The sequence below is a fragment of the Grampus griseus genome (genome assembly GCF_964374135.1).
Source record: "Grampus griseus genome assembly, chromosome: X".
NCBI classification, from domain to species: domain Eukaryota; kingdom Metazoa; phylum Chordata; class Mammalia; order Artiodactyla; family Delphinidae; genus Grampus; species Grampus griseus.
The window spans coordinates 56726179-57879611 of NC_138999.1; the positions used below are offsets into that span (position 1 = coordinate 56726179).

Genomic DNA, 1153433 nt, shown 5'->3' on the forward strand with positions numbered 1-1153433 from the left:
GAGATTGGGCCTGACATATACACACTACTGTATATAAAATAGATAACTAATAAGAACCTGCTGTATAGCACACGGAACTCTACTCAATACTCTGTAATGGCCTATATGGGAAAATAAGCTTAAAAGAAAAGAGTGGATATATGTATATGTATAACTGATTCCGTTTGTTGTACAGCTGAAACTAATACAACATTGTAAATCAATTATACTCCAATAAAAATTTTAAAAAGTGAAGAAAAAGAAAATATATTTTTAATAAAATATATTAATGAATATTGGTTTATTATTATTATTTTTAAATGAAGTAATCAAAAATTTAAACATTCCCCATTTTTAATTTGCAATATGGTAAACATCAATAGATATCAACCACAATATCAAAGCCTCTTTGAAGTCTTCAGTAATTTTTAAGAGTATAAAGTGGTCCTGAGACCAAAATATTTGAGAACAATTCCTCTATACTACCCATGTCATCCCCCTGGTTCTTAAGCTTCAATGGCCTTCAAGCATTCAAAGTCCCTCATACATAGGCCTAAAGCTTCCTTTTAAGTCTCGTTTTATGTCACTCCCCTCCATGCACTCCCCTCCACACATCAGCTGCATCTGCATCAGGTAGCTTGCTAGTCCTTCAACCTGCCATGCTCATTCTCACCTCCATGCCTAGCACATGTAGCCCAATTCAAAGATCACATTTTCTGTGGATCCTCCTTTCCTGCTTGGCAGATTTATTGATCTCTTCTTACTTTCTCCAATGTACTTTATGAGGTTGATTTCGGAACTGCCATTTTCCTCATTTTTGCAAATAAAGAAACTGAAATCCAGAAAAAGAAGGGGACTTGACTAAGTTCCACAGCAAGTGAGTGGCGGAGTTACAGCCTAAATTCCCAGCATTCTTTTCACACTTCTCTTCATGGAAGCTGCTACAGAGATCAGAAAGTATTGAAGGCTCTGGAAGGAAGGGGAATTAGTTAAGCTGAGCTTAAAAAAAGTTCTGGGTTGGAACATTCTTAAAGGAATTAACCCTTGACTTTGGCCTGGTCTAAGAGCAGTCAATCAGTCTTTACCCATGTTGACAGCAGATGAAAAGCAACTCATGGGAAATATCCTTGTCCTTTTTAGCTTCTTCAGTTCTATCCAAACCATCACATCAGTCATTGTCCTTAAATGGAATGTCTGAGGGGCTTGCAGGCACTCTGGAGGCCACCTGAAGAATACTGCTCCCATCTGAAGAAGAGTATTTGAGTTGATGTTGTTCTGTCACCACTTCCTGCTACACCAACTGCCCTTATTTGGCTCCCTAGGCTTGGATAAAAACACTAGGTGAGGCCTAATGCAACATTCAGGATTTGGTGGAAAATGTAATTGCCTGTTTCAGAGAACTTTGCTTTTCCTATAATTTGTCAAATGGCAGGTATTGGGAATATTCTCTTTGGAAAAAATTAGTTTTAAAAGCTTTTGGTAACTGTCAAGAGATAGTTTCTGTGAGGCCTCCAAATGAAGCTAACCCTAAGGGATACTGCTTGTTCTACAGCATCTGGCTGGTTAGGAAAGGCTACCCCCAGTGACAGGGGTCTAGAGAAGGTTAATGAAAATTAACTTGGTGTCTGATGTCTTGAAAACACTGTCCTATGGTAAAGTTTTTAGGGTGGAGTTGATGCATTCAGTTTAACCCACATTATTGGGGTACATTTGAGCCAAGGTGCTGTGCTAAGAGCTTGGAATACAGAGTTGAATAAAACTAAGCCCCTGCCCCGGAAAAGTTCATATTCTCTTCAGGAAGTCAGGCAAAAATACACATAGTTACAACATAGTATTATCAGTACTGGAATCAGTATGACTGGAGGAGTGACTATAATGAAATGGAGAAGGCTTTCTTAGGGAGGTGATATGTGAACAGGGCCTTAAGATGAACAGGTATTCATTTGATCACAAAAGATCATTACAGTTTTAGGGAACCAAATGTGAAAGGCATGGAGGTAGGAAGGCTGAACTTAGTTGTTACTTTTTGGCTATCATCTGCCACCTCCAGACTCATTCTCTGCCCTTCTCTTCCCTCCACTTGTGTCCCAAGAGGCTGACCTCGTGAATTGCATCAACTTGTCTGCTGGCTTCTGGCTGGGTTTGGCACTGACAGATCCAGAGTGGGAGAAGAAGAAGGTCTTGTTATTTCTTCCTCACTCTTTCTCTGCTTTAGGTCTCATTTCTGACACTGACTGGAATTTTTCCTGATTACAGTTCCTACTAGGGACTTCTCCACAGCTCCAGCTCTCACTAGGTGCTGGTAACAATTTTCCATTGATTTACCCCTCCAGTTCAAGGGTGTAATGGCTTCCTGTTATTCTGAGACCCTGTATGCTTCACCATCTCTTGTTGATACCACTAACCCTGCCCACATTTTTGAAAGTTGTCAGTTTCATTTCCTGAGGACCCTTGCAAATACAGCTGAGAACATCCACAGGTCTAGTTTTCACAGAATGTAAAGTTGTGGGTGAGGTGAGGGAGGACGGGAAGAAGATGAGACAGAGTCTACATGGCAGATGTTGTATGATCCTTTTTAATGAAAGACCTTGTGTGAGTAGGTCATGAAGAACCTTTACAAACCAATTTTGTTCTCAGTTGGGAACTCCTGAAGTTTGTTGATCTGTTACACAGATGATGCCAGAATTAATAGTTACCATTTATTGAATATATTCTGTGTCAGACACTTAATCTTCATTATCTGATTGAATCCTCACAACCCCTAAATGTGAACACTTATTGATCTCAATTTTACAAGTGAAAAAACTAAGTCTCAGAGAAGAGAAGTAACTTGCCTACTAGATTGCTAATGAGTAGAAGAGGAAGGATTTGAACCTATGCCTGCCTGAGTCTAGAGTTCGGGTTCTTCACTAGACCCAGTTGGATGATGAATTGGTCTATATAACTTTTAGGGTGTCTTTCAGCCCTAGGACTTCATACTCTATGGGGTAAGCAGGCATCTCCAACTAAGCTCATTGGCCCATGCATTGACTAAAGGTTCTGGTGGCACCTTGTGGGGTACATGCAGCGGTGTGAATGAGACTTCTTTGCTGGGCACAATGCTTTCATTGCCTGCAAATGTCCCTCATGCTGGCCATGTCTTCCCTATGTCTTGGCAGAAACAGAACCATATAGCTAATTAATTCTGACAGAATTCCATTTTTAGAAATGCTAGTTGTATCAGCTCCTCTGGTGGAAATCTGGCACTCCAGCAGGAGTGAATGCTACCTGTAGTGCCAACCAGTGCTTGCTTAATTTAGTGCTGGCACAGTCTAAGTTGATGTGGCTATTGCGTTTGGATATCAAATCATAGTTTGGTATCAAGCTTTAGGAAAATGAAAAGAGGAAACAAATTTGAATACCTACTCCAGGCTGGGCACTTTCCATTGATTCCTCACTACAACTCTGAGAGGCATGTGTCATGACCCACATGTTACAGGTGAGGAAACTAAGGCTTAAAGAGGGGAAGTAACTTGCCAGGGTGTAAGGTAGCTGACAAGTGTCAGAATAGGCATCAGAATCCAGACTCTACTTGACGTCTAAAGCCAATATTCTTTGCTACTGTATCATGTGACCAGCACAATATACTGGTTAAAACCTCAGAATTGAGGGACTTCCCTGGTGGTCCAATGGTTAAGAATCCACCTTCCAATGCAGAGGATGTGGGTTCGATCCCTTGTCGGGGAACTAATATCCCACATGCTGCAGGGCAACTAAGCTCGCGCACCTCAACTACAGAGCCCACGTACTCTGGAGCCTGCATGCCACAACTAGAGAGAAGCCCGCCCGCCACAACAAAAGATCCCTTAGAGCCACAACTAAGACCTGATGCAGCCAAAATAAATAAATAAATAGGAAGAAAAAAAACCCCTCAGAATTGAGAACTTGGTTTTGAATCCTAGCTCCACCACTTCTTAGCTGTATGATCATGGGTAAGTCACTTAATCTTTCTGTGTCTCAGCTTCTTCATCTTTAAATTAGGAATAATAGTATCTACCTCATAGTGTTGTTGTGAGGATTAAATGCATTCATATTTGTAAAGCACTGAGAAGAGCGTCTGATACAGAGTCAATGTCATATATTTTTAAAATAAATATAGAACCATTTCTATCCCCTTAAAATCTCTTATTTCTTCCATTCTTAGGCCTGGAGAAGAAAAGAAAGGAACTAGATCAGGAGGCAGACTCTCCTAGAAGGAAATCAGATTTTCTCCTAAAGCTGGAGAAAGGCTAAGGCTATTGATTGAACTGGAGAGACCCAACCTGCAAAACTTGAGAGAAAGTATACGGTGTCCATGTCTTGTGGTGAATTTCTATGCCCACCCTCCCTTGTTCCCTCACTGCAGCTGGATTTTGCTTGGCCAGCTCTCTCTGACCTCCCTTTTACCTTTAGATCTGGAAATGGCTGCTGAGATGATAGCAAGAATGGACAGATAGTCATCTGGAGGACTGGAACCTTGACTATAGGTTATGTAAGCTGGGCTTCAGGATCATAACACTATCTGGCTCAAAAAAAAAACCTACATATGTTTCAGATTCCTTCACACTACTGTCAAGTTAGCAAGGGCAAGGAGGTGGTTCCATGGCCATACCTTCCTGACCCAGAATTGATAAAGATATATATCAGGTGTAGATGTGTATATGTCGATGGATGCCTTAGGGTTTCCTGGAAGTGTGGGGTGGGAGGGGAGGAAAATATGATCTCCACTTACCACTGAAGACCCTTGTGTGAGTGGGGTAAAGTTGATGATAACCATGGAGACCCTAGCTGCCCTGTATAGGTATGCCCTTCATCATCATGGTCTGGGTATTGGTTATTACCCTTTGCTCAGCCAGGGATCATGGGCCCTTTAACATGATTTCTGCAACTTCTTTATTCTCTAAGGCTGCCACCAGCCTAATGCTTCTCGCTGATTGAAGACACACTCAAATGCCCAATAGTTACATTGTGAAGGGAGAAATGTACTATTTCTTGTGTTAGACACACCCAGGGACAAATCCTAATACCACCAATTAATATCTGTGTGATCTAAGGTAAGTTTTTTAACCTTAGAGCTTCAGTTTTCTCATATCTAAAATTAGGACAACACTATCTCTCCCATGGCTGTTGTGAGGAATATATGAGAAATTCAGTGTAAAAATGCCTTGCAGAGGGCTTTTCCCTCCTCCATTGCCCAATTCTTTCTCTCAGCTACCAGTCAGCATCCTAAAACTTTCAGGGCTTTGAAAATGTAAGTTAATACTATAAATTCAAAGCCCTTCCTTCCCACTAACTAAGCTCCATAATTCCTTCTCACTTAGAATTGCTTAGGCCATGATCTTTAGAATGACCTTCTAGTCTTTACATGGATCTGAGGCACACCCATTAATGCTTCAGTTAGTCCCAAGGTTATTTCACCTCCTTTGCACTTCTGGGCACCTCCCCAGGACCATCAAATGCAGTTGAGATGGCCACATCTAGAGATGCCTCTCACATGTTAATCAGAGATTTATGTATTTATTACAATTTTCTGGCAGATGGTCATAAGGTATCTTGACCAAGGGGTGCTTTCTCTAATTCACACAAAGGCTCCATATAAGCTAGAAGTAGTCCTTCAACGTTCCTATCCCAACTTGCTTCAGACACTGACCACACCCTTATTTACTCTCCCCTTGCTCCACCTCCAGCATCACAGCAAAAACAATGAGAAGTTTCTTTCCCAAAAGCTGGTTCAGGGCTTCCCTCGTGGTGCCATGGTTAAGAATCCGCCTGCCAATGCAGGGGACACAGGTTCGAGCCCTGGTCCAGGAAGATCCCACATGCCATGGGGCAACTAAGCCCGTGTGCCACAACTACTTAGCCTGCTCTCTAGAGCCCACGAGCCACAACTACTGAAGCCCGCGTTCCTAGAGCCAGTGCTCTGCAACAAAAGAAGCCACAGCAATGAGAAGCCCATGCATCACAACGAGGTAGCCCCCACTCGCGGCAACTAGAGAAAAACCCACGCGCAGCAACAAAGACCCAACGCAGCCAAAAATAAATAAAATAAATAAATTTATCAAAAAAATGAGAAAACTGGTTCAGCACTGGGTATTGGGGTCTTCTGTGTTAGAGAATGTTTCAGTAATGAAAATATGCTATGCTTGTACATTCTCGGGAGTCCATTCCTATCTATGCTTTCACCATTTACTCTCTATGTAACTTTGCGCAAGTAACAATCTTTCTGAATTTCAAGTCTTGATCTGTAAAATGGGACTAAAATGAGGTGGTTAAGAGGTTCAGATGAGACGATGTATATAAAACGTATGCAATGTGCCTGCCAGGTGGTAGTACTTTTTTTTTTTTTTTTTTTTACCAAGTTACCACCCCAACTCTTATGCCAGATCTGCTGGGAAAGCTCAAGGATTCAGGTCTCTCCCACTTTATGCTTGACACACAATAGATGCTCAACAATATTTATTTCCTTCCCTTGGTCCCAGGGGAACCCCAATTCCATTGTGGGGCTTGTTTCAACTTCCAAGGCCCTGAATTCTAGAAACACAAATTATGCAAAGGCTCTGGATATGATTCTTATAAATTGTTCACTTTTGGTCAGGGCTGAGTCCCTTTCCCCCTTTGTCACAGTGGGACCAGTATGGCTACTTAGCTGCTTATGTTTCTTTCCCAGAGCTCTTCAAATTCATTTAAAGGATATTTAGACCCATTTCCAAAGGTATTTTGTGATGTCTTATTCACTTCAGGGAAAGTAATGTGATTTCTTAATGGATATAAATATACCCTGGACAGCCAAGAGCCAAGGTTAATTTCTAGTTAAGTGTGAAATCAGCCAGCAGCAGAATAGTGCTTCTCTCCTATATCCCCTTCATGACCTATGTACTCCCTCACGAAATACCTTTGAGGAAACACAATAAGCACTATTGTAATGACAGTAGGAGTGAAAAATATAGGAGGAAGGGAGAGTAAGGGAGTGTGGGAAAGAGAGCTGCTTCCCAGAATAGTATAAAGGGTTCCCATGAGGGTGAATGTACCTAAGTGACATCACCAGGAGCTTAACTGTCATAGGAGGAAGGAGCCCCTATTCCTCAAGTCATAGGAATGTTGGAAAGTGCACAGGGCAGAGTAGCTGGGTCTGGGTTATTGGCATGAAACTCCTGCATGAGAGACTAAGTATGGGGGGGACTGAGCCATGCATGAGGACAGCTTCCATAGGGTGTTGGGGTTCAGGGTGGCTAGTTACAGGGCCAAGGAACATGACAGTTTCCAGATAATCAGTTCACTGTATTGAGGAATCCAAGAATCAGGTGGTAGATAGATAACATCTGGGAAGATTTTGAATGTCAGAGCGTGATCCACTAGCCCTGAATGGATAGAGAAGATTCCATTCCTGGATATTAACTGAGGCAGCCACTACTACTACTACTACTACTACTACTACTACTACTACTACCACCACCACCACTGGTTAATATCAATTGAGCACTTACTTACTAAGGGCCAACCATGGTTATTTGGGTGAAGTAACTTGCCTATGGTGATTGAGGCATGAATATGGATAACGGTGTTTGAGTTCTTTTCAGAGGGGTTAGAGGCCAGGGCTAGCAAAGGAGATATGGAGAACAGAGGAACTCAGCCTCTACTGAGTCCCTCTAGATCTCAACCTCAGAAGGGAGACAGAATTCTGAGTCCTGCAGGATGGTAGCAGGGGTGGAGAAGAGGCAAGTGACAGTTAGGACTGAGCTTGTCCACACCCCACCTACCTCACATCCTGATGGCTCTGGAAATTACAGTAGGATGGCACCTGCCAGCATCATGGTACCTAGATGAGAATAGCTGAGGAAGCAGAAATAAGAGGAATAAATCCAGGGCTGACAACACTAGTGGAAACTTAGTTCCCACAGGCTTGCCGAAGGCTGGGAAATGTAAGGCATAATAAAGGCTATTGCCTAGCCCTGTTCTCCCAAACCAGGAAAACCCTCTTTTGCAGCCTTAATTTTAGGCACTATTTTTGTATATGCTCAGGGCCTGGGTCTTCAAGAAATGGACTTCATAGAGGTTCATAGGAAATGATACAACTTGAAAGCAAACCAAAATAGGGAGGCCCGCCTGCTCTGCAGAGGGCATTCCTGGGGCCGACCAATGTTGACCCCACCTACCTGGACTGACAATCTCCTTCTCTTCCAGCCACTGAGTAAATGTTGGGCACCTTCACTTTGTACTCCATTGGCCCCATAAAACCCAGCAAGTCTCTAAATTTGATTCCTTCAGGATGCTCAGCTGTCCTGACTTGGGTTATCAGAATGCCAGGACTCTGAGGGCAAGCTTAGAGGATCAAAGGTGCAAGGGACTTTTACTTGGCCTCCATCTCCCCTCTAGGAGAATTTTCCCCATCTGATAGAAGCCACAGGGGATTAGTTTAGGAATTTGTCTGGGTATGAATCCTGAATTCACCATTTCCTGGATGTGGGAATGTGAGCAAATGATGTAACTATTCCGTGCCTGAATTTTCTCATCTGTAAAATGAGGCTAATACCAGTACTTACCTCATAGAAATATTATCTTGACAAATTCAGTAGACCCATGCAAAGCACTTAGGCAAACATCTGGCATGTACTAGATGCTGTAAGTGTCAGCTCTTCTGGTCAGGTGATATGGGGAATACATGTCTTATCTTGGGCCTTTGTGAAAACTACTTCTGCCCCCTCCTCATCTTAGGTAGAATGTTACTAGTTAAAGGACTGGTCACCAGCATTAATGTGCCATCTAGGAATAGCATCAGCTTCCAAATAGTCCCCCTTGCACTCCAGCTACCACTCTTTTGGTGTGCTGCCTGATTGTGTCTGTGTGTGTTTGAGAAATGGGTGAAGTTGAACAACACGAATTTTTAACTTCCCATGTAGGTGGCATGTAAATGGTAATTTTTTTCTTCCCCAGGATTAAGTGGGGGACAACCATGTGTCTTTATGCTGAAAAGGGGTGCTTCTGTAGGGAGCTGCTCCGTGCCTGTTGTATGCAGCATTATGGTCCCCCAAGAAGATCCCATATCCTAATCTCCAGGATTGTGATTACATGGCAAAAGAGATGTTGAAGATGTGATTAAGGTTACTACTGACTTTAAAATAGGGAGACTATCCTGGATTATCTGTGCAGGCCCAATGAAATCACCCCAATGAAAGGTCGAGACTTGAAGAACAGAGGCAGAAGAGAAAGTTAGATACAGAAAAGGAAGCAGAAGTATTTAGCCTGAAGACAGAGGGGGCCATATGTTGAAAAAATGGGGACCTCAGTCCTACAACAAGGAACTGATTTCTGCCAACAACCAGTGAGCTTGGAAGATGATCCTGAGCCCCAGATAACAACTACGTCCCTGACTGATATCTTGATTTTAGTTAAGTGAGACCCTGAGAATCCAGCCACACTATGCCAAACTTCTGACCTATAGAAACTGTAAGAGAATAAATGGAGGTTGTTTTAAGCCACTCAATTTGTAGTCATTTGTTACAGCAGCAATATAAAACTAATACAGTGTTTGTGGGCCTCACTTTGTACATGTCAAATGAGGGCAAAATACCTTGTCTTACCTACCTTATGGGTCTGTTATGAGAACAAAATGATGGACGTAAGTGTGCTCTGCAGAGTTTCAAGTTATAAAACTGTTAGGATATTCTCCAATAGGGAAAAAAAGTCGATCTGTTTTGAAACTATTGGATTGAAGCAATTAAGAGCTTAGAGCTCCTGACATTTCCCAGGAGAAATGCTGAGGGTTGGAGAGCTGATTCTTCTCTCCTGGAGAAGTAGTGCAGCATAGTTGAAATCAGAAAACCTAGGTACAAGTCTATTTCTTTTCTGTGTGACCTTGGGCAAGTTAGGCCATCTCTCTGAGCTTCAATAAAATGTGGGTAATCATCCCTGCTCTGCCTAGGTGATATGGCTGTATGATGCTCAACTGAAGAAATGAGTGTGAACATGTGATGGAAACAAAGTACTCAGATGGAAGGCCTATTCATCCTCCCTAGTGTGTGCCTTACTGCTGGAAGCAGATATCTTGATTCTGGTAAACTAGTCACCCAAAGAAAGTAGAGTTGAAAGACCCTTGGGGTGGTACTCTGAGCACCTGTTTTCTGCCATTGGCTTTCGTGTGTGACTTTAGGCCAAGTCCCTTCTCCTCTCTGAGTCTGTTTCTTCATTTTAAAAGTTTAGATTATAGCCAGTTGTCTTCAGCTAATGGGCATCAGAATCACCTGGAGAGATGGCAGATGGAGGATGAGCAAAATTTTCTCTTTTTTACAAGTCTCTCCTACCCCCAATAAACTATCTCCCACAAAGCCCAAATCAGAGGAGTTTTATTAAAGTATGTAGGAGTTTCACGTAAAGTATGCCTTATTCAGGATATAGGAGTTGATTTCCAAGTATGTGGTTTGAAGCAGCTGGCTCTCAAAGGAGTCTGGATGCCTTGTTATACTTTAATTAAAATACCGGCCAATTTCAAACCTGTTAACTAGTCATGCTCCTCCCAGTTCCTTGCAATTCCCATTAATGTTGCTTTGTTATGACTGATATTTCCTCCCAGAATACTCCTTCTCGTGTGAACTAAAGATACTAATCTCTGGCCAGACAAAACCCGGTAGAATTGTCCATGTTTTCATTACAATGTTGACTGTAGTAAAAGCCATAGCTGAGAATAACTGAATGTCAAAGCTGAAAAGGCCCTTTGGTTTAAAGACGGACAACTTGGGAGGGACTTGATCAGCATTACAGAGAAGCAGTGACAGAGGTGAGTGTGGACTCCAAATGCTCCTGAAGGGAGCTCTTTCCAATGCTCCATGTTGCCTTTCTATTGCCTTTGATGCTCAGAGGTTTGAAAGTCAAGTAACTTTCAGTCTTATTTCCTAGGCTGGTTTCACTATTCTTTGAAGTAGAAAAACTTAATTTATATGTCATCAAAGTATAATGCCATGTACAAAGCAATGTAAGAAGCAGGCAGCTATGGACACAATCTTTGTAAACACTTCCAACATACCAGATTGGCCTTATCTGCCATTTTTGGTCTTTGCCTCACAAAGAGGTCTCCTTCCTCAACCTGCTTTGTTGTCTTAAATGCCTTACAATCAGTGCTTCTCAGACTTTAATGTGCATATCTATCCCCTGGAGACCTTATTAAAATACAAATTCTGATTCCAGATGTCTGGGATGGGGCCCAGGAATCTGCATTTCTCATAAGCTCCCAGGTAATGCTGATGCTGAGGCTGTTTATAGACCATATTTGGAGTAGCAAGACTTGCAGATGTTGTTAATCTCATTTCTAAACATCTTCTCCATTTATTGTCAACATTCCTTTACCACTGGAGGTAGTGTGGTGTATTAGAAACAGGAACGGCCCTGTAGCTTCTAGTCCTGGGTTTCTATCAATCCCTAACTGTGTGACATTGGGCAAATCATTTTTCATCTTCCTGAGCCTCAAGTTTCCTTATCTGTAGAATGGGGCTCTCACCTGTCACACAATGATGTTGTGAGGCCTGAAGGAATAACTGGGCTTGGTACAAAATAGACTGTAGATGGAGATGCCTAGGTACAAAAAGATTCTGGGCCTACATTTCCTTAGAATTGCAAAAGACAACATGAGCAGTGGATCATGCAAAATATGCTCAAAGATTGTTTCCATGACAAAACTGTAGATGGAGGCCATTAATACTAGACAGTCTGCATACTTTATTAAAAGTCACATGAATGGACCCCAGGATCTAATTCTTTTTTCTTCTGATGTTACATATGTATTTCACAAATGTGTCTTTCTAGCATCTATTAATGTCCTTGGTATCAAGTGATTGTTTTCCCTATGAAAATGAAGGTTTTTCTTCATCAAAAATATCTCTTCAAGGTATCTTGCTTTTCTCTGAAATTTTTCAATGCTTCTGAAGCTTTTTCTGGGCTTGTAATGTGTCAAGGCCATTTGTCTGTAGCCACATTAAAAATAGTATAATTGATCTACATTCTCTCAAAAGCAATTTTTTCTAGTCACAGAAATACTTCTATTACTTTATTTGTTCTAGCTATTACAGAATTAAGGAACTTCTTGAAAAGGGAAGGATTCTTTCCCACAATTGCAACTTATTTTAGAAATACTCTACATGACACCACTTTATTATTCAATTTGGACGCTGAGTTTTGCCCCTCAGTGGCTGGGCAACACACTCCATCTTTTTTTAAACAAAAACTTCAATAATATTTATTATTCTAAATCATCTCTTAACTTTTGCTATCCCCATAAAAAACCCTTAATAGGGGTTTGATCCCAAGGCATCAAGTCCTGCAGAAGCACCAAGACCAATTCTATTCCTCAAACCATGTATGGATGTCACCAGTCTCTTGGGGTGAAACTGCATGTGCTAGAACCTTGGTGAATTAACAGACATATACAAGGACCTTTTTTTCTTTGAAAAACAGCTAAGCCAAGGACTTGAAAACTACCAACTAAAAAATAAATCCTTCATGTCACAAGGTAAAAGTAAATGATCCGTTTTAAGACGGATTATCAAATGGGCATTCTGAAGGTGAGGAGAAAACATAACTCAGAAATCTCTTTCAGCCCAGTTTTTATTCCCCTGTAAACTGGACCTTCATCCCCTCCTTACCCTCAAATACTTGCCTTTTAACATTTTGTTAAGTATGCCAGCTCCAGTAATATGGCTTTTATATGGCAAAGGGAAAACAACATGGGGTGCAGAGTCATAGAGAGCTGGATTAGAATAACAATTCTGTTATTTACTTTCTGTGTGAACTTGAGCCAGTTAATTTTAGCCTGCTGGGTCATAAATCCTTTATCTGTAGAATGAGGAGGATAGCATCCACTTGCATGATTATTGTAGGGACTAAATTATATAATGTATATGAAGCATCTAGCACTTAGTAGGTGCTTAATAAATGTTAACACTGTCAGCTCAACATTTACAGTTCATCCATTGACAGTTTCTCCTACCTGTTGGCCGAGGTATGCAGATAGTTTCCTACAATTGACACGCTTCAATTATCACCCCCTTCCCATAGCCTCTTCTGAATGCCTATCCATCCATCAAGCCTAAGCCAAGCCATTCTCATTCCACAGAAGCTTTTGCTCTTTAAATCAGAGAACAAAAGGGTAGGTGCTGAGGTTCATTCTTTGGGTATAGCCCAGGGCAGGGGTAGAGCCAGCCAGGCACTGCTCCTTGGCTTCCAGTCGGACTGGTGATCCCAACTCTTTAGGCCAGGCTCTTGATCTGTGTCCCAGGAAACACATAGCAATCTCACAGCCACATTTCTGGGACACATATTCTACTGGAATTGTGGTGGCTTTCTCTGGTTCTCAATAATCTCTCAATATTTGTAGTGGTGACTGTGGAATTTCCCCCCAAGGAAACCAGAGTGAAATCATGTCTCTAATATCTTCAAAGGTACTGAGGCCCCATTGGCCACTGCTTCTGTGGCTAAAATCTGCACACCTGCTTTGTTTAGTTAGTCATCTAATGGGACAGAGCAGAGAGGCCACAGCTCAGACTGGGGCTCAATGAGTACTTCCTGAGTGAGGCCATTAGGCCTCACAGAGATTCCCTTTTAGGGAGAGCAGCAGGTAGAATGGTGCCCACTTGGCTTACTTTATCCTGGTTTCTTAGCAACTTGGCCTTTGAGACTGGGTAGAGCTGAGAGTTCAATATGGCCACCTGGGTACATCGTCATTAAGAATGTCATCAAATTGCTATTCAATTACTTCCACAAAGGCTCTCAGTGTGTTTAGCTTACATGTTACTAACTCATCAATAAGCCATATTTAGAATTCAATCTTGAAAGTAGCTATTGCCTTTCAGTAACACTGTTCCCAAGGCATCTCAGAGTTGGTTTGGGCATGGGTGCATTCTTTCTCATCTCCCTCTCTCTTACCCTCTCTCTCGCCTCCCCTCTCCCCATGTCTATGCTTCTTTCTCAGTACTATAGTCAGTGCACTAGTGGGGCCTGGCTAGAAGAGTCCAATAGGAAAGTCCTTTCTCTCACACTGGACCACATTATAATTACACAGACACTAAAGGCAGGCTATCTTAAAGCCCACCCTAAAGCCAAGGCACCTGTGTGGAAACAAGCGATGACACTTTCTCCAGCAGCTTCTTTTCAACAAACAGGAATCAGAAATGTCTACTCGTCAGATTTCTGACTCACTACACTGTGTTTTAATTCCTTTCCAATGATTGAAATAGCAAATGAGGAAGACCAGGAGCTCATGTCTGGAAGTTCCATATGGTGGCAAATATGTGTGGCTCAAGAAAGAGGGTAAAAGCCAGATCCTCAAAATGATGGCCATTAAAGCGACCAATCATAAGCCCCCTTGCTAGATAAGCATGGTGTAATGGAAAGAACCTTGTGTAGGTGCCCAGGGATGTGGTATCTTGTTTACACGTGGCTGCTAACTTGCTCTGCCTCAGTTTCCCCAATGGTAAACTAAGGAGTTAGACTAAATAATTCTGAAAGGCCTTTCTAATCAAATATTTTATAGGTCATAAAAAGAGTCTTTTATCTCAAAGGCTGTGGTTCTTAACCTTTATTGTGTCACAGGCCCAATCTGAAATTCACTAGAATGTTATGGACCATTTCCTCAGAAAAGGCATATTGAAAAGGCATACCATTTCAGAGGCTTTATGAAGTTCCTGAATCCATAGATAATGGGTTAAGAACTGTTTCTTTCAGGTGATAAAACAGCTTATCTGCAGAAGGCAGACATGAAGCAACAGTGACAACTGCCTGGCCTCAATCATCTTAACAATTCTCCCCAGCATTTGACCCAAAAATGGAACTCCTGCAGAACAAACACAGTCTGCCTTTTTTAAAAGAACTGTCTTCAGCTTTTGTTTCTTTCTTGATTGCTTGGAAAGGAAGCTGTCAGGAGAAAACAGGAGGAAGAATAATTCAAACAGACCTAGGCTTTGACATGTAAAACATGCTTTGCAGATTTGTCTTAAGCAGCTGTATGCAAAAGCAGGAAGGCCACCTTCCTGAGTCCACTTGGAGGGATTGTGGGGGCATCACTCATTCTGTCTGGTCCCATAAGAGCAGACACATTCTTGGCAATATATTACAGCGCCAAAGCTCCAAACTGGCACCAGGGTCCATATCCTCAGTAAGAGATATTAAGATTCTCTAAAGTTCAGCAAACATTCCTACTCCCCTACTTCCAAGGTAAGCAATGGCCCCAACTCAAGTAACTTCTAGTTCAGGGTAAGACTTCTGAGATCAATCTTTAGCCCCAAATCTTTCAGAGCTAGATGGCCTTTTGAGGAGGCAGGAAGTTCAGAGAGGAGTTGAAAACTGAGCTCCTCTCTTCGACTTGGGATGGTGGATAGCTTGGTTTCTGCAGTCTGCCTTGAGGGAGTTCAGCCATTCACAGTCTTATAGGAGCTCAAGATAGACCTTCTGAGGGAATGAAGACAGAATACAAAGGAGAAATAAACTTGTATCTAGGATGTGTGTCCCTTATTTTATAGCATCCCAGAGCCTGAAGGTGCAGGGCCAGGAAAGATCTGCTCTTCAGCACACAACGGTTTGAAGAAGACTCTTCTAGAACCTGGAAAGAGTCCCCTGAGGCCAAGGTTTTTGAAACCTGAAAGGGAAAGAAGAGAGTAAGGAATTAGCTAGGACTGGTTAAACACTTAACAGCCACTGAGCAGTAGGCCCTCTCTTGGTAGGTAGCTAATCTTCTGAGCAATAGCGGCTGGGTAGAAAAAGGCCCTTATAACTCAGATCCCATGAAACTGTCCTAATACGGTGCTAAAATCAGGGCTGGAAACTGTGTGCCTTAAGCCTGAACTCTAATCCCCAAAAAGTCCACAGGAGATACAGATGCCTGATACCTCTGAGATTACTCACCTTGCTGAATGGCCACTGCCTTTATGGCCCTACAATAACTCCAAACTTCCTTTTACTGAGACTTCACCTTCATGAGAGCTGATAAGAAAACTCTTATCTACCCATAGACCTCTGAGGACTGGCAGTGATATGAAGAAAAGGAAGGCTGAGGAGTACATGGAAAGCTCTGCTCCAGATACCTGGATCTGATTTATGTGTGTATTGGTTCATGTCATGCCAGCAATCTGATTGTCAATCAGAACTCCTAGTAGAGAAAGAAATTTCCATGATCTCCATGGTTCTGGTGATCTTAGTAAGTTACTTATCCCCTTTGAACCTCAGTTCCTTTATTTGTTGAGTGAAAATACATATTAACTTCCCTATTTCTGGCATTTGATATGGACTAAATGATATAATGGACGTGAAAATGCTTTGCATTAGACAAATATAAAGAACTAAGGATGAAGGTTCAAGGGGTAAGACTGAAATTGTGATTTGATCTGAAGGAATGAAGTTCCCCTACAAATACTAAGGTAGACTCTTGGGACCTGCTATAATATCAAATGAGAGGTTACTGATATTCTTATAGACCCAAAGGATGTCGGAGTTAAAAGGTTCCAAACATTTCATCTTACATGTTGGGAAATTGAGGCCCAGAGAAGGAAATGTAATTGCCCAAAATGTCACAATTTAGGATTCCTAATGACCTTGATTCAAAGGCAATTTGTAAAACTATACTGTAGTTTGGCTGAGCAAGAAAGAAATGAAACTTAAAAACACAGAGAACCTCAGAATTAAAAGGCAGTAAGTTTAAGGGTCATGTAATTACAGGGTAGTGAACTGAGGAATGGAGGTGAATTCCCACCCTCTGGACCCACATGGCACTCCAGTCCTCAAAAACTCAGATCTCATAAAGAAGGTATATGTGTAACAAGGTTTTGTAATCAGGGATGGATACTACATACCTGAGGCCTCAACTCTCATCTCCAGGAAGTCTGCCTTGAGAACTGTGGGTAAAGGAGGAAAGACATTTCACTAAGACTCTAGAAATCAGAACTGGAAAGGAAAGCAAGTGGATGGGTGACCCTTCCAGGATGGTGGCAATTAGGCCATTTGAAAAATGAAGAAGTGATTCCATCCAGATGTTTCAAAACATCTCACTCCATGCTTATAGGTTGGCATACCTCTCTGCCAGATTTAGAGAGCCCAGTATCCCAGACACAAAGACATCTTTCAGGTGCCAGCACAATCCTTCGAGTGCCATACTATGGGAGGCAAGGGAAGACCAGAGGAATTGGCCAAAGACCAAAGACTACATTCTGTGATTATCTCCAATGGGAAAAAGGCAAAGACGGAAGGCAAGTGCCTTGTGAAACATGAATCTTTCTTTGCCTTGAAGACCAAACCAGCCTCTTGATGTGCTTAGATTGGTCCTAAAGTAGACTTGTCTGGGGATGGTTGGAGGCAAGAGACAATCCTGGAGAATCAAGCTCCATATAATTTGGCCAGAAAATCCCAGACAACAGCTTGTCCCAGGGCTATATCCTGAACATTGTTTTTCTCTTCTCTCTTAAGTCTATTAATACCTACTCCCTGAGTGATCTTATTCCCATCCATGATTTCAATTCCCATCAAATACTGAGACCACCCCCAAAAGGTTACTATTCACATTGTAGTATATGTGAATGCCCCTATAAATTTGTACAGTGGCTGTACTTAACAGTTCTACCTCTAAACCTACGTAGATCCAGCCCCAATCACTAGTCTAAGTTGCAGTTACCCACTGGACATTTCTATCTGGATGTCCCACAGAGTCTTCATACAAACTGTGTCCAAACTTGAGCAGAGAAACTTTCCCACAAAACCTATTCCTCCATGATTAATTATTGTTACCATCTACCTAACTGCCCAAGTTAGACTTTCTTCTCTCTTAATCTTTCTCCAATGCTCCATGTTTGAAAAGTCAGTAAGGTCTTACTGAGTCTACCTCAAATCTGTCCTTTCATTCCATTCCTATTGACAATGCCATACATCAGGACCTCATCAACTCTTGCCAGGATGATTAGCCTCCTAACTGGTCTCCCTGCCTCCAGGTTTTACTGTCCCAACTATCTTCCTCATTAACAGCAGAATGTGTGTGTGTGTTTTTTTTTTAAATAACTCAGGCAGCTTAGAATATGCATTGTCATGCTGAAAAGTTTTCCATGACACCCCATGGACTACAGAATAAAGACCAAACTCCTTAGTATGTCATATAAGGCGTTTACAGTCTGGCCCCAATCCATCTTCTTGGCCTCAACTCTAGCTAAGCTTCCTTCTTCTCACCCCCACATTCTAGCCAAAGTGGAACACTAATCACTTTGTGAACCTGCCTTGCATAAGCTATTCTGCCTTACTGAAATGTCTTCCCCTCCCTTCTCTTCTTGATGAGCCACTTCTCATTTTATTTCAAGTTTTTAATTTTTTTTAATTGTTGTATTGTAGAAGGGAGATGAATGAGAAGTGAGGTCATTCAAATGTCAGGTTACATAGAGTCAGGTGTACAAACTGGAAGCAAAAAGGGGCAGAGAAAAGGTTAAACAGATCATTTTCATTAGAGATGATATGGGATTGACTGGCTAGTCTAAGAATCTTGACCAGTAGCCATCATGTAGGTGCACTGATGCAAGTGGTGGTTACAAAACTGGGGCCTAGACAGAAGGGGTGCTTTCCTTATATGGATGCTGAGTGGGAGGAACCTGTGGGTACCTAGGAAGGTGGCTTATTACATATTGGAGGACTGGTGTACCCACCTTGGCCTTACCCACAATCCTGCCAAGATGGAATCTGGGAATAAGGAACAGGATTAAATTTAGGTTCCAGAGGCCTGGACATAGGATTGGTTAGGTTGTCCTCCAGCCTGAAGTGCCTGCTTTGACCACAGTGCCCTATGTTGCAGTTGGTCCAAGACCTCCCTGAGCACTAAATGACAAAGCCCAGGTAGTGGTTACCAATCTTTCCACACTTTCAACACCAGGTTGGCTACAGTTTCCCTATTAAAAGTCAGGCTGCCTTAAAGATTCTGTTGGACTTTGTTCATGCCTAGTACGTATCCCTCTCAATGCCTTGGTTCCCTGTTCAAAGCTACAGATCAATCCCTCACATTTTCAGTGTATTCTATCCATCTTTAAAGCCCCATCTCAGATATCACTTCCTCTAAAAAGCTTTCCTTTAGATATGCCTAGTTCATTCTGTTAATTCTAGTTTGCTTCATTCTATTTCCCTGGTATTTATTTCTCATATGGTTTATCCTAGGGAAGTTGGAAGGACCACCAGGAAGTAGGAAGTAGTCCTGCTCATAGGCAGATACTTTATTAAGAATATAAAGTATTCTCTCTCTTTCTGTTTTTCTTTTTTTCCCTCAAGCCTATCTGATTAAGCCTGCTTTAAAAATGTCCTAGGTGAAAACTTTATCTTCATTCTATCAGTAAGAGAAATCTGGGGCTTTGACCTCACTTTCATTTGTTATGGTAGAATAAATGGTAAATTATTGTCTAAGGAGAATTTGGCCTAGTCTATAGTTCCTTGTGGCTGACTGCCAAGCAGAACTAGGGTGACCTGCTGTTCAGAATCATGTCCTGGTGAGTCGGGTCCCACAGTTTTAACTAGATGATGTCAAACCTATCCCAGCTCCAGCGCTGGTAAAGGCACATTGTTCTGCTTTTAACTGGTACCTGGAAGAGTTACACTCCTGTCACCCATCAGGAAGCACAATTTTGAACTCTCTGATAAGCAACATTGAATAAACTCACAGAAGAGTGCCTGAAGGCCAAGCAATCATTTCTCCAGGTGTTTTAGTCTAAAGGGTGCCAAATGATAGGCTTTGGAAAGCCTGTACCAGTACTTGAGGGATTTTAAAAACAAATTAACTGGAAGAAAGAAATAAAGGAAGGAAATTTAAAAAACCCACACTCCCAGGCCCTACTCCTGGAGATTCTGTTTTTTGTGGGTCTAGAGCAGAAGGCAGGAATCTGTGTTCATTTTATTTTCCCTCAAAATTTTCCAGGTGATTTATATGTTCAGCCAGTTCGAAAACAACCACCTAAGTCTAATGTTTACCTCTGAAATGAGGGCTATGCTTATTCTAAGGCTGTTTATATTAGAATATTGCTTTCTATATATTCATATCAGCTGCCCTTTTAGAATATAATAGGGTCTAAATAAGTAAACTAACAAAAAAAATTAGACCTACATCGAGCATAAAGTTTTTGCAATACCACTTGGCCTGTGAGTACTCTATGTATGTGTGAGAGAGAGAGGAGAAAGAGAGAAAGAGATGGAAAGACAGAGTCAGAGAGGCAGAGACAACAGATACAGAGATAGACAAAGAAAGAGAGACATGGAGAGAGACAGAAAAAGAGTCAAAGAGATAGGGAAACAGAGACATAAGTAGAAAAACACAAGGAGAGACATAAAGAGACTGAGAATTACAGAGACAGAGAAACAGTGTGCGAGAGACAAATGGACAAGAGTGACAAAGGCAGAGAGACATACAGTTATAGAGACAAAGACAGAGACACAGGGAGACAGAGAGACAGTGTTGGGGGAGAGAAAGGAACAAACACAGACAGAGAGAAAGAGACAGAGCTACAGAGAAACAAAAATACAATGTTAAGAGAGCAAATGACATGCTCATGATACATTTATTAAAAAGTTATTTGGTTTCATTTCTGTCACCTGCATCTCTTACCTTCCTGTTTTCCGGGAAGCTATTTCAAAGAACCTGGTCCTGGAAGCCACCCTGCAAAGAGAAGCCAACCAAGTCCCATGAGTTGCTCTGGAATATGTGTGGGAACCAATGGCCAATGGAAAGGAAAAGAAAATATGAACCAGATAGGCCACCAATGCCAGGCTCTGCCTTAGCTTGCAAAGGATCTGGGTCTGAGGAAAAACCCAAGTATCAGAATGTGAAATGGCTCAGAGACCATAGGCACCCCCAAGGCTATGGCTGATACTCTTTGCTTCCCCTTGGCTCAGAATGATCTAAGTATGTTGCCCATTCAGATTACTCTTGGGAGAAATAAGTGAAACAAGTTCTTGGTTTCAGAGTATAATTTTTGACATTTTGCAAATACACTTAGCTAATTAGTCCAAACAGTAGAGGCTCTGTTTTTCTTATTTCCTCAATTTTGCAATTATGGAAAACAAAAGACACAAGAAAAAGGAACACTAGGAGGCAGAATACTGAGAGGGGTCCCAGGCACTGGCTGAGGAGAGGCCTGCCAGGCTAGTTTTGTGGCCAAGAAAAGCTGGTCCCTGAGAGTTGCTGTGGCCCCACCTTAGCTGCTCTATCCCTGATTCCTTGACTTACAGGCCAGACTCAGGAAGGCTGGTTGGATAATAGCTCTGCTACTACCCTGTAAGAGGCTCTCTGGAGAATCTGAGTCATTCTGGAAGATTTTTAAAAATCATACCTTCTCTTTAAAAAAAAAAGCTTCAAAGCACACGTAAAATGACCAAATCTGTTCATTAAATTACTTTTAAAACCAGTAGTAATAATAAGAAAAAAAATTTACAGAGGCAAAGAAGCATGAAAGCAGCCGGTAATCTTATCACCCTAGAGAGATCAGGGAGACTAAGAAAAATGGGTCTCCTATCGGGTACCAAGATTTAAACACCTCACCTTTAGGAAAAATCTCCCAGCTTTAAGTGTTGAGTAGAACACTCCAAACAGAGCTGGTCTGCGACAGTCCCCTACACTATGAAGTGAACGATACCCTGGAGTTGTGCATTGTACACCCTTCACAACCATAATGGTGATCCTGAAAGCATTCTTAGTGGTCTAAGGTGGACTTTAGGTCAAGGTTGAAAAACAACTCTACTTACACAGACGATGGGATTTCCCCTGCATTGCCAGTCACTATATCTGGCTTTGGTTCGGGTTTCTGGGTAGTAGTTGCCCGGCAGGGAGGATCTGGAGGCCTCACTGGGGGTCGGATGATGGTTGGCTTTTCTCCTGGAGGCCGAACTGTGCTGAAACTGTCAGAGTCTCCTGGAAAAGAGAACAACAAGAACTTGGACAGTGAGCCAAATGGAACACCACTCCTCAGCAGGTACCCAATATTGCAGCTATCATGGCCACCTCCCTTGGTCCCCATTTCTTTTTGGTAACTAACAACTCTGGATTAAAAAATATATTCTTCCAGAAGCTGTCCCTTCAGAAAGTCTATGTTTGAACCTCAGCTCTGGAGCTTCACATTTGTGTGACCTAGGGTATGTCACATCAATTTGCTCAGTCTCAGTTTCCTCAACCAGATAATCAAGACTAAAAATATATTATCTTACAGAGACATTGAGAGGATTTACTTGGGTGGTAATATGTTTAGTACTGTCACTGGCACATAGCAGGTGCTTAGTCAATGTTTGATGATAAATTTGTTACATTCATCATCACCAAAAATGAGTCTATTTTCACTTAAGCCTTGACTATTGTGGCAGTCTCCTAACTCACCTTTCTGCCTCTATGTCTCTAGTTTCCAGGTCACTCAGTACAAAATAAATACACATAATTTTTTAATAAAATGATTCTGGCAGGAATATAGTGAAACATATGCATGCACACACTGCTGGGGGTACTGTACACTGGGCTTATTCTAACTAGATAGCCATCAATAATTCTGGAACAGAGTATCATCCACCAGAGGGCAGACAGCAAAAGCAAGAAGAACTACAGTCCTGCAGACTGTGGAACAAAAAACACATTCACAGAAAGATGGACAAGATGAAAAGGCAGAGGGCTATATACCAGATGAAGGACCAAGATTAAACCCCAGAAAAACAACTAAACTAAGTGGAGATAGGCAACCTTCCAGAAAAAGAATTCAGAATAATGATAGTGAAGATGATCCAGGACCACAGAAAAAGAATGGAGGCAAAGATCAAGAAGATGCAAGAAATGTTTAACAAAGACCTAGAAAAATTAAAGAACAAACAAACAGAGATGAACAATACAATAATCAAAATGAAAACTACACAAGAAGGAATCAATAGCAGAATAACTGAGGCAGGAGAACGGATAAGTGACCTGGAAGACAGAATGGAGGAATTCACTGCTACGGAACAGACTAAAGAAAAAAGAATGAAAAGAAATGAAGACAGCCTAAGAGACCTCAGGGACAACATTAAATGCAACAACATTCGCATTATAGGGATTCCAGAAGCAGAAGAGAGAGAGAAAGGACCAGAGAATATATTTGAAGAGATTATAGTCGAAAACTTCCCTAACATGGGAAAGGAAATAGCCACCCAAGTCCAGGAAGAGCAGCGAGTCCCATACAGGATAAACCCAATGAGAAACACGCCGAAACTCATAGTAATCAAATTGGCAAAAATTAAAGACAAAGAAAAATTATTGAAAGCAGCAAGGGAAAAACGACAAATAACACAAGAAACTCCCATAAGGTTAACAGCTGATTTCTCAGCAGAAACTCTACAAGCCAGAAGGGAATGGCATGACATATTTAAAGTGATGAAAGGGAAGAACCTACAATCAAGATTACTCTACACGGCAAGGATCTCATTCAGATTCGACGGAGAAATCAAAAGCTTTACAGACAAGCAAAAGCTAAGAGAATTTAGCACCACCAAACCAGCTCTGCAACAAATGCTAAAGGAACTTCTCTAAGTGGGAAACACAAGAGAAGAAAAGAACCTACAAAAACAAACCCAAAACAATTAAGAAAATGGTCATAGGAACATACATATTGATAATTACCTTAAATGTGGATGGATTAAAAGCTCCAACCAAAAGACACGTGCTTGCTGAATGGATACAAAAACAAGACCCATATATATGATGTCTACAAGAGACCCACTTCAGACCTAGGGACACATACAGACTGAAAGTGAGGGGATGGAAAAAGATATTCCATGCAAATGGCAATCAAAAGAAAGCTGGAGTAGCTGTACTCATATCAGGTAAAATAGACTTGAAAATAAAGAATGTTACAAGAGACAAGGAAGGACACTATATAATGATCAAGGGATCAATCCAAGAAGAAGATATAACAATTATAAATATATATGCACCCAACATAGGAGCACCTCAATACATAAGGCAAATGCTAACAGCTATAAAAGAGGAAATTGACAGTAACACAATAATAGTGGCGGACTTTAACACCTCACTTACAACAATGAACATATCATCCAAAATGAAAATAAATAAGGAAACAGAAGCTTTAAATGACACAACAGACCAGATCGATTTAACTGATATTTATAGGACATTCCATCCAAAAACAGCAGATTACACTTTCTTCTCAAGTGTGCACAGAACATTCTCCAGGATAGATCACACCTTGGGTCACAAATCAAGCCTCAGTAAAATTAAGAAAATTGAAATCACATCAATCATCTTTTCTGAACCACAATGCTATGAGATTAGAAATGAATTACAGGGAAAAAAACGTAAAAAACACAAACACATGGAGGCTAAACAATACGTTACTAAACAACCAAGAGATCACTGAAGAAATCAAAGAGGAAATCAAAAAATACCTAGAGACAAATGATAATGAAAACACGATGATCCAAAACCTATGGGACGCAGCAAAAGCAGTTCTAAGAGGGAAGTTTATAGCTATACAAGCCTACCTCAAGACACAAGAAAAATCTCAAGTAAACAATCTAACATTACACCTAAAGCAACTAGAGGAAGAAGAACAAACAAAGCCCAAAGATAGCAAAAGGAAAGAAATCATAAAGATCAGAGCAGAAATAAATGAAATAGGAACAAAGTAAACAACAGCAAAGATCAATAAAACTAAAAGCTGGTTCATTGAGAAAATAAACAAAATTGATAAACCATTAGCCAGACTTATCAAGAAAAAGAGGGAGAGGACTCAAATCAATAAAATTAGAAATGAAAAAGGAGAAGTTACAACAGACACCTCAGAAATACAAAGCATCCTAAGAGACTACTACAAGCAAATCTCTGCCAATAAAATGGACAACCTGAAAGAAATGGACAAATTCTTAGAAAGGTATAACCTTCCAGACTGAACCAGGAAGAAACAGAAAATATGAACAGACCAATCACAAGTAATGAAATTGAAACTGTGATTAAAAATCTTCCAATATGGACTTCCGTGGTGGTGCAGTGGTTGAGAGTCCACCTGCCGATGCAGGGGACGTGGGTTCATGCCCCGGTCCGGGAGGATCCCACATGCTGTGGAGCAGCTGGGCCGGTGGGCCATGGCCGCTGGGCCTGCGCATCCGGAGCCTCTGCTCTGCAGAGGGAGGGGCCACAGCAATGCATACCTGCACAGCCTGCATACCGCAAAAAAAAAATCTTCCAACAAACAAAAGTCCAGGACCAGATGGCTTCAGAGGTGAATTCTATCAAACATTTAGAGAAGAGATAACACCCATTCTTCTCAAACTCTTCCAAAAAATTGCAGAGGAAGGAACACTCCCAAACTCATTCTATGAGGCCACCATCACCCTGAAACCAAAATTGGACAAAGATACTACAAAAAAAAGAAAATTACAGACCAATATCACTGATGAATATAGATGCAATAATCCTCAACAAAATACTAGCAAACAGAATCCAACAACACATTAAAAGGTTCATAAACAATGATCAAGTGGGATTTATCCCAGGGATGCAAGGATTCTTCAATATACGCAAATCAATCAATGTGAAAAACCATATTAACAAACTGAAGAATAAAAACCATATGATCATCCCAATAGATGCAGAAAAAGCTTTTGACAAAATTCAAACCCATTTATGATAAAAACTCTCCAGAAAGTAGGCATAGAGGGAACCTACCTCAACATAATAAAGGCCATATATGACAAACCCACAGCCAACATCATTCTCAATGGTGAAAAATTGAAAGCATTTCCTCTAAGATCAGGAATGAGACAAGGATGTCCACTCTCACTACTATTATTCAACATAGTTTTGGAAGTCCTAGCCATGGCAATCAGAGAAGTAAAAGAAATAAAAGGAATACAAATTGGAAAAGAAGAAGTATAACTGTCACTGTTTGCAGATGACATGATAGTATACATAGAGAATCTTAAAGATGCCACCAGAAGACTACTAGAGCTAATTAATGAATTTGGTAAAGTTGCAGGATACAAAATTAATGCACAGAAATCTCTTGCATTCCTATACACTAATGATGAAAAATCTGAAAGAGAAATTATGGAAACACTCCCATTTACCATTGCAACAAAAAGAATAAAATACCTCGGAATAAACCTACCTAGGGAGATAAAAGACCTGTATGCAGAAAACTATAAAACACTGATGAAAGAAATTAAAGATGATACCAACAGATGGAGTGATATACCATGTTCTTGGATTGGAAGAAACAATATTGTGAAAATGACTATACTGCCCAAAGCAACCTAGAGATTCACTGCAATCCCTATCAAATTACCAATGGCATTTATTACGGAACTAGAACAAATCATCTTAAAATTTGTATGGAGACACAAAAGACCCCGAATAGCCAAAGCATTCTTGAGGGAAAAAAACGCAGCTGGAGGAATCAGACTCCCTGACTTCAGGCTATACTACAAAACTACAGTAATCAAGACAATATGGTACTGGCACAAAAACAGAAACATAGATCAATGGAACAAGATAGAAAGCCCAGAGATAAACCCATGCACCTATGGTCAACTAATCTATGACAAAGGAGGCAAAGATATACAATGGAGAAAAGACAGTCTCTTCAGTAAGTGTTGTTGGGAAAACTGGACAGCTACACGTAAAAGAATGAAATTAGAACACTCCTTAACACCATACAGAAAAATAAACTCAAAATGGATTAGACACCTAAATGTAAGATGGGACACTATAAAACTCTTAGAGGAAAACATAGGAAGAACAGTCTTTGACAAATAACAGCAAGATCTTTTTTGATCCACCTCCTAGAGTAGTGGAAATAAAACCAAAAATAAACAAATGGGACCTAATGAAACTTCAAAGCTTTTATACAGCAAAGGAAACCATAAACAAGATGAAAAGACAACCCTCAGAATGGGAGAATATATTGCAAACAAATCAACGGACAAAGGATTAATCTCCAAAATATATATACAGCTCATGCAGCTCAATATTAAAGAAACAAACAACCCAATCCAAAAATGGGGAGAAGACCTTAAATAGACATTTCTCTAAAGAAGACATACAGATGGCCAAGAAGCACATGAGGAGCTGCTCAACATTACTAATTATTAGAGAAATGCAAATCAAAACTACGCTGAGGTATCACCTCACACCATTTAGAATGGGCATCATCAGAAAATCTACAAACAACAAATGTTGGAGAGGGTGTGGAGAAAAGGGAACCCTCTTGCACTGCTGGTGGGAATGTAAATTGATGCAGCCACTATGGAGAACAGTATGGAGGTTCCTTAAAAAACTACAAATAGATTTACCATATGATCCAGCAGTCCCACTACTGGGCATATACCCAGAGAAAACCATAATTCAAAAAGACACATGCACCCAATGTTCATTGCAGCACTATTTACAATAGCCAGGTCATGGAAGCAACCTAAATGCCCATCGACAGACGAATGGATAAAGAAGATGTGGTACATATATACAATGGAATATTACTCAGCCATAAAAAGGAACGAATTTGAATCATTTGTTGAGACGTGGACGGATCTAGAGAGTGTCATACAGAGTGAAGTAAGTCAGAAAGAGATAAACAAATATCGTATATTAACACATGTATGTGGAACCTAGAAAAGTTGTACAGATGAGCCGGTTTGCAGGGCAGAAGTTGAGACACAGATGTAGAGAACAGACGTATGGACACCAAGTGGGGAAAACTGTGGTGGGGTGGGGATGGTGGTGTGCTGAATTGGGCGATTGGGATTGACATGTATATACTGATGTGTATAAAATTGATGACTAAGAAGAACCTGCAGTATAAAAAAATAACAAAAACAAAACAAAACAAAAGGAATTCTGGAACAATGTGAATGAAATGCAAAATAATATATATGAGACAGTTCATACTCATTAATCCAGTTGATCCACTTTGGGGAACAGGCCCAAAGAAATTAACTCTAAAGAAAAAAATAAGGAAAACAAGTAGCACATAAACATGCTTCTTAACAGCAAAAATTCAGACCCAACCACAAAGGCTGATAAACAAACAATTCAATTCTTACAAGTATTTAACCAATACATATTATGCATGAAATGACAAGGATTTAGGCTAGGTCAAAAAATGTATTCATATAAAATAATATTAAGTGAAAAAAAGTCCACAAAAAATGTTCATGGCCTGATGAACACCATCTGGAAATAGACACGTTTGCAACTATGCAAGGGTGTTAGTAGATCTTGATATTCATTCAATTTTTGTCAGTAAACCTTGATATTCATTGTTTTCTTCTACAAAACTTTTTAAGGTAAATGTAAAAAATATTAACTTTAATCCATATAATACTGTTGTAAGATTTACCTTAAGTATTTCCACACTGTATTTCTTCTCCTTAAAGATTTTCTCAGTGACTATAAAATGTACAGGATAAGTTCAAACTCCTTAACATAAATTCAAGGCCCTCTATGAGCTGGTCCCAAATTATTAAACCAGGTACTAGTGCTAGATTTTAAATACCAGCTCTACTTTTGTTAAACTGGTCTCCTCACCGGCCCTATCAAAGCAGCAAGCCCTTGACTCTTCTAGATGAGACAGTATGGTACAGTGTGGAAAGTAAGTCTGGAGTTGGGCAGACCCTGCTTTCAGGCCTTGTTCTGCGACTTCCAAACTGTGGAACCCTGTGCAGTTATTTCAACTCTTTGACTATCAAGGTATTCATCTGGGAAATGGATATAATAACCCGTCCTCACAAGCTGGTTGTAAGGACTAAATTAGATGGCTGTTAGAGAATACCTAGCATGTAGTAGGGATAAGTAAGTGTTAGACTCTGTCCTGCTTCTTTCCCGATATATGTCCCTGTTCTCATGTCTTATCTGTACTGTAACTACCCCTAAACAGTCAGCTCAAATCTCAATCCTCTGAACACTTGAGCTGACATTGGTAATTTCCATCCATGTAAGCACTCATGAAGTACTTATATATTGCTCCATGGGGTTTTTTAATTCCTCCAGCTAGTCATTCTGGTGAGGCAGACAGATATGAAGAAAGATAATGATAATACAGTGTGATTGGTGTTCTAATGGAGGTATGAACCAAGTACTATTCATTTACACACTAGGCTGTATCTTACATTTCTGGACATGCCATTCCCCTTAGCACCAGGTCGGGTACACAGAATTGCAGCTAAAGAGTGACCAAAATAATAATAATAATCCAATTTTTCTAACACATTATAATATTCAAAGCACTCTCCCAATTAATTATTTGATGTTCACAATAAGCTTGGGAGGAAAGAATAGCAGATGGGTCTTATCTTTCCCATTTTATAGAGAAGGAAACTAAGGTTCGGAAAGGTGAACTCACTCACCCGCAATCATATAGTTAGGTAAGTGGTAGAGTGAGGACTAAAACTCATATCTCCTGTTTTTGCATCCACTTTTCTTCCCAGTGTCTGCTGTTTTGTTGTTATTAGTAGTAATATAAAAAGTTATAAATGACAATAATAATGGTAATGGTAATAAAATAACTGGTAAAAAACTTTAGCTACCTTTTTTATTGAACACCTGCTCTGTTCCAGGTACTATGATAATATACTCAGTACTTTATGCATATATACTCATTTAACATTGGCCCTAACCCTGAAAGACAAGAAGCATTATGCCTGTTCTACAGTTGAGGAAACAGAAACACAGAGATGAGAAGTATAACCCCATAGTTAATTGACAATAGACTCAGGTCCATCTGCTTTCCAAAGCCCAAGTGGTCAGAAGTACCAGTGATTTTCAACCTTGGCTATACATTGGGAACATTGAAATTATACAGTACTGGGGACCCATCCCCAGAGAGCCTAGCTTAATTGATTGGGGTAGCACCTTGGTATGGGTATTTTTAAAAGCTCCCCAGGTGATGCTATGTATAGCCAGAGTTGAGAACCACTAGGTCACATGATGCTGCTTGCTCACTGCAGATCAGATTATAACAGCTGACAATGCTGTTCCATTTCTACTGGTCACTGGAGGAGGTATTGGATAGGAAGCATATGCTACAGTCAGAGCCAGAAAACATTTCTACCTGAAGCTGTATCCACCCTAAGGCTACTGTTTCCTTTGGTGAGAGAACCAGATGACTCCCCCTGAAATATGAAACCCATTCATTTCCCAGTTGCAGCCACATCCAAATAGACATCAAACCAAGGCCTCAGAAAACAAATGTCATCAGCCTTGCATCCTCCTAGGCTCTTTATTGGGTGCTGCAAATTGATGATTCATTTTAAGTCAAACTTTGAAGTAGTAGCAATGGGCTTTCTTGTTTGAAAGACCCCAATGTTGTTCTCTCCTGCCTCTAATTTGCGACAGTATAGCCACAGTGTCAAACTGAGGAGGCAGGGATGGAAGAGTAATAATAACTGGGAGTCAAAAGACCTAGATTCCAGTCTTAATACTAAAACTAACTTGCTGTGTGAGCTTGAGCAGATCACTTCCCTACCTGTACAATGTGAACTTGGACTATTTTCCAGATCAGTAGGTCCATGATATGTCTATAGGCCTATATCTCTCCCCGCTGACTTTTATATGCTACAGTGGAATACTCTAGAAGTCAGTTCTGATCATGTACCTAACCAGCTTGAAAAAAATCTCCAGATAGAAAGATAGATAGGTACTAGATTTAGATTTCACAGCTCCCTGTTGCCTGCAGAATAAACTCAAACATTTTTTAACCTGGAATTCACTACCTTCTTCCACCTGGCCTCAACTGATGTTTCTGGTCTAACTTTCCACCCTTCCTCTTTACATATCCCATAGTCCACAGAAACAGTATTATTTCTTGTTCCACGTACACATCCTACAATTAATCATTTCTTTCCTAGATGCCCTTTACCCCTTCTAATATGCCCAAATTTGCATCATCTATTAAGATTCAGCTTAAGTGCCACATCTCTTAGAAGCCTAATATGTTCCAAGTTCCTTTCTCTTACTCTTACAGCACCAACCACCTTGTACTTTGAATCAGGGCTCTTTGTTTTGGTGGCTCTATCTCCCCTATTAAAATGGAGCAACCTGAGAGCTAGATCTAAGTGGGATTCCTCTCTGTATTCACCAGGGGCCCAAGTAAATTGCTTTGCATGTAACTGGTATTCAATAAATACTCATTGAGAAAAGAAAAACACAGTTCAGTCCATTAGAAGGACAACGGAAAAAGCTTTCCCTTTTGAAGTCCCCATTTGTGCCATCTGTGACAAACACAAACATGATATACCCAAATTTCAGGGCTATTCTAAAATCTAAATTGAAAGGTGTTCAATAGACTGAGTGTTCCTTGAGGGCTTTTGTGCCTGGCCTTATGCTCTCACAACATATGCAGACAAATGATTTGACATTGACTTTGCCATCTAGGGGCTTAAAACTGAGTTGGAAAATGAAGTCATACTCATGGGAAATAAGCATGAATACAGTAACTCAGCATCCACAATTAAAGGGTCAAAGTTGGGTGCCAAAAGAAGTGAGGTAAGGGAGAGTTCCCTGGGGCAGAATTGTCAAAAGGCTTCATGGAGGTAATAGGACTTTAGCTGGACTTTGAGGGATGGCTAAGAATCCTTCCTTGCCCCTTCCCCTTATCAACAGTCCTCCTATTTCTGAGTGTTTGGAATTGTCAGAGATAGGTTGAGGGTGGAAAGAGTAGTTCTGAGCTCTTTTATGACACCTACATTTGAAGCTTGAGGCTTCTCATAGGCTCTAGAATATAGAAGAGTAAATATCTACCATCTTCCATGCCTGCCATTTCCTGAGAGGTTGTTACCCAACCACTACCACTATCATTTTTTGAACTTCTTTTATATTACCAGATGTTTTGTATACCTAATCTTACTTAATCTCCACAAAAACCTTACCTGCAATATAGGCATTGTCCCCACTTACAGTTGAGAAAACTGGCTCAGAGAAGTGAAGTTCACCTAATTAAGATTGTGTAGTTAGTAATTAGCCTCCTGTAAAAGCAAAACAACTGCTACCTTTTACTTAGTACTCATTATGTGCCAAGTACATTGGTATCTCATTTCATCATTACAGCAATCCTATAGTCACAAATATCTTCATTTTACAAATTAGAAAACTAAGGCTCAGAGAGGTTGTGACTTGCCCAAGGTCCCACAACTGGGATGAAGCAGAGCCAGGATTCAAACTCACATCTCAGTGACTCTGGAGCCTAAGTCATATCTGAGACTCCACTAAGCCTTTTGAGCTTATTGGTATTTTTACCAAATTGTACTTCCTTTTAATTTATTTTTAACTTCGGTCCACAACTTGACTCTTTGGACCTCCCTCTCCAGCCCAACCTATTCCCTCCCTCCCCATTCTCTATCAAATGACCATAACTAAAGAATTTTAGCATTTATAGATTTCTTAGGACTTGATGAACATCAATATTCAACCTTAAGCCAATTTCTTCCACCTTTTTTTACATCCATCTACACCTTACCCGAGAGCACAGAGTAAAGGGAGGCTGTTTTAACTTGTAGATTCCCTCAAACTTCTAGAATCATCTATCTCTTTCTACGACATTCCCCCATGATCACCTTAAAGCCTCTGACCCCTGTGAATCAACTTGGAGTTAGGCTCCAGGAAAGCCAGAGAATGAAAACTAAACACAGTACATTATTAAAAGCATAATGAGTCCAAACAAGAAAATGTGGATAATGGCCATAAAGCTCATTACTGCAAGAGCAAGTCTGTGCCTAATACTTTTAGAGCAGATGCAAATGCTACTCATAGCATTAGTCACCCCAGTGGAGAATTGATGGCCCTGTGGCTGAGCAGGGCCTTACAAGCACCCTTTCCCCAAGCCCAAAAGCATGCTACCAGAATGCAGTCTTCTCTCTCCAGTCAAGACAGAGGCTCCTAAGCCCATATGTCATAGGGTCTCAGTGTGGATGTATTCTCCATTTTTATCTCAGAACCTCTGGCACAGTGAAGGGCTCTTTACCCCATGCTCCTACTGGAATGTATTCTAACTCCCACTAGAACATGGATGACACTGGACTGGGACTGGTTGCTTACATGCCAGCCTTGCCATGAACCTTTGGAGGGCAGGGAACATGGCCATTCATCTTTGTCTTTCTAATTGCACAGCACTGTGCCTGAATAAATGAACAAATACATGTAAGTAGATGTCCTTCCTCTCCGTTCCCCAAAGGAAAGTCCTAAGTCCCTTTGTAGAAGCTACAAAAATGCCCTTTCCAAAGCCAGGCCTGGTAAGAGGCAGCAACATCAAAGGAAGGCAGGAAATTTGGCTTGTATAATTTTGTTCCTCCAAAAGTGAATGCTTCTTAGAAAACAGAAAGGGGAAGGTAGCTGAAGCCACTTAAGAAATAAGAATGTGATACCCAGGGAGCCAAGGTTCAATCCCCATCTCCACATCTTACAATGTGGGTGACTCTGGGCAAGCTGTTTCACTTCTCTGAGCCTCAGTTTCTCCATCTGTGAAATTGGGAAAATAAAACCTATCTCAAAGGCCTATCAGAATGATTAGATGCAATAGATGAAGAGACGTGTCCAGTTCCATGTGTGGAACAGAAAAGGACCCTTGACAAAATTACATCAGCAAACAATATTGGTTACATTATCAAGTTGAGTGTCATGGAACAAAGCAATTTAACATGCACCTTGTTTTTGCTATCTTTAATTACTAAGAAAATATGTGGAGCACATCCAGTCTATTCAAATGTTGGATCAATGCAAGGAGTTAAGATGGTGGATAGGACAGTGGCACAGTTGTATCACTAAAGCAAAGAGACCTATGCATTGACCCTCAGGATGGCAGGCAAAGCTCTGAAGAAGGAGCTGAATTGAAGTGACAACAACAAGATGCAGAGTGGGTCAGCTAAGGTGACAGCTCTCTCCCTCTGACATTGCCATTTCAGGCTGTGGGCTAGAACCTCTGGCTAACAACTATTAGTTATAGCTTGGGGTCAGAGTTGTCTGCAGTTTTTGTTTAGTTGATATTTGTTCTGATGCCCAATATCTGTCACTGGAGTGACAGCCAAAATGGGGAGGAAGGGAGGGAATAAGATGTGAGGAGGTGGGAGTAGGGAAAGTTCCAAGAGGCAACTACACCAGAGGTTTGGCTAATTCTTCACCAAGGGCAGGAGTACTACCTCAGTTCTACTTCCTGTAGCCAAGGCTGGAGGCATGGGTCTTTGAGAAAACCTGCATCACACTGGCCTGTTGCTAACTGATTTAAGGCAGAAAGCAAAGCCAGGGAGTGCTGTGGCCCAGATTTAGATAGTCTGGCTGATACTGGACAGTCAAATGAGTACTCGCATTAGCTGAAACCCTTAGATCAGAGCAGCTGCCGCCAGCAGCCTGAGGCAGGACTAATGGAGGAAGGGGAAGAGTGGAATGTCGTTGGGATTTAACTTTGCAGCAGAAGATGGTGAAAGCGGAACTGATAGGGAGGGCTAAGTTACTGTGTGGGCTGAGCTGATAAGATCTGACTGACCCCAAGGCTTGGCGACAGGCAAGACAAACTTTACTGTGATGAATATAAGTTGAGTTATCCAGTTATCCACCAGATTGATGTGAAGGTCAACATATGACTTATAAATTGAAGCAGTTGTGTACATAGAAGTCTGGCTTAACTTGTTACTTCCGAGAAGAGGCAAATCTTATGAAGAGGAGGAAAAGGGGAAGGAATTAATAACATATTCTGTATATTGATTATATAGCAGATACTTTATTTGTTATTCCTTTTAACCTTAGCAATAATTCTGAGGGATGAACTGTTTCTCCCATTTACAGATAAGGAAACCAAGGTACAAAGAGGTTAAATAACTTAACTGTAATCATACAGATGCATCAGTGTCAAGCTAGAGAATTCATAGTCAGTTACTTAGTAGAAATCTTATCAGAGCCCCATAGAATAGCTTTTACTGAATTGTGCTCTGAGACAATGCCATCAACCCATATTGAGGTTGTTACATGCAACAACCCACATCATGAAAGCAGCTCCAGACAATATGTAAACGAAGGAGCATGTTTCTGTTTACGGACATGGAAAATTGAATTTCATATAATTTTCGTGTCATGTCATATTTTTCTTTTGACTTTTTTTCAACAAATTAAGGCTTAGGTTTGCTAAGTCCTTATAAAAGCTTAAAGACAGTAGGGACCCTGTATGTCTTATTCACTCTTATGTCTTCAACACCTAGAAAGGGGCCAGTTACACAGCAATTATTCTTACTATTTTTTAAGTTCTTATATTTTTCTATATTGTGAAATGCCTTAAATATTTTTTGGAACAGGACATGATACAAAACATAAGGCACATTTTTAAAAGGCTATCTAGCTAGAAAATAAAAGAGTCAGGATGTGGATCTAAGCCTTTGTGATATCAAAGTCTCTTTTTTCATAGAATTATATTCCCCCTAGTCCCCTCTAGATTAGTCACAACCTCCCAACATGAGTCTCCCCATCTAGTAGCCAATTAAATTTGCAGAAGTCAGCCACATTTTGAATTTGTAATTTGTAACTTAAAAAGCCCATAGTTTTGCTGCAGTTGTGCCCTCTTGTCCCTATTTCTACTATACTGGAAAGTAAGAATGAGAAAACAATAGTTCACAGGTTCAAAGCTTCTTATAGGAAGGTAAAGTGATAGTTCTGCCTTACTGGAAAGAACACAGACTTTGATGCCTGCCAGACTTGCTAAGACTTAGATCCCAGATCTGCCAGTTACTCACTATGAACCTTTGGCAATTAACACCTTTGGGAGCCTCAGTTTTCTAGTAGAAAAAAAATATATTCTTCACAATAAGTTTGTGAGGATAAGAAATATTATGCTAGTACCTAGTACAGTGCCAGGAACATAGCAGATACTTAATAAATGGTAAATATAATGCACCTAATGTAGAAGCATCAAAATATATAAGGCAATTATTAACAGACTTAAAGGAAGAAATTGATAGCAACACAATAATAGTAGGGGACTTTAACACTCAACTTACATCAATGGATAGATCATCCATACAGAAAGTCAACAAGGAAATAGCAGTCTTAAATGAAACATTAGACCAGATAGATTTGATAGATTTGTATAGAGCATTCCACCCAAAAGTAGCAAAATACATATTCTCCTCAAGTGCACATGGAACATTCTCAAGGATAGACCATATGTTGGGACACAAAACAAGTCTCAATAAATTTAAGAAGATTGAAATAATATCAGGCAACTTTTCCAATCACAATGGAATGAAACTAGTAATCAACTACAAGAATCTACAAGAATTACAAATACGTGGAGAATGAACAACATACTACTGAAAAACTATTGGGACAACAAAGAAATCAAAGGAGAAATTGAAAATTACCTGAAGACAAATGAAAATGAAAATACGACATACTTAAATTTATGGAATGCAACAAAAGTGGTACTAAGAGGGAAGTTTATAGCAACACAGGCCTACCTCAAGAAACAAGAAACAAATCTGAAAGAAACAATCTAACCTTACACCTAAATGAACTAGAAAAAAAAGGAAAAAAATGAAGCTCAAAGTCAGTACAAGAAAGGAAATAATAAAGATCAGAGTGGAAATAAATGAAATAGAGACCAAAAAGACAATACAAAAGATCAATGAAGCTAAGAGCTGTTTCTTTGAAAAGATAAACAAAATTAACAAACCTTTAGCTAGACACTAAGAAAAAAGAGAAAAGTCTCTGATAAGTAAAATCAGAAATGAAAGAACGGACATAATAACAGATACCACAGAAATACAAATAATTATAAAAAAAAAAGTTATGAATAGCTATATGCCAACAAATCAGCCAACCTAGAAGAAATGGACAAATTCTTGAATCCCAACCTTCCAAGACTAAGTCATGAAGAAAGAAAATCTGAATAGACCGATCACTAACAAAGAAGTTAAAACAGTAAACAAAAACCTCTACCAAAACAAAAGTCCAGGACGATACGGCTTTGCAGGTGAATTCTACCAAACATTCAAAGAAGATTTAATACCTATCCTTCTCAAACTTTTCTAAAAACTTAAAGAGGAGGAAAAACTTCCTAACTGATTTCACAAGACCAACATTACCCTGATACCAAAACCAGACAAGGACAACACACACACACACACACACACACACACACACACACAGAGTTACAGGCCAATATCTCTGATGAACATGGATGAAAAAATCCTCAACAAAATATTAGCACATCCAATACAATACATTAAAAGGATCATACATTGTGATCAAGTGAGATTTACTCCAGGGATGCAAGGATGGTTCAATATGTACAAATCAATCAATGTATACACCACACATTAACAAAATGAAAACTAAAAAATGTATCATCTCAATAGATGTAGAAAAAGCATTTGACAAGATTCAATATCCACATATGATAAAAATTCTCAATAAAATGGGTATAGAAGGTAGTACCTCAACATAATAAAGGCCATATATTACAAATTCACAGGCAACATCATACTCAATGGTGAAAAACTGAAAGCTATCCCTCTAAGATCAGGAACAAGACAAGGGTGCCCACTCTTACCACTCTTATTAAACATAGAATTGGAAGTCCTAGCCAGAGCAATTAGGCAATAAGAAGAAATAAAATGCATCTATATTGAAAGGAAGAAGTAAAACTGTCACTATTTGCAGATGATATTATTTTATACATAGAAAACATAATAAAGAAAAAAGAATGAAAAGAAATGAAGACAACTTAAGAGACCTCTGGTACAACCATAAACACAACAACATTTGCATTACAGGGGTGCCAGAAGGAGAAGAAGTAGTGAAAGGAACCAAGAAAATATTTGAAGAGATTATAGTTGAAAACTTCCCTAACATGGGAAAAGAAATAGTTACCCAAGTCCAGGAAGTGCAGAGAGTCCCATACAGGATAAACCCAAGGAGAAACACCCCAAGACACACAGTAATCAAATTGACAAAAAATAAAGACAAAGAAAAATTATTAAAAGCAACAAGGGAAAAATGACAAATAACATGCAAGGGAAATTGCATAAGGTTAACAGCTGATTTCTTAACAGAAACTCTACAAGCCAGAAGTAAGTGGCATGATATACTTAAAGTGATGAAAGGGGAGAACCTACAATCAAGAATATTCTACCTGGCAAGGATCCCATTCAGATTTGACAGAGAAATCAAAAGCTTTAAAGAAAAGCAAAAGCTAAGAGAATTTAGCACACCAAACCAGCTCTACAACAAATGCTAAAGGAACTTCTCTAAGTGGGAAACACAAAAGAAGAAAAGAACCTACAAAAACAAACACAAAACAATTAAGAAAATGGTCACAGGAACATACATATCAATAATTACCTTAAATATGAATGGATTAAATGCTCCAACCAAAAGACACAGGCTCACTGAATGGATACAAAAACAAGACCCATATATATGCTGTCTACAAGAGACCCACATCAGACCTAGGGACACATACAGACTGAAAGTGAGGGGATGGAAAAAGATATTCCATGAAAATGGAAATCAAAAGAAAGCTGGAGTACCAATACTCATATCAGAAAAAAATAGACTAAAATAAAGAATGTTACAAGAGACATGGAAGGACACTACATAATGATCAGGGGATCAGTCCAAGAAGAAGAGATAACAATTATAAATATATACACACCCGATATAGCAGGACGTCAATACATAAGGCAAATGCTAACAGCTATAAAAGAGGAAATCAACAGTAACACAATACTAGTGGGGGAATTTAACACCTCACTTACACCAATGGACAGATCAACCAGACAGAAAATTAATAAGGAAACACAAGCTTTAAATGGCAAAATAGACCAGATAGATATAACTGATATTTATAGGACATTCCATCTGAAAACAGCAGATTACACTTTCTTCTCAAGTGCACATGGAACATTCTCCAGGATAGATCACATCTTTGGTCACAAATCAAGCCTTGGTAAATTTAAGAAAATTGAAATCTTATCAAGCATCTTTTCCGACCACAAGGCTATGAGATTAGAAATAAATTACAGGGGGAAAAGACGTAAAAAAACCCCACACACATGGAAGCTAAACAATACATTACTAAATATCCAAGAGATCACTGGAGAAATCAAAGAGGAAATCAAAAAATACCTAGAGACAAATGACAATAAAAACACGATGATCCAAAACATACGGATGCAGCAAAAGCAGTTCTAAGAGGGAAGTTTATAGCAATACAATCCTACCTCAAGAAACAAGAAAACTCTCAAATAAACAATCTAACCTTACACCTAAAGTAACTAGAGCAAGAAGAACAAAAAAGAACCAAAGATAGTAGAAGGAAAGAAATGATAAATATCAGAGCAGAAATATATGAAATAGAAACAAAGAAAACAATAACAAAGATCAATAAAACTAAAAGCTGGTTCTTTGAGAAGATAAACAAAATTGATTAACCTTTAGCCAGACTCATCAAGAAAAAGAGGGAGAGGACTCAAATCAATAAACTTAGAAATGAAACAGGAGAAGTTAGAACGGACACCATAGAAATACAAAGCATCATAAGAGAGACTACTACAAGCAACTGTATGCCAATAAAATGGACAACCTGGAAGAAATGGACCAATTCTTAGAAAGTATAACCTTCCAAGTCTGAACCAAGAATAAATAGAAACTATGAACAGATAAAACACAAGTAATGAAATTGAAACTGTGATTTAAAATCTTCCAACACACAAAAGTTAAGGACCAGATGGCTTCACAGGTGAATTCTATCAAACATTTAGAGAAGAGCTAATACACATCCTTTTCAAATTCTTCCAAAAATTTGCAGAGGAAGGAACACACCCAAACTCATTCTACGAGGCCACCATCACCCTGATACCAAAACCAAAGATGCTACAAAAAAAGAAAATTACAGACCTATATTACTGATGAAGATAGATGCCAAAAATACTAGTAAACAGAATCCAGTAACACATTAAAAGGATCATACACCATGATCAAGTGGGATTTATCCCAGGGATGCAAGGATTCTTCAATATATGCAAATAAATCAATGTGAAACACCACATTACTAAATTGAAGAATAAAAACCATATGATCACTTCAATAGATACTGAAAGAACTTTTGACAATATTCAACACCTATTTATGATAAAATACTCACCAGAGAGTGGGCATAGAGGGAACCTACCTCAGCATAATAAAGCCATGTACAACAAACCCACAGCAAACACCATTCTCAATGGTGAAAAACTGAAAGCATTTCTGCTAAGGTCAGGAACAATACAAGGATGTTTACTCTTGCCCCTATTATTCAACATAGCTTTGGAAGTCATAGCCGTGGCAATCAGAGAAGAAAAAGAAATAAAAGGAATACAAATTGGAAAAGAAGAAGTAAAACTGTCACTGTTTGCAGATGACATGGTAATATACATAGATAATCTAAAGATGCCACCAGAAAACTACTAGAGCTCATCAGTAAATTTGGTAAAGTTGCAGGATACAAAATTAAGGGAAAGAAATCTCTTGCATTCCTATACACTAATAATGAAACATCAGAGAGAGAAATTAAGGAAACACTCCCATTCACCATTGCAACAAAAATAATAAAATACTTAGGAATAAACTTGCCTAAGGAGGTAAAAGACCTGTACTCAGAAAACTATAAGACATTGATGAAAGGAATCAAAGATGACACAAACAGATGGAGAGATATACCATGTTCTTGGATTGGAAGAATCAATATTATGAAAGGGACTATACTACACAAAGCAATCTACAGATTCAATGCAATCCCTATCAAACTACCAATGGTATTTTTTACAGAACTAGAACAAAAATTTTTAAAATTTGTATGGAGACACAAAAAACCCCGAATAACCAAAGCAATATTTAGGGGAAAAAAATGGAGCTGGAGGAATGAGACTGACCTCAGACTATACTACAAAGCTATGGTAATCAAGACAATATGGTATTGGCATGAAAGCAGAAATATAGATAAAAGGAACAGGATAGAAAGCCCAGAGATAAACCCATGCACTTATAATCAACTAATCTATGACAAAAGAGGCAAGGATATACAATGGAGAAAAGGTAGTCTCTTCAGTAAAGTGGTACTGGGAAAACTGGACAGCTAAATGTAAAAGAATGAATTAGAAAACTCCCTAACACCATACAGAAAAATAAAATGGATTAAATACCTTAATGTAAAACTGGACACTGTAAGACTCTTAGAGGAAAACATAGGAAGAACTATGTAAAGAACTCTTTGACATACATCACAGCAATTTCTTTTTTGACCCACCTCCTAGAGTAATGGACATAAAAGCAAAAATAAAGAAATGGGACCTAATGAAACTTAAAAGCTTTTGCACAGCAAAGGAAGCCATAAACAAGACGAAAAGACAATCCTCAGAATGGAAGAAAATATTTGCAAATGAATCAACAAACAAAGGATTAATCTCCAAAACATGTAAACAGCTCCTGCAGCTCAGTATTAAAAAAAAAACAACCCAATCAAAAAACAGGCAGAAGACCTAAATAGACATTTCTCCAAAGAAGACATACAGATGACCAAGAGGCACATGAAAAGCTGCTCAACATCACTAATTATTAGAGAAATGCAAATCAAAACTACAATGAGGCATCACGTCTCACTGGTTAGAATGGGCATCATCAAAAAATCTACAAACAACAAATGCTGGAGAGGGTGTGGAGAAAAGGGAACCCTCTTGCACTGTTGGTGGGAAAGTAAATTGGTACAGCCACTATGGAGAACAGTATGGAGGTTTGTTTAAAAACTAAAAGTAGAACTACCATATGACCCAGCAATCCCACTACTGGGCATATACCCAGAGAAAACCATAATTCAGAAATACACATGCACCCCAATGTTCATTGCATCACTGTTTACAATAGCCAGGTCATGGAAGCAACCTAAATGCCTACTGACTGACGAATAGATAAAGAAGATTTGGTCCATATATACAATGGAATATTACTCAGCCATAAATAGGGATGAAATTGGGTCATTTGTAGAGACGTGGATGGACCTAGAGAGTGTCATACAGAGTGAAGTAAGTCAGAAAGAGAAAAACAAATATTGTACATTAACGCATATATGTGGAATCTAGAAAAATGGTACAGATGATCCAGTTTGCAAGGCAGAAGTTGAGACACAGATGTAGAGAACAAACGTATGGACACCAAGGGGGGAAAGCGAGTGGCGGTGTGGTGGTGGGATAAAAAAAAAAAAAAGAAACCTAAGTAAGAGATTATAAAATCCATTCAATGGAGAATATTTTTAATTGGTAAGATCCTATGCATAATTCTATGTTATTTTAATGAAATTATTAAAGTGAACAATTTCTAGGGAAATATAAAAAAAAATAGTTGAGGTAATTTCTCTTCCCTGTGGGATTCCCAAGCACTTACCTTCCTTGTGGTGAGCCAGGGGCCGAGGAGCTGGTCTCTTTACATGGAAAGAGGAGGTCTTAGTGGGCCCATGACCTGGCACAGGTCCATTGGTGGCCTTTGGTATGGCCTTGGTCCCTCCATCCTGCAGCCTAGATACCAACTTCCCCACATCCACCTCGAGGCAGGACTCCAACTTTCCATCTGAAACAGGCCTGCTTGGGGATTTCCTCCCATGATCTGCTTCCCCACTTCTCTGCATAGGCATTTTGGGGTGTTGTGGCATCTTGGTTGGTTCTATATTGCTGATGATAGTACCATTCGGTGTTCTGTGTTGGATTTCATCTAGGAAAAGATGGTGCAAAGAGGAAACATTAATGATAACCTTTGTATATATAATATTGCAAAGTTATACACATATTCAAAGGAACTATTGTCATGGAACAAATCAATGATATCCCACAAAATCAGTCTCTACCCATTCCAGTTCATGTGGAGTCACAAGTCTCATAAATCAGGGAATTCAGCTTAAGATCTGAGTATTATTTTCATGACCACAATTCAGCAAAACCACAATATGCCAAGATACTTTATTTAAAGGGATATGTTAAAAAGGGACTTAAGAGACCCCAATCAATTGTACATTATATTACTTTTAAATAAGGTACCATTTAATCCCTATTTCTATTTCTCTCAAAAGTAATTTATAAAGATCTCTTAAATTTCAAGGTAATACACTTAACAGAATTTAACTTCTTTCTCCATCCTCATAAAGACATCCTCAACTCACCACTTTATGGCTTTCCCTTACCTTTTGTGGTTTACAATTTCCTGTGACAATAGTATACGCTTTTCAGTTGCCCTGTTTCTTAATTAAAGCTTTGAGTCGCTAATGAGAGCCAAGGATATTCTCCCTAGAAAAATTAACCTACACAAATACATGTAAAATTTTGAAAACTAATTTTAAGAGATTCATGGAACCCCCTGAAGCTGTTAATGAACCCCCGATTGAGAACTCCTGCTCTAAGGAAATTATCACCTTCCTTGGTAATAGAAAACCTAGATCAGAGTGCAGTGGTTAAGAACAGAGGTTCTGGTCAGCTAAATGAGACCTGAGAGATATGTCAACCAGTTGTAATATATGCGTCTTATTTGGATCCTGGTTTTTTTCAAAAAAAATGTAAAAATAGGAGAATCTGAATACTGACTAGACAGTGATCTTAAGGAATTACTATGTTGTTTAGTGTTCTTTTCTTTTATGTATGACGATGGTATTGAGATTTTGGTTAAAATAGTTTTCTTATCTTTTACAGGTACATACTGAAACATTTATGGATGAAATGACATGATGTCTGAGTTGGGGCAATTGATAGGGGTACAGATGAAACAAGATTGGGCATGTGGCAAGGATTCTTCAAAAAATGCAAATCAATCAATGTGATACACCATATTAACAAATGGAAAGAGAAAAACCATATGATCATCTCAATAGATGCAGAAAAAGCATGAAGAAGATTGTTCTGGAATTAGATGTTTGCACAAGCTTGTGAATATACTAAAAACCACTGACCTACACTTGAAAAGGGTGAATTTTATTTCATATGAATTATATCTCAGTTTAAAAAAAAGTTAGAAAATTGTCTAGAGTGGGTGATCCCATTGGTGATCTTCTGGCACAAAGAACTCCTCACACAGAGGGGCAAATTAAGACCCAGAATAAGGAAGTGACTAGCCCAAGTTATTCAGTAAGCTAGTGGCCAAGGTTAAATTATATCTCAGGTCTACTATCACCCAGTTCATTCATTTATTACACACATTTATTGAGGATTTATGATATGCTAGATACTATGCTGGCACTAGGGATACAGAGTGAAAAATTTCTGCTGGTATAGAGATTATATTTTCTGGTGTGTATTTGGGGAGATTGTAAATAGACAAATAAATGAGTTTATCCAATTAAAATGGGAGTATGGAACAACAGAGTAGGCATTCAGTGTTCCCTTCTACTTTCTCCTAAATGCCAGATCACCTCCTAAGGAGGTGATCCCTTAAACTGGGTGATCTCTTTCCCTTCATTATTCCCTATACGCCCAGCCATTTATTCTACAAGTATTTAATGAACACATGGGATATATAGGAATTGTTCTAGAGGCTGGTGATAAAAGTGGATCTGACATTCTAATGGGAAAGACAGATAATAAACGTGAACAAAGTAGCAAGTGATAGGAATAAAATAAAGCAGTGTAAAAGGATAGAGAGTAATGGAGAAGGAGAAAGATCTATTTAAATAGAGTATTCAGAGAAGGTCTCTATGAAGAGACGTCATTTAGCTGAGATCTGAATGAAGGAGTAAAATTTGCAAAGTTCTGGAGGAAGAATGTTTAGAACCAAGAGAACAGCAAATATAAAGGACCTTGGGTAAGTTTGACATGTATAAGGAATGGCAAAACCAATGAGATTAGAGCAGAGAGAACAAAGGGTACAGAGAGACAGTGAAGTTCAGAAATGAGATCAGAAAGGTAAGTGAGGATCATATAATGCAGAATAAAATGTAAATTTTCTTCTAAAAATGAAGAGAAGTCACTGGAAATTTGGACCAGAGGGAATGATATGATCTGATTTACATGTTTAAAAGAATACACATCTTACTGGCTGCTGTGGAGAACAAATTATAGTCAGGCAAGAAGAAAAGCAAGGATAAGAGTTTGGAAGCTCCTGTAGCCACCCAAGTAAGAGATGATGGTGGCTCTACCAGGAAGGTAGCAGTAGGAATTAGTAGGTTCAACATACAATGTGCACGGAGAGCTAAGAGGAATTGCTGATGGATTAGGTGTAAGGTAAAAGGAAAAGAGAGTAATCAAGGATCATCCCAAAGTTCTTGACCTTAGCCATTGGGTGACTGGTACTGCCAATTACTTAAATGAGGGAGACCAGAGTAAGAGTAGATTGAGGAGGAATAGGAAATCAAGAGTATTTGTACATTTTGAATTGGAAATGTCCATGAGTCATCTAAAGAGAGATGTTGAACAGGGAGTTTGAGATGGGAAGAGGGGAGATAGTACTCCTTGATATATAAATTTGAAAATCATCCTCATATTTTAAAGATATTTAAAACCATGAGACTGAATGAGATCACGCAGAAAACAAATATAAACAGAGAAGTGGACTGAGAAAAATAGAACAGAACAAAACAAAATAAAACTCTGGGACCTTCCAACATGTAGAAATTGAGAAGAAAAGGAAAACCAAGAGGAGACTGAAATGGAATGTCTAGTGAGGTAGAAGGAGAGTTTGGTGTCCTGAAAGCCAAGTGAATAAGTGTTTCAAGAAGGAAGAGTAACTAAAATGAAATGCTTCTCACAGGCTGAGTATGATAATAGTGGAGTGGCACATGGAGATTGTTGGTAATCTTGACAAAAAAGGTCTCAACAGACTAGTGAGGAGAGAGGCCCATTTAAAATGGGTGCAGAATCCATACTAAGCAATTATTCAACTAAATGGCATTTATTTGTTTATCTATCTGTATCTATCTATCTAACTATCTATCTATCTATCATCTATCTATCTCCATGTAGCCTATAAACTCCTTGAGGCCAGGGACTGTCTTAATTCCACCTAGCATAGTACTTAATCCATGTGAGCTGATTTTCTCCCCAGCTTTATCGGGATATAATTGACAAATAAACATTGTATATATTTAAGGTATACAATGTGATGTTTTGATATATGAATACATTGTAAAATGAGTACCACAATCAATCTAATTAACATATCCATCACCTCATATAGTTTCAAATTTTGTGTGTGGTAAGAATATTTAAGATCTACTCTTTTCACAAACTTCAAGTATACAATATAGTATTATTAACTACAGTCACAATGCTGTATCATATCTCCAGAACATATTCATCCTGAATAACTGAACCTTGTACCCTTTGATCAAACACCTCCCCATTTCACTCTCCCCTAAGTCCCTGGCAGCCACCATCCTACTTTATGCTTCTATGAGTTTGACTTTTTTAGATTCCACATATAAGTGAAATCATGCAGCATTTATCTCTCTGCCCTTATCTCATCTCACTTAGCATAAGGTACTTCAGGTTCATCCATGTTGTCACAAATTACAAGTTTTCCTTCTTTTGTACCTAAGGCTGAATAATATTCCATTTTGTGTGTGTGTGTGTGCACCTGTGTGTGTTTCTGGGTGTGTGTCTATGTATCTCTCACATTTTCTTTATCCATTCATCTGTTGATGAACATTTTGCTACTTCCATATGCAGCTATTGTAAATAATGCTGCAATGAACATGAGAGTGCAGATATCTTTTCGAGATACTAATTTCATTCCCTTTGGATATATTCCCAGAAGTGGAATTACTGGATCATATGGTAGTTTATATTTTTTCATTGACACAGTTGGTAACTTTTGTTCTGTGGGCAACCAAAAAGAAGTAACAAGAGGGCTTCCCTGGTGGCGCAGTGGTTGAGAGTCTGCCTGCCAATGCAGGGGACACGGGTTCGAGCCCTGGTCTGGGAAGATCCCACATGCCGGGGAGCAACTAGGCCCATGAGCCACAACTACTGAGCCTGCGCGTCTGGAGCCTGTGCTCCATAAGAAGAGAGGCCGCGACAGTGAGAGGCCCGCGCACCGCGATGAAGAGTGGCCCCCGCTTGCCACAACTGGAGAAAGCCCTCACGCAGAAATGAGGACCCAACACAGCCAAAGATAAATAAATAAATAAATTTAAAAAAAAAAAAAAGAAGTAACAAGATCACAAAATATGAAGAACTGTTAATAAGTGGTATGAGTGAAACAAACTAGGGACAGAGGCAAACAACCAAGGAGAGCCACTTTGGTGGTTGAAGAGGGCCTTTTGGAGGAGGTGGCACTTATCTTGAGACCTGAAGCATAAGAATGACCCAGCCATGCGAAAGTGCCAAGGGAGAGTGTCCAGCAAAGGGGATAGCAGGTGCAAAGGCCTGGATTATGAGGGCATGCTTGAGGTCCTGAAAGAACCTGATATACCTGGAGGATGGGGATGATACATGTATCAGTAGTTCATTCCTATGTGTTGTTGAGTAGTACTCCATTGTATGCATATACCACAGTTTGTTTGTTCATTCATCAGTTGATGAACATTTAGGTTGCTCACAGTTTTTGGCTGATATGAAAAAAGCTGCTATAAATATTCAAATGTAAGTCTTTGTGAAGCTGTGTTTTCATTTCTCTTGGGTACATACTTAAGAGTGGAGTTGCTGGGTTATGTGGTAGCAATTATTTGATTGCTTTTTGTTTTTGTTCCTGTGTATGGGTCATGCTTTCTTGTTTCTTTAGATATATCATAATTTTTTATTGAAAACTGGACAGTTTAAGTAATATAGCAACTCTGAAATTCAGATTATCTCTTCTCCCCAAGGTTTGTTGTTGTTGCTGTTTATTTTAGTTATTATTGTTAGTTTACTGACTTTTTTCACCCATTTATGTTAAATCTGTATTCTTTGTTGAGTGTGGCCACTAAAGACACGGCTTAGTTAGTTTTGTGGTCAGCTAATGATTAGACAGAGATTGCCTTAAAACACTAAGAACCAATATGACTCCCAGTGTTTGCAAAGGGGCTCTGTATCAATGTTTGAGTATGCCTTGAACACTCAGCCAGGCAGTTGACAACTCTATATGGTAGTTTATTTTTAATTTTTTGAGAAACCTACACACAGCTTTCCATAATGGCTGTACTAATTTACATTACCACCAACAATGTACAAGGGTTCCCTTTTCTCCACATTCTTGTCAACACTTGTTATCTTTTGTCATTTTTTTGTAATAACTATAATAGGTGTGAGATGATATCTTGTAGTTTTGATTTGCATTTCCCTGATGATCAGTGATGTTGAGTAACTTTCCATATACCTGTTGGACATTTATTTGTCTTGTTCTGAGAAATGTCTATTTAGGTCCTTTGACCTTTAAAAATTGGGTTATTTCTTTTCTTATTATTGAGTAGTATGGGTTCCTTATGTATTTTGGAATATTAACCCCTTATCAGACATATGATTTGCAAATATCTTCTCCTATTCTGTAGGTTGTCTCCTCACTTTCTTGATTGTTTCCCTTGCTGTGCAGGAGCTCTTTAGCATGATGCAATCACATTTGTCCATTCTGCTTTTGTTGCCTATACTTTGGGGGTCATATCCAAAAAAATCACTGCCCAGACCAGACAATGCCAAGTAGCTTTCCCCCCACATTTTCTTCTTGTAGTTTTACAGCTATGGGTATTACATTTATGTCTTTAATCCATTTTGAGTTGATCTTTGTACATTGTGTGAGATAAGGATCCAATTTCTCTGCATGTGGATATCCATTTTTCCCAACACCATGTACTGAAAAGACTATACTTTCCCATTGTGTATTCTTGACACCTTTATCAAAGGTCAATTGATCATAAATGTGTGTACTTTTTCAGGGCTCATTATTCTGTTTCATTTGTATATATGTCTATTTTTATGCCAGTACTATACTCTTTTGGTTACTATTGCTTTGTAGTATATTTTGAAATCATAAAGTCTTCAACTTTGCTTTTCTTTCTCAAGATTGCTTTGGGGTCTTTTATCATGAAGTTTACATAAAACATAGTTATAGCAGTCTGTTTAAAGCTAACAAAGTAACATTGACTACATATAATAACTCTACATTTTAACGACTGCTACCCCTACATTTTATGTTATTGATGTCATAATTTATAACTTTTTAGATTGTGTATCCATTAACAAATTATTGTAGCTATAGTTATTTTTAATACTTTTGTAATTTCACTTTCATACTAGAATTAAAAGTGGTTTACACATCACTATTACAGTATTAGAATATTCTGAATTAGGCTATATTATGTTTATCAATTTGTTTTATACTTTCATATGTTTTCATGTTGTTACTGTCCATTTATTTCAACTTGAATACCCTCTTTTAGCGTGTCTTATTTATTTATTTAATTGAAGTACAGTTGATTTACAACGTCCTGTTATTTTCAGGAGTACAGCACAGTGATTCAGTTATATATACAGTACAGTGATTCAGTTTATATATATATATATATATATATATGTATATATATATATATATATATATATATACACTCTTTTTCAGATTCTTTTCCCTTATAGGTTATTAAAAATATTGAGTATATTTCCCTGTGTTATACAGTAGGTCCTTATTGGCTATCTATTTTATATATAGTAGTGTATATGTGCTAATTCCAACCTCCTAATTTATCCCTCACCCACTTTCCCCTTTGGTAACCATAAGTTTGTTTTCTATGTCTGTGTGTCTATTTCAGTTTTGTATATAGATTCATTTGTATCTTTTTTTGTTAGATGCCACATATAAGCAATTTCATATGATATTTGTCTTTCACTGTCTGGCTTACTTCACTTAGTATGATATGTTTTAACATTTCTTTTAAACCAAGTCTGGTGGTAGTCAACTCCTTTGTTTTATCTCTCCTTCATTTCTGAAGGACTGCTTTGCCCAGTATAGTATTCCTGGTTGGCAGTTTTTTTCCTTTCAGTATTTTGAATATATCAACCCATTCTCTCCTGGCCTGCAAGGTTTCTGCTGGGAAATCTGCTTACAGTATTATGGGGGTTTCCTTTTATTTGATGATTTGCTTTTTTCTTGCTGCATTCAAAAGTCTCTTTGTCTTGGAATTTTGAGAATTTTATAACAATGTGTCTTGGTTAAATCCTCTTTAGGTTTAACTTATTTGGGTTTCTTTGGGCTTCATGGATCCAGATGTTCATTTCCTTCTCCAGATTTAGGAATTTTTCTGTCATTATTTCTTTAAATAATCTTTGTGCCCCTTTCTCTTTCTGTGTTCCTTCTGAGACTTCCATATGTGTATATTAGTTTGTATACGGTGTCCCATAGGTCTCTTAGGTTTTCTTCATTTTTACAATCTTTTTTTCTTTTTGTTCCTCTGACTGGATAATTTTAAGTGACCTGTCTGACTGCACTGATTCTTTCTTCTGCTTGTTCGAGTTTGATGTTGAAGCTCTCTACTGAGTTTTTCAATGCAGTCATTGTGTTCTTCAGCTCCAGAATTTCTTTTTGGTTCTCTTTTTTTATGATTTCTATAACTTTCTTGAACTTCTCATGTATTATTTTCCTGATTTTGTTTAGTTGTCTGAGTTCTCTTGTAGCTCACTGAGCTTCTTTAAGATGATTATTTGGAATTCCTTTTCAGACAGTTCATAGATCTCCATTTCATTAGGATGAGTTCATTGTGCTTTATTTTGTTCCTTTGGTGGTGTTAAGTTTCCCTGATTATTCCTGATCCTTGTGACCTTGAGTGGGTGTTTACCTATTTGAAGAAACAGGCACATCTTCCTGGCTTTGGCAAGGAAAGCCTTTGGTCAGGCAGCACAACCAGAGATTCTGGTTAGGCCACCTGGCAGGCTCCAGAAGTGGGCTTGCTGCTGGAGTCCTTGGGTAGGCTGGTCTGGTGCCAGGGTCAGTGGATGGGCAAGTTTTCATCCTAGATCTACAGGGGAGAGCTTGAAGCCTGGGTCCAGGGGGCTAGCCTGGCATTGAGGCAGACCTGGAGGCTGGATCCGCAGGAGGCTGGACTGTATGCTGAACTATGGTTACGTCCTGGAGACTAGAACCACAGGGGCCAGCTTGGCATGTAATGGGTCTGGATTCTGGGTCTTCAGGGGCAGGCCTGGTGCCTGGGGCTGCAGAGAATGGCCTAGTGCTGGGGCAGGTCTGGAGCTTGGGTTGGTGGAGGCTGGCCTAGAGTCTGGAAAAATGGGGGATGGGTTGGTGCTCAGGTTTACTGGGGTGGGCCTGTTGCTGGGGTCCAAGGTAAAGTTGGGTGCTCATCTCACTCTCCTTCCTCCATGTGGAGGGGATTTCTCCCTGAACTACACTGTGTAAGCTTGGGGGAAGGGTGACATGGGTAATATGAAAATGTCCTTTCTAGCATCTGCAACCTTTTCTTATTTCTGTACTCAACCCAGGTTCTCTGAACTCTCATCTGGATTCCATAGATTTCATGAAGGGGTTTTCATGCATGGATGGTTGTTTGAATTCACATTACTGTGAAGGGACAAGCACTAGAAACTCCTATTCAGCCATCAGTTCTCTATGTTAACTGAATTTGTATTTAAAAACTCAGAACATTCAGAAAACACATTGCTCACTCATTTCAATGTACTGAGGTACAGATCTAAGAACACCTTGTATCCTTCACTGGTTTGCTAAGGGAAAATGGTAGCTGATTTTACAGGTTCATCTCTGTCCTATCCACTGCCAAAAGAATAATTCACTCTCTGGGCACAAATTTTACAAACCTTGGCTTGCCTGGCCCAGGACCCAGAAAACGTCTAACTTTTCAGAAAAGATGGTTATGCCTCCATGTCTTCCTTTCAATATTCTCTTTGTCTCCAATCAATATTAAGAAGCTAAGGGTAAACTTTAGTACTGACCTTCACTTTCATCCAGGGAAGAAGTATAGAAAACTGTCCTTTCCCTCAGCAAGCGCTTCGAAATTGTGATTGGTTTGTGCCTTCTTGCTGTCACTCGAGGTGGAGGCACTGGAGGTGCAGTACTTTCCTCAGGTGGACCTGAATAAATCTGTAGAGGGGAAATATTTCCAGAAAACAATTAGAAAGATCAACTTTTTGTATCCTTAATGCTAACTACCAGTTGATGCCCATCAGCATTACACCTAAAGTCTGCCATAGCAATTCTAATATGACTAAAGGAATTGTGGGGATTTTCTTAATCACTCTAGCTACCAGCAAGTGTTTAGAGATCTCCTATCATGTTTGAGGTGCAGGATCTGGTACTTCTCAGTGTGGAGGAAAGAATGCAGACAAAAACTGCAACATCAGGAGAGCACCCTTCTATTTATTAGATGGGATGCTGCCCAATACATGGATCATTTAATAAAACCAATTAGATCATTACTTTAAAAACCTGCAACATCAGTCCTGGATTTTCCACTTACTGCCTGGGAAACTGTAAAAAAGTCACTACTTCTGCCAACAAAACCCAGAAAAAGGTCATCTCACATCTCTGAGCCTTAGCTTCCTCATCTGTAAATTGGTGGGAACACCACCTATCACAGGGTGTGGTGAGTGAGAATCAAGTGAAAAGGGTAGTCAAGGTACATTGTATGGGTAGGGGTGGTGTGTGAAGAATGATTAAAAACACCCACATGCATTCAATATTTCTGAAAAGATACAACCCCCAAAAAAACACACCTGGTTACATTGTTTGCCCCAAGACAGGACTAATGAGTGGCTAAGGGAAGTATGGAGGAAACTTATTTTTCACCCCTATATCACTTTGATCTTTAAAAATTTCATACCATGTATGCATTACTTATTCAAAAAAGATAGGACAAACACAAAGTGCCTTGGAAGATGTAAAAAGTGCTGGGTAAGTGAGGGAGGAGCTGTGATTAGAATTTGTATATAATGTCTCATATGCACTTAAGATCTTCCTGTCCCTGGGGAGAATGACTTTTGGGAAGAGTGAAAATATTTTGGGAAGACACACATATGTGGTGATGGAGGAAGGGGACCAGTGTCCATTGCAATAATGAAATCAACCCCAATGATTAATGCAAAGAGAAATGTCACAGCCCAACATTCTATCAGGCAAGAGTCAACATAGATTGTAGTCACAAAACTTACATGAATGGGAACACAAGGCAAGCCTGTGTAAAAGCTGCACAATGATAGAGAACAAGGTAAGAAGAATCATAAAGCTGTATATGTCTCAATGTCTCACGGTATACGGAAAAGAGAATATGACATAGTAGCAAGCAGATGAGCTTTGAGGTCATATACATTTAGGTCATATTTCTGGTTCCACCACCATTAGTAATAATATTCTAAATAGCTACCATTTTGTGAGCATCTGCTTAGGCACTATAGTAGCTATTACAAATATTCCTTGCTAGTCATCAAACACACCAGGGACTTTGCACTGAGTGTTTTTTCTACCTGGAGTGCTCTTCCTCCAGATATCCATATAGCTTGCTCTCTTGATTCCAGTAGGATTAATGATCAAATATACCCTTCTCAGTGAGTCCTTCCAGGCAAATGTATCAGAACTTTGACATGCTTCCTCTACCAAGTGCTTCCCATCCCCCGTCCCTATTTAACATTTTTTCTTATCACTTTCTAACATAGTATATTGTATTCAATACTTATTTAGTTTTTTGTTGTCTGTCTCTCCACTCAATTGTATACAATACTGAAGTATATCATTGTGTTCATGCTGTAACTCCAGCAACTAGAAGAGTGACTAGAATTGCTGGGCCAAAAAACAAACACATTTAAAATTCTGTTATAAAAGGCCAAATTATCCTCTGAAAAGACCATAACAGCTACTTTCTCCTCAAGCCAAAATATGGCAAAAGAAATTAGATTTACAACTTCAGCATGAAACAATTAAAAAACTAGAAAAAATGTAACAATGATTCTGAAGGCATTTGAAATCTGGCAATTAAGGACAGTGATCCATGAGAGACAGGAAAAATAAATGAGGTGAGGTGAGCCCCATGACTGTACCATGTTACAGCCTGGAAAGATTCTTCGGGCCATAATACAGGAAGAAAAACCCAGAGAAGCCCAGCAGTCTCCATTAGCTGAAGACACTGAGTTGCAAGTAGGAGGAGGGCAAGGAAGAGAGAGTTTTGAGGGCAGGGTACCAGAAAGGAGATAGCTGCACAGAGACCTCTGAAGATTTGCAGGGGTACTATTTAAGAATTTAGGTGCGTAAAAGTAATCAATGTGATAAACCATATTTGCAAACTGAAGGAGAAAAACCATATGATCATCTCAAAAGATGCAGAAAAAGCTTTCAACAAAAATTCAACACCCATTTATGATAAAAACCTCCAAAAAGTAGGCATAGAGGGAACTTACCTCAACATAATAACGGCCATATATGACAAACCCACAGCCAACATCGTCCTCAGTGGTGAAAAACAAATCATTTCCGCTAAGATCAAGAACAAGGCAACATTGCCCACTCTCACCACTATTATTCAAAATAGTTTTGGAAGTTTTAGCCACAGCAATCAGACAAGAAAAAGAAATAAAAGGAATCCAAATCGGAAAAGAAGACGTGAAGCCGCCACTATTTGCAGATGACATGATAACTATACATAGAGAATCCTAAAGATGCTACCAGAAACTACTGGAGCTAATCAATGAATTTGGTAAAGTAGCAGGATACAAAATTAATGCACAGAAATCTCTTGCATTCCTATACACTAAAGATGAAAAATCTGAAAGAGAAATTAAGGAAATACTCCCGTTTACCATTGCAACAAAAACAATAAAATACCTAGGAATAAACCTACCTAAGGAGACAGAAGACCTGTATGAAGAAAACTATAAGACATTGATGAAATAAATTAAAGATGATACAAACAGATGGAGAGATATACCATGTTCTTAGACTGGAAGAATCAACATTGTGAAAATGACTATATTACCAAAAGCAATCTAGAGATTCAATGCAATCCCTATCAAAATACCAATGGCATTTTTTACAGAACTAGAACAAAAAAATTCACAATTTGTATGGAAACACAATAGCCAAAGCAATCTTGAGAAAGGAAAATGAAACTGGAGGAATCAGGCTCCCAGACTTCAGACTACACTACAAAGCTACAGTAATCAAGACAATATAGTACTGGCACAAAAACAGAAATATAGATCAGTGGAAAAGGATAGAAAGTCCAGAGGTAAACCCACGTACCTATGGTCACCTTATTTTTGATAAAGGGGGCAAGAATATACAATGGAGAAAAGACAGCCTCTTCAGTAAGTGGTACTGGGAAAACTGGACAGCTACATGTAGAAGAATGAAATTAGAACACTCCCTAACACCATACACAAAAATAAACTCAAAATGGGTTAAAGACCTAAATGTAAGGCCAGACAGTATCAAACTCTTAGAGGAAAACATAGGCAGAACACTCTATGATATAAATCACAGCAAGATCCTTTTTGACCCACCTCCTAGGGAAATGAAAATAAAAACAAAAATAAGCAAATGGGACCTAATGAAACTTAAAAGCTTTTGCACAGCAAAGGAAACCATAAACAAGACCAAAAGACAAACCTCATAATGGGAGAAAATATTTGCAAATGAAGCAAACGACAAAGGATCAATCTCCAAAATTTACAAACAGCTCATGCAGCTCAATATCAAAAACACAAACAACCCAATCCAAAAATGGGCGGAAGACCTAAATAGACATTTCTCCAAAGAAGATATACAGATTGCCAACAAACACATGAAATGATGCTCAACATCACTAATCATTAGAGAAATGCAAATCAAAACTACAATGAGGCATCACCTCTCACCAGTCAGAATGGCCATCATCAAAAAATCTATAAACAATAAATGCTGGAGAGGGTGTGGAGAAAAGGGAACCCTCCTGCACTGTTGGTGGGAATGTTAATTGATACAGCCACTATGGAGAACAGTATGGAGGTTCCTTAAAAAACTACAAATTGAACTACCATATGACCCAGCAATCCCACTACTGGGCATATACTGAGAAAACCATAATTCAAAAAGAGTCATGTACCACAATGTTCATTGCAGCTCTATTTACAATAGCCAGGACATGGAAGCAACCTAAGTGTCCATCAACAGATGAATGGATAAAGAAGATGTGGCACATATATACAATAGAATATTACTCAGCCATAAAAAGAAATGAAATTGAGTTATTTGTAGTGAGGTGGATGGACCTAGAGTCTGTCATACAGAGTGAAGTAAGTCAGAAAGAGAAAAACAAATACCATATGCTAACACGTATATATGGAATCCAAAAAAAAAAAAATGGTTCTGAAGAACCTAGGGGCAGGACAGGAATAAAGATTCAGATGTAGAGAATGGATTTGAGGACACGGGGAGGGGGAAGGGTAACCTGGGACGAAATGAGATAGTGGCATGGACCTATATACACTACCAAATGTAAAATAGATAGCTAGTGGGAAGCAGCTGCATAGGACAGGGTGATCAGCTCGGTGCTTTGTGACCACCTAGAGGGGTGGGATAGGGAGGGTGGGAGGGAGACACAAGAGGGGGGAGATACGGTGATATATGTATATGTATAGCTGATTCACTTTGTTATACAGCAGAAACTAACACACCATTGTAAATCAATTATACTCCAATAAAGATGTTAAAAAAACCGAATTTAGCTGCCTACTAATCAATACCTACGTGTGATGCAAGAACCACATGAAAGAATTAGAGGAAGCAATTACCTAAGATCACACAGTGGCTGGAAGAATTCCTGTCCTCACCAGCCACAGTGGATTATTAAATAATTCATAGGGTACTGAGTACAGTACACAGACAAATTTTGCCCCATTAATGAAGAAAAATTAACCCTAGACTAAATCGTATTCATTTTCTTCCTAAAAAAGCCTAAGGGAAATACTTGAAAGCATCAAGCTGTTCTTGGGTAATTTACCTGCACCCCAGAAACAAGCTCAAGAACATTATTTATAGCAATAAAAAATGGCCATCATACAAGAAGGTAAAATTAACAATGTCTTGCATCCAATAAAGAATTATCAGAAATTCATAGCCCTGTCTAATTTTAATGTATTTTATTTCTGTTTCTTGCTCAATTGCTCTGGCTAGGATTCCAGTACTGTGTTGAATAGGAGTGGTCACAATGAGCATTCTTATCTTGTTCCTGATCTTAGAGGGACAGTTGTCCACCTTTGTCCATTGAGTATGATGTTAGCTGTGGGCTTTTCCTATATGTTCTTGGTAATGTTCAAGTTTGTTCTTTCCATACCCAATTTGCTGAGAGTGTTTATCATGAAAGGATGCTGAATTTTGGCAAATGAATTTTCTGCATATATTGAGATTTTTATTTTCCATTCTATTAATGTAGTGTATCACATTTTTTGATTTGCATATGTTGAACCATCCTTGCATCCCAGAAGTAAATTCCACTTGATTATGGTCTATGACTCTTTTAAAGTGCTGTTCAATTAAGTATGCTAGTATTTTGTGGAGAATTTATGCTTCTATATTCATCAGGTATATTGGCCTATGGCTTACAGTTTTCTTTCTTTCCTCCTCCTCCTCCTTTTTTTTTGTAGAGTCCTTATCTGGCTTTGGCATGAGGGTAATGTTGGCCTCATAAAATGAGTTTGGGAGTGTTTTTTCCTTTCAAATTTTTAAATTGAGAATAATTGGCATTAATTCTTCTTTTAATGTTTGGTAGAATTCACCAATGAAACAATCTGGACCTGAGCTTTTCTTTTTTGGCAGACTTCTGAATACTGATTCAATCTCCTCACTCACTATTAGTCTGTTCAGATTTTCTATTTCTTCATAATTCAGTCTTGGTAGCTTGTATATTTCTAGGAATTTATCCATTTTTCTAGGTTTTCCAATTTGTTGACATATGATTATTCATAGTAGTCTCTTATTATCCTTTGTATTTCTGTCGTGTATCTCTTTTCATTTTTGATTTTATACATTTGCATCTTCTCTCTTTATTTATTAGTCCAGCTAAAGGTTTTCAGTTTTACTTATCTTTTAAAAAACTCAACTTAGTTTCATTCCTCTTTCTATGGTTTACCTGGTCTCTATTTCACTTATTTCTGCTCTGATCTTTTTTATGTCCTTCCCTCTGCAAACGTTGGGCTGAGTTTGTTCTTTTTCCAGTTTCTTGAGGTGTTAAATTAGAACGTTTATTTGTGATCTTTCTTTTGTCTAATGTAAATGTTATTACTGTAAAATTCCCCTCTTAGAACTGCCTTTTCTGCATCCATAAGTTTTGATTGGTTGTTTTTCTATTGTCATGCCTTTCAAGATAGTTTTTGACCTCCCTTTTGATTTCTTGCTTGACCCATTGGTTGTTCAGAAGTGTGTTGTTTCCCACATATTTGTAAATTTTCCAGTTTACTTCCTGTAATTAATTTCTAGTTTCATACCATTGTGATCAGAAAAATACTTGGTACGATTTCAAGCTTCTTACATTTGCTTACATTTATTTTATGACCTAACTTATTATCTATCCTAGAGAATGTTCCATGTGCACTTGAGAAGAATGAGTTTATATTAGAGTTACATAATTAACACACCAACATATTGCAGTATTAAAGTATTCTGAATTTCACTATATACTTACCTCTACCAGTAGGTTTTATATTTTTATATATTTTTGCATTACTAGTGTCCTTTCATTTCAGCTTGAACAACTCCTTTCAGTATTCTTGAAAGGCAGGTCTAGTGTTGATAAACTCCCTCAGCTTTTGTTTGTTTGGTAAAGTCTTTATCTCTCCTTCATTTCTGAAAGATGACTTTGCTGTGTAAAATATTCATGGTTGGAAGGTTTTTTTTTTTTCTTTCAGCATTTTGCATATATCATCCAACTCTTTCCTGACCTGCAAGGTGTCTGCTGAGGAATCTGCTGATAGCCTTATAATGGTTCCTTCATATGTGAGGGTTTTTTTCCTTCTGTCTGCTTTTAAAATTCTCTGTCTTTGATTTTAGACTGTTTCATCATAATGTGTCTTGGAGAAGACTGTTTTGGGTTGACATTTTGAGATAGTTAGCTTCATAAGTGTATCCCTAGATTTAAGAAGTTCTCAGCCATTATTTCTTTAAATAAGCTTTCTCCCATTCTTCTCCTTCTCGGACTTCTGGGACTCCAATAATGCATAGATTCTTTCTTTTAATGGACCCCATAATTCACATAGACTCTCTCCACTCTTTTTCATTCCCTTTTCTTTTTGCTCCTCTGAATGGATGGTCTCAAATGACTCTTCTAATTCACTGATTCTTTCTTCTATTTGGTAGAGTGTGATATTGAAGCTCTCTATTGAATTCTTCAGTCTAGTCATTGATTTTTGAACTCTAGGATTTCTTTTTTTTTTTTAATGGTTTCTGTTCATTTGTTGAACTTCTAATTTTGTTCATGCATTGCTTTCCTAATTTCGTCTACTTGTTTATCTTGTTTTCTTATAGTCCATTGAATTTCTTTTTTTAATGAAAGTATAATTGATTTACAATATTATATTATTTTCGGGTATACAACATAGTGATTCAATATTTTTACATATTATACTCCATTTAAAGTTATTATAAAATATTGGCTATATTCCGTGTGCTATACAATATATTCTTGTAGCTTATTTATTTTATATATAGTATACACACATGCCTCTTAATCACCTACCACTATATTGCTCCTCCCCGTTTCCCTCACCCCACTGATAACCATTAGTTTGTTCTCTATATCTGTGAGTGTTTCTGTTTTGTTATATTTTATTCAATTGTTTTATTTTTTAGATTCCACATATAAGTGATAACATACACCATTTGTCTTTGTCTGACTTATTTCACTTAGCATAATACCCTCTAAATCTATCCATGTTGTTGCAAATGGAAAAATTTCAGTCTTTTTATGGCTAATAGTCCATTGTGTGTATATATATATATATATACAGCCACTTTATTCATTCATTTATTGATGGACACTTAGGTTGCTTCCATATCTTGGTTATTGTAAATAATGCTGTGAAGAACATTGGGGTGCATGCATCTTTTCAAATTAATGTCTTCATTTTCTTCAGATATATACCCAGGAGTGGAATTGCTGGATCATATTGTAGTCCTATTTTTAGTTTTATAAGAAACATCCATACTGCCTTCTATATTGGCTGCACCAGTTTACATTCCCACCAACAATGTACTAGGGTTCCCTTTTCTCCACATTCTCATACTGAGATTCTGGATGGGCCATATGGTGGTGTCCAGAAGGAGACTTACTGCTTGAGTTCTTGGGCAGGCAGGTCTGGCACCTTGGTCAGCAGGCAGGCAGGCCTGGTGTTTGGATCCAAGCGTATGGACATGGGGCTTGGATTCACTGAGGTAGGCCTGACACTTGAGTCTGCAGTGATGGGCCTGTGATCTGGGTTCATGTGGATGAATCTGGATCTGGGTCCATGGGGGCTGACTAGGCTCAGGGGATCACTGGGGTGGCCCTACCATCTGGGTCCATGGGGACTATTCTGGTGCCAGATGGGTCAAGGAGGCTGATTTCATAGGGACTGGACTAAAACCTAGGGTGATGGGGGCTGGTCTGCCCTTTGGGCAAACCTGGAGCCTAGCGCCATAGAAGATGGACTGTAATCTGGGGTCTCAAGGGTCAGCCTGGAGATTAAGTCTATGGAGGTCAGCCTGTTGCTAGTTCAGGCCAGGAGTCTGGTTCTCTGGGAGCCAGACTATAAGCTGAGGCCACAGGTGCTTGCCTGGCACTGAGGTGGGCCAGAAGCCTGGGTTGACAGGAGCCTGCCTGGACCCTGAGCCATAGGGGCAATCCTGGCATTGAGTTAGGCTGAGAGCCTTGGTCTATGTGAGCTGGTCTAGAGGCTAGGTCTTTGGGGGCTGACCCATTCTGGAATGGATCAGGAAACTGCATTCATAGGAACTCACCAGTAGCCTGGTGACATGAGAGCTGGCTGACAATGGGGTGGGCCAGGAGCCTGGGTTTGTGGGAGCCCACTTGTTGCCTCATGCCTTGGGAGCTGCCTGGGGTTATAGGTGCTCGGTGATGTTGGGTGTTTTGGGATTTTGGGTTTGCAGGAAGCTGCTGGGAGCCTGGTGCTACAGGAGCTGTCTGAGACTGTGGGAACTGTCTGGGGCCACAGAAGCTGGTGGATAACTGGGTGGGCTAGGGGCCTGGGTTTGCAGGAGCCCACTGGGAGCCTGGGGCCATGGGAGACACCTAAGTCTGCAGTAGTAGGTCTGATGCTGGGGCCAGCCAGTACTGGGGTTAACAGTGAAATCAGATGCTCATTTCACTCTCCTCTCCCATGAGGAGTGTGTCTCTCCACAATGGGCTGCTGGAGCTTGGGAGAGGGGTGAAAGACAGGTGACTCTATCTTTCTTCCTCATTGTTTTTCTTATTTCTGTGATTCACCAGGTATTGTAATCCCTCACCTGGATTCCTTAGCTATTGTGAAGATATTTTTGTGTGCAGATAGTAGTTCAAATTGTTATTTTGCAAAAGAGAGCCGTGCTAGAAATTCCTACACTGCCATCTTGTTGGTGTTATTCCACAATCCCCCAGCCTCCACTTCTTTGTATCCCATTTGCTGTTCAACCTGGTCTCTGTCCACACCGCTCTTCTGTAACCGTTTTCGTAACAATCACCACTAACCTCCTAATTCCCAAATCTTATGGGCACGTTTCAATCCTTACTTTTACTTTGCTGCAGCACTTGATACAAGCTGACATTCCTGATCTAAGAATGCTTTATTGTTTACCTTTCCTTTTTTTTTTAGGGAGAACTGAGTGATTTTATTTTTAAATACTTGTCATTTGGAAAAAATACAGGAATAATGAAATTTTCGAGCTAATGTTCATGCTGTGTCTAAATCATATCTGAATAAAATGATGTGTTAAATTGTGTTAGTTAGTTCTCCCTTCTCCCAGGTGAGAAGGGAGAACTAACTGGGTGATTTTATTTTTATTTATTTATTTTTAAAACATCTTTATTGGAGTATAATTGCTTTACAAGGGTGTGTTAATTTCTGCTGTATAACAAAGTGAATCAGCTACACATATACATACATCCCCACATCTCCTCCCTCTTGTGTCTCCCTCCCACCCTCCCTATCCCACCCCTCTAGGTGGACACAAAGCAACAAGTTGATCTCCCTGTACTATGCGGCTGCTTCCCACTAGCTATCTATTTTACATTTGGTAGTGTATATATGTCCATGCCACTCTCTCACTTCGTCCCAGCTTACCCTTCCCCTTCCCTGTGTCCTCAAGTCCATTCTTTATGTCTGTGTCTTTATTCCTGTCCTGCCCCTAGGTTCTTCAGAACCTTTTGTTTTCTTTTTTTTAGATTCCATATATATGTGTTAGCATATGGTATTTGTTTTTCTCTTTCTGACTTACTTCACTCTGTATGACAGTCTGTAGTTTCATCCACCTTGCTACAAATAACTCAATTCATTTCTTTTTATGGCTGAGTAATATTCCATTGTATATATGTACCACATCTTCTTTATCCTTGTTTACCTTTCTGAATAACTATATTTCTACATCTCTGAACACTGCCCAGTCTCTTTTACTGGCTCTTCCTAAATGCTGATCTTCCCCAGTATTGTATTCTCAGTCCTCTAATGATCTCACTAATCTAGACTCATTCTCTCTCTCAACAATTTCATGTACTCTCATGGCTTACACTATCAGTTTTCTCTAATAGTTTCTATACCAATATATATAATTGCCTACTCAATACTGCCATCTGGATATCCCAGAGGTATCTCAACCTCAACATTTCTAAAATTAAACATATTTAACTCTTTTCTTGTAACGGTTTATTTCTTAAAATAATGCTAATGTCCAAGCCAGAAATCTGGGCATTATTACCCTAGCATCCTCCCTCTCTCTCACATCCCATATCCATTAAGTCAATAAGATCCATCAATTATACTTCCTTAATATCTCTCTAATTTGTCCTCTCTGTTCCCTGACACTGCCTCAGTTCAAAGTCTCATTATGTCTCTCTAATATTACTACAGTGGTCTTCTAACTGTTCTCTGTGCCTCATGTCACTCTTTTTTTAACCTACCAAAGTATCAATAACTAAACTCAAAATATAATTGTCTTACTCCTCTGCTTATAATATTTTAGTGACTCCACAATATTGTTGAGACAAAGTCCAAACTCTGTAGTTAGTACACAAGGTGCTCTATAATCTGGCCACTGCCTACAATCTCCAGTCTCATCTTCCATTTATTCCTACCTTCACCCTATACTACGGTATCCATTTGCCCTTCTTCCTTTTAATAATAGAACTCACTGAGTTTTAGCTGAATACCCATACCTACATTTCCCAGCTTCCCTTATAGCTAAGTAAGGCCATGCACTTTAGTTTTAAACAATAAAATATAAGTGGAAGTGATGTATGCAAACTTCTGGATCATCTTTTTATAAAGAAATTGTCTGCATTCCATTGTCTCTTTTCCCCTTCTCTTTGATGAAGACCAATGGAACAGGTATGTAGGGCCCAAACATTAAGGCCAAGTGGTAAGGACAGCAGAGCTACTCCACCGATTTTCGACTGTTCACCTCTGGACTTTTATATGAAAGCAAAATGAACTTCTCTCTTATTTAAGCCACTGAATTTGCTGTGCTCTTTGTTACAGGAAGTTAGCCTGTACCTTAATTAATTCATTCCCTTTTAACTTTGGGGTCTCAACTCATTCATTAACACTGTGTGAAGCCTTAGCTGACTCCCATGACAGAGATATGTTCCACTTCCATTTGCTCCCATAGCATCTGATGTACATCTTCATCACAGTAGTTATTACACTGTACCTTGAGTGTTAGTTGCTCCAAATTCCCTGCCAGTAACATGAGCTTCCTGCCACTAGAGATTTTTATCTCATTCATATCTACAAGCTAGGCCCTTACTAGGACACCAGGCAAGAGGAAGCAGCTCAATGATATTTTTTAGAATGAATGGATGGATCTTGGCTGCCAGGCCCCTCAAGGCCTATTAAACAATAGAGATTTTTCTCACTTGCTTCTTCTCCAACTGGAATTGGGGAAATAGAGTATAAAATAGAGATTAAAGAGGTAGCTTTGAGTCAGAATCAGCTGTGTAGAGGCTTTGCCACTTACTACCTATGCAACCTTGGGCAAAGTACTTAAACTATATGAGCCTCAAACTTGAGGCTCAGTTTGCATTTTGCAAACCTCAGTTGCAAAATAGTGATAATAATACCATCTACCTCATAGGGTTGTTGTGATGATTGAATGAGACGACGTATGTAAAGAGCCTAGTCTGGAACATATTAAGCATTCTATAAATGGTAACTATCGCAACCCTAAAAAGGACTTAAACTCACATTTCCTTGGAGAGAAGCAGGGAGAGAGGGAGGGAGAGGTGAGATGGAAGGGGAAGGAATTGGGGGACAGAGGGAGGTTGAGATTAAAGCAATAAGGGATGAAGTGGTTATGTGCTATGCAAATCAAAAGTTGTGGACGTGATAGCTCTTCAAGGTCTCTGCCAGATTAAATTATTTTATTTCTCTCCTCTAGTTACACCAATTATTTGCTTCTCATCGACAAACTCCTTCCTTGAAGCCTGCTCATCTTCAAGGAGCTACCCAGGCCCCAAGAAGGATAAGGGGTCACTAACTTTGGGGGTTTGTAATGAGAGCTACCAAATGCACCTGAACAGGGTACCATCTCTACAGGCTCTGTCTCCTCCAGGTAGACTGAGACATTGGTTGAGAACATTTTGAGGCCAGTTCTGCCGATGTGCCCATAGGCAGTGTTCAGAGAAGATGCTCAGTAGGCTTAAAACCACAGTTTCTCTAAATGAGAAAAGACTAGAAAAACAGAGGGGATACTTCCTGTTGTGTGTCCTTCTAAAATTAAAACATGGCCTGGATAACCCTACAGTCAAAATGGGTTGCAACATCCTCCCCAAAGCTGACCTACAGATGTAAACCTTGGAGCCAAGATTTAATGTGAAAATACTGGCAATTACTATAGTAGGAAGAATACACTTACCTCCCTCTCTGTTCTGTGGGCCCTCCAAATGCCCCACATCAGATCTCTTTTTAACCTATGTATTACTGCTATTCCCTTCGGGAAAAGAAATGGAGTAAATATGTCCTCCTTGCTCATTCAACCTTAGCCACTTTGGCCTCTTTGCTGTTCAACATGCCAAGCACACTTCTGCCTCATGATCTTTGCACTCATTGTTTACTATTCTTGGAATTGCTCTTCCCCAAGATATCCACCATGGCTAATACCCTTACTTTATTCAGTTTTCTGCCTAAGTATCATATTAACACCACCTTCTATAAGATATCCATCCCTTACCTTGTTTTTTCTGCAGAGCACTTATCACCACCTGACAAACATATTGACTTGTCTATCATTTGTCCCTCCCCGATAGAATATAAGATCCATGAAATAAGGCCTTTGTTTTATTTACAAGTGTATCCCCAGTGCCTAGAACTTTGCCTGGTATGTGATAAGAATTTAGTATTTATGAAACTTAATTTGTATCATCAATTCTTTGAAAAGAGGACTACAAACTAAGATATAACTAGTGGCTTGGGAATGAAAACCTGGCAAAATATCTATAGTTTCTCTTAAGAGAGGAAGAATAGATGATGGGCCCAAGATCTCTGGACTTAATTTTGACAACCTAATTTTAATGAGGGGGAAACTTTTAGAGATGAAAAAGTGTTAAGAGAGGCCCAAGAAAATAAACTCTGTCTGTTTTACTTAATTTTCTTTTGACTTCTTGAGTATCCATGAAAAGCATGTTCTGAGAAATGAACAACTATATACCCTCTGAATATAGAAGAAATAAATCCTAAAGGAATAGGACAGTCATAATGTGTGGGGTAGATGGAGCCAAATACCAGGTGGCACAGGATACAAAACTAGCTCCTCTGTATCTCATGCAATCATTGTAAAGGGGAAGTGATAGCAGTAGCAGGAGAAGGCATAAGTGGCAGGGCTATGGTATGAACTCAGATTTGTCTGATTTCAAGATTAACACTCTTTCCACTATATAACATAGAAGGAAACATTTTAAATTTAAAAAGTAATTCCTTGGGTGGAAACAGTATCAAGTCAAACTTATTTTCCCACTTTCCAAAACTCCAGAAAGAGGGCAGACTGATTTGGCTTTCTGTAGACTGGTTAAGAACACGTAGAATTTTGTGGTCTTTGATAGTGACTTCAGGAAATATCACAGAGGGTAGCCAGTGCAGAGTCTGAGGGCAAACCAATGATATTTTTTTCTGGGAACATGGTTAGCCCTGAGTGGATATTAGCTGAGTTGAATTCTAAAGGCCTGGGCTAAGAGAACTCAATATCCAAGGGATACTATTTCACTCGTTGGGCCTTGGCTATTGTCTGGGGTGGTCAGGAGTCCAACTCCTGGAAATCCTTCTTCTGAAGGTTCCTGAGGACTAAAGCTGGATGACAATATTTGTTGTGCTTTGAGGCACAGACAGAAGAAGTATCACCTTCACTGGGAAGGCGGTTCATGAAACTCTTTCCTGAGTTTGATCATATATTAACCCCCTCCCAGTTTCTTCTGTCAAGTTTTTAGGCGTGAAAAATAGAAGAAATTTAACACAACACAATCATTTTTCAATTGCCAAAAGCCATGAGATCCACAGTCATCCAAACTCTTGGAAATTTTGGCAGAACTGAGTAACCATCCAGATTCTCCCCAGATGCCTCTTCAAGGCTGCAAATATCAGATTGTACAAAAAGCATCTCGCCTTTCTATAAATCAAAGATTTAAGACTTGGCCCCGATGAATCTCAGCTTTCCACTGAGTCTCCATTTACACTCTGGCTGAGTCTGTGTTGCACTTTCTGAGGCCTGGTTATATCAGAAAAACTATTCTCTGAACTTCATTAGAAACAAAGGTGGTGATGGGGTCAAAAATAATCTCTTAGCATTTGGCAGAGACCACTTTAAACATCAAATGTGTCACCAAGTTATCTTAGAGTATGCACAGAACTTTGAAAATGTCATGTCTGTTGTTACTAAGAGCCAACATTTTTTTAAAGAGGGCTGTCACCAGGCCTGTCTTTGGTCTCTGCAACACGTAGACTTTAAGGTTCTTCTACAGGACACATTCTAGAATCCTATCTAGTCCTACACATACAGTATATAAGGGAAAACTAATGTCCAAAGAGAGGAAGCGATTTGCCCAAGGCTCCAAAGCTAGTAGGTGGTAGAACTTAGACTAGAACCCAAGAATTCTAACCCCCAATCTGGTGCCCTATCCCCTTAAAACACAGTACCTCTTATATGAAACTCTTTTATACTCCCACTGATTATATCTAATATGTCTATAATCCATGCTCTGTCAGTCCATTCCTCTGGCCAGTTGCCTTGGGAAGAGGATACTGAGGAAAGAATGAAGTCAGATCCTGCTAAGGACACCTCCATCCGCTTGGCATGGATTTATGCTTTCTACTAAGAGTGGAAGGACAGGTTTCAAGTGGAGTTTTACTTTTATACCTATTTAGGACACTTTAAGGCTGGAGAAGTGAAGAGTTCTGCATCATCTAACAACCATGAATTAACAATGATCTAAGGACCTCTAGAAAACACCACATTGACTACAAAGACTTAATATATACCAGGGATTATGGAAGAATGTCACCACTAAGATAAAGTTAATCTCCTGTCAATATAATAAAGGGGTGGGAAGGCATTAGAATTTGGTGGGCAATACTATGTACAAAGTACTTGATATATTTATCTCGTTGAACGCTCCCAACAACTGAGGTAAGCCTAATTATTAGCCCCATTTTTAAAATGAAGGAAACAAGGCTCAGGGAGGTAGACTGGCTTGTTGAAGACTACTCGGCTAGCAAAGGACGGAGGTGGGATTCACCCTGAGGGTCATCTGCTTCCAAAGCTATTTTTCCATTCTTTCTATAATATTCTCACCTGTAGGGATACTTGGAAAACCTACAGAGGAGGCCTAGGCATTTTCAGGGATATTTTTAAAAGTCTTAATCCAAAAAAGTAGCAGTGACTCAGCCATCAGTCCCAAAATCTCAGAGCAAAGAAAAAGTTCACCCAATCTCAATGCTCCTCCACTGATTCCTGGTTCCCAAAATCCCTATAGGCAGTATCACCAGACTGAGGAACTCAGTCTACTTCAAAGTACACATACCTGACCCACTAGCACAGTGGCCCCAGTCTTAACTGTATTATCCAGACTCTGATGTTCAAAGCTGAGACTCAGAACACCCAAAGGAGAATAGCAAAGGCAAAAGTATACGGTATGAGAAAATCATTGGCCATTGAGGGGAACGGGCTATATGATTTTGGAAAGCTTTTAAAATTCTCAAAAAACTCTGATTCTATATTCATTCTCTCATTCTCATTCTCTCTCTCTCAAGCAAATCAGAAGCCTCAAAAATACAATAAAATCAAGTATTTGACTTCGATATCCATAACAAATCTAATCTCTCTAGACCTCAGTTACCTCTAAGTAAAATGAGGAAATACCTCGTAAAAGTTATGAGGACTCAAAGAGATGTTGAAGATGTTGAATGTCAAACATTTAGCACAGTCTGTGGCACATAGTAAGCTCTAGATAAATTGTTCATTTATCTAACTATTGTTAGATAAACTATTGTTCATTGTATTGTAATTTTTGTTTCAGTGCCAGCTGGAAAGAGGAAAAGGACGGGAGAGGGTATTCCCGCCTTTTGCTGAGTCTTGAGAATAATTCTTAGGTTGACAAGCATCAAAAGGGTGACTCATGGGGAATGTTTCAGCTCTCTGAACATTGAGGGGTAAACCCCAGCTCACAGCTGTATCCTACACTTATCACACTATCTCATCAGGCTTGGACATGCTTATTCACTTCAAACAGGTCCTGACCTCACTTCAAAATGAAGAGAACTAGTCTTTCGGGAAATGTGTGAAGATCTTGATTTAGCTACAATTGAAAACTTAAAGCTTAAATCTATGTTTTCAAAGATTCACGATGACTAATGAACATATCTGAAGTTTCTCAATCTGATAATTCTCTGCACAGACATTTGTCTTCAGGTTACACTTTGCTTTTAATATTCACTACTTAAAGATATTTTTTTCTGAAGATTCATTTGAAATGCTTGTCAAATCCCCAGTTAACTGCATATTATACTCTGAAAGTATCCTCACATGTACAGGCTAATACAAATATTATTTTTAATAACTTTTAGCTTAACTTTATCATTTCAGAATTTAAAGGCAATGACGTATAAACCTGGCTTAATTAGATTCTCTCTCTCCGTGTGTGTGTGCGCATGTGTGTGTGTACTTATATGTATATATGTAGATAGATACATAGAGATATATTTTTAAATATATAAAATATAAATCTGTTAAGTATAAATCTATATTTATATTTACTTATATTTTAAAATATCTATCATCTACCTATTCTACCTATCTATCTATCTACCTACCTACCTATCATTCCAGAAAGCAGAGGTAGAGGGAAACATTTATCTATTCCTTTGCTGCCCTCTGGTGGCAGTCCAAAATTCACAGAAGCCACATTTCAGAGAAAACAGGAGGCATAGACCAGGACTAGAAGTTTCTGTTTCCTCTGGGTTGCTAAACTAGGTGTCTGAAAAATACATAAATCAGAGTTGGTCCTTAAAAGGGACTCTTGTTTGCCTCCCCAAATCCATTACATTGCTACAATGTAATGGACAAGATCCAGTACATTGTTTTTCCTGGACAAGATCCCATTTGGATATTTGGGAACATAGGCAGCATTTGAGTTCCCACAAACTCTGCATTGAGAACAACCTAGCTTTCTCTGGCCAACTTACAGGCATAACTTTCCTTAAGCATCTACATCTTCAACAAAGACTGCACCATTCAGTTCCCTCAACCATGGTTTCCAACCATACATCTTTAAAGATAAGAATAAAATCCCTTTTCACATACATTGATAATAGATTTTCCAATTATTATGAAAATAATTATTCACCCAGAAAACTGTACTTAAGGCAGTAAAGCAAGATCCTGTAGGATTCAAAAGCAGCTTACCACCCAGTAGAAGGGAAAGACTGTCAATAATGAAGGAACTCAGGAGAGGTTAGAAGAGCTAAGTCAACATCAGTGATGTAAAGACAAGTACAACTTGCTGTTGTCTTTAACATCTCACATAAAACAGGTCCCCATTCCCTGAGGTGCAGACTTAACCCAACAGACCTAGATTTAAGTGTCAGCTTGGTCACTTACCACATTCTGTGCCTGTTTCCTAATCCAAAAAAAAAAAATGGAAACAATAATATCCATCATTCACAGAGTTAGAATAATGACTGAATGAGATAAAAGTACATTGCCCCATACTGGCACATAGCCTGATTCCATGTTCCCTGAATACAGATCTAAATTTAAGAGGCAGACCTGCTTTTTTCTAGCCCCAATACAATGATCTCAGCAGTAATAAAGGAGGGAAATGGCCAATGCCAGATTGTATAACTAAGAAGATGAGTTTGCAAAGCACAAGTGAGATAAGAAGAACTGTGGGGATAGGTTGGTGGTGGCGGACGAAAGTTCCAAAGAGAAGATGAGTGGGAATGGAGTTAGAGAAATGCAAATTTGTTACCACTACTGAAGTATGCACAAAAGGACTTTATGTAAAATGAAGAGCCTTGACCAGAAGGTCTTCAGGGTCCCTTTATAGTCCTAATATTCAAATGGATCTATCCCACATTTTGTCCCCTTAACTTTAAAATAAAGCACTGTCCTTAAAACAAAATTGCTAAGAACTGCCTTCAGACCTGTTCTCTTTCCTCCCCTGTAATTCACCACAGTTCTCCAAAACAAAATGTTCAGAAAACAGAAGTCAACTTTCCTCTGTCAGTCCAAATGGCCTCTGTGTCTCAAGGCAGCAGCTTAGGTTCAGGCACCCTGGATAGATACTGCTCGGTGAGACGGGAAGAGAGAGAACTTAAGAATCATTGACACTGTCTACGGATCAGTGTATAGGTAGATCTTCTTGTTCCATAATTTACCTATGTACCAACTTAGAAAATAAATAATTTAGAAATGATAATTCAAATTGTTTTAGAATACTCTTTTTGAAAGACTTAGGAATGGAATCCTTTAAGTATCAATACTTCTGATGCACTTAAATTTTATTTACAGACCCTGGATGTTCTTAAAAAGAGAGGCCAAAGGAAGAGAATGACAGAAACTCAAAATCAATCTGTTTAAGCCCTTTTCTACTAAAGAGCAAGTGTAAATGGAAAAAAACTCACATTACTGAAATTATAATATATGTCAACTGAAAAATCATATCCCATTAACTGAACAACTTGGCAGGAACATATAATCCCTGATATTTGTAAAGCAGCATCAGTTCTCATATATATTATCTCTTTTAATCCCCACAACCATCCTATGAGGTTACACCTACATAAGGTCCAGAATTTCTGGAACAATCTCATCCACATTTCATTTTGCTCTTTTTCAAAACACACAATTTGATAAATGTATAATAAATTGGTACTTCTTTTTATATCTCCATCTAAGATGTTTCATATGAATAAATTAATAAATCAGAAAAGATCCTTGGTTACCATGTCTTTGGAAAACATGATCAGAGTGCATCTCTAGTATCATACAGAGGTCAGGACTTCAATCACTTAACACATATTTATAGGTTACAAGGGTATAACAACTTCACTCAAAAGCTGACCACAGGTTAGCAGAAGTAACCTCCTATTGGATCAGAGGAATAACATATAACTAGCACTTTAATTGCTCTTCAAATTACCCAACAGAATACACTATTGATATCCTGGCCAAAATCACACTTTTATGAACTCAGTAGGGATTGAGGTCATTCATTGAGAAATGGATTTTTTGATAAAATTGAAGTTGGCAGTTCCCCTAAAAGCTGTAAAGAATAACAACAAAGACATTTTTTGGGTTTTCGGGGGCATGAACCAAACTTCTCCTTACAAGGCTCTGTAATAAGCCTTTCTCTGCTCCAAACTCAGATGTTTAAGTATTGTTTGGCTGAGGCTGTGGTCACAGTGGGTGCCCCCACCCCATCCAGGACATGCTTCCAGGACCCTCCTTGGGGCAAGGTGGCATACTGCACACCTGGCAGCTCCCTCCATGGCACCCCCACCTCCCTCCCCAAGTGATTAAGGGCCAAGCAGCCCAGCCCTGCTGCCGGGCTTGGAGTCTGGGTCCCTGAAGAGCTGGAACCCCTGGCTCAGCGTCATTTCCCTCCACCATTACTGAGATGCATCAGAGCCTGAGGGGAGAGCAGTGCAACTCCCGACCCTGCCCACAACCACACCTCTGCCATACTTGGGAGGGAAATCACAAGCTGAAACCCCATTGGCCCCTGGGGCTGCCCGCCAGTTTTAAGAGGAAGCAGTCAAGGTGGCGGAATAGGAAGACCTGGCATTCACTTCTCCCCACAAGTACATAAAGAATACATCTGCAGGCTTCCCTGGTGGTGCAGTGCTTGAGAGTCCACCTGCCAATGCAGGGGACATGGGTTCGTGCCCCGGTCCGGGAAGATCCCACATGCCATGGAGCGGCTGGGCCCGTGAGCCATGGCTGCTGGGCCTGCACGTCCAGAGGCTGTGCTCTGCAATGGGAGAGGCCACAACAGTGAGAGGCCCACGTACCACAAAAAAAAAAAAGAAAGAAAGAAAAGAATACATCTGCAAGTGGAACAATTTGCACAGAGTGCCTACTGAACACTAGTAGAGGACCCTGAACACCTAAAATGACAAGAAATGATCCCCACATAACCAGTTTTGTTTTTATTGTTTGTCTTGGTGTTTGTCTATCTGTTTTCTTTTCCTTTTATTTGTTTTTGTTTTGTTGTCATTTTTGTGTGTTTATTTTTTGCTTTCTTTGCTTTTTTGTTGTTTTAGTTTTGTTTTTTGGTTTTTGTTAGTTTTGCTTTTATTGTATGTTTTGGTTTTGAGGTTTTTTTGTTTGGTTGTTTTCTTCATTTTTATTTTCTTTGGGTAGTTTTGTTTATGTTATTGTTTTTATTGTTTGTCTTGGTTTCTCTTTCTCTGTTTGTTTTCTTTTCCTTTTTTTTTTCCCATTGGCTGCACAGCACACCTTGCAGAGTCTTGGCTCCTCGGCCGGGGGTCAAACCTGAGCCCCTGTAGTGGAAGTGCTGAGTCCTGGCGGCTGGATGACCAGAAAATTCCCAGCCCCAGGGAATATTAACCGATGAGAGTTCTCCCAGAGGTCCTCATCTCACCACCAGGACCCAGGTCCATCTAGCTGCCTGCAAGCTCCAGTGCTGGACGCTTCATGCCAAATAACCAGCAAGACAGGAAAACAGCCCCACCCATCAGCCGACAGGCTGCCTAAAGCCCTACTAAGCTCACAGACACCCTAAAACACACCCCTTGACAAAGCCCTGCACACCAGAGGGATAAGACGCAGCTCCACCCACCACAGCGCAGACACTAGTCCCTCTCACCAGAAAGCCTACACAAGCCCCTGGACCAATGTCACCCACCAGGAGGCAGACACCAGAAGCAAGAAGAACTATGAATTTTAAGTCTGCAGAAAGGAGACCACAAACACAGTAAGTTAGACAAAATGAGATGACAGAGAAATATGTTGCAGATGAAGGAGCAAGGTAAAAACCTAACAGACGAACTAAACGAAGAGGACATAGGCAATCTACCTGAAAAAGAATTCAGAGCAATGATAGTAAAGATGATTCAAGATCTTGGAAATAGAATGGAGGTACAGATCAAGAAGATACAAGAAATGTTTAACGAGGATGTAGAAGAACTAAATAAGAAACAAACAGTGATAAACAACACAATAATTCCAAAGAAAAATGCACTACAAGGAATCAATAGCAGAATAACTGAGACAGAAGGACAAATAAGTGAGCTGGAAGACAGAATGGTGGAAATCACTGTCATGGAACAGAATAAAGAAAAAAGACTGAAAAGAAATGAGGACAGTCTCAGAGAACTCTGGGACAACATTAAACAACAATATTTGAATTATAGGAGGCACAGAAGAAGAGAAAGAGAAAGGGTCTGAGAAAATGTTTGAAGAAATTATAGTGGAAAACTTCCCTAATATGGGAAAGGAAATATTCACCCAAGTCCAAGAAGCACAGAGAGTCCCATACAGGATAAACACAAGGAGAAACATGACAAGACACATATTAATCAACCTATCAAAAATTAAATACAAAGAAAAATATTAAAAGCAGCAGGGGAAAAGCAACAAATAAAATACAAGGGGACTCCAATAAGATTATCAGCTGATTGTGCAGCAGAAACCCTGCAGGCCAGAAGGGAGTGGCAGGATATATTTAAAGTGATGAAAGAGAAAAACCTAAAACCAAGAATACTCTACCCAGCAAGGATCTCATTCAGATTTGACGGAGAAATCAAAAGCTTTACAGACAAGCAAAAGCTAAGAGAATTCAGCACCACCAAACCAGTTTTACAGCAAATGCTAAAGGAATTTCTCTAGGCGGGAAACACAAGAGAAGAAAAAGAACTACAACAACAGACCCAAAAGAAACAACAAAATGGCAATAGTAACAAACATATTGATAATTACCTTAAATGCAAATGGATTAAATATTCCAACCAAAAGACCCAGACTGGATGAACGGATACAAAAACAAGACCTGTATATATACTGTCTACAAGAGACCCACATCAGACCTAGGGACACATACAGACTGAAAGTGAGGGGATGGAAAAATATGTTCCATGCAAATGGAAATCAAAAGAAAGCTGGAGTAGCAATACCCATATCAGACAAAATAGACTTTAAATAAAGACTATTACAAGAGACAAGGAAGGACACTACATAACAATCAAGGAATCAATCAAAGAAGATATAACAATTGTAAATATTTATGCACCCAACATAGGAGCACCTCAACATATAAGGCAAATGCTAACAGCCATAAAAGGGTAAATCAAAAGTAACACAACAATAGTGGAGGACTTCGATATCCACATACACCAATTTATAATCATCCAGACAGAAAATTAATAAGGAAACACAAGTCTTAAATGACACATTAGGACAGATAGACTTAATTGATATTTATAGGACATTCCATCTGAAAGCAGCAGAATCTACTTTCTTCTTAAGGGCACATGGAACTTTCTCCAGGATACATCACATCTTGGGTCACAAATGAAGCTTCAGTAAATTGAAGAAAATTGAAATCATATAGACCATCTTTCCTGACAACAACGCTATGAGATTAGAAATCAATTAGAGGGAAAAAAGCTGTAAAAACACAAACACATGGAGGCTAAACAATATGGTAGTAAACAATCAATGGATCACTGAAGAAGTAAAAGAGGAAATCAAAAAATACCTAGAGACAATTTACAATGCAAACACGATGATCCAAAACCTACGGGATGCAGCAAAGGCAGTTCTAAGAGGGAAGTTTACAGCAATACAACTGTAAATACAGTTGTACAATAGTGGTGTACTATAGTGGCGTACAATCCCACCACTATTATTGAACATAATTTTTAGAAGTTTTAGCCACAGCAATCACAGAAGAAAAAGAAATAAAAGGAATCCAAAGCAGAAAAGAAGTAAAGCTGTCACTGTGTGCAGATGACATGATACTATACATAGAGAATCCTAAAGATGCTACCAGAAAACTACTAGAGCTAATCAATGAATCTGGCTAAGTAGCAGGATACAAAATTAATCCACAGAAATATCATGCATTCCTATACACTAATGATGAAAAATCTCAAAGAGAAATTAAGGAAACACTCCAACTTACCATTGCAACAAAAAGAATAAAATACCAAGGAACAAACCTACCTAAGGAGACAAAAGATCTGTATGTAGAAAACTATAAGACACTGATTAAAGAAATTAAAGATGATACCAACAGATGGAGAGATATGCCATGTTCTTGGATTGGAAGAAACAATATTGTGAAAATGACTATACTGCCCAAAGCAATATAGAGATTCAATGCAACCCCTACCAAACTGGGAATGGCATTTTTCACAGAACTAAAACAAGAAATTTTATAATTTTTAGGGAAACACAAAAGAACCCAAATAGACAAAGCAATCTTGAAAAAGAAAAATGGAGCTGGAGGAATCAGGCTCCCTGACTTTAGACTATACTACAAAGCTACAGTAATCAAGATAGTATGGTACTGGAACAAAAAGAGAAATATTGATCAATGGAACAGGATAGAAAGCCCAGAGGTTTAAACCCATGCACGGATGGTCACCTTGTCTTTTATAAAGGAGGCAAGAATATACAATGGAGAAAAGACAGAGTCTTCAATAAGTGGTGCTGGGAAAACTGGACAGCTACATATGAAGAATGAAATTAGAACACTCCCTAACACCATACACAAAAATAAGATCAAATGGGTTAAAGACCTAAATGTATGGCCAGACACTATAAAACTCTTAGAGGAAAACATAGGAAGAACACTCTTTGACATAAATCACAGCAACATCCTTTTTGACCCACCTCCTAGAGAAATGGAAATGAAAACAAAAATAAACAAATGGGACCTAATGAAACTTAAAAGCTTTTGCACAGCAAAGGAAACCATAAACAAGACCAAAAGGCAACCCTCGGGCTTCCCTGGTGGCGCAGTGGTAGAGAGTCCACCGCCAATGCAGGGGACAAGGGTTTGTGCCCAAGTCTGGGAGGATCCCAACATGCTGCGGAGCAACTGGGCCCGTGAGTCATGGCCACTAAGCCTGCACGTCCAGAGCCTGTGCTCCAGAGTGGGAGAGGCCACAACAGTGAGAGGCCCACGTACCACACACACAAAAAAGACAGCCCTCAGAATGGGAGAAAGTATTTGTAACTGAAGGAACTGACAGAGGATTAATCTCAAAAATATACAAGCAGCTCATACAGCTCAATATCAAAAAAACAAACAACCCAATCCAAAAATGGGCAGAAGACCTAAATAGACATTTCTCCAAAGAAGATATACACATTGCCAACAAACACATGTAAGGATGCTCAACATCACTAATCATTAGAGAAATGCAAATCAAAACTACAATGAGGTATCACCTCACACCAGTCACAATAGCCATCATCAAAAAATCTATAAATGGGGGCTTCCCTGGTGGCGCAGTGGTTGAGAGTCTGCCTGCCGATGCAGGGGACACGGGTTCGTGCCCCAGTCCAGGAGGATCCCACATGCCACGGAGCAGCTGGACCCGTGAGCCATGGCCGCTGAGCCTGCGCGTCCGAAGCCCGTGCTCCGCAACGGGAGAGGCCACAACAGTGAGAGGCCCGCGTACCACAAAAAAAAAAAAAATCTATAAACAATAAATGCTGGAGAGGGTGTGGAGAAAAGGGAACCCTCTTGCACTGTTTGTGGGAATGTAAATTGATACAGCCACTATGGATAACAGTATGGAGGCTCCTTAAAAAACTAAAACTAGAACTTCCATATGACCCAGCAATCCCACTCCTGGGCATATACCCTGAGAAAACCATAATTCATAAAGAGTCATGTACCACAATGTTCATTACAGCACTATTTACAGTAGCCCGGAGATGGAAGCAACCTAAGTGTCCATCAACAGATGAATGGATAAAGAAGATGTGGCACATATATACAATGGAATATTATTCAGCCATAAAAAGAAATGAAATTGAGTTATTTGTAGTGAGGTGGATGGACCTAGAGTTTGTCATACAGAGTGAAGTAATTCAGAAAGAGAAAAACAAATAACGTATGTTAACACATACATATGGAATCTAAAAAAAAAATATGGTTCTGATAAACCCTGGAGCAGGACAGGAATAAAGATGCAGATGTAGAGAATGGACTTGTGGACACAAGGAGGGGGAACGGCAAGCTGGGATGAAGTAAGAGAGTAACGTTGACATACATAAACTACCAAATGTAAAATAAATAGCTAGTGGGAAGCAGCTGCATCACACAGGGAGATCAGCTCAGTGCTTTGTGACCACCTAGAGGGGTGGGATATGGAGGGTGGGAGGGAGATGTAAGAGGGAAGGTATATGGGGATATATGTATACATATAGCTGATTCACTTTGTTATACAGCAGAAACTAACACAACATTGTAAACAATTATACTCCAATAAAGATGTTTAAACAAATAAATTTTAAAAATAAAATAAAATAGCTTATTGCCAAACAATAATAAAAGTAAAATTTATTATACTACCCAAAGCAATCTACAGATTTAATGCAATCCCTATCAAATTACCAATGGAATTTTTCACAGAACTAGAACAAAAAATTTTACAATTTGTATGGAAACACAAAAGATCCCAAATATCCAAAGCAATCCTGAGAAAGAAAAACAGAGCTGCACCAATCAGGCTCCCTGACTTTAGACTATACAACAAAGCTACAGTCATCAAAGCAGTATGGTCCTGGCACAAAAACAGAAATATAGATCAGTGGAAGAGGATAGAAAGTCCAGAGATAAACCCACGCATCTTTTGTCCCCTAATCTATGACAAAGGAGGCAAGAATATTCAATGGAAAAAAGACAGCCTCTTCAATAAATGGTGCTGGAAAACTGGACAGCTACATGTAAAAGAATGAAATTAGAACACACCCTAACACCGTACACAAAAGTAAACTCAAAATGGATTAAAAACCTAAATGTAAGCCTGGATAGTATAAAACCATTAGAGGAAAACAGAGAGAGAACACTCTCTGACAGAAATTGCAGCAGAATCTTTTCTGATCCACTTCCTGTAGCAATAAAAATGAAAACAAAAATAAACAATGGGACCTAATTAAACTTAAATGCTTCTGAACAGCAAAGGAAACCATAAACAAAATGAAAATACATCCCAGAGAATGGGGGAAAATATTTACACACTGGGTTTTGAGCAGTGTTTGGGGGGAGGCGTGAAGCCCATCAGGGATGGTACCACTCTAGATTTATGGTGTGCATTGTTCTTTAATAACAGCCCTTTAGCATGGCCTTGGTCACCTCCCTCTCCATTCCCTTCATAGACTGTTCTAAACCTTCTCTTAACTCTCCTCAAGCTTCCAGCTTTACACATATTTTCCTTTATTCTCATCAGATAAGATAAACTTACATTGTATTTGAGAAAATGGAGTGCAGCAATCATTATCCTCCTCAATTTTCACAGATATTGCTTCCTCATGCCCACAGATTGCAATCTTATATGCATCTATTCTTATTTTCCTCTTTCCCTAAAAGGTCATAAAATAATCTGAAGGCCATCTGCTCAAAGCTCCTCAGGGACCTGCCTCCATCAGTTATTTTCTCTCTCACTTGGATCTTCAATCTCTTCCTCCATATGAGCTCCACTGTCCCTGGTTTATGAACATGCACATGTTTCCCAGCCCTAAAACGATTCTCTCTTGAATCAATGCCTCTAAAGCCATTGCCTCCAATTTTTCTTTCCTTTACAACCAAACTACTTGATGTTCATTTCCTCACCTCGCACTAAATATTTTAAATGATATATTATAAAATATTCCATATAGATAAGAAGATTAAAATATTCTGTGTAACTACCACTCACTTTAAGATCAACAATGTTCACCAGTTGTACTCCCTTTCCTCTCACAGATGTATCCACTATCCTAAAGTGGAGTTTTCAGCGATTGAAGGTTAAATGGGTACATCAGAGGGATAGGCATACATTCAAATGTCAAACCAATAAAAAAAGTGTGCCACCCCATCTCTCAACTGAAATGGACAGCTGTTAAGGACTGAAATGTATCCCCTCAAAATTCATATTTTAAAGACTTTACCCTTAATGTGACTGTATTTGGAGATAGGGGCTCCAAATTACCTTTAAAAGGTAATCAGGGTTCAATGAGGTCACAAAGATGGAGCCCTAGTCCAATATGACTGGTGTCCTTATAAGATAAGGGAGAGAGAGTAGGGAGGCACACACACAGGGGAAGTCTTCATGAGGACATAGTGAGAAATCAATCAAGGAGAGAGGCCTGAAGAGAAACCAACCTTTCCAGTATTTTGACTTTGGACTTCCAGCATCTAGAACTCTGAAAAACTAGATTTCTGTTGTTTAAGCTATCTAATATATGGCATTTTGTTACTGCAGCCCTAGCAAACTAACAACCAATAAATGTATGAAAAGATACCCAATCTCATTCATAATTTAAAAAATTATTTGAAAAAAGTGAAATATAATTATTCACTTACGAGCTGAATGACATTAAAATATTTGGGAATATGGAACTTATTGACTATGTGAGGAAACATGCCAAATATTGATGGTGTCAGTATACATCGATAAAACTTTTTTAATGTTTTAGTTTTAAATGATTTAGACTTACAGAAAAATTGTAAAAATAATACGACTTTCTGTATAACCTTCATCCAAATTCCCTTAATGTTAACATCTTATATAACCAGAGTGCAATTATCAAAACCAAGAAATTAACATTAGCACAATAATATTAACTAATCCATAGGTTTTATTTGAATTTTATCAGTTTTCACATTAATGTCCTTCTTTTCTTGTCTAGTATACAATCCAGGATCCCATATGTCATTAAATTGTCATGTTACCTTTGTCTTTTCCAGTGTGCAATAGTTCCTCAATCTCTATCTTTCATGATTTTAAGACTTCTGAAGAGTACTGGTGTGGTACACAGACTAATGATACTCAAGATGTCCATGTGCTAATCCCAAGAACCTGTTATTATCTTACTTTACATGGAAAAAGAGACTTTGCAGATATGATTAAGGTAAGGATTTTGAGATTGGAAGATTATCCTGGATTATCTGGGTATGCTCAACATAATAAAAAGGGTCCTTATAAGAGGGAGGCAGGAGGTTCAGAGAGAAAAGACAATGTGATGACAGAGGCAAAGGCAAGTAAGCGAGTGAGACAGTGAGAGTAATAGTGCGAATAAGAATAAGGGGGGCAGAGACGAGGGGAAGATGGTGGAAGAGTAAGACGCAGAGACAACCTTCCTTCCCACAGATACACCAGAAATACATCTACACGTGGAACAACGCCTACAGAACACCTACTGAACGCTGGCAGAAGACCTCATACCTCCCAAAAGGAAAGAAACTCCCCACGTACCTGGGTAGGGCAAAAGAAAAAAGAATAAATGGAGACAAAAGGATAGGGATGGGCCCTGCACCAGTGGGAGGGAGCTGTGGAGGAAAGGTTTCCACACACTAGGAAGCCCCTTTGTGGGCGGAGACTGTGGGTGGCAGAGGGGGGAAGCTTCAGAGCCATGGAGGAGAGCAGAGCAACAGGGGTGCGGAGGGCAAAGCTGAGAGATTCCCGCACAGAGGATCTGTGGCGACCAGCACTCAGCAGCCTGAGAGGCTTGTGTGCTCACCCACTGGGGCGGGCGGGGCTGGGAGCTGAGGCTCGGGCTTCAGTTGGAGCGCAGGGAGAGGACTGGGGTTGGCGGCGTGAACAGAGCCTGCAGGGGGTTAGTGCGCCACGGCTAGCCGGGAAGGAGTCCGGGAAAATTCTAGACCTGCCAAAGAGGCAAGGGACTTTTTCTTCCCTCTTTGTTTCCTGGTGCGTGAGGAGAGGGGATTAAGAGCGCTGCTTAAAGGAGCTCCAGAGACTAGCGTGAGCCGCGGCTAAAAGCGCGGACCCCAGAGACGGGCATGAGACACTAAGGCAGCTGCTGCCACCACCAAGAAGCCTGTGTGCAAGCACAGGTCACTATCCACAGCCCCCTTCCGGGGACCCTGTGCAGTCCGCAACTGCCAGGGTCCCGGGATCCAGGGACAACTTCCCCAGGAGAACGCACGGTGCGCCTCAGGCTGGTGCAACGTCATGCCGGCCTGTGCCGCCGCAGGCTCACCCTGCACTCTGTGCCCCTCCCTCCCCCCTGGCCTGAGGGAGCCAGAGTCTCTGAAGCAGCTGTTCCTTTAACCCCATCCTGTCTGAGTGAAGAACAGACGCCCTATGACGACCTACACACAGAGGCTGGGCCAAATCCAAAGCTGAGCCCCTGGGAGCTGTGAGAACAGAGAAAGGGAAATTTCTCCCAGCAGCCTCAGAAGCAGCGGATTAAAACTCCACAATGAACTTGATGTACCCTGCATCTGTGGAATACATGAATAGACAACGAATTATCCCAAATTGAGGAGGTGGACTTTGAGAGCAAGATTTATGATTTTTTCCCCTTTTCCTCTTTTTGAGAGTGTGTATGTGTATGCTTCTGTGTGAGATTTTGTCTGTATAGCTTTGCTTCTACCATTTGTCCTAGGGTTCTATCCATCAGTTTCTTTTAATTTTTTTTTAATATTTATTTTAATAACTTTATTTTATTTTACTTTATCTTCTTCCTTCCTTCCTTCCTTTCTTCCTTCCTTCCTTCCTTTCTTACTTTCCTTCCTTCCTTCCTTCATTCCTTCCTTCCTTCCTTCCTTCCTCCCTCCCTCCATCCCTCCCTCCCTCTCTGCCTTCCTTCCTTCCTTCCTTCCTTCCCTCCTTTAGACAACGAATCATCCCAAATTAAGGAGGTGCACTTTGAGACCAAGATTTATGATTTTTTCCCCTTTTCTTTGAGACCAATATTTATGATTTTCCCCCCTTTTCTACTTTTTGTGTGTGTATGTGTATGCTTCTGTGTGAGATTTTGTCTGTAGAGCTTTGCTTCCACCATTTGACCTAGGGTTCTATCCACCCCTTTTTTTAAAATTTATTTTCTTAATAATTATTTTTTTATTTTAATAACTTTATTATAATTTGTCTTACTTTATTTTATTTTACCTTATCTTCTTTCTTTCATTATTTCCTTCCTTCCCTCCTTCCTTCCTTCCTTCCTCCCTCCCTCCCACCCACCCTCCTTTCTTTCTTTCTTTCCTTCTTTCTTTCTTTCTTTCTACTTCTACTAATTCTTTCTACTTTATCTCCCTTTTATTCTGAACGGAGTGGATGAAAGGTTCTTGGTGCTACAGCCAGGAGTCAGTGCTGTGCCTCTGAGGTGGGACAGCCAACTTCAGGAAGATGGTGCAAAAGAGACCTGCCAGCTCCACATAATATCAAATGGTGAAAATCGCCCAGAGATCTCAATCTCAACACCAGCACCCAGCTTCATTCAACGACCAGCAAGCTACAGTGCTGGACACACAATGCCAAACAACTAGCAAGACAGGAACACAACCCCACCCATTAGAAGAGAGGCTGCCTAAAATCATAATAAGTCCACAGACACCCCAAAACACACCACCAGACGTGGACCTGCCCACGAGAAACACAAGATCCAGCCTCATCCACCAGAACACAGGCACGAGTCCCCTCCACCAGGAAGCCTACACAACCCACAGAACCAACCTTAGCCACTGGGGACAGACACCAAAAACAATGGGAATGACGAACCTGCAGCCTGCAAAAAGGAGACCCCAAACACAGTAAGATAAGCAAAATGAGAAGACAGAAAAACACACAGCAGATGAAGGAGCAAGATAAAAGTGCACCAGACCTAACAAATGAAGAGAAAATAGGCAGTCTACCTGAAAAAGAACTCAGAAAAATGATAGTAAAGATAACCCAAAATCTTGGAAATAGAATAGACAAAATGCAAGAAACATTTAACAAGAAACTAGAAGAACTACAGATGAAACAAACAACGATGAACAACACAATAAGTGAAATTAAAAATACTCTAGATGGGATCAATAGCAGAATAACTGAGGCAGAAGAATGGATAAGTGACCTGGAAGATAAAATAGTGGAAATAATTACTGCAGAGCAGAATAAAGAAAAAAGAATGAAAAGAACTGAGGACAGTCTCAGAGACCTCTGGGACAACATTAAACACACCAACATTTGAATTATAGGGGTTCCAGAAGCAGAAGAGAAAAAGAAAGGGACTGAGAAAATATTTGAAGAGATTATAGTGGAAAACTGCCCTAATATCGGGATGGAAATAGTTAATGAGGTCCAGGAAGCACAGAGAGTCCCATACAGGATAAATCTAAGGAGAAATACGCCAAGACACATATTAATCAAACTGTCAAAAATTAAATATAAAGAAAACATATTAAAAGCAGCAAGAGAAAAACAACAAATAACACACAAGGGAATCCCAAAAAGGTTAACAGCTGATCTTTCAGCAGAAACACTGCAAGCCAGAAGGGACAGTCAGGACATATTTAAAGTGATGAAGGAGAAAAACCTGCAACCAAGACTAGTCTACACAGCAAGGATCTCATTCAGATTTGATGGAGAAATTAAAACATTTACAGACAAGCAAAAGCTGAGAGTTCAGCACCACCAAACCAGCTTTACAACAAACGCTAAAGGAACTTTTCTTGGCAAGAAACACAAGAGAAGGAAAAGACCTACAATAACGAACCCAAAACAATTAAGAAAATGGGAATAGGAACATACATATCGATAATTACCTTAAATGTAAAGGGACTAAATGCTCCCACCAAAAGACACAGATTGGCTGAATGGATACAAAAACAAGACCCATATATATGCTGTCGACAAGAGACCCATTTCAAACCTAGAGACACATACAGACTGAAAGTAAGGGGATGGAAAAAGATACTCCATGCAAAAGGAAACCAAAAGAAAGCTGGAGTAGCAATTCTCATATCAGACAAAATAGACTTTAAAATAAAGACTATTAGAAGATAAAAAGAAGGACACTACACAATGATCAAGGGATCGATCCAAGAAGAAATTATAACAATTGTAAATATCTATGCACCCAACATAGTAGCACCTCAATACATAAGGCAAATACTAACAGCAATAAAAAGGGAAATCGACAGTAACATATTAATAGTACGGGACTTTAACACCACACTTTCCCCAATGGAAAGATCATCCAAAATGAAAATAAACAGGGAAACACAAGCTTTAAATGATACATTAAACAAGATGGACGTAATTGATATTTATAGGCATTCCATTCTTAAACAACAGAATACACATTTTTCTCAAGAGCTCATGGAACATTCTCCAGGATAGATCATATCTTGGGTCAGAAATCAAGCCTTGGTAAATTTAAGAAAATTGAAATTGTATCAAGTATCTTTTCCGAACACAACGCTATGAAACTAGATATCAATTAGAGGAAAATATCTGTAAAAAATACAAACACATGGAGGCTAAACAATACACTACTTAATAACCAAGTGATCACTGAAGAACTCAAAGAGGAAATTAAATAATACCTAGAAAAAATAACAATGGAGACACGACGACTCAAAACCTATGGGATGCAGCAAAAGCAGTTCTAAGAGGGAAGTTTATAGCAATACAATCCTACCTTAAGAAACAGGAAACATCTTGAATAAACAACCTAACCTTTCATCTAAATCAATTAGAGAAAGAAGAACAAAAAACTCTAAAGTTAGCAGAAGGAAAGAAATCATAAATATCAGATCAGAAATAAATAAAAAATAAATGAAGGAAACGATAGCAAAGATTAATAAAACTAAAAGCTGGTTCTTTGAGAAGATAAACAAAATTGATAAACCATTAGCCAAACTCATCAAGGAAAAAGGGAGAAGACTCAAATCAATAGGATTAGAAATGAAAAAGGAGAAGTGACAACTGACACTGCAGAAATACAAAAGATCATGAGAGATTACTACAAGCAACTTTATGCCAATAAAATGGACAACCTGGAAGAAATGGACAAATTCTGAGAAATGTACAACTGCCAATACTGAGTCGGGAAGAAATAGAAAATATGAACAGACCAATCACAGGCACTGAAATTGAAACTGTGATTAAAAATCTTCCAACAAGCCAAAGCCCAGGAACAGATGGCTTCACAGGCGAATTCTACCAAACATTTAGAGAAGAGCTAACACCAATCCTTCTCAAACTTTTCCAAAATAGAGCAGAGGGAGGAACACTCCCAAACTCATTCTACGAGGGCACCATCACCCTGATACCAAAACCAGGCAAGGATGTCACAAAGAAAGAAAACTACAGGCCAATATCACTGATGAACATAGATGCAAAAATCCTCAAGAAAATACTAGCAAACAAAGTCCAACAGCACATTAAAAGGATCATACACCATGATCAAGTGGGGTTTATTCCAGGAATGCAAGGATTCTTCAATATATGCAAATCAATCAACATGATACACCATGTTACCAAATTGAAGGAGAAAATCCATATGATCATCTGAATAGATGCAGAGAAAGCTTTTGACAAAATTCAACACCCATTTATGATAAAAATCTCTGCAGAAAGTAGGCATAGAGGGAACTTTTCTCAACATAAAAAAGGCCATATATGAAAAACCCACAGCCAACATCATCCTCAATGGTGAAAAACTGAAAGCATTTCCACTAAGATCAGGAACAAGACAAGGTTGCCCACTCTCACCACTCTGATTCAATATAGTTTTGGAAGTTTTAGCTACAGCAATCAGAGAAGAAAAGGAAATAAAAGGAATCCAAATTGGAAAAGAAGAAGTAAAGCTGTCACTGTTTGCAGATGACATGATACTATACATAAAGAATACTAAAGATGCTACCAGAAAGCTAATAGAGCTAATTAATGAATTTGGTAAAGTAGCAGGATACAAAATTAATGCACAGAAATCTCTGGCATTCCTATACAGTAAGGATGAAAACTTTGAAAATGAAACCAAGAAAACACTCCCATTTACCACTGCAATAAAAAGAATAAAATATCTAGGAATAAACCTACCTAAGGAGACAAAAGTCCTCTATGCAGAAAATTATAAGACACTGATGAAAGAAATTAAAAATGATACAAATAGATGGAGAGATATACCATGTTCCTGGATTGGAAGAATCAACCTTGTGAAAATGACTCTACTACCCAAAGCAATCTACAGATTCAATGCAATCCCTGTCAAACTACCAATGGCATTTTTCATAGAACTAGAACAAAAAATTTCACAATTTGTATGGAAATGCAAAAGACCCCGAACAGCAAAAGCAATCTTGAGAACGAAAAATGGAGCTGGAGGAATCACACTCCCTGACCTCAAACTATACTACAAAGCTACAGTAATCAAGACAGTATGGTAGTGGCACAAAAACAGAATTGTAGATCAATGGAACAGGATAGAAAGCCCAGAGATAAACCCACGCACATATGGTCACCTTATCTTTGATAAAGGAGGCAGGAATATACAGTGGACAAAGGACAGCCTCTTCAATAACTGGTGCTGGGAAAACTGGACAGGTACATGTAAAAGTATGAGATTCAATCACTCCCTAACACCATACACAAAAATAAGCTCAAAATGGATTAAAGCCCTAAATGTGGGTGTGGGGTTGAGCCAGTTGTGAGACCCAGAGCTGCGGACGGGCAGGTGGTCCAGTGAGCTGGTGACAGAGCGGCGGGCATTGGGTTCGTGAGCTGAGCGCTGGCCCCGTATCAAGTTGGGCCGAGCCGCGCTGCAGCCGCTGCCGCCACCACCCCCCACCCGCAGCCAGCGACCCGCCATGGGCGCACTCCCACTCTGCGCTGTCTCTGATGGCGCCCATCTCTGGGGCCATGGTGAAGCACGAGCAGATCCTGGTCCTCGACCCGCCCACAGACCTCAAATTTAAAGTAATACTGCAGCCTTTTGACTATTACCCCAATGAGAAGAGTAAACACAAGTTTATGGTACAGACCATCTTTGCTCCACCAAACATTCCAGATATGGAAGCCGTGTGGAAAGAGGCAAAACCCGATGAATTGATGGATTCTAAATTGAGATGTGTATTTGAAATGTCCAATGAAAATGATAAATTGAATGACATGGAACCCAGCAAAGTCGTTCCCCTGAACGCTGCAAAGCAGGACGGGCCCGTGTCAAAGCCACACAGTGTTTCCCTCAATGATACTGAGACGAGGAAGGTCACGGAAGAGTGCAAGAGGCTCCAGGGAGAGATGATGAAGCTATTGGAAGAAAACCGACACCTGAGAGATGAAGGCTTAAGGCTCATAATGGTGGCACATTCGGATAAACCTGGATACACCTCAGCTGCATTCTTCAGAGATAATGTCACCAGTCCTCTTCCTTCACTTCTTGTTGTAATTGCAGCCATTTTCATTGGATTCTTTCTAGGGAAATTCATCTTGTAGAGTGAAGCATGCAGAGTGCTATTTGTTCTTTTTTCTCTTGACCAGAAAAAGATTTGTTAACCTACCATCTCACTGGTAGTGTGGCCCACAGTGACCATTCTTTGTGTGTACAGTGTCATATAGGCCTCGCCTGCAACAGTTTCATGGTTAGAAACACAGTAAGAGCTGACTGTTGGGCTCCTGGACAGCGTGAACATCACCAGACCATCCCTAACAGGTGTCATTGCACATTCAGGCCTTTATGAAATTCATAAATAAAGAATTGTTCTTTCTTTGTGGTTTTAATAAGAGTTCAAGAATCGTTCAGAGTCTTGTAAATGTTATTTTAATAATCCCCTTAAATTTTATCTGTTGCTGTTACCTCTTGAAATACGATTTATTTAGATTGCTAATCCCACTCACTCAGGAAATGTCAAGAGGTATTCTGTGGGGAAATGGTGTCTCTTACAGTGTAATTTTTCCCCTTTACCTTTGCTAATATCATGGCAGAATTTTTCTTATCCCTTGTGAGGCAGTTAACTTAGTTTTTCATCCTTCCAACCCTGTCCCATGGTATTTAACACAAAAATAATAAAACTGTTAACAGATTCTTGCTCAGAAAAAAAAAAAACCTAAATGTAAGGCCAGAAACTATCAAACTCTTAGAGGAAAACATAGGCAGAACACTCTATGACATAAATCACAGCAAGATCCTTTTTGACCCATCTCCTAGAGTAATGGAAATAAAAACAAAAATAAACAAATGGGACCTAATGAAACTTAAAAGCTTTTGTACAGCAAAGGAAACCATAAACAAGACCAAAAGACAACCCTAAGAATGGCAGAAAATATTTGCATATGAAGCAACTGACAAAGGATTAATCTCCAAAATTTATAAGCAGCTCATGCAGCTCAGTAACAAAAAAAATAAACAACCCAATCCAAAAATGGGCAGAAGACCTAAATAGACATTTCTCCAAAGAAGATATGCACATTGCCAAAAAACACATGAAAGAATGCTCAACATCATTAACCATTAGAGAAATGCAAATCAAAACTACAATGAGATATCATCTCACATCAGTTAGAATGGCCATCATCAAAAATCTAGAAACAATAAATGCTGGAGAGGGTTTGGGGAAAAGGGAACACTCTTGCACTGCTGGTGGGAATGTGAATTGGTACAGCCACTATGGAGAACAGTATGGCGGTTCCTTAAAAAACTACAAATAGAACTACCATATGACCCAGCAATCCCACAACTGGGCATATACCCTGAGAAAACCAAAATTCAAAAAGAGTCATGTACCAAAATGTTCATTGCAGCTCTATTTACAATAGCCTGGAGATGAGCACAACCTAAGCGCCCATCAACGGATGAATGGATAAAGAAGATGTGGCACATATATACAATGGAATATTGCTCAGCCATAAAAAGAAACGAAATTGAGCTATTTGTAATGAGGTGGATAGACCTAGAGTCTGTCATACAGAGTGAAGTAAGTCAGAAAGAGAAAGACAAATACCATATGCTAACACATATATATGGAATTTAAGAAAAAAAATGTCATGAAGAACCTAGGGGTAAGACAGGAATAAAGACACAGACCTATTAGAGAATGTACTTGAGGATATGGGAAGGGGAAGGGTAAGCTGTGACAAAGCGAGAGAGAGGCATGGACATATATACACTACAAAACTTAAGGTAGATAGCTAGTGGGAAGCAGCCTCATCACACAGAGATATCAGCTCGGTGCTTTGTGACCGCCTGGAGGGATGGGATAGGGAGGGTGGGAGGGAGGGAGATGCAAGAGGGAAGACATATGGGAACATATGTATATGTATAACTGATTCACTTTGTTATAAATCAGAAACTAACACACCATCATAAAGCAATTATACTCCAATAAAGATGTAAAAAAAAAGATAAAAAAGGGAATAAGGGAGTACACAGGGGAAGATGGCGGAAGAGTAAGATGCGGAGATCACCTTCCTCCCCGCAGATGCACCAGAAATACATCTACACGTGGAACAACTCCTACAGAACACCTACTGAATGCTGGCAGAAGACCTCAGACCTCCCAAAAGGCAAGAAATTCCCCACGTACCTGGGTAGGGCAAAAGAAAAAAAGAAAACACAGAGACAAAAGAATAGGGACGGCACCTGCACCAGTGGGAGGGAGCTGTGAAGGAGGAAAGGTTTCCACACACTAGGAAGCCCCTTCGCGGGCAGAGGCTGCGGGAGGTGGAGGGGGGAGCTTCAGAGCCGCAGAGGAGAGCACAGCAACAGGGGTGCGGAGGGCAAAGTGGGGAGATTCCCGCACAGAGGATAGGTGCCGACCGGCACTCCCCAGCCCGAGAGGCTTGTCTGCTCACCTGCTGGGGTGGGCAGGGCTGTGAGCTGAGGCTCGGGCTTAGGTCGGAGCGCAGGGAGAGGACTGGGGTTGGCGGCTTGAACACAGCCTGAAGGGGTTAGTGCACCATGGCTACCCGGGAGGGAGTCCGGGGAAAAGACTGCAGCTGCCGAAGAGGCAAGAGACTTTTTCTTCCCTCTTTGTTTCCTGGTGCGCGAGGAGAGGGGTTTAAGAGGGCTGCTAAAAGGAACTCCAGAGACAGGCGTGAGCCTCGGATAAAAGTGTGATCCCCAGAGACAGGCGTGAGCTGCAGCTAAAAGCCTGGACCCCAGGGACAGGCGCGAGCCGCGGCTAAAAGCATGGACCCCAGAGAAGGGCGCAAGCTGCGGCTAAAAGCACGGACCCCAGAGACGGGTGGGAGATGCTAAGGCTGCTGCTGCCGCCACCAAGGGGCCTCTGTGCGAGCACAGGTCACTATCCACACCCCTCTTCCGGGGAGCCAGTGCAGCCCGCCACTGCCATGGTCCCGGGATCCAGGGACAACTTCCCTGGGAGAACGCACGGCGGGCCCCAGGGTGGTGCAACGTCATGCCGGCCTCTGCCGCCGCAGGCCCGCCCCGCACGCCATGCCCCTCCCTCCCCCTGGCCTGCGTGCGCCAGAGTCCCCGAATCAACGGCTCCTTTAACCCTGTCCTATCTGAGCAAAAAACAGACGTCCTCCAGCAACGTACAGGCAGAGGCAGGGCCAAATCCAAAGCTGAGCCCCTGAGAACTGTGAGAACAAAGAAGAGAAAGGGAAATCTCTCCCAGCAGCCTCAGAAACAGCAGATTAAAGCTCCACAATCAACTTGATGTACCCTGCATCTGTGGAATACATGAATAGACAATGAATCATCTCAAATTGAGGAGGTGGACTTCAAGAGCAAGATCTAGGATTTTTTCCCCTTTTCCTCTTTTTGTGAATGTGTATGTGTATGCTTCTGTGTGAGATCTTGTCTGTATAGCTTTGCTTCCACCATTTCTCCTAGGGTTCTATCCATCCATTTTTAAAAAAATTTTTTCTTAATAATTAATTTTAATAAATCTATTATACTTTACCTTCTTTCTTTCTTTCTTTCTTTTTTCTTTCTTTCTTTCCTTCCTTCCTTCCTTCCTTCCTTCCTTCCCTCCATTAGACAATGATCATCCCAAATTGAGGAGGTGGACTTTGAGATCAAGATTTATGATTTTTTCCCCTTTACCACTTTTTGTGAGGGTATATGTGTATGCTTCTGTGTAAGATTTTGTCTGTATAGCTTTGCTCCCACCATTTGTCCTAAGATTCTATCCGCCCTCTTTTTGTTCTAAAAAATTATTTTTTAATTCAATAATTTTATTATACTTTATTTTATTTTACTGTATCTTCTTTCTTTCTGTCTTTTTTCCTTCCTTCCCTCCTTCCTTCCTTCCTCCCCCCTGCCTCCCTCCCTCCTTTCTTTCCTTCTTTCCTTCTTTTCTTTATTCCTTCCTTCCTTCCTTCCTTCCTTCCTTCCTTCCTTCCTTTCTTTCTTTCTTCCTACATCTACTAATTCTCTCTACTTTTTCTCCCTTTTATTCTGAGCCGTGCAGATGAAAGGCTCTTGGTGCTCCAGCCAGGAGTCAGGGCTCTGCCTCTGAGGTGGGAGAGCCAACTTCAGGACACTGGTCAACAAGTGACCTCCCAGCTCCACATAATATCAAATGGTGAAAATCTCCCAGAGACCTCCATCTTAACACCAGCACCCAGCTTCACTCAATGACTACCAAGCTACAGTGCTTGATAACCTATGCCAAACAACTAGCAAAACAGGAAAACAACCCCACCCATTAGCAGAGAGGCTGCCTAAAATCATAATAAGTCCACAGACACCCCAAAACACACCACCAGACGGGGACCTGCCCACTAGAGACACAAGATCCAGCCTCATCCACCACAACACAGGAACTAGTCCCCTCCACCAGGAAGCCTACACAACCCACTGAACCAACCTTAGCCACAGGAGACAGACTTCAAAAACAACGTGAACTACGAACCTGCAGCCTGCAAAAAGGAGACCCCAAACACAGTAAGATAAGCAAAATGAGAAGACAGAAAAACACACAGCAGATGAAGGAGCAAGATAAAAGTGCACCAGACCTAACAAATGAAGTGAAAATAGGCAGTCTACCTGAAAAAGAACTCAGAAAAATGATAGTAAAGATTACCCAAAATCTTGGAAATAGAATGGACAAAATGCAAGAAACATTTAAAAAGGACATAAAAGAAACAAAGATGAAACAAACAATGATGAACAACACAATAAGTGAAATTAAAAATACTCTAGATGGGATCAATAGCAGAATAACTGAGGGAGAAGAACGGATAAGTGACCTGTAAGATAAAATAGTGGAAATAACTACTGCAGAGCAGAATAAAGAAAAAAGAATGAAAAGAACTGAGGACAGTCTCAGAGACCTCTGGGACAACATTAAACACACCAACATTCGAATTATAGGGGTTCCAGAAGAAAAAGAGAAAAAGAAAGGGACTGAGAAAGTATTTGAAGAGATTATAGTTGAAAACTTCCCTAATATGGCAAAGGAAATAGTTAATCAAGTCCAGAAAGCACAGAGAGTCCCATACAGGATAAACCCAAGGAGAAATACGCCAAGACACATATTAATCAAACTGTCCAAAATTAAATACAAAGAAAGCATATTAAAAGCAGCAAGGGAAAAACAACAAATAACAAAGAAGGGTATCCCCATAAGGTTAACAGCTGATCTCTCAGCAGAAACTCTGCAAGCCAGAAGGGAGTGGCAGGACATACTGAAAGTGATGAAGGAGAAAAACCTGCAACCAAGAATACTCTACCCAGCAAGGATCTCATTCAGATTTGATGGAGAAATTAAAACCTTTAAAGACAAGCAAAAGCTGAGAGAGTTCAGCACCACCAAACCACCTTTACAACAAATGCTAAAGGAAATTCTCTAGACAAAAAACACAAGAGAAGGAAAAGACCTATAATAATGAACCCAAAACAATTTAGAAAATGGGAATAGGAACATACATATCGATAATTACCTTAAATGTAAATGGAATAAATGCTCCCACCAAAAGACACAGATTGGCTGAATGGATACAAAAACAAGACCCTTATATATGCTGTCTACAAGAGACCCACTTCAGACCTAGAGACACATACAGACTGAAAGTAAGGGGATGGAAAAAGATTTTCCATTCAAATGGAAACCAGAAGAAAGCTGGAGTAGCAATTTTCATATCAGACAAAATAGACTTTAAAATAAAGACTATTAGAAGAGAGAAAGAGGGACACTACATAATGGTCAAGGGATCGGTCCAAGAAGAAATTATAACAATTGTAAATATCTATGCACCCAACATAGTAGCACCTCAATACATAAGGCAAAAACTAACAGCCATAAAACGGGAAATCGACAGTAACATATTCATAGTAGGGGACTTTAACACCCCACTTTCACCAATGGACAGATCATCCAAAATGAAAATAAATAAGGAAACAGAAGCTTTAAATGATACATTGAACAAGATGGACTTAATTGATATTTGTAGGACACTCCATCCAAAAACAACAGAATACACATTTTTCTCAAGTGCTCATGGAACATTCTCCAGGATAGATCATATCCTGGGTCACTGATCAAGCCTTGGTAAATTTAAGAAAATTGAAATTGTATCAAGTATCTTTTCCGAACACAACGCCATGAGACTAGATATCAATTACAGGAAAAGATCTGTAAAAAATACAAACTCATGGAGACTAAACAATACACTACTTAATAATGAAGTGATCACTGAAGAAGTCAAAGAGGAAATTAAAAAATATCTAGAAACAAATGACAATGGAGACCTGACGACCCAAAACCTATGGGATGCAGCAAAAGCAGTTCTAAGAGGGAAGTTTATAGCAATACAAGCCCACCTTAAGAAGCAGGAAACATCTCGAATAAACAACCTAACCTTGCACCTCAAGCAATTAGAGAAAGAAGAACAAAAAAACCCCAATGTAGAAGAAGGAAAGAAATCATAAAAATCAGATCAGAAATAAATGAAAAATAAATGAAGGAAACAATAGCAAAGATAAATAAAACCAAAAGCTGGTTCTTTGAGAAGATAAACAAAAAAGATAAAACATTAGCCAGACTCATCAAGAAAAAAGGGAGAAGACTCAAATCAATAGAATTAGAAATGAAAAAGGAGAAGTAACAACTGACACTGCAAAAATAAAAAAGATCACGAGAGATTACTACAAGCAACTCTATGTCAATAAAATGGACAATCTGGAAGAAAACAACAAATTCTTAGAAATGCACAACCTGCCAAGACTGAATCAGAAAGAAATAGAAAATATGAACAGACCAATCACAAGCAATGAAATTGAAACTGTAATTAAAAATCTTCCAACAAACAAAAGCCCAAGACCAGATGGCTTCACAGGCAAATTCTATCAAACATTTAGAGAAGAGCTAACACCTATCCTTCTCAAACTCTTCCAAAATATAGCAGAGGGAGGAACACTCCCAAATTCCTTCTACGAGGCCACCATCACCTTGATACCAAAAACAGACAAGGATGTCACAAAGAAAGAAAACTACAGGCCAATATCACTGATGAACATAGATGCAAAAGTCCTCAACAAAATACTAGCAAACAGAATCCAACAGCGCATTAAAAGGATTATACACCATGATCAAGTGGGGTTTATTCCAGGAATGCAAGGATTCTTCAATATATGCAAATCTATCAATGTGATAAACCATATTAACAAATTGAAGGAGAAAAACCATATGATCTTCTCAATAGATGCAGAGAAAGCTTTTGACAATATTCAACACCTATTTATGATAAAAACCCTGCGGAAAGTAGGCATAGAGGGAACTTTCCTCAACATAATAAAGGCCACATACGACAAGCCCACAGCCAACATCATCCTCAATGGAGAAAAACTGAAAGCATTTCCACTAAGATCAGGAACAAGACAAGGTTGCCCACTCTCACCACTCTGATTCAACATAGTTTTGGAAGTTTTAGCCATAGCAATCAGAGAAGAAAAGGAAATAAAAAGAATCCAAATTGGAAAAGAAGAAGTAAAGCTGTCACTGTTTGCAGATGACATGATAGTATACATAGAGAATCCTAAAGATGCGACCAGAAAACTACTACAGCTAACCAATGAATTTGGTAAAGTAGCAGGAGAGAAAATTAATGCACAGAAATCTCTGGCATTCCTATACAATAATGATGAAAAAATCTGAAAGTGAAACCAAGGTAACACTCACATTTACCATTGCAACAAAAAGAATAAAATATCAAGGAAAAAACCTATCTAAGGAGACAAAAGACCTGTATGCAGAAAATTATAAGACACTGATGAAAGAAATTAAAGATGATACAAATAGATGGAGAGATATACCATGTTCTTGGATTGGAAGAATCAACATTGTGAAAATGACTCTACTACCCAAAGCAATCTATAGATTCAATGCAATCCCTATCAAACTACCACTGGCATTTTTCACAGAACTAGAACAAAAAAATTCGCAATTTGTATGGAAACACAAAAGACCCCGAATAGCCAAAGCAATCTTGAGAACGAAAAAAGGAGCTGGAGGAATCAGGCTCCCTGATTTCAGACTATACTACAAAGCTACAGTAATCAAGGCAGTATGGTACTGGCACAAAAACAAAAAGATAGATAAATGGAACAGGATAGAAAGCCCAGAGATAAACCCATGCACATATGGACACCTTATCTTTGATGAAGGTGGCAGGAAAGTACAGTGGAGAAAGGACAGCCTCTTCAATAATTGGTGCTGGGAAAACTGGACACATACATGTAAAAGTATGAGATTAGATCACTCCCTAACACCATACACAAAAATAAGCTCAAAATGGATTAAAGACCTAAATGTAAGGCCAGAAACTCTTAGAGGAAAACATAGGCAGAACACTCTATGACATAAATCACAGCAAGATCCTTTCTGAACCACCTCCTAGAGTAATGGAAATAAAAACAAAAAGAAACAAATGGGGCCAAATGAAACTTCAAAGCTTTTGCACAGCAAAGGAAACCATAAACAAGACCAAAAGACAACCCTCAGAATGGGAGAAAATATTTGCAAATGAAGCAACGGACAAAGGATTAATCTCCAAAATTTACAAGCAGCTCCTGGAGGTCAATAACAAAAAAACGAACAACCCAATCCAAAAATGGGCAAAAGACCTAAATAGACATTTCTCCAAAGAAGATATACAGACTGCCAACAAACACATGAAAGAATGCTCAACATCATTAATCATTAGAGAAATGCAAATCAAAACTACAATGAGATATCATCTCACACCAGTCAGAATGGCCATCATCAAAAAATCTAGAAACAATAAATGCTGGAGAGGGTGTGGAGAAGAGGGAACACTCTTGCACTGCTGGTGGGAATGTGAATTGGTTCAGCCACTATGGAGAGCAATATGGAGGTTCCTTAGAAAACTACAAATAGAACTACCATATGACCCAGCAATCCCACAACTGGGCATATACCCTGAGAAAACCAAAATTCAAAAAGAGTCATGTACCAAAATGTTCATTGCAGCTCTATTTACAATAGCCCGGAGATGGAAACAACCTAAGTGCCCATCATCGGATGAATGGATAAAGAAGATGTGGCACATATATACAATGGAATATTACTCAGCCATAAAAAGAAACAAAATTGAGCTATTTGTAATGAGGTGGATAGACCTAGAGTCTGTCATATAGAGTGAAGTAAGTCAGAAAGAAAAAGACAAATACCGTATGCTAACACATATATATGGAATTTAAGGGAAAAAAATGTTATGAAGAACCTAGGGGTAAGACAGGAATAAAGACGCAGACCTACTGGAGAACGGACTTGAGGATATGGGGAGGGGGAAGGGTGAGCTGTGACAGGGAGAGAGAGAGTCATGGACATATACACACTAACAAACGTAAGGTAGATAGCTAGTGGGAAGCAGCTGCATGGCACAGGGATATTGGCTCGGTGCTTTGTGACAGCCTGGAGGGGTGGGACAGGGCGGGTGGGAGGGAGGGAGATGCAAGAGGGAAGACATATGGGAACATATGTATATATATAACTGATTCACTTTGTTATAAAGCAGAAACTAAAACACCATTGTAAAGCAATTATACCCCAATAAATATGTTAAAAGAAAAAAAAATCTAGAAAAAATAAATGCTGGAGAGGGGGTGGAGAGAAGGGAACACTCTTGCACTGCTGGTGGGAATGTGAATTGGTTCAGCCACTATGGTGAACAGTATGGAGGTTCCTTAAAAAACTACAAATAGAACTACCATATGACCCAGCAATCCCACTACTGGGCATATACCCTGAGAAAACCATAATTCAAAAAGAGTCATGTACCAAAATGTTCATTGCAGCTCTATTTACAATAGCCCGGAGATGGACACAACCTAGGCGCCCATCATCGGATGAATGGATAAAGAAGATGTGGCACATATATACAATGGAATATTACTCAGCCATAAAAAGAAACGAAATTGAGCTCTTTGTAATGAGGTGGATAGACCTAGAGTGTGTCATACAGAGTGAAGTAAGTCAGAAAGAGAAAGACAAATACCGTATGCTAACACATATATATGGAGTTTAAGAAAAAAAAATGTCATGAAGAACCTAGGGGCAAGACAGGAATAAAGACACAGACCTACTGGAGAATGGACTTGAGGATATGGGGAGGGGGAAGGGTGAGCTGTGACAGGGCGAGAGAGAGAGGCATGGGTATATATACACTAACAAACGTAATGTAGATAGCTAGTGGGAAGCAGCCACATGGCACAGGGATATCGGCTCCGTGCTTTGTGACCGCCTGGAGGGGTGGGATAGGGAGGGTGGGAGGGAGGGAGACGCAAGAGGGAAGACATATGGGAACATATGTATATGTATAACTGATTCACTTTGTTATAAAGCAGAAACTAACACACCATTGTAAAGCAATTATACCCCAATAAAGATGTTAAAAAAAAGAATAAGGGGGGCAGATTATATGCTTTGAATATGGAGGAATGGTCCACAATCCAAGGAATGCAGGAGGCTTTTAGAAGATGGAAAGGACTAGGAAAGAGAGATGCAGCACCGCCAACAAATTTTATACTTCTGACCTCCAGAACTATTAAGATAATTCATTTGTTTTAAGCCACAGAGTTTGTACTAGTTTGTTACAACAACAATAGGAAATTAATGTAAATTGTGATGCCTGGAAGTAGTGTGCTGCTGTAAGAAATACTTAAAAATTATGCAAGTCAAAATTTAAAAACAATTGTGGAAGTTGCTTTGTAATGGGCAGTGAGAAGATGCTGGAAAAATTTAGAGGAATGTGATAGATACAGCCTTGACTGCTTTGAACATACTGTTAGTAAAAATGTGCATAATAACAATTCCGCTAGTGAGGGCTCAGAAGGAAGTGAGGAGCACAGCAGAGAAAACGTATAGTGCCTTAGGGAACACTTAAATCATTATAACAGACTGTTGGTAGAAATATGGATACTAAAGGTGCTGCTGTTGAAGACTCAAAAGGAAATAATGAACATGTTGTTAGAAACTGGAGGAAAGGGGATCCTTGTTATATAGTGGCAGAAAGTGTATCTGAATTGTGTTATACAGTTAGGTGGGAAGCAGAACTTGTAAGCAATTAACTTGGTTATTTTGCTGAGATTTCCAAGCAAAGTAGTAAAGGTATTGAGTTGTTTCTTCTTGGTGCTTATAATAAAATGTGAGAGGAAAGAGATAAATTGATGAAAGAACTGTTGAGCAAAAAGGAACTAGGACTTCTCGAACTATATAATTTAGGAAATTCTCAGCCTATGCAGATTGCAAAAATTGCTAAAATTAGGAGATTCACTGTCAGGAAGGCATGCTCTGAAGAGAAATCCAAGGGTGTGGCTGGACAGCCTTTTGCTAGCGGTTCAGAACGATCAGGAGATCACAGTATTCAGTTATACAGGGGGATCTTTAAAGAGATTAGGTATGTGACTCATGGATCCCCTTATCTGTCTCAGTAGAAGCCAGAATTAGAGAGGGGATGTTTAAGGCAATTATTTAGGAATGACTTGTGGAGGATCCTCTTGCCTAATGGAATTAATCTTAGTGATATACCTGGGAGACCCACAGAATTTTGAGGATGTTATACCAATATAAACACTGCCAGCTTGGCCTAAAAGGAACAGAGAGAAGAGGAAATAAAAGAAGGCTGTCAGACCCCCACAATTCTACAAGCAGGAAACAGGCTGATAAAACTACTCAACTTCAAACACATGCTACTTTTCACAAAAAAGGGAGGATGATTCAGATGGTGGAGCTGCAAGCCCAAAGGATTGTTTTCTAGATTCACAGGTGAATAGGTAGTAAGGAATTTTACCCTACAATGAATTATAGCAAGAGTCTCATCCATACCTAACTTAGCTGATTTAGATGATGAGATTTGGGACTTTTGAGCAGATGATAATTAGATGAGATTTTGGACGTGGATTGATGCTATAATCGGTTGAGACTTTTGGAGAACTTGAAATAGGATGGATGTATTTTGCATGTGGGATAGATGTAAATATTTTGGGGCCAGAGAGTTAACTGTGGTAGACAGAATAATGACCCTGAAGATGTCCATGTCCTAATCTCCCAAACCTGTAAACATGTTAAACTACAAGGCAAAAGTACATACAACTTTGTCAGTTATTTTGTAGGATTCAGTCAGCTTGGGTTTTTCTGATGTCTTCTCATGATTATATTTAGGTTAAACATTTTTAGGAAGAAGTGATGCTGTACCCCTCTCAGTGCATCATACTAGTGATACAAGATGTTGCTATATCTTATTACTGGTGATGCCAGATTTTCCACCGTAAAGATATTATTTTCCCCTTATCATTAATAAATATCTTGTGGTAAGATATTTGAGGCTATGCAGACATCCTGATTTTCGCCATATTTTTTCACCCACTAATTTTAGTATTTGTTAATTCCTGCCTGCAAATTACTGTAGTAATTTTCTATTTTGCTCACTTCTTTTACATTTGTTAATTAAAATTCTACTGTAAGAAAGAGCTATTCCTTCTCCATTGTGTGTGTGCATTTGTTGGTTTATATCAGTCTGGAATCATAGATATTTATTTTATTCTATGGGTTATAATCCAATAATATCATTATTTAATTTGTTGCTCAAATGTTCCCATTTTGACCACTGGGATCAGTTTCATGTTGGCTCCCACGTTCTTTCATCACATTCCTATAATATTTTTTAGCCCTTCCTTACTTTTTGGCACCATAAGATATTCCAGTTTCATCTTGTATTTTCCCTGTCCCAGCCCTGGAATCAGCTATTTCTCCAAGAAGCCCTGGTTATTTTATAGGAGAATGGTATTTAGAAACCAAGGCCTGGGTGCTAAGTGTGCTCATTGTTACTAGAGTGGCACTGCTTCTAGGTATTCTATGGATACACAAACACATCTATATTTACTTCTGTATCTATCTGTATATTTTTAAAATATGAGTTCTAAAAATTTTACTGTTTCCATTCCAATCTAATACCACAGTGATCATTTTAGCCTTACTCCTTTGCTTATTTGTAATGTTCTTCTTCAATAGCAAGAAATCTAGTTTTAATTATTCAAAATATATTTACTTATTTATTTAATCCTACAATATAAGTATATTAATTTCAGGGTTGCTAACCCATACCCCTGTAAGCAATACATTTACCAAAGAGAGTAGTGTTTGTATAAAGTTCTTTTTCAACTTTAGTCCTAAAATATACAGTAGAAATACTGTTTTCCAAAATTACTTTTGTTAATTCTTTTCTTCCTATCCTCTTCTATATGGCTATGTTCCTCATTTGTAATACAATTAGGTTCATTTTTTACTCTTTGTATTTCACTTTGGGTTCTTCCGTCAGGTTGATTTTACTTATATATTTATTTAGTTTTGAGAACATGAAACAATACTATGATTCTATAAGTCAGACCTATGACAAAAAAAAAAGTATATTCAAAGAGTTGCTCCTCTCTCATCCCTGCTACACCATTGTCATTATCCCATCCTTACCAGTCCACACCTGCCAAACACCTATAGGTAACCAATTCATTAGGTTCTGGATTACCTGTCCTGTATATCTTTTTCACAATAAGCAGATCCATTTCTATTTCCTTATATCCCCATCTTCCTTAGATAAGGGTAGCATAGTATAGATACACTTCTGCTCTCTGCCGTTTTAACTTGAGAGTATACAATAGAAAGCATTCCATATGAGATCTTCATTTAAAAAAATTTATAATATACTTTATTTGACCCAATATATCCAAAACATTATCATTCCCACATGTAATAAATATGAAAATTTTGAGTTGGTTTACACTTTCCAAATTTTTATTTTGAAATAAAATAGATTCACAGGAAATTGCAGAGATAGCACAGAGAGGTTGCACATACCTCTCACCCAGTTTCTCCCGAAAGGGGATATCTTACGTAACTATAGTTCAATATCTAAACTAGGAAAATAACATTAGTACAATGTATATGAACAGTGCTATGCCATTTTATCACACGTGTAGGTTCACGTAACCACCACTACAGTCAAGATACTATTCCACCATTCAAATTATCTCTCATGCTACCCCTTTATAGTCATACCCACCACCCTCCACCCCTATCATCACCTAAACACTTGCAACCACTAATCTGTTTAAAAAAAACAGATTAGTGTTTAAAATTACTATTTAAAAATCTCTGTAATTTTTTCATTTTGAGAATGTTATATGAATGGAATAAACAGTATGTAACTTTTTGAGATAGGCTTTTTCACTCAGTATAATACCCATGAGACCAATCCAAGTTGTGTGCATCAATAATTCATTCTTTTTTACTACTGAATAGTATTACACAATATGAGTTACTATAATTTGTTAACCATTCACCCACTGAAGGACATCTGGGCTGTATCCAGTTTTTGGCTATTACAAATAAAAATGCTATGTACATACCTGTAGAGGTTTTGTGTGAACATGTTCTCATATCTCAGGGATAAATGCCCAGGAGTGTAAATGATAGGTTGTATAATAAGTACATAGTTACATTTTTTTTTCTTAAGAAACTGCCAAACTTTTCAAGAGTAACTGTATCATTTTATGTTCTTACCAGAAATGTAGGAGAGCTCCAATTTCTGTGTACCCTGGTCAGCATTTGGTGTTATCACTATTTTTTAATTGTTTTAATGGATATGCAGTGATATCTCATTGAGGCCTTAATTTGCATTTCCCTAATGGCCAGTGATCTTGGACATCTTTTCATGTGTTTATTTGTCATACATACATCCTTTTCATGTCTTTTGTTCATTTTATAATTGAATTGTCTGATTTTTTTACGGTTCAGTTTTGAGAGTTCTTTGTATATTCTAGATATGAGTCCTGTATCAGATACATAGTTTGCAAATATTTTCTCCATGTTGGTAGCTTGTTTCTTCATCTTTTTAATAGGGTCATTTACAGAGCAAATGTTTTTAATTTTGATGAAGTTCAATTTATTAATTTACTTCTTTAATGGTTTGTGCTTTGGGTGTAATGTCTAAAAACTGCTCAGTAAGGTTCTTCAGTAGGTCCACATATTTTCTCTTATGTTATCTTCTAAAAGTTTTATAGTTTACATTTATATGTATGATGATTTTATGTTAATTTTTGTATAAGATGTGAGGTTTAGGTCAATGTTCAATTTTGTTCCCTATAGACATGCAATTTCTCCACCATCATTTGTTGAAAAGATTATCCTTCCTCCCTTGAAATGCTTTTGTGCTTTTATCAAAAGCAATTTGGCCATACTTTGCAAGGCTATTTATAGACTATTCTCTTCCATTGATCTGTGTGTCTATCCATCTGCCAGTATCACACTGTTTGACTACTGAAGCAATATAGTAAGCATTAACAATATCTCCCCATTTATTCTTCATTTTAAAAATTGTGTTAGCTCTTCTAGTTCTTTTGTGTATGTGTATGTATGTGTGTGTATTATACACACACACACACAAATATATATATATACATATATATGTGTATATATGTATATATACACCTACGTCAGTATAATCTTGTCCCTATCTACAAAAAATCTTGCTGGGGTTTTGATATTAATTATCTGAAGCTTATATATATATAGATTTGGAAAGAAATTACAATCTTTACTATGTTGAGTTTTCTACTCCATGAGTACAATATGTCTCTTAGTGTATATTTTCTTTGAGTTTTTAAAGCAGCATTCTGTAATTTTCAGCATATAAATCCTCTAAATGTTTTATTAGACATATACCTAAGCATTTCAGTTGTTTTGAGAGATTGTAGATGGTATTGTACTTTTAATTTCATTTTCCATACCTTCATTGCTAATATAAAATTGCAACTGATTTTTGAATGTTGGCCTTGTATTCTGTAATCTTGATAAACTCCCTTATTATTTCTGGAAAATTTTTTTTTATATCCACCTTAGGATTTTCTATGCAGACGGACATGTCATCGGCAAATAGGGAAAGTTAGATTTCCTCCTATCGGAACTATATGTGTTTTATTTCCTTTTTTTTAAACTTTCTAAAGTTACTTTATTTTTTGATTAAAGTATATAGTTGATTTATTTATGTTGTGTTAGTTTCAGGCATATATCAAAGTGATTCAGTTTCATATATATATATGAAGTAATATATATGAAATATATACATATATATATATATATATATATATATATATATATATATATATATATACATTCTTTTCAGATTCTTTTCCCTTATAGGTTACTACAAAATATTGAGTATAGTTCTCTGTGCTATACAGTAGGTCCTTGTTATTTATCTTTTTATATATAGTAGTGTGTATATGTTAGTCCCAAACTCCTAATTTATCCCTCCCCCACCCTTTCCCCTAAATTCCATTACTATGTTGAATAGCAGTGGCAAGAGCAAGCATTCTTGTGTTATTCTCAATCTTAAAGGAAAAGCATTCAGCATTTAGCCATTAAGTATGATGTTAGCTACAGGGTATTTTTTTAAAGATGTTCTTTACCAAGCTGAGGTGATTATTCCCTATTCCTAGTTTGTTGAGTTTTGTTTATTTTTCTAAATGTGTGTTGATCTTTTCAAATACTTATTCTGCATAAATTGATAAGTTTATGTAATTTTGCTTCTTCAGCCTGTTAATATGGAAAAAAAATTTTTAACATCTTTATTGGAGTATAACTGCTTTACAATGGTGTGTTAGTTTCTGCTTTATAACAAAGTGAATCAGCTATACATATACATATATCCCCATATCTCTTTCCTCTTGCATCTCCCTCCCTCTCACCCTCCCTATCCCACCCCTCTAGGTGGTCACAGAGCACCGCTGATCTCCCTGTGCTATGCAGCTGCTTCCCACTAGCTATCTATTTTACATTTGGTAGTGTATACATGTCCATGCCACTCTCTCACTGATTTTAAAATCAACTGAACCACCTTGCATTCCAGGAATAAATCCCATCTGATCATGGTATATAGTGTTTTTTTTTAAATTTTTCTGAATTCTATCCTCAAACTTTTTGTTAGTGATATTTGCACTTATATTTATGAGGGATATTGGTCTATAATTTTCTTTTTTTGTATTATCTTCTTTGCCTGGTTTTTGTGTCAGGCAATTACTGCCTTCATACAATGTGTTGGGAAGTGTTTTCTCCTATTCTGTTTTCTAGGAGAGATTTTATAAATTGATGTTAATTTTTCTTTAAACACTTGGTATAATTCTCCAGTAAAACTATCTGGGCCTAAACATTTCTTTTTTCAGAGAGTATTCAAATATGAATTCAATACCCTTAATAGTTTCAGGGCTATTCAAATGATCAATTTCATATTGGGTGAGTTTTAGTAGTTTGTACTTTTTAAGGAACTCATTCATTTCAACTAAGTTATCAAATTTATGCACATAGAACTGTTCATATTATTCCCTTATTATCCTTTCCAGATCCACATGATTAGTATGATATCCTCCATTTTGTTCCTGATATTGGTAATTTGTGTCTACTCTCTTCCTTTGCTTCGTTAGCCTTCTAAAAGATTGTTAATTTTATTGAGTTTTGGATACTGGTTCTCTGTAACCAACTCTTTCATTGATTTTCTCTTTTGTCTTTATGGTTTCAATTCCAGGGATTTTAATGTTATCTTCATTATTTATATTTATTATTTCCTTCTTTCTACTTGCTTTGGATTTATATTGCTCTTATTTTTCTAAGTTCCTGAAGTGACATTTTGGTATATTGACTTCAGACCTTTCCTCTTTTCTAAGGCAAGCATTCAATCCTACGAGTTTCCCTCTCAAACAAACTGATTTAGCTGTTTTCCATAAATTTTGATATATTTATACTGTCACTCAGTTCAATGTAATTTCTTATTTCTCATGAGACTCCTTATCTACTCACAGATTATTGAGAAGTGTGTTTAATATTTAAGTCTTTGGAGATTTTTCACATTGCCCTTCTTTTTTTCCAGCTTTATAAGTTATGATTGACATATAACATTGTGTAAGTTTAAGGTGTACAGTGTGCTGATTTGATACATTTGTATACTGCAAATGATTACCCCCATAGCATTAGCTAGCACCTCTATCCCATCACATAGTTACCATTTCTTTTTTGTGGTTAGAACATATAAGATCCACTGTCTTAACAACTTTCCAGTATATAATAAAGTATTATTAGCTATAATCACCATACTGTACACTAGATCCCCAGAACGTATTAATCTTATAACAGGAAGTTTGTACCCCTTAACAGTATTGCCCCATTTCCCTTACCTCCCAGTTCCTGGTAATCACCACTCTACTCTCTATTTCTCTGAGTTTGGCTTTTTTAGATTCCACAAATAAGTGATATCATATGGTATTTGTTTTTCTCTGTCTTATTTATTTCACTTAGCATAATGCCCTGAAGGTCCACCCAGTTATTGCATAGCAGCAGAATATCCTTCTTTCTCATGGCTGAATATATATTTAATCTCACAACTTCTTCATTCACTCAGATTATGTAAAAACTCACAACTTCTTTATTCATTCATCTGTGATGGACACTTAGGTTGTTTTTATATCTTGGCTATTGTGAATTATGCTGCAATGAACATGCGGGTGTGGCTATCCCTTCAAAATCAGTTTTTATTTACTTTGGATATATACCCAGGAGTGAGATTGATAGATCATATGGTAGTTTTATTTTTAATTTTTTGATGAATCGCCATACTATTTTCCATAGTGGCTGAACCAATTTACACTCCCACTAACAGTGTACAAGGGTTCCCTTTTCTCCACACCTTTGCTAACACTTGTTATCTCTTGTCTTTTTGATAATAACCATTCTAACTGTTGTGAGGTGATATCTTATAGTAGTTTTGATCTGCATTTCACTGATGATTAGTGATGTTGAATATCTTTTCATGTACCTCTTGGCCAATTGTATATCTTCTTTGGAAAACTGTCTATTCAGTTCCTCTGCCCATTTTTCAATAGGGTTGTTTGTTTTTTTACTAATGAGTTGTATGAGTTCTTTATATATTTTGGTTAGGGACTCCCCTGGTGGTGCAGTAGTTAAGAATCCATCTGCCAATGCAGGGCACAGTGGTTCAATCCCTGGTCCGAGAAGATCCCATATGCTGTGGAGCAACTAAGCCCGTGAGCCACAACTACTGAGCCTGCGCTCTAGAGCCCGTGAGCCACAACTACTGAAGTCTGCATGCCTAGAGCCCGTGCTCCACAACAAGAGAAGCCACCGCAATGAGAAGCCCGCACACTGCAATGAAGTGTAGTCCCCCTTGCCACAACTAGAGAAAGCCCGTGCACAGCAACAAAGAGCCAATGCAGCCAAAAATAAATGAATAAATAAATTTATCAAACAAAACAAAACAAAGAAGAAAAAACCCACTGAACTGTACACTTATATATTTTGGTTATTAACCCCTTACCCAATATATGGTTTGCAAACAATCGCTCCTATTCCATATGTTGCCTTTTCATTTCATTGTCTATTTCTTTTGCTGTGCAGAAGCTTTTTAGTTTGATGTAGTTCCACTTAGTTTTTCTTTTGTTGCTTATGCTTTTGGTGTCATATACAGGAAATCACTACAAAGATCAATGTCAAAGAGTATTTTCCTTATGTTTTCTTCTAGGAGTTTTACAGTTTCAGATCTCATGTTTAAGTCTTTATTCCATTTTGAGTTAAGTGTAAGATAGGGTTCCAATTTCACTCTTCTGCATGTGGTAATCCAGTTTTTCAACACCATTTATGGAAGAAACTATCCTATCCCCAATGAGTATTCTTGTCAAGTACTAGTTGGCTATATGTGCATATGGGTATTTCTGGGCTCTTGATTCAGTTCCATTTGTCTATGTGTCTATTTTTAAGCCAGTAACATAGTTTTGATTACTATAGCTTTAAAATAGTATAGTTTGAAATTAAATAGTATGATGCCATCAGCTTTGCTCTTCTTTCTCAGGATTGAAAATGGATCCAGTAATTCCACTCCTGGGTATATATCCAAACAAAACAAAAAACACTAATTTGAAAAGATATACACATCCCAACGTTCATAGCAGAATTATTTACAATAGCCAAGATATGGAAGCAAAATAAGTGTCCATCAACAGAGGAAAGGATAAAGAAGATGTGATATATATACACATACACACACACAGACACACACACACACACACAACAGAATACTACTCAACCATAAAAAGAATGAAATTTTGCCATTTGCAGCAACACAAATGGACTTGGAAGGTAGTATGCTGAGTGAAATAAGTCAGACAAAGAAAGACAAATACTGTATGCTATCACTTATATGTGGAATCCAAAAAATACAACAAACTAGTGAATATAACAGAAAAGAGGCAGACTCACAGATATAGAGAACAAACTAGTGGTAACCAGTGGGAGAGGGAAGGGGGAGGGGGAGGTGATTAAGATGTACAAACTATTATGTATAAGTTACAAAGACATATTGTACAGCACGGAATATAGCCAAGATTTTATCATAACTATAAATGGAGTATAGCTTTCTATAATTATGAACCACTATATTGTACATCTGTAGCTAATATAATATTGTACATCAACCATACTTCAATACAAATTAAATATAAAAAATAATAATAATTAAAAAAAGAAAGTGAAACAGGCTTATTGCTGATATGGAGAAAGTTTTAATGGTTTAAGTAAAAGATCAAACCAGCCACAAAATTCCCTTTAGCCAAAGCCTAATCCAAAGCAAAGTCCAAACTCTTCAATTCTGAGAAGGCTAAGAGAGGTGAGGAAGCTCTAGAAGAAAAGTTTGAAGCTATCAGAGGTTGGTTTGTGAGGTTTAAGGAAAGGAACTGTTTCCATAACATAAAAGGGCAAGGTGAAACATCAAGTTTCGAGGGCTGATGTAGAAGCTGCAGTGAGTTATCCAGAAGATATAGCTGAGAGAATGAAGGTGGTTACACTAAACAACAGATTTTCAATATACACAAAACAGTCATGTTGGAAGATGATGCCATCTAGGACTTTCACAGCTAGAGAGGAGAAGTCAATGCCTGGCTTTGAAGCTTCAAAGGACAGGCCGAGTCTCTTGTTAGGGGTGAATGCAGCTGGTGACTTTAAGTTGAAGCCAAAGTTCATTTACCATTCTGAAAATCCTAGGGCTCTTAAGAATTATGCTAAATCTACTCTCTGTTTACAACATAGTTTACTGAATATTTTAAGCCTACTGTTGAGACCTACTGCTCAGAATAAAAGATTCCTTTCAAAATATGACTGCTCATTAACAATGCACCTGGTTACCCAAGAGCTCTGATGGAGATGTATAACGACATTAATGTTTTCATGCCTGCTAACACAACCTTCATTCTGAAGCCCATGGATTAAAGAGTAACTTCAACTTTCAAGTCTCATGATTTAAGAAATAGATTTCATGAGGCTATAGTTGACATAGATAGGGATTCCTCTGACAGATCCAGGCAAAGTAAATGAAAACCTTCTGGAAATAATTCACCACTCTAGATGCCATTTAGAACATTTGTGATTCATGAGAAGAGGTCAAAATATCAACGTTAACAGGAGTTTGAAAGAAGTCCATTCCAACCCTCATGGATGACTTTGAGGGGTTCAACACTTCATTGGAGGAGGAACTGCAGATTTGATAGAAATAGCAAGAGAACTAAAATTAGAACTGCAGCCTGAAGATATGACTGAATAGCTGCATTCTCATGATAAAACTTTAATGGATGGGAGTTGCTTGTTATGGATGAACAAAGAAAGTAGTTTCTGAAGATGGAATCTACTCCTGGTGAAGATGCTGTGAATATTGTTGAAATGACCACAAAGGATTTAGAATATTACAAATAAGCTTACTTGATGAAGCAGTGGCTGGTTTTGAGAGGACTGACTCCAATTTTGAAAGAAGTTCTAAGGTGGGTAAAGTGCTATCAAGCAGCACTTCATGCTACAGAGAAATCGTTTGTGAAAGGAAGAGTCAATTGATGTGGCAAACTCCACTGTTGTCGTAATGTTAAGGAATTGCCATAGCCACCCCAGTCTTCAGCAACCAACACCCTGATCAGTCATCAGCCACCAACATCGAGGCAAGATCTTCCACTAGCCAAAAGATTACAACTTGCTGAAGGCTCAGATGATGGTTAGTATTTGTTAGCAATAAATAATTTTTAAACTAAGGTATGTACATTTTTTAGACATAATTTTATCGCACACTTAATGGACTACAGTATAGTGTAAACATAACTTACATGCACTGGGAAACAAAAAGTTTGTGTGACTCACTCTATTGCAATATTCACTTTATTGCAGTGGTCTGTAACTGAACCCACAATACCTCCAAGGAATGCCTATATATATCTGTTAGTTCCATTTGGCCTAAAGTATGGTTCAAGCTCAACATTTCCTTGTTTATATTCTGCCCGGATGATATATCCATTGTTGAAAGTGAGGTAAAGTCCTCTACTATTATATTTTTCTCTGTTTCTCTCTTTAGATTTGTCAGTGTTTGCTTAATATATTTAGGTGCTCCACTCTTGGGTGCAAATTTGTTCATAATTGTTATATATTCTTGATGAATTGACTCCCTTATGATTATATAATGACCATCTTTGCCTTTTTTTTAACATTTCTGGTTGAAAGTCTATTTTGTCTAATATAAGTATAAGATATTCATGCTCTCTTTTGGTTCCTATTTGAGTGGAATATCTTTTATCCTCCTTTCACTTTGAGCTTGTGTGTGTCTGTAAAGCTGAAGTGAATCTCCTTTAGTCAGCATAGTGGGGTCTTATTTTTTTTTAATCCATCCAGCCACTCTATGCCTTTTGATTGAAGAATTCTATTATCATTTAGAGTAATTACTGAGAGGTAAGGACTTAACTAATGCCATCTTATTGTTTTTTGGCTGTTTTCTAGTTCTAATTTTCTTTCTTCCTTTCTTTGTGGCCCTCCTTTGTACACTGATGATTTTCCACAGTGGTATGTTTTGATTCCCTTCTCTTTTTTTTCTTTTTTCATCTTTATTGGAGTACAATTGCTTTACAATGGTGTCTTAGTTTCTGCTTTATAACAAAGTGAATCAGTTATACATATACATATGTTCCCATATCTCTTCCCTCTTGCATCTCCCTCCCTCCCACCCTCTCTATCCCACCACTCCAGGTGGTCACAAGGCACCGAGCTGATCTCCCTGTGCATTGTGGCTACTTCCCACTAGCTATCTATTTTACGTTTAGTAGTGTATATATGTCCATGCCACTCTCACCTTGTCACAGCTTACCCTTCCCCCTCACCATATCCTCAGGTCCATTCTCTAGTAGGTCTGTGTCTTTTTTTTTTTAAACATCTTTATTGGGGTATAATTGCTTTACAATGGTGTTTTAGTTTCTGCTTTATAACAAAGTGAATCAGTTATACATATACATATGTTCCCATATCTCTTCCCTCTTGCATCTCCCTCCCTCCCACCCTCCCTATCCCACCCCTCCAGGTGGTCACAAAGCACTGAGCCGATATCCCTGTGCCATGTGGCTGCTTCACACTAGCTATCTACCTTACGTTTGGTAGTGTATATATGTCCATGCTTCTCTCTCGACCTGTCACAGCTCACCCTTCCACCTCCCCATATCCTCAAGTCCGTTCTCCAGTAGGTCTGTGTCTTTATTCCTGTCTTACCCCTAGGTTCTTCATGACATTTTTTTTCCTGTAAATTCCATATATATGTGTTAGCATATGGTATTAATCTTTCTCTTTCTGACTTACTTCACTCTGTATGACTGACTCTAGGTCCATTCATCAAACTACAAATAACTCAATTTTGTTTCTTTTTATGGCTGAGTAATATTCCATTGTATATATGTGCCACATCTTCTTTATCCATTCATCCGATGATGGGCGCTTAGGTTGTGCTCATCTCCAGGCTATTGTAAATAGAGCTGCAATGAACATTTTGGTACATGACTCTTTTTGAATTATGGTTTTCTCAGGGTATATGCCCAGTAGTGGGACTGTTGGGTCATATGGTAGTTCTACTTGTAGTTTTTTAAGGAACCTCCATACTGTTCTCCATAGTGGCTGTACCAACACATTCCTACCAGCAGTGCAAGAGTGTTCCCTTTTCTCCACACCCTCTCCAGCATTTATTGTTTCTAGATTTTTGATGATGGCCATTCTGACTGGTGTGAGATGATATCCCGTTGTTTTGATTTGCATTTCTCCAATGATTAATGATGGTGAGAATTCTTTCATGTGTTTCTTGGCAATCTGCATATCTTCTTTGGAGAAATGTCTATATAGGTCTTCTGCCCATTTTTAGATTGGGTTTTTTGTTTTTTTGTTATTGAGCTGCATGTGCTGCTTATAAATTTTGGAGATTAATCCTTTGTCAGTTGCTTCATTTGTAAATATTTTCTCCCATTCTGAGGGTTGTCTTTTGGTCTTGTTTATGGTTTCCTTTGCTGTGAAAAAGCTTTGAAGTTTCATTAGGGTGCATTTGTTTATTTTTGTTTTTATTTCTGTTTCTCTAGGAGGCGGGTCAAAAAAGGATCTTGCTGTGATTTATATCATAGAGTGTTCTGCCTATGTTTTCCTCTAACAGTTTGATAGTTTCTGGCCTTACATTTAGGTCTTTAATCCATTATGAGCTTATTTTTGTGTATGGTGTTAGGGACTGTTCTAATCTCATACTTTTACATGTACCTGTCCAGCTTTCCCAGCACCATTTATTGAAGAGGCTGTCCTTTCTCCACTGTACATTCCTGCCTCCTTTATCAAAGATAAGGTGACCATATGTGTGTGGGTTTATCTCTGGGCTTTCTATCCTGTTCCATTGATCTACATTTCTGTTTTGGTGCCAGTACCATACTGGCTTGATTATTGTAGCTTTGTAGTATACTCTGAAGTCACAGAGTATGATTCCTCCAGCTCCGTTTTTCGTTCTCAAGATTGCTTTGGCTATTCGGGGGCATTTGTGTTTCCATACAAATTGTGAAATTATTTGTTCTACTTCTGTGAAAAATGCCAGTGGTAGTTTGATAGGGATTGCGTTGAATCTATAGATTGCTTTGGGTAGTAGATTCACTTTCACAATGTTGATTCTTCCAATCCAAGAACATGGTATATCTCTCCATCTATTTGTATCATTTTAATTTCTTTCATCAGTGTCTTACAATATTCTGCACACACGTCTTTTGTCTTCTTAGGTAGGTTTATTCCTAAATATTTTATTCTTTGTGTTGCAATGGTAAATGGGAGTGTTTTCTTGCTTTCACTTTCAGATTTCTCATCATTAGTGTATAGGAATGCCAGAGATTTCTGTGCATTAATTTTGTATCCTGCTACTTTACCAGATTCATTGATTAGCTCTAGTAGTTTTCTGGTAGCATCTTTAGGATTCTCTATGTATAGTATCAAATCATCTACAAACAGTGACAGCTTTACTTCTTCTTTTCCGTTTGGATTCCTTTTATTTCCTTTTCTTCTCTCATTGCTGTGGCTAAAATTTCCAAAACTACGTTGAATAAGAGTGGTGAGAGTGTGCAACCTTGTCTTTTTCCTGATCTTAGTGGAAATGCTTTCAGTTTTTCACCATGGAGGATGATGTTGGCTGTGGGTCTGTCATATATGGCCTTTATTATGTTGAGGAAAGTTCCCTCTATGCCTACTTTTGGGAGGATTTTTACCGTAAATGGGTGTTGAATTTTGTCAAAAGCTTTTTCTGCATCTGTTGAGATGATCATATGGGTTTTCTCCTTCAATTTGTTAATATGCTGTATCATGTTGATTGATTTGTGTATACTGAAGAATCCTTGCATTCCTGGAATAAACCCCACTTGATCATGGTGTATGATCACTTTAATGTGCTGTTGGATTCTGTTTGCTTGTATTTTTCTGAGGATTTTTAAATCTATGTTCATCAGTGATATTGGCCTGTAGTTTTCTTTCTTTCTGAAATACTTGTCTGGTTTTGGCATCAGGGTGATGGTGGCCTCATAGAATGAATTTGGGAGTGTTCCTCCTTCTGCTATATTTTGGAAGAATTTGAGAATTATAGGTGTTAGCTCTTCTCTAAATGCTTGATAGAATTCGCCTGTGAAGCCATCTAGTCCTGGGCTTTTGTTTGTTGGAAGACTTTAAATCACAGCTTCAATTTCAATGCTTGTGATTGGTCAGTTCATATTTTCTATTTCTTCCTGATTCGGTCTTGGCAGGTTGTGCATTTCTAAGAATTTGTCCATTTCTTCTGGGTTGTCCATTTTACTGACATAGAGTTGCTTGTAGTAATCTCTCGTGATCTTTTTATTTCTGCAGTGTCAGTTGTTACTTCTCCTTTTTCATTTCTAATTCTATTGATTTGAGTCTTCTCCCTTTTTTTCTTGATGAGTCTGGCTAATGGTTTATCAATTTTGTTTATCTTCTCAAAGAACCAGCTTTTAGTTTTATTGAGTTTGCTATTGATTCCTTCATTTCTTTTTCATTTATTTCTGATCTGATCTTTATGATTACTTTCCTTCTGCTAACTTTGGGCTGTTTCTGTTCTTCTTTCTCTAATTGCTTTAGGTGCAAGGTTAGGTTGTTTATTCGAGATGTTTCTTGTTTCTTAAGGTAGGATTGTATTGCTATAAACTTCCCTCTTAGAACTGCTTTTGCTGCATCCCATAGGTTTTGAGTCGTTGTGTCTCTATTGTCACTTGTTTCTAGGTGCCTTTTGACTTCCTCTTTGATTTCTTCAGTGATCACTTCATTATTAAGTACTGTATTGTTTAGCCTCCACGTATTTTTATTTTTTACAGATCTTTTCCTGTAATTGATATCTAGTCTCATAGTGTGGTGGTCGGAAAAGATACTTGATACAATTTCAATTTTCTTAAATTTACCAAGGCTTGATTTGTGACCCAATATATGATCTATCCTGTAGAATGTTCCATGAGCACTTGAGAAAAATGTGTATCCTGTTGTTTTGGGATGGAATGTCCTATAAATATAAATTAAGTCCATCTTGTTTAATGTATCATTTAAAGCTTGTGTTTCCTTATGTATTTTCATTTTGGATGATCTGTCCTTCGTGAAAGTGGGGTGTTAAAATCCCCTACTATGAATGCATTACTGCCGATTTCCCCTTTTATGGCCATTAGTATTTGTCTTATATATTGAGGTGCTCCTCTTTTGCGTGCATAAATATTTGCAATTGTTATATCTTCTTCTTGGACCGATCCCTTGGTCATTATGTAGTGTCCTTTTTTGTCTCTTGTAATAGTCTGTATTTTACAGTCTATTTTTTCAGATATGAGAATTGCTACTCCAGCTTTCTTTTGGTTTCCATTTGAATGGAATATCTTTTTCCATCCCCTCACTCTCAGTCTGTATGTGTCCCTATGTCTGAAGTGTGTCTCTTGTAGATGGCATATATATGGGTCTTGTTTTTGTATCCATTCAGCCAGTCTCTGTCTTTTGGTGGAAACATTTAATCCCTTACATTTAAGGTATTATCGATATGTATGTTCCTATTCCCATTTTCTTAATTGTTTTGGGTTCGTTTTTGTAGGTCTTTCCTTCCCTTGTGTTTCTTGCCTAGAGAAGTTCCTTTAGCATTTGTTGTTAAGCTGGTTTGGTGGTGCTAAACTCTCTCAGCTCTTGCTTGTCTGTAAAGGTTTTAATTTCTCCATCTAATCTGAATGGGATTCTTGCTGGGTAGAGTAATCTTGATTGTAGATTTTCCTCCTTCATCACTTTAAATATGTCCTGCCAGTCCCTTCTGGCTTGCAGAGTTTCTGCTGAAAGATCAGCTGTTAACCTTATGGGCATTCCCTTGTGTATTATTTTTCTCTTGCTGCTTTTAATATGTTTTATTTGTATTTAATTTTTGACAGTTTGATTAACATTTGTCTTGGTGTGTTTCTCCTTGGATTTATGCTTTACGGGACTCTCTGTGCTTCCTGGATTTGATTAACTATTTCCTTTCACATTTTAGGGAAGTTTTCAACTATAATCTCTTCAAATATTTTCTCAGTCCCTTTCTTTCACTCTTCTTCTTCTGGGACCCGTATAATTCGAATGTCTTTTCGTTTAATTTTGTCCCAGAGGTCTCTGAGACTGTCCTCAGTTATTTTCATTCTTTTTGCTTTATTCTGCTCTGCAGTAGTTATTTCCACTATTTTATCTTACAGGTCACTTATCCATTTTTCTGCCTCAGTTATTCTGCTATTGATCCCTTCTAGAGTATTTTTCATTTCATTTATTGTGTTGTTCTTCGTTACTTGTTTCATCTTTAGTTCTTCTAGTTCCTTGTTTAATGTTTCTTGCATTTTCTCTATTCTATTTTCAAGATTTTGGATCATCTTTACTATTATTATTCTGAATTATTTTTCGGTACACTGCCTATTTCCTCTTCATTTGGTAGGTCTGGTGGGTTTTTATCTTGCTCCTTCATCTGTTGTGTGTTTTTCTGTCTTCTCATTTTGCTTATCTTACTGTGCTTGGGGTCTCCTTTTTGAAGGCTGCAGGTTCATAGTTCCTGTTGTTTTTGGTGTCTGTCACCAGTGGCTGAAGTTGGTTCAGTGGGTTGTGTAGGCTTCCTGGTGGAGGGGACTCGTGCCTGTGTTCTGGTGGATGAGGCTGGATCTCGTTTTTCTGGTGCACAGGTCCATGTCTGGTGGTGTGTTTTGGGGTGTCTGTGGCCTTATTATGATGCTAGGCAGCCTCTCTGCTAATGGGTGGTATTGTGTTCCTGTCTTTCTAGTTGTTTGGCATAGGGTGTTCAGCACTGTAGCTTGCTGGTCGTTGAGTGAACCTGGGTGTTGGTGTTGAGATGGAGATCTCTGGGAGATTTTCACCATTTGATATTACATGGAGCTGGGAGCTCTTTTGTGGACCAGTGTCCTGAAGTTGGCTCGCCCCCCTCAGAGGCACAGCACTGACTCCTGGCTGAAGCACCAAGAGCCTTTCATTCACATTGCTCAGAATAAAAGGGAGAAAAAGTAGAAAGAAAGAGAGAGGATAAAATAAAATAAAATGAAGTTATTAAAATAAAAAATTATTATTAAGAAAATAATTTTTTTAAAGTAAAAAAAAATTGTATAGACAGAATCCCAGGACGAATGGTGAAAGCAAAGCTGTACAGACAAAATATGACACAGAAGCATGCACATACACACTCACAAAAAGAGGAAAAGGGGATAAAATAATATATCTTGCACTCAAAACACCTCCTCAATTTGGGATGATTTGCTGCCTATTCATGTATTCCGCCTATGCAGAGTACATCAAGTTGATTGTGGAGCTTTAATCTGCTGCTCCTGTGGCTGCATGGAAAAATTTCCCTTTCTCTTCTTTCTTCAGACAGCTCCCGGGACTCAGCTTTGGATTTGGCCTCGCCTCTCCATATAGTTCGCCTGAGGGCGTCTGTTCTTCGCTCAGACTGGACAGGGTTAAAGGAGCAGCTGCTTCTGGGGCTCTGGCTCACTCAGGCCGTGGGGAGGGAGTGGCACAGAGTACAGGGTGAGCCTGCAGCAGCAGAGGCCGGCAGGATGTTGCAGCAGCCTGAGGCATGCCATGTGTTCTCCTGGGGAAGTTGTCCCTGGATCACGGGACCCTCTCAGTGGTGGGCTGCACAGGCTCCCGGGAGGGGAGGTGTGGATAGTGACCTGTGCTCGCTCACAGGCTTCTTGGTGGTGGCAGCAGCAGCCTTAGCGCCTCATGCCTGTCTCTGTGGTCTGCGCTGTTAACAACGGCTCACGCCTGCCTCTGGAGCTCCTTTAAGCAGCACTCTTAATCCCCTCTCCTTGCGCAGCAGGAGACAAAGAGGGAAGAAAAAGTCTTGTCTCTTTGGCAGGTCCAGACTTTTCCCCGGACTCCCTCCTGGCTAGCTGTGGTGCACTAACCCCTTCAGGCTGTTTTCACGCAACCAGTCCTCTCCCATCCATCCGACTGAAACCCAAGCCTCAGCTCCCAGCCCCTGCCCACTGCAGCGGGTGAGCAGACAAGCCTCTCGGGCTGGTGAGTGCCAGTCGGCACCGATCCTCTGTGCAGGAATCTCTCCGCTTTGTCCTCCTCACCGTGTTGCTGCGCTCTCCTCCGTGGCTCTGAAGCTCCCCCCCCACCCCCCGCCACCCAGAGTCTCCGCCCATGAAGGTGCTTCCTAGTGTGTGGAAACAGTTTATTTTACACTAACAATTTAAGTTTGATCTCATGGAAATACTTTTTACTCTACTCCCCCTTTTATGTTTTTGATGTCACCATTTACAGCTCTTTATATTGTTATCCATTAACAAATGGTTGAAGCTATAGCTATTTTTAGTACTTTTGTCCTTTACCCTTTGTACTAGAATTAAGTAGTTCACACATCACCATATTACAGTGTTAGGGTATTACGAATCTGACTATATGCTCACCTTTACCAGTCCATTGTATATTTTCATATAAGTGTCTTTATGTTATCAATTAGCATCCTTTGTTTCAGCCTGAATAAATCTTTTCAGCATTTAAGGCATGCTTAGTGATGAAGAATTCCCTCAGCTTTGGTTTATTAGGAAAAATCTTTACTTTGCCTTCAATTCTGAAGGACAACTTTCTTGAGTGAAGTATTTTTGGTTGGCAGTTTCTTTCTTTTAGCACTGTGAATATATCATCCCATTATCTTTTGGCCTCTGCTGAGAAATCCACTGACAGCCTTATGGGCATTTCCTTGTATGAGAGAATTTCTTTTCTTTTGCTGCTTTTAAAATCCTTTATCTTAGGTTTTAGACAGTTTTTTTTATTATGTGTCTTGGAGAATACTGTCGTGGATTGAAATTTCAAGGTGATCTATTACCTTCATGAACATGGACGTCCAGGTGTAAGAAGTTCTCAGCCATTATTTCTTTAAATAAACTTTAAAACCATTTCTCCCTCTTTGCTCTTTCTGGGACTCCAATCATTAGTACATTATTTTTCTTGATATTGTTTCATAAGTCCTGTAGGCTTTCTTCATTACTTTTCATACTTTAAAAAAATTTTGCTCCTCTCATTGGATAAGTTCAATTGGTCTGTCTTCTAGCTCATTAATTCTCTCTTCTGCATGTTCAAGTCTGCTGTTGAAGCTCTCGATTGAATTCTTCAATTCAGTCATTATATTCTTCAGTCCCCAAATTTGTTTCTTTTTTATGTTTCTATCTCTTCATTGAACTTCGCATTTTGTTCTCATATTGTTTCCCTGATTTGTTAAATTATTTGACTGTTTTCTCTTGTAGCTCTCTGGGAACTATAGAACATTTTGAATTCTTTGTCAGGCAATTCCTGATCTCCACTTCTTTGGGGCCAACTCTTGGAGGTTTACCATATTCCTTTGGTGGAGACATGTTTCTCAGATTCTTCAGGATTCTGTGTAGCCTTTCATACATGTCTGCTCATTTGAAGAAGCAGTCACAAGTTCCAGACTTTATGGATTGACTTCGGTAAGGGAAGCCTTTCTCCTGTGAGTGGGGGCACGCTGAGTTGTGCTACAACCCTCAGTCTGGTAGTACAGGGTGCTAAGTTTTGAAGCATGTGTCAGGCACCATGGGGGCATGATTTTTCTTTGGCTCAGCCTACTGGGGTCCACAGTATCATCAACTGCATGGTCCTTGGTGGGTACTGTGGGGGTTCAACATAGTTGCAAGGGCTGTTGGGGTCCTAAGTGGCACCTCCAGGTCCAAAAGCTAGGGACCAGTGCAGGCAGCTGTGGTGGCTGGAGCTGGTGGTGTACAGACACTCCGCTATAGGGGCCAACTGCAGGTGCCTGTTTATAAGTAAGGGCTAGTTGCAGACAGACATATAGTGATGGGAACTAGGGCAGGTAGCAAAGGTCAGGGCCAACTATGAGCACACTGGCAGCTGCAGAGGCCCTGGATGTCAGAATGACCTTCTATGGCTGCACACTCTCTCCCCAGGTATGCAGACTTCAAAGGAGGCTGGTGACAGAGTTGTTAGAGGTGTGCAGGTGCAGAGATGGAATGGTGAGTGCTGTTGTGTTCACCAGTGACAGAATGCATGGCCTGATCTGGGCCCATATGCAGCTGTGGGGTCCCTGGCTGTTAGTGTACACTCCTGCAGCTGCATAATCTCCTCCTGGGCATTCACACCGCAGTGGTGGCTGGTGGTGGGAGTTGGGCTGGGAGCACGCAGGCACACAGCTGGAGGGGCTAGTTATGGGTGGGCAGTGGTGCTGGCCAGTGACAGAAGGCAGAGCCTGAGCCAGGTGCACAAGTGGTTGTCATCCATGGCTGCACGCTCTCCCCCCAGGATGTGTGTGCTGTGGTAGAGGCCAAAGATGGTTGTCAGGCCAGTGGTGTGCAGGTGCACAGCTGGGTAGGCTAGCCCACTACTAGCGGAGTAGTGGTGGTGAGCCTAGTGTCTGTAGGTTGGTGTCCTAAACCAGCCTTACTCACACAGCTGCAGAGGCCCACTCACACAGCTGCAGAGGCCCACACTGCCTGCAGGCATGGGTCGTGGGCTCCAGTGGGGGTGGGGAGGGTCTTGGGCAGCTTGTCTTTTACACTTGTGCAGCTGCAGAGATTTTGGATGGCTGCCAGGGTGGTTCCTAGGCACCATCAGGGGTGAGTGGGTGGAGAGAGTGGAGATGGACTCAGCTGGCTGCCATTAGGGAACATGAATACCTGTGGGGAAAAAGCTGGTCAAGACCTACAGTGGGTTCATAGCAGCTGTGCTGGCCACTGGCTTCATCAGTGGTGAAATCTGCTGAGTTTGTCTGCAGAGCAGGTCTCTGTGGACTTTAATCAGTCCCACTGCATGTCTGCTAATAATAGCCACTGCTTTTCATCTTTGTTCCTAGCCAGCTGTACACATCTCAGCTTTGCTGGTCTGGGTGGTGCGAAACTGAAGTGGGACATTTACATACTGCCCTGAGAGGCTGGAGAAGTTGGTCATTCACTCCCTTCTTCCCTTCCAGGCAAGAGGAACTTTTCCTAGCTGGGAAGTTCCTTCTTGGCACTAAACAATGTTGACTTGAAGGATGGGGATGATGTAAACAAAATGCAATTTCTTCCTTCTCTCCTGTTTTTGTTGTTGTTGTTGTTGCTCCAGTGTGTTTCTAAAACTTCTGAAGGAGACTATAGAAGCCTCCTAGAGGTGTTTTTGTTCATGGATAGCTATCCAATCATTGTTCTTGTGGGGGGACAGAGAAGCTGGACTCTCTAACACCACCATTTTTTCTGCCAAGCTTCATGTTGCCTTTCTGTTATTGATTTCTTGTTTGATTCCATTGCAGTCAGGGAAAACACATGCATGATTTCAATTTGTAAACATTTTTGAAGTTCATGGCCACTTAAAAATCATGTATATTTTACTGCTGTTGGGTGTAGTATTATATCAATGTTGATCAGATCCTGTTGGTTGATGGTGCTCTTGATTTCTTATATTTCTTTTCTTTTTCTTTTCTTTTTTTTTTGCGGTATGCGCAAAAAAAAAATTTCTTTTCTTTTTCTTTTCTTTTTTTTTTTTTTGCGGTATGCGCCACTGTTGTGGCCTCTCCTGTTGCAGAGCACAGGCTCCGGACATGCAGGCTCAGCGGCCATGGCCCACAGGCCTAGCTGCTCTGTGGCATGTGGGATCTTCCAGAACTGGGGCACGAACCCGTGTCCCCTGCATCAGCAGGCGGACTTTCAACCACTGCGCCACCAGGGATGCCCTTGATTTCTTGTATTTCTGATTTTCTGTCTAGTTGCATTTTCAGTTCTTGAGAGAGAAGGTTGCTAAAGTCTCCAAGTACAATTATGAATTTTGTATTTCTCCTATCAGTTCCACAAGTTTTTGCATCATCTAATTTAAAGTATATACATTTTTTGGTTTAGTGCATAGACATTTAGGATAGCTATGATTTCTTAAACATTTCTTAGAATTCCAATTTGATTTATCTGTTCTGAGTGCATCACTTTTTAAAGGTTTTTAGTGGTTGTTTTACGTATTACACTGTAAATACATAACTTATCATAGGCTACTAGTGTCAACATTTCATGTCATTGGTGAAATGTATTTAAATCTCTCTTCATTTGAAGTTTTTTATGCTCCATTAATACCACTGTCTTAAGCATTTTCTTCACATACACTGAGAACCACATCAGATCATACCATAATTTTTGCTTCATCTCAATAAAGTTGGAAAAGTTTATTTGTTGCTCTAAGCATCAAACGTAATGGAGACAAGGGAAAAGCAGCAAATAATATACAGGGGAATCCACATAATGTTAACAGCTGATCTTTCAGCAGAAACTCTGCAAGCCAGAATGGAGTGGCAGGACATATTGAAAGTGATGAAGGAGAAAAACCTACAACCAAGATTACTCTACCCAGCAAGGATCTCATTCAAATTTGATGGAGAAATTAAAAGCTTTACAGACAGGCAAAAGTAAGAGAACTCAGCACCACAAAACCAGCTTTACAACAAATGAGAAGGGAACTTCTCTAGGCAGAAAAAATAAGAGAAGCAAATAACCTACAATAACAAACCCAAAACAATTAAGAAAATGGTAATAGGAATATACATATGAATAACTACCTTAAATGTAAATGGACTAAATGTTCCAACCAAAAGACACAGACTGGCTGAATGGATACAAAAACAAGACCCATATATATACTGTCTAAGAGAGACCCACTTCAGACCCAGGGATATATACAGACTGAAAGTGAGGGGATGGAAAAATATATTCATGCAAATGGAAATCAAAAGAAAGTTGGAGTAGCAACTTTTGTCACATCAGACAAAATAGACTTTAGACTAAAGACTAATACAAGAGACAAAGAAAGACACTACATAATGATCAAGGGATCAATCCAAGAAGAAGATATAACAATTGTAATCATTTATGCACCCAACATAGGAACACCTCCAGACATAAGGCAAATGCTAACAGCCATAAAAGGGGAAGTCAACAGTAACACAATAATATTAGGGAACTTTAACACCCCACTTTCACCAGTGGACAGATCATTCAAAATGAAAATGAATAAGGAAACACAAGATTTAATTGATACATTAAACAAGATGGACTTAATTGATATTTATAGGACATTCCATCCAAAACCAATAGAATACATATTCTTCTCAAGTGCTTGTGGAACATTCTCCATGATAGATCATATCTTGGGTCACAAATCAAGACCCAGTAAATTAAAGAAAATTGAAATCATATCAAGTATCTTTTCCCACCACAATAATATGAGACTAGATATCAATTCCAGGAAAAAAAATCTGTAAAAAATACAAACACATGGAGGCTAAACAATACACTACTAGATAACCAAGAGATCAGGGAAGAAATCAAAGAGGAAATCAAAAACTACCTAGAAACAAATGACAATGAAAACACGATGACCCAAAACCTATGGGATGCAGCAAAAGCAGTCCTAACAGGGAAGTTTATAGCAATACAAGCCTACCTCAAGAAACAAGAAATATCTCAAATAAAAAACCTAACCTTACACTTAAAGCAATTAGAGGAAGAAGAACAAAAAAACGTCCAAAGTTAGCAGAAGGAAAGATATCAAAAACATCAGATGAGAAATAAATGAAAAAGAACTGAAGGAAATGATAGCAAAGGTCAATAAAACTAAAAGCTGGTTCTTTGAGGAGATAAGCAAAATTGATAAACCATTAGCCAGCCTCATCAAGAAAAGAAGGGAGAAGACTCAAATCAATAGAATTAGAAATGAAAAAGGAGAAGTAACAACTGACATTGCAGAAATACAAAGGATCATGATGGATTACTACAAGCACCTGTGTGCCAATAAAATGGACAACCTGGAAGAAATGGACAAATTCTTAGAAAAGCACAACCTTCTGAGACTGCAGCAGGAAGAAATATAAACAGATGAATCACAAGCATTGAAATTGAGACTGTGATTAAAAATCTTCCAGCAAAGAAAAACCCAGGACCGATGGCTTCACTGGTGAATTCTCCCAAACATTTAGAGAAGGGCTAACACCTATACTTCTCAAACTCTTCCAAAATATAGCAGAGGGAGTAACACTCCCAAACTCATTCTACGAGGCCACCATCACGCTGATACCAAAGCCAGATAAATGTGTCACAAAGAAAGAAAACTATAGGCCAATATCACTGATGAACATACATGCAAAAATCCTCAACCAAATACCAGCAAACAGAATCCAAAAGCACATTAAAAGGATCATACCCCATAATCAAGTGGGGTTCATCCCAGGAATGCAAGGATTCTTCAATATATGCAAATTAATCAATGTGATACACCATATTAAACAACTGAAGGAGAAAAACCATATGATAATCTCAATAGATGCAGAAAAAGCTTTTGACAAAATACAACACCCATTTATGACAAAAACCCTCCAGAAAGTAGCCATAGAGGGAACTTACCTCAACATAATAAAGGTCATATATGACAAACCCACAGCCAACATCATTGTCAATGGTGAAAAACTGAAAACATTTCCATTATGATCAGGAAGAAGACAAGTTTGCCCACTCTCACCACTAGTAGTTTTGGAAGTTTAAGCCACAGCAATCAGAGAAGAAAAAGAAATAAAAGGAATCCAAATTGGAAAAGAAGAAGTAAAGCTGTCACTGTTTGTAGATGACATGGTACTATACATAGAATATCCTAAAGATGCTACCAGAAAACTACTGGAGCTGACCAATGAATTTGGTAAAGTAGCAGGACACACAATTAAGGCACAGATATCTCTTGAATTCCTATACACTCATGATGAAAAATCTGAAAGAGAAGTTAAGGAAACACTCCCATTTACCACTGCAACAAAAAGAATAAGATACCTAGGCATAAACCTACCTAAAGAGACCAAAGACCTGTATGCAGAAAACTATAATACACTGATGAAAGAAATTAAAGATGATACAAACAGTTTGAGAGATATACCATGTTCTTGGATTGGAAGAATCAACATTGTGAAAATGACTATACTACCCACAGCAATCTACAGATTCAATGCAATCTCTATCAATCTACCAATGGCGTTTTTCACAGAAGTAGAACAAATAATTGTACAACTTGTATGGAAACACAAAAGTCCCCGAATAGCCAAAGGAATCTTGAGAAAGAAAAACAGAGCTGGAGGAATCAGGCTCCCTGAGTTCAGACTAAATGTTACAAAGCTACAGTAATCAAGACAGTATGGTACTGGCACGAAAAGAAATATGGATGAATGGAGCAGGATAGAAAGCCCAGATATAAACCCACGCACATGTGGTCACCTAATCTTTTTAAAGGAGGCAAGAAAATACAGTGGAGAAAAGACAGTCTCTTCAATAAATGGTGCTGGGAAAACTGGACAGCTACATGGAAAAGATTGAAATTAGAACAGTCCCAAACATCATACACAAAGATAAACTCAAAATGGATTAAAGACCTAAATGTAAAGTCAGACACCATCAAACTCTTAGAGGAAAGCATAGGCAGAACACTCTATGACATAAATCACAGCAAGGTCCTTTTTGAACCACCTCCTAGAGAAATGGAAATAAAAACAAAAATAAACAAATGGGACCTAATGAAACTTAAAAGCTGTTGCACAGCAAAGGAAACCATAAACAAGACCAAAAGACAACCCTTAGAATGGGAGAAAATATTTGCAAATGAAGCAACTAACAAAGGATTAATATCCAAGATATATAAGCAGCTCAATATCAAAGAAACAACTCAATCCAAAAATGGGCAGAAGACCTAAATAGACATTTCTCCAAAGAATTTATACAGATTGCCAACAAACACATGAAAGAATGCTCAACATCATTAATCATTAGAGAAATGCAAATCAAAACTACAATGAGATAGTATCTCACACCAGTCAGAATGGCCATCATCAAAAAATCTACAAACAGTAAATGCTGGAGCGGGTCTGGAGAAAAGGGAAACCTCTTGCACTGTTGTTGGGAATGTAAATTGATACAGCCACTATGGAGAACAGTATGGAGGTTCCTTAAAAAACTAAAAATAGAAATTCCATACGACCCAGCAATCTCACTACTGGGCATATACCCTGAGAAAAGCATAATTCAGAAAGAGTCATGTACTACAATATTCACTGCAGCTCTATTTACAATAGTCAGGGCATGGAAGCAACCTAAGGGCCCATCGACAGATGAATGGATAAAGAAGATGTGGCACATATATATATACAATGGAATATTACTCAGCCATAAAAAGAAACAAAATTGAGTTATTCGTAGTGAGGTGGATGGACCTAGAGACTGTCATACACAGTGAAGTCAGAAAGAGAAAAATAAATACCATATGCTAACACATATATATGGAATCCTAAAAAAATGTATATGGTTCTGATGAACCTAGGGGCAGGACAGGAATAAAGATGCAGAGGTAGAAAATGGACTTGAGGACATGGGGAGGGGGAAGGGTAAGCTGGGATGAAGTGAGAGAGTGGCATGGACATATATACACTACCAAGTGTAAAACAGCTAGTAGTGGGAAGCAGCCACATAGCACAGGGATATCAGCTCAGTGCTTTGTGTCCACCTAGAGCGGTGGGATATGGAGTGTGGGAGGGAGATGCAAGAGGGAGGAGATATGGGGATATATGCATACATATAGCTGATCCACTTTGTTATAGAGCAGCAACTCACACAACACTGTAAAGCAATTATACTCCAATAAAGATGTTAAAAAAAAAGAAATGTAATTGAGGAATCTAAATGGGAGAATAAAAGTCTATGATGTTTATTCATAATTTTGGTCTTTCTGTTGTTCTTTCTTCTGTCCTGCTATTCCAAGATCCCTTCTTTAATTGTGCCCTTTTTGTTTAAAGAACTTCCTTTAGCCATTATTTTAGGATAGGTCTGCTGTAACAAATTCTCTTAGTAGTCTGTTGCTTGGATTGCATAATTTGTGTTATTCTATAAGTTCACTGTTTCTTTCTCCTGTTCTCTCTATTGTATTGTTGAGTACATCCACTGAATTTTAAAATTTCACTTACGGCATTTTTCAGTTCTATATTTTTCACTTGTTTCTTCTTTATATCTTCTATTTCTTTGCCGAGTCTGTGTATTTCTCTGCAGAAATTTTCTATAACTTTGCTGAAATTTTTCCATCTGTTTCAAATGTATTCCTAATCGTGCATTGTAGCATTTTTATGATGGCATCTTTAAAATTCTTGTCAGATAATTAACATCTGTGTCATCTGGATGTTGATGTCTTTTGATGGTCTTTTCTCATTCATGTTGAGATATTCCTTGTTCTTGGTATGACAAATAATTTTCAACTAAAGCCTGTACATTTTGGGTATTATGAGAATCTTGTTCTTACTTATACCTTCTGTTAGAGCAGACCTCTTTTGACAGTGCCACTGCAGGGGAGGAGTGCACTACCTTATTACTGCGAGGATGGAGTGGAAGTCCAGATTTTCCCCTTGGCCTCCACTGACATCCCAAAGGGAAGGAAAGACTCCTTGTTAGGAGTAGGTAGGGAAGGAAACACTACCTTGTTAGTGCTAGGCAAATGTAGGAGTTTAGGCTCCTCACTAGGCCCTGCTGATACCACTCTGGCTGGAGAAGAAGCAAGTCTCATTATGGTTCCCCACATGGTCTCCTCTCAACTGATACCACAGTGTAGTAGACTTGCTACCACAGAGTAATGGTAAAGTCCTGTATTTCTGCCAGGCCTCCTCTGACACTACTCCAGTGCTAAATGGTCATGGGAGTCCAGGTGCTTTATGTGGTCTCCACTGACACCATAGGGAGTGGGGGAAGGTATCTCATTACCTCAGGTGAGGATGAAAGTCTGGTTCCCCACTTGGCCTCCTTGACACAACCACATGGGGCAGGAAGAGGTTGGTTGAGGTGCCTTGTTACAGACTGGCAAAGATAGAAGTCTAGTCTTTCCACTCAGCATTTTCTGAGGGTGGGGGTGAGGCCTCAAGTTTTTGGTGGCATTTTGCGGTGAAGGGGTTATTATCTAAATTTTTTTGTCATTAGGCTGTTCCTTTCCAGTTCCTTTGGACAGAGAGAGCAGGCTTTTGCTGGGACCTCTTTTGACTGCACCCGTTGGTGTTCTTAGGTTGTCAGCTTCTACACTACCCAATATGGAAGACATGAGGCAAAATCAAAACCCTGATGACTTGTGGCCATGTCATTCCTCAGGTCCCAAGGTCCGTACATGGTCTGGTGTGCCTTGTTCCCTTCATGTTACAGAGTCTTCATTTTTTGTTTGTTTTTTAAGTTTTCTTTTTTATATTTTTATCTTATATCAGAGCATACTTGATTAATAATGTTGCATTAGTTTCAGGTGTATAGCAAAGTGATTCAGTTATACATATACACATAATCTATTCTTTTCCAAATTCTTCTCCCATTTAGGTTATTACAGAATATTGAGCAGCATTCCCTGTGCTATACAGTAGGCCCTTGTTGGTTATCTATTTTAAATATAGCAGTGTGTACATGTCAATCTTAAACTCCCAATCTGCAGGCTTCCCTGGTGGCGCAGTGGTTGAGAGTCCGCCTGCTGATGCAGGGGACACGGGTTCGTGCCCCGGTCTGGGAAGATCCCACATGCCGCGGAGCAGCTATGCCCGTGAGCCATGGCCGCTGAGCCTCCGTGTCCAGAGCCTGTGCTCCGCAACGGGAGAGGCCACAACAGTGAGAGGCCCACGTACCACAAAAAAAAAACCCCAAAACTCTCAATCTATCCCTCCCCCCCTTCCCCCCTGGTAACCATAAGTTTGTTCTCTAAGTCTGTGAGGCTTTTTCTGTTTTGTGTTGCTTTTACATATAATGTCTAGGGTTTTTAGGCTTTCTCAGTAGAGAAATAAAATATGCATATTAAAATCTATCAAATATATTAATGCATGTGTATGTATATATATGTATTGTTTTTCTTTGCCCGAATGCCAAAGAAGAAATTATTGAAATGACGTTTGGAACTAGGAGTTGAGAATAAGTAAAGGGTGGAATTATTTTTCATTCTATACTTTCTTCATGGTTGGAAATTTTTACCATGTATATGTATTGCTTATATTTAAAAATTTAAAAAAAAACACTTAAAGCAGTAAATACTTTTCAGTTCCTGTCCTAGATGACTTGTCTTGGGAAATGGAAACCACTGTCCACTCTTTCTTCCAAAAACTATCTCCTCTCCAGGAGTCTATGGCTCCCCTATCTCCTCATTCTCATGCTACTGAACATTCTTTTTGATCTGTTTTGTGGTCTTTTCTAATGGCCCTTAAAACATTGGCACTCCCTAGATTTCAATCTTTGGTCTAACATTTATTGTCTTGCTACAAGTATCCCTAGGCAAGACTTGCATGGTTTTAACCACTGCCTCTATGCTATGGAAGGCCAACTTTATTTCCCTAATCCTGTTTTATTCTCTGACCTCAGATGTCTCATAGGCATATCTATCTTAACTTGTCCCAAACTGAACTCCTGCTCTTTTTTTCAAATCTTCTTCTCCCTCAGCCTATCCATCACAGTAAATGGAAACTTCATCCTTCTAGTTGCTCTGATATAAAACCTTGAAGTTATCCATGGCTCCTCTCTCTCTCCCACATTCCACATGATTTGTTAGCAAGTCCTGTCAGCTCTGCCTTCAAAATTATTTAGAATCTGACCACTTTCTCACCATATCCACTGTTACCACCGCCATCCAAGGTACAAACCATTTCTTGATTGCATTATTGAAACAGGCTCTTAATTAGACTCTTTGTGTCTACCCTTGTCCCCCTACAGCTATTATCCACACAGCATCCAGAATAGTCCTATTAAATATAAGTCAAATCATGTCATTTCTCTAGTCAAAAACCTCATTCTACTCAGATAGTAAAGTCAAAATCCTTCCAATGGGTCTAAGGCCCTATAGGATCTATTTAGCTTTCCCTCTCCATTTCCTCCCTGAACCATCTTCTTCTGTTTCCTCTTTTGATTAATCCTTCTGGCCTCCTTTTTGTACCATGAACATGATATACACATTTCTGCCTCAGGGATTTTCCACTTACCATTTCTTCAGCCTAGAATGATTTCCCCCCAGATATCTGAATGAACAATTCCTTTATTTCCTATGGGTCTCTGCTCAAAAGTCCTTCTCAATGAGGTCTTCCTGGCCACTGTATTTAAAATGTGAAAACCACTTCTCAACCCTCCCTATTCCCCTTTTCTGCTTTACTGTTCATCTTAATGCTCATTACCATTTAATATATTATATATTTTAGTTATATTGATACTGTTTTTCTAAATTACATGAGGGCTGTATCCCCATGCCTAAAACAGTACCTGGCAAATGTGGATACTCAAAACATATTTTCTGAATGAATGAACTAATCAGTTAATCAATAAATGATATCTGGGCTATAGACCAAGAGTCAGAAAATTACAGCCCACAGGTCTGCTGCCAGTTTTGTCAATAAAGTTTTATTAGAACATTCATTTGTTTATGTTATCTATGACTGCTTTCCCAATACAAAGGTGGAGTTGAGTAGTTGTGACACACATCTATGACCTGCAAAGCCTAGAATATTTATTATATGGTTCTTCAATAAAAAGTCCGCCGATCCCTGCTTTGGATTCATAGTCAACTACTTCCTAGATATTGCTCTCTCGATATATTCCAGAAATCTCAAATCCAATCTGCCCCAAACTGAGCTTTTGCTCCATCTTTCTAAAATTTTCCCATTCTGTATTTCTTATATGTATGAAGTAGAGCCCCATCCACACAGTCACCCAAATTTAACTCTATTCATCATACTACTCTAATTTGAAGCAAGGCTTTCCCAAGCCTGCAAGAACAATTTCAAACATTCCAAACTCCTTAATTAGACAAAGCCTAGTCCTTTTAGAACATGGCCACCGTCTGCCTCCAGTCACATCTCTTGCCACTCCTATTTCCATTTCATGTTCCAACAATATAAAATGGTTTGGGGTTTTAGGTCCTTGGGCCTTTGTTCATGCTGAACCATCTCCTTGAAATTTCTTTTCCCTATTTCCCTTTCTTCCCCACTTTAAGTATTGACATAGGTTGTACTTCTCTGCAAGTACCCATCCTTGATAATCCCAAAGTGTCCTGTATATACCCAATAATATCATTGTACCAAAATGATTGGTAAGGCAGCACTGTATAGTGATTAAGTACTTCAACTCTGAGCCACGTACATGGATTTAAATTCTAGCTCTCTCACTAGCTAAATGGCCTTGGGCATGTAACTCTCACATAGCATGTGTTTATTATCATCTTCACATTTCAGCTGAAACACAATGACTATCAGAGAAGTTACAGTGCTCAATGTAACACAGATAATATGGCAGAGAATGTCAATTGTTCTCCAATATCCATTCTCTCCTTCTTTTAGTAAAAGAACTAAAGTCTTAGCTAGGCACATGGCTGCCCCAAACAAAAACTAAATTTCCCTGCTTTTCTTATAGCTAGATCTGACCATGAGATTAAATTCTGATAAATGGTATGTAAATAAAAGTGATATGTATGACTTCCAGGTCATTGCCTTAAAGGAAAGGGTTATATCCTCAGCTTTCTTTCTTTCATACTTCCCAATTGATATAATGTAGAAGATATTTGGTCATGCAGATGAAGCAGCACCTTAGGGATGATGGAACAACAACAAAGAAGTAAGCTGGGTTCTAGCCTTTGTCAAGTCACTGTATCAGGCCTGGACCACCTTGCTGAACTGTTCCAAACCAAGAAATAAATGTCTCTTGTGTTGGAGCCACTGTGGTATCTTAGCAGCCTAACCTGTATCTTACCTAATACAGCTAGTAAGTGGAAGAGCTTGGATTTGAACTGTGCATACCACCTGGACTATATCACCAGTCCCCTCCCCCTGAAGAAAAGTTTGTATTGAATTATGTTCTGCTAGGATGGCATTGGCTGCTAGAAAGCCTAGAGTCAAATGTAGGACCATCCGTAGCAAGTGTATAGGACTTGTCATTAAATATTTCTTGTCTAGCCTCATTCCTGGGTTCATTTTCTATCTGTATCATGATTTTTCATTTGATCTAATTACAATGTACACTACCTCATATTTTACATACCATATAAATATAACACCTTAAATTCTTTAGAATGTTATGGGGTTTTAATAAGTATTGCTTTCCTTATGGTTTAATTGTACATATACCACTTTTATACCTATCATTTTCCTTTGTTTACATGGTTGTCTCCATATTATACTATTAACTCCTTAAAGGCATGTACAATGATATTTTTCTTCTATACCATCTTGCATGGGGTCTGATAATAAAATAGTTGCATGCTCAAGCAATGTTTGCTGAAAGAATGAATTTCACAGGGTCAGAAATGCTATTAAATGTCATTGTGTCATATGGATTTTCCTTCCATTATAACTTGAGCCAGAGAGAAGACACAACTCTAAAAACTGGCTAGAGGAAAGTGTCACATGGTTGGAGGAGTGATGGTAAAGATAGGAAATACATACCTTGACAAAGTGCTCAATTAGGATTTCCACCACAATGTTCTGGAATTTGATGTTCATCATGGCAGCCACAGTGTCCTCCTGAGCTCTCATGAGAGTGGGCCCAAAGATCACCCCCATGTTAGAGGGGGTCATAAGATTCTCTTTGCTGTGCTCACACACACTGCCAGAAGAGAAAGAAAATGATTAACAAGATTTTCTCCAAGACCCCACTGTAACCAAGACTGTGTTAGATGCTTTAGGGGGTAAGAGAAACTAAAAAGTAGAAGAAGAGGAGAGGCCCAAAATATATATGGGAAGAAAAGATTACAAAGGAAGCAACTAGCAAAGAATACAAGATAGCATATAATTAGGGGCCAAACTGAGCCATGGCTAACTTAGTTTGTAGCACTGTAGAAGTCATGAGAAGAGGGGCGGATGGCTATAGTATTTGGAAAGACAGGAGGGAAGCAAGAAGGTATTCCAGGGCAAGAGGTACAGCATGTATAAAGCATATATAAAGAACAAAGCACATAGAGAAAGTGCCTACCAGTCTCACCAGTCAGGAATCTAGTCTCTTCCCCAGCCCTAGCTAGAGAGGCAAAAAACTCAAAGAGCCAAAAGAGATCCTTAAGATTAGCACTTTATCATTGTCCTCACATTACAGATGAGAAAACAGAGGTCCAAAGAAGGAAAGAGATTTGGCTGAAGCCACAGTCAGTTAGCCTGATTAGAGAAGGGCCTCTAATCCCAAATTTTCTGGTCCCTAGTCACTTTCTTTACTTAAATTACCTTAAGTGGCTTCCTATCACTTATAGGACACTGCCAATTCTCTTCAAAGTAGCAATTAAAGTCTTCAGTAACTTGACACATATTTTCAATCCCAATGCACAGCTTGGGCTCTGAAGCTGACCTGGGTTTGAATCCCAACTCTGCCACCCATTAGCCGTGCAACAGTGAATGTTGCTGACCTAACTTCTCTGGGCTTCAGTTTTCCCACTTGCAAAAATAGTATCCACCTCAAACGGTTGTGAAATAAATAGAGCTAAATTGCTTTAGCATGGTATCCTGGAAATATTCCATTAGAAGTATCTGCTGTTATAATGACCTCTCCAGGAGCCTCCATCTAGGCACTGCTGATGTCTGACACTCTTATATACTACACTGCTTAGATGAAGTTTTCTGGCTATATCATGCTGTTTCAGATCTCCGTATCTTTGCTCATGCCATTCCCTCTGTTTAGAATGTCTCCATCCTCCTAGATCCAAAGAATGTCTATCCTTTGAGATTCACTTTAGGTGACATCTCCTTCAGGGCTCTCACAGCCCACTGTCCTCATCTTGATTGACACCATTGGCAAGTCGAATATATTGCAATTTTCTGTTTCTTATCTGCCTTTCCTACTAGGTGGTAAACAACTTCCAAGTGTGTGTGCCTCACACAGAGTAGATACTAATTAATTATTTTTAATAGAACTGAGAGCCTCTAGCACTCTTTCATATAGTACTGGAGGCAGCTAAGTAAAAGGTGTACAGCGCTTTGGTCAGTTTGGCTGTGGGAGTGGGGAGATAAGGGAATGGAACAGCCCGCCACAAACACTAATTTTCAAAACCTGCCCAGGTCAAGTCCCTTGAGAGACTGACCCCATTAATAGGCAGGCTCCTGTCACTAACAAGGTAATTGACAGGGACAGAATCCTTAGACAAATTCTAATGAAGTCTGTTAAGCCCATGACAAAGGCTGGGTGCCATTCAGATGATAATGAACAGCAACTATTCACAGGCCTTTGGTATTGCTAGACTGATGATGGATCCCTTTTAACAGTTTAAATACTTCTGCAATTAACCCTTATTCTTTAGTGACAGAATATTTCAGATGTTAAAATGGAAAAGCAACTCCATGCTGCCACCGAGATCCAGAATGGCTAAACCACTAGTAACAAGGCAAGGACACTTGTGAGACAACAGCCTCCAGCATGTGTAAATGCTTATCTCCTTTTTTGAGCTTTGAAAGAAAGTGACTTTGGTTGAATATGCCAGAGCTCACTTAATCCGCATAACTCCAAAAGGCAGAGTATATTATCTCTGAAGCCTAGTTTCACAGAGGGTAAAGAACTTAGTTAAAGTCAAACAGTTTGTGAATACATGGCAATACAGGGATTCAAACCCATATCTGTTGGGCTCCAAGTCTTACAGTCATCCCATTGCATCCCACTGCCTGCTTGTCTAGTTCCTGTCAAGAAATCAGCCCCTATGGGGGCCCCTTTAGGCAAAAGCCACCTTCTGTTTCTCTGATGGAGGTTCAAGGTATTCCATTTAGGACACTCTTTTCATTCTTAGTCTTCTTATGAGATTTGAAAGGTAATCTATTCTTTGGGGAGGTTTCTTTCCATTTGACATCTCTCCTTTTTTATTATACATTTTGAAAATCATTAAGAGGCATAATTGTGGGTTAATAAGATGAATGAAACCAAAAATAAGGGCATCATGAGTAGTTAATTAGGTGGGAGTTTGTAATATGATTTGGAAGCAAAGAAATCTTAAATTCTTTAGTCCACTTAGACTAAAGAAAATAGATACAACTTCTTTTTTTTAACATCTTTATTGGAATATAATTGCTTTACAATGGTGTGTTAGTTTCTGCTTTATAACAAAGTGAATCAGCTACACATATACATATATCCCCATATCCCCTCCCTCTTGCATCTCCCTCCCACCCTCCCTATCCCACCCCTCTAGGTGGTCACAAAGCACTGAGCTGATCTCCCTGTGCTATGCATCTGCTTCCCACTAGCTACCTATTTTATATTTAGTAGTATACATAAGTCCATGCCACTCTCTCACTTCATCCCAGTTTACCCTTCCCCCTCCCCATGTTCTCAATGGATACAACTTCTTGAACATCAAAATTTAAACCAGAGTAGAGAGAGGTTATAAAAAGCCTCCAGTTTAGGAAAAAATAATTTTGATTAGATGGTTTAGATCAGAGGTCATAAATTAAAATGCCTATAAAAACAGAACTACCTTATGATCCAGCAATCCCAATTCTAGGTATATATTCAAAGGAAATGAAATCAGTATCTCAAAGAGAATATCTGTACTCCCATATTCATTGCAGCATTAGTCACAATAGCCTAAGTATCCTTAGATGGACAAACAGATAAACATATACACACAATGGAATATCAATAAGCTTTAAAAAAGAAGGAAATCCTGCCTTTTGCAACAACATGGATGAACTTGGAGGACATTATGTTAAGTGAAATAAGCCAGACACAGAGTAGAATGGTAGTTGCCAGGGGCTGGGGGAGGGGAAAATGGGGGAGATGTTGGTCAAGAGGTACACATTTTCAGTTATATAAGATGAGTAAGTTTTAGAGATCTAATATATAGCAATATGAATATAGTTAACAATACTGTATTTTGTGCTTGAAATTTGCTAAGAGGGTAGATCTTAAGTGTTCTTCATAGAAAGAAAGAAAGAAGGAAGGAAGGAAGGAAGGAAAGAAAGAAAGAAATGAATGAATGAAAGAAAGAAAGAAAGAAAGAAAGAAAAAGAAAGAAAGAAGGGAAGGAGGGAGGGAGGGGAGAAGGAAGGAAGGAAGGAAGGGAGAAAACGGTAACTATATGAGGTGATAGATATAGTAATTAGCTATATTGTGGCAATTATTTCACAACATATACATATACCAAACATCATTATGGTATATAAGTAATATACCATAAATATATACAATTTTTATTTGTCAATTATACCTCAACAAATATGAACAAATAAAAATAAAAACTGAATAAGTTCATTAAACTGGTTCCATCACTAACACGTTGTATGATTTGGGGCCTATCTTTTTCCATCCCTGGATATCTGTTCCCTCACCTATAAAATGAGGTGGTTATTGGGTAATCTAAAGAGTCTTTCAGCTCTGCCATTCAGTGACTCTAAGAAAGTCCTTCCCTTGAAAATAATGGAAAAAAGAAACAGTCACACATTACACGTCTACTGTTGGAAGAACGTAGAACCATTTATTAAGTATGTCTGCCCTCCCCACTGTAAAGACCACGCCCCCAATACCCAAAATAACCAAAAAAACCCACCCCAAATCCCCAAAAAACAAATTAAAAAAAAAGAACTTGAATCAGAGCAAGCCTCTTGATTCAAAATATGGGAAACTTTAAAGGACAAATGACCTGTTTTCTTTAACAAATAAATTATAAGAAACAAGAAAGAGATGAAGAAGAAACTTACAGATTGGGAACATGGTAAAAACACAGAGGCCCTATCCTATCAAACTTTGGCCTCTGTGTTCTTTATTAGCCCTCCAAGTGATTCTGATACACACAAAAGATTGAGAACTACTGCTATAGATAAGGGATCACCAAACTATGGCCCTTGGGCCAAATCCAACCTGTTTTTGTAGATAAAGTTTTATTGGAGTATTGTTATGCTTATTCATTCACATATTATCAATGGCTGTTTTTGTATTATAAAGGTAGAACTAAGTAGCTGCAACAGAGTCCATATAGCTCACAAAGCCTTCAATATGTATTATCTAATCCTTTCTGGAAAACATTTGCTGATCTCTGCTAGAGATTAAAAGAGACTTAAAAAACATCTGAAAAGATTCCTATGTGTGGACGTTATTTGGATCCTTATTAAAAAAAAAAAATATATATATATATATATATGACATATTTGAGACTACTGGAAAATTGAACACAGAATATTTAATGATATTAAGTAATTATTAACAGTTTGTTTTCAGATGTGATAATTATATTGTGTTTATATGTACAAAGAATTTTCATTTTTCAATATACATACTGAAATATTTATGGATAAAATAATGTCTTAGATTTGCTTCACAATAATATAGGAGGAGGGGAAATGAATAGGGATATAGATGAAACAAGGTTTGCTACGTGTTGAAAATTGTTGAAGCTGGGTGATAGGCACATGAGAGTTCCTTACAGGCATATGAGAGTTCCTTATACTATTCCTTCAGACTCAGGATGCCACAAGGATTTAAAAAGTCCCCCACCCTCCTTCACAAGATTTTGGTTAAAGATTTAAGAGGATTATACCTGGATCAAGGTTGAGTAGAGGCCTTTCCAGCCAGAACGGAAAAAAGCATCTGAAGTGACAAAAACCCTTCTTAAGGACATTATTCCTAGGTACGGCCTTCCCTCTACTATTCAGAGCAACAATGGATCTGCTTTCATCACAGAAATAATGCAAACAGCAAATAAAGGTTTAGGTATAAAATGGAAACTTCACTCAGCATGGACACTGCAATCTACAGAAAGGGTAAGAAGATGAACCACACTCTGAAGAAAATGCTCGCCAAACGATGCCAGGAAACTCATCTAAAATGGAAAAAGGTCTTGCTGATTGCTCTCCTTTGTACACTGGTGGCCCCTAGAAGCGGGCTAGGTATACAGGATACCACTCTTACCTCCTAAGAGTAAAGAAAGAGAAACATTTCTAACACAGGAGGCAAAAATTAAACAGTATGTACAACAGATTGGTCAATTGTTAACCACTGCATGAGTTTGTATTCCACAGGTCTCCCCCTCACCTGGAAGCTCCCTTGCATCCCTTTAAAGCAGGAGACCCAGTGCTGCTGAAAGTGTGCAAAAGAGCAAGGGTGCTTCCCTGGTGGCACAGTGGTTAAGAATCTGCCTGCCAATGCAGGGGACATGGGTTTGAGCCCTTCTCCAGGAAAATCTCATATACCACGGAGCAACTAAGCCTGTGCACCACAACTACCGAGCCCGCACTCTAAAGCCCAAGAGCCACAACAATTGACCCCACGTGCTGCATGTACGGAAGCCCACGTGCTCTAGAGCCTGTGCTCCACAATAAGAGAAGCCTGCGCACCACAACAAAGAGTAGTCCCTGCTCACCGCAACTAGAGAAAGCCTGCATGCAGCAACAAAGACCCAACGCAGCCAAAAATAATAAATAAATTTTAAAAAAAGAGCAAGGATCTGAGCAGCAGCTTGAAGAAAAATGGAAGGGATCCTATGACATTCTTCTTACTACTCAGAAACTTTAAGTATTTGTTCTGACAAGCAGAATGAAAGTTCTGTTTTCTTATTCTTTCTCATACCTTTTATGTACAAAGTTATACATCCATATGCTGATCCTTTTGATAATTCTAACTGCCAGATATGTGGTCAGCTTCCTATTTCTGGGTCTTCAGGATTGCCTTAATGGGTCTTCCCCATACAGGAAATGGTTTGGAAACAACTGGCTACAACAAGTCTCTCTGAAGTACCAGTTCCACACTAGGCTTCAGACTTATTCCCTTGAATTCCTAAGGAAATGAGATCTTTTCTGTCTACTAAAGTTCCAGTTGTCATTCCTCTTACCTCTAACTGGGCCTGTTGCACCAAAATGGCAGACCAAGGGATTGAGATCTTAATCACATAAGACTCGGATCCAGGACTTGGAGCTCAAATATTGTAAATTTGGTATCTACTCCCCAAAATTTAGACACCCCATCTCAGCAGGAAGTAGAATGGTCGTCACCCAGTTCCCTGAAAGATTTGGGGAAAGATAAAACCAAAGTGGGGATTAAAACCGAGTTCCCCTAAAACCAAGTTCCTCTGCTGAGTTTATGATTAACATCTCTATCCAAAATGATTGTTCCCTTTCTAATCTAATATCTGTTCTCCTCAAGATTGAGGAGGATCAAGTAAAAAGCGGGGAGTGAGACCAAGCAGGGCCCTGTGGGGCTCCCAGGCCTCCCCGTTTCTTGTAGGCAAGACTCCAGCCTGCATGACTTTCCCTGTGTTCCAAAGGGAGGGTTTGAACAGCTGCTAATCAAGGGAGAAGCAGCCAGAAAACCACCTGAGGAAAGACTAAAGGAACCAGAGAAGCTCATCAAGATGATTACCTGAGACCAGATTAGAGGAGTGCAGGCCCTACACATAACCTAATCTTGTCAGAGACCCCACCCTTGAACCACTGTTATAAAACCCTTCATCAAATCCTCTGGGGTTGTGACACATAGTTTTTCAGGCACGCACCAGCTGTGTCCCCCTTTGACTAGCAAAATAATAAAGCTATCCTTTTCTATTCACCCAAAACTCGGTCTCCAAGGTTTGATTCGGCACTGGTATACAGAGAAGCTGAGCTTTTGGTAACATCCCAATTCCTGAAGATGATGCCCTTAAGGGCAGACAGCTTTGGTTTCAACCATTGGTGTTATATTATTCATAATTTACTTTAAATACTGCAACATAGCCAGTACAATGTCCTAAATTTCATCAATGTCATCAATTGCAATCACACCATTATTTTAGTATGTACCACTGAGAAAGAAGAAACTTTCACTGTCAAATCATTATGTAATATTTTTGAAGACATTTTAAATAGAAAATAAACTCAACAATGAACATAATTTAACTAAAATGACTACAACATGAGCAGCTATGATCATGTTCATGCATGTAGACGTTATGATAATTAGATAAAAACTGCTATCTGACAACAGTGATTTTAAGAAACAATTGATTCTAAGATGCATCCAGAATTCAGGTTACAATTTGAAAAAGAAAAGTGCCCTTTAGAATGGATGAAATTTGATATATGTGTTTGTTAGTTTTCATGCACACCCTAGGACAGGTCAGTTATGGTTGTAGTATTCTAATTTTAAATGCATATTTACATACTCTAGGACTGATTAATTAGTATTTAAAAGACTCTAATCAGAAGCCAGAGGGGCTACTATAAGCTTCAGCTAACCTCATCTCCAATCAACACCAATGGCTCTGTTAATTAGCATGGTTGGTGGCAAACTGACTTCTCATTGCTTAGATGTGTCAAGATAAATGGATTGTGGATTGGCTAGAAATATTGTATAGACATTCTCAAGCTTTCATTGACAGGTTAGAATAGAGCAATGCTCAATCTTAACATCAGTAAGGTGGGTCAACTAATATTATGAATCTTCAGATGTGATGCAGCATAAGGTACACAAAATCACCTATGATGTGTTCTATCCCCAAAATAGTTAACTTGAATCCATCTAGCCTTAAAATACAACCTCTACTTTATAAGAAATAAAGAAAATAGGGGAACAAGCTGAAAAATACAATGACGAAAGTAGACAAAACTAGTGAGAGAGTGGTGTGGACATATATACGCTACCAAACGTAAAATAGATAGCTAGTGGGAAGCAGCCACATAGCACAGGGAGATCAGCTCGGTGGTTTGTGACCACCTACAGGGGTGGGATAGGGAGGATGGGAGGGAGGGAGATGCAAGAGGGAAGAGATATGGGAACATATGTATATGTATAACTGATTCACTTTGTTATAAAGCAGAAACTAACACACCATTGTAAAGCAATTATACTCCAATAAAGATGTTAAAAAAAAAACAAAAAAGACTCTACAGAAAAACAAATTTTTGGGTCAACTAAGGAAATGTTAATATGCTCTGGAGAGGTAGAACTTGTTGAACTGAAAAAAGGTGGAAATTGTTGAACTGAAAAAAGTTTGGTGTTACTGAACAGCATAACCTCAATTTGGTAAAAAATGTAAATGTGTTTGTGTGGGGTGTGTGTGTATACATAAACACACACCCACACCCACAGAAAGATCCAGAAGAAAAAGCACGAATATATTAATAGTAGTGACTTTTGGATGCTGAAAATAGAAAGCTTTTATTTTTGTTTATTGACTTGTTTTGTTCTTCTATATTTTCCAATCTCTACAATGCAATGGTATTGCTTCAGAAATAACAAGTGCTATTATTACAAAAGTAAGAAGATTCTAATAAGCCTAAGAGCTCACACCCTATAGAATGGTAGCCGAAGCCTAGGATTGCAAAGGGGTCTTGGTCTTGCATTTGGGCATTAGATCATGGGATTTTATTGCCTGAACTACAATTGCGTTGCTGTATTATTATCTCATCTGTTTCAATTTAAACTTTAATGCATGATGCAGTCAGAGCAACTGAAAGGAAAGAGAGCTGAGACTTCACTGAGTTTACAGAACAGGTTGTACAACTGTTTTGAATCTGCTTCGAGATAAATACCTGCGTGAGTGGCAGAATTAGGCCTGAGGCTTGCTTGCATTGTATATGCCACTGGTCATGAGATTGTGGGGGAGGTAACCTGTACCGTTCTCCTACTTCAGATTAATGGAAGCAATAGGTAAAAAGCAAAAAGAATGGAATAATTGGGAATCTCAAATTGGCTGATGTCAATTTGTGTTTGCCAGTAATTAGCCTAGAAAATGGGCCAGCAGTGGGAACACACTAAGAAGGCATAAGTTATGATTATCATATAGCTTATGAAAGCAGTGGTTGGCAGGCAGAAAAATTATGTGAATTTTGAAAGCACATAGATTTTCTTCTCCTGTGTAAATTTCCCTGTTGGAACTAAGCCTATTTTATTTGCATTTTCCCTATAACTCTTGGTTATAAAGATACAAAAAAGTTGAAAGAATGGTACTATGAAAATTAATACTGTCTATACCTAAATTCAGGAATTAACATTTTCCTACATTTGCTTGTTCTCTCTGTATATTTTTTTTCTGAGCCCTTTAGAAGTAAATTGTTTCAACCCTAAATATTGTAGTATTCATCTCCAAATAATAAGCATGCTGTCCTACAAAACCACAATAACATTTTTATACCGAGGAAAATTTATAATAATTCCATATCACCTGATATCCGGTCCATATTCAAATTTTCTCAAATATCATGAAAAAATTATTTTATAGGTGGGTGTTTCAAATCTAGATCCAAAGTTCATACACTGCATTTGTTTCTGTTTCTTTAGCCTCTTAATACAAAACAGTACCACTACCTTTTTTCCCCAGGGCATTGACTTTTATAAAAATTCCAAGCCAGTTGTCTAAAAGAATGTCAAACATTCTGCATTTTTCTATACCCTGTATTTCCTGTAAACTTAAAAGGCTAAATTTGATTGGGGTTGAACATTCTTGGCAAAAATATTTGTTTATGTTGTATACTTCTTACTGTATCCCATCAGAAGGTAGATAAGGTCAGTTTGTATCATTATTAGTGATGCTAAATTTGATCAATTAATTAAGGTGGTATTTGCCAGATAACTTCATTGTAAAGATATAGTTTCCATTTGTAATTAGTAAGTAATCTGTGGGTAATACTTTGAAACTATATGAATATCTTGTTCCTGAAAATTCTTTTACTCAGTGGTTTTGATCCATGCCTGAAACAGGGTGCTGAGGTTGCAAACTCGAAGTTTTTCTTTTTGCTTTCTTTCTTAAGTGTAGTTGATTTACAATATTAGTTTTAGGTGTACAACATAGTGATTCAATATCTTTATAGATTATACTCCATCCAAAGTTATAAAATATTGGCTATATTCCCTGTGCTGTACAATATATTCTTGTAGCTTATTTATTTTATAAATAGTACTTTGTACCTTAGTCCTCTACCACTATCTTACCCCTCTCCACTTCCCTCTCCCCACTGGTAACCACTAGTTTGTTCTCTACACCTGTGAGCCTGTTTCTGTTTTATTATGTACATTCGTTTGTTTTATTTTTTAGATTCCACATATAAGTGACAACATACAGTACTTGTCTTTCTCTGCCTGACTTATTTCCTTAGCATAATACCCTCCAAGTCTATGCATGTTGTTGCAAATGGCAAAATTTCATTCCTTTTATGGCTGAGTAATATTCCATTGTATGTATATATACCAGCTGCTTTATCAATTCATCTGTTGATGGACACTTAGGCTTCCACATCTTGGCTTTTGTAAATAATGCTGCTATGAACACTGGGGTGCATGTATATTTTTGAATTAGTGTTTTGTTTTCTTTGTATATATACCCAGGAGTGGATTATATGGTAATTCTAGTTTTTGTTTTTTGAGGAACCTCCAAATATTTTCAATAGTGGCTGCACCAATTTACATTCTCACCAGCAGCATACTAGGATTCCTTTTTGATGACAGTCATTCTTTTTGTTTGTTTGTTTGTTTAGCAAGAAGAAAAGAGTTTTATTTATCACTATGGATGATAAATGAAACAATGAGTAAATAAAATTATACTTTTAATATTGATTTACAGTATTTCAAATATCTCTGGGTGTTTATATTTAATCTACGTATCCATTCAGACTTCTTAAAATTATTTTCATGAGCTAATGATCCACACAGAATTTAAAAATTCACAGTATCCTTCAATTTTGTTTATTTTATTAAAATCCAGTCCTCGATCTAATTGCATTTCTTTTCTTCTTTAAAATATAAATAGTGGCACTTAAAATAACACTAACAATTGCAACAGATCCAACCACTGACAATACCAAGGTAGAAATGTTAACTCTGGGATTTGGATGACTTTCACCACGACTGGTGATCTGCTTGAGAAATAAACAAAGCTACTTGTGTAAAGTTGGATACTTTTGATGTCAAATTGCTTTAATCCACATTTTGAATGGCAATGAATATGTGGGTTTCATTTTCTTCTGAGATATTTCCTGGTTTGAATGCAAAGGTTTCCTTGGAGTTGGCCTCATTTGGTAGCAGATCAGTAGTGTTTACTTGCAGAGCATGGTCAAAATTATCCCTTAGCTCCAAAATTAGCTCCAGAATGTTTCCACTTATTCTTATGATATACTGTTGAACTTAGGGGAAAAAGTTACAAATTAAGTAGGAACTGGAGCATCCATTTAAAATTCCTTTTTATTAATTTTTCTCAAAAATATTTAGTTATGTCAAGCTTATACTCATATCCAAAGCCTTATTTATTTTTCTATAAAAGCTGAATTCTGATTTTTAAACTCTGCCAAATGCTACCTTCTCTGTATGAAAAGTGGTAGCAGGTTATAATGTGTCACATTTGATTGATTCAAAACATGAGATTATAAAATTAATACTTTTCTGAGCTATCAATTAAAAATTATTTTCCTCTTACTCATCCTTACACCCTTGCTTTTGCAATGAGTACCTTTCACTTAATCAACGCTGCATGACACTTTGTCCTTACCATTTACAACATCAAAATCATCTGGTGCTGTCCATGTTTTTTTAATAATTTTAATTGTAGTATAGTTGCTTTACAGTGTTGTGTTAGTTTCTGCTGTGCATCAAACTGAATCAGCTATACGTATGCATAGATTCCCTCTTTTTTGGATTTCCTTCCCATTTGGTCACCACAGAGCAGTGAGTGGAGTTCCCTGTGCTATATAGTAGGTTCTCATTAGTTATCTACTTTATACATAGTAGTGTATATATGTCAGTCCCAATCTCCCAATTCATCCCACCACCCCCATGACAGGTGTGAGGTAATATCTCAATGTGGTTTTGTTTGCTTTCTCTGATTATTAGCAATGTTGAGCATCTTCTCATGTGTCTGGTGATCTGTATGCCTTTGTTGGAAAAATATCTATTCACGTCTTCCCATTTTTTAATCGAGTTGTTTTTTTCAATATTGAGTTACATGAGCTGATCATATATTTTAGATATTAACCCCTCATTGGTCATATCTTTTACAAATATTTTCTCCAATTTGGTAGAATGTCTTTTTATTTTGTCAATGGTTTCCTTCGCTGTGTGAAAGGTTATATGTTTAATCAGGTCCCATTTTTTTTGTTGTTCTTTTTTTTTTTTTGCTTTTGTTTACTTTGCCTTAGGAAACAGATCAAAAAAACCATTGCTACAATTTATGTCAAAGAGTGTCTTGCCTATGTTTCACTCTAAGAATTTTACAGTATCTGCTCTTACATTTAGGTCTTTGATCCATTTTGAGTTTATTTTTGTGTATGGTGTTAGAGAATGTCCTAATTTCATTCTCTTACATGTTGCTGTCCAGTTTTCCCAGCACCATTTATTGAAGAGACTGTCTTTTCTCCATTGTATATTCTTGCCTCCTTTGTCATAGATTAACTGACCATAGGTGTGTGGGTTTATTTCTGGGCTGTCTATTCTGTTCCATTGATACATGTGTCTGTTTTTGTGCCAAGAACACACTGTTTTGATTACTGTAGCTTTTTGAAAACTAGTTTTTCTAATTCTATCATTCCTCCCACACTTATTAGCTGGTATTCTTCAGTAATAAAGGGCTTTCCTTACTCTAACTACCTCCCATGGATTTTTATTTATTCAAAATGTTATTATCAAATACAGCACTCATTGTTTTTGATGTTTCGGTTGCTCCAGATGTAATCAGTGTCAGCCTTTTCAAGCAGATTCCTGAATCTTTGTGACATGACCCTATTAGTGCATGAGCTCTTCTTTGCTTACAAAGGTATACTTGATCCAAGACTCACCTTGTATTTTCCTTGCCCCAGACCTGGAATCAGCCAGTTCTCTAAGAAGACTTGGCACTTTTGAGAAGGGAATGTTATTTAGAGACAAAAGATCTGGGCACTACATGTGTTTATTGCTTTCTTGGGTAGAATCATCTCAAGACTCGTTAAGTGAATAGAAGATTTTGTTGTTTTGTTTTTAAATCATGAGTTCATATTGGCATTCTCAATTCAACTTTACCATTAGAGAATTTTTTTTTCTTTACATCTTGAATTTTGTATCCACATCTCTTTTTCTTACACCATAAACCTTGGCTTCTGATAATATTAATATATTTACTATTTTTTACTTTATCCTTATGAGATACATATACATAAAATAATTTCAAGTTATAATTATAATATTACTAGTACTAATAAACCTACTGGCTGATGCTTACAACTTTTTTTGCAGTTTTTCCTGTTTTTAGAATATATTTCATTAGCATGAATCAGAGGCTGTGTTGACAAGTTAGATGAAATAACTGTTTTCTCTGTATGACTATGCTATGAATTTGATAAACATTTAGATTCATTTGATTTTTTGCATTCCATTTTAGGGTTTGTAATGTTTTCCTTTTCATTTAATTTTACTTTTTGGATACCTAAAATATTAATATGGCTCAAAAGTCAAAACCATAGAAGGAGGACTCAGAGGAATCTAGCTCTCATCCTTGTCCCTTCCACCCTAGTCACCACCTATCCCCTGTAGAAAAGAAAAAAAAAAGAGAAGCCTCAATTAAATATAGTCAGGAGACCAGAAGGGGGAGCTCTTATACCCTGCCATGATAGCAGAGCCCAACAGGAAGAAAACAGATTTTTCTTTCCTGCCAAGGACCCAAGCCAATGAAAAGCTATGGACTCTTTGTTTACTATAGCCCTCCCAACTTCCTTTTCCCCTCTATAAAAGCGTTGTCCTTCCCTTGTCAGGTGAGGACTTGCCCATTGTTTGGCATGATTGCAGATTCCAAATTACAAATCTCTGCTCATCCCAAATAAACCCACCTTTGCTGAAGAAATATCTGGTAGTCTATTTCAGGTCAACACCTCCATAGTAACCATTTTCATTAGTTTGTTTTTATAACAGCTTTATTGAGATATATTTCATGTACCATAAAATTTACCCTTGTAAAAGGTACAATTCAGTGGTTTTTAATATATTCACAGAGTTGTCCAACAATCATCACTATCTAATTCCAGAACACTTTCACCACTCCAAAAAGAAACCCTGTAACCATTAGCTGTTACTTCCCATGTCTCAGTCCTAGGCAACTATTAACCTACATTCTGCCTCTATAGATTTGTCTTTTCTGGTCATTTCATAAAAATGGAGTAATGTAATATGTAGCCTTTTGTGTCTGGCTTCTTTCACTTAGCATAATATTTTCAAGGTTCATCCATATACTTGATTCCTTTTATGGCTGAATAATTTTCCATTGTATGTTTATACCATATTTTATTTTTTCCATTCAGCATTTGATGGTCATATGGGCTGTTTCCACCTTTGGACAACTATGGATAATGCTGCTATGAATATTTGTGTACAAGTTTTTGTACAGAAATTTGTAATGCATCTGGAAATCACTTCAAAAACAAAATTCATATTTTCCTCATTCTTTTTAATGACTATATAATACCACATTGCTTGAATATACCATGATTTACAAAACTAGTCACTTATTGTTGAATATTTATGTTGCTTCCAATATTTTGTTACTAAAAATTACACTGCACTGACACAAACTTGTGCATATGTTGTTTTGTATTTGTGGAGGTATATCTTCAGAGTAGATGCCTAAAAGTGGAGTTGCTGGGTTAAAGGATAATTGAAAATGCAGATTTGTTAGATATTGCCAAATTCCCGTCCTGTACGTCTGTGTTTGTATTGCATTAACACCAGCAATGTGTTGGACTCCCTGTGCCCCAAAGTCTCATAAACAGAATGTGGTCAAGCTTTAGGGTTTGCCAATAAATGGTATCTCAATGTAGGTTTAATTTGCATTTTTCTTATTACAAGTTAACTTGCACAGTTTTTCACATATTTAAGGTTATTTGTCATTCTAGTTCTGTGTTTTGTGTGTCTGTGTCTATTGTTCCTTTTGTTCTAAGGATTTTGAGGAGCAAGATTCTTCAAGTAAGGTAGATGGCCAGCCTTTTGGTGGAGGGAGGTAGGTGTCTCTCACTAACTGCTAGTAGGAGAATCTTCAATTGAATCCTTGGCTCATGTCACATATTAAGACTCTTAGAAAGTAAGAGCTGGAAGAACACTTTGAGATTAGCTATTCCAGTCCCCTCATATTATAGATGACCAAACTGAGGCCCAGAGAGTAGGATGGACTTTCTTTAGGTTCATAGCAAATTAGCAATAAAGCTGAAATTTGAACCCAAAGTCCCTTTTCCCCGGGCAACTTCAAATTAACAACATGTGCTGATTTTTGTACTTTACGGAGATTATCATAAACAATTTTTTGGAAAGAAAATGCTTTTTAATGTTTGCTATTAGCCCAAATTACAAACATTGGCAATAAATATAAAAGCTATTGTCTTGTTAATTCTGCCTATTTGTCTGCAATATTGGCTATAGACGTATTAAAAAAAAACTCCAAAACAAAAACTTAGAATGTCAGAGTTGGTCAGATCTTGGAGAGATATTATCATATCACAGGGGAACCTGAGGTCCAGAGGTACAGAGTGATCAGGATTTATTACAGCAGGAGGCAAAGAGGGCCATTTAACCTTCACTAAGGGCCTCAATTTTAGGTGTTTTGAGATATTCTCCAAATGAGGTTAAAATATCTCATCAATGCATTTATGAGTGTGCTGATAGCTTTATTTTGTTAAACACAAACACTTAAAAGGCATCACAATTTTTCTAAGCTTGTTGTCTCACTTATTTACTTTTTAATACACCAGGAGTGGTCTTAAGAGAGACCTGCCCGCGGTCATCAAGAAAGCTAGTAGCAGAACTGACACTAGAACCCAGGTTTGCTGACTCCTGGACAGAGTATTTTCTGCTGCACCATACTGTTTCCTTAGAGCAGCTAGCCTTTTATGAGTCAAGTAAATTCATCTTTATTCACAACATTGAACCTTCATGCCAGGAAGCACCACAGTGGGGCACACATGCCCTTACACCCACCCATCTTAGAGCCTATCACCAGACCTACTCTCTGGAATGCTGCTATCTGTTCCTACATGCCACACCCAAGCAAAGAAGGTGACCATAATCATAACTCCCATGTCTTGAGAACTTCCTATGTGCCACGTACTTCACCTGTGTTCATTCAAATCCACACAACAGTCTTATGTGGTAGGGAATACTACTCTCATTTTATAGATGATCAAACAGGTTAAGAGAGGTTTTCCTAAGATTACACAGCTGGGATTTGAACCCACGTTTATCTGACAGCAAAGCCTGTGCTCAGCCACCATTCTACCTGGTGTTACCATTCAACTGAGACAACCCCTCAACTAAGATGCATGATGACCCTGAGAGGATATATATAAGGGTAAAGGGAAAACTGACTTTCTCACAGAGCACTCAGACTGCCCAGGATGAAGCAGTTGGGGGCTGAGACTTAATGAGCTGACAGACAGTTAATCTGCAGTGCTACCATGTGGGCCAGCCCTCTAATAGGAACTCTTCCTGAAAACCTAGAAGTTACTTACTTGACCAAGTGTCTTATAAGAAGTTCCAGCATCTCTCTGTTCTTTTCCGGTAGCTTATATACCAAGGAATGAATAGCTCCCAGCCGATAATCCAGGTTGTCAGACTCTGAGAGAGAACAGAGAGATAGTTTTGCCTTCTGGGCAACTGGATCAAGCAAACTCTCATACATATACACACAGGCACACACACACATGTGCACATGTGCACACAGACACAATCAGAGACACATAGAGTCAAATAGATGGAAAGAGAGAGATATATAGACACAGGGACACAATGACAAAGAGAGACCAAGAAACAGACACTGAAAGAAAGAGAGGGAGGGAGAGAGACTGACTAAAAGATAAAAACATAGATTGAAAACAAAGAAATAGGCCTAGAAAGATGAAGAATTAGAAGAGAGAAGAGAAAAGAAATATGAGTAGAGAAGACAAGACTGTCTCAGAGCAAGTCAGAATTCTGGATACAGCAGGTTGCTCCTAAAGTTCCACACGTAAACTTCCAGCTGGAATCCCTTGCCCACCCACTTTCCTTGTGGAACTAGGAGGTATGCTTCTGCCTCTGGGTTCCTATGAAAATCACTGAGAGACCTCAGAGTAAAGATCAAAGCTCTCTTGCCTCAACAAATATTCATTATGAAGACAAATCCCCTGACTCATTTTCCTGAATACCATACAAGGCATAATGCAGAAGAGTCACATCAAGGTAGGGAGGGATACTCATACAGTGGCCTCAGTCAAAACTTTTAATGCTTCTTCAGCTGCCAACTTTTTAAGTGATTCCATATGCCTTATTTCCTGTGTACCCTTCCACCCTCACCATTGGTCTTATCATCTAAAAAAATGTGATGCTAGCACTAAAAGATTAGGAATAATAATTCACAACACAATTGAAAAGCATTTGAAAAGGCAAAGTGCTGAAAACATGCTGAAATAGTAACTGTAATGGAAACATTTTGCTGTCCCCTGGCAATGTGAGCCATCTTGTTCTGATGTAAGAGGCAAAATCAATCAATAAAATCCTCAGACCTGTCATATCCCTCGTTAGCCAGTTTTCTCCAATTCACTCAACTAACATTGATTTATGAAAAATAATACAACACTTGAGTTAGCAAGTAAGAATACTCTCATTTGACAGTGGACAAAATCTGTGTATATGTTTGTTTTTTCCCTCACTTTCCCTCAAGCAGTCTTCTAGGCTTGTTGCTGTAAATATTACTTAGAAGCGAGGACAACACAATTAACTAAGTAACATAAATACTTACTGGCAGCAGAGACCAGCTCTTTGTGAAGTCTATAGGTCATGACAGGTTCAGAAAGATTCCTGAAATTAATGAAGACTGTAAGTTCCTTTGGGGAGGGAGTAGCAAGGCCTTAGATGCGCAGTTCTGTGAGCAGCAAGGCTGAAGTTTCTGAGCTCCACAGATTAATGACTACATACATTTCTCTCTTCATCTGAAACTTTGTCAGAGGAATCCTAGTTGCTAGTAATTTGACAGAAGACCTATAAAAGTATGAGCTGAGACCTTGTGCAGGGTCTCCAATTAGTTCCCCAAAGTGAAAAGAGGCACAAATCAGTCCTGCAAAATTCCAAAGTGGACCCACTATGAATGCTACTATGAAGTCCTTACAGTTGGATAGTTCCTCAGTTTCCAAAGTGCTTTTTTTTTTTTTTTTTGCAGTACACGGGCCTCTCACTGTTGTGGCTTCTCCCGTTGCGGAGCACAGGCTCCAGATGCGCAGGCTCAGCGGCCATGGCTCGCGGGACTAGCCGCTCCGCGGCATGTGGGATCTTCCCAGACCGGGGCACGAACCCGCGTCCCCTGCATCGGCAGGCGGACTCTCAACCACTGCGCCACCAGGGAAGCCCCCAAAGTGCTTTTATATCTGTCCTCCCATTTGATCCTTCCAAAGATCCTGTGAGGTGAAGCAGTAATTCAAATACCCATTTAATGGAGGAAATTGAGCCTCAAATAGGTTTCTTTATTTAGTCAAAAAATACTGGCTGAGGGACTTCCCTGGCGGTCCAGTGGTTAACACTCCATACTTCCACTGCAGGGGGAATGGGTTCAACCCCTGGTTGGGGAACTAAGATCCCGCTTGCTGTGTGGTGCAGCCAAAAGAAAAAAAATGTTGGCTGAGCACCTACTTGTGACTGGCATTGTGCCAGGTATTGGGGATCCAGATGAATTAGACATAGTCTAAACCTCCAAGGAGCTAATAGTCTAGTTGAGGAGAGTTCCATATACAAAATGTAGGTGATGCATGGCTCAGAGGAAGGAAGTAATACACTAATAATAATAATAACAAACTATCCACTGTTCTAAGTGGTTTATATATATTTACTCACTTAATTCTCATGACAACCCTGTAAGGTAGATATTGTTATTATCTCCACTTTATAGATAAGGAAACTGAGCTTCAGAAAAGTTAAATAGTTCATCCTAGACCACACAATTAGTAAGTGGCAGAATTTAGCAGTCTGTCTCAAGTCCATGTTCTTAATCACTACTTTATACTGCTTGCCACTGCTATTATTGTAGTAATCTAGGTGAGAAATAATAAAGGCCTAAACGAAAATAGTGCCATTAGGGATAGAAAGAAAATGTGAGAAGAGTCATTTGAAAGACATTAAAGACAGAGCTTCAATAATTGCATATGCTGGTGACGGAGAGAGTAATCTGGTTTGGGTGACTGAATAGATTAGAAATTGATTGAGAGGGAAGTGGAGATGCTATGTCAGAAGGGTTTCTGGGATAGCCAAAGGCAGATGTTTATTAGGAAGATGGATGGAGTGCCTTTCTAGATCTGAGAAGTAGATGTGGAAATCATGAGCCTAGGAGGGTGATTAGAACCATGAGAACAGATACCACTGCTCAAGGAAAGATGACAAACTGGCAGCCAACAGCTACATGAGACCTTTCAACAATTCTTCCCTGTCCAGAGTAGTGTGTAAAAAAGAAATGGAATTGAATGAGTCATCAGAATACGAAAAAATTGTATATTACACATAAAAGTCAATATTGTCTGCCTCTATTGAAAAACTGAAAGATCTGTCTATATTGGGTCCATATGGTTATTTGTGGAAGTAAAGAATATTGCTGTTTATATATAAACAAAGGGATTGCTATGCAAGTAAAGGTTTTATATGCAACATGTTTAACATAAAAGCAGTCTACTTCAGTCATTTTCATGTCCTGGCTCTTGTGGATATTTGAATTTTCCATCCCCTCAGTGTAGTAAAAAGAGAGGAAAGCCCTAGGAAATACCAGGTAGAAAGTCCATAAAAGGGACTTCTAAAAATTGTCAGAGGTGAGAGAAAATCCAAAAGTAATGGATTAGCAGAATCGAAAAGAAGAAAGTTTCAAGGAGGGCTTGTTAACAGCTTCAAATGCTACAAAGAGGTCAAATAAGGTAAAGGCTGACAATTGTCCATTGTGTTTAGAATTGAGGGAATCACTGGTGACCTTGGCAAGAGCAGCTTCAGTAGAGCAGAGGGGGCGGGAGTCAGACTGCAGTGGGTTAAGGAGTAAACTGGGACATTAAGAAGCAGAGACAGGGAGTGTATATTACTTCATACACTGAAGCTAGATTGGGAAGGGGTGAAATATCTCACTAGGCAATCTCATCTAAGCTCCTGACTCCAATTATCATCTACACTGTTGATGATTCTCAATTTTTTAGCTCGAGCCCAGAATTCTTGAGTTTCATTCCTATATATTTCCTATATATCAAATTGCCTACTTAAAATTCTTCTCCTGATTTCTTCAAAGACACCCAAATTTGACATATCCAAAACCTAACTTGTCATATCCCTCAAATTTAGTCATTTTCTTATGTTTCCCAAATCAGTAAATGTATGACCATCATTTGGTTGTATGGGCGGGAAATGTGGAAGCCATTCTTTTATCTCCCTCTCCTCCATCTTCATATCCAAGTTTACTCCCTAAATCTCTTGAATATGCTTATTTCTATCTATCCCCACCGCTACTCCCTAGTCCACACAGAAGCATCATCTCTTTCCGGGACCACAGCAATAGCTTGCTAATTGGTTTCCACCTCTACTTATTTTGCCTCTCTCTAATCTCATCTCTCTATGTTTTTCTCAAAATGCAAATCTCATCATATAACCTCCTGCTTAAAAATCTTTCAATATATTCTCATTCCTTTTAATACAAATTCATACCCCAATTCTTAAAATGTCCTAAAAGCCCTTGTATGATCTGGCCCCTACATATCTCTCCCTCCCTGTCTACACTCAATACTCCACGTAAACTGGTACATGTAGTTTCTTAAAAGGGTCTTCCTCTTGCTTCAAAGTCTTTGCATATGAAGTTATTTCTGTCTGGAAATGCCTCCCTCCATCCCCAGTTGACTCCAAGTTATAATTCAAACATCATTCCAAACTAAAAACCAGAATAAGTTAGGCCTTCCTATTATATGACTGCATAGCACCTTGCACTTTTCCTTCAGAGAACTTATCATAGCACATTATATTTGTATAATTATTTGTCTTTTGTCCACTTCACTGGACTATAACCTTTTTAAGGTCATATCTACTCACAACTGTATGGCTACTGCCAGACACCATGCTAGGCATAGAGTAGGTCAGGAAATGTTTACTGAATGGTTTAGTGAACGGTAGAATAAATGAATGCAAAGAGATGTGTAATGTTGGAGCATATTTACATGCTGAGAGGAAAAAGCCTGTTGAATGAGAGAGGGTAAAGATACAGAAGAGAGAAGGGATGTTTTTTACAGTAATTTTCTAGAAGTGTTGGAGACAAGGGGTGAGTTAGGTGCCTAGAACACAGATGGAGGAAGTCCACTATGAAAATACTGACACATTTAAGAAATCTAAAGGGTGTTGACTGGCTAGTACATATTAAATGTTCATGGATAAGACACTTAAGAACAAATATCTCTTATTGGGGGTACAGGCCACTCAAACTTTCAGGCTCGATCTTCTCATCTTTCAAAAGAGCTACACTGCTTGTTATGGGATAAGCTGGGAAAGACGTACTGTGGGAGGGACTTACTCTATATAAATCTCTGAAAAAACTAACTCCTTTTAAGGAGGCTAGAGACACAGAGTTATTTACTTGCATTATTCTCATCATCACGAGTCTCCTGAAAGTATGCATAGCAGATTGCTCTGTCTTTCTTAAATTACCCAAGCAACTCCAAGAAGGCCACAGCCCCTGGGCAGTGGGGAATAGGGGAATAAGGTGCTCCAATACCAGTGGCCTTATAAGTCAGAGATACTTAGGTTCAAATAATATGAGCCACGATCATGAATATCACTTAATGGGGGAGGGATATGATTTAATTTCTTCATCTGTAAAATGAGTATGGTAACACCTACCTTATAAGATTATTGTGAGAAAAAAACAATGATATTGTCAACGTAAGCAACTAGAACACAGCCTAGCACAGAATAAACCCTCCAACACCAGTGCTTTTCTTCTTCGGCATATGCAGGAGAAATACCCCTGGAAAGAGCATTCATGTTTACTTAAAGTTCTAAGATGATGCTACAGCAGAAGGTCATTTAATAGCAATATCTGGGACCCAATCTATTTTGGATTAATGACATTTCCCATAGCTAAAGTACCTATCTTAATGTCTAAAGAGTACAGTAATTGAAAAGAAGACATTTTACCACATAAAGTATGGTGCATACATGGGACATAGAAAATGGTAAGAAATGAATGACTTTAAAAAGTGCATATGTCACAAATATTTTTACGTAATATAAATCTATGCCAATAAACTGAATGATATATTCATCATCATTGTGCATCCCCAAATTTTGCTTGTAAGTTAATTTTTTTCCCGACTGCCATCACTTCATTCAGTTCTAACATTTTTATGGTTGTAGTTTTTTGGTTTTTATTGCCATTTTAACAAAAGACATACAAATACACAAATTATGTTTGTGTAAATGCAATTTAATGTTTCAAAATGGTTATTATCCACCAAAACATGTTAACAACCTTGAAATGTCACAACTCTTGATTTTACTAGTGAGTCCATTTGTGACATCACCCTATCTGTGCACAATGGCAAAACTTCAATTATTTTAAGGGCGTGATTTTTAAATAATCTTTTTTAAAGCCAATTTTCTTCAAAAAAGCCATATTTCAATAACTATTCTATTATTTTAATGCTTCCCTCGCTTAAATTCCCAAATTTTAAAAAGTCTCCTAATGCACATTCTTCTTTGACAGAAATTTTTTTCACTATTTTTTTCTTTAGCAATCCTATCCAACCTCCCAAAATTGGGACCACATTAACTCCAATCTCCATCCAGAAATATTTCATCAACTCTGAAAAGGAATGTTCCAAATCATATCAGATATACCTGAGGTAGAATTTCAAGGAGCTGGTGATTGTCTTAATGTCCCAGTCACTATTATGAAAATCAACATCTCCTGGACATTTAGGATCTATTTGAGAAGAAAAAAATGAGAAATAAGTTAACATTCCACAAGATCTTACATTTTATCTTACATTTAAAGTGCATTAATTAAAAGATGGTTACTCTAACCAGTTTTCAAAAGATGAAAACTTTACAACAAACATGTTTTTGAGGTCTCAAAAATTCCCTTATATTCCAGCTAGGGATGTAAGGAGCTTGGAAGCCACCTCTTTCATTCACACAATAAGAAAAAAAAATGGAACAAACTGAAAGTCAACTCCTCTTAGTTCCATCAGAGAACTGAGGTCATAGGGCAAACTGAATAAACAGACAGGCACATACAGAGAATCAAAACTTATAGAGCAGAAGCCCAAGGTTAGAAAACTCCTTGGGAAACAGTACAGGGCTAGGAAAACCCAATCTGTAATTGGCAAATTGCTAGTGGCTCAGTGTGGACAAGATTGAGAGTTAAAAATTTTAAGCAGGCCCAGTCCTAGGGGACTCCCAAGTTTTTGTGAGTTTTACCTCCAGGAGCCCTATCAGGTTCTCACAGTGAAGATCTGAGAAAAATTCCCTCATGTTACTGTAATTCTGAGAAGGGGATAAGAAAATTAGCCATTTAAAAATATGCACAGAGCATTTCATTCTTCTTAATAAGGCCTACCCTCAAGAGAAACTACTTTAACAGAGCTTAACTGACCTGGGAAGGGGGAAATTTCCCAATTCCAGATATGAAATCCCTTCCTGTCTCTTCCAAGGGAGAAAACTGAAACAAAACTGAGAAATGCTTGTGAAAGTCACAGGCCAGAAGTACAGGTTCACTAAAATACTGACACATAACTGTAGAATTGTAGAACACTACCCCTGCCCTCACACCTTACCACCATATCAACAGGCTTCCTGGATAATAACAAGGGAATATGACTAAAAGAATTATTCTTCTCAGACAATATTTAAGAAGTCTCTAGGGAAAACAAAAGACAAGAGAGGAAATAAAAACAAGGACAGCAGAGGTAAGTTTAGCCCCTGAGACCTACAGTTACAGCAACCAAAAAACACAAGCTAAACTCTAGTCAGATAAATAAAACCTCATGCTAAAGACCCATTTACCTCAGTTCCTTTTACCCATAATGTCTGGCTTGCAACAAAAATTACAAGAAAACACTAAAAGACAAAAAAAGTTTCAAGAAACACAGAAAGCATCATAATAAGACTCAGATATGGCAGATACTTTATAATTATCAAACTAGGAATTTAAAACAACTATGATTAATATACCAAGGACCATAATGGGTAAAGTGGACAACATTAAAAAAAGGAGTTGGATTAATGTAAGCAGAGAGATAGAAGCCTTAAGAAAGAATCAAAAGGAAATTTTAGAAATCAGAAACACCATAACAGAATGAAGAATTCCTTTGATGGACACAGGTGAGAAAATAATCAGTGAACTTGAAGATATGTCAGTATAAACTTCCAAAAATAAAATGCAATGAGGAAAAAAAAGAAAGAAAGAAAAAGACAGAAGAGAATATCCAAAAACTGTGGGACAATAACAAAAGGTGTAACATACATGCAATGGGAATACTAGAAGGAGAAGAAAGAGAAAAAGGAACAGCAGAAATATCTTAAGCAATGATGACTGAGAATTTCTGAAAACTAATAATAAACACAAAACCACAAATCCAGGAATCTTGGAAAACACCAATCAGGATACATATCAAAAGAATCTACACCTAGGTATTCCACAATCAAACTGAATAAAACCAAAGACAAAGAAAAAATCTTGATAGAAGCCAGAAGAAAAAAACACCTTACTGAAGGAAGAGCACAATAAGAATTATTCCAACTTTTCTCAAGAAACCATGTAAACAAGAAGAGAGTGGAATGAAATATTTAAAGTGTTAAAAGGAAAAAAAAGACCAGCCTGAAAGAAAGAAATTACCTTTCAAAGATGAATGAGAAATAAATACTTTCTCAGATAAACAAAAGACAATAGAGGAAATAAAAACAAGGACAATTGTTTGATCTACAAATCTACAATTTGAGAAAATTTGTCACCAGTAGATCTCCCTTGCAAGGGATGTTAAAAGAAGTTCTTCACAGAGAAACCTATAGGTCAATAATTCATATTTACATAAAGAAATGAAGAGTATTAGAGGAGGAATAAATGAAGGTAAACAAAACACTATTACTCTTATTATTAACTGGTCTAAGAGATAAAAGTTTAAAATAATAGCAACAATGTATTCAGTGATTATAGCTTATGGAAAGTGAAATGAATGACAAAAATGTTATAAGGGATTAAAGAGAGGAATTAGAAACATTCTGTTATAAAGTACTGGCACTAACAGTGTAGTGGTATGGTATTATTTGAAAGACGACTTGGATAAATTGTAAATGTATGTTGCAAATGCAAGGGCAACCACTAAAAATGAGTTTTAAAAAAGTATAATCTATACGTTAACAGAATAGAAAAAATAGAATCATAAAAAATACTCAGTTAAACCCAGAGAAGGCAGAAAAAGAGTGGAAAATGAAAAGAGAAATGAAGAACAAGGACCATGACCAGAAAAATGTAGCAAGTATGGTAGGTATTAATCCAACTATATCAATAATCACTTTAAATGTCAACGGTATAAATACACCAATGAAAATACACAGACTGTCAGAGTGTATTATAAAATAAGACTTAATTATATATTATCTACAAGAAACCGACTTCAAATATAAAGAGACATATAGATTAAAAAAGGGACGGAGAACGATATACCACGCTAACATTAATCAAAAACAAAGCTGAGGTAGCTCTATTCATTTCAAACAAAGCAGACTTCAGATCAAGGAAATTATCAGGGATAAAGAGGGCCATTAAATAGAAGGATTAATTCTCCAAGGATACATACCTATCCTTAAAAGATATGCATCCAACAAAAAAGCACTGAAACATGTGCTTTTCAACACCCCTTTATTGGTAATTGACAGATACAATGGTTAAAAAATCAGTAAGTAATTGAACTGAACAGCATCATCAATCAGCTGGATTTAATTGACATTTATAGACTACTTCATCCAACAAAAGCGAATACACATTCTTCTAAAGTTCATATAGAACATTCATTAAGATAGACCACATTCTGGGCCATAAAACAGACCTTAATAAATTCAAAAGAATAAAACCTTACACCAATATGAAATTAAACTAGAAAGAAATAACAGTAATATAATATTCAATGAAATCCCTATCAAAATACAAATGGCATTTTCCACAAAAGTAGAACAAATAATTCTAAAATTTGTATGGAAACACAAGACCCCAAATAGCCAAAACAAACTTGAGAAAGAAGTACAGAAGTAGACGTATCACATGTCCTGAATTCAAACTATACTACAAAGCTACAGTAATAAAAATAGTATGGTACTGGCACAAAAACAGTCCCATAGATCAATGAAACAGCATAGAGCATCCAGAAATAAACCCATGCTTATATAGTAAATTAACCTATGACAAAGGAGGCAAGAATATACCATGGAGAGAAGACCCTCTTTCCAATAAATGGTTTGGGAAAACTGGACAGCTAGTTACATGCAGAAGAATCAAACTGGACTACTTTCTCATGCCACATACAAAAATAAACTCAAAATGAATTAAACGCTTAAATACAAGACCTGAAACCATAAAACATCTAGAAGAAAACATAAGTGGTAGGCTCTTTGATATCAGTCTTAGTAATATTTTTTGGAATATGTCTCCTCAGGCAAGGAAAATAAAAGCAAAAAAAAAGTGAGACTACATCAACTTACAAAGCTTTTGCACAGAAAAGGAAACTATCAACAAAATGAAAAGCCACCTTACTGAATGCAAGAAGATATTTGCAAATGATATATCCAACAAGAATATATATATATATATGTATACACACACACACATATACAACACACACACACACAACAAGGATATATACAAGGATAATATATATATATATTATATTCAAAATATAAAAAAGAAATCATATAATTCCACTTCAAAGAAACCAACAACACAATTTTAAAAATGACAGAGGACATGAATAGAGATTTTTCCAAAGAAGATATACAGATAGCCACAGGCGCATGAAAAGATGTTCAAAATCATTAGGGAAATGCAAATCAAAACTACAATGAGCTAACACCTCACATCTGTCAGAATGGTTATTCTCAAAAAGACAAGAAATAGTAAGTGTTGGTGAAGATGTGGAGAAAAGAACACTCATTCACTGTTGGTAGGAATGTACACTGGTGCAGCCCCTATGGAAAGCAATATGAAGATTCCTTAAAAAATTGAAAATAAAACTACCATAAAATCCAGAAACTCCACTCTGGGTATTTATGCGAAGAAAATGAAAACACTAATTTGAAAAGATATATGCACCCATATGTTAGGTTCAACCTAAGTGTCCATCGACAAATGAATGGATAAGGAATATATGTTATATATACATAGTGGAATATTACTCAGCCATAAAAAAGAATGAAATCTTGCTACTTGTCACAGCATGGGTGGACCTAGGGGGTATTATGCTAAGTGAAATAAGTCAGACAGAGTAAGACAAATACTGTATGATTTCACTTACATGTGGAATCTAAAAAAAACAAAACAAACGTGAAAACATAACCAAACTGAGTCACAGATAAAGAGAATAAACAGGTGGTTGTCAGTGGAGTAGTGGTTGAGGGGAGGAGAGAAATAGGTTAGGGAGATTAAACTTCTAGTTACATTATGAAATGTACAGTGTGGGGAATATAGTCAATAATTATGTAATATCTTTGTAAGGTGACAGATGACAACTATACTTATCATGGTGATCATTTTTAAATGTACAGAAATATTGAATCACTATCTTGTGTACCAGGAACTAACACACTGCTGTAGGTCAATTATACTTCAAAAACCAACAAACAAATTCAGAGAAAAAGAGATCAGCTTTGTGGTTATCAGAGACAGGGCATGGGGGAAGGGGGAATTAGATGAAGGTAGTCAAAAGGTACAAGCTTCTAGTTATAAGATCAGTAAGTACTAGATATGTAATTTACAACATGACAAAGATAATTAACACTGCTCTATGTTGTATATGAAAGTTGTTAAAACAGTAAATCTTATTTTCTATTTCTTTTATGCTATATTTATATGAGACTATGGATTTTTAGTAAGCTTATTGTGGTAATCATTTCATGATGTATGTAAGTCAAATCATTATTTTGTACACCTTAAACATATATATGTCAATTATATCTCAATAAAAATGGAAGGAAAAATAGCGGTTAGTTGGAGTTGAGATATTCTGTAAGTATAAAATAGACACCACATTTTGAAGAATTAGTACAAAAAGGAATGTAAAATATCTCATTAATAATTTGTTATATTACATATTAAATTGGTAATATTCTTAATATATAGGGTTAAATAAAGTTTATGATTTAAAAAAAAGTCTAAGTTCAATGTCTTATCTAAATATCATCTAAATAAGATACTGGTGAGATAATTCATCCTGAAGCAAACTGCTCTCCAGCTGGCAACCTGCGAAATCAAGCATGTTAGGTGCTTCCAAAATACAAACATGGGACAGGCATAGAACAAACACTCCCATTCCAAAAGGAAGAAATAAGAAAATAGAAAGGGGTACTGGTACTGAGCAAGTCCCCAAACTTAAGGCCAGTTTGCATGGGGATCCTGCCTTCTAGACACACTGGGGTAGTGGTCCTGTCCCCAAGGCTTTGGGTGGCCCTGCTCCCATGGCTTGGTCGGCACAGCACATTCTGCAGCTCTCCTGGGTCAGAGTTCAGTGCGGGTGACTCCCAGGCTGAAACTGCATACATGTGGTTCTACTAGTCCGGGGTAATGGAGGCAGCCCCATTCCCACAGCTCCATTTGGCATTGCACCAGTGGGGACTCTCTGTGGTGGCCATGGCTTACAACAGCCCTTTGCCTCCACCCATCAAAATACATGTGGAAGTAGTCACACCTCCATAGCTCTTGCACTCTGCATGCTGGCAGAGAAGGTGCTGCAGTGATGCCCACAAGGTTTAGTGCCTATGCCCTCCAGAGGGGCAACCACTTTAAGCTTGTGCCTGTGCTTCCCCTTATATAATCCTTTTCTCTCAGAAGAGTGTCTGGCATATAGTAGGTAAGCTTCATCCTTTTGCACTAAGTAAAGGCAAAAGATTCCCAGCTATAGAGTCAACACTTCAATTGCTTGAATGAGAATAATATCCTCCTATATAAATTGGTAATTGGTATATTCTGAAGATTACTGCAGCCTTATTTGTGTAAAATCTTGGCCCTGCCCAAGGCCTGTCCATTCTCAGTGAAAGTAAAGTGGCCATAAATTTAGCCATGTGTCGCATTTAGGCTTCTTAATCTTCAAAAGAACCTATCTACCCAAATTTCAGCTCATTTGATTGTAAAACGTATGGGTCTGCATGTAACTGACATGACTATGATTTCTGAATTCCAATTACTTCTCAGAGAATGCCAATTTCAGCTTTATATTGCCTAATTCTTATGCACATCTTTGTGACAAGATAGTATTTATAGAGAATTATTGGAGAAACATGCAGTCAAGATATTCCTCTAAGTTAGTGACTGAGATTTTCTTTTCCACCCAAACGAACTACCCTCTGAATCTGAGGTTTACCACAGCAGTGATTGTTCGAGTAATGTTTCGCTTTTCTACTCATTTGGACCTGAAAGTTTGAGCAAGAACTCAAACCAATATCTTACAAACCCAAATTTGACTCCTCCTTGTCTATAATGTAATAGAAACAACAAACTGAAAAGTTATTAGGGCCAGGAAAAGTCAATGTAGCTCAAAATAAGGGAAACACTCTGAAGAATCAGAATACAGGCATCCATCTGAAAAAAAAATACTGCAAGAAATAGAAAGTTTTAAAACTTTGGTGATAAGTTGTCAATATGATGAAAGGTGGCTTCAATAAAACTCAAATAGTAATGAAGATAAAAATTACCCTTAGATTAGGAATAGAAGGAAATATTTACAATAGTATGCTGGGAGAGGAGGGGAGCCTTGATTTGCAGCATTTGCCAAATTCTGTGGAGTGGGGCCAATTCCAAGCTACCACGATGTCAATAAACTTGAAGTTTGGAAAAGATGTGCAAAGTCAGGTCTCATGAGCCAGTATGAGCACATCCAGTACACCACTGAATCTGTCTCAAATGATCAGTTGATATCATAGTTAAAGCTTAAGATCAGAAGCCAGAAAGGAATCCTTCTTTCACCACTACTACTTATCATTGGATCAGAGTGTTTTGAACAATGATTCTCAAACCTAACTTCTAGAAATCTCTGAGAAACTTTGAAAATAACAATGTCCAGGCTCCTCTCCATGTAAAGTAAATCAGAACCTCTGGAGGTGAGTCTTGGTTGTTTTTTAAATTCTCCAGATGATTTTAATGAATGGCAAAGGCAGTGAACAGCTAGGACATTTAATGTAATTAAACAAGGAATAGGAAACTTAGAGCTGTTGGAAAGGAGATAGAGTAAGAATTATTTATCAATGACGTAACTGTCCACCCGAAAAACCCAAAATAAACAATTAAAAAATTGTTAAAACTCACAGGAAATCTTGTTAAAATCCTTGGTCAGAAAATAAAGATACAAAAATCATAAGCATCTTATACACTAGCAATAATCAGTTCAAAAATTTATTGATAATAGGAAAAATGGTACTCTGTGCATGTGTGTGTGTGTATATGTTATTTTTATAATCAAACCTAGGAATAAATATACGTAAACATTTAGGACTTATCTAGAAAAAAGTATAAAATATAAAAAGAAAACTGCATAAATGAAAACATATACTGTGATTCTGTACAGAAAGACTAAATATTGAAAAGTTATCAACTTGACTCCAATTAAGTTTTAGATTTAATAGGATTCAAATAAAAATGTCAAAAAGCTTATGTTTTCTGGAACATGATAAAAAGTTTACATGGGACAATGAGTTGGCAAAAATGGTTTAAACATTTTTTTAAAGAAGAATAATTGGGGAGAATTTGTGCTACTTGATAGGAAAATGATTAAAGATGCTACAACAATAACAAGGTCATACTAGTACAAGAATAACAAATGGAAAAAGTGAAGAGCTCATGAAAAGATCATCATGTAAATATAAGAACTTAATATACAATAAAAGCAGCATTATAAATTAGTGAAAAAAGAAGACATTCAATAAATGGAGCATAGAAAATTAATAATTTGGAAAAAATTCAGTTAGATCCCTATTTCACAACCAAACATATTCAATTTCAAATTAACAGAAGAATTAACATGTAAAAAAAACCATTCAATTCGCAGAAAACCAAATGAATTTTTATAGGCTCTTGGTTTGGGAATGACATTCTGAGCATATTAGAAAATGAAGTTTTGTATGCACCCTGGAGCACATCATGAATATACAGCAAGGTTAACAAGTTCTAGAAACTGGAACAGAGATGACCATTTGACAGCTATATTGGGGTCATCGTTTGATGTAGAATATGCACTGAAACTATGCATCCCCAAAATGAGCCTATAGTCAGGTGACAAACGGCACCAGAGACATTAGGGAAGCTTTGTGAAATACAGATTCCTGGATCCCAAGACAAGAGACTGTTTCATTGGGTCCAGGGTTAGGCCTGGGAAGTTTTGTTTTGTTTTGTTTTGTTTTTGAATAACAACTTCTCAAATGTGATTCTAGGGTGAGGCTGTTTTCCTGTTGTGTTTTGTTATGTGATAGATAATAAGATTGGGAGTAAAAATAATCATAGGAATATCTTGGTCAAAGTTCTAACCACCACTCCAAATGAGGGCACAATGTTTATTTCCCTCACATTTAGAGGCAGAAAAACAAAAAAAAAACACAACAACAAAAATACCCCCACAATAGCAAGGTCATAGTGGCTCCTCTAAAACACACGAGTCATGTCAGAGTGTACCAACTAATGAAGAAAACATGAGTAATATGATATTACTGTGAAAATTCTGGTTGCATTAATAGTAAGATAAGCTTTGATTACTTGCAGTTGATAAAACTGATCGACTGAGAGGAAGAAAGAGAAGTCACTAATAGAAAGTGGAGGAAAAATGAGACTATCAGTCTCTGACACAAGTCATGAAGGCAGTAATGATTAATGTGAGGATTGATCAGGTTCACCAAGTTACAGCCTTGCCAGCTCAGTCTCTTGCTTATCTCCCTTCTTCACTTATAAAACCCAGGGATGGCAGACTAAAGGAGAGCTGAAATAAAGGTCACTTGTCCTTTTGTTGTTGCTGTATATGTATGTGTCCCAAGTAGAGTGATAAAAGACAATACACTCATAGGAAAACAAATATTATAAACTACGGCTGCAGGAGATCTTCAAATATTTAATAACCAATAATGGCACATGGTTCCATCAATAAGCAGAGATACTGGTTGTAAACACCAGAAATAGCCACACTGATGCCTCCCAGCTATTTCAGACCTGGTTCCTGCTATATATGTAGAAGACAGGGGTGCTACCTGAAAAAAAGATGGAAGCAACCTTAGTTAGCTGATTAAAATAAATCCATATGTGATCTACTGGTTCTCCCTGGATTCAAATTATATCAAGATTATTAATAATATTTATAACCTTAAGAAAATAATTCTACTTCAGCAAATCTATGCAAAGTAAACATTAGAACGACTTCATCCACAAATTATGTAATCACAAAAAAGGAGACAAATAAAATGCTCAATAAGAAGGAAATGATCTGATAAATTTTGGTTCTTTTGTCTATCATAATATTATGCAGCCATTAAAATATTTGCAAAGCATTTTTAATCATATAGGAAATGCTTATGTTGAGGTAATTGTGGCCATGAAAAATCTAAATCTCCTTACACATCCTCCATAAATCAACACAGAACCACTAGAAACACATAAAAGTACACAAAGCCATGCCCTCCACATGAAAACACAGAGAACACCCAAATTCCAAATTAATTGTAAGTAGGAAAATAAACACCAAATCCCAGTGAGGTATCACTCATAGTCCCCCTCCACAAACCTTTGTAGAAAACAAGGGCAATGCTGGGCAACGTTCATTCATGAGAAATAAAGAGGACTAGAGGTCTAAGATTAATCTAAAGCTAGCACCAGAAAGACAAAGTCTACAGAAAGTGTAAAAATACTGAAAGACAGTCAGGGTAGATCAGAGCACTTAGGGAAAGGTGTTCTAAGCAGTCTTCAAAAAGCAGTCTTGAGAGAGACCTTCAAGGTGGATGGAGGAGTAAGACGTAAAGATCACCTTCCTCCCCACAAATACATCAGAAATACATCTACATGTGGAACAACTCCTACAGAACACCTACTGAACGCTGGCAGAAGACCTCAGACTTCCCAAAAGGCAAGAAACTCCCCACGTACCTGGGTAGGGCAAAAAAAAAAAAAAGAAAAAAAAAAGAAAAAACAGAGACAAAAGAATAGGGACAGGACCTGCACCTATTGGAGGGAGCTGTGAAGGAGGAAAAGTTTCCACACACTAGGAAGCCCCTTCACTGGCGGTGACAGAGGGGTGGTGGTGGGGAAGCTTTGGAGCCACGGAGGAGAGCACAAAAAGGCACGCAGAGGGCAAAGCAGACAGATTCCTGTGCAGAGGATCAGTGCCGACCAGCATTCACCAGCTTGAGAGGCTTGTCTGCTCACCCGACAGGGCAGGTGGAGGCTGGGAGCTGAGGCTTGGGCTTCAGAGGTCAGATCCCAGGGAGAGGACTGGGGTTGCCTATGTGAACACAGCCTGAAGTGGGCTAGTGTGCCACAGCTAGCCGGGAGGGAGTCCAGGAAAGTGTCTGGAACTGCCTAAGAGGCAAGAGACCATTGTTTCAGGGTGCGCAAGAAGAGGGGATTCAGAGCACCGCCTAAATGAGCATCCAGAGTCAGGCGCAATCCGCGGCTACCAGCGCAGACACCAGAGACGGGCGTGACATGTTAAGGCTGCTGCTGTAGCCACCAAGAAGCCTGTGTGCAAGCACAGGTCACTATCCACCCCTGCCCTCCCGGGAGCCTGTGCAGCCTGCCACTGCCAGGGTTCCATGATCCAGGGACAACTTCCCTGGGAGAACACACGGCACGCTTCAGGCTGTTGCAACATCACACCGACCTCTGCCACTGCAGGCTCACCCCGTATTTTGTACCCCTCCCTTCCCCTGGTCTGAGTGAGCAAGAGACCCCTAATCAGCTGCTACTTTAACCCTGTCCTGCATGGGCAGGGAACAGATGCCCTCAGGCGACCTACAGGCAGAGGCAGTGTCAAATCCAAAGCTGAACCCCAGGAGCTCTGTGAACAAAGAAGAGAAAGGGAATTTTTTCCCAGAAGCCTCAGGAGCAGCAGATTAAACCTCCACAATCAACTTCATTCACCTTGCAACTCTGGAAGAACTGAATAGACAATGAATCATCCCAAAATGGAGGCAGTGGACATTGGGAGTGACTGTAGACTTCAGGTTTGCTTTCTCCATCTAATTTGTGTCTGGTCTTATGTTTATCTCAGTTTAGAATTTAGAGTTTATTATTATTGGAAGATTTGTTTATTGATATGGTTAATCTCTTCCTTTTTGTATAGATATAGATATATACATTTTTATCCTTTTTCTCTTTTTGTGAGTGGGTATGTGTACGCTTTTTTGTGTAATTTTGTCTGTATAGCTTTGCTTTTACCATTTGTCCTAGGGTTATGTCTGTCCGTTTTTTTTGTTGTTTGTTTGGGGTTTTTTTGTATAGTTTTTAGTGCTTGTTATCATTAGTGGATTTGTTTTTTCATTTGGTTGCTCTCTTCTTTCTTTCTTTTCTTTCTTTACTACTATTTAATATTTTTAACTTTTAATAATTAAAAAAATATTTTAATAACTTTATTTTATTTCTTTCTTTCTCTCTTCTTCCCTTTTCTTCTGAGCCGTGTGGCTGACAGGGTGTTGGTGCTGTGGCCAGCTGTCAGACCTGTACCTCTTAGGTGAGAGACCCGAGCTCAGGCCACTAGCCCACCAGAGACCACCCAGCTCCACATAATATCAACTGGAAAAAGATCTCCCAGAGATCTCCATCTCAATGCGAAGACCCAGATCCACTCAATGACCAGCAAGCTACAGTGCTGGACACACTATGCCAAACAACAAGCAAGACAGGAACAAAACCCCACCCATTAGCACAGAGGCTACCTAATATCATAATAAGGTCACAGACACCCCAAAACACACCACGAGATGCAGTCCTGCCATCAGAAAGACAAGACCGAGCCTCATCCACCAGAACACAGGCACCAGTCCCCTCCACAAGGAAACCTACACAACCCACTGAACCAACTTTAGCCACTAGGGGCAGAGACCAAAAACAATGGGAACTACAAACATGCAGCCTGCGAAAAGGAGATACCAAACACAGTAAGTGAAGCAAAAGGAGAAGAAAGAGAAGCAAACAGTAGATGAAGGAGCAAGGTAAAAATCCACGAGACCAAACAAATTAAGAGGAAATAGGCAGTCTACCTGAAAAATAATTCAGAGTAATGACAGTAAAGATGATCTAAAATCTTGGAAATTCAACAGAGAAAATACAAGAAATGTTTAACAAGCACCTAGAATAACTAAAAAGAAAACAAACAATGAAGAACAACACAATAAATGATATTAAAAATTCTCTAGAAGGAAACAGTAGCAGAATAACTGAGGCAGAAGAACAGAAAAGTGACCTCAAAGATAAAATAGTGGAAATAACTACCACAGAGCAGAATAAAGAAAAAAGAATGAAAAGAATTGAGGACAGTCTCAGAGATCTCTGGGAACAATGAATGCACCAATATTCGAACTATAGGTTCCCAGAAGAAAAAGAGAAAAACAAAGGGACTGAGAAAATATTTGAAGAGATTATAGTTGAAAACTTCCCTAATATGGGAAAGGAAATAGTCAATCAAATCCAGGAAGCACACAGAGTCCCATACAGGATACATCCAAGGAGCAACACACCAAGACACATAGTAATCAAACTATCAAAAACTAGATACAAAGAAAAAATAGTAAAAGCAGCAAGGGAAAAACAACAAATACCTTACAAGGGAATCTCCATAAGGTTAACCACTGATTTTTCAGCAGAAACTCTGCAAGTCAGAAGGGAGTGGCAGAACATTTTTTAAGTGATGAAAGGAAAAAACATACAACCAAGATTACTCTACCCAGCAAGGATCTCACTCATATTTGAGGGAGAAATTAATACATTACAGACAAACAAAAGCTAAGAGAATTAAGCAATAGCAAACCAGCTTTATAAAAAATGCTAAAGGAACTTCTCTAGGGAGGAAACACAAGAGAAGGAAAAACTCTACAATAGAAAACTCAAAACAATTAAGAAAATGGTAATAGGAATATACATATCCATAACTACCTTAAATGTAAATGAATTAAATGCTCCAACCAAAAGACATAGACTGGCTAAATGGACAGCAAAACAAGACCAGTATATATGCTGTCTACAAGAGACCCATTTCAGACCTAGGGAAATATACAGACTGGAAGTGAGGGGATGGAAAAAGATATTCCGTGCAAATGGAAATCAAAAGAAAGCTGGAGTAGCAATTCTCACATCAGACAAAATAGACTTTAAAATAAAGCCTATTATGAGAGACAAAGAAGGACACTACATAATGATCAAGGGACCATTCCAAGAAGAAGATATAACAATTGTAAATATTGATGAACCCAACATAGGAAAACCTCAATACATAAGGCAAATTCTAACAGCAAACGGGAAACCAGCAGTAACACAATCATAGTAGGGGACTTTAACACCCCACTTCCACCAATGGACAGATGATCGAAAATGAAAAGAAATCAGGAAACAGAAGCTTTAAATGATATATTAAACAAGACGTACTTGATTAATATTTATAGGACATTTCATCCACAAACAACAGACTATACTTTCTTCTCAAGTGCTCATGGAACATTCTCCAGGATAGATCATATCTTGGGTCACAAATCAAGCCTTGGTAATTTTCAAAAAGTTGAAATTGTATCAAGTAACTTTTCTCACCAGAACGCTATGAGACTTGATATCAATTACAGGAAAAACTCTGTAAAAACTACAAACACATGGAAGCTAAACAATACACTACTAAATACCCAAGAGATCACTGAAGAATTCAAAGAGGAAATAAAAAAATACATTGAAACAAATGACATTGAAAACATGATGACCCAAAACCTATGGGATGCAACAAAAGCAGTTCTAAGAGGGAAGTTTATAGAAATACAATACTACCTCAAGAAACAAGAAACATCTCATATAAACAAACTTTACACCTAAAGCAACTAAAGAAAGAAGAATAGAAAAACCCCAAAGTGAGCAGAAGGAAAGAAATCATAAAGATCAGATCAGAAATAAATGAAAAAGAAATGAAGGAAATAATAGCAAAGACCAACAAAACTAAAAGCTGGTTCTTTGAGAAGATACACAAAATTGATAAACCATTACACAGACTCATCAGGAAAAAAAGGGAGAAGACTCAAATCAATAGAATTAGAAATGAAAAAGGAGCAGTAACAATGGACACTGCAGAAATACAAAGGATAATAAGAAATCACTACAAGCAACTCTATGCCAATAAAAGGGACAAGCTGGAAGAAATTCTTAGAAAAGCACAAACTTCTGAGACTAAACCAGGAAGAAATTGAAAATATATACAGACCAATCACAAGCACTGAAATTGAGACTGTGATTAAAAATTTTTGAAAAAACAAAAACCCAGGACCAGATGCCTTCAAAGGAGAATTGTATCAAACATTTAGAGAAGAGCTAACACCTATCCTTCTCAAACTCTTCCAAAATATAGCAGAGGGAAGAACACTCCCAAACTCATTCTAAGAGGCCACCATCACCCTGATACCAAAACCAGGCAAAGATGTCACAAAGAAAGAAAACTACAGGTCAATATCACTGATGAACATAGATGAAAAAATCCACAACAAAATACTAGCAAACAGAATCCAACAGCACATTAAAAAGTTCATACACAATGATCAAGTGGGGTTTACACCAGGAATGCAAGGATTCTTCAATATATGCATATCAATCAATGTGATAAACCATATTAACAAATTGAGGGAGAAAAACCATATGATTATCATAATAGATGCATAAAAAGTATTCTACAAAATTCAACACCCATTTATGATAAAAACCCTGCAGAAAGTAGGCATAGAGGGAACTTACCTGAACATAATAAAGGCCATGTATGACAAATGCACAGCTAACATCATTCTCAATGGTGAAAAATTAAAGCATTTCCACTAAGATCAGGAACAAGTCAAGTTTGACCACTCTCACCACTATTATTCACCACAGTTTAGGAAGTTTTAGCCACAGCAATCAGAGAAGAAAAAGAAATAAAAGGAATCGAAATTGGTAAAGAAGAAGTAAAGCTGTTACTGTTTGCAGAGGACACGATACTATACATAGAGAATCCTAAAGATGTTACCAGAAAACTATTAGAGCTCATCAATGAATTTGGTAAAGTAGCAGGACACAAAATTAACGCACAGAAATCTCTTGCTTTCCTATACACTAATGATGAAAAATATGAAAGAGAAATTAAGGAAACACACTCATTTAATATCACAACAAAAAGAATAAAATACCAGGAATAAACCTACCTAAGGAGACAAAAGACCTGTATGCAGAAAACTATTAGACACTGATGAAAGAAATTAAAGATGATACAAACAGATGGAGAGATATACCGTGTTCTTGGATTGGAAGAATCAACATTGTGAAAATGACTATACTACTCAAAGCCATCTACAGATTCAATGCAATCCCTACCAAACTATCAATGGCATTATTCACAGAACAAGAACAAAAAAATTCACAATTTGTATGGAATGACAGAAGAACCCGAATAGCCAAAGCAATCTGGAGAAAGAAAAATGGAGGTAACAGAGTCAGGCTACCGGACTTCAGACTATACTACAAAGCTACAGTAATCAAGACAGTATGGTACTGGCACAAAAACAGAAAGATAGATCAATGGAACAGGATAGAAAGCCCAGAGATAAACCTACACAAATATTGTCACCTTATTTTTCATAAAGCAGGCAATAATATACAATGGAGAAAAGAGAGCCTCTTCAATGAATGATGCTGGGAAAAGTGGATAGGTACATGGAAAAGAATGAAAGGAGAACACTCCCTAACACCATACACAAAAATACACTCAAAATGGATTAAAGACCTAAATGTAAGACCAAACACTATGAAACTCTTAGCGGAAAATATGGGCAGAACACTCTATGACATAAATCACAGCAAGATTCTTTTTGACCCACCTCCTAGAGAAATGGAAATAAAGATGAAAATAAACAACGGGGACCTAATGAGACTTAAAAGCTTTTGCACAGCAAAGTAAACCATAAACGAGACAAAAAGACAGCTCTCAGAATGGGGGAAAATATTTCCAAATGAAGCAACTGACAAGGAATTAACCTGCAAAATTTACAAGCAGCTCATGCAGGTCAATATAAAAAAAAACAAACAGCCGAATCCAAAAATGGGCAGAAGACCTAAATAGACGTTTCTCCAAAGAAGACATACAGATTGCCAACAAACACATGAAAGGATGCTCAACATCACTGATCATTAGAGAAATGCAAATCAAAACTACAATGAGGTATCAACTCACACGGGTCAGAATGGCCATCATCAAAAAATCTACAAACAATAAATGCTAGAGAGGGTGTGGGGAAAGGGAACCCTGTTGCACTGTTGGTGGGAATGTAAGTGTATATATGAATGTATGTATCACCACTATGGAGAACAGTATGGAGTTTTCTTAAAAAACTAAAAATAGTACTACCATACAACCCAGCAATCCCACTACTGGGCATATACACTGAGAAAACCATAATTCAAAAAGAGCCATGTACTACAATGTTCACTGAAGCTCTATTTACAATAGCCAGGACGTGGAAGCAACCTAAGTGTCCATTGACAGATGAATGGATAAAGACGATGTGGCACATATATACATTGGAATATTACTCAGCCATAAAAAGAAATGAAATTGAGTTATTTGTAGTGAGTTGGATGGACCTAGACTCTGTCATTCAGAGTGAAGTAAGTCAGAAGAAAACCCCAAATACCATGTCCTAACACATATATATGGAATCTAAAAAAAAAAAAAAAGGTAATGAAGAACCTAGGGACAAGACAGAAATAAAGATGCAGATGTAGAGAATGGACTTGAGGACACGGGGTGGGAGGAAGTGTAAGCTGGGACGAAGTGAGAGAGTGGCATCAACTAATATATACTACCAAATCTAAAATAGATAGCTGGTGGGAAGCAGCCCCATAGCAAAGGGAGATCAGCTCAGTGTTTTGTGAACCACCTAGAGGGCTGGGATACGGAGCGGTGGAGGGAGACACAAGAGGGAGGGGATATGGGGATATATGTATATGTATAGCTGATTCACTTTGTTATAAAGCAGAAACTAACCCACCATTGTGAAGCAATTATACTCCAATAAGGATGCTTAAAAAATAAAAATAAAAACATGTCAAAAGACATGAACAGACAATTTTCATACATAGTATGTATACATCTGTGTATATGTGTGTGTACCATTAAGCATATGAAAAGAAGACCAACCTCTCTCATAGTAAGGAAATGCAATTTAAAACTGCAAGACTGGGCTTCCCTGGTGGCGCAGTGTTTGAAAATCTGCCTGCCAATGCAGGGGACATGGGTTCAAGCCCTGGTCTGGGTAGATCCCACATGCCACGGAGCAACTGGGCCCGTGAGCCACAACTACTGAGCCTGCACATCTGGAGCCTGTGCTCCGCAACAAGAGAGGCCGCGACAGTGAGAGGTCTGCACACCGTGATGAAGAGTGGCCCCCGCTCTCCGCAACTAGAGAAAGCCCTCGCACAGAAACGAAGACCCAACACAGCCAAAAATAAATAAATAAATAAATAAATTTTAAAAAGCCCTGCAAGGCCTAAATGTAAGACCAGATACTATAAAACTTAGAGGAAAACATAGGCATAGCATTCTTTGACACAAATCGCAGCAATATGTTTTTCAATGTGTCTCCCAGAGTAATTGAAATAAAAACAAAAATAAACAAATGGGACCTAATTAAATTCAAAAGCTTTTGCACAGCAAATGAAAGCACAAACAAAACGAAAAGAAAACCAACAGAATGGGAGAAAATACTTGGAAATGATGTGACCGAAAAGGGATTCATATCCAAAATTTACAAAGAGCTCATGTGGCTCAATATCAAAAAACAAAGAACCCAATCAAAAAATGGGCAGAAGACTTAATAGCCATTTCTCCAAAGAAGCCATACAGATGGCCAAGAGGCCCAAGAAAAGATGCTCAAAAATCACTAATTATCATAGAAATGCAAATCAAAAATACAAGATATTACCTCACACCAGTCAGAATGGTCATCAGCAAATAATCTACAAACAATAAATGCTGGAGAGGGTGTGCAGAAAAGGGAACTCTCTTGCATTATTGGTGGGAATGTAAATTGATACAGCCACTATGGAGAACAAACAGTATGGAGGTTCTTTAAAAAACTAAAAATAGAGCTACCATATGACCCAGCAATCCCACTACTGGGCATATACCCTGAGGAAACCATAATTCAAAAAGATACATGTACCCCAATGTTCCTTGCAGCAGTATTTACAATAGTCAGGACATGGAAGCAACTTAAATGGCCATTGACAGATGAATGGAAAAAGATGTGGTACAATTTTACAATGGAATATTATTCAGCCATAGAAAAGAATGAAATAATGCCATTTGCAGCAACATGGATGGACCTGGAGATTATCATACTAAGTGAAGTAAGTCAGACAGAGAAAGACAAATATCATATATTGCTTATATGCAGAGTCTTAAAAAATGATACAAATGAACTTATTTACAAAAAAGAAACAGACTCAGACTTAGAAGATGAACTTATGGTTACTAGGGAAAAAAAGGGGGCAGGGATAGATTGGGAATTTGGGATTGACAGGTACACACTGCTATATTTAAAATAGATAACCAACAAGGACCTACTGTATATCATAGGGAATACTGCTCAACATACTATAATAACCTAAATAGGAAAATAATTTGAAAAAGAATAACTACATGTATATATATAACTAAATCACTTTGCTGTACACCTGAAACTAACACAGCATTGTTAATCAACTGTGCTCCAATATAAAATAAAATTTTTTAAAAAAACATATAGATTTAGAGGAGACCAAGATGGTGACATAGGAGTCTACTAAACGTCCCTCCTCCCACAGACACACACAGCAATTCCCTCTGAGAGAAATCCAGAAACTAGCTGAGTGACTCCTATATATTGGGCAAATGAGAAAATATCCACATGGAATTTGGCAGGAAAGATGGAGATATACTCTCACTGTAAACCAGTCACTCCACCCAGCATAATACCGTATAGTCAGGAAGGAACCCTGAACTCTGGTATGAACCTTCTCCTGAAGAGTGAAGGCTTCGGATCACACATCTAGCATCCCAACTTTTATTCATTCCCTTCCTTGTTACAAAAAGGATTTAAGATAGTGTACCATTTAACTGTGGATATAAAGGGAGATAAGCAAAAGGATTAAATTATCTAGTTTAATGCATGATTGAAGGCAATCTGCTGATGTTCTTTTAATATCAATGTGAGCAGTGATTTTAATCTAATGTAGGTTTGAGTCTGTTAACTCCATAAATAAGATTACAATTACTAATCTAAAAATAATTAAATGCAAACCTATACAACGAGTATGAACAAACTATTGCAATTCAGACAACATGGCTAAATCTCAGAAACATAATACTGAGAAAAAGAAGCCAGACATAAAAGAATACATACTGTAATTCCATTTATTTAAAATTCTAAAAGAGTCTAAACTAGTCTAGAAGTCAGGTTAGTGATTACCTTTGGAGAGAATGAATGGGAATAATGATTGGGGGAGGCCCCAAAGAGTGGTTTTCCAAGAACTGTTCTATTTCTTCACCTGGGTGGTGGTTATAGAGGTGTGATCAATTTTAAAAATTCATTGCATGTTACACATAAGATTTGTACACTTTTCTGTACGTTTGTTATACTGAAATAAAAAGTTTAATTTAAAAAGTTAAAAAAAATTAAAAAATGTTTACTACAAAAAAGTAATGTGACAATCAAAGGCAACAGATGAACCAAGATTCCCTTTCAGTTAGCTGAATTAATAATAAGATCTGTACATTAGATAATAGTATCATATCAATGTTAATCTCATTGTTTTAAGAATTATACTGTGGTTACGCAAGATCATTTCCTTGTTTTTAGAAAACTCTCAAATTCTTCAGAAAAAAAGTGCATATATAGTATGTCCCAAAAGTCTTAGTATACTTTTTAGCTTCAGTATCATCAGAAGTTTAAATGTTACAAATGTACAAAAAGCATTTGAAAGCTTATATAAATTCCTTTAATATTTATTCATGTGAATTTTAATTTTTATTTCAGTTCCTCTGATTCAAGATAGCAAATGCTGAGGCATGGGAAATCCCAGGCAAATAAACCTAGCCTGTTCTGAATATCTTGGCACCCTTTGGAATCATAACCATGAATACTCACATATATGAGTATGTACGGATATATGTATATATGGGAATTTGGGCATATAGGTATGTGTATGTGACTGCCAAAGTGGTTGAAACTGGCTGAAGTAGCGACTGGAATCTCCCAGGATTCTCTGACCAATAATCTAATCATCATTTTAAACAAGTTTCTAAAAGAATGACTATATATCATGGCATCAAAATTGTCTGGAGAACGTTAAAAAATAAAGATTCTCAGACTCTGCCTCAGAGAGACTGAATCAGAATCTCTAGGGATGGGACCAGTGAATCTGTATTTTTACAGGACTCTCTAATTTATTCTAACACACAGTCAGCAAACACTGATTTTCAACACCTTCCACTTGCTTGTCATTCCTTAGGTGGCAATAAGTTTACTGAGAGATGAGAGGGGAAAAATGGTGGACATCCAGTCTACCAAAAGATAGGAATTAAAACCAGAACTCCATTCTAGAGTATGTGGATCTCTACATTAATTCCAAGAAGACAGATATGGTGGAAACATCGCAAAACCAGATTACATAAAATGTCAAGGAAGGGAGAACTTCCTTAAGGAAGGCAAAAGAAATGGTAACTCCAAGAGAAGATGAAGCAACTAAGAGGCTTCATTTCCCCATGCATAGAGTTGTCCATCAATCCATACACACCGCCTCTAGATGATAATATCTGAGGGAATGTGGGTAACATTCAAAAAAGCATTCATAGTTAAAAGGGGTCAATAAAGGTTTGTATTATTATCTTAGTGAAATTTGACAGTTACTATATGCCAGACTGATCAAAAGATTTTACTTGCATTATCACATTTAATCTTCACCACAGTCCTATTTCCTATTTATTACCTTCCTCATTTTGAAAATGGGCAAAGGCCCAGAGAGGTTAAGAAAAATGCCCAAAGAGGCACCACTAATAAGTAATGGGGTCAGGATTTAAAGACAAGCAGTATGTCACCAGAATGTGAACACTCTACTCCATATTCTGCCTCACTCAAAATATATATATATATCTGAGAGGGGAGCCTGAAAAAAAAAGGAGTGAACTGGAATAAGCTGTGCTGTCTAAAGAAGAGAAAACATTGTCTGTAATAATCTTTCTTTTCCTTTTTCTGATTAATGCCTTTTGATAGATAGTCCCTTCCATTGAGATGAGGTTAGTCGGTGGCATTTTACATTCTATCTTTTATTTTAATATTTATTGGAGTATAGTTGATATACAATGTTGTGTTACCTTCTGCTTTACAGCAAAGGGAGTCCGTTATACATATACATATATCCACTATTTTTTAGATTCTTTTCCCATATACGTCATTACAGAGTATTGAGTAGAGTGCCCTGTGCTATACAATAGGTCCTTATTAGTTATCTATTTTATATATAGTAGTGTGTATATGTCGATCCCAATCTCCAATTTTCCCTCCCCTTATTCACCCCTGGTAACCACAAGATTATTTTCTACATCTATAAATCTATTACTGTGTTATAAATAAGTTCATTTATGATGTTTTAGATTCCACATGAGTGATATCATATGATATTTGTCCTTCTCTGTATGACTTACTTAGTATGAAAATCTCTAGGTCCATCCATGTTGCTGCAAATAGCATTATTTCATTCTTTTTTATGGCTGAATACTATTCCATTGTATATATGTATCTACTGTTTTTTATACATTCATCTGTCAATGGACATTTAGGTTGTTTCCCTGTCCTGGCTAGTGTAAATAGTGCTGCAATGAATATAGGGGTGCATTTATCTTTTGAACTATGGTTTTCTCTGTGTATATAACCAGGAGTGGGATTCCTGGGTCATATGTTAGCTCTATTTTCAGTTGTCTCCATACTGTTCCCCACAGTGGCTGTACCAATTTCACTCCCACCAACAATGTAGGAGGGTTCCCTTTTCACCACACCCTCTCCAGCATTTATTGTTTGTAGATTTTTTTGATGATGGCCATTCTGACATGTGTCAGGTGATACCTCATTGTAGTTTTGATTTACATTTCTCTGATAATTAATGCTGTTAAGCATTTTCTTGTACTTTGAATATGTGCAGTTTATTGTATGTTTATTGTACCCAATTAATATATTAAATAATTTTGAAACCAAAAATGCATTATAAAATTTAAGAATGATCAATAAAACAAAAGGAATAAAATGTATACCTTCCAAACTGGTGGAGGGAAAGGAGTTAATTCTTTTATTTTTAAAAAAAATTTATTGGAGTATGATTGCTTTACAATGTGTTAGCCTCCACTGCACAACAAAATTAATCAGCCACACACATACAGATATCCCTTGCTTTTTGGACTTCCCTCCCATTTAGGTTATCACAGTGCATTAGGTAGAGCTCCCTGGTTTTACAGTACGTTCCTATCAGTTGTCAGTTTTATACATAGTATCAATAATGTATATGTGTCAATCCCAGTCCCCCAATTCCTCCCTCCACACCCTCTTCCCCCTTGGTATCCAAACATTTGTTCTCTACATCCATCTCTCTATTTCTCCTTTCCAAATAAGATCATCTATACCATTTTTCTGGATTCCACATATATGCATTATTATATGATATTTGCTTTTCCCTTTCTGACATACTTCACTCAGTATGACACTCTCTAGGTCCATGCACATCTCTACAAATGACCTAATTTCGTTCCTCTTTATGGCTGACTAATATTGCATTGTATATATGTACCATATCTTCTTTATTCATTCCTCTTTTGATAGACATTTAAGTTACTTCCATGTCCTGGCTATTGTATATAGTGCTGCTTTGAACACTGGGGTACATGTGTTTTTTGAATTATGGTTTTCTCGGGGTATATGCCCAGTAGTGGGATTGTTGGGTCATACGGTAACTTTATTTTTAGTTTTTTAAGAAACCTCCATATTGTTTTCCATAGTGGCTGTATCAATTTACATTGCCACGAACAGTGTATGAGGGTTCCCTTTTCTCCACACCCACTCCAGCATTTATTGTTTGCAGATTTTTTGATGATGGCCATTCCAACCGGTAGGTGGTGATACCTCATTGTAGTTTTGATTTGCACTTCTCTAATAATCAGTGATGTTGAGCATCTTTTCATGTGTTTGTTGGCCATCTATATGTCTTCTTTGGAAAAATGTTTATTTAGGTCTTCCAGCCATTTTTTGATTGGGTTGTTGGTTCTTTTGTTATTGAGTTGCATGAGCTGTTTGTATATTTTGGAGATAAATCCCTTGCCAGATGCTTCATTTGCAAATATTTCCTCCAATTCTGAGGGTTCACTTTTTGCTTTCTCTATGGTTTTCTTTGCAGTGCAAAAGCTTTTGAGTTCAATTAGGTCCTATTTTTTTCTTTTTGTTTTTGTTTCCATTACTCTATGAGGTGGGTCAAAAAAGATCTTGCAGTGATTTATGTCAGAAAGTGTTCTGCCTGTATTTTCCTCTATCAGTTTTATAGTATCCAGTCTCCCATTTAGGTTTTTAATCCACTTCGAGTTTACTTTCCTGTATGTGCTAGGGAGTGGTCTAATTTCATTTTTAACATTTAGCTGTCCAATTTCCCCAGCACCAGTTACTGAAGAGACACTTTTACCTACTGTATATTCTTGCCTTCTTTGTCATAGATTAGTTGAGCATAGGTGCGTGGGTTTATCCCTGGACTTTCTCTCCTATTCTATTGATCTATATTTCTATTTTGGGGCCAGGACCATACTGTTTTGATTACTATAGCTTTGTAGTATATTCTGAAGCCAGGAAGGCTGATTCCTCCAGCTCAATCTTTCATTCACAAGATTGCTTCAGCTATTCGGGGTCTTTTGTGTTTCCATAGAAATTGTAAATGTTTTTGCTCTAATCCTGTGAAAATCACCATTGGCGATTTGATAGGGATTGCATTGAATCTGTAGACAGCTTTGGGTAGTATGTTTATTTTAATAATATTGATTCTTCCAATCCAAGCACATGGCATCTCTCTCCATCTGTTTGTGTCACCTTTGATTTCTTTAATCAGTATCTTACAGTCAAGTACAGGTATTTTCCGTCCTTAGGCAGATTTATCCTGGGTATTTTATTCTATTTTTTATAAACATATTTATTGGAGTTTAATTGCTTCACAATGCTGTGTTAGCTTCTGCTTCATAACAAAGTGAATCAGCTATACATATACATATATCCCAATATCCCCTCCCTCATGAGTTTCCCTCCCACCCTCCCTATCCCACCCCTCTAGGTGGTCACAAAGCACCGAGCTGATCACCCTGTCCTATGCAGCTGCTTCCCACTAGCTATCTATTTTACATTTGGTAGTGTATATATATCAATGCCATGCTCAAGCTTCATCCCAGCTTACTCTTCCCCTCCCTGTGTCCTCAAGTCCATTCTCAATGCCTGTGTCTTAATTCCTGTCCTGCCCCTGGGTTCTTCAAAACAATATATACATATTTTAGATTCCATATATATGTGTTAGCATACGGTATTTGTTTTACTCTAAGTTACTTCACTCTGTATGACAGACTCTAGGCCCATCCACCTCACTACAAATAACTCAATTTCATTTCGTTTTATGGCTGAGTAATATTCAATTGTATACATGTGCCACATCTTCTTTATCCACTAACCTGGTAATGGATATTTAGCTTGCTTCCATGTCCTGGCTCTTGTAAATACTGCTGCAATGTATACTGTGGTATGTGACTCTTTTTGAATTATGGTTTTCTCAAGGTATATGCCCAGTAGTGGGATTGCTAGGACGTATGGTAGTTTTATTTTTAGTTTTTTAAGGAACCTCCATACTGGTCTCCATAGTGGCTGTATCAAATTACATTCCCACCAACAGTGCAAGAGGGTTCCCTTTTCTCTTCACCCTCTCCAGAATTTACTGTTTGTAGATTGTTTGATGATGGCCATTCTGACCAGTGTGAGGTGATACCTCATTGTGGTTTTGATTTGCATTTCTCTAATGATTAGAGATGTTGAGCTTCCTTTCATGTGTTTGTTGTTAATATGTATATTTTCTTTGGAGAAATATCTATTTAGGTCTTCTGCCCAATTTTGGATTCAATTGTTTTTTGATATTGACCTGCATGAGCTGCTTGTATATTTTGGAGATTAATCCTTTGTCAGTTGTTTTGTTTGCAAAAAGTTTCTCCCATTCTGAGGGTTGCCTTTTCATCTTGTGTATGGTTTCCTTTGCTGTGCAAAAGCCTTTAAGTTTCATTAGATCCAAGTTGTTTATTTTTGGTTTTATTTCCATTTCTCTAGGAGGCGAGTCAAAAAGGATCTTGCTGTGATTTATGTCATAGAGTGTTCTGCCTACGCTTTCCTCTAAGAGTTTTATAGTGGCTGGCCTTACATTTATATCTTTAATCCATTCTGAGTTTATCTTCGTATACAGTCTTAGGAAGTATTCTGATTTCATTCTTTTATATATAGTTGTCTAGTTTTCCAAGCACCACTTAATGAAGAGGCTTTCTTTTCTCCATTGTACATTCTTGCCTCCTTTACCAACGATAAAGTGACCATATGTGCATGGGCTTATATCTGGGCTTTATATCCTTTTATATTGATCCGTATTCTTGTTTTTGTGCCAGTACCATACTGTGTTGATTACTGTAGCTTTGTAGTATAGTCTGAAGTCAAGGAGCCCGATTCCTCCAGCTCCATTTTTCTGTTTCAAGATTTCTTTGGCAATTCGGGGTCTGCTGTCATTACATACAACTTGTGCAATTTTTTGTTGTAGATCTGTGAAAAATGCCATTGGTAGTTTGATAGGGATTGCACTGAATCTGTCGATTGCTTTGGGTAATATAGTCATTTTCTCAGTGTTGAGTCTTCCAATCCAAGAACATTGTATATCTCTCCATCTGTTTGTAACATTTTTAATTTCTTTCATCAGTGTCTTATAGTTTTCTGCATACACCTCATTTGTCTCCTTAGGAAGGTTTATTACTAGGTATTTTATTATTTTTGTTGCAGTGGTAAATGGGAGTGTTTCCTTAATTTCCCTTTCAGATTTTTCATCATTAGTGTATAGGAATGCAAGAGATTTCTGTGCATTTATTTTGTGTCCTGCTACTTTACCAGATACATTGCTGAGCTCTAGTAGTTTTCTGGTAGCATCTTTACCATTCTCTATGTATAGTATCACGTCACGTGCTAACAGTGACAATTTTACCCCTTCTTTTCTGAACTGGATTCCTTTTATTTATTTTTCTTTTCTGATTGCTGTGGCTAAAACTTCCAAAATCAAGTTAAATTTGTGGTGAGAGTGGGCAACCTTGTCTTTCTCCCGATCTTAGTGGAAATGGTTTCATTTTTCACCACTGAGAATGATGTTGCCTGTGGGTTTCTCATATATGGCCTTTATTATGCTTAGGTAAGTTCCCTCTATGCCTGCTTTCTGGAGGGTTTTTTTAATCATAAATGGGTGTTGAATTCTGTCAAAAGCTTTTTCTGCATCTATTGAGATGACCATATGGTTTTTCTCCTTCAATTGGCTAATATGGTGCATCATATTGTTTAATTTTCATATATTGAAGAATCCTTGCATTTCTGGGATAAACCCCACTTGATCATGGTGTATGATCCTTTTAATGTGTTGCTGGATAATGTTTGCTAGTATTTTGTGAGGATTTTTGCATCTATGTTCATCCGTGATATTGGTCTGTAGTTTTCGTGTGACATCCTTGTCTGGGTTTGGTATCAGGGTCATGGTGGCCACCTAAAATGAGTTTGGGAGTGTTTCACCGTCTGCTACATTTTGGAAGAGTTGGAGAAGTATAGGTGTTAGCTCTTCTCTTTATGTTTGATACAATTCAACTGTGAAGCCCTCTGGTCCGTGGCTTTTGTTTGTTCAAAGATTTTTAATCACAGTTTCAATTTCAGGGCTTGTGATTGGTCTGTTTATATTTTCTGTTTCTTCCTGGTTCAGGCTCGGAAGGTTATTCTTTTCTAAGAATTTGTCCATTTCTTCCAGGTTGTCCATTTTATTGGCATATACTTGCTTGTAGTAATCTTTCATGATCCTCTGTAATTCTCCAGTGTCAGTTGTTACTTCTTTTTCATTTCTAATTCTAATGATTTGAGTCTTCTTCCTTTGTTTCTTGATGAGACTGGCTTTTGGTTTATTAATTTTGTTTATCTTCTCAAAGAACCAGCTTTTAGTTTTATTGATCTTTGCTATCATTTCCTTCATTTATTTTTCATTTTTTTCTCATATGAATTTTATGATTTCTTTCCTCCTGCTAACATTGGGTTTTCTTTGTTCTTCTTTCTCTAATTGCTTTTCGTGTAAATTTAGGTTGTTTATTTGTGGTTTTTCTTATTTCTTGATGTAGGATTTTATTGCTATATGGTTCCATTTTAGAACTGCTTTTGCTGAATCTCATAGGTTTTGCGTCGTCATGTTTTCATTGTCATTTGTTTCTAGGTATTTTTTTTTCTAGGTATTTTTTGATTTCCTCTTTGATTTCTTCAGAGGTCTCTTGGTTATTTAGTAGTGTATTGTTTAGACTCCATGTGTTTGTATTTTTTACAGTTATTTCCCTTCAATTGATATCTAGGCTCATAGCATAGTGGTTGGAAAAGATACTTGAAATGATTTCAATTTTCTTAAATTTACCAAGGCTTGATTTGTGAACTAAGAAATGATCTATCCTGGAGAACATTCCATGAGCACTTGAGAAGAAAATGTAGTCTGTTTTTTTGGATGGAATATCCTATAAATATTAATTAATTCCATCTTTTTTAATGTAATATTTAAAGCTTGTGTTTCCATATTTATTTTCAGTTTGGATGATCTTTCCAGTGGTGAAAGTCAGGTTTAAAGTGCCCAACTATTATTGTATTACTGTCGATTTTCCTTTTTATGGCTGTTAGCATTTGCATTATGTATTGAGGTGCTCCTATGTTGGGTGCATCAATATTTACAATTGTTATATCTTCTTCTTGGACTGATCCCTTGATTGTTATGTAGTGTCCTTCTTTGTCTGTTGTAATAGTCTTTATTTTAAAGTCTATTTTTTTGATATTAGAATTGCTACTCCAGCTTTCTTTTGATTTCCATTTTCATAGAATATCTTTTTCCATCCCCTTACTTTCAGTCGGTATGTGTCCCTAGGTCTGAAGCAGGTCTCTTATAGACAGCATATATACGGGCCTTGTTTTTGTATCCATTTAGCCAGTCTATGTCTTTTGGTTGGAGCATTTCATCCATTTACATTTAAGGTAGTTATGGATATGTATGTTCCTATTACCATTTTCTTTACTGTTTTGCGTTTGGTATTGCAGATCTTTTCCTTCTCTTGTGTTTCCTGCCTAGAGAAGTTCCTTTAGCTTGTGTTGTAAAGTTGGTTTGGTGGTGCTGAATTGTCTTAACTTTTGCTTCTCTGTAAAGATTTTAATTTCTCCGTCTAATCTGAATGAGATCCTTACTGCGTAGAGTAATCTTGTTTGTAGGCTGTTCCCTATCAAAAGTGTAAATATGTCCTGCCTCTCCGTTCTGGCTTGCAGAGTTTCTGCTGAAACATCAGCGGTTAACCTTATGGGGATTCCCTTGTATGTTATTTGTTGTATTTCCCTTGCTGCTTTTACTATTTTTTCTTTGTATTTAATTTTTGATAGTTTGATTAATACGTCTCTTGGCATGTTTCTCCTTGGATTTATCCCATATGGGACTCTCTGAACTTCCTGGAGTTGACTATTTCCTTTCCCATATTAGGGAAGTTTTCAGCTATAATCTCCTCAAATATTTTCTCACTCCCTTTCTTTTCCATTTTTTCTTCTAGGACCCATATAATTCGAATGTTGGTGTATTTAATGTTGTCCCAGAAGTCTCTGACACTGTCCTCAATTCTTTTCATTCTTTTTTCTTTATTCTGCTCTGTGGTAGTTATTTCCACTATTTTATCTTCCAGGTCACTTATCTGCTCTTCTGTCTCAGTTATTCTCCTATTGATTCCTTCTAGTGAATTTTTAACTTCATTTATGTGTTGTTCATCATTGTTTGTTTGTTCTTTAGTTCTTCTAGTTCCTTGTTAAAGTTTTCTTGTATTTTCTCCATTCTGTTCCCACGATTTTGGATCATCTTTACTATTATTACTCTGAATTCTTTTTCAGGTAGACTGCCTATTTCTTCTTCATTTGTTTGGTCTGGTGGATTTTTAGGTTGCTCCTTCTTTTGCTGTGTATTTCTCTGTCTTCTCATTTTGCTTAACTTACTCTGTTTGGGGTCTCCTTTTCACAGGTGTTAGTTCATCTTTCCCTTTGTTTTTGGTGTCTGCCCCCAGTGGGTAAAGTTGTTTCAGTTGCTTGTGTAGGCTTCCTCGTGGAAGGGACTGGTGCCTGTGTTCTGGTGGATGAGGCTGGATCTTGACTTTCTGGTGGGCAGGACCACGTCTGGTGATGTGTCTTGGGGTGTCTGTGAACTTATTATGGTTTTAGGCAGCTTTTTGCTTATGGGCAGGGTTGTGTTCCTGTCTTGATAATTGTTTGGCATGGAGTTTCCAGCACTGGAGCTTGCTGGTCGTTGAGTGGAGCTGGGTTTTAGCATTGAGATGCAGATCTCTGGGAGAGCTCTTACCAATTGATATTACATGGGGCCAGGGGATCTCTGGTGGTCCAGCGTCCTGATCTCGGATCTCCCACCTCAGAGGCTCAGGCCTGACACCTGGCTGGAACACCAAGACCCTGTCAGCCACAGAGCAGCAGCTCTATCCCTCACTTTGCCTCCTAGATCATGGCCTGTTGGCTGCTGCTGAGCCCATCTCCTGCTTCCGCCCATGGTTAATCAAGAGGAGCAAGGGCAAGTATACAATCTTGAGATGGTCTGGTGCTGAATGGTGGCCAGCCTCATTCTCATCCCTCAGCCTTGCAGCAATACAGCAGTTGCAGTTGGGTCTTCTTTCTAACAAATCCTAAAGGCCTGCCATCTTGCTTCCTTTCTATTTTATTCTTTTTGATACAATCATAAATGGGACTGTTCCCTTAATTTTCTAATCTTTCATTGCTAGTGTATGCGAATGCAAGAGATTTCTGTTTATTAATTTTGTATCCTGCAACTTCACCAAATTAATTGATAAGTTCTAGTAGTTTCCTTTAGGTAGCCATCTTTAGGATTTTCTATGTATAATGTCATGTCATCTGCAAACAGTGACAGTTTCACTTCTTTTCCAATTTGGATTTCTCTTCTCTAATTGCTGTGGCTAGGACTTCCAAAACTATGTTGAATAAAAGTGGTGAAAGTGGACATCCTTCTTTTTTTCCTGATCTTAGAGGAAATGCTTTCAGTTTTTCATCATTGAGAATGATGTTTGCTGTGAGTTTGTCATATAGGTATGGCCCTTATTATGTTGAGGTAGGCTGCCTCTATGTCCACTTTCTGGAGAATTTTTATCATAAATGGATGTTGAATTTTGTCAAAAGCTTTTTCTTCATCTACTGAGATAATCAAATAGATGTTTGATTATCTCAATATGTTCGTCATTGATATTAGCCTGTAATTTTCTTTTTTTGTGATATATTTGTTTGGTTTTGTTATCAGGGTGATGGTGGCCTCGTTGAGTGAGCTTGGGAGTGATCCTTCCTCTGCATTTTTTTTGGAAGAGTTTCAGAAGGGTAGTTGTTACCTCTTCTCTAAATGTTTGATAGAATTCGCCTGTGAAACCATCTGGCCCTGGACTTTTGTATGTCAGAAGATTTTTAATCACAGTTTCACTTTCAGTACATGTGATTGGTCTGTTCATATCTTGTTTATTCATGGTTCAGTCATGGAAGGTTGTACCTTTCTAAGAATTTGTCCATTTCTTCTCGGTTGTCCATTTCTCTGGCATACGGTTGCTTGTAGTATTCTTTTATGATCCTTTAAATTTCTGTGGTGTCAGTTGTAACTTCTCCTTTTCCATTTCTATTTTTATTGATTTGAGTCCTCTCACTTTTTTTCTTGATGAGTTTGGCTAAAACTTTATCAATGTTGTTTATCTTCTCAGAGAACCAGCTTTCAGCTTCATTGATTTTTGCTATTGTTTTTCCATCTATATTTCATTTATTTTTGCTCTGATGTTTGTGATTTCTTTCCTTCAACTAACTTTGGGTTTTGTTTCTTCTTGTTCCTCTAGTTGCTTTAGGTGCAAGGTTAGGTTGTTTAATTGAGATTTTTATTGTTTCCTGAGTTAAGAGTGTATTATTATAAACTTCTCTTTTAGCACTGCTTTTGTTGTGTCCCATACGTTTTGGACTATTGTGTTTTCATTGTCATCTTCCTCTAGGAATTTTTTCATTTCCGCTTTGATTTCTGCAGTGATCCACTGATCGTTTAGTAACATATTTAGCCTCCATGCACTTGTGTTTTTTACAGTTTTTTTTCTTGTAATTGATTTTTAATGTCATAGTGTTGTGATCAGAAAAGATGCTTGATATGATTTCAATTTTCTTAAGTTTACCAAGGCTTGATTTTTGGACCAAAATGTGATCTATGATGGAGAATGTTCTGTGTGCACTTGAGAAGTGTTTTCTATTGCTTTCAAATGGAATGTCCTATACATATCAATTAACTCTCTCTTTTCTAATGTGTCATTTTAAGGCTTGCGTTTCCTTATTGATTTTCTTTCTGGATGATCTGTCCATTGGTGTAACTGGGGTGTTAATGTCCACCACAATATTATTGTGTTACTGTCAATTTCCTGTTTTATTACTCTTAGCATTTGCCTTATATACTGAGGTGCTCCATGTTGGGTTCATATATATTTATAATTGTTACATCTTCTTCTTGGGTTGATCCCTTGATCATTATGTGGTGTCCTTTCTTGTCTCTTGTAACAGTCTTTATTTTGACATCTATTTTGTCTGACGTGAGTATTGCTACTCAAGCTTTCATTTGGTTTCCATTTGCATGGAATAAATTTTTCCATCCCCACACTTTCAGTCTGTATCTGTCCCTAGATATGAAGTGTATCTCTTGTAGACAGCATATATATGTATCTTGTTTTTGTATCCATTCAGCCAGTCCATGTCTTTTGGTTGGAGCATTTAATCCATTTACATTTAAGGTAATTATCAATATATATGTTCCTACTGACATTTCCTTAATTGTTTTGCGTTTGTCTTTGCAGGTCTTTTTTCTTCCTTTCCTCTTTTGTTCTCTTCTTTTGTGATTTCATAACTATCTTTGGTTTTCTGTCTGGGCTGCTTTTTCTTTTTTGTATGTGTATCCATTGAGTTCTTTGGTTTGCTTTTCCCATGAGGTTTTGATATAGCAGTTTGTATATGTACAAGGTTGTTTTCAGTTGCTGCTCTCTTTCCCACCTAGAGAAGTTCTGTTAGCGTTTGTTGTAAAACTGGTTTGCTGGTGCTGAATTCTCTTAGATTTTGCTTGTATGTAAAGCTTTTGATATCTCCATCAAATCTGTATGAGAGTCTTGCTGGGTAGAGTATTCTGGGTTGTAGGCTTTTCCCTTTCATCACTTTAAATATATCGTGTCACTACATTTTTCCCTGCAGATTTTCTGCTAAAAAAATCAGCTGATAACTTTATGGGGATTCTCTTGTATATTATTTGTTGCTTTTCCCTTGTTGCTTTTAATATTTTTTCTTTGTCTTTAATTTTTGTTGGTTTGACTAATATGTGTCTTGGCGTGTTCCTCCTTGGGTTTATTCTGTATAGGATTCTCTGTGCTTCCTGGACTTCAGTGTTTCCTTTCTCATGTTAGGGAATTTTTTGGCTATAATATCTTCAAATATTTTCTGAGCCTCTTTTTTTTCCTCATCTTCTTCTGGGACCCGTATAATGTGAATGTTGGTGTGTGTAATGTTGTATCAGAGGTCTCTTAGCCTGTCCTCATTTCTTTTCATTCTTGTTTTCTTTACTCTGTTCTGTGGCAGTGATTTCCACAACTCTGTCTTCTAGCTCGCTTATTCGTTCCTCTACCTCAGTTATTCTGCTATTGATTCCTTTTAGTGTATTTTTCATTTCTGTTACTGTATTGTTTATTTCTGTTTGCTTGTTCTTTAAATCTTCTAGCTGCTGGTTAAAAATTTCTTGTATCTTCTCCATTCATGCCTCTATTCTTTTTCTGAGATTTTGGGTCATCTTTACTATCATTACTCTGAATTCTTTTCAGGTAGATTGCCTATCTCCTCTTCATTTAGTTGTTCTTGTGAGTTTTTATCTTGTTCCTTCGTTTCCAACATATTTCTCTGTCATCTCATTTTGTGTCACTTTCTTTGTTTGTGGTCTCCTTTCCACAGGCTGCAGTATTGTAGTTCCTCTTACTTCTGGTGTCTGGCCCCTGTTGGGTGAGGTTGGTCATGTGGCTTTTGCAGGCTTCCTGATGGGAGGGACTGGTGCCTTCCCTTTGGTGGGTGGAGCTGGGTCTTGTCCCTCTCATGGGCAGGGCTGTGTCAAGATGTGTTTTGCAGAAATTGTGAGCTCAGTATGACTTTAGGCAGCCTTCCTGCTGTTGGGTGGAGATGTGTTTCTATCATGCTGGTTGTTTGGCCTGAGGCGTTCCAACTCTGAAGCCTGTAGGCTATTGGGTGGGGCTTGGTCTTGGTGTCAAAATAGGGGCCTCTGGGAGAGCTTATGCTAATCAGTATTCTCTGGGGCTTCTGCCACCAGTGTCCTTGCCTCCACAGTGAGCTACAGTCTACCCTCACTTCCCCAGGGACCCTCCTAGGCCCCCAGTTAGGTTTACTCCTGGATCCTACAGAGGTAATTCTTTGTGCTGGGTCCTAATGCATGTGAGGTTTTATGTGCCCCTTCCAAGACTGGAGTCTCTGTTTATCCCAGCCCTTCGGAGCTCCTACACTCAGGCCCTGCTGACCTTCAAAGCATATGCTCTGGGGTTCTTTCTCCCCATGCCTGACGCTCAGACTGTCTTAGAGGGATATCTTTATGTGGGAACATCCCTATGTAGTCCTTGTGTGTTTTATATTTTTGGTACAAGGGTGGTTTTTAGTATGGATGTCTGACCCTCTTTCTTCAGTGTATGCTGGGTGTTATACCCTTGATTGGAGGTGCGACTGATGATGTGGTGACCTAAGCCTGCCCTGGATATTGAGCAGGACCTCCCCTTTGTTATGTGATTGTTACAGCCCTGTCAGGGCAGGGTCTGTTCCCTAGTTGCTGGTGTAGAGGCTCCCAGATCTGTTTCAGAGCTGTGTTTCTGCTCTGTGGTGTGAGGTAGGTGGGACTGGAGCACTCCCACTGAGAGAAGCCACTGAGTTTTCCTCCTCTGGAGCTGTTCACCTGTGACTGTGCTCTCTTGTGTCACTTTTCACCCATTATGCTGGCTCACAAATTACACTGTTGTTGGAACTGCTCTCAGCTCCACCTTAGCTGTGGGTATGCTGGTAATTGGCCCTGGTGTCTCTACCAAAGTCAGGTCCCAGGACTGCAGTAATTGTGTACCTGAACTCCCTGTGTGAGATATGGAGGCAGCTCGATTCTGACCTAGTTCAATCCCCACCTGTGCGTGCCCACAAAGCCCACAGCTGTTAAAGCTAGACCCATGTCAGCTGTGGGAGCACTCAGCCATTCAGATATTCTGCAGGTGCTGATTTTACAAAGCCAGCATTTGGGGTGTGAATCCGTGGTTCACTGGGGAGTCATGAGTCATGACTGGGGAGTCATGAGGAGAAATTTCAGCTCTTCTTCCTTATTTGCATGGCCCTCTGCTGTGGTTTCATCCCCACCTTTCCATGTGTTCCTCCCACTCATGTCTGCTCCAGAGCACAGGCGCCCACCCAGGCTGGCAGGGGTAAGGGTGGTGATGGGTGTGGTGTGTGGGCACCTCCAGGGCCAGTGTGGCTAGAGGAGGCTTTGGCAAGGAGTGCTGCATGGGCACCTCAGCCAGCCTGGGTGGAGGAGGCTTTGGAGGGGCAGGTGAGCCTGCCGAGGTGGGTGCCCCTCCTACTGCCCATGGAGTCAAGGGCTGGCACATAGGGAAGGGGGCTGCAATGGTGGCCCTGAGCCTTTTGTGCCACTCCACAATGTCACCCTGCTTCTATTGTGGCCTGGACTTCTTCCACAATCTTTCCCAGTTGTGGAGCTTCTTAGTCTCATCCCTTCAGGCTGTCTCTTCGCAGCCAACAGCTGTCCCCTCCCTGGATCCATGATCCAAACTCCACGTTCCAGCACCCAGACTCCCTCTGCAACAGGAGACACATGACTCAGGCTGGGGTGCACAGGGGTGTGGCACAGACCATCCACGTAGGTCTTACTCTGTCCTGCCTGACACTGGGCAGTTGCTGCACTCTCCTCCAATGCCCTGAAGGTCCCTCTCTATCCCAGTCAATCTTCCAGTTGGTGAGGGGGTTTCCTTGAGTGCAGGAACCTCTCCTCTCCCTTCAGCTCCCCCCACCAGGGGTATGGGTCCTGTCCCGTTTCCTCTTTTCTTTTTTTCTTTCTTTCATCCTACTTGGTTCAAGGGAATTTTTCTTGTCCTTTTAGGTGTCCGAGGTCCTCTGCTAGTGTTCAGCAGGTGCTCTGTGAGAACTGTTCCATTTGTAGATGTATTCTTGATGTATTCGTGTGGAGAGGCAAACTCCATGTCCTCCTATTCTGCCATCTTGACCTTATATTCTATCTTGCCTTAGCATATCTTTTCAGGCTCCTCATTTGATTCTACTTATATAGTTAGACCTAGTTAGATCTTTCACTAATTTCTCAGAAGAATTCCTGTCACTTGGCACTCTTCATTCTGATATCTGCATGCAGGACAGATATGAATCTAAGTAACATCCTTAGGAACTTAGATTGAGAAGCATTCAGTTCCGTCTGTTAGTATTAACTGCAGATGACTTACATCACAAGATAGAAGAAGTCTATAAGATAAGAGGAATCTCAAGAAAGATGTCGACCTCTCTCCATCACCATTTATTTTGCTACCCTTATTATGCCAGATGGGGTTGAATTGGGAGAGAATTGAAAAAGTTATTGTAATAAACACAGAGGTATAAGCTCTATAAACCTTTCTGTAAGACATGCAGGAAGTCAGTAATTTTTTCTAAGAAACTAAAAAGCAGACTAGTCTTGTCTACATTGCCCAGGACCCCAGGGAGGTTATCAGAGTTAGTACTGGAGTTAGCAACAGAATGTTAACATTTCAATATTTATATTACATTCTGGATCACTAGAATGAATCAGAGGATAAAGAAACTCAAAATATTTAAGAGACATGTCTATAACCTAAAACAGAAAGAAAAGGTAAATGAGTCTCTAAGAAAAGAAAATTAAAAAAAAAAAAAGAAAAAGTATACCTGTTCTGGGAAAGGAAAGATTATAAACAAGCCAGAGAAGATCAGGAGGGAGTTACAATATTCATTATAATCCAAATCATAATGCTAATAACCAATTATTTTTAATAGCTAACAGGTATTGAGAGTTTAACTATAAGATAGAAAATTTGCTGAGTATTTTACATATGTTACCTTATTAAATCCTTGAAACTCTATGAAACAAGTAATCTTAAGTGTCCCATTTTACTCATAAAGAAACCAGGGCTCTGAGAAATTATGTTACTTGTTATGAACACACAACTAGTAAGTAGAGGAACTATGATTTGAAAATATCTGCACCCTCAATCATTATGGTATACTGCTGATTTAAGGGATACCTATTAGAAAAGTAAAAGAAAAAACATATCTCCATGTAACCAAGGAGCCAACAGCTCACAGGTGAAGTTTCCTGACTCCTTAGGAAGAAGTTAATTTTTAAATATGAGCAATTGAGTAATTTAGATAAAAGGACTTAATATTCTTTGAAACCTATCAAAAATATAAGTTTAAGTAAGTGGGTTAAGAATATATGAGTACCACCCCCAATATAATAATTGATTCAGGCAAGCCAGGATCATGAGTGGATAGTAAGGCTATTGGGAATAAGGTTGTTGGGAAGCAGACTATTCATATGATGCCAGAGTATCACCTGATAAATTAATTACCAACTAGAAAAGAGAAATGCACTTTTACAGTGGAGATATCTGGCAATCACTACCTCATGCAGGAGATCAAACTGCATCACTAATACAGGTAAAAGAAGGTTTCTCTTAATATGATACAATGAGAAGTATACAGTCTCACCCATTAAGCATTTCTGCCAAAAATGTTCATGCTGATATATTCAGTCTTTTAGACCTGACTTCCAATTTGCAGGAAACATGGGTGATATAAGAACAAGTTATATAAAATGATGAAGTAATCAGAAAAATCTAGAACATGGGACATTCTCCAAGAAAACTGGCTAGGACTCTGCCAAAAGTCAATGTCATAGAAAAAAAGGTAAAGGGACTGTTCTAGATTAAAAGAGATACAGATGTAACAAAATTTTTTGTGCAACTGGGTAAATCTGATTATGAACTTGATATCGGATTATCTTCTGGAAATAATTTTTTCAGTTAATGATATTATGGTTATGTAAGCAAATTATTCTTAGGAGTTCCATGCTGAAGTATTTGAGAGTGAAGTGTGTGTGTGTGTATGCATATATGTTCTCTCTCCCTCTAATATAAAATAAGATATAGATGTATAAATATATAAATAATATAGATAGATAGCATGACAGAAATAGAGACAGCACTTGCAAATGTGGCAAAATATCAACCAATATAATAAAAATTGGGGAAAATATAAGGGTTCCCACTAACGGAATAGAATATTATGTAAATTTTTCAAACCTTTAGTGGAAAAAATAATGGAACACAGAAGACAATGAAACCATCAGAAGGTGAGAAAAAGAATACAAGAAAGCAATTTATTGAAAAAATAAAATGGTAGAACTTTTCAGTAATCACAATACATGTGAATGGAATGAATTCACCTACTGAAGAATACTATGCTTATTATTCAAAATTAAGCCCAATATTTTAAGCATCTATATATCGGGTAGAAATTACTTAATCAATTAAGGTTATTAAATTGACAATTCCTTTAAAACACATAAAAGAATCATGTATCAATTTTCAGGAAAAAATGTAGGTTGTTTTTGAAATCTATACTTTTTCAAGATTGAAAAAAATGTAAATATATTTTTAAGTAAAAAAGTGACTATTAAACTGAAAAAAATTAAGAAAACAATTCCATTTATAATAGCATCAAAAATAATATAATCCTTAGGAATGAATTTAATATAAAAAAGTACCAAACTTATTTCTGAAAACTGCAAAGCGTTGTCAGAAGAGAATATCCAAACGAATGGAAAGACAGGCCATGTTCATCAATTGGAAAACTTAATATTGTTAATATGACATCACTTCACAAATTGATCTACAGATTCAATGTGATCCCTTTCGAACTCACAGCAGGCTTCATAGCAGCACTGTTCACAATAGCTAAAATGTGGAAACAAACCAGATGTCCCTCAACTGATGAGTAGATAAGCAAAATGTGGGTATATGATGGAATATTATTCAGCCATACAAAAGTGGAGGTGCTTAGAAGTGGTAAGATTTTGAAGTAAGAGCTGCAGAATTTGTTCATGGATTAGACGTGAGAAGAAGAAAAAGAGAAGTCAAAGACAACTCTAAAGATTTTAGCTTGAGCGAGTCAAGAAATTGAAATGGAGAAAACTGTGGAAAGAATAGATTTGGAGGGGTAAATCTGTAGTTAACTTTAGACATGATAAGCTTGGAAGTGTTTAATAGAAACTCAGGGAAGATGCCAAATAGGAAATTGGATACATGAGTATGAACTTCAGGGGAGAGATCTGGGCTGGAGAAATAAATCTGGGAGTCATTCCTTCATTCAACAAATGCTTATTGCATGTCATCTGTATGCCAGGTATTGTGCTAAAACCTGTGCTGTCCAATATGGTCACCACTAGCCACATGTGGCATGTTAAATGTTCAGTTCCTTATTCTCACCAGCCATATTTCAAATGCTCTATAGCATCATGTGCCTAGTGGATTCCATATTGGACAGAACAGATAAAAAACATTTCCATCTGCATAGAAAGTTCTTTTGGACCATGCTGTACTAGATCCTATTGTCCAAGATGTAATAGAAAGAAATAAAGGCAAGCCTAACAAGTCACAATTTTAGAAGTAAAAGCGGCAGTATATTATATAAGGTAGTGTTAAAAGCATGTACACTAGACTCAGAAAGGCTGGGTTCAAATCCTGGTTCTAACTTCTGGAACCTGCTTAAACTTTGTGGCTTAGTTACTTCATCTACAAAATGGGATAATAAAATCTGATTCGTTGACATGATGTGAGGCTTAAATGAGTTTACATATACAAAATGCTTAGCACAGATCATTGCATATAGTAAGTGTTAAAGCAGTGTTATTTCTTTGTGTTGTTAAATCACAGTGGCAAATTGGTTGATTATATTTTGAATATGTCACTAGATGCCAACAACTGAACCTGAATCAGGGAAAAGAGTATGAATAAATAAAAAGAAATAAATGTTTTACAAAAAGTTTCTGAGAACCATGTGTTTGGAAGATTTCAAGCCAATGTCTTGAAGAAGGCTCAGAATTTTTCAGTATATTGTCTATGTGTGTACCAGTGCCACTGCTATGATGGATGAGTAAATATGTATAAAAACTTTATGCTGTATAAAACTTCTTGAATAATAATATATCTACTATGAATATGAGGTGTGTTATTGGGAGGAGGGTGATATAATATGAGGCAGGATGGGCCAAGACATTACAGTGATTTCTATATTTGCCAGGGCTAACTCTGTCAATTTCCATTGTATTGACAAAGCACAACAGCAAATCTTTGGTAGATTGAATGGTTATAGGTAATATTCAATACTAACTAAGCCTATATCACTAAAACATGAATTAAATCATGGGAAAGGAAGACAAGAGGGGCTGATTTATAAAGAGCATCTTAGAATTTGAATTTGCATTTGTTTACCTGGATAAGCTTGGGTAAAGAGTTGATTGGTTCATGACCCACGAGCAGACCTCAGTCAACAGTATGGTGACCTTAGAGAATACAGATTAACAAATACAACCCCTACTTCAAGATCAAGCATATTTTGGTCCAATCTGACACTGTTAATGTTAATTAGACAGAATAGGATAATTAAATTACCAGAGGTTTCTTGGGTTCTTCCTAAAGGCTCTGTGTAATCGGACCTTTCTAGGCACATTCCATCTAAACCACCCCATAAGCTAAATCTTCTATTAGCTCAACTAAGACCACAGCTGACTTTTTTTTAATTGGGGTATAGTTGCTTTACAATGCTGTGTCAGTTTCCGCTGTACAATGAAGCAAATCACCTATATGTATACATATACCCCCTCTGTCTTGGACCTCCCTCCCAACCAGCCCCCATCCCACCCACCTAGGTCATCACAGAGCACCGAGCTGAGCTCCCTGTGCTATACAGCAGATTCCCACTAGCTATTTATTTTACACATGGTAGTGTATATATGTCAATCCCAATCTCCCAATTCATCCTCCCCTTCCCCCACTGTGTCCACACGTCCGTTTTCTACATCTGCGTTTCTATTCCTGCCCTGAAAATTGGTTCATCTGTACTATTTATGAAAGGATTATTGTAACTATGTATTATTTGGGTAGTTGGGCATGTATGTATGTATGTGTGTGTACATAAGGAATTAGTTGTGAATTAGAAAACTTCAAAAATCAGGATCCTGTATTCCTTAATTCTTTGGTGTCACATCTATGGAAATTATATTGCCTTTTTATTAAATTAGAAAGGATATGACTAACATTTTATTAGTGAATAATTCCTTCTCCCCTCTCACTCGCCCTCTTGAGAGCAATCTAGAAAGATATACTTTTCCATTCATGGCTTCCATGCCAGATCTGAGGAAAAACAAAAAAGGAAATTGTTCCCAGAGAAACAATTAAGCTTGGCAACAATTAAGAAGTCCAGATTTTTATAGGCCACTCCACAGGGTCTTCATTCTGAAGGCATCTATCTTGTATTGTTTAAAATATAAGCACCCTTGGCCAGATTCCAAGGACAGATACAGAAACAAATCATGAGATTGCTGAACATGCCTACATGGCCCCCAGGAATACAGCTACTTGATTGACTTCTGGTTTGTGGGTATCTGACTAAGATCCTCAACTCCCCATGGATGTGTACTATGGAGTGGTAAGTGGCATACACCAAAAGACATTTGATCTTAAAATCACTAGACTTTTAGAGAGGTTGTATGAGGACTACTGTTTAGCTCTGACTTTAAAGGTATATGTGATATGTATCTGTGGGTGCATACACATGCACATTTCAGGGAAGAGGAGGGTAGAAACAAAAAGGTAGTTGATATACATGCTTGCTAACAGGAAATCCAGATGGAGACTAAATCCTGTTTACAAAATCTTGCTACCAAAAAACATAAAATAGCTGAAAGATGTGATGCTACACCTAGGGCTGCCACATATGGCCACACAGACTGTGCAATGTACTCCACCAGGATGACCATCATTCACAATGCCCAAGACATAAATGGTGATCCCTGGAGTGTGGCAATATGGAAGTCCTGGCTATACCATATCAGATGATACCGAAATAAAAATATAATAACGTAATAGTTAATATGCATTAAACACCTATCCTGTGGCAAGGCACTATTCTAAATGCAGTACACATATTTAACTTCATTATTCCTCACAATAACACTATGAATTAGGTACTATTACTATCCCCAATCTACAAATGAGGAAACGTGCAATGAGAGGTGGAATTACTTGCCCAAGATTATACAGTCACTAAGCTGTGGCACTGGGATACAAACCCAGGCAGTTTGGTCACAGAACCCATGTATTTAACCAATATGTTATAAAAAATAAATAAATAAAAATAAAACAGAAACAGGGAATTTTCCTGGTTTATCTATAATATTAAAACTGAATACAGACACCTATAAAGCATATGTCATAAATTGAACCTACCACACTGATCAAAGCTCTAAATCAAAATACCAGTTTATAGAACACAGGCTGTATTTGGTTATAGACACACTGTATTTGGTGATGAAATTTGAAGAATATGGAATATTCTACAGGATAAACGACCCAGTTATTTCCACAATAAATGGAAAGAAAGAAAAAAGAGCTGGGGGTGGGGGAGCTATGGGTTAAAAGAGACGAGTTTTAACCAAATGCAATGATGCAATATGTGGATCTGATTTGGATCCTGATTCAAACAATCAAACTGTAAAAAAGAAAATGGGACCAACAGGGAAATTTTTGAATGTAATGATATTAAGAAATTATTGTTGCTTTTTAAGTGTGAAATTGGTATTGTGGCTATGTTAAAATTCCTTATCTTTTAGTGATGCAGACATATTTATGGATCAAATAATAGGACATCTAAAATCTGTTTCAAAATAATCCAGTGGGTGGAAGAGAAAGTGGGTGAGGATATAGCTGAAACAAGGCTGGCCACTTGGTGATACTTGTTGAAGCAAGGTGCTGGATACAGGGAGGTTCAATATACTGTACTTTTTACTTACATATATGTTTGAAATTTTCCATACTGTTTAAAAAGAACTGAGAGGTAGAGAAATCAGTAACTGTACTTGCTTCCTGGGATGGAAATTAGGTGGCTGGAGGCTGGGGTGAAACTTCCTTTACACAGTTTATCTTTTGTAGTTTTTAAAAGAAAAACATATTCAGTGTTTTTAGATTCTGCATATAAGTGATATACAGTATTTGTCCTTCTCTGTCTGACTTATCTCACTTAGCATAATGCTTTCAAGTTCCATCCATGTTGTCACAAATGACAGGATTTCCTTCTTTCTCATGACTGAATTATACATATCTCACATCTTCTTTATCCATTCACCTGTTGACGACACTTAGGTTGTTTCCATGTCTCAGCTATACTGAATAATGTTGCAGTGAACATGGGTGTGCAGATATCCCTTCAGGATACTGATTTCAATTTCTTTGATATATACACAGGAGTGGGAGAGCTGGATCATATAGTCGTTCAATTTTTAATTTTTTGAGGAACTGCCATACTGTTTTTCCATAATACCTATACAAATTTACATTCCCATCAACAGTGTATAAGAGTTCCACTTTCTCCATATCCTCACTAGAATTTACCTCTTGCCTTTTGATAAAAGCCATCCTAACAGGAATCTAAAAAAACGGAACCTATAAAAACAGAGTAGAATGACAGTTACCAGGGGCTGGTGGGTGGAGGAACCGGGGAGATGTTTAAGGGTACAAATTTACAACTAGTAGATAAATACGTTTTGTAGCTCTAATGCACAACATAGTGATTATAATCAACAATACAGTATTATAAACTTCAGTGTTGCTAAGAGACTAAATCTTAACTGTTCTCAACAACAACAAAAAGAAATGATAAATATGTGACACGATAAAGCTGTTAGCTAATGTTACTGTAGTAATCATATTGTGATACATAAATGTATCAAAACAATGAATGTACACCTTAAACTTAACACAATGTTATATGTTAATTATATCTCAATTAAAAAGGTGAAAAAGAAAAGACAAAACCTCATTGAGGGTAAGGCCATAGCAAGATAGTGCATATTGGCTACTTGCTGTCTCAAGAGGAGGTGATTATATTAATAAATTCAAGCATAGAAGTCTAAGAAAACAGGTAGGGCACTGAGGTATATCTATACAGACACCAACCTCTTGAGGACAACTTAACTACAAAGGAGGAAGTAACAGGTTCCCTGTAGGACAGAGCAAGTGCCAGCTGACACATTCTCAGTGCAATCTTCCTTGGGACTATTTAAAATAATTATTATGCATAAACAGAAAAATTAAACCCTGAGCAAATTCCATTTGAACTCGTTATATTTCCTTTGGAAGTTTAACAAAGACAGATGAAACAGATTGTATCTGCACACTAGGAAGAAAACCTTAGAATTGTAACTGATGATGCCACAGAAGAGATAAATCAGCTTGAAGTGGTCAACCCAAACTGCTGACGTACCTTTACAGGTTCGTTGGACACAAGTCCAAAATGATCACCCAGAATAGTTCCTTCCTTATGAAAGATGGAAAGGTTGAGGAATCTAGACACCACAGGAACAACTGAATGATCTGGCCTATGATCAGACCAATTTATAATGCTAATGGTTAACACTATCTTAAAAGACTCTATAATCAAAAAAGCAAAAACTATGTCTGATTTTTCTCATCTTTCTCTCCCTAGCACTTACCACCATGCTTGGCATGTAGTAGATATGCAATAAACATTAAACTGGCGGACTCAAGAGAGACCTATATAACAGGGAACACTCAGAGGCCAGCATGAAGGCTATTTGTCATTCTGATTTAACAGGCCAGCATGAAGCAATGTGGTGAGGTCAGGGAAGAAAACAGAAACCACATGCAAACAAAATTTGTGTGTGTAGGTTACCAGTGTGACTTTGTATACTTTTAAATCACTGCTACTTCAAATCTAAGATGCCTCTAATTGAATTTCCACCATCATTTTTATACTATTAAGAAAAAAAAACTCTGCCAGTTATACTGTGACATACATCAAATTATGAGATGAATCCAAATTTAAAATGTGAAAAAAGTGTGATTCTTAGACTCAATGAAATATGATGTTTATGTTTGTTTGGACTGATTCTTTCCCACTGGGGATATAGTATCTCATAAAGAGGGTCAGAGGCTGAGACTTCTGGACAAGAAAGTCCATAGAAGAAACCAGAAGAACATTCTGGCCAGGAAAGGAAAAGCCAAAAGAGGGAGAGAAGATGAAGTTGGTGACAATTTAATAGCAGAAAACATGGTGCTGCTCAGAGAAAAAGGAATTAGAAAGGCAAGCTCGGAAGAGTTAAAAATGGCAGAGAGTTGCCTGTGAGTGTGGACAGTCCTGGAGACGACGCCCACAACTTGGCCCCTGGCAAACAGGACCTCAAGTCCTGACATTGTCCGCTGCCCCTAGTTCTCTATCATGGTTTTTCAAATGTTGATTAAACATCTATTCAGCTGACTGAAGTCTAAGTGTGCCTAGTCCATGTCTTAGATGGTGCTAACACAGGATTTAGGACAAAACCAGCAATCTTCCAGGTCACAAATACCCTGGGAAATTCTTGTAAAGGCATGCTGACTTTTGCACAGGTGTTTAGGTGTTACACAAATGAAAATGAGAAAGGATTATTCAAAACTTCATTCAAAAACTTGGATGAAGAGTTAGGCCCTGTTCTTGGTACACATTCTTCTGTAAGGATCTTTCTGTCTTGCCAGATTTCAATTGCTTAGTTTCCCCATATTATTTGATGGACATGGTTTGAGGCCTGCTATCCTCTATATTAAGACCCCTATAGAACAAGCCTTCTCTGTAAGTTCCTTTATCTTGGATTCAAACTTGAAAAACCTCTTTTGCTCAGGAAATCTGGGCTATCAATGAAGATTCTGGAAGCCCCAAGAGTACCTACAGAAAACAAGATATGTTAATATTTTTGGGAATTGTACCCTATCTCTGGTACATAACCAGAGTGCAGAGAGAAACTGCTCAGTGCTTGGCCTCAGTGGAAACTTTCTAAATAACATATTGTATATGTAATGATGTACTAAATATAAAACCAACAAGTTGCATTCTGGGACAGGAGGTAGGAAAAAGAATCTTCACATTAGTTAAAGAGAGAAGCTCATTAGAGGAAGTTTGAAGTTATGCTTAGGGGTAAAGGCATAGAGCTGAAGCTATCCAGGCGGGGAGGGGGGGAAGGAAAAGACACTATGTGACAACAAAATGAAATTGGATTTCTTCATCTTTGGGAAACTGGTGCTTGGTGATGACAAGGGCCCATCTGCAGCTGAGAAAGGTCAGGAAATGTACCATTGCTGGGATCATACTGACAGCACCAAAATGGGAGAATCAGTGTAGTCTAAATTAAAGCATACCTACATCTTCAGCCACTGGAAGCTGACAGATAATCACCACTTCTGAAATTTTATTTATTTTTAAAATGAAAGTTCCTGGAGTGCACCTCAACTCTGTATTTTCAAAGTCTTTATTGAATTTGTTACAATACTGCTTCTGTTTAATGTTTTGGTTATTTGGCCATGAGGGATGTGGGATCTTACACCCCCTGCATTGGAAGGTGAAGTCTTAACCACTGGACCACCAGGGAAGTCCCTGAAATTTTAAAACACGGGAAAAAGGGCCTGGATAGATTCATAAACCGACAAACCAATCAATGTTATTTAATATTCATTTACCTTACAAACATTTTTGTGTGTTATGAATTTCTATCTTCTCCCTTTCACTTATCCTCCCAAGAATGCTGGGGTAGGCAGTATGCCAAAATAGCCTTATTCTATTATGCTAGTCACCTAGGGAAACCCATATAGAATTGTATTCATATGGTGTCCAGAAAGAAGTTAACATAGCAGGCCTGAGACTTCTATCCTTAGAAAGACCTGCTCGCAAGGTGTGACCTTGGCTGGTGTCTGGGAACATGGAATTTTGGAAGTGTTCCCATCACTTCCAGAACAGATAAAAGTGGCTCATTGTGCCCAGACTGCCGGTACAACCACTGTGCTTTATGCTGAACACCTGCTTTCCTCTGGGAATCTAGAATTCTGGTACATGCTGGGCAGAAGTTGCCTTCATGATCAGCCACCAATAAAAACCTTAGGCACTCAGTCTCTAATGAGCTACTGTGGTAGACAACACTTTATATGTATTGTCACAATTCAATACTGGAGGAATTAAGTGCACACTGTGTGACTACACTGGGAGAGAACTCTTGGAACCTTGTGCCAAGTTTCCTCCAGACTTTAACCTATGTGCCTTTTCCCTTTGCTAATTTTGCTTTATATCCTTTGGCTATAATAAATCATAGCTATGAGTATGACTATATGCTGACTTCTTATAGCAAATGACCAAACCGGGGTTAGTTTTTGAGACCCCCAATGCATATAGGTGGTACATTTTCAGGACTTGTTCAGGGAAAGATATAATTTCCTTTTTAGTCTTTAGGTAACTCAACTGACACTGACTAGGTGCACTGTACCATAATGGGTGGCAATTATAGAAAGTAATGTACTAAAATGATACTGAAATGACAATATCACAGATATAAGCATTAAGTATAAAGAAAGTTCGCGTAGTCACACAAGCAAGTTTCAGTTAAGTAAAGAAACCACAAGTTGGCATTTACATGTTAAGGTTTATAAAACATATTCAATACATGAAATTGGGTGAAGTAAAACATAGCATACTATATATAATCTGATATATGTATGTTGTATATGAAAAAAAGTAAAAAGGAAACATTGGAATCTTAGAAATAAAACTATACTAAAATAAGAAGTAAAAAGCTAGGGAACTGGGGTGAAACTGAAGTTAATCAATCACAAATTCAGGACTTTGAAAGGTTCCCTCTTCCACTGTGGTATCTAAAGCTGCCTTTGGAATAACCCCACATCCCACCAGAACCCATGTAGAACTATATCCTCTGAAAGGAATAACATCATTAATTTTTTTCATTCAACACATGTTTATTGAATAGCTATTCTGTGCCAAATACTGTTTCAAAGTGCTAAGAAGATAGCAGGAAATAAAGCAAAATCTCTGCCTTCATAGAGCTCAAAATATGGATCATTTCATGACTCTTTACTTAACGAGTTCAAGGTCAACAAAAAAGCATGCCAGCCTTGATCTTGGAACAAGAAAAAGAAAGGTTATAGAACATCATATTGTTAAAAAGGCACAGTGCTTTCCAAGTTTTCTAGGATAGTGCTGGGATGTCTAGAGGCAAGTCTGAAGAAAGGCTTCCATGATGAGGAGAGTTGGTCAATTGGATTATGAAATAATTAGTTCTAACTGGAACAAGCTGAGTCTAAGAGTCCACAAAATGACACAGGAAATGGAAAGCTAATAAGAATTATCCTAGAGAACAAGATCATAAAAAAGGAATTATGGTATATATATATATATATATATATATATATATATATATATATATATATATATATATGGTCAAGAAGTTATGCAACGATTTTGTAAAGAAAGAGAAAGGTTATATTGATGTTGAGGAAAAGCAGCTTACATGCTGGTTAATATCCAGATCACCTATCATGAACTGCTATTGCATTAAAAGCCTCCAGATATATATGGAATAGATTCCAAGTTGTTAACATAAAGACTCATCATTTTCTACCATGTTGATATTCTTTAGAATGCTTGGATGCATAAACAGCAGAGGTGGTAAAGTGATGGAATCTCAGTCAAATTCAGCCTGAAAACATGTTTTGATTGGCTTTGCCAGTGTTGTTTTATAATTGTAAAATATTTCAAACATGAAGACACAAAGAAAAAATAAAGTAAACACCCATGTACTAATCATATTTTAATATACTATATTTCCATCAGATAGCTTTTATAAAGAAATTAATTAAATTGACTCACTCTATTTACTAAATAACAGCTATCATGAATACAATGGTCATCATCCCCATGCACATGCACATGCGTGCACACACAAGTGCATGCATATATGCAGTCACACACACATCCATAAACATAATATTTTGAAGGTCTTTAAACTTTATCCAAATGGCAATAAAATATATGAATCCTACAACTTACTTTGTTTACTCAAATTACAGTTCTGATATTTATACATGTTGATATATCCTGCTTTAGTTTAAGGGTCAGCAAATTATTATCCTTGGGCCAAAACCAGCCTGCTGCTTGTTTTTGTAAATAACGTTTTATTGGAACACAGCCACTTTCATTAGCTGACATATTGTTTACAGCTGCTTTCTAACTACAGCAGCACAGTGGAGTAGTTGAGACAGAGATGATATGGCTGTAAATAACTAAACTATTACTCTCCGGCCCTTTATAGAGTTTGCCAACTCTTATAACAGTTCATTCACTGTAATCACTGCATAGTATTTCATTGTGTGAATTTATAACATGCTGATAGACATTTTTATTTCTTCCATTTTTTCACTATTTTAAAAAATCTTGTGTGATTTTTTTCTTTTCCAGCCTGTGTTGTCATGTCTCCTCAGTGCTGCCAGTGGACATTAAATGAACACTGAACTTAATCCTTTGAAAAATATTTAACCAAAAAGTAATATGCTAACCCAAAGGCCTGATCTGAGAAGGTCTTCCCAACATCTGAGACCTCAAATGGTGACAAGCAGGGTATTAAATAGAAAATGAAAATGAAATGGAACAAGCTGAGACTGTAAAATAGTTTTGAGTCCATGATGAAACTGATGAAAAAAGGCAAGTTTAATATGACCTATATAAGGTAGACAATTCAAAGTAGTTGTAAAGAATATTATTACGAGGAACTCATCACTGTAACTGTTAAGATTCATAAGTCAATGACAATAAAACTCTGAAAGGGCTATAAAATATCCTGAGGAATGTGTCCAAATACCCAGGGCTGACATTGACTACACACAGTAAGCATTATGTCTAGGGCTCATGATACTTTTGGAGGCTTATGAAATATTTTAATTTCTTTTAAAATGAAAATAAAACATTAATATAATCCAGTCTGTATAATATTTGTCTTGATACTAAAACAGTCATAAAATATAACTTTTAATATTGGTATGGAAGAAGTGGCTTATTAAAGCAAAAGTACATATGGCCATTGGAAACCATAATTTGGCCCTGCAGATACTTTGTGAAAATTCCCAAATTTAGGAATATTATTATGAAGACTAACAAAACCACATTTGAGATTGATGATTAAGACACTGCCAGACTCACGCCACTAAATAATTCCTTGCTCCTACAGCTTCAGCCTTGGAACCCATACAATTGAAATAATTGATTCAGCCAAATGAAAAATCACCACATATGCTTACCTTTCCAAATCCCTTGCAAATAGTCAAAATAATTATTATTATATCCTTGAGTGGTAGGCTCTAATGAATGTAGAAGAAACCAACTTATGAGAAGCTATACCAAAATTGTAGCCAACATGCATGAAATTAACCTCCAGGCATATCGTTCATGGCAGGTATGAAGCCAGTGACCTGAAGGCTCAGAATTTTCGACCAGTATAATTTTTCTTATAATCTCTCTATGTGAATGTACCTTGCTCCCTTCAGTTGTGATGGACATGGAACTTATCCTTGGGATGCAAGGATGGTTCAATATACACAAATCAATAAATGCGATACACCATGTTAACAAAATAAAAGATGAAAATCATACGATCATTTCAATACATGCAGAGAAAAAGCACTGGACAAAATTCAACACACTTTCATGATTAAAAACTCTCAACAGGGCTTCCCAGGTGGCGCAGTGGTTGAGAGTCCGTCTGCTGATGCAGGGGACACGGGTTCATGCCCCGGTCCGGGAAGATTCCACATGCCACTGAGCGGCTGGGCCCATGAGCCATGGCCGCTGAGCCTGCGTGTCCGGAGCCTGTGCTCCGCAACGGGAGAGGCCACAACAGTGAGAGGCCCGCGTACCGCAAAAAAAAAAAAACAAAACAAACAAACAAACAAACAAAAAACAAACTCTCAACAAACTAGGTATAGAAATTAACTCAACATAATAAAGGCCATATAGGAAAATCCCACAGCTAACATCATACTCAATGCTGAAAATCTGAAAGTTTTTTCTCTAAGATCTGGAAAAAGACAAGGATGCCAACTCTTACCACTTCTATTCAAAATAGTACTCTAAGTCCTAGATGAGCAATTAGGCAAGAAAAAGAAATTCATAGCATCCAAAACAGATAGGAAGTAGAAAAACTGTCTCTGCAGATGACATCTTCTTATGTGCAGAAAACCTAAAGACTCCACCAAAAAACTGTTAGAACTGACAAACTAATTCAGCGAAGTTGCAGGATACAAAATCAACATACAAATAAACATATCAGCTGAATTTCTCTACACTAACAAGGAACTATCTGAAAAGGAAATTAATAAAACGATCTCCTTTAATCCAAATTGGAAAGCAAGAAGTAAAACTGTCACTGTTTACAGTGACATGATACTATACATAGAAAATCCTAAAGATGCTGCCAGAAAACTACTAGAGCTCATCAATGAATTCAGTAAGGTTGCAGGATGCAAAATTAATATACAGAAATCTGTTGCATTCCTATACACTGTCAATGAAAGATCAGAAAGAGAAATTAAAGAAACAATCTCATTTACCATCACATCAAAATGAATAAAATACCTAGGAATAAACCTACCTAAGGAGGCAAAAAACCCAAACAGATGGAAAGATATACCATGTTCTTGGATTGGAAGAATCAGTATTGTTAAAATGAGTATACTGCCCAAGGAAATCTATAGATTCAATGAAATCCCTATCAGAATACAAATGGTATTTTTCACAGAACTAGAACAAATAATTTAAAATTTGTATGGAAACACAAAAGAACCTGAATAGCCAAAAAAATACAAAAAACTTGAGAAAGAAGAACAGAGCTGGAGGAATCATGCTCCCAGACTTCAGACTATACTACAATGCTACACTAATCAAGACAGTACGGAACTGACACAAAAACAGAAATATAGATCAATGGAACAGGATAGAAAGTCCAGAGATAAACCCATGGAATTCTGGTCAATTAATCTAAGATGAAGGAGGCAAGAATACACAATGCAGAAAACACAGTCTCTTCAATAAGTGGTGCTAGGAAAATTGGACAGCTACATGTAAAAGGATGAAATTAGAACATTCTCTAACACTACATACAAAAATAAACTCAAAATGGATTAAGGACCTAAATATAAGACTGGATACTATAAAACTCCAAGAGGAAAATAGGCAGAACACTCTACGACATAAATCACAGCACTATTTTTTTTGGACCTATCTCCTAAAGTAAAGGAAATTAAAGCAAAAATAAACAAATGGGACCAAAATAAACTTAAAAGCTTTTGCACAACAAAAGAATCCATTGAAAAAATGAAACGATAACCTACTGAATGGGAGAAAATATTTGCAAATGATATGACTGATAAGGGATTAATATCCAACATATATAAACAGCTCATAGAACTCAACATCAAAAAAACCCCACACAACCCAATTAAAAAATGGACAGAAAAAACTAGGTAGACATTTGTCCAAAGAGGAAATGCAGATGGCTGACAGGCACATGAAAAGATGCTCAACATCACTAATCATCAGGAAAATGCAAATCCAAACCACAATGAGGTATCACCTCCCACCTGTCAGAAAGGCTGTCACCAAAAAGAACACAAATAATAAATGTTGGTGAGAATGTGGTGAACAGGGAATCCTGGTACACTGTTGGTGGAAATGTAAATTGGTCTGCAGCCACTGTGCAAAACAATATGGAGGTTTCTCAAAAAGCTAAAAATAGAACTACCATATTACCCAGCAATTCTACTCCTCAGTATATAAACAAAAAACAACACCCACTAATTTGAAAACTTACATGTACCCTAATGTTCATAGCAGCATTGTTTACAATTGCCAGGATATGGAAGCAACCTTAGTGTCCAACAACAGATGAATAGATAAAGATGTGAGATACACACACAGACACACACACACACAATAAAATGCTACACATCCATAAAAAATGAAATTTTGCCATTTGCAGCAACATGGATGGAATTGGAGGACATTATGCTAAGTGAAATAAGTCAGACAAAGAAAGACAAATACTGTATGATATCACTTATATGTGGAATCTAAAAAATACAACAAACTAGTGAATATAACAAAAAAGAAGCTGACTCACAGATATAGAGAACAAACTAGTGGTTACCAGTGAGGAGAGGGAAGTGGGAGGGGCAATATAGTGGTAGAGGAGTAAGAGGTACAAACTATTAGGTATAAAATAAATAAGCTACAAGAGGATATTGTACAACATGGGGAATATAGCCAATATTTTATAATAACTATAAATGGAGCATAACCTTTAAAAATTGTGAGTCACTATATTGTGCATCTCTAACTTATATAATATTGTACAGATACTATACTTCAAAAAATAAAGAAAACAATCTCCTTTACTATACCACCAAAAAGAATAAAGTATTTAAAGTACTTAGGAGTAAATTTAACAAAAGAGGTAAAAGACTTGAACACGGAAAATTACAAAACAGTAATGAAAAAAATTAAAGCCACAAATATGTGGAAAGACATTTTTTTCATGGATTTGAAGACCTAATATTTTTAAAATGTCCATAATACCCAAAGTGATCTACAGATTCAATGTTATCCTCATCAAAGCCCCAGTGGCAGTTTTTAAAGAAACAGAAAAAACAATCTTAAAATTCAAATGTAACCATAAAAGGCTCCAAATAGCCAAGGCAATCTTGAGAAAGAACAAAGCTGGAGGCACTACACTTCCTGATTTCAAAATATATTACAAATCTACAGTAATTAAAACAGTATGGTGCTTACATAAAGATAGACATACAGACTAATGGAACAGAATAGAGAGCTCAGAAATAAGCCCACATATATATAGTCAACTGATGTTCAACGAATGAGCCAAGAATACACAACAGGCAAAGAATTGTCTCCACATAGCACAGGGAGATCAGCTCGGTGCTTTGTGACCACCTAGAGGGGTGGGATAGGGAGGGTGGGAGGGAGATGCAAGAGGAAGGAGATATGGGGATATATGTATATGTAAGGCTGATTCACTTTGTTGTAAAGCAGAAACTAACACACCATTGTAAAGCAATTATACTCCAATGAAGATGTTAAAAAATAAAATAAAATACACATATAATTTCAAATTTGAAAAAAAAATGCAATAGAGACTTAAACCAAAGACATGAAATTTTAAAACTTCTAGAAGAACACATAAGGGAAAAGCTTCTTGACATTAGTATTGGCAATGATTGTATGAATATAACACCAGAAGCACAAGTAATGAAAAAAGAAATAGATAAGTGGGACTACATCAAACTAAAATGCTTTTGCACAGCAAAGGTAAAAAGAATCAACAAAATGAAAAGGGAACCTATGAAATGGGAGAAAATATTTGCAAACCCTATATCTGATAAGGGGTTAATATCCAAAATAATAAGGAAGTCCTCTGAGTCCATAGCAAAAAACATACAACCTAATTAAAAAATGGGCAACAGGCTTGACTGGACATTTTTCCAAAGAATATATACAAATGGCCAACAAGTATATAAAAGGTGCTCAACATGATTCATTCTCAGGAAAATGCAAATCAAAACCACGAGTTATCACTTCACACGTGTTGAGATGACTATTACAAAAAAAAAGATTACAAATGTTGGTAAGGATGTGGAGAAATTGTAACACTTATATAGTATTGGTGAGAATATAAAATCATTAAGCCACTATGGAAGACAATATGGAGGTTCCACAAAAAAATTAAAAATAGAACTTCCATAGGATCCAGCAATCCAACTTATAGATATATATCCCAAAGATTTGAATCAGGAGCTCAAAGAGATTTTGTGTGTGTGTGTGTGTGGCTGCACTGATCTCAGTTCCCCAACCAGGGATTGAACCTGGGCCATGGCAGTGAAAGACCGGAATCCTAACCACGAGACCACCAGGGAACTCTCAAAGAGATATTTTTATTTCCATTTTCGTTGCTGTATTATTCACAGTATCCAAGATATGGAAACAGCCTAAATGTACATTAACAGATGAATGAATTAAGAAAATGTGGTATATACTCACAATGGGATATTATTTGGCCTTTAAAAAAAGAAGGAAATTCCACCATAAGTGACAACATGGATGAACCTAGAGCACATTTTGCAAAATGAAATAAGCTATACACAGAAAGACAAACACTGCATGATCCTTCTTATATAAGCTATCTAAAATAATCAAACTTATAGAAGCAGAAAGTAGAATGGTGGTTGCCTGGGGCTAGGAAGAAGTGGAAATGGGGAGTTATTGTTCAATGGCTATAGAGTTTCAACTTTACATGATGAATATGTGTTCAAAATCTGCTTGTACAGCACAGTACTTAAAATTAACAATACTGCACTGTACGCCTAAAAATTTAAGTCGATGGATCACATGTGAAGTGTTTATACCACAATAAAAAGTTAATTAAAAAATGATTTGATCTCAGGATAGTATTGTAAATTATGACAAAATGTTTCACTATTCCCAGTTTTACTTTTTACTTAATTTTATTATTTCATTGTGCTAGCTAGTAGTCAAGCTCACTGTTCTTTCCAGGGCACAATCCTCCATTACCTAATGTGCTTTGTCATCTCCAACTTCATACAGATAATTGGAGATAATAGGGTTTATATCCTTACTAGCTAATATCTAATGTTATAACTAAAATGTGTTATGAAGTGAGTGTTTATTCACACACCACAGGTTTATTCATTAAACCTAGTGTCAAGCTATAATAATGTTTAAAAGAACAGGATTTTCGAGGAGTTACCAAGATGGCAAAGTAGGAAGATGTTGAGTTCACTTTGTCCCACAGGCACATCAAAATTACAGCTATTTACAGAGCAACTATTGATGGTGAGAAAGATAGGAATAGCAGAAAATATTTTTCTACAACTAAAGATATGAAGAAGGAACCACAACAAGATGGGTAGGCAGGATAGAGATGTGGCAGAGTCAAGACCCATACCCCTGGGTGGGGAACCCACTAATGGGAGAATAATTACAGTTGAAGATGTTCTTCCCCAAAAGCAAGGAATCTGAAGCCCACACTTGGCTCCACAGCTTGGATATCCTGTACTGGAAAGATAAACCCCCAGAACATTTGGCTTTGAAGGTCAATGGGGCTTACTTTCAGGGGAACCAGAGGGCTCTGGGAAATAGAGACTCCACTCTTAAAGGGTGCACACAAAATCCCACGTGCTCCAGAACATAGGGCAGAAGCAGTAATTTGATAGGAACCTGGGTCAGACTCACCTGAGAATACTGAAGAGCCTCCTAGAGAGGCAAGAGGCAACTGGACCTCACCCTAGGGACATGGACAATGGCAGCAGCCGTTTGGAGACCTCATACCAGGAGAAGACTGGTGCTGACAAGCTTCATTTTGGTATCCTCACTCTAGCTTATTAGTGCTGCAACCCAGCCCCACCCAACAGACTGTTGGCACTAGTACTGGGATGCCTCAGGCCAAGCAGCTACCCTTAAGATGCCCTGAGCCCACAGCTTCCCTGGTACAAGCCTGTCCACCAGAGGGCCCAGAACTTGGCTCTGAAAACCAGTGCACTAACACTAGCCCCAGGACATCCTGGGGTACTGCAGCCAGACATTGTTACCCAACCCTGCCCACCAGTGGGCTGACACCAACTCCATGAACCCCAGGGCCCTGCAGCCAGAGACCCCAGGACACGTATCTTCCCACCAGCGAGCAGGCACTAGCGCCAGAACCAATGGGAAATTAATCTATGACAAAGGAGGTGAGAATATACAGTGGGGAAAAATCAGCCTTTTTTCATAACTGGTGTTGGAAAGACTGGACAGTTACATGCAATAGAATCAAACTGGACCACTCTCTAACATCATGCAGAAAAATAAATTCAAAATGAATTAAAGGCTTAAATTTAAGATCTGAAACCACAAAACTTCTAGCAGAAAACTGAGTCAGTATATTCTTTCACATCAGTCTTAGTAATATATGTGTTTTAATATGTCTCCTCAAGCAAAAGAAACAAAGAAAAGCAAACATAAACAAATGGGAATACATCAAACTAAAAATCTTTTACACAGTGAAGGAAACTATCAACAAAATGAAAGGGCCATCTATTGAATGGGAGAAAATATTTGCAAACAATGTATCTGATAAGGTGTTAATATCCAAAATATACAAAGGACTCATACAACTCAACATCAAAAGAACAAACAACCTGATTAAAAATGGACAGAGGATCTGAATAGACATTTCCCCAAGAAGACACACACAGATGGCTAAGAGGCATATGAAAAGATGCTCAACATTCTTAATTATTAGAGAAATGCAAGTCAAAACCACAATGAGATATCACCTCACACCTGTCAGAATGGCAATCATCAAAAAGTCTACAAATAACAAATGTTGGCAAGGATGCCAAGAAAAGAGAACCCTCGTACACTGTTGGTGCGAATCTAAATTGGTTCAGCCACTGTGTAAAACAATGAGGATTCCTCAAAAAAACTAAAAGTAGACCTATCATATGATCCAGCAATTCCACTCCTGGTTACTATCCTAAGAAACCAGAAATACTAAGTAAAAGAGGTATATGCAATCTTATGTTCATTGCAGCTTAAGTATTGATACAATAGCCAAGATATGGAAGCAACATAAGTTCCCATCAATAATTGAATGAATAAAGAAGATGGGATGTATATATATGTATACACACACAATGGAATATTACTCAGCCATAAAAGATGAAATCTTCACATATGCAACAACATGAATGGACCTAGAGGGTATTATGATAAGTGAAGTAAGTCAGACAGAGAAAAACAATACTACATGATTTCACTTATATGTGGAATCCAGAAAACAAATAAACAAACGTAAAAAAAATTTTAGAAAGAGTCATAGATACAGATAACAGTAGATGGCCTGAGGGGAGGGATGGGGGTGGAAGAGAAATAGGTGAGGGAGTTTAAGAGGTACAAGCTTCAAGTTACAAAATAAATACTTCATGGGTATGAAAAATACAGTGTGAGGAATATAGTCAGTATTTATGTATTATCTTTGTATGGTGACGTATGTTAACTGACTTACCATGGTGATCATTTTAAAATGTACAGAAATATCAAATAATTATGTTGTACCAGTAACTAACATAGTGTTATAGGTTATTATACTCCAAAAACATATAAACAAACAAAGAAACTCATGGTAAAAGAGATTACACTTTCGGTTACCAGAGGTGGGAGGTTGGGGGAGAGGGAATTGGATGAAGGCAGTCAAAAGGTGCAAACTTCCAGTTATGGAATAAATAAGTACTAGGGATGTAATGTACAACATGATAAATGTAATTAACATGCTGTATTTTATAGATGAAAGATGTCAAGAAAATAAACCCTAAAAGTTCTCATCAGAAGGAAAATATTTTTTCTATTTCTTAAATTTTGTATCTGTATGAGATAATGGATGTTCAGCAAACTTATTGTGATAATCACTTCATGATGTACTTAAGTCAAATCATTACACTACACACCTTAAAATTTTACAGTGCTGTATGTCAATTATATCTCAATAAAACTGGAAAAAGAAAACAGCACAGGATTTTCTTTAAGGCAAACCAGGTGCCTGATGTCTGCACTGCCACTTACTACCTATTAATCTTTGTCAAGTTATGTAATCATTCTGAAGCTTGGCGTCCTTGTCTAGAAAATTGATATGATTAATGAATTTCTGATGATTAAATGAGATGCTATATGTTAAGTGATTATAAAAGCCCTTCACTCATAGAATTACTTCATAAATGATTATTATTATTTTAATAACAATAAATAAAAATAGCATCCAAATAAATATAACAACTAAAGGACAGTATACCATTGTTAGGAGCAATAAACAGTTATATTAGTATACTCTACTGGTTAAAATTATGTCAACTCTTTTTCATCTCTTTTAGGGCAATTTTCTCATATTTAACATTTGATAGAGAATGCACATAGTATGCCCATAATTATGAAGCTTAGCTTTTCAGAGTGTACATTTTGTAATCAGTCTATTACAATTCTTATTTTGAAATCACAGCTCTTAGTCACTGCTTTACTAATGCAATAAAAAGTCCCATACCTTTTCAGATTCCTGGGAATTGTCAGAATTCATAGCAATTTAGATATGTTCAAGTCAGTATTACTATAACTTGCACATAGTATATGAAAGACCAGATATTAAAGATTCTTACAATTCTAATATTGCTATCCCTATAGTTTTAGGGCTTTCCAGGAACAACCAAAGATGAGTAGAAATTTAGCAGCAACAATAGTGTACACAAACACACACACACACACACACACACACACACACACACACACTATAGAATTTTTGTCCATAGAACAAGATGAATTACATACTGACCAAATTAATCAGTGTGGAAATCAGGGCAAAGAAGTGGGAAGGACCAAAAGCATAGCTAGACAGTGCAAAGTACATTTTTTATTAAAACAGAAAGATCAAGTCGAAACAAAAAAACCAGGACTTTCAAGTGTGGAAGCAAAATTCTAACCTTCCCAGGAATAACAAATATAATAAATAATATAAGAAAAATTAGAAGAAATTTAAAACTCTTCTCAAGTTGTATATTAGAAAATTCAAAGACAAAGATCACTACCTAAGTCAGTGGTTCTCAAACTTTAGTATGCATAATATTCATCCAGATTCTTAGGCTCCACATTCAGAGACTCTGAAGCTTGGGACTCCGGAAGTTTAACAAACATTCTAGATGATTCAGACACAGGTTATCTACCACCACATGTAGACATACACTGGCCTATGTAGGCTATCTTTCAAATATCTCACTAGATAAGCCAACCAACCATTTGAGATGCATATCATGAAATAGGAAGAGTAGGATAATGTAGAGAAAGAGGTTTTACAATTACTTTGAAACCTATGGCAGAGGGAATACTATGGAAAGTACCAATTCTCTTTTTGAAAAAAAATGCAAAAAAAAAATTCAACTGAGAAGATAAAGCCATCTGAGTACCCCACTGCAACTGTCATAATCTGCCTAAAGTAGCAATGGCCTGTCATACAAAGAAAATGTGTCAACATTACCCAGATCTGAAAATTTTAGCTCAAAATATAACCATGGTATAAAGGAGGGCAAGGTATTAGCATATACCTAGGATAAAGATACGCATCCTCTGTACTTCATCACAAATTTCTTGAAGAAAGTAAAATAAGGAATACAATCTTGCCTAAGACAGTGTCTCTCAAATAATATTTTGTGGCCAACTGCATTAGAATCGAATTGGTTCCTTGTTTAAAATGCAGACTCCCATCTTAGGTCCTACTAAATCAGAATATCTGAGGGAAGAAGCCAAGAAAAAAACATAACAGAAGTACTTGCATGCACACACATATATAAATATTTAACTGTACAATTCAGTGGCTTTTAGTCAATTCACAAAGTTCTACAACCATCACCACAATTAATTATGCAATATTTTTACTATTCGTAGAAGAAACCCCATACACTTTAGTACTCACTACCCAATTCCCTCTTTCCCCTTCCCCCCACCACCATAGGCAAATGCTAATCTACTTTCTTTCTCTAAGGATTGGGTTATTACAGAAATTCTATATAAAATCAATCATATAACATATGGTATTTTATTACTATCTTCTTTAAATTAGTATTTTTTAACATCTTTATTGGAGTATAATTGCTTTACAATGGTGTGTTAGTTTCTGCTTTACAACAAAGTGAATCAGTTATACATATACAAATATCCTCATAACTCCTCCCTCCTGCGTCTGCCTCCCACCCACCCTATCCCACCCACTTAGATGGTCACAAAGCACCAAGCTGATCTCCCTGTTCTATGTGGTTGATTCCCACCAGCCATCCATTCTACACTTGGTAGTGTATATATGCCCATGCCACACTCTCACCTCATCCCAGCCCACCCCTCCACTTCCTCATGTCCTCAAGTCCACTCTCCACATCTATGTCTTTATTCCTGTCCTGCCCCTAGGTTCTCAGAACTTTTTTTTTAGATGCCATATATATATGTTAGCAATGGTATTTCTTTTTCTCTTTCTTAATTCACACTGTATGACAGATTCTAGGTCCATCCACCTCACTACAAAAAACTCAATTTCGTTTCTTTTTATGGCTGAGTAATATTCCATTGTATATATGTCCCACATCTTCTTTATCCATTCATCTCTCCATGGAAACAGGTTGCTTCCATGTCCTGGCTACTGTTAGAGCTGCAATGAACATTGTGGTACATGACTCTTTTTAAATTATGGTTTTCTCAGGGTATAAGCCCAGTAGTGGGATCACTGGGTCGTATGGTAGTTCTATTTTTAGATTTTAAGGAAGCTCCATACTGTTCTCCATAGTGGCTGTATCAATTTACATTCCCACAAACAGTGCAAGACAGTTCCCTTTTCTCCACACTGTCTACAGCATTTATTGTTTGTAGATTTTTTGAGGATGGCCATTCTGACAGATGTGAGGTGATACTTCATTATAGTGTTGATTTGCATCTTTCTAATGATTAGGGATGTTGAGCATTCCTTCATGTGTTTGTTGGAAAACTGTGTATCTTCTTTGCAGAAATGTCTATTTAGGTCTTCTGCCCATTTATGAATTGGGTTGTTTGTTTTCTTGATATTGAGTTATATGAGTTGCTTGTAAATTTTGGAGATTAATCCCTTGGCAGTTGCTTCATTTGCAAATATTTTCTCCCATTCTGAGGGTTGTCTTTTCGTCTTGTTTATGGTTTGCTTTGCTGTGCAAAAGATTTTAAGTTTCATTAGGTCTCATTTCTTTATTTTTGTTTTTATTTCCATTTCTCTAGGAGGTGGGTCAAAAAGGATCTTGTTGTGATTTATCTCACAGATATTCTGCCTATGTTTTCCACCAAGAGTTTTAATGTCTGGCCCTACATGTAGGTCTTTAACCCATTTTGAGTTTAGCTTTGTGTATGGTGCTAGGGAGTGTTCTAATTTCATTCTTTTACATGTAGCTGTTCACTTTTCCCACAACCACTTATTGAAGAGGCTGTCTTATCTCCATTGTATATTCTTGCCTCCTTTATCAAAGATAAGGTGACCATATGTGTGTGGGTTTATCTCTGGGCTTTCTACCCTGTTCCATTGATCTATATTTCTGTTTTTGTGTCAGTACGATACTGTCTTGATTACTGTAGCTTTGTAGTATAGTCTGAAGTCTGGGAGCTTTATTCCTCCAGTTCCGTATTTCTTTCTCAATATTGCTTTGGCTATTGGGGGTCTTTTGTGTTTCCATACAAATTGTGAAATTTTTGGTTCTACTTCTGTGAAAAATGCCATTTAGTAAAAATGCCATTTAGCAGTCTGATAGGGATTTCACTGAGTCTGTAGATTGCTTTGGGTAGTATAGTTATTTTCACAATGTTGATTCTTCCAATTCAAGAACATGGTATATCTTTCCATCTGTTTGTATCACCTTTAATTTCTTTCATCAGTGTCTTATAGTTTTCTGCATACAGGTCTTTGGTCTCCTTAGGTAGGTTTACTACTAGGTATTTTACTCTTTTTGTTGCAGTGGTAAATGGGAGAGTTTCCTTAATTTATCTTTCAGATTTTTCATCATTAGTGTATAGGAATGCAAGAGATTTCTATGCATTAATTTTGTGTCCTGCTACTTTACCTAATTCATTCATGAGCTCTAGTAGTTTTCTGGTACCATCTTTAGGATTCTCTATGTATAGAATCATGTCATCTGCAAAGAGTGACAGCTTTGTTTCTTCTTCTGATTTGGATTACTTTTATTTCTTTTTCTTCTCTGATTGCTGTGGTTAAAACTTTCAAAACTATGTTGAATAATAGTGGTGAGAGTGGACAACCTTCTCTCGTTCCTGATCTTAGTGGGAATGGTTTCAATTTTTCACCATTGAGAATGTTGTTGGCTGTGGGTTTGTTATATATGGCCTTTATTATGCTGAGGTAAGTTCCCTTTATGTCTACTTTCTGGAGGGTTTTTATCATAAATGGGTGTTGAATTTTGTCAAAAGATTTTTCTGCATCTATTGAAATGATCATAAGGTTTTTATCCTTCAATTTGTTAATATGGTGTTTCACGTTGATTGATTTGTGTATACTGAAGAATCCTTGCATTCCTGGAATAAACCCCACTTGATCATGCTGTATGATCCTTTTAATGTGCTGTTGCATTGTGTTTGCTAGTATTTTGTTGAGGATGTTTGCATCTATGTTCATCAGTGATACTAACCTGTAGTTTTCTTTCTTTGTGACATCTTTGTCTGGTTTTGGTATCAGGGTGATGGTGGCATCATAGAAGGAGTTTGGGAGTGTTCCTCCCTCTGCTATATTTTGGAAGCTTTTGAGAAGGATAGCTGTAACCTCTTCTCTAATGTTTGATAGAATTCGCCAGTGAAGACATCTGGTCCTGGGCTTTTGTTTGTTGGAAGATACTTAATCACAGTCTAAATTTCAGTGCTTGTGATTGGTTTGTTTATATTTTCTATTTCTTCCTGGTTCAGATTTGGAAGGTTGTGCTTTTCTAAGAACTTGTCCTTTTCTTCCAGGTTGTGCATTTTACTGGCATATACCTGCTTGTGCTAATCTCTCATAATCCTTTTTATTTCTGCAGTGTCAGTTTTTACTCCTTTTTCATTTCTAGTTCTATTGATTTGAGTCTTCTTACTTTTTTCCTGATGAGTCTGGCTAATGCTTTATCAATTTTGCTTATCTTCTCAAAGAACCACCTTATAGTTTTACTGATCTTTGCTATTGTTTCCTTCATTTCTTTTTCATTTATTACTGATCTGATCATTTTAATTACTTTTCTTCTGCTAACTTTGGGTTTTTTTTGTTCTTCTTTCTTTAATTGCTTTAGGTGTAATGTGAGCTTGTTTACTTGAGATGTTTCTTGTTTCTTGAGTTAGGATTGTATTCCTATAAACTTCCCTCTGAGAACTGCTTTTGCTGCCTCCTATACCTTTTGGGTCATCGTGCTTTCATTGTCATTCCTTTCTAGGCATTTTCTGATTTCCTCTTTGATTTCTTCATTGATCTCTTGGTTATTAAGTAGTGTATTGTTTAGCCTCCATGTGATTGTAATTTTTACAGAATTTTTTCTTGTAACTGATATCTATTCTCATAGAGCTGTGGTCTATACAAGCCTACCTCAAGAAACAAGAAGAATCTCAAATAAACAATCTAACCTTACACCTAAAGGAACTAGAGAAAGAAGAACAAACAAAACCCAAAGTTAGCAGAAGGAAAGAAATCATAAAGATCAGAGCAGAAATAAATGAAATAGAAACAAAGAAAACAAGAGCAAAGATCAATAAAACTAAAAGCTGGTTCTTTGAGAAGATAAACAAAACTGATTAACCATTAGCCAGACTCATCAAAAAAAAGAGGGAAAGGACTCAAATTAATAAAATTAGAAATGAAAAAGGAGAAGTTACAACAGACACCACAGAAATACAAAGCATCCTGAGACTACTATAAGCACCTCTATGCCAATAAAATGGACAACCTGGAAGAAATGGACAAATTCTTAGAAAGGTGTAACCTTCCAAGACTGAACCAGGAAGAAACAGAAAATATGAACAGACCAATCACAAGTAATAAAATTGAAACTGTGATTAAAAATCTTCCAACAGGAGAGGGGGAAGATGGCAGAAGAGTAAGACATGGAGATCAGCTTCCTCCCCACAGATACATCAGAAATACATCTACACGTGGAACAATTCCTATAGAACATCCACTAAATGCTGACAGAAGACCTCAGACCTCCCAAAAGGCAAGAAACTCCCCACATACGTGGGTAGGGCAAAAGAAAAAATAATAAACAGAGACAAAAGAATAGGGATGGGACCTGCATCAGAGGAAGGGAGCTGTGAAGGAGGAAAAGTTTCCACACACTAGGAAGCCCCTTCGTGGGCGGAGACTGCAGGACTCGGAGGGCGGAAGCTTCGGAGCAGCAGAGGAGAGCACAGCAACAGGGGTGCAGAGGGCAAAGCGGAGAGATTCGCGCACAGAGGATAGGAGCCTACCAGCACTTACCAGCCCGAGAGGCTGTCTGATCACCCGCTGGGGTGGGCGGGGGCTGGGAGGTGAGGCTCGGGCTTCGGTTGGATCACAGGGAGAGGGCTGGTAGCGTGAACACAGCCGGAAGGGGTTACTGCACCACGGCTAGCCGGGAGGGAGTCCGGGAAAAATTCTGAACCTGCCAAAGAGGCAAGAGACTTTTTCTTCCCTCTTTGTTTCCTGGTGCATGAGGAGAGGGGATTAAGAGCGCTGCTTAAAGGAGCTCCAGAGATGGGCGCGAGCTGCAGATATTCAGCCCGGACCACAGAGACGGGCATGAGAGACTAAGGCTGCTGCTGCCACCACCAAGAAGACTGTGTGTGAGCACAGGTCACAATGCACACCTCCCCTGCCGGGAGCCTGTGCAGCCCACCACTGCCAGGGTCCCGTGATCCAGGGAAAAGTTCCCCGGGAGAATGCACGGCACGCCTCAGGCTGGTGCAGTGTCACGCGGGCCTCTGCCACCGCAGGCTCGCCCTGCATCTGTACCCCTCTCTCCCCCGGGCCTGAGTGAGCCAGGGTCCCTGAATCAGCTGCTTCTTTAACCTTGTTCTGTCTGAGCGAAGAACAGATGCCCTCCAGCGGCCTACACACAGAGGCAGGGCCAAATCCAAAGCTGAACCCTGGGAGCTGTGTGAGCAAAGAAGAGAAAGGGAAATTTCTCCCAGCAGCCTCAGGAGGAGCAGATTAAATTTCCACAATCAACTTGATGTACCCTGCATCTGTGGAATACCTGAAGAGACAACGAATCATCCCAAATAGAGGAGGTGGACTTTGAGAGAAAGATATATTATTTTTTCCCCTTTTCCTGTTTTTGTGAGTGTGTATGTGTATGTTTCTGTGTGAGCTTTTGCTCTGTATAGCTTTGCTTTCTCCAATAGTCCTAGGGTTCTGTCCCTCTGTTTTTTCTTTTTTTAATTGCTTTTCTTAATAATTATTTTTCATTTTTTATATTTCTATATTCATCATCGGATGAATGGATAAAGAAGATATGGCACATATATACAATGGGATATTACTCAGCCATAAAAAGAAATGAAATTGAGCTATTTGTAATGAGGTGGATGGACCTACAGTCTGTCATACAGAGTGAAGTAAGTCAGAAAGAGAAAGACAAATACCGTATGCTAACACATATATATGGAATTTAAGAAAAAAAATGTCATGAACCTAGGGGTAAGATAGGAATAAAGACACAGTCCTACTAGAGAATGCACTTGAGGATATGCGGAGAGGGAATGGTAAGCTGTGACAAAGTGAGAGAGTGGCATGGACATATATACACTATGCAACGTAAAATAGATAGCTAGTGGGAAGCAGCCGCATAGCACAGGGAGATCAGCTCGGTGCTTTGTGACCACTTAGAGGGGTGGGATAGGGAGGGTGTGAGGGAGGGAGACACAAGAGGGAAGAGATATGGGAACATATGTTTATGTATAATCATATATATATGATTCACTTTGTTATAAAGCAGAAACTAACACACCATTGTAAAGGAATTATACTCCAATAAAGATTTAAAAACAAACAAAAAAACTTGACAACTAGTAACAGAAAGTAGTGACATAATCTTCAAATAAAGGTCTCATGAAGAAAAAAAAAGAGAATTATAGATATAAATTGTACCTTACCAGTAATTACATTAAATGTAAATAAATTAAATACCAATGACAAAAACTGGCAGGATGAAGTACAAAAATATATCATCTAATGATATGCTGTCTACAGGAGACACACTTTAGATGCAAATGTTCAAACAGGTTAAAAGGAAAAGGATGGGAATAATACGATATAAATAGCAAACATATAGAGCCATAATGTTTATAATAATATCAGACAAAAGAGATTTAAAACAAAAATTGTCATTAGAGACAAAAAGGGACATTTTACAATGATAATTAGATCAATTTAACAGGAAGAGAGAACAATTGTAAACATAGGTGCATCTAAGCTCAGAGCCTCAAAATACAAGAAACATTTTAAAAATTCATGACTGATGTACAGGGTGAAATAGACAGCATAATAATAATAATTAGACACTTTAATACCCCACTTCAATAATTGATAGATTAACTAGACAGAAAATCAATGAGTATATCAATGAGTATATAGAAGACTTGAACAAAACTATCAAGCAACTTGACCTACCAGACATTTGTATAAAAACCCAATCACAGTAGATTACCTATTCTTTTTAAGAGCACACAGACTATTTTCCAAGATGGACCATATACTAGACCATAAAACCAGTATTAATAAATTTAATAAAATTTAAATCGTAAAGGTATATTATATGACTACAATGGAGTTACATTATCAAAATAAAGATAGAAATTTAGGAAATCCACAAGTATTTGGAAATTATATACTATATCCCTAAGTAATTTGTAGATCAAAAAATAATTCAAAGAAAATAGAAATTACTTATATCTGAATGAAAATAAAAATACAACATATCAACATTTATTGAACATTGTTAAACTGATGCTTAGAGGGATATTTATAATCTTGAATGCTTATGTTAGAAAATAATAAAAATCTCAGATTATTAATCTAAGCATTTATCCTAGAAATCTAGAAAAAAATACAAAATCAAACTGAATCAAGCCAAGGCAATAAAACAATAAAAATTAGAGCATAAATTAAAGAACTAGAAAAAGCAGAACAATCATAGAGAAAATTCATGAAACTGAAAGTTTATTCTTGAAAATATCAACAAATCCTTAGCTAGATTATGTAAGAAACAGAGAAGACACATATCACAAAAATAAGAAATTAAAGAGGAAACAATACCACTGACCCCTAAGAAGTTAAAAAGATTATAAAATTTAATTAGTAATTCAAAATTTTGCTATAAAGAAAAGCCCAGGTCCAGATGGTTTCACTGGTGAATTTTATCAAACATATAAAGAAGAATTAATGCCAATACTACAAAAGTTCTTCCAGAAAATGGAACACTTCCCAACTCTTTCTATAAGGACAGTATCATAGCAAAGCCAGAAAAAAGATATCAGAAGAAAGAACAAAATTATATACCAATATATCTTATAAATATGGATGCAAATATCTTCATCAAAATATTAGGAAAAGAAATCTAAAACATTTTAAAAGATTACACATTGTGACCAAGTGGGATTTATTCAAGGAATGCAAGATTTATCATTTGAAAATGGATTAATGTAACAAACCACATTCATAGGATAAAAGACAAAAAATATATGACCATCTGTACTTGACACAAACCAACATCCATTTATAATAAAAGCTATTAACAAACGTAGATTAGAAGGAAACTTCCTCAGCCTAATAAAGGACCTAATGGTGAAAGAGTAAATGCTTTCCTCCTCAGACTGGGAACAAGATGAGGATATCTACTCTTGTCTCTTCTATTTACCATAGGATAGAAGGGTCTAGCCAGTACTATGCAGCAAGAAATACAAATAAAAATCATCTACATTGGAAAGGAAGAAGTAAACCATTTTTTTTTCACCAATTGCATGGTCCATGGTTACACAGAAGAAAATCCCAAGAAAACTATTAGAGCTAACACATGAGTTCAGTACAAAGTCACAGGAAACAAGATCAATATCCAGAAACCAGCTGTATTTCTATATATGAATAATGAACAATATGAAAATAAAATGAATAATGCAACTGCATTTACAACAGTATCAAAAAGAATGAAATATTTGGAAACAAATTTAACAAAAGGAGTGCAAGACTAACACACTGAAAATTACAAAACTTTGTTAAAAACATTAAGAAGATCTAAATAAATGGAGAAACATTCCATTTTCATGGACTGGAAGACTGTTATGCACTGAAGGTTTGTGTTCCTCTGAAAATTTACATGTTTAACTCCTAAACCTCAATGTGATAGTATTAGGAGGTGGGGCCTTTGGGATGCATTTAAGTCATGAGGGTGGAGCTCTCATGAATGGGATTAGTGCCCTTATTAAAGAAACCCCAGAGAACGCTTTCATTTCACCATGTGAAGATACAGTTAGAAGACAGCTATCTATGAACCAGGAACTGGGTCCTCACCAGACATCCCATCTACCAGCACCTTGATCATGGACATCCTAGCCTCCAGAACTGTTAGAAATAAATGTTTGCTGTTTTAGTCACCCAGTATATGATATTTTCATTATAGGAGCCCAAACTAACTATGACAGGAATTGGTAAAGAAGAATGGGGTGCTGCTGTAACAAATATCAAAAAAATATGGAACTGGCTATGGAACTGGGTAATGGGCAGAGGCTGGAAGAGTTTCTCAAAAAGTTAAATAGAAATTTACTAATTTACTGTATGATGTAGCAATTCCTCTCCTAGTTACCTACCGAAGAGAAAGGAAAATGTATGTCCAAACAAATAATTGGACACAAATATTCATAGCAGCATTATTTATAATATTCAAAAACTAGAAACAACTCAAATGTTCATCAACTTAAGAATGGAAAGATGTAGTATATTCATACAAAGGAATACTGTTCAGCAATAAAAACGAATGAACTACTGATGCATAGGTATATTACAGATGAATTTCAAAAACATTATCTTAAGTGAAAGAAAACAGACACGACAGAAAACATATCATATGATTTCATTTTTATGAAATGCCCAGAAAAGGCCAATTTATAGAGACAGAAAGAAGTTTATTGGTTGCCTAGGGCTGAGGTTAGGAACAGGAATCAACTATAAATGCATCTGTGGGATCTTACTGGAGGGATAAAAATGTTCTATAACTGATTTATGGTATGGCTGCACCACTGGCTAAAGTTAGTAAAAACCATTGAATTGTATACTTGAAATCAGTGATTTTATGATATGAAAAAAAATCCTGAATGAGTTTAAAAAACTGAACATATACACACCCTGTGAACCAGCAATTTCATTCCCAGATATATCTGTAACAATATGCATGTGTATATTCACCTAAAGGCATGTACAAGAATAATCAGAGTAGTGCTAACCACAAACTGGAAACAACCCTAATGTCTATCAACACAGAATGGATAAATATAATATGTTAATACCTTGTAATGCTATACAACATTGAGAAAGAGCAAACTACAACCACAAACAATGATAGAGATGAATCACTCAAACTTAATGTTGAATGAAAGAAGCCAGGCACAGAAGAGTATATAATGTATTATTCTATTTATATAAAAACAATAATAAAGAATATTAGTCTATACTGTTGGAAGTCATAATAATGGTTAACCTCTGTTATGGGGTTGTGACTACAAAAGGTCAGAAGGGGACTTCTGTATGCAGGTAATGTTCTATTGTCTTGATCTCAGTACTAGTGACACAGGTTTGTTCACTTTGTGAAAATTTATTGAGATTTCTGCACTTTAGTGCATGAATGGATATTTTTTAAAGTGTCCATTAAAATGTACATTTAAGATCTGTGTATATCTCTGTCCATTAATTGTACCTCAATTTAAAAATGGGTGAATAAGAGCCCAAAGCCTATTCTTGAATCACTGAAACCACATTCTTACTATCAGAAGTGGCGGACTCTTTTTTTCCTATTAAAGACACACTTTCTAACTATGCAGTTATATTCTTTTGTTATAGCCCTGTAATTTAAATTGTTATTGGACTTTGCCTTATGTGTTATGAAGATTACCTTTGGACTTATTCTAAAAATAGAACTTTAATATTTAGGATGAGAAAAAATTAAGCTCTGTCTTGCTAGGAATGATTCATCTAAAACCACAGAAACTATAAACTATTCAGAATCACGTGAAAAAATTAGAAATTCTGCCCTGAATAATGTAGATATAAGCATCACTATGTGTGAGATTGGTTCAACAATTAAAATGGAGAGTTTTAAAACAAACTTTATACTGTAAGCCTACTAATTATGTCACCTAAGTACATAAAAAAACCCAAACTGTCTTCTGAGTCACACACAAACTATTATTTTGCAAGGCAGTTATTTCAGTACATAATTGGTTATATGTTTAATGTATTTGGTTGGAAAAAAATTATAGCATGATTAAGAAAGAAATGTAACTATTTAAGCCAAAGCAGGGTTTTTCCTATTTAAATATCTAAATAAATATCTTTAAAAACTGAAACATTTTCTGTTCAAAATCCAGGATAGTAACTTAACCCAAATTCTGGCATAGAAAAAGGAGTTAAGTACAGTGACAATGTTGAACTTTACCTGAACCCTGTGATCCAAGGAAACAGGGATGTTTAAGAAATCACCCTCATCAATTTTGTGTCCAGAAGAACAACTAATTTCAAAGGACCACCCTGCCCTTGCATATAAGACACACCCCTGTCCTTCTGCAGAATTCACACAAAACTCATGCTGACTCCATTGCTTACCTACTTCTACAAAAAACCAAATTTCTTTCCTATTCTATGATATGTATTTGAGATATTCCTCATTAATAAAGGTTCTGGCTATTGCAAAAGCCTGAATAAAACCATCCCCTTAATTGTTTGGTGCATCTTGTCTTGGACAAAGCCACAGTAATCAAAACAGTGTGGTACTAAGAGAGTCGATTTTAGAACTTCTCATCACAAGAAAAAAAAAATAACTCTGGGGAAAAAAACAGTGTGGTACCTGAAAAAAGACAGACATAGACTAATGGAAAAAAACAGAGAACCCAGAAATAAATCCTCCTATATGTAGTGAAATGGTTTTTGACAAGCGTATCAAGACCATTCATGGGGAAAGGACAGTCTTTTCAACAAATGATGCTAGGAAAACTGGATATCCACATAATATGAGATTCTTTATGGAAAGTTCCAGCAAAGCAAACTTTAAAAGGCCTATATAGTCAATTATCATTCTTGCTGCACTTATGTAAATAATCAAGCAAAATCTAATGAGACTACACTTATTTTCTAAACAAGAATCAAAAAGGGGGATGACTCTACAGAGACATTTTATGTTTCAATGGAAAATTATTGCACACCCATATGAGTCATTAGATTCTAGTCCTGTTCATTATCTTTGAGCTATTTTTTCACCTCTTGGTAAACGACATTTTACTTTCTATTTCATCAGGCTATAACTTGGACTGGATTCTGCCATCATGCACATTTTGTCAGTACATACCAAATTCTCAATTCTTCTAGCTTCCTTCAATATCTGGCTAACAACTCTGTAAATTAACATTTCCAATTTTTCCCACCCTCCTGACTTGGCATCACTTAGGACTAAAACTGCTCTCTTCCCAAAGTCCTGCAAGCTGAAGGTGGGCGGCTTGATAAAACCCTCAAAGAAATCACCACAACAGGTCATGTATAGGCAATCTTCACATACTGAGTTGCTGCTGTGTATACCATACAGAATGCTTTGAGCTCAACACCTAGGAATCTTCTAAACTAGCTGGCCTACTGCTAAATCACAACAGATGGTTCAGCTGCTCCTTAATGAATGAAAGGTGACCAAATGGGAAATGGACTTGTATTGTTCAAAGGAGAAAAGAATGTCTATTCCACACAGGGAACTATACTCAAAGTCCTGTGATAAACCATAATGGAAAAGAATACGAAAAAGAATGTGTATATATATATATATATATATATATATATATATATATATATATATATATATATATATATAACTGAATCACTTTGCTATGTAGCAGAAATTAACACAACATTGTAAATCAACACTTCAATAAAATAAATTTTTAAAATAAAATAAAAGAATGTCTATTATTTCCTTGATCAACAGAAGGGACTGACAAAGACTCTTTCTTTAAATCTTTTTTTTTTTTGGCTGTGCTGTGTGGCATGTGAGATCTTAGTACCCCAACTAGGGAACGAACCCGTGACTCCTGCAGTGGAAGCATGGAGTCTTAACCACTGGACCACCAGGGAAGTCCGTGGACTCTCTCTTCGAGAAAACTTTAGTAAGGATCTTCTGAGACCTCTTCTCAAATAAGCTTCGGCTTTGGGCTTCAGTGTCTGTCCTTGCAGAATTCAGTTTTAACAAGAATCCCGTTAAGTATGCTTAGAGAGAATCTTCACACCCTTAATACCTGAAAATGTTCACCAATGTTCACTGCAGCACAATTTACAATAGCCAGGACACGGAAGCAACCTAAATGTCCATTGATAGATGACTGGATAAAGAAGATGTGACATATATATACAATGGGATATTACTCAGCCATAAAAAAATGAAACTGAGTTATTTGTAGCGAGGTAGATGGACATAGAGTCTGTCATACAGAGTGAAATAAGTCAGGAAGAGAAAAGCAAATACCATATGTTGACACATATATATGGAATGTAAAAAAAAAAGTAATAACGAACTAGTAGCAGGGCAGGTGTAACGAGACAGACATAGAAAATGGACTTGAGGACATGGGGTGGGAGGGCAAAGCTGGGGCGAAGCATCGACATACATACACTACCGAACGTAAAACAGTTGGCTGCTGGGAAGCAGCAGCATAGCACAGGGAGATCGGCTCGCTGTTTTGCGATGACGTAGTGGAGTGGAATAGGGAGGATGGGAGGGATGGTCAATATGGAGGGGATATGGGTACATGTGTATGCATATGGCTGATTCATTGTGTTCTACAACAGAAACTAATACAATATTGTGAAGTAATTATACGCCAATAATGATCTACTAAAAAAATCTAGATAAGAACAAGAAAATAATAAATAAGAAATAATAACAAAAAAACCCAAAAGTTAGCAGAAGGAAAGAAATCATACAGATCAGATCAGAAATAACTGAAAAAGAAATGAAGAACACAATAGAAAAGATCAATAAAACTAAAAGCTGGTTCATTGAGAAGATAAACAAAATTGATAAACAATTAGCCAGACACATCAAGGAAAAATAAAGAGTAGACTCAAATCAACAGAATTAGAAATGAAAAAGGAGAAGTAACAAATGACACTGCCGAAATACAAAGGAGCATGAGAGATCACTACAAGTAACTATATACCAATAAAATGGACAACCTGGAAGAAATGGACAAATTCTTAGAAAAGCACAACTTTCCGAAACTGAACCAGGAAGAAACAGAAAATAGAAACAGACCAATAATAAGCACTGAAATTGAGACTGTGATTAAAAATCTTCCAACAAACAAAAGCCCAGGACCAGATGGCTTCACAGGTGAATTCTATCAAACATTTAGAGAAGAGCTAACACCTATCCTTCTCAAACTCTTCCAAAATATAGTAGACGGAAGAACACTCCCAAACTCACTCTACAAGGCTACCATCACCCTGATACCAAAACCAGACAAAGAGGTCACAAAGAAAGCAAACTACAGGCCAATATCACTGATGAACATAGATGCAAAAATCCTCAACAAAATACTAGCAAACAGAATCCAACAGAACATTAAAATGATCATACACCATGATCAAGTGAGGTTCATCCCAGGAATGCAAGGATTCTTCAATATACACAAATCAAACAATGTGATACACCATATTAACAAATTGAAGAATAAAAACCATATGATCATCTCAATAGATGCAGAAAATCCTTTCGACAAAATTCAACATGGATTTATGATAAAAACCCTGCAGAAAGTAGGCATAGAGGGAACTTTCCTCAACATAATAAAGGCCATATATGACACACCAACAGCCAGCATTGTTCTCAATGGTGAAAAACTGAAAGCATTTCCTCTAAGATCAGGAACAAGACAAGGTTGCCCACTCTCACCACTATTATTCAACGTAGTTTTGTAAGTTTTAGCCATGGCAATCAGAGACGAAAAAGAAATAAAAGGAATCCAAATCGTAAAAGAAGAAGTAAAATTGTCACTGTCTGCAGACGACATGATACTATACATAGAGAATCCTAAAGATCCTACCAGAAAACTACTAGAGCTCATAAATGAATTTGGTAAAGTAGCAGGATACAAAATTAATGCAGAGAAATCTCTTGCATTACTTTACACTAATGACAAAAAATCTGAAAGAGAAATTAAGGAAACACTCCCATTTACCACTGCAACAAAAAGAATAAAATACCTAGGAATAAACCTACCTAAGGAGACAAAAGACCTGTATGAGAAAAACTATAAGACACTCATGAAAGAAATTAAAGATGATACAAACAGATGGAGAGATATACCATGTTCTTGGTTTGGAAGATCAACATTGTGAAAATGACTATGCTACCCAAAGCAATCTACAGATTCAGTGCAATCCATATCAAACTACCAATAGCATTTTTCACAGAACTATAAAAAGAAAAATCCACAATTTGTATGGAAACAAAAAAGACCCCGAAGAGCCAAAGCAATCTTGAAAAACAAAAATGGAGCTGGGGGAATCAGGCTCTCTGACTTCAGAGTATACTACAGAGCTACAGTAATCAAGACACTATGGTACTGGCAGAAAAAAAGAAATATAGATCAATGGAACGGGATAGAAAGCCCAGAGATAAACCCACGCACATATGGTCACCTTATCTTTGACAATAGAGGCAAGATTACACAATGGAGAAAAGACAGCCTCTTCAATAAGTAGAGCTGGAGAAAGTGGACAGCTACATGTAAAAGAATGAAATTATAACACTTGCTAACATCATACACAGCAATGAACTCAAAATTGATTCAAGACCTAAATGTAAGGCCAGACACTATCAAACTCATCGAGGAATACATAGGCAGAACACTCTATGACACAAAGCACAGCAAGGTCCTTTTTGACCTATATCCTAGAGAAATGGAAATAAAAACAAAAATTAATAAATGGGACCTAATGAAACTTAAATACTTTTGTACAGTAGTGGAACCCATAAACAAGACGAAAAGACAATGCTCAGAATGGGAGAAAATATTTGCAAACAAAGCAACTGACAAAGGATTACTCTCCAAAATATACAAGCAGCTCAATATCAAAAAAGCAAACAACCCTATCCAAAAATGGGCAGAAGACCTAAATAGACATTTGTCCAAAGAAGATATACAAATTGCCAACAAACACATGAAAGGATGCTCAACATCGCTAATCATTTGAGAAATGAAAATTGAAACTACAATGAGGTATCACCTCACACCAGTCAGAACGGCCATCATCAAAAAATCTACAAACAGTAAATGCTGGAAATGGTGTGTAGAAAAGGGAACCCTCTTGCACTGCTGGTGAGAATGTAAATTGATAGAGCCACTGTGGAGAACAGTATGGAGGTTCCTTAAGAAACTAAAAATAGAATTACCATATGACCAAACAATCCCACTACTTGGCATATATTTTGAGAAAACCATAATTCCAAAAGAGACATATACCACAATGTTCATTGCAGCACTATTTACAATAGCCAGGACATGGAAGCAACCTAAGTGTCCATCGAGAGATGAATGGATAAAGAAGATGTGGCACACATATGCAATGGAATATTACTAAGCCATAAAAAGAAACAAAATTGAAGTATTTGTAGTAAGGTGGGTGGACTTGGAGTCTGTCATACAGAGTGAAGTAAGTCAAAAAGAGAAGAACAAATACCATATGCTAACACGTATATATGGAATCAGAAAAAAAACAGTTCTGATGAACCTAGGCGCAGGACAGGAATAAAGACACAGATGTAGAGAATGCACTTGAGGAGATGGGGAGAGGGAAGGGTAAGCTGGGAAGAAGTGAGAGAGTAGCATGGACATATATACACTACCATATGTAAAACAGGTAGCTAGTGGGAAGCAGCTACATAGCACAGGGAGATCAGTTTGGTGCTTTGTGACCACCTAGAGGGGTGGGATAGGGAGTCTGGGAGGGGGAAACAAGAGGGAGGGGATATGTTGATACATATATACATATAGCTGATTCACTTTGTTATACAGCAGAAAATAACACAACATTGTAAAGCATTTATATTCCAATAAAGATGCTTAAAAAAAAGAAAAAAGAAAAAAACATGAATGGGATGGGGAGAAGAATCAAAACTGAACTAACTACCGAGGTAAGAAGACCCTTCAGGAAAGCTGGATGTGATTATCTGGACAGCAAAGGAACAGCAGTGAGGGAGTGATGAGGGCAACAGGAAGAACAAATAAAAGATGTCCTCAAATAGAGAAAAGGAGCTACAGTTCCCCTTTGCCCATTATCATCTACATGGTTTAAATGAAGAATTGCCTCTGATTGGGATTTAGGCATCTTTGAGAATTCTGGCCTCCATACGAAAAAAATAAATAATGACTTGCTAATTACTATCTGTTATGCCCAAATATTAATTACATGTCAGTTCAAATAACTTAATGGTACTAATGCTCTTTGTAGAGATTCATAGAAGCTATATTTTGTGAAACTATATAAGGTAGGAATTTTGTGCAATAGTATGAAGTAAGCCATATATGGAATAGTACCTGTTTCTGAGAAAAAGGAATTATTATGGGAGAGACATGCATGAAGAAATAATTTCAATAGAATGTGATAGGCGATAGGTACAAAAAATGTGTTCAACATTGGAAATTAGTATAAAAGAGTGAAACATTTATTGTTTTACTTTAATTCTGAGGTATAAAAAAATCCTTATTGCTAAATTTGTCCATTATTGATGGGTTTTATGCTTTCATTCATGACTTATTTGTTCTGTTCTCAATATTGTACAGCATTTTGTACAATTAAAAAACAACAGATCCAAAATGGAGTCTTTTATGCTAAGCCTCATGTCACCAAACTAAGACATAATTACAATTTCTGCTCTCCCAGAAATGCAATCTTAATCTGGTCAGTCAGGAATCACATGATCAACACTAGTTAAGGAATCTACCTGATAGATCCCTGTTACCCCCTAAAGGAAATTAACCTTGTAATAACCAACCCACTATTTTACCAGTAATATTTCCTTATTCCTGCTCCCCATTCCCTATAAAAGGCTTCATTTTGTACAGCTCCTTAGAGCTCCTTTCTATCTGCTAGATGGGTGCTGCCTGATTCAAATCAATTTTTGCTCAAATAAACTTTTAGAAACTTTAATATGCCTCAGTTTATCTTTTAACAGTAGATATACCCACCATGGAATGCAAAATTGTGAGTGCAAGTATAGACTGATCAACTCATGAAATCAATTTAGAACATGTATTCACATGATAGTGGGACTCGCTGAGGATTCTTATTCTACAAATGTGTTGGTTTCTAATTTTTGCTTTGTTTTTAATTGAAAAAGTATGTGGAACTTTGCTCAAAGTAACTGGCAATCAATTTCTTGTACCATTATTAGGGACACATGGGGAATATACAAATATGGAATTATAGCTGGATTTTGCTGTGGTCTACATTATGTTATTAGTTTGGGGATATTATTAGTTAATTCACTACAGCACTCATTCATTCCACAAATATTTCCTGTGTCAGCCACTGTGCTGCATACTAGATTCCTAGAGATTCAGGCATCTGGTGAAGAAACATAGATAGAAAAATGCTAGGGCATGTACTGTCTACCTGAGCATTCAGTAAATGCAATTTTCCCAGATGATGGCTAGGTTTGATCTAGGGAAGACTAATCTTTCATTTCTGATTATTTTGCTACTTGTATCTGGAAGCGTTTCCAATATGAGTTAATGGGAGAGATTTTATGGAAGCGAATCAATAGTCACAGTACATTAGAATAGAAAGCAAGGGAGAAAAGTGAACCCTCTTGCACTGTTGGTGGGAATGTAAACTGATACAGCCACTATGGAGAACAGTATGGAGCTTCCTTAAAAAACTAAAAATAGAATTACCATATGACCCAGCAATCCCACTACTGGGCATATACCCAGAGAAAAACACAATTCAAAAAGACACATGCACCCCAATGTTCATTGCAGCACTATTTACAATAGCCAGGTCATGGAAGCAACCTAAATGCCCATCGACAGACGAATGGATAAAGAAGATGTGGTCCATATATACAGTGGAATATTACTCAGCCATAAAAAGGAATGAAATTGGGTCATTTGCAGAGATGTGGATGGATCTAGAGAGTGTCATACAGAGTGAAGTAAGTCAGAAAGAGAAAAACAAATATCGTATATTAACACATATATGTGGAACCTAGAAAAATGGTACAGATGAACCAGTCTGCAGGGCAGAAATAGAGAGACAGATGTAGAGAACAAATATATGGACACCAAAGGAGGAAAGCAGCAAGGGTGTGGTGGTAGTGGGATGAATTGGGAGATTGGGATTGACATATATACACTAATATGTATAAAATAGATAACTAACAAGAATGTGCTGTATAAAAAAATAAAATAAAATTTAAAAATTAAAAAAAAATAAAAGCATTGCTTAAAAAAGAAAAGAATAGAAAGCAAGGGATATGGGAAGAATGGGATAAAAGAACAAATAAAGAGAGATAAACAGTAGCCATAAACACCAGTGTCTATCACATACTAGGCACTCAATAAACACTGGGTGAATCAATGAATGAGATGGAGAGAATTGTAAGACTGGTCTAAAGAAAAGGAGGGTTTCCCTGGTGGTGCAGTGGTTGAGAGTCTGCCTGCCGATGCAGGGGAAATGGGTTCGTGCCCTGGTCCGGGAAAATCCCACATGCCGCGGAGCGGCTGGTCCCGTGAGGCATGGCCGCTGAGCCTGCGTGTCCGGAGCCTGTGCTCCGCAATGGGAGAGGCCACAACAGTGACAGGCCCGCTTACCGCAAAAAAAAAAAAAAAAAAAGAAAGAAAGAAAAGGAGAAAAGTGTTGATAAGTCAAGACAGAAGGAGGCAGAAGACAATAAGACCTGTAAGAAAATGAAAAAAAATGGAGTTTAGACAGAGGAAATGAGGTATATACTCCACATCAGGAAAAGGAATAGCTTTACATTATCCCTAAGTTAATATATTTTCCTTACATGCATCGTAGAAATATATGAAAGATCTTGGTTCAAGAAACAGGCTATTTTATTCCAAGGGGAATACTGTGATTTCTCTTTTATACTGTTTTATGTCCTTGTGCTGCCAGCAGACATCAACAGGACCCTGTATCTGGGATATTCCAGAGGTTACTCTGAGAGGAAAATGTATGACTATGTCCATGAACTAAAGCTGCTGCAAGACTCTAAGCTCTGCGAGGAAAGGAATTTTTGTCTGCCTTGTTCTCTGCTGTGTACTGACCACCTAATACAGTGCTTAGCACATAGGAGACAAGGAAAATGTGCATCCTCTAGAAGCTGGAAAAGGCAAGGAAACAGATTATCTTCCAGAGCCTCCAGACGGAATCCAACCCTGCCAATATCTTGTTTTAGCTCCATAAGACTGATTTTAGACCTCTGACCTCTTAAACTATAAGAGAACAAATTTGTGTTGTTTTAAGCCACTATGTTTGTGGCAATTTGTTACAGCAGCAATAGGACACTAATGTGAACCATTCCCTGGTTCCTTACTCATGGTGAGATAACTGAAAGACTGTCCATATATCAGAAACTCAGCAGCATGGAGCAAGTTGGATGAGGGGGTTGCCAGATTCATATGTCAGCTTTAATTTATTTTCTGTACATTAAAATACCCCTGAAACAAAAATTCTTATCCCACCTTTCATATATTGAAAGAAATGCTAAGAAAGGGCAATATGTTCGTTGGGATCTAAAGATGAATTTGACCTCAGATATTCAGATCTTGAGAAAACAATAGAAAAAATATTCAGTCTACAAACTTTATTTCTAAAAGTTTTTGAAGTCAGCTTCAAAACTAAAGAAAAATAAGAAATAATTTTTAAAGGACAACATTACATATAGATGGTAAATTCTTTTGGCCTCCAGCAGTACTGGTTCAAAGGAAGCATAATCTGAGAATAATCAAAGTATCTAGGTTAGTAAGTATAGTCATGATTAATGTATAGAACCTACATGAATTTTTAAAATATATGTACACACACAGATCTGGACTTAGGAATAAAAGCATTTTGATATGTATTGAAAGTTAAAGATCCCCACTATTCTAGAGTATAATAAAAATTATTAACATATAGAATTGCTTTAAAGATTAATGCATAGAGTTCAAGTTCGGGGACTACTGAAGTGGAGTGTAACATGCTTTTGTTTTATTTGCTAATGAACTTCTTTCTCCTTCAGTCAAAGAGCTCATATAATTTGAAGTTGCTTCTGTTTAATATATACTTATTATCTTTTTGTCTAAATATATGTGAGTTTAATACTAAAGTTAAGTTTTCAGGTGCTGAATACTTTGCATTAAGTATGGCAATAAAAAATGTCTACTATCATCCATGTGTGCACGTTTCTACTCTATTTAACTCTCTACATATGATTATATTAGGTGATATTCCACTGGTTTCTGAAAATAAAATGTATTTTCTTCTAATAGCATGAATGTGAAAGGAGAAATTTAAATAACTAAATAACATCTTAGTGATTAGTTACTTCACTCACCATGCCAACTTCTCCTCTGTTTGGCTCAGTAGGCCTCTGTCATGGTAATAGTATTGTAGGAACAATGCTTTTCTGTGTATGGTTTCCTAGCTAGGTTCAACTTCATCAAGGACTTCTGTTAATATATCCAGTCTCTTTGCTCTCCATGCCCCATTTCACCCCTCTGCTCCAGTCATTGTAAAACACTTAGTCTCTGAAGCACAACATGATCTCAGAGTTCCATTGAAGGAACAGTTACTGAGTTACCACAATGTGCTAGGTACATTGGCATTATCATGAGCATAATTATGATTATCAAGATTACAATGATAACAGTAGGCATTATCATTAATGAAATGCCTATGACTTGGTAAAGGGTGAAGAAGCAGAACTCTTAGATGTGGTACCAAACTGCCTCTGAGGTAATCAAATTAGTTTCTCTGTGACCAAGGTAGTTTTTGATGGATCCAGCACAAGTGAAGACTATTCCTCACAGTTGGTAGGATCTATTAACATAGGGCATCATGCAACAATCGAGGGTAGGGGAGAACTGTGACTAACCAACCAACAGACTGATTGAAAAATAATTATTAATTGTGGATATATCCCCTTTGACTTAGTGTTATATTATATTTGCCAAAAAGACAGATTTTCAGGTAGGGGAAGTATGGAAGGCTCTAGTAAACAACAGAAGAAAGTCCACAGTCAAGTGTTATGGGAGATGCCATAGAGAAAGTAGTCTGCAGTCCGCAGATTGTTTGGGTTAAAAAAGTGGCTGGAAGTGTCTTTTTGACTAGCAAAGAGCATGAGACCTAAGGAAAGAAGTAAGGAAAAGATATCATGCTGGCAAAAGGAAATGAATGCTCTTTCTCCTGGATAAATCATGGTGAGCCTACATGAAGCCAAGGCAGCCAATTCGTAGTGGTATGGGAAAAGATCAGGATAGGTCAAAAGAAGCAGGGCAATTTTGAGTATCTCAGTGAGAATCTCCAGAAGACGTAACACGAAAGAAGCTTAGAAGGGAGGTCTCTTTACATATTTATAGATTATACGCTAGCTGACAGACAGTCTTCTCCATAGAATGTAAGTCCCACAAAGGTAGGAAATATAAGTGGTGTGTTCAGTGTTTAATCTATAGCCCTGAGCGTAATGTCTGGCCCTTTGTAGATACTCAAATATTTGTTAATGAATAAATAAATGAATGAGGATCATCACCAGATTTAGAATTTATTAGATCTGGGACAGGGATCAGTGTTTACCAGTTTTATGCATACATAAGTAAATTAACACTGTTTTATAAAATACTTATAAATATTTTTATTCAGAATATAAATATTCTGAATGTAATAGACTATTGTCTATTTTTCAGATATTCTTATGAGTACTGATATTTGGAGACTGATGTTGAACACATGCACTACACCAGCCCAGCCACTTTCCATGATACTTTAACTGAATTGTACTGTCATGTGTGATTTGAATGAACCATTTCAGTCCTATTCAGTCCTGTAACAGAATCAGTAGAATGCCCAGCATGGTGGTTCTTTTAGCTTATTATACATCAGGTAGAAGAATGTAGTGATACTGGAAACAGAATTCTAAATAGTTCAATAATTTTTTAGAGACTAAATATCCTGGGCCATGCTGTTAACTGTTTTATATATGAAAAGTGTCCTTTAGCTTATAAAATGCAATGTAAATTGGCCAGGAATAACACAGCTTAAACTTTTAAAAGCCAACAGTGTAAAATGATAAAGAGAAACAGATATTGAGGTACCAATGATGTAATCCACAATGCAAAATCTCCATAACTGTTCTTACTGGATGCTGCAGCACCCTCAAGTGTTAATAGATTAGGATGTCAGGCCTGCAGGTTTGCGGAAGGTAAGGTATGCACCACAGAAAAGACCAAAAATATATGCTTTATCCAAACTGCAGCTTTCCACACTCAATTTGTTCTCTGACACTTTATGAGAACTGAGCTTACCAGATAGTTCACCATCATTCACAAAAGGAAGAAGAACAAGTTTTCAGGAAGAGATAAACAATGAGTTTAGTTTTGGACATGTAAAACATAGGTACCTGTGGAACATCTATGTACAGAGATCTTGTGCAAAAATTCCAATACTGACTTCCTCAGGCTTTGGAGCTTACTGCCTCAGCCATGATCAGTTTTGTCCACTTATCAGAGTGTGCTACACAGATATGATCATTCCAATGTGTGCCATGACCTAAGTATGTTTGAGAAGCACAGGTCCAGTGGGAAACTGAATCCATGATTTTAGAACTCATGAGATGATGTCTTGGACTAGTGATTTTTGAGTGCCGAAAGCAAAGAGGTGCTAGTAAAAACCACAAAGAGGAACTTCCACTCCTGGCCATGTTGGAGTAACTGGGACCAGACTTCCCTCCTGTTATAACAATTAGAACACAGGACAAAATATATGAAATAGCTGTTTGTAGTCATTGAACAACATACAGTATAAGACTATGACTCTGAAAGAGGGGAAAAAACAAGAATAAGCCCTACTATCGCCATAGCTTGCTGCCTGAAAACACTTTCTGGTTGGTAGCATGGGGAGTGAGAGCTCAAGCTGAGCATGCAAGTCTTGCTCAGTTGAAGAGACAGAGATCAAAGTTCAGAGTTCAGAGAGGCTGAGGAAACTAGAATTTGCAGGGCAGAGTACCAGAGAAGAGGGAGCTATGTAAAAAAAGAACTGAAAACCCCCTAGCTATGGGTCCCCTTGAGTCTGTTATTGAATATAAATCCTAGTGCCTAGGATGGAAATCCATTAGTCTAGGCAAAGAAATACCAAGAAGCTTTAAGCTGAAGAATACCCAGAACTCACACAAAGCTGGCAAATGTTTAAGTTCCAATAACTAAGAATGAAGAGACAAAAGAAGTCAGACCTTAGATGTAAGGCTAAACTAGCTAGGAAAGGATACTTTATATCTATCCTAACAAGCTTAAAAATAATCCTCAAATGGATAAAGCTGCTCCACAAATAACTGCCTGCAATACAAAATTCAACACTCTTAAAAAGAAGTCAACGAAATTGAAACACTCAAGTCACGATGTCCAGTGTCCAACAAAAATTACTACACATATGTATAAAAGAAAAATGTGATCCATAGTCAGGATAAAAATCAATCATTAAGAAAACATGTAGAGGAAGAAATGAAGCGGGGCAAAGACAGCATGCTGGGAAATACTCAGACAAGATTTAAAAGGTAAGAAAAAGAAAAAGGACCTGACAAGAGTCACTTGAAAGGAATAATACAAGATGTTAGAAGAATCAAGAGACCATTGAGTCACAGAAGTCATGTAGGGAGAAAGTTTAGAAAAAGAGAGAGTGGTCAACAAGGATATCAAGCAAAATAGAGACTGAAAAGAGTCCACTGGATTTCACAAGAAGGTGCCTTCTAAGCCTGGCCAGAGTAGTTCCAATGGAGAGGTTAGGGTAGAATCCAGATTGCAAAGGGTTTGAGGAGTGAATAAGATGTTTCAAGGCAAGATGGTCTCTGACGCAGGATAGGCAAATAAATGTACATTTTTGTATGTTTGAAAATATTTTAAAAAATATATTCTACAACCTTCTTTAGCAATGTCTCCTTTCTCTTATAGCCACATTTCTTCCTAATACACAGACAACTCCCAAAAAGAATTATGAAATAAAAATTGTTACCAAAAAAGGCATTCAGCAACTTCTGAACCTGAATATTGCTGCCCACGGTACGGTACAATCCCTCTGTCTTGATCCCTAGGGAAAGAAAACCAAGTCAGTTTTATTTATATAACTAGAGCTTTCATCTCCCTCAGGGTAGAGAAAGTAGGTACTTACACAATGGAGTCAGTTCAAACAGGAAAGGGTCTCCCTACTCTCTCCAATCTCTCCAGCCCTCCCCTGCAATAGGGGAACAGTCCTGAAACATCTCTGCAAATTATTCTTTTCATACTTTCATTTGGATTGTACCAAGCCCTTATTAACCTGAACAGAAAAGAACACACTCTATAGTAAATAGAAGAAAATGTTCAGGTGAGTAGCAGCGGATGGCTGAGAATGGTGTTACCATCTCGTCAAGGAACTAGGGTTTAGTTGATAAAGGAGGAAATATGAACCTTCAAATTGCCCCTGAGCAGTGGTATGAAGTAAGAGAGGCCTAGAGTGTGGCAGATATGAAGCAAACAGCCATTTTTTGCATGGAGAAAGATTGAAGCAACTTAAAAAGAGGCCTGGCTCATAAACTACACTTGCCTACATTCAAAATATTCTCAGAGAGAAACAAGAGAGTATCGTCAACCTGGAAGAATGCTGATGCCACATTTGCCTGAATTTAACTTTGCCCCCCCAAAATTTTAAATCAATATGTGTTGTGGCAGAAATTGAACCCTTGTTTATTTAGGATGGAACTATCATAACACTATTTGAAGAGTGCCAGATAGTATTTGAGAATATTTTATAAGCCATTTGAAGCTCTTTATCTTTAAAGGCAGGAAACCACAAATTATCCAAACATGGTTAAATACCACTGATTTGAAATTTGAGGAAATTTTAAACATTGTGTCTAGTACTCAAGGTTTATAAACAGTCTCCTTTCCTAAAACGGGTCCTGACTAATAGATGATATCATTGTTCCTTTAGAAAAATTGCCCAGGAAAAATTCAGAATGACCAGATTTTGCCATTTGCAGCAACGTGGATGGACCTGGAGGGTATTATGCTAAGTGAAATAAATCAGACAAAGACAAATACTGTATAATATCACTTACAGGTAGAATCTAAAAGATAAAATAAAACTGGTGACCATAACAAAAAAGAAACAGACTCACAGATATAGAGAACAAACTAGTGGTTACCAGTGGGGTTGGGGGGAGGGGAGGGGCGAAATAGGGATGGGAATTAAGAGGTACAAACTATTATGTATAAAATAAATAAGCTATAAGAATATGTTGTACAACACAGGGAATATAGCCAATATTTTATAATAGCTATAAATGGAGTATAACCTTTAAAAATTGTGAATCACTATGTTGTATACCTGTAACATATAATATTGTACATCAACTGTACGTCAATAAAACTTAAATAAATAAATAATAAAACTATGTTTAAAAAAAAAGAATGACCAGATTCAAACACTGCTAAGGCTATGGTTCATATCTTACCTTTGGTTTCAATGACATTGATGCACTTCCTAACAAACTTGAACCCCACTTCGTTCAGCTCCACTGTTTCAAGCAAAAAAAGCAGAGTTAGATTCTGCTGTAATAAGCCTCACCTACCAAGCATTCAATGATCTTGCTAAGAGACTGCAGTGAGAGAACTAGGGGTTTGGTTGCTCTTCTTCAATCAGCCTTAGGTGGAAAGATTCCTCATTCAGGGGAGAGGGTGGTTAGAGATTTTACTCTTATAACACAGAATTCTTTTACTTGACCCTCTGCATTATGTCTGCTTTAGGCATGAGCTACATCAAATGTGAAATGTGAGGCTGGAAATGCACACAATTTCTATCATGTGTCTAGAAAAAGAAGGATATAACGTGTTTCTTTATATTACTACTACTATCCCACCCATAAGCTAAGATAAAGTGACTTCCTTAATTCAATCAATAAACACCTTTTAAAAAAATAGGCCTGAATTTCATTCCATACAGAGGTATCCACAAATACACTTGCATCAATATTACATATCATTGATGATAACATTTACTGTGATTAGGACAGCTAACAGTTCATAATATCAGTAGATCAGAAATTTGACTCACTTTCTTCCTGTTTCGTTATAGGGCTGTGATAGATCTACAAAAAAAGAGAGAGAAAGAGCAATGGTTATTGTGAATCACTATAGGTAAGTACAGCAAATACTAAATAGCTTTCCCCAAATAAGCCATCAAAACCATTAGTGACTTTAAGGCTTTAACAAGAAAGAAAGTGGGCTAAACAGAATCATCTTTGCCTAGGGCCCTAGGAACAGTTGGATTAACAATCCCTGAAGATTACACTGGATTTCATACAGTTCACTGCAGTTTTAGCCTACTCATCTTAGACATTTACTTATGTAAAGCTTAGAGAATTTTTCTGATGGAGCAAGAGAGCATGAGAGAAAGAAAGTGATTTTCTCATGGATACCTGGGTAATTGGCATTGATGGTAAAATTTAAATATTCCTAATACCAACCTCCCCACCCAGAGACATTAATGGGTGTTTCCCTGTAGAAAGGCAAGTGCTCATCTGAAAGAGATTCATGCATTCACCAAGATTTCTCTGAGCCATCTTGAAGTATGCACTGTGATAGCTATGTGAGAGACCAAAGAAGAGATCCTTGACTCTTGAAGTCTAATCTTGGCTCTACCTCTACCTCATTATGAAACTTAGGTGTGTCCTTTTCATTCTCTAGACTTCAAAATTCATATCTCTAAAACGATCAGGGTTGGAGTAGATGTTCCTTCAAGTCCTGATCTTCTTTGACACTTTAAGCAAAGGCAAGCATACTATGTATAAGATCAGTGAATTGGGGGGGTTAATAAAGCAGTGACAACATTAGTAATGTGAGGCTGCAGGAAATAAGTCCTCTATATGCCATCTGTATAGTTTGCTTTAACAAGCTCTCCTTTTAAAAGAAAAGTTTCTCCCTATGTGTGTATGCCAATGGATATTTCAGTGAGAGAGGTTTCTGTGCTTGGCCAGCCCCTTTTCGCCACTGCTATAAAAAAGATATTTGTGAAACGTCTCTCATAATCAAGTTGGTAAGGATCCACATGCAGTGGGCCCATGTTCTAACATCATTCTCCACGAAAAGCCATCTGTATCCTTTGATTTTTAAAATCCTAAAGGGAGAGCAATTTCAGGAGAGGGAATTAAAAGTAAAATGCCTTACAATATTGTAAATTAACTATACTTCAATTTTAAAAAGTAAGAAGAAAGAAATATGAACAAAAACAAAAAAAGAATAAAATGCCTTGTGGAGCTTCCTACTATCCTCCTAAAGAAATATCACAGGCATGTAATAGTTAAGCTCCAGGTTTCTGGGAGGGGAGGAAGGGGAGAAAGGCCCTGGCCTATTTTCTGGATGACAGTCCTCACAACACCACTTCTCTCCTGCTACCATCTTGGTTGCTATTAATGCAATCTGGCATCTGGGCACTCCTCTTTAGTCTCCAAGGCACTGAAAACACACAGAAAGAAAGCCCTGTAATATATTTCCCCTCTTAGCAAGTTTTTGCCTTGCATAAAGCAAGAAGATTGGACTGTATCCAAACACTTGAATTTCAGTAGGTTTGTACCCAAACTTCAGACCAGTCAGAAGCACCTCAAACTAATACAGTACATTATGGTTGACAAACTAGCTTTCAATTGATTTTTCAAATCAACTCTGTGAGGTAGGTAGAACAGATATTATTAAAGCCATTTTACTTAAGAGAAGAGAACAGTCTCAGAGAGTAAATAACTATCTCAAGGTCACAGAACCATTGAATGGCAGAACCAGATCCAAATCTAAACTTTTGGGATTCCAACACTAGGAAGCTGATGTTATTTCATACGCCACGAGAAGAAACCTACGCAGAAGATACTGAAGAGAGAAAATGCTTTTCAGTGACCTCTGACTGTTCATATTGATCTTTCTATGATAATCACTAGCCTTTAAAAGTATTACTTGTCATCATATGTAACAGTATTCTAAATGGAGTAGTGCATCCTGAGATATAGGATGGCAATACCATCTCCTGCCCTTAAAGAGAACAAGCTGACTTGGGGATGTAAGGGAGGGGCAGCAAAACCATTTTGAATAAAATCTTAATAAATGGCTTGTTCACAACCATGGAAATTATTTTCCATCCTTATATATGAACACATATTAATATTATAAACTGCAAAAAGGCTTAATTTTCTTTCTTAAGAAGATTTTGTGGGCATGGCTGCATAATCTAAGACCAGAGCAGGAAGCTGAGAGACCTGGATTCTAGGCCCATTGTGATGCCTTTCTGAGAGTGATCCTAGAGAAGTCTTTCACCCTCTCTGGAACTCAAGTTGCCTAACTTGTTAAACAAGAAATGTCAACTCAACAATTCCTTCTACCTCTAAAATTTTGAGTATCAAAGATCTATCACCATTTAATTATCCTGGACCCACTGCTACCACTAGAGCGACTCATATACTGGATTATGTTGCTGAGGTTTCCCTAGGATAACTTACAGGTTCTTTCCCATCCATGGCCTCCATCCATAGTCTTCTATTAGCTTCTGAAAGGGCTTGCAGAGTGATGGTTCCTGGCCTAAGGAAAAAAATGACAAGTTGAGAGCAGAAAAGTCTCCTGAGAGAATGGAGTCTTGTGATCTAGGGTCCTCCTCAGCCCTGGGAGATATCAGACTGAGCAGGCACAGGCATATAGATTTCCAACTTCTCATAATCTTTTTTACTCAGAAAAACAATGGAACTTAGAGAACAGTAACTTTGGAGACACTGGTGGAGGTGGTATCTTGGTGGCCTCATGCCAGAGTTGGACAAGGAAATAGGAAGGCAGATACTGACACCTCACCATAATACACACTTAAACTGGCCTCACTGTGCTTGAGCCAAACTGAGGCTCGCCCTGCCTCTCTCTCTTGGAAGCCAGCCATTTGGTCTGGGCTCTAGGGTTTCTGAGCATGTTCATTATGGGCACGTTCATCTATCAGGAAAATGGCTTGCTACTTTTACCGCCCAGGATGTCCAAGGAGCATTTCAGTTGGAAATAAGTCAACAACATGCACAATGGCTCAGCCACATGGAGGAGGCCTTTTGGCTGATTTAAGCAATCTTATGAATAACAATGACAACTAATAGTTATTGAATGCTCACCAGATGCCAGGTTCTTTTCTAAGTACTTTATAGGTATTAATTCATTTAATCTACACAGGAAGGCTATAAAGCAGGAACTATAGTAATCCCTATTTTATAGAAGGGGAAACTGAGGCACAGAGAGGTTACCTAAGTTCACACAGTGGGTAAATATAGAGCCAGGATTTGAATTTAGGAATTTTGGTCCAGCAGCCATGTTCTTTCTTAACTAATACACTATAAGGCCTCTTCTGCATGGCAGATGACTTCAAATCCAATTTTATTTTATTTACTTGCAGTAACTATAACTACATACACAGAGATACCCCAATTTGGTATACTATGTTCTTTTTAGACCTTCAAAGCCAAACTGGAATTTGGGGATTGACCACATTATTGCAGGTATAAGGTCTCTTCCATTCTCTGTGTAGTTGTGCCATTATGAGATGCTTGTTACTCTCACTCCTTCTATGTTAAGATGAGATCTCTCTCAGAGTCATGAAATGATAAGAGCAATTACAAGAGAGTTCAGTGGAAAAGTCACTGTGCCTCAGTTTCTTTATCCCTAAAAATGTTGGAGGAGACAAGCTGTGAGGTCCTTTACAGTTCCGATATCAAGACTCCTGTTCTACCTGTCCTTCTGTCTCTTATTCCATTAAAGTACTCCTTAAAAAAGGAAAGAAAAAAAAAAGAAAAAGCAATTCATTAACTAGAATGAATCGTTCTTTTTTCTGCTCTTTAGCTGTTTGGGCACAATTACACTTTACAGGATTTGCTACTGAACTAGGGATATTAGCTAACATCGTCATCAGTTAATGAAAAGGAATTCTGAATTCTAGATGTCCTCAGGAGCTTATAAGCATTGTGACCACCTATCGACCCCATGCCAATTTTTTCCTCACAGACTCAAATTATAATATTCAAATAAGACTAAACCCTTAAATTAAAAAAAAAAGCCCCCAAATGATCTTTAAGCCAGAATCAATTGAAAACCAGGACTTGGCTTTGGGCACTGGATTCTTTCAAGTTTACCATTTTCTAAGAAACATCCAACCATTTGGATATAACTTATGGGGCTAGAAAGTCCAGAAATCTTTGTAAAAACAGCTACACAGCTGAATCCTGAAGCCAGAAGGAAGGAGAGCAAGCAAATGGGCAACAAACATAAAAGCACATGCTGTAGACTAGATAAGATGTTAAGCCCATTCTAGACTCAGTTTCCCTACATGGGAAACCAATAAGCTGGTATGTGTCCTCTCTTGACCATACGGAGAAACTGAAAGAATAAATAAGTGACTATTCAATAAGCATTTGGAGATTCTTGGGTGCTACCGAAAGTCAAATTCAAAGAAAAATATTGCTAAGAACAAGATGACAAAGTAGAGAGTACAGGCTTTTCCATTATGACTTTAGACAAATCCTTTGCCCACCCTGAGGTCTGAGTCACGCATCTAAAACAAAAAGGCATATACAGCATATTTGCAGTAGAGTCCAGTGGTTAAGAGTATGACTTGGAAACCAGTATTCCTGGATTTGGATCCTAGCTCTAATATTAAATAACTGTATAACCTAAGTGCTTAACTACTTTCTGTCTCCTTGTCTTTGTGAAATTGGGATAGTAACACCCCCTACTTCATGTGACTGATGAAGACTAAAGGAAAATATACACTTAAAAGGCTGAGAATGGTGCCTGGCACATAGAGGTACTCAGAGAATGTTAGCAGTTGTCGTTGTCATCATCATCGTCACTGTTGTCATTATTACTATTATTATTGCCCTTCAAGTTCTGATGGCCTATGAGCCTGTGGCTTCAAATATTGGTAGGAACACTAATAAAAAAGTTATCCTCTATTCTGGAAATAGAAAAAGGGACTCAAAGAGTCCTTTGTTCTATCCCACAGAGAACATGAGTAAAGGTGCCTGATGTCTACTGGGAGGCCTGCCTCTGCCCCTTATATCTGACTGACAAGCAAGGAAAGCAAATGCGGAGGTCACATGACTCAGAAAACTCCACATACACAGAGGTACCTCAGCATCTGTTAATATATTTGACCCTCTATTTCAGAACATATTTATTCTCCTTATAATAGACAATGGAATAAAAATAAAAAGAACGTGGGGTGTGGAGGCCTACAGACCAGGGATTGAGCACAGCCTTGCTACTATGTGACTTTGATTAGGGAAGGCAGTTAAATATATACAAGTCTTAATCTCTTCACTGTTAAATGAGGGAATGTTTTTTAAAGTGCCCAATATTTTGTAATTATGTTCATCAGGGATATTGGCCTGTAGTTTTCTTTCTCTGTGACATCTTTGTCTGGTTTTGGTATCAGGGTGATGGTGGCCTCATAGAATGAGTTTGGGAGTGTTCCTACCTCTGCTATATTTTGGAAGAGTTTGAGAAGGATAGGTGTTAGCTCTTCTCTAAATGTTTAATAGAATTCGCCTGTGAAGCCATCTGGTCCTGGGCTTTTGTTTGTTGGAAGATTTTTAATCACAGTTTCAATTTCAGTGCTTCTGATTGGTCTGTTCATATTTTCTATTTCTTCCTGGTTCAGTCACAGCAGGTTGTGCATTTCTAAGAATTTGTCCATTTCTTCCAGGTTGCCCATTTTATTGGCATAGAGTTGCATGTAGTAATCTCTCATGATCCTTTCTATTTCTGCAGTGTCAGTTGTTACTTCTCCTTTTTCATTTCTAATTCTATTGATTTCAGTCTTCTCCTTTTTCTTCTTGATGAGTCTGGCTAATGCTTTATCAATTTTGTTTATCTTCTCAAAAAAACAGCTTTTAGTTTTATTGATGTTTGCTCTCGTTTCCTTCATTTCTTTTTCATTTATTTCTGATCTGATCTTTATGATTTCTTTCCTTCTGCTAACTTTGGGGATTTTTTTTGTTCTTCTTTCTCTAATTGCTTTAGGAGCAAGGTTAGGTTGTTTATTTGAGATGTTTCCGGTTTCTTAAGGTAGGATGTATTGCTATAAACTTCCCTCTTTGAACTGCTTTTGCTGCATCCCATAGGTTTGGGGTCGTCGTGTCTCTGTTGTCATTTGTTTCTAGGTATTTTGCGATTTCCTCTTTGATTTCTTCAGTGATCACTTGGTTATTAAGTAGTGTATTGTTTAGCCTCCATGTGTTTGTATTTTTTACAGATCTTTCCCTGTAATTGATATCTAGTCTGATAGCATTGTGGTCGGAAAAGATACTTGATAGGACTTCAATTTTCTTAAATTTACCAAGGCTTGATTTGTGACCCAAGATATGATCTCTCCTGGAGAATATTCCATGAGCACTTGAGAAAAATGTGTATTCTGTTGTTTTTGGATGGAATGTCCTATAAATATCAATTAAGTCCACCTTGTTTAATGTATCATTTAAAGCTTGTGTTTCCTTATTTATTTTAATTTTGGATGATCTGTTCATTAGTGAAAGTGGGGTGTTAAAGTCCCCTACCATGATTGTGTTACTGTCAATTTCCCCTTTTATGTCAGTTAGTATTTGCCTTATGTATTGAGGTGCTCCTATGTTGGGTTCATAAATATTTACAATTGTTATATCTTCTTCTGGGACTGATCCATTAAAAGGATCAGAAACCATGATCAAGTGGGGTTTATTCCAGTAAAGCAAGGATTCTTCAATATACGCAAATCAATCAACGTGATACACCATATTAACAAACTAAAGGAGAAAAACCATATGATCATCTCAATAGATGCAGAGAAAGCTTTTGACAAAATTCAACACCCATTTATGATTAAAAAAAACTGCAGAAAGTAGGCATAGAAGGAACTTTCATCAACAAAATAAAGGCCATATATGACAAACCCACAGGCAACATCGTCCTCAATGGTGAAAAACTGAAAGCATTTCCACTAAGATCAGGAAAAAGACAAGGTTGCCCACTCTCACCACTATTATTCAACATAGTTTTGGAAGTTTTAGCCACAGCAATCAGAGAAGAAAAAGAAATAAAAGGAATCCAAATGGGAAAAGAAGAAGTAAACTTTTCACTGTTTACAGATGACATAATACAATACATAGAGAATCCTAAAGATGCTACCAGAAAACTACTAGAGCTAATCAATGAATCTGGCAAAGTAGCAGGATACAACATTAATGCACAGAAATCTCTGGCAATCCTATACACTAATGAAGACAAATCTGAAAGTGAAATTAAGAAAACACTCCCATTTAACATTGCAACAAAAAGAATAAAATATCTAGGAATAAACCTGACTAAGGAGAAAAAAGACCTGTATGCAGAAAATTATAAGATGCTGATGAAAGAAATTAAAGATGATACAAATAGATGGAGAGATATACCATGTTCTTGGATTGGAAGAATCAACATTGTGAAAATGACTCTACTACCCGAAGCAATCTTCTACAGATTCAATGAAATCCCAATCAAACTACCACTGGCATTTTTCACAGAACTGGAACAAAGAATTTCACAATTTGTATGAAAACACAAATAACTCCGAGTAGCCAAAGCAATCTTGAGAAAGAAAAATTGAGATGGAGGAATCAGGCTCCCTGACTTCAGACTATACTACAAAGCTACAGTAATCAAGACAGTATGGTACTTGCACAAAAACAGAAATATAGATCAATGGAACAGGATAGAAAGCCCAGAGATAAACCCCGCACATATGGTCACCTCATGTTTGATAAAGGAAGCAAGAATATACAGTGGAGAAAAGACAGCCTCTTCAATAAGTGGTGCTGGAAAACTGGACAGGTACATGTAAAAGTATGAAATTAGAAGACTCCTTAACACCATACACAAAAATAAACTCAAATGGATTAAAGACCTAAATGTAAGGCCATGCACTGTCAAACTCTTAGAGGAAAACATAGGCAGAACACTCTATGACATAAATCACAGCAAGATCCTTTTTGACCCACCTCCTAGAGAAATGGAAATAAAAACAAACATAAACAAATGGGACCTAATGAAACTTAAAAGCTGTTGCACAGCAAAGGAAATCATAAACCAGACCAAAAGACAGTCCTCAGAATGGGAGAAAATATTTGCAAATGAAGCAGCTGACAAAGGATTAATTTCCAACATTTACAAGCAGCACATGCAGCTCAATAACAAAAATAGAAACAACCCAATCCAAAAATGGGCAGAAGACCTAAATAGACATTTCCCCAAAGAAGATATACAGATTGGCAACAAACACATGAAAGAATGCTCAACATCATTAATCATTAGAGAAATGCAAATCAAAACTACAATGAGATATCATCTCACACCAGTCAGGATGGCCATCATTAAAAAATCTAGAAACAATAAATGCTGGAGAGGGTGTGGAGAAAAGGGACCACTCTTGCACTGCTGGTGGGAATGTGAATTGGTACAGCCACTATGGAGAACAGTATGGAGGTTCCTTAAAAAACTAAAAATAGAACTAGCATACGACCCAGCAATCCCATTACTGGGCATATACCCTGAGCAAACCATAATTCAAAACTTTATGTACCAAAATGTTCATTGTAGGTCTATTTACTATAGCCAGGACATGGAAGCAACCTAAGTGTCCATCACTGGATGAATGTATAAAGACGATGTGGCACATACATACAATGGAATATTACTCAGCCATAAAAAGAAACAAAATTGAGATATTTGTAGTGAGGTGGATGGACCTAGAGTCTGTCATACAGAGTGAGGTAAGTCAGAAAGAGAAAAACAAATACTTTATGCTAACTCATATATATGGAATCTAAGAAAAAAATGGTCATGAAGAACCTAGGGGTAAGATGGGAATAAAGACACAGACCTACTATAGAATGGACTTGAGGATATGGGGAGGGGGAAGGGTAAGTTGTGACAAAGTGAGAGAGTGGCATGGACATATATACACTACCAAACATAAAATAGATAGCTACTGGGAAGCAGCCGCATAGCACAGGGAGATCAAGTCGGTGGTTTGTGACCACCTAGAGGGGTGGGGTAGGGAGGGTGGGAGGGAGGGAGACGCAAGAGGGAAAAGATATGGGAACATATGTATATGTGTATCTGAATCACTGTGTTATAAAGCAGAAACTAGCACACCATTGTAAAGCAATTATACTCCAATAAAGATGTTAAGAAAAAAAAATAAAATAACATTTAAAATAAATAAATAAATAAAAATAAAATGCCCTAGATGTGGCAAGTAAAATCATAGATACATTGAAACTTTAATTCCTGGGTTCTATTCTCAGAATTCCTCAGCATTTTTGGTTAGGGAAAAACACATTTAAAAATGAATACCAAATTCAGTATCTAACATGAGCTATACACAGGAATAGATGCAAGATATATAAAGATGAGTTGGTCTTAGTCCGTAACCTTAGTGCCAAACTGTTTGCAAATGCTTTGAGTCTATGGCAATATTACTTGCAAGTGGGTGGCAAATTTAAGCTGAAAAGTGAAACAGAATGGAACTAGACACAGAAAATTTTTATTTCGTTTATGTACATTGATGCTGCAGAGCCAAAGACACTAAATGTTCATGAAAAGAAGACAGTCAACAGTCACTTTCCCCTTCCTACTGGGCCTGAAGCTGTGGGGGAAATGAGTGACAGCCTTTTGGTTATCAGTAACAATGTTTACAATTACAGCCATCTTTGATTGAGACCATCCATTCTTTTTTTTTTTTTTTTTTTGGCTGTGTTGGGTCTTTGTTGCTGCGCAGTGGGCTTTCTCTAGTTGCGGTGAGCGGGGGCTATGCTTTGTTGCAGTGCGTGGGCTTCTCATTGTGGTGGCTTCTATTGTTGTGGAACAGGGGCTCTAGGAACACGGGCTTCAGTAGCTGTGGTACGCAGGTTGAGGAGTTGTAGCACACGGGCTTAGTTGTTCCGTGGCATGTGGGCTTTTCCTGGACCGGGGCTTGAACCTGTGTCCCCTGCATTGGCAGGTAGATTCTTAACCACTGTGCCACCAGGGAAGTCCAGGACCATCCATGCTTAACAAAGAATGCATATAGATTCACAAACAGAATTTTTTTTAACATCTTTATTGGAGTATAGTTGCTTTACAATGTTGTGTTAGTTTCTGCTGTGTAACAAAGTGAATCTGATATACGTATACATATATCCCCATATCCCCTCCCTCTTGCGTCTCCCTCCCACCCTCCCTATCCCACCCCTCTAGGTGGTCACAAAGCACTGAGCTGATCTCCCTGTGCTATATGGCTGCTTCCCACTAGCTATCTATTTTACATTTGGTAGTGTATATATGTCCATGCCACTCTCTCAACTTCTCCCCAGCTTACCCTTCCACAAACAGAAATTTAAAATGGGGAAATGGACTAATAGTTACTTATTCCCAGACAAAAAAAATGCCTTATTTTCTTAATCTGATCTGTATGACTCCAGTCACTAATAGTTTTGTTCATATGATATTGTAATTCAACCTTCAAGTTCCTTTCTAGCAATCTGATCATTTTGTTAAATTCTACTGTATTACTTAGTGCCTAATACATGGAAATAATGGACTGAAATAAAATCAACACATTTACTCACTGAATTTTGGATCAACCTCCCAACTATATAACATGCCTTTTTCCAAAGTAACTCCAAATATTCTCATTTTAAAATTTAACAGTTAAATTTCCCTCTGATAAAATTGCCCAGGTTGAAAAAACAAAAAAGAGGGCACTGGAGAGAAACAAATGCAACGAAGTCCAAAGTTTGCAAGCTTTTGCTGAAACCAGAAAGTTGATAATCAAACTATTTCCACTTTACATAAATATCTGCAAAGTAGGAAAATCTGTATCATATTTGTACCAAATGGGGAAAAAAGACTCCCCAATACCACTACCACCCTCCATCCAATCTACCTCCCCTTAAATATGTGTTCCAATTCATTTGTTCTTGTATATTAAGAAATAAAAAAGAATGAGTTTTGTTACCCTGTCCTTTTGTAGCATCACCAAATGTTGACCTTTTGCATATATAATAGCAAATTAAATCCTAGGAGTAACTTCTGCCTAAAGCAAGTGAGGCAAAGCTGACTGAACCTTGAATAGAGAGAACTAGCTCTGGGCCAGCTCTAACAGGGATCCCTGAAAGGGCAGCCAGAAGAGCCAAGACAATGATGTCATGAATAATTTTGCTCATTTTTATTAACGAGAGATGACAGAGGAAAATAAAATACCTACCCAGGCTCAGCATCTGGCACATGGGGACATTGTCAATTCATATCAGCACAGCTTACCTTTCATTAGTTTCTATATCAAAACAGAATCTCTTGTCGATAGACTCCGTCTTCCTTCTCACGCAGTACTTCAGGGTTAAGTCCAAGGGTCCCTGATATAAGAAAAGGATTAATAGCCAGCTTGAAAAAAAATACATAGAAGCTTCTTCTGCCTACTGCAGCGTTCTCAGTGTCACTTGGAAGGCATCTCTCAGGGCAGCGGGAACAATGTTTAGCCTCACTGAGAAGCTTGTCCCCTCAAATGGTAGTTGCAGCAAGGTGGCAGATGGTTTCTCTCTGCTCCAAAAATCAATGGCTGAGTTCAGGAGAAAATGCTCAGGATAAGCCCTTGCTCTTTTCCAAGCATGATATATTAAATAGGAAACTCATTATACAACATGTAAAAGGGAATTCAGGAGAAATGCACTGCCCAAAGTGTACAAAATAAATGTACAAAATAAAATTTCGTGAGGCTTCTAGGTAGGGAGTTTGCAATGAGTAAGTGGCTTTCTGCATCTTTCTTGCATTAAAGTGGCAGATAGAAGAGGGGAAGAAAAATATTTTTGGTTCCCCACTTCCAGAGTCTTTAAGATGATGGGAATTACAAAAGCAATATCTCCAAAGATAGGGCAGGAGTAGGGAAAATAGGCATATTTGTGTAATAGTCAAGGTGGCATTTGGTATTTCATATGTGCAGGATAGTGTGGCCCATCTGTCTTGTGGTCATGTAACAAGGCCATAGAAATCCACTGTGTCCACAGATTAAAATTCCCCAAATCCCAACATAGTTCAGTTCCCTTCTATTATCTCAACAGAGACAGTGGGGTATAGGAAAGAGAAGTAATGTCTATGGATCACCTACTATGTGCCACATATTATGCTAGGTATTTTTAAACCACTTTTCTTCAATAACAATTCAGAGGGAAGTGAACCGCAGAGAGGTAAAATGGCTTACCCGAAGTCACCCAAGTCGATATAGCAGAAATAGCAATAAACTAAGAAGTTTAAAACCTTGGGTCTTGTTTCAGTTATGCAATTTACTAGCTATGTGGCCCAGAGTAAATATTCTTCCTCTCTGAATATAAACTTCACAACCTATTAAATAGGAATAATACTACCCACCTTGCTGTCTCGAATTCAGAAATACTGCCTAAGCACTATACCATCCAAACTGGTCCATAAAGCTGATCATCCAGTACTTCCCTCTCATTGTCACACTCAAGTCCTTTGCAGGTCTATCCTTTTACCTGTTCCTGCACTATAGAAACAAAACTCTATATTTACCTTTCAATCTGCCTTCCCAACCCCAACACTTAGGATATCAAGCACTGTTAGCCTTGCAAGATGACAGTAATTAACAGTATCGTGTACTCACCCTCCTTCTTTAAACTCTCAACTCCTTCAGATTTGGTGAGGTGATGTCAAAGCTTGGGGGACAACACCCTGCCCCCCACTCCAGGTTCACCTCCAGACACCGTCATCTAGTTTATGTCCCATTAGTGCAAAAGTACTCTTATTTCACACATGTATCATGCTCTTTCATGACTCCAACTTTGCATATACTGTTTCCTCCACCCAAATTGACTTTATCTATATTCTTTGACTGGCTAAACTCTTAACTTGTTCTGCAACTTGTAGTTCAGCTTTCATTTCCTCAAAAATCCTTCCCCAATACCATATACTGTCTGCTATGTGTTTTCTGCATTGTATTAAAGCTTTTTTTTTTCATGTCTGATTTCCCCACTTGACTGAGATCTCCTCAAGGATGTGGGCAGTGTCTTATTTATCTTTATATCTCTAGTACCTAGTAAAGAGTTAGTGCTCAATAAATATAAACTACATTATCATCCTTGCCATTTTTTCTGAGAAAAATGATACTGAGCAACATTAAGTAATTTACTCAAGATCACAATTTACTAGGCCACAGAACTAGGACTTAAGACTAGTTCTTGAGACAAGAGTGTCCAAGAGGTGGAGTAGGATGACCCTTAGCTCACTTCCTCCCATGTGCACACCAATATTACAACTATTTACGGAGCGATGATCAATGATGAGAATCACCTGAAGACTAGCAGAAAAGATCTTCTACAGCTAAAGGTATAAGGAAGGAACCACAACTAGACAAGTAGGAGGGGCACAGACATGGTATAGTCAAGGCGCACACCCCTGGGTACATGATCCACAAACAGGAAGATAATTACAATCGCAGAGTTTATCCCTAAGGGGCAAGGGATAAACTGACCCCCATATGGGATTCCTAGTCAGGGGGTCCTGACCTGGGAAGACAAGGCCTCAGAACATCTGGCTTTGAAAGCCAGGGCTTCCTTTCAGGAGGGCCAGAGGGCTATAGGAAATAGACACTCTATTCTTATAGGGTGCACACAAAATCTCACCTGCTCTGAGAACCAGGACAAAAGCAGTAATTTGAAAGGGGCCTGGGTCAAATCAACCTGCTGGTATTAGAGACCCTCCCAGAGAGACAGGAGACAACTGGAACTCACCCTAGGGACATAGACACTGGTGGCAGCCATTTTGAGGAGCACCATTTTGGAGTTCCCCTTGTAGCTTATTAATGTCAGACCTGGCCCCACCCACCAGCTAGTTGGAAAAAGTCCTAGGACATGCTAGTCCAGCCACAGAGGGAAACAGCCCCATCCACCATCAGGCTAGCAGCAGCAATAGGTCCCCCTGGACTACCCAGCCATTCCAGGACCCAGTGTCATCTAACAGAGAGCACAGGGCTCATCCCTGCTCACCAGTAAGTGGGCAAAAGCTCCAGGCACTGGCCTTACTCTGGAGCAGGCAGGCAACAGCCCCAGGATACAATGGGCTCCAACACTGCCCAGCTGTGTGCTGAAACCAGCTTTGAGACATACTGTGCCCCACAGCCAGCTTACCCAGGATCCAGCCCCACCAAACAGCAGGCTGACACCAGTCCTTAGACCCCTGCTTGACCCAGCAGCAGCTTGACACCTGCTCTGGGACCCTTCCTTTGGGCTTCACAAGAAGCCAACCAGTGACCTGGCCAAGCCCACCAGTGGGTAAGGACCAGGACACAGCCTAAACTACCATGGGGAAATAACCAGTTCCAGGACTCCCTGGGCCCCACAGCCAACTGCAATGGAATGCAGACCAGCCCACCAGCAGGTGGTAGCTTCAGCAGTAGGCAGGGCCTGGCAACCAACCACGGGGGGTTGCCCACCAGTTTGCCCATAATAGTAGGCCCCACCAAAAGAGGGGCCTCTTTTTATATATAAGACATTCTATTCAAAAGCTAGCTGCAGAATATACATTCTTTTCAAGTGCACATAACACTCTCCAGGATAGATCACAAGCTAGGATGCAAAACAAGTGTCGGTAAATTTAAGGAGATAGAAATCATATCAAGTATCTTTTCTAACCACAACACTATGACTAGAAATCAACTACAAGAAAAAAACTGCAAAAAAACCTATAAACATGTAGAGGATAAACACTGTGTTACCAAACAACCAAAGGATCACTGAAGAAATCAAAGAGGAAATCAAAAATACTTGGAGACAAATGAAAATGAAAACAAAACAATCCAAAATTTGTGGAATGCAACAAAAGCAATTCTAAAAGTGAATGTTACACCAATACAAGCCTATCTCAGGAAACAAGAAAAATCTCAAATAAACAACGTGACCTTACACATAAAGTAACTAGAAGAACAAACAAAAGCCAGTGTCACTACAAGAAAAGAAATCATAAGATCAGAGCAGAAATAAATGAAATAGAGACTAAAAAACAAAAAATAGAAAAGATAGATTAAATTAAGAGATGGTTGAAAACATAAACAAAATTGATAAATCTTTACCCAGAGTCATTGAGAAAAAAGAGAGAGGGCCCAAATCAATAAAATCAGAAATAAAAAAGAAGTTACAACCAACAACACAGAAATACCAAGGATCATAAGCGATTACTATGATCAATCAAACACCAATAAAATGGACAACCTAAGAGAAATTCCTAGAGATAAATGTACAACCTTCCAAAACTGAATCAAGAAGAAATAGAAAATACAAACAGACCAATTACCAGTAATGAAACTGAATGAGTAATTAAAAGAAATACTCCCAACACACAAAAGTACAGAACCAGATGGCTTCACAGGTGAATTCTACCAAACATTTAAAGAAGACTAACACCTATTCCTCTCAAACTATTTCAAAAAATTATAGTGGCAATACACTTCTGAATTTATTCTGTGAGGCCTGCATCACCTTGATATCAAAATCAGACAAAGACACCACAAAAACAGAAAATTACAGGCCAATATCACTGATGAACATACATGAAAAAAATCCTCAACAAAACTTTAGGAAAGCCAATTCAACAGTACATTAAAAGGATCATATACCATAATCAACTGGGATTTACCCCAGGGATGCAAGGATGGTTCAATATCCACAAATCAATGTGATACACCACTTAATAAACTGAAGACTAAAAAATCATATGATCATCTCAAGAGATGCAGAAAGAGCTTTTGACAAAATGCAACATCCATTATGATAAAAAAAATTCTTAACAAAATTGATATACAGGGAACATGCCTCAACGTAATAAAGGTCAAATATGATGAGCCCACAGCTAACATCATAGTCAATGGTGCAAAGCTGAAAGCATTTCCTCTACGACCAGAAACAAAACAAGGATACCCACTCTTACCAGTTTTAATGAACATAGTATTGGCATTGCAGGCCACAGCAATCAGACAAGGAAAAAAGAAAACAAATCCTAATTGGAAAGGAAGAAGTAAAAGTGTCAATGTTTGCAGATGACATGATACCACATATACAAAATCCTAAAGATGCTACCAAAAAAACTATTAGAACTCATTGAAGAATTCAGTAAAGTTGCAGGATACAAAATTAATATACAGAAATCTGTGGCATTTGTACACACTGACAACAAACTATCAGAAAGAGAAATTAATAAAATAATCCCATTTATAATCTCATAAAAAAATAAAATACCTAGGAATAATCTAAGGAGGTTAAATGCCTATACTCAGAAAACTATAAGATGCTAATGAAAGAAACTGAAGATGATACAAACAAATGTAAAGATACTCCATGCTTGTGGATTAGAAGAATTAATATTGTTAAAATGACTGTACTACCCAAGGTAATCTACAGATTCTATGTAATCACTATAAAACTAGCAATGGCATTTTTCACAGAACTAGAACACGTAATTCTAATATCTGTATGTAAATGCATAAACCCTGAGTAGCCAAAACAATCTTGAGAAGGATGAACAAAGCTGAAGTTAACATGCTCCCTGATTTCAAACTATACTACAAAGATACAGTAATCAAAACATTATTGTTCTGGCACAAAAACAGACACATAAATCAATGCAACAGAACAGAGAGACCAATAATGAATCCACACTTATGTAGTCCATTAATCTATGACAAAGGATGCAAGACTATACAATGGGGAAAAGACAGTCTCTTCAATAAATGATGTTGGGAAACTAGACAGCTACATGCAAAAGAATCAAACTGGACTACTTTCTCACATCATATACAAAAATAAACTCAAAATGAATTAAAGACTTAAGTGTAGGATTTGAAAGCATAAAACTCCTAGAAGAAAACATAGGCAGTTCTCTCTGTGACATCAGGCTTAGCAATATTTTATTGGATCTGTCTTCTCAGGCAAGGGCAACAACAGCAAAAATAAACAAATGGGATTTCTTCAACCTAAAAAGCTTTTTCACAGCGAAGGAAACTATAAACAAAATGAAAAGGCCACCTACTGAATGGGAGACAATATTTGTAAATGATATATCTGATACAGGGTTAATATCCAAAATATACAGAGAACTCATAAAACTCAAAGTTAAAAAAAAACTATTTAAAAAATAGACAGAGGGCCTGAATTTTTTGAAAGAAGACAAACAAATGGCCAACAGGAACATTAAAAGATGCTTAGCATCGCTGATCATTGGGGAAATGCAAATCAAAACCACAATGAGATGTCACCTCACATCTGACTGAATGGCTATCATCAAAAAGACCACAAATAACAAATATTGGTGAGGATGTAGAGGAAAGGAAACCCTAGTACACTCTTGGTGGGAATTTAAATTGGTGCAGCGACTGTGGGAAACAGTATGGAGATTCCTCAAAAATTTAAACATAAAGCTTCCATATGATCCAGCAATTCCACTCCTGGGTATTTGTCAGAAGAAAACAAACACACTAATTAGAAAAGATATATGCACCCCATGTTGAGCATTACTTACAATAGTCAAGATATGGAAGCAATCTAAGTGCACACGAGTAGATAAATGGATTAAAAAACATGTGGTATATGAAAACCATGGAATATTACTCAGCCATACAAGGGAATGAAATCTTGCCATTTGCGTCAACATGGATGGACCTCGAGAGTATTATGATAAGTGAAACAAGTCAGACAAAGACAAATACCATATGATTTCACTTATATGTTAAATCCAAAAAACAAAACAAATGAACCAACATAATGAAACAGAAATAGAATCATAGGTACAGAGAACAAACAGGTGGCTGCCAGAGGGAAAGGGGGGGCAGGATGTGAAAAATAGGTGAGAAAGGTTAAGAGGTATAAATTTCCAGTTACAAAATAAATGAATCACAGGTATGAAATGTACAGTATGGAGAATATAATCAATAATTATGTACTATCTTTATATGGTGACAGATCATAACTAGACTTATCATGGTGATCCTTTTATAATACATAGAAATCCCGAATCACTATGTTGTTCATCAGGAACTAACATTGTGTTACAGGTCAATTATACTTGATAAACAAACAAATAAACAAAGTAACTCATAGAAAACAGAGATTGGATTTGTGCTTACCAGAGGTGGAAGCTGGGGGAATAGGGAATTGGACGAAGGCATCTAAAGGTACTAATTTCCCATCGTAAGATAAGTAAATACTAGGGATGTTATGTATAACATGATTAATATAATTAACACTTCTGTATGTTATATATGAAAATTGTAAAGAGAGTAAATCCTAAGAGTACTCATTACAAGAAAAAAAATTTTTCTTTAATTTTGTACCTGTATAAGACAATGGGTGTTCACTAAACTTATTGTGATAATACTTTCATATTGTATGTAAGTCAGATCATTATGCTGTACACCTTAAACTTATACAGTGCTGTATGTCAGTTATATCTCAGTATAACTGGAAGGGAAAAATATTTGATATGAAGAATGAATGAAGGAATAAGTAAATGAATAAATAGGTAAAACTAGTTATTGTGATTCAAAATGTAGCTCTCTTGCCTCTTACAACTACCTGAAAGGGAAGGGATGAGAATCTTATAAAATAGTATTTGGGATTGTGCTCTGTAAAGTAAGCAGTACAACCCAAATGGAAGTTGATAAGCTGAACTACTAGAGTACACTTGTAAGTACCACAGTCAGAAAGAGAGCTAATTCTTCCAACTCCAAATTGGGCTAATGATACTTCACAGTGCTGCTGAGAAAGTAAATGGCCCATGGCAGCAAATGTCTAGCTCAGAGCCTGGTGAACAGCAAACATTGAATAAATAGTGGCTTTTATGGTGTTATCATTATTATAGTCTCACTTATTTGTATTATTTACCTTTCTAAAACACAAACTAGTAAAAGGAACTGAGAGAAATGATAAGAAGAAACCATCTCCAATTCAGTTTATGGAAATTAAAGTAACTACTTCCACCTCCCCTTTGCTGTAAATGGTCAAGCAAGTTCCTCTTTCCATTCCATAAAGAGTCCCATATTTAAATTGCTTAGGCTGACACTTACTGCAGTTTTGCAAGTAGCCACTCAATTAAAAGGGTAGGGGGAAAGAATAACTAAAAGAAGGGCTTGCTCTCATCTGCTAAGAACCTATGAACGTGGTATCTGCTGCCTCTGGCCTCAGCTTTGCAGTAGGACCTGCCTAAGAAAGGAACTTTGAAGTCCAAAGTTTGGAAAGTAATGTGTGTAGAAAAAGAAAAGAAAGAGACTACAGGACAGTGTTACTTAAAAGCACTTGCCAGTCAGATACATAAGCTAAGTTCTGACAGAAATGGGACAAATTCTGTGCTACAGCACAATTTATTGGAACCACGTTGAAAGGTTCTTTGGCAATTGGCAGACTGGAAACTAAGGAGAGTTTTGGATTCATGGATGAATAACTGGCCCGCATAGAAACGTGGATGAGGGTTGTGGAGACCCAATATGGTATGCTCTGTTAGAGGTGCATCCCATGTCTAATCCACATTCAAAGCAGAGTGGCAAAACTTGTGGTTAATGACAAAAAAGAAAAGCAGTTTTTCAACAGTCTGCCACCAAATCTCAATCATCACTAATTTCCTATGAATAAGCCACATAAGAGAGATCTTCCATGGAAAGCACCAGCAACGGAGAAAAAGTCTCCAAATTTCTGCCTATCGAAATTGGGTCTTCATGCACCACAACTTTCAATGCTAACAAGTAAATCTTTTTTTCACTTTATAAACAATTTGTAAATAAGGGAAATCCTTAAAAATATGCCCTAAGACCCTGTCTGAGAAACAGTTAAAGGGACACACTTAACTACTTTTAGAATATGAAGAGTCAGTCTATCAGCTTTTATCTTAAGAAACCTTCAGGTGTGTGTACATGTGTGCGTGTGTGTGTATGTGTGTGTGTGTGTGTGTGTGTGTGCATGTGTTCCCAAAGCCCCTACCAAGATAGGCAAAAGTGAGATAACAGAATAATTTTTTTAGCTGGGTGGTCATACATAAAAAATAATATATAATGTATAACATAATATAACATATATATATAAGATCAGGTTCCTCCAGGTTAGTGAACTATCTTCTCAGTGTGTTAAACTCATCTTGCCATTTTGGAGAGTAGGGGAAAGTTTGGAGGGCAGAAGAAGATGCATTAACTGTTTAAAGATATTTGAGCATTACATACAATGTGGGGTATAGATTATTCCAACTTTAGGCAACAGAATACTCCTTGAAAAAAGGAATTTTGGAAAATGTTTTGTATTTTAAAGTCTTAACTATTTAAAGGAATCCTATAGTAGAGCCTTCTTAAAAGCAAGTAATACTCTCCTCCAATTTAACCATATTTTTTTGCAAATTTTCTTTGTACAATGTGATAGACTCTTGTAATAATGATCTAAAAGAGTACAGGCACTTTCAGAAGGCCTAGAATCATTAACACAGATTTTTCACTCAACTGAGTAGTATCTGGCCCAATGCAAACTTAGGCCACAAAGAACATATGAAGTCATGGCTTCACACAACAGTGGTGGACTTGATTCTTTGACACAAAGTCAACATATACTCTTTTCTGAGATGCAGTCACAGATGTATTTCAAAAAAATGTGGCCCATAAAAGAACTGACCTGCTGCTTAGCACCTGGCTTCTGCTCCATAGGTGTCATGGTGAGCGTTTTGGTCTCTTTCTCATATTGGCAGTAGTATTTCACCCAGGATATTCCCAAAGCCCCTACAAAGATAGGCAACAGTGAGCTGATAGAATAAGTATTTTGTCTTCATGGTCAGTCCACCCCTAAGACAGAAGCTGTGTACAGATTATTCTTCATGGTCATGATCCAGATCTAGTGCTACTTTTCCCCTGAGCTCCAGCCGTGCAGTACCACTTGCCCACTACACAGATAGATAACCTAATCATCATCAACTGCTTTCCACATCTGCTCTGGCTTGCTCCAAACCACTCTCCTTGCCATGTTCCCTGTGAATGCTCCCATTATATATCCTATTGTATGATCTGGAAACATCTGTAATCTTCTGCTCCTCCTTCCCTGTAACCTGCCCTTCAATCCCCTACATGTCTCTCCTTTCACCCCTTTCAGAACTGAATTCATTCAGGACCCTATTTCTGACTTTTTAAAAAATGTTTTATGAGCTATTTCAAACAAAACAAAAATTCACTATTTCTCCAATTAATTCTTTCAGTGGCCTTCTCTTTGGTTTCCCCTATCTGTGATCACTCCTTTCTAGCCCATTCTCTACTCTTTTGTTAGAGAAATATTTTTTTAATTATAGGTTTATTTATATCATTCTTTTTATTATAAACCACCCATGGCTTTCCCACTCTCTCCAAACTCCTTAGGTTGGCTCACAAAGCCTTTTATCATGTGATCGTATTTACCTTTCCAACTTTGTCTTTTGCCACCCTCACCTCTATGCTCTTGTCTCATGGAATTATATTCAGTTACCAAAAAAATAGGTGGCAATATAATATATAGACCAAGTTCAAGACATATTTAAGAGTGAATAAGGCACTATCACTAATTATATCAGGACAACAAGTATAAACCAGGACTGTCCTTGTAAAACCAAGACCCTACAAACAAACTATAACCTCACACACCTCTGTGCCTTTATTCATGCAGTGGTATACACCTGGAATTTTCTTTGCCATTTTCTTTACCTGTCAAACTCCCAGTCATAATTCAAGTTTCAGTTCATATATCACTTCCTCAGTGAAGCCCTTAGATATATGCCCCAAATGCAGTGCTCAACACATTTCATTATAGTTCTCGATATACTTGTGTCTTAATCAGACTGTGAACTTCTTGAGGGCAAAAACCAAGCTTGATCCATTTTTTGTACCCCCAATGCATTGCATATTGTTTGGCAAAAAGGATTCTTAGTAAGCGTACATTCAACTGAGTAGGAATGTCATATCCATTTAACAAATTAGAAAACTGGGGCATAGAAGGATCACATAGTTAGTTGATATTAGAGCCAAGATTACATACTCATTACTCTGTGCCTCTCTTATAATATAACAGTGGTTCTCAAGTAGGGGCAATTTTGCCTCCCAGGGGACATTTGGCAATGTCTAGAAACATTTTTGGTTATCAAACCTGGGAAGTGCTATTAGAATAAAGTGGGGAGAGGCTATAGATGCTTCTAAACACCTTATAATGCATAGGATAACTGCTCGAAACAAAGAATTAGCCAGCCTGAAATGTCAATACCACTGAGACTGAGAGATCCTGCAATGGAGAGTTGAAGAGATGAACCTGACAAATAGAAGAACACATCTTTGAAAACCATCAAAGTGAGTTGCTCTAAGGGATGAAAAGCATGATAATATCACTGCTGAAATACCATGTTTTGTGGATTTCAGTGGGTTTTGCCACTGGTAACCTCTGGGTAGTCTCATTTGCCTACTCACCAGGTAGAATAATTCTGGTCAGGGAATGAAATCACAGGCTTTGGGGACATTGGGTCATAGTTCAAAAGGAAAATCAAATAGCACATACAAGTTTACATAATGTTATTTAGGAGGTAGAAAAGCTTGAACCCTCTGCGATATTCAGTGACCAGATAAGTTAACCCATTTTCCTTGGTTAGCAATGAACAACTGTGTTGCTCACTGAAATCGCAATGGTTGTGTAGTGCTTTAAGGGCAAGTTTATCATCCTAAGGCAGTGGAAGGTATAGGGTATAGCTGTAGGAGCATAGGTTTTGGCATTTCCCAAACCTGAATTTACACTTAGCCCTGATACATGATAGTTGGGTGACTTTCAACTAGTGATCTCTCTAAGCCTCGGTGGCTTCATGTGTAAAATGGGTATGATAAGGTGGTTTCAAAGATTTCATGAGGTAGTACATTTAAAGCACTTAACACCATGCCTGGAATATAGTAGGTACAATAAGTATTATTTTATGTCTCCTTTCTCCTACCTCCCTTTTAGCCCCAAAGAGTCATTGAAAGGATTAAGCAATTAACAATCCCCATTTTGAATCTCAGAGAAAACCTTAGGTCTTATCATCCCACAGCCTTTGTAAGACAAATCCTTAACCTCCTCCTCCAATTTCTCCTTCCTTTTTGTTTTCTCTGTTCCCACACTACTCTCCAAATAGGTATAGCTGGCAGGGGTCTATGAACTATATGGGTGCCTGGAGTTTGGAGAAGCCAAGTGGCAGCTGGTGTCAGCCTACTGAAACCCAGTAGCTATCCCTGTATTCCCACATACATTTCTCTTGTGTATAGAGATAGCCTTCGATGGTTGGCTGTCCTGGAAGTTTGCATGTCTGTGGAGCTTCTTTCATCCTTTTCTTAAGTTCTTCCATCTCTTCTCGGGTACTGGAGAAATGATTTCTTGTCTGTAAGACATTATCATCATAATCATTATCATCATCACCATCATGATGAATAAGCATTCACTGGTCAGAGACCCAGTGCAGAGTTTTCTTGGCTTTCACCATGTGCTACAACATAGCAAAAAAACAAATGTTGAATGGCATAGTAATTAGAAAACAGTTTAGTGGAGTTTAACAGTACTAAAGTCTAAATGGGAGAGGGAAACATAAATACCAATGTACCCATAAAACCACATCTGGGAGACATTTTCTAATGAAAATGACAAAAGTCTCCAATAAATAAAGGCTCTAAGAATTCTGAGCATCAGACTGACCCCTGCCTTACGAAAAGGGAGGCTATAAAGAAGGTTCCCAAAGATAATATTATCACGGCAACTTCTACATTCTGCCTCAAATAAAGCTACTGCCTACTTGACTCTGAATCAAATCCAGGCCATTAGAATAAAGGATATGACAGGGTGCTCTCTTTGAACATAGGTTAATGGAAAACCTATGTTTTCATGCCCATGAATAGCAAAAGCTAATGTTAAGAAGTAATATATTTAAAAGTACACAACTAAATATTCCTGGTTATAGGAATATTTTGTAAATCAGCAGAAGAGAGGGGCGCTCACATTCTGGTGAAAGACAGTACCCAGAAAGAAAAACAACAATTAACAATACCTGTAAATCAGCATTCTCCTAAACAACCAAGTAAAGTTTATTTCCACTTCAACTTACCGTTTCCATCTAAAAATACAACTATAAATTTTATGCAATGTAACAAGTCCAAAGTCACTAACTCAGTGATGCCTTCTTTTACTGTACCAGATAGTCAATTATTCCACTCTCTATGCTTTAACTTTTTTGGTCTTAACTGTATTTTAGCACTTTTCATAAGTAATTATGATATATCTCTGTTTATATCTCTCGGCTCCAAGAGACTATATATTCCTTGAAGGCAAAAACTAACATGCCTCATTATGGTATGTCCAGTGCATTTTACAATGTCTGGCACAGAGTATATGCTCATTACATACCTAAGTATTTGTTAAATGTGGGTTAAATAAGTAAATGAGAAAAATAATATATGTGACAAGGAAGGGAAGGGTGTGCCTATGCCCATCTATAAGAAACAGCATGGGATGGGCTTCCCTGGTGGCGCAGTGGTTGAGAGTCTGCCTGCCAATGCAGGGGACACGGGTTCGTGCCCCGGTCTGGGAAGATCGCACGTGCCGTGGAGCAGCTAGGCTCGTGAGCCATGGCCTCTGAGCCTGCGCGTCCGGAGCCTGTGCTCCGCAATGGGAGAGGCCACAACAGTGAGAGGCCCGCGTACTGCAAAAAAAAAAAAAAGAAACAGCATGGGAAAGAAGGTGGAGACAACCTTTAAAAATAATTTATTCAACTCTAGTAATGTAATGAGAAAAGTAGTGAGAAAAGGAAAAGAGGGGAAAATGGGCATTTGTGGTAATAAAACCTACAAAGAGAGTGTCCTGACTAACTAGCAGGGAAGGAGCATAAGACCTGTGCTTTAAAAAGCGCATAGGTGGTTTCTGATCTGGGAGAGATATAACAAACTAGCAACATTTAATAAATATTGGATAGATAGACACGTCAGTGGGTAGAAGGGTGGGTTTGAACAATGGTCAGCCTCAAACACAGGGAAGAGCTGAAACTGGAAGAGTAAGAACAATCTAGTACACTAAAACATTTGTGATCCATACCAGTCTGTCCTGACAAATTATCTGGGATGTAATAACCTAGAACTCCAAGGTCAAGATATTAGAGCTGAAATCCAATTGGAATGCAGAGACAGGTGAAGAAGCCCACATGTAAACTCACATTCTGTAAACTGAGCTGGAGTTGCTGTTTATATGGGAGGAAATCCTGTGTGAGCTCCACGGTCAAGCTGTTGGAAATGAAGAGGCTATGAAGAAAGGCCAAGACCTAGGGAAAAATGTATAAAAATAACTTTATCACCAGCACCTTCTCATTAATCAAATAAAGGAAATAGATGCACAAAAAGAAACTCCACACAGTGGAGTATAGTGTTAAAAGCAGTAACACAAACACAAACAGGTCTACACATAGCTATTCTTTTATTAGGTTAAACATTAACACTGGACTCAGATCTACAAAATAAGAACTATTACCAAATTTATTCATCAATACCCTTTTCAGATAGCATATAAAACCATTCATAATGTGGACAATATGGACATAATGTGGGAATAGACTGTGTCTTTATATCCTCAGGAATGGCACAGAATAGGTACTCAATAAATTAAAATGGCTAAATGGCATAATGAAGACTGTCATAATGCTAAAAGATCCAAGGATATTTTTTTTGAAAACCAATTTTCAAGTTAGAAATGTTTCAGGGAGGGGTTGGGACATTGCAGAAGAAGACGTAGAAATGATCAATAAAATATATTTTTAATGTTTAAAATGTTCAACCCCAATAAAAATCAAATATACACAAATAAAAACAAAAGAAAATACAATCTTCATCTATCAAATACAAACATTTTAAAAGCAATGCTCAATGCTGGTAATAGTAGAGTGTAATAGGAAGTAGTAAAAACTGCTCTGTTCTTTTTAGAAAGTAAACAGGTGAGTACATATAAATATGTGCACACATATATACATACAAACACATAAATATGTGTGTATATATGTACATAAACACAAACTATATATACATAAACATATAAAAACTATGTACACATTTATGTACTATACACGTATGTATATATACATATATAGTTATATATATGTACATATATGTGTACACATACATATAAATGCATATGAGTGTGTGTAGCACACACACAGTTATATAGACATTCTTCCTGTTTCTCTCCAAGGTTTCCCATCTCAGGAAATGACACCACCACCCACTCAGTCAATCAAGCCAGAAAGTATTCTGATTTCTTTCACTCACATCTCAATCTAATCAATCAGTAATTCCTGTCAGTTTTGCTTCTAAAATATATCTCTAATCCAATCATTCTTTTCTGTTTCTACTACCACCATCTGAACCCAAAGCAACATTTTTGCTTGCCTAGACCACTGCAGTAGCCTCCGAACTGGTTTCCTCAATCCCACTGTTGCCCACTTCCAAGTCCTTCTCCACACAACAAAATCAGCATGTCATATCCTATTTAATACCCGTCAGTGATTTTTCTACTATACTTAGACTAAAACCTAACCCCTTCACCATGCTTACAGATCCTATGCCTTCCTGTCAGATATTGTTTCCTGCCACTCTCACCAGTATCTAAAGGCATTAATCTTTTCATTCCTTGAGCACATCATTCTTTTCTAACTTACGGACTTTGCACATGTGTTTTTCTGTGCCTGGAATGTTCTTTCCCCATTATTCACATTGCCTCATCTTCTCTTTCTTTAGATCTCATCTTAAATGACACTTTCAGAGGTGCCCCTTGACCACTTGATCTAAAGTAGCTGTCTGTTCTTGTTCTTTGTTTTAGTCCTTATCACAACTTATAGTTATTTTATTTATGTGTATCCTTCTTTCCCTTCTGTCTACCCCATGAAAGTATAGTCTTCATAAAGACAGAAACTGAGTCTGTCTTTTTCACTATAGGATACCCAGTGTTTAGCACTGTGCCTGGCACATAACAGAAGCTCAATAAATGCTTATTGGATAAATTAATAAATACTTGTTTGCACATATACATATGCAGATATATACAACTGTGAGCACAGATACACATGTACACAGATATATACATATTCATGTGTAACATGTGTAAACACACATGCACATGTGTACACACCTCTACAAGTACACATGCACAATAGATAGAGAAAGGAATATAACAGATACACAGGGAATTTAGGAGGAAAAATGCCACAATATTAACAGTGATCATCTCTGTATGGGAGATTTGTTGTATTTGTTTTGTTCTACATATAAGTTTTTATAGCTTTTCTGCAATTGTTTTTTACATTGTTTTCTACATTATTTTATAATAAAAAAGAAAGTTGTTAAAATTCAACATAGTTGTCAAACCACAGCCCGTCATCTTTTATAATAAATTAAGGCTATTTAATTAGAAAAATTTTCAAAAGATGGAAGTAAAAATAGTAGAATGGGAAATCACTGAATGCAAGGAACATGAGTTCCTAGAACAGTGTCTGGGATATGATGAGTACATTCAGAAACCTTATGAAAGTATGAGAGGAAGGAAGGGAGGAGAACAAGGTAAAATGAAAGGTGACAGAGAAATCAAGGAAGGGAAGGAAGGAGAGGAGGAAAAGAAAGATAAAGAAAAATCATAGCTATAGAGAGAAATGGGGGAGGAAGGAGTGTGGGGGAGGGAAAAGAAGAGTGAGAGAGAGAATATTAGTGAGAGAGCAAGAGTAACATAAGCCAGTGTGTCTACTTCTGTGACATTCATTACTAAGCACTGACTATCCTTCATATTCTTGGAGACTCCAATTTTATAATCAAAGTTCTCCACATTTACCTGAGATTTGGTAAATATTTTTAGACCATTCATCAACAGATAGAACTTACTGGCTCCACAATATTGAACTTCTTAGACTCCTGAACTTCCTGGATTTGATAAACATAATCAAGGGACGACTCAAAGAAATTGTGTCTCTCCTTGTCCACCTGGAGGTCTGCCTGTAGAAGAAGGGTAACAAATGTCACATAACAGCATAGTCATTCATGTAAGTCAGTTCTTACGGATTCAACAGAATGTTAGGGCTGGAGGAGAATTGTGCCACCAAGCAGTGATCTTATCCCTTTATTTTACAGATAGGGAACATAAAGCCAAGATAGAAAAAGTGACTGATGCAAGATTTCCAGTTTCTGGCCTAACAAGTAAGAAGCTTGGAAGTTATTGTGACCATCCTCATACAAGGAAAAGCTAAGCTGAGAATCAACAACTCTTCTTAGAACCAACAGAGCATTGAAGTCAGAGGAAAAACCACTGCCTCAAAAATTGGATAGAGAGTTGAATATGGAGAATCCAAGCTTGCCAGAGCAGAAGCCCAGAAGCAGAAGCCTGTTGCTGTAACCAGTATCAAACCTTATTTAAGAATATCTCTCTGAAGAAATCCAAAGACAATAGGGAAGACAAAAAACAAAGATACCAGAGGAAATTTTGGCCTCTGACAAGAACAGCTATAGCAAACTAAGCACAGCCTAAATCCTAGTCAGATAAGCATAAAACCTCATAATAATGGCCTTTTTACCTCAGTTCCTTTTACCCAGGGCATCATGTTCAGCTTTCAACAAAATATTACAAGGCATGCAAAAAGGAAAAACAAACCAACAAACACAGTCTGAAGAATCAGCATCAGAATCAGACTCAAAGAAGGCAGAGATGGTGGATGGTGAAATCATAGAACCAGGGATTACAGCTAAAGGCTGTTATGGAAAAGAGGACAATACACAAGAACAGATGGATAATATAAGCAGACATGAAAATTTGAAGAAATAATCAAAGGGAAATGATAGCAATCAAAAACACTAGCAAAAATAAAGAATGCCTTTAATGGGCTCACCAACAGACTGGGCAAGGCTAAGGAAAGAATCAGTGAACTGAATATATGCCAATAGAAATTTCAAAAACTGAAATGCAGACAAAATGGAATAAAGAAGATAGAGTAGATTATTCAAGAAATGTTGGACAATTATAAAAGGTGTAAGATATGCATACTAGGAATGCCAGAAGGAAATGAAGGAGAGAAACAGAAGAAATATTTAAAGTAATGATGACTGAAAACCTTCTAAAGTTAAACACAGTTACAAACAACAGATTGAGGAAGCTCAGAGAATAATAGCAGGATAAATACCAAAAAATCTACATGCAGGCATGTCATATTGAAAGTACAGAAAGTAAAAGGCACAGAGTAAATCTTGAAAGAAGCAAGAGAAAAAAACACCTTACTCAAAGAGGAGTAAGGATAAGACTTCTCTTTTTTCAAAAAAATGCAAAAAGAGGAGAGTAGAGTAAAATGTTTAAGGCATTGAAATTTTTAAAAATCACAAACTTAGAATTCTGTATCCAGTGACATTATCTTCCAAAAGTGAAGGAAAATTAAACAATTTCACAAAAAACACAAAAACTGAAGGATTTGGTTGCCAGTAGACTCTGAGTCCAAGAAGTGTTACAGTTCTTAAGAAAGAAAATGATATAGGTCAGAAATGTGTACCAACATAAAGAAGAGCACTAGAGAAGCAATGAATGAAGGTAAAATAAAATCTTATATTTTTCTTATTCTTAACTGATCTTACAAATAAGAGTTTGTCCAAAATAATAATTGCAACAATGTATTTGGTGATTAGAGATTATGAAAAAGTGAAATGAATGACAGCAATATTATCAGGGACTCAAGGGAGAAATTGGAAATACTCTGTTATAAAGTTCCTGTACTACCAATGAAGTAGAATAATGTTATTTGAAAGTAGACGTGGCTTAACTGTAAATGCATATTGAAAACACTAGGATAACCTCGAAGAAAGTTTTTTTTTAAAAAAGTACAACTGATATGCTAAGAAAGGACAAAAAATGGAATCATATTACAATTTCCAATTGAAAAAAAGAGAATGCAGAACAAGAATGGAAGACAAAAAAAGGAACAAAGAACAGAGGCAATGAATAGAAAACAGTAACAAACATGGTAGATATCTATCCAACTATATCAATAATCACTTTAAATACACCAATTAAAAAGCTGAGACTGTGAGGACACATAAAAAATAAGAGTTAATTATATGTTATGTATAAGACATCACTTTAAATATAAAAGACAAAGATAGATTAAAAGTAAAGTTATGAAGAGACTTGAATCAAGATGGCACAGTAGGAGTATGTTCATCCCACCATAAACACATCAAAAATATATCTATAATTCTCACTGAAAACTAACTGGAGACTAGCATAAAAACTCCTGTACAACTAAGGCTATAAGAAAGACACACACAGAACTTGGTAGATAGGGAAAAGAAGCAATCAGGTCAGGACTCATGCCCCTGGGAGGGGACTCAGAGGAAAAGGGAGATTACACTGGTGGGGATTCTCTTTGGGGAGTGAGTGGTTCAAGCCACATATTGGGCCCCACAGCCCTGGGGCTCAACAAAGGGAAGACGAGCCCCCTTAGCTGGTCAGAGTACCAGTGGGACTATCAGAAAGGCTGCAGAAAGCCTGGATTCTGCTCCTGAGGAGCACATGAATGCTTGCTTGCTCCTAAAGCAAGGCAGAAAGGGCCGACTGAAACTGTGTGTCTCACTGACTAGTTTCCTGTGACTACCTAGGTGCACACACCAGCCTGAACCAAGAGAAGACTCCAGCATCATTTGCCTGAAGTCACAGCTCCACACTGGACCGAAGGCTGCCACTACCATATAATCCAGCAATTCTATTGCAGGGTATATATCTAACGAAAACAAAAACACTAATTCAAAAAGATACATCTGGGGGACCTTGAAGATGGCGGAAGAGTAAGACGCGGAGATCACCTTCCTCCCCACAGATACAGCAGAAATACATCTACACGTGGAACAACACCTACAGAACACCTACTGAAGGCTGGCAGAAGACCTCAGACCTCCCAAAAGGCAAGAAACTCCCCACGTGCCTGGGTAGGGCAACAGAAAAAAAGAAAAAACAGAGACAAAAGAATAGGGACGGCACCTGCACCAGTGGGAGGGAGCTGTGAAGGAGGAAAAGTTTCCACACACTAGGAAGCCCCTTCGCGGGCGGAGACTGCGGGAGGCGGAGGGGGGAGCTTCGAAGCCGTGGAGGAGTGCACAGCAACGGGTGCGGAGGGCAAAGCGGGGAGATTCCCGCACAGAGGATCGGTGCCGACCGGCACTCACCAGCCCGAGAGGCTTGTCTGCTCACCCGCCGGGGCGGGCGGGGCTGCGAGCTGAGGACGGAGCGCAGGGAGAGGACTGGGGTTGGCAGCTTGAACATAGCGTGAAGGGGTTAGTGCACCACAGCTAGCCGGGAGGGACTCCGGGGAAAAGTCTGCACCTGCCGAAGAGGCAAGAGACTTTTTCTTCCCTCTTTGTTTCCTAGTGCGTGAGGAGAGGGGTTTAAGAACACTGTTTAAAGGAACTCCAGAGACGGGCGCGAGCCGCGGCTAAAAGCGCGAACCCCAGAGACGGGCGGGAGCCGCAGCTGAAAGCGCGGACCCCAGAGGCGGGCGGGAGACGTTAAGGCTGCTGCTGCCGCCACCAAGGGGCCTGTGTGCGAGCACAGGTCACTCTCCACACCCCTCTTCCGCGGAGCCTGTGCAGCCCACCACTGCCAGGTTCCCGGGATCCAGGGACAACTTCCCCGGGAGAACGCACAGCGGGCCTCAGGCTGGTGCAAAGTCATGCCGGACTTTGCTGCCACAGGCCCGCCCCGCACTCCATGCCCCTCCCTCCCCGCCGGCCTGAGTGCCCCGAATCAGCGGCTCCTTTAACCCCGTCCTGTCGGAGCAAAAAACAGACGCCCTCCAGCGACCTACACGCAGAGGCAGGGCCAAATCCAAAGCTGAGCCCCTGTGAGCTGTGAGAACAAAGAAGAGACAGGGAAATCTCTCCCAGCAGCCTCAGAAGCAGCGGATTAAAGCTCCACAATCAACTTGATATACCCTGCATCTGTGGAATACCTGAATAGACAACCAATCATCCCAAATTAAGGAGGTGGACTTTAGGAGCAAGATCTATGATTTTTTTCCCTATTCCTCTTTTTGTGAGTGTGTATGTGTATGCTTCTGTGTGAGATCTTGTCTGTATAGTCTTGCTTCCACCATTTGTCCTAGGGTACTATCCGTCCATGGTTTTTTCTTAAAATGTTTTTCTTAATAATCAATTTTAACTTTAATAACGTTATTATACTTTACCTTCGTTCTTTCTTTCTTTCCTTCCTTCCTTCCCTCCTTTAGACAACGAATCATCCCAAATTGAGGAGGTGGTCTCTGACAGCAAGATTTATGATTTTTCCCCCTTCACCTCTTTTAGTAAGGGTGTATGTGTATGCTTCTGTGTAAGATTTTGTCTGTATAGCTTTGCTTCCAACATTTGTCCTAAGGTTCTATCCGTCCCCCTTTTTTTTTCTAAATAAGAAATTTTTAATTCAATAACTTTATTATACTTTATTTTATTTTTACTGTATCTTCTTTCTGTCTTTTTCCTTCTTTCCCTCCTTCCTTCCTTCCTCCCTCCTTTCTATCCTTCCTGCCTTCTTTCCTTCTTTGCTTCTTTCTTTCTTTCTTCCTTCCTTCCTTCCTTCCCTCCTTTCCTTCTTTCTTTCCTCATACTTCTACTAATTCCCTCTACTTTTTCGCCCTTTTATTCTGAGCCGTGTGGATGAAAGGCCCTTGGCGCTCCAGCCAGGAGTCAGGGCTCTGCCTCTGAGGTAGGAGAGCCAACTTCAGGACACTGGTCCACAAGAAACCTCCCAGCTCCACATAATATCAAATGGTGAAAATCTCCCAGAGACCTCCATCTTAACACCAGCACCCAGCTTAACTCAATGACCAGCAAACCACAGTGCTAGACAACCTATGCCAAGCAACTAGCAAAACAGGAACACAACCCCACCCATTAGCAGAGAGGCTGCCTAAAATCATAATAAGGCCACAGACACCCCAAAACACACCACCAGACGTGAACCTGCCCACTACAGAGACAAGATCCAGCCTCATCCACCACAACACAGGCACAAGTCCCCTCCACCAGGAAGCCTACACAAACCTCTGAACCAACCTTAGCCACTGGAGACAGACATCAAAAACAGCGGGAACTACGAACCTGCAGTCTGCAAAAAGGAGACCCCAAACACAGTAAGATAAGCAAAATGAGAAGACAGAAAAACACACAGCAGATAAAGGAGCAAGATAAAAATGAACCAGACCTAACAAATGAAGAGGAAATAGCCAGTCTACCTGAAAAAGAATTCAGAATAATGATAGTAAGGATGATCCGAAATCTTGGAAATAGAATGGACAAAATGCAAGAAACAGTTAGCAAGGACCTAAAAGAAATAAAGATGAAACAAGCAACGATGAACAACACAATAAATGAAATTAAAAGTACTCTAGATGGGATCAATAGCAGAATAACTGAGGCAGAAGAACGGATAAGTGACCTGGAAGATAAAATAGTGGAAATAACTACTGCAGAGCAGAATAAAGCAAAAAGAATGAAAATAACTGAGGACAGTCTCAGAGACCTCTGGGACAACATTAAACGCACCAACATTCGAATTATAGGGGTTCCAGAAGAAGAAGAGAAAAAGAAAGGGACTGAGAAAATATTTGAAGAGATTATAGTTGAAAACTTCCTTAATATGGGAAAGGAAATAATTAATCAAGTCCAGGAAGCACAGAGAGTCTCATACAGGATAAATACAAGGAGAAATACGCCAAGACACATATTAATCAAACTGTCAAAAATTAAATACAAAGAAAGCATATTAAAAGCAGCAAGGGAAAAACAACAAATAACACATAAGGGAATCCCCATAAGGTTAACAGCTGATTTCTCAGCAGAAACCCTACAAGCCAGAAGGGAGTGGCAGGACATACAGAAAGTGATGAAGGAGAAGAACCTGCAGCCAAGACTACTCTACCCAGCAAGGATCTCATTCAGATTTGATGGAGAAATTAAAACCTTTACGGACAAGCAAAAGCTGAGAGAGTTCAGCAACAACAAACCAGCTTTACAACAAATGCTAAAGGATCTTCTCTAGGCAAGAAACACAAGAGAAGGAAAAGACCTATAATAACGAACCCAAAACAATTTAGAAAATGGGAATAGGAACATACATATCGATAATTACCTTAAATGTAAATGGAATAAATGCTCCCACCAAAAGACACAGATTAGCTGAATGGATACAAAAACAAGACCCTTATATATGCTGTCTACAAAAGACCCACTTCAAACCTAGAGACACATACAGACTGAAAGTAAGGGGATGGAAAAAGATATTCCATGCAAATGGAAACCAAAAGAAAGCTGGAGTAGCAATTCTCATATCAGACAAAATAGACTTTAAAATAAGGACTATTAAAAGAGACAAAGAAGGACACTACATAATGATCAAGGAATCGATCCAAGAAGAAGATATAACAATTATAAATATTTATGCACCCAACATAGGAGCACCTCAATACATAAGGCAAATACTAACAGCCATAAAAGGGGAAATCGACAGTAACACATTCATAGTAGGGGACTTAAACACCCCACTTTCACCCATGGACAGATCATCCAAAATGAAAATAAATAAGGAAACACAAGCTTTAAATGATACATTAAACAAGATGGACTTAATTGATATTTATAGGACACTCCATCCAAAAACAACAGAATACATATTTTTCTCAAGTGCTCATGGAACATTCACCAGGATAGATCATATCTTGGGTCCCAAACCAAGCCTTGGCAAATTTAAGAAAATTGAAATTGTATCAAGTATCTTTTCTGACCCCAACGCCATGAGACTGGATATCAATTACAGGAAAAGATCTGTAAAAAATACAAACACATGGAGGCTAAACAATACACTACTTAATAACCAAGTGATCACTGAAGAAATCAAAGAGGAAATAAAAAAATACCTAGAAACAAATGACAATGGAGACACAACGACCCAAAACCTGTGGGATGCAGCAAAAGCAGTTCTAAGGGGGAAGTTTATAGCAATACAAGCCCACCTTAAGAAGCAGGAAACATCTCGAATAAACAACCTAACCTTGCACCTCAAGCAATTAGAGAAACAAGAACAAAAAAAACCCAAAGCTAGTAGAAGGAAAGAAATCATAAAGACGAGATCAGAAATAAATGAAAAAGAAATGAAGGAAACAATAGCAAAGATCAATAAAACTAAAAGCTGGTTCTTTGAGAAGATAAACAAAATAGATAAACCACTAGCCAGACTCATCAAGAAAAAAAGGGAGAAGACTCAAATCAATAGAATTAGAAATGAAAAAGGAGAGGAAACAACTGACACTGCAGAAATAAAGAGATCATGAGAGATTACTACAAGCAACTCTATGCCAATAAAATGGACAATCTGGAAGAAATGGACAAATTCTTAGAAATGCACAACCTGCCAAGACTGAATCAGGAAGAAATAGAAAATATGAACAGACCAATCACAAGCACTGAAATTGAAACTGTGATTAAAAATCTTCCAACAAAGAAAAGCCCAGGACCAGATGGCTTCACAGGCGAATTCTATCAAACATTTAGAGAAGAGCTAACACCTATCCTTCTCAAACTCTTCCAAAATATAGCAGAGGTAGGAACACTCCCAAACTCCTTCTACGAGGCCACCATCACCTTGATACCAAAACCAGACAAGAATGTCACAAAGAAAGAAAACTACAGGCCAATATCCCTGATGAACATAGATGCAAAAATCCTCAACAAAATACTAGCAAACAGAATCCAACAGCACATTAAAAGGATCATGCACCATGATCAAGTGGGGTTTATTCCAGGAATGCAAGGATTCCTCAATATACGCAAATATATCAATGTGATAAACCATATTAACAAATTGAAGGAGAAAAACCATATGATCATCTCAATAGATGCAGAGAAAGCTTTTGACAAAATTCAACACCCATTTATGATAAAAACCCTGCAGAAAGTAGGCATAGAGGGAACTTTCCTCAACATAATAAAGGCCATATATGACAAGCCCACAGCAAACATCATCCTCAATGGTGAAAAACTGAAAGCATTTCCACTAAGATCAGGAACAAGACAAGGTTGCCCACTCTCACCACTCTTATTCAACATAGTTTTGGAAGTTTTAGCCACAGCAATCAGAAGAAAAGGAAATAAAATGAATCCAAATCGGAAAAGAAGAAGTAAAGCTGTCACTGTTTGCAGATGACATGATCCTATACATAGAGAATCCTAAAGATGCTACCAGAAAACTACTAGAGCTAATCAATGAATTTGGTAAAGTGGCAGGATACAAAATTAATGCACAGAAATCTCTGGCATTCCTATACACTAATGATGAAAAATCTGAAAGTGAAATCAAGAAAACACTCCCATTTACCATTGCAACAAAAAGAATAAAATATCTAGGAATAAACCTACCTAAGGAGACAAAAGACCTGTATGCAGAAAATTATAAGACACTGATGAAAGAAATTAAAGATGATACAAATAGATGGAGAGATATACCATGTTCTTGGATTGGAAGAATCAACATTGTGAAAATGACTCTACTACCCAAAGCAATCTATAGATTCAATGCAATCCCTATCAAACTACCACTGGCATTTTTCACAGAACTAGAACAAAAAATTTTGCAATTTGTATAGAAACACAAAAGACCCCGACTAGCCAAAGCAATCTTGAGAACGAAAGAAGGAACTGGAGGAATCAGGCTCCCTGACTTCAGACTATACTACAAAGCTACAGTTATCAAGACGGTATGATACTGGCACTAAAACAGAAAGATAGATCAATGGAACAGGATAGAAAGCCCAGAGATAAACCCATGCACATATGGACACCTTATCTTTGATAAAGGTGGCAGGAATGTACAGTGAAGAAAGGACAGCCTCTTCAATAAGTGGTGCTGGGAAAACTGGACAGGTACATGTAAAAGTATGAGATTAGATGACTCCCTAACACCATACACAAAAGTAAGCTCAAAATGGATTAAAGACCTAAATGTAAGGCCAGAAACTATCAAACTCTTAGAGGAAAACAGAGGCAGAACACTCTATGACATAAATCACAGCAAGATCCTTTCTGACCCACCTCCTAGAGTAATGGAAATAAAAACAAAAATAAACAAATGGGACCTAATGAAACTTCAAAGCTTTTGCACAGCAAAGGAAACCATAAACAAGACCAAAAGACAACCCTCAGAATGGGAGAAAATATTTGCAAATGAAGCAACCGACAAAGGATTAATCTCTAAAATTTACAAGCAGCTCATGCAGCTCAATAACAAAAAGACAAACAACCCAATCCAAAAATGGGCAGAAGACCTAAATAGACATTTCTCCAAAGAAGATATACAGACTGCCAACAAACACATGAAAGAATGCTCAACATCATTAATCATTAGAGAAATGCAAATCAAAACTACAATGAGATATCATCTCACACCAGTCAGAATGGCCATCATCAAAAAATCTAGAAACGATAAATGCTGGAGAGGGTGTGGAGAAGAGGGAACACTCTTGCACTGCTGGTGGGAAAGTGAAGTGGTTCAGCCACTATGGAGAACAGTATGGAGGTTCCTTAAAAAACTACAAATAGAACTACCATATGACCCAGCAATCCCACTACTGGGCATATACCCTGAGAAAACCAAAAGTCAAAAAGAGTCATGTACCAAAATGTTCATTGCAGCTCTATTCACAATAGCCCGGAGATGGAATCAACCTAAGTCCCCATCATCGGATGAATGGATAAAGAAGATGTGGCACATATATACAATGGAATATTACTCAGCCATAAAAGGAAACAAAATTGAGCTATTTGTAATGAGGTGGATAGACCTAGAGTCTGTCATACAGACTGAAGTAAGTCAGAAAGAAAAAGACAAATACCATATGCTAACACATATATATGGAATTTAAGAAAAAAAAATGTCATGAAGAACCTAGGGGTAAGGCAGGAATAAAGACACAGACCTCCTAGAGAATGGACTTGAGGTTATGGGGAGGGCGAAGGGTGAGCTGCGACAGGGCGAGAGAGAGTCATGGGCATATACACACTAAAAAACGTAGTAAGGTAGATAGCTAGTGGGAAGCGGCCGCATGGCACAGGGATATTGGCTCGGTGCTTTGTGACAGCCTGGAGGGGTGGGATAGGGAGGGTGGGAGGGAGGGAGATGCAAGAGGGAAGACATATGGGAACATATGTTTATGTATGACTGATTCACTTTGTTATAAAGCAGAAACTATGAAAAAAAAAAGCAGAAACTAACACACCATTGTAAAGCAATTATACCCCAATAAAGATGTTAAAAAAAAAAAAAGAAGAAAAAGAAAGATACATCTACCACAACATTGATAACAACATTATTTACAACTATCAAGATATGGAAGCAAACTGAGTGTCCATCAACAGAAGAAGAAAGAATAAATAAGATGTGATACACACACACACACACACACACACACACACACACACACACACACACAATGGAATATTACTCAGCCATAAAAAAGAATGAAATTCTGCCATTTGCCACAACATGGATGGACCTAGACAGTTTTAAGCTTAGTGAAATAAGTCAGAGAAAGACAAATACTCTATGTTATCACTTATATGTGGAATCTAAAAAATAAAATAAACAGATGTATATAACAATACAGAAACAAACTCACTAATATAGAGAACAAACTAGTGGTTACCAGTGGGGAGCAGGAAAGGGGGAGGGGCAATATAGGGGTATGGAATTAAGAGACACAAACTGCTATGTATAAAATAAATAAGCAACAAGTATATACTGTACATCACAGGGAAATATAGCCATTATTTTGTAATGACTTTAAATGGAGTAGAACTTTAAACATTCTGAATCATTATGTTGTACACCAGAAACTAATATAATATTGTAAATCAACCATACTTCAATTAAAAAATAATTTTAAAAATTTAAACATTTTTCAGAGTAAAGGTATGAAGAAATATTCCATGCCAACAAAAATCAAAAGAAAGCTGGAGTAGCTATATTAATTTCCAAAAAAGGAGACTTCAGAGAATTGAAAGCTATCAGGAAAAAAAAGGGGCATAACATAATAATAAATAGGTCAATTCTGAAAGAATATATATCAACCCTTATTATGTATAACAGAACATCAAAACACGTGAAGCAAGATCTGATAGAAATGCAAGGAGAAATAGATGAGTCTACTATTAAGAGTTGGAGACTTCACCATTCCTTTACCAATAGTTGACAGATCGAAGAAGCAGAAAATCAGTACAGGTATACCTCATTTTATTGTGCTTCATTTTATTGTGCTTTGCAAATATTGTGTTTTTTACAAATTGAAGGTTTATGGCAACACTGCATTGACTGATGATAGTTAGCAATTTTTAGCAATAAAATATTTTTAAATTAATGTATGTACATTTTAAAAAATATAATGCTATTGCTCACTCAACAGTCTACAGGATAATGTAAAGATAACTTTTACATGCATTGGGAAACAAAAAAATCATGTGACTCATTATATTGCAATATTCACTTTATTGCAGTGGTCTGTAGCCAAACCCACAATATTTCTGAGGTATGCTTATGAAGACATAATTGAACTGAACACCCCATCAGCAAGTAGATGTAATCAACATCTATAGAACACTTCATCCAACAACAGCTTATTTTCAAGCTAACACAAAAGAATCACCAAGATCAATCACATTCTGGGACATACATCTGAACAAATTTAAAAGAACAGGAATCATACAAAGTATGCTCTCAGATCACAGTTAAATTACACAGAAATCAAAAACCAGAAATAGCTGGAACACACCAAAATACTTGGAGATTAATCAGCACATTTCTAAATGACACATGGGTCAAGGAGGAGTCCTTAAGAAAAATTAAAAAGTATTTTCAAATGAAAATGAAAATACAATTTAATATTTGTGGGATTCAGTGAAAGCAGCACATAGGAACTGAATCAATAATTAATAGCCTTCCAAAAAACAAAGCACTAGGCCCAGCTGGGTTCACTGGTGAATTCTACCTGACATTTTAAGGAAGAAATGATACTAAATTCTACACTCTCTTCCAGAAAATAGAAGCAGAGGGAATATTTCCTAACTCATTCTCTAAGGCCAACATGACCCTGTTATCAAAACTAGACAGAGATATTACAATACAGAAGAAGTACAACCAATCTCTCTCATGAACATCAAGGCAAATATTCTCAACAAAATATTAGCAAATCAAATGCAACAAGGTGTAAAATAATTATAGACCAGGACCACGTGGGATTTATTCCAGGAATGCAAGGCTGGTTCAACATTCAAAAATCAGTTGATGTAACTAATCACATCAAGAGGTTAAAGAAGAAAAATAATATGATCGAAGAGATGTAGAAAAAGCGTCTGACAAAATCCAACACACATTCATTCATGATAAAAACTCTCAGCAAACTAGGAATATATGGGAATTTCCTCAACTTGATAAAGAACATCTGCAATAATCCTGCAGCTAACATCATACCTAATGGTGAGACACTAGATGCTTTGCCTCTAAGATTAGGAATAACTATGAAAATCATACTGGAATTCCAAGCTATTGCAATAAGACAAGAAAATGAAATAAAAGGTATATACATTGGGAAGGAAGAACTAACACTGTCCTTTTTTGCACATGACACAATTATGTATGTAGACAACCCTAAAGAATATACAAAAATCTCTTGGAACTATTAATGAACTATAGCACAATTTCAGGATACAAGGTTAATATACAATAGTCAAATGTTTTCTTATATGCTAACGCTGAACATTCAGAATTTGAAATTTAAAACACAGTATCATTTACATTAGAAGAAAAAAATGAAGTATTTAGGTATAAATAAAAAAATATGTACAAGATACATTGATGAATACTACAAAACTCTAATGAAATAAGTCAAAGATCTAAATAAATGGAGAGATAGTCCACGTATAAATATAGGAAGACAATATTATCAACATGTCTGTTCTTCACAACTTGATCTATAGATTCAATGTAGTCCAATTCAAAATCCCTGCAGGCTATTTTCTAGATATCAACAAAGTGATTCTAAAATTTATATGGAGAGGCAAAAATATCCAGAATAGCCAACACAATACTGAGGGAGAAAAACAAATCAAAATATTGACACTATCTGACTTCAAATTACTGGTAAGTTATAGTAATCAGAACAGTATGGTATTGGTGAAAGAAAAAAACAAATAGATCAATGGAATGGAATTGAGAGCCTAAAATAAATCCACATAAACATATTCAACTGATCTTTGACAAAGGATCTAGGAAAATTCAATAGAGAAATGATAGTCTTTTCAAAAAATGGTGCTGGAACAACTGTATATCCCCATGCCAAAAAAAAAAAAAAAGAATCTAGAGACAGACCTTACACCTTGCATAATAATTAACTCAAAATGGATTATAGAAGTAAATGTAAAACACAAAACTATAAAACTCCTAGAAAATAACATAAGAGATATTTTAGGTGACCTTGGATTTGGTGATGACGATTGAGATATAACACCAAAAGCATGATCCATGAAAGAGAATATTGATAAGTTTAATTTCATTAAAATTACAAACTTCTGCTCTGTGAAAAATTCTGTTGAGTGAAAAGATAAGCCACAGACTGGAAAAAAATCTTTGTAAAACATATCTGATAAAGGACAGGTATCTAAAATATACAAATAGCTTTTAAGATACAATAATATGAAAACAAACCCAATTGAAAATGGGCAAAAGATTTGAACAGACACCTCACCAAAGAAGATCTACAGATGGCATATAAAAAGATATTCTGCAACACACGGCATTAAGAAAATGCAAATTATAAAAGTAATGAGGTATCACTACACACCTACTAGAATGGCTAAAATCCAAAACATAGACAACATCAAAGGCTGGCTATAGTGTGGAGCGAGAAGAACTCTCATTCACTGATGGCAGAAATAAAAAAATAGTACAGCCACCTTGGAAGATAATTTGGCAGTTTCTTAAAAAGCAAAATATACTTTTACCATGCAGTTCAGTAATTGTGGTCTTTGATATTTAACTGAATTATTTGAAAAGTTATATACACAAAACCTGCACACAAATGTTTATAGCAGCTTTAATAGTAGTTGACAAAATTTGGAGGATTCCAAGATGTCCTTTGATAGGTGAATAGGTAAACAAATTGTAATACATCCACACAATGAAATATTAGTCAGTGCTAAAAAGAAATGGGCTATCAAGCTGTGAAAAGACACAGAAGAACCTTAAATGCACATTTCTAAGTGAAAGGAGCCAACCTGAAAAGGCTACATGCTATATAATTCCAACTATATGACATTCTGGAATAAGCAATAATATGGAAACCATAAAGAGATCACTGGCTACCAGGGGTCAGCCGGGGTATGGAACGAGGAAGTGATGAACAGGTGGTGCCTAGGGATCTTTAGGGCAGTGAAACTATGTTGTATGATAGTGTAATGATGGATTCATGTCATTATACACTTATCAAAATCTATAGAATGTGCAATGCATTGGCTCATCAACTGTATCAAATGTATCTCGCAAATGTTAATAATAGGGGTAACTGTATGCAGGGGATTAAGAATATATGAGAACTCTCTGTACTTATCATTCAATATTTCTTTAAATCTAAAACTGCTCTAAAAATAGTCTCAATATTAAAAAAGAAGTGAGTGATCCAAGGTCCCCCAGCTTTGTTTTGATTAGACAAACACAAAGGCTGCATTCTTGCTCATTAGGAAAGCCACCAGGGACATCTAGATACAGCACCAAACTGCTAGGACACGCTAGAAGCTTTCATTGCAAAAGGCTCTAAAAGAATAAAGTTTGGACTGTGTCTGGGCTTCTAAAACCCACAGGTTCAGTAATTCTCTAGGAGGACTCAAAGGACTCCACATATAGTCATACACATGGTTAAGATTTATTTCTGTGAAAGGATACAAAGCAAAATCAGCAAAGAGAAAAGATGCATGGGATGAAGTCCAGCGAAAGCTAGGTTCAAGCTTCCAAGAGTTCTCTCTTAGTGCAGTCACACAGGAAATACTTAATTCCTCCAGCAACAAGTTATGACAACACATGAAATGCTGTGTACCAGAGAAGCTCATTAGATACTAAGTGCCCTAGGTATTAAATTGATTGCTGTACACAGGCTCCCTCTGCTGAGCATGTACCAAACTTCTCGACTCCCAGAAGAAAATAAGGTGTTTAGTATAAACCACATTGTTTGTACAGGCAGTCTAGGCACAAGGAGTCACTCTTACCACTTAGGGAAACTTTTATATCAGTGTAGGGTACTGTTTACCAGCCAAGTTCCCAGAGACCAGCCAAGATGGGAACATATGTATATGTATAACTGATTCACTTTGTTATAAAGCAGAAACTAACACACCATTGTAAAGCAATTATACTCCAATAAAGATGTTAAAAAAAAAGAGCTAATCTTGTAAGCATACTTTTCTAACCATAGAAGTCTTGGGCCAGTTATGTTAACTCTTTTCTGCATAGGAACCCTGGCACAGAATAGAAGGAAAAGGAAGAAAGCAAAATTGTGCAAGAGGAAAATGGCAGATGACCCCAGACTAGTACTTCATTCCAGTTTATGGAAGAGAAGCAGTCCTTCAACCTTTCAACACTAACTCCATCTACCACTGAGTCTCTTGACTCATCACCTTCAAGTACCTCACATTCTGTGATGGATACTCACTAAATCAGGTGTCATGAGATGAGTTTCAGCTTTGCCACAGTCTGTGTGACCATGGACAAGATGATTTCTAAGCTCGTGTCTATGACTTCATTCAGTTGGGTATCTCTTTTTATACTTGAACATTCAATATCTCTATCTCTTACTGGATCTTTTATCCAAAACATAGATCCATTCTACCAGTAAATAAGTCTTAATCAGTTAATTCCTGTTTTTCCCTTCCCCAGTGCCACTTTTTCTGACTCAGAACTTCTCCCCTAGATCATTGCAATAGTTTCCTAAACTGGTTTTCTTGCTTCCCGTCTCTCCCGGATTTAATTCATCCTACAACTTCAACCAGTTTAAGATTCCTAAAATAGAATTGTACTCATATTGCTTGCACAACCAAAGGCCTTCAATAATTCTTCCACGGTCAACAGAATTAAAGCAAACTCCTGAGCCTACTACACCACAGTATCTCTACAACTTTCCTGATCCTTTCCTGTCTTTCACTATCCTCCAATAGTAATGCAAATTCTGGTCAAACCTTTAGCCAAACATTGTTTTCCATCCTTGGGGCCACTGCCCTCCACTTGAAAGGTCCATTTCTATATTTCTATCTGTCAAACACTTTACATATAATCATATTACCACCTCAAATTTAGAAGGGCAACATTCTTCCACAAAGGCAATTCTCCACGTCCAAATGTAAGTTTTTTATTCTCCAAATACCTTCATATCCCTACAAGGACACCACATACACATTACATTATGTAAAAAAAATTCTACTTATGTAAGAGTCATGTGTGTTCTCATTTTAGCATCCTAACTGTAAGCTACAGAAGAGCAGGAAGTACGTCTTACTGTCTTTGTAGTCCTGTTGCAACCAGCATAGTGCCTGGCATGTGGTAGGCACTCACTGAGTAGTGGCTTCTTTGAACTGAAGTCAGTGGAAGTGCCATATAAGCTGTAGTCCCAGTGTAGGACCAAAAAGAAAAAAAAAACCCTACCATTGGAACACCTCATGGGAAAAAAGTAGATCTACTCCTGATCTATCAAATACAGCGCTAGTTTAACTCTATCCTAATATGTAATCTAGAATCAGAAACTTAGAACTGAAAAGGACTCTAGAGATCTTTGAGTACCACTCTTCCTTTGATAGATAGAGAAACTGAGGACAAAAAAGAAATATCCAAACTGTGAGTTTGTGGAGAAGGTGGCTTGAGAACTCAGGGCTCCTGAGTCATTGTCCATGGTTTTATCTGCAAGCACAACTATTATACATGGTTCTCTGCTGAGGCAGGGTATGAGGAAAGCCTTGCAATAGGAAGCTGCCATGTATCAAGGCACAGCTGGCAATAGAAGGCAGGGCAGGCTGTTTGCGCATACCTCTTGTAACTGAGATTCTTTCTTTTTGGAAGACAAATGTAAGTGCCGATCCAGCAAGGAATAAAACCTCTCTCCATCCTTTTCAAATTTCTTTTTCCGCTCCTAGAGGTGGGAGAGAAGGCACAGATTAACATGTCTACAATTTTAGTTCAGTCTGCTCAGAAATGAGAATGCATAACACAGTGTCAGGTTTCATGTGGTCAATCTCTCTAGTTCCCAGTAAGGAAAAAAAAAAAGGCAAGAGAGAATTAATTTGGTCTCAGTAATTTCGGCTTCCTCAAACATAACCTTGAAAAATTCCAACTACACAAAGGGTAGTTCCTATTGGTATAGCTGAAGGCTCTGGGAGCTGCTGCTCAGAGAATGGCACTTAAAACGCACCTGTGTGCAGGTTACCTTCTTTTCTCAATATTTTTCACATGCATTAACTACATTAATTTTTTAAAGGACAAAGAAGGAACACAATAGTGAACAGTGAATATACCTTTTAAATGTTAATCTACAGTGCATTTAGACAGCCAAATACTAAGTAAAATATCTCCAAGGCAATTGGAACCTAAGACTGCCTCTGTGAATGAGGAGTTCTTTGATATTGTTCAAGCATTTGAGTATTGCATATTAAAAGATGATGTTAAAGATGAGGAAAAAATCCCAGAAGGTTTAACTGAAAATAAAGAGTTGAAAAGCCTTATGAAGGATGGAGTACTCAGTCGTCACTCTCTTCAAGTATGAAATTTAATTAAGCTCTCTGCCTCTCAGCACAATAAGAAATCACACAGTCTCCAAAGGAGCACTAAGAATACTAGTTTGTCACAGATTAAGGCTGACATTCGGCAATCCTCTCAGCACCACGTTGAGAAATTCACGTAAAAGGCTTGTGTTGTCACATATGAAATCTAAACTCACTGAGCCCCTACAGTGTGCCAGGTATTCGAAGAAGCAGCACGGGGAACACATAGACAGAAAGAAAAAAATACCTCACCCATGGTTTATTTCTACAGGCAATCTGCTGCTGGGCAAGAAGCCAGCACAGAACTGAGGGACCTCTGATCTGTAAGGAATGTACTTTTCACCAGAGGGAAAAAAGTAAAAGAGGAAGCTAACATTAACTGAGGCATACATCAGGCCAGGCAGGACATTAGGTACTTACTATTTTTTTTGAATTTTTGAATCTTATATATTTAATTTTTCTACAGCAGGTTCTTATTAGTTATCCATTTTATACATATTACTGTATATATGTCAATCCCAATCTCCCAATTCACCACACCAACACCCTCCCGTCACTTTCTCCGCTTGGTGTCCATAAGTTTGTTCTCTACATCTGTGCCTCTATTTATGCCCCCTGCAAACCGGCTCATCTGTACAATTTTTCTAGGTTCCACAAATATGGGTTAATACACGATATTTGTTTTTCTCTCTCTTACTTAACACTGTATGACAGTCTCTAGATCCATCCACGTCTCTACAAATGACACAATATTGTTCCTTTCTATGGCTGAGTAATATTCCATTGTATATATGTACCACATCTTCTATATCCATCTTCTATAGTCTGTCGATGGGCATTTAGGTTGCTCTCATGACCTGGCTATTGCAAATGGTGCTGCAATGAACATTGGGTGCATGTGTCTCTTTGAATTATGGTTTTCTCTGGGTATATGACGAGTAGTGGGATTGCTGGGTCATAAGGTAATTCTATTTTTAGTTTTTTTAAGGAACCTCCACACTGTTCTCCATAGTGGCTGTATCAATTTACATTCCCACCAACAGTGCAAGAGGGTACCCTTTTCTCCACACCCTCTCCAGCATTTGTTGTTTGTAGATATTCTGATGATTCCCATTCTAACTGGTGTGAGGTGATATCTCATTGTAGTTTTGATTTGCATTTCTCTAATAATTAGTGATGTTGAGCAGCTTTTCATGTGCTACTTGGCAATCTGTATGTCTTCTTTGGAGAAATGTCTATTTAGGTCTGCTGCCCATTTTTGGATTTGTTTTTTGTTTTTTTTAATATTGAGCTCCATGAGCTGTTTATATATTTTGGAGATTAATCCTTTGTCCATTAATTTGGTGGCAAATATTTTCTCCCAATCTGAGGGTTGTCTTTTCATCTTGTTTATGGTTTCCTTTGCTCTGAAAAAGCTCTGAAGTTTCATTAGGTCCCATTTCTTTATTTATATTTTTATTTCCATTACTCTACGAGGTGGATCAAAAAAGATCTTGCTGTTATTTATGTCAAAGAGTGTTCTTCCTATGTTTTCCTCTAAGAGTTTTATAGTGTCCGGTCTTACATTTAGGTCTCTAAGCCATTTTGAGTTTATTTTTGTGTATGGTGTTAGGGAGTGTTCTAACTTAATTTTTTTTTTTTTTTTTTTGTGGTACACAGGCCTCTCACTGTTGTGGCCTCTCCCGTTGTGGAGCTCAGGCTCCAGACACGCAGGCTCAGCGGCCATGGCTCACGGGCCCAGCTGCTCCGTGGCATGCGGGATCTTCCCGGACCGGGGCAGGAACCCACGTCCCCTGCATCGGCAGGCAGACTCTCAACCACTGCGCCACCAGGGAAGCCCCTACCTTAATTCTTTTCCATGTAGCTGTCCATTTTCCCAGCACTGCTTAGTGAAGACACTGTCTTTTCTCCATTGTATATCCTTGCCTCCTTTGTCATAGATTAGTCGACCATAGGTGCGTGGGTTTATGGGTTTATCTCTGGGCTTTCTATCCTGTTCCATTGATCTATATTTCTGTGTTTGTGCCAGCACCATATTGTCTTGATTACTGTAGCTCTGTAGTATAGTCTGAAGTCACAGAGTATGATTCCTCCAGCTCCGTTTTCTCCCCTCAAGACTGATATGGCTATTTGGGGTCGTTTGTGTGTCTCCATACAAATTTTAATATTTTTGATCTAGTTCTCTAAAAAATGCCATTGGTAATTTGATAGGGATTGAATTGAATCTGTAGATAGCTTTGGGTAGTATAGTCATTTTCACAATATTGCTTCTTCCAATCCAAGAACATGGAATATCTCTCCATCTGATTGTATCATCTTTAATTTCTTTCATCAGTGTCTTATAGTTTTCTGCATACAGGTCTTTTGTCTCCCTAGGTAGGTTTACTCCTAGGTATTTTACTCTTTTTGTTGCAATGGTAAATGGGGGTGTTTCCTTAATTTCTCTTTCAGGTTTTTCATCATTAGTGTATAGGAATGCAAGAGATTCCTGTGCATTAATTTTGTATCCTGCAACATTACAAAATTCATTGATTAGCTCTAGTAGTTTTCTGGTGGCATCTTTAGGAATCTCTATGTATACTATCATGTCATCTGCGAACAGTATCAGTTTTACTTCTTCTTTTACAATTTGAATACCTTTATTTCTTTTTCTCCTCTAATTGCCATGGCTAGGACTTCCAAAACTATGTGAATGAGAGTGGTGAGAGTGGACATCCTTGTATTCTTCCTCATCTTAGAGGAAACACTTTCAGTTTCTCACCACTGAGAATGATGTTTGCTGTGGGTTTTCCGTATATGGCCTTTATTATGTTGAGGTAGGTTCCCTCTATGCAAACTTTCTGGAGACTTTTTATCATAAATAGGTGTTGAATTTTGTCAAAAGCTTTTTCTGCATCTATTGAGATGATCATATGGTTTTTATTCTTCAGTTTGTTAATATGGTGTATCACACTGATTGATTTGCATATATTGAAGAATCCCTGAATCCCTGGGATAAATCCGACTTGATAATGGTGTATGATCCTTTAAATATGTTGTTGGATTCTGATTGCTAGTATATTGTTGAGGATTTTTGGATCCATATTCATCAGTGATATTGGTCTGTAATTTTATTTTTTTGTAGTATCCTTGTCTGGTTTTGGTATCAGGGTGATGGTGGCCTCATAGAATGAGTTTGGGAGTGTCCCTTCCTGTGCAATTTTTTCAAAGAATTTGAGAAGGATGGGTGTTATCTCTTCCCTAATGTTTCACAGAAATCACCTGTGAAGCTGTCTGGTCCTGGACTTCTGTTTGTTGGAAAATTTGTTTTTCCTGCGGTACGCGGGCCTCTCACTGTTGTGGTCTCTCCTGTTGCAGAGCACAGGCTCCGGACGTGCAGGCTCAGTGGCCATGGCTCACGGGCCCAGCCGCTCCGCGGCATGTGGGATCTTCCCGGACCGGGGCACGAACCCGTGTCCCCTGCATCGGCAGGCAGACTCTCAACGACTGCACCACCAGGGAAGACTTGTTGGAATATTTTTAATCACAGTTTCAATTTCATTACTTGTGATTGGTCTGTTCAAATTTTCTATTTTTTCCTGGTTCTGTCATGGAAGGTTATACCTTTCTAAGAATTGGCCCACCATTTCTTCCAGGTTGTCCATTTTATTGGCATAGAGTTGCTTTTAGTAGTCTCTTAGGATGGTTTGTATTTCTGTGGTGTCTGTTGTAATTTCTGTTTTTTCATTTCTAATTTTATTGATTTGAGTCCTCTCCCTCTTTTTCTTGATGAGTCTGGCTAACGCTTTACCAATTTTGTTTATCTTCTCAAAGTACCAGCTACTAGTTCTATTGATCTTTGCTATTGTTCTCTTTGTCTCTATTTCATTTATTTCTCCTCTGATCTTCATGGTTTCTTTCCTTCTACTATCTTTGGGTTTTGTTTTTTCTTCTTTGTCTAGTTACTTTAGGTGTAAGGTTATACTGTTTACTTGAGATGCTTCTTGTTTCATGAGGTAGGCTTGTACTGCTATAAACTTCCCTCTTAGAACTGCTTTTGCTGCATCCCATATGTTTTGGATCATCGTGTTTTTGTTGTAATTTGTTTCTAGGTATTTTTTGGTTTCCTCTTTGATTTCTCAGTCATCTCTTGGTAATTTATTAACGTGTTGTTTAGCCTCCATATATTTGTGTTTTTTACATTATTTTCATTGTAACTGATTTCTAATCTCATAGCGTTGTGATCAGAAAAGATGCTTGATATGATTTCAATTTTCTTAAATTTACCGAGGCTTGATTTGTGACCCAAGATATGATCTATCCTGGAGAATGTTCCGTGTGCACTTGAGAAGAATGTGTAATCTGCTGTTTCTGGATGGAATGTCCTATAAATATCAATTAAATCTATGTGATCTATTGTGTCATTTAAAGCTTATGATTCCTTATTAATTTTCTGTTTGGATGATCTGTCCATTGGTGTAAGTGAGGTGTTAAAGTCCCCCACTATTACTGTGTTACTGTCGATTTCCTCTTTTATAGATGTTAGCAGTTGCCTTATGTATTGAGGTGCTCCTATGTTGGGTGCATATATGTTTATAATTGTTATATCTACTTCATGGATTCATCTGTTGATCGTTATGTAGTGTCCTTCCTTGCCTCTCATAACATTCTTTATTTTAAAGACTATTTTATCTGATATGAGTATTTCTACTTCAGCTTTCTTTTGGTTTCCATTTGCATGGAATATCTTTTTCCATCCTCCCACTTTCAGTCTGTATGTGTCCCTAGGTCTGAAGTGGGTCTCTTGTAGACAGCATATATATGGGTCTTGCTGTGTATCCATTCAGCAAGCCTGTGTCTTTTGATTGGAGCATTTAATACATTCACGTTAAAGGCAATTATTGACATGTATGCTCCTATTACCATTTTCTTAATTGTTATGTGTTTGTTTTTGTAGGTCATTTATTTCTCTTGTGTTTCCCACTTAGAAGTTCCTTTAGCATTTGCTGTAGAGCTGGTTTGGTGGTGCTGAATTCTCTTAGCTTTTACTTGTCTGTAAAGCTGTTGATTTCTCCATCGAATCTGAATGAGATCCTTGCGGGGTAGATTAATCTTGGTTGTAGTTTCTTCCCTTTCATCACTTTAAATAGATCATGCCACTCCCTTCTGGCTTGTAGAGTTTCTGCTGATAAATGAGCTGTTAACATTATGCGAGATCCACTGTATATTATTTGTCATTTTTCCCTTGTTACTTTCAGTAATTTTTCTTTGCCTTTAATTTTTGTCACCTTGATTACTATGTGTCTCAGTGTGTTTCCTCTTCGGTTTATCCTGCCTGGGACTCTCTGTGCTTCCTGGACTTCATTGACTATTTCCGATCCCATGTTAGGGAAGTTATTGACTATAATCTCTTCAAATATATTCTCGGGTCCTTTCTCTCTCTATTCTCCTTCTGGTACCCCTATTATGTGAATGTTGTTGCATTTAATCTTGTCCCAGAGGTATCTTAGGCTTTCTTCATTTCTTTTCATCCTTTTTTCTTTATTCTTTTCTGCAGCAGTGAATTCCACCATTCTGTCTTCCAGATCAGTTATCCGTTTCTCTGCCTCAGTTATTCTGCTACTGATCCCTTCTAGTGTATTTTTCATTTCAGTTATTGTATTGTTCATCTCTGTTTCTTTGTTCTTTTATTCTTCTAGGTCTTTGTTAAACATCTCTTGCATCTTCCCGATCTTTGCCTCCATTCTTTATCCGAGGTCCTGGATCATCTTCACTATCATTATTCTAAATTCTTCTTCTGGAAAGTTTCCTATCTCCACTTCAGTTAGTTGTTTTTCTGGGGTTTTATCTTGTTCCTTCTTCTGGTACATAGCCCTCTGCCTTTTCCTCCTGTCTATCTTTCTGTGAATGTGTTTTTTGTTCCACTGCAGATTGTATTTCTTCTTGCTTCTGCTGTCTGCTCTGTGGTGTATGAGGCTTCTGCTGTCTGCTCTGTGGTGTATGAGGCTTCTGCTGTCTGCTCTGTGGTGTATGAGGCTATCTAAGAGGCTTGTGCAAGTTTCCTGATTGGATAGACTGGTGGTGGGTAGAGTTGGGTGTTGCTCTGGTGGGCAGAGCTCAGTAACACTTTAATCCACTTGTCTGCTGATGGGTGGTGCTGGGTTCCCTCCCAGTTGATTGTTTGGACTCAGGCGACCCAACAAGGTAATATACCCAGCTCTTTGGTGGGGCTAGTGGCGGAGTCTGGGTGGGCTCACACCAAGGAGTACTTCCCGAAACTCTGTTGCCAATGTCCTTGTCCTCATGGTGAGACACAGCAACTCCTCACCTCTGCAGGAAACCCTCCAACACCAACAGGTAGGTCTGGTTCAGTCTCCAATGGGGTCACTGCTCCTTACCCTGGGTCCCAATGCACACACTACTTTGTGTGTGCCCTCCAAGAGTGGAGTCTCTGTTTCCCCCATTCCTGTTGAAGTCCTGCAATCAAATCCTGCTAGCCTTCGAAGTTTGATCCTCTAGGAATTCCCCCTCCCGTTGCCGGACCCCCAGGTTGGGAAGCCTGATGTGGGGCTCAGAACCTTCACTCCAGTGGGTGCACTTCTGTGGTATAAGTGTTCTGCATTTTGTGAGTCACCCAGCCAGGCATTATGGGATTTGATATTATTGTGGTTGCACCCCTCCTACTGTCTTATTGTGGCTTCTCCTTTTCTTTGGATGTGGAGTATATTTTTTGGTGAGTTCCAGTGTCTTCCTATAAATGACTGTTCAGCAGTTAGCTGTGATTCTGGTGCTTTCTCAACAGGGAGTGAGCGCACACCCTTCTACTCCGCCATCTTGAACCAATCTCCCGTGTTCGGTACTTAAAATCTATATCTCATTTAGTATTCACAACCCTGAAAAGTACATACTGTAAAGGAAATTAAGGTTCTAAAATGGTGAACTAACTTGCTGTAGGTCATATAGCATACAAGTCTGATTTATTCTACATAGTCAAATAGGGCCCAGATGATCATGCAAGGATTTACACTCAGGAGGCTTATGAATAATCAGGGAGCCTTGTCTATAGTCTTAGCCCTAACTAAGATACCAAAACAATTGAGATACAAAATTTCACACAAAAGATAGTAGGGGAAATGGTTCCTTCAGGTACTGAATTTATTTAAAGTAGCAACTGTTTGAAGAAAGCATGGGAGACAGAAAATGTCAGGGACTTCTCTAGGAATAAAGCTCTGTGGGTCACTTTCTCTTCCACTTCCATTTTTAAAATAAAAACTATGAGATAGAATTCATGTATCATAAAATTCACCATTTTAAAGTGGATAATTCAGTTTTTAGTATATTAATTAAGTTGCACAACCATCACTGCTATCTAATTCCAAAATATTTCCATCACCTCAAAAAAAAAAAAACATACCTATTAGTAATCATTCCCTGTTCCTCCGTCCTTCCCCTCAATAACCACAATTTACTTTGTGTCTCTGTGAATTTGCCTACACTAGACATTTACTATAACTGGAATCATATAATATGTGGCCTTTGGTGACTCTCTTTTTACACTTAAAATAATGTTTTCAACGTTTATCCCTGTTGATTGACCCTTTGCATTTACAGTTGACTGTTGAACAACATGGGGGTTAGGGATCCCAAATCTCCGTATAATTGAAAATCTACATATAACTTATAGTCCACTGTCCGTACACATGGATCCACCATATCCACAGATCTGCATCTGCAGATTCAACCAACCACAGACTGCATACTACTATAATAACTATTGAAAAAATCCACGTATAAGTGGACCCATGGAGTTCAAACCAATGTTGTTCAACGGTCAACTGTATATTCTATGGAGAAATGTTTATTGAATTATTTTGCCCATTTTTAAATTTGGTTTTATCTCTGTATTTCTCCAAAGAAGAAATGCAGATGGACAAAAGCACATGAAAAGATTTTTTGGGTTGCCTTGGCACTTTCTTAGTAGTGCCCTTTGAAGCATAAATATTTCTAATTTGTGAAGTCTATCTAGCTGGAAAATTTTTTTCTTTGCTTACTTGTGTTTTGGTGTCATATCTCAGAAACATGGCTGATCTAAGGTCATGAAGGTTTACACCTATATTTTCTTCTAAGAGTTTTATAATTTTCAGGGTTTTTTTTAACATCTTCATTGGACTATAATTGCTTTACAATGGTGGGTTAGTTTCTGGTTTGTAACACAGTGAATCAGTAATACATATACATATGTTCCCATATCTGTTCCCTCTTGCATCTCCCTCCCTCCCACCCTCCCTATCCAACCCCTCTATGTGGTCACAAAGCACAGAGCTGATCACCCTGTGCTATGCAGTGGCTTCCAACTAGCTATTTTACATTTGGTAGTGTATATATGACCATGTCACTGTCTCACTTTGTCACAGCTTACCCTTCCCCCTCTCCATATCCACAAGTCCATTCTCTAGTGCACCTGTGTCTTCATTCCTGTCTTACCCCTAGGTTCTTCATGATCTTTTTACTTCTTAAATTCCATATATATGTGTTAGCAAATGGTATTTGTTTTTCTCTTTCTGACTTACTTCACTCTGTATGACAGATTCTAAGTCTATCCACCTCACTACAAATAACTCAATTTTGTTTCTTTTTATGGCTGAGTAATATTCCACTGTATATGTGTGCCACATCTTCTATATCCATTCATCTTTTGATGGACACGTAGGTTGCTTCCATATCCTGGCTATTGTAAATGCAGCTGCAAAGAACATTTTGATACATGATTCTTTTTTTTTTTTTTTGTGGTACATCGGCCTCTCACTGTTGTGGCCTCTCCCATTGTGGAGCACAGGCTCTGGGTGCACACGCTCAGCAGCCATGGTTCATGGGCCAAGCCACACTGTGGCACGTGGGATCCTCCTGGACCGGGGCACAAACCTGCATCCCCTGCATCGGCAGGCGGACTCTCAACTACTGCGCCACCAGGGAAGCCCCATGACTCTTTTTGAATTATGGTTTCCTAAGGGTACTTGCCCAGTAGTGGGATTTCTGGATCCTATGGTAGTTCTATTCTTAGTTTTTTAAGGAACCTCCAGACTGTTCTCCATCGGGGCTGTATCAGGTTACATTCCCACCAACAGTGCAAGAGTGTTCTCTTTTCTCCACACCCTCTCCAGCATTTATTGTTTCTAGATTTTTTAATGACGGCCATTCTGATGGGTGTGAGATGATATCTCTTTGTAGTTTTGATCTGCATTTCTCTAATGATTAATGATGTTGAGTGAATCTTACATGTGTTTGTTAGTAATCTGTATATCTTCTTTGGAGAAATATCTGTTTAGGTCTTCTGCCCAATTTTGGACTGGGTTGTTTCTTATTTTGACATTGAGCTGCATGAGCTGCCTGTAATTTTGGAGATTAATCCTTTCTCAGTTGCTTCATTTGCAAATATTTTCTTCCATTCTGAGGGTTGACATTTGGTCTTGTTTATGGTTTCCTTTGCTGCGCAAAAGCTTTTAAGTTTCATTAGGCCCCATTTGTTTATTTTTATTTCCATTTCTCTAGGAAATAAAATAATGGGTCAGAAAGGGTCTTGCTGTGATTTATGTCATAGAGTGTTCTGCCTATGTTTTCCTCTAAGAGTTTGATAGTGTTTGGCCTTACATTTAGGTCTTTAATCCATTTTGAGTTTATTTTTGTATATTCTGTTAGGCAGTTTTTTAATTTCATACTTTCACATATACCAGTCCAGTTTTCCCAGCACCACTTATTGAAGAGGCTATCTTTTCTCCACTGTATATCCTTGCCTCCTTTCTCAAACATAAGGTGACCATATGTGCGTGGGTTTAAATCTGGGCTTCCTGTCCTGTTCCGTTGATCTATATTTCTGTTTTTCTGACAGTACCATATCGTCTTGATGACTGTAGATTTGTAGTATAATCTGAAGTCAGGGAGCCTGATTCCTCCAGCTCCATTTTTCATTCTCAAGATTGCTGTGGCTACTCGGGGTCTTTTGTGTTTCCATACAAATTGTGAAATTTTTAGTTCTAGTTCTGTGAACAATGCCAGTGGTAGTTTGATAGGGATTGCATTGAATCTGTAGATTGCTTTGGGTAGTAGAGTCATTTTCACAATGTTGATTCTTCCAATCCAAGAACATGGTATATCTCTCCATCTATTTGTATCATCTTTAACTTCCTTCATCAGTGTCTTATGATTCTCTGCATACAGGTCTTTTTTCTCCTTAGGCAGGTTTATTCCTAGATATTTTATTCTTTTTGTTGCAATAGTAAATGGGAGTGTTTTCTTAATTTCACTCTCAGATTTTTCATCATTAGTGTGTAGGAATGCCAAAGATTTCTGTGCATTAATTTTGTATCCTGCTACTTTACCAAATTCACTGATTAGCTCTGGTAGTTTTCTGTTTGCATCTTTAGGATTCTCTATGTACAGTATCAGGTCATCTGCAAACAGTGACAGTTTTACTTCTTCATTTCCAATTTGGATTCTTCTTATTTCCTTTTGTTCTATGATTGCTGTGGCTAAAACTTCCAAAACTATGTTGAATAAGAGTGGTGAGAGTGGGCAACCGTGTCTTCTTCCTGATCTTAGGGAGAACAATTTCAGTTTTTCACCATTGAGAATGATGTTGGCTGTGGGTTTGTCATATATGGTCTTTATTATGTTGAGGAACGTTCCCTCTATGCCTACTTTCTGCAGGGTTTTTATCATAAATAGGTGTTGAATTTTGTCGAAAGCTTTCTCTGCATCGATTGAGATGATCACATGGTTTTTCTCTGTCAATTTGTTAATATGCTGTATCACATTGATTGATTTGCATATACTGAGGAATCCTTGCATTCCCGGAATAAACCGCACATGATCATGGCGTATTATCCTTTTAATATGCTGTTGGATTCTGTTTGCTACTATTTTGTTGAGGATATTTGCATCTATGTTTATCAGTGATATTGGCCTGTAGTTTTCTTTCTTTGTGACATCTTTGTCTGGTTTTGGTATCAGGGTGATGGTGGCCTCATGGAATGAGTTTGGGAGTATTCCTCCATTTGCTGTATTTTGGAAGAGTTTGAGAAGGATAGGTGTTAGCTCTTCTCTAAATGTTTGAAAGAATTCACCTGTGAAGACATCTGATCCTGCGTTTTTGCCTGTTGGAAGATTTTTAATCACAGTTTCAATTTCAGTGCTTGAGATTGGGGTGTTCATATTTTCTATGTCTTCCTGGTGCAGTCCTGGCAGGTTGTGCATTTCTAAGAATTTGTCCATTTCTTGCAGGTTGCCCTATTGGCATAGAGCTGCTTGTAGTAATCTCTCAAGATCCTTTTAATTTCTGCACTGTCAGTTGTTACTTCTCCTTTTTCATTTCTAATTCTATTGATTTGAGTCATCTCCCTTTCTTTCCTGAAGAGTCTGGCTAATGCTTTATCAATTTTGTTTATCTTCTAAAAGAACCAGCTTTTAGTTTTATTGATCTTTGCTATCGTTTCCTACATTTCTTTTTCATTTATTTCTGATCTGATCTTTATGATTTCTTTCCTTCTGCTAACTTTGTGGTTTTTTTGTTCTTCTTTCACTAATTGCTTTAGGAGCAAGGTTAGGTTGTTTATTTGAGATGTTTCCTGTTTCTTAAGGTAGGATTATATTGCTATAAACTTCCCTCTTAGAACTGCTTATTCTGCATCCCATAGGTTTTGGTCGTCGTTTCTCCATTGTCATTTCTCCCTAGGTATTTTTTGATTTCCTCTTGGATTTCTTCAGTGATCACTTGGATATTAAGTAGTGTGCTGTTTAGCCTCTATGTGTTTGTACTTTTTACAGATCTTTTCCTGTAATTGATATCCAGTCTCATAATGCTGTTATCGGAAAAGATACTTGATACAATTTCAATTTTCTTAACTTTACCAAGGCTTGATTTGTGACCCAAGATATGATCTATCCTGGAGAATGTTCCATGAGCACTTGAGAACAGTGTGTATTCTGTTGTTTTAAGATGGAATGTCCTATAAATATCAATTAAGTCCATCTTGTTTTATGTATCTTTTAAAGCTTGTGTTTCCTTATTTGTTTTCATTTTGGATGATCAGTCCATTGGGGAAAGTGGGGAGATAACGTTCCCTAATATGATTGTGTTACTCTCCATTTCCCATTTTATGGCTGTTAGTATTTTCCTTACGTATTGACGTGCTCCTATGTTGGGTGCATAAATATTTACAATTGTTACATCTTCTTCTTGAATTGATCCCTTGATCATTATGCACTGTCCTTCTTTAACTCTTGTAATCGTCTTTATTTTAAAGTCTATTTTGTCTGATACGAGAATTGCTACTGCAGCTTTCTTTTGATTTCCACTTGCATGGAATATCTTTTTCCATCCCTTCTCTTTCAGTATTTATGTGTCCCTAGGTCTGAAGTGGGTCTCTTGTAGGCAGCATATATTCGTGTCTTGATTTTGTATCCATTCAATGAGTCTGTGACTTTTGGTGGGAGCATTTAATCCATTTACATTTAAGGTAATTATCGATATGTATGTTCCTGTTCCCATTTTCTTAATTGTTTGGGGTTTGTTATTGTAGTTCTTTTACTTCTCTTGTATTTCCTGCCTAGAGAAGTTCCTTTAGCATTTGTTGTAAATCTGGTTTGGTGGCGCTGAACTATCTCAGCTTTTGCTTGTCTGTAAAGGTTTTAATTTCTCCATCAAACCTGAATGAGATCCTTGCTGGGTAGACTAGACGTTGCAGTTTTTTCACCTTCATCACCTTAAGTATGTCCTGCCACTCCCTTCTGGTTTGGAGAGTTTCTGCTGAAAGTTCAGCTGTTAACCTTATGGTGATTCCCTTGTGGTTATTTGTTGTTTTTCCCTTGCTGCTTTTAACATGTTTTCTTTGTATTTAATTTTTGATAGTTTGATTAATATGTGTCATGTCGTGTTTCTCCTTGGATTTATCCTGTATGGGACTCTCTGTTCTTCCTGGATTGATTAATTATTTCCTATCCCATATTTGGGAAATTTGCAACTATAATCTTTTCAAATATTTTCTCCGTCCCTTTGTTTTTCTCTTCTTCTGGGAGCCCTATAATTCGAATGTTGGTGTGTTTAATGTTGTCCCAGAAGTCTCTGAGACTGTCCTCAGTTCTTCTCATTCTTTTTTCTTTATTCTGCTCTGCAGTAGTTATGTCCACTATTTTATCTTCCAGGTCACGTATCTGTTCTTCTGCCTCAGTTATTCTGCTATTGATTCCCTCTAGATAATTTTTAGTGCCATTTCTTGTGTTGTTCATCATTGTTTGCTCTTTAGTTCTTCTAGGTCTTTGTTAAACGTTTCTTGAATTTTCTGTATTCTATTTCCAAGATATTGGATCATCTTTACTATCATTATTCTGAATTATTTTCCAGGTAGACTACCTATTTCCTCTTTTTTATTAGGTTTGGTGGGTTTTTACTTTGCTCCTTCATCTGCTGTGTGTTTTTCTGTCTTCTCATTGTGCTGAACTTACGGTGTTTGCAGTCTCTTTTTCGCAGGCTGCAGGTTCATAGTTCCTGTTTTTGGTGTCTGTCCCCATTGTCTAAGCTTTGTTCATTGGGTTGTGTAGGTTTCCTGGTGGAGGGGACTAGTACCTGTGTTCTGGTGGATGAGGCTGGAACTTGTCTTTGTGGTGGGCAGATCCACGTATGGTGGCGTGTTTTGGGGTGTCTGTGGCCATATTATGATTTTAGGCAGTCTCTCTGCTAATGGACTGGGTTGTGTTCCTGTCTTGCTAGTTGTTTGGTATAGGGTGTCCAGCACTGTAGCTTGCTGGTCATTGAGTGAAGCTGGGTCTTGGCGTTGAGATGGAGATCTGTGGGAGATTTTCGTCGTTTGATATTACGTGGAGCTGGGAGTTCCCTTGTGGACCAGTGTCCTGAAGTTGGCTCTCCCACCTCAGAGGCACAGCACTGACTCTGGGCTGGAGCACCAAGAGCCTTTCATTCACACAGCTCAGAATAAAAGGGAGGAAAAATAGAAAGAAAGAAAGAAAGAAAGAAAGAAAGAAAGAAAGAAAGAAAGAAAGAAAGAAAGAAAGAAAGAAAAGTAAGAAAGAAAGAAAGAAAGAAAGAGAGAGAGAGAAAGGAAGGAAGGAAGAAAGAAAGAAAGAAAGAAAGAAAGAAAGAAAGAAAGAAAGAAAGAAAGAGAAAGAAGAAAGAAAGAGGAAAAAATAAACTGAAGTAAAATAAAGTTATTAAAATAAAAAATATTATTAAGAAAACAATTTTAAAATTAAAAAAAGAAACGGATGGACAGATCCCTAGGACAAATGATGAAAGCAAAAAATTTTAAAAAGTAAAAAAGAAACAAACAAAAAAAAAACCCAGACAGATATAACCTTGGGACAAATGGTAAAAGCAAAGCTATACAGACAAAATCACACACAGAAGCATACACATACACACTCACAAAAAGATAAAAGGGGAAAAAATAATATATCTTTGTTCCCAAATTCCACCTCCTCTATTTGGGATGATTCATTGTCTATTCAGGTATTCCACAGATGCTGAGTGCATCAAGTTGATTGTGGAGATTTAATCTGCTGCTCCTGAGGCTCCTGGGAGAAATTTCGCTTTCTCTTCTTTGTTTGCACAGCTCCCAGTGTTCAGCTTTGGATTTGGACCCACCTCTGTGTGTAGGTCGCCTGAGGGCATCTGTCCTTCGCTCAGACAGGACAGGGTTAAAGGAACAGCTGATTCTGGGGCTCTGGCTCACTCCAACCGGGGGGAGGGAGGGGAAAGCCTGAAGTAGCAGAAGCCAGCATGACGTTGCCCCAGCCTGAGGTGCCCGGTGCGTTCTCCTGGGAAAGTTGTCCCTGGATCACAGGACCCTGGCAGTGGCGGGCTGCACAGGCTCCCAGGAGGGGCAGGGTAGATTTTGACCTGTGTTTGCTCACAGGCTTCTTGGTGGCTGCAGCAGCAGCCTTAGCGTCTCATGCCTGTCTCTAGGGTCCGCGTTGATAGCCGCGACTCACGCCCGCTTCCGGAACTCTTTTAAGCAGCGCTCTTAATACCCTCTTCTCGCACACCAGGAAACAAAGAGACAAGAAAAAGTGTCTTGCCTCTTTGGCAACTCCATACTTTTTCCCGGATTCCCTCCCAGCTAGCCGTGGCACACTAGCCCCCTTCAGGCTGTGTTCATGCAGCCAAACCCAGTCCTCTCCCTGGGATCTGACTGAAGCCCAAGCCTTACCTCCCAGCCCCCACCCACCCCGGCAGGAGACCAGACAAGCCTCTAGGGCTGGTGAGTGCTGGCTGGCACTGATCCTCTGTGTGGGTATTCTCCGCTTTGCCCTCCGCACCCCTATTGCTGGCTCTTCTCCGTGTCTCCGAAGCTCCCCCCTCCGCCACCTGCAGTCTCTGGCCACGAAGAGCCTTCCTAGTGTGTGGAAACCTTTCCTCCTTCACGGCTCCCTCCCACTGGTGCAGGTCCCGTCCCTATTCTTTGTCTCTGTTTCTTCTTTATTCTTTTGCCTTACCCGGGTACGTGAGGAGTTTCTTGCCTTTTGGGAGGTCTGAGGTCTTCTGCCAGCATTCAGTAGGTGTTCTATAGGAGCAGTTCCACATGTAGATGTATTTCTGATATATCTGTGGGGAGCAAGGTGATCTCCGCATCTTACTCTTCCACCATCTTGAAGCTCTAATCCAATTTTCAGTTTTAATTTTTTTAACACAGTATGATCTAGGGCCCCATCTTCATTCTTTTGCATGTGAATATCCAGTAGACTTAGCATCATTTGTTCAAAAGACCATTCTTTCCCATTCAATTGTTTTGGTAACCTCTTAAAATATCAATTAGCCATAAACATATATGTTTATTTCTGGACTCTCAGTTCTATTCTATTGATCTATAAGTGTATCTTTATGTCAGCACCACACTGTGTTGATTACTATAGGTTTGTGGTAAGTTTTAAAATTAAAAATTGTGAATTTTTTCAAAATTTCTTTTTCCATTTGGTTCTTTCTATTTGGATTTTAAGGTCACCATATCAATTTTTACAAAATGGTCAGCTGATATTTTACTAGATATTTGCATTGAATCTATATATATTTTGTATTACCATCTTAACAATATTGTCTTCTGATTCATGAACATGGAACTTCTTTCTATTTATTGAGGTCCTCCTTAATTTCTTCCAATGATGTTTTGTACTTTTTAGTGTACAAGTCTTGGACTTATTTTGTTAAATTTATGCCTCAGTACTTTACTCTTTTTGATACTACTGTAAATGGGATTGTTTTCTTAATTTAGTTTTCAAGTTATTCATTAATAGTGTATAAAATTTCAATGTACTTTTGTATACTGATCTTGTATCCTGCAACCTTGTAGTACCCCTTTATTAGTTCTAACTGTGTGTGTGTGTGTGCACATGTGTGTGTATGTCTGTGTATTCCTTAGGATTTCCTATATACAAGATAAAGTAATCTGCAAATAGATATAGTACTCCCTCTTCAGACAGAGAACGACAAATACTGTATGATACTCCTTATACATGGAATGTAAAAAATAAAACAAAGTAGTGAATATAACAAAAAGGAAATAGACTCACAGATACAGAGAACAAACTAGTTATTAGCAGTGGGGAGAGGGGAGTGGGAGGGGTAATATAGGGGTATTAGGTTAAGAAGTACAAACTATTATGGATAAGCTACTCAGATATATTGTACACCACTGGAAATATAGCCAATTTTTATAATAACTATAAATGACACATAACCTTTAAAAATTGTGAATAACTATATTGTACACCTGTAACATATAATATTGTAATTCAAATATACTTCAATTAAGTAAAGAAGAACTTTCATTTCAGGGTCAATTTGACTGCAAGTACCAAATGTAACAGAGGTTCTAATCAAGAATCACTTCTATACTCAGGTCAAAATGCTGCATTAAGACAGTTCTGGACTGATGAATAAGGGAAAGAACTACTATGTTGAAAAGACACATTTTCCAAGCAGTATGTGATGCTCTTCAATATATGTTATTTAATTGAAATATTCATATCAACCCTGAATGCTAGGTTTAATTTCTTAAATTCTAATATTGAATAGAAATTTATACAGAATCACAGACAGAAGAGAGGAAACAGAGCCTAGGAATTTGATTGCATCATTACACGCATAATGCTCACATAACCACATAAGTAGCATTCAAGGATAAGACATTTTTTAAAACTCTTTTGTTATTCAAATAATCATCTAGCTCCATGTAGTAAGTTAAGACAAGCAGCAATCCCCAGTCCTCCTTCTCCTATTTCTTCTTTCCCAGAAGCAACCACTTTCATCTCTTTAAGCCAATTATTCTAGAATTTCCATCCAAATCTCTAGTATCTCAAAATAAATGTTTATATTGCTGTTACTAACTTTTAAGTTTTATGCATTATCTATTAGCATATGTATCAGTAAAGAAGATGAGAATTTAGCTCCATTTCCTCTCACCATCTCATTACTACCACCACCACCTTTGCTCCCCTACCCAAACACACTTCCCCATATTTCCAATATACTCTTATTATAATTTTGGTTTGATTCATATTAAGTATCTATATTCATTATTATGACTATCTAAATACAACTTATAACTGATGTATATAATGGAATATGAGTAATCTTATTTTCTTGTACAATTTTTATATAATGTAAAGGTGCCTATTATCTTTTCTGTTTTGCTTTATTTGGTTGGTAATTTTGAATGCACGTGGAATTAAATCTCTAACGCTACTCCAGTTCTCTAAATCTCCTCTCAAAACATCCATTCATATCATTTCAATACAACCTGGAACCTTCTGGTAGCTCTAATCTGAAATTTTTTGCCTTTTATGCATAGTTCCTGGTTGTCATTTTGGAACATTCTTCCACATTCATCCTGGGGTATTCCATTTGAAAATCTAATATGTTGGTATACTTTTCCCCCAGTATTACCTGTTTTCATTTTTCTTTCATTGCTCACTTTTTATGATGAACCCATTCACCTGTAGCTTTCTAGAAAAGGGTACATATGTCAGTTTTTGAGACCTTCAATATGCAAAATTTTCTTTATCCTCCTATTTGATTGGTATTTTGGCTAAATACTGAATGATAGATTGACAGGATTGAGTCTTGGTTCCAGATATTTTGATGGTGTCAGATTTCCTGAAGATGTCCTTAAGTAAAGTCTAGCTCCATCCATTTTGGTGGGTACTTGGAGGACCCTTTAAATCCTCAGATTCAGCTCTTTCAGTTCTGAGAAAAACCTTTCAGTCGTTTCATGTATAACTTCCTCCCCACTATTTTATCTTTACACACTTCCTTTTATTTTGATCTCCTAAGACAGGACTTTTACTTTTCTATTTTCTTCTTAATCCTCCATAACTTTCACTTTTTGTCCTACTTTAAATTTTTTTCTTAACTTTGCCTTCCAAACTTTCTACTCAGTTATTCAACTTCGCTACCATATTTTTTTTTAATTTTGAAAATTTATTACTCATTCTCTGTTACACACATGAAGTTCTTGATTAAGATGCAGTCATCTACTTGAAAATATTAAAATATTGAATTTATATATTTGATTTATTCTACATTGAAATATAGTTGACTAACAATGTTATGTTACTTTTTTTTTTCTTTCTTTTCTAAACATCTTTATTGGAGTATAATTGCTCTATAATGGTGTGTTAATTTCTGCATTATAAGAGGGTGAATCAGACTTCCGGGAAGATGGCGGAAGAGTAAGACGCGGAGATCACCTTCCTCTCCACAGATACACCAGAAATACATCTACGCGTGGAACAACTCCTACGGAGCACCTACTGAACGCTGGCAGAAGACCTCAGACCTCCCAAAAGGCAAGGAACCCCCCACGTACCTGGTTAGGGCAAAAGAAAAAACTAAACAGAGACAAAAGGATAGGGACGGGTCCTGCACCAGCGGGAGAGAGCTGTGAAGGAGGAAAAGTGTCCACACACTAGGAAGCCCCTTCGCGGGTGGAGACTTCGGGAGGCGGAGTGGGGGAGCTTGGGAGCCGCGGAGGAGAGCACAGCAACAGGGGTGCGGAGGGCAAAGCGGACAGATTCCAGCGCAGAGGATCGGCCGACCGGCACTCACCAGCCGAGAGGCTTGTCTGCTCGCCCGCTGGGGCGGGCGGGACTGGGAGCTGAGGCTCCGGCTTTTGTCGGAGCGCCGGGAGAGGACTGAGGTTGGCGGCGTAAACACAGCCTGCAGGGCGTTGGTGCGCCGCGGCTGGCCGGGAGAGAGTCCGGGGAGGGGTCTGGACCTGCCGAAGAGGCAAGAGACTTTTACGTCCCTCTTTGTTACCTGGTGCACGAGCAGAGGGGATTAAGAACGCTGCTTGAGAGAGCTCCAGGGACGGGCGCGAGCCACAGCTAACAGTGAGGAGCCCAGAGACGGACATGGGACGCTAAGGCCGCTGCTACCGCCGCCAGGAGGCCTGTGTGCGAACACAGGTCACTAGCCACACGCCCTTCCGGGGAGCCTGTGCAGCCGGCCACTGCCAGGGTCCCGGGATCCAGGGACGGCTCCCCCGGGAGAACGCACGGCGCGCCTCAGGCTGCAACGTCACGCCGGCCTCTGCCGCTGCAGGCCCACCCCGCACTCCGTGACCCTCCCTACCCCCCGGCCTGGGTGAGCCAGAGCCTCCGAATCAGCGGCTCCTTTAACCCCGTCCTGTCTGAGCAAAGAACAGACGTCCTCCGGGGACTTACACGCACAGGCGGGGCCAAATCCAAAGCTGAGCCCCTGGGAACTGTGAGAACAAAGAAGAGAAAGGGAAATCTCTCCCAGCAGCCTCAGAAGCAGCGGATTAAACCTCCACAATCAACTTGATATACCCTGCATCTGTGGAATACCTGAATAGACAACCAATCATCCCAAATTAAGGAGCCCTGTGGATGAAAGGCTCTTGGTGCTGCAGCCAGGAGTCAGTGCTGTGCCTCTGAGGTGGGAGAGCCAACTTCAGGACACTGGTCCACAAGAGGCCTCCCAGCTGAACATAATATCAAACAGCAAAAATCTCCGAGAGATCTCCATCTCAACGCCAGCACCCAGCTTCACTCAACGACCAGCAAGCTACAGTGCTGGACATCCTATGCCAAACAACTAGGAAGACAGGAACACAACCCCACCCATTAGCAGAGAGGCTGCCCAAAATCATAATAAGTCTACAGACACCCCAAAACACACCACCAGACGTGGACCTGCCCACCAGAAAGACAAGATCCAGCCTCATCCACCAGAACACAGGCACTAGTCCCCTCCACCAGGAAGCCTACACAACCCACTGAACCAACCTTAGCCACTGGGGACAGACACAAAAAACAACAGGAACTACGAACCTTCAGCCTGTAAAAAAGGAGACCCGAAACACAGTAAGATAAGCAAAATGAAAAGACAGAAAAACACACAGCAGATGAAGGAGCAAGATAAAAACCCACCAGACCTAACAAATGAAGAGGAAATAGGCAGTCTACCTGAAAAAGAATTCAGAATAATGATAGTAAGGTTGATCCGAAATCTTGGAGATAGAATGGACAATAGAATGAACAAATTGCAAGAATCAGTTAACAAGGACCTAGAAGAACTAAAGATGAAACAAGCAACGATGAACAACACAATAAATGAAATTAAAAGTACTCTAGATGGGATCAATAGCAGAATAACTGAGGCAGAAGAACGGATAAGTGACCTGGAAGATAAAATAGTGGAAATAACTACTGCAGAGCAGAATAAAGAAAAAAGAATGAAAAGAACTGAGGACAGTCTCAGAGACCTCTGGGACAACATTAAACGCACCAACATTCGAATAATAGGGGTTCCAGAAGCAGAAGAGAAAAAGAAAGGGACTGAGAAAATATTTGAAGAGATTATAGTGGAAAACTTCCCTAATATGGAAAAGGAAATAGTTAAATAAGTCCAGGAAGCACAGAGAGCCCCATACAGGATAAATCCAAGGAGAAATACACCAAGACACATATTAATCAAACTGTCAAAAATTAAATACAAAGAAAACATATTAAAAGCAGCAAGGGAAAAACAACAAATAACACACAAGGGAATCCCCATAAGGTTAACAGCTGATCTTTCAGCAGAAACTCTGCAAGCCAGAAGGGAGTGGCAGGACATATTGAAAGTGTTGAAGGAGAAAAACCTGCAACCAAGATTACTCTACCCAGCAAGGATCTCATTTAGATTTGATGGAGAAATTAAAACCTTTACAGACAAGCAAAAGCTGAGAGAGTTCAGCACCACCAAACCAGCTCTACAACAACTGCTAAAGGAACTTCTCTAGGCAAGAAACACAAAAGAAGGAAAGGACCTACAATAACGAACCCAAAACAATTAAGAAAATGGGAATAGGAACACACATATCGATAATTACCTTAAATGTAAATGGACTAAATGCTCCCACCAAAAGACACAGATTGGCTGAATGGATACAAAAACAAGACCCATATATTTGCTGTCTACAAGAGACCCACTTCAGACCTAGAGACACATACAGACTGAAAGTAAGGGGATGGAAAAAGTTATTTCATGCAAATGGAAACCAAAAGAAAGCTGGAGTAGCAATTCTCATATCAGACAAAATAGACTTTAAAACAAAGACTATTAGAAGAGACAAAGAAGGACACTACATAATGATCAAGGGATCGATCCAAGAGGAAGATATAACAATTGTAAATATTTATGCACCCAACATAGGTGCACCTCAATACATAAGGCAAATACTGACAACCATAAAAGGGGAAATCGACAGTAACACATTCATAGTAGGGGACTTTAACACCCCACTTTCACCAATGGACAGATCAACGAAAATGAAAATAAATAAGGAAACACAAGCTTTAAATGATACATTAAACAAGATGGACTTAATTGATATTTATAGGACACTCCATCCAAAAACAACAGAATACACATTTTTCTCAAGTGCTCATGGGACATTCTCCAGGATAGATCATATCTTGGGTCACAAATCAAGCCTTGGCAAATTTAAGAAAATTGAAATTGTATCAAGTATCTTTTCTGACCCCAACGCCATGAAACTGGATATCACTTACAGGAAAAGATCTGTAAAAAATACAAACACATGGAGGCTAAACAATACACTACTTAATAATGAAGTGATCACTGAAGAAATCAAAGAGGAAATCAAAACAACCTAAAAACAAATGACAATGGAGACACAACGACCCAAAACCTGTGGGATGCAGCAAAAGCAGTTCTAAGGGGGAAGTTTATAGCAATACAAGCCCACCTTAAGAAGCAGGAAACATCTCGAATAAACAACCTAACCTTGCACCTCAAGCAATTAGAGAAACAAGAACAAAAAAAACCCAAAGATAGCAGAAGGAAAGAAATCATAAAAATCAGATCAGAAATAAATGAAAAAGAAATGAAGGAAACAATAGCAAAGATCAATAAAACTAAAAGCTGGTTCTTTGAGAAGATAAACAAAATAGATAAACCACTAGCCAGACTCATCAAGAAAAAAAGGGAGAAGACTCAAATCAATAGAATTAGAAATGAAAAAGGAGAGGTAACAACTGACACTGCAGAAATAAAAGAGATCATGAGAGATTACTACAAGCAACTCTATGCCAATAAAATGGACAATCTGGAAGAAATGGACAAATTCTTAGAAATGCACAACCTGCCAAGACTGAATCAGGAAGAAACAGAAAATATGAACAGACCAATCACAAGCACTGAAATTGAAACTGTGATTAAAAATCTTCCAACAAAGAAAAGCCCAGGACCAGATGGCTTCACAGGCGAATTCTATCAAACATTTAGAGAAGAGCTAACACCTATCCTTCTCAAACTCTTCCAAAATATAGCAGAGGGAGGAACACTCCCAAACTCCTTCTACGAGGCCACCATCACCTTGATACCAAAACCAGACAAGGATGTCACAAAGAAAGAAAACTACAGGCCAATATCACTGATGAACATAGATGCAAAAATCCTCAACAAAATACTAGCAAACAGAATCCAACAGCACATTAAAAGGATCATACACCATGATCAAGTGGGGTTTATTCCAGGAACACAAGGATTCTTCAATATACGCAAATCTATCAATGTGATAAACCATATTAACAAATTGAAGGAGAAAAACCATATGATCATCTCAATAGATGCAGAGAAAGCTTTTGACAAAATTCAACACCCATTTATGATAAAAACCCTGCAGAAAGTAGGCATAGAGGGAACTTTCCTCAACATAATAAAGGCCATATATGACAAGCCCACAGCAAACATCATCCTCAATGGTGAAAAACTGAAAGCATTTCCACTAAGATCAGGAACAAGACAAGGTTGCCCACTCTCACCACTCTTATTCAACATAGTTTTGGAAGTTTTAGCCAGAGCAATCAGAGAAGAAAAGGAAATAAAAGGAATCCAAATCGGAAAAGAAGAAGTAAAGCTGTCACTGTTTGCAGATGACATGATCCTATACATAGAGAACCCTAAAGATGCTACCAGAAAACTACTAGAGCTAATCAATGAATTTGGTAAAGTGGCAGGATACAAAATTAATGCACAGAAATCTCTGGCATTCCTATATACTAATGATGAAAAATCTGAAAGTGAAATCAAGAAAACACTCCCATTTACCATTGCAACAAAAAGAAAAAAATATCTAGGAATAAACCTACCTAAGCAGACAAAAGACCTGTATGCAGAAAATTATAAGACACTGATGAAAGAAATTAAAGATGATACAAATAGATGGAGAGATATACCATGTTCTTGGATTGGAAGAATCAACATTGTGAAAATGACTCTACTACCCAAAGCAATCTATAGATTTAATGCAATCCCTATCAAACTACCACTGGCATTTTTCACAGAACTAGAACAAAAAATTTTGCAATTTGTTTGGAAACACAAAAGACCCCGAATAGCCAAAGCAATCTTGAGAACGAAAGAAGGAACTGGAGGAATCAGGCTCCCTGACTTCAGACTATACTACAAAGCTACAGTTATCAAGACGGTATGGTAGTGGCACAAAAACAGAAAGATAGATCAATGGAACAGGATAGAAAGCCCAGAGATAAACCCACGCACATATTGTCACCTTATCTTTGATAAAGGAGGCAGAAATGTACAGTGGAGAAAGGACAGCCTATTCAATAAGTGGTGCTGGGAAAACTGGACAGGTACATGTAAAAGTATTAGATTAGATGACTCCCTAACACCATACACAAAGTAAGCTCAAAATGGATTAAAGACCTAAATGTAAGGCCAGAAACTATCAAACTCTTAGAGGAAAACATAGGCAGAACACTCTATGACATAAATCACAGCAAGGTCCTTTTTGACCCACCTCCTAGAGAAATGGAAATAAAAACAAAAGTAAACAAATGGGACCTAATGAATCTTAAAAGCTTTTGTGCAGCAAAGGAAACCATAAAGAAGACCAAAAGACAACCCTCAGAATGGGAGAAAATATTTGCAAATGAAGCAACTGACAAAGGATTAATCCCCAAAATTTATAAGCAGCTCATGCAGCTTAATAACAGAAAAACAAACAACCCAATCTAAAAATGGGCAGAAGATCTAAATACACATTTCTCCAAAGAAGATATATAGAGTGCCAACAAACACATGAAAGAATGCTCAACAGCACTAATCATTAGAGAAATGCAAATCAAAACTACAATGAGATATCATCTCACACCAGTCAGAATGGCCATCATCAAAAAATCTAGAAACAATAAATGCTGGAGAGGGTGTGGAGAAAAGGGAACCCTCTTACACTGTTGGTGGGAATGTAAATTGATACAGCCACTGTGGAGAACAGTATGGAGATTCCTTAAAAAGCTACAAATAGAACTACCATATGACCCAGCAATCCCACTACTGGGCATATACCCTGAGAAAACCATAATTCAAAAAGAGTCATGTACCAAAATATTCACTGCAGCTCTATTTACAATAGCCCAGAGATGGAAACAACCTAAGTGTCCATCATCGGATGAATGGATAAAGAAGATGTGGCACATATATACAATGGAATATTACTCAGCCATAAAAAGAGACGAAATTGAGCTATTTGTAATGAGGTGGATAGACCTAGAGTCTGTCATACAGAGTGAAGTAAGTCAGAAAGAGAAAAACAAATACCATATGCTAACACATATATATGGAATTTAAAACAAAAAAATGTCATGAAAAACCTAGGGGTGAAACAGGAATAAAGACACAGACTTACTAGAGAATGGACTTGAGGCTATGGGGAGGGGGAAGAGTAAACGGTGACAAAGCGATAAAGAGGCATGGACATATATACACTACCAAACGTAAGGTCGATAGCTAGTGGGAAGCAGCCGCATAGCACAGGGAGATCAGCTCGGTGCTTTGTGACTGCCTGGAGGGGTGGCATAGGGAGGGTGGGAGGGAGGGAGACACAAGCGGGAAGAGATATGGGAATATATATATATATATAACTGATTCATTTTGTTGTGAAGCTGAAACTGACATACCATTGTAAAGCAATTATACTCCAATAAAGATGTTAAAAAAAAAAGAGGGTGAATCAGCTATACATATAATATATGCACATAAATCTTCCTTCTTCCATCTCCCTCCCTCCCACACTGCCTATCCCACCCAACTAGGTGGTCACAAAGAACCGAGCTCATCTCCCTCTGCTATGGGGCTGCTTCCCACTAGCTGTCGGTTTTATATTTGGTAGTCTATATATGTCCATGCCACTCTCTCACTTTGCCCCAGCTTACCCCTCCCCCTCCTCGTGTCCTCAAGTCCATTCTCTAGTAGGTCTTCATCTTAATTCCTGTCCTGCTCTGGTTCTTCATGTCCATTTTCTCTTTTGATTTTTTTTAGACTTCATATATATGTGTTAGCATACAGTATTTGTTTATCTCTTTCTAACTTACTTCACTCTGTATGACAGACTCGAGGTCCATCCATCTCACTACAAATAACTCAGTTTCATTTTTTTATGTCTGAGTAATATTCCATTGTATATATGTGCCACTTCTTTATCCACTCATCTGTTGATGGACACTTAGGTTGTTTTCATGTCCTGGATATTGTAAAAAGAGCTACAATGAACATTGTGGTACATGACTCTTCTTGAATTATGGTTTTCTTAGGGTATATGCCCAGTAGTGGGATTGCTGGCTCATATGGTAGTTCTACTTTTAATTTTTAAGGAACCTCCATACTGTTCTCCATACTGGCTGTATCAATTTACATTCCGACCAACAGTGCAAGAGGGTTCCCTTTTCTCCACCCCCTCTCCAGCATTTATTGTTTCTAGATTTTTTGATGATGACCATTCTCACAGTTGTGAGGTGATACCTCATTGTAGTTTTGATTTACATTTCTGTAATGATTAGTGATGTTGAGCGTTCTTTCATGTGTTTTTTGGCAGTCTGTGTATCTTCTTTGGAGAAATGTCTATTTAGATCTTCTGCCCATTTTTGGATTGGGTTGGTTGTTTTTTTGATATTGAGCTGCATGAGCTGTTTGTATATTTTTTATAATAATCCTTTTCTGTTGATTCATTTGCAAATATTTTCTCCCATTTTAAGGGTTGTCTTTTTGTCTTCTTTATGGTTTCCTTTGCTGAGCAAAAGCTTTTAACTTTCACTAGGTCCCATTTCTTTATTTTTGTTTTTACTTCCATGTCTCTAGAAGGTGGTTCAAAAAGGATCTTGCTGTGATTTATGTCATAGAGGGTTCTGCCTATGCTTTCCTCTAAGAGTTTGACAGAGTCTGGCCTTATATTTAGGGCTTTAATCCATTTTGAGGTTATTTTTCTGTATGGTGTTACGGAGTGTTCTAGTTTCATTATTTTACATGTAGCTGTTCAGTTTTCCCAGCACCATTTATTGAAGAAGGTGTCTTTTCTTCACTCTATATTCTTGCCTCCTTTATCAAAGATAAGGTGACGATAGGTGCATGGGTTTATCTACGGGCTTTCTATCCTGTTCCATTGATCTATATTTCTGTTCTTGTGCCAGTACCATACTGTCTTGATTACTGTAGCTTTGTAGTATAGTCTGAAGTCAGGGAGCCTGATTCTTCAAGCTCTGTTTTTCGTTCTCAAGATTGCTTTGGCTATTTGGGGTCTTTTGTGTTTCCATACAATTTGTGAAAATTTTTGCTCTCGTTCTGTGAAAAATGACAGTGGTTGTTTGATAGTGATCGCAATGAAACTGGAGATTGCTTTGGGTAGTAGAGTCATTTTCACAAATTTGATCTTCCAATACAAGAAAGTGGTATACCTCTCCATCTATTCGTATCATCTTACTTTCATCAGTGTCTTATAATTTTCTGCATACAGGTCTTTGGTCTCCTTATGTAGGTTTATTCCTAGATATTCTTTTTGTTGAAATGGTAAATGTGAGTGTTTTCTTAATTTCGCTTTCAGATTTTTCATCATTGGTGTATAGGATTGCAAGAGATTTCTGTGCATTAATTTTATATCCTGCTACTTAACCAAATTCATTGATTAGTTCTATTGGTTTTCTGGTAGCACTTTTAGGATTCTGTATGTATAGTATCATGTCATCTGCAAACAGTGACAGCTTTACTTCTTCTTTTCCAATTTGGATTCCTTTTATTTCTTTTTCTTCTCTGATTCTTTTGGCTAAAACTTCCAAAACTACGTTGAATAATAATGGTGAGAGTGGGCAGTCTTGTCTTCTTCCTGATCATAATGGAAATGGTTTCAGTTTTTCAACACTGACAATGATGTTGGCTGTGGCTTTGTCGTATATGGCCTTTATTATTTTGAGGAACATTCCCTCTATGCCTACTTTCTGCAGGGTTTTTATCATAAATGGGTGTTGAGATGTGTCGAAAGCTTTCTCTGCATCTATTGGGATGATCATATAGATTTTCCCTTTGAATTTGTTAATATGGTGTATCACGTTGATTGATTTGCGTATATTGAAGAAACCTTGCATTCCTGGGTTAAACCCCACTTAATTATATTTTATGATCGTTTAATGTGCTGTTGGACTCTGTTAGTATTTTATTGAGGATTTTTGCATCTGTATTCATCAGTGATATTGGCCTGTAGTATTCTTTCTTTGTGACAGCTTTGCCTCCTTTTGGTATTAGGGTGATGGTGGCCTTGTAGAATGAGTTTGGGAGTGTTCCTCCCACTGCTGTATTTTGGAAGAAATTCAGAAGGATGGGTGTTTGCTATTCTCTAAATGTTCGATGGAATTCGCCTGAGAAGCCATCTGGTCCTGGGCTTTTGTCTTTTGGAAGATTTTTAATCACAGTTTCAATTTCAGTCATTGTGACTGGTCTGTTTATATTTTCTATTTCATCCTGGTTCAGTCAGGAGGTTGTGCTTTTCTAAGAATTTGTCCATTTCTTCCAATTTGCCCATTTTTTTTGCATACAGTTGCTTCTACTAATCACTCATTATCCTTTGTATTTCTGCAGTGTCAGCTGTTAAGTCTTTTTCATTTCTAGTTCTATTGACTTCAGTCTTCTCCCTTTTTTTCTTGATGAGTTTGGCTAATGGTTTATCAATTTCGTTTATCTTCTCAAAGAACTAGCTTTTAGTTTTATTGATATTTGCTATTATTTCCTTCATTTCTTTTTCATTTATTTCTAATCTGATTTTTATGCTTTCTTTCCTTCTACTAACTTTGGGGGGATTTTTTCTTATTTCTATAATTGCTTTAGGTGTAAGGTTAGGTTCTTTATTTGAGATGTTTCTTGTTGCTTAAGGTAGGATTTTATTGCTAGAAACTTCCCTCTTAAAACTGCTTTTGCTGCAGGTTTTGGGTCATCATATTTTCATTGTCATTTGTTTCTAGGTACTTTTTGATTTCCTCTTTGATTTCTTCAGTGATCTCTTAGCTATTAAGCAGTCTATTGTTTAGCCTCCATGTGTTTGTATTTTATAGAATTTTTCCTGTAATTGATTTCTAGTCTCACAGCGTTCTGGTTGGAAAAGGTCCTTGATACGATTTCAATTTTCTGAAAATTTCCAAGGCTTCATTTGTGACCTCAGATATGATCTGTCCAAGAGAATGTTCCATGAGCACTTGAGAAGAAAGTGTATTCTGTTGTTTTGGGATCAAATGGAATATCCTACAAATATCAATTAGGTCCATCTTGTTTAATGTATCATTTAAAGCTTCTGTTTACTTATTCATTTTCATTTCAGATGATCTGTGCATTGGAGAAAGTGGGGTGTTAAAGTCTCCTGCTATTATTGTGTTCCTGTTGATTTCGGATTTTATGTCTGTTAGTATTTTCCTTATGTATTGAGGTGTTCCTATGTTGGGTGCAAAAAATATTACAATTTTTTTATCTTCTTCGTGGATTGATCCCTTGATCATTATGTATTGTCCCTCTTTGTCTCTTGTAATAGTTTTTTGTTTGTTTGTTTGTTTTTGCTGTACACGAGTCTCTCACTGTTGTGGCCTCTCCTGCTGCGGAGCACAGGCTCCAGACGCGCAGGCTCAGCGGCCATGGCTCACGGGCCCAGCTGCTCCATGGCACGTGGGATCTTCCCGGACTGGGGCATGAACCCATGTCCCCTGCATCAGCAGGTGGACTCTCAACCACTGCACCACCAGGGAAGCCCCATAGTCTTTGTTTTAACATCTGTTTTGTCTGATATAAGAATTGTTACTCCAGCTTTCTTTTTCTTTCCATTTGCATGGAATATCTTTTTCCATCCCCTCACTTTCAGTCTGTATGTGTCCCTGGCTCTGAAGTGGGTCTCTTGTAGACAGCATATATATGGGTCTTGTTTTTTTATCCATTCAGCCAGTCTATGTCTTTTAGTTGGAGCATTTCATCCATTTACATTTAATGTAATTATCAATATGTATGTTCCTGTTCACATTTTCTCAATTGTTTAGGGTTTGTTATTGTAGGTCTTTTCCTTCTGTTGTTTTGCCTGCCTAGAGAAGGTTCTTTAGCATTTGTTGTAAAGCTGGTTTGGTGGTGCTGAACTCTCTCAGCTTTTGCTTGTCTGCAAAGCTTTTAATTTCCCCGTCAAATCTGAATGAGATCCTTGCCTGGTAGAGTAATCTCGGTTGTAGGTTTTTCCCTTTTATCACTTTAAATATGTCCTGCCACTCACTTCTGGCTTGCAAAGTTTCTGCTGAAACATCAGCTGTTAACATTATGGGGTTTCCCTTGTATGTTATTTGTTTTTATTACCTTGCTGCTTTTAATTTTTTTCTTTGTATTTAATTTTTGATAGTTTGGGTAATATGTGTCTTCGCATGTTTCCCCTTGAATTTATCCTGTATGGGACTCTCTGCACTTCCTGGACTTGATTGAATATATCCTTTCCCATATTGGGGAAGTTTTCAACTATAATCTCTTCAAATATTTCTCAGACCCTTTCTTTTTCACTTCTTCTTCTGGGACCCCTATAATTCAAATGCTGGTGTGTTTAATGTTGTCCCAGACGTGTTTGAGACCGTTCTCATTTCTTTTCATTCTTTTTTCTTTATTCTGCTCTGCAATAGTTATTTTCAATACTTAATCTTCCAGGTCACTTATTCGTTCTTCTGCCTCAGTTATTCTGCTATTGATTCCCTCTAGAGAATGTTTCATGCCATTTCTTGTGTTGTTCATCATTGTTTGTTTGCTCTTAATTCTTCTAGGTCCTTGTTAAATGTTTCTTGTATTTTCTTCATTCTATTTCCAAGATTTTGGATCTCCTTTATTACCATTACTCTGAATTCTTTTTCAGGTAGACTGCCTATTTCCTCTTCATCTGTTTGGTCTGGTGGGTATTTTACCTTGCTCCTTCATCTGCTGTGTGTTTCATTTTCTTCTCATTTTGCTTAACTCACTGTGTTTGGGGTCTCCTTTTCACAGGCTGCAGGATCGTAGTTTCTGTTGTTTCCAGTGTCTGCCCCCAGTGGCTAATGTTGCTTCAGTGTGTTGCCTAGGCTTCCTGTTGGAGGGGACTAATGCCTGTGTTCTGGTGGATGAGGCTAGATCTTGTCTTTCTGGTGGGCAGGTCTGTGTCTGGTGGTATTTTTGCGTGTCTCTGACTTTACTATGATTTCAGGCAAACTCTCTGCTAATGGGTGGGGTTGTGTTCCTCTCTTGCTAATTGTTTGGCATAGCGTTTCCTGCACTGTAGCTTGCTGGTCATTGAGTAGAGCTGTGTCTTGCTGTTGAGATGGAGAGCTCTGGGAGATTTTTGCTGTTTGATATTATGTGGAGCTGGGAGGTCCCTTGTGGGCCAAAGTCCTGAGCTCGTCTCTCCCTCCTCAGAGGCACAGGTCTGATGCCTGGCCAGAGCACCAAGACCCTGTCATCCACATGGCTCAGAATAAAAGGGAGAGAATAAAGAAAAGAAAGAAAGGAAGGAAGGAAGGAACAAACGAAGGAAGGAAGGAAGGGAGGAAGGAAAAGAAAATAAACTTATTAAAACAAAAAATAATTATTAAAAACAAAAAAAATTAAGTAATAAAAAAAGAAAGAAAGAAGAGAGCAACAAAACCAAAAATCAAATCCACGAATGTTAAGAAGCCCTAAAAACTATACTAAAAAAAAACAAAAACAAAACAAAGAAACCATACAGGCAGAACCCTAGGACAAATGGTGAAAGCAAAGTTATACAGACAAAATCACAGACAGAAGCATACACACTCACTCACAAAAAGAGAAAAAGGGGAAAAAATATATATATATCATTGCTCCCAAAGTCCAGTGCCTCAATTTGGGATAATTCTTTGTCTATTCAGGTATTCCACAGATGCAGGTACATCAAGTTGATTGTGGAGATTTAATCCGCTGCTCCTGAGGCTGCTGGGAAAGATCTCCCTTTCTCTTCTTTGTTCACACAGCTCCTGGGGTTCAGCTTTGGATTTGACCCCGCCTCTGCAAGTAGGTCATCTGAGGGCATCTGTCCTTCGCTCAGACAGGAGGAGGTTATGGTAGCAGCTGATTAGGGGGCTCTTCCTCACTCAGGCAGTGGGAGGGATGTGCACAGAATGCGGAGTGAGCCTGCAGAGGCAAAGGCTGATGTGATGTTGCACGAGTCTGAGGCACACCGTGTGTTCTCCATGGGAAGTTGTCCCTAGATCACGGGACCCTGGTAGTGGCAGGCTTCACAGGCTCCCAGTTGAGGAGGGGTGGATAGTGACCTGTGCTTGCACACAGGCTTCTTGGTGGCTGCAGCAGCAGCCTTAGCATCTCATGCCCCTATCTCTGGTGTCTGCACTGATAGCCACAGCTTGCTCCTGTCTCTGGAGCTCATTTAGGTGTCAATCTTAATCCCCTCTCCTCATACACTGAAACAAACAGGCAAGAAAAAGTCCCTTGCCTCTTTGGCAGCTCCAGACCTTCTCCAAGACACACTCCCAGCTAGCTGTGGTGCACTAGCCTCCTTCAGGCTGTGTTCACGCAGCCAACCCCAGTTCTCTCCCCGGGATCCGAGCTCCGAAGCCGGAGCGTCACCTCCCAGCCCCACACGCCTCACAGGTGAGCAGACAAGCTTCTCGGTCTGATGAGTCCTAGCCAGCACTGATCCTCTGTGCAGGAAACTCTCCACTTTGCCCACTGCACCCCTGTTGCTGTGCTGTCCTCCGTGGCTCTGAACCTTCCTCTCTCCACCACCCACAGTCTCTGCCAGTGAAGGGGCTTCCTAGTGTGTGGTAACATTTCCTCCTTCACAGCTCCCTCCCACTGGTGCAGGTCCCATCCCTGTTCTTTTGTCTCTGTTTTCTCTTTTTTCTTTTGCCCTACCCAGGTACGTGGGGAGTTTCTTGACTTTTGGGAGGTCTGAGTTCTTCTGCCAGAGTTCAGTAGGTGTTTTGTAGCGTTTGTTCCACATATAGATGTATTTCTGATGTATCTGTGGGGATGAAGGTGATCTCCATGTCTTACTCTTCCACCATCTTGAAGCTCCCCATTGAGTTAGCTTCAAGTGCACAGCAAAGTGATTCAGTTACACATATACATGTATCTATTCTCTTCCAAATTATTTTCCTATTTAGGTTGTTGCAGATTATTGAGCAGAGTTCCCTGCGCTATACAGTAGGTTCTTGTTAATTACCTATTTTAAATATAGTACTGTGTAAATGTCAATCCCAAACTCCTAATTTATCCTACTCTACCTTTCACCTTTGGTAACCCAAGTTCATCTTCTAACTGTCAGTCTGTTTCTGTTGTGTATGTAAGTTCATTTTTATTTTTTAGATTCTGCATATAAGCAGTATCATATGATATTTTTCTTTCTCTGTCTGACATATAAAGTTATATATTTTGAGCAAAGATATAGATTTTAAGTATTTCTCTCCTGCTATTGCCTTCTACTTGCCTTGGATCTGTTTTAGCCTCTTTCTTTCATGTTCAGGAATTTGCTTGACTGCGAGGGACTTCCCATGATGACTGAAGAGTGGGGAGCTAGATAGCTAAATGAAAGTTCAAGTTGCATATATGGGGATTGTTACCTCTGTGCTTCATTTCACTGATCCATTTTTAAGGAAAATTGGAATATTTACACTTTTTTTTCCTTAGTCCTACCCCTAGTCCAATCTCCAGAGGTTTCTGTTGCTGCCAATTCTTCAGTATTGAGGATTCTCCACTATGGGCATACCTTGTTTTACTGTGCTTTGCTTTATTGTGCTTCACAGATATTATGTTTTTTGCTAATTGAAGTTTTGTTGCAACCCTGTGTTAAGCAAATCTATCGGCACCAACCAATATTTGAAGAGATTATAGTTGAAAACTTCCCTAACATTGGAAAGACAATAGCCACACAACTCCAGGAAGTGCAGAGTGCCCCTCATAGGATAAACCCAAGGAGAAACACACAAAGACACATATTAATCAAACTATCAAAAATTAAATACAAAAAAAATTAAAAGCAGCAAGGGAAAAGCAACAAATAACATACAAGGGAATCCCCATAAGGTTATCAGCTGATTTTTCAGCAGAAACTCTGCAGCCCATAAGGCAGTGGCAGGATATATTTTACGTGATGAAAGGGCAAAAACTACAACTAAGATTTCTCTACCCAGCAAGGGTGTCATTCAGATTTGAAGGAGAAATCAAAAGCTTTACAGACAAGCAAAAGCTAAGAGAATTCAGCACCACCAAAAAAGCTTTACAACAAATGCTAAAGGAACTTCTCTTGGTGAGAAACAGAAGAGAAGAAAAAGACCCACAAAAACAAACCCAAAACAATTAAGAAAATGGCAATACGAACACACATATCGATAATTACCTTGAATGTAATTGGATCAAATGCTCCAAGCAAAAGACACAAAATGGCTAAATGGATACAAAAACAAGACCCATATATATGCTGTCTACAAGAGATCCACATCAGACCTAGGGACACATACACACTGAAAGTGAGGGGAAGAAAAAAGATGTTCCAAGCAAATGGAAATCAAAAGAAAGCTAGAGGAGCAATACTCATATCAGATAAAATAGACTTTAAAATAAAGAATGTTACAAAAGACAAGGAAGGACAATGCATCATGATCCAGGGATCAATCAAAGAAGAAGATATAATAATTATAAATATTTATGCACGCAATACAGGAGGACCTCAATACATAAGGCAAGTGCTAACAGTCATAAAGTGGAAATCGGCATGAAAACACGATGACCCAAAACCTATGGAATGCAGCAAAATTCATTCTAAGAGGGAAGTTTTTAGCAATACTATCCTACCTCAAGAAACAAGAAAGAACTTAAACAAACAACCTAACCTTACACCTAAAGCAAATAGAGAAACAAGGACAAAGAAAACCCCCAAAACCAAAGTTAGTAGAAGGAAGGAAATCATAAAAATCAGAGTAGAAATAAATGAAATAGAAATGAAGAAAACAACAGCAAAGACCAATGAAACTAAAAGCTGTTTTTGAGAAGCCAAAAACAATGATAAAACTTAAGCCAGACACATCAAGAAAAAAAGGGAGAGGACTCAAATCAATAAAATTAAAAACGAAAAAGGATAAGTTACAACTGACAACACAAAAATTCAAAGGATGATAAAAGACAACCACACATAACTATATGATAATAAAATGGACAACCTGGAAGAAATGGACAAATTCTTAAAAATGTACAACCTTCCAAGACTGAACCATGAAGAAATAGAAAATATAAACAGACCAATCATGAGAAATGAAATTGAAACTGTAATTAAAAATCTTCCAACAGAAAGGTGTGGGCAGCTTCGAGACTGGTGGACTCACCAGCCTGAGGGAGCATGCTGCTGGCCGGACTTGGCCTCACTCCTGGAGATGGGCGGCATTCGCGGCAGCACAGCTTGGCTGGAGGTGCAGGGCCCGCTCGAGTGGCAGCAGCGGCAGTGATCAGACCAGCGCGATAGGAGTGGCAGCGGGGAGTGGCCTCCAGGGATCAGACCAGCACGATAGGAGTGGCAGCGGGGAGTGGCCTCCAGGGCACGGCACAGTGGGGAAGATGACCGTGCATTGCAGCATGCTCCTCGTGCTGCTCTTGCTCTCTGGCATGCTCCAGGCCCACAATGGGGATCATACAGCCAGGAAGACAGACCTGCAAGGCTGAATGCTCTGAAGAAGATTACAGAGCATTAATCCCCCAAAATATTCTGGAAGGAGAGAAGGTCCTCAAAGACAGGTAACACTTGCCATGGTGGAAGTCATGGCTAGACGCATGGATCAAACGGTGAGTAAGTCTGATGGCACACCTATCACACAGTGTCATGCCTGCCTTGTGAGGTGGTGGGCATTCAACCAGCATTGTCAAATGAAGCCATGAATGAGCCAGAAAACACAGACACCCCAGTGTTTCCGTGTCCCCTCCATCAACTCACAGACAAGCAGGAGCTGCTCTGAATGTTCAAATAAATGGCACACATGATAAACCAAAACAAAAAAATAAATCTTCCAACAAAAAAAAGTACAGAACCAGATGGCTTCAGAGGCAAATTTTATCAACCATTAAGAGAAGAGTTAACACCTATCCTTCTCAAACTGTTCCAAACACTTGCAGAGGGAGGAACATTCCCAAACATGTTCTATGAGGACACCATCACCCTGATACCAAAACCAAAGATGTCACACACAAAAAAAATTACACACCAATATCACTCATGATCATAGACACAAAAATCCTCAACAAAATACTAGCAAACATAATCCCACAACACATTAAAAGGATCATACACCATGATCAAGTGGGACGTACCAGACGGAGGCAAGTATTCTTCAATAAATGCAAATCAACCAATGTGATACACCATGTTAACAAATTGAAGAATAAAAAACATATAATAATCTCACTAGATACAGAAAAAGCTTTTGACAAAATTCAACATCCATTTATGATAAAGACTCTCCAGAAAGTGGGCATAGAGGGAACCTACATTAATATAATAAAGGCCATATATGACAAACCCACAGCAAACATCATTCTCAGTGGTGAAAAACTGAAACCATTTCCATTAAGATCATGAACAAGACAAGGATGTCCAATCTCACCACTAGTAACTCAACATAGTTCTGGAAGTCCTGGACATGGCAATCAGAGAAGAAAAAGAAATAAAGGAATCCAAATTGGAAAGGAAGTAAAACTGTCACTGTTTGTAGATGACATGATACTATACATAGAAAATCCAAAAGATGCCACCAGAAACTACTCGAGCTAATCAATGAGTTTGGTAAAGTTGAAGGATACAAATTTAATGCACAGAAATCTCTTGCATTCCTATATACTAACAACAAAAGATCAGAAAGAGAAATTAAGGAGACAATCCCATTTACCATAGCAACTAAAGGAATAAAATACCTAGGAATAAACATACCTAAGTAGGAAAAGACCAGTACTCAGAAAACTATAAAATACTGATGAAAGTGATTAAAGATAACACAGAAAGATGGAGAGATATACCATGTTCTTCGTTGGAAGAATCAGTATTGTGAAAATGACTATACTACCCAAAGTAATCTACAGATTCAATGCAATACCTATCAAATTACCAATTGCATTTTTCATAGAATTAGAAAAAAAATACGATTTTCATGGAAACACAAAAGACCATAAATAGCCAAAGCAATCATGAGAAAGAATAACACAGCTGGAGGAATCAGTCTCCCTGACTTCAGACTATACGATAAAGTTACAGTAATCAAGACAGTATGGTACTGGCACAAAAACAGAAATATAGATCAATGGTAGAGGATAGAAAGCCCAGAGGTAAACTCACACACCTATGGTCACCTAATCTATGACAAAGGAGGCAAGGATATACAATGGAGAAAAGACAGTCACTTCAATAAGTGGTGCTAGGGAAACTAGACAGCTACATGTAAAAGAATGAAATTAGAACAACTCCCTAACACCATACACAAAATTAAACTCAAAATGGATTAAAGACCATAATGTAAGACCAGACACTATAAAACTCTTAGAGGAAAACATAGGAAAAATACTCTTTGATGTAGATCACATCAAGTTCTATTTTGACAGACCTCCTAGAATAATGAAAATAAAAACAAAAATAAATAACTGGGACCTACTGAAACTTAAAAGCTTTTGCACAGCAAAGGAAACCACAAACAAGACCAAAAGACAAACCACAGAATGGGAGCAAATATTTCTAAATGAAGCGTCTGACAAGGGATTAATCTGCAAAATATGCAAGCAGCTTATGCAGCAAAATATCAAAAAAGCAAATAACACAATCAAAAAATGGGCAGAAGACCTAAATAGACATTTCTCCAAAGAAGACACACAGATGGCCGAGAGGCACATGAAAAGATGATCAACATCACTAATTATTAGAGAAATGCAAATCAAAACTATAATGAAGTATCACCTCACACTACTCAGAATGGCAATCATCAAAAAATCTACAAACAATAAATGCTGAAGAGGGTGTGCAGAAAAGGGAACCCTCTTACACTGTTGGTGGGAATGTAAATTGAAACAGCCCGTATGGAGAACAGTATGGAGGTTCCTCAAAAACTAAAAATGTAGCTACCTTATGACGAAGTACTCCTACTACTGGGCATATACCCTGAATAAACCATAATTCAAAAAGACACATGCACCCCAATGTTCATTGCAGTACTATTTACAATAGCCAGGACATGGAAGAAACCTAAATATCCATCAACAGAAGAATGGATAAAGAAGATGTGGTCCATATATACAATGGAATATTACTCAGCCATAAAAGGAACCAAATTGTGGGAGATGTGGATGGACCTAGAGACTACCATACAGAGTGAGGTAAGTCAGAAATAGAAAAATAAATATCATATATTAATGCATATATCTGGAATCTAGATAAATAATAAAGATGATCTTATTTGCAAAGCAGAATTAGAGATACTGATGTAGAGAACAAAGGTATCAATACCAAGGTGGATAGGGGAGGTGTGATGAATTGGGAAATTGGGATTGACATATATACACTACTATGTATAAAATAGATAACCATTGTGAACCTACTGTATAGCACAGGGAACTGTACTCGGTGTGGACCAAATGGGAAGGAAATCCGAAAAAAGGGGATCTATGTATACGTATTGCTGACTCACTTTGCTGTACAGCAGAAACTGATACAACCGTGTAAAGCAACTATACTCCAATAAAAGTAAAATAAAATAAAAATAAAATAAAATAAAATATAAAATAAAATGTATTAGTCTACTGAGTATCTTTTTTTCTTATGCCATTTTTGGTCTTTTGTTTTTTCGAGGAATTTAATTCTTCAAATGTATTAGCATATAGCTGTTTATAATTCTTTTGTCTTTAAAAAAATCTCTGTTGTGTCTGTAACTTTACACTTATTTTATTCTATATTCTGTATTTTGCTTCTTTGCATCTTCTCTTTCCTGCATCAGTCCTACCAGTGGTTTATCTGGTTAACCTTTTCAGTCTTTCATGTTTTGGTTTTGTTAATATTCTCTACCATTTTTATCGTTGTTACAGTTATTCTTTAATTTATTTAATTTCCACCCTTAATTCTTATATGTTAAGAGCCTGTCTTGTTACATTGTGTATGCTCTGCTCTTTCCAATTTCTTGAATTAAATCCTCATCACGTTTGTTTTCTGTCTTTGATGACCAATATATTTCAAGGAATAAATAGTTTTCCATAAATGCTGATGTATAGTGACTTCATTATTCCATCCTCAAATGTATTTTTTAACTAAAGAATTTTAAACATGATGTTATAGTTCCCAAACATGGAATGTTTTAATATTTATTATTAATTTTCAGTTTTATTGTCATGGTTGGAGAACACAGTTTACATAATATTGATCCTTTGGAATTTTAGAGGATTCCTTTATAGCCTAATTCATAATCTATTTTTGTAAATGTTCCCTGTATACTCGTAAAGAATATATATCTTCTCTTTATCCTCTATGTATATCCAATATCTCAACATTACTGTATTATTAAGACTTTGGTATTGTTGCTTATTTTTCTCTATTACAATTGATTTCTGAGAGGCACATGTAAAATTTTCCAATGCAGTTGCTGTCTTATCTATTTCACTAATTTAATTTATCATGAGGATGTCTGTTATTGCATTATTAATAAGAAAAATAAAACAAAACCTGAAAACAGCTTGTTTCTAAATTATAATTTATTTATAAAATAGAATAACATGAGCAATTAAAAATTATGTTATTTATATTTATTAACATACATCCATGTCCATGAGATTGGTAAGTAGAATAAAAACTTACAAAGCAGCATGGCATATGATCTTATTTATGTAAAATTATACATAATTATGCACATATGCCAGCATTTGTGTGTATGGGCATTCATATATACTTTATGTTAACATTTAGTTATCAGGTAGATAGTAGAAACAATCAAAGGCAACTGAGGAGTGGCCACTGAAAGAAAGGGGGTCGGGGCAGCAGGCCTAAATGGAGGTTCACCAAAATGTCAACCTGTTTAGCTCTTGATAATAGGATTTCAAGTAAAAGGTTTTTTCCTGATTTATATTTTCTAGTATACTATATGCCTTTTTAAAAAAATAGTGAGTACATATAATTTCATTAAAAAACAGAAATTTATTTAAAAGGAAATAGAGAAATAATTTTAAAAATATTTTGTGCCTATACCTCTCAACATTGCAGTTTGATTGTACGATATAAAAATTCTAGGGGGCTACCCTGGTGGCGCAGTGGTTGAGGGTCCGCCTGCAGATGTAGGGGATGCGGGTTTGTGCCTCGGTCCGGGAGGATCCCACATGCTGCAGGGCAGCTGGGCCCGTGAGCCATGGCCGCTGAACCTGCGCGCCCAGAGCCTGTGTGTCCGGAGTCCGTGCTCCGCAACGGGAGAGGCCACAGCAGTGAGAGGCCTGCGTACCTCAAAAAAAAAAAAATTCTAGCAATAGTTACTTTTTTCAGTATAGCAAGGGATAGTTGCTTCATACTAAAAGTTTTGAAGAAAAGCGGGTGGGATTGAACAGGTAGACTTCTAAATCACTAAGTTGTTGTAGGCATTATAGATTCACTTCCCATCTACAGTGATAGAAAGACATGATTATCACCATCTCTACTGCTACCACTCAAGCCAAGACTGCCATCATCTTTCACCTATATTACTGCAGTAGCTTCCTAAATAGGATAGCTGATAGCACTTTAGCCCTCCTACTACATTGTCCACACAGCAGCTAGTTAGCTTGATGGCCATCTTGAAGATGGCAGACCACATTGCCACAGTTGGACCCTGGTCCCTGGTTTGGAGAGGAGCAGAGCAGACCTCATTCACAAATAATTATGTATGTCTATTCTAAACTGTCTGGGGACTACCTGAAGGACTAATGAAAGCATCCATTTCTGTGTCACTTAATGTGGAATTCAGGGCAAAAAAACTTCCTGAATTTGATGAAAGACATGAATCTATGCATCCAGGAATCTCAACAAACTCCAATAGGATAAATTCAAAGATATATACCCTGAGACACACTTTAAAAGCTTTTTCAAAAGCCAAAAACAGAGACATTCTTGAAAGCAGCAGGAAGGAAGCAATTTGTCATGTAAAAAAAATCGTCAATAAGATTAACGGCCAATTTCTCATCAGAAACCATGGTGGTCAGAAAACAGAGGAATGACATATTAAAGTGCTGACAACAAAACAAAACAAAAAGCTGTCAACCAAGAATTCGATATATGGCAAAAATCCCCTTTGAAAACTATGGAAAATTCAAACATTCCCAATCAAACAAAAGCTGAGAAAATTCATTATCAGTAGAATTTACAAAATTTACAAAATTACAATAAATAATAAAGGGAACCATTCAAGTTGAAATGGAATGGCACTAGTCAATAATTCTAAGCCATATGAAAATATAAAGTTACCCAGTAAAAGTAACTATGAATGCATATAAAAGCCAGGATTATTGCGTTTTTGTTTTGTAACTCCAATTATTCATTTACTATATCACTTAAAAGACAAATGCATAAAGTAATTATAAATCTATGTTACTGGACACAAAATGTAAAAAATGTAATTTTTTAAAAATACAAATAGAAGGGGTAAAGTATTTGTATGCTACTGAAGTTAAGTGGGTAAAGATTCAAGCTCAACTGTTATAAATTTACTATGTTAAAGGTAATCCCCATGGTAACAACAATAAGATATCTAAAATACAAGTATACCTCATTTTATGGCACTTGGCTTTATCGCTCTTCACAGATATTGCATTTTTTTTTTTTTTTTACAAATTGAAGGCTTGTGGCAACCCTGCATTGAAGAAGTCTATCAGTGCCATTTTTCCAGCAGCATTTGCTCACTTAAGTGTCTCTGTGTCACACTTTGGTAATTCTCACTGTATTTCAAACTTTTTCACTATATTATATTTGTTATAGTGGTCTGTGGTCAGTGATCATTGATGCTATTATTGCAAAAAAAATTATGGCTTGCTGAAGGCTCAAGATGATTAGCATTTTTTAGTAATAAAGTATTTTTAATTTAAAGTGTGTACATTAATTTTTTAGACATAATGCTATTGTACACATAATAGACTACAGTATAGTGTAAACATAACTTTAATATGAACTGGAACACCAAAAATTTGTGTGACTCATTTTATTGTGATATTCACTTTATTGTGGTGGTCTGGAATTGAACCTGCAATATCTCTGAGATATGCCTGTATAAACACAAAAGGGAATGACAAGAGAATCAAAATGGTTCATGGCAAAATTCAAATACAGATAAAATAATATAGTAATGAGGAACTAAGGAACAAAAGACATAAGATGCAAAGAAAACAATAGCAAAATGACAGAAGTAAGTCCTTACATGTCATTAATTACTTTAAATGTAAATTGACTACAATATCCAATCAAAAGGTATGGATTGGCTGAATTACCTTGAAAAACATGATCCCCTATATGCTGTCTACCAGAGACTCTACTTCAGCTCCAAAGACACAAATAGGTTGGAAGTGAACAAATGGAAAAACATACTCCATGCAAATAGAAACCAAAAAAGAGCTGAGGTGACTTTATTGGGTAAAATGCCAGATAAAATAAACTTTAAGTCAAAAAGTGTTATGAGACAAATAAGGACATTATATATTAATAAAATGGACATTCATAAAGAATATATATAAATTACTAAGAAATATGCACCAAAGAAAAGAGCCCTCAAGTGTATAAAGCAAATATTGACAGAAATGAAGGAAGAAATACACAATTCTACAATAGTAGCTGAATATTTGAATACCCACTTTCAATAATGGATAAATCATCTAGACAGAAGATCAATAAGGAAGCAGAAGACGTGAACAACATTATAAACCATCTACATCTAACAGACATATAAAACACCCTACATAGCAACAGCAGAAAACACATCCTTCTCAAGTATACACAGAACATTTTCCAGGATAGACAATATGTCAGGACACAAAATAAGTCTAAATAAACAACCACAATGGAATGAAGTTCAAGATCAATAACAGAAGGGAAAACTGTAAAATTCACAAATATGTGGAAATTAACACTCAAACAATCAATGGGACAAAAACGGAATCACAAGGGGAATTAGAAAATACTTAGAGATAAATAAAAATGAAAATGAAACATACAGAAACTTACGGGATGCAACAAAGGCCAGGTTCAGAGTGAAATTTAAGTTGTAAATGCATATATTAAAAAAGAAGAAAGATGTAAAATCAATAGCTGTCAAAGATATGGCCAAGAATGTGAAGTAAGAGACCCTGAGCTCACCTGTTCGTATGGGCACAGCAAAATTACAACCATTCACAGAGCAACTATTGATGAGAAAGACTGGAAGACTAGCAGTTAAATTTTCTACAACTAAAGATATAAAGAAGCGACCACAATGAAACTGGTAGGAGGGGTGGAGGGAAGAGATGCAGTATAGTCAATACCCATACTCCTGGTGACGCACAGACAGGAAGATAATTAAAATTGCATTAAAGTTGTATGGTTATCCCCAAGGAGTGAGGAGTCCAAGCCCCAGACTGGGTTCCCAAGCCTGGGGGTCCTGTACTGGAAGAACAAGTCCTCAAAATGTTTGGCTTTGAAGGCCAGTGGGGTTTACTTTTGGGAGAGCCAGAGGGCTATGGGAAATAAAGACTCCACTCTCAAAGGGCAAACAATATCTCACATGCTCTGAAACCCAGGCAGAAGCAACAATTTGAAAGGAGCCTGGGTCAGCCCCACATTCTAATCTGAGAATGCCTCCCAGAAAGGTAGGAGGCAATTGGACTTTATCCTGAGGACACATACACTGGTGGCAACCATTTTAGGGAGCTTGTTCTACCACAAGGAAAATGGTATTGGCAAGCACCATTTTGGAATACTCCATCTAGCTTATTAGCACCAGGAAACAAACCTGCCCATCAGCCTTTAGGCACCAGTACTGAGATGGCTCAGGCCAAGCAACTAGCAGTGTGGGAAAACAGCCCTGACCCACCAGCAGACTGGCTGCCACAGAATCCCTGAGCTCACAGACACTCTAGAACCCAGCCCTGCCCACCAGAGGGCCCAGGACACAGCCCCACATACCAGTGTGCTGGCACTAGCACCTGGGCCAGTCTCACCCACCAGTGGGCAGGCACCATTGACAGAACCCCCTGAGACCTGCCCCCACCAAACAGCGAGCAGAAATACCAACTCCAGGATATCCATGCCATACAGACAAAGTCCCCAACACTGAGCACTGCCCACCAGTGAGTGGGTAACCAGTCCCGAAATCTCCTGGGCCCCAGCCCCATACAACTGCAGGCAGACACCAGCCCCAGGACCACCCCAGACACACAGCCTGTGATGTCAGGACCCAGATAACCCACCAATAGGCATCATCAGCCCTAGGTCGCCTTGGGACACAGGCCCACACAGCATCAGGGCAACACCAGCTCTGAGACTCTTTGGGCCCCTCAGCCAGCTGCCTTGGGAACTGGCCCCATCTACCAGGAGGACAACACTATATATATCAGGAAGAAGACAAGAATGCTCACACTCGCCACTTTTATTCAACACAGGATTGGAAGTCCTAGCCACCACAATCAGACCAGAAAAAGAAATAAAAGGAATCCAAAGTGGAAAGAAAGAAATTAGTAAAACTGTCATTGTTTGCAAATGACATGATACTATACACAGAAATCATAAAAATTTCACCAAAAAACTATTAGAACTCATCAATGAATTTGGTGAAGTTGTAGGATACAAAATTAATATACAGAAAACATTGCATTTCTATACACTAACAACTAACTATCAGAAAGATAAATTAAGAAAAAAATCCCATTTAAAATTGCATCAAAAAGAAAAAAATACATAGGAATAAATCTAAGGAGTTAAAACATGGAAAGATATACTGTGTTCATGGAGTGGAAGAATTAATATTGTTAAAAAGAACATACTACCTAAGCTACTCTACAGAGTCAATGCAATCACTATTAAAATATCAATGGCATTTTTCACAGAATTAGAACAAATTATTTGCAAATTTGTATGGAAACACAAATTACCCCAAAAAGCCAAGCCAGTCTTAAGAAAGAAGAACAAAACTGAAGGTTTAATGCTCCCTGATTTCAAACTATCCTGTACCAAGCTACAGCAATGAAAATATGGTAATGGAAAAAAAAAACACCAGTTATGTAAGATCAATGGAATTGAACAGTCAAGAAATGACACCACAATTATATGGGCAATTAATCTACAACAAAGGAGGCAAGAATATACAACGTGGATAAGACAGCCTCTTCAATAAATGGTGCAGGGAAAACTGGACAGTTAAGTTCAACAGAATCGAACTGGAGTGCTCTCTCACAATGTGCACAAAAATAAATTCAAAATGGATTAAAAACTTAAATGTCAGACCTGCAACCATACAACTTCTAGAAGACATAGATAGTAAGTTCTTTGACATTGGTCTTAGTAATACTTTTTGGATATGTTTCCTCAGGTAAGGGAGACAAAAACAAAAATAGCCAAATGGAACTACATCAAACTAAAAAGGATTTGCACAGCAAAGGAAACTATCAACGAAATGAAAAGCTACCTGCTTTCAAGGGAAAAGATATTTGCAAACAATATATCCAATAAATGGTTAATATCCTAAATATACATAAAGCTCATAAAACTGAACATCAAAAAAACAAACAATACAATTAAAAAATGGGCTGGGGGTCTGAAAAGACATTTTTCCAAAGGAGACATACAGTGACTTCCCTGGCAGTCGAGTGGTTAAGATTTCGCCTTCCAATGCAGTGGGTGGGGGTTTGATCCCTGGTCAGGGGAGCTATGATCCCACATGCATTGCAGACAAAAAAACAAAATATAAAACAGAAGTAATATTGTAAAAAGTTCAATAAAGACTTAAAAAAAAGAAGAAGACATACAGATGGCCTACAGGCACATAAAACGATGCTCAACATCATTAAACATCAGGAAAATTCAAATCAGAACTGTAATGAAATATTGCCTCACACCTGTCAGAATGGCTATTATCAAAAAGACAACAAACAACAAGTGTTGGTAAGGATGTGGAGAAAAGTGAACCCTTGTACACTTTTGGTGGGAATGTACATTGGTGCAGCAAATACGGAAACAGTATGGACATTCCTCAAAAATTTAAGAATAGTGCTTCCATACGATCCAGCAATTCCACTCCTGGGTATTTGTCAGAAGAAAACGAAAACACTAGTTAGAAAATATATATATGCGCCCCTATGTTCATAGCAGCATTATTTACAATACCCAATATATGAAAGCAACTTAAGTGCCTAGAAATAGATTAATGGATAAAGATGTTGTATATATATATATACACACACGATAGACGATTCCTCAGCCATAAAAAAAAAATTTTGCCATTCGTGAAAATATGGATGGACCTAGAGGGTATGATGTTAAGTGAAATAAGACAAAGACAAACACTCTATGATTTTGCTTATATGTGGAATCTAACTAACAAAACAAATGAAGAAACATAACTAAAAAGAAACAGAGTCATTACAAACAGGTGGTTGCCAGAGGGCACGGGAGTGGAGTGTGGAAAGTAATAGGCGATGAGATTAAGAGACACAAACCTCCTTGCAAAATAAATGAGTCACAGGTATAAAAAAAACAATGTGAGAAATACAGGCAATAACTATGTAATGTCTTCTTTTTTATTTATTTATTTTTCTAATTATTTTAACATCTTTATTGGAGTATAATTGCTTTACAATGGTGTGTTAGTTTCTGCTTTATAACAAAGTGAATCAGTTATACATATACATATGTTTCCATATCTCTTCCCTCTTGCGTCTCACTCCCTCCCACCCTCCCTATCCCACACCTCTAGGTGGTCACAAAGCACCGAGCTGATCTCCCTGTGCTATGCGGCTGCTTCCCACTAGCTATCTATTTTACATTTGGTAGTGTATATATGTCCATGCCACTCTCCCACATTGGCACAGCTTACCCTTCCCCCTCCCCATACCCTCAAGTCCATTCTCTAGTAGGTCTGTGTCTTTATTCCCGGCTTGCCCCTAGGTTCTTCATGACATTTTTTTTCTTAGATGCCATATATATGTGTTAGCATACGGTATTTGTTTTTCTCTTTCTGACTTACTTCACTCTGTATGAGAGACTCTAGGTCCATCCACCTCACTACAAATAACTCAATTTCGTTTCTTTTTATGGCTGAGTAATATTCCATTGTATATATGTGCCACATCTTCTTTATCTATTCATCTCTTGATGGACACTCAGGCTGCTTCCATGTCCTGGCTATTGTAAATAGAGCAGCAATGAACATTTTGGTACATGACTCTTTTTGAATTATGGTTTTCTCAGGGTATATGCCCAGTAGTGGGATTGCTGGGTCGTATGGTACTTCCATTTTTAGTTTTTTAAGGAACCTCAATACTGTTCTCCATAGTGGCTGTATCAATTTATGTTCTCACCAACAGTGCAAGAGTGTTCCCTTTTGTCCACACCCTCTCCAGCATTTATTGCTTGTAGATTTTTTGATGATGGCCATTCTGAATGGTATGAGATGATATCTCATTGTAGTTTTGATTTGCATTTCTCTAATGCTTAATCATGTTGAGCATTCTTTCATGTGTTTGTTGGCAATCTGTATATCTTCTTTAGAGAAATGTCTATCTAGGTTCTCTGCCCATTTTTGGATTGGGTTGTTTGTCTTTTTGATATTGAGTTGCATGAGCTGCTTGTATATTTTGGAGATTAATCCTTTTTCAGTTGTTTCACTTGCAAATATTTTCTGCCATTCTGAGGGTTGTCCTTTGCTCTTGTTTATGGTTTCCTTTGCTATGCAAACGCTTTTATGTTTCATTAGGCCCCACTTGTTTATTTTTGTTTTTATTTCCATTTCTCTAGGAGGTGGGTCAAAAAGGATCATGCTGTGATTTATGTCATAGAGTGTTCTGCCTATGTTTTCCTCTAAGAGTTTGATAGTTTCTGGCCTTACATTTAGGTCTTTAATCCATTTTGAGTTTATTTTTGTGTATGGTGTTAAGGAGTGTTCTAATTTCATACTTTTACATGTACCTGTCCAGTTTTCCCAGCACCACTTATCGAAGAGGCTGTCTTTTCTCCACTCCATATTCTTGCCCCCTTTATCAAAGATAAGGTGACTATATGTGCATGGGTGTACCTCTGGGATTTCTATCCTGTTCCATTGATCTATATTTCTGTTCTTGTGCCAGTAGCATACTGTCTTGATTACTGTAGCTTTGTAGTGTATTCTGAAGTTAGGGAGCCTGATTCCTCCAGCTCCGTTTTTCTCTCTCAAGATTGCTTTGGTTATTTAGGGTCTTTTGTGTTTCCATACAAATTGTGAAATTTTTTGTTCTAGTTTTGTGAAAAATGCCAGTGGTAGATTGATAGGGATTGCATTGAATCTGTACATTGCTTTGGGTAGTAGAGTCATTTTCACAATGTTGATTCTTCCAATCAAAGAACATGGTATATCTCTCCATCTATTTGTATCATCTTTAATTTCTTTCATCAGTGTCTTATAATTTTCTGCATACAGGTCTTTTGTCTCCTTAGGTAGGTTTATTCCTAGATATTTTATTCTTTTTGTTGCAGTGGTACATGGGAGTATTTTCTTAATTTCACTTTCAGATTTTTCATCATTAGTGTATAGGAATGCTAGGGATATCTGTGAATTAATTTTGTATCCTGCTACTTTACCAAAATCATTGATTAGCTCTAGTAGTTTTCTGGTAGCATCTTTAGGATTCTCTATGTATAGTATCATGTCATCTGCAAACAGTTACAGCTTTACTTCTTCCTTTCCGATTTTGATTCCTTCTATTTCTTTTTCTTCTCTGATTGCTTTGGCTAAAACTTCCAACACTATGTTGAATAATAGTGGTGAGAGTGGGCAACCTTGTCTTTTTCCTGATCTTAGTGGAAATCGTTTCACTTTTTCAGCATTGAGGACGATGTTGGCTGTGGATTTGTCATATATGGCCTTTAATATGTTGAGGAATGTTCCCTCCATGCCTATTTTCTGCAGAGTTTTTAATCATAATTGGATGTTGAATTTTGTCAAAAGCTTTCTCTGTATGTAATGTATTTGTATGGTAATATATCATAACTAGACCTATGGTGGTGATTATTTTGAACTCTATAAAAATGTGGAATCACTATGTTGCTCACTAGTAACTAACATAGTGTTGTAGGTCAATTATACATCACAAACAAAGTCATAGGAAAAGATATCTCATTTGTGGTTACCAGAGACATGGGGTGAGGGGAGGGGGAACTGAATGAACGTAGTCAAATGATAGGTAGTTGCAGTTATAAGATAAATTAATACTAGAAACATAATGTACAACACATTAAATATAATTAACACTACTGTATATTTTACCTGAAATTTGTTAAGAGAGAAAATCCTATGAGTTTTCATCAAAAGAAAAAATTTTTTCTATTTCTTTAATTTTGGATCTGCATGAGATTATAGGTGTTCAGTGAACTTATTGTGATAATCATCTCCTGATGTATAGAAGTCAAATCATTATGTTCTATACCTCAACTTATAGTCTATGTGTCAATTATACCTCAATAAAACTATAAAACTATAGGAAAAAAACCCATAACCACATCAGTGTAAAAACATGTTGTATATTTAAAATACCTTAAAGTCCTAATATATATATTTAACACATCTTCCCACTCAAAAAAAAAAAACTTTCATATACACCTCAAGGAATTAGAAGAAGAAGAGCAAATTAAGCCCAAAGATAGCAGAATGTAGGAATAACACTTAGAGTGAAGAGAATGAAATAATAGGAAGAACAATAGAGAGAACCAAAAACAAAATGTCAGTGCCTTGGAAAAAAAATTGACAAAGCTTTAAGCAAACTGACTAAGAAATAGAGAAGAGACAAATTAAATTTAGAAATGAAACTGGGGACATTACTACCAACCTTACAGAAATAAAAAGGATTATAAGAGAATATGATGAAAAGTTGTATGCCAACAAATTAGACAACCTAGATGAAATGAACAAATTGCAGGAAACACTCAAAGTACCTAAACTGCCTCAGGAAGCAATAGAAAATTGTAACACACCTCTAAGACGTAGAAAGATTGAATCAGTAATCAGAAACCTCCCAACAAAAAAAGTGTCCAGGCCTTCACTGGTGAATTCTACTTCATTTTCTGAGGCCAACATTACACTGATACCCAAGTCAGAGAAAGACATCACAAGAAAATAAAATTATAGACCAATATCAGTTATGAATATAGATGTAAAATCCCTCAACAATATACTAAAAAACTGAAGCTAAGAGAATAGTGAAATGATTATACACCATGACCAAGTGGGTTTTTCCCCAGGACCACAAGGGTGGTTCAACATAAGAAAATCAATGTAATAAACCACATTAATAGAATGAAAGGGAAAAACAAAACACATGATCATTTTGATTGATGCAGAAAAGTCATCTGTCAAAATTCAAAATCCTTTCATGATAAAAACACTCTGGGCTTCCCTGGTGGAGCAGTGGTTGAGAGTCCACCTGCCGATGCAGGGGACATGGGTTCGTGCCCTGGTCCAGGAAGATCCCACATTCCGCGGAGTGGCTAGGCCCGTGAGCCATGGCTGCTGAGCCTGCATGTCCAGAGCCTGTGTTCTGCAACGGGAGAGGCCACAACAGTGAGAGGCCCGCATACCGCCAAAAAAAAAACAAAAAACAGAAAAACAAAAAACTCTGAAAACTAGAAATAGAAGGGAATTTCCTTAACATAATAAAGGGCATTTATATTGCATTATATATATGGCAAAAGGCGGAAAGCTTTCCCTCTAAGGTCAGGAACAAGACAAGGATGCCTGGTTTCTCCACTGTTATTCAACATTGTACTGGAAGTTCTAGCCAGGGCAATTAGGCAAGAAAAAGAAATAAAATGCATCCATATTGGAAAGGAAGAAATAAAACCATTTCTATTCATAGATAACATGATCCTATATATACAAAATCCTAAGGAATCCACTGGAAAGCTACAATAGCTAGTAACTGTATTCAGCAAAGTTGCAGGGTACATAATCAACACAAAATAATCTTTGTTCCTAGCTAGAGGATGTTAACATAAATTGCCAGGTTTAAGACATTGGTTCTGGTTCAGCAAATCTCCCCTCTACATGCCGAGGAGGCTCTTCTGGCCAAATAAGGCTGGGACTACCTGGGCTGGCAAGACCAGCTGTGGAGCTGGCAGCTGTTGACCTTCTCCTCCTCCCACTTGGAAGTGGATGTTAAGTTATATAACCTCCTCCACCCACTTGGAAGAAAGACAAAAAAACCCACCAGTTACATAGGATCAACGGAATGGAACAGAGAGCCCAGAAATGACACCACAATTATATGTGCAATTAATCTACAACAAAGGAAGTAAGAATATACAATGAGGATAAGACAGCCTCTTCAATAAATGGTACTGGGAAAACTGGACAGCTAAGTTCAACAGAATTGAACTGGAGTACTCTGTCCACAGGACATGGGACTCTGGCATTTAGCAATACACTCAGGCCCTTCTCCACAAGGGCAACAGCAAAGATTTAATAATTTCTTTCTGGGGGTTCAGAGAAGAAATAATAAACATAACAAATTAGAAAACTCAAAACTATACTGTAAGATTAACCTTCAACAGTACATACTAAATTCATATTCAGTACCATCTTTAAATTAAGGAAAAATTAGGAAAAAGGAGATGGCACAGTTCAGCAACTTCCCAGACAACCAAGACACGTGAGGTCACTGGCTTTCAATCTCTGCCCTAAGGGAAATTCTATAAGGTAGGTACTATTACTTATCCCATATAGTTAAGGAAACTAAGGCCCAGAGAAGTTAAGTGACTTCCATAAGCTCAAGAGCTAGTAAACTGAAGAGCTGCGATGCAAACTCAGGTAGTTTAGCTCCACAGTCCACAGTTAAACCACTATACTATATAAAATAATATTATGTGTTGCTTAGGGAAATTCACATATGTGAGAAAAGGAAGGGAAAGTCATAATAGGATAGAAAGGTCTATATGTAAAGATAATTAGGAGGATAAACCCACAGAGCTTATCTCAACCACTGCCTCCTTGTATATATTAGGTGGGCCAAAAACTTCATTTGGATTTTTCCAAAAGATGGCTCTAGCAGTGCTTAGTTGTCTTTAACTTCATTCAAAACAATTTTGTTAAACTGTACTGTGACAGCTGTCATATTAGCATGCATTTTAAAATAAAACTTATCAAAATTGGTGAATTTTTGTGTAGCCATTTTAACACTGAAAATGGAAGAAAAAGGCAACATTTTCAGCATATTATGCTTTATTATTTCAAGAAAGGTAAAAACACAACTGAAACGTAAAGAAAGATTTGTGCAGTGTAACAAGAAGGTTCTGTGACTGATCGAACATGTCAAAAGTGGTTTGCGAAGGTTCATGCTGGAGACTTCTTGCTGGACGATGCTCCACAGTCGGGTAGACCAGTTGAAGTTGATAGCGATCAAAATCAAGACATTAATTGAGAACAATCAATGTTATACCACACAGGAGATAGCTGACATACTCAAAATATCCAAATCAAGCATTGAAAATCATTTGCACCAGCTTGGTTATGTGAGTCGCTTTGGTGTTTGGGTTCCACATAAGTTAAGTGAAAAAAAACTTTCTTGACCGTATTTCCTCATGCAATTCTCTACTTAAACGTAATGAAAATGTTCCGCTTTTAAAACAAATTGTGATGGGCAATGAAAAGTGGGTACTGTACAATAATGTGGAACAGAAGAGATCGTGGGGCAAGCGAAATGAACCACCACCAACCACACCAAAGGCTGGTCTTCATCCAAAGAAGGTGATGTTGTGTATATGGTGGGATTGGAAGGGAGTCCTCTATTATATGAGCTTTACCCAGAAAACCAAATGCTTCATTCCAACAAGTACTGCTCCCAGTTAGAGCAACTGAAAGCAGCACTCGACGAAAAGCATCCGGAATTAGTCAACAGAAAATGCATAATCTTCCATCAGGATAATGCAAGACCCCATGTTTCTCTGATGACCAGGCAAAAACTGTTACAGCTTGGCTGGGAAGTTCTGATTCATCTGCTGTATTCAACAAACATTGCACCTTTGGATTTTCATTTATTTCAGTCTTTACAAAATTCTCTTAATGGAAAAAATTTCAATGACCTGGAAGACTTTAAAAGGCACCTGGAAGAGTTCTTTGCTCAAAAAGATAAAAAGTTTTGGGAAGATGAAATTATATAGCTGCCCGAAAAATGACAGAAGGTAGTAGAACAAAAGGGTGAATACATTGTTCAATAAAGTTCTTGGTGAAAATGAAAAATATGTGTTTCATTTTTACTTTAAAAACTTAAGGAACCTTTTGGCCAGCCCAATACATACACACCAGACTTTCACTGGAAAACTTGCTACAGGAAATATTAATATTTTAAATGTTTTTGAATTTAAAAAATTATAACATATACTCTGAAAAAATACTCTGCACAAGTCTCAATAAAAATGTTCACCAACTGAACACAGCTGTGTAATCAGCAGTCAGATCAAGAAAACATTACCAACACTGGTAAAGTCCCCCTTGTGCCTATTTTTGCCACTAATACCCCACTCTGAGGGAACACTTATCCTGGCTTCTAACACCATCACTTAGTTTTGTCTGTTTTTGAACTGTACAGGAATGGGCTCATGCAGAAAGTAATCTTTTGTGATTGGCTTTTCTCCCTCGCAACCTTGTATTTGTTGGATTCATCCACTGTGGTGTACAACAACTCTAGTTCATTCATTCTCATGGCTAAAGTAATATGAATTTTATCACCCATTCAATTATTGAAAGACTTTATTGATCATTTTTTTAATCCATCCATAGCAGTCCCACAAAGCTGGGTTCAGAGTGCAGTATAGTGGAAAGAATATAGTTTCTGGAGCAACACAAATCTGGTTGAAGCTTGCTTCTGTTAATAACTGTGTGTCCTTGGAAAAGCTATTTGACTATTACGTCTTTACTTTCTCATCTATAGGATGTGGATAATAATGCTTAACCAAGATAACATATAGCAAGTAGCAAGTAGGTGGTAATTATTATGATAAGTCTTGTAAAATATTCAATTATGGCTCAAAAATCATTTATGGATTACTCTCAGAAAGCTTAGCTCTTAGGCACCTTGACTACTAGATTCTTCCTGCTAATGTATTCCTGTGGCCATTGAGACCCAAACTGAACTAGGGGCCATCTAAAATTCAATTTATTTGCAGCTGTTGATGGTGATTTGCTGCTGCTTTCTTCCCCTCTCTCCCAGGACACTGACATTTGGAATACAGGGCACACTAATATCCTTGTCTTCATCTACCCAGAATATCAGTTTTGTGCCTTCTTCCATCTTCTGCATTTGTTCAACCCCATCTACCTCCAGAATAGGCCCTTTTCCTAAAGTTCTTTCTTTGATCTCTGTTCGTGGAGAACAAACAGCAATAAGACTGAAAACCCGATGTCTTGCTGTCGATGCTTTCTTGCCTACTGTCTGTTGGGTGAGAATACACTATATCATAGCTTCGACACCAGCTTCAACTCCCCCCAAAATGGGTTAAATGCAGACTCAGATATCTTAGACAGTTTGGCCCTGGTCCCACCAGAGTGTACACAAAGGCTCCATTCAGTGGTGGTTCTTCTCTGGCAAAGGCATCCTTGAAAGAGAACTGAAAATATCATACTGTGGGCAACTCTAACATGACCCAAAAAGATATGAATCAAAGGGTAAAAATACTCTCCCTGTCATGTGACTATGGAGGATGACTGAATCTTTATTTTGTCCTCTCCAGTCAACAGCCCAGCATTCTACAGTGTGGGATGAAAGACCCATTATGAAAAGAGCTGGACTGAGCCTTGTTTGTCCTCTCTGGACCTTGGGGCAGAGGGGCAGGGATAAGCTGCATGGTGGTGAGAAGGGGAATAGTGGTGGGAAGGAGTCTGCCAATCAAGTAATAGCTAAAATATAGACATGGGGGAGGACTCACAAACTTTGCATGTGCTGGAACTTTTGAGAGGTGAGGATAGAAGGAGTTAATGAAACAGGAGTCTAGAGAAGGTGGACAAAGAACTCTGAGCCTAGTAGACAAGAAATTAGGAGAAAAAGGTAAAGAAGGGGATCATCCTTGATCTGTCTCAGCCACGAGAAATTAATTAACCCAATACAAGAAATTTCAAACTTCATGGACTCAGAGGCAAGAAACTTGAGTTCACATCTTGGATTTATTACTTGCTTTTGCCACTATAAAATGAGCCTAATAATAACCACCAACAAGATTTAATTAAAGTTCAAACTAAAATAATAATGTTATCAACCCCAAGTGAAAAGCGAAGGTGTGGCTGACATAAGTTGAGGGTTAAAATGTGTTAAAGGAAGACAGAAGTGCTAATTTCTTCATCTTACAAAGCCACAAGTCAAAAGTTGATGGAACATCCTTGGCAACACTTGTTATTTGTAGTCTTTTTGATGACAGCCATTCTGACAGGTGTGAGGTGATATCTCACTGTTGTTTTATTTGCATTTCCCTGATGGATAGTGGTTTTTTAAATTGATGTAGTCCCATTTGTTTATTTTTTGCTTTTGTTTCCCTTGCCTAAGGAGACATATGCAAAAAAATATTACCAAGACTGATGCCAAAGAACTTAAAGCCTATGGTTTCTTCTAGAACTTTTATAGTTGTAGGTGTGACATTTAAGTCTTTAATCCATTTTGAATTTATTTATTTTTCTGCATGGTGTGAGAGAGTACTCCAGTTTGATTCTTTTGCATGTAGCTGCCCAGTTTTCCCAACACCATTTATTGAAGATGCTGTCTATTCCCCATTTTATATTCTTGCCTCCTTTGTCATAGATTAATTGACCATATAAGTGTGAGTTCATTTCTGAGCTCTCTATTCTGTTCCATTGATCTGTGTCTGTTTTAGTACCTGTACCATACTGTTTTGATTTGCATAGCTTTGTAGTACAGTGTGAAAACATGAAGTCTGATGTCTCCAGCTTTATTCTTCTTTCTAAGTATTACTTTGGCTAGAGAGGTCTTATGTGGTTCCAAACAAATTTTAGAATTATTTGTTCTACTTCTGTGAAAAATACCATTGGTATTTTAATAGGGGTTGCACTGAATCTGTAGATTGGTTTGGATAGTATGGACATTTTAACAATATTAATTCTTCCCATCCAAGAACATAGTATATCTTTCCCTCTGTTGGCATCATCTTCAATTTCTTTCATCAGCTTCTTATAGTTTTCACAGGACAGGTCTTTTACCTCCTCAGTTAGATTTATTCCTAGGTATTTTATTCTTTCTGATGTGATTATAAATAAGATTATTTCCTTTATTTCTCTTTCTGATAGTTCATTGTTAATGTATAGAAATGCAACAGATTTTTGTACATTATTTTTTGTATCCTGCAATTTTACCAAATTCATTGATGATTTCTAGGCAATAAATAACAAGTGTTGGTGAGGACATGGAGAAAAGGGAACCCTCATGCATTGTTGGTAGGAAGGTAAATTGGTCCAGCAACTATGGAAAACACAATGGACATAACTCAAAAATTTAAAAATAGAGCTTCCAATATGATCCAGCAATTCCTTTCCCAGGTATCCATCTGAAGAATGTGAAAAACACTAATTAGAAAAGATATATGCACCACTATTTTCCTTGCAGTATTATTTACAATAGCCTAGATATGAAAGCAACCTAAGTGTCCATCAACAGATAAATAGATAAACAAGATGTGGTATATACACACAATGAAATATTACTTAGTTAAATAAAGGAATGAATTCTTGCTATTTATGACAACATGGATGGACATAGAAGGTATTATGATAAGTGAAATAAGTCAGACAAAGAAAGACAAATTCTGTATGATTTTACTTATATGTGGAATCTAAAAATCAAAACAAATGAACAAACATAAGAAAACAGAAATTAAGAGTTATAGATCTGGAGAACATACAGATGGTTGCTAGAGGGAAGGGAAGTGGGAGGAGGAAAGAAATAGGTGAGGTAGATTAACAGATACAAACTTCCAGTTACAAAATGAATGAGTCATGGGCATGAAATGTACAGTATGGGGAATATAGTCAGTAACTATATAATATCATTGTATGGTGACAGATGAAAGCTAGACTTAACGTGGTGATTTTTGTGAAACATACGGAAAAATCAAATCAATATCCAGCACAAACTAAGACAATGGTGTAGGTCAATTATACTTCAAAAACAAACTAACCAATAAACAAACAAACTCATAGAAAAAAAGATCAAGTTTGTGGCTATCAGAGTCTGTGGGTGGGGGGCGGGGAGGATAAAGGCAGTCAAAATGTGCAAGCTTCCAGTTATAAGATAAATAAGTAGTAGGGATGTAATGTACTACATGATATATATAATTAACACTACTGTATGTTATACATGAAAATCGTTAAGAGAGTAAATCCTAAGAGTTCTCATCACAAGGAAAACAAGGTTTTCTATTTTTTTTTAATTTTGTATCTATATAAAATGATTGATATTCACTAAACTTACTGTGAAACACATTTCATGATTTAAGTCAAATCATGCTGTACACCTTATACAGTGCTGTATGTCAACTGTATCTCAATAAAACTGGAAGAAAAAAGGTACTAAAAAGTAATAAATTTTGGGCTTCCCTGATGGCACACTGGTTAGGAATCCACCTGCCAATGCAGGGGACACAGGTTCTAGCCCTGGTCTAGGAAGACCCCATATGCCGAGGTGCAACGAAGCCCATGCTCCACAACTACTGAGTTTGTTCTCTACAGCCTGCAAGCCACAACTACTGAGCCCACATGCCACAACTACTGAAGCCTGCATGCCTAGAACCTGTGCTCTGCAACAACAGAAGCCATTGCAATGAGAAGCCCATGCACGGCAATGAGGAGTAGTCCCCACTCACCAGAACTAGAGAAGGCCCACGCGCATCAACGAAGACCCAACACAGCCAAAAATAAGTTTAAAAAATAAATATTTTTTTAAAAAAAATAATAAATATTGATACACACACAAAAGAGAAGTTAATGAGTAGGAAATAGCGGTTTAAGTACATTTTTTAAAGTAACAGGGGACCTTCAAGATGGTGGAGGAGTAAGACGTGGAGATCACCTTCCTCCCCATAAATACATCAAAAATACATCTACATGTGGAACAACTCCTACAGAACACCTACTGAACACTAGCAGAAGACCTCAGACTTCCCAAAAGAAAAGAAAATCCCGACATACCTGGGTAGGGCAAAAGAAAAAAGAAAAAAAAGAGAGACAAAAGAATAGGGATGGGACCTGCACTTCTGGGAGGGAGCTGTGAAGGAGAAAAAGTTTCCACACACTAGGAAGCCCCTTCACTGGTGGGGACAGGAGGGGGTAAGCTTTGGAGCCACCAAGGAGAGCACAGCAACAGGGGTGCAAAGGGGAGAGATTCTCACACAAAGGATCAGTGCCAACCAGCACTCACCAGCCTGAGACGCTTGTCTGCTCACCCGTCGGGGTGGGTGGGGCCTGGGAGCTGAGGCTCGGGCTTCAGAGGTCAGATCCCAGGGAGAGGACAGGGGTTGGCTGCATGAACACAGCCTGAAGGGGGCTAGTATGCCATAAGTAACTGGGACAGAGTCTGGGAAAAAATCTGGACCTGCCTAAGAGGCAAGAGACTGTTGTTTCAGGGTGTGCGAGGAGAGGGGATTCCTTCCATGTCTGCCCACAGAAGGCAGAACACCACCAAAACGAGCTCCAGAGAAAGGCGCGAGCCAGGCTAACAGCTCGGATGGCAGAGATGGGCATGAAACACTAACGTTGCTGCTGCAGCCACCAAGAATCCTGTGTGCAAGCACAGGCCACTATCCAAACACCTGAGACCCCTGGGAACCTGTGCAGCCTGCCACTACCAGGGTCCCATGATCCAGGGAAAACTTCCCGGGGAGAATACATGGTGCGTCTCAGGCTGTTGCAATGTCATGCTGGCCTCTGCAACTGAAGGCTCGCCCTGCGTTCCAATTATAAGTACCGAACCCCTCCCTCCCCGTAGCATGAGTAAGCTAGAGCCCCCTAATCAGCCACTGCTTTAATCCCAACCTGTCTGGGTAGGAACAGGAGCCTGAGGGCAACGTACATGCAGAGGTGGAGCCAAAACAAAAGCTGAACCCCAGGAGCTATACAAACTAAGAAGACAACGGGAAATTTCTCCATGCAGCCTCAGGAGCAGCAGATTAAATCCCTACAATCAACTTGAGGTACCCTACATCTGGGGAATACCTGAATAGAGAATGAATCAACCCAAAATTGAGGCAGTGAATTTTGGGAGCAACTGTAGACTTGGGGTTTGCTATCTGCGACTAACTTGTAGACTTGGGGTTTGCAATCTGTGACTGACTTGTTTCTGATTTTAATGTTTATCGTAGTATAGTTTTCAGTGCTTGTTATCAATGGTGGATTTGTTTATTGGTTTGGTTGCTCTCTCTTTTATTTTCATTACTTGTTAAATTTTTTATTTTAATAATTTTAATTTTTTTTCTATTTTAATAATTTCATTTTATTTTATTATTATCCTTTTTCTTTTTTTTTGTCTCCCTTTAATTCAGAGCCATCTGGCTGACAGGGTCTTGGGGCTGTGGCCTGGTATCAGGCCTGAGCCTCTGAGGTGGGAAAGCCGAGTAAAGGGTATTGGACCACCAGAGACCTCCCAGCCCCATGTAATATCAATCGGCGAGAGTTCTCCCAGAGATCTCCATCTTGACAGTAAGAGCCAACTCCACCCAACGGCCAGAAAGCTCCAGTACTGGACGCCCCATGCCAAACAACTAGCAAGAAAGGAACACAACCCCATTCATTAGCAGAGAGGCTGTCTAAAATCATACTAAGTTCACAGACACACCAAAACACAACACCAGACATGGCAATACCCACCAGGAAGACAAGATCTAGACCCACTGACCAGAATACAGGCACCATGCACCTCCACCAGGAAGCCGACACAAGCCACTGGACCAACTTCACCCATTAGGGGCAGACACCAGAAACAATGGGAATTATGAACGTGCAGCCTGCATAAAGGAGACCCCAAACACAGTAGGTTAAGCAAAATGAGCCGACAGAAAAATATTCAGCAGATGAACAAGCTACGTAAAAACCCACCAGAACAAACAAATGTAAAGGAAATAGTCTACTTGAAAAACAATTCAGAGGAACGATAGTAAAGATGATCCAAAATCATGGAAATAGAATGGAGAAAATACAAGAAATGTTTAACAAGGAACAAGAAAAACTAAAGAGCAAAGAAACAATGATGAACAACACAATAAATGGAATTTTAAATGCTCTAGAAGAACTCAATAGAATAACTGAGGCAGGAGAATGGATAAGTGACCTGGAAGATTAAATAGTTGAAATAACGACCACAGAGCAGAATAAAAAAATAAGAATGAAAGGAATTGAGGACAGTCTCAGTGACCTCTGGGACAACATTAAATGCACCAAAATTTGAATTATAGGGGTCCAAGAAAAAGAAGAGAAAAAGAGAGGGTCTGAGAAAATATTTCAAGACATTATAGTTGAAAACTTCCGTAATATGGGAAAGGAAATAGTCAATAAAGTCCAGGAAGCACAGAGAGCCCCATACAGGATAAATCGAAAGAAAAACATGCCAAGACACATATTAATCAAACTGTCAAAATTTAAACACAATGAACAAATATAAAAGCAGCAAGGAAAAAGTTACAAATAACATAAAAGGTAATCCCCATAAGATTAACAGCTGATCTTTCAACAAAAACTATGAAAGCCAGAAGGGAGAGGCAGGACATATTTAAACTGGTGATAGGGAAAAGCATACAACCAAGATTACTCTATGCAGCAAGGATCTCATTCACATTTGATGGAGAAATTAAAACCTTTACAGACAAGAAAAAGTTAAGAGAATTCAGCATCACCAAAGCAGCTTTACAACAAAGGCTAAAGGAAATTCTCTAGGCAGGAAAAATAAGAGAAGGAAAAGACCTACAAAAACAAACCCAAAACAATTAAGAAAATGGTAATAGGAACATACATACTGATAATTACCTTGAATGTAAGTGGATTAAATGATCCGACCAAAAGACATACACTGGCTGAATGGATACAAAAACAAGACCCATATATATGCTGTCTACAAGAAACACACTTCAGACCTAGGGACAGACACTCTGAAAGTGAGGGTATGGAAAAGATATTCCATGCTAATGGAAATCAAAATAAAGCTGGAGTACCAATTCTCATATGAAACAAAAAAGACTTTAAAATAAAGACTATGACTAAAGACAAGGAAGGACACTACATGATAATCAAGGGATCAATCCAAGAAGAAGATATAACAATTGTAAATATTTATGCACCCAACATACGAGCACCTCCATACATAAGGCAAATGCTAACAGCCAAAAAAGGGGAAATCAACAGTAACACAATACCAGTAGTGGACTTTAATGCCTCACTTACACCAATGGACAGATCATCCAAAATGAAAATAAACAAGGAAACACAAGCTTTAAATGATACATTAAACAAGATGGACTGAATTGATATTTATATGACATTCCATCCAAAAACAACAGAATACACTTCCTTCTCAAGTGCTCATGGAATATTCTCCAGGATAGATCATAGCTTGGGTCACAAATCAAGCCTTGGCAAATTTAAGAAAATTTAAATCATATCAAGGATCTTTTCTGACCATAAAACTATGAGATTAGATATCAATTACAGGAAAAAACTGTAAAAAACACAAACACATGGAGGCTAGACAATACGCTACTAAATAACCAAGAGATGACTGAAGAAATCAAAGAGGAAAGCAAAAAATACATAGAAATAAATGACAATGAAAACACAATGACCTTAAGCCTATGGGATGCACCAAAAGCAGTTCTAAGAAGGACGTTTACAGCAATGCAACCTATCAGAAGAAACAAGAAAAATATCAAATAAAAAACCTAACCTTACACCTAAAGCAATTAGAAAAAGAAGAACAAAAAAAAACCCAAAGTCAGCAGACATAAAGAAATCATAAAGATCAGCTCAGAAATAAATGAAACAGAAAGGAAGGAAACAGTAGGAAAGATCAATAAAACTAAAAGCTGGTTCTTTGAGAAGATAAACAAAATAGATAAACCATTAGCCAGACTCATCAAGAAAAAAAGAGAGAAGACTCAAATCAATACAATTAAAATGAAAAAGGGGAATTAACAATTGACACTGCAAAAATACAAAAAATCATCAGAGATTACTACAGGCAACAATATGCCAATAAAATGGACAAGCTGGAAGAAATTGACAAATTCTTAGAAAAGCACAACCATCTGAGACTGAACCAGGAATACATAGAAAACATAAACAGATCAAGCACAAGCACTGAAATAGAAAGTGTGATTAAAAATCTTCCAACAAACAATAGCCCAGGACCCGATGGCTTCACAGGTGAATTCTATCAAACATTCAGAGAAGAGCTAATACCTAACCTCAAACTCTTCCAAAATACAAAAGAGGGAAGAACACTCTCAAATTCATTCTACAAGGCCACCATCACCCTAATACTAAAACCAAAGATGTCACACACAAAAAACTACAGACCAATATCACTGATGAACATAAATGCAAAAATCCTTAACAACATACTAGCAAACAGAAGCCAACAGCTCATTAAAAGGATCATACACCAAGATCAAAGGGGTTTATCCTAGCAATACAAGGATTCTTCAATATACGCAAATCAATCAATGTGATACACCATATTAACAACCTGAAGGATAAAAACCATATGATCATCTCAACAGATATAGAAAAAGCTTTTGACAAAATTCAACACCCATTTATGATAAAAACTCTCCAGGAAGTAGGCATAGAGGGAACTTTCCTCAACATAATAAATGCCATATATGACATACCCGCAGCCAACATCATTCTCAATGGTGAAAAACTGAAACCATTTTCTCTAAAATCAGGAATAAGACAAGGATGCCCACTCCCACCACTACTATTCAACATAGTTTTGGAAGTTTTAGCCACAGCAATCAGAGTAGGAAAAGAAATGAAAGGAATCCAAATCGGAAAAGAAGAAGTAAAGCTGTCACTGTTTGCAGATGACATGATAAAATACATACATAATCCTACAGATGCTACCAGAAAACTACTAGAGCTAATCAATGCATTTGGTAAAGTAGCAGGATACAAAATTAATGCACAGAAATCTTTTGCATTCCTATACACTAATGATGAAAAATCTGAAAGGGAAATTAAGGAAACACTCCCATTTACCACTGCAACAAAAAGAATAAAATACCTAGGAATAAACCTACCTAAGGAGACAAAAGACCTGTATGCAGAAAACTATAAGACACTGATGAAAGAAATGAAAGATAATACAAAGTGATGGAGAGATATACCATGTAATTGGATTGGAAGAATCAACGTTTTCATAATGACTATACAACCCAAAGCAATCTACAGATTCAATGAAATCCTTATCAAACTACCAAGGGTATTTTTCACAGAAGTAGAACAAAAAAATGCACAATTTGTATGGAAACACAAATCCCCGAAGAGCCAAAGCAATCTTGAGGGAAAAAAATTGAGCTAGAGGAATCAGGCTTCCAGACTTCAGTCTATACTACAAAGCTACAGTCATCAAGGCAGTATGGTACTGGCACAAAAACAGATATATAGATCAATGGAACAGGATAGAAAGCCCAGAGATAAACCCACACACATATATTCACCTTATCTTTGATAAAGGAGGCAAGAATATACAGTGGAGCAAAGACAGCTTCTTCAATTAGTGGTGCTGGCAAAACTGGACAGTTACATGGAAAAGAACGAAATTAGAACACTTCCTAACACCATATACAAAAACAAACTCAAAATGGATTAAAGACCTAAATGTAAGGCCACACACTACCAAACTCTTAGAGGAAAACATAAGAAGAACACTCTTTGACATAAATCACAGCAAGATCCTTTTTGAATCACTTCCTAGAGAAATGGAAATAAAAACAAAAATAAACAAATAGGACCTAATGAAACTTAAAAGCTTTTGCACAGCAAAGGAAACCATAAACAAGACCAAAAGACAACCCTCAGAATGGGAGAAAATATTTGCAAATGAAGAAACTGACAGAGTTTTAATCTCCAAAATATACAAGCAGCTCATGCAGCTCAATATCAGAAAAACAAACAATCCGATCTAAAAATGGGCAGAGGATCTAAACTGACATTTCTCCAAAGAAGATAAACAGATTGCCAACAAACAAATAAAAGGATGCTCAACATCACTAATCATTAGAGAAATTCAAATCAAAACTACAATGAGGGGGCTTCCCTGGTGGCACAGTGGTTGAGAGTCTGCCTGCTGATGCAGGGGATATGGGTTCATGCCCCGGTCCGGGAAGATCCCACATGCCACGGAGCAGCTAGGCCCGTGAGCTATGGCCGCTGAGCCTGCGCGTCCGGAGCCTGTGCTCTGCAACGGGATAGGCCACAACAGTGAGAGGCCCGCGTACCACAAAAAAAAAAAAAAAACTACAATGAGGTGTCACCTCACACCGGTCAGAATGGCCATCATCAAAAAATCTACAAACAATAAATGCTGGAGAGGGTGTGGAGAAAGGGAAGCCTCTTGCACTGTTGGTGGGAATGTAAATGGATACAGACACTATGGAGAACAGTATGGAAACTCCTTAAAAAACTAAAAATCAAACGACCATATGACCCAGCAATCCCAGTACTGGGCATATACCCTGAGAAAACCATAATTCAAAAAGAGTCACGTACCAGAATGTTCATTGCAGCACTATTTACAATAGCCAGGACATGGAAGCAACCTAAGTGAATATCGACAGATGAATGGATAAAGAAGATGTGGCACATATATACAATTGGATATTAGCCATAAAAAGAAACAAAATTGAGGTATTTTTCATGAGGTGCATGGACCTAGAGTCTGTCATACAGAGACAAGTGAGAAAGGGAAAAACAAATACCATATGCTATCACATATATATGGAATCTAAAAAAAAAAAATTCTGATGAACCTAGTGGCAGGACAGGAAGAAAGACGTTGCTGTAGAGAATGGACTTGAGAACACAGGGAGGGGGAATGATAAGCTGGGAGGAAGTGAGAGAGTAGCACTGACATATATACACTACCTAATGTAAAATAGCTAGCTAGTGGAAACAGCTGCATCACATGGGGAGATCAGTCGGTGCTTTTTGACCACATAGAGGGGATGGATAGGGAGGGTGGGATGGAGATGCAAGACAGAGGGGATATGGGGTATATGTATACATATGGCTGATTCACTTTGTTATACAACAGATACTAACACAACATTGTAAAGCAATTATACTCCAATAAATATGTTAGAAAAATAATAAAGTAACAGAGTTAAGCAATAGAAGAAGTAAAAGGATTTTATAATTACTCCAAAAATTAGAAAGGGAGGGAAAGAGAGGTGTGAACAATGCTGTCTTGTATTCATAGCATGAAGAAGTAATTTCTAAATTGGATAAATGAAGAAATAGCAATACAAGTATATTTTTAAATAGGAAAATAACCACTAAAGAATACAAATAAAACTGGTTAAAAATAGATGCCTCTGAGAAATGCAAAACAAAACTACAATTTGGTACCACCTCACCCTGGTTAGAATGGCCATAATTAAAAAGTCTACAAATAACAACTGCTGGAGAGGCTGTAGAGAAAAGGGAACCCTCCTACACTGTTGGTGGGAATGTAAATTCGTGTAGCCACTATGGTGAATGGTATGGAGGGTTCTCAAAAAACTAAAAATATAGTTGCCATTTTAGCCAGCAATCCCACTCCTGGGCATATATCTGGACAAAACTATAATTTGAAAAGATACATGCACTCCTAAGTTCATAGCAGCACTATTTATAATAGCCAAGACATGGAAATAACCTAATTGTCCACCAACAGATGAAGAGATAAAGAAGATGCAGTACACACAAACACACACACACACACACACACACAGACACTGGAGTATTATTTGGCCATAAAAAATAATGAAATAATGCCATTTGCAACAACATGGATGTACCTGGAGGTTATTATACTAATTGAAGTAAGTGAGACAGAGAAAGACAAATACCATATGATATCACTTTATATGTGGAAACTTAAAATAAGATACAAATGAACTTATATACAAAACAGAAATAGACTCAAAGACATAGAGAACAGACTTATAGTTGCCAAGGGGGTAGGGGTAGTTGGGGAGAACTGGATTGGGAGTTTGGGACTAGCAGATGCAAACTATTATATATAGAATGGATAAACAACAAGACCCTATTGTATAGCACTGGGAACTATAAAACACTGTTACAAACCATAATTGAAAAGAAAAAAAAGATGCCTGTGAGAAGGAGTTAAAGAGTGGAGATTTCTGAGTTTCTTTACAGATCCTATCATACTATGGACTAAGAATGCCACCTGCCATATCAGCAAACAAAGGCTGTTGCAGCTGTCAAGCCATCAGCCACTACAGCCGACCCCAAAGTTGAGCCCTGAAGGAACTCAGGATGGAAACAGGCAGGATGCCTGCCATTAAGCCATCAGCCATCAGCCACTGCATCCACCAGCAACTGTGTACCTTGAGGGGTTTCAGGATGGAGAAAAACAGGATACTGGCCCTAGATAGTTAAGATGCATGTCAAAGGAATGATTTCAATGAGCCCAGGCTCTTGCATCTTCCCATACACAAAAAATTCATGTGCTAAATTCATTAACTTGAGATGTCTAGTTTTCTTTAATTAACAGTAATCTGTTGATGTTCCAACCACCTGATTTTTGTTGCAAAAACCCCTATATATCTTGGCTCATCCCTCACCTCTTCACAGCAGTCCCTCGGAACTATCTGAGAGGTTGCCTCCCAGGCTTGAGTCCTTAGAAATTCCATCAAAAAAACATAATTCTCAACTTTTAGGTGGTGCATTTTTTCAGTCAACAATACTATTTCACTTTAAATTATATATGTGTGCACACTGTATATAATTTCCATCTTCAGAACGCAAAAACCAAACATTACATTTTCAAAAGCTAAGCACTGTAAAATAGTAGTCTGATAAAACTGTATATTACACATTAAAATTAGAAGAAAACAAATGCCCACCTAATTGCATAAATACCCAAACTACCACACAGAAGTTGAAAGACAAATCGTATTTAACTGGAAAAGTGAGATCTATCAAGTTTTAGCATAAAGAAGTGGTTTACTAACTTTTTAACTAATATTGTCCTGTTTAAAAGAAATATTACCCCCAAAAATCCCCTATATAAAACAGATCCAAAGAAAACTGCTGTGCCTGAAGTAGAGAATTAGGAGCCCCAATCAAAAGTTTCCCCCTGGGAAAAAACCTCCGATAGAGATGATACCTGTGACATTACCTGGCCATGATTCCATGCTAGGAAAATGAACCATCTGACAGCCACTTATAAGCTATTGTATAACAGAAGCTAGTGCCCAAGGTATCACAGATTGGCTAATCTTATGGGAACTGTTGTCTTTATGAAATGACTGAGTTACAAAATAGCCTTCTGAGATTCATATTATTGAAAGATCCTGTCTACTGGGGCCTAATCACCCAAGTTGAACTAACAACAGATGTGACTGGCCTGTAAATGAACTCTGCAAACAGGGCAACTTGCATAAGCCACCAAAACCATCCCTGAACAGCAGCTCAAAATCTGTCCATACAGGAGCAACAGGAGATTATCGAGTATCAAAAGTCACTCCCCATCATGCCTGCCCCATCACTTTTCCACAAATTACACATAAGACATTTATTATTTCAAGAGTTTGTAGCATCAGTGTAATTTGAAGAGGATAATCCCATCTGAACAACAGGATAAGTTTACTCAGAATGTGTCCCTTCTTACCTCCCAGAACTCTTATTCTACATCTTTTTTTTGTTTGTTTCTATGACAAAAAGACAACTACCACATCCTGCGGAGCCAGACAGAGATCTAAACACCTAGTGACATGAAATCTCTCCATATACCAGTAGTCATCTGGGAAACAGTCATTGCCCCTACCCCTCTCTTTCTGCCTCATTCATAAATTTCTTTTCTGAATTTTTAAAATCAGAGTAAATCCATCATCAATGGGATAATTTCATGAGGAATATTCTATTCTCCCTGTTTTGCGGGCAGTAATAACAATGATGAGGAGGAGGAGGAAGAGGACGACAGTGATGACCACAGGAAACACTTATTTAACACTTATTATTGCCAGGTGCTGTTCTAAGAACTTTATATATGTTAAATAATTTAATTAATTTTATATCTATGTATATATAATTTTCTTCAAATGCTGCCTCCGGTTCATTTTAGACCCAGAGAGCCTATGCAACGGCAGGAGCTCTCTACCAAAGGTAGCTACTTTGACTAGTTCAGTGCTATCAAATAGAAATAAAATGCAAAGCACATCTATAAATTTTAAAATTTCTAGTAGTCACATTAAAAAAGGAAACACAGGTGAAATTAACTTGTGGAGCTTAAGAATAGAACAGCCATCTTAGGCTGGGGAGGTCCTTTCAAGATAAGAAAATAGCACCCTCCCTGCAAGTGAAATTACCAGCAGTCAAAAGCAGTTGGCATTCCAGGAAAATTGAGATACAACACACGCAGCCCAAACAACCATATGGGTGGATCACTAACCTAAGGGTGACCAGAATGGAACATAAAAGAAGCCCAGTTTCTCTCCCCTGGGGCAGACCCCCTCTTGGTCTCATATGGTGCTCCCTTGCAGTGTACTCAAAAAATGTCACTTTCTACACTCGCTTCTAACTCAGAAAATACTTTTACCAACTGCATTGCCAGCCCCAACACTGCACTCTGTGGCAAACTTAATAATATATTTTATTTAACCCAATATTTTGAAAATAGTCTCATTTCAACATGTAATCAATATAAAATACTGAGGTATTTTGCATTTTTCATACTATGTTCAAAACCGAGTACATTCCAAACACAATACTATGAGATTAGAAATCAATTACAGGAAAAAAATAACTATAAAAAAACATATGGAGTCTAAAAAATATGATACTAAACAACCAATGGACCACTGAGGAACTGAAAGAGGAACTCAAAAAATACCTAGAGGCAAATGACAATGAAAACATGATGATCCAAAACCTATAAGACACAGCAAAAGCAGTTCTTAGAGGGAAGTTTACAGCAATAAAATCTTACCTCAGGAAAAAAGAAAAATCTCAAATAAACATCCTGCCCTTACAGTTAAAGCAACTGGAGAAAGAAGAACAAACAAAACCAAAAGTTATTAGAAGGAAATAAATCAAAGCTCAGAGCAGAAATAAATAAAATAGAGACAAAGACAACAATAGCAAGGATCAATGAAACTAAAATCTAGTTTGCTGAGAAGATAAAAAAAATTGGTAAACTTTTAGCCAGACTCATCAAGAAAAAAAGGGAGAGGACTAAAATCAATAAAAATAGAAATGAAAAAGGAGAAGTTACAACTGACACCACAAAAATTCAAGGATGTTAAAAGACAACTACAAGCAAATATATGCCAGTGAAATGGACAACTTAGAAAAAATGAACAAATTCTTAGAGAGGCACAACCTTCCAAGACTGAATCAAGAAGAAATAGAAAATATGAACAGATCAGTCACAAGTACTGAAATTGAAACTGTGATTTAAAAACTTCCAACAAACAAAAGTCCAGGACCAAATGGACTCTAGGCGAAGTCTATCAAACATTTAGAGAAGAGTTAACACCTATACTTCTGAAACTATTCCAAAAAAATAGCAGAGCAAGGAAGACTCCCAAGCTCATGCTACAAGGACACCATCACCCTGATACCAAAACCAGACAGAGATATCACATAAAAAGAATATTATGGGCCAGTATCACTGATGAACATAGATCCAAAAATCCTCACCAAAATACTAGCAAATCGAATCAACAACATTTTGAAAGGATCATATACCATGACCAAGCGGGACTTATCCCAGGGATGCAAGAATTCTTCAGTATATGCAAATCAATCAATGTGATATACTATATTAACAAATTAAAGAATAAAAACCATATGATCATGTTAATAGATACAGAAAAAGATGTTGACACACATCAACACCGATTTATGATAAAAACTCTCCAGAAAGTGGGCATAGAGGGAACCAACCTCAACATAATAAAGGCTATATATGACAAACCCACAGCAAACATTATTCTCAGTGGTGAAAACAAAGCATTTCCTCTAAAATCAGGATCAAGACAAGGGTCCCCACTTTCACCACTATTATTCAACATAGTTTTGGAAGCCCTAGCCATGGCAATCAGAGAAGAAAAGGAAATAAAAGGAATCCAAATTGACAAAGAAGAAGTAAAACTGTCACTGTTTGCAGATGGCATTATACTATATATAGAAAATCCTAAAGATTCCAACAGACAACTACTAAAGCTCATCAATGAATTTAGTAAAGCTGCAGGATACAAAATTAATACACAGAAATCTCTTGCAATCCTATACACTAACAAGGAAATATCAGAAAAATAAATTAAGGAAACAATCCCATTTACCATTGTAACAAAAATAATAAAATACCTAGGAATAAACCTAGTTTCTGCTCCATGGCCCGGGGGTTGGGGACCCCTGCTCTATGACATAAATCATCAAGATCTTTTGACCCACCTCATAGAATAATGAAATTAAAAACAAAAATAAACAAATGGGACCTAATTAAAATCGAAAGATTTTGCACAGAATAGGAAAACATGAACGAAACAAAAAGACAACCCACAGAATGGGAGAAAATATTTGCCAATGAAGCGTCTGAGAAGGGATTAATCTCCAAAATATACAAACAGCTCATGCAGCTCAATATCAAAAAAACAATAACACACATCAAAAAATGGGCCAGAGAACTAATTAGACATTTCTCCAAAGAAGACATACAGATGGCATATGAAAAATGCTCAACATCACTAATTATTAGAGAAATGCAAATAAAATCTACAGTGAGGTATCACCACACAATGGCCAGAATGGTCATCAAAAAATCTACTAACAATAAATGCTGGAGAGGGTGTGGAGAAAAGGGAACCCTCTTGCACTGTTGGCGGGGTTGTAAATTGGTACAGCCACTATGGTGAACATTAATGGAGGTTCCTTAAAAAACTAAAAATAGAATTACCATACGACCCAGCAATTCCACTCTGAGGCAAATCCACGGAGAAAACCATAATTCGAAAAGATGCATGCACTGTGATGTTCACTGCAGCACTATATACAATAGCCAGGACATGGAAGCAACCTAAATGTCCATTGACAGAGAAATGGATGAAGAAGATGTGGTACATTTATACTATGGAATATAACTCAGCTGTAAAAAAAAAACAAACACAAAATAATGCCATTTGCAGCAACATAGATGGACCCAGAGACTGTCATATTGAGTGAAGTAAGTCAGACAGAGAAGGACAAATACATGATATTTCTTATATGTGGAATTAAAAAAAATGGTACAAATTAACTTTTTTACAAAACAGAAATAGAATTACAGATGTAGAAAACAATCATAGGGTTATCACCGGTGAAAGAGGGAGAGGGACAAATTAGGAGATTGAGATTGACATATGCACACTAGTGTACATAAAATAGATAACTAATAAGGATGTACTGTATAGCACAGGAAACTCTACTCAATACTCTCTAATGAGCTATATGGGAAAAGAATCTAAAAAAGAGTGGATATATATATATATATGTATAACTGATTCATTTCACTATATAGCAGAAAGTAACACAGCATTGTAAATTATACTCCAATAAAATTTTATTTTTAAAAATCGACTGCATATTTTACATTTATGGCACACCAAATTCTGACTAGCTAATTTGTACATCTCAATAGATGCACATTTAGTTAAGTACCTTTAGAATCTCAAACAGAATATTAGATTATGAGTTATTTGTCCATTGTTCTTATTGTACATATGAGAAAACGGAGGCCCAGGGAGAAGTGCTATCTCTCATACACTGAAAGGAGACATAAACTTATAACCAGGAGAACTGAATTCATATACAAGCTCTGTCACTTCCTTGTTGAGTGACCTTAGACGCCACAGGTCACTGAACCTTAGTTTCCTCATCTCTAAACAAGGGATAATAACCTGTACTTTACAGGGTTGTCCGGGGCTTCAGATGAGAACATATATTTGTAAGGGTCTAACAAAGCACATACCAGTAAAATCACAGATCCAGCTAGCAGCAGTGTATCAGTCTGGGGCATCAGTCTAGGCCTAGTCAAGAGGTAGAAACCAGTATAAAGAATTACTGAACTATAAAATTATTAAACTAAAATAAACTAACCATAAGATATAAGGAAACTATATATGGTACCCTAAGGCTGAAGGAAGGTACTCAAAGAAGGACAAATGTGGAAGGGGTTCAGATCTCATTGGAAAAGGTATAATCGAAGTCACTGAACAGAAGAGAAGTTTGCTGTTTTGGCCTGGTAGTCCACAGTCACTAAGTAAGCAGGAGGCAAGTCCAGAGGGCGGGTGGGAAGCAGAGAATCAGCAACCAGTGAAGCAGATAGAGAGGATGGGAACACTCTAGGTTTCAGGAAAGTTTCACAGGGCCAGTAGGAACCTTCCAGAGCACAAGCAGACGGTAATGGGGGGTGGCAGAGGAAGCGGAGAGCAGCACCTCTGTTATAAACCTTCAGTCAGCAGGTAGGCTATGTGGGGGTCCTACAGAAGGAAGCTCGAGGATAGCATGAGTGGAAAAGCCTTCAGGGACAGACATATATTGAAAGACCTATAGAAAGGTTATCACCAGGCCAGGTGGAGGTTTCAAGGTCATTGAGGGACCCTGTATTGTGGGTGTATGGCTGGATCAGAGCCCCACTGGACATCTCACTCCCTCTCTACCAACCCACCTATGCAGCAGCTAGAAACTACAGGACAATCACTCCTCCTGCAATATCCCTCCAGCACCCTCTACTGAGAATGCTTAATATCTTTCTTATAGTAAAAGAGAGATGCTTAAAGGATTTCTGTCCATTTTAACAGAACAGGTATTGAAGATGGTTGGAGCTAAGAGGCCATAAATTGATAACATACAGGGGTAGACTGGAAGCTACAGTTTCTAGTACTTAGCTCAGTGCTTTTTCTACTACCTTAAATTTCACAACTGGGAGAATTCTAGACAGTTTCTTGAAAACTACTCTCACACTGAGCTGTTTACCTTCCTTATAGGTGTGCAGGATGGTCCCACTGTTAGAGAAGTAGGAAAAAAGACGAATAGGAAGAGGGATTGGCTCAAGATGGTGGAGTAGAAGGACAGGCGCTCACTCCCTCTTGGAAGAGCACCAGAATCACAACTAACTGCTGAACAATCATTGACAGGAAGACACTGGAACTCACCAAAAAAGATTCCCCACGTGCAAAAACAAAGGAGAAGCTGCAATGAGATGTTAGGAGGGGCAAAGTCACAAGAAAATCAAATCCCATAACCACTGGGTGGGTGACTCACAAACCGGAAAACAATTAAACCACAGAAGTCCACCCACTGGAGTGAAGGTTCTGAGCCCCACATCAGCCTTGCAAACCTGGGGGTCAGGCAACGGGAGGAGGAATTACCAGAGAATCAGACTTTGAAGGTTAGTGGGATTTGATTGCAGGACTTCAACAGAACTGGGGGAAACAGAGACTCAACTCTTGGAGGGCACACACAAAGTAGTGTGTGCATCAGGACCCAGAGGGAAGAAGCAGAAGACTGAACCAGAACAACCTGCTAGTGTTGTCGGTTCTCCTGCAGAGGCGGGGGATGGCTGCGGTTCACCACAGGGACAGGAAACTGGTAACAGGGGTTCTGGGGGTGCTCCTTGGTGTGAGCCCTCACCGAGTCAGCCAATGGCCCTACCAAGGAGCCTGTAGCCTCCAGTGCTGGGCTGTCTCAGGCCAAACAACCAACAGGGAGGGAACCCAGCCTCACCCATCAGCAGACAAGTAGATTAAAGTTTTACTGAGCTCTGCCCACCAGAGTAACACCCAGCTCTACCCACCACCAGTCCCTCCCATCAGGAAGCTGCACAAGCCTCTTAGATAGCCTCATCTACCAGAGGGAAGACAGCAGAGGCAAGAAGAACTACAATCCTGCAGCCTGTGGAACGAAAACAACATTCACAGAAAGATAGCCAAAATGAAAAGTCAAAAGGCTATGTACCAGATGAGGGAACATGATAAAATCCCAGAAAAACAACTAAATGAAGTGGAGATAGGCAACCTTCCAGAAAAAGAATGCAGAATAATGATAGTGAACATGATCCAGGACCTTGAAAATAGAATGGAGGCAAAGATCGAGAAGATGCAAGAAATGTTTAAAAAAGACCTAGAAGAAGTAAAGAACAAACAAACAGAGACGAACAATACAATAACTGAAAAGAAAAATAGACTAGAAAGAATCCATAGCAGAATAACAGAAGCAGAAGAATGGATAAGTGACCTGGAAGACAGAATGGTGGAATTCATGCCATGGAACAGAATAAAGAAAAAAGAATAAAAATAAATAAAGACAGCATAAGAGACCACTGGGACAACATTAAATGCACCAACATTTACATTATAGGGGTCCCAGAAGGAGAAGACAGGGAGAAAGGACGTGAGAAAATATTTGAAGAAATTATAATATAAAACTTCCCTAACATGGGAAAGGAAATAGCCACCCAAGTGCAGGAAACGTAGAGAGTCCCAGGCAGGAAAAACCCAAAGAGAAACACACCGAGAAACATAGTAATCAAATTGACAAAACTTGACAAAGAAAAATTACTGAAAGCAACAAGGGAAAAATGACAAATAATATACAAGGGAACTCCCATAAGGTTAATGGTTCATTTCTCAGCAGAAACTCTAAAAGCCAGAAGGGAATGGCATGACATATTTAAAGTGATGAAAGGGAAGAACCTACAGCTAAGATTGTTCTACCTGGCAAGGATCTCATTCAGATTCGAGAGAAAAATCAAAAGCTTTACAGACAAACAAAAGCTAAGAGAATTCAGCACCACCAAACCAGCTCTACAACAAATGCTACAGGAACTTCTCTAAGAGGGAAACACAAGAGAAGAAAAGGACCTACAAAAGCAAACCCAGAACAATTAACAAAAACGCGATAGGAACATACACATCGATAATTGCCTTAAATGTAAGTGGATTAAATGTGCCAACCAAAGGACACAGACTGGCTGAATGGATACAAAAACAAGACCTGTATATATGCTGTCTACAAGAGACCCACTTCAGACCTAGGGACCCATACAGACTGAAAGTGAGGGGATGGAAAAAGATTCTGTGCAAATGGATATCACAAGAAAGCTGGAATAGCAATAATCATACCAGATAAAAGAGACTTTAAAATAAAGAATGTTACAAAAGATAAGGAAGGACACTACATAATGATCAAGGGATCAATACAAGAAGAAGATATAACAATTATAAATATATATGCACCCAACGTAGGAGCACCTCAATACATAAGGCAAATGCTAACAGCTATGAAAGAGGAAATTGACAGTAACACAAGAATACTAGGGGACTTTTAACACCTCACTTACACCAATGGACAGATCATCCAGAAAGAAAATTAATAAGGAAACACAAGCTTTAAATTACAAAATAGACCAGATTATTTAATTGATACTTATAGGACATTCCATCTGAAAACAGCAGATTACACTTTCTTCTCAGGTGCACACAGAACATTATCCAGGATTGATCACATCTTGGGTCACTAATCAAGCCTCGGTAAATTTAAGAAAATTGAAATTGTATCAAGCATCTTTTCCGACCACAACTCTATGAGGTTAGAAATCAATCACAGGGGAAAAAAACATAAAAAACACAAACACATAGAGGCTAAACAATAGGTTACTAAATATCCAAGAGATCACTGAAGAAATCAAAATATACCTAGAGACAAAGGACAATGAAAACACGACGATCCAAAACCTACAGGATGCAGCAAAAGCAGTTCTAAGAGGGAAGTTGATAGCAAAAAAATCCTACCTCAAGAAAGAAAAAAAAATCTCAAATAATCTAACCTTACACCTAAATGAACTAGAGAAAGAAGAACAAACAAAATCCAATGTTAGTAGAAAGAAAGAAATCATAAAGATCACAGCAGAAACAAATGAAATAGAAACAAAGAAAACAAGAGCAAAGATCAATAAAACTAAAAGCTGTTTTTTTTCAGAAGGTAGACGAAATTGATAAACCTTTAGCCAGACTCATCAAGAAAAACAAGGAGAGGACTCAAATCAATAAAATTAGAAATGAATAAGTAGGAGTTACAACAAACACCACAGAAATACAAAGCATCATAAGAGACTACTACAAGCAAGTCTACTCCAATAAAATGGACAACCTGGAAGAAACAGAAAAATTCTTAGAAAGATATAACCTTCCAAGACTGAACCAGGAAGAAATAGAAAATATAAACAGACCAATCACAAGTAGTGAAACTGAAACTGTGATTAAAACTCTTCCAACAAACAAAAGTCCGGGACCAGATGGCTTCACAGGTGAATTATATCAAACATTTAGAGAAGAGCTAACACCCATCCTTCTCAAACTCTTCCAAAAAATTGCAGAGGAAGGAACACTCCCAAACTGATTCTACGAGGCCACCATCCCCCTAATACCAAAACCAGACAGAGATACAGCAAAAAAGAAAAAATTACAGACCAGTATCACTGATGAATATAGATGCAAAAATCCTCAACAAAACACTAGCAAACAGGGTCATACACCAATTTCAATTGAGATTTATCCCAGGGATGCAAGAATTCTTCAGTATACGCTAATCAATCAATGTGATACACCATAATAACAAATTGAAGCATAAAAAACATATGATAATCTCAATATATGCAGAAAAAGCTTTTGAAAACATTGAACACCCATTTATGATAAAAGCTCTCCAGAAAGTGGGCATAAAGGAAACCTTCCTCAACATAACAAAGGCCATATACGACAAACCCACAGCAAATATCATTCTCAACGGTGAAAAACTGAAGGCGTTTCCTCTAAGATCAGGAACAAGACAAGGATATCCACTCTTGCGACCATTATTCAACATAGTTTTGGAAGTCTTAGCCACAGCAGTCAGAGAAAAAAGATAAATAAAAGGAATCCAAATTGGAAAAGAAGTAAAACTGTCACTGGAGATGACATGACACTATACATACAGAATCCTAAAGATGCCACCAGAAAACTACTAGAGCTAATCAGTGCATTTGGTAAAGTTGCAGGATACAAAATTAATACACAGAAATCTCTTGCATTCCTATACACTAACAACAAAAGGTCAGAAAGAGACATTAAGGAAACAATCCCATTCACCATTGCAACAAAAAGAATAAAATACCTAGGAATAAACATACCTAAAGAGGTAAAAGACCTGCACTCAGAAAACTATACGATACTGATGAAAGAAATCAAAGATGACACAAACAGATGGAGAGAAATACCATGTTCTTGGATTGGAAGAATCAATATTGAGAAATGACTATACTACCCAAAGCAATCTCCAGATTCAATGCAATCCCTATCAAATTACCAATGGCATTTTTTTACAGAACTAGAACAAAAAATCTTAAAATTTATATGGAGACACAAAAGACCACGAATAGCCAAAGCAATCTTTAGGGAAAAAAACGGAGCTGGAGGTATCAGGCTCCCTGACTTCAGACTATACTACAAAGCTACAGTAATCAAGACAATATGGTACTGGCACAAACATAGAAATATAGATCAATGGAACAAGATAGAAAGCCCAGAGATAAACCCACAAACCTATGGTCAAATAATCTATGACAAAGGTGGCAAGTATATACAATGGAGAAAAGACAGTCTCTTCAATAAATGGTGCTGGGAAAATGGACAGCTACATGGAAAAGAATTAAGTTAGAACACTCCCTAACACCATACACAAAAATAAACTCAAAATGGATTAAAGACCTAAATATAAGACCGGACACTTTAAAACTCGTAGAGGAAAACATAGGAAGAACACTCTTGGACATAAATCACAGCAAGATCTTTTTTGACCCACCTCCTGGAGTAATGGAAATAAAAACAAATATAAACAAATAGGACCTAATGAAACTTAAAACCTTTTGCACAGCAATGGAAACTATAAACAAGGCAAAAAGACAACCTTCAGAATGGGAGATAATATTTGCAAACAAATCAACAAAGGATTAATCTCCAAAATATATAAACAGTTCACGCAGCTCAATAGTAAAGAAACATACAACCCAATCAAAAAATGGATATAAGATCTAAATAGACATTTGTCCAAAGAAAACATACAGATGGCCAAGAGGCACATGAAAAGCTGCTCAACGTCACTAATTATTAGAGAAATACAAATCAAAAGTACAATGAGGTATCACCTCACACCAGTTAGAATGGGCATCACCAGAAAATCTATAGACAACAAATGCTGGAGAAGGTGTGAAGAAAAGGGAACCCTCTTGCATTGTTGGTGGGAAAGTAAATTGATATAGCCCCTATGGAGAACAGTATGGAGGTTCCTTGAAAAACTAAAAATAGCATTACCATATGACCCAGCAATTCCACTACTGGGCATATACCCCAAGAAAACCATAATTCAAAAAGACACATGCACCCCAATGTTCATTGCAGCACTATTTACAATAGCCAGGTCATGGAAGCAACCTAAATGCCCATTGACAGATGAATGGATAAAGAAGTTTTGGTAAATATATACAATGGAATATTACTCAGCCACAAATAGGAACGAAATTGGGTCATTTGTAGAGACGTGGATGGAGCTAGAGTCATACAGAGTGAAGTAATTCAGAAGGAGAAAAACAAATATCGTACATTAACTCATATATATGGAATCTAGAGAAATGGTACAGATGAACCACATTGCAAGGCAGAAATAGAGACACAGATGTAGAGAACAAATGTATGGAAACCAAGGGGGGAATGTAGGGGGATGAATTGGGAGATTGGGATTGACATACATATACTAACATGTATGAAATAGCTAATAAGAACCTGCTGTATAAAAAAAAATTTTTTAAACGGTGCATTTTGAAAACAAAAATAGAAACATGCATGTGATCCATCAATATCACTTCAGGAATGTATCTTAAGGAGATGATTAGACAAGTTTCAAAATCTGTATGTAAAAGGATGTTCATTACAATTTTTTTATGATAGTAAAAAAAATCAGAAAAAACCTAAATGACCAACAATTGAGAAATGCATAAATGGGTTATGGCACAGCTAGTTAATGGAATATTATATTGTATGTAGCCACTTTAAAAAAAAAGACTAATAGAAATTTCACCTTTCTGAGGCTCAGTTTCTTCATTGGGATAGTGAATAATGTACATACTACCTCACAGGTTTACTGTAAGAATTAAGGAAGACTGAATATGTAAAATCCCCAGCCTAGGCATGGGACATAGGAATTACATAACAGAAAATTTTTTCCTTTCCCTTAGATGACATGAAGTCAACCACTGCAGCATATTCTTACTTTCATTTTTCCTATTCTCACCGGGAATGAAAGAAAACCAGATGTAAGGGTTTTCGCATCATCTGTCCTTCTTCATCCACTTAATCAGTGTTATGTTAACAACTGTCATGGCACTTAACAAGTAGCTAATTATTTTCATACCACACTTGTGGTTTTAAAGGCTCTTTTTTCCTTCAATTATACATTTTCCCAATTAAGTATTCAATGATGGACTGAGTGGAATCCAGAATTGCTGGCCTATCCAGAGAACTCACTTTGCTTGAATGCCAGTTACTCACATAATGCCATGTCAACCTGACTGATGATACCAGGCAATGGAAAGCACATCCACTAGTCTGCTCTTTCTTCTCATAACTTGCTACTTTCATAGCCTCATCCAAAATGCTTGTCAAAGTATTCCATATGATAACCACTGTGCAGTGTGTTCTTAGTCCTAAAAGGGCCAGATGCTTGGTCAAGAACCTACATTTAGTTCTGGTAGGCTGTCTTGGTCACATGTTACATACATATTGGAGCTTACAAGATAGGCCTACACCTAGTTGTAAAGAATAAACTTGACAATTATTCATACCCCTTCATGAGACACTGGGGAATCAGAGAGATCCATGGGAACTGACATTATCTGGTACAATGCTGCCCTGTCCAATACAGTAGCCACTAGCCACATGTGACTCATTGAGCATTTGAAATGCGACTAGCATGACTGAGAAACTGAGTTGTTAATTTTATTTTCTTTATATAGCTTGTGGCTACCATATTGGACAGCATAGATCTAGACTATAGTTTAATGGAAGAATGTGGGATTTGAAGCTAAATAGATTCCCAGGTTTAAATCTTGTCAACTGTTAATTACTAACTATATAGCTATAACTTTGATCATGTTCTTTATCTTGTTCAAACCTCAGTTGCATGATTTGTAAAATGTGGATAATACCAGAACCTCACAGGGTTGTTTTGATTAGAGAATGAACGTAAAACACCTAGCCCGGGGCTCATCACATGGTAAGTCACCTTTAAATAATAGCTATTTATCAAGCTCCCCATTTTCCATATGGAGAAACTGAAGCTCCAAAAGAAATGTCTTGTCCACAGTTATAGAGCTAGTTGGAAGCAGAGTCAGGAGCCAAATCCAGATTGTCTCACATTTTTTGATAATGAGTTTTCCTATAGAGACGAATCCTCCTCACCCCTGAAGAGTGAAGGGTGGTAGCCCAAACAACTACTCAACTGCTATAAAAAAATATCTTATACATGTAGAGAAAATGTACCTTTGTGAAGCCTATTTGTTCCTTCCGGAAATTTTCCAGGGGTTTGATCAGCAAATCACTAGCATTGTGTACCTAGAGAAAAAGAAAGAACACGCAAAATAACTTGTAGATTAGCAAGGTTCAAATTCAACATTCATTGTTACTAGGGTATTTCCTTGTAATACACCATCCTGCAAAACGTTAACTAGTTTGCTGGTTTGTTGAGTTTTGTTACTGTGTTTCCCATATTGGTCTTTTAAAATCAAATGCTTTGATGATTACCTTAAGTGAATACCATGGGAGATAGCACAGGGGAGCATTTTTCTCAAGGACAAGAGCCCTTCCTGTGGGGGAGAAGATGAGAGTGTGGGTTTTCCAGTCATAGAGACCAGGGTTCAAATTCCAGCTGTGCCACTTAAGGTAATTTGCCACTCCAAACCTTTGTTAAATAGGATCATCACAGCACCTATCTTGTAGACAAAGTACCTAGCACAGAGTAAACACTCATTGTGGAAACTGGGAAGGAGTCAGAGAAACCATCCGATTTCTTGAATTCTAAGATTCATATTTTAACATTTCTGAAATCACCATGCATCATAGTTTGTCAGTGTTTTCCCTTCTTAGCAGCACATAAAATAATGACTCATCTAACAATCAATGACATCTTGGATTTAATGAGGGAATTACTCCCTAACCCTGGAGCAGTTGAGTAACTGACCTAGCTTTATGCAAACTGGTTTCTGAAGAAATGTTAAAGTGAACATTTCGCTTAAATTAACAAAGGTTTCAAAAACTCTTCTGGGTCCTTGCTACTCAAAACATGGCCCCCTAACCAGCAGCAGCAGCATCACCTGGGATCTTGTTAGAAATGCAGAATCTCAGCCTCCACCCCAGACCTATCAAATAAGAATCCTTATTTTAACAAGGGCCCTAGGTAATTTGTGTGTACACTCAAGTTTTAAAAGCACTGTTCTAGCTTTTTAATTTGTTTTAAGTTGGAGCTATTGGTATAATTAGACATTTGGATTCATTTCCTTAACTACTCACCAAAACTTTATTCTTGCATTAAAAATATAATGGCAAATTGGGATTAAGTTGATGCTTTCAAATCTTTCAATATTTATGATGTGTCTGGGAATTAATATAACTGTACATGGAAATCAAAATCTGTGAAAATCAGAGATAACATTAATACCAAAGTTGGAGAGGTGTGAAATCAAGTTTTAATTTGAAAAAGTAAACTTTTCCTCCTTAAAAAAAATCAAATGCTGTGAGAGGAAATGAAAGAAGGAACATTAGGGGCATTTCTCTGTAACTTTACTGGTAGTCTGATCTGAGTTTTTAATCGATAAATATCCAGGGTCATGCCCAGAAACAGACACAGGAAGCCTGAAGTATATGTGGAAAAGAGAAGAGAAAGGGAAGGGAAAATACATGAAAAGGCCAATTGCACCAAGTGCAAATCATTTCACGGGAGGCAAATGAGTTAGCAGGAATAGCATCAGGAAAAATCCCAGTATAAATTGTTTCCAGCCCTGCCCTGGTGTGTCATAAAACCAGAACATTTCCCTCAGAATTAGGAGTGTATTACAGCATCACAGAGAATACTGGACCAGGCCTTCTAACAACCTAACTGTAAGTTCAGAACCTGACAGGAACAGCCTGTCCAGGTACTAAAAATATTGGCATTAATATGGTGTTGGAAATATAAAAACATCATATCCAAATTGAATCCCTTGCACAGTGGGCAGGTAGAGACATACAAAGCTTTGTCTTCATGTAAACCTCTTGGGAGATTTCATCTATCCAACGCAACAAGTGGGGTTTGTTTCTTCGGAGGTACGAATTAGCTGCAATTTAATTTTGATCCATTACAAGACAAGAAAATGAGGGACTGGCTTTGTTATCAGAAGAGACAAAGTGTCAGTAAGACAAGATATGTCTTTATGACAAAAATAGAATAGAGAGTAGAAAGCCAGTTTTGACCAGTTCTGTATTCTCCAGAGTAAGAAGCAATTTTTAAACTACCAACAAAAAGCAACACAAATTGAGGCATTAATACATATTGTATCCAAGTCCTACAGGCACTTTGGACCTCTTATTTTCTATCCAGGTATGATTCAACGTTCAACTAAATGGGCAAACTCTCACCCAATCAAAGCTCCATGATATCAAAAATAGACACCAGTGACTATCCTTGATTGAAAACAATAATTCTCTTACTAAAAGTACCAGCCTGTCTCCTTTGCCCAATACACTCTACATTTCCATGGATTGTGAATTATGTGCTATCAACTTTGTGTACCCACCTGGAAATAAACTAAGTTATTGGTGTCATAGATTACATACAGGGAATAATTTTTCTTCTTTACTATTGTGGAAGTTTTAAAACATGGACACAAATTCTATGATACTCCTCACATTGAGAAGGAAGGTCTCCATCCCCTCTACCTTGAATATGAGTGGGTTTGTTACTGCTTTGAACAAACACAGTACAGCAGAAGGGATACTACATGACATCCCAGGCTAGGTCATAAAAGGCCAGTAACTTCCACCTGGTTCCCTTGGAACACTCCTCATGAGCCCTGAGCCACAATATAAAAAGTTGGACTACCCTGGGACTACCAAGCTAGAGAGACCAAATGTAGACATTCTTGTCAAAAGACCCGCTGAGCCCAGCCTTGCAGTCATCTCACTAAGGTGCCAGATATGTGAGTGAAGCTATTTTGGACCATCCATATCACCCCACCTCCAAGGTGAATACCACCACATAGAGCAGAAGAATCTCTGAGCTGACCCCTGCATGAATTCCTGACCCACAAAATCATGAGATAAAATTAAATAGTTTAAGTCACCACGTTTTGGAATAGGGTGTTATGTAGCAATAGATAATTAGAAAAACTATTTCCAGTTTCACGAAGATAACACAAAAGTAGCCAACTGGGAAACCTTGAGGAAGTTTGTCTTTGAATAAGAAGTGAACATGTCACTTCTAAAGAGAGTAATATGTGTCAAGCCTCTGTATGGATATTCAGCTGAGCCCTTGCATATGCAGGCACCCCAAGGATGGTACAGGTGCCAGTTTTTCATGTTCCACGGGGGATTTTCTTGCATAAGTAAGTGTGCCAGTAACTTCTCACAGAGTTCATAAGGCTACTATTTTTACGTTTGGCTCTGTCCCAGTCTAGAAAAGTAGCACATGGTTCACTTAAATTGGAGTCGAGAGTTTTCCTTAATTGCATTGGAAATACTGCTCCCTGTCTCCTACAATACAAATAGATTCTCTGAACCTTTTCCTCTCTTTAACATTCATTGGTTATTATACTAATTTCTGCCAGAACATAGAGCTAGAAATGTAGGAAAATGTCGCACTGAGGATTGGCTCTTTTTTCTTTCCCATTCAGCTTTACCTTTAAACTCCTTAGAAATCTAACAATTACTCAGAAAAGCCCTTTTAAGTAAACTTGGCCTTTATTCCCTTTCTTATCACTGCATTCATTTTGTGAGCTCTCTAGGACAAAAGCTCCTGCCTACTATATCACAGTAGAAGCCCCAGCATAAGTGACATTCTAAACACATTAGTGAGTTTATCTAAAATCTGGTTCTGATTGAATAAAACCAAACTAGATAGGCCACTTACTAAAATAGAGATGGCATTCAATCTATTAGTGAAATATTGCTCAGGAATCTTTGATGGTTAACCAATTACCAAAAGAAGGCATTGAGGGTACACTGTTTTAGGTCATTCTTGGCAGTCCTCAAAGAAAGACCTTGCCATTGCCAACAGAGTCCCCTTCAGAGTTAGAAAGGCATCTAGGCAAGCCTCTTATCATTAATCATAGAGAAAGTCTGTTACCCAGACTTTTAAAGGCCACTTTCAGAGGTACTACAACCTCCCCCACTGTACTTTTTAAGAAATAAAAGCGGGGATGCTCCTCTTCATTTATTCCCTCCATAGTTTCTTCAACAATTTAAAATTCATTATGAGGATGACTAGACATCTGCAGTTGTCACATGCTAGGGCTATGAACTTCCTTCATGTTCTACTAAAGCTTCTTTGGGCCTCTTTTTATAGAAATTATAGAAAGCTGTTTAACATTTACCATATTGAGGTACAAGAGTCCTTCTACCACAGTTCCAGGAAATGAGAGAGGTGCAGTCAAGAACGATCCCTGGCATGTTGTAAAAGGCCTTAATTGAGCCTAACCTACACAGAATTCCTGTAATTAAATAGGAAATAGGGAGCCAATACTCAAGACATGACTGAAGAATTGAGGGAACAAAAGGGCAGAACATAATTAAAGACAGAAGAAAATGAGTCAGTCCTGTGGAAAACAGCCAGCAATTATGGTGAGAAAAACATCTCAAAAGGTGAATCCTTCTTCAATATTTTAGAGCTTTGTAATCGGGTAAGTAAAAGAGATCAAGAAACAACTAGGGCTGAAGAGTTGTACAGCTGACATTTCTAGTGGTATCTGAATGAAATAGGGGTGAATGTCTTTGAGATCAACATTGGTAGCAGTCCACAAACTCTTATAACAGAAGAAAATATTTAGTAGAGTGTGGATTAGCTAGTGGGGCATCTAACAGGCTCTGGGAAAACTACCCATATTGGCCTCTCTTAACTATCATTATAAGCAAATCTCTTAAATGAAGAAAATTCCCAAGTCAAATTTCCACAAGCCAAATCTTGGGGGCAACAAAAGATAACTAGAAACATTTATATAATCAGTGCTTTTTGCTATTATAAAACACTACCATATTCATTTTATCATTTGGAGTACTTACAACGAACTTAGAAGATGGGAATTTTTTCTCATCTACATATAAAGAGAGACTAGAAGAAATAAAGTGATTAGTGTGAAGTCACAAATAAGTTAGTGGCACAGCCACTATTAGCACCTAAAGATCTAATTTCCCAGATTTACGGGCCCTGCCTTCAATCCTAACTCTCTAGGAGCTGAGATTAAATGGTAGCAGTATTCTGAGAAGCCAGTACCACCCTGTTGAAAAGGAAGAGTGATTACAGATTAAAGAACTCTTGCTATTGGAATAAATGGGTTTAACAAAACTGAGTTGCCAATACAAAGTCATCCAATGAGAGGAAGGGAAGATAGACCACTTTGTTGTCCTTAACATTGTTTCCACTTGACCCACATGCTCCTAATAAAAATAAATATTGACCAACATAGGTACTTCCACATTTAAGTCTCAGCTAGCTCTGGTGTGTGGCCAAGGACCTTCATTTTTAACAATTTCCCAGGTGACACTGGTGGTACAAGTCTAGGGACCACACAAAAAGATTATTTATTCAACTGTTAAAATAGAGTTCACAAAAAAATATAAATACTTAGGAATAAATCTAACAAAATACATATAAGACCATTATGAGGAAACTATAAAACTCTGAAGAAAGAAATCAAAGAAGGTCTAAATAAATGGGAGAGATAACCCATGTTCACAAATAGTAAGACAATATTTTTAAGATGTCAGTTTGTCCCATCTATAGATTCAATGCAATTCCAATCAAAATTCCAGCAATTTGTTTTGCGGATATTGATAAACAGGTTCTGAAGTTCATATCCTACTTCAAGACTTACTACAAAGTTACAGTAATCAAGATAGTGTGGTATTGGTCCATAACATTTTTCACAGAACAAGAACAAATAATCCTAAAATTTATATGGACCCACAAAAGACCTAGAATTGCCAAAGCAATCCTGAGGAAAAAGAACAAAGCTGGAGGTATAAACCATCCAGACTTCAGACAACATTACAAACCTACAGTAATCAAAGCAGCATGGTATTGGCACAAAAGCAGATACATATATCAATGGAAAAGAACAGAGAGCCCAGAAATAAATCCACAGACATATGGTCAATTAATCTATGACAAAGTATGCAAGAATATACAATGGAGAAAATACAGTCTCTTCAACAAGTGGTGTTGGGAAAGCTGGACAGCTATGTAAATCAATTAAATTAGAACACTCCCTCACACCATATACAAAAATAAACACAAAGTGTTTTAAAGACCTAAATATGACATGGCACCATAAAATTTCCAGATGAGAACATAGGCAAAACATTCTCGGACATGAATCATAGTGATATTTTCTTAGATCAATCTCCCAAAGCAAAAGAAATAAAAGCAAAAATAAACAAATGGGATCTAATGAAACTTAAAAGTTTTTGCACAGCAAAGGAAACCATTGGCAAAATGAAAAGACAACCTACGGAATAGGAGAGAATATTTGCAAACAATGTGATCAACAAGGAGTTAACATCCAAACTATACAAACAGCTCATACAACTTAATACCAAAAGAAAATTAAAAACTGAACAAAAGACCTAAATAGACATTTCTCCAGAGACATACAGATGGCCAACAGTCACAAGAAGAGATGCTCAACATCACAAATTATTAGAGAAATGCAAATCAAAACCACAATGAGGTATCACCTCACACTGGTCAGAATGGCCATCATTAAAAAATCTACAAATAATAAATGCTGGAGAAGATGAGGAGAAAAGGGAACCCTCACACACTGTTGGTGGGAATGTAAATTGGTGCAGTGACCATGGAAAACAGTATGAAGGCTCCTTAAAAAACTAAAAATAGAGCTACCATATGATCCAGCAATCACACTCCTGTGCATATATCCAGAAAAAAATTAAAACTTTAAGTTGAAGAGATACATGCACCCCAAGTTTCACAGTGGCACTATTTACAATAGCCAAGACATGGAAACAACCCAAGTGCCCATCAACAGATGATTGGCTTAGGAAGATGTGATACATACATACACACACACACACACACACACACACACATATATATATATATACACACACATATCAATATACACATACATATATATTTATATATAAACATACACATAATGGAATATTACTCAGCCATAAAAAAGAATGGAATATTGCCATTTGCAGCAACAGGGATGAACCTAGAGATTATCATACTAAGTGAAGTAAGTCAGACAGAGAAAGACAAATATCATATGATATCACTTACATGTGGAAGCTAAAAAATAAGACAAATGAATCTATATACAAAACAGAAACAGACTCACAGACATAGAAAATAAACTTACAGTAACCAAAGGGGAATGGGAGGGGAGGAGGGATAAATTAGGAATATAGGATTAACAGATACAAGCTACTATATATATAATAGATAAGCAACAAGGATTTACTGTATAGCACAGGGAGCTATATTCAACTTCTTGTAATACCTGATAATGGAAAATAATTTGAATATATATACATATATATATGAATCACTTTACTGTTATACCTGAAACTAACACAATATTTAAATCAACTATACTTCAATATTTTTTTAAATTTTGTAAAAAAAATCCTGTGATATTGCTGAAAAAATAGACAAACAGATCAATGGAACAGAATAGAGAGTCCAGATATAGATCCACACAAATATAGTCCATTGGTCTTTGCCAAAGAAGCAAAGGTAATTCAATGGAAAAAGGACAGTCTTTTCAGAAATGGTGATGAAACAACCAGACTTCCCCATGGAAAAAAAAAAAGGAATCTAGAGACAATTCTTACACTTTCTCAAGAATTAGCTCAAAAGGGGTCATAGACCTAAAGGTATAACATAGAATTATAAAACTCCTAGAAGATAACATATGAGAAAATCTAAATGACCTTTGGTTTGGCACTGATTTTTTAGATACAACCCCAAAAGCATGATCTGTGAAAGAACTGATAAGCTGGACTTCATTAAAATTTAAAAATTCTGCTCCACAAAAGACATTGTTAAGAAAATGAAAAGATAAGCCACAGACTGGAAATTTTTTTGCAATGCACATTTCTGATAAAGGACTGGCATCCAAAATATACAAAGATATCTTAAAACTGAACAATAAGAAAACAAACAAACCAATTAAAAAATAGGCAAAAGACCTGAACAGACACCTCACCAAAGATGATCTACAGGTGGCAAATAAGCATATGGAAAGATGTTCCAAATCAAATGTCATCAGGAAAACACAAATTACAACAGCAAAGATATACCATTACATGCACATATTAAAATGGGTAAAATCCAAAACACAGCCAACATCAAATGCTGGTGAGCATGTGGAGCAACAATAACTCTCATTCAAAGCTGGTGAGAATGCAAAATGGTAGTCACTTTGGAAGACAGTTTGGCAGTTTCTTACAAATCTAGACATATCACACAATCTAGCAATTGGATTCCTTGGAAATTAATCAAAAGAGTTGAAAATTTACATCCACACAAAAATCTGCACACAAATGTGTATGGTAGGTTTTTCATAATTGCCAAAACTTGGGAGTAAGCAAGATATCCTTCAATGGGTGTAGGGATGAACAAACCGTGGTACATCCATATGATGGAATATAGGTTATAATATATGCATATATATTATTCAATGACAAAAAGAAATGAGCTTTCAAGCCATGAAAAGACATAGAGGAACTTTAAACGCATATTACTAAGTCAAAGGAGCCAATCTGAAAAGGCTATATACTGTATGACTCCAACTGTATGATATTCTAGAAGAGGCAAAACACAGTAAAAAGATAAGTGTTTGCCAGGGATTTGGATATCAGAGAAGGAAGGGGGAATCACAGGGGATTTTTAGGGCAATGAAAATATTCTTTATGATGAAACTTTGATGGTGAATATATGTCATTAAGCATTTGTCAAAACTCATAAAATATTCAATAAAGAGTGAACCCTAATGTAACTATGGACTTAATAATATTGCATTGATGTTGGTTCATTAACTGAAACAAATGTACCACACATGCAAGATGATAATAGAGGAAACTGTATGGGGAGGAGAGGGGAAAGAAAGGGAGTACAGTTTACCCTTGAACGGTGCAAGGGTCAAGGGAACTGACCCCCCACACACACTGTGCAGTCAAAAGTCTGCATATAACTTTACAGTCAGTCTTCCAGTATCTGAGGTTCCACAACAATAGATTCAACTGAACTCGGATCATGTAGTACTGTAGTATTCATTGAAAAGCACCCACATATAAGTGGACACACACAGATCAAATCTGTGACGTTCAAAGGGCAACTGTATATGAAATCTCTCTGCACTTTCCACTCAACTTTTCTGTAAAATGAAAACTGCTCTAAATATTAAAGTCTATTAATATTAATAAATTAGACTTTAAATGTAAGGAAAAAAAGTTTTCACATAGATTTAAATAAAACAATCATATGTCATAAATAAAGCCCACATTATTACTTCTAAAAGCACATAAGCACATAAATAGATAATTTGTTTAAGAACACTAAAGACCACAATTTTTGTCAACATGTTCGACAGTCGAATTTAATGTCCTCTGAAATCTTATCTCACTGAAATGAATAGACTAATTTCCCTCTACCTAATGCTAAACTCTCAGGATGGGAACTTGAGATAGAATAACCAGATCAATTCCCTGTCTTTACAGTACCCAGGTAATGATGAGACAGAAACTGAAACAACATAGTGTCACTCCAACCAATGAGGACAAGAAAACTTCCCAAGATCAGAGATGATCTTGGTTCTAGGCCCAGTGTGATTGACCTACCATCATCATCCTCTCGTTTTCTACTTCGTTGAGCAATTCGGCAAATTCCTTGAAGGATTCAGCTGAAATGACAGAATAAAAGATAAACCAAATTAATCATGGTACCTGATAGGCAAGTGGGCAGAAATCTATGGGAAAAGAGGTAGAGACCAGTGCCCCAAGATGATATGACCACTAGAGGAAGGTGTCAAATCTAAGGACAACAGAAGAAGGAGTTCAGTACCTGGTGCATAGTTATTTCCTTTTTCTTCTTTTGTTTTTGTTTTTATTTTGCTAATGTTCCTACCCCAATTTTTTTTGCTCCAGTTGTACTGAGATATAATCAACATATAACACGGTATAAGTTTAAGGGGATTTTGGCAAACAGTAAAAAAAAAAAAATGAGCGTAAGATTAAAAAAATGTTAAACATAGAGTTACCACATGATTCAGCAATTCCATGCCTAGGTATATTGCTAAAAGAACTGAAAACATATACAAACAAACAATTATATACAAATGTTGTTGACTGCATTATTCGTAATAGCCAGTAAATGGAAAGAATGGAAGTGTTCTTCAATTGCTGAATGGTTAAACAGTTCTGATACAGCTATTCAATGGAACAATGTGTGGCAACGAAAAGAAACAAAGGATGGATACTCAATACAACATAGAATAACTTCAAAAACATTATGCTCAGTGAAAGAAGCCAGTCACAAAAAGCCACATATTGTATGATTTTGTTTAAATGAAATGTCTAGACTAGGCAAATCCAGAGAGACAAGAAGTAAATCACTGGTTCACTGAATGTAGGGGGAAGGTGGGAATAGGGACTGATGCTAATGGATTTGTGGTTTCTTTTGAGGGTGTGAAAATGATCTGGAATTGTATTGCAGCGATGCTTGCACAACTCTGTGAATATACTAAAAGCCACTGAGTTAAGGCTGGAGGGGAAGATGGAGGAAGAGTAAGACACGGAGATCGCCTTCCTCCCCACAGATACACCAGAAATACATCTACACGTGGAACAACTCCTACAGAACACCTACTGAATGCTGGTAGAAGACCTCAGACCTCCAAAAAGGCAAGAAAGTCCCCACGTACCTGGGTAGGGCAAAAGAAAAAAGAATAAACAGAGACAAAAGGATAGGGACGGGAGCTGCACCAGTGGGAGGGAGCTGTGAAGGAGGAAAGGTTTCCACACTAACTAGGAAGCCCCTTCACGGGCGGAGACGGCAGGTGGCGGAGGGGGAAGCTTCGGAGCCGCGGTGGAGACCACAGCAACAGGGGTGCGGAGGACAAAGCGGAGAGATTCCCGCACAGAGGATCGGTGCCGACCGGCACTCACCAGCCCGAGAGGCAGGTCTACTCAACCGCCGGGGCAGGCAGGATTGAGAGTTGAGGCTCGGGCTTCAGTCAAGCGCAGGGAGAGGACTGGGGTTGGCGGCGTGAACACAGCCTGCAAGGGGTTAGTGCACCACGGATAGCCGGGAGGGAGTCCAGGGAAAAGTCTGGACCGGCCAAAGAGGCAAGAGACTTCTTCCCTCTTTGTTTCCTGGTGCGCAAGGAGAGGGATTAAGAGCACTGCTTAAAGGAGCTCCAGAGACAGGCATGAGCCGCGGCTAAAAGCACGGACCCCAGAGATGGGCATGAGACGCTAAGCCTGCTGCTGCCGCCAACAAGAAGCCTGTGTGCAAGCACAGGTCACAATACACACACCCCTTCGTGGGAGCCTGTGCAGCCCGCCACTGCCAGGGTCCCGTGATCCAGGGACAACTTCCCCGGGAGAACGCATGGTGCCCCTCAGGCTGCTGAAACGTCACGCTAGCCTCTGCCGCCGTGGGCTCGCCCCGCACGCCATACCCCTCCCTCCCCGTGGCCTGACTGAGCCAGAGTCCCCGAAGCAGCGGCTCCTTTAACCCCGTCCTCTCTGAGAGAAGAACAGACGCCCTCCGACAATCTACACGCAGAGGCGGGGCCAAATCCAAAGCTGAGCCCCGGGAGCTGTGAGAACAAAAAAGAGAAAGGGAAATCTCTGCCAGCAGCCTCAGAAGCAGTGGATTAAAGCTCCACAATCAACTTGATGTAGCCTGCATCTGTGGAATATATGAATAGACAACGAATCATCCCAAATTGAGGAGGTGGACATTGAGATCAAGACTTATTACTTTTTCCCCTTTTCCTATTTTTGTGAGTGTCTATGTGTATGCTTCTGTGTGAGATTTTTTCAGTATAGTTTTGCTTCGACCATTTGTCCTAGGGTTCTATCAGTCCGTTTTTTGTTTGTTTGTTTGTTTTTAGTTTCTTGAGTTATTTTGTTTATTTGTTTTTTCTTTCTTTTAAAAAATTATTTTTCTTAATAATTACTTTTTATTTTAATAACTTTATTTTATTTTATCTTACTTTATCTTCTTTCTTTCTTTCCTTTCTTCCTTGCTTCCTTCCTCCCTCCCTCCCCCACTCCCTCCCTCCCCCACTCCCTTCCTCCCTTCTTTCTTTCTTTCTTTCTTTTTCTCATTCTCTCTCTCTCTCTCTCTCTTTCTCTCTTTCTCTCTTTCTTTCTTTCTTTCTTTCTACTTTTTCTCCCTTTCATTCTGAGCCATATGGATGAAAGGCTCTTGGTGCTGCAGCCAGGAGTCAGTGCTGTGCCTCTGAGGTGGGAGAGCCAACTTCAGGACACTGGTCCACAAGAGACCTCCCAGCTCCACATAATATCAAACGGCAAAAATCTCCCAGAGATCTCCATCTCAACACCAGCACCCAGCTTCACTCAACGACCAGCAAGCTACAGTGCTGGACACCCTATGCCAAACAACTAGCAACACAGGAACACAAACCACCCATTAACAGAGAGGCAGCCTATAAACATAATAAGTCCACAGACACCCCAAAACACAACATGTTTACCTGCCCACCAGAAAGACAAGATCCACCCGCATCCACCAGAACACAGGCACTACTCCCCTCCACCAAGAAGCCTACACAATCCACTGAACCAACTTTATCCACTGAGGACAGACACCAGAAACAATGGGAATAATGAACCTGCAGCCTGTAAAAAGGAGACCCCAAACACAGTAAGATAAGCAAAATGAGAAGACAGAAAAACATACAGCAGATGAAGGAGCAAGATAAAAACACACCAGACGTAACAAATGAAGAGGAAATAGGCAGTCTACCGGAAAAAGAATTCAGAATAATGATAGCAAAGATGATGCAAAATCCTGGAAATAGAATAGACAAAATGCAAGAAACATTTAACAAGGATCTAGAAGAACTAAAGATGAAACAAGCAACGATGAACAACACAATAAATGAAATTAAAAATACTCTAGATGGGATCAATCACAGAATAACTGAGGCAGAAGAACGGATAAGTGACCTGGAAGATAAAATAGTGGAAATAACTACTGCAGAGAAGAATAAAGAAAAAAGAATGAAAAGAACTGAGGACAGTCTCAGAGACCTCTGGGACAACACTAAACGCACCAACATTCGAATTATAGGGCTCCCAGAAGAAGAAGAGAAAACGAAAGGGACTGAGAAAATATTTGAAGAGATTATAGTTGAAAACTTCCCTAATATGGGAAAAGAAATAGTTAATCAAATCCAGGAAGCAGAGAGAGTCTCATACAGGATAAATCCAAGGAGAAATATGCAAAGACACATACTAATCAAACTGTCAAAAATTAAATACGAAGAAAACATATTAAAAACAGCAAGGGAAACATAACACACAAGGGAATCTCCATAAGGCTAACAGCTGATCTTTCAGCAGAAACTCTGCAAGTCAGAAGGGAGTGGCAGGACATATTTAAAGTGATGAAGGAGAAAAACCTGCAACCAAGAGTATTCTACCCAGCAAGGATCTCATTCAGATTTGATAGAGACATTAAAATCTTCACAGACAAGCAAAAGCTGCGAGAGTTCGGCACCACCAAACCAGCTTTACAACAAATGCTAAAGGAACTTTTCTAGGCAAGAAACACAAGAGAAGGAAAAGATCTAAAATAACGAACCCAAAGCAATTAAGAAAACGGGAATACAGACATACATATCGATAATTACCTTAAATGTAAACGAACTAAATGCTCCCACCAAAAGACACAGAATGCCTGAATGGATACAAAAACAAGTCCAGGTATATGCTGTCTACAACAGATCCACTTCAGACCTAGAGACACATACAGACTGAAAGTAAGGGGATGGAAAAAGATATTCCACTCAAATGGAAACCAAAAGAGAGCTGGAGTAGCAATTCTCATATCAGACAAAATAGACTTTAAAATAAAGACTATTAAAATAGACAAAGAAGGACACTACATAATGATCAAGGGATCGATCCAAGAAGAAGATATAACAATTGTAAATATTTATGCACCCAACATAGGAGCACCTCAGTACATAAGGCAAATACTATAAGCCATAAAAGAGAAAATGGACAGTAACACACACATAGTAGGGGACTTTTACACCCCACTTTCACCAATGGACAGATCATCCGAAATGAAAATAAATAAGGAAACCCAAGCTTTAAATGATACATTAAACACGGTGGACTTAATTGATATTTATAGGACATTCCATCCAAAAACAACAGAATACACATTTTTCTCAAGTGCTCATGGAACATTCTCTAGGATAGATCATATCTTGGGTCACAAATCAAGGCTTGGTAAATTTAAGAAAATTGAAATTTTATCAAGTATCTTTTCTGACCACAATGCTATGAGACTAGGTATCAATTACAGGAAAAGATCTGTAAAAAATACAAACACATGGAGGCTAAACAATACACTACTTAATAACGAAGATATCACTGAAGAACTCAAAGAGGAAATCACAAAATACCTAGAAACAAATGACAATGGAGACACAACGACCCAAAACCTATGGGATGCAGCAAAAGCAGTTCTAAGAGGGAAGTTTATAACAGTACAATTCGAACTAAATAAACAGGAAACATCTCGAATAAACTACCTAAACTTGCACCTAACGCAATTAGAGAAAGAAGACCAAAAAAACCCAAAAAGGAGCAGAAGGAAAGAAATCATATCAGAAATAAATGAAAAAGAAATGAAAGAAATGATAGCAAAGATCAATAAAATTAAAATCTGGTTCTTTGAGAAGATAAATAAAACTGATAAACCATTACCCAGACTCATCAAGAAAAAAAGGGAGAAGACACAACTCAACAGAATTAGAAATGAAAATGAAGTAACAACTGACACTGCAAAAATACAAAAGATCATGAGAGATTACTACAAGCAACTCTATGCCAATAAAATGGGCAACCTGGAAGAAATTGACAAATTCTTAGAAATACACAACCTGCCAAGACTGAATCAGGAAGAAAGAGAACATATGAACAGACCAATCACAAGCACTGAAACTGAAACTGTGATTAAAAGTCTTCCAACAAACAAAAGCCCAGGACCAGATGGCTTCACAGGCGAATTCTATCAAACATTTAGAGAAGAGCTAACACCTATCCTTCTAAAACTCTTCCAAAATATAGCAGAGGAACACTCGCAAACTCATTCTACAAGGCCACCATCACCCTGATAACAAAACCAGACAAGGATGTCACAAAGAAAGAAAACTACAGGCCAATATCACTGATGAACGTAGATGAAAAAATCCTCAACAAAATACTAGCAAACAGAATCCAACAGCACATTAAAAGGATCATACACCATGATCAAGTGGGGTTTATTCCGGGAATGCAAAGAGTCTTCAATATACATAAATCAATCAACGTGATACACCATATTAACAAATTGAAGGAGAAAAACCATATGATCATCTCAGTAGATGCAGCAAAAGCTTTCGACAAAATTCAACACCCATTTATGATAAAAACCCTGCAGAAAGCAGGCATAGAGGGAACTTTCCTCAACATAATAAAGGTCATATATAACAAACCCACAGCCAACATCGTCCTCAGTGGTGAAAAACTGAAAGCATTTCCACTAAGATCAGGAACAAGACAAGGTTGCCCACTCTCACCACTCTTATTCAACATAGTTTTGGAAGTTTTAGCCACAGTAATCAGAGAAGAAAAGGAAAATAAAAGAATCCAAATCGGAAAAGAAGAAGTAAATCTGTCACTGTTTGCAGATGACATGATACTATACATAGAGAATCCTAAAGGTGCTACCAGAAAACTACTAGAGTTAATCAATGAATTTGGTAAAGTAGCAGGATACAGAATTAATGCACAGAAATATCTGGCATTCCTATACACTAATGATGAAAAATCTGAAAGTGAAAGCAAGAAAACACTCCCTTTTACCAATGTAACAAAAAGAATAAAATATCTAGGAATAAACCTACTTAAGGAGACAAAAGACCTGTATGCAGAAAATTATAAGACACTGATGAAAAAAATTAAAGATGACACAAATAGATGGAGAGATATACCTTATTCTTGGATTGGAAGAATCAACATTGTGTAAATGACTCTACTATCCAAAGCAATCTTCTACAGAATCAATGCAATCCCAATCAAACTACCACTGGCATTTTTCACAGAACTAGAACAAAGAATTTCACGATTTGTATGGAAACACAAAAGACCCTGAATAGCCAAAGAAATCTTGAAAACGAAAAATGGAGTTGGAGGAATCAGGCTCCCTGACTTCAGACTATATTACAAAGCTACAGTAATCAAGACAGTATGGTACTGGCACAGAAACAGAAAGGTAGCTCAATGGAACGGGATAGAAAGCCCAGAGATAAACCCATGCACATATGGTCACCTTATCTTTGATAAAGGAGGCAGGAATGTACAGTGGAGAAAGGACAGCCTCTTCAATAATTGGTGCTGGGAAAACTGGACAGGTACATGTAAAAGTATGCAATTAGATCACTCCCTTACACCATATGCAAAAATAAGCTCAAAATTGATTAAAGACCTCAATGTAAGCCCAGAGACTATCAAACTCTTAGAGGAAAACATAGGCAGAACACTCTGACATAAATCACAGCAAGATCCTTTTTGACCCACCTCCTAGAGAAATGGAAATAAAAACAAAAATAAACAAATGGGACCTAAAGAAACTTCAAAGCTTTTGCACAGCAAAGGAAACCATAAACAAGACCAAAAGGAAACCCTCAGAATGGGAGAAAATATTTGAAAATGAAGCAACTGTGAAAGGACTAATCCCCAAAATTTATTAGCAACTCATGCAACTCAATAAGAAAAAAACAATCAACCCAATCCAAAAATGGGAAGAAGACCTAAATGGACATTTCTCCAAAGAAGATATACAGACTGACAACAAACACATGAAAGAATGCTCAACATCATTAATTATTAGAGAAATGCAAATCAAAACTACAATGAGATATCATCTCACACCAGTCAGAATGGCCATCATCAAAAAATCTAGAAACAATAAATGCTGGAGAGGGTGTGGAGAAAAGGGTACACTCTTGTACTGCTGGTGGGAATGTGAACTGGTACAGCCACTATGGAGAACAGTATGGAGACTCCTTGAAAAACTACAAATTGAACTACCATATGACCCAGCAATCCCACTACTGGGCATATACCCTCAGAAAACCGTAATTCATGAAGAGTCATGTATCAAAATGTTCATTGCAGCTCTGTTTACAATAGCCCAGAGATGGAAACAACCTATGTGTCCATTATCGGATGAATGGATAAAGAAGATGTGGCACATATATACAATGGAACATTACTCAGCCATAAAGAGAAATGAAATTGAGCTATTTGTAATGAGTTTGATGGACCTACAGTTTGTCATACAGAGTGAAGTAAGTCAGAAAGAGAAAATCAAATACCGTATGCTAACACATATGTATGGATTTTAAGGGAAAAAGAGTCATGAAGAACCTAATGGTAAAACAGGAATAAAGACACAGACCTACTAGAGAACGGACTTAAGGATATGGGGAGCAGCAAGGGTAAGCTGTGACAAAGCGAGAGAGTGGCATGGACATATATACACTACCAAACGTAAAATAGATAGCTAGTGGGAAGTAGCCGCATAGCACAGGGAGATCAGCTCGGTGCTTTGTGACCACCTAGATGGGTGGGATAGGGAGTGTGGGAGGGATGGAGACGCAAGAGGGAAGAGATATGGGAACATATGTATATGTATAACTGATTCACTTTGTTATAAAGCAGAAACTAACAGACCATTGTAAAGCAATTATACTCCAATAAAGATGTAAAAACGAAACAAAAATCAAAGAGAAGACGCCAAGATCAGAGGGTGAATGGAGGAGACTAAGGGTTTATTCGTGTATGTATATATGGAGTAGTCATAGGCTCATGGGTTCTCAGAGGCTAATGGACCTCCAAGTTGAACTCCCACTGAACAGGGAATAATGGGAAGTTTTCTGTGTATAAAAAAAAAAAAGCCACTGAGTTGCACACTTTTAAATCGTGCATTTTATGTGTGAATAATATCTCAATTTATAAAATAATGTAATCATTTAGCCAAAGCTCACTGAGATCCATCCTTAGTATTGTTGAATTTTGAGGGTTTTTTCCTCATGAATAATGAAGGCTGATTCATTTTTAAAGCCTAGATTCCAGTAGTAGCAGCTCTTGCCATCTCTGTTTGATCATCTATTTCAGATGCTATTTAGTAACCTATTCTTTGTTTACCTCTACCTGGAGGTGTGGGCAGTGTGAGTGGCAAGACCTTAGCTCTGCCAGCAAGATGGATCTGAATTTGAAAACTAGTTCTGCCATTTATTTTCTGTGTGACCTTGAACATGTTGCTTAGTCTCTTCTGAGCCTTAGTTTTCTCCTATTCAAATTAGGGATAATTACATGTTCCTAACAAATTTATTGTGAGGATTAAACCCTGAGTCAAAGGGCTTGACACAATTACATTTCAAGAAGTCAAACTTTTCATTTAAATGTTCCAATATTATATGCATTTGTGACATTTCCTTTAGAGGCAAACTGATCTTCCCCGGAAAAGTGCCAGAATAACAAAAATATATCTCTGACTCCTTTTGTAGCATAAATTATTTGGAGACAGGAGATCAGTGAATATTTTCATCTTTTCCTATTTATTCTTTCTGATTAGGGTATTTTTCTTCTTTATGCTGAGTTTGAGCTTTTAATTTGCCGTGTTTGCAACAGTGACTTTCCTAAGTGTGTGCAGCAACTTAATCCTCAGAATTAAGAAATGCTATTGTCGGATGACCTGCATTGATCGTGAACTTAGCTTCCTTGGTAATAGGAATGCTGGATTTGTTGTCAAGGTCTCTTAGGAAGAAAAAATTATTTTTGATTTAAAATATTAATATGAATGCATTTGTTTTTCTAGGCTTTCAGTATCTTCTCTTTCATATACCATTTGAGAATATATTTCCTATTTTTGGTAAAATGTTAGGGACTTCTAAATAGTAGTTATTAGAGTTTGAAAGAGTACAAAAGAATATTTAGCTTATCTATATATGAATAAATTGAAGTCCAAGGAGGAAGAAGTGACTTGTTCAGTCACCTTTCCAATAAGTGGCAGAACTGACACTAGAAAAGCAGAAATTTGCAATGGGGGAGAAGGGATAATGTTTATTATCTACTATGCGTTGGCACTCTACATTTACCTTCTTAAAGATTTAGTCCTTACAACAACACTCTCAGGTTTATCATCAGGCCTACCTGAGAAGTTAGGCAACTGAAGCTCAAAGGGGTCAAGTCAGTCATCAAATATCGCACAGCAGGAAGATGATAGAATGAGGCTAAAAATCTGGGTCTTTCTCTCTCTAAAAGTCATACTCCTTATATTTCTCTGTCTTGTCCCCTAGACTAGAATCCTCCTCATCTCTTAGCCCATCTATTGTTCTCTCTCACATACCACATGCCTTTCGTATCTACAGTCCCACAAAAGCTCTTCAGGAACCCAAGGAGAAACAAAACCAGAATGCAGGGAGATGATTCTAGGATTAATATGAAGGAAGTGGATACTGAAAGTGAGAAATGGCCTGCCTCAGGAGAGAGTGTGCCCCTGTCATTTAGCGTGACTAACAGTCCTGGGCAAACAGGTACTGGAGGTTTTCCTGGAATGTGCGTTGTTCAGTTTTATAACTGTGATAGTCCTGGGCACACCTAGATAAGTTGGTTACCACTATTGTCACTAGAGGTGTGTGAGCAGGATGGCTGCTAATGGTAGCTGTTGCATGAAGAGCTGTTTACGACCATCTGAGTCCCCTCTGTTACTATGAACCAATATATTTATTTTTTTGTTTGTTTTTGGACCTGTTGTCCAAATCCTGATAAAACTGGGTCAAGGAACTGGTAGTGAAACATAATAAGAAGACAAAAGTCAATACTTTTTTAAAAATATTTAAAGTTAAAAAATTAAAAATTTAAAAAAGTAATAACAAGAGACTAGCTGGGGTTTACTGCCCTCTGTACTACAAAAACATAGTTTTATTGTTATTTTCTTTGTTCAACCATTTTTTTGTTCAATATAAGAACACACTCTCAGGTAATTAAGATTTATTTCCTAACTCAACCTCTGGGTGTGCACTTCAACAATTGTATTGTGTCACAACAACTAGGATTTTTGACACTTAGCAGGTGAATCTGGGTTTAATTGTTATGAGGAGGGATGAAGCCTTGTCATTTAAGTTCCCTAGATTATTCTAACGTGTAGCCAGGGTTGAGTATGTCTGCCTTACATTCAAGAAAGAACAAAACTAACATTTTTTAAAAGGCTTTTCTGTGTGCTTGGAGTTGTGCATGTATTATCTTATTTAATCATGAAACAACCCTGTGAAATAGGAAGTATTATTTCTAGGTAAGGAAAGTGGGATTCAGAGAATTTGAGTAACTTGCCAAAGGTCACAGAGCTAGTAAGTCATATGTGCTTTTTATTCAAACACAGTGCTTCTAACACAAGGAAAATGACACTTAACACTTTATAAAATCTGCTGGAAACTAATTATTTCATTCTATATCCATAACCACTCTGAAGTAACAATTAGTAATATCCTCATTTTATGGATGAGGAAATTGAGGCATTAAATGGATAAACTGAGAGTAATTTGTCTAGGTCGGTGAGTAGTGTGGAGTAGGGAACCAAACTCAGTTCTCAGGATTCTTGCACCATTTTTCTTTACAAAGCACATCCATTACTTCTCCCCCAATCTTTGCTTGTCTATGAAATGAGGGAAATCCTAGCTACTCCTAAGGGTGGCTGTAAGGATGAAATGAAATATCAGATATGAAAGAACTCTCAGAAAACTACAGGCCAATATCCCTGATGTATATAGATGCAAAAATTCTCAAAAAAATACTAGTAAGCAGAATTCAGCAGTACATTAAATGTACAATACACCATGATCAAGTGGGATTCATCTCTGGGATGCCAGGGTAGTTTTACATATGAATATCAATAAAACTGATACGTCACATTAATAGAATGAAAGACAAAAATTATGTTCATCTCAATAGGTATAGAAAAAGCATTTGACAAAATACAACATCTGTTTGTCATTAAAAACTCTCAACAAATTAGGTACAGAAAGAACATACCTGAATATAATAAAAGCCATGTATGGCATGCTCACAGCTAATATCATACTCCATGGTGAAAGTCTGAGACTTTTCTTCTAGGATGAGGAAGAAGACAAGGGTGCCCACTCTCACCACTCCTATTAAACACAGTACGGAAAGTCCTAGCCAGAGCAATCAGGCAAGGAAAAAAAATAAATGGCATCAGAATTGGAAAGGAGGAAGGTAAATTGTCTTTATTTGCAGATGACATGAATTTTATATATAGAAAATCCTAAAGATTCCACCAAAAAACTGTTAGATATAATCAACAAATCCAGTAAAGTCACTGGATAGAAACCAACACACAAAATTCAGAAGAATTTCTATACACTGACAATGAGTTATCTGAAAACGAAATAAAGAAACTGATCACATTTACAATAATATCAAACAATAAAATACGTAGGAATAAATTTAACCAAGAAAGTGAAAAATCTCGACACTGAAAACTAAAAGAAACTGCAAAAGAAAAAGAAGACACAAATAAATGTAAGGACATCCTGTGTTCATGGATTGGAAAAATTAATATTGTTAAAATGACAATACTACCTAGAGACATCTATAGACTCAATGTAATCTCTATCAAGATCACACTGGCATTTTTTTACGGCAGTAGAAAAATCAGTTCTAAAATTTGTGTGGCACCACAAAAGACCACAAATAGCCAAAGTAATCCTGAGAAAGAGGAACAAAGCTGAAGAAATCACACTTCCTGATTTCAAACTGTATTTTAAATCTATAGTAATAAAAACAACACGGCATTAAAAACAGACACGTATGGGACAAATTTGAGAGCCCATAAATAAACCCATGCCAATACTGGACAAGAGAGCCAAGAATACTCAATGGAGAAAAGACAGTTTCTCCAATAAATGGTGATGGGAAAATTGGATATTCACATGTAAAAGAATGAAACTAGACCTTATCTTACACCACTCACAAAAATTAATCTGTAATGGATTAAAGATCTAAATGTGAGACTGAAGCGTCAAGTCTCCTAGAAGAAAATATAGGGGAATATCTTCTCAACATTGGTCTTGGCAATGAGTTTTTGGATGTGACACCTAAAACACAAACAACAAAATTTTAAAATTCACAAGTGAGACTACATCAAACTAAAAAGCTTCTGCACAACAAAAGAAATGACTAACGAAATGAAAAGGCAACCTGTGGAATGGGAGGTAACATCTGCAAATCCTATAACTAATAAGGGAGTAATATCCAGGTTATATAAAGAATTCATCGACTCAATAGCAAAAACAAACAAATAATTCAATTAACAATGGATGAAGGAACTGAATAGACATTTTCCCAAAGAAGATATTGAAACAGCCAACAGGTATATGAAAAGATACTTGGAATCACTAATCATTAGGAAAAAGCAAATCAAAACCATGATGAGTTATCAACTCATGCTTCTTAAATGACTAGCATTAAAATGATAAAAGATATAAAGGTTGGAGACAAGATGGCAGAGTAGAAGGACTTGAGCTTATTTCCTCTCATGAAGACACCAAAATCACAACTAACTGCTGAACAACAAGAGAAAAAGACTGGAACTTACCAAAAAAGATGTTCTACATATAAAGACAAAGAAAAAACCACGAGATGGTAGAAGGGGCACACTCACTATACAATCAAATCCCATACCAACTGGGTGGGCAACCGACAAACTGGAAAATAATTATATAGCAGAGGTTCTCCCACAGGAGTGAGAGTTTGGAGCCCCACATCAGTCTCCCCAGTATGGGGGTCAGGCATCAGGAAGAGAGCCACCAAAGCATTTATTTGAAGGCCAGTAGAGGTGAATCACAGGAACACCACAGGACTGGGCAAAACAGAAACTCCATCCTTGGAGGGCACACACAAGGTCTTGCGTGCACAGGGACCCAGGAAAAATGCAGTGACTTCATAGGAGCCTGGGCCAGACCTACCAGCTGGTCTTGGTGGGTTTCCTGGGGAGCTTGGGGGTGGCTGTGGATCACTGTGGGGGAAAAGGACACTGGTGGTGGAAGTACCAGGGAGTAATCATTGCAGTGAGCTCTCCTGGGGAAGCCAGAATTTTGTCAGCAAGACCTGATCCTACCAAACACGCTATAGGCTCCAGTGCTGAGACGCATCAGGCCAAAGAACCAGCAGGGTAAGAACACAACCCCACCCATCAGCAGACAGCCTGCTTTAGGTCTTCCTGAGCCCACAGCAGCATCTAAACACATCCCATGACATGGCCCTGCTCACCAAAGGGACAAGACCCAGCTCTACCAATCAGTGGACAGGCACAAGTTCCCCCCTGCCACCATTATAGGGGTCCCAGAAGGAGAAGAGAGAGAGAAAAGGCCTGAGAAAATAATTGAGGAGATAATAGCTGAAAATGTCAGTAACATGGGAAAGGAAATAGTCACCCAAGTTCAGATAGCACAGAGAGTCCCAGGCAGGATAAACCCAAGGAGGAACATGCCGAGACACATAGGAATCAAATTGAAAAAACTTAATGAAAATATGAAAATATTAAAAGAAACAAGGGAAAGGCAACAAATAACATACAAGGGATTTCCCCATAAGGTTATCAGCTTATTTTTAGCCGAAAATTTGCAGGCCAGGAGGGATGGAAGGCTCTCATTCAGAGTTGACAGAGAAATCAAAAACTTTACAGAGAAGCAAAAGCTAACAGAATTCAGCACCATTAAACCATCTTTAAAACAAATGCTAAAGGAACTTCTCGAGGCAGAAAAGAAAAGGCCAAGCTAGAAAGAAGAAAATTGTTAATGGGAAAGCTTACAGGTAAAGGCAAACATACAGTAAAGGTAGAAAATCATCCACACACAAATAAGGTATCAAAACCAGTCACCGTGAAGAGAGTACAAATGCAGGAATTTGAAATTAAGACACCAGCAACATAAAAAAATCCAGTATATATAGAGAGACTGCAATACCAAAACCTAATGGTAACCACAAAACAAAATTCTATAATAGATATACACACAAAAAAGAAAAAGCAATCCAAACACAACAATAAAGATAGTCATCAAATCACAACAGAAGAGAAAAAGAGGAAGGAAAGAATAAAAACCTACAAAAACAAATCCAAAACAATTAACAAAATGGCAATAAGAACATACATAACAGTAATTAACTTAAATGTAAATGGATTAAATGCTCTAACCATAAGACATAGACTGACTGAATGGATACAAAAACAATACCCATATATATGCTGTCTATAAGACACCCATTTCAGATCTAGGGGCACATACTGAAAGTGAGAGGATGGATAAAGGTATTCCAGGCAAAAATAAATCAAAAGAAAGCTGGAGGAGCAATACTCATCTCTGACAAAATAGGCTTTAAAATATAGACTGTTAAAAGAGACAAAGAAGGACACTACATGATTATCAAGGGATCAATCCAAGAAGAAGAAGATATAAAGCTTATAAATATATATGCAGTCAGCATAGGAATACCTCAGTATATAAGGCAAATGCTAACAGCCATAAAAGGAGAAATAGACAGTAAAATAATAATTGTGTGGGAATTTAACACCCCACTTACACTAATGGACAGATCATCCAGACAAAAAATCAGTAAGGAAAGACAGGCCTTAAATAACACATTAAACCACATTAGACCATAATTGATATTTATACAGCATTCCATCTGAAAGCAGCAGAATGAACATTCTTTACAAGTGCACATGAAACATTCTACAGGATACATCACATGATGGGCCATAAAGCAAGCCTCGGTAAATTTAAGAAAATTGACATCATATCAAGCATCTTTTCAGATCACAATGCTATGAGATCAGAAATCAACTACAACAAAAAACTGTAAAAAACACAAACATATGGAGGCTAAAATATATGCTACTTAACAACCAATGGATCACTGAAGAAATCAAAGAGGAAATCAAAATATACCTAGAGACAAATGACAATGAAAATACAACAATCCAAAACCTATGGGACCAGCAAAAGCAGTTCTAAGAGGGAAGTTTACCGCAATAATATCTTACCTATGGAAACAAAAAAATCGCAAATACACAAGGTAAATTTACACCTAAAGCAACCAAAGAAGAAAAAAAATAGTCAAAGTTAGAAGAAGGAAAGAAATCATAAACACCAGAGAAGAAATAAATTAACTAGAGATGAAAAAAATAATAGAAAAGATCAATGAAACTAAAAGCTGATTCTTTGAAAAAATAAACAAAATTGATAAACCTTTAGCCAGACTCATCAAGAAAAACAGGGAGAGGACTCAAATCAATAAAAGTAGAATTGAAAAATAAGTTACAACTGAAACCACATAAATGCAAAGTAACATAAGAGAAAACTACAAGCAAATATATGCCATTAAAATGGACAACCAAAAAGAAATGGACAAATTTTTAGAAAGGTACAACATTCCCAAGACTGAACCAAGAAGAAGTAGAAAATGTGAACAGAGCAATCACAAATACTGAAATGTAAATTGTGATTTAAAAACTCCTAACAAACAAAAGTCCAGGATCACATGGCTTCATAGGTGAATTCTATCAAAGATTTAGAGAAGAGTTAACACCTATACTTCTGAAACTATACCAAAAAATTGCAGAGGAATGAACACTCCCAAACTCATTCTATGAGGTCACCATCACCTTGATACCAAAACCACACAAATATACCAGATAAACGAAAATGAAAAGCCAATATCACTGATAAATATAGATGCAAAAATCTCCAACATACTACCAGCAAACCAAATCCAACAATACACTGAAATGATCATACAACATGATAAAGTGGAATTTATCCCAGAGATGAACAAATTTTTCAAAATCCAAAATTCAATCAGTGTCATATATCACATTAACCAATTGAAGAATAACAACCGTACAATATTCTCCATAGATGCAAAAAATCTTTTGACAAAATTCAACACACATTTATAATAAAAACTCTCCAGAAAGTGGGCATAGAGTGAACTTATCTCAACATAATAAAGGCCATATATGACAAACCTACAGCTAACATCATACTCAATGGTGAAAACCTGAAAGCATTTCCTCCAAGATCAAAAACAAGACAAGGATGCCCACTCTCACCACTTTTACTCAACATAATTTTGGAAGTCCTAGGAACAACAATCAGAGAAGAAAAATAAATAAATGTGATCCAAATTGGAAAAGAAGCATTAAACTGTCACTGTTTCCAGACGACACGATATTATACACGGGAAATCCTAAAGATGCCTCTGGAAATCTACTAGAGCTCATAATGAATTCAGTAAAGTGGCAGGACACAAAATTAATACACAGAAATCTGTTGAATATCTATACATTAACAACAAAATATCAGAAAGAGAAATTAAGGAAACAATCCCATTTACCATTGCATCAAAAAGAATAAAATACATATGAAAAAAACTACCTAAGGAGGCAAAAGACCTGCACTCCACAAACTATAAGACACTGATTAAAGAAACTGAACATGACACAAACAGATGAAAAGATATACCATGTTCTTGGATTGGAAGAATCTACTTGGTCAAAATGACTATACTACCCAAGGTAATCTACAGGTTCAGTGCAATCCCTACCAAACTACCAATGGCATTTTTTGAAGATCTAGAACAACAACAACAAAAAATCTTAAAGGTTGTATGGAAACACAGAAGACTCCGAATAGCCAAAGTAATCTTGAGAAACAAAATCCAAGCTGGAGGAATCAGGCTCCCTGACTTCATACTACACTATACAGCTAAAAGAATCAAAAGAGGATGGTACTGGCACAAAGAAAGACTTCCAGAACAATGGAACAAGATAGAAAGCCCAGAAATAAAACCACACACCTAGAGGCAATTACTCTATGACATAGGAGGTAAGAACACAGAATAGAGAAATGACAGTCTCATCAATAAGAGGTGCTGGGAAAACTTGAAAGCCACATGTAAAAGAATGAAATCAGAACACTAACACCATACAAAAAAATAAACAAATGGGACCTAATGAAACTCAAAAGCTGTTGCACAGAAAATGAAACCATAAAGAAAATGAAAAGACAACCCACAGAATGGGAGAAAAGATTTCCAAATTATGTAACTGACAAGGGATTGATGTCCAAAATATACAAAAAGCTCATGAAGCTCAATATCAAAAAAACAAGCAACCCAATCAAACAATGGGCAGAAGATCTAAATAAACATTTCTACAAAGAAGACATACAGATGGCAAAAGAGCACATGAAAAGATGCTGAACATCTCTAATTATTAGAGAAATGCAAATCAAAACTGTAATGAGGTATCACCTAACACTGGTCAAAAAGTCTACAAACAATAAATGCTGGGGAAGGTGTGGAGAAAAGGAAACCCTCCTACACTGTTTGTGGGAATGTACAGGCACTATGGAGGACAGTACGGTTGTTCCCTAAAGAAACTAAATATAGAACTACTATACAATCCAGCAATCCCACTCCTGGGCATGTATCTGGAGAAAAACATACTTCAGTAAGGTATATGCACCCCAGTATTCATTGCAGCACTATTTACAATAGCCAAGACATGGAAGCAACCTAAATGTCCATAAACAGAAGAATGGATAAAGAAGATGTGGTACATATATACAATGGAATATTACTCAGCCATAAAAAATGAAATAATGCCATTTCCAGCAAAATGGATGGACCTAGGGATTATCATACTAAGTGAAGTAAGTCAGATACAGAAAGACAAATATCATATGATATCACTTAAATATGGAATCTAAAAAAATGATACAAATAAACTTATTTACAAAACAGAAACAGAGTCACAGACTTAGAATACAAACTTATGCTTACCAAAGGGGAAAGGTGGGGGGAGGGATAAATTACGAGGTTGGGATTAACATATACACACTACTCTATATGAAATAGGTAATCAACAAGGACCTACTGTATAGCACAGGGAACTCTACCCAATACTATGCAATAACCTATATGGGAAAAGAATTTGAAAAAGAATAGATATATGTAAAACTGACTCACTTTGCTGTACACCTGCAACTAACACAACAGTGTAAATCAATTATAATCCAATATAAAATAAAATTTCTTTAAATAAATAAAATTTTTTAAAAGATTCTCTCTTTGCTGCTGTCTGTTGACATTTTGGTTGTGGCGGCTTTAAGCATGTATCTCTTAGAGTTTGTCTTCCTTTGAGTTTGTTGAACTTGTTAGACGAGAATATTAATGGTTTAGAACCATATTTTGCAGGTCAAGCTTTTGGTCATTGCTTCTTCAAATAATCATTGGTGCCCTTGCACGCCCTCTGCTTCTTCCGGTAATCCCATTATACATGTACTGTTATGTTTAATGATATTCCATGACCTCTGAAATTCTGTTCATTTTCTTAATTATTTTTTCTTTCTTTACCTCAGAATGAATATTCTCAATTCATCTGTGTTTAAGTGCACCAATTCTCTTTTCTGCCTGTACCCTGTAGTGAATTTTTCATTTCAGTTACTGTACTTTTCAACCACACAGTTTTCCAGTGGTGGTTCTTATTTACTAATTAAATAAATTACAATTTAATTTTTATATTAATATATTTATATATTTGAAATAGCTAATTGAAAATCTTTTTCAAGATTGGTTCAACATCGCAGGGTAGAAGGATGTGCTCTCACTCCCTCTTGCGACAGCACTGGAATCACAACTAACTGCTGAACAATCATTGACAGGAAGACACTGGAACTCACCAAAAAAGATAGCCCACAATCAAAGACAAAGGAGAAGCCACAAAGAGATGGTATGAGGGTCGCAATCACAATAAAATCAAATCCCATAACTGCTAGGTGGGTGATTCACAAACTGGAGAACACTTATAACACAGAAGTCCACCCACTGGAGTGAAGGTTCTGAGCCCCAAATCAGGCTTCCCAACCTGGGGGTCCGGCAATGGGAAGAGGAATTCATAGAGAATGAGACTTTGAAGCCTAGCGGGATTTGATGGCAGGACTATGACAGGACTGGGGGAAAGGAAGACTCCACTCTTGGAGGGCACACACAAAATAGTGTGCACGTCAGGACCTAGGAGAAAGAGCACTGACCCCATAGGAGACTGAACCAGACCTACCTACTAATGTTGGAGGGTCTCCTACACAGGTGGGGGCTGGCTGTGGCCCATCATGAGGACAAGGACACCGGCAGCAAAAGTTCCGGGAAGTACTCACTAGCATGAGCCCACCCAAAGTCCACCATTAGACACACCAAAGAGCCCAGGTAGGCTCCAGTGTTGGGTGGCCAAAGGCCAAACAACCAACAGGGAGGGAACAGAGCCCCACCCAACAGCAGACAAGCAGATTAAAGTTTTACTGAGCTCTGCCCACCAAAGCGACAGCCAGCTGTACCCACCACCAGTCCCTCCCATCAGGAAACATGCATAAGCATCTTAGATAGCCTCAACCACCAGAGGGCAGACAGCAGAAGCAAGAAGAACTACAATCCTGCAGCCTATGGAACAAAAAACACATTCACAGAAACACAGACAAGATGAAAGGCAGAGGGCTATGTACCAGATGAAGGAACAAGATAAAACCCCAGAAAAACAACTAAATGAAGTGGAGAGAGGCAACGTTCCAGAAGAAGAATTCACAATAATGATAGTGAAGATGATCCAGGACCTCAGAAAAAGATCGAGAAGATGCAAGAAATGTTTAACAAACACCTAGAAGAATTAAAGAACAAACAAACAGAGATGAAAAATACAATAACTGAAATGAAAAATACACTAGATGGAATCAACAGGAGAAAAACTGAGGCAGAAGAATGTATAAGTGACCTGGAAGAGAGAATGATGGATTTCAATGCTGCAAAACAGAAACAAGAAAAAAGAATGCAAAGAAATGAAGACAGCCTAAGAGACCTCTGGGACAACATAAATGGACCAACATTCGCATTATAGGGGTCCCAGAAGGAGAAGAGAGAGAGAAAGTACCACAGAAAATATTTCAAGAGATTATAGTTAAAAACTTCCCTAATATGGGAATGGAAATATCCACCCAAGTCCGAGAAGCCAGAGAGTCCCATACAGGATAAACCCAAAGAGAAACATGCTGAGACACATAGTAATCAAATTGGAAAAAAATAAAGACAAAGAAAAATTATTGAAAACAGCAAGAGAAAAATGACAAATAACATACAAGGGAACTCCCATAAGGTTAAGAGCTGATTTCTCAGCAGAAACACTACAAGCCAGAAGGGAGTGGCATGACATATTTAAAGTGATGAAAGGGAAGAACCTACAACCAAGATAACTCTTACCCGGCAAGGGTCTCATTCAGGTTCGATGGAGAAATCAAAAGCTTTACAGACGAGCAAAAGTTAAGAGAATTCAGCACCACCAAAACAGCTCTACAGCAAATGCTACAGGAACGTCAATAAGTGGGAAACACAAGAGAAGAAAAGGACCTACAAAAAAACCCCAAAAACAATTAAGAAAATGGTAAGAGGAACATACATATCAATAATTGCCTTGAACGTGAATGGATTAAATGCTCCAACCAAAAGACAGGCTCGCTGAATGGATACAAACACAAGACCCATATATATGCTGTGTACAAGACACCCACTTCAGACCTAGGGACACATACAGACTGAAAATGAGGGGACAGGAAAAGGTATTATGTGCAAATAGATGTCAAAAGAAACCTGGAGTAGCAATACCCATATCAGATAAAAGAGACTTTAAAATAAAGAATGTTACAAGAAACAAGGAAGAACACTACTTAACGATCAAGGGATCAATCCAAGAAGAATATATAACAATTATAAATATATATGGACCCACTATAGGAGCACCTCAATATATAAGGCAAGTGCTAATAGCTATGAGAGAGGTAATTGAGAGTAACTCAAGAATACTAGGAGACTTTAACACCTCACGTACACCAATGGAAAGACCATCCAGAAAGAAAATTAATAAGGAAAAACAAGCTTTAAATTACAAAATAGACGAGATGATTTACTTGATATTTATAGGACATTCCATCTGAAAACAGCAGATTACACTTTCTTCTCAAGTGCGCATGGAACATTCTCCAGGATAGATCACATCTTGGGTCACAAATCAAGCCTCAGAAAATTTAAGAAAACTGAAATCATATCAAGCATCTTTACTGGTCACAATGCTATGAGATTAGAAATCAATTACAGGGGGAAAAGCATAAAAAACACAGACACAAGGACGTTAAACAATGTTACTAAATAACCAAGAGATGGCTGAGGAAATCAAAGGGAAAGTCAAAAAATACCTAGAGACAAATGACAATGAAACAAGATGATCCAAAACCTATGGAATGCAGCAAAATCAATTCTAAGAGGGAAGTTATAACAATACAAGCCTACCACAAGAAACAAAAAAAAAACTCAAATAAACAATCTAACCATACACCTAAAGGAACTAGAGAAAGAAGAAAAAACAAAACCCAAAGTTAGCAGAAGGAAAGAAATCTTAAACATCAGAGCAGAAATAAATGAAATAGAAACAAAGAAAACAATAGCAAAGATCAATAAAACTAAAAGCTGTTTCTTTGAGAAGATAAACAAAATTGATAAACGACTGGCCAAACTCATCAAGAAAATGAGGGAGAGGATCAAATTAATAAAATTAGAAATGCAAAAGGAGATGTTACAACAGAAACCACAGAAATACAGAGCATCCTAAGAGAATACTACAAGCAACTGCCAAAAACATGGACAACCTGGAAGAAATGGACAAATTCTTAGAAAGGTATAACCTTCCAAGACTGAACCAGGAAGAAAGAGAAAATATGAACAGACCAATCGAAAGTAATGAAATTGAAACTGTGATTAAAAATCTTCCAACAAACAGAAGTTGAGAACCAGATGGCTTCACAGGTGAATTCTATCAAACATTTAGAGAGGAGATAACACCCATCCCTCTCAACCTCTTCCAAAAAATTTCAGAGGAAGGAACACTCCCAAACTCATTCTATGAGGCCAACATCACCCTGATACTAAAACCAGACAAAGATACTACAAAAAAATAAAATTACAGACAAATATCACTGATGAATATAGCTGCAAAAATTCTCAACAAAATACTAGCAGACAGAATCCAACAACACATTAAAAGGATCATCTGCCAAGATCCAGTGGGATTTATCCCAGCGATGCATGGATTCTTCAATATACGCAAATCAATCAGTGTGATACACCATATTAACAAATTGAAGAATAAAAACCATATGATCATCTCAATAGTTTCAGAAAAAGCTTTTGACAAAATTCAAAACCGATTTATGAAAAAAACTCCTCAGAAAGTGCGCATAGAAGGAACTTACCTCAACATAATAAAGGCCATATATGACAAACCCACAGCAGACATCATTCTCAGTGCTGAAAAACTGAAAGCGTGCCCTCTATGATCAGGAACAACACAAGGATGTCCACTCTCACCAGTATTATTCATCATAGTTTTGGAAGTCCTAGCCATGGCAATCAGATGAAAAAGAAGTAAAAGGAATACAAATTGGAAAAGAAGAAATAAAACTGTCACTGTTTGCAGATGACATGATACTATACATAGAGAATCTTCAAGATGCCACCAGAAAACTACTACAGCTGATCAATTAATATGGTAAAGTTGAAGGATACAAAATTAATGCACAGAAATCTCTTGCCTTCCTACACACTAATGATGAGAAATCTGAAAGACAAATTAAGGAAACACTCCCATATACCACTGCAACAAAGAGAATAAAATACCTAGTAATAAACCTACCCAGGGAGACAAAAGACCTGTATGCAGAAAATGATAAGACACTGATGAAAGAAATTAAAGATGATACAATCAGTTGGAGAGATATACCATGTTCTTGGTTTGGAAGAATCAATATTTTGAAAATGATATACTACCCAAAGCAATCTACAGATTCAATGCAATCTCTATCAAACTACCAATGGCATTTTTTACCAAACTAGAACAAAATACCTTAAAATTTGTATGGAGACACAAAAGACCCTGAATAGCCAAAGCAGTCTTGAGGGGGAAAAAATGGAGCTGAAGGAAGCAGACACCCTGATTTCAGACTATACTTCAAAGCTACAGTAATCAAGGCAATATGGCACTGGCACAAAAAAAAGAAATATAGATCAATGAAACAGGATAGAAAGCCCTGAGATAAACCCATGCACCTATAGTAAACTAATCTATGACAAAGGAGGCAGGGATATACGATGGAGAAAAGACAGTCTCTTCAATACGTGGTGCTGGGAAAACTGAACAGTTAAATGTAAAAGAAAGAAATTAGAACACTCCCTAAAACCATACACAAAAATAAACTCAAAATTGATTAAAGAGCTAAATGTAAGACTGGACAGTATAAAACTCTTCAAGGAAAACATAGGAAGAACACTCTTTGACATAAATCACAAGATCTTTTTTAATCCACCTCCTAGAGTAATGGAAATAAAAACAAAAATAAACAAATGGGACCTAATGAAACTTAAAATCTTTTGCAAAGCAGCGGAAACTACAAACAAGATGAAAAGACAACCGTCAGAATGGGAGAAAATATTTGCAAGTGAATCAACAGAGGATTAATCTCCAAAATATATAAACAGTTCATGCAGCTCAATATTAAAAAAACAAACAACCCAATTCAAAAAAGGGCAGAAGATCTAAATAGACATTTCTCCAAAGAAGACATACAGATGGCCAAGAAGCACATGAAAAGCTGCTCTACATCACTAATTATTAGAGAAATGCAAATCAGAACTACAATGAGGTATCACCTCACACCAGTTAGAATGGGCATCATCAGAAAATCTACAAAAACAAATGCTGGAGAGGGTGTGGATAAAAGGGAACCCTCTTGCACTGTTGGTGGGAATGTAAATTGATACAGCCACTGTGGAGAACAATATGGAGGTTCCTTAAAAAACTAAAAATAGAATTACCATATGACCGAGCAATCCCACTGCTGGGCATATACTCAGAGAAAACGATAATTCAAAAAGAGACATGCACCCCAATATTCACTGCAGCACTATTTACAATTGCCAGATCATGGAAGCAACTTAAATGTCCATCAAGACATGAATGGATAAATAAGTTGTGGTACATATATACAATAGAATATTACTCATTCATAAAAAGGAACGAAATTTGGTCATTTGTAGAGACGTGGATTAATCTAGAGACTGTGATACAGAGTGAAGTAAGTCAGAAAGAGAAAAACAAATATCGTATATTAACGCATATATGTGGAACCTAGAAAAATGGTATAGATGAACCAGTTTGCAGGGCAGAAATAGAGACACAGATGTAGAGAACAAATGTATGGACACCAAGGGGGGAAAGTGGTGGTGGGGGGGTGATGAAGTGGGAGATTGGGATTGCCATATATACACTAATATGTATAAAATGGATAACTAATAAGAACCTTCTGTATAAAAAAATAAATAAAATAAAATTCAAAAATTGTAAAAAAAAGAAAATCTTTTTCTATGAAGTCCAATGATTTTGTTCCCTCATGGACAGTCTCTATTTAATTTTTTTTCTGTGTTGATAGGTCATGATTTATTTCTTTGCATGTCTCATATTTTTGTTGTTGAAAAGTTAGCATTTTAAATAATACAATGTGACAACTTTAGAAATCAGAACCCCCCTCCTTTCTTGTTGTCGCTGTTCATTTACTGACTTTGTGCACTAATTCTATAAAATCTGTACTCTTTGTCATGTAAAGCGACTGAAATCTCTAGTCAGATGGCTTAGTGGTCAGCTAATGATTGGACAGAGATTATTTAAATGGTTTAAACCAATAAAGATCCCAGCCTTTGTTGAAGGGCTCTGTGTGTGTGTTGCTGTACACCTTCAATAGTTACCCAGTTGGTTTATAACTCTGCATTAGTATTAACTTCCAGCTTGTACAGAGCTTCAAGGTCAGCCAGAGGTCAAATATTAGAGCCTTCTCAAGTCTCTTTGGACATGAGCAAAGCCCTACACATGTGCATGACTTTCTATATTTCCAGAAATATGTTGCAACTTTCCAAGCTCTCCAGGGACATCTCATTCTCCAGTTTTTCCTGACAGGTTAATTTTTCAGCTTCATGTTTGCTACTATTCTTTTTGCTGCCTGAGGCAGCTGTGGTGCTAAACAATTATCACTAATTGTTTTTGAAAATGCCCTGAAAAAATTCTATTTGCAGTTAGTCATCTCTGAGGTAATTCAAATAAGAGAAGACCTAAAATCATACTTCTCAGCTTTAGAGGAACTTCAGACCCATTCTGCGCTCACCAATGGCTGCTAGAGTGATGGGTTTTACAGCTTCCATGACTATGCAGCTGTTAGTTTCAATGGTGCTGTGGAGCTGGAGAGGGGGGGTGGGAATAAACGAAATTAAAACATCACAGAGTTCACTGTTCTTTCAATTATCTAGCATTTTTCCTGAATAAACACACCTTATATTGTTGCAAATTTCTGCTAATTTCTAGAGGTCTTAAAAAGTTGTTTTGGGCAATTTTTGCCAGTGTTTTGAGTGCTTTTATGTAGGAGCAGCTTTTCTGAGGTCATGTCTTAACCAATTCCACCGAGGTCAGAGCTTTTTGATCCTTACTTTCAATTAACAAGAACTTCAATAATTGTTAAATCAATTAAGTTACTGAGTCAAGGAAAATATCACTGTTCAATATCTGGTTTCTAAAAGGCCTTAATATAAGGCCAAATATTGATGATCAGAAGACTTTAAAAGCTCATTGAGGTATATGACAACAGGCAAGAAGGATTTGCAAAGTCAAGGTAGTTTCTGCCTTCTGGTCCCCTACTATCTAAAAGGCTCAGACTTTTACAGATCCTCTACCTTTTTCTACCTACCTCATTTTATTTGTAAGGAGACCTGGGTCCAGAGATGGGAACTGACTTGCCTGAGGTCACACAACTAGCTGTACGGTCATAAAGGAACCTTAAATGAATGCTTGCTCTAACCGCCTTAAGATAACAATGTGTCTCCAGTCACAACCAGAGTACCTCTGTAATATACTTTTCTCTATCTAATTGCACCACAAATAGTGTTTTCCTTACCCGAAAGGTCTCATATTCATTCTTCTTTGCTCATGTATATAGTGAGTTGAGAAATGCTTCAAGGGCTAAATCAAGAAGTTTGGACCACAGTTACTTATAGCTTAGAGTCATGGAGTCCTGTAAGACCCCTTACTGGTATATTTTTAACCAAACTCATGGAATATTACATCCCCTTCTGAGAGATAGCCCTGCAAATGGCTCTCTAGTGTCAATGGAATAAAAACAAAAGCTTTAGTAAGATCATACTATCCATTAGAGTGCTGTGGGAGAGAATAAAGAGCAGGGAGAGGGAGCTGAACGCTTGCCCTCTCTTCAGATGAGAGGAAGGGTAACTAAGAAACCTGGCTAGAGAAGGAAGAAAACAGGCCTACAAAACCACCACTGTCATCACCACGACCATCAACAAGAACATTGCCTGCACTACCAGCACTAAAAAGCATGGCTTACAAAACTGAATGCAATGCTCTTCAATAATGTCTAGCAGTCCTATAGCATTAAAAAGATAGCCCAGCAAGAATTAACTATCTTCAGAAAATTTCAAGGGAGAAAAGAGCAAAAACTTAAGAAAGGGGAGAGGAAGGGAAAGGCACTACACTAGATGCTTCTCAAGTCTTCTATTGTTTATCATTATCACTTTATTAAAGAGAAAACTGAGGTTCAGCAAGGTCAAATAATACAGTGTCTTCCAAAGGAGCTGTAAATTTCCAATGAAGGCTAACAATATTGACCAAAACACTTACTATTGTTTATCTCCTTTTACCCAGTAAATTCACTTCTGGGAATCCGTGTCTGAAAAATAATCGTGGATACAGGGAAAAAACTTTATGCCCAAAGATAAGCATTCAACAGTATTAATGATAATGAATAATTGAAAACAAATAAAATGTCCAGTGATTGGGGAAAGCTTAAGTACACCAATTTAATGGATTTTATAACACCCATCAAAAAGAAGCAGTACACAAACTTATGAACAAAGCAGAATGCCTATGGTGAAAAATTATATGAAAAAGTAGAATAAAAAAATGTACACAAAAGTATACATAACTACAAATATGTATAGAAAATTATGTTCAGGCCCCCAAAAAAGCACTGGAAGGAAACATATCAAAATAGTTCAGGTTATTTTTTCTGTGTGTATGGTATCTCCTATTGTTTTATTTCTTTTTTTTTAATACAACTTTATTGGAATATAATTGCTTTACAATGTTGTCATAATTTCTGCTCTACAACAAAGTGAATCAGCTATATGTATACATATATCCCCACGTCCCCTTTCTCTTGCAACTCCCTCCCACCCTCCATATCCAACCCCTCTAGGTGGTCACGAAGCAATGAACTGATCTCCCTGTGCTACGCGGCTGCTTCCCACTAGCTATCTGTTTTACATTTGATATTATATATTAGCCCATGCCACTCTATCACTTCGTCCCAGCTTACCCTTCCCCCTCACCGTGTCCTCAAGTCCATTCTCTCCGTCTCCATCTTTATTCCTGTCCTGCCCCTAGGTTCTTCAGAACCATTTTATTTTTTTAGATTCCATATATATGTGTTAGCATACGGTATTTGTTTTTCTCCTTGTGAATTACTTCACTCTGTATGATAGTCTCTAGGTCCATCCACCTCACTACAAATAACTCAATTTCAATTCTTTTTATGGATGAGTAATATTCCATTGTATATATGTGCCACATGTTCTTTACCCATTCATCAGTTGATGGTCACTTAGGTTGCTTCAATGTCCTGACTATTATAAACAGAGCTGCAATGAACATTGTGGTACATGACTCTTTTGGAATTATGGTTTTCTCAGGATATATGCCCAGTAGTGGGAATGCTGGGTCATATGGTAGTTCGATTTTTAGTTTTTTCAGGAACCTCCATACTGTTCTCCATAGGGGCTGTATTAATTTACATTTCCACCAACAGTGTAAGAGGGTTCCCTATTCTCCACACCCTATCCAGCATTTACTGTTTGTAGATTTTCTGATGATGGCCATTCTGACCAGGGTGAGGTGATACCTCATTTTAGTATTGTTTTGCATTTCTCTAATGATTAGTGATGTTAAGCATCCTTTCATGTTTTTGTTGGCAATCTGTATATCTTCTTTGGAGAAATGTCTATTGAGGTCTTCCACCCATTTTTGGATTGGATTATTTGGTTTTTTGATATTGAAGTGCATGAGCTGCTTGTATATTTTGGATATTAATCCATTGTCAGTTGCTTCATTTGCAAATATTTTCTCCCATTCTGAGGGTTGTCTTTTGGTCTTGTTTATGGTCTCCTTTGCTGTGCAAAAACTTTTAAGTTTCATTTCCCATTTGTTTATTTTTGTTTCTATTTCCATTAATCTAGGAGGTGGGTGAAAAAGAATCTTGGTGTCATGGATGTCACAGCATGTTCAGCCTCTGTCTTCCTCTGAGAGTTTTATAGGATCTGGCCTTACATTTAAGTCTTTAATCCGTTTTGAGTTTATTTTTGTGTATGGTGTTAGGAAGTGTTCTAATTTCATACTTTTCCATGTAGCTGTCCAGTTTTCCCAGCACCACTAATTGAAGAGGCCACTTTTTCTCAACTGTGTATTCTTGACATCTTTGTCAAAGATCAGGTGACCATACAGTCACGGATTTCTCTGTGGGCTTTCTCTCCTGTTCAATTGATCAATATTTCTTTTTTTGTGCCAGTACCATACTGTCTTGTTGAGTGCAGCTTTGTAGTATAGTCTGAAGTCACAGAGCCTGACTCCTCCAGCTCCGTTTTTTCCCTCAAGTTTGCTTTGGCTATTCGGGGTCTTTTGTGTTTCCATACAAATTGCAACATTTTGTGTTCTAGTTCTGTGAAAACTTCCATTAGTAATTTGATAGGGATTGCATTGAATCTGTAGATTGTTTTGGGTAGTATATACATTTTCACAATGTTGACTCTTCCAATCCAAGAACATGGTATATCTCTCCAACTGTTTGTATCGCCTTTGATTTCTTTCAACAGTGTCTTATAGTTTTCTGCATACAGGTCTTTGGTCTCCTTAGGTAGTTTTATTTCTAGGTATTTTATTCTTTTTGTTGCAATGGTAAGTGGTAATATTTCCTTTATTTCTCTTTCAGATTTTTCATCATTAGTGTATAGGAATGCAAGAGATTTCTGTGCATTAATTTTATATCCTGCTACTCTACCAAATTCATTGATTAGCTCTAATAGTTTTCTGATGGCATCTTTAGGATTTTCTATGTATAGTATCATGTCATCCACAAACAGTGACAGTTTTACTTCCTCTTTGCTAATTTGGATTCCTTTTATTTCTTTTTGTTCTCTGATTCCTGTGGCTAAAAGTTCTAAAACAATTTTGAATAATATTGGTGAGTGTGGGCACCCACTGTTGTTCCTGATCTTAGAGGAAATAGTTTTAGTTTTTCACCATTGAGCATGATGTTGGCTGTGGGTTTGTCATATATGGCCTTTATTATGTTAAGTTTCCCCTATACCTACTTTCTGGAGGGTTTTTTATCATAAATGGGTGTTGAATTATGTCAAAAGCTTTTTCTGCATCTATTGAGATTCTTATAGGGTTTTTATCCTTCAGTTTCTTAATATGGTGTATCACATTGATTGATTTGTGTATATTGAAGAATCCTTGCATTCTTTGGGATAAATCCCACTGGAGCATGGTGTAAGATCCTTTTAATGTGCTGTTGGGTTCTGTTTGCTATTATTTTGTTGAGGATTTTTGCATCTGTATTCATCAGTGATATTGGCCTCTAATTTTCTTTTCTTGGGACATCTTAGTCTAGTTTTCATATCAGGCTGATGGTGGCCTCGTTGAATGAGTTTGGAAGTGTTCCTTCCTCAGCTACATTTTGGAAGAGTTTGAGAAGGACAGGTGTTAACTCTTCTCTAAATGCTTGATAGAATTCGCCTGTGAAGTCATCTGGCCCTGGGCTTTTGTTTCCTAAAAGATTTTTAATCACAGTTTCAATTTTTCTGCTTTTGATTTGTCTGTTCACATTTTCCGTTTCTTCCTGGTTCAGTACAGCAAAGTTGTACTTTTCTAAGATTCTTTCCATGTCTTCCATGTTTTCCATTTCATTGGCACATAGTTGCTTGTAGTAGTCTTTCATGATTCTTTGTATTTCTGAGGCATCAGTTACTTCTCCTTGTTCATTTCTAATTCTGTTGAATTGAGCATTCTCCCTTTTTTCCTGATGAGTCTGGATAATGGTTTACCAATTTTGTTTATCTTCTCAAAGATCCAGCTTTTAGTTTTATTGATCTTTGCTCTTGTTTCCTTCATTTGTTTTTCATTTATTTCTTATCCAATCTTTATGATTACTTTCCTTCTGCTAGCATTGTGTGTGGTTTTTTTTTTTTGTGCTTCTTTCTCTAATTGCTTTAGGTGTAAGTTTAGGTTGTTTATTTGAGATTTTTCTTGTTTCTTGAGGTAGGATTCTACTGCTATAAACTTCTCTCTGAGAACAGCTTTTGCTGCATCCCAAGGGTTTTGCATCATCGTGTTTTCATTGTCTTTTGTTTCTGGGTATTTTTTGATTTCCCCTCTGACTTCTTCAGTGATCTCTTGGTTATTTAGTAGCATTTTGTTTAGCCTCCATGGGTTTGTATTTTTTAGTTTTTTTTTCCTGTAATTGATATCTAGTCTCATAGCATTGTGGTCGGAAAAGGTGCTTGATGCAATTTCAATTATCTTAAATTTACCAAGGCTTGATTTGGGACCCAAGATGTGATCTATCCTGGAGAAGTTCCGTGAGCACTTGAGAAGAAAATGTATTCTGTTGTTTTTGGATGGAATGTCCTATAAATATCAATCAAGTTTATCTGGTCTAATGTGTCATTTAAGGTTTGTGTTTCCTTATTTATTTTTTGTTTGGAAGATCTGTCCATTGGGGTAAGTGGGGTGTTAAAGTCTCCTACTATTATTGTGTTACTGTCGATTTCCTCTTTTATGGCTGTTAGCATTTGCCTTATGTATTGAGGTGCTCCTGTGTTGCTTCCATAAATATTTACAACTGTTATATCTTCTTGGATTGATCCCTTGAGAATTATGTAGTGTCCTTCCTTGTCTCTTGTAGTAGTCTTTATCTTAAAGTCTATTTTGTCTGATAGGAGTATTGCTACTCCAGCTTTCTTTTGATTTCTACTTGCATGGGATATCTTTCTCCATGCTCTCACCTTCAGTCTGTATGTGTACCTAGGCCTGAAGTGGGTCTCTTGTAGACAGCATATATACACGTCTTGTTTTTACATGTATTCAGCCAGTCTGTCTCTTTTGGTTGGAGCATTTAATCCATTCACATTTAAGGTAATTATCAATATGTATGTTCCTATTGCCATTTTCTTAATTGTTGTGGGTTTGTTTCTATGGCTCTTTTTCTTCTCTTCTTTTTCCCGCCTAGAGAAGTTCCTTTAGCATTTCTTGTAAAGCTGTTTTGGTGGTGCTGAATTCTCTTAGCTTTCGCTTGTCTGTAAAACATTTGATTTCTCTGTCTAATCTGAATGAGATCCTTGCTGGGTATAGTAATCTTGATTGTACGTTTTTCCCTTTCATCACGTTAAATATGTCCTATCACTCCCTTCTGGCCTGCAGACTTTCTGCTGAAAAATCAGCTAATAACCTTATGGGGATTCTCTTGTATGTTATTTCTTGCTTTTCCCTTGTTGCTTTTAATATTTTTTCTTTGTATTTTATTTTTGATTGTTTGATTAATATGTGTCTCAGTGTATTTCTCCTTGGGTTTGTCCTGTATGGGACTCTGCATTTCCTGGACTTGACTATTTCCTTTCCTATGTTAGGGATGTTTTCCAGTATAATCTCTTCAAATATTTTCTCAGATCCTTTCTTTTTCTTTCCTTCTTCTGAGACCCCTATAATTTGATTGTTCTTGCATTTAATGTTGTCTTCAATTGAAACTGTCCTCAATTCTTTCCATTCTTTCTTCTTTATTCTGCTCCATGGCAGTTATTTCCACCATTCTATCTTCCAGCTCACTTATCCACTCTTCTGCCTCCATTATTTTGCTATTGATTCCTTCTAGAGAATTTTTAATTTCATTTCTTGTGTTGTTCATCATTGTTTGTTTGCTCTTTAGTTCTTCTAGGAACTTGTTAAACGTTTCTTGCATTTTCTCCCTTCTATTTCCAAGATTTTGGATCATGTTTACTGTCATTACTCTGAATTCTTTTTCAGGTAGACTGCCAATCTCCTCTTCATTTGTTTGGTCTGGTGGGTTTTTACCTTGCTCCTTCATCTGCTGCATATTTCTCTGTCTTCTCATCTTGTTTAGTTTACTGTGTTTGATGTCTCCTTTCCCCAGGCTGCAGGGTCATAATTCCTCTTACTTCTGTTGACTGTCCCCAGTGGGTGAAGTTGGTCCAGAAGCTTGTGTAGGCTTCCTGGTGGGAGGGACTGGTGCCTTTGTTTTGGTGGGTGGGGCTGGATCCTTTCCCTCTGATGGGTAGGGCCATGTCCGTTTGTGTATTTTGGGATGTCTGTGAGCTTAGTATGACTGTAGGTAGCCTGTGTGCTAATGGTGGCATTGTGTTCCTGTCTTGCTAGTTGTTTGGCATGAGGCGTCCAGCACTGGAGCTTGCCAGCCCTTTTGTGGAGCCAGGTCTTAGTGCTGAGACAGATATCTCTAGGAGAGTTCTCAATGATTAATATCCATGGAGCCGGGAGTCCTCTGGTGGCCCAACATCTTGGACTCAGCTCTTCCACCTTGGAGCCTCAAGCCTTTTCCCCGGCCGGGGCACCAAGACCCTGCAAGCTGCACGGCATAGAATAAAAGGAAGAAGAAAAATAAATAAACGGAGAGACAAAACCCCAAGACAAACATACACACACTAGGGCTTCCCTGGTGGCGCAGTGGTTGAGAGTCCGCCTGCCGATGTAGGGGACACGGGTTCGTACCCCAGTCCGGGAGGATTCCCACATGCTGCGGAGTGGCTGGGCCCATGAGCCATGGCCACTGAGCCTGCATGTCCAGAGCCTGTGCTCCGCAACGGGAGAGGCCACAATGGTGAGAGGCCTGTGTATCGCAAACAAAACAAAACAAAACAAAAACAAAAACATACACACACTCACAGAAAGAAAAGAAAAAGAGAAAACAAAGAAGAGAGCAACCAAACCAATAAAGAAACCCAAAAACGAATACAAACACTAAAAACTAAACTAACAATTACATAAAACCAGAAACAAATCAAATGCAGAAAGCAAAATTGAACTGAAGGATTTGCTTGGCCCAGTGAGCTGACTTGTTATACTCAGATGGACCCTGGCCAACTTGATCTGGCTGCTCTTCAGGTAAAACATCCAGATGGCCCAAATAACCAGCTTCTTCTGCAGTTGTTCAGTTGTTCTGCATGGAGAGGCTTAGTTGGCCAGAGGGCTGGTTAAATCCTGGGATTCTTCACAGGAAACAGGAGTGAGGACAGTCAGTTCCAAGGCCTCTCTTCTTTGTGTTTCGTCCAGTTTCACTTGTCTATAGGGTGCTGTGTGCAGAAGCCTTGCTGCTAGCACTTTAGACCAGAGTTCCTAGCACAGTGAAATGGCTGTGCTTACACCTCAGCTCTGTGGGCAGACGTGTGGAGAAGTGCTGCACCCAGCTCCTCTCAGGCATAAGCAAGGCAAGGGAGCTCCTGGGCAAGGGGTCCCACCAGGTCACATAGACTCCTGGACTCTGATGTCCTTTTATTCCTTTGCTCTTAGTCTAGTTTCACTTGCTCACAGGGAGCCATGTAAAGAGGTCTCACAGCTGTTCCTTCAGACCACAATTGTGGTTCTTTGAGTGGAAGGCATAAGTTTATATGTATATATACATATAAACTTTAGATGCAAGAAGAACTGATTTAAAATCCCACTTATGCTAATTACTAGCTATATTAACCTGTGCAAGTTTCTTTTTCTTTTTTTTTTAATTAAAGTATAGTTGATGTACAATACATAAGTTACAGGTGTAGGATACAGTGATTCACAGTTTTTAATGGTTATACGCCATTTATTCTTATTATAAAATATTGGCTATATGCCCTGTTGCACAATATACCTTTGTAGCTTATTTTATACCTAATAACGTGTACCTGTTAATCTCCTACACTTATATTGCCCCCCCCTTCCATTTCCCCACTGGTAACCACTAATTTGTTCTCAGTATCTGTGAGTCTGCTTCTTTTTTGCTATACTCACTAATTTGTTGTATTTTTTAGATTCCACATATAAGTAATATCACATAGTATTTGTTTTTCTCTCTCTGACTCATTTTATTTAGCGTAATATCCTTAGGTCCATCCATGTTGCTGCATATGGCAAAATTTCATTCTTTTTATGTCTGAGTAGTATTCCATTTTGTGTGCGTGTGTGTGTTTCTGTGTGTGTACACACATACCCCACAACTTCTTTACCCATTTATCTGTTGATGGACACTTAGGTTGCTTCCACAACTTGGCAATTGTAAATTATGCTGCTATGAACTTTGCGTTGCATGTATTTTTTCAAATTAGTGTTTTCTTTTTATTCAGATGTATACCCATGAATGGAATTGCTGAGTCATATGGTAGTTCTACTTTTCATTTTTTTAAAGAAACCTCCATAATGTTTTCCAAAGTGGTGCATCAATTTACATTCCCACCAACAGTGTAGAAGGGTTCTCTTTTCTCCACATCCTTGCCAACATTTGTTATGTGTGTTCTTTTGGATGATAGTCATTCTGAGACATGTGAGGTGATATCTTATTGTGATTTTGATTTCAATTACCCTGATGGTAAGTGATGCTGAGATTGTTTCCTGTGCCTCTTGGCCATCTGCATTTCCTCTTTGGAAAAATGTCTATTCAGTTCTTCCGCCCATTTTTAATTTTTTTTTAATGTTGAGTTGTATGAGCTGTTTATATATGTTAGATATTAATCCCTAATCAGGCATATCATTTGTAAATATATTATCCCATTTGGTAGGTTGACTTTCCATGTTGTCAATGGTTTCCTTTGCTATGCAAAAGCTTTTAAGTTTAATTAAGGACCATTTGGGTTTTTTTTTTGCTTTTATTTCCTTTGCTGGAGTTGATAGATGCGAAAAATATTGCTATGATTTATGTCAAAGAGTGGTCTGCCTATGTTTTCCTCTAGGAGTTTTATGGTTTCAGTCTTACGTTTAGGTCTTTAACCCATTTTCAGTTTATTTTTGTATATGGTGTTATGAGAATGCTCTAATTTCATTCTTTTACATGTAGCTGTCCAGTTTTCCCAGCACAACTTATTAAAGAGATTGTCTTTTCTCCATTGTATATTCTTGTCTCCTTTGTCATATATTCATTGACCATAAGCACGTGGTTTTATTTCAGGGCTTTCTATACTGTTCCATTGATCTATTTGTCTGTTTTTGTGCCAGTACCATAGTGTGCCAATGACTGTAGTTTTGTAGTATAGTCTTAAGTCGGGAGGCATGATTCCTCCAGATCTGTTGTTCTTTCTCAAGATTTCTTTGGCTATTTGTGTTTCCATACAAATTTTAAAATTATTTGTTCTAGTTCTGCGAAAAATGTCCCTGGTATTTTGATAGCAATGGCATTGAATCTGTATATTGACTCAGGTAGTATAGGCATTTTGACAGTATTAATTCTTCCAGTCCATATACTTCCAACTGTTTGTGCCATCTTCAAATTCTTTCATCAGTGTGTTATAGTCTTCCGAGTACAGGTCTTTTACCTCCTTAGACAGGTTTATTCCTAGGTATTTTATTCTTTCTGATGCAATGGTAAATGGGATTGTTTCCTTCATTTCTCTTTCTGATAATTTATTGTTAGTGTATTGAAATGTAACAGATTTCTGTATATTAATTTTATATCCTGCAACTTTGCTTAATTCATTGATGAGCTCTACTAGTTTTCTGGTGGCATCTTTAGGACTTTCTATGTATAGTATCATGTCATCTGCAAACAGTCCCTTAACCTTTCTTAGCCTCAGTCAACCTCTTAAGAATTGCTCTGAATATTAGATAATGCATGCAAACAATTTTCGCATAGTAGGTACTCAGCAAATGAAACTTTTAATATTCTGTGTTCTCTTTTTCCACATTTTTATTATAATGCAGAAATGCCAATAAACTCAATATTTTTTTAAAAAAATGAAAACTAAGATCACATAGCTAACAAATGGATAGGTCAAAATCTGTACCCAGATCCAGCCACCTAAAAGACCATGTGCCTAACTCCTATCAACTCTCCATAGAGAACCAGTGAGCCAAGGTGTTAGAAGGGTCATTACCAGGGATATAAGATAGTGGCAAAGACAAGATAGAGAGCAAAGCTCAGAGAGTGCAATTACAAGAGTCTATGTGACCTTTATGATGGGGCAGGAGTGAATGGCAGGCAGGCCTGAAGCCTGAGCCTCTTGAAGGACGTTCCTGGGAAACTGACATTCACTTCACCTAATCTCACAGTCCACAATCAGGAATGTGTTGGGATTGTTTTAGACCACATACTCAATGCTAGCTGGCACCTAAGCAGCAGTCTACAGATAAGTTAGATGGGAAGCATGGCAGGAGGGTATGAAAAGTTCATGAGAATTGGAGAGGGTGACACTCATGCCTTGCAGTCTCCTCATTCTGCATGGGTGTCATCTTTTCAATCAACACCTCCATGGGAAGAACTCAGAGGGCCCTGAGAGCTGACACTTCTCTTTGAAAGCACTCTGGGTTATGCCCTGCTTTGTGAATCCTAGATCACTGACAATGCTGAACTTACTTTGAACCCTGGGCTCCAGGACAGCAGAGGCTATTAAGAAACACCCTTTCATGTTCTGAAAAACAAGTAAACCACAAAGGACCATCTCCATCCTCCCTCATGACTCCCATAAGACTCACAGATGACTTCCTTGTTTATCTGCCTCTATAATACCCCCAAGTTTCCTTTCTTTTCTTTAATATGTTCCTCATTAATGAAGGTTTTCCCTATGGTAACAGTCTGAATACAATGAACTCCTTAAACTAGCTAGTGCACAGTTTTGGTACTTTGGATTTTATCATTTGAGTTGCACAGGAAGCACTGTCAAATCAAAAGAAATTCTTAGCCTTCCCTGGGTTAAATCTGATAGGTAAAATGTTTTAATACACATATTATAGATATTATATGCTGTACAGGAAGCTCCTAGAAAATTGTCAATGCCCTCATTGTCCATGATATGTTTCTATTTATCAGAATCCTGGTGCTACCTTGCCTGATATTACAAAACAGTATAGTGTCATTAGTTGCAATTTATTTTAAATGGTAGCTTAATTATAACATTAATTCTTTAACTTGAAATCAGCATCTTCAAATCAGTGGTTTTAATTGGGCACTCATTTCTCTTACCTTTGGAATCTTATTAATATAGAGATGTTTAGGAGTACTCCAGATCATTTTTTCTCATTACATGATATTCTTAATGTATTCTTGGTATATTCTAACTATATGGTTGGCATATTATGCCACTATAATTACCGTATATCTGAAGTTTTTTGTAAATATTGTATTCATCCATTTTTATAAATTAGATGTAATATCCACTCTTCTTTGGACATAGACATCATTATGTTTACAAATATTTTGTCCAATACCTTTTCTGGATTAATATTTATCTTGTTCTGCATACCACAGAAATAGCCACATGTCCTTGTCAGTTGCATTATTATTCTTATAATGAACTCTCATCATATCTTTCACTTTTGAAAATTACCAGTAGTAAGTTAGTCACAGCTATGTAAATCTCTTCCTCATCTATAGATACTTTATGTTTTATTCTAATGCAACCCTAAAAGCACTTGTAATTGTCTACAGGGCAGAGTACTTCATTGTTAACAAAGAAGGACTTTCTCAGAACCCCAGAGAATAGCACTGTACCAATCCTTTTGTGTACAGGTTTCTGATGGCACCCTTTAATGACCTTTGAGATCATACCAGTGAATTGATTCAGGATTCTGAGAACTCTGAGAATCAAATGAATTCATGAGTTTGCTAATGCAAGGTCTAGTAAAACAAGAACTACTTAGGACTGAATGAACTAATGAAGGATGATTGAGGGTTTTGTTTGGAATATTACTGATGTTACAATGTTCTATTTTTTGAATATATAAGGAACCCATTTCTCTTATGTTGTAAGTTGTCTATAACTCATAACAATTTAGAATATTATGTTTTTGTAAGTTGAAATGAAATGACATTCATTTGTAAATGACATTTGTAAGTGGCATTATCTCTGCCTAATCCCATCTAGGATTCAGAAACTCATATTATTCTTATTTCCATAACAATAAAATTATTTACATAGGTTTAATTAGAGTCTGTCCTCTTTATTATCAGGAAAGGGTTGGAACACTGGTTTTTGCAACCAAGGCCTTACCTGGAATGACATATATGAAAATGATGCTCATTGAATCAGATATGACCAGATACTTTTAAGGAGAAAGGTTGACTTTACGGAGCCAACAATGCTCACAAAGCCCTCGTGGAAAAACCAGGCTGACACCTGTATTACAGAGTTCTTGGCCTTATAGGTGAGTAAGGAAACTCTCTTCCTGGCAGACACAAAAACTTTAGGATATGCTGGGTATCTAGAGAAGAATCCACCCAAATTTTTAGGTACTGCAGGTGAAATCTGGTGGATAATTCTTGGCTTGGCTTCTTAGCCTCAAAGGGCTTTTAAAAATCCAATCTTAGATTCTTTTTGAAAACTTCCAGCAAAGCAAACTTAAATAGACCCATATGGCAAATAATTATCCTTGTTGTGAGTACAAATAATTAGGCGAAATCTCATGAGACCAGCCTTATTTTTTAAATCAAGAATATTTTTTCTTTGAGATTAACTTTCATCAAAAGGGAGTATTTTTGTGTTTCAATGGAAAATGATGCATTGTCTATAGCACACCCTTTTGGATTATCAGAGTTTTGCCCTGTTGTCTTTGAGCTAGTTGAACTTTTGCATCTCTTGTTAATTGAGGGTAACTTACAAACATGCACACCCTGTCTTATCTGGTTGAGATTTAAACGACTTCCTCCTCTTGTCAAAAAAAAACAGTTTTGGTATCTATCTGTAAATTGAACTGGATCCAGCCAACTTTCCCAATTTGTAAATATTTAGCAAATTTTCAATCCCTTCTATTTTTTCCAATATCTAGTTATAATCCTCCAAACTAGCAATTCCAATGTTCCCCTTCCCATATGATCTGGAGTCATGGAGAACTAAGACCTGATGATCCATATCCCTATAAGGATTCCAGGTCACCTTGTAACTGACCCTTTCCCCATGATATGAAGAAGACCTGTGAACTGAAACCCGATGACTTGATATAAACCTCTAAGTGCTCACCACCACAGCAGACCATGCACTGGGCTAGAATTTTCCCTGGACAAACCACTGTCTGGACTAAGGAAGTCAGGTGAAATGCTCAATTCATATATGCCCTTATATGAAAGATTGCCAGGAATATGGACAATATCACAAAGAGGACTGACATCCCACCTTGAGAGGTTCAAGAAACTCCAATGAGCGGCACTACATAATCAAAAAATTTTCCACCACTGACCACTTAGAAATCACTGGACCCTCAGTGTTCAACTCCTGGCTCTTTTCTTTAATACAAACTTTTGTGTTAAACAACAAAGTCCTACTGTACAGCACAGGGAACCATATTCAATTTCTTGTAACAAACCATAATGGAAGAATATGAAAAAGAATATATGTGTGTGTGTGTGTGTGTGTGTGTGTGTGTGTGTATAAAACTGAATCCCTTTGCTGTATACCAGAAACTAACACAACATTGTAAATCAACTATACTTCAATAAAAAATAAATAAAATTTTAAAAAAAATTTTAACTTTTATATTAATATTTTTCTTTCTCATTTAGGGTATACCTCTTCTTTTAGGATGTCTGATTTTCAGGACCCTAAAACAACTGACCTTTGCAACCTCAAAAGGTGGTCAGAAAAACACCAACAAAAGTCCTCAAGCAACTATTTCTTAAGCCCTGCTGCATCCCAATCAGGTTTATGATTGCCTGTGAACTATCAGCAATGAATAATATTCATGTTGAATAAAAGTGTGGGGGCTGGGGTAATAGATAATGTAGAATTTTACCTGAGTCCTCTGCTCCTATAAAGCAGTAATGGGTGGCTCATGGAACTTTCTACCTGCAAGTTTGACCTTAAATCAATCTGCTTGGTCCACAAAGGAGTTTCTTCAAATATGTTGATGACTAGACTAGAAATTTGATTTGCAGTCTGAGATTTAAAATCACTGCATTTTCTTTCTCCAGGCATAAACAAGCAAACTGATTCATTTCACCTAACACGGGTCCTGAGACTCTGGATCAACAAGCTCTCCAGGTAATTCTGATACAAAGCTATATTAGGAATAACTGAACTAGATCCCTGTAAACACTGACATCTCATTTTACATTTTCCTCTTGTAGTTAACTCGGGAAATATAGTTTCAAACTAACAGCTTTCTCCAAAAATTAGGTTCTACCACCTTCCTAGTAGGATCACCAGGAATTGAGACAAATGATTTATATACACCCTCTGATACATGTATACATGTATTTATCTGATTTACTCCTCACAATTCTGGGAAGTAGGTTATACTGCCTACTTTACAAATGAGGAAAACAGAGACCCAACAAGCTCAAGTAATTTTGCCAAGATCTCATAGCCAATAAATAAAACTCAAATCTGAAGGAGATACAACACTACCTAAACACTTGTCATTTCCTTTTGTTACTGGGCCATAGAGGTAGAGAAAAGGTCAGACAATGCTAATTGAAAGCACAGATGTCGCACTCTAAAGCAGTGACAAATGTCATGGTCAGGGCAGTGAGATACTTCCTCCCACTTGTCTCTGTTGTACACAGACTGTGAGGTCCAAGAGCTGACCATCAAGGGAAGGAACTCTTCAGAGAAGCTTCAGGCTTTCCCTTACATCCCCTAGGAATCACTACCATCTCTGTTACACAACTGGAATCTACAATGGGGTTAATGCTACTGATTACCTCTTGCAGCAACCATGAAAAATCTATTATGGGGAGAACTGCAAGGCCCTCTTCACATGTAATGTGAAATCTAAAAGCTCAGCCCAAAATTCCATCCTAACTGTACCTTTACCAGTTTTTCCAGTGAAACAGAAGGGCCAGTAGTACTGGCAATTGGAGGGCATGGCACACTCTGTTCTTTCCACTTCCAAAGCAACTGTTCTTTCCCAACAATAGCCTCCCAGTAGGATCTCCAAGATTGCTTCTCAGAGCCTCTAAGGAGCTTCAGCCTCAGCCGGTGGAGCATCGGTTGTTCGCCTCACTAACACCACACGTCCCAGCTTTCAAAATGACAAAATCAACAAAGCCAATGACTATGACAGGCCATTGAAATTCTCAAAATCTCTTTTCAGTCCCCATCAATAAACATTAGTTTATGAGTCAGCATCACTAAAAGCAATGGTCAGATGATAACTAGGAGTTTCTGGAATTGGCAGGCAAATGATAACTGAGTCAAAGGGTTACTGTAAAGCATACATTAAGAAGCAAATGTGTCACAGCCAGCAGACATCAACAAGAACCTGGCAGCACCAGGGGGTCATTTTTATTTTTGTTTATAAGCCATTATGCTCAAGCTCACACACTCTTTTATGCTGCTGGTACTAGTTGACAATTATGGTGGGTTTCAGAGGGGTGAGAGAGTTGAAGCACAAAGTTCAACATAAAAGAAGATATGGGACACATCTCAGATCTGTTGGTTGGCTTTAGGGAAAATGGGCACATGTTCAAAGTCTGACTTTTTTTGTTTTTGTTTTTGCGGTATGCGGGCCTTTCACTGTTGTGGCCTCTCCCGTTGTGGAGCACAGGCTCCGGACACACAGCCTCAGCAGCCATGGCTCACGGGCCTAGCTGTTCCGCGGCATGTGGGATCTTCCCGGACCGGGGCACGAACCCGCATCCCCTGCATCGGCAGACGGACTCTCAACCACTGCACCACCAGGGAAGCCTAGTCTGACATTTTTTTAGTAGAAAAAAGACATATTTATGAAATTCCACATACCATGCATCTGCAGTCTTCAAGGTTACCAATTGATAGGCAAGTAGTAGTTATTTTTAAGAAAGAAATATGTTTAGTTTGGGATGCTATAATAAAATACCATAGATTGGGTCATGTATAAACAATAGAAATTTCTCACAGTTCTGGAGGCTGGAAGTCCAATATCAGAGTGCCAGCATGGTTGGGTTCTGGAGCATGCTCTCTTTCAGCTTATAGACTGCTGATTTCTTGCTGTATCCTAACATGATGGAAAGAGGGCTAGAGAGCTCTCTGGGGTCCCTTTCATGAGGGCACTAAAACCATTCATGAGGGTTCTACCCTCATGATCTATCTGCTTCCCAAAGGCTCCACCTCCTGGCACCATCACTTTGGGGATTGGCTTTTAACATGAATTTGGGGGAGATACAAACATTCAGTCTGTTGCATTCCATCCCCTGCTCCATAAAATTCATGTCCTTCTCACATGTAAAATATATTAATTCCATCCCAACAGCCCTACAAGTCAACTCATTCCAGTATCAACTTTTAGGTCTAGAGTCCAAAATTTCATCTAAATATCTAAATCAAATATGGGTGAGACTCAAGGTACAAATTATACTGAGGCAAAATTCCTCTCTAGCTGTGAACTTGTGAAAACAAACAACTTATGTGCTTCCAAAATACAATGATGGGACATGCATAAGATAGACATTCCCACTCCAAAAAGAAAGAAGGAAGGAACGATAGGTCCCAAGCAAGCCCAAAATCTAGCAAGGCAAGTTCCATATGATCTTAAGTCTTGAGAACAATGCTCTTTGGCTTGATGCTCTGCTTTCTAGACCCACTGTGGCAGCAGTCTAGCCTTCTGGACCCACTGGAGTAGCAACATCACCCCCACAGTGTGGTGGAGGGCTGCCCACACTGTGGCTCTCTGCAGTGGCCCCACACATTTTGGTTCTCTGTCTGGAAGAGGCATGGGGAGAGAGGTTTGTGTGTATCCTCAGGATTCTGCAGAGTGGCCATACCCCTACACCTAGGGTGGGAGTGGCAGCCCTGATGATCTCTGAATCACCTTCAGGGTCCTTCTTCCCTTGTTTTGAAGAAGAATAGTGCAGGTTCACATTGCTCTATGGTCTGGTCCTATAGGATCTAATAAGTTTTCCTTCATTTTGTCTTGTTTTCTCTGTTTCCTTTAGTCCTAGCTGGCAGTGTTTCTGCTGGTATAATCCCATCTTTATTCCTAGCTTTTGTTGAGATACTTGATTAAATCCATGGTTCACACCCACATTAATTTCCTTATCAAATGGTACGTCTACCATACCTTTAGTGCTTTCTTCCAAATACACTTTCTCATTTTTTGTAATATGGATGAATCTTTAAGTTCTGGTTCCTTTTTGCTTAAAAATTTCACCTTCTCTTCATTTCTCTCCTCTGACATTTTAGTATAAGCAGTCAGGGTAAACCAAGCCACTCCTTTAACACTTGCTTAGAAACCACATTAGCCAAATATCCAATTTCATTGCTTGCAAGTTTCACCTTCCAAAAAAACACTAGAACACAAACAGTGCAGCCTAATTATTTGCCTCTCTATAACAAGGATCACCTTTCTCCATTGTCCCATAACATGTTCCTCCTCTCTGTCTGAGACCTCCTCAAAATGGACTCTACCATCTATATTTCTACCAATATTCTGTCCATGATTACTTAGGTATTCTCCAAGAAGACTGAAGCTTTCCCTACCACTCTTTCTTCTTTCAGAGCTCTTGCCAGAATCACCTTTAAAATTCCATTCACAGCAATCTAGACTTTCTCTGTCATGCACCTCAAAATTCTTTCAGCTTCTGCCCATTACCCAGTTCCAAAGCCACTTCCACATTTTTAGGTGTTTGTTATAGCAGCACCCCGGACTTCTCAGTACCAATTCGTGTTTAACTGAGTTCAGGACACTATAGCAAAATACCATAGACTGTGTGGCTTATAAACAACAGAAATTTATTTTGCACAGTTCTGGAGGCTAGAAGTCTGAGATCAAGGTCAGGTTCTCCTGAGAGCTTTCTTCCAGGTTGCAGACTTCCAACTTCTCACTGTATCCTCACATGATGGAAAGAGGGTGAGAGAGCTTTCTGGAGTCTCTTTTATAAGGGTACTAATCCCATCCATGAGGGCTCCACCTTCATGACCTAATTACCTCCCAAAGGCCCCACCTCCTAATACCGTCACATTGGAGGTTAGAATTTCAACGTATGAATTTGTGGAAGACACAAAAACATTCAGTCCATTGCAAGGTACAAAGTAACAAAACCTTATATTAATAATAATGATTAAAATAATAATAATAATAATGATTAAATAGCTAACATTTATTTAGGCACTGTGCACACATGGCATTGATCACCTCATCCCCATATTACAGATGAGAAATGTAACACTTAGAGAGGTGAAGTCACTTTCCAAGATTACACAGCTAATAAGCTGCAAAGCTAGAGTTCAAACTTGGACTATCTGACTCTCACAATATTAACTTTTAAATAAGCCATGCCCTTAGACCAAGACAGATTTGCAGAAGTAGAATGAAGTGGAGTGAATAAAGAAATAATCCAAATGCAAATGTCTGCCTCACTAGTTACACTGCCACATTTATCCAAAACATTAGTCATCAACCTCATAAAAATACTCATTGCAGTATGATTTATAAACATGAAAAATTGGAAAAAAGTTAAATTTCTAACAACAGTTGAAGAGTATATAAAGTATAGCTCCTATAATAATGAAACTCAAATGCATCCATTACTCATTCATTCAACAAACATGTATTGAGCATCTACTATATGCTAGGTACTCCTCTACATGCTAGGGAAATAGTAATGAACAAAACAATGTCCTTGTCCCATGCAATGAAGCTTATGAAAATTTTTAAATGACATGAGAAAATACTTGATGAAATGTCAGGTTGAAATTAGATAAAATTATGTATTTAGTATGAACTAAATTACACATACACAAAACAGATACATGTACAAAAGAGAGTTAAAAGACAATATGCCAATACATCCAATACATTGCTTCTGTGCTGAAATATCTTATTACAGGTAACTTTATATTTTTATATATTATTCATATTTACTGCAAAGAGCATTTAATATAATAATAATACATTTTATATTTTAGTTCTTGGGCTCATAAATATAATTGTTTTGGTGACATTAGATCGTTCACACTATTTCTGTGCTCTCATCTAGCAAATGCTTTACACTAACTCTTTAATGTGGTACTGCAAGGACAATGGTGCTTCAAGGACAAAGGACAACCCTGCCTGAAAAAGTTTCAGCGTTACACCCCCTACCCGACTCTTAGTCTCCCTCCCCACCATGTCAGGATGGTTACAAAATTCCTGAGCCCACCTGGGCGACGCCCACCTGGGCAACTGGACCTGTCCCAAATAAGGAAAGGCATATGCCCTGCCTCACTCGCACCCTATAGAAGGAAGGTATATGTGCCTCGACCAATAAGTAAATGAAATTTTCACCTCGGACCATTCCTTTGTTTTCTGGCTATAAAAACTAATCAATAGCACATGTTCCGGCTCGACTCTCCCAGACTACTAGGAAGTCGGGCTGCCTTCTGGCAGCGACCTTTCCCTCTAATAAATTCTACCTTCTTTACATTCTGCCCTGTGTCTGGAAATTCTTTTCCAATGCACCTTCGGACCACGACAATTAACTCAGTGGTTACCAAACTTTTTTCTTCAATGGCCAGAGGGCAAATATTTGAGGCTTTGAAAGTCATGCAGTCTCTGCCACTACTACTCAATGCTGCCGTTGTACTACAAAATCACCCACAGACAATATTTAACTGTGTTCCAGTTAAGTCTGTGTTCCAACAAAACGTTATTTACAAAAAAATGTGGCAGAGAAGATTGGCCCAAGGGCCATAATTAACTTCATAACAAACACAAAGTTCTTACTTCCACTGTTCAATCTCCTAATTGTAACATCCTTGAGAGATAAATATTAACCACATTTTACAGAGGACAAGACTAAGGCTCAGAGAGAGGAAATATCTTGTCCAACATCATGCAGCTCACAAAGCGAGTTATTAAGTTCAGCTCCCAAAGAGAGATGCCAAATCTCCTGTTGCCTTAAAAGCTGTACATATATAAATGCTAATTTTAAACTTTCTCGGGGAATTTGTTCCTTAGAAGAACCTTACTCTAAATTATTTTGCGAAAAAAAACAAAAAAAATCACTCTTTATCCTTCACAAAAACATCTATTTTCGTGTGTTAGATTCTTTAAAGAAAAATTCCCCTGCAGACAGAGTCAAAGACCTCAGTGGAGGTTTAAGGGATATCTTTTGATTGCTTTTGTGTAAGTAGGAAATGGGACTACAAGGGAATGTTTCTTTATGTTTCTTAAGCAGCCTCCCAGGAGCTTGGCACAACAGGGGACAACAGGGATTAAAGATGCCCAAGTTTTCTATACCCACAGACCAAGTAAGCTGCTTTTTCTCAGACCTGCTATGAGAGGCACATGGCCATATGTAGCTGAAGACTTACCAATGTTAATCTCGTCATCAGTCAGAGTGTCTCCAATGAAATCAAACTGAAAGGACTGCAACGTTTGGGAAAATTTCTGAACAGCAGAGGAGTAATCTGTAAAGGAAGGGAAACAGGAGAAATGGTCAATACTGCTGCCTTTTGTCTGATTTCCTCATCTCTGTTAGAGCAGACAGGAGAAAAACAAAGGGAAGTGCTCCTAGCAGGTAGCAAGTTGCATTGCAAGACGTTAAACCAAAGACCAGACCTTCAGTAGAAAATTTGAGCAACTAAAACCACACATTAAAGATGAAGTAGGGCAGCTTAGTGAAGTCCTTTGTTTAAGTCATGGTACATGTTTTATATTCAATCCCTGTCCTATATGACCTGTTCTACCCAAAGCCTGTAAGACCTAAAGCTACTTAGTTGTACTCCTAAGAGAGTCTCCCTAAGCTTTATTGAGTGCCTATTATGGACAATGGACTAGACGTTTTCTTACCTCTACCAAAGAAATATCCACAATAATTGTACAAAGAAAAAAATAGCTCCAGGTTCCAGAGCTATCTGGAAGAGCTGTAACTAGAAGCCCGGTGGTCTGTCTGCATCTCTAGGGCATTTCCCATGACAACATAGGTAGTAACAGCTGGACATTTTACACATTAACCAGATGGCAGCCTGGGTTAAGATACTATCTGGCAGAGGGACAAATTTAACTTGCTCACAGAGTATGCACTAAGGGACCTAAAATAAGGAGATAATTGATGAAAAATTGAGGGTGGTATGGCCAGACAGATGTTTTTATTTTTGGTCAATGATTTTGAATTTTATTACACAGAAGTTTAATGATGATATAAAATTAAATCATAATTAGCTACGCTTTTGACAAATTATCCTTATTGAAATTTTTAAAATATGACATTCACCGGTATATCCAGCCAAACCTCCAATCTTGCTATGCCAAGAGTGGTTCTCAGGCCAGCAGTATCATCATCACCTGGGAGCTTGATAGAAATACACATTCCCAGGTCACACCCCAGACCTACAAAATCAGAAACTGCATTTTTATATAATCCCTAGGGGATTCATATGCTCTTTAGAGTTTGAGGAGCACTGCTGTCACCAACTAAAGTAACACATTAAGACCATATTCTATGAAAGATCAAGCTTCTTGGTAATTTTTGGCCCCCTTTTCCTATTTCTTCTTTCACTCCTTAGCTTCATCATCCTCCACCTTCATATCTATCAGATATACAAGCTACTGAAAGTTTCTGCTCTCACTCTAACAGAAAGGGAGACAATGCAAACAACAGTCCTTTCAATGAAAAGTTATCATGGTTAGGCTATCATGGTTAAAAACAATAAAACATGCTTAGGCATTTGTCTGGAGCAGATAAACATGCCAAGAATTTTATTACCTTCTTGCCTATGTCCCATTTTCAGGAGTACTTATTTTTAGTATTTAGATCCTTGACCCTCTGAACACATAATTGGCAATAATAACAACAATAATAATAATACTTTACAGAGATTGGAGACTGCAGACCAGGTTACCATTTGTTTTCAAATTTCCACATTTTAGAATCACATTTTCCACTTCAAATCAGGCCATATAAATGTGAGAGGAGCATGCACACCCTGCCTTCCACATTTCATCAGCAAAGAGAACACAAAACTGCCTCCATATCTGGAAAACTTTTCTCTGGCCTCTTTGGCCAGCAGCAAAAAAAATGCAAGGCCAGAGTTTCCCATGTGCTCTGTTTTACTCAGGGAAATTATATATGATATTCATTGTACTGTCCTTTCACAAATACCAGGATTTCGTAAATTGAGCTGAGCAAGGTACAGTTATAAATCACTCCTCATTTAGAATTATATGAACATTTTAGAAACCACAAATATTATGATTTTCAACATTTACAGTATTTTGTAAGTAAAGGCATGGAGTGAGAAAGGAGTTATATTCATTCCCTTTCTCATTATTTGCACCAACACTCTTCTCCAGATTTCTTGGACTTCAAAACACTACCTTACATCTGCACAGAGCCTGAAAATGTTTATGAAGGACTTTGCACAAACACTTTTCATTTACTCTTCCCAAGTACCTAAAGGTAGGTATTACTATCCTCACCTTATAAACAAACCCAAAAAATGAGACCATGAAGCAAATCACATGCACAAAAATACAAACACAAATTAACAGCTCTTCATGGAAAGAAGGTCTCATTTATTTGGCCTCTGTACTGAGGGAAATGCCAGGAAAGACATATAGTTTAGATTAATGTGTTGGGTGACTTCCTGACTACAAAGAATCAACACATAACCTAGAAATGCTTATCATGGATGGGACATTTATTTCTTTATCGTCCTAAAATTCGCTGCACCACTCCAAACCATGTAAATTCATCCTTATATCCTCCCTGATACTGCCCCACCCCCACCCACAACGCCACTATCTCATAATTTTTCAAGCTATCTTTGTCAGTTCTCCCTCAATCACCTTCTTATATATTCGTGTGTCTTCTATGATGTTTTTCCCTCATCTTTTCCTAGCTCATTTTAGAATGTAGTTGGATAGTGCCTTTTAGGCAATTGAAGCTTCCAGGGAATGAGGCAGAATATAAACGGGATCGATTAGTTAACTAATTCATATTATATAGATCCCAATTTGGTTTCTATCATTATAGTTTTCTACAGAATCATACGGAATATCCTCTTTTATTTCCAACTTATTTAAGTCTGCAGGATGTCTTGGTAATTCATGAATCAGTAATTCAATCTTTTTGTTACTAAGTAGTATCCTATTGTGTAAATATACCATAATTCATTCATTCATCTATTCAGGGACTTTTGTGATGTTTCTAGCCTTTCACTATTATGAATAAAAACTGCTATAAACACTCATGTAAAATTCTTTCTGAGACATATGTTTTCACTTCTCCCAAGGAGTGCACCCTAGGAGCTCAATGAATGTGTTTTACAGTTAGTTGCTAAATGTATATTAAACTATATAAGAAAAGGTTAAACTGTCTTCCAAAGCCATTGTACCATTTTGTATTCTTATCAACAATGTATGAGAATTTCAGTTGATCCACATACTTTCCAGCATCTGGTTATTTACTTCTTAATTTTAATTTTAGCCATTCTAATGGGTGTGTAGTGGTATTTCACTATAGTTTTAATTTGCATTTTCCTGATGACTAATGGTGCTGAGTATCTTATCATGTACTTATCGGACATTTGTAATAATTTTTCTTACAAAGGGTCTGTTCAAATTTTTGCTTGTTTTATGATTGAGTTGTTTATTTTCTTATTATTGAGCTATAAAATTTCTTTATATATTCTGGATCCAAGTATTTTGTCCCATATATATATATATATCTATATATATATCTATATATATATATATATATATCTCACAAGTACTATATAAATTAACTAAAGCTTAACAATCTAAGGGTTGTATATTCAAGACAAAAGAGTGAATCTTCATAAAAACAGTGAATGTTGTGATATATTAAGTTATTCTAATCAAATCACCTTCTTTCCAGCTCTGCAATCTCTGCAATAACGCTAAAAACCAACAGTCTCACAACTACAGTATCTATGAAAACCAACAGTTTAGCAGCCACTGGAGAGGGCAGAACTGAGCTGGAGGTTCACAAGGCCCCACTCTCAGAGAATGATTACTATTTGTCCAGTCTGAGAGGTACAGAAAGCTCCATTCTTAGAGTTTGTCTTTGCTTCTCTTAATGCAAAGTTCATTCTGTGTAAACTATGCTGCCATTGGAGCATTTACAAAAACAATCATCTGAAATTGTTTAAGATTGTGGTGACCTGAAGTGATGTACAAACTGGACTTATAAAGTGGCTGAACAAAACACCTGCTAAGAAAAAAAAAAGAATGACAAATTAGAGAAAGACATACTCATAGGGGTCTTTGCAAAGCTGAAAACTATTCCAAGAAATCTAGAAAGATACATACATGCAAAGAAATGTATGCACACTCTGGGTTGTGTGTTTGCCCACAGAAGACTTGAAAAGGCCTTAATCTCTCTCTTCTGCCTGAATTTGAGGCCCTGTACAAGCAAGGAGAGAATGGTAAGGCAGCATTGTAAATTTACTGCCCAAATGTTGAAGGCATGCCTTAAAACACACACAAAGCCTTTCAGCAAAAGCTGGGAGACTTACTGGTTAAAATTGTTTAATAAAATCACTGTCCAATCATTAGCAGAACACTAAGCTAAGCTATCAAAGACTTCAGTGGCTTCACACAACAAAAAGTACAGACTTTAAGACAGATATAGTCCAGGAGGTCAAAAAACAAAGAACAATAAGAGTCACTTATAACAAACCCTGGGAGGGAGACAGAATCTAATCTTCAGAGTTGTCACATTATATTTTTCTAAATGTACCCTTTTGAACAAGAAATTAGGAGTCACACAGAGAATACTGCCCCATACTCAAGAAAAAAAACAGGTTATCGATAGAAACTATTCAGGAGGAAGCCCAGACACTGGACTTTCAAAAAAAAAAGATTTTGAATTAGCTATTTTAAATATGTTCAAAGAATTAAACTAAACCATGCCTAATAACTAAAGGAGAGAATAAGAATGATGTGTCACCAAATAAAAAATAAAAATAGAGTGTTGGAGATATTTTTAAAAGAGCCAATTAAACCTTCTGTAGTTAAAAAATACAAGGAGGGCTTCCCTGGTGGCGCAGTGGTTGAGAGTCCACCTGCCGATGCGGAGGACGCAGGTTTGTGCCCTGGTCCGGGAGGATCCCACATGCCGTGGAGTGGCTGGGCCCGTGAGCCATGGCCGCTGACCCTGCGTGTCCAGAGCCTGTGCTCTGCAACGGGAGAGGCCACAGCAGTGAGAGGCCCGCGTACCAAAAAAAAAAAAAAATAGTACAAGGAATCAATAGTAAAGATCAATAAAACTAAAAGCTGGTTCTTTGAGAAGATGAATAAATTAATAAACCATTAGCTGCATTCATCAGGGTAAAACGGGAGAAGACTCAAATCAACAGAATTTGAAATGAAAAAGAAGTAACAAATGACACCAAAGAAATACAAAGGATCATGAGAGATTACTACAAGCAACTATGTGCCAATAAAATGGACAACCTGGAAGAAATGGACAAATTCTTAGAAAAGCAAAACCTTCCAAGACTGAATCAGGAAGAAATCGAAAATACAAACAGACCACTCAAAAGCACTGAAATTGAAACTGTGATTAAAAATCTTCCAACAAACAAAAGTGGAGGACCAGGTAGCTTCACAGACAAATTCTATTAAAAATTTAAAGAAGAGTTAATATCCATCCTTCTCAAACTCTTCCAAAATACAGGAAAGGGAGGACCACTCCCAAACTCATGCTTTGAAGCCACCATCACACCAATACCAAAACCAGACAAAGACGTCATGAAAAAAGAAAATTACAGGCCAATATCACTGATAAACATAGATGCAAAAATCCTCAACAAAATACTAACAAACAGAATCCAACAGCACATTAAAAGAATCATATACCATGAGCAAGACGGGATTCCCCCTGGAATGCAAGGATTCTTCAATATACACAAATCAATCAATGTGAAATACCATATTAACAAACTGAAGGATAAAAGCCATATGACAATCTCAATAGATGCAGAAAAAGCTTTCAACAAACTTCAATACCCATTTGTGATAAAAAACTCTCCAGAAACTGGGCATAGAGGGAACCAAACACAACATAATAAAGGCCATATATGACAAACCCACAGCCAACGTCATTCTCAATGGTGAAAAACTGAAACCATTTCCTCTAAGATCAGGAACAAGACAAGAGTGCACACTCTCACCAATATTATTCAACATAGTTTTGGAAGTCTTAGCCACAGCAATCAGAGAAGTAAAAGAAATAAAAGAATCCAAACTGGAAAAGAAGAAGTAAAACTGTCACTGTTTGCAGATGACATGATCCGATACATAGAGACTCCTAAAGATGCTACCAGAAAACTACTAGAGCTAATCAATGAATTTGGTAAAGTGGCAGGATACAAAATTAATGCACAGAAATCTCTGGCATTCCTATACACTAATGATGAAAAATCTGAAAGTGAAATCAAGAAAACACTCCCATTTACCATTGCAACAAAAAGAATAAAATATCTAGGAATAAACCTACCTAAGGAGACAAAAGACCTGTATGCAGAAAATTATAAGACACTGATGAAAGAAATTAAAGATGATACAAATAGATGGAGAGATATACCATGTTCTTGGATTGGAAGAATCAACATTGTGAAAATGACTCTACTACCCAAAGCAATCTATAGATTCAATGCAATCCCTATCAAACTACCACTGGCATTATTCACAGAACTAGAACAAAAAATTTTGCAATTTGTATGGAAACACAAAAGACCCCGAGTAGCCAAAGCAATCTTGAGAACGAAAGAAGGAACTGGAGGAATCAGGCTCCCTGACTTCAGACTATACTACAAAGCTACAGTTATCAAGACGGTATGGTACTGGCACAAAAACAGAAAGATAGATCAATGGAACAGGATAGAAAGCCCAGAGATAAACCCATGCACATATGGACACCTTATCTTTGATAAAGGTAGCAGGAATGTACAGTGGAGAAAGGACAGCCTCTTCAATAAGTGGTGCTGGGAAAACTGGACAGCTACATGTAAAAGTATGAGATTAGATCACTCCCTAACACCATACACAAAAATAAGCTCAAAATGGATTAAAGACCTAAATGTAAGGCCAGAAACTATCAAACTCTTAGAGGAAAACATAGGCAGAACACTCTATGACATAAATCACAGCAAGATCCTTTCTGACCCACCTCCTAGAGTCATGGAAATAAAAACAAAAATAAACAAATGGGACCTAATGAAACTTCAAAGCTTTTGCACAGCAAAGGAAACCATAAACAAGACCAAAAGACAACCCTCAGAATGGGAGAAAATATTTGCAAATGAAGCAACCGACAAAGGATTAATCTCCAAAATTTACAAGCAGCTCATGCAGCTCAATAACAAAAAAACAAACAACCCAATCCAAAAATGGGCAGAAGACCTAAATAGACATCTCTCCAAAGAAGATATACAGACTGCCAACAAACACATGAAAGAATGCTCAACATCATTAAACATTAGAGAAATGCAAATCAAAACTACAATGAGATATCATCTCACACCAGTCAGAATGGCCATCATCAAAAAATCTAGAAACAATAAATGCTGGAGAGGGTGTGGAGAAAAGGGCACCCTCTTGCACTGCTGGTGGGAATGTGAATTGGTTCAGCCACTATGGAGAACAGTATGGAGGTTCCTTAAAAAACTACAAATAGAACTACCATATGACCCAGCAATCCCACTACTGGGCATATACCCTGAGAAAACCAAAATTCAAAAAGAGTCATGTACCAAAATGTTCATTGCAGCTCTATTTACAATAGCCCAGAGATGGAAACAACCTAAGTGCCCGTCATCGGATGAATGGATAAAGAAGATGTGGCACATATATACAATGGAATATTACTCAGCCATAAAAAGAAACGAAATTGAGTATTTGTAATGAGGTGGATAGACCTAGAGTCTGTCATACAGAGTTAAGTAAGTCAGAAAGAAAAAGATAAATACCGTATGCTAACACATATATATGGAAGTTAAGAAAAAAAATGTCATGAAGAACCTAGGGGTAAAGCAGGAATAAAGACGCAGACCTCCTAGAGAACGGACTTGAGGTTATGGGGAGGGGGAAGGGTGAGCTGTGACAGGGCGAGAGAGAGTCATGGGCATATACACACTAACAAACGTAGTAAGGTAGATAGCTAGTGGGAAGCAGCCGCATGGCACAGGGATATTGGCTCGGTGCTTTGTGACAGCCTGGAGGGGTGGGATAGGGAGGGTGGGAGGGAGGGAGACGCAAGAGGGAAGACATATGGGAACATATGTTTATATATGACTGATTCACTTTGTTATAAAGCAGAAACTAACACACCATTGTAAAGCAATTATACCCCAATAAAGATGTTAAAAAAAAAAAATTGTACCTTCAGCTAAAAAAAAAAAAAAAAAAAAAAAGAATACCTGCCATCTAGCAGCCATAAGACTGCAGCCACTCTCTACAGTGAGCCCTGAGGAAACTCAGGATGTGAAAACTTGCCCCAGATAGCTGAGGTGCATAACAAAGGAATGATTTCAGTGAGCCCAGACTCTTGCACCTTCCCATAAATAGAAAAAGCACTAAATTCCTTAACTTGACATATCTGGTTTTCTTTAAGTAACAATAATCTTTTGATGTTTAGTCTACCTGCCTTTTGTTGCACAACTTCTATATAACCTGGCTCCCCCCTCTAGCCTCCTCAGAGCAGTTTCTCAGAGCTATCTGAAATGCTGTCTCCCAGGCTTCAGTCCTCATTTTGCCCCGAATAAAACTTAACTTGCAACCCTTACGTTGTGCATTTTTTGTCAACAATTATGGCAACCATGAAGGGACCCAGAGTGGACTTCTCTCCTTCACCTGAACTCTATGAGGAATCAAAGCCTTGGTACCAGCAGAGGCCCCTTGCACCCGTCGGGCTCCTTGGAGAGTCCAGACGAATTTGGGTACGTCTCTCCTGGTTCTCAGATCTCCAATGCTGGTTGATCATCCTGAGTTTTATTTGGTGGTATATAGCAGGTACCTACCCCTGCCCAGTTGAAAGATACTGGGCTGGGGTGGGGGGGAGCAGCTGAAAGATACCAGGGAATACCCACCCAGGTGAAAGATACTGGGGAGGGAGGTGCTGGTTGAAAGATACCAGGGTTTGCTTAGTTTTAAGAGACTGAGTGGTCTTGGCTGAGTGGTTAGGTAAGTGGCTGATCTGACACTTTTCCTCAGTTCAGCTGCCTTAATAGAATTTGCCAAGATAAAAATGAAGATATAACATGAAAGCAATGCTCCAAAGAAAAGGGACAAGACTCCTCCCAGCCGGTTACAGCTTTCTCAGGCGACTAAGAAATTTACGGGAGTGGTGGAGGCAGAGGCCTCATATCATGCAGTGGTCCCATAGGGAAACCCTCTCATTAATTAAAACACTTGCTTAGGGCTTCCCTGATGGCGCAGTGGTTGAGAGTCCGCCTGCCGATGCAGGGGACACGGGTTCGTGCCCCGGTCCGGGAGGATCCCACATGCTGTGGAGCGGCTGGACCCGTGAGCCATGGCCGCTGAGCCTGCGCGTCCAGAGCCTGTGCTCCGCAACGGGAGAGGCCACAACAGTGAGAGGCCCGCGTACCGCACAAAAATTTTAAAAAATGAAAAAAAAAACACTTGCTCATCCAGGGGCTGCAGATAAGAATTGGCCATTCAGAAATCTGAGCACCCAGTGGTCTTAGACCACTGAAGGGAGACACTGAGACACATAAAAGCACTGAAACAACTCTAGGGTGATACCTAGAGGACTCAAGCTCACAAGCAGCACACTGGCCCACCACACAACTTCATTAGTAAATTTTATCCCTGACAAATTCAACTTAAAATGGGAAATAGAATCTCTCAAACACAGAAACAAGGGGCGTCAGAAAACCAACCTCCGACTAACACACCAGACAGATTCATGTATAACACTGTACGGAGCTCATACTTGCAAGTACCTAGTTAACTGGGGAAATTATACTAAAGGAGATCTGAACCTAAAATGGCCAAATTGGGGTTCTTCTGATATTCCAAAATTGCTATTTTTGCGCACACAGTTAAAAAAAGCCTGCCACAAGATCAAACAGACTGAATGGAATGCTTATTTTGACTGGTACCTAGAAGCTTCTAATAGAGGAAATGATAGAGTAACTTTTTGCAACAATATCAGAACTAAAAAAGGCTGCTAGCACCCTGTCTCTGACTCTGTCTCTCCCTCTGCTCCTCCCATGTATCCTCTTCTATCAGAATTGCTTGGCCCAGATGCTATCTCTTTTTCTCTTCCAACTCTTCCACCTCCTGCTGCTCCCTCTTCCCCAGCAAAGGAAGATAAAAAAGTCAGAAGTGATTATAGCTCCCTTTAATGAGAAACCTATTACAGGGAGAGGTGAGCCATCCTCGGTGCTTATGTACACATCATGGACCTGAGCAGAACCTAGAGCCTTGGCTAAAGAATTTCCGGATCTGAGTCAGGATCCACTGGAATTTGCTAAGGAATGTGAGTTAACCATCCAGACCTATAAGCCTGGGTTTTCAATTTTATATCAATTGGTATTTACTTAATTGGAAATTAAAGGAAATCTCGCCCTACTGTCTTTCAGATGTAAATGTTCTACCTGATCTTTCTAGTACGATCCCTGTGTGTGTGTGCCTGTGTGTGTCTGTGTGTGTGTATGTGCTTTGAAAACTTGACCTCTGCCATACTGTTTGAGAGTAAACTCTCCAGATTTTACTTAGATTACATTCTCCCCCACTCTCTTATGGGGAAGCCTCTTGCATCTTAATAGTTTGAATCAGTATATATATACTTTATTAATGGCCAAATGATGGATCCTTTTAAAATTGGAGAAACTAACAAATTTGTGAATCTAGAGCACTCTCATTATAAACAGCTGTTTTATTGGTACCTATAAAAACAAAAAAAATCAAATTAAAGGTGGAAAAAAGAAATATATCTAATGATTAACCTAAGAAATTCTTTAGTTTAAAACAAGTAAGAAAAACTGGTTTGGGAAGCTTCATTTGTGGTCTGTGCTTTCCCTCAATGGGTCTTACAGATGCTAATAAAAGCATTACAATAATTAATGTTAACAGGAAAAATCCTGTAAGGAAAATCTAGATACTATTTCCAACAAGATAGAAATTTTAAAGGAATTATCTCGAATAAAGAAATATTTAGATGGTTATTTAAAATGGGATAAATAAAATGGACGTTTATGTAATTAAAACACAAGGTTTTGATATTACTACACTACCTAAGGTTAAATGGGCCAGAAGGAACCCCATACTAGTCCCCAACATTAAAAGCCAAACAAGTCTGTTCTATTTATCCCAGTTTTAAAATATATTTAAGATTTGATGGAGAAATTAAAACCTTTAGAGACAAGCAAAAGCTGAGAGAGTTCAGCACCACCAAATCAGCTCTACAACAACTGCTAAAGGAACTTCTCTAGGCAAGAAACACAAAAGAAGGAAAAGACCTACAATAACAAACCCAAAACAATTAAGAAAATGGGAATGGGAACACACATATCGATAATTACCTTAAATGTAAATGGACTAAATGCTCCCACCAAAAGACACAGATTGGCTGAATGGATACAAAAGCAAGACCCATATATTTGCTGTCTACAAGAGACCCACTTCAGACCTAGAGACACATACAGACTGAAAGTAAGGGGATGGAAAAAGGTATTTCATGCAAATGGAAACCAAAAGAAAGCTGGAGTAGCAATTCTCATATCAGACAAAATAGACTTTAAAACAAAGACTATTAGAAGAGACAAAGAAGGACACTACATAATGATCAAGGGATCGATCCAAGAGGAAGATATAACAATTGTAAATATTTATGCACCCAACATAGGTGCACCTCAATACATAAGGCAAATACTGACAACCATAAAAGGGGAAATCGACAGTAACACATTCATAGTAGGGGACTTTAACACCCCACTTTCACCAATGGACAGATCATCCAAAATGAAAATAAATAAGGAAACACAAGCTTTAAATGATACATTAAATGAGATGGAGTTAATTGATATTTATAGGACATTCCATCCAAAAACAACAGAATACACATTTTTCTCAAGTGCTCATGGAACATTCTCCAGGATAGATCATATCTTGGGTCACAAATCAAGCCTTGGTAAATTTAAGAAAATTGAAATTGTATCAAGTATCTTTTCCGACCACAACGCTATGAGACTCGATATCAATCACAGGAGAAGATCTGTAAAAAATACAAACACATGGAGGCTAAACAATACACTACTTAATAACGAAGTGATCACTGAAGAAATCAAAGGGGAAATCAAAAAATACCTAGAAACAAATGACAATGGAGACACTACGACTCAAAATCTATGGGATGCAGCAAAAGCAGTTCTAAGAGGGAAGTTTATAGCAATACAATCTTACCTTAAGAAACAGGAAACATCTCGAATAAACAACCTAACCTTGCACCTAAAGCAATTAGAGAAAGAAGAACAAAAAAACCCCAAAGTTAGCAGGAGGAAAGAAATCATAAAAATCAGATCAGAAATAAATGAAAAAGAAATGAAGGAAACGAGAGCAAACATCAATAAAACTAAAAGCTGGTTCTTTGAAAGGATAAACAAAATTGATAAACCATTAGCCAGACTCATCAAGAAAAAAAGGGAGAAGACTCAAATCAATAGAATTAGAAATGAAAAAGGAGAAGTAACGACTGACACTGCAGAAATACAAAAGATCATGAGAGATTACTACAAGCAACTCTATGCCAATAAAATGGACAATCTGGAAGAAATGGACAAATTCTTAGAAAGGCACAACCTGCCAAGACTGAATCAGGAAGAAATAGAAAATATGAACAGACCAATCACAAGCACTGAAATTGAAACTGTGATTAAAAATCTTCCAACAAGCAAAAGCCCAGGACCAGATGGCTTCACAGGCGAATTCTATCAAACATTTAGAGAAGAGCTATCACCTATCCTTCTCAGACTCTTCCAAAATATAGCAGAGGGAGGAACACTCCCCAACTCATTCTACGAGGCCACCATCACCCTGATACCAAAACCAGACAAGGATGTCAAAAAGAAAGAAAACTACAGGCCAATATCACTGATGAACACAGATGCAAAGATCCTCAACAAAATACTAGCAAACAGAATCCAACAGCACATTAAACGGATCATACACCATGATCAAGTGGGGTTTATTCCAGGAATGCAAGGATTCTTCAATATACGCAAATCAATCAACGTGATACACCATATTAACAAATTGAAGGAGAAAAACCATATGATCATCTCAATAGATGCAGAGAAAGCTTTTGACAAAATTCAACACCCATTTATGATAAAAACCCTGCAGAAAGTAGGCATAGAGGGAACTTTCCTCAACATAATAAAGGCCATATATGACAAACCCACAGCCAACATCGTCCTCAATGGTGGAAAACTGAAAGCATTTCCACTAAGATCAGGAACAAGACAAGGTTGCCCACTCTCACCACTCGTCTTCAACATAGTTTTGGAAGTTTTAGCCACAGCAATCAGAGAAGAAAAGGAAATAAAAGGAATCCAAATCGGAAAAGAAGAAGTAAAGCTGTCACTGTTTGCAGATGACATGATACTATACATACAGAACCCTAAAGATGCTACCAGAAAACTACTAGAGCTAATCAATGAATTTGGTAAAGTAGCAGGATACAAAATTAATGCACAGAAATCTCTGGCATTCCTATACACTAAGGATGAAAAATCTGAAAGTGAAATCAAGAAAACACTCCCATTTACCATTGCAACAAAAAGAATAAAATACCTAGGAATAAACCTACCTAAGGAGACAAAAGACCTGTATGCAGAAAATTATAAGACACTGATGAAAGAAATTAAAGATGATACAAATAGATGGAGAGATATACCATGTTCTTGGATTGGAAGAATCAACATTGTGAAAATGACTCTACTACCCAAAGCAATCTACAGATTCAATGCAATCCCTATGAAACTACCACTGGCATTTTTCACAGAACTAGAACAAAAAATCTCACAATTTGTATGGAAACACAAAAGACCCCGAATAGCCAAAGCAATTTTGAGAACGAAAAATGGAGCTGGAGGAATCAGGCTTCCTGACTTCAGACTATACTACAAAGCTACAGTAATCAAGACAGTATGGTACTGGCACAAAAACAGAAATATAGATCAATGGAACAGGATAGAAAGCCCAGAGATAAACCCACGCACATATGGTCACCTTATCTTTGACAAAGGAGGCAGAAATGTACAGTGGAGAAAGGACAGCCTCTTCAATAAGTGGTGCTGGGAAAACTGGACAGCTACATGTAAAAGTATGAGATTAGATCACTCCCTAACACCATACACAAAAATAAGCTCAAAATGGATTAAAGACCTAAATGTAAGGCCAGAAACTATCAAACTCTTAGAGGAAAACATAGGCAGAACACTCTATGACATAAATCACAGCAAGATCCTTTTTGACCCACCTCCTAGAGAAATGGAAATAAAAACAAAAGTAAACAAATGGGACCTAATGAAACTTAAAAGCTTTTGCGCAGCAAAGGAAACCATAAAGAAGACCAAAAGACAACCCTCAGAATGGGAGAAAATATTTGCAAATGAAGCAACTGACAAAGGATTAATCTCCAAAATTTATAAGCAGCTCATGCAGCTTAATAACAAAAGAACAAACAACCCAATCCAAAAATGGGCAGAAGACCTAAATAGACATTTCTCCAAAGAAGATATACAGACTGCCAACTAACACATGAAAGAATGCTCAACATCACTAATCATTAGAGAAATGCAAATCAAAACTACAATGAGATATCATCTCACACCAGTCAGAATGGCCATCATCAAAAAATCTAGAAACAATAAATGCTAGAGAGGGTGTGGAGAAAAGGGAACCCTCTTACACTGTTGGTGGGAATGTAAATTGATACAGCCACTGTGGAGAACAGTATGGATGTTCCTTAAAAAGCTACAAATAGAACTACCATATGACCCAGCAATCCCACTACTGGGCATATACCCTGAGAAAACCATAATTCAAAAAGAGTCATGTACCAAAATGTTCATTGCAGCTCTATTTACAATAGCCCAGAGATGGAAACAACCTAAGTGTCCATCATCGGATGAATGGATAAAGAAGATGTGGCACATATATACAATGGAGTATTACTCAGCCATAAAAAGAGACGAAATTGAGCTATTTGTAATGAGGTGGATAGACCTAGAGTCTGTCATACAGAGTGAAGTAAGTCAGAAAGAGAGAGACAAATACCGTATGCTAACACATATATATGGAATTTAAGAAAAAAATAATGTCATGAAAAACCTAGGGGTGAAACAGGAATAAAGACACAGACTTACTAGAGAATGGACTTGAGGCTATGGGGAGGGGGAAGGGTAAACGGTGACAAAGCAATAAAGAGGCATGGACATGTATACACTACCAAACGTAAGGTAGATAGCTAGTGGGAAGCAGCCGCATAGCACAGGGAGATCAGCTCGGTGCTGTGTGACCACCTGGAGGGGTGGGATAGGGAGGGTGGGAGGGAGGGTGACGCAAGCGGGAAGAGATATGGGAACATATGTATATATATAACTGATTCATTTTGTTGTGAAGCTGAAACTAACATACCATTGTAAAGCAATTATGCTCCAATAAAGATGTTTAAAAAAAAGCGTTAAAAAAATATATATATATTTAAGGGGCTAGAAAAAAATTTTTTCTTTACACCAAGATACCTGACCAACGATTATTTGGGACAACAATTAGGCCAAAGGTTCTGAGTTCATTGGCTCAAGCCCACTCTGGGGATCCCAGAGCCTGTAACAGGGAAGAGCAAATTCTGACTCCATGTTGGTTCTGTTTCTTTTACTTTAACCTTTGCTTTTTGTTCCTTTTGTTAGTATTATAATCACTGTCTATAGCTGTAAGCATACATAATGGCCTGCAACAGGGAACCTTGCCCCTCTGCCTGACTGTTAAACTAAAAGGCCTTTGTTCAGCTCTCAGAGAGACATTCTGACCCTGCCCACCTGTGAATGGCTGCAGAAAAGAAGAAATTAACGTATCCCCTCACCAGTGTAGACCAAGCAAGGAGATATCTTGCAAGATAAATGGCCTTTTTACTTTACTCCCTCACCTCCATTCCCTCTCTGTTCTATAAAAGTATCTGACATCCAGACCCTGATAAGATGTTTTTTTGGGTACACTAGTCCGCCATCTTCTCAGTCTGCCTGCTTTCCAAATAAAGTCACTATTCCTTGCCTCAACACCTCGTCTCCTGATTTATTGGCCTGTTGTGCCAGGCCAACAAGCAAAGCGAGCTAGGACTCGGTAACAAGACTTTTATATAAAAATAGATAAAATGGACAGGGAACAAAAAGAAGAAAAACTCCTAGAACTCCTCCTGTAAGCTTGTTGATTGGACCCTAATGAAAAGTAAAGTTAAAGGTATAAAGTTGACAGAAATGAGATGAAAGTATATAAAATTGGTATATATAAATGAGCTTTATATAAGATGGATACATCTTTTTTGGTTAATTATATTGGGGGATAGGCATGTTTCACTGGGAAATACTTCCCCTGCATGGACTTATAAGACAAGGCATATAAATCTTCCCCTCAGGAAATATTAATTGAACATACTAAAAGACACCAATAGGGTTACTTGAGCCATACAAATAAGGAAAACTGGGAACTAACATTAAAGAGCTAATAAAAATAAAAATAGTGATTTTGCTCTGGGTTTAACTTGTAAACTCAGAAAGAAGGTCTTTGCTGAATGCCTTATACAAACCTTTGAAGGCATGATAAACTAAACTCTAAAGTTCTACAACATAGAACTCATAAAATAAGTTAGAAATCTTGTCACTGATAAAATCTTTTAGTATCTTATGGGTGACAGACCTGTTCTTTGGGAAACTAAAAGCAACCATCTTTCTCTTGCAAATCTCTACAAACCAGGCCACAAGGACCTGAGACTGAGCCTAATTAGGTCAATCTGGCAAGACCTGAAACCAAGGGGAAAACAATGGCAAAGTGGCACTTTTAAAATTCAAACCACCGGGAATGCTCCCTCAGCCAATCTTTACAAACAGTAAAGCCTTAGTCATCTAAGCAAGCAACTTTAATGTGTTCCAACTGTTCTTTGTAAACTAGTAAGTTTATATTGTAATACCTGATTCATAACTAAGTTTTTTTTTAATGAAGCCATGAGATCTCTAGTTTTGCCTGTTTATGTCTGTGTACACATTATACATATGATATATCTCTACCTCTGGAAAGTATTATGAAAATTGAATTTATAAGAGCTCTATTTAATATTTTTTAAAAAGCACTTACAAATAAAGAAACCGGCCAAAATGACTTTCAGGTTCACGTGAACTGGGAAATATTCAATATTAAGTTGACATCCGGTATTAAAGTTTGTTTGTTGATCTAATTAATATAGACATGCCGTTAGAGTCATCAATATTAAGTATAATACTTTATTGTACCTAAGTTTAATAGAAGTCAAATAAGACCTTATGTCTGTTGCAAGAAAAATAACTTGATATGATGAGTCTCTGAATGTAAATGAGATGAGAGCTTTTGGGTAAACTCTTTAAAAATAGATTTTAGAAATGTCTACTTAAAATTATCTCTTCAGATATCTGATAACTTCTAGAGTTGTGCTAATTTAAGTGCTGAAAGTTTATTGAATAGCTAGATAATTTCCAAAAAAAATGAGATACTGAGACATCAATTACTAAGTAGAGAAACTAAAGGTATTTAGGACTATTAATGACAATGTTTGGTGCCACCCTGAGATAGCCTCTATAAGAAAACAAATGTTTTTAGAAATTATCACTGGTATTTATGTTCATCAATGTACAGAATACTAATGTAAAAGACAGTTCACAATTGCTTACTTCTTAACTTTCACTAGAAATTAAGTTTTTAAGAGTTGAGGATTCTAATTTAAACACATAATTAAAGTTAATACGAATAATATGGAAACACTTCAGTGTACAGTAGGAAAAGAGAATGTGTGTTTTTAGTAAAGAAGATATGAGGAATGGAATTACATTTTATTGAGGGAAAAGAAAGAAAGTATGTCTTGATTTATTTGGATAGAAAAATAAGGGACAGGCTGATATGAAAACAGAAAGTGATGAAAGATTGTGGAAAGAAACCACGAGGGGAAAAAAAGTTTTATGCATGGTCAGGATTAATTAAATTTAGATTGAAGTTAACTAAGTAAATAGATTTTGTTGTTAAGTAAGCTGGTACAAGACTGGGATTTGAACAAAGTTTCTTAGAGTGCTCCTTTTTGGTAGATTTTGTGAGTTTCTGTGCCCTTAAGTAATGTTTTTTAGACTTTGGTTAAATGAATAAGTATTGTTTCAGAGTGACCTGTTGTGTTTTAAAACCGTTTTGATATTTTTAACAAACTTACCAAATATTAAACTCCAACTAAAGCTCTTTTAGCCTCCAGCTGATTCTGGGCTGCTCTGAAGGAACGTCTCTGAGACATCTTAAAGAGGAATGTTAAACTAAGTTTATTTGGTATGTTTAATTACTTCAGAAAATTTGTCAAGTGATTGGAGATGAAACTTAGGTTGTAGTGTATGGATAAATGTCATTAATATAGATATTCCAAAATTGATATGGAATTCCTAACATCTGATATGCCCTGATATAATGTTATCAGTCAAAATTCTATTTATTCTAAAATGTTATATGTCACAGAAATATCCAAGTTTCCTACTAATTGCATTGTATTCTAATTTTTAAACCTTGCTATTTTAAGTTTTGTCTGGATGCTTTTACAAAATGAAGATTTTCAAGAAGACTCATAAAAAGAACTTTTTGTAACAAACATAAGTTTCTGATGGCCTTTAAATAATACCACTGAACTGTATAACAAATGACAGAAAACCTGAATACTTCATCCATATCAATAGGAATCAATTACATGGAACTGAATGAACTGATGAATATAATTTATAACTTTATGACTTTGGGAAATATACTAGCTTTACTCTTTGTTTTTCAGAAAAACTTTTTCTCTTACGTTATGACCTACAAGTTGATAAAGTATACCTTTGTAAAACAAAGATAAAACATTTATCTTTTTCTCTCTACCTAACCCTGCCAGAATTTGGCTTCTCCACCTGGCTCTCCTATGAACTTGATGGTTTATTGCAACTGAATTACAACTAATCAGTTTTTTTCTTCCTTTTTCTTTTTTTGGGCTGTGTTGGGTCTTCATTGCTGCATACAGGCTTTCTCCGGGTGTGGCGAGTGGGGGGCTACTCTTCATTGAGGTGTTCGCACTTCTCATTCTGGTGGCTTCTCTTGTTGTGGAGCATGGGCTCTAGGCACACAGGCTTCAGTAGTTGCAGCATGTGGGCTCAGTAGTTGTGGCAGGCGAGCCCTAGATGCGTAGGCTTCAGTAGTTGTGGCGTGTGGGCTCAGTAGTTGTGTCTCACGGGCTCTAGAGCACAGGCTCAGTAATTGTGGCACACGGGCTTAGTAGCTCTGCAGCATGTGGGATCTTACCAGACCAGGGATTGAACCCCTGTCCCCTGCATTGGCAGGCGGATTCTTAACCACTGTGCCACCAGGGAAGTCCCCTAATAATTGTTTTAATTTGCTCTTAGTTTCCAAATTGTTCATGATTTGTGTCTCCCTCCTGCACTATGTCTTTGTCAATATTACTAACTGCATTACTTATATCCTGTCTATTTTATAAGATGGTTGTCTCTTACAGTACTCAATGTGTAACCAGGCCTCCAACAAATTTGATGATGGCTAAACATCTTGAGAAAATAGATCACATTTGTGACTCATAAAATAATTTTAATAGTGTGATTCTAGATATGGGAAGAAGCAACAAAGGAAAATATTTCCTGTGTCATAGTAGATTAGTAAGACAGAGGACCCAGAGAATCTTTAACTGTCAACAGGGCCTAATCCAGAAATTAACACCTGGTGTGGGATAGCAACAAGAACTTTCGCCTGATCTAGGATGAGCCTCCCAGTACTGTGGGACAAAATTTGGTCATGAAATGTCTCCCAAACATTGGTTGAATTTCCAACCAAGAGAAGGGACTGATATATAGAATATTTAAACAAAGGATGTCACAGTCATCAACGATTGCATCCCGCAATGTGAGCTGGTGAGTCCTGAGGAAACACAGGGCCAAAAATAATACCTGCCATTTGGCAGGCATCAGACTGCAGCCACTCCCTACAGTGAGCCTTGAGGAAACTCAGGATGTGAAAACACAGGATACTGGACCCAGATAGCTGAGGTGCATATCAAAGGAATGATTTCAGTGAGCCCAGACACTTGCACCTCCCCATAAATAGAAAAAGCACTAAATTCCTTAACTTGAGATATCTGGTTTTCTTTAATTAACAATAATCTTTTGATGTTTAGTCTACCTGCCCTTTGTTACAAAACTTCTATATAACCAGGCTCCCTGCCACTCACCTCCTTGGAGCAGTTTCTCAGAGCTATCTGAAATGCTGTCTCCTGGGCAGCAGTCCTCATTTTGTCCCAAATAAAACTTGTAACTCTCACGTTGTGCTTTTTTTTTTTTTAAGTGAACAAGAGCAATGAAGCAAATATGACAGAATGTTCATCTTCAGGGGTAGGTCCAACAATGATTTTTATATGACCCTCTGTACTTTAAAATTTGCATTCATAAGAGACGTTCAAGATGGCGGAAGAGTAAGATGTGGTGATCAACTTCCTCTTCACAAATACATCAGAAATATATCTAAATGTGGACCAACTCCTACAGAACACCTACTGAATGCTGACAGAAGACCTCAGGCTTCCGAAAAGGCAAGACACTCCCCACGTACCCAGGTAGGGCAAAAGAAAAAAGAAACAACAGAGACAAAAGAATAGGGATGGACCTGCACCACTGGGAGGGAGCTGTGAAGGAGGAAAAGTTTCCACACACTAGGAAGCCCCTTCACTGGAGGACACGGGGGTGGCAGGGGGGGAAGCTTCAGGGCCACAAAGGAGAGCACAGCAACAGGGGTGCAGCGGGCAAAAGTGGAGAGATTCCTGCACAGAGGATTGGCGCCGACCAGCACTCACCAGCCCCAGAGGCTTGTCTGCTGACCTGCCAGGGCTGAGGGCGGCTGGGAGCTCAGGCTCGGGCTTCAGAGGTCAGATCCCAGGGAGAGGACTGGGTTTGGCTGTGTGAACACAGCCTGAAGGGGGCAATTGTGCCACAGATAGCTGGGAGGGAGTCCGGGAAAAAGACTGGACCTGCCTAAGAGGCAAGAGACCATTGTTTCAGGGTGCAGGAGGAGAGGGGATTCAGAGCACAGCCTAAACAAGCTCCAGAGATGGGTGCGAGCTGTGGGTACCAGTGCAGACACCAGAGACGGGCATGAAACACTAAGGCTGCTGCTGCAGCCACCAAGAAGCCTATGTGCAAGCACAGGTCACTATCCACACCTCCCCTCCCGGAAGTCTGTGCAGCCCGACACTGCCAGGGTCCCATGATCCAGGGACAACTTCCCGGGTAGAACACATGGCATGCCTCAGGCTGTTGCAACATCACGCCAACCTCTGCTGCCACAGGCTCAACCCACATTCTGTACCCCACCCTCCCCCCACCTGAGTGAGCCAGAGCCCCTTAATCATTTGTTACTTTAACCCAGCCCTGTTTGGGTGGTGAATATATGCCCTCAGGCGACCTACACACAGAGGCGGGTCCAAATCTAAAGCTGAACCTCTGGAGCTGTATGAACAAAGAAGAGAAAGGGAAATTTTCCCCAGCAACCTCAGGAGCAGTGGACTAAATCTCCACAACCAGCTTGATGTACCCTGCATCTGTGGAATACCTGAATAGACAACAAATCATCCCAAAAGAGAGGCAGTGGACTTTGGGAGCAATGATAAATATATATTTTTTTTCCTTCTTCTCTTTTTGTGAGTGTAAATGGGTATGCTTCTTTGTGTGATTTTGTTTGTATAGCTTTGCTTTTACCATTTGTCCTAGGGTTCTGTCTGTCCGCTTGTCTTTTTTTTTAAGTATAGTTTTTAGCACTTGTTATCATTGGTGTATTTTTTTTTGGTTTCGTTGCTCTCTTCTTTCTTTTTTTCTCTCTTTTTTTATTACTTTCTAATTTTTTATTTCTAACAAATATTTTCTACTTTTTACTTTAATAACGTTATTTTATTTTGTTTTCTTTCTTTTTTTCTCCCTTTTCTTCTCAGCCACATGGCTGACAGGGTCTGGTGTCCCAGACACAGGTCAGGCCTGTGCCACTGAGGTGGGAGAGCCAAGTTCAGGACATCGGTCCACCAAAGACCTCCTGGCTCCACGTACTATCAAATGGCAAAAGCTCTCCCACAGATCTCCATCTCAATGCTAAGAAGCACCTCCACTCAATGACCGGCAAGCTGCAGTGCTGGACACTCTATGCCAACCAAGTAGCAAGAAAGGAACAAAATGCCACCCACTAGCAGAGAGGCTGCCTAAAATCATAACAAGGTCACAGACAGCCCAAAACACACCACCGGACATGGTCCTGTGCACCAGAAAGACAAGATCCAGCCTCATCCACCAGAATACAGACACTAGTCCCCTCCACCAGGAAGCCTACACAAGCCACTGACATAACCTCACCCACTGGGGGCAGGCACCAAAAACAACAGAAACTACGAACCTGCAGCCTATGAAGAGGAGACCCCAAACACAGTAAACTAGGGCAAAATGAGAAGACAGACAAACACACAGCAGATGAAGAAGCAAGGTAAAAACCCACAAGACAAAACAAATGAAGAGGAAATACGCAGTCTACCTAAAAAAGAATTCACAGCAATGATAGTAAAGATGCTCCAAAATCTTGGAAATAGAATGGAGAAAATACAATAAATGATTAACAAGGACATAGAAGAACACAAGAGAAAACAAACAATGATGAATAACACAATAAATGAAATTAAAAATTCTCTAGAAGGAATCAATAGCAGAATAACTGAAGCAGAAGAAGGGACAAGTGACATGGAAGATAAAATAATGGAAATAACTACTGCAGAGCAGAATAAAGAAAACAGAATGAAAAGAATCGAGGACAGTCTCAGAGACATCTGTGACAATATTAAACACACCAACACTGGAATTACAGGGGTCCCAGAAGAAAAAGAGAAAAAGAAAGGGACTGAGAAAATATTTGAAGGGATTATACTTGAAAACTTCCCTATTATGGGAAAGGAAATACTAAATCAAGCCCAGGAAGTGCAGAGTCCCATACTGGATAAATCCAAGGAGAAAAATTCCAAGACACATATTAATCAAACTATCAAAAAATAAATACAAAGAAAAATATTAAAAGCAGCAAGGGAAAAACAACAAATAACATACAAGGGAATCCCCATAAGGTTAACAACTGTTCTTTCAGCAGAAAATCTGCAAGCAAGAAGGGAGTGGCAGGACATATTTAAAGTGATGAAAGGGGAAAACCTACAACTAAGATTATTCTACCCAGCAAGGATCTCATTCAGATTCGACAGAGAAGTTAAAACCTTTACAGACAACCGAAAGCTAAGAGAATTCAGCACCACCAAAACAGCTTTATAACAAATGCTAAAGGAACTTCTCTAGGCAGAAAACACAAGGGAAGGAAAAGATCCACAATAACAAACCCAAAACAATTAAGAATATGGGAATAGGAACATACATATCGATAATTACTATAAATATAAATGGATTCAATGCTCCAACCAAAAGTCATAGACTGGCTGAATGTAACAAAAAAAATGACTCGTATATATGCTGTCTACAAGAGACCCACTTCAGCCCTATGGACACATATAGACTGAAAGTGAGGGGATGGAAAAAGATGTTCCATGCAAATGGAAATCAAAAGAAAGCTGGAGTAGCAATTCTCATATCAGACAAAATAGACTTTAAAATAAAGACTATTACAAGAGACAGAGAAGGACACTACATAATGATCAAGGGATCAATCCAGGAAGAAGATATAACAATTGTAAATATTTATGCACCCAACATAGGAGCACCTGAATGCATAAGGCAAATGCTAACAGCCATAAAAGGGGAAATCAACAGTAACACAACCATCATAGGGGACTTTAACACCCCACTTTCACCAATGGACAGATCATTCAAAATGAAAATAAATAAGGAAACAAAAGCTTTAAATGATGCATTAAACAGGATGGACTTAATTGATATTTATAGGATATTCCATCCAAAAACAACAGAATACACTTTCTTCTCAAGTACTCATGGAACATTCTCCAGGATAGATCATATCTTGGATCACATATCAAGCCTTGGGAAATTTAAGAATATTGAAATCATATCAAGTATCTTTTCCTACAACAATGCTATGAGACTAGATGTCAGTTACAGGAAAAAAAAAACTGTAAATGATGCAAACACATGGAGGCTAAACAATACATTCCTTAATAACCAACAGATCACTGAAGAAATCAAAGAGTAATGCAAAAAATAACTAGAAAGAAATGACAATGAAAACACAACGAGCTGAAACCTATGGGATGCAGCAAAAGCAGTTCTAAGAGGGAAGTTTATAGCAATACAATCCTACCTCAAGAAACAAGAAACACCTCAAATAAACCACCTAACCTTACATCTAAAGCAATTAGAGAAAGAACAAAAACAACCCAACTTTAGCAGAAGGAAAGAAATCATAAAGATCAGATCAGAAATAAATGAAAAATAAATGAAGGAAATAGTAGCCATTATCAATAAAACTAAAAGCTGGTTGTTTGAGAAGATAAACAAAATAGATAAACCATTAGCTAGACTAATCAAGAAAAAAAGGGAGAAGACTCAAAGCAATATAATTAGAAATGAAAAAGCATAGGTACAACTGACACTGCAGAAATACAAAGGATCATGAGAGATTACTACAAGCACCTCTATGCCAATAAAATGGACAATCTGGAAGAAATGGACAAATTCTTATAAATGCATAACCCTACGAGACTGAACCAGGAAGAAATAGAAAATATGAACAGACCAATCACAAGCACTGAAATTGAAACTGTGATTAAAAATCTTCCAACACGGCTTTCCTGGTGGCGCAGTGATTGAGAGTCCGCCTGCCAATGCGTGGGACGCTGGTTCGTGCCCCGGTCCGGGAAGATCCCACAGGCCGCGGAGTGGCTGGGCCCATGAGCCATGGCTGCTCAGCCTGTGCATCCGGAGCCTGTGCCCTGCAACAGGAGAGGCCACAACAGTAAGAGGCCCAAGAACCGCAAAAAAAATAAAAATAAAAATCTTCCAACAAACAAAAGCCCAGGACCAGATGGCTTCACAGGGAAACTTTATCAAACATTTAGAGAAGAGCTAACACCTATCCTTCTCAAACTCTTCCAAAATATAGCAGAGGGAGAAACATTCCCAAACTCATTCCATGAGGCGACCATCATGCTGATACCAAAACCAGACAAAAATGTCACAAAGAAAGAAAACTACAGGCCAATATCACTGATGAATATAGATGCAAAAATCCTCAGCAAATACTAGCAAATAGAATCCAACAGCACATTAAAAGGACCATACACCCTGATGAAGGGGGGTTGACCCCAGGAATGCAAGGTTTCTTCAATATACACAAATCAATCAATGTGATACACCATATTAAAAAATTGAAGGAGATGAACCATATGATCATGTCAATCGATGCAGAGAAAGCTTTCAACAAAATTCAACATCAATTTATGATTAAAAAAACCCTCCAGAAAGTAGGCATAGAGTGAACTTTCCTCAACATAATAAAGGTCATATATGACAAACCCACAGTCAACATCGCCTTCAATGGTGAAAAACTGAAACCATTCCCACTAAGATCAGGAACAAGACAAGGTTGCCCACTCTCACCACTATTATTCAACATAGTTTTGGACGTTTTAGCCACAGCAATCAGAGAAGCAAAAGAAACAAAAGGAATCCAAATCTGAAAAGAAGAAGCAAAGCTGTCACTGTTTGCAGATGACATGATACTATACATAGAGAATCCTAAACATGCTACCAGAAAACTACTAGAGCTAATCAATGAATATGGTAAATTAGCAGCATACAAAATTAATGCACAGAAATCTCTTGCATTCCTATAAACTAATGATGAAAAATCTGAAAGCGAAATTAAGAAAACACTCCCATTTACCACTGCAACAAAAAGAATAAAATATCTAGGAATAAACCTGCCTAAGGAGACAAAAAACCTGTATGCAGAAAGTCATAAGACACTGATGAAAGAAATTAAAGATGATACAAATAGCTGGAGAGATATACCATGTTCTTGGATTGGAAGAATCAACATTGGGAAAATGACTATACTTACTACCCAAAGAAATCTACAGATTCAATGCCTTCTCTATCAAACTACCACTGGCATTTTTCACAGAACTAGAACAAAAAATTTCACAATTTGTATGGAAACACAAAAGATCCCAAATAGCCAAAGAAATGTTGAGAAAGAAAAACGGAGCTGGAGGAATCAGCCTCCCTGCCTTAAGACTATACTACAAAGGTACAGTAATCAAGACAGTATGGTACTGGTACACAAACAGAAATATAAATCAATGGAACAGGATAGAAAGCCCAGACATAAACCCATGCACATATGGTCACCTTATCTTTGATAAAGGAGGCAAGAATATACAGTGGAGAAAAGACAGGCTCTTCAATAAGTGGTGCTGGGAAAACTGGACAGGTACATGGAAAAGAATGAAATTAGAACATTCCCTAACACCATACACAAAAAGAAACTCAAAATGGATTAAAGACCTAAATGTAAGGCCAGACACTATCAAACTCTTAGAGGAAAACATAGGCCGAACCCTCTATGACATAAATCACAGCAAGATCCTTTTTGACCCACCTCCTAGAAAAATGGAAATAAAAACAAAAATAAACAAATGGGACCTATTGAAACTTAAAAGTTTTTGCACAACAAAGAATACCATAAATGAGACGAAAAGACAACCCTCAGAATGGGAGAAAATATTTGCAAATAAAGCAACTGACAAAGGATGAAGCTCCAAAATTTACAAGCAGCTCATACAGCTCAATATCAAAAAACAAACAACCCCATCCAAAAATGGGCAGAAGACGTAAATAAACATTTCTCCAAAGAAGATATACAGATTGCCAACAAACACATGAAAGAATTGCTCAACATCACTAATCATTAGCGAAATGCAAATCAAAACTACAATGAGGTATTACCTCACACCAGTCAGAATGGCCATCATCAAAAAATCTACAAACAATAAATGCAGGAGAGGGTGTGGAGAAAAGGGAATCCTCTTGCACTGTTGGTGGGAATGTAAATTGATACAGCCACTATGGAGAACAGTATGGAGTTTCCTTAAAAACCTAAAAAATAGAACTACCATATGACTCAGCAATCTCACTACTGGGCATATACCCTGAGAAAACCATAATTCAAAAATAGCCATGTACCAAAATGTTCATTGCAGCTCTATTTACAATAGACAGGACATGGAAGCAACCTAAGTGCCCATCATCAGATGAATGTGCAAAGAAGATGTGGCACATATATACAATAGAATATTACTCAGCCATAAAACGAAACGAAATTGAGTCATTTGCAGTGAGGTGAGTGGACCTAGATTCTTTCATACAGTGTGAAGTAAGTCAGAAAGAGAAAAACAAATATCGTATGCTAACACATATATATGGAATCTAAAAAAAAAATCGTTCTGAAGAACCTAGAGGCAGGATAGGAATAAAGACGCAGACGTAGAGAATGGACTTGAGCACACGGGGAGTGGGAGGGGTAAGCTGCGATGAAGTGACATAGTGGCATGGACTGATATATACTACCAAATGTAAAATAGATAGCTAGTGGGAAGCAGCTGCCTAGCACAGGGAGATCAGCTCAGTTCTTTGTAACCACCTAGAGGGGTGTGATAGTGAATGTGGGAGGGAGACGCAAGAGGGAGGAGATATGGGGATATATGTATATGAATAGCTGATTTACTTTGTTATACAGCAGAAACTAACACACCATTGTAAACAATTATACTCCAATAAAGATGTTAAAAAGAAATAAACAAAAGGGATGTGAAAGTAAAAAAGAAATTGCATTAATAGAAGTAGTGATAATAATAATAAAAATAAGTAATTTCGTTTTCCTTGTGGCTCCTGTGCTCTTTCCAAAGCAGAGCTTTTCCCCCCAAGTTTCCTACATAATGTTTGTGGCAGCAATTGGCCGTTCAGCACTCACTAACAGCCAAGGTTAGAGACACAGGGAAAACCAAAGAAAATGTGAAAACCTGGCACCCAAATAATTGCCTGTTGTTGTCCGTGCTTTTTCACTCACTGGGACCTTCTGGGAGTTGCATTGAATTCCAAGTTCAGAGTGATGCCCTCGGGGGGAATTCTACTTTTGTGATCCTTTCTTACAGTTATCACCAACACTAGTAAGAACCTGGCTACAGGCCAGGGAAAGGTCATATTGCCTGTGTATTTAATCTGCCCCCCCAGAATGCAGAGCTTCCTAGGTCCTGCTTAGACTTATTAACATTTGAAAAGCTTTCCTTTTTTCAGATTTATTGAGTACTGGTCCCTTTTCTGATTCCCAAGGGAAAACTCCAATTCTCCTCAGCAGAGCCTCTGCAAAAGACTCAGCCTTTGAGAAAATAAAGCAGTAGACCTCTGGGCCAAAAAGGACAGAGAGGGAATCTTTATAACCACTCTATCATTTTTCCTACTCTAATTGGTCACTTGTAGAATTTTTTTAAAAAAGCAGAGAGATTAAACCCTTCAAATCATAAGTACATAGGCTGCTGCTATGCCTATATACAGATCTATAGGAGGTAAAGTGAACAGATTCTGCTGCCTGGATGCAGAAACAATAGAAAATGTCCCTTGGGGCCAAATTTGTTTCTTTAACACAGGAAGACAATATTCTTCAGCGACTGACCACTCCATCATCAGCTAGTCCATTCAATCTTACAGAGAAAAGAACCAAAATGCTAAAACTTCAAGTTCACATTCTAGCCCCTGATAAATCACAATTATATTACATATACATAATGGTAGCCAAGAAATGCATAAAGTACTACATATACCGTAGTAATATATAGCCAATAAGACTGGTAACTCAAAGTATATATCCATGTGTACACACAGAGAAATGGAATATTTTCTGCCATATCAGTAAACAGAGGATGTCACAGTCATCCTGTGCAGGCTGCACAGGCAGACTGCAGCCCTGCAACGTGAGCCAGTGATCCCTGAGGAAACTAAGGAAGGAAAGAATACCTGCCATCTAGGATCCATCAGAGTGCAGCCACTCCATACAGTAGGCCCTGAGGAAACTCAGGATGTGAAAACAGGGGATACTGGCCCCAGATAGCTGAGGTGCATATCAAAGGAATGATTTGAGTGAGCCCAGACTGCTACATCTTCCTATACATAATAAAGCAGTAAATTCCTTAACTTGAGATATCTGGTTTTCCTTTAAAAATAATATTTTGATGTTTAGACAACCTTCCCTTTGTTGCAAAACTTCTGTATAACCTGGCTCCCCCACTTACCTCCTTGGAGCAGTTCTCTCAGGGTTACTTGAGATGCTACCTCCCGGGCTTGAAGTCCTAAAAATTCCTGCCGAATAAAACATAACTCCCAACTTTTAGGTTGTAAATAATTTTTTTTTCTTTTTTTTTTTTTTGCGGTACGCGGGCCTCTCACTGTTGTGGCCTCTCCCGTTGCGGAGCACAGGCTCCGGACGCGCAGGCTCAGCGGCCATGGCTCATGGGCCCAGCCGCTCCGCGGCATGTGGGATCTTCCCGGACCGGGGCATGAACCCGTGTCCCCTGCATCGGCAGGCGGACTCTCAACCACTGCGCAACCAGGGAAGCCCTGTAAATAATTTTTTAAGTCGACAACACATGTGTACACACACTCACAACCCTATATATGAAAGGACTGTGATAAAATATATAAAATGAGCACCTTCACATTGACAGTAAATTCCCAGTAACTCTATATAAGAAAACAAGTATCATTAATTTGAGACTAACCACCTCCTCTGACTTTTAAGAGCCTCCAATCATACTCCTAAGGACCAATATCAACAGGGAAATTTTCTCTAATTCAACTGTCATTTTCTACTCCAGTCCAATAAGTCTTAATCTGACATTGATGCTGATAGTTAATCCATTCCAGAAAGATACTTGCTTCTCTAATTCTTAAAGTTCACTAGGAAAGCAGTTCTTATAGCTTTTACTAATCACTAAATTTCACACCTAACAGCACATCTTAAACTAACAGATGAAATTATAAAGGATATTTTAAATATTTTTTGGTAAAACTGCTTATTTTAAAATGAAAAGACTGAAGTCCAGGAAGGAAGCATGATTTCCCCTAAATCACAAAAATAATTAGTGTAGTATCAGAGCTAAATTTTAACAGGCTAAGACAAATGATTTTGTGCTTTTCTTGGTGAGGAGGTGGGAGAACACAACAAAACGCTCTTAGTATTTTAATAAACACCATCCCTCATCTACCTCTCCTATTGGATTATAATGTAATTGAATTTTTATGTAGTTAGATTTTGATATAGATGGATTTCAGTGTAGTTGGATTTTGATATAATTGGATTTTAATTTTGGATTTCAATGTTTGGATTCCAATGCAGTTGATAAATAAATTGGATTGCTAAATAATTCTATCACTACTTATAAAGCAGTTAAGGACTAAATGAGATAACATGTACAGGGTTCCTGGCTCAGAATAAATGCTCAATAAATTGTACTTTCTCTTGTTCATAATGATGTCTTACATATGCATACAGGCTTAATAGTTTACAAAGGGGCATTGATACCAAGCAGGACTCTGCGGGGCTCCTGGGTACAAAAGTCTTCCTGTGTTCCCCATTTTTTGATTACAGGAAATAGGCTGCATTCAGCCTCCAGGACCTTCCCTGAGTTCCAAAGAGCAAGTACCAACAGTTGTTAATTAGGGAAGGGAGGGGAGACAAGGGAGGAACAGCCAAGAGAAACAATAGTGCAGCCTTGGGGCAAGGTCCTTGTTCCCCATCAAGGGACACACAAGCTGTTTTGCAGATACTGAAACTCCCACCAGGTGGAAGAAGTTAACGGTTACATGCTGCCCACAAGCATATAGACCACAGGCCGGTTGGAACCAGACGGTTGATGATGCTGGCTCCCTCTTACCTCACCACCGACTAGTCTGAAGAATGTCCACAAGCTGATTACACCCTCTTTGAACCTTACTATAAAACTTCTCACTACCTCCTCCAGGTTGGGACACACAGTTTTGAGGGCACTAGCCTGTTGTGACCCCGTTTGCCTGGCAAAGCAATAAAGCTATTATTTTCTACTTCACCCTAAACTCTGCTTCCAAGATTTAATTTGGTGTCAAGGTACAGAGGTTGGATTCAGCTTCAGCACTGACATAAATTCTCTGATTAGTATCATGACAACTGTGTGAATTAGATAGAAGAAATATTCTTATTCTCCTTAAAAACAAAAGGTAAAGGAGGCTCAGAGGATATAAGTAAGCTGCCAAGCATCACCCAGAGCTGCCCAGTGACAGCTACAAGACTCACAGGAAGTCCTCAGACCTCAAAGCCCACAGTGTTCTTTCCCTATGCCAGTGGTTCTCAAACTTCAAAGTGCATCAGAATCAACTGGAAAGATGGAGCTTGTTAAAACACAGTCTACTGTGCCCCACCCCAACAGTTTCTGATACAGTATATGTGGGGTGGTACCTGAGAATTCACATTTCTAACATACTGCCAAGTGATGCTAATGGTGCTGGTCTAGGGACCACACTTTGAAAACTACAGTTCTATTCCATACTGACAAGTTAAGAAGATGTGATCTAACATGGGTAAAGAATCTCATGGGAAACATCTCTCTTGCCCACAGTATCACAGAATGTCAGAGCTACAAGGAAAACTAGAAATCATCTAGCCCAGTGGTTATGGCCCCTGGTTTATTATTAGAATAACATGATACAATTTTCGAAAAATCACCTTTGCCTGGCTCTACCCTCAGAGATTGTGATTTCAATTGCATAGGAGGACACTTAAGTTCTACTGAGAGAATCCTTTGCTGGCAGACACACCTTACAAGAAATACTAAAGGGTTTCTTCAGGCTAAAAGCAATTGACCATAGGAGAGGGGTGGCCAAGATGGTGAAGTAGGAAGACCATAAGGTCGCCTCCTCCCATGGGCACACCAAAATTGCAATTATTTACAGAGCAACTAACCATGAGAACAACCCGAAGACTAGCAAAAAATATCTTCTGCAACTAAAGATATAAAGAAAGCACCACAAGGAGATGGGTAGGAGGGGCAGAGACGGTATGATCAAGAACCACATCCCTGGGTAGGCTACCAACAATTGTGAGATAACTAAATTACAGATGTTCTTCCCAAGGAGCAAGGGGTCCAAACCCCATGTCAGGTTCCCCAACACAGGTGTCCTGCAGGGGAGATTAAAACGTCCAGAATGGTTTGCTTTGAAGGCCAGCAGGACATACTTTTGGGAGATTCTGAGGACTGTAGTAAATAGAGATTCCCCTCTTAAAGGATGCACACAAAATCACACACTCTGGGACCCAGGGTAAAAGCAGTAATGTGAAAGAAGCCTGGGTCAAATCCAACTGCTGATCTTGGAGAGCCTCCTGGATAAGCAGGTGGAAACTGGAGCTAACCTCGGGAACAGAGACACTGATGACAGCCATTTTGGGGAGCTCGTTCTACCATGAGAACACTGGTGCTGGCAATCACCATTTTGAAATCCTTTCTCTAGCTTATTAGCAAAAGAAAAAGGCTCTGCTTACTAGTGTGTCAACATGAGTAGTGGGCCACCTGAGGCCAAGAAGCTCTCCAGACAGGGACACAGCACAACTCTCCAGCAGTCCACCAACCTGAAGATCCTTTTAGCCCACAGTCATACCAGGAGCCAGCCCTGTTGACCAGAGGGTCCAGGACCCAGCCCCACACAGCAGTGCATAAGCAACAGCCCTGGAACCACCTAGGATCTGCAGTCAGGTACTGGGACATGGACCCACCCACAAGTAGACTGATACCAACTCCAGGAAACCAAGGGTCCTGCAACCAGAGACCCCGGGACCCGACTCCACCCATGAGTGGGTTGGCACTAGCCCCAGGACTAGCTTCACATACCACTGGATGGGCATCAGCACCAGGATCCACTGAGCTGTGGTCTCACCTACCACCAGTCAGGCATCAGCCCAGGGACTCACCAAGCCCAGGCCCCACTCACCAGCAGGCAAACACCAGCTCTGGGACACCTTGGGACCCTCAGTCAGTGGTCCCAGAAACCAGCACTTCCCACCAGCAGGCCAAGACCATCTGTGAAACACCTTGCAAACCTCAGTCATCTGCCCCTGGACCCAGCACCACTCACGAGTTTTGGGATACACTGAATTCCACAACCAGTGGTATCAAAAGTCAGCCTGCCCACCAGCAGGCTGGCACTAGTTCCAGAGCCCCCAAACCCACAACCACCCATCCCAGAACCCAACTCCACCCAAAAATGGGCCAGCACTAGCCCTGGGACCACCAAAGACCTCACAGCCAGCCACCTTGTGACCTGTCCCACCAACCAGTGGCCAGCAGCCTCTGCACAAGGCAAGGCCTGGCATCAACTATACCAGAAGCGAGCCACATCTACTAGACAACCCACAGTAGTCAGCCCACCACAACAGAAGGACCCACACAGCCTACATAGGAGACACTGCTATAGCATAAGCTCAGGTGACAAGTGGGAAATGCACTGCTGGGATGCATAGGACATCTCCTACAAAAGGCCACTTCTCCAAGGTTGGGAAATATAACCAAACTATCAGATACATAAAAATAAAAACAGCAACTTTGGTAAAATGAGGTGACGGAGGAATATGTTAAAAAGAAGGAACAAGATAAAACCCCAGAAGAAGAACTAAGTGAAGTGGAGATAGGCAAACTACCTGATAAAGAGTTTAAGGTAATGAACATAAAGATATCCAAAGAATTCAGAAGATGGGAGGAACAGAGGGAAAGTTAGAAGTTTTAACAAAGAGCTATAAAATAGAAAGAGAAACCAAACAGAGATGAAGAATATAATAATGGAAATTTTAAAAATATACACTAGAAAGAATAAACAGTAGACTGAATGATACAGAGGAACTGACCAGTGACCTGGAAGACAAAGTAGTGGAAATCACTGAAGCTGAAGAGGAAAGAGAAAAGAGAATGCAAAGAAATGAGGACAACTTAAGAGACTTCTGTGACAACATCAAGTTTACTAATGTCTGCATTGTATGGGTCCCAGAAAGAGAAGGGGGGCAAAGAACATATTTGAAGACACAGTAGCTGAAAAATTCCTAAACCTGGGAAAGGAAACAGACATCAAGTTCCAGCAATCACAGAGTCCAAAACAGGATCAACCCAAAGGTGACTTAATCAAAACACATTCTAAATAAAATTACAAAAATTAAAGAGAAAATATTAAAATTAGCAAAGGAAAAGCAACACATTACATACAAGGGAACTCCCATAAGGGTATCAGCTGACTTTTAAGCAGAATCTTGCAGTCCAGAAGGAAGAAACACAATACATTTAAAGGGATGAAAGGGGAAAATCTACAACCAAGAACACTCTACCCAGCAAGGCTTTCATTCAGATTTGACGGAGACATAAAAAAATCTTACAGACAAGCAAAAGCTAAAATACTTCAGCACCACCAAACCATCTTTACAACAAATGTTAAAGGGACTTCTACAAGCAATACCAAAAAGCTACAACTTGAAATATGAAAATTATGAAAGGAAAAATCTCATTGGTAAAGGCAAATACACAGTAAAGGTTGTAAATCAAGGATGTATAAAGCTTAGTAGGAGGGTTCAAAGACAAAAGTATTAAAATAATCTACATCCACAATAAGTGGATAAGGGATACGCAAAAAAAGATGTAAAGTATGACGTCAAAAACAGTAAATGGGGTGGTGGAACAAAAATACAGGGTTATTAATATGCACTTGAATTTAAAAGATCAGCACACTGCTCATTTTCTGTCTGGATTACCTGTCCATTGATGTAAGTGGGATTATATCAAACTGTATGCATATCTGTATCTATAACTACATCTATATATGTGGGGTGTTAAAATCTCCTATTGTTGCGTTACTATCAATTTCTCCCTTCATGTCTGTCATTTTCTGTATGGATTATTTATTCATTGATGTAAGTGGGACATATAAATCTGTACGCATATCTATATCTACATCTATATGTGTGGGGTGTTTAAATCTCCTATTATTATTGTGTTACTATCAATTTCTCCCTTAATGTCTGTTAATGTCTATCAATTGCTATCAATTTCTCCCTTAATGTCTGTTAATATTTGTTTAATGTATTGAGGTGCTCCTATGATGGGTGCATATATATTTATTATTTATTTATTTTGCGGTACGCGGGCCTCTCACTGTTGTGGGCTCTCCCATTGCGGAGCACAGGCTCCGGACGCGCAGGCTCAGTGGCCATGGCTCACGGGCCCAGCCGCTCCACGGCATGTGGGATCTTCCTGGACAGGGGCACAAACCCGTATCCCCTGAATCGGCAGGTGGACTATCAACCACTGCGCCACCAGGGAAGCCCGCATATATATTTATAATTGTTGATTCTTTTTCGTGGATTGATCCCTTGATTATTATGTAATGTCCTCCTTTGGCTGCTGTTACATTCTTTCTTTAAAAGTCTATTTTTTTTTCTGATAGCAGTACTGCTAATCCGGCTTTGTTTTTCTTTTCTAGTTGCATGGAATTTCTTTTTCCATCTCCTCACTTTTAGTCTGTGTGTTGCTGGATCTGAAGCAAGTCTCTTTTAGGCAGCATATATACAGGTCTCGTTTTTGTATCCATATAGATGGGCCTTGTTATTTATATCCATTCAGGTACTCTATATCTTTTGATTTCAGTATTTAGTCCATTTACATTTAAAGTTATTATTGATAAGTATGTTCTTATTGCTATTTTGTTGATTGTTTTTGAACTTTTTGGTTCCTTTCTTCTTTCACTCTCTTCCCTTATGATTTGATTTATAACTACGTTAACAAATTGAAGAATGAAAATCATATGGTCATCTCAAAGGATAAAGAAAGAGCTTTTGACAAAGTTCAACATAGATTTATGATAAAAACTCTCAACAAAGTGGGTATAGAAGGAACATAACTCAACGTGAGAAAGGCCATATATGATATGCCCACAGATAACATCATAGAGAATGATGAAAAGCTGAAAGCATTTCCTCTAAGATCAAGAACAAGACAGAGATGCCCATTCTCACAAATTTGGTGGTTAACATCCAAAATATACAAAGAACTCAAACAACTCAACATCAAGAAAAACACCCAATTTAAAAAGGGGAAGAAGAGTAGACATTTTTCCAAAGAAAACATATAGATAGCCAACAAGCACATGAAAAGATGCTCAACATAACTAATCATCAAGGAAATTCAATTCAAAACCAAACTGAGATATCACCTCACACCTGTCAGAATGCCTATTTTCAAAAAGACAACAAATGCTGGCAATGATGTGGAGAAAATGGAACCCTTGTGAACTGTCAGTGGAAATGTAAATTGGTGTAGTCATTATGGAATACAGTATGGGCATTCCTCAAAACATTAAAAATGAAACTACCATATGATCCACTTCCACTCCTGGGAATTTATCTGGAGAAAACAAAACACTAATTCAAAATTATATATGTACCCCTATGTTCATTGCAGCATTATTTACTATAGCCCAGATATAGAAGCAACCTAAGTGCCCATCAATAAATAAATGGATAAAGAAGATGTGGTACATATATCCAATGGAATATTGCTCGGCCACAAAAATAATGAAATCTTGCAATTTGCAATAACATGATGCACCTAGAAGGTATTATGCTAAATGAAATAAGTCAGAGAAAGACAAATACTGCATGATTTCACTTATATGTGGAATTTACAAAACAAAATAAATGAAATAACAAAACAGAAACAGTCATAGACTCAGAGAAAAAAATGGTGGTTGCCACTCCTACACCATTGGTAGGAATGTAAATTGGTACAGTTACTATGGAGAACATTATGGAGGTTCCTAAAAAGCTAAAAATAGAGCTACCATATGATCCAGCAAACCCACTCCTGGGCATATACATGAAGAAAACCATAATTTGAAAAGATACATGCATCCCTGTGTTCATTGCAGCACTATTTACAATAGCCAGGACCCGGAAGCAACCTAGATGTCCATCAGCAGAGAAATAGATAAAGAAGATGTGATATATATATATGAATACACACATATATATATATATATATATATATATGCACACACACACAATGGACTATTACTCAGCCATAAAAAAGAATGAAATAATGCCATTTGCAGCAACATGGATGGACCTAGAGATTGTCACAATGAGTGAAGTAAGTCAGATAGAGAAGGACAAATATCACATAATATCACTTACATATGGAATCTAAAAAAAAAGTGGTACAAATGAACTTATATACAAAACAGAAATAGAGTTAAAGGTGTAGAAAACAATTTTATGATTACCGGGGGAAGGAAGTGAGGGTTAAATGGGAGATTGGGATTGACGTACACACACTACTATATATAAAATAGATAACTAATAAGGACCTACTGTATAGCAAAGGGAACTGTACTCAATACTCTGTAATGACCTATATAGGAAAAGAATCCAAAAAAAAGAGTATATATGTATATGTATAACTGATTCACTTTGCTGTACAGCAGAAAGTAACACATTATAAATCAACTATACTCTAATTAAACAACTAATTAAAATAAATAAATAAATGTGAAGTTAATCTCTGATGTTCATGGGAAGTGATTCATGGCCACTTTCTACAATATGCCAAGAAGATGCTTTATATCTAATACATAAAGTGACACTTTCTGTATTAGTCTATAATCAATACTCTTTGCTGCATGCTCTGTCACTAAAATAAAACCATGATTGTTCTACAAATAAAGTTTTAATTACAAACACACACACAAAAATAAGCATTAGGGATGTAATGTACAACATGATAAATATATTTAACACTGCTGTATGTTACATATGAAAGTTGTTAAAAGAGCAAATCCTAAGAGTTTTCATCACAAAGAAAATAATTCTCTTTCTATTTCTTTAGTTTTGCATCTATATGATATGATGAATATTCACTAAACATACTGTGATAATCACTTCATGATGTATGGAACTGAAATCATTATGCTGTACACCTTAAATGTAGAGTGCTGTATGTCCATTACATCTCATAAAACTGGAAGAGAAAAATATATGTATGTTTATCTTTCAATGAATTTTTAAAGTTAAAAAAAGGCAATGGGCCATCAAAGGTAATTCAAATTCACTTGAAAAACTGAGATCTCTTGCAGTAGTAATTCTGTAATTTTAAATGATTATGCATTTATAATTCATTTTCCTTTCTTCTCCTAACTGATATAAAAAGACAAATGTATAAAACTATATGTATATAATTGCATTTTGTGACCCGTAACACAAGGAAATATCACTTTTACAATAAAATCACAAAGAAAGAGGGTGAAAGCAAAGCCTTAATAGAGTAAGTGGCACAAAATGGTAACTTAAATCCAAAAAAACAAATGAAGAGAATCAGAAATTGCACCCAAGATGATTAATATAACAAACTCCATAAATTTATGCCTATTCTCCTTTCTTCTCACAACTTCTTAAAAAGACATTAATTAAATCTTAGAAGCAATTATAACAATGTATTGTTAGTTTTCTAAATATACAAATACAATATGTATAACTATAATATCAATACTAGCATTTAATACAGAAAAAGCAGTGAGGAATATATGAACAAAAAAGACATGAGAAATATAAAAAAAGTAAAATGGCAGATGTAAATCCAACTATATTAATAATAACATTAAATCTGAATTGATTAAATAACTGAATCAAAAGATAGTGAATGATATATAATAAAGAATATATGCGGGAGAGAGCGGGAAGATGGTGAAGAGTAAGATGCAGAGATCACCTTCCTCCCCACAGACACACGAGAAATATATCTACACGTGGAACAACTCCTACAGAACACCTACTGAATGCTGGCAGAAGACCTCAGACCTCCCAAAAGGGAATAAACTCCCCACGTACCGGGGTAGGGCAAAAGAAATAACAATACACAGAGGACAGGACCTGCACCAGTGGGAGGGAGCTGTGAAGGAGGAAAGGTTTCCACAACCTAGGAAGCCCCCTCGCGGGTGGAGACTGCGGGTGGCGGAGGGGGAAAGCTTCAGAGCCACCGAGGAGAGCACAGCAACAGGGGTGAGGAGGGCAAAGCAGAGAGATTCCCACACAAAGGACCAGTGACGACCAGCACTCACCAGCCCGAGAAGCTTGTCTGCTCACCTGCTGGGGCGGGCGGGGCTGGGAGCTGAGGCTCGGGCTTTGGACACAGCGCAGTGAGAGGACTGGGGTTGGCGGCGTGAACACAGCATGCAAGAGGTTAGTGCACCAAGGTTAGCCGAGAGGGAGTCCGGGGAAAAGTCTGGACCTGCTGAAGAGGCAAGAGACTTTTTCTTCCCTCTTTGTTTCCTGATGTGCGAGGAGAGGGGATTGAGAGCGCTGCTTAAAGGAGCTCCAGAGACGGGCGCGAGTCGCAACTAACAGCACGGACCCCAGAGACGGGCATGAGACTCTAAGGCCGCTGCTGCCGCCAACAAGAAGCCTTTGTGCAAGCACAGGTCACTATCCACACATCCCCTCCCAGAAGCCTATGCAGCCCGCCACTGCCAGGGTTCCATGATCCAGGGACAACTGCCCTGGGAGAACGTAAGGCGCGCCTGAGACTGGTGCAAAGTCCCACCAGGCTCTGCTGCCTCAGGCTCGCCGCGCATCCGCAGCCAGCCCTCCCCCCGGCCTGGGTGAGCCAGAGTACCCAAAGCAGCTGCTCCTGTAACCCCGTCCAGTCTGAGCGAAGAACAGACGCCCTCCGGTGACCTACACGCAGAGGCGGGGCCAAATCCAAAGCTGAGAACCGGAAGCTGTGCGAACAACGAAGAGAAAGGGAAATCTCTCCCAGCAGCCTCAGAAGCAGCACATTAAATCTCCACAATCAAACTGATGTACCCTGCATCTGTGGAAAACATGAATAGACAACGAATCATCCCAAATTGACGAGGTGGATATTGTGAGCAAGACTTATTATTTTTGCCCCTTTTCCTCTTTTTGTGAGTGTGTATGTGTATTTTTCTGTGACACATTTTGTCTGTATAGCTTTGCTTTCACCATCTGTCTCCTAGGGTTCTATCCATCCATTCTGTTTGTTTCTTTTAACTTTTTTTAAAAAAATTTCCTGATAATTTTTTATTTTAATAGCTTCATTTTATTTAATCTTACTTTATTTTATTTTATCCTTTGTTTCTTTCTACATTTTATTCGTTTTATTCTGATCCATGTGGATGAAAAGCTCTTGGTGATGCAGCCAAGATCAGTGCTGTGCCTCAGAGGTGGGAGAGCCAATTCAGGACACTGGTCCACAAGACACCTCCCAGCTCCACATAATATCAAATGGCGAAAATCTCCCAGAGATCTCCATCTCAACACCAGCACCCAGCTTCACTCAACGACCAGCAAGCTACAGTGGTGGACACCCTTTGCCAAAAAATTAGCAAGACAGGAACACAACACAACCCATTAGCAGACAGTCTGCCTAAAATCATAATAAAGCCACAGACACCCCAAAACACACGATCAGACGTGGACCTGCCCATGAGAAAGAGAAGATACAGCCTCATCCACCAAAACACAGGCACTAGTCCCCTCCACCAGGAAGCCTACACAACCCACTGAAACAACTTTAGCGACTGCGGACAGACACCAAACACAATGGGAACAACGAACCTGCAGCCTGCAAAAAGGAGACCCCAAACACAGCAAGATAAGCAAAATGAAAAAACAGAAAAACATACAGCAGATGAAGGAGCAAGATAAAAAACCACCAGACCTAACAAATGAAGAGGAAATAGGCAGTCTACTGGAAAATGAATTCAGAATAATGATACTAAACATGATCCAAAATCTTGGAAATCGAATACAGAAAATGCAAGAAACATTTAACTATGACCTAGAAGAACTAAATATGAAACAAGCAACAATGAACAACACAATAAATGAAATTTAAAATACTCTAGAAGGGATCAAAAGCAGAATAACTGAGCCAAAAGAACGGATAAGTGACCTGGAAGATAAAATAGTGGAAATAACTACTGCAGAGCAGAATAAAGAAAAAAGAATGAGAAGAACTGAGGACAGTCTCAGAGACCTCTGGGACAACATTAAACGCACCAACATTCGAATTATAGGGGTTCCAGAAGAAGGAGAGAAAAAGAAAGGGACTGAGAAAATATTTCAAGAGATTATACTTGAAAACTTCCCTAACATGAGAAAGGAAATAGTTAATCAAGTCCAGGAAGCACAGAGAGTCCCATAAACGAAATATCCAAGGAGAAACACGCCGAGACACATATTAATCAAACTGTCAAACATTAAATACGAAGAAAACATATAAAAGGAGCAAGGGAAAAACAACAAATAGCACACAAGGGAATCCCCATAAGGTTAACAGCTGACCTCTCAGCAGAACTCTGCAAGCCAGAAGGGACTAGCAGGACATATTTAAAGTGATAAAGGAGAAAAACCTGCAACCAAGATTACTCTACCCAGCAAGGATTAAATTCAAATTGGATGGAGAAATTAAAAACTTTACAGACAAGCAAAAGCTAAGAGAGTTCAGCACCACCAAACCAGCTTTACAACAAATGCTAAAGGAACTTCTCTAGGCAAGAAACACAAGAGAAGGAAAAGACCTACAATAACAAACCCAAAACAATTAAGAAAATGGGAATAGGAACATACATATCGATAATTACCTTAAATGTAAATGGACTAAATGCTCCCACCAAAACACACAGATTGGCTGAATGGATACAAAAACAAGACCCATATATATGCTGTCTACAAGAGACCCACTTCAGACCTAGAGACACATACAGACTGAAAGTAAGGGGATGGAAAAAGATATTCCATGCAAATGTAAACCAAAAGAAAGCTGGAGTAGCAATTTTCACATCAGACAACATAGACATTAAAATAAAGACTATTAGAAGAGACAAGGAAAGACACTACATAATGATCAAGGGATCAATCCAAGAAGATATAACAGTTGTAAATATTTATGCACCCACCATAGGAGCACCTCAATATATATGGCAAAAACTAACAGCCATAAAAGGGGAAATCGACAGTAACACATTCATAGGAGGGGACTTTCACATCCCACTTTCAATAATGGAAAGACCATCGAAAATAAAAATAAATAAGGAAACACAAGCTTTAAATGATACATTAAATAAGATGGACTGAATTGATATTTATATGACATTCTGTCCTAAAAAAACAGAATACAAATTTTTATCAAGTGCTCATGGAACGTTCTCCAGGATAGATCATATGTTGGGTCACAAATCAAGCCTTGGTAAATTTAAGAAAGTTGAAATTGTATCAAGTATCTCTTCTGACCACAACGCCATGAGACTAGGTATCAATTACAGGAAAAGATCTGTAAAAAATACAAACATGAAGGCTAAACAATACATTACATAATAACAAAGTGATCACTGAAGAAATCAAAGAGGAAATAAAAAAATACCTAGAAACAAATGACAATGGAGACACGATGACCCAAAACCTATGGGATGCAGCAAAAGCAGTTCTAAGAGGGAAATTTATAGTAATACAATCCTACCCTAAGAAACAGGAAACATCTCGAATGAACAACCTAACCTTGACCTCAAGCAATTAGAGAAAGAAGAACAAAAAAACACCAAAGTTAGCAGATGGAAAGAAATCATAAAGATCAGATCAGAAATAAATGAAGAAGAAATGAAGGAAATGATAGTAAAAATCAATAAAACTAAAAGCTGGTTCTTTGAGAAGATAAACAAAACTGATAAACAATTAGCCAGACTCATCAAGAAAAAAAGGGAGAAGACTCAAATCAATAGAATTAGAAATGAAAAAGGAGAAGTAACAACTGACACTGCAGAAATACAAAAGATCATGAGAGATTACTACAAGAAACTATATGCCAATAAAATGGGCAACCTGGAGGAAATGGACAAATTCCTAGAAATGCACAACCTGCCAAGACTGAATCAGGAAGAAATTGAAAATATGAACAGACCAATAACAAGCACTGAAATTGAAACTGTGATTAAAATTCTTGCAACAGGGCTTCCCTGGTGGCGCAGTGGTTGAGAATCTGCCTGCCAATGCAGGGGACACGGGTTGGAGTCCTGGTCTGGGAGGATCCCACATGCCGCGGAGTGACTGGGCCCGTGAGCCACAACTACTGAGCCTGCACGTCTGGAGCCTGTGCTCCGCAACAAGAGAGGCCGCGATAGTGAGAGGCCCGCGCACCGCGATGAAGACTGGCCCCCACTTGCCGCAACTAGAGAAAGCCCTCGCACAGAAACGAAGACTCAACACAGCCATAAATAAATAAATAAATAAAATTAAAAAAAAAAAAAGTTCTTGCAACGAACAAAAGCCCAGGACCAGGTGACTTCACAGGCGAATTCTATCAAACATTCAGAGAAGAGCTAACACATATCCTTCTCAAACTCTTCCAAAATATATCAGAGGGAGGAACACTCCCAAAATCATTCTACGAGGCCACCATCACCTTGATACCAAAAGCAGACAAGGATGTCACAAAGAAAGAAAACTACAGGTCAGTATCACTGATGAACGTTGATGCAAAAATCCTCAACAAAACACTAGCAACCAGAATCCAACAGCACATTAAAAGGATCATACACCATGATCAATTGTGGTTTATTCCAGGAATGCAAAGATTCTTCAATATACGCATATCAAACAACGTGATACACCATATTAACAAACTGAAGGAGAAAAACCATATGATCATCTCAATAGATGCAGAGAAAGCTTTCAACAAAATTCAACATCGATTTATGATTAAAAAAAACCCTGCAGAAAGTAGGCATAGAGTGAACTTTCCTCAACGTAATAAAGGTCATATATGACAAACCCACAGCCAACATCGCCTTCAATGGTGAAAAACTTAAACCATTCCCACTAAGATCAGGAACAAGACAAGGTTGCCCACTCTCACCACTATTATTCAACATAGTGTTGGACGTTTTAGTCACAGCAATCAGAGAAGAAAACGAATAAAAAGAAATCCAAATCGGAAAAGAAGAAGTAAAGCTGTCACTGTTTGCACATGACATGATACTATATATAGAGAATCCTAAAGATGCTACCAGAAAACTACTAGAGCTAATCAATGAATTCGGTAAAGTAGCAGGATGCAAAATTAATGGACAGAAATCTCTGGCATTACTATACACTAATGATGAAAAATCTAAAAGTGAAAACACTCCCTTTTACCGTTGCAACAAAAAGAATAAAATATCTAGGAATAAACCTACCTAAGGAGACAAAAGACCTGTATGCAGAGAATTATAAGATGCTGATGAAAGAAATTAAAGATGATACAAATAGATGGAGACATATACCATGTTCTTGGAGTGGAAGAATCAACATTGTGAAAATGACTCTACTCCAAAACAATCTACAGATTCAATGCAATCCCTATCAAACTACCACCTGCATTTTTCACAGAACTAGAACAAAAAATTTCACAATTTGTATGGAAACACAAAAGACCCAAAATAGCCAAAGCAATCTTGAGAATGAAAAACAGAGCTGGAGGAATCAGGCTCCCTGACATCAGACTACACTACAAAACTACAGTAATCAAGACAGTATGGTACTGGCACAAAAACAGAAAGATAGATCAATAGAACAGGATAGAAATCCCAGAGATACACCCTTACACATATGGTCATTTTATCTTTGATAAAGGAGACAGGAATGTACAGTGGAGAAAGGACAGCCTCTTCAATAAGTGGTGCTGGGAAAACTGGACAGGTACATGTAAAAGTATGAGATTAGATCACTCCCTAACACCATATAGAAAAATAGGCTCAGTATGGATTAAAGACCTAAATGTAAGGCCAGAAACTATCAAACTCTTAGAGGAAAACATAGGCAGGAGACTCTATGACATAAATCACAGCAAGATCCTTTCTGACCCACCTCCTAGAGAAATGGAAGTAAAAACAAAAATAAACAAATGGGACCTAATGAAACTTCAAAGCTTTTGCACAGCAAAGGAAACCATAAACAAGACCAAAAGACAACCCTCAGAATGGGAGAAAATATTTGCAAATGAAGCAACTGACAAAGGATTAATCTCCAAAATTTACAAGCAGCTCATGCAGTTCAATAACAAAAAAACAAAACCCCAATCCAAAAATGGGCAGAAGACCTAAATAGACATTTCTCCAAAGAAGATATACAGACTGCCAACAAACACATGAAAGAATGTTCAACATCATTAATCATTAGAGAAATGCAAATCAAAACTACAATGAGATATCATCTCACACCAGTCAGAATGGCCATCATCAAAAAATCTAGAAACAATAAATGCTGGAGAGGGTGTGGAGAAAAGGGAACACTCTTGCACTGCTGGTGGGAATGTGAATTGGTTCAGCCACTATGGAGAACAGTATGGAGGTTCCTTAAAAAACTACAAATAGAACTACCATATGACCCAGCAATCCCACTACTAGGCATATACCCTGAGAAAACCAAAAGTCAAAAAGAGTCATGTACCAAAATGTTCATTGCAGCTCTATTCACAATAGCCCGGAGGTGGAATCAACCTAAGTCCCTATCATTGGATGAATGGTTAAAGAAGATGTGGCACATATATACAATGGAATATTACTCAGCCATAAAAGGAAACAAAATTGAGCTATTTGTAATGAGGTGGATAGACCTAGAGTCTGTCATACAGAGTGAAGTAAGTCAGAAAGAAAAAGACAAATACCATATGCTAACACATATATATGGAATTTAAGAAGAAAAAAAATGTCATGAAGTACCTAGGGGTAAGACAGGAATAAAGACACAGACCTACTGGAGAACGGACTTGAGGATATGGGGAGGGGGAAGGGTGAGCTGTGACAGGGCGAGAGAGTCATGGACATGTACACACTAATAAACGTAAGGTAGATAGCTAGTGGGAAGCAGCCGCATGGCACAGGGATATCGGCTCGGTGCTTTGTGACCGCCTGGAGGGGTGGGATAGGGAGGGTGGGAGGGAGGGAGACGCAAGAGGGAAGAGATATGGGAACATATGTATATGTATAACTGATTCACTTTGTTATAAAGCAGAAACTAACACACCATTGTAAAGCAATTATACCCCCAATAAAGATGTTAAAAAAAAAACTGTATTTCTATACAGTAGCAATGAGCAATCCAAAACTGAAATTAAGAAAAAAGTTTAATTTACAATAGTAAAGGAATCTGGACCCAACTTCAGTGTGTGTATGTGTGTGTGTGTGTGTGTGTGTGTGTGTGTGTGTGTGTGTGTGTTGGAGGGGTTTCCCACATCAACAAGAATTTAATTATGACACTATCTACACGGAGATAGCATCATATTCCACAGGCTAAGGGCTCAGTCCTGAAGACTACTCTCTCACAAAGCCCAGGTTGTTACCTGTACTTCTGGATCAACTGCCTATAAATCAAATGTTCCCATGACCCCCTTCTTGAGTTTGATTAATTTGTGAGAGGAGCTCACAGAAATCAGGAAACCCATTTACTCACTAGACTACTGGTTTATTACAGAGGATATTAAAGGACATGAATCAACAGCCAGATGAAGAGATACATAGGGCGGGGTCCTGAACAAAGGAGCCACTATCATGGTGGAAGTTGGGACCCAACAAGTACCCCATGTGGAAGTGTTCTGGTTCATTAACCTGGAAGCTCTCAAAATCTCTCATTTTGTGTTTTTACGGAGGCTTCATTACATAGGCACAATTGATTAAATCATTGGCCATTTATGATTGATTCAACCTCCAGCCCTTCTTCCCTCTCCAGAAATCAAACTGAAAGTTCTAACGGTCTAATCATGGAAGGTTCCCCTGGCAACCAGACCAGACCTCATCCTCAGGTGCTTTCCAAAAGTCACCTCATTAACATAAACCCAGTTATGTTTATGTTCCACAACTGGGTGGAAAGGCTTTTGTTATGAATAACAATACATGCATTTCAGGAACTGTGAATAAGAGACAAACTATAACAAAAGATGCTCCCAGTGTTCTTATTACTCAGGAAATTTGAAGGATTTGGGGACCTGTGAAACAGGAACCACACATGAAGACCAAATACATATGTGATAAATATATTTTGGTTATCTGAATGACCAACTAATTATATATTCCTTATAAATCACAATATCACAAATAACCTCAAAAACAATACTTAGAACTAAATTTAACAAATTAACGTGCAATTTATACACTGGAAACTACAAAACATTGTTGAAAGAAATTAAAGAGGAACTAAAGTAGAAAGACAGTCCATGTTTATGTTCAGAAAACAATATTGTTAAGATGGAAATATTTACATTGTTCTACAGATTCATTGCAATCTCTACCAAAATTTCCTTTCCTACAGAAATTGACAAGCTGATCCAAAAATTCATATGGAAATTCAAGAAACCAAGAGTATTCAAAACAATCTTGAAAATGGAAAACAGAGTTTGGGGATTCACATACTAGGTTTAAAACCTTAATACAAAGCTACAGCAATCAAGACTGTGTGGTCTTGCCATAAAGACAGACATAAACATGAATAAAATAGAATTGAGAGTCCAGAAGTAAACCCACACATTTGTGGTCAACTGATTTTCAACAAAGGTCTCAAGACAACACAATGCAGAAAAAAATAGTCTCTTCAACAAATACTACTGGCACAAATGGATATCACCTGCAAAAATATGAAGTTGGACCCCCCACTTCACAGCATACACAAAAGTTAAGTCAAAATGGATCACAGACCCAAATGCAAGATGTAAAACTACAAATCTCTTAAAAGAAAACATATGCATAAATCTTCATGTCCTTGGATTAGGCAATGAATTCTTAGATATGACACTCAAAGCACAAGCAAAAAAAGAAAAAGTAGATAAGCTGAAATCATTAAAAACCTTTGTGCTTCAAAGCTCACCATCAAAAAAGGTAAAAACACAACCTACATGATGGAAAAGAATATTTATTTGCAAATCCTGTATCTGATAGGGAACTTTTATCTAACTCTGTAATAAAAAGGAAAATAATTTACAAATGAACAAAGGATCTGAATAAACGTTTCTCCAAAGAATATGTTAAAATGACCAATAAAAAAATGAAAACATGCTTCACATCAAAAACCAATGGGGAAATGTAAATCAGAACCATAATGAGATACCACTTCACACCCACTAGTATGGCTATAGTAAAAAGACAGATAATAACATGCATTGGTGGGGATGCATTGGTGGAGAAACTGGAACCTTCATATGCTGTTGGTAGGAGTATAACATGATGCAGCCACTTTGGAAAACAGCCTAGCGGTTCCTTAAAATGTTAAACATAGTGTTACCATATGACTCAAAAATTCTACTGTTAGGTATATATAAATATGTATCTGAGAAATGAAAATGTATGTCACTCAAAAACTTGTACATGAATGTTCATAGGAGCATTGTCCATAACAGGTAAAACGTGGAAACACCCCAAATGTCCATCAACTAATGAATAAATAAAATGTGGTATATCCATGCTATGGAATATTACTCACCAATATAAAGAAATGAAGTACTGATACATGCTAAAGCATGGATGCACCTTGAAAACATTAGGCTAAAGGAAAGAACTCAGTGGCAAAAGGTCACTTATTTTATAATTCTACTTATATGAAATATACAGAATAGGCCAATATCTAGAGATAGAAATTAAGCTTAGTGGTTACCTATGGTTAGGGCCATGGGATGAATGCTAAATGGTATGGGGTTTCTTTTTGGGGTGATGAAAATGTTGTAAAGTTGGTTATACACTCAGGAATATACTAAAAACCAATGAATCACACACACTTAATGGGTGAGTTTTATAGTATGTGACATATATCAATAAAGCTATTAAACGGTGAATAGAATAGAATGACAAACCCCCATGTGTCCTCACTTCCCCAAATTCAATAATTACCTCATTCATTAGGCCTTGGATTTTAATAGATAAAATAGTGTGAACAAAGGCCTAAAGGTGGAAAAGTGCAAAAGACTTTCAGATTTAAAAATGGAGGATAGGGCAAAGTACACCAAAGAGTTCTTTAACTAAATTACAACTTTTTGAGATTTGGTTCTTCTATAAAACAAACTTGAAATAACTTGAATGGGTTCCCACTAACCAAAGGCAGGGCAACGTGAACATTATAAAGTATAATAATTTCAATGAATTGAAACTCATCAAATACGAAAATCCGTGAGTTTTATAATGAGTTCTATAATGCCCATCCTCCTAATTGGTCACCTATGCAGGATGTTAGAGAATCAAGTCATTATCTGAAAATTGGTAAATAAAGGGGAAAAAAATCAAGCACTTTTTCTGCCTTTTCAATACAAATATATTTCAAGATAACCAAATAGTGATGAGAACAAGTTATTCTTTATAGAAAAATTCCAACTAAGAAAATTGAGGGACTGACAATTAAAATATCACCATTTTTCAAACCATTATTAAACAACAGATCTAGGCAATAGCTGCTAAAACCATTAGGTGAGGGACAAGCTGATAATAAATTTTACAATGGAAGTATCAAGCTGAAAAACCTCTGTACACACAACCTTAAAATTACACACACACCAAAGGGCAACCAAGTATTATGTACCTCCTGATGTAAGGCAATAGAAAACACAATACACACAAAAAATGAACCTAAATCTGATCAAACATCTAGATCTAACTGCAAGCCTACAGGAATTCCTAGAGGAATATGTTAAATAACAGCATGGTGATGGAATCAGTAAAGTCCATGGAATCATACTATGAGAAAGGCTAGAGGTCAAACAAGCAATTTCTTCAACAAGTAAACTGTAAGTGAAGAAAAAGGGAAATTTTAAAAACATAATTAAGAGACATACCCACTCAGTGCAATGGATGGGCCTTGTCTGAGTCTTGATAGGCTAACTATAAAAAAACAATTTAGAAGACAATCAGGAAATGTGGATATTTAATCTTTATTTGATGATATTAAAGAAATATTTTAATTATTTTAGGTGTGATATGTGATTGTGGTTATGTTTTTTAAAATTCTCATTTTGTGAGGTAAATACTAAAATATAATATGTTGTCTTGAAACTTGCTTCAAAATAATCCAGTTGGGAAAGGAAAATTGAGTGTACAACAAACAAAAGTGGCCACGAGTTGATACTTATGGAACATGGATGATGGGCACATTGGGTTCACTATATGTGAACTCTACTTGAATATGTCTGAATTTTTCCACAATAAATTTTTTTGAAATAAATGAATGTAAATATATAAAAATGTTTTAAAGTTGGAGTAAAAAAACTAAGGTAATTACAAAGACTACATAATGTTTGATTACATTTATATGAAATATCCAGAATATGCAAATCCATAGAGATAGAAAATAAATTAGTGGTGGTCTAGGGTTGTGGGGGTTGAAGAGAAAGAGAGGGACTGCTAATGAGTATGAAGTTTCTGTTCGGGGAGACAAAAATGTTCTAAAATTGATTGTGGTGATAGTTGCACAAATCTAGATACACTATAAACCACTGAATTGTGCGCTTTAAACAGGTGAATTGTATGCTATGTGAATTTATCTCAATAAAGCTGCAATATTAAAACAAATTCATGGCTCCTTAGGGGGATAATAATGAAGAAAAGGTTATGAAACATTGACTCAGACAATGGATATGGAAGTGTTTTGTATATAGAGAAGCACTATTTGCCACAACATTTAGCTCTTGTAACTCAAGGACCAACAGAATAGTTATCACCTCTTCAGACCAATAAACATACTTAATATTTCTCATCCTAAAAAAAAGAACCCTTAACCCTTAACCTATCATAGCTGTTGATCTTTCTCACCTTTTCACCTTGAAGAGAGATCTATATCCTCACTCAACATGTGGTCCCCAGACCTATTAAATCAGTCTTCATTTTAACAGTTCTCAGGTGTTTAGTATACGCCTTCAAGCTTAAAAAGCACTGATATAGCCAGCTCATCATTGAGGAGAAAGTCGAGGCAAGAGCATAGGAATGTGACGACTCTCCAAAGCTGTGGCCAGATTAACCTTAATTACAGAAAGGTAAAATTTGTAGCCTAATATATGTGACACTGCACCTGTTTAAAAATCATTCTAAGAATGGAAAGACAAAACTTCTATGAAAATCCAGCCCCTTTTCCTGACCAAACAATGGCTATTTCCTCAGCTGCACACTTTAAAAAAGCTGCAAGCAAAGTGTATGAACAATTTACATAAGAAATAATAAGTAGAGACGAGGGGAAGATGGAGGAAGGGTAAGACACAGAGATCACCTTCCTCCCCACAGATACACCAGAAATATATCAACACATGGAACAACCTGACAGAACACCTACTGAACGCTGGCAGAAGACCTCAGACCTCCCAAAACGCAAGAAAGTTCCCACGTACCTGGGTAGGGCAAAAGAAAAAAGAATAAACACAGACAAAAGGATAGGGCTGGGACCTGGCACCAGTGGGAGGGAGCTGTGAAGGAGGAAAGGTTTCCACACACTAGGAAGCCCCTTCGAGGGTGGAGACTGCGGGTGGCAGAGGGGGGAAGCTTTGGAGCCGCGGAGGAGAGCACAGCAACAGGGGTGCGGAGGGCAAAGCAGAGAGATTCCCGCACAGGGGATCGGTGCCGAACAGCACTCACCAGCCCGAGAGGCTTGTCTGCTCACCCGCCGGGGTGGGCGAGGCTGGGAGCTGAGGCTCAGGCTTTGGTCAAAGAGCAGGGAGAGGACTGGGGTTGCCGGTGTGAACACAGCCTGCAGGGGGTTAGTGCACCACGGCTAGCCGGGAAGGAGTCTGGGGAAAAGTCTGGACCTGCCCAAGAGGCAAGAGACTTTTTCTTCCTCTTTGTTGCCTGGTGCGTCAGGAGAGGGGATGAACAGCGCTGCTTGAAGGAGTTGCAGAGACGGGCGTGAGCCATGGCTAAAAACATGGACCACAGAGACGGGCATGAGGCGCTAAGGTTGCTACTGCCGCCACCAAAAAGCCTGTGTGCGAGCACAGGTCACAATCCACACCCCCCTTCTGGGGAGCCTGTGCAGCCCGCCACTGCCAGGGTCCCGTGATCCAGGGACAAATTCCCCGGGGGGAATGCACGGCCGGTCTCAGGCTAGCGCAACGTCACGTGAGCCTCTGCCGCCGTAGGCTCGCCCCACAGTCTGTACCCCTCCCTCCCCCAGGTCTGAGTGAGCCATATTCCCCGAAGCAGCTGCTCCTTTAACCCCATCCTGTCTGAGCGAAGACAGACGCCCTCCGGCGACCTACACGCAGAGGCGGGGCAAAATCCAAAGCTGAGCCCCAGGGAGCTGTGAGAACAAAGAAGAGAAAGGGAAATCTCTCCCAGCAGCCTCAGAAGCAGCGGATTAAAGCTCCACAATCAACTTGATGTACCTGCATCTGTGGAATACATGAATAGACAACGAACCATTCCAAATTAAGGAGGTGGACTTTGAGAGCAAGATTTATATTTTTTCCCCTTTTCCTCTTTTTGTGAGTGCATATGTGTATGCTTCTGTGTTAGATTTTGTCTGTATAACTTTGCTTCCACCATTTGTCCTAAGTTTCTATCCATCCTTTTTTTTCTCTTAATAATTATTTTTTTTGTTTTAATCACTTTTTATATTTTAACTTATTTTATTTTATTTCACTTTATCTTTATTTTTTCCTTCCTTCCATCCTTCCCTCCTTCCTTCCTCCCTCCCTCCCTCCCTCATTTCTTTTGTTCTTTCTTCCTTTCTTCCTTTCTTCCTTTCTTTCTTTCTTTGTTTCTACTTCTACTAATTCATTCTTCCTACTTTTTCTCCCTTTTCTTCTGAGCCGTAGGATGAAAGGCCCTTGGTGCTGCAGCCAGGAGTCAGTGCTGTGCCTCTGAGGTGGGAGAGCCAACTTCAGTACACTGGGCCACAAGAGACCTCCCAGCTCCACATAATATCAAACAGCTAAAATGTCCCAGAGATCTCTGTCTCAACACCAGAACCCAGCTTCACTCAATGACCAGCAAGCTACACTGCTGGACATCCTATGACAAACAACGAGCAAGGCAGGAACACAAACCCACCCATTAGCAGAGAGGCGGCCTAAAATCATAATAAGTCCACAAACACCCCAAAACACACCACCAGACGTGGACCTGACCACCAGTAAGACAAGATCCAGCCTCATCCACCACAACACAGGCACTAGTCCCCTCCACCAGGAAGCCTACACAGCCCACTGAAACAACCTTAGCCACTGGGGACAGACACCAAAAACAACTGGAACTACGAACCTACAGCCTGCAAAAAGGAGACAACAAACACAGTAAGATAAGCAAAATGAAAAGACAGAAAAACACACAGCAGATGAAGGAGCAAGATAAAAACCCACCAGACGTAACAAATGAAGAGGAAATAGGGAGTCTACCTGAAAAAGAATTCAGAATAATGATAGGAGAGATGATCCAAAATCTTGGAAATAGAATAGACAAAATGCAAGAAATATTTAACAAGGACCTAGAAGAACTACAGATGAAACAAACAATGATGAACAACACAATAAATGAAATTAAAAATACTCTAGATGGGATCAATCACAGAATAACTGAGGCAGAAGAACGGATAAGTGACCTGGAAGATAAAATAGTGGAAATAACTACTGCAGAGAAGAATAAAGAAAAAAGAATGAAAAGAACTGAGGACAGTCTCAGAGACCTCTGGGACAACACTAAACGCACCAACATTCGAATTATAGGGCTCCCAGAAGAAGAAGAGAAAACGAAAGGGACTGAGAAAATATTTGAAGAGATTATAGTTGAAAACTTCCCTAATATGGGAAAAGAAATAGTTAATCAAATCCAGGAAGCAGAGAGAGTCTCATACAGGATAAATCCAAGGAGAAATATGCAAAGACACATACTAATCAAACTGTCAAAAATTAAATACGAAGAAAACATATTAAAAACAGCAAGGGAAACATAACACACAAGGGAATCTCCATAAGGCTAACAGCTGATCTTTCAGCAGAAACTCTGCAAGTCAGAAGGGAGTGGCAGGACATATTTAAAGTGATGAAGGAGAAAAACCTGCAACCGAGATTACTCTACACAGCAAGGATCACATTCAGATTTGATGTAGAAAATAAAACCTTTACAAACAAGCAAAAGCTGACAGAGTTCAGCACCATGAAAGCAGCTCTACAACAAATGCTAAAGGAACTTCTCTAGGCAAGAAACACAAGAGAAGGAAAAGACCTACAATAACGAAAGCAAAACAATTAAGAAAATGTGAATAGGAACATACATATCGATAATTACCTTAAATGTAAATGGACTAAATGCTGCCACCAAAACACAGAGATTGGCTGAATGGATACAAAAACAAGACCCATATATTTGCTGTCTACAAGAATCCCACTTCAGACGTAGAGACACATATAGACTGAAAGTAAGGGGAAGGAAAAAGATATTTCATGCAAATGGAAACCAACAGAAAGCTGGAGTAGCAATTCTCATATCAGACAAATTAGACTTTACAATAAAAACTATTACAACAGACGAAGAAGGACACTACATAATGATCAAGGGATCGATCCAAATGAAAGATATAACAATTGTAAATATTTATGCACCTAATATAGGTGCATATTATAGGTGCAAATACTAACAGCCATAATAGGGGAAATAGACAGTAACACATTCATAGTAGGGGACTTTAATACCTCACTTTCACCAATGGACAGATCATCCAAAATGAAAATAAATAAGGAAACACAAGCTTTAAATGATACATTAAACAAGATGGACTTAATTGATATTTATCGGACATTCCATCCGAAAACAACAGCATACACATTTTTCTCTAGTGCTCATAGAACATTCTCTAGGATACATCATATCTTGGGTCACAAATCAAGCCTTGGTAAATTTAAGAAAATTGAAATTGTATCAAGTATCTTTTCCGACCACAACACTATGAGACTACATATCAATTACAGGAAAAGATCTGTAAAAAATACAAACACATGGAGGAGAAACAATACACTACTTAATTACGAAGTGATCACTGCAGAAATCCAAGAGGAAATAAAAAAATACCTAGAAACAAATGACAATGGAGACACAACGACCAAAAATCTATAGGATGCAGCAAAAGCAGTTCTAAGAGGGAAGTTTATAGCAATACAATCCTACCTTAAGAAACAGGAAATATCTCGAATAAACAACCTATCCTTGCACCTAAAGCAATTAGAGAAAGAAGAACAAAAAAAATCCAAGGTTAGCATAAGGAAAGAAATCATTAAAATCAGTAAAGAAAAAAATGAAAAAGAATTGAAGGAAACAATAGCACAGATCAATAAAACTAAAAGCTGGTTCTTTGAGAAGATAAAATTGATAAATCATTATCCAGACTCATCAAGAAAAAAAGGGAGAAGACTCAAATCAATAGAATTAGAAATGAAAAAGGAGAAGTAACAACTGACACTGCAAAAATACAAAAGATCCTGAGAGATTACTACAAGCAAATCTATGCCACTAAAATGGACAACAAGGAAGAAATGGACAAATTCTTAAAAATGCACAACCTGCCAAGACTGAATCAGGAAGAAATAGAAACTATGAACAGATCAATCACAATCACTGAAATTGAAACTGTGATTAAAAATCTTCCAACAAACAAAGGCCCAGGACCAGATGGCTTCGCAGGCGAATTCTATCAAACATTTAGAGAAGAGCTAACACCTATCCCTCTAAAACTCTTCCAAAATATAGCAGAGGGAAGAACACTCACAAACTCATTCTATGAGGCCACCATCCCCGATACCAAAACCAGACAAGGATGTCACATAGAAAGAAAACTACAGGCTGATATCACTGATGAACATAGATGCAAAAATCCTCAACAAAATACTAACAAACAGAATCCAACAGCACATTAAACAGATCATACACCATGATCAGGTGAGTTTTATTCCAGGAATGCAAAGATTCTTCAATATACGCAAATCAATCAACATGATACACCACATTAACAAATTGAAGGAGAAAAACCATATGATCATCTCAATAGATGCAGAGAAAGCTTTCGACAAAATTCAACACCCATTTATGATAAAAAAAAACCTGCAGAAAGTAGGCATAAAGGGAACTTTCCTCAACATAATAAATGCCATATATGACAATCCCACAGCCAACATTGTCCTCAATGGTAAAGAACTGAAAACACTTCCACAAAGATTTGGAAGAATACAGGGTTGCCCACTCTCACCACTCATCTTCAACATAGTTTTGGAAGTTTTAGCCACAGTAATCAGAGAAGAAAAGGAAATAAAAGGCATCCAAATCAAAGAAGAAGAAGTAAAGCTGTCACTGTTTGCACATGACATGATACTATACATAGAGAATCCTAAAGATGCTACCAGAAAACTACTAGAGCTAATCCATGAATTTGGTAAAGTAGCAGGATACGAAATTAATGCACAGAAATCGCTGGCATACCTATACACTAGTGATGAAAAATCTGAAAGTGAAATCAAGAAAACACTCCCATTTACCATTGTAAAAAAAAGAATAAAATATCTAGAAATAAACCTACCTAAGGAGACAAAAGACCTGTATGCAGAAAATTATAAGACACTGATGAAAGAAATTAAAGATGATACAAATAGATGGAGAGATATACCATGTTCTTGGATTGGAAGAATCAACATTGTGAAAATGACTCTAGTACCCAAAGCAATCTACAGATTCAATGCAATCCCTATCAAACTACCAGTGGCATTTTTCACAGAACTAGAACAAAAAATTTCACAATTTGTATGGAAACACAAAAGACCCAAAATAGCCAAAGCAAACTTGTGAACGAAAAATAGAGGTGGAGGAATCAGGCTCCCTGACTTCAGACTATACTACACAGGTATACTAATCGAGATAGTATGGTACTGGCACAAAAACAGAAGGATAGCTCAATGGAACGGGATAGAAAGCCCAGAGACAAACCCATGCACATATGGTCACCTTATCTTTGATAAAGGAGGCAGGAATATACAGTGGAGAAAGGACAGCCTCCTCAATAAGTGCTGCTGGGAAAACTGGACCGGTACATGTAAAAGTATGAATTAGATCACTCCTTAACAGTAGAACACTCCCTAACACCATACACAAAAATAAGCTCAAAATGGATTAAAGACCTAAATGTAAGGCCAGAAACTATCAAACTCTTAGAGGAAAACATAGGCAGGACACTCTATGACATAAATCACAGCAAGATCCTCTTTGACCCACCTGCTAGAGAAATGGAAATAAAAACAAAAGTAAACAAATGGGACCTAATGAAACTTCAAAGCTTCTGCACAGCAAAGGAAACCATAAACAAGACCAAAAGACAACCCTCAGAATGGCAGAAAATATTTGCAAATGAAGCAACTGACAAAGGATTAATCTCCAAAATTTATAAGCAGCTCATGCAGCTCAATAACAAAAAAACAAACAACCCAATCCAAAAATGGGCAGAAGACCTAAATAGACATCTCTCCAAAGAAGATATACAGACTGCCAACAAACACATGAAAGAATGCTCAACATCATTAATCATTAGAGAAATGCAAATCAAAACTACAATGAGATATCATCTCACACCAGTCAGAATGGTAATCATCAAAAAATCTAGAAACAGTAAATCCTGGAGAGGGTGTGGAGAAAAGGGAACCCTCTTGCACTCTTGGTGGGATTGTAAATTGATACAGCCACTATGGAGAACAGTATGGAAATTCCTTAAAAAACTACAAATAGAACTACCATGAGACCCAGCAATCCCACTACTGGGCATATACCCTGAGAAAAGCAAAATTCAAAAAGTGTCATGTACCAAATATTCATTGCAGCTCTATTTACAATAGCCCTGAGATGGAAACAACCTAAGTGTCCATCATCAGATGAATGGATAAAGTAGATGTGGCGCATATATACAATGGAATATTACTCAGCCATAAAAAGAAACGAAATTGAGCTATTTGTAATGAGGTGGATAGACCTAGATTGTGTCATGAAGAGTGAAGTAACTCAGAAAGAGAAAGACAAATACCGTATGCTAACATATATATATGGAATTTAAGAAAAAAAATGTCATGAATAACCTAGGTGTAAGACAGTTATAAAGACACAGACCTACTAGATAATGGACTTGAGGATATGGGGAGGGGGAAGGGTAAGCTGTGACAAAGCGAGAGAGAGGCATGGACATATATACAGTACCAAACGTAAGGTAGTAAATTACTGTGAAGCAGCCACATAGCACAGGGAGATCAGCTCAGTGCTTTGTGACCACCTGGAGGGGTGATATAGGGAGGGAGGGAGGGAGGGAGACGGAAGAAGGAAGAGATATGGGAACATATGTATATATGTAACTGATTCATTTTCTTGTAAAGCAGAAACTAACACACCATTGTAAAGCAATTATACTCCAGTAAAGATGTAAAAAAAAAAAAAAGAGCAAGAAGGCAAGTCCTATAAATAAGGAGAATGTATTTTTAACCACGGAAAGGACCATATCCGAGACACATAAGAAACTCCTAAAAATCAAGAAGTTAATAGAAAACTAAACAAAAGATTCCACCAAAGCCAAAAATGAGATATCCAAAAGTCCAAAAGTCCAATAAACATAAGAAAGTTTACTAGTCATCTAATGAACTTCATTAATCATCAGGGAAATGCAAATTAAACCACAATGCAATACCATTACACACCTACCTGTAGAGCTATACATGAAAAGACTGTCAGTTCCAAATATTGCCAAGGATGTGGAACAATTAAAACTTTTATACACTGGTGGTGTGTGGGTAAATTTGGAAAAAATCTTTGGTGTTTTCTACTAAGGTTGAACATACGCTTCCTCTGCTGGTAATCTATCGCTGCATAATAGCAATATTGTTTCAGTGACTTAAAATAATAAATATATATTCTCTCAAAAAAATGAAATAATAAGCACATAAAATATAGATTACTTAAGAACACACTGAAATAGCAGTTTGTCTTTTATTGATTTATTTATTTTGTTTTTTTTAGCTTTTAAATTTCATTAGGTCCCATTTGTTTATTTTTGTTTTTATTTCCATTACTCTAGGAGGTGGCTCAAAAAAGATCTTGCTGTGATTTATGTCATAGAGTGTTCTTCCTATGTTTTCCTCTAAGAGTTTTATAGTGTCCAGTCTTACAGTTATGTCTCTAATTTATTTTGAGTTTATTTTTGTGTATGGTGTTAGGGAGTGTTCTCATTCATTCTTTTACATGTAGCTGTCCAGTTTTCCCAGCACCACTTATTGAAGAGACTGTCTTTTCTCCATTGTATATCCTTGATTCCTTTGTCATAGATTAGTTGCCCATATGTGCTTGGGTTTATCTCTGGGCTTTCTATCCTGTTCCATTGATCTATATTTCTGTTTTTATACCAGTACCATATTGTCTTGATTACTGTAGCTTTGCAGTATAGTCTGAAGTCAGGGTGTCTGATTCCTCCTGCTCCATTTTTTTCCCTCAAGACTGCATTGGCTATTTGGGGTCTTTTGTGTCTCCATACAAATTTTAAGATTTTTTGTTCTAATTCTGTAAAAAATTGCCATTGGTAATTTGATAGGGGTTGCATTGAATCTGTAGATTGCTTTGGGTACTATAGTCATTTTCACAATATTGATTGTTCCAATCCAAGACCATGGTATATCTCGCCATCTGTTGGTATCATCTTTAATTTATTTCCTCAGTGTCGTATAGTTTTCTGCATACAGGTCTTTTGTCTCCCTAGGTAGGTTTATTCCTAGGTATTTTATTCTTTTTGTTGCAGTGGTAAATGAGAGTGCTTCCTTAATTTCTCTTTCATATTTTTCACCATTAGTGTACAGGAATGCAAGAGATTTCTGTGCATTAATTTTGTATCCTGCTACTTTACCAAATTCATTGATTAGCTCTAGTAGTTTCCTGGTGGCATCTTTAGGATTCTCTATGTATAGTATCATGTCATCTGCAAACAGTGACAGTTTTACTTCTTCTTTTCCAATTTGTATTCCTTTTATTTTTTTCTTCTCTGATTGTCTTGGCTAGGACTTCCAAAACTATGTGGAATAATAGTGGCGAGAGTGGGCATCCTTGTCTTATTCCTGATCTTAGAGGAAATGCTTTCCAATTTTCACCATTGAGACTGATGTTTGCTGTGGGTTTGTCATATATGGCCTTTATTATGTTGAGGTATGTTCCCTCTATGCCCACTTTCTGGAGAGTCTTTATCATAAATGGGTGTCGCATTTTGTCAAAAGCTTTTCCTGCTTCTATTGAGACGATCATATGATTTTTCTCCTTCAATTATTTAGTACGGTTTATCACATTGATTGATTTGCATATATTGAAGAATCCTTGCATCCCTGGGATAAATCCCACTTGAGCATGGTGTATGATTCTTTTAATGTATTGTTGGATTCTGTTCGCTAGTATTTTGTTGAGGATTTTTGCATCTATATTCATCAGTAATATTGATCTGTAATTTTCTTTTTTTGTTGTATCTTTGTCTGGTTTTGGTATCAGGGTGATGGTGGCCTCATAGAATGAGTTTGGGAGTATTCCTTCCTATGCAATTTTCTGGAAGATTTTGAGAAGAATGGGTGTTAGCTCTTCTCTAAATGTTTGATAGAATTCACCTGTGAAGCAATCTGGTGCTGGACTTTTGTTTTTTGGAAGATTTTTAATCACAGCTTCAATTTCATTACTTGATATTGGTCCGTTCATATTTTCTGTTTCTTCCTGGTTCAGTCTTGGAAGGTTATACCTTTCTAAGAATTTGTCCATTTCTTCCAGGTTGTCCATTTTATTGGCATAGAGGTGTTTATAGTAGTCTCAGGATGCTTTGTATTTCTGTGGTGTCTGTTGTAACTTCTCCTTTTTCATTTCTAATTTTATTAATTTGAGTCCTTTCCCTCTTTTTTTTGATGAGTCTGGCTAATGGTTTATCAATTTTGTTTATCTTCACAAAGAACCAGCTTTTAGTTTTATTGATCTTTGCTCTTGTTTTCTTTGTTTCTATTTCATTTATTTCTCCTCTGATCTTTATGATTTCTTTCCTTCTGCTAACTTTGGGTTTTGTTTGTTCTTCTTTCTCTAGTTCCTTTAGGTGTAAGGTTAGATTGTTTACTTGAGATTCGTCTTGCTTCTTGAGGTAGGCTTGTATAGCTATAAACTTCCCTCTTAGAACTGCTTTTATTGCATCCCATAGGTTTTGGATCGTCGTATTTTCATTGTCATTTGTCCCTAGGTATTTTTTGATTTCCTCTTTGATTTCTTCAGTGATCACTTGGTTATTTAGTAACGTATTGTTTAGCCTCCATGTGTTTGTGTTTTTTACGTTTTTTCCCCTGTAATTCATTTCTAATCTCATAGTGTTGTGGATAGAAAAGATGCTTGATATGATTTCAATTTTCTTAAATTTACTGAGGCTTGATTTGCGACCCAAGACGTGATATATCCTGGAGAACGTTCCCTGCACACTTGAGAAGAAAGTGTAATCTGCTGTTTCTGGATGGAATGTCCTATAAATATCAATTAAATCTATCTGGTCTGTTGTGTCATTTAAAGCTTGTGTTTCCTTATTAATTTTCTGTTTCGATGATCTGTCCATTGGTGTACGTGAGGTGTTAAAGTCCCCCACTATTATTGTGTTACTGTTCATTTCCTCTTTTAGAGCTGTTAGCACTTGCCTTATATATTGAGGTACTCATATATTGGGTGCATATATATTTATAATACATATCTTCCTCTTGGATTGATCCCTTGATCATTATATAGTGTCCTTCTTCATCTCTTGTAACATTCTTTATTTTAAAGTCTATTTTATCTGATATGAATATTGCTACTCCAGCTTTCTTTTGATTTCCATTTGCATGGTATTTCTTTTTCCATCCCCTCACTTTCAGTCTGAATGTGTCCCTAGGTGTGAAGTGGGTCACTTGTAGCATATATATTGGTCTTGTTTTTGTATCCATTCAGCAATCCTGTGTCTTTTGGTTGGACATTTAATCCATTCATGTTTAAGTTAATTATCAATAGGTATCTTCCTAATTGCTTGGGTTTGTTTTTGTAGGTCCTTTTCTTCTCTTGTGTTTCCCACTTAGAGAAGTTCCTTTAGCATTTGTTGTAGAGCTGATTTGTTGGTGCTGAATTCTCTTAGCTTTTGCTTGTCTGTAAAGTTTTTGATTTCTCCATTGAATCTGAGTGACATCCTTGTTGGGTAGAGTAATCTTCGTTGTAGTTTCTTCCCTGTCACCACTTTAAGTATATCATGGCACTCCCTTCTGTCTTGTAGAGTTTCTGCTCAGAAATCATCTGTAACCTTATGGGAATTCCCTTGTATGTTATTTGTCCTTTTTCCCTTGCTGTTTTCAGTAACTTTTCTTTGTCTTTAATTTTTGCCAATTTGATTACTATGTGTCTCGGCGTGTTTCTCCTTGGGTTTATCATGTATGGGATGCTCTGGGCTTCCTGGACTTGGGTGCCTATTTCCTTTCCCACGTTAGGGAAATTTTTTGACTATAATCTCTTCAAATATTTTCTCAGGTCCTTTCTCTCTCTCTTCTCCTTCTGGGACCCCTATACTGCAAATGTTGTTGCATTTAATGTTGTCCCAGAGCTCTCTTAGGCTGTCTTCATGTCTTTGCATTCTTTTTTCTTTATTCTGTTCCACAGCAGTGAATTCCACCATTCTGTCTTCCAGTTCACTTATCCGTTCTTCTGCCTCAGTTATTCTGCTGTTGATTCCTTCTAGTGTATTTTCCATTTCAGTTATTGTATTGTTCATCTCTTTTTGTTTATTCTTTAATTCTTATAGATCTTTGTTAATTATTTCTTGCATCTTCTCAATCTTTGCCTCCATTCTTTTTCCGAGGTCCTGGATCATCTTCACTATCATTATTTGGAATTCTTTTTCTGGACGGTTTACTATCTCCACTTCATTTTGTTGTTTTTCTGGGGTTTTATCTTATTCCTTCATCTGGTACATAGCCCTCTGCCTTTTCATCTTGTCTGTCTTTCTGTGAATGTGATTTTTGCTCCATAGGCTTCAGGATTGTAGTTCTTCTTACTTCTGCTGTCCACCCTCTGGTGGATGAGGCTACCTAAGAGGCTTGTACAAGTTTCCTGATGGGAGTGACAGGTCCAATTTGCCTTTAATAAAGAAATCCAATGCTTACAAGACTGCAGGAAAATACATATACACTCAAAACAACGCTGGTGTCATGAATTATCATAACCTATGACGTTCATTCCTGAAATATATATATCAATATTTAGAAAGTAGGGCTCAGAAAAGGGAAACATTTGACATGGGCCCCAGAGCTAGTAAGTGGTACAGCCGGGACTGTAACCCTGGTATATTACACTACAACACTCCTGCATCCAACCACTAGGCAAATTTCCTCTCAAGACAGTGAAGTTCTGCTTAGCAAATACCTCCAAAATGTCTATATACTTTGGCCAAATAAAACTCAGTGGCACTTTTCATCTTAAGTAAATATTTTGAAAGGAGATTATAAATCTATATATTAAAAATTGATCACAGCATTACTCATAATAGCAAAATGAAAAATGAAAAGCAGGTCTTGGGGAAGATGGCAGAAGAGTAAGATGTGGAAATCACCTTCCTCCACACAGATACACCAGAAATACATCTACACGTGGAACAACTCCTACAGAACACCCACTGAATGCTGGCAGAAGGCTTCAGACCTCCCAAAAGGCAAGAAACTCCCCACGTACTTGGGTAGGGCAAAAGAAAAAAGTATAAACAGACACAAAATAGGGACGGGACGTGCACGAGTGGAAGGGAGCTGTGAAGGAGGAAAGGTTTCCATACAGTAGGAGCCCCTTCGCGGGTGGAGACTGCAAGTGGCAGAAGGGGAAGCTTCGGTGCTGCGGAGGAAGCATAGCCACAGGGGTGCGGAGGGCAAAGTGGAGAAATTCCCGCACAGAGGATCAGTGCCGACTGACACTCACCAGCTCGAGAGGCTTCTCTGCTCACCCGCCGGGGCAGGTGGGGCTGGGAGCTGAGGCTCCGAATTCGGAGGTCAGACCCCAGGGACAGGACTGGAGGCGTGAACACAGCCTGAAGGTGTTAGTGCATCACGGCTAGCCAGGAGGGAGTCCAGGGAAAAGTCTGGACCTGCCGAAGAGGCAAAAGACTTTTTCTTCCCTCTTTATTTCCTGGTGCGTGAGGAGAGGGATTAAGAGCAATGCTTAATGGAGCTCCAGAGACAGGCGCGAGACACGGCTAACAGCACAGACCCCAGAGACAGGCTGGAGATGCTAATGCTGCTGCTGCCGCCACCAAGAACCCTGTGTGCAAGCACAGGTCAATATCCACACCGCTCCTCCTAGGAGCCAGTACAGCCCACCACTGCCACTGTCCCGGGATCCAGGAACAACTTCCCCGGGAGAACACACAGTGTGCCTCAGGCTGGTGCAACGTCATGGTGGCCTCTGCTGCTTCAGGCTTGCCCCGCATCTGTTCCCCTCCCTCCCCCCGGCCTGAGTGAGCCACAGCCCCTGAATCAGCTGCTCTTTTAACCCCCTCCTGTCTGAGCCAAGAACAGACGCACTCCAGCGACCTACACGCAGAGGCAGGGCCAAATCAAAAGCTAAGCCCTGGAATCTGTGAGAACAAAGAAGAAAAAGGGAAATCTCTCCCAGCAACCTCAGGAGGAGCGGATTAAATCTCCAAATCAACTTAATGTACCCTGCATCTGTGGAATACCTGAATAGACAACGAATCATCCAAAAATGAAGGGGTAGATTTTGAGAGCAAGATTTATTATTTTTTCCCATTTTCCTCTTTTTCTGAGTCTGTATGTGTATGCTTCTGTGTGAGACTTGGTCTGTACAGCTTTACTTTCACCATTTGCTTTCACCATTTGTCCAAGGGTTCTGTCCATCCGCTTTTTTTATTTAACTTAAAGAAAAAGTGTTTTTCTTAACAATTTTTTTATTTTAATAACTTTAGTTTATTTTATCCTATTTCATTTTATTTTACCGTCTTTCTTTCTTTCTACTTTTTCTTCATCTTATTCTGAGCCATGTGGATTAAAGGCTCTTGGTGCTGCAGCCAGGAGTCAGCGCTGTGCCTCTGGGGTGGGAGAGCCAACTTCAGGACACTGGTCCACAAGAGACCTCCCAGATCCACGTAATATCAAACGGCGAAAATCTCACAGAGATCTCCATCTCAACACCAACACTCAGCTTCACTCAACAACCAGCAACCTACAGGCCAACCTATGCCAAACAACTAGAAAGACAGGAACACAACCCCACCCATTTGCAGAGAGGCTGCCTAAAATCATATGAAGGCCACAGACACCCCAAAACACACCACCAGACGTGGACCTGCCCACCAGAAACACAAGATCCAATCTCACCCACCAGAACACAGGCACTAGTCCCCTCCACCAGGAAGCCTACACAAGTCACTGAACCAACTTTAGCCACTGGGAACAGACACCAAAAACAATGGAAACTAAGAACCTGCAGCCTGCAAAAAGGAGACCCCAAACACAGTAAGATAAACAAAATGAGAAGACAGAAAAACACACAGCAGATGAAGGAGCAAGATAAAAACCCACCAGACCTAAAAAATGAAGAGGAAATAGGCAGTCTACCTGAAAAACAATCCAGAATAATGATAGTAAAGATGATCCAAAATCTTGGATATAGAAGAGACAAAATGCAAGAAACATTTAACAAGGACCTAGAAGAACTAAAGATAAAACAAGCAATGATGAACAACACAATAAATGAAATTAAAAATACTCTAGATGGGATCAATAGCAGAATAACTGAGGAAGAAGACCGGATAAGTGGACTGGAAGACAAAATAGTGGAAATAACTACTGCAGAGCAGAATAAAGAAAAAAGAATGAAAAGAGCTGAGGACCGTCTCAGAGACCTCTGGGACAACATTAAATGCACCAACATTCGAATTATAGGGCTCCCAGAAGAAGAAGAGAAAAAGAAACGGACTGAGGAAATATTTGCAGAGATTATAGTTGAAAACTTCCCTAATATGGGAAAAGAAATAGTTAATCAAATCCAAGAAACACAGAGAGTTCCTTACAGGATAAATCCAAGGAGAAACATGCCAAGACACATATTAATCAAACTGTCAAAAATTAAATACAAACAAAACACATTAAAAGCAGCAAGGGAAAAACAACAAATAACAAACAAGGGAATCCCCATAACATTAACAGCTGATCTTCCAGCAGAAACTTGACAAGCCAAAAGTGACTGGCAGGACATATTTAAAGTGATGAAGGAGAAAACCCTACAACCAAGATTACGCTACCCAGCAAGAATCTCACTCAGATTTGATGGAGAAATTAAAACCTTTACAGACAAGCAAAAACTGAAAGAGTACAGCACTACCAAACCAGCTTTACAACAAATGCTAAGGGAACTTCTCTAGGCAAGATACACAAGAGAAGGAATAGGCCTACAATAACAAAACCAAAACAACTAAGAAAATGGGAATAGGAACATACATATCAATAATTACCTTAAATGTAAATGGATTAAATGCTTCCACCAAAACACACAGACTGGCTGAATGGATTCAAAAACAAGACCCATATATATGCTATCTACAAGAGACCCACTTCAGACCTAGAGACACATACAGATTGAAAGTGAGGGGATGGAAAAAGATATTCCATGCAAAAGGAAACCAAATGAAAGCTGAAATAGCGATTCTCATGTCAGACAAAATAGATTTTAAAATAAAGACTATTACAACAGAAAAAGATGGACACTACATAATGATCAAAGGATCGATCCAAGAAGAAGATATAACAGTTGTAAATATTTATGCACCCAACATAGGAGCACCTCAATACCTAAGGAAAATACTAACAGCCATAAAAGGTCAAATCGACAGTAACACATTCATAGTAGGGGACTTTAAAACCCCACTTTCACTAATGGACAGATCATCCAAAATGAAAATAAATAAGGAACACAAGCTTTAAATGATACATTAAACAAAATGGACTTAATTGATACTTATAGGACATTCCACCCAAAAACAGAATACACATTTTTCTCAAGTGCTCATGGAACATGCTCCAGGATAGATCATATCATGGGTCACAAATCAAGGCTTGGTAAATTTAAGAATATTGAAATTGTATCAAGTAACTTTTCTGACCACAACGCTATGAGACTAGACATCAACTGCAGGAAAAGATCTGTAAAAACTACAAACACATGGAGGCTAATCAATACACTACTTTATAATGAAGTGATCACTGAAGACATGAAAGAGGAAATAAAAAAATACCTACAAACAAATGACAATGGAGACACGATGAACCAAAACCTATGGGATGCAGGAAAAGCAGTTCTATGAGGGAAGTTTATACCAATACAATCCTACCTTAAGAAACAGGAAACATCTCGAATAAACAACCTAAACTTGCACCTAAATCAATTAGAGAAAGAAGAACAAAAAAAAAACCAAAGGTAGCAGAAGGAAAGAAATCATAAAAATCATATAAGAAATAAATGAAAAAGAAATGAAGGAAACGATAGCAAAGATCAATAAAACTAAGAGCTGGTTCTTTGAGAAGTTAAACAAAATTGATAAACCATTAGCCAGGCTCATCAAGAAAATAAGGGAGAAGACTCAAATCAATAGAATTAGAAATGAAAAAGGAGAAGTAACAACTGGCACTGCAGAAATACAAAAGACCATGAGAGATTACTACAAGCAACTCTATTCCACTAAAATGGACAACCTGGAAGAAATGGACAATTTCTTAGAAAGCACAACCTGCCAAGACTGAATCAGGAAGAAACAGAAAATATGAACAGATCAATCACAAGCACTAAAATTGAAACCGTGACTAAAAATCTTCCAATAAACAAAAGTCCAGGAGCAGATGGCTTCACAGGTGAGTTCTATCAACAATTTAGAGAAGAGTTAACACCTATACTTCTCAAACTCTTCCAAAATATAGCAGAAGGCATAACACTCCGAAATTCATTCTACAAGGCCACCATCACCCTGATACCAAAACCAGACAAGGATGTCACAAAGAAAGAAAACTATAGGCCAATATCAATGATGAAAATAGATGCAAAAATCCTCAACAAAATACTAGCAAACAGAATCCAACAGCACATCAAATGCATCATACACCATGATCAAGTGGAGTTTATTGCAGGAATGCAAGGATTCTTCAATATACGCAAATCAATCAACCTGATATACCATATTAACAAACTGAAGGAGAAAAACCATATGGTCATCTCAATAGATGCAGAGAAAGGTTTCAACAATATTCAATACCCATTTATGATAAAAACCCTCAGGAAAGTAGGCATAGAGGGAACTTTCCTCAACATAATAAAAGCCATATATGACAAACCCACAGCCAACATCGTCCTCAATGGTGAAAAACTGAAAGCACTTCCACTAAGATCAGGAACAAGACAATGTTGCCCACACTCACCACTCTTCTTCAACATAGTTTTGTAAGTTTTAGCCACAGCAATCAGAGAAGAAAAGGAAACAAAAGGAATACAAATCGGAAAACAAGAAGTAACATGATACTATACATAGAGAATCCTAAAGATGCTACCACAAAACTACTAGAGATAATCAATGAATTTGGTAAAGTAGCAGGGTATAAAATTAATGCACAGAAATCTTTGGCATTCCTATACACTAATGATGAAAAATCTGAAAGTGAAATCAAGAAAACACTCCCATTTACCATTGCAACAAAAAGAATAAAATATCTAGGAATAAACCTACCTAAGGAGACAAAACACCTGTATGCAGAAAATTATAAGACACTGATGAAAGAAATTAAAGATGATACAAATAGATGGAGAGATATACCATGTTCTTGGATTGGAAGAATCAACATTGTGAAAATGACTCTACTACCCAAAGCAATCTACAGATTCAACGCAATCCCTATCAAACTAACACTGGCATTTTTCACAGAATTAGAACAAAAAATTTCACAATTTGTATGGAAACACAAAAGACCCCGAATAGCCAAAGCAATCTTGAGAACGAAAAACGGAGCTGGAGGAATCAGGCTCCCTGACTTCAGACCATACTACAAAGCTACAGTAATCAAGACGGTTTGGTACTGGCACAAGAACAGAAAGATAGATCAATGGAACAGGATAGAAAGCTCAGAGATAAACACACGCACATATGGCCACCTTATCTTTGATAAAGGAGACAGGAATGTACAGTGGAGAAAGGACAGCCTCTTCTATAAGTGGTGCTGGGAAAACTGGACAGGTACATGTAAAAGTATGAGATTAGAATACTCCCTAACACCGTAAACAAAAATAAGCTCAAAATGGATTAAAAACCTAAATGTAAGGCCAGAAACTATCATACTCTTAGAGGAAAACATAGGCAGAACACTCTATGACATAAATCACAGCAAGATCCTTTTTGACCCACCTCTTAGAGAAATGGAAATAAAAACAAAAATAAACAAATGGGACCTAATGAATCTTCAAAGCTTTTGCACAGCAAAGGAAACCATAAACAAGACCAAAAGACAACCCTCAGAATGGGAGAAAATTTTTGCAAATGACAAAACTGACAAAGGATTAATCTCCAAAATTTATAAGCAGCTCCTGCAGCTCAATAACAAAAAAACAAACAACCCAATCCAGAAATGGGCAGAAGACCTAAATAGACATTTCCCCAAAGAAGATATACAGATTTCCAACAAACACATGAAAGAATGCTCAACATCATTAATCATTAGGGAAATGCAAATCAAAACTATAATGAAATATCATCTCACACTGGTCAGAATGGCCATCATCAAAAAAATCTAGAAACAATAAATGCTGGAGAGTGTGTGGAGAAAAGGGTACACTCTTGTACTGCTGGTGGGAATGTGAATTGGTACAGCCACTATGGAGAACAGTATGGAGGTTCCTTAAAAAACTACAAATAGAACTACCATATGACCCAGCAATCCCACTACTGGGCATATACCCTGAGAAAACCATAAGTCAAAAAGAGGCATGTACCAAAATATTCATTGTAGCTCTATTTACAATAGCCAGGAGATGGAATCAACCTAAGTGTCCATCATCGAATGAGTGGATAAAGAAGATGTAGCACATATATACAATGGAATATTACTCAGCCATAAAAAGAAATGAAATTGAGTTATTTGTAGTGAGGTGGATGGACCTAGAGTCTGTGACACAGAGTGAAGTAAGTCAGAAAGAGAAAGACAAATACCGTATGCTAACACATATATATATGGAATCTAAGAAAAAAAAAGTTGATGAAGAAACTAGGGGTAAGATTGGAATAAAGACACAGACCTACTATAGAATGGAGTTGAGGATATGGGGAGGGGGAAGGGTAAGCTGTGACAAAGTGAGAGAGTGGCAGGGACATATATACACTACCAAACGTAAAATAGATAGCTAGTGGGTAGCAGCCGCATAGCACAGGGAGATCAGCTCGGTGCTTTCTGACCACCTAGAGGAGTGGGATAGGGAGTGTGGGAGGGATGGAGACACAAGAGGAAAGAGATATGGGAACATACGTATATGTATAACTGATTCACTTTGTTATAAAGCAGAAACTAACACACCATTGTAAAGCAATTATACTCCAATAAATATGTAAAAAAATAAAAATAAAGATAAAGGCTGGCAAGGAAGAGAAAGTGAGGTGGGCTCCTGTTTCAGCCAGGGTGGCCAGAGAAAGCCTTCTGGCAGGTCCTTTCATCCAAAGTAACTCCAAGTCTTGTCCAACACGCCATCCCTGACCCTATGGGCTGGATCTATGGCCCCACCCCATGGCTTTTGAGCACTTGGTACCGTGCAATGCAATCTATGTGGACACATCCTCCTCCCCTCCCAGACTGCTAATATCTTCAGAACAGTGTTCCTTTCTGGATCCTCTCAGTGACCCTAACATTCAACACATGACTTGCTTAGGAAATGTTTATTAAATGAGCAAATAAATGGATGAATGGAGGAATTGATGAACTGGCATTTGCAGTAGGCACTAAAGATTAAGTAAGTGGCCCACAGGTGGCAAGGGGTAACATGGAAGTGTGAAACTGCACAGCGTATCTGTAAAATGGGTCCCATTGCTTGATGTGGTGGGCGGTGTCTGGATGTGGAATAAAAGGAGAGCTGGCAGGGGAGGAGCTTAGATTGTGCCCAAATTATAAAAGGTCTTGAATGCCAGGCTAAGAATTTAACCCTACAAACAGAGATAACCATGTAAAGTTTACCCTTCCTTGCATTGTCTACGTGTAGGTGGCACTCAATAAACGTGTATGGAATTGAAGGGTTCTGGACAGAATGGACTGAGGTAGCTCTTCTTTGCCAGCAGCTGGTCAGTGAACAAGGGTGGCTTAAGTGGAATAAAAATAGCAGCTGCCAGGAATCCTCCTGGCACTGAAATACAACTCTTTTCCCATCATGGTGTCTTAAATCCCTCCATTAGAGAGTCATTTATTACGGGCTTAATGTTTTGGGGGAGCTGGGATCCCCAAGGTTTCCAGAAAAGATGATACTCATATTTTATGTTTTTTATTCAATAAAGTGTTTATCGGACATCTAAAAAAAAAAGAAAAGCAATCTAAATGTCCCAAAACACAGCTTAATTCAGAAATAATCTCAGCAGCGATGGGTTTTCAAAATGAGAATAAGTTGTTTTAAATAACTCAAGATTGGGAAACTCAAATAAAATCTGTATATTAGATAATAGTATCAATGATAATTTCCTGGTTTTGATAATTATACTGTGGTTACATAGGAAAATTTCATTGTTTTTAGGACACGCACACTGAAGTATTTAGAGGTAAAGAGGCATAATATGTCTGCAATTTCTCTCAAATGTTTCAGAAAAGAAAGAGAGAATGATTTTTAACAAGTGTGGGAAATGTCACCACTTGAAGAACCTAGGTAAAGAATAACAAGTTTATACAGGAATTCTTTGTATGATTTTTGCAATTATTCTATAAATCTGCAACTACTTAAAAATGTGAAATTCATGGGGCTTCCCTGGTGGCGCAGTAGTTAAGAATCCACCTGCCAATGCAGGGGACATGGGTTCGAGCCCTGGTCCAGGAAGATCCCACATGCCGTGGAGCAAGTAAGTCCGTGTGCCACAACTACTGAGCCTGCGTTCTAGAGCCCGTGAGCCACAGCTACTGAGCCTGTGCCCCTAGAGACCATGCTCAGCAATGAGAAGCCACCTCAATGAGAAGCCCGTGCACCGCAACAAAGAGTAGCCCCTGCTTGCCACAACTAGAGAAAGCCTGTGCACAACAACAAAGACCCAACACAGCCAAAAATAAATAAATAAAATAAATATATTTTTTAAATGTGAAATTCATGAAAAATCTCAAAATTTTATTTCTACAATGACTACATAATTTTTTTAAAAAACTGGAATGAAACACACCATATATTTGTTTGTACCTTTTGACCATCTTCATCAATTTCCCCACTCCTCACCCCCATCTCTGGCAACCACAAATCTATTCTCTATTCCGATGAGTTCAGGTTTTTAGATTCCATACGTAAGCAAGATCATAGAGCATTTGTCTTTCTCTGTCTGACTTATTTCATTAAGCACGATGGCCTCAAGATCCATCCATGTTGTTGCAAGTGGCAGTAATTCCTTCTTTTTTAAATTTTATTGAGATATAGTTGATGTACAGTATTATACAATTTACAGGTGTACATAGTGATTCACAATTTTAAAGGTTCTACTCCATTTATAGTTATTATAAAATATTGCTATTGGATTACTGTTATTTATATAAATAAGTCCTGATATTGTCAAAGAGGTCATAAACTGTCCTCAATTCTTTTCATTCTTTTTTCTTTTTTCTGTTCAGCATCAGTGATTTCCATTACTCTGTCTTCTAGCTCACTGATCCATTCCTCTGTACCATTTAGTCTACTGGTGATCACTTCAAGTGTATTTTTCATTTCAGTTATTGTATTCTTCATCTGTGTTTCATCGTTCTTTAATATTTTCTAACTCTGTTAAAAACTTCTAACTTCTTGCTCTGTGCATACGTTCTTCTCCCAAGTTCTCTGATCATCTTTATGATCACTATCCTGAACTCCTTCTCAGTTAGATTGCCCAGCTCCACTTCACTTAGTTCTTCTTCTGGGGTTTTATCTTGTTCCTTCCTTTTAACATATTCCTCTGTCACCTCATTTTGCCGAACGTGCTTTTTTTTATTTTTATGTATCTGGTAGTTTGATTACATTATCCACATTGGAGAAGTGGCCTTTTGTACGAGACATCCTATACGTCCCAGCAGCACATTCTCCACTCGTCATCTGAGCTATATGCTGTAGGGGTTCCCCCTATGAGGGCTGCATGTATCCTTCTCTTGTGGCAGGCTATGTGGGCAGTCTGGTAGGCTTGTTTGGACCCTGGTCCAGTTGTTTGCCCCCCCAGTCCAGTTGTTAGCCAGTCCCTGCCTTGTGCGGAGGCTGCCAGCCACTGGTTGATGGGACCAGGTCACGAAGCAGGTGATTGCCAAACCCCAGGGGGCCCCAGGGCTTATGCTGGCTCACAGGTGAGCAGAGTCAAGATCCCAAAGACTCCAAGGCTGTTGCCTGCCCACTGGTGGGTGAAGCCACGTCTTGGGTTTAGTACTGGTCTACTGGCAGCAGAGCTGGGTCCTGGAGTCTGGTTGCAGAATCCAGGGGTCCAAGAGCTGGATCGTTGCTGTGGGGGGCTGACTGCCAACACAGTGGGGTACAGTGTCCAGTGTGTCCTGAAGTTTGCACTGGCCTGCTAATGGGCAGGGCCAGGACCCAGCTGGCCCCAGGGCAGGGTCTGCCCTGCTGACAGGCAGGCTGCAGGATTGTGGTTTTCTTCAGCCTTGTGTCTGCTCTCTTGTGGGTGACGCTGGTCCAGAGGCTTGAGCAGGCTCCCTGGAGGGCAGGGTCAGGGCCCAGGGGATTCTGGGACTCACGCCTGCTCACTGGTGGATGGAGCTGGGTCCTGAACCCTCTGATGGGCAGGACTGAGTCCATAGGTGGCTGTGGGCTCAGAGGGTCTTAAGACAGCCTGTCTGCTGATGGGTGGAGCTGTGTCCCTGGCCATTTACTTTCTTGGCCTGAGGCATCCCAGCACTCGTGCCTACATGCTGTTGCATGGGGCCAGGTCTTGGCACTAATGAGTTAGAGGGAGGATTCCACAATTGTGCTTGTTGCACCGGTGTCCACATGGTAGAAGGAGCTCCCAGTAATGGCTGCCACCAGGGTCTGTTTCCAAGGTGAGCTTTCCTCCTGCCTCTCCAGGAGATTCTCCAAGATCAGCAGGTAGGTCTGGACCAGTCTTCTCTAAAATTAATGCTTCTGCCCTGGGTCACGGAGTGTATGAAATTTTGTGTGCACCCTTTAAGAGTGAAATCTCTATTTCCCTCAACCTTCTAGGACTCCCAAAAGTAAGTACTGCTGGCCTTCAAATCCATATGCTCTGGGGGCTCATATTTTCAGTGCTGGACCCCTGGGCTACAGAGGCTAACATGGTGCTCAGACATTTCACTCCTTTGGAAGAACCTCTGCAATGTAATTATTCTACAGTTTGTGGGTCACCTGCCCAGGTGTATGGCACTTGACTATTTCATGAGTCTGCCCCTCCTACCTGTCTCACTGTGTTTCCTTCTTCATGTCTTTAGTTGTAGAAGATCTTTTTTGGTAGTTTTTGGTCTTTTTCATCAATGATTGTCCTGAAGATAGTTGTGATTTTGGTGTGCCCATGAGAGGAGGTGAGCTCAGTGTCTTTCTACTCTACCATTTTGGCCAATCTCTATCAGAATTTTCTTCTTTTTTATAGCTGAATAATATTCTAGTGTGTGTGTGTGTGTGTGTGTGTGTGTGTGTGTGTGTGTGTGTGTGTGTGTATACACACCCCAACTTCTTTATCCATTCTTCCACCAATGAATACTTAGGTTGCTTCCATGTCTTTGCTATTGTAAATAATGCTGCTATGAACAGGAGGGTGCAGCTATCTCTTTGAGATAGTGATTTAGTTTTCTTTGGATAAATACTCAGACATGGGAGTTCCAGATCCTATGGTAGTTCTACTTTTCTTTTCTATTTTTTTTTTTTTTTTTTTTGCGGTACGTGGGCCTCTCACTGTTGTGGCTTCTCCCGTTGCGGAGCACAGGCTTTGGATGCGCAGGTTCAGTGGCCATGGTTCACAGGCCCAGCCACTCCGCAGCATGTGGGATCTTCCTGGACCAGGGCATGAACCCGTGTCCCCTGCATCGGCAGGCGGACTCTCAACCACTGTGCCACCAGGGAAGCCCTACTTTTCATTTTTTAGGAGCATCCATAATGTTTTGCATAGTGGCTGCACCAACTTATATTCCCACCAACAGCACCAAGGGTTCCCTTTTTTCCACACCCTCAGTAGCATTTATCTCTTGTCTTTTTTACGAAGGTTATTCTATGAGGCATGAGGTGATATTTCATTGTGATTTTGCATTACATTTCTCTGATGATTAATGATGTTGTGCATCTTTTCATGTACCTATTGGCCATCTGTATGTCTTCTTTGGAAAAATGTCTATTTCAGATCCTCTGCCCATTTTTTAATCTAATTGTTTTTTTTTGGTATACCATAGTATTAAGAGTGTTTAAATTAGAGTGGTGGCATTCTGAGGTGATTCCTTTTCCTCTTCTTAATTCCAAGAATTTTTATGTAGCTACATTACCTTATTTGGGGAAAAAAAGCATTCAAAAACAAATAATAAAACACATATGAGTAAAATTAGATAAGAACATAAAAATTTTTAAAAGCTAATTTTATGGGTAAAAATAGTTTTCACTGTTATTACTAGTATTTTAATAGTAAATAAATAAATACCCCTTTTAAAGAAACCACAGAGACTATTATCAGCAGAGGTGCAAACTGCATGACCTTGAAACACACATACTGTTATATCTGGAGCCATCCCAGCTAAAATGAAAAAGGAGTGGAGTACCCTGAGCACTGAATGAAAGGCATAGTTCTCAGAACTGATGAGCTGAAGAGAGAGGTGACCAAGAAGACAAACCACTATTAATAGGAGAACAATAGAGTCCTAAGAGAAATGAACAAGCAAAGAAACAACTGTGAAATTCAAGAGAAATCAAAGGGATCTGTAGAAATGACAAGCACAACATGTCCAATAGTCTGTAACATGAAACAATCAAGTTAGGCAATAAGGAGAGAATGGGGGTCTTTCCTGGAATGCAGCAGGTGGCTGGGAGAAGTGGCTACTTCAGCAGAATGCTAAAAATGCCCTTAGAACCTAGAATATCAGCACAGGAAGACCCATGAGAGTAACTAATGTAATCTCTGATTGTACACAATTGGAAACCAAGGCCCAGAAAAGAGGAAGGGCCTTATGAAAAGTCCACAGTGAGTTCTGGCTTAATGAGTTCTAAAACCTAATACCAGGCCAGATCTCTTTCCACAAACACCAGCTGCTTTCCCCAAAGTGCTGTATGCTAAGAATGTTACTATTTTTACAAGGGGAATCTAAAGCCCTCAAAACATTATACTGCAAATTGTGTTCATTATAAAAATCTGGCAATGTAATCTCAATTTCTCTCCAGAGAATTATTCTGGGAAAACAATCTAAGTTCTTTACCTTGCAATAATTTCTCATATGTATATACAAGATAGGACCAGAGTATAAGAACCAAATGCAGAATTGTGGACCACTTCACATTTTTCAATATGATAGTTGCTATAATATGTCAGAGGAAGGACACATATCCAAAGCCCACCTCTTTTACCTACCCCCTGGCTCCTACCTAGACATATTCTCTAGTGTCTTTTAGTACAAATGGCAAGAGGCCTGACCTCCTAGTACTGTCTCTGCCATTCATAGCTAAGTAACTTTGCACCTCATTTCCTTTATCAGTAAACGAGGGGGCTGCAGATTCTGTGAACACTAAATTAACACTGCCATAATCAAACCTTCAACACCTCCATATTCAAATGTGTATTTCCTTATGAGAAAATTAGGAACCTTCCTCAGAGCAACCAGCTGGCCCTCATGGCCTAAATTCAAAATCTAGGAGTCCAAAGTTATGAACTCTATTACTAGCACTGCTAAAAAGTTCTCTGGATGTGCCTGAGGAAGTTCCAAAGGAAGGAGCCATTCTACACTGGGTCAGTTGATCAGTCAAGCTAAGATTTGGAAACACTAATTTTGCAAGGAATTTTGGTGAGGGAAAAGGCACGTGAATTTTGGAGACAAAAGAGATCTTAAACAACCAAACAACACTTTAACAGAGTAACCTGTCAAGAAATACATGTTGGCCGGGGAATCAGTAGACCTGGAATCTAGTCCTGAGGCTGCCAATTACCAGCTGTGTGACCTTAATAGGAACAAGAGGCTAGGATTAAGGGGGACACTAACATTCACTGAGCATCTACTACGTGGCAGGCACATGAGTTACCTAAAATGTCAGGGGACAACTATTTTCCCCAAAATTTTTTCCAGCTAAAACATCCAAATTTAATCTCTATCAGAACAAGGTAGAGAAGCAGATGGATTCAATCATGCAAAACTTATTCTGAGTGTTGGTTTTATAACCGGTTTTAAAGAAAAATAAGGCTAATGAAGGTGGAGGGCACAGCTGGCAGAAAGAAGAGCATCTAATTAAGTTTTGAGGAGGGAACTAGCAAATGTGAAAGTGGAAGACAGAGAGGAAAGAAAGAAAGTACCTATATGAACATGACCAGAGCAAGAAACCTATTAGGGGAATAATGAAACTGAAAAGAAATAATAGAAGGAGCAGTTTATTAAACATTTACCAAAATAATCACCACAAACTGTCTACAAAATATATGATATGCATAGAGAAAAAGACTGGTAAAAAATGTAAAAAAAGTGGTTTTTACTGAGACTGTCCATGATTGTCGCTTTCTTATTTATACTCCTGTGTATTTTTCAAATTTTCTTAGTGAGCATATATTAATATTATTATTATAGTGGGAAAAAGAATATACCTCATGCAAAATGTTTATTTACTCAGCATCTATTTTGTGTCAGGAAATGTGACAGGTAATAGGGCTACAAAGATAAACAAGAGGGCAACTGTTTTGGCACAGGAGAGACTTCACAAAAGAGTGATTTATATTTGGCTGTGACTTCAAGGATAAAGAGATATTCACCCAGGTGAGAAGGGAGGACAAAATTACAGGCAGAGAAAATAGCAAATAAAGAGACAATGAATCTGGGAGGACAAAATTACAGGCAGAGAAAATAGCAAATAAAGAGACAATGAATCTGGGAGGACAAAATTACAGGCAGAGGAAATAGCAAATAAAGAGACAATGAATCTGGGGAAAAAATCAGAAATATTCTGAGAACTTAACACAGTTGGCAAGTAGGGGGTATGGGGAGGAGTAGCAGGAAATAAAACTGGAGAAGTATTATAAATAGAAGAAAAATTGTGAACAGCCTTGAATACCACACAAAGAAATTTAAATTTCAACCTACAAAAGCTTTTATGAACCAAAGAATAACCAAATCATATTTTAATGGTAGAAGAGCCATTAACATGCCAAGTGTTACCTAGGTGTAAGTTTGCCTCTGCCATATTTTCATATCCCTTAGCCCACATATTATATTTTACTGACTTCTTTATTTATCAGAGATTCTTTCTGTGTTCCCTCAACCAGATTTCAACCACATGAATATGTCACAGGAGGAGGAAGATAGAGGCTAGGAAGTCAGTAGCATTATTTTCTCTTTTCTCACCACTGACTGTACATTCAGGGGTGCTCTCAAAATAGAATTGCAAAATTCCAATTGATCTGTATATTGTCCCAGAAAATATGAAAAAGCACCAATTTAAAATATTCCATCCTGAGCTTCCCTGGTGGTGCAGTGGTTGAGAGTCCGCCTGCTGATGCAGGGGACACGGGTTCGTGCCCCGGTCCGGGAGGATCCCACATGCCACGGAGTGGCTGCGCCCGTGGGCCATGTCCGCTGAGCCTGTGCATCCAGAGCCTGTGCTCCACAACGGGAGAAGCCACAACAGTGAGAGGCCCGCGTACCGAAAAAAAAAAAAAAAAAAAAAAACAACTCTCAGCATGTTGAGAATGTCAAGTTGATAAAGAAAATCTACAAAAACCTAGAGTTAACATAATACTTAATGGTGAGAAACTAGAACATTTCCCACTAAGATCAAGAACAAGGCAAGCATGTCCCTTCTCAACACTACTTTTCAACTGGAAGTCCTAGTTGAATAAGGCAAAAAAAGAAAATAAAAGGTATACAGGTTGGCAAGGAAGAAATAAAACTATCTTTGTATGCAGATGACATTATTATCTATGTAGAAAAACCCAAAGAATGAAGAAAAATCTCCTCGAACTAATAAGCAATGATAGCAAGATTGAAGAATACAAAGTTAATAAAAGTCAACCATCTTTATATATGCCAGCAGTTTACAATTTGAATATGAAATTTAAAACATTACATTAGCATCCAAAAACTGAAATATTTAGGCATAAATATACAAAATATGTACAAGATTTACCAGTAAAATTATAAAATTCTAATGAAAGAAATCAAAGACCTAAATAAATGAAGAGACACTATGTGCATAGGAAGACTCAATATTATCATTTTCCACTTCTTCCAACTTGATCTATAGATTTAATGCAAAGTGATTCTAAAGTTCATATGAAAAGGCAAAAGGCCCAGAATAGTCAATGCAATATTGAAGGGGAACAAAGCCAGAGGACTGACAGTACCCAACTTACTGACTACAAACTACAGTATCAAGACAGTGTGACAGTGGCAAAAGAACAGACAAATAGATCAATGGCATAGAACCCAGAACCCAGAAATAAACCCACATAAACATAGTCAACTGATCTTTGACAGAGGATCAAGGTAAAATTCAGTAAAGAAGTGACAGTCTTTTCAAAAAATGGTGCTGTAACAACTAGATGCAAAAAACAACTAGAAGCAAAAAAAAAAAAAAAGGAATCTAGAAACAGACCTTACACCTTTCACAAAAATTAACTCAAAATGGATTACAGACATAAATGTAAAACACAAAACTATAAAAAACCTAGAAGATAACATAGAAGAAAATCTAAGTAGCCAGGATTTGGCAAAGACTTTTTAGATGTAACAGCAAAAACATAATTTATGAAAGAAACAATTGATAACTGGACTTCATTAAAATCAAAAATATCTGCTCTGTGAGGGACACTATTAGGAATAATAAAAAGCCACAAACTGGGAGAAAATCTTTACAAAACACTTATCTGATAATGGACAGCCACCCAAAATATACAGAGGACCCTTAAAACTCAATAATAAGAAAACAAACAACTCAATTTTAAAATAGGCAAAAACAAATATTAAATGCTGGAGAGGGTGTGGAGAAAAGGGAACCCTCCTACATGGTTGGTGGGAATGTAAATTGGTACAACCACTACAGAGAACAGTATGGGAGTTCCTTAAAAAACCTAAATAAAGACCTACCATATGACCCAGCAATCCCACTCATGGGCACATATCTGGTGAAAAACAGTAAACTGAAAGGATGAGTGCACCCCCAATGTTCATTGCAGCACTATTTACAACAGCCACGACGTGGAGGCAATCTAAATGTCCATCAACAGAGAAATGGATAAAGAAGATGTGGTACATACACATACAATGGAACATTACTCAGCCATAAAAAAAGAACAAAATAAAGTCATTTCCAGCAACATGGATGGACCTAGAGATTGTCATACTGAGTGAAGTAAGTCAGACACAGAAAGACAAATATCATATGATATCCCTTACATGTAGAATCTTAAAAAAAAATGGTACAAATAAACGTATTTACAAAACAGAAATAAGAGTCACAGATGCAGAAAACAAACTTATGGTTATCAAGGGGGAAAGGGGGAGGGGAGGGATAAATTGGGAGATAGGGATTGACATATACACACTGCTATGTATAAAATAAATAACTAATAAGGACCTACTATATAGCACAGGGAACCCTACACAATACTCTATAATGGCCTATATGGGAAAAGAATCTAAAATAGAGTGGATATATGTATGTGTATAACTGATTCACTTTGCAGTACACCTGAAACTAACACAATATTGTAAATTATCTATACTCCAATAAAACTTCTAAAAAATAGTTAAAATTTTTAAAATAGATAAATATAACTGTACAAAAGATCTGAACAGACACTACACAAAAATGGTCTACAGGGACTTCCCTGGTGATGCAGTGATTAAGAATCCGCCTGCCAATACATGACACGGGTTCGAGCCCAGGTCCAGAGAGATCCCACATGCCGTGAAGCAACTAAGGATGTGCACCACAACTACTAAGCCTGTGCTCTAGACTCCACAAGCAACAATGACTGAGCCCACGTGCCACACTACTGAAGCTGCGTGCCTAGAGTCTGTGCTCTGAAACAAGAGAAACCAACGCAATAAGAAGCCTACACACTGCAATAAAGAGTAGCTCCCACTCGCTGCAACTAGAGAAAGCCCAAGCGCAACAATGAAGCCCCAACGCACCCATAAATAAATTTATTAAAATAAAGGTGTACAAATGGCAAAAAGCTTATGAAAAGATGCTTGACAATATGTATCATTGGGGAATTGCAAATCAAAGCAATAATGTGACACCACTACACACACATTAAAAAGTTTAAACTCCAAAAACACTGACAAGCCCACATGCTGGTGAAGAAATGGGACACAAGAAACTACTTTTTCTTCCCTATTTTTTTCCCTTATTTTCTAACATCTTTATTGGAGGATAACTGCTTTACAATGTTGTGTTAGTTTCTGCCGTATAACAAAGTGAATCAGCTATATGTGTACATATATCCCCATATCCCCTCCCTCTTGGGTATCCCTCCCAGCCTCCCTATCCCACCCCTCTAGGTGGTCACAAAGCACTGAGCTGATCTCCCTGTGTGATGCAGCTGCTTCCCACTAGCTATCTATTTTACATCTGGTAGTGTATATATGTCAATGCTACTCTCTCACTACGTCCCAGCTTGCCCTTCCCACTCCCCATGTCCTCAAGTCCATTCTTTATGTCTGCATCTTTATTGCTGCCCTGCCCTTAGATTCTTCAGAACCATTTTTTTTAGATTCCATATATATGTGTTACCATACGATATTTGTTTTTCTCGTTCTGACTTACTTCACTCTATGACAGACTCTAGGTCCATTCACCTCACTACAAATAGTCCAATTTTGTTTCTTTTTATGGCTGAGTAATATTCCATTGTATATATGTGCCACATCTTTTTTATCTATTCATCTATCGATGGACACTTACATTGCTTCAATGTCCTGCATATTGTAAATAGTGCTGCATTGAACACTGTGGTACATGTCTCTTTTTGAATTATGGTTTTCTCAGGGTATATGCCCAGTAGTGGGATCACTGGGTCGTATGGTACTTCTATTTTTAGTTTTATAAGGAACCTCCATACTGTTCTCCATAGTGGCTGTATCAATTTACACCCCCACCAACAGTGCAAAAGGGTTCCCTTTTCTCCACACCCTCTCTAGCATTTATTGTTTGTAGATTTTAATGATGGCCAATTTGACCAGTGTGAGATGATATCTCATTGTACTTTTGATTTGCATGTCTCTAATGATTAGTGATGTTGAGCATCCTTTCATGTGTTTGTTGGTAATCTGTATATTTTCTTTGGAGAAACGTCTATTTAGGTTTTCTTCCCATTTCTGGATTGGGTTGTTTGTTTTTTTCATATTGAGCTGCATGAGCTGCTTATATATTTTGGAGATGAATCCTTTGTCAGTTGCTTCATTTACAAATGTTTACTTCCATTCTGAGGATTGTGTTTTCGTCTTGTTTATGATCTCCTTTACTGTGCAAAAGCTTTTAAGTTTCATTAACTTGCATTTGTTATTATTTCCATTTCTCTAAGCGAAAAGGATCTTCCTGTGATTTATGTCATAGAGTGTTCTGCCTATGTTTTCCTCTAAGAGTTTTATAGTATCTGGACTTACTTTCAGGTCTTTAATACATTTTGAGTTTCTTTTTGTATACACTGTTAGCAAGTTCTAATTTCATTCTTTTGCATGTAGCTGTCCAGTTTTCCCAGAAGCATTTATTGAAGAGGCTGTCTTTTCTCCATTGCATATTCTTGCCTCCTTTATCAAAGATAAGGTGACCATATTGCGTGAGTTTATCTCTGGGCTTTTTATCCTGTTCCATTGATCTATATTTCTGTTTTTGTGCCAGTACCATACTGTCTTGATTACTGTAGCTTCCAAGTGTAGTCTGAAGTCAGGTAGCCTGATTCCTCCAGCTCCGTTTTTCTTTCTCAAGATTGCTTTGGCTATTCGGGGTCTTTTGTGTTTCCATACAAACTGTAAAAATTTTTGTTCTAGTTCTGTGAAAAATGCCATTGGTAGTTTGATAGGGATTGCACTGAATCTGTAGATTGCTTTGGGTAGTAGAGTCAATTTCACAATGTTGATTCTTCCAATCCAAGAACATGATATATCTCTCCATCTGTTTGTACCATCTTTAATTTCTTTCATTAGTGTCTTTTAATTTTCTGCATACAGGTTTTTGTCTCCTTAGGTAGGTTTATTCCTAGGTATTTTATTCTTTTTGTTGCAATGGTAAATGGGAGTGTTTACTTAATTTCTCTTTCAGATTTTCAATCATTAGTGTACAGGAATACAAGAGATTTCTGTGTATTAATTTTGTATCCTGCTACTTTACTATATTCATTGATTAGCTCTAGTAGTTTTCTGGTAGCAGCTTTAGGATTCTCTATGTATAGTATCATGTCATCTGCAAACAGGGACAGCTTTACTTCTTTTCAGATTTGGATTCCTTTTATTTGTTTCATCTGTGATTGCTGTGGCTAAAACTTCCAAAACTCTGTTGAATAATAGTGGTGAAATGATCTCTTGGTTATCTAGTAGCGTATTGTTTAGCCTCCATGTGTTTATATTTATTACAGTTTTTTCTTCCTGTAATTGATATTTAGTCTTACAGCCTTGTGGTCAGAAAAGATGCTTGTTATCATTTCAATTTTCTTACATTTACCAAGGCTTGATTTCTGACCCAAGATATGATGTATCCTGGAAAATGGTCCATGAGCACTTGAGAAGAAAGTGTACTCTGTTGTTTTTGGATGGAATGTCCTATAAATATCAATTAAGTTCATCTTGTTTAATATGTCATTTAAAGCTTGTGTTTCCTTACTTATTTTCATTTTGGATGATCTGTCAATTGGTGTAAGTGCAGTGTTAAAGTCCCCTACTATTATTGTGTTACTGTCGATTTCTTCTTTTATGGCTCTTAGCATTTGCCTTATGTATTGAGGCGTTCCTATGTTGGGTGCATCAATATTTACAATTGTTACATCTTCTTCTGGGATTGATCTGTTGATCATTATGTAGTGTACTTCTTTGTCTCTTGTAATAGTTTTTATTTTAAAGTCTATTTTGTCTGATATAAGAATTGCTACTCCAGCTTTATTTTGAATTCCATTTGCATGGAATATATTTTTCAACCCCCTCACTTTCTTTGTGTCCCTAGGTCTGAAGTGGGTCACTTATAGACAACATATACATATATATGTATGTATACAAAAACATATATGTTTTTGTATCCATTCAGCCAGTCTATGTCTTTTGATTGGAGCATTAATCCATTTACATTTAAGCTAATTATCGATATGTATGTTCCTATTACCATTTTCTTAATTGTTTTGGGTTTGTTTTTGTAGGACTTTTCCTTCTCTTGTGTTTCCTCCTTAGAGAAGTTCCTTTAGCATTTCTTGTAAAGCTGGTTTCATGCTGCTGAATTCTCACGTTTTGCTTGTCTGTAAAGGTTTTAAATTCTCTGTGGAATCTGAATGAGATCCTTGCTGGGTAGAGTAATCTTGGGTTTAAGTTTTTCCCTTTCCACACTTTAAACATGTCCTGCCACTTCCTTCTGCCTTGCTGAGTTTCTGCTGGAAGATAAGCTGTTAACCTTATGGGCATTCCCTTGTATTTTATTTGTTGCTTTTCCCTTGCTGCTTTTAATATTTTTTTGTATTTAATTTTTGATAGTTTGATTAATATGTGTCTTGGTGTATTTCTCCCTGGATTTATCCTGTATGGGACTCTCTGCACTTGCTGGACTTGATTATTTCCTTTCCCATGTTAGGAAGTTTTCAACTATAATCTCTTCAAATATTTTCTCAGACCCTTTCTTTTTCTCCTCTTATTCTGGGACCCCTAAAATTCGAATGTTCGTGTGTTTAATGTTGTCCCAGAGGTCTCTGAGACTGTATTCAATTCTTTGCATTCTTTTTTCTTTATTCTGCTCTGCTGTAGTTATTTCCACTATTTTATCTTCCAGGTCACCTATCCGTTCTTTTGCCTCAGTTATTCTGCTATCGATTCCTTCTAGAGAATTTTGAATTTCATTTATTGTGTTGTTCATCATTGTTTGTTTGCTCTTTAGTTCTTCTCGTTCCTTGTTAAACGTTTCTTGAATTTTCTCCATTCTACTTCCAAGATTTGGGATCATCTTTACTATCATTATTGTGAAGTCTTTTTCAGGTAGACTGCCTATTTCCTCTTCATTTGTTTGGTCTGGTGGGTTTTTACCTTGTTCCTTTTTCTGCTTCATATTTCTGTTTTCTCACTTGGTTTAACTTACTGTGTTTGGGGTCTCCTTTTATCAACCTGCAGGTTCACAGTTCCCATTGTTTTTGGTGTCTGCCCCCAGTGGGTGGGGTTAGTTCAGTGGCTTGCATAGGCTTCCTGGTAGAGGGGACTGTTGCCTGTGTTCTGGTTGGTAGGGATGGAACTTGTCTTTCCAGTGTGCTGGGCTGCATCTGGTAACGTGTTTTGGGGTGTCTGTGGCCTTATTATGATTTTAGGCAGCCTCCCTGCTAATTGGTGGGGTTGTGTTCCTATCTTGCTAGTTGATTTGCATGGGCCATCCATCACTGGATTTTGCTGGCCGTTGGGTGGAGCTGGGTCTTAGCACTGAGATGGAGATCTCTGGGAGAGCTCTCGCCGATTGATATTACATGTGGCCAAAAGGTCTCTGGTGTTCCAGTGTCCTGAACTTGGCTCTCCCACCTCAGAGGCTCAGGCCTGACACCAGGCCAGAGCCCCAAGACCCTGTCTGCTACACGGCTCAGAAGAAAATGGAGAGAAAAAGAAAGAAGAAAAAAATTTTAATGATAATAAAAAAGAAGAGAACAACCAAACCAATAAACAAATCCACCAATGATAACAAGCGCTAAAAACTATACTAAGATTAACATAAAAATCAGAAACAAATCAGTCGCACACAGCAGATCCCATGTCTACAGTTGCTCCCAAGTCCTCCACCTCAATTTTGGGATGATTCATTGTCCATTCAAGTATTCCATAAATGGAGGATAAATCAAGTTGATTGTGGGGATTTAATCCACTGCTCCTGAGGCTGCATGGAGAAATTTCCTTTTCTCTTCTTTGTTCACACAGTTCCTGGGGTTCAGCTTTGGTTTTGGCCCCACCTGTGCATGTAGGTCGCCCTCAGGCATCTGTTCCCGCCCAGACAGGATGGGGTTAAAGGAGCAGCTGATTAGGGGGCTCTGGCTCACTTATGCCAGGGGTAGGGAGGGGAATGGTAGTTATAATTGGCATGCAGGGCAAACCTGCAGTGGCAGAGGTCAGCATGATGTTGCAACAGCCTGAGTCGCACTGTGTGTTCTCCCAGGGAATTTGTCCCTGGATCACAGGACCCTGGCAGTGGCATGTTGCACAGGCTCCCAAGGGGGTATGGATACTGACCTGTGCTTGCACACAGGATTCTTGGTGGCTGCAGCAGCAGCATTAATATTTCATGCCCGTCTCTGGGGCCCAAGCTGATAGCCATGGCTTGCACCCATCTCTGCAGCTCGTTTAGGCAGTGCTCTGCCTTTTGTGGGCAGACAGGGAAGGAATCCCCTCTCCTCGTGCACCCTGAAACAATGGTCTTGCTCTTCCGCAGGTCCAGACGTTTTCCCGGACTCCCTCCCAGCTAGCTGTGGTACACTAGCTCCCTTCAGGCTGCGTTCATGCAGCCAACCCCAGTCCTCTCCCTGGGAACTGACCTCTGAAGCCCGAGCCTCAGCTCCCAGCCCCCACCAGCCCCAGCAGGTGAGCAGACAAGGCTCTCAGGCTGGTGAGTGCTGGTCAGAGGCAATCCTCCGTGTGGGAATCTCTCTCCCCTTTGCACTCTGAACCCCTGTTGCTGCACTCTCCTCCATGGCTCTGAAGCTTCCCCCCTGCCCACACTCCGTCTCCACCAGTGCAGGGGCTTCCTAGTGTGTGGAAACTTTTCCTCCTTCACAGCTCCCTCCCAGAGGTGCAGGTCCCATCCCTATTTTTTGTCTCTGTTTTTTCTTTTTTCATTTGCCCTACCCAGGTACGTGGGTATTTTCTTTCCTTTTGGGAAGTCTGAGGTCTTCTGCCAGCGTTCAGTAGGTGTTCTGTAGGAGTTGTTCCACATGTAGACGTATTTTTGATGTATTTGTCGGTAGAAGGTGATCTCCACGTCTTACACCTCTGCCATCTTGAAGGTGCCCCCCAACAAGGAACTCTTAATTATTGCTAATTGGAATGCAAAATAGTATGGCCACTTTGGAATACAGTGGCAGTTTCTTATAAATCCAAATATACTTTTATCATATGATCTGGCAATCACCCTCTCTCCTGGTTATTTACCAAAATGAGTTAAAAATGTATGCCCACACACAAAAAAAAAACTGCATGCAGATGTTTGTAGCAGCTTTAGTTCTAATTGCCAAAACTTGGAAGTAACCAATATGTCTTTCAGTAGGTGAATGGATAAACTATAGTATATCCAGACAATGGAATATTATTCAGCAAAAAAAATTGAGTCTTCTACCCATGGAAAGACATGGAGGAACTCTAAATGCATAATTGCTAAGTGAAAGCAGCCAATGTGAAAAGGCTACTACTGTATGATTCCAACTACAATGACATTCTGGAAAAGGCAAAACTACAGAGACAGGAAAAATATCAGTGGTTTCCAGGGACTTAAAGGAGGGAAGGAAGGATGCATAAGTGGAGCACAGGAGATGTTTAGAGTAACAAAACTATTCTGTATGCTACTACAATGGTGAATATATGTCATTATATGTCTAGAGCATGTTAAAACCCAGAGCAAGTACAACATAAAGAGTGAACCCTTAAGTACACGTGATATATTAATAATAGGGCAAAGGTGGTGGAGGATAGGTAGGGGCATATGATAACTCTCTGTACTTTCCACTCAATTTTTCTGTAAAACTAAAACGGCTTTAAAAAATAAAATCTATTAATTAAAAAGAGAGATTGAAGGAACCAGGAGAATGTAAATATAGACTGGGTTGTGGATGATATTAGAAATTACTTGCAATTTGTATTGAGTATGATGGTTTGCAGTGGTTCTATATACTTAAAAAGTGTAAGAGATGAACACTGAAATCATTATGGGTATAATGACATACTTGGGATTTACATTAAAATTCTCCAGAAAAAAACTCTGTGCATATGCAAGAATGTATCAGCATGTGTGTTCGAAGGATTAAGGGGAGATATGTGAAATAAGATTGGAAAAAATGTTGAGTGATGGATACATTAGGTTCATTATACCAGACTATGGTTTTTCTGTATGTTTGAAATTTTCCATAAGAAAAATTTCTTTGAATACGTGTTAATTAGGGAGGTCCCTGGTGGCCTAATGGTTAGGATTCCAGGCTTTCACTGCTGTGGCCCAGGATCAATACCTGGTCAGGGAACTGAGATCACACAAGCAGCAGGGTGCAGCTTAATTAATTAATTGATTAATTAAAATACATGTGGATTAAAATGCCAGAAGAGCACAAAGTTTCCTTCCAGCCCTAAGGTTCTTGATTCTGGAGATTGGAATATGCCCACACTTACTCAATGCATGTGCTGTGTGGGAAGCTGGATTTTCACAATAATTAATAAACAGACATTCTCCCTCAATCTCTAATATCCACTCACAAGAAGCACCTGCTATGGATTCTTCTCTGGGAACTCTTGACATGTGAGCAGTGACTTTGGTCACGGGGTGGTTTTCATAATCTCCTATTACTTCAGCCCAATAGTAAGTGTCTTTCATGGGATGCTTCCAGGCTGTAGTATCTCTGTGATTTTAAACTTCCATTGGGATAATTATTCCTATATGTTTGTGTTTTAGACAGAGCAAAAACATTTTTCTCTGAACATCTACTGCAATCTATTTCATCTTTGTGTTTTACAGCTAAATAGTGGAACACAGATTTTAACATAATGGCAAAGAACACTTATTCTCAAAAACAATCTTTGCAATTTATAGAATCTTAACATCAAGTCTAAATAATAATGATAGACTGCTCAAATATATATATGACTGTCTTCAGAAAAGGTGAGTTTTCTCTTTCTATCAGGATGAAATTCAGATTCTTTAATAGAATAACTGGTCAACTAAGAACAGCTGAGAGAACCACTGAGAGCTAAGAGAAAATCCCAGGCAACCTTTAAAGGATGAGAGTTCAGTTTTCTATATGCGCCTATTTAAATGTAAATTCACTAAAATAAAATAAAATTAAAAATTCAGTTCCTTAGTCACACTAGCCACATTTCAAGTACTCAATAGATATATGTGGCTAGTGGCTACTATATTGGAAATCAAACGTAGAGAATATTTCCATTATCAAAAAAAATTCTACTGGACTGCACCAATCTAGTGCACAGTGGTTAAGTTCACAAGCTTTAGAGTCAGAACAAAATTCCACTACATGTTCCTCAACCACCCAACTCTGTGATCTTGGGTGATTTACCTAAATTATCTAATCCTTGCACTTCCTCATCTATGAAATGTGAGTGACAACAGTATCTACTTCACAGGGTGAGTATGAGGATTAGTGAGTGTATGTATATGGGTAAAATGGTAAACTTTAGCTATTATTATTGTTGCATGTGCTAAGCAACTATAATACAAAGAAAACAGTCTTGAGAGAGAACTGAACTGGGGGAATCACACTCCCTGACTTCAGACTATACTACAAAGCTATAGTAATCAAAACAGTATGGTACTGGCACAAAAGAAGGCACATAAACCAATGGAACGGAATAGAGAGCCCGGAAATAAACCCATGAACTTATGGTCAATTAACCTATGACAAAGGAGGCAGGAATATACAATGTAGAAAAGACAGTCTCTTCAATAATTGGTGTTGGGAAAATTGACCAGCTACATGTAAAAAAAAAAATGAAATTAGAACATTCTCTAACACTGTATGCAAAAATACAGTCAAAATGAATTAAAGACCTAAATGTAAGACCAGATACTATAAAACTCCTAGAGGAAAACACAGGCAAGACACTCTTTGACATAAATCGTGCAATATTTTTTTTGATCTGTCTCATAAAGGAAATAAAATCAAAAATAAACAAATGGGACCTAATTAAACTTAAAAGCTTTTGGACAGCAAAAGAATCAACTGACAAAACGAAAAGACAACCTACTGAATGAGAGAAAATATTTACAAATATGACCGATAAGTGATTAATATCCAACATATATAAACAGCTCGTATAATTCAACATCAGAAAAACAAACAACCCAATTAAAAAATAGGCAGAAGAACTGAATAGACATTTTTCCAAAGACAAAATGCTGATGGCTAACAGGCACATGAAAAGATGCTCAACGTCACTTATCATCAGGGTAATGCAAATCAAAACCACAATTATATACTACCTCACATGTCAGAATGGCTATCATCAAAAATAACACACACAACAAATGTTGGCGAGGATGTGGGGTAAAGGTAAGCCTCGTGCACTGTTGGTGAGACGGTAAATTGGTGCAGCCACTGTGGAAAACAGTAAGGAGGTTTCTCAAAGAAACTAAAAATAGGGGGAGAAGAGTCAAAATGGCAGTGTGGGAAGACATGGACTAGGCATCTCCCCACAACTAGGGTGCCTGCCGGCCGCTGGTGAGGAACTCTGACCCCAAATGAGACGGTAGGAACCCCAGAGTGAACCAGTAGGACATAGGGGGACCGCGGAGGAGGATAAGTGGAAGCCAGACAAGATCGGCGCCCCTGAGGCTGGGGAGATCAGGAGAGGCAGGTGGGAGGGATGCTCCAGGAAGAGCAGGAGAGGAGTGGAGGGCGATTGCCTGGCCCACTCAGGCCAGGGAGCTGAGCTCCCAAGCCATTCCCCCCGCAAAGCCCCATCCAGGCCACATGGGTCCTGGGGGCATAGGAGGGAGGCCAGCAAAATCAGGAAAGGTAGGCAGGGTGGCCCTCCTAGATCTCAGAACAGAGGACCAGTATAGGAGAGGAGGGCATTTGCCCCACCCACTTGAGCCCAGGAAGCCTGCTAGGCTCCCAGGTGAGTTCCCCTGCCCTCTGAGACCAAGGGTGGGGGGCACGCCTGGGCCCCTTCTGTTCCTTGAGCCTAACCCCACCCCCCACAAACCCAGGGCCTTTTCCAGCACAGTTGGTCCTGAGCATTGGCCCTGCCCACCACCCAAACATCACCCTTGCGTAGGCCCTGCTCGCCACTGCCAAGGCCTCACACCCCCTGCCTTTTTTTTCTCTTATCTCTCCTCCACTTTTTTACTATTGTGGTACTGATGCAACTTCTGGTTGTTGATTCATCTTTATTTTTATTTTTACATTCATTCTAACATATATGTTAGTTTCCTAGTCTAATTTTATTTTTTACTTTGTTATTGTTCCCTCTTTTTTTTTCTTGCTGCCCCACACGGCTTGTGGGATGTTGATTCGTGAGCCTGGGGTCAGGGGGAAGCTCCTGCAGTGGGAGCTCCAAGTCTGACCCACTGGACTAACAGAGAACCTCAGACCCCAGGGAATATTATCAGAGTGAGGTCTCACAGAGTTCCTCAACTCAGCACCAAGACCCAGCTCTGCCCAATAGCCTACAAACTCCAGTGTTGGAAGTCTCAGGACAAACAACCAGTAAAACAGGAACACAATCCCACTCATAAAAATTAAAAACTAATGAAACGGCAAAAAAATATGTCACAGATGAAGAAACAAGGTAAAAACCTGCAAGACCAAATAAATGAAGAGGAAACAGACAATCTACATGAAAAGGAATTGAGAGTAATGACAGTAAAGATAATCCAGAATCTCAGAAATACACTGGAAGCACAGATAGACAAGAAATGTCTAACAAAGATCTAGAAGAACTAAAGAACAAACAAACAGCGATGAACAAGACAGTAACTGAAATGAAAAATACAGTACAAGGAATCAATAACAGAATAACGGAGGCAGAAGAACGAATAAGTGAGCTGGAAGACAAAAGGGTGGAAATAACTGCCGAGGAGCAGAATAAACAATAAAAGAATGAATAGAATTGAAGACATCTCAGAAACCTCTAGGACAACACTAAACACACCAACATTCGAATTATAGGGGTCCCAGAAGAAGAAGAGAAAAAGAAAGGGTCTGAGAAACTATTTGAAGAGATTATAGTGGAAATTTTCTCCAACATGGGAAAGGAAATGATCACCCAAGTCCAGGAAGTATAGAGAGTCCCATACAGGATAAACCCTAGGAAAAACACACCAAGACACATTTAATCAAAATAACGAAAATTAAATTCAAAGAAAAAAATATTAAAGGCAGCAAGGGAAAAACAAAAAGTCATATACAAAGGAATCCCCATAAGGTTACCAGCTGACTTCTCAGTGGAAACTCTGCAGGCCAGAAGGGAGTGACAGGATATACTTAAAGTGATGAAAGAAAGAAACCTACAACCAAGATTACTCTACCCAGCAAGGGTCTCATTCAGATTCAATGGAGAAGTCAGAAGCCTTTCAGACAAACAAAAGCTAAGAGAATTCAGCACCACCAAACCAGCTTTACAACAATTGCTAAAGAAAACTCTCTAAGCAGGAAACACACGAGAAGAAAAAGACCCACAAAAACAAACCAAAAACAATTAAGAAAATGGTAATAGGAACATATATATCGATAATAATCTTGAATGTAAATGGATTAAATGCCCCAATGAAAAGACACAGCAAAGCTTAAGGGATACAAAAACAAGACCCATATATATGCTGTCGACAAGAGACCCACTTCACACCTAGGGACACATACAGACTGAAAGTGAGGGGATGGAAAAAGATATTCCATGCAAATGGAAATGAAAAGAAAGCTGCAGTAGCAATACTCATATCAGATAAAATACACTTTAAAATAAAGACTGGGGGCTTCCCTCATGGCGCAGTGGTTAAGAATCTGCCTGCCAATTCAGGGGACATGAGTTCAAGCCCTGGTCTGGGAAGATCCCACATGCCACGGAGCAACTAAGCCTGTGTGCCACAACTAGTGAGCCTGTGCTCTAGAGCCCACGATCCACAACTACTGAAGCCCGTGAGCCTACAACCTGTGCTCTGCACCAAGAGAAGCCACCACAATGAGAAGCTCACACACTGCAATGAAGAGTAGCCCCCACTCGCTGCAACTAGAGAAAGCCCGCGCTCAGAAACAAAGACCTGATGCAGCCAAAAATAAATAAATTTAAGTAAATAAAATAAAGACTGTAACAAGAGATAAGGAGGGACACTACATAATGATCAAAAGATCAATCCAAGAAGAGGATATAACAATTATAAATGTTTATGCACCCAACATAGGACCACCTCAATACATAAGGCAAATGCTAACAACCATGAAAGGAGAAATCAACAGTAACACAAAAATAGTAGGGGACTTTAACACCCTACTTACTCCAATGGACAGATCATCCAGACAGAAAATAAATAAGGAAACAGAAGCTTTAAATGATGCAAAAGACCAGACAGGTCTAACTGATATTTATAGAACATTCCACCGAAAACTGGCAAAATACACTTTCTTCTCAAGTGCACATGAACATTCTCCAGGATAGATCACATCTGCTTCACAATTCAAGCCTTGGAAAATTTAAGAAAACTGAAATCATATCAAGCATCTTTTCTGACCACAATGCTATGAGTTTGGAAATCAAATACAGGAAAATAACTGTAAAAAACACACATACATGGAAGATAAACACTGCACTACTAAATAACCAAGAGATCACTGCAGAAATCAAAGAAGAATTAAATACATACATAGAAACAAATGACAATGAAAACACGACAACGAAAATCCTATGGGACACAGCAAAAGCAGTTCTAAGAGGGAACTTTATAGCAATTCAATCTCACCTCGGGAAACAAGAAAAATATCAAATAAACAATCTAACCCTACACTTAAAACAACTAGAGAAAGAAAAACAAAGAAAACCCAAAGTTAGTAGAAGGAGAGAAATCATAAAGATCAGAGCAGAAATAAATGAAATAGAAATAAAGAAAACAATAGCAAAGATCAATAAAACTAAACACTGGTTCTTTGCGAAGATAAACAAAATTGATAAACCCTTAGCCAGACTCATCAAGAAAAAAAGGGAAATGATGCAAATCAATAAAATTAGAAGTGAAAAAGGAGAAATCATAACTGACACTGCAGAAATATAAAAGATTACAAGAGACTACTACAAACAACTATAGGCCAATAAAAAGGACAACCACAAAAAATGGACCAATTCTTGGAAAGGTACAATTTTCCAAGACTGAACCAGGAAGAATTAGAAAATATGAACACACCAATCACAAGTAATGAAATTAAAACTGTGATTAAAAATCTTCCAACAAAAGTCCAGGAGCAGATGGCTTCACAGGCAAATTCTATCAAACATTTAGAGAAGAGCTAACACCGATACTTCTCAAAGTCTTCCAAAAAATTGCAAAGTGAGAAAAACTCCCAAATTCATTCTATGAAGCCACCGTTACCCTGATAACAAAACCAGAAAAAGATATCCCAAAAAAAGAAAATTATAGACCAATATCACTGATGAACATAGATGCAAAAATCCTGAACAAAATACTAGCAAAGAGAACCAACAGCACATTAAAAGGATCAGGCACCATGATCAAGTGGGATTTCTGCCAGGGATGCAAAGATTCTTCAATATACGCAAATCAATCAGTGTGATACACATTAACAAATTAAGGAATAAAAACCATATGATGATCTCAACAGATGTAGAAAAAGCTTTTGATAAAATTGAACACTGATTTATGATAAAACTCTCCAGAAAATGGGCATAGAGGGAACCTAACTCAACATAATAAAGGCTATATATGACAAATCCACATTAGGCATCATACTCAATGGTGAAAAACTAAAGCATTTCCACTAAGATCAGGAACAAGACAAGGATGTCCACTCTCACCACTCTTATTCAATATAGTTTTGGAAGTCCTAGCCATGGCAATCAGAGAAGAAACAGAAAGAAAAGGAATACAAATTGGAAAAGAAGAAGTAAAACTGTCACTATCTGCCAATGACATGATACTATACATAGAAAATCATAAACATGCCACCAGAAAACTACTAGAACTAATCAGTGAATTTGGTAAGGTTGCAGGATACAAAGTTAATGCACAGAAATCTCTGGCATTGCTATACACCAACAATGAAAAATCAGAAAGAGAAATAAGGAAACACTCCCATTTACCACTGCAACAAAAAGAATAAAATACCTAGGAATAAACCTGCCTAAGGCAGCAAAAGACTTGTACTCTGAAAACTATACAACACTGATGAAAGAAATCAAATATGACACAAACAGATGGAGAAATATACCATGAATCAGAACAAAAAATCTTACAATTCGTATGGAAACAAAAAAGACCCCAAATAGCCAAAGCAATCTTGAACGGAGTTGAAGGAATCAGGCTCCCCAACTTCAAACGATACTACAAAGCTACAGTAATCAAAACAGTATGGTACTGGCACAAAAACAGAAATATAGATCAATGGTACAGGATAGAAGGCCCAGAGATAAACCCATACACATACAGGCATGTAATTTATGACAAAGGAGGCAAGAACATACAATGGAGAAAAGACAGAGTCTTCAATAAGTGGTGCTGGGAAAACTGGACAGCTACATGGAAAAGAATGAAAGTAGAATGCTACTTAACACCATACACAAAAATAAACTCCAAATGGATTAAAGACTTAAATATAAGACCAGACACTATAAAACTTTTAGATGAAAACATAGTAAAAACACTCTTTGACATAAACCACAGCAAGTTCTTTTTTGACCCACCTCCTAGAGTAACAGAAATAAAAACAAAAATAAACAAATGTGACTTAATTAAACTTAAAAGCTTTTGCACAGCAAAGGAAACCATAAACAAGACAAAAAGACAACCCTCAGAATGGGAGAAAATATTTCCAAATGAAACAACAGACAAAGGATTAATCTCCAAAATATACAAACAGCTCATTGAGCTCAATATCAAAAAAACAATCTAGTTAGAAAATGGCCAGAAGACATAAATAGACATTTCACCAAGGAAGACATACAGATGGCCAAGAGGCACATGAAAAGATGCTCAACATTACTAATTATCAGAGAAATGCAAACAAAACTACAATGAGGTATCACCTCACGCCAGTCATAATGTCAAAAAAGCTAGAAACAATAAATACTGGAAAGGGTGTGGTGAAAAGGGAACCCTCCTACACTGTAGGTGGGAATGTAAATTGATATAATCACTATGGAAAACAGTATGGAAGTTCCTTATAAAACTAAAAATAGAACTACCATATGACCCAGCAATCCCACTACTGGACATATACCCTGAGAAAACCATAATTCAAAAAGAGACATGCACCACAATGTTCACTGCAGCACTGTTTACAATAGCCAGGACATTGAAGCAACCTAACTACCCATTGAAAGATGAATGGATAAAGAAGATGTGGCACATATATACAATGAACTATTACTCAGCCATAAAAAGGAATGAAATTGAGTTATTTGTAGTGAGGTGGATGGACCTAGAGTCTGTCATATAGAGTGAAGTAAGGCAGAAAGAGAAAAACAAATACTGGATGCTAACACATATATATGGAATCTAAAAAAATAAAAAAAAGGTACTGATGAACCTAGTTGCAGGACAGGAATAAAGAGGTAGACATAGAGAATGGACTTGATGACATGTGGTGGGGCGGCAAAGCCTGGGCGAAGTGAGAGTAGCATCGACGTATATACACTACTAAATGTAAAATAGTTGGCTGGTGGGAAGCAGCAGCATAGCACAGGAAGATCAGCGCAGTGCTTTGTGATGACCTAGAGGGGTCGGATAGGGACGATGGGAGGGAGGCTCAAGATGGAAGGGATATGGGGACATGTGTATGCATATGGCTGATTCGCTTTGTGGTGCAACAGAAACTAACACAGTATTGTGAAGCAATTATACTCCAATAAAGATGTATTAAATAAATAAATAAATACTAGAAATAGAACTACCACATGACCCAGCAATGCTACTCATGGGTATATATCCAAAAAAGATAAAAACATTAATTTGAAAAGATACATGCACCCCAACGTTCATAGCAGCATTTTTTATAATTCCCAGGATATGGAAGCAACCTGTGTCCATCAACAGATGAATGGATAAAGAAAATGTGATATATATATATATATATATCCACACATACATAAACATACACACACACACACACACACAATGGAATGCTACTCAGCCATAAAAAAGCATGAAATTTTGCCATTTGCAGCAACCTGGAGGGCATTATGCTAAGTGAAATAAGTCAGACAGAGAAAGACAAATGCTGTATGATATCACTTATATTGAATTTAAAAATACAACAAACTAGTGACTATAACAAAAAAGAAGCAGCCTCACAGATATAGAGAACAAATTAGTGGTTACCAGTGGGAGGGGGGCAACACAAACAAACTCCATTATAGGGGTGGGAGAGTGGGAAGCACAAACTATTAGGTGTAAGGTAGGTTCAAGGATGTACTGTACAACACAGGGATTATAGCCAATATGTTTTAATAATTGTAAATGGAAAGTATCCTTTAAAAATTTTATAAATTGGACTTCCCTGGTGGCGCAGTGGTTGAGAGTCCACCTGCTGATGCAGGGGACACGGGTTCGTGCCCCAGTCCAGGAAGATCCCACATGCCACGGAGAGGCTGGGCCTGTGGGCCATGGCCCTGAGCCTGCACGTCTGGAGCCTGTGCTCCACAACAGGAGAGGCCACAACAGTGAGAGGCCCGCGTACCGCCAAAAAAAAAAAAAGTATAAATTTGTTTAAATTTTAAACATTACATTTTATAAAAAGAAAAAAATAAGAACTAAACATGGTTACTGCCCTCATATGAACATACTTTCTAATAGTGGAATGCACTTAAACAAATGAATTATAATATGCTATTCCAGGTATAGGAAGAATGGTATTCCTCCGAAAGGGTTATCTAAGGAGGCTTTACAAAGGAGGTGACATTTGAGTAGAAGCTTGAAGAATATGTAGGAGCTTTTCAGGTACGGCTACAGATAAATTCACCAGAGGCAATAAGGCTGATCTAATTCTACAAAATCATAATCATAAACAAGATTTGAGCTGAGACGGGAGAAAGTCAGTGAATCAACTTCTCTCCAAGAAATAGTGAAACAAGAAAGAGCCAAATCTGACTACATGTTGGATTTGTTCCTTTTACTTTAACCTGTGCTTCCCATTGCTTTTGTTCACTAAAAGGATACTGTCTATACATAATGGCCTGCCTTGGGGAACCCTGTCCCTCTGCCTGAATGTTAAACCAATGTCCTTCATTCAGGGAAGCATCCTGACCCTGTCCACCTGTGGATGGCTGCAAGAAAGAAGAAATTAAATCATCCTCAACCCAAGGCTGGCCATTCCAGCAGACATTTGCAAATCTTACGGCCTTTTTACTTTACTTCTTCACCTCCTCCCCATCTCTGTTCTATAAAAGAAACTGGCATCCAAACCCTGATAAGATGATTTTTTGGAGACTTTGGTCTGTCATCTTTTCGGTCTGCCGACTTTCCAAATAAAGTCGTATTCCTTGCCTCAACACCTCGTCTCCGATTTATTGGCCTGTTGTGCAGCAAGCAGAGAGAGCTTCACTCGGTAACAAAAGAAAAGAGAACTAACATTTAGTGGCTATCTACAGTCTATCAATCACTATACTTAGAAATTATATCATTTCACCCTCTAAACAACTCTATGGAATAGCACTTATTCCCATGTTTGAGATTTCTAAAACAGTTCAGCTCAAAGAGGTTAAATGGATGCCCAAGATCTCATAGATAGAAAATGACAGCTGATTTTGAGTCCCACAACCTATGCTTTTAGAAAACACCCAACTCATCCTTCTAGCTTTTAGCAAATTTTTACTTTAAAACATAGCCACAAAATTCTATGTCCTCCTTTTCTTTCCATTTTTGAGCACACTGCTGACAAACACCTAACATAATTATAACACTGAAAGATTAGCAGGACATTACTCATAAGGCAAACTGCTAGTTTCAAGAGACAGCCAGGCCCCTGAAGGCATAATAACTGGAGTAGCAATCATGAAGACAGGATTCCAAATTTAGATAAGACATAATTTCCAACATATGCATTAGAAAGTCTCTTACACTCTCTGGGTCTCAGTTGCCCTGCCTACAAAATATGAAGACTGAACCAGATGATGATGGGCGATCACAATGATGCTGCTGCTGCTGATGATACCATATTTCATCAGTTCTAAGACATAGCTTTATATTTTAAAATCTCTAAAATCAAGGTACACCTTACTATCAATGTTATGTCATATGTTAATTGACATTTTTCCTTTCTTAGTGGTACATAAAATTACAGGAAATTGTGGGAGGAGTCAAGATGGAGGAATAGGAGGACACGGAGTTCGCCTCTCGTCACAGGTACATCAAGAATACATCTACAAATGTAACAGTACTCACAGAGCACCAACTGAACACTAGCAGAGGACCCTGGACACCTAACAGGACAAGAAAAATCCCCACACGACCGGGAAAGATGTGAAAGAGATAAAGAAAAGAGGAAACGGGATGGGACAAGCCAAGACCCCTGGAGTGTAGCTGAAGCAGACAGGAGGTTCCCACAAACAGAAAAGCCCCTAACAGCAGGGAGATCAGCTGGGACAGAGAAGGACCTTCAGAGGATCAGAGGGCAATGCAGCAACTGGTTTGTGAAAGGCAGGACAGAGTAAGACCTATGCTCATGGTCCATTCCACAGCCCTGTGCACCCCAGGCTGAGTTATCTATCTCCTGGTGCAGAGGGGAGCTGGGTGCTGGAAACTGGGGTTTGGAGAGTAGACCCAGGGAGGGGAAACCTGTTGGCTGTGAAGAGATAGCCTGAAGGGATGGGACTAAAGAGCTCCACAATGGATAAAGTCTGCAGAAGAAGCCCAGACCACTGTAGAAACAGAGCACCATTGTTCAGTGGCATGCAAGGGGCTGGGCCACCACTGCAATCCCCTTTCCCACCCGCCGGCCCCTGCCTCCACAGGCACTAGCAGCAGTGTCTGCCTAAGCAGGTCATCCACCCCTCAAGGCAAAGCCTCCTCTACCTGGAGGCCCGAGCACCACCCACACCAAAGCCGCCTCTGGCTGCGGGGGTCCCAGCAGGTCTGACTGCTACCCCTGCAAAAGCCTCCTCAGGCTACGCTGGTCCTGGCAGCCCAAGCTTTGCCACCGCAAAAGCCTCCACATGCCATGCAGATCCCAGCGGCCATGCCCGTTGACACCTCTGCCCCTGCCAGCCTGTGTGGACATTTGTGCTCTGGGGCAGCATCAGGAGCAGATGCTGGTGGGAAGAACACACACAGAGGTGGGGCTGAAACCACAGCTGAGCCCCAGGGGCTGAGCAAATAAGGAAGAAGAGCTGATAACATCATTAATCATTAGAGAAATGCAAATCAAAACTACAATGAGATATCATCTCACACCAGTCAGAATGGCCATCATCAAAAAATCTAGAAACAGGGCTTCCCTGGTGGCGCAGTGGTTGAGAGTCCACCTGCCAATGTAGGGGACACGGGTTCGTGCCCCGGTCCAGGAAGATCCCACATGCCGCAGAGCGGCTGGGCCCGTGAGCCATGGCCACTGAGCCTGCGCGTCCGGAGCCTGTGCTCTGCAACGGGAGAGGCCACAACAGTGAGAGGCCCGTGTACCGCAAAAAAAAAAAAAATCTAGAAACAATAAATGCTGGAGAGGGTGTGGAGAAAAGGAACACTCTTGCACTGCTGGTAGGAATGTGAATTGGTACAGCCACTATGGAGAACAGTATGGAGGTTCCTTAAAAAACTACAAACAGAACTACCATATGACCCAGCAGTCCCACTACTGGGTGTATACCCTGAGAAAACCATAATTCAAAAAGAGTCATGTACCAAAATGTTCATTGCAGCTCTATTTACAATAGCCAGGAGATGGAAACAACCTAAGTGTCCATCATCGGATGAATGGATAAAGAAGACGTGGCACATATATACAATGGAATATTACTCAGCCATAAAAAGAAACAAAATTGAGCTATTTGTAATGAGGTGGATGGACCTACAGTCTGTCAAACAGAGTGAAGTAAGTCAGAAAGAGAAAGACAAATACCGTATGCTAACACATATATATGGAATTTAAGAAAAAAATGTCATGAAGAACCTAGGTGTAAGACAGGAATAAAGACACAGACCTACTGGAGAATGGAGTTGAGGATATGGAGAGGGGGAAGGGTAAGCTGTGACAAAGCGAGAGAAAGGCATGGACATATATACACTACCAAACATAAGGTAGATAGCTAGTGGGAAGCAGCCGCATAGCACAGGGAGATCAGCTCGGTGCTTTGTGACCACCTACAGGGGTGGGATAGGGAGGGTGGGAGGGCGGGAGACGCAAGAGGGAAGACATATGGGAACATATGTATATGTATAACTGATTCACTTTGTTATAAAGCAGAAACTAACACACCATTGTAAAGCAATTATACTCCAATAAAGATGTAAAAAAAAAAAGGAAGAAAAGCTGAAATTTCTCCTCGCGGCTATGCAAACTGTGGAGTTACACCTCTAATGACGGCTTCCTAAATTCAGCGCCTGCAGAACATCTGAATGGAAAACAAGTGCTCTTGCAGCTGAGATGGGTCTGCTTTAGAAGGTGTGGATTTGTGGGCACATACAAGAGTCAGGGCAGGCCAGAGTCTGAGGCGCCTCCGTAGCTCCCACAGGGCGACCAGGTGCATGACTACTGCAACTGACCTCAGTGGAACTGCACTCATGGCCTGGTAAAAACAACACCTGAGAGCCACCAGGGCCATTTGCCGCCATATCCACAGTTATGGTGGGAGCAAGAGCAGTGCCAACAACAGTGTACTTTGTGAGCCTGCACAATGGGTGAAATGGGACACAACAGAGCAAACTCACATGTGAACAGCCCCAGAGGAGGAATACTCAGAGTCTTCTCTCCTAGTGGGAGTGCTCCAATCCAAACTACCTGGCACTGCAGATCAGAAATATCACTAAGAAATAAATTTCAGGGCCACTACTTCAACAACTAGGGAGCACACCATGCCCCTGAGAGGGAACTGACAACCACAGAGCAAAGAGGAGATCCCGCCCAATATCTACCTCACCCACCAGGGGGCAGACACCAGAAGGAAGAGGAGCTACAATCCTGCAGCCTGCAGAAAGCAGACCACAAACAAAATAAGTGAGACAAAATGGGATGACAGAGAAATCCGCTGCAGACGGAGGAGCAAGATAAAAAACTATAAGAATGAATAAATGAAGAGGAGATAGGCAATCTATGTGAAAAAGAATTCAGAATACTGATAGTAAAGATGATCCAAGATCTCGGAAAAAGAATGGAGGCACGGATTGAGAAGATGCAAGAGATGTTTAACAAAGACCTAGAAGAACTAAAGAACAAACAAACAAAGATGAAGAATACAATAACTGAAATGAAAAATACTCTAGAAGGAATCAGTAACAGAATAACCGAGGCAGACAAATGGATAAGAGAGCTGGAAGACAGAATGGTGGAAATCACTGCCGTGGAAAAGAATAAAGAAAAAACAATGAAAACAAATAAGGACAGTCTCAGAGACCTCTGGGACAACGTTAAAGGCACCAACATTCAAATTATACGGGTCCCAGAAAAAGAAGAGAAAGGGCAATAAAAAATATTTCAAGAGAATAATAGCTAAAAACTTCCCTAACATGGGAAAGGAAACAGTTACCCAAGTCCAGGAAGTACAGAGAGTCCCATACAGTATAAACCCAAGGAGGAACATGCCGAAACACATATTAATCAAACTAACAAAAATTAAACACACAGAAAAAAATTTAAAAGCAACATGGGAAGAGCAAAATATAACATACAAGGGAATCCCCATAAGGTTATCAGCTAATTTGTCAGCAGAAACTCTTTAGGCCAGAAGGGAGTGGCAGAATATATTTAAAGTAATCAAAGGGAAAAAAACTACAACCAAGAATACTCTATCCAGCAGGGCTTTCATTCAGATTTGACAGAGTAATCAAAAGTTTTACAGACAATAAAGCTAAGAGAATTTGGCACCACCAAACCATCTTTAAAACAAAGGCTAAAGGAACTTCTCTAGAGGGAAAACACAAGAAAAGAGAACAAAAGAGGAAGGGAAGAAAAAAGACCTACAAAAACAAACCCAAAACAATTAAGAAAATGCCAATAGGAACATACATATTGATGATTACATTAAATGTAAATGGATTAAACGCTCCAAATATTAATCCATGGAAAAAGATATTCCATGCAAATGGAAATCAAAAGAAAGCTGGAGTAGCAATACTCATATCAGATAAAATAGACTATAGACTGTTACAAGAAACAAGGAAGGTTACTACATAGTGATCAAGGGATCAATCCAAGAAGATGATATAACAGTTGTAAATATATATGCACCCAATACAGGAACATCTCAATACATAAGGCAAATGCTAACAGCCATAAAAGCAGAAATCAACAGTACTACAAAAATAGTGGTGGACTTTAACACACTCCATGTACACCAATGGATGGATCATCCAGACAGAAAATCAATAAGGAAACACAAGCCTTAAAGGACACATTAGACCAAATAAACTTAATTGATATTTATAGGGCATTCCATCTGAAAGGAGCAGAAAAAAATTTCTTCTCAAGTGCACAGAGAACATTCTCCAGGATACAAGACTCTTTGGTCACAAATTAGGCATCGATAAACTTAAGAAAATTGAAATCATATCAAGCATCTTTTCTGACCAACATGGTTTGAGATTAGAAATCAATTACAGGAAAAAAAACTGTAAAAAACAAAAACACATGCAGGGTAAACAATATGTTATTAAATGACCAATGGGTCACTGAAGAAAGCAAAGAGCAATTCAAAAAATACCTAGAAACAAAACTACGATGACAAAAACCTATGGGATGCAGCAAAAGCAGTTCTAAGAGGTAATTTTATAGCAATACAATGCTACCTCAAGAAACAAGAAAAATCTTAAATAAAAAAACTAACCTTACACCTAAAGCAACTAAAGAAAGAACAACAAATAAAACCCAATGTTAGTAGAAGGAAATAAATCATAAAGATCAGAGCAGAAATCAGTGAAATAGAAACGAAGAAAACAATAGCAAAGATCAATAAAACTAAAATCTGGTTCTTTAAGAAGATAAGCAAAATTGGTAAGCCTTTAGCCAGACGCATCAAGAAAAAAAAAAGGGAAAGGATGCAAATCAATAAAATTCGAAATGAAAAAGAAGTAACAACTGACAGAGCAGAAAAACAAAGGATCATGAGAGACTACTACAAGCAACTATATGCCAATAAAATGGACAACCTGGAAGAAATGGACAAATTCTTAGAAAGGTAAAATCTTCCAAGACTGAACCAGGAAGAAATAGAAAATATAAACAGGCCAGTCAAGTAATAAAATAGAAACAGTGATTAAAACTCTTCCAACAAACAAAAGCCCAGGAAAAGATGGCTTCACATGTGAATTCTATCAAACATTTACAGAAGAGCTAACAACTCCCCTTCTCAAACTCTTCCAAAAAATTGCAAAGGGAGGAGCACTCCCAAGCTCATTCTATGAGGCCAACATCACCCTAAATACAAAAACCAGACAAAGATATCACAAAAAAACAAAATTATAGACCAATATCACAGATGAATATAGATGCAAAAATCTTAGACAAAATACTAGGAAACAGAATCCAACAACACATTAAAAGGATCATACACCATGATCAAGTGGGATTTATTCCAGGGATGCAAGGATTCTTCAATATACACAAATCAATCAACGTGATACATCAAATAGAAGAATAAAAAACATATGATCACCTCAATAGGTGCAAAAAAAGCTTTGGACAAAATTCAACACTTATGTAGGATAAAAATATACAGAAAGTGGGCATAGAAGGGAACCTACCTCAAATTTATAAAGGCCATATATGATAAACCCACAGCAAACATCATTCTCAATGGTGAAAAACTGAAAGCATTTCCTCTAAGATTAGGAATAAGACAAGGATGTCCACTCTCACCACTTTTATTCAACATAGAATAAGAAGTCCTAGCCACGGCAATGAGAGAAGAAAAAGAAATAAAAGGAATGCAAATTAGAAAAGAAAAAATATAACTGTCACTGTTTGCAGGTGACATTATACTATACATATAAAATCCTAAAGATGCTACAGAAAAATACTAGAGCTAATCAATCAGTTTATAAAGTTGCAGGATACAAAATTAATGCACAGAAATCTCTTGCATTCCCATACACGAACAATGAAAGATCAGAAAGTGAAATTAAGGAAACAATCCCATTCACCATTGCAATGAAAAGAATAAAATACCTAGGAATAAACCTACCTAAGGAGACAAAAGACCTGTACTCAGAAAACTATAGGATACTGATGAAAGAAATCAAAGATGACACCAACAGTTGGAGAGACATAGCACATTCTTGTATTGGGAGAATCAATATTGCAAAAATGGCTATACTACCAAAGCAATCTACAGATTCAATGCAATCCCTATCAAATGAGAACAAAATTTTACAATTTTCATGGAAACGCAAAAGACCCCAAAGAGCCAAAGCAATCTTGAGAAAGAAAAATGAAGCTGTGAAAAACAGGCTCCCTGATTTCACACTACACTACAAAGCTACAGTAATCAAGACAGCATGGTACCAGCACAAAAACAGAAATGTAGATCAATGGAACAGGATACAAAGCCCAGAGATAAACCCACACACCTATGCTTACTTAATCTTTGAAAAGGAGGCAAGAATATACAATGGAGAAAAGACAGTCCTTCAATAAGTGGTGCTGGAAAAACTGAACAGCTACATGTAAGAAAAAGGAAACTATAACACCATACACAAAAATAAACTCAAAATGCAAAGACCTAAATGTAAGGCCAGACATTATAAAACTCTTAGAGGAAAATATAGGCAGAACACTCTGACATAAATCACGCAGCAAGATCTTTTCTGACCCACCTCCTAGAGTAATAAAAACAAAAATAAACAAATGGGACCTAATGAAACTTAAAAGCCTTTGCACAGCAAAGGAAACCATAAACAAGACGAAAAGACAACCCTCAGAGTGGCAAAAAATATTTGCAAACGAAGCAACTGACAAGGGGTTAATCTCCAAAATATACAAACAGCTCATGCAGCTCAATACTAGAAAAACAAACAATGGGCAGAAGACCTAAATAAACATTTCTCCAAAAAGACATTCAGATGGCCAACAAACACAAGGAAAGATGCTCAACATCACTAATTATAAGAGAAATGCAAATCAAAACTACAATGAGGTATCACCTCACACTGGTCACAATGACCACCATCAAAAAATATACAAACAATAAATGCTGGAGAGGATGTGTAGTAAAGGGAAACCTCTTACACTGTGAGTGGGAATGTAAACTGATACAGCCACTATGGAGAACAGTATCGAAGTTCCTTAAAAAACTAAAATAGACCTACCATATGACCCAGCAATGCCACTTGTGGGCATATACCCAGAGAAAACCATAATTCAAAAAGATACATGCACCCCAATGTTCATTGCAGCACTATTTACAATAGATAGGACATGGCAGCAACCTAATTGTCCATCAAAAGAATGGATAAAGAAGATGTGGTACATATATACAATTGAATATTACTTGGCCATAAAAAGGAACAAAATTGGGTCACTTGTAGAGTCATGGATGGACCTAGAGTCTGTTATACAGAGTGAAGTAAGAAAGAGAAAAACAAATATCGTATATTAACGCACATCTGTGAAATCTAGAAAAATGCTATAGATGAACTTATTTGTAAAGCAGAAATAGAGACACAGACATAGAGAACAAACATATGGCTACCAAGGGGGGAAGGCTACCAGGGGTGGGATGGATTGGTAGACTGGGATTGTTATATATACCCTATCGATACTATGTGTAAAATAGGTAACTAATGAGAACAGATTCTATAGCACAGGGAACTCTACTCAATCCTCTATGGTGACCTTAATGGGAAGGAAATCCAAGGAAGAGGGGATATCTGTATATGTGAGGCTGATTCACTTTGCTGTACAGCAGAAACTAACAAATCATTGTAAAGCAACTATACTCCAGTAAAACTAAAAGATCAACACCCATTTATGTAAAAACTCTCCAGAAAGTGGGCTTAGAGGAAAGCTACCTCAACATAATAAAGGCCATATATGGCTAAACGTACAGCTAACATACTCACTGGTGTCAATGGTGAAAAGCTGAAAGCATTTCCTCTAAGATAATAAACAAGACAAGGATGTACACTCTTACCACTTTTATTCAACATAGTTTTAGAAGTCCTAGCCATGGCTATCAGAAAAGAAAATGAAATAAAAGGAATCCAAATTGGAAGAGAAGAAGTAAAACTGTCATTGATTGCAGGTGACATGATACTATACATAGAAAATCCTAAAGATGCCACCAGAAAACTACTAGAGCTCATCAGTGAATTTGCTAGAGTTGCAGGATACAAAATTAATACACAGAACTCTCCTGCATTCCTATATGCTAACAATGAAAGATCAGAAAGAGAGATTAAGGGAAGAGAGCTTCCATATATGTGGAATCTAGAAAAATGGTACAGATGAACCGGTTTGCAAGGGAGAAATAGAGATACAGATGTAGAGGACAAACATGTGGACACCAAAGGGGGAAATTGGGGGGCGGGGGGGGGGGTTTGGATGAATTGGGAGATTGGGATTGACATATATACACTAATATGTATAAAATAGATAACTAATAAAAACCTGCTATATAGGGCTTCCCTGGTGGTGCAGTGGTTGAGAGTCCGCCTGCCGATGCAGGGTACATGGGTTCATGCCCCGGCCCGGGAAGATTCCACATGCCGCGGAGCGGCTGGGCCCGTGAGCCATGGCCGCTGAGCCTGCACTTCCGGAGCCTGTGCTCCGCAACGGGAGAGGTCACAGCAGTGAGAGGCCCGCATATCGCAAAAAAAAAACCAAACAAACAAAAAAAAACTGCTATATAAAAATAAGAAAATTAGGATATTTAAAAGCGACTGTGTATATGAGGAATTTAAGAAACCACATGCGTGCCCAGGGTAAGATGCATACTCAGAAAAAAACTGAGACGACCATAAGCTTTCACCTTGGACCACTCCCTAGTCTCAGTGGAAGCCTCCCTAACCATTGAAGGATGGTCCAGGCACAGAAACAATCTGGAAAAACTTGGAGAGATGTTTGTTTATTTGTTTTTACCTCCTGCAGACAAGAAAATCTGTATCAAAATTCTAGCTGAATATAAGCTAAGAAACAGAGACTTCGGTGACCCCTCGGGCGAAGGACAAAGGATATAGTCTTTGCCAAAGTAGTAATAAAAATGGAAAGAGAAAATTTTGTGGAAGGGAGAGAAACTTATTTCCAGAGATACTGCCTTATAATATTCAAACATTCAGTTTACAACAACAACAAAAACATCTTAGGGAACACAAAGAAACATAAAAGTATTGCCCATTTAAAGGAACAAAATTAACCAACAGAAACTGTCTCTAAGGATATTCACATATCAGATTTACCGGACAGAGACTTCAAAACAACAACTGTCTTAAATATGCTAAAGGAAAACATACAGAACTAAGGAAAATCAGGAGTATGATGTATGAACAAAATGAGAATACATTAAAGATATAGAAATTAAAGCATGAACAGAGTCTAAGAGATGTGTGGGACATGATCAAGCAGAGGAGAATATGCATTATGGGACTGCCAGAAGGTAAAGAGAGAAAAGCACAGAAAGAATATTTAAATAAATAATAGCCAAAAACACGGCAAATTTGATCAAAGACATAAATCTGTACATCCAAGAAGCTCAACAAACTCCAAGAAGGATAAACTCAAAGAGATTCACAGTGAGATACATTGTAATCAAACTTCCAAAAGCCAAAAATATAGAGAGAATCTTGATAGCAGCAAAAGAGAATTGACTGGTCATGTAGAAAGGATCCTCATTATGATTAACATCCAATTTCCCATCAGAAACCAGGGAGGTCAGAAGACAGTGGGATGACACAAAATATTAAAACAAAAAGAAAACTGTCGGGGCTTCCCTGGTGGCGCAGTGGTTGAGAGTCCGCCTGCCAATGCAGGGGATGCGGGTTCGTGCCCCGGTCCGGGAGGATCCCACATGCCGCGGAGCAGCTGGGCCCGTGAGCCATGGCCGCTGAGCCTGCGCTCCGCAACGGGAGAGGCCACAACAGTGAGAGGCCCGCGTACCGCAAAAAAAAAAAAAAAAAAGAAAACTGTCAACCAAGAATTCTACATTCATCAAAGCTACCTTTCCAAACTGATGGAGAAAATAAAACATTCCCAGATAAACAAAAGCTGAGGGAGTTCATCACCACTATACCTCCTCTGTAAGAAATGCCAAAGGGAGTCCTGTAGGACAGCAGTCCCCAACCTTTTTGGTACCAGGGACTGGTTTCCTGGAAGACAATTTTTCCACCGACGGGGGGGGGGGGGGAGGCAGGGGGATGGTTCAGGCAGTAATGCGAGCGATGGGGAGTGATGGAGAGCAGCTTGCTTGCCTGCTGCTCACCTTTTGCTGCACAGCCCAGTTCCTAAGAGGCCGCAGACCAGTACCGGTCCATGGCCCAAGGGTTAGGGACCCCTGCTTTAGGATGAAATAAAAGGACACTAGACAATAACTCAAAATCATTTGAAGATATAAAGATCTCCTGTAAAGGTAACTATATGAAAATAAAAAAGCTACAATTATGGTATTTTTGATTTGTAACTCCACCTTTTTATGACCTATGTAATTTAAAAGACAAATGCATAAAAATAATTATAAATTTATGTTATTGGATACACAGTGTATACAGATGTAATATGTAACAACAGCAATACACAGAGGAGGAACAGAACTTTAAAGCAGAAATTTGTATGCTACTAGAGTTAAGGTGGTATAAATTCAAGCTTGTTTGTTATAAATTAAGGACGTTCAATGTAATTCCCATGGTATCCACAAATAAAATATGTAACAAATATACATAAAAGGAAATGAGACAGTAATAAAAATGGTTCACTACAAAAAATCTAAACACAAAAGAAGACAACTAAACACAAAAGAAGGCAGTAATGGAGACAATGAGGGACAAAAACGTGTAAGACGTACAGAAAATAAATATCAAAATGGCAGAAGTTAAGTCCTTACCTATCAATAATTACTCAAGTGTAAACGGATTAAGCGGGAAGAATAAACTGGAAGATTGGGATTGACATATACACACTACTATATATAAAATAGATAAGTAATTAGGACCTACTGTATAGCCCAGGGAACTCTACTCAATACTCTGTAGTGGCCTATATGGGAAAAGAATCTAAAAAAGAGTGGATATATGTATACGTATAACTGATTCACTTTGCTGTACGTCTGAAACTAACATAACGTAAATCAACTATACGCCAATACAATTTTTTTTTAATTTTTAAAAATTAAAAAAAAATTTTTGAAGTATAAATGGATTAAACACCCCAATAAAAAGGCAGAGCTTCATAGAAAGGATTGAAAAACAGGATCCAGCTATATCCTATCCACAACAGACTTCCTTTAAATCCAAAGACAGAAATAGATCCACTGAAATAAAGAATGGAAAAAAGTTATTCATGTAAATGGTAATCAAAAGAGTATGATATTGGCATGAAAACAGACACATAGATCAATGGAGCAGAATAGAGAACCCAGAAATACACCCATACATCTATGGCCAATTAATTTATGACAAAGGAGCCCAGAATATACAATGGGGAAAGGACAGTCTCTTCAATAAATGGTGCTGGGAAAACTGAGCCACCACATGTGATGGAAGGAAACTGAACCACCACCTTACACCATTCACAAAAATTAACTCAAAATGAATTAAAGATTTGAATGTAAGATCTGAAACCATAAAATTCCTAGAAGTAATTTCCTTGACATTGATCTTGGAAATGATTTTTGGGATCTGAAACTAAAAGTAAAGACAACAAAAGGAAAAATAAACAAGTGGGACTATATCAAACTAAAAAACTTCTGCACAGCAAACGAAATCATCAACAAAATGAAAAGGCACCCTACTGATTGGGACAAAATATTTGCAAATCATATATCTGATAAAGGGTTAATATCCAAAATACATAAAGAATTCATATAACTCAACAGCAAAAAAACAAAACAAACAATCTGATTTAAAAATGGTCAGAAGATCTGAATAAACATTTTTCTAAAGACATACAGATGGTTAACAGGCAAATGGAAAGATGCTCAACAACACTAATGATCAGAAAAACGCAAATCAAAACCACAATGAGATATCACCTCACACTTACAATGGCTGTTATCAAAAAGACAAGAAATAACAAGTGTTGGTGAGAATGTGAAAAAAAGGGAACCCTTATGAGCTGTTGCTGGGAATGTACATTGGTGCGGCCACTAGGGAAAACAGTATGGAGGTTCCTTAAAAAATTAAGAATAGAACTACCATATGATCCAGCAAATTCCACTTCTGGGTATTCACCTGAAGAAAATGAAAAGACTAATTCAAAAGATATCTGCACCACATGTTCATTGCAAAATTGTTTGTTAGCCAATATGTGGAAAAAATCTAAGTGTCCTTTGATGGATGAATGCATAAAGAAGATGTGGTATATATCTACAATGGATCTATCTATTCATCCATAAAAACGAATAATATGGTAACAAAATTATGAGCAAAAAAGAAAAATATATATACTGTACTCCATCAAAATTTAAAACTTTCATGCATCAAAGTATAATAGGGAAGAACTCCATATTGGATCTGTTTCTTTTACTTTAACCTTTGCATCCTATGGCTTTTGCTTCCAGTTAAGAATGTTGCCTATAGCCTGAAATATACAGGATAGTCCATTCTCAAGGTTCTGACCTTTAGAGGTGTAACACTTTTCCATTCATCTAGAGATAAAAAGTTGCAGAACAGAGAATAACATTTGTCTTGTCCGAGGTTTGCAGGAACATCGTGAGCTGACCTACATGGACAGCTGCAAGAACAAAGGATTCTGACACCAAGGAGTTTGCAACAACCAACCACACCCCCTCCCCTTTTAGTATATAAAAGAAGCCTAAATTCTGACTTGGGTAAGATGATTCTCTAGGACATTAGTCCACCATCTTCTCAGTCAACTGGCTTTATAAATAAAGTTGTTATTCCTTGCCACAACACCTCATCTCCCGATTTATTGGCCTGTTGTGCAGTGAGCAGAATGTGTTTGGACTTGGTAACAAAAGAACATCATCAAGAAAGTGCCAAAAAAAGCCAATGAATCATTTCTTTTATATCAATAATGGAAATTAATAAACAAAATGTGATTTTCTTGTGAAGAAAAGTACAAAGGAAACCTACAGAATGGGAGAAAATATTTGGAAATCATGATTCTGGTAAGGGTCAATACCCAGAATACGTAAAGAACTCCTACAACCCAACAACAAATACGTAGGTAACTCAATTTTAAAATGGGCAAAGGATTTGAATAGACATTTCTCCAAAAAAGATATACAAATGGCCAATAAACATATGAAAAGCTGCTCATCCTTAATCATTAGGGAAATGAGAATTAAAACTATAATATACCCCCTTCATAACTACTACAGTAATTATCAAGTAAATGAATAATAAATGTTGGTGAGGATATTGAAAAGTCAGAAACCTTGTACATTGCTGGTGGGAATGTAAAATGTTGCAGCTGCTAAGGAACCATAAACATAGAATTACCATATGACCCAGCAAATATACTGCTAGGTATATACCCAAAAGGACTGAAAACATATTCAAACAAAAATTTGTACAGGAATGTTTATAGCAGCACTATTTACAAAAGCCAATATATAGAACAACCTAAATGCCTATCAATGGATGAATGGATAAACAATATGTGGTGCATGGGTATGTGTGTATAAAATATCCATTATTTGGCAATAAGAAGTGTGCTACAAAATGGATGAACCCTGAAGACATTATGCTAAGTGAAATAAGCCATATATTAAAAAAACAAATAGTATATGATTCCTCTTATATAAAATATATAGAAGAGGCAAATTCATACAGATAGTTAGTGGATCAGAAGTTACTATGAGCTGAGGGGACAGGGCAATGGGAAGTTGTTTAACGGTTACAGAGTTTCTGTCTGAGGTGATGAAAAAAAATTGGGAAAAGACAGTGGTGATAGTTATGCAACATGTCAAATGTAATTAATGTCACTGAATTGTACACTTATGTTCAAAATTGTAAATTTTATGTTATATATATATATATTACCAAAATTTTTTAAATGTTTTAAATAAGCAATCTGCCTGAGAGCTTATGCTCTTGACAACTATGGATGATATCCCAGGCCCCTCCAGTTGGAACACACTGACAGCACTGTATCTGTAAAATATAAATAATAATCCCTGTCCTCCCTCTCTCATACTTGTTGTAAGGATCAAATTAAATAAAGAACAGTGCAGGGCTTTCTAAACTGCAAAGGGCTAAAGTCAAGTGCTATTATTATCTTGGAGATTCATACATAAACCATTACATTAAGCTGGTCTTCAGCACTGTGCAATAAAACATATGTGTTTTGTCATATCCTGCAGCTCAGAGGTAATTTCAATAGCACTGTCAGTTTCCAATGACACCACTCCAAGCGGTAAAACTTTACACTTGACCAGACTGGTAAGGATCTCTGGTCAGACTGGTTGTGACTACAACTTTTCCATTTAAGAGCATACTTTCTTTCAAGGTATCCTGCACATGCTTGTCACAAAAGATTAATTCACCTAAGGATCTCATAACACTGATCAAAGAGGAAGTAAAATACACACACACACACATACACACACAAACAAACATTGAAGCTGCCAGCTCTTTCTCAGGGAGACTAAGGAGACTTCCTGGGGAGCCAACATGGCATGGAGTGACAGAGACCATAGTAAGGATCAACAAAGTGGCAGTGGTATGCAGCTTTTGAAATGGCTCCCAGACCAAGACCTACCACAGGCACAATCAACTTCCTGAGAGGGTTCTTCAGCCTTTTCAGCTCTCCTGAGCAGTATGTTTTAGAAATGCTACTCAAAGGGAACCTGGCACATGACCAGGCTATTGGCACCAAAACAACTGTGCTCACAGCAAAATGCAGTCTTGGACTAGATTCGTTTCGAGAACAGAGGGCAAAATGCTTCCTACATAGCTAGTGAAAACCATCCTAAAGTAAAAAACCAAGGCCAACACATTTAAACTAAGCTATGAGGCAAGCACTCCACAAGAGGGTACCTCAATATCCTGCTTTGTTCATACTCAGGGTCCAAAACTCCTTTGCCCTTACCTATTTAATCAGGAAGAACTTCTTGAATTCCTCCTGACTTCCACAACATCTGAATTCACTTTTCATTTCCTGTTTTTTGCTACACACTCTTGCCTTATACAGTATTGAACTGGCCTTGGGCTCAGCTCCCCTCCCAACTGGAAATTGCTATCACTTCCTGACTATGAGTGATTTCAGTCATCACCTCAATAGAACCCATCTGCCAGAACCCTACCTCAGCACTGACCCATGCACCCTAACATCCTTTGAAGGGATTAAAAGGAATAATGTATTATATGTTCTCAAATTTTATAAACCATAAAGTAAAATCTCACAATTTGAAACTCTATAAAATAAATAATAATAATGGCTACTACTATCTACTGTGTACTAGGCAGTTAAACATATAGTCTGAAATCCTCACTTCAACCTTAGGAGGTAGGACCTATTATTATCCCCATTTCTGAGAAAAGAAAATTGAGGCCATGAGAGGTTAAGTCATTTCCCAAGATGTCACAGTTAAGAAGTGGCAGAGGTTTTCAAAAAATGGTGTGGAGCAATTGGACACCCATAGGTCAAAAAAACCCAAATAAATAAAAATAAAAGCTCAACTTAAACCTTGCACCTTATATAAAAATAAACTCAAAATAGATCATAGAGCTAAATGTAAAACCTAAAATTATAAAACTTCTACAAGAAAACATAAGATAACATCTTAGTGACATAGGGTTATGTGACATCTTCTTACACATGACTCCATAAGCATGATCCATAAAGAAAAAGTAAATAAATTGGACTACATAAAATTAAAACTTTTGCTCTGTGAAAGACCCTAATAAGAGGATTTTTAAAAAGATAAGCTACAGACTGGAAGAAAATATTTGCAAATTACCTATCCAACAAAGGACTCATATCCAGAATACATAAAGGATTCACTAAGCCAAAAAGTAAGAAAATAAGCAACCCAATAGATAATGGGCAAAATACTTGATCAGATACTTGACCAAAGAAAATATACAGATGTCAAATAAACACATGAAAAGTTGTTCAACCTCATTAGCCATTAAGGAAAAGCAAATTAAGGCCCAGATGAGATACCACTACACACTTATTAGCATGGTTACAATAAAATATAGTTAACAGTACCCAGTTCTGGCAAGGATATAGAGAAACTGGAATTATCATACATTGCTAGTGGGAATATAAATTAGAACAGCCACACTGGAAAATGGCTAGGCATTTTCTTAGAAAATTATACACGTATATATATGAGCCCACAGTCCCTTCCTGGGCATTTATCCTCTAGAAAATAAAACTTCTGTTCATAAGAAAACTTGTATTATAACGATTAAAGCAGCTGTATTTGTAATCACCAAAAATTAGAAACAATCCAAACATCCCTCAATTGGAGAATGAATAAACGAACTGGTACATCCTTACAAGGTAACACTAATCAGCAATAAAAAGGAATGAACTATTGCTACACTTGGATTGATCGAAAGGGCATTTTAAAAAAAGTGGGAAAAAAAGCCAATCTCAAAAAGTCACATACTACATGATTCATCTATATAATATTCTCTAATTTAGAGATAAAGAATAGATCAGTGGTTGTCTGGGGTGAAAGGTTTTGAAATTGAGACCTGTCTAAGGAAAACCTAGAAATATGCTTGTAGCTATATGCACAAAGATAACAGGAATTCTTTTCTGAGTGAACTATTGAGACTTTTACAAGAAACTCTTAGTAGAGATGCTAATATGATGTGTGACTACAATCTTAAAATGTCAAGGACTTTCTCCAGGAAAATCTTTTAAAACATGAAGGAAAGGCCCCTGAAGGCATCACACAGCAAGTTTTATCCAACTCTGCGTTAGTACCTAGCACACGGCAGGCACTCAAGAATTGTTTGTTTTCAGTAATATTGAAATTAAAGAGATCATCAGCCTTATCCCAAACTGCCTTATCCATGATATGCCTGATTATTTGATTCAGGTAAAAAGAGCTAATGTTTACAGAGTGCTTATTATTTTCCAGGATCTGTCTTAAGCATGTTATATATATGATTCATGTAATTCTCAGAACAACTCTGTGAGGTAGGGACTATTATGATCTTCATTTTATAGATGAGAAAATTGAGACAGAGAGGGATTAAAGAACTTGCTTCCAGGTCCCACCTCTAGCAGGTGAAGGAGATACAGTGTAGTCTGGCTCTAGAATTATGTTCTGATCACTGTTATATAGCCTTAATACTATATTCTACAGCATCTCTCTGATATGCTTTTCAGTTATTAAGCCTTTGATTTATGTATAAATTCATTAAATACATATAAATATAGAGAAAGAGATCAAGATGGCAGAGTAGGAAGACGCTGAGCTCACCCCCTTCCATGGGAACCAAAATTACAACTACTTACAGAACAACTATCTGTGAGAATGACCTGAACATAAGTAGAAACTATTTTCCACAACTAAAGTTATAAAGAAGGAAACACAATATGAATAGGAGGGGTGGGGACGTGGTCTACTCTGGATCCACAATCCCGGTGGCAGCAACCCAAGAGAGAGAGGGATATCGCAAACTGTGGAGGTCCTCTCTGAGGAGGGAGGGATCTGAGCCCCATATTGGGCTCCCTAGCCCAGAGGTTCTGCACAGGGAAGATGAGTTCCCAGAACGTCTCACTTTGAAAACCAGTGGTGCTTATGTCTGGGAAAGCTGGAAAGCTGTAGGAAAACTGAGACTCCACTCTTAAAGGGCCACCCAAAATCTCACATGCTCCAACTCCCAACACAGAGGCAGCAGTATGAAAGGCACCTGGGTCAGAGCCACTTGCTGATTTGGGGAAGCCTCCCAAAGAGGCAAGAGGCAGCTGCTACTACCCTTGGGGACTAAGATGCTGGCAGCAGCCATTTTTTGATCTCATTCTACCATACTGGCACTGCTGGGAACTATTTAGGAATCCTCTCTCTAATCTATTAGAACTGGGGGCCTGCCTCACCCACCAGCATGCCTGCAACAATCACGCACTGCTGGGACTCACGACCAGGAGCACCAAGGGCCTACCCTGCCCACCAGTGCACAAAAAGTAGTTGCAAACAGTCAGGCCACACAATCAGCTGTACTGGGGGCTTGCTCCACCTACCGAGCACACCCACAACACGCACGCACCACCAGGCTGCATAGCTAGATGCGCCAGAAGTGTAGCCCACCAAACGGCATGCCTGTGTCACTCATGCACCACCAGGTCATGCAACAAGCTGCGCTAGGGGCCTTCCTCACTCACCAGCACACCCATGAGAGTTGTGTGCCACCACGCATCACATTCAGTCATGCCGGGGGCCTGCAACACCCACCAACATGCCTGCAGCAACTGTGCAAAGGAGGGCCTCACAACCCTCAGCCAGAGGCCAGCCCCACCTATCAGCACACCTGCAGCAGTCGGCCTCACCACAACAGAAGGGCACACACAGTCAACATAGGGGACATGGCTCTGGTGGCCAGAAGGAAGTATGCTGCTGGGCCCCACATGACGTCTCCTATATAAGGCCACATCTACAAGATCAAGAGATATAACAGACCTACCAGGTACATAAAAATAAACACAGAGAATTAGGAAAATGAGGAGACAGAGGAATATGTTTCAAATGAAAGAACTAGACAAAATCTCAGAAAAAGACCTAAACAAATTGAAGAAAATAAATCTACCTGATAAAAAGTTTAACATAATGATCATAAAGATGTTCACCAAATTTAGGAGAAGGCATGAACACAGTGAAAACTTCAAAAATGAGTTATAATACATAAAAAAGAATCAGAGTTGAAGAATACAATAACTGAAAAAGAAAAATAAACTAGGGGAACCAAAGGTAGATTAGATAATACAGAAAGCAAATAAGCTATCTAGAAGAGAGAGTAGTGCAAATCACCCAAGCTAAACCCTAAGTGGCATCTGAGCAGGGAGGAGGAGGGCAATACTGGCTATTGCACAGGTGGCACATCAGAGGCAGAACAGATTTCTGACGATGGCCAGAGTGCCACAGCATGTGCCCTGACCCATGGTGAATACCCACACCAGCCCCTCTTGCTCCACTGCTGCTCCCCTCTGGGGCAAGGGTGCCAGTGCTGGGAAGGGGAAGGGCATACACTTGAAGGGAACTGAGCCAGCTCAGACCAGACCATTTAGGGCTTCTGCTCCAGCAACTTAGGACCTTACTCTGCCCCTATAGGGTAGCAATGGCCCCTGAGAAGAGGGGAAGCCCTGGCTCACACCTGGCACTGGCACTGGCACTATCCCCTCCATCTCCATCAACCATATATAAAGCTAGTAGGGGGCTTCCCTGGTGGCGCAGTGGTTGAGAGTCCGCCTGCCGATGCAGGGGACACGGGTTCGTGCCCCGGTCTGGGAGGATCCCACATGCCGCGGAGCGGCTGGGCCCATGAGCCATGACCGCTGAACCTGTGCGTCCGGAGCCTGTGCTCCGCAACGGGAGAGGCCACAACAGTGAGAGGCTCGCGTACCGCAAAAAAAAAAAAAAAAAAAAAAAAAAAAGCTAGTAGGAAGGTTAAAAGACAAATGTAGTAAAATCATCTATATCTACAATAAGAGTTAAGGGATAAAAAAAATAAGATATAAAATATGATGTCAGTAATTGTTGAGGGGAGGAGAGTAAAAATGTAGGGTTGTTAAAACGCATTTGAACTTAAGAGATCAGCAACTTAAAATAATCACGTATGTACATATATGATTATATATACATATATACATGTATACACACTGCTATATATAAACCTCAAAAGACAACCTACTAAATGGGAGAAAATATTTACAAATAATGTAACCAGAAAGGGGTTAATATCTAAAATATATAAACAGCTCATACAACTTAATATCAACAAAACAAACAACTCAATCAAAAAATGGACAAAAGACCTGAATAGACATTTTTCCAAAGAAGACATATAGATGGCTAACAGGCACATGAAAAGGTGCTCAACATCACTAATTGATGCTCAACGTCACTAATTATTAGAGAAATGCAAATCAGAACAACAATGAGATACCACCTCACCCCTGTCAGAATGGCTATTATCAAAAAGTCTAAAAACAACAAATATTTGCAAGGATGTAGAGAAAAGGTAACCCTTGTACACTGTTGGTAGGAATGTAAACTGGTGCAGCCACTACAGAAAACAGTATGGAGGTTCTTCAAAAAACTAAAAATAGAACTACCATATGACCCAGAAATTCCACTTCTAGGTACATATCAAGAAAAATGTGGAAAAGATACATGCACCCCAATGTTCATAGTAGCATTATTTGTTGGGTTGGCCAAAAAGTTCGCTCGGGTTTTTTATAACATCTTATGGGAAACCCAAACGAACTTTTTCGCAAACCCAATACAATTGCCAAGATATGGAAGCAACCTAACTGTCCATCAACAGATGCATGGATAAAGAAGATATGGTATATGTATACAATGGAATATTACTCGGCCATGAAAAAAGAATGAAATATTGCCATTTGCAACAACATGGATCAACCTAGAGGGTATTATGCTAAGTGAATAAAATAAGTCAGGCAGAGATACACAAATACCATATGATTTCACTTACATTTGCAATCTAAAAAACAAGACAAAACAAAAACAGAAACAGACCCACTGATACAGAGAAAAAATTGGTGGTCATCAGAGGGGAAGGGGGCAAGAGGGTGTGTGAAGGGGATTAACAAGTACAAACTTCCAGTTATAAAATAAATAAGTCGCAGGAACATAATGTACAGGATAGGGAATACACTCAATAATATTATAATAACTTGTATGGTGTATGGCTAGTTGATTTTTGTAGTTATCAATTTGTAATGTATATAAATATCAAATCTCTATGTTGAACATCTGAAACTAATATAATATTGTATTCAATTAAAATAAAAAAGACTGACAATAACAAGTGTAAATTTGAAGATGTGGAGCAACTGTAATTCCCATATATTTTTGGTGGAAATATAAAATAATACAACCACTTTGGAAACATTTTTTAAAACATAGACCTCTTGAAGGATTTCCTAGGTCAGGTTTAAGTATCTGTATAGTTATGATTCAGTCAGTAAGCATTTCCTTAACGTTACTCCCAGTACTAAGCACCAGCGACCCAGAGAGAGACAAAGCATAATCCTGGCTTCAAAGAGCTCATTCTGGTGATGGACACTCACATGGAACAACTACAATTCAGCGCAGTAACAACAGTGAGAAAGACATCAGTGAAGTCTTTCTAGAGGAGGAGAGACATGAGTTGAGGATGTGGAATTAGAGTCTGTCAGGAAAATATGGCAGGGAAGGGCACTTCAGGCAGAAGGAAATATATGTGCAAATGAATGAATGAGAGAGACAGAGAGAGACAAATACTGAGAGACAGAGACTGAAAGAGATATTAGGGTTCAGTGATACACAGTTTAGTGTGTGATGGGAGGACTAGTTGCTATACAGGGCAAGGCTACAGGAGAAATGTGGCCATTTCTACATGTAGTACCTCCTCCACAAGCAAGTTTCCCTTCTTTCATGCTGGCAGTCTTGAACAAAGCAGAAAGAAAACTTTCTGAGGTAAACGCAGTTGTGGTTACCACTGCACTCCCAGTGTCTAGCCCAGTACCTCTTAGAGAATGCCTGGCACAAACTGTACTTTGTTATTTTAAATTCTAATTTATGATTTAGTTGACACAAAAAATTAAATTGCTATCAGAATACTGGAATGACTGAAAAGAACAGAAATGCAGTTTTCACAGGCACTTTCCATAATAGTAACTCTTCACATTTGTAAAGTATTATACAACTAACGAAGTTTACATTCATATTACCTCAAGTAATCCTAATAACACTCTTGTTAGTTAGGTATTTCTGTCCCTAAAATACCAAAGAGGAAAAAAGCTTAGAAAAGTGAAGTGACCTAAGGTTACCAGCAGAGTCTAAACCATATTGAACGTAAGGCCAGAAACTATAAAACTCTTAGAGGAAAACATAGGCAGAACACTCTATGACATAAATCAGAGCAAGATCCTTTTTGATCCACCTCCTAGAGAAATGGAAATAAAAACAAAAATAAACAAATGGGACCTAATGAAACTTCAAAGCTTCTGCACAGCAAAGGAAACCATAAACAAGACCAAAAGACAACCCTCAGAATGGCAGAAAATATTTGCAAATGAAGCAACTGACAAAGGATTAATCTCCAAGATTTATAAGCAGCTCATGCAGCTTCATAACAAAAAAACAAACAACCCAATCCAAAAATGGGCAGAACACCTAAACAGACATTTCTCCAAAGAAGATATACAGACTGCCAACAAACACATGAAAGAATGCTCAACATCACTAATCATTAGAGAAATGCAAATCAAAACTACAATGAGATATCATCTCACACTGGTCATAAAGGCCATCATCAAAAAATCTAGAAACAATAAATGCTGGAGAGGGTGTGGAGAAAAGGGAACACTCTTGCACTGTTGGTGGGAATGTAAATTGATACAGCCACTATGGAGAACACTATGGAGGTTCCTTAAAAAACTACAAATAGAACTACCATACGACCCAGCAATCCCACTACTGGGCATATACCCTGAGAAAACCATAATTCAAAAAGAGTCATGTACCAATATGTTCATTGCAGCTCTATTTACAATAGCCAGGACATGGAAGCAACCTAAGTGTCCATCAACAGATGAATGGATAAAGAAGATGTGGCACATATATACAATGGAATATTACTCAGCCATAAAAAGAAACGAAATTGAGTTATTTGTAGTGAGGTGGATGGACCTAGAGTCTCTCATACAGAGTGAAGTAAGTCAGAAAGAGAAAAACAAATACCGTATGCTAACACATATATATAGAATCTAAGAAGAAAAAAAAAAGTCATGAAGAACCTAGGGGTAAGACGGGAATAAATACACAGACCTACTAGAGAATGGACTTGAGTAATGGGGAGGGGGAAGGGTAAGCTGGGACAAAGTGAGAGAGTGGCATGGACATATATACACTACCAAACATAAAATAGATAGCTAGTGGGAAGCAGCCGCATAGCACAGGGAGATCAGCTCGGTGCTTTGTGACCACCTAGAGGGGTGGGATAGGGAGGGTGGGAGGGAGGGAGACACAAGAGGGAAGAGATATGGGAATATATGTATATTTATAACTGATTCACTTTGTTATAAACCATATGGATCCAAATCCAGTGCTTTTTCCACTATACCACAGCTGCTAGACTCAGAGAAGTCAGGCCTAGCTCCCACTTGCCTTTGACATTCTTACCTGCCTCCAGGCCTCTCACATCTCACTTCTAAAGCACTCTTCTCTTAGGCAATCCCAAGGATAAACACCATGCCAAAATATGAGGTGTGAATTTTGTCAATGATTGCTTGCTACCTATAGGAAAAAGTTCAAACTCTTTAAATCTGCAGCCACCATCCACTATACCTGACACCCCCTATCCCCCTTTCTTTGATTGATCACACCATCTGGTCATAAAACTGACTCGTTTTTCATCTACTTCCCCAAATAGAGTTCAATTTCTTTGAGGACAGGGATTTTTGTCTTTTGCTCACTGCTCTACCCTCAGTGTCTATATGAGTGCTTGGTAAATAATAAGTGCTCAGAAAACATCTGTTAAATAAATGAATGAACTCTTTGCCTGACACACAAGGCACTTCACAGTCTGACTTCTACAATGGTCTACCCCTCCTCCCCCATCTCCAACCTATCTCAAGGTCCTCCCAACATGCTTCATGGCATTCCCAACCCTATGCCTTTGATCTTATTCCCATCCAGATTCAGCTAGAACCTACTTCTTTCTGGAAGTCTTTTTTAATCATTCCAGTCCACATTAATATTTCCTTCCACTGAGCTTAACAATATCGACCATCTGTGGTGCATATATGGCATCTCTCAAGTGTGGCCCTATGTTATAAAAATAGTCAAGCTTCTAGAGGACACAATCTCTTAGTTCTCTCTGCATGCCTTGCTTCTGTCACAGTGCCTAATCAATAAATAATGAATCACTCACCTGTTTATGATAGAACATCTCAAATCATAGTTCATATTGATGAAAAGGAGGGAGAACTGTGCTTGGTCCTATCACATGACCAAAACGTGACAGTGTGATGAGCTGTTAAAAGCGGTGGAGTCAGGACTTCCCTGGTGGCACAGTGGTTAAAAATCCACCTGCCAACGCAAGGCACACGGGTTCGAGCCCTGGTCCAGGATGATCCCACATACCGTGGAGCAACTAAGCTCATGCACCACAACTACTGAAGCTTGTGCGCCTAGAGCCCCTCTGCAATGAGAAGCCTGTGCACCACAACGAGAAGTAGCCCCCGCTCGCCACAACTAGAGAAAGCCCGCACACAGCAGTGAAGACACAACACAGCCAAAAATTAATTAATTAATATTTTTAAAAAGCTATGGAGTCAGATAGCCTGGGTTTGAATCCTTATAAACTGTTTTAAATGTCTCTTGGCCTCAGTTTCTTCATCTGTAAAATGGGGGTAATATCAGTCCCTACCTTGCAGGGTTGTGTCAAGTATTAAATGAAATAACACATGCACATACTCAGCCCAGTGCACAGAATAAGCTCTCACCAAATATTAGCTATTACTATTGACACTGACCTAGGCTAAAAAGTAGGCCTTTGTAATGGGTACACAGTTTCTTTTTGGACAGATGAAAATATTTTAAGATCGGTGATGGTTGCACAACTCTATGAATATACTAAAAGCCACTGAATGGTACATGATAAGTAGGTGAATTATATGATATGTGAATTATATCTAAATAAAGCTATTTTAAAATTAACTGCCAAAAAAGAATAGGCCTTGGAGCTATTGATGAGTTGGAACAGAAGGTAGAACATAAAAATGTCTCTCCTCAAAATCAAGTTATTAACACTATTTGCTCAAAGCCTATAGAATCCATGAGGTTTACTTTCCTTTCTCGTGGCAGGCAAGATCTTTGTAGTGTTTGGCCCACCTAGGAAGAGGGAGAGTCATCATACTAAGTATGGAACTTACACTGAAAATGCTCCTGAATGGGATCAGAGATGAAGGGGGAGAAACACAGATCACCTCTCATCTCAGACCAAATACAGACTGCCTAAGTCCACTCAGGAAAAGTTTCAGCATGATCAGAAAGGAACTAAACAGGAACTGTTAGAGAAAAATCCTCCAAAGGGAAGCTCAACATGGAAAACAAGGAAAAAAGAAACAGAAAAACAGCAGGCTGTCCAGAAGAGGATAAGTCCCCAGGGATCCTCAGAAAGCTCCAACTTGTACTTTCAATTCTTTCTCTCCTCCATGAGAGATCTAAACACATTTAATAATCTCAGGCAGAAACCTCATGATACAGAAGACTGTTCTGTGTTTACTTCTGTGCCTCAGTTTTTTTGTTTGTTTCTTTGTTTTGTTTTTTGGCTGTGTTGGGTTTTCGTTGCTGCACATGGGCTTTCTCTAGTTGTGGTGAGCGGGGGCTACTTTTCGTTGTGGTGCATGGGCTCTCTCATTGTGGTGGCTTCTTTCTTGTTGCAGAGCATGGGCTCTAGGAGTGCAGGCTTCAGTACACGTGGGCTCAGTAGTTGCAGAGTGCAGGCTCTAGGGTATGCAGGCTTCAATAGTTGTGGTGCTGGGCTTAGTTGCTCCACAGCATGTGGGATCTTCCCAGGCCAGGTATCAAACCTGTGTCCCTTGCATTGGCAGGCAGATTCTTAACCACTGCGCCACCAGGGAAGTCCTTTTGCCTCAGTTTTACTGGTGAAAAAGCCAGGACCCAAAAGCCACAGTCTTTGCCAGGCACCTGATCAGTCCACACTCTGACCTGGACTAAATAACTAGTAAATAAGGAGAAATCTGTACATCATCTACAACTTATGGAGGAGGAATAACTGAAGAAAAAATGCTAGTGATTCCTAGTGAATACTGGGAAGGACCTACGGAGAGGAAAGGAGAAAATGGATTGTAAGCATTTCATTGCATATTAACTTAAAATAGATCACTGTCTAGATGCTTCAGGAATTTTCTTCATATCACCAGCCCTTCCCATTTATATTATTTCAAGAGTAGAGACTTATGAGAGGTACCATTTTTCCAAACTGTCACACAACAGACATGCACAAAATTTCTTTGATGAATAAAATTAGAGTATATTATTCTTTAATTAAATTCCAGATTCTACTGTCCTTTGACAATATGTATGCCTAGGAGTACCTTACCACCAGTCAAAACTCCCTAAAACCACTAAAGGCATCAGCATGAAAGTATTCAAATGAGCCCTTCAAAATATATTGCAAGAAAGGACACTAGGCGAGGATTCAGGGGAGCTGGGTTTCAGTCCAGTTTTGTCAATAGCTGTATACCTTAAGCAGGTCTCTCTGGTCTTCAGTCTCCTCCTCTGAAATATGAGGGGTTTAAAGTAGAGCAGTAGTTCTCAATCTCAAGGTAGCATTACTCCCAGGGGGCATCTGGAAAGGTGTGGAGGTGATTTGGTTTGGCATCATGACTCAGAGAACACTACTGGCATTTTTTGCAGGGGAGGGAGGGACAGCTAGGATACTTGACATCTAGCAATGTACAGAACATAGACAAACACAATGAAGAACTATGCTGTCCAAAATGTCAAGAGTATATTACTCGTCCCTCCCAGAAATAACTGGATAAAATAATTAATATCTCATCAACCCCTAAAATCCTTTTTCCCATTGGCCAATGTAACAAAGAATACCGCTACATTGTGATTGTCCTATTAAGTCTGAAGAATGGGGAAACATCAGTCATCTTTTGCTTGATAAAGAAGAAGAAAAGAAAAAGAAAATTTTACTCTGCATTTCATCATGCTCTAAAATGTGTAACTAACAAAACCTTTTCTAGAACCCAGTGCAATAAGAAGATCTGAGTCTGGCAATGAAATGAACCTTACAACTGGAGACATATTACACACACACACATACACAAGGAACTTTATTAACTGTAACCAGATGTTCCTTAACAACCATTTGTTTAAAAAAACACAAACAGTGAATTCCATTAAACTGTTGTTCACATTTGAAATCCAAGTGAGTCTGAGTTAGGGGCAAGTAAGAGAAGTTTGTTAAAGTATTCATAAAACAGCAAAATGTTCACCCTGCTGGATCCATGTGTTTCAGTGCAATTTCAAAAAAAAAAAAAAAGTGTGAGTGGTTGTTTATCAGCTGCATCCCAAGAGTCAAGAGGGTGGAGTTGAAGAGGCTTTGCTTATTAATATAATTTACTATTTTTAATGCCTGCTCTGAAATTCTTCCCACAAATCTGTATAGTGTACTCTGCCTTATGGATTAGAAACAATGAACTCTTTGTGTCTCATTCTTAACAATCTGAAAGTAAATCAGTTGGAATAAAAATTCTAATCCCAGGATCTTAACTACAAACTGTTGTAAAGTGGCAATTAACTCACTGATACAATACCAGCAGCCAGAGAGAGAACATCAAAGCCTCTCACACCCCAATAGAAGGGCCAACTGCTAAATAGAATCTTTTGAGAAGATGCTTTGAGAAAAAAATAGGTCTTCTGATTTTTCTGGACACAAATTGTAATAACTCCATCCAAACCCATTACTTATCTAAGCCAAATTTAACCCCTTCCTGAAACTAGCCAAGAGGTTATAGTGAAAAAATCCATCCTTTCCTTTTAAGGATGTATTTCAAAAAGCAGTTATTTTCTGTGGTAGAAAAAGCAGACCTCTGTGGCCAGCCCCACCTTGGCAGCAGTCTCCTAGAATATAGCCTCGAGTCCCAGAAATTTAAAACTCCTGTGTCTGTGCTAGTAGTTCTTGCCAGTGGCCTCACTGGGCTGGTATCCAAACTCTAGGGTCTAATGTTTCAAATAAGGCCAAACCCAATACTGGATAATCATCATTACTGTTTAGCAGTGTCTAACTTCTAAGAATATTTTGCTACCAGTAAATTCTCATCTATACTGGGGGAACTATATAATACCCATATTTGACTCTGACAATTCAGCTATTTTCCTTGCCACACACCAGTTAACCTATCCTAACTAATTCTATCCACATGTTATTAACCTTCACAGACCTATTGATACATAGCCCTTGTTAAAGGCTAGTTGTGTGGGTCAGGTTATTTTGTAAACCGAATAAGGAAGGGGAGGGGCAAACAACATCTTGTCTCCATTTAATATTCGCAAAGGGTACGATATAAGAAAAACCTAGGTAAACTCTAGCAACTTTCATGCCTCAGCAAACTGATTTTTAACTGTCAATATGCTTACTTCGCTCACCTCTGCTCTCACAAATCAGAGAACAATAAGCAAAGGGGAATGAAGTGTTCCTCATGCTACACAGCTGATAGAAATTTTAGACTGACAAAAGGTAACATTGTTTTATTCATTTCAAATAGGCATCTCAAATTTTAAAACAGAACTCTCAATATCTCTTCTCTCCCTCCCTCTCTCTCTCAAACACACACACACACACACACACACACACACACACACACACACACACACACACAGGATCCAGGTGCTCAAGCCAAATAAACTTATGACTCATCCCTGACTCCTCTCCCCCTCTCCCTCCCCTTCCCCCCACACACCCCCCCCCGATCTAATACATTGGCAAGTAATAAGCAATGATGGCTCCACTTTCTAAGTACATCCTGAATCCCGAGGCACTTCTCACCACCTCCACCAGTATTTTAGTCCAGGCCATCATCACCTCCTGTCCAGATTATTTCAATAGCCTTGGAACTGATTTCTCTGCTTCCATTCTTACTCCTATAATCCATTAAACTCTCAGAAGCCAGAATTATCTTTTAAAAATATAAAATATATCATATTCTCTATCCCATTATCCTGTTGTATTTTCTTCATAGAACTAATAACTATCAAAAAATATCTTAATTTTTTACTAGTGTATTTTATGTCTCTCCCCTTTAAAATTCAAGCTCCATAGAGAAAGGACTTGGTCTGTCTCTTTCACCACTGTATCTACAACACCTAGAACAGTGCCTGGCATACAGGAGATGTTCAATAAATATTTTCAGTATGAATGAATAAATGATTATTCTATAAACTGTCAGTGAACACTTATCTGACAAAACTGTGCTAGGTGCTATGTGTGATAGAGACAAAGAAGACACGGTCCATGACCTGGAGGAGCTCATAGGAGGGACATAGACATTAAATAATTACAATACAATGCTGTGAATGCAATAAAAAAAGGATAGATCACTGGAAGGCACTAGAAGAATATAGAGTAGTCTCCTAACTGTGTTTGGGTGAGATGCAGAAAGCTACACAGGTGAGAATAAACTTGAGCTGTAACCTGAAGAGTAAGTGCATACTCCAGAATGAGAAAATGTGTGATGTGGCATGGCAGGAAAAGAGAACAACACAGGCAAAGAATGGAGTCTTAAGCAAGGATATGGGGCACAAGAATTCTAGCTATGTTCAGGAAACAGTAAATAGTTTGGTGGGTGGAATAGAAAATATATAGAAAGAGATGAGAAAATGATAGGAAAAGAAGATTGAAGATGTGGGCTGCAGTCAGATTATAAAGGGTCTTACATGCCTTATTAAAAAGTTTGGTATTAATTCTTATAGACAATGGGGAGTCAACTACAAGCAAAGAGTAAAAGGGATTCATCCATTCAAGAAATATCTATTGAGGGTCTGATCAGATTTGTTTTTTAGGAAGATAACCCAGGCAACAGGAGCAAGAGTGCACTAAAGTGGGGAAGAAACTGGAGGTAGGCAGAACAATTGAAAACTGCTACCAATTCAGTTGCGAGATTTTTTTTTAAACACCATAGAGTTCTAGCTCCACCCCAGAACTACTGAATCTAAACCTCTCAGAATATAAGTAAAAAAACCTATCTTTTAGGGGTTTTTTTGGATTTTTTTACTTTGAAAGCAATACATGTTCATGGGGGGAAAAAATACTCAACCTGTATAGAAGGGTATGAGTTACAAGCATGTCACTCTTCCCATCCCCTGCATCAAGAACTACAGCCACTCCCCAATTACCTCCCACCACCCGTCCCTCAACTATGTCCCTTTGCTCCAGAATGCCCAAGGTTGAGAATCACTGCACTGCTAAGCTCCATCACCTAGGCAGTTTTTCCAAAATTTCACAGAAAATAAGAATTGCCTGCGGTGCTTTTTAAAATGCTTTAAAAGAGAGCTTTGCAGGCTCCTCCCCTCCAGAATCTGATTCAGTGAATCTTACCTTGGCCTGGGAAACAATTACCCCATGAGTCTTATCAGGTAATCTGGGACACCTGTCACAATCCTAATAAACACCAGCATCCCAAACTTTAATATGCATAGAAGTCACCTGGGAATTTTGTTTAAATTGCTGATTCTGACTCAGTAGGTGTGGGGTGGGACCCAACATTCTACATTTCTAATAAGCTCCCATGTTATGTCAATGCAACTGGCACAGGGACCACACTCTGCTGAGCACTGGTTATCAACCCTGGCTGCCTATTAGAATCACATGGGGAGCTTTTAAAATGCTCATTGACCAATCCGTTTTAAGCTCTTCAAAAAATAGAAAAGGAGATAACACTTCCTAACTGATTTTAGGAGGCCAACATTAACCTGATACCAAACTCACATAAAAACACTACAAGAAAACTACAGGCCAATATCCTTTATGAATATTGATGCAAAACTCCTAAACAAAACACAAGCAAACCAAATTCAACAGCATATTAAAAGGATTATACACCATGACCAAATAAGTTTTATTCCTGGAATGCAAGGATATCTAAACACACACAAAAATCGATCAGCGCAATGCACCACATTAACAGAATGAAGAAATAAACATATGATCATCTCAACTGATGCAAAAAGTGTGACAAAATTCAACACCCTTTCATGATAAAAATACTCAAACAAATAGAGGTAGAAAAAACCTTCCTCATCACGATAAAGGGCATATAAGAAAAGCCCACAGCTAACGTCACACTCAGTCATGAAAACACTGAAAACTCCTCTAAGATGAGGAACAAGACCAGGATGTCTCCTTTCACCACTTCCATTCAAAGTAATGCTGGGATTTAAGGGGAAGACGGCGAAAGAGTAAGACGCAGAGATCCCCTTCCTCCCCACAGATACACCAGAAATACATCTACACATGGAACAACTACAGAACACCTACTGAACGCTGGCAGAAGACCTCAGACCTCGCAAAAGGCAAGAAAGTCCCCCCATGTACCTGGGTAGGGCAAAAGAAAAAATAATAAACAGAGACAAAAGGATAGGGACGGGACCTGCACCAGTAGGAGGGAGCTGTGAAGGATGAAAGGTTTCCACACACTAGGAAGCCCCTTCGCGGGCGGAGACTGCGGGTATCAGAGGGGGAAAGCTTCGGAGCCACAGTGGAGAGCACAGCAACAGGGGTGTGGAGGGCAAAGCGGAGAGATTCCTGCACAATGGATCAGTGCCAACCGGCACTCACCAGCCCGAGAGGCTTGTCTGCTCACACGCTGGGGCGGGCGGGACTGGGAGCCGAGGCTCGGGCTTCAGTCGGAGCGCAGGGAGAGGATTGGTGTTGGCCGTGTGAACACAGCCTGCAGGGGGTTAGTGCACCACAGCTAGCCGGGAGGGAGTCTGGGGTAAAGTCTGGACCTGCCGAAGAGGCAAGACACTTTTTCTTCCCTCTTTGTTTCCTGGTGCGCGAGGAGAGGGGATTAAGAGCGCTGCTTAAAGGAGCTCCAGAGACGGGCGCAAGCCGTGGCTAAAAGCACGGACCCCAGAGACAGGCATGAGATGCTAAGGCTGCTGCTGCCGCCAACAAGAAGCCTGTGTGAGAGGACAGGTCACTATCCACACCCCGCTTCCGGGGAGCCTGTGCAGCCCGCCACTGCCAGGGTCCCGGGATCCAGGGACAACTTCCCTGGGAGAACGCACGGCGCGCCTCAGGCTGCTGCAACATCACGCTGGCCTCGGCCGACGCAGGCTCGCCCCACACTCTGTGCCCCTCCCTCCCTCCGGTCTCAGTGAGCCAGAGCCCCTGAAGCAGCTGCTCCGTTAACCCCGTCCTCTCTGAGAGAAGAACAGATGCCCTATGGGGACCTACACGGAGGGGAGGGACCAAATCCAAAGCTGAGCCCTGGGAGCTGTGAGAACAAAGAAGAGAAAGGGAAATCTCTCCCAGCCGACTCAGAAGCAGCAGATTAAAGCTCCACAATCAACTTGATGTACCCTGCATCTGTGGAATACATGAATAGACAACGAATCATCGCAAAATGAGGAGGTGGACTTTGAGAGCAAGATTTATTATTTTTCCCACTTTTGCTCTTTTTGTGAGTGTGTATGTGTATGCTTCTATGTGAGATTTTGTCTGTATAGCTTTGCATCCACCATTGGTCCTAGGGTTCTGTTTTTTTATTCTTCTTTTTAAAAATAAATTTTTTTCTTAATAATTATTTTTTATTTTATTAACTTTATTTTATCTTTTCTTTCTTTCTTTCTTTCTATCCTTCCGTCCCTCCTTGCTTCCTTCCTCCATCCCTCCCTCCCTTCTTTCTTCCTTCCTTCCTTCCTCACTCCCTCGCTCCCTCCCTCTCTCTTTCTCTGTCTCTTTCTTTCTTTCTTTCTTTCTTTCTTTCTTTCTTTCTTTCTTTCTTTCTTTCTTTCTTTCTACTTTTTCTCCCTTTTATTCTGAGCCATGTGGATGAAAGGCTCTTGGTGCTGCAGCCAGGAGTCAGTGCTGTGCCTCTGAGGTGGGACAGCAAACTTCAGGACACTGGTCGACAAGAGACCTCCCAGCCCCACATAATATCAAACGGAAAAAATCACCCAGAAATCTCCATCTCAATACCAGCACCCTGCTGCACTCAAAGACCAGCAAGCTACACTGCTGGACACCCTATGCCAAACAACTAGCAAGACAGGAACACAAACCCACCCATTAGCAGAGAGGCGGCCTAAAATCATAATAAGGCCACAGATACCCCAAAACACAGCACCAGACGTGGAACTGCCCAACAGAAAGACAAGATCCAGCCTCATCCACCAGAACACAGGCAGAAGTCCCCTCCATGAGGAAGCCTACACAACCCACTGAACCAACTTTACCCACTGCGGGCAGACACCAAAAACAACGGGAACTACGAACCTGCAGGCTACAAAAAGGAGACCACAAACACAGTAAGATAAGCATAATGAGAAGAGAGAAGAACACACAGCAAATGAAGGAGCAAGGTAAAAACCCACCAGACCTAACAAATGAAGAGGAAATAGCCAGTCTACCTGAAAAAGAATTCAGAATAATGATAGTAAAGATGATCCAAAATCTTGAAAATAGAATAGACAAAATGCAAGAAACATTTAACAAGGACCTAAAAGAATTAAAGATGAAACAAGCAACGATGAACAACACAATAAATGAAATTTAAAATACTCTAGATGGGATCAATAGCAGAATAACTGAGGCAGAAGAACGGATAAGTGACCTGGAAGGTAAAATAGTGGAAATAACTACTGCAGAGAAGAATAAAGAAAAAAGAATGAAAAGAACTGAGAACAGTCTCAGAGACCTCTGTGATAACATTAAACACACCAACATTTGAATTATAGGGGTTCCAGAAGAAGAAGAGAAAAAGGGACTGAGAAAATATTTCAAGAGATTATACTTGAAAACTTCCCTAATATGGGAAAGGAAATAGTTAATCAAGTCCAGATAGCATAGAGAATCCCTTGCAGGATAAATCCAAGTAGAAATACAGCAAGACACATATTAATCAAACTGTCAAAAATTAAATACAACAAAAACATTAAAAGCAGCAAGGGAAAAACAACAAATAACACACAAGGGAATCTCCATAAGGTTAACAGCTGATCTTTCAACAGAAACTCTGCAAGACAGAAGGGAGTGGCAAGACATATTGAAAGCGATGAAGGAGACAAACCTGAAACCAAGATTACTCTACCCAGCAAGGATCTCATTCAGCTTGGATGGAGAAATTAAAACATTTACAGACAAGCAAAAGCTGAGACAGTTCAGCACCAGCAAACCAGCTTAACAACAAACGCTAAAGGAACTTCTCTAGGCAACAAACATAAGAGAAGGAAAGACCTACAATAACAAACTCAAACAATTAAGAAAATGGGAATAGGAACATACATATCGATAATTACTGTAAATGTAAAAGGACTAAATGCTCCCACCAAAACACACAGATTGGCTGAATGGATACAAAAACAAGCCCCATATATATGCTGTCTACAAGAGACCCACTTCAGACCTAGAGACACATACAGACTGAAAGTAAGGGGATGGAAAAACATATTCCATGAAAATGGAAACCAAAAGAAAGCTGGAGTAGCAATCCTCATATCAGACAAAATACACTTTGAAATAAAGACTATTCGAAGAGACAAAGAAAGACACTACATAATAATCAAGGTATCGATCCAAGAAGAACATATAACAATTATAAATATATATGTACCCAACATAGATGCACCTCAATACATAAGGCAAATAGTAACAGTCATAAAAGGGGAAATCGACAGTAACACATTCATAGTAGTGGAACTTAACACCCCACTTTCACCAATGGACAGATCATCCAAAATGAAAATAAATAAGGAAGCACAAGCTTTACATGATACATTAAACAAGATGGACTTAATTGATATTTATAGGACATTCCATCCAAAAACAACAGAATACACGTTTTTCTCAAGTGCTCATGGAACATTCTCCAGGATAGATCATATCTTGGGTCATAAATCAAGCCTTGGTTAATTTAAGAAAATTGAAACTGTATGAAGTATCTTTTCGAACCACAACGCTATGAGACTAGATATCAATTACAGGAAAAGATTTGTAAAAAATAGAAACACATGGAGGCTAAACAATACACTACTTAATAACGAAGTGATCACTGAAGAAATCAAAGAGGAAATCAAAAGACACCTAGAAACAAATGACAAGGAAACACAAGGACCCAAAACCTATGGGATGCAGCAAAAGCAGTTCTGAGAGGGAAGTTTATAGCAATACAATCCTAACTTAAGAAACAGGAAACATCTCGAAGAAACAACCTATCCTTGCACCTAAAGCAATTAGGGAAAGAACAACAAAAAAAAACCAAAGTCAGCAGAAGGAAAGAAATCATAAAAGTCAGATGAGAAATAAATGAAAAAGAAATGAAGGAAATGATAGCAAAGATCAATAAAAACTAAAAGATGGTTCTTTGAGAAGATAAACAAAATTGATAAACCATTAGCCAGACTCATCAAGAAAAAAAGGGAGAAGACTCAAATCAATAGAATTAGACATGAAAAAGGAGAAGTAACAACTGACACTGCAGAAATAAAAAAGATCATGAGAAATCACTACAAGCAACTCTATGCCAATAAAATGGAAAACCTGGAAGAAATGGACAAATTCTTAGAAATGCACAACCTGCTGAGACTGAATCAGGAAGAAAGAGAAAACATGAACTGACCAAACACTGAAATTGAAAATGTGAGTAAAATTCTTCCAAGAAACGGAAGCCCAGGCCCAGATGGCTTCACAGGCGAATTCTATCAAACGTTTACAGAAGAGCTAACATCTATCCTTCTAAAACTCTTCCAAAATATAGCAGAGGGAGGAACACGACTAACCTCATTCTACGAGGCCACCATCACCTTGATACCAAAAGCAGACAAGGATGTCAAAAAGAAAGAAAACTACAGTCCAATATCACTGATGAACATAGATGCAAAAATCCTCAGCAAAATACTAGCAAACAGAATCCAACAGCACATTAAAAGGATCATACACCATGATCAAGTGGGGTTTATTCAAGGAATGCAAGGATTCTTCAATATACACAAATCAATCAACGTGATACACCATATTAACAAACTGAAGGAGAAAAACCATATGATCATCTCAAGAGATGCAGAGAAAGCTTTCGACAAAATTCAACACCCATTTATGATAAAAACCCTCAGGAAACTAGGCATAGAGGGAACTTTCCTCAACATAATAAAGGCCATATATGACAAACCCAAGGCCAACATCATCCTCAATGGTGAAAAGCTGAAAGCATTTCCACTAAGATCAGGAACAAGACAAGGTTGCCCACTCTCAGCACTCTTATTCAACATAGTTTTGGAAGTATTAGCCACAGCAATCAGAGAAGAAAAGGAAATAAAAGGAATCCAAACAGGAAAAGAAGAAGTAAAGCTGTCACTGTTTGCACATGACATGATACTATATATAGAGAATCCTAAAGATGCTACCACAAAACTACTAGAGATAATCAATGAATTTGGTAAAGTAGCAGGATACAAAACTAATGCACAGAAATCTCTGGCATTCCTATACACTAATGATGAAAAATCTGAAAATGAAATCAAGAAAACACTCCCATTTACCACTGCAACAAAAAGAATTAAATATCTAGGAATAAACCTACCTAAGGAGACAAAAGACCTGTATGCAGAAAATTATAAGACACTAATGAAAGAAATTAAAGATGATACAAATACATGGAGAGATATACCATGTTCTTGGATTGGAAGAATCAGCATTGGGAAAATAACTCTACTACCCAAAGCAATCTACAGATTCAATGCAATCCCGATCAAACTAACACTGGCATTTTTCACAGAACTAGAACAAATAATTTCAGTTTGTATGGAAACACAAAAGACCCTGAATAGCCAAAGCAATCTTGAGAACGAAAAACAGAGCTGGAGGAATGAGGCTCACTGACTTCAGACTATACTAAAAAGCTACAGTAATCAAGAGAGTATGGTACTGGCACAAAAACAGAAAGATAGATCAATGGAACAGGATAGCAAGCACAGAGATACACCCACGCACATATGGTCACCTTATATTTAATAAAGGCAGCAGGAATGTACAGTGGAGAAAGGACAGCCTCTTCAATAAGTGGTGCTGGGAAAACTGGACAGGTACATGTAAAAGTATGAGATTAGAACACTACCTTACACCATACACAAAAATAAGCTCAAAATGGATTAAAGACCTAAATGTAAGGCCAGAAACTATCAAACTCTTAGAGGAAAACATAGGCAGAACACTCTATGACATAAATCACAGCAAGATCCTTTTTGACCCACCTGCTAGAGAAATGGAAATAAAAACAAAAATAAACAAATGGGACCTAAAGAAACTTCAAAGCTTTTGCACAGCAAAGGAAACCATAAATAAGACCAAAAGACAACCCTCAGAATGGGAGAAAATATCTGCAAATGAAGAAACTGACAAAGGATTAATTTCCAAAATTTACAAGCAGCTCATGCAGCTCAATAACAAAAAAACAAACAACCCAATCCAAAAATGGGCAGAAGACCTAAATAGACATTTCTCCAAAGAAGATATACAGACTGCCAACAAACACATGAAAGAATGCTCAACATCATTAATCATTAGGGAAATGCAAATCAAAATTACAATGAGGTGTAATCTCACACCAGTCAGAACGGCCATCATCAAAAACTCTAGAAACAGTAAATGCTGGAGAGAGTGTGGAGAAAAGGGAACACTCTTGCACTGCTGGTGGGAATGTGAATTGGTACAGCCACTATGTAGAACAGTATGGAGGTTCCTCAAAAAACTACAAATAGAACTACCATATGACCCAGCAATCCCACTACTAGGCATATACCCTGAGACAACCATAATTCAAAAAGAGTCATGTACCAAAATGTTCATTGCAGCTCTATTTACAATAGCCCGGAGATGGAAGCAATCTAAGGGTCCATCATCAGATGAATGTTTAAAGAAGATGTGGCACATATATACAATGGAATATTACTCAGCCATAAAAAGAAACGAAATTGAGCTATTTGTAAAGAGGTGGATAGACCTACAGTCTGTCATACAGAGTAAAGTAAGTCAGAAAGAGAAAGACAAATACCGTATACTAACACATATATATGGAATTTGAGGGAAGAAATGTCATGCAGAACCTAGGGGTAAGACAGGAATAAAGACTCAGACCTACTAGAGAATGGACTTGAGGATATGGGGAGGGGGAAGGGTAAGCTGTGACAAAGCGAGAGAGAGGCATGGACATATATACACTACCAAACATAAGGTAGATAGCTAGTGGGAAGCAGCCGCATAGCACAGGGAGATCAGCTTCGTGCTTTGTGACCACCTGGAGGGGTGGGATAAGGACGGTGGGAGGGAGGGAGACGCAATAGGGAAGAGGTTTGGGAACATATGTGTGTGTGTATATATATATATATATATATATGATTCACTTTGTTATAAAGCAGAAACTAACACACCTCTGTAAAGCAATTATACTCCAATAAAGATGTAAAAAACAAAAAAACAAAGTAATGCTGGAAGCTCTAGCCAGAGCATTTAGGGAATAAAAAGAAATTAAAAGCATTGAAATTGGAAAAGAAGTAAAATTATCTTTGTTCACAGATGGCATGATCTTATATCGAGAGAATCCTAAGATTCCACACACGAAAATGTTAGACCTAATAAACAGATTCATCAAAGTTGCAGGATACAAAATTTACATGCAAAAATCAGTTGCATTTCTAAATACTAGTGATGAACAACATGAAAAGGAAATTAAGCAAACAATTCCACTTACAATAACATCAAAAAAATCAAATACTTAGGAATAAACCTAACCAAGGAGGTAAAAGACTTCTATACTGTAAACTATAAAACCTTGCTGAAAGAGATTAAAGAAGAGCAATAAGTCTAATGGATTGAAAGATGTAGTATTGCTAAGATAGCAATGCTAGCCAAAGCAATCTACAGACTCAATGCAAGCCCTATCAAAATCCCAATAGTATTGTTTTTGCATAAACAGAAAAAAAACCATAACAGATCTGAATGGCCTCAATTTGGAACCCAAAATGGCCAAATAATTCTTGAAAGAGAAGAATAAATGTGGAGGGCTCATAATTACTGTTTTCAAAACGTACTGAAAAGGTAGAGTAATCAAAACCATCTGGTACATGCATAAGGACAAACATATGGACAGGCCAATGGAACAGAATACAGATCCCAGAAATAAACCTTTGCATATATGGTCAACTGATTTTCAATATAAATGCCAAGAGCATTAACTGGGGAAAGAACAGTCTTTTCAACATATGGTGCTGGGTAAACTGGATATCCACATACAAAAGAATGAAGATAGACCCTTACCTTACACTATATACAAAAATTATATCAAAATGGATCAAAGACCTAAAGGTAAGAACTTAAATCATAAAATTCTTAGAAGAAAACACAGGGGGAAATCTTTATGACACTAGATTTAGCAACAATTTCTTGCATATGACACAGAAAGTACAGGCAACAAAAGAAAAAATAGATAAAACAGAGTTCATCAAAATTTAAAACTTTTGTATGTTAAAAGACACTATGAAGACATTGAAAAGGCAACCCATAGAATGAAACTTTTTGCAAATCATTTATCTGATAAGTGATTAATATCCAGAATATATTAAAAGCTCCTACAATTTAACAACAAGAACAACAACAACAAAATCACAAGTGGAATTTATCCCTGGGATGCAAGGATTCTTCAACTATGCAAATCAATCAATGTGATAAACCATATTAACAAACTGAAGAATAAAAACCATATGATCATCTCAATAGATGGAGAAAAAGTTTTTGACAAAATTCAACACCCATTTATGATAAAAAACTCTCCAGAAAGTGGGCATATAGGGAACCTACCTCAACATAATAAAGGCCATATATGACAAACCCACAGCTAACATCATTCTCAATGGTGAAAATTGAAAGCATTTCTTCTAAGATCAGGAACAAGACAAGGATATCCATTCTCACCACTATTATTCAACATGGTTTTGGAAGTCCTAGCCATGGCAGTCAGAGAAGAAAAAGAAATTTTTAAAAAATCCAAATTGGAAAAGAAGAAGTAAAAATTGTCACTGTTTGCAGATGACATGATACTATACATACAAAATCATAAAGATGCTACCAGAAAACTACTAGAGCTCATCAATGAATTTGGTAAAGCAGGATACAAAATTAGTACACAGAAATCTCTTGCATACTATACACTAAAAACGAAAGATGAGAAATTAAGGAAACAATCCCATTTACCATCTCATCTAAAAGAATAAAATACCTAGGAATAAACCTACCTAAGGAGGCAAAAGAACTGTAATCAGAAAACTATATGTCACTGATGAAAGAAATCAAAGGTGACCAAACAGATGGAGAAATATACCATGTTCCTGGATTAGAAGAATCAATACTTGGAAAATGACTATACTACCCAAAGCAATCTACAGATTCAGTGAAATCCCTATCAAATTACCAATGACGTTTTTCACAGAATTAGAACAAAAAATGTTTACAATATTATGGAAACATGAAAGACGCAGAAGAGCAAAAGCAATCATGAGAAAGAAAAATGGAGCTGGAGGAATCAGGCTCCTGACTTAAAACTACACTACAAAGCTACAGTAATCAAGACAGTATGGTACTGTCACAAAAACAGAACTATAGGTCAATGGAACAGGATAGAAAGCCCAGAGATAAACCCACATATCTATGGCCACTTAATCTATGACAAAGGAGGCAAGAATATACAATGGAGAAAAGACAGCCTCTTCAATAAGTGGTGCTGTGAAAACTGGATATCTACATGTAAAAGAATGAAACTACAACACTCCCTAACACCATACACAAAAATAAACTCAAAATGCATTAAAGACCTAAATGTAAGGCCAGACACTGTAAAACTCTTAGAGGAAAACAGAGGCAGAACACTCTTTGACATAAATCGCAGCAAGATCTTTTATAACCCACCTCCTAGAGTAATGAAAATAAAAACAAAAATAAACAAATGGGACCTGTTGAAACTTAAAAGCTTCTGAACAGCAAAGGAAATCATAAACAAGATGAAAAGACAGCCCTCAGAATGGGGGAAAATATTTGCAAATGAAGCAACTGACAAAGGATTAATCTCCAAAATATACAATTGTGCAGCTTATGCAGCTCAATATCAAAAAAAACAAACAACCCAATCAAAAAATGGGCAGCAGACCTAAATAGACATTTCTCCAAAGACATACAGAAGGCCAACAAACACATGAAAAGATGCTCAACAACACTAATTATTAGAGAAATGCAAATCAAAACTACAGTGAGGTATCACCTCACACCGGTCAGAATGGCCATCATCAAAAAGTCAAAAAACAATAAATGCTGGAGAGGGTGTGGAGAAAAGGGATCCCTCTTACACTGTTGGTGGGAATGTAAATTGATACAGCCACTATGGAAAACAGTATGTAGGTTCCTTAAAAAACTAAAAATAGAACTACCATATGACCTAGCAATCCCACTCCTAGCCATATACCTGGAGAAAACCATAATTTTAAAAGACACATGCACCCCAGTGTTCATTGCAGCACTATTTACAATAACCAGGACATGGAAGCAACCTTAATCTCTATCAACAGAGGAATGGATAAAGATGTGGTACATGTATGCAATGGAATATTATTCAGGCATGAAAAAGAACAAAATTATGCCATTTGCCACAACATGGATGGACCTAGAGATTGTCATACTGAGTGAAGTAAGTCAGACACAGAACAACAAATATAATGTGTTATCACTTATTTGTGGAATCTAAAAAAAGGGTAGAAATGAACTTCTTTTATAAAACAGAAGTAGCCTCACAGATGTAGAAAACAAACTTATGTTTACGAGGAGATAAGAAGGGAAGGGACAAATCGGGAGACTGGGATTGACATATACACAGTGCTATATATAAAATAGATAACTAATAAGAACCTACTGTATAGTACAGGGAACTCTACTGAATACTATGTAATGGTGTATATGGGAAAATAATCTTAAAAAGAGTGGATATATGTATATGTATAGCTGATTCACTTTGCTGTACACCTGAAACTAACACAACATTGTAAACCAACTATATTCCAATAATTTTTTTTTAAAAACATAACAGTCCAATTCATAAATGGGCCCAGGACTTGAACAGATATTTCTTCAAAATGATATAGGAAATAGCTAATAACTACATGAAAAGACTCTGAAATCACTAGCCATTTATGGAAATACAAATCAAAACCAGATATACCACCTCATACCCATTAAGATGGCTACTATCAAAAAAAGAAAAGAAAAGAACAATCATTGCCAGGGATGTGGAGAAATTGGAACCCTGTGTATTACTGGTGGGAAAATTAAATGGTGCAGTCACTGTAGAAAACAGTATGACAGTTCCTGAGAAAACTAAACATTGAATTACCATATGATCCAGCAATTCCACTCTGGGCTCATACTCAAAAGAACTGAAAGCAGGAATTCAAGCAGATAACTGTACACCAATATTCAAAGAAGCATTATTCACAATAACCAAAAGGCAGAAAAAATTTAAATGTCCATCAACAGACGAACAGATATACAAAATGTGGTGATACATAAGTGAAATATTACTCAGCCTCAAAAAGGAATGAAATTCTGATGCATGCTACAATGTGAACGAACCTTGAAAATATCATGCTAAGTGAAACAAGTCTAACATGAATGGACAAATACTATATGATTCCAGTTTATATTAGCTACCTAAAATAGGCAAATTCATAGAGACAAAAAGAATAATGTTGAGGGGACAGGGAAACAAGAAGTTATTATTTGATGGGTACAGAGTTTCTGTTTGAGATAATGAAAAGTTCTGGAAATGTGGGTTGGTGATGGTTGCATGACATTGTGAATATACTCAATGCCACTGAATTGTACACTTAAATATGGTTAAAATTATACATTTTATGTTATGTATATTCTACCAAAATTACAAAAAATTCTCAGTGCCAGGCCCCCATCCTAGACCAATTCCATCAGAATCTCTGGGAGTGGCTCAGTCATCAGTACCTTGAAAGTATCTCAGGTATTTCCAATGTTCAGCCAAGTTTAAGAACCGTAGATCTTGACTTTCTCCCCTCTTGTAATACACAGAATTATCATTTGCAAATCACTGATGATGGACATCCAGCTGTGCTTTTCCCAACCCAAGTGAGATCATTAGCTCTACTCATTTTCCAGGTTGTCTCTGAATACTCATTTCTAGAGTAACTTAAATTAGTAAGCTACTAGGATACTATCACTATAATTGTATAGTATAAAAACTGTGTTTAGGGGCTTCCCTGGTGGGGCAGTGGTTGAGAGTCTGCCTGCCGATGCAGGGGACACGGGTTCGTGCCCTGGTCCAGGAGGATCCCACGTGCCGTGGAGCGGCTGGGCCCGTGGGCCATGGCCGCTGGGCCTGCATGTCCGGAGCCTGTGCTCCACAGCAGTGAGAGGCCCGCATACCACAAAAAAAAAAGTGTTTAAGGCTAAAGTATTTACAGATGAAATGACAGTCTGCAAATCTGATTCAAAGTAATCCAGGCCTGGGTGAGGATTATAGATAAAACAGATAGGCCATATGTTAGTAATCATTGAAGCTGATTGATGGGTGCATAGGTGTTCTTTATGTTATCCTCTCTACTTTTGTGTATATTAAAAATTTTCTGTGTTGAAACTGGAAACAAATTTAATTACATTTGCAATGGAAAAATCTAAAATATTTAGTAATAAGATCTTGGACCTATAAACTATAGTAGATACATACAATGAAATATTAACCAACATTTTTACATGATGGTAAAAATTTTGTAATGATATGGGGAGATACTTATGATGTATAATTTAGTAAAAAAGCAAGTTATCAAAATGAGCATATACAGTATGATCCAATTTTTTGTACAGGCTGTAGGATGGAGCAATCAATAGTGCTAGATCTGAAGTCTGACAGAACTAGGTTTCTGCCACTTACTGTGTGACCCAGGACAAGGGAGAGAATAATAGCGTCTTTACAGAACCCATGAGGGTTCTGTAAAGATTAAGCTGAAATAAAATAATTAAAGCACTTAAGAGATTAATAGTAATAGTAGTAGTAGTAGTATCATCTGTATTTGGCTAGAGCTACTTAAAAAAAGCAAAACATTGGAAAAAATATCTAATATCTTAATATCTAAAATAATGGTAAGATATGACAAATTCATTGACTTATTAAATGAACAGCTATTAAGGGCCCACTGTGGAAAAGACAGTGGAACTATAATGCTGATCAAGACATAAACAGAAGGCAGCTGTGTGCACCACTACATAAAAGTCAGTTACATCTCTATACACTAACAATGAACTACTGAAAAAGAAATAAAGAAAACAATCCCATTTACAATAGCATCGAAAGGAATGAAATAATTAGGAATAAATTTAACCAAGAAAATGAAAGACCTCTACACTGAAAATTATAGACACTGATGAAAAAACTGACAAACACAAATAAATGGAAATATATCTCCTGTTCATGGATTGGAAGAATTAGTATTATTAAAATGTCCATACTACCCAAAGTCATAAACAGAGTCATAGAAAAAAACAATCCTAAAATTGTTTTTTAGGATATGGAACAACAGAAGACCCCCATAACCAAAGCAACCTGAGATAAAAGAAAAAAGCTGGAGGCATCACAATACCTGATTTCAAACTTTATTGCAAAGCTATAGTAATCAGAACAGAATGGTACTGGCAAAAAAACAGACACATAGACCAATGGAACAGAACTGAGAGCCCAGAAATAAACCCATGAATATATGTGGTCAACTAATATTTGACAAAGGAGCCAAGAATACTCAATGGGGAAAGGATAGTGTCTTCAATAAATGGTGCTGGGAAAATAATATATACATGCAAAGGAATGAAATTAGGCCCCTATCTTATACCACTCACAAAAATTAACTCAAAATGGCTTAAAGACTTGAATGTAAACTTGAAACTGTAAAACTACTAGAAGTAAACAGAGGGGAAAATCTCCTTGACATTGGTCTTAAAAGCATTTTTTTGATATGACAATAAAACTGAAAGCAAAAAAAGCAAACTAGACAAATGTGACTGAATCAAACTAAAAAAGTTTTGCAAAGCAAAAGCAAGGGAAACAATCAAAAGAGTGAAGAGACAACCTATAGCATGGGAGAAAATATCTGCAAACTATACATCAGGTAAGTTAATATCCAAAATGTATAATGAATTCAAACAACTCAATAGGCAAAAAAAGTTACCTGATTAAAAAATTAGCGAAGGACCTGAGCAGATATTTTTCCAAAGAAGACATACAAATACCCAACATTTCATGAAAAACCTGCTTAATATCTCTAATCATGGAATGTAATCAAAACCACAATAAAATATCACCTCATGCTTATTAGAATGGCTATTATAAAAAAAGACAAAATACAACAAGTGTTGGAGAGGATGTAGAGAAAAGGGAACCCCTGTGCACTGTTTGTGGGAATGTAAATTGGTGCAGCAACTTAGGAAAACATTATTTAATTCCTCAAAATATTAAAAATAGAACTACCATACAATCCAGCAATTCGACTCCTGGGTATTTTTCCAAAGGAAATGAAATCACTATCTCAAAGAGATATCTGCACCCCCATGTTCATTTCATTCACAATAGCCAAGACATGGAAACAACCTAATGTTGCCTGTATAAATATAATGTAATACTAATTAGCCATTTAAAAAGAACAAAATCCTGCATTTTACAGCAATATTGATGGACCTTGAAGGCATTATGCTAAGTGAAATAAGTCAGAAAGAGTAAGACAAATACTATATACTCTCATTTATATGCTGAATCTAAAAAGGCAAACTCAGAAATAGAGAGTAAGGGAGAGAGATCAAGATGGCTGAGCAGGAGGAGGCTGAGCTCACCTCCCCTCACAAACACATCCAAAATACAACTACATGTGAAATTGACCTGGGTACTGGCAGAACAGCTCTCCTACAATCAAGACTGTAAAGGAAGATCCATACAGGTAGAAAGGGAAGAAAAGTGATCTGGTCAGGACATGCACCCATGGTGGAAGACCCAGAAGAGGAAGGGGATATCACAGGCTCTGTGATCCTCCCTGGGAAGTGAGGGGTTTGAGCCACATATTAGGCACCCCAGCCCCAGGATCCAACATTGGGAAGGTGAGTCCCCTTAGCTGGTTTGAAAACCAGTGAGGCTTACCAAAAGGCTAGAAGAAACTGAAGAACGTGCACACAGAAGCAGCAGATTGAAAACTGCCTGGGGCTCTGGCAGCTTGCTAGGACTGTCCCACTACACACACCCAGCCCACACCAGGATCCTGTCCCAGCCCTCTTTCTCCGATGTTGCTATCGACTAAGGCAGAGGCTGCCTTTGCCAATGAATGTGCACACACTTAAAGGGAATGCAGCCAGCTTAGACCCCAGCCTTGCCTCTAACCAGGGCAGAGGCAGCCACTGCCAGTGCATGTGTCCCTACCAAGATTACAGAGAAACAAACCTAGCTCCAGGGTAGAGACTGCCATCTTCAGCAGAAGGGAAACCAGCTCATTAGTGTGGCACCAACTCCTCTGGCCCCAACCCAGTCTCTAACCAAGGCACACACACCAGAGAAAAAGTGAAACCAGCACAAAAGTGCAGCCCCAAGCCCTCAAGCCCCAACCAGGACCTCAACCAAGGCAGAGACTACCATCACACCCAGGAGAAACCCAACTCCCTCAGGGCTCCTGTTCCAGCCTCTCAGGCCCTGCCACTTTCCCCAATATGGCAATAATGGCCACTGAGAATAGGAGAAGCTCTGACTCACACCTGGCTCTGCCTCTGGCTCTGGCTGCTCCAACTCCAGCCCTACCTGCTGCCAGCACACCCCAGGAAAAAATGCAGTCTGTGCCCACTTAAGATCCAGCTCTCCCACCAAAGCCACTGGGCACACGTAGACTACATAGGGATGCTCCCACAAAAGAACACCTTTCAAGACTAGGATAGGTAACTGTTTCACCTAACATCATGGAGACAGAGAAAGTTAAACAAAATGAAAAGACAGAGGAATAATTTCAGACAAAAGAACAAGAAAATACCTGAAAAAAACCCTAATGAAACAGATACATAAAAGAGTTCAAAGCAATAGTAATAAGAATGCTAACTGAACTGAGGAAAAGAATAGATGAACACAGTGAGAATTTTAACAAAGAATTAGAAAATATAAAAACAACCAGTCAGAGCTGAAGAATACCATAACTGAATTAAAAAATTCACAAGAAGGAATTAACAGCAGATTAGGTAATAGTGAAGAATGCATAAGTGAACTAGAAGATAGAATATTTGAAATGACCCAATCAAAACAGCAAAAGAAAACTAAATTTTTGAAGAATAGTTTAAGGGACCTCTGGGACAACATCAAGCACACAAACATTCATATTATAGAAGTCCCAAAAGAAGATAAGAGAAAGGGATAGAAAATGTATTTAATGAAATTAAGGCTGGATACTTCCCAAACATGAAGAAGGAAACAGATATCCAGGTATAGGAAGCACAGACAGTCCAAAACAAGATGAACCCAAAGAGACCCACTCCAAGACATATCATAATTTAAATGGCAAAAGATAAAGAGAGAATTTTAAAGGCAGCAAGAGAAAAACAGAAAGTCACATATAAGGGAACCCCCATAAGGCTATCAGCTGAATTTTCAGCAGAAACTTTGAAGACCAGAAGGGAGTGCATGATATATTTAAAGTGCTGAATGGGAAAAAAATGTACAACCTAGGATAATCTACCCAGCAAGATTATGATTTAGAATTGAAAAAGAGATAAAGAGCTTCTCAGACAAGCAAAAACTAAAAGAGTTCATCAACACTAAACCACCTCACAAGAAGTGTTAAAGGGTCTTCTTTAAGTGAAAAAGAAAAGGTTACAAGAAATAAATTATAAGAAAGGAAAAAACCCACAGGTAAAGGCAAATATATAGTAAAAACTGTGGATCGATCACTTAAATAACCTAGTACAAAGTTAAAAGACAAAAACTGTAAAATCAACTATAACTACAATAAACAGTTAAGGGATAGACATGAGGATGTAAAATATGGCATTAAAAACACAAAATGTGGGGCAGGACTAAAATATGTAGATCTTTTGGAAAGTGTTTGAACTTAAAGGATTTTCAGTTTAAAACCCCATGGTAACCACAAATCAAAAATGTACAATAGATACACAAAAACTAGAGAGGAAGGAACACAAACATAACACAAAAGAAAATCATCAAGCCACAAGGGACCGACACTAAAAGAAGAAGAACAAAAAAGAACTACAAAAACAACAAGAAAACAAGTAACAAAATAGCAATAAGTACATGCCTATCTCAAATAAACAACCTAACCTACCATCCAAAGGAATTAACAAAGAAGAACAAAGCTCAAAGTCAGCAGAAGAAAGGAAATAACACCAGAGTGGAAATAAATAAAAGAGACCAAAAGAAAAAAAAAGAAAAACAAAAAAAGATCTGTGAAACCAAGAGCTGTGTTTTTGGAAAAAAAAAAAAACTGATAAGCTTTTAACTAGGCTCATTGAGAAAAAAAGAGAGAGGAACCAAATAAACAAACTAATAAATGGAAGAGGAGAAATTACAACAGATATCACAGAGGTACAAACAATCATAAGAGAATACTATGAAGTTATATGCCAACAAATGGGACAACCTACAAGATATGGATAAATTCCTAGAAACATACAATCTTCCAAAACTGAATCAAAAAGAAAGACATAATCTGAACAGGCCAATTACTAGGATTGAAATTGAATCAGTAATCAAAAACCTCCCAAAAAACAAAAGTCCAGGACCAAAAGTCTTTATAGGGGAATTCTACCAAGCATATAAAGAAAACATAATACCTCTCCTTCTTAAACTATTGCAAAAAAATTGAAGAGGAAACATTCCTAAATTCATTTTATGAGGCCACGATTACTGTGACACCAAAAACAAACAAAGACATTACCAAAAAAGAAAATTAGAGGTCAATATCTCTGATGAATATAGCAGTAAAAACTTCACAAAATATTAGCAAACCAAATTCAACAATGTACAAAAAGGATCATACACCATGATCATGTGGGATTTATTCCAGGGACACAAGGATAGTTCAATATTCACAAATCAATCAATGTGATACACCACATTAACAAAAGGAAGGATAAAAATCACATGATAATCTCAATAAATGCAGAAAAAGCACAAGACAAAATTCAACATCCATTCATGATAAAAACTCTCAACGAAAGTGGTAAAAGAGGGAACATATCTCAACATACTGAAGACCATTTATGACAAACCCACAGCTAACATCATACTCAATGGTGACAAGGTGAAAGCTTTTCCTCTAAAATCACAAACAAGATAAGGATGCCCACTTTCACCACATCTATTCAATATAGTATTGGAAGTCCTAGCCACAGCAATCAGACAAGAAAAAGAAATAAAAGGCATCTACATTGGAAGGGAAGAAGTAAAACTGTCACTACTTGCAGAGGACATGATAATATATATATATATATACACATAAATATATATATAAAAAACCCTAAAATATGCACCATATTAGAACTAATAAACCAATTCAGTAGAGTTGTGGGATACAAGATTAATATACATAAATCTGTTGTTTTTCTATACACTAATAATGAACAATAAGAAAGAGAAAGCAAGAAACCAGTCCCATTTAAAATCACATCAGAAGAATAAAATACCTACAAAAGATCAATGGAACAGAAGAGGCAGCCCATAAATATACTCACATATATATGATCAATTAATCTATGACAAAGGAAGCAGAAATATACAATAGGGAAAAGACATTTTCTTCAATAAGTGGTGTTCAGAAAACTGGACAGCTACATGTAAAAGAATCAAATTAAAATATTTTCTCATACCGTATACAAAATAAATTGAAAATGGATTAAAGACCTAAATGTAAGACCAGAAACCATAAAACTCATAGAAGAAAACATAGGCAGCACACTCTTTGACATTAAGTCTTAGCAATATTTTTTTTGGATCTGTCTCCTCAGTCAATTCAAACGTAAGTAAATAGAACCTAATGAACTTAAAAGCTTTTGCATAGTGAAGGAACCATCAACAAATGAAAAGACAACCTACTGAATGGGAGAAAATATTTACAAACGATATGTCTAATAAGTGGTCAATATCCAAAATATATAAAGAACTCGTACAACTCAATATCAAAAAAAAAACAACACAATTAAAAAATGGGCAGAGGACCTGAATAGACATTTCTCCAAAGAATAAATACAGATGGCTAACAGGCACATGAAAAGATGCTCAACATCACTGATCATCAGGAAAATGCAAATCAATACCACAATGAGATATCACCTCACATCTGTCAGAATGGCTATTATCAAAAAGACAACGAACAATAAATGTTGGCAAGGATGTGGAGAAAAGGGAACCCTAGTACACTGTTGGTGGAAATGTAAATTGGTACAGCCACTGTGGAAAACAGTATGGAGGTTCCTCAAAAATGTAAAAGTACCATATGATCCAGAAATTCTACTCCTGGGTATATACCCAAAGAAAATGAAAACACAAATTTAAAAAGATATATGCACCCCAATGTTCATAGCAGCATTATTTACAATAGCCAAGATATGGAAGCAAACTAAGTGTCCATCAACAGTCGAATGAATAAGGAAGATGTGATACACACACACAGAGACACACACAGTGGAATAGTACTCAGCCATAAAAAAGAAAATTTTGCCATCTGCAACAATATTGATGGACCTGCACGGTATTTTGCTTAGCAAAGTAAGTCAGACAGAGAAAGACAAATACTTTGTTTTCACTTATATGTGGAACATAAAAAAAAACAAATGAATGAATACAACAAAACAGAAACAGACTCACAAATATAGAGAACAAACTAATGGTTACCAGTGGGTTTAGGTGTGAGGGGAGGGACAAAATAGGGGAAAGGGATTAAGAGGTACAAACTACTGGGTATAAAAAAAGTGTCAGAATATGAATTCACCTGTTACTGACTTAATACAGCTGGATGTGTCACTTAAAAAAAGGATGAGAGAGTAGATTGGTGGTCACTAGGGGTTAGGAGTTGGGGGAAGTGAGGACATGTTGGTCAAAGACTACAAACTTCCAGATATAAGATGAATAAATACTGGGGATCTAATGGACAGCCTGGTGACTGTAATTAACAGTACTGTATTATATACTTGAAAGCTGTGAGCAGAGTAGATCTTAAATGTTATCACCACACACCAAAAAAAATATGTGAGAAGATGGAGGTGCTACCTAACCTTATTGTGGTAATCATTTCACAATATACACATGTATCAAATCATCAGGTTGTACACCTTAAACATACATATATGTCAATAATATCTCAATAAAGCGGGGGGAAAAGACATAAATGGTCCTTGCCCTTGTATAACTTATAGTCTAGAAAAGAAGGCTAATAAAGAAATAAGTAATAACATTAAAGTAAGGAGTCATTATAGTGTGCACAAAAAACGTTAAAGCACGTGGGGAAATGCTTATCATTTAAAGAGGTCAGAAGTCCAAGAATTCAGTCCTTCCATTTTTCAACTACTAAAGTCTGTGCACATTCCTTGGCTCCTGGATGCATAACTGGACCACTGGTTCCCTTTACACATCACCTTCTCTCCCTCTCTTACCCTCCTGCCCCCACCTTTATAAGGATCCTTGTGATTACATTAAGCCCACCCAGATAATCCAGGAGTATCTTCCTACCTCACAATTTCTACTTACAAGCACAAAAGTCCTTTTTGCCATGTGTAGCAGCATATTCACAGATCCTGGAGATTAGGACTTGGACATCTTTGGGAAGCCATTTATTCTGTTTACCACAGACATAATTATGAATACAAAAAGATGATAGAAACAAATATACCAAAAATATTAACAGTTGTTCAGCCTGTATGGTTGGATTTTGATTAATATTTTATGCTTTTCTCTTTTTTGCAATTTCTACAATGAGCATATGTCACTTTTTGAAAAATAGAGAATACAAATACATAAACACAAAAAGTACAAGGGGTATGCAGTAAAGTGTCTTTGTCTCACTCTTGTCCCTCAGCCCCCAGGTTCCTCTTTCTAAAAGGCATTTATCATTAGCAATTTCTTCTTCTTCTAGAGACAGAGTATGCAAGAGCATGTCTATGGTAGGTTGAATAATGTTCCCTCAAAGATGTTCATGTCCTAATCCCCAGAACCTATTAATATCTTACCTTACATGCCAAAAGGGACTTCGCAGATGTGATTAATTCAATGATCTGGGGATGGGGCATTTATCACTGATTGTCACTGATTGATGAGCCCAGATATAATCAGAAGGATCTTTTTAAGAGGGAGGCAGGAGGGTTAATGGGAGAGAAGGCAGCGATGTGACAACAGAAGTAGAGAATGGAGTGATGCTCTTTAAAGATGGAGGTAGGGCCCACAAGCCAAGGAATACAGGTATCCATTAGAAGCTGAAAAAGGCAAGGAAGCAGACTCTCCCCTTAGAGTCTCCAAAAAGTTCCAGCCCTGCTCATGCCTTGACTTTAGCCCAGTGAAACTAATTTTGGACTTATGACCTCCAGAACTATGAGAGAATAAATCTGTGTTGTTTTAGGCCACTAAGTTTGTGGTAATTTGTTACAGTGGCAATGGAGATGATCTTTGCATATATATATTTTTGCACATGTATGGATATATTGGGTATAGCTATAGAATAAAATCAAATAAGTAGAATTCCTGGGTTAAGGTATGTGCATTTTAAATTTTGACTTAAACTGCCAAACTCCCTCCCCAGAGGTGCCAATTTCTACTGCAGCAATGTATGAATGACATTTCAATTTTGACTTTACTCATAATGCTCTTTTTCCATACAGAAGTTTGTGTTTCATGCTCTCAGAGATATCTTTTCCTTTTATTGCTTCCTAATTTTATAACATATTTTTAAAATCCTTCCCCACTCTAAAATTAATTTTAACCATTCCCATGTTTTGTAGTTTTATGGCCCTATATTTCACATTTAATTATTTCATTTATCTGTAACTTACCTGCGTGTTAAGTATGAGGTATGGAAATAACTCTTCTTCCCAAATGTCTACCAAGGTGTCCCAACAACCTTTGTTAAATAATTCATTTTTTCCCCACTAATCTGAAATGCCATCTTTATCAGATGTACCAGTACCACACTGTTTTAACTATTGCAGCTTAATGACACGTTATTCTTAATCTCTGATAAAACTAATTTCCCCTAACTACTCCCCTGTTCCTAATTTCTCTAGGTTTTCATGCTTGCTTGTTTTTACATATGAATTTTACAACCATATTAACAGAAATATGTATCTTTATTTGAACTGAGTTTAATTTATCCTATTTACTTAAGTGAATTGATATTTTTATATTATCTTTCCATTTAAGAATATAATGTGTCTTTCTATTAGTCTAAGTCTTCTTTGGTGTTCCTCACTAATATTTTTTTTCCTTCATGTAGAACTTGTATATTCCTTGTTAAGTTTATTCTTAGGTATTTTCTCCTGTCTGTTGATAATTAAATGGGGTCTTTCCTTCCATTATATGTTCTGATTGTTAGTATTTTATATGAAGGCAATTTCAGGATGATTTCAGGATACCTGAGGAGTCTAGGGTCCTTCTTTGAAGGCATTTCAAGGATTCAAACCAAAAGATTACTGAGGGTGGAGGTTGGCTGGTAGGACCCTCTGCCATTCCTCCCTGAGACAGAATAAGGCAGGACTTCCCTGTACAGCCAATAAGCATCAAGGCTGGGGAGGCTAGGTAAATCCACATGCCTTCTCCTCATATCTAGGGCTTGAGACTTTGTGTGAGGGACTGCTAGGGAGTTCCTGACTCTGAACACTAATGAACACCCTTGTCTTGCAGGTTGAGCACCCAGTCAATAGTAACTGGCTAGAAGGTTACCCATCACTCCCCACCTTCTCAGGGGAACTTGCCCCCAGAAGCATGTAACTGTCTCTAGACTGAAGGGCTCATGGAAAGTGCAAATAACTCGAACCTGTGGTTAATCTTCTCTGTGTGGCTAGTGAAAACTATCTTCCCATTGTGAGTAGCTCTCACCTTGGGCACAATACCAAGACTGCTTAGCAAAAGCTGTGTTGGAACAGCCTCCAGCACAGTTCACCCAGATTTCTTTAATCTTCTCTCTACCTGTAATGCAAGTTCTATTTAGACAAAATCATAGCAAGGTTAACAATGTTCATTTTTGGGTTTTTTTCTTCTAACTTCTAATTGGCTGTAAACTAGGGACCACAGGTTTCTGCTAAAGGATTCCCAACAAGTTTACAAAATAGGCTTCCCCCAGTGCCCCAGGACTCTTATCAGTGAAGCCAATTACATTTCACTGCAAATCTGCAGATTTTCAGGCAACCTGATGAATTTCCACACTGTGGCCTCAACACAGCCGGAGAGCCTGTTTCTTTTGGCTTTTTATTTTTCTGTTAGGTTAACTAGTTAACCCTTTCGTAATTCCCAAGGCTTTTTTTTTTTCTTTATCACCACCATCTTTCTTTTAGCACTGGTATATCTAACATTGCTCTTCCTTGCTACTTTTTTTTTCTTCTTCTCGGATCAGGCTCCTTCTATCCTGTAACATTAACAAAAATATAATTCAATGATTTTGCTTGGGGTTGCAGGGGGAGGGGGGCATCTGAAGAAAGACTGAGAAGCCAGCTGTTTCCAGACTATAGCATGTGCACGAAAATTACCAGATTGGGGTACAAGGTACTGCAAAGAAACTGGAGCTGACTATGACCTTATGTTGCCTCCTGCCTTTTCTCTCCATCTCCATTTACTAGTTTTTATTTGCTATTATTTTTAGGAGATACTTTTATAGCTGCTCATGACTGCATGTGTATATATTTTCCTCAACTTATGCTCTATCCAATGGGAGAAAGGTCCACCTAAAGATCACCCTCTTCAACAGGGCCCCAGGGCTTGAACAATCTTTAGATGTTTTGGATTTTCATCTGCTGCTCCATTAATTGATGTCAGCTGCAGCTATAATAACCTTATGGAATGGTTTGCAAATATGAAATATTTGGAAATATTTTTCACTTGAAATTTTCAAACCCACAAAAATGTTCTCCAACTCTTTCTATGTGTTCCATTCCTGTGGCAACGATGCATTTAATGGTAGAGAAGAAACCACATAGAAACATAGGGCTGCCAGGCTTGTAAAGACGTAACTTGCTCTGGTACCCCTGCCTTGAATGAGGGTAACATTTATGCAATATCAGAGAGCTACAGTGCTAAGCAAGAGACAGTGTGCTGCCTCAGACTGTGATTTGGGAAGACTCCTCAATATATATAAAATCAAATGTCCAATCTTCCCCACAAAACTGGTCCTCTCCAGGAATCCCTCATCTCATAGAATGGCCCCACCACCCATCTAGAAACCAGGTAGTCATCCATGATATCTCCCTCTCCCTCACCTTCCATATCCAATCCATCACCAAATCCCATTGATTTAAACTCACAAATATATCTCTAATACACTTTTCTCCATTTCCACCCTAATCTAAGACATCATCATCTCTCATATGTACTACTGCAACTACCACCTAATAATCAGTCTCCCCTCATCCATTCTTGCCCCTCCTGAAGTTACTCTCCACAGTGCAACCAGAGTAAGCTCAAAATATAAATCACGGGCTTCCCTGGTGGCTCAATGGTTGAGAGTCCGCCTGCCGATGCAGGGGACACGTGTCCATGCCCCAGTCTGGGAAGATCCCACATGCCGCGGAGTGGCTAGGCCCGTGAGCCATGGCCGCTGAGCCTGTGTGTCCGGAGTTTGTGCTCCGCAACGGGAGAGGCCACAACAGTGAGAGGCCCGTGTACCGCAAAAAAAAAAATATATATATATATATATATATATGTATATATAAATCACATCACTTAAATATTCCTGCTTTAAACCCTCTGATGGGATCATACTATATCTCCCTACCTGGCCTACCCTTCCAACTATACTGCTTTTCTTTTAGTATCTTGAAGAGGGAAAAAACCCAAGTCTTTGCAGCCTCAGAGTCTCTGCATACACTGTTCCCTCTGCTTGGAATGTTCTTCCTAATACCCTGTTCAGATCTTTGTGTGGTTGGTGCCTTCTTATCATTCATTTCTCAACTTAAGTATCACCTCTTCTGAATGGACTTGAGGATGCAGGGAGGGGGAAGGGTAAGCTGGGAAAAAGTGAGAGAGTGGCATGGACATATATACACTGCCAAATGTTAAACAGATAGCTAGTGGGAAGCAGCCACATAGCACAGGGAGATCAGCTCGGTGCTTTGTGACCACCTAGAGGGGTGGGATAGGGAGGGTTGGAGGGAGGGAGACGCAAGAGGGAAGAGATATGGGAATATATGTATATTTATAACTGATTCACTTTGTTATAAAGCAGAAACTAACACAACATTGTAAAGCAATTATACTCCAATAAAGATGTTAAAAAAGAAAGAAAAAGAAATGTTAAAATAGACAAAATTTTAAAATAAATAAATATGTTTTTAAAAAAATACATCACCTCTTCTAAGATGCCTTCCCCAACCACACTATGAAAAGAAAGCCTTCCTCTGTTATTTTCTCAGGCTTTGTTTATTCCCCTCACAATTTTACCACAACTTACCATTATTTTATTTGTTTGCTTACTTGTTGTTTACCTGCCTCTGGAATATACATTCCCTGAAGGCAGAGACCATGTTAGTCTTGTTCACCACACTATCCAGCACCTAGTATATAAAAGGTGCTCGATAAGTACTTCTTAAGGACTTAGTTCCGACTGAGCTAAACACTTCTTATCTGTCTCCCCTGCCTTTCCCAAGCATCCTGAATTAGGTTTTCGTGATATTCCTTTCATGAAGTTATTACCATATGTGGTAGATATTAGTGCTGTTTACCAAATATTGCTGATTCCTCCATCAAGTCATCTGCTAGGGTTGCACTTCCCCACCTCCTATGAAGGCAGATATGGCCATGTGACTTACTTTGGCCAATAAAATATGAGCAGAAGTGATATGTGTCATTTCTAGTAGAAGCTTTAAGAGCCACAAAGCAAACCCTCATGTTCTTTTTCCCCTGCCCCAGTAATCATGAAAGCATGTATCAAAATGGAGCTCCATCAGCCTCAGTCCCTGATAGGCAGAGTGCCCAGCCAAACCTCCAAGGACATGCATCATGATAAAAAATAAATAAACCTTAGGGGAAAGTGATCAAGATGGCAGAGTAGGAGGACATGGAACTCACCTCCTTCCACAAACACATCAAAAAATACATCTGCATTTGGAACAATTCTCACTGAAAACTAACTGGAAATTGGCAGAAGGACTCCTGTACAACCAAGGCTGAAAGAAAAATCCACACATAATCGGGTAGGAAGAGAAGAAAAGCAATCAAGTTGGCACCTGTGCTCAGTCTGGAGGGGACTCAGAGGAAAAGGGAGATTACACGGGCAGAGACACGCCCTGGGGTGTGACTGGTTCGAGCCACAAATTGGGTGCCCCAGTCCTGTGGTCCTACACAGGGGAGATGAGCTCCCTTGGCTGGTTGGAGGGCCACCGGGACTACCAGAAGGGCTGTGGAAGCCTGGACTCCACTTGTGAGGAGCATAAACATGCTAGCTTTCCCCCAGAAGCAGGGCAGACAGGGCAGATTGAAGACTGCTCTAGTGGCTGCCAGGGTACCTGTGACTGCCTCGGAGCACACCCCAGCAAACACCCCAGTCCTGCTTACTTAACAACACAGCACAGCACTGGATCTAGGACTGCAATGACCAAGGAAAAATCTCAGCTGTGGAACACAGAGGCGACTCAGTACTGGGGCAGCATCTGGGTGAGGAGGCAGCCGCCATTGTTGGCACATACTCAAGCAGAGCTAACAACAGCCCAGAACACTGATGGTGGCTGGTCACCACAGTTCATGACCCCTTATAGGCCGAGAGTCCACGTGGGGTCCACCTGCCTTGTGGTTCGGCTCCAAACAGGGCAGGGGTGGCAGAGGCTGGGGGGAGTGATTGGCTGTGAGGGACAAAGGGGACTTGGACACAAGGCTGGACCTGAACAGAGTGAGGGAAACAACTGCTGGCGCCTGTACAGGCAGCACATCAGAGACAGCTTGGAACTCTGTCTACAGCCAACATGAGTGGAGAGCCCACATGGGCCATCTTTGCTTCAGCACTACTCACTCTGGGGCAAGGGTCACAGTGCTGGGAGAGGGGAAAGCACACACTTAAAGGAAACTAAGCCAGCTCAGCCCTGGCCCTCAGGACTGCTGCTCTAGCAACTTGGGATCAGATTACACCCTGATAGGGTGGTGATGGCCACTGAGAAGAGGGGAAGTCCCACCTCACACCTAGATCCAGCTGCAGCCCCTCCATCTTCAGCCCCATCCCCTACAAAGGTGATAGCTGCAAGCACACCCTGAAGAAAGACATGACTTATGTCCACATCAAATCCAGCTCTCCCACCAAAGGCACTGGGCACATGCAGTCTGCACAGGGATGCTCCCACCTAAGGACAAACCATCAAGACTACAATAGGTAACTGTTTCACCTAAATTCATTGGTCACAAGAATACCTATGTTAAAAAGAAACGTGAGAACAAAATAGAAACTTTAAGATAATTGTATTGAGTTACTCAATTCAACTAAGTCACTGAATGTTTTCTGTGAGCCAGGTACTGTGCTAAGTGGCATGAGATATATAAAAATTAGTCAGAATAGTTCTGCTACCCCCCCCCAGGAAGGTAGGGAAGATATTCACAAATATGGCTAACAAGATATATGACTGTATAAACAACATATAAGTGACCATCAAGGGGGGAGTAGTAGTTCTAACTGGGAAGGTGGTATTGGGGACTGGTCTACAAAGACTCGAGAAAGACTATTGAAACAATAAAGAAAATTCTACTCAGTTGCACAAATAATTTCTGAAAGAAATATTTCTGGATATATGCAAATAATTTATATGCAAATAATTTCTGGATATATGCAATGTCTAGGCCTCATATTGTTCCGTAATACAAAGATTATTAAGAAACAACTCTTGTCTTCCAAGGACAGTAACCAATGTAGCAATGAAGATGAGTATATAAATACCTAACATCAAGGCTCACACAAGCATCATGTGACATAGATAGTCAACTCAAATGAGGAAAAAATCACATTCAGTTGGGAGTACCTGGGATGAATACAAAAAGGTGAGATTTGAGATGGGCCTTGCAAGATGGAAGGATTACAACAGAGATGGATGGAGGTAACAGCATTCCAGGAAAAATAAATGGCCTGAGCAAAAAGGACTGAAGTGGAACACAGCTGAGCACAGGTTTGTAGAACACGGAGGAGTCCAATTTAGCTTGAAAGCAAAGGATAGAAATGGAAGTAGCAGATGAGGCTGAAAAAGACAGTTGAGTGCATAATCTGGAAAACCCTGAAGGTCAGGCTGAACATTCCTTTTTTAAAAAAAAAAAAAAGAAGTTCACAGAATGAGAAGCCACTTAACCTATCTGCACAGGAAATGGCATGATGTGTGCTTTGGTTTGGAATTATTCATCTGGAACTGCTATAGGATGAACTAAACGAAAAAGAGATAAACAGTTGGGGACAGTTTTTGCTCAGGCAAAAAGAAAAAGTGGTTTGAAATGTGGTGTGAGGGGGAAGGCAAGAGAAAGGTGGAGATAAATGCAAAAGACACTGCTGAAAATAAACCTCCCAGGCTTTGTCATTTATTGGATGTGAGGTTCATGGGAGAAAGAAAGAGCAGCTGTCTAAAGTTTCAAATCTGGCCAACTAGCAGGATTGGGGATGCCATGAACCAAAATAAGGAAGTCAGCAGGATGTGGGGAAAATGCATAGCTGGGTTTTGACTCAAAGTAAATGATGAGTAAATGTCAGCATAAATCAGAACGTTAAACCCCAGGTATAAATAAATCCTGTTGCATACCTTACATCGACAGGCATCATGATCTGTTCTCTTCAAACAGCCCAATAAGAACTAGAGACCAAAGAAATACGCCCTGATAAGATATTCAGATGATTTCTTATAAGATCAAGTTTGCAAATAATTCCACACATTTTCATAATGAAAAGGGCCAAGATAGGTTCCACATAGCGCCAGTGGCAGGGTGTGGGGGGGTTAGTATTATGGTTCTTTCTTCCAGTTTTATTGAGATATAATTGATATTCAGCACTGGATAATTTTAAGGGGTACAGCATAATAATTTGATATATACATCACAAAATGATAACCATAATAAGTTTAATGAATATCAATCATCTCATACAGATAGAAAATTAAAGAAATGGAAAAAAGTATTTTTCCTTGCGATAACTATTAGGATTTACTCTCTTAACTTTCATATATAACAAACAGCCATGTTAACTATATTTCTCATTCAGTATATTACATCCCTAGTACTTACTAATCTTTTAACTGGATGTTTGTACCTTTTGACTACCTTCATCTAATTCCCCCTCCCCCTCATCCCACCTCTGGTAGCCAAAAATCTGATCTCTTTTCTATGAGTTTGTTTGTTTGTTTTTGAAGTATAATTGACCTACAACACTATGTTAGTTCCTGTTACACAACATAGTGATTTGATATTTCTATACATTTCAAAATAATCACCATGATAAGTCTAGTTACCATCTGTCACCATACAAAGATATTCCAATTATGATTGACTAAATTCCCTGTGTTGTACATTTCACGCCTGTGACTCATTTATTTTGTAACAGAAAGTTTGTACCTCTTAACCTCCCTGCCTACTTACCTCCTCTACCATCCTGCTCCCCTCTGGCTACTATCAGTTTGTTTTCTGCTTCTGTTTTGTTATGCTTGTTCAGCTCTTTTGTTTTTTTTTAATTTCACATGTAAGTGAAATTATATGGTATTTGCCTTTCTCTGTCTGACTTATTTCATTAAGCATAATTCCCTCTAGGTCCATCCGTGTTGTCACAAATAGCAAGATTTCATTGTTTTTTATGGCTAAGTAACACTCCATTGTATGCATTTATCACATCTTCTTTTTCTTAATCTTTTTTTTCTTTGCTTTTGGCCACACCATGCATCTTGCGGGATCTTAGTTCCCCAACCAGGGATTGAACCCAGGCCCTGAGCAGTGAAAGCATGGACTCCTAGCCACTGGACCACCAGGGAACTCCCTATCACATCTTTTTTATCCATCTGTCTATCACTGAGCACTTATGTTGCTTCCATATCTTGGCTACTGTAAATAATGCTGCAAGGAAAATAGGAGTGCATATATCTTTTCCAATTAGTGTTTTTTGTTTTCTTTGGGAAAAATACTCAGAAGTGTAATTGCTGGATAGTATGTTAGTTCATTTTCAACTTTCTGATGAATCTCCATTTTCTTTTCTATAATTGCTGTAACAATTTACATTCCCACCAAAAGATCATGAGGGTTCTCTTTTCATCACATCCTTGCCAACATTTGATTTTTGTCTTCTTTTTGATGAAAGCCATTCTAACAGGTGTGAGGTGATATCTCATTGTGCTTTTGATTTCCATTTCCCTGATAATTAGTGACGTTAAGCATATTTTCATGTATTTGTTAACGATATGTATGTCTTCTATGGGATAATGTCTATTCAATTCTTCTGCCCATTTTTAATTAGGTTGTTTGCTTTCTAATGTTGAGTTGCATGAGATTTTTGTATATTTTGGAAGTTAACCCATTATCAAATATATCATTTGAAAATATCTTCTCTCATTCAGTAGAGAGCCTTTTCATTTTCTTCATGTTTTCTTTTGCTGTGAAAAAGCCTTTGAGTTTGATGTAGTCCCATGTGTTTATTTTTGCTTTTGTTGCCCTTACCTGAGGACACAGATCATAAGAAGTATTGGTAAAACTGATTTTTAAAAATTGACTGCCTATGCTTCCTTCTAGGAGTTTTATGATTTCATTTATTACATTTAAGTTTTTAATCCATTTTGAGTTTATTTTTGTATATGGTGTAAGATAGTGTTCAAGATCCATTCCTTTTCATGTAGCTGTCCAGTTTTCCCAAAACCGCTTATTGAAGAGGCTGTATTTTCCCAACTGTAAATTATTGCTTACATTGTTATAGATTAATTGCCCACATAAGTGTGGGTTCATTTCTGGGTTCTCTATTCTGTTCCATTGATCTATGTCTCTGTGTTTGTGCCAGTACAATACTGTTCTGATTACGTAGGTTTGTAATGTAGTTTGAAATCTGGGAGCATGATATCTTCAGCTTTGTTCTTTTTTCTCAAGATTATTTTGGTTATTTGCAGTTTTTGTGTTTCCATACAAATTTTAGAATTATTTTTTCTAGTTCTGTTAAAGTTGTCGTTGGTATTTTGATAGGGATTGCACTGAATCTGTAACTGTGTTGGGTAGTATAGTCATTTTAACATTAATTCTTACAAGCCATGAGCACATCATTTCTTTCCATCTGTGTCTCCTTCAATTTTTTTCATCAGTGTCTTACAGTAATCCACGTATGGGTCTTTTACCTCCTTAGACTTATTCCTAGGTATTTTATTCTTTTCAATGCAATTGTAAATGATAATTTTTTCTTAATTTCTTTTTCTGATACTTCATTGTTAGTGCATAGAAACTAACAGATTTCTGTACATTAATTTTGTATCCTGCAACTTTACCAAATTCATTGATGACTTCTAGAAGTTTTTTGATGGCGCCTATAGGATTTGCTATATATAGTATAGTGTCATCTGCAGATAGTGACAGTTTTATTTCTTCCTTTTTCCAATTTGGATTCCTTTTCTCTCTTCTTCTTGTCTGACTGCTGTGTCTGATTGCTAGGACCTCCAATACTATGTTGAATAAAAGTGGCTAGAGAGGGTATCCTTGTCTTGTTCTTGATCTTAGAGGAAATGCTTTCATCTTTTCATAGTTGAGTATGTTAGCTGTGGGCTTGAAATATATGGCCTTTATTATGTTGAGATATGTTCCTTGTATACTGACTTTGTGAGAGTTTTTGTCCTAAGTGGATGTCAAATTGTCTCAAAAAATTTTTCTGCATCTATTGAGATGATCGTATGATTTTTCTTCTTCAACTTGTTGATGTGGTGTATCACTTTGACTGATTTGCAGCTACTGAACCATCCTTGCATCCCTGGGATAAATCCCACTTCATTATGGTGTATGATCCCTTTAATGTATTGTTGAATTTGGTTTGCTGGTATTTTGTTAAAGATTTTTGCCTCTATGTTCATTAGTGATATTGGTCTCTAAATTTCTTTTTTGTGATATCTTTCTCTGCTTTTGGTATTAGGGTAATGCTGGCATCACAGAATGAGTTCAAAAGCATTATTTCCTCTGCAGTTTTTTGAAATAATCTGAGAAAGATAGGTGTTAACTCTTCTCTGAATTTACCTGTGAAGTCATCAAGTCCTCGACATTTGTTCTGGGGAGTTGTTTTATTACTGATTCAATTTCACACTGGTAATTGGTGTGTTCATATTTTCTATTACTTCCTGGTTCAGTCTTAGGAGATCATACATTTCTAGGAATTTGTCCATTTCTTCTACATTGTCCATTTGATTGGCATATAATTATTCATAGTAATCCCCATGATCGTTTGTATTTCTGTTGTGTCACTTGTAACTTCACCTATTTCATTTCTGATTTTATGATTTGTGCCCACTCTCTTTTTTTCCTTGATGAGTCTGGCTAAATATTTTTAATTTTATCTTTCAAAGAGCAAGCTTTTAGCTTCATTCATCTTTACTACTGTTTGCTTTAGTCTCTATTTCATTTGTTTCTCCTATGATCTTATTATTGATTTCCTTTTACTAACTTTGGGTTTTGTTTGTTCTTCTTATAGTTCCTTTAGATGTAAGTTTAGGTTCTTTATTTGAAATTTTTGTTTTCTGAGTTAGGCTTCCATCAACATAAACTTGCCTCTCAGAGCTGTTTTTGCTGCATCCATTAGATGTTGGATCATTGTGTTTTCATTTTCATTTGTCTCCAGGTATTTTTTTTATTTCTTCTTTGATTTCTTCAGTGACCCATTGGATGTTTAATAGCATATTGTTTAGCCTCCACATGTTTGTGTTTTTGGAATTTTTTTCTTTAATTTGATTTCTGGTCTCATAACATGGTCAGAAAAGATGCTTAATATGATTTCAATCTCTTAAATGTATTGAGCCTTGTTCTGTGGCCTAGCATGTGATCTATTCTTGAGAAAGTTCAATGTGCACTGGAAAAGAATGTGCATTCTGCTGCTTTGGGATGGAATGTTTTATACATATATATAAAAAGTCCATCTCATCTAGTGTGTCATTTAAGGCCAGTATTTCCTTATTGATTTTCTGTCTCAATTATTTGTCCATTTATGTAAGTGGGGTGTTGAAGTCCCCTACTATTATTGTGTTACTGTCAGTTTCTCCCTTATGTCTGCTAATATTTGCTTTATGCATTTAGGTGCTCCTACATTGGGTGTATATATATTTATAACTGTTATATCTTCTCAGATTGATCCTTTTATTGTTATGTAATGACCCTCTTTGTCTCTTGCTACAGTCTTTGTTTTAAAGTCTATTTTGTTTTATATAAGTATTGCTGCCCCAACATTCTTTTGGTTTCCACTTGCACAGAATGTCTTTTTTCCATCTTTTAACTTCAGTCTGTGTGTGTCTTTGGCTCTGGAGTGAGTCTCTTGTAGGCAGCACATAGATGGGTCTTGCTTTTGTATCCATTCAGCCACTCTATGTCTTTTGATTACAGCATTTAGTCTATTTACATTTAAAATAATTATTGATAGGTATGTACTTATTGTCATTTTGTTACATGTTTTGGGGTTGTTTTGTACTTCTTTTTTTTTCCTCTCTTCTTCTTTTGCACTCTTCCCTTGTGATTTCATGTCTATCTTCAGTGTTATGTTTAAAATCCTTACTCTTTGTGTGTGTGTATCTATTATACATTTTTGGTTTGTGGTCACCATGAGGTTTACATATACCAGTATGTATGTATATGTGATTATTTTAAGTTGCTGATCTCTTAAGTTCAAATGCATTCTTACTGCCCCCCCAACCATGTTTAATGTTTTTGACATCATATTTCACATCTTTTTGTTTTATGAATCCCTTAACTACTTATTGTGGATATAGATGACTTTACCACTTTTGTCTTTTAACCTTCCTTCCAGCTTTACAAGTGGTTGATGTCCTACCTTTACTGTATATTTGTCTTTACCAAGAAGATTTTTCCTTTCATAATTTTCATATTTCTCGTTGTGACCTGTTCATTTCTGCTTAGAGAAATTTCTTTAACATTTCTTATAAAGCTGGTTTTGTGGTACTGACCTTTTAAAATTTTTGCTTGCCTGTAAAACTCTTGATCTCTCCTTCAAATGTGAATGTAAACCTTGCCGGGTACATATTCTTGGCTGTAGGTTTTTTTCCTCTCATCACTTTACATATATCATACCACTCCCTTCTGAATATGGCCAGCAGTTTTTAAACATTGGAAATTGATTGAACACTATAGACTTGCTCCCTGAGAAAAACATACATTAGCACATACTCACACATTACAATATAAAATTGGGAAATTTCCACAAAATTCTAAAGATTGAACATATTGATAGCCTGCCTAGAAAAATGACAGTTTCCTAGAAGATGGAACTTGAACAGGCCAGCATGAAGTGGGTGAGGTGGAAAGATGATGAAGAAAACAAAGTCTAGGACAGAGAATTAAGATACAATCCAAGCTGCCAACTGTTCCTGTGTGCTGAATAGGAAAAGGAGCACAGCACCAAATGTTTCAAGTTTGCAGACTCCAGCAGGACACTTTATTCAGGAATCTATGACTCAGAGGTGTTATCTTAGAAGGTTTCACACCACTGCCTCAGAGCCCAGATACAGAACCAGTGTCAAGTGCCTTTAACCTTAGCACAATACGTTACTGAGATGATCCTTACAGAAGGAGAAAAAGGCACCAAATAAAACGAAAACCAAATCTAAAAAACTCAAATCAGGGAGACACAACTCCTCATAGGAAGCATTCCCAGAGAGAAGGATAGTGTTTATTATTACAATTGAAATATAAAAATCATTTGCTTTTTTTTTCAAACTGTCACTCTTCCCTACAGATCAGCAATCATTTTGCATGAGTGCAGACATAAGATATTTTTGGAGGAATTGATGTTGAAATGATATCTGCTTTAAATCTGCAGAAATCTAAGGGGAGACTCAGTGCTCAGCATCTAAATCAAAGACCAAATGTGCATTTCAACTCTAAAAAAGGAAAACTCCCTATTGCTGAAAGAGCTATGCCAATTGGCTGCCTCCTTATATATGCCCTGTAAGCAATCCCAGGCTCAAGAGCACAAGGCAAAGGAGCAGTGATGAATCTCAACTGAGGCAGCATTCTGACCTCTACAAAGTCAGGAACTGTACCAGACACAATGCCTGATGGGTGGGGCATTTCTTGAGCAAAGGGTACAGCTGTGCCACGTAGGATCAAGGAAAATTCTGAAAGGCAAGTACCATAATCACATCTCAAGAGCACCGGAGGGATGGCACAAGCAGGGGACTAATAAGGAGGAAATGAGATACTGAATGCAGAGTCAGAAGACCTGGATTTAAGTCTCAGCTCCACCACTGGGTAACTGTGTATATTTAAGTCATTTCGATTCTTTATCTGTACAACAGTGTTAATGATAACAACCCTACCTATTTCAGAGAATTGGTATGAGATGCAAACATGATCATAAAAGTACTACATATTATTTACTTTGAAATAATAAAGTTGTACATAAATGAATACTATTTGCTTATTGACCATCTATCCCCCTATTGCACTCATTACAGTCTCTGAGATTCTTTTCTTTCTTCTCTATCTTGGCACAGCCACACTCCTATATTATAGCTGACATCAGAATTGTACATGCCTGGGATTTCCTAGATGTCAGCAGAAGAGCTGGGAGGGGCCCAAATCCCGACCTTGTTGAAAGCAGAGGCTGCTGTAGAATAACTGATCTCTATCTTCATCAGATCGAGATGGTAGGTGAGGTTTCACAGAGGATGCAAGCAACCTGAGGTGAGTGCATGAGTGCAAAGGAAAGAGTGTCCACATTCCCATCTTTGTCCTTTAATTCATTTTATGTACGTCCTTCACCCAAGAAATTTTTCCTAAACTTTTAGGACATAATGGGCTAAGGGAAGCAATAAGATATTATATAAAGAATAATAATCCAGGGATCAATAGCAGAATAACTGAGGCAGAAGAACGGATAAGTGACCTGGAAGATAAAATAGTGGAAATAACTACTGCAGAGCAGAATAAAGAAAAAAGAATGAAAAGACCTGAGGACAGTCTCAGAGACTTCTGGGACAACATTAAATGCACCAACATTCGAATTATAGAGGTTCCAGAAGAAGAGAAAAAGAAAGGGACTGAGAAAATATTTGAAGAGATTATAGCTGAAAACTTCCCCAACATGGGAAAGGAAATAGTTAATCAAGTCCAGGAAGCACAGAGAGTCCCGTACAGGATAAATCCAAGGAGAAATACGCCAAGACACATATTAATCAAACTGTCAAAAATTAAATACAAAGAAAACATATTAAAAGCAGCAAGGGAAAAACAACAAATAACACACAAGGCAATCCCCATAAGGTTAACAGCTGATCTTTCAGAAGAAACTCTGCAAGCCAGAAAGGACTGGCAGGACATATTTAAAGTGATGAAGGAGAAAAACCTGAAACCAAGATTACTCTACCCAGCAAGGATCTCATTCAGATTTGATGGAGAAATTAAAACCTTTACAGACAAGCAAAAGCTGACAGAGTTCAGCACCACCAAACCAGCTTTACAACAACTGCTAAAGGAACTTCTCTAGGCAAGAAACACAAGAGAAGTTAAAGACCTACAATAACAAATCCAAAACAATTAAGAAAATGGGAATAGGAACATACATACCGATACTTACCTTAAATGTAACTGGACTAAACGCTCCCACCAAAAGACACAGATTGGCTGAATGGATACAAAAACAAGACCCATATATTTGCTGTCTACAAGACACCCACTTCAGACCTAGAGACACATACAGACTGAAAGTAAGGGGATGGAAAAAGCTATTTCATGCAAATGGAAACCAAAAGAAAGCTGGAGAAGAAATTCTCACATCAGACAAAATAGACTTTCAAATAAAGACTATTAGAAGAGACAAAGAAGGACACTACATAATGATAAAGGGATCGATCCAAGAAGATATAACAATTGTAAATATTTATGCACCCAACATAGGAGCACCTCAATACATAAGGCAAATACTAACAGCCATAAAAGGGGAAATCGACAGTAACACATTCATAGTAGGGGACTTTAACACCCCACTTTCACTAATGGACAGATCATCCAAAATGAAAATAAATAAGGAAACACAAGCTTTAAATGATACATTAAACAAGATGGACTTAATTGATATGTATAGGACACTCCATCCAAAAACAACAGAATATACATTTTTCTCAAGTGCTCATGGAACATTCTCCAGGATAGATCATATCTTGGGTCACAAATCAAGCCTTGGTAAATTTAAGAAAATTGAAATTGTTTGAAGTATCTTTTCCAACCACAATGCTATGAGACTAGATATCAATTACAGGAAAAGATCTGTAAAAATTATAAACATATGGAGGCTAAACAATACACTACTTAATAACGAAGTGATCGCTGAAGAAATCAAAGAGGAAATTAAATAATACCTAGAAACAAAAGACAGTGGAGACACGATGACCAAAAATCTATCAGATGCAGCAAAAGCAGTTCTAAGAGAGAAGTTTATAGCAATACAATCCTACCTTAGGAAATAGGAAACATCCCGAATAAACAACCAACCCTTGCACCTAAAGTAATTAGAGAAAGAAGAATAAAAAAAACCCAAAGTTAGCAGAAGGAAAGAAATCATAAAAATCAGATCAGAAATAAATGAAAAAGAAATGAAGGATACGATAGCAAATATCAATAAAATTAAAAGCTGGCTTTTTGAGAAGATAAACAAAATTGATAACCATTAGCCAGACTTATCAAGAAAAGAAGGGAGAAGCCCCAAATCAATAGAATTAGAAATGAAAAAGGAGAAGTAACAACTGACACTGCAGAAATACAAAAGATCATGAGACATTACTACAAGTAACTCTATGCCACTAAAATGGACAACCTGGAAGAAATGGACAAATTCTTAGAAAGGCACAACCTGCCAAGACTGAATCAGGAAGAAATACAAAACATGAACAGACCAATCACAAGCACTGAAATTGAAACTGTGATTAAAAATCTTCCAACAAACAAAAGCCCAGGACCAGATGGCTTCACAGGCGAATTCTATCAAACATTTAGAGAAGAGCTAACACCTATCCTTCTCAAACTCTTCCAAAATATAGCAGAGGGAGGAACACTCCCAAACTCATTCTACGAAGCCACCGTCACCTTGATACCAAAACCAGACAAGGATGTCACAAAGAAAGAAAACTACAGGCCAATATCACTGATGAACATAGATGCACAAATCCTCAACAAAATACTAGCAAACAGAATCCAACAGCACATTAAAAGGATCATACAACATGATCAACTGGGGTTTATTCCAGGTATGCAAGGATTCTTCAATATATGCAAAACAATCAATGTGATAAACCATATTAACAAACTGTGGAGAAAAAAACATATGATCATCTCAAAAGATGCAGAGAAAGTTTTCGACAAAATTCAACACCCATTTATGATAAAAACCCTGCAGAAAGTAGGCATAGAGGGAACTTTCCTCAACATAATAAAGGCCATATATGACAAACCCACAGCAAACATCATCCTCAACGGTTACAAACTGAAAGTATTTCCACTAAGATCAGGAACAAGACAAGGTTGCCCACTCTCACCACTCTTTTGGAAGTTTTAGCCACAGCAATCAGAGAAGAAAAGGAAATAAAAGGAATCCAAATTGGAAAAGAAGAAGTAAAGCTGTCACTGTTTGCAGATGACATGTTTCTATACATAGAGAATCCTAAAGATGCTACCAGAAAACTACTAGAGCTAATCAATGAATTTGGTAAAGTAGCAGGATACAAAATTAATGCACAGAAATCTCTGGCATTCCTATACACTAATGATGAAAAATCTGAAAGTGAAATCTAGAAAACACTGCCATTTACCATTGCAACAAAAAGAATAAAATATCTAGGAATAAACCTACCTAAGGAGACAAAAGACCTGTATGCAGAAAATTATAAGACACTGATGAAAGAAATTAAAGATGATATAAATAGATGGAGAGATATACCATGTTCTTGGATTGGAAGAATCAACATTGTGAAAATGACTCTACCACCCAAAGCAATCTGCAGATTCAATTCAATCCCTATCAAACTACCACTGGTATTTTTCACAGAACTAGAACAAAAAATTTCACAATTTGTATGGAAACACAAAAGACCCCGAATAACCAAAGCAATATTGAGAACGAAAAACAGAGCTGGAGGAATCAGGCTCCCTGACTCCAGACTATACTACAAAGCTACAGTAATCAAGACAGTACAGTACTGGCACAAAAACAGAAAGACATACCAATGGAACAGGATAGAAAGCCCAGACATAAACCCACGCACATAAGGTCACCTTATCTTTGACAAAGGAGGCAGGAATGTATGGTGGAGAAAGGACAGCCTCTTCAGTAAGTGGTGCTAGGAAAACTGGACAGGTACATGTAAAAGTATGAGATTAGATCACTCCCTAACACCATACACAAAAATAAGCTCAAAATGGATTAAAGACCTAAATGTAAGGCCAGAAACTATCAAACTCTTAGAGGAAAACATAGGCAGAACACTCTATGACATAAATCACAGCAAGATCCGTTTTGACCCACCTCCTAGAGAAATGGAAATAAAAACAAAAATAAACAAATGGGACCTAATGAAACTTCAAAGCTTTTGCACAGCAAGGAAACCATAAACAAGACCAAAAGACAACCCTCAGAATGGGAGAAAATATTTGCAAATGAAGCAACTGACAAAGGATTAATTTCCAAAATTTATAAGCAGCTCATGCAGCTCAATAACAAAAAAACAAACAAACCAATCCAAAAATGGGCAGAAGATCTAAATAGACATTTCTCCAAAGAAGATATACAGACTGCCAACAAACACATGAAAGAATGCTCAACATCATTAATCATTAGAGAAATGCAAATCAAAACTACAATGAGATATCATCTCACACCAGTCAGAATGGCCATCATCAAAAAATCTAGAAACAATAAATGCTGGAGAGGGTGTGGAGAAAAGGGAACACTCTTGCAGTGCTGGTGGGAGTGTGAATTGGTACACCCACTATGGAGAACAGTATGGAGACTCCTTGAAAAACTACAAATAGAACTACCATATGACCCAGCAATCCCACTACTGGGCATATACCCTGAGAAAACCACAATTCAAAAAGAGTCATGTACCAAAATGTTCATTGCAGCTCTATTTACAATAGCCAGGACATGGAAGCAACCTAAGTGTCCATCATCAGATGAATGGATAAAGAAGATTTGGCACATATATACAAAGCAATATTAGCCATAAAAAGAAACGAAATTGAGTTATTTCTAATGAGGTGGATGGACCTAGAGTCTGTCATACAGAGTGAAGTAAGCCAGAAAGAGAAAGACAAATACAGTATGCTAACACACATACATGGAATTTGAGGGAAAAAAATGTCATGAAGAACCTAGGGGTAAGACAGGAATAGAGACACAGACCTACTAGAGAATGGACTTGAGGATATGGGGAGGGGGAAGGGTAATCTGGGACAAAGCGAGAGAGTGGGATGGACATATATACCCTACCAAACGTAAAATAGATAGCTAGTGGGAAGCAGCTGCATAGCACAGGGAGATCAGCTCGGTGCTTTGTGACCACCTAGAGGGGTGGGATAGGGAGGGTGGGAGGGAGCGAGATGCAAGAGGGGAGAGATATGGGAATATATGTATATGCTTAACCGATTCACTTTGTTATAAAGCAGAAACTAACACACCATTGTAAAGCAATTATAGTCCAATAAACATGTAAAAAAAAAAAAAAACCTCAAGATCTGAGACCATAAAACTAGAAGGAAGAATGGGCAGCTTTGTTACATCATTCTTAGCAATATTCTTTTAGATCTGTCTCCTCAAGCAAGGGCAACAAAAATAAAAATAAACACATGGGACTACATCTAACTAAAAGGCTTTTGCACCGAGGGAAACAACAAAATGAAAAGGCCATCTAGTGAATGAGAGAAGATATCTGAAAACAATATACCTGATAAGGGGTTAATATCCAAAATAAACAAAAAACTCATACAACTCAACATCAAAACTATAAACAACACAATTAAAAAATGGGCAGAGGACCTGAAAAGACATTTTTCCAAAGAAGACATACAGATTGCCAACAGACGCATGTAAAGATGCTCAACATCACTAATCATCAGAGAAATGCAATGCAACACCACAATGAGATATCACTTCACCCCTGTCAGAATGGCTACTGTCAAAAAGACAACAAGTAAGTGTTGGCGAGGATGTGGAGAAAAAGGAACCCTCATACACTTTTGGTGGGAATGTAAATTGGTGAAGCCACTGTGGAAAATAATATGAAGGGTCCTCGAAAAATTAAAAATGCACTACCATACTATACATAAATTCCACTTCTCAGTATTTTTCCAAAAAAATACAGAACACTGATTTCAAAAGCTATATGCACCCCATGTTTACCGCAGCATTATGTACAATAGCCAAGATGTGGAAGCAACCTAAGTGCCTATCAACAGACAAATGGATAAAGAAGATGTGTAATATACATACAGTGGAGTATTACTCACTCATAAAAATGAATGAAATCTTGCCATCTGCAACAACATGGATGGACCTAGAGGGTAGTATACTAAGTGGAATAAGTTAGACAGAGAAAGACAAATGCCATATGATTTCACCTATATGTGGAATCTAAAAAAAAAAACTAATGAACAAACATAATACAACAAAACAAAAGACTAATAGATACATGGAACAAACTGGTAGTTGACAGAGGAGAGTGGGGTGGGGATATGAATGAAATAGGTAAGGGAAATTAAGAAGCAGAAACTTCCACTTATAAAATAAATAAGTCACAGAGATGTAATTAATGTATGGCATAGGGAATATAGTCAATAACATTGTGATAACTTTCTATGGTCACAGATGGCAACTAGACTTACTGTGGTGATGATTTTGTAATGTGTAAAAATATCAAATCACCATGCTATATACCTGAAACAAATATAATATTGTAATTCAATTATACTTCAATTAAAAAAGAAAGAGAATTCTGATCCATGTTACAACATGGATAAGCCTTAAAGACATTGTGCTAAGTGATATAAGCCAGTCACAAAAAGACAAATACTGTGTAAGTTCATAATATGAAGTGCCTGGAATAGTCAAATTCATAGAGACAGAAAGTAGAATGGTGGTTGCCAGGGGCTGAGGCAATGAGGAATGGGAGTTACTATTTAATAGGTATAGACCTTCAGTTTTGGAAGATGCAAAGAGTTCTGGAGATGGATGGTGGTGATGGTTGCACAACAATGTGAATTTATTTAATACCACTGAACTGTATCCTTAAAATGGTTATAATGGTAAATTTTATGTTATATATATTTTACCACAATTAAAAATAATTTTCAAATTATTTTTCAGACTCTATTAAACATACCTCTTTCCTGACCTCATAAGGAGTATTGATAATCAGAAGGAAATTTTATAAACAGAGAAGAACTTGTCTAAAACAGTACATAGAAAGAAAGATAATAAGCCCATCTCAGCTGTGCACTTGGGACCTGAAAAGGGGAGAAAACAACTACGCAACTAAAGCGGGCTTTTCATGTGGAAGTGTTTATTTTTTGTCTAGTATTAATCTTCAAAGCATTTCTTCATTTATACAAGTTCCAGAAGCATTCTAAAGGTAGTCCAGATGTCAGATCAGGAATCAAAATACCTGGGCTCTATTTCCTCCTTGGCCAAGGCTCCCTACAATCATAAAGAGCTGTTGCAGTGACTCAATGCCAGACAGGAAGCAAAAGGAGAGGAAAGACAAACAAGCCAAACAGCCTGTCATTAAATGTGAAATTATTCCTCTCCAACTTGTTTAAGCCCAGTGTGTAACAGACCTTGTTTACGTATTTCTTCTGGGGTTTCTAAATTACTTCTGCAACAACTGGGGCATAGTGAGAAGTTCAAACAGAGGCCAGCTTTCTAGAGACAGAGGATGTCTGTATATTCAGGGAGAGATTTCTACACACAGCTCCACTAATGTACATTAGCCTTGCGCCATGACTTTCTCTATCAGAATAATGAACTTTGTTAATCAATGTGAAGTCCCTGGGGAATGTAATCAGATTCAAAGATTCAGGCTGTAGAAGGAGATATACTCTCTATACCCACATCCACACATCACTGTTAGCTTGATTTTCTTCCAAGCCAACACCATCTGCCTATAAAATTTATGCCATGGCCACCCATCCTTCCCCACACCCCAACCCAAGCCCCTTTGTTCAGCTTCAGCTCTGATGAAACAGACAAAAAAAGAGAGTCCTCCCTATTTGTTGTAATTTCAACAACTATTGAAATCCTAGATAAAACATTTGAATTGCCATATGGCACTCTCACTGCATTTTTAACCCACTCTCCTAATTTAGGTAGAAGCATATCACCAGCTGGTAAGAGGGAAGGAAGTCTTTACATTACACTGCACAATATGCTTGGAGCAAGAGAAAGGTGGGAAAGGGAAGGGTTTGTGTTAAGAAACCAAGGCAGGAGACCAGGTCCCATATGGACAAGGCCACAAGGTTAATCCCTGGATAAGCCACTTAACTGTTCTGTGTCTCAATTTATCTGCTATAAAATAAGATCTCATTATTCAATTTAAATAAAATACTTAGAGAATACTGAGGGCCAGGCACTGTGTTAGGCACTTTGACCAGACCTAACTAGTATTCCCTTTCTCAGTGCCAGTAGAATCAAAGCAAAGATACAACATCACATTCAAGGACATGACAAATAACAATGCCAATCTTTCTCAAATGGTTATTATAGAAAAAGAGACCAAGACCAGGCACACTGATATTTTCTTTGTGAGTGAAACTGCTTTCATAAGCCAGCCTAGAAGGCTTTCTGATCAGTCCCTACTTTATTCTCATTAGAGTATCTGCAGAGCTGTATGACAGAAAGCAATGTGATGCATTCTTTGCTCTTCTCTTTGTAAAACGTATTCTTGAATTCTCAAGAAATCACCCACATTGAAACTCCAAACAAGTTGCTGACTACTACTGATAAAATTTATTTATGGCACAAGTATTGCCATAAATATGTTTTTTAACTGTATAGCACAGAGAACGATACTCAGTATTTTGCAGTAACCTATAAGGGAAAAGAATCTGAAAAGGAATATATATATATGTATATATGTGTGTGTGTGTGTGTATGTGTGTATACGTGTGTATGTATATATATATATAAAACCAAATTGCTGTGCTTTACCCCTGAAACTAACATGATATTGTAAATCAACTATACTTTAATAAAAAATATGTTTTTTAAGAAAACTCTTAGATAACAGAGACTTATTAAAGGCATGTTACTTTTAAATATGTTATTTTATTAATACACTCAATGGCCAATGTTGGTATTACTGTCTCCAATTATAGTTGAGGAAACTGAGACTTTAAGAGGCTGGTAGCTTGCCAAATGTCACCCAACTAGTCAATGGCAGATATGGAATTTGAAACCAGGTCTGTATTCCTCCAATGACAACACTTATTCCCACAGCAGCAACCACTGTGCTAAGCCTCACCATACTGCCTTGCTGATGAGCTCTCCTTCCTAGATAGAGAATATGCTGAAAGCTAAACTCAGTAACATAGATAGCTTCAACCAAGACTATCTTTAACCCCTTAGTCCCAAGTGTCATGCAGGTTAGATTGAAAACAAACAAAAAAAAAAATAGGAGACTTAATTAAAGCTCTGGGGTCCAAATGTTATATTTTCCCTAACTAGTTTCTAGTGCTCCCAAACGACAGAAGTTAATGATGAAAAACATCCCCAAGGCAACAATCTAATTCCATTCTTTCTCTAGTTCTTACCTATCTTGGCTGGTTTAGATGGCTGGAAAACAAAGCAGTTGACTCCATGAACACCCAGACCCCCTCTAACACTATAGTTCTTATTCTCTTTGCCCTACTTATATAGGAGAACCTTTATAGTTTTTAAAACTATAAAACTAGGTTTTAGATGCCAAGTTAATCCATTTTAGTAAAAGTACCACCAATAACATGAAATTGCATCTAACAACTGCCACATTTTAAAAATTCCTTTTAAATCATACCAAAATAATCATAGTAAAATACCAGAATCATACCAATCAATCACAAGGAATAAATAAGAACCAGGAAAGCTGAGAGGTACTCCTGTTCATAACATTTCATTTCTTTAGACCTCAGTGAAATATCTGACCAGTTGGAGAAAGTCTGACTGGACAACATGGCCTGTTGTGACTTTTGTGGTTCCTGTCCTGTGGCCTTCACCACTTGGTATATTATATCATTATTAACTATAAAGGGAAATGCTGGTCTGGCCCCTTTAATGAACCAGAAGTTCCCAAATCTGACAGAGAGAAAGAGATTCCTGTTATCTTATTTATCTCTTATGATAAATAATATGTCAAAAATCATGGGTTTCCCTTCCAGCAGAGCCATACATTACTTATGTATTACTTAGTTGTACCATATACCTTAGGGCATAATATACTAATTCAAAATCAACAAATGCTTATAAACTATTCAGGGGCTTTGTAAAAAATCCCAATGACTGTCTATAATGGGAAAGAAACAGGGGTTCATGACCAAATATCAAAAGACAATCAAAAAGGGCAAACTGTGTGTTTCTGACTGGCCACTGGGGAAAGCACAACCCCTGGATGATAACTTCTTGATACGAGAGCTGAGATTGTGTCAGGCCCTGGGGTAGGTACTAGGGATGCAACACTGGTAATGGAGACTTTGCCCATTCAAACAGGAAAACACCTAGTAGCACCATATGGATTCTAAAATCTTCATTATGTATGAGGAAGTAGGCTATTTCCAAAACCATTTCCTTGCATACCTCTCTACACACACTCAGCTGAAGCTGGACAACAAGAAGGTCCAAGGAACACTCACGGAACTCAATGCCCTGCTGTACTCAACAACAGCCAATTAATGAACAGCCTAGTTTAGTCTTTAAGGGCTATACTCGCCCTCAACTCCTCCATTTTAGGGCAAAAGCAGCTGTAGACAGTATATAAACAAGTAGGTGTGGCTAGGTGCCAATAAAATGTTATTTACAAAAACAGACATTACTTACAGAAACAGGTGGTGGGCAGGACTTGGCCCATGAGCCCTAGTATGCTGACCCCTGCTTTAGTTCATATAAAGCAAGGAGACCGCTTTGAGAAATCAAGTTACTATTCCTTTTTCCCTCACCCTTCTTCTCAGGACTCCTGAGAAGGAACAAAGAGCAAAGGTGCAAGGCTAGAAAGTTTCCTTCAATCAGTTATTCTCAAAATTAGAGGCTACAAAACACTTCAAAGTAAACAAGACCTGTGAATATCCATTCTACTTACTTGTACTTGTCACCATTAGAAAATAAAACTCTTCACTCGTCTAGTGGAGAGACCAGAGATACCTTCTCTGGTGTGCCAGGGGGATGACACATGGTTTTTATTAAACATCATGCTATTAATTCCTGCCTGGTGCAGAAACTCAGACAGTATCCCATAAAAAACATCAAAGCCACAATTGGCCAGCAGCCTTCAGAACACCTAGAAGCTCCTGGAGGGCCAAACTTTGGGAAAGTCAGTCCTGAAAGGGGCTACTAACTCCTTGAGGGTGAGACCACTACAAAAAGAAAAGAATTCTCTCTAGAGAGACTTGCCAAGCAAGTGCCTCCTTACCCAGTGGTTGGTTTAAGGCTTCAATCAGCCAGATCCTGCTGGACTTGTTAGACCTGACGAAACAACAGCAATAGCTTTGGTAATAATGCCAGATATGGACTAGGGCAAAATTGCCTGCTGTAAAGGAAATCTATATAATGGGCTCTGCCTAAGAAACATGACATCTCCATACTGGCAGGGGAGCAGAAGCTGATTAAAGGCACAGGGGTAAGAGAAAGGCAAATGGATTGGTCCTAAATATCGCCATGGCACACCAATATTTATGAGCTCCTTTGAATGGGGGCTGCCTAACACATGGCATGAGGGGGTCCAAAAGAATTTAAATCACAATTTGGAGAATGGCAGGTGAGTCATCAGAGCAAGGACAGGTGACCAGGCAAAAAAACAAGGCACATTAAGGCAAAAGGTCTCTGAGAGGGAGGGTGAAGGAGATGGCAACTGGCAACAGGCAACACTGAGGGTTTTACAGTGAGCTGCATATGAGATGGTGTTAGGAGGAAAGGCTCAAGGAGCAGAAGAGGGCTGAGTGCAAAGCCAGGTCAGAGCTGAGACAGACATCGGGAAGAATCAGGTAACTACCACAGGAAGGGACCATACAGGAAAGCCCAGAGGCACAGACTTCCCATACTCACCCTGCAAGGCATAAGCACTGACCCCCTTCAACAGAGCATACATCAGAATACAGTAGAAAATTTCCTGCCCTTAGGAGCCAGAAGATCTGGGTTTTGACCCCTATTTGCCACACACTGCTGAGTAACTCTGAGCAACTTCTGATTTTCAATTTCCTCATCTGTAAAACTGTGAAATCATTACTTCCCTTTGTTACTTCACCTACATAAGAGGAACACTAATAGTACCCTGCCTGACTGGCTCATAGGGTTGTTGTTAAAGATCAAATTGAGATCATAGGTCAAACTGTTTGGTGAACTGAAAAATACTATGAAAGATGTTATATTTTCATTATTTTTATGAAGCAGTATTATGTATGGCATCAGTTCAAATACATAACTCCATCTAAGAATGAAACTGGTTTTAAACAAGATGTGTATTAGCCCCAAAATTCACCATTCACGGATAACTTGGGCTAAATAATGTCTGTACCACCTATGAAACTTTCAGAATCAAAAACTGAGCAGCCTATTAAAATATGTCCCTATTTTTCTTCCTTGTTAACTAATTTACAATTTTTAGGTTTATTTTCCATCCTAAAGATGTAATTAAAAAGGCCCAGGGTCACACTCTCCCTCATCACAATATGAAGCTTCCCTAATTCCTTTTAACCACCTCCGTTGGCTTCAGAGAATTCTGCTTTTAAGCTTCTACCTTGGTCTAGAGAGTCTTCCCCACAGGAGCTCACAGAATAGCCCAAGATTGATGACGCCAGAAACTCTACCACAAGCTCTGGTGTATCGGTCCTGTTAGCTACCCACTCCTCTACTGCTATTCTCCAGCTTTCACACCTTTCCTAATGGCCACTTCCTGTGGAGATGCGTACTAATGGCTGTTCCCATTTCTCTACGGAAGGCCCCATATCTCTTCTTCATTAACTCTACTTTCTGAACTACCTGCTGCTCTGAACAGCACTTACATTCTCTTTCATCATTAAAGGAAATAAAATCAAAGTGGAACAGTGGAAATATTCAGAAAATCTAAGTCTTAGCTCTACTATTGACTAGTAGCATGAAAGCTCTTAAACTCTGTAAGTCTTAGTTTCCTCATCTATAAAATAGAGATAACACTTTTCTTCCCAGATTAAGTTATATAATGTATGTGAAAGTGCCTTGTATATTATAAAGTGCTCTGTAAATATTAGCTTATGCCCATATCTATATCTATGCCCACATCCAGGTAATTGGTCAACCTGAGTGAGATCACGTTCACAAATCCCAGCCTTGCTGTTGCCCAGCACAAACATTACCAAACCTAAATCCCAACTCAATTTGTATTACAGTTGTTTCTTCCTCATTCATAATTTCATTCTCTAAATTCCACATATCTAGGGGTAAGTGTTCTATTATAGAAGGTCTGTCTCTTGATCTTCTATTTCATCAAGTTCCTACTAGGCAAGGGCCAACCAGAAAAAGTACAGCAGTGACTTCAGATTTCCTGACCTTCCCCTACTCCATTCCTGCAGGTCTGTGAAATGCTTGGCTGCCTTCAGACCAACACTGGAGGTGCATTCTTGGCCAGAGGCAGTGAAGAGAAAACAATTCTTTTCTTTCACAAGCTGAAAGTGATTCTGAAAAAAATCACTGGCTCAGCAAAAAGAGATTGGTGAAGGGTAGAGACTGTTTTCGTAAGGCACAGTGACATTGCACAGAGCCCAAGAGTGGGACTGATTACTGGGTTCCCGTACTGACTCTGTGATTAACTGTCTCAGTGACCTTGGACAAGGAATACCCCCTCTTAGGTTTGCTTCCTCATCTGAAATATGGAAGAGTTAAACAAAATGTTCTCTTAAGTCCCTTAGAACTCTATGAGTCCATTCCCAGCAAGATACTGCCCATTAATCAAAAAGAAAAGGGAACAGTTAAACAGCATCTGCTTTTCACAAAGGAAACGCAAACAAAATGCCAAGAAAGCCCAGCTTTCCCTCCCCTTTAATTCTGCTGGTGCAGCCATACACTCCCTGGCTGAGCTGTTACCCAATTAGCACACTGGTACCCCTTCCAAAAACCCTGAAACACTGGGCTTGGATTCTAGAAGACAAATCACTCCAGATAAACCAAATATGGAAAGATATCAATATTTCCCATGTTAAGAAAAAAGAGAAATTCAGCATGGTGATAATGGTAACAGAGACATTCTCTTCAGAACTCTCTTTCCAGTTTTTTTTTTTCCTGCTTTAAGCAAAAGTTGTAAGGGGCAGCTATAAAACACCTCGCTGGCTTGTTACCCACCCTCCTCCCCCCACCTAATGAATTCAGGATGGATGAATTCAGGATTAGTCTCCATCTGTCAACTGCCACATGCATAATACATACTTTTCCAATCACAGGGAAAGGCTTTTCCACGAGAGCCTGGCGCTGGAGAGTTGGAAGCTGAAATGTGGCCCTCCTGCTTCTGGGGAAGTCCTTAATGAAAACCTCTTGCAAATAACTGCCTTGAAGTTCCTAATATGGTACTATAGTGCTGGGCCTACTGCTTGCCACTAGTGAGAAATTCCATGGTGCCTAGGGATAAAAATAATATGGAGGGAGGACTTTGTCACCCTTTAGTGACGCCACATATTTCCCAATATACACTATCCGCTACATGAAAAGCAGCTGCATCTGCCGTAAGAAGTCAACAGGTGAGCAGAGAAGAGCGTAGGCCTCTGGAACTGCCCAACCAGCTGGTGTAGGTTCTTGGAGCAGGAAACAAAGAGGACAGGTGGCACACCACCAAGATGTAATATACTGTCATTCTTCTGTGACAAAAATAAAACATAACCAGGCCCTAATTAAAATGGGGCTAGATTGCTCAACACGGAAACCACCTGATCCCAGCCATGATAATGGAGGAAAGAGAATGAAAGGAAACTTTCCACTAGCACAGTTCTTCACTGCCAACTGGGTCACTTCAAACAAAAGAACCCCCAGCCCCAATAAAGAACATCCACACGGTTTTAATGCAAGGTACCTGCTTTAGAGTACAGTGCAGAAAGAGCCTTGGAATGGGAAACCAGAAAATCTGATTCTGGTCCCAATTCAGGCTCTAGCTCTAGATCTCTGGAAGAGTCAGTTCTCTCTCTTGGCTTCCTTTCCCTGGATATAAACTCAACAGAGTGGATGTGAAGCTTTCTAAACAAATTCCCAGTTCTGTTGTTCTATAAGGAAGAGCCAAAGGAAGGTATCAGTACATAAACCAAGCACCTCTGTTTCTCCAAGCACAATCATACCATAAAATTCACTTATTAAAGTGTACAATTAAGTGGTTTTTAGTATACTCACAGAGTTGTGCAACTAACATCACAATCTAATTTTAGAAAAATTTTACAACCCCAAAAAGAAATCCTTTGCCCATTACTAGTCACAACATGCCCTGATCCTCTCCCCCAGCCTTAGACAATCACTAACCTGACATACCTAGTTTGTTTAGTGTTTTTAGCATAATAAAGTAGTGGACTTTTTAAAATATCTGCATCTATTGATATAATAATGCTTTTTCCCTTATTCTAGTTATCTGGTATATTATACTATTACACTGACAGATTTTTAGATGTTAAACTAACTTTGCATTCCTGGAATAAATTCCACTTGGTTATGGTGTATAACTCTTTTTATATGTTGCTGGATTTGGTTTTGCTAGTATTTTGTTGAGGATTTTTGCATCTACATTCTTAAGGGAATTTGGTCAAGAGTTTACTTGTGATATCTTTGGTTTTGGTATGTGGCCTCAGAAAATGTGTTAAGAAGTGTCCTCTTCTAACTTTTGGAAGTTTGAGAAGGATGAGTATTAATTTTTCTTTAAAGGTTGGAAGAATTCACCAGTGAAGCCATCTAGGCCTGGGCTTTTCTTTGTGGGTAGTATTTTGATTACTAATTCAATGCCTTTATTTGTTATAGGTCTACACAGACTTTCCATTTATTGTGGAGTCAATTTTGGTAGTTTGTGTCTTCCTAGATATTTGTCAATTCCATCTAAATTATATAATTTATCAGCATACAGTTTTCATAGTATTCCCATTTATTCATTTTTTATTTTTGTAAGTTTGGTAGTAGTGTCTCCTCCTTCATTCATACTTTTAATATTTTGAGTCTTTTCTCTCTTGTCTTTGTCAGTCTATCTAATGGTTTCTCAATGTTATTTTTAAAAACCAAATCTTGATTTTTTTTTAATTTTCTCTATTTTAAATAGAGAAAATAGATGTTCCTATTCTTTATTTCATTTAGTTCTACTCTAACTTTATCATTTTTTTCCTTCTATTTGCTTTGGGATTCATTTGTTCTTTTTCTAGTTTCTTAATGTGGATGGTCAGCTTATTGAATTATGATCTTCTTTTCTAACGTACGTGTTTAAAGCTATAAATTTTCCCCTAAGCACTGCTTTTGGTGCATCCCATCAGTTTTGGCATGTTGTGTTTTCATTTTTATTCATTCCAAAGTATTTTCTAATTTCCCTTGTGATTTCTTCTTTGACCCACTGGTTACTTAGGAGTGTGATATTTAATTTCCACATATTTATGAACTGCCTAAATATCCTTCTGCTATTGATTTGTAATTTCATCCCACTGTGGCTACAGAACATAATTTGTATAAATAAATATATTCAGGCAAGTTTTGTGGCCTATCAGAGGGTCTGTCTTGGAAAATGTTCCATGTGCACTTAAGAACTGTATTCTGCTGTTGTGTGGAGTGTTCCACAGATGTCTGTAGAAGATCTACTTGGTTTATAGTGTTGCTCAATTCCTCTATTTACTCACTGAGCTCTGTCTAGTAGTTCTACCCATTATGGAATGTACAGTATTGAAGTCTCCAACTATTACTGTTACATTACCTATTTCTCCCTTCAATTCTGTCCACTTTTGCTTCATGTATTTTGGGGCACTGTTGTTAGGTGCATATGTTTATAACTTGATATCTTGCTGATATATTGACAGTTTTACCATTATACAATGTTTTTGTTTGAATGTCATAAAAATTTTGTCTTAAAATATATTCTGATGTTTATATAGCCATCCTAAGTCTCTTTGGTTACTATTTGCCTGGTATATTTTTCTATCCTTTCACTTTCAACCTATTTGTGTCTCTGAACACAAAATGTGGCTCTTAAAAGACAGCATACATTTCAATCAATTAATCCATTTTTGATCAATTTATCCACTTTGCCCATCTCTGCCTTTCTACTGAAGTGTGTATTCCATTTACATTTACTATTACTGATAAGATAGGATTTATGTCTGCCATTTACTTTGTTTTCTAGCTGTCATCTTTTCCCTCTATTTTTCCATTACTACCTTTTGTGTTAAATAGATATTGTCTAATGTACTATTTTGATTCTTGTGTTATTTCTTTCACTATATATTTTTTAGTTATTTTCTTAGTGGCTGACCTCAAGATTAAAATTACAATATGGCTCAGATTAATTTTAACTTAACTTAGAAAGCATACAGAAACATTGTTACCATATAATTGCTTCCTCCATATCCTTTGTACAGTATTGCATGCATATTTCATTTTTATATATCATAAGATCAACAGTTTTATAACTATTATACAACACAGCTGTCATTTAAACCAAATAGAGAAGAAATGAGTTACTAAAAAACAGACAGTTATAGTGTCTTTCATATATACCTATGTAGTTACATTTACTGGTGCAGATTTAAATTACCATACATCATTCTTTCATTTCATCCTGAAGGACTCTCATTAGTATTTCCTGTAAGGCAGTTCTGCTAGTGACCAATTCTCAGTGTTTTTTTGTTTTTGTTTTTTGTTTGTTTATTAATTAATTAATTTATTTTTGCTGTGTTGGGTTTTCATTTCTGTGCGAGGGCTTTCTCTAGTTGTGGCAAACGGGGGCCACTCTTCATCGCGGTGCGCGGGCCTCTCACTATAGCGGCCTCTCTTGTTGCAGAGCACAGGCTCCAGATGCGCAGGCTCAGTAGTTGTGGCTCACGGGCCTGGTTGCTTCGCGGCATGTGGGATCCTCCCAGACCAGGGCTCGAACCCGTGTCCCCTGCATTAGCAGGCAGATTCTCAACCACTGCGCCACCAGGGAAGCCCCAATTCTCAGTTTTGTTTTGTTTTGTTTTAATTCTGAGAATGTCTTAATTCTCCCTTTTTTAAAAAATATTTATTTATTTACTTATTTGGCTGCGCCAGGTCTTAGTTGCAGCATGCGGGATCTTCAGTTGCAGCGTGTGGAATCTTTAGTTGCAGCATGCAGGCTCTTAGCTGTGGGCATGCGGGATCTAGTTCCCTGACCAGGGATCGAACCCAGGCCCCCTGCATTGGGAGCATGGAGTCTTAACCGCTGAACCACCAGGGAAGCCCCTCCCTTGTTTTAAAAGAATAGTTTTGATGAATAAAGAATTCTTGATTGACATTATTTTTCTTTCAGCACTTTGAATATGTCAGTCCACTGCCTTCCAGTCTCCATGGTTTCTGATGGGAAATCAGCTCTTAATTCTATTGAGGGTTCTGTTCACCTGATGAATTGTTTTTCTCTTCCTTCTTTCAAGATTCTCTCTTTGTCTTTGGTTTTCATCAGTTTGACTATAATGTATCTAGGTATGGATCTTCTTCAGTTTATCCTACTTGGAGTTTTTTGAGCTTCTTGGATCTGGAGATTAGTGTTGCACATCAAATTGGGGGAGTTTTGACCATTATTTCTTCAAATATTCTATCTGCTTTTTTCTATCTTTCTTCTCCTTCTGGGACTCTCATTATGCACATGTTGATACACTTGATGGTGTCACACAATTTCTGGGACTCTGTTCATTTTTTTCTTTCTTTTGCTTAGATTGGATAATCCCAGACTGGATTATCTTCAAGTTCTATGACTCTTCTGCTAGCTCAAAACTGCTGTTGAACCTCTCTAATGGATTTTTCATTTTAGTTATTTTACTTTTCAACTCTAGAATTTCTATCTGGCTCTTCTTTATAATTTTTATCTCTTTATATGGTCTCTTTGGTGAAACATTGTTCTCAGGCTTTCCTTGTCTCTTTGGTGAAATATTGTTCTCAGGCTTTCCTTTAAATCTTTAGACATGGTTTCCTTTAGTTCTTTGAATATATTTATATTAGCTGATTTAATTTTTTGTCTAAATTCCAACATTTCGGCTCCATCAGGGACAGTTTCTACTGACAGCTTTTTTCTTGTGTATGAACCATACTTTTCTGTTTCTTTGCATATCTAATCATTTTTTGTAGAAAATGGGACATTTTAGACAATGTAATGTGGTACTTCTGGAAATCAGATTCCCCCAGGTTCTGTTGTTATTGTTGTTTTTGTCATTGTTTTTGTTGCTGTTTGTTTGTTTATCATATTTCTTGGACAAATTCTGTAATGTCTGTATTCCTTGTAGTGTGTGGCCCCTAAAGTCTCTGCTTGGTTAGTTTAGTAGCCAGCTGGTAACTGTTCAGAGATCTCCTTAAATGTCTTGAACCATTAAGTCTTCCACTTTTTTCTGAGGGGTTCTGTGTGCATGCTGGGTCATTTCTTCAACACTCAGCCAAGCAGTTTATAACTCTGCCTCAAGTTCAGCCATAGGAGAGAAATTGGGGCCCTCTCAGGTATTTTCTAGGTACATGCACAGCCCTGGGCATGCACATGGCCTTCTAGATCTGCTGGAATATGTCAGAGCTTTTCAAAGCCCCCAGTAGACATCTCATTCCCCTTTTATGTTTTTGGCCAGGATTTTGCTTGCCCTGACTGGTGTCAGTTAGTCTAAGTCACCTGTGATGTTAAACACCTTGGGGTTAGAACTTTTCCCACTGAGCTAACTCTAAATCAGATGAAGTAATGAGAAGCTGTGTGAATAGGGCTTTTCTAGGTAGCTTTGAGACAGGTTAGATAGTGACAAGACTATAGGTCTGTGAGTCTTTGAGGAACTACAAACCCATTCTTCTCCCTCAGATGCTAAAGGCTACTGGTTTCCACAGCTACTATGGTTATGGGGCTGTAGGTTTTCAAGGCTTCCACAAAGCTCTGGAGAAGGGAATGGGAGGCAGGGTAAGTTAAAATGCCACAAAACTTGCTGTTACAAAGGTTCAACATGTTTCCATCAATAAACATTCTTCAGATTGTTGCAAGCCTTTTGGTTAATTTACAGAGTTCTGAGAAAGTTGATTTTGACAACTTTTGCCAGTGTCCTTTTTGCTTTTATGGAGGAGCTGATTTTATGAGGTCTTTAATTTACCATTCGCTCCAAGTACTATCCTAAAGAAATCTTGCCCCAGTGTGGCTGAGAATTTGCCCACAATGAACACATTCCTGTGGAAGCAGAAGTTGAAAAAAGCACCAGGAAAATTCTTTTTAAAAGGTAAGCAAAAAGTTGCCAGTTGTTGCCTCTAGTGTGAAGAACTGGGGAACTGGGACACAAGAGGAGGACCTTTTGAATTTTGTACCATGTTCATGCGTTACTTACTCAAAAAACATTTTTAATATACTTATAAAAGAAGAAGGAGGGGAGTTCCCTGGTGGTCTAGTGGTTAGATTCTGGGCTTTCACTGCTATGGCCCGGGTTCAGTCCCTGGTTGGGGAACTGAGATCCCACAAGCCGCACAGCACAGCCAAAGACCCCAGGAGATATACTACACCCTATTTCTGGCAAACTCTCCATTCGCTTAAAGAATCTTGCTCATTATCAGGGCCATTAACTACCACAGTAGTAAAACAGATAGCTTTGATTTAGGAACTCTTCCTTCTCAGTTTTTTTTTTTCCTATGGACAGTTGCATCTCCACAGTCTAGCTCATTTTTCCCCCGACAGAGACCCACTTTATAACATGTGATAGAATATATACCATATCCTGAACTTCTTCATAGCTCTTCTCACAACTGTAATTCAATTATTTAAGTGAGTAATCAGATGTTTAAAGTACGCTCCAAGAGGGCAGAGCCCATATAAGCCTTATTCGCCATTATATCTCCAGTTGTCCAGTTGTCTGACACATAGTGGGTGCTTCGTAAATCCTTGTTGAATTAAAATTAATTATTTTTACAACATGTAAGGCTTTAGCACTTGATACAAGCCCAATAACGTATCATGAGGGCCCTCCACCCCACTAGAAAAAAAATCAGCGCAAGATTTCCAGGATACTCTCCTGGAAAAGCATGTATCTTTCCAGATCATCGTGGGCTTTTAGGAAACTTCTATAGTTACTGATTAGAGAAGCAGGTGCCAGATTAAACAGAAGTTTTGGGTTATGCTTTTAAAAAATGATGCTATAAAAATGAAGCTGAAAAGTAATTTTCCTTCATAACTCTTAACTCTGAAAAACTTTTCTTAATAAGATCAAGCCATAATCTTCCCTACCCTACCCCTATACCATTCACCATCCATAAAAAAAAAAGAAAAAACCTACCAGCTTCTTGTAAGTGGTCACACTGAAAGGCTGGCTTGGTTCACTTTTCCACCCTAGTCCCCACAGCACTCCAGTCCAGCTACTCTGGAATCTGGTCTTCTGAGGACCTTCTATGAATATGGTAATATTGCCTCCACCAAATTCCATTTGACACTGCTTCATATCTACTAACAGCAGTACCCTACGACATACTCATTACATTGATCTGAGCGACTCTACAGAATATCTAAAATACAGTCTTCCCTCATTATGTGTGGGGAATTGGTTCCAGGACCCCTGTGGATACCAAAATCCACAAATATTCAAGTCCCTTATATAAAATGGTGTAGTATTTGCATATAACCTACCCACATCCTCCTATTACTTATAATACCTAATATAATGTAAATGCTATGTAAACAGTTGCTAGCATGTGGTAAATCAAGTTTTGCTTTGGGAACTTTCTGGAATTTTCGATCCCCCATTGGTTAAATCTAGAGATGCAGAACCTGCAGATACAGAGAGCCGATTGCAACTCCATGTCCTCCAAGTCACTGATTAACTATCACCAGGATAATGACAGGATATCTGCTGACTGAGAATATATATTACATCACCAACTCCTCCCTGCACACCATAGCACTACACTCAGTCCAAAGGGATTAAAAGCTTTGGTTTCCCTCACTATAGAGCTATTCAGGACAGAACTGAAGGACACCAGGTTGGCACCTCTCAAGAAGCATTCACCAAGCAGATAATCAAATAGGCTAGCATGATTCAAGTCATCTACTCACACTGGACATATCAGTTGGATTTTCCCTTCGCCCACTCTCCCAGAGTAACGATGAACTGGCTCCAAAGTTTACGATGGAATCAATTTAGGTTGCTTGACTATTTGTGCAAGACAGTGGCAGCCCAGAAAACTGAATGAGAAAGCCAGGAGGAACCCTAAAGCTCACTGACCAAACTTCTAATTTTAGAAATGGGAAAACTTAGGTTTGCAAAACTAAAGACTTACTCAGAGTCATACAGCTAGGAAGTGGCACAGTTGGAACTAGTACCCAGGTTCCCTGTGTGCAAAGCTAGAGATGGCTCCACTAAGTATATTCAATATCAAATTTGCCTCAAAGACCCATCCTTTCAGAAAAGCAATTACTTACCGAATAGATTCCCCAGTTGCCAAAGCAAGAGCTGAAAAGGTACCCTAAAAAGTATCCTTAACGTAAACATCTAAAACTCTTGTCTTTAAAAGTACAGAATGTAAGAAAGTGACATTTTTGCATTCTTTTAAGATATAAGTTTTCATTAGTCCAAGACAGCCTGTGTATTTGTGGTTGTGCATGTGTATGTGTGGGCTTAATGATAAAATTCCTTTTTTCTGACATCTGTTTTATACATATAAACATACATACATATAAAGCATGTTATCCTTGGTTTTTGAAAGGCTATTTTAAAATTTTGTTTAAATTTTTATATTTAATTAATACTGTCAACATACTAATATAATGGCAAAAATTTATGTAGGTATAAATTAAGATCCTATAATGAGGTTACTCATTCCTTTCCCAAATGGTTAAACTACAATATGCAGGAAAAAAATCATGGAATGTTAGATCTGAAAGTGGGCTTATAGATCCTCTACCCACCCTCACCTTTGGGCCCCTCACCAAGGGCCCCAGCAAATGACTTACCAAGGTCACAGACCCCATTAGTAGCAGAACCATCACCATACCCATCATGTCTAGGTTTTTTTTCCCACTACACCATCATTCTGCCTCTGTTCATTTGCAGCATCTAGTGTGTTTCCCCAGAGAAATCTCTGTCTGGAGACTATCACCTTCCATTTTCCTAGCCCATTAGAATCCAAGACTCCTAGACTGTTAGAAGTAGATCATCTAGCTCAGGAGTTGCAACCTGATTGAATCCAGGCTGTAAACATATTTCATTTAGCTATCACATTTTTAAAGAAAGCGAAGGCTTTTTTACAGGGATGAGGCTGCTGTATTTTACCCCAATCACTCCAGCCCTATTAACCCACTTCCAATAGCTTCATGCTTTTCTGTTTTCTCCTTGGCCACTGACAGCATTTGGGCCTGCAAACCCTGAATGCAGAACAGGCATAAGTAGCAGCACACCAAAGTAAAATTAGTTGATGGAAAATGTGAAATATGGCATTATGTTTTAGCAATAACTATATTCACTGCCTTACCAATAAAAAAATCCATTTAGGTTAACTACTCGTATCAGAGGTCTGCAAACTACAACCAATGAATCAAACCCAGCCCACGGCCATTTCTGTATGCCACCGCCCCAGGTGAGCTGAGAATGGTTTTTATATTTATAAACAGTTGAAAAATTCAAAGGAAGAACACTATTTTTGTGACGTGAAAATTATGTGAAATTCACTTTTCAATGTCAATAAATAAAGTTTTATTAGAACACAGCCACTCTCATTTCATGTACATATTACCTATGGCTGCTTTCTCACAACAATGGCAGTTAAATAATTGCCACAGAGACTGAATGGCCCTCAAAGCCTAAAATATTGCCCTTTACAGAAGAGGTCTGCTGACCCCTGAGCTATATCAAAGAAAATTTAAAGTTCCTAATAAACTGCGAAAAAGTCACAAATATTTGTTTAGAATTGGAACATCTTACACATCACTCTCAGATGAATCTTCCTAAAACACAGCTCAGACCATGTCTCTCTCCTACCAAAAATGTTTTTAATACTCCCTGCCTATAAAGAAAAGTCTGAAGTACTTAACAGGTCCTGCACAGTCAAGACCTCAAACTTCCATTCCAACCTTATCTCCCAAACTTCTCTTCCTGCACCATATATTCCAGATGACTTGAATTATTTGCTATCCTTTTACATTCTCTATGTCATTCCTACTACATTAAATGCCCTGTCCTGAATACAGTGCAATGCAGTAAAATAAGCAGGGCTTTTAGAGTAAGGTCTGAGCTCTAATTCACTCTTGCCTTTATCAGTTGAGAAAGTTACTTAATGCCTCTGAACTTCAGTTTTTTCATATATAAAGTGGGAATAATAATCCTTGCCTCATAAGGCTCTTACAAGATTTTAATTCCTGGCATATAGGAACAACTAAACAAGTGATAAGTGTTATTAATTCTGTCCAATTACAATGCTACTTCCTCCTTTGCTTTTCCTTGTCCTTCCACAGGGAAATGACCTCTCCCTCTAATGTCACATACCATGGGGTCCACCTGTCTCACTCTATGGCTCTGATCCATATCTACTCCCTTATATGATGGTGATCTCTACATATATCTTACCTCCCCTACTAGTCTGGGACCTCCTTGAGGGCAGGATCCCATCTGTGACTTACTCTGTCACATCTGTGACAGCCCTGAGAACAATGGCTTGAATTTAGTATGTGCACGAGTATTTACGGAATGAATGATATGTGTTCTAAGCAGAGGCTATATCACTTGTTCTAAATAATACCTAGCCTAAGTGCGTAGAAAATATTCAAACAACACTAGGGACCAAAGCTGCCTATATAAAAACAAAGAACAAACAGAAAAGTGTGCAGTATATTCACCTTTAAGAGTGCCAGTGTTTTTATTTTTCACTGGCTTAAGTTATAATCACCATTTTGTACTCCAACAATTATGAATAGATCACATTTAAGGGGGGGAGGGAATGAATCACTTTCCCAAGGAAGACATATTGAACATTCATAACATCAATTACCTCTAAGCACAAATCTATCTAAGAAAATGTGAATATCCAAACAGGACCTATATTTATAAATTAATCATCATACACAGTTGTGACTAAAACCTTATCTAGAGCTCTGTACAAAATCAGACACAAGCACGAAATCAAGTTCCAACTAGCTTAACAACTTTAACAAAAACTGCAGCTGGTTTTTGTGGCATGATGCACTAGGTTTCACTGGTTCCTAGAAACACTAGCCAGTTGATTTGACGGTCAATTTAATAAGTTAAATAAAAAGGTGCCAATAATTCTTCTTTACTTTTAATGCCAGACTCCAAATGACAAAATGAATCCACACACATGTATACAAAATTAATTGCTGAGACACATCAATGTAGGGAATGACATTTTCCAACAAGATGACAGCAAAAAATATGTTTCCAATTACTTCTGCTTATGTATTTTCCTTTAGAAATCTACCGAAAAGTACACATTCACCAGCAGATATATTATTAACCTGAAGATGTATTATCAACAACTTACAATATTTAGCCGTTTCCATTTACAAAATACTTTCATAATCCATTAACTCCTTTCAGCCTCAAAGCAACTCTGTGAGGTGCGTATAATTACCCCCATTTTATATATGAAGTAAATGATTTGTGCCTTCTTATCCCAAAATGGTGAAGCCAAGATTGTAGCCCAGGTCTTCTAAATCCACTTCCAGTGTTCTCTCTTCCTTTTTCCTCCACACAAAGCAAGAGTATACCTTTGTTTTGCGTCTACCTCACTCTCAAAAAGTCGCCCAGCTAGCCCAGTGTGAGGAAACAGAGTGGGAGTATAAACATTACTGTGGTCAAGACAGTGGGAAACATCCCACCTTTGCCTCTAGCTAATCACATTTTTAGAATCACGCAACTTAAAGGAAAGAAATGGAGTGTGGGTTAGCTGCTGGGTTTTATTTCCTAACTGTCCTATTTTTGGCTTTCTATATATACTCAGAAAGGCAAAACCACCATAAATATCAAGAAGCCCCCTGAACCAAAATAACTCTTGGATCTTTTGCCCATACGCAAAGGTTTAAGCCTGCATAATTGTTGACTCTTACCACATTTAATCTCAGAAAAGGAAAGAATAAAAACCGCAACTTGCCCCTCACTTAGAAAACTTTTGCCCTTCCTCAAACATTTTACTGAACTGTTTATTTTCTCTTAAGAATTTTAATCTCTCTGATACTCCTCAGCTGATCATTTTTTAGCACAAACACTTTCAGCTTACCCTAAACTTCACAAAGCCAGTCCCTTCCAGGGGCTTAGATGAGCTTCATTTGACTATGAATACTGCACCAAGCAGTTTACTGAAACAAGTAAATAAAAAGAAAATCCAAACATTCCCCCTTTCCTTTCAGGAACCCCTACCTTTCTAAGTACTTTTGTGGCACAACCTGCATATCTTTAACCTCTCAATGAACTCTATTAAGTGGCAACACACCCTAAAGCCTGGCCTAAAGTTTCTAAGGATCAGCATTTCAAATACCCCATCTTTAAGGTGCTGCCAAGAGTTAACTCTTGTTCAGACTGCAATAGGACAAACCATTATATGATCGAATTCAGTCAAACAACCAGCAGGAACTTGGAAAACTTCTATTCTGACCAAAGTGGGCAGACAACATATGCAGGGAAAGCACAGACTCCAAGGGGCAAATCAGGAGAGCTGCACAACAAATACCCCTGCGCTGCGGCTCCCAAGCCTTTCTCCCTGCTCTTGGTTGGCTGCATTTGCCTTAAGGTCCCCACGCTGGACCAGACACAGTATTTGTGGGATAAATCCACTCAGAAAAAAGTTATAGGCATACAGAATATATTTGCCAGTGACTTTGACTTTATTTTTCATAAACATCTTTCAACCAAGAAGAGAAAAAATGAATTATATAAACCCATTCACTAACCTCCATTCTTCTGGGTATATTCTTTGGCACAATGGATTGGTTTGCCTGCACTCTTGTTGGGGATGTTTATTATTCTTTCTCCTACTCCAAGCCTTCTGCCAACTAGCAGAAATAAAAACTCCATACACAGTGGGGAAGCAGGGGAGAGTCCCACAGCTGTTAACCGTGACCACTGGGAAAGCCAAGCTAGGTGAGGTTCCTTCAGCCAGATAACTCCCAACCTGAGCTCTCTACTATGCTCCCAGGGGGCCGGGTTCCTCCTGCCAGGGACTAGGCAGGTCTTTGTTCCACCCTCGAGGAGAATTCAGTGGCATGTGAGGTCATTTAATAATTCTGAACTTACACAGACCTTGACCAAAACCATAACTCAGTAACTTAAAGAAAGAAATCACTGGGGCAAAGGTGCTTTCCTTAGAAAATAACTTGCCATCTGAAATTTTTTTATTACTGCCCCCATACTTACCTATAGCAACCAGAGGCCAGGCAGGAACAAAACCCTGACTCAAGCTGCTGGCCTGAATTCCCAATTCTCTAGGAGGTCCTAGGGCAGTTCCTCAGTCAGCTTGGATGTCCCTTTGCCTCTTACATGGGTAGAAACATGTCCGACAGAACAAGCAGACTGTCCCTTCGGAAAAACAGTCTGACAAGAAAGGATAGTTGCAGAACAAGACGGTCCCTGGGACAGCTACAGATCCTGTCTTATAAAGCCAAGGACACTAAAGGGAAAAGCCCCAATTCTAGTTGCAGCCACCACCTTCCACTTCTACTGACCCCACTCCAAAGTGTCCGGAAACCCATTCGCCTCAGACACCTGGGCTGAGAATCACCCTAAATCCCCACTTTCCCCGTGGTGTGGAAGAGCTCAAAGGCCAGAGCCACTGGCTCGAGGAAACTGCTCATCGAAGCCTTCCACTTACTTCTCATTGCGCTGATAAGCGCGTTGCCGTCTTTGATCACGTCTTTGATGAATTTATTGGTCCTCTCCAGTTCCTGCTCATAACACTTGAGCCTCTCGCGGAAATCAGGGCTGTCCAGGTAGCAGTCGCTGAACTCCAGCGGGGGGTGCCCCATGGTTCTGATGGCGGGGATTGGAAGGAGAGAGGAAAGACACAAAGACCAAGAGCATCAGTGGCACAGTACAGGGAGAAGATGAGGTGCGCAGAGTGCAGGACCCGCTCAGGAAGCTGTAGCCTCCCTCCCTTTGGAGGACAGGTACCTGTTCAGATGAGATTCCTGGGGACAGCTGGCTTGTCTGTACCGGAAACGGGCGGCCTGGCGATTGCTTCAGGTGACTGGGAGAGCTAACTAACGCAGTCGGATCCCGGCGGGGTGCTCCCTAGCAAGCAGCTGGCCCCCTAGTCATCGCCCCCCTGACAGGCGACAGAAACTGCAGCTCAGCTCTCCTCCGGAGACCGGCCGGATCCTTCCCGAGCAATTGTAAACGTGACACTTCAGCCCGCCCAGGGTGTGGGCGGGGGTGAGCGCCAGGGGTGGGAGGTGCCTCTCCTTGCTCCCAGCGGCGGAGCCAGCTGAAGATTTCCTTTGCCGAATTCCGCGGGCAACCCTAATTGCACTGTCCCCTCCCCCTTCTTAAAGCCAGCGCCTCCGCCCTGCCCCGGTGAAGCCCTCGTACCGAGCCTGGGGACTTGGGTTCCTTCAGCTGTATCTTACTTACACCCTAGGGTCTCGTTACCGGAGTCCTCCGTCTCCCAAAATTCTTCCTGGGCGAAGGGAGCCGGCCTGCTGTCCTGTTAAGCTCCGGAAGGGTTAAGACGGGGCGGCAATGAAACGTAGCCTTCCTCCAAAGACGCCCAAGCGGAAAGAGGAGGGCAACAGCGCGACGCACAATAGCTGCAGTAGCCCGACGCTTCCCTACGGAAACTGGGGAGCAGTCAGCGCCCTAGACTCCAGCTGGAAAGCGTGGCGGCCTGGGAGATGTAGTCTTTCCGTTTCACGCCCGGTGACTCCTCCCTGCGATCTCCTCACCACCCCGCCAGGGCGGTGGCTCTCGCCGAAAGGCATTCCCAGCCCTCCCCAGCTAATAGCTGTCCCGGCCCAGCCTCAAGGGGCAGGTGCACCGCACTAGAGTCTACCTGGAAAGCTTCCAAAACTGGAGCGAGCAAGAACCCGGGAGGGATCAATTGTGGGAGGCTCTCTCTCACTTCTCATTGTTTGGATTGTTTGTGGGTTTTCCTTCCTTTCTTTCTAGACTCCCTCTGACCAACCCACTTCTTTTCCTCTTCCCTTTCCCATTTCTACAGGTCCTAGAGCTCTAATTCCCATGGGCCTTCTACCTGAAGGGTTGATTCCTGCCCTTGGATCTCCATGTTAAGCTCAGAACCTCCTGCCAGAGAAAGGGAGGCAATAACTAGGAGTTCATTTTTCCCTGAATAGGACCTCAATACGTGGTTTTTGTGATCCAACTCATCACATCGGCTGTTGATTAAAGCACATGATTTTCCATATGTAAGTGAAAAAGCTATGAAGAGGATGTTATAAATTGTCTTGCAGCTTCCCTGAGAGACTTCTTGTCCATTGTCTATTGTAGAACTGGGGCTACTTTTACAGGTGGCTGCCTTGAGACTAAGAGTAGCTAGGGGCTGGAAAATAGTGTGTACACGGGCAAAAAGATTCATTTTAATTTTGGAGAAGTGTTTAGATTACATTGCCCTGTGAAGAAAGCCAAGAAAAGCCAGAACTGAAGAGGATTGTAAACAGAGTAATAATGGCTACCCCACCTGTGTTAGTATCCTACTGCTGCTGTAACAAATTACCACAACCTTGATGACTTGAAATAGCACAAATGTATTATCTTACAGTGCTGGAAGTCAGAAATTAAAAATAGACCTCTGTAGGCCAAAATCAAGATGTCAGAAGGACTGTGTTCCTTTCTGGAAGCTCTAAGGGAAAACCGATTTCCCTGCCTTTTCCAGCTTCAGGAAGTTGTCTACATCCCCTGACTCATAGCCCCCTTCCTCCATCTTCAAAGCCAGCAATGGCCTATCAAGTCTCTCTCCCACTGCATCACTTTGACACTGACTCTCCTGCCTCCCTCTTTCTCTTATAAGGACCCACCGAATAACCCAGGATAATCTTCCTCATCTCAAGATCCTTAACTTATATCTTCAAAGTCCTTCTGTCATGTAAGATAACAGAGTCACAGGTTCTAGGGACATGGACAACTATGGGGGTAACATTCTTTACCTTCCACACAATCTATAATCCCATAACCCACCTCACTATTCCTCAAAACAATCTTATCAGGTCAGTATTATTATTATTATACCCATTTAAAGATGAGATAGCTGAGTTGAAGAGAGGTTAAGTGACTTGCCCGAGGCTACACAGCTAGTTTGAACTTGAGCCAACCCTGTTCTTAACCACTACACTATATCGCAGTAATGGTCAAGAGTCCAATGAGGAAAACACTCTCTGAGCATTAATAGGCGGCCACATGCCAGGAAAGGATTTTACTTCCTACTCTTTTTAAGAGAAAATGTCCATTTTCTTTATAAACACCAATGCAGGTACTAAAGGAAGATGCCCAATGAATGGGTACATGGTCTTTCATTCTAGGAAAGTTCCCTATAGCATTCATTAACTAATTCAACAAACATTTATTGAACACCTGCTATATGCCTTGACTTATACAGCCTATGCCTATATTTTCATCATCATGAACATTATCATTGACATTATCGATGTTAGGTATCATCTACCTCCCTATACTCAAAGTGTTTTATAGTCATCCATGTTATCCTTTATCTAGACAATGAAACTAAAGTGCAGAGAAATACAAGTGCCCTGGACCAAATACCAAGGAAGAAAGAGGGTTAAAATTAGAACTCAGTCCTTCAGATAATAGCAGCATTAATTGAGTGTTATTCTAGATGCTTTGCACATGTTATACCCAACACCTGACAACATGATAGGACTGGGGTCTTCAAATTTTTATTCACATAACTACTAAAAGTTTTTTGAGAAGCTATGTACTCCCTCACATGTTAAGTTGACATCTAGATTTTTTTCATCTTGTTTAAACAGTTGCAAGAGGTATAATTTCTAGCATACTATACATATTGACAATTTAAAATAAAACTGTTATATTACATGTTTAAAGATATTCATTGGATTCTAGAAACCAAGGCAATTTGATGCCCACCATCAAACATTAAACACAAAAGTGTAAACTTTTTCTTTAACCTTCAGAAAATATACATGGTTTCTTTCTTCATCTTGAAATCAAATATCCATTACATTCTCCCTACAGAATCATAATCTATAATATTTTTATACTTGAAAGTCCTCTATTGATCTCCATATTGAATTTCTCTGCAACAAAATATGTCCATAAATAGAAATTGAATTATTTTTATTTTCTCGTGACCATGAGTCTCCAAGTATAACAAGTCCTCTGGATTGAGTTATAGTTGCAATTATTATGCATACATAATCGGTAAAAATAGCATGAAGGTATTATACATTGTGATTATTATTAAACATAAAGCATAAAATTTTATTTGAAATACGTCTGTTAGCGAGATGGATGAAGAAGAGGTAGGTTACAGGGCCTTTAGTTAAAGAAGATTTCTAGACATGAATATTTGAAATTTTTGCTTTATTTAGACCCAAGGGTTTTTACAGGCTGGGTCAAAGTATCACAGTAAGATTCCTGACCTTTGAAAAGTATGCTTTTCTTTTTAGAGACTGGGAAAAAGAGGTGGGAAAGGCAAATCATTTTTAGCAAATAGTACTAAAGGAATTTGATGATTTGGAAACTGGTTCCCTTTCAGCTTTATTCATAATTACCAAAACTTGGAAGGAACCAAGATATCCTTCAGTAGATGAATGGATAAATAAACTGTGGTACATCCATGAAACGGAATATCATTCAGCAAAGAAATAAGCTATCATGATACCACTTATATGTGGAATCTAAAAAAAAATGGTACAAATGAACTTATTTACAAAACAGAAATAGAGTCACAGATGTAGAAAACAAACTTATGCTTACCACGGGGGAAATGGGGGGAAGGTTAAATTGGGATATTGGGATTGACATATACACACTACTCTATATAAAATAGATAACTAATAAGGACCTTCTGTATAGCACAGGGAGCTCTACTCAATACTCTGTAATGACTATATGGGAAAAGAATCTAAAAAAGAGTGGATATATGTATACGTATAACTGATTCACTTTGCTGTACAGCAGAAACTAACACAACATCGTAAATCAACTATACTCCCGTAAAAATTAAAAAAAAAAAGAAATGAGCTATCAAGACATGAAAAAACATGGAGGAAATTTAAACGCACATATTACTAAGTGAAAGAAGCCAATCTGAAAAGACTACATACTGTGTGATGCCAACTATGTGATAGTCTGAAAAAGACAGAACTACAGAGACAATAAAAAGATCAGTGGTTGCCAATGTTCATTGCAGCTCTATGTACAATAGCCAGGACACGGAAGCAACCTAAGTGTCCATCAGCAGATGAATGGATAAAGAAGATGTGGCACATATATACAATGGAATATTACTCAGCCATAAATGGAAACAAAATTGAGTTATTTGTAGTGAGGTGGATGGACCTAGAGTCTGTCATACAGAGTGAAGTAAGTCAGAAAGAGAAAAACATATACTGGATGCTAACACATATATATGGAATCTAAAAAAAAAAGGTTATGAAGAACCTACAGACAGGACAGGAATAAAAATGCAGACGTAGAGGATGGACTTGAGGACATGGGGAGGGGGAAGGGTAAGCTTGGACGAAGTGAGAGAGTAGCACTGACATATATACACTACCAAATGTAAAATAGCTAGCTAGTGGAAAGCAGCCACATAGCACAGGGAGATCAGCTCGGTGCTTTGTGACCACCTAGAGGGGTGGGATAGGGAGGGTGGGAGACAGGGAGATGCAGGAGGGAGGGGATATGGGGATATATGTATATGTATAGCTGATTCACTTTGTTATAAAGCAGAAACTAACATACCATTGTAAAGCAATTATACTCCAATAAAGATGTTAAAAAAAAAAAAGATCAGTTGTTGCCAGGGTTGTGGGGAGAGGAGAGAGAAATGAATAGGTGGAGTCCCAGAGGATTTTTACAGCAGTGAAAATGCTCTGTATGATATTATAATGGTGGATACATTTCATTATACATTTGTCCAACCCATAGAATGTACAACACCAATAGTGAACCCTAATGTAAACTATGGACTTTGAGTGATTATGATGTAGTTTCAGTATGGGTCATCAAATGTGCCACTCTGGTGGGGGATCTTGATAATGAGATGAAGTCATGCATGTGTTGGAGGCAGGGGTATATGGGAAATATCTGTACCTCCCTCTCAATTTTTGTAACCCTAAAACTGCTCTAAAAATAAAGACTTTAAAATTTTGTGGGGGGACAGAAATTCTATTTCCCCTGCTTCTTGTATGTCAAGGTAACACCACCTCCACAGTCTTAATTCAGGACAAATATCTCTTCCCTAAAGAATCATTCTATTTAAGCTGTGACGCTGTGGAAAGAATACTGAGTTTGAAGAAATACAGGTAATACAGACCTGAAGTTGAGTCTGACTCCACCCTTTAGAAGCTCTGTGACCTAGAGCAAGTCATGTAAACTCTCCTTGGAACAGTGTCTTCTTCACAAACTTTTCTAAGTTTTAACCATAGATGATGTATGTGGAAGTGCCTGGCACATAATAACTCCTCAACAAATGTTGGTTGAATCTAATGCTTTTTCATTGTGCTTGTTCTGATGGACAGTACCAGAGGCACGGAGGAGTCAGATTACTCACAATGATATTCCTAGAAAAACATTACTATGTATATGATAGCAGAACTTGATCCCTGTTCATTATCATCATAGGAAACTAACAAGCCATGTTCAGAGTAATTTACTTTTTTTTAAATAAATTTATTGCTTTTATTTATTTATTTTTGGCTGCGTTAGGTCTTTGTTGCTGCGCGTGGGCTTTCTCTAGTTGCGGCGAGCGGGGGCTACGCTTTGTGCTGTGCCGGCTTCTCCTTGCGGTGGCTTCTCTTGTTGCAGAGCATGGACTCTAGACACACGAGCTTCAGTAGGTGTGGCACGAGGGCTCAGTAGTTGTGGCTTGCAGGCTCTAGAACGCAGGCTGGGTAGTTGTGGTGCATGGGCTCTGCGGCATATGGGATCTTCCCAGACCAGGGGTGGAACCCATGTCCCCTACATTGGCAGGCAGATTCTTAACCACTGCACGACCAGGAAAGTCCTCCAGAGTAATTTACATTTCAACTCACATAGAAACTCTAGTCTAGTTTGTGGTATAGTTAATATGCTATCTCAAATTTCAGGCCACTCATGGGGTCTGCAGCTTTGCAACATGGCCAAGACTCTCAGGGTTTAAGAACTAGAACCTGAAATTCTGGAGTTAATCATTTTAGTGGGTTACTCTGAGGTGGAGTTGCAGGATAGCTGAAAGTCTCAACAATGTTCAGCTAAGGTCATGCAGGATAGGAGCTTATCAGCTTCATGTGTCTGTCTGTCCATCCTTCATGCTGGAATCAGAACCAGAGGGAATCAGAAGTGAGGGAAAGTAAAGAAACCAGATGTTATAGATTTTTAGGAAAGGCAATGTACTTGCCCAAGAAAACCAAATAAATATCCAATATTAACTTAATATGCCGGTTTCTGTTTCATTTCTCCCATCTGAGACCACAGCTAGCTTCATTAAAACATTTCTTTGCAGTGCTCATTAATCATTTGCTCTTCTCCACACATGAAAAAGTAAAATGAGTTCTTTTTAAAAGGGTCTGGGAGACTGCAAAGAAAGGTAATTTTCCAAATGACATTTTTTTAGGCTTTAGTAATTTATGAGATGTGTTTAAAAAGAGTTTTATCCTAAAGACAGAAAGTAATATATTATAACCCCTGTGTTTCTTATAACAAATCTTGAAGGTTTTTGTCCTAAGATGTTACAATCCTTCTTTCACAAAAAAGTAGAGAAGATACAGAAGTTAATTGGCCTATGTCAGTAACAAGAAGAGAGACTGAGGGGAAATAGGGATGAGAAGTGGAGGGAGAGGGGGCAGCATAGATGGATGATTTCTCTTAAACCAGGCATGTTACATATATGATCTTGCTTACTTTGCATAACAACTCAGTGAGGAAGGTTCTACTGTCACCTTCATTTTACAGATGAGGCAACTGAAACTCAGAGAAGGTAAGCTGCTTGGCTAAGGTCACCCAGAAAATATATGATATCCCAGAGATTTAAATCCAGGTCTGAATCTGAAACCATTTTTGCCATTGCATTATAATGCCTTCCAGTCTAATACATCAATATCTAATCTCTATTCCCTCCTGCTTATGTGACTGGATGTACTTAGTACCACAATACGGAAAAAAATAGTTCAGGGTCATTGATAATTGCAGCAAATTATTTTAAGTTATCCCAGGTTTAATGTTAACAAGGCCATTATGTTTAACATCTCTGAAGAGCTAGCTGTCACTTCTGGCTCTCATGCTATATATGTCCAACCCTCTAGAATTTCCAGACTTGCAATGCATAGAACATAAGACAATGTGCATATCAGCTCCCCCCAACCCCACCACATGGCCAGCCTTGCCCCTAGTTCTAGCCTCGCCTAAATCCTGTACTAATATTGGCCCCATTCCCAGCCCCACTCTTGACTCTGGCCCTTTCTCTGCTTTGACTAGACTTGGCCTAGTTTCTTTCCTTAGCCTAAGCCAAGATTTTAGGAGCTATAAGTGACAAATGGTTGAAGGAAGGGAAAATTCTTTTTCATAGTTTCTGTACATGCAACTCTCCACTTATCCTCTCCCTTCAGGTCTCCCCTTATGATGTTTTTTTTTTTTTTTTTTTTTTTTTTTTTTTTAACATCTTTATTGGGGTATAATTGCTTTACAATGGTGTGTTAGTTTCTGCTTTATAACAAAGTGAATCAGTCATACATAAACATATGTTCCCATATGTCTTCCCTGTTGCGTCTCCCTCCCTCCCACCCTCCCCATCCCACCCCTCCAGGCTGTCACAAAGCACCGAGCCAATATCCCTGTGCCATGTGGCTGCTTCCCACTAGCTATCTACCTTACTGCGTTTGTTAGTGTGTATATGCCCATGACTCTCTCTCGCCCTGTCACAGCTCACCCTTCCCCCTCCCCATAACCTCAAGTCCGTTCTCTAGGAGGTCTGCATCTTTATTCCTGCTTTACCCCTAGGTTCTTCATGACATTTTTTTCTTAAATTCCATATATATGTGTTAGCATACGGTATTTGTCTTTTTCTTTCTGACTTACTTCACTCTGTATGACAGACTCTAGGTCTATCCACCTCATTACAAATAGCTCAATTTCGTTTCTTTTTATGGCTGAGTAATATTCCATTGTATATATGTGCCACATCTTCTTTATCCATTCATCCGATGACGGGCACTTAGGTTGTTTCCATCTCCGGGCTATTGTAAATAGAGCTGCAATGAACATTTTGGTACATGACTCTTTTTGAATTTTGGTTTTCTCAGGGTATATGCCCAGTAGTGGGATTGCTGGGTCATATGGTAGTTCTATTTGTAGTTTTTTAAGGAACCTCCATACTGTTCTCCATAGTAGCTGAACCAATTCACATTCCCACCAGCAGTGCAAGAGTGTTCCCTTTTCTCCACACCCTCTCCAGCATTTATTGTTTCTAGATTTTTTGATGATGGCCATTCTGACTGGTGTGAGATGATATCTCATTGTAGTTTTGATTTGCATTTCTCTAATGATTAATGATGTTGAGCATTCTTTCATGTGTTTGTTGGCAGTCTGTATATCTTCTTTGGAGAAATGTCTATTTAGGTCTTCTGCCCATTTTTGGATTGGGTTGTTTGTTTTCTTGTTATTGAGCTGCATGAGCTGCTTGTAAATTTTGGAGATTAATCCTTTGTCGGTTGCTTCATTTGCAAATATTTTCTCCCATTCTGAGGGTTGTCTTTTGGTCTTGTTTACGGTTTCCTTTGCTGTGCAAAAGCTTTGAAGTTTCATTAGGTCCCATTTGTTTATTTTTGTTTTTATTTCCATTACTCTAGGAGGTGGGTCAGAAAGGATCTTGCTTTGATTTATGTCATAGAGTGTTCTGCCTCTGTTTTCCTCTAAGAGTTTGATAGTTTCTGGCCTTACATTTAGGTCTTTAATCCATTTTGAGCTTATTTTTGTGTATGGTGTTAGGGAGTGATCTAATCTCATACTTTTACATGTACCTGTCCAGTTTTCCCAGCACCACTTATTGAAGAGGGTGTCCTTTCTCCATTGTACATTACTGCCACCTTTATCAAAGATAAGGTGTCCATATGTGCATGGGTTTATCTCTGGGCTTTCTATCCTGTTCCATTGATCTATCTTTCTGTTTTTGTGCCAGTACCATACTGTCTTGATGACTGTAGCTTTGTAGTATAGTCTGAAGTCAGGGAGCCTGATTCCTCCAGTTCCTTCTTTCGTTCTCAAGATTGCTTTGGCTATTCGGGGTCTTTTGTGTTTCCATACAAATTGTGAAAGTTTTTGTTCTAGTTCTGTGAAAAATGCCAGTGGTAGTTTGATAGGGATTGCATTGAATCTATAGATTGCTTTGGGTAGTAGAGTCATTTTCACAATGTTGATTCTTCCAATCCAAGAACATGGTATATCTCTCCATCTATTTGTATCATCTTTAATTTCTTTCATCAGTGTCTTATAATTTTCTGCATACAAGTCTTTTGTCTCCTTAGGTAGGTTTATTCCTAGATATTTTATTCTTTTTGTTGCAATGGTAAATGGGAGTGTTTTCTTGATTTCACTTTCAGATTTTTCATCATTAGTATATAGGAATGCCAGAGATTTCTGTGCATTAATTTTGTATCCTGCCACTTTACCAAATTCATTGATTAGCTCTAGTAGTTTTCTGGTAGCATCTTTAGGGTTCTCTATGTATAGGATCATGTCATCTGCAAACAGTGACAGCTTTACTTCTTCTTTTCCAATTTGGATTCCTTTTATTTCCTTTTCTTCTCTGATTGCTGTGGCTAAAACTTCCAAAACAATGTTGAATAAGAGTGGTGAGAGTGGGCAACCTTGTCTTGTTCCTGATCTTAGTGGAAATGCTTTCAGTTTTTCACCATTGAGGATGATGTTTGCTGTGGGCTTGTCATATATGGCCTTTATTATGTTGAGGAAAGTTCCCTCTATGCCTACTTTCTGCAGGGTTTTTATCATAAATGGGTGTTGAATTTTGTCAAAAGCTTTCTCTGCATCTATTGAGATGATCATATGGTTTTTCTCCTTCAATTTGTTAATATGGTTTATCACATTGATAGATTTGCGTATATTGAAGAATCCTTGCATTCCTGGAATAAACCCCACTTGATCATGGTGTATGATCCTTTTAATGTGCTGTTGGATTCTGTTTGCTAGTATTTTGTTGAGGATTTTTGCATCTATGTTCATCAGTGATATTGGCCTTTAGTTTTCTTTCTTTGTGACATCCTTGTCTGGTTTTGGTATCAAGGTGATGGTGGCCTCGTAGAAGGAGTTAGGGAGTGGTCCTCCCTCTGCTATATTTTGGAAGAGTTTGAGAAGGATAGGTGTTAGCTCTTCTCTAAATGTTTGATAGAATTCGCCTGTGAAGCCATCTGGTCCTGGGCTTTTCTTTGTTGGAAGATTTTTAATCACAGTTTCAATTTCAGTGCTTGTGATTGGTCTGTTCATATTTTCTATTTCTTCCTGATTCAGTCTTGGCAGGTTGTGCATTTCTAAGAATTTGTCCATTTCTTCCAGGTTGTCCATTTTATTGGCATAGAGTTGCTTGTAGTAATCTCTCATGATCTCTTTTATCTCTGCAGTGTCAGTTGTTACCTCTCCTTTTTCATTTCTAATTCTATTGATTTGAGTCTTCTTCCTTTTTTTCTTGATGAGTCTGGCTAGTGGTTTATCTATTTTGTTTATCTTCTCAAAGAACCAGCTTTTAGTTTTATTGATCTTTGCTATTGTTTCCTTCATTTCTTTTTCATTTATTTCTGATCTGATTTTTATGATTTCTTTCCTTCTGCTAGCTTTGGGGTTTTTTTGTTCTTCTTTCTCTAATTGCTTGAGGTGCAAGGTTAGGTTGTTTATTTGAGATGTTTCCTGCTTCTTAAGGTGGGCTTGTATTGCTATAAACTTCCCCCTTAGAACTGCTTTTGCCGCATCCCACAGGTTTTGGGTCGTTGTGTCTCCATTGTCATTTGTTTCTAGGTATTTTTTGATTTCCTCTTTGATTTCTTCAGTGATCTCTTCATTATTAAGTAGTGTATTGTTTAGCCTCCATGTGTTTGTATTTTTTACAGATCTTTTCCTGTAATTGATATCTAGTCTCATGGCGTTGTGGTCAGAAAAGATACTTGATACAATTTCAATTTTCTTAAATTTCCCAAGGCTTGATTTGTGACCTAAGATATGATCTATCCTGGAGAATGTTCCATGAGCACTTGAGAAAAATGTGTATTCTGTTGTTTTTGGATGGAGTGTCCTATAAATATCAATTAAGTCCATCTTGTTTAATGTATCATTTAAAGCTTGTGTTTCCTTATTTATTTTCATTTTGGATGATCTGTCCATGGGTGAAAGTGGGGTGTTTAAGTCCCCTACTATGAATGTGTTACTGTCGATTTCCCCTTTTATGGCTGTTAGTATTTGCCTTATGTATTGAGGTGCTCCTGTGTTGGGTGCATAAATATTTACAATTGTTATATCTTCTTCTTGGATCGATCCCTTGATCATTATGTAGTGTCCTTCTTTGTCTCTTTTAATAGTCCTTATTTTAAAGTCTATTTTGTCTGATATGAGAATTGCTACTCCAGCTTTCTTTTGGCTTCCATTTGCATGGAATATCTTTTTCCATCCCCTTACTTTCAGTCTGTATGTGTCTCTAGGTCTGAAGTGGGTCTCTTGTAGACAGCATATATAAGGGTCTTGTTTTTGTATCCATTCAGCTAATCTGTGTCTTTTGGTGGGAGCATTTAGTCCATTTACATTTAAGGTAATTATCGATATGTATGTTCCTATTCCCATTTTCTAAATTGTTTTGGGTTCGTTATTATAGGTCTTTTCCTTCTCTTGTGTTTCTTGCCTAGAGAAGATCCTTTAGCATTTGTTGTAAAGCTGGTTTGGTGGTGCTGAACTCTCTCAGCTTTTGCTTGTCTGTAAAGGTTTTAATTTCTCCATCAAATCTGAATGAGATCCTTGCTGGGTAGAGTAGTCTTGGCTGCATGTTTTTCTCCTTCATCACTTTCAGTATGTCCTGCCACTCCCTTCTGGCTTGTAGGGTTTCTGCTGAGAGATCAGCTGTTAACCTTATGGGGATTCCCTTATGTGTTATTTGTTGTTTTTCCCTTGCTGCTTTTAATATGCTTTCTTTGTATTTAATTTTTGACAGTTTGATTAATATGTGTCTTGGCGTATTTCTCCTTGTATTTATCTTGTATGGGACTCTCTGTGCTTCCTGGACTTGATTAACTATTTCCTTTCCCATATTAGGGAAGTTTTCAACTATAATCTCTTCAAATATTTTCTCAGTCCCTTTCTTTTTCTCTTCTTCTTCTGGAACCCCTATAATTCGAATGTTGGTGCGTTTAATGTTGTCCCAGAGGTCTCTGAGACTGTCCTCAGTTCTTTTCATTCTTTTTTCTTTATTCTGCTCTGCATTTCTTTATTCTGCTCTGCAGTAGTTATTTCCACTATTTTATCTTCCAGGTCACTTATCCGTTCTTCTGCCTCAGTTATTCTGCTATTGATCCCATCTAGAGTACTTTTAATTTCATTTATTGTGTTGTTCATCGTTGCTTGTTTCATCTTTAGTTCTTCTAGGTCCTTGTTAACTGATTCTTGCATTTTGTCCAATCTATTGTCCATTCTATCTCCAAGATTTCGGATCAACCTTACTATCATTATTCTGAATTCTCTTTCAGGTAGACTGCCTATTTCCTCTTCATTTGTTAGGTCTGGTGCATTTTTATCTTGCTCCTTTATCTGCTGTGTGTTTTTCTGTCTTCTCATTTTGCTTATCTTACTGTGTTTGGGGTCTCCTTTTTGCAGGCTGCAGGTTTGTGGTTCCTCCTGTTTTTGATGTCTGTCTCTAGTGGCTAAGGTTGGTTCAGTGGGTTGTGTAGGCTTCCTGGTGGAGGGGGCTAGTGCCTGTGTTGTGGTGGATGAGGCTGGATCTTGTCTCTCTAGTGGGCAGGTTCACGTCTGGTGGTGTGTTTGGGGGTGTCTGTGGCCTTATTATGATTTTAGGCAGCCTCTCTGCTAATGGGTGGGGTTGTGTTCCTGTTTTGCTAGTTGTTTGGCATAGGTTTTCCAGCACTGTGGCTTGCTGGTCGTTGAGTGAAGCTGGGTGCTGGTGTTAAGATGGAGGTCTCTGGGAGATTTTCGCCGTTTGATATTATGTGGAGCTGGGAGGTCTCTTGTTGATCAGTGTCCTGAAGTTGGCTGTCCTACCTCAGAGGCAGAGCCCTGCCTCCTGGCTGGAGCACCAAAAGCTTTTCATCCACAGGCTCAGGATAAAAGGGAGAAAAAGTAGAGGGAATTAGTAGAAGTATGAGGAAAGAAAGAAGGAAAGGAGGGTAGGAAGGAAGGAAGAAAGAAAGAAAGAAGCAAAGAAGGAAAGAAGGCAAGAAGGAAAGAAAGGAGGGAGGGAGGGAGGGAGGAAGGAAGGAAGGAGGGAAAGAAGGAAAAAAGACAGAAAGAAAGAAGATACAGTAAAAATAAAATACAGTATAATAAAGTTATTGAATTAAAAACTTCTTATTTAGAAAAAAAAAAAAGGGACGGAAAGAACCTAGGACAAATGTTGGAAGCAAAGCTATACAGACAAAATCTTACACAGGAGCATACACATACACCCTCACTAAAAGAGGTAAATGGGGAAAAATCCTAAATCTTGCTGTCAGAGACCACCTCCTCAATTTGGGATGATTCGTTGTCTAAAGGAGGGAAGGAAGGACGGAAAGAAAGAAAGAAAGAACGAAGGTAAAGTATAATAAGGTTATTAAAATTAATTATTAAGAAAAAAAATTTAAAAAAAAAACATGGACGGATAGAACCCTAGGACAAATGGTGGAAGCAAGACTATACAGACAAGATCTCACACAGAAGCATACACATACACATTCACAAAAAGAGGAAAGGGGAAAAAATCATAGATCTTGCTCCTAAAGTCCACTTCCTTAATTGGGGATGATTGGTTGTCTATTCAGGTATTCCACAGATGCAGGGTACATCAAGTTGATTGTGGAGCTTTAATCCGCTGCTTCTGAGGCTGCTGGGAGGGATTTCCCTTTCTCTTCTTTGTTCTCACAGCTCCCAGGGCTAAGCTTTGGATTTGGCCCTGCCACTGCGTGTAGATCGCTGGAGGGCGTCTGTTTTTTGCTCAGACAGGATGGGGTTAAAAGAGCCGCTGATTGGGGGCTCTGGCGCACTCAGGCCGGCGGGGACGGAGGGGCACAGAGTGCGGGGCGGGCCTGCGGTGGCAAAGGCCGGCGTGACTTTGCACCAGCCTGAGGCGCGCTGTGCGCTCTCCCGGGGAAGTTGTCCCTGGATCCCGGGAACCCGGCAGTGGCGGGCTGCACAGGCTCCGCGGAAGAGGGGTGTGGAGAGTGACCTGTGCTCGCACACAGGCCCCTTGGTGGCGGCAGCAGCAGCCTTAACGTCTCCCGCCCACCTCTGGGGTCCGCGCTTTTAGCCGCGGCTTGCGCCCGTCTCTGGAGTCCGCGCCCTCAGCCGCGGCTCGCGCCCGTCTCTGGATTCCGCGCTTTCAGCCGCGGCTCGCGCCCGTCTCTGGATTCCGCGCTTTCAGCCGCGGCTCGCGCCCGTCTCTGGATTCCGCGCTTTCAGCCGCGGCTCGCGCCCGTCTCTGGATTCCGCGCTTTCAGCCGCGGCTCGCGCCCGTCTCTGGGGTCCGCGCTTTCAGCCGCGGCTCGCGCCCGTCTCTGGGGTTCGCGCTTTTAGCCGCGGCTCGCGCCCGTCTCTGGAGTTCCTTTAAGCAGCGTTCTTAAACCCCTCTCCTCACGCCCCAGGAAACAAAGAGGGAAGGAAAAGTCTCCTGCCTCTTCTGCTGGTGCAGGCTTTTCCCCGACTCCCTCCCGGCTAGCTGTGGTGCACTAACCCCTTCAGGCTATGTTCAAGCCGCCAACCCCAGTCCTCTCCCTGCGCTCCGGCCTCAGCTCTCAGCCCCGCCCGCCCCGGCGGGTGAGCAGAGAAGCCTCTCGGGCTGGTGAGTGCCGGTCGGCACCGATCCTCTGTGCGGGAATCTCCCCGCTTTGCCCTCCGCACCCGTTGCTGTGCACTCCGCAGCTTCGAAGCTCCCCCCTCCGCCTCCCGCAGTCTCCGCCCGCGAAGGGGCTTCCTAGCGTGTGGAAACTTTTCCTCCTTCACAGCTCCCTCCCACTGGTGCAGGTGCCGTCCCTATTCTTTTGTCTCTGTTTTTTCTTTTGCCCTACCCAGGTACGTGGGGAGTTTCTTGCCTTTTGGGAGGTCTGAGGTCTTCTGCCAGCCTTCAGTAGGTGTTCTGTAGGAGTTGTTCCACGTGTAGATGTATTTCTGGTGTATCTGTGGGGAGGAGGGTGATCTCCGCGTCTTACTCTTCCGCCATCTTCCGCCTTCTCCCCCTTATGATGTTTTTTGGTGGAAAAAATTCATGAAATTTAGCTTTAATAATGTAATCTATTTTAATCTATGTGATTATCCACCAAAACGTTTTATTCATAGGATTCACTGTTTTCATCACACTTTCATATTAGCAAGTCCATATTAAAGCTGTCTGTTTGTAAGAACCTGGGGATTTTCTCCTTGTGGCCATTTTATGTGTCCATTTTGATTCCCAATTAGCCACATTATAAGGTTGGTGAAAGCATGTCTGAATACTTCTATACTCCCAGAAACTTCTATACTTGTATACTGCCATCCCAGTACAGCCTGCTGTACATCCCATTTTTCAGCATCTTAGAAGGTAGTATGATCTTCTGAGAGGCCAGAAACTTACCAACCATTCCTGGAAGCTCCTACTAAATAGTGGAACATAAATCATAATGTTCTACTAATGATCCTTGAATTTTGGCTTGCATAAGAATCACCTAAGGTGCTTGTTGAAAATGTAGATTCTCCTACACCCGTCTCTCACAGTGAGTCTGATGATATGGTATGGATTCAGGTATGGGCTGAGGCCAGGTAATATGGACTGAGGCCTAGACATAATAAGAAATAAGAAAATGGGGGTAAGGGGAACTTAGGTGAGTCGTTGGGAAATTTTAATTTTAAGCAAGTACCACACATGATTCTGATGAAGGGAGTCCACAACCCAGTCATCCAGTCTTATGCATTGATATAGGGTTTTATCTATTAAACACTGGTTGAGAAATGAGAGTCCTCATACAACAGTGATTTTGATTAATAACATGAGTAGAAGTTTCCACTCCTCATTTTGGCAACAGTTAGGCTTTCTGGCTTCCATACTAGTTCATCTTACATCTGATTCTAAGCTAATACTTAAATTAACGTGATTAAATAACTGTGGCATTTGTGTAACATATTTTTTTTGTGTGTGTAACATTTTATATGTGGTCATTTTTACTCATAGCACATATTACTTTACATACTTTTTAACAGAATTGCTAGAACGATAACTTGAGAAAAATGAAACAATCAAAATATTTTCCAACGTGTTTCAGGTCTCGAGGGTGATAAGCCATGAAGAAGCCTTCAGACAATTGAGCCTAGCAAAGTTCTTTTAGTTTCTCTTTAAGTGAACAACATGAGATAAAACATGCAATTCTTCTGAATCTTTAAATCTCTTCATTTTTTTCATCAATAAAAGAAGCAGTAGACAAATGTTCAGAATAACATGTCACTGACTGCAAATGAATATGCATTCATACTTAAAGTAAAATATTAAGATATAAAATATTTTAATAAAGTACTCTAGAACAATGTAAATTTGTTCTTTTTCCAAAATTAGGAGTAATTTAACGTTAGTAATTTTATAAATGGACATAGCACACAATGGACACCAAGGTGGTTGTCTAAAGAAGGCAACAGCATGGCGACAATACTCAGCAAGGACCCAGTATATGCCAATCATTAATTTTCTCTCTTTGTTAAACCAACATTACCACAGGAAGGAAAGTGGTTTCAGAAACTTACTAAAAATGAATTGTGGGTGAATTCACATTTCAACCTTCAAAAGTCTTGATTAGGCCACTATGTTACTCTACTTCTTAGTCTTAAGAAGAACAACTTTGAATTTTAAGTTAATGTTAAATACTGAAAGGTAGAGAATACATTAACATTTATTATGTCCAAAACACCTACTTAACCATTCTAACTACAATCATCCCTTGAGGCAGGAATGTCATTCCTCATTCTTCAGATGAGGAAACTGAAGCTTAGAAAGATGAAGTAATTTGTCCAAAGTCACACAGCTTGGAAGTGGTTGAGCTGGGAATCAAATCTAGCTGCTGGGACCCCAGCATCTCACTCTTAATGTTAGCCTGCCTCTGTGCTGATATATCATTTTCACTACATTGGACAAACTTTAAAATCTTGCTAAACACTGGTGTTGACAAGGAGAGACAGGCGTTCTCGTAGACGGATTGTGGGAATGGAAACTGGTATGAACGTTTCGGAAGGCAATTTGGAAAGATCTACCAGAATTTTAAATGCATATTCCCCTTGACCCAACTGTTCTACTTTTAGGAATTTGTGCTATAGATTTCACCACAGAAGCATGAAAAGATATGGACAAGCATATTCACTATAGCATTATTTTGTTGTAGCCAATCTGGAAATCCCTGAAATGACCATTATGGGACTGGATATACAAATAATGTACACCCATGCAGTGGGAGATTATGCACACATAAAGAGAATGAATTAGTATGGTCCAAGGTATGTAAGTGAATAAAACTGGTTGAAAACTAGTTTCACATTAGTATCTAGAGTATGATCATTTTGTGTATTTTGTATTATAATTTGTAGTATATATAAATTGTATCAATAAAAATGGCAATGGGTACATTTGTATATGTATTTATTCACAAATAATCTTAATGGTCTTGATTTGGGGAAGTGGAAATGGGATCGGGAGGGTGGGACTTTTCATTTTACACCCTTCTGAACAGTTTGAATTGTTACTATGAGCATATCTTATTAAGAACGAAATTAAGACAAAAAACAAAAACTCAAGAAGCATCATTTAATTCAGTACCATTAGAACTTTTTAGACCATGAACATAGTAAGAAATACAGTACATCATAGATCAGAGCATACATATAAATTACTAAAACAAGTTTCACAAAATACTGCATACACTGTGCTCTACTATTTTCTATTCTATTCTATTTCATTTTTTAAAATATCTTTAGTCACTACCCACTAAAGTGATTTCATATCCCAAAGTAAACCTTGACTTATCCTGCGGACATGGGCACAGACCCCATTAAGCACCATAATCCAGATGGGGGCCTACTTATACAAACAGACCACCTCCAGCCAGCCCAGTGTTTATCTAACCCACAAACTCAGATAAGCCCAGCCAATCAACACCACTCAGAGATTTTGCTTTCCTAAAATAGGACAGATACAGTCTATGATTTTTTGACTTTAAAAGATTTATCCCGTTCTTCCTATTCCCAGCCTTATATCCCAGAACCTATCTAGACCATACTGAATTGGGTTCCCTGCTTGGCATTAAAACTTTTTCATTCAATTTTTGCTCTTTATTTTTTAATTTAACAAACCAGTAATGATTTACGATCTGTAGTTTGACAAAAACTGATCTAATTCACTAGGGAACTAAAAAAAAAGTTGGGTCTCTTGCTCATTTGTTTTAATACAATTTTTCTGTTTTATTCCCAATGAACTACCGGTTCACATAATTAAATTTTTATTTGCCCTACTCAAACAATAATTTTCATATTCCTGATTTATTTATTTTGATTGTGCAAAGCAAAGCCAAGCTTTCCTCTAGCCAGCAATAACATTAAAAATAAACTCACTGAACCCAAAGATGTGGGGAGAGTTTTGTTGATCAGGAAATTTAGGAAGAGGCATTAGACTATTTAAGTGGAACCAAATATAAAATTTTACACCATGTGTTTAAGAAAATTCTTACTACTTTTTGTGGTTGATGTGAGCTTATGTAAAACTGCCTTGTTAAACTATATTAGTAAAACAAAAATAAATCAATAAAACATTAAGAAAAATATAAAACGTTGATATTTAATGTTTTATCCTGCTTTTATCAATAAGCAGTAAATTGGAACAGTTTAACTTTAAACAAATATGAAACAGTGCATTCTTCAGATCTTTAAATACTATTTTGAGATAACTGAAAGCTTCTGTCATTCTCATGTCTAACCAATACTTTGCTGCAACAACCCTAGGCTTTTTTTATGTAACAACTTTATTGATGTATAACTCACATACCATACATTTACAATGTACAATTCAATGTTTTTTAGTATATTCACAAAATTGAGCAACTATCACCACAATAAATTTTAGAATATTTTCATCACCTCAAAAAAATTACCCTGTACTCATTAGCAGTCATTCTCCATTTCCCTCTAAACCCACCACCTCCCAGCTTCTGTCAACCATAAATCTACTGTGCCTCTATAGATTTGCCTATACTGGACATTGCCTATAAGTAAAATCATATAATATGTGACCTTTTCTGTCTGGCCTCTTTCACATAGCATAATGTTTTCAAGGTTCATCTGTTTTATAGTATGAATCAGTACTTCATTCCTTTTTACTGCCCAATAAAATCCATTGTATAGACATATCACATTTTGTTTATCCATTCATCAGTTAATGGCCATTTGGATTGTTTCCTCTTTGGGGTTATTATGAGTAATGCTGCTATGAAAATTCATGCACTAAAATTAGAAATTAATTTTAAAAGATAGCAAATAGCTTCATATATATTTGGAATAAAATTACATATTAATAAATAACCCCTTTGCTTAAAAAGGAAACAAATAAAATTAAGAAATGCTAGAATAGAATGATAATAAAACTGTACATGCCAAAATTTGGGGGCCATACCTGAAAATGTTATATAGGTATATAGGTCAAAATTTATGGTATTAAATTATTTGATCAGGAAACAAGAAATGTTAAAAACAAAAAAAAGTTGAACATTCAACTCACAAACTGGAAAAAAAGTTCAGAAAGAAAATATAAAGAAAGAATAATAAGAATAAAAAAATAAAATAGAGAAAAAACAACATATAAGTTTTACAAAATGAAAATTGGTTCTGAAAAAAGAAGATAGAAATTGGCAAAACTAATTTTTTAAAGAATTAGGCTCAAGTAAATAAAATGAAGATTAAATAAGATAAAACAGATTAAAAATAATAAAAATGTACTGTGAAAAATTACATGCTAATAGATTTGAAAACACAAATGAAATAGATAAGCACATAGAAATCTATAAAATGCCAAATTAGGCACAAAAAGAAAGATAACTAACACATACAAAACTGAAGTGGTAGTAAAAATTTTCCCTCTCATAAATCTCCAGGTCCATACTGTTTTACAAGCAAGTGCCACCAAACTTTGTAGATCTCTAAATTCCTATTATATACAAGTCGTTCCACTAAAAAGGAGCAAAATCTGCCCAGTTCATTTTATAAGGCACTAATATTATAGATTCCAAACCTATAACCAAAGTAAGAAAAAGTGTTAGCCCAATTCACTGAGTATAGATGCAAAATTTTTTAATAAATTATTAATTAACCAACTAGAGTATATATTTTAAAAATCATTCACTATGATCAACTATGAGTTTTCCCAGGAATAGAAGGATGATTCAATATCATGAAACCTGTATATATAATTTAACGTATTAATAGTCTAAATGAGTTAACTCATATGACTCTAATAATACATTTAATAAAGTTCTAGACTAATTTATGTTTTAAATACTGCCAGCAAACAAGTAATAAAAGAGAAAAACACAAATCCAAATTTTGGTTTTTAAACAAACTAACCAAGAATATAAACTTTTTGAAAAAATAAAGATTAAAAAGGAGACATGCAAAGCGAGAGAGAGGCATGGACATATATACACTACCAAACATAAGGTAGATAGCTAGTGGGAAGCAGCCGCATAGCACAGGGAGATCAGCTTGGTGCTTTGTGAGCGCCTGGAGGAGTGGGATAGGGAGGGTGGGAGGGAGGGAGACACAAGAGGGAAGAGATATGGGAACATATGTATATGTATAACTGATTCACTTTGTTATAAAGCAGAAACTAACATACCATTGTAAAGCAATTATACTCCAATAAAGATGTAAAAATAATAATAATAAAAAAATAAAATAAATAAAAAGGAAACATGAAGAAATAATAGTATGAATGAGAAGGGATTAACTACAGATAAATTTGAAAACTCACATGAAATGGAACACTTTTTAGAAATTAATGGAACTCACTCTAGAAAAAAACAGAAATTCCAACTAGATCTATAGAGTTATTTAAAATTTGAAGCAGGAATTTAAAATCGTCCCACAAAGAAAACACAAAACCAGATAGTTTTATAGGACAGTTCTTCCTAACATTTAAGGAAAAGATCATTCCAATTTTATGCCAAATCTTCCAGTTTCTCATTTTATGAGACTAGAATAGTTTTGATATCACAACCACAATGGAACAGTACAAGAAAGGAAAAGCAAAAGCCTATTTAACTTATTAATATAGATACATCAAGTCTAAATGAAATTTTAGAAAACTAAATCTTACAGTGTCTAAAAGTACAATATGCCATTGGCAAGCAGGGCTTATTCCAGCAATGCAAAGATAAACTCATAATAAGAAATCTCTCAATGACATTTACTACATGTTAGAATAAATGAGAAAAGCCGTAAGGTTATAAATACAAGAGTATTTGATAAAAATTCAGCACATTTTTTTTTACTTGAAAACTTCTAGCAAACCAGGAATAGAAGGGAACTTTCCTAATCTGAAAAAAGGGAATCAACAAAAATCATGCAACAAACAGTGTCTTAGAAGGAGAAATGTTGGGAGTATTGCCTCTAAAATTAGAAAAATGCCAATGAGGCCCACAATCACCACTTCCTATTCGTAGTTCTAACCAGCAAAAGAAGACAAGAACAATCAATAAATTGCTAAGGATTACCAAAGAATACATAAAACTGTTATTATTTGCAGATGATTTGTCTCTATAAAAATAACTTTGAAGTATCTACTGACCAGTTATTAGAAATACAGGAGAGATTTATAAGGTATCTTTTTTTTAATTAAAATATAGTTAATTTACAATGTTGTCTTACTTTCAAGTGTACAACAAAGTGATTCAGTTATGCATATATATATACATATATATATATTATTTTTCAGATTCTTTTCCATTATAGGCTGTTACAAGATATTGAGCATAGTTCCCTGAGCTATACAGTGGGTCCTTACTGTTTACCTATTTTATATATAGTAGTGTGTATATGCTACTCCCAAACTCCTAATTTATCTCTCCCCCGTTTCTGCTATCCCCTTTGGTAACCATAAATTTGTTTTCTATACCTGTGAGTCTATTTCTGTTTTGTAAATAAGTTCATTTGTATCATTTTTTAGATTCCACATATAAGTGATATCATATGGTAGTTGTCTTTGTCTGGCTTACTTCACTTAGTATGATAATCTCTAGGTCCATCCATGTTGCTGCAAATGGCATTGTTTCATTCTTTTTTATGGCTGAGTAGTATTACAACGTGTATATACACCACATCTTCTTTATCCATTCATCTGTCAATGGACATTTAAGTGGCTTCCATGTCTTGGCTACTGTAAATAGTGCTGCTCTGAACACTGGGGTGCATGAATCTTTTTGAATTAGAGTTTTCATCTTTTCTGGATATATGCCCAGGAATGGGATTGTTGGATCATATGGTAACTCTATTTTCAGTTTTTCAATCATTAGTAGTGGAACAAATAAAAATCAAGTGACCCCTCATAGGATTCGATAAGAATATAGCATTATCTCTGTGATATTACTGCCAAAGATGCATAATAAACATCTAATCATGAAAAAAAATAGAAAACCCCAAATCAGGGAACATTCTATACCATAACCATTCATTAACCTTCAAACTTATCAAGCTTATGAAAGTCAAGGAGAGACTGGGAAACTGTTCCAGACTGAAAAAAAAAAAAATAAAGAAACAAATAATGCAGCACATGATTCTGCACTGAATCATTTAGCTCTAAGGAGCAATATTAGGAAACTGGAGAAATTTGAAATGGGTCTGGGAATTAGATGGTAGTAATGTATCAATGATGATTTCCACATTTTAATAGTTATACTATGGTTGTGTAAGAGAATGTCCTTGTTTTTATGAAAACACACTAAAACACTGAGAGCTGGTTGAGCATCTTGTTGGCAACATGACCTCAAACAGGTCAGAAAAAACAGCTATGTACAGTAATTTCAACTTTTATATAAGATTGAGATTGTTTCAAAATAAAAGGGAAAGGGAAAAAAATAACTCAGTGAACAGGTTTAATAACGGATTAAGGAGTTAAGAAAAAAATCAGTAATCTGGAAGCAAATTAGAAGAAACTATACAGAAAGTGGCACATAGGGCTTCCCAGGTGGCGCAGTCGTTGAGAATCCGCCTGCCAATGCAGGGGACACAGGTTCGATCCCTGGTCCGGAAAGATCCCACATGCCATGAAGCAACTAAGCCCATGCACCACAACTATTAAGCATGTGCTCTAGAGCCCGTGAGCCACAACTACTGAGCCCACGTGCTGCAACTACTGAAGCCCGTGCACCTAGAGTCCGTGCTCCACAACGAGAGAAGCCACCACAATGAGAAGCCTGCACACTGCAATGAAGAGTAGCCCCCGCTTGCGGCAACTAGAGAAAGCCTGTGCACAGCAATGAAGACCCAACACAGCCAAAAATAAATTAAATAAATAGTCTGAAGTCAGGGAGCCTGATTCCTCCAGATCCGTTTTTCGTTCTCAAGATTGCTTTGGCTATTCAGGGTCTTTTGTGTTTCCATACAAATTGTGAAATTTTTGATTCTAATTCTGTGAAAAATGCCAGTGGTAGTTTGATAGGGATTGCATTGGATCTGTAGATTGCTTTGGGTAGTAGAGTCATTTTCACAATGTTGATTCTTCCAATCCAAGAACATGGTATATCTCTCCATCTATTTGTATCATCTTTAATTTCTTTCATCAGTGTCTTATAATTTTCTGCATACAGGTCTTTTGTCTCCTTAGGTAGGTTTATTCCTAGATATTTTATTCTTTTTGTTGCAGTGGTACATGGGAGTGTTTTCTTGATTTCACTTTCAGATTTTTCATCATTAGTGTATAGGAATGCCAGAGATTTCTGTGCATTAATTTTGTATCCTGCTACTTTACCAAATTCATTGATTAGCTCTACTAGTTTTCTGGTAGCATCTTTAGGGTTCTCTATGTATAGTATCATGTCATCTGCAAACAGTGACAGCTTTACTTCTTCTTTTCCCACTTGGATTCCTTTTATTTCCTTTTTTTCTCTGATTGCCATGGCTAAAACTTCCAAAACTATGTTGAATAAGAGTGGTGAGAGTGAGCAACCTTGTCTTGTTCCTGATCTTAGTGAGAACGATTTCAGTTTTTCACCATTGAGGATGATATTGGCTGTGGGTTTGTCATATATGGCCTTTATTATGTTGAGGAACGTTCCCTCTATGCCTACTTTCTGCAGGGTTTTTATCATAAATGGGTGTTTAATTTTGTTGAAAGCTTTTTCTGCATCTATTGAGATGATCATATGGTATTTATCCTTCGATTTGTTAATATGATGTATGACATGGATTGATTTGCGTATGTTGAAGAATCCTTGCATTCCTGGAATAAACCCCACTTGATCATAGTGTATGATCCTTTTAATGTGCTGTTGGATTCTGTTTGCTAGTATTTTGTTGAGGATTTTTGCATCTAGGTTCATCAGTGATATTGGACTGTAGTTTTCTTTCTTTGTGACATCCTTGTCTGGTTTTGGTATCAAGGTGATGGTGGCCTTGTAGAATGAATTTGGGAGTGTTCCTCCCTCTGCTATATTTTGGAAGAGTTTGAGAGTGATAGGTGTCAGCTCTTCTTTAAATGTTTGATAGAATTCGCCTGGGAAGCCATCTGGTCCTGGGCTTTTGTTTGTTGGAAGATTTTTTTTTTTTTTTAACATCTTTATTGGGGTATAATTGCTTTACAATGGTGTGTTAGTTTCTGCTTTATAACAAAGTGAATCAGTCATACATAAACATATGTTCCCATATCTCTTCCCTGTTGCGTCTCCCTCCCTCCCACCCTCCCCATCCCACCCCTCCAGGCTGTCACAAAGCACCGAGCCAATATCCCTGTGCCATGCGGCTGCTTCCCACTAGCTATCTACCTTACTGCGTTTGTTAGTGTGTATATGCCCATGACTCTCTCTCGCCCTGTCACAGCTCACCCTTCCCCCTCCCCATAACCTCAAGTCCGTTCTCTAGGAGGTCTGCATCTTTATTCCTGCTTTACCCCTAGGTTCTTCATGACATTTTTTTCTTAAATTCCATATATATGTGTTAGCATACGGTATTTGTCTTTTTCTTTCTGACTTACTTCACTCTGTATGACAGACTCTAGGTCTATCCACCTCATTACAAATAGCTCAATTTCGTTTCTTTTTATGGCTGAGTAATATTCCATTGTATATATGTGCCACATCTTCTTTATCCATTCATCCGATGACGGGCACTTAGGTTGTTTCCATCTCCGGGCTATTGTAAATAGAGCTGCAATGAACATTTTGGTACATGACTCTTTTTGAATTTTGGTTTTCTCAGGGTATATGCCCAGTAGTGGGATTGCTGGGTCATATGGTAGTTCTATTTGTAGTTTTTTAAGGAACCTCCATACTGTTCTCCATAGTGGCTGAACCAATTCACATTCCCACCAGCAGTGCAAGAGTGTTCCCTTTTCTCCACACCCTCTCCAGCATTTATTGTTTCTAGATTTTTTGATGATGGCCATTCTGACTGGTGTGAGATGATATCTCATTGTAGTTTTGATTTGCATTTCTCTAATGATTAACGATGTTGAGCATTCTTTCATGTGTTTGTTGGCAGTCTGTATATCTTCTTTGGAGAAATGTCTATTTAGGTCTTCTGCCCATTTTTGGATTGGGTTGTTTGTTTTCTTGTTATTGAGCTGCATGAGCTGCTTGTAAATTTTGGAGATTAATCCTTTGTCGGTTGCTTCATTTGCAAATATTTTCTCCCATTCTGAGGGTTGTCTTTTGGTCTTGTTTACGGTTTCCTTTGCTGTGCAAAAGCTTTGAAGTTTCATTAGGTCCCATTTGTTTATTTTTGTTTTTATTTCCATTACTCTAGGAGGTGGGTCAGAAAGGATCTTGCTTTGATTTATGTCATAGAGTGTTCTGCCTCTGTTTTCCTCTAAGAGTTTGATAGTTTCTGGCCTTACATTTAGGTCTTTAATCCATTTTGAGCTTATTTTTGTGTATGGTGTTAGGGAGTGATCTAATCTCATACTTTTACATGTACCTGTCCAGTTTTCCCAGCACCACTTATTGAAGAGGGTGTCCTTTCTCCATTGTACATTACTGCCACCTTTATCAAAGATAAGGTGTCCATATGTGCATGGGTTTATCTCTGGGTTTTCTATCCTGTTCCATTGATCTATCTTTCTGTTTTTGTGCCAGTACCATACTGTCTTGATGACTGTAGCTTTGTAGTATAGTCTGAAGTCAGGGAGCCTGATTCCTCCAGTTCCTTCTTTCGTTCTCAAGATTGCTTTGGCTATTCGGGGTCTTTTGTGTTTCCATACAAATTGTGAAAGTTTTTGTTCTAGTTCTGTGAAAAATGCCAGTGGTAGTTTGATAGGGATTGCATTGAATCTATAGATTGCTTTGGGTAGTAGAGTCATTTTCACAATGTTGATTCTTCCAATTCAAGAACATGGTATATCTCTCCATCTATTTGTATCATCTTTAATTTCTTTCATCAGTGTCTTATAATTTTCTGCATACAGGTCTTTTGTCTCCTTAGGTAGGTTTATTCCTAGATATTTTATTCTTTTTGTTGCAATGGTAAATGGGAGTGTTTTCTTGATTTCACTTTCAGATTTTTCATCATTAGTATATAGGAATGCCAGAGATTTCTGTGCATTAATTTTGTATCCTGCCACTTTACCAAATTCATTGATTAGCTCTAGTAGTTTTCTGGTAGCATCTTTAGGGTTCTCTATGTATAGGATCATGTCATCTGCAAACAGTGACAGCTTTACTTCTTCTTTTCCAATTTGGATTCCTTTTATTTCCTTTTCTTCTCTGATTGCTGTGGCTAAAACTTCCAAAACAATGTTGAATAATAGTGGTGAGAGTGGGCAACCTTGTCTTGTTCCTGATCTTAGTGGAAATGCTTTCAGTTTTTCACCATTGAGGACTATGTTTGCTGTGGGCTTGTCATATATGGCCTTTATTATGTTGAGGAAAGTTCCCTCTATGCCTACTTTCTGCAGGGTTTTTATCATAAATGGGTGTTGAATTTTGTCAAAAGCTTTCTCTGCATCTATTGAGATGATCATATGGTTTTTCTCCTTCAATTTGTTAATATGGTTTATCACATTGATAGATTTGCGTATATTGAAGAATCCTTGCATTCCTGGAATAAACCCCACTTGATCATGGTGTATGATCCTTTTAATGTGCTGTTGGATTCTGTTTGCTAGTATTTTGTTGAGGATTTTTGCATCTATGTTCATCAGTGATATTGGCCTGTAGTTTTCTTTCTTTGTGACATCCTTGTCTGGTTTTGGTATCAAGGTGATGGTGGCCTCGTAGAAGGAGTTAGGGAGTGGTCCTCCCTCTGCTATATTTTGGAAGAGTTTGAGAAGGATAGGTGTTAGCTCTTCTCTAAATGTTTGATAGAATTCGCCTGTGAAGCCATCTGGTCCTGGGCTTTTGCTTGTTGGAAGATTTTTAATCACAGTTTCAATTTCAGTGCTTGTGATTGGTCTGTTCATATTTTCTATTTCTTCCTGATTCAGTCTTGGCAGGTTGTGCATTTCTAAGAATTTGTCCATTTCTTCCAGATTGTCCATTTTATTGGCATAGAGTTGCTTGTAGTAATCTCTCATGATCTCTTTTATCTCTGCAGTGTCAGTTGTTACCTCTCCTATTTCATTTCTAATTCTATTGATTTGAGTCTTCTCCCTTTTTTTCTTGATGAGTCTGGCTAGTGGTTTATCTATTTTGTTTATCTTCTCAAAGAACCAGCTTTTAGTTTTATTGATCTTTGCTATTGTTTCCTTCATTTCTTTTTCATTTATTTCTGATCTGATTTTTATGATTTCTTTCCTTCTGCTAGCTTTGGGGTTTTTTTGTTCTTCTTTCTCTAATTGCTTGAGGTGCAAGGTTAGGTTGTTTATTCGAGATGTTTCCTGCTTCTTAAGGTGGGCTTGTATTGCTATAAACTTCCCCCTTAGAACTGCTTTTGCTGCATCCCACAGGTTTTGGGTCGTTGTGTCTCCATTGTCATTTGTTTCTAGGTATTTTTTGATTTCCTCTTTGATTTCTTCAGTGATCTCTTCATTATTAAGTAGTGTATTGTTTAGCCTCCATGTGTTTGTATTTTTTACAGATCTTTTCCTGTAATTGATATCTAGTCTCATGGCGTTGTGGTCAGAAAAGATACTTGATACAATTTCAATTTTCTTAAATTTCCCAAGGCTTGATTTGTGACCTAAGATATGATCTATCCTGGAGAATGTTCCATGAGCACTTGAGAAAAATGTGTATTCTGTTGTTTTTGGATGGAGTGTCCTATAAATATCAATTAAGTCCATCTTGTTTAATGTATCATTTAAAGCTTGTGTTTCCTTATTTATTTTCATTTTGGATGATCTGTCCATGGGTGAAAGTGGGGTGTTTAAGTCCCCTACTATGAATGTGTTACTGTCGATTTCCCCTTTTATGGCTGTTAGTATTTGCCTTATGTATTGAGGTGCTCCTATGTTGGGTGCATAAATATTGTTGGAAGATTTTTAATCACAGTTTCAAGTGCAGTGCTTGTGATTGGTCTATTCATATTTTCTATTTCTTCCTGATTCAGTCTTCGGAGGTTGTGCATTTCTAAGAATTTGTCCATTTCTTCCAGGTTGTCCATTTTATTGGCATAGAGCTGCTTGTAGTAATCTCTCATGATCTTTTGAATCAAGACAGTATGGTACTGGCACAAAAACAGAAAGACAGACCAATGGAAGAGGATAGAAAGCCCAGACATAAACCCACGCACATATGGTCACCTTATCTTTGATAAAGGAGGCAGGAATGTACAGTGGAGAAAGGACAGCCTCTTCAATAAGTGGTGCTGGGAAAACTGGACAGGTACATGTAAAAGTATGAGATTAGATCACTCCGTAACACCATTCACAAAAATAAGCTCAAAATGGATTAAAGACCTAAATGTAAGGCCAGAAACTATCAAATTCTTAGAGGAAAACATAAGCAGTCCACTCTATGACATAAATCACAGCAAGATCCTTTTTGACCCACCTGCTAGAGAAATGGAAATAAAAACAAAAATAAACAAATGGGACCTAATGAAACTTCAAAGCTTCTGCACAGCAAAGGAAACCATAAATAAGACCAAAAGACAACCCTCAGAATGGGAGAAAATATTTGCAAATGAAGCAACTGACAAAGGATTAATCTCCAAAATTTATAAGCAGCTCATGCAGCTTAATAACAAAAAAACAAACAATCCAATCCAAAAATGGGCAGAAGACCTAAATAGACATTTCTCCAAAGAAGACATACAGATTGCCAAGAAACACATGAAAGAATGCTCAACATAATTAATCATTAGAGAAATGCAAATCAAAACTACAATGAGATATCATCTCACACCAGTCAGAATGGCCATCATCAACAAATCTAGAAACAATGAATGCTGGAGAGGGTGTGGAGAAAAGGGAACACTCCTGCACTGCTGGTGGGAATGTGAATTGGTACAGCCACTATGGAGGTTCCTTAAAAAACTACAAATAGAACTACCATATGACCCAGCAATCCCACTACTGGGCATATACCCTGAGAAAACCATAATTCAAAAAGAGTCATGTACCAAAATGTTCATTGCAGCTCTATTTACAATAGCCCGGAGGTGGAAACAACCTAAGTGCCCGTCATCGGATGAATGGATAAAGAAGATGTGGCACATATATACAATGGAATATTACTCAGCCATAAAAAGAAACGAAACTGAGCTATTTGTAATGAGGTGGATAGACCTAGAGTCTGTCATACAGAGTGAAGTAAGTCAGAAAGAGAAATACAAATACCATATGCTAACGCATATATATGGAATTTAAGAAAAAAAAATGTCATGAAGAACCTAGGGGTAAGACAGCAATAAAGACACAGACCTACTGGAGAACGGACTTGAGGATATGGGGACGGGGAAGGGTGAGCTGTGACAAAGTGAGAGAGAGGCATGGACATATATACACTACCAAACGTACGGTAGATAGCTAGTGGGAAGCAGCCGCATAGCACAGGGCAGTAAGCTCTGTGCTTTGTGACCGCCTGGAGGGGTGGGATAGGGAGGGTGGGAGGGAAGGAGTTGTTAGCAGGAAGAGATATGGGAACATATGTATATGTATAGCTGATTCACTTTGTTATAAAGCAGAAACTAACACACCATTGTAAGGCAATTATACCCCAATAAAGATGTTAAATAAATAAATAAGTAAATAAAAGTAAAAGAAAGTGGTACATAAAGATCAGGCAGAAGGGAAAGTAAGAGACATGGAGAGCTCAATGTTGTCAAATTAGCTTATGCTTAATTTGACAACAAATGGGGATGACACAGAGAGATTGGTACTATAAAGACATAATAGTTGAGATCTTCCAGAATTGATGAGTATGTCAATGAACAGATTTAAAAGGCCTCACCATTCAAAATAGGGAAAGTAAATAAATACTTAACAAGAGCCATCATAGTGAGAATACAGAAGTGTCATCAAAAGATATTAGAAATTTGAAAAACAAGCCACAGACTCGAAAAAATATATACAAAACATATATCTTCCAAAGGAATGATGTCTGGAATATATGAGGAGTAATAACCTCAATAATAAAGGAAAAACAATTTAACTTAAAATGTACAAAATATTTTAACAGATAACTTATAAATGTAGATACAGAAATGGGAGATAAGCACATTAAAAAGCACACAGCATCTCCACCTTAGCTGGACTCCACTTCTGAGGAACAGTGCATGCTGGCTTGCTCCTGAGGCAGAGCGATCATTGCTCACACAGGCAGTGCATCAGGGACAGTCCTTATCTCTGAGGGCAGCTGGACTGCCACAACCAGTGCCCTAATACATGCTGAGGGCCCACATGGACCCCATCAGCCCTGTGGCATGGCTCTAATTTGTGGGGGGGAAGGGTGGTGGCAGAGGCTGGGGGGAGTCATTGGCTGTGAGAGACAAAGAAGACCCAGTCCAGAAGCCATGTCTTAGCGGGGTGGGGGGGTGCAGCCTTTGCTGTCACTTGCACAGGTGACAAATTGGAAGCAGCCCACACCTCTGTCTGTAGCTGGCTGGCCACAGACCATGCCAAGAGCCCACTCAGGCCCCTCTTGTTCCACCACTGCTTCCTTGTGGGGTAAGGGTGCTGGTGCTGGAAAAGGGTAGAGCATACACTTAAAGGGAACAGAGCCAGCTTAGACCCAACACTCAGGGCCTCTGCTCCAGCAACTTGGAATTCACCCCACCCCTGATATGATGGTTACAGCCACTGGGCAGAGGGGAAGCCCTGCCTCACACCTGATTCTAGCACAAACCCCTTCATCTCCAGCCCAACTTACGACCAAGGTGATAGCTTCCAGCACACCATGAGGAAAGATATGACTTGTATTCACATCAAATCCAGCTCTCCCACCAAAGGCACTGGGCACAAGCAGTCTGCATAGGGATGCTCCCACCTAAGGACACCCCTTCAAGACCACAATAGGTAACCGTTTCACCTAAATTCATAGAGACAGAGAAAGTTAAGCAAAATGAGAAGACAGAGGAACTGGTCTCAACTGAAAAAAGAAGAGAAAATCCCTGAAAAAATAAATAATGAAGCAGAAATAAACAACCAGATAAAGAATTCAAAGCATTAGTAATACGAATGATATTTGAATTAGGGAAAAGAATAGATGAATACAGTAAGAATTTTAAAAGTAAATAGAAAATAAAAGAAGAATGAGTTAGAAATGAAGAATACAATAACTGAAATGAAAAACACACTAGAAGGAATTAGTAGCAAACTAAATGATACAGAAAAACACATAAGTGATCGGTAAGATAGAATAAGAGAAATTACCCAATCAGAGCAGCAAGAAGAAAAACAAATTTTAGAAAATGAGAGCAGTTTAACAAACCTTTAGGGTAACATGAAGTGTACAAGCACTCACATTATAAGGGTCCCAGAAGGAAAAGAGAGAGAGAAAAGAGGGTCAAAGTGTATTGGATGAAATTATGGTTATAAACTTCCCAAACCTGAAGAAGGAAACAGATATCCAAATACAGAAAGCACAGATGGTCCCTAACAAGATGAACTCAAACAGACCCACACAAAGACATATCATAATTAAATGGCAAAATTTACAGATAAAGAGAAATTCTAAAGGCAACAAGAGAAAAATGAAGAGTCATATACAAGGGAAACTCCATAAAACTATGTGTTGATTTTTCAGCCAAAACTTTTCAGGCCAGAAGCGAGTGCCATGATATATTCAAAGTGATGAAAAGGAAAAATGTGCAAACTAGTATACTCTACCCAGCAAGACTATCATTTAGAATTGAAGGAGAAATAAAGAACTTCTCAGACAAGCAAAAACTAAGAGTTCAGCAACACTAAACCTACCCTAAATGAATTGTTAAAGGATCTTCTCTAAGTGGAAAAGAAAAGGCTATAGGAAGAATAAGAAGAATCTATAGGAAAGGGAAAATCCCACTAGGAAAGGCAAATATATAGTAAAGGCTGAAGATCAACCACTTAAGCTAGTACAAAGCTTGAAAAACAAAAAGTTGGCACTGTAACTATAACTAGAATAAACAGTGAAGGGATAAACATGAAGATGTAAAATATGACATCAAAAACACAAAATGTGGATGAAGGAAGTAAAAAATGTATATCTTTTAGAATGTGTTTCAACGTAAATGACTACCAATTTAAAACTAGTAGATATAGATATGGGTCAACATATATGAACCCCATGGTAACCACAAATAAAAAACCTGCAATAGATACACAAAATCTAGAAAGAAAGGAAAACAAGCATAGCACTAAAGATCATCAAGCCACAAGGGAAGAAATAAAAAGAAGAAATGAACAGAGAAGAACTCATAAACAACTGGAAAACAAGTAACAAAATAGCAATAAGTACATACCTATCAATAATTACTTTAAATGTCAATGGACTAAATGGTACAATCAAAAGACATAGGGTGGGGCTTCCCTGGTGGGGCAGTGGTTGAGAGTCCACCTGCTGATGCAGGGGACACGAGTTCGTGCCCCGGTCTGGGAGGATCCCCCATGCCACAGAGCGGCTGTGCCCGTGAGCCACGGCCGCTGAGCTTGCGCGTCCGGAGCCTGTGCTCCGCAACGGGAGAGGCCACAGCAGTGAGAGGTCCGTGTACCGCAAAAAAAAAAAAAAAAAGACATAGGGTGGCTGATTGGTTAAAACAACAAGGCCCGTCTATATGCTGCTCATAAGTGACTCACTCCAGAGTTAAAACACACAGACTGAAAATGAGAGGATGGAAAAATATATTTAAAAAATATATTTCATTTATATGTGAATGTAAACAACAGGAAAACAGGGGTAGCAATACTCATAACAGAAAAATTAGACTTTAAAACAAAGTCTATAACAAAAGACAAAGAGGGGCACTATATAATGACAAATGGATCAATACAAGAAGAGGATATTTCACTCATTAATATACATGCAACCCATATAGAAGCACCCAAATATATAAACCAAATATCAACAGACGTAAAGGGAGAAATTGACAATATACAATAATATTAGGGGACTTTAGCACTCCACTTACATCAGTGGGCAGATCGTCCAGACAGAAAATCAATAAGGAACCAGTGGTCTTAAATGACACAATATACCAGTTGAACTTAAGAGATATCTAACATGTTTAAAGGACATTCCGTCCAAAGACAGCAGAATACACATTTTTTCAAGTGCACACGGAACGTTCTCCAGGATACATTACTTACTAAGCCACAAAACAAGACTCAACAAATTTAAGAGAATAAAAATTATATCAAGCATTTTTTCCAACAACACCTATATGAAACTAGAAATTCATTATAGGAAGGAAAAAGGGAAAAGCACAAACATGTGGGGACCGAAGAAACTGCTGCTAAAAACCAATGGATCAATAAAAAAATCAAAGAGGAGATCAGAAATTACCTTGAGACATGAAGATGGAAACAAAAGGTTCCAAAATCTACAGGATAGAGCAAAAGCAGTTCAAAGAGGGAAGTTGATAGCAATACAGGCCTTCCTCAAAAAACAAGAAAAATCTCAAATAAACAATCTAAACTACCACCTAAAGGAATTAGAAAAAGAAGAACAAACAAAGCCCAAAGTCACCAGAAGGAAGAAAGTAATAAAAATCAGAGAGGAGGGGAGATGAGGAAGATGTTGGAAGAATAAGACACGGAGATCACCTTCCTCCCCACAGATACATCAGAAATACATCTACACGTGCAACTGCTCCTATAGAACACCCACTGAACGCTGGCAGAAGACTTCAGACCTCCCAAAAGGCAAGAAACTCCCCACGTACCTGGGTAGGGAAACAGAAAAAAGAAAAAACAGAGGCAAAAGAATAGGGATGGGACCTGCACCAGTGGGTGGGAGCTGTGAAGGAGGAAAAGTTTCCACACACTAGGAAGCCCCTTCGCAGACGGAGACTGCGGGTGGCGGAGGGGGGAAGCTTCGGAGCCATGGAGGAGAGTGCAGCAACAGGGGTGCAGAGGGCAAAGAGGAGAGATTCCCGCACAGAGGATCGGTGCCGACCAGCACTCACCAGCCCGAGAAGCTTGTCTGTTCACCCGCCGGGGCAGGCGGGGGCTGGGAGCTGAGGCTCCGGCTTCGGTGGGATCGCAGGTAGAGGACTGGGGTTGGCAGTGTGAAAACACATGAAGGGGTTAGTGCACCACACCTAGCCGGGAGGGAGTACGGGAAAAAGTCTGGACCTGCTGAAGAGGCAAGAGACTTCTTCTTCCCTCTTTGTTTCCTGGTGCGTGAGGAAAGGGGATTAAGAGCGCTGCTTAAAGGAGCTCCAGAGACGGGCGCGAGCCGCGCCTAAAAGCGCGGACCCCAGAGACGGGCATGAGATGCTAAGGCTGCTGCCACCGCCACCAAGAAGCCTGTGTGCGAGCACAGGTCACTCTCCACATCTCCCCTCCTGGGAGCCTGTGCAGCCCGCCACTGCCAGGGTCCCGGGATCCAGGAACAACTTCCCCGGGAGAACGCACAGCGCACCTCAGGCTGGTGCAACGTCATGCCGGCGTCTGCCGACGCATGCTCGCCCTGCATCTGCACCACTCCCTCCCCCAAGTCTGAGTGAGCCAGAGCCCCTGAAACAGCTGCTCCTTTAACCCCGTCCTGTCTGAGCGAAGAACAGACACCCTCAGGCGACCTACGTGCAGAGGCGAGACCAAATCCGAAGCTGAATCCCGGGAGCTATGTGAACAAAGAAGAGAAAGGGAAATTTCTCCCAGCAACCTCAGGAGCAGAGGATTAAATCTCCACAATCAACTTGATGTACCCTGCATCTGTGGAATACCTGAATAGACAACGAATCATCCCAAATTGAGGAGGTGAACTTTGAGAGCAAGATAATTTTTTCCCTTTTTCCTCTTTTTGTGAGTGTGTATGTGTATGCGTCTGAGATTTTGTCTGTAAAGCTTTGCTTTTAACATTTATCCTAGGATTCTGTCCGTCTGTTGTTTTGCTTTTTTTTAACTTTAAAAAAATGTTTTGCTTAATAATTATTTTATATTTCAATGACTTTATTTTATTTTATCTTACTTTATTTTATTTTATTTTATACTCTTTCTTTCTTTCTTTCTACTTTTTCTCCCTTTTATTCTGAGTCATGTGGATGAAAGGCTCTTGGTGTTCCAGCCAGGAATCAGTGCTGTGCCTCTGAGGTGGGAGAGCCAACTTCAGGACACTGGTCAACAACAGACCTCCCAGCTCCACATAATATCAAATGGTGAAAATCTCACAGATATCTCCATCTTAATACCAACACCCAGCTTCACTCAACGCCCAGCAAGCTACTGTGCTGGACACCCTATGCCAAACAACTAGCAAGACAGGAACACAAACCCACCCATTAGCAGAGAGGCTGCCTAAAATCATAATAAGGGCACAGACACCCCAAAACACACCACCAGACGTGGACCTGCCCAGCAGAAAGATGAGATCCAGCCTCATCCACCAGAACACAGGCACTAGTGCCCTCCACCAGGAAGCTTGCACAGCCCACTGAACCAACTTTAGCCACTGGGGACAGACACCAAAAACAACGGGAACTACGAACCTGCAGCCTGCAAAAAGGAGACCCCAAACACAGTAAGAAAAGCAAAATGAGAAGTCAGAAAAACACACAGCAGATGAAGGAGCAAGGTAAAAACCCACCAGACCAAGCAAATGAAGAGGAAATAGGCAGTCTACCTGAAAAAGAATTCAGAATAATGATAGTAAAGATGATCCAAAATCTTGAAAATAGAATAGACAAAATGCAAGAAACATTTAACAAGGACCTAGAAGAACTAAAGATGAAACAAGCAACGATGAACAACACAATAAATGAAATTAAAAATACTCTAGATGGGATCAATAGCAGAATAACTGAGGCAGAAGAATGGATAAGTGACCTGGAAGAGAAAATAGTGGAAATAACTACTGCAGAGAAGAATAAAGAAAAAAGAATGAAAAGAACTGAGGACAGTCTCAGAGACCTCTGGGACAACATTAAACGCAACAACATTCGAATTATAGGCGTCCCAGAAGAAGAAGAGAAAAAGAAGGGGTCTGAGAAAATATTTGAAGAGATTATAGTTGCAAACATCCCTAATACGGGAAAGGAAATAGTTAATCATCTACAGGAAGCACAGAGAGTTCCATACAGCATAAATCCAAGGAGAAACACTCCATGACAGATATTAATCAAACTATCAAAAATGAAATACAAAGAAAACATATTAAAAGCAGCAAGGGAAAAACAACAAATAACACACAAGGGAATCCCCATAAGGTTAACAGCTGATCTTTAAGCAGAAACTCTGCAAGCCAGAAGGGAGTGGCAGGACATATTTAAAGTGATGAAGGAGAAAAACCTACAACCAAGATTACTCTACACAGCAAGGAACTCATTCAGATTTGACAGAGAAATTAAAAGCTTTGCAGACAAGCAAAAGTTAGGAGAGTTCAGCACCACCAAACCAGCTTTACAACAAATGCTAAAGGAACTTCTCTAGGCAGGAAACACAAGACAAGGAAAAGACCTACAATAATAAACCCAAAACAATTATGAATATCGTAATAGGAACATACATATCGATAATTACCTTAACTGTAAATGGATTAAATGCTCCCACCAAAAGACACAGACTGGCTGAATGGACACAAAAACAAGATCCATATATATGCTATCTACAAGAGACCCACTGCAGACCTAGGGACACATACAGACTGAAAGTGAGGGGATGGAAAAAGTTATTCCATGCAAATGGAAATCAAAAGAAAGCTGGAGTAGCAATTCTCATTTCAGACAAAATAGACTTTAAAATAAAGACTATTACAAGAGACAAAGAAGAACACTACAGAATGATCAAGGGATCAATCCAAGAAGAAGACATAACAATGGTAAATATTTATGCACCCAACATAGGAGCATCCCAATATACAAGGCAAATATTAACAGCCATAAAAGGGGAAATCGATAGTAACACAATCATAATAGGGGACTGTAACACCCCACTTTCACCAATGGACAGATCATCCAAAATGAAAATAAATAAGAAAACACAAGTTTTAAAGGATACATTAATCAAGATGGCCTTAATTGATATTTATAGGACATTCCATCTGAAAACAACAGAATACACATTTTTCTCAAGTGCTCATGTAATATTCTCCAGGATAGATGGTATGTTGGGTCACAAACCAAGCCTTGGCAAATTTAAGAAAACTGAATATGTTTCAAGTATCTTTTCCGACCACAAAACTATGAGACTACATATTAATTACAGGAAAATATCTGTAAAAATACAAACACATGGAGGCTAAAAAATACACTACTTAGTAACGAAGTAATCCCTGAAGAAATCAAAGAAGAAATCAAAAATTACGTAGAATAAAATGACACTGTAAACACGACGACCCAAAACCTATGGGATGCAGCAAAAGTAGTTCTAAGGGGGAAGTTTATAGCAATACATTCCTACCTTATGAAACAAGAAACATCTCAAATACAAAACCAAACCTTACACCTGAAGCAATTATAGAAAGACGGACAAAAAATTTAGCAGAAGGAAAGAAATCATAATGATCAGATCAGAAATAATTGAAAAAGAAATGAAGGAAATAATAGCAAAGATCAATAAAACTAAAAGCTGTTTTTTTGAGAAGATAAACAAAATTGATAAACCATTAGCAAGACACGTCAAGAAAAAAGGGAGAAGACACAAATCAATAGAACTAGAAATGAAAAAGGAGAAGTAACAACTGACACTGCAGAAATACAAAGGATCATGAGACATTACTACAAGCAACTCTATGCCAATAAAGTGGACAACTGGGAAGAAATGCACAAATTCTTAGAAATGCACAACCTTCTGAGACTGAACCAGGAAGAAATAAAAAATATGAGCAGACAAACCACAAGCACTGAAATTGAAATTGTGATTAAAAATCTTTAAACAAACGAAAGCACAGGACCAGATGGCTTCACAAGCGAATTCTATCAAACATTTAGAAAAGAAATAACACCTATCCTTCTCAAACTCTTCCAAAGCATAGCAGAGGGATGAACACTCCCAAACTCACTCTACGAGGCCACCATCACCTTGATACCAAAACCAGACAAAGATGTCACAAAGAAAGAAAACTACAGGTCAATACCACTGATGAACATAGTTGCAAAAATCCTCAACAAACTACTAGAAAACAGAATCCAACAGCACATTAAAAGGATCATACACCATGATCAAGAGGGGTTTACCCCAGGAATGCAAGGACTCCTCAGTATACGCAAATCAATCCATGTCATACATCATATTAACAAATCGAAGGATAAATACCATATGATCATCTCAATAGATGCAGAAAAAGCTTTCAACAAAATTAAACACCCATTTATGATAAAAACCCTGCAGAAAGTAGGCATAGAGGGAACGTTCCTCAACATAGTAAAGGCCATATATGACAAACCCACAGCCAATATCATCCTCAATGGTGAAAAACTGAAATCGTTCTCACTAAGATCAGGAACAAGACAAGGTTGCTCACTCTCACCACTCTTATTCAACATAGTTTTGGAAGTTTTAGCCATGGCAATCAGAGAAAAAAAGGAAATAAAAGGAATCCAAGTGGGAAAAGAAGAAGTAAAGCTGTCACTGTTTGCAGATGACATGATACTATACATAGAGAACCCTAAAGATGCTACCAGAAAACTACTAGAGCTAATCAATGAATTTGGTAAAGTAGCAGGATACAAAATTAATGCACAGAAATCTCTGGCATTCCTATACACTAATGATGAAAAATCTGAAAGTGAAATCAAGAAAACACTCCCATTTACCACTGCAACAAAAAGAATAAAATATCTAGGAATAAACCTACCTAAGGAGACAAAAGACCTGTATGCAGAAAATTATAAGACACTGATGAAAGAAATTAAAGATGATACAAATAGATGGAGAGATATACCATGTTCTTGGATTGGAAGAATCAACATTGTGAAAATGACTCTACTACCCAAAGCAATCTACAGATCCAATGCAATCCCTATCAAACTACCACTGGCATTTTTCACAGAATTAGAATCAAAAATTTCACAATTTGTATGGAAACACAAAAGACCCTAAATAGCCAAAGCAATCTTGAGAACGAAAAATAGAGCTGGAGGAATCAGGCTCCCTGACTTCAGACCATACTACAGAGCTACAGTAATCAAGACAGTATGGTACTTGCACAGAAAGAGAAAGTTAGATCAATGGAACAGGATAGAAAGCCCAGAGATAATCCCACGCACATATGGCGACCTTATCTTTGATAAAGGATTCAGGAATATACAGTGGAGAAAGGACAGCATCTTCAATAAATGGTGCTGGGAAAACTGGACAGGTACATGTAAAAGTACGAGATTAGATCACTCCCTAACACCATACACAAAAATAAGCTCAAAATGGATTAAAGACCTAAATATAAGGCCAGAAACTATCAAACTCTTAGAGGAAAACATAGGCAGAACACTCTATGACATAAATCACAGCAAGATCCTTTTTGACCTACCTCCGAGAGAAATGGAAAGAAAAACAAAAATAAATAAATGGGACCTATGAAACTTCAAAGCTTTTGCACAGCAAAGGAAACCATAAACAAGACCAAAAGACAACCCTCAGAATGGGAGAAAATATTTGAAAATGAAGCAAGTGACAAAGGATTTATCTCCAAAATTTACAAGCAACTCATGCAGCTCAATAACAGAAAAACAAACAACCCAATCCAAAAATGGGCAGAAGACCTAAATAGACATTTCTCCAAAGAAGATATACAGACTGCCAACAGACACATGAAAGAATGCTCAACATCATTAATCATTAGAGAAATGCAAATCAAAACTACATTGAGATATCATGTCACACCAGTCAGAATGGTCATCATCAAAAAATCTAGAAACAATAAATGTTGGAGAGGGTGTGGAGAAAAGGAACACTCTTGCAGTGCTAGTGGGAATATGAATTGGTACAGACACTATGGAGAACAGTATGGAGATTCCTTAAAAATCTACAAATAGAACTACCATATGACCCAGCAATCCCACTACTGGGCACATACCCTTAGAAAACCAGAATTCAAAATGAGTCATGTACCAAAATGTTCATTGCAGCTGTATTTACAATAGCCAGGACATGGAACCAACCTAAGTGTTCATCATTGGATGAATGGATAAAGAAGGTGTGGCACATCTATACAGTGGAATATTACTCAGCCATAAAAAACAACATTGAGTTTTCTGTAGTGAGGTGGATCGAGATAGAGTCTGTCATACAGAGTGAAGTAAGTGAGAATGAGAAAAACAGATACCAAATGCTAACACATATATATGGAATCTAAGAAAAAAAAAGGTTATGAAGTACCTAGGGGTAAGGTGGGATTAAAGACCTACTAGAGCATGGACTTGAGGATATTGGGAGGGGGAAGGGTAAGCTGTGACAAAGTGAGAGAGCGGCATGGACATATATACACTACGAAACGTAAAATGGATAGCTAGTGGGTAGCAGCCGCATAACCAAGGGAGATCAGATCAGCTAGGTGGTTTGTGACCATGTAGAGGGGTGGGATAGGGAGGGTGGGAGGGAGGGAGATGCAAGAGGGAAGAGATATGGGAACATATGTATATGTATCACTGATTCACTTAGTTACAAAGCAGAAACTAACACACCATTGTAAAGCAATTTTACTCCAATAAAGACGTAAAAAAAAAAATCAAAAAAAAATCAGAGAGGAAATAAATAGGGACCAAAAAAAAAAAGAAACCCAATATATAAGATTAATGAAACCAAGAGCAGGTTTTTGAAACAATAAACAAATTTGGTAAAACTTTAGCCAGGCTTATCAAGAAGAAGAGAAATAGTATCCAAATAAACAAAATAAGAAATGAAAGAAGAGATAAATAACAACTGATACCACAGATAAAATAAATCAGAAGAGAATACTGTGAATAGTTATATGCCAGCAAATTGGACAACTTATATGAAATGGAGAAATTTCTAGAAGCATACAACCTGCCAAGATAGAATTATGAAAAACAGACAATCTGATCACTATGAGTGAAATTGAATTTAAAGAACTCTAAGTAAACAAAATTCCAGGACCAGAAGTCCTCACAGGGAAATTCTACCAAACATATATAAAAAAAAATAGTACCCAGCAATCTCAAACTATTCCAAAACTGAAGATGATGGGACACTCTCCAATTCATTCTATGAGTCTGTAATTACCCTGATATTAAAGCTAGACAAAGCCACTACAAAAATAAAAAATACAGACCAGTATCTTTGATAATATGGATGCAAAAATCTTCAACAAAATATTAGCAAACGAAATCCAGTCATATGTAAAAGGAATCATACATCATGATCAAATGGGATTTATTCCAGGGTCTCTAGGATCACTCAATATTTGCAAATCAATCAATGCGATACAGCACATTAACAATAAGAAGGATAAAAATCACATGATCATCTCAACAGATGCATAAAAAGCATCTGAGAAATTCCACATACATTCATCAAAAACTCTCAACAAAGATGGTATAGGGGGAACATATCTCAACCTATATAAAGGTCATTTATGACACACCCACACCTTACATCATACTTAATGGTGAAAATCTGAAAAGTTTCCCTTTAGAATCAGAAACAAGACACAGATGCCCACTCTCACCCCTTCTATTTAACATTATTTGAAGTCCTATCCACAGGTGTCAGAGAAGAAAAAGAAACAAAAAGCATCCAAATTGGAAGGGAATAAGTAAAACTAACACTATTCACAGATGGCATGATACCATATATAGAAAACCCTAAAGTCTCCACCAAAACTGTTAGAACTAATAAATGAATTCAGTAAAGTTTCAGGATACAAGATTTATATACAGAAATCTGTTGCTTTATTATACATTAGCAATGAGATATCAGAAAGAGAAAGCAAGAAAACACATCATGAAGAATTAAATACCTAGGAATAAACTTAACCAAGGAGGTGAAAGATCTATACTCTGAAAACTATAAAACATTGATGAAATTGAAAGATATCCCATGTTCTTGGAGTGGAAGAACTAATATTGTTAAAATGTCTATACTACCAGAAACAATCTATAGATTTAATGCACTCTGTATCAAAATACCTATGAAATTTCTCACAGAACAAAAACAAATAATTCTAAGCATTTTATGAAATCTCAAAAGGCTCCAAATAGCCAAAGCAATCTTGAGCAAAAAGAGCAAAGCTGGAAGTATCACCCTCCTTGACTTCAGACTATAACATAAAGCTACAGTAGTCAAAACAGTATTGTACTGGCACAAAAACAGACACATAGATCAGGGGAATAGAATAGAGAGCCCAGAAATAAGCCAACACTTACAAATAGTCTATGACAAAGGAGACATGAATATACAATGGGGAAAAGACTGTCTCTTCTGTAAGTGGTGCTGGGAAAACTGGACAGCTACATGTAAAAGAATGAGATTAGAACATTTCCTCACACCATATACAAAAATCACCCCAAAACGAATTAAAGACCTAAATGTAAGACCTGAAACCATAAAACTCCTAGAAGAGAACATAGGCAGAACATTCTTTGACATAAATTGTAGCAATGTATTTTTTGGATCTGTCTCCTAAAGCAAAAGAAATAAAAGCAAAAATAAACAAATGAGATCTAATTAAATTTAGAAGCTTTTGCACAACAAAGGAAACCAATGACAAAATCAGAAGACAACATATTGAATAGGAGAAAATATTTGCAAATGATATGACTGATAAGGGGTTAATATCAAAAATATATAAAAAGCTCTTATAAATAAATATCAGGAAAAAACCCCAACCTGATTAAAAAATGGGCAGAATACCTGAATAGACATTTTCCAAAGAAGACAGATGGCTAAGAGGCACATGAAAAGATGCTCAACATTGCTAATTAATAGAGAAATGCAAATCAAAACACAATGAGATATTGTAAATAATGCTGCTATATATATATATTATATATATGTGTGTATGTTTATACATATTTTATATATATAATGGAATATTATTCAGCCATAAAAAGAATAAAATTCTGCCATTTGCAACAATGTGGATGGACCTAGAGAGTATTACGCTTAATGAAATCAATCAGACAAGAAGACAAATAGTGTATTTTATCACTTATATGTGGTATCTAAAAAATAAAACGAACAAGTGCATAATAAAACAGTAACAGACTCGTGGATATAGAAAAACAACTAGTGGTTACAAGTGGGGAGAAGGAAGGAGAGAGGGGCAAGATAGGGGTATGGGATTAAGTGATAGAAAGTAGTGTATAAAATAGATAAGGAACAAGGATATATTGTATAACACAGGGAAATATAGCCATTATTTTGTAATAGCTTTAAATGGAGTATAATCTATAAAAATATTTAATCACTATGCAGTACACCTGAAATTAATATACTTAAATCAGTTATACTTTAATACAAAAATAAACAAATGCAAATCAAAACCACAATGAGATATCACCTCATGCCTGTCAGAATGGCTATCATCAATAAGACCAAAATAGCAAATGTTTGCAAGGTTGTGGAGAAAAAGGAACTCTTGTTCACTCTTGGTGGAATGTAAATTGGTGCAGTCACCATGGAAAACATTATGGAGGTTTCTCAAATGATTAAAAATAGAAATACTGAATGATCCAGCAATTCCACTTCTGGGTGTTTACCCAATGAAAATGAAAACACTAATTCAAAAAGATATATGTGCCCGTTTGTTCACTGCAGCATTATTTCCAATAGTCAAGATATGGAAACAACCAAAGTGTCCATTGATACAAGAATGGATAAACATATGTATATACATATATTACTCATGGGATATTACTCAGCCATAAAAATGAATGAAATCTTGCCACTTGAAATAACATGGATGGACCTAAGGGTATGTGCTAAGTGAAATAAGTCAGACAGAGAAAGACAAATACCATATGATTTCACTTATATGTGGAATCTGAAGAGTAAATCAAATGAACAAACAGAAGTAAAAAGAAACAGATTAATAGATACAGGGAACAAACTGGTGGGTGCCAGAGAGGAGGGGAGTTGGGGGATTGGTGAAGTAGGTGAAGGGGATTAAAAGGCACAATCTTCCAGTTATAAAATAAATGTCATGGGAATATACTATACAGAATATGGAATATTGCCAACAATATCATAATAACTTTAAATGGTGACAGATGGTAATTAGGCTTATCCTGGTGATCATTTCATAGTGCAAATAAATGTCCAATCACTATGTCACACAAATGAAACTAATATAACATTGTATGTCAATTACACTTCAATTTTTAAAAATCTATGAATGGGATGTAATGTACAAAACCACGATTATATCTAATGCTGTTGTATGATATATATGAAAGTTGTTTAAACTGTAAATTTTGAGTTCTCATCACAAGGGAACTTTTTTTCTTTTTCTCTTTTTGGCATCTATATGATAATATGGATGTTAAATAAACTTACTGAGGTAATTATTTCACTGCATATGTAAGTCAAATTATTATGCTGTATACCTTAAACTTATACAGTGATGTATCTCAATTTTGTGTCAATAAAACTGGAAAAGAAAACTGAAGAAAAAAGCTTATTATAAATATGAACCATAATATATCCAAATAAAAAGAAAGTAAAATTTAAAATGTACACAGCATTATTAATTATCAAAAATGTGAATCAAAACTTCAGTGAGATACTGCTACATACCCACAAGAGTGGAAAAAGTCTAATAAAAATTTAAAAACTATTAGAATAATAATTCACATGAATGAATTTAGTAAGGTCATAGAATATAAGATTAATAGAAAAAATTAATTGTATTCTATATAATAACAAATTGAAAGTTTTTATAAAAATGCAAATATATTAAATATTTAATGGCTAGGAACAAATCTAATAAAAGACATCTAATATATGTACAGTAGAAACTTTAACATATTGATAAGATAAATTAAAGAGGATCTAAATATGATATTCATGGATTAGAAGACTCAATATTGTTAAGACGGTAAGTCTTCCCAAATTGATCTATAAATTTTGTGAGATCTCAATCAAAAATTTCACAGGCTTTTTATTTTTTAGAAATTAATACAACAATTCTAAAATTTTTATGGAAATGCAAAACACTTAGAATAACCAAACACATTTTTAAAAAGGACAAAGTTGGTGGACTTACCTGTAATGGTTTCAAGATTAGATATAAACATACAGTAATAAAAACAGTTGGTATTGATTAAAAAATAGACACATAGATAAATAGAACAAAATAGAGAGCACAGAAATAGATCCATACATCTTTTGTCAATGGTCTTTTACTAAGGTGCATGGTGATTCAATGGGAAAAGGCAGAACTTAACAAATGGTTTTAGATAAATGAGATTTAAATGTGGAAAAATAAATACCTACATCATGCAGAAAATTTAACTTAAAATAGATCATAGTACTAAAAGTAAGAGCTAAAACTATAAAATTGTTAAAGGTAAATATAAAAGCAAATCTTCCTGAATTTGGGTTAGCTATGACACAAAATGCACAAACAACAAAAGATAAAATATAAATCAGATGTTATCAAAATATAAACGTTTTGTACATCAAATAGTACTAACAAGAAAGTGAAAGGACAACCCACAGAATAGATGAAAATATTTGCAAATCATATGTCTGATAGGGAACATGTATCAATAATATATAGGGATTTCACTGGTGGTCCAGTGGTTAAGAATCCACACTGCCAATGCAGGGGGCATGGGTTTGATCCCTGGTCAGGGAACTAAGATCCTGCATGCCACACAGTGCAGCTTATATATATATATATATATAAAACAACTCAACAATAAAACTTACAAATAAGTTATTATTAAATGGGCCAAGGATTTGTTTTTTTTTATTTTTAAATTTTAACATCTTTATTGGAGTATAATTGCTTTACACTGGTGGGTTAGTTTCTGCTTTATAACAAAGTGGATCAGTTATACATATACAAATGTACCAATATCTCTTCCTGCTAACAACTCCCTCCCTCCCACCGTCCTTATCCCACCCCTCCAGGTGGTCACAAAGCACCTAGCTGATCTCCCTGTGCTATGTGGCTTCTTCCCACTAGCTATCTATTTTACGTTTGGTAGTGTATATATGTCCATGCCACTTTCTCACGTTGTCCCAGCTTACACTTCCCCCTCCCCATATCCTCAGGTCCATTCTCTAGTATGTCTGCAACTTTCTTTCCATCTTGCCCTCAGGTTCTTCTGACCACTTTTTAATTTTTTTTAGATTACATATATATGTGTTAGCATACAGTATTTGTTCTTCTCCTTCTGACTTACTTCAGGCAGTATGACAGTCTCTAGGTCCATCCATCTCACTAAAAATAACTCAGTTTCATTCCTTTTTATGGCTCAGTAATATTCCATTGTATATATGTGACACATCTTCTTTATTCATTCATCTGTTGATGGACACTTAGGTTGCTTCCATGTCCTGACTATTGTAAATAGAGCTGCAATTAACATTTTGGTACATGACTTTTTGAATTATGGTTTTCTCAGGGTATAGGCTCACTAGCGGGATTGCTGGGTCATATGGTAGTTCTATGTTTAGTTTTTTAAGGAACCTCCAGAGTGTTCTGCATAGTGGCTGTATCAATCTACATTCCCACCAACAGTGCAAGAGGGTTCCCTTTTCTCCACACCCTCTCCAGCATTTAATGTTTGTAGATTTTTTGATGATGCCCATTCTGACCAGTGTCAGAAGATATCTCATTGTAGTTTTGATTTGCATTTCTCTAATGATTATTGATGTTGAGCATTCTTTCATGTGTTTGTTTGCAATGTGTATATCTTCTTTGGAGAAATGTCTAATTAGGTCTTCTTCCCATTTTTGGATTGGGTTGTTTGTTTTTTTGATATTGAGCTGCATGTGTTGCTTGTATGTTTTGGAGATTAATCCTTCGTCAGTTGCTTCATTTGCAAATATTTTGCCCCATTCTGAGGGGGTTGCTTTTGGTCTTGTTTATAGTTTCATTTGTTGTGCAAAAGCTTTGAAGTTTCATTAGGTCCCATTTGTTTATTTTTACTTCCATTTCTCTAGGAGGTGGATCAAAAAGGATCTTGCTGTGATTTATGTGATTTATGATTTATGTGTTCTGCCTATGTTTTCCTCTAAGAGTTTGATGGGGTCTGGCCTTACATTTAGGTCTTTAATTCATTTTGAGTCTATCTTTGTGTACAGGGTTAGGGAGTGTTCTAATTTCATTCTTTACAAGTAGCTGTCCAGTTTTCCAAGCATCACTTACTGAAGAGACTGTCTTTTCTCCACTGTATATTCTTGCCTCCTTTAACAAAGATAAGGTGACCATATGTGCGTGGGTTTACCTCATAGATTTCTATACTGTTTCATTGATCTATATTTCTGTTTTTCTGCCAGTTCCATATTGTCTTGATTACAGTAGCTTTGTAGTATGGTCTGAAGTCAGGGAGCCTGAAACCTCCAGCTCTGTTTTTCTTTCTCATGACTGCTTTAGCTATTCACGGTCTTTTGTGTTTCCATACAAATTGTGAAATGTTTTGTTCTAGTTCTGTGAAAAACACCAGTGGTAATTTGATAGGGATTGCATTGAATCTGTAGATGGTTTTGGGTAGTAGAGTCATTTTCACAAGTTGTTTCTTCCAATCCAAGAACATGGTATATCTTCCATCTATTTGTATCATCTTTAATTTCTTTCATCAGTGTCATAATTTTCTGCATACAGGTCTTTTGTCTCCTTAGGTAGGTTTATTCCTAGATATTTTATTCTTTTTGTTGAAATGGTAAATGGGAGTGTTTTCTTGATTTCACTTTCAGATTTTTCATCATTAGTGTATAGGAATGCCAGAAATTTCTTTGCATTAATTTTGTATCCTGCTACTTTACCAAATTCATTGATTAGCTCTAGTAGTTTTCTGGTAGCATCTTTAGGATTCTCTATGTATAGTATCATGTCATCTGCAAACAGTGACAGCTTTGCTTCTTCTTTTCCGATTTGGATTCCTTTTATTTCCTTTTCTTCTCTGATTGCTGTGCCTAAAACTTCCAAAACTCTGTTAAATAAAAGTGGTGAGAATGGGCAACCTTGTCTTGTTCCTGGTCTTAGTGGGAATAGTTTCAATTTTTCACCTTTGAGGATGACGTTGGCTGTGGGTTTGTCATATATGGCCTTTATTATGTTGAGGAAAGTTCCCTCTATGCCTACTTTCTGCAGGGCTTTTATCATAAATCGGTGTTGAATTTTGTCGAAAGCTTTCTTTGCATCTATTGAGATGATCATATGGTTTTTCTCCTTCAATTTGTTAATATGGTGGATCACGTTGATTGATTTGTATATATTAAAGAATCCTTGCATTCCTGGGATAAACCCCACTTGATCATAGTGTATGATCCTTTTAATGTGCTATTGGATTCTGTTTGCTCGTTGTTTGTTGAAGATTTTTACATCTGTGTTCATCAGTGATATTGTCCTGTAGTTTTCCTTCTTTGTGACATCTTTGCCTGGTTTTGGTATCAGGGTGATGTTGGCCTCGTAGAATGAGTTTGGTAGTGTTCCTCCCTCTGCTATATTTTGGAAAAGTTTGAGAGGGATAGGTGTTAGCTCTTCTCTAAATGTTTGACAGAATTTGCCTCTGAAGCCATCTGGTGCTGGGCCTTTGTTTGTTGGAAGATTTGTAATCACAGTTTCAATTTCAGTGCTTGTTATTGGTCTGTTCATATTTTCTATTTCTTCTGGGTTCAGTCTCAGAAGGTTGGGCATTTCTAAGAATTTGTCCATTTCCTCCAAGTGGTCCATTTTATTGGCATAGTGTTGCTTGTAGTAATCTCTCATGATCCTTTGTATTTCTGCAGTGGCAGTTGTTATTTCTCCTTTTTCATTTCTAATTCTATTGATTTGAATGTTCTCGCTTTTTTTCTTTATAAGTCTGGCTTATGGTTTGTCAACTTTGTTTCTCTTCTCTAAGAACCAGCTTTAAGTTTTGTTGACCTTTTCTATCAGGTCCTTCAGTTCTCTTTCATTTATTTCAGATCTGATCTTTTTTTGTATGTGTGTTCTCTAAAGAATTTATTCAGACAGTATTCTTATATCCTGTATAATATTTATCAATGGTAAGTAACAACTACTTATAAGCTCCTAAACTCACTTCTATGTGTCACAATACATTTAATTATTGTAAAAGGCCAGGAAAATAGCAGATCTATTTTTGTCACATTTAGATGGCAGTGCTAATTTGACTTAGAAATTACTATATAATATTATAGTCTAAACAGCCATTGACATTAATTTCAGATTACACTTCAAATTAAGATAGAAAAATTAAATAGTTATAAAATAATAATTAGAAAACAGCTTAGTACGTCATTTAAGACATTTTATCCAGTTTTACATATGCCATATAAAAGTACTCAGATGAGTATTATTTTTTACATCTTTACTGGAGTATAATTGCTTTACAATGGTGTGTTAGTGCTTTATAACAAAGTGAATCAGTTATACATATACGTATGTTCCCATATCTCCTCCCTCTTGTGTCTCCCTCCATCCCACCCTCCCTATCCCACCTATCCACGTGGTCACAAAGCACCGAGCTGATCTCCCTATGCTATGTGGCTGCTTCCCACTAGCTATCTATTTTACGTTTGGTAGTGTATATATGTCCATGCCACTCTCTCACTTTGTCACAGCTTACTCTTCCCCCTCCCCATATCCTCAAATCCATTCTTTAGTAGGTCTGTGTCTTTATTCTCATCTTACCCCTAGGTTCTTCATGACATTTTTTTTCTTATATTCCATATATATGTGTTAGCACACGGTATTTGTCTTTCTCTTTCTGAGTTACTTCACTCTGTATGACAGACTCTAGGTCCATCGTCCTCACTACAAATAACTCAATTTCATTTCTTTTTATGGCTGAGTAATATTCCACTGTATAGATGTGCCACATCTTCTTTATCCATTCATCAGATGATAGACACGTAGGTTGTTTCCATCTCCAGGCTATTGTAAATAGAGCTGCAATGAACATTTTGGTACATGACTCTTTTTGAATTATGGTTTTCTCAGGGTACATGCCCAATATGGGATTGCTGGGTCATATGGTAGTTCTATTTGTAGTTTTTTAAGGAACCTCCATACTGTTCTCCATAGTGGCTGTACCAATTCACATTCCCACCAGCAGTGCAGGAGTGTTCCCTTTTCTCCACACCCTCTCCAGCATTTATTGTTTCTAGGGTTTTTCATGATGGCCATTCGGACCGGTGTGAGATGATATCTCATTGTAGTTTTGATTTGCATTTCTCTAATGATTAATGATGTTGAGCATTCTTTCATGTGTTTGTTGGCAATCTGTGTATCTTCTATGGAGAAATGTCTATTTAGGTCTTCTGCCCATTTTTGGATCGGATTGTTTGTTTTTTTGAGGTGCATGAACATCTGATCTGATCTTTATGATTTCTTTCCTTCTGCTAACTTTGGGGTTTTTTTGTTCTTCTTTCTCTAATTGCTTTAGTTGTAAAGTTAGGTTGTTTAGTTGAGATATTTCTTGTTTCTTAAGGTAGGATTGTATTGCTATAAATTTCCCTCTTAGAACTGCTCTTGCTGCAACCCATATGTTTTGAGTTGTTGTGTTTTCATTGTCATTTGTTTCTAGGTATTTTTTATTTGCTCTTTGATTTCTTCAGTGATTTCTTGGTTATTAAGTAGTGTGTTGTTTAGCCTCCATGTGTTTGTATTTCTTACAGATTTTTTCCTGTAATTGCTATCTAGGCTCATAGCGTTGTGGTCGGAAAAGATACTTGATACAATTTCAATTTTCCTAAATTTACCAAGGCTTGTTTTGTGACACAAGTTATGAGCAATCATGGAGAATGTTCCATGAATACCTGAGAATAATGTGTATTCTGCTTTTTTTGAATGGAATGTCCTATAAATATCAATTAAGTCCATCTTGTTTAATGCATCATTTAAAGCTTCCATTTCCTTATTTATTTTCATTTTGAATGATCTGTCCATTGGTGAAAGTGGCGTGTTAAAGTCCCCTAGTATGATTGTGTTACTATCGATTTCCCCTTTTCTTGCAGTTAGTATTTGCTTTATGTATTTAGGTGCTCCTATGTTGGGTGCATAAAATTTACAATTGTCACATCTTCTTCTTGGATTGATCCCTTGATCATTCTGTAGTGTGCTCCTTTTGTCTTGTAATAGTCTTTTTTTTTAAGTCTATTTTTTCTGGTATGAGAATTGCTACTCCAGCTTTCTTTGATTTCCAATTGCATAGTATATCTTTTTCCATCCCCTCACTTTCAGTCTGTATGTGTCCCTAGGTCTGAAGTGGGTCTCTTGTAGACAGCATATATATGAGTCTTCTTTTTGTATCCAATAAGCCAGTCTATGTGTTTTGGTTGGAGCATTTAATCCAATTACATTTAACATAATTATCGATATGTATGTTTGTATTACGATTTTCCTAATTGTTTTGAGTTTATTATTGTAGGTCTTTTCCTTGTCTTGTGTTTCCTGCCTAGAGAAGTTCCTTTAGCATTTGTTGTAAAGCTGGTTTGGTGGTGCTGAACTCTCTTAACTTTTGCTTGTCTGTAAAGGTTTTAATTTCTCCATCAAATCTGAATGAGATCCTTGCTGGGTAGAGTAATCTTGGCTGTAGGTTTTTCTCCTTTATCACTTTAAATATGTACTGCCACTCCCTTCTGGCTTTCAGAGTTTCTGCTGAAAGATCAGCTGTTAACCTTATGGGGATTCCCTTATGTTTTATTTGTTGTTTTTCCCTTGCTGCTTTTAATTGTTCTTTGTATTTAATTTTTGATAGTTTGATTAATATCTGTCTTGGTGTGTTTCTCCTTGGATTTATCCTGTATGGGAGTCTCCTTGCTTCCTGGACTTGATTAACTATTTCCTTTCCCATATTAGGGAACTTTTCAAGTATAATCTCTTCAAATAATTTTTCAGTCCCTTTCTTTTTCTCTTCTTCTTCTGAGACTGTCCTCTATTCTTCTCATTCTTTTTTGTTTATTCTGCTCTTCAGTAGTTATTTCCATTCTTTTATCTTCCAGGTCACTTATCCGTTCTTTTGCCTCAGTTATTCTGCTATTGATCCCTTCTAGAGAATTTTTAATTTCATTTATTGTGTTGTTCATCACTGTTTGTTTGTTCTTTAGTTCTTCTAGGTCCTCGTTAAATGTTTCTTGAATTTTCTCCATTCTATTTCCAAGATTTTGGATGATATTTATTATCATTACTCTGAATTCTTTTTCAGGTAGACTGCCTATTTCCTCTTCATTTGTTAGCTTTGGTGGGGTTTTGCATTGCTCTTTCATCTGCTGTGTGTTTCTCTGTCTTCTCATTTTGCTTAACTTACTGTGTTTGGGGTCTCCTTTTTGCAGGCTTCAGGTTCTTAGTTGTTGTTGTTTTTGGTGTCTGTCCCCAGTGGTTGAGGTTGATTCAGTGGGTTGTGTTGGCTTCCTGGTGGAGGGAACTGGTGTCTGTGTTCTGGTGGATGAGCCTGGATCTTGTGTTTCTGGTGGGCAGATCCACATCTGGTGGTGTGTTTTGGGGTGTCTGTGCCCTTATTATGATTTTAGGCAGCCTCTGTCCTAATGAATGGGGTTGTGGTCCTGTCTTGCTGGTTGCTTGACATAGGGTGTCCTGCACTGTAGCTTGCTGATCGTTGAGTGGAGCTGGGTCTTGGCATTGAGATGGAGATCTCTGGGAGATTTTCTCCATTTGATATTACGTGGAGCTGGGACGTCTCTTGTGGACCAGTGTCCTGAACTTGGCTCTCCCACCTCAGTGATCCAGCCCTGATGCCTGGCTGGAGCACCAAGACCCTGTCCTCCACATGGCTCAGAATAAAAGGAGAATAAAAAGAAAGAAGATAAAATATAATAAAATAATGTAAAATAAAATAAATTATTAAAATAAAAATAATTAAGAAAAAATTTTTTTCTAAGTAATGAAAAAAACAATACAAAACAAAAACAGACAGACAGAACCTGAGGACAAATGGTAAAAGCAAAGCTATATAGACAAAATTACACACAGAAGCATACACATACACACTCACGAATAGAGAAAATGGGAAATAAATATATATGTCGTTGCCCCCAAAGTCTACCTCCTCAATTTGGGACGATTGTTTGTATATTCAGGTATTCCACAGATGCAGCGTACATCAAGTTGATTGTGGAGATTTAATCCACTGCTCCTCAGGCTGCTGGGAGAAATTTCCCTTTCTCTTCTTTGTTTGCACAGCTCCCGGGGTTCAGCTTTGGATTTGGGCCCTCCTCTGTGTGTAGGTCGCCTGAGGGCATCTGTTCTTCACTCAGATAGGACGGGGTTAAGGGAGCAGCTGATTCAGGGGCTCTGGCTCACTCAGGCTGGGGGGAGGGAGGGGTACGGATGCCTGGCGAGCCTGCAGCGGTAGAGGCCAGCATGACATTGCACCAGCCTGAGGCGCACCATGTGTTCTCCAGGAGAAGTTTCCCTGGATCACGGGACCCTGGCAGTGGCAGGCTGCACAGGCTCCCAGGAAGGGATGTGTGGATAGTGAGCTGTGCTTGCTCACTGGCTTCTTGGTTGCTGCAGCAGCAGCCTTAACATCTCATGCCCGTCTCTGGGGTCCGCGCTGTTAGCCGCGGCCCCCACCCGTCTCTGGAGCTCCTTTTAGCAGCGCTCTTAATCCCCTCTCCTCACGCACCAGGGAACAAAGAGGCAAGAAAATGTCTCTTGTCTCTCCGGCAGCTCCAGAGTTTTTCCCAGACTCCCTCCCTGCTACCTGTGGCACAAGAGCCCCCTTCAGTTTGTGTTCACGTAACCAACCCCAGTCCTCTCCCTGGGATCCGACCAAAGCCCAAGCCTCAGCTTGCAGTCCCCACCCATCCCGGTTGGTGAGCATACAAGCCTCTCGGGCTGGTGAGTGCTGGTTGACTGTGATCCTCTGTGTGGGAATCTTTCTGCTTTGCCCTCCGCACCCCTGTTGCTGCGCTCTCCTCCGTGGCTATGAAGCTTCCCTCCTCCACCACCTGCAGTCTCCACCCAGGAAGGGGCTTCCTAGTGTGTGGAATCCTTTCCTCCTTCACAACTCCCTCCCACTGGTTCAGGTTCTTTCCCTATTCTTTTGTCTCTGTTTTTTTCTTTTTCTTTTTTGCCCTACTCAGGTACGTGGGTAGTTTCTTGCCCTTTGGGGGTCTGAGGTCTTCTGCCAGCATTCAGTAGGTGTTTTGTAGGAGTTGTTCCACATGTAGATGTATTTCTGATCTATTTGTGGGGAGGAAGGTGATCTTCGTGTCTTAATCTTCCGCCATCTTGAAGCTCCTCCTGGATGAAGGATTTGAATAGACATTTCTCCAAAGGAGATATGTAAATGGCCAATGAGAGAAATGAAAAGATTTTCGACATCAATAGTTGTTAAGGAAATACAAATCAAATCCACAATTAGGTTTCAGATCATACCCACTAGGATGGCTATTATATATAATATAAAAACTATACGTATATACCCACAGACACAGGAAAAACTGAAGTGTCTGCAAGGATGTGGAAAATTTCAAACCTTCATAAACCTTTGGTGGTAATTTTTGCCAAAATGTTGCAGCCATTTTGGCAAATAGCCTGGTGGTTCCTCAAAAATTAATACATAGAGTTTTCATATGATCCAGCAATTCCACTCTTATGTATATATCCAAGAGAAATGAAAACTCATGTCTATATTCCAACTTGTATGCAAACGTTCATAACAGCATTATCCATAATAGCTAAAAAAAGAAAACTACCCCAAAGTCCATGAACTAAGGGGTACAGGATTTATGTTTGGGGTGATCAAAGTGTTATAAAATTGATTGTGGTGATAAATGCATAACTCTGTGAATATACTAAAAGTCAATAAATTATATATTTTTAATGGGTGAATTATAGGATATGTGATTTATATCTCAATAGACTGTTTCAAACCCTCTTGAAGCTTTAATAAAGATATTTTCAGACATAAAACTGCTGAAATAATTAATCATCGGTAGACCCACATTACAAGAAATATTAAAGAAATTCCTTAAAATGGTAGACAAATGTTACCAGTTGAAAACTTCGATCTACACCAAGGAGTGAAGAGCACCAGAAAAAGTAACTACATGTGTGAATATGAAAACTTCTTTTCTATTATTTAAATATCTTTAAAAGATAGCTGTTTAAAGAAAATATAACAACAATATATGACAGAGTTTATTACATATGTACATGTAAGATATATGAAAACAAGGTGACAAATGGGAGTGAAAAATGGGAGAATGCTGTTATAAGGTTCTCATACTGTAAATAAAGCAGTATAAATCACTTGGAGGTAGACTGTGATATATTACAGGTATTTAATACAAACCCAATAGCAACCACTAAACTAACACAGCAAAGGGTTATAGCTAGTAAGTCAAAAAAGGATAAAACATGGAATAATAAAAAATTCAATCAGAAAGAAGTTGGAGAAAAGAGGAAAAGGGAAACAAAAATCAGATGGAACCAATATAAAACAAATTGCAAGATGATGTATATGTAACTTCAACCATATCAATAATCCCTTTAAACATGAATGGATAATAAAGTGTAAATAAAAATATCCAACTATATGCTGTCTATAAGAAAGTTACTTTAAATATAAAAATCTATTATGTTAAAAGTAAAAAGATAGAAAATGAAATACCATGCAAACACTAAGCAAAAGAAGGCTGGAGTGCCTATATTAACTTCAGAAAAAGTAGACTCCAGAACAAGGAATATTATCAGAAATAAAGAGAGATATTACATAATGAAAAAAGGGTCAGTTCTCCAAGAAGACATAACATTCTACATGTGTATGCACCTTCAAAATATATTAGGCAAAAATGGATCTGAAAGAAGCAATAGATAAACTCATGGGTATAGTTGGAGATTTCAACACTCCTTTCTTAGTAATTGATAGAACAAGTAAACATGATATCTGTAAAGAATATAGATGGCATATGCAACATGATCGATCAACTTGACCTAACTGATATTTATAGAACACTCTACTCAATAACAGCAGAAGAGACATTCTTTCCACTTGAAATATTCACCAACATATACATGTTCTAAGTCAATAAACAAATCTTAAAAAAATTAAAATAATACAAATATACAAAATGAGTTATTAAACCACAATGGTATTAAATTAAAAATTGATAACAAAATTAAATCTTGAAAAATGTCCAAATATTTGGAAATTAAGCAACATACTTCTAAATAACTAGTGCATCAAAGACAGTCTCAAGGGAAATTTTTAAATATTTTGAAGTAAATGAAAATAAATAAAACATACCACATTTTTTAAGATGCAGCTATAAAAGTGCTTTGAGAGAACATTATAGCATTAAATTCTTAAGTTAGAAAAGAAGAAAGATCTTAAATTGGTAAATTAAGTCTCCAAATTAAGAAATTAGAGAAAAAAAGAGCAGAAGAGAACTGAACCTAAAATAAACAGAATGAAGAAAATAATATAGATTAAAGAAGAAATGAATGAAATTGAAAACAGAAAAAAAGGAAAATAAATGGTTCTTTGAAAAAGATTAATACAATTGAGAAACCTCGAGCAAGTCTGACTAAGAAAAAAAAGGAAGACAAATTACCAACACCAGAAATTAAAGAGATCTGTACTGATTTCACAGGTATTAAGAGAATAGTAAAGAATTACTACAAACAACTCTATGCCCATAATTAAACAACTTAGATGAAATGGACCAATTCCTTAGAAGACACAAACTGTCAAAAATCACTCAAGAAGAAATAGTAAAAAATTGAATTTGCAGTATTTAAAAAAACCTCCAAAAAAGAAAAATCCAGGTCCAAATTGCATTACTGGTGAATTCTACCAAATATTTGAGAAGAAATAATACCAATTCTGTGCACTTCCTTTCATAAAATAGGAGGCTGCACACTTTGTACCTCACTCTATGAGGTCAGCATTCTTCTAATACCAAAAGAAAACAAAGGTATTAAAAGAAAACTACAGAGCAAAATCCTTTCTGAACATACATATGAAAATCCTCAGCAAAATATTAACTAATCAAATCCAGCAATATATAAAAAGGATAGTACAATACCACCAAGTTGAGTTCATCCTAGGATAGCAAGATAGGTTCAGCATTTGAAAATTAATCAATGTGTTTCACCATTTTAACAGAAAAAATAAGAAAAGCCACATGATCATGTCAATTGATGCAGAAAAATATTCAACAAAATTCAACATTTGATCCTGATAAAAACTCTCAGCAAATTAGAAATAGACAGGAATTTCCATAATGTAATAAAGAGCATCAGTCTACAACTAACATCATACTTACCTAGGTTAAGAACAAAGCAAGGGTGTGCTCTCTCACACACCTATTCAACATCATAGTGGAAGTCCTATCACGTGCAAAAAGACAAGAAAAAGAAATGAGGCATCTAGATTGGAAAGGAAGAAATAAAACTGTCTTCATTCACAGATACTATGTTTGTGCACCCAGAAATTCCAATGAATCCACAAAAAAGCTCCTAAAACTAATAAATGAGTTTAGCAAGATTGCAGGATAAAAGGTCAATAAACATACTGACAACAAGCAGGTGGAATTTGAAATTTTAAAAATACTATGTACAATAGCACTGGAAATAAAATAAAATGCTTAAGTATAAATCTAAAAAAGTATATAAATTTTGCTGAAAACTGCAAAACATTGATGAAAGAAATCAAAGATGTAAATAACTAGAGAGATATACTCTATATTCATGTGTTGGAAGCTGCAGTATCATTAAAGTGTCAGTCTTTCCCAAATTGATCTATAGATTAATTGCAATTCCAGTCAAAATCCCAGCAAGATTTTTTATAGATGTAGACAAGCTACTCTCATAACAAAAACAAAATGAAGCAAAGCAATTCTTTAATATCATTAAATATCTTTAATATCATTAAACAATTCTTTAATATCATTCAAATTATCCAGATTGCCTCAAATTTTTTTCAACTGTTTGCCTTTTTTGATCAGGATCCAAATAAAATTCATACACTGCAATTGATTTTTTGCCCTTGAAATTTACTGTGAAAACTTCCCCCTTGCAATTTATTTGCAAAGTCAGTAGTGGAGAGGAAATGTTGACGTTTTGAGGGTATGCCACAAATATGGTTGTTTGTAGTTTGGTTTCTCTCAGTTTGGATTTTGCTGATTGCATGGTGTCATTGAACATGTTCCTCTGTCTTCTGTATTTCTTGTAAACTGGTAGCTAGATGTAGAGCAGGGACTGACAAACTATATCCTGCAAGCAAAATGCAGCCTGCCCCTGTATTGACCCTGAGTTAAGAATGTTTTCTATTGGTACATGCTATGTTCTGAATATTTGTGTCCCTCCCCAAATTCACTTGTTGAAATCCTAATCCCAAAGGTGATGGTATTAGTTGGTGGAGTCTTTAGGAGGTGATTAGTTCATGAGGGTAGAGCCCTCATGTATGGATCAATGCTCTTAGAAAAGAGATTCCACCGAGCTCTCTGGTCCCTTCCAATATGTAACTACACAGTGAGAAGGCACCAGCTTTGAACCAGAGAGAAGCTATTACCAGAGAATGCAACCATGTTGATGCCGAGATTTTGGACTTCTAGACTTCAGAACTGTGAGAAATAAATTTCTCACTACATTTGTAGTGATGTAGAAAAACATTACATTTTTCTTTTTTTAACATCTTTATTAGAGTATAATTGCTTTACAATGCTGTGTTAGTTTCTGCTTTATAACAAAGTGAATCAGTTATACATATGTTCCCATATCTCTTCCCTCTTGCATCTCCCTCCCTCCCACCCTCCTTATCCCACCCCTCTAGGTGGTCACAAACCACCTAGCTGATCTCCCTGTGCTATGTGGCTGCTTCCCACTAGCTATCTATTTCACGTTTGGTAGTGTATATATGTCCATGCCACTCTCTCACTTTGTCACAGCTTACGCTTCCCCTCCCCATATCCTCAAGTCCATTCTCTAGTAGGTCTGTGTCTTTATTCCCGTCTTACCCCTAGGTCCTTCATGACTTTTTTTTTTCTTAGATTCCATATATATGTGTTAGCATACGATATTTGTTTTTCTCTTTCTGACTTACTTCACTCTGTATGACAGACTCTAGGTCCATCCACTTCACTACGAAAATGAGATATCACCTCACACTGGTCATAAAGGCCATCATCAAAAAATCTAGAAACAATAAATGCTGGAGAGGATGTGGAGAAAAGGGAACACTCTTGCACTGCTTGTGGGAATGTAAATTGATACAGCCACTATGGAGAACACTATGGAGGTTCCTTAAAAATCTACAAACAGAACTACCATATGACCCAGCAATCCCACTACTGGGCATATACCCTGAGAAAACCATAATTCAAAAAGAGTCATGTACCAATATGTTCATTGCAGCTCTATTTACAATAGCCAGGACATGGAAGCAACCTAAGTGTCCATCAACAGATGAATGGATAAAGAAGATGTGGCACATATATACAATGGAATATTACTCAGCCATAAAAAGAAACGAAATTGAGTTACATTTTTACAGGGCTGTAAAAAAGGAAAACAAACAAAAACACAACAAAACAAAAAAGAATATGCAACAGAGAAAATATGTGGCCCACAAAGTCTAAAATATTTCTATCTGTTCTCTAACAGAAAACATTTCTTAACCTCTAATTTCTCTGACCATTTAAATATGTTTTTACATAGCTGTTCAGATGAGGTTTTCCAAATGCTCCTGGATCAATTTTGATCATTTATATTTTCCTAAGAATTTGTCCATCTCCTTGATGTTTTCAAACCTGTTTGCATAGAGTTGTACATAGTACCATCATGTAAATTTTTTTCTCCATTATTACTCTTAGCCTAAATTTTAATCCCAGCTTTACCAGTAACAAAATTTCTGGACAATTTGGAGCAAGTCACTTATCTCATTTGAGGCTCATTTTCTTATAAAATGGGGATAATAATAAAACCTACTTCACAAAACTTTTGTGAGGATCCAATGCAATAATGTACGTGAAATGGGTTTGTAAAATAGTAGAACTCATGCAGATGCTAGTTATTTTTAACCTGCTAAGTTATTTTAATACCAAGTCATTTTATTTAGGTGGACTTTTCCTTTATTTTCTTGTGGTATGCAGACCTCTCACTGTTGTGGCCTCTCCTGTTGCAGAGCACAGGCTCCGATGCGCAGGCTCAGCGGCCATGGCTCACGGGCCCAGCCGCTCTGCAGCATGTGGGATCTTCCCAGACCGGGGCACGAACCCACGTCCTCTGCATCGGCAGGCAGACTCTCAATCACTGTGCCACCAGGGAAGCCCAGACCTTTCCTTTTAATCTGACGTTTCTTGAGATAGCAGATGGGATCTAGTACACAGGTGATGGGGTTCTCCTTAGATAGTAAAGACAGTTGTGAGGAGCATAGGCAGAGAATGTGGTTACAGATGCTCACAAGAGGGTAGATATGGCAGTGAAAGCCACAAGCCCTCTTTTGATTTCTTTTATGTACTCAGTCACGTAGAAGGCAAAGATGTCATCTGAAATTCAGGATGAAAGAAGAAATGTTGAAATTTTTTTCTTTTTTTCTTTAATATATTTAAGTGGCTCAGTATATACTAATTTCTTTTTTAAATTTTATTTATTTTTTTATACAGCAGGTTCTCATTAGTTATGCAAATTATACACATTAGTGTATATATGTCAATTCCAATCTCCCAGTTCATCACACCACACCAACCTCCAATGCCACTTTCCCACCTTTGTGTCCATAAGTTTGTTCTCTACATCTGTGTCTCTATTTCTGCCCTGCAAACCGGTTCACATGTACCATTTTTCTGTTTCCACATATATGCGTTAATATACGATATTTCTTTTTCTCTTTCTGACTTACTTCACTCTGTATTACAGTCTCTAGATCCATCCACACCTCTACAAATGAACCAATTTCGTTCTTTTTATGGCTGAGTAATATTCCATTGTATATATGTACCAAAATTTCTTTATCCATTGGTCTGTAGGTGGGCATTTAGGTTGCTTCCATGAGGTGGATACTGTAAAGAGTGCAGCAATGAATACTGGGGTGCATGTGTCTTTTTGAATTATGGTTTTCTCTGGGTATATGCCCAGTAGTGGGATTGCTGGATCATTTGGTAATTCTATTTTTCATTTTTTAAGGAGCCTCCATACTGTTCTCCATAGTGGCTGTATCAATTTACATTCCCAACAACAGTGCAAGAGTGTTCCCTTTTCTCCACAACCTCTCCAGCATTTGTTGTTTGTAGATTTTCTGATGATGCCCATTCTAATGGGTGTGAAGTGATACCTCACTGGAGCTTTGATTTGCATTTCTCTAGTAATTAGTGATGTTGAGCAGCTTTTTTTTTTTTTTGCGGTACACTGGCCTCTCACTGTTGTGGCCTCTCCCGTTGCGGAGCACAGGCTCCGGATGCACAGGTTCAGCGGCCATGGCTCACGGGCCCAGCCGCTCTGCGGCATGTGGGATCTTCCTGGACTGGGACACGAACCCACGTTCCCTGCATCAGCAGGCAGACTCCCAACCACTGCACTACCAGGGAAGCCCTGAGCAGCTGTTAATGTGCTTCTTGGCCATCTATATGTCTTCTTTGGTGAAATGCCTATTTAGGTCTTCTGCCCATTTTTTGATTGGGTTGCTTGTTTTTTTAATATTGAGCTGCATGAGCTGTTTATATATTTTGGAGATTAATCCTTTGTCCACTGATTCATTTGCAAATATTTTCTCCCATTCTGAGAGTTGTCTTTTCGTCTTGTATAACGTTTCCTTTGATTTGCAAAAGGTTTTAAGTTACATTAGGTCCCATTTGTTTATTTTTGTTTTTATTTCCATTACTCTAGGAGGTGATTCAAAAAAGATCTTGCTGTGATTTATGTCAAAGAATGTTCTTGCTATGTTATCCTCTAAGGGTTTTAAACTGTCCAGTCTTACATTTAGGTCTCAAATCCATTTTGAATTTATTTTTGTGTAAGGTGTTAGGGAGTGTCCTAATTTCATTATCTTCCATGTAGCTGTCCAGTTGTCCCAGCACCTCTTATTGAAGACACTGTCTTTTCTCCATTGTGTATCCTTGCCCCCTTTGTCATAGATTAGTTGACCATAGGTGTGTGGGTTTACCTCTGGGCTTTCTATCCTGTTCCATTGATCTATATTTCTGTTTTCGTGCCAGTACCATACTGTCTTGATTACTGTAGCTTTGTAGTATAGTCTGAAGTCAGGGACTCTGATTCCTCAGATCCCTTTTCTTCCCTCAAGACTGCTTTGGCTATTCAGGGTCTTTTGTGTCTCTATACAAATCTTAAGATTTTTGTTCTACTTCTGTTAAAATGCCACTGGTAATTTGATACGGACTGCATTGAATCTGTAGATTGCTTTGGGTAGTAGAGTCATTTTCACAATGTTCATTCTTCCAATTCAAGAACATGGTATATCTCTCCATCTATTTTTATCATCTTTAATTTCTTTCATCGGTGTCATAATTTTCTGCATACAGGTCTTTTGTCTCCTTAGGTAGGTTTATTCCAAGATATTTTATTCTTTTTGTTGCAATGGTTAATGGGAGTGTTTTCTTAATTTCACTTTCATCATTAATGTATAGGAATGCAAGAGATTTCTGTGCATTAATTTTGTATCTGGCTACTTTATCAAATTCATTGATTAGCTGTAGAAGTTTTCTGGTACCATCTTTAGGATTCTCTATGTATAGTATCATGTCTTCTGTGAACAGTGACAGCTTTACTTCTTCTTTTCTGTTTTGGATTCCTTTTATTTCTTTTTCTTCTCTGATTGCTGTGGCTAAGCCTTCCAAAACTATGTTGAATAATAGTGGTGAGTGTGGGCAACCTTCTCTTGTTGCTGTTCTTAGTGGAAATGGTTTCAGTTTTTCACTATTGAGGACGATGTTGGCTGTGGGATTGTCATATATGGCCTTTATTATGTTGAGGTAAGTTAACTCTATGCCTACCTTCTGGACGGTTTTTACCATAAATGCGTGCTGAATTTTGTAAAATGCTTTCTCTGCATCTATTGAAAAGATCATATGGTTTTTCTACTTCAGTTTGTTAATATGGTGTATCACATTGATTGTTTTGCATACATTGAAGAATGCTTGCATTCCTGGGATATTACCCCACTTGATCATGGTGTATGATCCTTTTAATGTGCTGTTGGATTCAGTTTGTTAGTATTTTGTTGAGGATTTTTGCATCTATGTTCATCATAGATATTGGCCTGTAGTTTTCTTTCTTTGTGACATGTTTGCCTGGTTTTGGTATCAGGGTGATGGTGGCCTCATAGAATGAGTATGGGAGCATTCCTCCCTGTGCTATATTTTGGAAGAGTTTGAAAAGGATAGGTGTTAACTCTTCTCTAAGTGTTTGATAGAATTCTCCTGTAAAGCCATGTGGTCCTGGGCTTCTGTTTATTCGAAGGTTTTTAATCACAGTTTAAATTTTATTACTTGTGATTGGTCTGTTTATACTTTCTATTTCTTCCTGGTTCAGTCTTGGAAGGTTATACTTTTTAAGAATTTGTCCATTTCTTCCAGGTTGTTCATTTTATTGGCATATAGCTGCTTGTAGTAATCTCTCATGATCCTTTGTATTTCTGCAGTGTCAGTTATTACTTCTCCTTTTGCATTTCTAATTGTACTGATTTGAGTCTTCCCCCTTTTATGCTTGATGAATCTGGCTAATGGTTTATCAATTTTGTTTATCTTCTCAAAGAATCAGCTTGTAGTTTTTTTTGCTTTGCTGTCATTTTCTTCATTTCTTTTTCATTTATTTCTGATATGAGCTTTATGATTTCTTTCCTTCTGCTAACTTTGCGGGGGTTTGTTCTTCTTTCTCTAATTCTTTTATGTGTAAGATAAGGTTGTTTTTTTGAAATGTTTCTTGTTTCTTAAGGTAGGATTGTATTGCTATAAAGTTCGCTCTTTGAACTGCTGTTGCTGCATCCCATAGGTTTTGGGGTGTCGTGTTTTCATTGTCATTTGTTTCTAGGTATTTTTAAATTTCCTCTTTGATTTCTTCAGTGATCTCTTGGTTATTAAGTAGTGTATTGTTTAGCTTCCATATGTTTGCATTTTTTTCAGATTTTTCGTGTAATTGATACCTAGTCTCAGAGTGTTGTGGTCAGAAAAGATACTTGATACAATTTCAATTTTCTTAAATTTACCAAGGCTTGATTTGTGACCCAAGGGATGGTCTCTCCTGAGAATGTTCCATGAGCACTTGAGAATAAATTGTATTCTGTTGTTTTTGTTTGGAATGTCCTATAAATATCAATTAAGTCTATATTGTTTCATATGTCATTTAAAGCTTGTGTTTCCTTATTGATTTTCCTTTTGGATGATCTGTACATGGGTGAAAGAGGGGTGTTAAAGTCCCCTACTATGATTGTGTTAATGTTGATTTCCCCCTTTATGGCTGTTAGTATTTGCCTTATGTATTGAGGTCTTCCTTTGTTGGGTGCATACATATTTGCAATTGTTATATCTACTTTTTTGGATTGATCCCTTGATCATTATGTAGTGTACTTCTTTTTCTCTTGTAATAGTGTTTGTTTTGAAGTCTATTTTGTCTGATTTGAGAATTGCTACTCCAGCTTTCTTTTGATTTCCATTTGCATGGACTATCTTTTTCCAGCCCCTCAATTTCAGTCTGTATGTATCCCTAGGTCTGAAGTGGGTCTCTTGTAGACAGAAAATATATGGGTCTTGTTTTTGAATCTGTTCAGCCAGTCTATGTCTTTTGGTTGAAGCATTTAATCCATTTAAATTTAAGGTAATTATCAATATGTATGTTCCTATTCCCATTTTCTTAATTGTTTTGGGTTTGTTATTGTAGGTCTTTTCCTTCTCTTGTGTTTCCTGCCTAGAGAAGGTCCTTTAGCATTTGTTGTAAAGCTGGTTTGGTGGTGCTGAACTCTCTTAACTTTTGCTTGTATGTAAAGGTTTTACTTTCTCCGTCAAATATGAATGAGATCCTTGATGGGTAGAGTAATCTTTGTTGCAGGTTTTTCTCCCTCATCACTTTAAATATGTTCTGCCACTCCCTCATGGCTTGCAGAGTTTCTGCTGAAGGATCAGCTGTTAACCTTATGAGGATTCCCTTGCATGTTATTTGTTATTTTTCTCTTGCTGCTTTTAATATTTTTTCTTTGTATTTAATTTTTGACAGCTTGATTAATATGTGTCCTGGTGTGTTTCTCCTTGGATTTATGGTGTATGGGACTCTCTTTTCTTCCTGGAGTTGATTAACTATTTCCTTTCCCGTATTAGGGCAGTTTTCAACTATAATCTCTTCAAATATTTTCTCAGACCCTTTTTCTTTTCTTTTCTTCTTCTGGGACCCCTATAATTCGAATGTTGTTGTGTTTAATGTTGTCCTAGGTGTCTCTGAGACTGTCCTCAATTCTTTTTATTCTTTTTTCTTTATTCTTCTCTGCAGTAGTTATTTCCACTATTTTATTTTCCAGGTCACTTTTCCATTCTTTTGCCTCAGTGTTCTGCTATTGATCCCATCTAGAGTATTTTTAATTTCATTTATTGTGTTGTTCATCATTGTTTGTTTGCTCTTTAGTTCTTCTAGGTCCTTCTTAAACATTTCTTGCATTTTCTCCATTCTATTTCTAAGATTTTGGATCATCTTTACTATCTTTATTCTGAATTCTTTTTCAGGTAGACTGCCTATTTCCTCTTCATTTTTTTGGTCTTGTGGCTTTTTTCCTTGCTCCTTCAACTGCTGTGTGCATTTTTGTCTTCTCATTTTGCTTAAATTACTGTGTTTGGAGGTCTCCTTTTCACAGGCTGCAGGTTCATAGTTCCTGTTGTTTTTGGTGTGTGCCCCAAGTGGCTTAGTTTGGTTCAGTGGGTTCTGTAGGCTTCTTGGTGGATGGGACTAGTGCCTGTGTTCTGGTGGATGAGGCTGGATCTTTTCTTTCTGTTGCACATTTCCATGTCTGGTAGTGTGTTTTGGGGTGTCTGTTGCCTTATTATGATTTTAGGCAGTCTCTGTGCTAATGAATGGTGTCACGTTCCTCTCTTGCTCATTGTTTGGCATAGGGTGTGCAGCAGTGTACTTTGTGGGTCGTTGAGTGGTCTTGGGTCTTGGGGTTGAGATGGAGATATCTGGGAGATTTTCACTGTTTGATATTACGGGGAGCTGGGAGATCAGGACCAATGTCCTGAACTTGGCTTTCCCACCACAGAGGCAGAGTCCCGACTCCTGGGTGGAGCATGAAGAGCCTGTTATCCACATGGCTCTGAATAAAAGGGAGAAAAAAAGAAAGAATGAAAGAATAAGATAAAATTAAATAAGATTATTAAAGTAAAAATAAGAAATAATTATTTTAAAATATTAAAACATAATAAAAAAAGAAGGAAAGAGAGAAGAGAGCAACCAAATCAAAAAACAAATCCACCAATGATAACAAGCACTAAAAACTGTACTACAAAAAAAAAAAAGGAAAGACAGAAGCCTAGGACAAATGGTAAAAGCAAAGCTATATAGACAAAATCACACACAGAAGCATACACATACACACTCACAAAAAGAGAAAAAGGGGAAAAAAATATATATCATTGCTCCCAAAGTCCACCTCCCCAATTTGTAATGATTTGTTGTCTATTCAGGTATTCCAGAGATGCAGGGTACATCAGGTTGATTGTGGAGATTTAATCTGCTGCTCCTGAGGCTCCTAGGAGAGATATCCCTTTCTCTACTTTGTTTGCACAGCTCCGGTAGTTCAGCTTTGGATTTTGCCCCACTTCTTCGTGTAGGTCACCTGAGGGTGCCTGTTCTTTGCTCAGACAGGACAGGGTTAAAGGAGCAGCTCATTCAAGGGCTCTAGCTCACTCAAGCTGGGGAGATAGAGGGGTACAGAGTGTTGGGAGAGCTTGCAGAGGCAGAGGCCAGCATGACATTTCACTAACCTGAGGAGCGCCATGTTTTCTCCTGGGGAAGTTGTCCCTGGATCATGGGATCCTGGCAGTGGTGGGCTGCACAGGCTCTGGGGAGGGAAGGTGTGGAGAGTGACCTGTGCTTGCTCACCAGCTTCTTCGTGGCTTCAGCAGCCGCCTTAGTGTCTCATGTCCGTCTCTGGGGTCCTCGCTGAAATCTATGACTCATGTCCATCTCTGAAGCTCCTTTAAGCAGCGCTGTTAATCCCCTCTCCTTGAACACCACGAAATGAAGAGGCAAGAAAAAGTCTCTTGCCTCTTCGGCAGCTCCAGACTTTTTCTGGGCTCCCTCCCAGTTACCTGTGGCACACTAGGCCCCTTCAGGCTGTGTTCACTCAGACCACCCCAGTCCTTTCCCTGGGATCTGACCTCTGAAGCCTGAGCCTCAGCTCCCAGCTGCCACCCGTCCTGGTGGGTGAGCAGACAAGCCTCTCAGGCTGGTGAGTGTTGGTCGGCTCTGATCCTCTGTGCGGGAATCTCTCCGCTTTGCCCTCTGCACCCCTGTTGCTGTGCTCTGCTCCATGGCTACGAAGCTTCCCCCCTCTGCCACCCGCAGTCTCTGCCCACAAAGGGCAACCTAGTGTGTGAAAACTTTTCCTCCTTCACAGCTGCACAGGGGTGCAGGTCCCGTCCCTATTCTTTTGTCTCTGTTTTTTCTTTTTTCTTCTGCCCTACCCAGGTACATGGGGAGTTTCTTGTCTTTTGGAGGTCTGAAGTCTTCTGCCAGCGTTCAGTAGGTGTTCTGTAGGGGTTGTTCCACATGTAGATGTATTTCTGATGTATTTGTGGGGAGGAAGGTGATCTCCACATCTTACTCTTCTGACATCTTGAAGCTCCCCTCTCTGTTGGAAAATTTTTAATCACAGTTTCAATTTCATTACTTGTGATTGGCCTGTTCATATTTTCTATTTCTTCCTGGTTCAGTCTTGGAAGGTTATAACTTTCTAGGAATTTGTGCATATCTTCCCGGTTGTCCATTTTATTGGCATAGAGTTGCCTGTAGTAGTCTCTTAGGATGCTTTGTATTTCTGCAGTGTCTGTTGTAACTTCTCCTTTTTCATTTCTAATTCTGTTGATTTGAGTCTTCTCCCTTTTTTTCTTGATGAGTCTGGCTAACGGTTTATCAACTTTGTTTATCTTCTCTAAGAACCAGCTTTTAGTTTAATTGACCTTTGCTATAGTTTCCTTCATTTCTTTTTCATTTATTTCTGATCTGATCTTTATGATTTCTTTCCTTCTGCTAACTTTGGGGTTCTTTTGTTCTTCTTTCTCTAATTGCTTTAGGTGTAAGGTTAGGTTGTTTATTTGAGATGTTTCTTGTTTCTTAAGGTAGGATTGTATTGCTATAAACTTCCCTCTTAGAACTGCTTTTGCTGCATCCCATAAGTTTTGGGTCGTCGTGTTTTCATTGTCATTTGTTTCTAGGTATTTTTTGATTTCCTCTTTGATTTCTTCAGTGATCTCTTGGTTATTTAGTAACGTATTGTTGAGCCTCCATGTGTTTGTGATTTTTACGGTTTTTTCCCCCTGTAATTGATTTCTAATCTCGTACCGTTGTGGTCAGATAAGATGCTTGATATGATTTCAATATTCTTACATTTACTGTGGCTTGATTTGTGACCCAAGATATGATCTATCCTGGAGAATTTTCCGTGTGCACTAGAGAAGAAAATGTAATCTTCTGTTTTGGGATGGAATGTCCTATAAATATCAATTAAATCTATCTGGTCTACTGTGTCATTTAAAGCTTGTGTTTCCTTATCAACTTTCTGTTTGGATGATCTGTCCATTGGTGTAAGTGAGGTGTTAAAGTCCCCCACTTATATTGTGTTAATGTTGGTTTCCTCTTTTATAGCTGTTAGCAGTTGCCTTATATATTGAGGTGCTCCTATGTTAGGTGCTTATATATTTCTAATTGTTATATCTTCTTCTTGGATTGATCCCTTGATATTTATGTAGTTCCGTCCTTGTCTCTTGTAACATTCTTTATTTTAAAGTCTATTTTATCTGTTATGAGAATTGCTACTCCAGCTTTCTTTTGATTTCTGTTTGCATGGAATATCTTTTTCCAACCCCTCACTTTCAGTCTGTATGTGTCCCTAGGTCCGAAGTTGGTATCTTGTAGACAGCATATATATGGTCTTGTTTTTGTTTCCATTCAGCGAGCTTGCGTCTTTCATTGGAGCATTTAATCCATTCACGTTAAGGTAGTTATCGATATGTATGTTCCTATTACCATTTTCTTAATTGTTATGTGTTTGTTTTTGTAGGTCCTTTTCTCCTCTTGTGTTTTCCACTTAGAGAAGTTCCTTTAGCATTTATTGTAGAGCTCGTTTTGTGGTGCTGAATTCTCTTAGCTTTTGCTTGTCTGTAAAGCTTTTGATTTCTCCTTCAAATCTGAATGATATCCTTGCCAGGTACAGTAATCTTGGCTGTAGGTTCTTCCTTTGCATCACTTTAAATATATCATGCTACTCCCTTCTGACCTGTAGAGTTTCTGCTGATAAATCTGGTAACCTTATAGGAGTTCCCTTGTATGTTATTTGTTGTTTTTCCCTTGTTGCTTTTAATAATTTTTCTTTGTCTTCAATTTTTGTCAGTTTGATTTCTATGTGTCTCAGTGTGTTTCTCCTTGGGTTTATCCTGCCTGGGACTCTCTGTGCTTCCTGGATTTTGGTGGTTATTTCCTTTCCCATGTTAGGGAATTTTTCAACTATAATCTCTTCAAATATTTTCTTGGGTGCTTTCTCTCTCTCTTCTCCTTCTAGGACCTCATAATGCAAATATTGTTGCATTTGATGTTGTCCCAGTGGTCTCTTAAGCTGTCTTTATTTCTTTTAATTATTTTTTCTTTATTCTGTTCCATAGCAGTGAATTCCACCATTCTGTCTTCCAGGTCACTTATCTGTTCTTCTGTCTCCATTATTCTGCTATTGATTCTGTTTAGTGTGTTTTTCATTTCAGTAATTTTATTGTTCATCTCTGTTTGTTTTTTCTTTAATTCTTCTAGGTCTTTGTCAAACATTTCTTGCATCTTCCTGATCTTTGCCTACATTCTTTTTCTGAGGTCCTGGATCATCTTCACTATCATTATTCTGAATTCTTTTTTTGGAAGGTTTCCTATCTCCACTTCATTTAGTTGTTTTTCTGGGGTTTTATCTTGTTCCTTCATCTAGTACATAGCCCTCTGCCTTTTCATCTTGTCTATCTTTCTGTGAATGTGGTTTTTGTTCCACAGGCTGTAGGATTGTAGTTCTTCTTGCTTCTGGAATTGTTGAAGTTTTAAGAAGAAAGAAGGTATGATCTAGGAGAGTGGGTTGGTGAATGGACATAAGAAATATGTGTGATCACCAGGCAGCATTAAGGGTCCCTGAAGCTTTGTAGCCATTTAAAGTGAGACCAGGCCATATAGTTACGCTTTGTTTCAGTCACATTTAGCTGACTGTGCAGGCGTTGGGTTTAACCAGGATTGGACTTTTGCCAAGTAAGTGTCATAAAGCAGAAGTGAGGAAAAGTAGTTGAGAGTGTTGTGAAGGAGTGACTGTAGCTATTATCAATGGAACTTAAACTGAATAAGGAGGGAAGAGAGGACATCAGTTGGATGAAGGACAGTAAAATATTGGTACATCAATGATTTGTAGTTCCCAACAGGATCAAAGGATAAAAGAAATGAGGTGGTCTTGTTTCTCCCTGGGCTTTAATTTCTTGCTCATTTCATATACATTGGGGAAGTGACCTTTTATAATAATTCACACACAAACAGAGGTAGGAAATAATTTGGCGGGCTGGTGTGAAGAATTAACTATATTTTAAATTTACATACAATAGGTCAGATATTAGTGAATCATGTATTCATCTTAAGGGACAACAAAGTCTAGGAAAAACAGTGGCCACTGTCCCCCTTTGTTATATCCACTCACACCATTCTCTTTTCCCAACCTTGTTATAGAGGAAACCTACTTTAGAATGATTCCTATATGGTGTTTTTCATATTGTAGTTTACTTAAAGTAAGAGAAGAGGTGCTGCTTCATACTCCTCAGTGTATCCTTTTCTTTTCTTCCTCCTTCTTTCCTTATTCACAATCTTCCTTTCTGAGAAAGAGATGTTGGGGAAAGGTGGGAAGAAATGCATAGTCCTACACGCATATTTCTTTTTGTTCTGTTGTAATTTAATGGCAATCTAATTGTATAGGTTTTGTTTTCTTTTCAAAAGTGCATTTTTCAGATGAACTTATTCAGAGCAAACATTGACTAGACATCCTACTTTTTTTAGTTCTTTTTGTCAACTGAGCCAAAAAATTCTTCCACAGTAGCCCTACATTCTCCATTGTCCTAGTTACAAAAGAGGAGGTATTGCTGCTAAGAAGCAAGGTAGTGAAGCACCAGAAAAAGAGGTAGAAGTAATAACAGAAGGAGGTAAGGGAAGGAACATCTCCCCTTGGGTAGCTAGATACTAACATTCACCACTCGATTTGTCTGAGTTCCATTTCACTCCTCAGCTTCCCTTAACCTCTTGACCTTACTTTGCTGACAGAATAGCTTTATGTCCCCTTCCAACTGTGTGAGCCTAAAGCTTCCCATCTCAATATCCTTTTCATGGGCCTTTCTCTCCAACCCTTCACTGGCAGTGTGGGTTTGTTTTCTCTTACTTGAAAACAAAAGTGTTCTAACAGATAAAGGACAGAACTTTGTATTTTATATATCTATATATTCTGATTCTTTACAACAAAACTGTATTTCTATTATAAATATTAGTAGCTAACATTTAACTTGTTTAGTCCTCACAACTCTATAAGGTAACTAGTGTTATTGTATCCATTTTACAGATGATGAAACAGAGGCACAGAAAAGTTTTGTAACTTGATAAAAGTCAAGTGAAAAGTAAATGTTGGAGTTGAATTTCATAACCAGGTATTCTGGTTCCAGAGTTTGTGTGCCTATTTACTTCACAAAGTTGCCTCTCTTTTTATAAATGTCAATATTAAAACTAAAGAAAAATGAAAGAAAATTTTCTTCCTTGGCACTGCTACTGCCACCACTATTTTCCAGATATCTATCATCTTGTGTGTGGACTGGGCATCAAACACCTTTCATGCCCCACCTCACATCCTCTCAACCCTAACATTCTTCAAGCAGGTTGAACCTGGCATCACTTGTCTACACTGTGATATATCTCACTTTCTGTCATAGGCCTGTAAGAATCTGTTCTGCCTTTTTTTTTTTTTTTTTTGCGGTGTGTGGGCCTCTCACTGTTGTGGCCTCTCCCGTTGTGGAGCACAGGCTCCGGACGCGCAGGCTCAGCGGCCACGGCTCACGGGCCTAGCCGCTCCGTGGCATGTGGGATCTTCCTGGACCAGGGCACGAACCCATGTCCCCTGCATCGGCAGGCGGACTCTCAACCACTGCGCCACAAGGGAAGCCCCTTTTCTGCCATTTTTAAGCATGCATAAGTTTGGAAGTGCAAGGGGTTGAACACTCCATGTAGTGACCCTCGACCAATGGGATATGGGAGTGGTAGAGAAACATTCCACTCTCATGTCCCTCCAGAGGGCGATTCTGCATGTACATTCTATGTGGCTCCTCAGTGGGATCTACCTACAGTTTTGCAGCCGAAAACATACCCTTCTAATAACTTTCCTTCCATTTCTGCTTCATTCTTCCCAGTATCCTACTCCTGTTGCCTGGGATCACTTCCCAACATCAACATGTATATGAAAGTCCTTGTCTCAGGCTCTGCTTTCTCAGGATAAGACAGACTACTAATCCAATAAGATGTATTTAACTTTATTTTTCACACTTTGCTACTTTCTCACACACTTCCTCATTTAAGCCTCCAAAATTTGCTTTGAATTAAGTAAATGCTGATATTGTATCCCAATTTTAAATAAGATATTCTTGTTCATATATTACAATAATACATGTGAATGATTGCTTTAAAAATTACAAAGAATATGAGAAGACTATCCTTAGTTCATGGGCTTTTGTCCTCATCTTTCTCTTCTCATGGTTGCAAGATGTTTGTTGCACCTCCACATATAATGTCTGCATTCAAGGCAAGAAGATTGGTGAGAAGGGGCAAGCCATGCAAGATGAATTTGTCTCTTTTATCTAATCAAGCAAACACTTTCCAAGAAGCCTCCCTGGATGACTTCTTTTTTGTTCTCATTAGCCATATGGCCATCCCTGTAAGGAAAGAAGCTGGAAAATTAGAAAATAAGATTGCCGTGATTGACTTGAATCAGTTATAATTCAATACGTGGCCTGGGCACATTGCCACACTGAACAAAAGTGGGGCCCTGATAAGAAGTAATAAGGTGTAAATGTATATTGTTTAGGCAATTAAATTCTTACGTCTACATAATGTTTACATTTAACATAAATGGTGTTTTTTATAATCTGCTTTTTTTCATTTACTATAACATGGACATCTTTATATGTCAGTACAGAAATATCTATGTTATCCTTTCAAAACTGCAAGCTGAAATGTTTAGGCATGAAGTATACTAATGTCTGAAACTTACTTTGAAACATATAAAGAACAAAACAAATGATGCATGAATGGACATATGGATAGAGATGTGATAAAGCAGAAACAGCAAAATGTGAATTGTAGAATCCAGGTGGTGTGTATATGGTTGCTCACTGCACTATTTTTTCACACTTTAGTCTACTATGCTTTGAACATTTTTATATATTTGAACATATTCATAGTAAAATGCTGGCAAAAGTATTAGTCAAATTGAATAATATGTACAAATGTGTAAGTATGAAAAAATAAATTGAAAATAATATATTTTGCTATAAAATTACAATTAGGACACATACTAAGTGTCTGAATGTAATTTTATGGATTAAAGAAGCAAATATCAACTGCTCTACTGAAAATATCATGGTTTGAAACAGAATAATTAATGTAGGTATACACATTTATAAATGTTGCTGGATATATTTCTAACTGAAAAAAGATATCATGGCAATTACTATTCTGTAAGTTTGTTCATGTCTTCACATATTTTATCTTAAGAGTAAGTTTGGAGTTTTTAAGGATCACCTATCCAAAAATATAAAGCCCTCTAGTTCGTCTTATACCAATCTTCTACCCTGTTTGTTAAACAGAGAACAGGTGTGTGTAGACTGAAAGGGCCTCTAGGTAACTTGAATACTGACTGAATCTACAATTGCATTATAACTTGACCTCTCCCTAGCCCATTGTCAGAAGCTCTGAGAAAGCCCAGGGATAAAGTACATGGTGGAGGAGTTAGAGAGAGAACTTATTTTGGAGACTGGTGTACTGATAAAAATTATAAAAACCTCAGGGAAGTGGGAGAGGATTAGAGAACGGAATAAGGGAAGGGCTGGGCCAGGACAACAACAGGGAAAGAGGTAGAGGTAAATAGAGAGGTTAAGGAGGGGTTTATCACTAATTCTTTACAACAGGAGAAGAGAGAAACTATGTTTACATCAGGAAGGGTGGAATGTTTATACAGAGAAATGCTATACTTTGGGAGAGGCAAGTGCCAAGAAAGGGAAATATTGAAAGTGGGAAACATGCCTGAATTTTATACAGCTGGAAGTTTGCTTGTATATTAGAGAGAGAGGGTTAAGATGGGGTTAATGGGTGAGGATATCCAGGGGGACCAATGGCCTCAGAGAGAATAAGCAAGGCTGGCCTTAGCCCCAAAGGGAGGAAAGTCTTAATTGCATTGCCTAGCACTTCCAAAAGAATGTCAAATAGTGGTGATAATAAGCATTCTTCTCCTGTTCTTGGGTTTAATGGGAATGCCAGGTATAGCGTGAGGTTGGCTTCTGGTTTGATACAGATTTATTTATCATGTTAAGTAAGTACACTTCTATTCACTCTTTATTAATATACTTATTTTGTAAACAAAAAATATTGCCCACCATTCGAGTTCTACAGGGATCAAGTCATTAGCTGTTGCAGTGGCTGACCTAGAACACACACTGAAAGGAATTCAGGATGAAGCATTCCTTGTTTTGAATGGGCCCCTAGACAGTTAAATGCATATCTAAGGAAGAATTTCAATGACCCCAGATTCATGCATCTTCCCATAGTTAGAGAAGCACTAAAATCATTAACTGATATATCTGATGCTCGTGACTAGCAGTAACTTTTTACCAAGATGTATGCTTGACTACATGTATTTCTCAGTGCCCCGCCCCCAATCATATATATATTGGCTCCTCCCCTACCTCTTTGGAGCAGTTCCTTACAGCTATCTGGAAGGCTGTCTCCCAGGCTATAGTCCTCAGTAAGTCCCAAAATAAAACTGAAACTTGCAGTTCTCACATTGTTCAGAGTTTTTTGTTGTTGACAGTTTTGGCAACCATGAAGGGACCCAGAGCAGATTTCTCTCCTTCACCTGAACTCTGTGAGGAATTGGAGCCTTGGTCCTGTGTCCATCCTCCTCCTTAGCAAGTCCAGATGAATTTGAATAAGTGTCTCTTGGTCTCAGATCTTCCGATTATTGGTTGACAATCCTGAGTTTTATTTGGCTGTGGATAAAAAGGTACCTGACTCCTCAGTTGAGAGACACTGAGGAGGATTTTCCCAGTTGAGAGACACTGGGAAAAAGGGCCTGGTTGAGAAACACTGGGAAGATTTGCTCAGTTGAAAGACACTGAGTGGTTTGGACTGGGTGATTAGGTAGGAGACTGGCCTGATGTCTTTTCTCAATTTGGCTACCTTAACAGAATTTGTCAGAATAACAGTGAAGATACCATATGAGAGTTCTCTGCTCCAAAGAAAAGGGACACAACTTCTCCTGGACAGTTATGGCTTTCTCAGACAACTGAGAAATTTATGGAAGTGGTGAAGGCAAGTCCTCATACTATGCAGTGGTCCAATAGGGACTTCCACTCATTAATTAAAAACTTGCTCGCCCAGGGACACACAATATAAGTGTTGGCTACGCAGTACTCTGAGCACCCATGTAATTTTAGATTGACAGAGGGAGAAGCTAAGACACATAAAAGAGCTGAAATGACTCTAGGGTGACACCTAGAGGACTTAAATTCACAAACAACACATGGGTCCACCACATAATTTCATTAGCAATTTCATTCCAACAAACCAACTTTAAAATGGGGAAGAGTTTCCCAAACAGAGAAATGAGAGGAGTCAGAAAACTTCTGACTTAGCACCCCAGTTGAGTTTATGTATATTTGGAACTTATACTTGCAAGTCCTTTTAAATTGTGAATTAAAGGAACTCTTGCCCTGAAATGGCCAAGATGGGCCTCTTTTGACATTCCAAAACTGGTTTCTGTGCATGCAGTTAGAGAAACCTCTCAGAAGGTAAGAATTCTTACCATGTTAGTCAGTTTCCTTGATCTCTGCCTGCAGGATCTGCTGGAAATTAGAGTGGTAAGAGTTTTTCTCTTTTCTAAAATTAGATTAGTGGGAATAAATTTCTGTAGGGCTAGCTCTTTGGACTCAGTGACTTTTGGTTTGAAGTTTGGAAGAGTATTCTAGATTTGTTAATCCTTTTCCTCCCAGAGATGGTCACTGATTTTTGTTGTTGTTGTTTCTGTCTTTTGTGTCTTTGGTCATAAGGAGGAAAACCAGTCCTCCTTGGTCTGGTTAGGTTTTCCTTTCCTGAGAACTTGACTTGTTGATCAATGGGAATATTCTTTCTGGTTTCCACCATACAGAAGGTGCATATACTGGCGTACATTTGGCAGTCAGTCAGATAAACTGAATGTTCTTTGTCTGAGAGTGTCAGCTCTCAGGGGAGTTTGTCATAAGTGATCTCAGTCCATAAGGGGCTTTGGTCATCTCAACCTTTGTTGTTTCCATGTGTACAATGAAGGTCTCTACTTCTTTAGAATGTCCTTGGGAGTGAAATTTCTGCATCTTGTGAGGGCTGCATGCTTTGCAGTCTCTTGAAGGATGCCTCTTACATACTTGGTTTAACCATAAAAAGGTTTATTGGTTTGAGTCACTATTAAGATCCTGTTCATCAATAGACAAATGATGAGCCCTCTGAATTGGAAAGACTTCAAAATTGTTAAAATTTTAGAAAGGGTTCATCTTAAACACTTGTACCTATTTTAATTGGTATGCACTTCTAATTTCCAAAATAGCTTAATTGACGGATTTGTTGTAGAAGGCTAATGAAAGATTAAAGATATAAAACGTACCTAAAACAAAAGACTATAAGATTGACTTAGTTCCTACTGCTCCCCTCTATCCTGCTTTATTTGAGTACTCATTCTTGTAATCCTCTGTATGAATTGCTTTTCCACTCTGAAGAGACTATTAAACAGTTACCTTTAGAAATGGGACCACTTGAGGCTGTAGGCAATCCTCTTCAGGTCAAAGGCTGAACTGAGGGCCATAGTTAAAGAATTTCTTAAACCCAGAGAGGATTCTCAAAAGTTTTTGTAAATGGATTACCAAGATGGGAGGCCATTGGTCTGACTAAACAAGTGACCATAGCTGATATTCAGAACCTGATAGAAATTTTTTTGGCTTTCTCCCCCAAGCTAAATATACCCAGAGGGAAGAAAAACATTCCAACATAGGTGGATCAGTATGTCCATCCTTTGATATCATTTATGTGGCTACCCAATTCCTTGAGGAATTAAAAACAGCAGTCTACTCTTTCCAGGACCAGAGATGTAGCTCCAGAAACAATTCAAAGCCCATCAATCGTTTTTTCCACTCCCCGAAACCTCCCCCTATTTATCTTAAGAGGCTTGTAAGTATTGAAAAAAAATTCTGGCCTTATGGGAACAAAAGTCCTCCTAGGAGGCACTTGCATTTCTCTCCCTGAGCCTTTGAGAGGTAAATGTTCTACCTAGTCTTCTCGAGGAACTCTTATCTAGGCCATCTTTTTAAAATGCAAACTTAAGAAAGGTAACCCTTATCAAAAGAAAATGAAAAGGGGGATAGGTCATTTGGAACTTGCCGTGTCAAGGACAAATATAAATAATCTTCAGTGTCTTCTCCATAAATATTAGTAAGAAAAGGTTTAGCCATCTAAATAAGTGACCTTGATTTCTTCCATCTGCCAGAAACCCAATTTGAACAGACTTTTCTGTAACTGATGGGTTTTGTGTTATTGTACCTGATTTAAGGCTGAAAATTTGAAATGAGAACTAAGGGGTCTCTGTTTGTGTGTTTGTGTGTGTCTACATATATGTGTGTGTGTTGTAGACGTGTGATATAGCCAAAATTAATTTGTAAAAGAGTCCTATTTAGTTGGTTTAAAGAAAATTAAGCATTTAGATAAATCCTCAGAAATATGGAAGAAACTAAAATGAATTTCAGGATCACATGGACTGGGAAATATTCAGTACTAAGTTAATATTTGGTATTAAAGTTAGTTTATTATTAATGTCTTTAGAGTCATCAACATTAAACATAATACTTTTATTGTACCTAGATTTACTAGAAGTTAAATAAGATCTTATATCTGTTGCAAAATTTGTCAGCCAGAAAGATGACTTGATATAATAAAATTTTTATAAGTAAATTAAATGTAAATGGGTTAAGAGTTTTTAGGTGAACTCTTTAAGAATAATCATGTTTCATGGTGTGTCTACTTAGAAATCGTTTCTCCAAATCTTTTTGGCAACTTCAAACTTTAGGGTTTTGCTAAATTAAATTAAATGATGGAAGCTTATTGAATATCTAGATCATTCCCAAATAAAATAAGGTACTGAAACATTAATTACTAAACATAGGCTTCCTTTTACAGAGAAACTAAAGATATTTAGGACTATTAATAAATATGTTTGGTTCCACATGGAGACATTTTCTATAAGAAAGCACATATTTAAAAAAAATTATAAATAGTATTTAGAAGTTTGCCAATCTACAGAATGCTAATGTAAAAGACAGTCCATAATTGCTTACTTCTTAGTTTTTGCTACAAATGAAGGCGTTTAAGAATTATAATTAAAATATGTAATTAAAACCACTAAAAATTAATAAGGAAAACATCTTTGTATGCAAGGAAAAAGAAGGTATAAGGAATGGAAATACACTTAGTTCAGGGAAGAGAAAGTAATTTTGTCCTAAAGATAGCTTTAAAAGAGAGAGAGAATGATGGCTTCCACAACACATATACTAAAATTGGAATGACACAGAGAATATTAGCATGACCCCTGCACAAGAATGCCACACAAATTTGTGAAGTGTTCTATATTTTTATTAGCAGATGCAAACTACTATATATAGAATGGATAAACAACAAGGTCCTACTGTCTAGCGCAGGGAACTATATGCAATATCCTCTGATAAATCATAATGGCAAAGAATATGAAAAAGACTATACATAAAACTGAATCACTTTGCTGTTTAGCAGAAATTAACACAACATTGTAAATCAACTATACTTGAATACAATAAATTTTTTAAAATAAAAAAATTAAAGTAAAATGAAATCCTATAAAAAGAGAGAGAGAGAGAAAAGGAAAACATAGGACAAAAATCTAAAGGTTAAAAAAAAAGTAAGTTAGGGCTTCCCTGGTGGCGCAGTGGTTGAGAGTCCGCCTGCCGATGCAGGGGACACGGGTTCATGCCCCGGTCCGGGAAGATCCCACATGCCGCGGAGTGGCTGGGCCCGTGAGCCATGGCCACTGAACCTGCACGTCTGGAGCCTGTGCTCTGCAACGGGAGAGGCCACAACAGTGAGAGGCCCGCGTACCTCCAAAAAAAAAAAAAAAAAAAGTAAGTTATAGAAGTTTTGTCGAAGAGAAGCCTTGAGAATAGAGTTCTGTATGTGATCAAGACTGGCTAAGATTAGAATAAATTGTAAGATGGTGCAAAACCTGAATTTGGTTTTCTCTCTGTTAAGAGCACGAAGTTTTAATGGGATATTGATATGCTCTTGATAACAGATAGTAAAGATTTTTTACCTTTTAAAAAAATATTTATTTATTTATTTATGGCTGTGTTGGGTCTTCGTTTCTGTGCGAGGGCTTTCTCTAGTTGCGGCAAGCAGGGGCCACTCTTCATCGCGTTGCGCGGGCCTCTCACTATCGCGGCCTCTCTTGTTGTGGAGCACAGGCTCCAGATGCACAGGCTCAGTAGTTGTGGCTCACGAGCCTAGTTCCTCCGCGGCATGTGGGATCTTCCCAGACCAGGGCTCAAACCCGTGTCCCCTGCATTGGCAGGCAGATTCTCAACCACTGCGCCACCAGGGAAGCCCAATTTTTTACCTTTTAAGTAAACTGTTGCAACTTTCTGTATTTTGCTTTTGAAATCTTTTGTCACTTTGCTTGGGTGGATAACTAAGTACTGTTACATAGTGACCTATGATTCTATTTGACCAAGTGTTTTAAACCCTTTTTAATATATTTGACAAACTTCCCCAAAATCAAATTCTAAATGAAGTTCTTTTGACCTGTAGATAACATTGAGGTTTTCCAGAATGCCTCCGGAGCACCTCAAGATTTGTTTTCTCTCCTTATCAAAGAAAGACATTAAACTAATTAGGCTAATTTTATATGTTAAATTACATGGGAAGCATTGTTAAATGAGTGGTGATAAACCTTCTTAGGTTGTAGAGTATAGATAATTGTCATTAATATAAATGTTCTAGAAATTATGTGAAATTTCTAAAATTTAAATATGTCCTCATGTAGTATCATCAGTCATAATTCTAATTATTGTTTTAATATTGTATGCCACTAAAACAACAAATTTCTTTGACAATTGCTTTGTAAACAGGTCTTTAACCTTGCTTTTTAAATCTTTTGTCTTTTATAGACAGTTATTTTTGTACTCTGATGCTTCTGTAAAAATGCTTCATCTTCCAGAAGATTCATAGAAAGAACCTTTTGACAAATACACGTTTCTGATAACTTTCAGCTCATAACAGTGAACAGGTTAAGAAATTAAAGAATTCTCCAGCATTTATTATTTGTAGATTTTTTGATGATGACTATTCTGACTGGTGTGAGGTGATACCTCATTGTAGTTTTGATTTGCATTTCTCTAATTATTAGTGATGTTGAGCATCTTTTCATGTGCCTCTTGGGCATCTGTATGTCTTCTTTGGAGAAATGTCTATTTAGGCCTTCTGCCCAGTTTTTGGTTGGGTTGTTTGTTTTTTTGATATTGAGCTGCATGAGCTCTTTGTATATTTTGTAGATTAATCCCTTATCCATTGATTCATTTGCAACTATTTTCTCCCATTCTGAGGGTTGTCTTTTCTTCTTGTTTATGGTTACCTTTGCTGTGTAAAAGCTTTGAAGTTTCATTAGGTCCCATTTGTTTATTTTTGTTTTTATTTCCACTTCTCTAGGAGGTGTGTCAAAAAAGATCTTGCTGTGATTTATGTCAGAGTGTTCTGCCTATGTTTTTCTCTAAGAGTTTGATAGTTTCTGGCCTTACATTTAGGTCTTTAATCCATTTTGAGTTTATTTTTGTGTATGGTGTTAGGGAGTGTTCTAATTCCATTCTTTTACATGTAGCTGTCCAGTTTTCCTAGTGTGGAGAAAAGGGAACCCCCTTGCACTGTTTGTGGGAATGTAAATTGATACAGCCACTATGGAGAACAGTCTGGAGGTTCCTTAAAAAACTAAAAATAGAATTACCATATGACCCAGCAATCCCACTCCTGGGCGTATACTCAGGGAAAACCATAATTCAAAAAGGCACATGCACCCCAATGTTCACTGCAGCACTATTTACAATAGCCAGGACATGGAAGGAACCTAAATGTCCATCGACAGATGAATGGATAAAGAAGATGTGGTACATATATACAATGGAATATTACTCAGCCATAAAACGGGATGAAATTGGGTCATTTGTAGAGACGTGGATGGATCTAGAGACTGTCATACAGAGTGAAGTAAGTCAGAAACAGATAAACAAATATCGTATATTAATGCATATATGTGGAATCTAGAAAAATGGTACAGATGAACCTGTTTGCAGGGCAGAGATAGAGACACAGACATAGAGAACATACGTATGGACGCCAAGGGGGGAAGGGGGGCATGGGATGAATTGGGAGATTGGGATTGACATATATACACTAATATGTATAAAATAGATAACAAATGAGAATCTGCTGTATAGGACAGGGAACTCTACTTTGCTTCACTGTACAGTAGAAACCTACACAACAGTGTAAAACAATTATACCCCAATTTAAAAAAATAAAGAATTCTAATGGAAACCCTGATGACTTCATAAAACTGTTAACAGAAGATCATGATCAACAAGAATTAGTTACATAGGGCTGAATGTTAGTTTGTATAACTTTCTGTCTGAAATATTACTAGTTTTTAATCTTGGTTGTCCAAATATAAGGAAACCCTTCACTTTAAGTTAATTATGACTTATAGCAATTTGGTAAATTATAACTTTGTAAGCAGAATTGTAGCATTCATCTTTTCTCACTACTTGATTCCTCCAGAATTTGGGAACTCAGTGAGTATTCTTATCTTTATGGCAATGTAGCTATTTGCATAAGTTCGATAAGAGTCTGTTCTTATAACAAGACATATTGGAAACATTGGTTATGTTACCATGGTTTTGACTGGAATGTCATATTTGAGAAATTGCACAGAATCAGATATGATCAGATAGCTTTAAAGAACTAAGGTGAACTTTATGGAGCCATAAAACCCCTTGGAGAAACAATCTGGTACCTTGCTTACAAGGAGCCCAGCAGCCTTACCAGGTAAATAAGAAAGGTCACTTCCTGGCCGCCCCAGAACCTTGAAATATTTTGAGGACCTTGAGAAGGGAGGAATTCACCCAATCTATATATAGGTAGTACAGGCGAATCTGATGACAAGCACTTGGCGTGGCTTTACTGGCCTTGAAAGGCCTTTTAAAGTTCAGTCTGAGATTCCTTATGAAACGTTCCAGCACAGCCAATTTAAAGTAGCTTGTGTGATCAATTACTCTTATGCAAATAATCAGGCAAAGTTTATTGAAACCAGACTTATTTTGCAAGCAAATTAGTCAACTTGGCTATATTTTGTAGAAATGAGGGTAATTTTAGATAGAAAAAGATTGTTTCTGTAGATGTTGGGTTCTAGTGCTGTTGTCTTTGAGGTTTTGTATTTACTGCTTAAGACTCACTTCCTGGATGGCTTCTTGTTACTATGTTGCATTATCACAAAAGTTTAATTGAATTATTAAAAGGACATACTAAGATTGTTTCTGAAGCTTATCACATCAACTTATCTTTGGATGAAGATCAGGTGGCCTATGGCCTGCAACCAGGAGATGATGTACACTGGAAAAGACATCATTGAAAGGACTCTCTCCAACCTAGATTACAGGACCCTTGTCAGATACTCTTAATTAGCTCTTGCACAGCATAACTGAAGGGAATTGATTCTTGGATTCATATTTCCCACTTGAAAGGGCCCCTGCACTGACTGGTCCATAGAGAGGACTGCTCACTTCAAACTCACCTTAAAACAATGCTCAAACAGAGGAGAAACGACTCCCACCCCAGGAGGAGAAGAAGACATCAGAACGAGACAGCTATCCCAAGATGCTGGACCTGATCCATATGATTATTTATTGTGTTTTTTCATTTCTTTGGCTTCTGCACATAACTCAAATGTTTTTCTATCATTGGCACAAGTCCCATGTAGACTTTAAAAATTAATCCAATTGTTGGATTTGTGGTCATTTACCTATGCCAAGTACTTCTTGGTGGATTTCTCCAAGGCTCTAATTGGATGGTCCTTAGGAAAATTATTCTAGAAGAAAGAAGTTATAGTTTTGTTCGAGCCACTTTTGTTATTGCTAGATGGGACCCCTTCACTTGGCCAATCAATCATACTTGCTCTGACCATGGTCATAAATATGAATGACTTAAATCTGCATCATAATCACCCTTGTTTATGGTGCTTTTCCCGGTAACCTCCCATAACTGACGCTCCCCACCCTCAAAATCCTCTTTTGTCTTTAGCTGAGGATAGTATTTAAGGTGAGGGCTTTGGCTATTTTGGTGAGTTACTCAGTTTTTCTGGGTCTCTTCCATGTATACGTTATTAAATCTTGTTTGATTTTCTCCTGTTAATCTTTCTCATGTCAATTTAATTCTTAGACAAGCCAGAAGAATGTAGATGGGTAGAGGAAAATTTCTTCTTCCCTGACGATAGCCTTGGAAACCATCCAGTACCTTGGGGGTGGGAGGGGAGGATAGCTCTTTGGTAACTTTTTTTTTTTTTTTTTTTTTTTTTTTTTTGCGGTACACAGGGCTCTCACTGCTGTGGCCTCTCCCGTTGCGGAGCACAGGCTCCGGATGTGCAGGCTCAGCGGCCACAGCTCACAGGCCCAGCCGCTCCGCAGCATGTGGGACCTTCCCGAACCGGGGCACGAACCCATGTCTCCTGCATCGGCAGGCGGACTCTCAACCACTGCACCACCAGGGAAGCCCAGCAACTTTTTTTTTTTAAAGTAACACATGTATATAGTAAAAATTTCAAACTGCATGAAAGGTCATACAATGAATAGCCCTCCCTTGAAAGTCAATAAATAGTCCCTCTCATCTCTTATTTCTAGTCCCTCAGTTTCTCCCCCAGAGGCAACCACTGTTACCAGCTTCTTGTGTAGTCATTGGGACGTAGTCTGTGAATATTCAAGTATATGGATATATATTCCCTTCTACTTTTTTACATAGATGTTAGCATACGATATAAACTGTTCTGCACCTTGCTTTTTATATATTGTTTTCTTCCAAAATTTTGTCCTCACGAAATATCTTGCTTCCTTTTTGAGTTAATTTTGACCATTTCTCCAGGAAACTGCCTGTTTCCTCAATATTTTCCAGTTGTTTTCAGAGTTGTACGTTATATTGTCTTGTAATTTAGAACAACTAACAAAGTTCTTCATACCTATTGGTCTAAATGTTAATCCCTCTTCTAACACTTACAAACTTTCTAAGCAATTTTGGGCAAGTCCCGTGAGTCGTGCTGTGTGGTAAATGTTCATAGTCTAACAGAGGGTGATGATTGTAGTGTATTAAAGAATGATGAGTGAGTTTGGCAATTTTCTGAGATATACTTGCAACTAAAAACATAAAATAATTACTATTTTAGGAGCTTAGCCCTATGCCACCCCTTCCTCTATAACCTTCCTTCCTGAGTTTCTCTTCATAACATATTAACTCACACTCAACCTGTACCCTATTAGTTAAATAAGGAAAACTGGCATTTTTAGACTGAAATAATGCTTAGGTAAGCCAAATACTGACTGCCTCAACAATTGTTTTATGGCCTGTCCTCCTCTGAAGCCAGCATCAAGGCCATCTTGAAATGAGTGGTAAAGAGGCCAAGAGATGAGGCTGGGTGGTATAAGTTGTGGTTTTCAGTTGGGGAGAGATAACTAATTTTGGAGGTTGACAAGGAAATAGAAGAGGTTATTAATGGCCTCAGGGAAGCCGGAACGGATTTGGTAATCTGATAATGAGTGCTGAGGTCAGGACAGGGGTAGGGGTGGCATTGAGGGTGGGAATGGTAGTGGGAGGGGTGGAGCAGGTGTGGGAAGCTGAGGCTGGGCCTGGGGAATTGTATTCAATACATAATAATCTCTTGTAACATTAAAAAAAGTTTCATATCTACTGGCCTAAATGTTCATATTATTCCCATCAGTATTTGCACAAGTACTGAAACTGTGCTTGGTCTGAGAAGGAGAATTATAAGAATATTTAAACAAAACAGAACAACAAACACACACACACATCTCATTAGTTTGGGAATTTCTTCACACTACAGCCACATTCTTTCTTCTTAAGTTTACTACTTGTGTGCTTTCCTAGATTGCCCATCCAAAAAAATAAGGCTAGTTCACATCATCCCCTACCCTGTTTGTTAAAAGTGGAAAACTGGTAATTATTTGCCCCAGTGGGCACTCAGTACCCTGCATATTGCTTGTATCAACAATGGATGTATTGCCTGAGCTCATTTTAGCCTGAGGTGAGGTGAAATGGAGTCTGAAACACAGAGAAAGTCCCGAGATAGGACAGGAAAACGAGATAGGGACATGCAGTTTTCTTTAAAAAGTTATTCTTACAATAATCGCCCTCTTTCAGCCTTGAACATCTTCAGTACTTGCCCTAAATCGCTTAGCAACTTTGTAAACTGTGGTAAATTGTGGTGGGATTAAAATGTTGGCCAATGCATACAGAGAAGTTTCCCCCCACCCGACCCCAAGGGGGTGAGGGAGAAAAGCAATTTCGGAGGTCGGTGTGGAGACAGTATGAAAGCTTGTAACAGTCCAGTAAGTGGGAAGCTGCTAAGTAGCGGAATGAGAAGCGCAGGTAATCATCCAGGCGAGGGCGACAGTGGAGGGAGCAGTTGTTAAGGTGCGCTTCATCCCTTTATTCAGCAACTGGGAAAGGAAGTCTCTCGGCCGCTGGGGGAGGGGCAGGCTTTTTCCCTAAGGTGCAGTGCTGGTGTGGGAGGCGGCACCCCAAGCCTCCTCCAGAGAGCCGGAAGCAGACGCTGGCGGGGGCGGGGCGCGAAGAGGTGGGAGGGGGAGAGAAGGAAGTGGCGGCCCCGCGGCCGACGGGAGTGCGCTGAGGATCGGGGTGGAGTGTTAAAAAGGGAGCGTGTCCAGCGAGACCCGTGGCCCAGAAGAAGGGAAGCGAGGCGACGCGAACCCCTGCCCCCCACCCAGAGGACAAGGGAGGAGGGCCGAGGGCCGGGGCCGCTAGCAGCTGCTAGGCGCTCTTCGGTGACGCGGCCGCCACGCGCAGACGCGCTGACGGGCCGCGGCCTCCACGTCTCAGGTTCCGCAAAGGCCTGTGGGAGCGACCCGGGAGAAGGAGGGCCAAGATGGCGGAAGCGGCGGAGTCTCCCGGAGACCCAGGGACAGCAACGCCCAGGCCCCTGGTGAGCTTGGGTTCTGCGACAGAAGGGACCGAGGGTGAGGCAGATGCCCCTTAAGGAAGTCGGGCGACGGGCTCGTGGCGTGAAAGAGCCGGAATCCCTTCCTCACGGCAGGTCCTTCCTGTACCCGATGCCAGACCAGGTCCCAACACTGCGCCTGTTCTTTGGGCTAACCGCTTCCCCCCACCCGCGTTGTTTCCACGCCTTCTTGTGAAACTTTCATTCACTTTCCTTTTTATCCTCGTCCCCTGCATTTTGTTAAATGCTGAGCTTTAGGCGATTTAAGTATCTTTGCATCTGCTGTCCCCTCATTTTATGGAGACTTGTCACTAGCCCTTGTTGGAGTAGCAGCATTCTGGGATTAATGAGAGATTACTTCCCATGGGACGTTATAACTTGACTGTTGATTTGCTCAGTGACCCCCAGTCGTCTTGGTTTTATCCCTGCCCTCCCTGTCGCAGCTCCTTGCAGTCCTCTTCATGCTCTCTTGCTCCTGTCTCTGCAGAGGATAGGATTTCTACTGCAAATACTACAATTCCAAAGCCTGAACAGGTATTTAAGAACACAGGCTTTGGAGTTAAAGTTAACTTGGAGGTAAAGTTATCACCCACTCTGCCGCTTGTGTGAATTTGGGCAAGTCATTTCATGGAGAGTTTTTTCATCTGTAAAATGGAGTTAAAAATACCTGCCTCAAAGAGTTTTTACAAAGTTGTAGTGACAAATTATGTGAAGTGTCTAACACAATCAGTGCCATAACTGAGTGTAGTCAGCTCAACATTCTGCCCCCCAATCCCTCCTCCCAAACGTTTAGTTATATACCAAATAGTGTTTAATTATATAGTAGTTGCTCAATAAATGGTACATCCCTTTTCTCTGTTTTAAATTGGCAACTTAACATAGTAGAGGACTGACCTGGGAGTCAGGTGAAACTGATTCTAGTTTTGGTTCTGCTTACTAGCTCTGTTTGTTCATCACTTCATTTGACAGATATTTATTGAGTATCCGCTATGTTCCAGGCACTCTTTTAGGCACTGAAGATACAACAGTGAAAGAGAGTGAGTAGGTCCAAGTTCTCATGGAAGACTTCTGACCTTGAGGAAGTCACTCTGAACCCCAGTTTCCTCATTTGGAAAATGAGGGTAGTAAGTCACCACAGAATTAGAGTACTAAATGAACTAATATATGCATAGTGCCTGGTATGACGTAGTTACAGGTGCTTAGGTGTTTTTAGTTCCTTTCGTCTAAACTGACCCACTTCTCTTTTATGAAGCTTTCCCCCAATTAATTTTAGTGGTTCTGGTTACTCATTACTCAGTATCCAGTCCACTTCTATTCAACAATGTTTATTGAACTCCCACAGTGTGTAATACACTATGCTAGTTGCTTTAGGAAATACAAATGGCCTTTCCTTATGCTTACAGTCTAATTTGTAGGGATAAGACAAATGTATAATGCTAAAATAAGACACTATATAAGAAAGTTACACATAAAATATTAACAAAATTTAAAAGAAGATGCTATCATGTCTAGTTGGGGTGATGAAGCAAGCTACATGGTAGAAGTTACATTTGAGGGGGCCTCAGAGGATGGGTAGGATTTGAATTGCAGGTGAGCATAAGAGCTATCAATGATTGACCACCTGCTATGTGCCAGGATTGTACTAAACATCCTCTGCATATTTTCTAAACTTCACAGCAGCTAGTTCAGGTGGTTTTTGAACTATGTTTTACTTGCAGGTGAGGGGATGAGACTCAGAGAGATTTGATGATTTCCCCAGGGTGGCTAGGCTGAAAATTGAACTTAGGTCTGCTTCTGAAACCAAGACTATTTCCAGTAATGCTACAGAGCCTCTCATTGGTGAAGGTACAGAGGTTAGGAGGTGCTAATGCATTTGCAGAACAACAGAGAGATTACTTTGGCTGAAGCACAGGGAAGTATTAGGAGGTAAACCTTAAAAGATAAGGCTACTAAATTAGGGAGGCAATATGGAACAGTGGTTATGGATGTGTGCTCTGGGGTCAAGTCGTCTAGGTTTGGTTCTATGCTCTGTCACTTAACTAACTGTAGGATATTGGGGAAATTACCAAACCCCTCCATGCCTCAGTTTCCCTGTCTGTAAAATGGAGATAAAGTAATACTTACAGGGTTGTTCGGTGGATTAAATGAGTTAAAACACATAAAACACTTGGTAGAGTGCCTGGCACATAATAATCATGTAGTGTTATTTCTTCTTATTGACTACTATGCCGGGAGGTTTAATAGGCAACAAGGAGCCACTGGAAATTTTTGAGGAGGGAAGTGTTTTAAATCATGAATTTGACAACATAACAGAGGAGTTACCATGGGGAGTATCTGGAATCTAGGATACCAGTGCAAGTGTTTGCGGTAGTTCCAGGAAGAATTGATGACTGTTTGGACTACAGCAGTAGCAGATGTGAAGATTTGAGTAAGGCGGAATGCTCGAGGGTTTGCAGTGCTAGGGAGAATGTGTCTTACATAGTGCTTTTCAAACTTTAATGTGCATAGCAGTCATCTGGGGTATTTTGTTAAATTGCAGATTCTGATTTAGTAGGTCTGGGATGAGGCCTAACATTCTGCATTTCTAATAAGCTGTCAGGTGGTGCTGCTGCTGCTCCTCCCAGTATCACATTTTGAAAAACAAGACTATAGACAAATGGGAGGAAGTGATACCCTGAACAGAAATACAGAAGAGGAGAATGAGGGCCCTAAAAGTTGATTAATTCACTTTTGGAAATGTTTAGTTTGAGATATTGGCAGGCCATCCAATAGATATCCAACAGGTAGTTGGACACTGAAATCTGGACTTAAGGGCTCACAAGAGGTCAGGACTAGAAAGGTTGATTTAGGAGTCATCTGCATAGAGTTGAAAATACAGAATATTGGGTAATGCCTGTCTATTGCCTGTCTGTTTAAGGAGCAGGAAAAAGAGCCATAATAATCGCTATAGCCTGGGGTCTGGAAGGAAGCTGGTCCCAGGTGAAGGTGCTGGCTAGAGACCATGCCACTAAGCCCCGACCTCCACCTCTTGGACTGAACTGTTTCCTGCTTGATCCACCCCACCCCTCCCTCCACCTTGTTGACTCCTTTCTCTCTTTAGGATTTTGGTCAATAGTATGAGCCATCTGCTCCCAGCCACTTTCTTAAGGCTGCAGTCCCTACTTTTACTGTGTGTTTTTGGCCCTGCCTCTATCTCCTCCCCTCATTGGCCCAAGCCAGGCAGCAAAGTGTGCACGTGTGTTTATGTGCACACATGTGTATGTATGTGCACAAGGCTGCCTGCACAGAGGAAGGGGAGGGACATGGGGTCCAAGTCACCTTTCATCTCCACTGAGGGGCTAGTCAGAGCAGGGTCCACTAGCTGAGGTCCTGGTGGTATTGTCTCATATATGGGGCTAGAGAGCCACAGATCCTGCCTCAGTTCGCTGAGCAATGTCACTGATTCTCTGGGGAAGAGATACTGAGGAAGGGTTGGGATGGGGGATGAGTGGGAATCACATGGCACTTTAGTGACTGCAGTGACTTCTGAAACCAAGTAGCTGGAGTTAGGCCAAACTTCCCCAGTTAAGGGCACAGTCTTCCATAAGAATGTCCTCACTTCAGATACCAGCTGAAGGACCAGGACCACCCTCACTTCTGACCTACTGGCTACAAATTCAGGAGTTCCCGTGATCCCCTCAGGCTCTGTAATTCCCTAGAATGATTCACAGAACTCAGGACAATGCTGTACTTAAAATTACACTTTTATTATAGCAAAAGGATACAACAGAAACCAACAGAAGGGGGAGATGCTTAGGTTGAGGTCTGAGATGGTCCCTAACACAAAATGTCCTTGTCTTCTCTCTGTGGAGTCAGGACAGGACCCTGTTACTCTCCTGATACATTGATGTGTGACAATATGCAGAATATTGCCAACCAGGAAAGCTCACCCACATATCTAGTTTTTATTGAGTTTTCATTATGTAGGTGTGGTTGAATGGATCATTGCCTCCTCCGCTTCCAAGAGGCCAGGTTTGTATCACAGGACTCAAACCCCCCAATCCTCTAATCTTGTGTTTGGTCTTTTAGCAGTGGTTAGCCACCATGCTGTCATCTCATTAACATAAACTAGCTGTCTACCAGGGCTCACCTGTTAGCTAAACTATTAGGGCCCACTATGAATAACAAAAATATTACTATCATTTAGGAAATCCCAGGAGTTTAGAGGCTACCTCCCAGGAACAAAGGACAAAGGCTAGCCAAATACTTTATTCTACAGCAGTGACAGAACCTGAATCGACTCCCTGGGAATCTTGAACCTGAGCTCTTGACATGTATCTGTCCCCTTCTGTGAGCCTGCTACTAAGTGGTTTACTTGTATTAATATATTTCTTCCTCAGGACAACCCTGTGATGATAGTACCATCATCTCAATTTTACAGATGAGGAAACTGAGGCACAGAGAGGAAAAGGAACCTGCTCATTGTCACACAGGTAGTAAATGATGGAGCTAGGATTGGAACTCAGGCTGCCTGCCTCCAGGAGCTTGCACTCTTAACCAAGGCTCTCCAGATACCACATGTTGAGCATTGACTATGTGCTAGGTGACATGCAGGTGTTATCTAATTCTTGTAGCAGTGTTGTTTCCAAGGGAGGGCAAAGGCCCGTTTGGCTTCAAAGGCCATTCCTTCTGCACTGCCCCGTCTACCCTAGCAGTAGCAGGCAGCAAGAAAGCTCAAAACAAGCAATCCTGGAGCTTGAAAGGGCAGTATCGTAGTAGTAAAGGGAGAATAATGACTTCAAAACAGGTTGGTTTACACATTAAGTGCTGAAGAATATTCAAAGGGTGAAACTGAGGAAGGATTCTTATATTTCTTTTTTTTTTTAACATCTTCATTGGAGTATAATTGCTTAACAATGGTGTGTTAGTTCCTGATTTATAACAAAGTGAATCAGTTATACATATACATATGTTCCCATATCTGTTTCCTCTTGCGTCTCCCTCCCTCCCACCCTCCCTATCCCACCCATCCAGGTGGTCACAAACCACCGAGCTGATCTCCCTGTGCTATGCGGCTGCTTCCCACTAGCTATCTACCTTACGTTTGGTAGTGTATATATGTCCATGCCTCTCTCTCGCTTTGTCACAGCTTACCCTTCCCGCTCCCCATACCCTCAAGTCCATTCTCTAGTAGGTCTGTGTCTTTATTCCTGTCTTACCCCTAGGTTCTTCATGACATTTATTTTTTTCTTAAATTCCATATATATGTGTTAGCATATGGTAGTTGTCTTTCTCTTTCTGAGTTACTTCACTCTGTATGACAGACTCTAGGTCTATCCACCTCATTACAAATAGCTCAATTTCGTTTCTTTTTATGGCTGAGTAATATTCCATTGTATATATGTGCCACATCTTCTTTATCCATTCATCTGATGATGGACACTTAGATTGTTTCCATCTCTGGGCTATTGTAAATAGAGCTGCAGTGAATATTTTGGTACATGACTCTTTTTGAATTATGGTCTTCTCAGGGTATATGCCCAGTAGTGGGATTGCTGGGTCATATGGTAGTTCTATTTGTAGTTTTTTAAGGAACCTCCACACTGTTCTCCACAGTGGCTGTATCAATTTACATTCCCACCAACAGTGCAAGAGGGTTCCCTTTTCTCCACACCCTCTCCAGCATTTATTGTTTCTAGATTTGTTGATGATGACCATTCTGACTGGTGTGAGATGATATCTCATTGTAGTTTTGAGTTGCATTTCTCTTATGATTAATGATGTCGAGCATTCTTTCATGTGTTTGTTGGCAGTCTGTATATCGTCTTTGGACAAATGTCTATTTAGGTCTTCTGCCCATTTTTGGATTGGGTTGTTTGTTTTTTTGTTATTGAGCTGCATGAACTGCTTGTAAATTTTGGAGATTAATCCTTTGTCAGTTGCTTCATTTGCAAATATTTTCTCCCATTCTGATGGTTGTCTTTTGGTCTTGTTTATGGTTTCCTTTGCTGTGCAAAAGCTTTGAAGTTTCATTAGGTCCCATTTGTTTATTTTATTTCCATTTCTCTAGGAGGTGGATCAAAAAGGATCTTGCTGTGATTTATGTCATAGAGTGTTCTGCCTATGTTTTCCTCTAAGAGTTTGATAGTTTCTGGTCTTACATTTAGGGCTTTAATCCATTTTGAGCTTATTTTTGTGTACGGTGTTAGGGAGTGATCTAATCTCATACTTTTACATGTACCTGTCCAGTTTTCCTAGCACCACTTATTGAAGAGGCTGTCCTTTCTCCACTGTACTTTCCTGCCTCCTTTATCAAAGATAAGGTGACCATATGTGTGTGGGTTTATGTCTGGGCTTTCTATCCTGTTCCATTGATCTATCTTTCTGTTTTTGTGCAAGTACCATACTGTCTTGATTACTGTAGCTTTGTAGTATAGTCTGAAGTCAGGGAGCCTGATTCCTCCAGCTCCGTTTTTTTTTCTCAAGATTGCTTTGGCTATTCGGCGTCTTTTGTGTTTCCATACAAATTGTGAAATTTTTTGTTCTAGTTCTGTAAAAAATGCCAGTGGTAGTTTGATAGGGATTGCATTGAATCTGTAGTTTGTTTTGGGTAGTAGCATCATTTTCACAATGTTGATTCTTCCAATCCAAGAACATGGTATATCTCTCCATCTATTTGTATCATCTTTAATTTCTTTCATCAGTGTCTTATAATTTTCTGCATACAGGTCTTTTGTCTCCTTAGGTAGGTTTATTCCTAGATATTTTATTCTTTTTGTTGCCATGGTAAATGGAAGTGTTTTCTTGATTTCACTTTCAGATTTTTCATCATTAGTGTTTAGGAATGCCAGAGATTTTTGTGCATTAATTTTGCATCCTGCTACTTTCCCAAATTCATTGATTAGCTCTAGTAGTTTTCTGGTAGCATCTTTAGGATTCTCTATGTCATCTGCAAACAGTGACAGCTTTACTTCTACTTTTCCCATTTTTATTCCTTTTATTTCCTTTTCTTCTCTGATTGCTGTGGCTGAAACTTCCAAAAGTATGTTCAATAAGAGTGGTGAGCGTGGGCAGCTTTGTCTTGTTCCTGATCTTAGTGGAAATGCTTTCAGTTTTTCACCATTGAGGATGATGTTGGCTGTGGGTTTGTCATATATGGCCTTTATTATGTTGAGGAAAGTTCCCTCTATGCCTGCTTTCTGCAAGGTTTTTATCAAAAATGGGTGTTGAATTTTGTCGAAAGCTTTCTCTGCATCTACTGAGATGATCACATGGTTTTTCTCCTTCAACTTGTTAATATGGTGTATCACGTTGATTGATTTGCATATATTGAAGAATCCTTGCACTCCTGGATTAAACCCCACTTGACATGATGTATGATCCGTTTAATGTGCTGTTGGATTCTGTTTGCTAGTATTTTGTTGAGGATTTTTGCATCTATATTCATCAGTGATATTGGCCTATAGTTTTCTTTCTTTGTGACATCCTTGTCTGGTTTTGGTATCAGGCTGATTGTGGCCTTGTACAATGAGTTTGGGAGTGTTCCTCCCTCTGCTATATTTTGGAAGAGTTTGAGAAGGATAGGTGTTAGCTCTTCTCTAAATGTTTGATAGAAGTCGCCTGTGAAGCCGTCTGGTCCTGGGCTTTTCTTTGTTGGAAGATTTGTAATCACAGTTTCAATTTCAGTGCTTGTGATTGGTCTGTTCATATTTTCTATTTCTTCCTGATTCAGTCTTGGCAGGTTGTGCATTTCTAAAATTTGTCTGTTTCTTCCCGGTTGTCCATTTTATTGGCATAGATTTGCTTGTAGTAATCTCTCATGATCTTTTGTATTTCTGCAGTGTCAGTTGTTACTTCTCCTTTTTCATTTCTAATTCTATTGATTTGAGTCTTCTCCCTTTTTTTCTTGTTGAGTCTGGCTAATGAGTTTTTTCTTGTTGAGTCTCAACTCTTGTTGAGTCTTGTTGAGTTTATCAATTTTGTTTATCTTCTCAAAGAACCAGCTTTTAGTTTTATTGATCTTTGCTATCGTTTCTTTCATTTCTTTTTCATGTATTTCTGATCTGAGTTCTATGATTTCTTTCTTTTTGCTAACGTTGGGGTTTTTTTGTTCTTCTCTCTAATTGCTTTAGGTGCAAGGTTAGGTGGTTTATTGGAGATGTCTCCTGTTAGGATTGCATTGCTTTAAACTTCCCTCTTAGAACTGCTTTTGCTGCATCCCATAGATTTTGGGTCATCATGTCTCCATTGTCATTTGTTTCTAGGTAATTTTTTATTTCCTCTTTGATTTTTTCAGTGATCACTTCGTTATTAAGTAGTGTGTTGTTTATCCTCCATGTGTTTGTATTTTTTACAGGTCGTTTCCTGTAATTGATATCTAGTCTCATAGCGTTGTGGTCTGAAAAGATACTTGATACAATTTCAATTTTCTTAAATTTAACTAGGCTTGATTTGTGACCTAAGATATGATCTATCCTGGAGAATGTTCCATGAGCACTTGAGAAAAATGTGTATTCTGTTGTTTTTGGATGGAATGTCCTATAAATATCAATTAAGTTCATCTTGTTTAATGTATAATTTAAAGCTTGTGTTTCCTTATTTATTTTCATTTTGGATTATCTGTCCATTGGTGAAAGTGGGGTGTTAAAGTCCCCTACTATGAATGTGTTACTGTCGATTTCCCCTTTTATGGCTGTTAGTATTTGCCTTATGTATTGAGGTGCTCCTGTGTTGGGTGCATAAATATTTACAATTGTTATATCTTCTTCTTGGATCGATCCCTTCAACATTATGTAGTGTCCTTCTTTGTCTGTTATAATAGTCTTTATTTTACAGTCTATTTTGTCTGATATGAGAATTGCTACTCCAGCTTTCTTTTGGTTTCCATTTGCATGAAATATCTTTTTCCATCCCCTCACTTTCAGTCTGTATGTGTCTCTAGGTCTGAAGTGGGTCTCTTGTAGACAGCAAATATATGGGTCTTTTTTTTGTATCCATTCAGCCAATCTGTGTGTTTTGGTGGGAGCATTTAGTCCATTTACATTTAAGGTAATTATCGATATGTATGTTCCTATTCCCATTTTCTTAATTGTTTTGGGTTCGTTATTGTAGGTCTTTTCCTTCTCTTGTGTTTCTTGCCTAGAGAAGTTCCTTTAGCAGTTGTTGTAAAGCTGGTTTGGTGGTGCTGAACTCTCAGCTTTTACTTGCCTGTAAAGGTTTTAATTTCTCCATCAAATCTGAATGAGATCCTTGCTGGGTAGAGTAATCTTGGTTGCAGGTTTTTCTCCTTCATCACTTTAAATATGTCCTGCCAGTCCCTTCTGGCTTGCAGAGTTTCTGCTGAAAGATCAGCTGTTAACCTTATGGGGATTCCCTTGTGTGTTATTGTTGTTTTTCCCTTGCTGCTTTTAATATGTTTTCTTTGTATTTAATTTTGGACAGTTTGATTAATATGTGTCTTGGTGTGTTTCTCCTTGTATTTATCCTGCATGGGACTCTCTGTGCTTCCTGGACTTGATTAACTATTTCCTTTCCCATATTAGGGAAGTTTTCAGCTATAATCTCTTCAAATATTTTCTCAGTCCGTTTCTTTTTCTCTTCTTCTTCTGGAACCCCTAGAATTCGAATGTTGGTGCGTTTAATGTTATCCCAGAGGTCTCTGAGACTGTCCTCAGTTCTTTTCATTCTTTTTCTTTATTCTGCTCTGCAGTAGTTATTTCCACTATTTTATCTTCCAGGTCACTTATCCGTTCTTCTGCCTCAGTTATTCTACTATTAATCCCATCTAGAGTAGAGTATTTTTAATTTCATTTATTGTGTTGTTCATCGTTGTTTGTTTCATCTTTAGTTCTTCTAGGTCCTTGTTAAATGTGTCTTGTATTTTCTCTATTCTATTTCCAAGGTTTTGGATCATCTTTACTATCATTATTCTGAATTGTTTTTCAGGTAGACTGCCTATTTCCTCTTCATTTGTTTTTATCTTGCTCCTTCATCTGCTGTGCGTTTTTCTGTCTTCTCATTTTTCCTATCTTACTGTGTTTGGGGTGTCCTTTTTGCAGGCTGCACATTCGTAGTTTCTGTTGTTTTTGGTGTCTGTCCCCAGTGGCTAAGGTTGGTTCAGTGGGTTGTGTAGGCTTCCTGGTGGAGGGGACTAGTACCTGTGTTCTGGTGGATGAGGCTGGATCTTGTGTTTCTGGTGGGCAGGTCCACCTCTGGTGGTGTGTTTTGGGGTGTCTGTGGACTTATTATTAGTTTAGGCAGCCTCTCTGCTAATGGGTGGGGTTGTGTTCCTGTGTTGCTAGTTGTTTGGCATAGGGTGTCCAGCACTGTAGCTTGCTGGTCGTTGAGTGAAGCTGAGTGCTGGTGTGGAGATCGAGATCTCTGGGAGATTTTTGCTGTTTGATACTATGTGGAGGTGGGAGGTCTCTTGTTGACCAGTGTCTTGAAGTTGGCTCTCCCACTTCAGAGGCACAGCACTGACTCCTGGCTGCAGCACCAAGAGCCTTTCATCCACACGGCTCAGACTAAAAGGGAGAAAAAGTAGAAAGAAAGAATTAGTAGAAGAAAGAAAGAAAGAAAGAAAGAAAGAAAGAAAGGAGAGAGGGAGGGAGGGAGGGAGGAAGGGAGGAGGGAAGGAGGGAAGGAGGAAGGAAGGAAAATAAGAACGAAAGAAGATAAAGTAAAATAATATAAAGTAAGATAAAATTTAATAAAGTTATTAAAATAAAAAAATAATTATTAAGATTAAAAAAAGAAAAAAATGGATGGATAGATCCCTAGGACCAATGGTGGAAGCCAAGATATACAGACAAAATCTCACACAGAAGCATACACATACACACTCACAAAAAGAGGAAAAGGGGAAAAAATTATAAATCTTGCTCTCAAAGTCCGCCTCCTCAATTTGGGATGATTCGTTGTCTTAAGGAGGGAAGGAGGGAAGGAAAGAAAGTAAGGAAAAAGATAAAATAAAATAAAAGAAAGTTAATAAAATAAAAAAGAATTATTAAGAAAAAGAATTAAAAAAAAACAAACAAAAAACGGACGGATAGAACCCTAGGACAAATGGTGGAAGCAAAGCTATACAGACAAAATCTCACAGAGAAGAATACACATACACATTCACAAAAATAGGAAAAGGGGAATAAAATCATAAATCTTCCTCTCAAAGTCCACCTCCTTAATTTGGGATGATTCGTTGTCTATTCATGTATTCCACAGATGCAGGGTACATCAAGTTGTTTGTGGAGCTTTAATCCGCTGCTTCTGAGGCTGCTGGGAGAGATTTCCCTTTCTATTCTTTGGTCTCACAGCTCCCAGGGGCTCAGCTTTGGATTTGGCCCCTCCTCTGTGTGTAGGTCGCTGGAGGGCGTCTGTTCTTCGCTCAGATAGGACAGGGTTAAAGTAGCAGCTGATTCGGGGGCTCTGGCTCACTCAGGTTCGGGGGGAGGGAGGGACACGGAGTGTGGGGCGAGCCTGCGGTGGCAGAGGCCAGCATGATGTCGCACCAGCCTGAGACGCGCCGTGCGTTCTTCCGGGGGAGTTGTCCCTGGATCCCGGGACCCTGGCAGTGGCGGGCTCCACAGGCTCCCCGGAAGGGGGGTGTGTAGTGATCTGTGCTCGCACACAGGCTTCTTGTTGGCGGCGGCAGCAGCCTTAGAGTCTCATGCCCGTCTCTGGAGTCCGCGCTTTTAGCCCCGGCTCGAGCCCGTCTCTGGAGCTCCTTTAAGCAGCGCTCTTAATCCCCTCTCCTTGCACACCAGGAAACAAAGAGGGAAGAAAAAGTCTCTTGCCTCTTCGGCAGGTCCAGACTTTTCCCCGGACTCCCTCCTGGCTAGCTGTGCTGCACCAACCCCCTGCAGGCTGTGTTCATGCCGCCAACCCCAGTCCTCTCCCAGCGCTCCGACTGAAGCCCGAGCCTCAGCTCCAGGCCCTGCCCGCTCAGGTGGGTGAGCAGACAAGCCTCTCGGGCTGGTGAGTGCCGGTTGGCACCGATGCATTGTGCGGGAATCTCTCCGCTTTGCCCTCCGCACCCCTGTTGCTGTGCTCTCCTCCACGGCTCTGAAGCTTCCCCCTCCGCCACCCGCAGTCTCTGCCCGCGAAGGGGTTTCCTAGTGTGTGGAAACCTTTCCTCCTTCACAGCTCCCTCCCACTGGTGCAGGTCCCGTCCCTATCCTTTTGTCTCTGTTTATTCTTTTTTCTTTTGCCCTACCCAGGTATGTGGGGGGGTTTCTTGCCTTTTGGGAGGTCTGAGGTCTTCTGCCAGTGTTCAGAAGGTGTTCTGTAGGAGTTGTTCCACGTGTAGATGTATTTCTGGTGTATCTGTGGGGAGAAAGGTGATCTCTGCGTCTTACTCTTCCGCCATCTTCCAGAAGCCCTGTATTTCTTTTGTTTTTCTTTTTTTTGCTTGCAGGTTTTCTTTCATTTATTTATTTTTTATTTTTTTGGCCATGCCCCGGGGCATGTGGGATCTTAGTTCCCCCACCAGGGATCGAACCTGCACCCCCTGCATTGGAAGCACGGAGTCTTAACCACTGGACTGCCAGGGAAGTCCCCAGATTCTTTTATTTCTTGATTATGAGGTCACTATTAGCACTATCAGTAAAGTTGTGGGAAGACTAGTGTAGACTACAAAGGATTAAGAGAGTGGGAGAGTGAAGAGCAGTTTGATCAGAGAAGATGAGAGGAAGGAGAGTAGTTTGAGGGAATGGCCGAAACAAGGAAGTGATATATTTTACCATTTTACTATGGAAGCTTTCAAATATGTAAATAAAGAGTAGTATAACGAAACCCATATACCTATCAACATTCTGCTATTCTTTTTTATTTCCCCACCATATTTTTTTCTGGAGTATTATTTTAACCTTTTTATTTTGAACTGATTTTAGACATACAGAAAAATTGCAAAAATGGTAGAGAGTTCCTGTATACCCCTCACCCAGCTTCCTCTAGTGTTAACATTGTATATAACCATAGTACAGTGATCAGAACCAGGAAGTTAACATTGGTACAACACTATTAAACTACAGATCTTATTTGAATTTTATCAGGATTTCCACGAATGTCCTTTTTTGTTCCAGGATCTTATCCAGGATCTCACATTGCATTTAGCTGTTATTTTTCCTTAGTTTCCTTCAGTTTGTAATCGTTCTTCAGTCTTTCCTTGTCTTTCATAATCTTTTGTGAGTGTTTTAAAGCAAATCTGAGACATATCACTTTACCCATAATACTTCAGTATGTTTCCCTAATAGGTAAGGACTTTTGTTTTGTTATCACACATAACATAATAATAATCACTCCTTAATATCATCTAATCTCTATTCACCTCCCAATTTTCTAAAAAAAAAAAATGTGTTTTTACAATTTGTCCAAATCAGGATCCAAACAAGGTCAACAAATTGCATTTGGTTAGTAAGTCTCTCTTTTCTCTAAAGGAACATTTCTTTTCCTTTGTTTGTTTGTTTTTTTAAAAATTTATTTTATTTTTGGCTGTGTTGGGTTTTTGTTGCTGCATGCAGGCTTTAGTTGTGGCGAGCAGGGGCTACTCTTTGTTGCAGTACACAGGCTTCTCATTGCGGTGGCTTCTTTTGTTGTGAGCATGGGCTCTAGGCGCGTGGGCTTCAGTAGTTGTGGCACGCAGGCTCAGTAGGTGTGGCTTGTGCAGGCTCAGTAGTTGTGGTGCATGGGCTTAGTTGCTCTGCGGCATGTGGGATCTTCCCAGACCAGGGCTCAAACCCGTGTCCCTTGTGTTGGCAGGTGGATTCTTAACCACTGAGCCACCAGGAAAGTCCCAATAAGTCTCTTTTAATATATGTGTTCTCTTTTTAATGTAATTTATTTGTTTAAATTCAGTCATTTCTCTTGTAGAATTCTCCACTTTCTGTATTTGGCTGATTGTATCCTTGTGGTATTTTTAGTATGTGCCTCTGTCCACATATTTCCTGTAAACTTTAAGATCCAGAGGCTTGATTATATTTAGATTCATTTTGGCCTGGGGAGGGGAGGCAAAAAGGAAAAAGAACTTAGATGGTCCCTAAAATTAGGAATTTTTTGTTTATTTTTTAACTTTTTATTAAGAAAAATTTCAAACACACAAAAGTAGAATGGTAATGTGGACCCTCAGGTACCCAACCTTCAATAATAATTACCAGTTTATGGCCAATCTTCTTTCTTCTATAGCCCTACCCGCTTTTCTCTATACTATTTTGAAGCAAATCCCCAGCATCATTACATTAGTAAATATTTGATATGTATCTCTAAAAGATAAAGATTCTGTTTTTAAAGAACATAACCACAATATCATTAGTACATCTAAAAAATCAATAATTCCCTAATATCAAATATCTTGTCAGTGTTCAAATTTCCAGTTATCTCCTAAATGTTATATTTTTATAATTTAAAGTCTGGCCCACTACCTATTTTTGTAAATAAGGTTTCATTGGAACACAGCCAAACATAATTTTTTTTTGAAGTACGCAGGCCTCCCACTGCCGTGGCCCCTCCCGCCGCGGAGCACAGGCTCCGGACGCGCAGGCCCAGCGGCCATGGCTCACGGGCCCAGCCACTTCGCGGCACGTGGGATCCTCCCAGACCAGGGCACGAACCTGTGCCCCCCGCATCGGCAGGCGGACCCCCAACCACTGCGCCACCAGGGAAGCCCCCCAAACATAATTTTTTATGTATTGTCTTTGATTGCTTTCATGCTACAGTGGCAGAGTTGAGCAACTGCAACAGAAACCATTTGGCTCTCAAAACCTAAAATATTTACTATTTGAGTCCTTCACAGAAGAAGTTTGGTGACCTCTGCTTTAGGCAGTCATCTTTTAGAATAATTAAAAATAAAATATTTTTTATATTTACCATCATTTAAACCACTTCTGGTTATCTTCATTTCCTTGTGTAAATCCAAATCTCCTTCTGATATCATATTCCTTTCTGAAGATCATACTTTAACATTTCTTATAGTGCATGTTTCAGCTTTTGCTCATCTGAAAAATGTCATTGTTTTGCCTTCATTTTTAATAGCTATTTTTGCTGGGTTTAGAATTCTGGGTTGACAGTTTTATTTGTTCAGCACTCTAAAGGTGTGTCCATTTTCTTCTGCCTTGTGTAGTTTTGGGTGAGATGTCTGTTACCTTTTTCCTCTGATTGCAATGTCTTTTTTCTCTGGCAGACTTTAAGGTTTTCCTCTTTATCTTTGGTTTTCAGTAGTGTGAATGTGTTTAGGTTTGTGGATTTTTGCTTTTGTCTTTAGGTATTTATCTTTTTTAATATAATTTTTATTTATTTTTTAAAAATTTATTTATTTATTTATTTGGCTGTGTTGGGTCTTCGTTTCTGTGCGAGGGCTTTCTCTAGTTGTGGTGAGCGGGGGCCACTCTTCATCGCAGTGCACGGGCCTCTCACTGTCGCAGCCTCTCTTGTTGCGGGGCACAGGCTCCAGATGCGCAGGCTCAGTAGTTGTGGCTCACGGGCCTAGTTGCTCCGCGGCATGTGGGATCTTCCCAGACCAGGGCTCGAACCCGTGTCCCCTGCATTGGCAGGCAGATTCTCAACCACTGCGCCACCAGGGAAGCCCGAGGTATTTATCTTGATTGGGGTTTTCTGGGCTTGTATCTGTCATTTGATGTCTTCATTATTTTTGGAAAACAATTCAGTTGTTACCTTTTCAAATATTTTTTTCAGATCCATTATCTTTCTCCTCTTGTGGGATTTCAGTAATATACAAATTAGACTGTTTAATATCGACCCACAGTTCTTGTATGCTCTGTTCTGTTTTGGGGTGTTCTTTTTTGTTATTTTCTAGTTTTATTGAGATATTATTGGCATATAACATTGTACAAGTTTAAGGTGTACAATGATTTTTTTTTTTTTTTTTTTTGGCGGTACACGGGCCTCTCACTGTTGTGGCCTCTCCCGCTGTGGAGCACAGGCTCTGGACGCACAGGCTTAGTGGCCATGGCTCACGGGCCTAGCCACTCCGCGGCATGTGGGATCTTCCTGGACTGGCGCACGAACCCGTGTCCCCTGCATCGGCAGGGGGACTCTCAACCACTGTGCCACCAGGGAAGCCCCAATACAATGATTTGATGTGTGTAATTTTAAATTTTCTAACTCTTCTTGTTTTGTTTTTGTTTAGATAATTTTCACTGACCTATCACCGATTTCTTTATTTGGCTCTGTTGAGTCTGCTGGTAAGGCTGTCAAAGGCATTCTTCATCTGTTACTGTATTCACTTACTTCTAGCATTGCCATTTGACTCTTACAGTTTCCATCTCTTGGCAGAAATTCATCATCATTCATGCATGTATCTTTTCTACTAGAGCCTTTTTTAACATTTTAATTGTATTCATGGTAAATTTTTCTTCTGAAATTCTAACATCTGGGTCACCTCAGAGTCTGGTTTAATTGCTTTGTCTTGTAACAGAAGGTTGTTTCCCTGTGTGTGTGTGTGTGTGTGTGTGTGTGTGTGTGTGTATGGGGAAGGGGTAATTTTTTTATTGATCACTGGCCATCGTGTATAACAGTAGAGACTGCCTGGAAATGGCACATCTTTTCTGCTAAGTTGTTACTATGGGGGTTAAGTTAATATAGTAAGGAGTTGAACTGTATTTGGGTTTTGTACTTGATATGGGAACCTTCAATGCATCATCAGCTTCAAATTCCTCCCCTATTACCTTGTGCTTAGGGTGGGCACTAGGTTTTCCCAGTGTTTTTCTTAATGTTCCTCCTCCATGCTTAGTTTTCTGTATTCCCTTTGCCCCTGCATAAGATAGTTGGTTTCTCTCCAAGCTCTAGCCCCTCCCTTAGCACTAGACTGCTATTGCTTGTTGTTGCATACTTGCTAGCCTTGTGGTGGGTACCTGGGAGGTGGAGATTCTTTGTTGTTTTGGTCCAGCCTCTGCCTTAGGTAGGTCATATGTCCCTGAGTCTTCCTGGGTGAGACTTTCTCAGTGATCCTGTCTCTCCCCCAGCTGAAGGGAGACTCTAATAGTCTGGCCTCAGGATGATTTCCCACCCCTCCTCCAGGAGTAGTGAGGTTTGTCTTTTCCCTTTCCCCAGCCACAGTGGGTTTTCACCTGTGCTCTGGAGACAACAGAGTTTGCTGATCTTCCCCCAGCAGCTTTAAGTCTCTTTTTCTGTAGGGGAGAAGGGTCTGAGCCGGTCTCTGTGCTTTTCTCAGAAGAGGCAGCTACTCCCCTTACACCTGGACCAATGGAAGTCTGTGGAGAAGAGCCTGCAAGTGGGTGTGAATGCCTCCTGTGTCTAATGTTTCCAGGGACACTGTACTCTCACACTAGTCAACACTTGGTCTTTAGCAATTCATTTTTAAATTTTAGCTGAATTCTTAATCATCTGTGTGATGCCCCGTGTTGTTGTCTTCTCGTGCTTTGCTACAGATGAGCCAGTGCTCATGTCCCATCTCTTCTTGGAAGTAAGTGCCTGTCTTTCCTTAGATTTCATTCATGCTGCTTGGTTGCCCTACAACCTCAGCTCTCTGATGGGTTCAAGGAAAGTTATGATTTTGTAGTTAGTCTAGCTTTTCCTCATTGTTCTAGTGGATGGGATGCTCATTCCAGCTTTCTACATCCTAATTGGAAGTCAAATTACAGTGTTGTAAAGTCACTTGAAATAGTTGCTCTCTGTGTGGTTGTGTATTTAATTCAGTAGGTTCATTTGTTTCATTTTTCTTTCAGTTTTTGGGACTGCTTTTAAATTTTAATTTTGTCTCATAATTCTGTGAAGTTATTTATATGATTTCAAGTTATATATACAGAACAATGTGTGTTCCAAGAAGACTAACTTCTCTACTTGTTTCCTCCACCTTATTCCCTCCTTTCCTAATTAGGAAGCCTCTTTTAAAAAAAATCTATGACATTTCTTACATTACATGTGACAGGTCACATTACATGACTTATTTCTTATATTTAAAAGATATTCAGATATGTATATATATATTTGTACCCCCTCTTTTCTCAGATAAATGGTAGCATGTATACAGACTTTCCTCCACATTATTTTTTAATTTAACACTCCATAATAGTTCTTTAGAGATATACCCATTCCTTCTTACAGCTGCATAGCACTCCATTATGTGGACATACCATGCTTTATTCAACTGGTTCTCTGTTGATGGGCATTTGGGCTATTCTCAGGTTTTTCGCTTTTACAGGTAGTGTTGTAATGAAGAGCCTTGTGTGTGTGTTTGTGTGTGTGTGTATATATATATATATATATATATATGACTTTTTGTATTTTTACCACTTTAGACTCCTAAAAGTGGTGAGCAATCCATATGTAAATTTACTGGATATTGCCAGATTAATCTTCAATAGGGCCTAGTACCATTTTACCTCCCCAGCAGCAGTGTGTGAGTGCTTTTACCCCTCAGCTTCACTTGCAGAATGTGTGGTCAAACTTGGATTTTTGCCGGTCTAACAGGTGAAGAATTTTCAAGTAGCTTTAATTTGCATTTCCTTATTAAGAGTGTGATTGAGAAGCTGCTTTTCATAAGTTCTTTGAACAACCTTATTCTTCCTAAAATTTTAGTATACTGTCTTGTATTTCATTTACCTGTAACTATTGCCCACTAAACATTGGGCCAAAAACCATATGAGAAGGGATTGCTTCTGTTTTCTTAGGAACTTGAAGATTCTAGAGTTTCAGTCACAGTAATCAAATTTGGCATATGAACGTAAGAGTTTAAAAGTTTGCAATCTTGCAGTTCACTTTGGAAATGTTATTTGATCTGTGGTTGCCAGTAATCTGGTAAAAAGAGTATAAATAATGATGTGTTTTGCTATTTCCATGTTCTTCCCAGTTTCCCTTTAGATTTCACATAATGCTCCAGTTTTAGCCAGCATAATGCTCTGTTTTAGCCAGCAGAGGCCACTGGAGCCCACTAAGGAGCAGAAGTGCAACAGAATTGTGGCTGTGCTAAGATGTGATCACTGAAATGTCACTAAAAGTTCTGCAATCTTACTAGTTTCTATCCTGTTAAGATTTCATGCTTGACAGCTCATGCAGCTCAATATCAAAAAAAACAAATAACCCAATCCAAAAATGGGCAGAAGACCTAAATAGACATTTTTTCAAAGAAGACATATAGATTGCCAACAAACACATGAAAAGATGCTCAACATCACTAATCATTAGAGAAATGCAAATGAAAACCACAATGAGGTATCATCTCATACTGGTCAGAATTGCCATCATCAACAAATCTAGAAACAATAAATGCTGGAGAGGGTGTGCAGAAAAGGGAACCCTCCTGCACTGTTGGTGGGAATGAAAATTGATACAGCCACTGTGGAAAACAGTATAGAGGTTCCTTAAAAAACTACAAATAGAACTACCATATGACCCAGCAATCCCACTACTGGGCATATACCCTGAGAAAACTATAATTCAAAAAGAGACATGCACCCCAATATTCATTGCAGCACTATTTACAATAGCCAGGACATGGAAGGAACCTAAATGTCCTTCGACAGATGAATGGATAAAGAAGATGTGGCACATATATACAATGGAATGTTACTCAGCCATAAAAAGGAGTGAAATTGAGTTATTTGTAATGAGGTGGATGGACCTAGAGCCTGTCATACAGAGTGAAGTAAGAAAGAGAAAAGCAAATACCGTATGCTAACACATATATGGAATCTAAAAAAACGGTACTGATGAACCTAGTGGCAGGGTGGGAATAAAGACGCAGACAGAGAACGGACTTGAGGACACGGGTGTGGGGGATGGGGAAGCTGGGACAAAGTGAAAGAGTAGCATCGATGTATATACACTACCAAATGTAAAATAGATAGCTAGTGGGAAGCTGCTGTATAGCACAGGGAGATCAGCTTGATGCTTTGTGATGACCTAGAGGGGTGGGATAGGAGGGTGGGAGAGAGGCTTAAGAGGGAGGGGATATGAGGATATATGTATACATATAGCTGATTCACTTCGTTGTACAGCAGAAACTAACACAACATTGTAAAGCAATTATACTCTGATAAAGATATAAAAAAAAGATTTCATGCTTGAAAGAAACCAGATATTTGAGGGCAAGAAAGTCTATGCCATTTACTTTATAATTTTTTCCATTGTTTGCCATCTCCTTCTTTAAGTTAAAAGAAATAAGCGTTTGAGAATTTTAGCTAACTGCATTTTTCGATGTCTGGTGAGCTAACACCTTATTTTAAAAACTGTATAAAACCCTACAAAAAGACATGGTCCTGCTCTCTGGGAAATGATGATGTCTTTGGGGGAATCCTACAGTTTATTACAGGCTTTAAATTTTTGTCCCTAATTCTTCTCAGTTTGCAGGCCTTTCAGATATATCTATCTCACAAGACATCCCTGTGGAAGGAGAAATCACCATTCCCATGAGATCTCGCATTCGGGAATTTGACAGCTCCACACTGAATGAATCTGTTCAGAATACCATTGTAAGTTAGACAAGTTGAGAGAACTTCTGTTCAGTGTCATGGGGCTAAATAGCTAATAGCACTTTGTAATATTTTTGATTGGTTCACTGGTTTTCAGTGTATTTTATTTATTGAAATTTAAGGTTCTCCCCTAGAGAATAATTTGGTACAGCCTTTTTGGAAAGCAGTTTGGCTGTAATGGATATTAAGGAACTTAAAATGTCCAATCTTTTTGAGGTGATAATTCCCACTTCTCTAGGTATAGTATAAGGAAAAAAAATTTTTAATACAAAAGTATTTTAAAAAATACAGAAAAATGTTTATACAAAGATGTTTGTTACAGCAATATTTATAATGGGAGAAAGTTGCAAAGAAGAGTAATCGGTTAAGTAAATTATGTTACATCTATGTGGTAGAATGGTAAACAACCATTAAAAGTCATGTTTACAAAGAACTATTAATGACATGAAGAAATTTCTAAATTAGGACAGAGTTACCTCAACTATAATTTGAGAGGTTATGTTTATATGACTGCACCCTTCTTTAAATGTCTTGATTTTTTAAAATCTGGCTTCTAGGATTCATTTGCCAGAATGTATGGGAATGTTGAAAATTAATTGACTTTACACATTGTGAAGAATGTGTTAGCTTGGGAGCAGGCTGATTGCCCCTTGTGACCTCATCATGTATGAACTGAAAGTTAGGTGCTGTGTTTTGCAGAGCAGATTTTACTAGTGCTATTATTTTCGTTTCTTTAAGTAACATATTAGGAGGGCTATGTTTCTCTTCTGTGGAGTTTAAAAACTCAAAACAGAACTGATGAATGTGGTAAAGAGTTAGATGTTGGCTTAAGGAGTTAATAGGAAAAGTTAATAGAAAAAGGAGTTAATAGAAAAACCCCACCTCTCTGGTTTGTTTGTATAGTGAAGGAATTAAACTGGAGTTATAGCTCTAAAATTCAATGAAGGGCTCCCAGGAGATTGAAATAAAAGAAATTTTAGCAAATTAAGTGAGGGGGCTTCTTGGCAACCTTGGTCATCACAGTACAAGTTGTTTATATCTTTCAGATGCGTGATCTAAAAGCTGTTGGGAAAAAATTCATGCATGTTTTGTACCCAAGGAAAAGCAATACTCTTTTGAGAGATTGTAAGTATATAAGGATTTTGAGGCTTTGCTGTTTCTCATCATACATTATCATAAGTATTTTATAAGGCAAAGGCTCTGTGGTAATAAAACTGATGTCATTTTGCAGGATGAAAAAATACATAAATGAAGTTTTTGAAAAAAGTTAAAAATTTAGGATGGAATTTCAGAGATTGGAAGATTTTGCTGAATATATTGTCCTCATCAATAAATATAGACTGTATATTTTCACCTGCTATAATAGACACTGCAAAGAATATTTCTGGAAGTGGCAAAGACATAGGGACTTTGTTCAACCAAAGAGCTAATGATTTCCAAGGGAAAGGCAAAATGTGTAAATGTTAAATTAGAATAATAGCTAATACCCATTAAAGGTTTAACAAATTAATAGTACTTTATTGACATTTCTATTTTCAGAATGATCATTTAGTCTGTTGACTGCTTTCTTTAGGAGTTCCAAAACAGTGTTTGCAGAAAATTTTGCTGTTATTTAGAATTTATTCTTAAAATTGTTAGACCTTTTCTTTTCAAGCATTCTTGGTTTTTCTTAGTACCCTTTGTCAGAAAAAAATTGAATCTATTGTTTGAGAGTAGTAACAATGATGTTGTACATGAGTGTACCTTCTATTTTGGCAGCATTTCAGCTGTAATATAAGGATGTCAAATATGTGGCAAATGTGCCATCACTGTGTGGCAATTGGATGCAGCGTCAGAATCTTTTTCAACATAGTACATTGTGGGTTGAAGCTGACACATGATTTGCTACAGCTCGTATGTAGTGGAAAGAGCATGGGCAAATCAGTGTTTGAATAGTGTGTGATCTTGGATAAGACAGTTAACTTTTCTGAGGTTGAAGTTTCTTCCTCAGAAAAGCTGTCTTATCCAATTAGATACCAATTCAGATCCATTAGGTTGGTTATTGTCAAAGAAACAGAAAATAACAAGTGTTGTTGAGGATGTGGAGAAATTGGAACCCTTGTGCATTGCTGGTGGGAATGTAAAATGGTACAGCCACTGTGTAAAACAACATGGTGGTTCCTCAAAAAATTACCACATAATTTTATAGTATATAAAATTTATAGTATAGAACTACCACATGATTCATTCAGCACGTCTCCTTCTGGGTATATACCCAAAAGAATTGAAAGCACGGACTCAAACAGTTATTTGCACCTGTGTTCATAGCAGCAGGTGAAAACAACTCTTACGTCTATCAGTGGATGGATGGGTAAACAAAGTGTGTTATATACACCATGGTGTATGCCATATATGAATGGGTTATTATCCTTAAAAAGGAGTGAAATTCCTGATACATGCTACAACTTGGATGAACCTTGAAGACATTATGCTAAGTAAAATAAGCCATACACAAAAGGACATACATGATTCCACTTATGTTAGGTACCTAGAGCAGTCAGATTTATAGAGAAAAAAAGTTAAATGATGGTTGTCAGGGACTGAGGGGGTATTGAGGAGTTACTGTTTAATGGGTTGGAGTTTCAGTTTGGGAGATGAAAAAGTTCTGGAGATGGATGGTGTGTTGCTTGCACAACAGTGAATATACTCCGTGCCTGTACAGTTAAAAGTGACTAAAATGGTAAATTTTGTGTTTTATGTATTTCACAAGAATAAGAATAGTTTTAAAATACTGTTATGAATCTTTTACAAATTAAAAAGTCTTCACTGCATTAAAAAAACAGCGTATTAATGTCAGTTGTACTTGAATTCAGCTTTTCAGTTGATAAATTTTAACAATTTATTGCTTATTTAATTAACAATAGTTTATTAGAGTGTTAGGATTATGGTTTTTCTTTTTTTACATCTTTAACAAACTTTCCACAGTGGTGTCAAAATTACTTATTTAAAAAAAAGACGTAAGTATGTACATATGCACACTTCTTTCACATAAAGTTATGTACAAGTGAGGTTAAAGTTAGAAGTGGTATATGTACCTTTTTTCATATTACTTGAGGAAGATAATTGTGCTTTAAGCTGTATGTTACTGAACTGTTGGTTTATTAATCACCCAATAGCTATTGATTGAGAACCACAGTGATTAGACCTAATGTTGACAGAGCCTTTATAGTTTTCAAAAAGTTTTCATGTTGTTTGTTAACATTTAACCCTATGAAATTACCAGCGTTGGGCTGTTTTTCACCTATAAGAACAGCAATTCTATGCTAGTTCAATGTAGTAATTATGAAAGGGAAACAGTATTGCAGAGTGGAAAGGACTTTGTAGTAGGAATCAGAAGATTCTGGTTTTGGTTCTAGGTTCTGGTCCCACCCCCACACTTAACTGTTTACGGAAACTTGGGCATGTCACTTCTTCCCAGCTTTGTTTTTCATATTTGTGAGGTGAACCTGATTATACTTGCCTTGTCTAATGTAGTCTCAGATAGGTAAAGTGACTTGGCTTTAGTCTTCTTTTTGGTGGTGCAGGGTAGGGCACTTATGTCTTTTGACTCCTTGCTCGTTGGTCTTTAACTGTAGCATGCTGGAATGTGGCTTAGTAGGTGGGGAGAGGGGTGATTTGTGGGATGTGAAGTGAACAAAACTTAAAGGATATATGAAGAAGGGCATTCAGAATTAGGGAGCAGGGAGGGTCAGCAGAGGGATAGCAGAGGTCGGAAGGCTTGGGCAGACAGGGAGAGCCTTGATGTCTGAATTCCAAGAGTGGGAGATGTACATATTGGAATAAAGACAGAAAACACTACATGGTTGTGTCTTAACAGTCTTCTGTCTTTTCTTGTAGGGGATTTATGGGGCCCTTTGATCCTTTGTGTGACGCTTGCATTGTAAGTACTTATATTTCCTTTCTTTGTCATTTGAGATAGATTAGATTTTTTTCATGGAGTTTCAAAATTGAAGGGGATTTTGACTGAATATTTCATTTAGGACTTCTATGACATATTGTACTCCTTATGTATTTAAATCTAAAAAGTCAAGTAGTTTTCTAGATCAATTCAAAGAGTGATGGAATTTAAAGATGTGAAAATTATGCCCACCTTCATTTACCAATGACTTCTTATCCTGTTTTAGCCATTTCTGTTCAACATTTATTCACACTCATGTACCTCATTAAGCTAAGTGAATTAAGTATCTGTAGGTTTAAGCACTGTTTATTTGCAAACATAATTCTTTAAAAATTTACTAAAAGTATAAGTGAGAATAAATTAGAGTAGAAGTGGTAGAGTTCAAAGCAAGATCATGTTTCAAAGTGTTATGTTTTCCGTATGCATTGTATGTAAAGGGAAAGGACAGAAGAAGGAAAGCAAAGTTCCGCTGGAGAGGGGAATATAACCACTGGTAGAGTGGAAAAAATACTGCACTAGGATTCAGTTCCGAGTTCTCATCCTAACTTTGCTATCAGCAGAGTGACTTTCGGCCACTAATAACCAAAATTTGTATAATGATTTTTCTTAGCTTACAGAAAACTTTTAAATACCTTCTCTTATCCTCATGACAAGAAGTGAATATTTTTCCTCTTTTGACGAACAAGCTCAGGTTCAAAGAGATTGAGGACTGAACCAAGGTCAAATATTCAGTGGTAGACCTGGAATTCAACCTCAGGTTTCCTTGACTGCCCATTCTCTACCTCTGCAATTATTACACATCTCTTCCCACGTAACCTCTCTGGGTCTCCTTTTCCATATCTATAAAAGGAGATGGTTGAGGGTCCTTTCCAGGCCGAACCTTTTATGATTTTAAATTCAAGTTTCTTACTGGCTTCTTTACCCATTTTTAAATGTAAGTCAAGCACATGGTAATCTAGGTAAAAACGTGGAGTGCTCTATCTTATGCCTTTAATAACCATATCAAGGGAAACAATCCAGTGCCTTGATGAAAGGGTTTATATTAGAAGCTCTGAGCATATACTTTCTTAGTTTTGAAAGATTAACCTTAGAGATTATGGAGTTTAATACCACTTATTTGCAGAGAAGAAAATTGGAGTCCCAGAACATCAAGTGATCTGCTCCAGTTTCCATATCTAGTGACAGAATTAGGATCAATATCTGAGTCTCCTGCCTTCCAGGCCAGTTAATGTTCTTTCTATCATACCATGCTGAAGCAATAGGAGTTCTAGACAACAAGTGATGAGGGCCAGCATTCTTTGCACTGGATTGTCAGGACTTGGAATAGAGTATGCAGAACCATAGAATACAAAAGCCTGTACTGGCACATAGCATAGCAGGACAAGACTTACTGTGTGACTTCTCTATACTTTGTAATAAGAGGTTGTGAGTTTGATGTTACTTATTCTGTTACTGGAAAAAAATGACACAGAGTACAAGTGTTCTGAGTCCAAAATTCAAAGCAGTTTACATCTGTAAAATTTTTAGAGAGGATATAAGTGACTGTTCAATTACTCAGTTTCAAAGTAAAGCCTTTTCGTGATAATCTGTATGTTTTGATTTTAAAAAATCAACAACTAAATAGGTTTATAGACTGCTTCCATTTTTAAATGCCAGAACTAGAACCTTAACCCAAGGATTACAAATTCAAATGTGTACATGCATGCATTGCGAATTGGTTACCAGAAGCTCTTGTGAAGGAATCTGCTGCTGTGTCAACTGCACCCAATTGTTGCCATGTAGGAATGCAGGTCCAGTGTTGGAAACTCTTATGATTTTTCAAGAAAATCCAGAAATACCTCCCAATTTTAAAATAACATCAACTTGAATTTAAGACCATTTTAAGTATTGTATAGACCAACAACCTCATGTCTGTGAGCCATATTTAGCCCTTCAGTTTATACCCTCTGCTTAACTAAAAAAGGTCTTCGGTAATCCATTTAAGCATTCCCATGAGGTCAAATGGAGCACCTCTTGTAGTCCTGAGGCATTTGGAATTTGAAATAAGGGATATACTTCAGGCATTTTACTTTTGTACAGCCTACATATTATAGATCTTCAGGTGAGGTTTAGGGCAGCTCCCTGATTCAAAGTTTGAGAACCCATGCTGTAACTTTGTTGCTCCAAATAAAAGACTAGGCAATTCTCATGCCATTTCCTTGTCACAGAATGCTTCAGAGAGGCTCTGTAGATAGCGAAAAAGATGGAGGGCCCCAGTTTGCAGAAGTGTTTGTCATTGTCTGGTTTGGTGCAGTTACCATCACCCTCAACTCAAAACTTCTTGGAGGAAACATGTGAGTATTATTAAAATGCATCCCTTTTCCCTTGCCAGGTTGCATATCTTAGATTTTTAAGGAAGTCTGGCTAGTTATATATTTTTCAAAAAGAAAAATCAAAATAAATGAGAGCCAAAAAGAAGGTTCTCTTAAAACCACTGAACAGAGATAACCTAGTTGAATTAAATTACCTTAAATTATCTGGGGTCCTTTGGTAAGCTTCAGTGCTCTCGCTCCAGCCCCTGAAATCATAGGCAGAATTTTTTGTGTTAGAAGATTATGTCTGTCTTTGGGAACAGATGGTCCATAGTTTTCAACAAATTCTGAAATAGGTCTGTAAACCACAAAAGATTAAGAAACACCATTCTTAGAGGTTCAGTGGGAGAAGGAGGTCTCTAGGAATTAGAGCAGATCATCTAGATACTAGATGGCTGACCCTTAAGGAGTTTAAGCAGAGAGGAGGAGAGTATGGGGAGAGCAAAACTAAAGCACATGTTTAATACAGAGGCCTATCCTTATAAAATCAACATTAGGGTATAGGTATTATGTATCTGAAGGAAGGTAATGATCCATGATACATAGAAATCTGTGTAATAAACTGTATCATGATACAGATCAGCTATATTTATGATCTTTATGGATGTATGTTGTTTTTTAGATCTTTTTTTCAGAGCCTCTGTGTGCTGGGTTACTGTATACTTCCCCTGACGGTGGCAATGCTGGTTTGCCGGCTGGTACTTTTGACCGAGCCAGGACCAATAAACTTCATGGTCCGGCTTTTTGTGGTGATCGTGATGTTTGCCTGGTCTATAGTAGGTAAGAACGTACTTATCTCTACAGTAACAGAGCAGACCGAAACATGAGTTAGAGATGAAGATCAGATGAGGAGGAGTGTAACTTATAAGTTACATATGAGTGATATGATTCTTGCCAGTGTCATCCATAGAACCGTCTTCTCTCAGTAGGGATAATGTTCATCTTATCTGAGTTGGCTGTCTGGACTTCCGAGATGTGGAGAGTCACGTCTTTTTTTCTTTTCAATCCTTAAATAGTGGATAGGGTTGAAAAAGGAGATTACACTAGACCTAGCTTAGTCCTGGCATATAGGAGGCATAGGTGACTTGAGAAATGGCTTGAGCCTTTTCCTGACAAATTAATCATAATAATAGCCAGCATTTACCAATTGCTTACTGTAGGCCAGGCACTGTCATAAGTACTTCATACATATTATCTCATTTAACCCTCACAACAACCCTAATAAATAAAAAAAGTTATTATTGGTCCCATCTTTATAGATGAGGAACAGACCCAGAGAGGTTAAGCAACTTGCCCTAGGACACATAACTAGTGAATAGGGGAATCAAGTTTCAAACCCAACCAGATCACATACCTGTTTAGAAATGTACTATACTACCTCCCAGTATAGGTTGGTAAGTATCATAGTACTTGTCTGCTTCAGTAGAAAATTCTGCTAAAGATTAGTGAGAGCCTGTAGCAGTGGCAATGAATGCTATTTGCTCATTGTTTGTACTTTCCTAAAATTCTCTTAAAATTCCACCTTAAACTGGAAGTGTTCACTAGCTTCTTTTTAATGGGATAGACAGACTGCCTAATATTTTTATGTGCAATAACATCTCTTTGGAACATGGTTAAAAGCCAAGAAGTAATCCAAAAGTAAGGTCTGAGAATGCCAGAATTGATATTCCAAGGATTGTATTAAGCTTGGGTGCTTTAACTACCCATGGAAGAGCCCCTCATTCCCTCACTTAGAGTCTGATAATTTACCGTACATGTAGTTCTGAATAACTTAGTTATCAAGTGTCCAGGCCCACAGTGGTTCAGCAAGTAGAATCTTAGATGAGAGAGAAGTTCCTGTAATTCAGCAAATATGTATTAAACACAGACTGTGTGTCAGGCATTGTGCTAGGCATGGTCTCTATCCTCCGAGTTCACAATCTAGGCATAAAAGTTTTCCAGGTGGGCAATGGAAGTCTATGCAGTGTATAGTGGAGACACAGAAGAGGTAAGTGGGCAGTTCTACCTGGGGTGGCAGGATACCAGATGGTTGTTCAGGAAAGGTTTCCTTGAAGGGTGATTATTGATGAGTAAAAAGATGAGTATATGTTTCCTGGATGGACAAGAGGATTGGCATCTAAAAGAGCTGATAACTTATTAAGAACAAGTACTCAAAAAACACAGCAGTGTGAAGCCATTTGCCATAGGAGTTTTGTAAGCCTATTTAGCACAGTTCAGTAACTTCTCAGAAAAGGGTAAGAAACCCCTTTTAGAAAGGTTTCCATCTTAAATGGTTGAAACCTTTCCAAGCTTTCATACTTGAAACAGGTAGCCCTCAGCTGTCCAGAAAACTATGCTGCCAAATGCCTTTTTCTCTGAGGATCACAAATGTAACTGAACTTATAGTATATAATTCTGTGTCCCAGACTATGTCAGGCCCCTTCAAGTTTAGTAAATGTTAGTAGTTGTGACAGTCTTATTGTATTAAATATTCCTTTTTGTTGTCTTGTTTTGCTTTGTTTAGCCTCTACAGCTTTCCTTGCTGATAGCCAGCCTCCAAACCGCAAAGCCCTTGCTGTTTATCCTGTTTTCTTGTTTTACTTTGTCATCAGTTGGATGATTCTCACCTTCACTCCTCAGTAAATCAGGAAATGGAAATTAAAAACCAGGGAATTCAAAGCTCATTTCAAAGATGCAATTCACCGTGGAGTTTTGCCTTTGGCCCTCTTTTGTCTAATTTTGGAGGTATTTGGTAACTGGGTATACGAGGAGATTAAAAGGGAACCATAAAGCACCGTCACCGTTTATGTAAGGAACTGATGTTTGAAAGGCCGTCCTTTCCTTCTTAATGTTATTTCTTTAAAATATGTGTGCATAGTACACACAGTATAATGCCTCCTTAAGGCATGATGGGGTCACTGTGGTCCATTTGGGTGACAACCAATGACTTGGGAAGCACATGGATACATCCTGCAAGTTGAATAGAGTTCTTAACTATATTTTCAGTCTTGAGAATACCAGTTCAGGTGCAGCTCTTAAACATATTGCCTTATGACTATTAGAATATGCCTCTCTTTTCATAAATAATAAGGGATAGTCTATTTTACTTCTCTTAAGCTTAAAAAGACAATGAGAGAGGTTGGGAAAGGGGTACATAGATGTGGGAGGAGAAAACATCTAAGCAAAATTCAGATTTTGACTAGAGAAAATTCTGTACTTGCTTAAAAAAAAGCAAAGGACATCTAAAACATAGGCTTTTTTAGTCTTTCTGTATAGTCACCTTTCTGCCATGCTTAATAGCAGCTCAGTGACACTCTTAATTTTTTTAACATCTTTATTGGAGTATAATTGCTTTACAATGGTGTGTTAGTTTCTGCTTTATGACAAAGTGAATCAGTTATACATATACATATGTTCCCATATCTCTTCCATCTTGCATCTGTCTCCCTCCCTCCCACCCTCCCTATCCCACCCCTCTAGGTGGTCACAAACCACCGAGCTGATCTCCATGTGCTATGCGGCTGCTTCCCACTAGCTATCTATTTTACGTTTGGTAGTGTATATATGTCCATGCCACTCTCACTTTGTCACAGCTTACCCTTTCCCCTCCCCATATCCTCAGGTCCATTCTCTAGTAGGTCTGTGTCTTTATTCCCGTCTTACCCCTAGGTTCTTCATGACCTTTTTTTTTTTTCTTGGATTCCATATATATGTGTTAGCATACAGTATTTGTTTTTCCCCTTTCTGACTTACTTCACTCTGTATGACAGACTCTAGGTCCATCCACCTCACTACAAATAACTCAATTTCGTTTCTTTCTATGCCTGGACACTCTTAATTTTTAATCTTACTTCCCAGTTCTGCATATGCAAGCTAAGGTGTTAGCAGTCAACTTGTAATTTTCCTTTGACTGAAGCTCTCAGTGGACCAATGATTGAACTTACCCAAGTAGAAGACCTCAGAAATTTAGATTGGTAGGTCCCTAATGCATATTATCATGTGGGCAGCTTCTCTTAAGGGTAGAATGAGGCAGTTTGGATACAGCATAGCTGTAAGGAATTTCTTGCTATTCTGTGTAGTCTGACCTCTAACTAAAAAGTAAAGCTAAATCAAAGGCTGCATTTAACCATGTAAACATGGAGGGATTTAGTGTTCTAATGGCTGATTTCACAGAACAACTAGATGCTTAAGAGCATGAGGTAGGATGAGTTGAGTTTACAGCTGCCGCCTTTTCATAGTGGACTTAGCAGTTTTTTCATTAGGTGTGTTTTTCGGGTTGGGGATAGCAGTTTGTTTTCTTGGTTTTAGACTTTATTTGTAAAGCCAATTAGCTCTCCTTTAGAGAAGTACTTTTTTGCACATGTGCACCTACTTGTATTCTCAGCTATTTATGCACACAAGTGTGAAGGCTTTTCAGGGAGCAGAGTGTCTGGGACAGGCTGATTCTGAGCTAATCAGGGTTCTTTTAAGGTAATATGAGCTGCTGCCTTCTATAAATTGCACAGTGAAAAACTCTTAATAGACAAAGATTAGGAGTCAGGCAGAAAACATTCATTGTAAATATAGTTACTTATAAAAATAGGAACTTCTTATTCCACATCTTTTCTTTATCATGGAGTTTAAATATTTATTCACTGGTATTTAAAGATGACCTATGCATAGATATATAATTTTTAAAATATACTTTCTCCATCCCCAGATTAACCAAATGAACAATACTAGGACAAATGAGTACTTGGAATGATATTCAATTACAGAGCATTACAAAATTGGTCCCCTCTGTCTCAGCATTGTCTAGATATTTTGGTTATGTATTTGTATTTGTTTCAATTTCCCTTTTAAATTTCAAAATAAACCCTGTTAGGACAAAGCCAATGTTTCAGTCTTGATAAATAAAATATTTTGAAACTGGTTCTGATTTTAAAATTGGTCCTAAATTATCATCCATTTCCATTGTCTGAAAGTTTCTAACTTCCCACTAAAAACATCTCTTCCAAAGTTGTTTTGTAATCTATCCCAATGATTATAATGTAAAATTAAAGAAATAATCATGCTTCTCAAAAGGGAATTAAATCTTCACTGAATTTTACTCAGGCTAAATATTTGGTCAGAAATTCCTAAGGCCACAACTTTGGTGGGGTTTGTGTGTGTGTGAGGGGGGTATTATACATATTGGGTGTTAAGGCAACTTGTTCTGTGTTTTAATCTGTTGCTTTTGGGTGACTTAGGGAATGGTTTTATTTGATTTAAATGAAGGCGGGTAAGATGGAGATTTAATTATCTTTCTGAAAATGAGTGGTCAATTTGAGGGTATAAATAAATATTTTCTTAATATATTCAAAAAAGTGCATTGCTTTCTGTCACAGAAGACCTGAGTATCTGGAAGTTGTAACCCTCAACACAGCTTTCCCTGATTTGCTGCAGAGGCACGTGGCTAATTATAGAAAGGAAGACTAGAAGGGAAGGGGACTCCAGCAAAGGAAACCCTGTTCCGGGAATTGGAAGGTTTCACGCTTTAGATGAAATTCAAGCATGTGATGTGCATTACTGCCATCGTGGCTTATCACTTGCTGCTCCTGCTTCTGAGATTGAGACTCCGTTGTCATATTCTTTAGCAATAGGAAAGGTGAAGACTGGATTTAATTGCTGTTCAGATTATAAATACTCAATTGATGTGAACATCTTTTTTGCAGTGTAGTCTTAAAAGTCAATCATTAATCGTCAAGTCTTTTGCCTCTTAAGTGGTTTATTACATGAGTTGAGTTGTATCTTTTCATTGTGGGGATTTCCTTTTGGGCAAGGTGAGGGGGTCACAGGGCATGGGGCTAGTAAGCATTTTACTGTTTACTGTATTTGTCTTTTTATAAAGTGTCCCCCAAAATGTGATTAGAAGGCTGACAAGCCTATATTTGAAGGTTTAATTGTGTACGTTATATAATCTAAGTACTTACTGTATTTGAACTTTCTGTTTATTCCTGGAGATGAAAATGAAAATCTCCCATCATTTCCAATTCTTGGATAACATCAAGTCATTGAAATTTATCTAAGGCCTATCATGATATGATCAGACATCCATTGCATGCAGTTGTTTTATTCCAGAGTAAAATACTGAAATTGTGCTTCTTAATTAAACTGTTCATTTCTGAGACAATTTGGATAGAAATAAATGTGTGAATGTTAATGCATATATGTAAATTAGAAATACTTTTTTAGATTCATGGGCTTTTATTAAAAATAAAGAATTTCTAGGGATTTACTTAGGTCATAAGATGGCTAAATAATAATGTGACAATAATATTACTACAAATAATAGCTAACATTTATTGGGCACTTACTGTGTGCCAGACACTACTCTATTTTTTTAAGAATTTTTTGTAACAGCTTTATTGGGATATACTTTACCATAAAATTCACCCTTTTAAAATAATATACAATTCAGTGATTTTTCAGTATATTCACATAATTGTGCAACTATCACCACTGTCTCATTTTAGAACATTCCCATCACTTCACAAAGAAACCCCAAAGCCATTAGCAGTCATCCTCTTTTTCCCTTTTCCCCAGCCCCTGGCAACCATCAGTCTGCTTTCTGTCTCTGTGGATTTGGCCAGGCACTATTCTTAAGTGCTTTTTATGCATCTCTTCCAATCTTCAACATAAAGTGGTACAATCCTCATTTCACTGGTAGAAAATTGAGGCACAGAAAGGTTAAGTAAATTGTCCAAGGTTACACAGTGAATTGATATTTAAAATAGGAAAACACATTAGCTGAGATCATAGTAGGACACAGTTTTGAATTGCATTGTTATACGTATGAAATGAATACACCTCCTCCCCAGGGTATGTTCCCTGTTACTAGCCATTACAACGTACAGCTCACTGGAGGTCAATAACTCGTTTTTTTCTGAGTACTAGAATACTATATTAGCATCTGAGAAAGACACAGCGGTTATACATTGGGAAGAGTTAGGTTTGCTGCCCTCACTCCTCCTTAAGCCCCTTTTCTTTCCCCTCCTCCCACCACCAGACACATACACCCCTCCCCTTTTTCTCAAAGTCTTAAGAATCAAGCAGCTTCTGCCTCTTTCGTTTTAATTCTCCCAGTGGGATGGTTAACACATCAAAATTTAACGTGTCTATTCAGGTGTTTATAGTCATGGGATGCCACTGGTCACATGTAGTACCAGCTATATTCCTAAGACCTCAGAGAGCAGTAGTGTGAAAATAGAATGCCTTTCTATTTGGGTTAAACTAGGTGGGGTAAAGAAATAACACAGTAAATAAAGGCTTTGCCTTAATGAAGTCAGTGTTCCAGCCTGGTAGGAAGTGGCTACACGCTGCTCTTGTTCACTCTGTTCTCTTTTAGAGCCTTTGTATTCTGCACCATCTCTGCTGGTAATTTCTTGGTCCTCTTCGATGCTCTGTTTTAATCCTGATTTTTCCTATAAATAAAGAACCTGTGAAAAGAATAAATCTGTAAAATGATTTGTGAATATTAAATGTGCAAATAAAAAACACTGGAAAAGGAGAATTTGCACGTGCCTGTTCTTGTGCTGAAAGGCATGGGGATATTTCCTGCATACTGTTTTCAGATATATTGTCATCAGAAAATATTGAATGCTGTGTAGGATTGCACAGGTAGCAAGTTAGGAAGTCACATTTACTGAGCAAATATTTACCAGATGCTATAATAGCCGTTTTATGAACAGTACTGCTCCCAGTGAATTTAAGGTTCTTGCCTTGTCGCAAAAGAATTCGGAGACAAGCAGGGAGTTAAGAAAGTAAAGTGAGGATTTATTTAAGCAAGAATACGCTCTCAGAGGGAGAGCAGACAAATGGGTGAGGAGCTGCTGCCCTGGGTTTCTCTGGCAAGCCGGTTATGAGGGGCATACAAATAAAGGGGCAGAGTATTCACTGGGGAAGGAGGGGTTTGGGGGTCGTATTCCCTGATTTTCATCCCAGCTCTATCTTCCTGAGGGGAGGAGGGATTTCTGTTCTTATTTGGCTTAGATCAGAAGTATCATGGTGTCAGTGCATGATGGGTACTTCTCATCTGTAAGGCTAATTTTATTGTAATGAGAGCATAATGAGCAACAGGTCACATTCGGACATAGGAGATTCCTGTCTTTCCCCACCTTTCTTTGTCTGCTTCCAGGACACTTATCACCCAAAACGTGTGGTTTACTGTCAGTCTGGAGGTTCCTGCTTTCTTAACATCTTTCTTGGGGTATAATTGCTCCACATTGGTGTGTTAGTTTCTGCTGTACAACAGAGTGAATCAGCTATACATATACATATATCCGCATATCTCCTCCCTCTTGCGTCTCCCTCCCACCCTCCCTATCCCACCCCTCTAGGTGGTCACAAAGCACCGAGCTGATCTCCCTCTGCTATGCGGCTGCTTCCCACTAGCTAGCTATTTTACACTTGGTAGTATTTATAAGTCCATGCCACTCTCTCACTTCGTCCCAGCTTACCCTTCCCCCTCCCCGTGTCCTCAAGTCCATTCTCTACGTCTGCGTCTTTATTCCTGTCCTGCCCCTAGATTCTTCGGAACTATTTTTTTTTGATTCCATATATATGTGTTAGCATACGGTATTTGTTTTTCTCTTTCTGACATACTTCACTCTGTATGACAGACTCTAGGTCCATCCATCTCACTACAGACAACTCAATTTTGTTTCTTTTTATGGCTGAGTAATCCATTGTATGTATGTGCCACATCTTCTTTATCCATTCATCTGTTGATGAACACTTTGATTGCTTCCATGTCCTGGCTATTGTAAATAGAGCTGCAATGAACATTGTGGTACATGACTCTTTTTGAGTTATGGTTTTCTCAGGGTATATGCCCAGTAGTGGGATTGCTGGGTCATATGGTATTTCTATTTTTAGTTTTTTAAGGAACCTCCATACTGTTCTCCATAATGGCTATATCAATTTACATTCCCACCAACAGTGCAAGAGGGTACCCTTTTCTCCACACCCTCTCCAGCATTTGTTTGTAGATTTTTTGATGGTAGCCATTCTGAGTGGTGTGAGGTGATACCTCATTGTAGTTTTGATTTGCATTTCTCTAATGATTAGTGATGTTGAGCATTCTTTCATGTGTTTGTTGGCAATCTGTATATCTTCTTTGGAGAAATGTCTATGTAGGTCTTTGCCCATTTTGGGATTGGGTTGTTTGTTTTTTTAATATTGAGCTGCATGAGCTGCTTGTAAATTTTGGAGTTTAATCCTTTGTCAGTTGCTTCATTTGCAAATATTTTCTTCCATTCTGAGGGTTGTCTTTTGGTCTTGTTTATGGTTTCCTTTGCTGTGCAAAAGCTTTTAAGTTTCATTAAGTCCCATTTGTTTAATTTTATTTTTATTTCCACTTCTCTAGGAGGTGGGTCAAAAAGGATCTTGCTGTGATTTATGTCATAGAGTGTTCTGCCTATGTTTTCCTCTAAGAGTTTGATAGTGTCTGGCCTTACATTTAGGTCTTTAATCCATTTTGAGTTTATTTTTGTGTATGATGTTAGGGAGTATTCTAATTTCATTCTTTTCCATGTAGCTGTCCAGTTTTCCCAGCACCAATTATTGAAGAGGCTGTCTTTTCGCCATTGTATATTCTTGTGGTGTCTGCCCATGGACCCTCACTGTTTACAAGATGTGTGATTTCCTGCCATCAGGCCCCTGCCTCCATTTCTCTGCTCATATCTAGCTACTGCCTGCTGTAACATTCCCCTCTCAAGGAGTCTGGGACCCTTAAAATCTTTTAAGAGGCAGAGGGACCAACGGTCCATCTTATGTAACTGCTTCAAGCTGAGCATGGGTGTTGTCCCTACCTGTGGGTCCAGATCTCCTTACTATCTGTCAGAGATAGGGGTCTTGGGATTGTTGACAGAGGTGGAGAGGGGGAGTAGAAGGAGGCAACAGCTTTGTCCAGCAGGTGTTGATGGTCCCCTTTGTCAGGTGGGATGGGTTGGAATCCCTGGCGTAGCATCATTTGAAGCTGGAGTTGTTGCATTCTTGGGTCTGTGATGTTTCTTTGTCCTTTTTGAATAAAAGCTTCAGGTCCTGTAGAGGCTTGATCATCCATCTGGATTTGTTACAGGAATGGGGACCCCTTCCAGGGCCTGAGAGTGGGCTCGTCTAACACTCGGAAGTGAATTGTCCAAGGAGACACTGTGCTGACAAAGCAGGAGACTTTATTGGGAAGGGGCACTTGGGTGGAGACCAGGAAGGTAAGGGAACCCAGGAGGACTGCTCTTCCACGTGGCTCACAGTCTCAGGTTTTATGATGGTGGGGTTAGTTTTCAGGTTGTCTCTGGCCAGTCATTCTGACTCAGGGTCCTTCCTGGTGGTGCACACATCAGTCAGCAAAGCTGAATTCCAGCGAGGAGGATTCTGGGAGGTTGGTAGGACATATGGACTGGTGTCTCCTTTTGACGTTTCCCGAATTTTTCCTGTTGGTGGTGGCTTGTTAGTTCCATGTTCCTTACCAGGACCTCCTGTCATAAAATAACTCATGCAAATGGTTATTGTAGTGCTGGCCAGGGTGGGCGGTTTCAGTCAGTGTTTCCTCTAACAACTCCCACCTGAGACTTCATACTCAAGATACTTCTTGGGAATCGGGGCGGAGGTCTGTTTCTTTTGTAACTACTTCCTGCTGAGAGTGGGCATAGTCCTGCCTAGTAGAGTAGAAGTCTCTCTCCACCTGATCTAAATCGAGGTATTCTGTGCCTGAAACCAGCATTCACCCTTGTAGTAACAATTTAGCTTGAAACTGTTGGACCCTGTTGGAGATGAACCTTGTAAGCAGTTGAAGCAGACAGGGGCCAAACAAGAGGCCTAACAGGATGGTCATCACCAGGCCCAGAAAAGGAAGGCAAAATTTGGGATGTGGACTGCAGGGTGTGTGACTTTCTTCTGATTGGTTTGTGGCATGGTAACTGGGTGGTGCTCCAGGAATCTTGTGCTCAGCCTGAAGTTACCATCCTCCACCTGAGTGGCGGCCCCAGTTCTGCAGAAGGACTCAAAGATATTGTTATGCATATTCCTTGAGGAGGAACCAGGACCCTGCCCCAAGGCTGCACCACCATTTGACTGCTCCTCCCGTTTCTGCATCCCTTCCCTTCCCTGATTAGAAACTGTTTGAATCTGCCCTTTGGAACTCAGGGAAGGTCTAGGAGGCTGAATGAAGTCTATATCCTACAAACAGGAAACAGGGGGCACAGAAAGGGTTTGTACTCTGGAGCCCCACAAAGTCCTGCTCAGTTTTAATTCAGGGAACTGGGCAACGACGGCTCTGGCATCTTCCTGTTAAAATGAGGCATAGTGCTGCCTCAGTTTGGAGAATAGACACTGAATTGGAAATATTTCTGAGTTCCAAGTCCTGAATCTTAGTCTCGTATGATTAAAATCTCAATCCCTTGGTCTGCCATTTTGGTGTAACAGACCAAATTAAAAGTAGTTGGAGGAGTGACAACTGGAATTTTAATAGACAAAATAAATCTCATTTCTTTTCAGGAGAATAAGCCTGAAACCCAGTCTGGACCTGGCGCTTTGGGGAGCCTTGTAGCCAGGTGACCAGTTGTCTAGTTTTATCTAAGTAGGTTTTAACTTTTAATGTGGTATTTATACATAGATAACAAGTGCTATTGGTCATCATACATGTTTATTCTTTTTGTTAATGTATGATCTAAAACAATTTCATTGTCTAAAAATGTAATAGTTACAAGAGGACACCTTTAAAAAGTAAGGTTGCAGTTGACAGCTGCCAGCACACATTGTTTTGAGATTGGCTGGTGTCATCCAAGTCTGACACAGCTCAGAAAACTCAAGTTCTTATCAATACAAGGACTTGACTTGTCTGAAATCACACCCATAGTGTCACCTGGTTATTTCCTTGGATGTCTGAACCACAGCTACTCCATTTTGACTTTCAGTTGCATTTCTCTCCTTAATGGCCAAAGCAGATGTCACTGTTAATGATTTTAGTGCTTTTTTAGATATGAGAAGATGCAAGAACTTGGGGTCATAAAAGCTTCTCCTGAAAGTATCTAACTATCTGAAGACCTGTTCTGCCAGTTTTTCCCAGAGCACAGAGTGCCTCATTCCTGATCTCCTCCCTGAGCTCCTTTCAGGGGGTGTTGAAGGTCAGTGGCTGCCGTGCCCATTGACCTAATCCTTGCAGAGGCAGATGGCAAGTGTCAATTTTCAGTTGGCAGGGCCCCTTCAGGTTCATAAATTTGATCATGGTTTGGGGAGCATTTCATGACCATTTCATCCCATGCTGCCAGGAATGCTCATTCCCAGGTCTGGCAAAGATTTCACTCCTGGGTCACTCAATGCGCTATTCCTGGACTAAGCCTTATTCACAGTAGCCAAAAGTCTCTGGACCACCTGTCTTACTATTCTCTTACGGTCCAGGAAAATATTTGCTGTTGTTGCTTCTTCCCGTATCTAGAGTTACATCATTACCATCATTGATCTTACATGAAACTATATATCATCATTTTATCAGAGGCTCAGTCACACATTTGGTAATGTAAGAAACAACAATTTTGTAAAACAGGCAATATAAAAAACAATATAGCTAGCAGATTAGTAAGGTCATAAGTAAGAATATATGTCAAGAACTTCCATTAGGTGCAACCCAGTATATCCCAGGTCATCTGACTTACTCTGTTCTGTACCGATCCTTATCGTTAAGGGAAATTATATATTGGCATTGTCCATAAGGCACCCAGCCCAGTTTCCTAGTGTTACTAGGCTGGTTATCTCTAGTATGGATTTAATTGTCCCCAGTATAGAGGAGCCTTTAATTAAAGGCTTAAATTTAAATTACTTAAATTACCATAGCCTGGTGTTAACTACATAAATCCATCCCATAATTGTGGGAGGTATTATTCCTTGGCTGAAATTTTGGTTGTTGCTCTGATTGAGCCTGAGTAATAGAGGAAAATTCATATTTATGGCCAGAGTCAGAGCAGGTATTATTAATTGGCTAGGTGAGGGGATCCCACCTAGTAATATCACTAGTGGCCTAAACAGGACTATAATTTCTTTCTTCTAGAATACATTTTCTAAGAGCCAACCAATTAGAGCCATCAAGTGGAGAAATACACCAAGGTAACACAGAAGTACTAGACACAGGTAATTGGCCACAAACCCAACAATTGGATTGATTTTTTAAAACAAGCATAGGATCATGCCCATGATGGGAAAATATTTGATTCATATGCAAGGGTCCAAGAAGTCAAGAAAACATTATAAATGATCATATGAGTCAGGTCCAAGATCTTGGGCAAGCTGTCTACTTCTGCTGTTGTCTTCTTCTCATCCAGGTATGAGTGTAGTTTCTCCTTTGTTTGAGCATTGTTTTAAGGTGATTTTGAGGTCAGCCACCCTCTCCATAGGCCAGTCCAGTGCAGGGGCCCTTTGTGAGTGGAAATTAATCCGAGTCAATTCCCGGGGGACCTTGAAGGTGGCGGAAGAGTAAGACGCGGAGATCACCTTCCTCCCCACAGATACACCAGAAATACATCTACACGTGGAACAACTCCTACAGAACACCTACTGAACGCTGGCAGAAAACCTCAGACCTCCCAAAAGGCAAGAAACTCCCCACGTACCTGGGTAGGGCAAAAGAAAAAACAGAGACAAAAGAATAGGGACGGCACCTGCACCAGTGGGAGGGAGCTGTGAAGGAGGAAAAGTTTCCACACACTAGGAAGCCCTTTCGCGGGCGAAGACTGCGGGAGGCGGAGCGGGGAGCTTCGGAGCCACGGAGGAGTGCACAGCAACGAGTGCGGAGGGCAAAGTGGGGAGATTCCCGCACAGACGATCGGTGCCGACCGGCACTCACCAGCCCGAGAGGCTTGTCTGCTCACCCGCTGGGGCGGGCGGGGCTGCGAGCTGAGGCTCGGGTTTCGGTTTTGGACGGAGCGCAGGGAGAGGACTGGGGTTGGCGGCTTGAACATAGCCTGAAGGGGTTAGTGCACCACGGCTAGCCGGGAGGGAGTCCGGGGAAAAGTCTGCACCTGCCGAAGAGGCAAGAGACTTTTTCTTCCCTCTTTGTTTCCTGGTGCACGAGGAGAGGGGTTTAAGAGCACTGCTTAAAGGAACTCCAGAGACGGGCATGAGCCGCGGCTAAAAGCGCGAACCCCAGAGACGGGCGGGAGCCGCGGCTAAAAGCACGGACCCCAGAGACGGGCGGGAGACGCTAAAGCTGCTGCTGCCACCAAGGGGCCTGTGTGTGAGCACAGGTCACTCTCCACAACCCTCTTCCGCGGAGCCTGTGCAGCCCGCCACTGACAGGTTCCCGGGATCCAGGGACAACTTCCCCGGGAGAATGCATGGCGGGCCTCAGGCTGGTGCAACGTCACGCTGGCCTCTGCCGCCGCAGGCTTGCCCCGCACTCCGTGCCCCTCCCTCCCCCCTGGCCTGAGTGCGCCAGAGCCCCCGAATCAACGGATCCTTTAACCCCATCCTGTCTGAGCAAAAAACAGACGCCCTCAGGCGACCTACACGTAGAGGCAGGGCCAGATCCAAAGCTGAGCCCCTGTGAGCTGTGAGAACAAAGAAGAGAAAGGGAAATCTCTCCCAGCAGTCTCAGAAGCAGCGGATTAGAGCTCCACAATCAACTTGATGTACCTGCATCTGTAGAATACATGAATAGACAACACATCATCCCAAATTGAGAAGGTGGGCTTCGAGAGCAAGAGCTATGATTTTTTTCCCTTTTCCTCTTTTTGTGAATGTGTATGTGTATGCTTCTGTGTGAGATCTTGTCTGTATAGTCTTGCTTCCACCATTTGTCCTAGGGTTCTATCCGTCCATGTTTTTTAAAAAAATTTTTTTCTTAATAATTAATTTTAATTTTAATAACTTTATTATACTTTACCTTCATTCTTTCTTTCTTTCCTTCCTTCCTTCCCTCCTTTAGACAACGAATCATCCCAAATTGAGGAGGTGGTCTCTGAGAGCAAGATTTATGATTTTTCCCCCTTTACCTCTTTTTGTGAGGGTGTATGTGTATGCTTCTGTGTAAGCATACACATAGCTTTGCTTCCAACATTTGTCCTAAGGTTCTATCCGTCCCTTTTTTTTTCTAAATAAGTATTTTTTTAATTCAATAACTTTATTATACTTTATTTTATTTTTACTGTATCTTCTTTCTTTCTGTCTTTTTTCCTTCTTTCCCTCCTTCCTTCCTTCCTCCCTCCCTCCCTCCCTCCTTTCTTTCCTTCTTGCCTTCTTTCATTCTTTGCTTCTTTCTTTCTTTCTTCCTTCCTTCCTTCCTTCCCTCCTTTCCTTCTTTCTTTCCTCATACTTCTACTAATTCCCTCTACTTTTTCTCCCTTTTATTCTGAGCCATGTGGATGAAAGGCTCTTGGTGCTCCAGCCAGGAGTCAGGGCTCTGCCTCTGAGGTAGGAGAGCCAACTTCAGGACACTGGTCAACAAGAGACCTCCCAGCTCCACATAATATCAAACGGCGAAAATCTCCCAGAGACCTCCATCTTAACACCAGCACCCAGCTTCACTCAACGACCAGCAAGCTATAGTGCAGGACAACCTATGCCAAACAACTAGCAAAACAGGAACACAACCCCACCCATTAGCAGAGAGGCTGCCTAAAATCATAATAAGTCCACAGACATCCCAAAACACACCACCAGACGTGAACCTGCCCACTAGAGACACAAGATCCAGCCTCATCCACCAGAACACAGGCACTAGTCCCCTCCACCAGGAAGCCTACACAACCCACTGAACCAACCTTAGTCACTGGAGACAGACATCAAAAACAGCGGGAACTACGAACCTGCTGCCTGCAAAAAGGAGACCCTAAACGCAGTAAGATAAGCAAAATGAGAAGACAGAAAAACACACAGCAGATAAAGGAGCAAGATAAAAATGCACCAGACCTAACAAATGAAGAGGAAATAGGCAGTCTACCTTAAAAGGAATTCAGTATAATGATAGTAAGGATGATCCAAAATCTTGGAAATAGAATGGACAAAATGCAAGAAACAGTTAACAAGGACCTAGAAGAAATAAAGATGAAACAAGCAACGATGAACAACACAATAAATGAAATTAAATGTACTCTAGATGGGATCAATAGCAGAATAACTGAGGCAGAAGAACGGATAAGTGACCTGGAAGGTAAAATAGTGGAAATAACTACTGCAGAGCAGAATAAAGAAAAAAGAATGAAAAGAACTGAGGACAGTCTCAGAGACCTCTGGGACAACATTAAACACACCAACATTCGAATTATAGGGGTTCCAGAAGAAGAAGAGAAAAAGAAAGGGACTGAGAAAATATTTGAAGTGATTATAGTTGAAAACTCCCCTAATAAGGGAAAGGAAATAGTTAATCAAGTCCAGGAAGCACAGAGAGTCCCATACAGGATAAATACAAGGAGAAATACGCCAAGACACATATTAATCAAGCTGTCCAAAATTAAATACAAAGGAAGCATATTAAAAGCAGCAAGGGAAAAACAACAAATAACACACAAGGGAATCCCCATAAGGTTAACAGCTGATCTCTCAGCAGAAACCCTACAAGCCAGAAGGGAATGGCAGGACATACTGAAAGTGATGAAGGAGAAAAACCTGCAACCAAGATTACTCTACCCAGCAAGGATCTCATTCAGATTTGATGGAGAAATTAAAACCTTTACAGACAAGCAAAAGCTGAGAGAGTTCAGCACCACCAAACCAGCTTTACAACAAATGCTAAAGGAACTTCTCTAGACAAGAAACACAAGAGAAGGAAAAGACCTATAATAACGAACCCAAAACAATTAAGAAAATGGGAATAGGAACATACATATCGATAATTACCTTAAATGTAAATGGATTAAATGCTCCCACCAAAAGACACAGATTAGCTGAATGGATACAAAAACAAGACCCTTATATATGCTGTCTACAAAAGACCCACTTCAAACCTAGAGACGCATACAGACTGAAAGTAAGGGGGTGGAAAAGATATTCCATGCAAATGGAAACCAAAAGAAAGCTGAAGTAGCAATTCTCATATCAGACAAAATAGACTTTAAAATAAGGACTATTAAAAGAGACAAAGAAGGACACTACATAATGATCAAGAGATCGATCCAAGAAGAAGATATAACAATTATAAATATTTATGTACCCAACATAGGAGCACCTCAATACATAAGGCAAATACTAACAGCCATAAAAGGGGAAATTGACAGTAACACATTAATAGTAGGTGACTTTAACACCCCACTTTCACCCATGGACAGAGCATCCAAAATGAAAATAAATAAGGAAACAAAAGCTTTAAATGATACATTAAACAAGATGGACTTAATTGATATTTATACGACACTCCATCCAAAAACAAGAGAATACACATTTTTCTCAAGTGCTCATGGAACATTCTCCAGAATAGATCATATCTTGGGTCACAAATCAAGCCTTGGTAAATTTAAGAAAATTGAAATTGTATCAAGTATCTTTTCTGACCACAACGCCATGAGACTAGATATCAATTACAGGAAAAGATCTGTAAAAAATACAAACACGTGGAGGCTAAACAATACACTACTTAATAATGAAGTGATCACTGAAGAAATCAAAGAGGAAATAAAAAAATACCTAGAAACAAATGACAATGGGACACAACAACCCAAAACCTATGGGATGCAGCAAAAGCAGTTCTAAGGGAGAAGTTTATAGCAATACAAGCCCACCTTAAGAAGCAGGAAACATCTCGAATAAACAACCTAACCTTGTAATTAGAGGAAGAAGAACAAAAAAAACCCCAAAGCTAGCAGAAGGAACGAAATCATAAATATCAGATCAGAAATAAATGAAAAAGAAATGAAGGAAACAATAGCAAAGATCAATAAAACTAAAAGCTGGTTCTTTGAGAAGATAAACAAAATAGATAAAGCACTAGCCAGACTCATCAAGAAAAAAAGGGAGAAGACTCAAATCAATAGAATTAGGAATGAAAAAGGAGAAGTAACAACTGACACTGCAGAAATAAAAAAGATCATGAGAGATTACTACAAGCAACTCTATGCCAATAAAATGGACAATCTGGAAGAAATGGACAAATTCTTAGAAATGCACAACCTGCCAAGACTGAATCAGGAAGAAATTGAAAATATGAACAGACCAATCACAAGCACTGAAATTGAAACTGTGATTAAAAATCTTCCAACAAACAAAAGCCCAGGAACAGATGGCTTCACAGGCGAATTCTATCAAACATTTAGAGAAGAGCTAACACCTACCCTTCTAAACTCTTCCAAAATATAGCAGAGGGAGGAACACTCCCAAACTCATTGTACAAGGCCACCATCAGCCTGATACCAAAACCAGAAAAGGATGTCGCAAAGAAAGAAAACTACAGGCCAATATCACTGATAAACCTAGATGCAAATATTCTCAACAAAATACTAGCAAACAGAATCCAACAGCACATTGAAAGGATCATACAGCATGATCAAGTGGGATTTATTCCGGGAATGCAAGGATTCTTCAATATACACAAATCTATCAATGTGATCAAGCATATTAACAAATTGAAGGAGAAAAAGCATATGATCATCTCAATAGATGCAGAGAAAGCTTGCGACAAAATTCAACACCCATTTATGATAAAAAACCCTGCAGAAAATAGGCATAGAGGGAACTTTCCTCAACATAATAAAGGCCATATATGACAAACCCACAGCCAACATCATCCTCAATGGTGAAAAACTGAAAGTATTTTCACTAAGATCAGGAACAAGACAAGGTTGCCCACTCTCACCACTCTTATTCAATATAGTTTTTGAAGTTTTAGCCATGGCAATCAGAGAAGAAAAGGAAATAAAAGGAATCCAAAAGAAGAAGTAAAGCTGTCACTGCTTGCAGATGATATGATACTATACATAGAGAATCCTAAAGATGCTACGAGAAAACTACTAGAGCTAATCAATGAATTTGGTAAAGATGCAGGATACAAAATTAATGCACAGAAATCTCTGACATTCCTAAACACTAATGATGAAAAAGCTGAAAGTGAAATCAAGAAAACACTCCCATTTACCATTACAACAAAAAGAATAAAATATCTAGGAATAAATCTGCCTAAGGAGACAAAAGACCTGTATGCAGAAAATTATAAGACACTGATGAAAGAAATTAAAGATGATACAAATAGATGGAGAGATATACCGTGTTCTTGGATTGGAAGAATCAACATTGTGAAAATGACTCTATTACCCAAAGCAATCTACAGATTCAATGCAATCCCTATGAAAATACCACTGGCTTTTTTCACAGAACTAGAACAAAAAATTTCACAGTTTGTATGGAAACATAAAAGACCCCGAATAGCCAAAGCAATCTTGAGAATGGAAAATGGAGCTTGAGGAATCAGGCTCCCTGATTTCAGACTATACTACAAAGTACAGTAATCAAGACAGTATTATACTGGCACAAAACCAGAAAGATAGATCAATGGAACAGGATAGAAAGCCCAGAGATAAACCCATGCATGTATGGTCACCTTATCTTTGATAAAGGAGGCAGGAATGTACAGTGGAGAAAGGACAGCCTCTTTAATAAGTGGTGCTGGGAAAACTGGACAGGTACATGTAAAAGTATGAGATTAGATCACTCCCTAACACCATACACAAAAATAAGCTCAAAATGGATTAAAGACCTAAATGTAAAGCCATAAATTATCAAACTCGTAGAGGAAAACATAGGCAGAACACTCTATGACATAAATCACAGCAAGATCCTTTTTGACCCACCTCCTAGAGAAATGGAAATAAAAACAAAAATAAACAAATGGGACCAATGAAACTTCCAAACTTTTGCACAGCAAAGGAAACCATAAACAAGACCAAAAGACATCTCTCAGAATGATAGAAAATATTAGCAAATGAAGCAACTGACAAAGGATTAATGTCCAAAATTTACAAGCAGCTCATGCAGCTCAATAACAAAAATACAAACAACCCAATCCAAAAATGGTCAGAAGGCCTAAATAGACATTTCTCCAAAGAAGATATACAGATTACCCAAAAAACCCATGAAAGAATGCTCAATATCATTAATCGTTAGAGAAATTAAAATCAAAACTTCAAGAAGATATCATCTCACACCGCTCAGAATGGCCATCATCAAAAAATCTAGAAAAAAAAATGCTGGAGAGGGTGTGGAGAAAAGGGAACATTCTTGCACTGCTGGTGGGAATGTGAAATGGTACAGTCACTATGGAGAACAGTATGGAGTATTCCTTAAATAACTACAAATAGAACTACCACATGACCCAGCAATCTCACTACTGGGCATATAACCTAGAAAACCATAATTCAAAAAAGTCATGTACCAAAATATTCATTACAGCTCTATTTACAATAGCCTGGAGTTGGAAACCACCTAAGTGTCCATCATCAGATGAATGGATAAAGAAGATGTGGCACATATATACAATGGAATATTACTCAGCCATAACAAGAAACGAAATTGTGATATTTGTAATGAAGTGGATAGACCTAGCATCTGTCATACAGAGTGAAGTAAGTCAGAAAGAGAAAGACAAATACTGTATGCTAACAAATATATATGGAATTTAAGAAAAAAACTGTCATGATTAACCTAGGGGTAAGACTGGAATAAAGACTCAGACCTACGAGGAAATGGACTTGAGGATATGGTGGGGGGAAGGGTAAGCTGTGACAAAGCGAGAGTGAGGCATGGACATATATAAACTACCAAACGTAAGGTAGATAGCTAGTGGGAATCAGCCGCGTAGCACAGGGAGATCAGCTTGGTGCTTTGTGACCGCCTGGAGGGGTGGGATAGGGAGGGTGGGAGGAAGGGAGAGGTAAGAGGGAAGAGATATGGGAACATAAGTTTATGTATAACTGATTCACTTTGTTATAAAGCAGAAACTAACACACCATTGTAAAGCAATTATACTCCAATAAAGATGTAAAAAAAGAAAGTGTGTTCTTCCTATGTTTTCCTCTAAGTGCTTTATAGTGTCTCTAATAAATTTTTAGTTTATTTTTGTGTATTGTGTTAGGGAGTGTTCTAATTTCATTCTTTTCCGTGTAGCTGTCCAGTTTTCCCAGCACCACTTATTGAAGCGAGTGTTTTCTCCCTTGTGTATCCTTGCCTCCTTTGTCATAGATTATTTGACCATAGGTGCGTGGGTTTATCTATGGGCTTTCTATCTTGTTCCATTGATTTATATTTCTGTTATTGTGCCATTACCATACTGTCTTGATTACTGTAGGTTTGTAGTATTGTCTGAAGTCAGGAAGTCTGATTCCTCCTGCTCCGTTTTTTTTCCCTCAAGACTGCTTTGGCTATTTCGGGGTCTTTTTTGTCTCCATACAAATTTTAAGATTTTTTGTTCTACTAATGTAAAAAAATGCCATTGATAATTTGATAAAGATTGCATTGAATCTGTAGATTGCTTTGGGTAGTATAGTCATTTTCACAATGTTGATTCTTCCAATCCAAGAACATGGTATATCTCTCCATCTATTTGTATTATCTTTAATTTCTTTCATCAGTGTCCTTTAATTTTCTGCATACAGGTCTTTTGTCTCCTTAGGTAGGTTTATTCCTAGATATTTTTATTCTTTGTGTTGCAGTGGTAAATGGGAGTGTTTCATTAATTTCTCTTTCAGATTTTTCATCATTAGTGTATAGGAATGCTAGAGATTTCTGTACATTAACTTTATATCCTGCAACTTTACCAAATTCACTGATTAGCTCTACTAGCTTTCTCGTGGCATCTTTAGGATTATCTACATATAGTATCATGTCCTCTACAAACAGTGACAGTTTTACTTCTTCTTTTGCAATTTGGGTTCCTTTTGTTTCTTTTTTCTTTTTTTTGACATATTTATTGGAATATAATTGTTTTACCATGGTGTGTTAGTTTCCGCTTTCTAACAAAGTGATTCAGTTATACATATGTTCCCATATCTCTTCCCTCTTGCGTCTCCCTCCCTCCCACCGTCCCTATCCCACCCCTCCAGGCAGTCACAAAGCACGGAGCTGATCTCCTTGTGCTATGCGGCTGTTTCTCACTAGCTATCTACTTTACGTTTGGTAGTGTATATATGTTCATGCCTCTTGCTCACTTGGTCACAGCTTACCCTTCCCCCCCGTATCCTCAAGTCTATTCTCCAGTAGGTCTGTGTCTTTATTCCCATCTTGCATCTAGGTTATTCATGACCATTTTTTTTTTAGATTCCATATATATGTGTTAGCATATGGTATTTGTTTTTTTCTTTCTGACTTACTTCACTCTGTATAACAGCCTCTAGTTCGATCCACCTCACTACAAATAACTCAATTTCGTTTCATTTTATGGCTGAGTAATATTCCATTGTATATATGAGAGTCATCTTCTTTACCCATTCATCTGTTGATGGACACTTATGTTGCTTCCATGTCCTGGCTATTGTAAATAGAGCTGCAGTGAATATTTTGGTACATGACTCTTCTTGAATTATGCTTTTCTCAGGGTATATGACCAGTAGTGGGATTCCTAGGTCGTATGGTAGTTCTATTCGTAGTTTTTTAGGGAACCTCCATACTGTTCTCCATAGTGGCTGTATCAGTTTACATTCCCACCAACAGTGCAAGTGGGTTCCCTTTTCTCCACACTCTCTCCAGCATTTATTGTTTCTAGAATTTTGGATGATGTCCATTCTGAGCGGTGTGAGATGATATCTCATTGTAGTTTTGATTTACATTTCTCTAATGATTAATGATATTGAGCATTCTTTCATGGGTATTTTGGCAGTCTGTACATATTCTTTGCAGAAATGTTTGTGTAGGTCTTCTGCCCATTGTTGGATTGGGTTGTTTGTTTTCTTTCATATTCAGCTGCATGAGCTGCTTGTAAATTTTGGAGATATTACTACATTGTCAGTTGCTTCATTTGCAAATATTTTCTCCCATTCTGAGGGTTGTCTTTTGGTCTTGTTTATGGTTTCTCTTGCTGTACAAAAGCTTTTAAGTTTCATTAGGTCCCATTTGTTTATTTTTGTTTTTATTTCCATTCCTTTAGGAGGTGGTTCAAAAAGGATCTTGCTGTGATTTATGTCATAGAGTGTTCTGCCTATGTTTCCCTCTAACAAGTTGATAGTGTCTGGCCTTACATTTAGGTCTTTAATTCCTTTTGAGTTTATTTTTGTGTATGGTGTTAGGGAGTGTGCTAATTTCATACTTTTACATGTACCTGTCCAGTTTTCCCAGCACCACTTATTGAAGAGGCTGTGTTTTCTCCACTGTATATTGTTGCCTCCTTTATCAGAGATAAGGTGACCATATGTGTGTGGGTTTATCTCTGAGCTTGCTATCCTGTTCCATTGATCTATATATTTGTTTTTGTGCCAGTAGCATACTGCCTTGATTACTGTAGCTTTGTAGGATAGTCTGAAGTCAGGGAGCCTCATTCCTCCAGCTCCGTTTTTCTTTCTCAAGATGGCTTTGGCTATTCGGCGTCTTTTGTGTTTCCTTACAAATTGTGAAATCTTTTGTTCTAATTCTCTTAAAAATGCCAGTGGTAGTTTGATAGGGATTGTATTGAATCTGTAGATTGTTTTGGGTAGCAGAGTCATTTTCACAATGTTGGTTCTTCCAATCCAAGAATAGTGTGTATCTCTCCATTTGTTTGTGTCATCTTTAATTTCTTTCATCAGTGTTATAATTTTCTGCATACAGGTCTTTTGTCTCCTTAGTTAGGTTTATTCCTAGATATTTTATTCTTTTTGTTGCAATGGTAAATGGGAATGTTTTCTTAATTTCTGTTTCAGATTTTTCATCATTAATGTATAGGAATGTGAGAGATTTCTCTGCATTAGTGTTGTATCCTGCTACTTTACCAAATTCATTGATTAGGTCTAGTAGTTTTCTGGTAGCATCTTTAGGATTATCTCTTTATTGAAACCTGTCATGTGCAGTGACAGCTGTACTTCTCCTTTTCCGATTTGGATTCCTTTTTTTTCTTTTTCTTCTCTGATTGCTGTTGCTAAAACTTCGAAAACTATGTTGAATAATAATGGTGAGAGTGGGCAACCTTGTCTTGTTCCTGATTTAGTGGGAATGGTTTCAGTTTTTCACCATTGAGGACAATGTTGGCTGTGGGATTGTCATATATGGCCTTTATTATGTTGACGAAAGTTGCCTCTATGCCTACATTCTGGATGCTTTTTATCATAAAAGGGTGTTAAATTTTGTCTCAAGCTTTCTCTGCATCTATTGAGATGATCATATGGTTTTTCTCCTTTAAGTTCTAATATGGTGTATCAAATTGATTGCTTTGTGTATATTGAAGAATCTTTGCATTCCTGGGATAAACCTCACTTTATCATGTTTTATGATCTTTTTAATGTGCTGTTGGATTCTGTTTGCTAGTAGTTTGTTGAGCATATTTGCATCTATGTTCATCAGTGATATTGGCCTGTAGTTTTTTTCTTTGTGACATCTTTGTCTGGTTTTGGTATCAGGTTGATGGTGGCCACATAGAATGAATTTGACAGTGTTCCTCCCTCTGCTATATTTTGGAAGAGTTTGAGAAGGATAGGTGTTAGCTCTTCTCTAAATGTTTGATAGAATTTGCCTGTGAAGCCATTTGGTCCTGGGCTTTTGTTTGTTTGAAGATTTTTAATCACAGTTTCAATTTCAGTGCTTGTGATTGGTCTGTTCATATTTTCTATTTCTTCCTGGTTCAGTCTCAGAAGGTTGTGCTTTCCAAGATTTGTCCATTTCTTCCCAGTTGTCCATTTCATTGGCTTAGATTTGCTTGTGGTAATCTCTCATGATCCTTTGTATTTCTGCAGTGTCAGTTGTTACTTCTCCCTTTTCATTTCTAATTCTATTGATTTGAGTCTTCTCCTTTTTTTTCTTGATGAGTATGGCTAAAGGTTTATCAATTTTGTTTATCTTCTCAAAGAACCAGCTTTTAGTTTTATTGATCTTTGCTATCGTTTCTTTCACTTCTTTTTCATTTCTTCCTGATCTGATCTTTATGATTTCTTTCCTTCTGCTAACTTTGGGTTTTTTTTGTTCTTCTTTCTCTAATTGCTTTAGGTGCAAGGTTAGGTTTTTTATTTGAGATGTTTCTTGTTTTTTAATGTAGGCTTGTATTGCTTTAAACTTCCCTCTTAGAATTGCTTTTGCTGCATCCCATAGGTTTTGGAGCATCGTGTTTTCATTGTCATTTGTTTCTAGGTATTTTTTGATTTCCTCTTTGATTTCTTCAGTCGTCTCTTGGTTATTAAGTAATGTATTGTTTAGCTGCAATGGGTTTGTATGTTTTAAGTTTTTTTTCCTGTAATTGATATCTACTCTCAATGCTTCGTGGTTGGAAAACCTACTTGATACAATTTCAAATTTCTTAAATATACCAAGGCATGATTTGTGACCCAAGATATGATCTATCCTGGAGAATGTTCCATGAGCACTTGAGAAGAAAGTGTATTCTGTTGTTTTTGGATGGAATGTCCGATAAATATCAATTAAGTCCATCTTGTTTAATGTATCATTTAAAGCCTGTGTTTCCTTATTTATTTTCATTTTGGATGATCTGTCCATTAGTGAAAGTGGGGTGTTATAGTCCCCATCTTTGATTGTGTTACTGTCAATTTCCCCTTTTATGGCTGTTAGTATTTGCCTTTTGTATTGAGGTTCTCCTATGTTGGGTGCATAAATATTTGCAATTGTTATATCTTCTTTGATCTATCCCTTGATCATTATGTAGTGTCCTTCTTTGTCTCTTGCAATAGTCTTTATTTTAAAGTCTGTTTTGTCTGATCTGAGAATTGCTACTCCAGCATTCTTTTGATTTCCATTTGCATGGAATATCTTTTTCAATCCCCTCACTTTCAGTGTGTATGTGTCCCTAGGTCTGAAGTGGGTCTCTTCTAGACAGCATATATACGGGTCTTCTTTTTGTATCCATTCATCCAGTCTATGTCTTTTGGTTGGAGCATTTAATCCATTTACTTTTAATGTAATTATTGATATGTATGTCTCTATTACCATTTTCTTAATTGTTTTTTATTTGTTATTGTAGGTCTTTTCTTTCTCTTGTGTTTCCTGCCTAGAGAAATTTCTTCAGTATTTGTTGTTAAGTTGCTTTGGTGTTGCCGAATTCTCTTAGCTTTTGCTTGTCTGTAATGTTTTAATTTCTCCATCAAATGTGAATGATATCCTTGCACTGTAGCGCAATCTTGATTGTAGATTTTTCTCCTTCATCACTTTCAATATGTCCTTTCACTCCCTTCTGGCTTGCAGAGTTTCTGCTGAAAGATCAGAAGTTAACCTCATGGGGATTCCCTTGTGTGTTTTTTGTTGTTTTACCCTTGCTGCTTTTAATATTTTTTCTTTGTATTTAATTTTTGATAGCTTGATTAATTTGTGTCTTGGCATCTTTCTCCTTGGATTTGTCCTGTATGGGACTCTCTGTGCTTCCTGCACTTGATTAATTATTTCCTTTCCCATATTAGGGACGTTTTCAACTATAATCTCTTCGAATATTTTTTCAGTCCCTTTCTTTTTCTTCTGGGACCCCTATAATTCGAATGTTTGTGTATTTAATGTTGTCCCAGTGGTCTGTGAGACTGTCCTCAATTCTTTTTATTCTTTTTTTCTTTATTCTGCTCTGCAGTAGTTATTTCCACTATTTTATCTTCCATGTCACTTATCCGTTCTTCTGCCTCAGTTATTCTGCTATTGACCCCTTCTAGAGAATTTTTAATTTCATTTATTGTGTTGTTCATCACTGTTTGTTTGCTCTTTAGCTCTTCTAGGTCCTTGTTAATCATTTCTTGTATTTTCTCTATTCTATATCCAAGATTTTGGATCATCTTTACATCATTACTCTGAATTCTGTTTCAGGTAGACTATTTCCTTTTCATCTGTTAGGTCTGGTGGGCTTTTTCCTCGCTCCTTCACCTGCTGTGTATTTCTCTGTCTTCTCATTTTGCTTAACTCTACCGTGTTTGGGGTCTCCCTTCTGCAGGCTTCAGGTTCTTCGTTGCCATTGTTTTTGGTGTCTGTTCCTGGTGGCTAAGGGTGGTTCAGTGTGTTTTGTAGGCTTCCTGGTGGAGGGATCTTGTGCCTGTGTTCTGATGAATAAGGCTGGATCTTGTCTTTCTGTTGGGAGATCCACCTCTGGTGGTGTGTTTTGGGATGTCTGTGGACTTATTATGATTTAGGCAGCCTCTCTGCTAATGGATGGGGTTGTGTTCCTGTCTTTCTAGTTGTTTGGCATAGGGTGTCCAGCACTGTAGCTTGCTGGTCATTGAGTGAAGCTGGGTGTTGTTGTTGAGATGGAGATCTCTGGGAGATTTTTGCCGTTTGATATTATGTGGAGCTGGGAGTTCCCTTGTGGACCAGTGTCCTGAAGTTGGCTCTCCCACCTCAGAGGTACAGCCTTGAAGCCTGCCTGGAGCACCAAGAGCCCTTCTTCCTCATGGCTCAGAATAAAATTGAGAAAAAATAGAAAGAAAGAAAGAAAGAAGGAAGAAAAAATAAAAGAAAATAAATAAAAGAAAATAAATTTATTAAAATAAAAAAATAATTAAGAAAAAAATTTAAATTAAAACAACAACAACAAAACAACGGACAGACAGAACCCTAGGACAAATGGTAAAAGCAAAGCTATACAGATAAAATCACACACAGAAGCATATACATACTCACAGAAAGAGAAAAAGGGAAAAAATATATGTATATATACTTCTGCTCCCAAAATCCACCTCCTGAATTTGGGATGATTTGTTGTCTATTCAGGCATTCCGCAGATGCAGGGTACATCAAGTTGATTGTGGAGATTTAATCCGCTGCTCCTGAGGCTGCTGGGAGAAATTTCCCTTTCTCTTCTTTGTTCACACAACTCCTGGGTTTTAGCTTTGGATTTGGACCCGCCTCTGCATGTAGGTTGCCGGAGGACGTCTGTTCTTCACTCAGACAGGACGGGGTTAAAGGAGCAGCTGATTCAGGGACTCTGGCTCTCTCGGGCCTGGGGGAGGGAGGAGTACGGAGTGTGGGGTGAGCCTGTGGCCGCAGAGGCCACCATAACGTTGCACCAGCCTGCTGTGCACCGTGTGTTTTCCCAGGGAATTTGTCCCTGGATCACGGGACCCTGGCAGTGGCGGGCTGCACAGGCTCCCAGGAAAGGAGGTGTGGATAGTGACCTGTGCTTGCCCACATGCTTCTTGGTGGTGGCAGTAGCAGCCTTAGTGTCTCATGCCTGTCTCTGTGGTCCACTCTGATAGCCATGGCTCGCACCTGTCTCTGGAACTCCTTAAAGCGGCACTGTTAATCTCCTCTCCTTGGGCACCAGGAAACAAAGAGGAAAGAAAAAGTCTCTTGCCTCTTCGGCACATGCAGACTTTTGCCCAGGCACCCTCCTGGCTCCCGGCTATTTGTGGCGCACTTGCTCCCTTCAGGCTGTGTTCACGCAGCCAATGCCAGTCCTGTCCCTGGGATCTGACCTCTGAAGCTGGAGCCTCAGGTCTCAGCACCCGCCCGCCCCAGCGGGTGAGCAGACAAGCCTCTTGGGCTAGTGATTGCTGGTCGGCTCTGATCATCTGTGCGGGAGTCTCTCTGCTTTGCCCTCTGCACCCCTTTTGCTTTCCTCCGTGGCCCTGAAGCCCCCCCCACCACCACTGACAGTCTCCACCCGCAAAGTGCTTCCTAGTGTGTGGAAACCTTCACTCCTTCCCAGCTCCCTCCCAGAGGGAAAGGCCCCATCCCTATTCTTTTGTCTCTGTTATTTCTTTTTTCTTTTGTCCTACGTGGGGAGTACGTGTGGAGTTTCTTGCCTTTTGGGAGGTCTGAGGTCTTCTGCCAGTGTTCAGTAGATGTTCTGTAGGAGCTGTTCCACATGTAGATGTTTTTCTGATGTATTTGTGGAGAGGTAGGTGATCTCCGTGTCTTACTCTTCTGCCATCTTGAAGCTCCTCCCCCCTTTTCTTTCTTTTTCTTCTCTGATTGCCATGGCTAGGACTTCCAAATCTATGTTGAATAAGAGTGGTGAGAGTGGACATCCTTGTCTTCTTCTTGGTCTTAGAGGAATGTTTCAGTTTTTCATCAATGAGAATGATGTTTGACGTGGGTTTGTCGTATATGGCCTTTATTATGTTGAGGTAGGTTCCCTCTATCCCCACTTTCTGGAGAATTTTTTAATTATAAATGGGTGTTGAATTTTGTCAAAAGCTTCTTCTGCATGTATTGAGATGATCATATGGGTTTTATTGTTCAGTTTGTTAATGCGGTGTATCACATTGATTGATTTGTGTATATTGAAGAATACCTGCATCCCTGGGATAAATCCCACTTGATCATGGTGTATGATCCTTTTAATGTGTTGTTGGATTCTGTTTGCTAGTATTTTGTTGTGGATTTTTGCAACTATATTCATCAGTGATGTTGGTCTGTAATTTTCTTTTTTTGTAGTATCTTTGTCTGGTTTTGGTATCAGGGTGATTGTGAGGTCATAGAATGAGTTTGGGAGTTTTCCTTCCCCTGCAATTTTTTTGAAGAGTTTGAGAAGGATGGGTGTTAGCTCTTCTCTAAATGTTTGATAGAATTGACCGGTGAAGCCATCTGGTCCTGGATTTTTGTTTGTTGGAAGATTTTTTTTTTTTTGCGGTACGTGGGTCTCTCACTCTTGTGGCCTCTCCCGTTGCAGAGCACAGGCTCCGGACGCGCAGGCTCAGTGGCCATGGGTCATGGGCCCAGCTGCTCCGCAGCATGTGGGATCTTCCCGGACCAGGGCATGAACCCGTGTCCCCTGCATCGGCAGGTGGACTCTCAACCACTGCACCACCAGGGAAGCCCTGTTGGAAGATTTTAAATCACATTTCAATTTCAGTACTTGTGATTGGTCTGTTCATATTTTCTATTTCTTCCTGGTTCAGACTTCGGAGGTTATACCTTTCTCAGAACTTGTCCGTTTCTTCCAGGTTGTCCATTTTATTGGCATAGAGTTGCTTGTAGTAGTCTATTAGGATGCTTTGTATCTCTGTGGTGTCTGTTGTAACTTCTCCATTTTCATTTCTAATTTTATTTATTTGGGTCCTCTCCCTCTTTTTCTTGACGAGTCTGGCTAATGGTTTATCAATTTTGTTTATCTTCTCAAAGAACCAGCTTTTAATTTTATTGATCTTTGCTATTGTTTTCTTTGTTTCTATTTCATTTATTTCTGCTCTGATCTTTATGATTTCTTTCCTTCTACTAACTTTGGATTTTGTTTGTTCTTCTTCCTCTAGCTCCTTTAGGTGTTAGGTTAGATTGTTTATTTGAGATTTTTCTTGGTTCTTGAGGTAGGCTTTTATTGCTATATATTTCCCTCTTAGAACTGCTTTTGCTCCATTTCACAGGTTTTGGATCATCGTGTTTTCATTGTCATTTGTCTCTAGGTATTTTTTGATTTCCTCTTTGGTTTCTTCAGTGATCTCTTGGTTATTTAGTAATGTATTGTTTAGCATCCATGTGTTTGTGTGTTGTTTTTTTTCCCTTGTAATTGATTTCTAATCTCATAGCGTTGTGGTCAGAAAAGATTCTTGATATGATTTCAATTTTCTTAAATTTACTGAGGCTTGATTTGTGACCCAAGATGTTATCTATCCTGGAGAATGTTCCATGCACACTTGAGAAGAAAGTGTATTCTGCTGTTTTTGGATGGAATGTCCTATAAATATCAATTAAATCTATCTGGTCTATTGTATCATTTAAAGCTCGTGTTTCCTTATTAATTTTCTGTTTGGATGATCTGTCCGTTGGTGTAAATGAGTTGTTAAAGTGTCCCACTATTATTGTATTACTGTTGATTTCTTCTTTTATAGCTGTTAGCAGTTGCCTTATGTATTGAGGTGCTCCTATGGGTTCAAACTTTTTAAAATAGCGATTCCTAAAAATGAAGACAGATAAAATGGATGTGAAGCAATAACTTTTAAAAAGAAGAGAATTTCTCAGAAATGAAGAAATACATGAATAATATTTAAATTGAAAGGTATTGTCAATTCAGAATAAATTGAATGAAAAAAAGATCAACATTTATCTCAGAAAGCAAACTACAAGTCTAGATGATTTTGAATTTTTTCAAACATTTCAGAAAGAAATAACACCAATATTACACAAACTCCTTCAGAGAATAGGGGAGGGAGGAACAACTCTTTAATTGTTTTATGAGATTGCATAACCCTAATACCAAAATCAGGTAAAATTATTGCAAGAAAATTAGATGTGTATCTCACTCATGATCATAGATGCAAAAATACTTAAAGTACTAGAAAATCAGCAGGGCAGGTTTTCACCTTCACCTGGTTTTGCCATCAGTGTGCACAATTTCAGAGCCAGAGGAGGTGGCCTTGAGCAATGGCCCATGCTACCCTCCAAGTGTTACTTTTGCCATTTTCCATGTCCTTATGACAGCCACGGGCATTGGTGCTAGCGTTTGTACTGCCAGTTCAGACACCGGGAAATGTGGTGGGAACTGAGTGAGGCAGGTGGCTGCAGCAGCTTGGAGGTGCTTGGGGTGCAGAGGAGCCATGTTGAATTCATGGGCACAACTATGGAAGAATTGGAAAGTATCAATGAAGAAATGGAGTCAATCAAGACTGAAGTTGAAGAAAAGCAGAAGATGCTCTCCAGGTTTACTTTAGCACTTGAAGAGCTATTGCAAAACCCTGTGGCCTCCTTGAGTGACACAAATGTGAGACAAAGTTTTCCTGAAAATAGCCTGCTCCCAAAAGAATGATTAAGGTATTAAAGGTAACAAAACTTGTGTGCTGTTAAAAACCACATTTCTAAGATGGGAAGCTTTGGTAGTGAGAAAAAGTATGTCTGTATTTCAGAAGAAAGTATATCTTATGCACCTCTTAATGACAAAGAAATACAGAAGGAAAGTCATAATGAAAGTTATCCAAAGAGCACAAGATGTGTAAAAACAATTGATACTCAGAAAGAAGAAACTGAATGGTGATATTCACCAAGCTAACCGTGTGAAAGGCAAAGTTTTGAGAATACAAGATGATAGTAAGGGCTTCACTACTTTTGAAGACAGCAGATTAGTTGAATTTGATTTTGAAATAGAATGTACTGAAAATGACACTCCCTCTGATTCTGATGACACTATGAAGGAATGTCTTCGAATTTTCAGTGAGTTCACACGAAGCAAAGCTCATAAGGGAGAGACTGCTAAGTAGGTTTCAGGAAATGAAATAGAATTAGATATGCTGTATTACCAGAAAATTTCTGGACGAAAAAGAGGAATGGCACACACTGCCAAGTTTGATGTTCCAATCAGTAGAGATATCACTGGCCCATTCAGGGGACCAGTCCCACCACTAATTAGTCACACTGGAATCCTTCAAGCCCAGCAACAGTCAGTGCAGATAATGGCTGCCATTAAAGGTGATCAGGCTTTTGTTGCTGCCACTTCAGGACAGAAGAAAAGTACATTTGCATGTCCAGCCTCACAGATCCAAAGGAAAGCCTCAGGAGAAAATTCATGTACATCAAACAGCCTTCATGTGGATATAGTTCTTCAAAGGAAAATCCAACTGCAAGGCCAAATAGATCACACTTTCCTGTGAAAAGTATTGCTTCTTTTCCTGTAAAGATGTTGAAATATAACTTGGCTCATCCAAAGCAGGCTTTAGGAACATCAGAATCCTTGTCCAAAGTACCTGATGAAGTAAGATAATGCTCTGTCCACCTCCCTTTTTGAGAAGTATTTGAGATTTTATAAAATGGAGGATGAGGCTTTTAACAAGGCTAAAATAGGAGAAAAGGCCACTTACAAACACTGTGGCAGTCAAAATATATATGTGAACATAGCAATAAATATTCTTAAGAAGCTGAGAGGCCAAGATGTGTCTGGAAGCAGTAACGACAAAAAGACAACTGGATTGAAAAAGAATGAAAAGAAAAATGTGCTCACAGGAATTATTCTCTACAGACATCTTAAAGACTACCTTCTAACTGAAGAACAGTTACATGGAAACAACTACCCCCAACCCAACCCTGACAAGCCAGGAAGTATTCTTTTAAACTCAGGCATGACAAAAAATTCTTGTAAATGATCCTTCTAAGAATATTAGTATGAATGTGCTGTCGATGTGGGAAGATCTATGGCGTGACTTCCACAGGCAAACACAGCAGGGTAGAAAAATGTCATTATCACTTTGGCCAAGTGTTGAGTCATAAAGTTCTTGGTGGCTTAGAAAGGCAGTACAGCTGTTTTGAAGGTGTCCTTGGATCCCCCATGTGCCAGGTTGCCAAGTTTCACGTTCATGATCAAAAAGAAAACCTAGAGGACTTTGTGAAGACTTTTGTTAAGTTCCCACACCCCGACAGGTATCACAGTGTATTTGCTGTGAATTATGAGATGTGCTATACAGTCAAAGGTTTGGAACTTACTCGAGTGACAGTGGTTGATCCTCCAGGTGGTCTATGATACATTTGTGAAACCAGATGAAGTCATTGACTATAACACTAGGTTCTCTGGTGTGGTTGAAGATGACTTGAAGAACACAAAAACCTCAATCCATGATGTGCAAGCCATCTTGTTGAACCTGTTCAGTGCTGACACTGTACTAATTGGACATAGTTTTGAACATAGTCTCTATGCACTTAAGTTAATTCATACTTCAGTTGTGGACATGACAGTTATGTTTTCTCATTGGCTAGGTTTACGTCACAAAAGATCCCTTAAGAGTCTAGTGGCTGACTACCTGCAGAGAATCATTCAGGATGATGGTCACAATTCAAGTGAAAATGCAACTGCCTGCATGGAACTGGTCCTATGGAAGGTAAAAGATGAACTGAAAGGAAAGAAGTAACTACTTTGTCCAAGAACATCTTAAACCTCTGCATTGCTTCTGTGACCCCTTGGCATCCACTGCTGGCAGTAGAGTTTGGTCTATAATATATATAATCTATATAATCTATATAATCTATATAATCTATATAACATGAGGTTTCTCGATGCTTTCAAAGGGAAGAGGAGAAGGAAAAGCACTGTTGAGGTTCATTTATTACATTTTTAAGATTAAATTTCCACAGTGATTTCTAAAGTTGTGACTGGTGAGTAGTGAGGGGAGGAATTAGGTCGTTTGAGATTTGACTCATCTTCATAGGCAGTGTGTGAATAATGGTGAAAGATGGTTTAAAGTTGAAGTAATGGATCCAGGACTTTCACAAAGGTCGTTTCTCAGGTTACTTAAATTTCTTTTTCTGTCTAAATACCTAGAACCGTTATACAGCTTGAAGTTAGAAACATCTTTACCTAACAAAATTGTAAGTTTTCTTTGGAGCACCTATATAGAAATAGAAGTAGAGATTTTCCTCACAAAACATATGGAAGTAAATATAAACTTTTCAGTGTACTGTTAACATAAAAGTTTTGGTCATTTGTAAAAAAACGGTACTAGCAAATCAAATTCAGCAATATATTAGAAGGATTTGCATTGTGACAAAGTAGAGTTTATCACAGGAATACAACATTGGCTGAACATTAGAAAATCAACCAATCTTGTTCACCATATTAACAGAATAAAGGAGAAAAAGCACATGAGCATTTCAATAAATGTAGATAAAATGTTTTACAAAATTCACTATCCACCAATGATAAAAAATCTCTTGCAAATTACCAATAGAAGGAACTTCCTCAAGCTGGTAAAGGGCATTTATGAAAAATCTACAATGAACATGATAGTAGTGAAAACAAAAACTTAATAGGGAAAACAAAACTAGTCAATGCTTCCCTCTAGTACTGGGAACAAAGCAACAATGCCACTCTACCACTACCTTTAAAAATTTCACTAGAGATCCTAGATAGTGCAATAGTGCAGGAAAAATAAAGGGAACAAATATTATAAAGAAAGAAATTAAGCTGTTTTAATCTGCAGATTACATAATTGTTTCCATGGAAAATCCTAAGGAATCTACAGAAGAACTACTAGACTTATTAAGCAAATTTAGCAAGTTTGGAGGATACAAGGTTAATGTAAGAACATCAAATGTGTTTTTAAATACTACTTGTATAAAATTTGAAAATTAAATACAAAACCATTTTGTATACAATAGTATCAAAAACATAAAATCCTTAGGAATAAATTTAACGAGAGACATACAAGATCTCTACGCTGAAAACTACAAGGCATGGCTAAGAAAACTTAAAGAAGACCTGAATAAATGGAGATATATACCACATTTACGGATTGGAAGACTCAATATTATTAAGATGCTGGTTCTTCCCAGACTGATCTCCCTATTCATGTTGAAAGGAATTAGAAAGCTTGTCAAGAGAGAGCACAAAGGTTGTGGCCAAATTTGATAAGATTAGTACGCATCAGCATATCAATGCAAGCCAGGTGCTATTCATCAAGAAAATGGGGAGATTAGTCAGACATCTAAACAGAAATTAGGATCTACTGTTGTCTAAGACAGTAGAAAAATAACCCCAAAGGCATTTCAGAGGCCACTGGTGCTGCCTCTCCCATCATAGGCCCATAGTGAAAGGGCCTGCGGGCAGAATGATTTCACGACTCTGCTCCTCCCATTCCTGTCCTAAAATTATCTACCCATTTGGAGGTAGATGGTATAACTTGGCTTCATAGGTGAGGTGTTATCTCTGCCAGTGCACAGAGTGCATAAGCTATTGGATCATGGTTACCTCCACCTAGATTTTGAAGGATGGAGCCATCTGGAGCCACAGGTGCATGACCCAGTCAGAGGGCTACTGCAAACATACTCTGCTAAGGCAATTCCTAATGGAACTCTAGGGCTAGGCTATACCTACAACTGCAGACTGGTAGGTGACCTGTGTGTGTGTGTGATTCTAGCATGGGAGAGTGGCAGGCATGTGACTCCAACACATTAGAGCTGCAGAGTGAACTGTGCCCAGCAAAGCTGTAGGCGAAGGGCTGCTAAAAACTGTGGTGGACCACTGCTCAAGTGTGTCCAGAAGGTACGTTTGCCTGAGTGGTCCTTACGGTTTTGGACTTGCTTTGAACCTGTTTCTCTTTTCTTCTTTCCTATGTCTCCCTTTTAGAATGGAAATGTCTATCATATGCCTGTCTCATCATTGTATTTTGGAAGCACATAACTTGTTTGATTTCATAGGTTCACAGCTGAATAGGAATTTCCCCCAGAATGAATTTTACCTTGAATCTCACCCATATCTCATTTAGATGCTTTAGATGAGACTTTGGATTTAGATTTTTGAATTGATGGCATGTGATAAGGACATGAATTTTGGGGATGGGGAACAGGGACAGAATGTTATGGACTGAATGTTTCCCCTCAAAATTCATATGTTGAAATTCTAATAGCCAGTGTGATGGTATTAGGAAGCTGGACCTTGGGAAGTGCTCAGGTCGTGAGTGTGGAATCCTCAGGAATAGGATTAATGTCCTTACAAAGGAGGCCTGAGAGGGCTCCCTTGCCCTCTTCCACCATGTAAGGATACAACAAGAAGTCTGAAACCCAGAAGAGGCCCTCATCCCACCATGCTGGCACCATGATCTTGGACTTCTAGTCTCTAAAACTGTGAGAAATAAATTTCTGTTTCTTATAAGCCACCCAGCCTGTAGTATTTTGGTATAGCAGCCCAAATGCACTAAGACACATCTCAAAATGGGTTAAAGACTTAAACATAAGTCCTGAAACTGTAAAATTCTGAAACAAAGGGGAAAAGCTCTGTAGCATTGGTCTTAGCAATTATTTTTTGGATATGGCATCAAAAGCACAGGCAACAAAAGCAAAAATAAGACAGGTGGAGTGCATGAAACTAAAAAGCTTCTGCACAGCAAAGAAAATAATTAACAGACTGGCAATCCATGAAATGAGAAAAAATATTTGCAAATTATATATCTGACGGGAGGTTAGTATCTGAAATACATAAAGAACTCCTACAACTCAATAGTAGAGAAACAAATAACCCAATTGAAAAGTGGCCAAAGGTCTTAAATAGACATTTATCCAAAGAAAATATACAAATGGACAACAGTTATATGAAAAAATATTCAATATCAATAATCCTCAGGGAAATGCAAATTAAAACCACAAGATATCACCTCACACTTGTTAGGATGACCATTATATTAAAAAAGAAACAGAAACAGAAAACAATGAGTGTTGGTGAGGACATGGAGAAATTGATTGGTGAGGATGTAGAATGGTGCAGCTGCTATGAAAAACAGTCTGGAGGTTTCTCAAGAAAATAAAAATAGAACTAGCAGATGATCCAGCAATCCTACTTCTGGGTATTTGTCCAAAAGACATGAAAACAAGATTTTGTAGATATATTTGTTCTTCCATGTTCATTGAAGCATTATTCACAATAGCTAAAGAGTGGAAACAACCTGAGTCTCCATTGACAAATGAATAGATAGAGAAAATGTTGTATATACATATAATAGAATATTGTAAAAACTAAAATTTTTATGGAATAGCAAAGGATTCCAAATAGACAAACAATCTTGAAAACGAAGGACAAAGTTGGGGGACTCTGACTTGCCAGTTTCAAAACTTACTACACAGTTGTAGTAAGCAAGACAGTGTGGTACGGGAATAAGGAAAGATATATAGACTGATAGAATAGAGTTGAAAGTCCATAAATAAATCTATATATTTATACTTGTATTAGTTTGCCATAATAAAGTATCAGAGAAAGCATGGATTGAACAACCAAAGTTTATTTTCTCATGATTCTGGATGCTTGGAGTCTGAAATAAAGGTGTTGTCAGGATTGACTTCTTCTGAGGCTGCTCTCCTTGGCTTGTAGATGGCCACCTCCAACTTATGTCATCACATGGTCTTCTCTCTCTGTATGTCCGTATCCAAATCTCTTCTTATAAGGACACCAGTCATATTGGCTTAAGGCCCACACTAAGACCTCATTTTAACATAATTACTTCTTTAAAAACCCAAATGTAGTCACATTCTGAGGTACTGGGGCTTAGGACTTTAATATATAAATTTTGATTTTTTATGAGTGCCAAGATCAATCAGTGGGAAAGAATAGTATTTTCAACAAATGATGCTGACACAAATGGATATCCAGATTTAAAAGAATGAATTTGGATCCCTACTTCATGCCCTACACAAAATTTAACCTATGATGTATCAAAGACCTAAATGTAATATTTAAAGCTTATAAAACTCTTAGAAAAAAAACATAGGTACAAATCTGAGTCAATTTGAGTTAGGCAACTCTTTCTTAGATATGCCTCCCAAAGTAAAAGCAATCAAAGAAAAAATAGATAAATTAGACTTCATCAATATTAAAAACTTGTGTGCCAAAGCAAACTATCAAGGAAGTGAAAAGACAACCCACAGAATGGGAGGAAATACTTGCAAATTATATATCAGTATCAAGTGACCAAAATATATAAAGAAAACTTACAACTCAACAATAAACAAGAAGACAAATAACCCAATATAAAAATGAGTAAAGGATTTGAATAGATATTTCTCCAAAGAAGATATGTAAGTGACCAGTAAGCACATTTAAAAAATGCTTGACATCATTAGCCATTAGGGAAATGCAAATAAAAACCACAATGTGATACCACTTCACATCTATTAGGATAGCTATTATCAAAAATAAAGACAATAACAAGCGTTGGAAAAGATGCTGAGAAATTGGAGCCCTCATACATTGCTGGAAAGAATATAAAATAGTGTAGTCACTGTGTAAAACAGTTTGACAATTCCTCAAAATTAAACACAGAATTACATCATGACCCAACAATTCCATGCCTAGATATATATGAAGAGAATTTAAAACATATGTTCAAACAAAAAACTTACTCAAATGTTCATAACAGCAATATTAATAACTGCCAAAAAGTGGAAACAATTGAAAAGTCCATGAACCGATGAATGAATAAACAAAATGTGGTAAATCCATATAATGGAATGTTATTCATCCGTAAAAAGAAATGAAGTATTGTTACATGCTGCAACATGGATGAACCTTGAAAACATTATGCCAAGTAAATGAAGCCAGATAAAAAGGCCACATATTATGTGATCCATTCATATGAAGTGTTCAGAATAGGCAAATCCATAGAGACAGAGCATAGGTTAATGGTTTCCAAGGGATGTAGGGAGGGGTAATTGGGACTAGTTGCTAATACGTATGGGGTAAAAGAAATGTTCCGTGTATATATGGTGGTGATGGTAGTTGCACATAATGAATATACTAAAAATCACTGAAGTACAAACTTTAAAATTGTGAATTTTATATTATGTCAATTATATCTCAGTTAGAAAAAATCCAATGAGATACTTTTACATACCATCCAGAATAGTTAATATTAAAAACACTGCAATACCAAATCTTTTGAAGGATGCAGAGCAACTGTAAATCTTATAAACGGGTAGTGAAAATGATACAACCACTTTAAACACAGTTTGGCAGTTCTTTTAGAGTTAAACATATGCATTCCCTATGACACAGCAATTCCACGTCTAAGTATATACTCAAGAAGAATTTAAATATATATCCACACAATGACATGAACATGAATACTCACATCAGCTTTATTCATATAGCTCCAATCTGGAAATAATCCGGATGTCTGTAACATGAGAACTGATAAACAAACTGTGATATACAATAACACACTATTCAGCAACAAAATGGAATAAAATTATGCATGTAACATGGATAAATCTGTAAAATACGATGAATGGGGGAAAAAAAGCCTTATACAAAAGGCACGCATTGTTGGATTTACACTTATGTATTTCATATTTGAGTAATTGTAAATGGTATTGTATTTTTTGGTTTTGGATTCCACATGTTCATTGCTAGTATATAGATGCATAACTGATTTTTATGTTTATCTTATGTCCTATGACCATGCTGAACTCACTCATTAGTTCTAGGATTATTTTTTAGATACCTTGAGATTTTCTGTGTAGACAATCATGCCATCTGAAAATAGAGGCAGTTTAATTTCTCCTTTGTAATCCATATGCCTTTTATTTCTTTCTTGCCTTAATGCTAGGACTTCTAGAACTATGTTGAATAAGTGGTAAGAGTTTCCCTGGTCTTAGAAGGATAACATTTAAGCTCTCATCATTAAGTATAATGTTAGCTATAGGTTTTTTGTAGATGATCTGTATCAAATTGAGGAAGTTGCCCTCTATTCCTATTTTTCTGAGAGCTTTTTTTAAAAAAAATCATGAATAGATGTTGAATTTTGTTAAATGATTTTTATGCATCAACTGTTGTGATCCTGTGATTTTTCTTCTTTAGCCTGTTAAAAGGTGAATTAAATTATTTGATTTTCAAATATTGAACCAGTCTTGTATCCCTGTGGTCCTTAATTAAACCTCACATAGTCATGGTGCATAATCTCTTTTATATATTGCTGAATTCTATTTGCTAATATGTTATTAAGGATTTTTGTGTCTGTATTTATGAGAAATATTGGTCGATAGTTTTCTTTTTTTGTACTTTGTCTGGTTTTGTATTCAGGGTAATACTGCCCTCATAAAATGAGTTAAGAAGTGTTTTCTATTTACTGGAAGATGTTGTGTAGAATTGTTAATTCTTCTATTTACTGGAAGATGTTGTGTAGAATTGTTAATTCTTTAAATGCTTGGTATAATTCTCAAGTTAATCTAGGCTTGAATATTTTATTTTGGGGAATTTTAAAATTATGAATTCAGTTACTTTAATAGTTATAGAGTGATTCAAATTATCTGTTTCATATTAGGTGAGTTGGAGTAATTTCTTTTCCAAGAACGTGGTCAATTTCACCTAAGTTGTCAAATTGATGTGTGTAGAGTTGTTTGTAGTATTCTTTTATAATCCTTTTGATGCCCACAGGGTTTGTAGTAATACCCTCTGTTTCATTCCTGATACTGGTAATTTGTTTTCTCTTTCTTTTTTCTTTGTCAGTCTTGCCAAAGGATTGGTAATTTTATTGGACATTTTAAAAAATCAGCTCTTGGTTTTATTAATTTTCCCTATTGTTTTTCTGTTTTCACTTTCATTGATTTATACTCTTTATTATTTCCTTACTTTGCTCTGCTTTGGAATTATTTTTCACTTCTAATTTCTTGAAGGAATAGTGTAGATTAGTGTAGATTTATGTGAGACTTTTCCTCTTTTCTAATATAAACATTAAGTGTTATGAATTTTCCAAGACTGACTTAGTTGGGTCCCACAAACTTTAGTGCTGTATTTTCATTTTTATTCGGTTCAAAATATATTTATTTCCTTTGAGACATACTCTTTGACCTATTGACTATTTAGAAGGGTGTTTTTCAGTTTCTAAGTGAGTGGAGATTTTCCTGTCATCAGTCTGTTAATGACTTTTTTACTTTGAATGTTTTAAATGTTTTTCAGCTCTGTTGTTTGGTGCATACACATTTAGGATTGTTATATCTTCTTAGTGAATCAACCCTTTCATCATATGTAATGTTGCTCTCTATCTCTAGTAATTTTATTGTGCTCAAGTCTACTTTATCTTTTTTTATTGAAGTAGAGTTGATTTACAATGCTGTATTCATTTCAGGTGTACAGAACAGTGATTCAGTTATACATATACATATTCTTTTACAAATTCTTTTCCCTTACCGGTTATTATAAAATATTGAGTATAGCTCCTTGTGCTATATAGTAGGTCCTTAATTTATCTTTAATTAATATAGTCACTCCTGCTTCCTTTCAGTTGTTTCCATAGTATATCTTTTCCCATCAATTCACATTCAACATACCTATGGATTGTACCTGAAGTGAGTTTCCTGTAGGCACCATAATGTTGAATCATATATAATTCACTCTGCCAATCTCTGTCTTTTAGTTGGGGTATTTACAACAGTTACATTCAATGCAATTAGTGATATGTTAGGGCTTAGTATTATTTTTTATATTATTCATTTATTTTTTTATTTTTATATTTTTAAATTGGGGTATAGTTGTTTTACAATGTTGTTTTAGTTTCTACTGTACAGTGAAGTTGAGTTCCCTGTGTGCTATATAGCAGGACCTCATTAGTTATTTATTTCATACACATTAGTGTATATATGTCAATCCCAATCTCCCAATTCATCCCTCTCCCCCTTTCCCCCCTCAGTGTCCACACGTTTGTTCTCTACATCTATGTCTCTATTGTTGCCTAGCAAACTGGTTCATCTGTACCGTTTTTCTAGATTCCACATGTATGCATTAATATACGATATTTGTTTTTCCCTTTTTGACTTACTTCACTCTGTATGACACTCTCTAGATCCACCCAAGCCTCTACAAATGACCCAATTTCGTTCCTTTTTATGGCTGAGTAATATTCCATTGTATATATGGACCACATCTTTTTTTTTTCTTTTCAAAGATTAAAGTTTTTTTTAACGTCTTTATTGGAGTATAATTGCTTTACAATGGTGTGTTAGTTTCTACTTTATAACAAAGTGAATCAGTTATACATATACATATGTTCCCATATCTCTTCCCTCTTGCATCTCCCTCCCTCCCACCCTCCCTATCCTACCCCTCTAGGTGGCCACAAACCACCGAGCTGATCTCCCTGTGCTATGCAGCTACTTCCCACTAGCTATCTATTTTACATTTGGTAGTGTATATATGTCCATGCCACTCTCTCACTTTGTCACAGCTTACACTTCCCCCTCTCCATATCCTCAAGTCCATTCTCTAGTAGGTATGGGTCATTATTCCTGTCTTACCCCTAAGTTCTTCATTACCGGTTTTTTTTTTCCTTAGATTCCATATATATGTGTTAGCATACGGTATTTGTTTTTCTCTTTCTGACTTACTTCACTCTGTATGACAGACTCTAGGTCCATCCACCTCACTACAAATAACTCAATTTCCTTTCTTTTTATGGCTGAGTAATATTCCATTGTATATATGTGCCACATCTTCTTTATCCATTCATCTGTTGATGGACACTTAGGTTGCTTCCACGTCCTGATTATTGTAAATACAGCTGCAATGAACATATTGGTACATGACTCTTTTTGAATTATGGTTTTCTAAGGGTATATGCCCAGTAGTGGGATTGCTGGGTCCTATGGTAGTTCTATTTTTAGTTTTTTAAGGAACCTCCATACTGTTCTCCATAGTGGCTGTATCAATTTACATTCCCACCAACAGTGCAAGAGAGTTCCCTTTTCTCCACGCCCTCTCCAGCATTTGCTGTTCGTAGATTTTCTGATGATGCCCATTCTAACCAATGTGGGGTGATACCTCATTGTAGTTTTGACTTGCATTCCTCTAATAATTAGTGATGTTGAGTAGATTTTCATGTTCCTCTTTGCCAACTGTATGTCTTCTTTGGAGAAATGTCTATTTAGGTCTTTTGCCCATTTTTTGATTCTGTTGTTTCTCTTTTTAATATTCAGCTGCATGAGCTGTTTATATATTTTGCAGATTAATTCTTTGTCCATTGATTAATTTGCAAATATTTTCTCCCATTCTGAGGGTTGTCTTTTCATTTTGTTTATAGTTTCCTTTGCTGTGTAAAAGTTTCATTAGGTCCCATTTGTTTATTTTTGTTTTTATTTCCATTACTCTAGGAGGTGGGTCAAAAAAGATCTTGCTGTGATTTACATGAAAGAGTGTTCTTCCTGTGTTTCCCTCAAAGAGTTTTATAGTATTTGGTCTTACATTTAGGTCTTTAATCCATTTTGAGTTTATTTTTGTGTATGGTGTTAGGGAGTGTTCTAATTTCATTCTTTTCCATGTAGCTGTCCAGTTTTCCTGGCACCACTTATTGAAGAGAGTGTCTTTTCTCCATTGTATATCCTTGCCTCCTTTGTCATAGATTAGTTGACCATAGGTGTGTGGGTTTATGTCTGGGCTTTCTATCCTATTCCATAGATCTATATTTCTGTTCTTGTGCTAGTACCATACTGTCTTGATTACTGTAGCTTTGTAGTATAGTCTGAAGTCAGGTAATCTGATTCATCCAACTCCATTTATTTCCCCTCAAGATTGCTTTGGCTATTTGGGGTCTTTTATGTCTCCATACAAATTTTAAGATTTTTTGGTTCTAGTTCTGTGAAAAATGCCATTGGTAATTTGATACGGATTGCATTGAATCTGTAGATTGCTTTGGGTAGTAGAGTTATTTTCACATGTTTATTCTTCCAATCCAAGAACATGGTATATCTCTCCATCTGTTTGTGTCATCTTTGATTTCTTTCATCAGTATCTTATAGTTTTCTGAGTACAGCTATTTTACCTCCTTAGGTAGGTTTATTCCTTGGATTTTTATTCTCTTTGTTGCAATGGTGAATGGGATTGTTTCCTTAATTTCTCTTTCTGATCTTCTGTTGTTAGTGTATAGGCATGCAAGAGATTTCTGTGCATTAATTTTGTATCCTGCAACGTCACCAAATTCATTGATTAGCGCTAATACTTTTCTGGTGACATCTTAAGGATTTTCTATGTGTAATATCATGTCGTCTGCAAACAGTGACAGTTTTACTTCTTCTTTTCCAATTTATATTCCTTTTATTTCTTTTTTTGCTCTGACTGCATGGCTAGGACTTCCAAAACTATGTTGAATAGTAGTGGTGAGAGTGGACATCCTTGTCCTGTTCCTGATCTTAGAGGAAATGCTTTCAGTTTTTCAACATTGAGAATGATGTTTGCTGTGGGTATGTCATACATGGCCTTTATTATGTTGAGGTTGGTTCCCTCTATGCCCACATTCTGGAGACTTTTTATCATAAATGGGTGTTTAATTTTGTCAAAAGTTTTTATGCAACTATTGAGATGATCATATGGATTTTATTCTTCAATTTTTTAATATAGTGTATCACATTGATTGATTAGTGTATATTGAAGAATCCTTGCATCCCTGGGATAAATCCCATTTGATTATTGTGTATGATCCTTTTAATGTGTTGTTGGGTTCTGTTTGCTAGTATTTTGTTGAAGATTTTTGCATCTATATTCATCAGTGATATTGGTCTGTTTTTTTTCTTTTTTTTGTAATACCTTTGTCTGATTTTGGTATCTGCGTGATGGTGGCCTCAGAGAAAGAGTTTGGAAGTGTCCTTCCTTTGCAATTTTTTGGAACAGTTTGAGAAGGATGGGTGTTAGCTCTTCTCTAAATGTTTGCTAGAATTCACCTGTGAAGTCATCTGGTCCTGCACTTTTGTTTTTTGGAAGATTTTAAATCACACTTCCAATTTCATTACCTATGATTCATCTGTTTGTATTTTCTATTTCTTCCTGGTTCAGTCTTGGAAGGTCATACATTTCTAAGAATTTACCCATTTCTTCCATGTTGTCCATTTTATTGGCATATAGTTGATTGTAGTAGTGTCTTATGATGTTTTGTATTTCTGCAGTGTCAGTTTTAATTTCTCCTTTTTCATTTGTAATTTTATTGATTTGAGTCCCCCCCCCCCTTTTTCTTGATGAGTCTGGCTAAAGGTTTATCAATTTTCTTCATCTTCTCAAAGAACCAGTTTTAGTTTTATTGATCCTTCTATTGTTTTCTTTGTTTCTATTTCATTTATTTCTTCTCTGATCTTTATGATTTCTTTCCTTGTACTAAATTTGAGTTTTTTCTTCCTCCTCTAGTTCCTAGGGAAAGAAGTTTAGATTGTTTATTTTAGATTTTTCTTGTTTCTTTCAGTAGGATTGTATTGCTATTAACATACCTTATAGAACTGCTTTTGCTGCACCCCATAGGTTTTGGCTCATCGTGTTTTCATTGGTATTTTTCTCTAGGTATTTTTTGATTTCCTCTTTGATTTCTTCAGTGATCTCTTGGTTATTTAGTAGCATATCATTTAGCCTCCATGTGTTTGTAGTTTTTTTTCCTGTAATTGATATCTAGTCTCATAGCATTGTGGTCAGAAAAGATGCTTGATATGATTTCAATTTTCTTAAATTTACCAAGACTTGATATGTGACCAAAGCTGTGATCTGTCCTGGAGAATGTTCCATGTGCACTTGAGAAGAAAATACAGTCTGATGTTTTTGGATGGAATGTCCTATAAATGTCAGTTAAGTCTGTCTTGTCTATTGTGTCATTTAAAGCTTGGGTTTATTTATTTTCTGTCTGAATGATCTGTCCATTTGTGTAAGTGGGGTGTTAAAATCCCCCTTTACTATTGTGTTACTGTCAATTTCCCCTTTTATTGTCGTTAGCATTTGCCTTATGTATTGAGGTGCTCCTATGTTGGGTACATAAATATTTATCATTGTTATGTTTTCTTTTTGGATTGATGCCTTGATCATTATGTAGTGTCCTTCCTTGTCTCTTGTAACCGTCTTTATTTTAAAGTCTATTTTCTGCAATATGAGTATTGCTACTCCAGCTTTCTTGTGATTTCCATTTGCATGAAATATCTATTTCCATCCCCTCATTTTCAGTCTCTATGGGTTCCTAGGTTTGAAGTGGGTTTCTTGCACACAACGTATATATGGGTCTTGTTTTTGTATCCATTCAGCCAGTCTGCGTCTTTTGCTTGGAGCACTTAACTCATTTACATTCAAGGTGGTTTGTTGGTGCTGAATTGTCTTAGCTTTTGCTTTTCTGTAGAGCTTTTGATTTCTCAGTCGAATCTGATTGAGATCCTTGCTGGGTATACTGATTTTTGTTGTAGGTTTTTCCCTTTCATCACGTTAAATATATCCTGCCACTGCCTTCTGGCCTGCAGAATTCTGCTGAGAAATCAGCTGATGACCTTATGGGGATTCCCTTGTATGTTATTTGTTGCTTTTCCCTTGCTGCTTTTAATATTTTTCCATTGATTTTAATTTTTGTTAGTCTGATTAATGTGTGTCTTTGTGTGTTTCTCCTAAGGTTTATGCTGTATGGGACTCTCTGCACTTCCTGGACTTGGGTGGCTATCTTCTTTCCCAGGTTAGGGAAATTTTTGACTATAACCTCTTCAAATATTTTCTCAGACACTTTCTCTTTTTATTCTTCTTCTGGGACATCTATAATTTGAATTTTCATACGTTTAATGTTACAGATGTCTCTGAGACTGTCCTCAATTCTTTTTATTCTTTTTTCTTCATTCTGCTCTGTGGCAGTTATTTCCACCATTCTCTCTTCCAGCTCACTTATTCATTTTTCTGCCTCAGTTATTCTGCTATTGATTCCTTCTAGAGTATTTTTAATTTCAGTTATTATGTTGTTCTTCACTGTTTGCTCTTTAGTTCTTCTAGGTCCTTGTTAAACATTTCTTGTATTTTCTCCATTCTGTTTCCAAGATTTTGGATCATCTTTACTATCTTTACTCTGAATTCCTTTTCAGGTAGACTGCCTATTTTCTCTTCATTTATTTTGCTTTTTTTAAAAAATTATTTTTAATTTCATTTATTTTGCTTTTTAGGATTTTACCCCACTCCTTTGTATGTAACATATATATATATATATATATATATGTTATATATATATAACATATAACATATATATATAACATAACATATATATATAAGCATATATATATATGCTTCTTTTCTTTTGTATGCGGGCCTCTCACTGTTGTGACCTCTCCCATTGAGGAACACAGACTCTGGACATGCAGGCTCATCGGGCATGGCTCACGGGCTTAGCCGCTCCATGGCATGTGGAATCTTCCTGGATCAGTGCACAAACCCGTGTCCCCTGCATCAGCAGGCAGACTCTCAGCCACTGCACCACCAGGGAAGCCCTGTAACATATATTTTTGTCGTCTCATTGTTTTTTATGAGTGGAGGTGTATTCCTGTCATACTGGTTGTTTGGCCTGAGGCGTCCAGCCCTGGAGTTTACAGGCAGTTTTGTAGAGCTGGGTCTTGGTGCCGTGATGAGTACCTCTGGGAGGCCTCACTCCAATTAATATTCCCTGGGGTCTGAGGTTGTTTGTTACTTCAGTGCTTTGGACTCAGCTCTCCCACCACAGGAACTCAGGCCCAAAACCTGGCCTGGGAACCAAGATCCCATAAGCCATGCGGCACAGCAAAGGAAAAGAATAAAAAGGAGGTATACAATAACTAAGAATAAAAAAACAAAATAAAATTAGAATGATAAAACATATATTATGAAAAATAAAAATATAATTGAAACAACCAGTTGCTGGTGTTCCTCTCGTTCCCTTAGATGTCTGTGGTCCCCCACCAGTGCCTGGTAGGTGTCCTAGTTGTGTGGAGATGAGAACTCTGCATCCTTCCAGTCTGCCATCTTGACTCCATCCCCTGTATTTAATTTTTGATAGTTTGATTAATATGTGTCTTGGCATGCTTCTCCTTGGGTTTATCCTGTATGGGACTCTCTGCACTTCCTGGACTTGAGTGACTATATCCTTTCCCATGTTAAGGAAGTTTTCGACTATAATCTCTTCAAATATTTTCTCTGACCCTTTCTTTTTCTCTTCTTCTGGGACTCCTATAATTCGAATGTTGGTGTGTTTAATGTTGTCCCAGAGTCTCTGAGACTGTCCTCAATTCTTTTCATTCTTTTTTCCTATTCTGCTCCTTGGAAGTTAAGTTATTTTCGCTATTTATCTTCCAGATCACTTATCCGTTCTTCTGCCTCAGTTATTCTGCTATTGATTCCTTCTAGAGTATTTTAAAATTTCATTTATTATGTTGTTCATCACTGTTTGTTTGCTCTTTAGTTCTTCTAGGTTCTTGTTAAATGTTTCTTGTATTTTCTCCATTCTGTTTCTGAGATTTTTGGACAATCTTTACTAACATTACTCTGAATTCTTTTTCAGGTAGACTGCATATTTCCTCTTCCTTTGTTTGGTCTGGAGGGTTTTTACCCTGCTCCTTCATCTGCTGCATATTTCTCTGTCTTCTCATTTTGTTTAACTTAGTGTGTTTGGGGTTTCCTTTGAGTCAGAGTCATAGTTCCTCTTACTTCTGGTGTCTGCCCCCAGTGGGTGAGGTTGGTCCAATGGCTTGTGTAGGCTTCCTCATGGGGGGGACTTGTTCCTGTGTTCTGGTGGGTGGAGCTGGATCTTGTCCCTTTGATGGGCAGGGCTGTGTTCGGTGGTGTGTCTTGGGGTGTCTGTGAGCTTAGTATGGCTTTAGGCAGCCTGTTTGCTAATGGGTGGGGTTGTTTTCCTGTCTTGCTAGTTGTTTGGTGTGAGGTGTCAGAACTAGAACTTGTTGGTCATTGGGTGGAGGAGGGTCTTAGTGTTGAGACGGGGACCTCTGGCAGAGCTCTTGCCAATTAATATTCTGTGGGGCTGGGAGTTTTCTGGTGGTCCAATGTTCTGGACTCAGTTCTCCCACCTTGGAGACTCAGGGCTGACCCCCAGCTGGAGCACCAAGACCCTGCAAGCCTCCCAGCATGGAAGAAAAGGAAGAAAAAAAGAGAAACAACAAGAAAAACGAACAGACACATCCCCAAGACGAATGGTAAAAGCAAAACTAAACAGACAAATCACACAGAGAAACACACACACTCACAGAAAGAAAAAAGAAGACAAAACAAAAAAGAGGAGGGCAACAAAACCAATAAACAACCCCCCAAAATAAAACTAACACTAAAAACTACACTAACAAAAACATAAAACCAAAACCCAATCAAATGCAGAAGCAAACTAGAAAAAAGGCAAACAGAAAGCATAAAACAAACACACAAAAATGATCAACAAAAACATGTAAAGACAAAAGAAAGATGAAAACAAAAGAAAAAATACAAAACAACAAAAGTAAAAATAGAAAAATATAGAATATAGTTAAAAATAAGATAAAAGCAAAGCAAAACAAAGAAAAAAACAAAAACAAGGAAAAAACAATATAACAAAAAAGTCCAGTAGAAATAAGAAGAAAATAAAAATATATTAAACATAAAAGCATAAAAAAGAAAAGAAAAAGTAAATAAAAAATTAAAAGCATAATAAAAAAAAACAGAACAAAATTTTAAAAAAGTAATAATAATAATAATATTTTCCTGTTACCTCTGCTGTCGGTGTCCTTGCCCCCACAGTGAGCCACAGCCAATCCTTGCCTACCCAGGAAGTCCTCTGATACTTCTAGGTAGGTCTCTGGACCTGCTGTTGGCTCTGTGGGGCCAGCTCAGACTCTGGGAAGTCTTGAGAGTTTCTGAGGTCTTCTGACAGAATTCAGTAGGTGTTTTGTAGGGGTTGTTCCACGTGTAGATGTATTTTTGATGTATTTGTGGGGAGAAAGGCAATCTCCACGTCTTACTCCTCCACCATATTGAAGGTCTCTCAGTACTATTTTTTAAATTTTACTATTTTATTTTATTTTTTATTTTGTTTGCTTCCCCTGTTTTTTATTATAGTGTTTTATTTTTCTTGGCTTCTTAATCATTAAGTATATTTTCTAGAATTCCATTTATCTTTAGTGTTTTTGAATGTATACTTTTGTATAGACATTTTTAGTGCTGGCTCTGTATATTACACTGTATATATTTAAGTTAGCACAGGCTTTTGGTGTTGACATTATACCAATTATAATGAAGTCCCTTTAAATCTCTTTACCCTCCCTCATTTATATTATACTTGTCTTAAATATTTCCTTACATATATTGAGAACCTCACCAAATCATTAAATCATGAAACATTCAGTCATTAAACACAATTCAACCAACAATCCCACATTAGAAAACACAAGAGGAAAAGAAAATTCTATCATATATATCCATATTTTCACTTTCCCATTTCTTCTATCTTCCTTCCTGATATTCCAAGATTTCTTCATTTATCATATCCTTTTTGTTTAGAAAACTGTCTCTAGCAATTCTTTAAGGGTAAGTTTCCTGGTGAATATTCTCTTAGTTTTCCATAATCTGAGACTATCTTAATTTCCCCTTCATTCCTGAAGGATAGTTTTGCTGCAGATAGAATTTATGTTTGCCAGTACTTTTCCTTCAACACTTGAAAAATGTTACCCGACTTAATTCTGGTTTCCAAGATTTCTAATGAGAAATCTGTTGCCATTCCAATCATTTTCCTTTTACAGGTAAGGTGTCATTTCTCTCCCCCTGCTACCAAGATTTTTCTTTGTCTTTAATTTTCAGAAGTTTAACTATGATGTGTCTTCATGTCTTAATCTGCTTGGGCTGCCATGACAAAATACTGTAGACTGGTTTAAGCAACAGAAATTAATTTTCTTATGCTTCTGGAAACTGGAAGTCTGAGGTCAGGGTGCCAACATGGTGAGGTTCTGGTGAAAGTTCTCTTCCTGGCATATAGATGGCCACCTTCTTGCTAAGTGCTCAAATGGCCTTTCCTCGGTGTGTGTGTGTGTGTGTGTGTGTGTGTGTGTGTGTGTGTGTGTGTGTGTGTGTGTGTGTGTGTTTATGGGGAATATGAGAAATAGAGAGAGAGAGAGAGAGAGAGAGTTCTCTCTCTTTCTCTTCTTATAAAGCTACCAAACCCATCAGATTATGACCCTTCTCTTATGACCTCATTTGAACTTAATTACCTCCTAAGAAGCCTATCTCCAAATATAGTTACACTGGAGGTTAGGACTTCAACATATGAATTTTGAGAAGACAAAATTCCATCCATAGCCAGGTTTTTTTTTTCATTACTAACTCAATCACTTTGTTATAATTCTGTTCAGATTTTCTATTTATTCTTCAGTTGTTTTTGGTAGTTTGTGTCTTTGTAGAAATTTGTCTATTTCATCTAAGTTATGTATTTTTTGGGCATACAGTTGTTCATAGTATTCCCTTATAATCCTTTTTATTTGTGTAACACTGGTAGTAACGTCCCCTCTTTCATGTCGGATTCGAATAATTTTAGTTTCTCTCTCTCTCTCTCTCTCGTCTGTCTAGTAAAATGTCTGTCAATACTTTTGGTGTTTGTAAAGGACCAACTTTAGGATTTACTGATATTTTTCTATTGTTTTTCTATTCTCTATAACATTTATTTCCTATCTAATCTTTATTATTTTCTTCCTCTGTTGGGCAGGGGTTAGTTTGCTCTTCTTTCTCCAGTTTCCTAAGGTGGAAATTTAGTTTATTGATTTGCGTTCTTTATTTTTTTAATATAGATTTGTATAGCTAAAAATTTCCCTCTAAGCACTGCTTTAGCTTCATTTTGTGCTATAGACTGAATATTTCTGTCCTCTCAAAATGTATATGTTGAAATCCTAACTGTCAGTGTGATGGTATTTAGCATGTGGGACCTTTGGGAGGTGATTAGATCATGAGGGTGGAGCCCTCAATAATGCTATTAGTGTCCTTGTAAAAGAAACCCCAGAGAGGATATCTTATAGGTTTTGTCCTTTTTTTTTCATGCATCTCAAAGATTTTTTCTCATTTCTCTTATGATTTATTCTTTGGTACATTGGTTATTTGGAACCATGTTACTTAATTTGCACATATTTATGTGTTTCCCAAAGTTCTTTCTGTAAATTTCATTCTATTGTGGTTATAGAATATGCTATGTATGATTTCTATACTTTTAAATTTATTGAGACTTTTTATACCATAACATTATGATCTATCCTGGTGAATGTTCCATGTGCACTTGAGATAAACCTGTATTCTTCTGTTGCTCTATGGAGTGTTCTGTAAGATGTATAGCTGGCATATAGTATTATTCAAGTCTTCTACGGTCTTGTTGCTCTTCTTTCTAGTTGTTCTATATGGAATTGCAAGTGGATCATTGAAATCTCCAACAGGTATTGTTGAAATGTCTATTTCTTCAATTCTATCAGTTTTTGCTTCATGTATTTTTGGGACATCATTTTTAGTGCATATATGTTTATAATAATTATATCTTCTTGATAGATTAACTCTTTTTTTATCATTATAAAATATTTGTCTTTAGTAACAATTTTTCTCTCCTCTAGTTTGTTTGATATTAACATAGCCACTCCAGCTCTCTTTTGCTTGCTCTTTGTATGGTGTATCTTTTTCATCACTTTACTCTCAACTTATTTGTGTTTTTGGACAAAGAATATATCTCTTATAAACAGCACATAGTTGCATTATGTTTCTCTTTATCCATTCAGTAATCTCTGCCTTTGATTGAAGTGTTTTAATCATTTGCATTCAATGTAAATATGGATAAGGTAGGATTTACATCTGTCATTTTGCAATTTTTTTCTTATGTGTCTTGTGTGTGTTTTTGTGGATCTAGTCTTCCATTACTGTCTTCTTTTATATTAAATATATATTTTTCAGTGTACTATTTTAATTCCTTTGTAATCACTTTTACTATAGTTTTGGGCTATTTTCTTACTTTTTTCCCCTGGGGATTATAGTTCCATCTTACCTTAAAACAATGTATTACAGGTTAATATCTACTTAACTTTAATAGTATACAAAAATGTTACTCCTGTAGAGACTAGAGCTCCAACTCTGTTCTGCCCCTTCCATTGGCTGCCAGGCTTCTGGTTTCACTGTGATAATAGGCTGTTGGTTTTCATGCTACTGCGGAACTAGGAAGGGGGTATGGCAATAGGGCAAGTTAAAATGTGACAGACGGGGAGCTTCCCTGGTGGCAATGTGGTTGAGAGTCCGCCTGCTGATGCAGGGGACACGGGTTCGTGCCCTGGTCCAGGAAGATCTCACATGCCATGGAGCAGCTAGGCCCATGAGCCATGGCCACTGAGCCTGCGCGTCCGGAGCCTGTGCTCCGCAACGGGAGAGGCCACAACAGTGAGAGGCCCGCATACCGCAAAAAAAAAAGGAAAAAAATAATGCGACAGAGGGGAGCTTCAAGATGGCAGAAGAGTAAGATGCGGAGATCACCTTCCTCCCCACAAAAACATCAGAAATACATCTACATGTGGAACAACCCCTACAGAACACCTACTGAATGCTGGCAGAAGACCTCAGTCCTCCCAAAAGGCAAGAAACTCCCCACATACCTGGGTAGGGTAAAAGAAAAGAGAAGAAACAGAGACAAAGAATAGGGTTGGGACCTGAACCAGTGGGAGGGAGCTGTGAAGGAGGAAAGGTTTCCACACACTAGAAACCCCTTCGCAGGCGGAGACTGCTGGTGGCATAGGGGTGGGGAGATTCGGAGCCACAGAGGAGAGCACAGCAACAGGGGTGCGGAGGGAAAAGCAGAGGGATTCTTGCACAGAGGATCAGTGCCAACCAGCACTCACCAGCCTGAGAGGCTTCTCTGCTCACCCGCAGGGACGGGCGGGGGCTGGGAGCTGAGGCTCTGGCTTCGGTCGGATCCCAGGGAGAGGACTGTTGTTGGCTACGTCAACACAGCCTGAAGGGGGCTACTGCACTGCAGCTGGCCGGGAGGGAGTCTGGGAAAAAGTCTGGAGGTGCCGAAGAGACAAGAGAATTTTTCTTGCCTCTTTGTTTCCTGGTGCATGAGGAGAGGGGATTAAGAGTGCCGTATAAAGGAGCTCCAGAGAGGGGCGTGAGCCATGGCTATCAGCGCGGACACCAGAGATGAGTATGAGACGCTAAGGCTGCTGCTGCAGCCACCAAGAAGCCTGTGTGCAAGCACAGGTCACTATCCACACCACCCCTCCCAGGAGCCTGTGCAGCCCGCCACTGCCAGTGTCCCGTGATCCAGGAACAACTTCCCCGGGAGAATGCACGGTGCACCTCAGAATGGTGCAACGTCATGTAAGCCCCTGCCACCGCAGGCTCACCCCGCAACCATACCCCTCCCTCCCCCAGGGCTGAGTGAGCCAGAGCCCACGAAGCAGCTGCTCCTTTAACCCCGTCCTGTCTGAGTGAAGAACAGATGCCCTCAGGCGACCTACAGGCAGAGGTGGGTCCAAATCCAAAGCTGAAACCCAGGAGCTGTGAGATAAAAGAAGAGAAAGGGAAATTTCTCCCAGCAGCCTCAGGAGGAGCGGATTAAATCTCCACAATCAACTTGATGTACCCTGCATCTGTAGAATACCTGAATAGACAACAAATCATCCCAAACTGAGGAGGTGGACTTTGGGAGCAACAATATATATATTTTTTCCCTTTTTCCCTTTTTGTGAGTGTGTATGTGTATACATCTGTGTGTGACATTGTCTGCATAGCTTTGCTTTTACCATTTGTCCTAGGGTTCTGTCTGTCCATTTTTAAAATTACTTAAAAGAATTTTTTCTTAATAATAATTTTTTTATTTTAATAATTTTATTTTACTTTATTTTATTTTATCTTCTTCTTTCTTTCTTTCTTTCCTCCTTTTCTCCCTTTTATTCTGAGCCGTGTGGAGGACAGGCTCTTGGTGTTCCAGCCAGGCATCAGGGCTGTGCAACTGAGGTGGGAGAACCAAGTTCAGTACACTGGTCCACAAGAGACCTCCCAGCTCCACATAATATCAAACGGTGAATATCTCCCAGAGATCTCAATCTCAATGCCAAGACCCAGCTCCACTCGATGACCAGCAAGCTACAGTACAGGAAACACTATGCCAAACAACTAGCAAGACAGGAACACAACCCCATCCATTAGCAGAGAGGCTGCCTAAAATCAGAATAAGGCCACAGACACCTCAAAACACACCACCAGACATGGAACTGCCCACCAGAAAGACAAGATACGGCCTCATCCACCAGAATACAGGCCCTAGTTCCCTCCACCAGGAAGCCTACACGACCCACTGAAATAACCTTAGCCACTGGGGACAGACACCAAAAACAATGGAAACTACGAACCTGAAGCCTACAAAAAGGAAACCCCAAACACAGTAACTTAAGCAAAATGAGAAGACAGAGAAACACACAGCAGATGAAGGAGCAAGGCAAAAACCCTCCAGATCTAACAAATGAAGAGGAAATAGGCAGTCTACCTGAAAAAGAATTCAGAATAATGATAGTAAAGATGATCCAAAATCTTGGAAATAGAATGGAGAAAATAGAAGAAACATTTAACAAGGACCTAGAAGTAAAGAGCAAACAAACAGAGATGGATAACGCAATAAATGAAATTAAAAATTCTCTAGAAGTGATCAATAGCAGAATGAGGCAGAAGAATGGATAAGTGACCTGGAAGATGAAATAGTGGAAATAACTACTGCAGAGCAGAATAAAGAAAAAGGAATGAAAAGAATTGAGGACAGTCTCACAGACCACTGGGACAACAATAACGCACCAACATTCAAATTATAGGGGTCCCAGAAGAAGAAGAGAAAAAGAAAGGGACTGAGAAAATATACGAAGAGATTATAGTTGAAAACTTCCATAATATGGGAAAGGAAATAGTTAATCAAATCCAGGAAGCACAGAGAGTCCCATACAGGATAAATCCAAGAAGAAAGACACCAAGACACATATTTATCAAACTATCAAAAATTAAATACAAAAAACAAATATTAAAAGCAGCAAGGGAGAAGAAGCAAATAACATACAAGGGAATCCCCATAAGATTAGCAGCTGATCAATCAGCAGAAACTCTGCAGCCAGAATGGAGTAGCAGGACATATTTAAAGTGATGAAAGAGAAAAGCCTACAACCAAGATTACTCTACCCAGCAAGGATGTCATTCAGATTTGATGGAGAAATTAAAAGCTTTACAGACAAGCAAAAGTTAAGAGAATTCAGCACCACCAAACCAGCCTTTACAACAAATGCTAAAAGAACTTCTCTAGGCAGGAAACACAAGAGAAGTAAAATACCTGCAATAACAAATCTAAAACAATTAAGAAAATGGGATTAGGAACATACATATCGATAATTACCTTAAATGTAAATGGATTAAATGCTCCCACCAGAAGACGTAGACTTGCCGAATGGATACAAAAACAAGACCCATATATATGCTGTCTACAAGAGGCCCACTTCAGACCTAGGGACACACACAGACTGAAAGTGAGGAGATGGAAAAAGATATTCCATACAAATGGAAATCAAAGAAAGCTGGAGTAGCAATTCTCATATCAGACAAAATAGACCTTAAAACAAAGAGTAATACAAGAGACAAAGAAGAACACTACATAATGATCAAGGGATCAATCCAAGAAGAAGATATAACAATTGTAAATATTTATGCACCCAACATAGGAGCACCTCAATACATAAGGCAAATACAAACAGCCATAAAAGGGGAAATTGACAGTAACACATTCATAGTAGGGGACTTTAACACCCCACTTTCACTAATGGACAGATCATCCAAAATGAAAATAAATAAGGAAACACAAGCTTTAAATGATACATTAAACAAGATGGATTTAATTGATATTTATGGGATATTCCATCCCAAAACAACAGAATACACAGTCTTCTCAAGTGCTCATGGAACATTCTCCAGGATAGATCATATCTTGGGTCACAAATCAAGCCTTGGTAAATTTAAGAAAATTGAAATTGTATCAAGTATCTTTTCCGACCACAACACTATGAGACTAGATGTCAATTACAGGAAAAAATCTGTAAGATATACAAACACGTGGAAGCCAAACAACAAACTACTTAATAACCAAGATATCACTGAAGAAATCAAAGAGGAAATCAAAAAATACCTAGAAGCAAATGACAATGAAAACACAACAACTCAAAACTTATGGGATGCAGCAAAAGCAGTTCTAAGAGGGAAGTTTATAGCAATACAATCCTACCTTAAGAAACAAGAAACTCCTCAAATAAACAACCTAACCTTATACCTAAAGCAAACAGAGAAACAAGAACAAAAAACCCCAAAGTTAGCAGAAGGAAAGAAATCGTAAAGATCCAGTCAGAAATAAATGAAAAAGTAATGAAGGAAATGAGAACAAAGATCAATAAAACTAAAAGCTGGCTCTTTGAGAAGATAAACAAAATTGAAAAACCATTAGCCAGACTTATGAAGAAAAAAAGGGAGAAGACTCAAATCAATAGAATTAAAAATGAAAAAGGAGAAGTAACAACTGACAGTGCAGAAATACAAAGGATCATGAGAGACTACTACAAGCAATGCTATCCCAATTAAATGGACAACCTGGAAGAAATGGACAAATTCTTAGAAAGGCACACCTTCTGAGACTGAACCAGGAACAAATAGTAAATATGAACAGACCAATAACAAGCACTGAAATTGAAACTGTGATTAAAAATCTTCCAACAAACAAAAGCCCAGGACCAGATGGCTTCACAGGCGAATTCTATCAAACATTTAGAGAAGAGATAAGACCTATCCTTCTAAAACTTCCAAAATATAGCAGAGGGAGGAACACTCCCAAACTCATTCAACAAGGCCACCATCACTCTGACACCAACACCAGGCAAAGATGTCACAAAGAAAGAAAACTAAAGGCCATTATCACGGATGAACGTAGATGCAAAAATCCTCAACAAAACACTAGCAAACAGAACCCAACAGCACATTAAAATGATCATACACTATGATCAAGTGCGGTTTATCCCAGGAATGCAAGGATTCTTTAATATATTCAAACCAATCAACGTGATACACCATATTAACAAACTGAAGGAGAAAAATCATTCGATCATCTCAATAGATGCAGAGAAAGCTTTCAACAATATTTGACACTCATTTATGATAAAATCCCTCCAGAAATTAGGCATAGAGGGAACTTTCCTCAACATAATAAAGGCCATATATGACAAACCCACAGCCAACATTGTCCTCAATGGTGAAAAACTGAAAGCATTTCCACTAAGATCAGGAACAAGACAAGGTTGCCCACACTCACCACTATTATTGAACATAGTTTTGGAAGTTTTAGCCACAGCAAACAGAGAAGAAAGGGAAATAAAAGGAAATGAAATCGGAAAAGAAGAAGCAAAGCTGTCACTGTTTGCAGATGACATGATACTATACATAGAGAATCCTAAAGATGCTACCAGAAATCTACAAGAGCTAATCAATGAATTTGGTAAAGTAGCAGGACACAAAATTAATGCACAGAAATTTCTGTCATTCCTATATAGTAATGGTGAAAAATCTGAAAGTGAAATGAAGAAAACCCTCCCATTTACCATTGTAACAAAAAGAATAAAATATCTAGGAATAAACCTACCTGAGGAGACAAAAGACCTGTATGCAGGAAATTATGACAAAGATGAAAGAAATTAAAGATGATACAAATAGATGGAGAGATATACCATGTTCTTGGATTGGAAGAATCCACATTCTGAAAATGACTCTACTACCCAAAGCTATCTACATATTCAATGCAATCCCTATCAAACTACTACTGGCATTTTTCACAGAACTAGAATGAAAAATTTCACAATTTGTATGGAAACACAAAAGACCCCAAATGGCGAAAGCAATGTTGAGAAAGAAAGACTGAGCTGGAGGAATCAGGCTCCCTGACTTCAGACTATACTACAAAGCTACAGTAATCAAGACAGTATGGTACTGGCACAAAAACAGAAAGATAGATCAATGGAACAGGATAGAAAGCTCAAAGATAAACCCACGCACATATGGTCACCTTATCTTTGATAAAGGAGGCAAGAATATGCAGTGGAGAAAAGGCAGCCTCTTCAATAAGTGTTGCTGGAAAAGCTGGATAGCTACATGTAAAAGAATGAAATTAGCACACTCCCTAACACCATACACAAAAATAAACTCAAAATGGGTTAAAGACCTAAATGTAAGGCCAGACACCATCAAACTCTTAGAGGAAAACATAGGCAGAACACTCTATGACATAAATCACAGCAAGATCCTTTTTGACCCACCTCTTAGAGAAATGGAAATAAAAACAGAAATAAACAAATGGGACCTAAGGAAACTTAAAAACTTTTGCACAGCAAAGGAAACCATAAAGAAGACGAGAAGATAACCCTCAGAATGCGAGAAAATATTTGCCAATGAATAAACTGACACAGGATTAATCTACAAAAAATACAAGCAACACATGCAGCTCAATTCCAAAAAACAAACAACCCAATCCAAATATGGGCAGAAGACCTAAATAGACATTTCTCCAAAGAAGATATACAGATTGCCCAACAAACCCATGAAAGAATGCTCAACATCATTAATCATTAGAGAAGTTAAAATCAAAGCAACAAGGAGATATCATCTCACACCGCTCAGAATGGCCATCATCAAAAAACCTACAAACAGTAAATGCTGGAGAGGGTGTGGAGAAAATGGTACCTTCTTGCGCTGTTGGTGTGAGTGTAAATTGATACAGCCACTATGGAGAACAGTATGGAGCTTCCTTAAAAAACTAAAAATAGAACTACCATATGACCCAGCAATCCCACCACTGGTCATATACTCTGAGAAAACCATAATTCAAAAAGGGTCATGTACCAAAATGTTCATTGGAGCTCTATTTACAATAGCCAGGACATAGAAGCAACCTAAGTGTCCATCAACAGATGAATGGGTAAAGAAGAAGTGGCATATATATACAATGGAATGTTACTCAGCCATTAAAAAGATCGAAGCTTAGTTATTTGTAGTGAGGTGGATGGACCTAGAGACTCTCATACAGAGTGAAGTAAGTCAGAAAGAGAAAAACAAATACCGTATGATAACACATATATATGGAATCTAAAACAAAAGAAAAGAAAAGAAAAGAAAATTGTCAGAAGAACCTAAGGGCAAGACGAGAATAAAGATGCAGACCTACTGGAGAATGAACTTGAGGATACAGGGAGGGGGAAGGGTAAGCTGGGACAAAGTGAGAGAGTGGCATGGACATATACACACTACCAAATGTAAAATAGATAGCTAGTGGGAAGCAGCCGCATAGCACAGGGAGATCATCTCGGTGCTTTGTGACCATCTAGAAGGGTGGGGTAGGGAGGGTGGGAGGGAGGGAGATGCAAGAGTGAAGCGATATGGGAACATATGTATATGTATAACTGATTCACTTTGTTATAAAGCAGAAACTAACACAGCATTGTAAAGCAATTATACTCCATTAAAGTTGTTAAAAAAAAATCCTCCCTTACCTTTTACTTCAGATTTCTTCCCAACTTTGCCATCTGTAGTTTAACTTTTACATGGACATACTGATAATATTTAGATAATTTCTCCTTTGTTCTGTATAGTTGTCTGTTGTGCTATTTCCTTCCTGCCTACCTGGGGGAAAGGAGAATGGTAGTAGGGAATTCCTGGAACAAGAAGCCTGCAGAGAGATCTAAAAGAGTTCACACAAGTCATTTGCCCTCAACCTAGCCAAGGGAAAGCCTCTCTCCATTTTTCCAGTATGTGTTTGTTTCAGAATGGGTCCTGGGATTCATAGCCAGACTCCCCCTCCCTCCTCCATCCCTCCAAATATAAATGTAGCCCCCAGGAAGGCTGGTTCAGAGGACTAGGAGTGGTCCCCTAGGGGCAGCAGTGAGCCCAGTAAGGTGAGGTTTCAGGGTACTGCTCCTTTTGTATGTCAGCCTGGAGCAGGGCTAAGAGATTCAGTTAAACCTGACCCAGTTCCATCCCACTTCCCTGCCAGCAGAGACACATATACACCAAGAGATGTGACGCATCTCATAGAAGTGTGACTCCTTTATACTATTCACCACATACTTTTCACACGTGCTATTGCCATGTCTCAACATGACAACCCCATGCACATTTTTACTCTTATTTTATACATGATGAAATGGAAGTTCAGAGAGTTGAATGTGAGTGGCAGAGTTCAGATATTATTTCCAAGGCCATACGAACCTGATTCCAGGCTCCAGAGCCAGAGGGAGATTGATACTGTACGGTTTTCTGGAGATGCCTGTGAGCCCCTGCTGCTCTCTCCATATGAGAATTTTTATCCTATGGCGTAGATTAGGGGGCTTGGGTCTATGGGAAGGCTCCAGGCTGGGGCTGTGGGTCTGTATCTTTCCTCCTTTCCTCTCTCTTCCCTTGATCAGCCCTGGTTCTGGCTCTTACATACTGGGGAGGAAAGGAGGATAGAAAAGGTGGAATGGAAAACAATTCAAGGAAGAAAGCTGCAAACTGTCCAAAAGTCAGCATTTCTCCACGGGTAAGGAAAATGGAATTGTCTGATTGTTATACAAGGTGGCATTAAAAGTAACATAATTGACTACAATGTGAAATGCCCTTTTGGAAAATTCCAGATGAGGAATAAAAATGAGGCAGGATCAAATGGATTTAAAATTCCAAAAGGTTAGAAAGTGGAAGGCTTTGTGAAGTGTGTTTCTCTTTCTTTTTATTCTCCTACCAGGACCTTTTCAGCAATATTCCTTTCCAATTAACGCTGAGCAATGAGCGAGACTCCTTTTAAAAGTGCTTCTTATGGCATAGATGGAGTCTCCTGTTTTGTTATGCGAAATTAATGTCTAGGAGATCAGAATGGAATTATAGAGCGAGCCGTGACTCGAATCCATAAGGAGACCTGGATTTAAGCCCTAGCTCTGTCATTAACCTGCGCTGTCAGCCAGGTCAGTTCTCTCTGGGTCACTGTTTTCTTATTTATAAAATGGGAGTGACAGGAAAAGATGTTAAACTAAATGATTTTTTAAATTTTTCTGGTCATAAAATATTTATTAAGGTATGCTTTAGGGAATACAGTGAATATAAAATTTAGGATCACAGAATGAAGCAATTTCAATTCTCTCAAAAGTCAGCCCAGTCTTCGATGCTCCGCAGATGTAAAACCATTGGTGAGACTCACTAAAAGAGTTTAAGTCCTTTCTGGTTCTACGGACCATGCTCAGCCTCTTTCCTCTCAAGAGTATATTCCAATTCTTCCATTTGGTATGTGATATGAGGAGACATTTCTGCCCTACCTGTCCCCTTCTCCAGCTCCCCCAATTAGGCACCATGTGAATGCCCTGTCCTTGAAACTGAGCAAGTACCTTAGAAGAATGAGGTATATGTGTGCAGGCAAGGAAGGGAGGAAGAATTATGGCATGGTGGGGGAAAGAAAGAATTGAGGGGCAGACAAATGGATTCAAATTCTGGCTCCACCATTTTTCAGCTGTTGTGATTTTAAGCAAGTCGCATAACCTTTCTGAGCCTTACTTTACTTGTCAGAAAACATAGATATCTTCTGCCTTGTGGGATGTTGTAAAGATCAAGCAACAGAAGATATGTGAAAGGGGTTAGGACAGTGTTCACTACTCCACAAATATCACTCATGGTCAAGTCTGATATTCTGTGAGTTCACACTGGTATGGGGTCCATTCTGATTGGTCAGAGCTTGGGCCACAGCAGTTGTGGAATATTTAGAGTATCACTATCTGATGGTTATTGTTATTATTACCCAGGATTTCTAGAAGGCCAATCCTCTTAGAAAAACCTAGAAGACTCTCCTTCCCTGGACCTGGAGATAATGCCTCAGCCAGTGCTCACTCCTTTCCAGGGCAGCTTGTTCAGATACATGTAAATAGCGATTGCTAGGCATGTGTGCTCCTTTGGGCCCTGCAGTTATCAGGCAGTTCCTAACAGTGCCAGGTTGGAGCATGGCAAACCATGGCGGTAGATGGGCTATGAAGAACACCTTGAACAGAGAAGTTGAAAAGACATCTTAAGATTGTGATGAAGACAAGTTATGGAATGGTTTTCCACAGAGGTCTTGGTGAATACAAGAAGTCCTACTTGCTTGCATTTGAGCAAATGCCATGTTCCTTCCATGGAGAGATGGACTGCCATGTTCCTCAAACTTAAGTGTGCATAAGAATCACTTGGGGACCTTGTTAAAATGCAGATTCTGATTCAAATGTCAAGGGTGGAGACTGAGACTCTGCATTTCTAACACACTCCTGGGCACTTTGAGGAACAAGTGGCTAGATGACCTCACTGGAATCATGTGCCTTGAGATGATTACTTCTTCTGGAACAAGGGGCTGACTGCTATGCCCCTCTACTTCAACTAAAAGTCAGAGTCTGGTAGTGAGAATAAAAGAGATAGTGACCTACTCTGGTCAGGGAAGTGGTGGCAGAGTTGCAGAATGAACAGACAGAGGTCCTGTGAGGACCTCTCCTATCCATAGACCCCTCCCCTATCCTGATTTTTGAGGGTCCCAACCAGCATGGGCTGAAGCAAGGAATTCAGAGAAATGGACTATTTACCATCCCCCATTCCCCCCTCCCTGGTTAGTTCACTTGTTTCTTCATTCATTCACTAATTCATCTAACCATGTATCTACTAAGTAAACATTTACTAAGTCCCTTGCTCTATGCCTAGTCTTGTGATGAGCATATTTATTTAGAAAGGAATCAGATATAATCTCATCCCTCAAGGATCTCAGTCTAATGGGAGAGAGACATAAATAAATTGCAATTCAGTGTGATACATTTTATAATAAAATATGAGCAAGGTTAAATAGATTCATGAAGGAGGGATGTTCACCACTTCTGGGTATAAGTGTCTGGTTAGAAAGGCTTCATAGTGAAGAGGGTGACACTTAAGATGGGATTTGATATATGAGTATTTGTTATGCACATACAGGAGAATGCATTCCAGGCAGAGGAACCAGCATGCACAAAGGCACGTACTAGTGTGTCCTGGCAACTATAAATTGTTGAGTATGGTGTGTATTAGTTAGGATGCTTTCCATTGTAAGTGAATATCCAACTAAAAGTATCATGAACACATGAACAATAGTTGGTTTATTATCTCACATGACAAAAAGTCCAAAGGTGGTTCCCAGGTAAGTTCAGTGGTTCAATGTTGTCATCAAGGACCCAGAGGCTTTCTTATCCTTCTTCTCTATCATCCTTGCTTTGTCAACAATGTCTCTCTTCTGGATTGCAAGATGGTTATTTTGTCACATGCAGGCATAGCTACATCCAGTGAAGAACAGGAGGACCACTTCATTCCACTTGTGTCCTTTTAGTAGGCAGGAAAACTTTTCCCTGAAGCTACCCATCAGACACCCTTTCCAGTCCCCTGCCCATGCCCTAAATGCAAGGGAGGGAGGGAAGGTGAGTATATGGAGTTTTCAGACTTTATAGTGGGAGGCTCTTCCACAGGGAGAGGTGACAGGAAAAGAGCCTGAAGAAACCAGGTTCTGAAAGTCTTATATGTCTGGCTAAGAATTTTACATTTTCTTCTACAAACTATTTGGGAGAAACTGGATCAGAGAACTAATAATCAGATCTGCATTTTTGAAAGATCACATTGCTATGTTTATATATATGTATGCAAGTACAGTTGAGCTTTTGTAACTGAGCAGGACCTTATGGGGCCTTCCCAGGACAACAACCCCCCCTCCCCCAAATATCCTCTGCCTACCTCTTGTCTGTAGTAAAACTTTAGCCACCTAGGCCTTCCCCAAGTTCCAAGGAATAAATTTAATCAGAGAAGTGAAAAAAATGCAGAAAGGAAAACAGTCAAGCAAGACAAAATAATAATAGTTTAGCCATTAAACAAAGTCAAGGACCTTTAGTTACTCCTCAAAGATGATAGATAACATTCTTAGCCATATCCTATGAACTATTTTATAGATACTGAAAGTCCCAACAAGTAGAAGAAGTTAACTGTATGCTGCCCACCAATATGTAGACCTCAGACCGAATGGAACCAGAAGGTTGATGATGTTGACTCCCAATTACCTCACCACCAACCAATCAGAAGAAGGTCCATGAGCTGACCATGCACCCCACAATCACCCTCTCTCACCCTGTCTTGAAAAACCTTTCCCTGAAGGCCATCAGAGAGTTCAGGTCTTTTGAGCACTAGCTGCCTGGACTCCTTGCTTGGTGCCCTGCAATAAATGCTGCACTTTCCTTCACCACAACCTGGTATCAGTAGATTGGCTTTACTGGTTGCAGGCGAGCAGATCCAAGATTGGTTCGATAACAGTTTGAACAACGTGGGAGCTGGGGTTAGGGGCACCGACCCTCATGCGGTCGAAACTCTAAGTATAATTTATAGTTGGTCTTCCATATTTGTGATTCTTCAGTATACACGGTTCCTCCATATACACTGTTCCAATGGTTCAACCAACTGTGGATCATGTAGTACTGTAATATTTACTATTGAAAAATATCTGTGAATAAGTGGACCTGTGCAGTTCAAACCCTGTTGTTCAAGGGTCAACTGCATATATAAAAGTTCTGGAATGACAGATGTCAACTGATACTAAGAATCATCTCTGAGGAGGAGAGTAGGATTGGAAGAGGTGAAGGGGGACATGCACACTTTTTACTCTTTAGCAGTGGTCCTCCACATGTGGAGATTTTTCACCCCAGGGGATATTTGCTAATGTCTCCAGATGTTTTTTTTTTAGTTGTCACAACTGGGAGAGTGCTATTGGCAATTAACAGACAGAGGCAGAGATGTTGCTAAACAACTTACAAGGCATGGGACAGCTTCCACAGCAAAGAAGAATCCAGTCCAAAATGTCAATGGTGCTGAGCCATATTCTGTAGTATATATCCTTTAAAAATGTTTAAAAACATTATTGCATAAACAAAAATTTATAAGCAACATTGGAAAGCAGATTGGAAAGGTAGAGACTGGAGGTGGAGAGACCAGTTAGGAAGCTGTTACAATATTTAGTTCAATGGTTTTCATTTTTCTTTCTTCTCCCTCCCTTCCTTCCTTTCTTCTTTCTCTCTCTCTCTTTTCTTGGGCAGTAGGAACACTTTATTCCATGAAATTTTCCTGGATCCCAGTATATAAATCAAGGAATCAACTAATTGATCAGGACTGTTGATGCAGGAGTGGGGTCTAGAGCCCTATCTTCTGACACTTTCCCTCCCCCTCATGGTGGCCTGATATGCTTCCATATCAGAGGACTTTGAACCCTTCTGCCCACCCCAGGTAGAGGATGAGGCCTGATCCAGCCCAAGGATGGTAGGAATTGAGAGGCTGAGAAGATTCTAGAATTAGTTGTATGTGGTATGTTTGGTAGACCAATCATGATAATAACTCAGATAGCTAATTACAAAGTGTTACAATTTTGTCAGTAAGAGGAGGCATTTTGGGGACCATTTCTAATTCTAATTTACTACAGATAACTCCCTTACCTTTAACACTAAGTAAAGGAAGACAACTGAAAAACTGAGAGAGCAGGTGGAACTGATGGAACAATGGAACATGATGATTGGATATTAGAGGAAGCTTGGAGGATTCCCAGGTTTTTATGTGTGGGTGCTATTCATTAAGGTGAGGAATAAATGAAAGTACAAAATGAGGAGTTCAATGTTGGATGTGTTGCATTTGAGGTGCCTGTGACACATTCAGGAAGCAGTGTTGAGTAGACAACTGTATACATGGGTCTGAAGCTGAAGGAGAGATCTGGCCTGAAAACAAAGGTTGGGAGTCATCAGCACATCAATTGTGGTTGATGTCTTGAAAATGAGTGAGGTCATCTAGGGAGAGTAGAGTGAACCTAGGATAGAACTTTAGAGAAAAGCAGTTGTTGTGGAATAGGCAGAGCAAGATGTTTTCCTGAAGGAGATGGGGAAGGGCTGAACCAGAGACAGAAGAAGAGATTAAGGAAAATGAAGAGTCTTCAACATAAGAAGTGTTTCAAGAGAGAGGAAGTAATCAATAGTCAAATGTAGCAAACATGTCAAATAAGAAAATGACCAAAAAGTGAGTTGCCTTGGTTTCTCTCTCAGGGCTCTTTGACAGTGCTGCCTATAAAAGGTTTGAGGATGAAAAACCAAGGATAGAGAATTTTGTTAGAAATTGACCAATTCAATTCAAAGTAACTTTAGGCCAAAAAAGTGTAATGTAGGGCTGAACAACCAAACTCGAGAGACAGGGATACAGCCGGGCCTCAGGAACCACTGGATCCGAGCTCTTGAACACTGCCAGGACCTGAATCTAGCTGTATCTCACTTATCAGCTTCTCTCTGCATGCCATCTTCAGTCTCTCCTACCCAAGACAAGACTGGCCCTCTTCACGTGATAACATGGCCTCTGTGCCTCACATAACCTGAGAGTGACTGAATCCCTTTCCCAAGCTCCAGTTACAAAAGTTAAAGGGTAGAATTAGATGGTCCAGGCTTAGGTCAGCTAACCATCCGTAGACCTGTCTCTGGATTGATAAGCTATGGTCAGAAAGTATGTTTTGAGAGGCAGTGGTAGTACTAGGTATCTAAGAACGCAAAACTCACACACAATTTTTAAATGAACAGATACAATTCTATTATTTTCTCACTGGCCTTCAGCTATTCTTAATCGTGAAGATTAAACAAGTTAATGAGTGTGAAATGTTGTTTGTAAATTGGAAAACATGACAGAAATGTGTTATTACCATCAAATGTAGACTCCGTTACATTTCCCTCTAGAATCCTCTAATTTGGAATTAGGCAGATTTCATTAAAAAAAAAATGGAGGGTGAAGAATTTCTCAGAAGTGGGGAAGTTGCAAGCAGAGAGAACAATTGAGCAGGAGAGATTAGTGAGGAGTTCCTGAAGCCTTGGAGCTCCTGAGATTTCACCTGTATCCTTCCACTTCTCCCCAATCCTTTCCCAACAGAGACAAGTCTGCGCACAGACATGGACACAGCAAGCTGTGTGTTGTCTCTAAAGCCTGCTGGTCCTGTACTCTTTGGTCTTTATACTCCAAATGCCAAGGAGGGAACTGAAGGTCTTATATTCTTTATGCTACCACATCAAAATCCTTCTCCTTCTGAGGACCTCTCTGTCTGTGGGGAAGCAGTCAGTCCCCCTCCCCACTATGACCCAATCAACTGCAGCTTGGTAGCAGCTTGGGGTCCAAGGAACCCATCCTATCCTAACACTATGACAAGATGCGCTCACCTTTGATGCCAAAATGACCTGAGCTGCCAGACAATTAAGCCCTACTGGAATGCCTAATTTCAAATTAGAGGAGTCTAGGAGATGTAACAGAGCCTACACTTGATAGTAATAGCACATTTCCATCACGTTTTCCAATTTACAAAGAACATTTCACATGTATTAACTTTAATCCTCATGATTAAGAACAGCTGAAGACCAGTGAGAAAAGTACAGAATTGTATCTGTTTGTGTATTTAAAAACCATGTGTGAATTGTGCATTTGATTTAAATATTTAACTTAGTAGAGGTTGCTGTGAAAGCCAAGCTGCTTTCATAAAGAGTTCCATTTTAATTTTTTTAAAAAGTGTAAATGAGTTGAAAAGCACAGCACTCCCCTTGTCTCAGTTAACCTCAGCTACAGCCAGCTTAGTTGTTCAGACCAGGATAAATACCCCCTTCAATTTGCATGGCACTTTAGAGAGCCCCAGTACTTTGACATCCATCCTATCATTTAATCTTAAAAATAATCCTAGCAAGACAGATTGTCATCCAGATTTTCAGAAGCGGAAACCAAGGCATGGAGTGATGCAGAGATTTGCTCAAGATTACTCAGCTTCTTGGGACTGCGCTTGGGCTACAAGGTACCTGCATCGCCTCTCAGCCTAGGGCTCCTTCCCTTCCAATAGAAATGTCTGTTCTGTTGCTGAGACTAGATTGCAAGCTCTTTGAGTGCAGGATTGTGTCTAATTCATCTTGGGTAAACCCACGGTGGCTGATGCTCAAAAAATTGCTGAATGCCTGACGTTCTGAATGGGGTACAGATTCACCCCCATCTGTAAGCTGAGGAGCTCACTGCTAGTGAGTTCCAGGAACTTAGGAGAAAACTAGTCTCTCTACCCATTGTTTGGCCTTGCCACCAGGGGTCAGCACTACTGTTCATGAGCCCAGAGCCCAGGGTGATGGGAGCAGGGAGAGGAAAGACAGGCAAACTTGAACTTCTGTTCCTAATGGCTAGCGAGGGGACTCCCATTGCCCATGGGAAGGGCAAGCCCACCGCATACCCGCCTTCAAGCTCTTCTACTCTACTCCCGGGAGTCACGCTGGCTATCTAGGGAGGGTCCTTCCCCTGCTGTCCTCCCTGCTCCCACCCTGACTCTCTGACCCTGCCACATGGAAGCTCTGGAGTGCCACTTCCCCTGTGCATGGGCAGCACACCCCAGGTCCCTGCTATCTGCTCTGCCTCCTTCCTTGGGAAGCATCCTTCTTATAAAAGAGACCTTCGGAGGCACCTGGGGAGGAACCATCACAGGACTGGCAAGGGGAAGGGAAACACTCCTGAGACAGGAACTGGGAGAAAGAAAGGAGTCTCTGTTAAGACAAAAAGTAAAAGGCAAAGAACAGACCCTCCTGGCACTAAGGATAAGTAGGAACCACTCCTCCCCTTTGGGCAGTTTTACAATTTCCAAAGTGCTTCCACAGTCATTAACCACTTTATATTTTGAGCCTCAACAACAGCCCTTAAAGGGGCCATTATCCCCACGTCTCCCCTGCTTTCCTGACCACCCTAGTGCAAACAACCGCCTCTCTGCCCTCCCAGCCCTATCATTTTTCATCTTCTTCCCCTGTTGTATTTTTATAGCCCCTCTCACTACCTGGCATTTTATTTAATTTTTATTACATGTTTACTTGTTTATTGTTGACAAATAAACATGGATGACAACCAAGCCATGCCTACTGGTGGAGACACACCTACTAACTGCTGCTGGGCTAGAGGGAGGAGCTGGGTTTGTTTTTTATTATTATTATTCTCCCCATGAGCCTCCTTGTGGGAGACCGCTGAGCATAAGAGTTACTTATGCAGGTTCAGGTGCCAACCTGCCAGGATTAAAAAGCTGGCTCCACCACTTGCCAACTATATGGCCTCAGGCAAACGTCACTGAACTGCCTCTGTTTCCTCATTTCTACCTACCACTCAGGAGTTCTGTGAGGGTTAATGAAGCAATCCATGAAAAGCATTTGGAGGGGTGTCTGGCACAAAGTAAGTGCTTAATGCATTGTTAGCTATGATTGTGGTTATTTTGTTAGAACTCGTCATTATACTTTTTTCTTATTGTTCTATTGTTATTTATTTTATTTCATCCACCTCCTCCTCATTATTATTACTCTTATTTTGGTTTCTTCTCCTTGCATGTATTTTTCTTCCTCCAGCCCTAAGGATGCATGGTAGATGGGGAAATGAAGGCCCAGAAGCCCAGCGGTGGCTTGTCCGAGGTCTCAGAGTTCACCAAATTACCAAGAAGACCACAGCTTCTTGCTTTCCCTGAGCCTGGGACTCGTGGGAGACCTTTTGGCCACTGTGGCAGACTCTGGGTCAAGCTGCACAAGCTGAGTGGTGCCAAGCTCAAGGAGACCGACACTTCTGGGCTAGACTTGGTGCTGTGGGGTCTACTATCTAATGTTGCCCAGGACCCGGACACTGCTGATCTCCTTCCTGCAAGGCTGAGACCTTTTGATCCCAGCTGTAGGCCGAGCCCCATCTCCGGCATTTCTCCAGGCACTGGGCAGCCCCAGGCGCACCTGCTGGAGTCAACATCAGAGCCTTGCTGTGGCCTGGCCCTGGCCCTGCATCCTGGTTCAAGTCACAGGGCTCTGACTAGTAACAGTGACCAAGTCCCCACTTTGATCCCTGGTTCCATCCTTGGTGACCTGAGAGCTGAGCCCTGCTTTGCCTTTACTGGTCCCCTCACAGACTAGAGTCTGGCCCTTTTTCCCCTGCTGGAATCCTGCCACTGCAGACAGACATCCCACTCCAGCTGCCACATCTTCAGTCGTCCCCTAGAGTACTTCGCATTTCCTGCCCGTGGACTCCTTTTCAGTTGCCATGCTCTCCCCCAAGACACTGTATGAGACTGAAGACCTCCACTGCCTCCCTGAGAGTCCCCACTCCTGGTTGTCGCCTCAGCTCCCCAGAGAGCCCATCCTGCTTGCTTTCCTGCAAGTGTAGCAAGGCTTACCCTGTAGTGCCTGCCCAGGTCCTGCCATCTCTCAGGGCATCCAGGTTTGCTGAAGCCATTATCCCATGACAAAGAATTTCATTCACCCACCAAGCCTGGCAAAGAAGTTCTAAAGCATTCACTGCCACTAACACAGGGTCTCCCTGAGTCATGTCTATGGGCCATCCTGGAGCCCTAGGAGGTCTCCGCTGTGTCATTGGCCCACAACTTGTTCCAAGCCTGTTTTCTTCTTTCTCCTGCCCTGTTTCTCAGTCCCCTTACCCTCATCTGTGACTCCTTCTCCCTTTCCCTCTCCTCCCTTGCTGGCCAATCTTCCACCCTGTGCTTAGCCCTGCCAGCTTCTCTCTGACCTGTGAGGGCCAAGACAGCAGCCCTTTTGTCAGAGAATTTGGAGCTACTACTTCATGTAGGAAATCGCTCATGTGCTGGGCCGATAATGACCAACAACCCTGCTGATAATCAGATGCTCGTAGGATTCAGTCCTTGGTCGCTACTACTTCCTGTGAGGCCCTGCCAAGCCAGTGGTGGCCTTGAGCGGCCGTCACACTTAGAAATGAAACCGAAGGCCTCTCCAGAGAGGTGGAGTGGGTTGGCCCAAGGTGAGCTCTGCTGGGCCTGGCTAGGAAATGTAGCAGAGCTTGGTCCTTGGGGAATTTCGTGTCCCCTGCCCTGCCTCTGACTCTCAGCCTATCAAGCTGGCTGGGGTAGGGGCCACAGGAGCTAGGAGGTGCCGAGCTGACCTACTTATGGGCAGAGCCACCGTGGCAGTGGGCAGGGACACTGCGTTCCTGAGCTGGGAAGTCTGTATTTCCCACCCGAGGCCCTGGTGACTGGGAGACCAGACTTTCTAACAGCAGGAATTTCACTTCTCCAAGGGGCGTCTAATGGCTTTTCTAGAGATCATATTCAGGCCTGCCTCAGTCTCTGGCTGCTTGTTAATGGTCCTGTGACACACAGAACCCTAGTCTCCATCCCATTTCCCAACCATCTCTGGGCCCCTCCCTTGGGCAGGAGGAAATTCCTGCCAAGGCAAGGGGCATTTTGTAGCAAAGAGACGATTAGCTGCCTTTCATCTGCCAAAACTCCTCATTTAAAATGGTAGCATTCTGTCTCTGGGAGAGGGATGGATAAGGAATTCCCAGTCTTTTGTGTCTGGCCTCCGTGGTGAGGAAAAGGGGGACCCACAATTTACAGATGAGGAAACAGAGGAAACAGAAATGAGGTGGCTTTCCTGAGGGCACACTGCTAGAAGGTAGCAGAACCAGCATTCAGATCTAAGTCTGTCTGGTTCCAAAGCCTCAGCTTCTTCAATAATACCGAATAACATTTCTTGAGAACTTACTGTATGCCAGGCACTATACTAAGTGCTCTAACTCATTTAATTTAAACCTCCCAACCAGATAGGTACTATTATTATCCCCCATTTTACAGGTGGGGAAACTAAGGCAGCCCAAGGTCACCCAGTTAGAAGGTAACAGAACTTGGATTTGAATCCAGGCAGTCCACCTCCACAGTTCGTGGGCTTAACCAATGCATGCTAATATCCTCAAGGATAAACTGGCGTGAGAGGCCCAGAACTGCAACCAAAGTCTCCTGGTCTCTCAGGTCAGTATGCTGTGCATTATTGCCTCCTGAATGAATGTCCAAAGGCACAGCTGGTGCACCGCCCCCCAGGGGCCTGAATCTAAAGAAGGAGGTCATTCTAGGAGGCCTGGGTTCCTGCCATGCAGCCTCCATGGCTCTCCATCCTCAAACATCTGGCTGTGGGGGAAGAGGAGATACGCTTCCAAGGAGGGAACACTGCTCCACTCTTGGTCCTTGTGTTACTCGCCTGCCCCAGGCAGGGTGCTTCCCCTCATAAGCGTGTGTGCAGTTGGAGGTAGGTGGGAAGGACCCACTTGCCTTGCCTCTGACTGACTATCATTCTGACAGGGCCCAAAAGAACAAACATCTGAGACGGCCCAGAGGCTAGAGAGAAGGTGAGAGATTCGTTATCACAACCTCCCCAGGGTCCAAATGAGGAAACAGAGGGCCACAGAGTAAGTTGTAAGCAGAGGTGGAGGGATCCTTACAGACCCTCAAGACAAACCTTTGGACCAAACCACAGATGAGGAAAGTCCTCAAACATAGGCAGAGCCTTGCTCAAAGCAGGCTTAAGATCTTCTAGGGCCCCAGGATTTGGCCCTTTGCTTAACCAGCTAGAGTCTTAGAAAGGGAAGCGAGGCCAGAGGGAGTAAGTTATTCTGGGACTGTGATGACATGTGCCCCAAGAGACCCAAGCCCGGCCCTCTGCCATGGGGTCCCTGAGAGCCTTCTGGCCACCAGCCATGGCACCTTGCCTGCTGAGGCTTGGGGGCAGGGGGGATTACTGCTTCTTAATGGCTTCCTGCCCAGAAAGCTTCTAGAAGTGCCTGATGCTAACTCTGTTTCCACTGAAAGAGCTGACTTCAGTGCATCCAGAGGGTTTAAGATCAGATTCCAGGCTAAACTGAATGTGGAGAGTTCTGAGCATGGGAGTAGATAAGGAAGGGAAGACATCATCGCCTTAGAAGATGTTCAGAAAAGGACATATAGCCAGGCTATCTGATCTGGGAGAGAGCTGTGTTGCCCTGAGGCAGGGGGATGGAGGAAATGACCTTTGAGGGCTGGGATTCTCTTTGGGGCATTCCCTGGCTTCCCATGGATGCCCAGGGGCAGCACACTAGTTCTGAGAGGAGCAGTAACTGTCCAGAAGGGACTTTCTTCCAGACTTGCCCTGTACCTAACTCCAAACAGGCACCATACAACAAACTTGACACTTAGCAACCTGTGAGCCTGCCTCTCATTGTACAGCTGGGAAAACTGAGGCCCAGTAAGGAGGGGTCTCCCCAAAGTGCCAGAGTGACTCATGATTCATGACGTTAGAGCGGGGTGGGAGAATGACCCTGGGACCCAGGGCCCAGAGCCTCCTGTCAGAGAAGGTTTCCTAAGGCCACAGACTTTCCCCTTCTGTGACTGTCTCCACACCAGCCTGGGTCTTGCCCAGGTTGAGGGCTCTCCTCCCTGGGTCCTTTTCCTTGGCACTCTTTCCAATGCCCCTGTGCAGTCTGGGTTCTACCCAGAGGCCCCCAGGAAGGGCTGGTGTGTCATTTGCAGGAGGCAGCGTGCAGGTGGCGGGACCGGCGGGTGAGCCACAGTGGGCGGACGCTCCAAGCTTCGGAACTGTAATGTTTGGGGAATTTCAACTGGCATTGCTGTCCAGTCCCAGCCAACTGGTTAACGGTGCGAGTTTGAATCAGTGACCCGCCTCCTGGTCCCTCCTCCTCAGCCTCTCTTCCTCCCTCCCTCGGGCCCTCCAGGAGGCGCCTGGAGTGCAGGCGAGCTGAGCTCAGGCCGCTGCTCTCCGCCTCCTCCCTCTCCGAGCTGAGCTGGCTGATGGAGCGCAGGGCTAGGGCTGGCTCTTGCCGAGACCCTGGTCCCGGGTAGCCTGGTCCCCGGAGAGGGAGAGGCCTGTGCCCAGCAGAGCTCTGCTGGGCCCTGCCAGCTCCCCTCACCCCACCATGCCTCTGTTGGACGTGTTTTGGGCTTGCTTCAGGAAAGTGAAGGTAAGAGGCTACCCAGACCCAGCCCAGCCCACTGCTCTGGTTTGAAGGAGGCAGCTGGGGACCACTGTGTGCTGGCTGGAAGGCAGATGGGCTTCTGAGACTACCTTGGAGCTAGAAAGGCTTGGGTTCAAGTCTTGCCTTTGTCACCAGCTCTGTGATCTTCTGCTGCTTTCCCACGAAAATAAGTCGGCTAGCTGGCTCTTCTTCTAAAACCTACCTCTGTTGCTTCCCTGGCCTTGTCACAAAGGCAAGAATCTTAACCTCTCTGAGCCTCTGTTTCCTCAGCTTTAAAATAAAGACAATAGAGACACCAACCTTATAGGGTGGTGAGGTTGGTGTTATTGCTTACATATTAAATGTATTCAAATATAAGAGATAATATGTGTAAAGTTCCTAGCGTAATGCCTGGCATGTGGCATCCATACCATGTGAGTAATGGTAACTATTATTATGATTATTGTTACTAATTTCCTTCAACATATAGGAAGTACCTACTTTGTGCTAGGCACCATAGGAGTTACACAAAAAACAAAAGGGACATGGCTTCTGTCTAGGCACCATAGGAGTTACACAAAAAAACAAAAGGGTCATGACTTCTGTCCGCAGAAAGGAGGTAAGAAAATGACAAATCTTTATCAGGCACCTACCATATGCCAGACACTCTGGTAGACGGTTAGTGGGCCAATAAATGTTTGCTGAGTGCCTGCTGTATCCTGGACACGGGGAATATACGAGCACAGCATCACCCATGAGGATGTGGAGGGCATGGTTTCTGCTCTAGAAAACAAGGGAGCTGATATTTATTTAGTATCTGGTATGTATCAGACATAGGCACTTTCAGTCCGTAAACTGTGGTGGTGATTTTCACCACAAGCCATTGTTTTTCTGCTTTTATAGATGGGGAATGGACACTGTGAATGATTAAGAAATATTTACAAGGTCATTCAGATATGACTGGCAGAGTTGGGATCTGAACTCCTAAGTAAGTCCATACTCTTCTTGACAGTATATGGCTTCCCACAGCTGAACTCGGTAGGGAGACTTTTAAACAACTAGCCTGACTATACAAGACAGGATGAAAGTCAAGCTGGGATCCTTGGAGGGACTTGGAAAGGTTTCACAGGAGGTCACATTTGGGCTGAGCTTGAAGGAAGAGAAAAGTTTGTCAGTCCAAAAAGGGGGGAAGGGCATTCCAGGCATGCCTGGCAGAGGGAACTTCATAAGCAAGAGTCTGGAGGCAGTCAAGTTCTGGGTTGGGGGAGGGGCTGGTTTCATCATGTGCCTTAAGTGCCGGGTTCGAGGGGAGAGGAGCTAGAGAGAGGGAACCAGGGGCTGCCTCCCATACAATTTGGAATTGATCTGTGTGTTCATCGTCCTCACCTAGTGAGAGTCCCAAATGAGCTTTTCACTCATCTGCGGTAAAACGGGAGAAGAATGGGGCTGATGCAGTGCAGTTTTCAGAAAGCTAAATTAATTCAACTCAAAGGACTATTCTTATTTAGAGATTATAATGACCTTCTTACAGGGGTGGGGTTCAAATGATCTTTCTCTTATGAAATAGGAGTGTGAGGTTTTTAGAATACCTGTCCTCAGCAAAATAAAAAAGTTTGCAACACCCTGACTGTTCCCCTCCTCATTTATTTAAAAATTATCTTCCTCGTTCATGAAATTCCAAAGTCTGGGGACTGCTGTTTTAGGGGATGAGGGGATTTCAGTAAAGTAAGGATATAATTAAGTGGACAGTTTTAAGAATAGCACTCCAGCAGCCTTGGATGGAAATGGTGTGGAGGGGCCCAAGTAGTGATGCAAAGGCCAGGAAGGTGGCTGCGATGGCAGTGGGGATGGGTGGGGAGGGGATGATGGGGGATGGGTCTAATGATAAGAACAGGACAAGTGGGAAGTGAAAGTACCCGTGAGGTTGGATGCCAGACTGGCACCACTGTCCACTCTCTGGAGAACCATTCTGGGTGCTTGGCATGGATTTAAATCCCTTTGCACTCATTACTCCAATCTGTCAGACTCCCAGCAAATGCTCCCAACCCATGTCAGCCTCTTAGAAACTGTTGGGGCCGGACAGCCCCAAGAGAAAGTCAGGGCCCTTTATCCCAGGTCCCAGACACTAGCACACATGCACACATTCACTCACGTGCATGTCCACAAAGATGGAGCCTACACATGCGTTTCTGCACACTCTCAGCTACACACACATATGCATAGACACGCCATTCAAGCGTATGCACACACACATATGCACATAGAGACAAACACACACACAATCACATATGCACACACAGATATTACATATCCACAAGCATGTAGACTCACATACGTGCCCACATGCACATACAGAGGTAGGCACGCACGCACACAAATACATACCCTCCCATGCACGAGCTTGCAGGCACACACACAATTATGGAGGCATACAGAAGCATGCACACGGTGGAAAGGCACATGTGCACACACAGTGTTGTGGCAGATGCGAATCAACACATGGTTAGATCTCAGGGGTAAGAGGCAGCCTGCCAGACTAACGCACACCTTGAGTTTTGTGTCTCTTTTTCCAACGCTGCTGCTTTGAGGCCTCAGGGGCATGGGCTGCTCTGAGCCACCCTCCCTCTCTGAGCCGGCTCCCCTCCTGAGCAATTGCATGGCTGTGCAGGAGGGGAGCTGTGGCAAATGCAAGAGCTGCCTGCAGAGAGGGGCATGGCTGTGGCCAAGCCTGCTATAGCTGAAAGGGCCATCTCAGACGTCTCATTCGACCTTCTCGTGGTCCTAATAGGGAAACCGAGCCCCCAGCATCCTGCACCACATGGAGCTGTCCATCAACTGAGGAGGTTTGAGGAGGGAGGAAGCAGAGAAACTTAGAATCCCAGCCCCCACCCCATACACACAAGCACACATACTAGCTGTGTGCGTTTGAGCAAGTCCTTTCTGAGCCTCAGCTTCCTTGCCTGCAAAATGACACTATTCGGGGCCTGCCTCACAGAGATGATCTGAGGATTCGGGGAGGTTGTGTCTTTAAAGTGCCTGGCGTGGAGTAGGTGGTCAACACACATGACTTGTTGGAAACAGATTTCAGAACTGTACACCGGGGGTGTCAAAGCAAAGAACAAGGTTATTCCATGTTTGGCAATTCCAGGGTTCAGGTCTCAGGTCTTGTCTTCTCCTTTGCCACAACTCCCCTTCAGCCCTCTCCTCTGGCCCTGTCTGACTCCAGGACCAGAAACAACCTGTTTGGGAGCTGAAGGATGACACCTCAGTGATACTGGGAAGGTGGCGAGAGGTCAGGCCAAGGCCCAGAACTGCTTTGAGCTGCACTGGGGTTAGGGGTAGCCAAGGGGCAAGGCGTTTGGATGTGAGATGAACCCAGTGTAAATAGTTCCGTCCGTGTCTGATGTATCTTCCCTGGACACCAATGAGTGTTGAGAAGGTATCCATGACTTCTCAGCAGAGTACCATATATGCATGCGAGTCCCCCCAGCTTCACACTCACACGCGTACACACGGGACCGTTTCTCTGATGTGTCCTTTTGCCCCATTCCAGCAACTAGCATGGTGTGATGCACATAACGAGTGCCTGGAACATGGATACTCTTTCATGTTACTGTCTTTGTATCAGGTGGGCATATCAAGTCCTGGAGGGTACTGGCCTGGCAGGTAGAGAATCCAGCTGGAGCTCCATCTCAGCCATGACCTCTAGGTGACTTTGAGAGGGACAATACTCCCTGCTGGCCCTCAGTTCTTTCCCCTTATAACAGAGGTAGATAGTCACACAATATCAGAGATGGCAAGGTCCATAGAGGTCATCTGTTCCTTCATCCCTTTTCCTCCCTCCAAACTACCGATGAGGAAACTGAGGCTCAAAGAGGGGAAGAGATGTGCCCAAGGTCACACACGGTGTCAGGACATAGTTGGATCCACACACGGTCTGCGTAGTAGACTGTAGTCTCCCTACTGCTCTGTGGCAAAATCCAAACCCAGCTCGTCTCTGGTAGAATATAACAGCAATACCAGCGGGACATGCCACACACATGCACATAAAGGCATGTGGTAATAACCCTGTCTCACCTAACTGCTTCTATGGGAGACAAAGCAAATCACAGATAGAAAATTCCCTTGTAGATATTGGCTCGGTGCTTTGTGACAGCCTGGAGGGGTGGGATAGGGAGGGTGGGAGGGAGGGAGACGCAAGAGGGAAGAGATATGGGAACATATGTATATGTATAACTGATTCACTTTGTTATAAAGCAGAAACTAACACACCATTGTAAAGTAATTATACCCCAATAAAGATGTTAAAAAAATAAAAAAAAAAAAATTAAAAAAAAAAAAAAAAAAGAAAATTCCCTTGTAAACTAGGAAGCTTTGTCAAGGTTGGCCACCCAGTTATAGTCCAACAAGCGACACCATGCTTTTCCCCAGTCATGTGCTCACACAGCCTGGCATATGACTGCAGATGTGCACAGGGCTCTCCTGAGTTCACCCAAGGACACACTCTAAAGCACCCCCTCCTGTGTGCGCAAAACCACCTAGTCCTCAAGGCAAAAGGATGGCAATGGGCACTGGCAAGGTAAGATGGGGAGCAGGAAGCAAGGCTTTGACTCTGACTCATGTGTTGGACACAAATTCTTACTTTGCCTTCAGCTTCTTTGGTACCAAAAGGAGTATGAGTGGGGGCTGCTGGTGGTAGAGGACAGGCCTGATGATATGGCTGGTGGAGGCAGAAGAAGTGGAAAAGCCTGCAGATTGGCAGTGCCAGGGTTTTTTTCCCCTGCCCAAAGCCCTATAGAAAGTTAGAACTGATATTAGCTACATTTATAGAGCACACAGTATGTGGTAGACATTGTTCCAAGCCCTTGACATATATTAACTCATTTCACCATCACAATCACTCTGCAAGGTGAGTACTATTATTCTCATCATCCTCATTTTACTGAAGCACAGAACTTTTAGGAAACTTATCCAAGGTCGCACAGCTATTATGTGATAAACTTGGGATTTTAAACGCAGGTAATCGAAGTCCAAAACCCATGTTCTATCCACTATGTTTATGTAATCTCTGCCTCAGTTTTTTCCACCTATAAAATGAGGGGGTTAGATTGATTTATCTCTGAAAGTCCTTCCAGCTCCGGTACTCTCATTATATTTAATATTGTTGACTGAAAAAAAAAGCAGGACTCTTGCATCTTCCCATACATAGAAAAGTGCTAAATGCATTAACTTGAGATGTCTGGTTTTCTTTAATTAACGGTAATCCTTTGATGTTCCAACTTCTTTGTTGCAAAAACCCCATATATCCAGGGTTCTCCCTTACCTCTTCAGAACAGTCCTTCAGAACTGTCTGAGAGGCTGTCTTCCAGGCTTGAAGTCCTCAGAAAGACTGCCAAATAAAACATAATTCTCAACTTTTAGGTTGTGCGTTTCTTCTCTGAACCTTTAAGCCAAGTGAAAAAAAGAACTGCTCCCAAATGTCAGTGATTGCTACTCAAGGTCCCTGGGGAGTGGAGCTGAGCCCAGGTTCAGAGAAATGAAACTGCGCTAGAGGCTGGTCCTCCCAGCAGCTCCTAGGGCCGGAGAAGAGCTGGAGGCCTGGGAAGCTCTGGGAGCCAGGGCCTGGCCTGCATTTCCAAATCACTAGTAACAATAACAGGGAGCAGCAGCTCAGGCAGTCTGTGCTGGGATGTGGGGTCAGAGGTTTCACAGTGGGGTTGGGGAGTGGAGCTCCTGGACTGCATCCCTTTGGCCCACCCCTGAGCTGCCACTGCCGCTAGGGACCTTGGAGTCCAGCTAGACCGGCAGCTCCAAGGCTGCAGCTGCCAAGGGACAGAGGAAAGGAAGTTCTGCATTTGGGGAATAGGGCTTGAGGCCCTGGAAATGAACATGGGTTGAGGACTTTCCCTGGCCTTTCCAGCTACTCTGGCTTGGGTCCCCCTGAGAGTTGAGAGAAGAATGTGGTATAATGATACAATGTAGTAGCTGCCGGAAATGGAATGCTGACCCACAAGCCCAGCTTCGGCCTCTTCTTTCCCTCTCTGAGTCTCGGTTTCCTCATCTACAACATGGGGATAATAGTCTCCACTTCAAAACTGATTGCGAGGGTGACATATGTGAAAGTGCCTGCTGCATAGTAGGTACTCAGAAAGTCTGAGTTAAATCTGAAGATAGTCTATAGGTTGCTCTAGGTGATTCTGGGTTCGTAGCTTGGGCCCTCAGTTTCCTCATCCATAGAATAGGGAGAAATTCTACCTGCCTGAGGAGAGCCTAGATTTGGGGACATCCTGTGGAGATAAAGACAGTAGGAAACACTGATGTTACTACACTGAGGCTTTGAAAGTGAGTTGTTTAAGCCGTTCCCCTCACTCCTCCTATCCCCACCCCTATTCCCACCCTGGGCCAAATTAGTTCAGAGTCTGGGAGAGAGTCCCCATTCCACCCTGGAACCATTGCGTCTCCTCCCTCCAAGTCCCTTCCTGCACTCACCCCATCTAAGGCCCCTCTCCTAGAAGGACTCCCAAGCTCTGGGCAGGAAGGAGGGTCCCTGTTGGCTGGTGGGAAAGTTAAGTCTTTGGGATGTGACATTCCTGAGATTATCCAGAGAACCCCTGGGGGTTGCAGCTGCACTCTCTCTCCTCTCTGGCCCGGCTCTCTGCCTGCTGTGGAGGAGGGGAGGGCAGTAGGTCACGAGGCTGGAGAAGGCTGGGGGGAAAGGGGCTCAAAGGCAAGGAGCCAGGCCTGGAGTGGCCCTTCAGGCCAGGTGAGGAGTGGGGAGTGGGGAAGGAGCAAAGGACACCCCACCAGGACTGGCAGGAAGGGATCAGGGCAAAAAGAGCCCAAGGCAGCAGGCTATCTGTCACAGGGTGAGTTATAAAATGATATACAGATCAGCATTCCTAAGGCTACAGGTCGGATCCCCTCTTGGGGGTGGATGAGTGGGGTATTAGACCATGGTAGTTCTGGTGGGTGGGAAAGGAGAGTCAGGACTTCTGAGAGGCTCACATTCCAAGCCAGTCTGGGACAGCTCGCACCCTCAGAGAAGGGAAAAAAATCCCCTCTGGGGATTCCTCAAAGTGCTGTCCCAGATTGAGTTCTACAAAGGCCATCTCGAAGTCATTTCTTCCAGTGTCTTTTCCCAGCTGGGACTGTCCCTCACCCTATTCCTTGTGATGGAAGGATAAGAATGGTCAGGGACCCACTTATTACAGGCAACAAGTCTGAGGCCCAGCAAAGAACTGGTCAAAGGCATGTGGTCAGGCCCAGAATGCCTGATGTCACTCAGTCCCACTTTAAACCATGTCTCCCCTGTCCTTCCCAGGGGAGAGATTGGCATCCCTCAGGGCTGTAGCATCTCACTCACAGCAGATATCACACCCTGAACATGAGCACATGTTCCCAGGCCATGGAATGGGGTTTAAAAGTGACACCATGACACTAATACTCCAATTGAGGCTCAATCCAGCCCCAGCATGCACACTGCAGTCCATGTACCCAGCTACCTTCAAGCTGTACTGTGAGCTCCTTTAAGGACCCAGCCTGTGTCTTATCCACCCCTGTGTCCAGTCCGACACAGCCTCTATTTTAGGCCCAGCCTAGAGGAAGTTGGCTGAGTGCATAGAATATACATGTACTCTCATGCACATACAAGGAGCCAAAGCCACTGCACCTTCTCCCGACGGAGAGACCCCAAGAGACAGAGGAATCAGCTACCAAGGGATCAGGGGAGTCTGCTTCTCACAGTGGCCATAGTCTGTGTTGGCAACACACAGGCTGGGTCTGAGGGCAGTGAGAGCCCACTCAGGAGGGAGGGAGGGGTCAGGCTGTGAATAGGGCTCTGTGTGGCCCAGCTGAGAGGACTGGGGGAGGCTGGAATGTCAAGAACGTGCTCTCATGACCAGATCCAGGCTGGGGCCTGTGGCACAGGGCTGGCCAGGGGTTGAGGGGGAGCAGGGAAGCCAGGCAAGGAAAGGACGAAAAGTCCCCACCAGCCTGTGCTCAGATAGCAGGGTAAGGGCTGGGCATAGAGGATGCTGGGAGAGCAAGCTCCAAACCCGCCAATGATGCTGAGGACTCCTCAGGTCTGGACAAAGCCTGTCAGTAGCTTTTGCTACTCCAACCACCCCTCTCAGATCCCGCAACTTCTCACCCAGCAACCAACTTCCTGTTTCCATCCCCCTTTGGGCTGTGGCCCTCTTTTTTCACTCTTTGAACAGGATTCCCTTTTTCTGTCAAAAACTCTGGATCTGTCTCTTTCTGTCTAGCCACTCTGTCTCCCACTAGATGGCAAGCGCCTCATGTGTAAGGTCCATATCTGCTTCTGTGCAAGTTTGTATCTGCAGGTCCACCACAGGGCCTACTGCATAGTTCTGAGTCGATGCTGCACACAGGCTTCAAATCCAAGAGATTCAGAGCGAGATTCATTACAAAAGGAAGATTCCCCTCCCACTTACCCCCAACCAGGCCTTTTGCTCTGTTCCTGACCTCAGTTAATAGCACCTCCATCCACCTGGTTGCCCAGGCCAGAAACCTTGCTTGGACTCATCCTTGACTCCTCTCTTCAACTCCCATATCCTGTCATTTACTGTGGTTCCATTATATAGACAGTTCATATACTGGTCCCCTCCTTTCTATCCCAAAGGCCACTGACCCTATCTGCTCCAGCCTCCCCGTGTCAAGTTTTGCCTAACCTTCCCCACCCCCATTCCCAATGAATTCCTCACTCAACAGATAGAGTAACATTCTGAAACATAAACCTGACTCTGTTACTCCCCTGATTAGGCCCCTTCAAGAGCTCCCCACTGGGCTCTGGATAAAGTTCAAGTTCTATCACATTGACCTACAAGGTTCTTCATGATCTGGCCCTGACCACTGCTCCACACATAGTTCTTACTCTCTGTCTGGCACTCTGCTCTCCAGCCAGACTATACACAGTTCCTTAAACCTCATGCTTCCACACCTCTTTGACTTTTTTTTTGCTCTTCTGGCCATGCTTTTTTTCCAGTACTTACATGGAATTGTGATCATTTATACTTGTGGCCTACCCCCTTGTCCCCACCTGGCTGTGAATTCCTCAAGAGCGGGGAACATGTTTAATTTATCTGAATCCCTGGGTACCTATCAAAGGGCCTGGCCTTTAGAGGCTCATAGTAAATGAACGAATGAATGAATGAATGGCACACTGGATGGGAAGACTGTCACCACCAATTCCGGTTGTTCCAGAGTGCCTATTTCTGCAACTGCTGGACTCCTGGCTCCTCTGTCCAGAATCTCCACATGACAGGAATATGTTCTACAACCCAGAAACAAAAAGAACCTTTGCCCTGTAGCAAAATTCTCTGATGTAAAAGTTCATACCTCAGTTTTCCCTGTAAGCCTCTCAGCTACCAAAATAGTACCAAGATCAGGGCCCAAAGCCAAGTGAGTTTCATGGTCCTGGTCTAGGCCAGGTTATCCTGGACCCAGAGTGAAAAAGAATAGGATGCAATAAAACTGGGAGCCCCATAAGCCTAAACTGTAAACATGGTTCTGCCATTTACTAGCTGTGTGGCCTTGGGAAAGTCATTTCTCTTCTCTGGGCCTCATGTTCTTTATGTGTCACATGAGTATAAGAAAACCTACCATGTTTGTGATAGCCAAACACGTTTACTTATTTGTAACCTGTAAATGCCTGTGTAAATTTAAAGCTTAATTAGCTCCTGAACGATCTTTAATTCTCTTAAACCTATGGTGCGTTGGGGGTAGGGTGGGAGACGAGGGAATTTAATAAGACTAGAACAGGATTACAGAGTAACAGTGTGCCCTACCCATCAGTTCATCTCCTAATATTCCAGAACTGTCACATTTAGAACCTCACAAGGCCCTGCTTCCACCTTCCCTCCCACCCCCTCAGCCTTTTTTTTTTTAACTCCCCTTTTGTCCACCACTGAGAATTATATTGACTTGCTTAATCATGGGTCCACTTTGGAACTTTGTAGGAGAATTTCATATCTTTCTTTCTCGATTGGTCTTTCCCCTCTCTTCACACCTATCGCATTCTAGAACTGTCCATGTCCCTCACATTAACATCCCTTGTGGACTTTTCCAAGGAACAGTCAGGGGGGACACCTCCTACCCCCACACTCTCTTGTGGCCAATTGTGGGTTGGAGATTCACCAGATTTTGTCTTGTGGTCTACAAGGGTGGATCTGACTTTTGGTCATTTCAGAGTGATCTAGAGCTGAGATTAATGTCCTGGGACTAGAAATCATTGTAGTCAAGTGTCTGCACCTGGTGTGACAATCATTGTGCAGTGATAAGACAGATAAAAAGTACTGTGGCAACTCCTTTCCTTATAATATTTTGGTTGGCTTAGAGACTAGCTGCATGAAGCCAGGAGAATAGGCAAGAAAACCCTTCTACCTCTAAGAGGAGCCCTTCTTTCTTTCCTTAACTATTGAATTCACATCTATACCACTATCATTTTAGCCCAAGCCACCAACATTGCTTACCTGCACTACTGCAAAAGCCTCCTAAGAGACCTCCCTGCTTCCTCTGTAGCTCCAAAATCCATTCTCCACACAGCAGCCAGAGTGATCTCTCTACGATGGAAGTAAGATCTTGCCATTCTCCTGTTCTATGCCTTCCAATGGCTACCTACCATCGTTTGAATCAAAGCCAAAATCCTCACCCTGGCCTTCAAAATCCTGCAAAATTTGGTCCTTGACTCTCTCAACCTCTGTTTGGAACGTTCTGCACCCAGATTGTCACATTGCTGGCTCCTTCTTGTCACCCAGGCCTTGCTCAAAGTTCAGCTCCCCTGAGAGATGCTCTCTGGTCACCTTTTCTAAAGCAATCCCCACCTATTCTGTCTACCCTATCATTCTCTACTTCATCATGTTTTTTAAAGTTTCTCCTTCTTGGTTCTTAGAGATGTCTGTGATTTCCTTATTGATTTATTTGTTTACCTATTTATTGTTTGTCTCTGCTCCATGAGGACAGGGACCTTATCTGTCTAAATCTATGCTATATCCTTAGCATCCTATTATAGTGTCTTGTAGGGCATCGGTGCTCTATAAATATTTGTTGAATAAATTAATTTATAATATTGTTTATCATTTAAAAATGCTTTTGTGTATATCAATTTCTCACAAAATCTGTGACGTTGGGATTATTACTATCCTAGACTTATGGATGCAGAAAGTGAGTTTCAAGAGGTTATGGGTGATGTCCAATGTTATATAACCAATAAATAGGGGAAGGTGGCCCTGAACTTCAGCTTTCCAGTTCCAATTACTGCTTTTCCCACCAACATACCTTGCTTCTAACCTGGTTGATGCTATACCAAGGATGGCATGTTCCAAGCAAATGCTGACTGATTCTTTGATAATTTTTATTGTCAGGCCTTGGAACAGTACTGTGACCTGCACAGACTGCCTCTGATCTCCTGACTTGGGGGTGCTCTTATTCCATGAGAATGACATGAAACAGAGGAGTCAGCCAGTGGAGTGGGAGAAAGTAGTATGGAGTGGGCAGTCAGGAGTCTGGGCTTCTAAGCTCCACTTTGCTCCCTACTTGTACTCCATTTTCCTTTTCTGTGGGCCTCCATGTGTCTTCCTGTAAAATGGGTAGATTGAACTTGCTGACTTCATAGATTCCTTCCAGTTCTGATATTGTGTAGGGCTCTGCAATGCCTTAATTTCTTCTCTGTTTCCTTTACAGTGCTTCCCATTGCTGCAGGGGAGGAAGAATGCCGGTAAGTGCATGAGGTAGGGCTCAGAAGTGGCACGCAATGGCACTGAGCTTCTCAGTGGTCCTCACAGACTAGCTGATCGGGTCCCTGGGCCGTGGAGCCGATGTCCTAGATGCTGAAGCTGGAGATGTTCTCTGTCTCCCTCCAGTGGGCATTTCCTGGGCTCCTCAGCCTGGTCTTTTGGAAGTGAGTGGGTATGCAGAACTTCTGTATTTCTCAGGTTTTCTCCAGCCAGGGAGCCAGGGGAGGATCTCCCTACAGAGCTATCAGCAAGTGGCAGCCACCCATATGCTTCCCTTGTTCTCAGATGCCTTCTTTCTACTGGGAAGTATATTAGGGTGGGAGATATGTTGGGAAAGGGAACAGGTAAGATGAGGGTGAAGGAAAGAGACTTGGCTTTTGGAGTTCAGTGTGTGATATTTCCAATGCTTACCTTGTGTGGAAGTCTACCAAGAGGGTTGGTTAGGACTGAAGGGATAAATATATATATATATATATATATATATATATATATATATATAGGCTTGAGAGAGAAAAATCCTTCCCTTTCCTCTCTAACAAGTTTCTTTGGGGCTGACTGCTTATCTGCCTTCTGCCTCTGGTGTCCTACTTGGGTGTGGACAAGTGGGTGGCATTCTGGAGCAACTCCCTTCCATTGAAGAGGGCACAGTTGTCTAGAGGGGGATGACTTCTTTGGGGAGGAAGAGAAAGAAGGATGTTGGCCAGGAATGAATTTGCTGCCAGAGCCTGGACTCCTGGCATCAACCAGGCTCTGCTGAGGTCATCTAGGTCATCCTCCTGGCTTCAGCCCGATCTCAGCCATTTCCACTGGCTTCAGGTTTTCAGCAGGATGAGTTCAGGACTTGAATGAGCATGGCTGCTAGACAGCAATTAGGGCTGGGGGGTCATGGAAACAGAAAGACACCAATTAAGAAGCGGCATGCTAAGCGCCTGTGCGAGGCATCTTGGGAAGATGTTGGAAGAGACAACCCGAGCCCTCGCTCCTGATCACCTCCCCAAGTTGTTGGAGCTGGTTTGGACACAGTCTTACCAGGAGGCAGAGAGGGGATCTGGTTATCCCTCAAGGACTTTTCCACCTCGGACCCTGAGTTCTTGGGTGGTGGCGGCTCAAAAAGAAGAGCCAGCAGGGCGAGGTGTTTATTTACATTGCCATGACAGCAGATGAGAGGGGACCTATTTTGGAGCAGGAACACTGCTTTGATCAGCATACAGCATACATCTGTTTCTCTGTGCCGCACCCCCTCCCAAACCTCCCGTGTCACCATTCCAGGGCTTCTTGCTGAGCACAGTTCCTGCTTTGCAATAGAGACTTCTGGGGGCACAAGATCTCTGGGCTGCCCATACTGGGGGAAGGACAAACTTCTCCATTTCAGAGACACCAGCTGCAAAGGCTAAAAAGAAACCCTCAGGCCCTGAAATAGTGACCCCCGCCACCCCCCGAGACAAAAGCACTCTCAGCAACTGCCAAGTTGCCTCATTAGAATGTCTGTGCCAGGATGAGTTGCCAGTGCTGAATCCCGGGAGGGTGGGCACCAGGTGGTCGGGTGGTCTGTGGTTTCTAGAGGAAAGAGGAGTGTCTTTTAGAGGGCAGGGTCAGGCAGAAGAGATTGCCACCTGCAGAACTGAGTTGGGACTGATTTTTGTGCTACTTCTTTAGGTTAAAGTTTGAAAATGTCTATTTAAGGGCAAGTGTGAACACGTTGTCTCAGGCTGATCCAAAGACAATCTGGCACAAATTAAGAGTTTATGTGGATATGGCAGTGGAAGCAGCGAGGCACTGACAATCAAAGGACCTGGATTGTATACCAAATTTCATAACCAATTCACTGCGTGGACCCAGGCATGAAACTTCCTCTCTCTGGACCAGTGTCCACATCTGTAAAATGGAGCTTATTGGATTGGGGTCTTGCATGGATCGCAAGAGGTAGAGCATTAAAACATCAAAGCACGGGCTTCCCTGGTGGCGCAGTGGTTGAGAGTCCGCCCTCCGATGCAGGGGACACGGGCTCGTGCCCCGGTCCGGGAGGATCCCACATGCAGAGGAGTGGCTGGGTCTGTGAGCCATGGCCGCTGAGTCTGCGGGTCCGGAGCCTGTGCTCCGCAACGGGAGGGGCCACAACAGTGAGAGGCCCGCGTACGGCAAAAAAAACCACAATAAAACCCCATCAAAGTGCTGAGCAAATGTGATTATTTTTGAGATACAGCTCAAGGAGGGAGATAACTCTTGGTTTGTTCAGTTATTGATTTTTTGGACTAGCTAATGACTTCACCTGTTTTAAAATTCAGGAGGTATGAAAATAAAAATCTCCCCACTTCTGTCTCTCCACCACCCAGCAATCCTCTTGGATGTGACCAATGTTACCAGCTTCTTGGGCCCCTGATGAATTTTGAAGCTCTAGAGGAAGTGAGCTGTACTAGCCAAGACTTCAGTGGAGGCTGTAGATAGATGCCTGATTTGGGTTGGGAGTAGGATTGAGGGGAGTGTGCAAAAAGGGCAATGGGGCTTCCCTGGTGGCGCAGTGGTTGAGAGTCCGCCTGCCGATGCAGGGGACGCAGGTTCATGCCCCGGTCCGGGGGGGATCCCACGTGCCGTGGAGCGGCTGGGCCTGTGAGCCATGGCCGCTGAGCCTGCACGTCCAGAGCCTGTGCTCCGCAACGGGAGAGTCCACAACAGTGAGAGGCCCGCGTACCGTGGAAAAAAAAAAGGGGGGGGGCAATGGAGAAGGAATTGCGGGGCAGGAAATGTGGAGCAGTGGTGGAATAAGCATTTGTTTGGGAATCAAGAGACCTGGGATCCAGTCTTGACTGTATGACTCATGGCTGAATGATCTTAAGAAACTTCCCCTTTCTAACTCTCAGTGTTCTATCTGTACATTGAGCCTGTTGTGTTCTCATATGCCAGTCTTACAAGTTCCACCAGAGTAGAGCAGAAGTGGTGGAGGGGAAGACTGACCAGGGACATTTTAGAGAAGGAGAAGCCAATACACTGACTCAAAGCTGATAATTGAGTATGCTTTTCATATGTAATCTTCTTCCTATTAAGATTAGTCAATCAAAGGGTTCTCTGCCACACTACTGCTTTTGTCCTAGTGGTTTCATTGACAGAGCAAACCTTTGGCACCATCTGCACAGGAGAACATTAGGAATGTCCACTGGCTTCAACATATGTAATGCTGCCCAGGCCCAGGAGGATAGCCTGAATAAACTTTGGTCGTCCTGCTATCATGACCCAAGAATCCACTAGCACAATGTTTCCCAAATTTCACTTATTGGTGAACCAGCTTCACAATTTTTGCCACTATTTCGTCCTGTGCCATTATGTACTTATTATGTTTCTTTAACTCAGCCCGATTTTAAACGATAACCTCACTTTAAGCCGTAAATATCTATGAAATGAAGGGTTGAGGTACTAGTTACAGCTTTCCTAATGCATATTGAATTCAAAATATATCTATCACAATTCAAAACATCAGTGTATCACTCCAAACCATCCCATGCATATATACCCAGCATTGGAAACCACAGAGGTAGCGGTAACACAAACCGGCAGGTCAAGAAGGCCTTTAGACCTTTGGAGCTCACTCCAAGACTCACTAGGTGCTCCCGGGCTCCCTGCATCACTCCATACTCCTTATGCTGTGTTACTTAGGGATGAATTGCTCCTGAGATGGAAATAGGTTCTGGAACCTAAAAGGAGCCCCTTCCCTCCAAACAAAATCCACAATTCTGAACTGCCTCACAGGTATTGAAGTGAGAACACTTGAGTAGAGCACCAGAAGTTCTAGGTTCCAGTTTTGGCTCTGCCCCTGACCAGCTGTGTGACTTTGGGCCTGCCCCTTCCCCTCTCTGGGCCTTCCTGTTCCCAACTATAGTATGAAGAGTCTGGTCTAAATGACCTCTAAGGTATCTTGCTGCTCTGAAATTCAACAACTTCTTGACTTGCAGACCCTACACTTGTGTTTAACTCATTAGCTCCCCTTCCTAGCAGTCCACAGAGGTGAGAAGGCTGCTGACCTTCCCTCCCATTGCCCTTGCACCAAATCCTCCCTGAGGCCCCTTGCTCCCAGTGCACAAGGCTCCTTTTGTTGCCTGGAGCCATTCAGGGCTTCTCTTCAAGCTCTCTTGTTGAAGTGGCTGAGGCGACCTGTGGGGTAATAGTTGGCCTGTAACAAGAGCCCTGGCTCCCCAACCCAACTGGCTCCAGCCTGGCTGCAGGCTTGGACTCAGCACCAGACTTTGTCCATCAGTTGCCCAGACCCCTCCCTCCAGTTCTGAGAGGGCAGAGAGACTAATTTAAAAGGGAAAAAATAGAAACTAATACATTTATTAAATGCATTTATTTAAGTTGCTCTTAGACGTCACTTCTAAGGCTCAAGAGGAGAATAGACCAAAACACTGAGTCTATGAAAATCATCAGAATAATAATAATTCAATTAACTTCCTCTCTTTTGAAAATGACCAAATCATTACTGTAACTAATTCTTGACAGATCTGGCCATTTAACATTTGCCATTTTATGAAGAACATTTGCAGGGCATAGCTTATCTAGCATTTGACAGATATTTTACCCAGCAACTTGGAATAGTATAAAAACCGACTTAGGGGGTATCTGGAATTGATTATCATTTGAGACAGGAAATCTTTCAACCATGGTCTGCAGTGAATTCAGCCAAGGTAAAAAACACTGGACTGTGAGTTGAAAATTCTAAGATCTAATCCCAAGTCTGACATTAACTCCTTCTGTGACCTTGAGTTAGTTGCCTCCCCTGCCTGGACCTCAGTTTCCTTGTATGAAAAATGAGAAGGTTGAACTAGACGGTCCCAAGGTCCTTTGCACTCTACTCTGTGTCGTCCTCCACCCCCTGTCCCTGCCAGAGTCAGGCTGAAAGGAGGGAGAGGCAGGGATAAGGTCAGTGAAAAGGGCAGTTTCAAGATGTTCGTTGGGATAGGGGAAGGATTTCCAGACCCACGGAGGAGAGTAACAGCTTCCTTTGGGGTCAAAATGGGCTGGGAAGTCCAGGTCCCCGATGCTTGCTGTCAGGAGTACAAAACAGAAAGCCAAGTCCAGGCTTACCGATACGAGCCAAGCAAATGTCCTGAGGCACAGCTTAGTTGGCCATTTTCACAGCCTGGGCCAATCCAGAAGATCAGAGCAAGGGCTGCGTGGCATGGACAGCTACCCAGGGGCTGGGGAGGGAATGGGAGTTGCAGATGGAATGACAGGTCTGGAAAGCGTTATTGGATGCTTCCACCAGAAGGTCACATGAATCCTTCAAACTCAACACTAAAGAGCATAGTTCTTCATCATTCTCCTGGAAACCTTCTCCTTCTCTGGGATTCTCTTGCTTGGTTAATGTACCATCATCCACCCAGTCACTCAAGCAAGAATCATGGAAATCGCTTGGGCTCCTCCCTATCTCATTCGCTACCATGCAGTCACCAAATCAAGCCCATGAAACTTCTCTGTAATGTTTCTCAAATCTGCCCCTTCTTTTCCACCCACACTGCCATAGCCCTGCATCTTGGCCCTTAGCATCTCTGACATGGATGGTTGCTACAGTTCCTAACTGGTCTCCCTGCCAGCATGCTTTCCCTTCTAGTCCACCTCCCATACTGCTGCCAGAGTTCTCTCTTTAAAAGAAAAATTTGGTCATGCTCAAAAAACTTTGATTGTTCCCTACCTTTTGTCAAAGTCCAGATTTTTTGCGTTGGCAATCAAGGTTCTTCACAAGTTAATAACCTATCTTTCTTACTTCATCTCACACCACATCTCCACATTTCTGAGCCCCATGGGACAACTCAGAATTTCCTACGCATACAATGAACTCTCATATTGGACTCTCCACTGTGGGTGTCTTTGCCAGTCCTTCTACTTGGCTTGTCAAGCCATCTTCTGGCCCTCTGGACAAGCCCATCTTGTCCATATTTCTATTATAACACATCATGCAGTTCTGCATTTGCTTCTTTTCTTTCCTGTATCTTCCATGGACCATGAGCTCTTCGTGTACAATAACTATATCTGACTGACCTCTGTATTCCCAGAACTAAGCACAGGGCCTCACATAAACAACGAATCTGCCAAGGACTGTCTTTTATTTTTGATGGCGTAGCAAAGGAACTTCTGGTGATTAGACTAGTGACTTCTTTCTCAGCAGACTTTCTTCCCTATCATTTCAGCTCTGAACTAGCTATTACAGATGAACACAGAGCCCCCACTGGCTCCAGATGACAAATTGTCTTGAGACAGGGCTTTGAGGGGCTTAACAGTTGCAGCCAATGGTACAGATCCATGTAAAACACGTTTCCACCAAACCCTTGAAACTTGGAGGTTGCCTACATCTCAGGGCAAGAAGGGCACCTAAGGACCGTATTCGTATTAATCAATGGCTTACAAACTGAGACCCGAGGAACTGTAGAGTCCCCAGAGACTTACTGGGAGATGTGAGGAGAGGACAGATTTGGGGGGGGTTGCTTCACTCAACCAATCTATTTCACCTCTTGGAAGTTCCATAAAGATTTCATTTGGAGACTGAAGTTGGCCACATAAAAGTGGATATTGGAGACCGCTGCTCTAGTCCAGTGCTCACCTGCTTAACAGGCTCCCTTTATACCATTCCTGCTATGTGCCCAGTCAGGCTCAGACCAAACTCTCCAGGTATCGTCAAGCATCCCTTTTCATCCTGTACTCAGTCGAAAGTTCTTCTCTATATGCAGCCAGAATCTGCCTCACAACTTCCACCCAGTGGTCTTGTTTTCACCCCTTGGAGTCTCATGAAGTTGTTCTATTCATTCTTCCCCTATGACTAATCTGATGGCATTTAGAATTTCCCAAAGTCTGAGATGGAAGGAACCTTGTAGCTCATACAGTCCAATACTCCCATTGCAGTTGGTGAACCTGAAGCTCAGAGAAGGTAGGTGATCTGAAAAACAGCAAAGAGCACTTAGCAGTAAAACTGAGGCCAGAACCCAAGTCCCCACTCATGTATACTATTCTCCCAGAATCTGTCTTTCCACAGGATGAACAGCTCCCACTCCTAATTTCTCACAGTCCTGATGACTCTTCCCTAAACTTACTCCCAATTGACAGTACCCAAGTGCTGAAGATCAGCAGCTCAGCTGGTGAAAGCTCCGTGGTGTACAGGCTTCCATCAGCCTGAGGTAAGGGCAAAGGCGAGCAAACTGGCATCGCAAGCAGAGCTGTTTCCTCATCACAGCCTGGATGCTGTTCTCCTCCTCTTTCCGTGGGACTAAATTCCATTCCTATAGCCCTCCTCCCATGGCAGGGCAGCCAAGGGGCAGCTTTCAGAGGCCCCTTCTGACCTGTTTGCTAGAGGGTCCCTGCTGTGTGACCCTCCACATCCCCAAACCAGAAACAGGAAGAGTTGATTTGGTTTACGTTTCAAGAAGAAAAATGAAAACATAGGAAGTAGGGCTCCTGAGAACAGAGGCTTCCAACTCTGTGTCCATGTGCCCCTAGAGCAGGATATTTCAGGGAATACATTCCACAGGGGAAGGGAATGGCCTCCTTATTAAAAACAAAATACAAAACCCTTCAAGGTTTGGAAAAAGAAAATGGCCAAAGGAGACCCTTAAGGAGGGGAGGGGCAGTTGTTTCAGAATCTCCAATGCTCCCTGCCACCAACCCCCACCCCCCGCATCTACCACGTGGCACTTTGATCATACTTTGATCTCACTGCTGTTATCAGCACATCTGGCCCCCAGAGATGCCCTGTTCCCTTTAACCTATGGCCCAAGAGAAGGTCCAAGAACCTTTTCTTGTTTCCCTGAGGATCATCAAAGTAGGCTGGCACTTAGAACCTTCCTTTAAAACCAAGCCAAAAAACCCAGAATGAATAATGAATTCATTAACAGAACATGCAAATGGCAGAACAGCATTCAGACTTTGCAAAGTACATGCTTCTTGTCTTGAGAAAACGAGCAAAAGCAGGGAAGCACTTTGCCAGTCCCTAAGTATCTCTCACAGGATAATTACTTCATTGCCCCACATGAGCTGCTGTAAATTTGCCTGACTTTCTCCCCTCTCAGCTCTCTGTTGCTGGGAGGTGGGTGCTATCTTGTTTCCCAACCACAGTTACCAAAATGGCCAAAGCAAAAGGTCTTTTGGAAAAAAAAACCTTCCAGAACACCTAGTGTCCTTTCCAGTTCTGGTCTCTGGGCTGAGGAACATGGCTAGTTCACAGCTAGTTGACAGGGTAGAAGTGCGGATCATCTGGGTGCCAGAGAAACATGGTCCTGCAAAAGAAACAGTTCTGGCCACCTCTGAAGCTTCTACAGAGCTTCTATATGTGTCACATATGTGAATGCATACACACACACATACAGCCTCTTCACCAAAATCTTAACCTTCACCACACAAAAACGTGCTACTGTCTCTTGCTTCTCAAAGGGGTCTCTGTGTCCCCTTGGGCCAGAGGTAAGCAGAACCTCTTCCCAGATGTTTCCAAGAGCATCTGTATGGAATAGCTCATTCTCCCTAAAAGATCTGGGGGGAAAACATCATTTTTAAATTAGAACAAGCATAAATATATGTAACGGAATAGCATGCAAAATTCACATGAATTTGTAAGATAAAAGTGGAGACTTCCAAGAAATTTCTCACTTATGGCTGGCTACATGGGCTCCCCGGTTCTTTGGGGCTGTGTGGGGAATGAGTTCATTCTGTTCAGTAGTTTGGGGGTACTCTGGTGCAAAAGTTTGAGAAGCACTCACTGAACTGGTAGGCTCCCTGAGGGCAGAAACTTTGTCTCATTCCTCTCTGCATCCTCATGCCTAATACAGAGAGAGTACTCAAGAACTGTTTGCTCCATCCTTCTATCAGCCTATCCATCCTCCCCAAGAAACCAGTGAAAAAGGTGGCTTCAGGCTGATGAAAAGGGCTCAGTTTCTGAAGAACTCAGACAGCTCTGGGTCTGAATTCTGACTCTGTCACTTATCAGCTATGTGATCACCTCTCTGAGCCTCAGTTTTCTCACTTTGAAAATAAAGATCCAAACACCCAATTCCTGGGTTGTTGTGGGAACTAACTGTGATAGTGGGAGTGAGACGGCTCTATAATCTCCCAGGCAATACACAAATAATAGTTATTAAATGATTATAAACGTGACCATCATGACCAGTCCAAGCAGGAGAGTGGGGGAAGGGAGAGATGTTTTCTCCAGTCCAGAAGTGTGACTTGAGATTAAGAAGGCAGGAGCTGAGGCCTCAAGAATGAGTCCCTGGGCCTCTCTGATGGGGAGGGCCCAGGTTGAATGGCTCTGGGGTCCACTCCAGGGAGACAGTGTGTATAGGCAGCTTCGAGCAGAGTGATGGAGGTATCAGATGTGCCTCTGTATACTTCCAGTCTCCAAAGACCAGATGGGCTTGCTTTCTCATATCTGCCAATGAGCCCTGTGGAGGCCTGGCTCACAGCAAGGGTCACACATCAGCTGGGCTAAAGTTACAATCAGGCACGATGGCTTGGTGGCTAGCAGCTCTGTGACCTTGGGCAAGTATCTTCTCTTTCTGGGCCCCAACTTCCCCATCATTAAAATGAGGGGATTGGATAGAGTGACCTCTAAGGCCCTTCCATCTCCTACACACTATGGTTGTATGGCCCTTAATCGGAAAGTGGTTTGACCTTGTTTTTCCAAAAATGTGATCAATCTGATCATCTGATAGTTTGATACTGAATCCTGGAATATAGTGAAAAGTAGTGTGGGGAGGCCTGGCTGGGACCCCTTCTGCCTCCTGGTCCCTATGGCTCCTTCTGCCCGGGTCTGGCTGGACTGGCCCATCTCCAGGGCAATTTGTGATCACGTTCCAGGTGAGGGGCAGGTGGGTGAAGCAGGTGTTTCCCAAGGCTGGGACTCAGGGCCAGGTACCTCACAATATAAAATGAAGAAAGGAAAGAAAACAGGAAATCCTGTCCACTCTATGCACCTAATTGTTCAGGAAAAATTCCTTCTAGGCAGGGCTGCTGTCGCAGAAGTCAGCAACAGCTGCTGGGCTGGAGAGCTGCTGTGGTCCCTGGGATTCTGAGACTCCTCACACCCATCTCAATCTGTTCAGACCTTTGCCGTTCTTTGACAGTCAGTTCAAATACTGTCCCCTCCCCCCCTTCAAATCCTCTGCATACTGTTTATCTGTCTTAGAGCACCGATCATGTTCTGCCTGTGTTGGAGCTATTTCCTTCACATAAGGATTAGAAATAAACTACATTCTCTGAGGAGAGACTTTAACCTGAATATCTGGATATAAAATGGAGAGCCAAAGTCCTATAACTCCTCACTCCCACTTTTAAGAATTAGCCAACTTTAGGAAGTTTTTCCGGTAGTTTCCAGAAAGCTTCTATTGTCAAAGCTATTGAAAATGCGAGAGAGCATGATGCTTTGGAGGGACCACTGGCTCTAGAAATTAAACACCTGGGTTTGTGTCTCAGCTCTCCACTTGCCGGTCAGATCAGCTAGGGTGAAATCTGTCTTCTCGTTGACTCTCAGTCCTCTGCTCTGTAAAATGGGATAACAGCTCCTCTCCTGCTATCTCACAGGGTTGTTGTAAGGACCAAATGAGACAAAAGAAATGAAAGCATTTTGGAAACTCTAAGGGATGCTCTATTTATCTCCATGCTTGTCTTTGCAATTTGACTGTAAGCACCTTGAGAACAGAAACCTTGGTCCATCTGGGGCTGGGTCCCCATTGCCCCTAGTTCTGACAATTTGTCTGGAACAGGCAAGAGGTGACTGTCAGGTGGGGCGTGTTTTCAGAGTTCTCAGAACACACACACACACACACACACACACACACACATTTGTGTGTGTGTGTGTGTGTGTGTGTGCATATACATAGATATAAATGAGAGAGAGAGAGAGAGAGAGAGAGAGAGAGAAAGAGAGGAAAGTGGCCAAGAAGATTCAATTTTCTAAATGGACCAGATATAAAATGGTTGCAAATTAAAGCTAGAAAACTCCTCGGATATCATTTAGTACAATCACTGCTCCCCTTCAACCTTTAACAGATGGACAAACTGAGACCCAGAAAAGGGAAGGGACTCACCCAGGGAGTTAGTGGCTCTGACAGCCAAGTAAAGGTAGGGAGAAGGAGCAAGGCTTTGGGCTGGAGGATTCAAGTTAGGGGATCCAGCCTGGGGAAGATGGGTGGGGCCCGAGAAGAGATGAATGTGGCCAGAGTGGGAGGATCAATTAGAAGAATCAGTCAGGACCAGCTGAGAAATTTCCCTGGTAAGTGGAAATATAAGAAATATGAGGGTTGTGGTTTAGCAAGTTATTATGAGCCTTGCTGAGCAAGGAGAGGGAAGGGAGAGGAAGAGAAAAACAGAGGGGGCCAGAAAAGAAGAAATATAAGAAGGAAGGCTGACCTGGGTGAATGGAGGACATTTAGAGTGATGGGTCAGTAAGGGCTGAACTGAGCAAGTCAGCAGAGCCTTGTCACCTGTGGGACATCCAGCCACCTTACAGGTTCCCACCGGTCTGCTCCCTGGCTTCTTCTAGGCTCTGAGCATGCGAGCCAGTTCTTCTTTTCTTTTTTTTTTTTTTAACATCTTTATTGGAGTATAATTGCTTTACAATGTTGTATTAGTTTCTGCTTTATAACAAAGTGAATCAGTTATACATATACATATGTTCCCCTATCTCTTCCCTCTTGCGTCTCTCTCCCTCCCACCCTCCCTATCCCACCCCTCTAGGTGGTCACAAAGCACCGAGCTGATCTCCCTGTGCTATGCGCAGCTGCTTCCCACTAGCTATCTATTTTACGTTTGGTAGTGTATATATGTCCGTGCCACTCTCTCACTTTGTCACAGCTCACTCTTCCCCCTCCCCATATCCTCAAGTCCATTATTTTCTTAGCAAACTCAGTCTTTTCCCACTGCCCAGTGTTTGGGGAAGTGGCCCCAGACCATAGGCTTTATCTCTGCAGATTTGGGGCAAGGGCACCCTGAAGCCTGGTCCGGCTGGCTGTCAGAACAGGAATGTACCCACTCTACAGCCACGGTCTGGTTTTAGGTGCACAGTCACATTGAGAGGTGAACTCAGCGCAGCTTTCAGATGAAGCGTAAGAGAACATACCAATGGAAATAACCATAAGAATAACAAAAATAACTAAATATGTATGGAGAGCCAATAGTTGGACTGATCAAGAAGGAGGGCACTAGAGCCAAAATGCCTGTATTTGATTCCCAGTTGTACTCCCCATTAGCTGTGTGATCTTGGACAAGTTGATTAACTTCTCTGTGCCTCAGTGTCCTATGTGTAAAATGAAGGTATCAATTGTGCCTTCTTGAGAAGATTTGGAAGGAGCAAATGAGTTGACCCTGGTACAGCCTTTAAGTGATGCCCAGCATACAGTGCTCAATAAATGGTAGCTATTATTGTCACCGTCATTACATGCTAGGCACTGCTATAAATGTTTGACTTGTTTTATGGCCTGCAATGATCACTCAGAAGGGAACTGAGGCCCAGGTGTAAGGACATGTCTAGTCCATTTGCTTTTTCTTAGACGCAGACTTTTTTTCCCCCAAACCGAATCCTGTGTGGAAGCTCAATGTATAAAACAGATAAAAAGCAACATGGCTCTGATTGAAGCAAGGTGGGGTAGGGATGGGAACCTGAGTCTCCAGGCTCAGCCTTCCCTTGTTCTCCCCTCCCCCAACATCCCCATGGTAGGCCTTGAGGCTCCTCCCCAGCCACTGTGAGGCACAATTTGCAAGCCTGCTGACCTAGTCCATCTAACTTTTTATGCTCAGATGAAGACATCATTAGACTTGAAAGGGCAAGTGACATGCCCAAAGGTTATACAGCAAGTCAAAGGCAGAAGGGAGCATGGGTGGCACCACCAGGCATGGAGGACAGTAACTTGGTCAAAGAGAACAGCCTCCTTGGTTAAACTAGAACATAGAACATCCAGGCTTGGGCGGAGAAGAGCCAGGAAAGGAGGGGTGAGCAGGAGGGGAGGAGACCCTGACCCAGAGGCCCTGCCCCTGGGCCCTGAGTGTGAAGAGCCCCTCTGGACCTTCCTATCAGGCTGGGGCTACCCCAGACTTCAAGACAACAAGACAAGGCCCTGTCCTCATGGAACCTCTCACTACACAGGGTTTGGGGTTCTGTTTTGACAAGGACGTGGTCCCTGTCCCTGAGCTCTCCAGTCTGGGGGATGCAGCTGATGTGGGGCTAAATCCTGCCATTCAGGCCTTCTGATTGAACTCTTGGCGGGAGAGAACATTTTCACAAGGCTCCTTCTCCTTCGGGGTTCCAGGACAGCACCATGGCTTCCAATGCATTGTTGTCAAGGAAGTACAGAGGGACAGCCTGGCTCACCATCCCTTTCACTGCTATGTGTGTGGACGCCCCCCTCTGTTCAAGACTCACCACTGTTTATCTAAGAACCTGCGCGTGGCCAGCTTTTGTTTTCAGACTTTGGCGTGGGTTACCTGAGGATACCACACAGAGGAGAAATGTTCCTCCTAGAGAACTGTGGGACTTCTCTGGAATCCCTTCTGACCTGATAGTTTAAGCCAGTTAGACCCGTAAGACCTCTGGAAGATGACTGAATCTGCAGGGCAGGGCAAGTCAGGGGCAAATACTGAAGGGCAAAACCTGGGTGCAGGGCCCTAAGTTGCTTGCCCCTCCCTGCACAGGCCTCAGGATCTCCATCTGTATAATGAGGGGGTGGAGCAGATGCTCTCTGAGGGCCCATCAACTCCAGGCTGGGCTTCTGTGGAGGCCCCAGCTACTTGGGCACTCTGTCACACAGTGGCCTGGAATCCTAAAGGAACACACCAAGTGACAGATACAGACAAAGCCTGTTCACTGCCATGGCTTGCCAGCCCTCGTGGCAAGTCACACAAGGGTGATGATGCAGGAGGCAGATGACTGACCCACCCCACCACTGCTGACAAACTGCAAACTCCTTCTCTGACACAAAAGCTGCTTTTGTTCATGGCCGGGCCAGCTGCTCAAATGGACCGAGCCCTGGATCCCTGAGCTGGGCTGCAGAGTCCATGTTCCTGTTGGGTGGTGCTGCACCTTGCCAGGTGATGGGGAGAGGAGGAAGGCTTTCTGCAAGTTCCATCAGGGTGAGGGGTGTGTGCTAAGGCCCAGGAGTGGGAGTAGGGGCAGCTGTGGGTGGGTGCTGTAACTACTTCCCAGATAAAGGCAAAAAGAATTAGTAGACATGAAATTGAGCAGCCTGCATGACACAAGGACAGGAAGGAAGTAGCCAGGCAGGCGAAAGGCTAAGGGGTGAGTTTGCCACTGACAAGTGCATCTTATCAGTGAGTTCTCATTTGGGTCACATGACAGTTTCGGGAAGTAGGTGTTACTGTCTCCCTTTAATAGTGAGGAAACTGAGGCCCAGAAAGGTGATATGATGTGTCTTCTAGTAAGTGTTGAAGCTGGAGTTCAAACCCCAGGCTGCTTTGAGAGTTGCAGTTCTTAAGGGCCCCTTCTCTGGAGCTGATAAAATCTGTAGAACATACACACTGTTGCTGCCCATCCAGTAGCTCTTCTAAGACTTGGCTGCAAGGACCTAGGAATGATCCTTCCCATTTTACTAAGGCCCAGAAAAGGCTAATGATTGGGCCATAGTCAGACACAGCCAGGTGGAGATGGGAAAGACTGAGGCTCCATCCTTCACCTTTCTGCCTTCAGTCGGAAAGCTGCAGAACACTGCTCCGAGCAGCACTCCACCGCTATTCTCTCTACGTCTGGTCATTTTCCACTTAAAAAGTGCTCTCAGATCCATTATCTCGAGGTCTGTGGGGCAGAGAAAAAAATATTTCAATTTTCTAGGTGAAGAAACTGAGGTTCAATAACTTGCCAAAGGTTACACAGCTACTGAATGGTGGAACTAGGACTTGAGGCCAGAGTTGTGCCCAAACTGCCCTCTAGTTGTGCACAGAGTGCATTTGGCCAGCATGGGAAGGCTAGAGCAAATTGGGTGAAGCATAATGTTTGAGACCCAAAGCAGCAAACCCCAACTCCCTGGGGTGACATTTAAACCCTTTGCTCTTTTCCATATGAACCTCTGAATTGCACAGAGTCATGGGGCCCTTGGGAGGGAAACACAGAAGCCAGTGAGGTCAGTTCTCTGGAGCAGACCCCAGAGCTGCCAGCTTTCGTGGCTTGCTAGATGTAGATGCCCCATCAGCCCAAATGGCTTTGCGGTCAGGGTGCCAGGTTTAAGTCAACCACACAAAGGGCACGAAAGGGTGGAAGGGCCTTCTCTCTCTTCCCCTCTCACCAAATGTGGTTGCATTTCATGCTTGGTCACCGAGCCATCTTGACATTCCTCTACCCCAGTGATGTTGGGGAAAGAAGACCCCAAATCTTTCTGCCACCACTGAGTTTGGGCAAGGCTGCTTCTGGGTCATTCGTTCAGTCCTTGAACAAATATTCCCTAAGTGCCAACTCTGTGCCAAGCTCCTTCCTGATCAATGGCTATGCCATAAATAATAAAACTCAGTCCCTGGTCTCAGAGGATCCAAACTCTTTTTTTTTTTTTTTCCAAACTCTTATTGGACAGGAAGACATACAGATAACTCGACTCAATATAGAATTATTGCTGATGAAACTGAGCTGAAGGAGCAATTGGAAAGGGAACGGCTTATGCTATTCATAGGAGTGGCTACAAGGATCTGTGGGACTTTGCCAGGTGCAGGAGATAGGGCAAATACCTTAATCTCTTTGTACCTCAGTTTCCTCATCTGTAAAATGGGATAATAATAGTACCTACATGGTTTCTGTGATGAGTCCATGAGTTATAATGTGCAAAAAGCTTAGAATAGTGCCAGGTACATTGAAAGCACCACGTAAGCGTTTGTGAAATGAGTCAAGGAAATAAGGATAAGCATTCTTTGTGTGTGTGTGAGAGAAGAGCACATGTAACACATTGGGAGAGTTAATGACGTTTAGTGTGTTCTGGGAAGGCCAGCTGCTTTGGCTGGGTGACCTTGTGTGGAATTATGAATGTCAACCTCAGAAGTGTGAACTTGTCCCTGTAGATGACGGGCAGCCCTTTCTGAAGCTGGATCTTTGCTATGGAGGGTGGCAGAGGACTCCTGTGTGAAATGCTAGTGCTCTTTCACCAGCCCAACAGGTGCTGGGTCCAAGAGACTGCCACCAGCCAAGAAGCAGTCAGCTGCCACACATGAATGGAGAGCCAGCCCTTTGCACAGCCCAGCTCCTGGCTTAGCATCCATCTAAGGAAGGCTGAGTTGGGGGGAGAGACCCTACATCTTTGCCCTCAAGGAGCTGCTCATCTCATTGGAATAAGGTCTGCTTCTGCTAAGAATCAACTGAATTTTCCTGGTTTGAAGTTGTGGAGATGTGTGGGTGAGAAGCTCTGTTGTGGCTGGAGAGGCAGTATGTATAGTGATTACTAGCCAAAGCTGACAGGCTTGTCTGGGTTTAAAGCCCAGTGGTCACTTCCCAACTGCGCTGCCTCGGGCAAATTACTTAATCTCTCTGTGCTGCAGTTTTCCCGCCAAAAATGAGGGCAACGATAATAACTTGACCTCCTCACAGAGTTGTCACGATGATTAAAGCACAAGCGTAAGTGGAAAGTGCTTAGAACTTTGACTCACATAACAAGTGCCTCATAAGTGTTGTTAGCTATTCTCAGTGACTGAAGGCCTACCGTGTGTCAGGTGTCTGGAACCCCTGGGGTCAAAGGCAGTGGCCTAGAGGCATATGGATGCACAGGACCAATGGGGCTCATCTTCCTGGAGTGTCAACTTTCCTTAAAGGCTTAAAGGAGAAAAACACCCATTTTTATATGAAAACAATATGGATGCACACTGGAGTTAACTGGAAAATTCAAGTAGATGTTTAAGAGCAGGGATTTTAAAGACATTCCCTGCTTGGAGACAAAGCTTCAGGTTACATCTTCAGCCCCCGGTGTTTCTACACATTCTTCCCCCTCAGCCTTAAGGGTCCTTGGGTACAAAAGTTCCAGCCACACAAACACATGTGAGCTCACAGGACCTTTATGATGCATCATTCCCCGGGGTAAGGATGATCACTGCATCATATGGGTGAAAACTGAGGATCAGGGTTCAGATTCTGCCATCGCCACTTGTTAGCTGTGTGAACTTAGCAAGTTACATTATCTTTGTCGTCCTCAGTTTCTTCATCTGTAAAATGGGTGTGATGATGATGACGATTACCTGCTTTATCTGGTTGTAGTAAGAATTAAATAGATTAGTATGCAAAAAGCACTTAGAACAATGGCAGGCATATAGTTAGTGCTCAATACACATTAGCTTTTATTAAATCCATTCTCACATTTCCTCCCACAACAACATTGCCAGGTGGGTGTCATCCTGTCCATGTGATGAGGCATGAAGTTGAAGCTGTAAGAGATTAAGTCAGATGCCCCCTCCTCTTTATTAACAGAGGGCATTACTGCAGTGGGGAGGAGGTGGGAATAAATGACCTCTGGGGTCCTTCCCAGTTCCCAGGTCCTATGATTCAAGTTAAACTTTGGAGCCTTTTCATATTACTGTTCTGGCTGGAACCCAAGAAGCGGAACTCAGGAAACAGGGGAGGGACTGGCCAGGGAGGAAGATGCCTTAGCAGGGTAGGAAATGGCTGCTGCCACCCTTCCTTCTAGGCTGCTGCTGCAAGGGGCTGTATCCTGCACTCCCGCCCCACCAGAGAGCAAAAGGGAAACTCCTGTGCTTGGAAGGAGCCGACCAGGGCCTCCGTTTCCTCAGAAGGGAAATTGCCCCTGTGGCAGGTACTGTGTAATGGCTGCTGGAAACTCAAAAGTCAAAGGCTTGGAAGCACTAAGCTGGGCACCGAGAGGGGCCTCCTGATGGCTGTTTATCCTGGCTGAGCTAATCCAGGATGGGGACTCCTGATAGGCCAGAGGGTGCTAGGAGAGAGGAATGGGCTCCCCACTGGTTTGTGATCATATGAGAGAAAAACAAAAAGAATTCCATGAGACAGAATGGCCTAGTGGAAGGAGTAGACAGGAGATCTGTCTCGATTCTGAAATGAATTCACTGTGGGACCTTGGGCAAGTTCTCTTCCCCATGTAAAGAATACATTCATTCAATAAATATTTTGTAAACACCTACTGTGTGCCAGCACTGCCTTGGGAAAGGGCAAATGACATGGAGATCATCAACATGTTAATCTCGCATTCTATTCCAGCTCTGCCACTGAGTCTATAAAAAGTGGGTGCAAATTTCAGACAAATAAGAACAAATCAATTCACAAACCTCTCTTCCTTTTCCCAGCCTGTCCCTCACATATGGGTTTGCTAAGCCCTTGTCTTGTGGCACAAGGGAAGGAGACAGTAGAGGGAGGGGCTGTGAACTTCACCTGTGTATCCCCTTATCCTTATTCTCATGTGTCATGGGATTGTTATCCTCATGTTGCAGATGAGGAAATTGAGGCTCAGAGAGGAAATGGGCCCAGGTTATGCTGCGGTTAGCGTAGAGCCACTGTTAGACTCTCCACCCCCTTACTAGCCACCACCACAAGTGGAGTGGAAATGGCCAGGTCTGAGAACTGGCATCTTACTGCCTTCCCTCCATTGTCAGCAAAGCGGGATAGGACAGGGAGTGCAGAGCCGGCGGGTGGCAGCACGGGGACTCGGGGGCATAGATGGAGGTTAGGGGTAAGGGAATGGGTTATGCAATTTAGGGTCCTGGGTCCAGGCTGTTTTTGGTGGTGGATGCCCAGTGCTGATCTCTTTGAGAATAAAAGCAAACCTTTCTTTATGGAGACTGTACTCTGTGCCAGGTACCATGATCAGCCCCTTTACATCCTCATAACTGTCCTGCAACAGAGAGATAATTGTCCCCTGCTTAGATGATGGCCAAGTCATTTGTATTCTTGGGCCTCAGTTTTGGGTTTGTAACACAAGAAAGTCTTTAAGGAATGCTTCCGCTCATAAGGTCCAGGATATTCTTGGCACTAGAAGGGTTTCAAGGGGTCCTTGTTGGAACCCAGGGTCCGTTGCTCTTGTCAGACAGACAGAAAACGGGGTTGGGGGGTAACGAGAACTATGGGGGTGGAGGAGGCCCAGGAGTGAGTCAGTCAGCCAAGATGGCAAAAGCCATTGTTTCCTTCTGCATCTGGATGTCGCACAAGGTCTGCCGTTATGTCACGTGGTTGGTGAGATGGCCAGTGGACAGGAGGTGGAGGGGCTGACCTGGTGACTAGAAAGACCCTCAGTATCTCGAACTGGGGTGGGAGAAGTGGTATGGGTTGTGAGACACCTCTCAAATAGGGGGCCCGGGTGGAGAAGGCCGGAGGGGCACTCCAACCCCAGAGAGGAGGCCCGATGGCGATGGGGAGGCTGAGTAGTGGAGCTAAATGACTTGAGGCTGGTGTAGGACAGAGAAGGGGGAGTTTCTGCTCAAGGTGGGGGCGGGGAACTTTCTAGTCGCCCCTGGGGGCGGGGCTAGCTCGGCCCCTCCCTCCCTTCCTCGGCGCTGCCCGGCCGCGGGCTCAGTCCTGGGGCCTCCACCCGAGGCGCCGGAGCCGCCGCGGACTCATGGCCCAGGCGCGGGGCTGGGGACAGGCCTTGCGGCTCCCAAAGCTCCGGACGTGGACGCCGCGGGGTGTGAAGGACACCCGCTGGGACCCGCCGAGCTGGAAACCAGGTGATCAGAGCCGGGCGGACCCTGCGGGAGGTCGGGGCTCGGCTGCACTGAGCCCAGAGTCCCCGTGCTGCCACCCGCCGGCTCTGCACTCCCGGCCCCCTCGCCGCCTCGTCTGTTGCTCCAGTCCCGTTTTCGTGGATTTCATCTGTCCGTTTGTCTAAACCCCGCGCCTGGCTGGCAGCCCCCTTTTTCAGACGTTCCACCCCCGCAGCCTGCTTGCTTCTAATTCTTAGCCAGCTCTCTCAGTCCCTGGGTGCACCATCCTTTGATCCCTATGGTCTGACTGGCTTCGTTCCTACCCACCTCTCTCCCTGTGTGGGCATCCTCCTCTCAGAAAGAACAAAAACAGGCTACTATGGTTATTAACACATAGTAGGCAGTTTCAATAAACAGTATGTTCCTGGCCCCTTATTCCTCCAGCACTTTCTTTGTCGCTGCCTCTGGCGTGGCGCTTGCACCCTCCTCTATGTTTTCCTGTTCCACTATATGTCTGACCCTCGGTCTGTATTTTTACCTCTTCGTTCGAATATCTGTCCTTCCTTCTATCCCACGTTTTGTCTCCATGTCTTACTACCTAGCCGGTAGCTCCCTACACTCCCCATCACCCCAAGGGCCCCTTTCTGCCCCACTTTGTCCCCTAGTTGTGTGACACAGCCCAGCCACCCTGGCAGCACATTTTAGTCAGTTGGTAAAGCTTAAAAGCTCCATCCCAGGGCCTGTTAACACTCCAACAGGCCTCCAAGAGTCCCTGTCACTTTGTCTTTTTTAAAATGGAAAAAATAGGGTTTCCCTGGTGGCGCAGTGGTTGAGAGTCTGCCTGCCGATGCAGGGGACACGGGTTCGTGCCCCGGTCCGGGAAGATCCCACATGCCGCCGAGCGGCTGGGCCCGTGAGCCATGGCCCTTGAGCCTGCGCGTCCGGAGCCTGTGCTCCGCAACGGGAGAGGCCACAACAGTGAGAGGCCCGCGTACCGACAAAAAAAAAAAAAAAAAAAATTAAAAAAATAAAATAAAATGGAAAAAATATATGTTTCTTTGAGAATGGAAAAAAACCTTCCAGGCTCTGCCTGTTCCTTTTCCCTGGTAATTTTCCCCTTGCTCCCACTCAAAAGGCATATAGGGAATAGCAAACCAGGTTTAGATTTGTCATGGAACTTCAATGCATTGAAGGATGGGGGCTGTGGAGATCCTCAGACCATACCCTCTGATTGTATATATGTGGACACTGAAGCCCAGAGAGGGCAAGACTCTCAGTCCAGTCACACAACGTCTCTGTGGTAGAAGCAGCATAGAAGCCAGAGTTGCAGTGTCCTGTCCCCTGATCCAGGAGCCTTCATGAGAGTGGGACCCAGAAGCTGCTTTCCTGGTGTTTCTTGGGGATCAGTTGATCCAGAGACATCAGATATGCAACCTGGGAGCCTTGCTGTCCCCTCCTGTCTCCTTGTCCTCTGGGACCTAACCTGGCTGCCCATCTGCCTGGGTTGAGCATTCTCCATCCGGGGCTGCTATTGCCTCCTACACTGACATGGGAGTTCCAGGAAGGTAGGGACCCTTGTTGGGCCTATCTACCCTGTTCCCCACGCAAGCCCCTGTCAGTGCCTGGATGTCTATGTTGACTGACAGGTTGATGTGTATGCGTAGGGGAGCCCTGGTGCTGGCTCAGGGTCAGATCAGAACTTTTGTGTGTGTGTGTGTGTGTGTGTGTGTGTGTGTGTGTAGGGATGTTGAGGAGGGGGAGAGCTGTGCTTGCCGAAGGGCCCACTGAGATGAGACAGGGACTCCAAGGCCAAGGAGAACCCACACCCTTTGCTGAGTGGCCCTGGAGCCACATCACACATCCGTTGCCCTCTCTGATGTCATCCTGGGGCCTCTAAGGGCTATCCTTCAGGGGAAGGAAGCAGGGTGGATGGGTGGCCAGGGGCCAGGCACTGTCTGTCTGAATTGAGATTGCCAAGCCCCAGAGACCCACAATCACAGGGTTGGTCTGGGCCAGGCTGTGGGCAGGACCTGTAAAAGCTACTCTCCGCCCCCATCCTCCCCCTCACCCCAGCAGCCCTCCAACTTTGTGGGCTGCAGCATGAGGTCAGGCTGTGGTGGGCTGGTGGTGGAGCCTGTGGGTGGGGAGGAAGAGTCCCCTCTTTCCTCCTCCTTCATCTCCTCCTCACCCTCCCAGAGTTTGTCTTGGGAGCTGCTTCCTGGGAGGGACATGTGGAAGGGTCCCAGGCAAGGGGGCAGGATCCTGAGCTCTGTTCAGGGTTTCTGGGTGTCTGCTGCAGGGTGAGCTGAGGACAGCACTGGAGGCAGAGGACGGGTCTCCAGCCATCTGGACCAGCTTGGCCTCAGCCCCCTCGCTTTCTCTGCATTTCACCTCAGCCCTATCCCTTCCTTTATTGCACTTTCCTCTGCTCTTTCTCACCTGGCTGCCTGCTAACCCCCAGCCTCAGAGGACCCTCACACCCCACTACCCCTTCCTTTACAGAAGCCCCATGCATGTAGGGTTTCTGGGAGCCCCACCCCTTGGGGACACACAGAGAAGCTCACAGGAGCAGAGAATTATCTGGAAAGAAGGGACCGTAGAAACCCGGACCCAGCCCTGTTTTTCCAGATGAGGAAACTGAGCCTAGACAGGAAGGAGCAAGTTGAGGGCTGAAACTAGATCAGGCAGAGGGAGCTGTTGGGGAGGTTAGAGGGACTTTTCTCTGACCTCAGCTGCTTGTATGTGTGCATGGGGAGGGTGCGAGGCAAGGTGAGGGGTTCGAGCTGGAAGTGGGCTTGCCTTTGCTCATTTCCCTTCAGCACACTGTGACCTTCCTCTGAAGGACAGGAATGGCATGGGGTGTGGGGGCTGGGGGTGGACATCCTGCTCCGGGTGTCCGTGCCCAGTGTGACCCCACCTATTTCGTTTGGCCCAAGGCAGGCCGACTTCCCCAAGGGAATGGGGTGGGGGGTGGGGAGAGTACTGTGGGGTGGTGCACCATCTGCTTGCAGCAGAAAACCTCTAGCTCCTTTGAGATAGGCCAGTAAAGCCAGGCAGGGGTCCTATCCTGGGTGTGAAAGGGGCCCATCGCTGGGTCTGTTGTGTGGATGCTGCAGGATGCCATCAAGCTGACACTATATCTGGTGTTTGTTAGGAACAGGGAGACAGGCTCTCGGATGTCTGAGGAAGAGCCCCGGACAGGGACTGAGTAGGCCTGGGTTTTCTGCCTGCCGCTGTCTAGTCCAAATGTCTGGAGGCAGTCATGAGCTGCCCCAACACTCTCCTCTTGACGGCTGCAGAAGGCAGGTGGGAGGGAATGAGTGCCTCTGTGTCCTAGCTCAAGGAGGGAGAGCCCAGAAAGGGCAAAAGTGACCCTTGAAACTCCCCTGGCCTGTGCCTGGCTTGGCCAGTGCTCCAACTCCCCTCACAGCCAGCCCAGGGCTCCCAGCCCAACACAGAGCTCCCTGCTGCAGAATGCTCTGGGGTGTGGGGTGAGCACAGCCATGGCAGACCCCTGGGTTGTGAGCTGGCAGGGGGTCTTTGTGCTCCTCCCAGGACATAGCTCTCTGTCCCCCACCCCCGCTTGGCAGTGCTCAGTGAGGTGTCTGTGTGCCCCTCACCTTTGCAAGCCCCTCCCACCACTACATTTTCCCCTCCCCACATCTGGCCCTACTCCAGCTACCCCCTTAGTGCACACTCCCCTGACATGGCCACAGCTCCTCAGGAATTTTTTTTTTTACCACCTGTCACAAACCCACGTTGTGGCAGCCTGATCAATAGCCCCTTTTCATGAGGCTGGGTGGGGGCCCTAAACCACCAGGGAGCGGTCCTTTACCCTCCCAGGCCTGATGGGTGGGCTTTCCATGAGGCCTGCAGGAATACGTGTGCAAGTGTGAGTGCGTGTGTCAGGGCACCCATGGTCTTGTGCTGGGCAGGGCTGGTCTGAGGGCAATTGATTTTCCCCTCGCAGCTCCTACTCCTCTTTTTTTCTTCCCAGCTGAGTTCCCTGGAATTATTTGCTGCTGCACCTTCAGCTGCATGGAAAAGAGTAGTGGAAGAGTCTGTTGGGTTCCTACCTGACGTTACCCTGGGCCATTCTGGAGTGGGGCTATGGGTCTACCTGCAACAGCCTGAGGAACCCCTATTCTGGGCAGGGAGGGGTGTAGGGACTGTTTTAAGTCCTCAGATAGGTGCTTATTGGGATGCAAGTGTCTCAGAGTGAGGCTCAGGGTAAGGGCATATAGAGTTTCGCTCTGCCACTGCCTAGAAGGAAAGAGCTGATTGGCCCTGGCAAAAAGCTTAGCTCTGCAACACCGTCAGTGCCATCCTGTCACCTGTCACCTTTTACAGTACAGCCTCACATCCATTGTCTCAACTTTGCCCACTAGGGATTGTAGTCTCCCCTCATTTTACAGATGAAGAAACTGATGGTTGGAGCGGCACAATGACTTTCCCTGGGTGACACAGCCAGAAAGCTGTAGAACTGGGACTAGCACCCAACTCTCCTACTTCCTGATCCAGGGCTCACTCTACCATTTCTCAGTGCCTCTGTCACCATATCTAACACTTAGAAGCACTGTCTAGGTGCCAGCCACTGTTCTAAGTGTCACTTAGTCCAGTGGATCTGCTTAGCAGCAGAATAAGGTCAGGACTATGATTATCGTCCACACATTACAGATGAGGAGACTGAGGCACAGAAAGTTGGAAAGTAATTTGCCCAAGGTCACACAGCTAGTAAGTAGCAGAGTTGCACTTTGTACCCAGGTTGTCTGGCTCCAGAATCCATTGTACTGCCTTTTGTATGACACAGTTGGGCTGTGGTAGTGGTAGAATGAGGGAAGCGCTGTGCCTCAGGCATAGAAACACACGCATTCACACTGAGGCTTTTTCACCTGCCCTCAGCCTACCCCCATGAAGACTCTACATTTCTCTGCCTGATGGTTGAGCTGACATCCAGGGCAGCAGCAGCACTATAGGACACACAGGAAATAGGGGGGTTTATGGAAAAAGGGATGGCAAAGACCTGGAGGCTCCAGTTATCTCTAGAGTCATTCAAGTTGCAGCCCAGAAAGGAACCTGTGAAAAGGTACCATGTTCTCATCTTCCAGGCACCATTACCGAATATCTGTTCTATGCAAGACTCTGGCTTAGGTTGGGGGTGGGGGGCTTGGGGAACAAGGGCTGCTGGTGGTTGAAGGAGATGAACTATCTTTGTTTTCCTGACAAGGCTGAGCTCTCCTTGCTTTTCTGAAGCTCACGGGATACGGGAAAGATCAAAAAACACCTAGAGAAATAGCCTAAACATTGCTTGGGCCATTTCAGAATGTCACAGTGTGCATGGCAAATATTAGGATTGTAGCTTTCGCTGACTATTGTGTTCACTCATTACCAGATTTTTTTTGTTTTTTTGTCGGTGCGCGGGCCTCTCACTGTTGTGGCCTCTCCTGTTGCAGAGCACAGGCTCCGGACGCGCAGGCTCAGAGGCTATGGTTCACGGGCCTAGCCGCTCTGCGGCATGTGGGATCTTCCCGAACCGGGGCACAAACCCATGTCCCTTGCATCGGCAGGCAGACTCTCAACCACTGCGCCACCAGGGAAGCCCCAGATGTTTTTATTGAGTGCCTAGTCTATGCCAGGCACTGTGAAGCTCTTGTTCTCATTATTTATAGCAATTGCTCCTTTTGTAGTTTTTGTACTCTTTGTAGTTTTTGTACTTCCTGCAGTTTTCCCTTTTGCAGTTTTCAGGTTTGATTGCCTTTTTTTTTTTTTAAAGAATTGGGTATCTCAGAACCCATCATATCTGATTCAGTTAAATGTATATACCAAAAGGTAAATTGGGTTTTTTGCTCATCATTCGTTTGATTGTATTTATTCGTGGTTGTCCCTTGAGTATCTTTTAACATACATTCACCCATTAGCAAACATTATTGAGAAGCTACTGTAGGCACTGTGCTTGGTGTCATGCGGTGGATGGAATCTGCTCTGACATGGTTTCCTGCCCTTAGGGAAGCTCTAGGATCATTGCAGGACCCACACTCTTATATTGTTCTAGCCTTTTCCAGAAGCAAGATAAGTTGGGCTCCAACTCAGAGCCTTAGGGATACTTACAAATATAGCAACCCAGTCTCAGGAAGGTCATCTTGAGTGACCCATCATAAAGGTTTCTTCCCACACATCATAAAAGTTTCGGACTCTGGGTAGGATTTTGTTTCCAGGAGTGAGTTCTGGCATACAGGCCTCATCCACATCCAAGACCCAAGGGGACATGGCTCATCTGGAGCAAAGTGCCAGCTGTGTGCGGTTATGCCATTGAGAGGAAAAGAGGAGTACACACTGGAGGTAGCCTTGCTTCACCGTTTCTCCTCTGATTCTCATCAGGGCTGGCAGGGAAGGAAGGTGGAAGAATTCCAATTTGGCCTAGTGTACTGAAGGCCAGACAAGAGGGGTCACCTGGGGCTAGGTCTGGCTCTACCATTGCCTCGGACGACCTTAAGAAACTTGTAGTCCTAAGAAACATTAATTTTTGCTCTCCTCAGTGTTGGGTACCCTAGGCAACAAGTTGGATGCAGTCCCTGCTTTCTAGGAATCTCAGCTTCGTTTCTCCCATCTGTTAGGTATGAAATCTCCCATCTGTTAGAACACCGGTGTGCAGGTATTGTTACTGACATGGATTTGCTGGGGAAACTTGAGTGAGTCATCTCTTCTTAGTTTCTGTATTTGTAAATGTGGAGGATGGTGATTGGATGGCATGGGGTCTTGGGTATTTCCATCCCTGGCTAATAGGAGTCCCCAAGTCAACAATGAAATCAAAATGTGAACTTGTGCTGGACCCTTGTGAGGAAAGGCAAGAGAGAAATCAAATCTTAACACTCGGTTTCTTACTGAATTTAAACAGGCTTTCTGGTGGTACTTGCTGTCACAACTCTTGGGAGCCCTCTCCTACTATGATTAATGCAAACGCCCCAAGTTTTCCGTGCATTTCTCTGCAGAGGTAGAGTCTGGACACGGGACAGAGAGTGGGGGAGTTGCAGAATGCTGAGGCCTGAACAAGGTGGGAATGGCAACTTCCTTCTCAAATATCTAATGTTCTCTTGGTTGCCCCAACTAATTGGAGATCTCACCAAAGTTGTGTCTTCTGAACTCCCTGTAAATTATCCTCAGCAAGCCACTGAACCTTCCCGTGCACATGGCGTAAGTATTTAAATTCCCCCCCCCCCCCCCCCGCCACGGTGCCAGTCACTTACAGAGCTCAATAGATATTAGTTTGCGTGCCCGGCCACCCGGTTCCTTCACCCTTAGTTGCTGGCCCTGGGCTTGTGCCTTGTCCCAGCCCCCCCGCATTGGTGTGACCGGAGGAAGTGGCAGCAGCGCGGGGATTGGAAGAACTCGAAGGCAGAGCCCCGCCCACCACAATTTGGGCCGCTTTCTGGGGAGTTCGGTGGGCCGGACTGCGCCCTCATTGGTCGAAGGTCCCGTAGGTGGGCGGGGCGTCCCCGCCACCCGACTCGCCGCTGCTCCCTCCCCACCTGCGCAGAGAGTGGCCGCGGCTTGACAACAGCTAAGCAGCCGCGGCAGCTGCTCCTCTGGCTGGCACCGTTACCCCCGCCCAACCCCAGGCTCCGCGCGTGCCTCCCGCCCGCTGGCAGCTGCGTCGGGGTCTCGAACCCAAAGCGACGGACGCGGCCTCCAGGTAGGAGTTGGGGCGACGGCCAGGGGATGTCGGGGCCGGCGGGGGTCCGGGGCTCTCTCGCCTCGCCTCTCCTCGCCTCACCTCTCCGGCGCGCTCCGGCCCCCGCTCTTAGCGGTTCGGCTGCGCGGCGTCCACGGGAGACGCGGAGGGAGCGAGCCGAGCCATTTGCGTCCCCAGGATTTGAGGCCGCTGTCGCCGAAATTGGGGGAACCCCGGAGCCCGCCAGCCGCGCTTCTCCCTAGGAAGCCTCGGGAGTGGGGTGGTGGAAGGCGGCTGTCCGCCCATTACCCCCGGGCCTGACTGGAGCCCGGAGCCGTGGCTCAGGGGCTTCGGAGACGGGCTGGAACTGGGCGAGGTGGCGGGGCTTGGGCTTTGCGGTCGGGTCACGCCGCTTTTCCTTTCCTCTCCTCCTTCCTCTGCTTTGAGCGCATTTCCAGGAAGCCCCTGGTTGGGCGGCATGGGCTTTCCCCTCGGCCACTGCCTTCCTTCTGAGAAACGCCCGGACTTTCCTGGTATTGAGGTGGCAGCGGGGATCAAGCGAAAACCTTTGGATAAGTCGCTTCTTCCAGGGCTCAGTTTCCCCATGAAGTACAAAATGGGTTTAGATTAGAGAACCTCTGAGCAAAGGCCTTTTAGTGGAAGTTTTTGGGATTTCCCAATTAGATAGTCTGAGGTTCTCTCCATTTCTCTTCTCCCAAACTCTTTAAAGTACTGAGTTACGACTCAGGGAACCAGGGCTCAGCCACTAATTCATGTGACCTTAGGCGAGTCATGCTACTTCTGTGGGCCACAGTGTTTTCAACTGCACCTTGGGTGGTGGGCTGGAATTCGGTATCTAAAGGGCCAGTCTCTTCCACCCTGACATCTGGTGACTTGTCCAGGCTTCTAAACTGGCAGGTAAAGGGTTGTTTCTGAGATGCTTGGGGCGACAGGAGCTTTGCAGATGGAGAGCCTTGTGGTGATTATGCAGCTAAGCCAGCTGGAAAACTAGTGGTGTTGGGAAGGGCAGGCAGGACAGCAGCCAGACTGGTGGGGAGTTGTGGGGCCAATGCGGAGCCCTGGGCCCCAGAGGTTGGGCTGGAGGGCCCTGGCATGTCTCCATCTCACTCAGAGCACCCACGTCTGCCGACCCCGAAGGAGACGGTGATGAATCACACCCAGGGCTATTTTCAAACCCTGACTCCTACTGTGGACCTGTTCCCGCTCCCACTCTAGGGGTTGATGTCCCCACCCACCGTCTGTCTTACTGCTCTCTGAATTTTCCCTTCACTTTCATCCTCCTGGTGTAGAAGAGAGACAGTTCTTGTCGGGGGAATGAGAGGGCAGGCAGCCCAAGGGCGTAGAGAAGGTGGTGACTGCAGGTGGTTTCTGAGTGGTTGATGGAGTGAACCAAAAGAATGTGATGGGAATGATGGTTTTAGGGGTGGGGGATTCTTTCACCCTAAAGCTACAGCTACCATACTGCTGGACATTCTGGGCTGGTCCTCGTTTCCAGGATTTGGCCTTTGTCCAACTATGTTCTGGATTTGGGATTTGGAATTTCTATTCCCTGGACCTCTGTAGTTAGAAAACACCACATGGATAGAGTCTGGTTTCCCCTATTTGCTTGCCTTTTCTCCCCTCCGTAAGCAGTTCTTGGAGAAGTATGCTAAACCTCTCTGTGCATCTGCAGCTCCTCTCCCTGATCTGGAGAGGAGAGGGAGATGATATCTGGAGGTGTTTAGGGCAAGAAGAGGCCGAAGTTGCACTAAAGGGCTGTGTACCCTGTGTGAGTCCTGGGGGGGGGGCGGGTGGCATGAGTCTTGCGGGGAAGACAGAAGACAACACTTCCTGTGTTTGTACAGAGGAGTGAAGGAAGTGGCACAGAGAAGTCCAAACTTTGACACTCTCTGTCTTCTTGAGGTTTAAAAATTCCATTCTTTTTTTTTAAACATATTTATTGGGGTATAATTGCTTTACAATGGTGTGTTAGTTTCTGCTTTATAACAAAGTGAATCAGTTATACATATACATATGTTCCCATATCTCTTCCCTCTTGTGTCTCCCTCCCTCCCACCCTCCCTATCCCACCCCTCCAGGCGGTCACAAAGCACCGGACCGATGTCCCTGTGCCATGCGGCTGCTTCCCACTAGCTATCTACCTTACGTTTGTTAGTGTGTATATGTCCATGACTCTCTCTCGCCCTGTCACAGCTCACCCTTCCCCCTCCCCATATCCTCAAGTCCGTTCTCCAGTAGGTCTGTGTCTTTATTCCTGTCTTACCCCTAGGTTCTTCATGACATTTTTTTCTCTTCTTAAATTCCATATATATGTGTTAGCATACGGTATTTGTCTTTCTCTTTCTGACTTACTTCACTCTGTATGACAGACTCTAGGTCTATCCACCTCATTACAAATAGCTCAATTTCGTTTCTTTTTATGGCTGAGTAATATTCCATTGTATATATGTGCCACATCTTCTTTATCCATTCATCCGAGATGGGCACTTAGGTTGTTTCCATCTCCGGGCTATTGTAAATAGAGCTGCAATGAACATTTTGGTACATGACTCTTTTTGAATTTTGGTTTTCTCAGGGTATATGCCCAGTAGCGGGATTGCTGTAGATTGGAGAGGGAACAGAGGACCCCTGGAGCCGGGTATAGGGATAACAGCAGCAACACAAAAGCAAGAAAGTCCGGAAGGCCTCCCTTAGAGGATCGAGTCTTTAATGGGGCTGCTGTGGCAGCAGTCAGTGCTTTTCTGCCCGGAGACTCCTGGAGCTCCCTGTTCCAGCCTTGGAAAGTTCAGGTTCAACAGATGACAGGTTTAACAAAGGCAGGCTGTGCCTCCACCTTCTTGGGGAAGGTGGGCCATAGGGTCTCTCACTGGAAGAAGGAGTTGCCTCTGGCTTGAATAGGATAAGGAGAACTTTTTTCTTGGACTCCCAGTTTGGGTAAGATGAAGTGTCATGGCCCTGGGCCTTTGGAAGGCTGTTATCAGATAAAGTAAAGATAGGGGATCTGAAAGATGCAAGGGCTCTAGGATGGGATGTGTGAACTCCCCCACCCTGCAACCCTAAACAGAGGAGTTGAGCACAGGGCTGGAAACACAGTTATTGGTGTCAAGTGTTTATTACAGCTTTATTCATCTGTGACCCGGGGCCTTGGTTTATGTGTGTATATTAAGGGGGAGCAGGTCCTAGTAAATTTGAATCAGTGGACAGGAGGCACCAGTCTGGGCCCTTGTCACCAGTCTGAAGTGCTGTGTTTGTGTGTTGAGTCTCCTCTTGCCCAGCCTGCTACCTTGGGAACTTGCATGCCCACTGTTGCTGTCCCTATTTACCCGAGACCTCTCAGGGACTGCAGAACTGGAGGTTAAGTTCCTCAGGAGTCCAGCATGGTGTGGGGCCAAGAACTGGGGACTGGGAGCAGGACTCATGGAGGTTTAAATCCAGGCTCTGCTGCTCCACTCAATCTCTCAGACTCTTAATTTTTCCCCGTTTTTTTCCACTTTACTGGATTAAACAAGAGGATCCATGGCTAAGTGCTTGGTGAACTACCAAGTGCTATATAAATTATTAGTCATTAAGTTCTTGGTACTAGGTCTTGTGGAGGACACAAAGTGTAACCCCCACCTTCAGGGAACCTACCATCTAGTAGATGGGGGTTAGTGGCATGAATGATACATGACACACTAAGTCTTTACCTCAGTGAGGGCTTTAAAAAATTATTATGGAGAATTTCGAACATACATAAAAGTAGAGATGATTAATGTAATAAGGTCCCATGTGCTCGTCACCCACCTTCAACAGCCGTTAGCCCATGGCCAATCCTTCCCTGTATATGCCTTCATCTACTTCATTCTCTTTCTTGTTATTTTGACATGAATCCCAGACACCTTTTGATTTATCTATAAATAGTCATATATATATAATATATATGTATATATTATATATATATATGTGATAGGGACTTAAATGATAGACACTGCACCACTATCACACTTTAAAACAGTCCCTTTTAAAGTGTGATAGTGGTGCAGTGAGGTGGATAGACCTAGAGTCTGTCATACAGAGTGAAGTAAGTCAGAAAGAGAGAGACAAATACCGTATGCTAACACATATATATGGAATTTAAGAAAAAAAAATGTCATGAAAAACCTAGGAGTGAAACAGGAATAAAGACACAGACTTACTAGAGAATGGACTTGAGGCTATGGGGAGGGGGAAGGGTAAACGGCGACAAAGCGATAAAGAGGCATGGACATATATACACTACCAAACGTAAGGTAGATAGCTAGTGGGAAGCAGCCGCATAGCACAGGGAGATCAGCTCGGTGCTTTGTGACCGCCTGGAGGGGTGGGATAGGGAGGGTGGGAGGGAGGGAGACGCAAGCGGGAAGAGATATGGGAATGTATGTATATATATAACTGATTCATTTTGTTGTGAAGCTGAAACTGACATACCATTGTAAAGCAATTATACTCCAATAAAGATGTTAAAAAAAATAAAAACAAACAAACAAACAAACAAAAAAAACAAAAAACAAAAAACAAAAAACAAAATAAACAGTCCCTTAATATCATCAAATATCCTAACAGTGTTCATATTTCCAATTGTTAAGGAGGATATTTTGCCCTGGGAGGCCTGACCAGGGAGCAGTGGCTTTTGACTGAGGGGAAGGGACTGACAGAGGCAGTGACATTTGAGCTGAACCTTGAAAGAGAGGCCCAGGAAAGGTCTGAGCTGGAGGGATTATGGAGCCCTATCCCCTTGTTTTACAGTGCCTGCTGCCATCTCTGAAGCTCTGGCTCTGGGGCTCGGGCTCCCAAGGCTGACTTGTGGAGGCTTCTTGTGGAAAGTACATGCGTGCTTTGGTTCTCTAGTAGTAAATGAGAGTTCTGACTCTCTTGCTGGCCTCCCCAGTTCCAGGGCCACCCAGGATCTTGAGGTCGGCAGGCCTGGGAGAATTCCTGGGAGGCTGCTTGCCTCCTGGCCCCTCCCCTGCCCCTGGCCCCTGAGGCCAGTTCCATTTCAGAGCAAAACAGGATGCATTCAGGATGAGCGTCTTTCCCAGCTTGTCATCTAATCACCATGACCCAGCTTGGAGCTTCCTCTCTCATTCATGATAAAAACCCTCACTGTCTCGCTTTTCCCTCCCACTCCAGTAAGGGTGTGCTGACTTCCTCCATATCCGGGCCAGCCTTCCTCCACCCCTGTGTGGAGCTGAGAGAGAGCTTCCCTCATCCAGGCCTTGCTGCCCCAGAGTCTCCTGCTCTTGGGCTGTCCTTGGGAAAGGAGTGGCTCCTTTCCAACAAGCCTGGGGTCCTGCCACTGCTTGGTTAATGATTGAGCCACATAATAACCACTTTGGAAAGTCACCTCTAGGGATGGCCATTAACTAACTCTTTGTCCACCCCAGGACTTAAAGGGACCCCATTTCTGAGCCCTTACCTTCCCCCAAGGGGACATTAATGAACATTCAGTCATGGGAACTTCTGGGGCCAATTAAACTTCTGCTCCTCTGTTTTCACTTGAGCAAACAGAAGTAGTCATTCACATTGCTTGAAGGACACATATGCAACTTGGGTGGTATTACAGAGAGGGGCAGGGAGTTGAGTTAATAGGGATTCAGATGGACAGTGGGGTAGGAGTTTTTTGGGGTTTTTTTAGGCATCGGAGTCATAAGGGGGTTGGGGTGTTTCCAGGAGCAGCTGACTCCCTCATCTCAATCTGAAAGTCTAAAAGAGCAAGAAATGCCCACCCAAAGGGTTTGCCATTACTGGGTTTTGGGGTGGAGCTGTGTGTGTGTGTTTTCAGTCCACTGTAGGTCCCTTCACACCAGGTTGTGACATGAGGCCTGAGACCTCCATAGTGGAGGAGGAGACCTTCCTCAGAGAACCTGTATCTTGACAAGCAGTGAGAGTTGGGAAGGGTCAAGCTAGGACCCAGGTCCAATTTAGAAAGCTCTAGACCACAAGAAGCTTTCTGCAGTTTCAGTGAGACGGGAAGGAAACAACATTTAGTGAACCCTGTGGGCCTACGATAGGGTCAGGAAACCTGGCTTCTGGTTGTGTCTCTCTATAGCTACCTCTCCATGAGTGACTTCAGAGAAGACATTTGCTTTCTCTGGACCTAGATCTTTAAAATGCAGGGCCCATGGCATGGACTCAGTGGTCTCCCAGGCTTCCTTTTAGCCATGAGAGTATGCGTTTCCAGTCAAGAGCATTTTCTTATCCACAAGGCAAAGGTGAGCTGGCTTCAAATTCTGCCAGGGCCAATCACTAAATACTCTTAGCCGGCTGGTCAGTTAGGGCTGCCGGGGCCTTGAGCTGCCAGAGCTTGGGTTTTCCTTGAGCATGGGCTTTTGTGCAGTTTGCTCTCTCGCCCCTCCTCATGTTTCCATCTGTCTCAGGTGGCCACCCTCTGACCCATTCAGCCACAAGTTAATGAGTGACCTGCTCCCCCTGGGTAGTACCAGCCCAAGGTGCTCCTGAGATCCCAGGTCTCTGTGGGAATCAGCCGAGGGCCTAGCCAGCTCCAGTCACCTTTATGCTTCTCCCACAATACCCCAGAGGTGGGAAGCAGACAGAGCTTGGGGAAGAAGAACCTTTAGAGGGCAGTGGGTCTGACTCTCTTTCTGAAGCTCGGGTCTTCCCCCTCCAAGTACTTGTGCAGCTCCTGTCACCCATCTTCAATAACTGGGAGTGCAATGTTTCAAGGTGGTTGCTTACATCCCTGTAATCTCCAAAAGTTTTTTCTGATGTTGAGCTGATCTCTGTCTCCCTATGGCTTTTACCCCTGAGTCCCAGCTCTGCCCCCGGGACCACTTAGATCCTATCTGTTCTCTCTGATCTGTAGGTGTCTGAGGACAGAGCCCAAGTTCCCCTGTGTTTTCCCCAGGCCAAACAGCCTCAGCTCCTCCAAGTGACCCTCAGGGGACCAGGGACCAGTCCCCTTCCCAGCCTCATTACTGTCCTTTGCACATGCTACCCTTTGTGGCTGTGGGGCACGAAATGGGGCTCTGGAAGTTCCTCACTCTCCTCTGTTTTTCTGTAGCCTGAACTTTTCCAGAAGACTTCTCCATTACCTTTTCCTGGTTGACTCCAGAATCTCAGGTAGATTCTGAACCCCAGGAGTCCTGGGTCCAAACACCTCATACGGTTCTCTCTGATTTGTTTGTCATTCCGGTCCAGCCAGCTCCCATGACTGTGGTGCCCTGGGAGGGTAGGGCCTTCTTCTCAGTGCTCCCACAGCAGAGGGCAAGCCTGAGGGGAGGAGGTGCTCACTGGGATGGGCCGACTGCATTGTACTGTGTGTGGGGTGCCCGTATAGCCCGCTTTTCTGTGACTTGCTTTTGCCTCTTGAGCTGGTCGGGGGGTGGAGGAAGGGGATATTTTAAGGAGCATCGAAGCTGGAAATGAGTCTGAGCCATGCCCACAGTGGGGCCTAGAAGGGTGAATCAGACGGGGAGAAACACCAACTCAGCCACGCCTCTAGCAGTTGATGACGATGACATTGACACGTCCTCCCACTTCTTTAAAGTTTCCAAGGCACTTTCACTTCCACGATCCCATTCTGTTCTCAGAGGAGCCCAGTCGGATAGACAGTGTGATCCCCCCAGTGCGATCCTGGCTGATCCCCACCTGAGGCCCAGAGAGAGGAAGGACACAGTCTCCAGGGAGGGAGGATTTGGAACCCAGGTCTCTGACGCTCAGCCCTCCCTGTTTCCCCCAAACCACACTCGGCAGCCAGGGCGGCTGGGGCTGACTTGGCAGCTTCCCCACCACAGAGGAACCTCTGCCCAAGCTGCAACTCTGTTCCCATGGTAGAGGGAGTGACCTCCAGGGGAGGTGCCCGAGGATTTCCTGTCCTTTATCTGGACTGGCCAAAGGCAGGCCTGTCTGAGGTGTGAGATAGGCACTTGCAGCCAGCTTTTCTGCTCCAGGCTGAAGTCAAGTCAGGAGGGACAGGGGCAGCGAGCTTGGGAAGCACCTTGCCCCAAACATCTGGTCTGAGCCGCCCTCACCTGAGTAGGGCCTTCTAAATGGGAACAACAAAGAGGGGCATGTGGGAAAGTGGCCAGAGTGGAGCCGAAGCAAAACACCCCCCGAAGTGTACACACGGAGCCTGGGGCAGGAGAGTGTCATGGTGAAGACTGGGGACTCTGGTATAATGCAGCATTGGGTGACTTTGGGCAAATTATGTAATCTCTGTGAGCCTCCATTTTGTCAGCTATAAAATGGAGATATGTACTTACCTCATGGGTTGCTGAATATGAAATCCAATAATATAAGTAGTACTCTCACTGTTATTGTTTTTTAGTAGTACTTTCTGCCACCTTGTCACTTTACTGTTTCTCACTGACCTGGGGACATGCTGTGCACAAACCTGCCACCTCCTGGGCATAGGTCTGGACTTTTCTGTCACTTCAGATTCCACCTCCTCCCGAAAAGCTCTTCCTGGCCATGCCCGCCTACAGGGTTCCCTTCCTCTGGCCTCCTTAGTGGCATTTATGACACTGCAAGAGGCTGTAGTAATGATGATAACACCAAGAATAATAGTGAACTCTTCTCAATTTTTCACACATTTGAATTTACTTAGCTCCCATGACAATTCAGCAAAGTAGGTACTGCTGTCGTCACCCCCATTTTATGTATGAAGAAACCGAGGCAAGGAGAGGTTAAAAGAAGAACTTCCTCAAGGTCACTCCAGCAGCTCGGGAATGATGGAGCTGGGATCAGGACACAGGCAGTCTGAGTCCACCACCCACACCCTTAGTGACTGTGTCATGCTTCCCCCTTCCCTTTCCCACATGCCTGGCTGGGAGGCACGACCTGAAGCTTGGGTCTCCCTTCTACCCCTGACTGCTCCCCGCACCCACCAGCAATCAGTCACTGCTGTTGCAGTGACAGTCCCCAGGCCCTTGCCTGCTCCCAGACCCCCGAGGTGGACAGATGGAGAGCAAAGAAAACACTGAGGGCTGGGTATCCATGCTCTAAAGCAGAGCTTCACTGGGGTGGGGGAGTGTGTGCAGGAGGGATTTGGGGGTTGTTCCGATGTCAGCAGCAGGCCTGCCTCGTTAGCACTTTCCAGCACTGAGGGCACAGAGCAGGCTGCTGGGTGGCATCAGGGGAGAAGAGACATTTTAATGAGCTATCTCCACAACCAGGTTGCATTATTTAGAAGGTTAGGGGCAGGCGGGAGGCTGTCTGGATTCACTTTTGTGAGCCCTCCAGCTGGTGTGGCCCATGCTAAAATTGGGTATGTGTGTGGTGGGCTTTTGTCTGGAAACTCTAGTCCTCCCCACAATGTTCCCACCTCAGGGCTCTTGGGTGCTGCAGGCGTCCTTCCCTCAGGCTGTACCAGTTGCCAGCTCCATTGCTTTCGAGCTCATTCTCTGTTACTTGCCTCCAAACAAGCTCCAGGGGGTGCTTCAAAGGACATTCCATCTTAGCCTCTGCCTCCTTGAGAAGGATGGGTGTGGTAGCAGCTCTGGCCAAGTACTCCAGGAGAGTTCAACATTTGTTCAGTTTTCAGACCTTGGTGCCTACCATAGGGCCTGGTGTGGAGTATGTGCTCAAGTAATAGTGGTTGAATAAGTACAAAACCAAGGGGGAGTGGATTTGGAGGGGAGAGCCTGGGGAGGCTGACATGGGAACAGATCAACAGGAGGGCGGTGGGTATTTAGGCAGGCTCCTGGCTCCATCTGTAGTCCAGTAGAAGCCACTTGGCCTTTCCATAGCCTTAGTTTCCCCATTTGTGCGGCAGGCCTGCTTTGGACAAGGCTGTTTGGAGACCAAAGAGATATGGGATGATTAGGTGCTTTCTCCACTACTCTGAACTTACTTCAGGTTAAGGGTTCATACTGCAAAAGCCCTGGTATATGTTTTTTGTGTCTATAGCCTAGGCGATTTCTCCTATTTAATGAGGAGGATTCTAACTTAGTGGCTCTGACTCTGGAGCCAGACTGCCTAGATGTACATCTTGGCCCACCACTTCTTCACTGCTGATCTTGGGTAAATTACCTGATAGCTGTGGGCCTCAGTTTTCTCATTGGTCAAATAGAGATATTGTCAGAGCATTTACCTCACAGGGTTGTTGTGAAGATTCAGTAACATAAATCATCTAAAAAGTACCTAAAGTAATGCCTGGGACATAATGATGACTTGTACCCTTTGGCTGTTATTATTATTATCTCATTTTATACTTGCAAATACCTCATGTTGTCGGTACTATGATCGTAACGCTATTTGACAGATGAGGAGACTGAGGCATAGAGAAGTTGTCTTATACAGTATGATCTGTGTAAGGTCCTTAGCCCAGGGTCTGGCACATAGTAAGTGCTCAGAAAATATTAGTGTCTATTATGAATTATTCTTAATAATTACATTTAGTATCATAAATATTGTTGTCAATAATGATCACAGCCACAGCTGAGAAGTAGCAGAGCCAGGGCTAAAAGCCAAATCTTCAGATCGTTAGCCTGTTACTCTTCCCACTCACTGTACCCCGGAACCTCTATGCTCTGAGGTCTTAACACAGCCATTAGACCACTGTTTTGGGTTCTCCTTCCCTTCACCCCATCATGGCCTGAGCATGCCTGTCATCACCCCTGCCCCGACCCTCTCCTTTGTGCTCCTTGTCCTGGCCCTCCCTTTGGCTGCTGTGGGGCTCCGCGGCGGGCTTGTGTCTGCTGGCTTCCAGAGGGAGAGCAGGCCCCACCTGAGGAGGCTACTTCCCTCAAGCCCATTTCCTTTCTGTCAGAGACAATTTTCTCTGGATCTCAGGGTGGGGCCAGGCTCCTCCAAGGCATTTCCTGCACGGGAGTTTATATTTGGCCTCAGCAAAAGGAAAGGGAAGTAGGACTAGGAAGTGGGGGTGGGATGTAGATGTGGTGGCCCAGGGTCAAAACAGGCGAGCACCAAGACTTTGCAGGCCAGGAGAAGGAAGCAGGAGATGGCACATAGCCCTTCTCTCAAGTGAGCTTGGATGCCCTCACGGGAGCTTGGCATGGGAGAACTAAGTGCTCCTTGAGGCCAGAATACCTCCACCCTCAGGCAGAGTTCATTTTTCCTTCTCCCATCTCTGGGTCTTGGTTCCTGGCCGTGTGGTTTCTGCCCTGGGGCAAGGTGGGTTGCCAGTCAGCCAGTCTGCTGGGTCGCAGGTGTGTGCTCAGTTCTGTGTCCTCACTATGGGGATACCAGAGGAGGGGGTGCAGTCAGAGGTCTTCACCCTGTTGAGTTGGGAAGCAGGACTTCTTATCTAGGTGTTGCAAGAATATTCAGTAGCCCATACCACACAGCAGTGGGGATACTGAGACCTAAAGGACCCCAGTGCGGTGTAGCTCCAGTTGAATGGGGGAGACAGAGTTATGTGCTGCCAAGAAGGTATGGGAAATGCTCTGGGGGCCACTTAATTTAACGAAACCATTGGGTGGTAGGGGGTTGGTGAGAGGTCAGGGAACGAAGGCTTCATGGGAGGTGGTGTTTGACCTCCATCTTGATGAGTAATAGGAGTTTGCAGCTTCAAGCCAGGCTGGGTCTAGAGTGTGGAGGTGGAAAACAGTCTGACGTCTGCCCTGGGCAGTGGGCAGTGGGGAGCCCATTAGGTTGCAGAGTAGGAGAGTGGCCAGGTCAGAGCTGGGCTCTTGGGAGAAGAAGCTAGCAGGATGACCTGTTGAAAGGAGAGCCTGGAGGCTGGGAACTTACAGGGCTGAAGTAATCCAGGCATGAGAGTCTAGGGCATGGTTGGGCCTGGGAAACCGTGACCATTGGATGGAAAAACTGATAGGAGTTGGTGGCTAAATACACAAGCGGAGAGAGGACGGACCAGGCTGACTGGAGGTTTAAGCCTCGATGTTTGGTGCCTTTGGAGGCAGGAACTCAGGAGAGCTGGATTGGGAGGGAAAGATGGGTTTGTTCTTGGTCCCTACAGAGGGTCCTCTCTTGAGTCTCCCAGAAGAGAACGTGCAGGACAGGCTCCCCTCTCTACCGAACCAGCCACTGCCAATTACACATACTTCTGTTCCGGGTCTAGATTTTGGTGAGTGGCCATAAGAAGATGGGGAAACTGCAACTTAGACAGAGGTACTGGCTTGCCCAAGGTCACCCGACAAGTTCCTAGTGGAGCTAAGGCCAGAATGTAGTTGTCCTGACCTTCAATCCAATATTCTTTCCACCCATACCACAGTGGAGAGCGGTTCCATCTGCCCCAGACCGGTTAGGCTGGTATCTCTTGCCTCCAGGCTCCAGACTGGAAGTGATGGAGTAGCACGTGGATTATTAAAACACCTGTCTTTCCTTGTCACCATGACCTTGTCAGAGCACCTGGGACAGGATCCCCTGAGGGCAAGAAAGCTAATGGAGCCGCTGCGGCAGAGCACGTGACAGCTTTGACCTTCGCTTTCACAAGGAAGCCCTGGGCCAAGCAGGAATGTCAGCTGCCTGCTTTGGCTCTGCTACATCAAGTGCTTGCCTAGGAGACCACAGGCTGGGCCAACCTTGGACCCAAATTGTCAAGCAGCCCCAGCAAGCCAGAGGTCTGGGTTAGCCACAGGGCCCTCATGACCCTCCTCTATTTACAGCTGCATACTAGAGCTCAGGCCACAGTTTGTGTTTGTGTGTGGGAACACAGTGGAGGGTTCCTTGTGTCACTTCCGTATTTATTTATAAAAACTCCAAAAACGAGAACTGTCACCTCCCCTTGGCTGACCCTGCAAGGGGTCCACAGTGTGCAAAGACAAGGGACCTCCAGTGAACACTGTATCCATTCTTCACCTCACTCCTCAGGACATCCCCAAGGTGGGCTGGGGATGCCTGGAGGTACTTGAGGCCTCCAGGTAAGGTGGAAGGAAAGTGCCCTCCTGGTCTCGCACTTCAGGTCTGGAGTCAGCCTTTCTTTTATTGTGGGAGGTGTCCTTTGCACGGTAGGATGTTTAGCAGCATCCCTGGCTTCTACTTGGCAGATGCTAGCAGCATCCTCCCCCAGTTGTGATGACCAAAAATGTCTCCTGACATTGCCAAAGGGCTCCTGGGGCCGGGGGGAGGGTAAAATTGTCTCTGGTTGAGAATCCCTGTGGCCCTGTGGCCATGACATGGATATGGAGTGTTAAGGAGGGAGGGCCGCATGTGTGAACCTGCTACTGGCTAGCAAGAAGATTTGATGTCTTCATTTTGTTGCCACCCAGTACCACAGTAGTGTATTCTCCTGGGCCATTTGCCTCGGTGGTGCCCCACTTGTGATGGGGAGGCTCCAAAAGTGCTGCTCACGTGGGCCCAGGGCCTTGGCATCCTGCCATAGCTCCAGATGAGAGACCAAGGATTGCATCCGAACAGGTGCAGCAGGGGCCCCGAGTTCTGACCTAACAAGCCAGAGGCTGGTCAGTGTCCAGCACTGTCAAGCTCAGCCGCTTGACATCGGCAGCCCTTGCTGCGGCTCCCCTCCTGCGAGGGTTAGAATGTGGGATGAGAGCTATTTTGGTCTCAGTCTCCCTTCCTCCCTCTCCCTCCCTCCCCTGGAACAATCTAGTTAAAGTTGTGATTCCAGCTAAGAGCAGCAGGAGCAGGAGAGATGATGGGTGCACCTGACCTCCCAGAGGACAGTGCATGGTAGACCCCCCTGAATGTCCGCTTCAAGGTCAGGAGGGGAAGGCTTGGCAGTCGTGGCATCCATGACAGCTCTTAGTACTGGCCCTTGTGAAGACCCCTCTCCTTCAGTCCCCCAGAGAGAGAGGTGGCATAGCCAGGTGGTCACCTGTTGCAGCACCTATGCCAGGGTCACTACCAAACTCGAGGACCCCTTTGTGCAGATTCAAATGAGACACCACCTTGGGGCTGGGTGGGCACTCTTCTCGTGGCCAAGGCCCCTTAGTGTAACCTTATGGGAGGGTGAAAGGAGCTGGTCATGAGCACTTGGGGCCAACTGAGATATGAGCCCTCTGCTGGAAGGCCAACATCTCCTCCTCAAGCGGGGTCCCTCTCTAAGAGTGGGGGTGGGTAGAGGAACTGAGACTTGTACCAACCAAGAGAAATGATCTGAGAAGCTGTTTGCCAGAACCTGGCATTTCCCAGGTGCAGCAGCAGGACCTGGAGTGGTAGGCGGCCCCTCTGCCTACTTTGGCTACCAGCTTGGCCTCAGAGCCCACCTTCGGAACTTGGGTTGTCACATAGACAGCTGCCTCCCAGGTCTTTCTTTACCCCTCTGAACACTGGCGCTACCTTCTGGGTTCACTGAAGGTGAGAGAGATCACTCTGGAGACACCCATCCTGTAGTGAGGGCCACGGGGGAGACGCCTTTCCAAATAGGCAACTAAGTAAGGGAAAGGAAACCAACATGTTTGTTGAAAGCTGCCTCATGGAGTAAGTCAGCTTTGAATAAATTACCTTCACAAACACTCACAGATGTGCCCTCTCCTGTCCTACCACATGCGTTCAGATCACTGTTCATTGGGCCCGGAGAAAACGCAGGCCAGTGATGAGAACGGGCCTGAGTATCGCCTCCAGCTAGAATCCTCCTAAAGACCTATGCTGTGGCGTTTTAGCTGGTCGTGTCTGTTTAGGGCAGCGGTTCTTGACCCTGGCTGTGCTTTCGAATCACCTGGAGAGCTCTCAAAAACATAAAAACTAACTCTATCCCTAGAGAGTCTAATTTAATGGGTCATGATTTAATTGGGGCCCAGGCACTGGCATTTTAAAGCTCCCCAGATTATAATGTATAGCCTGCGTCGAGAGGTGACTGCTCCAGCAGTAACAAGGACACTTTGATCTGGGCCCTGGATCTTGCCTGGTCCCTAGGCCTGGGCTGGACTTTGAGTTGGGAGGGAGCAGGCTGAACCGGGCCCTGGGCAGCAGCTGTCTCACAGCCCGCTGAGTGACCAAAAGGTGTAAAGGGCTTGAGTTCCCCAATAGTGGTGTGAAGAGAAGTGGGGGGGATTGGTGAGGGAAGAGAGTGGCTGCTGAGGCCTAAGCGCTGGCAGCTTTGTTGCCGATTGCCTTTTATTCTCCTTCTAGCTCACTTACTTTCTCACTTTACACCTAGGACACAATCGGAACTGAACTTTAAAGACTGTGAATGCAGATTTCAAGTTGTCTTAACAAAACAGCCCTCTCTGATGATAACTTTCATAGAGCTGCTTTCAAAACCAGACAGAAGCCAACCAGATGCACACAGTAACCTCAGAGGTAGGCAGGAAAGTTGTTAGTCCCCATTTTATAGATTTGGAAACCAAAGCTTAGAGAGTAAAGCAACTTGCCTAAGATGACTTAGGCAGCAAGTGGGGGAGTCAGCGTGATTGGACAAAACTTTTTCTCCAACTCAGTTGTCATCTTTGGGCATTATTGTATTTCCTCAGTGGAAAATATTGCTGCCCTTTTCCTGGGTGCATAAACTCTTCCCTCATTCATATAGCATTTCTCAAAAACAGAAGCCCTGCATTTCTCCTCATTCTGTCCATCTTTGCATAGAAAAATGTGCCATGCTAAGAGGATCCCTGGACGTGGCCTGTGGAAGTGTAGGTGTAGATATTGTCATTGACCCCTGAGACAATCCGCTGCTGCTCGGCTATTCCTTCTTTGTCACTCCCTCTGGGAGACCTGTGGGTGTGGCCCTGAGGCCTGATTTGACTCTGGAGCTTTCTAGTATGTTGTCTCCCCCAACCCCTAAGGGGATCAGTTGGGCTCCTCCCCAGGGAGAGAGTCTGGGGTTAAATCTCAGTGGAATCCAGCTTGTGCCAGCTGAGTGCCGTCCCTGACCTGTCCTGGCATATCACCCTAGCCTTGGCCAGCACGTGGCCTGCAGAACATAGTGGTTGAAACTGCTGGAATCTGCACATCTGGACACAGAGGCAGGACCGGGGCCACAGACATTCCTCCATCACTCGCCTCAGCCTGCCCAGTGTCACTCTTCCCGCCAGGCACATAAGGCAATCCTCAGTCTGGGCTGCCTGGGCCCCAGCCCCAGGTGGATTGACTCTCCTGGGTGTAGGTGGTCACTCCTGGCCCCGGCCTGGGCAGGCTGGGATGGGCGGGAGGGACAAAGCAAAGCACCTTAGCTCAGCCCTTAATCACCGAGACCTACGTCCTTGACTGCTCCATCTGGGAGGGAGCCTCAGGGCCTCTCAGCCTTCCACGAGGTGGTGTATTGTCAGGAGCCAATGTCCCTGACATCCTGTTGGGTAATAACCCATTACATTCTCCAGATTCCTGCCAGGGAGGGCTGCTGGGGATTCATTCGGAGCCCTGCTTCTAACTCCTTGGCTCCTTTGTCTTTTGGAGCTATTGTGGCCTCTTTGAAACTTCTGCCTCTTAATCTCACTTCCTTGAGCCATCTGGCTCCAATTCTGACAGAGATACAGATGCAGCCACTCTCCAGACCCAGAAGAGAACACTAGCTGAGTCTCTTTCTCCCATTTTCTCTTTTTCCTTGGGACCCTTCAGTCAGTGTGGGGAAGGAACTCTCTGTTGAATGCTTGGTACAATGTGTGGTATTTCATTTAATGTTCTCAGTAGCTATTAGAAGTGGATTCTATTATTCTCATTTTACAGAGGAGAATACTGAGTCATAGAGAGGTTAAACAACTTGCCCAAAGTCAGAGAGCTAGTGACCGGCTAGTCAGAGAGCTAGTGACTAACCAGGATTGGAACTCAGACTTGTAACTCCACTAGACCAGAAGGGGCAGAAAAAAGTCTGGGGGCCTGGAGTTGGTTCCTTTGAGTCTAAGCCCTTTGTTTATCTGGCATCTGAAGGAAGGTGCCATAATGCAGTGGAAAGAGCGCTGGACGTGGAATTAAAAGATCAGGGTCGTAGTCTCAGTTGTGACACTTAACTCTGTGACTTGGTAAAGTCCCTTGGGCCCTTTCCAGTCCATACAGTAGCTTTTTAAAAAAATACTGATTTGGAGAGTGTCACCACAGATCAATTAAACGGGCCTCCGGAGACGGGGCCCCGGGGGATTGGTATTTTTACAAAGCTTCCTAGCTGACTCTGACGTGCATCGAAGGGTGAAAAGCCCTGAGGTAGGTGATTTATGCCAGCGCTTCTCAAACTTTAATGTGCATGCAGATCATCTGAGGACCTAGTTAAATGTAGGTTCTGATTAAGTAGGTCTGGGATTCTGCCTTTCTACCAAGCTCCCAGGTGATGCCAGTGCTGCTGCTGGTCCAGGGATCATGCTTTGAATAGCAGGGGCTAGAGGCCTCTACATAGGAATGAAAAAACTTGGCGCCCACCTGAGTGAGCTGGTCCCCTTTCCGCCAACCCTGGCCAGGGCCGCTGCCGAGCATTAGGGGAGTGGGCAGCCTGCCCCTCTCCCACGGGACCTGTGACTCAGGCAGGAGGCACAGATGTGTAAGATCAGGACTTCATCACTGCACTCTTCCGCCACCTCCAGGCTCAGGAAGGGCAGTCAGATTCCTCTCTCCTCCCCCTCCTCCTCCTTGTTCTGCCTCTAGCCACGAGTGACCGAGGGCTGCAGTGGTCTTCAAGGGTGTGTTCTTGACATGCAGACCTGTTCCTGGGGACTGGCTCCTCTGCCTTGGGTGGCCATTCTAGACCTGTGGCCCTTTAGAGTTCACTGTCTCCTTCTGTGTCCGCCTTTCTGGAAACTCGGACCTGGTCCTTCCTTTGGCACCTCTCCTTTGTCCTAATGACAGGAAAGCAGAGCTGGTTGCCTGGAGGGGCTCTGAGGACAGGGATGGGCCTTTTCACGGGGGCGTGGTAGGAGCAGGAGACAGGGAAGTGGCTGTGGCAGCCGGCTCAACTGTCCTAGCAGCAAAACCATGTCCCTCAAATGCTGCCTGGGCTGGTGTGAAGTCCCTTTGGGCTACTTTTACCACATCCCGAGATCATCAGTGGCCTAGAGACCTGGATCATTTCCTGGGCTTGCATTGCCCCCTGCCAGAGGGGCTGAGGTATTGCTAGCTGGGCTCTGCAGGAACAAACACTTTCCAGTACCTCTCAGAGGTCCTGGTGATTCCTAGATTTCTATCGTAGGTTGGAAGGTTGTAGTAACATAAAACACACACATGTGCACACAGATGCAGGTGCAGGTGCGTGCACAGACCGAGGGGCCTGTGGGGGAGTGTGCACAGGTTCATGGTCCCATGCTGATCTATGTGGATCATGGACATGAGCAAACTTGGCTACAGTTACATGCAGAGACAGATGCTGGGACAGCAGCGACCAACGCACATGCTTTCAGAAATGCACAAGTGTTCATCCCCGCCCCACCCGTTTGCCCCCAAAGCCCTCAGGGGCTCCAGAAGCTTCAGAGCCTTCTCTTCTCCCCATCGAATCCTCACTAGTGTGCGACCCTTGTGGAGCCTGTTATTTCTTCTGACCGACTTCCACCTTCCTGCACTGTTCCCTCCCTTGTCTACCCACCTAGCATCTCTGAAATACCTTTTTGTCCTTTAACTTATGATTCCTGGCTACCAGAATCTCATCTTGGATTTCCTTGTGGGAGAACACTGGGGAGAGAGCTCTTCCTGTCTTGGAGAACGCCCCCCACCCCCAGTCTCCTTGGAGTCTCCTGGTCACAGGCACTAAGGAAGTAGAAGAAATGTTGGGGGCAGGACTCCGTGGGCAGAGAAGCTCTGCTGAGCCAGCAGCCTCTCTGTGCCCCCAACCACAATGCCAGGTCCCATGTTCCCAGCCCCACTGCTTCCTGGTACCACCTGCGTAGGGAACTGGCAGTCCCAGGGTTCTGCTGCAGGTACTCAGCCTACCATGGCCAGGAGGACCTCCTTTGTGGCTTCAGTCCAGCCGCAAGTCTCCACTGAGGCTGGCAGGGGTGCCCCACCCTGTGCCAGGCACTCTCAGAGCAGAGGTAGGAGGCTAACCCAGCCATTGCCCTTCAAGACTCCCATAGGCCAGCACTGTCAGCTTGGCAAGCAGCATTGAGTTGTGCCACAAAGAGGCCAAGCCACAGGAGAGTGCCGGAACAGTCCTGGGAGGCCCCGTGGGGAGGGAGGGCTGGGACTTGGTGAATGGGGGGGGAGGGAGTGCACTGGGGAAGCTGCCATGTTAGAAGGGGTCGGAGCCCCGAGCAGGAGTCAGACTGAGCTTGGACTCCGGCCCCTGCACTCTACTTTGTCAAGTGCGAGACTTGTAGACGAGCCCTTCCTTTCTGAGCCTGTTTGGAGATATGTAAAATGGGCATATTAAAATCTGCGCAGCTTATGGTGTGTGTTAAATGAGATTTGCTTATCAGAGTGCTGGGGAATGTTAGGTATGATGATAGGAAAGAGAATAATAGCTGTTGAACATTGCGTATCCCTAGCTGTACTAGGACGGTCTACTTGGGTCATGGAAGGGGGTAGCTCCCCGGGGGTGGTGGGAGGTGAAGACACAGCAGTGGTTTCTTCCCGTGGTAGTATTCCTTGACCCCAGATGTTCCTGGGAGTTGCTGCTGCTGGTGGTCCTGTTCTTGGGCAGGGGTGGGAGAGTGGGAGGGGGATTGGGACAGGTAATGAAGCATAAGAGAGGTGTCCCAGCACATCCTGGGAGTAGGGCTTGGGGAGCAGAGGGGAAATCCTAGCTGTGACATGGAGTGAATGTGCCAGCCTGTTTGTGCTTCTGTTGTCATTTCTAGGTCACCAGAGCTGTAGGTACCTCCCTACTGGAGGTGCAGGGGCGCACACCAGGGCGGCTTGGCGCCAGCACCCTCTAATCTCCTTTCTCTGTCTCTCTCCCCCTCATCTGTTTTAGAAGCTGAGGCCAAAAACGCATGCAGGTGGCTCCGAGCGACAGGATTCCCTCAGTATGCTCAGCTTTTTGAAGGTAAGGCCACTCAGTGGCTCCCCCTCCCCACCCCCAAACTTGCCTTCTCCCTCCATTTTTCAGCTGGAAAATGGGGTCCCTCAGATCTTTTCTTCAACCACACAAAAAGCTGCATACCCTGGCCCTGCTCCCGTAGTCACAACCTCTCTCCTACACCATCCTGTCCTATCTCCTGCATGCTCATCAGCTCTCACAAGCTCTGCAGTCACCCGTGTGTTAAAGTATCTTGTCTCAAGCCAGGCCGCTGCTTTGTACCACCACATCTGCTTTGTACTGTTTCTGAGAACCCTATTTACATAGATGCAACATGGAGGGTGCACCCTGGCAGCCCTGCTTTCACCTTCCCTCCCCATGGCCTTATTTCTTTGCTTTCCTTCATTTTTCTGTTTTTCTCTAGAGTTGTTCATACTTGCTGTTTTCAGTTCCCCTCTTCTTCCCACACCCCCACTGTACCCTGGCTTCATCCCTACCTTGCCAACAAAACAGCCCTTGTCAAGCTCACCAGAGATCTCCAACGTGGTCAAATTCAGCGGTCACTTCTCAGTCCTGACTTAGTCTCTCAATAGCATTCAGCACAGTTGGCCACTCACTTCAGCTCCTAGAATGTCCTCTTCTCCCGGCTGTCTCTCTGGCTGCCGCTCTCAGTCTCCTTAGCTGACTTGGCTTCCTCTAACTGCTCCTAGTTGTTAGGGTGTCCCAGGGCTCCATCCTGGCCCCTCTTCTCGCTCGACATCTCTCTCCCAGGAGATCCTTGTCCAAGTACCATATATATTCTGATGACTCCCCAATGCCTCTCTGTCCAGACCTCAGTCCCAAGCTCCAGATTCATCTCTTCAACTCCGAATTCAGTATCTCTGCTTAGCTGTCTGACAGATGTCTCAGATGTCACCACCTGATGGCACCCCATATCCAGGCATCATCCTCCGTTCCTCTTTTCCTTCGTCCGCATATCTAACCCTCCAGCAAGTCCCTTCTCCCTCCAGAATATATATATATATATATATATATATATATATATATATATATATATATATATATATATATATTTTTTTTTTTTTTTTTTTGCGGTACGCGGGCCTCTCACTGTTGTGGCCTCTCCCGTTGCGGAGCACAGGCTCCGGACGCGCAGGCTCAGTGGCCATGGCTCACGGGCCCAGCCGCTCCACGGCATGTGGGATCTTCCCGGACCGGGGCACGAACCCGCGTCCCCCGCATCGGCAGGCGGACTCTCAACCACTGCACCACCAGGGAAGCCCCAGAATATATCTTGAATCCATCCACTTCCTACCACCTTCACTGCCACATAGGTGTGTGTGACCCGCTCGCCTGGCCTAGTGCTGCAGCCTCCTTTCTGTGCTCCGTCCTCTACTCTGAATGCACAGCAGCTGGAGGGACCCTGGAAGTGCAGTCCTGACCACATTACTCGGTTACTCTGCTCTGTGTTACTCCTCCGCTGGCTTCATAGCACACCCAGAATGAAGTGAGTGTCAGCACTTTGTTCCCGCCAACGAGACTGCATCACCCAGCTTCCACATACTTCTCTCTGCTTTGCTCACTACTCTCTGGGCTGCTTTCTACCACTTGCTCACACCAGGCTCTAGCCCTCCTTGGAGCCTTAGTTTTGGTCCTGCCTGGGACTTTCTCCCAGGCTCTTTGCACGGCTGACCCCTTCTCGCTCTTCAGGGCTCAGCTCAGAAGTCACCACCTTAGCAAGGCCTCTCTTTACCCCGTCACCCTGGCTCATGTCTTTGCTAGCATTTATAACTGCATAGTTTGTTTCTCTCACATATTGTTCACTGTCTGTTGCCCCTGTGACAATATAAACTCCATGTAGGCTTGGATCAGTCTAGTCTCATTCACTGTTGTGTCCCCAGTGCCTGGCACAAAGTCGATGCTCAATTAATAATAGTAAATGAGTCCATGGGCTTGTTTTACCAGTAAGGCAGAGAGGTGTGGGATTTGGGGATGCTATTTCCTCTTCCCCCACTCCTTCCTCTTTCCTAGACCCAAGGGAGTGGGTGCCCTTGCTCTGAGCGGTAGTGGAAGCGAGGTGTTGTTTGGCTGCACATGCACACTGTCCTTGCTCTCTCCCTGGTCTCCCCGGTTCACCTTGGGTCAGGGAAGAGGTTCCCTGTCTGAGCAGCCCAAGATGCAGAGGGGACTGGAGGAGCCCACATGGGCTCTGGGCAGCCACTCAGGGCCTCGAGCCTGCCGTCCCCCATGGACCTGCCAAAACTGACTGATGGGTCCTCTTGTCCAGCTTGACCCTCCTATCCTTTCCTTGACCTTCCCCCAACGGCCAACCATGAGCTCCCTGGGCCCCTTCTTCGCTGCAGCCTTTCTCCTGCCTGCCTGCCTCCCCACTTCCTGGGCCCCCTTCTTCTCGCTCAAGGGTCGCTGGCACTGAGTTTCTAACCTGCCACCCTCGACTCATCTTGGCTTTTCTCTGGCATACAGAAGGTTCGTTTCCTGTGGATATTGGCTCTGTGAAGAAGGACCACGGTTTTCTGGACGAGGACTCTTTGGGGGCCTTGTGCAGGTAGGGGTGCTAAGGGCCAGGCCTGGGAGGTCAGGGGCCTGGCTTGGGGCTTCCTCATGGGAAAAAGCAATCCTTGTCCCCTCTGACAGAGGAGGAGCCTGCCTATTAACAAAGGTCATCTGGTGCAGTCACGCTGTTCACTCTGTCGACTGTGTCTGTGACGTCCTCACCCACCCAGGCACTAGAAAGCCAAGGTCTAGCCTTGATTCTTTCTTCCCTTCAGTTAGAGCCTCCGAACATTCCTCTGATTTGTCCCCTCTCTACTTGTTTGAGGCCAAACCACGACTTCTTGGATTCATCCTCCTAACTGGCCTTCGGGCCTTCCCGCTCTGCATTCCCCTCCTTGCTGTGATCCAACGTCCCTATAGCCACCAGAGTCAGCTTCCCAGTGGGTACTCGTATGCTTCAAATGTCTCGCTGTCTGCAGGGAGAAGTCCAGAGCTTTTTCAGCATGACACCTGAGGCCTTTTGCAACTTGGCTTTGACTGACCTTATCAGCCTCAGTCCTCCCCTCACACACACACTGGTCTGTTTACTGACCGTTTCCCTCTCTACATTGTCACAGGCTCTTATCGAAGCCTGGTATATGAGTCCCTGTTTCTCTCTCCCTCTGAATCCTATTTCTGTTCTCCAGCAAGTCTTCCCTGACTGCATTCCCCTGCCTTCATGGAAGTTCCTTGTCCCACCCCCTGTGTGCCTGCTGTGCCTTCCGTCTACTCTGTTTTTGAACATGTCCCATCTCTGTAGTGGGTTTTCCCACATCTATATGTTCCCAGAGGGCAGAGCCCATAATCTCCACAGCATCATGTCTGGCACTGAAACCTTCATGAACATGGGGACTTGGGAGAAGTTTTGATGTCTTGGGCACGCAAAGCAGTGGGTGGCAGCTTGGGAGTGTCTTGGCAGGCTATGCCCTGCAGGCTCTGGGGCTTGGGACCCTTGAGTGAACCCTGCTTTGTTTCCTTGCAGGAGGCTGATGACCTTGAACAGTTGTGCCTCGATGAAACTGGAGGTTCATTTTCAATGCAAGCAGGTGAGTTAGGACAAGAGTAGGCTCTGTGGTCTTGTGGGGAACCCAGGTCAAAGAAAAACCACTTATGAAACTAGCTCCAGTGTCCTGTGAATCTGGGCTGTCTGGAGCAGTGCCTTGCTCCAGCCTGGGAGTGGGGTGTAGGGGGCTGTATGAGGCTGTTGGGTTTTGGTGAGCCTGGTCTCAAAGTTGGGGTGTGAGAACAAGTACCTTGGCCTGCAGCCTTACCCACCCCCTTCAGCCCACCCCTACCTCCTGGACTTACTAATAACCTGACCTAGTGATGGCCGTCCCTCAGGGAAATCCATCTGCCTACACTGCTCTGTGATGGCAAAAATTCCTTGACTAGGGGGCAGAGACAGAATAATGTGATGGAAAATCATGGCCTGTATGGTCTTAGAAGTCAGGATCCCCAACCTCACCCCACAGGGTCTTACCCCACTGAGCCTCATTTTCTCCATCTCTGCAGTGAATTGGGGGTGGCATTAATAGTCTCCAAAGGCCTTTCTGACTCCGCCAATCTGCGATTGTAGAAACGGAGAGGGCTCTTGGTCTGCATGTAGCCCTGGAATGTGGGCCGGATGAACCCATCCTTCCCGGGGTCAGGCTTTGTGGCTTTTCTCTGGAGCTTTTCCTACCAGAGTCCTGCCATCTCCAAGTTGCCAGAGCACTGGCCCGGGAAGCAGGAGACACCTGGCGGCTGGTCCCAGCTTTGCACTGACTTTTCAGTGACCTTGGACAAGCCTCTTCCCGTCTCTGGTCCTCAGTTTCCCCACTTTGCAAATTAGAAAACTAGAAAATCTAAAATATCCTTTCTAGCTCTGCCATTCTGGGATTCTAATCTAAGAGTATAGGCTAGAGACTCACTGGGAGGCTGCTGAGAACAGGAGGTCAAGATGCTTGGATTCTAGCCCTGGCCCTGTCACCGACTTAGTGCAGACATTGTATGACCTTGGGCAAGTGGCTTCTCATTTGTTTGGGTTTCCCTATCTATAAAATGGGGAAGAATTTGATTGATCAGATGACCACTACCCTCCATCTGGGCTTCCTCCATGACTCCTAGCTTCTTCTGGCAATCCCAGAGCCAGTTCCCCCCTCCTAGGACGTGTTCTCAGCCAGAGAGCAGGGCCCTTTGTCCCAAAGTCCCCCAAGAGTTTGGAGGCAGAGAGTGGAGCCCAAGCAAGGGCTCGTGGGCTGGACACCTCTGACCCCACCCTGTGGCGCCCTTCCCAGAATGAAGACTCAGAGGAGGAAGAGCATTGTACCATCAACAACCACTGGGCCTTCCAGAGAGAAAGTAAGCGCTGGTCTCATGTGGGCTCCTCTGACCTGCTGGCCCCACCGAGCCCTGGCCTGCCAGTGACCTCCAGCTGTGAGAGCGTCCTCACTGAGCTTAGTGCCACCTCCCTGCCAGCCATCACTGTGAGCCTACCACCCGAGCCAGTGGGCCTGCCCTTGCTAGGCTGTGCTCCCAGCCCAAGTGGCCGGCCCTTCCTCAGCCCCACTCAGGACCAGGAGACTCCACAAGGCAAAGCCAAGAAGCACCGTTCCCGGAGCTTCCTCAAGCACCTTGAGTCTCTGAGGCGGAAGGAAAAGGGTGGCAGCCGGCAAGCAGAGCCAGAGCGTAGTTCAGCCACCTCGGAGAAGGCCACCAAAGCCGCCTCTTTCCGAAGTCGCCGTGGCTTCCTCTACAGGGCCAAGAACCGGGCGGCCACCTCAGCCAGTGGCAGTGGCACTGAGACCCAGAGGGCCTGGGAGGCCTGGCCTGTGGCCACATTCCAGCGTCCTCAGCGGGCACACTGGGGTGACTGCCTGGTGCACGTGCCCAGGGACCACAAACCAGGTACATTCCCTCGCTCCCTGTCCATTGAGAGCCTGTGCCCTGAGGATGGACACCACCTGGCAGATCGGCAGCCAGGTAGCTGCTGGGGCTATGAAGGGCGCCGGGGCTCCTGTGGCTCCACGGGCAGCCACGCCAGCACCTATGACAACATGCCTGAGCTGTACCCAGCTGAGCCTGTCCTGGCTGGTGCCGAGGCTGAAGAGGAGGAGGAGGGTGGGGACAGCCATACTCACCTGGATGACATCCTCCAGCACATGTGGGGGCTGCAGCAGCGGGTGGAGCTCTGGTCTCAGGCCATGTACCCAGACCTGGGGCCTGGAGATAAGGAAGAGGAAGAAGAGGAGGAAGCCGCTTCATCAGTAGAAATAGCCACCAGTGGAGTGGAAGGCCAGACCGATGAGGCTCGGGCCCAGGGAGAGGCTCCAGCCCTCAGGGAGTCCTCAGCCCTGGGCCAGGCGGATGTCCAGCCAGGAGTCCCGGCTCAGGCTCAGGCCCCAGCTGAGGCTGAACTTCTGGCACTGGCAGAGGCCGGGGCCCCCGGCTTGGCTCAGGATCATGAGCAGGAGGCAAATTCAGGCGGGGAGCCCACCTCTGCCTCCAGTCTGTCTGTGGAAGGACACTCCATTTCTGACACTGTGGCCTCCTCCAGTGAGCTGGACAGTAGCGGGAACTCCACAAACGAGACTGAGGCCACAGGGTCCCTGGCTGGACTCCAGGCATCAGCACCCCGTGAACGACGAGATTCAGGTGTTGGGGCCTCACTTACCAGACCCTACAGGTGGGAGTTCAGGGTAGGGTTGGGGCAGGGCTTCTGTTGTCCCTCTCTCTCTCTTTCCCCCATCTCCCTGTCCCTCTCCCTCCCTTCATCTCTTCCCCTACCCCGTTTCTCTCTTCCCTTCCTCTTTCCCTCCTCACTCCCCCAAGCCAATTGCTTCATCACAAGGCGCAGGGGCAAGTTCTTAGGGGCTGAGTGATTGCCCCTGGGAATCCAGTCCCAGAAGAGAAATAGAAAGAGTAATGGGATCAGGAATCTGGAATGTGAGGTTCAGGACCTGCCTCTGCCATGGCCTTGCGCAAACTGTGGCTCCTTTTGGGTCTCAGTTGCCCCGTGTGTAAATCAAGGGCATCACAGGAGATGGTCTCTGATCCCCAGCTTCACTATTCTGGGTTTCTCAGAGCAGCCCCTCCACTGCAGTCTTGAAAGGAAGGGGGACTGATACTGTTTGCTGGCACTAGATGGGCCTGAGCTCGGTGCCACCCTTTCTGACAGCATCTGGCCGCTGTGCAGCCCTGGAAACCAAGACTAAGCTTTCTCCACCCTGGGGCCCAGCGTCATTGCTGACAGTGGTCCCTTCTCCTTGTATATTTTTTCTTTTGGGGAAAAATAAAGAGACCAGAAGAACACAATTTTACTAAGGTTTACTGAAACCTGCTCCTCTGGCCTTCTCTACCCCCTCACCCCTCACCAGAAAGCTCCGCTGGCACAGCTTCCAGAACTCCCACCGGCCCAGTCTCAACTCAGAGTCGCTGGAGATCAACCGGCAGTTTGCCAGCCAGATCCACCTCTTGCACAAGGGCTCACTGCTGCGGCTCACCGCCTTCATGGAGAAGTACACTGTCCCCCACAAACAGGGCTGGGTCTGGTGAGTCCTGGGCCATGGTGGGCACCAAGCTGCTCATCCAAGTCCTGGATCCCTCTCTGCCCCCACTCCAGGGCCCTGGGAGGGTCACCCTCAGAAGGTGGGTGCAGGCAGGTGGAGCCTCTAGGCCAATGGAGTGGTGGGATGCGCCAGGAGGCTGGAGAGGTCAGTGTGGCTCTGGGTGGCAAATGTATGTCTGTGGGGGATGCACATGGGATTCACATGAGTGTGTGCCATGAATGAGGAGGGCTGGGGTGGGGGTTGGGATCCCAGGCCCCCCAGCTATACCTCCTCCATCCCAATTTCCATGCTGCCACCAGGGAGATTGTCCTAATATGCATCTTTGGTGGTCACTCTCCTGACAGATACCCTCCTGTGGCTCCCCATTGCCAAAGAATACGGTCCAGTTTCCTTCCCATCATGATCCTTTCACGTTCCAACCCCACCTCATCTGTCAGGCTCTTTAGTCCGCCATACCCAAGCAACACCACCATACAGGCCAGCAGACTAGTCACCCTTATCTGAATACACCATGCTCTTGTTCCTGCCTCTTTGCCTTTGCCCATGCTGTTCTCTCTGCCTGGAATGTCTTTTTCCCATTTATCCTCTGGGACAAGGCCTACCCATCCCTTAAGAGCCAGCTGAATTTCCACCTTCTCTCTGAAGCCTTCCCTGACCCCCTAGGTACATACAATTCCCCTCCCTCGTGGGTCTTCCCCTAAGTTCTTGGCACACTCCTGGCCACATGTATTGTCACTGCCTGTCAGTGCGGTCATCTCCTTGACCAGACTGAGAGCTCCCTGTGTTCCTCTGGGACTCCCTAGGACTGGGCCCAGAGCAGGTGCTCAATGAATGTTGCCTCTGGGGAGATGGCATGTTTCTTACCCTGCTCACCCACACCTGAGTCCCCCAAGACTGCAGACAGAGTCTCCAAGCTGTGTCTGGGCCTACCCCATCCTTGTTCCTGATCTTTTGTCCCTCCCCCAAACAGGTCAGTGCCCAAGTTCATGAAGAGGAACAAGACACCGGACTACCGGGGTCAGCATGTGTTTGGGGTGCCGCCCCTCATCCATGTGCAGCGCACAGGCCAGCCACTACCCCAGAGCATTCAGCAAGCCATGCGCTACCTGCGTAGCCAGTGCCTGGACCAGGTGAGGCCTTCTGGGGAGCACGAAGAGAGGTGGTGATGGGAAGGAAGTCCAAGGCTGAGGGATTAGGGAGGGGAGCTGCTCTGGCCTTCCCCCTGGGTTGGGCTGGCCCACCAGAAGCTTTTCCTATCCTCAGGAAGGCCCAACAAGGATGGACCCAAAGCTCCCTTCTGCCCGGCTCTGTGCCAGCTTTTTTCTGGCCCAGGCGCATTAGCCCCCACCTTCCAGGAGCCCGCCTTAGCCTAGGTCCTTGTTTTCCTACTCATCTCCACTAAAGCCATCTTTCTCCTTGGCCCCAAGGCGCTTTGGTTTTGCCATTTCTCTCCTACCCTGCCCAGCAGGAAGCTTGCCAGGCTTGGATGTCTCTGGGGTGGCCTACACTCCTAACACACACGGTCTAGGGCTGGCCTCACAGTCTCCCTCCCACCCCTGCATGTCTCCCTCTCTCCCTCCCCTGCATGGGCCAGGTGGGCATCTTCCGCAAATCCGGGGTGAAGTCCAGGATCCAGAACCTGCGTCAAATGAACGAGACCTCCCCCGACAACGTCTGCTACGAGGGCCAGTCTGCCTATGATGTGGCTGACCTGCTGAAGCAGTATTTCCGGGACCTGCCTGAGCCAATCTTCACCAGCAAGCTCACTACCACTTTCCTACAGATCTACCAGCGTGAGTCGCCTGCACCTATCCTCAGTAACCTGCCAGGTTCTCGGCCTCCCTGAATCCTAGGGCTTGTGGAGGATAGACCTTGTGCAGGCAAGTGTAGCTGCGCCAATGAGCTCAGTGGAAGATTTACTATGCCGAGTTGGAAAGGTCCTTAGAGACCACATTCTATTCCCCAAACCCATTATATGGACTGAGGCCCTGAGGAATGGCAGGGACTTCCCCAAGCTCATGCTTCGCATTATAGCCGGGCTTGATCTAGCACCCAGAGACCTCCCAGAGTCCACCTTCCCCCTCACCAACTTCCCCTTGGGACCACTGTGCCTTCTGCATTCCTGGAAGCAGGAAGCTTGCTGCCAGAGGCTCTTGGGGAATAAGGAAGCCCTTCTGTCTGCCTTCCTCACAGTCCTCCCCAAGGATCAATGGTTGGCAGCCGCGCAAGCCGCCACCTTGCTGCTCCCCGATGAGAACCGAGAGGTGCTACAGACCCTGCTCTATTTCCTGAGCGACATTGCCTCAGCTGAGGAAAACCAGATGACAGCTGGTAACCTGGCTGTGTGCCTGGCACCTTCCATCTTCCACCTCAACGTCTCCAAGAAGGATAACCCCTCCCCCAGGTGAGACAGGACAAGGCATGGCAGGGCCAAGCAGGAAGGGTTTGGGCCCCATTGGCTTTTTGGCCCTGGGTGCTTGGCACTGCAGTTCCCAGGCATCACCACAAGGGGCCAGCCTGACTCCTCAGGGGCCCTGGGCTGGTTGGATGGTGTGAAGCAGGGTCTTCAAAAGGGCAGCAGGTTGTTTTGTGTTCAGGACCGGCAAACAGGCTTCTGGGGAGCTTGGCTTGTGCCCTCGTGCCATCCTCTCTTCCTGGCCCTTCCCTCCAGGATCAAGAGCAAACGTAGCCTGGTTGGCCGGCCAGGCCCTAAGGACTTGAGTGAGAACATGGCTGCCACCCAGGGCCTATCACACATGATCAGTGACTGCAAGAAACTTTTCCAGGTGAGTCACTCTAGGCCATGGTGCCTACTTCTCAGACCCGGCAGAACCAACATGCCTGACCTTTGCACCCTAAGTCAGGGATAGGGCGCATCTTGACACATAATGCTTCAATGTCCTACTTTCAGCTCTTCCCCTACAAAGTTTTTCATCTACCACACCGCAGTAGCCAGGTCTCTCCGCTCCCTTAAAATGAACCTGGCAGACCCCGTGGGCTCTGGGACTGGGCGTCCCTGACTCTGCTGCTTCCCATGGCCCCCAGCCTGGTGTGTGTGTGCTCTCCCAGGTGCCCCAGGACATGGTGCTACAACTGTGTGGCTCCTACAGTGCAGCTGAGCTCAGCCCTCCGGGCCCAGCCCTGGCTGAGCTGCGGCAGGCCCGAGCTTCTGGCATGAGCCTGTGCCTCTACATGGAAGAGAGCATCCAGGAGCTGCTGCGCGATGCCGCTGAGCGCTTCAAGGGCTGGATGAGTGTGCCAGGGCCCCAGAACACGGAGCTGGCTTGCAAGAAGGTGAGGACCACACTGCCCTGGGTGACCATGGGGCCGGGAGAGGGCAGAGTGCAGGCTGTGTGCAGGGATCCTCAGGGAAGGAGCTGCCCCCGCCTGTCTCGCTGTGCTTCCGCCTGATACTTGGAGAATGTCAGCCAGCAGAGCGAGGACCTTAAGGAAGTGAGAAGCAAATGAGACCAGGGCTCGCTCTCTCAGGGAGCACCTGCCGGAATTATCTTCCCGAAAGCCCACTCCAGACATGTCACTACTTTTAGAGCCTCACCTGCCATCCCTACCTGCACTGCAGTCACGCTGAGCTCCTCACGTTTCCACCTTTGTGCTTCCACCCCTGCTGTCCTCCTGCCTGGACCTGCCCCAAGCATTATATTTCCGCAGCCATTTTCAGCCCCAGCTTGATACGCCCCTCCTCCATTCAGAGCCTCCAGTCATACCCCAGGCTGGAGGTGACTTCTCTCTGTCCTTCTCTTGGCACTAGCCATGTTCTTTCTCGGATTCTGATTATAAGTAACACTGCAAGCCCAAGGTTTGCCATGGATAAACCGGTCATAGTAAAAGCTTCTTTACAGGGTCAGGGTGAGAAGCTTGCACAGGGCCTGGCACATGCAAAAGGCTCAGGAAGTGGCGGCTTTTGTTGCCATGCACGTGTTCCGCTTCCCACACTAGACGGGGAGTTCCTTGAGGATGACCACCATATTCAGTTCCAGAAATTCCAAGCACTGTGCCCATTGCTTGGTAGAACCTAGTAGGCCTCAGAGAATGTGTGTCCTGTCATCTCTTTGTGCCCTTGAGCAGGCGGAGGAGCAGAAATTTGGAAAGGAGAAAGAGGACAGGGAACGCAGGGCTGGCCTGTCTGGATCTGGCTGGGGTTAGCGGAGTAGTCCTGCCTCCTTCCCTTGTTGGGGGCTGGAGTGAGGGCAGGCCGGGGCCCAGGGGTGGATTGGGAGTTCTCCAGCCCTGACAGCTTCCCCCGTCCCCACTCCTGTGGCTCGCAGGCACCAGACGGGCACCCGCTGTGTGTGTGGAAGGCATCCACAGAAGTGGCTGCCCCTCCGGCCGTGGTGCTACACCGTGTCCTGCGGGAGAGGGCCCTCTGGGATGAGGACCTTCTGCGGGCCCAGGTGTTGGAAGCCCTGATGCCGGGTGTGGAGCTGTACCACTACGTCACCGACAGCATGGCGCCCCATCCCTGCCGCGACTTTGTGGTGCTCCGGTGAGGGGCTTGAGCTGTCACCCTGCTGTACTTGGGGGACTGAGGAGGTGGGGTGGGAACCGGCGCTAGGAAGCTGAATGTGTGTGTCCCTTCCCCACAGGATGTGGCGCTCTGACCTGCCCCGTGGGGGTTGCCTCCTCGTCTCTCAGTCCCTGGATCCTGAGCAACCCGTGCCGGAGTCGGGGGTGCGGGCCCTGATGCTCACTTCCCAGTACCTCATGGAACCTTGCGGCCTGGGCCGCTCCCGGCTCACTCACATCTGCCGCGCTGACCTCAGGTACCAGGCCACCTCAGCCCCGTGCCCCCCCCCACCTCTACCCCATGCCCCTGATCCTGGGGGGCAAGTCCTGTCTTCCTTGTCCCTGGCAGGGGCTCCAGGGAAGTACCCACGGCTCATGGCTTCCTGCTTCTACTTCCCCAGGGGCCGTTCTCCTGACTGGTACAACAAAGTCTTCGGGCACCTGTGTGCCATGGAGGTGGCAAAGATCCGGGATTCCTTCCCGACCCTGCAGGCAGCTGGCCCTGAGACAAAGTTGTGAGCCTTGGCCTGGTCCCAGATTGGCACCACTCAGGCCCCCTGGCACCACCTCAGTGAGGGGGAATGAGAGCAGAGCCGCCCTCGGATGGTTGCTGCTTCCAAGGGTAGAGGCAAGGCCATGCGGTCGCCCTTACTTCCTGAAGCTCCTCCATATGTACAGGGAAGGAAGAGAGAATTTCAGTGTCCTGTCTCCACTCCATCTCCACCCCCAAACCTGTGTTCTGCCCTCCCGAGAGAGAGGAGTCACTTTTGGAGCAGGAAGACGGCTACTGCCCTTCAAGTCCAAGGAGCCACCGGTCAGTCTGAAGCCTTCCCAGCTCCTCCGCCTGCGGGGTGAGGAGGCAGAGAGTAGTGTGTGCTCCTAGCACTCTGCCATTCTGAGAGGCCAAGCCATCCTGTTTGGTGCTAGGGTCCCTTTGAGTTTGGACAGGAGGTTCTGGTAGTGCCTTGGGGCCCAACATTGGTCCTAAACTGGTTTTTGCAGAGAATTTGGACCGGAGTGGATAGGCACAGGGGCAGAGCACAGAGCAGCCCCAGCCACCATGAGCTGTTTGATTTGTGTAAATATGATGCTGATTTTTATGAGGCTGATTTAAAGAGGAGGCACTGATGGGTCCCAGTAGGTGACATGACGATTTGGGGTAGCTTGGGATGTGAGAGTGGGGGGAACCTTCCTTTCTCAGATCTCAAGAGACCAATGAACCAATCTCCCCTGACTCGGGCCCCATACTTTATCTGCCACTCCCTGGGGTCCTGTGTAGCCGTTGGCCACGCACTGCCATGTCTAGAGGGTAAACAGCCTCGCTCCCACCACACGGGCTGAGCAAAAGCAGATGGTGGTGAGGAGACACTATCGATGTCCGCGTCGCTTTTCCTGCTTTTCCTGCCTGCGTTAGCAGGCTGATATGACAGTCCCTTCCTCCAGCAGAGACCTGGCCCCTGGTTCAAGCAGCCAGCTAGTCAGATGGAAGGGCATAATGTCATCTCAGCCTGCTGGGGCTTGATCCAAACCTGACCTATCCCACCCACCAGCCATCTTGGTTCACGTGCAAAGTCAAATGCCAAACGCCAGCTGGTGCTTTATTATCGTTTTTGGCTGAATAAACTGGAGTGGGATGGGTTCCAGCCAGTCAGTTGTAATGTTTAAACCTATCTATCTATTTTATTTGTATCTGTAAATACTGTACAGTCAGAATATAAAAAATGTATTTGTGTATATATATAGATACATATATACACACACACACATCTATACACACACACACACACACACACACACACACACACACGTATTCTATCATTAGTGTACCATAATCTGTTGGGTGGGGGCAGGGGTCTGGAAAGCCTCGGCGGGAAGGGCACTTAAGATGAGACAGGGGAGGTGGAGAGCATGGTCCATGTGACCACCCCTAGTGGAACAATAAAGCATTCCTACAGATGCACTCTGTCTGTGTGGTTGTCTTTGCTGAGACGATGGGCCAGGGACAAGAGGCAAATTACGATGCAGTTTCGGTGTTAGGGTCAGAGGTTGTGCGTGTTACCAACGTAGGACTTGAGGGAGGCCGCAGGAGAAATGGGGAAGGGCCTCAGCCTTTCTCTTCGGGAGATGATTGGGGCTGGGAGAGGCAGGATTCTGAGAAGCCAGGGCTTGGGCAGAAGCCACAAACCCTATTCCCTGACCTGACCAGGTCCCCTATCTGAGCAGCCCCCAACATGACCTCATGCATCCTGACGATAGCCCTATGGAGGGATGCCTTTGCTATGCTGTCCTTTCTTCCCCTGCTGCACATGGCTCAAGCTGAAGGATGAAGAATGGAGACCCAGGCTCAAGAGGCTTGGGGACCCTGTTCTACTCATAAGCCAGCCTGATACAGGTCTCAGTGCCTCAAGGCAGCCCCTGGCCTGGCTCCAGTGGCCGGCAAAGAGAGACCCCTCATATAGACTTCCTGCTTTCTTTGCCACATTGCTATAGCCATAAAATCCCCAGGCTCCGAGGGGCAGCTAGAGAGAGAGTACAGGCTTTGCAATCAATCTGTTTGCATCGTTTGAGTGCTGTTGAGTAGCCCGGGGTAAACAAGTCCTGTTCTTTCTCTTTCTCTGAACCTCAGCTTCCTCTTGGGCCAAACAGTCCAGTGATCACCTCATCACAAGTCTGGCTCAGTAAGTGTTCAGCACTTACACTCAGTGTCTGTCAAGTCCCATTTCTCTGTCACTTTCTTCCAGTCTCTTCTTCTGGGTTCAGCTGTACCTACATGCCTTTGGCCTTTCCTCACTGCTGCTGCCTGGGGGTCTTGGCTAAACCTGGAGGGGAGTGAGGTGGAGCAGAGAACCTGTCAGCCCCTTGACTTTGGGAAAACAATGAAGGCACCCCGTGTGTGATGTAGGATGGGAGATCACTCAAGCAGCTCTAGTGTTAGGGGACACTGGCGTGAAGCTCGAGCCAGTACTTTTCAAGGCAGGCAGCCAGGGGAACTTTTGGCACAGGTACTGCCCCACCTGGTCATGGAAGAAGGCCGTGGTGATGGTACAGAGGATACGGTTGAGCATGCTGTTCATGGGTGGCATGAAAATGCCAGGAGACAGAAAAGAGTTATGGATGAGGTTCTTGGAAGGGCCAGAGAATTTCCCGTGTTTCAGCTCTGGACTCCGAGGCCCTGGACCAGTTGCCCAGCGTGGCTCCTCTATGTTTGGCACTTTAGGAGAGGTAGTACCAAGCAGGGGAGCTGCTCTGGGCCTTTATGCAGTGTTACCCCCCTGCATAAAGCAGAAGCTTCCATTCCTCCATCCTGGCATCTCTGCCTGGCCCACCATGCAGTCTGTGAATGGACTGCCATGGCTTATAGACATCAGAGTGGGTATCACGATGATGAGGCCACCCAGGCCACTCACTCCCACACATGGCAGGCACCACCCATGGCCATTTCTAACCCTCAGTCTTGTACCTTGATCCACCTTGAGTTGGCCTTTCCCTGGTGCCAGAGAATTCTCACCCTCAAATTCCCAACCCCATTGCCTGTACGTTCTACTCTTATGCTTCCCCCGACCCAGTGAAACCAGGCTGTGGGTGAATCCCACGTGGGAACTGAACAATCTGTCCACGAGCATCAATCTGTTATTTTCTAGTCTCCAGAGCCCTGTTGCCAGAGTGGCTGAGGGTAGATGGTAGACAAACCCAGGCTCAGAACTAGCTATATCATCACCTGGCTCTGTGACCTTAAGTGGCACATGTAACATTTCTGATTTGGTTTTCCTCGAGGGTGTCATCAGGGTTAAATGAGCCAGCGATTGTGAATATGGCTACACAGTGCCTAGGACATGGCGAACATGAATAAATGGTAGTCTCCCCTGCCCTGCCGCCTCCCTGCCAGACTCCGTGGAAGGCTTGGACTTAGGTGGGTGGGAGTGGGGTGCACATGCATATCATTTCCTGATTTGCATCAAGGCCCTACCTACCCTTTTGGCTCCCAGACCACCACAACTTCGGCTTTCACCATTTTGGACACAGCTACCCCTTCACCAGGCTCTAAATATCCTAGTGACCTCTTTACATCCTAACTACTGATTGGTTTTCACTCTACCTCCTCCTTGAGAATTTGGCCCCATGGCCTTAGCTTTAGTCTTGAAGCCTTCCTTCCTTATCCTGTCCTCTCTGCCTCACCTTGCTCATTAGGGACCTCGCTGACATCCATTGTTTCACTTTACACCTCTGTGCATATGCCGTCCCCCGCCCCATCACTACCAAGATGCCCATCACTTCCTTTGGCTCTGGCCAGTATTTATCACTGCGTGAATGGACCTTTGCACCTGAAGGCCCCACCTGCATATCAAAATTAACAGGCCCAAGGCAAACTCACCATCTTCCCACACACAGTCTTCTCCCTGCTGCCTGCTCTGTCTCAGTTCATGGTACATGTTATCTTCCTGGCTGCACAGCTCAGATCCCCAAATCAGCCATGATCCCACCTTCCTTCTCAACCAATGCATCCATCCATCCATCCATTCAAATTCTCACCCATTCTGCTTTTCAACAAGTAGTTGTGGAACGTCTGTTTGATGCCAGACTCTGCTGAGGCACAGAGAATACATCAGTGAACAAGACTCATAAGATTCTCACCTGCCTTTAGTGCACATTCTAGTAGATGGGTGAGTGGAGGGAGGTGGATGATAAACACACAAGCTAACTTCAGCTATTATAAGGGTGATGAAGGCAATAAAGCAGGCTGAGGTAGTAGTGACTGAGCACTTGCTCCAATAGGGTGGTCACAGATGGCCTTTCTAAGCAGGTTACATGGAAGCCAAGACCTGGGGAAAATGAATGGGCTATGCAAAGATCTAAGGTAAAGAGTTCTGGGCAGAAGAAATACTGAGCAAGTATAATGACCTTAAGGTGGAGACAAAGTTGGCATTCCCAGGTCAGAGTGGCTAGGGTGCAGGGAGCAGGGGAGAGTGGGAGAAGATGGGGTCAGAGAGGTAGGGCCAGGTCACGTGGGCCTAATGGGGAAGTAGCCACGTCTTGCTGAGTCTCCTTGCACGGTGTCCCCACTTCCAGCCCCTGACCCAATGTCTGCAGGAGCCCAGTTCACATTGCATTCCTTTCCACCTGGATATTCGGGAGAGGCCCTCATCTCTTGTCTCTCCTCTCCCACCCTTTTCCACCTATACCCAGTACCAGGTCAATTTTTCTAAAGTCGAGTGTCACCCTGTCTTTCTGACTCAAAAACTGTCAATGCCTCCACTTCCCCTCCCCCCACAATGCAGCCTTGACCTGTCCACCAAGTTTCTTCCCCCTTACCCTCTGTTCTCCAGCTGTGTTCCAGGCACGCTCCCTTAGTTCCCTTTGCCAGGAGTGGAAGTAGGACTGTCTTGGACTCAGAGGACCCAGGTTCAAGTCTCAGCTCTGGCAGTGGTTAGCTGTGGGGCTGTGGGCAAATTATTTAAACTTTCAGGGCCCCAGTTTCCCCATACATAACTAAAATGAGGTTCAGAGAGATGTGTGAATTACTTAGCAAGGTAGGTTGATTATTGCAAAGTGCTATCACCGTCCAACCTCACCAGTCTGGCAATAATACTCAATTCCAATATGTCTCCACCATGAAGTCATTCCCAAAACTTCCAGCAAGGTTTGTTCTATCCCTCCTCTGACTTGTCATTGCCCTTTGCATCTAAGACCTCCATCTTACTGATGCCTCCTCTTAGGGTTTTTTGGGCACCAGTCACATTGCCAGTATTCCCAGTAGTCTGGGAGCACCTGGGATCAGGATCCTGGTGGGGTTCACCACTGAGTCCTTCATAGTGCCCAGCTCGAGGAGGCAGGGAGGCCCAGGGAAGGCATCTGGAGACACAGAAGTGGGTTCAAGTCCTGGTTCTGCCACTTCTTGGCAGTGTGAACTTGACTTTCTGAACCTCAGTTTTCTCATCTGTAAAATGGGTACAGGAATGCCTACCTCTCTAGGGTGTTGTGAGGAACCCACCTACCCAGCACAGTGCCCAGTACAGTCCTAGGCAGAAAGGGAGCACGTCATCACTGTTTATTGTGTAGCCTCCTTTACTCCAAGCCCTTGCGCTACAAGCCCCCCCACCAGCTAGGTTTGCCCCCTTCCAGGCTCAGCCAGCCTCTCCCAACCAACCTGCCCCTGAGCTCATGAAGTACTTTTTGAGTGGAATTTTGTCACATAAAACTAACATCAAATGTACAAGCTCATCTCCTCATCTAGGTTACGACATCCAGGACAGGGACCAGGTGAGAGGCATCTCTGTAGCCCCAGTGGCCAGCACCGGATCCGGTCTAGAAGAGCCAGTGTCAGGGAGCTCAGGGAGTGTGTGCTGAATGCAGTTAAATATTTGTGTGTAGGAGCAGGGAGACATGAGCGAACATGAGATGGGGGCAGTGAGGATGGAAAGGGGCCCTGGAGCTTAAAGGAACCTGGGGAAGAGTGAGTGAGGATGGCATCAAACTTCTGCCACCCAGGAGTGAGCACGTGGATACTGAGCGCTGACTCTATACCAGGCCCTGTGCCATGTATTTCCCACGCAGGATATCCTTTAACCTCAAAAGTCCCCTGGGCGGTGTTAGCACCCCCTTTCCCTGGATGGAGATCTGAGAGTCTGAGAGGCAAGGAAACTTGCCCTGGGGTCCACAGCAAGCAAGCAGTTGAGCTAGAACTTCTGCCCAGATTCCCAAACTTGTCTTCTTCCCACTGCCATCCAGAGTGAAGGGAGAGGATGCTCCCACCTCTTGCTGGTAGCGTCAGCGTGTCTGCCGGAACAGTGGGGAGGGAACCGGGAGTGGAAGGTGTGAGAGCTGTTGAACAAGGGAGGAAAAGCATTTGAGGAAAGCTGAGACCAGGACGCAGGGCAAAGGGGCAGGACTGCAGGGATGCACACTGGTCATCGAGGCTGCCTTTCTCTGCCCCAGGCCACCCCCGCAGCCTGCTGGGGGTTGGTCTGCCCTGTCCCTAGGATTCCTGCCCTGCCCAGGAAGGGCCCTAGGGTGGCCTTGGGCTGCCACGGCCTCTAGACAGGCAGATGGTGTCTCAAGCCAACGGGGAAGGTCTGTGATTGTGCGGAGACCAGGGCCGCATATGAGCTTTCATGGCCCTGCCTACTTTTGCCTTCGTAGGCCCTTCCTTCCTAAACAATATTTTAATATATATTTTACAACTACATTGGTATAAACTCAAATATTCTCTGGGCTGAACTAATCATTATATATTCACTGTTATTATATTCATTTTTTTCTTCCGATGTTAAAATAAATTAAAATTAAAACATTTTCTTGGGCCCTAGATGCTGGACCTACACAACTAACAATAAGCTGGCCCTGGCAGAGGGCAGCACAGAAGCTATAAATGAGTAAAAACAACTCTGCTCAGAGGGAGAGAGGTCCTGAGGCCTGGGCAGCTGGGTGTCCGTCTCTACAATTCACTTTGGGCGCATTGAACACGAGTGACTGTGGACACCGCTTCTCATTTCCCAGCTCCACCTCAGCTATGCTTCCTAGTCCAGAGAGGCAAGCACGTTCCTGTCAGGGCCTCTAACTGGCTCCTATGGCCTTGGACCGACTTCTTGCTGGCAAATGAGAGCGATTTATCGCCCCAGGCTCCTGACTGGGCGGCAGAGCCCCTGGTTCCCAGCTTCCTCTCCTCTGAGGGGCCGGGGAAGAGCTGGGCCCAACCTGAGGCTGGTCTCCTTCCAACCAGCCCCCCGGGGGGGGGTCAGCTGAACCAGTGGCTCCAGCTTGTCCCTGGAGTGGGACATGTTGTAGAGGTCACAGAAGAACACCAGCATGAACAAGCACTGCTTATGTAGGCAGAAGAAATGGCCATGTCTTGGCCTGTGACAGCTTTATGAGAAGGGGAAGCAGAGATGAGGGGAGTGAAAGATGGGGGGTGGGGGGCAGGGTGCTGAGAAGGGAGGCAGGGCCCAGGGCGAGGAGGGGGAACTACAGAAATGAAACCCAGCCCCTCCCTCTTCGGTGTGGTTGACACAGCTCGCCTACCTGTTTTCTCATTACATGTTCACAAAACCCTGAAGGTAGGTACACTTTTATCCCCACTTTTGAGGTGCAGAAACTGAGGCTTAGAGAGGTGAAGGAGGGCACTTGCCCAACATCATACCCAACTAGGGATTCTCTGTTAGTGGTGGAGTTAGATTTGAACAAATTGGGTCTGTGTGATTAAGTGTTGGGTGGGTGAGAAGAGCTCAGTCAGTTAGGTGGTGGCAGAGAGGTGGGGGTGAGTGAGGCAGGAGAGCCTTTTATCTGCACTGTTTCCCATAAAGTACACTTGATTTGTTTCCAAAATACTCTGGGGTGGGTATCAGCATACTAGTAGCTGATGTTTACTATATGCCAAGCACCGCTTACATACTTTACATGTCTCTCCTCCTCTAGTGCTTAGTGTGCTTTGATTATGACAGGCACTGGCTTGAGTACTTTAAGTGTATTTGCTCGTTCACTCTTCACAACACTCCTGTGATGAATAGCCCCATTTTACAGATGAGGACAACTGAAACCCAGAGAGGTGAAGGGACCTCCCTGAGGTCACAGAGCTAGCCAATGAGAGACCCTGGATTTGAACCTTGGTTTGTCAGACTCTAAAGACCAAAGAGGAACTGGGGTTGGGCAGGGCAGTGGGCGTTGACGCAGTGGGATATACTCGGCAGAGCGAGAGGGCTGAAGACGGAGCCCAGTCAAAGAAGGAACCTCAAATGCCAGAGACTGTTCTTCACCCAGAGGGGTGGTTAGAAGTTTCCATGTCCAGAAGGAAAGAGAGGAAGTAGGTCTAGGGAGTGGCTGGAGAGATTGGGGTTGGATGTTGGGAAGCACTTCCTCATTCTGTGGATCACTAAAGCACCACTTACCTGGCAGCATCTTGCCTGGAAGCAGGGGCTGTCTAAAATGATTCCCCTGAGGCTTGGAGATTGAATCAGACTTTGGGGAGGACATGCAAGGACTTAAATTGTCTCAAACAGCAGGGCTGAGTTTCTCCTTCGGAGACCAGCTCCCAGTTACAGGTGGAAGGAGAAGAAATGGGCCTGAGCCCCCAGCACCAGATTCCTCTCACTGTCTTCCCCAACCCAGGCCAGGTCTGTCCCCCAACTGTGTATTTCACTGTTTACACCTGAATGGCAAATTTACATCCTACTCTGTCCAGGTCTGAGAGGCCCAGCCCCTTGGAAATATTTGCATGCTCTTGTCCCCCCACGAGATGGGGGCTGTGGTACAGTGTACAGCGCTGCAGCATCACTGAGTTAGGCACCTCATCAGCTGAGGCCTTGGGCCGCTGGGGACCGTGAGATGAGGAAGGATGATGGAGACCGCGGTCAAACACTTTCATGCTACACAGGCTGCTTTGGTCTGAATCTCACAGCAGTCCCATGTGCTGAGAGCTTAGAGCCCCATCATACAGGCCAGGGAAACAGACTCAGACAGGACTAGAACATGAAAGGAAACACAGGAGATGTGCCAAGTGGCAGTGTTTAGAGGAGGGCAAGGTTTCATCCTAATGGGATAGTGCAGAGGGGGCCTCATTCCAAGGTAGCATTTGGAAGAGGCTGGAAGAGTGGGTACAACTGCAAATGTGGGGACAATATCAGGAGGATGGGAGGAGGTACCATGGAGGAGGGAAGAGTGTGAGCTAGGGTTGGAGTCAGGAAAGCACGGGAGGTGAACTTGAGGAACTGGGTTGAACCTGAGGAACTTGAGGAACTGGGTTCGCAGGAGAACACAGTGGGGGCAGGGAGAGAGGAGGGGATGGGTCTGGAGCAGAGGCTTGCCCCTACATGCCCAGAGGGAGATTTGCTTTGAACTCCCTAGGAGCCACTGAAGGTTTTTGAGTAGGAGAGGAGTCTGGCCAAAGCTGTGCCCAAGGAAGATAAACCTGGCAGCGTGGTGGGGGGGAGGGGAGAAAGGGGAGGGTCTGGAGACAGAAAACCCAAGGAGAAAGCTGTTTCTAAGACTCCTGGAAAGAGAAGGTTAAAGTCATGGCCAGGGAGCCAAGAGACATCAGTTCTCGACAAAAGCACAGCCCGTGAGTCACTGTCCCTCCCCTTCTCTCGGCCTCAGTGTTTCAATCTGCACAGTAAGGGATTTGGGCTTCGGTTCTCCAAGGGCCCTTCGGCCAAAACATCCCAGAGCTCTGACTTGCCAAGGTCCCTCCAAGATTCCCTGGAAGAACAAACTCAAAACCTTGGCTACTCCTGCCCTGCGAGCACAGGACTGGAAAGGTGAAGGTGCCCAAGGGGTAGTAAAGCAGGGTGGGCAGTAAGGGCAGGGAGGCTGAGAATGGAGTTGCTCGGGCCACTGATGTTGTCACATTCCAGGTCCCTGACAGCAGAGGAGTTGGAGGGTGGAGCCCAGGGACACACCCGGAGGCACTGGTCTTGCCCACAGTGATGGCAGAAAGCCTCGAGAGGAGAAAGCCAGGAGCTGTCGGGCTCGGCAGTGGTGTGAGCACCTAGCAGGATAGGCAAAGTCTTAAAAAGACCCAGCTGGGGTACAAAAAGTAAGTGGTGCATTGGCCTAGGGCTTGGCATTACAAACACATACAATTTCGCTACTGATATACTGGCGAGCCCCAGTGTCCTCTGCCAGCCTCTGCCCCCTTCCCTCCCTACCAGCTCTTACCCCAGGCCACCTCTGAGTCCTCAGGACTTGTATGGATGGGAGTGCCCAGGCCTAGCCACCAAATGTTGGCCCTGGAGTTATGGGATTTAGTGCCAACCAGGCAAGGAACATGGCAGGGAAGGGGCTTCAAAGAGGTACTGGGAGCTTTGCAGCTGGACTAGCTCACCACCCACGTGGCGGCCTTCCCAGGAAAGGGAGGCAGAACCACAGTAGCTGCCTTCAGTCTAACCCAGTGCTTCTCAACAGAAGGCAATCTTGCCTCTCAGGGGACATTTGACAATATCTGGAAGTGTTTTTGGTTGTCACAACTAGGGGGCAGAGGGGAGGCGTGTGCTAGTGGCACACAGAATGGCACAGAGAGGCCACGGATGCTGCTGCTTAGGACACGGGACAGGCTCCACAACAAAGAATTTCACCACCCCAAACATCAGGGTGAAAACCCCTGGTCTAACCCAAAGCCTTCCAGCCGTGATTGGGGTTAACAGGCCAAGGCCAGTGTGACCAAAGTCTGTAAAGCCAGGAGATCAAGAGTGAGAAGGTGAAGGGAGAAGAAAAGGAGGGCTATAAGGAACCGACTGTGTACCATGCAGCCCTGCTCTCAGAGCTCTGAAAAAGCCGCCCTCCCAGACAGTGAAGCTATGTAGGGAGAGACTTGTCGAGCAGGTGCCTAGAAGGGGCAAGCAAGTAGACAGGACTGAGTGCCCTCCCGGGGCTCAACACTCTGCCAGGCACCCAGGGAGACACAATGCCTCAGAGTCACCTCTCACAGCCACATGGCCCTTTACATCTAACCAAGTCTCACTCTGTCCACTGGCTCCTGTGGGCTTCATCAGTGCTCCAGGGAGAGGCAGGATGAAGATGCTTCTCTCTGCTCTGGGGTAGTATAAAAAAACACTGCTCCATGAAGCAGGAGCCATAGGGGGGTCTTAGCTCTGTTGCTCTGAGCAAGACCCCCACACCCGGCTCTTCCTCCAAGCCCACAGGGTCTAGGAAGCTGAACCAGGGTACGTGTTCCACACCCTCCACCAGTCCCAGGGGCTAGACTTGGGGGCTTCTGGGATCCTGTTCCCTGGGAAGAAGTCCCTGGCCCTCTCCTGGGTGCAGGTAGGCCTGTGCATACACACTCATGTCCAGGGACATGTGCGTTGCACACACATACTCATGTGGGCGCACACAAAGTCACGCACACACAAAGTCACACACACACACACACACACTCCAGATTCTTTGTTCCCTGGCTGGAGCAATTGTGGGGAGAAGGGCGGATAGGATCGAGAACTTACAGAACGTACAAGGATCTCAGCCCCAAGACAGTGTCCAGGAGCAGCTGTGTGAGCTTACTGCCAACCAGCCTCCTGCGAGGAGGTAAGCCTCAGCAAGGTGGTGCAGCAGGCCGGCGCTGCCCAGGCAGGAGGCCTAGCTCTCAGGTGGGGTGCAGTCGGAGGCATGGTCTCCTGCCAGCCTTCCCCCAGACTGCAGCCCTCATCCTAGACAGCCTCCAGGAAAGTGTCACAGATTTGCCCTGTCAACGTAGCCAAGAATTTTGTGGACATCTGAGGTGACATCTCCTTCTGAGTGGGGGCTTCCCAGGCCTTCAGCCTTGCATTGTCCTGATTCGTCCACATACAAAGGGCGAAAACCACCAACTAATGTGTGAAGGGGTCTCACTGTGTCATTGTTCGCAGGGTGCTCAGGCTGAGTGGCCAAGGTTAAAAGGCAAATAAGTGCCACTGGGGGAAGAGACCAGCGTGTGATTCCAGGTTGCTGAAAACAGAGGACAGGCACACCAGGTTTTACTTACAGCAACAGAGGAGAAAGACACTGCACAAGATCCAGGAACTTGCAGAGTGTGGGTCCCCCAGGGCTGGAAGTTCTGTTCTGCAGCCAACTCGTGCAGTGTGACTACAGGCGCCCCACTTCGTGCTGTAGAAGAAGGACAACATCCTTCCCCTCTCCCTCTCCAGGGTCTGAAATACAGAAAGCTGGGGGCGTGCCTGAGGACCACTGACGTGGGAGCATAAGCAGAACAAAGGAATCTACATCAAGCCCAGAACAGAGAGAGAGTCCCTCACGAGGCCGTAAGCCCAGCACAGTATTCCAGGTCCAAGGCCCAGCAGGGGTGGGAGGTGGACAGCTGCAGGAGACTGCCTTTCCCAACACTCGCTGAGCCTTTTCTTATCTCCTCTCCATCTTGCTCCCTCATCCAGAAGGAAAGAAACCACTCACAGCCACTCCAGGGAAAGGTCCTGAAAGAACCAGGGAGGGAGAGCCAAAGAGGCTCCAAAGGTCAGAGAAGACTCAGGGACAAGGGCAGGGCTGAGCTTGAGGCTTACCTGGGCAGTGGGTGTGCTGAAGGGCCCGTGAGGGCTGGTTTGAGTGGAAAGGTTGTGTGTGGGCTGCAGCCTCATTGGATGCCAATAAGCCATTTCTAGTAAAGCTGCATAGAGCATCTTATATAATGTACTGTTCTTCTGTTTCAAGTCCATTAGCTTGGCACATAGAACCTGGGGCCTTCTGAGTGCTTCCTGACAAAAGCTTTCATATACTTGCTTTTGCTCTCTCATTCCCTCTTTCTACTCTTCTTAAACTCTCTTTCTCCTTCTTTCTCTGTTGCTGTTTCTGTCCCATCTCTCCATCCAGCATTCACTGAGAACTGGCAGGCCCTGTGCTGGGCTCTGGGCCCAGAGTTGAATAAAGCCCAGACTCTGCCTACAAGGAGCTCAAAATCCCATGAAGGAGGCAAATATGGAAATTGTTTCAATACATGGCAGTAATTCACAAGCCAGAGATAAGCACAGCCTGGAGAGTGAGGATGCGGAGTGGGTGGGGAAAGCCAAGGTAGGCTTCCTGGAGGAGGCACAGTCTAAAAGTCTTCAAAGGTGAGTATGAATTAGGCAGGCAATGGGAGGGCCAAGGAAGGCATTCTAGTTTAGGGGACAGCATGAGTGAAGACAAGGGGGCTGGAGGTACATGCAAGCACCAGGTCGTATATGGCATGTAGAGCCAGTGTTTCTCAAACTGCGTTCTTTTGAACACTATGTCCTATGAGAAAGATGTGGTAGATGACATACACATTAGCATAGTACAGATGCTGATCTGTTCTACAACAAAGACATCTGTTTTACTTTGTTGAAGGAAGCATTCTCCTAAGTTATTTGCCCTTGGAACCCCTTTTGTCACCAGATCCCAATGATCATCCCAGGCCACATAATTTGGGAACTGCTGCCATAGACTCAAGGGAACCAGCAGAGGGTTTCAGGCTGGGAGTGACAAGATTGGGCCAGTGTTTTGGAAGGCTCACTCTGGATGCTTGTGTGGGTTGTGGACTGGAGAGGGCAAGAAGAGCTTCAGGGAGATCAGGGGAGATACTGCAATCATCTAGGCAGAAGAATTAAGGGTCCCACCCATAGCAGGGATACAACAGGGATGGTGAGTGGCATTGGAACCTGTCTCATCTTTGAATTGGCCCAGTCCATGGCACCCTGAAGCCTGCCCACAGCCCAGGACTGAGCCCTCATTGTCAGCCCAGTCCTACCTTAGGTCTGCTTGCACTCTCCCTGACCAGCCCTATTCTACCTTTCCAGCCCCAGCTCCTCCAGACTGCCCAGGATGCCAGTGCTGACACTCGAGGAGGTTGGGTTCCTGGCTTCTCTCCATCTTAAAATCTTGAAAGACTGGGGTCCCGCAAGGCCCACAGTCCTCAATTCCATTTCTCCCTAATAGGATTTGCAGTCTGAGAACAACTGGCCCCAGGCTTCCTTCTCTTTTATGAAGCATTTTATGACCTCCCACTGGACGGATTTTGTTGGGAAGGCTAGCTGGACAGTGAGGAGGGTGCTTCTTCTCATGGATTAGCCTCACTTCCACATTCTGGTCAAGTGTGGAAGCACTCTGACAGGCTACTGCTGTAGGCAATGGCAATGGGCACCTTTCTCCACATGGACACACTCTGCGTACACTGAGCAAGGTCCCCAGGCCTACAGGTACCTGGCCTGGCCCAAATGCTCATAAAAGAGAGCATGTAGCCAGTGACACTCATATACTCACTCGGAGGCTCAGACACACACACACACACACACACACACACACACACACGTACATAACATCTTGACCTGGCTACTTAGATGAATGCATTTGGACACCAGGAATATTTTGTTCTGACTGCTTTAATGGGTGTATTTGACACAAAGATATTTTTATAAGGTCTAAAATCAAACCATTACATGTTCAGCTTGAAAAAAGAGTATTATTATCAAGTTCTATTTGAATAGGACATTCCAAGTTAGATCCTGTAATTGGTAATGGTGGTGCATAATTCTCTTCCAACTCCAGTTTAAAAGTAAAAAAAATGAATGTAGTAAGTATAACCATAGCTAGTTGTTATCCATGAGTTATTATCAGCTTAAAATAGGGTATTACAAGTTTAAGATGTTTTATATAAGCCTCATGGTAACCACAAGGGAAAAACCTCTACAGGTTTTTACACAAAAAGAACATTTCACAAAAGAACATAATAAAGAAATCAAAGCGTACTAATACCAAAATACATCAAAACATGATAAAAAGATATCAGGACAAGAAATAAAAGACAAGAGATCTAAAAAAAAAAAAAAAAAAAAAAAAAAGACAAGAGTTCTTGAAAACAACCAGAAAACAATGAACAAAACGACCTATCAATAATTACTTTAAATGTAAATGGATTAAATTCTCCAATCAAAAGACATAGAATGGCTGAATGGATTTAAAAAAAACAAAAATAAGATCCAACGATATGCTGCCTACAAGAGACTTGCTTTAGCCTTAAAGATGTAAATAGACAGAGTGAAGGAATGGAAAAAGCCATTTCAAGAAAATGGTAATAAAGAAAATCAGGGTAGCTCTAATTATATCAGACAAAATAGACTTTAAATATTAAAAAGAGACAAAGTCATTACAAAATGATAAAGGGGTCAAATCCATCAAGAAGATGTAACAATTGTAAATATTTACGTGCCCAACATCAAAGCACCTAAATATATAAAGCAAAAACTGACAGAGCTAAAAGGAGAAATAAACAGCAATACAACAATAATTGGGGACTTTAACACCCCACTCTCAACAAAGGATAGATCATCCAGATAGGGAATCAATAAGGAAACAGCAGATTTGAATAGCACTATAGACCAAATGTATCTAACATACATATATAGAACATTCCATCCAACAACATCAGAATACACGCTCTTCTCAAGTGCACATAGAACGTTTTCTAGGATAAAACATATATTAGTCCACAAAACCACTCAGCAAATTCAAGAAGATTGAAATCATACCAAGTATCTTCTCTGACCACAATAGCATGAAACTAGAAGTTAATAAGAGGAAAACTGTAAAATTCATGAATACATGGAAGTTAAACACTCTCCTGAAAAACAAAGGGATGAAAGAAGAAATTAAAGGGGAAATGAAAAACTTTCTTGAGATGAATGAAAATGGTAACACAATAGACCTGAATTTATTGGATGCAGCAAAAGCAATTCTAAGAGGGAAGTACATAGCATTAAACACCTACATTAAGAAGCAACAAAGATTCGAAATAAACAACCAAACACTACACCTTAAGGAACTAGATAAAGGAAAACAAACTGAGCCCAAAGTTAGCAGAGGAAAGGAACTGATATATATGAGAGCAGAAATAAATAAAATAGAGAACAGAAAAACAACAGAAAAGATCAACCAAACTAAGAGTTGATTCTTTGAAAAGATAAAATTGACACGCTGTTAGCTAAACTAACCAAGGAAAAAGGGAATAGGACCCAAATCAACAAAATTATAACTAACAAAGGAGACATTATAACTAATACTACAGAAATACAAAGGATCATAGGAGGCTGCTATGAACAATGATATGCCAACACACTGGCCATCCTAAAAGAAATAGAAAAATTCTTAGAAACATACAACTTACCAAGATTGAATTAGGAAGAAATAGAAAATTTCAATAGACTAATTACTAGTAAGGCAATTAAATCAGTAATCAAAAATCTCCCAATGAAGAAAAGCCCAGGACCAAATGTCTGCCTTGGTGAATTTTACCAAACAATTAAAGAAAAATTAACACCAATCTTTTTCAAATTCTTCCAAAAAACCAAAAAGGAGGAAGTACTCCCAAACTCCTTTTACAAGGCCAGCATTAACCTGATACCAAAACCGGAAAAGGACACTGCTAGAAAAGAAAACTATAGACCAATATCCCTAATGAATATAGATAAAAAATTCTAAATAAAATACTAGCAAATCAAATTCAGCAACACATCAAAGGATCATGCATCATGATCACATGGGATTTATCCCTGGGATACAAGAATGGCTCAACATACACAAATCAGTCAATGTGATATATCACATTAATAGAATGAAAGAATCATATGATCATCTCAATAGATGCAGAAAAAGCATTTGACAAAATAAAACATCCATTCATGATAAAAATTTTTTAACAAATTAGGCATAAAGGGGGTATATCTCAGCATACTGAAGGCCATATATGAAAAGCCCACAGCTAACATTCTACTCAATGGTGAAAGGTGGAAAGCTTTTCCTCTAAGATCAGGAATAAGATAAGTGTGTCCACTCTCACCACTCCTGTTCAACATACTACGAGAAGTCCTAGCTAGAGTTATTAGGCAAAAAATAAATAAAAGTTATCAGAATTAGAAAGGGAGAAGTAAAATTGCCTCTATTTGCAGATGACATAATTTTATATATAGAAAATCCTAAAGACTCATGCATAAAACTGTTAGACCTAATCAATGAATTCAATAATTTTGGCAGGATACAAAATTAACATACAAAAATCAGTAACATTTCTATACACTAACAACATATTTTCTGAAAAAGAAAGAAATTGACTCCATTTACAATAACATCAATAATATTAAAATACTTAGGAATAAATTTAACCAAGGAGGTGAAAGAGCTCTACTCTGAAAACTATAAGACATTAATGAAAGAAATTGAAGAAGACACAAATAAGTGGGAAGGTATCCTGAGTTCATGGATTGGAAGAATTAATATTGTTAAAATGTCAATACTACCAAAAGTCATCTATAGATTCAATGCATACCTGTCAGGATTCCAATAACACTGTTTACAGAAGTAGGAAAAACACTCCTAAAATTTATATGGAACCACAAAAGACCCCGAATAACCAAAGAAATCCTGAGAGAGAAGAACAGAGCTGGAGGCATCACACTTCCTGATTTCAAGTTGTAATATAAAGCTATAATCATCAAAACAGTATGGTACTTGTATAAAAACAGAAAAAAAAAAAAAGGAAAAGAATCAAGATGCCAGAAATAAACACAAGCATATATGGTAAACTAATATATGACAAGGGAGCCAAGAATACCCTTCAGAGAAAAGATAGTCTCTTCAGGAAATAGTGCCAGGATAATTGGATATTCACATGTAAAAGAATGAAACAGGACCCCTAACTTACACCACTCACAAAAATTAACTCAAAATGATTAAAGACTTAAATGTAATACCTGAAAATGTGAAACTCCTAAAAGAAAATATGGGAATAAATCTTCCTGACATTGGTCTTGGTAACAATTTTTTGGATATGACACCTAATGCACAAGCAACAAAATAAAAATAAACAAGTTTGACTTGTTTACTTTGACTACATTAAACTAAAAAGCTTCTATTCATCAAAAGAAACAATCAACAAAGTGAAAAGACAACCTACAGAATGGGAAAAAATATTTTCAAACCATATAACAGATAAGGGATAAATATTCAAAATATATAAAGAACACATACAACTCAACAGCAAAAAAACAAATAACCCAATTAAAAAATGTGTAAAGGACCTGAATAGTCAATTTCCAAAGTATATATATGAAAGGCCAACAGGTACATGAAAAGACACTCAACATCACTAGTCATTAAGGAAATGCAAATTAAAACCACAATATGGGGGAGAGCTTCAAGATGGCGGAAGAGTAAGACGTGGAGATCACCTTCCTCCCCACAAATACATCAGAAATACATCTACATGTGGAATAACTCCTACAGAACACCTACTGAACACTGGTAGAAGACCTCAGACTTCCCAAAAGGCAAGAAAATCCTCATGTACCTGGGTAGGGTAAAAGAACAAAGAAAAAACAGAGGCAAAAGAATAGGGATGGGACCTGCACCAGTGGGAGGGAGCTGTGAAGGAGGAAAAGTTTCCACACACTAAGAAGTCCCTTCACTGGCAGAGACGGTGGGGGGAGTGGTGGGGGGGAAGCTTCAGAGCCATGGAGGAGAGTGCAGCAACAGGAGTGCAGAGGGCAAAGCGGAGAGATTCCCACACAGAGGATTGGTGCCGACCAGCACTCACCAGTCTGAGAGATTTCTCTGCTCACCTGCCGGGGCTGGTGAGGGCTGGGAGCTGAGGCTTGGGCTTCAGAGGTCACATCCCAGGGAGAGGACTGGGGTTGACTGCATGAACACAGCCTGAAGGGTGCTAGTGCACCACAGCTAGCTGTGAGGGAGTCCAGGAAAGAGCCTGGACCTGCCTAAGAGGCAAGAGACCATTGTTTAGGTGTGCATGAGGAGAGGGGATCCAGAGCACCACCTAAACTAGCTCCAGAGATGGGCGCGAGCCACGGCTATCAGCACAGACACCAGAGACAGGCATGAAACACTAAGGCTGCTGCTGCAGCCACCAAGAAGCCTGTGTGAAAACACATGTCACTATCCACAGCTGGCCTTCTGGGAGCCTGTGCAGCCCGCCACTGCCAGGGTCCCATGATCCAGGGACAGTTTCCCCAGGAGAAAACACGATGTGCCTCAGGCTGGAGCAACATCACGCTGTCATGACGGCCTCTGCCACCGCAGTCTCACCCGCATTCCGTACCCATCCCTCCACCACCTCACCTGGCCTGAGTGAGCCAGAGCCCCCAAATCAACTGCTACTTTAACCCTGTCCTGTCTGAGTGAAGAACAGACACCCTCAGACGCCCTACGTGCAGAGGCAGGGCCAAATCCAAAGCTGAACCCCAGGAGCTGTGCAAACAAAGAAGAAAAAGGGAAATCTCTCCCAGCAGCCTCAGGAGCAGCGAATTAAAGCTCCACAATCAACGTGATGTATACTGCATCTCTGGAATACCTGAATAGACAATGAATCATCCCAAAATTGAGGCAGTCGATTATGGGAGCAACGATATATATATATATATATATATATATATATATATATATATATATATATATATATATATATATATATATATTTCCCTTTTTCTCCTACTGTGAGTGTGTATGTGTATTTGTGTAATTTTCTCTGTATAGCTTTGCTTTTACCATTTGTCCTAGGGTTCTGTCTGTCAGTTTATTTATTTATTTTTTTAGTATACTTTTTAGCACTTGTTATCACTGTTGGATTTGTTTTTTGGTTTGGTTGCTCTCTTCTTTCTTTCTTTTCTTTTTTTAAATTACATTTTAATTTTTTAATTTTTAATAATTATTTTTTATTTTAATAACTTTTCTTTTCTTTTCTTTCTTTCTTTCTTCCTTTCTCTCTTTCTTTCTTTCTCTTTCTTTCTCTTTTTCCTCCTGTTTACTCTGAGCTGTGTGGCTGACAGGGTGGTGGTGCTCCAGCCAGGTGTCAGGCCTATGCCTCTGACATGGGAGAGCTGAGTTCAGGACATGTGTCCACCAGAGAACTCCTGGGTTCACATAATATCAAATGGCAAAAGCTCTCCCAGAGATCTCCATCTGAACGCTAAGACCTACCTACACTCAATGACCAGCAAGCTACAGTGCTGGACACCCTATGCCAAACAGCTAGAAACACAGGAACACAACCCCACCCATTAGCAGATAGGTTGCCGAAAATCATAATAAGGCCACAGACACCCCAAAACACACCACCAGACGTGGATCTGTCCACCAGAAAGAAAAAGTCCAGCCTCATCTACCAGAACAGAGACACCAGTCCCCTCCACCAGGAAGCCTACACAACCCACTGAACAAACCTTAGCCACTGGGGGCAGACACCAGAAACAACGGGAACTACGAAACTGAGCGTGCAAAAAGGAGACCCCAAACACAGTAAGTTAAGCAAAGTGAGAAGACAGAAAAACACACAGCAGATGAAGGAGCAAGGTAAAAACCCACCAGACCAAACAAAGGAAGAGGAAATAGGCAGTCTACCTGAAAAAGAATTCTGAGTAATGATAGTAAAGATGTTCCAAAATCTTGGAAATAGAAGGGAGAAAATACAAGAAACTTCTAAAAAAGACCTAGAAGAACTAAAGATCAAACAAACAATGATGAACAACACAATAAATGAAATTAAAAATTCCTAGAAGGAATCAATAGCAGAATAACTGAGGCAGAAGAATGCAAAAGTGACCTAGAAGATAAAATAGTGGAAATAACTACTGTAGAGCAGAATAAAGAAGAAAGAAAGAAAAGAATTGAGGACAGTCTCAGAGACCTCTGGGACAACATTAAACACACCAACATACGAATTATAGGGGTCCCAGAAGAAGAAGAGGAAAAGAAAGGGACTGAGAAAATATTTAAAGATATTATAGTTGAAAACTTCCCTAATACGGGAAAGGAAACAGTCAACCAAGTCCAGGAAACACAGAGAGTCCCATTCCTACAGGAAAAATTCAGGGAGAAACACACTAAGACACATATTAATCAAACTATCAAAAATTAAATACAAAGAAAACATATTAAAAGCAGCAAGGGAAAAACAACAAATAACGTAAAAGGGACTCCCCATAAGGCTAACAGCTGATCTTTCAGTAGCAAAACTGCAAGCCAGAAAGGAGTGGCAGGACATATTTAAAGTGATGAAAGGGAAAAACCTACAACCAAGATTACTCTACCCAGCAAGGATACCATTCAAATTCGACAGAGAAGTTAAAACGTTTACAGACAAGCAAAAGCTAAGAGAATTCAGCACCACCAAACCAGCTTTACAACAAATGCTAAAGGAACTACTCTAGGCAGGAAACACAAGAGAAGGAAAAGACCTCCAATAACAAACTCAAAACAATTCAGAAAATGGTAATAAGAGCATACATATCGATAATTACCTAAAATGTAAATGGATTAAATGCTTCCACCAAAAGACATAGACTGGCTGAATGGATACAAAAACAAGACCCATATATATGCTGTCCACAAGAGACCCACTTCAGATCTAGGAACACATACAAACTGAAAGTGAGGGAATGAAAAAAGATATTCCATGCAAATGGAAACCAAAAGAAAGCTGGAGTAGCAATTCTCATATCAGACAAAATAGACTTTAAAATAAAGACCATTACAAGAGACAAAGGAGGACACTACATAATGACCAAGGGATCAATCCAACAGAAGATATAACAATTGTAAATATTTATGCACCCAACATAGGAGCACCTCAATACATAAGGCAAATGATAACTGCCATAAAAGGGGAAATCGACACTAACACAATCATAGTAGGGGAATTTAACACCCCACTTTCACCAATGGACAGATCATCCAAAATGAAAACAAATAAGGAAACACAAGCTTTAAATGATACATTTAACAAGATGGACTTAATTGATATTTATAGGACATTCCATCCAAAAACAACAGAATACACTTTCTTCTCAAGTGCTCATGGAACATTCTCCAGGAGAGATCATATCTTGGGTCACAAATCAAGCCTTGGTAAATTTAAGAAAATTGCAGTCGTATGAAGTATCTTTTCCAAACACAATGCTATGAGACTACATATCAATTACAGGAAAAAACCCTAAAAATACAAACATATGGAGGCTAAACAGTACACTACTTAATAACCAAGAGACCACAGAAGAAATCAAAAAGGAAATTAAAAAATACCTAGAAAGAAATGACAATGAAAACACAACAACCCAAAACCTATGGGATGAAGCAACAGCAGTTCTAAGAGGGAAGTTTATAGCAATACAATCCTATCTCAAGAAACAAGAAATATCTAAAATAAACAACCTAACATTATACCTAAAGCAATTAGAGAATGAAGAACAAAAAAACCGCAAAGTTAGCAGAAGGAAAGAAATCATAAAGATCAGATCAGAAATAAATGAAAAATAAATGAAGGAAACAATAGCAAAGATCAATAAAACTAAAAGCTGGTTCTTTGAGAAGATGAACAAAATTGATAAACCATTAGCCAGACTCATCAAGAAAAAAAAGGAGAAGACTCAAATCAATAGAATTAGAAATGAAAAAGGAGAAGTAACTGGGCTTCCCTGGTGGGGCAGTGGTTGGGGGTCCTCCTGCTGATGCAGGGGACGCAGGTTCGTGTCCCAGTCAGGGAGGATCCCACATGCTGCAGAGCGGCTGGGCCCATGAGCCATGGCCGCTGGGTCTGTGCGTCCGGAGCCAGTGCTCTGTAACGGGAGAGGCCACAGTAGTGAGAAGCCCGCGTACAGCAAAAAAAAAAAAAAAAAAAAAAAAAAAAAAGGAGAAGTAACAACCGACACTGCGGAAATAAAAAGGATCATGAGAGATTACTACAAGCAACTTTTTGCCAATAAAATGGACAAACTGGAAGAAATGGACAAATTCTTAGAAAAGCACAACCTTCCGAGACTGAACCAGGAAGAAGTAGAAAATACAAAGAGACCAATCATAAGCACTGAAATTGAAACTGTGATTAAAAATCTTCCGACAAATAAAAGCCCAGGACAAGATGGCTTCACAGGCAAATTCTATCAAAACTTTACAGAAGAGCTAACACCCATCCTTCACAAACTCTTCCAAAAAATTGCAGAGGAAGGAATACTCCCAAACACATACTATGAGGCCACCATCACCCTGATACCAAAACCAGAAAAAGATGTCACAAAGAAAGAAAACTAAAAGCCAATATCACTGATGAACATAGATGCAAAAATCCTCAACAAAATACTAGCAAACAGAGTCCAACAACACATTAAACGGATCACAAACCATGATCAAATGGGATTTATCCCAGGGATGCCAGGATCCTTCAATATATGCAAATCAATCAATGTGATACACCATATTAACAAATTGAAGAAGAAAAACCATATGATCATCTCAATGGATGCAGAAAAAGCTTTTGACAAAATTCAACACCCATTTATGATAAAAACTCTCCAGAAAGTGGGCATAGAGGGAAACTACCTCGACATAATGAAGACCATATACAACAAACCCACAGCAAACATCATTCTCAATGGTGGAAAACTGAAAGCATTTCCTTTAAGATGAGGAAAAACACAAGGATGTCCACTCTCACTACTATTATTCAACATAGTATTGGAAGTCCTAGTCACAGCAATCAGAGAAGAAAAAGAAATAAAAAGAATACAAATTGGAAAAGAAGAAGTAAAACTGTCACTGTTTGCAGATGACATACTATACATAGAGAATCCTAAAGATGCCACCAGAAAACTACTAGAGCTAATCAATGAATTTGGTAAAGTTGCAGGATACAAAATTAATGCACAGAAATCTCTTGCATTCCTATACATTAATGATGAAAAATCTGAAAGAGGAATTAAGGAAACACTCCCATTTACCATTGCAACAAAAAAGAATAAAATACCTAGGAATAAACTTACCTAGGGAGACAAAAGACCTGTATGCAGAAAACTATAAGACACTGATGAAAGAAATTAAAGATGATACCAACAGATGGAGAGATATGCCATGTACTTGGATTGGAGGAATCAATATTGTGAACATGACTATAATACCCAAAGCAATCTACAGATTCAATGCAATCCCTATCAAATTACCAATGGCATTTTTTACGGAACTAAAACAAAAAATTTTAAAATTTGTTTGGAGACACAAAAGACCCCGAATAGCCAAGGCAGTCTTGTGGGATAAAAACAGAGCTGGAGGAATCAGACTCCCTGACTTCAGACTATACTACAAAGCTACAGTAATAAGAAGATATACAGATTGCCAACAAACACATGAAAGAATGCTCAACATCACTTGTAGGGCGCGGTCAGCTAACTGCCACGCAGCAGGAAGCTGAAGCAAGCTGAGTCATCCTTCCTGTGGCCACTGCGCTTGCGTTAAGTATACTAATGAGGTTTTAAAGTAGCGACCTATCCGATGCTGGCTCACAAGTCGCACCATCGGCGAAAGCCAATCACAGAGCGACACATGTTCTTAATCCCTATATAAGCAGACTGCTATAGGATTGCGATGTCTTCCTTCCATCTTTTCTTTAACCAAGCTGTGCTCCAATAAAGTGTGATACGAGAAGAATCTTGCGTGTGGCGACTCGTCATTCTGCTGGTCGGAGGCGGCTCGCCGCATTTGGTGCCGAAACCCGGGAACTTCGCGCCCTGCATGGAGGACCGATTCAGAACTCGACACACGGAGTGAACCGTCGGTGAGTAGTCCAGTCAGGTATGTTTTTCGGGGGTTTGGAGCCTGAAGTTTTTTAGTGTTTCTCATATTTTTCGTTTGCTTGTGGCTACGGTGCCACCAGCCCGATCGAGTGTGTCTTCCCTGGCCGATAGATAAGTCAAGCATTTTTCCAATTTAATAAGTCGCTCGTAGATAAGGGCGCAAAATGGGGAATAGTTCGTCCACGGAGCCTACAACTGATTTTCATGAGCCTATTCAAGCCCTTTTAAGGGACCGAGGGCTAAAGCTCTCTCATAAAACCATAAGTAGGCTGCTACAAGATATCGAAAGTGCCGCGCCGTGGTTTGGGGTATCAGGCAGCTTGACTGTTCCGTCATGGGAAAAACTCGGAAAAGACCTAGAGGAGTGTAACACAAGGGGAGAACTTTCTCGAGGCGCTCTCCCCTTGTGGAGCATGATACTTTCTTGCCTAAAGGAAGGAAAATGTGAAGAAATTATTCAACGAGGACGCAAGGCTCTTAGCATGTGTCAAGATAGCGCATCAGAGAATGAACAAACAGGGACTACGGTAGACAGGCCTGAAATTATGAAAAGAGAAAAAAGAAAACAAAAGGAAAAGCAAGAAACGGTGCCAGGATTATATCCAATCCTAGATGAGTTTAAGGAATTATATTTGTTTCAAGATGAATTAAATCCTAGAAAGGAGGAAGATTTAGAAGGAGCGGCCGCGGCATATGAACAAGAGCGGTATGGGCATTGGTACATGCCGCCGCTCGCTAGCCCACCATATTTTAATCCTGCGGAGGCTAGAGCTTCCGCCCCTGCTCAGGCCTCCACCTTAGTTGCGGCAGTTAATGCTCCCCCTCCTATGCCAAAGTGTACTTTTATTCCTCGGGAAGCATGGTCCCAGTTGGCCACTGCTTTCCCCGTGTTTGAAGATCCAGCTACACGCCAACGATATTGTGAGATGATAGATCATAAGCTCATTAGGGATCTTGCAGAAGCGGCTAAAAGAGATGGCGTGTCCGCCAATTACACTATCATGTTGTTGCAGCGCCTCACGCGAAATGCGTTAACACCTACAGACTGGCAGGATATTGCCCGCGCTTGCTTAACGATGGGGCAATACCTAGATTGGAAATCAATCGTGTCTGACCTAGCACATAGTCAGGCGCGGGAGAATGCTGCCAATGGGCAGCCGGCCTGGAATGTTGACATGCTGTTGGGACAGGGACAATGGATAAATAATCAGACCATGTTCCCTGTGCAAGTTTACAGCCAAATAAACGAAATTAACATGCGGGCCTGGCGAGCCCTCCCCAACAAAGGAGAAGTTTCAGGGAATTTAACCAAGATTATACAGGGCGGCACAGAACCATTTTCCTATTTTGTAGCTAGAATGATTATTCACTATATGGATGATGTTTTATTGTCAGCCCCTTGTATGGAGTTGCTTGAACAGGCCTTAGGCGTTTTGATCAAATATTTAGGGAATAGGGGATTATTTCTTGCTCCCGAAAAAATACAGAAGGGAGATGTTGTAAATTTTTTAGGAGCTACTGTACATAGGAATAAGATAGTACCTCAAAAAATTGAGATTAGGACTAATTGCTTAAAAACATTAAATGATTTTCAAAGGTTACTTGGAGATGTGAATTGGATTCGGCCATATTTAAGTTTAACCCGCTTGGATCTAAAACCTTTGTTTAGTGTATTAGAGGGAAATCCTGATCTTAATTCCCCACGCCAATTGACCCCAGAAGCCCATCAGGCACTTCAAAAGGTAGAACAAGCTATTACAAATGCACAATTAGAACGCTGTGATGATTCTCAACCGGTTTGGATGTGTATTCTTCCTACCTTGGGGTTTCCAACTGGTGTTCTTTGGCAAAGTGGACCTTTATTGTGGATTCACACAAAATCTATGGGAATGAGAACTTTGTCACATTACCCATCTATGGTTGCCCAAGAATTACTGTAGATCAGCCACTGTTTAATGCTTTGACCATTTATACAGACGGGTCTAAAACGGGAAAAGGAGCTTATATGGTCCAAGGAAAACAACCAGTGATCATTGAATGTCGACCTGATGCTCCTCAAGTGGTTGAATGTCAAGTAGTTTTAGAAGTTTTTAGACGCTTTCAAGAGCCTTTTAATTTAATTTCTGATTCCTTATATGTGGTGAATGCTGTTAAGCACTTAGAAGTTATTTCTTTTGTTAAAACATCTAGCACTGTAGCTTCCTTGTTGACAGGAATAAGATGTCAAATATTACATCGTCAACATCCCTTTTATATTACCCATATTCGGGCTCATTCTTTGTTACCCGGCCCCATGGCTAAAGCTAATGAACAAGTTGATCTGGCCACACGCGCTCTAACAGCACTAGACTCTACGACACAGGCTCAAGAGTTTCATAAGCTATATCATGTGTCATCTACAGTCTTAAGAAAAAAATTTAACATTACCAGAGCTTTGGCTAGGAATATTGTGAAGAGTTGTTCTGCTTGCGCCCAATTTTTGCCTACCCAAAAGACTGGGGTTAACCCCAGAGGCATTCTTCCAAATGAATTATGGCAAATGGATGTTACCCATGTTTCCTCCTTTGGAACGCTCCAATATGTACATGTTTCAGTGGATACCTGTTCTGGAGTGGTACATGCCACGCCTCTTTTTGGAGAAAAGGTTCAAAATGTTATTACCCACTGCCTTGAAGCTTGGGCAGCGTGGGGCAAACCCGCTAAGATTAAGACTGATAATGGCCCAGCCTATACTTCCAAAAGCTTTGCTCTTTTTTGTCAAAAAATGCAGGTGATTCATATTACAGGCTTGCCCTATAATCCACAAGGACAAGGAATTATAGAACGCACAAATCGCACGCTTAAAGAACTCTTAATAAAACAAAAAGGGGGAATCGCAGAGAACTGTACCCCTAGACAGAGACTTTCACTTGCCTTATTTACCATAAATTTTTTACATTTAAATGATGATAAAGAAACCTCTGCTGAACGCCATGTGGCAACAAACCATAAAAATTATGGCAAAGTAATGTGGAAAGATGTGTTGTCCAATCAATGGAAGGGCCCGGATCGTGTTATTACTCGATCCAGGGGATCTCTTTGTGTCTCCCCACAGGATCAAGATCCGATCTGGGTGCCATCAAGACTGACGAGAATTGTTGAAGAAAACTTCAGAGAAGATGCTGAGCTGGATGTTCCTGATGATTCTTCCCTTGCTTAGGGCAGAGAATATGACGTTCTGGGGAATTAGCCGGACCTGGCCAGTTCCCATGCCGGTTCACTCTCAGAGCAGAGTTCTTCCAATATTTTATTCCAATACTAGTTGTGAAATGAATACGGCCTGTACCCAGCCATTGAATTATGACTGGGCACCGTATAATGCCAGTGATTTTATTTTGAATCGAAGTCTTTGTATTAGTTGGAATTCCACAAAGGATTGTATCCTTTTGGCCAGGATAACCTTGACCACTTGGAACAATCCACTTAGAAATAATTTGGTTAAATAATGCTTCTGATAAAACAAGTGCCAACAGGACTGTTATCGCCCCCTATTGTGAGCCAGTCACATCAACACCCCCAGTCTTTACCCCTTGTCAGGGGGGAACTTATGCTAAGTATGAACTTAGTTCAGGCTTTCAATTTTCCCCTGATTTAAAGTCCTATATGGGAAGAAAGGAAAAAGGAAATGATACTAATGAGACAAAAGGAAATGATAGTACAAAGTGGTATTTTGAAGGATGGCCATTTTATTCTTGGTTATTAGTTAATGAGGCAGGAGTAGGCATGGATATTTCTGCTTTGGCCACTTTACAGATGCCCTGAATAGGAGTGCAGAGATTGGAGAATTCCTAAAGGGAAACTGGTCTCAAGAAGCTGAACGGATGATATTTAAGCAAAAGATTCAGATTATGCAACTGAATGCTACCAAGCTGGAACCCGTTACCTTTGGAGATTTTACCTCTTGGCTCTCTTCTGCCTTTTCCTTCTTTAAAGAGTGGGTAGGGGTGGGGATCTTTGGGCTCTGATTATAATATGTCTCTGGTTGGTCTGTCGCATGCGCGTCAGGGCACATCGAGATAAGGTCCTACTCACTCAAGCACTTTTGGCTGTTAGTGAAGGTGATTCTCCCGCAGCCTGGATCTCCGTCCTAAACAATTCGAATGGATTGCCCTTGCACGGAGAGGCCCTGTTGCCATTGCACCTCTATAGGGAATCAAAACTTATTCTGAGTCAGCTTTTGCACCCTGCAGCCCTTGTTGGCATTGCACGCAGGAAGGTGTCTCAGACATGCCAACGGAAGACTGCCCTCGAACAGTGAGCACATCATGAGGTGAACACTTGTACGGGCTACATTCTGCTTGGTGATTCTAGTAAATAAAAAAGGGGGAGATGTAGGGCGCGGTCAGCTAACTGCCACGCAGCAGGAAGCTGAAGCAAGCTGAGTCATCCTTCCTGTGGCCACTGCGCTTGCGTTAAGTATACTAATGAGGTTTTAAAGTAGCGACCTATCCGATGCTGGCTCACAAGTCGCACCATCGGCGAAAGCCAATCACAGAGCGACACATGTTCTTAATCCCTATATAAGCAGACTGCTATAGGATTGCGATGTCTTCCTTCCATCTTTTCTTTAACCAAGCTGTGCTCCAATAAAGTGTGATACGAGAAGAATCTTGCGTGTGGCGACTCGTCATTCTGCTGGTCGGAGGCGGCTCGCCGCAATCACTAATCATTAGAGAAATGCAAATCAAAAGTACAATGAAGTATCACCTCACAACGGTCAGAATGACCATCATCAAAAAATCTACAAACAATAAATACTGGAGAGGGTGTGGAGAAAAGGGAACCCTCTTGCACTGTTGGTGGGAATGTAAACTGATACAGCCACTAGGGAGAACAGTATGGAGGTTCCATAGAGAACTAAAATAGAACTACACTATGACCCAGCAATCCCAACTACTGGGCATATACCCTGAGAAAGCCATACTTCAAAAAGAGTTATGCACCGAAACATAGTTCAGGGGTCTGAACCAAGATGGCGGAGTAGAAGGACGTGCTTTCACTCTCTCTTGTGAGAACACCAGAATCACAGATAGCTGCTGGACAATCATTGATAGGAAGACACTGAAACTCACCAAAAAAGATACCCCACATCCAAAGACAAAGGAGAAGCCACAATGAGACGATAGGAAGGGTGCAATCACAGTAAAATCAAATTCCATATCTGCTGGGTGGGTGACTCACAGACTGCAGGACACTTATACCACAGAAGTCCTCCCACTGGAGTGAAGGTTCTGAACCCCATGTCAGGCTTCCCAACCTGGGGTTCCGGCAACGGGAGAAGGAATTCCTAGAGAATCACACATTGAAGGCTAGTGGGATTTGATTGCAGGACTTCGATAGGACTGGGGTAAACAGAGACTTCACTCTTGGAGGGCACACACAAAGTAGTGTGCACATGGGGACCCAGGGGAAGTAGCAGTGGCCCCAGGGGAGACTGAACCAGACCTACCTGCTAGTATTGGAGGGTCTCCTGCAGAGGCGAGGGGTGGCTGTGGCTCACTGTGGGTACAAGGACACTGGCAGCAGAAGATCTGGAAAGTACTCCTTGGTGTGAGCCCTCCCAGAGTCTGCCATTAGCCACACCAAAGAGCCCAGGTAGGCTCCAGTGTTGGGTTGCCTCAGACCAAACAACCAACGGGGAGGCAACCCAGCCCCACCCATCAGCAGTCAAGTGAATTAAAGTTTTACTGAGCTCTGCCCACTAGAGCCACAGTCAGCTCTACCAACCACCAGTCCCTCCCATCAGGAAACGTGCAAAAGCCTCCTGGAAAGCCTCATCCACCAGAGGGCAGACAGCAGAAGCAAGAGGAACTACAATCCTGCAGCCTGTGGAACAAAACCCACATTCACAGAAAGATAGACAAGATGAAAAGGCAGAGGGCTATGTACCAGATGAAGGAACAAGATAAAACCCTAGAAAAACAATGAAATGAAGTGGAGATAGGCAACCTTCCAGAAAAAGAATTCAGAATAATGATACTGAAGATGATCCAGGACGCTGGAAAAAGAATGGAGGCAAAGATCGAGAAGATGCAAGAACTGTTTAACAAAGACCTAGAAGAATTAAAGGACAAAGAAACAGAGATGAACAATAAAATAACTGAAATGAAAACTACACTAGAAGGAATCAATAGCAGAATAACTGAGGCAGAAGAACAGATAGGTGACCTGGAAGACAGAATGGTGGAATTCACTGCTGTGGAATAGAATAAAGAAAAAACAATGCAAAGAAATGAAGACAGCCTAAGAGACCTCTGGGACAACATTAAACGCAACAACATTCACATTATAGAGGTCCCAGAAGGAGAAGAGATAGAGAAAGGACCAGAGAAAATATTTGAAGAGATTATAGTAGAAAACTTCCCTAACATGGGAAATGAAATAGCCACCCAAGTCCAGGAAGTGCAGAGAGTCTCATACAGGTTAAACCCAAGGAGAAACACGCTGAGACACATATTAATCAAATTGGCAAAAATTAAAGACAAAGAGAAATTACTGCAAGTAGCAAGGGAAAAAACGACAAATAACATACAAGGGAACTCGCATAAGGTTAACAGCTAATTTCTCAGCAGAAACTCTACAAGCCAGAAGGGAGAGGCATGACATATTTAAAGTGATGAAAGGGAGGAACCTACAACCAAGATTACTCTACCCGGCAAGGATCTCATTCAGATTCGATGGAGAAATCAAAAGCTTTACAGACAAGCAAAAGCTAAGAGAACCCAGCACCATCAAACCACCTCTACAACAAATGCTAAAGGAACTTCTCTAAGTGGGAAACACAAGAGAAGTAAATGACCTATAAAAAGAAACTCAAAAGAATCAAGAAAATGGTCATAGGAACATACATATCGATAATTACCTTAAATGTGAATGGATTAAATGCTCCAACCAAAAGACACAGACTTGCTGAATGGATACAAAAACAAGACCCATATATATGCTGTCTACAAGAGACCCACTTCAGACCTAGGGACACATATAGACTGAAAGTGAGGGGATTGAAAAAGATATTCCATGCAAATAGAAATCAAAAGAAAGCTGGAGTAGCAATACTCATATCAGATAAAATAGACTTTAAATTAAAGAATGTTACAAGAGACAAGCAAGGACACTACATAATGATCAAGGGATCAGTCCAAGAAGAAGATATAACAATTATAAATATATATGCATCCAACAGAGGAGCACCTCAATACATAAGGCATCTGCTAACAGCTATAAAACAGGAAATCGACAGTAACACAATAATAGCAGGGGACTTTAACACCAATGGACAGATCATCCAAAATGAAAATAAATAAGGAAACAGAAGCTTTAAATGACACAATAGACCAGATAGATTTAATTGATATTTATAGGACATTCTATTCAAAAACAACAGATTACACTTCTCAAGTGCACACGGAACGTTCTCCAGGATAGATCACAGCTTGGGTCACAAATGAAGCCTCATTAAATTTAAGAGTATTGAAATCATATCAAGCATCTTTTCTGACCACAACGCTATGAGATTAGAAATGAATTACAGGGGAAAAAATGTAAAAAACACAAACACATGGAGGCTAAACAATACGTTACTAAATAACCAAGAGATCACTGAAGAAATCAAAGAGGAAATCAAAAAATACCTAGAGACAAATGACAATGAAAACACAATGATCCAAAACCTATGGGGTGCAACAAAAGCAGTTCTAAGAGGGAAGTTTATAGCTATACAAGCCTACCTCAAGAAACAAGAAAAATCTCAAATAAACAATCTAACCTTACACCTATAGTAACTAGAGAAAGAAGAACAAACAAAATCCAAAGTTAGCAGAACGAAAGATATAATAAAGATCAGAGCAGAAATAAATGAAATAGAAAAAAGAAAACAATAGCAAAGAAAAATAAAACTAAAAGCTGGTTCTTTGAGAAGATAAACAAAATTGGTAAACCAGTAGCCAGACTCATTAAGAAAAAGAGGGAAAGGACTCAAATTAATACAATTAGAAATGAAGTCCTGTATGCAGAAAATTATAAGACACTGATGAAAGAAATTAAAGATGATACAAATAGATGGAGAGATATACCATGTTCTTGGATTGGAAGAATCAAAATTGTGAGAATGACTCTACTACCCAAAGCAATCTACAGATTCAATGCAATCCCTATCAAACTGCCACTGGCATTTTTCACAGAACTAGAACAAAAAATTTCACAAATTGTATGGAAACACAAAAGACCCCAAATAGCCAAAGCAATCTTGAGAACAAAAAATGGAGCTGGAGGAATCAGGCTCTCTGACTTCAGATTATACTACAAAGCTACAGTAATCAAGACAGTATGGTACTGGCATAAAAAACAGAAATATAGATCAATGGAACAGGATAGAAATCTCAGAGATAATCCCACGCACATGTGGTCACCTTATCTTTCATAAAGGAGGCAAGAATATACAGTGGAGAAAGGACAGCCTCTTCAATAAGTGGTGCTGGGAAAACTGGACAGGTACATGTAAAAGTATGAAATTAGAACACTCCCTAACACCATACACAAAAATAAATTCAAAATGGATTAAAGACTTAAATGAAAGGCCAGAAACTATCAAACTCTTAGAGGAAAACATAGGCAGAACACTCTATGACATAAATCACAGCAAGATGCTTTTTGATCCACCTCCTAGAGGAATGGAAATAAAAACAAAAATAAACAAACGGGACCTAATGAAACTTAAAAGCTTTTGCACAGCAAAGGAAACCATAAACAAGACCAAAAGACAACCCTCAGAATGGGAGAAAATATTTGCAAGTGAAGCAACTAACTAAGGATTAATCTCCAAATTTACAAGCAGCTCATGCAGCTCAATAATAAAAAAACAAACAACCCAATCCAAAAATGGGCAGAAGACCTAAATAGACATTTCTCCAAAGAAGATTTTGGAAACAGATTTTGTAAAGTCTCTGAGCTTTTTGACTGTTATTTTCCTCTGTCTTATTTTTTAACATGTTTATTGGAGTATAATTGCTTTACAGTGGTGTGTTAGTTTCTGCTTTATAACAAAGTGAATCAGTTATACATATACATATCTTTCCATATCTCTTCCCTCTTGCGTCTCCCTCCCTCCCACTCTCCCTATCCCACACCTCTAGGTGGTCACAAAGCACCGAGCTGATCTCCCTGTGCTATGCGGCTGCTTCCCACTAGCTATCTATTTTACGTTTGGTAGTGTATATATGTCCATGCCACTCTCTCACTTTGTCAGATGGGAATAAAGACACAGACCTACTAGAGAATGGACTTGAGGATATGGTGAGGGGGAAGGGTAAGCTGTGACAAAGTGAGAGAATGTGGATGTTTAACAAGTAACCCAGGTGATTCTTATCAGGGATGTTTAGGAAACCCTGGATCAGTGGTTCTCAGCCCTGGCTACACATCAGAATCACTGGATGCCCAGGTCACACCCCAAACCAATGACATCAGGGTCTCTGGATGTGGAACCCAGGCATCGGTATTCCTTTTAAGTTTTGCAGACGATTCCAATGTGCAAGCAGGACTGAGGACCACTATCCTAGATGATCTGTGAACCCCTTTTCAGCCTCAAATTGTATGGCCTAGAGACCACATGTGGCTGATAAGACCCCTAGTGGAGGGGGAGAGGACACTGAGGGGCGAGAGGAGCAGGCCTCTCTGGGGAGGCAGTGTGTTGAAGTGGAGAGAGCACTGAAGCATCTCTGGCTACTTGCTTAGATGGTAGAAGAGGAGGGCAGCAGGGAAGCCTGCCTGTGTACAGGCATAGTCTGAATATCCAGCTTGAAAGCCCAATTTCTGGAGCAGTCAGTGACTCAGATGGCATCCCAAAGTGAATTAAAGGCTAGTGTGGGAGTCTGATGGGGATTTGCTCTGGACGCCTTCTCCTGGAGCTCTCAGCCTCTCACAGAGCCCACAGTCTGGCAGTAACTCCCTTTCCACATCTCCAGCAGACAGACTCAGGAAGAAGTAGGGGCCATGCGGAAGCTCACATCTTCCTAAGTGCAGCAGGTACTACCCACCCCCCGCCTCGACAAATGCATCCAGGGCTCCCCTTCACCTTCACCTGCCTCACTTCTCAGGCAGGAATTCCAGGCCCTTCCCTATCTGGTCTTGTAATAGGGAAGAATAAATCTGACTCCATATTAGATCTGTTTATTTTACTTTAACTTTTGTATTCTATTCCTTTTGCCTCCAGTTACGAATGTTTTCTATAGCCCGAAATGTACAGGATAGCCCATTCTCAAGGCTCTGGCCTTTAAGGGTATAACACTTTTCCATCCATATAGAGATTAAAAGTTGCAGAGCAGAGAGTAACATTTGTCTTGGAGGTTTGCAGGAACATCGTGACCTGACCTAACCTACATGGACAGCTGCAAAAACAAAGGATTCCTATACCAAGAAGTTTGCAACAACCAACTACACCCCTCCCTCACCTTGCCTTAAAAATGCTTTGCTGAAACCCTTCGGAGAGTTCGGGGGTTTGGGGCCCTGGGCCACCCATCTCCTTGCATGGCACTGCAATAAACATTTCTCTGCTCCAAACTCCAACATTCTGGTTTCTTCGGCCTCACTGTGCGATAGTCTCAGCTGCTCTCAGCTCACTTGGTCTTTAGAACCTCTCCTACCTTCTCAGACAGGGGCCCACGTAGGGCAAGGAGCTTAGCCCAGGTTACATGGCACAACAGGAGTGGAAAGGAATTTCTGCCTCCCGGTCCAGTGGTCTTTTGATTATAACATGATATCTCATTCACTTTCACATCTAAGCCCTCTTCCTCAAACACAGGCAGGGCCTCAAATCGTAGTAAGGCAATGCATTTCCCAGAGAAGCTCAAAGGCAAACTGGAAGAAGAGCGGCTAAGGCAGGATGGAATTGGCTGTGGGACCCTGCCTGCCACTTGGCTTTTCCCAGTGAGGTTTTCAATAAGACTGAACACAGTGTGTGCCTCCGGGGCTGGCTCTGAGCAGGCTGCGTCTCTTTCCTCCACGCTGCTCCCTCCCCAGACACTGCAGCTCTCACAGAGATTTCCACCCAAGAGTGTATATACATTCTAGATCAAAATGCTCCCCACGCCCGTAGAGCGTTCAAACTTATGAATACTTCAGGTTTCGGTACACACAGAAATGTGTGTCTATAGAGACATTCATTCATCCGGTGAACAAATATGTTCCCCTGCTCAGAGAGATCCCAGGGCCTCTTGTCAGCATGATTACTGTTTCTCACCATACTTCCGATTTACCTGGTGATTCATTGTTTTAAAAATACTTCCTCATCCATTCACCATTTCCTCCTTATAAAACTCGTTAAGGTATAACAGTGAACAGTTTTCACTGTTATAAATGGAGAAACTGAGGTTCAAAGGCCAGAACGTACTTTTTTCAAGATCAGAGTCAGTGGCGAAACCGGTCCCAGAAGGCAGGTTCCCTGACTCCCGGTTCTGTGTGGACTTACTAGCAGCAGGCCATCTCCTCCAGGCACAAGCTCCCACACCCTCTCATGGGTGACTGTTTCAGTGTTTGAAGTTGATAAGAGGCCAGACAAGAAATTCAGGCAAGGCTTTATTGGGACTTGTGCTACAGCACGAAGGAGCAAGAACAAGTAACAGTTGCCCTTGCTTGCTCCCTGGGGGGTGTGGGGCGAGCTGGTTACTTAAATGGCGTGAAGGTGGGGCGAATCAGTGGGTCAGGGTGGAGGGGTGGCTTAGGTGGTCTGCCCACCCCCTTGGTGGTGCTTTGTTCAGGGATCACACTCAGTAGCCTGCTTTTGCTCCCAGCACCTCAGAAGCGGCAGTTGGGTTTTGGCCTTTTTGTATCTTGTTCATAATTTTCCCCAACTGTGCTTGCATGCAGTTATCTTTAGTCCCTTATAGTTTCTTTATATTCTGTTGCTCAAGGAGATATTTACCCAGATGCAAGCACTCCAGTAAAGGGTCCCAGGTCCCAGTCTGTCTTATTCCTAAAGTGACTTCAGTGTTGGGGCAGCAAAGAGAAACTGAATGTACTTGCTCCATCCACATCTCCATCCACATCTCCCACCGTGTACTTCTCTCTCTGGCTGGCATTCCAGGGTTTTCTAAGACCTCTGGAGGATGCTCTTATTCAGAGAGAGAGCAAGCCCTGTGCAGCCCAGCAGTGCCCACCCAGATGGCCTGCTCTGATGACTCCCACTTGGAGGGAGATGCCCCACCCCATTGCACAGCTCTGCCTGCATTCCCTGACATCTCCCACTCTGCACAGTGACCAGAACTTCCCCCCAAATATATGACTGCATGGTGTCATTTATTGACCTCTACACAACCCTGCCCAGAACTAGGCTAGTGGCCCAAACCTGACACTTCCTGTTCACTCCACTCAATCTGAACTCAACTGCTAGGCTCTCAGGGGCTGGCTCCCTATCCTCTCCCTCAAAATTCACTTCTTCCAGCAAGCCTTTTTTGATTAACTCCATTTGGCTCCTAACCCCCTCCCCCAGCTATATTCTTTCCCCTGATATTTACCCCCTGGAAGCAGGGGGCAGGTGACCCTTAGGGACTACATCACCTGTCTGCCTGGCCCTCTGGGCTCTTGTTGGGTTCAGTCAATGGGGGGCACCTGCAGGGGATGGGAGGGTGATGCCAAAATCTTCGCTCTCTGTGCACTGATGTCGAATAGAAGCAGAGACAGAGTTTGGAGGAAAGAGAGTAGCTTTATTCTTTGCCAGGCAAAGAGGGAACACAGCAGGCTAGCACCTCAAGGACTGTGCCCCTCTTCCCTGGGGAATAGGGAAAGGTTTTTATAGCCAGCGTTCATGGTCTGAGGTAGGTAATAAGGCTCAGAGTAATGAAGGTCTTGCATTTTTTTCCTTTTCTTCTGTAAATTCATGGCCAAAGTTGCTGTCAGGTGGCTCAGCAACCGGGTCTGGTGTCCCTGAAGTTTTTGGCCTGTGACCTTTCTGAAATGAAGAGTGCTACAAGGGAGTGTAGGGGGAGAAGAATGCCAGGTGCAGAGTGTAATTCATATGGAGTCAGAGAGTAATTTGCTTTGTGAAGGACAAGTCTAGCTACAAGTGTTTGTTAGTAGTAACAGCTAAAGAATAACCAAGATTGCTTAACTCTTTAAGGCCTGTTTATGTGGTTTCCCCAGCCTGTTTATTGTTCCCTTATTTTCCTTGTTTATCAGAAAAGTCTCATTTCTATTTTTGCCGCAACAAGGGGAGTAGAGAGAAGTCAACATATTTCTTCTCCTCTCCTTCCCCCCTGCAACAGCACCTTCTTCTGGCAGAAGCATCCCTCTTGTTGGTGACCAACCTTCCATAATTCAAACTCTCTGGGACAGCAAACAGGCCAGCCTGTCACTCATCTTCCCGCTTCCCTCCCTCCCATCCTCCTTGCTCTCACACAGTCACACATGCCCTCATTCACATACTGTCACACACATACACATGAGGTCTTGCTCCCCCCATGCACTAACCTTCACATGCAGCTGCCAACACACCTCAGCCCTTCAGAGACACAAGGACGCACACAGAGACATACAGGAGCTCATACACACATGCTCACAATCACACACACACATACACTCAGAAGCCCTGTCTGAATTGCTCTTAAAGCTTTCTTCCTTTGTCCTCCCTCAGGTGCTCCCAGCTGCCTCTCCAGACTGGGAGAGGAACTTAAGAAGCCAGGCCTGTCTAGGGTCCCACAGTGCCAGCTGAGCCTCGGGACCCTGCCAGCTTCTTTCTCTCCCAGAGAGTCAGAAAACAGTTACCGCTGAGAGGGAGAAAGAAGGATCAGAGGACTTTCCTGCTGTCAGGTGCCAGGCACCCACCCTGTCTGCCCCAGGCCTCAGCAGGCAGGGCAAAATAAAAAAGCTGAGAAAGGCCCAGCTGGCGCTGCCATCCTGACCTCATTAGGAAAGTCGGAGATGGACGGTCACTTTTTTCATCCAAACAAATATTTTTGAGTGTCTCTTCTGCACTAGGCACAGGGGATATAGTGATAAACAAAAGAAATGTGGCCCCTCTCCCTTATGAAATTTACAGTAGAGGATGAGACAGGCTGTAAATCTGTCAGATGGTTAATTACAGTTATTTGTGGTGAGCTCTATAATGGGAAATGATGGGGCATAATGAAAGCATGCATAGGGAGAACAAACCTACCTTGGAGGGCCAGAGGCTTACCGGAAAAATGTTACAAACTGAAATCTGAAGAATGAACAGGAATTAATTAGGTAAAAGTGGGGTGGGTGGGTGTGGAGGAGAAGGCTGTTTCAGGCAGCGGAAACAGCATGGGCAAACGCCCTGAGGCTGGAAACATTTGGAGTGTTTTAGAAGCCCGATGTGGTTAGAGCATAGTGAAAGCAGAAGAGACGGCTAGCAGAGGACATGTGACAGGTAGAGCTCATGAAAGCCGTGGCAGAGACTGGACTTGAATCTAAGGGCAACAGGAAGCCACTGGAAGGTTCTGTACATGGGAGTGCATGGTTTGATTTGCATTTTAGAAAGATCATTCTGGCTTCTGTGGAAAAGATGGTTTGGAAGAAGGCAAGAGCCAACTCAGAGAGACCAATAGGGAAGGTATATTGGGCAGAGTCCAGTTAAGAAAACAACCCACTCTGTGTCTTCCAAACAGAGGGAATTTAACATGGGGACTGTGTTACATAGAGGACAGAAAAGCTGAGAAGCCAAACAAGGGAGAGTGAGGCAGCCCACAGTTTAGCAGCAGCAGGAGACAGCTATCACCCCTAGGCTGGGGGAACAATGGGAAAAGGGGGGTTACTTGAACCTGGAAGCTGGGCCAATCCAATGGAAGCTAGAAGAACAGAGAGTTGTCTGGTGAGAGATGGAGCATAGAGGAGAGACACAACTACTGCCAGAGCCACCACCCCAGGCAGAAACAGAGGCGGAGAAAGACCCAATTAGTCTTGTCCTCTAGTCTCCCACCAGTGCCTCCCATTGGCCAAACCCAACACAGAACAGGGTGGGGGGAGGAGTAGAGGCAATATCTGAGTGTAAACTGGCAAATGATAGACACACAGAGTCCAGTATCACTAACCAGGTAAGGAATGCTGGTGGCCTAAGCTAGGGGGACTAAGTCTTTGCTCACAATTCCCTGCACCCAAACATTGTGACATTTCCAGCAGCCAGTCTTCTACGGATGAGGCTACCTGAGTGTCTGATAGTCAGGGAGGGAGTGGTAGGGTTAGGGCACAGAGAGCAGAGATGCCTCCACTCACAGTCTGTCTCATTCCCATGAGACCAAATCCCAGAGCAAAGGTTTCAGGTACTCAGGCTACTCCTGCTTCCTCCCCACCAAATCCCCAAAGTACTAATTGCTCCCATCTCTTCTGGACATCAGGAAAATGTCGTAATTTTCAGTCCTCTCTAAATGACTCTGTTATTCTGGTCATCCTAGAACACAGCTCTGTTTCATGACACTCCTTGGCTCAAGAACCATCAATGGTTCCCCATTATTTAATAGAGAAAGTCCAAATTTAGACTGTGGACATCCATGATGGTCTATAACCTGGCCCCAGTCTACCTCCCTCACTTGATCTTCCCTCTTCTATTAAGTAATAGTGCTAATTGCTATTTATTGAGATGTCTACTATCACCCGGATATTATTTTAAGAGCTCTACATGTATTAGCTCATCAAATTCTCATAACAGCCCTATACAAAGGTCCTATAACAGACCCATTTAGTAGATGAGGAAACTGAGATGAAGAGAAGTAAGGTAAACCACCTATGGTTACATGGCTGTAGGGACAAGAGTTGTAGCCTCCGTCCATGACTGATGCTTTACTCAGTGTTCAACACATCATGCCATGTATATTTGGACTGCCTTTTTGCTTCCTTTTCTTTGTTTTACTTAACTCTATGGGGATTCTATGGGACTCAGGGCCTCACTGGGAGGCTTTCCTGATCACCCCCATTCATGCTACTGTGAACATAGCAGTTCAGCGAGCAGGAACTCTCTTGTGACTCTCATGTGGCATCATAAACCAAGCAAGCTTGGCCTTCCAAGACAGACAGAGCTGTCTGTGAAAGCTGTGACCTTGGGCAAGTCACTTCGCCTTGCTGAGCTACCTCAGCTTCCTCATCCCTAATATGGAGCTAATGATAACATCTGCCTCAAAGGCAGCTGGAGAGATTGAGTGGGCAGCGGATAAAAGCAAAGCCTCTGCAGAAAATAGAAAAACAGGAGATTAAATAAATCAAAATCTTTGTTTTTTGAAAAAAATCAACAAAAGAGATGAACCACTAACAAATTTAATTTTAAAAAGGGAAAAAGCACAAATGAAATGACAGGAAAGAAATAACTATTAATATACAGCAAATTTTAAAAAGTAATAAAAGACTACTTTGTATAACTATATGTACATAAATTAGAAAACCTAGATGAAATACATCATTTCATAGGAAAGTACAATTTACCAAAATGGGCCCAAGTGTCAATAGAAAGCATAAGCAGAGCAGTTATAATAGAATTAAGGGAAATTATTAGATCCCACAAAAGTCAGTAGACCCAGATGATATCATAGGGAAATCCTGCAAAAGAGACCAGATAGCCTTAGTGCTACGTAAATTGCTTCAGAGAAAATGAAGGAAAACTTCCACATTCTTTTTACAAAGTGAGTGTAACACTAACATCTAAATATGATATGATATATACTATAATATGATAAAGATAGTTTTAAAAGGAGGAAATTTCAGATGAATATCACTTATGAATATTGATGCAAAAAATTCTGAAATAAAACTTAAGTGAACAGACTTCAACAGCACATTAAGAAAACATCATGACCGGGGCTTCCCTGTGGTTGAGAGTCCGCCTGCCGATGCAGGGGACATGGGTTTGAGCCCTGGTCCGGGAGGATCCCACATGCCGCAGAGCGGCTGGACCCGTGAACCATGGCCACTGAGTCTGCGTGTCCGGAGCCTGTGCTCCGCAATGGGAGAGGCCACAACAGTGAGAGGTCCGCGTATCGCAAAAAGAAAAGAAAAGAAAAGAAAAGAAAACATCATGACCAAGGAGGGTTTATGAAGAAATGCAAGGATGATTCAATAGTAGAAAATCTATTAATATAAACTACTATATTAATACATTAATAGTTCTGAAAAAGCCTTTGAAAAAATTCAACATTCATTCTTAATAAAAACTCTGAAGAGAAAAAAAAAAGCCTCTGGCAGTGGAAGTAAAATCTCTTGACTAAGACCTGACGGTAACTTGCTGGTTTCCTCACGTCCATTGGCTGGCTCTCTTAGAGAGTGAGGCTGCAGTTTAGGGAAGCAAAGGCCCTTGAGTGGCTCTGTCCCTGGAGAAAGGAAAGGAAGTGGTCAATTACTGCGGCCCCTCCACAGGCAGCCCTGTACTCTGTGTTCCAGACACCTTCTCTTTTGGACCTTGACAGCTACCCTGTGGGGCAGTGTCAGTATCCCCGTGTCGCAGATGAGAATGCCAAGGCCTTTGAAAAGGAAGGGAAGGTAGAAAACAGGAAAGAGCCTGAGGCTCAAGCTCCCACCCTGGGGATCAGGTCCCAGTGCGTTGTGGGAGAAGTTGTTCTATTATCGCAGAAGGGCCCAGGCCCTCCCACCTTTCAGAGTCTTGGTCTAGAAGAGACACCCTCTGCTCGCCATGGGTGGTGGTGCCCACTGTGTCTGGTGAGCCTTGCCCTAAAGGCTGCACGTGCCTTCGAAGCACACCCTGGGATTCAGCCGCTTACCAAACACTTCTGAGAGGACACCACCACAATATTACCAAAGCTCCTTATGCAGACAAATATTCACAAACCATAAAGATGTTTCAAAACAATTTATAAAGGAGTGGTGCATCCTGCCCAGAAGAAATGGGGCTGGTCCAGAGTGGGAGCCACAAGTCTGGTGGCTGTGTATTCATCTCTCTGCAAGTATATACAAATTACTCCAACTTTCAAATTGTAATAATTTATGTGTATATTTCCTGTAGCAGATACTTCCAGAACTCCAGAATGGCCCCAGCCTATGGCAGTCATGACCGTGAAAAGCTGAGACAGAAAGCAAAGAAGAAACGAAGCAGAGAAACAGCAAATCCTCACGTACCACCTGATTTATTTCAGATACGGGACCTGTGCCTGGTGCTTATTTGCATGTCTGGAATCTGTTCTCACTGGCCACCTCTGCTCACTAGCTCCTCTCCTAGAATCATGTGTTCTTCTGTGTATTTCTCATCCTCCAGAAAGCTTTGCACAGCCTGGGCACTGATATATATACATACATACACTGATATATATACAGTCCATATATATGGACTGATAAGTCATCAAATTTCTATAATAACAGTCATCATTCTCCCACATATATGTATTACATTTAACAGTTTAGAAAGTACTTTCAGATAAATTATTTTATTTGCCTCCCAACCCCAGTTGTATAGAGAAGTACTATGAGAGGGAGATGATAAGTGGAACACACATTGGTCAGGGATGCAGGGGTCCCAGGTGCAAGTCCTGGTGTGGCTACTTACTCATTCTGTGGCTTTGAGAAACTTTTCTCCTTAACTATAAAATGAGGGGATTAGATCAGATTGGAGATAAAAGGGTTTTTATTGAAGTAGAGTTGCAGTACAATATTATATAATTTATAGGTGTACAATGTAGTGATTTACAATTTTAAAGTTATAAAATATATGAATAATTAATTAACATTAATAATATACCCTTTTTAGTTATAAAATATTGGCTATATTCCCCATGTTGTACAATATATCCTTATAGCTTGTTTTGTACCTAATAGTTTGTACCTCTTAATCCCCTACCCGTACATTGCCCCTCCCCACCCACTGGTAACCACTAGTTCGTTCTTTATGTCTGTGAGCCTGCTTCTTTTTTGTTATATTCAAGAGTTTGTTGTATTTTTTAGATTCCACATGTACGTGATATCATACAGTATTTGTCTTTCTCTGTCTGACTTATTTCACTTAGCATAATACCCTCCAAGTCCATCCATGTTGTTGCAGATGGCAAGATTTCATTCTTTTTATGGCTGAGTAGTATTCCACTGCGTATCACATCTTCTTTATAGATTAGGGATAAAAATTTGCACAATAGGCACTGGCTACCTGAAACACTGTCTGGAGGCAGATTTTGAGGGCATCTGTACTAAGGGAGAAAGAGTTCCATGATTGGACCAGTGATATCTGCCATGGATGAGGGAGAGAGGAGGCATAGCACATGTGCCACCTATCCACGCTCTTTGGACTAGAGGGTATTTAAGAGCCCATTTCAGTTCTGAGAATTGGGAGTTTTCAAGTACTATGCCCCCGAGGTAACTCAGGGAGATCAAGGCAGAGCTGGGACTAGTCTCGTTCCTCTACCAAATAAGCTTTCCACCTCCCCTCCCAAGATCCATCGGGGGCACTGGACTCATCATTTACTTTGGTCCTAGGTACCCAGTAGAGATTTGCTGAGTATTTACTTTGTAGTTTGTGGGAAGCCACTCCCCCAAATGTTGTTTTCAAGGTATATTCATGTTGTAGCCTGGATCAGTACTTCAATATTACATATATTTAATGGATAAAATTTGTTAAGTACTGACAGTACAGGGAAGAAAATAAAAATCATATTTAACTCCACCATCCCGGGGAATCAGTGTACACATTTTAGTGTATTTATTTTCAGGCTTTCATATATTATGATATTATATTATATATTATATATACTATACCATTAAGGAGCTTTCAAAAAAATAACGTCCAGTGTTCCATCCTGTGGGTGAGCTGTATTAATTTAAACAACCCCCTATTGTTGGCTGTTTAGGTTGTTTCCAATTTATTTTAAACTGCCAAGTTTTAAACAGTGCAGAGAGTCTCGTTAGTCTGAGACGGTTTCAAGGTAGCCCAGTACAGAGGCAGGGAGACTGTTGATATGCACTCTTAAAGTTCATCTTGTGCTAAATTCTCTCTCCAAGGGGGTCGCTTTTGTTCTCCTTGAGAAGTTTATTTCAGCGATAGCTAGGATTACTTTTGTCTGCTCTCTGAGCTGACACACTCTTCCTTCCAGTTCCAGGCTGCTTATAGCTTTAGCCTTCTTGGTGACAAATCCCAATTCCTGTCTTATCAACCACTGTGGTAGCTGCCAAGAAGTAATCTTTGTTGAGGCTCACAAGAATAGCTTTAGGGATACCTTCCAGGGCCCGGTGGGAAACCATATCCTTCCAGAAATGAGCGGGGGCAAGGGCAGCTGAAGCCAGACTATGGGGTCAAGAATGGTGGAAGAGGGCCCTTGAGACGGGAGTCTTTTGTTCATGGCTGGGGGACCCCTGTAAGCTTCAGGTGGAGGAAAGTTGCGGGAGGGAGGTCCTGCTGAGGAGAGGTGTGGAGCCAGAGACAGGAGGACCAGTTAGGAGAGGTCGACATTCCTCTGCAAATAGAAGGAAATAAAAGGTGGATAAAAGGACAGATAATACCAAGGATTTCTCAGATCCTTTCCAAAGTATGCCAACTGACTTTGCATTCCCCCTCCCAATGACTGTCTTCAGGAGCTAGGTGAGACAAGGATTATGATGCTCATTTGAAGCATAAGGAAAATGAATCTCAGAGAAGTGAAGTAACTTACCCAAGGAGGAGAACTCATCCCTCCATTCATTTGACAGACAAGCTCAGGCACTGTGCTGGTCACAAAGATGAATACATCTTGAATCCTATCCTTTACTGGGCAACAGCCATATGATAGGAATGGTGAACAAGAAAGATGTTGTCCCCACCCTCAAAAAGCTCTTGTGTCTATAAGCACCTTGCCCATCAGGTTGGCAGGTTGTACAGTCCGCTCTGTCTGGCCTCTGGCTGGACCTGTATACTAGGGTCTTAAGCAAGGTCCATCAAACTTTTGGAGGTCTGACAAAAGATTCTAGCCCTCCACACCTCCATATCCCCTGACTGAGGGACAGACCAGTACCCTGGACCAAGACCATCCCCAAGATGGGATCTGAGCTTTGACCGCATGGTCCAGTGGGGAGAGACACCTGGATGAAATAGCAGAGTGTCCAGGTTTTTCCCTCTTCAGGAGTAGTGAGTGCCCTGTGGCTGGGGCTGTGCAAGCAGACACTGTGAGAACACTTGCTGGGGAAGCTGTAGAGGAGTTTGGGGCATCGGGTACCAGTGGCAGTGGACATGGAGAGGAACTAGGTGGATCCCCATGTCCTTTTCTGCTTTGAGAGCTGTGATATGGATATTCTGCCCAGCTTTCTCCAGAGACAACCCCACAGGTTTCCCCCATAGATGGAGAGTGGAGTGCAGTTCCCCAGCCAGGTCAACAAGCTTCCCCTGGGGCTACTGGGTGGTCCAGAGAGACATTCTAATATTCCTGTCATTCTCCCTACCTGTCCCATACACCTGAGTCCCTACCCTCAGTGTAGCCTTGGTTGCTAGGTGAAGGATCAGCCTTGGACACTGAAGCCTATTGTGGTTTGGCATCTGCCCACACTTACAGTTGAGCCTGGTGGAAGTGGGAGATGCTGGGGATCAGGTAGCCTGTTGTCTGCCTCCTAATTTGGCCTATTCTGAGCTTGGGGTGGCCCAGCCACGCTCTTTTCTCCCGCTGACTCATCTGGAGTCTCAGTGCCTGAAGTTCGCACAAGAAGACACATATCTAAGCAGAAGTTTCCCAGGGAATGCGTCAGTGAGGGAAGGAAAAAAGAAGGGAGAGAGGAAGGGAGGAAATTTTTATTGAACTTCACTTATGTGCCAGGTGCCATAGTAAGCACCAAAGGAAAGTCTTTGATGGAAAGAACAAAGACTTTAGAGTTTGACATTCATTTATTCATAATTTTATCCATTTATTTAAGAAACATTTGTTGAGCATACTATGTCAGGCATTGGACTAGGTACTGGGGATATTAGAGTGAAAAACCACAATCTCTGACCTCATGAAATTACAGTCTACTGGGAAAGACAGACACAAAGTAAATCATTCCCCAAATTGATCTCGAATTACAAAGTGTGATAAATGCTCTGAAAAAAATTAAAGTGGCTTTGAGAGTGTATAGCAAGGGGAGCCCAATTCAGATTTGGGGAGTGGGGAGGGAAGTGTCAAGGAAATCCCCTATGAGGAAGAGACCCCATAATAAGAACTTAAGGATGCGTAAGGGTTAGCCAAATCAAAGTGCAGGGAAGAATGTTCCAGAAAGAGAAACTACACCAAGCTAGGGCCTCAGGATGGGGAAGAGATTAGAATGCTTAAAGAATTAGGAGACTGGTATGACTGGGGCAAGAGATTGATCCTGCAAATTGATCCCTGCAGGATTTGTTTCTTCCTAATCCTCTTTCAGGTACCCAAGGGTCAGGGACTGCAGGCTCCATTGGAAGGGCGGAGAGTGAAGCCCCGCAGAGGAAACCAGCCTCTCAGTTCCTACAGCAACAGTAGCCTGTCAAGCTTCCCCAGGCCTAAGCCCAGCTCTGCCTTTCATCGAGCAACCCAGCGTGGTATACGAGCACTTAGTGGGAGAGTCTTTAACTTGGAAGGGGCCTGAGTCCGCCTGGCTATCTCCACCTTATTCTTAAAAATTTGCTTCTAGTGTGGCCCTTCCCCACAGTACTTTCTGAACACCTGTTCTGCTCCAGGCCTTTGCTGGGTGCTGAGGATATAGAGATGAATTTAACGGTTTCTTCTTCAAGGAGTAGGGAGACAGGCATGAAGAAAGAATTGCCTTTGTCATCAGGAAGTCCTCAGCATCTAACTTTCTCTCCTGCAGCAGTCCAGGACGATGTCACCCTAGACTCCTTTACACCAGCCCCCCCTCAGCTTCCTGACATCACCTTGGTAGGATGTAGTAGGAGCTTCAGACTTCAAGCTGAACTTTGGCTAATGTCCTCTGCTCACCAAGACAAAGACCTTCCAATTCCCTCTGGCTTTTCTGTCTGCATTGCTCTATCGCTTAGCTCTGAGGACACAATGGAAAAGTATTTCTGTGAACCTGAGCTAGTGACAGGGGAGGGGTGAGGTGTGGTTTCCTGGAAGCTTATGTACTCCTACCCCTCCCAGGTCAGAGAATAGAAGGACACTGGACTGGGACTTCTTCCAGGAGTGGGGGTAGAGAGCACCCTGGGACCATAAGGGATTAAGTGGCAAGAGTCATGGGAGAGACACTGAGCAGTCAGGGAGAGGCCCTAATCTCCCACCTCTCCCACTTTCCCCAAGCCATGTCCATTGCTGGCTGTCTCACAGGAGGGGTTATTGGCCATTCCTCCTGGGTGTGCAGAGGAGAGCAGTGGAGCAGTGATAAAGAGGGAGGCTTGGAAACTGGGCAGCCTGGGGTTGAATCTTTGTCAGCTGTAGGATTGTGATGGGCATCATCAAGGGTTCATCAATGTCAAGTTCTCTGTACTTCCAGGTACACAGGGATTATATGTTCCCACTTGTTTGAAGTTAGATGTGGCCATGTGACTTGTTCTGGCCAAAGAAGTGAGGGCAGAAGTGACAGGGGTCACATCAGAACCTAAGCATTTAATTGTAGGTCTTCAATTCTCCATCTTTCTCTTCCACAGTCTTGGTGATGGGGAAAGTGCACATGGAGATGTGGTGTCATAAGATGGTTGCTGTCTCCCCAGCCTGTGTCTTAGAACCCTCCTGCTGACCACGGTAGACATATAAGATGAGTGAGAGTAAACTTTCTTTTGAAGTCACTGAGATTTGGGTGATATTTATTACTGTAGCCTAATCTGGCCTGTGCTACCTAAAATAGAAATCATGGGCAAGTTACTTAACCTTTCTGCGTCTCAGTTTCCTTGTCTGTAAAATTGGGTTCATAAAAGTCTCAACCTCCTGTGGATATAAGGAATAAATAGAGCAATACATAAGGGACTTAGAACAGTTTGGGGCATAAAATATTAATATATTCAATGAATGTTAGATTTTTACTATTATCTCCCACCTGGAAAATCTCTTAAAACTTGATTGGATTAAGCATAGAGGTACAGAAACATAGACACTTAGGGTTGAGAAAAACTTTAAAGTTTTCTGATTCCACATTTATTTTGCGTTGGGGTCTTTTGTGCAGCACCCTTGACAAGTGCTTTCCAGCTCTTCTGGAGGTCCTTGCACTGGCTGCAAATGCAGAGCTGCAACATGTTCATAGATCCCTTCCCTCTCCCCGTCCCTAATGCATCTATAGTAGGGGTGCCACTCACACCTGGTATTCCTGCCTCTCTGTCTGGTGTGTATCTGATGACACTGTTACCATACATAGCACCAGTTTCTGCTGTCACTGATATAGTCATGGAGGGAAGGAACTGGGTGACATTCCCCTCAAGCTGCTTGCAAATCGTATCATGCCCCACCCTCACACAGTCCGCTGCCCTGTGCTCCCATCGGTCTCCCCTCAAAGACACTTCCCTGAACATGCATCCTGGGCTCAGAGCCCCTCTGACCATCTCTCTCAGTTGCTCCATCTCCTTTACTCCTCTTTTGTCCTTTCTGAAAGGGGCTTCCTGCTGTCTTCCTCCATGAAGTCACTCTGTGTGTTCTTCCCAGGCTCGTGAAAATTGACTCTTTGCCTCCCCATGATCTTTGCTTCCCAGGGTGGTCACAGCTCCCTCAGACTGAGCTGTAGCAGAGGCACCTATGGGCCCGTGTGGTCACATGCATGAGGTACCACCTGAGAGAGGTGGAGAGGCTGGATGCCAAATATCACTCCCACCTGTCACTCACAGTGTCTCACTGCCACCATTTGGGATAAATTACTGCCTTGTGTTAAATTGCAAAGAACACAGGTGGGCTAATTACTGGCTCCAGCCATGTAGAGGAATTTGGGCAGCTGTCCTTAAAGCCCAGTCTGAGGTACTCTTCATTGGAATCATCTCGGGTGCATGTTCAAAATGCAAATTCCTGAGGTGGTCTTGTGGGACTGGTTTTCTGCTATCAGAAGAAGGATAGCTGGGAGAAGAAGCAAATTTTGAGCATAGGTCCTTCCTCTCCCACCCTGGGGCCACCAAGATCCCATCTACGAGCTCTGCTTGTGACAACACCTTCAAGGTATAAAGTCAGAGACCATGTCCTCTTGAGTCTTGACTTTTAAGTAAAAGGAATATGGGGGCTTCACAAGATTCAGGAAGGCAGTTGTACCATTTGGACAACACCTCATTCCACTTTGAAGAAGAAGGACTAGCAAGATGGTATGGGCTGAAACTACAACAAGGGGCATCCATGATAGAGGTGGGTTGCTAGTCAGACAGTAGGAAGAATTTCTGTCAATAAAACTTCCTCTCATTTGTGCAGTGGTTTATAATTTATAGAGCTCTTTCATGTTCACACTCTTCTTTAAGCATCCCACAACATCGTAAGGTGGACACGAATTACTTCTATTTTACAGAGTTGGAAATTGGGTTCAGAGAATTTAGGTAACTTGCCCAAGATCACTCAGCTACTAAGTCTTGGAGAAGAAATCTGGCTCCAGGTCTGCCCCTGGGTGATAATTACAGGCAGTTCTGTGTCAGTTGGATGAATCCTGGAACAGATTCCAGGTCTCAGAGAGGTCACCAAGTGGGTTAGAGGCCCCAGGGGTTCCCTATTCCCATTGTGATGCCTTCCCTCTCCCTAGGGTAGGTCTGGAAGAGATGGAACCTGTCCTTGTGGATAATTAACCTTCATTGCTCTCCATAGGGCTCCTGGCTCTCAGCAGCCACTGTTTGAACAAGGGTGTCATCTCCAGGTGATCTCTGGACTGGCCGATAAGGCACCCATGTCTCTACTTGAATGAGATACTGTCGGCGAAGAAGATGCCTGTCTCCATTCTCCTCCAATGGGCTGGTCCCAATAGCTTACCTAATACTTGCTAGGTGACATTTACCCCAGTGAGAACACATGGGGGGGGCAGAGGTTAGCCTAGTACAACCCCTATCTTGAAGCAGGAGAGACAGAGTCAACTGAAGAGTGACTCTCTGCTGAAGGAGTTTGGAAGACGAGATTTCCTAGCTCCTCTTCATGTCTTCATGGTAAGTGGACGCCCTCTGTGTTTGCTCAGTATCTCAAGAACCCGTTTTATTCTAGGAAGAATCTGCTCTATGCACTCAAGGACCAGCCTGGGCTACAGAAGTACCAGGTTCTAGTCTGTCTCTGCTATGGACTCACTGTGTGACCTTGACAATTCAATTCCCCTCTCTGAGCTTCACATTCCAAGGGCCTTTCTATTTAGTAACCCAAAAGCCTCTGATCAGATGATGCTATGTCAAGAGTTAATGTGCATATCTGCAGTTAAAAATTCACTATGGGGAGGAAACTGACTGACAGGAAAGAGTAATGTATTCATTAGAGATGTGCAGTTGTACTCAGACATACTTAGGGATATTTAGTTGGGGTGGAACAGAGAATAAGGTAACAGGAAGGAGGTGGGCAGACTAGTAGATGGCCTCACAAAGAAGAGGGAAGAGAGGTATGAACAAAGAGATCTGGTAGAAATGACAGGGCGAAGGGGTGAAAATGAGAGAAGGGAGAATCCAAAGATGGACAGGACAGAGCTACTGGAGGGAAATTTTGGCACTCATGAGTCTCCCTGCCTGCTGGATATCTCCCCTTGGATGTCCCATCAGCACCTCAAAGCCACCATAGTTCTACCCCAACTCAGCATCTCTTCCCTCTTGAGCCAGATCCTCTGGTCAATCAGTCCCCAAGTCCAGGGGTTTTTCTCTCCCCCTTACCATTCACGTTTGAGTCTGTCCCCACCTCCATATCCACACTGCCACTACCACACCATCATCATCTTTCAGCACTCACCTGTCCATATTCTTTTTATTGAGGTATAGTTAATTTACAATGTTGTGTTAGTTTCAGGTGTACAGCAAAGTGATTCACATATATATATACATATATATATATATATTCTTCTTCAGATTCTTTTCCATTATAGGTTGTTACAAGATACTGAGTATAGTTCCCTGTACTATACAGTAGGACTTTGTTGTTTATCTATTTTATATATAGTAGTGTGTATATGTTAATCCCACACTCCTAATTTACCTCTCCCTGCCCCTTCAACCGGAATAACATAGTGCCTCCTGTTTCCCTGAGTTCACGCTTGAGTTCTCCAACCCATACTCCGCACCCCTGAAAGACCCTTCAATGGCTCAACAGTGCTCCCCAGTTAAAGTTCAAACTCTTCTCCATGGTCTCCAAGGCCCTGTGTGGTCTGGTGCTTGCCTTCCTCTGCAACCTCATCTCTTCTACTCCCCGTGTAGATGGCAACATTCCTATCTTACAAAACAGCTCTTGTCCATCTCCAGACTTTGGCACGTGCTGCCTCTTCTGCCTAAAACATCTTCTTTCTTCCTACTTCATCACTTGGCAAACTCTTTCTCATCCTTTGAGCCTCGTCTCATACAACCTCTCCTTCTGGGAGCCAGCCTGGGTTGGCGGTTCCTCTTCTGGGTCCCCACAACCCTTGGGTGTCTCTTTGTGACTGAGCTGATCACACTGACTAGTATTTATCTGGTTACATTCCAGACTCCCGCACTAGACTGGGAGCTCCTTGAGGACAGGAATTATGTCTTTTTTGTCCTTGTATGGCATTTTATATATGGGTGCTTAATAAATGTGTGTCGAATGAATGTTGAAATGGCTTGGTACCTTATACATAGTAAGCCAATGTTTATCGGCTTGAATTGCTATCCAGGAAAGAAGCAGTAGATGGGGATGTCAATGAAACGGCATAGGACTAGAAAAGAGTTTGAGGTAGTGGAGCAGAGTTTCGGCTGGAAGCCAAAGTTCTTGCTAGGAAGGATTACATGAGTTGAGAGAAGGGGAAGCCGGTCCAGGCCACAGGTGTGGGTGGGTGTTGTGCCATGGAGACCTGAAGGAAAGACACCAGATTTAGCTCTTCAAGCAAACCAGATGGTTCTCTGTAACCACACTGCTCATTCCCCACTGTGGAGGCTGGCTGTGTGCTTTTGCACACCGGGGTATTTTGCAGCCTGGATGGCTGGCAGAGGGAGATTCGTGAGACCTCATTCACTGCATAAATATTAGTTGAGCACCTATGCTATGCCAGGCACTATTCTATACACTGAGGAACTCAGCAGTGAATATAAGAGGCAAATACATACAAAAATCCCTTCCCTCATGAGCCCTCCTACACTGTTGGTGGGTAAATTGGTGCAACCACTATAGAAAACAATATGGAGGTTTCCTATAAAACTAAAAATAAAGTTACCATATGATCCAGGAGTCCCACTCTTGGGTTTATATCCAGAAAAGACAAAAACTCTAACTGGAAAAGATACATGTACCCCAATGTTCATTGCAGCACTATTTACAATAGCCAAGACATGAAAGTAACAAAAATGTCCATAGACAGATGAATGGACAAAGAAGTTGTGGGGTGTGTGTGTATATATATATATATATATATAGGAATATTACTCAGCCATTAACAAGAATGAAATGATGCCATTTGTAGCAACATAGATAGACCTAGAGATTATCATACTAAGTGAAGTAAGTGAGACAGACAAAGACAAATATCATATGATATCACTTATATGTGAAATCTAAAAATTGACACAAATGGGCATATTTATGAAACAGAAACAGACTCACAGACATAGAAAACAAATTTATGGTTACAAAGGGGAAAGAGGAGGGTAGGGATAAATTAGGAGCTTGGGGTTAACAGATGCAAACTACTGTACATAAAATAAACAACAAGAATTTAGTGTATAGCACAGGGAACTATATTTAATATCTTATAATAATCTATAATGGGAAGGGAATCTGAAAAAGTATGTATATACCAGAATCTAACTCAACATTGTAAACCAACTATACTTCAATTAAAAAAAAAATCCCTTCCTTCATGGAGCTCACATTCTAGTGAAGGGAGACAGACCAAAAGCAAAATAAATAAAATTTATAGACTGCTAGATGGTTATATATATATGGAGAAAAATTAAGGAGGGAAGGGAGTTAAGAAGTTGCTAGAAGGGGCATATGTTTCAATTACAAGTAGGGGAGTCATGGGCCTGCAGGAGGTTAGAAGCCTTTCCTGTGGTGAGGGGACATTGTAGAGGGGACTGGCGGTGCGAGCAATAGCAAGCTCCCCAACAGGCCTCCAAGTGGAGGGAGGCTATAATGAGGAGCCAGCGACCAAACTGGCAACCCTGGAGTTTGGGCTGATCCTGGAATTGCACGGCGCCTGCAGTCCCATCTCTTCCCATGTCCCACTCAGCCCCTGCCTTCACCACATACACACATAGAAATAGCACATCCACCGTCACAGTCCCAGAGCTACTTCTTGGTGGCTTATGTGTCATGCTTCACCTTACTTCCTTTCAGCTGAGACTGGTGCTCTTCAGTGGTGTGACCAACAAGTCTGATTAACCAATGCAGATTGTATCTGCTATTTCAGGTCCCTGCACTTATCAGGATGGCAGGAATGCTTGTGAGTGAAACTGCTGCTAATGTATCCACAAGCGTGCTCCAGCACTGCGTGTGTGTGTCGGAGTTAGGATTGCATGGGCAGCCTCGCTGACTCGGGGCAGTTCACTCTCTGAGCCTTAGTTTCCCCATTTGAAATATGAAGCCCCTGCCCTACCTCCCTTACAGCACTTTTAAAGATAAAAATGACGTGGAAAGCTTACAGCAGTGTATCAAGGCCCTTGGTGGATGCCACCCTGGTGTAGTCTTTCCTGAGAGGTGGAAACAACTTAGCTCCACTAGCCATCTGTGTGTCTGGCCCTTGGATAAAACTCTGAGTGGTTTCACCTAATTGTTGATAAGATGAGTCTATATCTGTCATACAGAGCTGCTGGTGACCCAACACAAGGAGGGAAAGGATACTTCCTCATCAGCTGGTAACAATGCTCAGGGTCACGGTAGGTTGGGGGCACAGGGACATGAGGGTGGTGGTGGTGCAGGCCTTTCCCCTACCATCCTCAGTGAGGAAATAGAAATCTGCCCTCTTAGGTAGACCCAGGAAACTTAAGAAGCATTCAGCATACCAGGCACGGCACTGAGCACATTGTATGTGTGTGTTTGTGTTTGTGTGTGTGTGTTTCTTTTTTTGGTGGTGGTGGGGAGAAATACAAAAATAAACAAATCTGGACTCTACCTCAAGGACTCACAATTTAGTAAGGATAGATAGAAGTCTTAAAGGGGAAGTGTGCCAAGTAGGGTTTTATAATCTGCCTAGGTGTGGAGAAAGGGTGGCTGCAGGCAATGTCACCTAGGAGACTTTTCTGTGGTCTAGGGAAGGGATGGTGGTGTCTTAGACTAGGGCAGAGTCAGTGAGAATGGAGAGTAGGGCAAAGGTGGGGCAAATATCATGGAAGTGACCGCAACCTCACTTGGCAAATGGTTGAGAGGAAAAGGGAAAGTTCAAAGGGGCTTCCAAATTTGCTGCTGCTAAGCCCATCTTCCTCTTCCTAGACTTGTGCAGTTGGATTGGGGCATTTGGTGCTAGAACATTTCAACTCATCATTTCAGCCTGTAGAGAACTCTCTGAAGCTTGAATCACTATAATCCTAGGGATCTGCTAGTCCTCTGGGTTGTATGTAATTTGCAAATTCTCAAGAGCCAGGATGCTTGTGCTTCATTCCATGGTCTGCCACTTACTAGCTGTGTGATTTGAGGCAAGCTACTTAACTTCTCTAAAGCCACAGTTTCCTTATCAGTACTGTGGGGATAATAATAGTATTTACCATATAGGGCTGATGTGAGGATTGAATGAGTTAATTCATGAAAAGGGCTTAATACCTGTCACATTGTAAACACTTGGTAAGTGCTATTATCATTATTTTTTTATTTTTATTTTTTTTGCGGTACGCGGGCCTCTCACTGCTGTGGCCTCTCCCGTTGCGGAGCACAGGCTCCGGACGCGCAGGCTCAGCGGCCATGGCTCCCGGGTCCAGCCGCTCCGCGGCATGTGGGATCTTCCCGGACCGGGGCATGAACCCGTGTCCCCTGCATCGGCAGGCGGACTCTCAACCACTGCGCCACCAGGGAAGCCCTATCATTATTTTTGAATGCTTTTTTCTTAGTACATATATTGTACCTGGCTGTACCAGATGCCCTGCAGGAAGTAGAGAAAAATTAGGCCAGGTTTCTGGGAGAGAAATGTATAGTTACTGGCCAGAACCCAAGAGGCTAAAGTATATAATAGACAGAGGTTCAGAGTGCTGTTGGAGCAAGGGAGAGAAGAGGAAGTAATTGAATCCAGTGAGGTGGGGTAGGGGTGAGCATGGTTAGTTGGATCAAGTTGTCCATCTGACCAAAGGGCAGTCTGCTTGGTGGTGCCTTGAAAGTGGTCTGGCAGGAACTTCTATGCAAAAAGGATTCTGAACTGGGAACTAGAGAAAATCAAGAAGCTGACTGGGAGATTCAACTGGGAGTTGAATCTGAAAAAATGAAAAAAAAGGCTAAGAGTGAATAAAGTTCTGCTGCAGAGGTCTCCAGAATAGCTTCGGCTTCAGTTCCAACCTCCATGAGGCCAGATCATCCTAAGGTTCTGTCTCTTCAAGTCCCATGTTTCTTTCCCAAGTTTTCACTAATTGAGTTGGTCTGAGTGGATCACAGCTTCTTTTTTTAATGTTCGAAGTGGAACTTCCTTTAAAAAGAACAGCTTTATTGAGATATAATTCACATACCATACAATTCATCCATTTAAAGCATACAATTCAACTGTTTTTAGTATATGTGTAACCACTACCACAGTCAACTTTAGAATGCTTTGTCACCTCAAAAAGATATCCTATACCTGTTAGCAGGCATTCCCCTTCCCCCTGTCTCCAACTCCTGGAAACCACTAATCAACTTTCTGTGTCTGTGGATTTGCCTATAATGGACATTTCATGTAATTGGGATTATACTATAAGTGGCTTTGTATGACTGGCTTCTTTCACTTAATGTGATGTTTTCAAGGTGCATCCATCTTGTAGCATGTATTAGTACTTCATTTATTTTTATTGCGGAATAAATTTTCACTGTACAGATATAACACATTTAATTTATCTATTCATCAGTTGATAGATACTTGGGTTGTTTTCACCTTTTGGCTGTTTTGAATAATGCTGCTGTAAACATTCATGAACAAGTTTTTGTGTGAATGTATGTTTTCATTTCTTTTGGGTATATACCTAGGATTGGAATTGCTGGGTCATATGATAACTCTATGTTTAACCATGTAAGGAACTGCCAAACTGTTTTCAAAGTGGCTGCACTATTTTACTTTCCCTCCAGCAGTGTATGAGGGTTCTGATTTCTCCACATGCTTGTCAGCACTTGTTATTATCTGGCTTTTTGATTATAGCAATTCCAGTAGAAGTGAAGTGGTATCCCATTGTGGTTTTGATATGCATTCCCCTGAGAACATTTTCATGTGCTTATCTGTCATTTGTATATCTTCTTTGGAGAAATGTCTATTCAGATACTTTGCCCATTTTTAAAATTGGGTTGTCTCTTTATTAATCAGTTCTAAGAGTCGCTTATGGATACTAGATACAAGTTCCCTGTAAATTGAAAACATTTCTCCCATCGTGGGGATTGTTTTTCCACTTTCTTGATAGTGTCCTTTAAAGCACAGATGTTTTTTATTTTGATGAAGTTCAATTTATATATTTTGATTGTGTTTCTTATGCTTTGGTGTCATATATGAGATTCTGTTTCTAAACCTAGGGTCATGCAGATTTATCTCCATGTTTTCTTTTAAGAGTTTTATAATTTTAGCCCTTATATTTAGGTCTTTGAGTTAATTTTTGTATATGGTGTGAGGTAAGTGTTCAATCTCATTCTTTTGCATATGTCTATCCAGTTGTCATGGTACCATTTTTTGAAAAGACTATTCTTTCCCATTGAATGACCTTGGAACCCTTGTTGAAAACCAGTTAACCATAGACATATAAGTTCATATCTGGACTCTTAATTCTATTCCATTGATCTATATGTCCATCCTTATGCCAGTACCATATGTTCTTAATTACTATAGCTTTGTAGTAAGTTTTGAAATCAGAAAGTGTGAGACCTCCAACTTTGTTCTTTTTTCAAGAATGTTTTGACTATTCTGGGTCCCTTGCATTTCCATATGAATGTTAGGATCAGCTTACCAATTTCTGCAAATAAGGCAGCGAAGATTTTGATAGGGGTTGCATTGAATTTGTAAATCAATTTGGGGGGTATTGCCATCTTAAAAATATTAAGTCTTCTAATCCACAAACACAGGATGTTTTTATGTGTATTTAGATCTTTAATTTCTTCCAACAAAATTTTGTAGTTTTTAGAGCATGTATAAGTTTTACACTCCTTTTATTAAAGTTATTCTTAAATATTTTATTCTTTTTGATGCTATTGTAAATGCAATTGTTTTCTTAATTTCATTTTCAGATTGTTCATTGCAAGTATATAGAAATACCGTTTATTTTTGTATATAGATCTTGTATCCTGCAACCTTACTGAATTTGTTTATTAGTTCTAACAGGTATTTAGTGGATTCCTTAGGATGTTCTATGTATAAGATCTTGTCATCTGTGAATAAAGATGGGTTTACTTCTTCTTTGCATTTTGGATGCCTTTTATTGCTTTTTTTATGCCCAATTAGCCAGGCTAGAACCTTTAGTACCATGTTGAATAGAAGTGGTAAGACCAGATATCTTTGTCTCATAACTGATCTTATGGATGTTAGATGTGGGGATATCTTACATATCTTCTATATACTTAATAAAGTTCTTTTGTATTCCTAGTTTGTTGAGTGTTTTTATCATAAAAGGGTGTTATATTTCGTTGAATGTTTTTTTTCTGTATCTACTGAGATAGCTGTGATTTTCATTTTCTATTCCATTGATATGGTATATTAATTATTTTTCAGATATTAAACCATCCTTGCTTTTCTGTGATAAATCACACTTGACCATGGCGTATAAATCATTTATGTTGCTGAATTTGGTTTGTCAGTGTTTTCTTTTATGGCTTAGCATATGGTCTGTTCTGGAGAATGTTCCATATGTTCTTGGGAAGAATATATATTCTGTTGTTGGGTGGAATGTTCTATAGATGTCTCTTTTCTAGTGTTTTGTTGAGGATGTTTGCATCTTTATTATTATGAGATGCTAGTCTTTAGGTTTCTTTTCCTGTGATCTCTTTGTCTGGTTTTGGTATCAGGGTAATACTGGCTTCAGAGAATGAGTTGGGAAATTGGGAAATATTGCTTCCTCTTCTATTTTTTTGGAAGAGTTTCTGAAGAATTGGTATTAGTTCTTTTTTAAATGTTTGGTACGATTCACCAATGAATCCATCTGTGCTAATACTTTCTTTGTAGCTGTTTTTTAAAATTACTAATTCAACTCATGTTATAGATCCATTCTTATTGTCTGTTTCTTGTTTAATTGGTTTTGGTGGTCTGTGTCTTTCTAGGAATTTTTCGATTTCATCTGAATTGTCTTATTTATTGACACACAATTGTTCAGAGTATTCCTTTTTAATCATTTGTATTTCTGTAATATCTGTAGGAATGTCTTCTCTTTAGTTTCTGATTGAGTAATTTGAGTCATCTATGGTTTTCCCTTTGTGAATATAGCTATAAGTTTGTCAATTTTGTTAATCATTTTAAAGAACCAGCTTTTGGTTTCATTGATTTTCTCTATTTTCTACTCTCTATTTCATTAATTTGCACTTCATTATTTCTTTCCTTCTGCTTGCTTTACATTTGTTTATTCTTTTTTTCCAGTGTCTTAAGGTGGAAATTAGGTTACTGATTTGAAATATTTCCTCTTTTTTAACATAAGTATTTACAGCTATAAATTTCCCCCTGAACACTGCTTTAACCACATCTTAAGTTTTGGAATGTTTCATCTTCATTTTCATTGATCTCAAAGTATTTTCTAATTTTTCTTTTGAGTTTTTTCTTTGACCAAGTGGTTATCTAGGAGTTTGTTGTTTAGTTTCCACATATTTGTGAGTTCCTGAAATATCTTTCTATTTCTAAATTCAATTCACTGTGGTCAGAGAACATAATTTATATGATTTCTATCTTTTTAAATTTACTGAGGTTTTTCTTATGGCCTACTAAATAGTCTATCCTGGTAATTGCTCCAGGAGCACTTGGGAAGAATGTATATTCTTTTTTTTTTTTTTTTTTTTTTGCAGTATGCGGCCCTCTCACTGTTGTGGCCTCTCCCGTTGTGGAGCACAGGCTCCGGACGCGCAGGCTCAGCGGCCATGGCTCACGGGCCCAGCCGCTCTGCGGCACGTGGGATCTTCCTGGACCAGGGCACAAACCCGTGTCCCCTGCATCGGCAGGCAGACTCTCAACCACTGCGCCACCAGGGAAGCCCAGAATATATATTCTTATCAAAAATCATGGAAGCTAGTAAACAGTGGAATGACATATTTAAAATACTGACAGAAAAAAAATTGTCACCCAAAACTTCTATACTCAACAAAAATATCCTTCAAAAATGAAGGAGAAATCAAGACAATCCCAGATAAACAGACACTGAGGTAGTTTGTCACTGGTAGACCTGTACTACAAGAAATGCTAATGGTACTAATTCAGGCTGAAATAAAAGAACATTAGACAGTAAGTCAAAGCCATATAAAGAAATAAAAAACAAAGGTAAAGGTAGCTATGTAGGTAAACATAAAAACCAGTATTATTGATTTCTACCTCATAAATCCTCTTTTTTTCTATACGATTTAAAAGAAAAACACATAAAACAATAACTACAAATCTATGTTAATAGGTATACAATGTATAAAGATGTGATTTGTGAAAATAACAGCATGAGGAAGATGGGATGGAGCTGCATAAGAGCAATATTTTTGTACAGTAATGAAGCTAAGCTGGTACTACTTCAAACTAATTGGTACAAATTTAAGATGTTTATTTATTCTTTAATCAGTTTTGGTAGTTTGTATCTAGAAATTTGTCTATTTCATCTAGGTTATCTAATTTGTAGGCAAACAATTTTTCATAATATTTTCCTATAAGTTTTTTTTTCTGTAAGGTATAGTAGCAATGTCCCCACTTTCACCTATGATTTTAGAAATTTAGTTCTTTCTCTCTTCTTTGTCTCTCCCTCTCTCTCTTTGGTAAGTATAGATAAATGTTAGTCAGTTTTAATAATCTCTAAAAAAACAACTTTTAGTTTCATTGACTGTCTCTATTATGTTTTTATTCTCTATTTTGTTATTCTCAGCTCCATTCTTTATTATTTCTTTCTTTCTGATAATTTTTTGTTTAATTTGCTCTTCTTTTTTTTATTTCCTTAAGGTATGAAGATAAGTTGCTTATTTGAGATTTCTTTTCATTTTTAATGTAGACATTTACAGCTATAAAATTCCATCTGAGCATGGCTTTCATTTCATCTTGTAAGTTTTGGTATATTGTGTTTTTAATTTTAACTTGTATCAGAGTATTTTCTGATTTCCCTTCTGAATTTTTTCTTTCATTCATTGGCTATTTAATGTATGGTTTTATTTCCACATATTTGGAATTTTCCAGTTCTCCTAATGTTATTGATTTCTAGTTTCATTTCTTTGTGTTCAGAGCATATCCTTTGTATGGTTTCAGTCTTTTTGAATTTATTAACACCTGATTTGTGGCCTAACATATGTTCTGTTGTGAAGAATGTCCTACCTGCAATTGGAAGAAAAATATGCATTCTGCTGTTGTTGGTTGGAGGATTTGTGTATATCTGTTAGGCCTAGTTGGTTTATAGTGTTGCTTAAATTCTCTATCTCCATAATGATCTTTTATCTGATTGTCCTATCATTATTAAAAGTAGGGTATTGAGGGACTTCCCTGGTGGCACAGTGGTTAAGGATCTGCCTGCCAATGCAGGGGACACAGATTTGATCTCTGGTCTGGGAAGATAGCACATGCCGCAGAGCCCACGTGACACAACTACTGAGCCTGTGCTCTAGAGCCCGTGAGCCACAACTACTGAGCCTGCGTGCCACAACTACTGAAGCCCACACACCTAGAGCCCATGATCCGCAACAAGAGAAGCCACCGCAATGAGAAACCTGCGCACCACAACAAAGAGTAACCCCTGCTTGCTGCAACTAAAGAAAGCCTGTGCACAGCAACAAAGACCAAGTGCAGCCAAAAATAAATAAATAGATAAATTTATAAAAAAATAAAAGCAGGGTATTGAAATCTCCAACTATTATTATAGAATTGTTTATTCTTCCCTTTGATTCTGTCAATTTTTGCTTCATATATTTGGGGATCTGTTGTTGGGTGCATATATGTTCATAATTGTTATATCTTATTGAAAATCTGATTAGAGCAATAACGAATAAAGAGATTGAATCAGTAATCAAAAACTTCCCAAGCAAGAAAAGCTCAGGACCAAATGGCTCCACTAGTTATTTCTGCCAAACACCTAAAAATAAGTTAACACCAATTCTCAAAATCTTCCTAAAGAAGATGAGAGAACACTTCCTAAGTCATTCTATGAGGCCACCATTACCCTGATACTAAGGATAGACAAATATATCACATTAAAAGAGAGCCACAGATCAATATCACTTGTGGATATATATCCAAAAATTCTCAACAAGGCACCAGCAAACTGAATTCAGCAGTATATTAAAAGTATTATACACTAAGACCAAGAGTGATTTATGCCAGGAATGCAAGGGTCTTTCAACATATAAAAATCAATCAATATAATACACCAGCATGGGCACATGCACTCCTGGGCACACAGAGAACAGGGCATGTGCCACGGAGCAGCGGTTAGCTGAGTTGGAGGTAGGGCCCAGAAACCAGCCAGGTTGGCGGCAGAACCCAGCACTTCAGAGCTACTGTGCACAAACCTTGGGAGAGAAGGCGGAAGCAGCTGCAACTCCAAAGGCAGCCCTAGGCTGGCTAAAACAGTTCTTGGTGTGGAAACCGAGGCCCTTGAGTGCCCAGGCCCAGCCCAGCCTTGCTCAGGGAGCAGCTTAGCCTGTAGACTGCATGTCACAGCCACCGCGGAATCCAGCCAAGCCACCACCTCTGCCGCCCTTGCCCTAGGGGGGCCAGTCTCCCCTGACCGACATCACCTTCTTGAAGGTGCTCCTCTGGTTGGTCCTGCTGGGACTGTTTGTGGAACTGGAATTTGGTCTGGCCTATTTTGTCCTGTCCCTCTTCTACTGGATGCATGTGGGGAAATGAGGCCCTGAGGAGAAGACAGAGGGGGGAAAAGCGGGTACTCCGTGTTCAACCCAGGCTGTGGGGCCATCCAGGGCACCCTGATTGCCCAGCAGCTGGAACGCGAGCTGCACCTGAGACCTCTGCAGGGGAGATAGGGCCAGCCTTGCTGTTGGCTGGCCCCCAGGGCCCTCACACCCCTGGGGTATCGATTTGTGGGTTTGGCTGAGGGTAGCTCGCAGGTCAGTTCTATGACCCTGCAGTTCCACACACTTTCCCTGATTTCCTGCTGCAGTTTTATATAAGAACTTCTTTTTGGTTTTGGTGAAACTCCCAGAAAGACACTCACTGCGGGTCTGATGCAATTTATAAAAATTACACACTCAAGAAAGGAGACCTATTTGTCTCTTTATTTAAGAGAGGTGATTTTTAGAACAGTAGGAGGGCACTGGGGAGATAACTGTTTAAAATATCCAGCTGTTTGAAGTAATGGTTTGGTACATCAGGACTATATGTTAAAAGTAAGTATTCTCTTTAAGTATTTTTTTAATTAATTAATTTTTAAAATTGACATATATTTGATTTACAATGTTGTGTTAGTTTCAGGTATATAACAAAGTGATTCATTTATACATATATATATTCTTTTCTTATACAGGTTACTACAAAATATTAAGTATTTTGTAGTTCCTGTGTTATACAATAGGTCCTTGTTGTTTGTTTTATATATGGTGGTGTGTATCTGCTAATCCCAGGTTCCTAGTTTATCCCTCCCCCTCACCTTTCCGCTTTGGTAGCCATAAATTTGTTTTCTATGTCAAAAAAATTATAATATACCATGTTAATGGAATGAAGGAAAAATCCACATGATCATCTCAATTGATGCTGAGAAAGAATTTGACAAAATCCAGCACCATTTCATGATAAAGAAAACCTTAACATACGTACTAGGAATATATATATATATATATATATATATATATATATATAGAGAGAGAGAGAGAGAGAGAGAGAGAGAGAGAGAGAGAGAGAGAGAGAACATTCCATCCAAAAGCAGCAGATTACACATCTTTTCAAGTTCACATGGAACATTCTCCAAGATTTTAAATCACATGCTAAGCCATGAAACAAGTCTTAGTAAATTTAAGAAGATTAAAATCATATTAAGCATCTATTCTGACCAGAAGGCTATAAGACTAGAAATCAACTACAAGAACTGTATAAAACATAAAAATGTGGAGGCTAAAATATATGCTGCTAAACAATCAATGGATCACTGAAGAAATCAGAGGAAATAAGAAAAATACCTGGAGACAAAGGAAAACAAAAATGCAACAATTAAAAATCTATGGGACATAGCAAAAGCAGTTCTAAGAGGAAAGTTTTTAGTGATACAAGCCTACCTCAGGAAACAAGAGAAATCTCAAATCAACAGCCTAACCATACACCTAAAGAAAATAGAAAAAGAAGAACAAACAAAACCCAAAGTTAGTAGAAGGAAAGAAATAATAAATATCAGGGCAGAAGTAAATAAAATAGAGAATAAAAAATATAAAAGGTCAAAAAAATATATAAAAGGTCAATGAAACCAATAGTTCTTTTAAAAGATTTTAAAAATTGATAAAATTTTATCCAGAAACATCAAGAAAAAAAAAAGAGAGGATCCAAATAAACAGAAACAGAAATGAAAGAGGAAAAGTTACAACTGATACCACAGAAATACAAAAGATCATAAGAGATGGCTATAAATAATTATGCACCAATAAAATGGACAACCTAGAAGAAATGGACAAATTTCTAGAAACATATAATCTCTCAAGGCTGAACCAGGAAGAAATATAAAATATGAACAGACTGATTACCAGGAATGAAATTGAATCATTAAAAACAAACAAAACAAACAAAAAAATCACCAACAAACAAAAGTCTATGACCAGATGGTTTTACAGGTGAATTCTACCAAACATTCAGAGAAGAGTTAACACCTGTCCTTCTCAAACTATTTCAAAAAATTGCAGAGGAAGGAACCCTTCCAAACTCATACTATGAGGCCAGCATCACCCTGATACCAAAACCTGACGAAGATATCACAAAAAAAGAAAATTACAGACCAGTATCTCTGATGAACATAGATGCAAAAATCCTAAACAAAATATTACAAACCAAATACAAAATGATCACACACCATGATCAAGTGGTATTTATCCCAGGTTTGACATCCACAAATCAATCAATATGATATACCACATTAAAAAATTGAAGAGGGCTTTCCTCGTGGCGCAGTGGTTGAGAGTCCGCCTGCCGATGCAGGGGACACGGGTTCATGCCCCGGTCCGGGAAGATCCCGCATGCCGTGGAGCGGCTGGGCTCGTGAGCTGTGGCCACTGGGCCTGCGCGTCCAGAGCCTGTGCTCCGCGACGGGAGGGGCCACAACAGTGAGAGGCCCATGTACCGCAAAAAAAAAAAAAAAAATTGAAGAATAAAAAATCATGCGATCATCTCAATAGATGCAGAAAAAGCATTTGACAAAATTCAACATCCATTTATGATAAAGTCTCTCAACAAGGTGGGTATAGAGGGAACATACCTCAACATAATAAAGGCCATTTATGACAAGTCTATAGGCAACATCATACTCAATGGTGAAAAGCTCAAAGCATTTCCTGTAAGATCAGGAAGAAGACAAGGATGCCCACTCTCACCACATTTTTTTGGTTTGTTTTTTTAAATTATCTTAATTCCACTCTCATCACTTTTATTGAACATAGTATTAGAAGTCCTAGCCCCAGCATTCAGACAAGAAAAAGAAATAAAAGGGATCCAAATTGGAAAGGAAGAAGTTAAACAGTCACTATTTGCAGATGACATGATACTCTACATAGAAAATCCTAAAGATGTCACCAAAAAACTACTAGAGCTCATCAATGAATTCATAAAGCTGCAGAATACAAAACGAATATACAGAAACCTGTAGTGTTTCTATACACTAACAATTAATTATCAGAAATAGAAATTAGGAAAACAATACCATTTATAATCACATCAAAAAGAATAAATCTAACTGAGGAGATGAAAGACCTGTACTTGGAAAAATATTAGACACTGATGAAAGAAATTGAAGACAACATAGACAGATGGAGAGATATACTGTGCTCATGGATTGGGAGAATTAATATTGATGAAATGACCATTCCCCCCAAGGAAATCTACAGATTCAGTGCAATCCCTATCAAAATACCAATGGCATTTTTCACAGAACTAGAACAAATAATTCTAAAATTTGTATGGAAACACAAAAGACCTTGAATAGCTAAAACAATCTTAAGAAAAAAGAACAGAGCTGGCAACATCATGCACCCTCACTTCAGACTATGCTACAAAGCTACAGTAATCAAAACCAGTATGATATTGGCACAAAAATAGTCACATAGATCAATGGAACAGAATAGAGAGTCCAGAAATGAGCCCACCTTTATATGGTCAATTAATCTGTGACAAAGGAAGCAAGAATATACAATGGGGGAAAGACAGTCTCTTCAATCAATGGTGTTGGGAAAACTGGATAGCTACATGCAAAGGAATCAAACTGGACTACTTTTTCACACCATATACAAAAATAAACTCATAATGGATTCGAGGGATAAATGTAACACCTGAAACCATAAAATTCCTAGAAGAAAGCATAGGCAGTATTCTCTTTGACATTGGTCTTAGCAATATATTTTGGATATGTTTTCCCAAGCAAGGAAAATGAAAGCAAAAATAAACTAATGGGACTACATCAAACTAAAAAGCTTTTGCATGATGAAGGAAACTATCCAAAAACTGTGAAGACCACCTACTGAATGGGAGAAGATATTTGCAAATGATATATCCAATAAGGGGTTAATATCCCCAATACACAAAGAACTCATATAACTTTGTATCAAAAAACAAACAACCCAATTAAAAAATGGACAGAGGATCTGAATAAACATTTTTGCAAAGAAGACATACAGGTGAACAACATGAAAAGATGCTCAATATCACTAACCATCAGGGAAATGCAAATCAAAACCACGATGGGATATCTCCTTACACCTGTCAGAATGGCTATCATCAAAAAGACAACAAATAACAAATTGTTGAAGAGGATGTGGAGAGAAGAGAACCCTTGTACACTGTTGGTAGGAATGTAAATGGGTTCAACCAGTATGAAAAACAGTATAGCAGTTCCTCAAAAAACTAAAAATAGAACTACCATATGATCCAGCAATTCCACTATTGGGTATTTTTTTTGTATATAAATCTTTAATATTTTCTCATCCATATTAGGAGACAATAAATTTTACAAATGTTTGCACAAATATTAGGAATAACACATATGAATACAATATGATTTTTTTCCTTATGGAAAGTCAGTATGCTTGTCATGTGACCTAGGATATATCTGCTCTACTAAGTGATGCAATGTCAATGCACAATCCCCTCGATCCAGGAAGCTGTGCAAGAAAATACATGTCATGTTCACCACAGAATTTCCAAGTTACTGGTGGAAGAGTTCAGAATGGGTCTCCCACAAATGTGCCACTTTTGAATGAAGATTATTTTGAACTAAAAACATTTGATGTCCTGCAGCCTCAAAAGAAACTCTTGCCCCTCCTTCAACTATCTAGAAAAATTTAAATTGGGGGCTTTCCCAGAATGAGAGTTATTACCAGAGATAATTTTTATCTGAGTGGCACATGTATGACAGAGCAAATATCTAATAACAAAGCATCTGCTTTTCTTCTTACTTTTCTGGAAATAAGGCTCCTGTCCTTGGAAATCCTAGACCCTTATTCTATTTTTTAGCTCAGGATGATGTATGTACCTCATTTTCACCCTTCTGTCTTTGAACCTTTCATGTATGTCGGGGGTTCCTGAATGTGTGAAATTAAATTTGATTTTCTGCCGTTAATCTGTGTCATGTCAATTTAAAATTTACGAATATTTCATTGTTGTAAAGTTAAAGCCATAAAAATAATCAAATGGCCTACTATCATACCGTTAGAAGAAAAAAAAAAGGTGTTCATGAGAGTTCCATATTAGAATACAAGTTTTCCTTAGGCACCTGTTTATGTATGCTATTCTGCTCTTTACAATAAATAATTAAATTTAAGACTTAATTCCTCACTTTTAAGACCTTATTAGTTTACAAATTACATATTGACCTATGCTAAATTTTATACCGACCCATGCTAATGAATTCAGTACAGAAAACAAAAAACACTGCACTCAAGCAAACTACATATATATATATATATATATATATATATATATATATAACTTATATAAGAATTGCTAATCCAGCTTTCTTTTGGTTTCCATTTGCATGAAATACCTTTTTCCATCCCCTTACTTTCAGTCTGTATGTGTCTCTAGGTCTGAAGTGGGTCTCTTGTAGACAGCAAATATATGGGTCTTGTTTTTGTATCCATTCAGCCAATCTGTGTCTTTTGGTGGGAGCATTTAGTCCATTTACATTTAAGGTAATTATCGATATGTGTGTTCCCATTCCCATTTTCTTAATTGTTTTGGGTTTGTTATTGTAGGTCTTTTCCTTCTTTTGTGTTTCTTGCCTAGAGAAGTTCCTTTAGCAGTTGTTGTAGAGCTGGTTTGGTGGTGCTGAACTCTCTCAGCTTTTGCTTGTCTCTAAAGGTTTTAATTTCTCCATCAAATCTGAATGAGATCCTTGCTGGGTAGAGTAATCTTGGTTGCAGGTTTTTCTCCTTCAACACTTTCAATATGTCCTGCCACTCCCTTCTGGCTTGCAGAGTTTCTGCTGAAAGATCAGCTGTTAACCTTATGGGGATTCCCTTGTGTGTTATTTGTTGTTTTTCCCTTGCTGCTTTTAATATGGTTTCTTTGTATTTAATTTTTGACAGTTTGATTAATATGTGTCTTGGCGTATTTCTCCTTGGATTTATCCTGTATGGGACTCTCTGTGCTTCCTGGACTTGATTAACTATTTCCTTTCCCATATTAGGGAAGTTTTCAACTATAATCTCTTCAAATATTTTCTCAGTCCCTTTCTTTTTCTCTTCTTCTTCTGGAACCCCTATAATTCGAATGTTGGTGCGTTTAATGTTGTCCCAGAGGTCTCTGAGACTGTCCTCAGTTCTTTTCATTCTTTTTTCTTTATTCTGCTCTGCAGTAGTTATTTCCACTATTTTATCTTCCAGGTCACTTATCCGTTCTTCTGCCTCAGTTATTCTGCTATTGATCCCATCTAGAGTACTTTTAATTTCATTTATTGTGTTGTTCATCGTTGCTTGTTTCATCTTTAGTTCTTCTAGGTCCTTGTTAACTGATTCTTGCATTTTGTCCATTCTATTGTCCATTCTATCTCCAAGATTTCGGATCAACCTTACTATCATTATTCTGAATTCTTTTTCCGGTAGACTGCCTATTTCCTCTTCATTTGTTACGTCTGGTGGGTTTTTATCTTGCTCCTTCAACTGCTGTGTGTTTTTCTGTCTTTTCATTTTGCTTATCTTACTGTGTTTGTGGTCTCCTTTTTTGCAGGCTGAAGGTTCGTAGTTCCTGTTGTTTTTTGTGTCTGTCCCCAGTGGCTAAGGTTGGTTCAGTGGGTTGTGTAGGCTTCCTGGTGGAGGGTACTAGTGCCTGTGTTCTGGTGGATGAGGCTGGATCTTGTCTTTCTGGTGGGCAGGTCCACGTCTGGTGGTGTGTTTTGGGGTGTCTGTAGACTTATTATGATTTTGGGCAGCCTCTCTGCTAATGGGTGGGGTTGTGTTCCTGTCTTGCTAGTTGTTTGGCATAGGATGTCCAGCACTGTAGCTTGCTGGTCGTTGAGTGAAGCTGGGTGCTGGCGTTGAGATGGAGATCTCTCGGAGATTTTTGCTGTTTGATATTATGTGCAGCTGGGAGGCCTCTTGTGGACCAGTGTCCTGAAGTTGGCTCTCCCACCTCAGAGGCACAGCACTGACTCCTGGCTGCAGCACCAAGAGCCTTTCATCCACAGGGCTCCTTAATTTGGGATGATTCGTTGACTATTCAGGTATTCCACAGATGCAGGGTATATCAAGTTGATTGTGGAGCTTTAATCCGCTGCTTCTGAGGCTGCTGGGAGAGATTTCCCTTTCTCTTCTTTGTTCTCACAGCTCCCAGGGGCTCAGCTTTGGATTTGGCCCCGCCTGTGCGTGTAGGTCGCCGGAGGGCGTCTGTTCTTTGCTCAGACAGGACGGGGTTAAAGGAGCCGCTGATTCGGAGGCTCTGGCTCACTCAGGCCGGGGGGTAGGGAGGGTCACGGAGTGTGGGGCGGGCCTGCAGCGGCAGAGGCCGGGGTGACGTTGCAGCCTGAGGCGCGCCGTGCGTTCTCCCGGGGGAGTTGTCCCTGGATCCCGGGACCCTGGCAGTGGCGGGCTGCACAGGCTCCCCGGAAGGGCGTGTGGCTAGTGACCTGTGTTTGCACACAGGCCTCCTGGTGGCGGCAGCAGCGGCCTTAGCGTCTCATGTCTGTCTCTGGGCTCCGCACTTTTAGCCGCGGCTCGCGCCCGTCCCTGGAGCTCTCTCAAGCAGCGTTCTTAATCCCCTCTCCTCGTGCACCAGGAAACAAAGAGGGACGTAAAAGTCTCTTGCCTCTTCGGCAGGTCCAGACTTCTCCCTGGACTCTCTCCCGGCCAGCCGCGGTGCACCAACGCCCCGCAGGCTGTGTTCACGCCGCCAACCTCAGTCCTCTCCCGGCGCTCCGACAAAAGCCGGAGCCTCAGCTCCCAGTCCCGCCCGCCCCGGCGGGCGAGCAGACAAGCCTCTCGGCTGGCGAGTTCCGGTCGGCCGATCCTCTGCGCTGGAATCTGTCCGCTTTGCCCTCCGCACCCCTGTTGCTGTGCTCTCCTCCGCGGCTCCCAAGCTCCCCCACTCCGCCTCCCGAAGTCTCCACCCGCGAAGGGGCTTCCTAGTGTGTGGACACTTTTCCTCCTTCACAGCTCTCTCCCGCTGGTGCAGGACCCGTCCCTATCCTTTTGTCTCTGTTTAGTTTTTTCTTTTGCCCTAACCAGGTACGTGGGGGGTTCCTTGCCTTTTGGGAGGTCTGAGGTCTTCTGCCAGCGTTCAGTATGTGCTCCGTAGGAGTTGTTCCACGCGTAGATGTATTTCTGGTGTATCTGTGGGGAGGAAGGTGATCTCCGCGTCTTACTCTTCCGCCATCTTCCCGGAAGTCCACTATTGGGTATTTATTGAAACAAAACGGAATCACTAATTTGAAAAGATATATGCACCCCTATGTTCACTGCAGTATTACTTACAATAGTCAAGATGTGGAAGCAAACTAAATGCACACTGATAGATGAATGGATAAAGAAGATGTGGTGTACATACACAATGGAACATTACTCAGCCATAAAAAATGAAATCTTGCTACTTATGACAAAATGGATGGACCTAGAGGGTATTATGATAAGTCAGTCAGGGAAAGACAAATACTCTGCAATTTCACTTATATGTATAATCTAAAAAACTAAGCAAATGAACAAATACAACAAAACAGAAACAGAGTCATAGAAACAGAAAATAAACAAGTGGTTGCCAGAGGGAAGGGGTTAGGGAATGAAAAATAGGTGAGGGAGATTAAGAGGTACAAACTTCCAGTTACAAAATAAATGAGTCATGGGTATGAAATGTACAGTGTAGGGAATACAGTCAATAATTATGTAATATATTTGTATGGTGACAGTGGTAACTAGACTTATCGTGATGAGCATTTTGAAATGTATAGAAATATAGAATCACTGTATCATGCACCAGGAGCTAACATAGTGTTGTAGGTCAATTATACTTCAAACACAAACAAACTCATAGAAAAAGAGATCAGATTTGTGGTGACCAGAGGTGGTTAATGGGGCAGGTTGGGGGTGGGGGAGAATTGGATGAAGGTGGTCAAATGGTACAAACTTCCAGTTATAAGATAAATTAAGTACTAGGGATGTAATGTATGACATGATTAATATAATTAACACTGCTGTATGTTATATATGAAACTTGTTAAGAGGGTAAATTCTAAAAGTTCTCTTCACAAGGAAAAAAACATTCCTATTTCTTTAATTTTGTGTCTGTATTAGATGATGGGTATTCACTAAACTTATTGTGGTAATTGTTTCATGATGCATGTAAGTCAAATCATTATACTCTACACCTTAAACTTATACAGTGCTGTATGTCAGTTATATCTCAATAAAACTGGAAGAAAAATAAAGAAATAGCAGCTTATGTATATAAATTAGGAATAAATGAGGAAACTAATTACCAGGAGAAACCACTAAAAGAGGAGAAGGTCTGGCATGGGAAAGGATGGGGCAAGGGATGGTTGGTTGTTATATTGAACACTTCTGCTCTTTGATTTTTAACCATATACATGTGTAATATTTTGATTTCAAAAGTACTTTTTAAACTCTGTAATTCTAACTCTGTCCCCTCCTGGCCTCAAATCCTTCTAAGGCTCCCCCCTTCAAATGATACATGTTAAACTATAAATTATTTCCTTGTCACTAAAAGCCCTTCAACATCTGGCCCCGACCTACATTACCAGCATCATTACTGCTCTTTTCCTTAAAGTACCTGGGCCGCTAGTCACATCAATCTATTTGCAGCATCTTGGGTACCATTTTCTTTCATGCTTCCATGCTTTTGCACGTTTTGTTGCCTCTGCTTGACTTTCCCCTCTCCCTCCCCCTCTCCTTCTCCTCCTCTTCTTCCTCCTCATCTCCCTGATGAAGCCACACTCATCTTCCCAGAGTCTGCAAATGTCACCTTCCCTAGGAGGCCTTCCCTACCACCCCACAGGAAGATTTTTGCCCTTTCCCCTGTGCTGTCCAAGCATTTAGTACATTGCTCTACTATAGCACAGATCACATGGGATTTAACTTGTTGAGTCTGCTTTCCCTACTAGATTGTGGGCTGCTTGATGGCAGTGGCCAGCTTTTATTCGTGTTTATATTCCCAGGGCTTATCCCATGCCTTATTGAATTGAATGTGTTTTTAAAGGACATTTGAAAAAATATTTCACTAAGAAACTAGGGAAAATCAAATAGTCTCAGAAAGCTAGTATAGGTGATTGTATTACAGCATCACCATAACTGTGAAGAAAGAAATGTTGATAGTGTGATAGTTCCTCAAACTATTAAACATAGAGTTACATATGACCCAGCAGGCCCACTCCTAGGTATATATCCACTCTTAGGTATATATCCAAATATATATCCACACAAAAACTGGTATATGAATGTTCATAGCAGCGTCATTCATAACAGCCAAAAATGAAAATAACCTAAATGCCCATCAACTGAAGAATGGATAAAAAATGTGCTATATACATAAAATGAAATATTATTTGGCCATGAAAAGGAATGAAGTACTGATACATACTACAACTTGGATGAACATTGAAATCATGCTAAGTGAAGCCAGACACAAAAGGCCACATATTGTATGACTTCATTTTTATGAAATTCTCAGAATAGGCAAATCTATAGAGACAGAAAGTATGTGAATGGTTACTTAGGGCAGGAGGTGAGGTGGAGGTGAATGGGAGTGACTGCTAATGGGTATAAAGTTTCTTTTTGGGGTGATTAAATGTTCTAAAATTAGTTAGTGATGACGGTCACACAACTTTGGGAATATGCTAAAATACATTATATTGTACACTTTAAAACAGTGAACTTTATGATTTGAATGATATCTCAATAGAGTTGTTTAAAAAAAAAAGGAACGTATAAAAAATCCTGGAAGGAAACACACCAAAAATTTAACAAGTGGTTGTTAACTTTGAGTTGTGGGGTTTTGTGAGGGAGATCGTTTCATATTTTTCTTTTCTTCTGCTTTACAGCTCTTTCCATACACTCTATGATGAACATGTAATTAACGTCAGACACTTCATGCTTTAAAATATCAAGAAAGAGGAGAGAGAGAATTAACATATTCTGAGTACATGCTATGTACTCGTAAGGTAATCCCCACAGCATTCCTGTCAGGTTGCTATTCCTTATTTTCAATTTCACCAGGGTGACGGGAAAAAATGAGACTTAAGGATTCACTGTCTTTCCCCATTCTCCTCCCACTTCTAAAAAGCTTCTTGGGTTTTCTGGCTTGATTTGGGGCCTTTTGGTTTGTTGAACTGGTAGTAATGACTAAAGGAAAATTGAAAGAGGCCTTGAAAGTCAGGACTGATTTACAGTAAAAAGAGTAGAGAGTGACCAGAGAAAGCAAAGAAAGCTCTGGGGAAAGATCAGAAGAAGGCAGAGAAAGAGAAGACGTAGCAGGGGCTGATTGTGGGGGGAATTAGCCCCATGTGTAAAAGGATGGATTGGATTCAGGATGCCTGACCCTTTTAATCATGCTGATTTCAGCTCAGACATGGCCCCTTCAAAGGTCCCGTGATGATGTGATACCCACTTCTGAAGGAACCCCTGCCACTTCTATCTCGACCTCTTTCCATCCCATTACCCTGCATTATCCTCTCCATAGTATTGATTACGATCTGAACGTGTCCTGTCTTCTCTTGCTGGGATGCGAGTACCATTCCAGAAGCAGAGCCTCCTCTGGCTTGTTCACTGCTTTATTGCAGGACTGGGAACCAGGTCTGGTAACTTGTGGTGTTCGGAAAATGAGAATTGCGTTTTCTGTTGTCATTCATCGACTCCTCTCCCCTCACTTATCTCCACTTTTTCCAACGCTATTCATCCTTCAAAGCCTCGCTCAAGACCCAACAACTCCTGGAACTCATATCTCTTGGCTAGAAGTGAGCCCCTGTCCTTGACACATGAGCCCTCAACTACTCCCATACCGATCTCATAAGCTCTTTGATGCTAGGGTCCATTTCTTATACATCACAGCAACACATTTTACTGAGATTATTTGTGTGGGTGTGCATGCCAGAAAATCAACACATAAGAAAAATAGTCATTTTAGACTGATAACTTATGAAGAAAATAAAATAAATTAACGGCCTAGATGAAGACAAGCGTTGGGGGAACGGCACTAATTTCATCTGGATGGTTGGAGAAATTTCCCTGAGGAAGTGGCAATTGAGCTGAGACCTGACTGATCAAATCTGGATCTTTCTGTATCTCCCACAATGCCCTACATATCGCATTTGCTGACTGACAGACCATGGAGTGTCAGGAGTAGAATGTTCCTAAAGGTTATCTAGTCCAGGTCCAATCTTACATAGGTTTCACCTCCTGACAGTAAGCTGCTGCCCCCAGGTAGGACAACCTGCCTCAAGGTCCCCAAAGTTTCCCATTTCAGTTGGTTCTCAAGACTCCCTTATGGATAGCTGCAGAACCAGCATTTTCTAGGCACCAGCTGTGTGCCAGACACTTTCATACCCAGTATCTTACTTAACTCTTACCTAGTAGTACTATTATTATTATTCCTATTTGAAAGATGAAGGAAGCTCAGAGAGTTTATGTAACTTGCCCAAGGCCACACTGCCAGCAAGTGCGTAGTGAGTGTGCCTGACACCAAGGCTGGTGCATCTTGCTACCATCCCTTGCTCTCCCTTCATTCTGAAGTTTAAACCATCCTGCTCAGGCTTTAGAAGTTCTTTGAGATTCCTAACCTTGGGACTGGCTTGATTTCATTGGACCTTTCTCAGTAGAGATATCAAGTTAGCCTTTCCCACAAACTGACCCTTTAGAGACACAAAGTTTTGCTCGCTTTATTTTTCATAATCACTGCATGAAGACTGAGATCGTGTCTGATCCCAAATGCCCCTGGCTGGACAATCTCATGCCTCACTCAGGCTCCTTTCTCCAAATCTGGGACTGCCTCATAACACCTGTGTGTGTGTGTGTGTGTTTATGTGTGTGTGTGTGTGTGTGTGAAAGAGAGAGACAGAGAGAAACAGAGAATAACAGACTGATGCTGTTTACTTGCCTGGTCCCCAGGCTAAGAGGTCATTCTGATCTCCTGTATTGTGACTTCTTTCCCCCCTCAACCTTCAGATCTGCTGAGTCTGTTCTACTTCCCCTTTTATTCTCTTCAGGGGGTCGACACCCTGTATCTGCTCTTTTGTGCCCCAGAGAGGACCTTGTTAACCTCCTATGTCTCCTCCCTCCCTCAGCCTCCTTCTCAGTCTCAGAGCCAGGGCCAGCTGCCCTAGAGGTGAAAACAGGGAGCAGGAGCCCTGGCTTCTGGGAGTCTCTGAACCAGCCCATTTTGAGGGGCGCATGCCCTCGTGTGTTCGCCTTGTGTAAATTCAGCCTGAGATTACAGCCTAAGGTCCTGCTGGCAGAGCCTTCTTCTACTAACCTGGCCAAGGATCCTAGCCTTTCTCCACCTGCCTGTGCCATTGCCTCCCTGGTGTTTGAATCAGCCTAGGTCTTGGGGACTGCCTCTGGTCTCACTCCAAATGGGACACCTCCTGGTCATTTCCCCCTTTGTCTCTTTCTCTCCAACAACTGCAACTATACAACAATAATAATAGCCACTATTTGGCAAGCATGTAGTATGGGCCAGGGGATTTATATATATCAGCTAGTTCAAGATGCACAGCACCCCCATAAGTAAGTGTTATTTTCTTGGCACATGGTAGGCACTTATGAATGAAGGAACGGTTTTTCCCCAATTCCTCATAGAGCAAACAGAAGCTCAGGGAGGTTGCAAAAGTAATAAGGGTCAGAAACAGAATTGAAACCCAAGCCTATTTGATCTCAAAGCCTGGGCTCTGAACAGTCATATCAGGATGCTTCTAAAACCACTGCAGCACCTTGAATCCCAATCCCCGGGACTGTGTGAGGGAGAAGCTGATGGATGTGGTTAGGGATACTGGATTTGAAGTCATATAGCTAGTAAGCAGGCACCACCACTTCCTGGTTCTGTGAGTGTGGGCAAGTTGCTTAACTTCTCTGTACCACAGCTTCCTTATTGGCAAATGGCGATAATAATAGTAACAGCTCAGAGGGTTGGGCCACTTTAATGAGATAATATCCATAAAGGGCTTAGCATGGAGCTTGGCATATGGTAATCACTCAAAAAATGTTTGTGATGGTGATGATGGTTCAGCTATGTGCTAGGTGGCAGCATGTGAGCTCATCTTCCTTAATGAGCTCCTGTAGTACAGATATTCTGTATGGTGGGGTCCATGCACACGAATCAGCCTTAGCAATCAGCTAGCCTGGGAGGGAGGTTGTCAGCTACTGATGAAAGGTGGGTTGCTTGGCTAGGGCACGTCTGCTTCTAGAGGAAGACCACTGTGCTTCTGCCCAGAAGTGGGCCCTGGGAGGCCCTTCTGGCAGGGCTGAGATTTCTTGCAGGAAGCAGTTCTATTCTGCACCAACATGGGGAAAAATGTGTAATCAGAGTCACAGAAGCCTGTGCCTTATTACCTGGCTCTGGTCATTTCGGTCTGGACCTTTTTAAAAACAGGTGTTACTGATCCACTTTAGCCATAAAATCCCTTCATGAAGTGCCCCTGGGAAAGTCCAACCTGAAACCTGCAAGCTCTTCTCCTTGGAGAATGTGCCTGGGAAATGGAATAGGCTGCCTGCTTTTCAGAGCTGTCAACTCCAAGCCAGGGCCTTGTGAGAACCCTAGTGGTGGGCGCAGGTAAGGGAGTGTGGGTTGAATTACCTCAGATCCCCTCAACAGGTTATTTTCCTTTTCAGTCCGGGCAGGCATTCTTCACACCAAGAACCAAGTGACTGAAAGAGAGTCTCAGGTGAGTGGCTTACCTGGGGAAGGGGAGAGGAAAGAGTGCCTCGATTTCCACCAAGGTCACCAGGCTGGAGAAAGGCAAAATGACTCAGGGAGGCTACGGACAAGAGTAAGGCTCAGGTCGATGGGCCCTCTACTCAATGGTGCGTATTGACCTGGGGCAGTTTGCTCTCAGATTCCAGCACCTGGCAGGCTCCCAGGGGAGGCCCAGCAGTGTTTGTAAACTGAACTGACCTATGTTGGTTCCTGGGAGGGTCTGGGTATTTCATGAGTAGCAACCTCTGATGGACCCTCCTTCTGTGGTCCTGGATTCTTGACTTTCTCAGGTGCCCATTGTCTATAGGAGTCTCCTAGTTGGCCACAGCCTCCTTAGGTGACAGGACCTGAGAGACTGCCCATCTGGGGTGAGCTATCTGTCCTTCTGCCAAATGAGCAAACTAGAGAAGAAGTACCCTGAGATGAGAAAGAGGACAAGGAGGACGGATGCAAAGCTAGTCCCTCTGTGCTCCATGGAGCTACGGTCTTTGCTGTGGCCCACACCGTGCCATGTTGTCAGGACCTGTGTCATTGTCATCCCTGTGTCCCTTCCAGGGGTAAAGGCAGTGTCTAGCATGTAGGTCTGCCACTTACTAGACATGAGATGTTATTTGGGTCACTTGACTTCTGAGAATGCCAGTTTTCTCATCTGTGCATAAAATGACTTTGAATGAGAGAATGGATACAAAGTACCTGGAACATAGTAGGTGCTCAGCAGATGGTACCTGTCACCACCATCACCACCATCATCAACTCCAACACCATTAGCATTTATTGTTCACCTCTTGTATGCCCATCCTGATGCTTGGCTTTGATGCAGAAGATAAAGGAGAAGCAGTCAGTGGTTTCTGCTCCAGGTTAGTATGTAGCGGGAGAGCTCAGATACACACAAATATTGAAAATCCAAGTGCCAGTAAGAGGTATACGGTCAGGATATGGAGATCAAAGGAGGGAACAGATCTGTGGGCTAGGGCCTTCTAGGAAGGCTGCCCAGAAGAGGTGGGTGCTACGGTAGACCTGGATAGATTGAATTTCTAGTACTGGGAGGAGGAGGGGGAAGAGGATAAAGGGTGTTCCTGGCTTAGCTCAGCGCAGGCCAGCACCCGAAGCTGGGAGTGTCCCTCATCTCCCTTTGGGCTGTTGGGGGTCAGGCTCAGTGCTGGGTCAGCTTTTGGAATGCAAATACTGGGCTGGCCACTGGGGGTCGACAGAGATTGAGAAATATGGAGGCTACTGGGGCCAGATTTCCTTGGAGATTCTACCCCTTTGATTGAACAACCTGCCTAATGTCTCATTTCCCTACCTCTGAAATTCCCTCCTCCTTCCTCCACTGTATATAGAGCCCTAATCCCCCCGAGAGAGACACTCTTAGCTCTCCAGAGCTTCCTGACTTCCCCACCCCTGCCCAGAACACCAGTCTAAGGAGGAAAATTCCCTCCCTCTCCACATCCCCACCCCCAGCCCCACCTCTCATGGCTAAAGCCAGAGGCTGCCATAGTCTCTGGTTTGTGTCCAGGAGAGCGGCTGTGAAAGAAAAACAAGCCAGGCCAGGGAAATTTATGTTCTTCTGAGGGGGTTGGCTTCCTCATGAGGAAGATGATGGGTGGTTTGTCAATTGAGGTCTCACCCCAGTTCCAACTTGGGCAGCGCTGGGGAGGCGGGGGTATGGCAGGGGCGCGGTGGGAGAGGTTGGTGGGGAGACTAAAGGCTTAGAAAGAAACTGGGCACTGGGAGGTACATTGAGCCCAGGCACTGGGACCTTGATGATAAAAGGTGGGAAGGAAGGTCTCTAAACCAAGCTGGACTAAGTTGTGCGTGTGGGGAGCAGAGGTTTCAATGTCAGAGATCCTGGCTCCGTTGGCTCAGGGGCAGCTGGAGGATGGCGGGCCTGGGTACCATATATCTGCCATTGGTTATCTGGCCAGCTGGGTCCAGCCCCTTATCTATCCTCAGGATGCCCCCAGGGGTTTATGACCTTTGTAACAGTAGGCTTGGGTTTATCAGTCGAGAAAGCCCAGAACCTGACCCTTTAGCATTTATGGTAGGTTGGAAGGCAGGAAGTTATCTCATAGGCTAGTGAGGGGTCAGAGCTAGGAGGGCTGGAGAGAGGAAGAAGCACTGCCCCTTCCCTCAGCTCCTCGTGTTGTTCAAATATTTGGTCTGCTTGTGGTGTTCCTCCAGGGGAACTTTATTCCCTGTGTTTATGGGGCCTGACAAGTCCAGTGTGTTCTCTAAGGAGCCAAGAGCAGAATTGGGCAAAGATGTCATTTCTGCAGCCAGCGTCATCCTTCCCTGGGCTTACTGGCTCTCCGAGATGGGGAGCTAGGCCGGGGTCAGTGACAGGTGGTGACAACGGCTGCCCCCCACCCCTGAATTCCTGAGCCCCTGACAGTGATGAATGGCCCAGTCCCTCTTTGCACACTCCCCAGGTAACCAGAGTTGAGGGAGTGACAGGTGGGCCGGGCTGGAGTGCTGCAGGATTTCCCCCATAGCTGTCCCCCACAGGGCTGGAGAGTGAGAACAGGAGGGACTGCTAGAGGAAGTTGAGCCCAGATCAGTGATACACAGCAGGGCACGGATATCCAAAGATGAAGCCTCTAAGGAGCCGAGGGTCCTGGCTGCAGTCCAGAGCCTATGCCACCTGCTATGCCACACTGAGCCATGCGCTGGCCCTCAGATGCTCTGCTCTAGGCTCTTTTGAGGAGCAGGGGCAGAGGCCATTTGCCTGTGTGGGGCCCATGGGCTTGGGACAGATTTCTAGGAGTCCAGGGAAGGGTAACGAGGTATAAGGAGGGGATAAAGAGAGAGGGAGGGACGGGGCAGGCCCATCTCAGGAAGAGAAGGGCTCCTCCTATCTCTGGTGACTGACACCTGGAAGATCAAGGTGATCTCAGTGCAAACACCCATAAACCAGGCATGAAGCTGGGGCAAGGACAAGGGAGGGGTGGGGGGGTTGAACGTTTGGTTGAACCCTTGGCCTTTGGGACCAGCCCCTCTTTCCCCAGCCACTGAGAATCTCCATGGCTGCAGTGAAACTAGACTAGCAGGGCTTACCCACCTGGGGCTTGATCTGGGATGTGGTGCAGCCAGCAGGCGGGAGGAAGAGTAGGAGGGCTCAGGTCCCACCCTGGGCTTGTCCTGAGCCTGACCCAGAGATAGAGTGACTTGGGAAGAGCAAGGTATTCGTGGGGGAGGGAGGACAGCCTGGGCTCAACACAGACCCCAACTGGTCTCAGCTAGAGGGCAGTGAAGGCAGAGGGAGAGAAGGAGAGAAGCGGGCGGTGGGACAAATCTGGCTGGGCAAGAGAGGACTTTGCAGGCTGAGGTTGGCGGGGGCAGGGGATGCAGGCAGATTGAGCCTGGAGCCTCAGTTTCCTCTTCTCTAAAATAGGCCTATCAATATCAACCTCAGGGATGTTCTGTGAATTAAGCAAAGATAGCATAGGACCAAGGGTGAGAGTACCTGGCTACAGTGCCTGGCATACAGAAGTTGTTCAAGAAACATGGCTCTCCCTTGCCCTGTAGGGAGTGGTCGTGTGTATCTGTGAGGAGGATGCAGGCAGAGGTTGTGGGTCTTCGAAGGGACAGACAGGAGGCTTAGGACAGGCCAGAGATGATTGTAGGTAGGAGAGAGGGCTGCTAGCCTCATGGAGTGGTCCCAGCTGGCATCGCCCCGGGCCTTGCGGCAGGCTTCCTGCCCTCAGTGTGCAAGGTCCACCCTTTGGCACACATTCCTTTCCAGAGCCCTGGGGTGTCCGAGTAGAGTCATGTGTAGAAGCTCAAGTCGTGCAGCTCAATGGCCCAGGTTTGGATCCTGACTCTTCTGCTTCCTGGCTGTGTGACCTTAGGTGAGGGAGTTCACTTCTCTTATCTGAGAGTACAAGGCAGGCAAGGAGAGGTCAAGGACAAGGGCCACAGTAATAGAGAGGGGGTGTGAATGTCCATGCACGTGAGCAGGACAGTGACTTGAGGAAATGTGGGGACTATGCTCCACGTCCCGTGAAGGCAGGAACCAAGCCTGTCAGCTGGTGCTGCGTGAACTGATAGGGGAGGAAGACGGCAAGTTCATGTATGAATATGTACACGTGTGAGAAAACGAGAGGAGCTAAAAAATGTGTGCATGGCACACAAAGCATGTGTGAACGGGTGAGAACATGTGTGACCGGGAATGAGGATGTCTCTGTGGGAGGCTCTGCGGAGGTATAATAGTTTCCATTTAGTAAGCACCGTGGTGGGCCAGCCATGAAGCTAAGCCCTTTCTGTGCATATCTCACTCCCCACTCAGCACAGCTCCGTGAAGAAGAGATGATCTTCAGGTTACAGAAGAGTTAACTGAAGCACACAGGGGAAGCGACTTGCCCAAAGAGACACAACTGATAAGCAGTGAACTCTATGGCTCTGAAGTTCATACTCCCCCTGCCTCCCATTGGTGTGGGAAGCTGAGCTCTCCGGGGGCTGTTATGGTACCCGAGGCCTCCTGCAGCTGCTAGATGTTGTTCTGCATCCCTGGGTCCAGGAGGCCCCCACATACTGATTTCCATCTGCTTGGAGCTCCTTGAAGGCAGGGCTTGGTGGGCTCCTCTTTGGATCCCAGCTCAGAGGCAAGCACAGGATCAGTGCTCAGGAAACGCTGGTGGACTTGAACCCTGAGGGATGTGTGTGTTCGGTGACACTGATCTGGGAGGCTTGGGGAGGGGTGTGACTGCCACTGGAATAGGGAGAGCTTGGATAAGAGAGGGTCAACATCCCCCACAGATCCTGACTTCCTCTCTGGCTTCCCTGAGGAGTAATTTTTCCCTACCTCAGGGGCATGAATCACTACATCAGAAGCCCTGCTAGGGTGGGGCAGGAGGTGGGAGCCTGGAGTCATTGGCCCTGGCTGCAGCAGGGAGTAGGCCCAGCCCTGCTACTGAGGCTCCGGTAGGCAGGTTGAGGCAGAAAGGCTATGTCGTGACCAGGGGTGACCAGCTTGTGGGGCAGGCCTAGACACAGAGTCCTCTCTTCTTTCCTCTGTGCCCTCCCCACCCAGGATGAGGCGTTGGCACACTCAGGAGCTGCTGCTGTCTTCCCAGGCTTCCCAAGTCTGGCAGCATAGCTTCATCGGCCCCATTTCCCACCTAGTCTTGGGCTCACCTCCCGAGGGGCACTGGACATGTTGGCAGTGGAATCTGAGGCTGATTCTGGGCTTGGTGGTGGTGACTCTAGCTGGGAACTTGGGGGCATGGCCAGGGACACAGATGAACTTTCCTAGGCCTAGAAACCTCTCAGAAGACTGTGAGTGAAGAGTGGAGTCCTGGCCGTCCTGAAGGTTGCTGCTTTCCAGGCATGAACGAGCTTTTAACCAGGAATGAATTAAGTAAGCAAGTAAGCAAGAAGGTGCTGGAAATGTGGCGAGTCAGTAGGGTATAGGGAACTGGGCACAGGCTTAGGAGACAGAGAAGTCTGGGGCCAAATCCTGCTTCTACCACCGATCAGCTCCATGACCTCAGATGAGTCACTTCCCCCTGAGCCTTAGTTTTCCCTCTTACATAAAATAGGGATTGTGGAACTCATCTCAAAGGATTGTGAAGGGAAATGCCTCTACCATGGTTCCTGGCACATAGTAGGCACTCAGTAAGTGGCAGGCTGTTTTCCATTCTCAGGTTTTGCTGTCCTGCCATGCACTTCGGGCAATCCTAGTCTCCAAGCTGGACTATTGGTGTGTCCCTGCACCTTGTTCTTGTCTCTCCTTGCTCACACCCCAATAAGGGGTCCAGCTGGGAGCTGAGAGACCCTAAACAGCTCCTCTTCTTCTCTTTCTACACAGATCCTTCTCATCCTCCGGGCTCTGTCCCTGAAAGTGGGAAGAACACACTTCTTCCTCTTTATTTCCCCCCAAATAGAGGTCCACTCTATGAACCAAAGAGATCATCAGAGGATCCAGTGAGGAACTCAGTAGATCAGTCTCCTACTTAAGTGAGAGACGGACAGGAAACTGTGTAAATGGCGAGCACTTTGGGAATGTCGCTCACCGAATTATCTCCATAAAGAAGCAGCGAGGAGACTTTATGTCCTCGGCAGTCGCCGAGCCAACCCCAAACCCAGATCTTACTCCTAGTGCTCCCTCCTCCTCCCCATACCGGGCCGCGGTTCTAGCCAAGGTCACCACCCCTGTCCCGGGTCTTGTGCTCGAGCGCGTGTGCCAGGCTCGTGTGTGCCACGCTCCCGTTGGAGTGGGCGCTCTCAGTCTGTCCCAGGCACCCGCGGTGCTATAGAAGACCAGTAGGGGGAGACATTAGCACGTGGGTACATCTGCCGAGGTCCAACTGGGGAGAGCGGGTCGGACCGGGAGGGTCTGCGCTATGGGCTGGAGCCAAAGTTATAAGCAAGGAAGCAAGGAGGGGCGGGGAGAAGGGGCTGGGAGACAAAGACCCAGATGGCGAGGCCGGGAGGTGCTGGAGTCCGGCGTCTTAGGACCAGGGCGCCAACTTTTACTTTTTCGAAAGGCTCCTCTGCCCTACGCCCTTTCCTCTTTGCCCTCGAGGTGTCTTTCTTTATCGAGGTGCCCTCTCATCCCCACTGGCCTATCCCAGGGCCTTGCCCGCGCCTTCAGACAGGACAAGACTCGAAATCTGGGCCCCTGGTGTCCCACAAGTCTCTTCCCCAAAGTTGAGATTCCCAAGGCCTGCTCCCCAGGGGCGAAGAACTCATCTTCCCAACTTTCCCGTACTTGACCCCTCTGAGACGCCACCGCCCACCGCTATCCGTTTGTTCAGGACTCCGGGTCCGGGTCCATGTGCAAGCGGACACTGCACGGCGAGGGCGGAAGGAGGAAAGCCCACCAGAGCCCTATGTGAGATGGGACCAGGAGTAAACAAGCTATCCTTGTCACGGAGGTGGGCACCGAGCAAGGACTTCAGGGCTCGCGTGTGTAACAAAAAGAATGGTAGTACTTTCCCGAGAAAAGTACTGAGCCTGTTTGGCCCAGGTCAGTGGGCCGGAGTGTCGACCAGGCGCTCGGGGAGGAGAGCAGGCCGATAGCTCTAGAGGAGCGCCAACTTCCCACGGGCTGAGCGCTCTGGTAACAGGACTAGGCAGGATCCATCCATAACCGCAGGAGCCGCACACTCAGATTGGTGCCATCGAGAGCGCGGCGTCCTTAAGAGCTCCCTAAAACCCCGCCTCCTTCCTGTTCTGGGGGCGTGGTGCAGGGCAAGGACCCCGTGACGGAGCTTGCTATTGGCTAAGATGCGTAGGGTTGGCCTTGCGTACGCCTGAGCAGGGGAGTAGACAGCTCAGCGGCGGCGGAGGGAGTGTATGCGCGCTGGTCAGCAGTGGGAGGTGTGTGAGCCTCGCACTGACCGTAGAGCCTCGGGCGCAATCGCCAGGGAGCTAGGACTCGGCGACTGGGCTGCCGGGCCACCCGGCCTAGGCTTCAGAGGCGCAAACTGATGGGACTAGCTCGCTCGGCAGTGTCTCCGCGCTCTTCTAAGTACACTGAGCGGGCCCCGCGCTGAAGTCGAAGCTGTCGGGGGGCGCGCAGCCCGGAGTCCCAGTGTGGCCTGGAGGAACGGAGCCCGTGCTAGGGCGGCCCGGTCGGGAGCCCCCAGACCGAGCTCGTGTGGTGGGGAGACTCCCACTTCTTCCCAGGGGTGCCGATCCCGGGGCGGTCGAGGCGTCCGGGCGGCCACCGAGTCCCCAGCGGTGAGACCCCGTCGGGGAGAGGTCGCACAGTCCCAAACAGTCTCGGGGAGCCGAGCGGAATCGGACGGGATCACCCGGGGGCGCAGAGCCCCCGTCGTGCTTCGTGCGGCGGAGAGGCCAGTGGAGCGAGCCCTCGGAGGCCACAGCTCATGCTCGGGTTGGGGGCGGCTGCCCAGTGAGTCCTCCTGGCCGGCGGGGCGGAGAAGAGCGACACCGAAGCCGGCGGGAGGGGAGCACTTCAAGGCCGGCGGCTGCGGAGGATGGGCGCCTGAGCTTCTCGGAGCGCAGCGCGGCACGGGAAGGCGAGGCCAGCTTTGCTGAGGAGGCGCCAGGGCATCCCGAAGTGCAGCCTGCCCCAGGGAAGATGGCCCGGCCTGGCCAGCGTTGGCTCGGCAAGTGGCTTGTGGCGATGGTCGTGTTGGCGCTGTGCCGGCTCGCCACCCCGCTGGCCAAGAATCTAGAGCCCGTGTCCTGGAGCTCCCTCAACCCCAAGTGAGTAACTTATCTGCTCTGGTCCCTGGGGGTGAGGCCACGCGCCCCCGAGCGCCTGTGGGAAGGTGTTCGGAGGAGGAGCGGCGCCCCATTTTGTCTATGGCTTTTTCGAGTGTGTTTCCCTGCGGCCGGGCGGGGAAGGGTGCGGTGGGGTTGGGTGGGGGCACTTGGCTGGGTTGTGACCCCTCAGCTTCCCGGCCCTCTCCTCCGCACGTCCCGGATCAAGTCGAGGTGGTCGCGCCGGGCGGAGCTGGGAGTCTGAGCGCCTTTGAGCGCACCGGAGAGCTGGGTCGGGGAGAGAAAGCAGCCCCCTCTGGGGCCCCTGGGAACGTGGCGGTTTTCGCCAAGAGCCGCTGGGGGCGGGGGGTGGGCGAGCTTGACCTGGGCGGGGGAAGAGGCCGGAACACAGGTTCCCCGTTTGTTTAGCTGTGAAGGGACCGTGGCGTGGGACTTCGCGCTTGGGGCGGGTGGCAGTGCCTGTATCTCCATTCGGGCTTCTCTCATTTTCATTTCTCTTTCTTCCCAGTTTGCTTCCCTAGCTTTTCGCTTTGCCGTCTCTCCTAGCCTCCCCCCACCCCCGACTTTCTCCCTGCTGGGTCCGTGGAAGGGCGGGCGCCGCTCCCAGGCTCACAAAGGCGGCGGGTGGAGAGGGGCGGAGTGGGAGAGAGGTTTTGTTGGGGGGGGGGGTGTCGATCCAGCGCTCGTCGGGGGTCCAATGGAGCCGGCGGCAGAGCTTCCAGGGCTGGCCGGGGTGGAGAGTGGCGGCCGAGGTGGCTAGGGAAGTGGGTGGCAAGCAAAGGATTCCTGCCCAGGCGGGTCCCACTGGCCCCCCCACCTTCTGTCCTCAGATTGGGGAGTTGTGCTTAGCTTTCCCAAAGGGGTTGGGGAGGCAGCTATGTAGAGGAGATCCTTTCTTTTCTCCCTCCTCCTTACCCTTCACAATCCTCCCCCACCTCCCAACAACACACACACCTTTCAGGGCGGTGGCTCAGTGGTTTCTGGGCTGTTAGTGGGGAGTCGCTGGATTGTGTAGTGACCTCTGGACCTTTTTCTCTTTTGGCATCCAGGACTCAGGTTGGAACCCAGGGTCAAAATTGCTCTTCCTTCTTGTTTTCTGGAGGTCCCAGCAGTGTGCGGACACCCCACTTAGTGGGAAACTGGGGGCCCTTGGCCTGTCCTCTGTGCTCTATGATTCCTGTACCTGGAATCTCTTCCTGTCCACTCTTATGGGCTCCCTGCTAACTTCCCGAGCTCCTGCCTGTCTTGACCTCTTAGGTTCCAGGGGTCATGCACCTCAGCCCTGGAGTGGGAGAGGGCAGCTTCTTTACTTCTCTTCTCCTTAGGTTAAGGTACGGTCCTATTTATTGGTTAGTGGGATGTCTAAACCAGGGTCAGGGTACAAGGAAAGGGATTGACAACGATTTTTCCTTAACCCAGAAGCCAAACTGGGCCCAGTGCTCTCCTAACAGCAGGGACTCAAAATGGTCTGGGGGCCTCGGGCTGCTCAGACCAAGGAGAAAGGCTGTGAAGTGCCCAGTTCCCTCCTGTAAAGGTGGAGGCTGGAAATGCTCTCTCTTGAGCCAGGAGAGCTGAAATCAGCCTGGGGTAGCCCATCCTAGGGGCTCATGGGAGTGACCTAATTGCTCTCTCGGGTCTCTAACCAGAGATAGCAGGCAGCTCCACAGCTGGAAAGGAGCCCTCCTGCAGAGTGAGGTCGGGGGTGGCTGGGAGAAACAAGATCTCCCTGAGCTTCACCCTTTTTGTGTCTTGAGGCCTGAGTGCTCTGGAACGGTTTGCAGGTTTTTGAGATCTGCCCCATTCCCCGATCCACTTCAGGCTGAGGGTAGGCATCCTGGGGGTGGTGGGAGTGGTGGCTGAGGCCTCAATAGGACTTGCACGAATTCCATCCTGTAATTGAGCAGATCCTGGGAATGGTGGGGGACTCATACTGGTGCCCCTGCGCGCAGCACCCCCTCCAGAGTTCCATCTATGCTCAGGGGTCTGGAATGCAGCCTGTCTGTGTGTGTTGGCACGGGTTTGGGGGGGCAGGAGGACAGGAGGAAGGCACTGCCCTCAGCTTCACTCTGAGCTCGGGGAGGCTGTCTCTGCCACTGCGCCCAAGCCTGGGACTGCCACAGCCTTTCAAATCAACGGTCTTTTCCTGTCCGTCTCTCCCTCTTTTCCTCCTGCCTGACTTCTCCCTCTCAGGCCCTTGTCGGTTCGCCCTCTCACATCCTGTGTGAGCCGCGTTCACTCTCCAGCTCTGCTTGCCCGCTCTCCCTCTTTCTCACACTCCCTCTCACTCTTAGTCACTCTCTGCCTCTTTTTCTCGAGTCCTTTTGTTTCTCGCACATGCCCGTGCTCTCCCTCACAGGCTCATTTTCTCTCTTCCCTCCCCTCTTCCTCCCAGCTTTTGGTCTCTCGCCTCAGTCCTGTCAGGAGCTGGCAACCCCCCCCCCGAAATCTCCCAGCGCCTATAAACCCTGCTTAATTGCTTCCTCCTTGGTAAAAAATCAAAATAAAGAAGTGGTGGGGCTGGGGGTATGTTTCCAGGTTCCAGGATACGGGCAGCCCCAGCCCTGACCGGGAGAGGGGAGCCGGAAGGGCTGACTCCAGACTCCCAGCCTCTTTCCCAAATTGGTGCTGTGGCCTTCCAGGGTGGTAGTCCCTGGGTGGCAAGAGCTTGGCCCCTTGTCAGATTTGCCCGATAAGTGTAGGGTGGGAAGGTGGGTCTGGGCCCGTTAGAGGTTGGGAGGAACCAGAGTACATGGGCATGCTTGTGTGGGGTGGGGGGGCTGTGATGGAAGGTCCCAGGGCAGACCCCTCCTCCAGCCTCCTCCCCTGAGAACTTGGGGCAGCCGGCAGGCCTCATACTTGAGTCCTCAGCCAAGTCCAGCTGCTGCAGTTCAGTCTCTCAGTCCCATTCTGACCCCTTCCTGCCCCCCACTCAGGTTCCTCCACCTCCAGAGAGTGGGAATGTGCCTGAGATCATATTACACCTTCCCTGCAAGGGGCGGGGGTGGGGGCTTCAGCTTGGCATCCAGGACCCTTGACTCCATCCAGCATGGGTGGGGGCAGCTGCAGACCCCAACCCAGGCTTGCCTGCTACAAGCCAAAGTGTAGGTCCCAGCCCCCTCACAGCTGTTCCAGCTCACAGTCCTGGGGAGGCCAGCTCAGGGGGCCCCTTTCCGGGGTGGCTAGGGACCTGACCTCTTCTACTCTGTGGCTGATTGGCCACAGGTGGGGGCCTGAAAGTGATGGGAAGCCAGCAGCTCCTCTAAAGTTCCCTGTTCCCCTCCCTCCCTCCCCCACCCCCAGGCAGCCAGACCTGGGGCAAGAAGGGCCTGGTAAGGCTGGACTGGAGGCTGAATCCAGGGTTCCCTTTCTCCCCTCAGGCTCTCCACTGCCTCACCAACTATTAGGGATGGGGATGAGTGGGCCCTGGATACCACTGTGCATCACTGTTTCCTGGTGTTGGGAGTATGGAGTGGGTGGGCCAGCCAGGAGGCCGCTGGTTGCCATGGGAACAGTAGGTTTGCGGGGAGGGTCCACCCTGTGATTATTAGGGGAGCTGAGGTAAGGGAATGCTCACCAGCCATGTTCTGGGTTCCTTGCCCTGGGCTCTGTAGCAGCCCCTCCTGGGTGGGTTCTCATTGTAGCTGTTTTGGGTGGCGGTGCTAGCAGCCAGGAGTGTAGTCAGCTCGTTCAGCTTCTTCTAAATGGTACTGTGCTTGGTGTGCTAACTAACAGTTGGGCAGTACCTTGCTACCTCCAAAGCATTCTCAGATATGAACTCACTGGATGTTCCCAACAGCCCTGGGAAGTTGGAATTGCCCATTTTCCAGACGAGGAGGCATTTGCCCAGAAAAGGAAAATGACTTGTTTAAAGTCAGTCAGCTCGTAGTGGGGAGAGCTGTGCCTTGTGCCATTCTTTCCACACCATCCCACTGCCTTGGAATCTGGGAGAGACTGGGTTTCGGAGGAGGCGCTGGCTTTTGCCCCCGGCTTTCGCTCTCACCTCACAGGTGTGTGTGCATCTGTCCTTGTGACTCAGGCCCTGCCCACGTGGGATGAGCAGTGCTCCAGCTTCCTCATTTGATTTTACTAGGCCTACGTCTGAGGGCCGCTTGCTCGGGGTGACCTGATCTAGAGGCAGCCAGCTCGATGCCTGGCACTCTCCCTCCCGGGCTCTGAATAGCAGCCTTGGTTCCTCTCTGGGCCAGGAATCTCACTGCCTCTCAGGGACCCCACAGAAAGCAGACAACAAGGAAGGGGCTGTTAAGCCCTCAGTGGGCCCTAGCATTGGCCAGGTGGGGCAGAGGGGAGGCATAGTTCAGTGTAGGTGTGGGGGGGACTTCCTCTGGGGCTCTCCTGGCTTCCCTGCCTCCGACAGTGCTGTGTGTGTGCCAGGACCCAGCTGCTGTTCCTGCCCACCCACGCCTGGGCGGGCACTGCTGGGACATGCCAGGCCTGCTCCTGCTGCCTCGGGGGCTGGGTGGAGCTGGGGGAGTGAAAGAGGAGCCTTTAATTTGGGGTCTCCCCACCCTTGCTGGGATGAGAGCACACTTGAGCTCCAGCTTGGGTTCTGTCCTCCGCTGGTCCTGCCACCCTGGGGTGCAGGCGCAGTGGTGCCGGAGTCACTGAATCAAAGCTGTGGCTAGAGTCTTCTACCAAACCTGGGCTGGCATGGCCTAGGACCAGGCTCTCCCTTTGGCCACTCTCTGACCACAAGTCCCTAGAGCCTGAGGGAAGGATGAGAGGGAAGGAAGTGTGGTGGAACGTGGGCAGCTTTCTAGGCATGACCCCCATAGCTCCAAACTCTCTCTGCTATAGATTGTCTGTGTATGGGTGGATAGGGGCTTAACTGGACAAAGAAGCAGGGGGGGGGCAGTTGGCCTCTGACCAGCACTGGCCACTACCCCAGACCCTCAGGCTTCTTCTCTCCCAGGATTCTTTTCAGCAGTCATGGTGATACTTCTAAGCTCAGTAGGCAGGCTGGGGGAGAGACTTGGGCTAGGGTAGAGGGGAAGAGGCAGGCCACAGACAGAGACTGAATGGCAGGCTGCCTCCCTAAGTCCTTTTACTCCCTGGGGTGGCTCCCTGGGGTCCCAGGAGCTATCAGAGGCTAAGGAGGGAAGGCCTCAGGGGTTACCATGGCGACCTGCTGCAGGCTTCCTGCTGGGCCATGTCAATCCCCTTATTTTCCAGAAAAGGGCTTTGTCTGGGGGTGGCCCCAGGCAGGAAAGCTTGGTTTGATAATGGGGGGAGTAGTAGTTTTTGAAAACTGGGGGGTAAAGAGTTTAACTAGGTACTCTCTTCCTCCTCCTGTCGGCCCCTACTCCTAACCTGGTGGGTACGAGGGGAGACCAGCAGGGTCCCCGCTGTACAGGATGACTAGCGTCATACCTGACCTTGGGCTTCACTCTCACGGGCTGCATACCCACACCTCGTGGCCTCTCACCACTTTCTGGGGCTTCTCACAGGCCCAGAGGCACTTTTCACAGTGGTGGGGAAGAAGCTGAGAAGGTACCATCATGGGGGACCAGGGTCAGGGAAGGTGGGTCTCATCAGGCTCCTCTCCCTTCTGCACTTTAGGGGAAGGTGAGTTTCCCTCTGCCAGCTGCTATGCAAATGAACTCATGAATATTTATGAATTCTGTTCTCTGAGGTTGACAAGAGTCTGAGGGGTGTTGGGGGCAATAGTCTTCTCTCCTCCCCCTCCCCCACCCACTATGTAGACATCTGTTTCCTCGGTTGTCTCTGGGTTCCAGGGCTCCAGAACCTGAATGGTGATGGGAGACTGCTCAGGGTAGACAAGACTCCCTGGTGAGTAAGGCGGGCCAAGTGGTTAGAAAAGTGAGCTGGCCTGTACCCCTTTGCGTGCCCTCTACCTGCTGTCATCTCCAGTTACGGTCTTACGGAGGTGCAGCTCTATAAGGATTCAGCCAATGTTTAAGGTACTCTTAGACCCCTAGGAGTTAACATCCTGGGTGAGTTTAGGCTCCTCGGGTTGGCTTTGAGCACCCCTCTTCAACAGGAACATTCACCTGGTTACTCATTCCCTCACATGAGGAGCCTGGACTCAGTAGGTCTCGAAGGTTCCTTCTATCTCTAAGATGTTAGAAGTTGTCTAATCCTACTGCCTGGATGGAACCAGTATGAAGATTGGAAAGTGAAAAATGCCTTAGGAATTATAGAGGCTTTGGTGAAACTTCTTGGCTTTCTGTAGCGCATGGAGTTGGGGGTGTTTTCTCTCAAATGTTTGTGTGGGCCTCCATCCCATGCCTGCTTCCTTTCTGGCCTTCTGGAGTGTGGTAAAGCTAGGTACTAAGGTGGGTGAGACCTCCTTGTTGTTGCTTTTACCCTCCTGCACAGAAGGATGGCAGGTCCCAGCTTAGTGGAGCTTCCCTGGACGTGGAGAGAGGGCTGCTGTTCTTCATCCACTCCATCTACTTGGTCTAGTTCCCTTAGTCACCTCCTTGGGTATCATTTCCCTCCATCCGGTGAGGATACTGAGCTCCCAGGAGGCCCTTGTGCCTTGTAGCCCCCACTGTGGAATGGGCCCTCAGGGAGTAGAACCATGTTCTTCCACCGTTAGCTTCATTCCCTTGAAGCACTGCCTTCGGCCCTTCATTGTCCCTTCTGCTAGAGAGTCTGTCCCCCACTGGATGAAACCCACACTGCTTCTTGTGACCCTGGCCTTTCAGTCTGGCCCCAGCTGAGCTTTACCCCCTCTTCTTCTGCTCCTCTCTACCCATCACTGGGCCAGTCACTGGCCTGGGTTTTTTGTCCCAACCACTGCTGTCTGCTCTTGCTGGATGTTGACTTCTTATTCCTCCCCCAGGATCTGCTTTCATCCCACTCTTTCTGTGGGACCATTTCTGACTGTCCTGTCCGATGAGCTGTCTCCTTCCTCTCTCTGCGTCCAGCCCTTGCCTTTTGAGCCACCATCCTCTCACACAGCCTCCAGATAGCCTGGTGCTATCCATTGCTGCGGCATGGGCCATTTACTTTTCTGAACCACACCGGACAGTAGAGTCCTTGAGGATGGAGCTGTATCATCTTTTCCTCTTTCCCACCCAAGAAACGAGACTGGGCTCATAGGTCCTTGGTGTTAGTGTCTGGCCTCCTGCCTCTTGGCAGACCACGCTATTTCTAAGCAGGAATCACGGTTGAGTGCCAACTATGTGCTCTATACATGCCATCATGCCTCCCCTCCACCATCCTTGGAGGAGGGCCTCTTCCCATCCCCAGTTTATAAGTGAGGACACTGAAAGATAGGGAGATCAGGCAGCTCATCCAAGGTCACAGAGCTAGTAAGGGCCACCATCCATCTGATTCCAAAGTCTGTCTTCTTTCTCCTACATTGTACCGACTTGCTCCCAGGCTCAGAAATGGCCGAGAGCGCTTACTGTGCTTAGGCAAGGACAGGATGATGTGAATCGGTGGCCCCAGGCAGCTGCCCTCCCCCTGCTATTTCCCAGTGCCTGGCCTTCTGGATTAGAAGATGAACCTGGCTCGGGAGGCATTTGTCCATCTCCTCTCAGGATGGGGAGCAGAGGCTGTGTGTGTGTGTGTGTGTGTGTGTGTGTGTGTGTGTGTGTGTGTGTGTGTGTGTGTGTGTGTGGTGGGAGTGGATTAGAAGGCAGATGAGCGAGGTTCCTGGGGCTCTGTCTTGTATGATCTGTTGTTCCTGCTCAGGCCTCTTCTCCCCTTTCTCTGTTATCCTTTGCAGTGAGACTGGCCAGATTTGGGGATTCAGGCTTTTGCATTATGGGGGTGGGATGAGTCCTGGTAGGATGCCAGGCAGTGGGAGTGGGGAGTGGAGAGAGCTGTGTGGAGCTGTACCTGGCTGGAGACTGTGCCCATTATCCCTTGGCTCTAGGCAAGGCCTGTTCCTATCTCCCCATCATGCCCAAGATTAGCAAGGATGGGGGAGAAGGCATGGGGCCAAGATAGGTTGTGCATCCCCAGCCGTTGGCTGGGAGCTGTGGGGGTGGTTTCTAGGGCTCATTGTGTGTGTGCTTCTTTGTGTGTGTCTGTGCGCATGAGCGCATGTACACGCGTGTGTGCTGGAGGGCCGGTAGCAGAGGCTATGAAGGAATGTGAGTATGTTGGGAGTGCGAGGAGGACAGGGCTGCCACATCCAGGCAACCCAAGCCTGACATCTAGGTGCCCAGCCCATCTGCCACGTCAGCCCCCCTGCGGAAATGCCACATTAGGACAAAGGGCTCCCCCAGCCAGGCAGTGCCCCACCCTGCCGAGCAGTCAAAGCCTGGCAGCCTTGCCCATGGGCCACCCCTTCCACACCCTGCTGGCAGCATGGTTCTCTTTCCCCACCCCCAGCATAAGGATGGAAAAAGGACAGAATGCCTGTCCTCGCCATCTCCACCCAGTGTGCCCAGCCTGGCCCTCATTGTCTGCTCCCCTGGTTCTGGGGATGGCCTGAGACCCCCAACCCTGAGGCTAACCATCTCTTCCTTCTTGGGCAGGTTTCTGAGTGGGAAGGGCCTGGTGATCTACCCAAAGATTGGAGACAAGCTGGACATCATCTGCCCCCGAGCAGAAGCTGGGCGGCCCTATGAGTACTACAAGCTGTACCTGGTGCGGCCTGAGCAGGCAGCTGCCTGCAGCACCGTGCTCGACCCCAACGTGCTGGTCACCTGCAATAGGCCAGAGCAGGAAATCCGTTTCACCATCAAGTTCCAGGAGTTCAGCCCCAACTACATGGGCCTGGAGTTCAAGAAGCACCACGATTACTATATTACCTGTGAGTCCCTGCCCACCGCATGGTTCTTTCCTGTCCTGTAGCAGTGGGAACTTTTGAGTAGCGCACTGAGACCGCACACAGTTCAGGCCCAGCCTGATCCAGTCCCCTTTGAAGAGTGGCGTGCTCTCCTCGTAGTGTGGCCTTGGAATTCCGGCCCCAGCGTTTACCAAGGGGCCTCCGCTGCCAGCTCGCCCTGGCTCTAGGAGCTGGGTGGGAGACGACTCTGATTCGTGGTGCTCTCTCTCTTATTTTCTTTGCCCACCTAAGATCTAACCTTGGGAATGGCAGAATTGGCAAAGCTTCAGCCTTTCTCTTCATGGGAAACGGAGGCCCCAAGAGGTGAAGGGGCTTCTTGCCCTAGATCACACAGAGAGTTAGGGAGTGGGTTGGGTTTCCAACCCAGTTCTCCTGACACCTAATCTAGGATTCCTTCTAGTCTGTGGAGAAGTCTTCCTCACCATGCCAGTTCTGATTGCTTGGCCTCTGAGCAACGTCACCCAATGAGGAGACACATGTAGCTTCCACTGAGAAAGAAGGGCCTGTGGCCTTGGTCATGGTAGGGGAGCAGCATCCTCATGGGAGGGGCTAGTTCCTGGACTCTGTTCCTAGTGGGAGGAGAGAAGTAGAAAGGTTCATGGGTGGGTGGGAGCTGCCTGCAACTCCCTGGTTCCCAGTTCTATTCTTAAGGGCTTAGACGTCACTAGGGCTTCTGGGTAATGCTGGCAGACCTCTTCCTCCTCCTGACTGCTCTGGCCTCTTGCTGCAGCTACATCCAATGGGAGCCTGGAGGGACTGGAGAACCGGGAGGGAGGTGTGTGCCGCACACGCACCATGAAGATTGTCATGAAGGTTGGGCAAGGTGAGCACCCAGGCCGAGGGCTCCTCAGCTACGCTTTTGCGACAGATGCTCCTCACTGGGTGGCGGGGGGTGGCGTGGGGAGTAGTGGCAGAGGGGGCAGTAGGGATAGGGGATCTGAGGTCCAGTATCCGGGCCGTTCTTGGCCGGTGGGTGCTATGTAACTGAGGCACCTACGCTGCCGGAGTTCCCCCTTCACTTGTTCTCTCCCCACCCCCAGACCCCAATGCTGTGACGCCCGAGCAGCTGACTACCAGCCGGCCCAGCAAGGAGGCAGACAACACTATCAAGATGGCTACACAGGCCCCCAGTGGTCGGGGCTCCCTGGGTGACTCTGACGGCAAGCACGGTGAGTGTATGGGAGTCTCCCAGAGGGCAGAAGCCATTGCTCGGCTGCCCTTTCAGGCCCTAGCTCTGAAGGAAGGCAGGGCGTGGCCCGAGATCTGCTATGTGTCCCTGGGACCCCTGGCTGACCTTCTTCCCCTCCCTTGCCTCCCTCCCCCGTCCACAGAGACTGTGAACCAGGATGAGAAAAGCGGCTCCGGTGGGAGTGGAGGCAGCAGCGGGGACCCCGACAGCTTCTTCAACTCCAAGGTGGCATTGTTTGCGGCCGTGGGCGCCGGCTGCGTCATCTTCCTGCTCATCATCATCTTCCTGACCATCCTGCTGCTGAAGCTGCGCAAGCGGCACCGCAAGCACACGCAGCAGCGGGCGCCCGCCCTCTCGCTCAGCACCCTGGCCAGTCCTAAGGGGGGCAGTGGCACGGCGGGCACCGAGCCCAGCGACATCATCATCCCCTTACGGACTACAGAGAACAACTACTGCCCCCACTATGAGAAGGTGAGTGGGGACTACGGGCACCCTGTCTACATCGTCCAGGAGATGCCGCCCCAGAGCCCCGCGAACATCTACTACAAGGTCTGAGGGCCCTGGCAGCCTCGGCCCTGAGGGACAGTCAGCCGGGACTGCACCTCTCCATCCTCACCCACGTCCCTCCCCTTGCCAGCTGTGCCCATCTTTGTATTTAGTTTTGTAGTTTCTTGGCTTTTATAATCCCCCTTTTGCCCCGCCCCCTGGGCTTCAGAGGGGGGTGCTTGTGCCCCCAGCCCCCATGCTCTTGTGCCTTCCCCCTCTGGCCAGGCCTTTGGGCTCTGCGGGGGCACCCCTTCTTGGAGGGCAGGGTCGGACGCTGATGGACAGCAGGCAGGGAGACGCCCCCCCGGCCCTGTGCCCCCTCGCCCCCTTTCTCCCTTCCCAGGACTTCTTGTCCGCTATCATCACTGTTTTTAATGTTTTTGTGTTCATTTTTTTAGCTGTCAACTCATTTTCATCTGTTCTCTTTTTTTTTTTTTTTAAGAAAAATGGAAAAATGGAAAAGACAGCCCCTCCCCAGGTTTTCTGAGCCCAGCCTTCTGCAGTATCAGGGGCCTGGGGCAGGATGTGGCCAGCCGGGAAGCATAGGATGGCATTTCTTTTATAAACTTGTTGGCGTATTTTTTGTGGGGAGGGGACAGGCCAGGGCTGTTCTTGCCCACGAGGGAAGACAAGAGTGCCATTGGGCAAGGTGTCTCACCCTCCCCCACTGACTCTCCTTCTACAGTGCTGATCTTGGCAATGGGGTAGTGGCTGCCACCCTTCCACCAAAAAAAAAAAAAAAAAACTTCCTGTGGGATACTTGGGCATATCCTGCCTCCCTCACTCTCACGGTTATTAATGTCTTAATTGGCTGTTGCCTGGGGAACAGGAGAGCTGCTGCAGGCAGATGACCTCATGGGGGGTGGAGGGAGGTGAGGTACCCAGGTGGCTATTTGCCCTGCAGAGCTGGGAGTTCCCCCTTCTCCGCTCTGCCCTGTTCTCCCCTCACCTTTGGCACCCTTCGGCCTGGTGGGGAAACAGAGGCCCAGGGCGGAGAACTAAGCGGGTATAAGGCCAGGTAGCCTGCTTCTTTTCTGGGCTCTAGCTCAGGTGGGTGCCCCCCTAACCCAGCTCCCGCTAGCCCCCCAGTCTTGGGCTGGGGCTTGGAAAGAGGAAGAGGCTTGCCTAGGGCTGGGCCAGCACGCCGTGCACTTTGACCCCGGCTCCTTGCCAGCACGGCTGCTAACAGACTGCCACTAGCAAGCGCCTTGCAGGCACTCCCAGAGTGGCCATGGAAGGAGCTGGGCCTCCCACCATCCACTTCCACACTGCCTCCTGGCCAGGTGCCCACCCCACTGCCAGGTGGGAGAGGGAGCGGAACAGCCAGTCCCTTCCAGGTGGCAGTCGAAAGGTTTTTTTTGTTTTTGTTTCTGTTGCCATTTGTGTAAATACTAGTCTTTTTTGGAAAAAAAATAATGTAAAGATGTTTTGTATAAACTCTGAATTATTTTCTTGTTGCTTTTTTCTTAGAAAAAATGAGAACTAAAAAAAAAAAATTAACCACATGGAGAAATGGGTGTAAAATGGTGTCATGATGTTGGGGAATGACGTGTGAGTGTATGAGTGAGTATATGAGTGAGAGAGAGAGAGAGAGGGAGAGAGGGAGAGAGAGAGAGAGAGAGAGAGAGAGAGGAGGGAGAGAGAGAGAGAGCGAGCACGTGTGTGTGATTTTCATGTGCCCAAAACACTGGTGATCTGGTCTGGTATGGGAAGATGGTGGCTGTCCTAGTGGAGCAAGATGTTGAAAATGCTCTGTGCCCTTCTTCGTCACAAGTTCTTCTACCCTCTTGTTCTGCTGGACCCTGTGACCATATCCCCCTGTCTATCCTATCACCGCTGTGGCATAGGCCATGGGCATCTGCCTCGTCTGGCACTAGGCTCAGCTAGAGAGAGTAGATGGGGGAGGAGGTGTTTCCATGGGGACCTGGGTGTGTCCGCAAGTACTGCCACCACCTCACTGGGGCTAGATCTGGGACCTGCTGGCAGGCCCAGCCCTGCCCTGCCTCAAGACACCTGGAGGTGGCTAGAAATAACTTCCCAAGAGCTGGGCCTCAGCTGTGGCCCGCTGGGTAACGAGGCTGCTTCAGGCTGTCCAGTTCGCTTCTTAGCCAGAAGAGCCTTCCTTCTCCCGCACACCAGAGCTCTCACCATGGCACACTCGGGGACTTCCGGCTGACAAAGCCCTCGAGCTAGAGCAGCCCCGAGCACCCAAGCATCTGAGCATCTCCCTCCTGCAGGCTGATGGTTTGAGAGTGGAGTGAGGGCCCTGAAGAGGGTTTGGCCTCATTGCCACAGCAGAGACACAGGCTGGCAAGGCCCGGAGCAGCCCGCAGGTCTTCTGGGCGGGGGACTCCCTCCTTATGGAGATGGCTGAGACAGATGTCAGGAGAGGAGGACAAGTGGGATCCCAGCAGCTAAAAATGGGTAAGAAGGCACTAGAGGAAAGGAGGAGGAGGAAGGAAGGGGAGGGTTGGTTAGCGATCCAGAGCAGGAAGCCCCAGCGCACCAGCCAAGGAGCAGGCAGGGCTGTGAGGGAAGTGGGAAGCGCACGGAGGAGGCAAGGGAGGAAAGTCACGGGACCTGCAGGGTGAAAGGGAGGGAGGCTGGCTGGAGCAGGCAGGGCTGGGCCCGGCTGGGGTGCTCCCGAAGCCAGCTGGGGCAGAGGCTGTTTATTTGGTTTCTCATTAACCAAAGGAAGTGCCTGGATCAGATGGGGCCTCTGCTGCTTGACTGCCTGCCCAGAGCGGGGGCCCCTGCCTGGGCCAGGGGTCTCTACTCAGGGCTGGTTCAGGCCAGATTGATGTCTCTAACTGAGGGGGAGCCTGATCTGGGTTGGGTAGAGCCCTTCCCACACATCACCAATGAGTGTCCTTGGGTGGTCCCCCGCCCAGCCCAGGACACGGCTGCCCCCACCCTCTCAGTGGAGGATCGAGTTTCTGGGGGCCCCTTGGGAGTAGCTGTGAGGAGTGTGAAGTAAAATCTCTGGGAGACAGCAAAGCAGAGTATAAGGCAGCCTCTCCAACAGCCCAGAAGGTTTGTGACTGCTGTTGTCACGTGCCCTGGCCTGGGCACCGTGGCCGCTGCTCGTCTGAGCTCCGTGTCTGCTGTGCCGGCCACACAGCACTGCTCAGTAGCCCCTTGTGGCAGTGTCCTTCACCCGGCCAGTGCCTGCCACTTAAAAATAAAAACACTTACACGTGTTATCTCATTGACTTTCATAAGCTTCCCTGTGAGGGTGGACGGTGGGGAATTCTTTGCTCCATATTTGAGGTGAGGAAACAGACCCTCTGCAAGGGGCAGTGACTTGCCCAAGAACACACATCAAGTGAACGCAAGCACGAGGCTTTAAGTCCAGGTGTTTTTACTCTACCATGAGCAAACAGAAGTTGCTAGAAGGTGATTCTCCTCCGGCCCACCGCCCTGCTCCTTGCCCCGTCTTGGGTGGGACTGAGCAAGCGTGCTTCCTTGGGGCTCTTGAAGAACGGGAACCATCCCCCCGCCGTTCCCTTAGCCTCTGTGTGGGTCAGGAACGGAACAAGCTTAGCTAGCTGGAGGCAGGGGTTGTGAGCCTCCTGTGGTAGGGCCCCAGACTGGCCCCACCCTCAGCTCTCCTTCCTGTCCCAGCTGGGCCCAAACTCCTGGTGAGTCAGGGATAGAGGATGCTTCCCAGGTGAGGGTGGAGCTGCCTCGCTTCCTCCACAGGCTGAGCCCAGATCACCAACGAAGCCAAGTTGAGCAGGTGCTAACCAGGCCTCAGTTTCCCCGAAGGGATAGGCCTTGTGGAGCTGGAAGGCCAGGGCTCTTGGGACTTATTGCGCTGATCCATTTTAAGCTCCCAGGAGGCCTCCCGGAGGCACCAGGGATGTGGATGGCCTGGCACCCTCTAGGCAGGGGCATGAGGGTGAGCTGAAGAACCCAAGAAAAGACCTGGCTCTACTGGGACCATCCTAAGTTGGTCCCTGCTGAGCCAGCGGCCCTTTGGCCACCTGGCATCAATCACTCTCGGAAATCTGGCCCGCCTGCCTGGCTTCCTGTCCTGCCCGGGCACGTCACAGTCCCACTGACACCCCAGCTGAGTCAGCCCCAGCCTGCCAGGGGACCCTCCTCGCCCATCTGCTGCCGGCCTCCTGTACAGCTGGCCATTGGATCTGGGGGGCTGGGGCCTCAGCTGGTGCTTGTTAGGTTGACTCCCCCTTTGGGAGGCTGCTGAGGGGGAGACCAACCCCCACCCAGGACGGGGGTCATGGAGCCCAAACTGAAAGCAATTTAAGGGCATGGGGAGGACAGTAATTACAGGTTTTGTTTCCAGTGGTTAATTATCCAGCTGGCAAAGAGAAAGGAAAGAGGGAAAGCTGGGGGTGCGGGGAATAAGGAATTCGTGAAGGGATAGGGAAGGGCAGGAGGAGTTTGCCACGGGGGCCTTTTGGTACAGGGGAAAGAGCCCTGTGCTGAGAGCCTGGAGCCCAGGGCCTGTCCCAGGTCTACCGTGACTTTTTGACCAGCTGCAAGCAGGTCCCTGCCTCTTTGGGCCTCGACTTCCCTGTCTGGGTAATGAGGAGTGGGATTAGATTTCTTCAATTATCCAGAGAATATTTACTGAGCACCTACTATACGCCAGTCAGCAATCTGGGCACTAGGGTACAGTGATGAACAGGATAGTCAAGGTCCCTGCTCCCAGGGACCTCACATTCTAGACTGGCCTTTAAGTGCCTGATTAGCTCTTAAAGTTCTTGTGTGGTGATGTGAGAGGCAGAATGGAGGATACACAGATTAAAAGCTTGGGTACTAAACTTAGCCTTCCATTTGTTCATTCATCCATAGTTTTTAAACAAGTGTTGAATGCCTGGCACCAATAAGTGGTAGCTGTTGCTTCTCTCACGAGGTATGGAGTGGGCAGTTGGACTCTGGGGCTGGGCTTCCCAGGGATCCTTCTTGCTTTGAGAGTGGCCCCCAAGCCCTGGCTGTTCCCATCATCACTGACCAAAGCCGGCCCCTTACAGAGTTCCTAAACATCCTCATCAGAAGTTATCTTGAGGCCTCAATCCCAGTCTGCCTCCCCCAGCCCCAGTCCCACCTGGACTGGGGGCTGGGCAAAATATACCCATGATAAACACCTCCCAAAGCCGAAGTAGAAGAGGTGTGTGTCCTCAGCCCTTACCTACCCCTGTGGCCCCACGGGCTGGTCTCTCTCAGCCTCCGCAGGAGCAGTGGGTAAAGACCTGGCTTCTGACCAGGGCCCTAGGGAGGAGCTCCAGGTGGCTCCTTTGCTTCCAGGGTCCCAGGAGCAGCCGAGACCGTGGAAGCCACCCTGCACCAGGGCCTTTCCACCAGCTGGATTCTGCGGGGAAGAGCCCTTGTTCTCAGGGGGGACTGACTGGTGGCCTCCCTTGCTGCCCTCATGCCTGTTCAGTAGAATCTGAGAGGTCAGAGGCCAGGAAATGGCAGAGCTAGGACTTTCCTGAGAGCTCCTTTCCAGATCAAACCCCTTATGGGGAAACTGAGACCCAGATGCCGGAAGGGACTTAAAGGCACACAGGGAGTGCTGACAGAGCCACCTCTCTTTCCTCACAGGCCACAGCTGTGAGCCCTTTTTGCACACAGCTGCTTTGTTCTCCCAGAATCCCCAGGAGTTTGTGTGAGTGAACCTAACAAACATATATATATATATACATACATACACACACACACACACACACACACACAGTATTTATATTGACAAACTATGTAAGTTTATACAAAGCAATTACCAAAAGGTCACATTATAAACCTGAGGAAAATATGGTCCTGGGAGGTTTAGGCCTGGTAAGAGCAGACCCGGAAAAGCAAATGCACTAATAGTTTGTCCCCCTCCCTGGGGGCCCCTCTCCTGTGGCACCTCACGCAGCTCTGAAGTCACTCCTCGACACGACAGCTTGGAGGTCCCTGTAGGGGCCAGACCCAGGATTGGGCATCTCGAGCTTGGGTCCCTAAAGGTCTCGGGATTCACCCTTCCCTGGGAACCCAAGGTGGTGGTCCAGCCTCCCTTGCACACCTCCAGGGCCTCCCTCCCTCCCTCCCCCACCCAGGCAGCGGGCCTTTCTGGACAGCCTGACAGTTAGCTGTCCTTGCCCTGTCTTCAGCCCCCCTGCACACACTAATAGCCATGGCAGTAACATGCTTTCACATGCAAATTGCTATGGAATTCTCAGCCCCTGCCGGTGCCCCAGCCCCCAACGCCTCCCCCTGGGCAGATTCAGAGAAGAGAATGGAATCTTTCAAGCTGTTAGGGCGTTTAGAGACCTTCTAGTCCAGCCCCCTAGTTGGATGGATGGGAAAACTGAGGCCCAGAGAAGGGAAGAAGTAACTGCCCAGAGTCACACAGAGAGTTTACCGGGACTGGCCCTCACCCAGGTCTTGTGACTTTCAGCCCATTGCCTCTTCACATTACCTCACAGCCTCCCAATCCCCCTTCTCCCACCCCACCCCCACACCCATCCAGGGCTGTTGATTGTGGGCTCTGGGATCCCTCCCTCTAGCACAGACACTCATCCAAGACACCCCTCAGTGGAGCCTGGGAGCGTGGAATCCAGAAAAGAAAAGGCCAGAGGTGTCCATGACTTAGGGGCACTGCCCAGGGAAGGGAGCCTTTCTCCTTTCAAAGAGGCAACAGGCAGGATTTGCTCGCTTCTCTCTCTGTGCACAGCCCCCTCCAGTCCCCCGATCCTGGCCAAACTGCTCTCATCCCCCACAGCAGTCCTGCCAAGCCATGCCAAGCCTTCTCCTGGGCTCTAGCCCCACAGATCTTCCCAGCTTTGTGTAACATCACCCTGCTGGAGTTGCCACCAGCAAAGCCTGGGCCCTGGGAGGCCCTGGGAGGCCCCAGGAACCCAGATCCCATCTGGGGTATGGAAAAACCTTCCTTCTCTTCAGTTCAGCTGAAACAAGATCGGAATTTTCTGAATTGAACTTTACAAGGAAATGAAAATAAACACCAAAGGGGGAAAAGAGACCAGTTTACAGAGCACAGGTGTCTGCTCCCAGCTCAGCTGAGGTCTTGCCACAGATGGGCCTGAGCTAGAAACTTCTGGGTTATCCTTCAGTTCTGCCTCTGCAGCATCTCTTGATTCTGCCCACTTCTGACCACCCCCAGTGCCAACACTCCGGTCCTCCTGCCGGGACTATGGCAATCGCCTCCCGACTTCTCTCCCCGCCTCCATCTGTCCGTCTCTCCTGCAAAACAGCAGCCAAAGTGATTTTTCCCAAACTCCATCCTGATCTTGTCATCTCAGTTTCCATTTCACATTGTCAGTCATCCCTCAACTCCTCATCATGGCAGTCAGGGCCCTGGTTGATCTGGCCCCTGCCCACCTCTTAAGTTTCTCACCTCAACCCCTCCAACACCACATTCAACTTACACCCCAATCACACAAGCCTATTCACGGGTCCCTGACCAGCACAGGCACCCGTAAGCCTCTGAGTCTTTCGATTTGCATTTCCATCAGCCAGAAATGCCCATCCCCTTGCCCCTGGCCCGCAAACTCCTGTGCATCCTTCATGGACACTTCTGACCCTCAAATCCAGGCAAAGTTGCTACTCTTCTCAGCTCTCGCAGTGCTTCTGCTTATACTGTGTGCCTGTGTCTGTTTCCCCCAATAGGTTGGGAGTTTCTGGAGAGCAGGAACTGTGCCTCATCCACCTCTGTGTCTTACCTAGAGTGGGGCCCAGAACAGACCTGAGCACAGAGCAATATCAATGAACCTTTGAAACATCTGTCCACTTGAATGGGCTTGGCTGGGCTGGAACCTCATCCCAGGGCTCTGTCTCTGCCCTCTACCTGCTCACATTACTGTCCAGCCAATCGGCAGAGTCAACGCCTTATTATATTACCCTACAATGAAAGCAAACATTTATTGAGTACTTACTACGGGCCAGGCACCGTGCTCAAAACTTAGTCACATGCATTGTTCCACGGACACCGCAAGTCTCATGAGCCTCATAAGGGAGGTCCTTATCTGAGGTAGAACCACTATTAGCCCTGTTTTACAGATGAGGAAATGGAGGCTCGGAGAGGGAAAGTACCTTGCCCATGGGCACACGGCTAGGAAGTTGTAGAGCAAGGATTTGAAATCAAGAAGCCTGAATCCAGAGTCCAAACGCTTAGGTGCTTGAGGGGCGTGAGGTGGTGGTACCAGCATGGGGAGAGAGTGAGGTGGGGTCCTGTGGCCTGCACCCTTGATGTCAGACACATGGCTTCAGGGGCTGTCTAATACGGTAGTGCAGAGCCCAGACTCTGGGATCAGGCTGCCAGGGTTTACATCCCAGCTTTACCACTTTCTAGCTATGAATTCTTGAGCAAGTCGTTTAAACCCCTCTGTGTTCCTGGTTTCTTCTTCCGTAAGATGGGGCTGAGAGTAGCAGCCATCTCATGAGACTGAAGTGAGAATGAAGTGAATGCACACACAGAAAGCCCTGAGAACAGGGCCCTGGTGATTGCTCAGTACATGGCATCGGCTAGCTTCTGAGTCCGGAGGCAGCCTTTCTTCCTGTCACCCAGCCATAGGCAGCCAAGACCATTCCAGGCTGGTCTCTGAGTGGCCACTTTAATCGGAGGCTCAGTGACCAGAGATTCTCTGGGCCTCAGCCTCGGCCTCAGCCTCAGCCTGGGTCGCTATGGCCCCAGTGAAAGTCCAGCGGTGAGGGGGGGCAGCCTCCTTGATTCCTGGAGCTGAACTGCCTGGGCTCTTTCCATGCTTTCTGTCTGGGGTCCCTGTGGTCAGGTGATCTTCAGAGCCAGGGCAGTTGTGCTGCCCCTCCTCTCCATTCTTTCCCTCATTCCCTGCATCTCAAGCTCAAGGCCCCAGGGCTTGGCTGGCCTGGACTTGACTCCTGTAAACCAAAGGGGAGGAACACCCAGTCAGCTGTGCCCCCACAGGAGCTTGGAGTCAGAGTCAGAAGCCCTGCATTTGAGGCCTGACTCTGCCACTCATACTTGAGGCCTGGGTTTCTTCTTCATTTATTGGGAACGGAATGATGTAAGCAAAACTGCTTTGTAAAAAGCAGCAAGTATACCTTGATGCAAAGAGCTAGCACTTCCCATCAGAATGTGTGTTCCTTTGGGGCAGTGAACCTGGCACTCAGTAAAGAGCTGATAAACACATGAATAAGTGAGTGTCTCTCCCACCCAGAATCCATGCTCAACCCCAGCCAGGCTCCAGCAGCCAGAGGCCCAGATCCGAAGCAGAGACACTGGAGTTTCCAGGTACTGTTGGAAAGAAAGATGCTACACTAACTGGCTTCTTTCTACACTCATTAGCCTGGTGATGTTTAAGCTGGTACAGCCTTTCTGGAAGGCCACTTAGGTAACAATATATATGTATATATATATAAATTATGTATCACATATATTATATATGATATATATATATGATTTGTTATATATAATATACAATATATAGCATATATATAAAATTATATTTATGTGTGTGTGTGTGTATATATATATATATATATATATATATATCTATCTATCTCAAGAGTCTCAAATGGTACCCTTTTACTGGGTTCTTCACCACTCAGTAACTCAGTTTCCTCATCTGTAAAATGGGGCTGCTGATACTACCAATGGCGTTGGGTCATTGAGAAGATGCCACGAGATAAGACATGGAAACGCTTAGCACAGGGCCCAGCGTGTCATGACTGTTCAGTCAACACTATTGTAGTATTGTAATTACAATTACTATCTCCATGTGCGATAGTTACATGACTGCCTCTGTCATTACCATGATGTCTTGAAGGGTAAGGACTATGTTCTCTTTTTTTTTTTTCTTTCTGAACCTCCAGGGCCCGGTACAGAGCTTGGCACATAGTAGCTGCTGAGTGAGTTTGGTGAAAAGAAATTTAGTCCAAAGTCCTCAACATGGGGAAGAGGCAGCCGAGGCCCAGGAGAGGGCAAGGCAAGATTTGGACCTAGAACTCAGGTCTTCTGTCTTCAAATTGTGGTCCCTTGGGGACTTGGGGGTACAGTTGAAGATTGGGGTAACTACCCGGATTCCTTGAGCTGAACTGCCTGGGCTGTTTCTGTACTTTGGGTCTGGGGTCCCTGTGGTCAGAGGATCTCCAGGGCTCGGGCAGTTGTGCTGCCCCTCCTCCCCATTCTTGCCCTCATTTCCTCCATCTCAAACTCTAGCCTGGCCCAGCCAAACAGGAAGATTCATTAACCGTCTAAATATACAGAGCCCAGGGGCCATGTGCAGCCTGCAACAGAGCTGGGGTCCCAGCAGGGCCAGAGGCTGAGGCAGCGGTGCTGGCTGCTGCGGGCTGACTGGGAGGGGTCCTGGCGAGGGAGAAGCCCCAGGAACAGCTAATGTGATGATTGATGGGGAGGTGAGTGAAGCCACGCCAGCGCCAGGCCCCAGACCCCTCAGTCTCTAGTCCCCTTCATAGCCACCTATCCCTGCACCCCCCTCTCCCCACCCGCCAGGTCCAATCCTGGTCCCCACAACCAGTTTTGGTACCATCCCCCTTCCTGCACTCCCCAACTCTTCACTCTGGGTCCCTGAGCCCTCAGAAGTATGGAGCCTAAGAGGTGGGCGACCAGGAGTGGGGGTGGGTTTCCCCAAGCTCCTGCCTGCTTATTATTGTAAGGGCTATTTCTCTAATCAAAACTCCCCAATTACCCAAGGGCCCCTCTGATTAATATTCCACGATAACAGGAACAGGTCACATCTGGCTGCAGGAGCTGGAATTCGACACTCCAGGAGCCCCATGATTGGTCTGCAGGAAGAATAATAAACTTCCTTTCTCCTGCCCCCCTTTCCCTTCCTTCCCACTCAGAGGCTCCCCTTTTCTTCCATCTCCACTTCCCCAGACCCTGTCTGCCCCTCTCCATCCCCATCCAAGCTCCCTGCTTTGCCCTCTGCCCACCTCCCCAGTCTTGGTCAGCCTCCTGGCCATTACCAGCCCCTGCTTTGCTAGGCTGGCTCTTTGGCCCAGGAACATTTTACGCTGAGATGCGGCAGGCTGAGCAGGGAGGGCGATTTCTGAGGCATTGTGGGCTCTCTGAATGTATCACCTCATCAAATCCTCATTACCATCATCCTATGAGGAGGTGGTATTATCCCTGTTTTTTGATGGGCGTGGTATGTCTGAGAAGCTACAGGACTCGCCCAGCGTCACAGGCTTTAAGTGACAGCTCTGGGGTTGCAAACTCGGCTTTCTGCTTCCAAGGGTCCTCTTCTCTCCACTCCTCACCTTGATCTGCCAAGGACAGTGTCAGTCCCTGGATGCTTGGATGGGGATGTGACCCACTGATAGGGCACAGTGTGATGGATTTTTAGGCAGAAATGAGCTGAGACCTTTTAGTTGAATCTCACAGTCCAGAGAGGAGAAAAGGCTTACCCACATCCATATGGGAAAGTGGCGGTGAATATGGGACTTGGCCGCAGGTCTTCTGACCCTCAGATGAAAACCCCTTCCATTTGCCATCTTGCGGACAGCTCCGAGTAAGAGCGGTTTCCCACCACAGCTACATGCAAGGGACTGCTGGATGCCACCCACCTCTGACCTGACCCGCAGACACCCACACATAGCACAGCTGCTTGCGTTTGTTCAGTCTTTACCCGGGATCCTGGGCAGAAAGAGCTCTCTGCCAGGAGCTGGGGTGGGGACGGCAGGGATAGGGGTTGGGGTCAATGTTGGGGGCCAGAAAGGATATGCCTTCAGCCAGCCCTACCCTAGGGAAAGGTGTGTGGACCTCTGGCAGCTGCTTCCTCCTTTGCCACTGTGATTCTCAGTAGCCAGGAGGAGGGGAAGGCCCTTGGGTGTCAGGGACACAATCCTCCCCCGTTCTCTGTCCCTCCTCCCAGCGGCGGGACGCAGGCTTGATCAGTGCCTGACAGCAGTTTGGCTTTGCTGAGGAGGGGCAGGCCGGTGAAGTGTGTCCCTCTCCCCTCACTCTCCCACCTGGCCCTTTCCTCCCCGTCTCCCCTCTCTCCTAGATCCTCTGGCATGCACCTTGGCTTGACGCTGTTCAGAAACACCCTGGAGCCAACTTTCAAATTCATCACTGGGTAAACCGAGGGCCCTGGATAAGGAGACTAAGGCTTTGATTCAGTCAGTGGCCCCTGGCTCCAACAGCTCTTCCCATCCCCTCCATCTCCTGGCTGGACAGTCCTGGCCAGAGGGCTAACGTGTGGGGCTACTCCGTCTTCGCATCCAGCCCCATGGTGGGGTCTGAGACCCACTGTATTTTATAGGGAGTCATGAGGCTTCTGGGACACAACTACCTCAAGACTAATGGATGCCTAGACAGGACTTGTGAGATCTTGAGCCCTCCCTGTACAGCAGGGGCCCATGTCATCCCTCCATCTCTGCTATCTCCCTGTCGCTGTTCTTAGTGCCCTAGTCCCCCAGCCTCTCACTCAGTCCCCTGCCTCTGCCTCCTCCCTAGTCCCACATTGCCTTCATCTTCTACACTGAAGCCAGCCTGACCTTCAGTTCCAGATCCAGTTACAGAGCTTCTCTACGCCTCAGCTTCCTCCTCTGTAAGATGGGGATAAAAATCAGACCTGTCTCGTGAGGTTGTGAGGAAGAGCTGAGAGCATGCACATAGAGCACATAGGACCATGCCTGGAGCAGAGGAAGCCCTCTGTCATCATCCAATCTGCTAATAATGAAAAAAGCTAACACCAAGTGAGGGGTTGCTGTGTGCCAGGCACTGTTCTAAGCATTTCATGTGTGAGAGTTTATTTAATCTCCAGTGCAGTTTTCCACGGTAAGTATTGCTACTATCATTTCCATTTCACAGATGGATATGCTGAGGCACACCGACGTTATGCAACTTGCCAAAGCTCCCATTTGCCAGTACCCTGTTGAGCAAGCATTTGAACCCATATAGTCTGACTCCAGAGTTTGACCTCACCCACTTGGCCATTTTGCCTCCCTAGAAACAGTCTGTGACTCCCCAGTACCTACAGGATAAAGTCTAAATTCCTTAAGCCGCCACTCGAGGCTCTCCCACCCCTCCTCCTCCTCACACTACAAATCACCTCGAGAATGGAACACCATGAGAATTCACCTGCTTCCAAGCCCTGGCTTAGGCAGTTTCCCCCACTTGGAATGACCTCTCCCCACAGCAACCAAAAAAACACAAAAACAAAAAAAAATCCCTGCATGTCCATACACACAAATCCCACCTCTCCAGGTGTTTAACTCATCTCCAAAGCCAATGGGTTCAAAGTAAGCACCTGGAGGGGCGGGGTTTGTGTGTGTATGTGCGGGGTGGAGTTGGGGGGGAGAAGGTTTAGAGGGACATTTCAGGTCTGACCACCCTCATGAGGCTAAATGGGGCCTTAGAGGTGCCCTGAGCCACTGGTCCTTAACCATTTCACCATCTAGGACTGTCCTTTTGAATTATTCCTCCCCACTCCTCTCTTCCCCCCGTGCTCAATCTGAAGGCTTGGAAAGACCTTGTCTACCGAACACTCTGCATTTAAAAAATATACAACAGAACCAGCAGGGAAGGCTGGTCTCCTGGGAAATCAGATACCACATTTGAGAGGTGTATGGATTTTACCTTCTCTCCTGACCCCGCTTTTTCTGAACCTGAGTTTGAATGACTCGATGCGACTTCTGGGCAAACCAGATGCCAGGGCTCGGCACCCTGCAAATGAGAACAGAAAGATCAGTCTTTTTCTCTCTGCTGTTGGTATGGTTTTATTGTCATGGCCTAGGACTGACTGCAACAGACAATTGATCCTACTGTTCAATTATTTTCAGAAAGCAGGCCTAAAGATCAACTACCCGAAAACCCAGATCATCAGCATTGGCAGACAGCCCCTGGCATCCAATTGGTTTCTCTCCAACAATGTAATACAACAGGTCAAATCATTCAGTTACCTGGGGGTGCAATTTGCAACTAATTCATCTTGGAGGGTTCACCAGGAAGCTATATTGCCTAAATTAGATGTTCGCAGGGTGTTTTATTGAGAGTTTTTAAATGGCCACAGAGGCAATTGGTAACGCCTGCTTTGAAAACGTTCCAGACAGAGACGGCTGCAGGCCTGGCTCCATGGCGGAGAACTTTGCACACTGGAGGAGATTCAGAACTCTTTTCAGGGGAACGCTGCCCTCACCCATAGGAACCTTCTGGGCCTTTCTGTGAGAATCGCTCTTAGGCCCTCTTGATCCGTCTAAGCCCTCCCATCTGCTGGGCTCTCTGAACAAGCAAGGGGCTCTGCCCAGCATCAGCGACTCACCACTGTGGCACTCTGGGATCCCTCCAGATAACTCAGCCTTGAAGCCCCTGATGCCCCAGCCTTATCAAGAGCTCATTCCAGAGAACTAATATTTATGGTCGGCTGTCTACAGAGCAGACTGTCCACCTATCTCCTGGAGTCTTTTATTATCCTTAGCTTAAGGCAGCTCATCAGAGGGCTGGGTATTGGGAGAGCAACACTGGGGTCTTTCCGGAGGGAGGAGAGTATAGTGATCATGAATTTGGTTCTGGTAACGGACAGACCTGGGTTTGCGTCTAGCCCTACCACTTCCCGCCTGTGCGTCCTTGGGCCAGTGATTTCACCTGACGCTCAGTTTCCTCATCTGTAAAGTGGGGATAATAACAATGCTCACCTCCTGAGTTGATTTAGGGGGGATTCTATGCCTGGCACATAGTAAATTGTGGCTATTATTGTTTATTTTTATTCTTGGAGAGTTGCCCTGCGTCCTCATAACAGGTAGCTGGAGGGAGCATTGTGAGAAAGTCAGCCTGGTCCTCGTTGGCTTCAGGGATGTTGTTGAGGACACAGGGTGGTCGCTTCTCCCAGGGTCCTCTTTGTGAAGGGCCAAGGGAAAGATGTGATTTCTTTTCTGACCAGGAAAAGCCATGCTTCCCTGGAACACTTGGTTCATTTTTATGTTACAGATGCTGTGAAGCTTATAGCTGATGATGTTTCCCTCTTTTATGTGGCTACCAGGGGAGCTGAGAGCCAAATGCAGACTCTAGTAACTATAGAACTTTAGAGAAGGCATTTTGTGTGTGTGTTAATCTTACTTCTGGCTTTACTATTTTCCTGCCTCATTTTTCTTTATCTTGATTTCTCTCAAGTACACATTTTATCATTTTCTATTTTATGGCATTTGTTCAGCTGTCCCAAATTCTTTGATGAATAACTTGTGATATAAATTACGGTTGTAAGAGGCATCATCATTTAGTGAATGTTTTCTGTTACCAGTGCTTACCAAGAATTAGCTTACTTAATCTCACAATCACCCTATAAGAAAGGGACCATTATTATCATCTCTCTTTTACAGATGAGAGAACTGAGGTTCAGAAAGGCTAAGTTACTCACCCTAGGTCATACACCTTGGTAGACCTGGGAAGGAACCTCTACCATCCGAGTCCGGATCTATACCCTCACTCCACTGTGTGCCTCTCTCTGATAGATAGGCAGGTATCTAGGGGATATATATATATATATATATATATATATATATATATATATATATATATATATATATATATATGACAGATTAGATAAATAGATATAGGCAGGTAAGATAGACATAGGTGGCAGACGGAGAGTGAGATGAAAGATATGATTGGTTTTTCCGTAAGATAACCAAGGTTGCCTCATGGAGGTGATATAATTCTAGCCCAAGGCAAAAAGAACTTGATATCTTAGCCTGAGCAATCCTACCATAAGGAAATGTTCATTTTCCCTTAGGGCTTTTGAAAATTGAGATACTCATGGCTGTTCATTAATGCCTTTGCAGACCCCTCTTCATTCATGCACGCATCCTTCGTGCAGCTACTCTGTGGCTGGGCACTGGGGACACAGAGATAACTAAGGCACAATGGGTCCCCAACCATCAAGGGGCTCCTGACTCACTGAGCGAGACATACATGAAGACTAGAAATCATGGGTACAGATCCTGGAGCCCAGGCCTCTCCAGGGTGTTTGGGAAGTACAGAGGCAGCCAGGGGTGGGAAGCAGTAGGTCAGTGAGAGTCAGGAAATGATTTAAGTCATCATCTCATTGAGAAATGCTTCCAAGATGAGGAGTTGAGCTAGGGGTAGAGGATGATTAAGAGTTTGCTAGGCTGTAGAGGTGCCAGAGGGCAGACAGAATCACATGGGCAAAGGCACAAAGGCAGGTGAGACCAGGGCACTCTGGAGAAGCTACAAATAATCTATTCGGGTTGGAAGGCAGAGGTATGTCAGGTGGCCTAAGAGATGAAGCTGGAGGGGTCAGAAGGCCAAATCATGAAGGGTCAAGGTGTTTGGAGTTCACCTCAGGACTGATGAGGAGTCCTGGAAAGGTTGGAAGCAGGGGAGGGACCTGATCAGCTTTGGTGTTTTGGAAAGTCATCCACATCTTCAGAGCAGTGTGGGGGGCCAAGGCCAGGAGACCAGCTAAGACTCAGTTTCCACTGCCCCATTCTGAGCCACTACTCAGAATGTGCTGCTCTCTCAGCCAATATTTTTTTTTTTTTTTTTTTTTTTTTTTTTTTTTTTGTGGTACGCGGGCCTCTCACTGCTGTGGCTTCTCCCGTTGCGGAGCACAGGCTCCAGACGTGCAGGCTCAGCGGCCATGGCTCACGGGCCCAGCCGCTCCGCGGCATGTGGGAATCTTCCCGGACTGGGGCACGAACCGGTGTCCCCTGCATCGGCAGGCGGACTCTCAACCACTGCGCCACCAGGGAAGCCCTCAGCCAATATTTATTGAGCACCTATTAAGTTCCGAACACTGTTGTAAGCACTGGAGATATCTCAATAAACAACATAGACAAAGCTCCCTGCCCTTGGAGCCACACAATAAACACTAGACATAATAAATAAAGAATTTATATATTATGTTAGAAGGTGATTTGAGCTACAGAAGAAGAGAAAATAGAGCACAATTAGGAGGGTCAGGATTGTCAGGGTGGGGCTGGCTTGAGACCTTATTGAGAATGTTGACATTTCACTAAAAACGTGAAGGCAGAAAGCAGAGGTTATATGGGGATTCTTCCCGTGTCTGATTCCCACAGCCTTTCATAGCCCAGGCCAGTGGACTTGGGCTTTAGTAGTCCTGGGTTCAAATCCTGGTACCTTGGGCAGGAAACCACCTCTCGGAGCCTCCATTTTCTCCTGTGCTCCTTGCCTCCTGCGGCCATGGTGAGATGATGGGCACAACAGTGTTTGTAGTCTGACAGGCAGGGCCCAGAGTTAAAGGGGTTATCACGAATCTTCTCTCTGGCATCCCTTCCCAGGCCTCTGGCAGCCCTAAGGCTCTTTGCGCCTGAGAAGCCAGTGGAAGAGATGGCTGTGGGAGAGTTGCTGACAGTCTCCTGCTCCGGGGAGGGCGAGCAGCTTCTCTCAGCTCCAGAAAGGCTTAAACTGGGCCATGGGCTGGGCCTGTGGCATTGCGGCTGTTGCCTCTGCCATGCACCACTGGGCATGAACCCACCATGTGGCAGAGCTGGAAGAAAGCCCTGACAAATGATCCAGCTTAGCCCCTATGGGACAGATGGGGATGCTGAGGCCAGAGAGGGCAAAGGGATTGACTCACAGGCACACAGGGAGTGACTTAGAAACACCTGGGGTCTAGGTCTCCTGGCTTCCAAGGGGGTTGTGGTGGAGCCAGGAGGCTGCTTTGACCCGAGTGGGTTTGTTCATGGTTATGGACTGCCCTGGATTTTTTGTTTTGCTACTGAGGCTTCCTTTGGGGGCTTGGAGCCCACTGCTAAAAATAGCTAACATTTAACATTCTTCCAAGAGATTTCCATTTGTTATCTCATTGAGTCTCTCAACAACCCTATGAGGCATTCTTATTACCCCTCTCTTTACTGATGAGACTGAAGCACAGCCAGGTTAAATAATTTGTCCAAGGTCACACATTAGGAAGCGGGGGAGCTGGCTGATTTGGGCAGTTTTGTTCAGTCTTTGTTATGTAGCCATTATGTTATACAGGTGTGAGATGAGTGTGTGTACATTGTGGTTATACGTGTGAATATGTTTGAATGTGTGTTGGGAGGGGTTCCTGGCTAACTCTTGACTGCTCATTCGTGCTCTGCACAGGGGCTGCCTGGGGAACAGGGCAAGCTAGCTAAGTGATTTCTCCCTGGCAGGCCCCTGTGAGAGCTGGAGGGGGGTGCCTGTGGTTCACGGGAACTGTGACCTAGAGCAACACACACAGCAAGGACATGCACAGATAGCATTTGCACGTGACACCCTCTGCACATGGATCTCCAACTGTGGTCTCAGGACCAGCAGCCTCAGCATCACCTGGGAACTTGTCAGAAATGCAAATTCCTGGGCCCCACCCCAGCTCTACTGAATCACTCAGGGTGGGGCCCAGCAATCTGTGTTTTAACAAGCCCTCCAGGTGATTCTGATGCACATTCAAGTGTGAGCATTAGGACAGACGGGAGGGGCCCAAAGCATGCTGGGATGCCTGCTTCCGTGTACATGTATGCATGTGCTCAGGGCACAGCAATTTACAGTGTGCAGAGGACTTTCTCACCCATAACCTCCTCTGATCCTCTCAACGATGGAGATCCCGCCCACCTCCCAGATGAGTAAACTGACATCCAGGGAGGTTAGTTCATACAGCAGCCAGTCCCTGACAGATGCCAAGCCTGGCGGTCTTATCCCCATGCCCAACGCCTACCTTAGATCCTCCCACCCCTACCCCCTGTGCTGGTCTAGGGCTCCCCCTGCCCACAGCAGCCTCTCAGAGGAAAGAGGGAATAGAGAGATGGCCGTTCTTGGCTTCCTGCCCATCTCGCCCCACCCCCTCTCGCTCCAGTCTGCAGCACCTGTAGAACAAGTTCCTTCTTTCCCAGGTGAGTTCACCTGGCAAGGAAGGAGAGAGGTGTCCACGGAAGGAGAAGACGCTCCAGGGACCCAACGGCTGTTTTCTAGGAGATACCTAGAGGTGGATCTGGGTCAGCAGAAGTCCCTGCCTTCCCCCAACTCCTGCACTGTGTCGGGAGACATATATAAAAGTGACAATGCCTCACAAGTCTCCAAAGCAGACTTTTCCATCCATAGTGATAACAGACATTTATTGAACATTACTATATGCCAGGCACTTTACATGTAAGATGTCAAGATGTCATTGAGGAAGGTGTGGCCCCATTCTGTAGATGGGGAAAAGCAGGCCCAGGAAGTTTAAGTAAATTGCTTCTAGGTGGCAGAGACAGGCAGACTGATTCCTGAGCACACTTTCTTAACACTCCCCTATCTCGTGTGGTCCCTGTAATAGCCCTGGAAATAAGCCTGGATGGGTCATTTCTCCCCATTTCACAGAAAAGGAAGCTGTGGCTCAGAGAGGGGGAGTGGTTGGCTCACAGGGTATGAAGCCCGGAAGTGTACTGTCTGCTTCCTCATTGCAGGCCTGAGACCAGGAGACCTTCGAGGATTTGCTAGCATGTCAGAGACAAACTTGTCAAACAACTTTGCGGTGACAATGGCAAATTAGTTGAAATTATAAATTGGTTGAAAAGAAATATTTCCAGTCACTGGTTTTCCATGTAATAGTAATTTCCAGGCACTGTGGGGAAGTTTTTTGTAGTCTTTGAGCATGTTTGCCTGTTTTCTGGAATCTTCCATTTTTATCTTTGGGGAGAATAATTTGGGAATTCATTTTCAACTCGTCTTCCTGCTCTGTTGGTTCAGAAGTATTTCCCTGAACTTTGAAATCTTACCTCTGATTCTAAGTAAATTGCCCCCAAAAGCCAACAAGTTGAAACTGAAGTTTCCATCTGCTGCTTCCGGCTTCCCTAAGTTTGTGCAACTGAGGATGGATATATAACCTTTAAATGCAATATAATCTGCTTTCCAAGTGATCTGCCTTTAAGTTTTTCAAATAAGTGTTTTTGCCAGTAATGCCAACTTTTTCTGCAGCCCATATTCTCACCAATTTCAATGTCCACCCCTTTTCAGTGTAAGCGGCTTTCGCTTACTATCTTCTCGACTGTTCTGTGGTAATCGTTTTCTCCCACTGGGAATGCTGCTCGCTGTCAGAATTGAAGTGCTATGTGGTTTCTGGGACAGGGACAGGCTTAGGCTGAGCTTTGTTTGTGTAATGGTGCTTGAAAATATTGGCAAGGAAAATGCCAGTGGACCTAATGTCCACACACACGGCACACCAGGTGGGGTGTGAGGTGAAGGAGGCATCTGAAGCCCTTGGAAGGAATCAGGGCATATGGTTCATTGCAGCCCACATACTGCCACCTCAGTGTTGGTCTATGTTGTCCTAGCCACTTGGTGCTTCCAACACGGGCCCTCCCTCAAAAACTGGTTTGGGCCCCTCTCCTGGGTGGCAGCAGTATAGATTCCAGGCTCAGAGTAGTTGCTCCAGTGGCCCTGCACACACTGATCTTTGCAACAAAATGAGATAACGTCCCCAATGCAGCTGGCCAGGAAGAATAGGAGTTTAAATGAGCCAGAGATAACACCCCACGACTAAAAACCAAACTCCTCCCCTCAGCATGGACAATACACTGAAAGCGCTTTACGTTGTCAAAGAATCTGTTAAAGTATCTCCCAGTAAGTCAAAATGATCAATATGTGGAAAACCAGTGACTGGGAGTATGAATTTCTCTCTAGTTTATCATTTAAAACCAGCCTTTTTGTCATTTCACTTGGAGCCAGACCAGATGGGTTGGAACAAAGGTCCTCATCTCCTTCTCCCTGGAGTTGCGCAGAGTGCCGCTGGGTCCATGGTTGAATTGAATTTAGCTGGGCCTTATGTCGCCTTTGTCTACACACATTCACCACAATATCCATACTGAATCAGAATTCAGAGAATTCTGAATTCTCACAGTTGTGTGTGGACCAACTGAGGTCAAATCAACCCTATAGCTGTTATGGATTCAAAGTAGATTTCTTCTTTCAGAGGTCTGCCAAAATTTTCCAAAGTTTCCAAATTTCCTACAATGACCACGCATTACTTTTGAAATCCCGCAATAAAAAGTATGAAAGTACATACTCTAAATGCAGAACCAAACTTACATATCTGACACTGTGATAGGCACTTTGTGGTTGGGATTGTGGGTCCCTGTCCTGGGCTGTCTGGTCCTACTGGGGGCTTACTCTCCCAGCTAGTAACTGGGCTTCTCCCATCCCTCCCCTTTCCACACTGGCTATATCTGCCAAGAGAGCCAGGGAAGGAGGTAGGGGTCTTCGGTCTCCATCACCGGAAGAGTAAAGTGATTCGTCTAAGGGGACACATAGTAAATTAAGGCTAGGTTGGGATAAGACAGCAAAATCGAAGATGGTGGGAGTGATTATTCAGCACAGGTTTTCTGACTGCCAGCTATGTGCCAGCTGTGGGGAGTGCTCAAGAAGGCAGAATTCTACCCTTTGAGAGGCAGTATGATGTGTGGCTCAACCGTTTAGCGGCCATGAAACTTTGAATGTCAGCCCTTAAGCTCCTAGAGACTCAGCCTCATCATCTGTGAGATGTGTAATGTGTACCATTACCATTAATAATCATACCATTACCATAAGTAATCATACCATTACCATAAGTACGTATCTAGGGCTTACTGAGTGTTAGATAGGTATGTGCACTTGACATATGTGATCTCATTGCGTCTCCGTAGCAACCCTGCAAGGCAGGTACTCCTTCCCCCATTTGACATGTGGGAAAACTGAGGCCCAGAGAGATTAAGTGATTGGCCAAGCATCACACAGCAAGCAAACAATGTCAGAATTTGAAGCCAGGCGGGCTGACTCTGGAGTCTTTGCTCTTTGTCACTCTGTTTTACTGTCTCCCATGACTGAGCTGGTGTCATGAGCCAATGGGGCATCTGTACATCAAATGTGCCCCTAGGCCCCGGGGCAGAACAAAGGGGTGGTTATAGCAGCCCACTTCATTGCCCTGTCATACAGTAGGTGTTCAACATGAGCTGGTCCACTTCCCTTGAAGATCTCCCGGCCCAAGGTGGGGAGGAGAGGGAAAAGGACAGAGTTGTGTCCCACCTGGGAAAGTATTTCCACCCCAGAAACTAATCTCTTCTGCTTCCCGCTTCCCTGACCCTCAGGCAAGCCTAGAGCCCCCTTTCTCCCTCCTCCCACCCCGACTCCAGGTCAGACCTCTTCTGCCCCCTCCCCATGGTCTGTCTGGGCCAGTCTGTCTCCCCGACCCCAGCAAAGCATTAAAAATTGAAAGCTCCTTTGAAGAGAAAACAGTTTAATAAAAGCTCCATCCATTTTTCATGAGAAGATCAGGAGAAGGATGGTGGAGAGAGGAGAGTCAGGATGGGAGAGACATGGTATGGCGGGCAGGGAGGGCAGTGAGGGGCTTAGGGAATCCCTGGTTGGGGCTCAGTAGAGCAGGGGTCAGGAAGTGCAGCCTACCCTTTACCTGAAGCTCTGCTGGCTGCAATGGCCTCTTTTCCACTTCCTCTTAGCAGGATCCACGCTGGGCCTGTTGATACTGGGAAGTATGGCTTCCTCCTTGAGGGAACCTCCTGCTTTCTCTTTGGGGAAGGCCTCTGGGCTGCATTCTCTCAGGAAGGGGAGCGCAAGATGACCTCTGGCCTGGAGGGGTCTTCCTCCACAACTGAGCAGCCTCCCAGGCTGGGCATGAGAAGGCCAGTCTCTTGAGCCCTGGGCACATGTTTGGACCCCAGAGGACCGTGCGGGGCAGGGCCAGGCCAGAACACCAGGCTGGGCACTGGGCAGGGAGCTGAGTTTCGGGAATAAGTCCAACACAGAGGTTGGGGCATGGGGGGCTGGGGGGAGTTAGGTCCAAACACTGGCTCATTTCCTTTGGACCCTAGAACCTTTTCCAACCACAAGAGACACAATTATACCCGCAGGTATACACAATTATACCTGCCCGGCCTCTACGTTTTCTTATCTCTTCCACCTCAACACAGATGGGTCCACCCAGGAAAGAAACCTCACAGACTGGCCCTGGCAGGAGAGGTGTATACCTAGGTCTACTCAAATGTGTGTCTATCTTTGGTGCAAGCCTGTATGTGTTCATGGTTATCTACACATGCCAGTATGTGTGTGTAGTGACATAGGCGTGAGTGTGAATAACCAGGGCAGTGTGTGTGCCTGTGAGTGTGTGTGCGCAAGGTTGTGGGCTGGTGCCCATGTGTGAGGACTTGTTCCTACTGCTCTCTGCTTCTGAGCAGAAATGTGCTCTCCTGGAGCACATGCTGGAGGGCAGGTGAAACAGGTAAGGTGAGTGAGAGGGTGATGGGAAGAGTGGGAAAGAGAGTGGGCCCTAGAGAATTGAGCGGGCCTGGGGGTCTGATAGACAGGAAGACCAGATGTGTCAGCCCCAGCCACAAAGCTGTTCCCTGTGTGCCCCGGGAACTGAGAAGGGGGTTGCTTTATTAGCGCCCAACTCGGGAGGGCAGTGGGCTGTGTGTGTTTGTATAGGGGCAAGGGCTTCTGCTTCATCAGCAGGATCAAGGAGGGCTTCAGAAGGGGTTCCTTGAATGATGGTGGGAAAGGAGGCCGAGGGATGCACTGATGGTGACTCTTCAGGCTTTTCAATCAAAACCCCAGGCCAGTTTTTGTCAGAGCTTCCTCCCCACGCCTCTCCAGCTCAGGCGGAGTCGGATCCCTGGGTTCCGGCCTCCAGATAGCGGGGTGGGGAGTGAGGTCTTGGCTCCGGGAGAGGATTCAGGACCGGTGTGGAGTATCCCGGCTGGGCCTTCCTCTGGGTTTGTTCCGGACATGTATCCACCTAGCCATTCTTCCATCCATCTATCCCACATACATTCACTGAGCCGTGACTCTCACGCCAAGCATTTTATCAGGACACCAAACAGGCAGATATGTCCCTGGCCTCCAAGACTACTGAACCTAGTGCGTTCTTGGGTGTCCTTCTCCATGGTTTCACAGATCCTGCCTCCTCCATGGCCCTGTTGGGCTGGTGGCTGGCCCTGGTGCTGCCGGTTCACTCTGGTAGCTCAACAGGCCAGGTAGCTGGGAGACACAGAGCCTGACTTCCATTCACCACGTGACCTTCGCAAATCGCTCTCCCTGCCAGGTCCTCCGTTCTCCCATTTGTCCTGGGACTTTTTGTCCTAAGGTGAGCTCAGAGGGCCTTTCCTGCTTCAGTGACTGTTGTCCCCAATTCCGGGGGACTTTTCCCCTTGGTTAATGGCTGTGGGTAACCTTAGGCAATTGATGGCATCTCTTTAGGCTCGGTTCCCTCAACTGTAAAACAAGCATAATAAAACTACCTTGCTCGTAAGATCTTTGGGGGCATTAACTGTGGGTGCTCATGTATGCAAAAGTCCTGGCACAGAGCCTGTGGGCCTAGAATAGCATGAGACCATTGGGCTGGGGCTGGTAGCGTCATCCCCGAAAGTGTCCCTAGTCTCAGGACCAGTCTTAGCTCCCCCTGCACGTTCAGGCAGGGGTGTGAGTTAAGGTGATAGGCGTGGGGATTGGTGAAGGTACTGGTCTGGGACTTGGAAATCTGACAAAGGAGCCAGGGAGAAAGGCCACACCAGGTATGGGTTCCACTTGTCTTGGTCACCTGAGCCAACTCTGCCCATAGGCCCCGGGGCAGAACAAAGGGGTGGTTTTAGCACCCCACTTCATTGCCCGGCACCCCGCCCCCTGTCATCCCTTAAATGTAAATGCCAGAGCTGGAGAACTGCTGGCTGGCATTGCCCTTGGTGGTTAAAGCCTGGCAGGGCAAGGAAACGAAGGGATACACAGGAGGCTGTTGGCCACGAGCTTGAGCCCCCTTTCCCCCCTTCCCCCTTCCCAACTGCCCTCTTCCCCTCCTTCTCCTGAGTCTAACCAGCCCATTCCCCAGGGGACCACACGCCAGTAATTTTCTCTCTGTTGCTGGCTCCCTGCCCTCAGCCTGCAAATATGTTCCAGTTTTCCCCTGAAAAAATCCTGTCCTCCATGCTCCTCCAGCTCCCGCCCTCCTGCTTGCCTCCTCTTGCACAGCTGAGTATCCACGTTCACTGTCTTCTGGTCTGGCTTGCCTTACATTCCCTTCTCACTGCAAAAGCCGAGGATGTCTGGATGACTAAAGGTCATCTCCTCCCCACTTGGGGTTGGACAACACCCCCTTGCCGGTTTGGACACAGTTGTCAGGCCCCTTCTTACTGGGCTTCTTCAGAACTGCCCTCTGTGTCCTCCTTTCTCTCTGCTAGACCTTCTCAGGCTTCTCCTTCTTTTTACCCACCACCTCACATCTTCTGAGTGATTATTCTAAGAGCTTTGTCATGTTGGAGGGCTCAGCAAGAAGGAGGTCAGTGGGGCTGGAGGTGAACAGACAAGGGAGGCAGTAGTAAGGGTTGAGTGGGAGACACAGGCAGGGCCAGAACAGACAGGGCCCTGTAGGCTAGGGGTGGGGGACTTGGGGTTTTCTTCTAAGTCAGATTGAGAGGCCAGCGGTAAGCAAGAGAGTAACTGGATCTGATCTGCATTTTTAAAAGACACTCTGGTCTCTGCGTTGAGAATAGACTGTGGGGGTGAGGGGAGATCTCTTGGGTGAGTGAGCATGGTGGTTTGAGACGGGTTGGTGGAGGGGGAGGTGCTGAGGAGTAGATGGATTAGGATATATTTTGGGAGTAGAGTGGCTGGACTTGCTGATGGATTGGATGTAGGAGGTGAGAAAAAAAGATTCAAGGGTAACTCCCAGGTTTGGGGCTAAAGCATCTGGACAAAGAGTGATACCATTTACTGAGCTGGGGTGCACTGTGGGAAGGAAGGTTTGGGGGAACTCAGGATCTCTGTTCTGGCCGTGTCAACTTTAAGATCCTATTAGACATCTAAGCAGAGGTGACTGGTAGGCACTTGTCTGGAGCTCAGTACAACCGTCAGGGCACGAGATATAAACGTGGAGGAGATCTGAGGTTTTACCTCGGGCCTTTGAACCTGCTCTTCCGACACTGCCCAGCACTCAGTCCTCATTCAGCTCAAACATCGCCTCAGTCTAAAGTCACCTCCTGCTTCCGTTCCAGGTGTGCTCTATCCCATAGCCCTGTTTTATTTCCTTTCCAACACTCATCACTACCAGAAGTTATCTTGTTCACTTGCTTCTTCACACGCTTCTCTACTGTGCGAGACTGTAAGTAAGTTCCATGAAAGCAGGGCTTGTCTGTTTTTTGTTTACTGCTATATCTCTGGGGCCTAGAGCAGTGCCTGGCATATAGTAGATGCTCACTAAATCTTTGTGGACTGAATGAATAAGCACTTTACAATGTATCAGCTCCCTTCATCCTGACGACAACCCCATGAGAGTGGTAGCTGTAACCCCCGGTTTTCAGAGGAGGAAACTGAGGCTTTGGGAAAGTCCAAGTCCTCACCCTTGGAGGTGGTGTAACTGGAACTCAATCCCACATTTGTATGGCTCCAAAGCCCATGCTGTTAACCCTCCCTTGTGTGAGAAAGTGCCTTTGAGACAAGGCTTGGGTTGGAGGCCACATCTGCCACATCTTTGCTCTGAGATCCTGGGTAAGTTCTTAGGCAGTTCTGACTCTCAATCTCCTCTTCTCTGAGTTGGGCATGTGAATCATCCCTTACTTACAGGATTGTTCCAAGGATGCCATGTGGGAATGCACGTGAAAGAGCTTTGTCCACCCTATCAGTGTGGACCTAAATAAGGGACTAATAACCTCTTTGGGCTTCAGTCTCCTTATCTGAACAATGTGTGGGAGCTGGGGGGAGGGGAGAGGGGATTAGATGATCTCTGATCATCTTTCTAGCATTGACATTCCAAGAATCCTGGGTCTCCAAAGTTTGTAGAAATGAATGGAGTTTAAACATTCCAACTGTGAGGACTGCGAACACAGGGTCCTCTACTTGGCCCATTGAAGCTTCAGCCCTGTGCACGTGGGAGGCCTCTTTGAAGTCTGAGGGAGGTAAATTGAGGACAAATCAAAGGAAGTCCTTCCTCACCCCAACTTAATGAGCTTATGGCTTTCATTACACACGGGAGTGGTCCAGGCAGGAAACAGGAATGGCTTTGGATGGAATGATAAATGCCAGAGGCTCTGAGCAGAAGCTGGCAGTGCTGACCTCTAAGGTCAATGGGAGGGAAGTGGCCCCTTAGGGCCCAATCAGCGACTAGCCCTGGGCTTCCAGAGTGGCAGTCCTGGGTGGTGGGAATTCGGGGTGGGGAGGTCACCGAGACCATCTACCTGTATTCCCTCCTTTCAACTCCCTTCAATTAGCCCCTGGAGGGAGATTGGTGTGTAGAGAAGGGGCGGGAATTGCAGGAGAGGCAGTAGGATGCAAAGTTTCCAGCTCCCCACCTCCACCCACCTTCCCAGGAAGTCTCGGGCTGGCTGTGCCAACACTCACCAGCTGCTGTGGGGAATGTCTGGCATATGATCTCCCTATCCTTCTGCCTCACACCCCCCCACACACACCTGGTGACATCGGCTGGAAGGAAGGACTCCATCCCTTCCATACGCTGCAGGGCAGGACAAGATTGGTAGTTTGGTGGGGTTTGGCCCTGGTGCCCTCCTCTCCACCCTCTCCAAGCCCCTCTATTTCTACTATCCCTGTCCTCCTTCTTCCAAAATCCAGTCCTGCAGGGTCTTACTCTCAGCTGGCTGTCAACTAAGGTGTTAGCTGTCAACTAAGGTGTTAGCTGCCAACTAAGGTGTTAACTGATATCTAAGGTGTTAGCTGATAACTAAGGTGTTAGATGACAACTAAGGTGTTAGTTGATAAGGCTTAACACCCCCCAAGGGGTATGTGCATTTTAATAGGAGATTGTTGAAAAGAACTGGCCTTCAAGACTCAGACGATATATACTATATTGGTGGAATTTCGGGCAATGGTGTTGATTAAGGGTGGAGGTGTGGGTAGTCCCTTCTAAATCATACCACTTCGGTAATCACTTATTCATAAGGTCACATGTGCACATGTGTGAGAGCACACACACACACACACACACACACACATGCACACATGCACACATCTCTCTCATTCTCACAAAAAGGTTCTGAATTGTGTGGATATAGGTATATATTTTTATGACAGGTAATAATAATAACAACAAACACTTATATAACGCTCCATGACAGGTACTGTTCTGAGCACTTTACGTATTTATACATACTTATTTCCTCTGCACAACAGCTTTCTGAGGTAGGCATTACTATTATTCCGATTCTACAGTTGAGTAGGCTCAGCGAGGTGATGTAACCTGCCGCCAGGCCACACACTTGTAAGAGTACAGGTAGCTGGTGTGGCCCCGCATCCCAGCTCTTACTACCACACTGAACGGTTCTCACCTGGTATGCAGCGGGGTCCATCCACTGTAGGGTGGGCAGATCCTAGGGTGTGAGGTTGTGTGCTTGTTTACAGGTGTGCACCCCAAGTCTTTAACCCCTGAAAGATAGGGCTGGGGAGAGGCTTCTTTGAATGGAGAAAATGTGCACATTCTGTGTTGGGGGTGTGCGTGTGGGTAGAGGCTGTGGGAGGTGCATGTTGGTGGACTTACTGCCGAGTATGAGAGCTCCCTGCACTGGGGGAGGCACGGGCCGGCTACTACGAGGGAGAGTGCAGACTGTGCAGGGCTGCGTGTGCATATGTATTCTGAGCCCTACAGTCCCATGAGACAGTCCCACGGTCCTCTTTGCCCCACACCCAGCCCCTACTTTGTGACTCACCTTGCTGCCCTTTGGAATTGCCTCCATCAGGAGGCTGGGCTCTATTAGAGTCTACTGCTGAACCACAAGAATCAGCCTCTGGCTGGCCAGGGAAGATGAACCCAGTGCCCAAATGAGGGCAGACAGAAGAAATGGATTGGGAGTTGAATAAAGGGCATGTGTGTAGGGATGGTGGCACAGGGAGAGTCTTGGTAGGGCTTTTGCCAAGTAGGAGCAAAGGTGGGAAGTGTGTGTGTGTGTGTGTGTGTGTGTGTGTGTGTGTGTGTGTGTGTGTTCCTCCTCTTTTGGGGACAGGAACCTTGGAAATGAGGTTTGCAAAGAAGTTGCAGGCCCATAGGTCCTTTCCTATGGGCACTTTGCAGGTGGGAGAGACGTGATTGCAGAGGCTGCAGTAGCCCCGCCTGGGTGTGGCTGTGGGGAAGCTGGGAAGGGCTTAGGGTGGGGACAGCTAAAGGGACAGCTAATGTTGATAAGTCATAGGAGGGAGAGGAGCCTGCGGCCCCATGTTCTGACTCTAGCTGGTGGGACAACCAACAGTGGGTTTTGGAGCCTGGAGGTCAGGAGAGAAGTCTGAGCTGGAGATGAAGGTTCTAAAAAGTACTTTTCATGTAACATTTTACTGCTTTTTCTCATTGCAAAAGTAATACATGCTTATTAAAGAAAATATGGCAAATGTAGACAAGCAAAAAGAAGACAGTAATAATTTCCAATATCCTTGTCAGAGATAACAAGTGTTAACATTTTGGTGTATTTCCTGTTTCTGGTCCTTTTTTTTCCCCCTGCATGTATTTAATGGTTTGGTTTTATAAACTGGTCTTTAAAGTGTACTGTAAACATTTTCTGATACTAAATTTAATCTATAAGTGCTTTTTGTTACAAAGCATTCAACACTATAGGTAAACTAGAATTTGTATACTCAATCCCCTATTGTTGGATATTCAAGTTATTTTTAAAATATCCCTATTATACTGATTATTGTAATGAATATCTATGTGGCCAGTGAGACAGAGATTTGGAGGCTGTCAGCCCTATGCCTGTCCACACCTTGGGTGTTTGGAACCCTGCCAGGGACAGGCTGTGGGGTCTTGGGCAAGTCCCTTTCTCTCTCTGGGGCCTGAATCTACCCATCTGTACAGTGGAGGAAATCAGACTTGGTGAAGTTCTTGGGTTTTCCCTGGCAATGTAAACACTGTTCTCTCTGAGTGTTTTCTTTGCTTTCATTCTCTTTAGTGTCTTTCTCTGGCCTCCATCTCCTTCCCTCCCTAGACTCCCTATTTCCCTTTTTCATTTCCTCACTTCTGCCTGCCCCTCCTCTGGTCTGCTTCTCCTTGGTTCTCTTACTGGGTCAGTCAGACTGCCAGTGAGCTGTGGCCTTGACTGCAAGGTGGAGTGCTCCAGCAGAGATCTGCCATGGACACCAGGGCTTGGGGCAGTTCTTGCTGCCCCAGAGGCTACAGTGATACTGGGCTTTCGTGGCACTGGCTGTCAGGTAACTGGGTGGGCAGGCAAGGCGCTCCTGAAGTAAAAACTGAGGCTCTGGGAAGAGGCAGGGAAGGTTGAGGATTTCTTGACCTCATCCTGAAGGGGTGATCTTTCCTGAGAGAGAGTGGCACTATTCTGGGAAGAGCCACTGGATCAGAGTTTCTGGATCCAAGTTTACGGCCAGGATCTCTGGACAGTTTCCAGGGGTCTGGGGACCAATTCTTTGAAATGAATTGCAAACGGGTGTGGATGTGTCTTTCTCCAGTCCAGTTCTTCTATCAAGATGCTCAATAGTCATGTGACTTCAGGAAAAGATTAAGGAGCCTTGTCCTAGAGGTCTTTTTGTCCCTCGCCTTGTCTCCAGGCAGGATCCATTCTCCAGTCCCCAACCACACATACACACACACAAATCCAGGCACTGTGGATTGACTCCAAATGAAGTCACATCCCTGGGATGGTGACCTCAGTGTTGCCTAGGGAGGTGCTGCCTACACATTGCTCTTGGGAATCACTGTCTTTCTAGCCACCATTCAGTGCCCCTTCCAAAATTTTCTGTGATGAGCAGAACCTGCTCAGCCAGGGGGCCAGGAGGAGGGCATCTACATGAGAGGTAGCAAGGGCTGGAGCATCTGTTGCCTGGGGCCTCTGAAAATGCCTGAGGATGCGAGTGTGTGGAGCAATGCAGAGCTGGATTGGAGAGGATTAGATAATTGACCTCATAATTGACCTAATTAGTGAGTGGCTGTGTGGAGAGCCCTTGGGGACGCTGGGCCTGCAGGTGGCACAAAGGCCAGGCAGAAACACATAGAGGCTATGAGAGCCAAAGCCTGGGTGTTTGCCAGTAAGCGGGGAGGGAGAGCATTGCAGGGAGAGGGCTGGATTTGGGGGCACCAAGCAGAGAAGGGCAGGGATAACGGGGGTTGCTGAAAGGACAACCCTGAGAGCAGAGGCACACAGGCTGGGGCGGGGGATGAGGGGAAGGACCAAGATCTAGGCACACCAAGGGCTGAGGCACTGGGGCTATGGGGACAAGTAAGGGGAGGGGGTAAGGCCTGGGGACACAGAGGGAGGGTCAGAGGAGGAACAAGGAAGACCTAGAGGGCAGACAGACAGAGGCTAGGGGGCCTGGAGAGGAAAAGGGAGTCGTTGGGGAAACAAGAGCAGCAGCTGAGAGAAACTTGGGAGGGGAAGGGCAGGACCTGGGGGCTCTCTGGAGTTCTGTCGGCCAGCAATGGAAGCAAAGAATCTGACTTCAGTGGCCATACCTGGGCAATGTGTGTGTGCTCGCGCCCACACATACGTGCATTTGTGTGTATCATCACTCTAATCCCATTTGGGGCTTCAAGGAATCTAATGGCATCTCGGTGGGAGGAGAAGGGGTTGGGTAGTATTGAGAATGAAGACTGGAACTCCTGGAGCTCAGAGCAAGCTTTGGGAAGAACTTGACCCTTGGGGCTTCTCCCACAGGAGGCATTCTTTCAAGAAGTGTTCATTGTGTGCTTACTAGATGCCAGAAAATGTTTTAGGAGCTGGGAGACATCAGTGATTAGCTCTGACAAAGATCTCATGGAGCTTACATTCTAGTGAGGGGAGACAGACAAATACTAAACATAATAAATGAGTAAATCATGCAGTGTGTTTGAATGTGATAAGTGCTGTGGAGAGGAAAAGGACCAGATTACAGAGAATAGGGAGCGCCAGGATGGGGTAGGTGGTGATCTGCAATTTTAGATAGAGTGGTCCTGGCGGGCCTCATTGAGAGGGTGACATGAGGCATATGAGCAAAAAACGAAGGAGAGGCAGTGAGCCTTGTTTATATCTGAGGGAAGAGTCCTCCGGGCAGAAGGAGCAGCAGGTGCAAAGGCCCTGAGGCAGGAGAAGGCCTGGTTGCTGGAGGACAAGCAGGGAGGCCTGTGTGGCTGGAGGGCAGTGAGCAAGAGGGTTAGGAGAAGAGGTCAGAGAAGTGATGGCGGGCGGGGAGGGCACATCTTGTAGTGTTGTGGTAAGGGCCTTGGAAGGAATGGTGGCTTCTATTCTGAGTGAGGTGGGAGCCACTGCAGGGCTTGCAACAGAGGAATGACAGGATCTTAGTTTTAATGGACCCTCCCCCCACCCCAAACTGTTATATGGATACTAGACTTTGGCAGGGTCAAGCTGGAGAGCAGTGAGGAGCAACCTTGGTGAGACATGAAGGGAGCTTAGCCAGGGTGGCAGTGGAGAGGCGGGTTTAAGACCCCATCACTGCCAGCCTCCCAGGCTTGCCTGGCCCCGGCTATTGTTAGTCAGGGCAGAGTGAAGGGCCCTGTCTAAGAAGGGAGTATGAATCCAGGTCTGGAAGTTCCTACCCATCAGGAATCTGGCATATTTGATGAAGATTTAGATCTAGTGATGCTCTGTTGGAAACTACGAGTCCTTGGCGTTTGGTGGGCAAGTAATTTATAGAAGTGGCATCCGCAGTCCTGTCCCCGGGGTGCTGGGAGTGTGGTTGAGGAAACCAAACACACACACTCACACATCAGCAAAGGAAGAGCCTTCAGATACACATTCAGATACGAAAGTCCATCGCCAAAGTGGCCATCATTGTACATGCCCACAAGCTGAGATGCACACTCATGTCTACAGCAATGTGCACACATGGACACCGATGCATGGCTCACACCATCTTATACCTACACATGCAGAGCCTTCACCATGGGCCACAGCCCACTCCCAGACTCATCTTCCACCAGGCTTTGCCTCTCCATCCCCATCCCAACTGAGCCACCTTCCTCAAAAAGGCTGTGTGTTACATACCAGTCATTGTGCTTTTGCACACATTTCCCCTGCCTAGAGTGACCCTCTTCTTTTCTCTGACCTCCTTCAACAACAGTTGCTGGGCCCCCTGCTGCAGCATGGAGCACATGAGACTGTCAGCACCCGTGCATTTCTCTCTCTCCTCTCCTGCACTGGGGGCCCCTGGGGCCTTGTCTGTCTTCTTTACCACTAGACCCCAAGATCAGTGCCTAGCACATACTAAGTGCTCAACCAATTGTTGAATGAATGCAGAACTTTAAGGAGTAGAGGGTCTGATGTGGGTTGCAGGGGAAGACGGACCAAAGGTAAGGTGGCCGGAGAAGCTCGGGCCCCCTTCTCTGAGGGGCAGCAGTGATGGCAACCGAGGGAGGTGTCTAGTGCCCCTGATGCAGCTCCACAAGCCCCAGGGGCTGGCCTCCCTCCCCCTCCAGGCTGTAATGAACTTCTTGGGGCTGGGGGTGCAGGGGTGTGGTGGAGATGCGGGCACAGGGTCAAGGAGCAGATTAATCTGGGGATTAACTGAAGGACTTGGCGGCCTGGCAGCACGTGCTTGGGGCAGAGACTCTAATGGCTTAATCAGATTACAGGCCTTGGCACATGGTCAGTCCCAGCAGTGCCCAGCTCCCCCTCGAGAACATCCCCATTCCAGGGCTCTCCAGGATGGAGCCCACACCCTCTGGTCAGGACCCACTCTGAAACCTGGCATCTTGAGCCTCCACTGTGGAGACCCCCTGCCTGTCCAGCTTAGCCAGCTCCAGGCCCACAAAGTGAGCTGATTGGAAGGGCATGGATTTGCGGTTGAGACAGCACTTCTTAGCTGTGTAACCTCAGGTAAGTTATCTATAACCTCTCTGAGCCCGAGTGTTCAGGCTCCTGTCTATGCCCTGCCTTTTCCCCTCCATCCTAGCCCAAGTCTCTTCCCCAGCCTGCCTACTGAGCTTAGAAGTATTGCCGTGATGCTGAAAGGAATCCTGGGAGAGGACCTAAAGTGTCTGGGGCAGTAGCCAATACTGGTCAGAGGCCAACTGCCCACCTGATGGTTTCGTGAAAGGGGATAGTAACTCCTCCCTTGAGGCACTGATGTGAGGATTAGACAAAATGTAAGTGAAAGCGCTTTGCAAGTGTTCCTTATTGATGGGAGGGTCCATCATCCGTTTCCTCCCAGTGGTCCAGTCCAACTAAGGGAAGAAGTGAAGAATACAGAAGGGGCAAGAACTAATAACAGTCATAATCAACAGCCATTCCAACAACCAACCCGTGTGTGGCACTTTAAAACTGAGGCAGTGCTTTCTTGTCCATGATCTTATTTAATGCCTAGGATAGCCCTCGGAGGGCTATCTGGGGCCTTGGGGGATTTACAGCCTTCATGTGAAAGACAAGAAAGACAGCAAGTCCAAGAGAAGAGATGATTTGCCTCAGCCAGTGGCCAGAGCTGGATCCACAAAGGGAATCCTGTCCACACACATGCTGGTAGAACGGTCAGGTACCGATAAGCTGGGGGCCTCCAACCTGAGGCCCTGGACCCGACAGTCTGGGGGTGGGAGCCCTTGGCCTTGCTACCTCTCCTTCTGTGCCCAGCAGAGTGGGCCTGAGGCCCGGGGCTTCAGTTAAGGTGAGAAGCCTCTCTGACTTGGGGGAGCCCCATGGTTCTGAGGCCTGGGGAACCACAGATCCCAGGGTTGGGGCTGGTCAGGGTGGGAGTGGCTGGAGAGGTTGCCTGTGTAGGCCTCCCTGCAAGAAAGCCTCTGGTTGTCCTGGGAGTCGCGAGGCCCACTAGGGCACAGATGGAGGTGCCGTTTGGGAGCAGGCTGGCTTCCGGCCTCCCCTCCTCTTTCCCCCAGTAGTTTATTAGGAGTAATTTGTTAAGCTGTTCCAACTTGTCAGCAGCCACTTCAATGCCTCTGCCTCCTGCTTGCTTTTTTTTTGGGGGGGGGGTGTCCAAAAGTGTCAGGAGTTGAGGGACAAGCTAGACAGGTGGAGGTCATCTGAGAAACAGGAGATGCCCAGGCCTCTCTCCACCTTGAAGCCTTACCTCCATAGGGTGTCACATCTGAAGGAAAGAGAGACGGCCTAATTTGTCCCCTGCCCTCACACCCCTGCCCCTTCCAATTTGCTCCAGTCTCAGGGAAAAGAGAGAGGTATCCAGGCAGGAATTAGTGGTTGGGGTGGGTTTGGACAGTCAGGGTGACCTCTGGTGGATAGGGGTAGAGTCTGAGCCTGGAAAGGAGGTGGAGGTGGCTGTAGGGGGGTGGGGCCAGTTGTTCTGTGGCACTCGGCGTCAGATGGGATGTCAAGAACCTGCATGAAGAGGACACTAGATAGGGTCACATGGTGCCAGGCACTAGGTTTCACTCACTGGAATTAACTCATGTTATCCTCGTAACCTTGTCATTTTATAGGTGGGGAAACTGGGGCTCAGAAAGGTAAAGTGACTTGCCCAAAGTCACACAGCTCGAAAGTGAAAGGGCTAAATTTGAACATAGAGGGACTTCCCTGGTGGTCCAGTGGTTAAGGCTCTGCACTCCCAATGCAGGGGGCCCGGGTTCGATCCCTGGTCAGGGAGCTAGATCCTGCATGCCACAACTGAAAAAAAAAAAGAGATCCTGCATGCCGCAACTAAACATCCTGCATGCTGCAACTGAAGATCCCGCATGCGGCAACGAAGATCCCATGTGCCACGACTAAGACCCGGTGCGACCAAATACATAAATATTAAAAAAGAAAATTGAACATAGAAATGGCCAACCGCACGGCCTTCAGAGTACCTAGGACTACTTTGAATGAAAAAGAAATAAGAAGCCCAGTCGGGTGGGCCTGAGAGTAGCTCACCAGCTCGCCAGGGCTCTGGCTGATCTGAGCTTTGGTTTCCCACCCCTGTGAGAAGCAGGAGCTGGACTGAGGGATCCTGGTGGATCCTGCCAGCTCTGATGGTCAAGGATTTCCCAGATCTGTCTTTTACTCCTTGTCACGGCCAGTCTGCCAGCCAGTCGGGGCCAGGGGCGGAAGGCAAGCCTGGAAGAGCTTGAGCCATCCTGGGGTGAGGGAGGCGTGTGGGGGGGCATTTCTCCTTAGAGAGCAGGCCCATAGCACCCAACCAGGTGCGTCTTTGAGCAAGACTTGGCAAGAGGAGACAGGCCTAAGGTGAGCTTTTGCTCGTAATCACTGCTTGCCTCCCTCCTGCGCTCCCTGCCACCCTCCAGGGAGCTGGGCACCATGGGGGGCTGGGAATGGGAAGGGCCTGCATGCCACATCCCCTCACCCTGGCCCTGCTCCATGGACTCTGGGGGAAGCTCATTAGCTTGGGGGGCACCCTGGCCCTCCCCTCACAGCTTGTCACACAATTAGCCACCCTCTCTGTACAAGTTGATGTGTAATTATTGGGTCTTGGCGGGCTTGGGGCCATGTAATTAGCCTGCCCCAGCCTCCAACCAGCTCTCAAGGTCATTATAGGCCCACTGGGGGTGGGCAGCCCAGAAAAGCATCTGCATGACAATGCATATATTATGCCCTGCACCCGGGGCAGAGGGGCAGCTGGCGGCACTGTGCAGCCCCGCTCCTGGGCACATGCCCCTACCCCAGCTGCCTGCTCACAAGCACCTCCAACCTAGCTAGTCAGTCATAGATTACAAACCCTTTCCCATCCAATCTCTTCTGGGAGCTTCACTGCAGCCCTGGCAGTAGGGATTCTGCTTAACCCCATTTCACAGATGAGACAACTGAGGCTTAGAGAGGGTCCAGGACTCCCCTAAGGTCGCTCAGCTCACAAGTGGTGGAGCCAAGATCGGCACTCGGCTCTGTCTCACTCACTCACTTTCTCCCCGGGGGAGGCCTGGGGGAAGCCTGACTTGCTCCTGAGGGTAAGTGGTTGATGTTGAGCCAGAGGCTGCCCCAAAGAGACTTGCTCGCTCCCAGGGACCCCTGGGTGGTCTTTTTCCCCCAGCCCTGAAGCCCCCTGTCGGCCTGCTCCTGAGCCACTGGACCCTCCTTCAGGAGCTCTCAGAATTTTCCCCCAAGCCAGCAAGAAGGCAACTTTCCTAAGCATTGGCCTTCCAAGGGAAGAGCTTCCAAGACCCTCTTGATACCTCTGACTGTCTGGAAATATCTCTTCTATCTGTAGCCAGCTGCATCCTTGGAGGGCTAACAGTGGGCACCCCCAGTTTCACAAGGATATTCCTTCACTGAGACGCTGTTTCCTGTGCCCCTTCCAACGTCCTTCTCCCTGCCTCGAAAGATCTTTCACCATCTCCCAGGCTAACCTGCTGTCTAGGAGCCTGGACTGTGCTGCCCTCCATTAGAATCCTCTGTCCAGTTGGTGGTGGTGAGGAGGGAGGTGGCTAGGGCTCCTGGATGCTTAGGCCACTGTCTCTGCTTTACAGGGGTCTTAGGGAACATTTACCGTGGACCTTGGCAGGTCAATACCTTGTTACTCTGGCCGTTTATAGCTGTTCCATCTTGAGCAGGTTCCCTAACCTCTCTGAGCTGCGCAGGAGTTGTACAAACTGAATGGCATAACTGGCAAGTGCCCGGCTCTGCTAGCTCAGGGCACAAAGTGAGAAAGTGAGTTCCCATTCCAGTTCCCAGCAGCTCTTGGCCCCTGAAGCCAATCCCAGCTTCCATTTCTCCCAGGGCCCCAAACAAAGTCCCCACAGAGCCCCAGTGTTCTGCACTTTGCCCCCTCCCCAGCTGCCTGCCCCTGGTGACCCCCAGACACCTTCTAACTCCCCCTGCACCCTTTCCCCATTTTGAAGGCTGCATTATCCTGGCTGCAGGGAAATTAGTTGTTCCCTTGAAACCCCCTGCCCCGCCCTCCCTGCCCCCCTTCCCAGGGCTGGTGACAAGTATGTGGGACTTAATTGGCTGGCATGAAAGGCAGCACTGACATTAATTGGCTACATTTGGCAGGCAGGCCCCCAGCCTCCCCCCTTCTCTCTCCAAACCCCTACTGCTTCCCAGGAACCTTATCAATCCCACCACGGGGACCAAGAGCTTCGAGGCCCCTGCCAATTAGGCACTTTTTGCTCCTTTTCTTCCCCTGATGGGGTTTCGTTAGAATTTATGACACTCTATAGTGCTGGGGGTGAGGGGGGTGGGAAGCAGGAGATGGGAAGGCTGAGGGAGGCCCATTCCTATGGAGAACAGGCTGGGAGAGGGGAGGGGTGCAGATGTGAAAAGGACACTTTGGGATTAGGCCCTGAAGCTGGAGGGGAGGGGGTCTGTGAGGCAGGATGGAGGGCCCGGAGGAAGGGGGAGGAGGGCTTTGGCCAGGCCAAGAAGACTGATTTAATAGGCACTGCGTGCACAGTTGGAGGTAGGTTTGAGAAAGTTTGAGGCAGTCCGGTAACATGGCTATAAGAGCCGGAAGGCCCAAGACCTGGCTTTTCTTCCCAGAAATCCCTGTACACCCTTAGGTTAGTCCCTGGCCATTTTGGGGATGTGAAGGGATGGGGCAGGATCCATGGTTCCCATCCCAAGCCAGCATCCGTGAAGAGAAGAGCTGGAGAGGCATCTGAAAGTCAGCTGCAGCACTTCAGGAGGCCTGTCCCGGGTCTGGGCTGTCATTCCAACGGCAGCTCGGTGTGCTCTTGGCCAATCTCATGCTGGCCAGAAGCTTCGATTGGCAGCCCAGGATGTCTGTATGATAAAACTAGGAAGACAAATAGATTGTTATGCCTCCAATTCTGAGTGTTTGGGAGAATGAATCTTTCAAAGCCTGAAGAAGCTGGTGAAAGAGATTCCCAGTGATGCTAATTGGGAGACCCACTGGCCTGGACGGGTTGGCACAGGTGAGAGAGGAGGTGGGGACCAGGTTATCACTCCCTGAAACCGCCTTTGCAGCCAACTTTTGTGTCCTGGTGGGGATGGAATGGGAACTGTTCAGCTGATTCACGGCTCCCAAGTACATCTGAATGCAGGTGTGCTCTTTTGAAAAAGGAAGGCCTTGGGTATTTGGGATCTATGCTAGCATTTTGATGTTGACTAGTGGGTCAGACACTATTCTTATAGGCCCACAGCAGTCTGGAGAGGGAACACCGAGCTCCAACTCTTATTGCTGTTCTGTTTTAACAACTTTCAACTAGGAGAAGAGATGGAAATAGGACCTGTGTCCCCAAGGTTTTCAGTTCCATTACTGGGGTTTTTGGGTCCCTCAGGACAATTCTGGGTTTTGTCTGATGGTCTCACTGGACCCCATGTGACTTGGCAGGACTGGGCAGTGGGTGGTGGCCCTGAGAAATCTTGGCAGGCTCCTTTCAGACACATCTTGAACACAACTCACCTCTCACGTCTGCCCCTTTGTCTCCTTGAACAGATGTTTCCCATTGCCCAAACTCATCTCTGTTTCTACTGAGATGGTGCTATTAATATGATAAGGACTACTATTAGATAATTATAGTAACCATGATTTTTGAGAGCACACTAGGTCCCAGGCATATTCTAAGCATCTTGTTTATATTAACTCATTTAGTTCTCATAACAGCCCTATAAGGTAGAAACTATTATTATTCCCATTTTACAGATTAAGAAACCAAGGCTGAGAAGAGAAAGTTCATTTGTCCTGGGTCATACAGCTAAGAAGAGGTAGAACTGGGCTTCACGTGCTGGTCAATGTGACTTGGAATCCTTGGCCTCTTTGCCTTTGGGAGGGCTGGGGGTACTTCTCATGGTACAGGGGAGCAAGCTGCTGGTGTGGGAGGCTGCTGATTGGAATGTCCACGGGGAACCTGTGCCCTTCCTTTGTTCCTTGATTCAGTGACATTGATGCCTCTCTAGGCCCTTGGACCCTCTTTATTCTGGTGTGACATCTGGTACCCCATCTACAAATCCTGAATCCCCTTTGATGATGACTTGTATTCCATCTAAGAAAGTTGAATCTCCTCTGCAGTTCCTGGGGAGAAGTGAGGGACAGCCAGCAGAACACACACTTGGCCACAACCTTACGCCCCAAAGCTCAGGGACAGAGACTTCAGTGGCCACCAGGGTTGGGTTTTAAGAACTTTCGAGGCTTTAAGCTCTGAACAGACTGCACACCCCCTGCCCCCCACTGTCCATAAATAATTAAACTTAAAAACAATACTAGCCTATAAAGTACATGTAAAGAAGTCCAACAAAGTTTTGATTTTTCCCAAGATACTACTTTGATGCTTGAAAAACAAATATCAAATTATTTCAAAATTTTGTGCTTTCTCTCTCGTGTGTGCACACGGATGAGCACACACCACTGTTAGCGCCTTAAACGCAGGCTGCCCGCCATTCCTGGAATCAAGCCCTGTTGCCCTCAGTGTTGTTCTCACCTTGCCAGCAAAGCTCTCCATTGTCACCTCCTCTCTGATACTGCCTTTCGGCTGAACTTCTGACTGTGAGCCCTGCACTCCCCTCCCCGGGTCTGTTTGCCTCTGCTAACCTGCTAGCCTCTCGGTTGGGAAGGGCCGGTGATGAACTAAGTGTCAAGCACTCCTCTGAGCCTAGCTACCCAAAGTGTGGTCAGTGGAGCAGCAGCAGTAGCACCTGGGAGCTTCTTAGAAATACAGAATCCCAGGCTCCACCCCAGATCCACTCAATCAGAATTCACGGCTGCACAACTTCCCCAGGTGCTCTGTCTGCACATCACAGTTGCTGTTCTAAGGCAGTGATGCTCAAAGTGTGCTCCCCGGACCAGCAACATCAGCAGTTCCGGAACTTGTTAGAAATACAAATTCTTAGGCCCCACCCTGGTTCTACTAAATCAAAAACTCTAGGGGTAGGGCCAGCAATCTGTGTTTCCATAAGTCCTCCAGGGGGTTCCGATAGGCTCTAGAGTTTGAGAAGCACTGTTGCTCTAAGACACACGAAGCAGGAAGCACTTGCAGAAAAGTCTCAGGCCCTTGAATTGCCCCAACCCCTGCAAAGATAGGTACCAGGCGGGCCGCAGCGTCTAAAAGGGATCCTGCATTGTACTGGTGATTACACATCTGGGATAGTCTCTGGGAAATGGTGCTAGGTGTTTGGGAGATTTCAGGAGGCTGTCGTTTACTGAGCACTTACTAAGGGCTGGGGATGGCCAGACACAACTATAGGCATTTCTTCATCTAATCTATAGTCTGTCCTGTGGGCTAAGAGTTAGTCCACCACCTCCTTTAAAGATGAGGAATCTGAGGCTCAGAGAGGTCAAGTGAGATATGGAGGGTTTGCACCCAGATCTGTCAGAATCCAAGTCTAATGCTTTTTCCATAGAACCTCTGCTGCCCAGACTCTAGTGTTCTAGAAACATTAAGAGTGTTGGGCTTCCCTGGTGGCGCAGTGGTTGAGAGTCTGCCTGCCGATGCAGGGGACACGGGTTCGTGCCCCGGTCCGGGAGGATCCCACATGTTGTGGAGCGGCTGGGCCCGTGAGCCATGGCTGCTGAGCCTGCGCGTCCGGAGCGCCTGTGCTCCACAATGGGAGAGGCCACAGCAGTGAGAGGCCCGCGTACCGAAAAAAAAAAAAAAAAAAAAAAAAAAGAGTGCTTACTCTGTGCCAGATACCATTCTAACTGCTTTACCAATATTAAATCATTTAATCCCATAACACCCCATTTTACAGATAAGGAACAGAGAGGTTAACTTACCTGTCCAAGGTCTCACAGCTAGTAAGTGGTAGAGCCGGGATTCCAACCCGGGTGGAGTGGTACCAGAGGCCTTGCCTCAAAACCAGAGTTAATTTGCTGTGCCTTTATAAGCCAAGTACAGGTCATGCAATGGGAACAAAGGAGGGAGTTTGTTGGCCTTGACAGGTTTATTGAGGTGGTTTATGTTTGATTTCCCCAATTTCCAGCTCAGCTGTTTTACTTACATCCCCTCCCTCCCGGGCGGGATCAGTCTGGGGCTGCAGGCCCCTCCCTGCTCAGTCTAGGGCTCTCCCACTGCATTCTCTAGGTCCCCGAGGGTCCCCTGTAGAAATGCCCCCCAGCTCAGGCTGGTCCGCTGGGCTTCCTGCCCAGCATCCAGTTGGCCAGCCTGAGGTCCCAACTAGCCAGAAAGGCAAGAAATAGGAATCATATAGGTCCTGGTGTCTCTAGGGAACAGGGTTAGATGGCAGCCAGTTGGATGCCTCCTCTTGATCCTCCCATGCTTCCCTCTCCCCGCATTCTGGTTTCCCATCCCTTTCTCCACTGGACTCCTACCTGCCCAGGAGCAGCAGGTGCCTAGGTTGGTACAGGTCCTTAACGGCCAGCTTCCTGTACTGACAAGTGGGAAGATGGGCCGCTGGACAGCCAGACAAACTAATGGGTCCGCTGGCCTTCATCAGAGTGCCTCGGGGCCACAGCCCTCCTCCCAGTGGTAATGAGATGCTTCCAACTGATATCTCTGCAGTGACTAAAGGTTTACAAAAACTTATCAGAGCATTCTCTCAGTTAATTGTCATAACCATCTTGTGAGGAAAGCAATGTTACCCTGGTTTTTCAGGTGAGGAAACTGATGAAGTGCAGAGAACAAAGCAGCAGAATAGAACTTACACAGGCCTGCTTACTGTCCTGGGCCAATACAGTGCTCTGTCTACACCACCAAACACCTGACCTCAATTCTGTTCAGGAGATATTAGGGCCAACTTCTTGACAAGTGAAGTGGAGTTGGCTGGTTGAGCTGAGAAACCTCCAGGAAAAGGCAGGAGGCTTGCCACACTTTGTGCTGATCAGCCTCAGGGACCCAGGCAGCCTTACTCTCTGTTGCCTCTTGCACATGGTTCTGCTGGGAGGAGTAGAGGGTGCACCAGCTGCTGTGGTCATGCTCCCAGAGGCCAGTCTCATCTCCCTGGCTGCCCCATTCCCTGACTCCGGGTCCTGCCACCTGTGATGACATTCCAAGGACAAAGGGTTCTCTCAGGAATCACCCAGTCACTTGTCCTTCTCTCCAGGTCTGATCTTACCCCATCAACACCCTGAGTGCTCTCCATGGAAACCGTTCTATTGGCCACAAAGCCACCTGCCTCCATCTTTCCTCCAAAATCATCCCCCCTTTACCCTCAGATCAGAACTGAAACCTGTGTCTGCCTTCAGCAACTCTCTCCAGTGAACGCCCTGCTTTTACCTTTGCCCAGCTTGGCTTCTAGAAGCAGTAGGGAGACTGCTGTAGTCCAGGTTTGCAATTGCTGTTTATGGCCCAGGGCTCCCATGCCTACTTCCAACACCCGCTCTTCCATAGAAAGCCATGCTATCGACCAGAAACCCCTCTCCCCTTTCTCAGCCCCACTGCCCACCAGAAAATATTGGTTGGTCTTCAGTTCCCACAGCACCAGGCCCCTGGCCTTTCTCTCCACCCTGGCTACTGCTGCCTTCTCCACTGCCTTCAGCATCTTCATGGACATCCCCTCAGCCCGACCCCCAGCCATCCTACAATGCTCATGACCTCATCTACACATCCTCTCTATAGAAGCTTCCCACTGACTTGGCTACATCTTCAGCCTTGTCATTACTTAGGAAGACTTCAGGCCCAAGATTTCCAATCCTCCACTCCTCTACCCCCACCCCTCAGATGACTGGCTCCTTCATTCCTCCTAAACCTGGTCTTGGTTCCAGTGCTTGGCACTGGGCTAAGTAACCATCTGTTGGATTAATGAAAAAAATGAACTGGTCCCCCCACTCCTGAGCATTTCAGTCTCTCATTGCAATTCCCTACCCCGTTCTACCAGCCCTCAGTCCTCTTCAGGCCTCCCTCACCTCCCTGTGTTGTCTACTCTAGACCCTGATGCCGGCCATGACCTTCATGGCTTAAAGCCATTCAAGCTTTGCACACCCTCTGCTGGTTCTGCTGCTGCCCCCAGCCCTGGTCGGTTAGCTCCTAGAACTTACAAGTTTGCCAGCCTCAACAGGAGGCCCTTACTGATACTGATGTTCCACAATCGTTTAACTCATCCCATGGGGACCGCCATTCCCATCTTCCACTTTTCTTACATTCCAGCCTCACGGCTACACCCCTCCTAATATTTGGCTTCCAATTTTGCTAAGACAAAGGCTGTCCATCTCAGAAATTTTCTGTATGTCCTCCCTCCCAGTCTCTCTCTCTCCTCCTTCTCCCTCCCTCCTTCCCTCTCTCCCTCCCTCCCTCTCTTTCTCCCTCTCCCTTTTGTCTCCTAGGAAGACATGTCTACCCTCTGCTCCATACCTAACCTCTAACTCCATCAATTATTCTCTTTATCTCATATCTCCATCTCTCCCCCTCGTTTGAGTGCTATTTCCTCCTCAGCCTACAAGGATTTTCAGCTCTCCCCCATCCTTCAAAGAAACCCTCCCTTGACCCTGCCTCCCTCTTAAGTTATCATCTTCTCTCTTGCCTTCCCTTCTCAGCCAAACTTCTTGGAAGCATTGTCTCCCCTCATTACCTCTGCATCCTCACCTCCCACTCTCTCCTCAGTCTACTGCATTATGGTCCTCTGTCCCCCTTGCCTGAAATTGCTCTTTAAAGATCACCAATGGCTTCCTTGTCACCAAATCGAGTGGCCTTTTTCCATCCTCACATCTGACCCTACCACGCGCCCCTTCCTGCCTGCCATTCTCTCTTCCCTTGGCTTTGGAGACACCGAATGGCTTCAGGTCTCTTGCATCTTGCAGCTCCTTTACTCTCTACTCTTGCCATACATGGGCCAGTTTTGCTCTACTTTTGTCTTTGTCTTCTTCTCTCTCTATGCTCTCTCCAGAGCAGTCATGTCCATCCTCCTGGTTCCAGCCATTCTCATCACATTCCATTATTTATCATCACTAGCCCTGATCATTCATTCAGTTCCAGACTCAATTCAAGCCCCAAGGTACCTACTGGGCATGTTCATTTTATGTCAGACAGGGACTTCAAACTCAATGCCTCAAGCTGAAGGTATCATCTTTTCCTCCAAACTGGTCTTTTTTCTTATTGTCCAGTTTCATAAATGGTACAACCATCCACTCAGTTAATAAAGCCAGAAACCTGGGAGTCATCGCTGCCTCCTTCCTTCCTCTCACCCCCCACATCCAATCCATCCCCAAGTTTTATCATGTCTACTTCCTCAATATCTCTCCAGTTTGTCCCCTTCTCTCCAGGCCTATTTTCTGTTTTGCTTCATTTATCCATTCATTCAGCAGTCATTGAATTCTCTGTGACAGTCACTGTGTCAGATTCTGGGGAATCCATGGTGAACAAGACAGTCGAGGTGTCTGTCCTCATGACACATTCATTCTAGTGAGGGAAACAGGTAGTGAAGAAACAAATGAATAAATACATAAGGAGCTAGGAAGGCAGTAAATGCATGGCTGTGATAGAGAACAACAGGGCCACCTATTTTAGGTATGCTGTTCAGAGGAAGCCTTTTTAAGGAGGCCTTATTTAAGCTAAGACCTGGAGGCTGACAAAGAGCCAGCAATGTGAAGAGCTAAGGAGTCAACTTTCCAGGCAGAGGAACCAACAACTGCAAAGATCCAGAGGCCAGAAAGAGCTCAAGTGTGTTGTGGAGAAGAAAGAATGCCACTGAGGCTGAAGTGAAGAGAAAGAGGGGGTCAATGGGACAAGATGTGGTCAGAGGGGGAGGCAGGGACCACACCTTGCGGGGCCCTGTAAACCAGAGAAAGAAGCTTACCTTTGATTCCAAGTACAATCCAAAACCACCGCAAGGTTTTAAGTTAGGGAGAGGAGTCGTCTCCTAACACATTTTGAAAACCAATGACTAGACTGCCACAGGCTAAGAGAGGAGCAAGAGAGCAGCGAGGAGGCCTATGCAGCTGTCCAGGAGAGAGACATGGTTATGGTGGGGCAGGTGGAGAGACGTGGATGGATGAGATATACTTGAGGTAGAACACAATCTGTCGATAGATTGAACGCGGGGAGTGAGGGGAAGGAAAGAACCAAGGAAGACTCCTGGGGTTTGGGCCTGAGCAACTCGTAAATGGTACCATTTACTAAGATGGGAAGACTGGGGGAGGAACAGGCTTCCTGCTGAATTCAGATTTTTCCTTTGGACCTGTTTAATTTGGAGTTTTCTTTAAGCGTTCAAGTGAGGATATCAAGTAGGTGGTTGGTTAAATGAGGCTGGAGATCAGGGGGGTTTGGGATGGACATGAACATTTGGGAGTGACAAGCATATACATGGCATTTGAAGCCACAGGAATGGATGAGCTCACCTCGAGAGAGAGTGCAAAGAGGAGAGGAGAGTTTGGATAGAGGAGGAGTGAATGGAGGGGCCAGTGAGGTAGGGGAAAAAACAGGAGAGTGTGTTCTCCCAGGATTGAGAGAAGAGACTTTTTACAGAAGGAAGAAGTCAGTCAGCGCTGGGACACCTGCTGAGAGGTCAGGTCAGATGGAGCCTGGATGGAACCAACCCATATGGAGCACCTGCTGTGCGCCAGGTGCTGGGTACAGGGGGTTAGGTATTACCTCACTGACTCCTCACATCAACTCTATGAGATAGGTGCTATGATTATCACCTCCAATTTAGAGGTTAGGATATTGAGTCTCAGAGAGGTTAAGTATTTTTCTCAAGGTCCTCCAGTTGGGTAGTGTTAGAGCCAGGGTTCAAACGCAAGCAGGCTGTCTCCAGAAGCCCTGTCTTAACCACCACACTGGCCTGCCTGTCATAATATCGGATCCTAGAAGTGTCTGCTGGATTTGGCCATCCGGCAGTTGTTGGTGATCTTGACAAGAGTGATTTTAGTGAAGGGGCAAGGGTAGAAGCCAGAATGCAGTGGTTGACAGATGAATGGACGCTAAGGAAGCAGAGATGGAGTGTAGATGGCCCTTTCGAGAAATTCCCCTGTGAAGGAAAGCATAGATGTGGGGCCATAACTAGAGGGAGATGTGGATCAAAGGAAAGTCTAGTCTTTAAAAAGTGTCCCTTTTTCCCCTTCCCTCCCCTTCTGTCCTCTTCCTTCCCTTCCCCTCCCCTCTCCCGCCCGTTTTTGTTAAGAAGGAAGTTACAGAACTTGCGTCTTTGTTAAAGGGAATGAGACAGAGAGTGGAAGGGGCTACCCAAAAAAGCCTTGGGAAGGTGAGAAGGGTGGGCAGTTTGAAAGGTTGGTCTGAGATAGGAGGAAGGCCTCCTTCTCCATTGTGATGGGGGAAGAAGGAGCAATGGGACTATAGAATTTGTGGGGAGAAAAGGAAGTTCCTGTCTGATGGCGCTCATTTTCTCAACACATAATGAGGCGAGGTTATCAACAGTGAGGGGTGGGGACTGGGGAAGAAACAGAAGGACTGAATCATATCCTCATCAATTGTCCCCTGAGCTAGAGCAGTGGTCCCCTCCCTACTTCTACATTTTCCTCCATCCTCCACGCAGAAGCTAAGTTATTCTTTGGAAAGATTAGAAAGATTAACCCTGCTCCAAAACCTTCAGTGTCTTCACCCATGTCTTTTCCTTTGCCTGGAATGCCTTCTCCATGGCCCACCTTTGGCTGTTGAAGCCTTCTCTGGAACTCTCCAACTGGATACAACTTCTCTGTCTAGATGGAACTGATCGCTTCCCATCCTTTGTGATTAACAGATCTACAAGCCTGGCTCTGAGCCCTTTGAGAGCAGGGACTCTGCCATATTCACCTCTGTGCTCCTTCCATGCCAACACAGTTCCCGCTTCATAGTAGATGCCCTACTGTGTGTTTACCTACATAGTAGATAAACGTACATTGACCTGAGCACACACATGAGAGTCGAGACACCAGCTTTCTGGTCTCTTTCCCTTCCTGCACCTTGGTTTCCATTTTTGTAACATGAGTGAATGGTTTCTAATGCCTCAGTCCTGATACTTTATTCCTCCACCATTGATGAATTTGCCTGTCTCTTCTGGGACGCCATTGACATTGCCAACCTGTAACCCAAGTTTACAGGCCTCTGGATGAAGAGGGAATGACTTTTCCACCTACGTGTCAGCCTCTGCCGGAATCAGCCCTTTCGGCTAATAATAATAATAGCCAACATCGTTTGAGTATTTCCTGTGTACCGTGCTAAGATCTTTGTGTGTATTTTCTTGTGTAATACTCACAACAATCATGGAGGTCCGATTTTACAGATGAGGAAACTGAGGTTTGATGAGGTTGGGTAATCTGCCACACAAGGAAGCGGCAGGGTTGGGATTCTGACTCAGGCTCTCTACTTTCTGAGCTCCTGTTCTTAACCGCTCTGCTTCTGCTGGGTGCTTGCCTCTAACAGTGGTCTCCACTTAGGCTGCATATTGGACTCACCTGGCGGGCTTTAAACTTATTGATGGCTGGATCCTACCCCCAGAGATCCCGACTCAGTTGGTCTGGGGTATAGTCTGGTCCTTGGGGATTTTTCGAAGCTCCCTAGGTAATTCAATTGCGCAGCCAGGATTGAGACCACTGACCTAGAGACCCAGCCCTCAGGTCTGAAGCTAATCCTGACCTGGGCCACCTCAGTCCCACTGGGTTTTTGGGATAGGAGTGGGGAATGGAGGTTGGGATAGAGTCAGGACACAGGGGCAGGAGTAGGGGAGGAGTGGTGCGATGGGAAAGGATATGGAATTCCTCTTATTATATAGGCTGTAGTGCCTGGGGCTAGGCAGACACTACAGCAGAATCCTGGGCCAAACTTGTGTCCGGCGTGGCTTCCTTTCCGCCCCACCCCGCAGGCATACATGGGTCCAAACCTTATGATTTGTTGTCCAGGGGAGCACATCTCTTCCTCCCAGGGTTGATGCTCTTCCCAAAGCGCCCTCCCCACCCAAAGCCTTGGATGCTATTTCCAGTGTGCTCAGACCCTGGCTAGAATGCTGTTGTCAGTGCAGAGTATCTAGAATCCTATGACTGTGCTACCAACAGACGCACCCACCCCCTGGCTTCTCGTCGCTGGACCTGCCCCAATACTGAGTCTGACCAAGTTAAGGGTCTACACCCCACTGGACCAAGCTTCCTGCTCAGGAATCAGGTTCCTGGCTTCAGCTTCCCCAGGGTCTGGCCTCCTTCTTCCCCACCAGTCCTGATGGCCAAGGTCACAGCAAGCCTTATACACAAGCCCACCCAACTTATGACATGACAGGGTCAAGCGACCTCTTTCCAGAGGACCAGGGTGCTCTTCTGAAGACAGTGCCAGGCGGGAGCAGTCCTCCGCCCCTAGAAGCTGGCCTCTGCACGCATGAATGCCAGGGTGGGGTACCCCTGAGGTGGAAAGGGCCTGGATGGGGGAGGAAGGCTGGGAGTTGCTGGGTGGGCCAGGTGGGTGTGGAGGAATTCTCTGTCCAGCTGCACATCTTTATTCATAATGCTTGATTGTTCCTGGCTAGGGAGCCGATCATGCTGTGTGTGTTGGGGTTGGGGGAGCCCTGGGCAGGCCGGCAGGCGGTGGGCTCACTCCACTCCCTTCTTCTGTAACTGCAGTGGGAGTGGGGGTGGCCACGAGCCCGGGGCTCTCAGGCTGCTCACAGCTGGTCCCGATTTGTGGACAATGGGAACTCAGCTCACAGTGCATATCCCATCCGAGCCCCCAGCTCAGTCTGGGACTGCTGGAAGGCTTGCACAGGAATGCGGGCGGAAAGGCTCGGAGGGCGCGCTGCAGAAGAGCCTTAGAGAAAAAGCTTTGCCAGGGAGGGGAGAGGAGCAGTGCGGGGGCAGGGGCGGACAGTGGGAATGGGACATGCCAGCTGACCTCTGCCAACTGACCGCACTGAGCGGGGCAAGGCCTTAGCAGTGACCTCCAGTTCTGCAGCCTTGGAGATCTTGCTGCCTCACCGCTGGGGAAGGGGTGCCAGCTGACACCCCTACAGAAGCGGGGACTCAGCCAAGGGCACACGGAGTCCCCGGCACATCTGGGACGGGCAGCCAGGCTACCAGACCCCAGGCCACAAAATTCCTGCTCCTAGAGCCGGCTACTCCTGATGCTGAAACCCCAGTCCCTGAGCTCACTGCCTGGGCCAGCCTGAGCCCCCGTGAACCCGGCTCCCCCAGGCCTGCTGCGGAGCACAGGGAGGAGCCCCGGGGGTGACATGGACCCCTGCAGTCCCGGCCCAGCTCCCCCGGGGCGGGGACTCCCTCCACGCCCTCTGCCCCACCAGGCACGGGAGCATCTGGGCTACTCTGGGGGGATTTGGATCTGGGCTAGGCCAGATAGGGTGAGGGAGATATGGGGAAATGGAGGCAAGAGGAGTGATAATAATAGCCCAACATGTTCTCATCGTAAGGAAAAAAAATTTTAACTGTGGTGATGGATGTTAACTAAACTTATTGTGGTAGTCATTTTACAATATATATGTCTGTAAATAAATCATTATGTTGTACACCTAAAACGAATGCAATGTTATATGTCAATTATACCTCAATTTAAAAATAGTCCAATATATTGAGCATCTAGCACGTGCCAGGCACGGTTTCTAAATGCTGTGTACACGTGATCTCGTGTCATCCTCGCAGGCATACCAGGAGGCAGCTGTGGTCATTAACACCATTTTACAGAGGAGGACACTAAGGCTCAGAAAGGAGAGTTAAGTTGCTCAAGGTCTCATGGCCAGTGATTTGCAGAGCAGAGATCTGAATCCAGGACCATCTGACTCCCAGATGAAGATTCTTGCCACTAAGCTGTTCTTATGAATGCTTCGGGCTCTGAGAGCTTTTGAAATGGCATCTAATTCATGCCTCCGAACTTAGGAGGAGTGTCAATGCCAGCCCCAAAGGCAAAGATTGAAGTTAAATCTTTTTTAAACTTTTTATTTTATACTGGAATATAGTTGATTAACCATGTTGTGTTAGTTTCCGGTGTACAGCAAAGTGATTCAGTTATACATATACATGTATGTATTCTTTTTGAAATTCTTTTCCCATTTAGGTTGTTACCTAATATTGAGCAGAGTTCCGTGTGTTATACAGGAGGTCCTTGTTGGTTACCATTTTAAATACAGCAGTGTGTACATGTCAATCCCAAACTCCCTAACTATCCCTTCACCCCACACTTCCCCCCTGGTAACCGTAAGTTCGTTCTCTAAGACTGTGAGTCTGTTTCTGTTTTGTAAATAAGTGAATTTGTATCATTTCTTTTTAGATTCCACATATAAGATATAGTCAGACAGAGAAAGAGGAATATTGTATGAAGTTAAATCTTCAAAAGACTTGCTGGGAGCTGGCAAACGTCCCGTGAAGTACTCGTCTGCCTGGAGATGGCAGCCCCTGTCCCCGGGTGGGCAGGGGAGCGCAGGTCACATGTCTTGCAGATGGGAAGGCTGAGGTCAGCCAGTGAGGAGGAATGGGGTAGACATTCTGAACATCCCCCCCCAAGGCTGGGCTGGAGTAGTGTGAAAGGCGAGCTTGGCACAGAGCTGGGCTCCTGTTTTGGGAGAGGTAAGTTACTAAGAGACCAAGAATTCTGAGAGAAAGTGAGTGAGCTAGAGTTAGTTCATTAGGAATATTTGGGACCTTTGTAAAGACACGGGGGGCCGACGTGCCCCGGGCAGCTTTGTCTGTTGCCCAAGCAATAGTCCATTAAGGTTGCCTGTGCTGGTGATGGGGCACAGGCCAGCAGGCCCCCAGGTCCCGTGCAGTGCTCTGGGAATAGTTCAGCCGGGTCTGAGTCTGGGAGGACATTGGCCAGAGGCAGAGGCTGGTGGTAGAGGAGCCCATCTGTGCCCAGGTTCTGCACAGAGTGCTCCCGATTCATCCCACCAGCCTTGCAAAGTGGGCCTAAGGATTCACCTCATGTGTCGCATGTGATCCCAAGAGGGGATTAGCCCAAGGCCACAGAGCTCCTGAATTGCCTAGCCAGGACTGGAAGCTGGGCTGAACTTGGTCCTTAGCCCTGCAACCCTGGGCACTAGAAGGGAGGCTCGGGTTTCTGTGCCTACCTCTGACCTGGCCAGGTTGGGCCAAGGCAGAGCTGAGCACGGAGAAGATGGTTGCAGGCTGCCAGGAGGGAGAGCTGTGTGTGTTTGTGTGTCTTTTTGTGGGCATGTGTGTGCCTGTGCATTTCTGTGTGTGTGTCTCTCCCGGCGGCTGTTCTGCTTCCTCAGCAGCCTTTCCCTCCCCCCTCCACTTCGTTTCTCTTTCTTCTTCTCCTATTCCTCATTGTTGCCTTCTTTTTTTTAAATGAGACTTAATTAGCGTCGAGTTCCTCCTCCGGCTCCCTCTCCGCCCCCTCCCCGCCCCTGCCCTCCCCTCCCTCCTCTCCCTCCTTCCCGAGGTACAGGCCAAGCGATCTGACAAATGCACTTGAGAACAAAGCGCCAGGCTAATTCGGGGCCTGCTCAGGAAGCAGGAGCTGAGCTGAGATAATGGGTCTGAAATAGCCCAGCATGATTATGCTTCCTCAGCCTGTGGCCAGGCGGGTGCAGGCTCGGGCAGGCAGGCGGGTGGCGGGTGGACTGGCGGGCGCCGGACACCGCTCGCCTAAGTCCCGCCCGTGGGACCATCCATGCCCAGTCCTGCTCTCTTCCTTAAAAGCCCTTCAGATGCCCCTGGGGGGTGAGAGCCATGTTTCTGCAGCAAAGTCAATTCTCCACTGGGCTTCCTAGGAGCCGCTATCCCTCCTGGGGACCTTCAGACCCGAGCAGGGACAATCCTGGGTCAGCAGGGGCCAGACATGGGACCACAGTCACCCGACAGGTTGATGGCAAAGCCACATCAAGAATCCAAGAGGCCAGGTCCCCCTGGCCTCAGTTCACCTGGCTTGGTAGTGCTGTCCCCATCCCAGCTTGGCGGGAAGGGAGTGGGAGGGGTCATATAGAGCAGGGATTGAGCCCCCGGTGAGGGCGCTCTAGGAACTTGAGTAGTGGGAGAGATGGAGCCCTCCCAGATGGCCAGAGAAGAAGGGGCGGCTGGGTGTGTTCTGACATCCCAAGCAAGACAGGACATTGGCATGGTGCCCACCAGAAGGGTTGGTCAGATGTCACTTGGATATCCTCTGCCTTGGCTTCCTGGAGCTTGTCCAGAGCTTGAGGCCAGGTTGAGGGAGGAATAGTCAGGAGGATGGGACAGTGATGAGCAGGAATCACCCTCCATGGCCCCCGCCCCATCCCATCCCCCTGCCCCTGCTGCATGCTTTCATTCTGATCCACACACGGCCTGGAGGCCTGCAATGAGAACAGTCACGGATCTTTACTCCCTGGCCCAGTTGTTGAGTTCACTGTCCTTCCCAGACCCGGCGACCAGTGACCTGTGTGTGACGTGTATCCATTTTGCTTCATTCATCCTCCCAATATGCATTTCTTAAGCTCCTCCCAGCACCAGGATCAGTGCCAGGCCCTGGGGACTCAAAGGCAAATTGGACAGAGGCCCTGCTCTCAGGGGCCCTTAGTCTGGTGGGGGTGACAGACAAAAAACTGAGAGAATACAGTACAATGAGATCCATGTGGTGACAGTTGGAGTCCAAGAAGTTGCGAGAGCTGAGAGGATCTCAGGGCAGGGGCTCAGAGGAGGCTTCACAGAGGCAGTGACATTTGAACTAGGCTTGAAAGATGAATAGGGCTCTGCCAGGGTAGAGATGGAGGGGGCTAGACATTTGCTCCCTTCAAGGCACAGAGGAACTGGAATGCGAAAATGCTAAACCAATGTGTTTTAATGTCCTAATGCTTGTTTACAACCCTGGGATCCTGGGGCTAGAAGGAGGCAGATGAATGGGAACTGCTGGGCTGGGCAAATGGGCCCCCGCTCACACGCAGACCTGCTGGGCCACCGCCCACTGCCCCTACCCTGATAGTGATCTGACCTGACACAGGACTGCAGGTTCGCTCTCTCCTCAGATCTGCAGCACTGACCTCTCCATTCCTCCATCAATCCTCAGCCCTAACTGCACTGCTGGAACCTGGACCTCAGCCCTCGACTCCTGTTCTCCAAACGGAACTCCAGGCCTTAGCCCTTTGGTTTTCATTGTGCACTTTATTTATGAGCCTGCTGTGCCAGCATGCCCTCAGTCCTGCGTCCCCTCTCTAACCACCAGAGTCCCAGAGATGCCCTTGCCATCTGCACATTTGCTTCAGACGTGGCTGCCTTTGGAGTGAGCAGATCACCTCCCTTTGGTGCTTTTCCATCTCTTGAACTGCTCCAGGACTTAATATAACCTTCCTGGCTTTTCCTGAAGCAAGGTCTCTAAAAGAGCCCAGTCCAGGCTCTCTGAGCATGCGTTAGAAGGCTCAGGCTATCTCCCAGAGCCACTATGTATGGTTGTACAGGTTGCAAACTGCACAAGGGTGTCTGGCCAAGGGTGTGAGTGGGGGCTGACAGCCAGCCTGCCTTCTCTTTACCAATCATGTGAGCACTGGTGCAGGCTGCATCTGCCTAAAGGGATGCCCTTTTCTAATTAGCACAGAGGTGCTGAATGGGTGGGAGGGGGTCCCAGCTCTCCTCCCACCACCTCCACCACGTCCTGTCCCAGTCTTTGCGTTGAAGGAAGGGGACGAGAGATGATGAACTCAGCAAGGCCCTTCCAGCTGAGAAACCTAGGTTTGTGAGTTGCAACAAATATCTGGTGAGCGGGGCCAGCTCTGGGACAGAGGCTGCTCTGGGCTGTGCAAAGGGACTGTGAGTGAGGATTAGTGAAAGGAAATGAAAATTGGGATGGCCCTGAGGGGAATTGACTGCAGACGATGTCAGAGAGGAGGCTGTCTCCTGGAGAGCAAGGGACCCGAACGCAAGGCTGCAGAGATGGGGGTGGGGGCAGGAAGGTGTGGGAAGGAGGGGGCTATCTCCACTGTCCTCAGCAGTTAGGCAGGCAGCCACCTTCAAGGCCCAGGCCCTGGTAGGCCCACCTGGCTTCCTGACCCCTAGCCGCCTCCTAGCTCTCCTGGAGCCTTGGGAGCTGAGGGGGTGTATTCCTGTGGTGGCCTCCAAGGACACTGGGTAGAGGGCAGGGAGGAGGGGATCATGGGGAGAGGGTCCTACCTCCTGGAAGCACATTTCCCAGCTTGCGAAAGGACTCACTCTTCCAAACATGTTCACTATAGGATCTCTCAGCCGTGTTACAAGGTGGGTATTATCATTCCTATATTTTTCCCATTTCACCTCACTGCCAGCCACGGACACAAGCTGAGGGCCAGGTGTTACCCGTTAATGATTTCCAAAGCTCAAAGCATTCTGTTTTGGAAGGATTGCTCCATTTTGCAGATGAGGAAAACTGAGGTCACATTTGGCTAATAAGTGGCAGAGTTGTCAATGATGTCCTTGGAGTGGGGCAGGGAGGGAGGAATGTTTTGAAAGAAAGTGAAAATGCATGTGTGCCTGCCTGTGGGTGCGTGTGCATGTGCATGTCAGACGAGGGGCCAGGATGCATCACAGAGCACCCATGCCATCTGGGCAGAGGAACAGAGACGGGAGGGCCCAGCTGGAAGTGGCTTTGGGATGGGTGGGGAGGGGAGTGGGTAGTATGGGGCTCTGGTAGTGTGGCTAGAAGGTTGTGCCATGGAGAATGGCAGGCTCCATTTATCAAGATTTTCCCCTGAGTTTGAGAAGAGCTCTTTCTTCTTTTTCAGGGAGGCTGGGCTTTCTCTCCAAGGCTCTGATACTGCCTGCCCTGCTGCCCCCTCTCTGGGGGCTCCACCTGCTCCCACGTGCCCAGCTGGCGCCCCCAGCCCTGGTCCCTGATTCCAGCGGGGCAGGCAGCGTGCCCGCATGCCCAATTGATTCTCCTAGCACACACAGATAATTCATCTCAGACTCCTTTCCAGGCCCCCACCCCCAGATGTGCAGTCTTCCCAGCAGCCAGAGTCCAGCTCACCCCGCCCATATCGCCGGCCAGCTGCAGCCCCTCATTTTCCGGGAAGAGAGAACTAATAAAGGACAGTCTCTGAGCCACAGCACCCCCCCCAATTCTTTCTTGCCACAGCCACCCCATAAAACTGAGGGGAGAGATATAAAGGGAGCAAGTGTGAGTGGAGATAGAGTTTCCATTTGAGGAGGGGAGTGGGAAGGTGGGATGTGTGGCTAGGGCTGGGACAAGAGTGGGGCCCGAAAAAAACGGAAGTCCCTATTCACAGCCACTTTGGCCCCTATGCCAGCTCCTAAGGAAAGGCGAAAGGTGATGTGGGTCTGAAATAGAGGGTGATGAATATGCCAAAGATGGTGGGTCCGACATGGGCACCCAGGATGGGAGTCTTGAGGGCATCCTTCCTACCTTCCCCTTCCCTTCCCAGATCCCTCCCAGAGTCCAGCAGGAGAGTCAGGAGCCCTGGCCTCTGAGCCTATCTCCACACCGACCCAGAGTGACCTTGGTCTGCTCCTTTACTCTTCTCTGCAGGCCGCAGTCTCCCCAACTGTGGAATGGGCTCGGGCAGCCAGACACCTTACAAGTCTATGAGTTAGGACAGGGTGTGCTGTTGGCTGCGTTCTGTGGGAACATGTGGGAAGCCCTTGTTCCTCTCCTCTCAGGCCTGGCTGAGTCCTCAGGAGAAAGTGGGGTGTTACAGGGGTCTGTGCCAGGTGCTCTGGGATAAGCAGAGTCTGAACTCTGCAGAAGGGATGCCCTCTCCCGTTCTGCCCAGGAGAAGGAGGCGGGCAAATCTTTTAGGCCATGCAATCCTCCCCCTCCCCACTTACGGGGTATAACATTCATTCATTTATTCACTCAATATTCATTTATTCACGCAATAATTACTCAGTGATTTATTGAGTGCATGCTATGTGCCAGCCACTGTTGTAAGGCACTGGGGATGGAGCAGTGGACAAAATGCAAAAACCCCTGCCCTCATGGAGCTGACATTATAGTGAGGGTAGAGAGAGACAGTAAGCAGGTATAAATCATAAACCAGAGTTTGAGGATGGGGGCCGGAAGGAAGGCCAGGGTTCTCTGGGCCATGCCAGGACCTCTCCTCCCTGGCATTGCTCTCAGAGAGGAGCCCTATGCCCTTCTCTCACAGCAGCTCCTCAGCCAGCTCTAGGCTACCTTGGGCTTGGTTCAGAATTTCAGGCTAGAATGCAGTGACCAATTCTTCGGGTCTGGTTCCTGGACTGGGAATGCTGTCCTACCTTGACTACTGGGCTCTGCCTGCTTGAGGTGGACCGAGATTTGCCCTGTGAGTACAGCCTGAGCTGGCCCTGGTGTAGCCCCATCCATGGCCAACACCAACCTTCCCAGTTGTAGGGGCTTGGGCCCCCTGCTGCCAAGAGGGGCATGGTAGACAGAGCCCCGGAGTAGGGGGTGTACACTAGGCTCTGACCCTCTGTCTGTCATCTACTCCTTAGCCGACAGTGGGCATAAGGTTAATCACCACTTACCTTGGTTATTAGGAAGGTGGCAAATGAGAGAGTACTTCAGAAATAGTCAAGCTCTCTCCAGAGATTAGTTTATTCGTGTCTGCCTTTGCATTTCCCTGGGTCCTTGCTCAAAGTGGGTCTTCAGTGTCAGAGCCTTTGCGTTAGAGAGCACCTGCTCACTCCTTTGCCCAGCACGCCCACGGTTCCGGGAGCAGAGTTGGGTGGGACATCCAGAGCTGTTGATTTTGCTTGGCAGTTTTTACCTTTGCTCTAGATCTGTCATGGGCCGTATGTCCTGGGCCAAGTCCTTTGACTTCTTGGGACTCAGGGGTCTTGTCTATGAAGCAGACAGAGGAACCTCTTGCTCTGCCCCCCCAGAGGTTTCCAGTGATGATCAACTCAGAGGCTATCAGAGTACTCGGCCGGTTGTAAAGTGGGGAGTGGATGGCACTAACTCCCAGGCCCCCAGGGCGGACTGGGTGCCAGGCCCATTCCTCCCTCTCAACTGGCCCTAGGGTTTAATTGGGGTGGTTGTTCCCAGGACTTGACTCAGGAAGGGCCTGGCATGGGGGGAGGGGTTTCCCAAGCAGAGCCGGACCTACTGCCCCCAGTCCCCACTCCGCCACTGCTCAGCTTGGCCCTGGGCGGGTCGGGAGTCTGGGGCTCTGAAAGCATCACCTGCACCTGTTCCACGTGCCCTCGCTCACTCTGGGGAGGGGGCAAGGTGATGGTCATCCTCGGCACTCATCGAGGGATGGAGAGAGAGAGAGAAACACAAAGAGGGTGTGTGATCCAGAGATCCAGACACAGAGAGAGAAACCTCCACCAGCTGACAGAGACCGGGAAAGTGGGAGAAAGGGAAACAGTGTCAGATACAGAGAGGCAGAGGGTACCAAGGCAGAGGAACTGAGAATTGGGAGAGACTGGCAGCATGTGTGAGAGACAGAGACAGGGGGACTGAGCGACAGATGAGGGCAAGAGCAAGATTTGTGAGATGACTGAGACAGAGAGAGATGGAGAGAGCCCTCAAGGTGTCTGTGAGCTAGAGAGAGGGCGAGTGTGAGTGCCGCTGTAAACCAGAGGTGGAGAGCAACTCACTTTTCCTTCTGCTACTTCCCCACCAAGGCATGGGATGCAGGACTGGGGGAAGAAGGCCTGCGCTGGGCAAGGCTGAGCCCCTTGGGGTACAGGAGATGGGTGAGGTGGGGTCAGAACTTCAGAGTCCCTGACTTCCTCGGCCAGAAGCCCCTGGGGCTTGTCCCACTCCCCTGCTGCTTCAGAGGGGGGCTAAGAGTGTGTTAGAAGGGGGGGCCCTAGGGCTGGCGTAGCCACCCAGGCTGAGGAAAGGGCCCTGACTTAGGAGCTCTGGATTCTGGGTCCAGCTCTACCACCATTTAGCTTCGAACCTGGGTTTGGGCATTTCTCCTTTTGGGGCCTCAGTAGGTCTTTCTGTAAAATGGGTGTGTCTGGGAGGGTTAGGGCCAGGGAGTTGAATTTAACAATCTCTTCCAGATCTAATGTTCTAGAATTCGTCTAAGGAAAGGCAGGAGAAAATGAGATCCCTCAACGTGCAGAAATGCACAGGCTGAGAATTTCCAGTCTCTGTATGGATATTTATTTTTTCTGTAGAGAAGGCTAAAAAGTTAGATTCTCAGTCTCTGGGGGAAAGCGCAACTGGACGTCTGAGAGTCGGGGGGTGGAAGAAAGCTCTGCAGGAGGACTGCTTTGTCCTGAGCAGAGGAAGGATCCAGTGGGCAGAGGAGAACTGGGCTTACCTAGGATCACTGCAGAGCCCCCACTAGTCTGCTTACAGGCATTTGGACGGTTGCCGGGTAGGGGTTGGGTACCCCAATGGCTGTGCCTCCCCTAGACAGCCTGGAGTCCTGGCCACTGCGAGACACAGTCTTGTACCCTGCTCGAGCAACTGAAAGCTCCATCAGAAGGTAAAGGAAGGGCTTCCCTGGTGGCACAGTGGTTGAGAGTCTGCCTGCCGATGCAGGGGACACGGGTTCGTGCCCCGGTCCGGGAAGATCCCACATGCCACGGAGTGGTTGGGCCCGTGAGCCATGGCCGCTGAGCCTGCGCGTCCGGAGCCTGTGCTCCGCAACGGGAGAGGCCACAACAGTGAGAGGCCCGCGTACCAAAAAAAAAAAAAAAAAAAAGGTAAAGGAAGGTGGTGGGGGCCAGCGCTGCTTCCCAACAGTAGGTCAGCTTGGGGAGGGCTAACAGAGCCCTGTCATCCTGCTGTGCTGCTGGAGTGGGGACCCACAGAGATTACACAGCCACCGCCCCAAGCGCCAGAGACCTGGAGTGTGGCAACAAAGATGACAGAGCATCTGTCTGGCTGGCAAGTTGCGGCAGAAGCGAGGGTCTCCCCATGCAGGTCCTCTCCAGTGTGCTCTGTGCTTCCTCCCTCCACCTCATCTTGCAGGCCCGCCCGCCCCTCCCACTCCCAGTCCCGCAGGGTGCAGGTCTTGTTCTCAGTGGGGCTCTTGTGGCCTGGTGAGGAAGGCTTTGCCCAACCCAGGAGCATTCCCCTCCCCAGCTCCAAGCACGGGGTTCGGACCTGCTCAAAGTGCTCTCATTTTCCATGTTGATAAACTGAGACCACAAAGAGGTCCCAGCCACATCCTCCCCTTTCTCTTAATTTGGCAGGAGAAAGCGGTTCTGGTTGAGACTGAGGGCCACATCAGCACTTGCTTGCATCCTGGTGACTTTGTCTGGGGATAAGGATGCCAGTTTCTCCACCTTTGTTCTTGATCTCCCTTGAGGGATCAAAAGAAAAGATAAGTTGACTCTACAGCAAAGACAAGGAAATGCGAGATCACAGCGCTCATCTCAGAGGGGAGGCAGCTGAGACTCAGAGAGCCTGGGTGCTTGTCCACAGTCCCCCAGCTGGTGGAGGCACGGCCACGACCCTCTGTGTGTCAGGCTTCAAAGCATCTGCCAATTTTCCTGTTTCTTTTAGTCTTTCTCATTTTGAGGAAGGAGAGGAGGGTGATAAAAGCCATACGTATGCACTGTAGATAATTTGAGAACCACAGAGAGTATTACCAAGAAAACGTCACCTAGAATCCCAGTAACCAGGGAGAAATATTATTAACTTGGGGTATCTTTCTTTCTAGTTGTTTTTTTTTTTTCCTCTGCACATACACACAATCCCTGTTTTTACCCAAGAGATCATATTGGCTATTCTGGGTTTTTTTTTCCTTAATTGTGGTAAAAAACACATAACATGAGATGTACCCTCTTAAATTTTTAGGCGTACATTATTGCTAACATAGGCATGTTGTACAGCAGATTTCTAGAACTTTTCCATCTTGCATAACTGAAACTTTATACCCGTTGAACAGTATCCTCATTTCCCTCTCACCCCTGTCCCTGGCAACCACCATTCTACTTTCCGTTTCTAAGGGTTTGACTACTTTAGCTATTTCATACAGGTGGAATCATGTAGTATTTGTCTTTCTGTGTCTGGCTTACTTCACTCAGCATAATGTCCTCCAGGTTCATCCATGTTGTTGCAAATGGCAGGATTTCCTTCTTTTTTTTTTTTTTTAATTTATTTATTTTTAATTTTTTTTTTTTTTTTTTTTTTTTTTTTTTTTTTTGGCTGTGTTGGGTCTTTGTTGCTGTGCGTGGGCTTTCTCTAGTTGTGGCGAGTGGTAGCTACTCTTCGTTGAGGTGCGCGGGCTTCTCATTGCGGTGACTTCTCTTGTTGCAGAGCACGGGCTCTAGGGGCGTGGACTTCAGTAGTTGTGGCATGCGGGCTCTAGAGTGCAGGCTCAGTAGTTGTGGCGCACGGGCTTAGTTGCTCCGCGGCATGTGGGATCTTCCTGGACCAGGGCTTGGACCCATATCCCCTGCATTGGCAGGTGGATTCTTAACCACTGCGCCACCAGGGAAGCCCCTCCTTCTTTTTTTAAGGCAGAATAATATTCCATTGTGTGCATGGTACCACATTTTCTTTATCCATTTATCTGTTGATGTATACTTAGGTTGTTTCCATGTCTTGGCTATTGTGAATAATGCTGCTATGAACATGGGGGTGCAAATATTTCTTTAGGATCCTGATTTCAATTCTTTTGGATAAATACCTAAAAGTGGAATTACTGGATCATATGTTAGTTTTATTTTTAATATTTTGAGGAACTTCCATACTGCTTTCTACAGCAGCTACACCATTTCACATTCCCACCAACAGTGCACAAGGGTTCCAATTTCTTCACATCCTCATCAACACTTGTTATTTTCTGTCGCTCTTGTTGTTATAATGGCCATCCTCACAGGTGTGAGTTGATATCTCATTGTGGTTTTGATTTGCATTTCCCTGATGATGAGGGATGTTGAGCACTTTTCATGTACCTGTTGGCCATTTGGATGTCTTCTTTTGGCCATTCTGTTTTGTTCCCCGAGTTTCCCATATATCATTAAACCGTAAGCATCTCTCTATATCATTAAGTAGTCTTTGCACTGCTCTTTACTTTACCCTGAAGGCAGGGATCTGAACTTGGAGAGCTTCGAGTTTCTGCCAGGCTTCTCTTTGTACCTGGTGCATCAGCAGGTCCACGGCCTCACAGGTGTAGGTGTGGGGATAGATCCAGGAGGGGCCCTGGAACAACAATGGCTAAGAGCGTAAGTAGGCAGCAGACAGCCTTAGGCTCAAAGCCAGATTTTGCCACTTCCAGGCTGCCTGGATTTGGGCCAGCCAGTTCCTCTCTGAGTCCTGGCTTCCCCATCCATAAAATGGGGATAATAGTAGAATCTATTTTATCACCCTTTTGTGTGGCCTCACTGAGCACATTGGGGTTCAGTGCACACGCCAGGACTTTAACCATAGGAAGTCCCCCGTGAACATCAGCTATTATTATTGCAGGAATGTCGAGAGGCCAGAGCAAGTCCCTTCCCCTGTTTCTGGCCTTAGTTTCTTCTCCTGTACTATGGGGGACTGTACAAGATATCCTCTTTCAGCTCTGATTGTCTTGAGGTCTCTATGAATACAGGTGGAAGGAAGGTGGATATTAGCCATGGAGGAGCTGGGAACTCCTCCTGTGACTTCCTTGTCTTTGTGGTCCTCAACCCTTTCCTCCAGCAGACCCTCCCCCCTGGGGCTGAGGCCCAGATGGGTTCTCACGTGGCGCTGGCTTGGTGGGGCCTCTGGCCATAGTAGGGCTAGGCTGGGCTGCATTGCACAGAGAGCCCTCTGTGGGCCTGGGTTGCATCTATCAACACCCTGGAGAATGTGAGCATTTGATTTTGGCACCTGCTGGGAGAGTCACAGGGAGCAGAGACTGGCCCGCCAGAGCCTGGCACTGGGCAGAACTAGTTTCACCTTATTCTGGCTCAGAACCAGCTACTCAGTTTAGCTTTATAAAGACAGAACCAGCACCTAATATGGGGTTCCTGCCAGTCCTCGAGACTGGCTCTCTTCTTGCCTGCAGGAGGAACTCAATCGTGGTAGGGCCTTCAGAAAATATCGAATCCAATTCTTCCTATTGTACAGATGGAGACACAGAGGCCAGGAGGGAAGAAAGGATGAGTTCACATTGCCCATCTCTTCCACATTACTGGGTGGGGTGCAATGATCAATTGGTTCTATTCTAGTTTTTCTGGAGATTACGGGTGAGTAGAATCAGAGGCTGCATGGGATAGAGTTTAGATAAGTAGATGAACTTCCTGGCAAGGCCCTAAGCTCATCAAATCTTAGAGTGTCAGAGCAGAAAGGCACCAGGAGAGGTTATTCTAAGTCAAAGGTTTGAAAACATTTTTAGCCACATCAACTGTATAGTTGGAGGCCTAGATGGGGAGCCCAACCCTTGCCCCTCCTCCAGCAGCACCACCAGATACACCTGCAAAGAAGCCTGGAGCTGAGCTCACAAAGAGGGAGTGGCTGGCTTGAGGGCCAATGGGGAGGCCTTGATTTGCCCACATCGGTGTCCTTCCCAGGATGCATACTGTCCTTCAGTTAGATTCCTTTGGCCTGCCCTCTGCCAAAATGCAAGCTCTCTGGGGACCCCAGCTTACAGTTTCTGTAGCATCTCTGCTTGTCTCCTGCATATGTCACATCAGGGGCACAGCTTTGTGTCAGAATCTGTGTGGACCAAGGGGTACCAGACAGGGAGGGGCATGGGCAGAGCAAGCAGGCAGAGCCATGGCCCGGAGCCCACAGCTGTGGCCCTCTGTGTTCCAACACTGGAGGAGCTCTTCCCCAGTGGTGGCGACCAGGGTCCTTTCCTAGGCAGCCCCTGTGCACCCAGGAGTTGCCCAGAGGGCTGTGCGCATAGTCCTTAGGCCACAGGATGCACTGGAAGGGGAGAGGTTGGTCCATCCAGCCCTCACCTCTGGAGCCAATAGCCCCTTCTGAAGTCCAGGCAGGTGGCAGTGGGAACTGCTAACATTAAAAGCCAAAGCTGGGGGTGGGGTGACAGGCCTGGTCAGGAAGATTTTCATTTCTCACCCAACTTCATTCAGCTTCCACTTTTGATAATTCCTTCTTGGAGGCCAAGAATGGCTGGCCCCTGTCTCTGGATGATATTAGAGGAGAAGAAGGAGATAAGGTTCATGAACTGAGCACCAATTATGTGTCAGGCATTAGGGTAGGGGCTTCTCTTACATGATTTTATTTAATCCTCGTACAACCCCATGAGGCAGGCATGACGGTCTCCATTTCACAGCTGGATTAACCAAAGCCCAGAGAGGTTGTGTTATTCCCTTAAAGCCATGCAAGAGACAAGAGGCTGAGCTGGGATGGAGCCTAGTTAGGTTGGCCTCACCCCGTAGCTAGTGCTCTATCCATTGCCCCTATGAGCCTCTCGGAGAGACTTAGAAAGCTGCTTGCCGTTGGGGTGGTGCAGGGAAAAGAGAGAGCTGAGCTTGGGAGCCCTCATCTGGGGCCCCTGGAGCCCTGGCTGTCTTTGATCGCCTCTTCTCCCCTCTCCCTTGGAGCTTTCCGACCTGGCAAGCGGCAAGGAGGACAGGGGCTGGGAGGGGCTGAAAGGGGATGGGGGATAGGAGAAGCAGAGCTGAAGGATGCAAAGAGCTGCCCCCAGCCCCAGGAACTCCCTGCTTGGCTCCCTGCCAGGGAGGCGGCTCCAGAGAGACCTTCTGGGAATAGAGAGAAATTCATTAGCGGATGTGCAATCCCAAACCGATTAGCGATTTATACTCTGGGCTCAAACGGCAGGTGGCTTACGTTTATTATCTGACTTAGCCCAAAGGCCACCGAGTTCCACCCCTCCCTCCTTCTTTCCCTTCTCCCCGAGATCCTCAGGAACGGATTCTCAGCCTGACTTGTCCTAGACACTTCCTTTAGTCCCTGTAGCCTAGGCCAGTTCCCAGGAGGGAATGTGCTGGGAATGGGAGTGGTGGGGAATGACAGGTGGCAGGGTGCCAGGATGACCTCCTGAACAGCAGGAGGTTTTCTAATTTGAGCTTTGTCCATTCAGGAACCGAAGAGGACTTCATTTCCATTTGGGGGCAGGGCAAAAGGAAAGAGAGCGGGGGTACTGAAGCAGGAAGGATGAAGGATAGATATCAAGGGGAACTAGAGTGCTTGAACTTTGATTCCTGGGCTGGGATACATCTACCTTTTGGCTGTGGAGAAGGGGTTGGGATGGAAATGGCACAGGCTGGGCCTATAGCCAAGGGGAACTTCCCCACAGAAGATGCCACTTAAAAGTGTTATTAAACCCTCTGGACTTCTAAAGCAGAGAGCAAGGTAACTATGAACACCCTTTAAAAAGCTATTGAGAATTCCCAAGGGAGCTCTGTGTCTTTCTCGGTCCCCTCTGCCTTAGGATGGAGACATGTGGTTCCCCCATCCGCCACTTCCACCACCCCTGACCCCCCTCCCACACTGTGTCTACAGTCATGGCTGCCGTTCCCTTCTTTATCCTCCAGCCTAGCCACATTTTGGGCTCTCAGCCAAGGGGCCACCATTGATTTCTGGGCTTCTCTGTAGTGAAGACAGACGATGGGGCCTGGGTCTGTCTGCCTCAGCTGGGTTCTTGGATGGCTTATGGGGAGAAAGAGGCTGTGGTGGCCTCAAGCTTCCACCTGTAATCAGCAGCCTCAGAGCTAGACTGGGAGCATTCCTAGGTGCCATTAGCTCATGACTAGTGATAGGAAATGAGGTGAATTGATTCCCCTGCCCCGATCTGGGGAGCTCCCCCGACCTGTCAACGCTGAGCTCTAGGCTGAGGGATACAAGTGGAAAAGTCACTCAGCCAGCCTTTGCCCAGTTCTGAATGTTACTCCCCCCCCCCACCTATTGCACTTCCTATTCAGGTCAGGAGACTCCAGAGTCCACCTGGATTGCTGTTTCTCAGGGGTTCCACCTTCAGGAAGTTCTTCCTGGTGTCTGACCTTAAGCCTTCCTGTTGTAACCAACTCATTTTTTTTCCTGATTCTGTGCAGAGAATCATGAGGGGAAGTTTTCTTATTTAAAAATCATACTATGAGTGGAGCTTAGAAGACTGGGAAGCACTGGCTGGACCAGGAAGCCTGAAGGGGCTCAGAGTCTGCTGAAGGGGGAGCTGAGGTGGCTGGCTTCTTCCCCCTGGCTGCTCTTGAAGTCCCTGCTCTAGTCCTGCGAAAAGAAGCATCATGGGAAAGTGCTCAGTGCAGCTTCTTCCTAGCCCTGTGACCTTGAACGGAGTCAGTCCTAGAGCTCCGGTCATTTGCCTCCTGGTTCAGGGTCTTGTCACTCATGATCTCTCCTGGTACTACGAGTCCTGCCTGTTAGTCAATTATTCAGCCAAGGTCTGTGTGCCCACCTCAGAGTGAAGCGCGGCTGGGGGTGGGGGTGGCACTGACAGGAATGTGACCCGAGTGGCCAGGTCCTACCCTTCGGGAGGCTCCCAGCCTAGCAGCTCTTTCCAGCTTTCCCTCCTCCTAGGTAAACAACCTGGGTTGGGGGTGTTTCCAACCCAGCTGAATTGAGTAATTAAAATCTCTCCTCTTCCCCTTGACAGATGACCTCCAAGGTCCGTTCCAGCCCTATGATTCTATGATTCCAGCTGTGGGTATCCAATTAACCCTTGTCATGCTTGGCTGGGCTTCAGGGACTGTGGAGTGGGAAGGGGCGGGGCCGCACACACCAGGACGCTCCACCCCCTTCCTCCCCTCCCCGCTTCCCCCTCTCCATCTTCCCCAATCCCTGGCCTGGGTGGTGCTTACCAAGCCCGGGCCCTGGAGTCAGAGTGGCAGAGGAAGGACACACCTGCATCTGGGGAACTGCCTCTCTTCAGCCTGGTCCTGAGGGCTTTACATAGTACCTTGCCTGGTCCTTGGTTCAGGTGCAGGCAGAATGTGTTCTCAGAGGAAGGCCTTGAAGGGCTCAGCTGAGGTAGGGAGAGGTGGGGGCTTTGGAAGCAAATCACCAGCCAGTAAACAGGTCATCTAGAAGCCTAGCTTCTCGGGTCATGTCTCCCCCCACCACCCAATGCCAGGGCACGGCAGCCTCCTCCTCGTGTTACGTCTGGCCGCTCTCCAAGACCATGAGATTTGGGTGAGGTTTGGACTCCACTCAGGATGGTGGTGGAGTCACAGATGTGGCAATTGTCAGAGCTGGTGTGTGCCTTTGAGGTACCTGTACATAAACAGGTACCTTATGGGCCACTTAAGACCCTCAGAGTGTTTTCTTTGGCTCATGCAGTACCTACATTGAGAAGAAATTAGCTGCCATCATTTAAAATTCAGGAGAGCTTTACATAGAAATCCAGATTTATAACGTCTAAAAAATCTGAAGATCTAGTAACACCAGGTCCACATTCTCACAAGGCTACAGCTGGAGGTGAGTGGCAGCTGCCCTCTTAGCCAGGGCACATACGCTGCTTCTCCACGGTCCGCACCTGCCCGAGTTGGTCCTTCATGGGGACAAATGGGGAAACTGAGGTCCAGAGAGGAAGGAGGGCACTTGCCCAAGGTCACCCAGCCAGGGTTGGAGAGTGAGTCAAGATTAGAACCCAGGCCTTCTTCCTGCTGGCCAGCCCTGGCCCTTTCCCATGCACCCTCCTCCCCAGAGCTCTGCAGAGGCTGCAAGGCCTCTCTGCCATTGCCATGCCCTCTATTCCTGAGGCCTGGTAGCCTCAGCGGCCAGGCTTTGTCTGGTTGCCTTCCTGCACAGCCCCTACCGCCTCTCGGGCCCCAGCCCCGGCCCAGGCTCCCTTCGGGTGAGAGCAGAGGCGCTGCGGGGCCTCTGTGGCCCGGCCCCATCTCCCGCAGTTCTGAACAAGAATCTCATTAAGTGCAGGGGGCGGCTGCCGCCGGGCCTGGGGCGCCCTGACCACAGAGCTGGCTTCCTTCTGCAAACAGCCCTGGCTGGGGCTGGGCTGGCCGTATGTCTGTGCATGGAGGGGGCACTGTGGCCGCCCCCATCCAGCCCACCCCGCCGCCTCCAGTGCTGCATTTTGCTCCCCTCCCTGCCCAGCCCTCTGACCACCGCAGTCCTGTTTCTGTCTTCCCACCACTCCTTCTGTTCCCATCCCCTTTATTTCCCTCTCCCTTCTCCTCCTTTTTTTTTTTTTGCTCTACACCTGGCTCCGTTTCTGTTGCCGTCTTGGTTTTGTCATCATCTCTCTCTCTTGCATAGCCCCCGTTCTCCCTCACAGTCTGGTTTCCCATCTCAGCCCCTGAGTCCTGCCTGTTTCTCCATCCTGCTGCATCACCATCTTGCTGCCCCAGAGGGGCGCCCTCTTAGCTTATGTCTCTTGCCCTCCATCTCCGAGCTTCACTCTCTTGTCTCTTTCTCAGCTTCTCCCTCGGGCCTCCCTCCCTCATGCTCTTGGGCCTGCTCTGAGTCTGGGTTTCTGAGGCTGCCACAAGACACTTCTGGGGAGGTTTGCTATACTGGATAAACATGGCCCCAGCAGCAGGATGTGAGGAATTCTGCTGACAGCGCTTTCCTCGGGGGCTGAGGAGGGGCAGTGTGAGCTGGCGGCCAGGGGCCCCAAGGAGACGGCAGTGTCCTTTCCATGCTCATGCTCCTGCCTTCCCAGACCCTCAGCCAGCGCACACTGTCTCCCTAGCTGGAAAAAAGGAACAGACCACAAGGGACTGCTCACCCAGCTTTGCCCACTCACCACCGACTCCCCCCACCACACACACACACACACACACACACACACACACACACACACACAATGCACACACTTCCCTGCAGTATCTACAGCCTGGAGCGAACTAAGTGGAATTCAGTTCTGTTTCTCCTGGCCTGGCCTGCATAGGCCTCAAGGGCAGGGGCTTTGGGAACGGGAACAACCCCAGGGACCTTGGAAACAAGGCAGTAGATGCAAGAACCCATTAGAGATCATCGCAGCCGTGCCTCTGTATCCAGACAACACCCAGCCCTGTGCAATTGTTCTATATTTAAAATCCCTACCCTCAGGGGAAAAGTTTATCGACCTCCCCCTCTCAACTCCTCTGAGGCCTTATCCCACTGTCAAAAGGTTCCTCAATCAACCTGAAATCCTTCGTACTGAGACTCAGACAGCGTGGGTGTCCTGGGATGTGTATGGTGTACGGTGCTTGTGTGTGGCGGTATGGGTGGGGCTGGGAGCCTCAACAAAGTGGAAAAGAGATCATTTGTCTGAGGGTGGGTGTTGGGGGCGGGGATGAGATGGGATGCGGGGGGCTTGGAGGGGAAGCTGGTACAAGAGTCCAGAGGAGAGACAATGGGTTCCAGTGGCAGAGGGGCTGAAGGAGAGAAGGCCCGATAGCATGGGAGAGGCTGTGGACGCAACTGCTGAGGAAGGGGAAGCAGAAGAAGGTGCTGAATGACGTGAGTCCGGGAGGCTTCCTGAAGAAGCATCAGGGCAGATCTGGGAGAAGACGCTTTGAGGAATATCAAGTGCCGTGGAGTTATTTGGAGAAGCGAGAGGGTCTTCAGAGGTAAGCGGTGGGGTCTGCTTTCAGGAGCGAACATTCACCTAACACCTGCTCTGAGGGTGACCAGCCCATCCTGGCTTGCTCAGGACTGTGGAGACTTTAGCACTAAAAGTTCTACATCCTGAGAAACGCCTCAGTCCCAGGTAAACCAGTTGGTCACCCTCCCCACCCACCCCACCTACCAAGCAGTGTGCACAGGATGGCTCCCGTCAACCTCACAACAGTCCTGGGCAGGGGGTAGAGTGTATCAGCCCCATTTTCCAGAAGAGAAAATGGACGCTAAGAAAATTTAGATAACTCGCTTTAATGTCACACAGCGAGGGGCAGGTTTGAAGCCCAGGTCTATTATTTCACTGCGTTGAATTGTTGTATCCTAGACTCAGAGACCTTCAGGGTCAAACTTAGTAACCCTCACCCCGCCAACCTCCTCCCCTACACACATTCCAACCTCAACAGAGTTTCAAAGTCTAGATGTGAGGTGGTGTCACTGGGACCTAATGTCCAAGTCCCTCTGGGCAGGGGCTGCAAGTGGGGGTGGGCTAGGGCAAGGGGGGCTTCGTCCCCTTCAGCCCAAGTCCTACCAGGGCTTCACCCTGGACCGCCACCTGTTGATTTTTTGGCTTCTCCCCCAGCTGGGGGCAGGACCAGCTGCTGGGGGGCGGGGGCGGGCTGCGGAAGCTGGGGGAAGTGCTGAGGGAGGGTGTCTCCAGGGCCTTGCTGGGTTCCTGGGCTCCAGGTGGTGGGTCTGGGGAGGGCTGGCCCAACATCTGAGAGCTGGCTGGGGGCCTGGCCCCAGGAGTCCTGCACTGCTGGTCAGCGCCTCCGGTGTGCTGGGGTGTGAGGAAGCAGCCACAGAGCAAACAAACAGAGCCTGTGAGGACAGGAAGCAATTACGGACCACCCGGCCTAGGCTGCCGAAGAGCTCAGAGTGGAGGGAGGGCAGGCGGAGGCAGGGATAGGCCACCAGCTAGGTGTGGCCTGGGGCAAGTCCAGCAAAGTGAAATGAAGAGGTCCTAAGCTGGCAGGATTCTGGGCAAGCCATAGCAGGTGTCCTCCTGCCTTTGGGGGACATCTCTCACATTTAGAAAGAACTCCAGAGAAGGGGCTACCTTGGTGGGCATGGGGTGTTGGAGTCTGGTCAGGAGACCTTGCCTCTGGATTAAGATGCAACACTCATGTACTTTGTTTGAGGCCTATCACTTCCGCTCACTGAGCCTCGGTTTTCCCATCTGTATAATGAAGTGGTTAGAATAATGAATATTCAACGGTTCCTCCAGGTTTGATAGTCCATTATGCCATAAAATGGCTGAGAGCTAAGGACTTCTTAGCTAACACGGGTTTATCGAGTACCAGATCGAGTATACTGGGGCTAAATGGTGAGGTTGGAGACAGAAATTTAGACGTTGAAGATCTGGGTTCTGTCCTTGAGGAATAATATTATCTTAAAAAATAATATGTATTGAATGTTTACATGGGTTGCGAAGTGTATTGAAATGATCTCAGTGAATTTCCTCACAAATCCCGTAAAGTAGGCACTATTATTATTCCCATTTTACGGATGAGCAAACTGAGACCAAGGAAAGTTAAGTGATCTGCCTAAGATTATATATCTAGGAAGGGGAGACGCAGACTTTTACCTAAATCAGTCTTACTCTAAAGCCAGGGCTCTGAACCCTGATTCTAAATTGATTCTTCCATAGATGATAAACCGAAAACTGCCCACATTCTGTATGATGTGGTTTTCTGTTCATTAGCTTATTTCAGCTTCACAGTAACCCTGTGGTGCCTGGTGGTATTATCCCCACTTTACAGTTAAGGGGATTGAGGCTCAGAGATGTGAGGCTCCTGGCTGCCCTCATTCCAATGCCTGATAGGCACTGGGGTGCGGCCAAACCTCCTTCTCCCTCACCACGCTGGCTCCGACAGAAGCCCAGCAACGCTCCTGCAGTACCTGGGGTGTGTCCCATCTTGTCACCCCCTATGGAGCTGGTGGATGGACAGGAAGCACTGGGCTCTCTGCTGCGGCCTAGGCGTCTGCACCCTCCTCTTTTCTCCCGTCCCCAAGGGTTTCTTGAGTACCTGTGACGCTCCAAGTGTTATGCTGGGGGGTTCTCTGCATTATTCCCTTAATCTCACAGCTACTCCATGAAGTAATTTGAACCCTCATTTTGCAGATGAGGAAACTGAGGCTGAGGAGGTGCCAGGGAGCCCCTGGGCATTCCAGCCTCCTTCTCTCCCTCCCAGGACCGGATTCAGGGACTGCAGGGGCCTTGGGAACCTGTGCTTACAGTTCCATTGCCCTCTGTGAACTGCCTAGCCAAGGCCAGATCTTCCTATCAGCCCCTGAAAATGAGGCCATGTTCAGGCTCTCTCACAGCACTTTCCTTCCCTCCCTCCACCTCCAGCTCCATTTTCTGACTTGCATGGAGTTGCGGCTGAGACCCACTCAGGCTGAGGCCTCTTTGGGGCCTGAGCCACAAGTGCTCTATCGCTGCTGGTGCCTCAGCTCATAGGTACTGTCCAGAGCTCTGTTATGTGTATTACCTCATTTACTCCTCCCTCCAATCCCAGGAGGTAGATACTGTCATTATCATCAGCATTTTCCAGATAAGGAAACTGAGGCACAGAGAGGTAAATGGATTGGCCGAGATCATCAGCTGGTAAGTGGCAGAGCCAGGATTCATACCCAAGCCAGCTAGTGCCACGGTCCTTAAGTGCCACCCTTGAGCATGGCCTTGATCCTGAGGCAAAAGGCAGTAACTGAGGGGCTTAGCCTAGGAGGGACATGCCTCTGCTTTGCCTGAGAACAATCTGTCTGGCAGCAGTGAGGAGGGGACTTGGAGGGGCAGATGTGAGACAGGGACACTAGTGAGAAGGCTAGGGCAGCTGGAATCCCAGGGAGGGGTGGTGGGAGCCTGACTTAGGGCAGTGACAGTGGCTGTGGACAGAAAGGGGCAGAGATGGGGGAAGCCCCAAAGGACATGAAGACAGAGCCAGTGCTCTGCTCCTGCTCTTCCTGCCAAGCTGTGTGTCCCGGCGTAGAGTGGTGTCTGCCCTCAGTAGGGGGCACCCATTTCTAAATTGTCTACCCAGAGGGGCACCTTTTTCAAATTGTCACCAAGCACCATATGGGCTACCTGGGGGCCTTGATTAGATGCCTGCATGAAGGAGAGGCAATCATTCTCCAGGAGGCTTCTGAGGAGGGTCCCTCCATGACCTTTCCCTGCTATGCCCTGGAGTTCCCGTCAAGGTGGGGCAGATTATAACAGTAGGGGGAAATGCAACCTGCATGTGTGTGTGTGTGTGTGTGTGTGTGTGTGTGTGTGTGTGTGTGAAGTCTAGAGATAGATGGCAAACTGTCAACAGTGGTTGTGCTGGGGAGAGATAGGGGATGAGGAGAACTTTAGTGTTTGCCATATACACAGGCATGGTGTGAATTTTCCTACAATGACTATGTTTTGTTGAAAAAAATGATAGAAGTATTTTTAAAAGGAAGAAAACCTTAATGCTCAGTGTTGATGTGAATATCAATGAGATAATAGGCAGCACTTTGCAAATTGAGAGGTTAGGATAACTGATTAGTGATATTTCCACCCCTCCTGTGAAAGAGGAAAAAGTGAAATGTCTCAGCGCTGATTATTCCCAGGTGCGGAGCCCTGGTCGGGCCGAACACTGGGAAGTAGGTGGTCAAACTCAGCTGCCCTGGGCTCCTCAATGGTTGTCCTTATCCTATCAACCCCCTGGAGCCAGGCAGAATTTGCACAAAAGGGGGCTTTAGTTGTAGGCCTTTGCTGGGGCCCTGAGAATCAGTGACAAATTGAATGGGATAATAAGTTAATTATAGCTGTCCCATATGTGAGGCATCCCAGGTTAGAGGAAAGAGGCTTGGCCAGGGAGTCACACAGAGTACCTGGACTCCTGAGTCACAGACTCCCTGAGGAACCCTAGGCCAGTCCCTCCCCCTCTCCGGGCCTCAGTTTCCCCATTTATACAATAAGGAGACTGACATGCCTGGTCTCTTAAGGCCGTGCCAGCTCTAACGTTCCAGGAGTCTCTAATTAAAACTGTCCCCTGCGTATTAATCTTCTTGTCAAGTTTTAATTAATGGCTGATGGAGCCAGAACAGGCACCAGCTGCCACCCCCCTGCTGGGAGGCAGGGGACACCCACAGGATGCTTGACCTGATAATCACTGCTAAGTGGCCTCTATCCCCATCTCTCCACCCCAGGCCTCCTCTCATAGCTCAATGCGTTTTCCAATATACTACACCACCTAGGGTTTGAGGGCTGGGGTGTGTGTGTGTGTGTGTGTGTGTGTGTGTGTGTGTATTTGATAGTAGTAAAGGGTATAGCCTTCATCTGGCTCTGCTACTAACTAGCTCTGTGATCTTGGTTTGTAACTTAATCTCTCTGATCTTCAGTTTCCTCTCCCATGAAATGGGGATAGCATTTGGCTGCAAGTAACAGAATACACACTCAAAATGGCTTACACAATAAGCACTTTTATTATCCCACAGGGGAAGTCCTAAAGATGAGTGCTTTGATGGTTGATTTATTAAGAATCAAGAACTCCAGTTCTTCCCATCTTTCTGTTCCACCATTCTCACAGCCCTTGGCTTTTGTCTTTAGGTCTGCCTCCTCATGGTCATAAGGTGGTTGTGGCAGCTCTGAGTATCACACTCTAATTGAACAAAATCCAAAGACTGGAAGACATAACAACCTTCCCTTATGTCCTCTTTAGCAGCTTTCTGTCCATGCCTCTCATTGGCCAGAATTGTGTCACGTGCCCAAGCTGAACCCAACCACACAGTAGAAAGGTTGGAATTACCGTGACTGGCTTAGAGGAGTATTCTCAACTTTGGCTATACATGAGAATTTCCTGGGGTGCTTTTAAAAATTACCGGTACCCACACTGCACTCCCAGATCAATTTAATCTCTGGAGGTGGGGCCTGATTACCAATATTTTTTAAAAGCCCTCCAAGCGAGTCAAATAGGCTTAGACTAACCAAGATTCAACCCCTGTAGCCCAGCTTCCCATGCTCTGGCTCTGATAGAAAAGAGGAAATGGTGGCAAATTGCTGTCAGCTACCCAATATCCATACACACCCTTTTTTTCATATTAGCACCAGGAGTGGGGTTTAAACATGTGTCCTCCAGAGATTTCCGCCCTGCCCTTAGAACGTAAGGCTCTCCTAAAGCAGTTGCTTCCAATCCTGGCTACACGTCAGATTCTCCTGAGGTGTTTGTTAAAAATAAAGGGATTGACATATATACAGTAATATGTATAAAATAGATAACTAATAAGAACCTGCTGTACAAAAAATAAATAAAATAAAATTCAAAAATTCAAAAAAAAAAAAGAACAATAGGGACTTCCCTGGTGGTCCAGTGGCTAAGACTCCACGCTCCCAAGGCAGGAGCTAGATAGCACATGCAACAGCAAAGATCCCACAAGCGGCAGGGAAGATCCTGCATGCCTAAACTAAGACCCGGCGCAGCCAGGTAAATAAATAAATATTCAAAAAACATAAAGAGCAATAAAACTAAAAAAAAATAATAATAATTAAAAAAATAAAGGTTCCTGGGCATACCTAATGGCTATGGAATCAAAATCATTTAGAACAGAGCCCAAGAATACATATGTGCACACGTGCATGCACACACAAAACCATATATTTGTTAATTCCTCAGGTGATTCTTAGGCTCTTATCTATAGGGTGGTGTTTTGGAATGACTGCTCCACACATCTCCCTCATGGGCCTGAAATGGTGCCTGAAAGTCCACTATTAGGGTCACTTTTCTAAGTCGTCATCCGTAGTACCTCCTCCCCCACAATTAACACGTGTTACATCATTGGTTGTTCATGAAAGGTAGCTGGAAAGTCACTGAGAGTCTCTTGGCTTCGGTTTCCTTTTTCTTAAAATGAAGGTAATCATGCTTACCTCATCTGTAAGTGCAAAGGATCCAGGAGGACACAGAAAGTAGTTTGTTAACCTGAACATGCTAAGGGATGGGGTGAGAATATCTTCAGAACAGGAGATGGGTGGTCAGTGTTCCATCCTGTCATTGGGTCACCTTGGCCAATCCCTTTCCACTCTCCAATCCCAAACCTCTGTTTTTTTTAATTTTTGAAATGTGAAGGGTTGCATGCATGGATAGATTCTTTCTTGGGGGGGCCCACAACATTCTTAATGACAAGAAGAAGAACCTCTTCCACAGAAATAATTTCCTGGTTTAGCAAGTTGCCCTGCCATGTCCTGATGGGTAAGACAGAAGTCCTCTGTGTTTGGCAGGATGAAGGCAGAGGGAAAGGACTGAATTGTAGGGTTCTGTTCAGAGAAGAAAGGCCTGGGGGATATCCAGGGTGAGGTCTAGGGAAGCCTGAAATGAATGAGGAAAGTTTCCCATATCTTTGGAATTTCTACTGGGGTCTATGGGGCCCTTAACATTGCCCACTGGACTTTCTAATGCCCCTGCTCCAGAAGACGCTCCCTGCCTCACTCAGCAACACCTAGGCATTGAAGGGTTGGCAAGGTCTGTGGGTCCCAGCCTGGCCCCCAGGCTCTAGTCTCCCTCCAGGCTCTGGATCTCCCGTTTCCCCATTTTCCTTTGCTCTACATCTGGCTCCGGGTCAAATGTGGATTTCCTTTCAGCCAGCCGGCCCGAGAGTGTCCACCTGTGGAACCGGAGCTGGAGCCAGAGGCAGTCAAACCAGGAGCTCATCCATCAGCTGAGCCCAGGCTGGAGCTGGGAAAGAAGACCACAGGGTATCAGGCCACCCAGGATGTGGGGTGGGGAGGGGAGCTTTCGGATCCTCCAAGGAAGTTTCTGAGGAGTGGGGGGGATCCAAGATGGGGAGTGAGGAATTCTGGGTCTAGTCCTCTGAGACCACTAATTCTTTGTGTGACCTTAAGCATAACCCTGCCTCTCTCTGGGCCTCAGTCACCTCATCTGTAGCATAAAGGGGTTGGATTAGAATCCCAGAGACATGGGCTCCTGAGGTTGGAAGTACCCTTAGTGGCCATCTAGTCTGAACCCCCACCCAGAGCTTGAATCCCTCTGCAGCATCTTACACAGTGATCACCTAAATTCTGCTTGCGTACTTCCAGTGATGGGAAGCTCGCTTCCTCTAATAACATTTTGTTTTATCTCAGCATAGCCATCTGTTAGAAGTTTCATCTGAAATCGGTCTCCCTATGGCTTCCATCAATGGGTCCTAGCTTTGTCTCCTGGGTCCATACACCTCATCTTCCCTGTGACAGCCCCTTGGAGGTCTGAACTCAGAGTTCAAGTTCCCCTGAGTCTAACCAAATAGCCCCTTCAGCTCTGACTGTTCTCAAAGAGCCTGGTCTGTGACCCCTTAGTGTGGGGTCCATAACTGGACACAGTCCCCTTGGTGGGGTCTTGGCAAGGCTGCAGAGGGCCAGAATATCACCTTGCTCCTTCCACACGCAATGGTTCTTGCAGTTGAACCTAAGTTCCCATCGGATTTATCACCTAGAGGGTCTTTCCTATCCTGTGAGCTCTGTGAGGGTGGGGGGGCTTTCCTGGTTCCTTTCTGTTACCCCAGGTCCCAGCCCAGGGCCTTGCCCTGAGTTGGCATCACAACTTGTGTGTTGAGGTAGCTGAGAGCAAGGGCGTGTGGGGATGTGTGTATGCACACATGGACCTGCAGCCCAAATTGGAAGAGTGGGCTGGGCCATGGAGGGGTCCGGATTATTCATATACATTCAGGCAGCCTCCTCCCTGCACTGGCTACAGTGGTCCACAGTGAGGACCCAGCGTGTGGGCCTGGTGGTAATTGTGTTCATCAGTGCACAAGCCCAAGGGAATCTGGTATCTTTATAGCCTCACAGGGTTCCTGGGAGCCCCGTGTGTCTCTCACAGCTCTGCATGCAAGCCCCCAATGTTGTGTACGTCTGTGTGTGGCTGCCAGAGGTATCCCTTGGTGCCTAACAGAAACAGGAGGAGGTGGCTATATCCCAGGGGTGACGTGGGGATCTGTCTAAGGCAGTAGGAAATGACTGTGCCCCATCAGTTGGCACGGGTGTTCCCGGCTGGTTGAGGGGGAGGAGGACAGTGGCTGAGCCCTGTCACTTGACAGGGGGTATTCCCAGCTGTCTGCATGAGGAGGGGAAGGCAGCTGCCCTGTCAGGAGGCTGGGATATCCTGGCCATGCCCACTTTGACGTGGCCCGTCTCTCTGTGTCCTCTTGCCACTCAGCTGTCATCAACACCAACACCACAAGGGAAGTTGGCTATGCCAGAGCTCAAGGTCATGGGAAGCACACTTCAATTATTCCACCGTCATCTGTCTGGGTCCTAGTGGAGTGGGCAGCCACTGGCCGCAGGGAGTGGCAGGCTGCAGGGAGTATGAGCCAGGGAAGGACAGGTCAGATGAAGGGAAGGAGAGGGAAGGCTTTGAGGGGAACCCGTGGACCATCTTGAGCAAAGGGAGTCAGCAGAGACTGCTCCAGACACACGGCCACAGATAAGGCCTTCCTAGAACTAATTCATGCAGTTGCTGGGGTGACAAGGGCAAGCATGGGTTTGGGAGTCAGGAAGACTGGGTTTCAGTCCTGGTCCCGCTGCTTCCTGGCTTCCTAGCCATTTACTCAGCTGTGAAAAAGCGCCAGGTCAGGTCCACGGTGGGCACCCAGGCAATGGAAGGCCCCTCCTGCTGTCTTCTCTCTCCAAGGCTACCCAAGTGATGCAGATGGTGGCTGGCAAGGGTGGGAATAGAAAATGCCTTGGGAAGCCTCCATCAGGCTTGTCCTGAGCCCAGTACAGAGTCTCTTTTTCTCCTGGCTCCTTCCTGTAGGCTGGGAAACCTAGTTGTCATCAAAGACAGGAAGGGGCAGTAGGGGCAGGGCCAGGGTCCCCGTGAGTGACCCTGTGGCCAGATCTGGCTGCTGCCTGGGGTTTCTTGACATTCTCCATCTATGAGATCTTTCTAGAAAACCAGCTAGGGGTTGAAGACACACCAACGCCACAGCCTAAAAGGCTTTTCTTCCATCCTCTCCCCAGAGGGATGGGAAAGTGTTAGTGCAGATGAGGTTTAGTGACGTGTCCAAAGGTCACACAGCTGTGGGCTTGACACAGGCTTCAACTTCACAAGGTGCTCACTCTCCCTTCAGTCTTCTTTATCATCACCCTACCTCCTCCCACTCTCCCCCCAGCATCCTGGGTCCCCGCTGGGAGAGACTAGCCGCTCAGGATTTCCACAGCAGTTTCTATGTGGTCCTGCCTCTGGGTTTTTTCCCACCCAGCTCCTTTGGCATGGAATGTCTAGCCCACCCTGTCCGGCCCCACTCCTTCCACTTCCATCCCTTTTCACCTCCCGGGCCTGTGGAAAACCTCCTTATTCTTCAAAGTTGTGATGCCTCTTCTGGTTCCTGAAAGCTGAAGTGCTTCCTGTGCTCCCAGAAGACTTTGTCGCACTCTTGTCTTGTGTCCTTAGATGCTGTGCCCACAGAATGAGAGAGATCTTGGAGGTGAGTGAGGAGAACCCTTTCAGTGCTCTGAGGAGCAGTCTAGAAGAACCAGAGAGAGGAAGGGGCTCCCATACTCTCCAGCTTTTCTCCTCAACCCTTTGGCCACTGTTTCATAATCTCTTTCCTACTGGAGGCTCTCAGGACTTCAGACCCTCCCTGCCCCTCCCCTCTCTCTTCCACTTTTCTCACCCTAGGGGAGCTCATCTATGATAAGGCCTTAAAGACAGCATTTCTAATTGCCTACAGGTCATCTCCACCAGCATGTCCCCTACCTACATACCTCAAATTCAACATGTCCCAACTAAATCCAGCAGCCGCCATCCTCTTGAGCCTGCACTCCTTCCAGTGTCTCTTCTCTCAATGGATGGCCTCACTACATCCCCACCAGAATCCTGGAGGCATCCTCCACACCTTTCTCCCCTGACGCCTATTACAACCAATCAACCACCAAGTCCTTCCCACCCTACTTCCAACACAGGCTGAATTAATCCACTTTGCTCCATGGTTTCCACCTTGGTCTCGGCCTCACCATCTGTTGCCTGTGGTTGTCTCCTCCGCTCTTCCTGCTTCCACTCTGCCCCCCACCACCAGCCTGTTTACCCATAAGGTAGTCAGAAGGAATGTTTGCCAAGACAAATCAGATCACATCACTGCCATGCTCAGAAATCCCAGGGGTCAACAAGAAAATTCAAGAGCCTGTAGGATCTCACCTTGCTCTCCTCCTTCCCTGCCATGTTGAGTGTGCCAGGCCATCTTCTGCTCCTGAGCCTTGCCCAGACCCAAGCACTTGTCCTTTCACCCTTCACCTGGCTAACTCCTCCTCAACCTCTGGATCTCAGGTTATACATCAATCTATATGTGTCCTTTAGGATGTAACTCAGGTGTCACCTCTTCCCTGGGAGTCTTCCTGAGTTTCTCTCCACCCCCCACCCCAGTCTAGGTCAGATGCCCCTCCTGTGGGCTCTGATCCCCCCTCTACCACCGTCCTCCATTGCCCTGTGGATCTCTGTATCATATCATTCATCCTGGGTTGTACATACTTGGGTACTTATTTGTTTCTTCCACGAGACCAGGGGTTGGTGAACTACAGTCCACAGGCCAAGTCTGGCCTACTGCCTGGTTTTGTAAATAAAGTTTTATTGGAGCACAGCCATGGCTATTCCCTTACATAGTGTCTAAGGCTGCTTTCACACCACAGCGGCAGAGTTGACTGCAAAGCCCCAAATAAATACTATGTGGCCCTTATGGAAAAGGTTCCTGACCCCTGCTCGAGACCATGTGCCCCCACGAGGGCAAGGACAGCGTCTGTCTGGTTCACTGCTGGGCCCTCAGCACCCAGCACAATGGCCACTGGTTGGCAGGTGGTTGAGAAATGTTTGTCAAATTGCGTTCGAAGCATATATGGTCACAGAGGAAGTCTGAGGCCCCTCTAGGGTCCCTGGATCCCCAAGTAGGCTGTGACTTTTGGTTCCTAGTTCTGTCCCCAGGGGAAAAGAATGAGGTTAGATTCCAAGGGATCAGAGAGGCTGTGTCACCACTGACCTCCTGAGGGGCTCAGGGGAGGACAGCAGGACCCTGGGGCTGCTCTGAAGGAGGCTCCACCCTTGTAGAGGATGTTTGCTTCCACCTCAAGGCTGTCCCTGACGCTAAAGCAGTCGTTCTCGATCAAGGGCTACTTTGTTCCGCAGGGGATAATTTCCAATGCCTTGAGACATTCTTGCTTGTCACATATGAGGGACTGGGGAGGGAGGTTAACTGCTAGTGGCACCTAGTAAGTAGAGACCAGGGATTCTGCCAAGCACCCCACAAATGCACAGGACAGCCCCACACAACAAAAATGGTCCGGCCGAAAATGTCAGTAGTGTCAAGGTTGAGAAATTCTGCTCTGAAGCAAGGGTTCTCTGCCCTGCGTGCACCTTAGAAACACCCAAGTCTTGGGCTCCAGCCTAGATCAATTAGAACAGAACCTCTGGGCTGGGGCCCAGGCATCAGCATTTTAATAGTCTTCCCCAGGTGATTCTAATGTGAAGCCAGCCTTGGGAACCTTCTGACTAGAGCCTACTTTCTGGGGAAAGCTTCCGAAGCACTAGGCCCGAAATCACCCAGGATAGTCTTTGCCTCAAACATTTTGCCCCACAGCCAGGTCCCGGGGCCTGCTGGTCATTTTGGCCAATTTGGCTGCAGCGCTCATGAGGTATTTCAGAGCGCTGAGGGGACAGCAGAGCCCCTCTTCTCCCCCTTCCCTCCCCTGCCCATCTCTGAAGGGGGAGGGGCGCTGGTGAAGGAGAGGGGAGGGGCTGGGGAGCACAGCTGGGATTCCAATCACCTCCGACCACAAAAATCCATATCAAGCCATCTTTCCCCCTTCTCCCCCTTCCAAGCTGTGTTGTAGAGAGAAGCACCCCCTTCCTGAAAGCAACCCAGAGGCCCCAAGCTGATGTGGAAGGAGGGGCTCAGCGGTGTGGAAGTTGGGGAGGAGGGGCAGGAGCCCATAGCTTCCTGAGCTGGCCCTAGTTTGGGGAATGTGTGTGAAGGTCTCCACACCTCTTGAATCTGATCAACCCTGGGCCTAAGCAGGCCCCCTGTCCGGCGAAAGGAAGGAGCTGGGTAGGTGAGGAAAGATGGGTTTCTCTGCCATGGGACAAACTTAACCTCTCCCTCTAAAATGGTGACTTCAATGGGCAGACCCAGCCTGGCTCCCCCATTCCCTCCCCAAGATGGCCTTAGGTGTCCATAGCAGACTGTGGGCCTTCCTCGCCAGGGAGAGCCCCCGCCCACCTCCACTGCTCTCCAGGGCCACGCAAGCCCTGATCCCAGCCTAGGCAATGCCAGCCAATGCTGCTTAGCCACAGAACGCTAGGAAGAGGGGAGGCTGGAGAGAGCACGCTTCCATGGAACACCCTGACCAGGAAGACTTCTCCAGCCCAGGAGCTGCTGGGATTCAAGATGGGAGAGGCCACAGTTCAGCCAGGGTTTGACAGTAAGCCTGCAAGAAAGTGAGTAAGTTAGGCCAGATCTGGACTACGGGGCCAATTCCTGAGGCCTAAATTGGGAAGCCATTTCCAGAGGGACAGAGCAGAGGCACCAACAGAATGAAGCTGAGAGGCAGATTCGTGCTGCACAGAGTTAACCCTGGAAGGAGCTCTCTGAAAATGACAGGTGAGGCTCCCGAGAGCACTGGAGCGAGATGCTGACTGCCCTGATTTGGTGAGGGCAAAGGAAGGGGGATGGGAAATGGCAGGCTGGTGACATTGGAGTAAGACCCTGAAGCACAAGGGAGAAATTGCAGAAGACAGAGAAGAGTAATCAAGTGAGGACAAGTGGAGGCAAATGCCCAGAGGTTTGCTGTTTTGGGGAGCTGGCACATTGGGCCTTGTGGATAGAACACATGGTGTGAGCAGGCCAAGGATGACAGAGCCGGGGCGGGGGGCGGGCCTGCTTGGAGTCGGAAGGTCTGTGTATTCACCCGGATGAGAAACCTGACTTTATCCTGAAATCCATGGGGAGCTATGGATGTACTTGAAGCAGGGTAAGTGATATGATCTGATTTGACAGATGTAATATTTTTTTCCCCTCACGGTTGGAGGCTGGATTGGGGCATGGGAGGGTCCAAGACCTGAAAACGAGGGGCCATATGGAGGCCAGTGCAATAGTCTGGGTGTAGGCCCATGAGGTTGATGACAGAAGGCATCAAAGGTGGCAGAGAGCCATTGTGGAGCTGTACTACTTGAATGTCAGCGTGAGGAAGACTGTAAGCAAGTGAGTGAAACTCCCATCAGAGTTTCACTCACTTGCTTAAAGCATTCTAACAGCTCCTGACGGCTCTCAGAATAAAGTCTAAACTTCCAGTGACCTACGAGGCCCAGGTGCCCTGGTGCTTAGCCATTTCTCCAACTCCATCTCCTCCCAGGTATGCTATATGCAGCTTCTCCCGGTCCCCCACTAGCTGCACACGCTCCCTTACCCTTGCCTTTGGCACATGCTCCTCTCCACCTGGAATACTCCAGTGTGCCCTCCCTGCCACCCCTCCCCCAGCCCGACAACCCCACATACTGGGCTCCGGCCTCCTCACTGATCAGGCCTCAGCTTTCTGGGAGGTCCTCCACAATCCCCACTCCTCTTACAGACTCCCTCAACCCCCTGGACAGCTCTTATCTCAGCCCTTAGTCACCTGGACAGGGATTTTTCTGTCAGCTGTAGACAGGCTGGGATTGCAATCACTTGTTCACCACTGTCTCCCAGCTCCGTGCCCAGCACTGGCAATGTGGTCAATGAACACCGGAGGAAGGAAGGAGAGAGGCACGTCGAGAATGATGCATGGCTGACGGAAGGTGATATTACTCCTGGAGACAAAGGATGGATTTTATCTTCGGAGCTGGGGACAGATGAGTTTAGATCAGGCCCAGTTGAGCTGGAGGTATGGGAGGTCACCCCAGAGGACATATCGAGTCAGCTGTCAAGTCTGTGGGCCTGGAGCTCAAGGAGCAGTTTGGACTGGCCTGGTCTGACATGAGGTGAGAGCTGAAGCTGTGGGAATGAATTTGAAACTTGATGTTTCTGACTCCTAGGTAAACAGCCAGCCAAGAACCAGTAAGTTTTGAAACACTGCTGGCCAAGGACGGGACAGGAAGAGGTGGAGGGAGGCGGCGGGAGGTGGCACCCTCCCCTGGTGGGATTGAGGGGATCCCTCCTCTGGAAGGGTCCTGGCTGTCACACAGCTCCTCTGGGAGAGAGGGCCCTGGCTGGAGGTCCTGGCTTGGGAAGGAGGGCTGGACAGAATAAAGGTCTCCCTGGCCAATCTGTGCCTTGCCCCTGACAGGTGGCCCCAGTGCTCCCTGGGTCCTTTCCCTGGCTGGAGCCTGTGGACCTCAGTTTGCTGTGGGTGCCCCATCTCCACGGACTCACCGACATCCCTTCTACACTGCCTCCCCCTTGCCCTAGGCGGCCTCTGTAACTCAATGCTCCTGCTCCTTCCTTAGCTGGGCCTAGGAACCTTGCCAAACATTGTGCTTCCTGGCCTGAGGATGACTCAGGCTTCCCTCCCAGCACCACCCCCAGCCCCTGAGCCATGCCACAGGCAGAGCAGGGAGAGGAGCTAGGGGGCGGCCTGACTCGAGGAGCTGGGTAGGCAGGCCTAGGCCCCTGCTCCTAGTGCCAGCCAGGTAGCATCCACAGGGGCTGGGAGTACTGCAGACAAGGTGCCACGGCTGGGGATCAATGGGAGGCCTGGCAGGCTGGCATCAACAGTCGGACATGACAATACCCTAGGAACCAGCCCATCAGTAAGTACCTATTCCATTTCAAGCTCAAACCCTGTTTGCAGCAGTTCAGACCTTCTCGCTTATAGCCTTAGAGTTTTCCACTGGAAGTGGAGGGGCCACTCAAGTGTTCTACGGACCACAGATCTGATCTAAAATCCCGATGCCAACTCTTCCATGCTGAGTGGCCTTGGACAAGCAAGTCACTTTGCCTGAACGAGCCTCAGTTTACTCATCTATACAATGGGGAGAAGAAGAATACCCTCCTCCCAGGGCTGTTGGGAGGATTAAATGGAGGAACAAGTTGAAAGCACTCTGGAAACAGCCAAGGGCTGTAACAGGAGGGGTGTTATATTTATCTACATGGTTAAGATGGAGAAGAAGAAACAGGTGGCTCTCTGCTTTTCTGTCATCCGGGGGCACATTCCCCAGTCCTTTCCACTTGATACCATGGGATTCCTTGAGGCCTCGGCCCATGGAAGGTCAGGACTTAGAACGGTGGTTGCATATTTTGCTGGAGGACCTTCAGCAAGTGACTTGACTTTTCTGAGCCTTAGTGAGCTGTGTACAGAGGGGCAGAGAAAGGGAGAATTTCTCTGCTCACTCCCCTCCCAAACTCTCTCTCTCTCCCTGTGGCTGGTGTGATCACAGAAGAGGTTCACACAGAGGTGAGGCCCAAAGGCCCAGCACCCTTTCCAGATGTGCAGAAGAAATGTGGACATGTGGAAGGCAGGGCCAGGGCTGGCCTGTGTGTGTGATCAAAGGCACAGCATTGGGTGGGGCAGGGGGTGGGGGTGAGTTCTTTGCATTGCTGAGGGTTTAGTGCTTTCTCTTGGTTGCCTGGATGCCTCGATATTGCCCCCTCCCCAGTGTTCACCGGGGGCCTGTGCCTGTAGCCCCAACTCAGGCCTAGTGTGAGCGAAGGGCAGGCTGCTTACCTGGCTAGTGAGCGCTTGGCGGATCACTTGCTTGGCCAGCTGTCAGAGCCCTTCCTAGCTGACTGCCACCTTACCTAGCTGTTGTGTGTGTACCCATGGGCCACGAGCTTCCTGGACTCACTGTTGGAGGACTGCCCTGCCGGCAAGCTGCCCGCGGCCTGGCTATGTGAGGCATCCCGCTGTCCCACCGCCTGGCACTCGCCAGCTTCCAGCGTGTGTGAGAAATGGCCTGTGCTGTGGGTGGGTCTGAATCTCTCAGACTCCTGGCTCAGGGCAGCAACTCCTGTGTGGCAGTGTGGGCGCATGCAAGCCTGTGTCCTGGGCCAGAGGAGGTAGAGCTCAGCTCTGCAGCCCCTGCGGCCTCCTCCAAGAGCAGGAAGATGATAGTAGAAATAGTGGCTTTGTTCTGGAGGACAGGAGGAAAGATATAGCCCACTCCAGTACCCCAGGCACTCTGACTGCCGAGTCAGCCAGGAAACGTGCCTTCTAAACAATGCCCAGGCCAGCCTGTCCCGAACCCTACTTCCCATCCTTGGTGGGAGTCCTGGGGAAGACGCCTCTGAACCATTGTTCCCAAGGACAGCTCACCAGGGTCAGGTCTAGGCCAGGATGGTGTCTTGAGCCCTCACATCCTGGGATGAGGCACATGATGTCTCCTCCAGCCTTTGTTCTTGGCTGGGCAGACAGCCACTCAGGATGCCATGTTTTGCTGGGGTGAGGGCTTGGGGTAGACAGTGCTCCTTTTTCTTTCCCTTGGGAAGAGTTTATGGGGGTACACCGAGGAAGAGAGCAGACACTTGGCCCAGGATCATAGTGGAGCTGGAATGGTACCACAAAATGGGAGAAAGCCCAAAGTGTGCATAGTTGCCCTTCAGAGTTCTGGCTCCGTGGCGACAGGGACTTTGTTTTGTTCTGAGCTGTATCCTCAGTGCCTAGAACAATGCCTGGCACATAGCAAGCTCTCAAGCAATATCTATGACTGCATGAACCCCTCTGCTTTCCCATCTGGTGCTCCACCCACATGACTGAAGTCTGCTGAGGCGCAGAGTACTCCGGACTCACAGCTCAGTCTACCACACTTTCCAGCCAGATGACCTCAAGACTCAATTTCTTTATCTGTAAAATGGAGATAGCTATTCTCACCTCCGAGTTGCCAGGAGGATTTTTTGAGATAGCTTTGGGAGCTTTCCTGGCCCATAGTATACGCTCCTTAAAGGTGAGTTCTCACCCCCTTTCTTCTCTCTGAGTTTTCACTCGTCCAGGCAAAACAACCCAGCAACCTCAGACATTCCTTATTATCTCATTTTTGAGCCTCCCAACAAGACCTGTCATGTGTGGTGGTGTCTATATCCCCATCTTACAGATATGGAAACTGAGGCCCAACGAGAGAGATTCTGGTCACATAAGTGCTAGAGGCAGGATTTGAACACCATTCTGTCTGGCTCCTTGCCTTTTTCTCTAATGTAATATTTGACTCTTACCGTTCACAATAGCGTATGTCTGACATTCTTACCTATGTGACCTCGGGCCCCTCGCTACATCTCCATAAGCCTCGGTTTCTTCAGCTGTCCAATGGGAATAATTATCCTGACTGCCTGAGCCTTGATGACGATCCAGGGCAGTTGGCCGTATCAGCCGTGCTTCGCCCGCCCCCTGCTTCTCTCCCAGTAACTGACAGATGCCGAGCCTCTGACCGCCATCCTCTCCAGGCATTCCTGGCAAGGCGGCTGGAACTCCAGCCCTTTCGCTCTTTCCAGGAAACATATCTGAATGCAAGTGAGCGAGAGGGACGTTATTAGAGGGATAACATTGGGTCAACTCTAGTTTATTAAAATAGCCGTAAATCATTTTTAAGGCTATTATTAGCAACAAATGACTTTCGACACACTGTGCAACTGATTGTGACACACCAGTGGGTCATGGTCACAGCGCCTCAGGGAGAATGGCTGGTGTTTCTGGTAGGTCTTTTGCAACCATTTAAGTCCTATGGAAATGCAAGTAATAATTAGTATTGTTATATTACCATTGTTCCTATCCTGGAAGGGCATGTGGTACAGATTAAGACCATGCGTTCAGGAGCCAAACTGATGGAGTTCAAAGACAGGCTCTGCCACTTTCCAGCTGTATGACATTGGGCTAGTTGCTTACGTTCTCTGCGCCTCATTTTCCCCATCTAACAAATGGGGATAATAAGAGTAGTGTCTACTTCCCAAGGTTGTTTGAGGATCAGATGAGATCATGTAAATAAAGCGGTTAGTACAGTGTTTAGTTCAAGGGTCAGCAAGCTACAACCTGCAGGCTACATCTGTCTCTCTGCTTGCTTTTTGTAAATAAAGTTTTATTGGAACCAGCCAGGTTAATTTGTTTACCCATTGTCTCTGGCTGCTTTTGTGCTACAACAACGGAGTTGAGTAGTTGCAACAGAGATTGTATTCCCTGGCCCCTTACAGAAAATATGTGCCAACCTCTGTGCTAGTTCATAGAGGAATTGCTCACTAAATGTGAGCTGTTATTATTTCAATACGTTTCCTTCTTCTATTTTTTTTAACCAGGTGATCAAATGTTTATTTTAATTCTTACAAAATACTATAGAAATGAACCCAAACTAAACAAATATGTACATGTACGTATGTACAAAATTTTAAACTTCTGAAAAAGAATCTATAAAAGTAGATGGTTAAAATAAAAATAAACTTAAAAAAGATTTAAAACCAGTACTATGAAATTGATTTTCTTCTAAAAGCCCATTCGTTGTAATAAAAAATGGAGGTACAAGTCTAGAGAGGGTGTCTAAGGCCACATAGCTAGGATGGTACAGGATTGGGTGTGGAACCCAGGCCCATTGACTCCCAGTTCAGGGAACTTTCTAGTACATGACGTTGACTGACTAGAGATCCCCTATGCTTGGAGTCCTTGGGCTCAAAGTTCTTCCTTCAAGACATGGAAGGAGCTGGCTTAGCTCCCAGACCAAAGGGATGCCAGCTACGAAGCCCACCTCTCTCCCTGTGTCAGAGGCTCTGCCAGGTCAGCTGGCACAGAGCAGCTTCTTTGCCCCATTCGAGCCCATCAAGATCCTTCTCTGACTTTCTATACTTGGGTCCATTGCCCTGGTAGGCTGGGCTGGGGTTGCAGCCTTGCTGGGTGATTAAATGTTTCTGTCCCATATGCTCAAGACTCTTATCTGCTTGCTGGCCTTGCCCTTTTGTTCTTGTAATGGGCTGGTTTAGGCCATTTACATTATTTCCCTTGGTCTGCTCTCCTGTCCAATAGCAACTATGACATAATTATGTTGCTTTCCCTTATCCTTAATCCTCTCAAACTGCCTAGTTATCTTTAATTTCCTGTCTGTTTCCCTTACTGGGGAGCTAAGTAGAGCGAAGTCATGCCAAAAGTGGTGGGATAGCACGAGAAAGCTGATAGATGCTCGCCCAGGGTCCCTGGAGCCCAGAGAGGTAGCTTGGGTTCTAGAGCCTGTGAAGGCTGGCAGGACACAGTACTTCCCAGTTTGGGCTGCCTTTGTTAACAAGTATAACTCATTGGTGGGGCAGGAATGGAAGACCTCTGAGGTCCTTTCCTCCTAGCTTGCGCAGTCTGGGAGTCTTCAGATTTCATTTCAGTGGGTTCAGTAACCACTAGCCTCTCCACCTCCCCTCGGTACCTACATCACGTTCTATTCCCGTCTCCTCTGTCTGCCTTGGGTCTCAGGGCCCCAGGAGTGGCAGGCCCAGGACTACTTCTAGCTAGAGCGAGCATGTGTGTGTGCATGTGTGCGTGCACACAGGTATATGCGGGCTCATGCATGTTCCTTTGACACCATGGACTCCCTTTGACACGGGGTCTGGCATATGGTAGGCGCTCAGGACTGCTCATTTTCTTCCTCTCTCGGGTGAGTGCAGTGCTTGATGTTGGGCAGAGCTACTTGGGTGGGCACACAGTAGGTATTCAATCAGTGTTTATCAAATGAGTAGGTTGAACAGGTGTGTTCTTCCTGGGGGTGGGTTCTGTGTGTGTGTGTATAGTGTATGAAATGTGTGCACTTTGGGTATGGAGTGTGTGCTCTATGAGCATGTGTACCACATGTGTTTAACATGTGAGCAAGAGGATATGGCGTGCTGTTGTGTATGTCTACACAGGAGCGGATGCAGGCAGGAGAGTGCGGTAGTTTGGAGTTCAAGGCACAAACTCCGAAGTCAGACAGACCTGGGTTGGAATCCCAGCTCTACACTTTTTGTATGGTGGTACATGGGTCCCCGAATTTATCTAAGTCCCAGTTTCCTCTGTAGAAAGAGGGGGTACAAATGTCCAACTCACAGGGACATAGCAGGAAATGTGTGAAAGTAGATGAAAGTCCTAGTACATGACCTAGCCCATGGTGAGTGTACAAGATGATGATGATGCTAATTGGTATGTGGAGAGCTTGGCTGTCAGGGTCACCTTTGCTGTTTGGGGAGCGTGAGTATGTGCATGTACGTGCCAGTGTGGGGCCGAGTGTGTGAAGGAAGACCCGATAGGAGAGGCTGGAGGTGTTGGGCAGACCCTGGGGATGTCCCCCTGGAAGGAAGCAGGAACGAAGGCCACATGCACAGAGAGAAGCCTAGACTTGGGTGCATGGAGCTGATGACTTAAGAAGCCTCTTCCCCTCTCAGCATCAGGATTCATGGCATGAAAGTGGGCAAAGGACAGTTTATCCAGAGATTCAAGAAACAGCCCTCAACAGGGCAGCCTGTTAGCTTAAGAAACAGTCTCTTCCAGGATGCTATGTGGTCCTCACCCAATGCATTTCAAAGCCCTGCCTGTCCAGCAGAGGATAAGAGAAAGCTGGGAAGATGGAGAAGAAACAGCAGGGAACTAAGGAGCAGATGCTGGGAGGCAGGCTGGAGGGGAGACTGGGAATGGTGCCAGGTGTGCAGGCAGTAGTGGGAGAAGGGGTTGAGAGAGGAGGGGGTATTAGAAGAAGGGAGAGAACAGGAGGCTCTGGAAGGGAGGGGAGGGAAGAGGAAAGCAATGGCACTGGGAAAGCCACCTCCTCCCTCTCCTTGGGTCTAGTGGAATCTCCTTTAGGCTGGGTGTTGCAGCCTCTCAGTGAATCACAGAGGCTGGTCCTAGGGCCGTTCCATGCTCCAGTGACTGAGAACATGGAAGGTGACCAAAACTCCAGGGTGATCCAGGGACATCTGGATATGTTGAAGAAATGCTCCTCAACCAGGGACTGAGTCTAAGAGCCAACCACTCTATATCTCCCTAGCGCCCTTCCATGGCATTTTTAGCCTACCCCTATGCCTTGTCCTTTGGCTTCTGTCTCTCAGGGCACCATCTTGCCTGGCCTGGCCCTGGTCATTTCTGAGGCTCAGCTGGGGCTGACTTTCCATGTACTCTGGGAGGTGGTGGCTGGCTGCCCTTACCATCTGCTACTGTAGGTCTGAAGTCCTGTCCTGCTTCCCTCACTCTCCAAGACAGAGCTTCACCCCTGAATGGGGACACTTCTCTGGCCACAGTTCAGATGGACATCTGGGGACTTCAAAATTCCCACACTTCTGTTCTCTGTCCTTATGCTCTTTACTTTCTGCCTGAGTACCTACTAATTGTCTATGGGTCCTTGAAGGCATGAACCACAACAATATATTTCATTAATGATAAAAATGGTGGTGGTGGTGATCATAATATTACTGCCAATGAATATAGTGACAGTGTCAATGGTGGCAAGGAAGGTGTTAACAATAATAGCGTTGACGGTGATGGCAGTGATGAAGGTAAAGGTGAGAAGGACAATAGAGGTGGTGATGATAGAGGTGATGATGGTGATGGCACATGTGGTAATGGCAATGGTGTTAATGGACTTGGTAATGGTGATTGAGGTAGTGATAATGATGAAGGTGGTGATGGTTGTTAGAGATAGAAATGGTGACGAGGAAGAGGATGAGGGTGATGATGGTTGAAGTGGTAATGTTAGTGATGATGATGGAAGTGGAGATAGTAATGTGGAGGTAGTGATAATGGTGGGGAAGGTGGTGATGATGGTAGATGTGGTGCTTGTGATATTAGAGGTGGTGATGGCGGTGATTGATGGAGGAGTTAGTGATGTTGAGACTAATGGTGGAAGCAGTGGTGGTGAAGGTGGTAGTGGAGGTGATGGTGAGGATGGTGATGTTGATGGCTGTGATAGCAATAAACGTGGCAATGGGGGTGGAGATGGTGGTGGCAGCGGTGATGGTGATGGTGATGAAGACTGGAGCAACTGACAATGATGACGGTGATGACATTTATGATAGCCAAGAGTCCAATAGGTCTACTCACAAGGTCTAATGTTTTTTACATTATTCTGGACTTTTCTTCCAATACCCTCCATCTTAGCTCTAGCTTATTTTCCATTGAAATTCTGGAGAATTTGAAAATTGGGTCAACCAGTAAAGATGCTGTACAGCCATTGGTTTCAAGAAGAGTAGCTGGGTCTCCCAGTCTCGTTTGTCGTTGGGAGAGTCATAATTCAGGCAGTGACTTTCCCCATTTCCACTAAATTCAAAACAGCAAGGACTTGGCATCATGGGCTAAAGTTAGGTATTATGAAGAACATCCTAACAGTGAGGAATGCCATGCTGAAAATTTACCCAAGGAAGCCTATAGAATGTCCTAGCTTTGAGATAGTGCAAAACAAGAGAGAGACCCCCCATTGGTATACACGAATCATGCCTAAAGGCGGGGCGGAAGGGGTCTCTGTAGGTCAGGCCAACTTCAAGAGTCTGATTCTTTGGCTTACTAGGCAGGGAATGGAGGTGGATTTGTCTATTGAACCCTGGAGTTCCATCTCTGAAGCGAATGATTAGGAGATGAGAAGAGGAGGTTTGGGAAAGGAAGAAGCAATGTAATCTGGTGGTTTACAGAAATGTTGGCATTCTCGTCCAGATTCCTTGTGGTTCTGAGTGGGAGGTGACCCAGGATGTGGGCCTCTGTGGCACTGCCTTCAGCCTGCGACTGCCAAGAGGCCGCCCTTCAGGACCATGGTTCCCATACCCCAGCCAGGCTGTGGTAAGAAGGAGGGAGAGGAAGGAAAGAGGGAGGGACAATGCTCACAGTTCCCAGGAGGAATCTGCTTTCTCCCACAGACTCTTGGAGCTCTTACGTCCCCCACAGTTTTCCTTTCCCCTCCCTCCTCTCAGTTCCCTGATTTCTGAAGGCAGTTCACTGAAGCCCATCAGGGATAAGCTTCCTGTAGCAACTGGATGGGTACCAAGGCAATGGTCAATGCCAGGGTAAGAGGGCACAGAATGTTGCCCAAATAGCATGGGCTTTAGAATCAGAACAAGGGCCAAGTCATAACTTCATTACTTAATCACTGTGTGACTTTAGACCTAGTGGTGCCACTCTCTGAGCCTCACTGTAAAATGAGGACCTACCTCCCAGAGTTTTATAAGGATTAAATGAGATAATGTATGTAAGGTACCTAATATTCTACTTGGCACCTAGTGGATGTTCAAGAAGCATTTGTTTTCCTTGCCTGTTCCCTCATCCCTTTTCGAAGGGGAGAGAGTAGGCATGGCCTAATCCATTTCCAGGCTCCCTGAGCACAGACCCTTCTCATCTAGCTTTGCCATCTGAGCCTCCTCCTCACATTCCCCATGAGACTGGGAAAGTCTGCAGAAGGTTAAAGGGGCAGGCACCCCTTCCAGCCTGGGTGCTAGGTTTGGAGTCAGAGGACTTGCTAGTGGTGTGACTTTGATCATTGCTTAGCCTCTCTGGGCCTCAGTTTCCTCATCTGAAAATAGAGGTAATAATTCCTGCTCTGCTGGCCTCGCAGGGTTTTAATGAGACTCAGATGAGATCATGCTCTGGGAAATGCAAAGTGTTGGATACATGGGGGGCTTATTAGCTTAGTCTGGGATGGCAAGAGGAGAGGATTAGTCCCTAGAGACTGGGTTAGTGCCCAACTCACAGGTTTTTTTCCCCTTGGGGATACCAGGGCCAAAGTATTCAGGGGCTCATGGGTGGCTGGGGACATAAAATTGGAATCTAGTCATGAGACCATCCGTGTTCAGCTTGGGTAAAGTGGGACAGGGGGCGTTCATTTATGTCCCTTGGCATAAGTCACAGGTAAATATGTCAATTATGGGGTTTGAGTCAACTGCCTGGGGACGTCTTGAGCCAGATGACAATCCCCAAAAGCCAAAGGCCTCCCTCCATTCCTTCCTCCCACCCTCTGGCTCTACTGAGGCCAGAACTTGACCAGTATCTGAAATTGCCAGTCCTTCCCCACCTGCCACAGGAAACCATGGGCCAGGCCTTTCGGAGTGGCCTAGAGTCAGAGTAGGGCTTTTTGGCTGCGTTGGGAGCTCTGATGGGGCGCAGTCCTTTGCGGTACCCTCTGCCTGCATGACTGTGAACCCAGTGTTGGTGGCATGACAGCCCTCACCATGGTCTCCTTTCTCCCATGTGTACTTCCCCCTGGCTTCCCTCATCAACAGCTCACTCTTCTTTCTCTCCATAGTGGCCGACTCCTTCACACTTTCCACTCTCATCAGTGGGTCCTCTTCTTCCCGACCAATGTCTAATTCTCCACTCCCACTTCTGGGCAGCAAGGGTGCCCATGCCTGACACATGCCCCAGTCTGATGACACAGCCTCCAAGTACATTTCTACATTTCTCTATCCTTTGTTCCCTGTGTACCCCACCCTCAGCCTCTTGCTCTTCTCTGAAAGCCTCATTTCCAAGCCCCTGTACGAGCCTCTGGCTCTGGCTCCTCCTGCCTCGTTTCCCAGCCCCTGCCTGTCACTTCCCTGAGGGCGGGCTAGAGGGGCATGGAGGCTCTCCTTCCAACCCGTCTCCCCTCCACCAGTCTTCCTGTCTTTCCACCATAGCATCTCCTCTCACCTCCTGACTCAGCTTCTGTCTCAGGCCCCTGCTGCTGCAGAGGCATCCTTGCGCTCCTCCCACCACAAGCAGCCTGAACGCGGGATGCCCCCTCACCCCAAGTCAGCTTGGTTCCTGCCTGGCCCCCAACATCAAAGCTCAGTCCAGTTGGTCCCTCCCTGTGAGTGTCCCACGGCAGTCAGCTGCTGACTGCCGTTCATTGGTGCGGACCACTACCAGCCGCCCCTGGAGCCAGAGTTCACATGTGGACCTCCTAGCCTGTGTTTGATCAGCTGAGGCCAAATCCACAGCCTTCTAGGAAATGGGGCCCACCAGCTCTCCTGTGTTCTGGAGCCAGGGTCCTAAGGCAGGCCTGACATGGCCCAGTGGCCAAGACATGGGGAGGGAGGGAGGGCGAGGGGAGAAAAGCTCTTTTTCTCTTTTCAGTGTGTGTGTGTGTGTGTGAGATGAGCGGGGGTGGTGGTAATGTATGTATTGTGTCACTGTGTCAGAAAGTGCTGGGTGCCACAGGCGTGTTTGTTCGTTTGTCACTGTGCTGTACAAGCGCCAAGCACTTACTCCGTGTGTTGTGTGCCAGAGGTTGGAGGGCTGTCACACTGTGGGTGTGGTATGTGTGTCAGGTATCGTTATGTCCCGTGTGTGCTCATGCTGTGGCTCAGATGCGTGCTGGGCCAGTGGTCTGGGGTCCGGTGGGTGCTCTGATGGGTGTGTTATCTCACTAGGTGGCGGTGCTGTGGGGGGTTGCCTCACACTTGGCTCTTGGAGACTTGGGTGTCACGGTGCTGGTGCGTAGTGGGGGATACGCTGTGTGTTACTAGGTGTATGTGTCTGTTGGGAGGCTGTGACCTGTGTGGCGTGAGGTTCGTAAACCCCAAACCCAGTTCCCAGTGCCTGTAGCTCAGATTCGGGAGTATCCAATTTCAGGTGAATTGGGGCCAAATTCTTGTATAAGTTGTCCCACTTCCCACTCCACCCCTGCCCTGTAGGTCAGGTCATCCTGCAGTTCCTGCAGTTTAATCCAAACCATCAACTGAAGTTCCCTGAATACTCGGCTTCTGATGACCAGAGTGGGAGGAGGTAGAGGAGAAGCAGTGGGAAGAGAAGGAGTGGGAGGGAGAGGAGGGGAGAGGGGAGAAGCAGGAGGAAAGGAGGAAAAAAAAGAAGGAGGGGAAAGAGGAAGAGAAAGAGGAGAAAGAGGAATAGGAGGAGAGGAAGCGTGGAGCATGGAGGGCCAATCGGAGGGCTTGCCTGAGTCCTGCGACACTCTTTTAGGCCCTGGAGATACAGTAAATCCAAGTGAGGTCAGCAGTCAGAAGGCCAACTTCATGGGCTTGTGGGAGAGTCAATCAGGCGGACCTGGTTTAATCTGGGGGAGCAGGAAAGATGTTCAAGAGGAAGAGATGTTTGGGCTGATGTCTGAAGCTGTGATGTGTGAAATCTGCTCTGGGTGTCTGATTCCAGCACTTGGGAACATTTCCACTTACTTTCTCGGTTACCCAGGCTCAAGCTAAGGGGGGTTTCTTTGGATGATTCCTCTTCCCCCACATCCAATCAAGTTGGCAGATGTTGCAATGGCTCGTGCATTTAACGGCTCACTCGACAAACAGTCATGGAGCCTGGACTCTGCTAGGCTCCATGCCCGGCCTCAGGAAGCCAGCCATGAGCAAACGGGACCAGGTTCCTGCCCACATGGGTCCCACCTTCTCGATGCGGCCCTCTCTGCCACTGCTCTGTGTCAGGCCCCAGGCAGGACTCTGGCAGCCTCTTCACTTCTCTCCTGCCTCTAGGTTCACCCATGTGGCCCACGTCCTCACTGCAGCCAAGGGAGCTTGAAAAAGCTGTGTTCATTCAAGGAAGTTCATTGTGGTCCTACTGCACGCCAGGTAGAGTTTTAGACACTTGGGATATATCAGTGAACACAACCAAGTTCCCTCAAAGAGCTAACAGTGGAGCAGGAAGAGATGAACAACAAGCACTAATATAATAAGTAAATTATATGGCATGTTATAAGCTGGTACACATTTTGGAAAAATCAAAGTAGAAAAGTACTAAGGATTGGGGATGCTAGAGTGAGGGGCAGGGTGCAGAATTACTTAAGGTGGTCATGGTAGGCCTCATCTAGAAGGTGAGATTTGAGCAAAGACTTCAAGGAGGTAAGAGAATTAGCCATCCAGCTATCTGGGAGAAGATCGTTTTGGACAGAGGGAACAGTCAGTGCAAAGGCTGTGAGGTGAGAGTGTGCCTGGCATGGTTCGGGAACAGCCAGGAGACCGGTGTGGCTGAAGTCCAGTGGACGAGGGGCTGGAGATGCCGAGGATAGGATTGCAGAAGGTTTGGAGGCCAGTGTAGGGAAGATAACTTTTACTCTGAGTGCGATGGGGAGCCTTGGGAGGATCTCAAGCTATGTTGTAAGGGGATCTTCATGGGCTCCTTAGTGGGGGAGTCTGGAGGGGGCAGGGGCATAGGCAGGGAACCAGTCAGGAGGCTACCGCAGTGATCCCGGCAAGCGCAAACCGATCAAGTGGCAGAGGAGCTAGGATGATGGGTTTTGTGTGCTCTAAAAATCTGCGCGGGTAGGCAGGGGCCGTGGAGGTGTCATCATAGCTGGCAAGCAAAGGGGTGGCCACAGAAAGGTCAGACAGACGTGAGCTGGCCACCGAACACATGCAGGGGCAGGGGGAGCCCTAAGATGTGCATGGAGTCCTTTCTGCTCAGGCCAAGCATCTAGCCCCACCCCAGCCCTCAAATCAGCCAGTAATACTGGGCCAGGTGCAGGCTGAACATATAGACTCATCCTAGAGCTTATGGAGCCCTTGCTAAGCGACTGTCTTACACAGTCCTCCCACAATGCTGTGCAGTAGATGTTTGCATCCCCGTTTTACAACAACAGTAGCAATAGCTGCAGCTTGCATGTTGCTTACTATAAAGCAGGCACTTATTCTCAGAGCTTTACGAGCATCATTTGACCCTCACGACCATCCTATGAGGTAGATATTGTTATCATCCCCCTTATACATGTGATGAAATCGAGGCACAGGAGAGGTCAAATAACTTTGCGCAAGGTCACACAGTTGATAACAGACAGAGCTGGCATTTAAACTGAAGCATCCTGGCTCCAGAGTTTGTGCTCTTAACCCCTATGCTGATAGGAAAACAAAACTCAGAGACATGAGCGACTTCCCAAACTTATACAGCAAGTTTGCGGTGAAGTTCGTATTTGCGCCAACACACCTGACTCATAGCCCAGCGATTCCTCTGACATGTCCCACATTTCCCCAGTTTCCACCCTAGCACTCCAAGCTCACACAGGCTCTGAAGGTCGGCCATTGTCTTTAGATTTTATCTTCATTTAAAAAAAATGTTCTTTTGCCTCATCCCCTCCCCCACTTGCATGTTTCCAAGTAGAAACTTGGCGCTTTCACACCAGCCCATGTCCTGAATGGCAGAGGACAGGAAAGGAGCCTGAGCTGCCGACAAGTGGGTGGCATTTGCTGGAGGCATTTTTCCATTCAGTAAGTGTCTTCATCCCTCAAAGACTAAAGGAGAGATCTGAGCAAGGAGTGCTGTGGGCTGGGCTGGAACAATCCCTCCCAAGCCTCCCCGAAAGGTACACACATGTTTGTGGTTGTTCACACATATGTGTGCCCGTGTTCTCACACATACGACTGGACGAACGAGGTGTGGGGAGGACAGCGTTTGTAGGAGCTTCTGTGTGTATCTGTCTGGACTTGTTTGTATTTACCGATGTCTGTGTGTGTGTAAAACTGCGGCGGGGCGGGGAGTGAGTACATGTGAGCATGCGTGTGCCTGATGCACGATGGGAGTGGGCTGGGTGTGTGCATGTGTCTGTGAGTGGGGATGGGTGTGTGAGGTTCTGGAGCACGGGCTAACCTCTGGGCCCTTCTGCTGATCCAGCTGGCCTCAGCCTGCCCTGCCCAAGTTGGGCACACCTGTTGGCCCAGTTCTGCAGCCCACATCAGAGATCGCCTGCCTCTCTGCTGCAGCTTCAGTCTCCTTGTCACTCCCACCCGGTTTGCAGCCTCTCCCTCAAGACCATTGTAAGAGAGGTAAGCACGCGCTAGTCCAGGACCCCGAGACCTGGCATGATGGTGTTCCTGGGGGCCTGGGATCAGGCAGAGGCTGCTGCCATCAGGACAGGAAGGGATATTCATATCAAAGCACTCTGACAACTCCACTTTCCCCACAGCACGGATGGGGACTGTGTCTGTCGAAATGTAGTCAGGAAAACAGAAACCATCCTAGGTCTTTCCACAGAGGAAGTTTCATCCAGGGGTTAATCGGGTAGCACAGACTCAGGAGTCAGACAGCCCAGCTTCAGGTCCTGGCTCTGCTGTTTACTTGCTGTTTGACTTGAGTAAGTTACTTAACCTCTCTGTGCCTCAGTGTCCTCATCTGGAAGCTAGGGATGATAATCGTGGTATGTAGCTCACAGGCTCATGGGGAGATTAAATGAGCACATGTATGTAAAAGTGTTCACAGCAGTGCCTGGCACAGAGTAAGTGCTGCATAAGTGCCGGTTGTTATTGGTAGTAGGATGGTGGCTGAGGAGTTGAGATGGACTTTCTGGGTTCCTAGGATTTGCCCCACCTTAAGAGGGTACTTTCCTTTCTCTGGATCTCTGCCTGTCCCAGCATCGGGTCAGGAAATCCTTACACACTGCCAGTATGGTGGCAGAAAGAGGCAGTGGGCAGTATCTTGCCACTTGGATCTGAACTGGGGCTTCTCGCCCTCTTTTACCCAGAGTTCTCTTCATCAGCTTCCAGATGCACATGCACATCTGGATGCACATCAGAGGCTCAGCCCCATTCCAGGCATGGCCCCAGCCCTTTAATCCCAGCCCCTTGGAACATCCACACACACCTGCACAGCTCGTGATTCACAAAGGACTCACCAGGCATTAGTTCATTTGGCAGGCATGACAATCCTGGGAGATGGATATTTTTAACCTTTTTCCTCCTTGATAGATGAAAGCTGAGTCTCAGAGAGGTTGAGCAACTTACCGAGGGGCACACAGCTAGTACATGGCAGATCCAGGACGTGAACTCACAGCTGTCAGACTTGAGGCCCACATTCATAACCGCTCTAAGCCATGGCCTCTGAGGGTCTGTGGACGTGGTCTCTCCCACAGCAACCTAAGCTCCCTGAGACCTGTGTCTGTTTGTCAATCGACGTCCAGCAGTGCCTGGCAGAGTCGAGTACCCAATGGGGTACAGTCCAGAGGCCAAACTCAGCCTAGATATAGGTTTTGCTTAGCTTGTACAATATTTCTAGGAAGTTTAAGATTAGTCATCAAGATTGCAAAATGGGATGATTTTATGTAAAGATCCCAATTTTCTGCTCCTCTCTAAAAATTCAGGAGATGGGGCACGTTGCCTCCATTTCACCCCAGCCCTGAGCACTCCCTGCTGGAGCTCCAGCTGCCATTCCACAAACTGCTTGCCCCATGGCTTCCTGTCACTTGAATGGGCATCTGAGCCAATGCCTCCTGGGGAAGAGTGGGAGCCCTAGGGAAGGGCTGGGGGCCAAGGTGGCTGTCTACCCACATGAGCTCTCCAACATTAGCTATGTATTCATCTATCCTCCAGCTCATTCACCCAGGCCTCTCTCTATCTCCACCCCATCTAGCACAGGACTTAAGACAGGGACACAGACAGGATTTTTGCTCATAAATCAAGGGCTTTGGGATGGTAGAGGACAGGGGCATTTCTTCTGGCCAGAGTGAAATCGGGGGAAGCTTCCAGGAAGAGGCTGCATTTGAGCCTGGAAGGATAGGCAGGCTTTTGGATGAACGGAGATGGGAGCGGAAGGGAGGGTACAGTTAGCAACACAAGTAACAGAGGCAAGGAGGTGGCCGTGTCCGTGTTGTGTGCTGGGACACTTGAATGGTTGAGTACAGCTGGGTCTTGGGGTGATGGAGGGGAGCAGTGGAAGAGGGGATGGGAACTAACATTTGCTGACCCTTCATCTCTGGAGATCCTAGTCCCTGCCTGGCACCCTGTGAAGGACATGCCTGCAGTAGCTCAGTTAGTTCTCACAGCAATCCTGTGAACCCGAGACTACAGAGGCAGTCATTATAAATGAGTGAATTGAGGTTCAGAGGTTGGGCCATTTGCCCCAAACCGCACAACTAGTGGAAGAGCTGGAATTTTCCCCAGGTCCATGTTGAGAGACAGCGGGCTGGGGAGCCAGAGGAGGCTTTCAGCAGGGGAGTGGCCTGGTCTGTCATGCCCTCTGGGCCACAGGGAGGTGGCCCAGGGGATATGGGAGGGGAATTGCAGTCTCTTCCACCTCCTCCCCCACAGCTTACACTCTCCAAGCCTGTTGATCCCACCTCCTAAATAGGTCTCCATCCCCACTGCCTTGCCTTTTATCCAGACCCCCATTCCTCTCAGCTGGACCATGGCAGGAATCTTCCACCTAAGTCTCCCTGCTCACTTTCTTTCTCTCTTCCCATCCACTCTCCGGCCGCAGCCAGAGTGAACTTCCAAAGGGTCAGAGCTGACTGTGCCACCCCCACACCACGCTCACAGCCACTCATTTGCTGGGAACTCTCCAAACAACTCCCTGTAGCCTGAAGGGTCTGCTTTCCCATCAGCTTCTGCCTGTGTCCTTTCACTCTTCCACGCCTTTCAGTGCCCAGCTCACTCCTTACATCCTTTAGGACTCAGTTCAGGTGCCACTTTCTCCTGGAAGCTTGTCCTGACTTCTCTCCTCCCATAGCTGGTTTAGGCGCCCCTGCCCTGGATTCTCAGAACTCTCTGGGCTCACCTCCACCATGGTCCTTTCCTGTGCACCCTGCAATAACAGTCCCTTCTTTCGCAGTCTCCTGCAAGACCGGCCTTCCTCCCTGGCAGGACCGAAGGCCGGTAGGGTGCAGTGGTTAAGAGCATGCGCTCTGGACTCAGATTGCCTGGCTTTGAACACTGGAACTGCCATGTAGTAGATGTGGGCACTTGACTAAGTCCCTTTGCCACTCTATGCCTCACTTTCCTTCTATAAAATACGAATTATAATAGCATCAACCTGGCTTTTGTGAGAAAGAAAGGAGAGGGTCCACATAAAGCACTTAGAACAGTGCTCAGCTTACAGTAAGTGCTCAATAAACACAGCTATTATTACTCATTTCTGTAGCCCCAGGGCTTGGCACCAAGTAGGAGTTTGGTGGCTTAATGGGGGGGTCTGGAGACCATGGGTCAGGGGAGACTGGCCTTCTCAGAGAGAGGCCTTGCTGGAAGATGAGCCCCTTGCTAAGTGGCTGGAAAGGGGTTGGGGGCAGACGTGGCCCCCGGGGGAGCAACTTCAGAGCTAATGGCTGCTGCATGTGGCAGCTCCTATCTGGTCCAGTCGCCAGCCTCCCCCATCAATGTGATTCTAATAGTCAGCTGACACCTCATTAGCCTAAGTCCAGGCCCAATTCTGCTGCTGCGCAGTGAGCGAGCAAGTCGCTGGGGGTCCAGAGGTTCGTTAGGGCCAGGGCTTCACCAGGGCCAGAGGGCCCACAACCACTCAGGGCCCAGTCAATGTGTTTCCAATCAGCAATTAGTCTTTAATTAATGGGGCTGCAAAATGATTGTTTTCCCGTCTGAATGGTGGAGTGGGCAGGGAGCCGGCAGGAATGGCCATCTGGGGAATGTTAAGCTGGAGTTACAAGAGGAGACATAAAGAAAGGAACCAAACGCCCCAATTTGGGCCCAAATCATGGCCTGGGCAAGCTGAATGGCACCCAGCCCAGTGGCAAATGAAAGCCAGGCCTGGGCTCCTGGTGCCACCTGCTCTTGCCCAGGGTCCAGCGTCCCCAGTGGCTCTGGGGATGGCCAAGAAGATATTCTGTGGGACCTTAGTTTCCCCAGATGCACCACGAGGGGTTTCCTGGTGGTTCTCCAGGGGCCTTCACAGCTCTGGGGCACTGACAGAATTGCCCATGTCATACATCACTTAGTTTCTCCCTCTTTGACATCCTAGCCAGGCCTCATCTCTAAAATGGTCATCACCATTTCTACCTCCTAGGCTCATTGGGGTGAAAAATAATCCTGTAAACTGAGAAGTGCTGTGCTGGGCCCCTGGGGCTCGGGACTGGGAAGTCATCCATCAGCTCCTCGGGGTTCCTGTCCTGAGTGCCTCTGAGCCCGGTTCTCATATCCTCTACTCCCACCAGCCAGAGGAAGGAGAGCGAATGAGGACAGAAGCCACTGTACGTAGTAAGCGGCTGCTGAGTTTGTCTGCTGCACTATCCCACTGAAGCTTTGCTATAGCGCTCTGAGGCAGGGATTGTTTTTATTGCCCCAGTTTACAGAAGAGGAGCCTGGGCTACTGGGCAGTTTACTGAGTGAGCATTGAATCCAAAGAGGTCCCACTTTGGAGCCCAAGCACTTAACCACCAAATAAGCAGCAGCTTCTCTTTATTTTGAGAGGCCCCATCTTGGACAACAGTTTGACACACTTCCCTGACATCTAGAACCACAGGCAAAGGACATCAGCCCTGGCTAAGCCATCAGTGATAAACATATTCAGCCCTCCCACAGTGTGGATGAGGAAACTGAGACCCAGAGAGGGTAGGGATGTGTCCAGGACCATACTGTAGGCTCTTGACAGTTCTGGCCTTGAGACCCAGCTTACTGACTCCTAGGTCTGTTCAGCTGGAGCAAAATCCCATCCCTGGGGCTTCTCCCTCTCCCTCATCCCTGCTAGCCTGTTGATTCTGGCTCCTAGATACGCCGCTTATACATCAGCACCTCCCCATTCTCTCTGTGCCTTCCCTGGGGTCAAGTCTTCTGCTCCCCCTACCCAGACTGGCTGCCTCAGCCCCCTCGATGGGTTTCAGATGAATCTTCCAAATGTACACTTCGGATCCTATTGCACACTTGCTCAGAAAGCCTCAGTGACTCCCTACCGTCTGCTGAATGAAGTACAAACTCCTCAGCCTGCCATACAGGGCTTTCTACATAAAGCTCGAATCCACTTTTCCAGCTTTGACTCCATTTTCCCACTAATAAATCTTATGCCTTAGTCAACCTGAACTCATCAAAGATTGGTTTCCTGCCCCATAGGATTATTGTGAGGATTAAATTAGTCACTCTACGTAAAGCCCTTGGAACAGTGCCTGGCACAGAGCAAGGGCCATATTAGCGTTGTTAAACAGATACAGAAACAATATGTGGACCTGCCTGATCTATGCCCATCTCCAGGCTTCTCTGCTCACTCGGTTCCCTAAACCCTAACCCTTACCCTATCCTTTCCACCACTCTCTCTGCATAGCCAAACCCTACCCAGCCTCCAAGGCTTTCAGCTGTCCCATGTTACTTCCTCCAGGCAGGCTTTCCTGATGTCCTCTGCCCTGGAATCCCACTGGCATTCTTTTCATCCTCTCCCATGGCTGCCTAGTCAGTCTTTATTTTTTTTTTTTTTTTGCTGTACGCGGGCCTCTCACTGTTGTGGCCTCTCCCGTTGCTGAGCACAGGCTCCAGACGCGCAGGCCCAGTGGCTATGGCTCATGGGCCCAGCCGCTCCGCGGCATGTGGGATCTTCCCAGACCGGGGCACGAACCCGTGTCCCCTGCATCGGCAGGCGGACTCTCAACAACTGCGCCACCAGGCAAGCCCCTAGTCAGTCTTTTATTAGTGATTGGTGTGTGCATATGCTCTTGAGTAGCCCCGAAGCAACTTAAGGGTAGGTGATAATGGTGTAGGGAACAGAGCACAGGTGTGGGCATCAGACTGACTACCATTTAAATCTCAGCCCTGCCAAGTTCCAGCTGTGTGACCTTGAACCTTAGCCTCTCTAAGCCTCAGTTTCCTCAGCCGTAAAATAGTCCTTACCTGACAGGGTGCTTTTGAAGGGTTTGGCCCAAGAGGGAGTGAACTCTCTGGCACACAGTGGGAGTTCAAATCTCATACCCTTTTGTGCTGAGGAACTAGAAAGGAGCCCTGGCAGTTATGGGCTGAGACTTGGCTGCTTCTGGCCTGGGAGTTATTTCATAGGTGACTTGACCTCTTCCCATATCCTGAGGCCCAGGTGACTGAGCCCTTCCCCAGTCCTCTTCCCTAGTCCAGCCTTCAGCACTTACAGCAGTGACCTGAGCTGGTCACAAAAGCCAGCTGCCCTTGTGTTTCTTAAAATGATATTTGCCATTGACCAGGGAGGGGTGGCCACCCTGAGTCAGTGCCTTCTGGCAATTTCTTTCCAATCACGTTCATGGGAATCAGAGGGCAAAAACCCTGGGAATTCTCCATGGGTTCCAGCCCACCTGCCAGCTCCCAATGGCCTTGCCCAGGCTGCTTCCTTGGTCAGACTGTGGGCCAGCCCCGCTTGCATTCCCTGCATCAAGGGAGCTGGAAAATGACCCCATGTCTGGCCTCACCTTCTGAGGATTCCCAGGTGGGCAGACTAGGAGCTGTGCAGAATGCCTAGGGAGGCAAGAGGCCTGGATGTTGTTCTCACGCTGCCGATGACTGGCCATGAATACCGGGGCCAGTCCCTCCCTCTCTTTGACCTTCAGATTTTGAATTTCTACCATGACACAGTCCTGGCCTCCATGATCTCTTACCTGGATGACTTCACTAGCCCCTGACTCATCTCCCTGCTTCCACCCTTTCTCACCTCAGTCTACTCTCAATACAAAAGCCAGCAGGGTCCTGTTAAAACATATACCACATCCTGTCATGCCTCTGCTCAAAACCATCCCTTGGCTTCTCAACAGCCATAGTAAATGCCAAAGGTCTTATAGTGACTTATAGACACAAAATCATGGATTTTCAATCTTGGCTGCACATCAGAGCCATCTAGGGAGTTTTTTAAAAAAAAATACCAATACCTGAATCTCATCCCCAGAGGTTCTGGCTTAATTGGTCTGGGATGCAGTCTGGGTGTGGGAAGTTTAAAAAGCTCCCCAGATGAGTTTTGGTGAGAACCACTGCCCATGTGATCGGTTTCCACCTCCCCCCTTACCTCTCTGACTTTAACTCTTACTCTCCCCCCATTCACCCTGCTCCAGAAACTGCCCTTGCTGTTCCTCAAACACTCAAGGAACACTCCCACCCAAGGGCCTTTGCACTTACTGCTCTGACTGCTTGAGTTGCTTTATCTCCAGCTACCTGTGGAGCTACCTATGTCCAGCTCCCTCACTTTATTCAGATTCCTGCTTAGATGTCACCTTCTCAGAGAAGCTTTCCCTATTCACCCAAGCTAAAATAGCACCATCCATCACCACTATTACTATCTGACCATTGCCCTGCCTCATTTTCCTTATAGCACTCATCACTATCAGGCATATTGTTTGTTTATTCATTTATTTATTTGTCTGTCTCCCTTCACTAAGGTATCAGCTCCATGAGGGATAGTGTTTTGTTTTGTTTATTGCTGTATCTCCAGCATCTACAATAGTGCCTGGAACATAGTAGATGTTTTATAAATGTTTGTTAGATAAGTGAATGAATCAAAGCAGTAGAAAGGAAGCTTGAGAATTGGTCCCATATAGATTGGAATTTCCAGCTCAGTCTTTTCTAGCTCTGTAACCTTGGGCAAATCATTGAACCTCTCTGATCTTCAGTTTCTTCAGCTGTTAAATGGGCCTAGGAATGTCCACTTTATAGGGTTATCATATAGACTGATTGCTTAAGCCAGGTGACTGGTCATTTGGTATTTTACCTACCTCCTAGCTTTCCCCTAACAATTGTTTAGCTTTTTACTTTGAAATGATCATATAGTCACATTACAAAGACAGTACAGAGACATTAGCAAGAATGGCAGAGTAAGGACTTCCAAAAAACCACTCCTCCATAGAAACAACAAAAACACTGGTCAAAACAGTCAGGATCAACTTTTTTACAACTCTGGAAATTAACCAAAGGTTTTCAGCAATCCAGGGAGTGTTAATTGAAGAAAAGAGACTGAATCTTGGTAAGAACAGTGAAGTTTTTGATATTATAACTTGCTTCATTCCTACCCATGCTCCCCAGATCTACAGTAGCCTTGAAGATGAACAGCCTGAAATCACAGTGAAAACCAGCAACCTGGCAACCACTGGAGGAGGAAGAATAGGGTCGGAGCCTCATTCTCCGAGAATTGTCATTGTTTGACCTATCTGGTGGTTCACATGAAGACACCGCTTGCAAGGCTTGTCATTATTTAACCAGACTAAGAGTTCACCCAGTGCAAACAGCTTTTTCCTCAGAAGTATTTGTTGAAAAAAATCAGTGGAAATCATTTAATTGTTTAATATCATGGCTATCTGAGGTAGTAGATAAGATCTGGAACAAATGATAGGCTAACCAAAAAACTTAAAAGGAAAAGCTAAATAATGATATGCCCATAAGGGTCTTGGAAGATCTCTCATATATTCTTGTAAATCTAGAAGGACACACAGGCTTTGCACCTGTTACTGAAATAATTGAGAAGGTCCTAAACATTCACTTCTGGCTGACTTTGAAGCTCTGCACAAGCAGGAAGTGAAGGATAAGGTCGAGTTGTAAACCGCCTGGCTGAATGTTGAAGATGTGCCCCCAACCTTGTGGCAAAAACTGGGAAATTTATTAGTTCCAGGCATTTAAGAAACTTTCTGTTTAATCATTATCTGACCACTAAACAAGCAGAAACTTCACTGGCCACACATGTCAAAGAATACATACTTTCTGGAATTAGTTCCAGAAAACTCACTAAACAAGTGAACAGCAACAGCAACAAACCCTGATGACAAGGGAGAGTCTGATTTTTCATAGTTGCCATATCATATTATTTAAAATGTTCAGTTTTGAGCAACAAAAAAAATGAAACATGCAAAGAAACAAGTATGGTCTATAAACAGGAAAAAAAGCAGTTCATAGAAACTGTCCCTGAGGAAGCCCAGACATTGCACTTACTAGACAAAGCCTTTTATAATATGTCCAAAGAACTAAGGGAAATGAAGTCTAAATAATTAGAGAAAAATATAATGACGATGTCTCACCACATAGAGAATATAAAAATAGATACATTATATACAAGGACCAAATATATGTTATAATAACTGAAATGAAATATTTACTAGGGGGTCAACATCAGATTTAAGCACGTAGAAGAAGGAATCAGCAAAGCTGAAGATAGGTGAATTAAGATTATTCAGTCTGAAGAAGAGAAAGAAAAAAGAATAATGAAAAGTGAACAGAGCCTCAGAGTTCTGTGGGAAACCAGCAAGCATATCAACATATTCATGATAGGAGTCCCAGAAAGACAATTGAGAGAGAAGGGGGCAGAAAGAATATTTGAAGAAATAATGGCTGAAAACTTCTCAAATTTGAGGAGAAACAATAATCTACACATCCAAGAAGCTTAATGAATTCAAGTAGGATAAACTCAAAGGCATCCACACCTAGACACTTTGTAATCAGTCAAAAACCAAAGCCAAAGACAGAATCTCAAAAGCATCAAGAGAGAAGTGACTCATCACATAAAAGGAATTCTCAATAAAATTAAGAGCTGATGTCTCATTAGAAATAATGGAGACCAAAAGGAAGTTGGATAACATATACAAAGTGCTGAAAGAAAAATGTTGCCAACCAAGAATTCTATATCCAACAAAACAATCCCTCAAAAAATGAAGTAAAAATTTAAATATTTTCAGATACACAAAAACTGAGAAAATCTATCTTTACCAGACATGCCCTGTAAGAAATACTAAAGAGAATAATACAGATGTTGATGAAAGGGCACTAGACAGTAACTTGAATCCACATGAAGAAATAAGGAACACCAGTATTTTTTGTTTGCAATGTTTCTTCTCTCCCATCTGACTTAAAAGACAACTGCAAAAAAACAATAATTATAAATCTGTGTTGATGGGTATACAATATATAATAGTGTAACTTGTATGACAATAAAAGCATAAAGGAGGGAGGAGGGAATGGAATTATATAGAAGCAAAGATTTTGTATACTACTGAAATTAAGTTGTATTAATCTGAACTTGATTGTTATAACTAAGATGTTTATTATAATCCCCAGGGCAACCAATAAGAAAATAACTAAAAATATATATAGTAAAAAAAGACCAAAAAGAGGATTAAAATGATACACCAGAAAATACCTATTTAACACAAAAAAGCCAGCAATGGAGGAATAAAGGAACAAAAAGACATTATATATATATATATATATATATATATATATATATATATATATATATGAAAAAGTGGCACGATGGCAGATATGAATCCTACCATGTCAGTAATTACATTAAAACAAATGGATTATATACTCTGATTAAAAGGGAGAGATTGGCAAAATGGATTTAAAAAAAAAAACAGGATCCAGTTATATATGCTATATACAAGAGACAAACTTTAGAATCAGACAAAAATGGATTGAAAGTAAAAGAATGGAGAAAGATATACCATGCAAACAATAACCAAAAGAGAGCTGGAATGGCTATACTAATATAAGACAAAACAGACAAAACTTGTTACTAGAGATGAAGACTATTTTATAATGATAAAAGAGTGTCAACCCATCAAGAGAATATAACAATGATAAAAATATATGCACCTAAAAGGAGAACCCCAGAACACATGAATCAAAAACTGACAGAATTGAAGGGAAAAATAATAGTTGGAAACTTCAATACCTTACTTTCCATAATGGATAGAACAAGACAGGAGATCAACATGGAGATAGAAGACAACACTATAAAGCAACTAGACCTAAAGATATCTATAGAACACTCTGCCCAACAACAGCAGAATACACATTCTGCTCATGTCTATGAAACATTCTCAACATAGGCTCTATGTTGAGTCATAGAAGAAGTCTCAAGAAATTTAGAAAAATTTAGATCATGCAAATTATATTCTCCAACCATGATAAAATGAAATTAGAAATAAATAGCAGAAAGAAGTTTGATGATATCTCAAATATATGAAAATTAAACAGCACACTCCTAAATAACCAAAAAGTCAAAAGAAAAATTACAAGGTAAACTAGAAAATATTTTGAGATAAATAAAAACAAAAACACAACATATCAAAACTTATGAGGTGCAGCTTAAGGAAAAATTTATAAATGAAGATGGTTTTATATAAAAATAGTGATTTCAAATCAATAACCTAAACTTCCAACTTAAGAAACCAGAAAAAGGGATAAAACTAAATCCAAAGTAAGTGGAAAGAAGGAAATAATAAACACTAGAGTAGAAATAAATAAAATAGAGAGTAGAAAAATGACAGAGAAAATAAAAGGAACCAAAAATTGGTTCTTTGAGAAGATCAATAAAATTGTCCAAACTTTAGCTAGACTGACCAAGAAAAAAAGTTGGAAATCTCAAATTACTAAAATTGGGAATGAAGGAGTGTACATTACTACCAACCTTACAGAAATAAAAATGATTATATGGTAATACTATGGGCAATTGTATTATACCAAATTAGAAAACCTAGATGACAAATTGGACAAATTCCTACAAAGGCACAAACTACTGAAACTGACTCAAGAAAATCCTAAGGAACACACACACACACACACACACACACACACACACACACACACAAGCTATTAGAGCTAATAATCAAGTTCAGCACAGTTGTAGTATACAAGATCAATATAAAAATTTTGTTTCTATGCACTTGGAGTAAAAATTAAAAATAGAATTAAGAAAATGGTACTGTTCACAATAACATCAAAAAGAATAAGATATTTAGGAATCAATTTAACAAAAGATGTGTAAGGTTGAACACTACAAAATATTGAATGAAATTAAGTCCTAAATAAATGGAAAGACATCCCATGTTCATGGATGGGAAGACTTAATATTGTTAAGATGCCAATACTTATCAAATTGATCTACAGATTCAATACAGTCCCTAACAAAATCCCAACTGCCTTTTTTGCAGAAGTTGACAGACTGATACTAAAATTCAAATGAAAATATGAGGGCCAAGAATAGCTAAAACAATCATGGTGGTTAACGTTATGTGTCAACTTAAGTGGACCATAGGATGCCCAGATAGCTGGTTAACATTATTTCTGGGTGTGTCTGTGAAGGTGTTTCTGGAAGAGATTAGCATTTGAAATGATGGACTGAATAAAGCAGACAGCTCTCTCCAATGTGGGCAGGCATTATCCAATCTGTTGAGTTCCTGAATAGAACAAAAAGTCAAAGGATGGCCAAATTCACTTTCTGCTGGACTGCTCAGCTGGAACATCGATTTCCTCCTACCTTCAGTGTTCCTGGTTCTCAGTCTTTTAGATTGGACTAGAAAGGACACCATTGGCTCTCCAGCTCTCAGACCTTTGGACTATACCACCAGCTTTCCTGGGTCTCCAGCTTGCAGATGGCAGATTGTGGGACTTCCTAACCTCTATAGTCATATGAGCCAATATGTATATCTATATCTATATCTATATCTATATCTATATCCTGTTAATTCTGTTTCTCTGAAGAACCCTGACAATCTTGAAAAAGAACAAAGTTGGTTCTTTGAAACTTCCTAATTTCAAAACTTGCTACAAAGCTACATTAAATCAAGTCTCTGTGGTACTGGCATAAAGATAGACATGTAGATGAACAGAAAAGAATAGAGAGTCTAGAAATAAACCCATAAATTTATGTTTAATTAATTTTCAATGAAGGCATCAAAACCATTCAACAGGGAAAAAGAATGGCCTTTTCAACAAATGGTTCTGGCACAAATGGATATCCACTTGCAAAAGAATAAATTTCGACCTCTACCTCATACCATATACAAAAAAATACCTCAAAATGGATCAAAGACCTACATTGAAGAGCTAAAATAATAAAACTCTTAGAAGAAAACATAGGTGTAAAACTTCTTGAACTTCAATTAGACCGTGGTTTCTTAGATATGACACCAAAAGGGAAAGCAACAACAAGAAAGCATAAATTAGACTTGATCCAAATAAAGACTTCTGTGCCTCAAAGGACACTATCAAGAAAGTGAAAAGACAACCCACAGAATAGGAGAAAATATTTGTAAATCATATATCTGATAAGAGACTAACATCCAGAGTCTATAAAGAACATTTAAAAGTTAACTATAAAAAGAAAACACAATTTTAAGATGGGCAAAGAATTTGAATATCCATTTCTGCAAAGATGATATACAGATGACCAATAAGACATGAAAAGATGCTCTACATCATTAGTCATTAGTGAAATGCAAATCAAAACAATGAGATACCAATTCACACCCACTAGGATGACTAGAATCAAAAATTCAGATAACAAATATTGAAGAGGATACGGAAAAATTCAAGCCCTCATACTTTGCTAATGGGAATGTAAAATGGTGCAGCCTTTTCGGAAAACAGTCTAGCCATTCCTCAAAATGTTAAGTATAAGTTACCGTACAACCCAACAATTCTACTCCTAGCGTAGATATCCAAGGAAATTGGAAACATATGTTCACACAAAACCTTGTACATAAATGTTCATAGCAGCATTATTTATAATAGCCAAAATGTGGAAACAGCCTATATGTCCATCAACTGATGAATGGATAGAAAAAAATGTGATATATTCATACAAGGGAATGTTATTCAGTCATAAAAAGGAATGAAGTACTGATACATGCTGCAACATAGATGAACCTTGAAAATATCATGCTAAGTGAAATAAGCCAGTCAAGAGGACCACAAATGATATGATTCCATTTATATGAAATGTCCAGAATAGGCAAATCCATAGAGACAGAAAGTAGATTAGTGATTTCCAGGCCCTGGGAATTTGGGAGGAAATGGGGAGTGACTGCTAATGGGTACTGAGTTTCCTTATGGGGTGATGAAAATGTTCTGGAATTAGATAGTGATGATATTTGTGCAACATTCTGAATATACTAAAAATACTGAATTGCACACTTTAAAGGGTGAATACTATGGTATATTAATCATATCTCAATAAAAATTGTATAAGAAAAACAGAGTCCAGAGAGGTTCCATGTGCCCTCCATCCAGTGACTATATCTTACGTAAATATAGTACAATATGAAATCCAGGAAACTGACATTGGTACGATGCATGCATATAGTTCTATGCTATTTTATCACATGTAGGTTTGTGTAACCACCGCCGTAATCAAGACACAGAACTCTTCCGTCACCACAAAGATCTTCATGCTACCTCTTTAGAGTCACACCCTCCTTCATTTACCCCACTATCCCTAACCCATGGCAGTCACTTATCTACTCCCCAACTCTGTAATTTTGTCCTTTTGAGAATGTTATATAAATGGAATCACATACCATGAGACCTTTGGTATTGGATTTATCAACATAATTCCCTAGAAATTCATCCATGCATCTATCAAGAATTTGTTTCTTTTGATGCCCGAGTAGTATTTAATGGTATAAATATACGTTTGTTAAACCACCTACCTATTTAGGGTCATTTTGGTTGTTTGAAGTTTTTGGCTATTACAAATAATGCTGCTGTGGATAATAATGCACAGGTTTTTGTGTGGACAAGTTTTCATTTCTCTGAGATGCAATCGATGAGTTGGATTGTAAGTATATGTTGAGCTTTTCAAGAAGCCACCATACTATTTTCCAGAGTGGCTGTACCATTACACATTCCTACCAGCAATGTATGGGATTTAGTTTATTTTCATCCTCTTCAGCATTTAGTATTGTCACTAATTTTTATCTTAGCCATTCTAATAGATGTGGAGTGATATCTCTCATCATGTCCTTAGTTTGTAATTCCTAATTCTTATTGATGTTGAACATCTTTTCATGTGCTTATTTGCCATCCACATATCTTCTTCAGTGAAATGTCTCATGTTTTTGCCCAGTTTCTAAATGGATTGTTTGAGTTTCACTATTGAGTTTTGAGACTTCTTTGTATATTCTAAATAGAAATTCTTTGTTAGATATGTGGTTTGCAAATATTTTTCTCCACAATGTAATTTGTCTTGTAATCCTCTTTACAGGGACCTTTGTGGAGCAAAAGATTTTAATTTTGATGAATTCCAAATTATCCATTTTTTTAATGTAATCAACTGTGCTTTTGCCGTTGTGTCTAAGAACTCTTCACCAAGCCTTAAATATTGCAGATTATCTCCTGTGTTTTATTTTAAAAGTTTTCTAGTTTCTAGTAAGTCTATGTACAAGCCTTTTAAGAGCAGGCTTTCCATTCTCCATGGCATTTTAGGCCTACTGAGTGTCAGCCCCATTGGTTTTCAAAGCTGGACATTTTGGGGGCTTGTGTCTCCAGTGCAGGTCCCAACAGTTGGGGTGTCTGATGTGGGACATGAACCCTTAGCTCCTCAGGGTTGAACTGCTTTTGCATCTTTGTCAAAAATCACTGGGATGTATTCGTGGGTCTAGTTCTGGGGTCTCTATTCTGTTCCATTGATCTATGTGTCTATTCCTCCACCAGCACCAGTCTTGATTACTGTTCATATATAAGTTTAAAATCATGTAGAGTGAGTCCTCCCACTATATTCTTCTTTTTCAAAATTATTTTAGCTATTCCAGTTCCTTGGCCTTCCCATATGGATTTTAAGGTAATCTTTTATATATCTACAAAAATATCTTGCTGGTATTTTGATAGGAATTGCATTAAATCTGTACTTCAGTTTGGAGAGAACTGACATCTTTACCATGTTGAGTCTTCCAATCTATGGACACACTGTGACTGTCCATTTATCTAGATCTTCTTTGGTTTCTTTCATGCATATTTTGTAGTTTTCAACGTATAAGTCCTATACATGTTTTGTTAGATTTATTCCTAGGTGTTTCATTTTTTGAGTGATTGTAAGCAGTACTATATTTTTAGTTTCTGTGTCCATATGCTCATTAATTGTTCATAGAAATGCAATTGGATTTTTTGTATGTTGAGTTTTTATCCTGAGACCTTGACAAACTCACTTATTAGTTGTAGAAGTTTGTTTCTGTATTTTTTTTAGGTTCCATGGCGTTTTCTATGTCAACCATAGGGTCACTTGCAAATAGGGACAGTTTTATTTCTTCCTTTCTGATTGACATACTTGTTATTTTCTTTCTTTGTCTTATTGTGCAGGCTAGAACTTCCAGTGCTATGTTGAGTAAGAATGGAGACAGTGGGCATCCTTGCCTTGTTTCTTATCACAGGAGGGAAGCATTCAGTATTTTACCATCAAGTATGATGTTAGCTATAGCATTTTGGTAGATGTTCCTTATCAAGTTGAGGACATTCCCCTCTATTTTTAGTTGTCTGAGAGTTGTTATCATGAATGGGTATTGAGTTTTGCCAGATGCTTTTTCTGTATCAATTGATGTGACTACATGATTTTTCTCCTTTTGCCTGTTAATGTGATAAATTTTATTGATTGATGTTCAAATTTTGAACCAGAATTGCCTCCCTGGAATAAACCCCACTTGGTAATTATATGTTTAAAAACATTGCTGAATTCTATTTGCTAATATTTTGTTAAAGATTTTGTTTCTATAGTATGAAGGATATTGATTTGTAGTTTTCTTTTTGTGCTTTCTTTGTCTGGTTTTGGGATCAAGGTAATATTGGCCTTGTTGGGTATGAATCTTCTATTTTCAGGAAGAAATGGTATAGAATTTGGTGTTGATTTTTCTTAAAAGTTTGGTAGAATCCTCCAGTACAACCATTTTGGCCTGGAGACTTCTTTTGGGAGAAGTTTTTAATAACAAATTCAGTTTCTTTGATAGTTTTGGGGCTAATTAAATTATCTGTTTCATATTGTGTGTATTGTTGTAGTCTGTGCTTTGCTAGGAATTGGTCCATTTCATCTAAGTTGTCAAACTTATGAGTTTAAAGTTGTTCATAGTATTCTCTTTTCATCCTTTTGATTAGTTCAGGGTTTGTGGTAGTATCCCATATTGCATTTCTGATATGGGGTGATTTGTGTCTTTTCTCTTTTAATCATCAGTCTTGCTAGAGGTTAGTCAATTTTATTGATCTTTTCAAAGAACCAAATTTTTATTCCATTATTTTTCTCTGTTGTTTTTTTCTATTTTCAATTTTATTGTTTTCTGCTTATTTTATTATTTTTTTCCGTCTGTTTGTTTTTGGGTTTAGTTTGCTCTTCTTTTTCTAATTTCTTGTGGTGAGAGTTTAGATAATTGATTTGATTTTTTCTCTTTTCCAATGTAAGCAGTTAGTGCTATAAAGTTCACTCTTAGCACTGCTTCAGCTGCATTATACAGATTTTGATTTATGTTGTGTTTTCGTTTTTCTTCAGTTCAATGTACTATATACACACATAACCTATCATCATCAACTGGTGTGAACATTTCACCATTTTGAGCAAAGTGTAGAAAACCTACCTCCTTTTATGTTCCTCAAAATTCTCCCATTCATCGTATAACTTTCTTAAATATTTCCTCTACCTACACTGAGAGCTACATTAGACATTGTTATAATTTTTGCTTTAACTCTCAGATATAATTTAGAAAATTTAAGAGGAAAAAGAAAGGCCATTGTATTTACCCATATTTTTACTCTTTCAGTCATCCTTTCTTCTTTCCTGATATTCCAATATATCTGTTTTTTATCACTTCTTTTACATTTTAAGAGCTTCCTTTAGCCATTCTTTTAGTGTGGACCTATTAGCAGCCAATTCTCTTAGTTTTCCTTCATCTGAGAATGTCTTCTTTTACTCTTCATTCCTGCATGATAATTTTGCTGGATATAGAACTCTGGGTTGACAGTTCTTTTCTTTCAGCTCTTGAAAATACTGTGCTACTTCCTTCTGGCTTCCATGGTTTCTGAAGAGAAACTCACTGCCATTTGAGTTGTTGTCTCCTATAACTAATGTGTCATTCCTCTCTTGCTACTTTTAACATTTTTTTTCTTTGTCTTTAGTTTTCAGAAGTTGGACTAGATGTGTCTTGGTGTGGATTTTTCTGGGTTTACCCCATTTGGGATTTACTCAGCTTGTTGATGTCTTTTGTCGAATTTGGGGGACTTGGGGCCCTTAATTATTTTTTGTAGGTTTTCAGGCCCATCTGCATTCTCCTCTCCTTCCATGACATGGATTCCAGTGACATGAATGTTAGATCTTTTTTTTTTTTTTTCCGATATGCGGGCCTCTCACTGTTGTGGCCTCTCCCGTTGCGGAGCACAGGCTCCAGACGCGCAGGCTCGGTGGCCATGGCTCACGGGCCTAGCCTCTCCGTGGCATGTGGGACCTTCCCGGATCGGGGCACGAACCTGTGTCCCCTGCATCGGCAGGCGGACTCTCAATCACTGCGCCACCAGGGAAGCCCGAATGTTAGATCTTTTGCTCTAGTCTCACAGGTCCCCGAACCTCTCTTCATTATTTTCAATATATTTTTCTCTCCGTTGTTCAGATTGGATAATTTCTATTGCTCTGTCTTCAAGTTCAATTATTTCCTCTCTCTCTTCCATTGTTTTTAAGCCCATACATTGAATTTTTCATTTAATTGTATTTTTCCACTCAACAATTTCCATTTGGTTCTTTTTTATATCTTCTGTTTCTTTGCTAAGACTGTATTTTTTCATTTGTTTTAGGCATGTTTGTAATTCCTTGTTGAATGATTTTTACGAAGACTGCTTTAATATTATTGTCAGATAATTTTAATATCAGTTTCAAGTCATTTTTTGCATCCAAGTTTTGATTTTCTTTTCTCATTCAAGTTGAAATTTTCCTGGTTCTTGGTATGCCAGGTGATTTTTAAAAATTAAAACCTGGACATTTTGTATATTATCTTATGGGACTCTGGATTTAGTTAAATATTCTTTATTAGCAGGAGTCCTCTAACACTGCACTAGTAGAGGAAGAAGAATACCACCTCCTTACTGCCAGGTTGGGGTGAAAGTCCAGTTTCCCCACTCTGCCTCCTTTGATACCCCAAGGTGGAAAGGAGTGCCTCATTACTACTAGATAGATAATAGGATTTTAGGCTCCCCACTAGACCTCCACTGACAGTAGGAGCAGGAAAGGCCTCGTTACTGCCAGGTAGGGATAAAAGTCCTAGCTGCCCACTCAGCCTTCTCTGATACCGTCCCAGTTAGGGGTGAGGGGGCAGGACTAGGACATCTTGTTACAGTCTGGTAAAAGCTGTAGTCTAGACTCCCTACTCAGCCTTTGCTGTCATAGTGGGGGTAGAGCCACAGCATTTTCTTTTTTAAAAAATACTTATTTATTTATTTGGCTGTGTCGTGTCTCGGTTGTGACATACGGGATCTTCATTGCCTCATGTAGGATCTTCGCTGCGGCATGCAAGATCTTTTTAGCTGTGGCATGCAGGATCTTTAGTTGTTGCATGCGGGATCTTTTAGTTGTGGCATGCAGGATCTTTAGTTGTGGCTAGCGAAATCTTTAGTTGCGGCATGAGGACTCTTCGTTGTGGCATGTGGGATCTAGTTCCCTGACCAGGGATCGAACCTGGGCCCCCTGCATTGGGAGCACGGAGTCTTAGCCACTGGACCACCAGGGAAGTCCCTCCACAGTTTCTTCTATAGTGTTAGGTTGGAATAGAGTGGTTATTGTCTAAAAGTTTACTGTTTTGCTATACTGTCCTTTTCTTGTCCTTTGGCTAAAAGAGAACAGGCATTTGTTGGGTCTATGTTTTAATTTTTTTTTCTGTTGTTTTTTTTGTTGTTGTTGTTTGCTGTTGTTGTGCCCATTGGTATTTCTGTTTGCTGGCTTCCCTGGCATCCAGGGAACTCACCACCATGTTGTTCTTTGGTTCCTGAGTTCCTTAGCTGGCCTGCCTTCTTCTCGCCGCCTTTCAGAATCTTCTTATATTTGTTTTATGTATGACATCCAGAGTTTTTAGCTGTACTTAGCAGGAGGAATCAGGAGAAGGCTGTCTACTCCTCTCATCTGGAAGAAGTCCCCCTTTGTTACTACCTTTTTATCCCATTTAAGAAAGGCCATAGGGAGAACATGAATCTGCTCTAATTGGCTTTTACAAAAGGAAAGAGGAAAAGACAGGAAATAATTTACAATCTTCAACTCTTTAACTATGATTAGTGAGTGATAAATAGCTCATAACACCCAGAGTGTCTTGACAATGAGACCGAGAAGGACTAGACTGTAATTCTCAGAAAGGAGGAGGCTGGGACAGTGATTTCATTTTAATACCTGCAGAGATCAATCCCCTCCCACCTTCTAAAGTTGCTTCCAGCCTTTCCCCTTACCCATGCCTACCCCATTTCTGGTTGGGGACAGTCTTAGGGGTGTGCCCACAGAACCTTGGTATCTCAACCTCCTTTATCCTGTGAGTATGGGCACAGGGGACAGCGAAAAAGTCCAGGCCATCCTTCCTGGCCTTGCCCTGGGGCCACTGCCTATGGACTCCCACCCCCAGAGGCTTTGTCTCTTGGGATCATCTTTCTTCTTCTACAGCTTGTCTCTTTATTCTCAGCTCCTTCCCTGCAGGATCTCCCCCCACCCCATACTACCCACTCCCTAATGGCTCAGGGAAGCACATTCCACACTCTTTCTTGGGGCTGAGGCCAATGAAGTTGTGGCAGCTGTTCAAGAATGCAGGTTGTGTCTGTGTGTGTGTGTGTGGAAGGGAGGGCCTGCCTGCCTGGTTGGCCTGGAGCTGGCGGTGGAGGATCACCCAAAGGGCCACAGTTCTGAGGGCTGTTGGGTGAGCTGTGGGCTGAGGCCAAAGAGAGGGCAGCAGCCTGTGGCATCTCTACCACTAGAGCCTTTGATCTGGGGTGGGAGCACAGATATATATTCTCTGTGTACTTCAGTCCTAGAATTAATTACTGAGGCCACCACAGTCCCTCTTAGGAGGATGTTTGACAAATGTCTTTTGGGGCCGACCCTACCACAGGGCTTGGTTGACTAGGCTCATTGGGACCAGCTCCTTGCCTGCACTGTAGCCTCAGTTTTTCCACTTGCAAAATGGGGGCAATATTCCTGGAGCTTTTATGTTCTAGTTTCAGGGGCTTCTTTGGAGACCTTTTCAAGTGCTGGCACAGCCCCAATTGCCAAATGGTCTGATGGCCCTTTGACTGAGTAAATAACTATTATTGTGAATGTGCTGAAAAGCTAGCTATTGTTGGTATTTTAAATACGAATTTGAATCTGCCATAGAAAATATACTTAAAAAAAAAAAACCCAAACACCCCACCACACATTTTTGCATGCCTTGAATTTTGGACTTGCCCATGGACCATTTAAAGGCCCCACAGACCACCACTGTTCCCTGGAGCACCCCTGGAGAACTGCTGTCCCAAAGGAGGTCTGTGAATGGGCTTTAGAGAGTGAGGTGGGGCCTGGCAAAATGGCTTGGGGAGGGTGTTGTCCTGGGACAAGGAAGTGAGTCAGGGTGTTAAGAAGCAGAACTCTGGTGGGGGGAAGGGCAATAGCCCTAGGCCTGCTCAGATAAGCCTACTGGGAAATGGGTTGGGTAGCCCTGAATGGAGGTCAAACTCTGGGTGGAAGAAGGCAGCCCCCCCTGCCAATTGCTTATGGGAAAAACAGATACCCAAAAATCTGAGCTGTGGAGGGAGCCCAGAAAAGATCTGAGGTCAGGAATTCCCCACTCTTAGAGGAAAGCCCAGGTCTCCCAGAGGGGAACCAATCATCCATCCATCCATTCATTCATTCACTAATAATTCTACTATGTGCCCAGCCCTGTGCTAGGTGCCAGGGATACAACTGTGAGTAAAACAGGGCCCACCCTCAAGAGACTCCCTATCTAGTGGGGAAGACAGGTAAATAATGACAATACAGTTTGGTCAGAGAGCTATGGGAGCTCAGTGGAGAAGAACTAACCCAGATGTGAGGTCAGGAAGGCTTTCTGGAGGAGACGATATCTAAACTGGGAACAGAAAGGTGAGATGGCATTATCCAGGAGAAGACAGGGCAGAAAGGAACAGTGGTCTCGGCAGAGGGATCAGCATGCGTAAATTCTGTGGGCCACAGCAGATGTGGCTAACGCTGTGGGATTATTGGCTCAGCCTGGCAGGGTTTGTCATGCCCTATCCCCAGGTCTTTGGGTTACCTTATGTCAGTGATGTCAGGGACCCTACCAACGCTTGATTGAACCTGATCCCACAGTAAAATAAAGCAGCACTGGGCTCAGGGACCTCTGGGTGCAGGTGGGAGGGGGCAGAGTCTCAGAGAGAACAGGACTAAAGCATCCAGGGAACCAACCAAGGTGACCCTTGGCTGGGGGAAGATGTGGGCTAGAGAAAGTGACTGTGCCTACCCTGGGCCAGTGCCTGCTTCTGGCAAGGTGCTTTACAGTGTTCAAAGCCTGCATCCACCCCCATTGTCTGTGAGGCCTCCAGTGGTTCTGGAGGGTGCAGCTGAAGCAGGACTTACTACCACTGGGCCTGGGGAGAGCACCTTGAGATGGATAATAACCTGCTTAAGATTCCTCAGAGGCAAGTGGTAGGGCAGGGCTTACCCCAAGGCTGTTTCTGCCTTTCACTGGAAGCCATGGTTTATGTACTCAGGGATCGCATGGCAGGAACTGGACATGTTGTAATCATGAGGCTACAAGGAAGAACAGTTTGGCTGCCTCTGGAAGCTGCAGGGAAGCTCATCCAACCCCCTGAGTACACCTGGGAGAAGTAGGCCCAGAGAGCAGAAAGACCTTGTCCAGGGTCATGCCGCAACCTCAGAGCTGGGGCTGGGAGTACATGACCTGGGTTCTCTGGTTGAGTGGCCGGCTGTGGGTTACAGATGGGAGGAAATAGCAGGCCCTGGCTAAGCAGCGGCCTGGAAGGCAGACAGACCTCAGTTCAATTCCCAGCTTGGCCACCCCATCACTGACCTTGGGCCTCAGTTTCCTATTCTGAAAAATGGGGATAATAAACAGAGCTAACATCCCAGGGCTGGGAAGTCCAAAGAAACCAATGGATAGGAGCTAGGTCAGGGAAGAGAGTGGTGGGAGGGAGGCTGGGCAGGACCTGAGAGCTGGTCCTGGCAGGTACAACAGCTCCTCACAGGGCACCCTCTCTGCCCTCTTATACCCACCACAGAGAGAGGCCGCCAGAGCTTCCCTCCAGGCCTGTTAGCAGCACTCTTGAGGCCAGAGTGCTTTTTTTGACTAGTCCCCAGCTCCAGGTTGTACTGCTCCCCACCCAAAGGTTAGGGGACCTGTCTGATGTCTCCGGGACAGCTGGCCCTGGTGCTACCCCAGGGCCTCCTGTAGGTACGGGCCACTGTCACCAGCTTTCAACTGCCCTGATCAGTCCATCATCTCTGGGCACCTGCACCAGGACCTCTGCTCTCAGAGAATCTTGCTTTTTCTGAAATCCTTCCCCTGGCTTTCTGGGGTGGGCCTCTCTCTCTGAATTTCAGTCTCTGCTCTACGAACAGGGCCACTCTTCCCTGCATCCTCTGTGGTCTCTCTCTCATCTCAGCAGCTGCTAGGGGTCAACAGGTAGTGAACATTTAATTGGAACAGCTACCATCATTTAAGGACATTATTTGGACCAGGCATGGGGCTGAGTGCTGTACACTTGCCACCTGGTTTGATCCTCATGGGGCACTGTAGTGCGGTGGTGGAGGACACGGACTCTGGTGCCAGACATCCAAGCTCAGCCTCAGTTGCTTCCTAGCTGGATGACCTCAGGTCAAGTAACTTCACATCTCTGTCCCTCAGTGTCTCCATCTGCACAACAGAATACTAGTAATAATTACCTTGGTGGGTTGTTGAGAAGTTTAATCCAAGTAAAGCAATTCAGTAAGTACTCAGTGAGTGTAGCTATTATTCTTGCCATTTCATAGGTAGGGAAATACTGGTTCAAAAAAGGGCCAAGGGAGATGAAGTGGGGACCAGAACTCCCAGGAGTCTCTGCTGCACTGTGTTCAGGCTAGGGTGAGATTTGGCATCTTCGCCCCCCAATGCCCACCCCCTGTCCAGGAAATGGATATTAGTTTTGTGGCTTGTTGCTAGAGGTGAAGCCCAGATCTGAACCCCACCAGGTGGGCCTCGCTCTCACTAGCTCCTCTCCCTCATCCCCTTCTCCCTAGTCCCCACCTGGGCTCTCGTTCTCTCAGCAGAAGAACCATTCAGAATGGGTGCCAATGGCCTGACATGAAACATCGTCTCAGCCTCAAGACCTCCGTTCGTCTTCTCAGCCTCTGCCTTGCCAGCCCACCTTGCCCTCCCCTTCTAAACCACTATGATTCAGTCGGCTTTTACCTTTCTCAAGAGATGTCCCTCAGCAACACTCACTTTTGGCCCTCTCCCCATCCCACTGGCTGGAACCATTTTGCCCCCAGCCTGCTTTGAGGATTGGCCCACTGGACACCTTCCCCTCTCTTCCTTCTCATACTCTCTAGGTCTGAAATATTTTCTCACATCCTCATAGCTAAGTTGCTTCCTCCCCACTTCTAAATCCTCCTGGGTGAAGCCTCTTTCAGGTAGCCCAGAGGCCTGAGGGGTCAGAAGATGGGATGATTTCAAAAGCATCATCATTGGTTCACAAGGAGCTGCCCCTACATTCAAAAACTGACCCACCAAGGGCTCGGTTGGCATTTGACTCTTGCCCTCTGTTTCAGGGATGGTTTGTCTCAGAAAGTGAGCTCCCTGAACACTGGGGCTTGGTTGGCTCCTGGGAGACACCCACAGGGACAGCTCTGCTCTGTATGTGTAGAAGCAGTGGCAATCTGGTGCTAGCTCCCAAGAATGACAGGGTCCAGTCTCTGTGTCCTTGGGTGACTCAAGTGTGTGCAAGCTGGAGGTCAGGAGCATGGACTACTTGACACTTCAAATCTCCCGTCAGCCAGTCATCAGAATGTATGAAAACTTATGATATAGTGGAAAGAACAATAGACAGGAAGTCGGTCTGAGCTGATTGAGACCCACTCCCCAGCTTATTTGGTCATGTTATTTGGCCGTTGGGAGCCTTGCCATGAGATCATGTGTGCAAAGCACCGTGCCTGGAGCATAGTAGATGCTCAATACATTGGGCTATTATTATTACTCCTCCCGCCTCCATTTCCCCATATCTCCCCCGCCCCATCTGGCCTAGCCCAGATCCAAATCCCCCCAGAGCAGCCCAGATGCTCCCGTGCCTGGTGGGGCAGAGGGGGTGGAGGGAGTCCCCGCCCCGGGGGAGCTGGGCCGGGACTGCAGGGGTCCATGTCACCCCCGGGGCTCCTCCCTGTGCTCCACAGCAGGCCTGGGGGAGCCGGGTTCACGGGGGCTCAGGCTGGCCCAGGCAGTGAGCTCAGGGACTGGGGCTTCAGCACCAGGAGTAGCCGGCTCTAGGAGCAGGAATTTTGTGGCCTGGGGTCTGGTAGCCTGGCTGCCCGTCCCAGATGTGCCGGGGACTCCGTGTGCCCTTGGCTGAGTCCCTGATCCTGTCTGTGGTGTGGAAGTGGGGCTGGAGGTGGCTGTGCCAATGGTCTTTGAGGTACCTCTCAGCTTGGCCACTTCGTGGGTGAAAGAAGATGGAGGAGCAGTAGCAGGGGGAGCAAAAGCCTCCATATTTGACGCTCCAGCAAGGGGCAATGCAGCCAGGGCCTGGCTCCGGGCCCTCTAGGGAATGAGTTACCACAGCGACCTCGCAGGTGGGGCAAGTGTGGAGCAGGAAGCTGCCCTGTTGGCTGGCAGATCAGATTGGGAGCCAGGGGCAACCGGTGACAAATCACTCTCTTGTGTCTCCATCCAGAACAGCTTCCCCTTGGCAGGAGTGAGAGTCAACAAACAAGGCCAGGGCAGCCCCAGCCCTGTGCGGGCTGCCAGGGCCAGGCAGTGCCCCTGGGGACCCTGGGTGAGCCGAGGTAGATTCTGGGCAACTGCTGAGGCCCCTTGCCCCCAACTTTGCCCTTCTCCCTTCAAAGACCTGGGCCTCGATGTAAGGGAAAGCCATGCTGGCGTCTACCTCTGGTCTCCGGGCCAGGCCTGGGGACGAGGCCTGTCTCTAGCTGATGCAGACAGGGCCCAGCCCTTGTCCTCTCTCCCTTGGATGACCACTCCAGCCAGGACCCAGAACCTGACTTTTTCTGACATTTCTGAGCCTGGATGTCTCCAACCTACTGTCTGACCCCCTTGCCTTCTCTGGGCCTCTGTTTCCTCATCAATAATCTGATGGAGGGTGGTCTTGGTGAACTCCAAGAATGCTTCCAATTGTGAAATTCCAGCAGTTGGAGATTATATTCCAGGTTCTGGTTTTCTTTGCCCAGATTCCAGGAGAACGCTGATCCTAAGTCACTCTCCCACCTCTGGGCTTTTGGGCCAATCGTTCTGCTGCCCGCACTGGCCTCCCTCCCTGTGAAGTAACTCTCTTCGACTGTACAAATTCGAACCAACTCTCACCTTTCGTAGAACCTCCTCCACTTCTGGGGGAGCCTGGGCCACTTAAGTGTGTGTGTTGTGTGTGCGCCCATGCATATCTCCACCTCTACCCATATTCTTATCTGTGCCAGGAGAGGGAAAGTCACTTCCTGACCCCCTCCTCCCACACGGTTTATCTGAAGCAGTTGTAAGCACATTCCTGTGACCGAAATCCACAGGCATCAGGCCGACTCTGCATGGAACTTACCTTTCTTAGTCTCAGTTTCCCCATCTGTAATAATCCTCACTTCGTAGAGTTTTATGAGGCTTCACTTATTCATTCAGCGAATACGTACAAAAGAATTTTTATGGGCCAGGCACAGTACTAAGTGCTGGAACTAAATGAGATGATAAGGTGAAGTGCTAAGTTCCACGCCCGGCATGTGGCAAGAGCCCGGTCAGTGTGAATTTTCTCTCCCTCATCCGCACAGTAATAGCTAACAACTACGGATCACTTACGACGTACCATGCACTGCCGGAAGCATTTGTATTCTTATATTTCTCACAGCCAGCCTTTGACGGAGGCATTATTATTACCACCTTCATACTACAGACGAGGAAACTGAAGTACAGAAAGGTGAAGTTATTGTTTTAAGGTCGTGCAGCTACTAAACGGCCATCCAGCCCAAGGTCCATGCTCTGGACCCCTTTAACATACTGCCTGTCTGACTAGAGCTTGCAGCTTCTTCCACAATCAGGGCTGAGCTCACAGCCCCACAGCCATGAGAGAGATGTACGTGCTCATACACACACATCCAGCACATACACACTTAGGCCACAAGTATCAGTGCTCGTGTTCAGTGGCCCAGGCCCAGTGCCAGCCCCACCAACATGAAAGGACACACCCTCCACATATTTGCAATGCTTCCTCTCCACCAGAGCCCAGATGCACATCCCCTACCCGGCGTGGTTCTGACCCAGCCCTGCTGGACACACAAGCACACAGACACAGTCTCACACACGCACCCCTTCCTCAGCGTTCATGGCCAGGACGAGGGGGAAGAGAGAAGGAATTTTATCTGCCGTTTGAGGCTGTGCAGTGGGTTCAACCGAGGTAGGCAAGGTCAGCAGGCAGGGAGGGGGGAGCTGAAGGGGATTGCCTTGGCCAGAGACAAAGGGCCAGGGGAGGGAGGCGGCAGCAGCAGGAGGAGGAGGAGAAGGTGGAGGGGAACACAGTATCTTGATAAACCATGCAAGGTTGAACGGGGGGGATGCAGGGATTGGACTTGCAAGAACTTTCTCAAGCCATAAATTTTCACTGGCTGCTTGAAGCCCGGAGCCTGGAGGCCAGAGGCCGGAAACCTGAGCGAGTCCCAAGACAGCCAATCGCAGGAGCAGCAGGTTCAGGGCCCGGGCCTTGGGTAGGGGGACGGGCACGGGGCTGCCGAACCTCTGGGCTCCAGCCCTGTTTCCCCCCATGCACGGAGGTGAGAGTGGTGCCCTGCTCTGGAGGTTGTTTCTAGGTTACCCTGCAGGGCCAGTTCCCTGTATGTCTCCGTGCACGTCTGTGGATGCGGGCGCTTGTGCGTCTGTGTCCGTGCGGGTGCTTGCGTGGAGTAGTAGAGTGGTTAAAGAACATGAGCTTCAGAGTCAGATGGCACAAGTGTCCAAGTCTGAGACTCCACAGCCCAGCTGCATGACCTTGGGCGCTTGAGTCACTCTCGGAGCCTCTGTTTCCTCATGTATACATGGAGATCATTGTAGCTACCTTGCAGGGTTGGAAGGATGAACTGATATAACACAGGCAACAGGCTGAGTGCAGGGCCTGACACATAGTAAGTGCTCAATAACTTTAAAGATTATTATTATGTTGGACTCACCAACCCCAGAGCCCCCTGAATTCCACCCCAGGGGCCATGGATCCTCAACTCCCAATGAACGTGGTCGCAACCCCCAGATCCCTTTGTGAATCCTATGTCTTCATCAGTGGGCACGGCTGGTTGTGCCCTTCTTGCACACTCAGCCTCCCAAGAGCCCACCGAGGGCACAGTTAGTAGCTCAGGAGCCAACCTAAGGTAACAGACACACAGGGTGCATGTATACACCTGCATGCACACGTGCCAGCACAAACCTGTGCACCTGCGTGGTGCAGGCATGTTTTCACATGTTATTGCATGGGTGCAGATGCCCACACATGCTCTTAGGAACACATGCATTAGCTGAAACACACACATGGGTAGCTGTGATCTTGAACAAATTGCTATGCCTCACTTTTCTTACTTTTAGAACAGGGACACTTGACAGGGACCTTGAGTAGATTAAAGGAAATAATGCCATGGAAGTGTGGGGTAACCTGGAAAGTGCTATGCAAACATTACCATTTGTGCTGTCAATCCTGCCTCCAGAATCACTCCCAAACCCATCTTCCTGGTCCCCGTTCTGCTGCCACCGCTCTAGCCCAAGCCACACCCATGTTTCATCTGGATCATTGCAGTGGCCTTCTCACTGGACACCCTGTTTCCACTCCTTCCACCCTACAGACCACTGCCCACACTGCCAGGTGTGCTTTTATCGGCACATCACTGATGAGACCTCTGCCCCTGCTTAAAGCCTTCGGTGGCATCCATTGCTTCTAGTTCCCCCCTGTTTCAGGAAGTGTTTGGCACAGAGATCAGGCTCTGTAGCCAGACTGGCTGGACTCCTGCTTCTGCACCTTCTGTGACATTGCACCATGACCTTGAGTAAGCAGTTTTACTTCTCTGAACCTCAGTGTCCTCATCTAAGAAATGGGGTTAATAATACGGTAGTTGAGAACATTAAATGAGTTGTAAGACACTGAATTGGGGCTTGGCACAAAACTGTACTATTAGGACACAGGGCTAATTCTAGAACCCTTCTCAGTCTGGCCCCTGCTGACTTTTCTAGCCTCAGCTTGAATAGTACCTCCTCTAGGAAGCCACCTCTCAGCCTTAGCCTAGGACAGGCCTCTCAGTCTCAATACCAGGGCACTCTGGTCATGCTCTAGTGAAATGCTCATCCAGGTGTAACTTTTTGTTCAATGTCTGTCTCCCCCACTGGACAGGAAGCTCCATGAGGGCAGAGCCATGGTTATTTCTGCCCATGGGTCCTGACGCAGAGCGGATGCCCCTTAAATCCCTGTGGAATGGATGAACTTTCTAACACGTGTTCTCAGAAGAGGGCAAGGGCTTCCAAGGAAGGAGAGAAGGATGGATAAAGTAAAGGCCAGTGATCTATGTCCAGGGATGGCCATGTGCAAAAGGAAGCCAAGAGGGCTTCCCTGGTGGTGCAGTGGTTAAGAATCCACCTGCCAATGCAGGGGACACAGGTTCGATCCCTGGTCTGGGAAGATCCCACATGCCGCGGAGCAACTAAGCCCGTGTGCCACAACTACTGAGCCTGCCCTCTAGAGCCTGTGAAACGCAACTACTGAGCCCATGTGCCACAACTACTGAAGTCTGCGCGCCTAGAGCCAATGCTCTGCAGCAAGAGAAGCCGCCGCAATGAGAAACCCTGCACCACAACGAAGACCCAACGCAGCCAAAAATAAACAAATAAATAAATAAATTTAAAGTTCAAGAACTTCTACAAGGTGCCGATGATATTAAAAAGAAAAAAAAAGAAACCAAGAGTTTGGTGGAGAGAGAGCAAGGGCCCTTGTTCTCCCAATCTTGGCTCAGAACTGAGACTTTTTTTAAATCATGACTCTCTGCCTTTCATCTCACCCCATCTCCTGCAGGGAGAAGCTGGGTGGCAGCTGAACAGACAAGTTCAAAGAGTCTGATGCCCTAAAAACTGCCCTGCCTGCCCCTGAGATTTTTGACTAAAGGTGAGTCCTCAGATTTTCCAAGCCTGAGCCTAGTTCAGGGACCAAAATACCAGAAAAGGAAGGCTTAAGAAGGAAGGTAGGAATGGAACTCACATCTCTTGAGCACGTCCTCTGTACCATGAAGAAAGTTGTGCGTATTTGTTTTTCTCATGCTGTCCTTTGGAGTCTGTGAGCCCCTGAAACTCCTGCTACCCAGAATGCTGGCCCAGCATCTGGCACTGGTCCTGCTGCCCGGAGCAGGACTGGCTCCACTTCCCACGTGTTTACTCTGAAGGAAGGCCAGGTACAGACATGGAAGGCTAGGGGCTAAAGAAAACCCAGACGGGCCAAAGTCAAGACAAAGACAAGCAGGTACAGATCATGCAGAGAGGGAGGCAGAGTGCAGAGAAGAAAGACAGATGGGAGAGGAAGAAAGAGTAAAAAGGGGGAGGGAGGGGGAGGGAATGAGAGTGAGTGAGAGAGAAGGACGTGGGAGGAAAAGAATCAAGTGTTTGCATACGGCCAGTGCCCTTGGTCCCCTCTGTCTCCTTCTCTGCTTGTGCCCACCCTGGTGATGAGATGGCGAGGCTGAAGCTTGCTCCAGCCAAACCGTGGGCCATCTGCATGCAGAGCAAAATGAGAAGGCCAGAAGTCTGAGGCCTGGGGCATCATTTCCTCTTTGGTCCCAGGCCTGGTGAGGCAGGGCTGTGGGCACTGGCTAGAGGCCACTTGGGGGCAGGCCCTCATCCTCTGGTGAGCAGCAAGAGGCAGACACTGCTGCCTGGGGGAGACCTTGCTGCCTTTACACTTTCTACGGAAGCGAGCTCTTTCCCAGGCCTGACACAGGGCTGCCCCATGCCTCAGGATGGTGTGGGGGGGTGATGCCCCCTAAGCTCCTACCTCCAGGAGCCTCTTCTTTGCCCGGCACTGATTTAGCTACTCCACACGTGGCTCCCTTTCATTCTCAAAACCACTCAAGAGAGCTTCAGTGGCTTCATTTTAGAGTGGAGGAAGTGACCCTCAGAGAGGAAAAGTGACTTTCCCGCAGTCACACGTCCAGGAAACTGCCAGTGGGACTTCAGTCCAGGTCTGTCTGGTTACAGGGCTGATGACTCTAATCCCCGACCTACTGGAGAGAAAGCGCTGAGGGGTCAGAGGTCCCATGCCTGGCAAGTCCCAAGTAATGTCTGACAGGGAGTGTGATAGCCAGGAGTGGCCTCAAGGGCAGTCGGGTTCTAACCTAGTTCCTCAGTTGAAAGATGAGGAAAATGGTGTCTGAGAGGGAAAAGGGCTTGACTTGTCCGGGGCCACAAAACCTCGTAAGTGACAGGACAGAGACTGGAACAGAGAAATAACTCAGATGGGGGCTTCACAGAGTGAGTTCAAGGGTACCAGAAAGGCCTTCAACATTTTAATTCCCCAAATCCTGGCCTCCGAGGCTCATTTTGATGTGTCTGTGGAAGTAATGGGACCACACACTGGGATTTGGGATTGTCCCAGAAGATTCTTCCTGCATAACTGCTACGTTGACCCTTGAAAGCTGCCAGTCCTAGGGTCTGGGGATGAAGGGGAATCAGCGACCTTGGTCACTGACATCTCAGGCTCAAGGTGCCTCCCCAAGCTTCATCCAGGAGCAGTGTCTCACCGGGCAGCAGGAAGACCAGGAGTTTATGCCGTGCCTCTCACAGAGGAGACAAAGGGCTGCCTGAGCGTGCCAACCAGCACCACAGTCCAGTGCCTTGGTCCCCACCGACACAGGCAGATGAACCCAAGATGGCAGTCCTGGTTGGGGCAACCCCTGCCTTACGCCTTTGGACTTGTGAGTGCTGGGCCTCCTGGGAGCTTTCCTTTGAACTCCACTAATAAGGCCAAGCTGTCCTGAAGCCCCTGCAAATTTTTGTCAGATGTCCCCGGTTCTCCCACACCCAGGGAGAGATATGTCCCGCTGGGTGCTGGGAAAAGGGTGGGCAGGAGGGCCCACGTGGGACCCCGGGGCTTACCCTGCTAGGCATCTCCCATTTCTCAGGGCCTGCCGAGGGGGAAGTTGGCACTCACAGCCTCTCTGCCCCAGAGCAGAGCCCAACCAGGAGATTTTCCCGGTTAGGCCAGTCCATGCTCACTCCAACTCTACACAGGCCTGAAGAGGTGACAACCCTATCGACCAGCTCCTCCTGGCCCCCCATTTACATCTTGATTACATTCCTTGGGAAACCGTCCAGGCCACATTCCGCCTGGCAGGCTGCTGGGAAGACCCACAGAGCACTATGGCAACGCTGGAGAGGCCAGGCCTACTGGCCAGCCGAGCAACAGCCACTAGGCTGGGGAACCTCCCTTCAAGGGCTAGCCTGGATTCCTCAACCCCGCCAACTCCAGGCAGCCCCCACTTATCCACGTGCTCCTACCCCATCCCCCCTCGCCCCACTCCCATTTCCAGCCAAATGTCCAATGCCCAGCTCTCCTTGCCCAAAGTCTCAGGCAGGGCTGCTGTATTTCTCCAAAGCCACTTCCCCAGGCACCACTATTCAGGCCCCAGGTGCAGGAAGGGGCAGTGGAGGGTGCGGAATCCAGTGCGACCTTGGTGCTGCCTCTCATGAGCTGTTCACCGAGAGCGCTGGGCCGCAGCTGTAGCTTTCAAGCTTTTTTCTTTCCCTTTTTCAAAACATAGTTCTGAATTAAGACTCCAGTAAGTCAAAGAGTCAAAAACAAAAAAATTGATTAGTTCCTCAGACTATTTATGTCTTCATAGTGTGGTAGAAAATATTTCTTTTTGGGTGGAACCCTAGAAGCATCTCCCTAGACCCTCCAGAGCTCCTTAGAATATCAGGTAAAGCTTCCTTCTCCAGCACCTCTCCCCAAAACCTCCCCAAGAGAAGCAATGCACCTTCTTTTCTCCTGTTCCTTTGGCTGCCCACAGTCTTTTAGGAGAGGCCAGGGCCAGAAGGGAGGGGAGCGGAGGCCTTCCTCTCCAGCCCCTCACTCAGCTCCCTGTTTGAGCACAGAGGATGGACGAGTAGCCAACCCTCATACCCCAAGTCGTCCTCCTTTCCCCCCTCCCCTCCCTTCCTTTCTTCCTTCCTCCCTCCCTCCCTCCCTCCCTCCCTTCCTTCCTTCCTTCCTCTTTCTCCTTCCCTCCCTCCCTCCCTCCCTTCCTTCCTTCCTTCCTCTTTCTCCTTCCCTCCCTCCCTCCCTTCCTTCCTATATTCGCAGCAGAAACTTTTCAGCAAGCAAAACCTTACGTGAAAGCCCAATGTTGGGTTAGGTAATGGAGGCCTTGTTCTGGTCAGAGGCAACAGAATCCTATAGTCCCACCCACTGGGCTCCCACTTGTGCCCCAGAGGTCCTGGAGGCATCTTGGAGCCTCCAAGGAACAGAGTTTGAAAACCACTGGCATTGTCAGATCCGGCAATCTCTGAATAGACGCCTCTGCTTCCTCTTCACATACCCCCCTTTCTGCCTCATCTTCCCTCCCTTCCTTCTCCCTCTCTTTGGCCTTCTCCTCTCTCCTTTCCTTCCTCCATGGAAGAGCCCTGGGTCCAGTCTGGCGCTGCTTTTCCTGCCTGGGGGCGAGTGGGCACAGGCCTCATTCCAACACTGGGCAGTAATTTTGGGTCCCTGACTTGGCCAGACAGTGTTTGTCAGTCATGTGAGCAGAGGCCCTGGAGCCAGGCATTCCTGCCCAGCCCTTTCAACTGTAATCAAGGCGGGGGGGCTGGTGGCGGCACCAACTCCAAAGGGGAGCTGGAGACGTTTTGTTGTTGTCCCGGACGGTGCGGGGGCGAGGGAAGGTCAAGAACAATGTCAGGTGCAGACACATCCTGGGATAGAAAACCCCTCCCCTCCTGCTGAAGGGTGTGGGACCAGACAGTTGACGCTGCTGTCGGTTGGGATCCTGCTTAAGAAGCCAGAGCCCTCTGAAGTGCCGTGCTGCTGCGGAACTCTCCAGAAAGGACACATGAGAGGGCCCTGTTCAGCCACAGACAGGGGAAGCGAGGGCAGTTAGGGGCTGGGTGCCAAGGTCTGAGCCCGAAGCCTACTCCCAGCCGGGTTACAATCACCTGGGCCATTGCCTTGGCGGGGCTACTATGTTCCAGGCACTGGGGATGTGGTTGCAAAGAAACAGACACAAATCCCTACCCTCATGGAGCTGACATCTCAGTCAGGGAGACAGATAATAAACAGAAGTGTTATGTAGAATAGACAGAGAGTGAGAAGGGCAAAGGGGAAAAATAAATCAGGGAAGGGGCATAGTGAAGGGAGGGGTGGAGGAGGAGAGAGGTTTGAAATAGGGTAGTAAGGGATCTCACAGAGGCAGTAACACTTCAGCAAGGGACTGAAGGAGGTGTGGGAGTGACCGATGCACGTATCCGGTGGAAGAACATTCCAGGTGAAAGGAACTTCAAGTGCACGAGCCCTGGGGTGGTGATATACTGGCATGTTTGAGGAGCAGCAAGGAGGTGGGTCTGGCTGGATAGAGCAATGAGGAGAGTGGTGGGCTATTCTAAGAACTTTAGCTTTTTCTCTGAGTCATATGGGAGCCAGTGCGGGATTTGGAGGCAGGAGAGGGGCACGACCTGATGGAACCATGTTAAGACATCGTCTAGGCTGCTGAGCTGAGAATAGACTACGGGCAAGGGGAAAAGCCGGATGGTGGCCCAGGTGAGGGATGGTGTTGGCACAGACCAGGGTGGAGGGCTTCTGGATACGCTTGGAAAGTAGAGCTAACAGGACTCGATGTGGGAGTGAGAGCTCTCTGTGTGCCAGGTCCTGAATCCAGGGCCCACCCCTTCAGGAGCTCCCCATCGGGGGTGGGGGGCGGTGTACGGCTCGCACAGGATGGCCCTGTGTGCAGGCGATTCCAGGGGGCTACAGAAGCCCAGGGGGAGGCTCTAACCCTGAAATGCTAAAGGGACAGAGAAACTGATCTCTATATAGAGTTTGGGAAGTAGGTCAAAATATGGTCAGAGTCCTGAAGAATCTCAGAATAAAGGCAAAAGAGGTGGAGTGCCTGGGCTGTGGGGAGCAGCCTGATTTCCACGTCAAAGTCATACACTCCTCTTCTCTCGGGGCTGGAGGAAAACTGGAGGCCTTCGGAGCCGGTCTCTGGTAGTACTCCCTCATGGAGCAGTCCCCCAGCCGTTCCCTTATTTGCTGAGTCAGTCAAGGAACATGGATTAGCCACTCCCTGAGCTGTGCTGGGCTGGCAGGCTGAGCTGGCCGGCTGACCTCTCTTATCCCGTAGGACTTACAAGACTTCCTGGGTAGCAAGACAAAAGAGAGAAGTTGCAGCAGTAGGTGAGTTAGTCCCTGAGAGTCAGGGCGGGTGGGCACTGGGACCTGGGCTGCCACCAAAGGCGTGGTTAGTTTTCTCATCAAACCCATTTCCCAAACCGGGCTCCTCCTTCCCTTTGCCCTGGCCACGTCCAGGGACGTGAGCCCCCTACTCCTGGTTCTCTGGAAGGCGGGAGTGCAGGGTGCAGGGCTATGTCAAACCAAGCCAGGGCTCATAAGCTCGAGAGAGGGCAGTTGGAGCAGGCACTAAGCTGCCCCAGCTGAGGGACACAGACCCCCCCAAGCCCTGTGAGAGGAAAGGGCCAAAGTCCCCTGGCCAATGTCTGGTGCAGGACTCTAGCTCTATGTTTCTCAGACCAGAGGGATACGGATAGTTCATGAGTCATACATTATTTAACCTACTGATAGAAGGCAGAGAGCCCATGGAACACTGCCCGCTACCCTCTGTCTTCTCACTTCACATCCTTGTCAGTGAAGCGAGTCGCTGGTTCCAGATTCCAGAAGGTCCAGTAACAACAAAACAACAACAGTAGCTGTTGTTGAGCGAGTCTCTCTGCAGAGTAAAGATCTGGACACTTTACACACACGTTTTGTCTCATTTAAAACCCTACCTCGAGCCAATGAGATGCCAGCTATTAGTGTGATCTTGTTAGAGATGAGAAGACTTAGGCTCAGAAAACTCGAGTTCCCCGTCCAGCACACACGGCTCAGAAGAAGCAGAGCTGGCATTTGAAACAATCCAGGAGCACATGCTCATTTTGGTTAAGGGTGAGCCCAGAGTCGCAAAACCAAAGTTCCCTGGCTGCTCCTGGTGGGGAGGAGTAGAGGAGGACGGGAGCCCTTCTTACTGGAGCTGTCCTCCCCTCTCCTCCCCCACCCACCTCCCTCAGCTTCCCTCGTCCTTATTTTTCTCTTCCCCCTTTGCTGGTTATGCCGAGGTTGTAGAGGCTGGGGCAAGGGCCCCTCCATCTTCCAGATCTAGAGATACAAGGCCTGGGGCTGGGGATTCAGGAGGGGAAATGTTTTGGCTAGAAGATCCAGGGCAGAGGGGGGGATTGGAGGAGTGGGGGGTGTCCCAGGGAAGGAGGATCATGCTTACAGATTTGGGCAAAGCCCCCCAAAGCTACAATGAGGGTCTGACCTGCCTCCAAACCACTGTGGTCTGGCTCCTTCTTGCTAGTAAGGAATGATGAATTTGAGAAATTACTGGAAGGATTGGGGGAAACAATGAATTTCCTCAGCCACACTTGGGATGGGTTTGAGGAGTAAGGAGGCCTTCCCAAAGGCCCGGAGCCCCATTCCTCAAAATTCTTCTCTAATGCTTTACGGGGTGGGTACTATCACTGTATCTGCTTTTAAAATGAGGAAACTGAGGCATAGGGATGTTTAGGAGCTTACCCAAAGTTGTACCATAAGTGGCAGATCCTGACTTGAACCCAGATAATTTTGTTTTGCAGCCATCTGGGTGACTAGCTGAGGTGCTTCCTGAGTTTCTCCTCTGATGGACCGAGGGACAGAGCAGAGCTCCAGGAAGCCCAGCCCTGCCACTCACTGGTTATATGTGGAACCCTGGGCAAGCTATTTCATCCCTCTGAGCCTCAGTCTCCTCATCTATAAAACGGGGCAATAAGAAAACTCCAGCAAGGTTGTATACGAAAGTACCTCTTCCCTACAACCAGGAACAACCCCTGCTCAGTCTCACATTGTAGGGCCTTGACTGGGTCTGACTGTCGGGGCTGCTTTGTGAATCCCCCAGAGGTCTTGATCCTCCTGTGGCCAGCACCACAGGTTGGCTGGACTGGGAGAGGTGAGGCTAGCGGCTGTGGACCTGGGGTCTGACCTTGATCTCCTACCCTGGTTCTGAGCTCTGATTGGTAACAGTGTCCCAGTCCCAACCTTGCTCACCCCTGCTCTGGTCCCTGGGTACCCTTTCTAATGCCTTGGTGACCTGCCCAGTCCCCTAAAGCCCTGAGGAAGCTCTGCCTTGCCCTGGCTGCTCCTCTCAAGGACTAGAATTCAGCCTCCCGGCCCCTATTGGGGTCCTGCCACCCCCTCCTCACCTGCCCTTGGACGTTTTACCATTGGTCATGTCCTCCTCCGACTTCCTGTGGGACTGCAGATCCCATGGCCCCCTGCAGGTCCCCTACTACTGACTGGGGCCACCATCCTTCAGAGAGCCTGTCGGGCCCAGGAAAGACCTGGTTCCTCTGCTCTCCTCTCTGTTGGGTAGGTAAGGCACCGCACCATGAGAAAAAAGAAATAAGGAGTTTCCTACACCCAAGTACAATGGCTGAGTGCTTAGGCTGAGCCAGGAAAGCCTTCTGCCCACCACTGGCATGCCCTCCAACCTCCCCCTCCCAGCCTAGCGGGTGGAAGGAGTGTGAGGAGGAGCGCTGGGAGCTGCTCCTCGGCCCTGCAGACCCGATCTACTTTGTGCCTGGCTCCAGGAGGTAGAGGTCAAATCGCAGCCACGAAGGAGCAGAGGAGAGGAGAGAAGAGGGAGGAGGAGGAAATACGATGAGTCCGGTGGTGGAGAGCTGGGGCCAGGGGGGGCCGGGGAGGGAGGGGGAGCTGGGCCCAGGGCTATTTCTGTACAATAATACAGGGGAAGAGGGCCAAGCTGACAGGACAGTGATTAGTCTTCAGGGAGCAAAGGCGAAGACTCTGCCGGCAAGCCTGGGGCTGGAGGAGCTGGCCTGGGGCCCAGTCCGGTGGGCTGGAGCAATGATTTCAGAGGCCTGGAATCTGAGGCGAGCTGGGCCCATGGACTAGGGAGCAGGAAAGGTGGGAGCAGGGAGAGGGGAGCCAGCCATCCTCCAGGCCCCGCCTCCAAGGCAGGAGGCTGGGAAGGGGGTGTGAGTTGGCCTGCCCCGTCAGCCCAGTCTGCCACCGCGGGGTTATCTGGCTGCTGGTAGGGGCAGAGTTTTTGCAATCCAAGCTTCCTGGGCTCTGGCCTGTGGGGGAGATGTCGTGAGAAAGAGCCAGGAACACAAGGCTCGGAAACCTCAGGGGAAGAGTCAAGCTTGCTTTTTCTTTCCCACGGGATTTCCAGTCATGGGGGCCGGGAGAGGAGGTGTGAGAGGTCAGGGAGTGGGGAGGGATTGCAGCTCATTTCTGCAGCACTGACTCTGTGCTGTGCCTCTTGTACGTTTCCACACTGACGCCTCCTACATACCAGGTGAGGTGGGAATGCTCACACTTGGTTTACACTGAGAAAGCCGAGGCTCAGAGAGTGAAGTACTTTGCCTAATAGCATGCAGCTAGGACGCCCAGAGCCGTATTGGGACCCAGGTCCATCGTACACGAAAGCCCTGGCTTTGGAGACAGTATAGCAAAGTGAGGGGTTAAGAGTCTAAGTTCTCCGCGACAACCGGCTTTGAATCTCTCCCTGGTTCCCTTCCAGCCATGTGAGCTTGGGCAAGTTACTTCCCCTCTCTTAGCCGCAGTTTCCTCATCTGGAAAGTGGAGCTGCTAATAGTACATACCTCCTAAGATTATTCTGAGGATTCAAGGAGTTGATACATGTGAAGCGCCTAGAACACCACACAGTATACAATAACTCATGCGGAAGGAGTATTATGTGAGTATTATGTGCCCTCCGTGGGCACCAATTAGAGAACAGAGTGTGAGAGAGGTGAGGGAGTTGTGTGGGGGAAATACAGGGCAGAGGGTTGCCCCAATCCCTTTAGAACTGGAGCCCTCCCACACGTGGACAATAGTATCAGGAATCTTCCAATATGGGGAGCCCTTGTGACCCAGAAATTTCACTTCTGGGAATTCATCCTAAGGAAATAATGGGTCAAGAAAGCAAAGATGTATGTACCAGGATGTTCATTTTCAGGCTGTTCATTATAGTGAAAAACAGGGGCTTGCTTAAATGAATTATGGCATATTCATACACAGCAGCCATTAAAAACAATGATGTCACTCTTTAGGTATTGATATGGAAAGAGATTCCTGATACAGTTGTTAAGGGAATCAAAGCAGTTTGCCACACTGCAGGTATGTGGGCTCTGGGAGAGGAGGTCTTGGAGGGTTAGGGTTGGGGAGGGGAACTCATTCATATTTGAAATTTGTTTACTGTGAACATTTATTACTTTAATAATTAGAAGAAAACAGCAATGAAACTATTGCCATTTTGAAAAAATAACCTCAAAGGCTCAGAGACTTCCAGCTGGAAAGTGGTTGTGTGTCTGTGTCCTCTGGACATTCAGATGAGGGGTTCCCCGGGCACGAGTGATCTCCCCACTCAGGAGCAGGCCTGTTGTTTCACCCCCTCCCAGTTCTCCCCACCAAGTGGAAGGGCACAGCAAAAGGGCCTGGTGGGATCAGACAACCCTGGCATCTGCTGCTGAAACAAAGTTTCAAAGTGACCAACCAAGGCCAACGTGACCTTCCACCTCAATTCATTCATTCGTGTATTCATTCATTCAAATACCAAACGAGCACCTACTATGTGGCTAGACTAAGTGATGAGGACACAACAGTGAATAAAATAGACAAAATCCTTGCTCTTGTGGAGCTGGTGCTTTAGTGAAGGCAGACAGACAATAAAGACAGATTATATAGAGAGTCTATTGGATGGCAATAAGTGCTCTGGAGAAAAATAAAACAGCAAATGATAAGCATGAACATGAAGTGGGGTTGCAATTGAAAACTAGAGTGGTCAGGGAAGGCTTCCCTGGAAAAGTGACATTTAAGTCAACACCTCAAGAAGATGAAGGAACGAGCCACGTGGATAGTTGGAGGAGGGGCATTCCAGGCAGAGGGAACAGCCCTGGGGCTGGGGGGTATTTGGTGTGTTGAAGTATAGAAAAAAGACCAAGCAGGGGTAGCAAAGGGAATAGGAGTGGTACATGAGTACGAAGAGGGAACAAGCAGGAAAGCAGGCAAGGCTGTACCAGACAGGGAAAGGTTTTGGGTTTTCCTGTGAGTTAAATGGGAGCCAGTGCAGGGTTTTGAACAGGGTAGTGCCCACTATTTTAACAGGAGCACTTTGGCTGCTGCCATGCAAACAGGCTGCAGGAGGAAGGGTTAAGGAGAGAAGCAGGGAGACCAGTGAAGGTATTGTTCTGAGCACCACCTATGGCCGTCATCGATGCAAGAGGTGATGGTAGCTCAGACCATGGCAGTGGAGGTTGTGAGGAGTAACTGGCATCATAGTCCCTTTCTACTCTGACAATCTAGGTCCAGATTCCCCCACCAAATCCAGAATGAGCTGTGACAACCTTTCCTCTTTAGTGAGAATAATACACACAGTGTATCCCAGTATCAGAATGCCCTTCTTAGTCCCTCTCAGCCCCCACCTGCTCCCAGGACCTGGCCCGCCCCTCCAGCCGAGGCTAAGGCTGTCAGCTCCAGGAAGGTAGGGTCTTTTGCCTGTTTGGTTCACTGCTGTACCTCCAGGACCTACAACAGTGTCTGGTACTCACTTGGCACTGAATGAATGAATGAATGAATAAACAAAGAGTGCTGTGGCAGTCTAGAGGAGGGGGTAAGGAATTCTGTTGGATGGTGGGAGGAGGAGAGGGGTGGGGATGAGTGGGCACATCTGATCTGCCTACTCAGCCAGGTCCCTGCAAAGTAATCCGGGACTCCAGAACATACGCGCAAGTGCAGGTGGGCCCTTCCCCTCTCAGCCTCGCTGACTGACCATGAGTGTGAATGTTGGCCATCCCATTGCTTGGTCATGGGAGAAAGAGAAATGGTCACCTTGCTTTCCTGCTCGAACAGGATCACTCCCATCTTAGAAGTAGGGAAGCAAGTTTAGGGGAATGTATAGAGTCAGGGTCCTGACTGAGGAACAGGAATTGGGGACAGACAGAGTCCAAAGCTTGGGCCCATCCCAGTTCTGGAAAACAAGTAGAAACCATTTTTTCACCCTCCCTCTCTGTCCTCCACTCTCTCCTTCCCTGCCCTCCTGGCACAATCCTCCCCCAAGAGCCTTATTCCCATTCAACAATATGCCTTCCCAACCTCCCTGTCCTCCCTCTTGCTGATTCTTCACCAGACTCTCCACCGGCCCTTTCATTCCTCACTCCCTTCCGTGGAGATTCCCCATAATCTTGAAACTATCTCTGACCTCCTTTCTTAGCAACCACCTGATTCTTTGCAGACACCATCACCCTCATCTCTGCAATCTGCAGAGGGAAGGGCAGATCGGCTGTCTTCATCAGACCATGAGCACACCATTTTCCTTGTATGTTATTCATGGTTATGCTGTGAGCCATTAACGTGATCTGGGGCGAGTCTTACAAAGACTTATCAAGCATGTTACCAATAAGATAGGTAAGAAACTGTATCTCACTATTGTTTTCTTTTGCACTCTCCTGCTCATTCGTCATTCAGGACTTCCGGTTAAACATGGCAGATCGAATAAATACATTTAGTGCTGTTCCCTCCCCAAGTCCCACTAAAATGACAGTAAAGAGATTTCGAAGAGACATTAAGTTAAAAGACTAAGAGAATAGCAGAGGAGGCAGACAACTGCAACAAAATATTGAAAGTTGGCAAGCAGATAGAAGAGGACCAGAGAAAGGGGAAACCCAATGTGGCAGTGTGGGAAGCCCAGAAGCAGACTGATTTGTTCCATAAAACTCCAGAACTGCTTAGGAACGAGGTTCACCAGATACCTCTGGAAGTGGTGGTGTATTGGGGCTGAAAACAAGTGGATTGGTTGAAGGTCTGTGTAAGAAAAATGAGACTTCCAAATCCCTCCTTCCACATTGGCAGAACACCAGAGATCTACTCTCCAGAGAGGCTGGATGTGGAGATGCCGGCCTCAGCTGAAGATAGGGATGCATCACTGAAACAGGAGAATAAGATGATCACCGACATGCTGAACAGTGAGGTCTCCAGCATACTCTTCCTCACTCCAGTCCAAGAACACTGGCAGCCATGATACTATGTCATTTCTACTCCCCTGCAAGAGATTGGAGGCTTTCTTTCTGGGGAATCTGATATTTGGATGTTCCCTAAAAAGACCAGAGAACTCAGTCTACTGTGATCAGCCTTCTTAGTTCCTTACTTTTAAAAATGAGCTGACACTTAGGGATCACAAGACATTTGAGGAAACCTTTTAATGTAGAAGACAGAAAGCAAAACAAACAGAAAATGAATTCAGAGAAATTAGAAACAATGCAGGGAGCAGAAGAAAACTAAACACAAACAGCCACAACATCTCAGTGGCTTGGAACAGCAAATGACCTTTTGCTCATGTCATATGTTATATGCATGTTGACTAAAGTTCTGCTCTATGTGGTCTTCACTCCAGGGTCTGAATCGAAGGAGCAGCTGCTATCTGGGGTATCATCAGGCTCAGAGCAGAGAGGAAAGCAAGATGGTAGAATCACACAGTGACTCTCAAAACTTCTGCTCAAAAGTGGGGCATGTCAATTACACTCACCTTACATTGACCAAAACAAGTAACATGTCCAAATCTGATGTCAACAGTGCAGGAAATATAGACAGGCCTGACGGACACATGTAGCGAATATTTTGTCAATACCAGAATATATCAGAATTCATGAAACAAAACCAGGAGACAGTCAAAGAAAAAAGAGAGAGAGAGTTTATAAATTACCAATATGAGAACATAAATACAAAATTAAATAAATGGTTAGGAAGATCAAGTTGACAGCAAAAAGACAAAGGAATGAAAAATCGAGAAAATTAGAACACTCCAATATCTGAATAAAAGGAATACCACCAAGAAAGAAAAGAGACAAGAAAGAATAAGAAACTAGTAATGAAATAGTTCAATTGCATTTCTCAGGATGGAAGGATATAAATTTCTGAATTGAGAGGGCACAAGTATCCAGCACAGTCAATGCAAAAAGACAATAACAAGGCACATCCTTTGTGAAATTTTAGTACACTTGACAAAGAGATCCTAAAAACTTCCAGAAAGAAAAAAAATAGGTGCATACAAAGTCTCAAGGATCAGAACAGCATCGAACATGAATTCTGATAGATTCTGGTATTGACAAAATATTTGTTACCCATGTCCATCAGGCCTGTCTATATTTCCTGCACTGTTGACATCAGATTTGGACATGTTACTTATTTTGGTCAATGTAAGGTGAGTGGAATTGACATGTCCCGCTTTTGAGCAGAAGTTTTGAGAGTCACTGTGTGATTCTACCATCCTGCTTTTCTGGAGGCTTCCAGAAGAGGTGCTTCCAAGGGAAAGATGTTTGAACAGACTGAGATGAGATTTACTCTTCTGGCAGACAGTTTGCCGATGGATTAGTTATAAGTACACAGAAAATCAATCAAACACACACCAAAATTGAGACAGTTATTAATTCTGGGGAAATACAAAATTTATTCAATAAAGGGCATGTAATCATAGGACACCTCAGGGTTTATAGTTATGTTAATGTCAGCACTGAAGATTGATATAGCTACATCAGGACAATGGGAAGAAGGGAAGTGCTTATGTGTAGTCAGGTTGACGAGAAGAGAGTGAAATCCTTGTCTTCTAGAATGAAAGGTCAATAGATGATATCTAAACCTGAAAAATCAAGATATATCAGAACATAATTTAGAAATAATGGAGAAGAAGGTAAGAAAAATATTTTTCAGCTAAAAGGGATGAAAATATTTGCCTCCGAGGAGAGGGAATTGGGTATAGAAAGTACTAGGGAAGAGATCTGGTTTTTGTTATAAGCCTTTCAAACTATGTACATTCACAAAATTTTTTTTTAATTTTATTTTCCTAATTCATTGTGAGGTTGAATACCTTTTAACATGTTTATTGGTCATATTTGTAATTCCTCTTTTATAAATTCCATGATCAAATCTTTGCCTATTTTTCTTTTGGGCAGCTTGCCTTTTTAAACATTCATTTCTAGGAGTTCATTATAAATTATAGGTCCATACATTAATTCATTCAACAAATATTAATTGAACACCTATTGTATTCCACACATGTGGTAAGTGCTGGAGATACAGCAGGCAACAAGATAGGCCAAGTCTTCGCTCTCACGGAGCACACATCTAAGTGGGGCCAGGGAACAAGTGAACAAATACACAGACACGCTGCTTTCTGATAAGAGTAAGTGCTCTGAGGAAAAGACAAGAAGGTGACAAGATGGATTGTGAAATGTGGGCGTGGCTTCTTTGGATTGGTGGTCTGAGAAGGTGAAATTTGAGTCATTCAGGCCTCAGGAGGATTTGGGGACAGATGTACCATTTCGGACACCAGAAATAGCAACTGTAGATGTGCTAAAGTGGAAAAAAAAAAAAAAAGGAGGAGTGATAGAGGAACAGGAGGAAGACCACTGTGAATAAAAGTTGCCAATCATTCCTCCAAATCTGTCACTTGTTTTAACTTTGTTTATGTTGTCTATTCTCACATAGACATTTCAGAATTTTGATGCCATCAAATTTATGTCTTTTTCATTTACAGCTTCTGTTTCTTGTGGTTTCTTTAAAAGAAGATTTTCCCTTACATCAATATTATAACCATACTTTTCAATATTTTTAGAATAGCTTCATAGTTTGTGTTTTACATTTTTGCTTTTAATTTGTCTGTAATCTGATTTTTAAGTGGTGTGAAGAAAGGATCCAATTTTTTTCTTAAATGGATAGCCAATTGCCTCAATACCGTTGATTGAATAGACCATTCTTTCCCTATTGATTTGAAAGGCCACCTTCATTAAATACCAGATTACCCCGTACCCATGGACGTGTTTCTGGTCTCTATTCAGTTGCTTTGTTCTACATCTCTATCCCTGCACTAGGTCTGATTATTAGGCCAGTAATCCTGCCTGAGGCTAAATTGGCTATTCAGGGCCCTTGTCCATTCTGACTGGTCTGAGCTTATGCCACACCCATTGTTATCCATCTTGAACAAGAGCCCTAGCACACACTTTTCATTCCCCAAAATGTATAAAATATTTTGATATGTGGCAAAGCAAGTCGCCCTTTTCATGGTTCTTCCCTTTCAAAATTGTCTTAGCTATTCTTGCACATTTTCTCTCACACATGAATTTTCTAATCAATTTGTCAAGTTCTGTGAAGACTCCTGCTGGGAATTTGACTGTGATTGAATTAAATTTATGGATTAGCCTGGAAAGAATTGATATCTTTACAATATTGAGTCTTCCCATCCAGGAACATGTATGTTTCTCCATTTATTTAGATCTCTTTAAAAGTTCTTCAGTAAAATTTTATAGTCTTCTTTTTATACATCTGGCATACTTCTTGTTTGGATTTTCCTAGATATTTTACAGTTTTGTTGCTTTTGTGAAAGGAGCCCATTTATCTCTTTTATTTCTAGTTGGTTGTTGCCGGGTTCTATTGATTTCTTTTCAAATTAACTTCATTTTAAAACAGTTTTAGATTTATAGAAAATTCCAAAGATAGTAAAGAGAGTTCTCATATACCTCACACCTCATTTTCCTTATTTTTAACGACTTAACATGACTACAGTACATTTGTTACAATTAATGAACCAATATTAGTACATTATTATTAACTGAAGTCCAGAGTTCATTCATAATTCCTTAGTTTTTCCCTAATGTCCTTTTCCCGTTGCAGGAGTGCATCCAGGGCACCACATTACGTTTACTTGTCATGTGTCCTTAGGCTCCTCTTGGCTGTGACAGTTTTCAGACTTTCCTTGTTTTTGACGACCTGGACAGTTTCAAGGAGTACTGGTCAGATAATTTATAGAATGTCCCTCAGTTGGGAATTACCTAATGTTTTTCTCTTGATTAGACTGCGGTTATGTGTCTTGGGGAGGAAACACACAGAGGTAAAGTGCCATTTTCATCCAACATATAAAGGGAACAATTAATAAGACCTCCCACTGTTGATGTTAACTGTGACCATCTAGCTGACTTATGTTTGTCAGTTTTCCGCATTGTAAAGTTACTGTCCCCACTTTCCACACTGTACCCTTTGGGAGACATGACTACAGGCAGCCCATACTTAAAGTGTGGGGAGCTATGATCCATTTCCTCGAGGGCAGAGTACTTATGTAAAATATTCGGAATTCTTGTGCCCAAGAGATTTCTCTCCTCTCCATTTATTAATTTATTCAGTCATTATATCTATCAGTATGGACTCATAGATATTCATTTTATACTTTGAGTTGTAAAATCCAATACTACTTTCTTTGTTTTGTTGCTCATAATTTTACTTTGTCCATTGGTCACTCTTACAGTTGGCTCTTGTGCTCCTTTGACATCCCCCCAACAATGTATGGGTTTTGTTTTCTTGTTTTGGGTTTTTGGGTTTTTTTGGTGCTATCTTACTTTCTGATACTATAAGATGCTCCAGGTTTATCTTGTATAATTCCTGCACCAGCCCTGAAGTCAGCCATTTCTTCAAGGATGTCTGGTTCCTTTTATTGGAGGATGGTATTACAAAACAAGATCTGGGCACTAGGTGTGCTCGTTGCTACCAAAGTATCATTGCCTCTAGGCTCACGCAGCTGACAGAACAAAGAAATACCTGTGTGTATACTAGCCCATGTGTATACACATATCTATAAATATTTCTATATGTAACCATCCAGATCTATATATCAAGCTAAACATGAGTTCACACTGGTGTCCTCAACTCTAATCCATTGCCACATGGATGATTACCATACTACACACCTATTAGAATGGCTAAAATTTCCAAACTGACCATACCAATTGCTGACAAGGCTCTGAAACAATAAGATACTCCAGGTTTCTCCACTGTAAAGTTACTTTCCCCCCTTTCCATATTGTACCATTTGGGAGTACAGTATATATATATTGGGGTATATATATATATATATTCCCATATACTATACATGTATCGTGGTATTAGAATTGTTAACCCATATACCCTTGTGGGAAACAACTTTATCAACTGTAGTATAGTGCTTATGTACAGGGTTGTTTTTTGTTGTTTTTTTGTTTGTTTACATTGTCTTACAGACTATGCTGATTTCCAAAGTTACTGTGGTCAATACCTTTTCCCCTCACTGTCCTTCAGTGAAATTGTTTCATATGTTTGCAGTATGGTTAGATTCTCTTGTAACATTCTGCATTCCATCCTGGGATCCCCAATCCCCTGAATGATTTTTTTAATTGGCATACATTGAGATTCCCTCTTTGTGCTGTAAAGTTCTATGGGTTTTGAAAAATGCAGTTATATATCCACCACTACATATCATACAGGTATTTTCACCACCCTAAAAGTCCCCTGGCTTCACCTATTCAACTCTTACCCTATCCTTTGAACCCCTGCCAACCACTGACCTTTTTACTCTGACAGTCACTGTAGCTTTGCCTTTTTCAGAATGTCATATAATTGTAATCATATAGTATGTAGCCTTTTCATACTGGCTCCTTTCACTTAACAATATGAATTTAAGATTTACCCATGTCTTTCTGTGGCTTGATAACTCATTTCTTTTTAGCAAAATAATATTCCGTTGTCAGGATGTATCCCAGTTTGTTTATCCATTCACCTGTTGAAGAACATCTTTGTTGCTTCCAGTTTGGGACAATTATGAATAAAGCTGCTCTAAACCTTTGTGTGCAAATTTTTGTGTGGGCATAAGTTTTCAAATCAGTTAATACCTAAGAGTGCAATTGCTGGATTATACGCTACGACAATCTTCAGCTTTGTAAGAAACTGCTAAGCTATGCATTCCCAGCAGCAATGAGAGTTCTTATTGTTTCACATCCTCATCAGCAATTGGTATGGTCAGTTTGGGAATTTTAGCCATTCTAATAGGTGTGTCGTGTTATTTTAAGCAATTCCCTAATGAAATATGATGTTGGACATATTTTCATATGCTTATTTGCCATCTATAGATCTTCTTAATGAGGCTGTCTGTTCAAATTGTTCACCCATTTTTAATTGGTTTGTTTTATTTTTGCATTTTGAGTTCTTTGTGTATTTTGGATACAAGCCCTTTATCAGATATGTGTTTTTCCACTTCATCCAAGTTATCAAATTTGTGGGCATAGAGTTTTTCATAGTATTTCTTTATTATACTTTTAAGAGTATGTGAGATCAGCAGTGGTAATCCCTCTTTCATTTCTGATATTTGTAATTTTGTATTTTCTCATGTTAGCCTGACTAGATGTTTAGCAATTTTATTGATATTTTCAAAGGACCAATTTTTGGTTTTGTTGATTTTCTCTGTTGTTTTCCATTTTTCAATTTCATTGATTCTGTTCTAATATTTATTATTTCTGTTCTTCTCTCTTTAGGTTAAATAGCTCCTCTTTTTTCTAGTGTCCTAAGATGGAAGCTTAGATTCTAGATTTTAGATTTTTCTTCCTTTCTGTTATATGCATTGAAAGCTATACATTTTCCTCTTACCACCAATTTTGCTGTATCTCAAAAATTTTGATATGCTTTATTTTCATTTTTATTTAGTTCAAAAAAATTTTAAATTGCCCTACATTTCTTCCTTGACTGACACGTGTCATTTAGAAGTGTGTTGTGTAATCTCCAAATATTTGAGTCTTATCTATTGATTTTTTAATCTTAATGTTTTAATATGTTTGGTAAAGCTGAATTTTTACTTGTTCTAATAATTTTTCAGTTGTTTCTCTTAGATTTTCTAGGTAGACAATAATATCATCCAAACAGATAGTGATAATTTATATATTGTTTTCTAATATTTATACTTTTAAATTTATATTTCTTACTATATTACATTGGCCGGGATCTTCAGTACAATGTTGAAGAAGAATGATGGTAGTGGGCAACTTGTCTCGTTCTTGATTTTGGTAAGAAAACATCTAATAATTAACCACTATGTGTGGTGTGATGTTTGCTGTAAATTTTTGGTTTCATCTAATTTTCTGAGAGTTTTGTTTTGTTTTAATAAGAAATGACTATTCAATGTTATAACTTTTTTTAAAAAGCATCTATTAAAGTAATGGTGTAATTACTCCCCTTTAATATGACAATATAGTGAATTACTTGATACATATTTCTGATGTTGATCAGCACTGGGAAGTGGGTTTAAATCCCAGCTTTTCCTCCACTTACTAGCTGTGAATTTACGTAACCTCTACCCTCAGTTTTCTAACCAATAGATGCTGCCTCATGAGGCTGTTGTGCAGAAAATATTAATAAATACATACATACACACATACATAAATTTATTACACAAAATATATATTATATAAACAAACTAGAACCCAGAACAGATCTTAGTACATAATAAGTACTAAATACTATTAAAAATTATTGCTTTCTTGGTGGTAAATTCTACAGGCTTATGATTCATGTTGTTAGATTTTGTTTACTAAATATGTATTTATGGCTTCTTCATTGGTGTGATTAGCTGTAATATTCTTTGCATATCTTGTTTTTGTCCACCTTCAGAATCAGGGTTATGCTAACTTCCTATAGTGAGTTGGATAGCTGTCCATCTTTTTCTATGCTCAGAAACAGTTTATATAATAAAGATATCTGTTGTCTATATTTGTATTAGTTATATATTGCTGTACAATAAATTATCCTAAAACTTAGTGGCTTAAAACAACAGATATATATTATCTCACAGTTTTTATAGATCAAGAAACCAGATACAGTTTAGCTAGATACCTCTGGCTCAGGGTTTCTCACAACCTACAGTCAAGGTGTTGACTGGGGTTGCAGTCATATCAAAGCTTGACTGGGGAAGGATCTACTTCCAAGCTCACTCATGTGGCTGTTGGCAGAATCCAATTCCTTGTGGGTTGTTGGATTAAGGACCTCAGTTCCTCACTGGATGTTGGCCAGAGGACTTCCTCAGTTCCTCGCCATGTGAACCTCTGCATAGGGCATGGCAGCTCACGACATAGCAACTTGCTTCATCAAGGCCAGCAACGAAAAAACAAAGAGTGCCAGCAACACAGAAGTGACCTAATCTTTTTCTAACCGAATCATGGAAGTGACAACCCCATCACTTTTGCCACAATCTATTTACTAAAAACAAGTCACAAGGTCCAGTCTATACTCGAGGAAAGGAACTTAAGCAAAGGTGTGAATAGGAGCAGATAGGGATTATTGTGGGCCATTTTAGAAGCTGTCTATCACAACTTTTACAGGTAGATCTTTGACTATACTTTCAGTTCCTTCTATGGTTATTGTTTAACCAGTTTTATACTTCTTAGAAAATTTTGATGATTTATGATTTCTTAGCAAGTGATTTCATCCAGGTTTTCAAATTTATTGGTAAAATAAAACAATTTTCTCTGGAGCTGAAGTTCATTCCTATTATTATGTATGTCTTACTTCTTTTTTTCTTTATCAGAAAGAACATTCATCTATTTCATTGATCGTTTCAAAGAACCAGTTTTTAATTTATTGTTCAACTATTTTTTGTATTTTCTTCCATTGATTTCTGCTTTTATCATTAATTACTTCTTTTTACTTTTGTTTAGCTTATTTGTGTTTTTTCTTAGCTCTTAATAACTTAATTTACTTCTCTTCAATATTTCTTGTTTTTTTAAAATAAATGCATTTAAGACCATGCATTTTCCTCTGAGTACTACTTGGCTACACCTCACTGGTATTGATATATAGAGATCTTATTATTTTTCATCTTGTATTGATTTGTAATTTTCAATCTGATTTTGTCTTTGACCAGATTAGAAGTGTGTCTTTCCCCTCTTATTTCCAGGGGCATGGATTTCAAACCATTATTTTGTTGCTAAATGTAATTTTATTGCCCCTGTGGTTAATATGATTTTTATTATTTGGAATTTGTTGAGATTTCCCTTTGGGCTTAATATATCATCCATTTTTGGAAGTATTCAATGTGTATTTGAAAAGTGTGTGCATTTTGTTAGTTAGAACAAAGCATACATATGTTCAAGTTTGTTAATTGTATTATTTAAATTTTATTTTATTTATCATTTTTTTAACATCTTTATTGGAGTATAATTGCTTTACAATGGTGTGTTAGTTTCTGCTTTATAACAAAGTGAATCAGTTATACATCTACATATGTTCCCATATGTCCTTATTTAGTTAGTAGTTTAGTTAGTAAGTCAGCACCTGATGTGACAATTTCTGAAGAAGTTGGGTTTTTCACACTACAATTGTGGTCTTGCTGGTCTCCATTTTAAACCTATGTTGTAAAGGCTTATACATAAATCTTTGTGGTGGCATGTACCTATCATCAATAAAATATCCTTTATCTTTTAAAATGCTTTTTGCTTTGAATTCTGTTTTGTCTGACATTAATATTGCTACATCTGTATTCTTTGTAATGGCTCGAGTATATTTTTCAATTCTTTTATTTTCAACCATTTTGTGTAATTTTGTTTTACATACATGTCTTGTAAATGGTTTAAAAAGTATACATTTTCTTTCTAAGGTTTACCTGTACATTATTAATACACATACTAAGACATACACATTTTCTGTCAACATTTAGCATTAATCTGTATCTCTAGTCTCCCTCTAAACAAGGCAAGAAATATAATTTGCATTTTCTTACCTCTGCTGCCTCTTTACCAGCCACTGCCCATGCTGCCACCCTAATCACTTCTTGTATTGATATCTTCTCTTACATATTGACTGATTTCATTGCTTCTTACACCCTACTTGTGTAGGTGTCTCTTAGTTGTACATATCCACTATTGATTACTTCAGAGATGATTTGTGACTGATAAAATTTCTGAGTGCTTATTCGAGAAAATGCCTTTATTTCACTCTCTTCATGGTCTCTTTGTATTGGTCAAGTATATTCCAGAATGGCAATATTTTAAAATACATAGTATATTTCATTTCTAGAGGTATGGGATATGAGGAGTCCTAGGTTTACTCAGTCCATCATTTTACTCTCCCATACCTGTTTCTTACCTCAGGTCTCTGTGGACCAGGGCTGGGAAAACTGCCCTTCTACCATCCCTTTCTATGCTCCCCTGTCACCACTGGGAAGATTTGTCAATTATCGGGACACAGATTGGGCCACCAATCATTAGGTCAAGTCACTATGCAGCACAGTCAGGATAAAGGTGTCAATTTTTCTTTTTCTCTTTTGCCCATGTAGCTGGAGCCACGTGCTAGCTTAGAAACAGCTTTTGATCAGCCATGACTCTTTTTTGTCTCTTTCTTTCCCAAAGCCAATAAGAGTGAGCTAAGAGCCGAGATTCAGGTTTGGCCTTGCAGTAGGAAGAGATCTCTAGTCTAGAGTCCACAAGATCCAGCCAAGTGCATCAGGGCTTGTACTGAGGTTTGAGACCCAAAGCCCAACTAACCATGAAGTGCTACTTTGCTTTCCATTGTTATTGTTCTGTGTGAGTATATCTCCACCTGGGAACCTTGTGGGGAGGGCCGGCTTTGGTCTGGGGCAATATTTTGGTGTTCCCACGTCCCTTGGCCACAAGCGAACAATAATTGCACTATATTTCCAACAATGGCTTCATGGTAATATTATTGAAGTTCCATTTCATTAAAGATATAAAGAGTAAAATTGAATTCAGCACCACGAAACCAGCTTTACAACAAATGCTAAAGGAACTTCTCTAGGCAGGAAATACAAGAGAAGGAAAAGACCTACAATAACAACAAACCCAAAACAATTAAGAAAATGGAAATAGGAACATACATATCAATAACTACCTTAAATGTAAATGGACTGAATGCTCCAACCAAAAGACATAGACTGCCTGAAGGGATACAAAAACAAGACCCATATATATCCTGTCTAAAAGAGACCCACTTCAGACCTAGGGACACACACAGACTGAAAGTGAGGGGATGGAAAAAGATATTCCATGCAAATGGAAATCAAAAGAAAGCTGGAGGAGCAATTCTCATACTAGAAAAAATAGACTTTAAAATAAAGACTATTACAAGAGACAAAGAAGGACACTACATAATGATCAAGGGATCAATCCAAGAAGAAGATATAACAATTGTAAATATTTATGCACCCAACATAGGAGCACCTCAAAACATAAGGCAAATGCTAACAGCCATAAAAGGGGAAATCAACAGTAACACAATCATAGTAGGGGACTTTTAACACCCCACTTTCACCAATGCAGAGATCATCCAAAATGAAAACAAATAAGGAAACCCAAGCTTTAAATGATACATTTAACAAGATGGACTTAATTGATATTTATAGGACATTCCATCCAAAAACAACAGAATACACTTTCTTCTCAAGTGCTCATGGAACATTCTCCAGGAGAGATCATATCTTGGGTCACGAATCAAGCCTTGGCAAATTTAAGAAAATTGAAATCGTATCAAGTATCTTTTCCAACCACAACACTATGAGACTAGATATCAGTTACAGGAAAAGCTCGGTAAAAAATACAAACACATACAGGCTAAACAATAACCAAGGGATGACTGAAGAAATCAAAGAGGAAATCAAAAAATACCTAGAAACAAATGACAATGACAACACGACTACCCAATACCTATGGGATGCAGCTAAAGCAGACCTAAGAGGGAAGTTTATAGCAATACAATCCTACCTCAAGAAAAAAGAAACATCTCAAATAAACAACCTAACCTTATACCTAAAGCAATTAGAGAAAGAAGAACAAAAAACCCCAAAGTAAGCAGAAGGAAAGAAATCATAAAGATCAGATCAGAAACAAATGAAAAAGAAATGAAGGAAGCAATAGCAAAGTTCAGTAAAACTAAAAGCTGCTTCCTTAGAAGACAAAAACAATTGATAAAACATTAGCCAGACTCATCAAGGAAAAAAGGGAGAAGACTCACATCAATAGAATTAGAAATGAAAAAGAAGTAACAACTGACACTGCAGAAATACAAAGGATCATGAGAGATTACTACAAGCATTTATATGCCAATAAAATGGACAACCTGGAATAAAGGGACAAATTGTTAGAAAAACACAACCTTCCGAGACTGTACCAAGAAGAAAGAGAAAATATAAAGGGACCAATCACAAGCACTGAAATTGACACTGGGATTAAAAATCTTCCAACAAACAAAAGCCCAGGACCAGATGGCTTCACAGGCGAATTCTATGAAATATTTAGAGAAGAGCTAACACCTATCCTTCTCAAGCTCTTCCAAAATATAGCAGAGGGAGGAACACTCCCAAACTCATTCTACGAGGCCACCATCACCTTGATACCAAAACCAGACAAAGATGTCACAAAGAAAGAAAACTACAGGCCAATATCACTGATGAACATAGATGCAAAAATCCTCAACAAAATACTAGCAAACAGAATCCAACAGCACATTAAAAGGATCATACACCATGATCAAGTGGGGTTTATCCCAGGAATGCAAGGATTCTTCAATATACGCAAATCAATCAATGTGATAAACCATATTAAGAAATTGAAGGAGAAAAACCATATGATCATCTCAATAGATGCAGAAAAAGTTTTCGACAAAATTCAACACCCATTCATGACAAAAAACCCGCCCGAAAGTAGGCATAGAGGGAACTTACCTCAACATAATAAAGGCCATCCATATATGACAAATTCACAGACAACATCGTTCTCAATGGTGAAAAACTGAAACCATTTCCTCTACGATCAGGAACAAGACAAGGTTTTCCACTCTCACCACTATTACTCAACATAGTTTTGGAAGTTTTAACCACAGCAGTCAGAGAAGAACAAGAAATAAAAGGCATCCAAATCAGAAAAGTAGAAGTAAAGCAGTCACTGTTTGCAGATGACATGATACTATACATAGAGAATCCTAAAGATGCCACCAGAAAACTATTAGAGCTAATCAATGAATTTGGTAAAGTAGCAGGATACAAAAGTAATGCACAGAAATCACTTGCATTCCTATACACTAATGATTAAAAATCTGAGAGAAATTAAGGAAACACCCCCATTTACCATTGCAACAAAAAGAATAAAATACCTAGGAATAAACCTTCCTAAGGAGACAAAAGACCTGTATGCAGAAAAGTATAAGACAGTGATGAAAGAAATTAAAGATGATACAAACAGATGGAGATATACCATGTTCTTGGATTGGAAGAATCAACATTTTGAAAATGACTCTACTACCCAAAGCAATCTACAAATTCAGTGCAATCCATATCAAACTACCAACGGCATTTTTCACAGAACTAGAACAAAAAATATCACAATTTGTATGGAAACACAAAAGACCGCGAATAGCAAAAGCAATCTTGAGAACGAAAAACGGAGCTGGAGGAATCAGGCTCCCTGACTTCAGACTATACTACAAAGCTACAGTAACCAAGACAGTATAGTACTGGCACAAAAACAGAAATATAGATCAATGGAACACGATAGAAAGCCCAGAGATAAACTCCCACACGTATGGTCACCTTATTTTTGATAAAGGAGGCAAGAATACACAATGGAGAAAAGACACCCTCTTCAGTAAGTGGTGCTGGGAAAACTGGACAGCTACATGTAAAAGAATGAAATTAGGACACTCCCTAACACCATACACAAAAATAAACTCAAAATGGACTAAAGAACTAAATGTAAGGTCAGACACTACAAAACTCTCAGAGGAAAACATAGGCAGAACACTCTATGACATAAATCACAGCAAGATCCTTTTTGACCCACCTCCTACAGAAATGGAAATAAAAGCAAAAATAAACAAATGGGACCTAATGAAACTTAAAAGCTTTTTCACAACAAAGGAAAACATAAGACAAAAAGACAACCCTCAGAATGGGAGAAAATATTTGCAAATGAAGCAACTGACAAAGGATTAATCTCCAAAATTTACAAGCAGCTCATGCAGCTCAATATCCAAAAAACAAACAACCCAATCCAAAAATGGGCAGAAGACCTAAATAGACATTTCTCCAAAGAAGATATACAGATTGCCAACAAACACATGACAGGATGCTCAACATCATTAATCATTAGAGAAAAGCAAATCAAACCTACAATGAGGTATCACCTCACACCGGTCAGAATGGCCATTATCAAAAAATCTACAAACAATAAATGCTGGAGACGTTGTGGAGAAAAGGGAACCCTCTTGCACTGTTGGTGGGAATGTAAATTGATACAGCCACTATGGAGAACAGTATGGAGGTTCCTTAAAAAACTAAAAATAGAACTACCATAGGACCCAGCAATCCCACTACTGGGCATATACCCTGAGAAAACCATAATTCAAAGAGTCATGTACCTCAATGTTCATTACAGCTCTATTTACAATAGCCAGGACATAAAAGCAACCTAAGTGTCCATCGACAGATGAATGGATAAAGAAGATGTGGCTCATGTATACAATGAAATATTACTCAGCCAAAAAAGGAAACAGTTTTAAAAAAAGCAAAAACAAACAAAAAAAAACACACATAGACAAGACTATCAGAAGCACTTATTGTGCTTTCTCTTGGCCTAGTTGCTAAGCTGCTGCCTCTCGGTCTACATTAACACAGCAGTATCGTTGGAAAGTTTTCATTTTGATCATCACTGGTAGTGTCACTGCCTTTTTTCCATGGCAGCTAAGTAGTGTTCTGGAGTGCCTGTTACTCAGTTATATTCAAAGTGGTAAAGTGACTTGGGGATTTTGTATGATCCAATTTACCAAGATGTTTTTAGTTTGGCAGATCCTTAATGGTACAACCACTGACAGTATTAAAAGAAGACATTAGTTATACAATTTTAAACTGTGTCTCAGTATTGGATCACAACACCTATAATGGCTTTAATTAATAATATTCTTATAATTATGCTGCAAGTAACATAACTCTACTAGATTGTATTATATGCAAGATAATTTTAAGAAAATGTGTGTATTAAGGAATATTGGTCTATTGAAAGCCTTTAGATCAATGTAAATAAAACTAGCACAATTTTGTAAAAAATAAATAAATAAAAAAATTTTAAAAAGGAACGAAATTGAGTTATTTGTGGTGAGGTGGATGGACCTAGACTCTGTCATACAGAGTGCAGTAAGTCAGGAAGAGAAAAACAAATATCATACGCCAACACATATAAACGGAATCTAAAAAAATAAAGAAAATTGTTCTGAAGAACCTAGGGGCAGGACAGGAATAAAGTCGCAGACGTAGAGAATGGACTTGAGGACACAGGGAGGGGGAAGGATAAGCTGGGATGAAGTGAGAGAGTGGCATGGACATAGGTACACTACCAAATGTAAAATAGATAGCTAGTGGGAAGCAGCAGCATGGCACAGGGAGATCAGCTCGGTGCTTTGTGTCCACCTAGAGGGGTGGGATAGGGAGTGTGGGAGGAGACACAAGAGGGAGGAGATATGGGAATTATGTATGTGTATAGCTGATTCGGTTTGTTATAAAGCAGAAGCTAACAAACCATTGTAAAACAATTACACTCCAATAAAGATGTTTAAAAAAAAAACAGTGAAACTGAGTACGCCTTCAGTGAAGAAGACACAGGTGTCAATTTCAGTGGGCCTCAGCCCCAGGGCTACCATGTCAGTTTGTAGAGGTTATGGACTACACAGCTCTAGGGCACTCCCTTCTCATCATAGACTATGTGAATGGCGACCCCCGGAATTGTGCAACACGACCCTAGGAGGTGTCCCCACTCAGCCCTGCCCCAGCTACCTGTAATGGCGTTTGCCAATCCCTTTGCCCTTACAAATCATCCAGTAAATGTCTGCTGTCCTAACATTCCAAGTCTTGTCTTGTCATAATGCCTTATCCCACGCTCCTTGGTTTAGACCAATCAGCTCTTTGACACCTGTTTTGGTTAAACTTGGGGTGTAGACAGCAGACATGCCCCAGACTCTATAGACGGGAAATGGAGAAACCAGTGTTCAAAGCCAGGTCTATCTGATTGCAAAGCCTATACTCTGTCTACTACAGGAAAAGGGATGGAGGAATGCAGCTGACAAAATGGCTCAGGTGTTATACTAGCCCATGAAGGGCATGATTATCCCAGACTCATTTATTCATTCAACACATTTTCCCTAAGTCTCTACCTGACAATCACCTAAGGTCTCTTCTAGCTCCACCGTTTGGTGATATAGGGTATCTCCAATCTCTCTTAATTTAGTGAGGCCCCTTTTGGTCACAAATGGCAGGGACCCAACTCAAACTGGTCTAAACCAAAATGGGATCGTGTTAGTTCACATAAATGAAAAGTACAAGAGTAGTCTGGCCAGGCAATGCTAGATCCCAGACCCAAATAAAGTCTATCCATGTCTTGGAAGCCCATTTCTCCCTGTAGGCATCATTCGCAGGTAGACTCTTCTCACAGAGCTCCCGAAACTCTAGGATTATGTCTTCTGGCTGATCAATCCCCAGAGTCTCTTTCCTTATACTTTTATCAAAAGTTCCAGGGAAGATTTGTATTGGCCAAGCTGGGCTCACATGACTCTGCATAAACCAATCACTCTATCCAGTGTGATGGAATGCTCTGATTGGCTCACATGAGTGGGAGAGGTGGTTTCCTATGTAAATGTGGGGTGCTGTTATTAGAAGAGAAGGAATGGATGCTGAGCAGGTAGAAACAATGGTCTGCTGCATTTCTCATTTTACGGTTAAGAAAATTGAGACCCTGAGAAGGGTAGGCACTAGCCCATGATTCAGTGGCCTTGGTATCAGGCAATATTAAGTGACTTTTGCAGGCCAGGAGTTATGAGCAGCTGCCTCCTGCTTCTGTCCTAGCATCAGAGATGCTAAGACATCTCTGGTGGCAATTTTGAAGTTTTCAAGGTCAAGGGAAGTTGTGGGTCTGGCAGGGTTGCCAATGTGTGCTGTGAAAAAAACGCTGTGGGATGGAAATCAGGATACGTGAATTCTAGTCCTAGCTCTGCCACTAATTTTGTGAGTAAACTGGAGCAAGCCCACTTCTCACCTTAGACCTCAGTTTCCCCATCTATAAGCTGAGAAGGTTGGATTGTATGGTCTGAAAATCATACTATAAATTGATGCTTTTGTTCCACTCTTAGGGAGGGAGGGAGAGAAGGCAGAAGGCCGAGAGGGAGTCCCTCCTCTCCATCTGGAACTGTGTGGAATTTCTGCAGTGGAGACATTTAACCTGACTTTAATTTGAGTTGAAACGTCTGATATTTCTGATAGTAATAACATGCCCTGGATGGGCAGGGGGGAGCAAGGCCCCCTGAAAAGAACACCAAAAAAATCCTCTCTGTTCCTCCTCTTGAAGCACTGCCCCCAGCAGGCGCGGGTCCCAGCACCAGGCCCAATGAAGTAGGTGTTCTTAAGAAGCTGGGGTTAGAGGAATCCATCCTGGGCTGGCAGGCCGCCATGCTGGCTGCATGGCAGGCTTTCGGCACCTCCTTCTGCCTTCAGCCTGCCCTGTCCTGCCCTACTAAGCTTGTTGGCTGACTTCAGGCTGGGCCAGGAGCAGTGGAACGCTAGGGTGAGGGTCAGAGAGTGGGTGGTGCATAACGTACCACCTGAGGTGTCAGGCACGTGTCCTGGCAGAGCAGAGGAGAGAAGCAGAGTGAGCACATGTGTGTGTTGGGGTGGGGAGCAGAGGGGGGAGTGCTGGTAGGACAAGAGCCATGATGGCCTCTACTAGGTGTGATGGTCCCTCCCTGCATATCCACCCCCTGCCCCGAACTGGGTCTATCTTTACACACAAGCATCTCCTCCTCAATGAGAGGCCCTGTCAGTTGCCACCCCATCCTCTCCTGCTGTGATACAGATATTTCACTTCCCTCTATCACAAAATAAGTCCTAGCCCAGAGAGGTGTGGGGAGTGGGGTGACTCCTTCAGCAGAGGATGCAGCTAAAATTTCTCAGCTCTTCACTACATGGGCCAAGCGCACTGCATGTTAAACAATGAAAGTGGCAGTCCTGCCTTGTGTCTAACTTTGTCCCCTCATACAGTATTTATTCACCTCTGGAGATGATAGCAAACTGCTGGTCATGAACCACTACATAAATAGCGCCTGGAGTCAGTGACTAAGTGGTGCCCTTGCCGCCCCTCCTCTAGGTTTCCCATCTCACCCCCAGCCTGTTTTTCTGCCTTAATGATGCTTCTGTGATGGGGTGATGAGTGGGCACTGGAGAGCCCATGCTGACCGACTAGCCCAGAGCAGGCAGCCCTCCAATTACCCACAGCGCTCAGGCGAGGGGCAGGCGGCGGGTGGGGAAAGAAGGCTTTCTTCCCTCCTTTAAATATATATATTTAAGCAAGGAAACAGATTTCACTTTCAATCTTCTTTCCAAGAGATTGTTATAAACAAAAGCAGGTCTGGGGCTGGAGGAGGAGGGGGAAGAGAGGAAAACGATTTGAGAGATTAAGGAGGCGGCCACGACAGCGTCCCCTTTTAAACCTCAATAAGGTTGTTTTTCTTGGTCGTTTTTTCCTCCTTCCCTCTCCAGCCAGCATTACTTAAAAGGAACATTATGTTATCACAAATCAGATTTCCAAACATCATCTCCAGGTCACTGTGAACAGCTCAGCAATTTGGCTACAGATTCCTGGAGAAGGCGTCCCCTTTAACCTCAAACTCAGGAGGGAGCTGCCCCCATTGCAAATGCCGGGGGAAGCCCTCCCGGTTGGTTGGTTGAGAGAGGAGAGATGCAGGGCCTGGAGGACTGGAGGCGGAGGGGGGGGGGTTTGCTCCTGTGCCTTCAGGGAAGAAAGTACTGCTCACCACAGGAGCACCACTCACTCCCACGCAACCCCACCTCCACTCCATATGCCTTAAGGGGGTAGCCGGGTTGTGTGGGAGAATCTCACTGCCCCTTGGAGGACATCCTTGACTCTGCTGGGTGGGGGGCTGGACCCTGGTGGAGTAATGTGGGTTTCATTTTTCCTCTGCCACAAACTTGGGGCTTATCGATGCCACGGAGCTGCCAGGGGAGATTAAAGTCAAGACTGGCGCCCTAGTTCCAGTGCGTGGTGAGAGACCACAAGTATTCCAGCTGGGCTGGTGTGGACCAGGGTGAGAGAAGGGTGAGGCTGAGGAGGGTGGAGCCGCTGAAGGGCTTCTGGAAGAGTGATGCTGCCCCCATGGTCTATTCCCTCTGGCCAGGTACAAGGCCAGACTTCGCCCTCAACCTTACACTCCCATCTCAGTATCGGACAACAGTGGATGGGGAGAGGAAAGAAAAGGCAGGCTAGGAGGTATCTGAGGTGTGTAGACCACAGTTGGAACCATAGCAGGAAGGATTTGGGCTCATCACAAAGGATTCCCAAATGGTGAACATTTGGAATCAGTGAAGCATTTTTCTCACAAAGAATTGAGGTGAACCAGTGACCTGCAAAAAGCTGGGGATCTTGGCATCTTACCAAATGGAAATAGCTGAGTGACAATAATTGGGATTGTGGTCCCTGCCTGTTCTGTACATCTTCCACCACCATAGCACTGAGCTAGCCAAGCACAAAAGGTTAAACTCCAGGCCTTCAAGCCAAAACATTCTTTGAAGGATCCTATGTCCATTAACATTTGAGCACTTCCCAATAATCCTGAGATGCAAGAAATAGGACCTCCATTTTGTAGATGGAAAAACGGAGGTCCAAAGAAGAAGTGGCCCATGAAGACTGCCCAGGGAGTGAGTAGCGGAGTTGGAACTGGGCCTGAGATCTCCTGACCTTCACCGCCAAGTTCTTTCCTTTGGCCCTCACCATTATAGACAGACCTTTGCCGGCCATCCTTTGTTCCAATGACTTCCTAAATGAATCAGGGGACAGAGCAGACCCAGGAGTGGGCTCTTAGCTTTGAATGGGATAGAGGTAGTGTGGCAGTCCAAAAGACAAACAACGGTCCTGACAACATGGAACCCAAAGAAAGAGCTCCACAGGCAAAGCCAAAACTCAGTCAGAGAGCTGACAGAGGGCCTGCCCAACACTACAGATAGGGCCATGCTCCAGGCTGGGAAGCCAGAGATGGCTGCAGACAGAGGGGTAGCCCAGGGGCTGGGGGTCTACTTGGGGAGAACCTCCTTCAGAAACACTTCTGTGCCTGGAGAGTCAGAGAGGCGAGTCCACCTAGCCCAGGTGGCAAGGACCGTGTGCCCTCAGACTCGCACTATGACCTTGGGTTGAGAGGACCCAAGGAGTCATAGCCAGCCAAGAACTCCTCCCTCCAGAGCATGGTCGTTTCATGCCCCAAATTGTGGCCTGGGGGCCACGTCCAGTGCAGGGAAAGGAAAACTAGTTCATACCTACCATGGACCAGACCCTTGCACATCATCATCCCGTCGACTCCTGCCAACAGTCTTGTGAGGTGGAGATTTTGCTCTCCATTTAGATATGGGAAAGCCAGGCTTTACTTGTAAAGTAAGGGGCTTGTCCAGGACTCATCAATGATATACCACAGAAGTTGGTTTTGAACTCAGCTCTATCTCATCAAGACTCGTGCTCTTTCTGCTAAGGTATGACCTTAAGGGTGCAATCTGAGACCCCCTTAGGGGTCAAGGTGGAAGGAGACCAGCAGAGGCCACCAGGGAACCCTGAGTTTGAGGGCTCTGGAACGTTGGTCCTCCAGGTTCCCCACTGTGAGGGCCCTCAGACTCTCTGACCACAGCAAGCAGACCTGGGGCCCAGACCAAGCCAGATGCCAGCAGAGTCTGGGGGATCTAGCTGGGAACAGCCCCCTGCTACTCTACCCGCCCCCCCATGCCCCCATCTCCATACTTCTCCTTCCTCCTCAGTTCCCTGGCTCTCCCTCCAGAGCGCTCAGACTCAGCACTCCGAGAAAACTCTGTGCCAGGGTAGGGGCACTGGGGGGGTATTCTGATTCTGCTTTGCTCCTCAGACCGCTGACTTCTGGGCATCTGGCCTGGCCACCTTTCTGCCACATTCCTTTCGGAGGAGGGTTGCAGGCAGCCCTCGGTAGTTGGACGCTCCACCCACCACTTCCACCACCAGGCCGCTTTAGCCATCAGTGCGGAGTGTGCAGAGGCCTCTCCCTCGCTTGCTTTATTTATCTTGGCCCAGGGACGATGAAGCCCGGATCTGAGGGGAGGATGGAGAGGCCATTTCCAATATTTCCTCCCGGCCTCTCCATGCCCCTGAGATGCCCCTTAGTACCCGGGAGGAGAGGGCAGAGGTCGATGGTCTGAAAACAATGGCTTTCAGCCGGGGGAGGATGGGTGAAGGGGAAGAAGGGAGAGGGAGGGCTCAGGGCCCACAGGCCTTGTCATGGGCTCGCAGGTAATGGACGCCACCCCCGGAATGGGGCGGTGCAGACTGGTGGGGAGGGCCAAGTGCTTGGACCTCAGAGCCTCAGCTGAGCCCACCCCGGGCCCAGCCTCAGCCAGCGATGGGCAGACAAGGGAAGGGGTTGGCCTCCCTCCCAGGGCCAGGACTGCACAGCCAGGCAGAAATGCCAGCCCTGGGAACCAGTGTGGAGCGTCCTCTGTTCAGTCCAGTAGGAAGAGGGGCTGCAGGAAGCCTCAGGCTTGCATTTCAGTCGTCCGTTTGCCTCAGTAGAGCAGCCCCACCGAGCTCCCCGCCACCCCCTCTGCTGCTCGTTTGCACGGCTGGAATCCCTGTCTCCAGTTATCATGTCCCTCGACACACCCAGCGCTGTCCTTCAGCCAAGCCACACACATAGAACTGCTTTCATCTCCCTTGTCAGCTGGGCCTGCCCTTTCCCAAGGGCTCAGGGACTTTGCTTCTCTGAATTTCCTTCAATTTGTCTCCATCACCCCCATGTTCAGGGACATTCAACTGCACAGTGGCCTCAAAGGAGAGGGGTGGTTTGGGGGCTGCAGCGGGCTGGCCTGTTCCCCAGGCTCCACTAACATCAGAAAGGGGAAGACATTTCCTGTGGCTCTCAGCCTCCCTCCTTCCTTCTGGGCACTTCAGGGGCCTGAGGTGGTGGGGAGCAGGGGGAGATGTCACCTCGGTTCAGTCAACAAACGTCTCTGAGCGGCTCCGATATGAGAGACTAAAGGGGTCTGACTTGGTTCCTGCCCTTGTGGGTCTGGCAGACCAGTAAAGAGAGTCATATTACTAAATAATAGCAATAATAATGACATGATCGCACTCGCTCTGTGGCAGGTACTTTCCTAAGCACTGCACACAGATTAATCATTTCCTCCTCATCAGGGCCCTGTATGGCAGTAACTATAACTATTTCCATTTTATAGGTGAAGAAACTGTGGCTCGAAGAGGTTACATAAATTGTCTTAGGAACTAAGGAATGTCCGAGCTGGGGTTCCATACCCAGGGAGGCTAACTCCAGGGCCTGTGCTCTTAACTGCTACACTAAACCTGGCCAGAAAGCTCAGCAAAGGTTTAGACGAGAGACAGGTATTTCCAACAGGGTGGCTCTGGGAAGGCTTCTTGGAGGAAGTGGCATTTTCAAAGAGCCTTGCAGGGAACTTGAACAGGCAGAGAGATAGGAGGGCATTCTAAGTGAAGGTAATAGTGGAAGCAAAGAACAGGGAATAGGATATTGTAAGTCAGGTTCAGAGAAGGCAAGGGGCTCAGTCTGGCAAGAACTGAGGGTAAATTAGGAAGCAAGACTGGGAAGACAGTGGGTCCTCTAGGTGGTCAACTTCAAGGAGGGACAGAACTGGATCAGAGCTTGGTTTGAAACCTCGATGAGGCTGCAAGGAGAGACCACTGTACTTGTCAGGCAAGAGATGAATGATCCTGTTCTACTCTGCAGTGGTGGCAGTGGGGATGGTATGGGTGCGTTAGGAGATGGCAGAGATAATGGATTGACAGGCTTGGGCCCCAAATAGATGCCCGGTGTGGGGGAGAGTGAGGAGGCCACTGAGGGGGCAGGATGCCATGGAGGGGGAGCAGCTGGATGGGGTGGTTTGGGACACAAAGTCTTAGGTGCCTGTGGGGCATCGAGCAAAGGTTCCTGTTGGGGAAGACAAGGGAAGCCTTTTGTGGCTCAAGTGTAGAGTTCATCACTGTAGAGGCTGGGGGATGGTGCTGGAAGGAAGCCTGGAGCCCTGAGTACCAGCTGAATCAGTCAGGACTTTACTCTGTAGGCAACAGGGAGCCCTTGAAGGGTTTTGAGCAGAGGAGTGACATAATCAAATTTGCATTTTAGGAAGGTCGCTCTGGCGATATTATCAATATTATCAACATCGAGGACAGGTAGTGAGGAGAGGCTGCTTAGGAAGGAGGCCCGAGGAGGAACAATGGGCATGGGAAAGAGGGGACAGATGTGAGACATTTCGGTGATAGGAAGGGCGGGATCGGGAGAGGGGAAGCAAAGTACAAGGGTGAGCGAAAGAGCCACCACGTGAAGAAGCAAGCCCAGAGGGGGCCAGCCAGAAGGAGACAGGTGCCCAGGCAGAGGCTGGGAGAAAAGAGCGGCTGGCGGTGAGGGGAGAGGTGAGAGCGAGGCCTGTTGCTTCCTCCGTGCTTGTTTGTTCTCCTGGGGGCCCTGGCCACGGGCCTTTGTTTGAGGACAGAAGAACTGCTTCCAAAGGCAGCGCCTCCTTGCTGCCACAGGTTATAAATCTCCAGGGCCAGACACTGACACACACACACACCTGCCGCAGGCCTGGGCTCGGCAGCTGGGCCGCCAGGGTAGTGGCCAGCGCTTCCCAAAGATGGGAGGATTTGCAGGCTCTGTTTCCAAAGGAATTCCCGGCTTGTGAAACACCAGAAAGGAGGGGGAGAAGGAGCCCGTGCATCCCTGGCAGGGCCCAGCATTTCAGGAGGGCGTGCTGAGGTGAGGGGCCAGCAAAGGGAGACGGGCCAGATGGAGGGAGGGGTTCCCGTAAAGCAGCCAGGGGCTGGCTGGGGAGCAAGGCCAGGAAGGGGTGCACAGGAAGGTGGGAGCCGGGAATCCGGAACTGAAGAGGCCCGGGCACGGCAGCCAGCAGGCTGGGAGCTGCCTCCTCTGGGCCTCAGGCCTCTGCCATGATGTGGGCCTTTCCGAGAGTCAGAAAGGCACTGGTGTCAGTGACAGTCAGCATAGGGTGATGGCCATGGCTAGCACGCCCTCCATGCAGACAGACCGAGATCATCTCAGAGCTGAAAAGACGATGGCAAATGCTTGTGTCCAGTCCCAACATACGACAGCTGGGGAAGCAGGGGGCGCAGAGAGGGGAAACAGTTGCCCAAGGCTACACGGTGAGGCAGTGACAGAGCTGGGACCGCAACCCAGGGCTTTAACACCTGGGCCATGGCTTTCTGGCACAAAGGTCTGCTTCCTAAAGAAAGGAGATGACAATGAGATAAAGATATCTTGGGACTCCTCTGTCACCACATGAAGAGAAATCTTTCTTATTTGCTGGCAACCCAGAGGACTGAGGGCAGACTGCAGCAGCAGTAATTGCGAGAGCAATTAGACTTTGGTGATCTTTGGAGGAATTGGACGTGAGAAACTTGAGGCAAGTGTGGGCAGAGGCTGAGAGGTAATTCTGAGGGGGTAGAAAGTGTTGGCAGCCACTGAGAGAAACTGGGGCACCAAACTGAAAGATGACAGGATGCCTGACTATAGGTTGGATGGCTGTTGGGAAGAGCTATTAGCTGGAGAAGAGGAGAGGGCAGGGGACAGGGACAGGGAGGGCAAGATGACTAGGAGCCCTGGGAAGAGAGACACTTGTTTCAGGCAGTAGCTGTAAAGGGACCATATCAGGCTGGGTCTCCAGAGAGCTTGGTCTGATCCGAACTCCGGAAAACTGCCCAGAGATCCAAACAGAAATACTCTGGCTCCTCAGAGGCCGGTAAAGTGGGAGGGAGACACTAGGCAGCCCCACTCTGGGGACCGTCTTTAGAGCAGTGGCTTCTGAGATGTAAGTTTGGAATTGAGCTGGACAGGTGGTGGCATCACTACACCTTCTTGGGCTCTGACAGACTGTGGAGGCTGCAGGCAAGGGTTAGTTGCCCATGCCCCCTTTGGTGCGTAGACAGGAAACTGGCATGCACATTGCACGCAGGAGCTGTCTTGCTTACGCTTGAGGGAAGACCTGCATACTCTCTGGGTATGAAGAAACCTCCAGGCCATAGTGTCAGAGGCTGCAATGCCTCCAGGGTCCTTCTAGCCCAGAGCCCAGGGGCCTGGCCTGGGCCAAATTACACAGACCCCTCTGACCTGGCATCCTAGTCCCCGTTTCTGCCATCCATGCCACACTGTGGGGGACTTTCTACCTGCTACAACAAAAGCCCAGGCTAAAGAGTACCCCAGTCTCCTCTGCCACTCCCCTCCACAAAGTGGTCCCTGCCCAGGGGACTTTCTGGCCATTTGTCGACTCCTAGAGCAAGCTCTTTACTGTAACTCATGACCATTCAGCCACAGTAACCCAGACCCCAATGTGGCCTTTTCCCGTTTTGCCCTGGATTTGGCTCCAGGCCTCTGCAGTAAGCCCACTACCCAGACACTTCCTCTGCCTGGAGAGGGTTCTCTTAAGCATTCCCTACCCTCTCTGCTAAAGTCTCCCTTCCTGATGGTATACAAGACACACTGATGCAAGCTTGTTGATGGTGTAACAGAGACAGAAATAATAAGGCTGACAAGACATGGAAGCAACATAAATGTCCACTGACAGATGAATGGATAAAGAAGATTTGGTGTATGATATATATATGTATACACACACACACACACACACACACGCACGCACGCACAAACAATGGAATATTACTCAGCCATAAAAAAGAATGAAATCATGCCATTTGCAGCAACATGGAGGGACCTAGAGATTATCATAATAAGTGAACTAAGTCAGACAGAGAAAGACAAATATTACATATCACTTGTATGTTGAATCTAAGAAAATTATACAAATAAACTTATTTACAAAACAGACTCACAGACATAGAAAACAAATTTATGGTTACGAAGGGGAAAGGTGGGAGGGATAAATTGGGAATTGGGATTAACAGATACACACTACTACATATAAAATATACACATTACTATATATAACCAACAAGGACCTACTCTATAGCACAGTTTTATATATATATATATATAACTGAATCACTTTTCTGTACACCTGAAGCTAACAGAACATTGTAAATCGACTATATTTCAATAAAATTTTTTTTAGAAAAAGAAATCGTGAAGCTGAATATCTCCTGATCCCCAGCTCTCGAATGCTGGCAGCCGAAAGTTTTCTAAGGTGCCAAGAGCTGGCCAGCTCACTTGCCCTCGGCACATATGTGATCCCTGAGGGTGGTTGGGTCTGATCCGCAGGATGATGGCATGGGGCAGATGGCAAGGGAGGTAGGACAAGCCACAGAACGACATGCCGTCTTCTGGTGACGTGTAGGAGTAAAGACAGGTCTCCCTTGCCTCGGAAGTTTTGTTTGCAGGCCGCCAAGCCTATCCCAAGGTTACACTCGTAGTTAGAGGTGACTGCAAGCCAGACAGTCATCCAGCTTAAAGAAGCATCTAGTGCTTTGGAAGAGATAAAAATATGGCCTTTGTCTTCCTCTTCTTTCTCTCCTTCTCTCCTTCTTACTCTTTCTGTCCTCTAGTCCTTTATGTGGCAATTTTCTGGCCTTCCTCCAAAAACGGGGGGAAAAGGCCACCAAGCTAGGTTGGAAAAGTAATTGGGACAGATCTGTTCCTCCTGTGACCTGGCTGCCCCATGGAGCTAAGGATTGAGGCAGAGGAGGTTGATGGAGATCCCTCTGCCTCCCCAGAGGAAAGGTTTACAAAGCTGACCCCATCTCAGTCACTTCAATGGAGGTGACTTCCTGGATCCTGGTTAAGGCCCCAAGGGCAGAGAACGCCATGCTGGTTTGTATGAGTGTACACAAGTCCAGAAGCAGAGGGGCGGAGTCAGTGGCACCCCAGGTCACCTGTCAGGCCCACGCTGGACCAGGGCACTTTCAATGCCAGCTTCAGCCACTTGGGTGCTACCCTGGGACTCTGAGCTTGGGAAAGTCCTCCAGAAGCCGAATCCCGTCCAATCTTCTTCCCCCAGTCTTGACAGTGGGAGAAAACTTTCCTTCAGCCAAATATTTCTGTACTGCTGAAACCCTCCGAAGGTCATCATATCCATCTCCCAGTCTCCAGACTGGAAACCTTTTCTCTCAACCTGGTAGCCCACCCCTTCCTGCCATGCTTATGCATTCCGGTCTCAAGAAAGGACCTGCAAGTCCCTGTGCTCCAGCGGCACTGGTCTTGGGCAGCTTGCCTCAGCCACCTTCCCAAGAAAGCTTAGGAACCATGTGTGCTGACTTCTGAGAGCAGGACGGGGAACCCTCTGGGGATGGTGAGGAAGTAGCCACATGGTAGAGCCAGAGGGGCATCTGGGGGCCCAGGGCCTCTCTCCTGCTGAGGATTACCTCAGAGTAGGGCCTTTAAGGCTCCTGGGAACTGCCCCTGCCTTTCTGGCAGCTTGCCTGCATCTCAATTTCTAAGCAGAGCCCGAGGCCTGGCCTCAGGAGCAACATGAGTTCCAGCCCAAGGTCTTCTGAGAGCTGAAGAGTGGAGCAGCCCCAATCAGCCTTTGGCTGCCTCGCTTCCTGCAGGTGGAAAAATCATCCTATTTATCCCCAAATGGATTTGTCTACTCAAACAACAAACAGACACAGAAACACACATGGAGTCATAGACACATGTGCAAAAGACAAATCCAAGACATACATAGAGCCTTTCCTTCGCTCTCTCTCCCTCTGACTGTCTCTCTCTGTCTCTGTGGCTTTCTTTCTCTCTGTATATCTGTCTGTCTCTGTCTCTGTCTCTCCCCCCACCCCTTCCTAACTTTTTCTCTCACTCACCCTTTCCCAAGGCCCCCTCCCGCCTGCACTACAGCATTTATCAAAGCAGCCTGACTTCATGTTGTAAAAATATACAGCGTGGAACGAAATCCACCTTAAACTCTCTTCTAAATATATTAAAATAATAGGAATTCTCATCTGCCTGATTGAATTTGCTGCTTGATATTAGAAGCATGCCAGGCCCTTCTGGGCCCAGTCTGGGGCTGGGAGGGGCTGGGATTCCCTGCCTGACTCCTCTTTCCTGGCCAGCAGCTCAGTTCCCTCGCGTGGGTGGGGCTGGGGGGAGGGAGTGGGGGCTGCGTCCTGGCCAAGAGGCCTTGGGCGGCCACCTCAGCCAGCAGGCAGCACAGTCCACTGAACAAGTGCAAACAAACACTGGGCCTCCTCTGGCCCACACGGCGCCTCATCTCGCCTGGAAGCTGTGAGCCTCTTCCCTGCTCCAGTCAGCACCCAAGTTCACAAGCCATCCTGCAGTTACTTCCAGTCTCCATTAATGTTCACTTCCATGGCCCATGGGACTAGAAGCTTCTTGAGCTCAGGGGACATATCTTCTTGTTCGTGTATCACCAAGGTTTCAGATGGCCTGGTACAGAACAGAAGCTTGGGGAAGCATTTGTTAAATGACCAAATTCGTTCATTCATTCATTCAACCAATCTTTCTTGAACCCTTACTATGTGCCCAGCACTGATGCAAGCACTGAGAACACAGCAGAAAACCAAACAGACATCAAACCCTTGCCATCATGCAGCTTTTTTTTTTTTTTTTTTTTTTTTGCGGTACGCGGGCTTCTCACTGTTGGGGCCTCTCCCGTTGCGGAGCACAGGCTCCAGACACACAGGTTCAGCGGCCATGGCTCACGGGCCCAGCCGCTCCGCAGCATGTGGGATCTTCCCGGACCGGGGCACGAACCCGTGTGCCCTGCATCAGCAGGCGGACTCTCAACCACTGCGCCACCAGGGAAGCCCAGCTTTTATTTTAAGAATACATGAACAATAATAATGAACTGGCTCACTCAGAGCCAGCTACAGAAGGCAACTTCTGCCCTGGATTAGACTCCCTGCTAGGCTTCCTACTTCCAAGCACAGCAAACAATAAGACTTGCTGAATCTTAGACTCTGCTTTTCAGACTATAGCATCTGCCTTATGCTGGCTTGCTCGGGGTCTGGGTATGAGGCTGCTGGCTCCTTGGGGCAACACTGTGCAGGCAGAGAAGTGGAAGGGCCTGGCATGAGACTCCCATCCTCCATTAGGATGGAGGTTGGGAAGTAAGCCTGGCTGTCAGTGAAGGGAGCTTCCAAGTGGGCAAACCTCAGGACTCAGTCATCAGTGAGTCCTGAGGTTCCAAGAGGAAATAACCATTGGATATTAATCAGATGGGGAACATTGCTGCAGGCAGTCTGCTATAGGTGGATCTAGTGTCTGGGAAAAGTGCAATCATCATCTAGGGAAGGGCCCCAGGGTTGGTACAAGTGGGATTGTGCTGGTAAATGTTCAACAACTTGTTCACTGAGAGGGAGAAAAGCCCTGATTTGCAGTGTTTGCCAATTACCGTGGTGTAAATACTCCCACAGTGGCTGGATTCAAGCTATCAACATGACATCATTGAACATGGATTTGGGAAGACATGTGCACAAACAGTTCTCCTGAGCCAATGTGAGCCCTGCTCTGGTCTTGGAGTCAGGATTAGGAGTTTTGTTCTTGGAGAGAGACTGGCCAGAGGCTAAAAAGAGCAAAAGACTGGGGCTGGGAACCAAGGGGTACAGGGGTGGGGAAAGCTACGATGCCAGGGGCAACCTGGGAGCCTGATCAGTGGGCAGTGCTAGAAAGAGAGTAAAGCTGAATGCCAGCAGATAGAGGACGAGTGATGCTGCTTAAGTCATGTGGCCTCTACCAGGACTGGCTTGTAGATCTGTTGGCTGATTTGATGTCTGCAGAGGCAGGAGGAAATGTGTGGATTATGTGGGGATGGGTCGCGGGGAGATGCTGATGTCTGATCCTTAAAATAACGGCACACCTTTGTGTAGTGCTTCCTCTGTGTCAGGTCCTGTGCAAGCATTTAACATGGATCAATTCATCTGATCCTCAAAACCACCCAGTGAGGTAGGTTACTATCATTCTCACAATTTTACAGGTAAGGAGAATGAGATACAAACAGATTAGGTAACTGTCTTATGTCCTATGACAATCTGGCTCCAGTCTGCTCTCAACCACGATGCTGTATCGCCTTTAGCTTTATTTCCTTAATGGAATCTTCTGGAAGTAGATCTCTTGCCTAGGCCCAGAGTACCCAACAGAGCTCTCTGGCCTGGCCTACTGCTTGTAAAATGCTTCCTCTCACCCATTTCCCTACAACCTGCCTGGCAAATGGAGCAGCTGCTCCTGGTTGATCTGGGCCTATGGCCACCCACCTCCAGCAGACTCAGCTCCCAGCTTTATTCTTTGTGACAATGGGACCTGTGGTGATGATGTGTGTGTGTTGAGGTGAGGGGTGGCTAAGCACAGGTGGTCTTTGGAAGAGGGAGGCAACTCTGTCTGGGAGGAGGAAAAGGGTGGGGGAGAAAGAGGGAGGCTGAAGAAAGGAAGAGAGAGAAATCAGAGGAGGAGGGAATAATGCCTCCAGGCTTGGCCTTGGCAGAAGCTGGTCTCTAAGAATCACTGTGACCCCTGCACACACTCAGGGCAGCGTGAGGTGTGACTCACTGAAGTGTAAACAGGAAAAGAGGATATGGGCTTCTGCGGGTGCCTTGTGGAATTAGTGGGTCACTCACATTGTGCGTGTATACGACTGTGCCACAGGCCTGCTCACACACCCACATTCAAAAGAGAGACTGTAGCTGAGTGTGATCAACTGAGCACATTTGTGAGATGCTGTGACTGCGTGTGAGAAACACTGACATCCTTGACTCCTGGAATTTCCCGGACCTCTGGAAAAACCCCAGCAGAGAAGCTTGCCAGGGGCTCCAGGGAAGCTCTGGGAGGGAGCCCAGAGGGTCAGATGGGCTCAAGCAGGGGCTTTCCTCTGGGCTGAGGTCACCTGCCCTCTTTCGGCCCCTATTAGATACAAATCCTCAGCCTCCAGTGGGTGCTTGGAGGACGGTGAGGCATTTCCTCTGAGCCTTACTCTACGAAGGGGAGAGACAGATGGCTGAGGAAAAGCTGGTGAGGATGCACCTGAGGTGGGAACCTGGCCCACCCCGGGCTGTCGCTGTCACCACTGGTGACCTCAGGAGCGCTCGCAAAGTCTTGTCTCTCTCCCAAGCGTGTGGTGTAGAGGAAAGAGCAAGGCCTCTGCAGTCTACTGAGATCTAGGCTTTAATCCTCGCTCTAGCTTGGGGAACTTGGACCAGCTCCCTCCCATCACTGAGCCTCAGTCTCCTCATCTATAAAATAGGAATACCACCACCCCACAGAATGGTTTTGAGGAAGAAAGGAGCTCACAGATGTGAACGCATCTGGCATGGTCCTTGCCATGCTTGCTCTCTCTTCCCCTTCTCTTTAGGCAGATGCTGAGAGCAACCTCCTCTCAGGTCGAGAATCTGGGGATCCAGAAGCTCTCTGTCTCAGGGCAAGGAGGACCAAGAAGGGCTCTTTCTCCCATACTTGAATCAACAGATGAATGATAGGCCCTGAACCCAATGGCTGAGCAACAGCCTTCCTCATTTGCACCCACCAGCTCAGATCAACCCAACATCTCTTGTCCACACACCTAGGGAGCTCGCTAGGGTAAAGATAACCCCTCTTCTGACATTCTGGCAATATGGAGGTTTTAAAAGATATACCCAGAATTTCACACCACAGAAAGCTTAAGACATTTCATCCCATAAGTCTAGATGCTGGATACTTGAAGGCAGGACTCCATAGAAAAGGCCAAGATGGGGACCCAGGGGCTCTCCTAGTCCCCTCCCCGTTCCTCCTCCAAACTCACTGACACTAGGGGCCTTTAGTCCTGCAGCTTAGAGGGGATTTGATGATTTTTTTAAAAATCAGGCTAGGGATGGGTCAGGTGGCTGGTCAAGAACACCAGGGGGCCCTCCACGTAGCTAAGGTGGAAGTGGCTGGAGCTTCCCTAAAGAGGGGTGGGGGTGGTCTGAGGGACAAGCCAGGAGGTGATTGGGGAACCTCAGTGGAAGTCGTCCCAGTGAGGCCCAGTCCTGCACCCAGCCTCTGCCATTCACCATCTGGACAACTGTGGGCCTCGATTTCCTCATCTAAGACATCAAGGGTCCGGGATGTTGTGCATATCAAATGAGCAGATGTGAGGGAACCATTTTGCAGACCATGAACACTACACACATGTGAGACAAAGCCAGGAAAGTGATACTGCTGAGCCCCTGCTCCAGGCCCCTTTTGTGTTGGGCGTGCAGTTACTCACATCATCCCCCTCATTGGATTTCCTTTCCATCTTTGTGCTCCCCAGTTGCCTAGCACTGGGCGTGGCAGAACACAGGTCCTCCAGCAGTGCTTAGTGACCAAATAAGCAATCTCACTGGCCTCCTCACAGCAACCCAATGAGACAGAGATTATTACCAGCCCCATTTTACAGAGCTGTGAAGTGAGGCCCAGGGGGGTGAATGCATTCGTCTAATGTCACACAAACTGTAGTAGCCGAAAAGATATGCTGTCTGTATGACACACGTCCTTTCTCTTTCCATTGCACCCCTCGGCCTTTTTCATAGCTCACCCTCTCTGATGCTTCCCTGACCAACCCTCTGGCTGCTAGGAAGGTCACTGAATGAAACAGCAGAGCCCAGTGGGCAGAAAGTGGCAAGAGATGTGGGTAACAAAAGTTCAGGCTGCTCCTGGCTTGAGCTAGACATCACCCATGGTTTTCACTGGATCCCAGCTGCTCCGTTGCCCACAAGTGACCTTGGATTTCTGAGCCTGCTAGTACTGAACATGAACATGAAAGATGGGGGACTCCTGGTGTGGGGGGATGTTAGGAGAGGGAAAAGTGTGGGAAAGGGTAACTGCTGAGAATAGAGAGAGGCCCCTTGGCTTTCCTTGGTACCCACTGCATCTAAGGATTCTTGCTCTGAGGAACTTTTCCCTGGTGTCTCTCCTAAGTTCTTGCTGCTAGCTAAGCCCATTCTTTCTAGTTTTGTTGGCCTTCCAGATTTTATACAGACAATTTCTCAGTGTTCTTCAGATAACATCCCTTCAGGAGCCCCAGCCAGCTTTACTCCTATACTTAAGACAAGGATGAAGAGACCTTGCTACGCACTCCACCCAAGGAGATCAGTAAGATGGGCCCAGACCTATTGCCTAAAGGGGCCTGAGTTCAAAGAGCCCGGCTCAGCTCCTGGCTCTGCCAGTTACTTCCTGTAAAACTTTGGACATATTACTTATTCATTCTGTGCCAGTTTCCCCAGGTACAGTAAGAGCTATCCACCCCTCCCTTGGTGACTGACAGAGAGTTGGCGCTCCATAAACAGAATTGTAGTCTATTTGATAACGTCAGTCTGCATCTTGATGGTACTGTGCTCATTGGTTCACACCCTCCCCAGGCCAGCCCATTCACCTTCAGGTTACACGGGCTCAGATTTTTCCCTCTACTTCCAGCCCTGAGCTCCAGGCCGCAGGCTGCATCTGCGCAGTCCCAGGAGGCCCACCCCATCTGGGGAGCAGCCCCTCCCTGCTCAGTACCTCCTTGGGGCCTTCCAGCTCCACGTTCTTTCCCAGTGGCCACCCTGCCTTCCACAGCTTGCCCAGCTATTCTCAGAGCGCTATGGCCTCCCCATCCTCTGTTTCTCCGAAAGCTTCTGTGATTCCTTTTCATCCAGGGTCCCAAGTCACCAGGACTCTAGTGTTCAGAAGCCAGGTCACTCCATCCAGCTTTGCACTGACATTGCATTTCCAAAGCCCAATTTACATTATAATTATTCTTTCTAGCCTGGCGTGTGGTGGGGGAAGGGGGGTACACTCCACACAGATTTAGGGGAGGACTTTTGGCCGGCTGCAACAAGAACTGGCAATCACATCTCCAGGGGCCTCATTCCCCTAGCACTGGGGTTTTTTCTCAGTTTCTTAGAGTGACCTCACATGAGCACAGCTTTTCTTCTGTTCGTGCCCTTTCCCCCGGTAGGCAGTACATCTGGGCCCAGTCCTGACCTGCTGCTCCTCAGCCCCTTCAGTAGGTTCTCTAACCTGCGTGGCCAACCTCACCTCACAGCCCTTCCCACAATCCAGAGTCTCATTCCTGACTCCAGTCAAGCGGAATATAAAGAACATAACTTTTTGTCTTCAGTTCAGCAAAACTTAAAGAAAAATAGTTATCAGTGCCAGCAAGGTTGCAGTGAGATGGGCAATATCACACACTACCAGTGGAAGTGTCAATTGGTATAGCCTTTGTGGTGGGCAATTTGGAAATATCAAGGTCTGTATATGCTTTGACAGGTATACACTTTGAACCAATAATTCCCCTGACAGGAATCTGTACCAAAGAAATACTTGCAAATTTGGGTTAAAATGTATATAAAAGCTATTCATAAACAACAGGAATAAGCTAAATGTCCAACATTAGAAAATGGAATAAACAGAATTATATACAATCTATAAGGATGTTTTGAAGAACATATAATAATGTGGAAAATGCTCATGTTATAATGCTAAGCTAAAACATGCAAAATACCAATTCATGTATACAGTATAATCCTGATTATTTTTTATAAACTATAAATATTCAAATAAAAAGTCTAGAAGGAAATCAACCCATTGTTAGTAGCGTCTGACTCAGGTAGTGGGATTGTAGTAGATTATAATAATAAAAGCCAACATTTGAATTGCACTTATGATGAGCCAGGAGCTTTTCTCTCAGCACTTTTTACATAGATTTAAGTATGGTTACTCCTTACAACTACCCTCCAAGATAAACACTGTATAATCCCCATTTTACAGATGAGGAGACTGAGGTTCGGAGAGAGTGAGTGACTTGCCCCGGGTCACACAGTTGGTCATTGTCTGCTTTGTACTTATCATTTTCTGGATTCTCCACTCTGAGTAGTTTTGGCTTTTGTAATCAGAACAAAAACGCACAGGGATTTTAAGAAAAATTAAACTGCACTGCTGGGTCACAGAGGCTCCCAGGCTCAGCTGGAGATAGCTTTACTTCACAGTTTGTATAGACTGTGGTACTCCTGGAGGGCAGGGCTCTGGTCCTTGTGATCTTCTGTTTGTTAGCCTGTCTGGGTATAGCCCCCCACTCAGGGCCTGTCCCTACCCCTGTTTGATGAACCTCCTGGCTAATGGCCTACCTCCACACTTTCTGGCCTTTGCCCCTTACATGGAAGGCCCACATTGCTAGCTCCTTTCTGGACACATACCTCCACAGCCTATCCCTGGAATAGCAGAGGCTGACAGTGGTCGGGCTTCCCCTGTCAGCCTGATCTCAGGGACATAGCAAAAGGTGGGAGCAGAGGAGGACATTTGTCCTAAAGCATCTGTCTCTGGCGGTTCCACAAAGATGCTAGTGTTTCAGTTCTAACAGAGAGGTGGCCGCGTATAGGGAGATAGGCAGAACCCTTTACATTGGGCCCTGGAACTTTTGACTCTGGAAAGGACACTGCCCCGTCTTTTCCCTGCCTAGATCAGCATCCTGCTGCTCCACTACTGATTACACAGGACATCCACACTTTGGGGGTCACACTAGCTGCTAGCATGGTTCAAATAGAAATAGAAGTTCTCTGGAGGGGAGGGGCGGCTGGCACTCCACCCTTCTTCCCATGCCCTCTCCAAGCCCTGGCCCCTGTCCCAAATACAATTGTGGGGCAGCATGGGGAGGCCGGCCTGCAGGATATGGAGAGAAGGAAGAGCGGATGAGGCGTCTTGAGATCTGCGAGCTGGAGCAGGAACATAAGACCCCAATTTAGGCATCTCTGCTTGGTAGCCTTCCAGAGGCCACGGAGTTGGAGTTGTTTGGGAAAAACAATCAATAGGAGACCTGGGATCTAGTCCTAGCTTCTCCTCTCACTGACTGTGGGACCAAAGCAAGGCCCTTCCCTTCCCTGGGCCCCGAAATCCTTCTCTGGGCCCCAGAATCCTTCTCCGGAAGATGGCGACAAGAGTACCCATCTCACTGGGCTGTCCTGAGAATCAAGAGACACCCACACTATGATGGAACAGTATCTTGTATCTTGGAAAACAGTGTGGAACCATGTGCCGGTTAGGAAGCCAAGAGGTTATCTCTCTCTCCAAGGCTCCTTAGCTCTGTAACTTTGGGGGTTGCATACTTTTGAACAACCC

General features: G+C 41.5%; 5 protein-coding genes and 1 pseudogene across 8 annotated transcripts; 5 read left to right on the forward strand and 1 right to left on the reverse strand.

The window, feature by feature from the left end:
• Positions 1–15485: 15485 nt before the first annotated feature.
• On the reverse strand, positions 15486–621910 carry OPHN1 (oligophrenin 1). Its single transcript, XM_082681995.1, has 25 exons — positions 621786–621910; positions 621028–621185; positions 426575–426670; positions 379403–379464; positions 369830–369901; positions 288233–288334; positions 270984–271094; positions 268280–268384; positions 266332–266461; positions 263722–263825; positions 254339–254430; positions 245503–245581; positions 243075–243108; positions 242476–242538; positions 240996–241070; positions 155681–155765; positions 150582–150640; positions 149317–149422; positions 132379–132538; positions 51853–52000; positions 42395–42718; positions 21724–21889; positions 20588–20638; positions 16824–16865; positions 15486–15613 (listed from the first exon to the last, which is right to left on the reverse strand). The coding sequence occupies exons 2-24, from the start codon at positions 621179–621181 to the stop codon at positions 16832–16834; spliced, it is 2412 nt and encodes an 803-aa protein (XP_082538121.1). The 5' UTR covers positions 621182–621185; positions 621786–621910; the 3' UTR covers positions 15486–15613; positions 16824–16831.
• On the forward strand, positions 87421–88117 carry LOC309839121 (vesicle-associated membrane protein-associated protein A-like; the record flags this gene model as incomplete). Its single annotated transcript, XM_082680677.1, has 1 exon — positions 87421–88117. The coding sequence occupies one exon, from the start codon at positions 87421–87423 to the stop codon at positions 88015–88017; it is 597 nt and encodes a 198-aa protein (XP_082536803.1). The 3' UTR covers positions 88018–88117.
• Positions 621911–708862: 86952 nt separating the features above from the next.
• YIPF6 (Yip1 domain family member 6) lies at positions 708863–743434 on the forward strand. Of its 3 annotated transcripts, XR_014298488.1 has the most exons (8): positions 708863–709214; positions 729521–729649; positions 730696–730774; positions 733526–733568; positions 735794–735919; positions 736560–736717; positions 738441–739890; positions 741283–741368. XR_014298488.1 is itself a non-coding variant. In XM_082680873.1 (7 exons), the coding sequence occupies exons 1-7, from the start codon at positions 709158–709160 to the stop codon at positions 738557–738559; spliced, it is 711 nt and encodes a 236-aa protein (XP_082536999.1). In that variant the 5' UTR covers positions 708863–709157; the 3' UTR covers positions 738560–743434. The 3 variants fall into 3 exon arrangements, 2 of the variants coding, with proteins under 2 accessions (XP_082536999.1, XP_082537000.1); XM_082680873.1 differs by having other exon boundaries at positions 738441–743434; XM_082680874.1 differs by lacking the exon at positions 738441–739890 and having other exon boundaries at positions 741283–743434.
• A 67510-nt stretch (positions 743435–810944) lies between these two features.
• Positions 810945–881958, forward strand: STARD8 (StAR related lipid transfer domain containing 8; the record flags this gene model as incomplete). The annotated part of the gene is made up of 15 exons (XM_082681550.1): positions 810945–810989; positions 822684–822717; positions 869719–869790; positions 872248–872329; positions 873299–873362; positions 874593–875980; positions 876672–876845; positions 877834–877993; positions 878458–878656; positions 879057–879267; positions 879535–879649; positions 879933–880157; positions 881150–881367; positions 881468–881644; positions 881789–881958. The coding sequence occupies 15 exons, from the start codon at positions 810945–810947 to the stop codon at positions 881904–881906; spliced, it is 3282 nt and encodes a 1093-aa protein (XP_082537676.1). The 3' UTR covers positions 881907–881958.
• A 62140-nt stretch (positions 881959–944098) lies between these two features.
• LOC309840070 (SAYSvFN domain-containing protein 1-like) lies at positions 944099–944709 on the forward strand (annotated as a pseudogene). The gene has a single exon. The product of its transcript is annotated as an SAYSvFN domain-containing protein 1-like (transcript).
• A 22317-nt stretch (positions 944710–967026) lies between these two features.
• Positions 967027–979443, forward strand: EFNB1 (ephrin B1). Its single transcript, XM_082681545.1, has 5 exons — positions 967027–967453; positions 975946–976223; positions 976990–977082; positions 977300–977428; positions 977591–979443. Exons 1-5 carry the CDS (start codon positions 967326–967328, stop codon positions 978001–978003), a joined length of 1041 nt encoding a protein of 346 aa, XP_082537671.1. The 5' UTR covers positions 967027–967325; the 3' UTR covers positions 978004–979443.
• The last annotated feature ends 173990 nt before the right edge of the window (positions 979444–1153433 follow it).

What these genes read in the sequence shown, in the direction of transcription:
- OPHN1 (XM_082681995.1), bottom strand. Translation starts at nt 621,181, where the DNA reads ATGGGGCACCCCCCGCTGGAGTTCAGCGACTGCTACCTGGACAGCCCT. An exon ending in AGTTCAATATTGTGGAGCCA is followed by an intron (nt 268,385 to 270,983) that starts GTAAGTTCTATC and finishes ATTTTTCCCTAG; the next exon opens with GTCTTGGCCTTTCTTCATAG. An exon ending in CTTATAAGACACTTGGTCAA is followed by an intron (nt 132,539 to 149,316) that starts GTAAGTAACTTC and finishes CTCTTCTGGCAG; the next exon opens with TGTGTGTGAGCACAGCAAAG.
- YIPF6 (XM_082680873.1), top strand. Translation starts at nt 709,158, where the DNA reads ATGGCGGAAGCGGCGGAGTCTCCCGGAGACCCAGGGACAGCAACGCCC. An exon ending in AATCTGTTCAGAATACCATT is followed by an intron (nt 729,650 to 730,695) that starts GTAAGTTAGACA and finishes TATATCTTTCAG; the next exon opens with ATGCGTGATCTAAAAGCTGT. An exon ending in AAACTTCTTGGAGGAAACAT is followed by an intron (nt 735,920 to 736,559) that starts GTGAGTATTATT and finishes GTTGTTTTTTAG; the next exon opens with ATCTTTTTTTCAGAGCCTCT.
- EFNB1 (XM_082681545.1), top strand. Translation starts at nt 967,326, where the DNA reads ATGGCCCGGCCTGGCCAGCGTTGGCTCGGCAAGTGGCTTGTGGCGATG. An exon ending in TGTCATGAAGGTTGGGCAAG is followed by an intron (nt 977,083 to 977,299) that starts GTGAGCACCCAG and finishes CCCCACCCCCAG; the next exon opens with ACCCCAATGCTGTGACGCCC. An exon ending in TGACTCTGACGGCAAGCACG is followed by an intron (nt 977,429 to 977,590) that starts GTGAGTGTATGG and finishes CCCCGTCCACAG; the next exon opens with AGACTGTGAACCAGGATGAG.